We start from the raw sequence: 983,119 nt of genomic DNA, 5'->3' as shown, positions 1-983,119 counted from the left end.
AGTATAGACTCAAAATTCAAAATCAATTGATGTCACTTGAAGGTCGGTGAAAAGCTAGGGCTGACGAAATTTAATTAGTTGTTTAAACTCTAGATTTTAATTGCGAAGCGCATTCAATGAATCATATATGATTTACTTATAGGGCTTTTCATCGATTGTCATTTGTTTCGAGCTTCTGTCATGTGTCACATAATATTAATATATCTACGCCATACGTCTTTGGTTTGTATCAATAAATACAGCAATAACGTATGACGTAGATATATTAAAATTATGTGACACATGACAGAAGCTCGAAACAAATGACTGTGAATGAAAAGCCCTATATGCTAATTATGTCATGTGTGAATGATCATAGGTTTGTTCCAACACGACTGAGAACCGTCATGTAACGATCACGTTACTACATAATTAACGTTCCATGGGAACGAAATAATACGTTCCATGGTACTGCGCACGACGGTGATCGTTAGATGGACGGTTCTCAGCAGAGACATGTAAAGAAAATAGACTTGGCTAGGGATATGCCACTCAATGCATCGGCGTGTCACGGTTATTAGACTTTATTACGGTTGTCTTGTCCGACGGTGGTGGGGAGACTTATATTTTTGACTTTACGTCACAAGAGTTTACAGTCCCATATTTTTAAATGATTTTCGATCATTGAATGTGTGTTATTGTGTATATATGTGTATTATTTGTGTTATTATGAAATAATTAGACAAATAGTACACATTTTATCTTATACCGGGTGGAGAATCGTAAAAAGGGCCATAGGAAACTCAATGTAAATTCTGAATTGTTGAATTCCTGCTTCCCTAATTATTTTACATCAAAAGTCATGAGAGAATACTTGTAGAGAATTAAAATCTGTATTAAAATCAAAAGTACACATTGTTCTACGATATAAATGCATTCCAAAATTTTGAAAAATATGATACATTTGCCACAATAGGTATGCGTGTAAAAGTAAGGCCACACGTTACTATTTAACTGACAGTGCTCATACCATTGACTGAATAAAAAGATCTTTATTATTAATCCTTTCTCCGCAACTGAGGGTATCTTATCAACTGTATTGTTTTTAAACAATAGATGATAAAATAAAAATATTGACAGTTCAAAAATGTGAACATTATTGCATTGTGTGTGGCCTAAGTTTGGGCTGAAAACTAAAATGTATTGTATTTTTACAAAATTTTGGAATATGTTTAATTACGTAGACCAATTTTAAGAGTTATTTCCAATACAGATTTCAATCCTCTACAAATAGTTTCTAATGTCTTTTGATGTACAATAATTATTAGGGAAGCTGGAATTCAACAGTTCAGAATTTTACATTGAGTTAATGCAAAATTTTGACGCATGTCAAAATTCTCAATGTGTTTTAATTGTATTCATTTTTTTCGAATCCTGAGAAAACTAATAAATATTTTTGAAAAATTTAAACTCAGAATGAAAGACTACATTATTACCGAGGGCTGAAAGTACCTGAAAACTTCTATAATGTTTATTTTAATAAGTTACAGGGCTGAAAATAAAAGAGAAGTGTGATATTTAATTTCAAATATTTCATTCAATAGAATCTGCTTCTTTATTCTAAGTGGCTTTCCGCCCTCGGTAATAATGTAATCTTGCATCCTGCGTTTAAATTTTTCTAAAATACTTGGTTTTCTCAGGATTCGAAAAAAATCATATTACGATTCAAATGACAGTAAACTCTCGTGACGTAATCTCACCCTTAATGTTCATTGGTTAGTCGATTTAGGCAACCGTAGTAATGTCTAAGAACCGTGTCGGCGTGTAACGTCGATATCAAGTACGGTGGTTTAGCTATCTTTGTCTGTCGTGCGAGTGTGAGCGTATCTACCAAGAGGTGGGAGTAACGGAACGACAGTGACACACAGGCGGCGGCCATCATATGCTAGAGAGAGAAAGCTAAGCACCGGTAGAGGGAGATAGATAGACCACCGACCCGAACTGCTCCGCGTTACGCTATTTTTCCGAGTTGGTCAAATCCATGTGTACAAGATCTTTGGTTCTCAGTCGTGTTGGAACAAACCTCATATGTGACCGTTAAAATTGTTTTTAGAAAAAACGCTGAAAAGACTATTTAGTGATAATAAAAATCGATATTTACTGCAGTTACATGATACTTAATATTAAAATAGTATTGGATGTGGTAGAATGTAGACTCTTTGTATAATATAATTACCAATTGAACAGTGAAGCTGTTAGATAAATTTTCCGATTCAATCATTTCTACTACTCACAGTTCTGTGTTTGCTTTTTGAGTAGGTGTTTCATTTTCTTGACAACGAAATTGTTCGGTGTGGAAAGAATTAATAAGTGCGTGGATTGCGGAAAAGTGTATGCACGTAAACATGATTTAAGAAGACATGTAAAAAGTTCGCAGTAGGCAACCAAAATTACACGGCGCAAAGTAGTGGGTCTAGAATCGAGTGATCTAGAATCGATAGATCTAGAATCCAGTGGGCTAACCGGCCAGCTGTAATCAATCAACCGGCGGCACATCAATAAACAAGGATATTTTATATCCGCTTTACACCAACAATAAATTGATCAAGAAATTGACGAATTTATTCAAGCCCAAGTTTGACGCGTACAAAATGTATGGTTTGTGGTACAAAACACAATTTGACATTCATTTTTAGTCACAGATCACCTAAAGTGTTCCGTGATTTTGACTAGAATCAAAATAAAATGAAGGAATTTGACGAAATAGAACAAAGGATATGTTTTATTTCGTCAAATTTCTTCATTTTCTTTTTATTCGCGGCAAAATTTGATATAAAATTGTGTTTTGTACATACAAGGTCAAATTTGACCTTGAAGAAGTTGGTCAATTTCTTCATCAATTTATTGTTGGTGTAAAGCGGCTATTAGGCTTGTATTAGGCTATCATGCCAGAGTCACCTGAAAAATTTTCAGATAGCTTCAAATACCTGCTCAAAATTATCTACCAGGGCCTGGATTCCGTGCACTGTAGATATCTACACGTCGCTTTCTATCGATGTCAATTTTCGTGAAAATATTTGAATTTTTAGCTTTAATTGAATTATTTTCTAGTTTTGCTAGGTTATACTCTAATTGATGCTAAAGTGACACTTAAACAAGAAAATACAGTCGAACCCGCTTATTAGAATACCTCTTACAAGAATATCCCGGTTTAAGGAATAGAAATTTGAGGCCCCGAAACGTTTTCACTAGCCACTAACGATCGGTTATTGGAATATCCCGGTTATAGGAATACTTTTGCTTGTCATGAAGGCTATTCTAATAAGCGGGTTCGACTGTATTTGAATTAAAACTAAAAATTCAAATATATTGACATTGATAGAAAGCCATCGGCGCGATGTCAATATATATTTTAATTTTTAGTTTTAATTCAAATATTTCCTTGTTTTACTAAGGGCCGGTTGTTCGAACGCTAATCAACAATGATCGTTATCAAATAATTAATTACTGTCAATGTCAAGTTTGTTTGGGTTGCTAAAACATAATTATTTACAATTCTGAGACTATAATCAATTAATATAACAATAATTATTAACATAATTAATAATAAATCTCATAATTGTAATTAATTATGTTTTCAGCCACGGTTCTTAGACTATACTATTGTTTGTTTTTTAACCAAGAGGAGTGATTCAAATTTACCGCGCCGTAATGCTTGTTTCTAATTGGTCCAACCGCAGGCAAGTTCACTCCACTGTTATTAAATTTTGACACTAATGACATTTATCAAATTTTGACACTTCTGTCATTTTATAGGTTAATTAAGTATATCTACGATTTTTTGTGTTTTCTGCATTATTCCTTTAATTTTTAGAGTGTTAGTCTACTTTTATATAAAAACAGTTGTTTTTAGAACTCTTTAGCGATGTGTTAGTATAATATAATATGTATGGATTATCATCGAAAGCTGATATGATCAACGAAAAAAGAAGATGAATTTGGTGACATTTCTAGTAACTTTCTTGGGTGTGAATATGTCTTTTTAGTTTACTCCTCTTGGTAAAAAAATCAACTATATATAGTATAGTATACTATTGTTTGTTTTTTAACCAAGAGGAGTGATTCAAATTTACCGCGCCATAATACTTGTTTCTAATTGGTCCAACCGCAGGCAAGTTTACTCCACTGTTACTAAATTTTGACACTAATGACATTTATGAAATTTTGGCACTTCTGTCATTTTATAGGTTAATTAAGTATATCGGCGATTTTTTCTGTTTTCTGCATTATTCCTTTAATTTTTATATTTTTTGTCTACATTTATATAAAAACAGTTGTTTTTAGAACTCTTTGGTGATGTGTTAGTATAATATAATATGTATGGATTATCATCGAAAGCTGATATGATCAACAAAAAAAGCAGATGAATTTGGTGACTTTTTTAGTAACTTTATTGGGTGTGAATCTGTCTTTTAGTTTACTCCTCTTGGTTAAAAAATCAACTATAGTATAGACTATACTAGTATAGTCTAAGAACCGTGGTTTTCAGCAACCCAAACAAAGTTGACATTGACAGTTTTGGTGACAGTAATTAAATATTTGATAATGATCCATAGAGTTATATATTAGCATAGAGAGAGTGTCATTCAGAGCGAAGTGACGACACCATCTTTTTTATTTGGATTAGTGTTGTTTCACTCTTACGCATAGTAAAGCTGCTACAGTTGTCCTCCTCTTCCGTGCCTATATTCACACTGAAGGTCATCATAGATTTTCGATACAATGTGTTAGAAAGAGATGCAGCAAACCAGTCTATGAGATCTTGTCGTCAGGAAGCGCGAAAGGTAGGCTCCCTCTATGTTAATAGGGCTTTTCATCGATTGTCATTTGTTTCGAGCTTCTGTCATGTGTCACATAAAATTAATATATCTACGGCATACGTCTTTGGTTTGTATCATTGGTATATGTCAATAACGTATGACGTAGATATATTAATATTATGTGACACATGACAGAAGCTCGAAACAAATGACAGTGAATGAAAAGCCCTATATATACCTCTATGTAATGATCAGCGTTCGAACAAAGTGTCACAGCAGATTATAACCTAGCAAAACTAGAAAATAATTCAATTATAGCTAAAAATTCAAATATTTTTACGAAAATTGACATCGATAGAAAGCGACATATAGATATCTACAGTGCACGGAATCTAGACCCAGCTCTCGAACTATAAAGGTTCGGCTCTTGAACAATCAGTTGAACTACGCAGATCCTGACCGGATGGATAGCCTGGTAGTTAACGCCAAACGCCAATTAAATGGAATGGAAGAAAAAGAAGAATGAAATGGGTTAGGTAAGATAGGTTATGTTCACAACATAGAGGTATATATTAACATAGAGGGAGCCTACCTTCCGCGCTTCCTGACGACAAGATCTCATGGACTGGTTTGCTGCATCTCTTTCTATCACATTGTATCGAAAATCTCGATGACATTCAGTGTGAATATAGGCACGGAAGAGGAGGACAACTGTAGCAGCTTTACTATGCGTAAGAGTGAAACAGCACTAATCCAAAGAAAAAAGATGGTGTCGTCACTTCGCTCTAAATGACACTCTCTCTATGCTAATATTTAACTCTATGGTTCACAATGATATTTTTTAATTTTCATTTTCAGATTCAGCCATAGAGAAATAACAACAAGTGTTTTTATTTCTCTATGGATTCAGCTATGGAAGTAAAAGCTGAAATAATTAAGGATGAGTTCGTCGAGTATGATTCAAAATATATCAAAAATGAGTCATCCACATACTTTGACCAGGGAGAACTGAGGACTGAACCACAAGGTAACTCAGGGAATAATTAGTAAAAGCACCGAACAACCCGAAGGCACAGTCGACTCGGCGGGAAGAGTTCGCGCATCTGGTTTGCGCACGGCCGGCGGCCATTTTTTCGGTCCACAGGTCCGCTGCTGACACGATCAATTTGTGATTGTTGTTGTCAGATCACGCTTGTTTCGGGGTTACTTTGATTTTGTGTTGTTCTGTTCGGTCATTTTGTTTTTGTGCATTGTGCAATAATAATTATGGATATGGACAAAAAGAAAGGCAGTTCGAATTCAATATGTGCAGCGATCAACTGTAAAAACACGGTATCAAATTGAAGTCAAATTTTTGTCCGTTTTCCAAAAGACGAATCAAGGTAAGCATTTTTAAATTCACAATGTTTCTATAAATGTGTATGTAGTCCTGTCGCCAGGGGGGGTACAACGGCCTCCTTAATTCAGATGGACTTACCCAAGTTTTTTTTATATATTTTGACCCGTAGAATACGAATTTTTTGGGTAACAGTTGATCCGGATGTCGATAAGATTGTTATAGACAAAGAACTTGAGGAATTACATAACAGTGATTTCTCGCAAAACAAAACATATTTTTGTATTTTTTGGGTCATTTTAAGCAAAAAATATTCCTACAAGTTTTTTCGTAGAATGCATAGTTTTCGAGATAATCGCGGTTGAACTTTCAAAAAATCGAAAAATTGCAATTTTTGAACCCGAATAACTTTTGATTAAAAAATAAAGTAGCAATTCTGCTTACCGCATTTGAAAGTTTAAGTCAAATTATATCGGTTTTGATTATTTGCATTGCTAAAAATTAATTTTTTTATTGTTAAACTAATCTATAAACACATAGGTTTCCCGTGCCTAATACATGCGTTTTACCGCATGCTACGTAGAAATTGCCTCGCTTGCACTTGTAGCTACTCTACCTACTCGTTCGATTTTAAATGAGAAATCATAGAAAACATCACTCACATACTAGGTGTTTACTACAGTTTACAGCTTTGTTTAACAATAAAATAATAAATTTTTAGCAATGCAAATAATCAAAACCGATATAATTTGACTTAAACTTTCAAATGCGGTAAGCAGAATTGCTACTTTATTTTTTAATCAAAAGTTATTCGGGTTTAAAATTTACAATTTTTCGATTTTTTGAAAGTTTAACCGCGGTTATCTCGAAAACTATGCATTCTACGAAAAAACTTGTAGGAATATTTTTTGCTTAAAATGACCCAAAAAATACAAAAAGATGTTTTGTTTTGCGAGAAATCGCTGTTATGTAATTCCTCAAGTTCTTTGTCTATAACAATCTTATCGACATCCGGATCAACTGTTACCCAAAAAATTCGTATTCTGCGGGTCAAAATATATAAAAAAAACTTGGGTAAGTCCATCTGAATTAAGGAGGCCGTTGTACCCCCCCTGGCGACAGGACTAATGTACTTGAATGTACTTAAATGGTTAGGTACTTGAAAATTGGGTGTTAACTATGAAACTTTACCTAATCAACTATTTTTAATGGGAGATAAGCCACAATTTTATCAAAAAATGATTTTATTAACGTTTCGACGACCAAGTCGGGTGTCGTTGTCAAAATACAAAACTATTCTTGTATTCAATCATTGAAAATAGTTGATTATAAAAATACCACAAGGAAATATAGCTTCAGAACAAAACTTTACCTATATGTATACATAAAATATTGTTGAAAACGTACTACATACTTTGTTATTGTAGAGCTTGGAACTCCTATTTTTTGTACAAAAAATTACAGAAAAAGAGATAAAATACATAGAATACAGAGAAGCTCTTATTAGATCGCTATTAGGTCTCAATAACAATTTTAAGGATGGTTGTTTCTGTGTCCATTTCAAGCCAATTCATCAACGTAGTGACAATTCAGAACCTCATTATGCTACTGGTACAGTATCTCAACACTTCCAAGAACTAATACCAAGACCAGATAACCATCATAGAAAGTTCTATTACCTACGCTGTAAACAGTGTTCCAGAGACAAGAATTAAGAGGACAGAAAGTCATTGGAGATGTGAGGCATGCCAGGACACTCCACCTCTTTGCCCTGGACCATGCTACTAAAGATATCATATAGAAAAAAACTAATTTGTTTTGTTCAAAAATGACTTTCTCTAATGTTCTAAATACCTAATAAAACAATTTGACGTAAAGTTACATTGAACGGTTGCAGCCGTTGTGTCCCATTAGACATAATATATTTGGCGGGTGGGACGGTGACGGCTCCTACCTTCATAGTTTTTTTTTTTTTTAGTAAAGTCAGTTAATTTTAAGCAGTTTAGTCATTTCTAAAAATTTGAGTTCAAAACATTCAATAGATAATCAAGTGCGTTGGTTTGGTCGAAAAAAAGTTAGCTGGTGTCCGTCAATGTGTTAAAAATACACAATAATTATTCGTATGGGCATTTTTGGTATTGCAATTTTTCCATTTAACTGTTTTAAATTTAATGAAATAACATATAAACTAATAAATAATTTATTAACAAATTATCCAGCATAATATCTTAATTATTTAACGCTGCCAAAAAGACCAAAAAGATATACGATGCATTGAAAACTTGTACTGGTATCAGAGAGCACAATTAAAAATAGATTTTTTAATTAAAATTATATGTTAAATAAGTTTAAAATAAATAAATTTTATTTGCTACACTTATTTGAAAAATCAAGACCGGTGCTGCAACATATATTTAAGCAACGCCGGATCTGACCACTTGGACCGATAAAATGGCGCAAGGTCACAGAATCTGTCTGACAGCTAAACAATGAAATTTATTGAAGTGCACCTTCGGGTTGTTCGGTGGTAAAAGTTAGTACCTAATTTTAGTAAGTAAACAATGTGGTGTAAAGTGTGGCAAACTATCTAAGACAGTCATTCATTTTCAACTGAGGGGGGTGCTTTTGTCAGAGTTGAGAAATTCAATAAACAATGGATCTACCTGTTTTATAAAATTAAACCTTTATATAATTTCACAATTGGGACAATGTCAATCTGCTCAGCGGCTCAGCAGAACTATATCTAAAAGAGTCATTCATATTCAGCTCAGCGGGTGCTATTCTTCAAGGTGTGACATTCTATCAACAAAGGATCTACCTGTTTTATCGAATAATCCCTTGTTTATTTAATTACACATTTCCATCAATAGTATCCGCTGAGCTGAGTATTAACCTTTCAGTGCTAATGTGAAGTATTTTGACATAAGTGCTAAGGTCTGTCTCTGGGACCGTATGTTTATACATGCCCTAGTACTGTAAATTTTACAAATTTTTAAAATTTAATTAGTTCAAGGGTCTTATTAAATACTTTTTTATTTAAAATAAATGCAGTTTTATTTAAAAATTATATTTATAAACATTTATTTTGACAAAAATAATTCCTTAACAAAAACAGGCAACTATTCTAAAAAGTGAGAAAAAAACCCTAAAATCTTAATACAAACAAAAAATTTGGTGAGTTATTTTTAAACTAAAGATGAAATTATCCACTTATAATAACCACACTTAAGCAATTCTAATAATATGAAGTAACTTTAAACTTAAAAAAAGTCAATCTTAACAACACTAAAAGTTACAATCCTTACCTTTAGTACAGCCGCAAAAGCTAACATCCGTCTCTGAGTCCGAAATCTTGTGTTACAAACGAACTATGTATCTATGTTCAACAATATTTTAATACTAACAATGGTTAGGTAAAATATGAAGCTATTGAATGACCTAGCCCAAATATCTCAATATATCGTTAATTATCGGTATGAATAGGTTAGCTCCGTCAATGAGACCATGCGTTATCACTGACAGGTTAATGACTCTTAGTTTGCTAGCACAACTATAATTCCATATTTTTTATTAGCTATGGTAGTTAAAGCTGAAATTAAAGCAGAGTTTGTTGAAGATGATTCAAAATATATCAAAAGTCAGCCATCCACATCCCTTGACCAGGGAGACCTGAGGACTGAACCAGGAGGTAACTTAGGTACAGTAGACTCGCTCTATAACGAACGTGGGTATTATAAGGTTTCGCTTATAATGAGGTACACTAGATGTCCCATGAAATTCCTATTGAACTATAACACCTCTATCAAAGAATATGTTTCCTTACCTGTTTATGGCGTGGGGATGGCTATAAATAAATACCCCAACTGCTTGTATACAGGAATGTCCAACATATTATGTGTGCTTGCTGAGGCGTGTGCTGTAATAAATTCCACCGCCTGTAATAAACTTCTTCCTGTCTTATCTATCCACTGATATTGAATTTTACAATTTACGATGGCCAAGTTTCATTTTTGAAGTCAACCATCGACACCTAATAAGCTATGTAAGAGGCATCCAAACATTTTAGTCATAGTGGTATGGACACAGATTAACCCAACACAGATGCGAAACCCTGGCGATGACTCTGGTACTGAGTTTTGGTAAACTCCTCCCACTTTGAGTTACCAAAAGGGTAGTCGCTTACTAGCTCGCTTAGTATGTAGGCTTAAGCTTATTGTCAGTTCCTGAACAACCTCGACAGTACATGCGCTTATTGTGGTGTTAAATTGATGGGCTGATTATATTGGTAATTTTTTCTATTTATCAAGAGTGTTTAAATAGTTTTGTTATATTTTTAAAAATGGTTGGATATACGTGTATTTGTAAAGGGTGTTCATCTAAGACGGGTCAAGAAATATCATTTTTTTAGATTGCCAAAGGATGGAGTAAGGTATGTAGTGTCATTAATAAATTGATTTATTTTCTAAATACTGATTAAGCGGCATGTTACTTATATCATATTAATTATATTAATCTCGAAACTTACATAAAATGGTTGCTCAAGCTATGTGTGTTAGAAATAGTTTCAATAGTATTTTTTCAAGAAATATTTTGATAAGTGTGAAAAAAATCCTGTCTTGAAAACAGTAAATTTTAGTTACTAGTAAGAATGAATAACGCCCTGTTATTGAAGATAGTCAAAGTAATCTTAAAAAATAAAAGAGATATTAAGAAGACATTAAATTTTTATTAAAAAACATCTTATGTTATAGGAGTGAGCTATGGTTAAAAGCTACTAAAAGACAAGATTTGTTAGAGGAGGATTTAACTAGATACAGAATTTGCGAAAAGCATTCTGAATATAAATTTGTATGCTCATCTTCACGACGAAAACTCTTGTATGACAATGCTTTCCCTTCAATTTTTACCGAATCTAAAGATATCTGCGCGAATACGTCTGAGGAGCCGCCGAAAAAAGTTCAAATATTGTCAGGTAAAAAATTAGGTAAATATCAAGGTAAATATCAATAATTTCAATAATAAAAAGATATGATTTTTCAGATAAGAATATAATAATAGAATATCTCTTAATAAAATAACGCCTGCGGCGGAAAATTTACAGGTAACATACTATAAACAAGTTTGTATCAGCCCCAGTAAGGAAAAAGATGGACACATTTCTACAAGAATTACAAAAGATGTTTCCCAGTTATCACCTTCAGTATCATTAAAAACACCAGCATCTTTTATGTATAACTTGCCACGTGAATATAAACTGAAATGTAAAATCAGGCTTTTAAAAAGAAAACTTTTGAATAGAAAAATATGTAAAAAACAAAACGGTACAAAACAAGAGTTAGAGCAGTTTAAAAAATTATGTGACAAATTTCTTAATAAATCATTGGCCGAAATTGTAAAAACTCAGGCACTGTTGCAGAAAAAAGTCCCAAAGGCCAGAAGATTCTCAGGAATACAAACAATTCGCTCTCACATTATACTTTTTTGGACTCAAAACTTATCACTTTTTGAAAAAAATCTTTATTTACCAACTAAATGTTGTTTATATAATTAAATTTGATTATATAATTAAATAACCTGGAACTTGAAAATTATTATATTAACAATACTTTATCTGGTTTTGTTCTAGAAGGCCATACCTGGAATTCCCAAATTACTGTCACTAAACGACTGTCACTTTTCTGATACCTAGGTTACTTTCTCTTGTTTTGTTAAGGACAAAACTTTGTTTTGTTTTATAGCTAGTTTACTTTCTCTTGTTTTGTACCTATCTAGAATTCCCAAATTACCCTATTATATTTATATCCTGTTCACTTCCAAGCAACTTTTTATTATTTTTCAATATACACAGAAATTTAATAAATGACCATTTATATATAAATCTTTAACGATTGTCACTTTTCTAACAGTTAGTTAACTTTCTCTTGTTTTGTTAAGGACATACCTAGAATTCCCAAATTACCTATTGTATTTTGATTTCCTTTTTCGTTTAACACATAAATTTATTAAATGACCAATATGTTTTGTTAAGTTTTGCTTGTCTTAATTTTTAGTGTAAATATAGTAAATATCAAATCAGGTGTAAAAGTAAGTATTATAGACCAAATGAACAATTTTGTAAGTTATCAATTGTATTGGTGCAAACACCGGCACAACAACTGTGCTCCTTAGTTTCAAGGTTACCAAATGTTGTACCGGCATCATAGCATAGCTTTCGCATCTGTGTTGGGTTAATCTGTGGTATGGACAATATTATTGTTGTCTGATATAACGAGATCTGCTTATAATGATGAAATCACTTCGCCATTTCAGTTCTCGTTATAGAGGGAGTCTACTGTAATAATTAGTCGTAAACAATGTGATGTAATTCCTATTTTTCAATAGTTATGGCAGTAAAAGCTGAAATTTTGGAAGATGACCCAATGTGTATAGAGAGTCAGTTATCTACATCACTTGATCTGGGAGTTCTGAAGAATGAAGCAGATGAGTATAACTTAGGTGAGATAAATATGTAATAAACAATGTAGGGTGAACTGTTATCTAGAGGTTAAATTTATTGTATAGTTGATTTTAAATACACTCAATAGATTTATCCTATCAGATTTTTCTCTGCATTGTTTCATCTGTTCTATTCTTCGGGGTCTTCTTTATATCTCAAGATCTCTGTATTTGGTGATATGGTGAGAACAGTAAGTTCGATCCTGTAGGTCCTTATGGTCGAGTAAAAGTGGATCATGCTGGCTCCAAAGATTTCTCTTTTGGTCGCTTGGTGATGTCTCCAGCTGTTTTATGTGACGAAGTTAACTGAGGAGTGATTTAAATCAGTGATTCCCAACCAGGGGGCGATCGCCCCCTTGGGGGCGATTTGAGATTTTCAGGGGGGCGATAGAGCGAAGGGGGCGATACGGGGGGCGATTAGCATCTGGGAAAAGAGAAATGGGTAATAGAGAAGAAAAAACAATACTTTCGATCGGATATCCATAGGACAATAAAAAGTAATCAAATGTACACCAATGCAGGTAATAATAACACAAACATCTCGTCTAGTAACAGAGGGCTATGAATCATGATACAATTTAATTCTGTAGGTAAGTAATACATTATAATTAATTCTGCATTTTTCTTTTATCGAGCTTTCATATTGGGCGAACATCCGCACAAAAGAGAAAGGGATAGAAGTGGGATAAGAATGATGAGAGTAGGTACCGACCCTGCCGATCTGACTCCAACAAAAAGTGTACGGCCAAAATTGTGGTCGTTTTGTCATCTATCTATCTTTTGCCCTTCATTTGTCCAAAGTTGAACGTAGGCCTCCCCCTTATTTTTCCACTCTTCTTCGTTCAGTGCTAATCCTGTCCATCTGGTCCCAGCGTATCTTTTTGGGTCATTCGACCATCTCATCTGTGGTCTGCCCTTTCCTCTTTTACGGTCCCAAGGTCTCCAGTGGATTGTCGCTTCATTCCATCTTCCGTCTTTTTGTCTGTTGTTTTATCATGTTTTTAACTAGAGAGTAGCTGCATGCTTGTTTAGATCTTTCACTTTGGTTTTATTTCTGATCCATGTATTTTTATTTTTGTCACTTATCTTGATACCCAGCGTCTTTCTTTCCATTGCCGTTTGAGTATTGGCCATTCTTTCCATATTTTCCTTCGTGAAGGTCCATGTCTGTACTTCATATGTAAATATTGGTCTTGTCATAGATGAGGTAAATAAAATTAAAGCAAAACCAAAGAATGATGGAATATTTCGTACACTCTGACACTCTGTAAATAAAATGATGAGATATTTAATACATTGCTACTACATTACTACATACGGAAGTCCGCTGGCTTTCGAAAGGGAATTGCTTACGGCGGTTCTGCAGTCTCATGGATACTATTATCGAATTTCTGATAACTACTGACTCCACACTGAGTACAGCACTACAAGAGAAGCGAAATGACATCGCTTAACTATCAGATATTTCTGAAAAATTAAATGGAACGAATCTGGAATTACAAAAGAAGAACATAAATATGGCCAAAGCGAAGGGAGTAGTCGGAGCATTCATTGACAAACTATCTATTTTTGAAGAAAATATACAGAGAGGAGGTCTGACCAAATTCCCCAGAAATCATCATGTGGTTATTCTGAGAATCTTCAAACATACTGCCTTCACCTTAGAGGGGATTTGAGGTACATAGCTATTAACCAACATTGAGCCAGACATAAAGAAATTATGTGAGTATCACCAGGCTCAAGGGAGAAATTAACAATTATTACTAACCATGTTAACCAACACGTGGACAAAATGCAAGAGGCACAAGATCGAAATAGAGGGAAAATTATGAGAGAGATCTATGTCCAGCAGTGGACAAGCGAAGATTGAATGATGACTTACCATGTATCATTTTACGAAATGTAAAAATAAATCAATATTGTACTGAATAATTTTTTGTTTCAATTTAATTGGGGAGGGGGGCGATTATAGTATTCACAACCGGTGAAACCTGTCTAAGGGGGCGATTATGGGAAAAAGGTTGGGAACCACTGATTTAAATAATGCAGGTTGTGTAGAGTGATCATGCAGGAGATAACTGTGATGTTTGACTTGTTTGTCTTCCTCAGCCACTGCAGCTACAGCTCTTCTGGTCTTAAGTGGATCTATTCCTGCGATGTAGTAGATTTTAAGGATTGAGGTAGGTCTATGCCCTATAATGATTAGACATAAAAAATTCCTCATCAGATAGTCTTGACAAATTCATAGATATCATGTAGAATTGAGTTCAATGGACGATCACTTTTACAACATTCAGTTCAGTTCAGAGAAATACATTTCTCTCATTTGTTATAGAATAATATACAGGGTGGGCCAAAGAAAAGAGTCAACCTCGATATTTATTAGTAGTTATTAGATTTTAAGGAAATGCCGAAACAGGCCGATTTTTATTTTTAAATTACAATTTTTTGATATTTATTTCATACTAGTGACGTCATCCATTTGGGCGTGATGACGTAATCAATGATTTTTTTTAATGGGAATAGGGGTCATCTGGCAGCTCATTTGAAACGTAATTTAATTCTCTATTCAATAATGTAAACATTAATATCATTACTTACACAGGGTGCCAAAAAATTATTTTTGAATTAAATTAACTGACACAAAAAGAAAAATGTATGTAATTTATTTAACTCAAAATACATTCTATTGCTGTCAGAAAATATTTTAAAAAATGTTTATTTGACAAATTAACATTGCTTTTCGCTTAAATTAAATGTTCAAACTGCCAAGAGGTAGGTGGGAGGATGTTTGTGATTTAATTTAAGCGAAAAGAAATGTTTATTTGTAAAATAAAATTTTGTTTCTATTTTCTGACAGCAGTACAATGTATTTTGAGTTAAATAAATTACATTCTTCTTTTTGTGTCAATTAATTTGATTCAAAAATTACTTTTTTGGCCACCCTGTATAGATAAAGATATTAATGTTTATATTACTGAATAGAGAATTTAACTTCCTTTCAAATGAGCTGCCACACGACCCCTATTCCTATTTAAAAAAATCATTGATTACATCTTCACGCTCAGATGGATGACGTCGCTGGTATGAAATATATGCCAAAAATTTGCAATATAAAAATAAAAATCGACCTGTTTCGGCATTTCCTTAAGAGGATCGGTACGTATTTTCGGCTGCAATGCTATTCAAATGGGGATTCATTTTTTTCGAATCCTGAGAAAACTAATAAGTATTTTTGAAAAATTTAAACGCAGAATGAAAGATTACGTTATTAGCGAGGGCCGAAAGTCCCTGAGAACTTCTATAACGTTTATTTTAATAAGTTACAGGGGTGAAAAACTAAGAGAAAATTTAGTGTGATTTTTAATTTCAAATATCTCATTCAAAATAAACTTTTTATTTATTCTAAGGAACTTTCGGCCCTCGGTAATAATTTAGTCTTTCATTCTGCGTTTAAATTTTTCAAAAATATTCATTGGTTTTCTCAGGATTCGAAAAAAATGAACACAATGCCGTGGTAATATTTTCCAAATCTATCTTTGTCTTACAACGCACTCAACCGAATATAATATTGTCAGCATATATTGTCAGTCAGACACTGACAATCAGTGACAATTTTAAATATTTGACATTGTATCGGGAATCTTTTGAGTTATTGATTAAATATTATTGATATATTTGATAAATAATTGATTTAAAACGTGAACTTAATAAAAAGTTATTTATTGTGTATTATTTGTGGATGATCCAAGCAGAGAACACATCAGAATAATATTCTGTAATCCAAGTATTTTGTTGTTAAAGATGTTCAAAATTGTAAGCGTTCCATAACAATATATTATTAAAAAATCACTTTAACACTTTTCCTCTTTTCTCGATTGAGTATTAGTTTTTGTTGTACAAATAAGTTATTACAATCACTGAATACATAGTTAGTGAAAAAATTATTACATTTATTAACTGAATTAGTAATTTGCAATTATAAAAATAACAGTTATCCAAGAACATTCAAAACCCATCTCTTTAAATTAATGATGACATTTTCAAGTGAATGACATTCTAGTAATGTTTACATATCCATACCAATGTGAATTTTACTACATGTAATTTGCCGTGTAAAGACAGAAAAAGTAGGGATACACATAAAATATTTGCGAATTATGTACCCATAGCCTTAAAATCTAAAACTACTGCCAAATATCTAGGTGGACTCTTTTCTTTGGACCACCCTGTATAGTGAGGACGTAAAGGTTTGCATAAATTCAATATTTTTGTAACTAAAAATATTTTGAGGAAATCCTCAAACAGGTTGATTTATATTTTTAAATTATGATGGTTATTGACGTCATCCATTTGAGCGTGATGACGTAATCAATGATTTTTTTAAATGAGAATAGGGGTTGTGTACCAGCTCATTATTGAAAGGTTACTCAATTCTCTGTTCAGTAATATAAACATTAACATAATTATTTGTACCGGGTGTCCCAATAAGAGTGGCTCTCGGCCATATCTCAGGAACCGTTTATAGTAGAGCTTTGAAATAAAAAATTTTATAACAAAAGTTGCCTCAGGAAAAGCCTGGAAATTATTTTCATAATTGTGGGTCCACCGCTAGAGGGCGTAATTGAATATCAAAAATAAAAAAATCAAAATTTTACCAAATTTTCCTAATGAAGGGGCACTGGAAATCCGATGATTGTATTCTTCATCAAATTCTGCGCATATTTGATTTGACAAGTTTAGGTCTACCTTTGGAAATCTACCTGGTGGTCGGGTATCATATTTCTGTCTGTTAGTATTTGTAGAAATCTTTTTTCTATTATTTTTTCCATGATCTTAGACATTACTGGCATTAAACTAATTGGTCGATATGAAGTGGGCTCATTTGGAGGTTTTCCTAATTTTTGTATAAGGATAATTTCCGCAATTTTCCATTGGATTGGGAAGTGTTTTAGCCTTAGTACCGCATTACACAATTGAGTTAGCATTTTAATTGCTTTGGTAGGTAGATTTTTAATTACCTCACCTGTGATTAAGTCATAGCCAGGTGCTTTCTTTTTTATTAGATTATTGTTGATTATGTTTTGAACTTCTCTGGGTGAAGCGTGTAGTGTGTTTTCTCCTGTCGGGGTTTGGTTCTGTAGGAAATTGTAGATTTCTTGATCGTTATTTGTTGCAGCAGCTGGTATAGGTTTGAAAACTTCTTCTAGGTATTCGCCGAAAGTTTCTGCCTTTTCATTGTTTGTTCTGGCCCATGTTCCGTTGGATTTTCTAATTGGTGGGATATGACGATGTTGCTGTTTTATTTTTTTTGTAGCCTTCCATAGCGCATAATCGCTGGCATCTGACGGCGTTAAATTTTCTAGGTATTCTTGAACGCTGTTATTTTTTAGTTGTTTTAGTAGTTCCTTCAATTGTCGTGCTGCTCTATTGAGCCTTAACTTCTCATCTGGATGTCTAGTTTGCTTCCAAGTTCTACTCAGATACCTTTTTTCAATTATTTTTTCTCTGACATTTATTGGACAATTAATTTTTTGTTTTGCTTTTGTTGGTGGAGGTGTTGATTTCCATGCAGCTTCCTGAATCGTTGTGTAATTTTGGATTTCTTTTTCTAGTTCTTCTGGTGACTTTAGTGATACGTTTAGTTCAATATTTGCTTCAACCCTTTCTCTGAAAGCTTGCCAGTTGGTTTTGTAATTGTGCAACTTGGGCAGAGGCTCTTTTTTTTTTAATTCCTGAATGTACAGTTGCTACTACAGGAGTATGATCAGACTCTATATCGAAATTTGATTCGATACTTAGATATCCCCTTGAGAACCCTTTTGTAACAAAGAAATCTAAACAGTCGGGAACTTTCTGCGGGTCGGATGGCCAGTATGTAGGCTGATACGTAGACAAATGGTCCAAGTGTTGTTCTGATATGATTTGATGTAGTACCCTGCCTCTTCCAGGAGCGCACAGTCTTGAACCCCAACTAGTATGTTTATCGTTATAGTCTCCACCTGCCAGGAAACGGTTACCAAGTTGGTTAAAGAGGTTACTTAAAGAATTTTTGTTTGCTCTATAATTTGGTGGGCAGTATACAGCAGCTATCGAGATTGGTCCGATCCAATCTTCTATTTCAATGGAGACTGCTTGTAGATCTGGTTGTTCAATCTTTTGTAAAATATGGTGTTTTATACCCTTTCTAATGATTATAGCTGCTCCAGCACTGGCTCTTCTTGCTGCGTCTGGATGGGCAGCATTGTACATTAAACAGTTGGATATTCTAAAACTATTTTCTGATGTTAAGTGAGATTCAGATATTAGAATTATATCTAGGTTGTGAAATTTTAAAAATGCCTCAATTTCATTCTTCCGATTTATGACCCCATTGGCGTTCCATAAAGCTATTTTAAATATTTGAGCCATTAATTATTGGATTGAATGTTTTGCTGTACTAGATCTCTCAAATGTCTTATTTCCTTGGTTAGTTCAAGGATTGCTTGCTGTTGCTTTTCTATTTGTTGTTGAAGTTGAACGTTTTGTTGCAGGAGATAATTATTTTGCTGTTGAAGGAACGTGGTGAATTGATTATTTGTTGACTGCGGTAATAACTCCACCCTGTTTATATTTTGAACTTGATTTTGATTTGAAGCTGCTTGTGCATATGTTTTCACCTCTGCTGGAGCGTGTGAGCTGCTTATAGTGTTTTGTGATTCTTTTTCTTGTACTTTTGGTCTTGTCACTTGATTTTGTACAGCCACACCATTACTGGAGGGATATCTTCTATTTAAAATTTCAAGGTATACCTGACAACCTTTATAATTTGCAGGATGTGCTCCTCCACATAATGCACATTTTGCTGGATTGCCATCCTCTTTTTTCTTTTTGCAGGTACGGTAGTCGTGATACTCAGCACATTTCACGCAGCGAAATTGTTGAGTGCATTGGTTTCTTGTGTGTCCATAACTTTGGCATCGTTTACATTGCACTATAGTTTGCTTTCTGTGGGGTGTTTCGAATCTAACAACTGCATTTAACAGTTTTGAGATTTTAAAGATGTCACCGTTATTTCGATTTCTCTCAATGTCAATAAAGAACAAGTTTTTGGGTGATTTTGTTTGTTTGTCATGGACATTCATTATTTGTTTTACCTTATGACCTTCTTCTGCTAATGCTGCTGTTATGTCTTTTGTGTTTGTGCTGTGGTGTATGTTTCGTAAAACTACTCTGTACGATTTTTCTTCTGGTCGTTTATAGGTATGCCTGACGATTTTATTGTCGTCCAGCAGCTTTTTGATTGTTTTGTAATTGTCGATAGTAGTTGTCTGGATTTTTATTTTGTTTTCTGATAACAATTTGTAAGCAAAATCTGACGTAGATGAGCGAATTAATGTTAGAAGAGCTGGTAAATTTGAGACTCCATATAGTATAAAAGGAGGAACTTTATCTATTTCCTTTTTGTTATTATTTCTTTGCTCTGTATCATCTTCATTTGATAGTGAAGAAAAACGATTTTGTGTGCTAATAGAATTTTCAACTTCACTTACCTTTAAGGATTTCTTTTTCATTTGTGGGCTGTTGCTATTTCTTCTCCGCTTCTTATATTCAATTTTTTGGAACTCATTTGGTTGAAATACTTCATTATCTGAACTTTCTTGCTCCATTTTTTCGTTTTCTGACAGTGAGACATTTTTTATTTGGTTTTGATTACTTGTAGTTGGATTTACTGCATCATGATAATAATTTATCTTCTGCTGAACTTTATTTTGCTGGCTTTGATCGGGAATGGCATGTGTTGACATCGTGAATGGTGTACATTGCATTTGTTGTTGAGTGAGAAACATCCCCTGTGCGTAATTGTTATGAGCCGCATAATTTTGTGGTACCATTGGGATGGTTTGACTTGCATCAAATGCAGTTGGATACTGAACATTTTGCGTGCTGTAAATGTTTAAGATGGGTTGCATTTGTATATATGGTGTAATTTCCCCTATATTCGTATTTTGATACATTTGTGGTTTAATAATTTATTCACCTAATTTATTTAAGTTACGCCACTGATTAAAATAGTCATACCGATTTTTGTGTTTAACTTTTTCACAGTATTAGGTATTAATTATTATTTGTTTTGTTTCTTAATGATGGGTAATTAATAAATAAATAAATACCTTCATACGATCACTGATAACAGCTATCACACACCGATAAGGCACCTGCACCGGTTTTCGCTGTCAGATGCAGGTAACTTCTTTTTATGTAGCGTAAGTTGTTATTAAGTTTTATTTTTAAAACACAGCACAGTTTAAAACAGATTAAAAACAGTTTAAAAACGTTGTTTCGAATGTTTGTATTTACATCGATTGGCCATTCGACCTTATCGGTCGACGTCTGAAACGAAACTATGATCACTATCAAATATTTAATTACTGTCACCAATGCTGTCAATGTCAACTTTTATTGGGTTGCTGAAAACATAATTGATTATAATTATGAGATTAGTTAATCAATTAACATAACAATTATTAACATAATTAATTAAGTAATTTCATAATTGTAATAAATTATGTTTTCAGCAACCCAAACAAAGTTGACATTGACAGTTGGTGACAGTAATTAAATATTTGATAATGATCATTGTTGATTAGCGTTCGAACAACCGGCCCTTAAAGTTATAAGCGATTGAAAATGCGAAAATGTGTTTTTTTGTCATTTTTCGGATTTTAAATCGCTTATAACTTTAAAATTATTAACTTTTGAGAAAAATGCCAAGAAACTTATTTTATTTAGAATGTCCTAAAGAATCTTTTTTTTTGTTTAATGTTTATTTTGCAATCTGTTACATCATATAATAACAATAAGCATACATGTTGATTGGTACAATGTTGTGAGAGAGAGTTTGTCCAATGATCCACTCTCTGTATGCACTTTTATATTCTTACATTTATGTTAAAAACAATAAAAATTTGTAACTTTACATTATTACATCGATATTAAAAAATAAATTAAAACTATCACAATTTAAAATTAATTTCATATGTACAATTATTGCTGTTAGAATGGTAGATCCAAGGGTATTCTTATTTTCAGCCTTCGGGTTTCTTCACTGTTGTCAAGCAGATTAATTGCCAGTGTGTTTTGTGTTTGGATGTTGCTCTAAGCGTCTTAGGTAGTTTCTGCTAAGCTGTTTAGTCACTGCAGTAACCGTTGGCATCTCTAGATCATTATAAATGTCTCGGTTTGTTACGAACCAAGGAGCATCTACTATACTACGCAGGGCTTTTGACTGAAATCTCTATGATAGCAATGTTCGATTTAGCTGTTCCCCATAACTGGATTCCATAGGTCCATACTGGTTTGAGAACAGTATTGTAAGCTAGTAATTTGTTCCGCAATGATAATTGCGATTTTCTGCTAAGGAGCCAGTACAGCTTTTTTCCATTTAGTACCCAGCTGCTTTCTTTTTTTCCATATGTGGGTACGCCAGGTTAGATTGTTTGTCCAGGTGTATCCCCAAATATTTTACGCTGTCTGTTTTAGGTATTCGTTCATTGTTGAATGTGATGCTTGGCGTTTCACCATGGCATTTTGTGAATGTTATGTGTGCAGATTTACTTTCATTTATTCTAATTCGCCATTTCCTTGCCCACGTTGCTATATTGTGCAAAGAATCTAGAAAACATATTTTTCGGAGGAAAATAGATTTTTGAAAATAGTGCGCGCCGCACCGGCAAAAAAACCGGATGGACACGCATAATTAACAATTAAAAAACTACGGTCTAAATTGACGTTAGACCCGATCACTCTTCGGAATCTTGAAAAGGAATGTTTTTAAACTTTAATCCAAGTTATTGGCACCCTTAAAAATACTAATTTAAATATGAGTTTTTAAGCCTCGAAAATGTCGCTTTTAAATCGCCTATAACTCAAAAACTCTCAATTTTTAAGAAAAATCACAAGATACCTTTCTTGTTTAGAATGACCCAAAAACCTAATATATTTTTTGGAGCAATAAAAGGTGATCTTATGTATTTGTTTAAAAAAATTGTTTAACAATTTCTGCCCAAAAATTCCGTCCGGCACCCTTCAGATTTGTTTAAAGGGGACATTTTTGAATATGAATCCGCAGAGAAACAGAATTAGAAATGTTTTTCAGACGGGAGCGGTCTCACCACATGGACTAGAAGGATACATTCTCACGCAACATTTCTGAAGGACGCAAATCTTTAATGGATATCAACAAAAAGACTCGTGTGATATACAGGGTAAAATGAAAGATAATGTTTTTTTGCAAAAGATGAAATTTTAAAAAATTAAATGTTTTTGTATCGTTACACAGCCTCCCCACGATTTTACTTGGTGTAAACCACAGCTTGAAATCGGAATAGGAACCATACAAAAAATGGAACGATACCAAAAAAGAAGAAGACTAACTCTTTGTAGTCTCATCACACAAAGTTAAACTGGATGTTTGAATTGAAGAGTAAACACCAGATACGGTTCGTTGACTCTTAGGCACAACGACCAATGGCACATTTCTATGAAAATGGCTCTAGCCTAACCAAAAGGTGGAACAGACCAGTGCTGAAGTTTCTGGAAACGAGAAAGATAGGTGCTTTCAGCTCAGCATAGGCGGTTGGCCCAACAAGTCAGTATATTCAGTAATCAAAATAAACTTTATCAAACTTCCAACCAGTAATCGGAATACTTCTAACAGTATAGTAACGAACTGCTTCCGGTCGGTTTTCCAGGGATCAAACATCGCTGTATTTAAAGCATACCACAATATATGTTACCGCGATTATACCATACTAGATTAGTTGATATACGCACAATATATTGAATATACCTACTACCTACATATATTAGAATTAAATAGTGTATCTATTAATTTTTTTTAATATAAAACATACACTTTGGTTTTTATTTCAGGCTTTCTTAAAGAAGAGGATACATCAGAAACTATGAAAATAACACTTGTACATTCATGTAATCAAGAACAACGTATGGCCCGACCTGTTGAAGAAAAAACATTAAAATGTGAAATTTGTTCCAAGCAGTTTACTAGAGCAAGTTCTTTGAAAACACATTTCAAAGTGCACACTGGAGAAAAACCTTACAAGTGTGAAATTTGTTTCAAGCAGTTCACTGCAGCAAGTTCTTTGAAAACACATTTAAAAATGCACACTGGGGAAAAACCTTACAAGTGTGAAATGTGTTTTAAGTTGTTTACAGAAACAGGTCACTTGAAAAGGCATTTGAAAATACACTCTGGGGAAAAACCTTACAAGTGCGAAATTTGTTTGAAGAGATTTATTGCAATATGCGATTTGAAGAAACATTTGAGAACACATACAGGAGAAAAACCTTACAAGTGTGAAATTTGTTTTAAGCAATTTAGTCAAGCAGAGCATTTGAAAGCTCATTTAAGAAAGCACACTGGTGAAAAACCTTACAAGTGCGATTTTTGTTTTAAGCAATTTAGTCGAGCAGGTATATTGAAAACACATTTGAAATTGCACAATGGACAAAAGCCTTACAAGTGCGAAATTTGTTTCAAGCAATTTAGTGCAGCAGACTATTTGAAAGCTCATTTAAGAACGCACACTGGTGAAAAACCTTACAAGTGCGAAATTTGTTTTAAGCAGTTTTCTCAGAAAAGTAGTTTGAATAAACATTTGAAATTGCACTCTGGAGAAAATACTTAACTTAAAAGTACGAAATTTGTTTTAAGCAGTTTGCTATAACAGAACATATAAGCGCATGAAAGTCCACACCCGACAAAACATTAATAAGATTTCAATGGTTTTAATACCTTTATTTAACCCATTCAGTGCCAATGACGTTAATTAACGTCATACTTTGCCCTTGTCTAACGCCGGTGACGTTTTCGTACGTCATAAATAAACTACGCCCTGCAGCTCCATAAACGATTGGCGCGCAGTGAAAATCCCAGATTACGGCATTGATTAGGATTTATAATTAGACTTTTTGATGTGTACTTCCGTTTGCAAAATATTACTTGGAGTTATACTTTCGTTCATAGCAATAAAAAATACTATATACGTGGTTGTCTTATTACAACTTTTAATAAACTCTCGTTGGCAACGTCGCTATTGACGCTGTTTCTAAGTTGACTTGAATAACTAAGCTAGGGTCTGAACATACCGCCAGCCTTGAAAGATTATAATAAATCTTTTAATTATACAATACATCGTTAAATTGGTGAAAAAAGAGGAAGGTTAAATGTTAAATTAACTGTCATTTTCGAAACAGATACAAAATCACTTTCACTCTCATGTATGTAAGCACCTCATCTTCTATGGGTGGGTAATCTGCAAAGTCTCGTAATAGCACGAGGAGTTACTCCACCTACAGTTTTTACTTCAGCCACTCTAGGAACACCATCAGGTCCTGGAACTAATTTTTGAACACTTCCAAGTAACCAATTCAAAGGCGAGGCATTGTCATCTCGAATAAGAACTAAGGAATCGGTGTAAGTTAGGACTTGGTAGTTTTCCATTTGCTTCTTTGTTGCATTTCTGAGAGATATTCTCTTGACCAGCGCTTCCAAAAACGTTGTACCAATTGAAAGCGGGATAATCGGTTAACTGGTAAATTTTTTACATCTAGGTCTGGCAATTATGTATGAGATCGGCCGATAAGAAAATAAGAAGGGGTGAGAGCAGTTAGATCATTAGGATCATTTTACTTTGCGGAGTTTGTACTCGAAATGCGCTATCTGCAACAAGTTTGTAGTCTTTTTCATAATATTTTTATATGCTAAATCGATTGCCACTAGTCGTGATAGCTTAAACTACGTTCCGACTTTGTTATTAATAAATTGTTGCAAAAATAACGATTTATAGTACGTTCACTCACGATTTTTGCTCTATATTTTAAAAAACCACTTGGATTGACATGAAATTTTTCATACACCTAGCTAGCATGTCAAACAAAATATTGTGCCGATGTCTGCTTTTACCCTGGGGGTGAGTTTCACCCCTTTTCGGGGTGAAAAAAGAAACTTTTAAAATAAGTCCGGAAGTGGATAAACTGGTTAATTTTAAGCAACTTTTGTTCTATACAGTTTTTTCACTAAGTCAATACTTTTCGAGTTATTTTTGTTTTTTTGTTGAAAAATTAACATATTCACTCGGAAATAACTCGAAAAGTGTTGACTTGGTGAAAAAACTGAATAGATCAAAAGTTGCTTATAACTAATCAGTTTATCCAATTCCGGACTTATTTTAAAGGTTTCCTTTTTCACCCCTGGAACGGGATGAAACTCACCCCAGGGTAAAAGCACACATCGGCACAATATCACTTGTTTTGTTTGACATGTTAGCTACGTGCATGCCAAATTTCATGTCATTCCAGGTAGTTTTTTAAAATTTAGAGCAAAAACCGTGAGTAAACGTACTATAAACCATTATTTTTGCAATAATTTATTAATTACAAAGTCAGAAAGTGGTTTTAGTCCTCCATGTGGTGAGACCGCTTCTGTCTAAAAAAATTTCTGATTCGGTTTCTTTGTGGATTCCTATTCAAAAATGTCAAAAATGTTTAAACATTTTTTTAAACAAATGCAAAAGATCACGTTTTTTTGCTCTGAAATATTTTTAGGTTTTTTGGATCATTCTAAACAAGAAAGGTATCTTGTAATTTTTCTCAAAAATTGATAGTTTTCGAGTTATAAGCGATTTAAAATCTGAAAAATGCGACAATACGCATTTTCGAGGCTTAAAAACTCATATTTAAATTAGTATTTTTGAGGTTGCCAGATTTGAAGGTTAAACATTCAGCTTCAAGATTCTGAAGAGTGATCGCGTCTAACTTTAATGTATAGGTACCGTTGTTTTTTAATTGTTAAATATGCATGTTTATCCGATGTTTTTGCCGGTGCGGCGCGCTCTATTTCAAAAATCTCCTAGTTTCCTCCGAAAAATATTTTTTCTAGATTATTTGGGACATTCTAAATAAAATAAGTTTTTTGACATTTTTCTCAAAAGTTAATAGTTTTAAAGTTATAAGCGATTTAAAATCCGAAAAATGACAAAAAAATGTATTTTCGGTTTTTAAATCGCTTATAACTTTAAAACTATTAACTTTTGAGAAAAATGTCAAGAAACTTTTTTTATTTATAATGTCCCATAGTCCTGTCGCCAGGGGGGGTACAACGGCCTCCTTAATTCAGATGGACTTACCCAAGTTTTTTTTATATATTTTGACCCGCAGAATACGAATTTTTTGGGTAACAGTTGATCCGGATGTCGATAAGATTGTTATAGACAAAGAACTTGAGGAATTACATAACAGCGATTTCTCGCAAAACAAAACATGTTTTTGTATTTTTTGGGTCATTTTAAGCAAAAAATATTCCTACAAGTTTTTTCGTAGAATGCAGAGTTTTCGAGATAACCGCGGTTGAACTTACAAAAAATCGAAAAATTGCAATTTTTGAACCCGAATAACTTTTGATTAAAAAATAAAGTAGCAATTCTGCTTACCGCATTTGAAAGTTTAAGTCAAATTATATCGGTTTTGATTATTTGCATTGCTAAAAATTTATTATTTTATTGTTAAACAAAGCTATAAACACCTAGTATGTGAGTGATGTTTTCTATGATTTCTCATTTAAAATCGAACGAGTAGGTAGAGTAGCTACCAGTGCAAGCGAGGCAATTTCTACGTAGCATGCGTTAAAACGCATGTATTAGGCACGGGAAACACTATGTGTTTATAGATTAATTAATTTTTAGCAATGCAAATAATCAAAACCGATATAATTTGACTTAAACTTTCAAATGCGGTAAGCAGAATTGCTACTTTATTTTTTAATCAAAAGCTATTCGGGTTCAAAAATTGCAATTTTTCGATTTTTTGAAAGTTTAATCGCTGTTATCTCGGAAACTATGCATTCTACGAAAAAACTTGTAGGAATATTTTTTGCTTAAAATGACCCAAAAAATACAAAAAGATGTTTTGTTTTGCGAGAAATCGCTGTTATGCAATTCCTCAAGTTCTTTGTCTATAACAATCTTATCGACATCCGGATCAACTGTTACCTAAAAAATTCGTATTCTACGGGTCAAAATATATAAAAAAACTTGGGTAAGTCCATCTGAATTAAGGAGGCCGTTGTACCCCCCCTGGCGACAGGACTACCAAAGAATCTAAAAAAATATAAGATTTTTGGAATAGAGCGCGCCGCACCGGCAAAAAAATGGGATGGACATGCATATTTAACAATTAAAAAAAATAACGATTTAAATTAAGGTTAGACGCGATCACTCTTCAGAATCTTGAAAACGAATGTTTAAACTTCAATTTAAGTATATGGCAACCTCAAAAATACTACATAATTTAAATATGAGTTTTTAAGCCTCGAAAATGCGTATTTTCGCATTTTTCAGATTTTAAATCGCTTATAACTCGAAAACTATCAATTTTTGAGAAAATTTACAAGATACCTTTCTTGTTCAGAATAGCCCACGAAACTTAAAAATATATGTTATGGAGCAAAAAAACGTGATCTTTTGTATTTGTTTAAAAAAGTTGTTAAACAATTTCTGCCCAAAAATTCCGCCCGGCACCCTTCATATTTGTTTAAAGGGGACATTTTTACAAAGAAACCGAATCAGAAATTTTTCCAGACGGGAGCGGTCTCACCACATGAACTATTTAAATTATCACGACTAGTGACAATCGAGTTAGCGTATAAAAATACTATGAAAAAGACTACAAACTTGCTGTAGATATCGCATTTCGAACTTTTCGGCGAATAAACAATTATTTTGTGAAAAATGTATAAACATTCTCAATTTATTTGCAACACGAAAATGCAGCAGTTGCATAATACTGTGGTCAAATCTGAGAGTGCAGGAAGAATCTATACCGGTTTCGGGGGTTGTTTCCCCCTCATCAGTAGTCCCATATCCTCCTCTCTCAGATTCTTCCACGTACCACACTCTGGGCCTTTCCGAATTGCAAAGAAAGAAATGTCACGGATGAACTAGGGCCATCTACCGAAAAACAAAGTAAGTTATCAATTGAAGTAGCACAGAAAACGACAATAAATATCGTCTCCATACCACCAGATTGACAACAGGTGGAATACTTTCTTTGGTTACACCTTCTGAGATTTTCAAAATATATAAATCATACAGGATGCCGAGGAAATTAAGATGAGAGAATTTTAAATAATTCACAACTCATCTGCTCAGCGTGGTAAAAGTTCCAACAAGAAAGATTCCTTAATATTCAAACAAAAGAGTAAATGAATTAAAACTGTATAAGGTCAGTTGGGGTAAGAGCGTATTTAGGGTAAGTGGTAAGTGCGACCACACAGGATAATAGAGCGATATTAACAGTTAGGGTCGGCAACACTGTGGCAACATGTTCACCATATAGTACTTTTTAAGCCAGGGTATTATGGCAACGGCCCATTAACCGAGCAGTCAGCTGTCAGAATTGTAACCTCACATAGTCGTTTCAACTTTCAGATCAAGTAGGTGAGTAATTTTTTAAAAATCGATATTACTTAGACTTATTGTTATTCTTCTACTTTTATGGTATAAGTATTATAAAAACCTAATAAACTAATGGAAAATTGTTTTATTTGTCGTATAAAAGCTGTTATTTTTTAGTTATCGATGTGGACGTACTTACCCCGAAAAATGTGTGGAAGGTGTAAGTGCGTCCACGTGCGTAACGCACTTACCCCCTTTCTTGGTTTCAATATTATGTTCGGATCTTTCTGATTTTCAGAAACATGCCGCGAAATTATACGAGAAAATCGCAAAGAGGTGCAAATTATACTAAGGACCAATTGCAGGCTGCCATCGAAACTGTTAAATGTAAGCAATTGTCTCTAAGAAAAGCAAGTTCCCTTTATAAAATACCAAAGATGACAGTTCTGGACCATGTCACAGGGCGTAGGGGCACCAAGAGCAAACGTTTGGGGAGAGACTTGGATATTCCTTATGAAGACGAACAAAAAATTACCCAGGCCATTAAGTTAATGGAAAAGGGCGGATTTGGCTTGTCCAGACCAGAGGTGCTTGAAAAAGTTGGACAATATGTGATAAAAAACAAATTGAAAACAAGATTTAAAGACGGCGTCCCTGGCCCTGACTGGTTTATAGATTTCCGAAGAAGACACCGACTCTCAATAAAAAACCCCAAGCTGTAGAAATGGCAAGAAAGAAATGTAGTAGATCCATTTATAATATACGACCATTTTGATCTGCTAAAGCGTACAATTATTGAGCTTGGTCTGGAAAATAAGCCAGATCAGATATGGAACCTAGATGAAACGAGTTTTTGTGTAGACCCCAAAAAAACCAAAATTGTTGGTGCCATTGGAACTGCTGCAACCAGAACAATCAGCACTCCAGGAAGAGAAAACACGACAGTTTTGACGACTTGCAGTGCAGCTGGGTCAAAAGGAACACCCCTTATTATTTTTAAAGGCTTGCATATTTACGACGAGTGGACTGCTCCAGAGGAAGATCCCCAAAAACCTGAAGTTTTTTATGCTGCAACAAAGAAAGGTTGGATGGAATTTCAGGTTTTTCAGAACTATTTCAGCAAAGCTTTAATTTCTGACTTTAAAGATAAGCGCCCTATACTTTTAATCTATGATGGCCATGCAACACACATCAGTATAAGTTTGATTGAAGAGGCTATGAAGGAACGAGTGACAATTTTAAAGCTAACACCTCACTCCAGTCACTTACTTCAACCTCTAGATGTAGCCGTGTTTAAGTCGATTAAGGACAGATGGGATGCAAAGCTAGTCCAATGGCAACGTGGACACCCAGGAAAGAAAATATTAAAAAAAACCTCGGTGCTAACCAAAACAATATGGAAAGAGACGGACCCCGTAATAATTCATCACGGATTTAGGAAAGCCGGTATCTACCCCTTTAATGATCAAGTTATAGCCTCCGACAAGTTTGATCCTTCGGCTTACAAAAGATGGCAAAATAGTCAAACAGAAACAATGCATGTAACAGCTGATGAAGATCCGAATAGAGAACCAGAGATTTTAAAGACTGGTCCATCCGGTATATCAGCTAATAGCAACATCTCCGATACTATTGAAGTCGCGGAAAGTCCAAGCACATCGCATCGCCAACTAACACCCACCAATTGTACCCCTCACAACACGTCCTTAAGGCATGTAACCTTCGACCAAATTTTAGCAACAACTATGAAAATTGGTACAAAAGACAACGATGAAAAAAAGCCCAAGAAAATAGCAGCAGGTGGAGCGGAGGTTATTACAAGAAATTAAGTGCTAGTGCGCCTAAAAGAAAAAGAAACCGTAGAAAAGGGGCCAAAACAAAGGAAAGGCACAAAGAAGAATAACAATGAAGCAGCAGGTAATTCCAGGTTAAAGGAAATTTTGGACAGCGACGAAGACGATGAAGAAACAGTCGAATATGCAGAAGAGGATGAAGATACGTTGGAAGATATACGTGTATAAATGACTGAAGAGAACGGGGAGTTAGATGAAATGACGAGAAGCTTGTCTGAATTATCTGTTAACAATTGGGTATTAGTTCAATTTCCAGGAAAGAAAAATATTAAATATTATGTAGGGAAAATAATAGACATTAAAGATAAAGAGGTAGAGATAAAGTTTTCTAGAAAAAGTGCATTTTTCATGAAAAAATCAATGTTTAAATTTCCTTTGGTTGAGGACGTTTCTATTGTGTTTGAAACGGACATTGTTAAGCTCTTGCCGGATCCCGAAATTGGAAGGCGAGGAGAAATATCATTTCAAATATCGTTTAGCGGCTATAACGTGGAATAGCTTTAAAAAAAAATTTTTGTTTAGAATTTATTACCATGTATACTTTCTACGTAAATAAACATAAGAATACCATTTACTTTACAATTTAACGATAAATCAAAGATATTTTGTTTTTTGCGTTTTAAGTTATTCCTCTGTTTAAAGTTTACGAGCTTGTAACTTTTTTTAAATAAAGATACTTTGAGTTTCAAAAGAGCTTCTTATTAACAAATATTCAAGTAAAACGCTCTTACCCCCAGATTAAGTATATATGCCGTATATAAAAATATATCTCCAAATTCACTCTTACCTAGGGTTACCATAATTTATTAATTCCAAATCCGGACAGGGGTAGTCCAAGGAAAAAAACATATCCTTGCCCTTGCCTTTTGACACCCCTAAAGTTTTTTTTAATGGCATGGACTTTATGTCATTCTTCTATTCTAGATATGTAATATTATACTTAGATGTAAAAATTGTCTGGCTAATTGGTCTTTACCAAAGCCATCAAATTAAATAAAAAAAAGCCAGTCACAACATGAGGTACTTAGTGTCGTGTGTAGTGTGTGTGTTGAGTAAGTGTCTTGTTACTTTGCAAAGTCGACGTCATCGTCTTTGCAAAGAGACGCTAATTGTATCCGAACGTCTGCGGTCCCTCCGGTGAACCCCTAAAGTCAGTATTAGTATTATCAGCACAAAGGCAAACTACTTTTAAATCAATAGAGTACTTTTTAATACATTTTAAATTATAAAAGATCAGATGTTTCACCCGGAAGTTCATCAAAAATAAAAGTTTCACGTTGGCACCTTCATTTTGCTTAAAATAACGAACACATACCGGAGTCAGTTTGATTTCGTTTCTGTTTGAACTATCAATTGTAACCGTAATAAAATTTGCATCTTTGAGATCTTCGAGTAATTTGTTAAATATTTTTTTAAATATTTGTTTAGTAAAGAAAAAAATCCGGACGTATGGTAACCCTACTAACCCCAATTGGGCGGGGTAAGTGCGACCACTTGCCTTAAAAAAAATAATATAATTTTCTCTTAAACCGATATATAAAAAAAAATTAAGAACTCAAGGTGTAGTCAATGCCTGTATCTTTCATGGGAAAAATTGTATTGATCGCAGGGAATTTTTAGGGCATCTTCGAATGCTTTATATTTTAACTATGTTAATTTTCTATCGCACTTACCCCAACTGACCTTAAACGATTGATAACTTACTTTGTTTTTCTTTTTTGTTATTAACAAAATAAGAACACATTTTGAGTAATCGCGACTAGTCGCATTCGATTCAGCGACCAAAAATACACCAGAGAAGACCTTAGCACTATCAATTTATTTACAGAGCTTCTAGTATGGTATAGTTAGACCCAAACCCAGACATCCAAAGTGAAAGTTATCCTCCAACACCAAATTGTTCTATATGATCCACATAATGTTCAGAAAAAAGTCACACCATTTTGAGCGTCGGGTTTGGGGAAGAGAGGGGGGAGAAATCTGTCAAATTCGTAGTTTTTTACGTTTTTCGTCAATATTTCTAAAACTAAGCGGTTTAGCATGAACAACCCTCTACACAAAATTGTTCTACATTAAATTTGAAATAAAAAAGGCCCTATGCATAACCCTTCTAAAATGAACGGTTCCAAAGTTACGGAGGTAGTATAGTATAATTGGTCCAAAAAAGGCCTAACCCAGACATCCAAAGTAAAAGTTTTCCTTCAACACCAAATTGTTCTATATGGTCCACATATTGTTCAGTAAAAAGTTACACCATTTTGAGCGTGCGGTTTGGGGGGAGATGGGAGAGAAGTCGGTAAATTAGTAGTTTTTTTACGTTTTTCGTCAATATTTATAAAACTATGCTTTAGCGTATGGAATGTTCTATAGAAAAATGTTCTACATAAAATGTAAAACAAAAAAGGTTCTATACATAATTGTTACAAAATCAACGGTTCCAGAGTTACGGAGGATGAAAAGTGGAGGTTTTCGATACTTTTTATATTCACCGATTTCTGCCCCCTCTCCCCCCCCCCCCAAACCCGACGCTCAAAATGGTGTGACTTTTTTCTGAACATTATGTGGACCATATAGAACAATTTGGTGTTGGAGGGTAACTTTCACTTTGGATGTCTGGGTTTTTGGTACAGTTATATCATAAATATTGCCCAAAAAATATAAAAAGTATCGAAAACCTCGACTTTTCACCCTCCATAACTCTGGAACCGTTGATTTTATAACAATTATGTATAGAACATTTTTTGTTTTAAATTTTATGTAGAACATTTTTGTATATAACATTGTTTACGCTAAAGCATAGTTTTAGAAATATTGACGAAAAACGTAAAAAAACTACTAATTTACCGGCTTCTCTCCCATCTCCCTCCCAAACCGGACGCTCAAAATGGTGTAACTTTTTACTGAACAATATGTGGACCATATAGAACATTTTGGTGTTGGAGGAAAACTTTTACTTTGGATGTTTGGGTTAGGCCTTTTTTTTGACCAGTTATACTATACTACCTCCGTAACTTTGGAACCATTCATTTTAGAAAGATTATGCATAGGGTCTTTTTTATTTCAAATTTAATGTAGAACAATTTTGTATAGAGGGTTGTTCATGCTAAACCGCATAGTTTTATAAATATTGGCGAAAAACTTAAAAAACGCTGGACGGAAGGGCCGCCCGAGAACTTTATCGTACCGATCTATTATCGTTATGGCACTAGATACTGGCATTCTATAAAAATAACAAAGTTACTCGTTATTTTGATATTTTAGAAACACCTACTGTACTTAAAAGTATTTTATGGTTCTACGCATCATTAATGCCTGCATTTGAGAAAATGTTCGATGCCATATTTCGAGGACACACTATAGATGTGTAGATTATTGCATAAATCAAGAGAATATTATAGTCATACTTTCATTTCAAATTAGTTCATTTTTCTGAGAAATTAATAGTTTACAATATTTGCATTTCATTCTATTTCGATTACGCCAGTCAATGCGCGAGATTAAGAACAAGATATTATCTCCAAATTCTATCCTACTGGATTTTAATGAAATTTTGGGAGTAGCCCAATCTCCTAATTCAAAATCTATCCTATATACTATGGCGCTTTTATCATGGGGGAAGTTCCCACCACTTCTCAGGGGTGAAATATTTTTATTTTCGAATTACATGGAGAAAAAGGAAGATTTTTAAGAAAATTTAAAAATTCATTCTATAATTTGATCACATTTTTTACAAAAACCATTCATTTTAAACCCGTTCAACTTTTTGAAAGTAGAAATAACACTATATATATTAAAAGGTATTTTAGAAGGAAAACAATGCATTTAAATTATAGTGGATGGGGAGTTAAATGTATATAGGTACTTTTCATTTTTCCTTAAAGTACATTAGTCATATATTTTTTTGCACCATATCTCGCTTAGTTTGTAAGTAACCGACATTTAACGGTGCTCGTTTTAAAGGCCTTTTCAAACACTACAAAAGGTGTTGGTAGCATTACACACCTAAAACCTACCGTTCCTCTGTTATTTCAAGTTGAATACACCAATTTGAGCATGCACCAAAAAACAAACTATTTTCACCTACCATATCTCTTTTTGTATTATAAATAAAACATTTACGAAGAAACGAATCTCTTTATTATTTATATTCTAAAAAATGTTCTATATAGTGTTTTTAGTTCGATGCATAGTTTTTAAGGTATTCACAAAAAATCCGTCCGAAAAGGTGTCATTTTTCAATGAAAATGGCCAATTTTCAACTATGCATAACTCAAAAAGTATTGAGTTCTCAAAAAAAAAGTATAGACCAGTTTTTGCTTAGAAATAGGTTCTTTAGCCACTTCCGTGCTTATTTTGACTAACAAATTTTCCACCCCCTTGAAGAAGTGGGAACCGCCCCAAGATAAATGCGCCATAGTATATAGGGTAGATTTTGTTTCTTGAGATATTCCCTACCTACTGTGAAAATATCAAGTGCATCAATGTAGTAGGATGGAAATTGGGAGCCAAATACCCTCATTGACTGCCCTACAATAATGCTCTGCTATGAACGCGTGAGAGAGGACACACATAAGATTATAGCAAAATTTCTATTTACCGTAACTTTTCGAGGTTTTGAGCTACAGCAATGAATTTTATGTCATTGGAAGGGTAATTTTGCATTCTTTCAAAATATGTTAAAATATACAGGGCGTATCTAAAAAAATTATGATTTTTTATTCATTTCCGGTTCAACCGGAAGCCATATTTTTGGTTAAATTTATTGTGATAATAGATAATAAAGTACCATATATGTCTGCAAAATTTCAAATTTTAGTTTCTATTAAGAAGAAAGTTACGAGTACTCGAATATTTTTTTATAGAAAATTCATAACTCCCCTCCTATGGGGAGTTAAGATATACGACTAATGTCATTCAATTTACTGATAGGATATCAAAAATATATCAAAAAATAAAAAAATTCCTTGGAGCCATTTTTGAGAAAATCTAGTTCAAATTTATGTCAAAATTTGACCCCTTAAATATAGGCAACCCGTAACTTTTTCGGAAAAACGATAAATCCTTCTTATAGCCCCATATTTAGGCTATATAACGACTTTCTCAAATTAAACTTATCTTAAACAAGTTTTTAGATAGATAGGGAAATGTGTCGGGTGGGCGGTCGGCCATGTTGGCCGTTATTTTGAATTTGGAAATGTCAAATTCCGTATTTTTATTTACCTATCGATGAGCTTACTTTGAGTTGAATTTCATTCATTTCGGTCAAAATTTGCAAAAATGGGCCCTAAATAACCCCCCTATTTCGGCCCCCTTTGAGAGGTTTTTTTTTTAAAGCTTAGTTTCTCGACAAAATTCTCTTAAACTTACTCATACCGAATTTCATCAAAATCGGTCTAGTAGTTTTTGCTGGGCGGTGGCGACATACGTACGTACATACGTACGTACGTACGTACGTACATACTTCCGACATGTTTTTTTTTATTTGCTTTTTAGACTCAGGGGGAGTCAAAACGTCGAAAAAAAGTGAAATCTGAAAATTTTTTTTTGCACGATCTTATAACTTTATCTATTATACTATACTACGTATATAGTACGATAAAGTAAAACTACGAATTTACCGATTTCTCCCCCCTGTTACTCCCAAACCCGACGCTCAAAATGGTGTGACTTTTTCTGGACATTGTGTGGACCATATAGAACAATTTGGTGTTGAAGGATAACTTTCACTTTGGATGTCTGGGTTATGCCATCTTTTGGATCAACTATACTATACTATTCTAATAATTCCTGAAAAACACTTAATTTTACCATAATTTGTTAATAACAATTAAACGCACCACATTTGGGCTTCCAGACCACTTCCATTGGATTCAGCGACCCAAAAACCTATAATACCACCATCAAATCGCGACGACCTTAAAGTGCCCACGGGACCTCCGACCCCCTATGTTGCGACTAGACTAGTAATGAAGAGACAGCGATATGAAATGCTAAGACTGATAATACAGGGAAAAATAAGAGAGGCAAGGAGTATTGGAAGATGGAAAATGTCATGGTTGAAGAATTTAGGGGACTGCTTTAAATGCAGTTCTATAGAACTCTTCAGGGCAGCAGTAGATACAGTAAAGATAGTGATGATGATATCCAACCTCCGATTTGAAGACGGCACTTAAAGAAGCAAAATCGCAGAATAATGTTAAAACATTTGAAAGTACCTTTTTGACGATAATCGGAGATTACTTTTGGACAAAAATATTATTAGTTACATTAGATTAAATTTTAGAAGATATTGAATGACTTATTCAGATACTCACGGTTGTATTTTATGTTTTATACTAATACATATTTAAAATAAGAAATGGTGTTCTTATGTTCATTATTCCAATTGTAAAAACAAACTTATTTAAGTTCAAAATAACACAATATGTATAATAACCAACTAAACAGATTTGAATCCCAAAATTTCAAGTAATTATTTCCTAAGTGATTCATAGATTCATAGGAGACTATTGCAAGTTCGATATTTTTATGGCATATGGCACCATAAACATCTGCAAAGAAGAAGGTACAGTAGGAAAAATGAAAGAATACCCATGAATGAACATATAAAACACGCTGTATTTTCCTGTCACCGTGTCACACAAAAAATTGGCCAGCGCAGTTACATGTAATAATTATTGTTACATGTACTTGCACTGGACAATTTTATTTGTGACACGGTGACAGGAAAATACAGCGTGTTTTATATGTTCGTTCATGGGTATTCTTTCATTTTTCCGACTGTACCTACCTACCAAATAACTTTTACCATGGGTGTAATACCTACTGTAAAAGTGAATGCAGTCCAATAAATTGCGTTGTTAATAAGCAAATAACTGCACATATCTTATTTCCAATTCACAAAAATTTATTGAACTAGTTACTCTTAAGGCGGGTATACATATTCGGTGTGCGAGCCGCTTGCGTGCAGCATATTTGTTAGATTAGTACGTGTTTTCAAGTGGCACACAAACGGCTCGCACACGGCGCACCACGATCTAACTTCTGTCGGCTTTTCAACAAATGCTTTGATGGTTATACGTATTTGGACAGGTTTGCGAGTGGTTTGTTGGTTTTGGCGCGCATGAGTTGAATATTTGTTAGTAATGGAATGGTCGGAACTGTCGGAAGGAAATATCTAACTTATTGATGTTTACCGTGGAAAATCATTATTGTGGGATCCTCAATAAAGAACCATTTAATTTAAAGAAACAACTTAAATCCGATCTGAACGGAAATAGAAGCTGAAATAAAAAAATTTACATGCGGACCTTTTTAAAAAATGTTAGTTCATTGTTGTACTAAAAATAATATGTATTAAAAATAAGATTTACTATTTTATTTGGGCTTATGCCACAATTCGAGTTTGAAATCAAGTTTACTTGACCTTTCGACTTTCACTGCGGAAATAGTTATCAATATCGAAAAAACATTCATAAGCAGATATTATATTATGTGTCACCGGAAAGCGAAATAGGTAACGCACGACTTGGAGAACCTATAGTTTTCTAACTTCGTGTCTGGACCGGAAAGCGAAAAAGGTAAGGCACAACTTGGAAGACCCAATAGTTTTCTAACTTCGCTTCTGGTGAAGCAACAGAGTTGGAACAAGCAGATATATTCTAATTGGGTCACCGGAAAGCCAAAGAGGTAACGCACAACTTGGAAGACCCAATAGTTTTCTAACTTCGCTTCTGGTGAAGCAACGGTGTTGGAACAAGCAGATATGTTATAATTGTGTCGTCGGAAAGCGAAAAAGGTAACGCACATCTTGGAAGAGCCTATAGTTTCCTAACTTCGCTTCTAGTGGAGCAACGGAGTTGGAACAAGCAGATATATTATAATTGGGTCACCGGAAAGCCAAAAAGGTAACGCACAACTTGGAAGACCCAATAGTTTTCTAACTTCGCTTCTGGTGAAGCAACTGAGTTGGAATAAGCAGATATATTATAATTGGGTCACCGGAAAGCCAAAAAGGTAACGCACAACTTGGAAGACCCAATAGTTTTCTAACTTCGCTTCTCGTGAAGCAACGGAGTTGGAACAAGCAGATATATTATAATTGGGTCACCGGAAAGCCAAAAAGGTAACGCACAACTTGGAAGACCCAATAGTTTTCTAACTTCGCTTCTGGTGAAGCAACTGAGTTGGAACAAGCAGATATATTATAATAGGGTCACCGGAAAACGAAAAAGGTAACGCACAACTTGGAAAAGCCTATAGTTTCCTAACTTCGCTTCTGGTGAAGCAACGGAGTTGGAACAAGTAGATATGTTATAATTGTGTCGTCGGAAAGCGAAAAAGGTAACGCACATCTTGGAAGAGCCTATAGTTTCCTAACTTCGCTTCTAGTGAAGCAACTGAGTTGGAACAAGCAGATACATTACAATTGTGTCACCGGAAAACGAAAAAGGTAACGTATGACTTGGAAGTACCTATAGTTCTCTAATTTTTTTTCTGGTTGTAGGAACAAGCAGATATATTATGGTAGGGGAGCAAATTATGCTAAATATGCAGTCACTCGAGCGCTTTGGGGACCTATTGGGTTATGATTATTAGGTCCTAAAACCAAAAAAGTTAGATAAAATTTTCCATTTTAGTGGGGACTTCCCATTTTTTAATTTAATTTTCCATTTCCAACAATCTTTTTTGCTATTATAGCGCCATCTATCCATAATTCAAAAAAAAGTTTCGAATAAAAGTTGTTTATTTTTATACAAACAATCCAAATCTGGAATAAGAAACGGGGTCTACCATTTAAGATTTTAAAGTAACCCCCCACCTCACCTCCGTGGGGGGTCGTGTTTGGAACCATTCGATAGATTTTTCAAAAATATTGATAAAGTGTATTTTGCAGTTTTTCGATATGATGTTTATTTTGCGAAAGATCGCGGGATTTGTATTTAAAATTTTAAATTTACTCCCCATCCCTCTCCGTGGGGGGTCAAGTTTGGTATTTTTCGATAGAATTTTGAAAAATATTGAACACGCAGTTTTTAGTTTTTCAATCTGACGTTCATTTCGCGAAATATTCGCTTTTTTTGTGAAACTTTTTGACTCAACCATTTCTGTACGCCCCGCTCAAATCGTCATATTTTTGAAATATAGACTCTTTTGCATGTACTTAACTTACCTTATCTTAATCTGACAATTTCGAGTATTTTTAAGGATATATTTTTTTTCGGGCCCCCCTGAACGAACTCCCCTGTGTTAGAGCCAATATATGGTGGAGGTACATCTGCAGGGTACCACGTTTCTCCCCATATGATAATCTGACGCGCTCGAGTAACTGCAAAAATTCCCGCTTGGGCTCCCCTACCATTTTATATTTGTGTTGCCGGGAAGCGAAAAAGGTAGTTCCCGAAATGTTCCCAAACTGTGGCATATTCCACATAAAATAGTAAATTGCATAAGATGACACAAGAAAATAGTTTCAGAGCAATACCAAAATAAGATGTAGTAGAAGTACAGGACAGAGACATGATTATCTACAATTACTAAACGTTCGTAAGTTTCCTCTGGATCGTCAAAATGAAAAATTTTAACGAACAATAACCGCGCCACGAACGCGCGGCGCACACACGGCGCGGAGTTCGCAGCGCGGATATCTGTCTCCGCCTTTAGATTAGTACGTGTTTTCAAGTGGCACACAAACGGCTCGCACACGGCGCACCACGATCCAACTTCTGTCGGCTTTTCAACAAATGCTTTGATGGTTCGCAATACGTATTTGGACAGGTTTGCGAGTGGTTTGTTGGTTTTGGAGCGCCTGAGTTGAATATTTGTTAGTAATGGAGTGTTAGGAAGGAAATATCAAACTTATTGATGTTTACCGTGGAAAGTGAAAATGAGATGATGACATTGAATATATTTAAACATGTTAGCTTGCAACCCCCAACTTGTAACCAACTTGCAACCATCTTGCAACCAACTTGCAACTTAACTTGCAACCAATCGGAATGAAACCAGACACTTCTCGATGAGAATAGGAGAAGCTACTCCCGACGTCGGCCGATATCGGATCTGATCTGATCGGAGAAAAACGGATCCAATGTAGGCACCCACATTTAATATAATTATTTACAATTACTAAATGTTCGTAAGTTTCCTCTGGATCGCGGAAGGTTCGTCAAAATGAAAAATTTTAACGAACATTAACCGCGCCACGAACGCGCGGCGCTCACACGGCGCGGATATGTATTTCCGCCTTTACGTTTAATAATTTTCGAGATGTTTGAATATCCACATGCTCATCATTTGCTAAATTTAAAAATATTGGACTTATTTTTTATTTATTTATGCTCAAATAAATTTTGTTTTATGGGTATATGTATGTATTGTTAAGATATGTAAAATTTGAATTAATATGGTTTCGATCTTAATATTTTAGAAAAGTTAAAACATATAATAAAAATATACCAAAATTCATTTCGAAGAAATGAAAGTCAATTATCTTTGGATGGCCGTAGGTAAACAAAATTTAAATAGGGATTAAGTATTTTCTTTGTACAGTTAGTATGATAAGAAAGTGGTTATGTGTTTGGACAATGAGACCGGGTTTCCCAAATGGACTTTTGCGGCGAGGGAATAATTGTATTTAGAAATTTAAATGAATGTAATCTTTGTTTAGATATTAAGAAAGGAAAAAAAACCGATTGGCATGTAATTAGTTTTAGGAAATTTCTAATGGTAGGGAAAATTGGTGTTTGTTATCTGAAAGGTAGATGGGGATAAAATTGAGGAACTCGGATTGGTGAAGAAGGAAAAAGGAGGGGCTAGGTATGAAGAATGGGAGTTTAGCGAAATGTTAGAGGGTGGAAGAAGAGTCAGTTGTTAAATGATCGTTAAGTCGACTAGTGGTGATCTCTAAGAGTCTCCTGAAGTAGTAAGGCAGATAAGTGAATAGTTGTGAGTTTGTTGAAATAAGTGTCCTGACGGAAGCTCATCACGTAAAGCATTGTAAGTTATATTGTTCTACTTATATTCCAAGAGTCACCGTTGCATGCCGGAACGAGAAATAGATTCAGTTTATCGAGAGGAGAAAAGGCTAGCATTGTTTTTTGAAAGATACGTGCATCTGTAGGGGGTCATTAATGACAATAGGCTTGCAATAATTTGTTGCGAGATTGCTAACTACATAGGGGGCTGCTAAGAGTAAATTGTAGGCGACCAGAGACAAGAATTTGGACAACTCATCATCCGAGAGACAGTTTTATTTTTTTTGTAGAATTATTCATAACGCAAATTTCAATAAGTACTTTAGATAGTGGTAGGGTTATTTCAATAATCAGAATAGGAGATATTATTTTTAGAGGATATTTTGAGGGTGAATTTATTTCAATAGATGCTTTTGTACCATATATGTGTTTTATTCCGTTAATCTTTGACCTTATTTATCATATGTAAAGCAAAGGAGATATTGAAGCACGAGAATATAAAACCCTGAGATTAGAGCATTAAATAGTGTGATTAAATCATAAGTGCATCATTAAAATTAAATTTAATTAATTAGTTAATTATCTAATCAAGTGCTTTGAGCACACCGATCTTTGAATATCACATTAACTGGAGCCCAGAACGTGGTGGCTTAAAAATATCGCAGCTTTGCATTTGATGGTAGGGAAAGAGATAAGGAATAACTACAGGTGATCCAGAGATAATTTGACAATTTTTCCAGGTGTAAAAATAATTTTGATTTATGGATTGATCGTAGGTATTGGATATTTACTGCCATTGAATTATTTGATTTTTTTTTACCAATCGTACATTTGATATTTATTTTGAAATTTACTGATTGCATATTTGATATTTGTGGCGAAAATTTATTAAATTTGGGGAGAAATATTTGTCGTGTTCTGCAACTTATAGAGTGTTGTAAAATTTCACATTTGGCGGGGACAAAGAAAACAGTAACGAAAAGAAACAACATGTCGACCACAAGGAGGCAAAGCAAAATGCAAGAAAACAGAGAAGAGGAAAAAATTGTTGAAGAAGGATTGGATAATGAAGGAGATACAACGATTATGGAGAGAAAAGAACAGGAATTAACAGGAATAGAGAAACTATTGCAACTGATGCAACTCCAGTCACAACAAATGGATAGAAATCAACAGGAAACAAAAAGGACAATGCAAGAAAATCAACAGGAATCAAAACGAGCCATGGAAGAAACACAAAGAGAAATATCACAGAGAATAGAACAGAAATTGGAAGAGAATGATAGCAAATTGAAAAAGCGTTTGGAAAAATATGAAAATGAAATGAAAGCCTGTTTAGAAAAAGTTAGAGAAGAAACAGAAAGGAAACTGGAGATGCAACGAGAAGAAATAGAAACTAAAATGAAGGATATTAAGAATGTGCAGAAGATGGAATTAGAACAGTTAGAAAGCAAATTTGAAAATGCAATACAAGAAGACAGGCGAGAAATAGAAGAAAAATTTAAGCAAAACGAAAAACAAATTGCGGAACTCAAGAATCAACAGAATTGTGGAGAAAGAAGGGAAATGATTATCCATGGTACAAGCGACGCGAAAATACAATTTGGCGGGGATATTAGAAAAACACACCCAGTACCATTTGTTAAAAATTTGAGAACCAAATTGCAACATATTAGATATTTTGACGACTGCAAAGAAACAATTAGAAACCATCTGAAAGAAGGAGCAGCGTTATGGTATGAAAGTAAAGAAGATGAGTTTGAAAATTGGACAGATTTCGAAAATAAATTTCTCAACTATTTCTGGGGGAAAGTTAAACAGAGGGAAATCAACCAAGAGCTACAGAATGGAAGATATCACGAGAAAATGGGAATATCGGAGGAAAGATATGCTTTGCAGATATATAACAATTCCAAATATCTAGACTACAAATACTCTACCGAACAACTGGTAGAAATGATAAGCAGACATTTCGAAGAAACGCTGGAGGACCACGTGATTTTGAGAAACTATCAAGATATTGATAGTTTGTGCCAATTCCTTCAAGTAAGGGAAGCAAAACGAAGAGAAATGCGAAACAGAAGACAACATGAACAATATAATGGACCGGCAAGAAGGTATCAATCAAATTATGACCAGAGAAACCGACATGCCCAATCAACAAACGAAGATAGGCCGAGAGAATACCAAAATTACAATAGACAACAAAATTATGATAACAGGAATCACGCAAAAAATAGAACATATGAAAATCACAACAGAAACAGAGATGCACAAAATCCTCCGACTAGGAATACGAACGAACAAAGGGACGGTAGAAACAATCAGAATTTCCAACGACAAAATAGAAGGGAGATGAATCATGTAACAATAGAAAACGAGGAAGAAGATATATGCAATGAATCCAGACAGGATTTTCAATAAAGCATCCACTGAACAAACATAAACAACTCTCCGGTATATTTTGTCATCCGAGAGAGTTTATACAGTTGGCGGGAAATGAAAGACAAAGTTCTAATTCCAATTTAATATTCTTAGATGCATTTATAAAACATAAAGCGATTAAAATTTTGATTGATTCTGGATCGGAGATATCGTTAATCAATAAGAAACTAGTAAAAGAATTAAATTTGGACAGATTTGTGTACAAAATTCCTAGGGTTGTTTTAGTGGGTGCAAACAACAAAAAATTGACGACAGTAAATGAAGGTTTGGGAGTGCGGATCAGAGTGGGAGACAAATACTATATTATGCAATGTGTGGTGATCGAAGATTTAAACCATGATATGATAGCGGGAATTGATGAATTGAGTGAAAAACACATCACCATAAATTTTTCGGAGAATAAACTGGAAATCAGAGCAGAACCAGACAACATAGAAGAAGAAACGGAAATAGAGAGGAAAATAATTGTTGAAAAGATAAATGAACAGGAAAAACATAAAGAAATCAATATGACTGTAGAGGAAAAACCGAAAGTACAAGAAAAAAATCAACCAGAAAAAAAAAAAGAAGGAAGAAAAAGAAGAAGAGTTCAAAAAGAAAGAAGGAAAACACGGTGGATACAAGAGAAAGACAGGAAATCGAAGATACGGAAGAATTGTCGGCAATCGACGATAAAACAGAAAGGAAGCAGGAAGAAAAGGAAGTTCTCATAAGAGAAATGAAAGCAGTAGAAACATGGTGCTCGGGATACCAAATGGAAATTGAAGATAAAAAAAAACAGAAGAAGAAATAAAGGATGAGGACAGAGAAGAAATGGCAATAATGGACGAGAATCCAGAATTTTATGAAGAAATATTATGGACAGTGAACACATGCGAACAAAATGAGGATGAAAGAAAATTAAAATGTGGAGAAAACATGGAAAAGGAAGTAGAGAAGATTCTAGAAAATTATGGAGATTTGATTAATGAAGAAAGCCGAGTGGCTAAAAATTATGAACATTCTTTTAAAGTTAAAAACTTAGAAAATTTTAAATCCAAGACATATCCAATCCCGTATAAATACAGGCAAAGCGTCGGACAGGAAATTGAAAAAATGATCGAAGACAAGGTGATAGAAAGATGTGACTCTCCATATATCAACCCGATAGTATGCGTTAAAAAATCGAGTGGTGATTTGCGATTATGTTTAGATGCAAGAAACATTAATTCACACACAATCGCGCAATACGAAGCGCCTTTAAACATCGAAGCCATATTTGGACAAATCACAGGGTCACACATTTTTTCCAAAATCGATTTGAAACATAGTTTTTGGTTAATACCTTTGGCAGAGAAATGTCGAAATTATACCGCTTTTTCGATCGACGGAGTGGTATACCGATTTAGGGTGGTACCATTTGGCCTACAGAGTGCATGCGCTGCTTTGGTTCGCGCATTGAACACAATCTTAAATAGGCATGAAGAATTTGTTGTACATTACATAGATGATTTATTAATTTTCTCACCGGATATAACAAGCCATCTACGACATATTCACACTGTGCTAGAAGAACTGGATCAAGCGGGATTGAAATTAAATATTCAAAAGTGTCAGTTTTTCCAAAAGGAAATACTGTATTTAGGATTCAAATTAGACACAAAAGGGATTAGTCTTGCAGAAGATAGAATCGAAATTATAAATAACTACGCTAGGCCAACCAATTTAAAAACATTGCGGGGATTTTTGGGAATGGTAAACTATTTCAAAAAACTAATACCAGACATCAGCACAAAAGAAATACCGTTGATAGCATTACTTAAGAAAAATGTTAGGTGGAAATGGGGAACGGAACAAGAAATGGCTTTCAAAAATTTAAAAGGAGCTTTCTCCACAGCTGTAAGAGTACACCACCCAAGATATGATCAACCTTTCATTCTCCGGACCGATGCTTCCATAACAAAATTCGCAGGGGTGTTATCACAGATCCAAGACGATGTAGAGGTGCCAATCTGTTTTGTCTCCCGTGTAACCAAAACATATGAGAGAAAGTAAAGCGTTACTGATTTAGAGTTCGCCAGTGTGTTATTTTGTGTAAATAAATTACGGTTTTACCTACTAGGGGCAAAATTCACCGTTGAAACAGACCATGCAGCTTTGGTACATATAATGAAAAATAGGCTGGTAAATAATAGAATTCATAGGGGCATTCTTTTACTTCAAGAGTATGATTTTGAATTTAAATATATCAAAGGAACTGACAATATCTTGGCTGATGCGTTGACGAGAGATGAACAATTCCGCAAAGAGGACCACAAAACTCTCCACGTTGGCATGAACATAATGAGAGAAGAAGCAGGCTTATTTTCTTTGGCTCAGATCAGGGAAAATCAGGAACAACTGGATGAAAGAGAAAAGCAAAGGGCCGAACAAGAAGATAACTTATATTTTAAGAGGGTCGATGGTAAAGAACTATATGTAATCACGGAACAGATGGCAAAAGAAGTTTTAGCAAAATTACACTGTGACAACGGACACATTGGAAGCAGGAAGGTGTGGCTTATGTTCAGGGAGAACTACATTTGTCGACAGGACTATACAATAGCCAAAGAGATGACTCGAAATTGCGAGACATGCCAAAAGTGTAAAAGTAAGAATTTCAAAAACGAAAACATCACAAAAAACGTCATAGCTCGGAAGAAACTGGATATTGTCGCCATTGATATGTTGAGCGATTTAATAACAACAACACAGAGGAATAAACACATATTAGTTATGGTGGATGTTTTCTCAAAGTATTTAAAACTGTACCCATGTAGAACCACGAAAGGAGCTGAAATACTTCGGAAGATAGACGATTTTATCGAAACAGTGGGAAGACCAGACAATATTTTGTTGGACAATGCGACATACTTTAGGAATGACCGTTTTAAAGGGGAATTAAGAGAGAGAGGCATAAATACAAAATTTGTAAGCATCCGACATCCACAGAGCAACCCATCAGAGCGTTTTATACAAGAAGTCACAAAATTTCTAAGAATTGCTGCGGAAGAACATCATCGACATTGGGACAGAAAAGTGTTTGAAATAGAGACGTATTTGAACTGTGCACCAAATACGGTTACCAAGGAGACGCCTTTATATGTAATGAAAGGAACAATGCCTACGAGACCGTGGGAAGACACCGCCCCCAGACAATACGAAGAAGTGATCGAGGTGGTTCAACGAAGATTGAGACGAAGTGGAGAGAAATATCTCCAAAGGCAAGAGAGGACCCGAAGAAGAAGGCCGGTTACATTCCAGAAAGGGGATAAAGTTTTAGTGAGGGCACTGAGGGTGTCCAATTTACAAAATGGTATTTGTGCTAAATTGATGCCGGTATTTGAAGGTCCATATAGGGTCAATACGGAAAATGGGGTAAATAGTTATGAATTAGCGCATATAGAGACAGGCAAGATACGGGGTATTTTTAACATTCACGACATTTATAAGTATCATGAGTAGAGTTTGGTAACATAATGGAATAATTTGATCCTAAAAAAAAAACTTGTGTCATTTAAATAAATAACAGAATTTTTTCGGCAAATCAAATGGCGGGGAGTTGTTAAGATATGTAAAATTTGAATTAATATGGTTTCGATCTTAATATTTTAGAAAAGTTAAAACATATAATAAAAATATACCAAAATTCATTTCGAAGAAATGAAAGTCAATTATCTTTGGATGGCCGTAGGTAAACAAAATTTAAATAGGGATTAAGTATTTTCTTTGTACAGTTAGTATGATAAGAAAGTGGTTATGTGTTTGGACAATGAGACCGGGTTTCCCAAATGGACTTTTGCGGCGAGGGAATAATTGTATTTAGAAATTTAAATGAATGTAATCTTTGTTTAGATATTAAGAAAGGAAAAAAAAAAACCGATTGGCATGTAATTAGTTTTAGGAAATTTCTAATGGTAGGGAAAATTGGTGTTTGTTATCTGAAAGGTAGATGGGGATAAAATTGAGGAACTCGGATTGGTGAAGAAGGAAAAAGGAGGGGCTAGGTATGAAGAATGGGAGTTTAGCGAAATGTTAGAGGGTGGAAGAAGAGTCAGTTGTTAAATGATCGTTAAGTCGACTAGTGGTGATCTCTAAGAGTCTCCTGAAGTAGTAAGGCAGATAAGTGAATAGTTGTGAGTTTGTTGAAATAAGTGTCCTGACGGAAGCTCATCACGTAAAGCATTGTAAGTTATATTGTTCTACTTATATTCCAAGAGTCACCGTTGCATGCCGGAACGAGAAATAGATTCAGTTTATCGAGAGGAGAAAAGGCTAGCATTGTTTTTTGAAAGATACGTGCATCTGTAGGGGGTCATTAATGACAATAGGCTTGCAATAATTTGTTGCGAGATTGCTGACTACATAGGGGGCTGCTAAGAGTAAATTGTAGGCGACCAGAGACAAGAATTTGGACAACTCATCATCCGAGAGACAGTTTTATTTTTTTTGTAGAATTATTCATAACGCAAATTTCAATAAGTACTTTAGATAGTGGTAGGGTTATTTCAATAATCAGAATAGGAGATATTATTTTTAGAGGATATTTTGAGGGTGAATTTATTTCAATAGATGCTTTTGTACCATATATGTGTTTTATTCCGTTAATCTTTGACCTTATTTATCATATGTAAAGCAAAGGAGATATTGAAGCACGAGAATATAAAACCCTGAGATTAGAGCATTAAATAGTGTGATTAAATCATAAGTGCATCATTAAAATTAAATTTAATTAATTAGTTAATTATCTAATCAAGTGCTTTGAGCACACCGATCTTTGAATATCACATTAGTATATATTAAATAAATATTATTTAGTTTTATGCGTAATCTAAATAGGGAATTTTAACATTAAATACAGGGGCCAGAGATATGTTACCGCGACTACACTATACTAGATTAGTTGATATAATATGCGCACAGTATATTCAATATTAGAATTAAATAGTGTATTAATTATTTTTTCAATTAAAGACATATATTTGGATTTATTTCAGGTTTTCTCGAAGAAGAGAATACATCAGAAACTATGAAAATAACACTTGGACATTCATGTAATAAAGAACAACGTAAGGGGCGACCTGTTGAAGAAGAAACATTAAAATGTGAAATTTGTTTTAAGCTGTTTACTCATAGAAGTTCCTTGGATGCACACAAAATATGGCACACTGGAGAAAAACCTTACAAGTGTGAAATTTGTTTTAAGAAATTTGGTGAAGCACATCATTTGAAAACTCATTTAAGAACGCACACTGGTGAAAAACCATACAAGTGCGAAATTTGTTTCAAGCAATTTAGTCAAGCAGGTAATTTGAAAGGACATTCGAGGGTTCACACTGGAGAAACACCTTACAAGTGTGAAATTTGTTTTAAGCAGTTTTCTCAAAAACATCATTTGAACGATCATTTAAGAATTCACACTGGAGAAACACCTTACAAGTGTGAAATTTGTTTCAAGCAGTTTACTGCAGCAAGTTCTTTGAAAAGGCATTTGAAAACACACACTGGAGAAAAACCTCACAAGTGTGAAATTTGTTTTAAGCAATTTAATGTAGCACACCATTTAAAATGTCATATGGCAACGCACACTGGTGAAAAACCTTACAAGTGCAAAATTTGTTTTAAGCAGTTTAGTGTAGCGCCCAATTTGAAAACTCATTTAAGAAGGCACGCTGGTGAAAAACCTTACAAGTGCGATATTTGTTTTAGGCAATTTACTGTAGCAGGTACTTTGAAAATACATTCTAGAGTGCATACTCAAGAGAAACCTTACAAGTGCGAAATTTGTTTTAAGCAGTTTTCTACGAAAGGTCATTTGAATGAACATTTGAGATTCCACGCAGGAGAAAAACCTCACAAGTGCGAAATATGTTTTAAGCGGTTTTCTACAAAAAGCCATTTGAAGGAACATGTGAGAACACATACAGGAGAAAAACCTTACAAGTGCAAAATTTGTTTTAAGCAGTTTAGTTTAGCATCCACTTTGAAAGCTCATTTAAGAAGGCACGATGGTGAAAAATCTTACAAGTGCGATATTTGATTGAAGCAGTTTTCTCAGAAAATTCATTTGAATAGACATTTGAGATTGCACACTGGAGAAAATACTTAAAAGTGCGAAATTTGTTTTAAGCAATTTAGTTTAGCACCGAATTTGAAATCTCATTTAAGGGGGGGGACGGATATGGTTTGAAATATTTAATTTTTTTTAGTATTTCAAATAAAAGTGCATACATACATTCAAGAATACTCTGAAAATTTCAGATTGATCGGAATAAAATTACCAGAGATACAAAGTGTTGAATATCCCAACCTTCGACTCGCTTTGCCGCGGCTTCGAGCCAGCACGCTTGAGCGTAGTGAGAAACGTTAAACAACTGTTCGTCTTCTCTTTTGTAGATTACTCCGCGATTCAAAAAACATTCCAATGTTCATCACTTTACGATTTGGCAGACAAAAAATAAGAAGATGAAGATGCAGTTGTCAAAGCTTTAAACGCATTTTTCTTAAAACTGCTTTTTCTAATGAGATGGACATTGTAACTGAAAAACTACTTAACTTTAGTCAAGTACAAAAGACTAACTTTTTTAGGGATTTGAAAACTTCTGTCTCGAATCCAGAGAACCTTATCGTAGCCAATATTCATGGTACTATATTCTATCCATTGTATAACAAATATTTATACTTGTAAATAGCACGGAAGAAACCAAATTAGCATTAGTTCCAATTGGGCAGCTTTCAGAAGCTCAAGAAGCAAGAACCAAAGATTGCGGCAGGTTCCGGGAGCACAACCCCAGAAAGTGTTCACGTATTGACACGACTACAGGTTTACTTTCAATGTTGATAATAACATTATGATCTACTGATCCATAGCCTCAGAGTAATTTTAAAAAAGAAGGCTGGTCAATTGTATACAGATTGTATACAATTGATTATAACTCCTACACTAGAGTCTCGACTTCTGTCAAGTTTACTTCACAATCACACGAATATTTATTTAATATATGTATTTGTATTTATAATGTATTAAATATACAAAAACTTTTGTTTTTAATTTTTTTACTGATTCTCTAGACCAGGGGGTCGCCAATTATATTCCCCGAGGGTCCGTTTCGAAAAGCTATGACATTTCCAGGGTCCGGAGTTAATGCTACCTCCTTCTGATTGTTGTGATTCGGTTTCTTTGAGGATTCTTGTTAAAACATATCCCCTATAAACAAATCGGACGGGTGCCGGGCAAAATTTTTGAGCAGAAATTGTTTAACAATTTTTTTTTAACAAATTCAAAATATGTATCACCTTTTTGTCCCCGAAAATATGATTTTAGCATTTTTGGGTCATCTTAAACAAAAAAGATCTGTCATTTTTCTCAAAGGTTGATATATTTTAAGTTTTAAATTTTAATTTGTTTAAAACATTGTTTCCTATGTAAAAAATGTACAACCTGTCTGAAGTTTGGAATGAGTTTAGTGCAACTGATTCTCATTAAGGTGTTGAGATATTCATCTGTTAGCTGAGATCTGTACCGATTTTTAATAAAGTTCAGTCTTGAAAAAGCGGCTCCGTACAATAAGTTAAGCCAAACATAGTATGTACACAATTTCATGGGCAAGCATTTTCAAAATTGCAAAACACTATATGCTGAAATTAATTGCTGTCCGCACAAAACTAGCCTAGGTCCGGATGCGGACCGCGGTCCGCCAATTGGTGACCCCCTGCTCTAGACTTCTTTGATTCAGTTTTTACTAATAAAAATGGCTTATTTTATTATTGTTTATCATCATCATCATCATGGTGCTACAGCCCTTAGAGGGCCTCGACCTTCTCAAGCGTTCTACGCCATTCTGTTCTGTCCCTTGCCTGCACTTTCCAGTTGCCGACTCCGATCTTCTCGGCATCTTGTGTTACCCCGTCCATCCACCTCAACTTTGGTCTACCCCGTCTTCTCATTCCCACGGGTTGAGCTGTTAGAATCCTTTTTATCATGTTCGATTCAGGGGCTCGGGCTACATGTCCAGCCCACTGCAGGCGATTTCGCTTAATTATAGTGATAATATCTTTTCCACCAAACGTTTGCTTGTAGATATTCTGCAGTTCAAAGTTATATCTACGCCTCCATATTCCGTTCTCACAAACCACTCCGAATATCTTGCGTAGTACCTTTCTTTCAAAAATTAATAGAGCGGATTCATCTGTTTTAGTTAGCGTCCATGCCTCTGAACCATATGTGAGAACGGGGACTATCAATGTTCTATACAGCCTTATACGAGTTTTTTGAGACAGACGTTTGTTAGATAAGTACTTTGATAGACCATGATAACACCTGTTTGCAATTATTATTCGCCTTTTTATTTCCTCAGATGTGTCATTATTGGGGTTAAGCGATGTCCCTAGATATATGAACTCTTTGACCGCTTCGAAGTTTTGGTCATTGATGATTAGATCTGCATCAACATTTCCAGCTCTTGTTTGTGTTGGTCGCCATGAATTTTGTTTTATTTTGATTTATATGTAACCCCATTAGTTCTGCTGCTGCTACTAGATCGGTTAGGATTTCCGCAGTTCTCGCCCTGGTTCTTGTTATAATGTCCTATCCTATTATAATGTGGTTATTATTGATTAACTATTACTATATAATATAAACCGAACATACCTGTTAGACGGACGTCATGTGAACTGTCGACGGAAAAGATTATCTGTTAAATATGTGTTATACTTTTTGGTTGGTTTCAATAAACGAGTACGAAGCTTTATTGCTTTATCTAATTATTAAAGTATATTAGTATATAGATACATTATCCTTTAAACATGGTACAGTCACACATGCATGGACCTGTAAAATTGCCTCCAGATTTCAACTTAACTGGCAGAATGCCGCTACCACATGGAAGTTTTGGAAGATCTCATTTGAAGATTATCTAGTAGCCACAGGGAAAGGTCAGTCTGCCGATAATATAAAGCTGGCAATCCTCAGAAATATAATAGGAGCCGAGTCCTCTAGAATAATGTGCACAATTGCAATCCCCGATGGAACCGCTGAGCCCTACAAATACTGATAGAACAGCTAGAGGTATATGTTAATCCAAGAGCTAATGAAGTGTTTGAAAGATACAAGTTTAAGCAGAAACCAAAAAGAGGGCGAATCTTTTGATCATTACCTCACTGAAGTAAAACACCTGGTGAAATCTTGTAATTTTAATGTAACAGACCCAGACGAAACAACTGAGGAGAAAGCTCTAAGCCAAGCCGCACACCAAAGAAACATGAAACGAAAAACATGAAACATGAAACGAAAAACATATTTCATGAAACTAAAACACTGCTAAACAAATCTCAAAGTCCGCCTACCAATGAAACGAGTGTGATTCATGCTCATGACATATTTTTATTTTCGGAGAGTTTCATAAATGGCCGGAAGTATATTTGTTTAGCAGTGGTTTATTTCCATGAAACGTAATTTACGTTTCATGTTTCTTTGATGTGCGGTCGGGCTAAGAGAGCATCGCAGAAATTCATGCTATCAAGAGGTTTCCCAAGGATAAACATACATCGCATACAAGCAGAAAACAGCAAGACAAATTTAAATGTAGGCGCTGTCAAACAATGCATGGGCCAAGGAAGTGTCTAGCGTTTGGAAAATCATGTTCACGGTGTGGAATCTTGAACCACTTTGCAGTTGCTTGTAGAGTAAGAAACGTAGAAAATGTGGACAACCAAGAGAACTCCGACAGTGATAGTGATAGTAGTTCTAGTTTAGTGATAAATAATGTTAATGTTTCAGATCAGTTACGGGACCTTTGGGATGAGATTGTTGAAGTAGAGAATTCCAAATTTAAAGTAAAGCTAGACACAGGGGCTGACATTTCAGTAATATCAAACAAAAATTTTAAAAGGATTGACAAGCATAGTTTAAGGTATGTAAAAATAAATTTATTGTAAAAAGTTTTGAAGGCACTCAGGCAAAAACTGTTGGTATTGTAAGCCTTCATTGTAAGTATAAGAACAAAAATATATATGAAAACTTTGTAATTGTTGAAGGAGCTAACAAAATTTTGCTAGGTGGGCAGGCTTGTGTTAATCTTGGTCTTTTAAAACGAATAAATAGGGTAAATATTAAAAAATGTAACAACAATGTTGAGAGAGATCAATTCATAGCAGAGCATCATGAAATATTTTCTGACTATGGAAGATTTGAAGGGAAATTTAAGATAACTACTACAAAAAATTTCAAAGCAGTCAGTTATCCACCTACAAAGGTTCCATTCGCCATAAAAGATGCTCTAAAAAAGGAGCTTGAGAGGCTAGTGCAGAGGAAAGCCATGGTAAAAGTGGATGAGATAGACCCTCGTGCCAGCATAAACCGTATAGTAATTGTTGAAAAAAGTAATGGTACATTGAGATTATGTCTAGGCCCACAAAACCTTAATAGTCAAATTGTACGAAAACCACAACCAATCAAGACCATTGAAGAAGTGTGCTCCAATATGATCGGAAAAAAATATTCACTGTATTTGATTTGGCTGAAGGGTAACACCACTTAGAATTAGATGAGAACTCCTCTTGGAAATGTAGTTTTGCTACACCTTTTGGTATCTACAGATATGTGGTTCTGCCTTATGGGCTTTCAAACTCGCAAGACTTATTCCAGGAACAAGTTGATAGCAATTTTGGAGTCTTAGAAAATGTTCAGATCTTATATGATGACATGTTAGTAGTTGGTAGATAAAGAGGAACATGATAAAGCAGTTGCACAAGTGATAAAAAGAGCCAAAGAAACTGATGCCAGATTCAATAAAGAAAAATTTCAATACTGCCAGAGGCAAGTAAAATTTATGGGACAAGTATTCTCAGAGAAAGGTATGGAAATAGATCCAGATAGAGTTGAATCTCTTTGTAAATTGGAAAGACCAAAAGACAAAACTGAACTTCAAAGAATAATTGGAAGCTTTAATTATGTTAGAAAATATATCCCGAACATGGCAGAGCATATTAAACCTCTATGTGAACTTTTAAAATCTGACGTAGAATTTAAATGGCTCCCATTACAACAAAGGTGTTTTGAAAACTTAAAAGAAATAATTATTAAATCTCCTGCATTAACGCCATTTGACCCAAAGAGGAAGATTATACTACAATGTGATGCCTCCAAGAATGGCTTAGGTTGCTGTGTCTTCCAAGAACATGAGAATAAAATTTTAAAACTCTTGTGCTTCTCGAAATATGAATGAGCAGGAAGTGAACTACAGCCAAACAGAGAAAGAACTTTTATCAATTCATTATGGCACCCAAAAATTCCATGATTTCATTTATAAATATATTCCCAGGCAACCAAACGACGTTTTTATAACGTAGATAACACGTCATAAAAATGACCAATTAACGTGTTTCTATGACGTAGTACTGACGTTGAAAATTACGTGTATTTGTCTCATCGATTTGACGTCATAATTGTGACGATTTTAAAACGTAATCGTATCTACGTTTTTTTCACGTCAGTAAAATCACGTCTTTAATACTTTCAAAAAGTGACCTGTTTCAGATGTTTCAAAATAGTATAAAAAATAGGTACATAACGTGAAACCTATAGGCCTACGTCCCATGTGTCGAAGATATACATAAGTACTACCACTTGTTTAAGATCGCTTGTGCGCTAGGCTAGAAGCATCATTGATTCTGCATGATTGTACCAGCCCTCATATTTTATAATTTTCACTAGTTATATATACCTACTTACTGTGTCAAAACTGAAACAACATATATATGAAACTAATAAATAATTTATTAACAAGTTATCCAGCATACTAATATCTTAATTTAACGCTGTCTTAATATCTTCATTTAATGCTTAACTAAAAACAAATAAACATAACCTCAAATAGTTGTCAAGAAGAATTACTGCATTAAACTAACTCACTGAGCAAAACACATAAAAATCGCTTAATTTACACGTTTCTTCAACTAAATATCTAAATGAAAAGTCTTATTTTATCACACAAGGCACAAACCACGTAAACAATAAATGAGAAATTTCTTATGAACATTTAGCGTTATCTATACCTAAACGAAATTGTTTGGAGTCAATACAAACAAGCAAGCTCCTCCCAATTTTGTGACAGACTTAGGCTGTCTGAAATTAAAACGTTTTTTAAACGTAATTTTAACGTCATTAATCTTACGTATTTAAAATCACCTAGAAAAGACGTCTATATGACGTAATGTTCAAATACGTGTTATATTCAACCAAAAACTGACGTTTCCTCAACGTTATGACGTCACTTGGTTGCCTGGGTTGTTGATGTACAGACAGACCATAAACCAATTATATCTATTATGGCAAAACCTATATGTAAAATTGGATCTGTGAGATTACAACGATTAAGGCTGAAACTTCTGAAGTATTCCTTGAATACATTATATGTTTCAGGTAAAAATATTCATTTCGCAGACATGTTGTCACGTGCTAGTTTAAAAGTGCAAGAAAACGACCCTGAAATAATTGAAATGGTACATTCTGTGAGCAAACATCTACCAATGAGTATTGAGAAACGATCTGAATTAAGAGCATTCACGAGCAAGGATGAAACACTTTCAAAAATTTTTGACTTCTACTTCAATGGACGGCCAAAAGAGAATATGCTACCAGCAAATTGCAAACCATACTATAAGCTAAAAGATAGCATCTTTGTTGAAGCTGGTATAGTCTTCCTTGAGGACAAAATTATAGTTCCTACAGCTCTGAGAAAGAGTTACATGACAATGATGCATAAAGGACACTTAGGTAAAAGCAAAACCATAAATAAGACAAGAAAAATATTTTATTGGCCCCACCTTAACGACAACATCACAACATTCATAAAAGAATGTATGACATGTGAAAAATACTTACCCAAGAATTTCAAGTTACCTCATTCTGTACCGAAGTTACGATTTAATAAAGTTGGGTCTAATATAGTGGAGTTCGGCGCTAAATACTATCTTGTAACCATAGACTATCTTTCCCATTGGATAGCTTGCCATTTTAAAAGAAAAGACTTCAAATTCTGTAATCAGTATATTCCAAGATCTGTTCAGTAAATTTGAATACCCACAGTTTTTAATTGCTGACAACTTACCCTCTGTGTCACAGAAATGTTTAAATTATTACATACCGCCAAAAAGATATAACTATTGCAACATGTACTCCAAAGTGACACCAAAGTAATGGTCTTGCAGAAAAGGCTGTCAGCATCTCAAAGCAAATATCAAGAAAAAGTGTAGAAACAAACACTGATTTTCGTGAATCTGTAATGGATTATAACAATTCAGGAATAATTGCACTGCACGCCTCTCCGGCCCAGATTCTTCAAAGCAGGACTTTACGGACTCAACTAATACCCATGACTAGTAAACAATTAGAACCTCAGATACAAAAAACAACATATGGATTGCTGTGCAAACAACAAGGGAAGGTGAAAATACATTATGATAAAACAGCACGTAAAGCAGTAACTGAGTTTAAAAAGGGTGATAAGGTAGTAGTGAAAAGTAGACGGGATGAAATATGGCACAAAGCAGTGGTTATTGAAAAAGCTAAGGAACAAAGATCATACTGGGTCAGAAAAGAGTATAACAATAGAATAGTTAGGCGCAATACAAACCAAATGAAACACTCTATAACAAAATCCCAAGCTAGTGATCTGCTACTGGAACCTGAGTTTTACCCTGACTTAGCTCAAGCCGATAATCTATATGCCTAAAAGCAAAATATTGTGGTAAGACATAAACAAAATAATGTAAACACACCAACGAACTGTCAACACTGATGGAATCGCCATAAAACGAAGTTAATGGCGCCAGGATGAGATAGAAGATAATCAGGTAAAGGAGGGAAGATAATCGGACAGTGCTAGTCAGGTACGTTGTAGTTGTAACAAAATTTTACCTGAAAATTCTCTGTCTCTCTCATGTCTCTCTAGAAGTGCTAGAACCTGTCTCTTGTATGTTGGCGCCTATCTCGCTTCACTGTTGGAATGGGACGGGGCCATTCCATCAGTGTTGACAGTTCATTGAAACACACACCCAAATGACAACAAAAAATAGACAGAATCATGACCACCATCACGACCCTCACAGTACTGCCAACTTAGGAATTGTTAAGCCACCAAAAACATCTATAAATACTTTAAATATTTCAAACAATCTTAGCCCCAAAAGGACCTACATATCAAAATCAGGTCGTCTAATCAAATCCCCCCCATAAAATGGACCTTTGAGGGGAAGGTGTTTTTAACTATTACTATATAAACCGAACATACCTGTTAGACAGACGTCATGTCAACTGTCAAGGGATGTCAACGGAATATGTTAAATATGTGTTATACTTTTTGGTTGGTTTCAATAAACGATTACGAAGCTTTATTGCTTTATCTAATTATTAAAGTAGGTATATTAGTATATGGATACATTATCCTTTAAACAATTATTAAATAATTTAATTGCTCCACACAAATGTAAATAAGATGAAAAATAATTTTGTCCACCAAGCTTGTTCTAATCGACACACTGTGCGCTGCGCTGGTGAAAAATCTTACAAGTGCGAGATTTGTTTTAAACAGTTTACTCAGAACGGTAGTTTGAATCTTCTTCTTCAAGTGCCATCTCCGCGAAGGAGGTCGGCAATCATCATACCTGTTCGGACTTTGGAGACGGCTGCTCTGAAAAGTTCATTTGATGTACATCCGTACCATTCTCTCAGGTTGCGCAGCCGCAGTTTGAAACTGCACACTAGAGAAAATACTTAACAGTGCGAAATTTGTTTTAGGCAATTTGCTATACATAACAATTTGCTAACATAATGTTATAACTGTATAAATTGTTGATTGAATAGTTATTAGGTCGCTGGTTTAATTGTGGATATCGTAGTGGTAAATATTAGCTCGATAGAGTGGAACAAAAAATTGGTAGACGTTCACACTTGTTTATTGATGAAACACATATGGTCGAATGGTAACATACTCGCATTTTTAAAAAAGATCTCCACCCCTATTTGGAGTAAAGCTTACAGCGTTGCCGTATAGGCGAAATAATCTTTAAAGCTAAGAATTGAAATAGTAATATGTGTGTAAACATAATTAACACAATAAAAATAGTTTAAGATGAATTATGAGATAATGAACTAAAAATAGGTAATAATTTTAAACAATAACATTGTTACTCAGGTTTAAAATCGATTTATTAACATCAACAATATTACAATACTTTAACTAACTGACAACTGTAAACTTGTCAATCTCAATTACTACTGTTCTAGAAATTGACAACCTCGTGTGTTTTGTTTAAATACATCGAATATACTCGTACTTGACTACTTCTTTCCCTTCAAGGGGCTTCTATGTATATCAGAATCGAAAATTTTGGTGCAACGTCAGTGAGATTTAAGAATGGTTAAGTTCATGCAAAACAGTGTATATTTCAAAAATCTGACGATTTGAGCGGGGCGTAAGGAAATGGGTGAGTCCCAAAGTTTCACAAGAAAAAACCGAATATTTTGCGAAATGAATGACAGATCGAAAAACTAAAAAATACGTACTCAATGTTTTTCAAAAATCTATCGAATTATACCAAACATGACTTCCCAAGGAGAGGGGTGGGGAGTAAATTTAATATTTTAAATACGAATGTCGCTATATTTCGCGAAATGAACATCAGATCGAAAAACTGAAAAATACACTTATTCAATATTTTTGAAAAATCTATCGAATGGCACCAAACACGACCCCCCACGGAGGTGGTGTGGGGGGTTGCTTTAAAATCTTAAGTGGGAGCCCCCATTTTTTATTGCAGATTTGGATTCCGTACATAAAAATAAGTAACTTTTATTCGTGACATTTTTTTCTAATTATGGATAGATGGCGCTATAATCTAAAAAAACGATTGTTGGAAATGGAAAATTAAATTAAAAATGGACAAGTCCCCACTAAAATGGAAAACTTTACTTAACTTTTTTGGTTTTAGGACCTACTCTTCACAACCCAATAGGTCCCCACCCAAAGCGCTCGAGTGACTGCACATTTAGCATACTTTGCTCCCTGCTCCCCTACCATAAGTTTTAATACAAAAGATTTAATTAAAAGCTTACAAACCTTTTATCAAAAGTGTTCTTATGTGAATGTTGTGTTGCAGAATATTTGGAGTAAATTTAGAACGGACACGTTCTTTAAAAGACACGTTTGTAAGCTTTTAATTAAATCTTTTGTATAGGGCTTTTCATCGATTGTCATTTGTTTCGAGCTTCTGTCATATGTTGTATAATCTGTGTATAATATTAATATGCACGGATTATACGACATATGACAGAAGCTCGAAACAAATGACTGTAAATGAAAAGCCCTATTAAAATTTATTCATAATATTCATTTTCGAAAATACTGACAACTATTTAACAACGATTTGACATTAAAAACCCCCATTATGCAGGCCAATAAAACGAAAAAGACCCTCATTTTAGTTCCGCTAAAATCCACGAGAGGTCGTCATTGTGACTTGACATCGCCAATATTCACTTACACCGTTACAGAAACTTCGATGCACAGAGCGGCCCATACTATACCTTGCCTGGTCTACCATTTATTATGTCTATGGTTAACGCTCCCAGCGGATAATACGAATGATGACGATGTGCAAAGATTCGGCGGATCGACTGTACTTAAGTAAAACCTCCGTTAACCGAAACCTTTTTAACCAAAACATTGTTTAGCCCAGTGGCGGGGGTTGGCTTCAGCTCAAAATTTTTTTTTGTATTGATTGTGAAAGACAAGTCACAGTTTCCTAGTATTCTTTATACAAGAATAAAAAACCGCTAAACGCCGTAAAAATGAGTGGCGCATACAATATTTCAGCTACAAAAGATCTGATATGAATATTACGTGGCGCGAAAATGTATTTTCATTTTGATGCAAAACAAAATTCTGGTTTTATTTTAAAAGATTTTTTCATAATATTTGCCCAATTTAAAGTAAAACGCGCCACAAAAGAGTAACTTTGATACAGTTTGAATTTTGGAAATCTTTTGTAGCGCGTTTACTTCAAATTTAGCAAATATTATGAAAAAATCTTTTAAAATAAAACTAGCATTTTGTTTTGCATCAAAATGAAAATACATTTTTGCGCCACGTAATATTCATATTACATCCTTTGTAGCTGAAATATTGTATGCGCCACTCATTTTTACGGCGGTTAGCGGTTTTTTATTCTTGTATCAGGAGTTTTTCAAAGATATTTATAAATTAAATGTATAAAGTTGAATGCAATGTTTTTCGATTTCACGTTAAGCTTTATAAATGGTCGCCTTTGTCGCATTATCTCCCAAATGATCTAGTGTCCATCGAATGTACACTAGATTTTTTTTCTATTCGAAATAGATTGAAAAAAATATTGGGATGGCCGGTAAATGAACTCGGATTGCCCGTTGCCATATTAGCGTCGTAACCACTACAACTACATACACCATTTAGGGAATAATCGTTAATTGGACTTTTGTAGCTTAATAACTTCTAAACGGCTTAACCGATTTTGTTCACTAAACATGAGTTTGAAACGTATTGAGAAGTAGTATCTTATGCATCTGAGGTCAAGTATGATAACTGAAGCTATTACAGGAATTATTGAGCTTGAAAAACCGTTTTTACCATAAGAAATAGATTTGATCATACTTATGAAGCCTATAACTTAAAAATTCGAATTTTCCCGGATATAAGGTATACACCGTTAGATTCGTCTAAAGTTCCTCTACAAACGCTCAGTTATTGGCGTAATTCGTAGGTTGAAATTTTGAGTAATTGTCGAAAAACCAAAATTTTCAAAGTTTAGTTTTTCAGTTTTTCGGCTATACTGAGCCGTGTATATGTCTGATCCTGAGAGCTTAGACACCATTTGAAAGCTTAACTCAACGCTATTGATTTGGTGTATTTACTTTTCTCCTGTCTCTTCTTGAACCGAAGATATATACCGTCAAAAAATATGCCGTTTTGTACCTACCAAGTCCTATAGCTGGCTTGTGGGTAGTCAAAACTCACAAATTACACCGGTTCTGAATCGGCCCTCACCCCCTCTTCAAACAGAAGAAAAAAATTCAGATCGGTTTAACTTTTCCACACACATATATACATACATATCCACAAACATTTTCCCTTTTTTAAATAAAAATTGACTCATATTTCTGAGCTCGGGAACTTTTGAACGGTATAACCGATTTTCAAAATTAAACATGCGTTGGAAAGGTAATGATCGCTTCTATTAGAAGCCGCAAAGATCGGAGTTAAATTTTCGAAGTTTTTGGGAGTTTTGGATGAGAACGAAAAACAGACCCTAAATAGGAAGGGCCGGAAAATCCACACCCTTGGACCAAAATGGATCGTTGACATATGAATGGGTGAGTCTTTTCATGAACTTCAAGATGGGAGTTGGCCCAATTTTCAATTCAGTCAGATTTAGAAAATCGAAAATTTCCTGTATATACAGGGTGAGTCATGAGGAACTGTACATACTCCTACTTGTATAGAGGCCCCTATGGGGAATAACAAATGACCATTAAAAAGTGTCTGCTCCCATTGTTTAATAATATACAGGGCGAGTTTCGCATTTTGACAGAAATTTGTATTCGTCATAATTTTTGAACGGTAAGATCGATGTGTCTCTTATTTTGGTCAATCGTTACACTATTGCCACCTAATCAACTGATTTATTCAAACTAGAAAAAAATCAGGTCCGGCTTTAAAAAAATTAGTTCGTTTGGGCCTTAGAAAAAATTTCACCCTGTATAAGCTTTTTGAAAACTCTAATATGAATTTTACAAATTAGACAAATAGACAATTAAAATAACATATTTATTTTTTTCCGCACACGATTGCTTAATTTTTTATAAAAAAATCAAATTTGATTATGAATTAAAAGTTTGGTAAAGTGAACCATAGATTTAACAAAATTAACTTTTATTACCAAAATTAATTTTTTTTTAACAAATATTTAATTTATGTTACCACCAATCAACTGATTTATTCAAACAAGAAAAAAATCAGGCTCGGATTTAAAAAATAAGGTCGTTTTGGTCTTAGAAAAAATTTCACCCTGTATACGCTTTTGAAAACTCTAATATGATTTTTACAAATTAGACAAATAGGCAATTAAAATGGTATGTTTATTTTTTCCCCACACGATTACTTAATTTTAATAAAAAAAATCAAATTTGACTATGAATAATTAAAAGTTTGGTAAAGAGAACCATAGATTAAAAAAAAATAACTTATTACAAAAATGAATTTTTTTTTTAACAAATATTTAATTTATGTTATCACCCAATCAACTGATTTATTCAAACTAGAAAAAATCAGGCCCGAATTTAAATAATTAGTTTGTTTGGGTCTTAGAAAAAATTTCACCTTGTATACGTTTTTTGAAAACTCTAATATGAATTTTACAAATAAGACCAATAGGCAATTAAAATGGCATATTTATTTTTTCCCCACACGATTATTTATTTTTTTATTAAAAAATCAAATTTGACTATGCATATAAAAAGTTTGGCAAAGTTTTTGCATAGATTTAAAAAAAATAACTTTTTTTACAAAAATTAATTTACAAAACCAACGTTTTTCTTAAAATTAAAAGTTTTACCATTTTTTTTATAACACGTCTAGATCTAAAACTTCCCATAACACTTCTTTTGGACTCTATAGTTTAACATAGACGTGATCAAATTGATAAATTTTAAATTTTTCCACCTAATTTTTGCGATTTACAAGTTTTCAACTTTTACAAGAAGAAGACTGAAAGTCTACAACAATTTTCATAGTCTTCACAATGGTAAGAGGTATGTGCTGTAAAAATTTCAGAAAAAAAATATTAAAATGGAACAGAGTTGTAGCGAGTTAAACCGTGAGTTCATTTTTTTTTTTCATTTTTAGGTTAAAATTCCGATTTTGACAAATTTGATTTTTTAATAAAAAATTAACTAATTGTGTGGGGAAAAAAATAAATATGCCATTTTAATTGCCTATTTGTCTTATTTGTAAAATTCATATTAGAGTTTTCAAAAAGCGTATACAGGGTGAAATTTTTTCTAAGACCAAAACGAACTAATTTTTAAATCCGGACCTGATTTTTCTCTAGTTTGGATAAATCAGTTGATTGGATAAAGACAAGATCGAGAACGATATCGGCAAATTGTTATGGAAGCTACCCACGCCTAAAAAATTTGGGCACGGTACTTAAAGAAGAAGAAGGATGGTAACATAAATTACTTATTTGTGCAAAAAAAAAATTAATTTTTGTAATAAAAGTTATTTTTTTAAAATCTATGGTTCACTTTACCAAACTTTTAATTCATAGTGAAATTTGATTTTTTTATAAAAAATTAAGTAATCGTGTGCGGAAAAAAATAAATAGGCCATTTTAATTGCCTATTTGTCTAATTTGTAAAATTCATATTAGAGTTTTCAAAAAGCGTATACAGGGTGAAATTTTTTCTAAGACCCAAACGAACTAATTTTTTTAAAGCCGGACCTGATTTTTTTCTAGTTTGAATAAATTAGTTGATTAGGTGGTAATAGTGTAATAACGATTGGCCAAAATAAGAAACACATCGATCTGACCGTTCAAAAATTATGACGAATACAAATTTCTGTCAAAATGCGAAACTCGCCCTGTATATTATTAAACAATGGGAGCAGACACTTTTTAATGGTCATTTGTTATTCCCCATAGGAGCCTCTATACGAGGTAGGAGTATGTACATTTCCTCATGACTCACCCTGTATAGTGTTGCGTGTAGGGGGTGTAGGTGTGCGCCACTGGCGAGAACTGCCGTTCTCTGGTAATATTTTTTATATGCCCTGCAGTGGCGCACCCAGGGAAGTTTTGGGGGTTACAACTCCTCCCAGAGCATATGAAAAAATATATAAAGGATAGTAGGAAAGTGCAGCTTGTCTTTCATCTTTCACAAACAATTCAAAAAAATTTCGGTGGCAAGCCAATCCTCCCCAGAAAAAAATTCTAGATGCGCCACTGATGCCCTGGGAGGAGTTTTAACCCCCAAAACCCCCTGGGTGCGCCACTGGTTTAACCAAAACATCGTTTAAATTAAATTAAATGACATTTGAAGTTTTTGAGCCTCAAACCTACAAAATCGTGAATTTTATTTAGTAATTATGTAACTTTGTTCTACCGTAATCAGTGTTTAAGTTTAAATCTGTTGTTATTTTGTCCCAAAACTTTAAAAATACCCAAAATATTTTTATAAATACAAAACTCATCGCACGTGGTGTGCAGTGGCGATGTCTAGTCTTCCAAAATGCTTCCGAATTACCCAAAAACCAGCGCTTGCGCCTCATCACTGAATCCACGCGACTCGCTTCTTGCTCCTCCAATTTTCCATCGCATTCTCGCCACAATCGCTTTAGGTGTAGGTCGCGTTTGTATGCAAGTTGCATAATCCTCCGGTACGGACGCTGTTACAGTTTTTAAGTGTTTGTTAATTGTAATCAGTGAAATATGTGAATTAGTTCCTAGTGCCATTAAGAGTACAGGTGTCTGGTAAATATGGTGGAGTCGGAGTTCAACGATGACACTTGGGAAGATTTCTTTGGTGAGTGTTTTAATTATGTCTTTTTACCAGTTGTATCTGTCTCAACTGGGTGTACTGGTACGTCCTCTTTTGCGTGTAAATGATAGTAATCATAGGTATTTGAAGTGGGGAAAATTGATATTGCGGAAAAATAATTGATTTTACCTTGACAATGTGTATATTCTACTTAAGATGCAGCAGCTTTTGCCAGCTGACCGAGGTATAACTACTTCATTAATTCATTCATATTATACTAATGATTGCTTTTATACATTAACTGCATTAATATATACCAAGAAACATTTAAACGATATAGTGACATAGTATTTGTTTACATAAGAAAGGAAAAGAAATAGTAAAAAATAATATCCAAGTAAATAACATGAATATTACCAATTGTCAACATAAATTGTCCATATTATCTATTATTAGGAGTGTCTATATTATTTTTTGTGTTTCCCAGAGCAATTCTAAATTATGTATTATACAGGGTGTAACAAAAATACAGGTCATAAATTAAATCACAATATTCTGGGACCAATTGATTGAAATATTAATATGGTTGAACCCAATACATCAATCAACGATTGAACTTAACATTGGTACACAAATGTGCACATAAAAATAGTTAGGTATATGTTATACAGCTCTTTAAAGTTACAAAATGAAAATAGATTTTTTCCAGTAGGAAAATTTCCTATATCGAAAACTATTAGAGATTTTTTATTGAAAATGGTCATTTCTTATGGCAGGAACATCAAAAAAATTATAGTGTTTTGTGCACCCACACCCCATAAAAAATTTATGGGGGTTCACTGTTCACTTGTTCACTAATTAATTACCTTCCATTCTTCTCTCATTAGTTCCATAAAAGTAAAGGAAATGTTTTACGCACTTGTTTACATCAGAATATGACTTTAGAAGGAGAGTGGATCTAGAATTAACTCTACGCTTTTTTTTTTTAAAGTTATAGGTAGTCTTCGACATTTCACCTCTCGGGATAAACAATTTATAACATCTAAAGCCGGACTCAAACGACTCTACTTGGCGAATAATCGTCACTTGCGTATACTAGCAATGCTGTGCGAGTGGGTTACTGGTACAATTATTGTACTATTTGTCAAACACTAATAATAATAATGTTAATACTACTATTAATTGTCAAAGAATTGTTCTAGTAACCCTCCCAAAAGGGTTAGTACACAATCGTGCGTTACAATTTTGTTTTATGCTTAGAATTGAAAGATCTTCATTTTAAAAACACAAAAAGTTATTGTAACAATAAATAATGCAGTTACAAAAAATGGCCATTTTGGACCTTTCGCAGGCTGTTTTACAACAACAAATTAACGAAATTAACTTGCCTTAGCTCAAATTGTAGGTTTTTTTCAATTTACTACAACTTTCTATTTAAAAGTCTTTCTCTAAAATGAATAGATATCCTAAGCTGCAAAATTACAAACCTTTAAAAATTGCAAATTTAGTATAACATTTTAGTATAAGTTATTCCTGGCATCGTCCTTGACAACACCTGATAGGTTTCAAAAATTCCTAAATTAGGTATAGTCTGTTCGTTAAACTCAGACGCAACTGGCTAGATATTTTAGTCGGTAATTTTGCCAATTTTAGTAAAATTGGCAAAAAATAATTACATACTAAATAGTTAATAATTACTAAATAGTCAGTAATTTTGCCAATTTTTGCAAAATTGGCAAAAATCAAAAAAATTACTAACTAAAATATCTAGCCAGTTGCATCTGAGTTTAGCGAACCGACTTTATAACACGTTCTTTCACCCACAGCCTAGGGTAATTAGCATGTCTAGTTCATTGAAGCTGACTAAGATCATCCGATAAAAGGCGAAAAACTTTTTTGGGCAATCAAGTAATTTAGAATACACTGTGTAGAATTTTCCACTAAATAATCTGTTACTGAGAATTCATTATCAGCTTCATCAACAGCTATTCCCTCCATCGCCCGAAGGAAGCCTCCCTTAGGTGTATCCATTCATTTCTGTTTGTTGTTTTTTGCACCCATTCGTGACCAGCCACTCACTTGATTTTGATGTCATCAGTCGGAATCAGTCCATCTTGTTTGAGCTCTGCCTATACTTATTTTGCTTGTCCTTGGTCGCCATTTAAGAATTTGCTTCATCCCAACGGTTGCCTTCCATTCTTCCTATGTGTCCTGCCCAGTTCAATTTTCATATGGCAATCTTGTGGATCAACTCTGTTACTTTTGACCGTCGTCCTATTCTTCCATTGTGAATTGGATGCACTCAATACTCTCGGAATCTCTTCTTGGTTTTCCTCCCCCGTTGTATGAGAGCGATAATAACATTTCTGGACAATTTTTGCATTGTGCAACTCCTCACTTCAACAGTCAAATAAGTACGTTAGTATGTACCAAATCGTACGACAATAGTCGGTCGGCTGTTGCTAGTGTGCGCCCTCTTTACTAACCCGACTGTTTAGTTGACTCGGTATGCGCACTAACAGCCCAACCAGTGGCGGTTCTAGACCAACAAACTGGGGTGGGGGGGCAAGGGAACACAACCGGTGAATCAACAATATAACGTGCCTTTTTAACGAAGATTATAGTACAAAAGTCCTGTAAAAACTGGCGGGCGGCAGCCTCCCCTGCCCTGGACTAGAACCGCCACTGAGCCCAACCCGACTAAACTATCGGCCGATAAAAAGACTGCAGTCTGCGGGGGCCGTCGTATTACACGTCGTTGTCATTACACACACTATGTTTTTTTACATAAGTACAAATACACGCCTTGAGACTAGAGAAAGCGAAATATTTCGGTAACACTGATCCAACTCAAAATGTGTCACTGTTGATGACAAGAACGTGCCCTGATTATATCGATCGTTGGACGCAATTTGAGTAGTACCAGTAATGCAACCAATATTTATGACTAATCGCATACCTAATACAATATCGACACTTCTGCCATCTTACGGCGTAATATTGAATTATGAGTTGTTCCGGTATTGATGCTGAAAAGAAGGTGTATTTTAACATTTACACGTATTTCTAGTCCAAAAGCGTGTTTTTGAGTTGTCCCACTATTGAAGTCCGTGAGCGACATGTACATATAGTGTAGTATAGTTAATCCAAAAGATGGCATAACCCAGACATCCAAAGTGAAAGTTATCCTTCAACGCCAAATTGTTCTATATGGCCCACACAATGTCCAGAAAAAAGTCACACCATTTTGAGCGTCGGGTTTGGGGGGGGGGGGAGAGGGGGGAGGAATCGGTAAATTCGTAGTTTTTTTAGTTTTTCGCCAATATTTCTAAAACTATGCGGTTTAGCATGAACAACCCTCTATACAAAATTGTTCTAAATTAAATTTGAAATAAAAAAGGCCCTATGCATAATCTTTCTAAAGTGAATGGTTCCAAAGTTACGGAGGTAGTATAGTATAACTGGTCCAAAAAAAGGTCTAACCCAAACATCCAAAGTAAAAGTTTTCCTCCAACACCAAAATTTCTATATGGTCCACATATTGTTCAGAAAAAAGTCACACCATTTTGAGCGTTGGGTTTGGGGGGAGAGGGGGGAGAAATCTGCAAATTCGTAGTTTTTTGACGTTTTTCGTCAATATTTGTAAAACTATGCTTTACCGTAAACAATGTTATATCCAGAAATGTTCTACATGAAATTTAAAATAAAAAATGTTCTATACATAATTGTTATAAAATCAACGGTTCCAGAGTTACGGAGAGTGAAAATTCGAGATTTTCGATACTTTTTATATTTTTTGGGCAATATTTATGATATAACTATACCAAAAACCCAGACATCCAAAGTGAAAGTTATCCTCCAACACCAAATTGTTCTATATGGTCCACATAATGTTCAGAAAAAAGTCACACCATTTTGAGCGTCGGGTTTGGGGAGGAGAGGGGGAGAAATCGGTAAACATATAAAAAGTATCGAAAACCTCCACTTTTCACCCTCCGTAACTCTGGAACCGTTGATTTTATAACAATTATGTATAGAACCTTTTTTGTTTTAAATTTTATGTAGAACATTTTTCTATAAAACATTTCTTACGCTAAAGCATAGGTTTAGAAATTTTGACGAAAAACGTAAAAAAACTACTAATTTACCGACTTCTCCCCCATCTCCCCCCAAACCGGACGCTCAAAATGGTGTAACTTTTTACTGAACAATATGTGGACCATATAGAACAATTTGGTGTTGAAGGAAAACTTTTACTTTGGATGTCTGGGTTAGGCCTTTTTTTGGACCAATTATACTATACTACCTCCGTAACTTTGGAACCGTTCATTTTAGAAGGGTTATGCGTAGGGCCTTTTTTATTTCAAATTTAATGTAGAATAATTTTGGGTAGAGGGTTGTTCATGCTAAACCGCTTAGTTTTATAAATATTGACGAACAACTTAAAAAACTACGAATTTGCAGATTTCTCCCCCCTCTCCCGCAAACCCGACGCTCAAAATGGTGTGACTTTTTTCTGAACATTATGTGGACCATATAGAACAATTTGGTGTTGGAGGATAACTTTCACTTTGGATGTCTGGGTTTGGGTCTAACTATGTATACCATACTAATACATACTTATTTTTATTTTTCTTCATCCGGCCAGAAACGTAGTTTTGATTTTTTGCCGTCCAGGTGTAATTGTTCCTTAGTGCCCTTCAGGGCACTAATTATGAGCAAGAATAAGAAGAAATTATTAATATCAACATAAATCAAATCTAAAAACACAAACTTATAAAGAAACGAGCTGTTTAATGCCTTGGCATATATTTGTGATTAGAGTTTTTTTTCATGTGATAGGCAAAATCATATTGCTTAATATTTTATATCGGTTACATTGAAAGTATTTGTTTACTCGACATTTGTTATCAAGATTTTTATGTCTGCTTTATGATAGCGGAAATATGTGTACTTATACAAATATAAGTAATCATTTATGAGATTCCTTTCTTTTAAAAACATTGCAATAAACTAGAATTTGACATTATCAAAATTATTTTGTCACATATCATTAATTATGTATTTCATATCCAAGACATTTGATTTAGAGGACACACAAATGGAAGATGGGATTTTTGCGAAATAATATTCATTGCATATTATTCATCATTTATTTCGTTTTGTGCTGTCATAACAAATCGTTGCTTAATCCTCGAATATAGATAAAATAACAATTAAAATAACACAAGTGCATGTATAATATTTGCATTATCATCATCATTGGCTCTACAACCCATGGTGAGTCTTGGTCTGTTCCGGAATCAACTTCCATTCCTCCTTATTTGTAGGGGTCGCCAACTTCTTGAAAATTTCAAGATCTTGTCTTGATTTCAAGACAAGATCAAGACAAGAAGTAATTTTAGATTTCAAGACAAGAAATTTTATATCAATACAGTAAAACCTCGATATAACGGACTAATTGGAGGGACAAGGTGTCCGTTAAAGCCGAAAGTCCGTTATATAAAAATAGAGACCTTGAAATTTGCATAAATCAAGACTATTTTGAATTCAATAATCAAATATACACAAACAACAGTGCAGGACTTATTATGGGTAATCCTCTAAGCCCATTACTATCAGATATATTTATGAACCAACTTGAAACAACAATTTCTAAACATCCCGTATTTAAACAGTTCTTATATTGATGGAGATACGTGGATGATATACTATGTAGTATGCTTTACAGGAACTAACAGACAACTTGACCAATTTCTATCATACATTAATTCACTTCATAGTAATATTGAGTTTACAATAGAAACAGAACAGAACAATTCCATAAACTTTCTAGATGTAACGATTACCAGGCTACACAACAAACATGAGTTCTCCGTATATCATAAACCTACCCATACTGACACAACTATACACAATTCATCATCCCATCCTACACAACACAAATTAGCAGCCTACCATAGCATGATACATAGACTGACAGAAATTCCCATGACAAAAAATAACTTCGAGATAGAACTAAACATCATTAAACAAATAGCAGTAAACAACGGCTATAACGAACAGACAGTTAACAAAATTTTAAATAAAAAACTCCATAAGAAAGCCCTGAAATTAGTGTATCCACCACCACAGAAAGAACCCAGTACCTTCTGCTCTCTCACATATACTGGCAAGATAACAACAAAAATAGCCAGATACATAAAAAAGAAAGGAATAATACCAGCTTTCAGAACTAACAACAATTTAAGCAAATATATTAAGAACAATAAAAGCCGAAAGAGAAAGCAACTACAAAGTGGTGTGTACAAACTAACTTGTGGTGACTGTTCGAAAACGTTCATCGGTCAAACTGGCAGAACTTTTGACAAACGGATAGCAGAACACAAAAGGGCTTTCAACAATAGAAAAACAGACACTTCTACATACGCACTTCACCTTCTAGATCATAATCATTCTTTCAATGAAGAGTTTCAAATTCTGCATATGCAAAATAAAGGCCTTAAGCTATCTTTTTTAGAATCTATGGAAATTAATAAACTGAAAAATACAGATATAATTCTGAATGACCAACTCGAGACAAACAGCTCACCACTCCTCAACCTCTTCAGTTAGAGACTTAAAAAGGCAAACACATTGTAAATTATATCACTTGAGAAAGGCACTCTGCCGAAACCGCTGTAGTCACATAGTTGTAAATAATAAATTTTGTGGAAGTATAGAAAACAAAAGTTTTCAGTGTTTTATTGTGAGATTATATTCGTTTGGTTACCAAAATTACTCCCTGATCGATGAGTTGAATAAGCGATGTTGTATTTTTTTGAGCAAAAAAAAGTACAGCAAAAAATACAGCTTAAAGTAGCTTTCTTCTGAACGTAGAATATTTTGAGAGGGATGAGCAGCAGAGTTGTCTACAATCAATAAACATTTCATCTCTTCCGGCGGTATTCCCAGTTTTTCTCTTGAAATTATCTCACTGCAGGTCCAAATTCTTAAAAAGAAACCAATTTTTGATCGTGTCCTTGCTGATTTTTCTTGAAGAATTCAATTTTTCATATTTTTACATTCAAACTTTTTTTACATTTGAAGGGATTTTTTGTCCGTTATATCCGAAGTCCGTTAAATAGAGGTCCGTTCTATCGAGGTTTTACTGTACCAAGATTTCTTGTCAAGAAAACAAGAAATCTTGAAATATCTTGACTAATAATGAAAACTCTAAAACGTATTCATTTGTGAAAAATATAACATTATTTTAACATAACATATTTCAATTTATTGAACACTTTTTTTGCTAAAAGATTTACAAAAATTTAAATTAAAAATAATAATGATACTTACCTAATCCTGTTGAAAATAAAATTGCAAACTGGATTTTATTTTAAATAACAAATTGAGCACATTTTTAAATCGTAATTGATAAGCCATGAATTAAGGCAGATTATTTCATTCATAGTAGTCCAGAAAGCCACTGCGCATCCGATAGGGAAAATATTCTAATTCGGTTTTTTTGCACAATCTTACTCAAAAAGGACTCCTTTTAACAAATTTGCATGTTGCCAGGACCAAAAAGTGGTCAAAAATTTTTTAAACGTTTTTTTTTGTTTTTTTCCTAAAATTATTTTTTTTGCATGGAAAAAAGTTTTTTTAGGTTTTTTGGATAATTCCAAACAGAAAAGGTCTTTAGTGACTTTTCTCTAAAAATGATAGTTTTTGACATATAAGCGAATAAAAATTGAAAAATTGCGAAATCGGCCATTTTTAGTCCTCAAAAACTATGTGAAAACCTGAAAATTTGAATGTTGCCAAGGTAGGTAGATATTCTTTAAACGTCGATTGATGAAATTCCTAAGAGTTTTTTGCAATACAATATTCAAAACTTCTTTGTTTTTTAATTGCTAATCAAGCGTGCGCGACACTATTTTCCACCGACAGTATGGTGCAAATGAAAGGAATAAATTCGTTATTTCGTAAACCGGCGACTTTAAGGAAAAATCCCGAAACAGGTCGATTTTTATTTTTAAGTTATGATATTGTGGCATATATGATATACTAGTGACGTCATCCATCTGGACGTGATGACGTAATCGATGATTTTTTTAAATGAGAATAGGGGTCGTGTGGTAGCTCATTTGAAAGGTTCTTCAATTCTCTATTCAGTAATATAAACATATACATAATTATTTATACAGGGTGTCCAAAAAATTTTTATTAAATTAAATTATTTGACAAAAAAAGAAGTAGAAGGACACCCTGTATAAATAATTATGTAAATGTTTACATTACTGAATAGAGAATTGAAGAACCTTTCAAATGAGCTACCACACGATCCCTATTCTCATTTAAAAAAATCATCGATTACGTCATCACGCTCAGACGGATGACGTCACTAGTATACCATATATGCCACAATATCATAACTTAAGTCGCCGGTTTACGAAATAACGAATTTATTCCTTTCATTTGCACCATACTGTCGATGGAAAATAGTGTCGAGCACGCTTGATTAGTAATTAAAAAAAAATAGGAGTTTTGAATATTGTATTGCAAAAAACTCTTCGGGATTTCATCAATCGATGTTTAAAGAATATCTATCTACCTTGGCAACGTTCAAATTTTCAGTTTTTCACATAGTTTTTGAGGGTTAAAAATGGCCGATTTCGCAATTTTTCAATTTTTAATCGCTTATATGTCAAAAACTATCATTTTTAGAGAAAAGTTACCAAAGACCTTTTCTGTTTGGAATGACCCAAAAAACCTAAAAAAACTTTTTTCCATGCAAAAAAAATAATTTTAGGAAAAAAACAAAAAAAAAAAAAAAGGTTAAAAAATTTTTGACCACCTTTTGGTCCTGGCAACATGCAAATTTGTTAAAAGGAGTCCTTTTTGAGTAAGATTGTGCAAAAAATCTGAATTAGAATATTTTTCCTAGCGGATGCGCAGTGGCTTTCTGGACTATAGATAGGAGATTCTGACCAATAGAAAGCTACAGAAATAAAAATTAAAGTGATTATTTTTTGGTGATTTTATCTTCCAATCGTATAGTAAGATATTTGATCACGTGTTTAATTCTGTCCAATCAGATTAAAATTATACTGAGAATTATCTACTGTAGAAAATTACCGATAGATTTTTTTTAAGTAGATTGTTTCTGTTTAATGGCAACCAGTTTCCTAGTTTTGACAACTGTCACATTTAAGAAAATATACGTATTAAAAAATAATCTTACGAATATCACACGACAGTAAGAATAAATAAGAAAATAATGCTTCATTTTTACTCAAATTTGTTGTCATTTGGACAATAGCCACTTGAGCCCTGTGGGCTCTCGTGTCTATTACCAGACAACAAATTTTCGAAAAACTGTCGCATTATTTTCAATTTATTCTCACCCTCTTGTGATATTATACCCGATAATTTTTGATAATATCCCGTCGTCAAGTATATTACGTCAGATGCCCTTCGTTGCTACGACAAAAAAACATTCAGTGACATTAATGACAATTACTGTTTCAAAAGTTATAAAAGTGATGACTTTCAACCGTCAAATATTTATAACAACTGTGTATTTAATTGGACTAATTTGTACTTGCATAAATAAATTACAATAAAATTTTAGTTTTGAACAGTTTTATTCATGAAATAATCGCAGCAAATTGCACTCGATCTCTAAAATTATTATCGAATTTTTTCCCTCGTGCCACTTTAACATAAGAGTTCAATCCCCTTCGGGTCATGAAATTAAAACTGTCAAAGTGTCACTTGGAAAAATTCAATAATTTTAGAGCTCTTGTGCAATTACTATTGATGACACTTCTCATGGAGTCAACGCCTAGTAGATTTCTTATCTTTGTTATAGGACTTTTCATCGATTGTCATTTGTTTCGAGCTTGTGTCATATGTTGTATAATCTGTGTATAATATTAATATACACGGATTATACAACATATGACAGAAGCTCGAAACAAATGACTGTGAATGAAAAGCCTTATTGTTAAAGCTGCTCTTGAAAATAGCATTTCCGCAGGTACAGATGTTGCTGGCGTTCCGAGAAAATCCTTGGCCATTTTCGATAATGACTAGTAGATATTTTTGTGTCTTCTCCACCAATCAAGTATATTCTCAGACCAGTATACTCTGACCTAGACACATTTATGTATTTTTCAATTTCATACCTCCAAGATTGTAAGTTATCATTGTCAGCATTCTTAAATAGGTAAGTAATATCTAAATCTAAATCAAATTCGTTATTTTCGAATCAAATTCGTTATCTTCTTTTTTCAGACCAAGTGAAGGCTCTGGTATTGGATTCTGTAGATCATTCTGGGATTTATTGAAATAGTAAGCTTTAAATATTTCTTCAAATTTTTGTACTGCCTCTGATTGTAAAAGCTTTATCCAAGATGAAGAGGAAAATGTCTCTACTTTATGCCGAGGATCCAAAATAAGAACTACTACAGTATATCCAATTAGTTTTGTTATAGTGTTCCAGTATTTTATCTCTCGCAGCTTGAATGAAGTAAATTAATTACTCGTCGGTAATGTCTCTATCAATTTAATTATAAAGTTATTGAGCCCAATATTTTTATTGCCTTATTTGACACACATTATTAATGCTTGCATTCTAAGAGCCGAGTTCCCGTCAATGTGGAAAGTTGCAAAAATTATACCGGTACCGAAAACAACTAATCCGACAGGATATAACGAAATCCGACCAATTAGTATACTGCCCACTTTCTCAAAGATACTAGAGAAAATTCTAAATCAGCAACTACAGGTTCACTTGAGTCAACATAAAGTTCTACCAGAAAATCAGTCTGGTTTCAGAAGGGATCACAGCTGTACTAGTGCCTTGTTAAAGATAACTGATGACATATTTGATGCCTGCGATAATGGTTTAATCACAGTGCTGATACTTCTGGATTACTCGAAAGCATTTGATACGCTTGATCATTCGCTATTAACTTCAATGTTTAAGTATATTGGTATGTCTCAAAGGGCATCGGATATGATATCTAGTTATCTCAGTAATAGAAGTCAAGCTGTGCATTACAACGGTAGGACATTAAACTATCTTAATACAAATAAAGGGGTACCACAGGGCTCTATTTTGGGTCCCAAATTGTTTAGTATTTACACTTCAAACTTTCCTGCAAACTTTCTCTCTTGTAACCAACACTATTTTGTTGATGATACTCAAATATATTTATCTTTTAAGCCTGATGAGTCTGAACAGGCAGTGGCAGCAATCAACTATGATTTAGAAAGAGTTTATCAGTTTTCGACTAGCCATTGTCTTCGACTCAATAACAACAAGTCGGTAGGCATAGTGTTTGGTTCAGCGGTGCGGAGAGAAATCTTTCTGAGAGACTTTGCTCACATGATCACCATCGATAATTCTTCAATAGAGTTTAAGGAAACTGTGAAAAACTTAGGTTTACATATAGATCAAAACCTAAGATTTGGTGGTCATGTGGCCAAGTGTTTGCAGAAAAGTTATTTGAACCTGAAGTTTTTATTCCAATCTCGTCATATATTTACTAAAAAATTTAAAAAAATGCTCTGTGATACTTTGGTGTTATCACACTTTAATTACTGTGATACCATTTATAATTCCTGTATCACAGAACGTGACAGTTATCGGATACAAAAAATGCAAAATTCTTGTCTGCGTTTGATACATGGTATCCGTAGATATCAAGCAATTAGTTACAAACTTAAAGAAACAGGGTGGTTAAGTATGAAACATAGAAGACATGTACATTCAGCTTGTCAATTCCAAAAAATTATTATTTTCAAAACCCCCCCGTATCTCTATAATAAAATAAAATTCCGTACTGATGTACACAATATTAACATAAGACATAAAAACACCATTTCTATTCCTTATCATCGTACACAGCAATACAAGCGGTCTTTTACATATCAAATAGCCCAAGTTATGAATAAATATACTACTGGTACTAATTTTACTCAAAACAAATTTAGAAGGTTCGTTATTGAAAAATTAGGAAATATTGCATAGGTAGAGTTGGCTGACATGGTATGAGTAGAGCTTACATTCAAAGCGCATATTGGTAAACTAAAGTTAATTAATGTTACATTTTGATTTATTTTTATTTAAATGTTAGTAGGTAACCTATTATACAAAATCCTAGATATTTTTTTTTATTATTTGTTTTGCCCAGGTTAGCTGAACAGACAGGACATGTATTCTGCCCCGCATTATACATCTCCTGAACTGAAACTCGCCTGGAGCTTTTTTTTAAACTAATATTCATTATGTGAATAATATTATAGAATGAATAAAGGCCTTTATTATTATTATTATTATTATTATTATTAATATTTCCAGAGTGTCTAAAAATAAGTTTACTCCAATTACCACCAATGGGAGTGTGCAATATTTTTCCCCTTCGAGCCTTCGAGTATTGAAGAGTGTTTTAAAGCTTCTCAGATACTGACAAAATTTACTGATCAGAACCCATTCTTTAGCACGTGTTAGCCCTGTTAGCACGCAACGCAATAAAAAGGTCGACGGGGAATCGCCGGACCAAGTAATCAAGAAATTTCAAGATCTTGAAATTTCTTGAGTCAAGACAAGATATAAAATGTCAAGAAAACGTCAAGACAAGATTTTTTTAAATTTCTTGATTTTTTTTCAAGACAAGACAAGAAGTTGTTGTCAAGACAAGAATTCTTGTCTTGTCGACCCCTACTTATTTGCGTCACTTGGGGTAAAAATGATACAAAATCCTTTATAATGAACAACCATCCATCCAATGGATCTACTTTACTGTAATTGTCGAGATGATGAGTTCTTATAAAACTTAAAAACTCCGAATTGTTTTTAAATTGTGTATTATTAATAAAAGATATTTAAATTTCCACTCAAATCACAATGTAAACATCGACAAAGGAATCATCAAATTATTATACGATAGATGTCAAAATGAGAAGGCATTTCAATAAGAAAAAAACGTGCCAACAAAGGTTTTAACAAACAACGACTACCCATTGTCATTTTTGTAAACAAGGAATTCCACAAGATAGAAGAAAGGAAACAACAAAACAACACAAGCAGTCCAAATACAACCAAACAAAGGGACTCAAGGATGACAACGATATCATCATATTATGTAAAGGGCAAATCAGAAAAATTAAAAATGATAGGAAATAAATACGGCATCACAACAATATTTAAAGCAACCAGCACACTCGGATCTATCCTGTCCAAAACCAAACCCAACAACATACATGAGATGTCAAAAAACTGCATCTACAAAATACCCTGTGAATGCAACAATTTTTGTGGGAGAAACTCGTCAGGGTTGAAACGGGCATGAAACTTACATCAAAAAAAAGGGATTTCGACAAATCACAGATATGTAAACATGGCTGGGACAATGAACACAGACCACAATAGAAAGATGCATTAGTAATCATGAAGAAAACATACATGAAAAAGAGAAATATCAAAGCAGCAGCCCTCATCTCACAAAATGAAGAAAAATGTGTAGAAAATCCATCAGCAGAAGAAAATGTAGAACACAAATGTGTTTATCATAGACATAGACAATCCGCAACAACACAGTTTACAATTTTTTACCCAAAAACTTATTTATTACGAATACAGAATCACGTAATACATCTAATTATTGCACAATAGGGGAATGCATTTAAAACGAAAACATGCATTGTTTCGGAAAAATTCAAACAAGCTTATATGTTTCTAAAACTTTTTTTATTAGTTTATATACATGTTAAAGTAAAAAGTTCTACTCGCAGATTTGGCCGCTAATTGTTTATTCATTGTTTAAACAATAAGAATTGTTTTGTATAAATAATTTTAAAAATATCGTTGAATTCATCATTTTACTTTGATCAAATATGTTTCTATTTTGTTTTTGATTATGCTGAATCCGAATCCGAATATGACATTACAATTTAAAAATTCTTATACATAAGCTCTTATACAGTGTGTCTGCGTAGCTAGGAACCACATGCAAAACTTTTTTATTATCAATTTTACGAAAAAAAGTTATTCTTCATAAAATGCTCTGAATAGTCAAAAATTTAAAACTCAACCGTCATATATCAAATTTTATCAATTTTATACGAGTTATGTCAAAAATATAAATTTCGTTAAAGAGTAAAATATTCCAGAATATCAAAAAATGCTATTATGAAAAGTTGTTTGAAATTAAAAACTATGTTTTAATATACAATTACATCATTCTAATTGAAAAAAAAATTCAATTTTTTCTCAAATTACGGATACCCATCATCATTTTATTACAATTATGATAACTAGTTTATTATCAATTTTACGAAAAAAAGGTATTCTTCATAAAATGCTCTATCTGGTCTAAAATCTAAGATACAATTAACCGATATCAAACTTTTGCAATTTTATACTAGGTATGTAAAAAATATGAATTTTACTTAGGAGTTAAGTGCCTTTATTATTCACAATATTTTAATTAGAAGGATGTAATTGAACACTGAAACATATTTTTTAATTCCAAACAACTTTTTTTTATAACAATTTTCGATATTGTGAAATATAAAGGTGCTTTACTCTTGAGTGAAATTCATATTTTTTGACATACCTCGTATAAAATTAATAAAATTTGACATTTGATGGTTGCATCTCAGATTATATACGATGCAGAGTATTTTATAAAGAATAACTTTGTTTCGTAAAACTGATAATAAAAAAGTTATCAATAGGTTTCAAGTTACGCAGACATACTGTAAGAGCTAAAAAAAATTTTTTTTGTTGAACATTTATTATTGTTGAAGCTTATTATTAAATGTATTTTAGGTAAGTTTTATAGAAAAAAGTATTGATCACTTTGTATAAACATTTTTTTAACTGGTACTTTTCGGTTTTTGTATTACATTTTTGTTATCTTTCTTAATTTTCTCAAAAAGAAATAGTTTATTTTATTTCTAAAGTAAAATAATTTAGTGAATTTTAAAGACTACATCCTAAGCTTTAAAAAAGCACCTATAAAACTGTAATAAATCTGTTCAAACTTGACTAATACCGTCATAAAGTGGTGGTAATTCTGTAAAACTACGAAGTTTTCAAAAATTTCATTTTTTGAGACGTCGTATCATTTGAATTAAATTTTTGAGATTTTTTTGAGAGAAACATCGTTTAGTAAGATGTCTGAAAGATAAGCTGTGCAAAATTGAGAGTTTTATAAGAAAAATTGTATTAGTTACACATTTTTAAATCATTTTTAAACCAAATTCATGTAAGTCTCACTTTTCGCCCACACCATACTTATGCCCATACATTTTATTTCTTTTTATTACAACCGTAAGATAGCTAAATTACTCTTTTTTTATGATCAATTTATAAAACGTCATTTGATCCATTAGTTAAAGAATTACATTAAAATAGCTCAACCGTGCACTTCGCCGTACGCTAGTTTACAGTGCGCCAATGTTTGTGAGAAGGGTGACTTTAGAGTTATAAATAAAAAATTATAGAAGCTACAGATTTAATTTTAGAAAAATCTTTATACAGGATTTTTTGTGTAAAATTTTCTGAATTTTTCAACGGTGAAGTCATTTTTTTCTACAATTTATATTTTCGGAGTTATTTAAAAAAAAACATCTAATTTCGCAGTTTATTTGTTTAATAAAACTTCTAGAGTAGAACTTTTTGATATGTTGTTTATTAAACATTTCTTAAGAGGATCGGTACGTATTTTCGGCTGCAATGCTATTCAAATGGGGATTCATTTTTTTCGAATCCTGAGAAAACTAATAAGTATTTTTAAAAAATTTAAACGCAGAATGAAAGACTACGTTATTAGCGAGGGCCGAAAGTCCCTGAGAACTTCTATAATGTTTATTTTAATAAGTTACAGGGGTGAAAAACTAAGAGAAAATGTAGTGTTATTTTTAATTTCAAATATCTCATTCGAAAGAAACTTCTTATATATTCTAAGGGACTTTCGGCCCTCGATAATAATTTAGTCTTTCATTTTGTGTTTAAATAAAAGTTTTTTTAAAATATTTATTAGTTTTTTCAGCATTCGAAAAAAATAGACACCATGTCCGTCGAAATCGAACATTCGCTATCTTTGTCATACAACGCACTCATTCGAATATAATGTTATGACAAGACTCAAGACAGTGACAAGTAGAGATGTGTCCGACCCGCTATTTTGATATAGCAGTTCATTCTGCTACTGCTTTTTAACGCTTTTACGATGATAATAAAATCAATCAAAGGGTTGTTTATTAAATAGTATTGATATAGTCCAGAAAGCCACTGTGCATCCGCTAGGAAAAATATTCTAATTCGGATTTTTTGCACAATCATACTCGAAAAGGACTCCTTTTAACAAATTTGCATGTTGCCAGGACCAAAAGGTGGTCAAAAATTTTTTAAACGTTTTTTTTTGTTTTTTTCCCAAAATTATCTTTTTTCCATGGAAAAAGTTTTTTTAGGTTTTTTGGATTATTCCAAACAGAAAAGGTCTTTAGTGACTTTTCTCTAAAAATTATAGTTTTTGACATATATAAGCGATTAAAAATTGAAAAATTGCGAAATCGGCCATTTTTAACCCTCAAAAACTATGTGAAAATCTAAAAATTTGAATGTTGCCAAGGTAGGCAGATATTCTTTATACATCGATTGATGAAATCCTGAAGAGTTTTTTGCAATACAATATTCAAAACTCCTTTGTTTTTTGATTGCTAATCCAGCATGCGCGACACTATTTTCCACCGACAGTATGGTGCAAATGAAAGGAATAAATTCGTTCTTTCGTAAACCGGCGACTTTAAGGAAAAATCCCGAAACAGGTCGATTTTTATTTTTAAGTTATGATATTGTGGCATATATGGTATACTAGTGACGTCATCCGTCTGGGCGTGGTGACGTAATCGATGATTTTTTTAAATAAGAATAGGGGTCGTGTGGTAGCTCATTTGAAAGGTTCTTCAATTCTCTATTTAGTAATGTAAACATTTACATAATTATTTATACAGGGTGTCCTTCTACTTCTTTTTTCTCAAATAATTTAATTTAATAAAAATTTTTTGGACACCCTGTATCATTAATTATGTAAATGGTTATATTACTGAATATAGAATTGAAGAACCTTTCCAATAAGCTAGCACATGGCCCCTATTCTCATTTAAAAAAATTATCGATTACGTCATTACGTCCAGACGGATGACGTCACTAGTATACCATATATGCCACAATATCATAACTTAAAAATAAAAATCGAACTGTTTCGGGATTTTTCCTTAAAGTCGCCCGTTTACGAAATAACGAATTTATTCCTTTCATTTGCACCATACTTTCGGTGTTAAATAGTGTCGCGCACGCTTGATTAGCAATTAAAAAATAAAGGAGTTTTGAATATTGTATTGCAAAAAACTCTTCGGGATTTCATCAATCGATGTTTAAAGAATATCTATCTACCTTGGCAACATTCAAATTTTCAGGTTTTCACATAGTTTTTGAGGGTTAAAAATGGCCGATTTCGCAATTTTTCAATTTTTAATCGCTTATATGTCAAAAACTATTATTTTTAGAGAAAAGTCACTAAAGACCTTTTCTGTTTGGAATGATCCAAAAAACCTAAAAAACTTGTTTCCATGCAAAAAAAATAATTTTAGGAAAAAAAAACGTTTAAAAAATTTTTGACCACCTTTTGGTCCTGGCAACATGCAAATTTGTTAAAAGGAGTCCTTTTTGAGTAAGATTGTGCAAAAAATCCGAATTAGAATATTTTTCCTAGCGGATGCGCAGTGGCTTTCTGGAGTAATAGTGTATTTGAAAAATAATAATTGATTTAAGGCGTACAATTAATAAAAAGTTATTTCTTGTTTATATATTATTTATGGAAAATCCAAGTATTTCAAGTCATTAAAATTCAAATAAAAGTATTATTTTATAAGAGTTTGTTCCGATCACCGTAAATAGGTACGAGTTTAGCTATAATGTAAAGTGCCCATGGTGGCATAAAATGTAGTAAATGCTAATGCTTCAAGTACGTACTAAATTTTTGAAGATTTCACTACACTTAAAAAGCATTTGCTTTTCTCCGTAGTATTTGCTACTATTTACCAGCCTAGATAGAAGAATGTACTACGCTTTTGAAGTATGTGCTTGTTTAGTAGTATTTTGCTTCAGTTAAAGTGAAGTTGGTGGGTGGACGTCTTCGGCGTAGGTATTTTTTTGTTACAATATGGCAGCATTTATGACTGTAAGTCATAGAAAAATTTACAAACTAAGAAGATTTTTAAATTTTTGGGGTCATTCTTTTATCAAATAAAATTTAATAATTGTGAAGAAGATTAGCAAATACTAACAATTGTTCATTTTTATCCTCGCGTAACTCTTGTCGCTTCGGATCTGAGTCACTCATTTTTACTCATGTACAATTCTAATAATTTGGTACGTAAAAATGTGAATTCACAAATCACAGGCACATGGAAAACTAATTCCATCACGATTGGTGTAATGCAGACATGGCTGGCGTAACGCTTTGTAGTAGATACTTCTGGTCAGTAGTAGGTACTTCTGTTGTGTAGTAATAAATAGTTTACTCCATTAAACGAGAATAAAATTTAATGCGAAAATTATTGGTTTACCGATAGATTTTATAGATCATATTTTCACTATAAATTTAAAATTAATTTGAAAAATACAAAAGTAATTAATTTGATTTATGTAAAAAAGTATTTACTTCAATTGAGCTAACCGTCTATTTCTTCGCTTTTCAGTAACACATTTCTTATAACAACGTCCCATATTTTAATTTGCGCAAATAAAGAAATAAATAAAGTCTTTATAAATTAATTGAGTAATACTACATTTCAGTAATACAGTTCGATACGTCAAAATAATTGTCAAAGTTAATTTAAATTTGGAAATCTCTCCGAAAAATATTAATTTTTGGTGGATTATTTGATTTATACCGTTCTAATTTAGTTTGTTTAGTTTTGTTAAACTTTTCCTTATTTAGTTTACATTTTGAAAGTGTTCATAAGTTAAACGTTACTTGAAAACTCCTCTATGGAGTCATCTAGTGGAGGCGAACCGCCTGATATTGAGAATTCGATGGATAGTAGCTGTGATTTACAAGATTTAAATGGATTTCTACCCAACCAGCCTCAAAATAAGATAAGTAGTAGTATTAATCTTAACAATATTAATGAAAAACAAAATACTTTAGTAAACTCAGATCAACCAGAAAAAACCAGGCCTGTTTATTTATACGAAAAAATTGATTTAGGACCTTTTTACATTTTCATTGAAAACTCCAGTTTAAATTTTACAGGAAAATTAAACGCTGTTAAAATAGGCGAGATCCTATTTACGTTACATCCAGAAATTGACAATTATATAAAAAAAATTGACTCAATCGGACGCAACCGAGTTAGGGTATCATTTAAAAATTATAGTAGCGCAAATGCTTTAGTTACTTCCAAATTCCTTATTCAAAAAAATCTGACCGCATACATTCCAAGATTTCAATTGTTTAAACTAGGTGTAGTAAGGGATATAGATTCAGATATATCGGAAGAATATCTTAAAAATAGAATAAAGGAATTTGATCACCATTGCAAATTCTCGGTTGAGTATGTGAAACGAATAACAAGAAAAATAGTAGCAGATGGCAAAGTAATATTTAATCCAACAAAATCAGTTATTGTGTCTTTTAAATGCCAGAATATACCAAAGTATGTAGTAATTAATCATGTCTTACACACTGTTGAAAAATACCAGCAAAAGGTAATTATGTGTTACCACTGCTATAGGTATGGGCACATGAGTAAGCAGTGTAAAAGTAATCCTCGCTGTTTTAAGTGTCATGAATCTCACCTTTCCGATTCTTGTCCTTTATCATCGTTTAACAAAAAATGTCTATCCTGTGAAGGTGAACACTTCACTAATGAATGGGAGATATGCCCAGAATTTGATCGCCAAAAGAAAATAAAACATTATATGTCTGAAAACAGCTTATCTTTTAAGGAAACAATTAAACTCTTTCCTAAGATAACTTATGCATCTATAGCAGCCAATAATTCCTCAATAAATTCTCATCAAACTCCAAATATGAATGCACCATCCTCTTCATATTCCTTTACTCAATTGTCCACGTCTCAAACATCTTCCAATCAGTTGGCTCTACCTTCAGTTTCAAATAGATATACAATAATAAAACCACCAAAATACAAACGACCTATCTCTTCCTCACCAGACCAAGTAACAATGGAACATCAAAAAATAATAAAGTTAAACCCCATGTCCAACAGACCTGGTGGTATTATCACCTCTTCTTCGTATCAATCTACATTTAATCCAGAACAAGGATCTAAAATACATGAACCATCAAAAGAATTAACAGAATTAATATCAAATATAGTTACAAGTATTATCTCTAATATAAATCACAAAAATTTTGAAATTCCAGAAAAATCAGTTCTAGTAAATTCAATTCAATCAGTTTTAAGTTCTCTCTTATATAATAATGAATAGATTGGTAATTTGTTAATGGAATTGTAGATCGGCTAACTCTAATAGAGAAAACCTTATCCACCTATTAGAAGACCAGAAAGTTGATATCGCATTATTATCAGAAACTAGATTTAAACCAGAAAAGTATTATAACTTTCACGGGTACAATATTGTCAGAGACGACCGCTTTTCAGTAACTGTTGGCGGTGGCTCAGCAATTTTAATAAATTCAAACCTATATTACGAGGAAGTCACCATGAAAGTAGATTTAATAAACGTCAATAAAGTAGCAATAAAAATAAAGTTTAAGTCATATACTGTCACATTTATATCTATGTATGTTCCCCCAGGAACCAAGTTATTGTTACAACAATGGAACAATTTCATAACATCTATAGAAAGACCATTTATAATAGGAGGTGACCTTAATGCTCACCACATTGCCTGGGGCCTAGACAACCAAACAGATATGAAAGGTAAAATCTTGATGGACTGTATAGACGATAATAATTTAATATTCAAAAATGATGGCTCTCCTACTTTCTTTAGGAACTTCTCGAAATCGGCAATAGACCTGACCATTTGTACTCCTGACTTAAACCACCTGATCACTTGGAAAACACTTCAAGACCTATTTGGTTCAGACCATACACCTATAAGAGTAGAGTTAGAGGATCAACCAACTCATACATATAATCCATATTTACAAAAGTGGAATTTAAAGAATGCCGACTGGAAATTATATGAACAGTATTCGGAAGATGTATTCTCTCAATTTAAAGATATAAATTCTTATGAACAAATTTTGCACAATATAAATACAACTGCATCCTACTGCATCCCCAAATTTAAAATAAAAAAACCGACTTCCAGAGGAAAATACTGGTGGGATTTAGAATGTGAAGAAGCAGTCAGAAGAAGACAGGAAAGTTTTTGTATATTCAAAGAAAATCCAAACCATGAAAACCTACTTAAGTATAAAAAAGATGATGCACATGTCAAGAAGATCACTAAACAAACTAAAAGAAATAGCTGGAGAGATTATGTCGGATCCCTAAATAGGTCAGTCCCTATTAAAGATGTATGGTCAAAAGTTAACCGAATAAAAAATAGAAAAACAAAGAACAAAGTCCCTGTTATTCTGTCGGAAGCTTCGTGGATAGAAGAGTTCCATCAAAATATCACACCGCCGTCTGCAGAATTAGTAATTCCTGATTTACAACTAAATGCTCTGTACGACTATCCAGAACCAATCCGTTTCCTAGTTAAACCATTTTCTGCCACTGAACTAAACTTTGCGTTGAAGAAAAACTCAAATTCAGCACCAGGTGCCGATAATATCCATTACTCGATGCTATCAAATCTTTCAAGAATTGGTAAGGCTGCACTACTAAATATATATAATGAAATTTGGATGCGCCGCATAAAGATTCCTGACGATTGGCACGTTTACACTATTATCCCGGTTTTAAAACCAGGAAAATCATCAAAGAATTGGGATTCTTACCGTCCAATCGGTCTGGCTTCCTGTATACTAAAAACATATGAGAGACTTATTAAAAACCGTCTGGAATTTTGGCTAGAAAAGAACGACCTATTACCAAGAAGTCAGTTTGGTTTTAGAAAAGGTAAATCCACACAAGATAGCCTCTGCCACTTTTTAATAGACATTTATAGTTCCTTTACTTATAAGAAAGCAGTTAGTGCTTTGTTCTTAGATATAAAAGGGGCTTACGACAACGTTAATCTTCACTTACTATACGCGAAAATGTTGGAAATAGGAATACCCGAGATAGTAACATGGAACATCATTAACTTATACATTAATCGAGCAGTTCACGTTAGATTAAATGGAGATCAATCTAACTCCCGATACACATCTTTGGGACTACCTCAGGGTAGCATCCTAAGTCCTATATTATATATACTGTATACTGCTGACTTAGAAACTAAACTTCCTCAACACATAAAAATCCTACAGTACGCTGATGATGTTGCGATATATGCAGAAAATAAGTCAATAGATAGATGTAATAACTACCTTAAATCGACATTGAATATTATAAAAAAATGGGCTACCGATAATAACTTAACAATATCAGAGAGTAAATCAACCATTGTTACCTTTACTAAAAAACGATATGTTCCTCAAAGCCATCTACAATTTGATAATACTAGTATTCCTTATAAAACTTCAATAAAATTTCTTGGCGTATTTTTAGACTCCAAATTAAATTGGAAAGAACACACAAATTACATATTACGAAGAATGGAAAATGCAATGAATATCATGAAGACTGTAAGTGTCAGTAACTGGGGAGCTGATCCAAACATATCAATATTACTATACAGAAATTTGATAAGATCAATCTTAGACTATGGATCTATTTTTTATGGCTCAGCATCAAACTCTGTACTCCAAAAAATCGAGAGGATCAAAAATAAGGCACTTAGGTTATGCACTGGTTATCTTCGTAGCACACCTATATTGGTCATGGAATGTGAGCTTAATGAACCTCCACTTTCATTACGCAGGGAATACCTAAGTGAGAAATTTATAGTTAAAACAGCGGTTAACGATAAACTGCTATTAAATAAAATTGTTCATTTAACCACCTCATACCTAACTCATTATTACTGGGAAAAAAAGAAACTGCTTTTAGTTGTGGAAAGCTTCCTCAACGTTTCTAATTCCATTGGCGACATACACCAAATTGAACAAAGCTCGTCTCGAAAGCTAAATTATGAAGATTATTTATCTCCAGTTAACTGTCATTTAAGTAATATTCGTGCGACAGACTTCCTTACTAAAATAGACCACCTTCAGTGTGTACAAAAGAACTGGGGGAGTTATCAGAAATTATATACGGATGGTTCAAAAATGGAAGGAAAAGTTGGATATGCTATATATTACCCACAAAAAAGTATAAAAATAAACAACAGATTACCTGATAAAATGACAATTTTCACAGCTGAACTCATTGCAATCAAAGAAGCATACAAAATATGTATTAATCAAAAAGAACTCAATTATGTTATATTTACAGACTGCCAAAGCATTGTAAAGACATTGAAATATAATGTACATAATTTTGCAGAAAATTATATCATCAGTGACATCATAGCAATGAACAGTGAAGCTTTGAAATCGGGCAAAAATATAATATTGTGTTGGATAAAAGCACACATTGGTATAAAAAACAACGAAATAGTAGATGATCTGGCTAAAAAAGCAACAACGAAGGAATCCACTCTGCATACTTATCAACTTCCTATGGGAGACATAATTTCTATTATGAGATCTATCAAACGGACGAAATGGCAGGAACAATACAATAATTCAGACAAAGGAAATTATTACAAAAAAATCCAGCCTACACTTCCCATCAAGACATGGTTTAATCAAGTTTCCAACAAAGGCTTTATCAAAACTATTTGTCGAATAAGAAGTAATCACTGTCTGACTCCAGTCTACAAAAGAGAAATAGGACTTGTAGATAATGATGAATGTTTATGTGGAGAGCTAGCTGATCTACAACATATGCTATTAGAATGTCCTTTACATTTTATTGAAATATCAAACTTTTTTGCCAATCTAGTTCAAGTTAATGTACAATTTCCTTTTAATCTTATATACCTTTTACAATCAAACAATCTAGATGTTTATAAAATTTTGTACAACCATGTTAATTGTTTAAAATTAAAGCTCTGAGAAAAAAAGAAAAAAAAAATAATTAAATAAAATAAAAAGATACTAAGATCTAAACCTCCGCGAGGTTGAATCGGGTTTAGGTCTTAGCGCGATAAAAAAATATACAAAAAAAAATATACAAAAAAAAATATACAAAAAAAAATATACAAAAAAAAAAAAAAAAAACTAAAAAAAAAAATAAAAAATGTAATAAAAAAAAATGTTAAAAAATATAATAAAAAAAAACAGAGTAAAAAAAACAGTAGTACTAATAGTTTTAAATTTAGATACTAAGCATATATTTTGTAAAAGAGAGAATTCAAAACACATTGACTGGCCAGTTGGTTGCTTAAACCAGTGCCAATAAAACATAAACACACACACAGTAATACAGTTCTTCACATGTTCAAACCTTATCTAAGCTTTCCATGGCAACAGGACGTTATTAAAATAACTTTACAACTTATTTTCTTTTTCATAATACATAATTAGTGAAAAAATAATCCTATCATTTATACAAGTAAAGGTTATCCAAGAACATTCAAAAACTGAACGAAACCGAAATAGCCATCTCTACCTTTCTAATGACAATGTCACTTTCAACCTAATGTTTACATCTGCAGTTTACATACCAGTGAGAATTTTACTACACGTAATTTGCCGTGTAAAGACAGAAAAAGTAGGGATAGCCGTGAAATATTTGCGAATTATGTACCCATAGCCTTAATGAAATTACAAAAAGTTCTATCTTGTTTGATTTTTTCCAAAGTGAAAATCTATATGCACTCCCCTACAAATTAGAGTGTTTAGCTGAGAATGCAAAAAGAACAAGAGCTGTTGACCTCAATAAAAACAGCGAAAATCGAATATCTCGGTCACATCAAGAGGAACAGCGAAAATACGGACTGCTGCAAATAATCGTGCAAGGAAAAGAGGACCAGGAAGGCGAAGGATTTCCTGGCTGAAAAGTCTACGTACGTGGTTCAACACAACAAACACAAATCTTTTCAGAGCAGCAGTGTGCAAAGTACAGATTACCATGATGGTCGCCAACATCCGAAACGGATAGGCACTACAAGAAGAAGAATATTGCACAAATTACACAGAATCATCAGAATTTGACGTATTATAGGGCATAAAAACATCCACCTTCACATCTTTCCAGCCAAAGCTGGCTGTCACCTACAACCATCAAGGCAAGTAGGTACATTTAAACCTCGATGTTGCTGACTTATATGAAATTTGGGTAAATTGTCAAAGACATAGCCCAAAAAAAGGAAGAAGTGATATGACATAACGGCAACAATAACAATTGGCGGTCATATCGCCTGGTGAGAACAAAAAGTGACGAAACTTCAAAATGAACATTTAGAGATAATCCTATTTAAAGTTTTGATGAAACTGCTAAACAGTATAACTGACTAATAGGTAATCATTTTGCAGAATTTTTTTAATAATATGCTTTCTACATATGTAAACCAATTAGTAGAAGTAATTTTATTTGAAGAACAGATGGATATTGTATTTATTTTTGATTTTTTTTTCTGCGTTACGCCATTATTGCATTATCGAGGATGTTTAATTTGATGTTTCGCCACTATACTTTACTACTACTATACTACAACAGTTTAGTTTCTGTTTTAAATAATTAAAAAATTTACTTTTAAAAATAAATTAAACGCATCAAATAAAATATTTTATTGTACACACCAGTTATTCGCAAAATGAAACTAAAGTACAATAGAAAAATAACAAAATAAGATCTTAAGTAATAATTATGAAAACGATAAACATGATAAAAGATAAAAAGTAAGCAAAAGAACTATTAATAGTAAAATTAAATTCATCATTTCACTCACGTATGTTTCGTATTTCAAACTACTAAAGAAATGATTGTGGGTAGAAGGAATTGATTTATTTTGTAAGACTTCTTTTTAGAAATGAATATTGGTTCTTGATAGTGTGGAATTAAACAATACTGATCCAAAGTGGATAGACGCTTTCTTGGTTTGCTATTTCTAAGTACCTAAGAACGATTGAAACTGAGTTTCTCTGTAAGAAGTTTTATAAAAAAAAACATAAAAGCAAAAACGACCACACAGACAAAAGTGCTCATTCGCCACTATTGCACATTGTACTACTATCTTTAATAAAATATCTAATATTTCAAATACATGCAGGCACGGCGTAATTACAGATTCGCCAGTGTTGATATAAAGTTTGGTGTGCTTTCGTCGTTAATGCATCAAAATATTTGACAAATTCACAATACCATAAAGACTTGTAGGCGCCGTCTAGTAATAAGGAAATTAAATAATTCTTAGCCGATATTGCACATAAAAGAGGGCATATTTAGATGTCGATTGATGGACTTAACTCAAAAACGTTGATTTTCGTGTTTCGCCACTATTGTTCTCACTAGGCGATATTCAGCTTTTAACAAAATTCTATTTAACCTTTCTTTGACAACGATTTTCGGAGTACAAATAGAAACGTCAGTACATTTTAGGTAATAATGGAAAATTTTCTTTATGGTAGGGGAGCAAAGTATGTTAAATGTGCAGTCACTCGAGCGTTATGGGGACCTATTGGGTTGTGAAGAGTAGGTCCCAAAACCAAAAAAAGTTAAGTAAAGTTTTCCATTTTAGTGGGGACTTTCCATTTTTAATTTAATTTTCCATTTCCAACAATCGTTTTTTAGATTATAGCGCCATCTATCCATAATTCGAAAAAATGTCTCGAATAAAAGTAAAAATGGGGGCTCCCATTTAAGATTTTAAAGTAACCCCCCACCCCACCTTCGTGGAGAGTCGTGTTTGGTCCCATTCGATAGATTTTTCAAAAATATTGAATAAGTGTACTTTTCAGTTTTTCAATCTGATGTCCATTTCGCGAAATATCGCGGGATTCGCATTTAAAATTTTAAATTTACCCCCCTCCCCTCTCCGTAGGAAGTCGTGTTTGATATCATTCGATCTATTTTGGAAAAATATTGAGCACGTATTTTTTAATTTTTCGATATGTCATTCATTTCGCGAAATATTCTCTTTTTTCTTGAGAAATTTTGAGACTCACCCATTTCCTTACGCCCCGCTCAAATCGTCAGATTTTTTAACATTGTTTTGCATGTACTTAACTTACCTTATCTTAATCCGACGATTTCGAGTTTTTCTAATGATAGATTTTTTTCGGCCCCCCTTACGAACTCCCCTGCATTAAGAGCCAATATATGGTAGAGGTACATTTTCAGGGTACAAAGTTTCTCCGCATGTAATAATCTGACGCGCTCGAGTAACTGCAAAAATCCCCGCTTGGGCTCCCCTACCATTACAATGCTTAAACTATAACCATACGCTTAAATATATTGACAACAACTCTGGGAATATTGAGAATTTAAAACAGATTGTGTGTATAGTAGACTTAATAGGAATTTTGTCTTTGCAAAAGTAAGCATAATAATAATTATTTATTTACATTGACAAAATATCTTTGAATTCCCAATAAGAAGACCCACTTTAAGTATTTATAAACAGTATTAATTAAATCCAATAAAAGCAAACGACCACTGGAATTTAAATCGTTTCTCGGTATATCATAAGTTCTTATTTATCAAGGCTTTTAGATTTGCGTCTCAAAATATTTGTTTTGTACTTTTTACGGAAACTTATTTGTTTAAATTAATATATAGTCCTGTCGCCAGGGGGGGTACAACGGCCTCGTTAATTCAGATGGACTTACTCAAGTTTTTTTTATGTATTTTGACCCGTAGAACACGAATTTTTTGGGTAACAGTTGATCCGGATGTCGATAAGATTGTTATAGACCAAGAACTTGAGGAATCAAATAACAGCGATTTTTGGCAAAACAAAACAATATTTTGTATTTTTTGGGCCATTTTAAGTAAAAAATATTTCTACAAGTTTTTTCGTAGGATGCACAGTTTTCGAGATAAACGCGGTTGAACTTTAAAAAAATCGAAAAATTGCAATTTTTGAACCCGAATAACTTTTGATTAAAAAATAAAATAGCAAGTCTGCTTACCGCATTTGAAAGTTTAAGTCAAATTATATCGGTTTTGATTATTTGCATTGGTAAAAATTTATTTTTTTATTGTTTAACAAAGCTATAAACACGTAGGGTTTCCCGTGCTTTTACATGCGTTTTAACGCATGTAACGTAGAAATAGTCTTGATTGCACTAGTACCTATTCTACCTACTCGTTCGATTTTAAATGAGAAATCATAGAAACATCACTCACGCACTAGTTGTTTGTAGCTTTGTTTAGCAATAACACAATAAATTTTTAGCAATGCAAATAATCAAAACCGACATAATTTGACTTGAACTTTCAAAGGCGCTAAGCAGAATTGCTATTTTATTTTTTAATCAAAAGTTATTCGGGTTTAAAAATTGCAGTTTTTCGATTTTTTGAAAGTTCAACCGCGTTTATCTCGAAAACTGTGCATCCTACTAAAAAACTTGTAGAAATATTTTTTGCTTAAAATGACCCAAAAAATACAAAATATTGTTTTGTTTTGCCAAAAATCGCTGTTATTTGATTCCTCAAGTTCTTGGTCTATAACAATCTTATCGACATCCGGATCAACTGTTACCCAAAAAATTCGTGTTCTACGGGTCAAAATACATAAAAAAAATTTGGGTAAGTCCATCTGAATTAACGAGGCCGTTGTACCCCCCCTGGCGACAGGACTAATACTTCCATAAAGCGTTTGATACTAGCGGACTACCCGCACTTCTAAAGGCATTGGAAGAGTGTCCACACAGGCATACCAATATTACCTATGGAAAATATACAGAAATGGTACAACTATAAATCTGTACTGTCCTACCAATGTTGTTCTGAAGCTATTTCCTTGTAGTCCAGAAAGCCACTGCGCATCCGCTAGGAAAAATATTCTAATTCGGATTTTTTGCACAATCTTACTCAAAAAGGACTCCTTTTAACAAATTTGCATGTTGCCAGGACCAAAAGGTGGTCAAAAATTTTTTAAACGTTTTTTTTTGTTTTTTTCCTAAAACTATTTTTTTGCATGGAAAAAAGTTTTTTTAGTTTTTTGGATCATTCCAAACAGAAAAGGCCTTTAGTAACTTTTCTCTAAAAATGATAGTTTTTGACAAATACGCGATTAAAAATTGAAAAATTGCGAAATCGGCCATTTTTAACCCTCAAAAACTATGTGAAAAACTGAAAATTTGAATGTTGCCAAGGTAGGTAGATATTCTTTAAACATCGATTGATGAAATCCCGAAGAGTTTTTTGCAATACAATATTCAAAACTCCTTTGTTTTTTAATTGCTAATCAAGCGTGCGCGACACTATTTTCCACCGACAGTATGGTGCAAATGAAAGGAATAAATTCGTTATTTCGTAAACCGGCGACTTTAAGGAAAAATCCCGAAATATGATATTGTGGCATATATGGCATACTAGTGACGTCATCCATCTGGACGTGATGACGTAATCGATGATTTTTTTAAATAAGAATAGGGGTCGTGCGCTAGCTCATTTGAAAGGTTCTTCAATTATCTATTCAGTAATATAAACATTTACATAATTATTTATACATGGTGTCCAAAAAATTTTTATTATATTAAATTATTTGACAAAAAAGAAGTTGAAGGTCACCCTGTATAAATAATTATGTAAATGTTTACATTGCTGAATAGAGAATTGAAGAACCTTTCAAATGAGCTACCACACGACCCCTATTCTCATTTAAAAAAATCATCGATTACGTCATCACGCCCCTACAGATGACGTCACTAGTATACCATGTATGCCACAATATCATAACTTAAAAATAAAAATCGACCTTTTTCGGGATTTTTCCTTAAAGTCGCCGGTTTACGAAATAAAGATTTGTTCTTTCATTTAAAGAACAAATAGTTACATAGAACATAGCAATTAAAAAACAAAGGAGTGTTGAATATTGTATTGCAAAAAACTCTTCGGGATTTCATCAATCGATGTTTAAAGAATATCTACCTACCTTGGCAACATTCAAATTTTCAGTTTTTCACATAGTTTTTGAGGGTTAAAAATGGCCGATTTCGCAATTTTTCAATTTTTAATCGCTTATTTGTCAAAAACTATCATTTTTAGAGAAAAGTCACTAAAGACCTTTTCTGTTTGGAATGATCCAAAAAAAATCCAAAAAGACTTTTTTCCATGCAAAAAAAATAGTTTTAGGAAAAAAACAAAAAAAACGTTTAAAAAATTTTTGACCACCTTTTGGTCCTGGCAACATGCAAATTTGTTAAAAGGAGTCCTTTTTGAGTAAGATTGTGCAAACAATCCGAATTAGAATATTTTTTCTAGCGGATGCGCAGTGGCTTTCTGGACTATTGTGGCATTTTTATGATTAACTATTTATATGGGAAATAAGCCACAATTAAATTGAAAAAAAATAATTAACGTTTCGACGCCCAAATCGGGTGTCGTTATCAAAATACAAAATACTACTAAATTAAACAAAAATGTTGTTGCTAAGTAAAATATTCTTCTAATAATTTATTTAATCTGACTCATTTATATTGGCAATTCAGACATATATTATACATTTTAAAGTAGAAGACTTTAAAATGATATTGCCAATAGTTGCGTTCCTGGAACGACTTTACTGAAAGATAGTTCATTCGATTACATGAAATCAACCCCAACTCAAGAATATCCTTCACAAAAAATTCATAGCATGTGATCTGTCTTTAAAAAGACAACCAAATGCAACGATGACAGTAAAATTCTCGCGTTAGAGATTCCATAGCAAATCACGAGGGAAAATAATAAATCCATAGTTGGGGTTGATTTCATGTAATCGAATGAACTATCTTTCAGTAATAGTCCATGTGGTGAGACCGCTCCCGTCTGGAAAAATTTCTGATTCGGTTTCTTTGTGGATTCCTATTCAAAAATGTCCCCTTTAAACAAATCTGAAGGGTGCCGGGCGGAATTTTTGGGCAGAAATTGTTTAAACAATTTTTTTAAACAAATACAAAAGATCACGTTTTTTTGCACTGGAACATATATTGTTAGATTTTTTGGGCCAATCTAAACAAGAAAGGTATCTTGTAATTTTTCTCAGAAATTGATAGTTTTGGAGTTATAGGCGATTTAAAATCTGAAAAATGCGAAAATACGCATTTTCGAGGCTTAAAAACTCATATTTAAATTAGTATTTTTGAGGTTGCCAGATACTTAGATGGAAGACTAAATATTCAGCTTCAAGATTCTGAAGAGTGATCGCGTCTAACTTTAATTTATACTGTTATTTTTTAATTGTTAAATATGCGTGTTTATCCGATTTTTTTGCCGGTGCGGCGCGCTCCGTTTCAAAAATCTCCTATTTTCATCCGAAAAATATTTTTTCTAGATTCTCTGGGACATTCTAAATAAAATAAGTTTTTTGACATTTTTCTCAAAAGTTAATAGTTTTAATGTTATAAGCGATTTAAAATCCGAAAATGCGTTTTTTGTCATTTTTCGGATTTTAAATCGCTTATAACTTAAAAACTAGTAACTTTTGAGAAAAATGTCAAGATACTTATTTTATTTAGAATGTCCCAAAGAATCTAGAAAAAATATTTTTGGGAGGAAGATAGGAGATTTTTGAAATTGAGCGCGCCGCACCGGCAAAAAAATCGGATAAACACGCATATTTAACAAATAAAACACAACGGTATAAATTAAAGTTAGACGCGATCACTCTTCAGAATCTTGAAGCTGAATATTTAGTCTTCAATCTAAGTATCTGGCAACCTCAAAAATTCTAATTTAAATATGAGTTTTTAAGCCTCGAAAATGCGTATTTTCGCATTTTTCAGATTTTAAATCGCCTATAACTCCAAAACTATCAATTTCTGAGAAAAATTACAAGATACCTTTCTTGTTTAGATTGACCGAAAAAATCTAAAAATATATGTTCCAGAGCAAAAAAACATGATCTTTTGTATTTGTTTAAAAAAATTGTTTAAACAATTTCTGCCCAAAAATTCCGCCCGGCACCTTTCAGATTTGTTTAAAGGGGACATTTTTGAATAGGAATCCACAAAGAAACCGAATCAGAAACTTTTTTCAGACGGGAGCGGTCTCACCACATGGACTATAAAAGTTTTTCCAGGAACGCAACTCATAAATATTGGCAATATCATTTTAAAGTCTTCTACTTAAAAATGTATAATATATGTCTGAATTGCCAATATAAATGAGTCCGATTAAATAAATTATTATAAGAATATTTTACTTAGCAACAACATTTTTGTTTAATTTAGTAGGAATTTTGTATTTTGATAACGACACCCGATTTGGCGTCGAAAAGTTAATAAAATTATTTTTTTCAATTTAATTGTGGCTTATTATGTCCTACCAATAAGATACATATCATGAGAGGTACAAGACAGGGAGATACTATGTCGCCTAAGTTGTTCACATATAAGATAATAAAAGGTACAAATAAAAGTAAAAACTATTTTTATTTTAACCGAACCGAATCAATTATTTTTTAACCGTTTTTTAATTAATAACAATTTAGTGCAAAAATCGAGATTTTTTCGATTTTTTGCACCCCATTCAAAATCTAAATAGTTGACATAAAATTATATAATTTAATTCTTTAGAACATTAAAAAACCTTCAAAATGCCGATTTTTGAAAGTTAAAAAATTAATTTGTTGCTACCCAAACTGCAAAATAAGTGAAAATCATTATTTGTTAATAACTTTTACTAAATCTACCTTAGAACTTTAGTGTTTCACCCAAAGTTGGGTATTGTGGTACTTAACAAACCCTCAAAATTTGAGACCGATCCATTAATTAGTTTAAGTGTTATTCTAATTGTTTATTCCAGAGACTTTTATTTTGCAATAACATAGGACAGAAAATAATGAAGATAGGGCAATTCTGCGTATGCCAAATGAAAGTAGAAAATTGATGCTATCAAAATTAACTAAAAAAAGATAAAAAAATTATCTAATATAGTCAAAAATCCCAATGCTAAATTTGTGAAATTTTGTAGTTTAAAACATTTAGAATAACTTTAAAAATATTGTCCGTAGAAAAAATCATTTTACATTATATTAGAAAATCTGGCATTTTACCCGAATTTTTAAAAATGTAATTCAATTGGTGACTAGTCGTGGTAAGTGAAGGTGGAGCTGGGAGCCGACAAATGCACGAGCTCAAAAACTAAAAAAGGCAACTTAAAACTACTATCATTTTCTATATCTCGGGATCTACTGAATATATTTTGATCGTTCTTTTTTTAATTTGTAGGTAATTTTTCTGTACATTACAAATATGCAATTTGTTTAGACATTTATTAATTAATAAACAGTCTAATTTGTTTAAACAATTTTTGAAAAAATAATGTTTTTTCCAAAAATCCATGATTTTAATCGTACTATCGTTATTAATCATAGAAATAGTTAAGGTATACTTTAATAAATAAATTATCTTCAATAAATAATTATCTAATAAAAATCATTTTTTATTTAATTAAGGGCCGGTTGTTCGAACGCTAATCAACAATGATCACTATCAAATATTTAATTATTGTCACAACTGTCAATGTCAACTTTGGTTGGGTTGCTGAAAACATAATTGATTATAATTATGAGATTGGTTAATCAATTAACATAACAATTATTAACATAATTGATTAAATAATTTCATAATTGTAATCAATAATTATGTTTTCAATAACCCAATCAAAGTTGACATTGACAGTTGTGACAGTAATTAAATATTTGATAATGATCATTTTTGATTAGCGTTCGAACAATCGGCCCTAAGTGTACTTTAACTTTTCTATGATCATTAATGATGTATGTATACACCGTTATTATCCCGCAAGCCCTTATCCATTGCCGTATCGCTCCTCCATAGGCCGATCAGATGCCAGTAATTCCAGACCAAGCCGTGGATTTTATTGAATTTTATACTACGACGTTGGCCTTTTATTAATTTCATGACCTGGCTGAGGCTCGAACCGTCGCGTCGCGTCGTCGATCGCAAATCCACTAAACTTGTCGATCGACTGACTGCGCCTCAGCGAACTGGACCGTCTAGACCGACATCATTAATGATACATACTATGATTAAAAAAATAGATTTTTGTAAAAAAAAATATTTTTTCAAGAATTGTTTAAACAAATTAGACTGTTTATTAATTACTAAATTTATAAACAAATTGCATATTTGTAATGTACGTATAAATTACATAAAATTAAAAAAAAGAAATATCAAAATTCATGGAGTTGATCCGGAGATACAGAAAATTACATTCGTTTAAAATTGCTTTTTCGGTATTTTAACTCGGTGGATTTGTAGGTTCCCCCTAGTAATCGTTTGAACTACATTTTTGAAAAATCGTAGAGGGTGCTGTGAAGTTACAATGTTTGTGCAAATTTTTTAAGAAAAAATACAAACCCCATTCTTTAAAATGGCATTAATGAGATTCCTTAATTATTAAAAACAAATTAGATGTGAATTAAAAAAAAAGAATATGGCTAACTTTGTACCAAATGAACCCAGGCCAGGCTAAATTTTTTTATTTGAAAATTCGTGGTAAAATACTATCTTTTCGAATATATAAAAATATTGTTTCTACGGACAACATCTTTAATGTTATTCTAAATGTTTATAAACTACAAAATTTCAAAAATTTGGCATTAGGATTTTTGACTATATTAATTGTTTTTTTTTATCTTTTTTTAATACATTTTGATACTATCTCTTTTCTACATTCATTTGGCATACTCAGAATTGCCCTATCTTCATTATTTTCTGTCTTATCTTATTGCAAAATAAAGGTCTCTGGGATAAACAAATAGAATAACTCTTAAACTAATTAATGGATCGGTCTCAAATTTTGAAGGTTTGTTAAGTACGCCAATACCCAACTTTGGGTGAAACACTAAAGTTCTAAGGTAGTTTTAGTAGAAGTTATTAACAAATAACGATTTTCACTTATTTTGCAGTTTGCGTAGCAACAAATTAACTTTTTAACTTTTAAAAATCGGCATTTTGAAGGTTTTTTAATGTTCTAAAAAATTAAATTTTGTAATTTTATGTCAACTATTTAGCTTTTGAATGGGCTGCAAAAAATCGTAAAAATCGCGATTTTTGCACTAAATTGTTAATAATTAAAAAACGGACGCGAACTCTAGGCAGGAAACAGGTAGGTTTTCTTCCAATAGGTCTACAATAACTAAAAAAGTGGTCAGCTACCTGGATCTTTGAGTGCCCCGAGAAAATCCTTATTACTCTGGACTATGAACTACCAGCGATCGCATGTAGCTTGCTCGTAGTGTACACGCAGCTTGAAAACACTCAACACTCAAATATGCATCGAGCCTAAGTAATGACAATACATTTCTTGGATTCATGTCATCTCTATATTAGAGTAGGATAGTTTTTTAGTTTTTTTGAACAATTATCATCGTCCTCCAAGACATCTAATTGCTTTTTAATTTTTTTTGGCTCTATTTTAGGTACCTACATTAGTATATTGCTATAACACAAATAAACCCCTAAAAGTTCGGATATTTTAAGACTTCTTCCGGTAAAATGCACTACGAGCGACGAATGCAAGTGTTGTCGGTTAGATTTTAACATCGCTTTTACACTCATTTCCGTTTCCTACACGTGTATTTTCCATCCTTCCATCAAATGCCAAACAGCATCCCCATTGTTTACTAATACCTCGTTAGCTAATGGCGATCCTTCAAAGAACCGAAATGCGCGTTTGTCACTTGTTCCCAGAACGCGAAGTCGACTTTTCTGATTTTATCACACTTTACGTGTCTTTTTTGAATGTATAAGTAAGTCGTGCCTTAGCATTTTAAGTACATAAATAACCAATGAATGAGATTTTTATGTTTGCAGGCAATGGATAAGAAATGTAATTTTTTGATTTTATATAAAATCAAAGGCTTGTACGGCCAGACTCGTCGCCAAGATTAGCTAATTGTGTTCCTGATTAAATAGGCTCTCCTAGGCCTAAAAATCAATATTTCAAAGACAAAGTGGATGGCAGTTGGAAAGATACATGTAGATCAAGGCGTGCTTTCTCTTGATGGAGAGGAGATAGAACGAATAAACCATTTAATATACCTTGGCAGTTAGTTAAATGTAAATTGCGATTGTGATGAAGAGATAATAACCAGGATTGAAATATCACGTAAGGCTTTTATGACCTGGAAATCAGTTTTATGTAACCGAAACCTGTCGATGGAGATTCGCAAGAAGATCCTAAAATGTTACGTGTGATCTATATTATTGTATGGTTGTGAGACATGGACGTTAAAAACCACAATGCTAAATAAATTAGAAGCATTCGCATTGTGGTGCAATCAACGAATCCTAACGATATCGTGGGTTTCGCACACTTCCAATGAAAATGTTTTCCAAATGATGAATTCAGAACGTCTGCTCATAAACATCATAAATAGGAAAAAAACAGAATAAAAAGAAGAAGAAGAAGTTCCTGATTTGTCTTTCTTTGACGACTCGTCTATGTCTCTGTGATAAACTCTATAAATATATGAGGCACGCTTCTTAGAGCAGGCCGTATCGTGTTTTATGAAAAAAATTTGTGAAAAAATTAGAAAAATTCAATTTTTTTCTTCTTCTGGTTGCTGTATCTTGGCAGCTATGAATTTTAGAAAAAATAAGATAAAATTGATTGGAAATTGAAAAAATGATTGTTATTATTGCAAACTTAGCAAAAATCATTAAACAATATAGCCCAGGAACCGAAGCTTTTCAGCTCGTAAACAATTTTTACAGAATGGATCGATTTGCTTGAAAATTTGAGAATAAGTAGTGGATAGTCCAAGGATCAAAATTAGTCTGGGCTGATTATCGGAGAATAGGCCATTTTTGGGAAAAGTTATTTACCAGCAATTTTATTGCTGGAATCGAATTATAAGATCCTATATATTAATAATATAGGTATGCAAACTCCTCAGATAGTGTGCTACTTTTTTTATAAACAAAATGGCGCCCGAAAATCGTGTTTTTTTTCAATTATTGCTCTAGAACTCCGAAGATTTTAACTTTACAACAAAAACACTCAAATAAAAATTCACGGTGATTAAATTCTGCATAAAGACGTGTTTTTCCCGATCTGCTCCGACGAAAATTTTCCTCGGAAAATGCGGGTTTTCCCAAAAAAATCTTTAATTTTCAAATAAAGTTTTAGATAAGTAATTATTTAAGAATAATTAAATAATTTGGTGACTTAAAAGCCTTCTTGGTTTAGATTATAGTTCCAGAAGCTGGTGAAAATTAAACGAATATTTTAGCAACAATTCAATTGTTAATTAATAATTTACGGTCGCAATAATAACCAAAATAATTATGATGCACTGATCAAACTTTGAAATCTTATAAAGATGAGATGCCTGTTTAACATTTTGTCGACAAAATATAAATTTTTTATTTTTTGCATAATCTTTAAATGTTTTAAAAAAAATAGTTATAAACAAATTAACGTTTCTCAGAAAGTTTTTATTATATTATAATTTTCAAAGATAGCTAAAATGCGCATTTCAAATATCTTGAAAATGAATGCTCTAAAACTTTTTTGCAACCATTTGCAAAAAAGTTGTGAAACAGCAAAGTAAACATACGATTACTACGGTGTTAATAATTTTTTTTAATTCTTTCAAAGCGTAGAAGTGAGTTTAAAGTACAAGCTAATTATTTATAAAACAATATCGATTATCAGCTTAATGGTTATATTTTAATTAAAGATTATAAATATATTTTTTTGTAATTTACACGCGCGAACGTAGAATAATACAGTACCGTAGCTACCCGCCCACATATACACAACTCGCGCGAGTTTAAGCGTGTCAGTCGCTTCGAGTGAACATTTTATCTCCGGCTCTGTATCAAGCCTACTTTCGCGCTAAAAATTACAAAAAAAGTATTTTTAATCTTTGATTAAAATATAACCATTGCACTAATTTTTGACATTCTTTGTGAGTAATTAGATTGTACCGTAGACTCACTTTTAAGCTTTGAAACAATTAAAACAAATTATAAACAATGGAGATATCGTATATTTATTTTGCTGTTTCCTAAGTTTTTAGCAAATGGTTGGAAAATTTGTTTAAATCATTCATTTTCAAGACCTATGAAATACGCATTTTAAGTATTTTTTAAAATTAGAATATAATAAACAATTTCTAAGAAATGTTAATTTGTTTATAACAATTTTTTTAAACATTTAAAGATTATGCAAAAAAATGAAAAATGTATATTTTGTCGACAAAATATTAAATAGGCATCACACCTTTATAATCTTTCTAAGTTTGATCAATGTCTAATGATTATTTTGGTTGTTATTGCGACTGTAAATTGTTAATTAACAATTGAATTGTTGCTAAAATATTCGTTTATTTTAACCGGCTTCTGAATTTATAATCTATACCAAGAAAGCTTTTATTTCACCAAGCTATATAATTATTGATAAATAATTACTGGCCCAAAAAATTTATTTGATAATTCGAGATTTTGTTAGGAAAACCCACGTTTTCCGAGGAAAATTTTTGTATTTCCGAGTATTTTTGGTGTAAAGTTAAAATCTTCGGAGTTATTAAGCAATAATTGAAAAAAATACGATTTGTCGGCGCCATTTTGTTTATAAAAAAAGTAGCACACTATCTGTGGACTTTGCATACCTATATTAATAATATATAGGAGCTTATAATTCGATTAAAGCAATAAAATTGCTGGTAAATAACCTTTCTTTGTACTTTACTAATTAGACCAACGTATTATAACTATTTTTTTTTCAAAGTTTAAAGATTATGCAAAAAAAAGAAAAAATTATATTTTGTCGATAAAATATTAAACAAGCATCTCATCTTTATAATCTTTATAAGTTTGATCAATGTATCATGATTATTTTGGTTATTATTGCGATCGTAAATTGTTAATTAACAATTGAATTGTTGCTAAAATATTCGTTTAATTTTCACCAGCTTCTGGAATTACAATCTATACCAAGAAATCTTTGATGTCACTAAGTTATTTAATTATTGATTAATAATTACTTACCTAAAACTTTATTTGAAAATTATGGTTTTTGTTAGGAAAACCCGCATTTTCCGAGGAAAATTTTCGTCGGAGCAAATCGTGAAAAACATATCTCTATGCAGAATTTAATTGCGGTGAATTTTTATTTGGGTGTTTTTGTTGTAAAGTTAAAATCTTCGGAGTTATAGAGCAATAATTGAAAAAAATACGATTTGTCGGCGCCATTTTGTTTATAAAAAAAGTAGCACACTATCTGTGGACTTTGCATACCTATATTAATAATATATAGGATCTTATAATTCGATTCCAGCAATAAAATTGCTGATAAATAACTGTTCCATGAATTTTGCTAATTAGCCCAGAGTAAATCTATATGATGCCGAAAGGCGCTTTTACCATGGGGGTGGTTGCCTCCCCACCTTGGGGGTGGTAATTTTTTAATATATTTTGACCGCAAAAGTGGATAAAAACATTAATTTTAAGCGAAAAATGTTCTATACATTTTTTTGATAAAATTAATATTTTTCGATTGTTTCGCTGTCGAAAGTGTTAGTTTTACATTTACATCGAAAAATCAATGTTTTTTGATATTATACTCATTTACGATTCACTCAATTTTTGCCGTAGAAAATTTTTTTTAAACCAAGTTCTTGAGATTTAAATAACCTACAATTTCATATTTAAACATTTTTTCGTATCTCTGATGCTAATCTTTCTATTCTGAAGAAAATGGCATTTTTTACGAAACTACAAAAATTCGTTATTCGCTTTTAACTCCAGTTTTTTTTAAACTAATCATTCTAAGCCAGTCTGGAATCTATTACTAATACGTAAATAAAGGAGTATGAATAAGGCCAATGACTAAAAACACCGCTAACTTACATTATTAAGCTTCAAATTGGATTTCTCCTTTTTTTTTTTTCAAAAAAATATATTGATTTTTTAACCGTAACATTTTTATTTTTTTTTCCTAGAAAGTTTGGTAAACAATAATTTTGTAGGTCCCTACAAAATCTATAAGGCTATTAATATTAAATCCTTTTAAAATCATAAGTCGCAAAAAGAGGTGACTGTAAAAGGGTTGGTAAAGGTGGTTTTGCATGTTATTACAAGTTTTAATTGTCAATAGCTCATCAGTTTTTGCCATAAAAAAATTTTTGCTAACACCGTTTTTGGGAATTAAATAAGTTAAAATTTTAGATTTACATATTTTTTCGCATCTCTGATGCTAATCTTTCTATTCTGAAGAAGAGGGCATTTTTTACCAAACTACAACAATTCGTTATTCGCTTTTAACTCCATTTTTTTTATCTATCATTCTAAGCCGCTCAAATCTCTAGAACCTATTAATAATACATAAATAAAGAAGACCAAATAAGGTCAATGACTAATTTTAATTAGGGTAGTAAGTAGGGGGAAGTTTCCGATCACTTGTTCGCTGAAAAAAATAGGGACTGACATTCTTTTCATAATAAGTCACTTAATTTTTGAGCTAGAGACTTTTTTTTATTTCTGTAGATAGATATTTTTAAATACTTTAAATTAGTTTGAACAAGTTATTCTCGAAAAATACACAGGTTTCTCGTCTTTTGAGTTTGAAACTACAATATTTATCATTTGACGAAGAAGAGCTAACATATAATAAAGTGTAGCTCGATTACTATTGGTCTTAAAGAAAATAAAAAAACTGTTTTTTTAAAGGTACATTTTTGTTAAGCAAAGTTGTTTTGATAGAACGAAAAATTTTTGAGTTATTTGCAGAAAACTGATTAAAAACATCGATTTTTTCGATATAAAACTAACACTTTCGATAGCGAATAAATCGAAAAATGTATAGAACATTTTTTGCTTAGAATGAATGTTTTTACCAACTTTTGCAGTCAAAATAAAATAAAAAATTCATCAATCCTTTCGGCATCATATAGATTTTGATCCTTGGACTATCCACTACTTATTCTCAAATTTTCAAGCAAATCGATCCATTCTGTAAAAATTGCGAGGTTTTGTCCTATTTTAAGCTTCATTACTTGGACTAATAATAATGGGATTATAATGTGTTTACACATGTATATGAGATTGAGCCACAATTGGTGTAATGAAAATTACATTTCTTAATTGACTACTGGACGTTTCGGTTTCCACCCCGGAAATCGTTCTCAACATTAAATAGAAATTAGTTTGATTCTTTTTTAATGATTTTAATTTCCAATCGTGTATAAGATTTTTCATTACGTGTTTATGTAAGATTGTTTCTGTTTATTTGCAACAATTAATGTCAAATTGTCACGAGAACAACACAAATCTGCAATTTTACGGGCTCGATTGTACTTCTGTAAGATTATTTCATGAATAAAATTGTGTTTATAAATAATTTTAACTAATATTTTATTGATATCTTTGAATATTTGCTAAACGGTGCTGTTCACTTTGACAAGTTTAAAAATAATGTTTGTCACATTAATTGGGATAAATGTCACTGTATGTTTTTATACAAAGACTTGAATTTTATATGTAAGTATTAAAAAATAATCTGTCGATTACCACACGACAGTAAGAATAAATAAGAAAATAATGCTCCAATTTTTTTCTTAAACTTGTTTCCAATCGGTAATAGTCACTCCAGCCTTCCGGGCTCTCGTTTCTATTGTCAGGCAAGAAGTTTTCGAAAAATTGTCGCATTATTGTCAATTTATTCTCACTCTTTTGTGATATTAATGTTGAAAATTCTGGGAAATTTAGCTCTTTTTAGGTTTTGTGTATTTTACTTGTGCTTTTTAAACAAATGAAATTATCAGTGACGGATCCAGCATCGTCAAGAGGGGGACCTATTGGCTAAATTTCTATGAAAAATAAATTAATAAATGAATGTTTTTATAACCTTTATTAATGACTTGGTTTGAGAGGGGGGCCGATCGCCCCCATCGCCCTCCCCTGGATCCGCCACTGGAAATTATGGTCTCGAGCTTATGGACTCTATATCTTTATAGTCCAATTAAAATCGTTTGCTTTATTTGACTTATGTTTGGTCATAAGTTAACTTTCTTTCATCCTCCTTGGTGTAAAGTTTCCCGTGTATACGCATTTACGTAAGTTTTTACTTTAGAAATATAGTCCAGAAAGCCACTGCGCATCCGCTAGGAAAAATATTCTAATTCGGATTTTTTGCACAATCTTACTCAAAAAGGACCCCTTTTAACAAATTTGCATGTTGCCAGGACCAAAAGTTAGTAAAAAATTTTTTAAACGTTTTTTTTTGTTTTTTTCCTAAAATTATTATTTTTGCATGGAACAAAATTTTTTTAGGTTTTTTTTTATCATTCCAAACAGAAAAGGTTTTTAGTAACTTTTCTCTAAAGTTGACAGTTTTTGACATATAAGCGATTAAAAATTGAAAAATTGCGAAATCGGCCATTTTTAACCCTCAAAAACTATGTGAAAAACTGAAAATTTGAATGTTGCCAAGGTAGGTAGATATTCTTTAAACATCGATTGATGAAAACTCCTTTGTTTTTTAATTGCTAATCAAGCGTGCGCGACACTATTTTCCGCCGTTGCGTGTTGCATGTGTATGCAGTATGGTGCAAATGAAAGGAATAAATTCGTTATTCCGTAAACCGCCGACTTTAAGGAAAAATCCCGAAACAGGTCGATTTTTATTTTTAAGTTATGATATTGTGGCATATATAGTATACTAGTGACGTCATCCATCTGGGTGTGATGACGTAATCGATGATTTTTTTAAATAAGAATACGGGTAGTGTGCTGGCTCATTTGAAAGGTTCTTCAATTCTCTATTCAGTAATATAAACATTTACATAAATATTTATACAGGGTGTCGAAAAAATTTTTATTAAATTAAATCATTTGGCAAATTGACAAAAAAATTAAATTATTGGACACCCTGTATAAGTAATTATGTTTATATTACTGAATATATAATTGAAGAACCTTTCAAATGAGCTAGCACACGACCCCTATTCTCATTTAAAAAAATCATCGATTACGTCATCAAGCCCAGATGGATGACGTCACTAGTATACCATATCTGCCACAATATCATAACTTAAAAATAAAAATCGACCTATTTCGGGATTTTTCCTTAAAGTCGCCGGTTTACGAAATAACGAATTTATTCCCTTCATTTGCACCATACTGCATATAGACAAGGCGGAAACGGCGGGTTCGTTGGGAAAAATATTCCCATGAGATATTTTTGCATAATCACATTCGTGAGACATCCCAGAATAAGGTTCAAGAAGTCGCCCACGAGAAAAGTGGGCCAATTTTTTTTTAACATTTTTTTTTTAATCAAATTGCATAAATCAATATTTTGGCCCGGACTAATTTTTTTTAGGTTTTTTGGACCATTCTGGACAAAAAAGGTCTCTTATAATTTTTCTCTAAAGTTGATCTTTTTCGAGTTATAAGCAAGTTAAAATTTGAAAAACGCGAAAATGGCCATTTTTAGGGCTTAATAACTCGGTCAAAAATTATTATTTTGAAAGGCAGAAAGTGACTAAATCAAAGTTTAAAGTCGCCGTTACATGATCCTGAAGAAATCTGTGTCATTAATTTACTACTAAGCTGTTATTTTTAATTAATAACAATGAGTGGTTGTATCGTATTGACGCTGCAGTAAATGTGAGTGCGAGTAAGATGCACAATTGGACTGCTGGAATAGCTTCTCTCTCGCACTCAGCATTTACAGCCCCGCACACGTGCATGGCGCTTATTATTATTACTTAAAAATAACAGCTTAGTAATAAAATAATGACAAAAATTTCTTCAGGATCTTGTAGGGGGGCTTCAAACTTTGATTTAGTCATATATTGACTTTCATAATAATAACTTTTAACCGAGTTATTAAGCCTTGAAAATCGCCATTTTTCGTTTTTTTCAATTTTAAATTGCTTATAAGTCGAAAACGATCAACTTTAGGGAAAAATTATAAGAGACCTTTTTTGTCCAGAATGGTCCAAAAAATTAAAGAAAAAATTGTTCGGGCCAAAAATATTGATTCTTGCAATTTGATTAAAAAAAATTGTTAAAAAAAATTGGCCCACTTTTCACTTGGGCGACTTCTTGAACCTTATTCTGGGATTTCTCACGAATGTGATTATGCAAAAAATCTCATGGGAATATTTTTCCCTTCGAACCCGCCGTTTTCGCCTTGTCTAATACATATACAACGGTGGAAAATAGTGTCGCGCACGCTTGATTAGCAATTAAAAAACAAAGGAGTTTTGAATATTGCATTGCAAAAACTCTTCGCGATTTCATCAATCGATGTTTAAAGAATATCTACCTACCTTGGCAACATTCAAATTTTCAGTTTTTCACATTAGTCCTGTCGCCAGGGGGGGTACAACGGCCTCGTTAATTCAGATGGACTTACTCAAGTTTTTTTTATGTATTTTGACCCGTAGAACACGAATTTTTTGGGTAACAGTTGATCCGGATGTCGATAAGATTGTTATAGACCAAGAACTTGAGGAATCAAATAACAGCGATTTTTGGCAAAACAAAACAATATTTTGTATTTTTTGGGCCATTTTAAGTAAAAAATATTTCTACAAGTTTTTTCGTAGGATGCACAGTTTTCGAGATAAACGCGGTTGAACTTTAAAAAAATCGAAAAATTGCAATTTCTGAACCCGAATAACTTTTGATTAAAAAATAAAATAGCAAGTCTGCTTACCGCATTTGAAAGTTTAAGTCAAATTATATCGGTTTTGATTATTTGCATTGGTAAAAATTTATTTTTTTATTGTTTAACAAAGCTATAAACACGTAGGGTTTCCCGTGCTTTTACATGCGTTTTACCGCATGTAACGTAGAAATAGTCTTGATTGCACTAGTACCTATTCTACCTACTCGTTCGATTTTAAATGAGAAATCATAGAAACATCACTCACGCACTAGTTGTTTGTAGCTTTGTTTAACAATAACACAATAAATTTTTAGCAATGCAAATAATCAAAACCGACATAATTTGACTTGAACTTTCAAAGGCGCTAAGCAGAATTGCTATTTTATTTTTTAATCAAAAGTTATTCGGGTTTAAAAATTGCAGTTTTTCGATTTTTTGAAAGTTCAACCGCGTTTATCTCGAAAACTGTGCATCCTACTAAAAAACTTGTAGAAATATTTTTTGCTTAAAATGACCCAAAAAATACAAAATATTGTTTTGTTTTGCCAAAAATCGCTGTTATTTGATTCCTCAAGTTCTTGGTCTATAACAATCTTATCGACATCCGGATCAACTGTTACCCAAAAAATTCGTGTTCTACGGGTCAAAATACATAAAAAAAACTTGGGTAAGTCCATCTGAATTAACGAGGCCGTTGTACCCCCCCTGGCGACAGGACTACATAGTTTTTGAGGGTTAAAAAGGGCCGATTTCGAATTTTTCAATTTTTAATCGCTTATATGTCAAAAACTGTCAACTTTAGAGAAAAGTCACTAAAAACCTTTTCTGTTTGGAATGATCCAAAAAAACCTAAAAAATTTTGTTCCATGCAAAAAAAATAATTTTAGAAAAAAACAAAAAAAAACGTTTAAAAAATTTTTGACCGACTTTTGGTCCTGGCAACATGCAAATTTGTTAAAAGGGGTCCTTTTTGAGTAAGATTGTGCAAAAAATCCGAATTAGAATATTTTTCCTATCGGATGCGCAGTGGCTTTCTGGACTAATATTTAATACCTTAACATTAAAAATAGAGTAAAAATGTCAAAATGTACATTATTTGCTTTAAAATTATCAATTTTGATTTATATTGATTTAGCCTAGCGTCTAAGCCAGTCTTGCGAATTTTATGGTTGATTTTATTGTCCGGCTTTCATTTGTTTGGTTATTGAAATACAAAGATCTTACATGAAAATTTTTTAAATAAACTATCTATTCTATTTCAACCGTTCACTTTCTTTATTTTCACACTTGAATCTTTCTCCAGAAGACCACTCTCGCTTTCATAACCCATATTTTAAAATATATACAATAACTTCCTCTGTAGACTAATTTGTTCAATATGTTTGCCGAAATCGTTAAAATACCAAACATCCGATCGACGCAGTTTCATAAACGTTTAAAAAACTTTAAAACGTATCCAACACTGTTTATTTTGTCTTACCTCAACATTAATGATATTCATACATAATAACCCCTTTGTGTGATCACGGTTTGGCTGTGTTTATGTTTATTCCTGGTACAGGATGGTACTTGATAATATTCAGGTGAGTAATATTGGATATCAATATTCAAGAATTCGACGATGAACTGCTAATCTGTGTAATAGTTGTTTATCCAACTATTGGTTATGTTTTTTTCAGCTATTAATGCCCAGTATTAACCTTCCGATATGCGTTCCCCCCAAAAGTAACTATACTCCGTCTACCCAACAGACGGAGTAATCACGTGAATAAATCACAATATTTCTTCAAAATACCTTAACGCACGGCCTTCTACACAATACCGATAACAATGTATTCGGTAATTAGTGTTATCGGCATTGTGTACAAGGCCGTGAGTTAAGGTATTTTGAAGAAATATTATGATTTATTCACTTGATTACTCCGTCTGTTCGGTAGACAGAGTATAGAACGGTTGCATGTATCTCCGACATACACGTCTTTATTTATAATATTTTAAGCAATAGTTGAAAGTAACATTATATAATATTTATTTAAATCTACAGAGAGCTTTTCAAAAAGGTTGGTGCTGACAGGAAATCAGTATATATCTAGAAGTAAAAAATTTCGACAATTCCATTCTAATAAGGTATTCAAGAACTCCATCTGAGTTAAATTTTAAATTTAATAATTTTAATGTCCGACTGGTCTATTATTTGACAAATAATGACATTATTTCGAAGTCTATTAAGTACGATATAACGCCCAAGGGCGTGTTATTGAAAAATAACGCCCTAGGGCCTATTAAGTTTAAATAATGAGTTAAATACTGTCAAGTTGACAAATAAAACTCTAAGTAAAACTATGGTTACCATAATTACGTTACGACTATTTCTAGTAAATGTACTTATTTGAAAACTAATTCAAAATTCATTCAAATTTTTTGCATAAAAAGAATAATTTAGTCGGACATTAAACGTTGAAGGCACCACGGGTATTATAATAATAACGCTTTCGGTCAACGTATATACCTCGGGCCGAAGGCCCTCGGTCTATACACCATTGACCTCAAGCGTTATTATCCTTATAATACCCTTGGTAACTTAATAACTATAACATAAATAAGTTCATTTTCAGTAGCTTAAAAATAAAAATTTCAATTAAATATTGTCATTGTATTGATATAATTGAGTTATAAGCCATTTCCAATAATAATTTGCTTTGACCTGAAATGATTCATAAAGTCAAGATTGTAAAGTATGTTTTCAAAGTCACTTTGGTCTCCAGATTCTATCACATCTTGTTCTGACTCTGACTCAGAATCCCCTTCGCATTTTTACTATCGTCTATAAAATTTTCTTAATCACTCGAATCACTACCGATAATAATATTTTTAAATGCTTTGACATTCTATACTTGTCTTCTATAATAGAGTAGAGGTAAATTTAGACGAATACGGCTGGTTTGCGCTAGACCATTTTGCGCCCTTACCTGAAATCGACCGGTTTACACTTTGCAATTTTCATAATAGAAATATCTAACTACTATAGTTTCCTTAATCGACCGATTTGCGCTCTCTTGCAATATAATTTTAATTTCATTCTACAATAATAGTCTGGTGAACCTAGCTGACTCAAAATCTGTGGGGAAGAAGGAAGACCCAACCCTTCGGTCCTAACTTAACTTTCGGGTATTTCCGTCTTTAGACATTAATTTTCGTAATATGATCAAGAACCACATACTTCAGTGAGATATTAAATTAAATTTAAATGTTAAAATAAAAGCTTATCGCAATTTTTACTATATCTACAGGCTACAAGCAAGCAATTAAAACAAAATTATCCATGTTTCTATACGTGTTTCTATAATGAGAATTATAAAAAAAATAGGCATTGAAATCTAAAAGCCGTGATTTTTTTAGCATTATAAAGTGAGTACAAAGACATACATAAGATTTTTTTGTGTTTCCACCTTCCAATTGCTGTGCACATCATCTAGACTACTCGTATATCCATTTTTTTATATGATTTTTTAAAACTAATTTTACTAGCCTAACCGTTACCTGATCGTTATGGTAGAATAAAATTAAACGTCGATTACAAGAGAGCGCAAAACGGTCGATATAAGAAAATAATTAGCTATACATCTCCATTAAGAAAGTGTTAGAGCGCAAACCGGCCGATTTCAGGTAAGGGCGCAAAACGGTCGAGCGCATACCGGCCGACACCAATTTAGACTACCTATCTTATTTTCTCCATCTTTTTTGTACATAACTGCTGATATTTCTCACTTATTTGATACGCTTTCGAAAAACTTAATCTATGATTCATGTTATATTGACGATATTTTTGTCATTCCTCTTTAGATTTGGTCCTTCGTTGCGGAGAAAACAATCAACTTTCGTTTTTCCTTGTGATGTACGATGTTTGTTAAAAAAGCGTGAATTTATTTTTTCTACGGCCGTGCTAAAACAGCCACTTTCCCGCACGCATTTCCTTCCCAAGCCACTTTCCCGCACTAGTACGGGAAACTAAATTTTCCCGCAAAGTAGAATACTTTGTAATATGGCTTTATAATATATTATAATACATGCAATAAACTAATATTTAGATATTATTTACTAATTTATTTCAAATTTATCTTTTGTGTTCATGTTTTATTGAAATTAACGCGATTATTTCATTCATAGGAGATTGTGACCAATAGAAAGCTACAGAAATGCAAATTAAGGTGATAATTTTTGATAATATCCCGTCGTCAAGTATATTACGTCAGATGCCCTTCGTTGCTACGAAAAAATACATTCAGTGACATTAATGACAATTAATGTTTTAAAAGCTATAAAAGTGATGACTTTCAACCGTAAAATATTTTATATCAACTGTGTGTTAAACAGTATTAATTTGTACTTACATAAATAAATTACAATAAAATTTTGGTTTTGAACATTCATGAAATAATCGCAACAAATTGCACTCGATCTCTAAAATTAATATAGAATTTTAGAGCTCTTGTGCAATTACCACAATTCATTGAAATATAATTATTTTGACATAATATTCAAAAGTCAAATCAGTAGGAGTAGACAATAACAATGGTTTTGAATAGTCGTCATGGAAACCAATTTTATTTTATTGAAAATTTGGTTTTGACAACCTTGCCAGAGAACGTATTGAACAATTCAAGGACCAGCTTGCATCAGTGATACATTTGCAAGATGCCACGAATTGATCGTTTACATTTAATATTACCAAGCAATAAGTAAATACATTCTTGTTTTTCTAAATGATTAAATTTGCATACATTTTTATATTACGTATTGTTGTATGTTGTATTTACTCGTAGATAAAAATTGATATGACTCTATTTGTTGTGGATTTTTTCCAAACGTACGGCCTTAGAAAAAATATTGTTGCTAACTCATGCGGAAAGTGTCTTTCCCGCACTCGACTGCTTGCCCGAACTCCGCTATCGGGTCGTTCGGGTCAACGGCAGTCGCGTGCAGGAAAGTATCACTTTCCGCACTAGTGAGGAAAATAGTTTAGTAAAAAATGTATTTTGTAAAAAATGGCCCATCTTGTTGGCCCAATAAAATGGGCCATTTGTGATGTCTCTAATTGCCTAAACCTGTTGTCCGATTTAAGTGATTTTTTTAATATGTGTATTGTAAATTGTAATTATATACCGGGTGTACCCATCAACTGTGTATTTTTTCTCAAAGTTCACCACACCCTGTGGCATATTCTAGCTTTTATAAAATACTGAAATTAAATCCCAACTGCAGCCTCAGGTTTTCTTAACATTCTTTAAGAAAAAATTTCCCGTAACTGGCTGTATACCATTAATTACAAAAATTGAAGAAAGACTTCTGTGTAAAAGGTATATTTATTAAAACCCCAATAAAGGGCTACATTAAAAGACAGAACGTTTTCGCCCTAAAGAGAGCATCATCAGTGTTCTAAGCAAGCTCTACATGCTAAGCCACCAAAAATACATAGGTTAAAACCCTTAAAACGCCGACCAAAAGTGTTACATTGGCGTGTATTATGTTAAACCCTGGCGATGGGTGAAAATGAAAAAGATATACCTCACAGCATTTTATGACTCTACCACGTGTATGTGGGTGGTTGAGTTGATTTCTCTGTCTTCACAAAGAGAAAGGTGAAAGTCAACTGAGTTGTGAGTACACGTGGTAGAGTCATAAAATGCTGTGAGGTATATCTTTTTCATTTTCACCCATCGCCAGGGTTTAACATAATACACGCCAATGTAACACTTTTGGTCGGCGTTTTAAGGGTTTTAACCTATGTATTTTTGGTGGCTTAGCATGTAGAGCTTGCTTAGAACACTGATGATGCTCTCTTTAGGGCGAAAACGTTCTGTCTTTTTAATGTAGCCCTTTATTGGGGTTTTAATAAATATACCTTTTACGCAGAAGTCTTTCTTCAATTTTTGTAATTAATGGTATACAGCCAGTTACGGGAAATTTTTCCTTATGGATTTTAATATTGACGGTATGGTCAACTTGGCTCCTCAGTACATGCGCTTAGCCACTAAAAGATGCACTCTTAAATTGGATGTATGGTTCATCTCCCAATGTATAAACAACAATGTTTTTCCTAAATTTTATAAAGTGAAGACTCCAGGAAATGTTCCAATCAACCTTAAGAACACTTTTCAACTAAAAATTTTAAAAAAGGAGATTTGTAACCACTACAGTAAGATCAACTACATAAACTGTAAACTCAGTTGACTTTCACCTTTCTCTTTGTGAAGACAGAGAAATCAACTCAACCACCCACATACACGTGGTAGAGTCATATAATGCTGTGAGGTATATCTTTTTCATTTTCACCCATCGCCAGGGTTTAACATAATACACGCCAATGTAAGACTTTGGTCGGCGTTTTAAGGGTTTTAACCTATGTATTTTTGGTGGCTTAGCATGTAGAGCTTGCTTAGAACATTGATGATGCTCTCTTTAGAGTGAAAACGTTCTGTCTTTTAATGTAGCCCTTTATTGGGGTTTTAATAAATATACCTTTTACACAGAAGTCTTTCTTCAATTTTCTTAACATTCTGTTTTTTTATGCATTCGCTTATGTTGGGTAATAAAAAAGTTAGGTACTTTAACAGCTAGCCATATTATTCATCAATACAGGGTATTTCTAAATAAGTGCGACAAACTTTAAGGGGTAATTCTGCATGAAAAAATAATGACCGTTTGCTTCGTTTTGGAGATACAGGATGTTGAATTTTTTCTTACAAACTGACGATTTATTTATTGCTTTTAAACCCGATTGATATATGCCAAATGAAATTTGGTAGGTTTTAAGAGATAGTTATTGCGTATTTCTCGACATGCAATTAAGAATTTTATATTCTCCATTGGCACGCATACGGGTCATATTACATATTACGGCTCTCAATTCAGGTGCTTAATCCTACCCTGGGTTTCAAGCAGTTTGCTAATGTTTTTTTAACTTAAACAAACAGAAATCTCTCCTGGGTTGTATCATCAATTGCTGCAGAACATAAATATTTGGTAAAAGAAGTGGTTTGCGTACATACTGAAATATTAGGCAAACAGTGAACGACAGTACACAGTGACATGGTGTATGTGTATATCCTTGTGACTACAGGGTATTCAGCGGTGGTTCTGAAAGTCATGTTTGCGAAAAACAGAATGTTTATAAAGGTATATTCTGTCGGTCAGTTTTCAAAGAATCTAGCATCATAATTAGTTTCTTCATCGTCTTATTACATCCTTTAATAAGTGCTTAACAGTAGGTAAAAATCTGGCCCTTAATACAGTGCGTCCATAAAGTAACGCATAAATTCGTTATTTCGTAAACCGGCGACTTTAAGGAAAAATCCCGAAAGAGGTCGATTTTTATTTTTAAATTACGATTTTTTGGCATATATATCATACTAGTGACGTCATCCATCTGGGCGTGATGACGTAATCGATGATTTTTTTAAATGGGAATAGGGGTCATGTGATAGCTCATTTGAAAGTTTATTCAATTATCTATCCAAAAATATAAACATTAACATAATTATTTATACAGGGTGTTCAAAAAACATTTAAAAATTAAAATATGTGAGACAAAAGGAAGAATATATTATGTAATTTATTTAATTCAAAATACATTTTACTACTGTCAGTAAACAGAAAAAAATTTTATTTGACAAATAAACATTGATTTTCGCTTAAACAAAATGTTCAAACTGCCAAGAGACAGGTGGGTGGCAGCTTTAACTTTGAATTTAAGCGAAAAACAATATTTATTTGTCAAATAAAAATTTTTTTCCAGTTTTTGACAACAGTAAAACGTATTTTGAATTAAAAAAATTACATACATTCTTCTTTTTGTCTTAATTATTTTAATTAAAAAAATGTTTTTTTGAACACCTTGTATAAATAATTATGTTAATGTTTATATTATTGGATAGAGAATTGAATACCCTTTCAAATGAGCTATCACATAACCCCTATTCTCATTTTAAAAAATCATCAATTACGTCATCACGTCCAGATGGATGACGTCACTAGTATGATATATATGCCAAAAAATCGGAATTTAAAAATAAAAATCGACCTATTTCGGGATTTTTCCTTAATGTCACCGGTTTACGAGATAATGAATTTATGCGTTATTTTATGGACGCACTGTATATTGATTTTGACATGTTTATACACTTTTGTATGCATTTTATGGATTGTACTTACTTACTTACTTAGTCCTAAGCCTTTCTACCTTTAGGTGTAAGGCTGGTGGAGTTGAGTTTGGCATTGTAGTCTCCATGCTTTCCGATCTTGCGTTAGGTTTCTTGCACTTTCCAATGTCAATCCCTTCTTCTCGACTTCTTTCCTGATTTCATCTACCCACATAACTCTTGGTCTTCCTCTTTTGTTTTTCCCCTGCACTCTCGTTTCGAACACTCGTTTTGTTAGCCTCTCGTTCGACATTCTACACACGTGCCCGAACCATCTAAGTTGTCCTTCTACTATTTTTTCATTGATTGGTTCTAGTTTTAGGTTTTGTCTAATTGTTTCGTTTCGTATTTTGTCTGTCCTCTTTCTGTTTGCTATTGTCCTCAGGAACCTCATTTCCATAGCATTGACTCTGGATTTTTGTCTCCCCGTCAATGTCCATGTCTCGCTGCTATACATGATTGTTGGTCTAACTACTGATTTAACGACTGCCGTTTTTACTTTTTCCGGTATCTCTTTTTTCCCAAAAAATGTTGTTTTCATAGTGTTAAATAAGCTTCCTGTTCGTCCCATTCTCTCGTTTATTTCCATGTCTTGTTGACCATTTGATTCGATTATTACTCCTAGGTATTTAAAATATTCCACTTGCTCTAGTTGTTTCCCGTCTAATTCTATTGCGTGTGTCTTCCTCGTATTTGAAATTATCATTGTTTTTGTTTTCTCTGTATTCATTTTCATATTTATGTTTGATAGTTCTTCTTCTAGGATTTCAAGATTGTTCTGTAAGTCTTCTCTGTTTTCTGCTATCAATACCATGTCGTCTGCAAATAGTAGCTCCGATAGTTGAGTCTGTTTCATTTGCCAGTATCCTAATGTTAGTTTTCTTATTCTTCTCTTGGCTTTCTTTATCGCTTCATCCAGTACCACTGAGAATAGCAGTGGACTCAGCACGCATCCCTGTTTGACGCCTTGACTTGTAGAAAATTCTCTGGATTCCCGTTATTGGTTCTTACTGTATTTGTATTATTTTTGTACATATCCTTTATTACTTCTATTATGTATCTGTCGACTCCCCTTTCTGTTAGTGTCTTCCAAACGTCCTTTCTTCGGATTCTGTCAAACGCCTTTTCCAGGTCAATGAAGCACATATGTATCTCTCTATTCTTCTTGATTACCTTCTTACTTACTTGTCTTAATGTGAATATTAGGTCTTGCGTGCTTCTGTCCTTCCTGAATCCACACTGTGTGTCTTCCATAGTTGTTTCTATTTGGGTTTTTATTCTTGTCTCTATTATTCTTGCGAATACCTTCCCAGGGATACTTGATATGGTGATACCTCGGTAATTTATGGATTGTAAATGCAATTAATTAAGCACTTACACCCATTTTTCATTTTTCTATTGTAGACTTTTTTCCTGACGTCATCCCGAACATAATGGAAATCATTGCTGATTGGTCGATAGGAGCTGTATTTAAAAATCAATTTATTTTTCCCTAAATGGCCTGGTCTAAAAAGATACTTTTATACTGTGCTTATATACTAAACAATTCCCAAGATATTAATTAAATTAAACCATGTATGTCATTAGAATACACGAATTAATCATCACCTCGAAAGTATGTATTGCATTATCATTCCAAGTGTATTACAAGTAACTAATGATAGCCCAGTAAATGCACGGGAAATTCGGCGATACCGTGTAATTTTCAGGGGCAACTCCGAATTGCATGAAAATTTGGATTTAGGTTCTACTTACCCTCCACTTCAAAGTTGAAATTGTGCCGTTGGTTGCTTTTACTTGGGGGGTGACAGTCACCCCTTCTCGGGGGTGAAAAAACATACGTTCAAGATAAGACCGGAAATGGATAAACTGACCGATTTTAAGCAACTTTTGTTCTATAGAGTTTTTTACGTAAGTAAATACTCTTCGAGTTATTTGACATTGAAAATGTTGATTTTTCGACAAAAAAACTACGTTTTCAGACGGTTTTTCACAAATAACTCAAAAAGTAAATATTTTATCGAAAAAAATATCCTTAGCAAAAGTGTAGCTTATAAAAAACCCCAAAAAAGTGGTGTATCAGTAAAGTCTATCAATCAAATAAAAACAAAGTTGTAGCTCATGAAAAATACGTTCTTATTCGTCTAATTCCAAATCGAATATTTCAAGGTGAAATCACCGAAAAATTAAGCACTTTTCGGGAAAACCCCATTTAAATTTTTTTTAAAGTGTTTATAAGAAGCTTTGTTTTAATGGTTAACAAAAGTTTTAGCCTTAAAAATAAGCGAGTTACGCTCAAAATAAAGTTTTCCCTCTTTTTTTGTAAAAAATCATGAAAATCTCGCCGTGTTTAGCTCCCCAAATGAAATTATTCGCTACCGCTTTACAAACAATTTACTTATCTATCTATTTTTTATATTATCTATCAGTCTCACCGGTTTAAAAGGTTTATTTTGGAAAGGGTTATAATTGAGAAAGCTTGAATGGGTCACTAACCACGAGTGTATGCAAATTTTGAACAGCCATATCTTAACCAATTTTTGTCTTACGGAGAAACAAAATAAACTAGCATATTTATAATAGCAAAACCTACATTTTTCTACTCTTTAAGATTTTTCTTATGACTAATACTTCTTAAGTTATTTTGAAAAAGTTAAATTTTTCAAAAATTTTTAGGAAATTTTTTTTTACTATAAAACCAAATGTTTTCAAAAATAAGCACTTCAAACCAATTAAACTTACAGATCATATAAACAATACACATGCAGTTAAAATAGATGGTAAAGCCAAACGATTAATTTCATTTAGGGTGCCAAATAGTGGGAGGTTTTCACGATTTTTTTACCAAAAAAAAGGGGCAAACTTTTTTTTTGGTGTAACTCGTTTATTTTTGATGCTGTAAACTTTTGTAAAAAACAAATATGTAATAAGCTTTTTTTCGATACTCTACAAATGTTAATAAGGTTTTCCCGAAAAACGCTTCTTTCTTCGTTGACATCGCGTTGAATTATTCGATTTGGAATTAGACGAATAAGAATGTATTTTTCATGAGCTACAACTTTGCCTCTACTCAATTTGTAGACTTTACTGGTACACCATTATTTTCGTTTTTTTATAGGCTACACTTTTGCTAAAATTTTTTTTTCCGTAAAAAAATTTACTTTTTGGATTATTTGGGAAAAACGGTCTGAAAACGTAGTTTTTTTGTCGAAAAATCAACATTTTAAATCGCGATTAACTCGAAAAGTATTGACTTCGTAAAAAATTTTATAGAACAAAAGGTGCTTAAAATAAGTCAATTTATCTATTACCGGCCTTATTTTTAACACGCGTTTTTCACCCCCCGAGAAGGGGTAAATGTCACCCCCCAAGTAAAAGCAACCAACGGCACAAATTCAACTTTGAAGTGGAGAGTAAGTAGAACCTAAATCCAAATTTTCATGCAATTTGGAGTTGTCCCTGGAAATTACACTCCAAAACGGTCATTTATTGGGCTATGATACTAATGCATAAAATTTTTTAAACAATTCGAGATTATGAAATATTTGTACATAATTCGTAAATTAATGGTAAAATTTTGACATATCTAAATATAGTTCATTTTCGTTGTTTGCCTTAGCAGGTGATTCGTTTGTTATCTTTAATAGCTGTGGATTTAGACTATTCATTTTACAATGTGTATGTAAACATTTAATTAGAAATATTATAATAATATTATGCCTTGCCTACAAGAAACATCTTGTCTAGAGCAGGTCTAGTCTAGACTTGGAAGATTTAATTAGATATTAATGATTAAATTCCTTAAAAATATATACAAATATATTTGTTTTCTCTTCTGTGAAATATCTTTTTGGGTAAAAATTTCGGGTAATACAGTCGAGGCTGTATTTTTGCACACTATTCAATCAATAATTCATGTACGGCAGAAACTCTTTACAGGTTACACCCCGTTAAAGCACCCTACGCCACTGGTAACGTATGAACAATTGCATTTTTAGAAACATTACACCTTTACCAGGCGATTGTTGCAAGATATTATAAACGAAATTGTAATTGTAATCGCATAACCCATTTTATCTGCAGCAGAACGTGATGAAATACATAGCACAAGTGACTAACGTTGCAATAAACCCAATGGATTATCTTGCTATATAATAGTTTAAAAAAATACATCGGATTGTTTCATTGTTCTACACGTTCAGACGAATAAATAATGATAACAACAATTAACGTGTGCAATGAGTATCTGAACGTCAGGTTTAACAAGAAATATAAAAAATGAAATAGCTGACTTCTTACAATAAAATGTTTCGTGTGACCACTTTTCGGATATATGTACAATGTACACCTGGGTACCACGTAAACCCATCACCAATTAGCATAAATACACTCGTAGATATGTTTTAGTAGATATTGGCATCAATTTTTTTACTAAAGTGATTAGTGCCATATACAGAGGAAATTATTGGCGATTACCAGTGCGGCTTTAGGATTGGAAGATCAACAATCGACCAAATATTTACTCTCAGACAAATGCTAGAAAAGTATTGGGAGTGTAATAAAGACGTACAACAGATCTTCATATACTTTAAGCAAGCATATGATTCCATAGGTCGCTTAAAACTGTGGAGTGCATTAGTGGAGCTAGGCGTGCCAAAGAAGCTGATCATGCTGCTCAACTTTTATTAAAGGCGTTCGACGTAAACACCGGACTCATTGGAATATGCAATGAGAAAAATCTATACCAGAGTCAAACCAGACTTAACTGCCAGAGGAGCAAAGATTGTTCTCGCATTGCAGATGACGTAGATGCAGTAGTACAGACAATACTGGAAGTTACGGACATAGTTTCGAACTTTGAAGAAGCAACACTAAACGTCGGCCTGAAAATAAACGAAGAAAAAACTAAATACATGGTCGTGTTAAGAAAGGAACGGCAGCGAATAAGAAAAGACATTATCATAAACGATCATAATTTTTAGGTGGTCAAAGAATTCAGATGCCTAGGAACAACAATTACCAGAGACAACGCAGGAGAACGGAAGGTTAAAATACGAATACTGGCGGGGAATAAATCTTTCTTTGCCGTTCAATATCTAATGTGGTCAAAGTTTCTCTCAAGACGCGTCAAAATTCAAATGTAAAAAACCATAATACGACCATCAGTGACATACGGAAGTGATATATTCTCAGGCGTTCGTATCTCTAGTTTTTGATTTATCTTTTACCGTCAAAGGAATTTTGCTCATAATTCTTCAATAAGTAGAACACGTGTTTATTTTTCGGCTAGTTATCAAAGTATTTAATAGCGATTCGAGATCAGAAGTCTGAGATTTATTTATGTTAGGACTATGGAATGTGGTATTAAGTGCCTCTAAGTGTTTATCTTATAACGATAAGAGCTGTGAGAATGTTCAGCGGAGCCAGATGTATTGGAGCTGACTTAAGCATTTTTGTATGGGAACAGGCTTGAGTTGTGAATGCAGCTGAGTTGACACTTTCCATGGGAAGAATGGGTGGAGTGAAATATTGAGGTCTCTTTGTATATTCTTTTCATTGATTGGATGAGCCGTTTTTGGTATACGCCAGAGGGTTAAACTTGAAGCGTAATTTGCAACTTCTTATTGGCAAAGATTTGATTCATTGAATGTTTTAAATCTGAATTGGTTGTTGGATTGTCGAGGGGAGTGTAAACTTCTGATTTTGAGAAGGCGTTTTGGTTAGAGTCTGAGGAGAGAAGATTCAGTTCCATCTGGGTCGTCTTTAAGTTTAGTTCCATTAAGGCTGTCATCGAGTTTAGTTCAAGAGAGAGAGCTATCAACAAGTAAAGAACTTGCCGGTGCCTCGGACCGGCAAAATTAATAGTGCAGTTCCAGTTATGTTCCAGTTAAGTTTTTTTGCAATTTTATTGCAGAAGTTTTTGTGTTTAGTTAGTGTTTGTCCTAATATGGCCTAAGCAAGCTGCAGGCCATGGCGTTCAGCTGTTTTCAAGCGAACGCGATATTTTTGTACCACTATTGGTAACCATATTTCTTTACATGCAATCAGATCCAGGAATTAAGCAGAAGTTAAGAAGTTTTCTTTTGATGTTACTAGTTCAACCCCCCAGTTAAAGCTTAAAGTTTGCTAGTATTTTTTTGATTCCGTTAATGGACTAGATATCAATTTTTTTTTTAAATATTTTTGTTCGAGTACCTAAATGTTAATTTATTTTGACAATGCTGAATTTTTCTATAAAAGTTTTTTGATGAACTATAAAAGTTTTTTGATGAACTATGGAGTTTTTTTAATGAACTATGGGTAATAGGGTGGAACGAAAAAGGTCAAAAAAAAAATAAAAGAAAAGAAAAATTCTTGTGGCTATCGTTTAAAAGTTGTGTCAGGTGATGAAAACAATTAGTGCGAGAGCATTTTGAAATAAAAAAATATCTTGAGGTTCCATATTGGATTTGAAAAATGAAAAAACAAAAAAATTATTTTTGTCGAAAAAATCAATATGACTCTCATCAAATTTCAATGATCGTGTTTTACCAACTAAGTGTGACATTCTAAAGTGCTTTCTCTTTATTCGTAATGAACTTAAGTTGACAAATAATAATAAAGATCCATCTATCGCCGACGTCTTGAATGCCGTTGCAACGAAAGTAGAACAAATATGAATAAAAGCTTATATTCCAACATTATCGCATAAGTGCATTCAAGATATGATTAAAAATATTTATACAGAGTATCAAAATCTTAAGCCATAGGTACACAAAAACTCAGCAAGCATCTGATTCATAAATAGAAAAGATTTGCCAATTTCCAAAGGAGCGTAAAAAGTTATTGAATATCGCGACTTGCAAGTGCAACATGACTGGAACTGTGTGTGTGTGTGTACTTGTGATAAAATTAAGAAAGTCCCACAAAATGAGCGAATTTTTCTTCAAGATCAACGATCCTGTCGAAAATGGCAATTGGACCAGTGGATATTTCAGCATCTGCAGTAATAAGGAAAAAATGGAAAGAACCATGAAGGCAAAGGCAAGTTCTCAAAAATATAATACTGACGAAATTGTTTTTAAAGCATGTACCGTAGATTCTTCTAATCCTTCCATAAGTAGCAGCTTGTTTGACTCAAATTCTTTTGATGCAGATGATCATCAAGGATAATTCATTGCTCCTTTGTCAACAGTTACAGTCCAACCATCTACGTCACACATACTGCGGCACTTCACTTCAATCGCTAGTATGCTTATTTCATTGCAATGAGCTACGTTTATGGCATTTAATTCAACAGTTAGATGGACGCACCAGTGGACCACTTGGTTTTTCAGGGCCAATAGGGAAACTTCTGGAACGCTGTGAAGTGAAGGATGTTGTCGATTTTGTCGCAATAGAAAACAACCTAGCAATATTATTAGAAACAACAGACCTTAGTACCGATCAGAAGTACTTGTACCAAATCAGTCAAGCAGTTGCTGCGGGAAAATGTCCTAATAATTTTAGCCTTAAAAAATCTGGGAAAATATCACACGCAAGGTGGCTGACAGTTGATAATCGGTTGCTTCGATTGTATGTTGGAACTGAATGTCCCAGCCCCCAATTAATTATGTTAGTAAGTTTCATCCAAAAAGTGTATGCACCAGTTTGGTTTTATATAAAACTGTATCCTAACTGTTCTGATGGTTCCAAATATTTATGGCGAATGATCCATTATTTACGATCTCTACCAGTTGACCAAAGAAAAATTGTCGATGCCGTTATCCAAAGGAATGCTTATTTTGCCCATCCCGAAAATGTATTACTCGGTATGATGAAAGATGAACGAAAATATATACGGAAGCTAGGACTCCGCAGAGTGCCGAAAGCTAGAGAAAGTCAGAAAGAAAAAAGATCCGGAGATTCAAAATACCAACATTAAATTTTAGTGCTGCAGATTATAATGACTTAATTTCTGTTTCTGGATTCAAAGTTACGGCTCCTCCTTTGCTAAAACATATTTCCAATGAAGATGTAAGGGATATGATTGATTCTGGGAATTACAACAACATAGAGGTCTTAAACTGCCCTTGTCATACAAAATCCATGGAAAGGACTGTTAAGTTAGTAACTGAAGCATCAGCTGCTGTTTGTGGACCAGAATCAAGAGATGGCTTTATTCGTTCAAGGTTACAGTCTAGAAATATGCCGTTTTTTAACACAAAATCAGACTACCAATCTTAAAATGTATATTGTATCATAAAACAATTATTTAGATTCAAAGAACTGATAAAAAAATAAACTTTTAAAATTTTATTTTTTTTTTTTGTTATTCCCATAAATTTAAATTTAATATGGAACCTGAAGATAGGTTCCAATACAAAAAAGATTTCTTACAGTTTTATTATACATCAAAACACAACTTTTTCGCACTAGCCCCATAAAAAATAATGACTTCGAATTTTTAGTTCCACCCTAATGGGTAACCTGATGTACTTTTGTTGTATCAATTAGTGACTTTTGTGAAGTGAAATCACGCTTTGGACTTAACAACCACCAAGAAAAATTAGGACTGATAAACAAGGTATATTTTGTAAACTTTCTATTTTATTTATTTTGGTAATCACGATCTCTATTTTGTAGACCGTAAGAGATTACAAATTTAGATTAACTTTTTTTGTTTTAATAAATAATGTTTAATTTGCTAAATACAATCTTATTATTTCTTTTTTCTTCTATCTTGAATCGTAAGAACAGTAAAGAATTAGCTGAGTATTATAGTATAGAGTAGACAAGGTAAGTCACGTCATATTTGCTGTAAATTTAAAGTTTTATATGTTTTTTATGTGACTATGTTTTTGTTTTATTTTGATTTATCTATCTTTCCTTTATTTCTATTTTTTGTATAATTTTTAGTTCCCTTTAGGTAACCAGTGGCGCCCAATATTTTATTTTTTAATTTGACATCCTTATTTTGATTTTTCTAATTTTTTATTTTTCTAAGCTAATAAGAGTATAATATTAACATCCCTTAAAGATCCACCCCACATCTCTTCCGATTCTGAGCTACTGAGGCCATACATCCCCTGATATGGCATAAAAACATCTTGTCAAAATTCTATTCCCTTTTCATGATATACAAATGTCATCCTCTTTTGGGGCATGTTATAGTGAAACATGGATATTGAGAAAGAAAGAAATCAATAAACTATTAGTATCGGAACGCAAAGTCTTGCGAGTTATATCATGGTCAGCACCGACCAGATTTAATCCTCTTCTTCTTTAAGTTCCATCTTCTATCGAAGGTTGGAAATCATCATGGCTATGCGGACCCTGTTGACTGCCGCTCTAAATAGCTCTGCACTACTGCATTCGAACTATTCCCTTAAATTCTTAAGCCAGGATGTTCTTCGTCTTCCCACATTTCGCTTTCCTCGGATTTGGCCTTGCATAATAAGTGGTAATAATGAGTATTTTTGCCCTCTCATCACATGTCCCAAGTACTCAAGTTTTCGTCTTTTGTTTTGATCGTCAATATTATTTCATTTCCTATTTAATCCTCACAACACGATAGCTGTAATCTAATTAAGTATAACATCTCAAAGAATAGTAAAACATGTTTTATACTTTAGGGCCGTAAGGGTAAGTGTGTACTTAAAATAGATTCTTATATTTAATTCCATTTTATAATTATTATATCACCTAACCTATCATTATGGTGTGTCGGTAGTCACATAAGGAGGACATTAAGATCTTACGTCACCACGGGAGGCGTCGCAATCATACCCAGGGATGACCAGGATTAGGGACCATCCGAGTTAGTTTGGCGCAGTCGTGCCTCAGCTGAACGCACCTCAGGTAAAATCGGCGCAATCGTCTTCTTCTTCTTCTTTAGGTGCCGTGTCTGTATTCAGACGTTGGCCGTCATCATGTTTACAATTTCCTGGAATCTCTCTCTATCGGCTGCTGCGCGAAATAATTCTTCTACTGTGCAGCCACACCATTGTCTAATATTACGCAGCCATGAAAATTTCTTTCGACCAATCCATCTCTTTCCCTCCACTTTTCCTTGTATTATAAGGCGAAGCAGATGGTATTTAGGTCCTCTAATTATATGGCCGAAGTATTCTGTTTTTCTCCTCTTTATGATGCTTATGAGCAGACGTTCCGAATTCATCATTTGAAGAACACCTTCATTGGAAGTGTGCGAAACCCTCGATATCTTTAGGATTCGTCGATAGCACCACAATTCGAATGATTCTATTTTGTTTAGCATTGTGGTTTTTAACGTCCATGTCTCACAACCATACAATAGGATAGACCACACATAACATTTCAACACCTTGTTTCGAATATTCATCGACAGGTTTCTATTACATAAAACTGGTTTCCAGGTCATAAAAGCCTTCCGTGATATTTCGATCCTAGTTATTATCTCTTCATCAGAGTCACAATTTACATTTAACCAGCTGCCAAGGTACTTGAAATGATTTACGCGTTCTAACTCCTCTCCATCAAGAGAAAGCTGACCTTGATCTATATTAATCTTTCCAACTGCCATCCACTTTGTTTTTGAAATGTTGATTTTAAGGCCTCTCCGATAGCTTGCTTCACTGACTAGATTTAGTAGTGTCTGAACATCTTGTAAATTTTCAGCAAGAATGGCTGTATCGTCAGCGTATCTAATATTGTTGATTACTTCTCCGCCTAGCCTTAATCCTTCTTGTCTGTCATCCAAAGCCTCCCTAAAGATTTCTTCAGAGTACAGATTAAAAAGGGTGGGTGATAAAACACAACCTTGTCGTACTCCACGTTTTATCGGCAGTTTTTCAGTACGACTGTCTCCAATTTGGATAGAGGCTACTTGATTGTAATATAAGTATTTCAGCAGTCTTATATCGTAGTGGTCAAGTCCTGCTACCTGCAGGCAATCGAAAAGTGTATCATGTTGTACTCGGTCGAATGCCTTCTCGAAGTCGATGAAACAAACATAAACGTTCTTTCGGAATTCACAACTTTTTTGTAATAGAACGCGCATACAAAATAGTGCTTCTCTAGTTCCTAGACCATTTCTAAATCCAAATTGCTTATTACCCATTCTAGTTTCGCACAGAAGGAATACTCGGTTTTGTATAATACGTAAAAGTATCTTAAGTGTGTGACTCATCAAACTGATTAGTCTAAAATCGCTGCATTTGGTGGGCCTGCTTTTCTTTGGTAATGTTATAAACAGTGACTCCAACCAATCATCTGGTATTTTTCCTTCGTTGTAAATTTTGTTAACGAAAGTAGTCAAGTAGGTAATGTTTTCCTCGTCCAAAAGTTTAAGTAGCTCAACAGGGATTTGATCTGGTCCAGGTGCTTTATTGTTTTTGGCAATCGTCACATACCGCTATATATTATTGCTTTCATTTTCATGGTTCATTTTATTCTTCAAGTTTTCAACTTCTTGTGTTGTCCCAATCGCCTATTAGTTTGTGTTTCCATATTCCTTTATGGCTCGAAAAATATACATTTCAATTTTCTATGTTTCCATGTTTCAGTCAAAACAAAGTGTTTACTTACATTGAAGTCAATTCAATTTCAATTGTATGAAAAGGACACTGGACGTATAAAAGTGAACTTTATTCGACTATAAAAAATTACGCAGATGTCGGACAACCGAGCACGCCAACACATTCCTTTATTTATACGTCTACGATATGTTTTGTTTACCTTTTTTCGGTGTCAACAACATTTCGACGGTACAATAATTTCATTTTACTTTCAGCATAAAAGTAATGAGTTTATCAAAGAGAGTAAAACAATGACAATGTCACGGATTGTCGCACAAATGTATAAAATGTTGCAAGGAACTTGTTGGGTGGGTGGATGATTGTGATACAAACGTTGGTTGGTAGAGGATAAAGGTAATGGAGTTTTATAGGCGGCTTTTAAAACTATTTCAGATTTTATTTGAGAATATATATATATATATATATATATATATATGTTTTTGCTACGACAGTTTGACAAGATGACGTTGTTTGTCCACTGTGTCATTCTAGCGTTCATCATCATGGCTCACTTACTTCTGGCGGAGTGTTTGCCGCCCTTTTGGGCGCTCTAATTCATTTGTTGCGGTGAATCAGTCCTCTGTTGTCTTTTTATTATTGTAGCAGCGGGTTGTGACTTGGCCCTGTCTACAATTTTCCTTCATTCTTTCCGGTCCTTACACCGCTCCTTCCAATTGTAGATTCTTAGCTTCTTTATGTCTCCTAAGACTTGAACTGTCCCTCTTGTTTTGGATCTTTCCTTTGGTCTCTTTGTTGTTGGTCTCCAGCCGGTTATTCGCTTTAGCGTAGAATCTGGGTTAGCTCTTTCTTTATATCCCAGCCACCCGAGCCTTTGCGCGTTCGCGAACTTGATTATGTCTTCACCCTGGATGGCTTCTTTAACTTCTTCATTGGTTAATCTCCTAAATTCGCCTACATCTATATAAGATTTGTAACTTTATTTCATCTTTTTGTGTTAAACACATCGTCTCTGCACCATAGGTGATAACTGACCTGATTGCAGTCTTGTAAATTTTTGGTTGTCTTACTAATGTGTTTTTCTTTTAAGAATTTTTGTAGTTCTAGTAGGTTTTATTACCCAGCAGGATGCGTTCATTTATTTCATCCGTTCTATCATTTCTGCCATTTACCATCACTCCCAGGTATTTGAAACGGTGTACTATTTCAAAGGTATATGCACTAAGCTTATTTTTTTTTTCGATGTTTGTATTCTCTATTGAACACTTAAGGCATTTCGTGTTGATCTGGTTTATGATTAGCCCTCTCCACCTTGATTTTATTTTTAGTATTAATATTATCTTCTGCATGGTTGTAAGTATGTAGTAACCACTGCAATATCGTCTGCATACGCTATCAGTTGGGCTGAAAATTCGATAATAGTTCCCATAATTTTGGCTGCTCTTACTGCACCCTCTATGGCGTTGTTAAATAATGTTGTTGACTAGGAATCTCCCTGTCTGACGCGTACCTTCATTTGTACTTCATCTGAGAGGCCTTCCCTTGTTAGGATTCGTGCCTTGGATCCCTTCATTGTCATTTTCTTGAGCCTTACTATAGTTTTCCTTAAATGCCTAGTTGTTTTATATCATTAATTAGCTTCTCCCTTATTGCACTGTCAAATGCTTGCTTGTAGTTAATAAACAGTATAAAAATATATACTATATATTATATAGTTAATAAACATGTAGATCTATTTCGTGCTCGCAACTTTTTTCGACGATTTACGTTATGGTCCAAGAGCTGTGAGACATTTTTGAGTAGGTATTTTAGGCAACCTGAAAATTTTTCAGGTGACTCTTCCATGATAGCCTAATACAAAAATGCCGGTCTGGCTGGAGGGTAGCGGTTATTTTCCCCAAAAATCCCCCCAAAGTTAAAAAAAGGGGTAAAAATTGTTATTACAAAAAATATCATTGACGTGACTTTAAAGTAAATTTACATATTCAAATATAAAGAAAATAAACAGGCCAGGCGATTTGAGGGCGATTTTAACTCTGCAAGATACTTGCATGGGCGCCCCAGGATTATTTTCAGGGGATGCATCTGAACTTCAGAAGATTTCATCTGAATCTGTACATACTATTAACGAGTATAAAATATGCAACTTTACATGCAAATCTATGTACATTCCTTCCGGACAGGGAAGTACAATTATTATTTTGACAGGGTATTTTTTAATATTAAAAATAAATATTCTAAAAAAGACAGGTTTTTTTTTGGTGAAATTTTCCAACTGCCATGTGATCGAACAAATTACGCGTACATATAAATGAAAAGCGCTATAGGTAAGCAGCAGTGTGAGAAAGAGCTTATACCGATAGCTGTTTGCGTCCTCTGTTGTACCTGAGCGAGTCCGTTCGCTCGAGAAAAATCACGTGACCTGGCGATCCCATGTTGTTGTGCCTCGAAACTTTAGAGTAATTATTATATATTATAGTTTTTTAAGTAACTTTTTCTTAATCAAAGGAAAATAATACGTACTATACAATAGATTTTGCAAATATGATAGAAAAAGACAGATTTATTATTATAAATATATAGGTAGAAAAGTATAAAAGTATAAACTAAATTAATTCTGTGTCCGAATCTTGTACTTCATCTTCAAACTCCTCATCTGAGCTTAAATATTCACTGTCTTCTTCTTCGTCAGACTCCCCTCGAGACTCAGATTCCTCTTCTACATGATCTGTAAATAGTTGTAATATGTATTTAGAATTAATTAAAAATTAATTAACGACAATTTAATTAAATTACTACGTATTCTCTGTCCTTTTATACGGAGTCGAAGCCTGGACAATCACGGGCGCATCTGAAGAAAGACTTGCCATTGTTAAGATGTGCTGTTATTGAATAATGTAAAAAATATCATGAACACAACACGTAACAAACACGGAAACATTAAGAAAGATGAAAAAGGCAAAAGAAATACTCAACACTATAAAGGAAAGAAAAATGAGCCAAAATAAATATTCATTCTCTTCTTCTTCGTTCGTCTCCCCTCGAGACTCAGATTCCTCTTCTACCTGATCTGTAAATAGTTGTAAATATGTATTTAGAATTAATTAAAAATTAATTAGAGATTAATTAATTGAGTTGCTACGTATTCTTACTTATATAACTAATACTTAATACTTTTCCTTATATTATAAAGTAGCTCATTTTTCTTTCTTTCATAGTGTTGAGTGTTTGTTTTGCCTTTTTTTATCTTTCTTAATGTTTCCGTGTTTGTTACGTGTTGCGTCCATGATATTTTTTTACATTATTCGATAACACCACATCTCAACAATGGCAAGTCTATCTTCAGATGCGCCCGTGATTGTCCAGGCTTCGACTTCGTATAAAAGGACAGAGAATACGTAGCAACTCAATTAATTAATCAGTAATTAATTTTTAATTAATTATAAATACATATTACAACTATTTACAGATCATGTAGAAGAGGAATCTGAGTTTCGAGGGGAGTTTGACGAAGAAGAAGACAGTGAATATTTAAGCTCAGATGAGGAGTTTGAAGAAGAAGTACAAGATTCGCACACAGAATTAATTTAGTTTATACTTTTATACTTTTCTACCTATATCTTTATAATAATATATCTGTCTTTTTCTATCATATTTGCAAAATCTATTGTATAGTACCTATTATTTTCCTTTAATTAAGAAAAAGTTACTTAAAAAACTATAATATATAATAGTTACTCTGACGTTTCGAGGCACAACAACATGGGATCGCCAGGTCACGTGATTTTTCTCGAGTGAACGGACTCGCTCAGGTACAACAGAGGACGCAAACAGCTATCGGTATACGCTCTTTCTCACACTCCTGCTTACCTATAGCGCTTTTCATTTATATGCACGCGTAATTTGTTCGATCACATGGCAGTTGGAAAATTTCACCAAAAAAAACCTGTCTTTTTAGAATAATTATTTTTAATATTAAAAAATACCCTGTCAAAATAATAATTGTACTTCCCTGTCCGGAAGGAATGTACATAGCTTTTCATGTATAGTTGTATATTTTATACTCGTTAATAGTATGTACAGATTCAGATGAAATCTTCTGAAGTTCAGATGCATCCCCTGAAAATAATCCTGGGGCGCCCATGCAAGTATCTTGCAGAGTTAAAAATCGCCCTCAAATCGCCTGGCCTGTTTATTTTCTTTATATTTGAATATTTAAATTTACTTTAAAGTCACGTCAATGATATTTTTTGTAATAACAATTTTTACCCTTTTTTTAACTTTGGGGGGATTTTTGGGGAAAATAACCGCTACCCTCCAGCCAGACCGGCATTTTTGTATTAGGCTATCATGGAAGAGTCACCTAAAAAATTTTCAGGTTGCCTAAAATACCTACTCAAAAATGTCTCACAGCTCTTATACTATTACAATGTGTATTGCGTCTATTGTTGACTTACCCTTTCTGAATCCATGTTGGTATTCGCCTATTTTTGTATTCTTTGTCTGATCAAAGTTGTTTTGTACATTGTATTTAATAGCGTGATTCCCCTGTAGTTAGTAAATTTTGTCTCGTCGCCTTTTTTAGGGATTGTTGTTATCTGACCGCATTTCCAGTCGTTGGGTATGCGTTCTATCAGCTTGTGGATTCTTTGGGTATGCGTTCCTCTTCCCATATTCGTTCTATCAGCTTGTGGATTCTATGGGTTAGCTTCTCTCCCCCTTTCATGAAGTCGCATATATAATATCGTCTGGTCCTGCTGCTTTTCTTGTCTTTAATCTGTTTTTTCTTCGTTTTTTACATTTTCAGCATCGTCTTTCTTTTTGAACAATTCTCTTTAGTGTTTTCCATTCCTTTTTTCCAATACTTGCCGGTATCTTTTTTCTTATTCTGTGCTTTTATTATTTTATGCTTATATTCTAGCGTTAGCTTGTACTAGTATCAGGTTTGATTCTGAGTCTATATTGGAATCAAACTGCCAAGGTTGACAACCAGAACACCCAAGATACCAAAATACAAGAGAAGTCCGCCCAGGTTGCGTGGTGTCCCCACTAATCTTCAGTGCCTACAGTGAAGCGGTATTTAAGGAAGCCCTCTCAGTCTCAGATTCAATAGAGTGTCTTCATGTACTAATGAAGAAAGGACACCGCACACATCTTATGGAAAATATAATGTCACTCAAATGAAATAAAATTTACATGAATAGATAAGTCCTGAAATTTCAGTAATTTGATACCATTGCGCCAATGCTGTATTTTGTTAACAAGAGCGTAAATTGACTGAATAAACCTAAAATCAAATAGGAATGTACGTGTGTCAAAGAGAGAGAAAAGATATTGTGATTCGCTTACTCCATAAATCTTTCTGAGGGATTAAGGCAATGCTTACTCTTATCTTTTCCTATTATTATTGATTTTATAAAGTAGATATAATTTGGTTAGTTGTACCGCCTCTAATCGGCTTAAGCTAGTGGTGAATAAACTGTTTTCAATAGCCTCTGGACTAATATTATTTATGAATCCCAGTTTTATGGACTTCAAAATGCGATTTCGATAAACTTTAATTACAATTAACGCCCTAATTAAGCAAATAACGCCCTAATTAACTGAATAACTTAACGTTTTGCAGACTATACAATAATAATGACGAATAAAAAACAATGTACCTATACTCTGGGCTAATTAGCAAAATTCATGGAAAAGTTATTTACCAGCAATTTTACTGCTGGAATCGAATTATAAGATCCTATATATTAATAATATACGTATGCAAAGTCCGCAGATAGTGTGCTACTTTTTTTATAAACAAAATGGCGCCCGAAAATCGTGTTTTTTTCAATTTTTGCTCTATAACTCCAAAGATTTTAACTTTACACCAAAAACACCCAAATAAAAATTCACCGCAATTAAATTCTGCATAGAGATATGTTTTTCCCGATTTGCTCCGACGAAAATGTTCCTCAGAAAATGCGGGTTTTCCCAACAAAATCTCTAATTTTCAAATAAAGTTTTAGGTAAGTAATTATTAATCAATAATTAAATAACTTAGTGAGATCAAAGCTTTCTTGGAATAGATTGTAATTCCAGAAGCCGGTGAAAATTAAACGAATATTTTAGCAACAATTCAATTGTTAATTAACAATTTACGATCGCAATAATAACCAAAATAATCATGATACATTGATCAAACTTATAAAGATGAGATGCTTATTTAATATTTTATCGACTAAATATAAATTTTTCGTTTTTTTGCATAATCTTTAAATTTTGAAAAAAAATAGTTATAATACGCTGGTCTAATTAGTAAAGTACAAAGAAAGGTTATTTACCAGCAATTTTATTGCTGGAATCGAATATTATGATCCTATATATTAATAATATAGCTATGCAAAGTCCGCAGATAGTGTGCTACTTTTTTTATTAACAAAATGGCGCACCCAAATCGTGTTGTTTTCAATTATTGGTCTATAACTCCGAAGATTTTAACTTTACACCAAAAACACTCAAATAAAAATTCAAGCCAATTTAATTCTACATAGAGGCATGTTTTTCCTGATTTGCTCCGACGAAAATTTTCCTCGGAAAATGTAGGTTTTCCCAACAAAATCTCGAATTTTCAAACAAATTTTTTGGGCAAGTAATTATTTATCAATAATTAAATAACTTGGTGAAAAAAAAGCTTTCTTGGTATAGATTATAAGTGCAGAAGCCGGTGAAAATTAAACGAATATGTTAGCAACAATTCAATTGTTAATTAACAATTTACAGTCGCAATAACAACTAAAATAATCATGAAACATTGATTAAACTTAGAAAGATTATAAAGATGTGATGCCTATTTAATATTTTGTCGACAAAATATAAATTTTTCATTTTTTTGCATAATCTTTAAATGTTCAACAAAAATAGTTATAAACAAATTAACATTTCTCAGAAATTGTTTATTATATTATAATTTAAAAAAAAATGCTTAAAATGCGTATTTCAAAGGTCTTGAAAACGAATGCTTTAATATTTTTTTCCAACCATTTGCAAAAAAGTTATGAAACAGCAAAGTAAACATACGATTACTCCGTTTTTTATAATTTGTTTTAATTGTTTCAAAGCTTAAAAATGAGTTTATGGTACAAACTAATTACTCTCAAAAAATATCAAACATTAGTTCAATGGTTATATATTAATCAAAGATTAAAAATGTTTTTTTTGTAATTTTTAGCGCGAAAATAGGCTTGATACAAAGCCGAAGCTTAATTTTATTTATTAACTACTGTACGTCGCGGGCGGTTGTCGCTTCGAGTGAAAATGTTATTAGCTACGGTACTGTATTAGTCTGCTTTCGCGCGTGTAAATTACAAAAAAATATATTTATAATCTTCAATTAAGATGTAACCATTAAACTAATAATTGATATTTTTTGTAAGTAATTAGCTTGTACTTTAAACTCATTTTTACGCTTTGAAAGAATTAAAAAAATTATAAACAACATAGTAATCGTATGTTTACTTTGCTATATCATAACTTTTTTGAAAATGGTTGCAAAAAAGTTTTAAAGCATTCATTTTCAAGATCTCTGAAATACGCGTTTTACCTATTTTTTAAAATTCGAATATAATAAAAACTTTCTGAGAAACGTTAATTTGTTTATAACTATTTTTTTTTTTAAACATTTAAAGATTATTCAAAAAAATTAAAAATTTATATTTTGTCGACAAAATATTAAATAGGCATCTTATATTTATAAGATTTCAAAGTTTGATCGGTGTATCATAATTATTTTGGTTATTATTGCGACCGTAAATTATTAATTAACAATTGAATTGTTGCTAAAATATTCGTTTAATTTTCGTTCACAGGCTTCTGAAACTATAATCTAAACCAAGAAAACTTTTATGTCACCGAGTTATTTAACTATTGGTAGATAATTTCTTATCTAAAACTTTATTTGAAATTTAAAGATTTTGTTGGGAAAACCCGCATTTTCCGAGGAAAATTTTCGTCGGAGCAAATCGGGAAAAACATGTCTATATGCAGAATTTAATTTCGGTGAATTTTTATTAGGGTGTTTTTGGTGTAGAGTTAAAATGTTCGGAGTTATGGAGCAAAAATTGGAAAATGCACGATTTGGGGGCGCCAGTTTGTTATTAAAAAATGTAGCACACTATCTGCAGACTTTGCATACCTATATTATTAATATATATAATCATAAGCTTCGATTCCAGCAATGAAATTGCTGGTAAATAACTTTTCCCAAAAATGGCCTATTCTCCGATAATCAGCCCAGACTACTAATATAAAATTGTATGAGATAATAAGGCAGGCTCAGCAATCAGCTTTGAAACATATATTTAAAAAATCCATGTTTTTGGCTTCTTCACTACTTCTTTACAACATGACTGAATAACCTTTACGTGACGTCGTATGCCATTGTGGCGACGAACTAAGATGAAATTGGGGTGTTCGGTTGCCAGACTTTTAAAACGGGCTCTACATTCTCGGCGAAGTTACTTCGCCAAAGTTGACCGAAGTCCGAAGTACCCTCTCTACACACTCGTTCGAAGTGCGATACCGACAAAGATTCCTTTGACCAGACCGACAGAGAATGGAAGTAGAACGAAGTTAGGCGAAGTTACACAAGGTGGCCGTCTACACTCTCGTACTTGTTGAACTTCGATCGACTTCGGCGAGAGTGTAGACGGCGTTTAAGATTTGAGTGGCAACATAGACATTCTTAGTCGTTATTCGAACCTATGTTTATATTACACAACGGGTTTCAACCTAAGAAAGGGGCTACACACTATACGTGTTACGCATTTTTTCAGCTAGTCTAAACACATACAGTGTTAATGATTGAAAAACAGCGTGTCTTGGTACGACTCTAACAAAAGTTTTAAGGACTTTATACAGTTTATAAGAATACAAGGCTACACTATATAGTCCATTCTTTCACGGTTTTTGCTCTAAATTTTAAAGAACCGCTTGGTTTGACATGAAATTTGGCATACGTATAGCTTACATGTCAAAGAAAAAAAGTAATATTGTGCCGATGTGTGCTTTTGCCCTGGGGGTGACTTTCACCCCCTCTTGTGGGTGAAAAAATATATGTCCAAAATAAGTCCGGAAATGGGTAAACTGACTAATTTTAAGTAACTTTTGTTCTATAGACCTTTTTCGCCAAGTCAACACTTTCCGAGTTATTTGCGAGTGAATATGTTCATTTTTCAACAAAATAACCACATTTTTGGACGGTTTTTCGCAAATAACTCAAAAAGTAAGTATTTTGTCGAAAAAAACGTTCGTAGCAAAAATATAGCACAGAAAAAAGTAAAAAAAATGGTGTACACGTTAGGTCTCTGGATCTCGTAGAACCAGAGTTAATAGCCAATGAAAAATAGATTCATATTCACCAAATTTCAAATAGAATATTTCGACGTGAAATATCCAAAAAATTAAGCACTTCTTGGGGAAAACCTATTTTAACTTTTTTAAAGCGTTTAAAAAAAGCTTTATTTCTGTTTTTACAAAAAGTTTCTAGCATTAAATTTAAGCAAGTTACGCTCAAAATAAAGTTGGTCCCTTTTGTTTTTGCAAAAAAAAAATCGGGAAGACCACCCCCTAATTAGCAACTTAAATGAAATTAATCGTTACCGCTCCACAAATTATTTTACTTATGTTGTGTTTATATGATATGTAAGTTTGATCGAGTCAAAGTGCTTATTTTTGAAACAATTTGGTTTCAAAGTAAAATTTTTAAAAATTTAAATTTTGAAAAATATGCTTTTTTTCAAAATAACTTAAAAATTGTTAGAGATACCAAAAATCTCGAAAAACAAAAAAAGTCAGATTTGCTTTTCTGAATATCATATATTTTTTTGTTTTTCTGTTAGACAAAAATTGATTAAGATTTGGTGTTTCTAAATTTGCATACATTCGTGATCAGTGACTCATTCAACCCCTTTTAACTACAGCCCTTTCAATAATAAGGACTTTGAACCGATGAAACTTACAGATCATATAAACAATATATACACGAGTCAAGAAACTTGTGAAGTCGTAACGATTAAGTTCATTTAAGATACTAATTAGGGGGTGATTTTCTCGATTTTTTTACCAAAACCAAAAGGGAGTAACTTTATTTTGAGCGTAACTTGTTTAATTTTGATGTTAGAAATTTTTTTTATAAAACAAAAATGAAGCTTTTTTTAAACACTTTAAATAAGTTGTAATGAATTTTCCCCGAAATGTGCTTAATTTTTGGTTATTTCACGTTAAAGTATTCCATTTGGAATTTGACGAATATGAACCTATTTTTCATTAGCTATAACTCTGCTTCTACTAGGTGAAGAGACGTGATATATACACCATTTTTTAAATTTTTTACAGGCTATATTTTTGCTAAAAATGGGTTTTCGACAAAATACTTACTATTTGAGTTATTTACGAAAAACCGTCTAAAGGTGTGGTTATTTTGTTGAAAAATGAACATATTCACTGTCAAATAACTCGAAAAGTATTGACTTAATGAAAAAACTCTATAGAAGAAAAGTTACTTAGAATTAGCCAGTTTATCCATTTCCTGACTTTCTTTGGACGAATATTTTTCACCCCCAAGAGGGGGTGAAAACCACCCCAGGGCAAAAGCACATATCGGCACAATATCACTTTTTTTCTTTGACTTGTTAGCTATGTGTATGCCAAATTTCATGTCAATCCAAGCGGTTCTTTAAAATCTAGAGGTTTTGCAATATTTTACCGTTAAAGAACGGACTAATCATGGGATTTGTATCTTGAAAAACTGAGTAAGTGCTCACGTAACTTGTCATTTTTTCCTTCAGGAGAAGTTCCAGGATACATACTTAGTGCTTTAGTAGAAGTTTAAGTCTTGATCGTGTTAAGCTGTATTCTGAAGAAAACGCCTTTCTGCAAATTTTGCTCACCTCACTATTGCAACTAATTTGAAGGAACGGTACAAATTTATATTATAATCAGTGTATTACGAAGCTAAAAATGTTAAAGGCATTTTTTTGTTCACTGCAAAAAATTACTTTGTAAGTATATGATGCATTCTTTTTGTTTCCCACTTCGGAACGTGCTTTAGCTCGTACTTTTTTCCATGTTTCTAAATAAGTATGCTCGTTTAGGTTGTTTGATTTCCTAGCCCAAAATTCACGGAATGTTTTGTTCTAGCCTTCTTGATCAATTTTATCATTTAGAATTTTCAACTGTGCAAAGATATCTACCTTACTCATTTTGGACTTAACCGGTTTGTGCACTGGACCCCTCTAATTTGTTGTTGCTCTAATTTGGGTTACTTGCTTAACTAACATATTTTTTTCTAAGATTTAAAAAAATATAATAATAATAATATTATTATATGAGCACTACAGGCCTAGCAAGCCCATGGCTTGGTGTACTATTCTCTTCCATTCTCGCTTATTATATCGTTAGCTTTCCTTTTCCATTTGGTTATGTTAAGTCTTGCCATGTCTTCTTTGACCTCATTGCTCCACCTTGAATTCGGTCTTCCCTTTCTCCTTCTTCCTGCCAACGCACTAGATATTATCATTTTTGGGACTCTCGCTGAACTCATTCTCTGGACGTGACCCAGCCATCTAGTTCTTTGAGCTCTGGTTACTGCTAGTATATTAGGTTCTTGATAAAGCTCTGATAGCTCCTTGTTTGTTCTTCGTATCCATTGACCGTTTACGTTCTTCCCACCAAAGATTTTGCGCAGCACTCTTCGCACCCAAACTAATAGCATTTCTTGCTGTTTTTTATACAGTGAGCACGTAAAGGTTGGAATAAATTCATTTTCTCGAGAATGGACGATTTTGGAAAAAAATCCCGAAACAGGTCAATTTTTATATATAAATTGCGACTTTTTGGCGTATGTATCATACTAGTGACGTCACCCATCTGAGCGTGATGACGTCATGTATAATTTTTTTAAATGAGAATATGGGTTGTGTAGTAGCTCATTTGAAAGGTAATTCAATTCTATATTCAGTAATATAAACATTATTATAATTATTTATACAGGGTGTCAAAAAAAATATTTTTTATTTAAATTTATTGACTTAAAAAGAAGAATGTATGTAATTTATTTAACTCAAAATACATTTTACTGTTATCAGAAAACAGGAAATAATGTTTATTTGACAAATAAATATTGTTTTTGCTTAAATTAAATATTAAAGCCGCCACCCACCTTCCTCTTGACAGTTTGAACAATTAATTTAAGCGAAAAGCAATAATTATTTTTCAAATAAACATTTTTTCTGTTTTCTGAGAGCAGTAAAATGTATTTTGGACTAAATAAATTATATGCATTCTTCTTTTTATGTCAATAAATTTAATTAAAAAACATTTTTTTGGACACTCTGTATAAATAATTATGTAAATGTTTATACTACTAAATAGATAATTAAATTACCTTTCCAATGAGCTATCACATGCCCCCTATTCCCATTTAAAAAAATCATCGATGACGTCACCACACCCAGATGGGTGACGTCACTAGTATGATATATATGTCATAGAGTCGTAATTTAAAAACAAAAATTGACCTGTTTCGGGATTTTTTTCCAAAATCGTCCATCCTCGAGAAAAGGAATTTATTCCAACCTTTACGTGCTCACTGTATAGTCCATGTCTCGGATGCATAAGATACGATTGGCCTTATTACGGTTTTGTAGCTTCTTAACTTTGCTCCTCTGGATATATTTTTGCTTCTCAACAGCCTGTTGAGAGCATAATATACGGCACGGTTATCTGACATATTTCTTCTGCGTATTTCTTCTTGGATATTAGAGTCCCTTGTGAAAATACTTCCTGAAAGGAAGTTTTGTTTGAATACTTTGTGAAAGTATTCAAACCTTTCCATTTCCTCGAATTTATATTGGATTCCTTTTGTTGTTTTCATCGTTATGTATTGACCCTGAGTAAATTGATTGTTTGACCATTCCATATATTTTTTTTCGTCATTTTAAATCATGTAAACGGTTCATTTTTTTTAATGAAAAGGTCATATACCTTCAACAAAAAAGTCGTAAAATCTCGTGTCTTCAGTATCAATCTTCCTCACAATCTTCTTTTACATAATATCACCTTTCTGGTAATATCTTGTTGATATTAGCATAATATTATGCATTTTCACGTTCGGTGTTCATCTTCAAATAAATCGTTCAAAGGAGTAAGGTTATACCTGCATTGCTGACAGAAAATATAGCATTTACTTTACTTTCCAACAGGGCTGTACTAGATTGACATAACTGGCTTATAAGATGTTTTTCCATTTTTACTGATTTAGGATTATTCCTCACAAGAGTTAAAAAATTAACTTTCTAGTAGAAACAAAAGTTTATAGGATGATCCCACAAGATACCTATTACAAAAAAGAATAACATAAAGAAGCAGAAACATATGTGTCGCAGAAAATGGTGGAGGCGAAGAAAGCTAGACAAAAATTAAATCTAATATAAGTAGGACTTACAGTACCGGAATTCCGGGATCCCGAACGATTTTTTTCCGGTATTCGATACCGGTATATTTATAATAAAAATACCGGTATTTCGGTATTAGCTTAATTTATAAAAAGTGAATTGATGCACAATAAACTTTCTTCTAAGATATTTTTTGCTATTACCAGAATTATTTTTGAAGATAAACAACCAATATCATTGTAAAAAAGATTTATTAAACGCGTTTATTACACATACAAGTCCAGTACAACGCTTTCTAAAATCGTGAATGTCGTTAATTTAAGGCGAAGGGTTATATCAGCTTCTACAACCAAATTATTAAATCTCGTCTATACAAATACATAAAATGAGTTACATAAAAATTCTTAAATATTTATAATTAGACTACTTTATTTTATAAATAAGCCGTAAGATTTATCAATCAGAATTGTTTTTACATTTTCAGATCTATTTTTCATTTTTTTTGTGTATTGTGGTGTATAAATTAGGCTCACTTATTTTCTGAATTATTAATAATAATTGAAAATATATAGCGGTCTAAATACAGAGTAATCCATATAAAATATTTGTCACAGTAAGAGTAAGTTAATCTTTGTATTAATATATTTTAAAGTTAAATTAATTTACAAAAATAGCAAATTTCATAAGTAAAAGTACTATCCTATTTCTATCCTATTTATCCTAAAACAAAATTTAATAGGTTTCATATATTATTTAATAACAAGTCGATATAACAACTGAGGATATATATTACAATAAAATGAAATGAATTTCGGCTCAATTCAAGCTTTCTGCTTAACCCAGGTATAACATACCAAAAGGCACCGCCAGGAAAACATTCCACTTTGCGGTTCAGAGAGCCCATATGAAACGAGTCTTTGTACTCTATGCAGAGTATGGCATTAACAAAATAAGAAAATCTACGGTTTCGTTTTGATTAAAATCTGTCTTCCTCCATCCTCCGATAGTACTATTTCTAGGTCTACCTGTTGTCAAGGAGGCTCTAAGGAAGACAGATTTTTACCATTCCGACCGTAGATTGTCGATATAAATTAAAATAATTTATATCGCAGTATGGATAGAAGGCCCTCTAACGGGGAATAAGCGAAATGAATTTCGACTCAATTCAAGCTTTCTGCTTAACCCAGGTATAACATATCAAAAGGCACCGCCAGGAAAACATTCCACTTTGCGGTTCAGAGAGCCCATATGAAACGAGTCTTTGTACTCTATGCAGAGTATGGCATTAACAAAATAAGAAATGTTTTCCTGGCGGTGCCTTTTGGTATGTTATACCTGGGTTAAGCAGAAAGCTTGAATTGAGTCGAAATTCATTTCGCTTATTCCCCGTTAGAGGGCCTTCTATCCATACTGCGATATAAATTATTTTAATTTATATCGACAATCTACGGTCGGAATGGTAAAACTCTGTCTTCCTTAGAGCCTCCTTGACAACAGGTAGACCTAGAAATAGTACTATCGGGGGATGTAGGAAGACAGATTTTAATCAAAACGAAACCGTAGATTTTCTTATTTTGTTAATGCCATACTCTGCATAGAGTACAAAGGGTCGTTTCATATGGGCTCTCTGAACCGCAAAGTGGAATGTTTTCCTAGCGGTGCCTTTTGGTATGTTATACCTGAGTTAAGCAGAAAGCTTGAATTGAGTCGAAATTAATTTCGCTTATTCCCCGTTAGAGGGCCTTCTATCCATACTGCGATATAAATTATTTTAATTTATATCGACAATCTACGGTCGGAATGGTAAAAACCTGTCTTCCTTAGAGCCTCCTTGACAACAGGTAGACCTAGAAATAGTACTATCGGGGGATGGAGGAAGACAGATTTTAATCAAAACGAAACCGTAGATTTTCTTATTTTATATATTACAATACTTTAAATTTTTTACAATTTTAACAAAATGACAACTTTAAACGTCAAATAGCAGCTGATCTATTATTTGTCAATTTGCTATGTTAATATTCAATTTTTTTTAAACATTTTCTGACGTTCTAAACGTCACTAGACATAAAAATAAACATTACAACAAGTGAAGGGTCCAGGACTGTAATAGCTCAATGTTCCTATGTATCTAGTAGGGTGGCGGTTCTGTATAATCTTTAGACCCTTCTACACTCTCGGGTGTAGATATGACATGTGCTCTGTTAACAGTGCACAAATCTCTTTCATTGCTTTCTGTCCTGTGCCGTAGCCTTAGCTTCGTTCCATGATACTCCTTTTTTGTCAAGAATCCTTGACATGACTTCGTTCCATGTCTCTCTTGGTCTTCCTCTACTTCTTTTTCCCTGAACCTTCGTTTCCCATATCGTTTTAACTAGTAGGTATCTCTTTCTGTAGTCGTTGTAAATGCCCCCACCAACTTAATTCTCTTTTTTCAACATATTCCATCATTGTCTCGATTTTCAGTTCTTCTCTTATGTAGTTATTTCTTACCCTATCCATTCTAGTGACTCCTTGAACTCTACGTAGATACCTCATCTCCGCAAAAAGCAAACTAAAAAAATAGAATTATAATATACGATTTACCCAACTAAAAACGGATACTGCCTGGTCTAGCAGGGATTGAAAAAAAAAACCGTTTAAATAGTGCAAAAACCAAAAAAGCAAAAGTAATCTTTAAGACTATCGTTTAATTCTGTAGATTCTGCCCTGTATTTTTAAAATAAGACCATTCCCGACATTGTCGTTAAAACAAAAACAAATCCAAGCATTTGTTGTAGAACTACTTCGTTCCTCATCAAACAAAGAACTATTTATTTGTCAGCATCTTGAAAACTTTTCGACAGTTCTTCAAACAATGTTCTCGGTACAGATATGAACAGTAAGGTAAATATTATGAAAACATTGAAAGTTCAGTCCAGTCCTGGTTTAAAGAATCGTCTTGAGTACTTGAATACTTTTTGTTCCGTGGTTATGATTACAAGTCGGTCCAATTATGGTGATTTTCCCGGTGGACTTGCTCGTGCAGACGTAAGTAATTGGCCACGTCACATTTTTCTGCATACTAAAAAATTTCTTGAAGAAACATAAGATATTGAATATGCGGACGAATTGGTATTTTAAAAATGCCAGTTAAATTTTTTTACATAATATATTTACTATATTTACTAGATTTATAGTAGTCCTGTCGCCAGGGGGGGTACAACGGCCTCCTTAATTCAGATGGACTTACTCAAGTTTTTTTTATATATTTTGACCCGTAGAATACGAATTTTTTGGGTAACAGTTGATCCGGATGTCGATAAGATTGTTATAGACAAAGAACTTGAGGAATTACATAACAGCGATTTCTCGCAAAACAAAACATCTTTTTGTATTTTTTGGGTCATTTTAAGTAAAAAATATTCCTACAAGTTTTTTCGTAGAATGGATAGTTTTCAAGATAACCGCGGTTGAACTTTCAAAAAATCGAAAAATTGCAATTTTTGAACCCGAATAACTTTTGATTAAAAAATAAAGTAGCAATTCTGCTTACTGCATTTGAAAGTTTAAGTCAAATTATATCGGTTTTGATTATTTGCAGTGCTAAAAATTAATTTTTTTATTGGTCAACAAAGCTATAAACACATGGTGTTTCCCGTGCCTAATACATGCGTTTTAACGCATGCTACGTAGAAATTGCCTCGCTTGCACTTGTAGCTACTCTACCTACTCGTTCGATTTTAAATGAGAAATCATTGAAACATCACTCACGCACTAGGTGTTGATAACTTTGTTTAACAATAAAATAATAAATTTGTAGCAATGCAAATAATCAAAACCGATATAATTTGACTTAAACTTTCAAATGCGGTAAGCAGAATTGCTACTTTATTTTTTAATCAAAAGTTATTCGGGTTCAAAAATTGCAATTTTTCGATTTTTTGAAAGTTCAACCGCGGTTATCTCGAAAACCATGCATCCTACGAAAAAACTTGTCAGAACATTTTTTGCCTAGAATGATCCAAAAAATACAAAAAGATGTTTTGTTTTGCGAGAAATCACTGTTATATAATTCCTCAAGTTCTTTGTCTATAACAATCTTATCGACATCCGGATCAACTGTTACCCAAAAAATTGGTATTCTACGGGTTAAAATATATAAAAAAAACTTGGGTAAGTCCATCTGAATTAAGGAGGCCGTTGTACCCCCCCTGGCGACAGGACTATAGTCGATGAAATGAAACTGAGAAAAAGGCAAAACCTCGCAATTTTTTCGTCCAGCATCGATTTGTACAAAAATTTGGGATTAGGCTCATTTCACCCTCTAGTTCATTTTCAATATTGAGCCGATGTACGCTTTTGGTTTTTTAAGGGTGAAAACTACCTCTAATTGTAAAAAATTATAAAATAACATTTTAAACTTTTATATTGTCAACATTTGGTTCTTATTAGTTACATAATGATTGTTTTATGCTTTAAGATATACTACCATAATATTTCAACCCTTAAAACCACCCTTGTTGGAGCTATATCTATATAAGAAATTTACTTCTCCTATAAGAATAATTTCGGCTTGCATCGATTTACATAAAAATTTAGGATTAGGATTATCTTACCCTGTACTTTAAATTCTATATCATGCTCAAGGGCGTTGATTATTTTTAGGGGTGTAAACTACCCATTATTGTCAAAAATTATATAAAACATTGTAAACTTTAATATGGGTAAAATTTGGTGTTGATTGGTTAAATAATGATTGTTTTATGCTTTAGGATATAATATAATATTTAAACCCTTAAAACCAACCCTTAATAACATTACAAGTTTTATAAGTAGATAATTTAATTGATCTATATAGAAAAAAAAGTAGAATTAAAAAATTATAAAAACATTTATTTGCAGAAAAATACCAATTTACAAATGTGCACAAATACAAATACAAATAGTTTTTTAGTCATATTCCAGTATACGAACCGGTTCTGTCGTATTATACATACATTGAAAATGCTCCATAAGCGGACTATTCGAATTTTTCGAAAAAAAAAATCGTTTTATAAACATAGCTCCTTCATTTTTGGCGATAAAAAGTTATTTCAGAAATAATTTTGTAGGATTTTTGAAGAGCTATAAGACGGTGTAAATTAAATTTCGTAAGAACCCTTAGTTTTTAATTGGGGTGGGTTTAAAGGGTTCGAATAAGGGGGTGTTTGCTCGTAAATAGAGGTTTTAAACAGCTATATCTCGCTAACTGTTCACTGTAATGAAAATCTATGTTCAAGTGAATTTTAATTTTTAAAAAAGCTACAATTTAGTAATCTATCATTTTTTTGTAACTCCAGTATTTTCGGAGATATTTTGAAGTAAAAGGTGAAAAATACGAAATTTCAAAAAAATCATTTTTTCTTTAAACTCCAATTTTTCTAAAATTAGGCCTTTTGAATAGGTGAAACTTATTGGATGTATTGGTAATACAAATATACAAGGAATAACAGAAAGGCTAAAATTAATTTTTAATTAGGAGGGTAGTTAGGGGGTTGTTTTCACTGATTTTTTCGTAGAGAGAAGCAGGTACCGACCTTTTTTTAATCATAAGTGGCTAAATTTTCATGCTAAAAACTTTTTATTATTTTTTTTAAATATTTAATTGTATACTTAAAAAAGATTATTTAAATTTTACTCAAAAAATGCTAAATTTTTCCGGTATTTGACTTTGAATATTTCAATTTATACATTTGACCAAAAAAGCTAACCTTTAACGTACCATATCTCGGTTTGTATTGGTCTTAAAGATATTATAGAAAAAGAATTTGATTTGTGTTACTAAAAGATACAATTTCGATATCTACAGTTTTTTTGACTAAATGCATATTTTTCGAGGTATTCTCAAAAAACCCTCTAATTCTAAAGGAGTCGATTTTTTTGTCGAAAAACTGTTACTTTTAAGCGCGAATAACTCGAAAAATATGTTTTACGAAGAAAATGTAAAAAATATTTTTTTCTTAGAATTAATTTTACATCGATTTACATGGTTAAAATTTAATAAAAAATTACCATCCCCGAGATGGGGTGGCAACCACCCCCATGGTTTTAGCGTACAACGGTATGATATAGAAAATGAGCCTTGGACTACTCCCTACCTTCTGTGACAATTTCAAGTAAATCCATGCTGGACGAAAAAATTGCGAGCCAAAATGCTTCATTTCTTCGACTATTAGGGGAATACAATCAATTGTCTTCTTCAGTCACTGCACTCAATTTTTAATGATATCTTCCTATTTTATCGTATCTCCTTCCATTCTTTTCTGATACCCTCCATTTTTTTGTGATACCCTCCATTTTTTTCCGATTCCCTCAATTTTTTCTGGCACACTCCAATTTTATCTGATACCCTCCATTTTTTGCTTACTCTTATTTTTTTATGTGTTTTTTATCGTATAACTCGAGAAGGACTGGATTGATTTGGCTACTTTTGATTTTGAAATATTGTAGAAGTCTAAGGAAGAAGATCTTTACAATATCCCATCAGATATCAAATTTTATTGGTTGTATAGGAACTGTGCAAAAATGTGCTCCTTGCTCAAGAAAATTAATATGTATAGGTACAGAAAATAATGTTTATAGTCAAAAATGATTTTAAAACATTGTTTATTTACAATAATAAAAACTATTTTTCAACATTTTCTCTGCGATAAACGAGAGTTATCAAGTAACTCTATGAGAATACGGTAACGTTATAAATAACATGTAAAGTATACAGTAAAATAGCGTTACCGTATTCTCCTAGGGTTACTTGATAACTCTCTAAAGTTGAAAATTCAAGTTTGTGCAGTAATGCGATACATTTTAATAATCATAAATTTAATGAAACAGTTCTAAATACCATATTTATAACGACGTGTGATTCAAAATCGAAGACTTCAACCTCTCACGGAAAAAATCATCGGGGAATATCAAGCAGGGTTTAGGCAAAATAGATCTACCATTGACCAACTATTTACAGTTAAACAAATACTAGCCAAAGCATGGGAATATGACATGGACGTTTACAATCTCTTTGTAGATTTTAAACAAGCCTATGATTCAATAGATAGAACAATTCTACCTAATATATTGGAAGAATTTGGCATACCATCAAAATTAATACGACTAGTGCAAATGACAATGACAGAAACAGAAGCACAAGTATGTATTCAAGGACAGATCACTGATGCGTTTACGATAACGCAAGGACTGAAACAAGGCGACGGACTGGCTCCAACGCTTTTTAATCTTGTTCTTGAATATGTAATTAGACGGTTGACGGTAAGAATAACATACTTACAAACAAATCTACCCAATTAGCAGCATACGCGGATGATATAAACATAATGAGCAGAACAATGAATGCAGCGGAAGAAACCTACGTTGAGTTGAAACAGAGTGCAGAAGCAGTAGGGCTAGCAATAAACACAAATAAAACAAAACTACTCATACAAACCAGATCAAATAGACCGGCGCAACAACACTTTATTGACGATATAGAACATGTGAATAGATTCACATACCTAGGAATGGATCTGGTTGCAAGCAATGAAGAAGAACCGGAAATAAATAGAAGGCTTGTGCTGGCAAATAAAGCCTATTTTGCGATGGGCCACATATTCAAATCGCGAGACGTACACCGGAAAACAAAACTCCGGGTATATAAAACAATAATCAGGCCCATAGTAAGTTATGGCTGCGAAACATGGGTGGTGACACAAAAATCTGCCAATGCATTAGATGTGTTTGAAAGAAAAGTATTACGTAGGATACTGGGCCCAATAAGTGAAAATAACAACTGGCGAATTAGGTATAATAGAGAAATATACGAGCAATATAGCGAACCAACTCTAGCACAACACACTAAACTGCAGAGATTACGGTGGGCAGGGCACGTGGTCCGCATGCATGAGACTAGAATCCCCAGAAAATTGCTGAATGCAAGAATGCAGGGAAGAAGACCTGTTGGAAGACCTAAAAAGAGATGGGAAGACGAAGTCGATGAGGATGCCAGGAACTTTCTGGGAACGCGTTCATGGAAAAGAACAGCGGTAAATCGAAATGATTGGAGAAGCTTATTGAAGGAGGCCAAGGCTCGATTTGGGCTGTAGTGCCATTGGATGGATGGATGGTGATTCAAAATTATTGTCACCATAGGTGGCTCTGAACGACAGAGATAGCTATACAGTGCATGTCTATTCTTAATTCAGATATATTTTCCAGTTTACGTCAACTTTGCAGTGTACGTCAACTTAACAAGAAAAGTAAGGTTATGTAGAGATCTTGTTTGATTTTATTTATTATTGTTACTTATAATTTTGTTAATTCTTTTAATTTTTGATTAAAGTTCTGGTTTTGACTGATTTTTTATGTTCTATAATGTTAATCAAAATTAATTGATAAACCAATGATATAATATAAATTCAGATTAAAACAAGACATACGTAATTTTTTGCACGGCTAACTTTGATCCCAATAGTTGTGGATCGCTCGTTATATTTATACTATCAAACAAACTGCCAAAATCATGAATTTCGCGGGAAACGTAAAAAAGTAAATAGACCCGAAGTTAGCCGCTGTTTTAGTGACGTAAATGTAAAGAAGTATAATATAAATGTGTGTATATGACAATAACATTGTTGTTTTTAGTATTTTCTTTACAATTTCATCACATTTTCTTACCTTTTAAACCTTCCTTGGACTTCTACAAATGTTTTAAAATTGAAATTAGCTAATTCGATTCAGCCATTCTTGATTCTTGAGCTGTTATAAAATAGAAATAACAAAATAATATGACGTTTATTAAACGTCATTCAATGTTTACATTGATAAGGTATGGCACGAAGGACTTAAGTACAAACTAAGCAGGATTTTGCCAAGACAATACACAGAATTATTGGAATCTTATATATCAGAGAGAGTTTTTAGGGTTAAGCAAGAAGAAGCCTACTCGGAACTAAAGGAAATCAATGCAGGGGTACCACAAGGTAGTGTGACAGGACCGGTCCTATACCTATTATACACTAGTCATATCCCTGAAGTACAACATAATACAATAGCTACCTTTGCTGATGACACTGCCGTCTTAGCCGTAGGTGAAGACCATGAAGAAGCAGCAAGAAAACTACAAATATCTCTTAACAGACTTAACGAGTGGACTAAACGCTGGCGAATTAAATTAAACGAAATGAAGTCAGTGCATATAAATTTTACAAACAAGAAAAATCAATACATTCCTGTTAACGTAAATAATACTCAGATACCATATGCCGACACCGCAAAGTATTTGGGTATTACACTAGACGCTAGGCTACGCTGGAAGGCCCATGTTAAAAAGAAACGAGAACAGCTTAACATGAAGTATAAAAAAAATGTATTGGCTATTGGGAAGACAATCCACTCTCTCGATCTACAATAAAATACTTTTGTATAAACAGATTATAAAACCTATATGGACATATGGCATCCAACTATTGGGCTGCGCTAGTAATACAAATTTAATTATCATTCAACGATTCCAAAACAAAGTGCTAAGGAGCATTGTCAACGCTCCATGGTACTATAGGAACAGTGATCTCCATAGGGACCTAGACATGGATACTGTTAACAAGACCATAGAAAAATTTGCCAAGAGTCACGAACAACGACTTCTTCAACACGTCAATGTTGAGGCCATCCAGCTCCTCGACAACACGGATCTAGCTAGAAGACTCAAGAGGAAGAAACCCTTCGAGTTAGTTAAGTGAAAAATAGTGCACGGTGCAAGTGATGGTACAAGTTAAAATTTGTGCAATATATTAACAGAACCTAGGGGGTACTATCGAGTTTGTCCTTAGTCTTAAGTTTTTTAGTAGTAATTTAGGTTAGAAATAAGTTGCTCATTGATCACATTATTTGATCAGATTGTAATGTCCTTAAGCATCTTATTGGTGTTTAATAAAAAAAAATTTACATATCGAAACCGTACCGGACAGATTACGTGACTTGTCGCATTAGGTTTTTATAAGATTAGATTTAGCGTATGGCATACAATAAAAACACAAAACTAAAAACAATAGAAAACGTTCAACGGAGTATTATTCATCTTTTCTCAAACATCTCAAAACATTTTCGGTCGTCTTCAAGAACTTAAAACTCCAGGGAACCTCCTTCGAGCGCATTTTTCGAAGCTAGGACAAAGAATCCCCGGACAAAAAATCCCCACAAATTATCCCTGGACAAAAAATCCCCTCACAAATAATCCCCGGACAAGAAATCCTCACAAAAAATCCCGGACAAATAATCCCCACAATTTTTTTTGGTCAAAATATCCCCACAAAAATACCGTACAAAAAATCGCCAAGAAATATTTGCTGCCGAATAGTTAGTTCTCTAAAAGTTTTCCTGAAATTTTACCAAATTTCGAATTCCAATTTCATGCTGAAAACTTCAAATTTTACATGACAAAAGAGTGCGAGTTTTTTCAAAAATCGTGGAAGATATGAGGAATGAGCTAAGGCCCTGTTCTGATGACATGCGTTTTGATAATACGCGATTACAACTATACTAAATTTACAATGTAAAATTTGAAGTAATGGATTCAGCATGTCAAATTCAGCATGGAATTGGAATTTGAAATTTGGTAAAATTTCGGGAAAACTTTTAGAGAGCTATTCGGCAGCAAATATTTCTTGGGGATTTTTGTCCGGGATTTTTTGTAAGGATATTTTGTCCAAAACCATTTGTGGGGATTATTTGTCCGGGATTTTTTGTCCGGAAATTGTTGGCCGGGGATTTTTTGTCCAGGGATAATTTGTGGGGATTTTTTGTCCGGACCCCCATTTTTCAACAATGTGACGGATAGTCTGTCGTTGGACACCATAGTCCCACTAGGAGTAAGGACTTTTCCTCATCTATGTAATAGAGCCGAAAAATCATCGTCATAAGTAATATGGAGTTTTTCCTGTGAAATGTGTCCATTGTATATTGACAATTATGACCCCTTTCAGGCTGACACCTCAGTGGATACAAGAAGTAGCAATAAGGGATGAAAGGGGAAAGTTAGTGCAGTCATTAAAGGTTTTCACCTCCTATTTTGTTAAACCTCCATCGATTTGTATGAAAATTGGTGACTAGTTAGAGCATACCTCAAGAAACAAAACTGATTTGGAGCCACTTGCACTTTTACCCTGGTGGTAAATACCACCCCTTCCCGTGGGTGAAAACTATTTTATTAAAAATAACCCCACAAATCGATAGAGGGACAAATTTTAAGTAAAATTTGTTATATCATGTTATTAAAATAAATCAATACTTTTTGAGTTATTAAAGATCAAAGATTTGTCGATTTAAGAGCATATGCGTGAAGTTACGGATGATAAAAAAACATATTAATTAATTTTATGTTAGTAAAATAATATTTTTATATTATTTCGGTATTTAATTGAATTTTTTGTTTCATTATAAACTGAATATGTCCAGAAACTGGGGGTGTCCAATAATGGGTACATTTGACATATTCGAATACACTTTTGCTAAATTTATAATTAGTCCTGTCGCCAGGGGGGGTACAACGGCCTCCTTAATTCAGATGGACTTACCCAAGTTTTTTTATGTATTTTGACCCGTAGAACACGAATTTTTTGGGTAACAGTTGATCCGGATGTCGATAAAATTGGTATAAACAAAGAACTTGAGGAATTACATAACAGCGATTTCTCGGAAAACAAAACATCTTTTTGTATTTTTGGATGATCCTCAACAAAAAATGTTTTTACAAGTTTTTTCGTATGATGCATAGTTTTCGAGATAAACGCGGTTGAACTTTCAAAAAATCGAAAAAGTGCAGTTTTTGAACCCGAATAACTTTTGATTAAAAAATAAAATAGCAATTCTGCTTACTGCATTTGAAAGTTTAAGTCAAATTCTATCGGTTTTGCTTATTTGCATTGCTAAAAATTATAAAGTTTTTATGTGTTAAACAAAGCTATAAACACATAGTGTTTCCCGTGCCCAATACATGCGTTTTAATGTACGTAATCTACATAGAAATTGTCTGTATGCGCGCCTACTCGTTCGATTTCAAATGAGAAATGCATTGAAAACATTCAATCACTATGTGTTTATAGCTTTGTTTAACAATAAAAAAATTAATTTTTAGCAATGAAAGTAATCAAAACCGATAGGAATTTGACTTGAACTTTCAAATGCGGCAAGCAGAATTGCTATTTTATTTTTCAATCAAAAGTTATTCGGGTTCAAAAATTGCCATTTTTCGATTTTTTTAAAGTTCAACCGCGTTTTTGTCGAAAACTATGCATCCTACGAAAAAACTGGTAAAACATTTTTTGTAATTATGTTTTGATTTGCAAAAAATCGCTGTTATGTGATTCCTCAAGTTCTTTGTGTATAACAATCTTATCGACATCCGGATCGACTGTTATCCAAAAAACTCGTGTTCTACGGGTCAAAATACATAAAAAACTTGGGTAAGTCCATCTAAATTAAGGAGGCCGTTGTACCCCCACTGGCGACAGGACTAAATATCGAAATAATAAATAAATAATATTTTAGTAACATACAATTATTAATTAATATTTTCTTTTTATCATCCGTAACTTCACGCATGTGCTCTTAAACAGACATATCTTTGATATTTAATAACTCAAAAAGTATTGCTTTATTTTAATAACATGAAATAACAAATTTTACTTATAATTTGTCCCTCTATCTATTTGTGGGATAATTTTTAATAAAATCGTTTTCACCCCCGAGAAGGGGTGGTATCCACCCGCAGGGTAAAAGTGCAAGTTGGCACCAAATAATTTTTATTTCCTGAGGTATGTTTTAACTAGTCACCAATTTTCATGCAAATCGATGGAGGTTTAACAAAATAGGAGGTAAAAACCTTTAAAAACTATGCTAACTTTCCCCTTTCATCCCTTATTGCTACTTCCTGTATCCACTGAGGTGTCAGCCTGAAAGGGGTTATAATTATCAATATACAATAGACCCATTTCACATGCCAAACTCCATATTACTTATGACGATGATTTTTCGGCTCTAGAATATGCCAGCACATCTACCGCTGTTTGTTCCTACTTTGTTCAGCGTTGTCCATTTATTGCGGGGCAGTTCAATGCCTGGTAGTTTCTGATCGATACAGGCCATTTGGTGTACTTGCTGTAATGAGTCGCTCTCCCATTGTCTTCTCCAGGCGTTGATGAAGTTGAAATATTTCTAATGTAAGGAGATGGCTTTTAACAGTGGAGGATATCTGGAGCGCAGTCTATTCATTTCGATATCAAGCTTGACATTGTGGATGGGTGGTTTATGCGCCTAGATTTTCTATATTCTCTGTGAAGATAATGACTTTTCTTCGCAGTTTCGGCGAGGGATGAGAGTCAGATTAGGAAGCCGAAAGTTTGGTGTTGGTCTAATTGTACCATTCATTATTTGCAACGTCTGGTTTAATTGGGTGTCGACAATCTGTATGTGTTTGCTATTGGCGATACCGTAGCGGGGAAGAATATTCAGGTGCCGAGTATACAAGTGCAAGAGCAAATGAGTCAATAGTCTGTTTTCAAAGTGAACGGAGAGTTTTTTGTTGACATGAACATTATTTAGATAGAAACTTGTGATATAACCTAAAGTGCTTATACACACTTAGGTTATATCACAAAACATTTTGGTTAATTTTTATTTAAATTTATTTCTATCTATGAGAAACTGAAATATCATATTTTTATATTATTTCTATAACTTTTAATACCCTCTTCTATAATATTAATAGTTTATGTTTAGATTTTAAACAAAAATTAATGTTGTTCTGAAGCTATTTTGTTGTGGCATTTTTGTAATTTTAATAAATATTAATAATAATAAATTTTAATAAGTTTTAATAAATAAGCCACAATTTTACTAAAAAATGATTTTATTTACGTTTAGACGTCCAAATCGGATGCCGTTGTCAAAATACAAAAAATATTAATAAATTAAACAAAAATGTTGTTGCTTAGTAAAAAATTCTTCTAATAATTTATTTAATCTGACTCATTTATATCGGCAATTCATACATATTATACATTTTAAAGTAGAAGACTTTAACTTTAAAATGATATTGCCAATATTTATGAGTTGCGTTTTGGACGTCGAAACGTCAATAATAGTTATTTATGAAACAGTTCGTGAAGTATGCTTTCTGCGAACGCACGCGATTTTTAGAGCACGGGCGACAACGAAGCGGATGCTATAAATCGCGTAAGTTCGCAAAAAGTACTTCACGCACAGTTTCATACAATATTTTATCTACGATAAACAAATAGAAAAAGCTGTAACTCTTCGTCACTGGAATTCATTTCTATTCTACAATTTTTAGAACTTTGCCATTTAAAAATTCTAACTACTTTCAAACCACAAAACTGTCAAAACTTTTGTTGTAATTCATTGCTCATATTGTCATCACCATGACAACGCGAAAGTTAAGGATTGTCACTAGGGCTTACAATACCGGGATTCCGGGATCCCGAATACCGGAATCCCGGACGATTTTTGTCCGGTATTCGATACCGGTATTTATAATAAAAATACCGGTATTTCGGTATTAGCTTAATTTATAAAAAGTGAATTGGTGCACAATAAACTTTCTTCTAAAATATTTTTTGCTATTACAAGAAATTATTTTTGAAGATAAACAAGCAATATCATTGTAAAAAATATTTACTAAACACGTTTATTACACATATAAGTCGTTAATTTAAGGCGAAGGGTTAGATCAGTTTCTAGAACCAAATTATTAAATCTCGTCTATACAAATATGTACATAAAATGAGTTATATAAAAATTCTTAGATTTTTAAAAAGCCGTAAGATTTATCAATCAGAATTGTTTTAACATTTTTAGATCTTTTTTTCATTTTTTTGTGTATTGTGGTGTATAAATTAGGCTTACTTATTTTCTGAATTATTTATAATAATTGAAAATATTACTTACATACTTATCTCTCTTCACTCCATGCGGAGCATAGGGGTCAACTGTCTGCCTCCATTCTGTCTTATCCTTTGCACTGATCTTTATTTCTGCCCAGGTTTTCCCAATAGCATTAATTTCTTTTTCGACACTTCTTTTCCACGTTTCTACGGTTAGTTCTTTTCCATAGGTTCCTGGTTAGTTCTTGTCCATAGCTCTTGGTTTGATGTACGGTTTGGCCAGTAAATGTTAAGAATCTTCCTTAGGCATTTATTTATGAATACCTGCATGTGTCCGATACATTTTCTTGACATTTTCCAAGTTTCTGCTCCATACAGTCTTCACGTTGCTGTTGGTTTTAATTGTCATCTGAGGTGAAGACCACATTTTTCTTAGCATATTGAATGTGTTTTGAGCTATTCCTATTCTCCGTTTTACGTCCTCCTCCGTCCCTCCTTTGTTTTAAAGTTAAATTAATTTACAAATAGCAAATTTCATAAGTAAAAGTGCTATCTTATTATATGCAAAATTTATCCTAGAATCAAATACATTAGTTTTTCTATTTCCACATTTTTTGTATCTATATATCCCTACTCTCTATCTAATACTTATTATAAACAACATCTACTCATTTGAAAACAGAATTTAATAGGTTTCATATATTATTTAATGACAAGTCCAATATAACAAATTGAGGATAGTATAAATATAACGTGTACATTTTTTATTCATAATACCGGTTTTAATACCGGGATCCCGGTATTTGAAATTTTAAATACCAAATACCGGTATTGAGATTTTGGCTCGGTATTGTAAGCCCTAATTGTCACCATGACAACTCGAAAGTTACAAACAGTGCGAAAAAGTAAATCCCATTTAAAATACATTGTTACTTCACGCACACTTTAAATCCTTCACGCACTGCTATCTATAATGACAGTTTTCACAAACTAAAAACTTATACATAATATGACATAGAGTAGATAAAATCATTTTTTTTAGTAAAATTGTGGCTTGTTTCCAATTAAAAATAGTTAATTATAAAAAATTAATATTTTTCTATGTAGAATCTGCAGGTAAAATAATCTAAATAAAATTATATCTATAATCATCCTGTATATTGTTTAATTTGTTAATATATGTATTTCTAATTACATTTTTTCCTTATTTTTCAGGTACGTATCTTTAGTAACACAATGTAAATTTAAATTTGCATAGTACAGGTATGTTCACAATACATTTTTTTGTCATTTAGTTTAAAACAGCGGTTCTCAATCTGTGGTACATGTACCACTGATGGCACATATCATTTTTTGAGGTGGTACACAAAACGAAAAAATACCCAAAATCAGCACCACTATTATAATTAATTAGATCACCTAGCTAGATAGGTATTTCAGTAAGGTGGTACCAAAAATAATAAAAAGTATTTGGTGGTATTCTTCTTCTTCATGTACCATGTCCTTTCAGAACGTTGGTTACCATCATAGCTATCTTAATTTTATTCACTGCCACCCTAAATATCGTGCTTGTATCAACACCAGGAAACTTTTAAAATTCTTCTATAGCACCACATTTCGAAAGCCTCAAGGCGATTTAGATCGATTTTATTCACAGTCCAGGACTCGACACCATAAAGTAAGATCGAGAACACGTAGCAGCGAAGCAGGCGGATCCTCTATGCCAATTTTAAGTCTCTGTTACATAACACCTTGGACATCCTTCTAAAAGCGGCTCTAGCCTGCTCTATCCTAGATCTAATTTCGCCGTGACTTTCTGCGTTACAATTCAATTACTGTCCAAGGTAAACGATTTTATCAACTTGCTCAAGTTTGGTATTATTTACATATATAGATGGTTTTATATGCTGTTGTTTACTTATTACGAGTATTTTGGTTTTCCGTATGTTCAGATCCAGACCTGCCTCCCTACAACTCTCAACGACACTATCAAGTAGTGTTTGCAGATCTTCTTGAGTAGAAGCTAGGAGTACTGTATCGTCCTCATATCGCAAAATATTGATGACTTCACCGTTCACAAGTATTCCTTCTTGTTTTTCATAAAGTGCTTTTCTGAAAATTCTTTCGGGGTAAACGTTGAAAAGCAGGGGTGACAAGAGGCATCCCTGCCGTACTCCTCTTTTAATATTAAGAGCCTGTGATTCCACACCATCTACTAAAACTGATGTTTGATTTCAATATAAATTTGCAATTATTCGAACATCTCTGCCTTCCAAGCCAATGTTTTTGGTGGTATATGACTCGAAAATATTGATAAACGCTGGTTTAAAGTATATAATTTTTATTTATTTATTTCCATTAAGTACATCGACATCTATGGGCATTCAGGACAGGAATCAAAATTTGAAATAAAAAATGGGGGTTCCTATTTAAGATTTTAACGATACCCCCCACTTCACTTCCAGGGGGCGGAATGCTTGGTGTCATTCGATAGGTCTTTTGTTTGTAAATATTAAAAATGCGTTTTTGGTTTTTCATTTGGAAGTGTATTTTTCGAGATATTAGACCGTTTCTATAATTTATCTTAGTGTATCATAGTATGGTATAACTAAACCCAAACCCAGACATCCAAAGTGAAAGTTATCCTCCAACACCAAATTGTTGTATATGGTCCACGTCCACATAATGTTCTTCAGAAAAACGTTACACCATTTTGAGCGTCGGGTTTGGGGAGAGGGTTAGAGAAATCGGTAAATTCGTAGTTTTTTACGTTTTTCGTCAATATTTTTAAAACTATGCGGTTTAGCATGAACAACCTTCTATATAAAAATGCTCTACATTAAATTTGAAATAAAAAAGGCCCTATGCATAATCCTTCTAAAATGAACGGTTCCAAAGTTACTGAGGTAGTATAGTGGTGGTGGTATAGTATAATTGGTCCAAAAAAGGCCTAACACAGACATCCAAAGTAAAAGTTTTCCTCCAACACCAAATTGTTCTATATAGTCCACATATTGTTCAGTAAAAAGTTACACCATTTTAAGCATCCGGTTTGGGGGGGGGGGGTGGGAGAGAAGTTGGTGAATTAGTAGTTTTTTTACGTTTTTCGTCAATATTTCTAAAACTATGCTTTAGCGTAAACAATGTTCTATACAAAAATGTTCTACATATAATTATTATAAAATCACCGGTTCCAGAGTTACTTAGTGTGAAAAGTGGAGGTTTTCGATACTTTTTATATTTTTTTCGCAATTTATAATATTATTACTTGTTTTGGCTTTTAATAAACCAAATGGAAAAAATTTAATAATAATAACTTACCGAGATTTTCTTCGTGTTGTTAAATGTTGAAGCACTATTTTCGGTGGCATTAAGGAAAATGAAGGATGGGATAAAAGAAGGGAACTTACCGAAAATATGTTGTCTGGTATCGTCAATATGTCTCACGGAAAACACACACAAAATCAAATTAAAATTGTCAAAGTGTACTATACGTTCCGACCGTATGTCTGTTAACGACTGACTGACTTAACATAAAGGACAGAAGATTATGCTTACTTAGAACTGTGTTGCCAAGACGTTCCCGAATTAAAATAAATGAAATATATATTCATATTGGCGCAAACATAGCCCCCGCCCTGAAAAACCCATTTTTCAGCCAAATCTGTATGCAATTTGTGCCGAAAACACAATAAAAAAAACTAGTTCCAAATAAATACTCAAAGGACCAGGCATAAATTAATATACCAAAATTTTCAGAGTTAATTACCGTAACTCAAAAAAAAATAATCGAAAAAAAATAAATAAATTCTAATGAAAAATACCTATAACTATATACAAAAGATATTACTGTAAATTTATTGATTCGGAAGAGGGCATAACTTCAAAACTGGTCGTGTAAATGTCCCTTTCGAAGTTTTTACAGTAACATTTCTAACAACTCCGTCTTTACCCGGATGAACCTCAGTAACAATGGCCAACGGCCAACAAAGTGTAGGTACATTGTCTACCTTTAAAATAACAACCGTTCCGATTTTAACATTAGGCAAATCTATATTCCATTTTTCTCTAGTTTGTAAGGTAGTCAAATATTCCAAACGCCACCTTTTCCAGAAATCTTGCACCATTCGATCGATTAACTGGAACCTATCTAACCGGTTTATATTTAAATCTGTTAAATCGTCGGCCGGCAAACTTCCTAACGGTGTTAAATTTAAAAAATGTGATGGAGTTAATACCGATATTTGAGATGAATCAGTTGGTCGACGACAAAGAGGTCTCGAATTTAAGATTGCCTCTATTTGAATTAATAGAGTATTTAACTCTTCATATGTTAACAACTGATCCCCTATGACCTTATAGAGATGCGACTTAGCGCTCTTTACATTACTTTCCCAAAGACCCCCGTGACTCGGACTTTGTGGACTTATAAATTTCCATTCCACACCGTTCAAATTTAATTCACATAACAGTGCATTTTGATATTCTTCCGAACTAGCAAACCGATTAATTTCACTTAAAACCGTTTTCGCACAAACAAAAGATGATCCCTGATCAGAATACAAAACCTTGCATGGGCCCCTTCTTGCTAAAAGTCTTTTAAATGCTTGCATAAAATGTGGTGTGCTTAAAGAACTCACCAATTCTAAATGAACCGCTTTTGTGCTTAAACAAACCGCTAATAAACAATACGATTTATGAACCGCCGCATTACGTTTTTTACCTAATGTAATATTTATTGGCCCAAAATAATCAACCCCTACGTGTAAAAAGGGTTTAGTAGCAGTAACCCTCGATACCGGTAAATCTGCCATGAGCGGTGTCAAAATTTTCGGTTTATTTCTAAAACAACGATTGCATTTAAAAACCCGATTTCTTATAAGATTTCTTGCCCCAAGAATCCAATACTTTTGACGCAATAAAGCTTCAAGCAAATATGCCCCCGTATGCATATAAATTATATGATAAAAATCAACAATCCGTTCAACTAACGTTTCTTTTCCCGGTAAAATTAGTGGATGTTTTCCCGAAAAACTAAGGGATGAATTATTAAGTCGTCCCCCCACCATAAGTAAACCGTCTTGTAAAAATGGCCGTAATTTCTTAAGCTGTGTTTTACATTGTTTGTTTTCTTTTATCATTTTTATTTCAGTTTCAAAATGTTTTAACTGAATTAACTGAATTAAATAACATTCTGCTGTTCTTAGCGCAGTAGCCGTAATTAATTTTTGCACAGGAATTAATTTTAACAACATTAAAACCCGAACCGTAATCCGTAAAATTTTATGCCAGCTAGAATGACGTTCAACCAATTCAAGTAAGGGATGAATTTTTTCACCCTGCTTCTCCTCCTCAATAACCAAAACCTTAACCTCCGAAATATCCGATTCTAATATTGAAGAAGGCCAGTCCGATTCCCGTAATTTTATCCAACTAGGACCTTGTAACCAAAGTTCATGATTTATTAATTGTGAGGGTGTCAACCCTCTTGACAAGCAGTCCGCGGGATTATTTTTACCTTCAATATGTTGCCATGAAATATTAGGAAGGTTTTCTTTAATTTGCTGCACTCGATTAGCTACAAAAATATCTTTGGTATTTGCCGAAGTTAACCAACTCACCACCGTGGTCGAATCAGAATACGCAACTAGTTGTGAAATATGAGTAAGTTTGCTATAATTTTCAAATATTAATTTCAGCAAAGATGATAACAACAAAGCCGCGCATAATTCTAGCTTCGGAATGGTCATGGTCTTTTTTAAAGGTGCACATCTCGATTTTGCAGCAACCAGTCTCACACTCACTTCACCGCTAGAATTTACAACCCTTAAATAAACTACCCCACCGTAACCGTCTTGACTTGCATCCGCAAACCCCAAAATCATACTCGGAACATCCCTCATGGCTCCTACATGTCTAGGGACCTCAAATTTTGAAAAATCTTGCCATTCATTGCATACCTTTTCCCATGATTTTTTAATCGTATCCGGGGGTGAGTCATCCCAACCCAATTTTAGTTGCCATAACTCCCTGATCATTAACTTTAAATGCAAAATAAATGGAGCAATCAGACCAATCGGATCATAACATTTTGCAGTAAGAGATAAAATCTTACGTTTTGTACAATTTTTATCGGGGGTGGTTAACCTATAGTTCAAAACATCCCTCTGCGGATCCCATTGCATCCCTAAAACTTTAGTCTCCGATTTAAATGTAACCGAATTTTGTAAACGTTTTTCCAGCGGAATTTCTGATAACAAATTGTCCAAATTAGTCGACCATTTAACTAAGTCAAAACAACCACCTTTGAAGAGCTTTACCGATTGATTATATAATTCTTTAGCTTCAATTTCGTCCGGAACACTCGTTAAAAAATCATCCATATATAGCCCCGAAGAAATATATTTTTTAGCTAAAGGATAATCTTTGCCATCTTCATTTATCAATTGCTGAACCGTCCGTAGCGCTAAAAAAGGTGACGACCTTAAACCGAACGCAACCACCGTAAATTCATACGTTTTTATTTCCTCGTTTGGATCAAATCTCCATAATATTCTTTGAAACCGCCAGTGATCTTGTACTAATTTTATTTGTAAAAACATCTTTTTTAAATCCGAACTCAATGCTACTGGAAAAAGTCGAAAATTTATTAATAAAGTGCATATGTCCGCCTGCAGTTTAGGCCCGCTATGCAATAAATCATTCAAGGAGACATCACTGTCTGAAGGGCAAGATGCATCCAATACGATACGTATAGGTGTACTTAAACTCTCTAATTTTATTACAGGGTGATGACTAATATAATAGGATAAGTCACAATCTTCTTTTTCCAATAATTTTAAGTATCCTTGATCCAAAAAATCCTGCATAATTTTATTGTAATCCGCACGCAAGCTGTCCGATTTTGTTAACCGTTTTTCCAAGGTTTTTAACCGATTTTCCGCCGAAACCCTTGAATTTCCCAAATTTTTTGGTGAACTTTTAAAAGGTAATTCAACAGTAAACCGGCCCGATATATCCCTGGAAACCGTGGTTTTATAAATATTTTCACATTCTATAGCGTCTAAATCCGGAATTTCCCGTTTTGGAACCTGCTCTAATTCCCAAAATTTTGTCAAAATTTGTTCAATCGATGTTTCTTCCCTTAAAGTGAGCAAATTTATGGGAGTGGAATATTCCGTATCCACCTGACCCATAATAACATACCCGAACGTTGTTTCTAAAGCCGCCCCTAAACCTGAAGAACTCAAAATCCGATTACCGCCGAAAAGAATAGGAAAAAACTGCGCACCGATTATGCCATCGATTGATTTAGGTTCAAAAAACTTATCGTCCGCTAATTGTAAATTTTTAAATTCCGATAAAGTTTGCAAATTTAATTTCGTTTTTGGCAATTTATCTGTAATATGATCAATAGCTAAAGCTTGAACATCGTATTTTTTAGTCTGATCAAAACGCGAAGCGATAATAATGTCCGTTACTCCCCTTACCGACTGAGAGTTTTGTCCCAAACCTTGTACCGAAGAATTAATTTTTGTATATCTAAGACCTAGTTTTTTACAACATTCCGTGGTCAAAAGATTACACTGACTACCGTTGTCCAAAATAAACCGCGCCGTTGCATTTTGTAAAGGACTATTTAACACACATACCGTTACCGTTGCTAATAGAACCGTTTTTTCCTGATTTCTACTCAAAAAACTAGAATTTTGAAACGCACAATTAACTGAACCCGAATTGTGGTTATTGGAACCCGTTTCTGGAATACCGACACCAGAATTTGGTTGATTATTTTGATTATTTTCCTTCGCACCCCTTATTTCCGGTTTTCCTGCGCATAAAAGAAAATGATGATTCTTGGCACACTGGGCACACGGTCTTTTTAAGCACTGTCTTACACCATGTGACTGGGAAAAACACAGAAAGCATAAATTATTATTTTTTACCAAATCGTACCTTTGTGTAGGATTCATAGCCTTAAATTTATCACACCTACCCAAAAAATGTGACGATTTTTTACATAAAACACAAAAAGGCATTCTGTTATTGTTTTTATTCTCATGCTGGCTTACAAAAAATGATTTCGAATTTTTATTTTTATGATAGCCACCGGAGCTAGCCTCTTGTGAGTCACTATTATGCAAAATTTTTGTTTGATCCTTAACAAATTTAATTAAATCCGTGTAAGTAGGAATAACCGTTCCGCGCATGTGATTTTCAAAAGATTTTACCGTTTCCCTGTCCAGTTTTGAGAGTGCATGATAAAGTAAAATAAAATCCGTTAAATCCGGGACATCCAACTTTTTTAAGGCATTAACCGAGGCGTCAAAGATTTCTAAAAAACTGTTTAGATTTTTTTCAGATTCCGATTGCAAGGATTTAAAATTAAAAATTTGTTGTAAATAAGTGTTTGCTAACAACCTTTTATTATGATATTTTTCTAAAAGTGCTTTCCATAACGTGTCATAATTATCCCCAGAAGTAGCTATTCCCGCACAAATACTAAGGGCCGATCCCTTTAAATGTGAAACCAAAAGCCGAGCCTTATCTGCATCCGTCAGCTGGAAATTATCGTGTACCAATGGTTTGTAAATCGAATAAAAAGTTTCCCATTCCTTTGGTTCTCCGTGGAAATCTGGAATAGTGATTTTTGGCAAAAGACTGTGTACATTACACTGTTGTTGTGTACTTTGCTGTAAAGTTGGATTTACAATATTGGTGCTTGGTTTTAATTTTGTATAAGCCGCCCTTGCTTCACAACACATTTCGTTAATAACAGACATCACCTGAAAATCTGGTTTATAGTTTTCATCAACGTCAAACCCGACTGCGTTGATTTCATCCAAAATTTTGAGAATTTCTGTCCTTGTCGAATCCATCGACTGATACAAGTTTGTGAATTTTTTAATGGTGTTATCCGTAGTTAAGTTTTTCGATAAGTCATATAAAGTCTGAATGATTGTATAAAGCGTTTCTTTTTTAGCCGTTAATATTTTAAATTGCCTTTCGTAAGTAGTCATTGTTACTGAAATCAATCCGCAAAATCAGAAAAAAACAAAGTCTACTTTAAGAAAACTGTAGCATATAACAAACCAGGTCTGAGTATAAATTTTGAATAAAATTAATTAATTATAGAGATTTGTTAAAAAACAAGCCTTCCGGGCAGTTATTATGCAAACTCTTTATTTTGTTTAGAACCGTGAATCAAATTTAGTATTTGTTTACAAAATAATTTTTATTCATACATCCGAATTTTTCCGTAACCGATTGAGTCGAAAAATATTCACGTTTGACAACACCGCAAATATTTAAAAACCTAACTTCTTTCACGCCCGAAGCCCAAGTTGTTCCGAGAAACAAAAACGATACAAATACAAGAATCAGCAAAAAGTTATCACAGAGTTTTTTTTCCGATACGTGCCGACATTAAATTTTACCGAACAATTTGTTTCTAAATAAGAATATTATTATTTAATAATACAAAACTAAGCAAAGCAAACTGTACACCTACGCTGAATATCCGAGCTCGAAATTGACCAATTATGTTTTGGCTTTTAATAAACCAAATGGAAAAAATTTAATAATAATAACTTACCGAGATTTTCTTCGTGTTGTTAAATGTTGAAGCACTATTTTCGGTGGCATTAAGGAAAATGAAGGATGGGATAAAAGAAGGGAACTTACCGAAAATATGTTGTCTGGTATCGTCAATATGTCTCACGGAAAACACACACAAAATCAAATTAAAATTGTCAAAGTGTACTATACGTTCCGACCGTATGTCTGTTAACGACTGACTGACTTAACATAAAGGACAGAAGATTATGCTTACTTAGAACTGTGTTGCCAAAACGTTCCCGAATTAAAATAAATGAAATATATATTCATATTGGCGCAAACATTACTGATGAAAGAAATTTTCTTTAACAGGATTGTGTTTTGTAAATAAAATTTGCTATTTCAGTGGCCGATGGTATGTTAGTGATAAGCCCTTGAAGAAACGTCAACCTCACCACCCTAAATCATCATCAATTGCCCAAATAATACAAAAAGTATCGAAAACCTCCACTTTTCACCCTCAGTAACTCTGGAACCGTTGATTTTATAACAATTATGTAATGAACCTTTTTTGTTTTAAATTTTATGTAGAACATTTTTGTATAGAACATTGTTTACGCTAAAGCATTTAGAAATATTGACGAAAAACGTAAAAAAAACTACTAATTTACCGACTTCTCCCCCATCTCCCCCCCCCCCACCAAACCGGCAAACCGGACGCTTAAAATGGTGTAACTTTTTACTGACCAATATAGCCCAGTCGGGATAGCATTTGACCTTGCATTACGAGATGCCCCAAATTTTATTTCTCTAATCGTTAGTGGGTGTCGTGTCAATAGTAGTGTAAATTTAAAATCTCGACTGAATTCCACCGTTGCGTTCGCCTCCAACTTGATTTTAAACGAGAACCGTTTTTGCTCAATATCTCCGCCATTTTAAACTTTTCGACAAAAAGTCCGCCATAACAATATGTGGACCATATTGAACAATTTGGTGTTGGAGGAAAACTTTTACTTTGGATGTCTGGGTTAGGCCTTTTTTGCACCAATTCTACTATACTACCTCCGTAGCAACCGCTCATTTTAGAAGGATTATGCATACGGCCTTTTTTATTTCAAATTTAATGTAGAACATTTTTGTATAGAAGGTTGTTCATGCTAAACCGCATAGTTTTAAAAATATTGACGGAAAACGTAAAAAAACTACGAATTTACCGATTTCTCCCCCCTCTCCCGCCCAAACCCTACGCTCAAAATGGTGTAACTTCTTTCTGAACATTATGTGGACCGTATAGAACATTTTGGTGTTGGAGGATAACTTTCACTTTTGATGTCTGGGTTATGCCATTATTTGGATCAATTGTATCATACTATCACGATAAATCATTTTTTCCGATTATAGCGCCACCTATCCATAATTCGGAAAGATATCTCGATGCTTATTTGCTTATTTTTACGCGGGAATTCAAATGTGCAATAAAAAATGGGAATTCCTATTTAAGATTTTGAAGTTACCCCCCACCCCACCTTCGGGGTGGAGGGGTGGGTCGTGTTTGGTGTCATTCGATAGATTTTTGAAAAATATTAAAATCGTATTTTTCACTTTTTCGGTCCGATGTTTATTTCCCTAAATATTCGACCGTCCCGCTACTTTTGGGACACCCTATATAATAAAAGTGCCGGGGTCCTTATGACCCCCGAACAGGGAGAAGTTGGTTTTTTGCGGTTTCCCAACTTCATTGCACAATTATACCTGTTCGCCCCAAGAAAATAGCCGCAACTATTTTCTAACATTCGAACGCTCACTGTCCATGCGCTGTCCAAAAACCACCTCCTGACCGCCGACGAGGGCAGCTGGCTTGCCAGTTGGCGTACAATGGTTTCTAGGGAGACTGGTCGAGGATAAAGCATGGACAGTACACACATATGTCTATAAGAACAACCACCAACGATCAAACCTCTTTCTCTGACTTCTGATAGCTGGCTGAACCAACACCGTCCGGCATCGCAGAGCGCCACCACACCTTGCCCCAGAGTTTTTTCGGACTGTTTGCTTTACGGCTCACAAGAAACATCCAACACGAACCCTGAAGAGGACTTACGTCCTAAACGGGGACCATTGTAATATAAATCCTTACGAAATAAACAATCCTTACCCTATCCCAAATATTACATTGATGTATGTATGTATGTCCTTATGACAGTCAGAGTGAAAATTAGTGCAATAATTTTCTCACTGGGGTTTATCTTTACTTCATCTAATCTAATTTAATTTATATGTCCGCCAGTTAGACTCTCGCTTGACTACTTTATCATTTGCAAAGGACTAAAACAAGATTCCCACATTTGCTGTACCATACTGTATAATGCATGAAATTAATAACGTCGGCCTGAAGTATAAAGAAATCCTTATACAGGAGAAAAACGTAATAACCTTTGAATTATCATATGCATCAAAGAAACATATTTAATGGCACAGAAGAAACAGCAGTCGTCACAACGTGTGGTAATATCCCTTACCTTTATAAGTGAAAAATACCGACTCATAGACGTAGATCTTAAAATAATATAAACGATTCAAATAATATAAAAATAAAATATGCAGCAATAAATTAAGGTAATGTCAATGTTCTTCATATGTATATTGTCCATTACTATATTTTATGTTGATTAAGAATGTCCGTTTTGTTTGTGGTACACAGTTCTATCTATTTGCAACTTTAACAACCTTTTTCGTTTCTGATTCCACTTGGTTGATGTTATTAGAAAGCAAATACCTGTCATAACTCCTAATGTTGCAAAACACTGGAACTGTTTCAGATATTCCAGATCTTCCAGATATTCCAGGATGTGTATCCGTATGTTAAACCGTAGAGGAGCTGAAGATACCAGGGAAAGAAACACTTCTTCTTCTTCTTCTTCTTTAGGTGCCGTATCTGTATTCAGACGTTGGCCGTCATCATGTTTACAATTTCCTGAAATCTCTCTCTATCGGCTGCTGCGCGAAATAATTCTTCTACTGTGCAGCCACACCATTGTGTAATATTACGCAGCCATGAAAGTTTCTTTCGACCAATCCATCTCTTTCCCTCCACTTTTCCTTGTATTATAAGGCGAAGCAGATGGTATTTAGGTCCTCTAATTATATGGCCGAAGTATTCTGTTTTTCTCCTCTTTATGATGCTTATGAGCAGACATTCCGAATTCATTATTTGAAGAACATCTTCATTGGAAGTGTGCGAAACCCACGATATCTTTAGGATTCGTCGATAGCACCACAATTCGAATGCTTCTATTCTGTTTAGCATTGTGGTTTTTAACGTCCATGGCTCACAACCATACAATAGGATAGACCACACATAACATTTCAGCACCTTCTTTCGAATATTCATCGACAGGTTTCTATTACATAAAACTGGTTTCCAGGTCATAAAAGTCTTCCGTGATATTTCGATCCTAGTTATTATCTCTTCATCAGAGTCACAATTTACATTTAACCAGCTGCCAAGGTACTTGAAATGATTTACCCGTTCTAACTCCTCTCCATCAAGAGAAAGCTGACCTTGATCTATATTAATCATTCCAACTGCCATCCACTTTGTTTTTGAAATGTTGATTTTAAGGCCTGGGAATAAAGAAACACTGGGAAAATGGAAATTCAAGATAGACGTTAGACTAGAATTATTATGGAATAGATGCCCAGTTTCTGAAGACCAAGGCCTGGGCCTAAAGAAACACTGGGAAAATGGAAATTTAAGATAGACGTTAGACTAGAATTATTATGGAATAGATGCCCAGTTTCTGAAGACCAAGGACATAAAGGAAACCAAACTAGACCGTCGACCACATGGACTGATTACATAAACATAACAGGAAATTTATTACAAACAACTAAGGATAGAGAATCGGAGGAGGTTCAGGGTGTTCTATATCCAGCAATGTATGGGAGTGGCTGAGTGATGACGATGAAAAGGCAAGCCTACCTCCAGCCAACCGCATACGGCTGCAACAGCTAGAGTCAAAATGCAGTAACTCTCTTGGGTTTTTAGCGTGTCTTATTCGGAGGATCAGTAGGTGAGCCCACCTCAATGTTTTGCTACCCGCAAAGTTAGCTTGTGCAGAGACAAAGCAAGGTTTTGGTGACGGTAATTGAACTACTCAAGCTACCCATAGTCGAAAACCAATAGCTGAGGAAGGAATCGCGCATAGTAAATCAACTGATAGTCAACTAACCAAAGGTGAAACGTGGATTCATAGGAAACAAGTTAACGTCAGTAGCATACAGTAACCACCAGATTCCGTCGTGACTTTCAATTTACGGTTCTTTCCTAGTCAGCTAGATCTCCTGATCTTTCACATATTGAACACGTAATAGTACACAATTGTCAAGCTAATTATGATAATTATGATGAAATTGACCTGAAAGTAAATGTCCAGGGATTTTCCCTTATGGAAGGCGACATTAGCACTTATGACTGGGAGCCTGTACTGTGATATAATCCAGTTCTGGTCCAGAATGCTTAGATGTTCCCGAAGTCTCTAAGTGGATCAACTATTCTAAATGGGAATTTATTTTTTTAGATCGACAACTCTAAGTGGATCTTTAGGTTGCTTGGACGGTCTTATTTACAGTCTTGATCTTGAGGTAACCTGGTATGGTGGTATTTACCACATACCAAGGGGCGGTAGTTAGTCATCATCATGAGGCCTTTAGACTGGAACCTTTCTGGTATATCGATACTAGGCATTGATGCAGAACTCCACAGTTGGATATCATATATCGAGACGGGTTTCAAGATCATTTTGTATATCAATATTTTAATTCCTATTATTAGTCTTGATTCTCGATCTACTAATTAATTCAGGTAACTTAGTAGGAGCTTTTTCTGCGATAATAAGTATTTTATCTCTTCGTGCAGATTGTGAGATTGTCCATTTAAGAAACAGGTTGGCAGGTTTTTCTATGGGTAATAAAAGTACCTCACTCAAGCAGTGCATCATTTATTGCTGTATCATTAGCATATATGGTTTTCACCTAAATGATGAAGTTCATGTGATGAAACTTCATCATCATCTAGCCTTCTGCGTTCAAAGTTGAAGATAGTCCTCCACTAATTTCTTTCAGCTTTGGCGGTCTTGATCTTCCTTTAGCCTATTCCTAGCGATTTTTTTGACGTCGTATGTCCATCATGTAGGTGGTCTATCTCTGCTTCTTCTATCTGCTCGTGGTGTTCACACTGTAATTTTCTGGGTCCATCGCCAGTCATTCTTTTTGGCCTTAGCAATTGTATGCGCTCTATGACATCTGTGACACCTGTCCTTACTTCTTCGTTTCTAACTCTATCACTGAGAGTCAGTCCAAGTAACGACAGTTCCATTTTCTTTTGGACCTTGCTGTGGCCTGGGTTAAGGAAAGTATGTCGACGCCGTAAGTCATGACTGGAAGCAAACATAGGTCGAAAATCTTCTTTTCCAAATAATTTGGCATGTTTGTCTTGAAAATGTCTCATAAAGCTCCATATGTGGCTGGTGGCTCATGCTAAAGTAATTCTTCTTTTGAGTTCAGCAGTTTGATTGTCCCTGGCAATTTGGATTTCATGACAAAAGTATTTATATACTCACGGACAGAAAAATTTTTTGTGCTACTATCTTTAGCTCCCCTGAATCATAGAAATAGGATAGGATTTCTTTTCGGAATACAATGTTTTGAAATATCACATAAATGCTATAATCGGATTTAAATCTGATCTTTGCTATATACTGGATAGTATAATTTTTAAATTGAATCTCAACAAGGTAAGTATTCACTATGCTAGCGACATAAAGACGTGCGTTAGTACCAATATGTCATATGCAATATGGCTTTCAAATGACAAAACATGACCTTCTTAAATGTTTTCAATGTATACATATCAGTTGGCATTCGCCTAATCACCTCAACGTGTTCGGTATGTCCTTTCAAAGCAATACCGCTCCGTAGCACTATGCCGCCACCACCAAAACTAACGCTCTGTACGAGGTTATATCTGACATAATAGGACCAATTTCTCATATCGAGTTCAACTCCAGTTTAACCTGAACTTCTAGTAAACATCAGTTTAAAGTCAAAATCGTCTTTCTCAATTCGCACGTTCAACCGACGGCAGTTTAAACTTGAACGATGCTTGAACGGAGGAATTCGGCCGTTCAAAGATTTCAGAACTCAGTTCAGATGATTTCATGGACTACGCATGCGTTGTATTAACACGAAACGCTGTCATATATACAGTGAGCACGTAAAGGTTGGAAAAAAATCCCAAAAGAGGTCAATTTATATTTTTAAATTACGACTTTTTGGTATATATATCGTACTAGTGACGTCACCCATCTGCGCGTGATGACGTCACCGATGATTTTTTTAAATTAAAATAGGGGTCATGTGATAGTTCATTTGAAAGGTAATTCAATTCTCTATTCAGCAATATAAACATTAACATAGGTAATTATTTATACAGGGTGTCCAAAAAAATTTTTTTGGATTAAATTTATTGACATAAAAAGAAGAATGTATGTAATTTATTTAATTCAAAATACATTTAACTGCTTTCAGAAAACAGAAAAAATGTTTATTTGAAAAATAATCATGGCTTTTCGCTTAAATTAAATGTTTAAACTCTCACGAGGCTGGTGGGTGGCTGCTTTAATATTGAATTTAAGCAAAAAACAATATTTATCTGCAAAACAAACATTTTTTCCCGTTTTCTGATAGCAGTAAAATGAATTTTGAATTAAATAAATTACACACATTCTTCTTTTTATATTAATAAATTTAATTCAAAAAAAAATTTTTTGGACGCCCTGTATAAATAATTATGTTAAAGTTTATATTACTGAATAGATAATTAAATTACCTTTCAAATGAGCTGTCACACGATCCCTATTTTCATTTAAAAAAATCATCGATGACGTCATTACGCCCAGATGGATGATGTCACTAGTATAATATATATGTCAAAAAGTCGTAATCTAAAAATAAAAATTGACCTGTTTTAGGATTTTTTTCCAAAATCGTCCGTTCTCGAGAAAATGAATTTATTCCAACCTTTACGTGCTCACTGTATAAATATATCCTATTTTATTATATTAAGCCTAACGATAAACGATAACATTATTTTTGTTTTTATAATATTTATTTATAATTATTAAAATGACTATTTGACTATAAATACTTAAATTTAACTTTATTCAAAAACAGCATAAAAAAGGTAATTCAAAATGGCGACAGTTTTTTACCTTTTGCCATCTATTGGCATTTCTCGAAAGTTGTAGAACGAGCGCTGACATGAACGAGCAATGAGAAATGCAATCCCAACAAAACCGTAGATCACCGGTGAACCTGGTTCAACTGAACCATAGATTACCGCAGGTATGAGAAATCGACCCTGTGTTCGCCAACTCTTCTGTAGACGAAGTTTTGTAAATCTTGTTTCCATATCGTGAACGGTATGCCAGATTTAACCTCATACAGAGTGTTAATGTTGGTGGTGGCGGAATAGTGCTATGGATAATAGTATTTCTTGGAAAGTAGTTACTGTTGTGGAGGTGATTGGGTAAATGGCAGCTGATATGTACATTAAAAACATTTTAGTAGATCATTGTTTGCCATTTGCCATCCATATTGGATAACAAATTCGTGTTAATGCACCATGACGCAGGTCTTCATGCCGGTAGAACAGTGAATACTTAGCTTGATGAGATTCAATTTAATAATTATATTGGCAACCATATAGCCCATATTAAATTTAAATCCGATATCCGAATATCGCGGTGTGCAAGTACTTGGAAGGGAAACGAGAAACGACCGTGGCGAGTCGCGGAGAAATATTGCAACTATCTTAAATAATTCATATTGTCAATTGAAATTGTCAAATTGACGTATATTTCATACCTTCTGTCATTGAAGCAGAAAAATTATATATTGATCCACAATATCGATATGATATGCAATTATTATATAAAGGTAAATTTAATTAATTGTATTTTGCTTGCAGTACTGCATTTTAATAACTAATTTTATTTACTACATACAATTGTTTACGTTTGCATAACATAACCTGCATTTTATTTTTTCTTCTTATTATTTTTTTGGACTATGGTCTTGACAATTATCCAGCAACCAGGACTAATATAATTGGCCAATATAATTAAAAGTGCGAATAAAAGTACAGAGCGTGGAAATAGGGGTCGCTTTGCCAAACTTGCACGGTCCCAATACCATTTATATGATAATACATTAAAACATCGCATTCGGAAAAGAAATCCTATTCTGCGGCACTGGGGGCAGCACAAAAAATTTTATTTCATGCGTTAAGTTTAAAATATGCAATATTTTTGTCCGTGAGTGTATTTATGAACTAATCCTATTTCACTGCAGACGACTTTTGGATTTTCGCTTTGTACCAGATTTGTTCAGTATTGTGTCTTTCCAACATTTATGTTCAAATCAACTTCCTTGCGGGCACCCAAATCAGTAAGCATAGTTCAAACCTCGTATTAACATAAAACAGTTTTTTCCCATTCTACCTCCGACGCTGTATTATATGTACCAGTATTGGCTACTCTATCATACTGAATATTTTTGTCGGCTAGTTCAGAACTCACCAGTGAGCCGTAATGACTATTGAAAGTAATCTCTTTGGAACATCCAATCGATATAAAGCAATTAAGGATTTCGGTACGATTTTATTCCAAATATGGCACCTCTCTTTATTACGAGTCGAGTTGCCTGCCTGCTTGAGTTTCGACATGATTGCGTCTCATATTTCTGTTGTTGTTTTTTGTTTAATTCTGTTTCGATTCAGCGACAGAAAAAGAAATCGATCAAGGACGATTTACAGGGTACTGAATATGTGTGACAGTACAACATATATTTAAGTAAAATTAGGTCAATTTATGGACTATTGGGCTATTACAGTTCAGGTAATTTCGTGTAATTAAAGTTAGAATGTTCTTTAAAAAAGGTGATACGAAAGACCCTTTTAATTTTCGAAGCGTAATTTTGTGAAGACTTAAACAAGGAATTTGACCGAGTAAGAATTGGTAACTCGGTTAAAACTCAGGTTAACTATATTCTAGCCTCAAGAAGATACAGCCAGACCTCAAGTGCTTCCGTCTTCTGCACATATTCGTTCAGCACCAGTACCACCATTCAACGTCATAAATAAGGACAGAAAAGACGTAGCATAGCAGAATTCGTACTTTTTCCCAAGAGAGAGGTTATGGCTCTTGAAGAAGGCTCCCATCCTGTTGAACGTGGACCTAGCTTTTCCGATGCGCCCTCTTATCTTCTGGATATTGCTGGTGCAAAGGTAGTTGTAGTGCGTCACTCTTTCTACTGGGGTTTGGTAGACATATAGTTGATCTTCTGTTAGCTTTTTCTTGCTAATTATCATGATGTTTGTCTTCTTTACGTTTATATTGAGTCCATATTGTTGACTGTTATGTAATACGTGATTTTTTCATAATAAGAACTTGTAGATCTTCTAGCATCTTAACTTTGTACATATCTTAACATGTCAAGAGCAGACAAAAACGTTAGATAAACAGAATAACAGAGTGGAGCCCGATAGAAAGATGTAAGAGAGGCAGATCCCGACTCCGAAGATCTTTTAGAGATGAAGTGGACGAAGCAATGGAAAGAAGACATCTACAGGACGAGGACTGGCAGAGGCACAACAGAACACAGTGAAAACTGTGGAAAGCCTTAGTATAGATGTATATGTAGGTATAGATCTTCTAGGTTGTCCGCAAATTCTATGGTGTCATCTGCATACCTGATGTTGATTACCAGTAGAATAGCCGGTACCAGTTTAATAGAATGCCATTTCAGTTTTACGTAAAGCTTCCATAACTATTCTCTCAGATGGACACATTTCTCAATAAATATAATGAGTATCAAATTCGCCCCATTGTCCATATTCAAACTTAAAAGAAGAAGTCTGTGATAAATGATAAGCAATTTTTAATTACCTTGCTATCACGATTTTCTTCTTTGTTAATATTCTTTTTCTCTATTACTTTTATTATATGAATTATTATAATATAATACAACATAAACTTTATTCCATTCAGTTATACAACCTCCATTTAACTATTAATTAAACACTTAATGTAAGAGTCCAGATACACCCCAAATTAGGTTACCGCAATATTGTTCGTTAATTGTGGTCCGTGCCTGCAAAAAAATGGAATCAAACCTCTTTATCTTGCGTCGCTGCTCGTTCCCTTTGAATAATCCCCTAAGGCTGCATATTATCAATGAGACTAAGATCTGGTGAAGTTGCTGGCTATGGAATTGTTTACCTTATTCAATCAAGCTTGATTATTGTTTATGCGTCATTCATTATCTTGTTTAAAGTGTCACCATTTAGTATAATTTAACGCATGAGAAGGTAAGCTCTAAGACGAAAATCACTTAGAATGTTACATTACTTCACATATTAAATACTCTAATTATACAGAGAGTGTATCTCCGTGCTAAAATATTTGTTACTAAATCATTATTTTAATGGTAAGTTCCAAAATTTGAACAACATTGGCGGTTGATAGGATTTTTAGATGATATTTACCAAACTAAAAGCCACTTTTATAACATATGAAAGTACATATTATTAAAATAATTCGTATCTTCTTTTGAAAAAGTTGACTAAAAATATACTCTTCGTTGTCTTTAAATAGGTGTCATAGCAGCGAGTTTTTTGTTTCCTTGTTACGTAGTGTTGCATTTTCAGTCACATGCGTATTAGTGATGTTGATTATAGTTACTTTCGAGTATTCGTTACAAATCGTTACTTTTGTATAAAGTAATCATTTACAGTATTGGTTACTTTGATTACTATGATTACTTTTGTTACTTTTGTATTTGTCAACCGGTAATCATATCGAGAATCGCATTTCTCAGTAGGTAGGTATTTTGTTAACCAACAACTAATTGACAGAGTCGACAGCTACACATACCTTGGTACCAACATAAACAGCCAGTGGGACCACTTAAGTCAAATAAAACAACGCATAGGAAACGCGAGATCAGCGTTCATAATGATGAAGTCTCTTTTCAGAAGCCACGATTTACGTCTTGCTACCAAAATCTCTATCATCAGATGCTATGTATTTTCTACGTTATTATACGGAGTAGAGGCCTGGACACTTTCCGAGGCTTCTTTGAGAAAACTCGAGGCATTCGATATGTGGTGTTACAGGCGCATTTTGAGAATTTCGTGGGTGGATCGTGTGACAAATGTTGAGGTTCTACGTAGAATAGGCAAGGAATGCGGGATTATTAACACAATCAAAGAGCGCAAACTAGAATATCTTGGCCATGTTATGAGGAATGAACAGAGATATGGCTTGTTGCAACTCATTCTTCAAGGCAAGGTATTTGGAAAGAGAGGACCAGGGAGAAGAAGAATATCTTGGCTTCAAAACCTGGGAAAGTGGTTTAATACATCGACAACCGGACTATTCAGACTAGCAGCAAGCAAAGTTAGGATAGCCATGCTGATCGTCAACATCCGGAACGGATAGGCACCTTAAGAAGAAGAAGAAGGTATTTTGTATAGGTATTCCGATATAACAACGACCGATCTGTTTTTACTCGCTGGGATACGATTGGTAGAAAGTAATCAAGTGTACTGGTTGTAGATACAATAGCCAATAGTCGTTACTCGCTCTGATATGATTGGTACGAAGTAAAGAAGTAATCATAGTAGATACAATAGTCGTTACTCGCTCTGATACGATTGGTAGAAAGTAACGAAGTAATCAGAGTAATCAAAGTAGATACAACAGTCGTTACTCGCTCTGATACGATTGGTACGAAGTAATCAGAGTAGTCAAAGTAACGATTTGCCTCTCTGTATATTTAGTAATCGTTACTTTCGGTATTCGTAAGTAACGAGTACTTTGTAACGAATAGATAATTTTTCAACATCTCTAATGCGTACCTACAATGTATGGACACACTTTAATTCTTCGTTGTTGTCCAAATCTATTATTCGATTCTATTGTTCAATTGTGGGTTATGCATTGTGTTTTAGAAACGTTCATTTTAAAGCCAACTGGTGCATGCACCAGGCCTCTAAAGGTCTTGAAGGGGTTAGCGTGTCAAGAGCTATGCGGTCTGCAAACCTTAAGTTGTTCAGAAACTCCCCATTTATGTTTACTCCAATATTTTCCCAATTATTTTTTCTCATAGCACTCTTGAAAAAAACGGTGAATAGTTTAAGAGAGATGGTATCTTCTTTCCTAATAGCCCTCCCCAAGGTAAATGTGTGCCTAAATGGTATATTCTGGCTGCTGCTGTTGCGCTATTATATTATATAAATTCCGAATAAGAGTAGTAACCCTAGGATCAGCAATGTACTCTGTAAGCTCTCTTAACATAATATACTGAAGAACCGAACTGACTCAAGTGCTTTTTCAACGTCTACAAAGGTTGATATCAATGCCTTGTATTCTATAACTTTCTCTATAAGGATTTTATTTCTTAGGAGTCTTACTATTAAAGGGCTCAGATAGGAAAAATATAAACATTCGTATACTTTCTAGAGGGATTAAATCTAAAATCTCGTGTACATTCACCAATTACATTATTTGTTATTGACGTTTCAAAAACGATTAACACTAGGTCTTATAATTGTAAGTGGTTAAAATCAATCAAGATTTATATGAAGTTTAATAAATCAACACATACTATATTCATACATCTCTCTATTAGATTGATACTATTTATTTAAGCACTCGAAGTCATGATAGAATTGCAATAGAATGGAACTGTCGGTTCATTGTTCTTTTAACTGTTTCATTTCGCCGGTGTATTTTATACGGCAACGATGAAAGATCGCACGGCGTCGATTGTATGTAGGGCTAGGCCAGACTACAACAAATTTCACGCTATTGAACATTATTGCAAAATCTATTCATCTTTTCTGTCAAGATATGATTGGTTAACAATTGTTTTGTGTACAGGGTGTTGCAAACGGAATGCCAATACAGCGCAGACAAATATTCCTTGATTTAGTAACGATGATGTCAGCAATTAAGGAAACAACTAAAAAAAAAATAAATGTTATACAATAATGCGAAATTATATGATAACCAACACGAAAGATTAACCGATCACAACTCTCTAATCCGTCTATCCGAAGTAACGGACGATACGCTAAAAGTAACAACGAAAAATCCACAGTCTTTGCCAAATACCTGGAGGAAGTATTCCAACCACATGCTCAAAACAACAACCCTGATGCAGAAGATAATATTCAATTGTATTTAAAATATCCATACCAACTAGAAGCCCCATTGGAGAAATTCACAGCCAAACAAGTTTTAAACAAAATCAAAACAGATCTTAATCCGAAAAAGTTTCCAGGGTTGGACTTAATCACTGCAAGAATTCTAAAACAACTTCGCAAGAAAGGAGTGCAATATTTGACACAGATTTTTAACGCAATCTTAAGAACTGGTTACTATCCCCTTTTATGGAAAGTGGCACAAATCATCTTAATACCCAAACCAGGCAAGCCTGTAGAAGAAGTTAAGTCCTATAGACCTATCAGTCTACTTTCAGTGATGCCAAAGGTTTTTGAAAAACTACTACTAGACAGATTACAGCCAATTCTTGTGGAACAGCAGCTTATACCCAACCGCCAGTTTGGATTTAGACAACAACATGCTACCACTGAGCAAATTCACCGAGTCTGCAATTCCATAAACAAAGCCTTAGAAGAGAAAAAATACTGTTCTGCAGCATTTTTAGATGTCTCACAGGCTTTTGATAACGTCTGGCACACTGGCCTGCTATACTAAATAAGACAGGTCCTTCCTCTCAACTACTTTTCCCATCTCTCCGGCCGCCATTTCCTTGTAAAAGTAAAAGATCAGTGTACTAACTTATATCCAATCAAAGCTGGAGTACCTCAGGGTAGTGTCCTTGGACCAGTTCTCTACCTACTTTACACAGCTGATCTTCTTGGACCAGTTCTCTACCTACTTTACACAGCAGATCTTCCTACAAGTCAAAACATCATCACAGCTACATGTTATGCAGATGACACAGCATTGCATCATTGCAGCTCATTCAAACCCGTACATCGCCTCGCAACTGCTCCAGACAAATCTCGATAAAATAAAGATCTGGTTACAAACATGGCGAATTAAAGTAAACGAAAGCAAGTCAGTACATAATAACGTTCACTAATCGAAAAGGTACGTGCCCAACCGTCTCATTAAATAATCAAGTACTACAACAAAGGTATGATCTAAAATACCTAGGTAAGCATTTGGACCGCAGATTAACGTGGAAAAAACACATTTTCACGAAAAGAAAACAGTTGGGTCTGAAACTCAGTAAAATGTACTGGCTGATAGGAAAAAGGTCGCAACTGAGTTTTGTACAATAAAATTTTAGTATTCAAGTCGGTGATTAAAGCGAAGCACCTTATGAGGCTCCAGGCAAACAGAAGGCTAAAGAGCCACACTCTACCAACAAGATTTTAAATTTTAAAAAATTTTTAATTTATGATACACATTTATTAGAGCCACAAATAATTTTGTTACTAAAATTATGATTTCATAGGTTATTGTCACTGGACAGTTTCCTGCAAGTCTTTTATAAGTTAATTAAACAATTTACTTCTTATTGTAATCATTATTACAAATTGTAAATAAATGGGATGTTAAAAAATATGATAACCGCTCTAAGGGGAATTTGGAAGAAGAAGAATTTAGTCTCCTCACGTTATCTGCTTCTAATATTGAGGTAAGATTAGGTTAGGTTCAATATTAGTGCGTAACCACGCTTAAGCTTAAAGCTTCTAGAAAGTTTGGGCAGTTGCACAGAACATTCTCGCCGTCATTCTCAGATTTGCAATTCGCATTCTCTGTCAGTTCGATTTTGTTCATGTGTCTCTTCAGGCGACAGTGTTTTCTTAGGAGACCTGCGATAATTCGCAGATCATTCCTATTCATGTCTAGTAGATCTTTCTACAGTTCGATATTTTTCTTTTGGTTGTGCTTTTTGCTATGTCAACGTCAGGTTCTGGGCCTATGAATGTTTCTTTTGCCCCTACCATGACAAGCAGGTCCGCGTTTTCGTTACCTTCAATCCCAGTGTATCCAGACACCCAGAGTAAACTTACTTCATTGCTTTTCCGATCCTAATCATTTTCTGAAAACCGTTTATTTATGAGATTAACTTATCAGTTACCTGAAACTATAAAAAACTATAAAAATTATAACCTATCAGTTATAATTTTTATATATGTATCTGTCCCAGCAGTTCATCATCATTCAACTAATTTAGTTCCTGTAAGCACATCTTCATTTCATAAATTTCGGCTTGGAAGGTAGTAAAGTGATTACCTAGGCCCTAGGCTGTCACTAAGATCTAGCCTTGGTTTCCTTCCGTATACTCCAGCTCCAACTCCTTTATCAGTTGTAGAGCCGTCAGTATACCAGTATTGATCTGCCATTACGAGATTCATTTATTCGACTCTCATCGCCCATTTCTGGAAAAAAGACAGTAATCGGCTTCTGGAAATTATATTTAGGTTGTTCCGCTTGTTATATGCTTTTGTTCTGCTTACTGGCGTTTTATCGGCCTTCTACAGGGTGTAACAAAAATACAGGTCATAAATTTCATCGCATATTCTGGGACCAAAAATAGTTCGATTGAACCTAACTTACCTTAGTACAAATGTGCACGGAAAAAAAGTTACAGCCCTTTGAAGTTACAAAATGAAAATCGATTTTTTCCAATATATCGAAAACTATTAGATATTTTTTATTGAAAATGGACATGTGGTCTTCTTATGGCAGTAGTATTTTAAGAAAAAGTTATAATGAAATTTGGACACCCCATAAAATTTTATGGGGGTTTGGTTCTTTTAAACCCCCCCCCCCCCCAAACTTTTGTGTACGTTGCAGTTTAATTATTATTGTAGAGCCATTAGTTAAACACAAGTTTTTAAAAAAATTTTTGTCCCTTAGTGCTTTTTTCAAGTCAGTTTTTATCGAGATATTTGAATATTTGTCAAATCCACCACATATTTGTATATGGTAAAGTACGGTTATGGAGACTTGGTAATAATATGAAAATTTATTTATGATTTACATTTTTAAGTATATTTTGAACCATATTAAAAAAGAAGCCACATCTTGATAAAAGATGCTTTATCAAAAAAATACAAAGAGGCAAAAAAGTTTTAAAAACACTGTGTTTAACTAATGGTACCGCAGTAATAGTTTAATTGGAACGTACACAAACATTTGGGGGGTTTAAAGGAACAAAACCCTCATAAAAATTTTATGTAAACATATTAAAAAAGAAGCCGCAACTCGATAAAAACTGCCTTATCGAAAAAATACTAAGAGGCAAAAAAGTTTTGAAAATATTGAATTTAACTAATGGCACCACAATAATAATTTATTTGGAACGGACACAAAAGTTTGGGGGGTTTAAGGGAACAAAACCCCCATAAAATTTTTATGGGGTGCACAAATTTCACTTTAATTTTTCTTTAAGATGTTCTTTCCATAAGAATGCTACAAGTCCATTTTTAACAAAAAACCTCTAATAGTTTTCGATATATTCAAAAAAATCGATTTTCATTTTGTAACTTCACAGGGCTGTAACTTCTTTTGTGTGCATATTTGTAGTAAGGTAAGTTAGGTTCATTCGAACTATTTTTGGTCCCAGAATATGTGGTTTAATTTATGACCTGTATTTTTGTTACACCCGGTATATGCTTCTACCTTCGCCTCCTTCTCCATCCATAATGTAATGGAGGAAGATCAAGCGTTGGGGAAATCGCACCTGATATGATTAAGCATGCTTGTCGTTGAAGCTTATTGAGCTTCTTCTTGGTGGTCTTATTACTCTTAGATATTTGACCCAATTCGTCTCTTTGACAGTTTCGCCATACAGAGTGGGTATCAAGATGTTGTCTACGTTTCGTCCCCTATGTTCTTTGGAGTGTGCTGGTCTCTCCTCTTCTTGTAGGTCTGTTAGAATCAGCCTATTTTCCAGCATTGCTTTGATCCAGTTGCATACGGTAGAGGATATCCCTTTTGATGCAAGCGCATCATAAAAAGAATTTGGTAGTGCATTATTAAATGCGCCTTCTAAAGTTGCTTAGGTATCTGAACTTTCCATTTAATTTTCTTGTTTTAGTAAGAGCTGGTTAACTGAACCAATTTTGCTTCCAGTTTTTGTCGTTATTTATAATTCACTTTATCTGAGCACGAACGAGTAATCGAATTCCACAAAATCATGTAGAAAAGATGAATAATTGTCATTTGATCTTGGCAACAACCCTGTAAACCCGTAAACATCGTTTAATTTCCACATCACACCTACAAAGATATCGGTGTTAGATGTGTTAAACGAGAAAGGATTTATACAACGTATCTATGTCTACGGTTTTTTCTTTATAAGCTCACCTTGTTGTTTGGCATTTTCGATTAATGAGCTCCAATCTGGTTAAATGATTGATTTCCCACAGGCTTTGTAGACGACCGTAAATATTTTGTAATTCATCCTTTTATAGAGATTGGTGCCGTCAGAGCAAGGGACAAAAAACGGGTTAAATTGTGCAAATGATGTTAAAAATGTAGGTGGAATAGTTGAGCATGATAGATTTATAAAATAAAACTGTTTAAACAAATTGTCGAAACCAAAAGACTCCATCTTTAAAAAAATAAATGTTTAAAAATTTAATAAAATCTTTGGATTTCTTAGTTCGGAAACAGATTCTCTCTTATACGTCTGAACGTTAATTATATTTTATAGTTAACATAAAAGGCAAGGATTTTTATTTTCTTTTCAGAGCATCATTACGATAACTTTCCTGATGAGAACTAAAGGGTTCGAAATGGCCATAGAAAGGGGGTAATGGTCTCTGAATTGAAAATAAAAATAATGCCTTCTTCTACCTACGTTCTTACTTACGTTTTGAGTATTAGGAGACAGTTTCGTTGATCTTTGCCTCGATGAATTGACGTGTAGTGGAGTGCAACTATTTAGACCCCCACGTCTCTGCATTCATCACCCTTTATTCCTTGTAAATTGTAGAAGGATGGGGCATAGGTATAAGAGAGAATCTGTTTCCGAACTAAGAAATCCAAAGATTTTATTAAATTTTTAAACATTTATTTGTTTAAAGATGGAGTCTTTTGGTTTCGACAATTTGTTACTAGATGTCGCTCACGCGTCTGAACGTTAATTATATTTTATAGTTAACATAAAAGGCAAGGATTTTTATTTTCTTTTCAGAGCATCATTACGATAACTTTCCTGATGAGAACTAAAGGGTTCGAAATGGCCATAGAAAGGGGGTAATGGTCTCTGAATTGAAAATAAAAATAATGCCTTCTTCTAAAAACTGTTTAACTTATAAAAAGTAAAATTGTTAGCTCAGACCAAACTTATTTCTCGGCTTGAGTTTCTTTGGACTTAAAAATCCCGTCGGTTAATATATAGAGAGGACCAAAAGTTTGGAAAAACCCAATTTATTGTCAAGGTTCTAAATTTGATGCTTGCAACTTTGCCAAGATAACCGAAACGTTTAAGCAATAATAAACAGACCGAAACAGTTTATAACAGACCGAGAAACCCAGGAATTAAAAATGTTGTTCCGAAATCTTCTTCTTACACTAGGTTTTTTGTTATTTAGATTCAGGTCACCTTTATGACATTTTTAATGTTTTAAACATTATCATAACTGGAGAGGTTATAATTATTTAGGTGATTTTATCATTTTTTATTTATTACATATCAGTGGCGGCTCGTCAGGGTCGGCAGTGCCGACCCACACATTTATGGACACATTATAGATTTTTGAAATATTTAATTTAATCGGAGTTGATGATATTCGTTTCTGTGAAATAAAAAATATATCTGTGAGATAATACAGACTAAATTTTATTCATTGTTTTTAAAAGAATTCGATCCCGATACGTTAGTTAAGTGATCCCTGTGCGCTGTGCGTAAGAGACTTTTCAAATTAATGATCCTATAGCCATGCACCCGCACCCGTTTGCGATTGTGTGAATTCTTATTATAAAGCCCGGCACGGCATGCCGTCCCCAGATCGACGATTTGCTTATAATAAGAAGCTATGGAATATTGGCCGATAAGCAACCAATTATACAATATTATACATTCCCCGTATTTATTTGAATGGTAAGTACGGCAGCGGGTACCTCTGCCGAGCGGTGATCTGCAAACGGCAGAAAGGCACGTACGTAGCCACGTATTGCCTTGCTAGCGCACTCGGGATAAAATTATGAAATAGGTAAGTAGTTTTACGTCGTTTAATTATTATTGATATTGTAATTCTTTTAAGTTGTTAGGAATTACCATTTAGGGGACAGGATGTATCGGAGCATTCGTTAAATCAAGTTAATTATAGAGAACAAATAAAATTGTTTAACAAATATGATGTGGAATTTTCTAATTTATTTTCTGACTCGAAGAATATAGCGGCGTACCTAAAACAGCACAGAACGAAAGAATCAATTGGTAGTTACATTTTGATCCTTTTCGGTAGAAGTAGACGAAACTTCTGATAGAGGTAACATGTCATTCACAAGTATCAATAATTTGTTCTTCGATACGCGTTACGTCTAATATTTATGAGAGGTTGTTAGGGTTTCAGACGTGAGTAGAAGCCATAAGACAGAATATATTTTTGGTGTTTTAATTTAAAGGACAGATTAAAATTTTTTGATATCAAAAATAAATTGGTAAGGCAAATTTATGACGGGGCTGTCTTGATGTCCAGTGAATTGTATGGTCTCCGGACAAAAGTTAAAACAATTGCACCAAGCAAAACTATTATTTACTCACTGTTATAAGTCATTGACCTCTTTGATTATTCAAAATTTAAAAGTTACGCCAAAGAATTTTCAAAATATCTATTAGACAAGTTCATTAAAAATTATCCATCATTTTTTAATCAAATAAAATAAGAAAATGGATTAACAGTTTTATATTCTGATCCAAATATTTTCGGAAGGTGGGATAAGTTACAGGCTATGTATAATTTTATATACTGCAATTCATTAGGTACAACAAACTGTTCCCGAAATTAATAAATTATTGTGCTCAAATGTGGGCAAATTCTGTCTCAAATGAACGGGATTTTTTCTTGTCTCAAAAGAGTCAAAACGTATTGTCGAAACACCATGAAACAGGAGAGAATGTCAAACTTGTCTCAAATGTCGACAGAAAAAAACTTTTAAAATCCCTCCAAAACAATAATAAATTTTACAATTCCGTTATAACCCATTTTGCTACTTCGAAACAACATAGACTAGAGTTAATTTATAAACAGGTATAGTTTCTAAATTTATAGGAAAAAAAACAAAAAAAAAATAAAAAAACAACAAAAACCAAAGATCTCCTATGAAATTGAAGCCTTTGGAGACAAAACCTTGCCGACCCTGTCCCTAAAGCCACGAGCCGCCACTGTTACATATTACTTAAGTAAGTAAGGAAGCAACCACTTGCAGCTATATTAGTAAACTTCATAATATCTTCTAGAGTCTAGAGGCTCTTAATGAAAACTGTATCTTTCAACTCTGCTTTCAATCCATATACTGTAACCATAAACTTGTCCTTCAACACGTTGCATCAATTGCATCAATTTTTTACATCTGCCCACATTATAGATCATAAATCAGGCCATCAGACAGTCTAACTTATTATTAACTGTGACATGTGCACAATATTTCAATTAATATGTAAGAATTTCGAATAGGCCATCACGTATTTTACGTTTATTTGAATTTTATTATATGGCGTTATTTGGTTTTTATTGGTTAATGTTCGGATGAGAATTTATGGCTTTATGGGCAGTATTTACCGGTATTTTTATTTTTATCGGCCCTAGCGCCGGCCGTGAGCATGTGAGTCTGTTGGCTGTTGGGCTTCTCGATCGAACACGTGCTGGAACGTAGGAGGATTTTCTTAGATGTTTCGACATCGCCTTTTTTACATTATAATCTAGTCAAACTCGGCCTATAGTCAATTATTTTTCTTTAAATGAACGTTAATGAATAATATTGTTAAATCTAAAGGTGCGCTTACATGGGAAACAAAAATTGCTCATAATTGATGGATTCGACCGTTACTCGATGGAAGTTCATTTTATCTAACAATAAAACACTGAAAACGTTTGTTTTCTATACTTCCACAAAATTTATTATAACTATGTGACTACAGCTGTTTCGGCAGAGTGCCTTTCTCAAGTGATTTAGATTATTATGGGTTTGCCTTTGTAAAGTCTTTAACTGAAGAGGTTGAGGAGTGGGGAGCACCCCTTTGTCAGCCACGCAGCGTTCCGCCCCTAGAGATTTTACTTAGTTACGGCATGACCTACTTATTCCCAAATTTTGGTGCACTATCTCGATCATGAGCGTCCTAAAAAAATAATAAAAACCGCGACTTTGACCCGTTATAACTACCCTCGTCCCCCACTCTGGTTTCCGGCTCTGGGGATTTTACTTAGTTATGTCATGGTCTACTTATTCCCAAATTTTGGTGCACTATCTCAATCACGAACGTCGCAAAAAACCTCTTATATTTTTTTTATATCACCCCTGCCCCACCCCTTTGTCGGCCACGCAGCGTGCCACCCTAGAGATTTTACTTAGTTACGTCAGAGGTTCTGCCAAGCAACGGATATTTCAAAAAATAATAAATTTGGTGTCAGTGCATGTATGTCATAACAGACACAAGTCTGCAAAGGGCCAACCAGGTCAAAACAGATGTTGTCCGGGTGTCATCGCATTCCAAGATATCCTATTTTTATGAAATAAAAATATATAAAGAGTTCTATATACACGACAATTTCTGATCTGATTTAAACGACGCAAAAAAATACTATTCAAACTAAAAATTGTTGGAGACATAATTGGGGCGATAATTTTGAAAATCTTAAAATTATAGAAGAACAAGACTTCAAAATTGCAAAAACACGGTTGTAAATTAACAAACTTACATTAAATTATGAAAAAATTAAATACTTATCTACCTTCTGCAGTGCAGTATACAAAAATATTGCCAACTTTTAATCCGTTAAATATAACAAAGATTAAATATATCGATCGGAGTATACATCTAAATCGTATTGTAGTCATTTGTTTTGTTAACATTTTGTTTTTTGAATGTACCTGATATCTTTAGAAACAAAGAAAATAGACGATTTTGTAGTTTAACATGTCTTTTGTGGATGCAAAGGTACAAAGGTGGATACATCGATATTATATTGTAGTCTTGTATTTTCTTTCACAACGTATTATGTTTTCCGTTTTTTGCGTTATTTTTTCGGGTATTAGCGCACTTATCACTGAATATTATAGTATAGGTCCCCGTGCGTGACAAGCTTTAGGTTCTTGACGTTCGGCAATATTTGTACTGCTTAGAGCTATTTAAAATATTAAAACTATTATTATTACTATTATTTAAAATACAGAGATAGAATTCAACTTCAAGAAAAATTGTCAAATTATGAAACATGGAGAGAATTAAATGTAAAATGTCTTCATACTTTTGCTCCAAAGATATATCAGAGTCCATATATAGTCCATAAAATTTAAAAATATCTTTCTATAAATCTATAAATTCTTTGTTTAACATTTGTAGTGCCCAAGCATGGATAAAAGCTTGTAACAGACAAGATTTGCTATTTAAAATGGATTCACTATATAATAGTTATAGGATTTGTGAACTGCACTTTGAAGACAAGCTTATTTTAAAAGGAAATACAAGAAAAACATTAGTCCCTGACGCAGTACCTACAATATTTCCATGCAATATAAGCAATATAATTGACCACGGTGAAGATATTCAAGAACCACCAAAAAAGATTATCGTTTTAGGTTTGTGTACATTTCAATTAAAAATAGTATATTGTACAACAAGTGAGAAAAAACACATATTTCTCACGAGCGCAGAAGTTTGTTGGCACGAGCCGATGGGGAGTGCCGCAAAAAAGCGAGGGAGAAATAAACTTGCGTGCATAGAAATCAGCCCATTTAAAAATTTGGTCATTTTTGATATCTCGTATTTCCTAAACCTGTTGGCCGATTTAAGTGATTTCTTAATATGTTGTAGCTTGATTTTTAAACAATACCGCTGTAATCATATTATTGCTAAACAGGTAAATTTTCATTGTATACCGGCTGTACGAATCAAACTCTGTTTTTTTTTGGCGGCCCTTTTGGATTTTCTATAATGAACTCTTTATTAATAGTCAAGCCCTTTCATTTGATACCCATATTGAAGTAGTTGTGAAAAAATATGTAATCCGCCATTTTATAGCGGTGGGCATCTTGGATTTACAATGATACTGAATGTATTGTTATATTTCTATTTGATATGAAAATTAAATTTTGATAATTATAAACAAAATTCAATTTAATATAAAATATTTTCAATTTTCTCAACCACGGGCATATAAATTTAGAACAACCTGTATACAACAAATTGTTATATTTAATTTTAAGAAGTGATTAAACGAAACTCGGGACAATGCGCTTAGAATAAACAAAGTGAATGGCGCGTACCATTATCGTTGTTCGCGGAAGGTTCGATCATTAGCCTATGCTAAATAAAACTCAAGTGAAATCGATAATAGGTCATTATCGTTGTTCGTGGAAGGTTCGATCATTAGCCTATGCTAAATAAGACTCATTTGAAGTAGATAATAGGTCATTAAATTTTGTAAATAGTAGAAAGTAATTTTAGAATGGGAATTAACTATTTTTTTTGGAAATCCATTAAGCATATTTAGAAAGATTAAAAATTGGTTTTGAGGAAGACTGCGAATGAGAGTTGGTGGTGGAAGGTTGATTTGTGAATCTGGAAGGGATATTTAGAAAGTAGGGGAATGAATGGAAAAGATAGATCAGAATGTTTTGAGCTGTCGAGAAGTGAAGTCCAGTAGTAGACGGTAGTGTACGGAGAGTGAGAAAGCCGGTGTAGTTCCGTGAGTGTGGAGTATCTATCGTGGAACGAGAGGTAGGCCAGGTTGAGAGTAAAAGAACCTCCTTGAGCCAAGAGTGTCCCGGTAGCAGATTGCAGTTTCGAAAAAGGTAGAATACAGCATCACGACAGAAGCAGGAACGAGAGCTATACGAGCTAGTTTTCAAAGGAGAACATTACTGAAAGCCAGGACGAGGTTTTGATCGCAGCCAAGGATAGCAGGAAACGGGTCTTGTGTGAAGACATTCTCAGTTCACCAGAAAAAGGTCAGTCTCATTTGTTTGGACATGAATGTATGGGTTTTTCGTATTAAATACCACATTATAAATTGAAGAACATAATCAATAATATCAGAAAAGCTTCATCAAACTTAAATAGAATTGTTGCTAATAAATCCTAATAGTTAAATGTTAATAAAAACTTTCAATTGGAAACCAAAAGGAAATAAGATTCCCATTTGTAAATGTTATGTTTAAGAATAATAAGATCTGGCACATATTAAGCAGTGATTGCCTTTTAAATAAAATAAACAATATTTTGATTATAATTGTAACCCATATGTGTGTATTATTTTACTCTTTTCTTTCCTATCCCGATTAGGAACCATTGAGAAATACTTAGAAGCCACGAGAGTAAGTAATTAATTTTATAAAAAGCCCTGAGATTGAAAACATATTGATATGTGATCTGGTAAATTAATTAGATTATTATTAATGCATTGATTAAATTAAATGACATATAAGAATATTATCTCATATCAATAAATCAAGATCACATCAGTATGTATTGTATGTAATGTTACAAATCGGTATAATTGTAACGATTCGTATAAGACTTTTTTGATTATTGTTTAGATTGTTGCATATTTATATTTATAGAAATATACTCTTACAGTACTTCTTGGCTTTTTATTCGTTTGCTCCGATATTCGACTTTAAAGGAAAAATGTACTTTTGATACGTTTCCAAGACAAGAACAATATTGACATTCAATTTCAACATAAAGTTTCTTGTTATCGATCACGAACATTTGTCACCCAAAGAGAATTGGAACTTTCAGAGTTTGTGACATTTCCGTGGCCGTTACAATGGCTGTGTTTTTTTTTTTCGATAACCTATATTAAAAAATATAATTTATTAGGAAATACCTCGACGAACAAATTATATCTTGTATCAGCCCAAGCCAAAAACAAGCAGTGAATGTCACACCTACCGTAATAAATAGATATATTTTATTATTGGTCTTTCAATGCCAAAATCAGGATAAACAAAAAGGTATTTTCATTTATGGTTCCAATCCATATGATTTTCACCATTACTTTGCATTGTGCGATATATTTGCAACCTTTTGTAAATCAAAAATAATTCCATTATTATAAAGAATGCCAACAAAAGCCGGCCCTGTACGCAACTTTTTTCTCGGTGAGATATTTTATATTTATTGAAAGTCAACATAAATGAACGATAAATGTTTAATTTTATTTACGAATTTATATTGTGTGATATGCCCACTGACTATTGCTTCGATGGTCGCTCTGGTTGCTTTAAGTGTTGTTGTCGGCTTAGCCACGAAAGATCAAAGGCGTGTCGTTTCTCTGTGGTTATTGTTCTCTGGTTACGTCATGACCTACTTATTCCCAAATTTTGGTGCACTGTCTCCATCATGAGCGTCACAAAAAAATAATAAAAACACCGCGACTTTGACCCCTTATAACTACCCTCGTCCCTCACTCTGGCTTCCGGCTCTAGGGATTTTACTTAGTTATGTCATGGTCTACTTATTCCCAAATTTTGGTGCACTATCTTAATCACAAACGTCGCAAAAAACCCTTTATATTTTTTATATTCACCCCTACCCCCACCCCTTTTTCGGCCGTGCAGCGTTCCGCCCATAGAGATTTTACTTAGTTACGTCACGACCTACTTATTCCCAAATTTTGGTGCACTATGTCGATCATGAGCGTCATAAAAAAATAATAAAAACCGCGACTTTGACCTCTTATAACTACCCTCGTCCCCCACTCTGGTTTCCGGCCGTTGGGAAAGTCAAGTACACAACTAATTCAACATATCCCCGTATTTTTTCCATATTACTAAAACCTTGATTACACGTAACGAGTATTATAGCAAGACAGTGTTCTCGGCCGAGTGCTCGTTTGATATAAACATACTAACGAGTACTTGGTCAAGCACTCGACCCAGTCATATGGCGAGACAGTCACTCGGATCTTGTTCTATTTACTAGTCCGAGTCTTCGACCTCCCACCCTTCAATCGTATACTCGCCAATCCACTCGGTATGCGTAAACAACACTCGCTGTGTAACTGTGCACATTGCCACTTTATCAGAGGAGACGACTTGTGTTAATCAATGCGATTTGTGATTCTCAAAAATAGCTAAAAACAGATGGAACTCAGATAGGACAATTAAGTTTAGTTCAGTTGTATAAGTCACACCCGTGCTTTTGAAATTTCAAATCTTTGGAGTATAAAAATAAACCAAAACGTGATGCATCATAATATGTATCGATTGTAGAAGAAATAAATATTGTTGGTTTTAAAACTCAAGAAGTCAAATAAAATAAAAAATTTAAATTCGACATACAGAGACATACATTTGGTTTTCTTAAAATCCATTGTCTATAGTCTATAGTCCAAAGAAGCTTATCTCCTCATAATATATCCATCAGTTATTGTATAAGCAGTGGTATTATGTCGTTTGAAAATTTTTTTAATCTTAGCTTTATGATCCATAAGTACACTACTCCTTGTTTTTGTGAATCGAAACTGAACTGACTCGCCTCCAAATTCAAAAATTGCCAAATACGTATAAACCATCTCTCGCCCTCACCACTGTCTCGGCCTAGTAACAGTTTGCTGTCTCGCCACTGTACTAGTTACGTGTAATCAAGCCATTATCACGCACAAAATCCGCTTCTATCTCTCCGACTATTAAGTTAATTTTTAATTAGATAACTTACGTAATTGTATTTTTTACTTTTTTCTAACACCTTATGTAAACCAACCATCGGGAAACGCTAATTTATGAACACAAGGAAGATTTTTGTTTTTTATTCCGACTAAAACTAGACACGATGAAAGCGAGGTCCTATAATTATATTGTCTATTTTTAAAACGGCGTGGAATTGGGCTTTCAAAATTCTGTAAGCAGCTTTAGTCGAAAATAGGTAGTAGTTTTTTTATCGTGTTGTTTTAAAATTAAGTTTATGACAGTGTTGCAGTCACTAAACATTAAGTTTCATTTGCTTTTAGTTTATGATCTCGTAAATACCGTAATTTTGTGACTGAAGATTTTATACACATAAATTAAACGCTGTCAACACGCGTTTAGTTTTTAAAACAAAAGGACAAGACAGGTTCTGAGATCTTTCTGAATTGATTTGAAGTTTAGTTGACAAACTTTGTTATGCAATTAGGCGAACGGCAGACACCCCCAAAATGACCAGGTACTGACCACGGAGGAATGACCAATTTTAGTCGTACTGTATGTTTTTGACGTATGACATAATGTAAGACAAAAATTAGTCATTCACAACCCATGGTCAGTATCTTGAAAAATAAGCGTTATTTTTGGGATTTCTAATGTCGATATTAAAAGTTGCACTATATTTTTTTATAAAAGATTTTGGTCTAAAACTTTCCAGAAAACTTCTATGTACTCTATTTTTAACATAAACGCGATGAGAAAGCTAAATTTCAAATTTCGTCACTCAACTTTTGCGATTAAACTTTGCAATGCACAAATCTGCATCTTTTACTTTAAAAAATTCATAATAAGACTGAAAGCTTGAAACAGGTACCGTTGTCGGCGTTGTCTTCATAAATGTTAGAACTATATACTGTAAAAATTTCAGAAAAAAATATTAAAATGAAACAGAGTTGTAGCGATGTAAACACAAAAAAACGTGATTTCTTTTTTTTTATTTTTAGGACAACATTGCGATTTTGCCAATGTTCCCCCACATAAAATTCAGTATTCGTTTTCAGCACCATCAAAAACATACGGTATGACTAAAATTGGCTATTCACCTCTCCGTGGCCAGTATCTCGAGATATAAGCGTTTTTTTGGGGGTGTGCCGCTCGTCTAAATAGTTTAAATTTTTCCTATGTATAGTCCGTTTCACCCCTTTCGATCGGTCGATTTGATATTGAAAGTCACTGAAGTAAAGTGAAACTGTCCATCAAATTTTGAATGGCGAAGAGAAATATATTTTCTGTTTTCTATACTTCACTGGACCAGGCCTTGTCATCTCAATTGTCTGCTAGATCTATAACTGGCGCTTATCAATTTTTCTGTGTAATAAATGAAAGTAATTTCTATTCGTGTGGGATCGGTACTCATCTGAGTAATCGCAGACGTTCGGATTCAATTAGCGTCACTTAGTAAATATAATGAAGTCAGCTTTACTAAGTAACAAGACATTTACTCAACACACACACTTACACTATCCACTATCTGATTGCGAAATCACTGTACTATGCTAATGTGCTTAGTTGTCGAGACATTTAAGCTTTTTTTTATTTAACCTCCCAATTTATTTACAATCTGTAAAACAAATTACAATGAGTAAATGTTGTGACCACTAGTGTAGGTGACTGACTTAAAGAAAATGATTCTTTAATCATTTTTTTACATATATTTTACATAACTATAAAATTATTTGTCTCTGGAAATTTAAGTCAACATTACAAAAGTTAACCATTTTAAATACCTAGGATGTTGGATAAACGAGACACTAAATCCAGATGAAGAAATTAAAACTCGTATAGAAATTGCAAGAGGAGCTAAATGAAGCTTGATCTATTCTGAGCAACTCTCAGCTGAACTTACAACTAAGAATCAAGTTCCTAAAATGTTATGTGTATCCTGTATTACTATATGGATGTGAAACCTGGATCATGAAGGTTAACATGATAAACAAATTAGAAGCCTTTGAGATGTGGTCGTATCGTAGAATGCTCAGAATATCTTGGGTTCAACGCATTTTAAACAGAGAAGTCTTAAACAGAGTATGTCAAGGCGAAGGTGTTTAACCAAGATGATAAAAAAGAGAAAATTTGAATATCTGGGGCATATAATGAAAGGTAGCAGATACAGGATGCTGCAGTTAATACTCAATGGAAAGATCGACGGAAAAAGAGGAATTGGTTGGAAGAAATATTCATGGCTCCGAAACCTTCGTCAATGGACTGGCTTATCAGCAGATCAATTGTTACATGCCGCACAAGATGGAGAACGATATCGGCAAATTGTTATGGAAGCTACCCACGCCTAAAAATTTGGGCACGGTACTTCAAGAAGAAGAAGGAAATTTAAGCTAAATAAAAAAATCTGTGTGCTTTATACAATTAGCCCAATCTTCAGGTGTTGCTTCACTTAGAGCATCATTCCCTACTAGTTTGATTGCTGTATCTCCACCGCATAGGGCAGGGCATAATTTCACATTTTTTGCCTGATGTTTGATGGTACCGTTTACAAATTCCCATGCCAAAACTATCGGATTGTACTGACAGTGATATGGAGGTAGTCGTAATACCATTGTCTTGAAGATTGAGGCTACTTTTTTACCAGAGAACTGTGGTATGAGACATTATCCATAATAAGATTTAGCCTCCAGCAATTTTTAAAAGACTCCTTCATCATCCAACCTTCTGCATCCAAAGAGTAAATTTAGGCCTCCCCTAATTTCTTCCAGTTCTGTCGGTCTTGGGGTTCCTGCAATCAATTCCCAACAACCCTGTTGACGTCGTTCGTCCATCGCGCATCGTGTAGATGGTCTACCTCTACTTCTTCTGTCTGCTCGTGGTCTCCACACTGTAATTTTTTAAGTCCACCTCCCGTCCTTCATTCTGGCTACATGGCCCGCCCAATTCCACTTCAGCCATGCTATTCACTAGATGACATCTATGACGCCTGTCCTTCCGATTTCCTCGTTTCCAACCCTGTCTTTGAGAGTCAGTCCAAGTAGTGGCCGTTCCATTGTTCTTTGGGCCACTCTAAGTTTGGTTGCTGTGTCCTGGGTTAACGATAGTGTTTCGGCGACGTAAGTCATGACTGGTAGTACGCATTGGTCGAACGTCTTCTTTTTCAGATAATTTGGCATGTTGCTCTTAAAGATGTCTGATAGAACTCCATATGCTCCATAAGACTCCTTATCCATCGAATAATGATAGTCTGCACTCTTCCAAATAGAAAAAGGAAGAACCCTAAGACTGGCCACATGGAACGTGAAGAGTTTGTATAACCAGGTAAGCTCGATAACCTAACAGCTGAAATGGATCGCCTTAAGATAAATATATTCGGTATCAGCGATGTTCAGTGGCCCGATTCAGGAAAACTAACCACAAACAACGGTATGATGTATTATGTTGGTAACAATGATCCAAGACATCGATATGGAGTTGCCATACTTGTAGACAAGGAGACAAATAAATCTGTCGTTGGTTTTACCCCCTACTCAGAAATATTGATTAAAGACATAAATGGAAAAGTTATTATAGAAGTCACGGAGAAATTAAAAAAGTGGAAGACATACATAACAGATCTGTTTGAGGATAATAGACAAGGACCGGAAGAAATCGACAGCGAAACGGGACCAGAGATCATAATAGAGGAAATCGAACGAGCAATACGAAACGCAAAAAACGGAAAAAATGTAGGTCCAGACGAAATTCCTGCGGAATTACTGAAATGTCTAGACGATGAAACCTCTACCTGTACTACTGGATCTGTTTAATGAAGTACCTATATAAAACCGGAAAAATCCCTCAGGAATGGTTGATGTCCACCTTTGTAACAATACCAAAAACAATATATGCCAAAGATTGTTCGGACTATAAGACAATATCATTAATAAGCCACACCCTCAAAATATTTCTAAAGGTGATTCATGGAAGATTATACAGAAAGTTAGAATATGATATGGATGATACCCAATTTGGGTTCCGCAAAGGACTTGGAACAAGAAAGGCATTGTTTGCGTTTAATGTCCTCTCTCAAAGATGCTTAGATATGAACCTGGATATTTATTCCTGTTTCATCGACTTCGAAAAAGCGTTCGACATGGTCCGACATGAAAAACTAATAGAATTATTGAAAAACAGAGATATAGACAAACGAGATTTACGAATTATCATAAATCTATATTGAAATCAAAAGGCCAATATAAAGATAGAACACCAAGAATCCGAGAATATTGATATAAAGAGAGGGGTAAAACAGGGTTGTGTTCTGTCGCCGCTACTGTTTAACCTATGCAGTGAAGCCATATTTCAGGAAGCGATAGCGGAGCTAAGTGATGGAATCTCTATAAACGGAAGAATAGTAAATAACATAAGATTCGCTGATGACACCGTTATAATGGCAGACACCCTGGAATCGCTACAAGAATTGCTAAATAGAATTAACGATTATTGCATTCGATACGGACTAAAAATAAACAAGAAAAAAACTAAATTTATGATCGTCTCAAAAACAGAACATGGAAATGAAAGGTTAATGATAGAGCAAACCCAAATAGAAAAAGTAAAGACATACAAATACCTGGGAACCTGGGTCGATGACAAAAATGACCAAAGCAAAGAAATTAAAGTCCGAATTGAAACTGCAAGGCAAGCATTTATAAAAATGAAGACACTGCTTACAAACAAAGACCTTCAGTTGCCTCTCAGGTTGAGGGCTTTAAGATGCTACATATTTTCTATATTGCTATACGGAATGGAAGCTTGGACATTGAAGAGACAACACATAAGAAGAATAGAAGCGTTCGAAATGTGGTGTTACAGAAGAATATTGAAAATTCAGTGGGTTCAAAGGATTACCAATGTTGAAGTGCTACGACATTTAAATAATGAGTTAGAAATTATGAAGAGTATAAAAATTAGAAAACTGGAATATTTGGGTCACATTACCAGAGGAAAAAAAATACGAGTTGCTGAGAATTATTATGCAAGGAAGGATCCAAGGAAGAAGAAGCATAGGAAGAAGACGCATCTCCTGGCTGAGGAACCTTAGAGAATGGTTTAACTGTAGTTCATTACAACTGTTCAGAGCAGCAGCCAACAAAGTGACCATAGCCATTATGATATCCAACCTCCGATAGGAGAGGGAACTTTAAGAAGAAGAAGCACTCTTCCACTTAGAGGAAATTAATAGCCCAGCATCTTGAACAAATCCATTAATAGTTCCAGCTTGTAAAACAACGAAGCGTTTATCAGTATTTTTGTTGCACTTTTTGATGCTCTTTATATTGTCACCTTTCTCTGTACGTTAATACGACCCTTTTAAAAAATATCGCAAATTTCGTCAAAAAAAAATGAACTGAAATCACCTTGGACTTAAACAGCTTTTCATATAGTCCACCAAAAAATATAAGCGTTTAGAAACAGTCAAACGTATTTTCAAGCTTGTATCAAAATCCAGTGTTTTTTTAAGTCTCCACAAACTTGTATTATAATCGTTGTGTATTTACTGATTTTTTAGTTCTAAATTAAGCAATGTAATTGTAACGTTTTGCCCTTTTAGTAAGCAATCCAAACCATCTGATTTTTTGACATTTTCAATGATGGACCTATGGCACACAATCGATTTTGCTTATATACTAAATTCGCTAATCTCGGACACAACTGTCTAGTGACTTAAGTATTTTTTTGGGAAGTTAGGTTGCTATACGTGACTGGAAATTACTACACAACCAAACATACTTGCTCACAGCCAATATTATTAATAGTAAACAGACATTAATAGCATAAACCTTACGCTAATCAATAATTATATATTTACACCATTATAATGTATTGATAACAAATGAGAAAATTATTTATTGTACAAAATAAAAATATTTTGAAGAAATAATTTCCACAAAATTTTATGAGTTTAGTATTTTTTTAGTACTATTTCCAATAATTCTGTTTCTAAAGAAAGATTAAGTTTAGGTCTGGATCCCGCGTATGAAAAAAAAGTTGATTAATAGAAAGCTGAAAATTTGTTAATAGCTTAAGGGTGTCTAGTCGAATAAACTTTGATATATGGAAACACTGGAACAGGGGCAGTTTTAATTGTGGAACAGGTTAAAAATTTGGAACGGTCAGACCACGAAAACGGCACATTTATTTTGTCCGACAGAATAGACTTAAACTCTCCGAACAGAGATTAAAATCTCATGTAAAAATCAGACTGCTATTTATCACCTGCCATAATTCCTGTCATTTGACATATTCTACATGTTCCACTCATTAAAACGCCCATTTGGTAATAAATAGCAGTCTGATTTTTGCATGAGAGTTTAATTTCTGTTTGGAGAGTTTAAGTCTGTTCTGTCGGACAAAATACATGTGCCGTATTCGTGGTCTGACCGTTCCAAATTTTTAACCTGTTCCACAATTAAAACTTTCCCTGTTCCAGTGTTCCCATATATCAAAGTTTGTCCGACTAGACACCCTTAAGCTATTAACAAATTTTCAGCTTGCTATTAATCAACTTTTTTTTATACGCGGGATCCAGACCTAGTTGATTTGAGCAGTTAATAGTGCAAGGTAGGAATTTTGTGTTGTAGGTGTCCTACTATGAATGTGTCAAAAGGAATCTCGGCTGAGCAAATTTATATGTTACAGTTCAAGTTGATTCTCAGTTAGAGTTGACTATTCCTAGTTCGAGTCAACTCCAACTAAAACGAGGAGTAAGAGTTGATTTGAAAAATTTAATTCAACTTTTACTTGAAGTAGACTCTTCCTAACCCTTGTTAGTAAAAGTAGATCGCGGGAAAAATAGAATCAACTCTTACTAGTTTGAGTTGACTATTCCTGGATCGATTCAGTAAATGTAGATTATACGAGTATAATCTCACGTTCTTTTTTGATGAGTGTGCGTCTCTTTGTTTTGACCGTTTCAACTACTTATGACGATTTGAACATATTCAGTAACATTTAATTTCTAGAATCGGTTGTTTGTGTGAATTAACTCTTACTAAATGACATTGGGAAGAGTATACTTTTTCTAGGTGGAGTCTATATTTCCTAGTAAATGTTGAATAGAAATCTTCATTTTATATTTATAATCAACTTTTACTAAAATCGGCCGTTTGAGTTGAGTCGAACTAGGAATAGTCAACTCCAACTGGATAATCAACTTGAACTGTAGCATATATTATTATACTTTTCATGTGTTTCCCGTAGTAGAGTTGGTTTTTAAGTTTAAAAAAAATATACAATATTTTATTGTTGACGTTGACCTAAAAACAACAAGAGAATTGAAAAACGTCAACATCCTTGACAAATAACCGTAGACAGACGTTTGAATCTTTATTAATGAAATTCAAAACTAGAATTTTATATTTATTTAATGTATTTATCAAAATCAACTTAAACCCAAACAAAATTAGTATATGATTGCATAGGTATTTTTAATACCCGTGTTGAGCTGCCCCCCCCCCCCCCCCCACTTGCAAAAATTAAAAAACAAATAGCCCTGATTTATGAGCTATTTATGAGCTCTCATATTCCGCAAACTAAAAATTTTGAGATCGTTCCACTGAGCAGGAATTTAATACCCTAGTGGGGGGGGGCTGAGTCAGCTGAGTCAGCCCCCCCCACTACTTAAAAATAGGAATATTGAATCGGTTTTTGCGGCAGAATTACGAGCTATTTATGAGCTCTTGAAATTATATAGTTTCGATTTTTGAGCTCATCCCCTTCACCCCCAAACAACCCTTTAATTGATTTAACTTAAGAGAAAGATGCTGAGAAAACTTAAAATATATCGTATTGCGAATATAATTCATATAGCTTATATACTCTAAGAATAAACTATTAAATCAAGAGCATTTCGATTATTGAGCTACAACCCCTTCGCAAGAAAACCACCCTATCTTCCCGGCTTAAGAGAAAGTTGTACTTAAAATGCATTAAACTAATTATTTGGCGACTACATATCATTTAATAATTTATAAGCTTCCAATTTATTTTGTATAGTGCAGTCACTGAAGGTAAAAATCAACGATTACCTTCAATTTCGGTGAACCTTCATCGATTTTCACGAAAATTGGTCAGTGGTTAGAGGATACGTCAAGAAACAAAGGTGACATGGTACCACCTTGCGCCTTTACCCTGAGGGTGGATACCGCCCCTTCTCGGGGGTGAAAATTATTTTATAAAAAATAAATGCACAAATCAATACTTTTTAAGTTATTAAAGATCAAAGATTTTAATTATTTGTGAAAAAAATGCATGTTTTGAAAAGGTTTTTTGTAAATCACTGAAAAACTTAAGTTTTTACAAAAAAGTTAATAGTAGTTTAATTCGTATAGCTTATATTCTAAGAATAAACTCTTAAATCACGCGTCTTTCGATTATAGAGCTACAACCCCTTCGCAAGAAAACGACCCCATATTCCCGGCTTAAGAGAGTTGTTCTTAAAATAATTTAAATTAATTATTTGGCGACTACATATCGTTTAATAATTTATGAGCTTGCAAAATATACGCATCTCAATTATTGAATTGCCATTTTCTTTCTATAGTGCAGTCACTGAAGGTAAAAATCAACTAGTACCTTCGATTTCGGTAAATCTCCATTTATTTTCACGAATTGACAATAACAACTTGGGGTTTTAGCCTCGGGTATATGTCACCCCTTCTCGGGAGTGAAAATTACTTTATTAAAAATAACCCCACAAATCGAGAGAGGGACAAATTGTAAGCAAAATTTGTTATATAATGTGATTAAAATAAATCAATACTTTTTGAGTTATTAAAGATCAAATATTTGAATTTTTGGAAAGAAAATGCATGCATTAAAGCGATTTTTCATAAATGACTCAAAAACTGTAAGTTTTTACAAAAAAGTTTTCATCACTAAAATTGAAGCTAATAAAAAATATAATAAATTGCTTACTTGAAAAACCCTTTAATGTTAATTTCAAGTAAGTTATTGGTAATTAAATGTATATTTTTTTCCGCGACTGTTAAAATCTAAGGGTTCAAGCTTAAATAACGGGAAAGAGATGCATTTTATAACACTTAGGTACTAATTACTTGTCAAAGTACTTAGAAATACCTATGAAAAATAAGATGCAGAAAAAGTTGATAGTATCAAAATCCGCTCACCAATTTTCGTGAAAATGAATGGAGATTTAGCGAAATCGAAGGTACTAGTTGATTTTTACCTTCAGTGACTGCACTATAGAAAGAAAATGGCAATTCAATAATTGAGATGCGTATATTTTGCAAGCTCATAAATTATTAAACGATATGTAGTCGCCAAATAATTAATTTAAATTATTTTAAGAACAACTCTCTCTTAAGCCGGGAATATGGGGTTGTTTTCTTGCGAAGGGGTTGTAGCTCTATAATCGAAAGACGCGTGATTTAAGAGTTTATTCTTAGAATATAAGCTATACGAATTAAACTACTATTAACTTTTTTGTAAAAACTTAAAGTTTTTCAGTGATTTACAAAAAACCTTTTCAAAACATGCATTTTTTTCACAAATAATTAAAATCTTTGATCTTTAATAACTTAAAAAGTATTGATTTGTGCATTTATTTTTTATAAAATAATTTTCACCCCCGAGAAGGGGCGGTATCCACCCTCAGGGTAAAGGCGCAAGGTGGTACCATGTCACCTTTGTTTCTTGACGTATCCTCTAACCACTGACCAATTTTCGTGAAAATCGATGAAGGTTCACCGAAATTGAAGGTAATCGTTGATTTTTACCTTCAGTGACTGCACTATACAAAATAAATTGCAATTTACTGATCTAAATGCGCGTAATTTGGAAGCTTATAAATTATTAAATGATATGTAGTCGCCAAATAATTAGTTTAACGCATTTTAAATACAACTTTCTCTTAAGCCGGGAAGATAGGGTGGTTTTCTGGCGAAGGGGTTGTAGCTCAATAATCGAAATGCTCTTGATTTAATAGTTTATTCTTAGAGTATATAAGCTATAGGAATTATATTCGCAATACGATATATTTTAAGTTTTTTCAGCATCTTTCTCTTAAGTTAAATCAATTAAAGGGTTGTTTGGGGGTGAAGGGGATGAGCTCAAAAATCGAAACTATATAATTTCAAGAGCTCATAAATAGCTCGTAATTCGGCCGCAAAAACCGATTCAATATTCCTATTTTTAAGTAGTGGGGGGGGGCTGACTCAGCCCCCCCCCCACTAGGGTATTAAATTCCTGCTCAGTGGAACGAGCTCAAAATTTTTAGTTTGCGGAATATGAGAGCTCATAAATCAGGGCTATTTGTTTTTTAATTTTTGCAAGTGGGGGGGGGGGCCAGCTCAACACGGGTATTTTTAATACCTTGCAAACGAGCTATCACTTGTCATAAGGTCCCATTTAAAATTATCGGTCAAAGTGCCTCTGTAACGTCATCTGTCACTATTACGTCACCTGTTATGACTATTTGAGTTGAGAAGCCTATATCCGTTTATTTCCTCCCTCCAAATATTCAAAAGATACGAGGGAGGAGAGGACTTTTGACTGGCACTGTATAAATTAATATCGACTACTAAATAAATACGCCTGCCTGTACAAAAAATAAACTCTTTCAATGTCATCAATGAGTGGTTTGTTTTAAAAATGTCATCACCATCTTCTCGGAACTCAAGTGGGGCGCGCTCTTTGGTGCTCTTTCTTTTTATTGACCTGTTTAGAACTTAATTATTTTTCACGGAAGTGAATGGTTGAGGGGCACTTACAAACAGAGACGTTTTGGCTTAACAGTTATCTCATGAGTGGCCTAGGTCTAGACCTAGACTCTAGAGTTTAAGTTTAGAGGATATTAAAAAGTTTGTAGTGGATTTCACTATGGGAACAGAATAGAATTCAAGAATTCATTGTACCTAAGTGGTTCACGAAAATATTGAGAGTGACGACTGACGACACTGACAAATTTTGCGTGGGTACGTTACCTACTTCCACAGAATGATATTTATTACTGGTCATTTTTATTATAAACAAAATAAATGACACTACATTAATAAAAGAAACAAATAATCCAATTAATATCGAAATCAAAATTTAATTAAAACGACAATAAATTTAATCCATTTACGTCAAATAACATAAACCAATCTCCTACGCAATGTAGTAAAAACTTGAGCAACATGTTACTTTGTTATTTTACTGTGTACTGTTATACAGTATGCTGCAAATGAAAGGAATAAATTCGTTATTTCGTAAACCGGCGATGTTATCGAAAAATCCCAAAACAGGTCGATTTTTATTTTTAAATTACGACATTTTGGCATATATACCATCAGTGACGTCATCTATCTAAGCGTCATGACGTCATCGATGATTTTTTTTAATGAGAATAGGAGTCGTGTGATAGCTCATTTGAAAGGCTATTAAATTCTCTATTCAGTATAATAAACGTTGACATAAATATTTATACAAAGTGGCCAAAAAAATTTTTTAATTAAATTATTTGACAAAAAAGAAGAATGTATGTAATTTATTTAACTCAAAATACATTTTAATGTTGTCAAAAAACAGAAATAAATGTTTATTTCACCAATAAACATTCTTTTTCGCTTAAATTCAATGTCCAAGCCAACCACCTGCCTCTTGGAAGTTTAAACATTTAATTTAAGCGAAAAGCAATATTTATTTGTGAAAACATTTTTTTCTGATTTCTGACAGAAGTAGAATGTATTTTGAATTAAATAAATTACATACATTCTTCTTTTTTGTCAGTTATTAATATAATACAAAAAAAATTTGACCACCCTGTATAAAAAATTATGTCAATGTTTATATTGCTGAATAGAGAATTTAATACCCTTTCAAATGAGCTGTCACAGGACCCCTAGTCCTATTTAAAAAAAAATCATCGATTACGTCATCACGTCCAGACGGATGACGTGACTAATATGATATAAATGCTAGAAAATCAGAATTTAAAAATAAAAATCGACTTGTTTCGGGATTTTTCCTCGTCAATCGCCAGATTACGAAATATCGAATTTATTCCATTCATTTACACCATACTTTATATATTCTGTCACTAAATATATTTTTATTATGCTGCCCAGTGGTTCCAAATGCTACAAAAATATGAAATACAAAAAAAACGTGGTCATGAGGTAAAAAAAGTTCCTATCTAGGGATTTTCATGTTTACAGTTGCTTTCTCATAATATCGTAGAGTCATAATACGCAGGGATAAGGATCAGACCGGATGTATTCTTATTCATAGCTCAGGAACATGTGAGCCATGTACGAAGAAATTTTGGCCGGCAGTGAAAGTGAAAAAGACCGCGTATATTGAAAACGCTGTAACATGTTTTGTGGTTTATCAATTTTATCGCTGTAAAGCATATTCTTCTTTTTCAAGTATGTATTAATGTAAGATTTTGTTGACTTAAGATTTTATAGGAATAAATGCATAAATTTTGTTAATGAATAAACAGTAAAAATATACTTAAAATAATCAAAACTTTGTAAAGATACATTCAAAAAGTATATAATTTTGTATAACTCTGCGATTAACGTTTTCTAATCTCAAAGTGTATAAGTATTAAGCTACAGAATCACATTGGTTTAGCTGCCTTTAACTGTCTTTGCATTGATGGCAGTTGTTTGAATACAACAGTGTGAAATGACGCATATTAGATTTTTTCTGGTAATTGTTGAGTGTTGAGTATGTATTGGTGTTTGTACATAAGTAATAGGTTTTGAATAATGTACTTGAAAAATAAGTTGTAATCGAAACCAGCAATTTCAACAATCCCTTATAATACAAAATTTCAAAAAAAAAATGCGTTTAAAATAAATTTTTTTTCCGCCATATTGGATCCGCCATTTTGAATTTAAAAAAAATAATGTCAGATTTGTAATCAGCGACCTTAAGTTATCAAATTTGGCAAAAATATTGCGTAAGATTCGTAATCAGCTATGCCAAAACCCTTAAGTAGGAAAGTAATTCCGAAGTGTATGAACATTATCTGATTTTGAAATCACAGTGTGCTGTGGGGAACGAAAGAACAAAGGAAAGCGCTTCCTATGGGCTTGTTTATATGCAGGTGGTTTGCCAACGTCGACTGCGCGGTTTACCTGATCTCATTTTTACTTGATCTCATCCTAATGCCGCCTTTGAAGTTTCACCCTAATACCAAGAAAAATAGGGGGAAAACAGGTTAATCGCGACGTTTACGTTGGCAAACCGCGCTATATGAACAAGGCCTAACGCACGGCATATGAATTCACACATTCAACCAATTGTTCACATTTTTAAATTTTTTAACAACTTACGGGATTATACTAAATACAAACTAAATTGGTATATTTTCAATTTTTAATAATCCGTTTATATCTTTTTCAGGTAAGGTGGTTTAGAACTAATTTTGGCAGACTGGTATGTATTGATATTGTTCAATTTTTCACATGGGAAAAATAATATTAAATTTTTCGCTGTATCATTCGCTGATTTGTCTACTGAGTCCAAAATAGCATTTGTTCGCTAGGATTATCCTTGGCTTGATTTCCTCCGTCATGACGTTCTCCTTGGTGATCAGGGGAGCCTAATAAGTATGTGAATTTGTCCACCACTTCAAAGGTAGAGTTATCAACAGAGAATTGGTGACCGATGTTTCTGGCTCTATTGTTGGGTGTTGATGCCATCATCTTAGTTTTCTCCTCGTTTACTTTCAGGCCCATATTTTTTGAGGCATTTGAGAAGGTGGTATACATTTCTTCTAGTTTGCGTGTTGTGCGGGCAAATAGGTCCACGTCATCGGCATGTGCCAAAATTTGGGATGATTTATTAAAAATATTTCCTCTGTTGTCTATTCGGGCATCTCTGACCGCCTTTTCCAGAGCTATGTTGAAGAGGAGACACGCCAGCGCATCTCCCTGTCGCAGCCCAACATTCGTTTCAAACGCTTGTGATTGTTCGCCCTGTATTTCTACTTTGCAAACGACTTTACGCATTGTAGCCTTAACCAATCTTATCAGTTTATCAGAGATGTGGAATTCATCCATGGCTTCATACAATTTATTTCTTAGGACACTATCCTGTAAGTTATAAGTTTATAACTTTTACATAAATACCTATGCATATAACTTTTACAGTTGCACGTCATTACAACATTCTTTTGTCTAGTTTCTGTAACTAAAGGCATCTTACTCCAGAAAACCCTATACACATTGAATTGAATATGAATAGAAACATCTCAATTAAAATCTTTATTGCACTCGTAACACCTGAATTTCCATCATTAACACCATTTTAATCGTTTAAAAACCATTCTTAGGCAATATAAACGTTATACATTACAAATTATGAAATGTCTGAATGCGATTATTAAATTATGTTAAATCTTAACTATTTAATAATAAGGAAGTCATTAAGAAAATCGCTATAACATTAACTAGAGACATTAATAAATCAGGTACGAATTCCGAAAGATAAGATCAATTTATGAAGCAATTAGTGTAGGAAATCATATTTAAGCGCAAATATAATTGTACTTAAATTTGCAATAAAATATTTAGCTATAGTATTTGTCGAAATCGATATAATTTTAACGATTCAAGACAAAATGCTATAAATAATTTATGTAAAACCGTATTTTAAAGAGAGACAGATACTGGACAATAATTTCTGTCATGGTTATGGTCTAACAAATAGAATATCATATAATAAGGATAATTACTGAAATTAACAAGAACAACAAGACAAACAAGACCAGAGTTATAATGTCAACAGGAGAAACAGAATGCATAGAACTCAAAGACGGAATCCGCCAAGAAGAGTCGGTCAGCCCATCGTTATTCAATATTGTGATGAATCAAATACTTCACGAATTAGGAAAACGACATGGATACCACATGAGAACGCATACAATCACGATATTATGCTATGCCGATGGTGCAGTACTCATCATTCTCTTTGCCTTATCCCTATGCGGGGTCGGCTTCCCTAATTGCATTTCTCCACACAATTCTGTCTTGGGTCATATCAATGTTAATCCCCTTTACCAACATGTCCTGCCTTATCGCCTCCCCCCAGGTCTTCTTTGGTCTTCCTCTCCTACTCCTTCCAGGAATCTGCACTTCAGCTATTCTTCGTATTGGGTGATTAACGTCTCGACGTTGAACATGACCGAACCATCTTAACCTATGCTCTCTCATTTTGGCATCAATTGGTGCCACACCTAGACTTCCCCTAATATACTCATTTCTAATTTTATCCTTCTTTGTCACTCCACTCATCCATCTAAGCATTCTCATTTCCGCCACATGCATTCGTTGTTCCTCTTTCTTTTTCACTGCCCAACATTCAGTTCCGTACATCATAGCCGGTCTTATGGCTGTTTTATAGAACTTTCCCTTCAGCTTCATTGGAATTTTTCTGTCACACAACACACCACTCGCTTCTTTCCGCTTCATCCATCCAGCCCTAATTCTACTGCATGCATCTCCATCTATTTCTCCATTACTCTGTAATACCGATCCTAGGTACTTAAAACTATTGCTTTTCACAATCATTTCACCATCCAAAGATACCATTTTATTTGTAGTAGCTCCATCTTTAAATGAACATTCCAAATACTCTGTTTTTGTCCTACTAAGTTTTAAACCTTTTTCCTCCAGAGCTTGTCTCCACTGTTCCAGTTTTTGTTCTAAGTCTCTTTCACTATTTCCTACTAACACGACATCATCAGCATACATTAAGCACCATGGAATGTTACCCTGTAGTTTCGCTGTTATCTGGTCCAAAACTAATGAGAATAAATACGGACTAAGCACAGAGCCTTGGTGCAATCCTACTTTCACATGAAATTTATCAGTCTCTCCCACACCTGTCCTAACACTAGTCGTTACTCCCTCATACATATCCCTCACAATCTTTACATATTCACCAGGGACTCCTTTCTTATTGAGTGCCCACCACAGAATCTCTCGAGGAACTCAAGATCAATGAATACCATATGATATCAATGAATACCATATAATATGCTTTCTCAAGATCAATGAATACCATATGAGCGTTTGTTTCTTTACTCCTGTATTTTTTCCATCAACTGCCTTATAATGAAAATTGCATCTGTTGTTGATCTACCCTGCATAAAGCCAAATTGATTCTCGGATATTTCGGTCTCTTCACGTATCCGTCTGTCAATTACTCTTTCCCATATTTTCATGGTGTGGCTAAGCAGTTTTATAGCCCTGTAGTTTGTACATTGTTGTATATCTCCCTTGTTTTTGTAAACAGGTACCAGTATACTGCTTCTCCATTCGTCTGGCATTTGTCCGACTTCCATAATTCTATTAAATAGACCGATGGTGCAGTACTAATTGCTAATAACGAGGATGACCTACAACGGTAGCTCCACACCTTCAATATCACAGCAAATAAACTTAATATGAAAATATTAGTGGGAAAAACTAAATAGTGATCACTAAAGAGCCGTGTAGATGCAAATTAGAAATAGACGGCAAAATTGTAGAACAAGTAATGAAATTCAATTACCTAGGAGTAGAGATCACTAGTGACAGCGATATAAGAACAGAGACCACAAGGCAAGCCGAAAAAGCAGCAAGTGGTTGCCGCAGAGAAACCATATGGAGAAACAAATATCTGACCACGGAAATCAAAATAGAAGTATACAAGACAACAGTAAGAGAAATTCTAACATTTGCAGCGGAAACAAGGACCGATACAGGAAAGACGAAACAACAAATCAACAATATCGAAATGAAAGTATTAAGATCAATAGCGCGCATATCATTAAGAGGCAGACAAAGCAACAGAAGTATACGCGAAGAATACAAAGGTAACAAAAAAAAAACGGGAGCGAACATGTAAACCAAATCGGACCAGATAGATTAGCGAACATCTGTAAAAACAACAAGCCGTATAGCAGAAAACCCGTTGGAAGGCCGCCGAAAAGGTAGACAGAGAATGTACACTCAACAACTACTGAAACAGAATAAGAGGCAGACAAATAGGAGTAATAAACATAAGTATGTTATGGCAATTACAGTATAAATTGGTAACATAAATGAAATACTCCGCTCAAATCAAATAGTAACTCTTGCAATAAATAAATAATTAACAAGACGATTATGATTACAGACGATTATGAAGCACAATATAGAGAAATGGAACTCAAACGCAAAAAAATACAACCTAAATGTAAATAAACGGAAGACCCAGATAATGAAAATAACAAGAAAAAAAGACACAAATGACCTAATCGAAGTGATGATAGACCAAACTAACAAACATATACAAATACCTGGTACCGGGGAACAGTAATAAATAACACAGGAAGCATCGAGGACGATCTCTACAAGAGACTAGACGACTTATAGAGTACAGGAAAACTATTCCAGACACTAAGTAAAGGATTCCTCAACAACAAAAAATATCAAGAAAAAGAAGATAACAAGATATGAAACAATATATAGGCCAACGTTGACATATGGAACAGAAAATTGAATTTTAAACAGACGACACCAGAGTAGGATACAGGCAGCAGTGATGTAATACCTCAGAGGTAGTGATGTTGATTATAGTTACTTTCGAGTATTCGTTACAAATCGTTACTTTTGTATAAAGTAACCATTTACAGTATTCGTTACTTTGATTACTATGATTACTTTTGATACTTTTGTATTTGAGTACCGGTAATCATATCGAGAATCGTATTTCTCAGTAGGTAGGTATTTTGTATAAAGTAATCATTTACAGTATTCGTTACCTTGATTACTATGATTACTTTTGTTACTTTTGTATTTGAGTACCGGTAATCATATCTAGAATCGTATTTCTCAGTAGGTAGCTATTTTGTATAGGTATTCCGATATAACAACGACCTTCACCGATCTGTTTAAGGGATAAAAATGATTTGATTACTATGATTACTTTTGTAACTTTTGTATTTGAGTACGGGTAATCATATCGAGAATCGTATTTCTCAGTAGGTAGGTTTGTATAGGTATTCCGATATAACAACGACCTTCATCAATCTGTTTAAGGGATAAAAATGATTTGATTACTTTTGTTACTTTTACATTTGAGTACCGGTAATCATATTGAGAATCGTATTTCTCAGTAGGTAGGTATTTTGTATAGGTATTCTTCTTCTTCAAATGCAAATCCACTAATGGATGTTGGCGATCACATTTTCCATTAACTCTCTGTTTCTTGCAATGTGTATCAGAGATTGTATGTCGTTAATCCCTGTCCATTGTCTTATGTTTCGGAGCCAGGACATTTTCTTGCGTCCTATTCCTTCAATTTTACCCTGGATTATAAGTTGAAGGAACTGGTATTTTTCGTTTCGCATGATGTGACCCAAATACGCCGTTTTTCTTTTCTTAATGTTTTCGAAAAGCTGACGTTCTTGGTTGATTCTTTTAAGGACATCCACATTTGTGACTTTCGCCGTCCATGGTATCTTTAGGATACGGCGATAAAGCCACATTTTGAAGGCTTCTAATCTGTTTATATCCCTCGTTTTAAGTGTCCAGCCCTCTATGCCATATAGCAGCACCGACCACACGTAGCATTTAGTAAACCTTAGTCTCAGTGTAAGGTCGAACTCTGAGCAGGTCAGTACCTTCCTGAATTTTACGAAAGCTTGTCGAGTTTGCTCAATGCGACATTTTACTTCCCTGTCCGATGCCCAGTTTTCAAAAAGCCACGTTCCTAGGTATTTGAATTTGCTCACTCTCTCAATGGACTTAGTATTCAGTGTTATGGTGGAGTTTTCAAATGCATCCAAGTTTCTGGAGATGATCATGAATTTGGTCTTTTTGGTATTAATCTCTAATCCCATTCGCTTACTGTATTCTCCGATTATAGTGACAAGTTGTTGAAGATCTGCTATGTTGTCGCAAATTAAGACAGCATCATCAGCATATCGTATGTTGTTGATCAATACTCCATTCACTTTGATTCCCATCTCTGCATCTTCCAAAGACTCTTGAAATATGGCTTCCGAATAAATGTTAAATAAAAGAGGGGAAAGCACACATCCTTGCCGAACACCCCTTCTTATATGTATGGATTTGGATATAGAATTGTCTATTTTTAATTGTGCTGCCTGATACCAGTACAAGTTTTCAATGCATCTTATGTCTTTTTGGTCTATATCAAGCTTCTTGAGGATCTGCATTAACTTGTGATGTTGGACACGATCAAACGCTTTCTCGTAGTCTAAAAAGCACAGGAATACGTCCTTCCTCTGATCGTAACAATTTTGGACCAACACCTGTGTTGCTACTATTGCTTCTCTTGTTCCCAAACCTTGCCTAAACCCAAACTGAGAATAACTGATGCCCCATTCACATTTTTTATATAATCTTCGATGTAGTATTTTTAAGAATATTTTTAAAGTGTGACTCATCAGGCTAATGAGTCTATGATCCTCACATCTTTTTGCATTCACTTTTTTGGGTAGGGCAATAAATGTAGAGAGCAACCACTGCTGAGGATAGCAACCAGTTTCATAAATAAAATTAAATATTTTATGTATTGCTGAAATTCCCCTTTCATCTAGTAGTTTGAGTATTTCTGAAGGGATTTCATCAGGTCCAGGTGCCTTATTGTTTTTTGAATATAATATTGCCTTTTCTATTTCCTCTTTAGTGATTGAAGGGCCAGTCAGCTGGTCGTCTGTATAAACTTCACTCATGGGTCTTTCGTCATGAAAGAGCTCCTGGATATAGTTTTCCCATATATGAATTTTCTCTTTTTCACCTAGCACTACCTGGTTATCCTGATTAACTATAATAGTTGGTCTTCGTTTTCTGTATATTCCAGCAGTCTCCTTAAGCTTTTTATGTAAATTCCGATCGTCGTGCTGTCGTTGTAAATGTTCTAGATCGATACATTGTTGCTTAAGCCATTCATTTTTTGCTATTCTTATCTTTGCTTTTATTTGCCTGTTAATGTTTTTATACATATTGCTGCCATCTGGGTCATTCTTGTGTCGTCGTTGTTCATCCATTAGTAATAGTATTTCTTCTGTCATCCATTTTTGCTTCTTGTTCTTTGGTTTGTACCCCAAGTTGCTTTTCATGATGTCTGTTACAGCACTTGTAATCGTATTCCATGTTGGTGTTAGATCTTCGGTAATGTTTGTCGTCAATATTTTAATTTCTGTGTTTATTTCATTACTTATTTCTGCTTGTATCATTGGATCTTTCAGTTTATCCAATGCGATCTGTTGTTGAGTTTCAGGCTTGTTTTTGCATGAAAGAGCGATCTTTATGACGGCCACTAATAGTACATGGTCAGAAGGCACATCTGCTCCAGGATATGTGCAAGCTCTTTTGACAGTTGTGCTAAATCTACCGTTGATGAGAATGAAGGTATTCCGATATGATAATAATAACGACCTTCACGAAGTACGAAGTAATCAGAGTAATCAAAATAATCAAAGTAGATACAATAGTCGTTACTCGCTCTAATACGATTGATATGAAGTAACGAAGTAATCAGAGTAATCAAAGTAGATACAATAATCGTTACTAGCTCTGATACGATTGGTACGAAGTAACGAAGTAATTAGAGTAATCAAAATAATAATTTGCCTCTCTGTATAGTAATCGTTACTTTCGGTATTCGTAAGTAACGAGTACTTTGTAACGAGTAGTTACTTTTTCATCATCACTACTCAGAGGAACGATAGTGGCAAGGACAGGCAGACTTAAAAATGAAGAAAAAACAAACCGACAATAAATGAGAAAAATTAGTATTGTTCGGTCATATAACACGGATCAGTAACAGTCAAGTGAAAAGAGTTAGGGAAGCTAAAACAATAGATAAAAACAGAAGAGGCAGACAAAAAAATAGTGGAACAGCGACATAGCAGAGATATTACAAAATAGGGCAAATATTGGCAAGAATCAACATAAATGGCGAACAAGAGAAAAGGATGGAGAAAATTCACCAAAAGCTAGGCTAGACGCACCTTCTTCGACACCTAACGGTAGAAGAGGAACGATTATGTATGTATGTGGTCAGTTTTAGATCACTCTTCTGCTCGTATTACTATAATTTACTTTGTTCACTATTTGTTTAGATAGAGACCTCATTCTTCCACCAAATTCGAACAAATATACAGCTCCCGGACCGAACCCTGGCCGGTGAGAGAAATCCTGTCTGCGTAAAGTTTAGATGGGTGGACGACCGACGACAGCATTTGTCATCGGCCATGGTTCGTTCCGGAAGCTGTACATTACCCCCATTTTCCGCCACAAAAATTTGTGATGGTCTGCCAATAATTAGAGCCCGAACACCTGAGCGATTAACGCTGCAGTTTACCTGTAATACTCTGTTCTATATCTTTTAACATTAACCTCGTTTTTAGTAAAACCAAATAAAATGTTTAAAATTACAATATCCATACTTGCATAACTGATATGCATGTTTTAAGAAAATTAATTAAAACTTCCACCTACGGAATCCAAATATTTCAAACAAAATTCCATGTCTTGCTTATCATCGACATGATCTCCGTAATATCTGCCAGAGGCTAGCACGCTTGATTTAGAGAAACCATTATTAATTCAAATATTTAATTAATAGCGACGTTTTAAGTATTCCAGCCAATTATACACCACATAAATCCAAGGAATTAAAAAAGGAAATGGAAAACATTATTATGGGTTCTCTAGTGTCGCGTGTAGTTATAGTTGAATTAACATAATTATTTCGTTACGTGATTATTATGTGTAGTAATCAAATGGAAGCTTTTCGAATCTGTCTTTCAAGTTCTAAAATTCATACATGACATAGGTAGTTCATCTATTCTTTATACGCCAGGGAAATAAGGCAAAAATATAACATGTTCGGGACACTTGAGCAGCCAGGTTGCAAATGGGTATTTAGTTACTATATACCTAATGCATTATAAATACAGTCAAACCCGCTTATTGGAATAGCCTTTGTGCCAAGTAAAAGTATTCCTATAACCGGGATATTCTAATAACCGATCATTGGTTGCTAATATAAATGTTTCGGGACCTCAAATTTCCATTCCTTAAACCGGGATATTCCTTTAAGATGTATACTAATAAGCGGGTTCGACTGTACAAAAATGCCCGTCACAGTTCGGGCGAGAAATTTACTATAGGTAAAAATACGGTAATTAAATATCTCATTTATAGTATTCTTCTTTTAGTAGATGAGCCAAGGTTTAAAATGGCAGTTTTTGAATTTTTTTCCGATCATTTGTTGCTTCGAAAATTGCAAAATAACACTAAAATTTCTAAAATAAAAAATGTATTATAACTTTTGCAAAAATGAATTTAAGACTTTCATATTTCATGAAGAGTTGAGACAAACAGTTCATATAATGCCCAAAAAATTTTAAGACGATTCGTCAATTAGTTAAAAATTTTATTCAATTTGTTTATCCCAAAGAGCTTTTTTTCGCAATGTTATTGCTCAGAAAATAATAATGATATAGCAATTCTGTGGAAACCACATGAAAGAAGAATAGTCATATTTTCAACGTATTTATATAAAAAAAAAAATCATTAAAAAGTTATTTTTATCACTCAGAAAACATTTTAATAAAATACAGTCATTTTTGGTTTATAAACAATTTGAATAACTTTGTTAATATTGACTGTAGGCTAAAACTACAATGGGATTTTACACGAATTTTCAAAAAGAAACTTTTCGCCTAGGTTAATTACGGTCAAAGTTAGCCACTTTTTGTATTTAATTGACGGCTACTTTGTTTATAACAATTAAGCAACTGAACTAGAGCCATTTTGAAGTTGAAGGTATACAGGTGTACAGGGTGTTTCATTAATAATTGTCCATATAGTAACTGGAGAAACCTTAGCACAAAATACGAAGATTTAACCTAAAACACTTAAATAAAATGTGGTTCTTTACTGATTTACAGGGTGTTTTATCTAAAAATTTAAAAACTATTTTTGCTCAGCATTTTAAAACTGTTCGACTTATCCTTTTCATACTTGGCAGAAAGTGCGACTACTATACACCCTACTAAATTATGATAAACAAACGTTTCTAGCTACTACCAGAGGCGTGCGACAGGGGATAGTGAATGGTTGACCCTTCTCAAATTCTACGCCACTGGAGGAATTAATAGTTTAGTGCCATTTTCAGATTCTCCAATACTTTCTACGTAAATAATATACTCTTCATTGGTAACGATAAAGTTATTAGTTTTCGAGATATTTGAAGTTAAATATGAAACGGCACGGTTATTTTGACATATGATTAAAATTTAAAAATTATTTGTACCCAGTACTTTAAAGCTATTTCGCGTATCCTTTTCATACTTGGCAGAAAGTGCGACTACTATACACTCTACTAAATTATGATAAACAAACGTTTCTAGCTACTACCAGAGGCGTACGACAGGGGATAGTGGCTGGTTGACCCTTCCCAAATTCTACGCAACTGACGAAATTGCTATTTTAGTGTAATTTTTTTATTTTCCAATACTTTTTATGTAAATAATATACTCCTCATTCGTAACGCTAAAATGATTAGTTTTCGAGATATTTGAAATTAAAAATGATGCGACACAATACATTAATCAAAATAACCGTGTCGTTTCATTTTTAACTTCAAAGATCTCGAAAACTAATGACTTTATCGTTACGAATCAAGAGTATATTATTTTCATAGAAAGTATTGGAGAATCCAAAAAGTGAACTAAAATAGCAATTCCGCCAGTGGCATAGAATTTGGTAAGGGTCAACCATTCACTTTCCCCCGTCGTACGCCTCTGGTAATAGCCAGAAACGTTTGTTTAACGTAATTTAGTAGTTTGTATAGTAACTATACTTTCTGCCAAGTATGAAAAGAATACGTTGAATAGTTTTAAAATGCTGAGCAAAAATATTTTTTAAATTTTTAGATAAAACACCCTGTAACTCAGTAAAGAACCACATTTTATTTAAGTGTTTTAGGTTAAATCTTCGTATTTTGTGCTAAGGTTTCTCCAGTTACTATATGGACAATTATTAATGAAACACCCTGTATAGTTTATGTGTAAAAGTTTGAGTAAACTTGAACCCCAACAGAGTGGTTAATAAAGCTTTAAAAATGACGTCCTAACGAAATCGATTGGTGGTCGGTGGAGGGTAACTATTAAAATCCGTGCACTCAAAAAATGAAACTGATTTTTCAAACATATGCTGCGATTAATATCGCGGGAGTGTGTTGATGGATTTTGATCATATTTTTTTTAATTTGTATCTACTCGTAGTCTTGTAAAGTACGTTATGTACACACATCCCCACCTAACATTACAAAATAATAGGGGGAATCCCCTTGTCACTCAGAGATATGAAAAATAGATTACGACCAATTCTAAGACCTACCGAATATACATATATAATTTCATAAAAATCGGTCAAGCGGTCTCGGAGGAGTATGGCAACTAACACTGTGACATTAGAATTTTATAGATGTAAATATATAGATGACTATTAACCAATAGGGGTTGGTGATAGAAGAGTGAAAATTAAGGATTGTATGTATTTTTTAATTCTACATCATATAAAATTAAAGTAGATAATTTTGTCCAAAACAATTTAAAAAAAAATGTCAGGTGTATACCCCCCTTATAACTTATGGGTATGAGAAATAGATTGAAACCTATTCTCAGTCCTATAGGATATACGTGTAAAATTTCATAGAAATCTGCCAAGCGATTACGGAGTAGTATGGTAACTAACACTATTACAGGAGAATTTTATGTATATAGAAGTAACTGTGAATTAAATAATAAAAGTGGCTAACTTTGACCCTAATTAATTTAGGAATTTTTTTTTTTGAAAATTCGTGTAAAAATACTAGTTTTTGAAATCGTAAAGTAAATTTACTTTACAGTCAATATTAACAAAGTTATTCAAATTGTTTATAAGCCAAAAGTGACTCTATTTTAGTAAACTGTTTTCGGAGTGATAAAAACGACTTTTTAATGATTTTTTTTTCAATACTTTTGAAAATATGACTTCTTCTTTCATGTGGTTCCCACAGAATTGCTATATCATTATCATTTTCTGAACAATAACATTGCGAAAAAAAGCTCTTTGCGATAAACAAATTGAATAAAATTTAAATGAATTGACGAATCGTCTAAAAATTTTTTGTGCATTATAAGGACTGCTTGACTCAACTTTTCATGCAATATGAAAGTCTTAAGGCTATTTTCGCAAAAGTTATAGCAAATTTTTTATTTTCGAAATTTTAGTCTTATTTTGCAATTTCCGAAGCAACAATGATCGGACCAAAATTTAAAAAATGCCATTTTAAACCTTGGCTCATCTACGAAAAGAAAAATATTATAAATAAGATATTTAATTACCCTATTTTTACCTGTAGCGATTTAAACAAAAAAACTGCCATTTATGACCCTTATTTGTTAATAACTAAATTTCTCGTCCGAACTGTGACGGGCGTTTTTGTATTTATAATGTATTAGGTATATAGTACCCAAAAAACCCATTTGCAACCTGGCTGCCTAAGTGTCCCGACAAAAACCTTATTTCTCTGGACTATTATTCTTTTCAATAATTATACGAAAAATTGCTTCTTCGTGTATTATTTAAGTGATCAAAGAAACACTTGACAGTTCTATTTAATATTGAACCGTCATTTTTGCAACGCTAGATTAATGAAGATCACTAATAAAATTCTTAATGTTAATTCTTATGGACCGGATAGCTCAGGCGGTAGGATGTCTGCGCCTGAAGTCGACTCAGCCTGAATAAAGTGAGTATCTCGGGTAAAACCAGGGGTAATAATAGGCGGTTGAAGCGTAGCACTGGACCTGCTACCTTCTTTAGCTCCAGAGATAGCAGACTACCCTGCTATACTTCCAAACTTGGTTAAAAAAATTAATGTAAGATTAAAGTAAATGGTGAAAAGTCTTCACACAAATTACGTTCACAACAAGAAGGATCGACTGTCCACAGGTTCATATTAATAACATTTCTATCCCCTTAATATCAGATGTCAAGTTCCTGGGACTCCATTTGGACCGAAAGCTGACATGGAAGAACCATATCAAAACCAAGAAAACACAACTAAACTTAAAAGTCAGACAAATGTACTGGCTGCTAGGTAAAAGATCCCAGTTATCATTGCAAAACGAAGTATTACTATACAAAATTATACTAAAACCGATATGGAGTTATGGTATAGAGTTATGGGGCTGCAGTAAACCGAGCAACACTAAAATACTGCAAACCTTCCAATCAAAGACCCTGCGCATGATAGCAAATGCACCATGGTACGTTTCCAATATAACTATCCATAATGACCTTGGAGTACCATTCATTGAAGATGTTAATAAACTGCACGCAAACAAAGCCCAAGAAAGAAAGCCCATGAAAATCAAACTATTCAATAAATTTACCAGCCGCCACTTGTGGGAAGAAGACTGAAAAGGACATGACCAGAAGACCTAACTGATTAGGTGTATTGGAGAACCATCGATGGATGGTGGCCAAAGCATGCCACGATTCAAAACTGTTTGGTACTATTTGCTAAATACTGTGTGTTGTAATTGTGAGTAGATTGTAAATTTGCACCTAATAAAATGATAAAAAAAATTCTGTCTGTGTTGTTAGACAATAATTGAAAGTTATTGATGAAATATATTGATTAATTAATTATTATTATTAATTATTATTAACTAATTAATTCAACTATATTTCTTCTCTATATTTAGTGTCACGTGTGGTTGTTAACACACGTGCATACAATAATCACTGGACCGTTGAAGGTATTTTTATCGATAATTAAAGCATTACATAACTCCAATTATTGAAAATTTTTACCTATTCAGGAAGTTTCATATGCATATTTTCTTGTTGAGGTTAGCATGTCAATGAGTGATTTAAATTAAAAGAAAATCGTATGTTTATAAATACACGTATATACCTAGTCCTACTAGGTAAAAAATTTACCTACCGGTTTGATTTGAAAAAGTCTTACACATTTTATTACTGATATAGGTAATTAGCTACAAACTACAGAAACATTATTCAAAATGGGCACCATTTGCCTGAAAAATCCGGAACATGTCCCGAATTACGAAGTTGTGTCCCGGCGTCCCGGACAAGGCTTCCGGGCCATCCGAATTTTAAACGTTTTTTGGTAAAATTCTATTTTGAAATTTTGAATGCGTTATTCTTCTATGAATCAGGCCCGGACTGGGCCACCGGCCCGCGGGCCGGTGCGCCTTTTGCTTTCGTTCATATTCCATTAAAAATTTAAACGCTGAATTTTTTTTAAACTTTACACAAACATTCGTTGAAGCAAAGATCAATTAAGCATAGTGTGGTCGCAAAATACAACTCGTATCAGGTATCAGATAATCTAGCACACATAGCTCGAAAATGGCATCCAGTGTTTTGTGTTAATAGCTTAGATGCGACGCGGGGCGCCCTCGAAGACCTTCGGGCGCCTTTCGCCTTACTACATTATACATACAGGATTGTTGCGCTCCAGAATCATACATAACGAAGCCAGTGGATACAAAAAAATACAACTCATATCAGTTATCAGATAATCAAAGGCCAGCACACATAGCTTGAAAATGACATCCTGGGTATTAAGTTAATAGCTTACTCGTAGATACGACGCGGGGCGTCCTCGAAGACCTTCAGGCGCCTTTTGTGGGTATCAATACCCGCCGTTTTCTGTTATAATAATATAAGAGTGTTACATCCCACAATTACCTTAAAATATACATGTACAGTTTTCAGAAAACGTAGCTCGAAAATGGCATCCATGGTTTTGTGTTAATAGCTTAGATATGACACGCGGCACCCTCGAAGACCTTCGGGCGCCTTTCGCCTGACTACATTATACATACAGGATTGTTGCACCCCAGAATCATACATAACGAAGCCAGTGAGTACAACAAAATACAACTCGTATCAGATAATCAAAGACCAGCATACATAGCCCGAAAATGGCACCCAGAGTTTTATGTTAATAGTTTAGAAACGACGCGCGGCGCCCTCGAAGATCTTCGGGCGCCTTTTGTAGGTATCACTATCCGCTGTTTATATTATAATATGAGGCCATGAGAGCCAGAGTGGCCTAACAACTCTGGAACAAGCACTCAAGCTGTGGAAAAATGGCATGGAAATTCCTCTCAATGACGAGACCATATTATACACTTTATGTTTCGCTGATGACCAAATTCTGATTGCTCAGGATCATGACGACTTGCGTTTCATGACGTGGAAGCTAATAGAAGAATCTAACAAATGGGGCCTCGCAGTCAACATTAAGAAAACTGAAGCCATGTGTATTGAAGGGACAAAGTAGTCCATTACATTAGATGATGGGGTAGAAATTAAACACTGTGTTGAATACAAGTATCTGGGCATGAAGATAAATCAAGATGAGATACTCGATGCTGCTATAAATGACAGAAACATACAGGGTAGAAAAGCCATATCTATGATGAACGGCATTCTGTGGGACCAAACAATATCTAAAGCGAACAAACAGATCATATACAATACCATACTTAAAAGTGAATGAACAAAAGTCTCCACAAGATGGAGACCTTACGAAAAGGTACGACCATATACAGAAAATGCCAGATAACAGGATACATAAACAGATTTTCGCGTGGGCACCACAAGGGAGACGGGAAAGAGGAAGGCCGAGAAGAAGCTGAAGGGAAAGAATTGAAAAAGAACTAGAGGAAAGTCCAGGTCTGTGATTAAATAGAGAAGAATGGCGGTTAGGAGTCGGAAGGCGTCGGAGGGCTCTGTAAACCGATAGTAGTAGTAGTAGTATATTGTTCTGTAGCAGTAGTTGAAAAATTACCCACACTTGTCAAAAATTTGTTTCGAGTCTCCAGAGAGTACCAAAGAGTGTAACGGATTAAAAGGGATAGGTACCTACTGGGAAACTGAAGCTATATTTTTGTGCTTAATAAGTTTATTCCAAAGGAAACTTAATATAACGAGCAAAATGAACTAAAGCACAGGATATCAAAATGTAACCGAAAGGTCGACAGTTTAAAAAAAATATTAAAGTCAAAGTACACTTCGCGTCAAAAAAAACTGGTACACTTTTTTTTCCCAATGTAAACCTGTGTTCAGACTGGACACATTGGCTCGTGAATCACGGCGTTGTTGCCAGCACAGATAATGGAATTGCACTAAATCTAAATACAAATAATAACGTTCAAAAATCATGGTGGTGAATCGTAAAACGGGCCTAAGTAACTCAATGTAAAACTCTAAACTGTTAAATTCCTGCTTCCCTAATTACTGTAGAGGATTAAAATCTGTATTAAAAACAAAAGCTAAAATTGTTCTAGGATTTAAACACATTCCAACATTTTGAAAAATACCTACATTTGCCACAGTAGGTAGATATGTGTGTAAAAGTTAGGCCCACGTTATTATTTACCTGATTGTTCGCACACTATTGACTGAATAAAACATCTTTATTATTATTACTTTCTCCTCAATTGAGGCTATCTTATCAATTTTGTTATTTTTTAAACAAGAAATGATAAAATAAAAATTTTGACAGTTCAAATTGTCAATATTTATAATAACTTCACTGTGACCGAACGCAACCGATAAACATTGTGGTAATGTGTGTGGCCTAACTTTGGCGTATTTCTGTGAAAAATTATTATATTTTTAAAAAATTTTGGAATATGTTTAATTCGTAGAACAATTTTAACAGTTGTTTTCAATACAGATTTCAATCCTTTAGAAATAGTTGTTTATGTGTTTTGATATAAAATAATTAGGAAAGCAAAAATTCTACAGTTTAAAATTTTACAGTGAATATGGCCCGTTTTCCAATTCACCATTCGGTATAAAAATTTTAGACAGGTATTATTTTTACCATTAACAACAAAAAACCGTATCTAATAAATTTAATATCCAGAGAGACGGTTGAGTTAAATGAGTTGAGTTTTGAATGAAATATTTGCAATTAAACATCATTAAATGTTCTCTTTATTTTCCCCCTGTAACTTATTAAAATGAACATAGAAGTTTTCAGGAACTTTCGGCCCTCAGTAATAATGTAATCTTTCATTCTGCGTTTAAATTTTTCAAAAATATAAATTATATTTCTCATGATTCGAAAAAAAATGAATACATTTAATAAAACACATTGCACATTTTGGTAGGCGACATTTTCCACCTGTTTTTAATATTTCAGCAGTTTCGAATTTTATTGTAATACATGATATTTAAGTTCCACACTTGTTCACTGTTAAAGTTATTCATTTTGTATTAATTTCAAATTTTAATTTTTCCAGTGTGTTTTATTTATTAGTATCCCACAACTCTAAAAGAGTTTTGTGCAACACTTTACGAGAAACCCTTCACACTTCTCGATTTTATATTAAACTAGGTCTCTATTAAATCATGTCTAGAGTTATTATCTGTCATTCATGTCATATCTGTCATAAATTATAATAGAACACGAATTAATTTATGGGTACTTAATGAGATGATGGAACATTACAAAATTAATAAGAGAATTTTTTAGGATGCATGTTTAAATAAATGTGACTGACTAATCGAGAATGCTCGATGTTGTTTTAATTTTTAGTAAACTAAAAACTTGCGATCTGCCGCACAGCCCTGCTTTTAGCTGGTTTGATATAATATTTTAGTTGAACTGGCAACGTTGCCTAGAAATAAGAATGACATATGTGACAAGACCAATTTACACAACTAGAAAAACACGATTTTCGGTTATAAGACTTGTACCAGTTTTTTTTTGACGCGAAGTGTACCTATCGAGAAAGACGAAAACCAGAATATACAAAACCGTAATAAGAGCAACAGTCACCTACGGATGTGAGACATGGGGAAACAAAACAAGAAGAAATGATAGAGAGGTGGGAACGGAAGGTACGAAGAGCTATTTTCGGGGGAAAATACAGAAGACGGTTGGCAAAGAAGAACCAATCAAGAATTAAGGATGCTTTACAGCGAACCAAGTATAACAAGATACACAAAGGCACAAAGCATCAGGTGGGCAGGTCATGTCGAGAGAATGGATAGAGCAAGAATGCCACAGAAGGTACTGCTAAGTAGACCGTTGGGACAAGGAGACGAGGTAGCCCAAGTAAAAGATGACAAGAAAAGTTTCAGAACGATATAGGATCGATGGAAATTACAGACTAGAAAGAGAAGGCGAAAAATAGAATACAGTGGAGAACCATAGTGCAGCAATTTTTACATAGAAATTAAATAAAATTAAATATAAGGCATTAGTATACTATCATGTGTATTATGTAAAATTGTAAAGTTGTAATTGTAGAAATGTAAAGCCCTAGGCCTACAAGGAATGTAGTGCATATTAAACAAATAAATGAAACTTAATATAACTTAAAAAATTTACAAGTAATATTCAATGCATTAGGATTTCAAAGTTTAGTAGGGGGGTGTGTGGTCGGGCGCCATAGTTCAGAGATTAGGTTGGCGCTTTTTTTAGAATTTGGGTTGGCGCCTTTTTCATGAGCCAGTCCGGCCCTGCTATGAATTCACATCAAGTTGAATTGGTGACCCGAATAAAAGTCGACAATTTATACAGTATTATAATACCAATACCCTATCCAAAACACATGCATTTTATATCGTGGTATTATAGTTTTACGAAAACTCAAATTGTGAACTTTGACAACATAAAAATGTTAAATAATCAATAAAATGATGATATGTATTAAAGTTCTTAAAAAAATGGCCCGATTTTCATTAAAAAGTACCAGATTTCAGGTATTTTTTCAGCCTTGTCTCGAAAACGACTGAATTGGAGTTGGTCACACTATGTATAGGACCATGTTCTCTAAAACTGACTACAATTTGTAGTCGAGTGGATTGAGATCTGGGCTGGCGAGCGGCCAACGTCACTACTAATAAATTCGGTTACATGAATTTCAAGCCATTGTTGAGTAGTTTTGGCCTTATGCGCAGATTTAGAGTCCGATTGAAATACCCATGATTTTGAAACAAGTATGATACAATTGATCCAAATAATGTCATAACCCATACATCCAAAGTGAAAGTTATCCTCCAACACCAAATTGTTCTATATGGTCCACACACTGTTCAGCAAAAAGTCATAATTTTGAGCTTCGGGTTTGGTGGAGAGGGGGGAGAAATAGGTAAATTCGTAGTTTTTTACGTTTTTCGTCAATATTTCTAAAACTATGCGGTTTAGTATGAACCACCTTCTATACAAAAATGTTCTACATTAAATTTAAAATAAAAAAGTCTCTATGCATAATCCTTCTAAAATGAACGGTTCCAAAGTTATGGAGGTAGTATAGTATAATTGGTCCAAAAAAAGGCCTAACCCAGACATCCAACTTAAAAGTTTTCCTCCAACACCAAATTGTTCTATATGGTCCACATATTGTTCAGAATATTTTATTCACAAAATACATTTTTGCTAAGAATATTTTTTTTAGAGAAGATACAGCAATGCTGGCCTTGCTGTCTCTGCTCGGTGCGGGCTCTTGCGGTGAGTTAGGTACCGTCCAGTGACGGTTCTCTAAAGTAGTATTCTTCAGTCTTCTTTCAGCAAGTGTTTGGGTGAATAAATTATTTATCAATTCGTAGTTGTGGTCAGTGGTGCGATTTTTATATAATATTGAACGATTCTTTGTTATGTCCTTGATTAGTGGGATGTCTAGATCATTGTGAAGTGTCTGGTTGGATATGTACCATGGAGCTTTACTTATAGTGCAGTCACTGAAGGTGGATATGGGCTAATACCTCCGATTTCGTTGAACCTCCATCGATTTGCATGAAAATTGGTGAATGGTTAGAGGGTATTTCAAGGAACAAAGGTGACATGGTGCCAACTGGCGCTTTTACCCTGGGGGTGGATGCCACCCCTCCACGAGGGTAAAAAATATTTTATTAAAAATAACCCCACAATTCGATAGAGGGACAAATTATAAGCAAAATTTGTTATATAAAGTTATTAAAATAAATAAAAACTTTTTGAGTTATTAAAGATCAAAGATTTTAATTTTTCGTGAGAAAAATGCATGTTTTTAACCGATTTTTCATAAATAACTCAACAACTATAAGTTTTTACAAAAAAGTTATTATAATAAAAATTGAGGCTAATAAAAAATCAAATAAACTCCTTACTAGAAAAACCTTTCTATGTTAACTAAAAGTAAGTTATAGGTAATTGAATGTATATTTCTTTCGTCGAGTACCCAAATCTAAGTATTCTAGCTTAAATACCGCCAAAATGATGCATTTTATAACATAAACTTATTAAACATTTGTCAAAGTTCATAGAAATATCTATCAAATAAGCCCTCGAATAAGTTGATAGCATTAAAATTTATGCACCAAAAATGTTTCAAAATGTATCTTTTAAAAATTTTTCCAAAAAATGTTATTGTTTTTTTGTAAATAACTCCGTTAATTTTTAAGATATCAGGTTCACCTAAAAACTAATTAAAAGCTGATTCTAAGAGCTATTAAAAAATGTTGAAATTAGTTTTTTAGATCTCTCACTTTTTTAACAATAAAATGTTAAATGGCCCCGGTTACATGGTTCTCGCAGCAAAATTGAAATTTTAAACGTTTCTATCTCGGTTAATTTTTACTCTACGGAAATAGTAAAATGATTAAAGTATTTGAAACAGAAAAAACAAAAATTTAGTTATAGTTATACATATATCATTTTTTACGTATATTGAGTATTTTTGGAGTTATTATCAAAAGAAAATGAAAAGTACGATAATTTTAAAAAATCTGATTTTTTTAAATTGTATCTTTTTTTCAAAAATATTCATTCTAAACCAGTGAAAATTGTTGAAATCATTAACTTTGTTAACCTAAAGAAACTCTTGTGAGGATTACTACAAATTATAATTTTTGTGGAAATGGCGTATGTTTTATTTTTCACTTTTTCCTAAAAAACTCGAAAAGGTTCTCTTATTTTCATCATAACTTGCTTAATTTTGATGCTATTAACTTCTACTGGAGCTCATTTGATAGGTACTCCGAAGTACTTTGACAAGTGCTTGACAAGTATATTCTATAAAATGCATTGTTTTCCCGTTATGTAAGCTTGAATACTTAGATTTGAGTACTCATCGAAAAAAATATACATTCAATTACCCATAACTGCCTTTTAAATAACATTAGTTTAGTTCTTTAAGTGGGGAATGTATTAAATTTTTTAATATCTTTAATTTTGGTAATAATTGTTTTTTTATGAAAGCTTATAGTTTTTGAGTAATACGTAAAAAACATCTTTAAAACATGCATTTTTTAAGAAAAAATAAAATTTTTGATATTTAATAACTCAAAAAGTATTGATTTATGTTAATAACTTTATATAACAAATTTTGCTTAGAAGTTGCCCCTCTATCGATTTCTGGTATTTTTTTATTAAAAAAAATTTCACCCCCGAGAAGGGGTGGCATCCACCCCCAGGGTAAAAGCGCAAGTTGGCATCATGTCACCTTTGTTCCTTGAAGTATCTTCTAACTACTCACCAATTTCCATGAAAATCGATGAAGGTTCAACGAAATCGGAGGTGTAAACCTTTAGTGACTCCACTATTATCGTACGGAGAATTTTGGATTGGAATGTTTCAAATATCTTCGTATTTGAAGGTTTACTGCAGCCCCCTAGTTCTATTCCGTATGCGCAAACTGGTATGAGTAATGAGTATAGCTTTGTACAGAAGCAGTTTATTTTCAAGAGATAACTGAGACTGAGACCTTTTGTTAAAGAGCCAGTTCATATATTTGTTTAGTTTAATAATATCTAGTTGTTTCCGTTTAGTTTTAATGTGCGTTTTTCATATGAGTTTTTCATTCAGTATTATATGTATGTATCCAGGTGTATGTATAAATAAAAAAAAATTGGCTAGACAATTTGATTTCTATTTTTTCACTTCAGCGATCCAAGTTGATAGTTAACCTTTTATTTTTTCTTGATACGCTTGTTGTGATTTATTTTTTTTATTATTTCTCCTTTATAGCCCAATAAATGACCGTTTTGGAGTGTAATTTCCAGGGACAACTTCGAATTGCATGAAAATTTGGATTTAGGTTCTACTTACCCTCCACTTCAAAGTTGAATTTGTGCCGTTGGTTGCTTTTACTTGGGGGGTGATATTTACCCCTTATCGGGGGGTGAAACACGCGTGTTTAAAAAAAGGTCGGAAATGGATAAACTGACTTATTTTAAGCACCTTTTGCTCTATAAAGTTTTTTCCAGTTATTCGCGATTTAAAATGTTGATTTTTCGACAAAAAAACTACGTTTTCAGAACGTTTTCCCAAATAACTCAAAAAGTAAACATTTTATCGAAAAAAATATTTTTAGCAAAAGTGTAGCCTACAAAAAAAAAACGAAAAAAATGGTGTACCAGTAAAGTCTACAAATTGAGTAGAAGCAAAGTTGTAGCTCATGAAAAATACATTCTTATTCGTCTAATTCCAAATCGAATAATTCAACGCGAAATCACCGAAGATAGTAGCGTTTTTCGGGAAAACCTTATTAACATTTTTAAAGTATCGAAAAAGGCTTATTATTTGTTTTTTACAAAAGTTTACAGCATCAAAAATAAACGAGTTACACTGAAAAAAAAGTTGGCCCCTTTTCTTTGGTAAAAAAATCGTGAAATCCTCCCTCTATTTAGCACCCTAAATGAAATTAATCGTTTGGCTTTACCATTTATTGAAGTTATACTTCTTTAGGCGCGATTGAGATTAAGGGTGAATTTATATTGATCTGCGCGCATGCGCACACCGACAGTTTGGTATTAGTCTTTATACGGGCTCTAATTGGGTGTTGAAATGATCTGTCAATAATTGTTCAATATGGAGGTTATCGGTAAACAAAAATGTTGTATATTACAGTAGAGCGTCGATAATCCGAACCCTGGTAATCCGAACGTTCGCTAATCCGAACGCAAAAAAAAAATTATTAAATTAAAACATGATCGCGGACCGAATTTTTGTATTTAATATGACAATATGGGCAAAATATGACCGCGGATTTTTGTTTTGTTTATGCAGAAATACAAACAATATATTTGTGTGTTATGCAGATGTTTTATTCCTTGTAATTAAAATGTATGTACATCTATACATATGTACTATATTTATGAGCTTTGTATGTATTTTGAAAATATGTTCGATAATCCAAACAATTTGATGATCCGAACTGCCCCTGTACCAATTAGTTCGGATTATCGACGCTCTAATGTAGTTTTTATTGTTGTGAGGAGAGAAATAAAATCAAATTTATAACTATAGTGACTTTTTAAATAGTTTTGAAAAGCCACAGGTACGTAATTCTAAATGTTTCAGTTGTATTCCAATAAAAAATTATCTTCATACCTATTTGGAAAATGTAAAAAAAAATAATGTACTTACCTAGTACTTGCTATGCTATACCCCTAGTAGGCAATGCTTTAATTTACATAATCTGATTACGAACAAACTTTCTACAAATTTTCATCTAATGTATCGTTTTCTTACTCTATATATCAAAATCAAACTAATATAAATTCATATAAACAAAATGTCAAAAAGTTGTTTAGTTTGTGTATATTCCCACATGACATATACGCGAAGGTGGTACAGTTTGAAATGGCTTCGACTCTCGTACGGCTGGATACACAGGAAGTAGGTTCAAGCCCAATGCAAGTTATATCATTTTTTTATTTTTTTTTATAGATTTTATGATTGTAAGTATATTATTATATAATTTTTTTCAGAAAATACGTATTTAATTAAAATTTTTGGCAACAATTATTGTTCAGAAATCATTTGTGGCATTTTTCAATGTGTTTGTGTGTGTTTTATTCTTTTATTTTTTTAATTTTTGGTATTGTTTTAATAAAAATTTTTGGAAAGTAGTAGAGAAACTGTTTAAAAGTATATTGATTTCGTTGAAATCATATAATAGAAGTATAACTTCTTACGTGCGTACAAAGTACACACATTCATTTTTTTAACTGTATGTGTATTGTTTATATGATCTGTAAGTTTGATTGGTTTGAAGGGCTTATTTTTGAAAACATTTGGTTTTATAGTAAAATAAAATTTTCTAAAAATTTTTGAAAAATTTCATTTTTTCAAAATAACTTAAAAAGTATTAGTAATAAGAAAAATCTTAAAGAGTAAAAAAATGTAGAATTTGCTATTATAAATATGCTAGTTTTATTTTGTTTCTCCGTAAGACAAAAATTGGTTAAGATATGGCTGTTCAAAATTCGCATAATTATAACCCTTTCAAAAATAAACACTTTAAACCGGTGAGACTGGCAGATCATATAAAAAATAGATAGGTAAGTAAATTGTTTGTAAAGCGGTAGCGATTAATTTCATTTGGGGAGCTAAACACGGCGAGATTTTCATGATGTTTTACAAAAAAAAAGAGGGCCAACTTTATTTTGAGCGTAACACGCTTATTTTTAATGCTAAAACTTTTGTTTAAAAATTAAAACAAAACTTTTTATAAACACTTTAAAAAAGTTTAAATGGGTTTTTCCCGAAAAGTGCTTAATTTTTCGGTGATTTCACCTTGAAATATTCGATTTGGAATTAGACGAATAAGAACGTATTTTTCATGAGCTACAACTTTGTTTTTATTTGCTTGATAGACTTTACTGATACACCATTTTTTTGGGTTTTTTATAAGCTACACTTTTGCTAAGGATATTTTTTTCGATAAAATATTTACTTTTTGAGTTATTTGCGAAAAACCGTCTGAAAACGTAGTTTTTTTGTCGAAAAATCAACATTTTCAATGGCAAATAACTCGAAAAGTATTGACTTAAGTAAAAAACTCTATAGAAGAAAAGTTGCTTTAAATCAGTCAGTTTATCCATATCCGGTCTTATCTTGAACGTATGTTTTTTCACCCCCGAGAAGGGGTGACTGTCACCCCCCAAGTAAAAGCAACCAACGGCACAATTTCAACTTTGAAGTGGAGGGTAAGTAGAACCTAAATCCAAATTTTCATGCAATTCGGAGTTGCCCCTAAAAATTACACGGTATCGCCGAATTTCCCGTTCATTTACTGGGCTATTATCTCAAATGAACTAAATAATAATTATTGTTAAAGGGTAGCGTCAAATGTTAGGCACTATACTTGGCGGTATTCGATGATTTTACTTTTAAGTATGTGATTAATGGTTTTGATGCGTCAATTTAATAATAATTCAATGATAAATAATAATTAGTTACTAACTGCGTAATGCTAATTTACTAATTAGCAACATATTTTTTGTTGATTTCGCGATAATGAACACCTGATGGCAACAAACTGACGAAAACCAGCTGTAGTAGTTGTTCCTCTCTCACGGCAATCGGAATATTCCTCATGGACAAAATGATTAGCGAATTCGTACTTTTTATGGAATCCGCTCCTGCGTGCGACAGTTTCCAATGACTGGCCACTAATTGTACTGGGGCCATGCCAGGCCACAGGCCACCTTACTATTGAAATTGAGTTTTAGCTTTATTACTGCACGCGGAATAATAACACGATCGCGACAGCGGTATTGTTGACTCATTCTTTGTTACGAAAATACAAATACAAAATAGATTTAGTTTTGGAGACGGTTCGTCTGTGCGTGGTGATCTGTGACCGTTTGTGCATATTGTCTCAGTTTCTGATTGCGCCGAAGCATGGGGTATGTCACGTTTGGTAATCTATTTTAATATAGGTACACATATGCATTGTAATATGGATGATGTATTAGTAATATTCAATCAGGGGCGTGCGGTCCATGGAAGCAAGGGAAGCACTGCTTCCCTTGGTTTCCGTAGGTAATACCGTACCAACTGAGTATTAACTCAGATTATTTGAAAAAAATTGAACAAACATAAGCAGAAGCAGGATTTTAAGTTGCATACGAAAATATTTAATTATGTAATACAAGCAGTAAGTAATAAGAGACAAACGTATTTTACTCTATTTTTGTCATACAGTAAATAACAAAGCGATGAAATACTCTAAAAGCAGCGCTGCGTGCTACATCTCTAGCTATATCTTCGTACGCGGACCCATAGGCCATGCTCGTATTTCTACGTTGGTATTTGGAGTCATATCGGCAGATAAGCTGATTTCAAATTTGCTTCTCCTGTGTAAAAATCACCGGGGTTACTACGCAGAGTGATGAGTTCAAATTTCGGGCATAAATATTTTTTCCACCTACCTCTACCGAAAGTATACTTTTCCGGACCTGATTGTAGGGACCAAAGTTGTACTTTTCCTCCCTAGGGAGGAAAATATTTTTAAAAAGTAAAAGTGACGTCATGGTATTTCATTCATGAAATATAACTTATTGACCCCCTGTATAATATCTATGTTCTATTACGTAAGTATCTATACATTTTAACGTTTATTTAAAAACACTCTGTATTTTGCAGAATGGTAAAAAAAACAGTAAATTGTTATTCTGATTCAACAATGTTTACATTAATAATTTGACTTATATTTGACAGTTATATTGTACCTACTTGTTAGTTTTAGTTCTAATAAATTTTGTTGGTTAGTTACATAAATAAATTAAGTAAAAATGAAAAAATGACTTGTTATTTGAGGAAGGTGGAAAAACCATATGTATAACATGGGAGTAAAGTGCCTTTTCCTCCCTTGAATGATTACTTTCATTCTCGGGAGGAAAAGTAGCATTTTCCTGCCTTGTTATACAAATAGCTATAGCTTATAAGCAATTTTGTCAACTGCATACAAGGAGCTGTTTTCGTGAATTTAAATGGGATTTACCAGTATTTGACAATGACGGGCTTCGTCGACTGATTTTGTGGAATTATGAAGATTGATTTTATTTAATTATTTATATAAATAAATATAATAGAATTATTTATATTATAAATACTAAAATATTTATATAAATATATGTATTAGGGTTTTGGAGAATGGCGAAAATGTGAAAAGTGGGATACAGAAACCATAAATAGCTCGAGAGGATTTTTGGAGTTTTTTAACTTTGCTTTTTTCAGAAATATTTACATTCTCAGATAATTCATTTAATGTATTGCAATGCAAGATAAACGAGATTGGTTTCTGTGTAAAAAAATTAGCGAATTTAAAGATGTCATTAACAAAAAGAAAGAGATGACTTTGAAAAATGTTGGAATAATATGATGGCAAGAAGTTTTGAGCCTAAAAGGAAACGCATACGCACTGATAATAATGTTGGAGATGTCCAATAGTGCTACCGCCGACTATTATAATATAGTCTATAATACTATCAGATATAACCGTCGGTCTTGACGGTCCAGTTAGCTGAGGCGCAGTCTATCGACAAGTTTAGTGGATTTGCCATTTGGGATCGCTGGTTCGAACCTCAGCTAGGTCATGTAATTAATAAAAGGCCAACGCCGTAGTATAAAACTCAATAGAGTCTACGACTTGGTCTGGAATAAACTGGCGTCTGATCGGCCTATGGAGGAGCGGTACGGCAAGGGATAAGGACTTGTGGCTTGGTGATACTCCTCCATAGATCCCTACCGAAGGGCGTTAACGCCTAAGAACGGTGTATATATTATATACTATCAGATTTTAGATCAAATATGCCAACGAATGCAATATAGGTTTAAGAATTTTGATGACCGAGACTTTCGTTGAGGTAGAAGAATTGAATTACATTATAAATAGGTGTTTTTACAATTTTTTTATAAATTGCTTCCCCTGTTTCAAATTTCACCGCACGCCCCTGTATTCAATGGAAACACCTTTGTTCGGGGAGTCAGTTATAGTGACTTGGTCTCCATGGCAACGCAATTCTTAAAGTGATCAGACGATCTTTTAGGGCATAAAATATGCATATTGTTTGCGAGTTATCGGCGGTTCAGGTTTATGTCTTACTAAGTGCATTACGCAATGACATCCCATGAATCTCTATATGAGAAAATGGGAATGAAAGTCATGGCTTAATCCACTGCGACCTTTTCAGATCTATTTTTGTTCTCTAACCCTAGATTACATTCTCTAGCCTGACCCTTATGTAAATGTCTAATAATTTCGACACTAAACCTTTCAAGTGACATCATCTGCCAATGCTATCAGCTTTAAATGTCTATTCAGCTTACAGTGCCCTGTTAGCAACGCTATTACATATGTCTTAGACTGTTTTCATGTCTTTACTTATTAGTCTGCAGTCAATTTTGTCGAATGTTTTATACTGAACTGATTCGCTTGTCATTGTCCTGGTGAATTCCTTCACAATACCAGAGATTTGTAAGCTACCCACTTTCTTCTAGTCGTTCTTGTTTTTTTTTGCAACGCCAGTCCAACGAATGGCACTGTTGAGTCTTGTTGGGCAATTTCATCCATTTTTTTATTGCTGTTATGACACTCGTGCCCCCCTAGTTTATTTAATTAAGGGCACTTACACAATTGCATACTATACAGGGTGTAACAAAAATACAGGTCATAAATTAAATCACATATTCTGGGACCAAAAATAGTTCGATTGAACCTAACTTACTTTAGTACAAATATGCATACAAAAAAAGTTATAGCCCTTTGAAGTTAGAAAATGAAAATCGATTTTTTGCGATATATCGAAAACTATTCCAGATTTTTTAATGAAAATGGACATGTAGTATTCTTATGGCAGGAACATCTTAAAAAGAAATTATAGTGAAATTTGTGAACCCCATAAAAATTTTATGGGGGTTTTGTTCCCTTGAACCCCCCCAAACTTCTGCGTACGTTCCAATTAAATTATTATTGTGGCACCATTAGCTAAACACAATATTTTTAAAACTTTTTTTTTCTTAGTACTTTCTCGAAAAGCTAGTTTTTATCGAGATATTTTGAATATTTGTCAAATCCACCACATATTTGTATACTGACAAGAGACCTGGTAGTAATATGAAAATTTATTGAAAATTTATTTATAAATTACAGTTTGAGATATATTTTGAACTATATTAGAAAAGAAGCCATATCTCGATAAGAGGTGTCATCGAAAAAAGACTAAGAGGCAAAAAAGTTTTAAAAACATTGTGTTTAACTAATGGTACCGCAATAATAGTTTAATTGGAACGTACACAAACATTTGGGGGACTAATGCCCGGTTGCACCAACAGATCTTAAGCTTAAGTCGAGAATATCATAAGAATTAATATAATATAGTTATAATATATTACAATAAGAATACCATAATATAATAAGAGATATAATTGATAATAAGGTAAGAATCTAAAATTATGGTGCAACTCAAGTGATACTCAAGGAGGCCCTATTTATAAGTAGAGCTTAGCTAATCTGCAACTTAAGATCTGTTGGTGCAACCAGGAATAATGCCCGGTTGCACCAACAGATCTTAAGCTTAAGTCGAGAATATCATAAAAATTAATATAATATAATTATAATATATTACAGTAAGAATACTATAATATAATAATAGATATAATTGATAATAAGGTAAGAATCTAAAATTATGGTGCAAAGTAAGTGATACTCAAGGAGGCCCTATCTATAAGTAGAGCTCAGCTAAGCTGGAGCTTAAGATCTGTTGGTGCAACCAGGCATTAAAGGCACAAAACCCCCATAAAATTTTTATGTAAATATATTAAAAAAGAAGCCGCAACTCGATTAAAACTGGTTTATCAAAAAAATACTAAGAGGCAAAAAAGTTTTAAAAACAGTGTGTTTAACTAATGGTACCACAACAATAATTTAATTGGAGCGTACATAAAAGTTTGGGGGGTTTAAGGGAACAAAACCCCCATAAATTTTTATGGGGTGCACAAATTTTACTATAATTTCTTTTTAAGATGTTCCTGCCATAAGAATGCCACTTTCGATAAAAAATCTATAATAGTTTTCGATATATTGGAAAAAATCAATTTTCATTTTGTAACTTCAAAGGGCTATAACTTTTTTTGTAGGCATATTTGTACTAAGGTAAGTTAGGTTCAATCGAACTATTTTTGGTCCCAGAATATGTGGTTTAATTTATGACCTGTATTTTTGTTACACCCTGTATAATTGCATACATAGCTTACTATTTAGTGAGCTCTACTGAGTGCCTTAAGCGCTGTCTCACTATCTGTGAAGATGGCAATTGAATTTGTACGTTCTTGTCTGTCTTTTCTATTTCTTCCAGTTAGGCGAATGCCTATGTCACCTAAACTTTTTAATACGGTCTTAGAACATGCTTTCAAGAGTTTGGATTGGATGACAAAGGGGATAAAAATAGATGGAGAATACCTAAACAACTTACGTTTCGCCGATGATATAGTCATAGTGGCTGAGGATCTAGGTATGACAAGAGAGATGGTACAGGAACTCGTTGTGGTTACAGAAAATGTGGGTTTAAATATAAACATCTCGAAAACAAAAATAATGACAAATTTGGTACCCAACCAGAACGCCAGTATTGGTGGGAAAGAAATAGAACTCGTAGATAGATATGGGATATGAAACCTGGGACATGAAATTACGATTGGCAGGGATAACCAGACTCATTAACTGAACCGAAGGATCGGCCTTGAGTGGGCAGCATTTGGAAAACTGAGAGAAACTTTTAAAAGTGAGTTGCCCACATGTCTAAAGAGAAAGGTATTTGATCAGTGCGTCCTCCCAGTCTTGACGTACGGATCAGAAACACTTACCTTAACAAAAGCCTCGGCTACCAAACTAAGAGTCACGCAGAGAAGAATGGAGCGGTCAATGTTAGGAATAACTCTGCGAGACAAAATCAGAAACGAAGAAATCAGGAGAAGAACAAAGGTGACTGACATCGAAATGAAAGCCAGGTTGAAGTGGAGATGGGCAGGACACATAGCCAGAATGACAGATGGGCGATGGACAAAGAGGTTATTAGAATGGAGGCCAAGAGAAGACAAGAGAAGCGTCGGTCGACCGCCTACAAGATAGACTGACGACTTAAGATAGCTAAATAAAAACTGGATGAGAGCGGCGCAGGATAGATGGGGTTGGAAATGAGGGGAGGAGGCCTATGTTCAGCAGTGGACTTTTGAGGCTGGATGAAGAAGGCGAATGCCTTTATTTCCGTCTGAAAAATTGTGACATGCTTAGATAGACTTACCGGGAAATGTATTCCTTACTTTGTCCCCACTATACTGGCTTCTACACCCTCCGATGTTTTTGATTCATCAGAATCCATCTCCATCAATGGTTTGGTGCGTTCTTGGATAACTCAAGTTAATGCATTAGATGAAAATATCTTTCCGACTGATGAAAACTGCGTTAAAGACAGGTAGTGTATAAATGGGAGAATTTTCTCAGATATTGTGAATAAGCGCGTGAATTATACATTTCATCATTCGTAGCCTTGGTTGTAACGAAGTATAGTCCAGAGTAATAAGGATTTTTTCGGGACACTCAAAGATCCAGGTAGCTGACTACTTTTTTAGTTATTGTAGACCTATAGGAAGAAAACCTACCTGTTTCCTGCCTAGAGTTCGCGTCCGTTTTTTTAATTATTAACAGTTTGGTGCAAAAATAGCGATTTTTTCGATTTTTTGCACCCCATTCAAAAACTGAATAGTTGACATAAAATTACAAAATTCAGTTTTTTAGAACATTGAAAAACCTTCAAAATGCCGATTTTTGAAAGTTAAAAACTTAATTTGTTGCTACAAAAACTGCAAAATAAGTGAAAATCGTTATTTGTTAATAACTTTTACTAAAACTACCTTAGAACTTAGTGTTTCACCCAAAGTTGGGTATTGGTATACTTAACAAATCTTCAAAATTTGAGACCGATCCATTAATTTTTTTAGGGAGTTATTCTATTTGTTTATCCCAGAGACCTTTATTTTGCAATAAGATTAGACAGAAAATAATGAAGCTAGGGCAAATTCTGAGTATGAGAAATGAAAGTAGAAGAGTGATAGTATCAAAATGTATCAGAAAAAGATTAAAAAATAATTATTATAGTCAAAAGTCCTAAAGCCAAATTTTTGAAATTTTGTAATTTATAAACATTTAGAATAACTTTAAAAATGCTGTCCCTAGAAACAATCTTTTTATACAAGGTGTCCCAAAAGTAGTGGAACGGTCGAATATTTCGCGAACTAAACATCGGATCGAAAAACTGAATAATACGTGTTCAATCATTTTCAAAAATCTGTCCAATGACACCAAACACCAACCCCTACTACACCCCCTGGGGGTGGGGAGGGGGTAACTTTAAAATCTTAAGTGGAAACCCCCAGTTTTTCTTGCAGATTTTAATTCGTTACGTAAAAGTAAGCAACTTTTATTCAAGACTTTTTTTCGAACTGTGGATAGATGACGCTATAATTGGGAAAAACGATTTATCCTGATACCATAGGTAAATTATAGAAACGGTCTAGTATCTCACGAAATGCACTTCCAAATGAGAAACTAAAAACAGATTTTTAATCTTTTTCAAAAACGTTTCGAAAAACACCAAACGTGACCCTCCAACCCACCCCCTGGAGGTGGGGTGGGGGTAACTTTAAAATCTTAAATAGCAACCCCCACTTTTTATTACAGGTTCGGATCAGTCATGAAAAACTAAGCAACATTTATTCGAAACATTTTTTAGAATTGTTAATTATAAGTAATAAGTAATAAGCCTACTTTTACGTAACGAATCCAAATTTGCAAGAGAAACTGGGGGTTTCCATTTGAGATTTTAAAGTTACCCCTTCAAATATTCGACCGTTCCGCTACTTTTGGTACACCCTATATATTCGAACAGATAGTATTTTAACACGACTTTTTAATGTTGTTCTGAAGCTATTTTCTTGTGGCATTTTTTTTTTTTGTGGCGGATATTCTTGAGTTGGGATTGATTTCATGTAATCGAATGAACTATCTTTTAGTAAAGTCGTCCCAGGAACGCAACTCATCAATATTGGCAATATCATTTTAAAGTCGTCTACTTTAAAATGTATAATACGTGTCTGAATTGCCGATATAAATGAGTCAGATTAAATAAATTATTAGAAGAATTTTTTACTAAGCAACAACATTTTTATTTATTTAGTATTATTTTGTATTTTGACGACACCCGACTTGGGCGTCGAAACGTTAATAAAATCATTTTTAGGTAAAATTGTGGCTTATTTCCCATTTAACTATACGACTTATTAAATAAAAAAATTTAGCCGGGGTTCATTTGTGTCAAAGCCATATGTTTTTTTTAATTCACAGCTAATTTGTTTATAATAATTAAGGAATCTCATTAATGCAATTTTAAAGAATGGAATTTGTATTTTTTCTTAAAAAATTTGCCAAACATTGTACCTCTACGATTTTTCAAAAATATAGTTCAAACGATTATTAGGGGGAACCTGAATTTTGTACTTAATCAGCACAAGGTTTGTTATAAGCGCATATCGTGATTATTAAGACAAGGTAGAGCCTGAAGTGGTTTCAGCAAAAAAAAAATAGACACCTAATGGCAAATGCCCATTATGGCTTGCTTTTTGATAGATCCCTCCTGGACTACAAAATCGAGAAAAATATCGGCAAATTGTCATGGAGGCTGCTTACGACCTAATCTGGGTACAGTACCTAAAGAAGAAATTAATAATTGTTATTTTATTAGTATTACTTTAGTACTTATTGAACTGCCGTTATAATGTTTTAGAATATTTCATGTATATAAAGTATAAAGTTTCTTTTTTTATATCATAAACAGAATTACAGACGGAACATACCAAATATGTTAATGAGCTGAGCAATTAATGTTAATTGGGTCAAATATATCACAAATGACATCAAACGTGATAAATCTTGATGCTAAATACCAGCTCTCTACTCATCACGTCTCTTTTTTTTTCTATTTAAGTCTGACAAGTAAAAAGTTACCCACATTTTTGTTAAGATTAATAAAAGTGATTAGGATGAATAGTTGAGGTTTACACGCCTTAATAGACACTAAAACACTTCACATCTTCACAATATTATTTGAGGAGAAGTTAAATGACTTGCGTATAGTGAAAGGTAAAGTGTCAATAGTTTTTCAAACAATTTTGTTAATGTTTTCTACTCAAAAAAGCGGGTAACGAGTTCATAATTATTAAAATCCGGATATTATTGCTTCAAGCAAAATTGTGAGTATGTAATTTTTTATAACATTACAAAAAAGATACTTAATATCTTATTCTCTAGAAACCCTTACCTACATTTACCACTTAAACGAAGCACAGATAGTGGTCCCGTGGCTACCTACATAGGTGATCATTTAATTTTTTAGCTATTCGCAAATGAATTATCAAAAATATCGTTCATTAGGAAAATTGCGAGACAGAAACGTTAATTTAAACCAATACACCTTTCTCACTTAAATTTACATATTTTTTTATTCAGGATGGTCCTTAATGATAGGGGAGTCCAAGCGGGGATTTTTGCAGTTACTCGAGTGCGTCAGATTCATATGGAGAGAAACCTTGTACCCTGAAAATGTACATCTACCATATATTTGCTCTTAATGCAGGGGAGTTCGTTAAGGGGAGGGGGGTCGAATAAAAATCTATCCTTAAAAAACTCAAAATCGTCAGATTAAGATAAGGTATGTTAAGTACATGCAAAACAGTGTATATTTCAAAAATCTGACGATTTGAGCGGGGCATAAGGAAATGGGTGAGTCCCAAAGTTTCACAAGAAAAAAGCGAATATTTCGCGAAATGAACGATAGATCTAAAAACTAAAAAAATCGTGCTCAATATTTGTCAAAAATCTATCGAATGATACCAAACACGATTCACCACGGAGAGGGGTGGGGGGTAATTTTGAAATTTTAAATACGAATCCCGCGATATTTCGCGAAATAAACATCAGATCGAAAAACTGAAAAATACACATTCAATATTTTTGAAAAATCTATCGAATGGCACCAAACACGACCCATTACGGAGGTGGGGTGGGGGTTACTTTAAAATCTTAAATGGGAGCCCCCATTTTTTTATTGCAGATTTGGATTTCTTACGTAAAAATAAGTAACTTTTATTCGAGACATTTTTTCGAATTATGGATAGATGGCGCTATAATATAAAAAACGATTGTTAGAAATGAAAAATTAAATTAAAAATGGAAAGTCCCCACTAAATTGGAAAACTTTACTTAACTTTTTTTGGTTTTAGGACCTTTTCTTCACAACCCAATAGATCCCCACAACGCTCGAGTGACTGCACATTTAGCATACTTTGCTCCTCTACCATAAGTAATTGTACACAAAAAAACAGTAGATTCTGCTCTTTAAAATATTACGATTTATGCCAACTTGCTTTTAAAATCCACAAGGAAAAAAATTTTCCTGTAGCCGGCTGTATACCATCAATCACAAAAATTTTTAATTGAAAAATCATTTATAAAAAGTATAAAAAAGATTATAGATTATTTATTAAGATCCCTTTAAGGGCTACATCGATGACATAACGTTTTCGATGTATAAAATACCATCATTAGTGTTTAGAACTGGTTGATCACATGCTGAGTTACAAAAAAATACCAGGGTATAAACCCTTTAAATAAATGGTATAAAAATTTGTTACATTAACATAGTTACTTAGAATTCCAAACGATGGATACAATTTATAAAAGTAAAGCTCTTAGGCACTATATGACTCCCCTATCACTTGGGTTGCTAAACATGTGGATTTGTCTGTACATGAGGAATGTTGGATGGCAACTGAATAGTTGCTTTGAAGCTTTGAAGTAACTATGTTAATGTAATAAAAGTGTATACCATTTATACCCGGGTTTTTTTTGTTGGCTCAATATGTAATCAACCAGTTCTAAACACTGATGATGATATTTTATATATCGAAGCCGTTCTGTGATTGATGTAGTCCTTAAAGGGATTTTAATAAATTTTATACCTTTTATAAAGTAAGTATTTTTCAAATTGAATTTTCTATCTTTACTCGGATTTGAGTACTGAAAGTTCCTCTTCTGTCCTTTTTTCCTAGTAGACGAATGAAAGCGGAATGTGATCGTTTTCTTTTCGTTTTCTATATTCGTCGTCTGCGGTCTTATTAATTGAAACAGTCGCAGATTAAGGATGTACCAGAAAGAACTTTCAAAACGAATAGTCTCAGATTTAAATAACTATTTACCATTTTTGGTGGATTCTGCATCTGAGACTCTTCAATTTGTTAAGAGATGTCGCTGTATCGCGTCCTAATGGGGATTTTGAATTATCTTTCAGATTCCCTTTAAATTGATGGTCCAGCTATTTTTCGATTCAGAGGAGTGCACGGTGCACGCTAACGAACGCTGCTGATGACGCCTGCAATGGTAGAAACAGCCTGTGCAGCAGGTGTGCATCCCTCTGAATCGAAAACAAGCAAAACCATCATTTATTATTTTTTTTAAGTATTTTTCAATTAAATTCTTTTTTAATAAAATATTGAGAAATATGAGTGTTGAAATTTGAAATTTTGTTTTTATAACTTTCATCTTTGTGGACAATATATATTGTGGATATAGAACACATAATGTGGACATTACGGATATAGAACATTTCAGATATTTTCTTTAGGGTCGTTCTTTTAAAGTGATCTCGTCGATTTTTTACAAAGATGCGTTAAACTGCACAGGTATTCAGTACTTTAACGCACAAATATCACAACTAAGAATAATTATAATGCGGCTGATTTATAAAATGCGAGTATCTCGAAAACTATTGAGTTTCGAAGTTATATCATTTTGTTTCTAACAAGTATATCTCTTTTTTGTTGAAATAATGTATCTTTAATATTATTGACACAAATAGCTTGAAGTGTAAAAATACAGCGTAAATGATGCCACATATGTGGCATCCTTTGTCAGCTACCTCAAAGAATGCATCATCAACATGTAATCTCTTCTGTCTACTGCTGGACATAGGTCTCTCCCATTCTTCGCCACTCTTCACGGTTCTGTGCTTCGTGTTGCCTTGGTGGTCGTCCTCTGCTGCGTTTGTCTTCTCTTGGGCGCCAGTCAATTAGTTTTCTGGTCCATCTTGAGTCTTTCAGTCGCGCTATGTGACCTGCCCAATTCCATTTCAGCTTGGCTATACGTTCGACGACATCAGTGATACCTATTCTTTTTCTTAGGTCTTGGTTCCTTATTTTGTCTTTTTTTGTCACGCCGAGAATCAATCTTTCCATGCGCCTTTGTGCCACTCGCATTTTTAGTGCTGTTCGTACGGTTCGGTGCATACGGTTCGTACCGTATGGTTCAAAGAATGCATGAAGTTATAATTCGTCATACTCAAAAGTCTCCAGTTACAAATTTTTTTACAAAAATCTCCACAAACATGAAAGTTATTTAAATTTAAATTTCAGCTAACAGTCTGTATATTTTTAATATCAACATTTTTAACGCATTTTTGCTGAAATCGTAATATTTTCGTTGAAAGTGTAGAATCTGCTGTTTGTTTTGATACAAATTACTTAAGGACCAACCGGTATATAATCATCGGTTTAGTCCTGTTGCCACCTGGTATTGTCCATAACCTATTGTTTTTTATAATCAGTAGGTATGAGATATCAAATGTATATTTTTTATTACCTTCCTAAGCGCCATAACAGACGGGCGACTGTGGCCAGTCACTCTGTGGATCCACAAAACTAGTTTCCGATGATTGATTGTGGGTTCTTATGTGGAGTGGACGTTAAACCCCACATAAGAACCCACGGTAAACTACTTTTGTGGATCCACAGAGTGGCCGGCCACAGTCGCCCGTCTGTTATTGCGCTTAATGTAAATTCATCAAACACATCCACAATCGTCTGAAAATATTTTTACAAAAAATCTTGACCGTGATAAAAACCTTGTACCCTATTATCCATGACTGTTTTATTAGTATCTGCCATCGGTACAAAAATATCGGCTATTGCGAATAGAGTTATGGTTTGCCGGTGGTTTTTTGATTGGTTTCTAACAGTATTTTCTTCTGCTTGCTAACAGTTTCGAATATTAAATTAAAATAAATTGAAAATTGCGAATTTGTAACTGCTATCGAACTTTGTATGGAAATAATGTACGGTGTGGTTTCTAGATTTGCTACGTTTTACATACAATGTGGTAAATATTTGTAAAGAGCGCGGAAAATAGTGTAGAAAATGTTAATACATAAATCAAAATAATTTGTGCAGAGAAATTGAGTATCGAGAAACACTTAGGAAGATAGCTTTAGGGCACTATATAATAAACAGGAGTGGTTAAAATGGCAAGAAGAATAATTTCACCAAGGCATTAAGTTTAAACCTCAGATATTACTAAAGAACTGAAGAAGTTAAATAACAGAAAATCAAGCAAGCGATAGGCATGAACCCAGCCTGTGAGACTTCCACACCCTTAAAAATATCATTCGGGTATACAATTCATTGGGATGAGGGGAATTGATCAGTGTCAATCACAAACCACTCCTCCCTGTTCGAAGGCACTACGGGGAGCAATGGATTGTATCCTCGCTCCGACCCTTGCTCCCTGGTATTTATATTCGTGAATTCTCGCATTTAAAATAATGTATTTATTTATATTAACGAATATAATGTTGTAGAATGGTTTTTTGGAAAAAATTCAGAAAATAAATTTATATCATGGACCACGAGATCGTAGATTTTCTTCACCCTGTATATGACCAAACATTGTATAGAGTATAATTTAGTTAATAAACAGTGCTTTTTCGGAGAAGGTGAAATCGTTAATGTGGTTTTCGTTAATGGGTTTTTTGAAAGGATTTACAGACAATGGTTCGAAAATATTGGAGAGTGCATGTTATTTCGTTTTGTGAACATCAATAGGATTTTTGTAGATAATTCGTAGAAGGTTTAAACGATAAACAAATGTTATTGAGTTTCGAATGTAAGGCCTTTTGTTTAGTTTTTTGAAAAAACGATAGTAATTTGATGTCTCTTAGAATTTTAACAAAATGGAACGTTGGATACAAATTAAGTTGGTTTTCTTAGGAAAGGAAAGTATGAATGTTTTGGGTAGAGCGGTTGTTTTTGATTGGTAGAAAAAGATCGATGGAAGGGATGAGAATGTGGAGTCGTAATTTCAGAGAGAAAAGATAGACACTGTGTGATGAATATCGGGAGAGCGCAGTCCAGTTTTTGGAAAAGTGAGAAGTCAGTGTAAAGTGGTGAAATCGGCCTTTGCGAGCAGAATCAAGTTGAAACGAAATTGTTGACCGGTTGAGAAGTAAAATTTTCCTGTGTCCGAGGAAGATTCCTTTGTTCTGTCTAGAACGAGTAGCTGATTTGTATCTATTTGCACAAGATATCGAGCAAGGAGAAAACTAAGTGGAGAATTCGAGCGAGTCCTGGTTTTGTTTGGTTTTTGAAGCAGTTTGGACGAGAGGGACCTTTTCGCAACATCAAAAGAGTACGTGTGGGAGAATCAAGGACAACGCAATCTGGGAAAAGAAGGAGTGAAAAAACAAAAAGGTTAGTTAAATCATTTGTCGAAACGGAGAGAGCTTGTTTATATCCACACCATATTTATATGCTCATTTTTTTTGTATTGAACAGTTCTATAAGTCAGTTAGTCATTCCAACTTTAAGCAATCAATTCAAAAGGAGAAAAGTAAATTTTATTAAATTTAGTATGAATAACAATAATTTATTTAAATAATTTTTTTTTGTTAAAACAAGGAGACATCAGAATTAAAGCTTGATTTATTAAGTAAGAAATAGTTGCAACAAATTTAGATTGTAGTATTTTTTTTCAAATCTTATTTATACAGCATATTGGATAAATAAATAATAGATTACATTTATATGATATTGAATGTGTTTAATTTCCCTGTTTTATCCTGGAAGGAGTAAGCAACTAGAGATACTAGAAGCCACGAATTAAAGGTATTGATTGCATCGAATACTTACAAAATTATCCCTGAAAATAAAGTTTATTAGAAGATTTAATTTGAATTTGGTTTTGTTTACCTAGGCAGCAATTAAATTAATTGAGTAATTAATTAAATTAAGAATTTGCTAATCAATCTAATAAAAGAGATAAAGTAGAGCATAACAATAAATACCAGGGAGCAAGGGTCGGAGCGAGGATACAATCCATTGCTCTCCGTGCTGAGCACAACTTAATACTCCAGACCGTTCTTTATTCCACTCCATAGCACGTTGATGCGCTATGAAGGCTTCAATCGTCCAAATGCTTGCCACATTGAAATCCTGAGTCTTTTCCCAAGTTACGTAGGACAGCCTGATGCGCTATAGTCCCGCTATCGTCTCTAATAACTTGATATAGACTGTTCCTGTATATTCCTTGTCGTTGTATCCTACTGCTATCTACTCTGTATGTCTGAGTACTTGTAGCTCGCTGAACTGTTAAGCTTTGAAACTGAATTGTGCTTCTGGGATTAATCCTAGCCTGTCTATTTCTGATTGGAGTCTAGATTCAATCTTGTTGACTGCTGGAAGTAAGCTAATCGACCAGTTATTTTGTAGAAATGTATGGTCTTTCCTTGCTTCGTTATCTATCATGATTTCATTGGCTTCTTTCCGTCGGTTTGGGAAGAACCTGTATCTTCGAGTTGCATTTGTTATGTGTGTTAAATATACAAAATTGCTTCTGGTGATTTAGTCTGAACCAGATGCTTTTCTTTCCTCGGTCCACTTATTTGTCTGGATGGTGTGGGGTTTATTTTTTCTTCTTGTTCTCCGGGATTTTCTAGTTTTGTTTCTTCGACTTCAAAGTCGATAAAGTTTATGTCTTCTCATCACTTCGACTTTCTCATCCATAGAGTAGATTATTCCGTTTTCTTCGTGTCGTAGGGGAATGGGTTTTCTACAAATAATTGATGGATTCGACCGTTACTTGATGGAAGTTCATTTTATCTAACAATAAAACACTGAAAACGTTTGTTTTCTATACTTCCACAAAATTTATTATAACTATGTGACTGCAGCTGTTTGGGCAGAGTGCCTTTCTCAAGTTATTTAGTTTACTATGGGTTTGCCTTTTTAAAGTATTTACTATCCGACAAGTGAGTGCTGGCGGGTTGCGCGTAGAACAAATTGAAAAGTGGAAGGGATTGCTCATTTCTATTGCTGTCGGCTAGGAGTTCACATCGTAGTGAATAATATCTACTAACGTAATTTTCAAGTCCCAACTAAATTTTTGATACGGCAACCACGCATTTGTGTCACCCGCGATTAATATCACCCGCCAGCTCTCGCTTGTCGGACTGTAATAATTTCTTAAAATACTTTAGAGTCTCCATATTTCTTGCATGATTTGGGCCGCTTCCCAGTTCTTTTACGCAATTGTCCCACTGTTGGCTTCTGTGTTCTATTAGTATGTCTGTTTGACTTGTCGGTTCAGTCGGGTTTGCATTTTGTCTTCCGAATTTCTTGTTCTTCCTGCTCTGTTCTTTAACATTATCATTTCTTTTATATCCTGATTAATGTCAATGTCCATGTCAATTTCACATTCTTCAGAAGTGCTATTTCTTAGTGATTTTCAACGAAAACTTTTCGTTTATAAATTTGCAAAAGTATGTGTTATTGCGTTGCCGCTCCTGCAATACTCAGATCAGATTTATCGATGGATTCTTATGTAGTTTTTTCTTCTAAATCCAAATCTGAAAACGGCATTTCGATATTTCTAACCGTCTTCGAGATAATCGACCTCAAAGTCTAAAATGTGACGTCACAATCCGGTTATCTCCTACAGACGCACTAAACGTCAGCTCAAATGGTTGATTAGGAAGTATGCTACTTTTTTTTTAAATCTCGATTTGCCAAGCATAGGTTATTTACATTTGAGTTTGATACTTCGTGAATGTCAAACTACATTTTAAATTAAGTATTAATAAAAATCAATGACATTTTATAATGAATTTAATTATTATATAAAATAAATAAGATGTTCGAAAATACAATTTGACTATAAATATTTTAAAAGCAATAATTTATTAACAGTTTTAAAAAGGTTTATACCAGTATAAATACGGCCTCCCCTTTATGATAAATGGACTGTTCCATTTCCTATAAAATTAAAATATTATATATACCTAGTCGTTCTATAAACTCGACACAACTGGCTAGTGATTGTAGAAGGTAATTTTTTTGTTTTTTGAGAATTTTGCCGAAATTGGCAAAATTACTAATTATTTAGTAATAATTATTAACTATTTAGAGATTATTTTTTTGTCGAATTGGCAAAATTATTGACTAAAATCACTAGCCAGTATTGTGTCTGTGTACATCCTTCTAATGGAAAAAAATATTTGAAGATTTTTCTCAAATTATGGATACCAAGAACATTTTCATTTATAACTCTTTTATTTTTAATTTGACAAATAAAAGTTATTCTTCATAAAAAGCTCTTCTTGTTCTAAGATTTATGATGCAACCGTGTCCCAAAAGTAGGGGAACGGTCGAATATTTCGCGAACTAAACATCTGAAAAATACGTGTTCAATCATTTTCAAAAATCTATCCAATGACACCAAAGACCAACTCCCACTACACCCCCTGGAGGTGGGGTGGGGGGTAACTTTAAAACCTTAAATGGAAACCCCTAGTTTTTCTTGCAGATTTGCATTCGTTACGTAAAAGTAAGCAACTTTTATGCAAGACATTTTTTCGAACTGTGGATAGATGGCGCTATAATTGGGAAAAACTATTTATCATGATACCATAGGTAAATAATACTAATATCTCGAGAAGTACACTGCCAAATAAGAAACCAAAAAACAGGTTTTTAATATTTTTCGAAAACCTATCGATAAACACTAAACATGACCCTCCAACCCACCCCCTGGAGGTGTGGTGGGGGTAACTTTAAAATCTTAAATAGCAACCCCCACTTTTTATTGCAGATTCGAATTCGTCATGAAAAATTAAGCAACATTTATTCGAAACATTTTTAAAAAATGCTGATAGATGGCGCTAATAAATCGTATTTTTCCAATTAAAGCGCCATCTATCAACAATTCTAAAAAATGTTTCGAATAAATGTTGCTTAGTTTTTCATGACAAATCCGAATCTGTAATAAAAAGTGGGGGTTGCTATTAATATTTTAAAGTTACCCCCCACCCACCTCCAGGGGGGTGGGTTGGAGGGTCATGTTTAGTGTTATTCGATAGGTTTTCGAAATCCAAATCTGCAAGAAAATCTAGGGGTTTCCATTTGAGATTTTAAAGTTACCCCCCACCCCACCTCCAGGGGGTGTAGTGGAGGTTAGTGTTTGGTGTCATTGGATAGATTTTTGAAAATGATTGAACACGTATTTTTCAGTTTTTCGATCCGATGTTCAGTTCGCGAAATATTCGACCGTTCCACTACTTTTGGGACACCTTGTATAAAATTTTATTAATTTTATACGAATTATATAAAAAATATGAATTTCGATCAAGAGTAAACTACCTTTATAGTTCATAACATTTAAATTAGAATGATATAATTGCACATTAAAACATAATTATTAATTCTAAACTACTTTTCATAATAGAAATTTTCCATATTATGAATTAAAATACGTAAATATACAAAGTTTTCGTTATGACAATGCTCGCATTTTCAGCTTGTTTATTATGATTTTGGGCTTTAGGACTTTTTCATTTATTTCTTGTGGATTGTCGATTGTAGGATCATTTCTAATTCCTATGCTCACTAGTCGTGTAAAATGTGACACGTTTGTTTCCTCTCTTTCCCTTGTTATTATGTTACCTTCTTCTCATATGCCTATTTATAGAAGTATGGGGTTGTGGTCTCCTGATCCGTTTAATGTTCGGATCAATGTACTGTATTCAAATGTGTTGGTAGAACATTTCCTGAAAAGTGGATTAGTGCGATTGGTTCTTTTTCTTATTATAGATGTCGTATCTTGGAAACTTGATGTTGATGATGTCAAATACGTTTGCATTTGTTCTTACGCCGCCTAAGTTCCAAGGGTCGATCTTCAGGTATCCCCTTGCTTTGTACCTTAGTTCAATTTTTACATTTTTGATCGCCTCAATTATCATTTTTGTGACTAATAGCTCTTCTAATATCATGACCAGTCCTTTATGCTGTTCTTTTGAGATTAGTATGGTCGAATATGTTTCAGAATTTTGTGTGGGTTTGGTGATTTGGGCTTCCGAGTCCCCATTGTTTTTTCTGTGTTATTGTGTTCCGTTTTCTCTTCTGTAATTACCCTTAAGCATTCCCTATAAGCCGGGTGTTGCCATTTGCAGTTTGCACATTTCGATTTTTGTTCTGTTGGAATTTGAGAGAATTTGCTTCTCACAAACAATACTATACAAATACAAGACACAACAATACAAATATTCCTATCAGTTGATTAATATAAATAAACCAAGATTTCACAAGTGAACATGCAGTTAATAAAGAAAGTCTAAAAAGATAAACAGTAGATGATAATCAGGTAACCATAAAGCATAGAGTCTATTTTGACCAAACGCAAACCAAAAAAGTGTTCAAAGTCTTACATAGCCAAGCCACATTCTTTCGAACCCCACTTTTAAAATTGCCTATAAATATCGTCGGCTTACTGCCAAAACCAACTAACTCCACTTTTTAAAGTTTTGAGGAATCGACGTTTTAAACTTTAATTTGAAATGAAAAATCGTTTGAATTTAAAAATGATTTAATGACTGAAAAATATTAAAGTAAATAACATTATAAACGAAACATTTTGTTAAAAAACTATTAAAATGAAGTGAAAGTTAAAAAAAAGTACAAAAAACATTTTTTTTTTGGCACTTGTCGGGTTTTGGCTGTACAAAGTTAGTCAACTTCCAGGTAACTTTGAACATAACTATCGTCCATATCAGGCACTTGTCTTGTTTTGGCAGAACTAGAATATTGTAAATGATAAAATACTATTTTATTTAAACGGAGATGTGCAGACAGCTGCACAAAAAGGCTCTATGCATGAGCTTTCTAAAATGAATGGTTCCAAAGTTACGGAGGTAGTATAATATAACTGGTCCAAAAAAAGGCCTAACCCAAACATCCAAAGTAAAAGTTTTCCTTCAACACCAAAATGTTCTATATGGTCCACATATTGTTCAGTAAAAAGTTACACCATTTTGAGCGTCTGGTTTGGGAGGGAGATGGGAGAGAAGCCGGTAAATTAGTAGTTTTTTTTAAGTTTTTTGTCAATATTTCTAAAACTATGCTTTAGCGTAAACAATGTTATATACAAAAATATTCTACATGAAATTTAAACAAAAATGTTCTATACATAATTGTTATAAAATCAACGGTTCCAGAGTTACGGAGGGTGAAAAGTCGAGGTTTTCGATACTTTTGATATTTTTTGGGCAATATTTATGATATAACTATACCAAAAACCCATACATCCAAAGTGAAAGTTATTCTCCAACACCAAATTGTTCTATATGGTCCACATAATGTTCAGAAAAAAGTCACACCATTTTGAGCGTCGGGTTTGGGGCGGAGAGGGGGGAGAAATCGGTAAATATAATAAGTATCGAAAACCTCCACATTTCACCCTCCGTAACTATGGAACCGTTGATTTTATAACAATTATGTATAGAGTCTTTTTTGTTTTAAATTTTATGAAGAACATTTTTCTATAGAACAGTGGTTCCCAACCTTTTATGTCTGGCGACCCACCTTCTGATGTTTTTTCTTATTCGCGACCCATCCCTCACCCATGATGATACGCTATTCTGTACTCTGTACGCTACTCAGCTACTGTAAGAGCCATGCCGTGACCCACCTGAAATCTGTCCGCGACCCACTAGTGGGTCGCGACCCACCGGTTGGGAAACGCTGCTATAGAACATTCTTTACGCTAAAGCATAATTTTAGAAATATTGACAAAAAACTTAAAAAAATTACTAATTTACCGACTCCTCCCCCATCTCCCCCCCAAACCGGAGGCTCAAAATGGTGTAACTTTTTACTGAACAATATGTGGACCATATAGAACAATTTGATGTTGAAGGAAAACTTTTACTTTTGATGTCTGGGTTAGGACTTTTTTTGGACCAATTATACTATACTACATCCGTAACTTTGGAACCGTTCATTTTAAAAGGGTTATGCATAGGGCCTTTTTTATTTCAAATTTAATGTAGAACAATTTTGTGTAGAAGGTTGTTCATGCTAAACCGCTTAGTATTAGAAATATTGACGAAAAACGTAAAAAACTACGAATTTGCAGACTTCTCCCCTCTCCCCCCCCCCCCCAAACCCGACGCTCAAAATGGTGTGACTTTTTTCTGAACATCATGTGGACCATATAGAACAATTTGGTGTTGGAGGATAACTTTCACTTTGGATGTCTGGGTTTGGGTCTAACTATACCCTACTATTAACTCAGAATCGACAAAAAGTGGAGTTAGTTGGTTTTGGCAGTAAGCCGACGATATATTATATCCCTTTAATATTATTGTATCAAATAAAACTTTTCTGCTGACTATTTCTCATGGAAGTGTAATTTAAAACACCGTTAATAATATAAATCATAAGTGACACTACTGACCGGATAAAACGACTGAACGTGATGTTTCAAGCATGCGAATATTTAAGTTTAAATGATTGTGTACATTAAAATGCACCATGATTTTCCACTGTGTTGTACAATAAGCGGTATGAATTTTAATTTGATATATTTAAATTATTAGTTCTATAAAAAAACGAAACATTTTATAATAAAACCGCAACCGGTTGTCCCATCTCTATCTTTGTTCTTCTCTCTCAGTTATATATTTATTTTCTCTCCCTTATCCTATTGTTTTTTCCACACAGCTTCTCCTTTGCTTCTCTCTGTTATATCTTTTTCAATTCACTGTCTGAATTTACCGTCGGCTTTTTAAGCAGCAACGTATGTACACACTTAAAAAATCTTATCATTCTCAGACTTCTCTTTCTTCCCTGTTTCCCACTTTACTTTTCTTTATCATCTTTAACCTCCTATCAGTTATTCAGAAACACTTTTAAACTTTTTCCTTGATTGAAGAAAAAGAAAACTTAGGAGAAAATGGCAAAACACACACGCAGCTATTGACAAAGCAAACCTAAACAGAATTATCGGAAGACCACGAAAACGATGGAATGACAACTTACTGGAGGCACATTGAAAAACAGAAAGTATCTGGTCTACACAAAAAGAAGAAGCTCTGAATTGTATTGATTGAGATCTTACACAAGATGGTGTGTAAGATTCGGAGACGATATTTTTTATATATAAGCACCTACATCATCACAATCAGATCACCATCACGAGTGCAAACTAGAATATCTTGGCCATGTTATGAGGCATGGGCATGAACAGAAATATGGCTTGTTGTAACTCATTCTTCTGGCAAGGTATTTGGGAAGAGAGAATCAGGAAAGAAGAAGAATATGTTGGCTTCAAACCCTGAGAAAGTGGTTTAATACATCGATAACTGGACTATTCAGAATAGCAGCAAGCAAAGTTAGGATAGCCGTGCTGATCGCCAACATCCGGAACGGATAGGCACCGTAAGAAGAAGAAGAAGCACCTACATAAATAAAATTTTGAGTAACTAATAAAAATCCACAAGGAAGAAATTCCTGTATACTATTAATTATTACAAGTAAAATTTAATAAAAAATTTTTGTTCTGGTAATAGATATATTATCAGTAGTAATTGCACAAGAGCTCTAAAATTATATATTAATTTTAGAGATCGAGTGCAATTTGTTGCGATTATTTCATGAATAAAACTGTTCAAAACCAAAATTTTATTGTAATTTATTTATGTAAGTACAAATTAGTATAGTTAAACACACAGTTGCTATAAATATTTGACGGTTGAAAGTCATCACTTTTATAATTTTTAAAACATTAATTGTCATTAATGTCACTGAATGTATTTTTTCGTAGCAACGAAGGTCATCTAACGTAATATACTTGACGACGGGAAATTATCAAAAATTATCAGTAGTAATTGCATAAGAGCTCTAAAATTCTATATTAATTTTAGAGATCGAGTGCAATTTGTTGCGATTATTTCATGAATAAAACTGTTGAAAACCAAAATTTTATTGTAATTTATTTATGTAAGTACAAATTAGTACAATTAAACACACAGTTGTTATAAATACTTTACGGTTGAAAGTTATTAATTTTTGTAATTTTTAAAACATTAATTGTCATTAATGTCACTGAATGTATTTTTTCATAGCAACGAAGGGCATCTGACGTAATATACTTGACGACGGGAAATTATCAAAAATTATCAGTCTAATTTAGATTTCTGTAGCTTTCTATTGGTCAGAATCTCCTATGGATGAAATAATCGGGTATAATATCACAAGAGAGTGAGAATAAATTGAAAATAATGCAACAGTTTTTCGAAAATTTGTTGTCTGGCAATAGACACGAGAGCCCGCAGGGCTCGAGTGGCTATTGCCCAATGACAACAAATTTGAGTAAAAGTGAAGCATTATTTTCTTATTTATTCTTACTGTCGTGTGATATTCGTAAGATTATTGTTTAATGCGTATGTTATGGATATTTTCTTAAATGTGACAGTTGTCAAAACTAGGAAACTGGTTGCCATTAAACAGAAACAATCTACTTAAAAAAATTCTATCGGTAATTTTCTACAGTAGATAATTCTCAGTATAATTTTAATCTGATTGGACAGAATTAAACACGTGATCAAATATCTTACTATACGATTTTAAGTTAAAATCATTAAAAAATAATCAATTTAATTTAGATTTCTGTAGCTTTCTATTGGTCAGAATCTCCTAAGAATGAAATAATCAGTTGCTTGTCACCTCTTATAACACAAGGACCTAATTAATGAACCCACTTACCACCTGTGGGGGTCATATGTTGCCCTAAAGCCACATCCATAGGAATTTTATCCATCCTTTGGATTTTAGGATGTTTATATTTATATAAGACTTTTAGTCTATTTGTAAAAGGTTTCAACCTTTGTATTTTTGGGTGGCTCACCATGTGCTTGTAACACTGATGATGCTCTTGTTACAGAACGAAAACGTTTTGTTTATATGTTTGTAGCCCTATAGGGGCTTTTTAAACTAATATACCTTTTACCAGGACAAAAAAGTTGTTTATTAAATTTTACTTTTAACTAATAATAAATTCAGTGAACTAGTAAACGTAATTGTAAGAATAATATTGATTTAATCTCAAGGCTTCATGGGAATATAAATTCATTTGATATTGATAAATTATTGACGCTTGCAAAACACGGTATTTTATGTATCATTTTTTTTATAAACACATGTACATATCGATTGATTTGATTTATAGCGGTAAGTAAGCAATGAATAAAAATTGTTTCTTTCACCTTGAACCTTGGTTTTTAATACTATGCGAATCAAAAAACGCATTGTCTTGATTTCAATGTCATTAACAATTGTTTAATAAGTAGTTGTGGTTTCTCAACATATTTTTAATCAAATCGCCATTAAGGTTTTCATTGTTTGATGGATTTGTTTATGTGATGTTATTTTCTCACAAGGATGAAAACATTGTAATGGTTCCTTCAAAATTATAGATTCCAATGTCAATATATGTAAGTGTAACAGAATGGGGGAGAAGTTAGAAGCAAACTCGTTATGAGCCAAAGCCTTCTTAAGAACAATGCTCCATTTACCCCTGTCTCTGACAACTCTTCTCCATGGTCTAACCCCAATAGATTTTAAATCGTTCTCTAGGTTGTTTTGATACTTAACTTTCGATCTTCTTCTGGCTCATTGTCTCATCGGTTCTCACGGTCTAAAATTTTTCTGGCGTTTGTTTGCATTTTTCTCTCACCTTTTGACATGCCCTATCTATAAGTTTGCTAACCTCATAGGCGTGCTACCTTAACTTACTACGGTAACTTAAAATTTTTTCTACGGCAAAAATTGAGTGAGCTATTGACAATTAAAACTTGTAATAACATGCAAAAACCATCTTTACCAACCCTTTCAATGTCACCTCTTTTTGTGACTGAGGATTTTAAAAGGATTTAATATTAATAGCCTTATAGATCTTATGAAAACTCACAAAATTCTTTTTTACCAAACTTTCTAGGATAAAAAATAAAAAATTTGCGGTTAAAAATCAATATTTTTTTTGAAAAAAAAAAGGAGAAATCCAATTGGGAGCATAATAATGTAAGTTAGCGATGTTTTTAGTCATTGGCCTTATTCATTCTTCTTTATGTGGCACGAGGGCAAGCCTCAGTATTATTAATAGATTCCAGAAGTTTGACTGGCTTAGAATGATTAGTTTTTAAATAACTGAAGTTAAAAGCGAATAACGAATTTTTGGTAAAAGAAGTTTGGTAAAAATGCCATTTTCTTCAGAATAGAAAGATTGATCTTCAGAGATTTAAATATGAAATTGTAGGTTATTTAATTCCCAAAAACTTTGTTGAGTGAATCATAAATGCGTATAATATCGAACAACATTGATTTTTTCGATATAAAACTAACACTTTCGATAGCGAATAAATCGATCAAAAAATGTATAGAACACTTTTTACTTAAAATGAATGTTTCTATCAACTTTTGTGGTCAAAATATAATACAAATTTCCTTCCCCGAGATGGGGTGGCAACCACCCCCATGGTAAAAGTGCCTTTCGGCATCATATAGATTTTGATCCTTGGACTATCCACTACTTATTCTCAAATTTTAAAGTAAATCGATCGATTCTGTAAAAATTGCGAGGTGAAAAGTTTCGGTTCCTGGACTAAAAAGAAAAATCGTGAGATTTTTAGTACCTAATTTTTTGGTTACACATCAAGCTTTTAAATCTACTGTTTAATTTTGTAACAAACTTTGTTTCCCTAAAAACATACTGCACCACAATTTACTAATTGCTGGTGCATCGCATCTTATTTTCCGACTAATTTTTATTAATTGAGCGGAATTAGAAATAATTTATCTCCCAACAGCCGTCCTTCTATTTCCTCATTCTTTTACACGAACCGTCTGTCATTAATTTTTACGACAAATCTAAAAGAACACGTTACTTTAAGTATGTAATTAATTTTTATTTAGTTTCAAGAGCAACCCACATGGCTGATAGGAATTGAATGGAAGAAGATACCGGTAAAATTGGATTTCTTGTTAAGCATTTACTGAGTGTTGTATACAGGGTGTCCCCAAAAATAGTGCGTTCCTTTAAGGTATGGAGAGAATACACAACTTAGAACAAAAATGTCCTATAACATTTTTTTCTAAAGTTAACCGTTTCCAAGAAAAAAATTACATTGTTCTCCATATAAGTGAATTTTTATTTTCATAAATTTGAATGACATGGCAACGTAGCCTAGAAGAACTTGCTGTGACTGTGGACATTTAACCTAATAACCCCTTGTTTATTTACTTTGAGGTGTGATTTTTGGGGTTGTTGACATCGTAGGTACCTACCTGCAAAATAATGGATATGGGTTTGGTTGATATTTACATTATTTTACCTACCAGATGCAACTGACCTACAAACCTACTTTTTTAATCTTTAAATTTTTGAGTTGCGCGCTGTTGCCAGACTTCAATTTGCATATCAAAATGTATTTTCGTTTTTTGGTCAAACGGATCAATTTAGAAAAAAATGTTATAAAACTTTTTTGCTCTAAATTGTGCCTTTTACCTATACCTCTGAGGAACGCACTATTTTCGAGGACACCCTGTATAATATCACCTATATAGAAGTAATATTTATAGTCTGGGCGTCAAGTAGCGGTCACCGTGACCTTTTCAATTCTGATGGACAAACCCAAGTATTTTTAATGTATTATTGGCTGCTGATTACGAATTTCGAGGGTGGAAATGCTAGAAGAATTTTGAGCTTAGGAAAATGTTTGTAGGTTTATTTTTGGCCAAGATATAGATATATTAATAGCGCGCTCTGAGGCGCAAGATCGGCTCAGAGTGAAAAGTTTTGCGCGCAAACCTCTCAATACAAATTATAATTTATACAGCGTGTCTACTTGAGTTGGAAACATATGGGAAACTTTTTTATTATTAATTTTACGAAAAAAAGTTATTCTTTATAAAAAGTTCTGCATGCCCCAAAACCTAAAATTCAATTATCAGATATCAAATTTTCTCAATATTATACGAGGTATGTCAAAAAATATTAATTTCGGCTAAGGGTAAAGTACCTTTATTTCTCTCAATATCGAAAATTCTTATTATGAAGAGTTGTTTGGAAATAAAAACCAAGCTCAAATATGTAATTACATGCTTCTAATTGGAAAAAAATATTTTCCAAATTTTTCTCAAATTTATTGATACTAACTTCGTTTTTATTCATTACACATACGATAACTCTTTTATTATTACTTTTACGAAAAAAAGGTATTCTTTATAAAAATCTCTGTATGTCCTAAGACCGAAGATTCAACCAACAGATATGACATTTTATTAATTTTATACGAGTTATGTCAAAAAATATGAATTTCACTCAAGAGTAAAGTACCTTTATTTTTCACAATATTGAAAACGGTTATTAAAAAAGTTGTTTAGAATTAAAAACTATGTGTCAATATGCAATTACATCCTTCTAATTGAAATACTGTGAAATATAAAGGTGCTATAATATTGAGCGAATTTCATATTTTTTGACACACCTCGTATAAAATTAATAAAAGTTGATATATCATGGTTGTGTCTTAGATTTTAGACCATGCAAAGTTTTTTATGAAGAATAACTTTTTTTCGTAAAATGAATAATAAACGAGTTATGATATTTGTAATAATTAAAAACGATGTTGGATATCCATAAATTTGAGAAAAATATTTTTTTTTTCAATAAGAAGCAAGTAATTGCATATTTCATCTTAGTTTTTAATTCCAAACAACTTTTTATCATAAGCATTTTCGATATTGAGAGAAATAAAGGTACTTTACCCTTAGCCGAAATTCATATTTTTTGACATACCTCGTATAATATTGAGAAAATTTGATATCTGATAATCGAATCTTAGGTTTTGGGGCATGCAGAACTTTTTATAAAGAATAACTTTTTTTCGTAAAATTAATAATAAAAAAGTTTCCCATATGTTTCCAACTCAAGTAGACACGCTGTATATGTATACGTTATCTTCATTTTTCATTTGTGAAAACCCTAATACAATTTTATCATATAATTCTTATGATTAAATCATTATAAAGTACCTCGTACCTAAAGTAACTGTAAGATACCTTTCATTCTATCTACTTTTTCTTCGATTTTTTGTACTAAATGATAAAATAGAACATGAAAAACCAAGATTTCAGAAATATAACTGAAAAGGAAGTTGTTCTCATTTATTAATACTATTTTTACAAACATTTTCTTTTATGCATCTGCATCGAGAGGAAAGCTCAGCTTATTTACATCTACATAAGTTTTTAACTTATGTTAGACACAAACCATTTTTAGAGTAAAAGTGGATTGAGTTCTTTTGTAGCATCATCATTGCATATTTATAGAATCAGCATGTTATGTGGCGGCGTACAGATGATGCTGCAAAAGAAATATGTAGATCCACTTTTAGGGATCTAAGAAACATCATTATATCATGGATAAAGGGACACGCAGGCATTAGGGGTAACGAAATAGTAGACAGGCTAGCCAAATCCGCCCTAGAAATAGGCGAAGAACTTCCCATGAACTTACTACCCATTTCAGATATTGATATTATTAGTAGACGACACCAAAAAGAAAATTGGCAAAGGTATTATCGAAACACGAGAACTGGTAGTAATTACAAACAAAAGCGACCTGAAATTCCCATTAAAAGATGGTTTCATTCTGTATCAAATCGCCATTTCATAAGAGTTATAAATAGATTGAGATGTAATCATGCTCTTACCCCCCTTCATATGTACAGTTTGGGTCTCACAGAGTCACCTAACTGTGAGTGTGGAAAAGAAGGTGATCTACTACATATTCTCCTCGAATGTTCACATCAATCAGTAAATATAAACAAATTTTATGGTAATCTGAATATATTAAAAATTCCACTTCCCGTCTACCTGAACAATTTGATATTTTCTGAAGATATTAATATATTAAAAACAATTTACAAACATATCAAAAACTGTAAATATAGATTGTAGCAATAAAATTTACACTGTATTTAAGAAATTTTGTTTAAACAAAGCAGGCATGTTTGTTAAAACAAAACAAACATGTTTGTTTTGTTGTTATTTAGTTTTAAACCCTGTAGATTTAAGTAATTATTGTATATTATAATTGAAAAAAGAAAATAACAAAAAAAAAGAGAAAAAGAAAAGAAAAAAAAGAAAAAAAAAACAGAAAAAATAAAAAAGCAAAAAAAATAAAAAAAGCAAAAAAAAAGAAAAAAAAACTAAGAAGATGTAAACCTCCGCGAGGTTGAATCGGGTTTACGTCTTAGCGTAGTAAAAAAAAACAATTTATAAAAAATAACAATAAAAAATAATAAAAAAAAAACAAATTAACAATATAAAAAAAATACAACAAAAAATACCAAAACAATAAAAATTTACAAAAAAAATGAACAACCAAAACAGAGTATTATTTAGATAATAATTGTAGATAATAATGTTAGTTTGTTATGTATTTAGAGTTAGAAATACAGAAAAAATTCCTCTGATTGAAAAATCAAATTTGTTTGTTTTTAAAATAACAAAATGTCTGGCTAATTGGCTCGGCCAAGGCCATCAAATTCACTCAAAAAAAAACTTTTAGGGATATCATATAGATAATGAGACTATGAAGCCCCTACAAGCTTTAATTTTAGTGCCTCCAAGAACAGACAGTATCACCAGGTAACCATAAAAATTGTTCTAACTTATGTAGATGTAAAAAAGCTGAGATTTCATGTACATATATCTTGATCCAGATGCATGAAATAAAATGTTTGTAAAAATGGTATTAATAAATAAGAACAACTTCCTTTTAAGCTATATCTCTGAAATCTTAGTTTTTCATGTTTTTTTTCTCATTTAGTACAAGAAATCGAAGAAAAAGTAAGTAGCATGAAAGGTGATACGAGGTACTTTATGATGATTTAATTATAAGAATTATTATATGATAAAATACACCATTTGCATTTGCATGCACCTTCCATTTCCTATTTTATCAGTTGGTCTGTGCCCATTGAACTGGCAAGTACCTAGTTTTTTCGAGCAAGGAAGCATGTTGCCCTTTAAGCATTTACTTAATTTAATCTTATAACATCGACTGGTAGTCACCATATTTTCATAAAATTTAACATGTAAACCATATATTATGAAGTTACCACTTTGAATAAGGTGCTAGTTACAATTACTTAGCGGAATGTAAGTATTATCCACATGTTTTTCTTATTAACAGTCATAATTTTAACCTTTTTTGCCTTAATTTAACGTGGAAATACTTCATTCTAGGCACTGAAGATGTTCTGAATTAGAACGAAAACGTTTTGCATGACATTTTATGAAGTTTTTTAATAAACGATTTTATACCAGTATACAACTTGAAGTTTTTACTTCTGTATGAGTTTTTTAAACTATGGTATACAGCCAACTATGGGGATTTTCCGATTGATTTTAATTCTAGGACTATTTTTAAACAAGATATCCGTAGGACATCCAAGGGTATCCTAATTTGAGGAAAAATTTAAAATGTTTTTACTTTTTTTAATTAGAGGAATATAATTGCATATTGTTACATAATCTTTAATTCCAAATAACTTCTTAATACCACTTTTCGATATTGTGAAATATAAAGGTACTTTACTCTGAAGCGAAATTCATATTTTTTAACATACCTCGTGCAGCGTTGATAAAATTTGATATCTGATGATTGCAGCTTGGTTTTAGACTATGCAGAGCATTTTATAAAGAATACCTCTTTTCATAAAGTCAATAATAAAAAAGTTTTCCATATGGTCCCAACTTAGTGGGACCTATTGCATGTGTATATGTGACAATTTGAAAAAACATATCTTGTTTAAAAATAGTCCTAGAGTTTTTTGCAATACATCATTTTAAAGCAAAGAAAATGAGCTTTCCTTTTTATTGTGCAATGTATATACCTACATAAATATACGATAAAAAAAGTTATAATGAGAAATTTAAAAATAATCGTAAAATATACCAAAAATCATTAAAAGTATAAAATTTTTAAAAACCATATTTTACTAAAAAATAGTCCTACAGTCTTCTACAGTAGACCATTTTAAAGATAATTGACGTTTCTTCTATTTAATATAACATTGCATATACCTAAAGCTGCGTAGAAAAAAGTTACAGAACAATGTTTGCGAAGTAACAAGGAAAATGGTCCAAAATCGCTGTGAGTGGCGAAATTTGAAAAATCATATTTTGGAAACTGTAAATCTTAGAGATTTCTACCAAACGTCATTTTAAAGAGGAAGGATGGAAGTATTTTTTCAATACAGCAATGCCTATACTTATATGTCCGTGGAAAAAAGTTATGGAGCAAAAAAGAAAATTGCTACTTTTCGTGTTTTTTTCTTGCTTTTCTTTTGAATATATTTTTGTAAAAAAAAATATTTTTGACTTTCAGATGTGATATTTTGATAGTAAATTTAACCTGGAACAATTTTTCTGTAGACGTGTTTGTACCAAAAGTGCAAAGAACTCACCGTAATACGCTCTGTGCCTAGGGACTAATTCACCCCTTTCTCAAAAACGCACCCCTTTAAATGGTAGCACTCCGCGGGTTTTTTTATATTTAGAGGTCCATTGACTATATGAAATAATAAAACCCCGTTAACGCTGTAGTTACTTTCTAAAATACATAATCAAGAGCCTATAATTGATAGATAACTGTGTATTGGACAAATATGTAGAAAAAGTGTCACCAAGAAAAAACAAAAAAAAAAACATTTATATCAAAGCATAAGTTGTATATTAACGAAGTCATCATTTTCAGATTCCTCTTCATCTTGAATTCTTCATTATCGCTAAAATTACTATCTGTCAATGGTACGCGTAATGCATATTTTATCCCAACATACTGTTGACAATTTAAGACAAAGAAATGCATTCTGCGTTTGTATATTGAATACTAATAAACGCAGAACAAGTGGACATCAAAGACCATTTTGAAAATCGTTTAGATACTCAGCAATAATAATTGGTACCAAGTTTCCTTAAAGAGCATGGCGTCAATCTGCATTAAATACGAAAATATGCAACAAACAAAATACTGCGACAGGTCAGTATTGAGGTATTAAAAGTAATAAGAAGTGACTTGGATTAAAAGAATCCTAAATAAGTTATTTGGAATTAAAGACTCTAATTCAAAAGTATAAAGATAGACGAAGCAACGAAGCATTAAACCTAGGAATTTTGTGCAATAAGATGAATCGTCATGCGACTTCTTGCATTCGATTAGAGAGAGTGTCAGACAACTTTGTGAACTAAATTCGTCTAGGGCAAAAAATTTTGTGCATAAGAAAATGCATTTTAAAAGTGCATCTCGAAGAGGTGAAAATGAAAAATTTAGAACTCGGGCAATATTGATGGAAATGAGTTGAATTTTTATAATTGGGGGTTTTGGGGATCGCTGAGCACGAATTTCATATCGGCGATGGTCTCCAAGGTACCTGGTGCCCACGGTAGAACTCATCGCCTAGAGTTTTACGTTATAATCATTAAAAATCAGTCAATATCCATTATTCGGGAGTTTTTGGGGTCACCGGCCACGAATTTAGTGTTGGCGATGGTCTCCAATATACCTGGTGCCCAGGGTGGAACTCGTCGCCTGGAGTTTTATGTTATAATCATTCAAAATCAGTCAATAACCATTACTCTGAGGGTTTTGGGGGTCGCTGAACAAGAGTTTCATGTGGTCGATGGTCTCCAAGATACCTGGTGCCCAGGGTGGAGCTCGTCGTCTGGAGTATTATGTAATAATTATTCCAAATCATTTAAAACCATTACGCGGGGGGTTTTGGGGGTCGCTGAGCACGAATTTAATGACGGAGATGGTCTCCTGTGTACTTGGTGCCCAGGGTGGAACTCGTCGCCTGGAGTTTTATGTTATAATCATTCAAAATCAGTCAATAACATTTACTCTGTGGATTTTGGGGGTCGCCAAACAATAATTTCATGTGTTCGATGGTCTCCAAGGTACCTGGTGCCTAAAGTGGAACTCGTCGTCTGGAGTTTTATATTATAATTATTACAAATCATTTAAAACTATTACTCGGGAGTTTTGGGGGTCGCTTAACATGAATTTCATGATGGTGATGGTCTCCAAGGTACCTGGTGCCCAGTGTGGAACTCGTCGCCTGGAGTTTTATGTTATAATCATACAAAATCAGTCAATAACCATTACTATGAAGGTTTTAGGGGTCGCTGGGCACCAATTTCATGTTGGCGATGGTCTTCAAGGTAGGTATACAATAATCTAAAAAATACGTGTTAAATTAAATATTAGTGCACGCATTCATAATCAATTTATTTGTATAATATAATGAAAAAATTAATAAAAAAGTAAAATAAAATAAAAAAATATATTTACTTACTTAAAGTTACACAAATTTCTCTCTTCCGCAAGTTCGAAACCCAAAATTATAAAACAGCGCAGCTATAGACTGTAGATAATGAAAATTCTTTTAATACCAATCTTAAACGGCTTGATATTATAATATTATTATTTATTCTGTAATTAACAAAACTAATAAGTATAAAATATATTACTTTTTCAAAACACCAACATTAAAAACTTACTTTGCTTTAAATACGATATCACTTTTTAGATGTTTTTTTATAATTAATTAAAAATTTTTAAAAGAACAGAACTACATAAAAGTGTAGCTTGGAGGTATTCACATATATACTATTACTATGCTTTGTTTTTAAACCAGGAGCAGTAAAATAAAAAGACAGATTCACACCCAAGAAAGTCAATAGAGAAATCACCATATACATCATATTTTTGTTTTGGTTGATCATATCGGCCTTCGACGGTAATCCATCAACAATATATTATACTAATACGTCGCTATAGAGTTCTAAAAACCACTGTTTTTTTATATAAAAGCAAACTAGAAATCTAAAAATTAAAATAATACCGCAGAAAACACAAAAAATCGCTGATGTAACTTAATTACCCTTGAAATGCCAATTATGTCAAAATTTCATAAATGTCATTAGTGTCACAATTTAACGACAACTGCTTTAAAAGCGACAAAATTTTAAAATAATTTTTAAATAGCTAATTTTTTAGGACATAATATAAAAGTGTTTTGAGAAAAATGATTAATGAAAAATATATTTAGCGACCCCCAAAACACCGAAGTAATGGATATTGACTGATTTTGAATGAAAATAACATAAAACTGCAGGCGACGAGTTCCACCCTAGGCACCAGGTACTTTGGAGACCATCGCCGACATGAAATTCGTACTCAGAGACCCCAAAAACCCCCTGAGTAATGGTTATTGACTGGTTTTGAATGGTTACAACATAAAACTCCAGGCGACAAGTTTCACCCTGGGCACCAGGTAACTTAGAGACCATCGCCGACATGAAATTCGTACTAAGCTTCGTACCCCAAAAACCCCCAGATTAATGGTTTTTCACTGATTTTGAATAATTATGAGATAAAACTCCAGGTGACGAGTTGCACCCTGGGAACCAGGTACCTTGGAGACCACCGCCTACATTAAATTGTGATTAGCGGCTCCAAAAACCCCCCGAGTAATGGTTATTGACTGATTTTGAATGGTTATAACATAAGGCTAGGCAACGAGTTCCAACCCTTGGCACCAGGTACCTTGGGCACCATCGCCGACATGAAATTCGTACTCAGGTACCCTCAAAACCACCAGGGTAATAGTTTTTTGACTAATTTTGAATAATTATAACTAAAAACTCCTGGCGACGAGTTCCACTTTAGGCACCAGGTATCTTGGAGACCATCGCCGACATTAAATTCGTGGTCAGCGACCCCAAAAACCGCCGTGTAATGGATATTGACTGATTTTTAATTATTATAACATAAAACTCCAGGTGACGAGTTCCACACTGGGCAGCAGGTACCTTAGAGACCATCGCCGACATGAAATTCGTACTCAGCGACCCCCAAAACCCCCGAGTATAAAAATTCAACTCATTTTCCGTCAATATTTCCCAAGTTCTAAATTTTTCATTTTCACCTCTTCGAGATGCACTTTTAAAATGCATTTTCTTATGCACAAAAATTTTTGCCCTAGATGAATTTAGTTCACAAAGTTGCCTGACACTCTCTCTAATCGAATGCAAAAAGTTGCATGACGATTCATCTTACTGCACAAAATTCCTAGGTTTTGGGCTTTTTAGTGCTTCGTTGCTTCGTCTAAGATGTTATTTGGAAGTCATCTTCAATGTCGATTTGATATGCATTGTATTCTGTCTTTGTTGGGTTGTTGCGATCTGTCCTGTTATATGTGTCTGTCACCTCTTCAGGACGTGGTTTGTTTTTTTTTGGGTGTTGACACTGGATTTATTGTATATCACTGGTGGTATCAATGTCTATGTGGTGGATGTTGGATGTTGTCCGGATGTTTTCTGTTGTTAAAGCAAACACTTAAATAAAGTAAGAAATAACACCAACTTTCAGAACTACATAATAATAATATGCAAATACATTAAGAATAATAAGAGCCAAAAGGAAAACAACTAAAAAGTGGTGTTTGCAAACTGACAAATGGTTACTGTCCAAAAACTTACATCGGTCAAACTGGCAGAACCTTTGACGAACGGATAGCAGAACACAAAAGGGCTTTCAAAGGGTGAAGAGCTACGTACGCACTCCACCTTCTAGATCATTTCCTTTAATGAACAGTTTCAAATTTTTTATATTCAAAATACAGTAGAGCGTCGATTATCCGAACGTCGATCAACCGAACGACCGCTTATCCGAACTCCCGACTCCCGCGCCCCGCACTCGAGTACCGATCAAGCGTTAGTAATTAACGCTTAAAATATCTTCAATTTTCTTCAATATTATGTCCAAAAATATGTTGTAGCTGTTGCAAACACTGCACTTTTTTGTTTAATTGCTATTTGTCATTATCAAGATATAAATAAATATGTAGGTATATAGATATAGCTTTTTTTCACTTGTGGATATAAATATGTATGACTATATCAATATAGTTCGATTATCCGAACAAATCGGTTTTCCGAACACCCATGTCTCCCAATTAGTTCGGATAATCGACGCTCTACTGTATAAAGGTCTTAAGCTATCTTTATTAGAATCTATTGAAATTAATAAATTAAAAATACAGATATAATTCTGAATGGCCAACTTGAGACAAACAGCTCCCCTTTCCTCAGTCTATTCAGTTGGAGACTTTAAAATGCAGACACAGTAAAATAAATCACTTGAAAAGGATACTTTGCCGAAACAGCTGTAGTGACATTATTAGAATAAATTTTGCGGAAGTTTTAAAAACAAAAGTTTTCATTGTTTTATCGTTATGTAAATTGATAGATTTATTTAGTTTGATTTTATTTATTGACAACTGTAATTTGTTGCTGTTTCTTCGCTGGTATCACCTACTGCTAGGATAGCAGTATCATATGCAAAGATGGCTGCAGTAGCATTTTAAAGTACAGGTATGTCGTATGTGTAAAACAGGTAGAGGACTGGACCTAATACGATTTCTTAACGAACTCCTGCTTTGATTTCTTTTAGATCTGTGTAGTGCAGAGGTTCTCAAAGTGGGTGACGCGGCACCCTGGGGTGCCTCAAGCATTTGCCAAGGGTGACATGGAACATTTAAGAAAAGTCGAACAACCGGCCGCTGCGCCACTGTCCAATCGAAACATGTTGACTATTTGTAATTTGTTATAACAAATGAAATCAATCCTCAAACGAACTTCTTTGAAATTGTTATTGCTCATTTGCAGGGTTTGGTTGGAAGAAAGTATTGTAAACTACACTCACCGGCACAAAATTCCGCCACCCAAAATTTTTGATTAAATTTGACAATTTATAACTTTATTATTTGTACTCCGATTTTCAAGATTCTTGCACCAGTTTGTAGGTACATATATTGGCATCTTTTGGTATTATTCCGGTAACACAAAAATTTTGCTTGCATGGCATTATACAGGGGTGAATGGAAACGTTGTATTTTATCCTAACTTTAAAACATTCTGTGGAAAAATTGAAGAGCTGATTTTGTTTCATAGTCCTGTCATATTATTTCGGAGGCATCACTAAAATTTTGTTTTTTGAATTATCCGAATATCTCTTTTCGTGTAAGAGCTGTACCATTTTTTGTAATTAAAAACACTGATTTACTCATAAAATATAGGTTGGATTGATAAGATTAGAATGGCCCGCATGCTGCCCAGATCTTAATCATATTGAGTATATATGAGATTAATTTAAAAAATGCTATTCGCCGTCATCCCAGGCCTCCAGAAAATTTGGTGCAGTTATGACCCTGGTAGTGGAATATCGGGCTATTCCCCGGGCAAGGATAACACATCCTTATTCGATGCCAAACAGATTGCGATCAGTCGTTGCTGCAAGAGGTGGACATACCCGCTATTGAATTGTTTTGTTTTGTTGTTAATTTTGTTTTGTTTTGTTAATTTCAGTGCGTTTGATATTTTTAATTAAAAAAACCTTCAAAGCAGTGTTTTTACTTACAACTCTTATAAGAAAAAAGATATTCGGATAATTCAAGAAACAAAACCTTAGTGATACTTCCAGGATAATACAAAAGGAGTATGAAATAAAATCAGCCCTCCAATTTTTCCACAGAATGTTTTAAAGTTAGGAGAAAATACAACGTTTCTATTCACCCCCGTAAATGCCATCTAAGCAAAAAAATTTGGTTACCGGAATAATGCAAAACACCACCAATACACGTACCTACAAACTGATGCAAAAATTTTGAAAATCGGAGTACAAATAATAAAGTTACAGATTTTTAAACTTAATCAAAAATTTTGGTTGGCGGAATTTTGTGCCGGTGAGTGTATTTTCCTGACATTGACACAGATAACTTATATAGCTGGATGATGGACTCGTTTTCGTTCGACTCAAAAAATAAACCTGTCGGAATGGCAAATTAAGTTTTTCAAAATCTACTTTAGATCAGCGAAGATAGCAGTTTAAAACTCAAATACCGTGAAGGAAGCCAAGAAGAGTTCTGGATGCAGGTATATTCAGAAAATAATGTTGTTGGCAAGGTTGCAGTGAAAAACTTGTGTGTTTCACATCGACTGATTTCTGTGAGTCTTCTTTCTCCGCATATGCTTACATTAAAAACAAAAAATACAGAAACAAATTTCAAGTATCAAGGGATTGAGTAAGGGTATTTTAATACCTATCAAATGTACCTACTGTATTTTATTGAGCTGAATTAAAGTTTATATTGAAATCAAATGAGCCTCAGAATTGTATTTTTTTCATTTTTTGTCGTTTCCCAAATCGCTTCAAGGGTTGGCGTGCCTCGAAATATGTTAAGCCATACAAGGGTGCCGCGACTAAAAAAGTTTGAGAACCGCTGGTGTAGAGTATAGGGTTATTTTTTTATACACGTCTTCTTGCTTAATTCTGAAATATGTGTCAAATATGTATGACTGCAAAATTTCTTAGTATTGTTTAGGCATAAGAATTTTGAGTTTGTTGATTAAACCTCCATGTCATACTTTGTCAAAGGCCTTAAATACGTCTAAAAAGATTGTAGAACATAATGTCTTTTCTTCTGATGATTTTTTAATTATGCTGCTAATTTTGTGTACCTGATCAATCGTAGAATATTTATTTCTAAAGTAACTGTTAATTACTAAATAAAACTAATTAAAAATAACTTTTTCCCTTCTATTATTGGATTCATTCTTTTTATCAGGAGTTTCTTAAAAGGCTTAGACATCACTGGTGCACGTGATATATTGGCTTATATGATAAGACTTCATTATGTGATTTCCCCGGTTTTGGTATCATTATAACCTCAGCTATTTTCCATAAATTTGGGGCATATCTCAATCGAAATGCATTCTTACATTTATTTGAGTGATTTTATCATCTATCTTGGTGAGTTTTTCTAATATTGTAGAGAACGGTAGATTCTGTCAACCTGGTTGAATTTAAAAAAGCACCAAATCCCATCCTAAAGTTTAGGAAAAGACTCACAAATATATATGTCAACCATCCACTTTGGTATAAGGGTGTGGGCCCTATCCATTTGGCGTCTATTTATCATCATCGTCCCCAAAACTTCCAAAAGTTTCAAAAATTTAAGTTCGATCTGTGCGGCTTCTGGTAGTATTTCCAACGCATATCTAATTTTGAAAATCGCTTATAGTGTAGGAAACAAAGGTTGAACCTTGCAAAATGGACACAAGTCCGGTTTTATTTTTTTTCTGGTATATCAAGGGGTGCTTATTATAAGACTAATTTTTCTGAAAAAATTTCGCCCCGGAACCTCCCTTTTCACCCCTTTAAAAGGGGTAATTTGTGGTTTTTGCGGAACGTAGCCCTTCCTGTAACTTTTACAAAAAAATTCTTTTATAGAAATATGAAGAGGACTATATTTTCTACGATTTATTTCCAACACCATCTCTCTATCATCCACCGTTTAGCGGGGGTGGTGCCCTAAAGTTGACAAGTTTTTAAAAAAGATGTTTTTTAAAAAATAGTACATTGTTTACCGGGTAGGAAAAGCTTAACATTCCTGGACGACTGTGAAGATTGCTAAGTCGAGGCGCAAGCCGAGACTTAGCAACACAGAGTCCAGGAATGTGGCTTTTCCTACGAGGTAAACATACTATTTTTCCGCAAATCGTTTAAAATTCGACAGATATTGATTGATTTAAAAAAAAACGCGAGAATTTTATTCCCAAATAAATGGTGCTTTGAAATTCCTAATAAAATTACTTGGGTTACTATGGAAACGTATTGAGGTTGAATTGTCAAACTTGACGCTTATAAATTTAATTGCTGGTGTTCTCGAAAGTAAAATGATAAGTGATGATGAAATTCCCATTCCTGGGACTCCTCCAGAGCTGGTTGAGGCAGTGAATACTGCTTCATTAGAATTATTGCCAAAGAAATCAAGAGAAAAGTACGAAAATGCATACAGACGTTTTATGGATTATCGCATGAGTAAAAATACGAGTTCTTTCTCAGAAAATGTTGTAATGGCATACTTCCTAGACCTTTGTTTAAAGATGAAATCTTCAACATTATGGGCCAATTATTCAATGCTGAAGTCAACCCTTGCACTTAAACACAATGTAGATATATCTACATACTCAAAACTTCGTTCTTTATTGAAACGGCAAGCTCAAGGTTATAGGGCAAAGAAATCTAAGATTTTAACGAAGGAAGAAATTGAAAAATTTATCCAGGAAGCTCCAGATAAAGAAAATTTAATGATTAAGGTAATTTACAAGGTTTTAATAGCAATGTGTTTTCTATCATTTATGTAGAACACTAACAACTGTACGGAAATATCATTTCCTTACAGTAAGGAAATGACATTTCCTTACAGTAAGGAAGTCCTGACTTTTTCTTCAAGAAATTTTGACAGGAATGTCAAAATTTCCTGGCGATTTGCGGAAAATATATTTTTCCCTAACTGTAACGGAAATTAAGAAGAAATCCTGCGGCAATTATTCACAAATAATTGACCGATTTTTTGGTATAGGTTTCACTTAAGAGTATAGAAATACTACGAAAATTATTCACAAATAGATGATTGATTTTTTGGTATATGTTTAATTTAAGGATAATTGCCCTTTTTTTAATTACAGGGTGTTACATTTTAAAAAACCCCTTTTTATACCATCTGAACCGTTTATGCTAGAGTAAAAAGACTTTCAGCGATTACCCATGTATTGGTGTTATTTACAAATTTGTATAATGCACCCCCATTTTTTCCCCGGAACCACCCAAAAAAAAAAGAAGAATTAATAAATAAATTGATTTTCTTGGAATCCTTCACACACAATGCTCTTTATTAATATGCTTCATATATCATTCTGTGCACGTTATTATTACCCATGCATGGACACCAAAAGCAATTTCCTAGTGCAACCCCTGTAGCAAAAAAAAAATAAATAAAATGGGGGGTTGAAAATTTTTTTTCGTTTTTTGCTTTTTGATCCATATGGGCATATGCTTCATCAATAGTGCTTTTCAAAAATATATATGGTTATTGCAACATCTCTGCGAAAACCACCCCTATCCTTGAAAATATACTGCAGAAACTACCCCTATCCCTTGGCGAGCATGTTTTTACGATTTTCTCATTACCTATGTATTTTTTTTAAACAAAACTTATACAAGGTTAAAGACCACTATTTACTCTAAAAATTATGTCCTCTTCATTTTTTCGTATAAGCAACCGTTACGGCACAGTGGCGCCGTAAACCTCATATATGCTTTGGCGGGCTCCAGTTTTTGTTTTTTTTTTCGTCATCTGTTCGTTTTATTGATAAAGTACTTATGCAAAATAAAACAACACAGTGTAACCTACAAATTATGACTTATGCACATTTTACATTCTTTGCTCCCCAAAGCCACAGTGGTGGCCCAAAATAAATTTTTGCATATTTTCGCCACCTACATGCATTTTATTGCATTAATGCTACCTTAACAGCACAATATTTACCCTTAGGTGGTCGCTACGCAGTGGCGGATCCAGGGAGGGGTGATGGGGTGATCACCTCCCCCCCTCTCAAACCAAGTGATATTATATTCAAAGATTATAAAAATATTCATTTATTTTTATAGAAATTTAACCAATTGGCACCCCCCTCTTAACGATGCTGGATCCGCCACTGTCGCTAAAGCATAAAAAGTCATTCTTATAAAAATAATATTAATATAATATAAGTATTTCTATAAAAATAAATGAATATTTTTACAATCTTCAAATATAATATCACTTGGTTTGAGAGGGGTGGGGGTGATCGCCCCCATCACCCCTCCCTGGATCCGTCACTGCTTAGCGGCCAATTAGGGGTGAATATTGTGCTATTAAGGTAGCATTAACGCAATAAAATGCGTGTAGGTGGCGAAAATATGAAAAAATTTATTTTGGGCCACCACTGTAGCTTTGGGGAGCAAAAAATGTAAAATGTGCATAGGTCATGATTTGTAGGTTACACTGTGTTGTTTTATTTTGCAGAAGTACTTTATCAATAAAACAAACAGATGACGAAAAAATAAACAAAAACTGGAGCCCGTCAAAGCATATATGAGGTTTACGGCGCCACTGTGCCGTAACGGTTGCTTAAACGAAAAAAATGAATAGGACCTAATTTTTAGAGTAAATAGTGGTCTTTAACCTTGTATAAGTTTTGTTAAAAAAAATGAATAGGTAATGAGAAAATCGTAAAAACATGCTGGATAAGGTATAGGGGTAGTTTCTGCAGTATATTTTCAAGGATAGGGGTGGTTTGCGCAGGGATGTTGTAATAACCATATATATTTTTGTAAAGCACTATTGATGAAGCATATGCCCATATGGATCAAAAAGCAGAAAACAAAAAAAATTTCAACCCCCCCATTTTATTTATTATTTTTGGCAACAAGGGTTGCACTAGGAAATCTGTTTTAGTGTCCATGCATGGGTAATAATAACTTGCACAAAATGATATATGAAGCATATTAATGAAGGGCATTGTGTGTGAAGGATTCCAAGAAAATCACTTTATTTATTAATTCTTCTTTTTTTTTGGGTGGTTCCGGGGAAAAAATGGGGGTGCATTATACAAATTTGTAAATAACACCAATACATGGGTAATCGCTGAAAGTCTTTTTACTCTAGCATAAACGGTTCAGATGGTATAAAAAGGGGTTTTTTAAAATGTAACACCCTGTAATTAAAAAAAGGGCAATTATCCTTAAATTAAACATATACCAAAAAATCAATCATCTATTTGTGAATAATTTTCGTAGTATTTCTTTTTAATATCCGTTACAGTTAGGGAAAAATATATATTTTTTAACAACATCTTTTTTAAAAACTTGTCAACTTTGGGGCGCCACCCTTGCTAAACGGTGGATGATAGAGAGATGCTGTTGGAAATAAATCGTAGAAAATATAGTCCTCTTCATATTTCTATTAAAGAAATTTTTTGTAAAAGGTACAGGAAGGGCTACGTTCTGCAAAAACCATAAATTACCCCCTTTAAGGGGGTGAAAAGGGGGGTTCCGGGGCGAAATTTTTTCAGAAAAAGTTAGTCTTATAATAAGCACCCCTTGATATGCCAGAAAAAAAATAAAACCGGACTTGTGTCCATTTTGCAAGGTTCAACCTCTGTTTCCTACACTATTATGCCATTCAAGTGTTATTAAGCTCAGAAATTGAACTACATCTCTTTATAAAAAGGGGAAAATGTTTGTGAACATGTGGGTGTGTAGTGTATGTATGTGGAAAATACAAGAAAACCGCAAATACACCAAATCGGTAGCGCTTGAGTTCAGCTTTCAAATGGTGCTTAATTGGTCAGGATCGGACATACACACGGCTCAGTATAATTGAAAATTTAAATTTTTGGATTTAGACAATTACTCAAAATGTCCACCTGAGAATTGCGCCAATAACTGAGCGTTTGTAGGAGGACTCCAGACGCGTGCAAAGGTGTATACCGTATATATGTGGGAAAATTCGAATTTTTAAGTTATAAACTTCATAAGTATGATCAAATCCATTTCCTATGGGCCAACGGTTTTTCAAGCTCACTAAATCCTATAATAGCTTCAGATATCATATTTGACCTTAGGTGAATCAGACACTACTTGTCAATACCTTTTAATCGCATAGCTCCAAAAGTATAATTCATTTAACCATTGTCGCCGAAATGATCTAATGCTTTCGACGCTTAACTTGATCAGGCGATTTTCGTTTTCTTTTGGCGGACGGGTGTTTGGCTGTTTTTAAAGTTATACTTTTTTAGGCACGAGGGTAAATTTTTATTTTTACTGGCCGCATGCGCACACTGACAGTAGGTATAGTATGAAACGTTATACGGGATCTGATTGGGTGTTAAAATCATCTGTCAATAATTGTTCAAATGGAGATTCTGGATAAACAAAATGTTGTGTATATTAGTTTTTATTGCTGTGAGGACAGAGACAAAAAGCAAGTTTATAATTATTATTGTAGTGACTTTTTAAATAGTTTTTAAAAGCAACAGGTACGTACCTTATTTTAAATGTTTCAGTATTGTAATAAAAAATAACAAATTAGGTAAATACCTATTTGGAAAATGTACCTACCTATAGCTAGTAGGTAATGCTTTGATTTACATAATTTGATTACCAACAAAAATCTCCATCTAATATATTGTTTTTGTAGTCAATATTTTGTCGTATTTTAATTCCACAAGAATCAAACTTATTTGATTAAACTAACAGAATAAGCAACAAACTGTCAAAAAAATTTAAAACTTTTAGTTGATAGGTATATCTTCCCACGTCATTCACAATGTCTCTGTAGTTACATTCTGCGTGGGGTGAGTTCAAAATAATCTAAACGTGATAGACGCAGGTTCAATTCCCAATGGAAATTTTTATTTTTTTTTATACATTTTATGATTGTAAGTATATTTATTATATTTTTTTTTTCAGAAAATACGTATTTAGTTAAAATTTTCTCAACAATTGTTCAGAAATAATTTCTTTGGTTTCATTTTTCAATGTGTTTGCGTGTGTTTTATTCTTTTATTTTTTAATTTTTCGTATTGTTTTAATAAAAATTTTTGGAAAGTAGTAAGTATTAAAATTAGTTTAATAATAGAAGTATAACTTCTTACGTGCGTACAAAGTACACACACATTCTTTTTTATTCCTGTTCTAATATTTATTGTATTTCCGGTTTCTAATTCTTGTTGCAATTGTTTTGCATTATTTACTACATCAATGTAGGTAGGTAAATATTTCTTTATTTTCAGTGCCTTTTTGCGCTTTGGGTTTTTCTTTCTTTTGGGCGATTTTAACGAAAAAAAAATCCTTGATTAACTTCAGTTTTACTACTATGGTAGAGAAAAATCAAATGGAAACATCTGTTTGACCCGTCTCTGCTAAGTACTGCTATAAATACGTCTAATCAAATAGTACTTGGGTTTATTATTAGAGAGCCATATATAGAGTTTTACTGAAATGCATGTCATAACATAGGATCGGATGATTACTATTGAATTAGGATTATATATAAACAAGTTGCATTCTTACGCATTTTTACCATATCATTGTCAGAAAACTGGTTTAATTCTTGGCATGAGGTCGTTTTGAAAGTATTTTGCACTTGAACCCTAAAAATTCCACCACGGTCTTTCGCGAAGCTGGTACTGGAGTATCTGTAGATAGTAGTGATGTAACGAATGTCATTTTTTGAACATTCGCGAATACGAATGCGAATATCTGCTACCGACATTCGCGAATGCGGATGCGAATGCGAATATTCAGTTTTTTTAAGTTGTTTCTATTTTTGTAATGTTTCCTAAATTTATAATAAAAAGTTAATTGATATTTAGTGTAAATCAATCTAAATCTTAAGCTTTATTACATAATACCAAATAATAAAAAAAAGTTGAGGCTGATAATATGAGTATACAAGGTTAAGTTCTATCTATCTATTGCCCTTCATTTGTCCAAAGTTGAACGTAAGCCTCCCCCTTATTTTTTCAATCTTCTCCTTCTCAGTTCAGTGCTAATGCTGTCGATCTGGTCCCTGCGTATCTTTTTAGGTCATCCGACCATCTCGTATGTGGTGTGCCCCTTAATCCTTTGTAGTCCCAAGCTCTCCAGTGAGTTATCGCTTCATTCCATCTTCCGTCTTTTTCTCTGCTGTTGTGTCCTGCATATTTCCATTTGAGAGTAGCTGCATGTTTGGGGTTAAGTTACCTTTTCTTAATAAAAAAAGATGAGAAGTGAATATATTTTTATTTTATTAACCTAATATCTTAAAAAATTTGTTTCTGGTTTTCATATTCGCAAAACATTCGTACAAATTTCGCGAATGCGGATGCGAATGCAAAAACATGCGAATATTCGCGAATGCGAATGCGAATACGAATATTCGTTACAACACTAGTAGATAGTATATAAAAAAGTGTCACAAGTACCTAAATAACTGCAGTTTTTTTGGTGTTAAAATCTGAAACGAGTTATAAAAGGAGATGTTTCATCGCTACAAAACTGCCAAGACGGCAACACCAATTTACCAAGTCCTGAGAAGATTCCCAAGAACTGCGTGAAACACATTCCACCAAGCGTCACACTCTATCTGTTGAATATAGTCAACGCTGCTCTCAAACTCTGCTACTTTCCAATCCTTTGGAAAGCGTTTGCTGTCAAAAAAGGACAAACCCCGCACCGATCTCAACTCTTACAAGCCAATATCTCTTCTAAACGTCCTTGGTAAGGGCTTCGAGAGTATTCTTAAAGAAGGACTCATTGATATTACCAAGAAAAAAACATTATTCCTCCTTACCAATTCGGCTTTACAGAAGATCACTAAAGAAGACCTTACTAGACCGAAATGGTACATAAATTAAAAAGATTGCAGTAAATTATGCAAAAAGATTTTGTGTATGTTTTTTGTTTATTGTATTTTTTTGTATTATTTTATAGACTGTGTAAACTGTTACTCTGTACAATCTGAAATGAAATAATTTTCATCCGTTAAACAAATTAGTGAAGCTAAAAATAATATAAGGGTAGAGGGACGTTAACACCATTTTAACTGTTTGTAATAACCATCCAAATAACATTTACATAGTTGTATTTGCATTTGTCTTATCTCTTTTACTGCGACAAGTAAAAGGAATTTAAGGGTAAATTTTATTTGTGCTATAATTACTTTGTGCTGCCAGTCCTAAGCCTGGATAAAGGGTGAAGGGAGGTTGATGTTACCCTTGCTCAGAGTAAAATCCTCTTTGAGCACCCTGTATTATGTACCTAATGCTTTTCGGTCTCCTACTGTTCGGTCTAGTGAGGTTTCGGTAAAGTGCTTTTCGGTCTAATGATTTCGGCCTCTTTACAGTAAACCAAAGCCACTGAGACTTAGGAGAGACCGATCCAACTTCGAGATCAGATTGAATACCTAGTCGTGGTGTTTAATAAAATACTAAACTGGAGAAATGATCTGAACGAAACCCGTAACTAGGAGAAGAGTCGGTTTACTCAATGTTTTAAGTGTAAAATTCGAACGGACGCATATAAGTACACTCATATAAACGTACGTGAATGAATAGAAGGCAACATATATTATATTCTTTGATCAGTCGCAACCTATTACTATCACTGCTAGGGTTGGAAATAAGTATAGAGCATCCCAAACGCTTTTTTCAGTGCGTCACAGATTATCGAATTCTCTCTTAAAGCGCTGGTTTCCTCGAAAGCGGTGCCGACAAACTGATTTTGTAAAAGAATAACTGCCACAGAAATCTATGAGGACGTCATATCTTCAGTGCATCTTTCATCTTTCTTTTCCTCAACTTTTTTAATGAATATTTGGCCTTAGTCTTTAATATAATTAATTTAATTTAATTAGTTATAGTAGCTGCATTAAAACCATACATAAATATTTTATAATGAACATAATGTTTACGTTTACCATTCAGAGGACAATCATTTGTTACAAAAGTGTTAACATTTGTCTTCGAATTGTTTTGAAAGCAGCAATATATTTTGGAGTTTTCCATTTGAACGCCTCTGAGTCTGTTTTGACGACAATCTGTAGTTATTTTTAGCCAATGTGGATGTGGATTCACATTTTTATCACATATGCGCAACTTCACTTCACTTCTTGGGGCTCTGGAGATAAGCGGTCAGAAATTTATATACGGTGTTCGTGTTCAGTCATTTCTTGTAGGTACTGAGACTGATTGAAAAGGACTAATAATTATAAAAATAAGTCATAAAAAAAGAACCAAATTAGGACGAATTAAACAGGGAGATTGTTTAATACATATTTATTTAAAGAGCTTATTACCTAATATAGCCAAAATCAGGAAAGTGTACTGTCGACAAATCAACCATATACCACTCACAAGGGCGGATCCAGGGAGGGGGCCATGGACCCCTCTCCGAGAATTTACAAAAATATTTGCAGACTGAGGTAGACAAATAAAAATACTTTAATAAGGATAAGTTTTGAATGTCTTTATGGCACTCAAAAGTATGTGAAAAGTGCCTTAAACACGTCATTTTAACCCCAATTTTTAAAAATTTTGACCCATATCCCCGGTATCCCTCCCAAAAAAATTCATGGTCCCTCCCGAAAATCTGTCCTGGAACCGCCCTTGACCACTCAGGTACCTAACGATTTACCAGACCATCCAAATGGGGCTTTATAATGAGTCCGTGAAATCTGGGTGAAGTTATAAACTTCATAACATACACAAATTAATTACCTTACCTACGATTTAATGCAGATCTAAACAATTTAAATATATAATCCAGTGCTATGCCTTGGTATTATAACTGAGAGACCCGGTATAAAATTCAAGCAATTCTCACCATGCAAAAGATTGCACTGAGTAGTAGTAGAAGATGATTGAAGAATAGGACCCGAGATTATCCAACCAAACTTGGTTTTTTGTAGAATTGGGTGTTGCGGATCTAACTTGACTTGACCTATACATAGAAGTTCCCAGAAATGACTTGCACCGATCAAGATATCTGTATGTGATGGAACATTGAATTCTGAGTCACTCAGTGTAATGTTAGAAGGTATTTGAAACGATGAAGTATCTATTTTGTGACAAGGCATTTTATCACAAATGTTATCTGTAAGTAATCACATTAGAGACGTTTCATATGTAGAAAATAGAGATTTAACTTTAAGGTTGGTAAGAAAATTTATATTTGAAGATATATGACTAATTCCAATCACAGAAATATTGGTATTAATCTGAGGGAGACCTAGTTTACCTAGAAGGTTAGAACTTACAAAATTTGATTGACTTCCGCTATCAAGAATCGCTTTGCAAGTATGAGCTTTATTATGTTGATCAAAAACTTGAACTTTAACTGTTGAAAGTAAAACTCATATGTTTTGTACATTAGTATAACTTGAAAGAGAGGTTTGTGAATTAATATGGCTCGTTGAAGGAATATAAACTTTTGACGTTTCTATGTGTAAAATTGAATGATGTTTCTTTTTGCAATGTTTGCATTTTCAATATTTACATGTACTGCTTATATGTCCGACATGCAAACAATTTAAACACAATGATCGTTTTTTGACTTCCTCTATGCGTGAATGAACATTAAGCTTGATAAATTCCTCACAAGTATATATTTTGTGATCACCTCTACAGTAAGTACATGAGAATGTGGCAGATTGATTGATAACAAAGGAACGAGTTTTGGATGACTTGTTAGAAGAATGAGAAGAACATTGTGATTTATCACTAGAATGCCTCACATGGTTTGTAGATTGTTCTATTTTTTCCAATACATTTGCTTTATTACTAAGAAATGTCATGAAATCTTGGAAAGAAGAATTTTTTGTTTTGTTTTTCTCCCAGTCATGGGCTGTATCTGAATCTAATTTCTCTAAAACTATGTAAGTGAGAAGAGAGTCCCATTTATCTACTGGTTCCTTAAGAGACTGTAACGAGCGCAAGTTGCTTGTAATTGTATCTACTAAATATCGTAAAGAAGAAGAAGAATTTTCTTTTATTTGTTTTATATTGAACATTGATTTAATATGATTGTGGATTAATACCTTGTTTTCAAATCTATCAAGAAGAAGATTCCATGCAACAATAAAATTTGAACTACTTACTAACTGTTAGTGATTGGATGACTTTTTCTGCACTACCAGAGACGCATGACTTTAAATAGTGATTCTTCTGTATGTCACTGATATTTTCGTTCTGAATTATTATTGCCTCAAAGGAATCACAGAAGGAGAGCCACTGGTCATAACTTCCGCTGAAATTTTGAAGATGAAGAGAAGGAAGAGTAATGCCTACAATATTTGTAGATTGCTGTGCTGAAGAAGAATTATGTTCAGAAGTAGAACTTGAATTATTAATTATGGTCCAGAGCGCATCTGTTTTGAGATGGACGTTGAGAGGTGACTCAAATTTTTTTGCAGAAATTGCTTGAAAATAACTCAAATAATAATATTTGAGTTATCCTCTAACTCAAAATGGTCCGGAACATTGTTTAAATAATCAAAATGTCAAAATATGAAGGAAAAATTCGATTTTTTTATTGGTTTTTTGATTATAACTTTAAAACTTTTTATTTATAAGAAAAGTTGTACTGACATAAAAGTTGCGTAATTAAATTTCCTACAATATAGAATTAGTTAAAAATTTGAAAAATAGTCACACTTGTTGCAAAATAGCAATAATTGCGAAAAAAACATACAATAACAAGTATTGGCATTTTACGTTTTTGAACCATTTATGCTACACTTAGGACCTTCATATTTTACCCAGAAAAACTTTATGATATAGTAAAACAACACTGTAAATTTTATTAAGATCGGTTTAATAGATTTTGCAAAATAAATTTTGCAATCCAGCTTTCGCAAAAAAAATTCATTTTTTTAAAATGTTGCAGAACTAAAAATAAAGCAGATAGCAAGTTGAGTTTTTTTTGTGCTTATAGAAGTGTACTGTACCTTTCATTTGCAATTTGCAAAATTAAAATCGATTAATTACCCCAGCGTCAGAAAATTTTTTAAATAAACATTAATTTTTGGTGCTACGCGCAGGACAACGGTGTTCGATTCACACAAGTTGATTTCCACCAAAATTTCTTCCAATCTTTATCTAATATATTACTTTTTTTACTCTATATTTTGTTGTATTTTAATATTTTAATTCCACAAAAATCAAAATTTTATTATTGTTTGTGAAATATTGTTTAAACAATTGCAAATGTTTAAAAATAATAAACTTTTATTCTCTAAGTTAAAATATATGAACAAAGAAAGTTTTTGCTAAAAAAAGTGTTATATCAAAGGTTAGAGTATGTGTTTTTATTTTGCAATAAACAAATTTATTTATTTATATCGAAATGTAATAAAAATTAAAATGTACCAATCATATCAAAGGTCATTGGAATGCCCAATCAGAGCAAACTATCGGCTGTCCTGCGCGTAGCACCAATAATGAATGTTTATTTAAAAAAATTCCTGACGCCGTGGTAGTAAATCGATTTTACTTTTGCAAATTGCAAATGAAAGGTACAGTACACTTCTATACGCTAAAAAAATTTCAACTTGCTATCTGCTTTATTTTCAGTCCTGTAATATTTTGAAAAAATGAATTTTTTTTGCGAAAGCTGGATTGCAAAATTTATTTTGCAAAATATGTTGAACCGATCTTAATGAAATTTACAGTATTATTTTAATGTATCATAAAGTTTTTCTGGGTGAAATATGAAGGTCCCAAGTATAGCATAAATGGTTGAAAAACGTAAAATGCGAATACTTGTTTTTGTATGGTTTTTTCGCAATTATTGCTATTTTGCAACAAGGGTGACTATTTTTTAAATTTTTAACCAATTCTGTATTGTAGGAAATTTAATTACGCAACTTTTATGTCAGTACAACTTTTCTCGGAAATGGTTATAATCCAAAAACGAAGAAAAAAATCGAATTTTCCTTCATTTTTTGACATTTTGATTATTTAAACAATGTTCAATTTCACGTTGAATATCTTTAAATTCGCGTATTAAATGTTTTGCATTATTTAATCTAGCTTGCAACTCAGTAACAGATCCATCTGCTGTATTAAAATTATCTACAAATTTATTAAATATAGTTAAGTTGATTTTGCCAGAATTCCTATTAGTACGTAATTTATCAATAGCTTCTGACATTTTTGACGTTTTTAAATTTTTATTTTTTGACATTTATTTGTAGCAATAAATAGATTATTAATTAAGATTTTAAACACACTGTATAGAAATTATTAAACTTTATAGAAATGATTTAATTAATCTTAATGTAATACATATATAGAAATTATGCTTCTTTTCATGAGCATTTTTCAGTGTGTCACAAATGATAGAAAAAAAGGTAAGTCCGTGATAATACACATTTATGACATTTATTCTAACATGACATTTTAGTTAAATCTGACAGTTGTCACATTTCATTTGTCCTGGATGTTTTTAAAAATTGAAAATATTACACATTTAAAAAATACTTTTCTTTTCCCATTCTTTCAGTTTCATATTTCTTTAAAACGGTCGAACTTCTTATGAAATATTATTGTTGAGCAGCAAATTTCCAAAGGTGCACCTTATAGAAGGATTTATGACCGTGGAGATACAGGCTTGGCTACTACTGCTTTCAACGTTGAATTATTTCTTATTACTCTTCTTCGGGTGATGCAAGTTCAAGTGCAGGAATAAGTCGAACAAGTGTTTTATAAAAACTTTACTACGTAAACATTAACTCCTTGGCGAATTTTGTAACTGTTATATAATGTTTGAATAATAATACATGATGCAAAAAAATATATAAGTACATACAAAATATAATAATAGACATTTACATCTACTCGATTTTATTCTGATGCCTTGTCAGATGTCTGATTTTTCTGGGTCTTACTTTTCTTTATTTTTTTTTCTAGCTTCTAGTAATATTTTTGATTTCTGTTTGAGTGCATTCTGCCACTCTTGAGTGTTTTTGTCCAAGAGTGTCATTTCTTATTTTATCAACAAATTACAGAATAGGAGAAGTCAACAGTCAACGTAGATTAAAAAAAAATCCAATCAAGTAAAAACTTACTGTATGTTCAAATGAATCACAATTGTTTAAATTGTTCAGAACAAACGTTTTCGGTTTTATCAGACCATCACATACATGTCTTGTGTATGTGTGTTGGTTTTTTTATAAAACATAAAACTATTTTATCGCCAACCGTCACTAAAGCCATTCATTATTGTACTCACTTGCCCTCATTTGCGGCAGTACAGTAACACTTTATTGTACTGAAAGAAGAATTTTACTTTACCTGCCGCGATTAATCAAATTTACCGAGATTGAATGTAAGTGGTCGATGGCAGTAATCGAATGACGAGTATTTGAGTGAACTTAAAATTTATTTGCTTTAATTATTAAAAATTCTGTAGTATTTCGTAAATATATTCATATAAAATAAATTAAAACTTTACCGATTTAGTAATTCTTCAATATTGATAATTATCGATTAAAGATCGAAAGCGGCCATCTTGCAAAAGTTATCTGTCATCACTGTCATGAAATTATTATGACGTCTAAAATTTAAAAAGTTCTTAAATTGTAAATTGCAACTAAGTGTTAAAACCAATATCAAATTATTGTAGAAAGTGAAATTGTAGATAAAATATATTTTGGCATTTTATCCAAGCTGTCAAGCTTTCAGTACTTCATTTTCCAGTTTTTCATTCAGGGATTATTAAAATTAAAGATGATTCATTTTACGAAATAATGAAGCTAATCAAATTAAAAAAATTGTGTAGTGTTATATTTTTGTTATTCAATTTATTTTAGATGTAGATTTTTATTCAAGTTATTTTATAAATTTTATATTATTTTTAAATAAATTCAGAGCCCAAACTCTTACGTAGTCAACTTTAAGGTGCGAATCATCGGAATTCAAATTTCAAGTTGATTTCCAATCAAATTATGTTGGCGATAAAATTTTGTTGCACCACGTCAGTAAAGACTCTTTATCGAACTCGTCTGTCACTCGCCTCGCTCGTTACGCTCGCTCTTCTCGTAATATCAAACCTAAACATTTCTAACTACTTCATTTGTCAGGTCCAGTGCAATGCCAACCCATAGATCCCATAGGTCCCTACTATGTGACTATCTTTTCATGTTTCACTCTTCGGGTTGGTACCCTACTACAGTAAATCCTCCGTTAACCGAAACATTTTTAACCGAATCATCGTTTAACCGAAGCGGCTGAGTTTCAATAATTTCAATAATAAAAAGTAAATTTTATCGCAAAACTCGACAACGTCATCAACATTGTTTTTATACAACTAAAGAACGCAACCAAATATACAGTGTGTCAATTTAAAAACTTACAATGGCTATATCTCACGAACAAAAGCTGATATCAAAAAATGCTTGAAACCGTTTCTAGGATAGTAAGGGGGAACTAAAATGACATGAAAGAGAACTCACCCCCATCAACCCCCTAGGCCCCACCCATCACACCCAAAAAAGTTTAAATTGCAAACCCCTACTTGTGATACATCATTGAAGAGGCTATAAAAAATGCTATCCAATGGTATAAATAATAATTATACAGGGTGAAGCAATAATTGTGAAACTTTGGCTTAAATGAAAAATTTACTAAGGTTTTGTTGAATTACAAATTGATTAAAAATGTCAATTAAGTAAATATTTAATGTGAATTCCGTTGTTTGGTAAACAATAATACAGCCTATTTTCAAATTCTGCACGAAATTTGGCAAATGTTCTAGTAATAGGGCGACATGCTTGAGTAATTCTTTCTCGCAATTCCCCAAGTGATGCAAGTTGAGTTTTATAAACAACTGATTTAAGGTAACCCCATAGAAAAAAGTAATATACTATTCTACTATAAAAAGTACCATCCAATGGTATAAAAATTAATTATACAGGGTGTTAATATCAGCTGGCTTACTATGACTTTTGTATTTGTAATGCTATCTCCCGGACTATTATTTTAAATGGTAAATGTCCGCTCGAACTTTTTTTTGTTGAATTAAAACTTAATTTGTTATTTTTACCTTAAATCAGTTGTTTATAAAACTTAACTTGCGTCACTTGGGAAATTGCGAGAAATAATTACTCAAGCATGTCGCCCTATTACTAGAAAAACATTTGCCAAATTTCGTGCAGAATTTGAAAATAGACTGTATTATTGTTTACAAAACAACGGAACCTACTTTGCAAATTTATTTAATTGACATTTGTATCAAATTTGCAATTCAACAAAACCTCATTAAATTTTCATTTAAGCCAAAGTTTCACAATTATTGCTTCACCCTGTATAATTATTGTTTATACCATTGGATAGCATTTTTTATAGCCTCTTCAATGATGTATCACAAGTAGGGGTTTGCAATTTAAACTTTTTGGATTGTGGTGGGTGGGGCCTAGGGGGTTGATGGGGGTGAGTTCTCTTTCATGCCATTTTAGTTCCCCCTTACTATCCTAGAAACGGTTTCAAGCATTTTTCGTTTTCAGCTTTTGTTCGTGAGATATAGCCATTGTAAGTTTTAAAATTGACACACTGTAGGTACATACAACACATTACGAAATCACCTCGCAGTATTTTTTAATACCAACTTTGTCCAAGAATACTATGTAATTTGAAACAAGAAGAATACAAAAACAAAAAACAATGTACTGAAAACGGTTGTTTTCTATACTTCCACAAAATTTATTACAACTATGTGACTACAGTTGTTTCGGCAGAGTACCTTTCTCAAGTGATTTAGATTACTATGGGTTTGTCTTTTTAAATTCTTTAACCGAAGAGGTTGAGTAGTGGGGAGCTGTTTGTCTCGAGTTGGTCATTCAGAATTATATCTGTATTTTTCAATGTATTAATTTCCATAGATTCTAACAAAGATAGCTTAAGGCCTTTATTTTGAATATGCAGAATTTGAAACTGTTCATTATAAGAATGATTATGATCTAGCTAGAAGGTGAAGTGAGTATGTAGAAGTGTCTGTTTTTCTATTCTTGAAAGCCCTTTTGTGTTCTGCTATCCGTTTGTTAAAGGTTCTGCCAGTTTGACCGATGTAAGTGTTCGGAGAGTCACCACAAGTTAGTTTGTAAACACCAATCTGTAGTTGTTTTCTCTTTCGGCTCTTATTGTTCTTAATATATTTCCTTAAGTTGTTATTAGTTCTGAAAGCTGGTGTTATTCCTTTCTTTTTTACGTATCTGGCTATTTTTGTTGTTATCTTGCCAGTATATGTGATAGAGCAGAAGGTACTGGATTCTTTCTGTGGTGGTGGATAGACTAATTTCAGGGCTTTCTTAAGGAGTTTTTGGTTTAAAATTTTGTTAATTATTTGTTCGTTATAGCCATTGTTTACTGATATTTGTTTAATGATGTTCAGTTCTATCTCGAAGTTATTTTTTGACATGGGAATTTCTGTCAGTCTATGTATCATGCTATGGTAGGCTGCTAATTTGTGTTGTGTAGGATGGGATGATGAATTGTGTATAGTTGTGTCAGTATGGGTAGGTTCATGAGTTCTCCGTATATCATCCGAGTTCTCCGAGTGTTTTATTGTTAGATAAAATGAACTTCCATCAAGTAACGGTCGAATCCATCAATTAAAAAACAATGTTATTTTTAACCGATATTCTTATTATCCGAAACGGCCTCCCCAAATTATTTCGGTTAACAGAGGTTTACTGTAGTTGGTGTCTGGGTATACTACTACCCTATTAGTACTTATGTGCCTCGTCGGTCTGTTTTCGTCATAGTTCGTCAAGTTCCTTAGAGTCAACACGTATATGGGAATGTTCACAACATCTCTTATAATGTGGTTATGCGCTACTTGAATAATATTCCTGTTAGTTTTACAGTTTACAGGTTCTGCTTCAAGCTATTGATCCATATGTTATGGCTGATATGATGATGCTGTTTGCCATTCTTAGCTTCGTTTTCAGATTTAGGTTACTGTTTCTTTCAATAAGAGATCTTAGCGTGCTTCTTAGTCTCTTGTAATAGAGCTGTTGACATTTGGTGTGTATGCCATTATTTTGTCTATTAGTACTCTTGGCGGTCCGGACTTCCGAATATTTTTTGGAACATGACTGCGTGTGATTTTTGTGGATTTACTGCGATCTTCTATTGAATGCACCAATGTGCCAACTGATTTAGAGCGTCTTGTAGACGTCTTCTTGCTAGGTTAGTATCCAGATTTCTCGCTGCTATTGCTTTGTCATCGGTGCTAGGTGACAAAAGAATGCATGTCATTGCCTTGCTAGCTCAAGCTGGCTCATTTTGTGCATTTCATGCTACAGTTTGTCAAATGCTTTACTGGCATCTAGGAATGCAGTAGCAATGTATTTCTTCTGGTTGAATCCCTACGTGATGTATTCGGTTAAGGTTGATTTGCACCCCACAAAAAAACTACACGTTCAAAAAATTTGAAAAAAATTGAGAAGGTATATATGATCACTAGAAGTATTTTAACAAACTTTGAGCAAACGTCATGTTTTCGTTTTCAAAAAAACTCAAAAAACTCCCTTTTTGCAAGTATAAAACGGAAAAACCAAACATACAATTTTTGAATATACATGTACCGGGTGTCCCAATAAGAATGGCTCTCGGCCATATCTCATTAACCGTTTATAGTAGAGCCTTGAAATAAAAAATTTTATAACAAAAGTTGCCTCAGGAAAAGCCTGGAAATTATTTTCATAATTGTGGGACCACTGCTAGAGGGCGTAATTGAATACCAAAAATTAAAAAATCTAAATTTTACAAAATTTTCCTAATGAAGGGGCACTGGAAATCCGATCGTCGTATTCTTCATAAAATTCTACGCATATTTGATTTGACAAGTTTAGGTCTACCTTTGGAAATAAGAGGTGGGGGTGAGTGGGAACCTTGTTATGAAAAACTGGCTGTGAGTCCGGTTCTGCTTAATCAAATTTTGCAAACTTGGTCTTGTTGAAGACAGATCTTTTTCGTCAATGTAAAAGTTATGATTTCGAACCAACTTACTGAGTAATATGCCAGCTAGAAGGCGTTATTTAATTTTTTTCAGAAATCTAGTGTTCCTTGGAAAGTATTAAATACAAACATGCATTTTTAATACCATATTACAAAATTAGACAAAATTAGCAACAGAATAGCGAAAACCGCATGTTAATACCTTTTTTCTATCTCGAGATATCTTACAAAACGTGTAAATTTAAAAACATAACTGTTACTGTCACCGGTAAACGAAATTCATTAAAAGTAGTGTGCTGTGGAAACAACAAAGAAAAATTTTCCAGCTGTCAACGTATATTAGGTCTTTTCAACGCTTCTCATTTGTTTCGAGCCTCGTTCATATCTCGTATATTAATACATATTATACACGAATTATACGGCATATGACAGAGGCTCGAAACAAATGAGAAGCGTTGAAAAGCCCTATTACAAAGAAATAAAAACAACTATTTAGTGATGACATAAACGTTCAAATTTTTGCCCATCATTTTCGTTGCAAACATTTACTCTTTAAAGAGTAGATTGAACAGCAGTCTCAATTTCTGCTCTCGATATGCTTTGAATGGCGTTTAGTATTCTCTGGATAATGTATTCTAGAGTAGTGTATGATGGGCAACAATTTGAATATTTAGGTCGTCACTAAGTAGTTCTTTTTGTTCTGTGTTATATTTAATTTTAATAGTATTGTTTCTCTTTATATTGTTGTTTTAATTAATTATATTTTTATACGTTGACATCTGGAAAATGTTATTTTGTTTTTTTCCACGGCACACTACTTCTCATTAACTTAGTTCACCAGTGATAGTAACAGTTATGTATAAAATTTACACGTTTCTCGAGATATCTTGAGATAGAAAAAAGGTATCGACATGCGGTTTTCGCTTTTCTATTGCTAATTTAATCTAATTTTATAAAGTATGATTAAAAATGCATACTTGTATTTAATATTTTCCAAAGAAAACTAGATATCTGAAGAAAATTAAATAGCGCCTACCAGCTGGCTTATTACTTATTAGGATGGTTCAAAATTATCACGCTTACATTGAAGAAAAATATCTGTCTTCAACAAGACCCAGTTTTCAAAATTTGATTTAGCAGAACCGGACTTACAGCCATTTTTTCATAACAAGGTTCCCACTCACCCCCACCTCTTATTTGCAAAGGTAGACTTAAACTTGTTAAATCAAATATGCGCAGAATTTGATGAAGAATACAATAATCGGATTTCCAGTGCCCCTTCATTAGGAAAATTTTGTAAAATTTAGATTTTGTTATTTTTGATATTCAATTACGCCCTCTAGCGGTGGACCCACAATTATGAAAATAATTTCCAAGCTTTTCCTGAGGCAACTTTTGTTACAAAATTTTTTATTTCAAAGCTCTACTATAAACGGCTCCTGAGATATGGCCGAGAGCCATTCTTATTGGGACACCCGGTACTTATTTTGAATTTGAATTTTGAAAATACTTATGAATTTTTTGAAAATTTTTGAATATACAGTTTTGCCACAATAGGAAAAAATAATATATTACGGCCTAGTAAGAAACCGGACAAACTTTTAATAACCACACATTATGAACATATTATTATGTATTAAAATTCATAAGTATTTCTTAGGAGTATATTTTTATGCTATAAGAAAATGAACAAAATTGTATGTTAGGTTTTCCCGCTTTATACTTGGAAAAAAGTAGTTTTTTTGAGTTTTTTTTTCGAAAACGCAAACATGAAGTTTGCTCAAAATTTGTTAAAATACTTCTAGTGATCATATACCTTCTTAATTGTTTTCAAATTGTTTGAATTTGTAGTTTTTTTTTGGGAAGGTGCAGATCAACCTTAACCTGACCACTTTTAGCTCGCTGTATCTAGTTCTGAAACGAAATCGTTTCAGACTCTCCTTTTAACCTAGCTAGTATTATCCTCTCTGCAACCTTGCCGTTGATGATAACAGTGTACCATATTTTCCTGCTTTTCGAAGCATTATTATCTGTGCTTCTTTCCATTTCTTAGGAAATCTTAGTTTGAGCATCGGCTTTATGAGTTGCGTATGTAAACGATTGCTTTCCTTTTGAAGATTTTTTAATACCCTGTTCGTGACCCTCTCTGCTCCTGGTCTTTTTTGCTTTCAGGTATGTAATTAATTATTCTGTTGACTATTTCTGGGGAGGCTGTGAGTTTTTCCCATTCCTCATGGGTTTCTTAATAATTTTCTGTAGCTACTACGTCCTACTTCTTCTATAACATCTTATATCTTCATCCTGGCGATATTTTAGCCTGAATTGTCTTTCAAGGATATTTTTCATCGCTTCCGATTTTTCTTCTGTCGTGTACACTATCCCATTTTCTCCGTGTTGTGGTAGAATAGGTTTTGTCAGATTTACCTTTATCAGATCTTCCATATAGCCGGTTGTTTGGGTTTAAACATTGCACAAACTCATTCCAGCATTTGCTCCAGAAACATGTTTTTGCAGCCGTTTTCTCACCTCCCTGTTTAGTTGTTTTATTAGTTTAGTTTGTTTAATTCTCTTCTTAATTTTGGATTTATAGTTCTGTTTGCTCTTCTTCGCATTCGATTTTTTTTTCGGAAGTTCTTTTAAGTATGTATTTAGCTAGTGAAATCTTCCTTTTACAGTTGGTTTTTCTGCAGTTTCTATCATACCGTATTTATAAGTTGTGCAGACTTGATATGTCCAGATGTGTGAAAAGTAGTTGTTCTCCCGGGAAGTAAGTCTGTTCTTCCGGTCCGACTACTATTGTTTTGCCTTTATCTTCTAAGTTGTCACATAGTATTCTTCCCTTCCTATTTGTTGTTCTCTTGTGTCAATTTGGGAATTTTCCGTTTAGGTTGCCTATTACTATTGTGGGCTCTTCTACGTCCAGGACAGAATTTAAATCTTCGTTTTGAATTGGAACGTATGGTCGTACGTAGGCTGATACTATTTTGATTGTTCTTCCTTCTACTTCTATTTTGACTACTGTAGTGAGAGCACGCAAAATAGAATTCTATTTTGCTGACGTCACAAAATGATTACAATGCGAGAATCGACGGTTGCTAGGCAACGTGACGTCACTAAAATATAATTCTATTTTGCGTGCCCCCACTACTGTTGCTTCCATTGTTTCCAATACGTTTGAAATTAGCATTCTGTTGTGTTGTATTACTTTTCTAACTGAGATTGTTGTTTCTCCTGAGTTTATTCTAAAGTCATTTCTGTAGATTTCATATCCTGGAATTTTCATTCGTATGTTATCTGTCATATTCGTTTCTTGTATTGCTGTAACAACTAGTCTGTTGAAGAATTCGTTTGATGTTTCGTCATCATTAGGATTACATCATAAAACTTAAATAATAGTTGTCGCAGTAATGAGAATAACAGGAGATTAAAAAAATCTAAAAGTTGAAGATATAAATGTCGGTCATTGTACCTACTTAAATACACTCTAAGGAGTACTCCCTTGTAAGCAATTTATAACCAGGGCCGGATTTAAGGGGGGGCAGGCTGGGCAGCTGCCCGGGGCCCCCACATTTCGGGGGCCCCCACAAAGCCCCAAACATAAGAGGTTCATTTAAACAGATATTGGTAGGAGATACAGGAATCGACAATGTATGGCAAGTATAAAATGAAAGAGCGTAGGAGTGATAATATTACATTGTTCATGGTTATGTTTTTCACGTTCCACCGGGTGAGTGTATTGCTTTGTTTGTAAGTTCTTGTCAAGTGTTCGTACACATTTTAGCCACAGAGAATTTTGTGATTGGAAACATGCAGATAGTAGGCTCATGGATCACGAAATGTCTAAAGCACACGAAAGAATTGGGCGTATTTATACTATAGCAAAACAGGTCGAAGAAATAAAGAATTATTGGAAAATGGTAACTCAGACTAATTTTAGTGTTATAAAGTTTATTTGTGAACGAGATTTAGCATTTTGCAGCAAAAATGAGTTGTCGAGTTCATCACAAAATGAAAATTATTTGGGAATACTCCAGTTATTAACTGCATATGATCAATTTTTGAAGCACCATATTTTACCTGGAAGCGGACATATCAACTATATTTCATCAACCATATGTGAGGAAATTGTACATCCGATGGGTCACAACGTATTAAATGAAATAGTTTCAAGGATTAAGAAGTCAAAATATTATTCAGTTCATATAAATCAATTGTGATATTTCGTTACATAGAAGATTTCACTCCTATTGAAAGGTTTACCATATTTTTACCAAATCTCGTTCATAAAGCAGAAGATATAGTTAATTGAAATGAATGTCGACTCGATTCAAGTTCTCTGTTTAACCCAGATAAGACAATATCAAAAGGTACCGCTAGGAAAATATTCCAATATGCGGTTCAGAGAACCTGTATGAAACGAGTCTTTGTACTCTAATACAGAGTATGGCATTAGTAAAATTAGAAAATCTACGGTTTCGTTTTGATTTAAATCTGTCTGTAAGGCTTTCTGCATATGAATCCATCATTTGGAAAATTGGAAAATATAACTCTCAATGAAATTGAAGCTCACTCACCAACGATTACCAACTTATAGCAATGATTTAGATGAAAACTTATGTGTCCATCTGGTACAGTTTGTAAGATTCTTCAATTCATTTAAAGAGGAAATCAGCTCATCAAATTAAGCAAAGAACTTCATTTGTACCAACTACTAAAAAAAAAGAATATGAATGTTTGAACTTTTCCAAATGTTGAGGTGACACTTTGTTTATATTTAGTTCTGATGCTAACTAACTGCAGTGGTTAGAGATCATTCTCAAAATTTAAATTAAGGCTATGGGTACATAATTCGCAAATATTTTACGTGTATCCCTACTTTTTCTGTCTTTACACGGCAAATTACGTGTCATAAAATTCACACTGGTATGGATATGTAAACATTACTAGAATGTCATTCTACTTGAAAATGTCATCATTAATTTAAAGAGATGGGTTTTGAATGTTCTTGGATAACTGTTATTTTTATAATTGGAAATTATTAATTCAGTTAATAAATGTGATAATTTTTTCACTAACTATGTATTCAGTGATTGTAATAATTTATTTGTACAACAAAGACTAATACTCAATCGAGAAAAGAGGAAAAGATCTTTATCAACAAAATATTTGGATCACAGAATATATTATCCTGATGTATTCTCTGCTTGGATCTTCCACAAATAACACACAATAAATAACTTTTTATTAAGTTCACGTCTTAAATCAATTATTTATCAAATACACTATATTTCAATAGTATTTAATCAATAACTCAACATATTCCCGATGCAATGTCAAATATTTAAAATTTTCACTGATTGTCAGTGTCTGACTGACAATATATGTTGACAATATTATATTCGGCTGAGTGCGTTGTAAGACAAAGATAGATTTGGAAAATATTACCACGGCATTGTGTTTATTTTTTTCGAATCCTGAAAAAACCAATAAATATTTTTGAAAAATTTAAACGCAGAATGAAAGACTAAATTATTACCGCGGGCCGAAAGTCCCTGAGAATAAATAAAAGGTTTATTTTGAATGATATATTTGAAATTAAAAATAACACTAAATTTTCTCTTAGTTTTTAACCCCTGTAACTTATTAAAATAAACATTATCGAAGTTAAAAGATTAAAAGACTAAGTTTTCACTCTAATGGCATATAACATATCCCACCAGAATGAAAACAATGGGAACCTTCTCTGGTTACACCTCCGAGGCTTCTACAATTTGCAAGCCATACGGATGCTGAGACTAAGGAAGATGAGGGAATTCTACAATTTACAATTCACGTCACATCTGCTCAGCGCGGTAAAGTTCCAACGAGACTGGTTCCCTTCATACTCCACACAGAGTAAATGTAAATCAAAAATGAATAACCATTTTCAATTTCGTTGCAAAACGAAAATACAGCCGAACCATATTCCAGTCCAATCAGAGAGTGCTGCAAGCACCTCTACCGGTTTCGAAACTTATTAGTCTCTCATCAGGAGGCACATATGCTGCTCTCCCTGATCCAACCAAAACAAACCCCAGCGTGCAGTCCCGAATTGCAACGAACGAAATGGCATAGATGCCCTAGCGGCAACTGCTAGCAAAAGACTAAGTTTTCACTCTAATGGCATATAACATATCCCACCAGAATGAAAACAATGGGAACCTTCTCTGGTTACACCTCCGAGGCTTCTACAATTTGCAAGCCATACGGATGCTGAGACTAAGGAAGATGAGGGAATTCTACAATTTACAATTCACGTCACATCTGCTCAGCGCGGTAAAGTTCCAACTTCATTTTTGATTATAGAAGTTCTCAGGGACTTTCGGCCCTCGCTATTAACGTGATCTTTCATTCTGCGTTTAAATTTTTCAAAAATACTTATTAGTTTTCTCAGGATTCGAAAAAAATGAATCCCCATTTGAATAGCATTGCAGCCGAAAATACGTACCGATCCTCTTAATTAAAAATCGACTTCGGTCTAGGGTGGGCCAAGAGTGTTTGACTTATCTATCTACAATGAGCATTGGCCACGATGGCTAAATGCAACTTATGTCCCACATAATCAAGAAATTTTCAATTAAAATATCTCGAAAAGTTCCCGGACTTTAACCATACATCTTACTATTATTTTTAATATATTACTGTAACAAGTTACAGCTCTTGTATTTCTCTTGTCATTTAAAATTATATTTATAAAAGTAGATCAATATTTTTTTATGCTAGGAGGTAGGGCCCCCACACCAATTCTGCCCAGGGGCCCCCACTGGCTTAAATCCGACTCTGTTTATAACCAGAGATGCTATTAAAAAGTTTTCCTTCAAGAATTATGGTTTCCTACAACACTGATAAACTAAACTACTATGCATCCATAAATCTACATTAAGTCTTCTCATAATTCAACCCCTACTTGATCTTAATGTTTCTCACTAACTACGTCTATTTTAAGAACTCCTCGGTACTTCAACCATACCACCACCAACTTCGCTGACGCGTTTCTTTGACGGCCACGCTAATTATTTAAGAAATGTCGAAAGTTGTGACTTGGGCGGTAAAACATTCCCTGATATACTCGTAGACGTACGGCTTCAAACAAATTACTGGCTTAAGAGGATCGGTACGTATTTTCGGCTGCAATGCAATTCAAATGGGGATTCATTTTTTTCGAATCCTGAGAAAACTAATAAGTATTTTTGAAAAATTTAAACGCAGACTGAAAGATCACGTTATTAGCGAGGGCCGAAAGTCCCTGAGAACTTCTATAATGTTTATTTTAATAAGTTACAGGGGTGAAAATCTAAGAGAAAATTTAGTGTGATTTTTAATTTCAAATATCTCATTCAAAAGAAAATTTGTATTTATTATAAGAGATTTTCCGCCCTCGATAATAATTTAGTCTTTCATTCTGCGTTTAAAATTTTCAAAAATATTTATTGGTTTTTTCAGGATTTGAAAAAAATAAACACAATGCCGTGGTAAAATTTTCCAAATCTATCTTTGTCTTACAACGCACTCAGCCGAATATAATATTGTCAGCATATATTGTCAGTCAGACACTGACAATCAGTGACAATTTTAAATATTTGACATTGCATCGGGAATATTATGTTGAGTTATTGATTAAATATTATTGAAATATAGTGTATTTGATAAATAATTGATTTAAGACGTGAACTTAATAAAAAGTTATTTATTGTGTACTATTTGTGGGAGATCCAAGCAGAGAATACATCAGGATAATATATTCTGTGATACAAGTATTTTGTTGTTAAAGATGTTCAAAATTGTAAGCATTCCATAACAATATATTATTAAAAAATCACTTTAACACTTTTCCTCTTTTCTCGATTGAGTATTAGTCTTTGTTGTACAAATAAATTATTACAATCACTGAATACATAGTTAGTGAAAAAATTATCACATTTATTAACTGAATTAATAATTTCCAATTATAAAAATAACAGTTATCCAAGAACATTCAAAACCCATCTCTTGAAATTAATAATGACATTTTCAAGTAGAATGACATTCTAGTAATGTTTACATATCCATACCAGTGTGAATTTTACTACGCGTAATTTGCCGTGTAAAGACAGAAAAAGTAGGGATACACGTAAAATATTTGCGAATTATGTACCCATAGCCTTAATGTTGTTCAGCTTTAATGGGTACCAATATATCAGGTGTCACAGGTGTAACCTCTTTGTTTTTAAAGAATTTTGGGGCCATCTGAATGGTATCGAGTATCGGTATGCCTACTGGATTTCAGAGATTAATCAAGTTTAATGAATGGGGAAATTTTCTCACACTGTGTAATGGACGTTTAACATTATGTGGGCGCGTTTTGTGATTTACAAGGGATTTTTTTTCACGTTTTGTTATAAATTTATTTTGACAAGTAGCTGAAATCTGCAACGTGGTACGAATAATTGCGATATTCAATAAGAAAGTTGAAAAATCGATGGTAAGACTCTATGGGACAGAGCTAGAAGTACAGATATACGACGGAGATGCAAGGTGGATAACATTAATAACTGGGTAAGAAACAGAAGAATAGAATGGAATGACTACATAAGCCGAATGACAACAAATACGGTAGGTAGTCAGGACAGCGAGAGACGGTTCCCCAATAGGAAGATGATCAGTGGGAAGACCACGAAAGCGATGGAACGACAACTTACTAGAGGCACATTGAAAAACAGACAGAGTCATGTCTATACAAAAAGAAAAAGAATAAGAAAGTCAATAGCGGACTGTGATAAGTCTTCTAATAATTATTTTTTAAATTTATATAGGGTAAAAGCACCAGTTATTGGCCTCTTAAGGAGAGCACGTCAATATATCTATGACATGTTTTGTTACTGTGGCCTATTATAACCATTTTTAACATCATGGAAATTTATTATTATTTTTACATATTGCAAAATTTTATTATGTTAATCTTTCAAGTCTAAAAATGTTTTATATGTGTTCTTTTGTAAATGTGCAAATGAACCAGTTATTGGCCACCCTGTTCCAGTTATTGACACCATATGTGTTAGTGATTGGCCATCATTTTTTAAAGTGATATTTTACCAAATAATTCGTAAGTTAAAATAGGTAGATAGGTAGGTGTTTGGGTAAGCAAGGATTTTGTGATGAGTGTGGACACACAAAAAAAGATAATTCAAAGTCAATTTTTATTTTTTATTCTGACAAGATTCGCAAACATATACTTGATCTGTGTCGCCATAGTTGTTATGCAAGTTACATGATATTACGTTCTAAGACACATTTGGCATCTATAATGCCTTCCTTACACTCTGTAACATATAGATAACACAGACCTTTAGAAACTTTTTGCTTTTTAAAATGTGATCGAATGTTTGATACCAAGTTTGTATGTATTTTTAAAACGAGGAAGAACGTTTGATACCAAGTTTTGATTTTCGAAGTGTGAAGGAATATTTGATAATAAATTATTAGACAAAATTGTAATTTTTGTTGAGGACTGATTTGTATTATCATCAAATAATTTCCGTTTGGGTACAATTTTTTTCTCAGGGCTTGGAGATTTAGTGTGAGCGAAAAATATTTTCGGACATAATCTCAAATCCGCTTCTGGTGTAGGTGAATGCTTAAAAATGTCAATATTATCTTGTTTATTTACAGAGCTTGATGATTTTGTCTGAGAATGAAATTCTGGTGTAGGAACTTTGACAAATTCAGGTAGTGGTGACTCAAAAACCTCAGTACTGTTACTTCTACTTTCCTGGTTTAGAGGAGAACACGCTTTCAATGCTTTTTTTTGTCTTTTCTTAATATTTTTCAATAGGAAAGTAAACTTTTAAACCTTTTTTTAATTTTTGCCAACTATTTCACAACATTGTTTATAAGAAATTGTTGTATTTGGATTAATAAGTGTTGGTAAATCATTGCGCTCATCCAGATTATCTTCAGTTTCAAATTCTTTCCCAAAACATTTTGAATAGTCAAGAGCAGAAGAATTCCAAGGAAATATACCGCATGCCCTAAACCCACTTCTCATAACATCTGGATTTAACCTATCGTTAGCAGATTTTAAAACAGGGGCAAACTGTACTTTCGTTAACACTTTTTGGGGGTTGTCTCTCCTAAACTGAAGCACATATTTGGTCCAAAATGTTTTTAGAGGCTTAAATGCAGTCACATCCGCTGGTTTCATTAATCTCGTGGCATTAGGATATAAAGCCACCTACTAAAATAGTTTTCAAATCTGTACAAAGGTGACTTGTATAGTTAAATGGGTTTTATGCCCATCAACAAAAAGTATCACCAGACGTGTAATATTATTTCGATCTAAATAAGGGTTAAATATATTTCCAATATATTCATAAAAGTTTTTGTTGTCCATCCAACCATTTTCTGTTAAACCAATACCCCACGAATTCGGCACAGCACTTAATATATCATTTGGCAATCTTTTATGGGGATAAATTATCATAGGAGGTAAAATATTGCCTATTGCAGAAAATGTGAACATAACTGTTAAGTTAACCTTTGGGTTATATTCAATTTCATAGACGTTTCTGGAACCCTTCATAGCCAAAACCTATTTATTTTTGGGACATAAATAAAAACATGTCTTGTCACCATTGAAGATTCTTGTTGAATCTTGAAGAACGTCTGAAATTCTTTTTTTATCTAGTTAATATCTATTTGATTAATGTTTGAACTTGCTAATGTCACTCCCTCTGAAGTCCTTAGCGAAATGTTGGGATTGCGCTTTAGAAATGCTGATAGCCATGTTCTACCTGGTCTATTTTCAACAAATGGATTACCTCTAGGGTTACTCTCTAAAAATGTTTTAACGGAGTCCTTAATGTCGTCAACACGAACAGGAAATCCTCTATTTTGACAATGAAAAATCCAGCGTTTCAGTTGTTCCTCTTCATCCTTCGAAAGAAATGGATCTGGTCCATGCGTTATCTTGTTATGAAATTTTTCACTTTTCCGGTAACTTATGGTGTCTCTGGGAATATTAAAAATTCTTAAGGCTTCTCGCTCACTCATACCATTTTTAATTAACTCAAACGCTTTTTTAACATCGTCTTCAGAATATTTTTTTTAAAATTGTTTTCAGTTTTAGATCGTTTTCGCATATTTTCTAAAACAATTTATAATAATTAGTTATTGGCCACACATAAAACACTAGTTATTAACATATGTCAATCACTAGATTCTTACAAAATCTAATGTTTCAGTTATTGGCCATCGAGGCCAATAACTGATACATTGATAATTTCATGCATTAGTAGTTGGCCACCTTAAAATTTACGTTATTTGAATAAATAACGTTATATTCGTTATGCAGTTTGAAGCAGGATATACACTATATTCTCACAAAAACATAAAATATAAAGTAGAAAGTGAATTGCAGTATATAGTACTTACCGACCAACGCAGGTTTCTCGAGGTAAATAACAAAATTTCGGTTGCAAACTTGCGGCACACAACAGTGTCTCGTTCAACATAGAATACTGACCAAAATTTAATGGTTATCTTGAAACTAGATGTGTCATACTCTAAAAGACAAGTTTCCAAACTTAAAAAGAGTAGTTTGAATTAACAAAATACAACATTTTTCCTAATTCTAATCAAAACATATTAGTAGGCCAATAACTAGCACATGGCCAACAACTGGTGCATTTACCCTACGCTAACAGTAAAAACTAGAACGCAATTACTTAATTATATACATTTATTTCTGATTTGACGACACAATATTTATTTCAGACTGAAACTAAAATCTAAATTATTCTCTATGCGTAGTCCGGCACTGGTACTAGATTTAACTAGAACTTTTGTCGTCGCTATTTTAAAACCAGTCGATGAACACCTGCTTTTACTCGTATCTTCTCAATGTAACATGTAGACCCCTCATGATGTCAACGTTGTTTTCTTGAAGTCTCGTCAACCATCGAATTCTCTAGTGGGTCATGGAATAGGCAGCTAGCGTAACAATGGGTTAATAATTTGGATACTGAAATGTGAGACAATTTTCTATACCAGTAGCTAACTCTATAATATGGTGGCTCTAACCTACATTCTAATGTTACCTCTAATCTATAATGATACTAAATGATAGTGAGTGCGTACGAAGCTGTGTTTCCATTTTCTGCTTCAGATTTGATATCTAGTATCCCTTCTTATTTTCTCTCCTTTTCCTTAGCGTTAACCCTTGAATTTACATTTCTGATGATTTCAATAGATAATGTCATTGTGATTTCTTTAATCTATCACCTGTGCTTGTAAGTTAACCTAACTAGTTCACTATTCAGGTTTTTGATAACATCAACAAATATATTTCTATAACTTTTAACGTCCTCTTCTGTTTTATTAATTGTGTATCCCTAGTTATTAAGAATCAATACTGTTCTATGCAGGAACTGCAGATAAAATAATCTAAATAAAATTATACCAGTTTTCTTCATCATCCTGTTTATTGTTTTAATATGTATTTTTAATTATATTTTTCTTTATGTTGCAGGTACGTATCTTTACTAGCACAACATAAATTTGAATCTACATATTACAGGTATGTTCACATTACATTTTATTTGTCATTTGGTTTAAAAAATACCTACAATTTTAAATTGGGATGGATGTTGGTTGATATACTTTGTTTAGTAAAGCCAAAAATCGTTGCAATGCAATGGTATATTTCCAGGCTTATAGGCATTTATTGATTAGTACTAATAATCGTAATAGCTCTTTCTTTTATTATTATTTTCATTTAAACGTCTTCAACTATTTTTGATAGATCCATAAAGCATAGAAATATTGGTTTATTTTATTTCATGAGTATTTGTTTGTGACAGTGTAAATAATACAACAGTTACAAATGACATTCTCTCTCTGGAGCCTTCGTGTACACCTGAGATTAAATAGCATTTATGTTTTCTACAAATTCTTTTATTTTGAGTGCGGTATAAATATTTTTCTACTAATAAAACTTTAACATTCCACTGTGGTTCCAATTGCATAATGTGTGACTCCTGGCAGTTTCCCAAATCATCATTAACAAGATGAAACCGTCTCGAGGACCATCACGACAAATCAAAATAGAAAAATATAATCGCTTATTTTCTATTTCCACAAAAACCAGTTTTATTTCTGTCTCAACGGATTTCTAGTGTTGTGTAGAGATTTTAAACGAAATGAAAATGGACAGGTGACAAAATGAGATTGTGTTTTTTAAAAATTACAGAGGTTATTTCTGTTTAGACACCTTTCACTTAAAAATCGAGGCTATGGTTTGTTTATAGGATAAATGAAATAAGTAAAAGAGACGTACTCACAAGCATTTATTAATTACTCCGAAGACCGGTTTCGCTGTCTATAATATGTATAGCATCATCAGGTCCCGGTAACAGTAAACTAAATGATGCCGATACAAGGAATGATTTCTAAAGGCTGCACTATCATGCCTTTTTGCTCAATTTTTGCTAATAGGGAACTGATGGAAAGGATGGACTATGCTGCATTTCTTTTTTTGTCTGGTGTGCAATATCTGCTAAAGCGCTCCTTCCATTTTTCCATTCTTCCTGCATTTCATAAAATACCTTACATAATGACTATCAAATCTGTTATACTAAATTTTTTTTAAGTCCTGCTCCCTGAGAGGTTTAGCGAAACCCCAATTTGTTGGACAGTCTATTTTGTAATAAGGATAGTTAGTTTACCTGAAAGACGCCTTTTTTTATAACGCAAATATTTATTATAGTGTGGGCTGATTATCGGAGAATAGGCCATTTTTGGGAAAAGTTATTTACCAGCAATTTTATTGCTGGAATCGAATCTTATGATTGTATATATTAATAATATAGGTATGCAAAGTCCGCAGATAGTGTGCTACTTTTTTTATAAACAAAATGGTGCCCGAAAATCGTGTTTTTTTCAATTTTTGCTCTATAACTACAAAGATTTTAACTTTACACCAAAAACACCCAAATAAAAATTCAGCGCAATTAAATTCTGCATAGAGACGTGTTTTTTCCGTTTTACTTAGACGAAAACTTTCCCCGGAAAAAGCGGGTTTTTCCAACAAAATCTTTAATTTTTAACTAAACTTTTAGATAAGTAATTGTTAATCAATAATTAAATAACTTAGTAACGTAAAAGCCCTTTTCATGTAGATTATATTTCCAGAAGCCGATGAAAATTGAATAAACAGTTTAGCAACAATTGAATTGTTAATTAAAAATTTACGGTCGCTATAATAACCACAATAATTATTATGCATAAGAATAACTATGATTTTTTCATAAAAAGAGACTATACCTATCTATAATAATGTACTTTACAGAATTGAAATTGGACTATTTAGGCGGCCTCAGGAATATTTTAAAATTATAAAGAATTTTTTGGCTTATAAACAAATAGAATATCTCGGGAAATATTAAACTAAATTAAATAGTAAAAACAGTATTCGAAAAACAGCGGCAGGACGCTTCATTTAAAAGAAAAAACGTTTAATTATGATAAGTAGTTCCTGAGATACAACCGGTCAAAGTTGACCGGAATTTACGGCAAAAATATAAACAATAGGATCATAATTTTCAAACCATCACCTTTTTATTTTTGTCCTCTTTCTCCACACCAATTTTCATATCCTTAAAATACTCGATAACATATATTATTATAATAAAAACTATCGATAATACGTGTGAAAATTGCCAAAAATAGCAAAATTCCAATCACAAATTAGGTTGGAGAAAATGTAACCCTCAAAGTTCAAAATCGGTATACGTTAAAAAAATGCATTTTCTCGGCTTCCCATTGAGCAATTTCCTTCATTCTTTTTTTGTTCCCAAGTAACTCGAGTAGAGCCATCGAACTAACGCACTATTAAATGTCAAACTTGCTTTTGTTTTGTTATAACAAATTAATTTATTTATTAGAACACAAAATTTTAATTTGTTTAAATAAAAATTGTTTAAATAATTATACAGCTTTCAAATGAGAATATTTATGTTTTTAACTTTAAAAGGTACACTTGTAGTAAGTTTATCTAAAAAAAGCCTACAACTGTAAAAAATATGTAGTTTTCTGTTCTTATAAATAAATTAATCTATTAGAACAAAACAAAAGCTTCACATTTAATAATACGTTAGTTAGATGGCTCTACTCGAGTTATTAGGGAACAAAAAAAGAATGAAGGAAAGTGATCCATGGGAAGCCGAGAAAATGCATTTTTTTAACGTATACCGATTTTGAACTTTGAGGGTTACATTATCTCCAACCTAATTTTTGATTGGAATTTTGCTATTTTTGGCAATTTTCACACGTATTATCGATAGTTTTTATTATAATAATATATGTCATGAGTATTTTAAAGATATTAAAATTGGTGTGGAGAAAGAGGACAAAAATGAAAAGGTGGTGGTTTGAAAATTATGATTCTATTGTTTATATCTTTGCCGTAAATTCCGGTCAACTTTGACCGGTTGTATCTCAGGAACCACTCGTCATAATTAAACCTTTTTTCTTTTGAAAGAAGCGTCCTGCCGCTGTTTTTCGAATACCGTTTTCACAATTTAATTTAGTTTAATATTTTTCGAGATATTCTATTTGTTTATAAGCCAAAAAATTGTTTATAATTTTAAAATATGCCTGAGGCCGCTTAAATAGTCCAATTTCAATTCTGTAAAATACATTAGATAGGTATAGTGTCTTTTTATGAAAAAACCATAGTTATTCTTATGCATCATAATTATTGTCGTTATTATAGCGACCGTAAATTTTTAATTTACGGTTGGAAATTTTAACTGTTCATTCAATTTCCATCGGTTTCGGGAATTATAATCTATACGAAAAGGGCTTTTACATTACCAAGATATTTAATTATTGATTAACAATTACTTATCTAAAATTTTAGTTGAAAATTAAAGATTTTGTTGGAAAAACCTGCTTTTTCCGGGGAAAGTTTTCGTCGAAGTGAATCGGGAAAAACACGTCTCTATGCAGAATTTAATTGCGGTAAATTTTTATTTGGGTGTTTTTGGTGTAAAGTTAAAATCTTTGAAGTTATAGAGCAAAAATTGAAAAAAACACGATTTTCGGGCGCCATTTTGTTTATAAAAAAAGTAGCACACTATCTGCGGACTTTGCATACCTATATTATTAATACATACAATAAATAATAAGATTCGATTCCAGCAATAAAATTGCTGGTAAATAACTTTTCCTTGTATTTTGCTAATTAGCCCAGAGTATTATGCAATATAGTTTTTATTTATAATATTAATATTTATAAACTTCTTTACACATGAACGAACAAACAACAAATTAATATCGACAAATTGTTAGGAACAATGCTGCCATCAATGTCGATTTCTTTTAGTTTCGTATCTCAGATACGGTATCTGCGAGCAAGATGAAGGACATTTTGCAACAGCAATTTTACAATTCCTTTCACACTAGTAGACGCGAGAGTCAATAATGTCAACAGAAGTAATATAAGTGTTAGTTACTGTACAGGGTCAATACACTCATAAAAACCGTGTATGCACCGATTCGAATTACTTAATGATTAGTTTGAGAAGGTAACTTAAGAATGAGTTTTTTCTATTAACATTTAAACATCTATTATGTACCTTTATACTATAATAATGGTAATGTAATAATAAGTAAGTCATTTACAATCAATTACACAGATGATTGACACCATAATATCTGTCAAATTGTTATTGGATTATTTGTTGTTTTTTAGATGTCTTTCATTCTTAAAAACGATGGAACAACTTACTGGGCTCACATAGAAAAACATGTAGACAAAGTCATGTCATGACAGAAAATGAAGAAGTTTGCTGTTATGTTACGTCTATAACGTATCGGACTACAATTTATTATATTGTCCGACTTTCGTAACTAAATGATATTCTGCTAACTTCAAACCTTGTCATGTTCTATTTTTAAATTTTGTATGTCTTCAGGACTTCGGCAGATCTGATACATAAGCTCTACATCAACGTTCAATAGAGCTTTTATTTGTCCCTGGTATACATACATCTGGTATCAAGACCACACCGATTCTTCTAATAGCAATTGGAAGTTCTACCGAAGCTGCCTTAGTTGAATGTTCGCCTGTAGACCCTGATTTGCGTCACTGAGAGCTATTGGAGGCAGAGATAGACTCCGCCGTCGGGGAGGTGGCGGAGTCTGTCTGTTCCCTGTTCCCTTTTGTATCTTTTTTGTCAATGACGAAGATTTCCAATAAGACAAACTGTATGGTAATAATAATAATAATATCGTCCAAAACGACAAATGCCGATATTGATGTCAAACCCAAGAAACCATCCAACATCTTACAGGGGGCTGCCAGGCATTTGCTGCAACTGAATACAAGGAACGGCATGACGCAGTGGGAAAAATCCTTCATCAAGAGATAGCTATCAAGCTGGGACTTCTCCAAACGGACCATCTACCATATTATCAATACGTCCCTGAGAGTATGCTTGAGGATGGCAACAACATAACTACAAGCTGTACTGGGACCGCACTGTGTATACTTACAGACCAAACAGTGGCACATAATAGACCAGATTAGTTAATAAATTAACAAGACAAACAACACTAATTGATGTGGCGATACCTAACAACAATAATCTACGTAGTAAATTTTCTGAAAAGATCGCCAAGTACAGAGATCTGGAAATTCAAATACATACGAAGACAATGGAGAATGCAAACTACCCAGACGATACCTATTATTATGTCTACTACTGGAGTCATTCCGAAGAACCTCCTCGAAAGCATAAAAAAGCTGGGTCTAAATGAACATCTTCACAAGACCATGCAGAAAGCTGTACTACTCGCAACGGCCAAATGTGTACGAAAATTTTTGAGAGATACACCTGCATACCAAGTCACCTAGGGCTCCATAACACAGAAAGAGTCCCATCAGAGCTCAATTGAGTCCCACCAGACATGTGGCATTCTTATGACAGCAACATCTTAAAAAAACATTAAAGTGAAATTTGTGCACCCCATAAAAATTTTATGGGGGTTTTGTTCCTTTAACCCCCCCCCCAAACTTTTGTGTATGTTCCACTTAAATTATTATTGTTGCGCCATTTAATTAAACACAATGTTTTTTAAAACTTTTTGCCTCTTAGTACTTTTTCGATAAGCCAGTGTTTATCGACATATTTTGAATATTTGTCGAATCCACCACATATTTGTATATGGTTAAGTACGATTATAGAGACCTATTAATAATCTGAAAATGTATTTATAATTTACATTTTTAGGTATATTTTGAAAAAGAAGCCACATCTCGATAAAAGGTGACTTGTCAAAAAAAGACTAAGAGGCAAAAAAGTTTTAAAAACACTGTGTTTAACTAATGGTATCACAATAATAGTTTAATTGGAACGTACACAAACATTTGGGGGGTTTATAGGAACAAAACCCCCATAAAATTTGTATGTAAATATATTAAAAAAGAAGCCGCAGCTCGATAAAAACTGGCTTAGCGAAAAAATACTAAGAGGCAAAAAAGTTTTAGAAAAAATTTTAGAAAATCGGAACGTACACAAAAATTTGGGGGGGGGGGGGAATTTTTATGAGCACATTTGTACTAAGGTAAGTTCAATCGAACTATTTTGGACCCGAGAATGTGTGGTATAATTTATGACCAATCTTTTCGGGACACCCTGTATATTTTTTGCGGTTCACTGTAGTAGCTGTTAACTCCAGTTATTTGCTTATTTTTGGAACCCTTCTCTATAAACTCTGTGAGACTCAATACTTGTACAAGTTGTACAGTGCATTTTCCAGGCTGAAATCGTGACTGTTCTGTAATCAGCTCAGAATCCACAGCCTTCTGGATACGATGTATGACCATAGAAATATCATCCGAATGTTACTGCCGTATACTGAAAATTTTTCCTGGATAATTCACGTCAGAATTCATAAACAACTGGAAGTTGAGACAATTAGCAGTCACTTTGGATTGAGACAATTAGCAGTCACTTTGGATTTAGAAATTAATTGACCGGAGGTTCAGATAGAAAAACAATACTTTTACTGATAACTGTTTTGTAAATTTTTCCTTTCATTTCTTTTAAATACAGATTGTAATTGCATATTAGTGTTTTGTTTCTAGGTACATCCTGTAGAAATGGGAAAATAGACGAATATTTAGAATAGTTCTGTCAAAAATTCCTTTATTTTCGCAAATTTGTTACATTTTTGTGTTTGCAAATAATGTCTTACATCATACAATTTACCTGACCTACTCCGTTTACCTTACCTTGATTTATAGTACCTGGTTATTTTCTCAAAATGTTACGTCGTTTTAATCTTCTGATAATTAATACCCGCCTAACGACCTTTTTGGCTAGCTATCATTATGATCTCGCTTTTTTACAACCTGTTATTAAAACGTGCAAAATAATTGAAAGAACGATTAGCAACATCATATTATTTTGACATCGATCAACCTTGGTTGCAAATTATAGGGATGTATGCACGTATTTCGGTCATGTTGTCTTTATGGCATAATTAACATTAACAAACGTTCTAAAACAACTTGTTTAGATTCAAAAATGTTAATTTAATTAAAATTGTTAATATTAAAATCACCAGGTACGCAACACAGCATTTAAAAATGAACTAATTTCCAACATCAAATGTCTCTATATTTTAAGTTTATACAGGGTGATTGATTAGTGGGGTAAAGCTCAATAGATCTGCTATAGTAATAGATAGCAATAAAAGTTAATAACTAAAATTTTAGCCACCTTTCAGCTTCACATTACAAAGTTAGTTAGAACGTTACAGGGTGTTCGATAACATAGTGGCAGACCAAACTTATGTTTTTTAAATGGAACACCCTATATCTTATTTTATATTCGAAATCTTCTTAACTTCTCCATTACAAAAATATAAAGGTTTGTTATGTTATACAAGGTATTTACAAAGTTATCAGCAATTTTCTGTGAAAATCGTTCAGCTCCCTGTATAAATACAAATAAGCACAACAGCAATGGCTTATTGGTGCCATATTTTTTTGTTGATTGTCGAAATTTATAAGAATGGTTGATATTGCTAATTTTCTTTATATCGAATACAGGGTGAGTCAAAACGCAACAGGGTTGGGCTGATTAAAATCAAGTGATTAAAATCACGATTAAAATCATGATTTAAATCGCTTGATTTTTAAAATTAAAATCATGATTTAAATCAATTTTTTTCTTTTTTATTCAGAACCAGATAACAACATAATATAACACTTTTCTCAAAGATCAAAAGAAGTATCTGCTTTTAGCAAAAACCACAAAAAAGAAGTACATAATTCCAAATTCTTAAACTAAACGTAACACCTAAATTTTATTACTGTATATTTTCAGTCTATTCATTTTCGTTATACAATTTAAACAAAAACACGAGTTTTCCTCTTTTTTCTATGCCTAATCTGTTTCTAATATCCGAGTGTACAAGACCAAAAGAGCTAAATACGCGTTCTACTGAAGCTGAAGAAGCAGTTGCACACAGGAACTGTTTTATTATTGGCAACTGTTTCAAGATTTCCGGCTCATCCTTTTGTGATAACCACCATTGTAGTCCGTTTACATTTTTTATTACTTCGTCCGAAAACATAACTTGCTTAAATGGAGCTTTATTTTTATTTATATGTTTTCACTTCACTTAACTAACCTAACTAGCGAAATGCGTGAAATTGTTGGCGGAATGGGACGTTTCGATGCCGCCGGTTCATCGCCGGCCGTTTCGATGCCGCCGGTTCATCGCCAGTCCATTTCATCGCCATCATATCTCGCATTTCCTAGAACTCCTAATTAATACTAAAAATAACTAATAATTGTAACTGTCGAAAATTCGGAAATATATCAGATAGCCACTAATTGATTGGCGATGAATCGGCCGACATCGGCATCGAACTGGCGGCATCGAAACGGCGGCGATGAAACGTCCTAGACCCAATTGTTGGGCAACGTCAATTTATAGGTTGAGAAGGAAAACAAGCCTCGACAGGAATATTCTTGCAAAAAGCAAAACAAACGCGTTCGTGTTCGTGCACTCACTCGGCACTGTATAGCGAGTGTATAGGACAGAAGGAAAACAAATCGCGACAAGAATTTTCTCACAAGAAGCGCGACAAATGCGTTGTCACAAGTTTTTGAGCCGCAAATTGTATTATAATTTTTAGACTTATACATTAAAATAATTAACAATAATTTCAAAGAATCAAAATGTTCAAATTTTATATTCAAATTTAAAAAATCAAAAAAATCAAATAAATCGTGATTTTTTTAAAAAAAATCAATGGTTTTTGATTTTTTTAATAAAAATTAGATTTTGCCCCACCCTGAAACGCAAGTACATTATTTTCTCAGTAATTTTAAATGGAACACCCTGTATTTTATGTTACTATCGAAAAGTACCATTACCGTACTTTAATTTTTGTATAATATTCCCTATGTCTAAATTTGTTAGTTTTCGAGATATTTTCATTTTTCAGAGCAAATTATTAATAAGGTGTCTAAATTTTTCCAAATTATAAGTAAACCATGACTGAATTGTCTAAAACTAATTGTGTGTGTATTGTGTTATTAAATAGTTAAGATGAATGTTACTGTTGATGAAATGGTAGATATGATCTAGAATTGGAGAGTTCAATAAAAAGGCTTCATTATCAGTAATAACTTCTCATGAACAGTTCCCTGAAAGACGACAACCTACAACAGCAAACTTTGAAAAATTACGGATTCACATAGAATCGCCTAGAAGCGTTACAGATGTGTCACATTCAAATTTATCAATACAACAGTGGAAGATCAATTTAAAAGTTCCAGGTTTGGTTAAAAAATAATGTTTAATAGTTTTCGAGATACACACTGTCAAGTGTGAGCATTTTAAACAAATATATACTGCGTTCTCGTTTGTTACTAGTGTTTGGTGTGTTTATTGACGTTCGGTTTTTTTTTAGCGCTTTCTATTGACACAGTGCCGGTTTATGCACTGGGCGCTTGGGGCGGGCGCCCAGGGGCCCGTACAGACCCGTTCCTTTTACTAATAAAAAAGTAAAGTCCGCTAAATAATCTACGTATTTTCCAAAATAGAAAAAAAAACGACGAAATACCTGCGATTTTGAATTGGTCTTTCGAAATGGTCGAAACTTTTAAACCAAAAAGTGATTTCTTAGAACCTTATAAAAACATGTTTGAAGATGGAGAAAAAGCTTATTATAGAAGATTAAATAAAAGCAACTTTGATAGAGGAAAGCCCAATGGAGGCAAAGAAAAGAGAGATTAGCTAATATACGGCGCAAGTGTTAAAGCTGTTTATTGTTACCCGTGCAAATTATTTTCAATTGAAAAAATAGTTTAACTGAGTTTGGATGGACCCACTGGAAACATTTGAATATTTTGCTAAAATCTCACGAAGAAAGTAAATTTCATCTGAACTCTATGGTTACATTAATAACAAGATCATCATTGATTGGAGTTATAGACGCTGTCCTGGAAGAGTAAGTAAAATGCGAAGCTAACTATTGGATAAACGTCCTAAGAAGAGTTGTTGTCACTACTAAATGACTTGCTTCTCAAGGACTAGCTTTCCATTGATACAATGAGGATTAAACGAGTCGTCATAAAGGAAATTACAGTTGTCTTGTATACTTGGCTAAATTTGACTACTTCTTAGCTGAGCATTTATAACGGAATGCGAATAACTGAAAAGGTTCAGTTAGCTATCTGTCTCACCAAATTTGCAATTAATTTTTTAAAGTAATGAAATCAAAGCTTGTAGAAACTTTTGACGCTGTAAATGCTTTAGTTAAAAACTAGGGATCCATCAAACTTATATTTTCCAGTTAAGCAATAACAGAGACGAAAAATTAGCAATTAAAAATGAAGCCAAGACAATGCAGAATAAAATCTTTGAGACAGCTCTATTGACACTGATTTGGACAAAAACTTTGGAACTAGTTAATGCAAAAGCAATACGTGAACGTGAAGAAACTGTGGACTTAAACGTGTCCATTGGAGTAGAAATAATGGCATCTATTTTGAGATTTGTTAGAGACGTAAGAAATATGTCAAGCGAAATTGAACTAGAAGCCAAAAATATTTTTTTTGCGAAGACTAGGATATATGCTACAAAGATGTTACATCAGCTGTTGGATGATTTTCTACGCTAGATAAAGAAGCAGTCAAGACGTCAATTAATACTTTATATGTGAAATATAAAAAAATATGATGATGAAACCAAAGAGAACTTGCATAATGCAATTACCCATTCTATAGCATTATGCCAGAAGTTAAATAAACATTTATAAAATTTGGTATCATCCAGGATGTAAATATTGTACCTAAAGGTAACATTTCCCAATATTTTACCTTTACTGCAAATTAATTTCACGATACCAACTTCTAATGCATCAGACGAGCGGTCTTTTTCGGCTTTAAAAAGAATAAAAATATATTTAACGCCAAATTTGGGTCAAGAAAATCATAGACGCATATCACTATTGTATTATAGAAAATGAAGACCTGGAGCAACTGAATTGTGATAGTATCATCTGACAGATTGCTAAAATGCCTAATTAAGCAAAAAAGTGATCTAATTTTTGTGATATGTATTTTTTAGAATATATTTTTTTCTTTGTCATGTGTTGTTTTGTGCAACTTTCTGTTTTTTCTTATACATTTTTAAATGTATTTTTTGGAATATTTTTACGTTTGCTATTCTTCTTGTTTGCTAAAAATTGTGTATGGATTTTAGGGGTCTAAATACATGAATGTGTTTTCTTGTAAAAAAATCTGACAACGAATAGCAAGTAAGAGGGCCCCTAAATATTCAGCGCCCAGGGCCCGAAGTTAGGTTAAACCGGCACTGTATTGACATTCTAATTATGTACATTTCTATTTGAATTAAGCAGTGATATACAGACACTGTATAATTGAAATACTATTTGCGTCGAAACAAAACTGTATACTCACAGGAAACTTTACATACAACCACCTACAGGACGGTTAACTCCATTACTAAGTATAAAGAGTGTACAACAAAGAAAATCATTTGGATGTTTTCCATCCAAATGCGAAAAAATATTTTTTTTACTTAGCTATAAACATTTTTAACCCTTAACTACTGATATGGATGTTTCTGATATGTTGCTTTTTACATCAAGTACTGAATGATTCTTCACACAGCTGTAGAATAAAATACCGCTCCAAATAAAATCAACTTTATTTTTTTAAGAAAATTATGAACGCACGCATAATATTAAAAAAAATGGTGAAGGTTCTTACAAAATCCTTTATAACCTGAATCACAAAAAAACTTTAGTATGTATTGGTAACTCAAAAATAGTAAAGTTGTGCTTTCCACTTAAAGACAGAACAACTGGATGAACTTGCTACCATAGTGGACTGCTTTTAACTAGAGAGACGTAAACACTGACATGCGGTACATGATGCCGCAAGAAAAGTTTACGTCAACGTAGCTCAAAAACTAAACCATACTAAAACTGTAGTGTTGGGAGCAGGTTCAATTACATACCACTTGAAGATACACAGATGGCGTTCTAGAAATCTTTTATAAAACACGTTTTACAACCAAATATATTTTCGGCAGGGTATGACATACCGCATGCAGTGTCGGTTTATCCACTAGGCACTTCGGGCGGGCGCCCAGGGGCCCGGACCCCGGAGGGGCCCGACGGAACCCATCCTTTTATTAATAATTGAGGTACATATTTTTTAAAATAGAGAATAAGACTATGAAATATCTGCGATTTCGAAAAGGTCTGATTTCAAGACTGATTGATCACTTTATAAGAACTATGATAACTTTTAAACCAAAGAGTGATTCCTTAGAAAGTTATAAAAAAAGTATGAAGCTGGAGACAAAGCTTATTAAATAAGATTAAATGAAAGCAACTTTTATAGAGTAAAACCCATGGAAGCAAAGAGAAGAGATTGGCTAATATGCAACGCCAGTGTTTAAGCGATTTATTGTTATTTAACCTGTGCAAATTATTAAAATTGAACAGCAATCCACTGGAAACAATTGAATAGTTTGCTCAAATCTCCGAAAGAAAGTAAATTTCATCTGAACTCTATCGTTACATTAATTACAAGATCAGTTGTAGATGGAGTGACATGGATCATCAGTTAGATTGGAGTTATAGGTGGTTATAGACGCTGGCTTGAAAGAACAAGTAGAACGGGTAGCTGACTATTGGGTAAAGATCCTAAGAAGGATTGTTGTCCCTATTAAATTACTTCTCAAGGACTAGCTGGTTGATCTAGTTGATCCTATGAGGGTTTAACGAGTCATCATAAAGGAAATTACTTAAGTTGTCATGTATACTTGGCTTTTGATAACTTCTTGGGTGAGTATTTACAGCGGAATACGAATAAAGGAAAAGGTTAAGTGAGCTATCTGTCTGACAAAATTTGCCATGAATTATTGGAAGTGATGAAAACAAAACTTGTAGAAACTTTTGACGCTGTAAATGCTTTACTTAAAAACTACGGATCCATCAAACATATTTTTTCCAATTAAGCAATAATAGAGACAAAAAATCAGCAGTTAGAAGTGAAGTCAAGGCACAGCAGAATAATATGGATACCTTTGAGACAGCTCTATTAACGCTGATTTGGGCACACATATATTTGAAGCTCAAAGGGCAAACATATATATTGAAGCTCAAATTTGGGCCAAGAAAACCTAGACGCATTATCACTATTGTATTATAGAAAATGAAGAACTGAAACAACTGAATTTTGATAGTATTAATAAGCAGTTTGCTGATGCTAAGTCAAGAAAAAAAGTGAGCTAATAGAATATGATTTTGTTTTGTTTGTCATGTGTTGTTTTTTAGAACTTTCTGTTTTTTATACCTATCTTTAAATGTATTTTTTGGAATATCTTTTACGTTTGCTAGTTTTCTTGTTTGTTTTAAAACATTTATTATATGGACTTTACAGTAAACGTTTATAGATAATGATAATGCATTGTGTTTTTTTGTTAAAAAAACTGACAACGAATAGCAATGAATGGGGCCCCTAAATCTCCAGTGCCCAGGGCCCGAAGTTAGCTTAAACCGGCACTGACCGCATGACAGTAGTTGGGTTAAATGAAAATTTGCAAATACCAGGTAACTTTAAGTATTGGTCCACCCGTTTTATTTTCATAAATAATATCATAACACGTAGATACAAATGTACCATACAATTAATATTTTTTAAATCTTTAAACTACGTTTGACATTCAGCAGTTCGAAAACGAAGACCACTATGTAAACTAAACTGGAACAAAAAAAGCACTACAGTAGTACCAAAACCGATCGGGAGTTAAACCCGTACCCGGTACTCACGCTAATATTACTCACTCTTCAGTGCACTGACTTAGAGGACAGAAGACACAATGTTACGTGTCCTGTCCAGTCCTAATATGGCGTAGACAGCAATCCTTTATGGTACTATTGGTACTCGGCATCCGTACGCCGGCTTTTTATTGGCGATATAAATAAACCACCGATGGGAAGAAATCGTTTTTGTCCAAGCAGAGGGCAATGATACCTTAGGGAGGCGAAATAAGGTGAAATTGGCGTCCATATCGAACGGTCAAAAAAGGTTGAGATTCGACCTTGATTTTTAGTCATTCAAGGACGTTTTTAATGTCTATATTTACAGTATGCGAAAAAATAAACAGTACTGAAATGAATAATGAAATGTTTATGATTATTTATATATCTAGTATACATGATATAGCCTTTCAAACATTATTCACGACGACGCACGTTCCCGATAAAACAGATGTTAAAGATGCCCTCTGGCCAGTGGCGGATTTAGGAGGAGGGAAAATGAGGAAATTTCCCCCCTAACAAGGTCCAAAATTCAAGAAAAGAAATTGTTTAAACATAATAGTATATTATGAAACGAGCATTTAATGATGGTCATTATAGCTTCACGAATAGTGAGTACGAGCTTCATAATGATAATTAAATGCAAGTTGTATACACGATTTTTTCTGTTAGTCCAGGAACTGAAGCTTTTCACCTCGCAATTTTTACAAAATGGATCGATTTGCTTGAAAATTTGAGAATAAGTAGTGCATAGTCCAAGGATCAAACTCTATATGATGCCGAAAGGCGCTTTTATAAGTTCTTGGAAATGAAATAATCTACAATTTCATATTGAATCATTTTTTCGTATCTCTGAGACTAATCTTGATATTCTGAAGAAAATGGCATTTTTTACCAAACTACAAAAATTCGTTATTCGCTTTTAACTCCAGTTTTTTTAAAACTAATCATTATAAGCCAGTCAAACGTCAAGAATCTATTATTAATACATAAATAAAGAAGAATGACTAAGACCAATGACTAAAAGCACCGCTAACTTACATTATTGTGCTTCCAATTGGATTTCTCTTTTTTTTTTTTTCAAAAAAACATATTGATTTTTTAACCGTAACTTTTTAATTTTTTGTCTTAGAAAGTTTAGTGATAAAGAATTTTATAGGTTTTTCTGAGATCTATAAGGCTATTAATATTAAACTTTTTTAGAATCCTCAGTCTCAAAAAGAGGTGACTTTGAAAGGGTTGGTAAAGGTGGTTTTTGCATGTTATTACAAGTTTTAATTGTCAATAACTCACTCAATTTCTGCCGTAGGAAAAATTTTTTCAAACCATGTTTCTTGGGAATTAAATAAACTACAATTTGATAATTAAACATTTTTACGTATCTCTGATGCTAATCTTTCTATTCCGAAGAAAAGGCATTTTTTACCAAACTACAAAAATTAATTATTCGCTTATAACTCCATTTTATTATAAACTAATAATTTTAAGCCGGTCAAACTTCTAGAACCTATTAATAATACATAAATAAAGAAGTCCAAATAGGGTCAATGACTAATGTTAATTAGGCTGGTGATAAGGGGGTTGTTTCCGATAAATTTTTTGCTGAAAAAAATAGTGACTGACATTCTTTTCATTATAAGTTACTTAATTTTTGAGCTAGAGACTTTTTTATTTCTAGAGATAGATATTTTTAAATACTATAAATTAGTTTCAACGAGTTATCCTCGAAAAATGCATAGTTTTCCCGTCGTTTGACTTTGAATCTACAATATTTAGCATTTGACGAAGAAGAGCTAACATATAAAAAAGTATAACTCGATTACTATTGGTTTAAAAAAAAATTAAAAAACCAGATTTGTTTATCTTTTCAAAAGGTACATTTTTATTTAGTAATGTTGTTTTGATAAGACGAAAACTTTTTGAGTTATTAGCACAAACCTAAAAACATGATTTTTTCGATATAAAACTAACACTTTCGATAGCGAATAAATGGAAAAGTATTGGTTTTATCAAAAAAATGTATAGAACGTTTTTTGCTTAGAATACATGTTTTTACCAACTTTTGCGGTCAAAATATAATAAAAAATTTTCACCCCCGAGATGGGGTGGCAACCACCCCCCATGGTAAAAGCGCCTTTTGGCATCATATAGATATTGATCCTTGGCCTATCCACTACTTATTCTTAAATTTTCAAGCAAATCGATTCATTCTGTAAAAATTGCGAGGTTTTGTTCTATTGTAAGCTTCATTACTTGGACTATATGATCATTCACAACAAAAAATATATTCAAATTTATTGATTTTGTAACGCAAACAAATTACGTAGTTTGTCAGTTTGACAGTTTGTTTACATATTGAGAACTGTCAAAGCGTATGTATTTGACTCGCTATTGGTCTCTGTGCGTGTGCCACCTTCATCGCGAATGCCATATCGGCAGTTTCCCAAGAGAGAAAAAAGTTTGTGTCTTGTTATATTTCCCATGCCATCTCAAAATTGCCAGTAAACTCAAAAAAGTAGAAGAATAAGATTGTGTAATGGTCGGCAGTTGCTCCTGAGAGCAAAGTTTGTGTCTTTGTTGAATTTGTCCCATGCCAACTCAAAATTGCCAGAAACTAAAAAAGAAGTAGAAGAATAAGATTGTGTAGTAGTCGGCAGTTGCCCTCGAGAGAAAAAAGTTTAATGTCGTTGAAAAAAAAGTTAAGTTTTTGTATTTGTCCCATGCCAACTCAAAATTTCTACTAAATCAAAGAAGAAAAAGAAGATTGTGTATTGATAGACAGTTGCCCCCTTAGACAAGGAAAGAGAGGTTGCCCCTAGCGTGAAATTTTTTTTTATCTTGTCATGTTTGTCCCACACCAACCAAAATTACTAGTTAACTAAAGAAGAAGAAGAAAAAGATGAAGAAGAAGAAGAAACAAATTGTACAATGTACTAACTCCAAATTGTAAGTGAATAAGGGATTTTTCCCTTGTTCCGAGACGATGAGCTGGCCAAATACCCAAGTAGGTGGAGGCCAATAAACTGAAGAAGAAGAAGAAGAAGAAGAGATTCTATTGATTAAAAATCTGTATCGTAATGAAAATCTGTATCATAAGGAAGTTCATATTATGATACAGGTAGTGAAATCATAATTGATATATTATAATATGAGAATAGAAAAAATATATATATTAGCTGACATGCAACCGAAATCACAGAAAGACAAATTCATCCCAATAAACACCCTAGTTAGGAAAATTTAGGGAACTTAATGCCTATAAGTTATTATTTACCTATGTCTTTTATGTAATCTTGTTTATCTTTTTTATGTCTTTTGGTTGTTTTTCATTTCATTGGAAATTCCCCCCAAGGCAAATTTCCCCTCCCAAGACAAATTTCTAGATCCGCCACTGCCTCTGTCACGAAAAAATCTTCTAGTCCGCAATTCCGAAATGGCTGATGGTGGATCTGTCTGACTCCTTCAGCATTTCCCATATCTGATGGCGTTAGTTCTGGTGAGTGCCAACTCCCAAAATGATCGCGCAGTATTCGTAGAGACTCCCTGGCAGTGTGACAGTTTGTCCCGTCCTGTGGAAACCATGGTTGATTTTAAGCTTGGGCCGTTTTCGTGACCTTTTCCGTATGACCGAAAATAGTACTCCACCATAAAATTTTTTTCTTCAAAACTGAGAACCATTCTGATGCACCTAACATTATCACGACATTCAGATAAATTTAGGGCCGGTTGTTCGAACGCTAATCAACAATGATCACTATCAAATATTTAATTACTGTCACCAACTGTCAATGTCAACTTTGGTTGGGTTGCTGAAAACATAATTGATTATTAAATTGAAACAGACTGTATGACTTGTACACACTTCTAAAAAAGGGGTCAAACCGGCAAACAGGTGTATGTTCTCAAAGAAATCACACACTTTACCCATGCATGGACACCAAAAGCGATTTCTTAATGCAATCCCTGTAGCCAAAAAAAAATAAATAGAGTGGGTTGAAAAAAAATTTTTTTTTGCTTTTTGACCCATATGGGCATTTGCTCCATCAATAGGGTTTTTTATAAAAAATATATATGATTATTGCAACATCTCTGCGGAAACTACCCCTATCCTTGAAAATATACTGCGGAAACTACCCCTATCCCTTGGAGAGCATGTTTTGACAATTTTCTCATTATCTATGCATTTTTTTAAAACAAAGCTTATACAAAATTAAAGACCACTATTTTCTCTACAAATAAGGTCCTATGCATTTTTTTCGTATAAGCAACCGTTACAGCACTGTGGCGCCGTAAACCTCAGAAATGCTTTAACGGGCTCCAGTTTTTTTTTTCGTCACCTATTCATTTTATGGATAACGTACTCATGGAAAATAAAAGAACACACTGTCTGCTACACATTATGACCTATGCATATTTTATTTTCTTTGTACCCTAAGCCACAGTGGTGGCCCAAAATCAATTTTTGATTATTTTCTTTATTAATTCTCCTTTTTTGGGGTGGTTCCGGGGAAAAAATGGGGGTGCATTATACAAATTTGTAAATAACATTAGTACATGGATAATCGCTGACAGTTTTTTTACTCTAGCATAGGCGGTTCAGATGGTATAAAAAGGGGTTTTTTAAAATGTAACACTCTGTAATTAAAAAATTTGCAATTGCCCTTAAATGAAACATATACCAAAAAATCAGCCACTTATTTGTGATTAATTGCTGCAGGGTTTCTTCTTAATTTTCATTACAGTTAGGGAAAATTAATTTTTTTTAAAACATCTTTTCTAAAAATTTGTCAACTTTGGGGCGCCACCCCCGCTAAACGGTGGGTGATAGACATATACTGTCGGGAAATAAATAGTAGGAACTATCTCTTCATTTTACTATTAAGTAAATTTTTTTGCAAAACGTACAGGAAGGACTACGCTTCGCAGAAACCACAAATTACCCCCTTTAAAGGGATGAAAAGGTGGGTTCCGGGGCGAAATTTTTTAAGAAAAAGATAGTCTCATAATAAGCACCCCTTGATATACCAGAAAAAAATTAAACCGGACTTGTGTCCATTTTGCGAGGTTCAACCTGTGTTTCCTACACTATTATCGATGTGTTTATTTTGAATAAAAACCTTGATTTTTCGCAACAATAGCAAGTTTTTGCAAAAGAAATAAATGTTGCTTTGAAATACATGGTGATTCCATATAAGTTGGGTTGTGTTTTCCTAGAAACTTGACACAACGAATAATTGTAATAACATCGACACATCTTTATTTATTTATTTAACTACAACAAGTTCTTCTTAAAGAAAAGGTTCAACTTAACTGGTGGTCGTATTAATTTGATCACCTACTGAGAATTCTTCTTACTATCATTTCTGACAGCTATAACATAAATATCAGTAAAGATTTCAAAATAGTTCCTTATACCTCCTACATTTTAATTACCCTTCTACATTCTTGCCGGAATTAATTTCTAAGTAGGAATTAGCTGGTTACTTTCTATTATTTAAAACCACTAATTTAATATCTCTTTTCTTCTTTACCATCTTTCCTATCATTACAGAAGTAAAATACCAACGTTATTGCTTACGTAAACTATTAAGTTTATGGAGTAATTATACGAAATATTGATCTGCGTAGAACCTCGAGATCATTTTTAATAAATTTAAAACGTAGACATACATAAAATAATAATGTCATTTAATAAATTTTAGTATCTTTATAGACAAGGCGAAAACGGCGGGTTCTTTGGAGAAAATATTCCCATGAAATTTTTTTGCATAATCACATTCGTGAGATATTCCAGAATAAGATTCAAGAAGTCGCCCACGCGAAAAGTAGTCCAAACTTTTTTTAACAATTTTTTTTAATCAAATTGCAAAAATCAATATTTTCGTCTTGGACAATTTTTTTACGTTTTTTGGACCATTATGGATAAAAAAGGTCTCTTATAATTTTTCTCTAAAGTTGATTGTTTTCAAGGTAAAAGCATTTTAAAATTGGAAAATAAACGAAAAATGGCGATTTTCAAGGCTTAATAACTTGGTTAAAAGTTATTACTATGAAAGTCAGAAAGTGACTAAATCAAATTTTAAAGCCCCTCCTACAAGATCCTGAAGCAATTTTTGTCATTATTCGATTACTTAGTTGTTATTTTTAAGTAATAATAATGAGCGCCTTGCACATTTTAGGCGACCGTCCATGATGAGTGCGAAAGAGATCCAATGGCGCATCTCACTCGCACTCACATTTGCAGCCGCGTCAATACGATCTTACCGCTCATTATTAATAAATAAAAATAACAGCTTAGTAATAAATTAATGACACAAATTTCTTCAGGATCATGTAGGGGAGGCTTTAAATTTGATTTAATCACTTTCTGATCAAGTATATTCAAATGGGAAATAAGCCACAATTTTACCTAAAAATGATTTTATTAACGTTTCGACGCCCAAGTCGGGTGTCGTTGTCAAAATACAAAATAATACTAAATAAACAAAAATGTTGTTGCTTAGTAAAAAAATCTTCTAATAATTTATTTAATCTGACTCATTTATATCGGCAATTCAGACACGTATTATACATTTTAAAGTAGACGACTTTAAAATGATATTGCCAATATTGATGAGTTGCGTTCCTGGGACGACTTTACTAAAAGATAGCTCATTCGATTACATGAAATCAATCCCAACTCAAGAATATCCGCCACAAAAAATCATAGCATGTGATCTGTCTTTAAAAAGACAACCAAATGCAACGGTGTCATTGAAATTCTCGCGTTAGAGATTCCATAGTAAATCACGAGGGAAAACCAGGAAAAACCTCGTGATACTATCCCGACATCGTAAGTATTTGGGTTTACATTTAGTTTACTCTCAAAAATAATACCAAATTCTGACTTGATATTTTAAATTTTAATTAATACTAAAATACTAAATATGTACTAACTCGATATGTTACTGATTTACTAATTGTGGTATTTTCTTTCTATTGACTTCCTCCTTTAATATGGGTAACCACATCCTACTGCATTCTACCGAGGAATTTGCGACACAATTGGTTTCATTTAGCATAATTAGAGCCGCTTCTTTGATTTTTCTCTTTTTACTATCTGCTTTTTTTAGGACTATACTTGAATCTTTCCACTGAACTCTATGTTCATTATCCCATGCGTGTTGACATATTTGAGATCTATCAAATTCTCTATTTTTTATATAAGACTGATGTTCATTTACTCTAACGTCTAATGGTCTTGACGTTTCACCTATATAAAATTGTTCGCATTCACAAGGTATTTTATAAATACAATTCTTTGTTCTTTCTTGTTCACTGTTAGGTTTAGTTTTAGATAGAATAGATCTCAATGTGTTTGTTGTTTTGAATGTTGTTGATATGTTGAATTTATTTCCTATTGTTTTAAGTTTCTCGGATAGTCCTTTTACATATGGTATTGATATTTTCCTCGTATTATTTCTTGTGAATGTTGTAGGATCCCGTTCTAAGTTGTTCTGTTCCATTCGATCCAATCTTGACAATTCCTTATTTATAAACGATATGGGATAATCATTTTTTAATAAAACAGATGTTAACAATTGTTTTTCTTCTAAAAATGAATTTTCGTTAGAACAAGTAATTTTGGCCCTATCATATAAGGATTTAATGATTCCCTTTTTAACGTTGATGTTATGATTTGATTTGTAATTGAGATATCTGTTGGTGGATATTGTGGCGGATATTCTTGAGTTGGGATTGATTTCATGTAATCGAATGAGCTATCTTTTAGTAAAGTCGTCCCAGGAACGCAACTCATCAATATTGGCAATATCATTTTAAAGTCGTCTACTTTAAAATGTATAATACGTGTCTGAATTGCCGATATAAATGAGTCAGATTAAATAAATTATTAGAAGATTTTTTTACTAAGCAACAACATTTTTGTTTATTTAGTATTATTTTGTATTTTGACAACGACACCCGACTTGGGCGTCGAAACGTTAATAAAATCATTTTTAGGTAAAATTGTGGCTTATTTCCCATTTGAATATACTTGATTATAAAAATGCCACAAGAAAATAGCTTCAGAACAACATCACTTTCTGACTTTCATAATAATAATTTTTAACCGAGTTATTAAGTCTTAAAAATGGCCATTTTCGCGTTTTTCAAATTTTAAATTGCTTATAACTCGAACATTATCAACTTTAGAGAAAAATTACAAGAGACCTTTTTTGTCCGGAATGGTCCGAAGAATCTAAAAAAAAATTGTCCGTGCCGAAAATATTGATTTTTGCAATTTGATTAAAAAAAAATTGTTAAAAAAAATTGGACCACTTTTCGCGTGGGCCACTTTTTGTACCTTATTCTGGGGTGTCTCACGAATGTGATTATGCAAAAAAATTTCATGGGAATATTTTTTCCAACGAACCCGCCGTTTTCGCCTTGTCTATTAAGACACACGGGTGTAGGATGATTTTCATTAGCAGTTAAAGCGAAGAATTTCGTGGCTGAAAAATCTTCGTATGTGGTTCAACACAACAACGACACATCTATTTAGACCAATAGTGTGCAAAGTACAGATTGCCATGATGGTCTCCAACATCCGAAATGTACAGGCACTACAAGAAGAACATACGTGATAAAAAATGTCTGTATATTCGCATATACAGAATTTTAAGAATACATGATACAGATCAGGGGTCACCAATTAGTGATGAGCGAGGCTGGTCTTGGTCTTGCGGTCTTGGTCTTGGTCTTGGTCTTGGTCTTGCAGCAAGACCAATACCAAGACCGCCTTTTGGTTGCAAGACCAAGACCAAGCTTGCAAGAACAAGACCAAGACCAAGACCGAACCTTGCAAGACCACGCAAGACCAAGACCAACCTGCAAGACTCTTGCACTTTTTTGAGAAAAATTGGTTTTTATTATTTAACTTTATTTTTTTAGTTCAATAATACTTATATACTGACATTGTAAGAAGCCTTAAACAATATCGAATTTTTAAAATACATAATATTTTGGTTATATTTTTAAGTCGTTTTGATTAAGTCAAACGGTTTGCATTTTCTCAACCTTCAAAGTGTCCAGAAGGCAAGTTTTCAAACGGCGACAGTTCAAGGACAATTGAAATTACTTGTCGGACAAAAAAATGTAATTATAGATAGGGTAATTCATAAAAAAAAATGCAATTAAAAACGGTTTTTATGTACCAGTAGTTTTCGCTTTTTTGTCTAATAAAAATACTGACACTTATTTCAATTCTTTTCGCATAATCGAGGAAAAATGTAGGTCGCTAAATTTAAAATTAATACAAAAAATATCATAATAGATTTTGAAAAGGGATTCACAATGCTGTGAAAGCATTGTGGCCTGAATAAAAAATAACTGGTTGTCGATTGTAATGTGTCAAGCTTGGTATCGCAAAATCCAAAGCTTAGGTTCAGTTTCTGAATATAATGACAAAAATTCCGATACTGGGAAATTTTTAAAGTTATTTTTTGGATTAATTTTTTACAATCAACGGAAGTTGGTAGTTGAATTATTTGTGAAAATCCCGGATGACAAACGCGTAAAGAATTTTACTGATTTCATAGTTGAAAACTATTTGGAAGAATCTAGGTTTTCCCCAGAAAGGGCCAGTACTACAAATAGTATGTGCCACACTTGAAATGCATGCGCATCATTTCAGTGTGTTTTAAATTCTAGTTTTTACTACCCACATCCGAATATTTTCAACTTTTTAAATGTCATAATGGGTATTCAATCCAAAAATATGTGAAAATAAAAAGTGCGAATAACTCGTGTTACGAGTTGTTACAATAAAATTAAAGAACTGCAAGATAACAAATTACAGAATTAAGCGTTTATAACTCCCCATTAGGTTTAGTTATTATGTTATAGTATTAGGTCTATAAGTAGGTATGGAAAATATGTAAGTATTTACTAAAAAGTATGTTTTAGTTAGTTTATAAAAAAGTTAATTATATTAAATAATGATTAAATAGAGTAAAAAATATTTGATTTTTGTGTTCTCTTAAAAAAATTTAATTTATGTTCTTAAATTTGACCCTCCGTAGGATAAATACTACAGTGTTCGAGTGAAAGGAGCAGATCATTATCTGTTAACAATTATAAACCGTTTATCCCTTTTCGTAAAATCCGTGCATTGAAGGTCCCCGACCATTTGTGGCACCTTTAAGAAGCTCTTTTTCTTTAACATTTTATTAAAATACAGGGGCAATAAACAGTAATCCAGACTCAAGACGTGGTCTGAAGGCAGGCGGCAGGTATCGACAGCATGCAAAACACAACGTGACACAACCGAAGGCCGGCAATTGCAACAAGGGTTGTAAATGCAGGTTTTTCCTACTGATAAACATTACCATTATAAAAATATACTCTAATCTCTTTATATAGAGAGAAATAATTAGGTCATTAGGTGAATGTATAATGTTAAAATTGGTAGCCGTTTGAAACTACATTCTACATTCTGTTAAAATTTTAAAGCAAAAGATATAGTTTCATTCTTCACATCTTTATTTATTTCAATGTACATTTTATTCGAAATTGTTTGGTTCAAATTATTACTACCAAAAAAGCAAGACCAGCAAGACTCTTGCAGCAAGACCAAGACCAAGAACAAGACCGGCTAGTGCAAGATCAAGACCAAGACTGCCTTTTAGCTGCAAGACCAAGACCAAGACCAAGCTTGCAAGAACAAGACCAAGACCAAGACTAGCCTGGTCTTGGTCTTGTTCTTGTTTTGCTCATCAATATCACCAATTGGCGGACCGCATCCGGACCGTGGGCTAGTTTTATGCGGACCGCGATTGAATTCAGAATATAGTGTTTGGCAATTTTGAAAATGTTTGGCTATGAAATTGTATATTTTTTTTACTACGTTTGGCTTAACTTATGTGTGCAAAGCCGCTTTATCAACAATGAACTTTATTAAAAATCGGTACAGATCTCAGTTAACAGATTAATATCTCAACTCCCTAATGAGAACCAGTTGCACTAAACTCACTCAAAACTTCAGACAGGTTGTACATAATAAAAAATGTCATTTTTCTCACTGATAATTTAATTTTGTAAAGAGTTCCCCTTATACATACATACTACTTATTATAATCATTAATTTTGAATTTAAGTAAACTGGTATATAAAATTATCACGTGCGTTTTTTATATTCATTTTCTCTCTACTATAAGTAGATTTAAGTGGGAGTACTTTTCAGCTGTGCATTTAATTGAAATAGTTTTCAGATTTAATAGGTTTGCAACAAACAGCTTGCATTGAAACTAATGTAGAAAAAAGAACATGTTAATTACCATTTTGTCCTATGATTATTTATTTTAAATTTCCCAGTTTCAATAACTGGATTTAAAGAAAGGGTCATTAACATTCACAATATAAATTCTTAACTTTTAAAATACTACTGTGTTGCTGTGTACAAAATAAATTTTTTCTGATTCGTTTTTTTTTGCGGATTCCTGTTCATATATGTCCCCTTTAATTTAAACAAATCAGAAGGGACCGGGCGAAACAATTTTTTTAAACAAATTCAAAATTACCTTTCTGCCTTTTTTGGGTAATTTTAAACAAAAGATTTCTCATGTCATATTTCTGAAAAGTTGATAGTTTTCGAGTTATCAGATACTTATCATTTTCGATACTTGAAAACTCATTTGTAAATTATTAGTTTTTAGGAGGCCAAGTACCTGAATTAAAGTTTATTCATTCAATTTCAAGATTCTAATGAGTAATTGGGGCTTATTTCGCGCGAATTATCACACATATTAGACAATTAAAAATAACGGTCTAAAATTTAGACTCTAAACAATTGAAATAAGCCCCGATTACTCATTAGAATCTTGGAATTCAATGTTTAAACTTCAATTTAGGCACTTGACCACCGCAAAAATAATAATTTAAACATGAGTTTTCAAGCTTCAAAAATGCATTTTTCAAATTTTAAATCGCTTAAAACCTGAAATCTCTCAAGTTTTGGGAAAATCACAGATCTTTTTTGTGTAAGATGACCCAAAAATTATTCTAAAAACAATTTTGGGGGCAAAAAAGGTAATGTTTTGAATTTGTTAAAAAAATTGTTAAACAATTTCTGCCCAAAAATTTTGCCCAGCACCCTTCTGATTTTTTTATAGGGTACATTTTTTTAACAAGAATCCTCAAAAGAAATCGAATCAGAACAATCGGACACAGGTAGCATTAAATCCGGACCCCGGAAGTGTCATAAGTTTTCGAAGCGGACCCTCAGGGAAACTAATTGTGACCCCTGATATAGATCATTTTGAACAGATACTCCTTCGCCATAACTTAGAAGCTCTGAGCCATAGCAATTCAATAATAATTGAAAAAGCTTAGTCAGAATATACTTAAAGTACGTTTGGTAAACCAACACTTCATTCACAATTAAAAAAAATAACCGACAACTCGGTCACGGCCTGTTATCCGGCCAGAAATAATAAATTAAGACATAATAATATTTACCTTCAACTTGAACGCTGTACATGGTTCCAAACTTATTCTTCTGCCAGCCCACACGACACGTTACGCAAGCAATCGACAGCTGGCGCTCTCGAGATACATCTATATACACATAGTTTATGTACTGTTAGATCATTACAGGTAAGTTATCGATTTAAACATATGTTCTCACCGTGTTGTAAATTGAGCTTTTTTAAAAGGCATTCTGGCCTACATTTTACCGCGAAATTGAGATACACAAAAAGATTACACAATTTTTTTATGTAATATACATTTTATGTATTATAGTCTAAGAGCTAGTGAACCCTCCGACTAACGGTCGTCCTGTAAGGCTAGAAATTTTTCTAGTGATAATTCATAGCACACCAAGGCTAAAAACCATGACCTGGTAGGCATCAGCGGTGCACGTGTCTACCAGGTGAATCGAAAAGTGCAAATTTAGGGGGTAAAATAAACTTTCTCCTGTAAGGTTTAAATTTAAGTATGTGTTTGAGTGAGTCATTTAGAAGAAATGTGTACAATGACAGGCGATTCTGAAGAGCATAAGACCTTGCCAGGCGAGGGGAAAAATTAGGGGTGTTTCCTAAAATTATTCTTTTTGCATCGAACAAATTTTTTTTAGGTTTTTTGAATCATTCCAAATAGAAAACGTCTTTAGTGATTTTTCTATGAAGTTAATAGTTTTTGTTATATAAGCGATTGAAAAATTTGAAATGTTGTTCTGAAGCTATTTTCTTGTGGCATTTTTACAATGTTAACTATTTAGAATGGGAAATAAGCCACAATATTATTAAAAAATGATTTTTATTAACGTTTCGACGCCCAAATCGGGTGCCGTTGTCAAAATACAAAATACTATTATATTATATATTATCAATAGTATTTTGTATTTTGACAACGGCATCCGATTTGGGCGTCGAAACGTTAATAAAAATCATTTTTTAATAATATTGTGGCTTATTTCCCATTCTAAATAGTTAAAAAATTTGAAAGTTGCGAAATCGGCCATTTTTAACCCTAAATCGGACATTTATCTAAAAATTTCGATGTTGCCAAGATACGTAGATATTCTTTAAACATTGATTGATGAAATCCCGAAGAGTTATTTGCAATAAAATATCGAAAACCCCTTGTTTTTTTAATTGCTAATCAAGCGGGCTCGTCACTGTAGTATAAGTGAGGACGTTTGAGTTTGCATAAAATCATTATCTCGAGAATGGGCAAATTTCAAGAGAAATCCTCAGACAGGTCGATTTTTATTTTTGAATTAGGACTATTTGGTATATATATAATACTAGTGACGTCGTCCATCTGAGCGTGATGACGTAATCGATGATTTTTTTAAATAAGAGTAGGGGTTGTGTGATAACTCATTTGAAAGGTTATTTAATTCTCTATTCAGTAATATAAACATTAACATAATTATTTATACAGGGTGTACAAAAAATTTTTTCTCCTATTTGTCAAATTTAATCAAAGTTAATTTAATAAAACAAATTTTTTTGTACACCCTGTATAAATAATAATGTTAATGTTTATATTAACCTTTCAAATGAGCTATCACACAACCCCTACTCTCATTTAAAAAATCATCGATTACGTCATCACGCTCAGATGGATGACGTCACTAGTATTATATATATGCCAAAAAGTCCTAATTTAAAAATATAAATCGACCTGTCTGAGGATTTCTCTTGAAATTTGCCCATTCTCGAGATAATGAATTTATGCAAACTCAAACGTCCTCACTTATACTACAGTGTCGCGCTCGCTTGATTAGCAATTAAAAAAACAAAGGGGTTTTCGATATTTTATTGCAAATAACTCTTCGGGATTTCATCAATAAATGTTTAAAGAATATCTACGTACCTTGGCAACATTGAAATTTTTAGATAAATGTCCGATTTAGGGTTAAAAATGGCCGATTTCGCAATTTTCAAAATTTTCAATCGCTTATATAACAAAAACTGTTAACTTAAGAGAAAAATCACTAAAGACGTTTTCTGTTTGGAATGATTCAAAAAACCTAAAAAAAATTTGTTCGATGCAAATAGAATAATTTTAGGAAACACCCCTAATCTTTCCTCTCGCCTGGCAAGGTCTTATGCTCTTCAGAATCGCCTGTCATTGTACACATTTCTTCTAAATGACTCACTCAAACACATACTTAAATTTAAACCTTACAGGAGAAAGTTTATTTTACCACTTAAATTTGCACTTTTCGATTCACCTGGTAGATACACGTGCACCGATGATGCCTGCCAGGTCATGGTTTTTAGCCTTGGTGTGCTATGAATTATCACTAGAAAAATTTCTAGCCTTACAGGACGACCGTTAGTCGGAGGGTTCACTAGCTGCGGCAACCTTGGGTGCCTATAAAGTGGCAACAGCCTGAAGATGCCGACATATATGAAATACTGCACCGTTGCTCTTTGAAGTTTTCGGAGGGGTCGGGGTCGATAAAAAAAAAAACGAAGAAGAAAATTGAAATGAAAACGAAGAAGAAAACGAAAAGTTGGACGCCAACCTACATACGTAGGATTTTACCTTACCTTACCTTACCTTATAGATACACCTTAAACCGGAACTAAATGAGTGTTAAAAATTAACTTTTGTAGTGATTATAAAAAAATTTAAATGTAATAAAAAAATGAAAATCGTAAAGAAACGAAAATTTTAAGCATTTATTCTACGTTAAGTTGCACAATAATACAAAAATGGACAAAACATATTCGCAATGCCAATTCAGTACAAGTCAGTTCTGTTAGTCGCCGGCACTGGAATTGACTATGCATTAACCAAAATTATATTAAACGTAAATATAAACCTACAAGAAAAAAAACACAAAGCCGTAAAAATATAAAATGTAAAAATATAAAATGTAAAAATATAAAATGTAAAAAAAATATAAAACCTAGAGATACTGTATCTATTGGTATGGAAATTACTACTTAATCTTACCTTCGCAAAAGCACATTGTGCACCTGTTATTTTTGTAAAAAAATGAATTTAAAAAAAATAAAAATTAAAACTGGAAAACTAGAAAAATGGCAGCACTGTAGGTTTTATTGAAAGATGCTGAGCTCAACAAATTCCCGATAGTTAATATTAAAATATACCTTAGCTAAATACATATACGATATCTCATTTCTTTATTTGTAGAATTAAGCATAAAAAAGGGAAAGTTAATTTGGTCACTACTGGACAAAAAATTAAAAAAAATTAGGACAGTCCATGTATCCTGACAAAGTCGGCTATTACACGAATCTGTCTTTAAAGAAAACACTCTTATCTGTCGAAGTAGGTACTTGAACATTCGAGAGTCAGATTAATTGGTCACCACTGGACAAAAAAATTAGGACAGTCTATGTATCCTGACAAAGTCGGCTATTACACGAATCTGTCTTTAAAAAAGACATTCTTATCTGTCGAAGTAGGTACTTGAATATTCCAGAGTCAGATTAAAATAATTTGTTACCTTAATGCAGCAACGGTACCTTACTCTGGCACAGGAAAATATCGCCAGCGGCACTATATACTCCTTTCACATCCCACCAGAACATATCCCACGAAAGGAAGGCGATAACGGGAACCAACAGAAGGGCTTTCACTAAACACAAATGGCTCAACAAACAAACAAAACACGAGTTGGCACGGTGAACTCGAAAACCACCCTTAATCACTTAAATATTTGTTTACAAATTATCTATATCATCTACCACTACAACAAACTCGATCTATTTTTGAAAATACGTAAGGATGGCCACAATAAAAACGGAAAAACTTGATTCTACCTCGACGGTACTATTCTGCCATCATCCCCAACGTAAAAAAGTGCTGTCCTTCTTCGCGCGTCAATCAGGGTCCTTTTTAAAATTATCCACCTCGCTCTGCGTGCCGAGCGCCGTCTACCTGTCAATTTCTGGGTGTATGTTGGTTGCATACCCAGTAGTGCATGTCGCATATTTTGAAGGTGTCAAAATTGCTACACAGCCTCTCCCCGAGAGAGAAAACGGGTCACCAGTTTTTCTAAGTAATATACCCAGTGCGACTCGAGAACTAGACGTAAATAAAGCAAAAAGAACGGGATTGCACGTGAAGTTGTACCGTAACGATCGGTACACCTACGAACGAGAAGTCGATAAAGTAACGGAAGCTATATACAATTGACGGTAAACGTAACGAACGGTATACATACTATTTCGAATTCAAATACCACGTTACGGTAAACAGAGGCAATTGACGATAACATCTGAATTGGAATTCGATAACATGACGAAAAATTATATCTAACCTGACCTAACCAAAAAAAATTATATCTAACCTAACCTAACGAAAATTAGAGGCCACTGACGGGCAGTTGAAAGTGTGCCACTACGGCAACATACAGAAGGACTTAAAATACATCGAATAAAATACCGTATTGACGCGGTGGAACCGCAGGACCCTCGGCGAGTGGGATTCTAGTACCACCCTAACCTATCCTCGTGCAGTTTCACTCGTTTACTTCGGTATCTGATGTGTCGTCCACTTCATCGTCAGGGGAATGGAACTCTTTAAGGTCCTTGATATGCCAATTGCCTATGCTGACACCATCTAAATTGCTCAGCTTGTATACTACAGGCGATAGTTTCCTTAGCACCTTACACATGACGAATTTGGGAGCTAGTTTGGACATAAAATTCTTAGCAGCGTTTGACTGCACGATGTTCCTCTTCCACACGGTATCGCCGACTGAAAATTGGATGGGGCGTCTCCGCATATTGTAAGCGTTGGCATTCCTCGTGTATGCCTTGTGTAGTCCTTGTCGGACTATCGGGAAAACTTCGGACAGACCTTTTACGGAAGCTGCATAAGCTTGACGGTCACCCGGGACAATTTCAAAATCATCATGAGCAGGGGTGGGGGACTGATAGTAGTTACCAGAGATCGGGACGTGACGAGCGAAATTCAAAAAGCATGGCGTATACCCCGTAACTTCGTGTTTAGCTGTATTTAGAGCCTGTCGGATCTTCGACAAGTTTTTGTCCCAATCGCGGTGCTCATCTATATACGACCGAATTGCGGTACCAATTGTTTTATTGGTTCGCTCCACAAAATTGCATTGGGGCGAATAAACGGCACTGTACCATATCTTACGGACGTTATACCTCTCACAGAGATTTCTCAAAGGGGGGCCGGTAAAGTTGTGGGCATTGTCACACATTACGTATTCAGGAACGCCAAATATAAGGAAGACGTTATCTTCTAGATACGAAGCGATATTTGTGGCGGTTGCATTCCTTAGTGGGTGTAGGAGAGTGTATTTTGAAAACCAATCCGCAATCACCAAGAGCCATGTGTAACCTTTCCTGGACCTAGTTAACGGACCTATCAAATCTACGGCAATCACTTGCCACGGACGGTCGGCCGTTTTCTCGCGACCCATCATTCCCATAGGAGCCGTATTTGGTGCTTTCTGTGCACCACATATTAAGCAGGACCTAACATATTGGAGAATGTCACGCCTCATTTTCGGCCAATAGTATCGCTCTTGTACTCGGGACAAAGTTTTATAAAAACCTAAGTGAGCACACGTAGGCGGATCGTGACATGACTTAATCACCTCGGGGCGTTGGGGTTTCGGGACTAATACTTTCCACTCAATTGCGTTAGCAACGAAAGGCGAGTTGGTAGGCATAAATTTGTATACAAGGTCGTTATCGACCTTCCACTGGGGAAATTGATCGGGATCACGAAGTATTCTCGATCGAAAATTATCGAAAGAAGGGTCGATTCTATCTGCATCTACCTCAACGTAACATACGACGGGAATGTCGGAAACGGGATCTACGTGAATTGGTAGATCGGGAGCCGCTTCACGTTCGTGAGCCCTGCTAAGGGCGTCCGGAACATTATGACAGGATCCCTTGCGGTGAATGAGATCGAAATCGTGCTGACGAAGTCTCATAGACCACCTAGCCAGACGTCCAGACGGGTTTTTGAGGTTACTCAACCACAACAGAGAGTGGTGGTCAGTGATAACGACAAACTTAACACCTTCAACATAGGGCCTAAACTTTTCAATGGAGAAAAGAACAGCAAGGCATTCTCGCTCAGTGACCGAATAATTGCGTTCTGTCCTAGTGAGCGAGCGACTGGCATAGGCAATCACCTTTTCTCCTCCGTCTAAATTTTGTGTCAATACACCACCTAGTCCAGTGTCGCTTGCATCGCACTGAATAACAAAAGGTTGTGTAAAGTCGGGTTGGGACAGAACGGGTGCAGAAACCAGTGCCTCCTTTATACGTAGGAAAGAGTTTTCAGCTTCGAGATTCCAATCGACAGACTGCTTTTTTCTCTTCCCTTTGAGCAGATCATTAATTGGCGAGACAACAGACGAAAAATCCTTAATGAACCGCCTATACCATGAACACAATCCAATGAACCTTTTAATTTCGGTAGCATTGGAAGGCCGAGGGTAACTAACCATAGCAGATATCTTATCGGGATCGGTACGGAGCGAGTTGTCTCCCACAATATATCCTAAAAATTTCAGCTGAGTTTTGAAAAACTCACACTTTTTCAAATTTATTGTTAGTTTGGCCTCCTTGAGCCTGTCCAAAACTAACATTAAAATTCGAATGTGTTCATCGAAATTTGGGGAGCAGATGATTATATCATCGAGGTAACAAAATACCCAGGGCTCGAGCTCAGGACCAAAGATAGCGTCTACCAATCTTTGCTGAGTTTGGGCGGAATTAGAGAGTCCGAAAGGCATGACGGTAAACTGAAACAGACCTCTACCTACCACACTAAACGCAGTTTTTTCACGAGATTCTTTATCGAGAGGGACTTGCCAAAAAGCCTTACGGAGATCAATAGAACTAATGAACTTTGCTCCTCTAAGAAGTGACAGGATACGATCAATACTAGGCAACGGATAGGAATCGAAACGAGTAACTTCATTTAGCGACCTACCATCAAAACAGAAACGGTACTCACCAGATTTTTTCTTCACAAGCAATACTGGGGAGCTCCAGGGGCTATTAGATCGTTCTACAACTCCTAACTTGAGCATTTCGTCGAGTTCCTTACCCAATATATTGGCCATGTAAGGGGACATTGGATATTGTCTCTTTTTAACGGGCTTTGAATCTCCGGTGTCTATGTACATTTGGATTTTGTCCGTTCGCCCTAAGTGTTCCTCATTAGTAATCGTTTCGAAACACCTAATAGTATCTTCTGCGATGGCACGAAGATCGGGAGACAAATCGTCTATGGTGCAAAGACTACATAGGGACGTATTTTCGTCGGGATTGGGACTATGTACAATACTGACTTTACCTTTGGTTTCCCAGGTATTGTCTGAAAAATTGACTGTTAACGCAAGTTCTCTAATGAAATTGCTTCCGAGGATGAAGCTACACGGAAGACTCGGTACGATAAGGGCGTTCACGACAGGGGTGCAATCACCCGCAGTAATCGGAAGATCAATTGTACCCAGAACATCCTTTGAAGACCCATCTGCCAGAGTAACGTAACTATGTTTTGACGACAGAGTTTTGACTCCTATAGACTCTAAAAACTTTAAGCCGTTAGATCCTACCACGGTAGTACTGCAACCCGTATCTAGAAGAACGGTAAACTCTTGTGAATACACTTCTATTACGATATATGGTCTGTTGTCTGAAACTTTATTAACTAAGACGGGAGCCGCACTTGCATGGTCTTCGCTAGCCATAAACTTATGCACAAAACTGACCCAATTAGACCAGTCTTCTGATTTATTTTTGTCGGCTGTGACTGCGTTTGTGGAGGTATGTTGGCCGACGGAACATACCTGACTTATTCGTTTTTTGGTAGACAACTCGTACAAGTACGAACGGTATGATTTTTATTCCCACATCGGTAACAAAATACGGTCCTAGGGGCGTTACAAGATCGGTGAGTGTGGTCCGTGCCTGAGCAATTCCAACACAGAGTCGATACTCTTTGGGAGTTAGTGTTTGAATTGGACATAACTGCGGGAGTTTGGTCGTTGGCCTGGGGAGTACGAGACCTTGTTTGTTCTGGGGGTCGGTTGTTCCTGGGGACATCTACGGGAGAGACGAAAGTGGGCTTGGGCTGAGGTTTGATGGATAGCTGTACCATACTTTCCTCAAGACGTTTTACTAAAGAGGTAAACGCAGTGACGGTCGGGGTATCTTGCAGGATTATGTGTTGAGCCGATTCGGGAGCTACGTTTCTACGTAGATATTTAATCCTTTTTTCTTCAGAGGGGTAGATAGGGAGTCGTTTAAACAGTACGTCCATATGAGCTACGAAAAGAACAACGGATTCTCCCCTCTTCTGCTTTCTAGACTTGATTTGGTCCCAAATTTCTTCGTCGTAATCTGGCGGGAGAAAAGATTCTTTTACCAGACTCACGATATCTTCCCAAGACGAAACGGAATGCTTAACGCTACGATACCATACGGCCGCGCTACCAGAAAATAATTCCACTGCTGACCGGAAAAGAATATCTGGTCCTATGTTTCTAGATTCCACCAAATCGTTAACCTTTTCTACGAACGAGAACACGGACTTTGGGTCACCTGTAAACTTAATATTCCAGTCCGACAAATGGGTTTTCTGTACGTACGTAATTGTGGACGGTGTATTAAGAGAGGAAGAGTTTGGCAGTTGGGGTGTTTCGGGCAAAGGGTTGCTGGACGGAGCAGAAGCATAAGAAAGGCCTACCTGTGATGTACGAGAGTTTCGACGATAATTGGCTTCTACTACTAAGCATGACATTCGTAATTTAGCCAAACTGTCTGATGCCGAAGAATTATCGAGTGGGATTACGACCAAACCTATCCGGTGATGAATGTGGGATAGACGAGATGTGACAGTACGGGAAGATACGTCGGTACTTCCTTCAGTGATTTGTTTAATCAAATTTTTAGCATCAGAAATAGAATTCTCGATGCTTTGTAGTTCGTCCTCAAATTTCTGCAGTGAGCCTAATTTGTCAGTACCAATTATAGGAGTACTGTTTTCGATAAGTAGGTCTAGGACACTACGCTTATCTTCTAGAGGAGTGTCCAGTGGTGCAGTACCTCTAATACACAACTCATAATCTACTTGCTCTTCAAGTAAATCGTCAACAAAAAGGGATGCCATTGTTCAACTGGAGTATCCGGAACAGAAAACTGAATATTAATGGAGACTTATGAGCACACACCGCAGAACTATGAAGCTATACTAACTATAAGTAACTATACTAACTATAAATAGGCTAAACTATACTAAGATAACGAGAACAAACGACATACAAAACTGATATCTAGAAGTACGAGACGAAATAAATAAAACAACGGAAGGTGACATGAACGTAATAACTAAATACTCACACACTAAACTCGTAGGCAAAAAAAATAAAAATAGATCAAGGTAGACAAAGAGAAGAAAATAAAGCCCCACATATGGGCGTCATTTATGTGCGGCAACCTTGGGTGCCTATAAAGTGGCAACAGCCTGAAGATGCCGACATATATGAAATACTGCACCGTTGCTCTTTGAAGTTTTCGGAGGGGTCGGGGTCGATAAAAAAAAAAACGAAGAAGAAAATTGAAATGAAAACGAAGAAGAAAACGAAAAGTTGGACGCCAACCTACATACGTAGGATTTTACCTTACCTTACCTTACCTTATAGATACACCTTAAACCGGAACTAAATGAGTGTTAAAAATTAACTTTTGTAGTGATTATAAAAAAATTTAAATGTAATAAAAAAATGAAAATCGTAAAGAAACGAAAATTTTAAGCATTTATTCTACGTTAAGTTGCACAATAATACAAAAATGGACAAAACATATTCGCAATGCCAATTCAGTACAAGTCAGTTCTGTTAGTCGCCGGCACTGGAATTGACTATGCATTAACCAAAATTATATTAAACGTAAATATAAACCTACAAGAAAAAAAAACACAAAGCCGTAAAAATATAAAATGTAAAAATATAAAATGTAAAAATATAAAATGTAAAAAAAATATAAAACCTAGAGATACTGTATCTATTGGTATGGAAATTACTACTTAATCTTACCTTCGCAAAAGCACATTGTGCACCTGTTATTTTTGTAAAAAAATGAATTTAAAAAAAATAAAAATTAAAACTGGAAAACTAGAAAAATGGCAGCACTGTAGGTTTTATTGAAAGATGCTGAGCTCAACAAATTCCCGATAGGTAATATTAAAATATACCTTAGCTAAATACATATACGATATCTCATTTCTTTATTTGTAGAATTAAGCATAAAAAAGGGAAAGTTAATTTGGTCACTACTGGACAAAAAATTAAAAAAAATTAGGACAGTCCATGTATCCTGACAAAGTCGGCTATTACACGAATCTGTCTTTAAAGAAAACACTCTTATCTGTCGAAGTAGGTACTTGAACATTCGAGAGTCAGATTAATTGGTCACCACTGGACAAAAAAATTAGGACAGTCTATGTATCCTGACAAAGTCGGCTATTACACGAATCTGTCTTTAAAAAAGACATTCTTATCTGTCGAAGTAGGTACTTGAATATTCCAGAGTCAGATTAAAATAATTTGTTACCTTAATGCAGCAACGGTACCTTACTCTGGCACAGGAAAATATCGCCAGCGGCACTATATACTCCTTTCACATCCCACCAGAACATATCCCACGAAAGGAAGGCGATAACGGGAACCAACAGAAGGGCTTTCACTAAACACAAATGGCTCAACAAACAAACAAAACACGAGTTGGCACGGTGAACTCGAAAACCACCCTTAATCACTTAAATATTTGTTTACAAATTATCTATATCATCTACCACTACAACAAACTCGATCTATTTTTGAAAATACGTAAGGATGGCCACAATAAAAACGGAAAAACTTGATTCTACCTCGACGGTACTATTCTGCCATCATCCCCAACGTAAAAAAGTGCTGTCCTTCTTCGCGCGTCAATCAGGGTCCTTTTTAAAATTATCCACCTCGCTCTGCGTGCCGAGCGCCGTCTACCTGTCAATTTCTGGGTGTATGTTGGTTGCATACCCAGTAGTGCATGTCGCATATTTTGAAGGTGTCAAAATTGCTACATAGCTCTTAGACTATTATACATTTTTGCACTTGGTTAAATAAGCAGTTGTGTGTTTACACAAAAATCAACCTTATGAAATAAAATAGATTGATTCTGAAACTGTTTTCTTGTGGTATATCACGTTAAGCCACAGTTGATGGTAATTAAGAGCTCAAAGCTAAAAGGATGAGGGCCCATTATTTATCATTATGGAGATAATACCTATTTCTGGTACTTTATCTCATGTAAAATATTGCATGGTATCTAACTAAGCAAAAGAGATGAAGGCGTACAAACCATTCAGTTTTTAAAAATACGTCTTCTAGGCTAAAAGAATGAAGGTGCTACATATGCAGGCTAAAAGGATGACAGTCCACCTAGTTCAGATTGCTGACCACGGAGGTCTCTACTATTAGTGCTATTTTTATTTCTTGAGATAGATATTTTTAAATACTTTAAATTAGTTTGAACAAGTTATCCTCGAAAAATGCATAGTTTTCCCGTATTTTGACTTCGAAACTACAATATTTAGCATTTGACGAAGAAGAGCTAACATAATAAATATAATGAAGTATAGTTCGATTAAGTACTGAAAATTAAAAAAAAACGGTTTTGTTTATTTTTTCAAAAGGTACATTTTTGTTAAGTGAAGTTGTTTTGATAAAACGAAAACTTTTCGTTTGCAGTTGCAAAAAACGTGTTGAAGTTATTAATACAAAACTTATTAAAAACATTGATTTTTTCGATATAAACTAACACTTTCGATGGCGAATAAGTCGAAAACTATTAATTTTATCAAAAAAATGTATACAACGTTTTTTGCTTAAAATGAATGGTTTTAATAACTTTTGCGGTCAAAATATAATAAAAAATTTCCACCCCCGAGATGGGGTGGCAACCACCTCGATGGTAAAAGCGCCTTTCGGCATCATATAGATTTTGATCCTTGAACTATCCACTACTTGTTCTCAAATTTTCAAGCAAATCGATCCATTCTGTAAAAATTGCGAGGTTTTGAGCTATTTTAAGCTTCATTACTTGGACTAAATATTTTCTCCGTTATTGTGTCAAGTAACGGCTTGATTTTAAGTTTGATTCTTATTAATTTCTTCTTTGTTGAGTCTGTCTGTCCTTCTTGTCCTTATCGTTCTTCTTGGGTATTTGAGCCTAACGGAGCAACAGTGGCCTGAGCCGAAAAACGAAGTGTTGAGATAAATGCAATCTTTTCATTCGTATTTCCAGTATATTTTCAACAAGAAATTATGTAGCGCCATCTACTACCCACATATTAGAGGTAGGTAGTGTAGGCCTCTGTTAATCCGAAGATATAACATTGCTACTTTGATTGATGTATTAATCTAAAAATGCTCAATTTGTGGTTTAGGCCACTGTTGCTCTGAGGGGGCCTCATTTCAGGTTGAACTGAACTGCCGATAAAATACAACTGAACCAATATTGAACAATATTGCCCACAGACACCGCAACATTTATTATATTGCACAATATGTTTAGTCCAGAAAGCCACTGCGCATCCGCTAGGAAAAATATTCTAATTCGGATTTTTTGCACAGTGTTACTCAAAAAGGACTCCTTTTAACAAATTTGCATGTTGCCAGGACCAAATGGTGGTCAAAAATTTTTTAAACGTTTTTTTTTGTTTTTTCCTAAAATTATTTTTTTTTGCATGGAAAAAGGTTTTTTTAGGTTTTTTGGATCATTCCAAAGAGAAAAGGTCTTTGGTGACTTTTCTCTAAAAATGATAGTTTTTGACATATAAGCGATTAAAAATTGAAAAATTGCGAAATCGGCCATTTTTAACCCTCAAAAACTATGTGAAAAACTGAAAATTTGAATGTTGCCAAGGTAGGTAGATATTCTTTAAACATCGATTGATGAAATCCCTGAGAGTTTTTTGCAATACAATATTCAAAACTCCTTTGTTTTTTAATTGCTACTCAAGCGTTCGCGACACTATTTTCCACCGACAGTATGGTGCAAATGAAAAAAATAAATTCGTTATTTCGTAAACCGGCGACTTTAAGGAAAAATCCCGAAACAGGTCGCTTTTTATTTTTAAGTTATGATATTGTGGCATATATGGTATACTAGTGACGTCATCCGTCTGGGCGTGATGACGTAATCGATGATTTTTTTAAATGAGAATAGGGGTCGTGTGGTAGCTCATTTGAAAGGTTCTTCAATTCTCTATTCAGTAATGTAAACATTTACATAATTATTTATACAGGGTGTCCTTCTACTTCTTTTTTTGTCAAATAATTTAATTTAATAAAATTCTTTTGGACACCCTGTATAAATAATTATGTAAATGTTTATATTAGTGAATGGAGAATTGAAGAACCTTTCAAATGAGCTAGCCCACGACCCCTATTCTCATTTAAAAAAATCATCGATTACGTCATCACGTCCAGATAGATGACGTCACTAGTATACCATATATGCCACAGTATCACAACTTAAAAATAAAAATCGACCTGTTTCGGTATTTTTCCTTAAAGTCGCCGGTTTACGAAATAACGAATTTATTCCTTTCATTTGCACCATACTGTCGGTGGAAAATAGTGTCGCGCACGCGCTTGATTAGCAATTAAAAAACAAAGGAGTTTTGAATATTGTATTGCAAAAAACTCTTCGGGATTTCATCAATCGATGTTTAAAGAATATGCACCTACCTTGGCAACATTCAAATTTTCAGTTTTTCACCTAGTTTTTGAGGGTTAAAAATGACCGATTTCGCAATTTTTCAATTTTTAATCGCTTATATGTCAAAAACTGTCATTTTTAGAGAAAAGTCACCAAAGACCTTTTCTGTTTGGAATGATCCAAAAAACCTAAAAAAACTTTTTTCCATGCAAAAAAATAATTTTAGGAAAAAAACAAAAAAAAAACGTTTAAAAGTTTTTGACCACCTTTTGGTCCTGGCAACATGCAAATTTGTTAAAAGGAGTCCTTTTTGAGTAAGATTGTGCAAAAAATCCGAATTACTCTCCTTTTCATGATCATTTTTCAGTGCGTAACAATTGATAGGAAAATGGGTAAGTCCGTGATAATATACATTTATGACATTTATTCTAACATGACATTTTAGTTAAATCTGACAGTTGTCACATTTTATTTTCAATTTGGAATCAAAACAAATCAAATGTGTTTCTTGCATTTATAAAATGGTATTTTCTTTGATTTGTACAGTCTTATAAATTATACAGATTCTATTTGTAATATTATTATCTAATTAAAAATTTTTTTTTTATTTTGGTGCCATCTATTGACAACTAGAATAACTAGAATAAATGTTATAAAAATGTCACCGACGAAATGTAATCACCGACGTGCCTTTTTTTCTGTCACATACAATTTAATGCGTTAGAAAGAAATCGAAAAACTGTGACGCACTGAAAGATGATCATGAGAAATAGTGTAGAATATTTTTCCTAGCGGATGCGCAGTGGCTTTCTGGACTAGTTATATATCACAAGTCATGTTGATTGACACAAAATAATGTACAGTATCAGTTATTGTACAATATATTGACAATAATGTTGACCGTCTAGGGGCCGCTTATGAGTGAAAGATAAATATGTTTGTGTGCTTTTTTGTTTTTATTTTATGTACAATATTGTACTCATGGTATCTTTAATTATAATTCATTAATGGTTATCGTTCAGGAGTTAAGCGATTCAATTCTTCTTCATAAATTTTTGTTTGGCCATGTTCCACGTTTGAATATGGATCGCTAATAATTAAGCTGACATCATTGAAGACAATTTCAATTTTTCACTCTATTTATAAATTAATGGTTACTATTTTAGCCCAAGGCTAGACGAAAAAATCGGATTATTTTTCTCGGAATTCCACTTGCGACCCGTAAAGTTCTTCCGACAAATCTCTTCGGTTTAACCGGTCACTATTTGCCAGTTGTTCATTCAGTCACGTACCGAAGCATTGTATTTCATCTGACATGTCATAAAATGTCGGAATGTATTATAAAAAAATCAAAAACAACCCAACAATTGCATTGTTGCTAATATTGTTTAACGGCAAGGTTGCCAGATTTTATAAAATGTTGGAGAGTTTGATAAGTATCTGTTTACGCTTATTTATACGCACAACAGGCTGTCAGGCAAATTAAAGTCTAATTGAAGTACTGTACAACAGTTACGATTATAAGCATTTAGTTTGATATTTTCCTAATATCTTAATTTTTGTTCTATCCCATTTTGTTTTCCCGCCATCTTTTCCAAAAGTTTTCCAAAAATAATATGTATATCTCTTTTCAACAACGTATTTAACAACAACATTTAATATACAGGGTGTAACAAAAAGGCGTCAAAAAGTTTTAAAAATATTTTGTTTAACTAATGGTACCACAATAATAATTTAATTAAAACGTACACAAAAAGTTTGAGGGGGGCTTAAGGGAACAAAACCCCCATACTTTTTATGGGGTGTACAAATTACTCTGTTACTTTTTTAAGATGTTTCTGCCATAAGAATGTCACATGTGTGACATCACATGTGATTTCATTATGACCAGCCTTTCTGTTACACCCTGTATATTATACAATTATATATTTCAGTGTAAGAGTTTGAATAGTTAATGTATGGTGTACAACTGTACAACCATACAAATTTCCTTACAAACGTATAAATCGTTCTCTTAACTAAAGGAAAATGTTTCTGATGCTGCAACCCCGACAAAATAAACAACTCCCCAGTTTCCTTTATGCTTCTTGACAATGACGACAGCAACGCTTTGCACTACTATACTCGTTATATCGATTTTCCTGACCTAGAAACGTGTCACCAAGCGATTTTCATTGTGTGATTCATGGAAATTTTCCCTTTCATGAATCATTTGCGATTTCAATTACATATTTATATTACATAAATAAAAATGGAACACTAATAAAATAAATTAATAAAAACATTAAAGTTTAACTCTAAAATGAAACAAAACCAGATCTTTAATAACTACATATTATTATTAGTTTTCCATTTTTATTTACTGAGTGTATAAAAAAAATCAAGTTATTGAATATTTATAAATTTTTAACCCTAGACCATTGACATGCAGTCTGCCATCTTCTTCTTTAAGTGCCATCTCCGCGGCGGAGGTCGGCAATCATCATAGCTATTCGTATTTTAGAGATGGCTGCTCTGAAAAGTTCATTTGATGTACATCCGTACCACTCTCTCAGGTTGCGCAGCCACGATATTCTGCGTCTCCCTATGCTTCTCTTTCCTTGAATCTTTCCCTGCATAATCAATTGGAGCAAGCTGTATCTCTCTCCACGTGTAATATGTCCGAGATATTCCAATTTTCTTGTTTTGATGGTATTTAGGATTTCCACTTCTTTATTCATCCTTCTCAGAACCTCTTTGTTTGTAATGTGTTCTGTCCACGATATTTTCAGAATTCTTCTGTACACCCACAGCTCGAATGATTTTAGTTTTTTCATTGATGCAGCATTCAAGGTCCAAGCTTCCATTCCATAAAACTGAGTCGAGAAAACGTAGCACCTAGCCAACTTAACTCTTAGCTCCAACTTCAAATCTCTTGTGCAGAGCACTTTCCTCATTTTGTTAAAATTTGCTCTAGCCTTTTCTATCCTGATTTTGATTTCCTCTAAGTAATCTCCTGTGGAGTTGATCATTGTTCAGAGGTATGCATATTAATCGACTCGTTCGATATTGGATCCGTTTATGACGAGATTTTCGTTATTTCTTTGAGGTTTCGATATTCTCATAAACTTTGTCTTCTTGACATTCATTGTTAGCCCGTATTCTTCTCCAAACTCTGCCATTCTGGTCACCAGCCTCTGAAGATCCCCAATATTTTCAGCTAAGATGACAGTGTCATCCGCATATCTAATGTTGTTAACGGGAACTCCATTTACCTTTATTCCAGCTGTTTCACCCTCAAGAGCTTTTTTCAAGATCTCTTCCGAGTAGGCATTAAAAAGAACCGGCGACAACACGCATCCCTGTCTCACTCCACGTCTGATTTCAATTTCCTCTGACAGCTGATCGTTAACACGTACTTTTGCTCGTTGCTTATAGTATAAATTCGATATAATCCTGAGGTCATTGTAGTCCAGCTTCTTTGATTCCAGGACATGCATTAATTGTTCATGTCGTACTTTGTCGAATGCTTTATTATAGTCAATAAAACAAGCATATATATCTTGATTGACGTCCAGGCACCTTTGTATAAGTATGTTAAGTGAAAAAAGAGCTTCACGAGTTCCCAGGCCTTTGCGAAACCCAAATTGCGTATCATTAATGTCTATGTCTAGTTTATGATATATGTATTCGGTTATGGATGACTTTCAGTAGCAACTTTAGCACATGGGACATCAAACTAATGGTGCGGTAGTCGCCGCATTCTCTTGCGTTTTTCTTTTTAGGGAGGCAAATAAAGATCGACGTCAACCATTCTTTGGGTAATGTGCCTGAGCTATAAATGTTGTTCAAGAGTACCACTAAAACATCAATATGCTGCTCATCTATAATTTTTAAAAGGTCGATAGGAAGCATGTCAGGTCCTGGTAGTCCTGTCGCCAGGGGGGGGGTACAACGGCCTCCTGTATTCAGATGGCCTTACCAAAGTTTTTTTTATGGATTTTGACCCGTAGAACACGAATTTTTTGGGTAACAGTTGATCCGGATGTCGATAAGATTGTTATAAACAAAGAACTTGAGGAATTACATAACAGCGATTTCTCGGAAAACAAAACATTTTTATGTATTTTTTGGGCCATTCTAACCAAAAAATGTTCCTACAAATTTTTTCGTAGGATGCATAGTTTTCGAGATAAACGCGATTGAACTTTTAAAAAATCGAAAAATTGCAATTTTTGAACCCGAATAACTTTGGATTAAAAAATAAAATAGCAATTCTGCTTACCGCATTTGAAAGTTCATGTCAAATTATATCGGTTTTAATTATTTGCATAGCTAAAAATTTATTATTTTATTGTTAAAAAAAAGCTATAAACACCTGGTGCTTGAGTGAGGTGTTCAATGATTTCTCATTTAAAATCGAACGAGTAGGTAGAGTAGGTACAAGTGCAAGCGAGGCTATTTCTACGTAGCATGCATTAAAACGCATGTATTAGGCACGGGAAACACTGTGTGTTTATAGCTTTTTTTAACAATAAAAAAATAAATTTTTAGCAATGCAAATATTCAAAACCGATATAATTTGACTTGAACTTTCAAATGCGGTAAGCAGAATTGCTATTTTATTTTTTAATCAAAAGTTATTCGGGTTCAAAAATTGCAAATTTTCGATTTTTTTAAAGTTTAACTGCGTTTATCTCGAAAACTATGCATCCTACAAAAAAACTTGTAGAAACATATTTTGGTTAGAATGGCCCAAAAAATACAGAAAAATGTTTTGTTTTGCAAAAAATCGCTGTTATGTAGTTCCTCAACTTCTTTGTTTATAACAACCTTACCGACATCCGGATCAACTGTTACCCAAAAAATTCATGTTCTACGGGCCAAAATACATAAGAAAAACTTGGGAAAGTCCATCTGAATAAAGGAGGCCGTTGTACCCCCCTGGCGACAGGACTATGGGCTTTTTCTGTTCTTCATTGTTTTTAACGCATGTATTATTTCTTCCGTTGTAATATATGGACCTATTTCTCCTGAAGTAAGTTCTATGTGTTCCAGGTACCCTCTTTCATCATCGAACAGTTCAGCGATGTATTCTGCCCAACGTTGTACTTTCTCATCGGTCTCTGTTATAGCGACCCCGTGTCTATCCAGAAGTGCACCAGTTAGATTTTGCTTTCTTAGTCTAGCCATTTCTTTGACTTTCTTATGTAGGTTAAATAGATCGTATCTTTTTTGGAGATCCTCGATCTCTTTGCATTTCTCTTCAAAGTGTTTTTCTTTTGCCTGCTTTATCATCTTCCTCATCTCGTGGTTAATCTCCCTGTATTTATTGTCATTTTTGTTCTTATATTGTCTGCGTTGTTCCATCATATTCAGTATCTCGTCATTCATCCATTCCTCTTTTCTCCTTGTGGAAGTCTTTAGTATATCTTTACAAGGTTCTAGTATGCAATGTTTTAGTTGCTCCCAGTGCTCGTCAATGTCATTGGTGTCTATGTTCAGATCTCTACAGTTCTTATGCAGTTCGTGTTGAAGACATTCTTTTACGTTGGGTTCTTTAAGCTTGCTTATGTCTATTGTAGCTGTTCTCTGATTTCTTTTAATATTTTTAAGTGTGAGTGTAATTTTGGCGATAAGTGGGTTGTGGTCTGAGGCCACGTCTGCTCCGGGATATGCTTTTACGGCTTTAACAGCATTACGGTATCTTTCGTTTATCATAATGTAGTCTATCTGGTTCCTAACTACTTTCTCCGATGAATCTGCGGGCGATCGCCATGTATACAGTCGTCTGTTGGGTAGTTTGAAAACTGTGTTTGTGATAATGAAGTTCTGCTCTTGGCAAAATTGTAGTAGACGATCACCTCTCTCATTGCGATTTCCCAGACCATATTTTCCTACACATTTTCCGCTTTGCCCCTTTCCAATTTTTGCATTGAAATCACCTAGGACTATCGTAATTTCTCTGCTTTTTGTTTTTTTCAGTGCTTCTTCGATATGCTGGTAAAATAATTCTAGTTCTTCTTCATTGGCATTCGTCGTAGGAGCATATACTTGTATCAGGTTCAACGTGGCGTGAGATGTCTCTAATTGTAGTAACATTACTCTTTCTGAGATGGGGACAAACCCTTTCACTGCTCTATTAGATATTTTATTAACAATTATTGCCACGCCGTGTCTATGTAGGTTGTCATCGCTACCTGAATAATATATTGTAGCTTCTGCTGTTGAGAAGCAGCCTGAGTTAGGCCACCTGGTTTCACTGATACCCAGTATATCAATATTCAACCTGTTCATCTCTTGAATTGTATTGTGCATCTTACCAGGCTGAAACATGCTCTGAACATTCCAGGTCTGCATACCGCACCGAAAATATATTTTGTTGTAAAACGTGTTTTATAAAAGATTCCTAATAGAACACCATCTGTGTACTTACCTTCAAGTGGTGTGTATGTATTATACAGTGCTACTCAAAAGTCCGTACCCCCCCTCGTATCTTTTGAACGGTTATACCTATAATAGTGAAATTTGGAGGGAGGAAATAAACGGACGTAAGCTTCTTAACTAGTCATGACAGGTGACGCAATAGTGACAGATGACGTTACAGAGCCACTGTGACCGATAATTTTAAATGGGACCTTATGGCAAGTAATACCTCGTTTGAAAGGTATTCAAAATACCTATTCAGTCATACTAATTTTTTTTGAGTTTAAGCTAATTTTGATGAATAAATGAAATAAATATAAAATTGTAGTTTCGCATTTAATTAATAAAAATTCAAAATTCCGCATATAAATACTTGTCAAAAAGGTTGACGTTGACGTAAAAACTACTAGTGAATTGAAAAACGTCAACCTTTTTGACAAAAAAACCATAGGCGGACATTTGAATTTTTATTAATTAAATGCGAAACTAAAATATTATATTCATTTAATTTATTCACCAAAATCAAAATTAACTAAAACCCAAAAAAATTAGTATTAATGAATAGGTATTTTGAATACCTTTCAAACGAGGTATCACTTGCCATAGTGTCCCATTTAAAATTACCGGTCACAGTGGCTCTGTAACGTCATCTGTCACGATTACGTCACCTGTCATGACTAGTTAAGAAGCTCACGTCAGTTTATTTCCTCGCTCCAAATTTCACTATTATAGGTATAACCGATCAAAATATACGAGGGGGGGTACGGACTTTTGACTAGCACTGTATAATATTCAATGTACCCGCTCTCAACTGTTTCAGTTTTAATAAATATATGTTTTGGTTTTTGAGCTACGTTGACGTAAAGTTCTTTTGCGGTATCACGTACCGCATGTCAGTGTATTCTATAGTTTCTATAGTTAAAAGCAGTCCAGTGTATTTTTTCGCTATTAATAATGGAAGTTCATCCAGTTGTTCTAACTGCTTTTAACATTATTTTACTATTTTTTAGTTACCAATACTCAAGTTTTTTTGTAATTCAGTTTATACAAATACTCAAGTTTTTTTGTAATTCAATTTATAAAGGATTTTGTAATAACACCCACCATTTTTTTAATACTATACATGCGTTCATAATTTTCTTGAAAAAATAAAATGTATTTTATTTGGAGCAGTATTTTATTCTGAGAAGCAGTATGAAGAATTATTCCGTAGTTGACGTAAAAAACAAATACAGTGATATAAGACAAATTCATATTGAAACAAAGAAGAAGGCAACGGTATGACATACCGCACGTCAGAGCCTACGTCCTGAAACATCCATGCCAGTAAAAACAAGTTATTGGTTATGAAATGTTGAGATAAGTTTAAAACATACATTGATAGTATACAGTATTAATTGATAGCGGTTAGGTAGCTCAGAGTAGGGTATATTCGCCTTTGCTGCCGAATGATCTTCTTCTTCTCTTTCTTCTTCAGCCTGTTTGCATCTAGTCCTGGATAAAGGCCTCTTCGTGAGTTCTCCACTCTTCTCTGTTGTGTGATATTTGGTGCCCGTTTCACACCTTTGCAGTCCCGGATTAAGAATCTTGAGGCCCCTAGGCAACCCAAGCTATGAGGCCCCTTAAGAAACCTCCTCCTTCTCCCTTCAAAACCTCGGATAAACCCTCCATCTCCTTAAAATATCTTAAAATTCCAAATTTTCGAGCAAATCATTATCAAATCTCTATAGCCATAATTGAAAGAAATGCTAGTCTATTTTGTGCCATTGTCGAACGGAGACAGTTTTTAATAATTTTCATTTTTAAAAATGACCATTCGCCTATAGACCGGGCAGTATCGTCGCCCCCGCTAGCGCAATTATTCCGATTCGATTTGTTTGCACAAACTTACTCAAAAAGAGGTCCTTATAACATATCCACAGGGTGCCGGGCGGTGCCGTGGTCGAAAAATTTTTTAAACAATTTGTTTTAAACAAATTCACAAAAATATTTTTTTTATTTCCAACAATTTTTTTTAGATAATTTGGGTCATTCTGAGCAAAAAAGGTCTCTTGTCATTTTTCTCTAAAATTGACTGTTGTCGAGTTATACGCGATTAAAAATTTGAAAAATGCGAAAATGGTCATTTTCAAGGCTTTATAACTCGATCAAAAATGATTATTATGAAATTCAAAAAGTGACAAAATCAAGATTCAAATACCTTCTTTAGAGTTCTGAAGAGATTTTTGTCATTAATTTATTACAAAGCTGTTATTTTTAGTTATTATCAATTAGCGCTATAGTCCAACTGTATCGTCGCCCCCCCGTTAACGGAACTATTTCGATTAGATTTTTTTGCACAAACTTACTCAAAAAGAGGTCCTTATAACATATCCACCACTGGCGAAGCGTCCATGTAACCATTGTTACCATTGATAACAGTTAAAATTTTTAAATAAATATTTTATGACTACTATGAAATAATTCCATCTATATTTTTTAAAAATAGAAATATTTGTTAATAGTATCTACCTAATTCAGTAAAATAGCCAACTAGACGCACGAAATTATCAGCGAGTTTATGTAAAATCGGTTGCACGTTATTATAATACGCCCTTACCACAGTATAAAGAGGTTCCATAATATATACTGTGCCCTTACCGTGCGCCGCGCCGTTTACCACTTCTGTGGGTGGCAACGATAGTAGGATCTTTGTATCGGTCAGGACTGGATCGTCTTTGAAAATTTTGCGGGCACGATGGCTCTGAAGCCGCTGTGGATTAGTATTCGTGTTACCAAATTTTAATTTGGTGACGTTAGGTAGGGCCCGGTGTCTATCGGGACAGAAAATACCGACCGTAAAAATATCAGACTTAATAAATGCAATTTTAATTATTATTATAATTATAGGTAATAATTATAATTCCATTTATGAAGTCTGTTATTCTTAGGGACGGTATTTTCTCGATTAAACTCCGGTTAGTTAACCGTACCGGCCCTTTAGATTCGATTATTGCATAATATGCATTATTAATTATTAGTTTATAACTTGTAACTGTACTTGCTTATTATACAGATAACATATCTATACCTTTTTATCCTATATAAATCATATTAATCGATTTTAATTACTTGTCGAAATATATTAATTAACAACAACATTATTATATGACATATAATAATATTGATTATACAGTACATTGTAGTGTATAATCAATAAAATAAAAATTATTTAATATTTTAGGCTAAAAATGACAAATGAATGTACTGATTAGTATACTAATTATATAATTTGGATTTTTTAATAAAGTATAAAGGTGATTGACATATTTTACCTAAAAACAACAAATATGTTTTTAGTTTGTGGATACTTTATACAATTTCTTAAATTTTTAATTTTTTAATTTTATTTCTGTATTTCATCTATTTTTATAATAGACCTGGTTCGCGCGTACCAAAAAAAAGTTGATTAATAGCAAGCTGAAAATTCACGGTGTCTAGTTGAACAAACTTTGATGTATGGGAGCACTGTATATATAAAAATATTTATAAAATATATTTAATCTCTGGTTTTGGTAACACTTTAGAAAAAGTCACGCGTCGCCACTGATATCCACAGGGTGCCAGGCGGTGCCGTGGTCGAAAAATTTTTTAAACAAATTCACAAAAATAATTTTTTCATTTCCAACATTTTTTTAGATAACTTGGGTCATTCTGAGCAAAAAAGGTCTCTTGTAATTTTTCTCTACAATTGATTGTTGTCGAGTTATATGCGATTAAAAATTTGAAAAATGCGAAAATTGCCATTTTATGGCTTCATAACTCGATTAAAAACGATTATTATGAAATTCAAAAAGTGACAAAATCAAGATTGAAATACCTTCTTCAGCGTCCTGAAGAGATTGTTGTCATTATTTTATTACAAAGCTGTTATTTTTAGTTATTAACAATTAGCGGTATAGTCCAACTGTATCGTCGCCCCCGTTAGCGGAACTATTTCAATTAGATTTTTTTGCACAAACTTACTCAAAAATAGGTCCTTATAACATATCCACAGGGTGCCGGGCGGTGCCGTGGCACCGCCCGGCACCGTCGAAAAATTGTTTAAACAATTTTTAGACCACGGCACCGGCCGGCACCCTTTGGATATGCTATAAGGACCTCTTTTTGAGTAAGTTTGTGCAAAAAAAATCTAATCGAAATAGTTCCGCTAACGGGGGTGACGCACGATACAGTTGGACTATAGCGCTAATTGTTAATAACTAAAAGTAACAGCTTTGTAATAAAATAATGATAAAAATCTCTTCAAGACGTTGAAGAAGATATTTGAATCTTGATTTTGTCACTTTTTGAATTTCATAATAATAATTTTTAATCGAGTTATGAAGCCTTGAAAATGGCCATTGTCGCATTTTTCAAATTTTTAATCGCGTATAACTCGACAACAGTCAAGTTTAGAGAAAAATGACTAGAGACTTTTTTACTCACAATGACCCAAATTATCTAAAAAAAATTTGTCGGATTATTTTTGGAAATTGTTTTAAAAAAATTAATTAAAAAATTTTTCGACCACGGCACCGCCCGGCACCCTGTGGATATGTTATAATGACCTGTTTTTAAGTAAGTTTGTGCAAAAAAATCTAATCGAAATAGTTCCGCTAACGGGGCCGACGATACAGTCGCTAATTGGACTATAGCGCTAATTGTTAATAACTAAAAGTAACAGCTTTGTAATAAAATAGTGACAAAAATCTCTTCAGGACGTTGAAGAAGGTATTTTAATCTTGATTTTGTCGCTTTTTGAATTTCATAATAATCATTTTTAATCGAGTTATGAAGCTTTGAAAATGGCTATTTTCGCATTTTTCAAATTTTTAATCGCGTATAACTCGACAACAGTCAATTTTAGAGAAAAATCACAGGAGACCTTTTTTGCTCAGAATGAACCAAATTATCTAAAAAAAATTGTTGGAAATAAAAAAAATATTTTTGTGAATTTGTTTAAAACAAATTGTTTAAAAAATTTTTCGACCACGGCACCGCCCGGCACCCTGTGGATATGTTATAAGGACCTCTTTTTGAGTAAGTTTGTGCAAACAAATCGAATCGGAATAATTGCGCTAGCGGGGGCGACGATACTGCCCGGTCTACTACTTAAATCTTAAAAGCTACTCACACATTTGCAAACGTCGGTTCTCATAAATAACCCAAAATGACTGTAAAGCAGGAATAAATTATTTTCCCTGCAAGTCTTAAAGCCAGGAGCGTCATTTGAAATTTTGTTTGGGGGGGCAAGCACTATATATATTATACGTTATATATGATGTTATGATGAATATTATGAATATTGATGTATTTTTTGTAAATTTCAGTCATTTTTTTTTGGGCAAATGCCCCCCCCCCTGGACGCCCAAATGACGCCCCTGCTTAAAGCTGGACCTGGAGTATAAAATATTTGAAATGCACTAGTTCATCTTCAATTTCAGGTTAAATATCATCAGGATAGTTTTCATAAAATATAGTTTTGAAGCATAACCCTTTATTTGAGCATCACTCAGTTTTGAAAAACACACAAAAACGTCAAATACTGAGTTCACTGACTCATAGGCTGTCAACCGACGACCCAGCTCACTAATTAGCTTATTTAAAATTGGTAGATACGTTTCAACTTTTAATTTTTTCCACCCTCTAGAAAAACTTCATTGAAATTAAAATTAGCATCATCAAAATGTACTGCTAATTTATAAATAAAATAACAGACTTTCTGCGGACTTGTCATACCCCCATATTACTAATATATGCAATCTTAAGATTCGATTTTAGCAATAACATAGCTGGTAAATAACTTTTCCCAAAATTACATTTATTCGATAATTTGCCCAGACTATCAACAAACGTTGCGGTGGTTGCATAGCCAATAAATCCAATAAACAAATTCTGAGCAGTGTCAAAATGATAACGTTAATATCCCCAGTTGGAACTAATATTGAAATGAATAAGAATCGCTATAAATTGCGACTGTCAAGGCGGAGTCGAAATTAAATTGCGACATCGAAATGAATTAAAATCAGGCCCCTGGTCTATGCATGATGTATAGTTTATCTTTTATAAAGTTGTCATTTTTTAAATCTATGCACCATCTTAGTACTACCTACGAAATTACAGCTAGTAATCTAATTACTTACTGCAATTTGGTAGATTAACATTATAATGTTAAATTAAATTTCTCTTCTCTTACATAAAAATCGCTTGATAATATAAACGTGTAGTTCTCGAGTTTCATTTCTGTAATTCAACATCTTTCCTTAATGAAAAAACAAAGAGTGCTCTTCTAAAATTACCATCCATATCCGCTTGTGTTTTTGTTGCTCGGCTATTTTTATCCCTACGAAATGAAATTAAATGTTGTGTGATAACCCTTGGCGGCGAAAAGAAAGAAAATCGTATGAATAACGAATCATAATCAAGATGTAAAAGTTGACGGGTCTCTGTAGCTGCATCAATGAGTTATTTATAAGTTTACAACCGAAAGTGATACACCAATTTTGTTGTTTGGTTGCTTTGTGGTGGACGCTTTCTTCGAATTGATGTACAGGGTTAATGGCAGGTCTGCTTGTGGTCAAGGTATTGGGTGGGTAAGAGTGTAGTGAATGATTTGTTATTTCAAAGTAAGGCAATGGATCGATACGGGGCGAAACAAAATTATTAATGACGAATAGATTGTCATCTGCTAGGTGAGTATAGAAGACTAAAACAAGAATATAAACAAGAAATAAAAATAACAAAAGCTAAAAGTTGGGAAACCTTCTTATCAAGACACTTAGAATTAGATATGTGGGGAATACCATATAAAATAGTTTCTAAAAAAATTAGATGTCCGACAATGCTTTCTACTTTAAAAAAAGAAGATGGAACATTTACAGAAAGTTGGGAAGAATCGGCCGAAACATTACTTAATGTATTACCTCCAGATAAATTAGAAGGAGAAACATTAGAACAAAGAAATATAAGAGAAGAAATGATACAAGAATACCAAATAGAAGAAGAAAGAGAAATAGAGGAATTCACAGAAGAAGAAGTATGTGAAAGTATGAGAGAAATGAAAAGAAAGAAGGCACCTGGACCGGATAATATTCATGTTGAAATACTCCAAGCATTGTCGGAACAAATAATTCCAGTACTAACATCATTATATAATGAATGTTTTAGACAAAGAAGGTTTCCCAATAATTTTAAACAAGTAGAAGTTATAATAATACATAAAGGGGAAGATCAAGATCCTGCCTTACCGAAATCATATAGACTGGTATGTTTATTGAATACAATGGGAAAATTACAAGAAACATTACTATGTAAAAAATTAAATCAAATAAGAACAGAAATTGGATTACATCCTGGTCAGTATGGTTTTAGGAAAGGTAGATCAACAGAAGATGCAATAAATAAAGTATTTGAAATAGTAAACGAAAGCATAAAAAAGTATGTTTTAATGATCTTTATAGACGTGTCTGGGGCTTTTGACAATCTTTGGTGGCCGTCATTCTTTGAAAGACTTCGAAGAATGAGATGTCCAAAGAATATGTACGGAAGTCTCAGAAACTACTGTCAAGACCGATATGCAAGCCTAAGCTGTCCAACAGGAAAAAAGACAAAACATATCACAAAAGGATGTCCACAAGGATCAGTTTGTGGACCTATGTTCTGGGATGTAATGCTAGAGGAACTGTTGAAACAATTGACTATAGATCCTGAAGTGCTTGGAAGCATAGCATATGCAGATGATTTGTTGTTGATCATAGATGCAAACTCAAGAAGAGAATTAGAAAATAAATCAAATGAAGTATTAATAAGAGTAAATGATTGGATGAATAAAGTAAAATTAACAATATCAGATTCAAAAACAACATATAGTTTAATAAAAGGAAATTTAGAAAGAGATCCAATTATAAAAATTAGAGGGAAAACAATAAAAAGAAAAATGGAAACAAGGTATTTAGGTATTATAATAGACGAACAAAAATTATTTACAAAACACATGAATTGTGTCTGTGAAAAGGCAACAAAGATCATGCATAGCATTGCTAGTCTAGCACAGAAGGAATATAGAATTTCGTTCCGACAGATGAGAATATACCTAAGTACAATACTTGCATCAATTGTAGGGTACGGTTCAAGTGTATGGGCACATAGATTAATAAATAAAAAAAATGCAGAAAAATTAAATAGAGCTCAGAGAGGATTTCTTGTAAGAATGACGGGAGCATTTGGAACAAATGCAACACAGGCACTCACAGTTTTAACTGGAGTAATGCAAACAAAAAAGAGCATGTAATTATTGGCTAAAAAAAGAAAAATATGAAAAAATAATACAAATAATAGGATTAGATATAAGAAATAAAAGAGAATTAAAAGAAATAATAAATAGAAAAAGACAAAATGAATGGGAAAATCCAACAAAATCTAGACGTTTATACAATTTTATACCAATATTAGAAAACATTCCAAATTATTTTAATCCAAAACAAGGTTTAATACACTTTTTAACAGGACATGGACCGTACCCAACATATTTGGAAAGATTTAACTTAAAAGATGATGCATATTGTGAATGTGGAGAACTAGGTACACCAGAACATATAGTGTTACATTGTGAAAATACTATAGAAAATGAAGAACATAGAGAAATGAGAAGAAGATTAGAAAGAATTGAAATAAGAGATATATTACAAAATGAAGAATATTTTGAAATATTAAACAATCTCACACAAATAATATCTAAAAAACAACAAGAAATCTATAATAATAGAAGAAGACAACCAATAATCCAACCCTGATGAAGTTGAGTAAGATAAAGTTAAAATAAATAAAATATAAATTCAAAAATAGATATTTACAATTATAATAATAATAATTCAATATAAAATAAATAAATAAAAATAATAATTCAATACATATTCATGAAATTAAAAAAAAAAAACTACCAACTCTCTTCTGAAAATAGAGGGACTGTCTTTATAACTTAGAAGGGAGTTGATAGTACCAAAAATATTTTAAATTGTTTATTTAAATTTGTTTGTTAAACGTAATTAATAGATTATGGCAAATTGTTAATTGTAAAAATAGATTTAATAGTTGAGTAAAAAATGAAAAAATATAAAAAAAAATATCTGTAATCCCATCAGGAAAAAACGACCTGGATTAGTCACTAGAGGCCAGGTCATATGTATAAATAATAAATAAATAAATAAATAAATTGTCATCTGCTATATTTATAAAAAAAATGGACCCGTAGAATTACGGAGGAATTAATTCATTAAACACCACACTAAAATTTAACAACCAAAGTGAACAAATAAACGGAATGAAATTATGATACTACGAAGATACCGGAGTTATCTAACTGCCCCACGAATTCCCTGGGCCCATTAATCCCAAGTACCTGCTGCCCCATCGCCGAGAAAGTTGGGGATTAAGTCTTAATGACCGGAAATTCCAAATTTGATTATAGTTGAAAGTAAGAATATAAATATTTTCAGTTATTCACTTCAGTTGCAAGTATTACGGTATAGTGTCTGGTTTTGTCCGTTAGTGTTTAACTTTTAAATGACGTATCCAACGAGTATGTTTAGTCAAAGGGGAGAACTTTTATTAATAATTAATGAATATAAATATTCAAAGGCCCATGTCTCCAAAGATGGAAAAGTTAGATGGCGATTCATCAAAAAAAGGGTGTCAACAAAAAGTGTACACAAAGGAAGGTGATGAAAATTTATAGAAAAAGCATCGGTGGAGCATAATCATGTTCCAGATATCCACGTTGACCGGCAAATTTTTAGTAATTCTACAAAGAGGAAAGCTGTAGAAGATATATTGAAAGACCTTTAAAGTTTTTCCACAAGGGATTGAGGAAGGAAGATTTCAGCAATTTACCGCTGACGACGAAAGACATTTCTTGCGTTCGAAGAAATATCTATGCTGCAAGATTAAAATCCACACCATCATTGCCCAAGTCACAGGAAGAAGTTCTACAAGTGTTAGCGAACTTAAATTTAAAAACAAATACAGGTAAAAACTTTTTATTATCTACGAAAAATAATTCCGCAATTTTTAGTTGTTTCACAAATCTTTACTTTTTGTGTAATGTAGATTCTTTTTATGTAGATGTAACTTTTCAATACTGTTCTAAATATTTTTGTCAGATGTTTGCTATACATGGCTACAAACATGTTTTTTTTCTACGAACGTGCAAAAATGTCTACTTTCGCGCACGCGTTTTAGTTTAGAAAGTTTTACTTTTCCGCACGCGATTTACTTTTCCGCACGCGTTTTACTTTTCCGCACTGCATTTAGATATTTTAATATGGCTTTAAAATAATTATAATACATGCAATAAACTAATATTTAGATATTATTTACTATGTATTTTATTTCAAATGTATCTTATTTTGTTCCTGTTTTAATGAAATTAACAAGACAATTCGATGAAATAAAAGTATTTTGACATAATATTGAAAGTCAAATCAGTAGACAATAACAGTGGTTTTGAATCGTCGTCATGGAAACCAAGATCGTCGCCATGCTAACCAATTATGCTTAAAGTTTGGTTTTGACAACCTTGTTAAAGAATCAATTTGTGTATGTATTTTCATATTAATTAAATTAAATGATTAAGATTTGGTCATTTTTTAAAGCCTAGTAGAAAAATATTGTTACTAAGTCCTAACTCTTGCAGAAAGTCTCTTTTCTGCACTCGACTGCTTGCCGAACTCCCGCTTCGCGTCGTTCGGCAAACTGCAGTCGTGTGCCGAAAAGTATGACTTTCTGCACTTGTTAGGAAAATATCTATTATGTTCCTCTAGTATTTTGTTTGTTACCAAATAAATCACAGGAATCGTATAAAAGTACTTTTGATACATTAATAACAATATGTACCGATTTGAATTTAAATTTCAAACCGAAGCGAATAATTTCTGATTTTGAAATAGCAATTCAAAATGCAGCCAAGTTAGTGTAGCTTGACATTATTATTTTTTGTTGCAAATTTCATTTAACACAAAATTGGAACCGAAAAATTCAAAATTTAGGTTTGTCCTCCTCGGAATATAAAAATCAAACTGTTACTGGAAAATATTTAAAATTGTTTTTCGGCATTCCTTATTTAGATCCAAATGATGTTGGTGACTTTTTTTCTGATGAACTTTTTAATATTATGCCTAGTGTTACCAACTCCAATTCAGTCGATTTCGGGACAAGGCTGGAAAAGAAACCTGAAATCCGGGACTTTTCAATGAAAATCGGGCCATTTTTTTAAGAACTTTAATATCATCATTTTATTGATTATTTACCATTTTTATGTTGATAATGATACTCAAAGTTCACAGTTTGAGTTTTCGTAAAACTATAATACCACGATATAAAATACATGCGTTTGTCTACATGTCCCGGATTTTTCGGACTAATTGGTCACACTAATTATGCCAGAAGATGACAGAGTTTTGCAATTTTGTGATTACCTAGTTGATAATTATTTAACGGAAGATTCAACATTTCGACCTTACATGTGGGCTTCAAATTCATCATCTCTTATATTTACTACAAACTCATGTGAATCATTTCACTCGAAATTTAACAAATGTTTTTATAAGTCACATCCTGACATATTTAAATTTACAGACATTTTGTTAAATTTTCAAGCAGAAGTATATGTGAAAATTAGATTTGCACATAGATTCGAAAAAAACTTGATAAAACGGCAAAAATAAAAGTTGATTTTATTGAAAATAAGGTAAAAAATGAATATTACGTTAATCAAAACATTACTAAATTAGACTTCATTAAGTCAGTTTCACTCTTAGAGTTCACTCTTACTTATTTTAATCACTAATCAGACATTAGAATTAAGCATTTTTATTGTTTAACTGTAGTTTTTGTTATTGTATATAAGTTAATGTAGATTTATAAATAAACTTTATTCGATTATATTGTTATAGTTTCATTATTTAATCATTTAAAATTTTCGCTCATGCTTTGGGAATGGGGTTCCTTTTGAATGCAATAAAGTAAAATAAAAACTATGTATGTTCACAAAAATATTATCTAAGTACCTAGGTAGCGTGGGGCAGTTCGTAGCCGCTTTTAATCCTACTATAAAACTGAACCCATTAAAATCTAGTAGCGTGGGGGAGTTCGTAGTCGCCCGAAGACGCAGACGAATAACAGGTAATGAGGCAAGTTCAAGAGAAATCATTTGAATATATAACATTTATAAAACCAGCGGAAATATAAATATATTAATTTATATAGTTTTTACAATCCTTTTCTAAGTAAATCCAAATATTTTTGTCAGTTCTTTATAGAAATTCAAGTCAAATAAAAATTTATAACCCGCCTATGAACTGTTTCACAATACCTTGTTATATTCTTAGAAGAAATGCGTGTTAGAGGTAATTTTCCAAGCGTTCTTCTTGTATTGGTATAACTGCGTATTTGTCATAATCATATTCTAGAATTATGACAGAACCAGAAAGCAATCATTGGCCAATTCAAATGTCAAGTAAAAATCGTGAGTCGTGATTGGCTGTGACGAACGAAAAACCGAAGTTTAATTCGACATCGATAGAAAGATTTAGAATGTATTGCAAAGAACGCGGAGTCTGAAAATAGTTTTTGACGGATAAACATGTCAAAAAGTTAGATTCTAACCGGCATATATTAGTTCCACAAAAGAATTTCCAAGTTAAATTTGGGATATATTAAAGTTCTTTTGTTGAGGATAATTAATGGGTTGATCATTTAATAGTGTAGCAGTTCTGTTGTTTAGTGAAATTTTGGTTTATACGCTCTTGTAAACTTATGGTATGGCGTATTTAATCCTTTATGAAGCCGGTGAGCTGTTATTACCTTTATAGCTGGTTATAATAATATTGGTTATGGTTACATGGTAATGGATTAAACCTAAGTTTCCTGGATTAGAAAACTAGAGGTAAATTAGCATTTTCCTGTTTGTTATGGTATAATACCTACATAATATCACCATAGCAGTGGAATTTTCCAGTCATCCGTCGAGTGACGTATGAGTGATCTGTCAAAACTTTCCGATGGTGAAGTAATGTTGTGACAGATGAATATTTTCAAAGTTTAAGGTATAGTGACTATTTTAATTAAAAATTTAGATTCAAGGATTAAAGTAATTTTTTTTTGATAAATATTAATAATTTTTTTAATTTAAAAATAAAAATATAACAAGTAAACTTTTGATTGGATGAGAAAGATATTTGCTTCCATCATTATAAAAAGATTGTTAAATCAAAATTGTGAATTAACCATATAAAAATTAATTGAGATAAATATTTTTGGAATGATATTTGACAAGTGACGTAACTGACAGTTGTTATTTTCAAGTTTCAGTAAAAATAAACATTTTTCCTTTTTAATAATATAAATGCAATATTTCAAATGTGTCAGATATCAAGTCAATAAACAATAAATTTGCTTATTTTTTGGTGCACCATATCTATTTTATAGAAAGTAGATATATTTTAGTCACAGGTAAATATCGCCAATGTAACCTATAAAACCTAATGTTTGTTTTGTTTTTTTTGACAGGAAAAGTTTTCAATAAATATGTAATTTTATTTGTCCTGTTTATTTATAACTACCTATTAGCAAAAATTTTAACCACACATTTAAAAGTATTTTAGAGTATACATATCAAGAAAATATTGGATTGTATAAAAGAAACTCCTGGTAAGGCGCCCTCAAACAAAATATATCCAGGATCATTTCTATATAAACACCCTAGGATATCTGTGTAAGTACTCTTATTTCATTTGGTAATAGTAGTTGATACTCCCTAGTTCCTTAAACGAACCTATGATCCGCCACCGCACAACCATGAGCTGCCGCAGCAAGTAGCTTTTAGAAATATCCCCTAATTTTTCTCCAGATCCCTTTCTATTTAAGAAATAGTATTCATCCTACTAGAACTCTTCTTCCACCCTATTTCTAACAGCTACAAATGGCGCCCAACGTGGGGCTCGACTCATTTTTAGCCTCCTTCCGGCTCCAGTTGTACGCAAACTGTTACAAATGTCGCCCTAGAATGTGGGGCCGATTCATTTTTCTGCCTCTTTCAGTGTCCAGCTACAAAGTGTCGAGCTACAAATAGCACCCAACGTATCAAGCTACAAATCTGTCTCATTTCTTCCCCAGTCCTATCATTAAGTTGTTCCCAAACAGTTTACTTTTTTTAGCTAGTCCCAACTGTTTGTCAACCTAAATTATTTTTTTGCCCCAGATTTGAGATCAATTATACTATCATATCAGTATCCTAACGTAGTTTAGCCCAAAACGCTAAAATTTATGTCGGTAACCTAGAAAGAGCCCCTACATTTTCTTTTAAAGTTACGAAGTGGTATAAATTTTTTAATAGGTATAAATATGTACTCATTGTAGTGTATCAACATTATTTTTATGTATGTATTTATGGTAGATGTTGATACAGTACCCATGGTGAAAGCATTATTTGAATTTTTTCTAAATATTGATGAGTATAATATAGACAGGTAGTCTATATAAGTAGTGTTGAACATTTTGATATTGAAACTATTTAAAAAGTATAACATTATTGTTGTATTTGTGCATTTATTCATAATTGATTGACAATTTTTTACAGAATAACTTGATTTTGTGATATTTTTTGTTCGTCGTTTGAGTATATGTGTATAGTCTGGTAGTTTCCGTTTGAGCTTTTAGTCCCATTATTTTTTTCTCAACTAATCTAGCTTTGTCAGTGTCATAAGGATACCAAAGGTTAGTTGGAGCCTACGTGTAAATTATTTGGAGCCTATCTGTGAATTAGTCCGAGCCTACCCGTGAAGTAAACGAGTTAGTCAGTCCGATTAATATTTTTTTTCCCCTTCTTGTACCAGAATACATCACAAGTGTAATACTCGTGATAGAGGAAGCGTGCTTAGTTGTCTAGGAACACTTCCATTAATTATCGGAACAAGAACCATTGTTGGTGTTTCCTGTGTAAGCTCATTCGAGAAGCAAGTTTCAATATTGTTTGTGTTTGAATATCCCTGTTGTGTCTAAATTTTTTGAGTCTGTTGTTCCCTGTTAGTATGTGAGTGTGAATTTTTGACAAATAGTTCATTGACCCCTCTTTTATTTACTGAATGATTGTAGGCCAAGAGCAGAAGCTGTGACAAGACTGGTGATTTGGGATCCGGTTACGTTGGACAGGTGACGTTTGCTTTCGTTTGATAAATAGAAACGGTCCTTTGTTGAAAATCATATTTTCTACTATTCCCTTCTGTCTTTCCCTTGCGTGTTACTTTCACCCCAGTTTTAAAAATGAAGTCTACCCAGGTAAATGATCTGAAAACAGAAGAGTTATCTTATGAACTGTTCATAAGAGGTTTTAAGGTACAAAATAAAAACGTTGAAGAAAAACGTAAGTTATTGAGAGGTCAGTTAAGTAAAGAGACTACCTCATCTGCAATCGATTTTACTAAAAATGTAGTCGATCCAGATAAAGAGTTACCTGCAATTCAGGCAATACTCAAAGATTTGCAAAATATTGCAAAAACGATGGATGCACAGTCAACAAAGGCTGACTTTGCTCGTTTCAAAACAAGGTCCACTCATCTGGATTTCAGATTAGAAAATTTCCCTGACAATGTAGATGAAAAAGTAAAAGAAGTTATTGAAAACTATAAAATGGATTTATTGATGTTGACAGGAGATGTCTTGGAAAAGGAAGAGACATCCGATAATATGTCCATCCCATCGACTAGTGATACAACTTCAGTCCCTGTTGCCCCTATTAGTTCAGTTTCGGCCCCTATTATACAAGTTTCAACTCCTGTTAGAGTTTCTGATTTAAATATCAAATTTAATGGTGAGAGTAAAGCCCTTCCCACATTTTTAGAAAAAATAAGAGATTCTGCTAGGTCCAGAAATATTTCTCAAGATGTCCTTTTTAGATCAGCTTTTGACTTATTTGACGGAAACGCTGCCATTTGGTATAGAAGTGTTAGAAATACAGTTAACAGTTGGAATGAGTTGATAACCTTACTCAAAACTGCTTTCCTACCCCCAGATTACAATGATAATCTCTACGACGATATTAAAAGTCGAAAACAAAAAAAGTCCGAGTCAATCACTATTTATTCCTCAATCATGGAGAATCTCTTTAGACGTTTGGAAGAGTACCCATCTGAAGCACAACGAGTTAAAATCTTAAGAAAAAATATTTTAGTGGATTATATTCCACTCGTAGCCCTTCAAGATTTTCCCCCGGTAGAAATTTTAGTCTCTACTGTTAAACGTTTGGAGCAAAATGTTTTGCCTCTGCTTCAAACTACAAAAGGTCTTGCTGGTATCTCATTAGAAGATACAGAGAAACCCCAAGAGAATTTTCAGGTACTTGATAAACAAGACAAGCCTGAAAACCCCAAAAGAGACAAACCAGAAAAGCAAGATCATCCTTTTAAGAAATCCAATACCAATTCCAGACAGAGAAATGAGAGACCCAATCCTCCAGAAGATACTGATGAAAGACATCAATCTTCTTCTTATCCTCCAGAAAGACATCAATCTTCTTCTTATCCACCAGAAAGACATCAGTCTTCTTATCCACCAGAAAGACATCAGTCTTCTTATCCACCAGAAAGACATCAGTCTTCTTATCCACCAGAAAGACATCAGTCTTCTTATCCACCAGAAAGACATCAGTCTTCTTCTTCTTATCCACCCCACAGAAATCAGTCTTCTTATCCACCTCCTTTGATGAAATCCCCTCCCTACCAAACACAAAGAAACCCTAAAAAAATTTTTTGTTGTTTTTGTGGTAAGCACAATCATGTTTCTCGCGATTGTAGATACAGAGAAATATTTTGTTCTCATTGTGGTCAGAGAGGTGTGAGCACTTCCTCCTGTAAGTGTCAAAAAAAACTAGGTAGTGTGCAGCCAGTCGGCAGTTGCACTCCAGTTAGAGTTAAGCCCGACAAACCTTCCCGAAGCATACTTAACCCTCTTTTTGAAAAAGATCGTGATAAACGTCCTCACATTAGTATTTCTATCTTTTCTAAAATTTTTATCGCTCTTTTAGATAGTGGTTGCACTACATCCGTAGTAGGTGCCACTGGAATTAAATTTTTGAATTCCCAAGGAATTAGTTATAATTCTACTCCCTGTAAACATGTCTGCTTAGCAGATGGTTCTCATAAATCCGTAGTTGGTAATATTGATCTTCCAATTGAGGCGGATGGTGTTTCCCAAATGGTAAAATTTCTTGTAGTACCCTCCGTTCCCCATAGTTTTATTTTAGGAAGTAACTTTATGCATACATTTTCGGTGTTGTTGAATTTTAGAGATAGAACATGGCATTCTTCCCAAAAGGAAGAGAAAACCGAAACTTTGTATTCTGTAGACTCATTTTCTCCCACCGAAAAGAATTTAGTAAATTCAACAGTCGCTTCTTTTGAGGAAATTTCTAGTTCTAAATATATTGGAAGAACCAATAAGATTGAAATGGTTATTGACACTGGTGATGCAAAACCATTTAAGAAAAGACAATATCCTTTATCCCCATACATGAATAAAATACTACATGAAGAGTTAGACGATATGTTACGATTAGGAGTAATCGAACCAGCCCAATCCCCATGGTCAAGTCCTGTATTATTAGTAAAGAAAAAGTCAGGTGAATATAGGTTTTGTTTTGATGGTCGTTCATTGAATGAAGTCACTGTTCATGATACATATCCTTTGCCCCAAATAGACAGAATTCTTTCGTTACTTAGAGGAGCTAAATGCATTAGTTCCATTGACTTAAGAAAAGCTTTTTGGCAAATCCCGCTGCATCCTGACTCTAGGAAAAAGACAGCCTTTAATGTTTCTGGTAGAGGTTCTTTTCAATTCACTTCTGTTCCCTTTGGTTTGTGTAATAGTGCACAGATTCAACAAAGATTAGTTGATGCTATCTTTGGACCTGAGTTTGAACCCTATATATTCTGTTATTTAGATGACATCATAGTATGTACCCCATCTTTTGAAGAACATATCCAATTGTTGAAAACAATAAGAGATAAACTTAAAGAAGCAAACTTGACCATTAACATCGATAAGTGTGATTTTTTTAAATCTGAATTGAAGTATCTTGGTTATGTAGTTGGTAACAATTCCCTTAAAGCAGATCCTGAAAAAATCTTAGCTATGGTTAATTATCCTAGGCCATCTAATTCTACTGAAATTAAAAGATTTATAGGTATGTGTTCCTGGTATCGTCGTTTCATTAAAGATTTTTCCAGTTTAGCCTCCCCTATTAATGACCTCCTTAAAGGTCATCGAAAGAAAAAACAACCAGTAGTTTGGACTAGTGAAGCTGAAAAAGCTTTTTTGAAAATTAAAGAACTCCTAATTTCTGCCCCTATCTTAGCCCAACCCAATTTCGAACTTCCTTTTGTTGTGCAATGTGATGCATCTGACACCGGTCTTGGTGGTGTCTTGACTCAAACTATTGATGGAGAAGAAAAAGTTATAGCTTATGCTAGTAGGTCCCTTTCCCGAGCTGAAAGAAATTATTCAGTTACAGAGCGAGAATGTCTCGCAGTGATCTTCGCTATCGAGAAATTTCGAGGTTATATTGAAGGAGTTAAGTTTTCGGTCATTACTGACCACCATTCACTTCTCTGGTTGAATAAACTGTCCAATCCTACAGGCAAATTAGCCAGGTGGGCTATGCGCCTTAGACAACATACTTTCGATTTGATTCATAGAAAAGGAACATCCCATTTAGTCCCTGATGCTTTATCCCGAGCCCATACCAATGATACCCAAAATGTTAATTATCTAGAAATAGATATAGATAGAATAGACCCTTGATTCGATGATTTAAGATCGAAGATACTCCGTTCCCCTGATAATTTTCCACAATGGAAAGTGGAAAATGATTTTATCTACAAGTATGCCCCATCCCCAAATTCTTTCAAGACTAATGATGTTGAATGGAAAATTTTAGTACCCAAACCCCAAAGATTAGAAGTTATGCAATCTTGTCATGAGCCACCTACATGTGCTCACTTTGGATTCTATAAAACTTTGTCCCGTATTCAAGAAAGGTACTATTGGCCAAAAATGCGTTGTGATGTGCTTAAGTTTGTCAGATCATGTAGAGTGTGTGGTGCTCAGAAAACACCAAATCATGCTCCATTAGGTAAAATGGGTAAGCAAAGAGAAGCTCAATTCCCCTGGCAGATAGTTGTCGTTGATCTGATTGGTCCTTTTGTTCGTTCAAAAAAAGGTTATACGTGGTTATTAGTGGTTGCTGATTGGTTTAGTAAATATACCTTAGTCCATCCTTTGAGGAAGGCTACAGCTAAGAGTATAGTTGAATTTTTGGAAGATAATGTCTTCCTGATGTTTGGTGTCCCCCAGTATGTGATTTGTGATAATGCCTCAAATCTGAACAACCCTCTTCTAATTAATCTCTGTAGTAGGTATAATGTTCAGAAAGTATGGTTTAGCCCCGTGTATGCACCACAATGTAATTTTGTGGAAAGGAATAACAAAACAATTGGAACAGCAATCCGTATGTATGTAAAAAACCACGTAGATTGGGACAAGAATTTAGCAAAGATCAGACAAGCTATTAACACTGCAAAGCATGAAGTAACTGGATATACCCCAGCTTTCCTTAATTATGGCCGTCATGTTCCCCTAAGTGGAAATTACTATGGTATTGATCAAAAAGATCAATGGAACCAAGATCTAGAAATTATTCCTGGTAACCGTGATATGTACGCTTCAGAAGTAAAAGGATTAAGTCAAGTCTTCGAAAAAGTCAGGGCTAATCTTCGAAAAGGATATGAACGTAACACTAGAAGTTACAACTTACGAAGAAGAGAAGTCCAATTCCAAGTAGGAGATAAAGTATGGAAAAGGAATAAAGTCCTGTCTAATGCAGCTAACAAGTTTATGTCTAAGCTAGCACCGAGGTACATTGAAGCTACTGTCCGAGAAAAGTTGTCACCAGTGGTGTATCGTCTCTCTGATTTAAACGGTTCTGATCTTGGTAAATGGCATGTTAAAGATTTAAAACCTTTTGTATCTGATGAAGATAATATGTCATCCCCTTAGTCCTGATTCCCTATTCTCTGTTCCCCTTAATTTTTTTATTTTCCTTAGTCTTGATAAGAAAAAGACATCTTCTTTGATTTGGGTATGTCGTTTTTAGTCCTTGTTTTATACCCTTTTTTAGTCTTCTTTTATTTTAGTCTAGTTGTTGAACTGAGTATATTCCCTGTGAGACGTTTAACGTAAAGTTACCGATCTCGACTTGAGACAAATGAGTACATTCTGTCTCATTGAGGTATTTAGAATGGAGATTCTAAATCCTCACTTTTGCTGAACCGTTGCCGATAAAAATTCCCTGAAACTCGCTAGGCTTTTAGTGGAGTTAAAGCAGATGCCTATCTGCTGAGCCTAGAGCTCAAATTATTTTTTTTAGTTTTTGAAAACCACTCCCGGTTAGGCAACGAGGTGATGAGGCTGTGTCTGCTCTGGTATATGGTATATATTATATGATATATTATATAATATATATATCACTTGTGTTACTGTTGTGAATGTCAGCGAGGTCCACACAGGGCATAAGATTTATTTCTTCCCCAAGACACAGAAACTCTTGTCACCTACAGTTCATTTTAGAGTCATGAAACATGTTAGTCTACTCGACTTTAAAGAGTCTGGCGATCGATGGTACGCTAGCCCAATCCGTAACGTTTGTTGTTTGTTTAATTTAATCCCCACTTGCCATCATCTAAAAAAAATAATAATAATAATTTTTTTTGATGTGATTGTTTTGCCTCACTCAAGGAATCATGGTTGATTTCTTGTTTAGTTTATCGAAAACTGAATATTCTATCCGAGTTTTCTCTTTTCGGAGGAGGCTGTTATAACATTTATAAAACCAGCGGAAATATAAATATATTAATTTATATAGTTTTTACAATCCTTTTCTAAGTAAATCCAAATATTTTTGTCAGTTCTTTATAGAAATTCAAGTCAAATAAAAATTTATAACCCGCCTATGAACTGTTTCACAATACCTTGTTATATTCTTAGAAGAAATGCGTGTTAGAGGTAATTTTCCAAGCGTTCTTCTTGTATTGGTATAACTGCGTATTTGTCATAATCATATTCTAGAATTATGACAGAACCAGAAAGCAATCATTGGCCAATTCAAATGTCAAGTAAAAATCGTGAGTCGTGATTGGCTGTGACGAACGAAAAACCGAAGTTTAATTCGACATCGATAGAAAGATTTAGAATGTATTGCAAAGAACGCGGAGTCTGAAAATAGTTTTTGACGGATAAACATGTCAAAAAGTTAGATTCTAACCGGCATATATTAGTTCCACAAAAGAATTTCCAAGTTAAATTTGGGATATATTAAAGTTCTTTTGTTGAGGATAATTAATGGGTTGATCATTTAATAGTGTAGCAGTTCTGTTGTTTAGTGAAATTTTGGTTTATACGCTCTTGTAAACTTATGGTATGGCGTATTTAATCCTTTATGAAGCCGGTGAGCTGTTATTACCTTTATAGCTGGTTATAATAATATTGGTTATGGTTACATGGTAATGGATTAAACCTAAGTTTCCTGGATTAGAAAACTAGAGGTAAATTAGCATTTTCCTGTTTGTTATGGTATAATACCTACATAATATCACCATAGCAGTGGAATTTTCCAGTCATCCGTCGAGTGACGTATGAGTGATCTGTCAAAACTTTCCGATGGTGAAGTAATGTTGTGACAGATGAATATTTTCAAAGTTTAAGGTATAGTGACTATTTTAATTAAAAATTTAGATTCAAGGATTAAAGTAATTTTTTTTTGATAAATATTAATAATTTTTTTAATTTAAAAATAAAAATATAACAAGTAAACTTTTGATTGGATGAGAAAGATATTTGCTTCCATCATTATAAAAAGATTGTTAAATCAAAATTGTGAATTAACCATATAAAAATTAATTGAGATAAATATTTTTGGAATGATATTTGACAAGTGACGTAACTGACAGTTGTTATTTTCAAGTTTCAGTAAAAATAAACATTTTTCCTTTTTAATAATATAAATGCAATATTTCAAATGTGTCAGATATCAAGTCAATAAACAATAAATTTGCTTATTTTTTGGTGCACCATATCTATTTTATAGAAAGTAGATATATTTTAGTCACAGGTAAATATCGCCAATGTAACCTATAAAACCTAATGTTTGTTTTGTTTTTTTTGACAGGAAAAGTTTTCAATAAATATGTAATTTTATTTGTCCTGTTTATTTATAACTACCTATTAGCAAAAATTTTAACCACACATTTAAAAGTATTTTAGAGTATACATATCAAGAAAATATTGGATTGTATAAAAGAAACTCCTGGTAAGGCGCCCTCAAACAAAATATATCCAGGATCATTTCTATATAAACACCCTAGGATATCTGTGTAAGTACTCTTATTTCATTTGGTAATAGTAGTTGATACTCCCTAGTTCCTTAAACGAACCTATGATCCGCCACCGCACAACCATGAGCTGCCGCAGCAAGTAGCTTTTAGAAATATCCCCTAATTTTTCTCCAGATCCCTTTCTATTTAAGAAATAGTATTCATCCTACTAGAACTCTTCTTCCACCCTATTTTTAACAGCTACAAATATAACAAACCGGCCTATTTATGTTTCGTGGACCTTAAGAAGGCATTTGACACGGTAAAATTAAAGGAAGTTATCCACTTATTGTACTGAAGAGAGATACCTCTAGGAATAATCAAAATAATAGAAAAACAACTTGAAATATTGACGCAATATTAATCTCTCAAAGTGAAGATGATAAAAACAGGCAAAATGCATATATACTCACACGTAATTTAGAGCTGGAAGGTCAGATAAGGTGATGGTCCGTACAAGTAATGGAGTTTAAATATCTAGACATCTCACTATCTACATAGCTACCGAAAGCTTGAAATATAAGTGCGGAAAATTGCACAAACAGTGTGATTCACAAGTAAATCGAGCAAACAGAGCCGCATGTTGCCAGAATGAAACAATCAGGATAAATAGAAATATCGGAAAAGAAATGAAAGGCGGAATTTACAAAACAGTCATCAGGCTGATAATGATATACGCGGCAGAAACATAACATGACACAGAGAGAACAAAAATATTTAGATTGTAGGTTTTTTCGTGCGCATATTTGTACTAGCTAGTTGGTTCTAGTAGAGTTATTTTTGGTTCCATATTGTGTGGTTTATTTTATTATCTACTTTTTGTTAAACCCTGTTTATTAATTGCAATTAGTAGGTATCTGTTTGAAAGCCGAAACGTTGAATAGATCAGTATTTTTCAGTTTACGATTATTAATTAACTTTTAAGTCTAACCCTAACCGAACATTTCGTCTCGCAACTTAATCACCCTGTTTCATAACAAATATTTGTTTTGCACTTGAACAATGTTTTGTGCTAGTTTTAATTATAATTTTATGGCAACATAACGTGTTATTCCAGTTACCTTATCAAATGATATAAAGTTGTTCCTAGAATTTTATCCATTTCGGAGTTTTATCACCAGCTCAGTTTTCGCAATATTTGTTAACAGTACTTCTCGTAATATGCATCGGTGACATCATAGGGTTGATATAATTTAAAGTAATCCGAAATAAATACATTTGCATAAACACAGAATAAACCTAGCATATTTGCTCACATAATATATGTGCTCATATATGCCAAATATCTATAGTCTGCGCACGAGGTAGGTACAGCGCAGAATAGGTTTGGGCTGCACTGTGTTTGGTAAGCTACGGGAAATACCCCAGGCTGTGGGTGAAAACACGTGATATTATTCAGGAATTTTTGAAACCTATCAAGTGTTGTAAAGGACGATGCCAGGAATAACTTCTACTAAAATGTGACCAAAAATATTGTGAGCTTTTTCTTTAATTGCGATTTTCATTTGTTAAATTTGCAATTTTTAAAGATTTTTAATTTTACAGCTTAGGATATTGATTTTAGAGAAAAACTTTTTGATAGAAAGTTGTAGTAAATTAAAAAACCTACAATTTGAGCTATGGTAAATTTAATTTCGTTTATTGGTTATTGCAAAACAGCATGCGAAAGGTCCAAAATGGCCGTTTTTTACAATTGCGTTATTTATTGTACAAATAATATTTTTTTATTTTTTAAAGCTTTAAAATGAAGATCTTTCAATTCCAAACATAAAAAAAATTGCAAGGCCGGATTAACGAATTTGTTGCTTAGATATTATAAATTGTTTATCCCAAGAGGTCAAATGTCGAAGGCTATAACTTTTTGAAGAAAAATCGTAGAGAGTTGTTGTAACATCCAATCTCCTTCTAAAGAGTTATATTTTCATATTCTGATGTAAATAAATGCGTAAAACATTTTTAAACCTCTAATTTTTGGGTTTGAAAATAAGGGGGCAAATTCCGTTATAAACATTTAGAGCTGAAGCGGCCTAGTACATCCTATGAGTTTTTAACTACAGATTATTGTTGTTGAAGAGGAAACGAAGATTTATAAAAAAATAAAAAATTTCTACGACCAGCTGAAGCCGAGCTAAATGTTGGGTTTGAAAATAAGGGGGCAAATTTCGTTATAAACATTTAGAGCTGAAGCGGCCCTGTACATCCTATGAGTTTCTAACTTACAGATTATTGTTGCTAAAGACGAAACGAAGATTTATAAAAAAAATAATAAAAATTTACAACCAACTGAAGCCGAGATAATTGTTTATTTTTTCTTAAATCGTAGTGCCTTTATTTATAGCAATTAAGAAATTATTTTACACTCATTGACTAAAGAAAGACTTATATTATCTTAAAATAAAAATTATTATAAACTATAATTACATTTAATTATTAAAAATTATTTTTAAAATCGGTGCTTTTGCGAGCGGCCGAATTTTGCAAATCGCCCGGCTCGCTTCAAATCCGCGCGCTCGGAAAATTTTTACGTAACTTGTATCAAATTTTGACCGAAAACAATTTAATAATATTACCATTATAATATACAGTCTATTTACCACTGTATTTGTTTTTCTTGATAAACTTTTATATGTGAAATCTCATTTCTGAAGAAATAATATTACAAAAATGATACCTACATATAACTATATTTTTAATTTTTGCATTGTTATATAAATATAATAATATTGTTACTTCTTATTATACAATATAAAACTTTTTCTTCTTGTAGTGACTATCCGTTTTGGATGTTGGCGACCATCATGGCAATTTGGCAAACCCCATTTGGAAACTGAGAACCAGGAAAGCGAATGATTACCTTGCTAGAAAATTTACGTACGTCGTTCAACAAAACAACTACAAATCTCTTTAGAGCAGCAGTACCGATTTAGTGTGCAAGTACAGATTGCCATGATGGTCGCAAACATCAAAAACGGATAGTCACTACAAGAAGAAAAAGTTTTATATTGTATAATAAGAAGTAACATTATTATTATATGTATTTATATAACAATGAAAAAATTAAAAATATAGTTATATATTTCATATATTATATGTATCATTTTTGTAATATTATTTCTTCAGAAATGAGATCACATATAAAAGTTTATCAAGAAAAACAAATACAGTGGTAAATAGACTGTATATTATAATGGTAATATTATTAAATTGTTTTCGGTCAAAATTTAATACAAGTTACGTAAAAATTTTCCGAGCGCGCGGATTTGAAGCGAGCTGGGCGATTTGCAAAATTGGGACGCTCGCAAAAGCACCGATTTTAAAAATAATTTTTAATAATTAAATGTAACTATATTTTATAATTATTTTTAATTTAAGATAATATAAGTCTTTCTTTAGTCAATGACTGTAAAATAATTTCTTAATTGTTTTAAATAAAGGCACTACGATTTAAGAAAGAAGAAACAATTATCTCGGCTTCAGTTGGTTGTAGAAAATTTTTATTTTTTTATAAATCTTTGTTTCGTCTTCAGCAACAATTATCTGTAAGATAGAAACTCATAGGATGTACAGGGCCGCTTCAGGTCTAAATGTTTATAACGAAAATTGCCCTCTTATTTTCAAGCCCAACATTTAGCTCGGCTTCAGTTGGTCGTAGAAATTTTTTATTTTTTTATAAATCTTCGTTTCGTTTTTAGCAACAATAATCTGTAAATTAAAAACTCGTAGAATTTACAGGGCCGCTTCAGCTCTAAATGTTTATAACGAAATTTGCCCCCTTATTTTCAAACCCAAAAATTAGAAGTTTAAAAATATTTTACGCATTTATTTACATCAGAATATGAAAATATAACTCTTTAGAAGGGGATTGGATGTTTCACCAACTCTCTACGATTTTTTTTCAAAAAGTTATAGCCTTCGACATTAGACCTCTTGGGATAAACAATTTATAATATCTAAGCAACAAATTCGTTAATCCGGCCTTACAATTTTTTTTATGTTTGGAATTGAAAGATCTTCATTTTAAAACTTTAAAAAATAAAAAAAATTATTTGTACAATAAATAACGCAATTGTAAAAAACGGCCATTTTGGACATTTCGCAGGCTGTGTTGCAATAACCAACAAACGAAATTAAACTTACGATAGCTCAAATTATAGGTTTTTTAATTTACTACAACTTTCTATTAAAAAGTTTTTCCCTATAATCAATATCCTAAGCTGCAAAATTAAAAATCTTTAAAAATTGCAAATTTAATAAATGAAAATCGCAATAACAAAAAAAGCTCACAATATTTTTGGTCACATTTTAGTAGAAGTTATTCCTGGCATCGTCCTTTACAACACCTGATAGGTTTCAAAAATTCCTGAATTATATCCTGAAATCGACCTATTTTTCACCCACAGCCTGGAGTAAAATATGTAAAAATGATATGCTCATATGTTTGAAGAGAAAAGTGTATGAACAGTGCGTATTGTCGGTGATAACATACGGAGCAAAGACCCTAACATTATCGAAAAGGTCAGCAGAAAATCTGTGACCCAGTGAGCCCTGGAGAGAGCCACAATGAGAGGCTAGCAAATAGTACCATCAGGCAAAGAAAAAAATCGAAGACATAGTAGAATATGTAGCTAAAAAGAAATGGAGATGGACAGGTCATGTGGCAAGAACACCGAACGACAGATGCACTAAAAGATTATTGGAATGGCGACCGCGGGGGGATAAACGAAGCAGATGTCAACCACCAACGCACTAGAGTGATGGATGATGTAAAGAGAACCGCCGGGAACTGGATCATGGTAGTTTAAGACAGGGAGACATGGAGAAACTTAGAGGAGGCTTGTGGACTTAGAAGATGATATTGATGGTATTGGTCAAAATGTATACCCCCTCAAATAGGCTGTTGGTTGTGTTACATATATTGGTATAAACTTAATGAAAATAAAAACTTGAAAAAAATAACATCGCCACCTCTGTTCTATCACTGCACATCTTACAAGCAGAATTTCGGCTCGTCATTATTTAGTCATGTCACATGGTGCATAGAAGACCATCGGATGCTTGCATTCCTGGGCAGGGTGACGAATGGATTGGAAATCTACAATCTACAGTCGCAGTTTGGTGTTGGGTGAAAGTGGGGGGCCACTTACATGGATTTTCGGCACAGATACCGTACCCTGTGAAAATTTGTTTAAATTTTGGTCATCAAGGTAGGTTTTGGGTTCGCAGTTGTTTAAACTTGGTCTAAGCGGCTTCTATTTGATCTAAAGTCAACTCGACATGAATGACATTTCGATTTTTTGGTTCTCTTCTGGTAAGCAGCGGCCACTCTACCGGTTTAAATCAGTAGCTCAAGAGAGCTATTATACCGTAGCTCTCTGGCTTGTAGCGTGGCTGGCTTGGTTTTAATATAACGATTATCTTTCTAGTTTCAAATCATGTAGGTGCGATTTCTGTTAATAGAATATTTGAATTAAATTTGGTAAACCACTTTGCGTTATTTTGCTCCTTCGTACAAGAAACACCGAATATATTCCATCAAACCATAGTTATTTGCTGATAAAGACTCCGAGGAATTCATTCTGCGGTGAGCGGCGCATCATTGCGTAGTTTGCTATGTAATTTTTTGAAAGAATCACGTATTCTGTTGATCTGGTGGAGCTCTAGACGGAATAAGAATTCTATAAGCTATCTGATTCGGCAAGACCAGTGGGTCTTCGATGAAAGGAGTAAGGAGGCCTGCTTCCGGCAAGTTTATAATAGGCTCCATGCTTGTCTGCTTAAATTTTTGAAATTGAGTCTCATAGTTGTTTTCAACCATCTTTATCTGGACGTATTATCTAGGTTTTAAACTCCTCAGATCAGGATCGCTATTCTAAACATAGGCCCTAGAGCTCGTCGGATTCATTCTTCTCTCCCTAGTGCGTATTCATTGCCGACGCCTTTGTTTTCACCCAATTTTGAAAAATGTGAAAACTTGAATTATGCACGTCCGTCTGTCCGTCCGTCTGTCTGTTCGTCTGTGAACACATCTCCTCCGTCATTATACCAGGTAGAATTGTCAGATTTTGCGTAGATCTACGCTTCTGCTATGTCTAGGTCTCCAATGTTGTTTTTGAATGGAATGTGTCTAAAGATATTCAACCTCTCATCCTTACTGATGAGCCCAGAGAGGTTGAAGAGGGCGAAACACATTTCTAAGAACTAGTGTTTGGATCTTAAATTCTATTCAAAAAATTTTCCCAACCCAAAATGGTGGATGTGTGAATTATTCGTAAGGGGATTTCTCCACATTCTCTATTTCATTTGATTGATTTCGTACGAGTGGTCGTTGAACCAATAACTTCTACATATTTTGTTTTAACCAGGTAGAATGACAAGTGAGGTGTCAAATGAAAGCTTATAATCCAAAGATGGTACTAAAGGTGAGAAATTTGGGACATCTTGGATATTAGTGCACCCTATGTAACGCACAGCTGAATCTTATGTTTGTGCGTCACAGTGTTGTCATGCCATTTCTTTCATAATTTCAATCAATGTTAAATGTACCTACAAGAATAATAGAATAAGAACGTTTACTTCTCCGTCATTATACTAGGTAGAATGACAAATGAGGTGTCAAATGAAAGCTTATAATCCAAGGATAGTGCTAAAGGTGAGAAATTAGACCTAGATTGTCTGTCCCTCAAAAAATAAGCGTTATATTGGGGATTTCTAATGTCGACATTAAAGGTTGCACTATTTTTTTTTTCTATACCTAAAACATTTTGATCTAGAACTTACTAGAAAACTTCTTTGTACTCTCTACTTTCAAATAAACGTGATTAAGAAGCAAAATTTTAAACTTCCTCACACAATTTTTGCGATTAAACTTTAGAATGCACAAATCCGCACCGTTTTCTTTGAAAAATTCATAACCTTTATCATGATAAGAATAAAAACTTGAAGCAGGTACCTTTGTCTTCAGAAATGTTAGAGCTATATACTGTAAAAATTTCAGAAAAAAATATTAAAATGGAACAGAGTTGTAGCGAGGTAAACGCAAAAAACGTGATTTCATTTTTTTTTTATTTTTAGGTTAAAATTGCGATTTTGACAATGTTCCCCCACATAAAATTCAAAATTAACCTGATTTTCGTTTTCAGTACCCTCGAAAATATGAAGTATGAATAAAATTAGCCATTCAACCGTCCGTGAATGTTGATTAATAGCAAGCTGAAAATTGTTAATAGCTTAAGGGTGTCTAGTCGGACAAATTTTGATATATGGGAACACTGGAACAGGGGAAGATTTAATTGTGGAACAGGTTAAAAATTTGGAACGGTCAGACCACGAAAACTGCACATGTATTTTGTCCGACAAAACAGACTTAAACTCTCCGAACAGATATTAAACTCTCATGCAAGAATCAGACTGCTATTTATTACCAAATGGGCGTTTTAATGAGTGGAACATGTAGAATATGTCAAATGACAGGAATTATGACAGGTGATAAATAGTAGTCTGATTTTTGCATGAGAGTTTAATCTCTGTTCGGAGAGTTTAAGTCTATTCTGTCGGACGAAATAAATGTGCCGTTTTCGTGGTCTGACCGTTCCAAATTTTTAACCTGTTCCACAATTAAAACTGCCCCATTTCCAGTGTTTCCATATATCAAAGTTTATCCGACTAGACACCCTTAAGCTATTAACAAATTTTGAGCTTACTATTAATCAACTTTTTTTTCATACGCGGGATCCAGACCTATAAGCACTTTTTTGAGAGTGTCCCGCTCGTGTATAATATCACAAAAAATTGTAACGTGATAGTATGAAAAAATAGAGGATACGGCAACAGTGTTACAAGTGATGGTCGGATCCAATGCCAAAATCTACATAGACATATTAGGGTGCACTATTATCCAAGATGTCCGAAATTTGACCTAGGCTGTTTGTCCGTCCGACCGCGAATATAACTCCTCCGTCATCATACCAGGTAGAATGATAAATGAGGCGTCAAATGAAAGCTTATAATCCAAGGATGGCACTAAAGGTGAGAAATTTGACCTAGGCTGTCTGTCCGTCCGAGTGCGAATATAACTCCTCCGTCACTATACCAGGTAGAATGACAAATGAGATGTCGAATGAAAACTTATAATCCAAGAATGGTACTAAAGGTGAGCAATTTGACCTAGGACTTCCGGTTTGAGAAAAGCAACCAGAAGCACTGTTTTAAAGTCACCGGAATAGTACAAGTGATATATTATTCGACGCGCCCTATTACTTTGGGTGAAAACATAGGACTTACAAAGTCCAATTACTTGTTACAATACATTTTTATATCGCATTGATGAGACCAACAAATCTTTTATAATTTTCCACTGTAGCTTATATCAATGTCATAACTTTATGAAGATATTGTGCAAAGGCACTCCAGTATGCTTTCCGGAAATTCAACTTTGGTCTGGGAATGCACCTACAAATGAGTATTTGTCAAAGATGCTGGACTTCTTCCAGGCCACTTTCAATACAGTTTCTATAATAATCATAACGCATTAAAAATAATGATTCGAAACCGAAATGAATAAATTATTTGTAAAATCAATGTAGAAAATGTTTCCATCTCGAATAATAATACACCCTATACACCCAAGCTGATAAAATGTTCTTTAGATATACATATTCATATCCAGAAATCGTTATCTAACCTAATAATGCACATGAATAAATAATAATCTGAATGATTTTATCGCAAGTACGTGACTCATGTTATCCAAACACAGAATTGCCACAGCTACTATTACAAGAAGACTCATTCTATATTTGGTTTGAAAAAAAAGTACACAATCACAATAGCAGGGTCGTAACACATAGTAGATGAAACAATAGATCGCGATATTTATTATGGGAAAATGAAGTCTTTAAATTGTTTGCCAATGGCGTAGTCCACGAACTTTACGAAATTTATTTAGGATCTTCGTCTTGCAAACATAATAGTTTTTGTCATATTAACTACTGTTTGGAAATTCGAAATTCTCAAAAATAGGATGTTTCATTAAGAATGTCCTATCTCTCAGCTGTAGATTCTAGACCTCAAATATTAAGATTTAAGCCAAATCACTTCCATAAAATGCGGCTTCTTACTCAGAGTGTTTTATTTAAAAATTTAAAAATTATTTTTACTCAGTATTTTAAAACTATTCCACGTATCCTTTTCAACTTGGCATAAAGTTCATACACCCTATGAAATTATGTTAAATAAACGTATCTGGCTCTTACCAGAGGCGTACGACAGGGGACAGTGAATGGCTGACCCTTCCCAAATTCTATACCACTGGCGGAAATGCCATTTTAGCGCAATTTTTCGATGCTTCAATACTCTCTATGTAAATAATCTACTCTTTATTCTTAACGATAAAATCATTGGTTTTCGAGATATTTGAAATTAAAAATTAAGCGACACAATATCTTAATCAAAATAACTTGCCGTTACATGTTTAACTTTAAATATCTCGAAAACTAATGACTTTATCGTTACGAGTGAAGAGTATGTTATTTACATAGAGAGTATTCTATCGAGAGAATCGAAAAATTGCGCTAGGTAATGGCAATTCCGCCAGTGGGGTAGAATTTGGGAAGGGTCAACCACTCACTGTACGCTGTCGTAAGCCTCTGGTAATAGCCAGAAGCAGGGCCGCGTTTAGGTCAATTGAGGCCCTAGGCAATTCTGTAGTAGCTGCCCTTCAAACATGTACCTAGCATTTTTCCGAAAAAAAATTGCAGAAATTTTTATTCAAATAAGAATACACTAAAAATGGATATAAACTACGATGTTTATATACCTATAACAGAAAAAATCGTCCCTCCAGTTCGATCACATCAGAGAATTCTTTTCAAAAAAGACTTTTCAAAAAATAATTTTTTTCTTAACCAAATCGACAAATTGTTAACACGTTTTTGCGTCATATTTGATGGGAAATTATTTTTAATACTTGACATTTTCGAAAATGACCTTTCAGCGGACACGTTGGCAACTGGGATGCACAAATAAATGTGCAAAGCAAAATTAGGGATAATATCTTTCAATCCACTTAGTGCAGTCACTGAAGGTTTTCACCTCAAATTTCGTTGATCCTCCATCGATTTTCATGAAAATTGGTGAGTAGTTACGAGGATAGCTCAAGGAACAAAGGTGACATGATGCCAACTTGCTTTACCGTGGTGGTGGATGCCATCCCTTCTCAGGGGTGAAAATTATTAATTTTTAAATAATACCATAAATCGATAGAGAGACAAATTTTAAGCAAAATTTGTTATATAAAGTTATTAATATAAATCAATACTTTTTGAGTTATTAAGGATCAAAGATTTTATTTTTTCGTAAAAAAATGCATGTTTTAAAGCTGTTTTTCTCGTATAACTCAAAAACTATAACTTACAAAAAAGTTATTACCAAAAATAACGATAATAAAAATCTAAATACACTCCTTACTTGAAAGAACTAAACTCATGTTAACTCAAATTGAGTTACGGGTAATTGAATGTATATTTTTTTCGACGAGTACGCAAATCTAAGTATTCAAGCTGAAATAACGGGAAAACGATGCATTTTATAAAATATACCTGTAAAATATAATGATTTCAACAATTTTGACCGGTTTAGAATTCATATTTTTGAAAAAAAGATATAATTTAAATAAATCAGAAGTTTTAAAATTATCGTAATTTTCATTTTCTTTTGATAATAACTCCAAAAATACTCAATATACGTAAAAAGTGATATATGTATAACCAAATTTTAGTTTTTTCTTTATCAAATATTTTACCTTTTTACTATTTCTGTAGGGTAAAAAATAACCGAGATAGAAACATTTGAAGCTTAAATTTTGCTGCGAGAACCATGTAACTTCAACCATTCAACCTTTTATTTAAAAAAAAGTAAGGGGTTTAAAATATTAAATTCAACGTGGTTTAATAGCCATTAAAATTAACTTTCTAAGTTTTAGGCAAACCTGATATCGTATAAATTAACGGAGTTATTAAAAAAAATAATAACTTTTTTAGAAAAATTTTTAAAAGATAGATTTTGAAAAATATTTGTTGCATAAATTTTAATGCTATCAACTTGTTCGAGGGCTCATTTTATAGATATTTCTAAGTACTTTGACAAATGTTTAATAAGATTATGTTATAAAATGTATCATTTTCCCGTTATTTAAGCTTGAATAGGTACTTAGATTTATGTACTCGCCGAAAAAAATATATATTCAATTACCTATTATAACTCACTTTTAATTAACATTAAAAGGTTTTTCCAGTAAGGAGTTTATTTCATTTTTTATTAGCTTCAATTTTGGTAAGAATAACTGTTCGGTAAAATTAATTTGAAAGAGCTTCATACTCTAATGACAGAACCCAGATCCATAATTTTTATATAAAAATATTTTTTGTACAGTATTCTTGCCGCCCTCTCATAATGTGCCGCCCTAGGCAACTGCCTATATTGCCTAATGGATAAAGCTGCCCTGGCCAGAAGTGTTTATTTAACATAATTTCATAGGGTGTATAGTACCTACACTTACTTAATAAATACTCATTTTAAAAATAATCAATATCTACTTATTTACTACATTGGAACGATCCATTTACTAATCACAAAAAATCCAGCTTCGGATTAACAAAAAATATAAAGTAATTGTGACCTTAACAACACCCTGTATATTGAAATTTTCAATAATTGTTTGCATGTTTGAAAAGGGCACAAAATACTGAGTTTATAGGTTCGCTTCAATTTTTTGCGTAGAAAATATGATGACTATTATTTTGAAATGATGTCGAAATTTTTAAAAACTCGGAGAATTCTAACAAAAATTTCGATATAATTTTGAAATTCCCTAATAAGGGTTACATTAAATCACAGAACGTAGTCCAAGCTGTGGGTAAAAAAGAGGTCGATTTCAGGATATATTTCAGGAATTTTTGAAACCTATCAGGTGTTGTAAAGGACGATGCCAGGAATAACTTATACTAAAATGTAACCAAAAATTTTGTGCGGTTTTTAATTTATGACGATTTTCATTTGTTAAATTTGCAATTTTTAAAGATTTTTAATTTTGCAGCTTAGGATATTCATTTTAGAGAAAAAGTTTTAAATAGAAAATTGTAGTAAATTAAAAAACCTACAATTTGAGCTATTGCAAGTTTAATTTCGTTAATACGTTATTGCAAAACAGCCTTGCGAAAGGTCCAAAATGGCCGTTTATTGCAATTGCGTTATTTATTGTAAAAATATTTTTTATATATTTTTTAAAGCTTTAAAATGAAGATCTTTCAATACTAAACATAAAAAAAATTGTAGTGCCCGATTTGTGAACTTGTTGCTTAGATATTATAATTTGTTTATCCCAAGAGGTCAAATGTCCAAGGCTATAACTTTTTGAAAAAAAATCGTACAGAGTTAATCCAAGATCCACTCTCCTTCTAAAGACTTATATTCTCATATTCTGATGTAAATAAATGCGTATAATATTTTTCAACCTCTTATTTCGGGTCTGAAAATAAGGGGGCAAATTTCGTTATAAACATTTAGAACTGAAGCCGCTCCTGTACATCCTATGACTTTCTAACTTGCAGATTATTGTTTCTGAAGCCAAAATAAAGATTCAAAACCGAATAAAAATATTCTACGACTAACTGAAGCCGAGTTAATTGTTTTTGTTTTCTTAAATCGTAGTGACTTTATTTATAACAATTAAGAAATTATTTCACAGTCATTGACTAAAGAAAGACTGATATTATCTTAAAATAAACATTATTTTGACCGAAAGTTACATTTAATTATTAAAAATGATTTTTAAAATGTAGTGGAGATTTATTTTCCGTTTCGACTGTGATTTATTGTGTCGGTTGCCCTTAGCAACGGCTAGCAACTTATAATACATTGAATCACGGTTTTCGCTTTAAATTTTAAAGCACCGCTTGGATTGACATGAAATTTGGCAAACACATAGATAATATGTTAAAGAATAAAAATAAACATCTGTGTGTTTTTGTCCTAGGGGTGAGTTTCACCCCTTATATGTAAAAATATATGTTGAAAAAATATATGTTCAAAATAAGTTCGGAAATGGATAAAACGTCTAATTCTAAGCACCTTCTGTTCTATAGCATTTTTTCACCAAGTTAATACCTTTCGAGTTATTTTCGAGTAAATACCTTCATTTTTCAACAACAAAAAGACACGTTTTTAGGCGGTTTTTGACACATAACTCAAAAAGTAAGTATTTTATTGAAAAAAAGAGGTTTAACAAAAATATAGCAAATTAAAAATTGAAAAAAACGGTGTACGCGTGAAATCTCTAGACCCAGTAGAAACAAAGTTCTAACTAATGAAAAAAAGGTTAATATCCGTCAAATTTCAAAGTGAATTATTTCAACGTGAAATAACCGAAAAATCATGCACTTTTTGGAGAAGAATCATTACAACTTTTTTAAAGTGTTTAAAAAATATGTATATCTGTTTAAAAAAAAAGTTTATAGCATCAAAAGTAAGCAAGTTACGCTGAAAATAAAGTTGATCTCTTTTTTTTGGTCAAAAAAATCGGGAAAGTCACCCCCTAATTAGCATCAAAAATGAAATTAATCAATTTTACTTCAATGTTGTCTTACTCGTGTATGTGCCGTTTATGTCTGTAAGTTTCATCGGATCAAAGTGCTTATTTTTGAAGGAGCAGTAGTTAAAAGGACTTGAACTAGTCAATAATCACGAGTGTATGCAAATTTAGAACAGCCATATCTTAACAAATTTTTGCCTTCCAAAAAAAGCAAAAAATCCAAAAATATTCGTAACAGCAAAAACTAAATGTTTTTACTCTTTGTGATTTTTGGTCACATTAATAAATTTTAAGTTATTTAGAAAAAAACATTTTTTTTAATTTAAAAATTAAAACGGATTTACTTTAAAACCAATTTTTTTAAATATCCCTTTGAACCGAAGATACTTACAGATCATATAAATAATACATGAGCAAAATATCTTGTGAAGCGGTAATAATTAATTTGATTTAAGATGCTAATTGGGGGTTGACTTTCGAGTTTTTTGACCAAAAAAAAGAGATCAACTTTATTTTCAGAGTAACTTGCTTACTTTTGATGCTATAAGCATTTTTTAAAAACAGATATACATATTTTTTTAATTACTTTAAAAAATGATTTTCTCCAAAAAGTGCATGATTTTTTGATTATTTCACGTTGAAATAATTCACTTTAAAATTTGACGGATATGAACCTATTTGTCATTAGCTAGAACTTTGTTTATACTGGGCCTAGAGATTTCATGCATACATCATTTTCTTCAATTTTTAATTTTCTATATTTTTGTTAAAACCCATTTTTTCAATAAAACACTTATTTTTTGATTTATTTGTCAAAAACCGCCTAAAAACGTGTTTTTTTTGTTGTTGAAAAATTAAGGTATTTACTCGAAAATAACTAGAAAGGTATTAACTTGGTGAAAAAATGCTATAGAACGAAAAGTGCTTAAAATTAGACGTTTTATCCATTTCCGAACTTATTTTGAACATATATTTTTTCACCCCTTAAAAGGGGTGAAACTCACCCCCAGGACAAAGGCACACAGAGGCCCAATATCATTTTTATTTTTTAACATGTTATCTATTTGTTTGCCAAATTTCATGTCAATCCAAGCGGTGCTTTAAAATTTAAAGCAAAAACCGTGATACAATGTATTATAAGTTGCTAGCCGTTGCTAAGGGCAACCGACACAATAAATCATAGTCGTAACGAAAAATAAATCTCCATTACATTTTAAAAATACTTTTTAATAATTAAGTGTAATTTTCGGTTAAAATACTTTTTATTTTAAGATACCTAATATAAGTCTTTCTTTAGTCAATGACTGTGAAATAATTTCTTAATTGTTATAAATAAAGTCACTACGATTTAAAAATACAAAAACAATTATCTCGGCTTCAGTTGGTCGTAGAAAATTTTTATTTAGTTTTGAACCTTTATTTTGTGTTCAGCAACAATAACCTGCAAGTTAAAAACTCATAGGATGTACAGGAGCGGCTTCAGTTCTAAATGTTTATAACGAAATTTGCACCCTTAATTTCAAACCCGAAATAATAGGTTGAAAAATGGTATACGTATTTATTTACATCAGAACATGAAAATATAAGTCTTTGGAAGGAGAGTGGATCTTGGATTAACTCTGTACGATTTTTTTTCAAAAAGTTATAGCCTTGGACATTTGACCTCTTGGGATAAACAAATTATAATATCTAAACAATAAGTTCACCAATCGGGCACTACAATTTTTTTTTATGTTTAGTATTGAAACATCTTCATTTTAAAGCCTTAAAAATACATAAAAGTTATTTTTACAATAAATAAGGCAATTGCAAAAAACGGCCATTTTGGACTTTTCGTAGGTTGTTTTGCAATAACGTATTAACGAAATTAAACTTGCCATACCTCAAATTGTAGGTTTTTTAATTTACTACAATTTTCTATTTAAAAGTTTTTCTCTAAAATGAATATCCTAAGCTGCAAAATTAAAAATCTTTAAAAATTGTAAATTTAACAAATGAAAATCGTCATAAATAAAAACCGCACAAAATTTTTGGTTACATTTTAGTATAAGTTATTCCTGGCATCGTCCTTTACAACACCTGATAGGTTTCAAAAATTCCTGAATTATATCACGTTTTTTCACCCACAGCCTGGGGTAACGTGACAGAAAATAACATCTAATGCTGAATTTAATGCTACTGTTATAAAATAAGCTTTTCATTTTGATAAACCCTTGTCGGGCTACCTCTATTCTCGCTCTTACATACTTCTTGTTTACAATCAAGTTGATCGTTGAACCAACAGCCAAGATATTTTTATTGGTTTACGTATTCAAACTGTTGGTGGTTCTCATATATATTAGAAGGGGTAAATTTTTGTTCCTTGATATTTTCATAACTTTGGTTTTCGCAGTATTAATCTTTATCCCCATTTTTTCACCACTCTCAGTAACCCTATGCAACAGCCCTATTTAACAACCCTCTTTAATTTCATTAATAAACCACGGATATTCAGACAAAATATATTTTAAAATTCACGTTCCTTTTCACACACGCTGGAATTCTAAATTATTAGGCTCCTCACTTGTTATTTTCACCAAACATATATTTTCCGCTACAAAAATTTAAAGCGATTTTTACAAACGAACTATGGCGTTCAAGCGCGAAAAACATTCTTCTTGAATACCTTTAGCTTGTCCACTTGCTTAGATACTAAGCGAAGTGTAATGGAGAACCCTTGTTATACAAGGGATTCATCTTAGATAAATTACCAACTAATTGGCAGAAAAGTGGCCAATACAGAGCAGATTAGATATCTCCGCCAGATAAAGATTCTGGCCGATAAAAAACAAATACACGAGGTATTGTGACTACATATTCAGATCTAAAAAGGGCGCTACTCGGTATAAGAATAATTGTGCGATTTGGATTGTTGCCCCTTCTGAAATAATCATTCGATCTTTAAAAAATCTTTAAAGGTTAAAAATTAATATTCTAAAAAATTGTAAAAATAAATCAACTCAAAAAAATTATATTTTTTACAGATGATTTTTGCCAATTAATTAATAGGTTAACTTCTATAAACTATGTAATTCCATTTGTTTTTTAAACAGAAACTTCATATTATATTTAAAAAAACACGACTAAAATCCTTTATAAAACGTATATTTGTTAAAATCACCAAAAAGGGCTATATCACAGAACTAGTTTTCGATCGGATGACCGATCATCATCAGTGCTTACGTGATTATGCTAACCACCAAAATACAAAAATATATGGGTAAAAACCCTTTAAAATTGATCCGTCATGGAAACATAGATAAAATATGTGAACCTAAACATGGATGTACAGAATATCCCATGTATTATGATGCAGGTACAATTTGAGCCCAAAATTGACTTGTTCACATGTTGACTATATGGTGGCGAGACTTGTTAATGACTTGACGTGACTATGGCTTTTCGTCGGTTTTGGCTTCCTCACAAATCTAGCACGTGCACTGTGCAATCTTGAGCAAACATGAAAACTTACTTTTGAATTGTTAATCTTTTAACATCGACTTGTTGTCGAATAGGATGTGGTTGTCGAATATGGCTTAAAATTTGTAATTTAAAGATCATGTGACCAATTTCTGTGGCTAGTTTCAATTACAACAATTTAGAGCAGTGGTTCTCAAACTGGGGGGCGCACCCCCTGGGGGGCCGTGAAAAAATTTCAGGGGAGGCGTGAGGGTACAAAGAAAAAAAAAATTAAAATTAAAAAAAATATATATTTTTCTAAAAAACAAAATATTGTGTATTTCGTATTTTTATTTTGTTTAGAAATATTTCTTTATTTAAACGTGATTAAAATCGTTTTCCTCAAACACACAACCTGAGTTAAACAAGACAGTCTTGTGTATGGCAACATCGTAGGAGCGCAAAGTATATTTACCAACACTGTATTGCAAGCACTCCTGGCTCCAGTTCAGTGAATCCGTCTCACACGTCAGTCTCAGTCGAAAGCGTCTGTGTGCTGTTTATAGCAATCAGTGTAATCGTTATTTAGTAACAGAGTGATTGTTTGTGAATTATTTAATAGTGTTGTGTAACAGCTTTGAAAAAAGTCACTTCCAAAGAAAAGATTGTATTCATACGATTATATCAAGTATGGTTTTACCTTTATGGAGAAAAACCGCAGTCATTTACCTCAGTGTGTCAACTGCCATGCTGTTCTTAGTAATGATGCAATGCGCCCCAGACGTTTGGAACGGCATCTAATTACAAACCATTTCTTTGAAAGATAAAGACCCAGAATTTTTTATTGCCAAAAAGCAGCCTAAAACGTATGAAACTTGACTCTACTGCAAATTTTCGTGTTGAAAATGAGAAAGCTGTGGAAGCATAATACAAAATAGCACTTCTGAGAGTTAAAGACAAGAAACCACATACTATTGGTGAGTCACTAATTAAACCTTGTTTACTTACTGCTTGTAGTACCGTACTTAGTGAAGACAGTTGTAAGAAAGTAGAAACAATTTCTCTCTCAAACGACACAGTAAAACGTAGAATTGATGACATGGCTCTGGATTTGAAAAATCAACTATTGCAAAAATTAAAAGGTTCACCGTTTTTTTCTTTGCAGTGTGACGAAACAACTGATATTTCAAAGCATGCACAGTTATTGTTTTACTGTCGATTTATTGACAGAAAACGGTTCCTGGAGGAAATATTGTTTTCAACATCGCTTGAAACAACAACTAAAGCCATTTACATATTTTCTGCTCTTGAAGATTTTTTAGTAATCAATGAACTTCCATGGGAGAAAGTAATTGGCATATGTACTGATGGGGCCCGAGCCATGACAGGATGTCGATCTGGATTTATGGAATTGGCAAAAAAGAAGAATTATTTATATGGGAAATAAGCCACAATTAAAATGAAAAAAAATAATTTTATTAACGTTTCGACGCCCAAATCGGGTGCCGTTGTCAAAATACAAAATATTACTAAAATAAACTAAAGTGTTGTTGTTAAGCAAAAAAAATTCTTCTAATAATTTATTTAATCTCACTCATTTATATTGGCAATTCAGACATATATTATACATTTTAAAGTAGAAGACTTTAAAATGATATTGCCAATATTTATGAGTTGCGTTCCTGGGACGACTTACTGAAAGATAGTTCATTCGATTACATGAAATTAACCCCAACTCAAGAATATCCGTCATAAAAAATTATAGCATGTGATATGTCTTTAAAAAGACAACCAAATGCAACGACAGTAAAATTCTCGCGTTAGAGACTTCATAGTAAATCACAAGGGAAAACCAGGAAAAAACCTTGTGATACTATCCCGACATCGTAAGTATTTGGTCTTACATTAATTTACTCTCAAAAAATAATACCAAATTCTGACTTGTAACATGTTTAAATTATAAATATTATTAATAATACTAGATATATAAGTAATACTAAAATATAAAATATGTACTAGCTCGATATTATTGACTTACTAATCTTGGTATTTTCTTTCTATTGACTTCCTCTTTCAGTATGGGTAACCACATCCTACTGCATTCTACCGAGGAATTTGCGACACAATTGGTTTCATTTAGCATAATTAGAGCCGCTTCTTTGATTTTTCTCTTTTTACTATCTGATTCTTTCAGGACTATACTTGAATCTCTCCACTGAACTCTATGTTCATTATCCCATGCGTGTTGACATATTTGAGATCTTTCAAATTCTCTATTTTTAATATAAGATTGATGTTCACTTATTCTAACGTCTAATGGTCTTGATGTCTCACCTAAATAAAATTGTTCGCATTCACAAGGTATTTTATAAATGCAATTTTTTGTTCTTTCTTGATCATTGTTAGGTTTAGTTTTAGATAGAATAGATCTCAATGTGTTTGTTGTTTTGAATGTTGTCGAAATGTTGAATTTATTTCCTATTGTTTTAAGTTTCTCGGATAGTCCTTTTATATATGGTATTGATATTTTCCTCGTATTATTTCTGGTGAATGTTGTAGGATCCCGTTCTAAGTTGTTCTGTTCCATTCGATCCAATCTTGACAATTCCTTATTTATAAACGATAAAGGATAATCATTTTTTAATAAAACAGATGTTAACAATTGTTTTTCTGCTAAAAAGGAATTTTCGTTAGAACAAGTAATTTTGGCTCTATCATATAAGGATTTAATGATTCCCTTTTTAACGTTGATGTTGTGATTTGACTTGTAATTGAGATATCTGTTGGTGTGTGTTGGTTTTCTATACACTTGAGTCTCATATCCAATATCCTTCTTTGAGATCAAAACATCGAGGAAAGGTAGGCTGTTATTGTATTCCTTTTCCATTGTAAATTTTATTGTCTCTTCTTGATCGTTTATAATATTCAGGAATGTATCCAATAATTCTGATCCATGAGGCCATATTGAAAACACATCATCTACATATCTCCACCATACTGTGGGTTTTAAATTTTGTTTAGAAATAATATTAGTTTCGAAATCCTCCATAAATATATTAGCCAATAATGGAGATAAAGAAGAGCCCATTGCTAGACCAAAATTTTGTTTATAGAATTCATTGTTTAGTTGAAAATAGGTATTATGGGTACATAATGTCAATAACTCCATTATAGCTGATACATTTAGTCTTGTCCTAGTTGCCAATGTATTATCATTCTCTAATTTCGTTTTGATTATGTTTAAAGTTTTATCTAATGGTACATTTGTAAATAAACTGTTTATGTCAAAACTTACTAAAATATTATTTGGATTAAATTCAATAGTTGATAATTTGTTTAAAAAATGTTTTGTATTTTTTATAAAAGTGTCATCATTATTAGCAAATGGTTTTAGAATGTTTAATAAGAATTTTGATAGTTCACTACAAGGAGAATTGATGGTACTACAAATGGGTCTAAGTGGTATGTTCGCTTTATGAATTTTCGGCACTCCATAAAAATGTGGTGTCTTACTGTAGTGAGGTGTCATTAATTTTCTTTGATAGTATGTTAGATCATTTTTAAATTTGAATAAAGCTCTATATATTTTGTTTTCTAGTGTCTTCGTTGGATCCTTCGTTAATTTGCTATAAGGTCCATTTGTAATTAGATCTGTAATTTTGTCCTCATATTGTATTTTATTCATTATTACAGTTGCATTGCCTTTATCCGCTGGTAGGATTGTTATGGAGTCATCATTTCTTAAAGTTTTTAAAGCCTTCATTTCCTCTTTGCTGATGTTCTGTTCAATTTGATTAGACTTTTCCAATTCAAGTTTACATAGTACCCTATATTGTTCTTTTTCATGAGTTGGTAGACACTGGGATATTTTCTCCACTGAGCTGATTATGTCTAATTTTGGAATAGATGGATGAGTAACAGCATAGTTTAAACCTTTTGACAATACCAAATTTTCCGTTGCATTTAAATGTCTATTTGATAGATTGACAACTGTCGTTAATATGTCATTATTTCTATTTAGGTTATCAAAAGTATGTAAACTATTTTGTTCTAAAAGATTATTAAATTTATTTAAATGTATATTTCTTTGTTTCTGATATGAATTTTCATAAATTATGTGTAAACTAAAAATAATTCGATCAAAATCAGAATTTGACATCATTCCGAAAAGTAAATCTTCAATACTTACGATGTCTTGTTCGATAAAAAATAAATTTGACCTGTGAAATTGCAACCTTTCTCGGATCATCGACAAACTGGCTCTATGTAGAATATTTTGGAGTCTTCTGCTTGAGTATGCTGGCCGTAACCTCAAGCCCTTTGGTATTATGTTGTTATTTCTACATCTTCTTAAAAATTTTATTGAATTTTGACAATGTGCCAGTTTCTCGTAGAAAAGAAGAACCCTAGGATAATTGGTTCTCACTGCATTATTCACAGACAAGCATTAGCTAGTCAGACTTTACCTGAACCTCTCAACGTCATATTAAACTTAGCAATTAAAATAGTTAATCTCTTTCAGGCACTATGTCAAGAACTGAATAGTGATCAGGAAATCCTCCTGTTTCACACAGAAGTCCGGTGGTTATCCAAAGGAAATATGCTTGCAATATTATTCAATTTAAAGTCAGAAGTTGAAATTTTGTTAATGACTTCAAAACAAGAAGATCTTCACAGAAGATTTACAGATGATTAAAATATCTTTTACTTGGCTTATTTGTCTGACTTTTTTTAGACACTTAATGTACTGAATCTGAAGCTTCAAGGCCGTAAAAACCTCTTAAACACTTATGATGCAATTAAGGGGTTTGAGAAAAAATATCGCTTTGGCAACGCCGCCTTCACAGTACCAAGCCAAACTTTTCCTCTTCCTAAATTGAACGACCTCCTCGATGATATTCAAACCCTTCCACTACATCTAGTTTCGGATTTGAAAGACGTCATATCACGGCATTTGGAAGAATTGAAAAATCAAATTCGAAAGTACTTTCCAGATGTTAGCTCGGAAAACTGGGAATTTAAGTTGACAAGATATCCTTTTCATATCGAAGTTGACATTCTTCCAGTTAACAAGTAATTAGTCCAGTTTTCATCCACATATCTTTGCGAATCTGGTTTTTCTGCGCTGTGCTAAAAGGTTGAGAACTGCTGATTTAGAGTTTAACCTGATGATGGTCTGCTAAGACCGAAAACGTTCGTTAATATGTGATGTACTTTTTGTCCAACTTGGATTTGTTTAAGAAAATTTTTAATAAAAACTTATACATATATACTAGCTAAAAAAGGAAGTCTTTTATACTTTTTCAGTATTTTTTACTTTATTTTATTTCTTCAGTTATTATTTTATACTTTCTCTAAATTATCTGCGCTGTTTTAACCTTAAAAAAAACAAAATGTACCATCTGTAAATTTAAAGGTCATTGTGACCAATTTCTGTGGCTAGTTTCAATTACAATTAATTTAGAGTTTAACCTGATGATGGTCTGCTAAGACCGAACAATTATTAAGCAAATTGTAAAAAAATCGACATTACTCTTTAATAACTTGGGTTATTGCAGGGCTCCCCAAACTTATTCGTACTGTGACGCCCTTGGGACTTTGCTATTTTTTTGCGACGCCCCTCAACCCAACCCCCAATAATACCTACCAATTTTAGTACTAGCCTAGTAACAGGTTATAGTTATACCAAAAAAGACTATTTTAACATAATTTATAATTTTTATGAGAAACTAAGAACGAAATCAAAACATAAGCACAAAAATAAAAAAGGATATTTATTTATGTAACTGGCTGGTTAATGTGAGGGATGTGATTGCTTTTTTGAGCACAGGAAATTGCCACTTTCATTTCTTTTTTTTTAGTTTATGTTTGACCTGCACTTGTTTTTAATTACTGCAACTGCAGAAAAGCCTGTTTCGCACAAGTATGAAGTTGCAAATGGTAATAAAACCTTTAATGCAGCAGTGCTGATGGCTTGATATTCATGAGAAACTGAGCTAAAAAATTTAAACGGTTTGTCCTTGTCGTATTGAAGCTTTGGGTTGCAATCACAGGACAATTCTGTCAGTTGTTCTTCTTCCTCTGTTGAAATTGTCGATGATGTGGATGACTGGAAAAGGTTTCTGACCCAGTCACATTGATCCAGATCTTCGGGAAAATATTTCTTAAAGTGTTTGCTCAACGATAATATGTGTTTTGTAAACATATTTTTTAAAAAGGGATCAAGGATTTCTATTGTTTTTTCTTGTAGAATACCTTGTAAAGAAGGGAAACCTCAATTTCTTGATCTTCGAATTTTCTCTTCCATAAGAGCAACTTCTTCTGAAACCCAGTAGTTTATTAGGATCACTTACAACAGAATATGGAATGCATTCGACTCCAGTGTTGCCACTGTCCGGATAATTATCCGATTTTTGGATAATTTCGTTGACCATCGGATAATTTTCGGATTCAATAATTTTTTGAATAATTTCGGTAATTCAAGGGTCTATCGATTTGATGTTATATTTTTATTTGATTTATTTATTAATATACATCTATTTTATACTCATTTAAAATGAAATAAATATATTTTCTGTATTAAAGGTCCGCGCTGACACGCGACGCCCCTGGGACAACGCCGCGACGCTCCAGGGCGTCGCGACGCACAGTTTGGGAAGCCCTGGGTTATTGTAAGACGAAAGCTATTCTTGTAATTTTTTCGAAAAATGCTTACTTTAAGCGTAATTTTAATTACAAAACGCCAATTTTAATGTTATTTTTAATCGTAATAATTTATCCTAATTTTTGGTGAATGCGTTAATAATATTAATATATTTTTTTATAGGTAAGTCGCCAGTAGTCCTTAATCCATTATAAACTGTAAGTATCATATTCCATTGTAGATCTTATTTTATTTACTGATCAAGTAAATTACCAATTTAATTTAATTAAAGGACAATATTAGATTGCCTCCAAAGCTATCTTTAGAGACAAGCTATCAAAACTACAGCTGCTACGAATCAAAAAAGGATTTTTGAAATCAGCATCAAAAATATTTAAATTCAGTTTTCTGACTTTTCATATTTAAATCACGAATACCGAACACCTCCCTTTTTTATAGGAGAATAATTGTAAATATCTTTAAGATATTCTGTTTTTCAACAACTTACCTTCAGAAACACACAAAACAACTTTTAAAAATAACTCAAAATAAATAGAACAAACTAATTTTAAGAGTGACATCAACAAGTGAGACGAATACGTTTGCCAAAGATATCAAAAGTTATGTAGTCATGTTATTAGCACTATGATAAATATTCAAGTGTCAACAAGTTTTTGTGATTTAAAATTTTTTTTCGACATCCATTTTATTGCGATCTATTTTACACAAAACAATATTATTATTTGATGATAATGTGAGTGTTAGAGAGTGACAGTCAGTATTCACCTATACTACAGTCACAATAAAGATGCAGTAGAAATAAAAAAACCAAGACACGCTTAAGTGTCGTTTAGACGCCGCGATAAGTACGAGCAATTTATTGTGACGATAAACTGCTACGATTTATTGATTTTTTAAAGCTGTTTAGACGCAGCGATATATTGTCGCGATTGATTATAAACTGAAAAAACTCGATCGTTACAATAAACTGATGCAATCCGATACGAACTCCAATCCAACTCCAATTCCGATAAATCTCTACGATGTACCGTTTACACACAACTAGGGCTTCCAATCCCGCAGCCTAAGTTCAATCTCGGTATTTGCGGGACTAACAAATTTTCAATCCCGCGGGATCTCGGTATTTACGAGATCCCGAATATTGAAAATAGTCATATTTATTGAAGACAAATAAAACAATGAATTAATCAACTAACTCCACATTTATTACTATTAAGTAGTATGAAATCAATCTAATTACACCGTTTATTCTTCACAAAAAAACAGTAACAAATACTGAAAAATTAAAAATCTATTTTCTTCAAAAAATACACCAATTATTAAAAATCAACAAAAAACACACATTTTTAACTGAAAATTCACATGGTTTACTTTACTTATTTAGTTAATATATTACTTAGCTTTCGGTTACTATTATTTAGCTAAAGCTTTCAATTGAAAATGCTTGCGAAGTAAACCAGTGTTGCCAATCGGCGGATAATTATCCGGTTTGCATATTTATCTTTTTGAGATACGCAGACATCGAGTAGTAGTTACATCAAAAACGTCAAAAGTAGTAGTTACAAACTCGTTTGTAATTACTTACAAACATCAAAAAAATTATATAAAACATTTTTGTAGCTAATAAAAAATCAAAGAGTTCCTTCTTCAATCTTCTAGTTATAACACAAAAAGAGATATGGTAGGTAAAAAGAGTTTGTTTTTTTGGTGCATGTTCAAATCAGTGTATTCAACTTGAAATAACAGAGAAACGGTCGATTTTAGGTGTATAATGCTACCAATACCTTTTATTGTGATTGAAAAGTCCTTTCAAATATGCAATATTAAATGTCGATTACATTCAATCTAAGCGAGATATGCTGCAAAAAATTGATGACTAACGAATTTTAAGAAAAAAATTGAGAAGTATATTTAACCCCTCATCCACAAGAATTTATATGCATAGTTCTCCTTCTACAATACATTTTACTACAGTGTTATTTTTATGTTCAAAAAGTTGAGCGGGTTTAAAATGAATGGTTTTTGAAAAAAATAAGATCAAATTATAGAGCGCATATTTAAATTTTCTTAAAAATCTTCATTTTTCTCCATGTAACTTGAAAATGATAAGAGATACTGTTATAAAAAATAAAATCAAAATGTTTATCTAGAAGAAACCTACATTTTTGCATGACATCTTTTTTTGGCATCTCATCATTTTCGAGTTACATGGAGAAATAGGAAGATTTTTAAGAAAATTTAAAAATGCGCTCAATAATTTGATCTTATTTTTTTCAAAAACCATTCATTTTAAACCCGCCCAACCTTTTGAACATAAAAAGAACACTATAGTAAAATGTATTGTAGAAGGAAAACAATGCATTTAAAATCTTGTGGATGAGGGGTTAAATATACTTCTCATTTTTTTCTTAAAATACGTTAGTCATCAAATTTTTTACAGTTTATCTCGCACAGTTTGAATGTAATCGACATTTAATATTGCTTAATTTATAGGTCTTCTCAAGCACAACAAAAGTTATTGGTATCATTATACGGGTCTAGGACGTTTCATCGCCGCCGTTTCGATGCCGCCAGTTCGATGCCGATGCCGGCCGATTCATCGCCAGTCTATTAATCGCTATCTGATATATTTCCGAATTTTCGACAGTTACTATTATTAGTTATTTTTAGTATTAATTAGGAATTCTAGGAAATGCGAGATATGACGGCGATGAAATGGACTGGCGATGAACCGGCGGCATCGAAACGGCCGGCGATGAACCGGCGGCATCGAAACGTCCCATTCCGTCATTATACACCTAAAATCAACCGTTTCTGTTATTTCAAGTTAAATACACTGATTTGAGCATGCACCAAGAAAACAAGTTTCTTTTCACTTACCATATCTCTTTTTGTGTTATAACTAGAAGATTCATAAAGGATAGAATCTCTTTGTTATTTTATAAGCTACAAAAATGTTTTATATAGTTTTTTAGTTAGATTCATAGTTTTTAAGGTATGTATTCGCAAAAAACCGTTTGAAAAGGTGTATGTTTCAATGAAAATGGCCAATTTTCAACCAGGAATAACTCAAAAAGTATTGAGTTTTCGAAAAAAAAATTATAGAACAGTTTTTGCTTAGTATTAGGTTCTCTAGCAACTTCCGTAGTTATTTAAGCAAAAAATTTTCCACCCCCGAGAAGGGGTGGGAACCGCCCCCAAGACAAAAGCACACATCGGCAAAGGGTAGACTTTGTTTCTTGGGCTATTCCCTTCTTACTGTGAAAATATCACGTAAATCTATCTAGTAGGACGGAATTCGGAGCCCCATACCCTCATTGACTGCCCTAAATGTGAAACAGCAGTAACTCACTAATACGTTTTTCATGCTCCTATTTCACAACTTAAAAATGTCTATTCAATATTTGACCATTTGAAACCCCATAATCTATCAAACACAAATTTTACGATACTATCAAGATAAAACCCATTACCGTCACAGTTATTCTAACAAATTTCTTGTAAGGCCTAAATGAACCATTCGTACTATATCGTTCCCATTGTTACCAAACCTTAACAATAGCATATCACTATCACGACGTTGAAATTTATGTGTACTGGTCATAGCCCACCCATGAGTGCCCAAATTTAACCAAGCCTTTACCTATTTCGGTCAAATACATACATCCAACCACCTTTGGATTGTGGCTTTTATCTAAATTGCCTGACGTTATCTATTTTTACCGTTTTATTATAAAATCTCACACTTTTTAAAGCGTTAATACATGGGCGTAGGTATTTCCCAAATAATGTTTTATATTTGAAGCCCTTGTCAGTGAACGCCAGGGCCGCCGAGAGGGATGAGCGGGCCCCGGTAAAAAGTGAAGGGCGGGCCCTCGGTAAAAAGTGGAGAGCGGAAAAAATTGTTTAATTTTTATAGAAATAAAATTATTTATAATAAATAATAAGAAACCTTTCAAATATAAATTTTATTAAATTTTGATTATACATATTTATAATAATGAAAATATTTATAATACAGGTGCTTTTCCAGTTTTTTGATTGGCAAAAATGTCTCTAATTTTCGAAAGATCGCGTGATTTTGCCAAATCATTCTCAATTCACAAAGTTGATAGGCAGCTAACCGATCCTGTTTCATAATTAGCTCATAGTATTTTTTATGCGAAAAAGAAAACTAAAGGGTCTTTCTGCTTCTGCGGCTGTCACCGGTAATGTGCTAAATATTCTCAACGCAATAACGATTCAAATTTGAGATGTTTAATTTTAATAAGCAAATATATTAGAGAAAGTTGAGATTCACCAATATTATCCTTGTATATCGCTCTCAAATGAAAAATTTTATCTATCAATTCTTCACTAATGTCTTCTTTATAAAACTCGCGCAATACATACCTATATCAATTTTTTTCTTAATATTGTCGTCATCTTCATCTTGGAATATCCATAAAATGTTAGAATGAATTTTATTTTCCGCATTAAATCTTCTGTTTAAATTGCTTATTATATGACAATATTAAATATTTCCCTGCGAAATATTGCGTCTGGCTCAAAATTATCGGTCGCATCACTACCAGGCCCAGGCAAATCATAAAAAATCTCACAGTTTTTCTTTATTTGATGTAAATTCTGGATTTATTCCATAATTGCTGGTAACTAATTTAGATTCTTCTGATTTTTTGTAAATCTTTTAGAAGCCCTGATATAGTTTTAATCTCCATAGCCATACCATAGTTTTATCTGACTGCACTGTAGTATTTGACTCCTGTGATTTATTGCGGTTAAAATTTTAAACCAAATCGATTAAAGGTCATAATATTAAATATAGCCGAGTATTAATTAAACGCATTACCCCCTCCGTGGCTCAGTGGTAAGAGCGCCTGCCTTTGGATCGAAAAAATCCGAAAGGTTGTGGGTTCGAATCTCACCAGGGTCAGAAATTTTTCATTTATTATAAATAATAGATGAATATAGTTTCTGTCTTTGTGGGATCGGTACTCACCGGAGGGACCGCAGACGTTCGGATACAATTAGCGTCTCTTTGCAAAGACAATGACGTCGGCTTTGCAACGTAACAAGACACTTACTCAACACACACACACACTACACATGACACTATTAGGTACCTAACTGTTCAAAATTACCGTACCTACCATGCCAATGGCCATTAGTTGTCAGCATTAGCAGAGGCATTAGCTAAGTAAAAAAAAATTAAACGCATTATGGACATAAAGTGAAGAGCAAAAAAAAACGGGAAAAATTACGTCTTTGGTCGGGTCGACGCCGGGCCCCTTACATCGCCGGGCCCCGGTAAAATGTATCGGCCGTACCGCCCTCTCGGCGGCCCTGAATGAACCTAACATTAATGATCAATTAAAACAGCTTTTTTGTATATAGAACATCCTGTATATTCCGTTCAACAAATTTTGGGCAGACGCCCATTAAACAAACCATCGGGCCGGGAAAGAAGAACACACGCAAGCAAGCAGACTCGTAGGCCCGACCAACGTCCGCCGATTGTTTTTTCGGTGATTAATCATGACAACTTTAGCGTGGTACTTGGTACTCCTCGCTCTCGACGGTGATAGTGATACAGTACTACCACCTCCAAATCGGGGGTCTCGTTCGGCGTGCGGTAGTACTGTAGGCGTTTGACATAATGCACTTCCTCCTTAGGTTTGTCACCCGTAATCGGCCGTCTGAGTACTAGCGGCACCTAGACCAAAAAATGTATTAATAATTTATTGATCTCAGTAGCGTACTAATGCAATTAAAAGTGAAATTTACAAAAGCAAAAGCCTGTTTGATGTGCAACAAACATCGCTCTTCGATAGTTTTTAATTTGTTTATAGTTTTCTTGTTATTTTGTTAATAAATATTTAAAATGGCTTATATAGTTTAATGGTGTGACGGGTAGTTCTCTCAGGACATTCGACTCAGTAAAACACAAGTTAAAAGTTAAATACTTAGATTCATGATATTTATATACAGTTCAAAATTAAAAATAACAAAATAGAATGTAATTCTATCTTCGCCCGTTACGGAGAAAGCTCCCTTGCTGGATGTCTGTAAAAAAAAAAGAAAATTATATGTATTACTATCAAAACAAAATATTGTTACACTTCACTCCAGTGTAAGGAACAAACAGTCCCACAATCAAAATATTAATAATTATACTAGACCAGGGCGCATCTGTAAAAATATTAGTATGGTATGTTAAACAGTAAATGGTTAAGTTCAATTAGTTACCACCATAAACAGCCCGGATTAACTGATAATAGTATAAAAGGCCCGGTTTCAGGTAAAATTTATTTTAGGCTTTATTATGGGAGTACCGTCTAGTCAGTGTTAATTGCAAAAGACCAACTCTCTCTACCTCGGTGGCTTATCGCTCCGGGTGGGTCTTAACAATGGGCCAGGTCAGATAAATTTAATAATATTTACGACCGCACTAATTGAATTCAAACCATTTACTGTTGAACAAACCATACATTTGGACGTTGAGAGGTGACTCAAATTTTTTTGCAGAAATTGCTTAAAAATAACTCATAATAATATTTGAGTTATCCTCCCTCTCAAAAAGGTCTGGAACATTGGATAAATAATCAAAATGTCAAAAAATGAAGGAAAAATTCGATTTTTTTCTTGGTTTTTTGATTATAACTTTAAAAGTATTCATTTCCGAGAAAAGTTGTACTAACATAAAAGTTGCGTAATTAAATTTCCTACAATATAGAATTGGTTAAAAATTTAAAAAATAGTCACCCTTGTTGCAAAATAGCAATAATTCCGAAAAAACCATACAAAAACAAGTATTCGCATTTTACGTTTTTCAACCATTTAGACTACACTTAGGACCTTCATATTTCACGCAGAAAAACTTTATGATACAGTTAATTAATACTGTAAATTTCATTAAGATCGGTTCAACAGATTTTGCAAAATAAATTTTGCAATTCAGCATTCGCAAAAAAATTCATTTTTTCAAAATGTTACAGGACTAAAAATAAAGCAGATAGCAAGTTGAAATTTTTTTTGCCAATAGAAGTGTACTGTACCTTTCATTTTCAATCTGTAAAGTTAAAATAGATTAACTACCACGGCGTCAGGATTTTTTTAAAATAAACATTAATTATTGGTGCTACGCGCAGGACAACGGATAGTTTGCTGATTGGGCATTCCAATGACCTTTGATAATGATTGATACATTTTAATTTTTATTACATTTCGATATAAATAAACAAATTTGTTTATTGCAAAATAAAAACACATACTCTATCCTTTGTAACACCACTTTTTTAGCAAAAACTTTCTTTGTTCATATATTTTAACTTAGAGAATAAAAGTTTATTATTTTTAAACATATGCAATTGTTTAAACAATATTTTACAAACAATAATCAAATTAGTTTGATTTTTGTGGAATTAAAATATTAAAATACAACAAAATATAGAGTAAGAAAATAATATATTAGATAAAGATTGGAAGAAATTTTGGTGGAAATCAACCTGTGTGAATCGAACACCGCTGTCTTGCGCGTAGCACCAAAAATTAATGTTTATTTAAAAAATTTCCTGACGCCGTGGTAATTAATCGATTTTAATTTTTCAAATTATAAATGAAAGGTACAGTACACTTCTATAAGCAAAAAAAATTCATTTTGCTATCTGCTTTATTTTCAGTCCTGCAACATTTTAAAAAAATGATTTTTTTTGCGAAAGCTGGATTGCAAAATTTATTTTGCAAAATCTATTAAACCGATGTTAATGAAACTTACAGTGATGTTTTACTATATCATAAAGTTTTTCTGGGTAAAATATGAAGGTACTAAGTATAGCATAAATGGTTGAAAAACGTAAAATGCGAATACTTGTTTTTGTATGTTTTTTTAGCAATTATTGCTATTTTGCAACAAGGGTGACTATTTTTTAAATTTTTAACTAATTCTATATTGTAGGAAATTTAATTGTGCAACTTATATGTCAATACAACTTTTCTTAAAAATGAATAGTTTTAAAGTTATAATCAAAAAACCAATAAAAAAATCGAATTTTTCCTTTATATTTTGACATTTTGATTATTTAAACAATGTTCCGGACCATTTTGAGTGGGAGGATAACTCAAATATTATTATTAAATAATATTGAGTTATTTTCAAGCAATTTCTGCAAAAAAATTTGAGTCACCTCTCAACGTCCATCTCAAAACAGATACGCCCTGGACTATACGGACACCCATACAACTTCGATCGGAGCTGCGGTAGCTGTTCACTCCACGGCTACACGGATCCCGTTCAATTACGAGCGACGGCTCTCTTCACTACAGAGTTGCACCACTCAAGTTGGTCTACCTGTTCACTACACTGGTTGGCCAGGGAGTCTTAAGGCTTGTCGCCGTAAGACTGATTATCCTCGTCCGGTAGTCTCCTTAAATACTCTCTCGGCTGCCCTACCTCGAACGCTTCGAAGAAGTGCAGTGGAAATGAGTGGGCTATCGGGTTGCGCGGATGTCGGGACGCGAACGGTTCTCTGCTGTCGATGTGCTAAAGGCATATCATTACAATGGGCAGAAATCAGTTCATGCTAACTTAACTAACAAAAATATCAATTATCCCCCAATTTTCTTAAACAAAAGCATTGTTCCTAATAAGAACAGCGAAATACATGGGTTTAAATCTGGACGTCAATCTCAAATGGAAGGAATATGTTAAACAGAAAACGGAACGGTTGAAGATAGATAAACTACAAAAATATGTATTGGCTGATAGATAGGTACTCTCAACTTACCATCCAGAACAAAGTACTGATTTACAAACATATATTCAAACCGGTTTGGACCTACGGTCTACAATTATGGGGCTGTACCAAAAAAAAGCAATTATAGAAATTTAGAAATGCTCCAGATCCGAAAACTAAGAAATATTGTAGGTGCTCCTTGGTATGTTCGGAATAACGATTTCCGTAGAGCCAAAAAGGCTATAGCGGGATAAGATGGTCAAAAGTGCCCCCGCACCGATCAGCGCCGCTACTTATGTTTTCGATAAAGGATATAAAATTATGCCCTCATGCAAATTTTTATCGTCCCAGAGGTCCTAAAACCTCTTAAATCGAGAAAAGAAGAATTTTTAGGTTTTATTTTTTTGTGAGCGCAATTTTAATTTAAAAAATCTGAAAAAATTCAAGAGAATGTATATTTTGAATACAAAACAGTCTGATTTTTTTCAGATTTTTGTAATAAAAAATGAGCCCAGGACAAATTTTTGAAATATTCAAAACATTTTTAGGTTATGTAAATATGATTTGGCCAACTTTTAAATAGTATTTTTTTGTGCGTTTTTTGTCGTTCTTTTGAATGGCAGAGGCAGAATTTTTAATATAGTCCGTTCTTTAACGGTAAAATATTGCAAAACCTCTAAATTTTAAAGAACCGCTTGGATTGACATGAAATTTGGCAGACACATAGCTAACAAGTCAAAGAAAAAAAGTGATATTGTGCCGATATGTGCTTTTGCCCTGGGGGTGGATTTCACCCCCTTTTGGGGGTGAAAAATATTCGTCCAAAGAAAGTCAGGAAATTGATAAACAGGCTAATTTTAAGTAACTTTTGTTCTATAGAGTTTTTTCACTAAGTCAATACTTTTCGAGTTATTTGGCAGTGAATATGTTCATTTTTTCAACAAAATAACCACGCTTTTAGACGGTTTTTCGCAAATAACTCAAATAGTAAGTGTTTTGTCGAAAAAACATTCTTAGCAAAAATATAGCCTGTAAAAAATTTAAAAAAATGGTGTATATATCACGTCTCTACACCTAGTAGAAACATAGTTATAGATAATGAAAAATAGGTTCATATTCGTCAAATTCCAAATGGAATACTTTAACGTGAAATAACCAAAAATGAAGCACATTTCGGGGAAAACTCATTACAACTTATTTAAAGTGTTGAAAAAAGCTTCATTTTTGTTTTATAAAAAAATTCTAGCATCAAAATTAAACAAGTTACGCTCAAAATAAAGTTAGTCCCTTTTGGTTTTGGTAAAAAAATCGAGAAAATCACCCCCTAATTAGTATCTTAAATGACCTTAATCGTTACGACTTCACAATTTTCTTGACTCGTGTATATATTGTTTATATGATCTGTAAGTTTCATCGGTTCAAAGTCCTTATTATTGAAAGGGCTGTAGTTAAAAGGGGTTGAACGAGTCACTGATCACGTATGTATGCAAATTTTGAAACACCAAATCTGAATCAATTTTTGTCTAACAGAAAAACAAAAAAATACATGATATTCAGAAAAGGAAATTTAACTTTTTTGGTTTTTCGAGATTTTTGGTATCTCCAACAATTTTTAAGTTATTTTGAAAAAAAGCATATTTTTCAAAATTTAAATTTTTAAAAATTTTACTTTGAAACCAAATTTTTTCAAAAATAAGCACTTTAAATCGATGAAAATTTACAGATCATATAAACACAACATAAGTAAAATAATTTGTGGAGCGCTAATGATTAATTTCATTTAAGTTGCTAATTAGGGGGTGGCCTTCCCGATTTTTTTTGCAAAAACAAAAGGGACCAATTTTATTTTGAGCTTTACTTGCTTAAATTTAATGCTAGAAACTTTTTGTAAAAACAGAAATAAAGATTTTTTTAAACACTTTAAAAAAGTTATAATGGGTTTTTCCCAAAAAGTGCTTAATTTTTTGGATATTTCACGTCGAAATATTCTATTTGAAATTTTGTGAATATGAATCTATTTTTCATTGGCTATAACTCGGGTTCTACGAGATTCAGAGACCTAACGTGTACACCATTTTTTTACTTTTTTATAGGCCATGTTTTTGCTAAGAACTTTTTTTTTGACAAAATACTTACTTTTTGAGTTATTTGCGAAAAACCGTCTAAAATATGGTTATTTTGTTGAAAAATGAACATATTCGCTCGCAAATAACTCGAAAAGTGTTGACTTGGCGAAAAAGCTCTATGGAACAAAAGTTACATAAAATTAGTCAGTTTACCCATTTCCGGACTTATTTTGGACATATATTTTTTCACCCTCAAGAGGGGGTTAAAGTCACCCCCAGGGCAAAAGCACACATCGGCACAATATCACTTTTTTTCTTTGACATGTAAGCTATACGTATGCCAAATTTCATGTCAATCCAAGCGGTTCTTTAAAATTTAGAGCAAAAACCGTGAAAGAATGGACTAATATCTGAGCGGAAAGAACGAAAAAATGGAAAAAACCGTTTTTGGCTGTCTCGAGATGCATCTCGGGAGAGCCAATTTTAGGATTTAGGATCGTGACTACAACAGAAAAAACGCTAAAAGTGTGAATTTTGTCATAAAATTTGGTATGTGGTCTTATAATAATATTTGGAACAGCTTTTCCAAATAACTTTTTTCGATATCTCTAACGCGAAACAAATCGAATCGCATATCGAGAATTCACCCTGTTTGTGGATATATTATTATCAATTTGATAATTTATTGCAACTGATATAGTCGTATTTTTTATACCTAGATTCAAAATATACATTTAAAATACTGACTAATTCACTAATTTTATCATAAAAAGTTTAAATTGATTGCATTGAAGTATTGAACCAATTAATGTGTAATAATAATATATACAGAGTGAGGTTTATGTACGGAAACCCTCAATGATCTCGAAAACGGTTTGCACGATTTTTATAAATTTTGGTGGGTAAAGGTTTTTTAATGCGGCCGATATTTTAGTGATAATTACATTGTTGTCAGATCTTCCGTTTTTCTAAAAATATAATTAAATTTTTTACTTCAATTGGAATACCCTCTATATTTTTTGCGTTTTGAAGTCCTTAAAAAATACTAATTATTTTTCATGTTATATTCCCCATACCTAAAGGCCATAATTTCGGAATTATTGCTACATTTATTTAAAAAAATTTAAACAAATTATAAGAATCTTTTTTTTTTTCGGCCCGGGTAGACATTATTTTACGTTCTTTGGACCATTGGAAACAAAAAAGTTCTTTTGTAATTTTTCTCTAAAGTTAATCGTTTTCGAGTTATAAACAATTTAAAACTGAAAAAAAAAATCGAATAATGACGATTTTCAAGGTTCAAAAACACAAATCAAAAATATTATTTTTGTTACTACCCAGTATACAAATTCAAGTTCAAGCCTTATTTTATCAGTTACCAATAAGTAATTTAAGCTTGTTTCATTCTAAAATATTGTTTTTTAGCTGTTAATGCAGCCCGATCGCCCGTCCTCCCATATGCGCTTCACTAACAATTATTAAAAAGCAATGTTTTAGAATAAAACGGGCCAAAAAGGTTTATAGCGAGCGCCTAGAAGAAGAGCTTAGCTTGAATTTGGGTACTCAGCAGTTTCAAAAATAATATTTTTATTTGTGTTTTTGAACCTTGAAAATCATGATCCAAAGAATGTAAAATAATGTCTGCACGGGCCGAAAAAATTTATTTTTATAACTTGTTTAATTTTTTTTTTAAATACATGTAGCAATAAGTCCGAAAGTATGGCATTTAGGTATAGGCTAACATGAAAAATAATCGGTATTTCTTAAGGACTTCAAAATAAAAAAGACACACAGGGTGTTCCATTTAAAATAAGCAAGATCATAAGATTTCCAGAAAAACGGAAGATCTGACAACAATATAATTATCACTATAATATCGGCTGCATTAGAAAACCCCTATCCACCAAAAACCTATAAAAATCGTGCAAGACGTTTCCGAGATAATTGAGGGTTTCTATACATAAAACTCACTCTGTATATATTATAATTACTATAATAATATTATATTAATACGCATTAATTGGTTCAATACTTCAATGCAGTCAATTTGAACTTTTTATGATAAAATTAGTGAATTAGTCAGTATTTCGAATGCATATTTTGAATCTAGGTATAAAAAATACGACTATATTAGTTGCAATAAATTATCAAATTGATAATATACAGTGTGTCGCATTTAAGATGAAGACACCCCTATATTTCGGCTATCAAAATATATACAGATTTGAAATTTGGCACAGTCATACAGGTTGATGGTTCACAATTTTTAAAATAGTCAACTGAAATTTAAATTTTAAACGCGGGCTACTGCGAATCCCCAAGCAGGGTGAATTTTCGATATGCGATTCGATTTGCTTCGCGTTAGAGATATCGAAAAGTTATTCCAAATATTATTATAAGCCAACATACCAAATTTTATGACAAAATTCACACTTTTAGTGTTTTTTCAGTTGTTTTAGTCAGGATCCTAAATCCTAAAATTGGCTGTCCCGAGATGCATCTCGAGACAGCCAAAAACGGTTTTTTCAATTTTTTCGTTCTTTCCGCTCAGATATTAAAAATTCTGCATCTGCCATTCAAAAGAACGACAAAAAATACACAAAAAAATACTATTTAAAAGTTGGCAAAATCATATATACATAACCTAAAAATTTTTTGAAAATTTCAAAACTTTTCCTGGGCTCATTTTTATTACAAAAATCTGAAAAAAATCAAACTGTTTTGTATTCAAAATATACATAATCTTGAATTTTTTGAGATTTTCTAAGTTAAAATTGCGCTCACAAAAAAATAAAACCTAAAAATTCTTCTTTTCTCGATTTAAGAGGTTCTAGGACCTCAGGGACGCTAAAAATTTGCATGAGGGCATAATTTTATATCCTTTATCGAAAACATAAGTAGCTGGGCTGATCGGTGCGGGGGCATTTTTGACTATCTTATCCCGCTATAGCCTTTATTCCAAATGAAATTAAGAAAGTCGTCAGGAGACATGAAGAGAGGCTCCATAAGCATCCAAACTATGAATTACTTCAGCTTCTTGTCAACCAACCCCAGATGCGAAGGCTGAAGAGGACTAAACCGTTCGAGCTTGTAAGGTGAGAAGTTGTGCAAGGCTTAGTTAGTGTTGTGCATTGTAACCACAACAAGCAAGTGAGGACTTAGTTAAAAGCAGAGTTAGTGCTGTGCTGTGTAGCCATAACAAGTGGGAATTTCATGTCAAAAATAACTTGGGTGGACCAGGTGACATCTTAGTCCAGAAAGCCACTGCGCATCCGCTAGGAAAAATATTCTAATTCGTATTTTTTGCACAATCTTACTCAAAAAGGACCCCTTTTAACAAATTTGCATGTTGACAGGACCAAAAGTTGGTCAAAAATATTTTAAACGTTTTTTTTTGTTTTTTTCCTAAAATTATTTTTTTTGCATGCAACAATTTTTTTTTAGGTTTTTTGGATCATTCCAAACAGAAAAGGTATTTAGTGACTTTTCTCTAAAGTTGATAGTTTTTTACATATAAGCGATTAAAAATTGAAAATTGCCATATCGGCCATTTTTAACCATCAAAAACTATGTGAAAAACTGAAAATTTGAATGTTGCCAAGGTTAGTAGATATTCTTTAAACATCAATTGATGAAATGCCGAAGAGTTTTTTGCCACACAATATTCAAAACTCCTTTGTTTTTCAATTGCTAATCAGGCGTGCGCGACACTATTTTCCACCGTTGTATGTGTATACAGTATGGTGCAAATGAAAGAAATAAATTAGTTATTTCGTAAACCGGCGGCTTTAAGGAAAAATCCCGAAACAGGTCGATTTTTATTTTTAAATTATGATATTGTGGCATATATGGTCTACTAGTGACGTCATCCGTCTGGGCGTGATGACGTAATCGATGATTTTTTTAAATGAGAATAGGGGACATGTGATAGCTCATTTGAAAGGTTTTTTAATTCTCTATCCAGTAATATAAACATTTACATAATTACTTATACAGGGTGTCCAAAAAATTTTTATTAAATTAAATTATTTGACAAATTGACAAAAAATTAAATTATTGGACACCCTGTATAAATAATTATGTAAATGTTTATATTGCTGAATAGAGAATTGAAGAACCTTTCAAATGAGCTAGCACACTACCCATATTCTCATTTAAAAAAATCATCGATTACGTCATCACACCCAGATGGATGACGTCACTAGTATATCATGTATGCCACAATATCATAACTTAAAAATAAAAATCGACCTGTTTCGGGATTTTTCCTTAAAGTCGCCTGTTTACGAAATAACTAATTTATTTCTTTCATTGGCACCATACTGTGTATACTGTGTACTGTGTATACACATGCAACGGTGGAAAATAGTGTCGCGCACGCCTGATTAGCAATTAAAAAACAAAGGAGTTTTGAATATTGTATTGCAAAAAACTCTTAGGCATTTCATCAATCGATGTTTATAGAATATCTACTTACCTTGGCAACATTCAAATTTTCAGTTTTTCACATAGTTTTTGAGGGTTAAAAATGGCCGATTTGGCAATTTTTCAATTTTTAATCGCTTATATGTCAAAAACTATCAACTTTAGAGAAAAGTCATTAAAGACCTTTTCTGTTTGGAATGATCCAATAAACCTAAAAAAATTTTGTTCCGTGCAAAAAAAATAACTTTTGGTCCTGGCAACATGCAAATTTGTTAAAAGGGGTCCTTTTTGAGTAAGATTGTGCAAAAAATCCGAATTAGAATATTTTTCCTAGCGGATGCGCAGTGGCTTTCTGGACTATATAGATTACAAACAATTTTAGGAAAATTAAGTTAAAGATAAAATTCTAATTAATCTTGTAGATTAGGTGTATTCCTGACAACATCCTGACTCTTTTGTCAGAATCAGTGGACACTACTTTAAATACATAATAATAATAAAGATCCCAAATTTAATAGGGTTATCGAAGTTAACGGCCAGCCACTTTAAAAAGTTAGAAACTCCACTCCGAGTTGGATATTAATCAACAATTTCCAGAAAGTGAATTATTTGTGAAAATAATATAAATCTGGAACTGAAGATAAGAATACTAAAGAGGACGACTTCTTTCTGTTACTCGATGAAGTAGAAACTTTTATGTATACATAAAAATGCGCTTTAGGGGCACTCTATCAGCAAAGTGCTTGTCATGTGGAAGCCCTGGTTACAAGTACTCCCACAAGAAATCGTACCCCGATCAACGCAGGCCAGCGTGAGGCGCTCTATTCCCGCCATCTCTAGTGACTTATCATCGATCTGTATTGCTTGGTCGGGCCTCCAGACACCGCTCCCGGCTACGTTCAGTTCGGTGACTCGGCGCTCGATGATGCGGGTTCCTCTTGTCCGTTTTTGGGGTTTGTTAGTAGTGGATAGCGCCTTTTGTTTGTGTTTTCGTAATTTTTCTGGTGGCCGATACGGTTTTTTGTGTTTTTTATAGATTTTTCTGAGGACTGTCTCTCTCTCTCTTCAATCCTGACCCTCCGGAGGGAGTGTAGTGGTCGACGTGATGTCGCGTATTGTCCGTCTCCAAAGATCTCTGTCTCTGGTCATTTCTTTTAACTCGTGCATAGGTCTTTTGCATATTCCTGTAATTTGATCGATCCATCTTGTTGGGGATCTTCCTCGTGATCTTCGGCCTTCCACCTTTCCTTGTATAATGAGTATTTCCATGTTTTCTGTGTTGGCTCTCATAACATGTCCAAAGTATTTTAATTGTTGGAGATGGACTTTACTGGAGAGCCGTTGGCTAACTTTTAGCTCTCTTAAAATCGAATTATTTGTTCTATGGTCGGTCCAAGGAATTCGTAGCATTCGTCTCCAACAGAACATTTCAGTGGCGTCTATCTTTCTTCTTTCCGAATTTCTCAGGGTCCAAGATTCACATCCGTAAGTCAGTATTGGGAGTATTAAGCAGTTGATCAACCTCATCTTTAACGCTCTTGAAATTTGACAGTCCTTCCATATTGTGGTCATTTACATAGATCATATCTACGTTTTATTTCCTCCTGTAGTGACCCTGTGTTTGTGATTAATGATCCCAGATATAAGTATGAGTTCACAACCTCAAACCGATCAATTGTGGTTATATGTGAATGATTGTTATGTAGTCTATCCACTATCATGATCTTTGTCTTTGATATGTTTAATTACAGACCAAATATTTGACTTTCGTTTTCAACCAGTCGTATAAGATCAATCAGCTCTGCTTGACTATTTGCAAGAAGGGCTGTGTCATCTGCAAAACGTAGGTTGTTTATTTTATGACCATTTATTGAGATGCCTTTTTTCCATCCTTCAAGTGCTCTTCTCATAATATGCTCTCCATATACAGGGTGGTTCATCTTATTCGCCTCGGTCTCTGTACGGAAAACCACTTGATATTTTAAAAAAATTTCTTGACAGAAATATACATGGCCTTTAATACTACAATCTAAAAATTATGTGAATTATACAGGGTGCTCCAAGAAAGAGTGGTATATCAAAGTTATATTTTTTCTTATGGAATGCCCTATATCTGATGACATTATTGAATTAACCTTAAAAAATAAGCTATACTTTCATAAGGGTTCCCTATACCTAAATACAGGGTGTTTTGATTTATTTCGATTTTAATAAAAATGTAAGGTTATAGAAAAAAATAAATATTTACGAATCTAAGAAGCAGTAACAAATTATTTCTTGGATCTTAATAACAAACTATTTAGCATACTTAAACAGATGCTTATTGCAACAAAATTTCTTACAGGGTGGTCAAAATATGAGATTGTTCTATTAACAAATTCAAGCTGTAATCACTTACTTATTTTAAATGGAACACCCTGTATCTTACTAGTCTATCGCGTAGAAAATTTACTTAGCTTTCAATTTGTATTAGGGTTTCCTATACCTATTTTTTACAGGGTGGTCAAAATATTAGATTGTTCTATTAACAAATTCAAGCTGTAATAACTTACTTATTTTAAATGGAACACCCTGTATCTTACTAGTCTATTGCGTATAAAATTTACTTAGCTTTCAATTCTTATTAGGGTTTCCTATACCTATCTCCCTTCATTTTTTAAATATTTAAAGATTTCCTAATTTGTAAGCTTTAAAAATTAGAATTAAATACCTATGTCGTGGTTATGTACAAAACATCATCAACACCGCCAATATACTTAAATATCTTAGTCAAGATAGCTTCATTAATAAAATTTACATTATTATCATTTAATCGCACAGAGTGTTCTTATTTTAAATGACATACTCGATATTCTATTCTTTATAATGGAAGATATTTAAAATCTCTACAATTCCATGTAAATATTCTCAATACACATGTTATTCTGTAAATATAAATTCCATGTTATTCTGTAAATACCCATTTTTACATATTTTTGTACAATAAGCTCGTTTTCGTCAAAGTAGCCATTGCATTTAATTGTTTGTAATTGCGATTCAAAGATTCAAACAAAAAGTGGTGTTCTTAAATTTACTTAATAACCGTTGGGTTAAGATATGGAAAATATTTATACGGAATGAAATATAATTTAAATATTTTCCAGAATACGGCATCTAATATAGGGCATGCAGTTTAATATAAACATATTATTCAATGTCACATGTAGGCCAAAATCAACTAAAATAATACAACACTCTGTGTGATTACATGATACCAATGAAAATTTTATTAATGACAGTATCTTGTCTAAGTATATTGCCGGTGTTGGTGATGTGTTGTACATAAACACGACATAGGTACTTAATTCTAATTTTTAAAGCTTACAAATTAGGAAATCTTTAAATATTTAAAAAATGAAGGGAGATAGGTATAGGAAACCCTAATAAGAATTGAAAGCTAAGTAAATTTTCTACACGATAGACTAGTAAGATACAGTGTGTTCCATTTAAAATAAGTAAGTTATTACAGCTTAAATTTGTTAATAGAACAATCTAATATTTTGACCACCCTGTAAAAAGATAGGTATAGGAAACTCTAATAAGAATTGAAAGCTAAGTAAATTTTCTGCGCGATAGACTAGTAAGATACAGGGTGTTCCATTTAAAATAAGTAAGTTATTACAGCTTGAATTTGTTAATAGAACAATCTAATATTTTGACCACCCTGTAAAAAGGTAGGTATAGGAAACCCTAATACAAATTGAAAGCTAATTAAATTTTCTACGCGATAGACTAGTAAGATATAGGGTGTTCCATTTAAAATAAGTAAGTTATTACAGCTTGAATTTGTTAATAGAACAATCTCATATTTTGACCACCCTGTAAGAAATTTTGTTGCAATAAGTATCTGTTTAAGTATGCTAAATAGTCTATTATTAAGATCCAAGAAAGAATTTGTTACTGCTTCTTAGATTCGTAGATATTTATTTTTCTCTAAAACCTTACATTTTTATAAAAATCGAAATAAATCAAAACACCCTGTATTTAGGTATAGGGAACCCTTATGAAGGTATAGCTTATTTTTTAAGGTCAATTTAATAATGTCATCAGATATAGGGCATTCCATAAGAAAAAATATAACTTTGATATACCACTCTTTTTTGGAACACCCTGTATAATTCACATTATTTTTAGGTTGTAGTATTAAAGGAATATTTCTGTGAAGAAATTTTTTTAAAATATCAAGTGGTTTTCCGTACAGAGACCGAGGCGGATAAGATGAAGCACCCTGTATATTGAATAATTGTGGCGATAGTATACATCCCTGTCTGACACCCCGTTCTGGATGAAATTCGTTTGAAAGTGTGCACTTTAACTGATCCAGTAGTGTGTTCGTATAGTTCAGTTATAAGCGAAATAAGGTGTTGGGTACGCCCACTTCTTTTAGTATTTGCCATAAGTGTCTCCACTTGACCCTGTCGAACGCCTTACGATAATCTATAAAGCATATGTACAGTGGATTATTGAATTCCCTAGATTTTTCGATTATCTGTCTTATATTTAACAGGTGTTCTCTAGTACCCCTACCTTTGGTAGATCCAGTTTGCTCTTGTGGAATTTCTCTTTGAAGGAATGTTTTTAGTCTCTCGTTGATTATATGTAGCATTATTTTACTGGCATGTGATATAAGAGGAATAATTCTATAATTGTCGCATTTATGGAAGCTGCCTTTTTTTATGAATTGTGGTTATTGTAGATTTTGTCCAGTCTTCAGGCCATTGTTTTGAATGTCATATTTGGTTACAGAGTAGATGAAGTAGTTTTACGCCAGTTTCTTCTGTGGCTTTGAGCATTGCTGCTGTTATCATATCTGGACCTGGTGCTTTATTATATTTGAGCTTACTGATCGCGAGTCTTACTTCATTTTCAAGTATATCAGGTTCTTCTTCCACCTCGTCAGAGATTTGGTTAACAGGTTCTTGGCGTTGAGCATCTTTATATAAGTCCCTGCAATACGATCTCCATGTCTCTGCTATATCTTCTCTGTTTGTTCTCAGAGTTCCAGTGTTGTCTTCAATGGCCCAAGTTCTGGCTTTAAAGTCTCTTGTTAAGTAGCGTATTTTTCTAAATAGATCTCTCGGCTGATTATTCTGATCATGTCTCTCAATTTCTTTGCATATACCCTGGTACTATTGGTTTTTGTCTGTCTTGCATCTTCGTTTTATTTCTCTATTGAGGTTTCTTAAACTAGCTTTTTCCCTTTCACTATGCACGCCACTTTGACAAAGATTTCTTCTATTCTCAATTATTTGAAAGGTTTCATCTGTTCACAGGATTATTTATCTTTGGATGATCAATTGGTGTTGTTACACAATGTTTAAAAGTCTCCCATATTTCTTGTGATGTCCCGTTACGAATAGAGGGCATAATTTTCTGTACTTCCTGGAGAAGGTCGTCCTTCTTTCTGAGTTCTATCCTATTTGTCTCTTTTCGTTTGTTGGGCGCTTTAAGTTTAAGCTTTACTTTAGCTACGAGTAGAGTATGATCGGATCCGCATATCGCCCCTGGATATGATCTGACTGTTTGAATTGACGATCTCCAGCGAATATTGGTAAGGATGTAATCTATTTGATTTCTAGACCTATCTCCAGGACTTTTCCAAGTATAAAGTCGACGTAGATGGTGTTTAAATCGAGTATTCATGATAGAATAATTGTTTGTGATAGCAAACTCGATTAAACGGTCACCTCTTTCGTTTCTCTGACCTATACCGAACTTCCCCAGTACATTCTTTATGTCGTCATTCTGTGTAGTGTTGCCAACTTTCGCACTGAAGTCGCCACACATTAATATATATAATGTTCTTGAACTCCTAAGTGGAGCATAGAGCTTCAGTGAAAACCCGCCATCGGGTTCTATTTTGCACTAGGGCCTTCACCTCATTTCAGTCCAATACTTTCCTTGACTTCTTGCCACATATTAAAGTAAGCTCTTTATTTGGTATGTTGGCGGTTGTCATTTCCAGTTTTTCGTAGAACTCCTCGATCTTTATGTCATCTGATGTGCTGGTTGGCGCATAAACTTGTATGATATTAAGTTTATGTGGTTTGCCTTCCAGTTTAAGGAGAACTATCCTATCGCTCACAAAATCAACATTGGTAAATACACTGCGATGCCAACGGTGAGCGCGTTGTCTTCGTTTGATATACGATTCTTAACGATTATTTTAGTTACTTAATGACTTGCATAGAAGAGAGCTTATAGTTGTAAAAAATTATTAAGTCAAACTTACACCATAAGAACACAAAAAAAACCTTGACTTACACTATAAAATACTTGTGAACAGACGCAGACGTACAGGAAGAAATAGTAAGTCATTGTGGTTTAGAATTTAAGATTTCTACAAAACATGATCATTTTTGAGAGCAGTAGTAGATCATCCATGGGATACGTAAAAAATTGGAGATATAACTGAATCTGTTAGTTTTCATTTTAAGAATTATATAAGTTTCACAAACTGGGCAGGAAAATTATACCTCCTCAAACAAAAGATGTTAAAACGGCAAACACTTTGCGCTGTACTAGAAATTCACCGTTAGCTACATAATTTCTGAATCTAACTGTACATCATAAATTTTATATTGCATTCATAACTCAGAAGGTATATAATATCCAATAAATAATGAGGTGTCAATAATTGATTCCTTTTCAATGACATCCCACTATTAATCGATTTTGTTACGTAACTGTTCGTAAAACAATAAGTAGTTGTACGGTAAAAAGTGAGGCAAGGAACTAACCAGAGGCGGACTGTTACGACCATATTGTTTCAAATAAAAGAAGAATTCATTAAAAAGAATCTTCTGAAGAAGACTTAAAAACAAACTTAGAAGACAGAAAAATTGTACCTAAATGAAATCCTGAATACTGAAGAAATAATATGTGGAGGAGCCTTTAACGCTAGAGAGGAGAAACAGGCTTATAATAAACTGGTCGGAATGTATGGCGAAGAGACTTCTTCTTAAAGTGCCATCTCCGCGACGAATGTCGGCAATCATCATAGCTATTCGGATTTTAGATACGGCTGCTCTGAAAAGTTCATTTGATGTACATCCGTACCATTCTCTCAGGTTGCGCAGCCACGATATTCTGCGTCTCCCTATGCTTCTTTTTCCTTGAATCTTTCCCTTCATAATCAATTGGAGCAAGTTGTATCTCTCTCCACGTGTAATATGTCCGAGATATTCTTATTTTCTTGTTTTGATAGTATTTAAGATTTCCATTTCTTTATTCATCTTTCTCAGAATCTCTTTGCTTGTGACGTGTTCTGTCCATGATATTTTTAGAATTCTTCTGTACACCCACAGCTCGAATGATTCTAGTTTTTTCATTGATGCAGCATTCAAGGTCCAAGCTTCCATTCCATAAAACAAAGTCGAGAAAACCTAGCCAACCTAACTCTTAGCTCCAACTTCAAATCTCTTGTGCGGATCACTTTTCTCATTTTAATTCTCATTAAAATTTGCTCTAGCCTTTTCTATTCTGATTTTGATTTCCTGTAAGTAATCTCCTGTGGAGTTGATCATTGTCCCAAGGTATGCATATCGGTCGACTCGTTCGATATTGGATCCGTTTATGAAGAGATTCTCGTCATTTCTTTGAGTTTTTGATATTCTCATAAACTTTGTCTTCTTGACGTTCATTGTTAGACCGTATTCTTGTTCAAACTCCGCTATTCTGGTCACCAGCCTCTGAAGATTCCCAATATTTTCAGCTAAGATGACAGTGGCATCCGCATATCTACACTGAAAAAAATATTGTACATAGTACCAATGAACGACAATCATTGACTTTTATACATTGATCCAATGAAAATTTCGTTAATACTATAAACAAGTAGTCATTAAGTAAAGACCACATTCATTATTAGAATGTAATTCTATTCATTAAAAAATAATGAATAGAATCATTAATTCAATGAATCGTTTTATCTATCCAATGACTTTTTTCATAATACTAATAATTTGTTCATTGTATATATGAAACTATACATCAGGTTTATTCGGTTAAATTAATGAATATAAAACGTTGCACTAATGTACAGTGATATTTAAATTACGAACTCGTTTATTGAATCAATGTTTTCATAACATTAAATCAATGTTTTCGACTTTGATTAATAACTCGATACATTGTTTTGATGTAACGCAATCATTGTTTTAATGTAATATACCTGAATCAATGATCAATACATTGTAGCAATAATCTTGTACATAAACCGATACATTTCTTATTTTTATTGGTGTAAAAAAATCACGTGACAACAGTTGCAGCCTCCTAGCAGACAACCACCCTGCAGACTCTGAAGAACGGTGTTTGGCACTAGTGATTTGGTTGATTTTTCTAAGGTATGTGTTTACATATATTTTTAACTATGTATAAATTATTTTGTTGGATTTCTATAAAAAAAGTTGTACTTTTTTATCCCATGCCTAGATTTTGTGTCATACTGGACCTAGTAAAATGTTTTATCTCTAATTAGGAATCAAACATATTATAACTAAATAACTGATTAGTCAACATAGAGAAAGTGTCACTGTCATTTTCACAAACCTGTGTCAGATTTCTGTTCTGTTATCTGCATAGGGATTACGAACACTCGATATGAATCGTATCGAGTGCAGATAACGGAACAGAAATCTGACGCAGGTTTGTGAAAATGACAGTGACACTTTCTCTATGTTGACTAATCAGTTATTTAGTTATAATATGTTCGATTTCGAATTAGAGATAAAAATTTTTACTACGTCCCATATGACACAAAATCTTGGCATGGGATAAAAAAGTTTATTTGAAGAAAGTTTATTTTTTTTGTTCTTCTTAATGGCGGTACAAGCTACTTTTTGCAATATTTTATTTAGTTATAGAGTTTCCACATACTGGGCCATTCTTTATTATACAGGGTGTAACAAAAATACAGAACCTAACTTACCTTAGTACAAATGTGCACATAAAAAAAGTTACAGCCCTTTGAAGTTACAAAATAAAAATCGATTTTTTCCAATATATCGAAAACTATTAGAGATCTATTATTAAAAATAGACATGTGGCATTCTTATGGTAGTAGTATCTTAAGAAAAAATTATAGTGAAATTTGGACACCCCATAAAAATTTTATGGGGATTTTGTTCCTTTATACCCCCCCAAACTTTTGTGTACGTTCCAATTTAATTATTATTGTAGTACCGTTAGCTAAACACAATGTTTTAAAAACTTTTTTGCCTCTTAGTACTTTTTCCAAAAGTCAGTTTTTATCGAGATATTTTGAATACTTGTCAAATCCACCACATAGTTGTATATGGCTAAGTACGATTATGGAGACTTAGTAATAATATGAAAATTTATTTATGATTTACATTTTTAGGTATATTTTGAACCATATTAAAAAAGAAGTAATATCTTGATAAAAATTGCCTTCTCCAAAAAATACAAAGAGGCAAAAAAGTTTTAAAAACACTGTGTTTAACTAATGGTACCGCAGTAAAAGTTTAATTGGAACATACACAAACATTTGGGGGGTTTAAAGGAACAAAACCCCCATAAAATTTTTATGTAAACATATTAAAAAAGAAGCCGCAACTCGATAAAAACTGCCTTATCGAAAAAATATTAAGAGGCAAAAAAGTTATAGAAATATTGAATTGAACTAATGGTACCACAATAATAATTTAATTGGAACGTACACAAAAGTTTAGGGGGGTTTAAGGGAACAAAACCCCCATAAAATTTTTATGGGGTGCACAAATTTCACTATAATTCTTTTTTAAGATGTTCCTGCGATAAGAATGCCACATGTCCATTTTCAATAAAAAATCTCTAATAGTTTTCGATAGGTATATTCGAAAAAATCGATCTTTATTTTGTAACTTCAAAGGGCTGTAACTTTTTTTATGTGCATATTTGTACTAAGGTAAATTAGGTTCATTTGAACTATTTTTGGTCTCAGAATATGTGATTTAATTTATGACCTGTATTTTCGTTACACCCTGTATTACGAATATGTGTGCCTAATATCTCGACAAAATATTCAAAATTATAGACCTAGATGCCGCGTACCAAAAAAAAGTTAATTAATAGCAAGCTGAAAATTTGTTAATAGCTTATCGGTGTCTAGTCGGACAAACTTTGATGTATGGAAACACTGGAACAGGGGAAGTTTTAATTGTGGAACAGGTTAAACATTTGGAACGAAAACAGCCATGTGTTTTGTCGGAAAGAAATTCCAATTGATTTGCTACCATTTCATTAAACTCTCATGCAAAAATCAGACTGGTGTTTATCACCAACTGGACATTTTAATGTGTGGAACACGAAGAACATGTCAAATGACAGGAAGCATGTTGGTTAGTAATAGCAATCTCATTTCTGCATGAAAGTTTAATGAAAGGGTAACAAATAAATTGGATGTTCTGTTCGACAAAATACATGGGACGTTTTCGTAATCTGACGTTCCAAATTTTTATACTGTTCCACAATTAAAACTTCCACTGTTCCAGTGTTCCCGTACATCAAAGTTTGTCCGACTTCTTCTTCTTCTTCTTTAGGTGCCGTGTCTGTATTCAGACGTTGGCCGTCATCATGTTTACAATTTCCTGAAATCTCTCTCTATCGGCTGCTGCGCGAAATAATTCTTCTACTGTGCAGCCACACCATTGTCTAATATTACGCAGCCATGAAAGTTTCTTTCGACCAATCCATCTCTTTCCCTCCACTTTTCCTTGTATTATAAGGCGAAGCAGATGGTATTTAGGTCCTCTAATTATATGGCCGAAGTATTCTGTTTTTCTCCTCTTTATGATGCTTATGAGCAGACATTCCGAATTCATCATTTGAAGAACATCTTCATTGGAAGTGTGCGAAACCCACGATATCTTTAGGATTCGTCGATAGCACCACAATTCGAATGCTTCTATTTTGTTTAGCATTGTGGTTTTTAACGTCCATGTCTCACAACCATACAATAGGATAGACCACACATAACATTTCAGCACCTTCTTTCGAATATTCATCGACAGGTTTCTATTACATAAAACTGGTTTCCAGGTCATAAAAGCCTTCCGTGATAGTTCGATCCTAGTTATTATCTCTTCATCAGAGTCACAATTTACATTTAACTAGCTGCCAAGGTACTTGAAATGATTTACCCGTTCTAACTCCTCTCCATCAAGAGAAAGCTGATCTTGATCTATATTAATTTTTCCAACTGCCATCCACTTTGTTTTTGAAATGTTGATTTTAAGGCCTCTCCGATAGCTTGCTTCACTGACTAGATTTAGTAGTGTCTGAAGATCTTGTAAATTTTCAGCAAGAATGGCTGTATCGTCAGCGTATCTAATATTGTTGATTACTTCTCCGCCTAGCCTTACTCCCTCTTGTCTGTCATCCAAAGCCTCCCTAAAGATTTCTTCAGAGTACAGATTAAAAAGGGTGGGTGATAAAACACAACCTTGTCGTACTCCACGTTTTATCGGCAGTTTTTCAGTACGACTGTCTCCAATTTGGATAGAGGCTACTTGATTGTAATATAAGTATTTCAGCAGTCTTATATCGTAGTGGTCAAGTCCTGCTGCCTGCAGGCAATCGAAAAGTGTATCATGTTGTACTCGGTCGAATGCCTTCTCGAAGTCGATGAAACAAACATAAACGTTCTTTCGGAATTCACAACTTTTTTGTAATAGAACGCGCATACAAAATAGTGCTTCTCTAGTTCCTAGACCATTTCTAAATCCAAATTGCTTATTACCCATTCTAGTTTCGGACAGAAGGAATACTCGGTTTTGTATAATACGTAAAAGTATCTTAAGTGTGTGACTCATCAAATAGATTTGTCTAAAATCGCTGCATTTGGTGGGCCTGCTTTTTTTTGGTAATGTTATAAACAGTGACTCCAACCAATCATCTGGTATTTTTCCTTCGTTGTAAATTTTGTTAAAGAAAGTAGTCAAGTAGGTAATGTTTTCCTCATCCAAAAGTTTAAGTAGCTCAACAAGAATTTGATCTGGTCCAGGTGCTTTATTGTTTTTGGCTTGTTGTATTGCTTTTATGACTTCTGACTTCAGTATATTGGGACCTCTGTCTAATTGGTTGTCACAGGTAGTATTTGGAGCATTTTCTCGAGAAGCATCGTCAAAAAGGTCACTGATGTGTCTCTCCCATTCTTTGCACTGTTGTTCGTGATCACAAATTTTTCCGTCTGCGGTTTTAAGTACGTGAGCATTTTTCTGTTTTCTAATTCCGGAGGTATATGTAAGTTTCTTGTGGAGGTTGAAACTGTCATGCATTTTTTGGAGGTCTTCTATTTCTTTACATGAATTCTCGAGCCAGGATTCTTTGGCCTGTTTAATTTTTCTTTTTATGAGTTTGTTAATTTCACGGTATTTGATAATATTTCTATTTTTGTATTTTCGTCGAACTTCCATCAAGTCTAGAATTTCTTGGTTCATCCATTCATTTTTTGCCAACATTGTAGGTGTTTTTAAAGATTCCCTTACATCCTCTAAAATCGAGTTTTGAATATCGTAGTACCAACATTCGTTAATAGTTCTGTTTTCGTTTGGTATATTTGATATTCTGTGCATTTTACTATTTATCTGCTGTGCTATGTGTTCGCGCGTTTGGGTGTTTTTAAGGGGGTCGAGGTATATCTTACTAGGCTTAGTTGGCTTTGTTAGTTTCTTTAATTTAATTTGTATTTTGGAGCAGAGTAAATTATGATTTTAGTTTATGTCGGCGCCGGGGTAAGTTCTTATATCTTTAATAATGTTCCGAAATCGATGGTTTATTAGGATGTAGTCTATTTGATTCCGTACTATTTTACCTTGATGTCCATCTTGATGGGATTTCCACGTGTAGAGACGCCTTTCTGGAAGTTGAAACCAGGTATTTGTAATGACGAAGTCATTTTCTTGGCAGAATTCTATTAGACGCTCACCTCTTTGATTTCTCTCTCCCAAGCCGAACTTTCCGGTGATGTTTTGTGTCATTTTTTGTCCAACTTTAGCGTTAAAGTCTCCCATAATTATTGTTGTTTCGTGTTTCTTTGTTGTTTTTAGCACTTCTTCTATTTGATGGTAGAATTCTTCCATTTTCTGCTCATCTGCATCTGTAGTGGGAGCATAAACTTGGATGATATTTATATTTACAGGTTTAGCATTCAGCTGTATTAAAATTACTCTGTCTGACATTGGGATGAAGTTAGTCACATATTTACTAATATACTTTGTCCGACTAGACATCGTTAAGCTATTAACAAATTTTCAGCTTGCTATTAATCAACTTTTTTTTGGTACGCGGGGTCCAGGCCTATTACAGCCGCAATCTTGGACCGCGTTTGTTGCTACCTGTTGATCGCTACTGTTGCCTCTTAAACACGTCTTTCATTTTTCAGAATGCGGCCAACCTAAAGTTATTCTTCTGAGTAGCTTGGATGTTTGGTTGTCTCGCGTTAACCTTATTTCGTGGCATATTTTTCCACAAGTTCTATGGTCGTTTTCCCGATTTCTATTAGTTCATTGGGGGACGAGATTGGTTATCATTTTTGTTTTCCCATAGTTTCTCTTAAAACCAACTAATCGTTTATCTTTCCCATAGATTATCTTTAAACCGACTATGATAAAAATCAAATTGAATTAATTTATTGGAGGTATATAGCTATAAAACTATATAATATACGAATATTTCGTGAAATTGGAACCTAATTTTTACTCATAAACCAATTATTTAGGAAACGAAACATTGAATACTTTTATTACTTCTGTAACGATAAAATTGTCCATCAGTCAGTTGAGATTGTGTAAATATGGCTCGTTAAAATAAACCTCTTTTTTATTATTGTGGCAAATGTACAGTTTCAGTTTCCTATCCGAAGTTATGAGGTTTATCTAACAATACCAATAAACAGCGATTTCAAGTAACCATCTCAATCGACTACAACAGATTTCATTCAAGATCGTTAACCTCTGTAACGAAGTTTTGAGGATGAATGAGTGATCTTGGTGCATTCACCAACATTTTAAGTTTATGTTCGTTGAAAATGTTTTATATTACATCAAAGTAATGAATTCTGCCGCAGTCGCAGTGACTTTTTTTGGCCACTGCTTTTTGCGGATGATATCGTGTTAGGCCTTTTTCATACTTTACGACTTTGGTCGTCACGTGCTCATCGGACTTTCACACTTTACGACAGTATTCATCTTATTGTCGATTGTCGTAGAGAGCACAGGGCGTAGAATGAATCGGGCAAACATTTATTATTTACACATAATATATTATTTATACGTAGAAAAAGTTCTTTGAACATCTGCAGATGTGATTGGTGCCTATTTAAATTTAGACAAATGTGCCGGTACTATTTTACAACAATATAATAAATTTGGGATTTCTGCAGACAAATATTAGTTTAATACATGGCAGGTATAACGATGGGTTTTCCCGCTTATCTCCCAAGCCTAAGGGATTAAAATTCTTATGATTTATTGAATTTTAGAGTTTTATTATAGCTCTATATACTTCATAAAATTTTGCTTAAGGCAGGAAGTAACATGAAATTTCATTATAGTTTATCATAAGAAGTAAAATAAACAAAGATAAGCAACATAATATCTTTAAAATAAGCATTTTTACTAGAAATCCTAATTATAATCTTTTGTAATTAAATAACATAAAAAATAATAATTGTTCTGAAGCTATTTTTTTGGGGTCTCTTATGCAATTTACTTTTTTAGTTGGGAATAAGCCACAATTTTATTTTATGATTAAGTTTATTTGACGTTTCGATTTCCACTTCGGAAATCGTTATCAAAATACTTCTTCTTCTTCTTCTTGTCTTTATCTTTATGCGTATTACATTACATGCCATAATTATTTCAAAATATTTTATTAGATTTGTACTTTATGTTCTGCTTTAAATAAAATGTAGCAATAAAAATGTTATTCAAGTAGTGATACATTAAAAATAATACAATTAAAATGTTGCGTTTACATAACGTTGGAAATTATTGGGCTAAAAAGTTCAGGTTTGTAATCTACAAGTATACTTTAAATATAAAATAAAGTAAGTACAACTTACCAAACTTAGTTTTCTCCTGGTCCTCTAAGTTTTCTAAATCAGGGTTAACCTCCTCTAAAACTTCACGCCATGCATTCCTTGTCGCATTTCTGTCTTTATACACATCCAAAGTTTTGTCCCGCAACACTGGTCTACTTTGTACCAGCGCAATTAAAAATTCCCCATCTATATTGTCTGCCATTATGTACGTGCCACTGGATTCGCTGGTACTACACGACTAAATGTCGTTAAGTATGGAAGCACTAATTTATGCCCGTGGTTCACTGATAGCACGGCACGACACGACCATCGTCCATTGCAGTGACATTTGACGACAGATGAGGAGCAACGGCACGACAGTTAGTCGTGGTCGTCCTGTGTGAAAGGCTCCGTACATTGCTGTATTGGACTAATGGAATGTACGACTAACTGTCGTTACGACCGTTTATCGTGACGACCGAAGTCGTAAAGTATGAAATAGGCCTTAGGGGAGAACAACGAAATGTTGGAGGACAAGTTGGAAGGTTGAAGGAGAGCTTACTTTTCTTTCGCTTGTATCCCTCATTATTCACTTGTAGTCTATCTTTGACGAACCCCGACCAAGACACCTCTGCCAGATTGAAGCCCGGACCTTAGACTTATTTAACCTTGTTGCTATTTATCGGAGCGTTTACCATCCTCAATTATGCTCGCTCGTCTACTGCCCAACTTGGTAGGTTACACCAAGATCATTAACGCCTGCTTTGATAATGTAATATTATTTCTAATTAACATTGCCCCGTTTCTTGATGTTACCTTAATTGAAAACCAAACTAAAAGAAAATTACTTCTTCTTGGGATGATGCTTTTGTATTTGATATAATGATGCTATTATGCGAAATGAATCCAAATATGACCTTAGATAAGCCATGCTACAAGAGAAGATAATTGGAAAGCTAGGTCTAGGAAGAAGAAAATCCTGGAAAAATCTTAGAACCTGGTTCAGCACCACACCTGTGCAACTTTTCCACGCTGCTGCAGTTAATAAGAAAAAAAAACAAATTTGGATAAAACAACAGCACGGTTTGGATTGTGTAAAATTGACTGAGGAGGGCAGCATATTGATATATGTTGAAGAAAAAACATCATATCAGCTTCAGATATCCTTTAAATTAACTGAACAGCCAAGACATCTTTTTTGAAAGATTGGGTTCAAATCTGAATAATAGGTATATACAAATTTATTTATATTTGTGATAACATAAGCATTTTAAAACATTAAAAGGGTAAACCCTGTAGTTGGCTGTATACCTTTGTTAAGACAACGTAGAATGAAGTAAACACTTCTGTTGTATATAGGTATATTATAAATTTATTAAAAAATTTTAAAATTCATCCACAAGGGAGTGGTTGTACAAAACGTTTTCGGTCAAACTGACCATCCTCAGTGTAAACGTCCAGTGTACAAGTAATTGAAGTTGGTTGTTAACCTCTCACCTGATCACAACCTTGTGCTAATTCCGAGCAAGGATGACATACATCCACATGTGATACATTTTTAATCTTAAGACATCGACTTATTGTCGATTACTATACAGCTCATAATGTAGCAATAATGTTATTTTGAGGTTTTACACCTATTCAAGTGGCTAGTTTCAATTACTTGTACACTGGACGTTTACACTGAGGATGGTCAGTTTGACCGAAAACGTTTTGTACAACCACTCCCTTGTGGATGAATTTTAAAATTTTTTAATAAATTTATAATATACCTATATACAACAGAAGTGTTTACTTCATTCTACGTTGTATAAGCATTTTAAGTAAAACAAGATTGTCTGGAGAAGTAAGTACGGGTTAAAATACGATTCAGGATTATACCCTGTGTAAAGAAAACATTAAGACAACAAGCTTACAATATTTATAGTGTCACCACGCCCTGACAAGGGCCCAGGGAATGAGAAGGAAAATAGTTCTAAATATCTGGTCCGTCATTTCCCTATCTCGATCTATTTTATTGCCACTGTTTATATAGTACTCTTTCCACTGTTTTCCTCAATTTTTTTGGACGTCGTTAGATCTCTTTATTCTCAAACTTCTTGCCTGGGTTTTCTAATGTATTTCAATAACATTATTGAAGACCAAGACCCCAAAACCGACTCGAGGAGCACATTACACACAGAATTTGATAGTTCCTTATTAAATACAAATTTCACTGATATTATTCTATCATTCTTACAACTTCTATTACCTTCTCTTTCATTTCTCAACAATTATAACCAGCACCGTTCCTAGTATTGCCTATATAGCACAATTTGTATCCTTTTTTTTTTTTCTTAAGCATTCTAAATAATTGATGGATTCGACCGTTACTTGATGGGAAGTTCATTTTATCTAACAATAAAACACTGAAAACGTTTGTTTTCTTTTCTATACTTCCACAAAATTTATTACAACTATGTGACTACAGCTGTTTCGGCAGAGTGCCTTTTTCAAGTAAAGGCAGAGTCCCTTGAGAAAGGCACTCTGCTAAAACAGCTGTAGTCACATAGTTGTAATAAATTTTGTGGAAGTATGGAAAACAAACGTTTTCAGTGTTTTATTGTTAGATTAAGCATTTTAACTATAATTAACCGAAACTGCTAGAAAATGCTTAATAAGTGATGATATTCACTATGCATTGTTGCTATTTTAAGAAGACAATAGAGAAAATGCAGACAATTTTTGCTTCTGACTTTTTAAATATTGGCTATATTTTTATTTGTCTTTTTGTAGGATAACATTGTTTAAATTTTAATTTTTAACTCTTGAGACAAAGGTTTTCATTCAATCTTTACGACGAAAAAGGAAGAAAAGAAGGTAGGAAAAAAAGAAACGTCCAGGAATGAATTTTTTCTATTCTCCTACTTACCTTAATGAAAACGTACCGTATTTATTTTCTTTCCGCAACCGATTTTGTCTACGCCAATAAAAGTCGGGCTTGGCCATTTTCATTTTCATGACCCTCTCGTATGGTTCTCCTCGCAGCGTGTTGCCTTGGACCGAAATAAATATAGAAAGTGCATTCACTCTTTTGTTTTGGTAATAAATATATAATAGATATATAGATTCAAAGAGGTGGCCTTTTGGCGTATTCCATTGCGACCTTTTCAGATATGTATATTGTGGTCATCTACTCCTATACTATATTTCGCGTTAAGAATAGAACGTTACGCTTATGGAAATCAGTGTTGACAAACCTCTCGGGCACGGGTGGCTACTCGACTGCCGATATCATTCATGACGATTCATTTTAATCAGTACGGCGTGGCATCGGCGCGCTTCTATCGTTCATAAGAAATGCATGGGGCTATCTTCGCAATGTTATATTCTTAACGTGAAATAAAGTACAAATTACATTCTCTAGCCTGACCCTTCTTAAAAAGTCTAATAACTTTAAGACTGAACCTTTCATGTAGCTCTTTGCCGGCTGAATTTCTTCTCCTAATGCAAAGAACCGCACATTTGGCAGACTGCCACATGGCATAGCTGTCATGTTTGACTGCTGTTTTTTCTTCCAGATGACAGAATCTGCACAAGCCACTTTTTTGTAGCCATTCTTGTTACTGCCTTTGCAACGTCGCAGAAGGGTTCCGGTCCAGTGAATAGCATTGATGAGCCTTGTTTGTCCATTTCATCTGCTTTTTCATTCACCTTTTGACCCTTCTTGTCCCGGTACTTAGGCTACCGCAACTTTGCTACGCTCTCCTAGTTTATTTAGGGAATTCACACAATCCCATACTAGCTTAGAGTTGACCTCTACAGAATTGAGTGCCTTAAGCGCTGCCTGGCTATCTGTAAGATGGCAATTGTACTGAACGCTTTCCCGTCTTTCTATTTCTTTCACGCAGTGATGGATTGTCATTATTTCCGCCTGAAAAACTGTGACAGCCTTAGATAGACTTACCGGGAAATGGATCCCTCGATTTGTCCCTACTATGCCGGCCAACACCTTTCGATGTTTTTGAGCCATCAGTGTACCAGGTAGCAACAGCTTGTATGGGTACACATTCCTTCCAATCTTTCCTGCCTATCTATCTATATGCGAGGTTCCTACAGCCTCTGCCGCTTCTCGCATTTCAACCGCCATCTTTTCTGTCCATCCATTCGTCTTCTTTGATGGCTCTCATGATGTGCCGTACATTTTCTTCCCAGGCAACTGAAGGCCTTCCCCTTCTTCTTTGTTGTGGTATGTAATTTAAAGCTTTCTTTGGCCATCTATCTTCATTCATTCGTTTCACGTGACCATACCACACTATAGTTGTCTCGTTTCAATTCTATCTACACTGGAATATACAGTATTTGTCCTCCTCCTAATATCTTCATTCCTGATGTGATCTTTTTTGGATATACCACACGCTCTCCTTAGATAATCAATTTCTACTACTTCTATTCTTTTTCTATTATCTCTTTCTTCTATTCTTCCCTGGCTGGTATATTAATTTTGAGCTTATTGTCACAGCTATACCTCGTAGCTGTTACATCGATAGGTTGCTCCATCACAATATCTGCTTTTAGCTCCTCAATTAGCTTTCTATTGTTAGCACTATGCACCTGGCTTATATTTCGCTCACTATGAATTAATCTATGCATTACTGATCTGGCTTCGCCTGTATAAAGATATGAAGTGGTGGTAGATTCAGCATGACTTCCAACGCTGCTGTAGGAGTTGTTTTTAAGGCCCCCGTAATACACAGGTACACTAGCCTTTGTGTATTACATAGCAGCCTTATTGCTCCCACTTGCTGCGTCTTTGTCCATCACGTCACCGACCAGGCGCGGATCTAGAAATTCTTAATAGGGGGGTCAGACGTACCGCAAATATTTTATTGCCCAGATTTAGTCATACGACTCACCCTTACTCTAAGGATACAATTCAGTCATCCCAGATACCTACGGTATCAAAACAATTGAGCTCTGGTTGACGGAAAAAAATAATAAATAATAAAAAAAATACTTATAGACTAAATACAATAGGGGGATCCACGGACCCGTTGACCCTCCTGTGTATCCGCGCCTGTCACCGACCCATAGGATATTATTGGTCTAATAACCCTTTTGTATAACCTTAGAGTCATTTTGGTGTTAAGCCCTGTATTCTTACTGCACATTCTTCTAAGTCTGCTCTAGGACATAGTAGCTTTCTGTGGGATTTTCAGGATATGAGTATTCCATATAAGCATATGATCAAAATAAACTCCAAGGCATTTTGTTTCTTTGGCAAATCAAATTTCTGTTCCTCCCAACTTCCAGCACCGGTAGTTTTAGGTCTTGTAGTGCTGTCTTTTTGGAGAAGTAGTTGACGATTTGTGTTTCTGAGCATTGACTATCAGTCTCTCTTGTTTACACCAGTCGTCAACTATATTTAGGGTAGTGGCGGATCTAGACATTTGCCTTGCGAGGGGAAATTTGTCTTAGGGGGGGGGGGGAACTTCCAATGAAACACCAACCAAAACACGTAAAAAGATACACCCAAAAATAATAACTTATATGTTGAATTTGTCTGCCGTGGTTTAAGTTCGATGTCAACTAATATATTGTATATGTTTCAATAATTTTTTTTCTTTAATTTTCGACCTTCTTAGGGGAGAAATTTCCCCTTTTTCCCTCCCCGTAGATCCGCAACTGATTTAGGGCTGCTTGCATTCTCCCAGACCCCACCTGGGCCAACCTGCCCCTGACGACGATTGCAATATCGTCAACGTATCCTAGACAGCAAAGGTCTTCTGTGGACAGATTTGTAGATGAGGAGATCATCAACCAAGGTTGCTCAAGGTAGAGGTGACAGAGCTTCTCCTTGTGGACCTTGTGGTGAAGTTTAATTTTTAACCCTTGTAACATAGGTTTTCATTGAATCTTTGCGATGAAACAATACGAAAAACTAAAAACCACGAATCTTTTCTATTCACCAAGTTCCCTTAATGAAAACGCACAGTATTTATTTTCTTTCCGAAACCGATTTCGTCTATGCCAATAAAAGTGGGGCTTGGCCATTTTCATTTTCATGACCCTCTCGTATGGTTTTCCTCGCAGCGTGTTGCCTTGGACCGAAATAAATATAGAAAGTGCATTCATTCATTTGTTTTGGTAATAAATGTATAGTAGGCGTCCCGGTCGCGTGTCCGTCAGGCGATGGGAGAGTGAATCTGAATCTAGGAACTGGATGGTAGACTTTAGCGTATCGGGAAAGGTAACGCAAATAGGGATGGCAATGATGTATCGATAAATTAAATATATCGATATATTTTAAAATTTTATCGATATTTTTATATCGATATTCAATTTTCGATATATTGGAAAATATATCGATATTTGAGATTCAATGTATCGCCCACACAGGAGTTATATACCATATTGGCAAGATATAAAGTTATAATAAAATCTTATAATATAAATTAAATCCTCACTTTTTTGAGGCGCTTAGTATAGGTCATAGGTACTAAAGAAATACTATTCAATATTGTACTACTCTAAAGAGATATTATCATAATCACGATTTTCGACCAGTATTATTTAATTTGAATCTCGTATACCCGTTTTCCAAGTTTCAGGTAGTACTATATAATATTCTTTAACTTTTCACAATGTTTTTCAAGAGGATACGCTATGTAAACCCTAATAAAATGATTTCAAATTAACATTTGCCATGTTCACGTCGTACGTTCTATAAAGTTTTAAATAATTGTATTGTATTTACTAAAACCCTAAAACTCAAGATGTCAATGTTACGGGTGTTGGAATCCAACATTTCGTTTTACCATCTACCATGGAGAATTCGTCCAAGTAGGTACCTATTGTTGAATTTGTGTGTAGTTAATAATACTAAAACGAGAAACAATAATGGCTCCACCCAAAAGCAATGCTTGGTTGCAGTTTAAGAAAATTAATAAAGAACAATCTCGCTGCAATTTTTGCTGTAAAATTTTAAGAACATCTGGAAATACCTCCAATTTATACGTCCACTTAAAACAAAATTATAATTTACTTTTTTAGTAGTTTATTTTAGTAATTCTTTTATTTTATTTAATTATATAAGAATATATCGATATATCGCATATATCAATATATTTTCTCTGATATACAGTGAGCACATAAAGGTTGGAATAAATTCATTTTCTCGAGAATGGACAATTTTTGGTATATATATATATATATCATACTAGTGACGTCGCCCATTTAGGTGTGATGACGTCATCGATGATTTTTTTAAATGAGAATAGGGGTCGTGTCATAGCTCATTTGAAAGGTAATTCAGTTCTCTATTCAGTAATATAAACATTAACATAATTATTTATACAGGGTGTCCAAAAAATTTTTTTTTTCTGTTAAATTTATTGACATAAAAAGAAGAATATGTGTAATTTATTTAATTCAAAATACATGTTACTGCTACCAGAAAACAGGAAAAAATGTTTATTTGACAAATAAAAAATATTGTTTTTTGCAAATTCAATATTAAAGCAGCCACCCACCTTTCTCTTAACAATTTGAGCATTTAATTTAGCGAAAAGCAATAATTTTATTCAAATAAACATTTTTTTCTGTTCTTGAGAGCAGTAAAATGTATTTTGAATTAAATAAATTACACATATTCTTCTTTTTATGTCAATAAATTTAATTAAAAAAAATTTTTTTCGACACCCTGTGTAAATAATTATGTTAATGTTTATACTACTGAATAGAGAATTGAATTACCTTTCAAATGAGCTATGACACGACCCCTATTCTCATTTAAAAAAATGATCTGTGACGTCATCACGCTTAAATGGGTGACGTCACTAGTATGATATATATGCCAAAAAGTCGTAATTTAAAAATAAAAATTGACCTGTTTCGGGATTTTTTTCCAAACTTGTCCATTCTCGAGAAAATGAATTTATTCCAACCTTTACGTGCTCACTGCATATCGTATATCGATATCTTCATTCGATGTATCATATGATCCGATAGATCGATGTGTAATTTTTTTGCCATCCCTAAACGCAAATAGAAAATTAGCTAAAATTTTTTAGCCATTATGCAATTTGTCTCTTAACCAGTTTTTCATACAGTTGTAGTAACGTTCTTCCATAGTTTGGACTCGAAAGAAAAAAAACGGATAAAAAATATTGTTTAATAACACAGCCTTTATTTATTTCTTGTTTTTATCATTGCATCTGCATGCATTTTTGCATCATATTGATATTATATTCTAGGGAATATACAAATTGGAAACCATTGGAATAAACGATAGCCACTGTATATACTACATATTAAGTTATGTTTTTGATGTGAAATATCTATCGGCATGCTTTAATGTGCTTCCTCCTCATTGAGCCGACTGTAAAGGTACGTCTCCATTACGTTGGTGCTCGTGGTAGCTCGAGATCGCCTGGAGCGGCGCTCACCCTCGGCGATCCAATCGGTTGAATCGGTGGTGGTTTATATGTAGAGGAGCGCATGCCGTATCCATACGGAGCACCAACGTAATGGATACGTACCTTATGGACGGCTTCATGTAAGGGTTTTCCCACTATAGTCTTTATTTAGTCTGTCCATCTTGTTGGAGATCTTCCCCTTGGTATTCGGCCTTCTACCTTTTCTTCTACTACCAATTGTTCCGTACTCCCCGCTCTTCTGGCTATGTGGCGGAAGTACTTGAGGTATACTCGGTTTACTTTTCTTAATATCCTGTCTTTTATATGAAGCTCTTTCAGACTTAACTTTTTACTTTTTTGTGTCCAGAAAACTATAGTTAATCAGATCACATAGTATTGGACTGTGTCCAATGCTTGTTGGTTGCCTGTCCTTAAGTCATCAAGAGTGCATCTTTGCGGGCAGTTTGGGTAGGCTAGTAGGTGTTCCAGTTACATATTCTGTATTGCTTCACAGTTACACTTATCATTCCTGTTCAGCAGACCCCATTTAATAAGGTTTGACTTGGTCGGTGCTACGTGCCGGTTCTTAAGCCGGATTTATGTTAGGACGGGGCGTGTACGACACAGGCTGTGGAACAATAATAGACGGCGCACGTCTCCGTTGTCGCTCCGACCGTTGTACTATAAACTAGCCAAAGGCTTTCATACCACACGATTCTTCAACGTGCTCTGCAAAACAGCCGTGTGGTCCACGTCAGGTCTTATCTATAAATAGATAATAGATCACAGATAGATGGAAACTGATATGAATATTTTCTTCGCAAACAATCAAGTGGTTATGGCAAACTATGAGGAAGACATGGATTATATGATTCAAATGTTAACCGAACAATACGAGAATTGTGGACTCGCAATCAACATAAACAAAACGGAATATCTTGGGATAAATGAAAAAGACAGAGATCCACAACTCTCGATTACTGGCTAATTGATCTTTAGCATAACCATCAAAATAAATAAGAAAAACTCTTGATTAGAGATATAAAAAAATGAATTTAAATACCTATAGGCTATTGATTATGTTCAAAATAAGAAAGCTAAAAGGAACTACAACGTTAACGGGATTTTATTGTCTCATATGGTCAATGGACCTCTAAATTTGAAAAAACCGCGGAGTGCTACCATTTAAATGGGTGCGTTTTTGAGAAAGGGGTGAATTAGTCCCTAGGCACAGGGTGAGTTCTATGCACTTTTGGTACAAACACGTCTACAGGAAAATTGTTTTAGGTTAAATTTACTATCGAAATATCACATTTTAAAGTCAAAGGTATTTTTTTTACAAACATATATTCAAAAGAAAAGCAAGAAAAAAACACGAAAGAAAGCAATCTTGTTTTTTGTCCCATAACTTTTTTCCACAGGGATATAGGTATAGGCATTGCTTCAGCAAAAAATAACTCTCATCCTTCCTCTTTAAAATGAAGTTTGGTAAAAGTCTCTAGGATTTATAGTTTCTGAAATAGGATTTTTCAAAGTTAGCCGCGCATAGCATTTTTGGGCCATTTTCCCTATTATTTTGCAATCATTGTTCTGTAACTTTTTTCTACGCATTTCTACGTATATGCAATGGTACATGTAGTAGAACGAGAAGTCAATTACCTTTAAAATGGTCTATTGTATAAGATTATACGGCTCTTTTTAAGCAGGTTATGCTTTTTCAAGGTTTTATACTTTTAATGATTTTTGATATTTTTAATGATTATTTTTAAAATTTCTCATTATGACTTTTTTTCTTGTACATTTAGGTATATACATTCTGGAATAAAAAAAGCTTATTTTCTTTACTTTAAAATGGCGTACTGCAAAAATTCTAGGACTATTTTTAAACAAGATATCCGTAATATATCCAAGGATATCAGTAATTTGAGAAAAATTTAAAAATTTTTTAATTTTACCAATTAAAAGAATGTAATTGCAAGTATAACACAATTTTTAATTCCAAATAACTTTTCTTACTAACACTTTTCGATATTGTGAAATATCTTTACTCTTGAGCGAAATTCGTATTTTTTAACATACCTCGTACACTATTAATAAAATTTTATATCTGATGATTGCATCGTGGGTTGTAGACTATGCAGAGAATTGTATAAAGAATATTTTTTTCCCAAAGTTAATAATAAAAAAGTTTTCCATATGGTTCCAACTTAGTGGGACGTATTGCATGTGTATATGTCACATTTTGAAAAAGCATATATTGTTTAAAAATGGTCCTACATTTTTTTTCAATACACCATTTTAAAGTAAATAAAATAAGCTTTCTTTTTTATTATACAATGTATATACCTAAATATACAATAAAAAAAGTTATAATGAGAAATTTAAAAATATTCGTAAAATATATCAAAAATCATTAAAAGCATAAAATTTTGAACAACCATATCTTGCTTAAAAATAGTCATACAGCCTTCTATATACCTTGCATATACCTAAAGCCTTGCATATACCTAAAGCTACGTAGAAAAAAGTTACAGAACAATGTTTGAGAAGTAACAAGGAAAATGGACAAAAATCGCTGTGAGTGGCAAACTTTGAAAAATCATATTTTGAAAAGTATAAATCGTAGAGACTTCTCCTAAACGTCATTTTAAAGAAGAAGGATGGAAGTTTCTTTTCTTTGAAGCAATGCCTATACCTATATCCCCGTGCAAAAAAGTTATGGGGCAAAAAACAAAATTGCTATCTTTCGTGTTTTTATCTTGCTTTTTTTGTAATATATATAGTTTTCTAAAAAAAATATTTTTGACATTAAAATGTGATTTTTCGATAGTAAATTTATCCTGAAACAATTTTCCTGTAGACGTGTTTGTACCAAAAGTCCATAGAACTCACCCTAATTCGCCCTGTGCCTAGGGACTAATTCACCCCTTTCTCAAAAACGCACCCCTTTAAATGGTAGCACTCCGCGGGTTTTTCATATTTAGAGGTTCATTGACTATATGAAACAATAAAACCCCGTTAACGTTGTAGTTCCTTTCTAAAATACATAATCAATAGCCTACAAGCGACGGCGATAGCGAAGAAAGGAACTTCGAAACGGGAAATCCAGTAGAACTGTATCATAGGATCCACGACCAGACGCTTGAAATCTCGCTTTGTGGAGATTTGTTAGTATGGGTCGTCTAGCAGTGCGCTAAGGAAACGCTTCCTTTCTTGATTTCAGTCCACCAGGATACGGTTCGGTACCAAAAAGGGGATGGCGGATGTCGAAGGTTTGTTTGGATCTACAGCGATACGCTTTAATTACTATTTTTGCTAATTTTATTTTCTTAATTTTTAATAACTTTTCTCAAAACGAAACAACATTAGTCATTTAAAACTCACATGTAATATACAAACCATATGCCAACAAGGGCCGTTGACTTCGAGAAACCAAAATGTATCCCTAAACAGATTGTATAAAATTAATGTTTTTTTCAAGGAAACACTATGTATTACACTGTATTACGATGTCAGATCGCCACACTCTTCATGTCAACTTCTTAAAATACAAAAAGGTTCTCATCTTTTAAAAGGCAGATGCAGTAATTTATGGCCCTTTCTGGCCATTATCGCAAAACCGCAAACCCGTTGACATAATAGTTGGTGGTCCGGCAAAGCCAGTCTCTACACAGCATGCGAACGATGCAGACACACCCTCGCTCGCGCTAACAAACAACCCTCTTTCGAGATATAAGCAAAACACAGCTTGTTTACCCAAAATAAATAAATATATTACTGTTCGTTGTTACACTTATTTTTTATTAATTCCGTCAACCACACCAGCGGAATAGATCTTTTGGTGAATTCGAGTCAGGATCCGAAAGACCTGAAGCTTGATATAGTTTCTCCAGATGGGTTGATCTCATACATCCGATAATGAGTCTGAAAATTTTGTCCAGACTGACATTTACTTTCTTGGCGTGAAACTTGCATTCTACTATTCCTAAGTTCGCTTAAAAGGTTGTTGTGCTCATTCACCTTTTTTCGGTTTTTTTTTCACAGTGGAACCTGTGTGTTAATAAGCGGTCTAGATGTTATTTCAGGTGATGTGTGTTTCCTTTTGGCCAGTCTGGACTGAAGGTAGAAAGCGCAGACGTGAATTTTAGCTGGATTTTATCTTAGTGAATTTTGTTTATAATTAGACATCAATAATTTCAGCAATTTCCAATTTCTAGTCGACCACTTCAAAGCTCTTGAACCTAGGGTTGTGACTCCAAGTCGTCTGCGTATAAGAAGTCTCTAGTAGCAATTGGCGTTGGTTGATAATTGGGGTTTAAGTTCTAAAGTATAGGTTCTAGTACGCTACCCTGAGCTGAGCCGTTTGTTTGGATTCGCTAGCAACTTTTTACCCCTTAAGACTCACTTAAAATCGTCTGTTTTATAGTAGTGATACCACTATTTTTACAAGTTGGTAGTCCTTAAGAATAGCCTAGACATTTTGCAGCAAGTGGTTGACAGTGTGGTAGGACTGTTATCTTCTGAAACCAGATTGCTGTGGTATGATTCTTCCAGAATTGACAGGTTGGTTCTGTGGTCTGTCCAGGACACGCCTATAATTCTTCTGTTGACCCACATTTCGAAGGGTTTGATTTCTTCTACAGATTTTTTGAGAGTTCATGTTTCAGCTGCGTATGTAGCAATGGCTTAAAGGTAAGACTTACTTTATGTCATAACAGTAAACAGCATTTTTTATCTTATGCCATTGTGCCTCTCTCCGCCTTGTGAGGGAACCTCTCTATTAGAGTCCTGTATATCGATGGCCTAGAAGCAATACCTCGTAAGTACCAAAAATTCAAAAATCACATTTTTGACGCCCTAATACTGATATAAACCTTTTCTACCATTGACCAGAAGTATAGAGGGGCAAAGCAATGAATATCATACTTTTGATCACGTGCCAATAACCGTAACCCGTCAAAATGGCCCGGTCAAAACAGCCCCGTCAAAAAATTCCCGTCAAAATAGCCCGGATACAAAATAGTCTCGACAAAATAGCCCGTAAACAAAATAGCCCCTACAAAATAGATCGCACACAAAATAGCCCCAGTCAAGACAGCCCCGGCTAAAACAGCCCCGGCGAAAACACCTCCAATAAAAATTTTTACCTTTTAACGGAGTACATAGTTCTACATAAAATTAAAAACAAAAAAGGTCCGATGCATAATTGTTATAAAATCAACGGTTCCAGAGTAACGGACGGTGAAAAGTGGAGGTTTTCGATACTTTTTATATTTTTTGAGCAATTGATGATGATTTTGGGTGGTGAGGTTGACGTTTCTTCAAGGGCTTATCACTAACATACCATCGGCCACTGAAATAGCACATTTTATTTACAAAACACATTCCTGTTAAAGAAAATTTCTTTCATCATTAATAATATTATAAATTGCCCAAAAAATATAAAAAGTATCGAAAACCTCCACTTTTCACCCTCCGTAACTCTGGAACCGTTGATTTTATAACAATTATGTATAGGACCTTTTTTGTTTTAAATTTTATGTAGAACATTTTTGTATAGAACATTGTTTACGCTAAAGCGTGGTTTTAGAAGTATTGAAGAAAAACGTAAAAAAAAACTATTAATTTACCGAATTCTCCACCAACTCCCCACCAAACCGGACGCTCAAAATGATGTAACTTTTTGCTGACAAAAAGATGCGCTACCTTCAGTCATCGACGTCATATAATACAGAACCTTTCACCGCGTTTATTACAGAAAACAGGGTAAAACGAGAAATTGTAATCAGTTATGTTTACAAAAAGGGGGTGGATTTATTTAATTACACTAGGGAAACAACCGATCACTTTTTTTGAAAAAAGGGGACCAAACACATGAACATAGATAGACACATTAAATGAGGATGGATGTTCCTGTTCCCATATAAACGGGAAATTTATGGTCCTAAAATAGGGGTGTGTTGAGGTAGTGCATGAAATGCATTAAGGGCGGGTTTGTTTATATAAAGTTAACTCTTGCATCTGTTTAATGTTTTTTTCCTGAATGAGTGGCATTAAGGATGGTTATATTTACCGTTTTTTTTCTGTTGCAGGTATGTAGTGAGTTTATTCAGAAAACATTGACTAACACCAATAATTCGTAAGTATTAAAAAATTATTTAATCGGTGCTACTTTAGTATGCGGTCTACCGTCGCGTTTATAAACGCATAAATATAAGAAGAATAATTACTTTAATTTTACAAGTAATCCTTTGTTATAGCTCTATTTACTATTTTAGTTGAGAATAGGCAAATTTTGTGGCTTTTTCCCAATTAAAATAATAAATTGATATGACAAAGTATTAATCTGTAAAATAAAAATAATAATTTTTCTGATTTATGCGTTTTATTCAAATTGTAAAGATTTTCATTATTGTGTGGAAACCCTTCTGAGAAAAGATTATGGTATTGTATAGCCGCACAGGTGTATATAGTACCAGCAAAAAAATCTTTACAATGTGAATAAAACGCATACATCAGAAGAATTATTATTTTAATTCTACAAATTAATACTTTGTCATATCAATTTAGTACTTTAGTTGGGAATAAGCCACAAAATTGTCTTATTTTACAAACTATAATAAATAGGGACATGTAGACCGCACACCATAGTAGTCTCTACTAAAGAAAGATTCATATTTATCCGTGCGGGCACGTAGCGTTTCGTTTCCGAAAAATATTGATTTTATGGTTTTAAATATGAACAATTCATACTGTCCGGAGCGTATAGTATCAGACAACTCTATGTAAAATCAGGTTTTTATATTTTTCGGAAACGACACGCTACGTGCCCGAACGGATAATATGAATCTTCCTTTAAAGTCTCTCCATAAGTTTGTACGAGTAAAGGAAGATTCATATTATCCGTTCGGGCACGTAGCGTTTCGTTTCCGAAAAATATTGATTTTATGGTTTTAAATATGAACAATTCATACTGTCCGGAGCGTATAGAATCAGACAACTTTATGTAAAATCAGGTTTTTATATTTTTCGGAAACGACACGCTACGTGCCCGAACGGATAATATGAATCTTCCTTTAAAGTCTCTCCATAAGTTTGTACGAGTAAAGGAAGATTCATATTATCCGTTCGCGCACGTAGCGTTTCGTTTCCGAAAAATATAAAAACCTGATTTTACAAAGACTTGTCTGATACTATACGCTTCGGACAGTATGAATTGTTCATATTTAAAACCATAAAATTAATATTTTTCGGAAACGAAACGCTACGTGCCCGGACGGATAATATGAATCTTCCTTAAAACACATTGGTTATAAACTTTTCGCTTGAGACACATGGGAATTGTACTTTTTAGACTATGGCTTAGTTTGCCAAATGCTACCCATATCAGATCAGGCCTATCCGCCTTTGTATTTCCTGTGTTTGATTGTTCGTGCAGATATTTGTAAGTGTTTGTTTGTTGTATGATATTATTGCCAAGAGTTATATTTGCAGTTATTACGAGATTTATGATAGGTTTAGTTTTCTCAAAGTTTACTTTTAATCCTGCTCTCCCAGACAGAGTTTTAAGCGTTTATCAATGAAGCTGTATCGTGTGTATGAACCTCAGATGATTTAAACTTTCTCCTTCTATTTTCTTCTTCTTCTTCTTCTTCTTCTTTAACCTATGTTCGTCTACTGCTGGACATGGGCCTCTTCCATTTGCTTCCATCGATTTCTACTCTTGGCAATTATCATCCACTGCTTACCCGCGACTTATTTGATATCGTCTGTCCACCTCTTCTGCGGCCTGCCTACTCTTCGCTTGTTCTCTCTTGGTCTCCAGTTTGTTAGTCTCTGTGTCCATTTTTCGAGATTATCTCGGGCAACATGTCCGACCCATTGCCACTTGAGCCTTGCTATACGTTCTGCGCCATCAGTAATCTTGTGTCCTTTCACGAATGTCGATATTTCGAATCCTGTCTTTCAAACTAATCCCTAGCATGGCCCTGTCTATCGCTCTTTGGGTTGTACTGAGCTGCTTTAAGGTTTTTATTTGTAAAGGCCATGGTCTCCAGTCCATATGTAGTTACAGGCAAGATATATTTGTCATAAATTCTACGTTTAGACACATTGATGCACTCTCCATGTATATTCAATAATCCGGTCAACTTAAATATCAAAATAGTTGGCAAATAACAAAAATTGCCGGAGAGCCAAATTTTGGTTGAGAACTAGAGTTTACCATAACAAATAAAGTTAAAGTCCCCATCGATCCCATGTGTGCAACAAAAGTTATTCGGGATCAAAGGTCAAAATTTGAGATTTTTTGGATTTTCTCGAAAACGGTAAGTTTTATCAAAAAAAAAAACATTAAACCAAAGTTGTAGATCTTAACATTCTTTACAAAAATAGTCCTTACATTTTTTTCCCTAAGAGTTACCATTCCTGAGATATCGCGATTTTAAAAGTTAAATGGCTACAGTATTGTCCGTAGGTCTTGTTCATATTATCTGTTTCTTTTAGTGCTAAGTTGAAGTTCAGTTCAAGTGAATATAAGTGCTTATTACAAGCGTCTACCATTTAGCGGACATTACAGGCTTACAATGACAGTGGTATTTGACGGCTACAGTGACTCGACAAAGAATATTAAAGCTGCAGAACAACGTCGTCGAACTACAAAAACATCATCGGGTTCCGAGATTATCTTTGATGAAAATATAACAATTCCACCGAATCAACAACAATTTTTCGCTAACAATAATAATAAATCTCGTTTTATTTCCATGTTAACTGATAAATTAACAGCTGCGAATATTGAAGTGAAACAAGCTAAAAATGACGCAGATGTCCTTATAATTGAGACAGCAATTGAAAAATTTAAGGCAACAAACACAACAATTGTAGTTGGTGAAGATGTTGATTTGTTATTACTGCTTACTACAAGGACTCCAATAGATACAGTTATTTATTTTCTGAAACCTGGAAAGGCTCAACAGCGAACAGAGATATATAGGGTGAGGCAGATAACTGGCCTATTAGAAATATCTCGAGAACTAAAGGCAACAGAATCATGAAAATTGGAATAAAGGGGTTTTGAGGGATGATCTTTTAAATGAAAATATTTTCATCTATGTGCAACTTCCGGTTTGCTTATAACTTGTTTTTTTTTTAAATGGGACACCCTGTATATTTTTACATTTTGGGATTCTCCTCAATATCTTCTTTCTTAAAATATGAGATTTTGTAATATTATACAGGGTATTTTAAAAGATATTTACGTTTTTTTATTAATTTCGTAGCAACATTCACACCCTGTAGAATTGTAATAGTTTGACATTAAAAACTCTGCTTACGTTCAAGTGATTTTTAATATAGTCTATTATCGTTAAAAATCATTAGTATAGCTAATTTTGAAATATTAGTATACAGGGTTGGTCGAAACTCGAAATGAATATTTTCTGAGTTTTCTTAAATAGAACACCCTGTATTTTAGTATTGTAATGAAATGATATTTCATAGTACTTTTTTATTTTATAAGTATTCCCTATACCTAACTGCTTTAATTTGTGAGTTATTGGTGATTCAAGCTAAACATTAATTGCAACAAAAAATACGTAAAATTTTATTAGGTTGGCCATGAAAATATTCAATCACAAACAATTTTTCAGAAATAAATACATATTAATCCAGACCGATCCTTAAAATTACCAATAATGGTTTAGCTATCAAAATAGCTACGTAGTTAAGATTGTTGGTGCGACTAACAATTAAGCACAAATTAAAGCAGTTAGGTATAGGGAATGCTTAAGAAATAAAAAAGTACCATAAAATATCATTTCATTACAATACTAAAATACAAGGTATTCCATTTAAGAAAACTCAGAAAATACTCATTCCGAGTTTCGACCAACCCTGTATACTAAAATTAAAAATTTAGCTATACTAATGATTCTTAACAATAGTAGACTATATTAAAAATCATTTGAACGTAAGTAGAGTTTTAGTTGTCAAACTACTACAATTCTACAGGGTGTGAATATTGCTACGAAATTAATAAACAAACGTAATTATTTTTTAAAATACCCTGTATAACATTACAAATCCTCATATTTTAAGAAAGAAGACATCGAAGAGAATCCAAAAATGTAAAAATATACAGGGTGTCCCATTTAAAAAAACGAAGTTATAAGCAACTTCCGGTATAACCGGAAGTTGCAAAGAGATGAAAATATTTTCATTTAATAGATCATCCTTCAAAACCCCTGTATTCCAATTTTCATGATTCTGTTGCTTTTAGTTCTCGAGATATTTCTAATAGGCCAGTTATCTGCCTCACCCTGTATTCTTCGAAAAGTTTATCGGCTTATCCCAAATGCCAAAAGTACATTTTATTTTTACATGCGATAACCGGCTGCGACACTACTTCAGCAATGTACAGAAGGGGCAAAACGTCAGTACTTATTATTCGAAAAAAAAAAGATTTGACTGACTGCTGTAAAGTTTTTACAGATCTTGATTCCACACCGCAAACAATAATTACGGAAGGAATTCGCTTTCTTCTTGCGGTTTATGGAGCTCCAAAAAATTAGTTGTCTTGATAAATACCGATACTTAAAACTTTTGTAAAAAATACGCGAAACAAGAAACAAGTACAACTATCATGTCTTCCTCCAACATCAGCAGCTGCTTTTCAACATTTGTATCGAGTATATTATCAAGTTCAAACATGGCTAGGCGATGAACTGAATCCAGAAGACTGGGGTTGGAAATTAATAGATAGTACTATGGAACCGATTAAAACCTTACTCCCACCTGCTCCAGAAAAACTCCTTAACACTATTTGTTGCAATTGCAAAAAAGATAGTGCCAAATGTGGATGTAAAAAAGTCGGGTTGCTGTGTTCTCTAGCGTGTACCAACTGCCAAGGTCAGTCTTGCTCAAATGTCCAGTTTAGTACAACAGAGGAAGACTGTGATTTTAATGAAGAGACCAATGACAGTCACATTTGAACAATTTTTGAACATCCAGCAAGAGGAAGAGGAAGAAGATGAAATCGAAGAAGACTTGACTGTTGAAGTAGACTTTCAAGAATATGATTCTGATTAAAATATCTAAAGAAATCAAAACAATAGTTAACCTAATAATCAATAGCAATATCAATAATCAATATCAATAATAAGGTAATATCTAGAACTTGACCGGTATTGTTTCCTTAAATTATCCTAAAATTGTCAAAACAGTTAGTTGAGTAGGCCTACAGGGGAAACCAAGGTAAAAAAACGCGCCGAGTACACTACCTCACAGGTGGTGTGGAAACGTGTGCATATCATGTATAATGTGACTCTTAGAATCGAGATATCTCAGGAATGGCAACCCTTAGGAAAAAAATAGTAAGGACTATTTTTGTAGAGAATTTTAAGATCTACAACTTTGGTTTAAAGTTCTTTTTTGATAAAACTTACCGTTTTCAAAAAAAATCCAAAAAATCTCATATTTTGACCTTTGACCCCGAATAACTTTTGTTGCACACATGGGATCGATGGGGACTTTTAATACTTTATTTGCTATGGTATACCCTAGCTCTCCAACAAAATTTGGCTCTCCGGCAATTTTTGTTATTTCAAATGTCTATACAGACATTGGCTAGACCGGGTTACAATTGATGTCCATATCTTGACGTTGAGTTTTCTTAAATATTGACTGTAGACCTACCGTGAACAATTTTGGTGAAATATTGTCTCCTTGTCTTACTCACAGAATCAAAAGCCTTCTCGTAATCCGCAAATGCAAGAACCAGTGGTATGTTATACTCGATGCATCTTCAATTAATATCATTGTAAAATATCATACAGAAGTAAAAACTTCGTTTGTACAATGGTATAAAAAAGTTTATTAAAAACCATTAAAAGTCATCCAAAAGGATTCGCAAAACCTTTTCGATCTAGATCAGATCATCTTCAGTGCCTAGAACGAAGTATGTCCACGTTAGAATGAATGCAAAAGGTTAAAATAGTGACTAGTTGAAGAAAAATATCATTGTGGTATGCAAATGGTCATTTGTGCCATATCCTGCCCTGAAACATCCTGTTCTTTAGGCTGATAGAAATCAAGTTTAGGTGTTAATCTCTTCGTTAGAATTTTCATAAAAAGTTTGTAAATATTTTGTGTCTAGAGGCTGATGGGTCTATAATTTTCTAATTTAGTAATATCGCCTTTTTGTATAACAAGACTATTACTGCATCACATAATATACACCAAAGATATTCTTGTAATTTTCAATTTTCTCTGGTATACAGATTTGCAAATTAAGATGACATCAAGTCTGCGTTTGAATAATCCGGAGTAAGGCGTGGAAGTAAAGTGTTTTTAATAAGCTGTTTTAGATACGAGAAACTCGATTGGATTTTTATAATCGGTTATGGATGTTTTCATTTTTGTTTTTGGTGTTATTCACACCTATTTATCTACAAACCGCGTCTTTTCTCCACACAGGTGGTAATAGCGAGAACAACAACGGTTATGTAAGTGTTAATTTATCACTTATAATTTACGTTAATTGTTTATTCATTCTCAACTTATAAAAAGTGATTTGTGTTGTCGCTAATTATTACTTGTCTCAAATACAGGGTGTCTCGGAAAGTAGTGCGTTCCTTTAAGGTATGGATAGAATACACAATTTAGAAGAAGAAAGTCCAGTAACATTTTTTTCTAAAGTTAACCGTTTCCAAAAAAAAGTTTACATTGTTTTCCATATACCTGTATTTTAATGTTTGGAAATTTTAATAAACTGGCAACATCGTACGCACTACGGAATAATAACAGATAATAAGAACTCGTTTGTGATTTTTTACAGTACATATATTATTTAAAATAATCCAACCTAATAGTACTTATGTATTTACTATTATTTGTTTTTTTTTGTTATTTGTTTACTATAATTATTTTTTTAATGTATTGCAATACTTATTGCATAATTTTAAACGAATTATACATCTTTTAACATAAAAACACATCTTTTAACTGAACTAGTATTATGTATTTAGTAAGCTTTAAATGTGTTGGATGCTGAGGGCTTTAACATATTTTTCAGTGGAAATTAAGTACACCAGATTAAGTTGTATGTACTTACTTGAAAATAATTATTATACCCAATAAATGTTTGAAGTAACTCACTTTCACGAACACATACATTCATACGACGAGAAACACCGGCAAACCATTTTGAAAGGAATTATAGTATGTCTCTAGTGACCTGCCATAAATAATCAGTAGGAATTGCACAAGAGCTCTAAAATTATCGAATTTTTCCCGAGTGACACTTTGACAGTTTTAATTCCACGACCCGAAGGGGAGTGAAAATTATGTCAAAGTGTCACAAGGGCAAAAATTCGATAATAATAATTTTAGAGATCGAGAGCAATTTGTTGCGATTATTTCATGAATAAAACTGTTCAAAACCAAAATTTTATTGTAATTTATTTATGTAAGTACAAATTAGTACAATTAAACACACAGTTGTTATAAATATTTTACGGTTGAAAGTCATCACTTTTATAATTTTTAAAACATTAATTGTCGTTAATGTCACTGAATGTATTTTTTCGTAGCAACGAAGGGCATCTGACGTAATATACTTGACGACGGGATATTATCAAAAATTATCAGTTTAGTTTTTATTTCTGTAGCTTCCTATTGGTCAGAATCTCCTATGAATGAAATAATCAACATAATAACATAATAGGTAATGAACTCACGATTCAAAAACATTTTAGGCATTATCATTTGACACTAAACAGGATTTTTCCAAACTATCTGTTTACTAAACATGAGACTGTCTACGTTTAAATTTTCGAACCTCACAGAGTTGCCAGATTTTCATTTGCATACCAAAATGTATTTTAATTTTTTGGTCAAACGGTACCATTTAGAAAAAAATGTTATAAGAGTTTTTTGTTTTACATGATGCCCTCTACCTATATCTTTAAGGAACGCACTATTTTCCGGGACACTCTGTATAATTACAAACTCAAATCATATGGATTTTTGTGTTACGATAGAAAATTTGAGTAATCTGTGAGAACTGCGCTAGTGACATTCTGCGCTAGAATTTAAGCAATCATAGTGAGACTGCGCAAACTTTGTTCGGAATATAACTCTGACCGGAGCCCTGGCCTCCCTCAGCAAACCTCTCCTCTCTCTTTGGCCATTCTCCTCCAGGATCGAGTGCCAGGGAGATTTCTTGCATCCTCAATCCTCATCCACATTCCACATCATCATTCCATCGCTCTTTTGGTCTTCCAATAGGGGGAGACCTTCGTCTGCATCTTGTATTGGATCTTCGTTTGAATTCTGGCATTCAACAGTTTTTTTGGAAGCCTGTTTTTTTCCGTCTTAAATATGGCCTGCCCATTAGGTGGACATACTAAGATAAAAGTAGTTATTTTATATAAAAATAGTGATTTTATCCCGTCACCATGCGACGGGGGATTCAATCATTTGCCATCTACAGTATCTACAGTCTTGTGTGCCTGGTGTTGATCTTGTGCTAGGAATGGCGAATGCATTCTCTTTTCTTTCGATGGCATTTCCATGTTCTTCTCGTCTAATCTGTATTCTTCAATGGGTCTGTCCGATTTACGATTTGTTGCAGTCTTCACATCAAGGCTTCTTTTATACTCCTTGAATTTATCGATTCTGATTACACAAGGTCTCTTGTGAAGACTGCGACAAATCGTACATGGGACAAAAAATCGAAGAATACAGGTCAGATGAGAACATCGAAATACGATCGAAGGAAAATATCGAAAAATAAATCTTATTACTATGACACTGGTGGACTAAAGATTGCAGCACAAAAAATTTCACTTCACATGACAATTTCAAAATATGCAATATTTTTGTCCATGAGTTCATAATATTTTAATCAAATAAACCAAAGGAGAGATTACACGGTTCAACCGAATTGACTCACTTTGGTTGAATGGAGCAGAAATGAAAGCAATGCTATTTAAGATAAAAATTTTAACATCTTTGTAACAAAATTCTATGGCAAAAAAACTGTCTAATGCCATCTCTCTCCAAATACACGCACATATAACGCTTAATGATATAAAAAACTAACTATTTTCAATATATTCTTAAAGTTTTTCTATTTCTATATAAACAACCAGTATTCCTACACGCTTACGTTGGTAATTTCTCCTTTTTAAAATCATTATTTAACCAACCGCTCCTCTGAAAATGAACAAGTGATCTTGACTTCAGAAATAATCTCGACAATTGAGCAAAAAAGCCGTCGCCATCGATAGTTTCACTCGAGACAGTTTGAACCAATTTCTTGATGATGATGTATGAGTTGCAAAGAAACACCGAATTAACAGTGGCGCACCTTCATATTATATAAAAGCATGTTAAAATAGTAGTATTTATATTAATAAAGTTTAAGTATATGCCAATCAAATTAGTAAAATATAAGCCCTCTTCGTCACAATTGTATAGACGGGTTCGACAGTTGAAATGTGTAGTATGATATATACACTGTGGACCGAAATAAAGGAGTACATTTTTTAGTTGAAAATAACTTTTTTGTTTTGAGGGCGATTTAATTTCTTTTTGCAGGGTTAATAGTCTAACATGTTCTCAACATGACTTCAAATTTGGAAGCAAAAATAACGTACAGGGTCGGACTTACAAAAAAATTTATGTAACGGTGCATTTGATCTCGTTGCAAATGAAAACTGTCTTAGCTAAAACTGAACTAATATGATGTTTTGGTAGGTTAAGTATCCAGAACACTTCAGTAAAAAGGAAATTTTTCAAAAAGTTACCTGATTCGCAAAATATCATTTTTTATTTAAATAATGTTCAGAACACGCCTTCGCCATAAAATTTAAAAAACCCCGAATTTGTAAAATATCATTTTTTACTTAAATTAGGAAATCTTATTAGAGTACTTTTCTAACATGTTTAGCACAACGAAACCCCTTTTAACACTAAATTACATCTTTTCCATCGTTTTTGCCTCATATTAGCAGTAATTTTTGGTAGATATCTTAAGAATTTCGCAAACTCTCAAATATGTCAATTTTACTCAGTAAGCCATGACTGCTTAGGTTGCCATGGAATTCGTTTGACATTTATAGTTAAATAAGTAAATTGGCCAGTTCATAATGCCACTTTTAAGCAAAGAGGACAGAATATTAATTAAATATTACCGTGAAATAATAGAATAGCCACAATAATAGGGTGTACTCTGACGTACAATTAATTTAAGAGATAAATTCCTCTAGGGCATCTTTTAATTGAAAAAAGTCATTTCTCAAAAGGTCTCTGTTGCAGTATCCATGTTGGGAAAATCTTGTCTGATTTTTGTTGATGCCGGGGTGAAACTTAATTCAGAAACATATCAAGAACAAATCTTGCAGCACCTATTACCTGAAATTGAAGAAGTATGTTATGATTACACTTTCCAACAGGATGGTGCTCCTTCGCAAACTTCCCACAATACAAGGATATTCTTGAGTGAAAATTGCTCGGACTACATTGAGCCAAAAATGTGACCACCTAACAACCCAGAATTAAATTCGGTTGAATATTCAATTTGGAGAATTTTCGAACAAAATTTGTATCACGGACAACAATTTAAAACCATCGAACAGCTCAAAGAACGAATGCAGTTTGTTTGGAACAATTTTGAACAGGGTGTAATAAATGGGGCTATCAATTTATGGCGCAGACGGGTTCAAGGAGTGGTAAACAATAATGGTGTCTACATTTATAATATTTTAGTCTAAAGTTTAAAATTATTAAACTGTTTTCATAAATATATTATTTGTTAAAATGTTATATTTTCCTAATTTAATAAAAAAATTATATTTTGCAAATCCGGTAATTTTGAAAAATTTCCTTTTTACTGAAGTGTTTTGGATAGTTAACCTACCAAAAGAGCGTATCAGTTCAATTTTAGCTAAAACAGTTTTCATTTGCAACGAGCTCAAATGCGCCGTTACATAATTTTTTTTATAAGTCCGACCCTGTACATTATTTTTGCTTCCAAATTTGCAATCATGTTGAGGACATGTTAGGCTGTTAGCCCTGCAAAAATAAATTAAATCGCCCAAAAAACAAAAAAGTTATTTTCAACTAAAAAATGTACTCCTTTATTTCGGCCCACAGTGATAACAAAAAGACTCTCATCTATAGACTAATAGCTGGATAGAAAAAATTTGGTAATCATTTAGGGACCGTAAGAGTCTATAACTTAAATAATAGAACCTAAAAGAAAACGTATGAGCACTATGATGTAAATTTTCCGTGGCACATGGGTCAACGGTGGAAAATGAAACTTTCCACTTATGGACGGAATGAATAAATTAAAGGGTACCCCCGTTAAGATAGGAAAATGTTCTTACTTTCAGAATTCAATTTTTTACATTCTATATGATTGAAAAATAAGTGCAATTTTATCCCACCACCCCCTTCCCCCTTCCCTCCACAATCAAAAACGTCATTTTTAGTTTTAATTTTTTTTGTGAGAGGTAATAAATTTTACCATTCCAAAAAAATCACACGCATAGTTGAGGTTTTAACAAAACATGTATTTTTGTAGACCCGTAGGTTGAATGTACATAATCTCAAAAAAAATTTCGAATTGAGGATAAAAATTATTGTTGGTCTCTGCTGATGATCTAGATGCAATTGCTAATTCTACAAGAGACGATAGAGAGATATTTTCAGAAGTCTAGGAAGAAACAGATAGTCTAGGTCTTCGAATAAATGAACTGAAGACGCAATACATGCTCGTAACGAAAAAACCAAGACCAAGAGTTAGGCAGAACATATCTATTAATGACCCCAACTTCGAAGTAGTAAAAGAGTATAAATATCTGGGGGGCAGTAATCATAGTTGACAATCACATAAGTGGTATCAGCAAGGAGCTGCGGGAATAGAGCAATATGCTCCCTATTGTCAGTATTAAAATCTAAGCTGCTAAAAAGAAGATCTAATAAATTAAGACACTATATGTCAATTATTTCCCACTTGTTACAATATAGAAGTGAAACATAGACTCTACATCAGCGGTAAATAAATAAGGTGCTTTTATTTGAAAAGAAGGTTCTCAGAATGATATTTAACCCTCAAAGAGATGAATTGACAGGAGAGTGAAGAAGGCGTCGTAATGCTGAATTGGTGACTATGTATGGTACTGAAAACATCGTCAGATATTGTTATGATCTACTTTTTATTACTTTAATATCACTTAATCTTTATTTGATTACTCCAATTAATTATTTAATCACTTATTCAATTGTCGCAAATCATACAAAAATATTAATAAAAAATCTTAGGGTGCCTTTTTATAATACAAAAAAATATCTAAATTATCTTATGTTATACTTATCTTCTCTCGTGGTTTTAGTATCTCTTAGTTGGTTCTAATCGGGAAAAAATATTAGGAAAAGGAATTAAATAGAAATATAAAATAAGTATACAGAATTTTATTATCAAAATCAATACTCTAAAAATCGATCAAATTTAAAACCTGTGGACACAGCTGTCCGAATGAAATTTGTACCACTTAAATTTATTCTAGTTAAAAAAACAATTTATCGGTTTGTTCCCGATGACTTTGATAAAACAAGCTAAACAAACAAATTTAGGTATTCGCAAATTACCTATACTTCCTATTTACTTTTTGAAATATTGGAATCTTAATTCATATGGTTTTACTCAAAATTTTTGTTTCCGAACATAAAAATATCTTTCACATAAATTGACTGACCTTTTGCTTCACTCACTCTGATGTCTTCTCTTGACCCAAAACAGCTCTCCCTCGTTGACTATGTTAGGCTACCCATCAAAGCCCTCTCCGTTCTTAAGCTTCAAATCTATCAGCATACCAGCACCAATTCTCCAACAAAACACAAACTCCAGAAATTCTCTCCTCTCCTTCTCACATTAATACAGAATCAAAGAGGTATTTCGTCTCAATTTGATCTGTCTCTCGTTCCACTTTTCACCTCTATTCTCCACTATCAAAACACCCACTGGTACTTGCTATCTAACTATCCACGAAAACGTTGACTGCTCTTCAGCGATGCCAATAACATAATGAATTCCTCTTTCCAAAACTAACTCAACATTCAAACAAAACTTTCCCCATTCCAAAGTGCCTAGCCAATCAGAAACATTTATCTCCCCACCTTCCTCTCTTTACATTCGAAAACAAAACAGTCATTCTTTCAAAAATATTCCTACTCAAATTATGACTTTTCGGAAATTATAATTATCTAAATATTCCTATCATCAAACAAACATATTTAAAATTCCAAACTTTCTTTACCTCAATTTCCTAAGAACTAATTACTGTGGCATGCATAACAAAACATCGTTATAATCTCCAAATACCCTGACCAATTATGGTCTATTCATATCACTTTCTTTCCTAATGTTTTATTTTTCAGGGAAAAAACTTACTAACGAAAAATCACTTCTTAAAAACTACTTATAATAAATAGTTATAAATCAATGTACAGGGTGGATCAAATTTATGTGCCTGCGTTATATTAAAAAAAATTAAAATTTTTATTCTATCTTTGATTGATAGATTGATCCACAATAATATATAAAAACTAACCTAATAAGAGGGGCAGGTCATGTAGTAAAATCAGAGGAAGGTCAGTGTTACGGACAGTGTTTTTTGAGAGACCAGAAGTAGATGAGCCGTAGGCCGTCCCAGAAAAAGATGAAAGAATGATGTTGAAGCCGATTTATCTAGAATTGGGCTACAACAATGGGAAATGAAATGTTATAGTTGAAGGAGGCGAAGATAGTCCAGAGAAATAAGATTTTTCTCGTGACACATCCTCCTCCAGGCCGAAACCAAATTTTTTGAGTAGTATGGGCATTTATATTAATAATCTTTATGTTTCCTGCAGCCGATTTTGATGATATACATACAGTAGAACCCCGCAAATCCGAACTAATTGGGGGGACAGCCTGTTCGGATTCCGAAAAGTTCGGATTATCCGAAAGTTAGCCTTAACTAGTAGTTCAAAGCTTTCATTGTGATTTTGAGTAGCCAAACGTTCTCGCAAGAGTGTGGACAATATTTTTGGAGTCAAGTTGACTACGAGAGAACCAAAGTAAGCTTGTGTTTAACCTTTATAAACACTTGATAACCCTATATATTAAAGTATAATATTTATTTTTAAGAAATTTTAAATGTCAAAGTCCTAGTAATCCTACATTGTCCAATTTTCTGGCTTTACTCTGTATAATAAACATGTTTTTAAGTTTTTGTCTTGAATTTTTAAATTTTTTTAACTTTCCGTTGGTTCGGATTTGCCGAAAGTTCGGATTCGCGGGGTTCGGATTTACGGGGTTCTACTGTAGTTATAAACAAATGAAGATAAAAAACGGTAAATTTTCGCTTTTTTCGTCTATAACCAAAAAGTTATAAATTTTAAACAAATTTGAGAGTAAGAAACTCATAAATCGTCTAAAAAATTTCAATATGGCGTTCGCTGAATATGCAGTGCGGTGGAATAAGTGTGACCCCCCCTCTTAACTTGTTTATTTTAAGAATATGTATAAGCAAAACGCTCGGACAGGTCGATTTTCAAACTAACCATAGTATATTATAGCATCAACGTTTCGAACTTACGCAATCCCTCTTCAGGTGACAGCCATAACTTTGATTTTTTAAATGGGAATGTACATCATATGACACCTCATTTAAAAGATCTTAAAATACTGATTTCAAAAATGTATAATACTTTAATCCTGTTTGAGAGCGTAGGCGAAAAATTTCGGTCGAATTCTTTCTAAATGCAATCATTTTTTTCGAATCCTGAAAAAACTAATAAATATTTTTGAAAAATTTAAACGTAGAATGAAATATCACAGTATTCTCGATGGTCCAAAGTCCCTGAGAACTCCTATAATGTTTATTTTAATAAGTCACAGTAGTGAAAAAAAGAGAAAATTTAGTGTGATTTTTAATTTCAAATATATCATTCAAAAGAAACTTTTTGTTTATTCTAAGGGACTGTCAGCCCTCGGTAATAATATAATATTTTATTCTGCGTTTAAATTTTTCAAAAATACTTATTAGTTTTCTCAGGATTCGAAAAAAATAAATGCGTTTAAAAAGAGTTTGACCAAAATTTTGCGCCTACGCTCTCAAAAAGGATTAAAGTATTATACATTTTTGTAATCAGTATTTCAAAAGCTGTTAAATGAGGGGTCACATGATGTACTTTACCATTTAAAAAAATCAAAGTTATGCCTGTCACCTGAAGAGGGATCGCGTAAAGTTCGAAACGTTGATGCTATAATATACTATGATTAGTTTAAAAACCGACCTATCCGAGCGTTTTGCTTATATTCTTAAAATAAACAAGTTAACAGTGGGGGGGGGAGGGGGTAACACTTATTCCACCGCACTGTATCTATCCTTATTGGTTGCTTAGAAAATTGAAAAATAAATCATAAATTTTGAGTTTTTATAAATATTCATAACTTACGTAAAAGTTAACGTAGAACCTTCTTATTACACGAATTGCTGAGACTTCTGGTGCTTAAATTATATTTTAAATTTCAAAGCAATTGGTCAAATAGTTTAAAAGTTATTTAATTTGTTTATCCCAAATTCATTTTTTTTGCAACACTATAATTCAGAAAATTATGAGGTTACAGTAAGACCTCTGACAGTTTATGGAAGAAAAACATTTATACTATTGACTTAATTAAAAAAAAAATGACAAAAAACTAATTTTAAACAGTGTAAAATTATTTTGCAAAAACACGTCGATTTTTTGCTTACTTAACAATTAGAATAACTTTTTAACCGTTACCCGTAGAAAAATTATTTTTTCATATTTGGAAAGACTGAATTTTTATACACTTTTAGAAGAAAAACATTTGTCCTAGGACAATTAGGGACGAAGTTAGCCCCCCCTTTTTTTAATTCACATGTTTTTGCAAAATAATTTTGCAGTATTTAGAATTATTTTTTGTCATTTTTTTAAATTATATTAACAGTATAAATCTTCTTCTTTCATAAACTATCCAAAGTATTAGTGTAACTTCATCATTTTCTGACTTATAGCGTTGCAAAAAAAATTAATTTGGGATAAACAAATTAAATACCTTTTAAACTATTTGACCAAATGCTTTGAAATTTAGGGTATGATTTAAGCACCAAAAGTGTCAGCATTCCGTGTAATAAGAACGTTCTAAGTTGATTTTTACATAAGTTATGAATATTTATAAAAACTCAAAATGTATTATTTATTTTGCAATTTTCTAAGCAACCAATAAGGATAGACATATTCAGCGAACGCCATATTGAAGTTTTTTATACGATTGATGAGTTTCTCACTCTCAAATTTGTTTAAAATACTTAAATTTTTGGTTATAGACGAAAAAAGCGAAAATTTACCGTTTTTTGATCTTCATTTGTTTATAACTATGTATATCATCAAAATCGGCTGCAGGAAACTATAGGTTATTAACATAGAAGTCCATACTACTCAAAAAATTTGGCTTTGGCTTGGAGGGGGTTGTGTCACCAACAGGATATTTTTCTTCCTTATTTCTCTGAACTAAGACTCATCTCGAGTTGTAGAGCCAGCCAAGAAGAAGAAGATTACTAGAATATTGAAAAGTTACAAGATCACTAAAACTTAAAAACGAAATTAACGATATACTGAACTATCGTTACCCAACCAATGTTCATTAAAGTAAAAAGATATAAATTATGTCTGTAAAAAATATAAAGTCTTACTAGTTTACATAATCCAAAGAAATCCTATTGAACTCAATATAATTGTTGCGTGCTTTGGCGAAGTGCCAATTAGCGATAATAATTCAGACAAACTATCGCACCGCGTCGCTAATTCCTTGTTTGAAGTCTCAATAAAGGAGGAAGAAGGAACTCGAAAACCACTGGATAGCAGCCGCCTCCTCGGCGCTATTCAGCCGTTTTTTCCGATCAGTTTGCGTCCGTTTCAAAGAAAGTTAAACGTTCAGTTTCGCGAGCGGTGTGATTTGCGATTCCATTCTAATGATGTGTTTATTATATGGTGGACTGTAGTACAGGATGGTGTCGAGGAATCATGTTGCCTACCGATTAATTGCCAGATAAGACAAACATACGAGGGATGTTCAAATAACTGACAGAATTAACCTATTGGAAATGCCTATATTGAATACTATTTACGTATGCAGTATTTAATAAAGTAAAAATAAGCGAAGAAAACAAAAGATACAGATATAAAGAAATTATAAAGTTATCAAAAATATCTTACCCTTTGACAGGGGTCTCGTAAACACACACTAGTCCAGGGGTTCCCAAACTGTGGGGCGCGCCCCCCCTGGGGGGCGTGAGGACATATCAGGAGGGGCGCGAGACAAGTTGAACATTAAATTAAATTTAGTTATCCGCTTGTTAAATTGTGTCTGGTAACGCAGAGTAAGCAAAAGTTATCTCAAATACCTCTTTTTGACAACACTGTGAAACGCCGCATTGATGATATGACCGAAGACATACAAAACCAGGTAGTTTATGCAGTAAAATAATCGCCATTTTTTGATATTCAGCTAGACGAGAGTACTGACATAGCACAACGTTATCAGTTAATTGTTTATGTTTGGTATATTCAAAACGAAAGAATGAAAGACGAGCTACTATTTTCTTCAGAGTTGGAGACTGGAGACCACGACAAAAGCTATTAATGTTAGATATGAAAGCAGTGTGAGAGTTTTTTGACAAACATGAACTCTCTTGGCAAAAACTGATCAGTTTATGTACAGATGGAGCACCTTCAATGCTTGGTTTTCGTTCAGGCTATTTGCAATTAGTAATAGAGAAAAATGCTGATGTGATTGGGATACATTGTTTTATACATCGACAAGCTTTGGCAGCAAAAACCCTTCCAAATGAACTTATGGCTGTCTTAAAGTTGTGTATTAAAGTAGTGAAGTACATAAAAAACAGTGCGTTGAATACTCGACTGTTTAAAACTCTTTGTGAAGATTTAGAAAGTGATCACAAAACACTGCTACTTCATACAGAAGTACGATGGCTCTCAAAAGTAAACATGTTGGCAAGATTATTTGACCTTTGAGATGAAGTAATTACCTTGGAACATAAAAAGCAATATGAGCTAAACATGGCTTTTAAAAAACATTGTACCCAAGTAATTGGGTAATGGCTTATTTGTCAGATATCTTTGACTCGTTGAACAGCCTCAACCTAAAGCTGCAGGGTGGAGGGTCAAATATAGTAGTTACTCATTGTGATGAAGGCTTAGTTACTCAACTTTGGAGGCGTAAAATATCAGCAAACTCCTGAAATTATTCAAATTTCTCTAAAGTAGAGCCAATCTCAGAAGAAACACGCTTCAAGGACATTTGTGAAGGATCAAGTTTGAAAATCCAAATATCAAACCATTTGGAGAGCTTAATTGAAGAGTTCCAGAAATACTTCCCAAACACTTGTGACAATTTTATTTAAAGAATGTCAACTGATCCATTCCATGTCAACATAGACTCCCTGCCTGAATCACTTCAAGAAGATGCTTTGCAAATAAATCCAAATGATTTTTTGCATGATTCGTCTGCCAAATACTTTGTTATAATTAATAATTATAATGGACAAACCTTCATTTTGGTTAAAATATGTCAAAGTGTATCTTAGTGTATCACGTGAAGCTCTTCATTTATATTTGCCTTTTTCAAGTAACTATTTGTGCGATTTTCAACACTTGTGACAAAAAAAAACAAAGTATCGGAATGAACTTGATGTTGCTAATGACTTATGCTGTGCACTTACGAAAACTCGGCCACGAATAGGCATACTATAGTAAATAAAATGCAAGCACATCCTTCTCACTAACCAACCTAATATATTTTTCTTTTATTAATAATTTTTGTATTTTATGGAAACTGATATTGTTGTATCTTATGGCAGAATAAATAAGTGTTTTGTTTTCAAGCTAATACTTATTTGTTTTTGTTTTGTTCCTATTTAGGCCCATACAATTTATTGTAAGGGGGGGGGCGCGAGAAGCTTTCATTTCAACAAAAGGGGGCGTGGTACAAAAAAGTTTGGGAACCCCTGCACTAGTCGAACTTCAACTACATCTTACACACCGAAAAATTAAATAAGATTGGGAAGATATTCCTTTTTATACATACATATTTACATAGGGAAAATATCATTTATTTGTGTGTGTTCAAAAGTAAACTTCATCTAACGGGACATCTTTTGGCGCTTCTTTTAGGGATTAGTTACTTTATTTGCAAACACAAAGTGTCCGAAATTATTATTATTATTATTATTAACATTCAATAAGAATAGAGGATTAGAATCCTATTATACTCTAAAAGCTAAACAAATTTTGGTACTTAGCTGTTTTACACTTATGCTGACTTACATATAATTAAATTAAAAATACAATCAATTATTATCGAGTCTATTCTTAAAACTATTTGTACTAGGAGCCATAGTGGTAGGGGAGCAAAGTATGCTAAATGTGCAGTCACTCGAGCGCTTTGGGGACCTATTGGGTTGTGAAAAGTAGGTCCTAAAACCAAAAAAAGTTAAGTAAAGTTTTCCATTTTAGTGGGCGCTTGTTATTTTTTAATTTAATTTTCCATTTTCAATAATCGTTTTTTCCGATTATAACGCCATCTATCCATAATTCGAAAAAATGTTTTGAATAAAAGTTACTTATTTTTACGTAAGGAATCCAAATTTGCAATAAAAAATGAGGGCTCCTATTTAAGATTTTAAAGTAACCCCCCACCCCACATCCACGGGGGGACGTGTTTGGTGCCATTCGATAGATTTTTCAAAAATATTGAATAAGTGTATTTTACAGTTTTTCGATCTGATGTTCATTTTGCGAAATATCGCGGGATTAGTATTTAAAATATTAAATTTACCCCCACCCCTCTCCGTGGGAAGTCGTGTTTGGTATCATTCGATAGATTTTTAAAAAATATTGAGCACATATGTTTTAGTTTTTCGATCTGTCATTCATTTCGCGAAATATTCCCTTTTTTCTTGTGAAATTTTGGGACTCACCCATTTCCTTACGCCCGGCTCAAATCGTCAGATTTTTGAAATATACACTCTTTTGCAGGTACTTAACTTACCTTATCTTAATCTGACAATTTCGAGTTTTTTTAAGGATAAACTTTTTTTTTCGGGCCCCCCTTAACGAACTCCCCTGTGTTAAGAGCCAATATATGGTAGAAGTACATCTGCAGGGTATCAGGTTTCTCCCCATATGCTAATCTGACGCGCTCGAGTAACTGCAAAAATCCCCGCTTGGGCTCCCCTACCATAGTGACATAAGCCGGTAATGAATTCCAAGCATAAACAACCCTATTTGATAAAAAGTTTAACCTGATGTTGGTTCTGCAGAGTTCTCTTCTTAGCTTTCTGGGATGGCCTCTTAACCGCTCATCTGTATTTATTGTAAAGAAATTTCTGAGTGAAGATGTTTCGTAATGAAATGAATTGAATGTTGTAATTAAGTCGCCTCTAAGTCTGCGGGCGGATAATGGAACTAAATCCATGATCCTTAAACGATCTTCATATGAGGCACGCACCAATGAATACGGGATCCGTGTTACTCGTCGCTGTACATTTTCCAGCATATTTACGTCACGCTGAAGAACCGGGCACCACACTGAATTAGCAAATTCTAATATAGGTCTCACATAAGTTTTATACAATTTTGCTAAGGTTCGACTGTCACAGGACGAAAAAACTTTACTAATAAGGTATACCATGCGATTGGCTTCATTACACTGTTGCAACGTTTGAGGAGTCCAGGACAATTGTGAGTCTATTAACACGCCGAGATCAGAGTGACAATCGGTCTTTTTTAAAACGGTGCCGTTAATAAAATAATTTAACCGAGGGTTATTCTTGCCGAGATGAAGAACGACACATTTTTCTATATTAAGCGGTAGCAACCAGTCAGTACACCATCGAGAAATGCTGTCCAAGTCTTTTTGCAAACACTGAGAGTTTATTTTAGGATTGTTGTACAGCTTTGTGTCATCCGCATAAACCGAAAACTTTGATGAAATGATGTATTTTAGCTCCGATGTAAATATATTAAACAGTAGTGGCCCTAAAACAGATCCTTGGGGGACTCCACTTATCACGTCATATAGGGGGCTACTTGAAGACTGTATTCTTACTGAAAATTTTCTTTCACTTAAGAAGGCTGAAATCCAGTTTAACAGTTGCCCGCGAATTCCAATCCTGTTTAATTTTTTCAAAAGCCTTTCCCTTGGAACTTTATCGAAAGCCTTGCTAAAATCTAAGTAGATAATATCAATATCCTGTCCCATATCTACTTCGGCAGTCCAGTCATTTAGGCAACACAACAAGTTGGTAACAACCGATCTTCCACTGGTAAAGCCATGTTGTTCGTTCGGGATTATTTGATGCTGGTTCAAAAATATGTGTAAATTATCCACAATAATTGATTCCATAACTTTGGATATAACTGGAGTGAGACTAACAGGCCTATAATTTTTGGGGTCGAGTTTATCTCCTTTCTTAAAGATTGGTTTCACCCGTGCTTCTTTCCAAATAAGTGGCAGAGTAGCAGAGTGGAATGATTGTTCCATAAGCAAATGGAGTGGATATTTCAGAGCATTTGCACATGATTTCAAGAAAGTAGGAGAAAGATTATCTGGTCCTGGAGATTTGTTGGTGTCAAGTTCTTTAAGTTTTTTAAAAATATCATGAGGAGAAAATTCTACTGATGTAATAGAACTATGATTTACGGGTTCATAATGTAAGTCTGGGAGCGGACCATCAGGTTCTAAAGTAAAAGATCCGTAAAAGCTCCTAGCAAAAGTTGTAGCCACTTTCAAATCATCATTTGTAATATCACCTGAGTCTGTTTTTAATTGAGGAACAGAAACTTTTGTGTTTATGGAAGTTCTAATATACTTATAAAACTTCTTTGGATTATTGCTGTCTATAATATTTTTTTCATAGTTTCTCCTAGCATTGCAAATTTTTGTTTTCAATAGATTGGCAACATTCCTATGCGTAACAAAATCATTCTCCAAACGTGATCTTTGATACTTTTGCCAAAGAGCTTTCTTTCTCTTAATCAATCTTTGAATATCCCAATTAATCCAGGTTTTAGAAGGAAATGTAGTTATAAGTCTTGAGCTTGTATTCTTTTTTATGATGTTGCTACATTGTTCATGAGAAATATTCCAGTGTTCCTGTACATTTGGTAACGACAGGACGGAAGCCCAGTCAACCAGTGACACATCATGATTAATACCTCTATAATCAATAAAATATCTTGATGAGTATAGTTTTTTTGGATCAGTAACAAGAATTAACTGCATTTGGAACTGAAGAATTGCATGATCGGATTTAGCAAAAGGGGGATAGTATTCTAGATTGTTTATTAAATCATTATCAGAAGTAATAATTAAATCCAAGATGGAGGATTGCTGCCCAGAACGGAAACGAGTTGGTTCAGTTGGTAAATGAATTGGTAGATCTAGCAGCGTTTAGGTAAACGGCAACAAAAGGGATAATAAAGATTCAAGCGAACCGTTCGGCACATGAAGTATTAAAACTATTTTCTTGTTTGCCAATTCCTTGTTTGAAGTCTCAATAAAGGAGGAAGAAGGAACTCGAAAACCACTGGATAGCAGTCGCTTCCTCGGCGTTATTCAGCCGTTTTTTCCGATTAGTTTGCGTCCGTTTCAAAGAAAGTTAAATCCTGAAAAGAAACCTGATTTTTTATGGGGATATTTTGTCCAAAAAAATTTGTGGGGATTATTTGCCCGGGATTTTTTGTGGGGATTTTTTGGCCGGGGATTATTTGTCCGGGGATTTTTTGTCCAGGGATAATTTGTGGGGATTTTTTGTCCGGGGATTATTTGTCTGGACCCCCCCTGCAAGGGCTCAAGGAGGAGGAGGAGAATAACTAACGACTTACTTAGTAAAATGGTAAATTTCTTTAAATTCCCTTGGAACTCTCCCGTTTTAAACTTTCTTCTCATTGTTTCTTTCTTTAATTAATCTCATTGGTCTATTATACTTGTCAGTTTCGTTGTTTATTTTGGAAGCTTAGGAAGTTTGTATGTCAAAACTTGTCTTACGCACAGAGCAGAAACACTTACCTTAGCCAGACTAAAATGGAGATGAGCAGGACACATAGCCAGAATGACAGATGGGCGATGGAAAAAGAGGTTATTGGAATAGAGACCAATGGAATACAAGAGAAGCGTCGGTCGACTACCTACAAGATGGACTGACAATTTAAGAAGCAGTCAGTTTAAGTCATTCATTATTGTACTCATTTGCGGCAGTAAAGTAAAACTTTATTGTACTGAAAGAAGAATTTTACTTTACCTGCCGCGATTATCAAATTAACCGAAATTGAATGTAAGTGGTCGATGGCAGTAATCGAATGGCGAGTATTTGAGTGAACTTAAAATTTATTTACTTTAGTTAATAAAAATATTGTACACAATTTGCAATATTATCAATTAAATTTATGTCAAAAAGTGAAATTCTGTAGTACATATTTTGTAATTCTATTCATATAAAATAGTTTACCGATTTAGTAATTATTCAGTATTGATAACTGTCGATTAAAAATCGAAAGCGGCCATCTTGCAAAACTTATCTGTCATCACTGTCATGAAATTATTATGACGTCTAAAATTTAAAAAGTTCTTAAATTTTACATTGCAAGTAAATGTAAAACCAATATCAAATTATTGTAGAAAGTCAAATTGTAGATAATAGTTATTTATGTACTAGTCAGTAAAGTGACTCTTTATCGAACGAGTCTGATATTACGAGAAGAGCGAGGCGAGTAACAGACGAGTTCGATAAAGAGTTTTACTGACGTGGTGCATACAAAATTTTATCGCCAACATAATTTGATTGGAAATCAACTTGGAATTCGAATTCCGATGACTCGGACCTTAAAGTTGACTACGTAAGAGTTTGGGCTCTGTAATTATTTAGAAATAATATAAAATTTATAAAAAAAGTTGAATAAAAATTCGTCGTTTATTAAACTTCTTTAAAATCTCATTATAACAGTACACAAGTTTTTAAATTTGATTATCTTGGTTATTTCATAAAATTAATCGTTTTTAATTTTAATAATCCCTGAATGAAAAACTGAAGAATGAAGTACCTTCTGAAAGCTTGACAGCTTGGACAATGCCAAAATATATTTTAACGCCAACCGTCACTAAAGCCATTCATTATTGTACTCATTTGCCCTTATTTGCGGCAGTAAAGTAACACTTTATTGTACTGAAAGAAGAATTTTACTTTACCTGCCGCGATTAATCAAATTAACCGAAATTGAATGTAAGTGGTCGTTGGCAGTAATCGAATAACGAATATTTGAGTGAACTTAAAATTGATTTACTTGAATTATTAAAAATATTGTACACACTTTGCGATATTATCAATTCAATTTATGTCAAAAATGAAATTCTGTAGTAATTTGTAATTATATTCATATGAAATAAATTTTTATTTTGTAAAAAATTTTCATTTATAAATTTTATAAATGAAAGACTTTACCGATTTAGTAATTATTCAATATTGATACCTATCGAATAAAAATCGAAAGCGGCCATCTTGCAAAAGTTATCTGTCATCACTGTCATGAAATTATTATGACGTCTAAAATTTAAAAAGTTCTTAAACTGTAATTTGCAAGTAAGTGTTAAAACCAATATCAAATTATGTTGGCGATAAAATTTTGTATGCACCACGTCCGTAAATACTCTTTATCGAAATCGTCTGTTACTCGCCTCGCTCGCTACGGTCGCTCTTCTCGTAATAGCAAACTCGTTCGATAAGGAGTCACTTTACTGACTTGATACATAAATAACTATATTCTAATAGTAGAATTTTTCGATGCTATTGTCATCCGTGGATTTCGTATTTCACAACAACTTTAAAGACAAGTATGGTCGAAGCGAAGATCGGTGGGATACGTGCATTTTATCAATGAAATTCGATATTTTTAAGATATTCCAGAAGCCGCTATAGATAAAATGTTTTAACAACCTATTAATCATTCATAATTACTCGACGGATATTAGTACAGTTAAAATAATTAAGACCATAACCGGACAATAATTATTTAATGAGTGAAATTTAATTTTTTTTACTTTAATGACAAAAAAAGCAAGCCCATTAGCAGAATCCAAGTAAAAATTATTTTGCACATCATATTTGAAACATTATTTGGTTGAAAAATCTCATTTTTGTTGGCAAAAAAAATATATTAATTTGTTTGGACTAAATTACAGTTGTGTTTATCTGAAAAAGGATATGTTACTATCAACATTCACACAGTGTTGCCAAACTGAATTTTGTTATTTTGGGTGTAAATTTTTTCCACGGATCTCCGAGGGTACAATACATATATCTTGATTTTTAGCGTTAAGTATTATAGGTCTGGATCCCGCGTATGAAAAAAAAGTTGATTAATAGCAAGCTTAAAATTTGTTAATAGCTTAAGGGTGTCTAGTCAGACAAACTTTGATATATAGGAACACTGGAACAGGGGAAGTATTAATTGTGGAACAAGTTAAAAATTTGGAACGGTCAGACCACGAAAACGTCACATGTATTTTGTCCGACAGAACTTCCAATTGATTTGTTACCCTTTCATTAAACTCTCATGCAAAAATCAGGCTGCTATTTATCACGAAATGGGAGTTATAATGAATGGAACACGTAGAATATGTCAAATGACAGGAATTATGACATGTGATAAATAGCAGTCTGATTTTTTGCATGAGAGTTTAATGAAAGGGTAACAAATCAATTGAAAGTTCTGTCGGACAAAATACATGTGACGTTTTCGTGGTCTGACCGTTCCAAATTTGTAACCTATTCCAGTGTTCCCATATATCAAAGTTTGTCCGACTAGACACCCTTAAGCTATTAACAAATTTTCAGCTTGCTATTAGTCAACTTTTTTTCATACACGGGATCGAGACCTATTAACTCTTTTCAAATTCTTCTCAACATAATTCTTACATAAAACAGGCACTAGTAATTCCTACAACTTAACAGTTATATACATATTTACTCAATATTTAGGACCACATAAAGCATTATGTAAATGTTCTCTTAGTCCATTATTAATGGTCCTCTACCGGGAATATGTTTTTATTGGCTTAGACATACCTATGCAATATGCACTTATGTGAATTCATTTCTCAAACATCATAAACTCACTAAGATTATTCATTCATTGTTTAGCTTTTATCGTGATGAACATATTTTTGGAACAGTTAGGTAAATACTAGAAAGCATATAGGAATTGCAAGACTTGATAAAGCATTCTTTGATATGGTATGCCGGTATATTTGATGCGTGTAGCAAACAATTAACGTTTCCTGTTTTCTTAAATTCTTTACGAGGATCGTTTGGTAGATACGTGGCATAACGCAGAGATAAACCCTTTCGGGACTGAATACATTCCGCATATTATATCCAAAACTTTTCAGACAAAAAATATGATCAATAGTCTTATAATGCTGCCCAAAGTGATCTATTTTTTAAGTCCTTAAATCCTTTGGTAGGACATGGGACAACTGTGTCCCTGTAGTGTTTTATATTGGAACCAATTTGTCCCATTATTAATACACAAATCCATTTGGAAGATAATTTTATTGAAAAAAATATTTAATCACATCAAAAAAATTATCTACCGCCTTTGAAAAAAGCAGTTTTGAGAAAGACGCGTTTATTTTTTTGTCAACTTTTATTTTCAATTTCTTTTTTGTCTTTCAAATCGTAAAGTGATGCACACCGGAACATATTTTTAAACGGCGGAGCAATTTACAAAAGAGAATGGGAACAGTTGTTAAACGTTTCTCACTACGCTCAAGCGCTTTTAATTAAAAGGGGAAGGTTTGAAAATTTTGAAATTGTCTATTTCTTGTATTATTTTAAATGAAAGTACATAACTTCAACAATAGTCTCTGAAACTTTCAGATTGATTGGAGCAAAATTACCAAAAATACAGCATGTTGAATATCCCTTCGACGTGCATTGCAGCAGGTTCGCGCCAGCGCGCTTGAGTGTAGTGAGAACCGTTCAAGAGCTGTTTCCCTTCTCTTTTGTAAATTACTCCGCGATTCAAAAACATATTCCGGTGTGCATCACTGTACGATTTTATAGACAAAAAAGGGATTGAAAATAAAAGTTGTCAAAACTTTAAACGCGTTTTTCTCAAAACTGTTTTTTTTTAGGCAGTGGACATTGTAACTCAAATACTACGTAGCCGATCAACCTGAAATTTTGCATAGATTTTCTTTAGACATTTTGTAAGGTAACGCTGCCGAGATATTCTCTGTTTTATAATTATTTTTTGTTTAACTATACTAAATATGTTGATACTCGACAGCTTTACATCGAGAAACTCATAAGCTAATAAAATCTTCAAATGAAGTATTGAACCGAATTAAAAAATTTAAAGACTAATAATATACAGGTAATTGCAAGTGCTTTAAAACGAATAGGGAACTTGCACATTTTTTTATTACATAATGTTCAGTTTTGTTTAAAAATGAGATACTTGAGATAATGAGATAACTTAGAAATACATATTTAAAGTCTTCTGCGGTATAAAATAGTTCAAATGACCCGTGACGTCACATAGTTTTACATTAGTTATTATTATGGTTATATTTCGCTGTGTCTAGGTACAGTACGCAAATGAAAAAGTTAGGTACACGCGAATTAAACTTCATCAAGCCAGTGACGTCATTATTTAGCGTGCGCAGTGACTGTATATAATATTGTGGTACATGCTATTTTGATATGTTTAGTGTTTGTTTGATAGAAAAATATTGGTTAAGGGAAGGGAAGCAGAACTATTCAGATGTTTCAAACTTAATTGTAATAAATCAATGTATGTATATTGTTATATTTCTATTTGATATGAAAATTAAATTTTGATAATTATAAACAAAATTCACTTTAATATAAAATATTTTTAATTTTCTCAACCTCGGGCATATAAATTTAGAACAACCTGTATACAACAAATTGTTATATTTAATTTTAAGAAGTGATTAGAATAAGCGTACGAAACTCGGAACAATGTGCTTAGATAAACAAAGTGAATGACGCGTACCATTATCGTTCTTCTCTGAAGGTCGATCATTAGCCTATGCTAAATAAAACTCAGTGAAATAGATGATAGTTCATTATCGTTTTTCGCGGAAGGTTTCGATCATTAGCCTATGCTAAATAAGACTCATTTGAAAGAGAGAATAGGTCATTAAAATTTGTAAATAGTTAGAAAGTATTTTAGAATGGGAATTAAATATTTTCTTTTGAAATCCATTAAGCATATTTAGAAAGATTAAAAATTGGTTTTGAGGAATATTACGAATGAGAGTTGGTGGTGGAAGATTGATTTGTGAATCTGGAAGGGATATTTAGAAAGTAGGGGAATGGATGAGAAAGTGAGATCAGAATGTTTTGAGCTGTCGAGAAGTGAAGTCGGGTAGTAGACGGTAGTGTACGGAGAGTGAGAAAGCCGATGTAGTTCCGTGAGTGTGGAGTATCTATCGTGGAACGAGAAGTAGGCCAGGTCGAGAGTAAAAGAACCTCCTTGAGCCAAGAGTGTCCCGGTAGCTGATAGCAGTTTCGAGAAAGGTAGAACACAGCATCACGACAGACGCAGGAACGAGAGCTATACGAGCTAGTTTTTCAAAGGAGAACATTACTGGAAGCCAGGACGAGGTTTGATCGCAGCCAAGGATAGCAGGAAACGGGTCTTGTGTGAGGACATTTTCAGTTCACCAGGAAAAGGTCAGTCTCATTTGTTTGGACATGAATGTATGGGTTTTTCGTATTAAATTCCACATAAAAAATTGAATAACATAATCAATAATATCAGAAAAGCTTCATCAAACTTAAATAGAATTGTTGCTAATAAATCATAATAGTTAAATGTTAATAAAAACTTTCAATTGAAAACCAAAAGGAAATAAGATTCCCATTTGTAAATGTTATGTTTAAGAATAATAAGAAATAGCAAATATTAAGCATTGATTGCCTTTTAAATAAAATAAAAAATATTTTGATTATAATTGTAACCCATATGTGTATTTTTTTTACTCTTTTCTTTTCTATCCCGATTAGGAACCATTAAGAAATATTTAGAAGCCACGAAAGTAAGTAATTAATTTATAATTCGCCCTGAGATTGAAAACATATTGATATGTGATCTGGTTAATTAATTAGATTAGTATTAATACATTGATTAAATTAAGTGACATATAAGAATATTATCTCATATCAATAATCAAGATCACATCAATATATAAAAGTATATATTTAGGTTAGCAAAATAAATATATGTATTTAGTTGACATGACACGTACAAAATATTGTTAAAATAATTTTTATACGTAAGTTAATTATTATAATCAACTATTCTAAATGGGGAATATGCCACAATTTAACTAAAAAAATGATTTTATTAACGTTTCGACGTCCAAATCGGATGTCATTGTCAAAATACAAAAATTAGTCAGATTAAATAAATTATTAGAAAAAATTTTTTACTAAGCAACAACATTTTTGTTTAATTTAATAATATTTTGTATTTTGACAACGACGTCCGATTTAGACGTCGAAACGTTAATAAAATCATTTTTTTTTAGTTAAATTGTGGCTTAGTTCCCATTTAGAATAGTTGATTACAAAAATGCCACAAGGAAATAGCTTCAGAACAAGTTAAATATTATTGTGAAAGCTTTATGTCTTCCTTTTATTTTAATTTTGGACGGTTATTTCACTTATAACTAAAAAAATATATATATATTAATTTATATAGTCTCTTAACTTTTTCATACTGTTTTAAAATGTTGTTAAACTAATTAAAACAACTAAATAATTGTCCACACTGCATAGTTAATTTAAAAACAAACATTAAACAAATAAAAAATAAGAAATCTACTAATCAATATTAAAATTAAAGTGTAAACACAACGCGATTAAACAAATTCCAACACTCTGACACTCTAACTTTTTTATTTGCGTACACGTTAGCGTATACCTAGACACAGCGTTATACTTAGGTATATTTCTTCTCCTTCTTTAGTTTATTGGCCTCCACCTACTTGGGTATTTGGCCAGCTCCTCGTCGGGAAATAAAGGAAAAATATGTATATTCTAATGACATTTATCGTATGTCGTTGTAATAATATATTCCAGTTTGTTGAGATTGGAGTTTGATAAAGTTTTTGAAGGAAAGGAAAGAAGGTTTACTATTGAAAATAAAACCATTTTGTAAAAGTACAAATTTTCTATGAATAGTTCAAACAATCAAAATCACTTTTAACGTCACATAACTGTATTTTTTACTGACGTTTATAATGTCTAATTTAAAATTATATATACAATTGTTGTAGAATGTAAACGTACAACGGTGTGACGTCACGACGCGTTTTGGAGTCGCTGGTATAAGTTGAATTTTTAGTCGTCTTTAGGGGCCAAACGAAAGACAAACAAAACTTTTATATCTTTGATACAGGTTCTAAATTATGTTCTGTTGTGATTTATAACATTTTTTTCGAATTTAAAATTTTATGCAAGTTCCCTATTCTTATTTGACCCCCATTGCCATTAAAAATATTGGTCGACTTATTTAATACAATATACAGTACAGGAATCATTCCCAGAGATTGGCTGCTGTCAACGTTCATAACACTGCCAAAAAAACCAAATGCAAAAGAATGCCAAGACCACCGGATAATAAGTTTAATGAGTCATACACTCAAAATATTTTTAAAAATTATACACCGGAGAATACATAACAAACTTGAGCAGGACATAAGCGACACGCAATTTGGATTTAGAAATGCAATGGGAACGAGGGAAGCCCTGTTCGCTGTAAATGTACTTGTGCAAAGGTGCATGGATGTTAATCAGCCAGTATATATGTGTTTCTTGGATTACAACAAAGCCTTCGATAAGGTCAGACATAACCGCCTTATCGAATTACTTGAAAAGAAAAACTTAGATATGAGGGACATCAGGATCATTAGTGCTATCTATTTTAATCAGATCGCTGTGGTAAAAGAAAACAACGCCTTTTCAAATGAAATACGGATTGAGAGGGGCGTCAGACAGGGCTGTGTCCTGTCTCCTACTTTGTTCAATTTGTATTCAGAGGAAATAATCCAGGAAGCACTAGAAGACCTAACCACGGGAATAAAAGTAAATGGTCGACCAATCAATAATATACGGTTTGCCGACGACACTATTTTATTAGCCGAATGTCTTGAGGATTTACAACAAATGGTTGACAGAGTGGTAGAAGTCAGCCAAGAAAACGGACTGTCCCTAAACACAAAAAAGACACAATTTATGGTAATCACAAAAATTCAACAGCGCCGAGAAAGCATAACAATACATGGAGAACAAATTAAAAAGGTTGAAAAATATAAATATTTGGGTACAATAATTAATGAAACTAATGAGTACACAGAAGAGATTAAAGCAAAAATAGGACAGGCAAGAAATGCTTTCAACAAACTAAAAAAAGTACTCTGTAGCAGGGACATTACAATTTCTTTAAAGATAAGACTTCTGAGATGCTACGTGTTCTCCGTATTATTCTATGGGTTGGAGGCTTGGACATTAAAGAAGGATGTGCCTACAGAAGAATATTAAGAATAAGTTGGGTGGATAGAGTCCCGAATATCGAGGTGTTGAGAAGAATGGGAAAAGATAAAGAGGTTTTAAATACAATTAAAGTCAGAAAACTGCAATATCTGGGACATGTTATGAGGGGCGAGCGTTATAACTTGTTACAATTGATAATGCAAGGAAGAATACAGGGTAGAAGGAGTCGCGGAAGAAGACGCATCTCCTGGTTAAACAATTTGAGAGCTTGGTTTAATTGCACTTCTGCTGATCTCCTTAGAGCAGCGGTATCGAAAGTGCGAATTGCCGTGATGGTTGCCAACCTTCTTAGAGGAGATGGCACATGAAGAAGAAGAAGCCATTAAAAAATGAAAAGGGGTGAAAGTAATATAATCAAAAATATCGGAAAATATGTTCTTCTTTAATCAAAAAATGACCTGTCGCTGGTTTTTTCAAAAATGTTCGTCGTAGTTCCTGATAGTACCTCTGTTTCGTTTTCGGCCCCCCTGTATATTATTTACTATCTTTAATGAGAACTAACCACAATTTTGTTTTGACGTTTCGATTTCCATTTCGGAAATCGTTCAAGTAGAAATCGAAACATCAAAATAAACGTATCTTCGACTAAAATTATCGTTAATTCCCATTAAAAATAGTAAATACTATCTATTAAAATCCCACAAGAAAATGCACGTCTGAATCGAATACTCTGTTATCATTTTTTAGTTCTTTCAACTTTCACGTACCTACATGAGACCTTGGAGTACCCTCTTGAGTGTCACTGGAAGCTGATTAAAACGCACTTCTTCTCTCTCGATACCCACGCTACGCATAATTAAAATCTCTTCATTTAAATATTCGTCGATTAAATATCTTCTTCTGTGATTAAATTGTTAATTATTCCGTTATTGACGGCCGTTGACAATTGACGGCTTGTCACCGAAGGAACATTTAACTCGCCTACGCGCGAACGGCTCGAGTCGTATGAGTAGCGATTAGAAGAAGAAAGTAAAAGCTTGTTTTAAGAGTTTGAAAGAATACTAAAACGGGCAGTTATAAAAATAGTATATTTTTTCTACGTTCATGTCATAAAAATTTTTTTCGGCATATACAGGGTGTTTGGTAAAGAATGGGCCATAGCTTAACCTGAGATTCCTGATGTTAAAATAGGTCGATTTAAGCTAACTTACCTTAGTACGATAGTTGAAAATAACCGAAATACAGGGTGTCAAAGTTAAACTTTTATTTTATTTATTTTTGAATATTTTCTGACAGGCATGGGATAATAACACGAAATTTGGTAAGCGGGGGTTTTATGGGACGAGAAATCTAAATTCGGCACCAAAAATTTACCCAGAAGGCGCCAAATACGCCGATACGCCTTTCAGCGCTCATTTAATAGGTTCAGTTTTTTTTTATAACCCACTCTACATACTTTTTGAATCAAAACTTTTATTCTCTTTATATTTCTACTTAAAAAAGGTATACAACATTCATCTCGCTAAACTGAACCGTTTTCGAGATAAACGCATTGTAAATCTGCGAGGCAACATAATTTTTTGCATAATATCAGTAGTTACACCCGAAAAATAACTGAAACCATAAAAATTTACAAAAATGTATCGCAAACCTCTTCAAAATGGAATTTGCGATGCAATGACATAAATATGAGAACCAACGGCGGATCCAGCAACCTTGCAAGGAGGGGGCAATGAAATAAAAATTTTCTCGTCACTCGTGTACGCAGGATTTTTTTTTTCGGAATGGGCCGTTACTTTCTGTTTTTTCATGTACCATGTCCTTTCAGAACGTTGGTTTATATCATAGCTATCTTAATTATTTTATTCACTGCCACCCTAAATCAACCACGAAGTGCTTCTTCGTCCTGGACTGCGTCTGGCTTCTATTTTCACTTTTATACCTTGCATTTTGTGGCAACCTATATTTGAAACTTCTCATTACATATCCAAAATACTCCACTTTTCTCTTCTTGATGCCTTCTATAATCTCAGTAGTCTTGCTGAGACGTTCTAGTATGGTGGAGTTTCAAATCTTCTTCACCCAAGATATTTTTAAAATTCTTCTATAGCACCACATTTCTACCTTCATAACCTCAAGGCGATTTAAGTAGATCAATTTTAACAAAGAGTCTTGGATTTAAAATATTGTTTATTATTTTTATTTCAGTTATTTTAATAGTAAACTTTGTATCTGGGGCTTCTCGTCTTCCTCGTTTTACGAGAGATGTCGCTGTTTTGCGTCTCAAAGGTGGAATCATTGCATCGCGGTGATTTCCCTTAAATCGGCAGCCTGTTGATATTTGGTTTAGAGTTGTGACTGCATAGCTCCACCGAGGACGCATGTGATGCAGAAATAGCTATCTGGAGATGGTGGTCAAACTCTTAATCAAATAAAAACAAAAACTGCCTTTTCCTCCTTCCTAAATCGATTTTATTCACAGTCCAAGACTCGACACCCTACAGTAAGACTGAGAACACGTACTTCGGAGAAGGAATTCTGTTTTATGTTTCAGTTATTCAGTTATCAACAGGACACAAAACTCACTATTTATTTTTAATCGCAATTATCTCTTTCTTAAAAAAATGCAACACCGGGCGAAGTCTCAAGGAGGGGGCAATTGACTCCATTGACCCCCCCTTGGATCCGCGCCTGATGAGAACTGGCACAATTATTATGGTTTAAAGTTTATTTTTCGGGTCTAACTATAATGATATTATGCAAAAAATTATGTTGTATCGCAGATTTAAAATGCGTTTATCTCGAAAACGGTTGAGTTCATCGAGATGAATGTAGGATAACTTTTTAAGTAGAAATGATAAGGGAATAAAACTTTTGATTCAAAAAGTATGTAGAGTGGGTGATAAAAAAAATTTAACGTATTAAATGAGCGCTGAAAGGCGTATGCCACCCTCTGGGTAACACATAATTTTTGGTGGCGATTTCAGATTTGTCGTCCCAAAAAAACCCCGCTTACCAAAGGGTACCCCCCGTTAAGATAGGCAAAATGCCCTCACTCTCAGAATTCAAGTTTTTTAATTTTTTTACGTTCTGTGCAATTAAAAAATGAGATAACGCGGATTTTTAGCTCGCCACCCCCCCTTACCCCTCCCCCCACAGCCAAAAACGTAGATTTTTAGATTTAATTTTTTTTAGTTGGGTTGTAATTAATTTAAAAATTTCAAAAAATTCGCACGTATAGCTGAGGCTTCTATAAAACATGTCCATTTTTTATGGACCCTTAGGTCGAGTGTACATAACCTCAAAATTTTTTTTAACTTTTTTAAAACCTATAACTTTTTTTTGAAGGGGGCTACAGATCCAATTTTTTCTGCATTTTGTGTATTTTATCAAAAGCTATCTCTCTGATTTTTTTTAGATTTTTCCGTCAGGTGCGCCATCTTGAAAAATCCGGAAAACTGTTTTTTATGGGGGTTTTGGTGATTTTCTCCATTTTATAGACTGCAACATAGATCAACTCAAGGTTTTGTTAATAGATTATGTATAATTTGAAATAACTGAGTATATAAGGATATTCAAAAATTGGCCGAAACACTAAAACCCCCAAAAACCATGTTTGTTTAAAGTTTTGTAAGGATTTTTGCGGGTCTAATTATATTTTTTGAGGTCGATACAGCCTGAATATTTTTTTTTTATTTTTTTTTTCTATGTGATTTTAAAAAATTAGGACTCACCGCAATTTTAGCCCACTTCCTCTATTCCCCCTCCCCACAGCCAAAAATGTCAATTTTTCGATTTTATTTTTTTTTTAAGTTGGTTTGCAATTAAATTATAAATGTTGTTATGAAGCTATTTCTTTGTGGCATTTTGGTAATTTACTATTCTAATTGGGAAATAAGCCACGATTTGCCTAAAAAAATGATTTTATTTTCCATCTGTAATGCGATTGAGAGAATTCGATAATCTGTGACGAACTGAAAAATGGTTTGGGACGATCTATATAAATAAGTCAGATTAAATTAAATTATTAGAAAATTTTTTTACCAAGCAACATTTTTGTTTAATTTATTAATATTTTGTATTTTGACAACGACGTCCGTGGTGAACGTCGAAACGTTAATAAAATCATTTTTTAGTTAAATTGTGGTTTATTTCGCATTTAGAATAGTTAGTAATTATTAAATTATAAATTACAAAAAATTCACACGCACAGCTGAGGCTTTTACAGAACATCTATTTTTATGGACCCGAAGGTCGAGTGTACATATTATAACCTCTTTTTTTTTGTTTTTTAATAGGTACGTACCTATAACTTTTTTTGGCGATGGCTGCTAATTTTTCTTGTGTTTTGTGTATTTTACAAACCATCTACGTTTGGCTCATAATGCAAATAGTCCACGCTGTATGCTTGTCCGGTTAGGTAAATTATTCCGATTAATTTTTTTACACAAACTGACTCAAAACAGGTCCTTATAACAAATCCACAAGGTGCCAGGCAGTACCGCGGTCGGAAATGTTTATTTAAGCGAATTCAGAAAATCAATTTTTTCACTTCGGAAAAATTTTTTTTAGATTCTCTGGGTCAAGCTGAGCAAAAAAGGTATCTTGTGATTTTTCTATAAAATTGACTGTTGTTGAGTTACATGCAATTTCAAATTTGAAAAACGCGAAAATGGCCATTTTTAAGGATTAATAACTCGATTAAAAATTACTGTTATTAAAGTCATAAAGTGACCAACTCAAAGTTTAAAGCCCCCCCCCCCCTGCAATAGCCTAAAGAAATTTTTGTCATTATTTTATTACTAACTATTATTTTTAATAATTAAAAATGGGCGCTAAGCATGTATTGAAGCGGCCGTCCGCGAAAGGGAGATGTACAATATTCATTGGACGTTTTAAAAAAATATCGATTGGAAGTCAAAAATACGTTTTAACAAAATAAAAAAGGAATTTTGAGGTTATATGTATTGTACACTCCACCTACACGGGTCTATAAAAAATAGATATGTTTTGTATAAGCCTCATAAAATTTTTAAATTAATTGCAACTTTAAACAAAAAAAAAAACAGAAAAATTGACGTTTTTGTGGGGGAAAGGGGAGGGGGTGGTGGGCTAAAAATGCGATTAATCTTATATTTTAATCACATATAACGTAAAAAAATGAAAAAAAAATATTCAGGCTGTATCGATCTCAAAAAATATCATTAAACCCGCAAAGACCCTTACATAACTTAAAAAAACATGGTTTTTGGGGGGTTTAAAGGTGTTTTGCCCAATTTTTGATGATCCTAAAATACTCATTTATTTCAAATTATACATAATCTATTAACAAAACCTTGAGTTGATCTATGTTGCAGTCTATAAAATGGAGAAAATCCCTAAAAACCCCCTAAAAAAACAGTTTTCCGGATTTTTCAAGATGGCGCACCTGACAGAAAAATCTTAAAAAAATCAGAGAGATAGCTTTTGATAAAATACACAAAATGCAAAAAAAATTGGACCTGCAGCCCCCTCCAAAAAAAAGGTTTAAGGTTTTAAAAAAGTTAAAAAAAAATTTGAGGTTATGTACACTCGACCTAAGGGTCCATAAAAAATGGACATGTTTTGCAAAAACCTCAGCTACATGCGTGAATTTTTTAAAATTTTTAGATCAATTGCAACCCAACTAAAAAAAATTAAATCTAAAAATCTACGTTTTTGGCTGTGGGAGGAGGGGTAAGGGGGGTGGCGAGCTAAAAATCCGCGTTATCTCATTTTTTAATTGCACAGAACGTAAAAAAATTACAAAAATTGAATTCTGAGAGTGAGGGCATTTTGCCTATCTTAACGGGGGGTACCCTTTCGTGTTATTATCCCATGCCTATCAGGAAATATTCAAGAATAAATAAAATAAAAGTTTAACTTTGACACCCTGTATTTCGGTTATTATCAACTTTCGTACTAAGGTAAGTTAGCTTAAATAAACCTATTTTAAGTTCAGTAATCTAAGGTTAAACTATGGCCCATTCTTTACCAAACACCCTGTATACTACAAACCGAATTATAATTTCATTGAAGATGACAATTTCGTAGTTAAGGAAAAACTTAAGCCAATAGAGTAGGTATATGTAGATAACAAAAAAACAGTCAATTTTACTGGAGAAATTCGTAATACATTTTTTAATGAAAAAGGAAATCTTTCTGAAAAGGAAAAGCTGAGGGAGAAGATAAAAATAATGTCGATTCCTATTTTTTTCGTGAGAAGAATCATTAATATGGTCGAAGTCAAACAATAAGGCTCGCAGGCAATTTTTCCCTTGTTGATATTTTAAATTTGAAAAAAATATATAGGGAATAATCAGATCTTTTTGACGTGCCATTCCTATTACAGCGATTATTTCATTCATAGGAGATTCTGACCAATAGAAAGCTACAGAAATAAAAATAAAACTGATTATTTTTTAATGATTTTAACTTCCAATCGTATAGCAAGGTATTTGATCACGTGTTTAATTCTGTCCAATCAGATTAAAATTATACTGAGAATTATCTACTGTAAAAAATTACCGATAGAATTTTTTTAAGTAGATTGTTTCTGTTTAATGGCAACCAGTTTCCTAGTTTTGACAACTGTCACATTTAAGAAAATATCCATAATATACGTATTAAAAAATAATCTTACGAATATCACACGACAGTAAGAATAAATAAGAAAATAATGCTTCATTTTTACTCAAATTTGTTGTCATATGGGCAATAGCCACTCGAGCCCTGCGGGCTCTCGTGTCTATTGCCAGACAACAAATTTTCGAAAAACTGTCGCATTATTTTCAATTTTTTCTCACTCTCTTGTGATATTATACACGATAATTTTTAATAATATCCCGTCGTCAAGTATATTACGTCAGATGCCCTTCGTTGCTACAAAAAAATACATTCAGTGGCATTACTGACAATTTATGTTTTAATAGTTATTTATGATATAAGTGTTAAAAGTACACGTTTAAGGCACGCATGTGAAAGTTTGCAGAATGAGCCATAGCGAGTTCTGCATTTCACATGAGTGCCTTAAAAATGTACTTTTTAACACGCATATCATACAATATTTTTTCTACAAACGTAATTACAGGACAATATCTACAAAAACTTTTACTTGAACTTGACATTCCATTTTTATATTTTTTTGACATTACATCAAAATTGCCTGTACGGTCAATACGAACTGCAGTGCCTTAAAATTTTTAAAACACTAGTGCCTTAAAGTAGCATTTTTAGCGCTCGTATGGAGTGCTAAAAATTGCATTTTTAACACGGTTGTAGAAAAAAATTATAAAAGTGATGACTTTCAACCGTCAAATATTTATAACAACTGTGTATTTAATTGTATTAATTTGTACTTACATAAAAATTACAATAAAATGTTGGTTTTGAACAGTTTTATTCATGAAATAATCGCAGCAAATTGCACTCGATCTCTAAAATTATTATCGAATTTTAGAGCTCTTGTGCAATTACAACTAAGCATTTCATTTACAGCTTACTTGCATATTTACATACACAGATTGTTGCGTTTCTGCTGTTTCTCTTTTTCAATAAAATCGTCTTCGGCATTTAGTCCAGGGCGCATCTGTTTTGAGATGGACGTTGAGAGGTGACTCAAATTTTTTTGCAGAAGTTGCTTGAAAATAAATCAAATAATAATATTTGAGTTATCCTCCCTCTCAAAAAGGTCCGGAACATTGTTTAAATAATCAAAATGTCAAAAATTGAAGGAAAAATTCGATTTTTTTCTTCGTTTTTTGATTATAACTTTAAAAGTATTCATTTCCGAGAAAAGTTTTACTAACATAAAAGTTGCGTAATTAAATTTCCTACAATATAGAATTGGTTAATAATTTAAAAAATAGTCACCCTAGTTGCAAAATAGCAATAATTGCCAAAAAACCATACAAAAACAAGTATTCGCATTTTACGTTTTTCAACCATTTATGCTACACTTAGGACCTTCATATTTCACCCAGAAAAACTTTATGATACAGTAAAACAATACTGTAAATTTCTTTAAGATCGGTTTAATAGATTTTGCAAAATAAATTTTGCAATCCAGCTTTCGCAAAAAAAATTCATTTTTTCAAAATGTTACAGGACTGAAAATAAAGCAGATAGCAAGTTGAATTTTTTTTTGCTTATAGAAGTTTACTGTACCTTTCATTTGCAATTTTCGTAATTAAAATCGATGAATTACCACGGCGTCAGAAAATTTTTGAAATAAACAATAATTTTTGGTGCTACGCGCAGGACAGCGGTGTTCGATTCACACAAGTTGATTTCCACCAAAATTTCTTCCAATCTTTATATAATATATTATTTTCTTACTCTATATTTTGTTGTATTTTAATATTTTAATTCCACAAAAATCAAACTAATTTTATTATTGTTTGTGAAATATTGTTTAAACAATTGCATATGTTTAAAAATAATAAACTTTTATTATTTAAGTTAAAATATATAAACAAAGAAAGTTTTTGCTAATAAAAGTGTTATTTCAAAGGATAGAGTAGGTGTTTTTATTTTGCAATAAACAAATTTATTTATTTATATCGTAATGTAATAAAAATTAAAATGTATCAATCACTATCAAAGGTCATTGGAATGCCCAATCAGAGCAAACTATCCGTTGTCCTGCGTGTAGCACCAATAATTAATGTTTATTTAAAAAAAATTCCTGACGCCGTGGTGTTAATCGATTTTAATTTTTCAAAATTGCAAATGAAAGGTACAGTACACTTCTATATGCAAAAAAATTTCAACTTGCTATCTGCTTTATTTTCGGTCCTGTAACATTTTGAAAAAATGAATTTTTTTTACGAAAGCCGGATTGCAAAATTTATTTTGCAAAATTTATTGAACTGATCTTAATGAAATTTACAGTATTGTTTTACTGTATCATAAAGTTTTTCTGGGTGAAATATGAAGGTCCTAAGTGTAGCATAAATGGTTGAAAAACGTAAAATGCGAATACTTGTTTTTGTATGGTTTTTTTTCGCAATTATTGCTATTTTGCAACTAGGGTGACTATTTTTTAAATTTGTAACCAATTCTATATTGTAGGAAATTTAATTACGCAACTTTTATGCTAGTAGGTACAACTTTTCTCGGAAATGAATACTTTTAAAGTTATAATCAAAAAACGAAGAAAAAAAATCGAATTTTTCCTTAATTTTTTGACATTTTGATTATTTAAACAATGTTCCGGACCTTTTTGAGAGGGAGGATAACTCAAATATTATTATTTGATTTATTTTCAAGCAATTTCTGCAAAAAAATTTGAGTCACTTCTCAACGTCCAAATGTACTAATATTTTTACAGATGGGCCCTGGTCTAATCTCAAAGGCTGTTCTCTTGATGTCTTATCAATATTTTAATTTGTGGAACAATTTGCTTTCTACCGTTAGCATATTCTACATGTGGTTTGTTTCACGTCAAGAGTTTTCAAAAATAACGGGAGACATCTGGTAAACAATATCTACCGTTAATTTAAGGGTATTTTAGAGAGTATAAGTAACTATAATTAAAACTAAGAATCTTCGAGGTATCTCAAAAACTTTAAATAAGTCAAAGTTTTCAACTTAAAACATAAAATGATATTAAATTAAAAACTGTATTGGGACCATTTTCTGGTTACACCTCCGTGGCTTCTAAAAATGCAAGCCAAGCGGATGCTGGAGCTAGGAAAATGAGGGAATTCTATAATTTGCAATTCACATCCCATCTGTCCAGCGCGGAAAAATGTCAACGAAAATGGAACCTACATACTCAGTAGTAATACTAATAGAAATAAAAAATTTCGAGTACTCAAAATCTGAGTAAATAGGCTATTGATTATGTACTATAGAAAAGAACTACAACGTTAACGGGGTTTTATTATTTCATATGGTCAATGAATCTCTATATATGAAAAAACCGCGGAGTGCTACCATTTAAAGGGGTGCGTTTTTGAGAAATGGGTGAATTAGTCTCTGGGCACAGGTTACATTAGGGTGAGTTCTATGCACTTATTGGAACACGTCTACATAAAAATTGTTCCTGGTTAAATTTCCTATCTAAATATAACTTTTTAAAGTCAAAGATACTTTTTTTTACAAAAATATATTCAAAAGAAAAAGCACAAAGAAACCCAAAAGAAAGAAATTTTGTTTCTTGTCCCATAACTTTTGTCCACGGGTATATAGGTATAGACATTGCTTCACAGAAAAAAAACTTACATATTTTCTCTTTAAAATGATGTTTGGTAGAGGTCATTAGGATTTATAGTTTTCGAAATATGATTTTTCAAATTTTGCCACTCACAGCAATTTTGGGCAATTTTCCTTGTTATTTCGCAAATATTGTTCTGTAACTTTTTTATACGTAACTTTAGGCATATTCAATGGTCCACGTAAGAGGAATAGAAATCAATTACCTTTAAAATGTTCTACTGTATAATGTTGTACGACTTCTTTTAAAGAGGTTATCTTTTTCAAGATTTTATACTTTTAATGAGTTTTTATATTTTTTACGATTATTTTTTAAATTTTCCATTATAACTTTTTTTTCCACATTTAGGTATATATTATATAATAAAAAGAAAGCTTATTTTCGTTTCTTTAAAATGGTGTATTATAAAAAATTCTAGGATTATTTTTGAATAAGATATGCTTTTTCAAAATGTAATAAGTACTTGCAACGATTTTTGATTTTAGGATTATTTTTTAAATTTCTCATTGTAATTTTTTTATGTGATTGTGTGTTATGATTGAATCTTATTTTTTATAGGTAATACTTTGGATCCACTTGACTCGGACTTGACTTGACTTGAAGCTCCTGCACCACAAGCTTTTCTTGAAAAAATAGCATGTACCTAAATGTACCAAAGAATGTACAAAAAACTGCGGTTGTAGGAAGATAGGAATTAGTTGTTCAATATTCTGCAAAGGGTGCATGTGCATGGGTACTAATTGTGGGAACTCTAAGATAACTGAGGTGTCAGAGGAAGATATTGAATCTAATGCTAACGAAGAGATGGACTTTGATTCTAAAAGTTTTTTAAATGTCAACGTTTAAATAATTTTAACTAAAGTGATGTTTTCTAAGACTAATGTTTTTGTAATTTTTGTAAATGAAATAATTTTAAATAATACAGGTAAAAAATACCAACGAATCACTCGGTTTCCATTATTTAAATATAGATGATACACCATTTTAAAGAACAGAAAGTAGGCCATCTTTATTGAGCAATATATAGTATATTCATGTACAAGAAAAAAAAAAGGTATAATGAGAAATTTAAAAAATAAACCTAAAATCAAAAATCGTTGCAAGTACTTAATACATTTTGAAAAATATTATCTTATTCAAAAATAATCCTAGAATTTTTTGTAATACACCATTTTAAAGTAAACAAAATAAGCTTTTTTTTGTATAATATAATATATACCTAAATGTAGAAGAAAAAAGTTATGAGAAATTTCAAAAATAATCGTAAAAAATAATAGATATGTTTTTTATATTAGGTATTATAATATAATATATAATATATAATATATAATATATAATATATAATATATAATATATAATATATAATATAATATTATATAATATATAATATATTATATAATAATATTATTTTATTTTTATATTATATTATAAAAATATAATATAATATTATATAATATATAATATATTATATAATAATATTATTTTATTTTTATATTATATTATAAAAAATCGTTAAAAGTATAAAACATTTAAAAACCATAATCTCTTTAAAAAAAAGTCGTAAAACATTATACAGTAGACCATCTTAAAGGTAATTGATTTCTATTCCTATTACGTGTACCATTGCATATACCTAAAGTTACGTAGAAAAAAGTTACAATATTTGCGAAATAACAAGGAAAATTGCCCAAAATTGCTGTGAGTGGCGAAATTTGAAAAATCATATCTCGAAAACTGTAAATCCTAATTACCTCTACTAAACAACATTTTAAAGAAAAAATATGTAGATTTTTTTTCTGTAAAGCAATGTCTATACCTATATCCTCGTGGACAAAAGTTATGGGACAAAAAACAAAATTTCTTTCTTTTGGGTTTTTTTTTTTGTTTTGTTTTTTTATGGCATTGACTTGGGTATCATTTAGCCAGTCACAACTTTTTTTTTGTTTTCTGTTCATACATAAGGAAGGCAATGAGGTCCTTAGAGTTCCATAGCAAACTCTTCTACAGCTCTCTACTCAGTTCAAAAGCTGGCCGCTATGGACTGTCCAAGTTGCTCACCACATTTTCCATTATGTATCTTCTTCTTCTTCTTCTTTTTTCATATGTACATAATATACCAAATTATCAGGATTAACAAGTTTAGAGATTAATTTTAGTTTCACAGATAAATTTCATTAAACAATCATATATATTCTTGCTGTTCAGAGACAATAGATAGGATACATTGAAAGGTGGAAAAACATTACATTTTATTAAATCTTGGATTAAATTATATGTGCATGGAATATATTTTGCGCACTCAAAGAAAGTATGGTTTAAGTCACCAACCTTCTGACATTCTGTACAAAGATTTGAATCAAAAACTTTAATTCTTGCTAGATGTAGAGGGAAACATGCATGTCCAAACTTCATTCTAATTAATGTTGTTATATATCTTCGAGGTACTACGTAATTTTTAAACCAATATATATTTGGAACAGAAGGTTGAATCAGTGAATACTGAGATTTGGATTGTTTACAAAGATCTCGCCATGATTGACTCCACTGATTTTTAACTCGATGCTTAATAGTGTTAACTAAGTCAGATATGCAAAACTTACGATTATGTGAAGTACCATATTCAATGGCTTTTTTAGCCAACCTATCAACATATTCATTATGCGTTAGTCCTATATGAGCCTTAACCCATAAAAAGTTCACTCTTCTTTTATTTTTATGAATTTCAAAAAGGATTTTCTTAATTAGTAGGATATAAATATTTGAATTGTTATTGGGAAAATCTATAGTTTGAATAGCAAGAAGAACAGAGAGTGAATCGGAAATAATTGTTGCAGATATATCTTCTGATTCTTTAAAATATTGCAGGGCCTCATAAATTGCTATGGCTTCAGCACTGAAGATAGAAAAATCATGGCCTAACTTAAATATTTTTTCTGTTTTAGTAGCAGGTATGAAAAAGGCACATCCAGTGCCAACTAACGTCTTAGATGCATCTGTATATATATTTATAGAATCTGGCCAATTATCTAAGAATGTTTTTAAGATGTTAGAGCTAATATTACTGTTTTCATGGTAACTTGGTTTTACTAATTTAACTGTATGTAAAAAAGAATGAAAATCTTCGAGTCCAAAACTATCAATCATGTTATAATCACAGTCAAAATTTAACAGATCTCGAAAAGCCTCGCAAATGGGAGGAGAGTTCTTTAGCTTCCAGTATTTATTAGTTAAATCCGCTACATTCAGCTTGTTAATATTTTGGTAAAGACCGATATTTAGGTAACGAATTTTCATTAAAAATTTCTGGCTGAGATATTTCCTTCTATAATTGAGTGGAATTTCTAAAGCTTCTACATGTAAAGCTTTATTTGGGGTTGATTTCATAGCTCCCAAACAGATACGGAGTCCTAAGTTTTGTACAACGTCTACTTTGTTTAAAATATGTTTAGAAGCTGAGCCATATAGAATACTACCATAATCAATTATAGATCTAATATATGATCGATAGAAAAGCAAGGAAGTTTCAACATCAGCTCCCCACCAGATCCTTGAAACTGATTTAAGAAAATTTAGACCCTTATTACATCGATTTATCATAAAGTCAATATGTAATTTCCAAGTCAATTTACGATCCAAAATCATTCCCAAATACTTAATGGAAGAAGCAAATGCATAGTCGTAGCCATTAAGTTTTAAATTCTCTATTTTTGGGATATTATGTCGAGTGAAAATACAGACAGTAGATTTATTTTGAGCTATTTCGAATCCGTTTTGATTGAACCATAAATTAACACAATATTGAATTCGTCCTAAGGTTTGAACCGAGTTATCATAAGTTTTGGCCTGTGAATACAGGAGAAAATCATCAGCATATTGTATTATTTGAAATTTAAAAATGTCAGTAGGGACTTTATGCAAATCCGCAGTATACATATTAAACAAAAGGGGACTCAATACTGATCCCTGTGGTAGTCCTAAATTATTATATCTAGGGCCTATCAGTTTATTATAATTAGTTCTTAGATATATCTTTCTGCAGGAATAAAAATTATAAAGAGCTTCAGCCAACTGAGGCGGTATATGAAAATGTTTTATCAATTTTTCCCTTAAAATGTCAAGACTGACATTGTCATATGCACTTTCAATGTCTAAGCATATAGTAGGTAAATAGGTGTTGTTGGAAAATGTGTTTTGAATATCTGTTACTAGTGTAGAAAGTGCGTCTAAAGTACCATATCCTTTTTTATAACCAAACTGAAAATCTGGAAGAAGTTTATTTTTTTCTACCCACCATTCCAACCTGTGTTTTATCATTCGTTCTAGAGTTTTCAACATACAGGACATAAGAGAAATCGGTCTATATGACTGAGCCAAATTTGAGTTTTTACCTGGTTTTAATATTGGTAAAACAATTACATCGTGAAATTGATCAATAACTGATTTATTGCTGATTACACAATTAAAAATATCTAACATTAGAAGTTTGGCAATTTTAGGGAGATGTTGAATCATTGGATATTTAATATTATCAAATCCTGGACTCGTGTTATTTCGATTTTTTAGGACATATTCTAGTTCTGTAATATTAAAAGGTTCTAGTAAAAAATGGCTTTGCTTATCTGGAATATAATTATGAGTATTAGGTGGTTTAACAGATGGCGGAGCAATTTTATCAAAGATTTCATCCTCTAAGGTGTTATCCAAATTGTATGCATTTGGAATTGATTTTCTATTTAGTTTTCTGGCTTGCTTCCACAACGTTGTAGTTGGAGTATTTTTGTTTAGAGAAGACACAAAATCTTTCCAACTCTTTTTAGCTATCAATTTTAGATTCTTCTTAGTTTTAGCCATGCTAGCTTGACACTTTATATAATTATTAAAATTAGCATTTTTTTTATATTCTGTCAGTGCTTCTTGCCTTTCTTTAATAATTGTATCACATTCTGTATTCCACCAAGTTGGGGAACAACGAATTTTATTTTTAAAAGTTTTATATTGCGGGATTGAAATGTGCGCAGCATGATTCATACTATCTATTAGAAAGCAATATTTATCAGATGTACTGTCCATTTCGTAAACACTATTAAAAAAATTTTCAACTGAGGTTGTGTATAGAGTCCAATTGGCTTTTCTAATGTTCCACTTACTTCTGGGTATAAACTCTTCAGTTGTAGTACTATCTAATATTTCCATATTGATAATAAAATGATTAGAGCCTAGTGTGTCAGAATGTATGTACCAGTGGATTTTATTAGCTATGTCAGGAGTAACAAAAGTTACATCAATTGCTGAACTATTTTGATCTGGTCGAGTAAGAACAGTAGGCTCGCCATTATTTATTACGATAAGGTTGAGATCATCTGCAGTATTAATAAGCTGTGTTCCAACTGTGTCATTGTAACTAGATCCCCAAATAGTATGGTGAGCATTAAAATCTCCTCCTATAATTGCTGAATTATTAACTTACGAGAAGATGTTTGTCCAATCATTTATTGAACTTTTACTTTTAGGTGGTCTATATATAGATAAAATATTCAGATCCTTTGTTTTATATTTAATTGTTACACCACAAACTTCTATTTCCGTGTTAAAATTAGAGTTTAAATTTAATTCACTAAAAGTAATTGAATTGTGGATGAGAATAGCTACACCACAGAAGCCATCATTTCTGTCTTTTCTAACCAAATTATAATTTTTAAAATGATAACTAATATCTTTTTTGAACCATGTTTCACTAATTAGGAGGATGTCTATACTTTTATTATTTAAATAATGCATTAAACTACCTTTGTTTGATATAGCAGATCTGGAATTCCACTGACTTATTTTTAAATTATGTTGTATTGACATTATGAATTAATTATGAACTGTTCTACTTCTTTAATAATTATTTTGTTGTCTAAGGTTTTTATGTCTTCTACTGTATGAATATTTTTTAAAAAGTTTATTATAAATGTTGCTACAGATTTAGCTAGTTCAGTTTTATTTTCGATATTATTATTCGGTGTATAAGAATTAGTTGGCAAAGGTTGAGACGGTCCAAAAGTGAAGGGGAACATCGGTTTATGAGATGTTGATTCTAAAATAGGTGAATTTGCTTTTCTTTTCTTTCCTGAGTGTTCATTTGAATTATTTATATTAGAGTTTGATTGAGTCAAAAATTGAGATCTATTAATTTCTACAGTTGGCCGAGTCGGACCAAGATTTTTATCATTATTATTAATTGGTAGGGATGGAAATTCTTTTTCATTATTATTTAAACAAGAGAAAGAGTTGGGACTGATGAGTGCTGAAAAGGAGTTTTCACATATTAATCTAGCTTCCACAAAAGTAGTTTTTTGTTCTATCATAATATTCTTAATTTTCTTTTGTTTTTCATAAAATGGACATTTTTTTGATATTGTCACATGTTCGTTATTTTTGCAATGTATACAAAACATACTTTTTTCGCAATGATGGTCTTTATTTTTAATTTCACCGCACTGTATACATAGTTCCTGTGTACTTCGGCATTGCCCTGAAACATGCCCAAATTTTAAACACTTATAACATTGAACAACTCGGCCAAAAAACTGTTCAACAGAAAAATATACTCTATTAAAGGCAACATAATTCGGTAAAATATTGCCTTCAAAAGTTATAATTATAGTTTTTTTGTCCACATATTCAATTTTATCTTCTTTTTGTACCCTACGCTTAGTCCTATATATACTCAAAACATTAGAAGGAGTTTCGATGTTATCCATGAGATATTTCACATCATATCTAGTGTCAACGTCTTTCACCACACCTTTTATTTCTAGTAAATGACTAGGAATATATGCTTTCAAATTTTGTTCTTTAAGTGAGCTGTTATTGACGAGGTTATTTGCCTCTAACCGAGAAGTAAGCAAAACTTTTACACGGTTCCTACCTATACTTTTAATTTCTCGAACATTCGTTAACTTTAATTTTTTAAAAATAAGGTGCCCAATCGTCATTGCATGTAATTTTCCCAAATTAAGATCATCACCAATCCTTTCAATGTAAACCCAAATATTATCAAGATTATACTTATCTGAAAGCAAATTGAATTGTTTAATCTTCGGTCTCGCATTTTGTCCATCATCTTGCATATTATTATTATTATTATCCGCAGTCACTCGCGTCACAAGAGACGTCCCTGACTCACTTTTATCCCCCATTTAGGGGGAAATAAGTTTTAAACCACTATATACTGAAATGTTTTTGTTTATAAACACTAAATTAATTATTAACCACTACTTTATCTTCCAAAAAACACCAAAACTTTTATCTTTTACAGGAGCAGATCAAAATATCAACATCAACTTTGACAGTTGTTTCTTTTGGGTTATTTTGTGCTTTTTCTTTTGAATATATTTTTGTAAAAAAAAGTATCATTGACTTTAAATAGTGATATTTAGATACGAAATTTAAACAGGAACAATTTTTATGTAGATATGTTTGTACCAAAAGTGCATAGAACTCACCCTAATGTAACCTGTGCCCAGAGACTAATTCACCCATTTCTCAAAAACGCACCACTTTAAATGGTAGCACTCCGCGGTTTTTTCATATATAGATGTCCATTGACTATATGAAATAATAAAACCCCGTTAACGTTGTAGTTCCTTTTAGCTATCTTATTTTGAATGTAATCAATAGCCTAAAAGATGAAAAGGGGAAAAGACAGTTTTTGTTTTTATATTTGATTCAGAGTTGGACCACCATCACCAGACTTGAGAAGTCTTAGATTTAAAATATTGTTTATTATTTTTAATTATTGAATTATAATAAACTTTTCTTATTTTTCTTATACGAGAAATGTCGCTGATTTGCGTCCTAAAAGTGGAATTATTACATTCGTGGTAATTTCGTTTAAATAAGACAGGTCGTTAGTGTTTGGTTCAGAGTTGTGACTACATAGCTCCATTGATAAAGTCTTAGGAGGCAGAAACAGCTATCTGGAGATGGTGGTTCACTCTGAATCAAATAAAAACAAAAACTGTCTTTTTCCCCCGTTAATAAAATCAGTTTTTGGCTTATTTCCGAATTAGAATAATAAATTGCAAAAATGCCGTAAACAAATAGCTTCAGAACAATTAATTGATTGGTTGACTTACCTGTTAAGGAAGGACAATCATAATTGTCCTATCTTACATTTCGAACATTTGTACTAATTGTAGTGGCATTTTCTGGCCGCTGATCACAGTTTAAAGAAGAAGAATAAGAAAAAAGAAGATATTAGGCTTCTTGACACGTGACGTGGGCACATCACTGTTTTTTTTTTTTTTTTTTTATTTTGATCGCACAAAAACGGGTGGGTTCGAAAGAATCAAAGGGAGGGAGCGTACAAATGTTCGAAATGTAAGATAGGACAATTATGATTGTCCTTCCTTAACAGGTAAGTCAACCAATCAATTAATTGTCCTTCACATTACATTTCGAACATTTGTACTAATTGTAGGCTGTTGAAAGATTAAGCAATATTGTGCGATAATTAAACAAAACTACATTGCAATCCAAAAATCGATACTTTACATTTTTTTTTATTAGGAACTTTACAAAAAAAAAGAGAGAATATATTAGAACAATTAAGAGTAATGTTTTTAAATAATAAGAAAATTACTGTTCTTATGTAATAATAATAATATAAACATATAATTACAAATGTATAACAAACAATAAACAAACGCAGAAGCATATATGGACTAAACAGACAATATAGTTTTTGCAAAGAGTCCGTAATCTTTTGCTAGAGGTTTATTATAAAAAATATTAAATACTTGAGAATTTTCTGTCCATCCCGCCGTCTCTCTAATAGTTTCTATACTTATTTAATCTAGCCCTAGCTCCTGCTGACGTAGATGCTTGTCTAACACTATACCCTTTAAAAATATTGGTGTCTATGTTACATAATTTTAAAACATCTTTTAGCCATCTACTCAAAGTCTGCGTAGATGCTGCTTTATATGGTTTTTTTATTGTTATAAACAACTTGTCCTCTGATTGAAGATGAATATTTTTAGAAATCTCTAAATAGTGACATAAAGTCGATGCTACACACAACTGTGGTTTTTCTTTAAAATAGGGAAATCTTAAAATAGGTTGATTTTTATTTTTCGAAGAAGTCTTTATCCTATCTGGTATCAAAATCGCAATTTTATCTTTATCCATGAAAATATTTTGAATTTTTATTAGAGATAGTGATTGCAACCTGTGAGCTGTAGTCAGAGCAATCAACATTACAAGTTTGCAAGTAAGTTCTTTCAAAGAAAGACCTGTGGGAGGAAATAATGTTTCTAAATAAAATAATACTGGTTGAGGGTCCCAAGTAAATTGATATTTGGGCAATGAAGGTTTGAGATTATATATACCTTTGTAAAATTTTTTAAACATGTTTTTATGATTTTCTGGTATATCTATTATCAATGCCAATGCAGCTCTATGAATGTTTATAGAGCTATATGTATAATCCTGATCTACGATATATTTAATAAAATTAATAATATTTGATAATTCGTAAGCAAAAGGGTCCATATTTTTTCTATACTATACCTCCACCATCTCTTGAAAACTGTATCATGTAAATTTAGTGTTTTTGTTGTAATAGATGCAATCACATTTGCGATGGAATGCTCAGGAATACCTTTTCTTAAAAAATCTTGCCTGACAAACATGCGATAGTCAGAGTAAGATGTTGGTGTCTCGGATATGAAAGCCTAAAAGGGTTCAAAATTAAATTTTTATCAGGTCCTAAAATTATCTTTTTGCCTGATATCAGTTTATTAAAGGTTGGTTACCAAATCTGATTTGCCCATTCTGCTACTACCACAATTCCTACTGCTTTGTCACATATGATTTTTTCTAAAAACTCTTGGAATAATAGCAAAAGGTGGAGTGGAAAAGCATAAAATTTTAATCCATGCCAATCTATAGTGAAGGCATCAACTTTCTCCGATTCGGGGTCAGGTTTTCAAGATACATACCTTGCACATTTTTTGTTAAGATATGTGGCAAACAAATCGATTTCTGGAATATGAAGCTGCTTCAAAATTATATTAACACAATTATCACTTAAAGAATACTCTGTTCCTATATTCAAAGATCTTGACTCTGAATCAGCAATAATATTTTCTTTTGTACTGATATAAGATGCAAGTATTTTAAATTTCTATTTTCACAGTATTGCCAAATTTCTCTGCAAATGTTGTTAAGATTAGAGTATTACACACTCCCCATCTTGTTAATAAAAGATACAGCTGTTGTGTTATCTATTCTTAGCAAAATATTACAATTCCTATATTCCTTGGAAAAGGGTTTCAAGTCATTATATGCTGTCAATAACTCAAGAACATTTATATGTAGTTCTCGCTGTTCATAACTCCAAAGACCATGAGTTTTATTATTATTACCGCATGCTCCCCATGCTAAAATAGATGCATCACAAAATATTCCAAGTACATCATTAGATTCTTTTATATTTTTTTTTTCACTAATTGGTATGTTATGTACCTAACCGCCAATTGAAATCGTTTTACAAGTATTTAGGTATGGTCATTTTTGTGTTAAAACTATTAGTTTTAGAAAGAGCAAGCCACTTTTCTTTTTCTAAATTTTTTAAGTATAATGTTCCATATTTAACTGAAGGACAAACTGCTACCAACTGACCTATTAAAGCTGCAAATGATCTTATCATACATGTACTTTTATTTTTGATGGTCTGAATACTATTAATTATTTTTTCTTTTTTGTCAGCAGGAGAAAAATATATCATTTTATTAGAATCAAACGTAAAACCAAGAAAAGTTATAATTTGTGTGGGTGAAAGTATACTTTTTCTTTATTTATAGTAAATCCCAGGCGGAAAAACATAGAACAAGTTTCAACAATATTTTCTTTAAATTTCAAATATGATTTTGAAATCAGTAAAGTGTCATCTAAAAAAATGACAGAAGTAAAGCCTCTTGTTTTTAGATTGTTTAAGGCTGGTTTTAAGGTTTTCGTAAATATAAAAGGCGAGATATTCAAACCAAATGGTAAGCAGTTGAAATGATATAGAATATTTTTGTACTCAAATTTTAAATATATTTTTTTTTTAATTTTCATGAAGAGGAATAGAAAAATAGGCATCTTGTAAATCTACTTTTGCCATAAAACAACCCTTGAAAATGAGCTTGAGAACTGACCTATAGTCTTCCAACTTAAAATGTGGGGCTTTTATAAAGCAATTTAACTGTTTTAAATTTAAAACAAATTTATGACTTTCGTCCTTTTTGGGCACTAGAAAATATGAAGAAAAGAATTGCTCTCTTGTATGTGAAGAAGGAGAAATAGCTCCCTTATCAAGTAATTGCTTTATAGCTAAATCATACGACTCATTTTGGTCTATGAAAAACTTTTGGTGCTCTCTCTTGAGACGGTGTTGTTTTAAATAAAATATTAAAACCTTGGACCCAACTTAAAACTTTGATGTCTGAAGTAATCTTTTTCCGGTTTTTAAAATAATTAGCCACATTTCCTGCTGATTTTTTATTTAACTTTAGTATGACCTCCTGGTTGTTCTGGTTGGGTTTTGGTGCTGTTGTCTGCTCGACTGTTTGTATCTCGATGTTGGTTGAGGATGATTTGGGTACTGGCTTTGTCGAAATCTTGGTCTGTTTGAGGCTGGATTGAAGTTTAAACTCTGCTGATTGAAGTTGTTAGATTCTGGAAGAACTCTTGTTGTATGCTGAGTGGTAAAAACAGCTTGGCGTTGTGGCGTGGTCTTTGGATAAAAAGTGGCTTTTTGTGGCTTCATTATAGAGCTGACTTGAAAAGCTGCCGATCTTGTATCTTTGCTTTCTTTCAATATTTCAATCAAATTCTCCCCAAATAAATATTTATCTATAGGTTGCTCGTCTAATAATTTTTTAAATTTTAAATTTAATGAAGAACTGAGCAAAAATCTTCTGTGCAAGGACATCTTATAAAACACTTCTATATTGAAGTTTATGGAATTGGCAATTGTTTCGATATTCCTTTTTTTTTTTTTTTTTTCGTTTAATCCTAATTCGACCTCTTTATAAAGGGACATAATACTTGCAGCTAAAATTGTTTGCATAGTTTGCAAGTTTTATCTTCCCTAATTTTATTTTTATCTTTTATGGTTTGTAGCAGGTAAGAATTTTTCTGTAAGTTTACCCACAATACTTTTGTCTAAGCCTGTGGAAAGAGAATAGTTTAGCCTTTTTGCTACATCTGGCAACATTTCAGAAGCATTAAGGTTAGTTTTTAATGGGTCTTCCCCAAATAAGTTAATCATATTTAGATAAATAGATTCTTTCTGTGTAGGTACCTCTCCAATGAAAAAATCTTCTGTTTGTTGTTGCTGCTTGTTGTAGATCTTCACTTGCCCCAAAATCTTCAATTATGCTCAAATTGCATTGGATCTCATTGTCTGTATTATTTAGTGAAACTGACGGGCTATGCACCTCCACAATGGTTTCTGTAATATTATTTTTAATATTTTGACAAAACCAAACAAAAATTTAGTGTAAGTAAACTTGCTACGCTTGAAAAGTGAAATCAAGGTAAAATGTACAAAAAAAATATTTAAATAAATATTATGTATTGTATTTTAAATTTCTGGGCTACTATAAAATAGAGCCTAAGAAATAGGAGCATCTCAAATAAATCATAAAGATTTTCTGGGCTATTAAAACATACCCGCTCCCCTAGTATTATTGTTTGAAGACAAGCCAAACACAAATTTTGTGTAAGTAACTTGCTATTCTTGTGATGTAAATTCGAAGTAAAATATGTAAAATTAGTTAAATAAAAATATATTCCATTCTATACTTCTGGGCTAATATAAAGTGCCTCTGAGAAATAGAAGCAGGTCACATAATCATAAAGATTTTCTGGGCAACTTAAAAGTACCCTCTGATTTATTGTTATATCCTTAATTATTTAGTCTGTATTACTTTGGACTACCTCAAGGCACCCTTATTGAGACAAAAAATATAATTTTTCTTATGATTAATTATTTATATGGGAAATAAGCCACAATTAAAATGAAAAAAATAATTTTATTAACGTTTCGACGCCCAAATCGGGTGCCGTTGTCAAAATACAAAATATTACTAAAATAAACTAAAGTGTTGTTGCTAAGCAAAAAAAATTCTTCTAATAATTTATTTAATCTCACTCATTTATATTGGCAATTCAGACATATATTATACATTTTAAAGTAGAAGACTTTAAAATGATATTGCCAATATTTATGAGTTGCGTTCCTGGGACGACTTACTGAAAGATAGTTCATTCGATTACATGAAATTAACTCCAACTCAAGAATATCCGTCATAAAAAATTATAGCATGTGATATGTCTTTAAAAAGACAACCAAATGCAACGACAGTAAAATTCTCGCGTTAGAGACTTCATAGTAAATCACAAGGGAAAACCAGGAAAAACCCTGTGATACTATCCCGACATCGTAAGTATTTGGTCTTACATTAATTTACTCTCAAAAAATAATACCAAATTCTGACTTGTAACATGTTTAAATTATAAATAATATTAATAATACTAGATATATAAGTAATACTAAAATATAAAATATGTACTAGCTCGATATTATTGACTTACTAATCTTGGTATTTTCTTTCTATTGACTTCCTCTTTCAGTATGGGTAACCACATCCTACCACATCTTCTACTTTAAAATGTATAATATATGTCTGAATTGCCAATATAAATGAGTGAGATTAAATAAATTATTAGAAGAATTTTTTTTTTGCTTAGCAACAACACTTTAGTTTATTTTAGTAATATTTTGTATTTTGACAACGGCACCCGATTTGGGCGTCGAAACGTTAATAAAATTATTTTTTTCATTTTAATTGTGGCTTATTTCCCATATAAATAATTAATCATAAAAATGCCACAAGGAAATAGCTTCAGAATAATTTTTCTTTGCAAAATGTGACGTTTTTGCATGTCATTTATGTTAACCCATTTTCTACGAAATAAACATTAATAGGAAAACCAATGCAGTCCGGCAATATAGTGCCTGTTTTTTATTCGAACAGGAAGATGGCGAAAAAACAGGTACTATGGCAACAGAAAAATATATTGATAACAACAAAATAAAAGTCTCCATGTTTGAAGTTGATTAAAATTGTCACTTTGTAAATAATTAATAAATATAGCTCTATTTATTCACGCTAAATTTAATTTAACTACCATAAGAAAATCAAAAAAAATATCATATAAATACCTTTTCATCCATTTTCTCTCTCAACTTTACCAATTTCTGTTGCAACTCTTCATATTTCCGCCGCTTTCGGGATAAACAATCACTCTTTGATGACCTTTTTGGCATTTTAAACGCTTTTTAACAATTTTAATAAAATTATTTCGAACACGCGTGTGATCAGCCGCGCACAGAAAAAAAACAGTGATGTGCCCACGTCACGTGTCAAGAAGCCTAATATCTTCTTTTTTCTTATTCTTCTTCTTTAAACTGTGATCAGCGGCCAGAAAATGCCACTACAATTAGTACAAATGTTCGAAATGTAATGTGAAGGACAATACTTAGTTATTGTTAAGTCGGACTACATAATAATTTTGAAATATTATCGAATACCCCTCTGTCCTCGTCACTTGTATAGCTACGGGGTGTTACAGGCGATTATTTAGATAGCTGTATTGGTATTCGTAGCAGCGACAGGAATGACTGTTATTTTCTAAATCTGAAACTCTGTGTGCAACAATACGATATAGACCAGGCTGTATCGTCACCCCCGTTAGCCAGATTATACCGAATCGATTTTTTTTGTCCTTATAATAAATCCACAGGGTGCCAGGAGGTACCGTGGTCGAAAAATTGTTTAAACAATTTTTTGTAAACAAATTCACAAAAACACTTTTTTCACTTCGGACAAATTTTTTTTTAGATCATTTGGGTCATTCGGAGCAAAAAAGGTCTGTTGTGATTTTTCTTTAAAATTGATTGTTGTCGAGTTATACGCGATTTAAAATTTGAAAAATGCGAAAATGGCCATTTTCAAGGCAACTCACTTCAAAATTATAATTATGAAAGTCAGAAAGTCACCAAATCAAAGTTTAAAGCCCTCCTTACAAAATCCTGAAGAAATTTTTGTCATTATTTTATTACTAAGCTGTTATTTATAATTATTAACAATGAGCGCAAAGAGCGTATTGAGGCGGCCGTCAATGCGAGTGCGAGTGAGATGTACCGTTGGCCGGCCAGCAGGAATGGTGCGTTTCTTTCGCACTCACCATTGACGGCCGCCTCAATAAGCTCTTAGCGCTCATTGTTGATAATTAAAAATAACCACTTAGAAATAGAATAATGGCACAAATTTCTTTAGGATCTTGTAGGGGGGACTTTGAACTTTGATTTGGTCACTTCCTGACTTTCATCATAATAATTTTTAACCTAGTTATTAAGCCTTGAAAATAACTGTTTTCGCGTATTTCAAATTTTAAATCGCCTATAACTCGACTACTACCGGAAATCACAATAGACGAAATAAAACTAACCCTACGAAAAGCTAAGAATAACAAATCTCCAGGCGAAGATTGTGTAGTTACTGATGCAATCAAAATCGAAGGTAATTGTCTTCTTTAGAAAATAAAAAACCTTTTTAACATGTGCCTTTTGGATAGTAATATACCCGACAAATGGCACAATGCTGAAGTAATTCTATTGTACAAAAAAGAAGATCCCCATGAATTAGAAAACTACAGACCTATAAGTCTTCTTAGTCACTTATACAAACTCCTTACAAGAATAGTAACGAATCGTCTTGAGAAAAACTTGATTTCTGCCAGTTAATAGAGCAAGCGGGATTTCGTACCGGATTTGGAACAAATGATCACCTACAGAGCATTAAAACGGTAATAGAAAAAACTATCGAACACAATCGACTACTCGTTTTGGCTTATGTAGATTTCCATAAAGCCTTTGACACGGTCGAATTTGACAAAATTCTGGAAGCACTACAAGCATGCCGCATTTACTACCGATACACAAAGTTAATTTATAAAACATACAAGAACGCAACTATGTCGGTGAAACTGCATAAAAACACGGATCATATCCCAATCGGCAGAGGAGTCCGACAGGGCGATACCTTATCGCCTAAACTGTTTACCGCAGTACTAGAATATGCTTGTAAAAAAACTTAACTGGGAAGAGAGAGGCCTGAACATTGACGGTAGAAGATTAACAAATTTGAAATTCTCAGACGACATAGTTTTGTTCTCTGACAACCTCAAGGAGATATGTACAATGCTACATGAACTTCAGTTAGTGTGTGCCAGTCTAGGTCTTAAAATAAACATCTCCAAAACAAAATTCATGAAAAACCTAGTACCTAGCGGAAATATCAATATTGGATACAACGAAGTAGAGCTAGTGGAAAAATACATACAGTGCGTCCATAAAGTAACGCATAAATTCGTTATTTCGTAAACCGGTTACTTTAAGGAAAATTCCCGAAACAGGTCGATTTTTATTTTTAAATTACGGTTTTTTGGCATATATACCATACTAGTGACGTCATACATCTGGGCGTTATGACGTAATCGATGATTTTTTTAAATGAGAATAGGGGTCATAGATAGCTCCTTTGAAAGGGTATTCAATTCTCTATCCAATAATATAAACATTAACATAATTATTTATACAGTGTGTTCAAAAAACATTTTTTTAATTAAAATAAGTGAGACAAAAAGAAGAATATAATGTAATTATTTAATTCAAAATACATTTTGCTACTGTCAGTAAACAGAAAAAAAATTTATTTGACAAATAAACATTGATTTTCGCCTAAATGAAATGTTCAAACTGCCAAGCGACAGGTGGGTGGCAGCTTTAGCATTGAATTTAAGCAAAAAAACAATATTTATTTCTCAAATAAACATTTTTTTCCTGTTTTCTGACAACAGTAAAACGTATTTTGAATTAAATAAATTACGTAAATTCTTCTTTTTGTCTCAATTATTTTAATTAAAAAAATGTTTTTTTGAACACATTGTATAAATAATTAGGTTAATGTTTATATTAGTGAATAGAGAATTGAATACCCTTTCAAATGAGCTATCACATGACCCCTATTCTCATTTTAAAAAATCATTGATTACGTCATCGCTCCCAGATGGATGACGTCACTAGTAAGATATATATGCCAAAAAATTTGAATCTAAAAATAAAAATCGACCCGTTTCAGGATTTTTCATTAATGTCGCTAGTTTACGAAATAATGAATTTATGCGTTATTTTATGGACGCACTGTATACCTTGGACATGAAATAAAGATCACAAGAGACAACCAAACACGCAAACTAGGAAGAAGGATAAACCTAGCATGGGCAGCCTATGGAAATCTCAAAGACATCTTTAAAAGCGATATACCAATTTCTTTAAAACGTAAAACATTTGACCAATGTGTGTTGCCTGTGATGACTTATGGTGCCGAAACTTTGACATTGACAAATACAACTTCTAAAATGCTATAAATAGCTCAGAGGAAAATGAAAAGGTCGATGCTGAGTATATCGCTTAGTGACCGAGTTAGAAATGAAGACTTAAGACGAAGAACAGGAGCTACCAATATAATTTCCCGAATTGCCACCCTGAAATGGAACTGGACCGGACACGTCGTCCGAATCAGTGATGGGAGATGGACGAAGAGATTACTTGAGTGAAGACCGTGATTAGACGAAAGAAGTAGAGGAAGACCCCCGACTCGTTGGACTGACGATCTCAAGAAAATGTCAAGAAATTGGATGCAAAGTGCTCAAAATAGAGCACAACGGACCAAAATGAAGGAGGCCTATGTCCAGCAGTGGACGCAAAGGGCTGGAGGAGAAGGATGATGATGATGATAACTCGACAACAATCGATTTTAGAGAAAAATCACAAGAGACCTTTTTTGCTCAGAATGACCCAAATAATCTAAATTATTTTGTGAAGGAAGTGAAAAAATTACAGTAAAACCTCGATATACCGGACCAATTGGGGGGACAGTATGTCCGTTAAGTCGCGTTTACATGATGGCAATTGGCGAGACAATTGTCAGAAGACAACTGACTGGCATGAAATTATTGTCTTCGTGTAAACACTTCAGGCCAATTGCCTTGCCAACTGCCCTCACAATTGGCCCAAAATTCAGTTGTCTCCGGGAGTAGACTGAGGACAATGAGCTGCGCCCAGTGAGCCCCCCACCACTCGAAATCTCAATTGTCGCGACAATTGGCGCCGTGTGAACGGTGTAGGACAGTAGTGCTGTCTTGTTTTTTGCCAGTTCCCTCTAGATGACGAGCAGTCGGCCATGTTTTAGCTGTCTACTGCCATGGCAATAGTTGGCCCCGTGTAAACATCTTCTCTTCCAACTGGACTGGCCTCCGACAATCCGCAACCACGTGATGACAATTGTCCAATGACAATTGTCTCGCCAATTGCCATCGTGTAAACGCGACTTTAAAGCCGAAAGTCCGTTATATAAAAATAAATTTAAAATCAATCAAAAAATTTTTTTTTAAATATGTACGTACTCTATTTAGATACAATGTACAAATCTGCAAGTTAAAAAAGAATCAAGTTTTGTTTGCTACTTTTTTACTTTTCTATTTCATCTAAAAACTTCTGCAATATGCTCGTTCGGTTTCCAAAATTATTATTCACTGATCCATCCCAATAAGCGATGTAATTTTTGGCAAAAACATACAATTAAAGGTGCCATCTTCTGAATGTCGAATATTTTCAGGGAGATAAGCAGGGGTGTTGTCTAAAATCTATAAACATTTCACCTCTTTCGCAGGTATTTCCAGTTTCTTCTCTTAAAAATTTCTCACTGCAGGTACAAATTCTTTAAAAAAACCAATTTTTGAAAATATCCGTGGTCAACCATGCCTTATTAGAGCTATAATATGAAACAGGCAGATGATGAACTCTAGGTTTACGAGATTTGCCAACATTTATAGCAGTCAATCCATGCGATCCATCGTCTTTAGCACAAAGCAGTGCAGAGATCTCGTCCTTGCTGATTTTTCTTCCAGAATTCGATTCTTTATTTTTTTGCATTCAACATTTTTTTACACTTGATCTTTTTTTTGTGTCCGTTATATCCGAAGTTTGAGTAAGTTTGTGCAAAAAAATCGAATCGGAATAATTTACCTAACGGGGGCGACGATACAACCTGGACTAAATACGATAAAGATAATGCTGCGGCGTCCGTCGAAGCCGTTTACATAACTGTGAACTGCCATTTCACTTAAATTCCGAATAAATAAATAGCTAATAATTATTATGCCCAATAGGTGGTACTAAAGGTGGTACTGATGACCGATAACGACAACTTAATTCGCATTGTACGAATAATTTCACCGTTGGAATTTATTTGTATTTCCTTAAACTCGAATAGCTAAACAATGACTTCTACATATAATGTTTCCAAGCGATTTTGCAACATTAGTAGTTACAGTCGGAAAAATGAAAGAATACCCATGAACGATCACATCAATCACTTATTTTGTATTTGCTGTCTTTTTCTATAACAAGCGTTTGTTATTTATAGAAAAGACAGTAAATACAAAATAAGTGATTGATGTAATCGTTCATAGGTATTCTTTCATTTTTCCGACTGTACACAAACCTTTTTTTAAGCCATTAAGCCAAAACAAGCCTACACAAAGAATTGGTTTAAAAATTGAATAAAACAGTAATTGGAGAAAAAGATGTTTCATATAGTTGAATGTCTCTCTTTAAACTCTCCTCTTAGTAAAGTCCAGATTTCAATATTTTCGTTAGTTAGGTGAATTTCTATACCGTCTGACTACACACAAAGTAACACTATCCTCTTCAAACATTTTTTTCTACAAAAAGACATATCTTTTGAATTTAAATTTTTTTCCGCCGATCAGTATGTAGTCGAAATTCGATTTGTGTCTTCAAGACCCCTGAAAAAGGCTTTTGAATTGAAAAAGATAGTTTTGATACCTTTCGTTTTTCTTTATATTTTTATCTTCTATTATTTCTGTATTGACTTTATTTCTTTCTTCTCATTTAATTAGAGTCTTAAGTTGTGACGATAATATAATTTTATCGTCTAGAGTACGCCAATGAATTAAGTAAAACACGTTTTTGTACTGTTTCGAACGATATAAAAATCGGATTATTATTCTTGGAGATTATTATTCTTGGGGCGTTGATCGAAGAATAATAGACAACAACGAGGTACAAGAGTTGAGTTTATGTGCTGAGCGAATCCGACAGTTTTCTTCTTACCTATCTTTTTACCTATTATTATATGAGCGGTGATCATATATCCTTTATATGTCTTTCCAATCCGGCGAGGTGAGCGGGATCTCCTTTCTCCCATTTCCTTATACATTCAGGTCGTATTAATAAAAGCAATTCCTATTTCGCGCGATCGTCAGAATCATTCATTCATGTACAAAAATATCGTCACATCGGCCCGAACAATAAGCTCGATGCGTAGAAATTATAAATATATTTTATTAACGAACTTAATGAGTAATTAAGGCTAATTATGGTATCTTCTGTTTATTTTGATTCCGAATAAAAATGTTTTAAAAAGCGAACTCTTTTTATTCGACTGGTAGTTACCTGGAGCAACGAAACGCAACGACCTCGTTACAAAGTAAATCTTACATAGGTAGGTATGTCCAACGTTAGTCTCAAATCAATCTCAGTTAGTTCCGGGCTCGCCGTGATTCAGGAAATCCAAATGTATCTCCAGTAGGAAATTAAATTAACTGACCCAATTGAAGCCGGCAATGGGATAAGACAGAGGGATTCCTTGAGTCCTTTATTGTTCAACCTGATCATGAACGAAATAATAAAAAAATTAAGAACTAAAAAAGGTTAAAAAATGGGAGAAAAACAACTTAAAATAATCTGCTATGCGGACGATGCAATACTAATCTCTCAAAGTGAAGATGATTTACAACGTATGCTGCACCAATTTAACATAACCGCCAGAAAATTTAACATGTTAATTTCCTCAAAAAAGACAAAATGCATGGTTATAACAGCAGATCCAATAAGATGTAAATTGGAGCTGGAAGGTCAGATAATAGAACAAGTGATGGAGTTTAAATACCTAGGCATCACACGATCTAGCTACGGAAGGCTCGAAACAGAAGTGGAAGATCAAGTAAATAGAGCAAATAGAGCCGCAGGTTGCCTGAATGACACAATATGGAGAAATAAAAATATCGGAAAATCATCAGACCAATAATGACATACGCGGCAGAAACACGACGCGACACAGTGAGGACAAAAAGATTGCTCGAAACAGCGGAGATGAAAACCCTTCGAAAAATCGATGGTAAGACTCTACGGGACAGAGCTAGAAGTACAGATATACGACGGAGATGCAAGGTGGATAACATTAATAACTGGGTAAGAAACAGAAGAATATGTTGGAATGACCCCAAGTATTTAAGTATTTATTTAATAGTAATTGAATAAAGTCATTTCTTTAATGCTTTTATTTAATTACAATGAAGTAAATACTTAAATACGAGGAAGTAAAAGCAAATACTTCTTTTTATTCAATAGACCCATGGTAAAGTATAAATACATACATTTCAATTTAGAAGTGAAGGTGTCTGATCATAAAAAAAGTTTATTACACAGCGTTACGTACCCTCCGAGGCACGGTGGAGCAGTTAATTTAACAATTGAAAAAAATTCGTTGGTTTTATTTTATGTTTAGGTACTTATTTATTTATTTTTTATTGAATGTTTTTTTACAATTTATGATTTCAATACAAAAATCTCTTTCAGAAAACTTCTGTTACATACTAATTCATATTTTATAATTATGTGTTATTCCTTACCGTTCTAGATTTTTATTTTCGTTTATTAGTTTTTCCCTGCCATTTTGTGGTTTACTATGACTATACTCTGTGAAACTTAATCTCTATTATTTACTTTGGACACCCTATATCAACCAACAGACTTAACTCTTAACATAAACTACGGCTTAATCTAAACATACACTGATAAACAGTCATAGGCGTAACCAGGGGGGGGTTTTGGGGGTTATAACCCCCCCCATTGGGATGTACTTTGAGCTCTATACGCTTAACACCATACCCTTCAGAGACCTTCCAGTAGTTGTAACCCCCCCCTTTCAGGTAGTTGTAACCCCCCCCTTAGGATCATCCTGGTTACGCCTATGTAAACAGTACACTTTATGATATCTATATGACAGCTGATCCTGTCTCGCTGGCTCCCAACTTAATTCTGTCTCTTGTATGTGGCCTATCGACATCAGAAGGCCATTGGGCCGTAGCTTGAACAATATCTTTATGACTCGACTGCATGCACACACACACACACATCATGTTGGTGGTCTCTTCAACGTTAGCGACCAAAGCCGATAACTCGGTTCTGAGAATACCTTTTACTTAGGTTACAAACTTGTATGTACAATTCGGTCGTGGACGATTGCACCTTAGAACAACTTTTAATACAATAAGGCTTTATTTTTATTTAGTTAATAATTTTATAAAATGCATCTAGAATGCATGACGTAGGATCATTTCTGTCTAAAAATTTGTTCTCGGCGGGACTGCGACTAATTTGCTATGTCTGTACGATATTAATATACTTGCAGCTTCAGGCAGTGGTAGACGGAAGAAAACTTTTTGGTTAGAATATAATAGAATAGAAATATTAACTGAAAATAAAAAATATAAAAAAAAATTTTTAGGAAACGCTTTTCTTTAGTTACGAGTGACTAAATTTAAAAATATTATAAAAAAATCAACTAAAAAGCAAAAAATAAAAAAAATTCAAACACATTCATTAAAGAAAAGCGTGGGGCGAAAACCGTTTATTCGATGAAGATGCGCTCCACGCTTTTCTTTAACGAATGTGTTTGAATTTTTTTTATTTTTTGCTTTTTAGTTGATTTTTTTATAATATTTTTAAATTTAGTCACTCGTAACTAAAGAAAAGCGTTTCCTAAAAATTTTTTTTATATTTTTTTATTTTTTACTTTTTCGTCTTACAGTTTTCAAACATTAAAATATATCATCATGTTTATTAAAATATATGTATAAAACATAACATGATTAACAAACATGAAAATTAGTCGGAATCGGCAAAAAAAATTAATCTCTATTGTTTATTTATGAAGCATAATGTAAACAATTAACGTAAAAAGTGAAATTATGTATAGTTCATATAACTAGCTACAATCTCTAAAACTTTCAAGTTTCTTCATTGTAAAAAACAAGGGAATTTAAGCATTTTCTATTAAAATCGTGTTTTTTTATTTAAATAATTAATAAACATAAAAAAATTTTATTGACTATTCGTGTATTGTTCCTGCGAATGCATATGTCTGCAAATTTTCATTCATTTTCATTGAAGAAAAGGCAGTCAAATTAACGTCTAAACATTTGACACAAACGATTGAACTAAAGAAAAGTGTTTAATAATAAATTACATACATTCTTCTTTTTTGTCAAATAATTTAATAAAAAAATTTTTTGGACACCCTGTACAAATAATTATATAAAATTTTATATTACTGAATAAAGAATTGTATGACCTTTCAAATGAGCTATCGCATTTCCCCTATTCTCATTTAAAAAAATCATCGATTACGTCATCGCGCCCAGATGGATGACGTCACTAGTATGACATATATGTCAAAATATCGTAATTTAAAAATAAAAATCGACCTCTTTCGGGATTTTTCCTTAAAGTCGCCTTTTTACGAAATAACGAATTTATTCCTTTCATTTGCATCTAACTGTATAAACAAATATATGAATGTTCAAAATTTAAAACTTTATTGTTTATTTATGACGCATAACGTAAACAATTAACGTAAAAAGTGAAATTATGTATAGGTTATATCATTAGCTACAATCCGTAAAAGTTTCAAGTTTCTACATTGTAAAAAACAAGTGAATTTAGGCCTTTTTCCATTAAAATTGTTTTTTTTATTTAAACAATTAATAAACATAAACAAAAATTTTTTGTTGTCTATTCGTGTATTGTTCCCGCGAATGCATATGTCTGCAAATTTTCATTCATTTGCATGGAAGAAAAGGTAGTTAAATTAACATCCAAAAATTTGACGCAATCTATTCAACTAAATAAAAGCGTTTAATTATACAATTTTATGGACAAAGCTTAACATAGAGTCATAATAAAATTTAACAATAACAAATACAATTTTCTGAAATTAGATAAATCGTCAATAAAAAAAATATAAACAAGTTAAAAATGTGAAGCAAAAAACAAAATCAATATATTGCAAAATTACTATAAATTGCAAAATTGAACATACAACATATAAATATAATAAAACACAAACAAAGAAACTAATAAGTTTAAGCTGTTGTATGTGACACCCAAATATAGATAAATATACTTTAGTTACTTGAACATTTAGTTAAGAAACTCTTCTACCGAATAATATGGTCTTTTAGATAGATGAGCTTTTGACATTTTACGGAACTTAAGGAAAGATGTTGCAGATTTAAGTTGTAACGGGAGATGGTTGTATAGTTTTTTTGCGGAATATAGTATAGATTTCTTTACTAACTCAGAAGACGGGATCGGTAAATAGACATTAAAAGTTGAATTTCTGGTGTAGTAGTCATGATGAGGCCTTGCTGGAAGGACATGCAGGTGTTTACGAATTAAGCAAACAGTTTCTAAAATATACAAAGATGGAAGGGTTAAAATTTCGTGATCTTTAAAGTAACTTCCGCAATGGGTTGTTCTTCGTAGGCCAAACAGATATCTTATTGCTCTTTTTTGTAATTTGAAAATAACGTCAAATTGCGCAGCTGTACTAGACCCCTAAAAAGGAAGACCATCTCGAAGACGAGACTCGAACAAAGAAAAATATGTTATTTTACAAGATGCTAAATTGAGTTCCTTCGAAACAGACCTTATGGCATAGCAGGCTGAGGCGAGTTTCTTACTTAACAAATCGGTATGTAGGGACCATTTGAGGTTGCTGTCTAAAAGAATACCAAGAAATTTTACAGAATCAACGGTAGAGATCTGGCTGTTATTCACAAGCAGGGGTTGAAGAGCACCTTTATATGATAATGCTACCGTTTTATCCACGTTAAAGGAGAGTAAATTAGAGTCAGACCAGGTTTTTATCGTAAGAAGATCAGAAGTTATAGTTGCATGAAGAGTTGCAATAGTTGAGTTGCTCCAAGTGATACTGGTATCATCAGCAAAAAGAAAAATGTTCCATCGATTTTTAAATTAGTGATGTCATTTATAAAGATAAGGAAAAGTAGAGGACCCAATACTGAACCTTGTCCTCCACATACAATGTTTTTGAGACTAGAGTCAGTATCATTTGCTCTAACCAGTTGTTTCCTATTATCTAAGTAAGATTTGAACCAATTCAAAGAAATACCTCGAATTCCATAGAAATTTAGTTTTTTAATCAAAATGTCGTAATTTACACCATCAAAAGCTTTGGCATAGTCACAGAAAACAGTGGCAGTATAAAGATTATTGTTTAGTGCTTGGTAAACCTCGTGAAGTACAGAAAACATGGCATCACTAGTACACTTATTAGTTAAAAAGCCGAACTGATTTTGTGATAAAATATTGTTATCAAAGAGAAAGGACATAAGTCGGGTTTTTATGAGCCTCTCAATAATTTTGGAGAGTACCGGTAGTCGGGCAATAGGTCTATAGTTGCAGGCATTAGATTTTTCGCCACCTTTATGAAGAGGAATAATAATGGCTGTCTTTAGGCACTCTGGTAATTTACCATTTTCAAAGGAATCATTAATTCAGATTTATAGATTGGTCTTATAAATAATGAATTCGAGACAATTCCTGAATTAGGGAGATAGGAATTAGGGTTATGAACGCTACGTATGTCTTTATCTGTACATGCGACTGGTTAATGCGTTGTTCCTACATGCTGAATGAACGGGCTTGGCTGACGTTGTGAGATTTTAATTAATTGATTGCTGTTTTCTTCGCTTGTCATTAAACGGCATAATATTTAGCCAGCATTTTTTCTACCCAAACGAGCAGATATCTACACAGGATAGTGATAATAGGTCTGCTCACCGTGGCTGTTCCAACCCTTTAAAAAGTACAATCCACTCTCAACTCCAAAAATATTAAGGAACAGCTTATTTCAGCGTCTGTTTGGAAAGATTACTTACTCAGTTCGCGTTTGAACATTAAGAGGCTACAGTAGCGATCAACAGGTAGCAACAAACGCGGTCCAAGGTTGCGGCTGTAATTTTGAATATTTTGTCGAGATATTTGGCACACATATTCGTAATATAATAAAGAATGATGGTACAGAGCCCAATTTGAGAAATATATTAGTATGTGAAAATTACTTTGTAATTAAATACAATATTAAAAAAACGAGCCTGTACCGCCATTAATAAGAACAAAAATAAAACTTTCTTCAAATAAACTTTTTTATCCCATTCCTTTGTATCATTTTGCTACTAAAATTTTTTATTTCTAACAAGAAATCGAACATATTATACCCAATAACTAATTAGGCAACATAGAGAAATTGTCACTGTCATTTTGACTACCCTGCGTCCGATTTTCTCTTATCTGTTCTGTTATTTTTATCGATTCTGTTCAGTGCAGTAGTGTATTATTTTAAGAATTTGTTATTGTGGTTTCATAGGTTTAGTTGTATAGTTCATAATATGTAAGTAGGTAAGTATATTTTACATAAAAATATTTCGAATTCTAACGCGAGTATATAAGGTTTTAGGATGATTTTTTATTCTAAAAATATTATCAATAGTTAGAGAGCTTGTGACTATATAAAATAAGGCGGCTCTTGTTTCGCTTCACAAAGAAATGATTATTTATTATTATTATTTCGTGCAAATACCTATGTTAACTTAAAAGGGCCTAGCCGGGTAAGATGATGAAAAGTGCCCCCAACTCGATTCGAATTCCATATAGGTCACCGTTTAGCATATATAGTGAAACTAACTTTCTGAAATTTTTGGCCCCCTAGGTGGTCATGTGACCCACCTAGAGCCTAATTAGGCTTTTTATGTTTTTATTTTTTATCTCAGCCGCATCGAGAACTAGCGAAAAACTTTAAATAAAAAAGTGGTAAGTTTTAAAAGGTTCTGTCCGAAAAAAATTTCTTTTTTAATTTTTGGCGGGAAACTTAAATTTTAGAACGATTTTAAAATTTTAAATGAGTATAAAAAAATAACTAAGACATTCGTTTTCACGAAAAAAATATATAACGTGTATTTTTGCATAATATGTTACCCTGAAATTTTTCAAATTTTTAAAATTGGTGAAACGCACCTTTAAAAATAAATAACCGCATTTTTTCGTTTTTTTTTTCGTTTTTTGATACAATTTTATACATATTTCTCAAAAAAGGTAACACGGTCACTATAATAGGTAAAAAATTGAAAAATAATTGGGGTTTGCTTAATAAAAATTTTTTGTAATGCCATCCATTTTCAAGATACAGGGCGTTAAAGAAAACAAAATTTTACACATTCTTTACGATTTTGCCGAAACTACTGGCAACATTGTAATAAAATTTAGCGAGTTTTAAGAGGTAGTTGTTGTGCATTTTTTGACATACAATTAAGGATTTTATATTTATCATTGGCGCGCATAGGGGAAATGGTCTGAAAGAAAAAAGATTGTACGCCACTGACATATTTCAAATTAATAATCGTTTTTGAATTATTTCTCGTTAAATTTTCGATAAAAAAACTATCTTCTCATTTTTTCATACGACGCGCCGTTTTGCTGCAAAAAATAAAACATCTTCACGCTTCCAAAGTATTCGAATTAGTTTTTATAATGGATGTACGAGTTTATGTACGAGTATTAAATGTAGAAACTACTAGAAGTTCGAATACTTTGTAAGGGTTAAAGATGTTTTATTTTTTGAATAAAAATGACGCGTCGTATGAAAAAATAGGAAGATAGATTTTTTGTCACAAATTTTGACGAGGAATTTAAAACCGATTGTCAATTTGAAATATGTCAGTGGCGTACTATCTTTTTTCTTTAAAAAGTTCAGACCATTACCCCTATGCGCGCCAATGATAAATATAAAATTAAAAAAATACCAAGTTTTTTGTAAAAGGTATATATTAAAATACCCTAAATAAGGGTCACAATACAAAACGTTTTCGGATTAAGGAATCCATCATCAGTGTTTAAAAGCCCTAAAATTAAGTATAACCTAATTAAATGAGATAAAAGTTAAAATTGACAGAGGTTTTTAAGAACAAGAGGCCATACTTACAAAATTTGCATGCCTGAGCCACCAAAATGTATAGGGTAAAAACCCTTTAAATGTAAATCATAGTTATTTTACATATTTATATAAAATTCATCTGATGTTATAGATAAACCTGGATGTTATCCAGGGCAACACAGGACTCTCCCCACGTGGTTGGACCTTTTTTTGGAGAAAACCTAACATATTGGATTTCAATGGCCAACTGACAACTGAATTCAAGAGCAACCCAAAATGACATTAAGAACTGTCAATGTAACCTAGTTGTAATATTACTTCAGCCACAACTTTCAAATATAAAATTCTTAATTGTATGTCAAAAAATGCACAAGATCTACCTCTCAAAACTCGCCAAAATTTTATTACAATGTTGCCAGTAGTTTCGGCAAAATCGTTAAAAATGTGTAAAATTTTGTTTTCTTCAACTTATAACTTGAAAATGGATGGAATTACAAAAATTTTTTATTAAGCAAACCCCAATTATTTTTCAGTTGTTTACCTATTCTAGTGACGGTGTTACCTTTTTTGAAAAATATGTATAAAATTGTATCAAAAAACGAAAAAAAAAAACGAAAAAATGCGGTTTTTTATTTTTAAAGGTGCGTTTCACCAATTTTAAAAATTTGAAAAAATACAGGGTGAAATATTATGCAAAAATACACGTTATATATTTTTTTCGTGAAAACGAATGTCTTAGTTATTTTTTTATACTCATTTAAAATTTTAAAATCGTTCTAAAATTTAAATTTCCCGCCAAAAATTAAAATAAAAATTTTTTTTCGGATAGAACTTTTTAAAGCTTACAACTTCTTTATTTAAAGTTTTTCTCTAGTTCTCGATGCGGCTGAGATAAAAAATAAAAACTTAAAAACCCTAATTAGGCTCTAGGTGGGTCACATGACCACCTAGGGCGCTAAAAATTTCAGAAAGTTAGTTTCACTATATATGCTAAACGGTGACCTATATGGAATTCGAATCGAGTTGGGGGTACTTTTTATCACCTTACCCGGCTAGGCCCTTTTCACCCATTTTTGGTTATTTCTATAAATATTTATTTACTAATAACAAAATTGTTTTCTATTACTTCCATTTAGCGCGTCTATGAGTATAATTGTCGAAATATTAATCTTAGATAATGTCAAAGATTACCACTGTTGCCAAAGTTTCGCAGACCTTATGAAAAAAGGTATGATACTATCTCCCGAAGTTATATTGATTACGCGCTACTGTATGCTCTTAAACATTGAACCGCATTGATTTTAGTTGCATTCTACTGCCAAAGTGCAGCCGGAAAAATTCTTTCAGTATTTTGTATTTACTTGAATCCTTTTGAAGCGAGATAATACTTAGCTGAAGCTCTTTGAAAGAAGGCATGTAATTTCTGCAGTCTAATCTATTTCCTCACAAAACATTCTCCACGATTCTCTTTTTGCCCTTCTCAATTCATTATTGTATTCAGTCAGAGCTTCGCGTTAATCATCCAACATATCTGACCTTTTGACGAAATTAAATTTTCATCTGACTTCTGTCGGTTGATCTGCAAGGTTGTCATTGGGCCTCGATTTTTGACCCTTCGCTTCGTTATCGAACGTATTCGCTTCGTATCTGTTTAATATACAAAGCGAATACGTTCGATAACGAAGCGAAGGGTCAAAAATCGAGGTCCTGGGGGCTTTCCTGTTGTAATTTGTGCAATGTATGTTTTATCTAACATCCATCGTAGAAATTCTTACAAATTTCGGTACCTAGTGGTGAACTGAAACCTTTTGTGTAAATTTCATAAAGAAATGTGAATAATTTACAATATATTACTGTTTTACGTATTTTTTATGGGAAATAAGCCACAATTTTACTAAAAAATGAATTTATTAACGTTTCGAAGCCCAAATCGGGTTTCGTTGTCAAAATACAAAATACTATTAAAATAAAACAAACATGTTGTTGCTAAGTAAAAAAATTCTTCTAATAATTTATTTAATCTGACTCATTTATATTGGCAATTCAGACGTATATTATACATTTTAAAGTAGAAGACTTTAAAATGATATCGCCAATATTTATGAGTTGCGTTCCTGGGACGACTTTACTAAAAGATAGTTCATTCGATTACATGAAATCAATCCCAACTCAAGAATATCCGTCGCAAAAAAATCATAGCATGTGATCTGTCTTTAAAAAGACAACCAAATGCAACGATGACAGTAAAATTCTCGCGTTAGAGATTCCATAGTAAATCACGAGGGAAAACCAGGAAAAAACCTCGTGATACTATCCCGACATCGTAAGTATTTGGTCTTACATTTAATCTACCTTCAAAAAACTAATACCAAATTCTGACTTTAATATGTTTAAATTATAATTAATATTAATATTACATAGATATACAATAAGTAATACTAAAATATAAAATTTGTACTAACTCGATATGTTATTGACTTACTAATCGTGGTATTTTCTTTCTATTGACTTCCTCTTTCAGTATGGGTAACCACATCCTACTGCATTCTACCGAGGAATTTGCTACACAATTGGTTTCATTTAGCATAATTAGAGCCGCTTCTTTGATTTTTCTCTTTTTACTATCTGATTCTTTCAGGACTATACTTGAATCTCTCCACTGAACTCTATGTTCATTATCCCATGCGTGTTGACATTTCTGAGATCTATCAAATTCTCTGTTTTTAATATAAGACTGATGTTCACTTATTCTAACGTTTAATGGTCTTGATGTTTCACCTAAATAAAATTGTTCGCATTCACAAGGTATTCTATAAATGCAATTCTTTGTTCTTTCTTGTTCATTGTTAGGTTTAGTTTTAGATAGAATAGATCTCAATATGTTTGTTGTTTTGAAAGAATGTGAAAGAATCAGATAGTAAAAAGAGAAAAATCAAAGAAGCGGCTCTAATTATGCTAAATGAAACCAATTGTGTAGCAAATTCCTCGGTAGAATGCAGTAGGATGTGGTTACCCATACTGAAAGAGGAAGTCAATAGAAAGAAAATACCACGATTAGTAAGTCAATAACATATTGAGTTAGTACAAATTTTATATTTTAGTATTACTTATTGTATATCTATGTAATATTAATATTAATTATAATTTAAACATATTAAAGTCAGAATTTGGTATTAGTTTTTTGAAGGTAGATTAAATGTAAGACCAAATACTTACGATGTCGGGATAGTATCACGAGGTTTTTTCCTGGTTTTCCCTCGTGATTTACTATGGAATCTCTAACGCGAGAATTTTACTGTCATCATTGCATTTGGTTGTCTTTTTAAAGACAGATCACATGCTATGATTTTTTTGCGACGGATATTCTTGAGTTGGGATTGATTTCATGTAATCGAATGAACTATCTTTTAGTAAAGTCGTCCCAGGAACGCAACTCATAAATATTGGCGATATCATTTTAAAGTCTTCTACTTTAAAATGTATAATATACGTCTGAATTGCCAATATAAATGAGTCAGATTAAATAAATTATTAGAAGAATTTTTTTACTTAGCAACAACATGTTTGTTTTATTTTAATAGTATTTTGTATTTTGACAACGCAACCCGATTTGGGCTTCGAAACGTTAATAAATTCATTTTTTAGTAAAATTGTGGCTTATTTCCCATAAAAAATACGTAAAATTATAGAAATGTCACAAGGAAATAGCTTCAGAACAATATTACTGTTTGACAAATATTTTGACTTTAGTTTATAAATAAAAGTTTACTATTTAATTTCTATTGCGCCGCCTATGTTTTACAAAAGGCACCAACACTTGAAGTGGAATTTTGTTTTGATACTTGTCCAATTGACATCTTAAAAACTCTACCTATAGGTATTTATTACACACATTATTAAAGTTAGTGTACGTGCAGTTTTCCGCACTCCGAGATCAAAACTGTTTCATTATCGCGATCAGACCAGCCATCTGGTCCATTCTGTTCCTGGATTTCATCTTTAATGGTCATAAAGGAAATTGATCGGAGAAATTTGTGCACGTTTCGTTCCTCAACGTTGCATAAGCGATCACTTCCGCTATCCTATAGTTAAATATAGATCTTTAATTTTGAGCGCGGAAAAAATAGAATGGGCGGGATGGACAGACTGGACTAACGGTGGAATATAATTAGATATACACGAAAATAGAAAAATCTGAAAAGTGAAATCGAAATTTGGAAACATTTTATGTTATCGATGAGGATAGCGATATATTGATGAGGATGATATTTAGTATTCGCACCTTTGTAGGTTTCTTCTTCTTGAAGTGCCATCTCCGCGACGAAGGTTGGCATTCATCATGTCTATTTTGACCTTCGAGGCAGCTGCTCTGAACAGTTGCCTTGAGCTGCAACCAAAGCATTCTCTCAGGTTCTCCAACCAGGAAACCCATCTCCTTCCTATGCTTTTCCTACCGTCTAGTTTTCCTTGAATTATGAGTCTCAGGTTGTTATATCTTTCGCCTCTCATTAAATGTCCGAGATATTGCAATTTCCTTTCTTTTGAAAAATATTGTTTCTGTTTCCTTTCGATTCAGAGGCGATGCACTATCTCTAGACAGCTGTTTATGTCTTACAGACTTCTTCAGTAGAGCTGCGGAATATTATCATTACACAAGATGGAACATTGGACAAGAATATTCAAGAAAGGTGCACACAAGGAAGTACAGCTATCGCATTATTGAACAAAATCCTATCGAACCAAAATATTTCCAAAGAAAATAAACATAACATCTATAACAGCATTGTTAAGTAAGAGCATTATAACATATAACAGCGAAGTTTGGCCACTTAAAGAAAAATCCGAAAATATGCACAGAACAACTGAAATGGACTTCTGGAGAAGATCTGCGTATATCAAGAATACATAAAATCAGAAATACAAAAATATTGGAGATAATGGATGTAAAGCATACAATAATTGACGATATAAAAACAAAGCAGCTGAGATGGTTTGGCCACGTACAACGTAAGGAAGACGACAGATTACCCAAACAAGTACTACGATGGGCACCAAAAGGACGGCGGATAAGAGGAAGATCTAGGAAAAGCTGGATAGAAGGAATTCGTAGGGAACTTAGAGAAAGAGGCTTGAACGAAGACATGTGTTACGATAGAGAACAATGGCGATTGGGAATCCGAAGACGTCGTAGAACGTTATGAACCGATTATACAGGGTGTAACAAAAATACAGGTCATAAATTAAATCACATATTCTGGGACAAAAAATAGATCGATTGGACCTAACTTACCTTAATACAAATATGCACATAAAAAAGTTATAGCCCTTTGAAGTTATAAAATGAAATTGATTTTTTCCAATATATCGAAAACTATTCGAGATTTTTTATTGAAAATGGACGCGTGGCATTATAATGGCAAGAACATCGTAAAGAAAAATTATACTAAAATTTGTGCATCCCATAAAAATTTTATGGGGGTTTTGTTCCCTTAAACCCCCCAAACTTTTGTGTGCGTTCCAATTAAATTATTATTGTGGTATCATTAGTTAAACTCACTATTTTTAAAACTTTTTTGTCTCTTAGTATTTTTTCGATAAGGCAGTTTTTATCGAGTTGCGGCTTCTTTTTTAATATGTTCACATAAAAATTTTATGGGGGTTTTGTTCCTTTACACCCCCCAAATGTTTGTGTGTGTTCCAATTAAACTATTACTGCGGTACCATTAGTTAAACACATTGTTTCTTAAACTTTTTTGTCTCTTAGTATTTTTTCAATAAGGCACCTTTTATCAAGGTGGCTTCTTTTTTAATATGGTTCAAAATATGCCTCAAAATGTAAATTATAAATAAATTTTCATACGATTACCAAGTCTCCATAATCGTACTTAACCATTTAAAAATATGTGGTGGATTTGACTAATATTCAAAATATCTCACTAAAAACTGGCTTTTCGAAAAAGTACTAAGAGGTAAAAAAGTTTTAAAAACATCGTGTTTAACTAATGGTACCACAATAATAATTTAATTGGAACGGACACAAAAGTTTGGGGGGTTTAAAGGAACAAAACCCCCATAAAATTTTTATGGGGTGTCAATTTTACTATAAAATTTTTGTAAGATGCTTCTGCCATAGAAGTACCACAAGTCTAGTTTCAATAAAAAATCTCTAGGAGTTTTTGATATATTGGAAAAATCGATTTTCATTTTGTAACTTCAAAGGGCTGTAACTTTTTTTATGTGCATATTTATACTAAGGTAAGTTAGGTTCAATCGAACTATTTTTAGTCCCAGAATATGCGATTAAATTTATGACCTGTATTTTTGTTACACCCTGTATATAAACTGTTTATTAACTAATAAGTTTATAAACAAATTGCATATTTGTAATGTGCGTAGAAATTACATGCAAATTAAAGAAGAAAGATCAAAATCCATTGAGTAGATCGGGAGATATATAAAATTTTATTAGTTTGAAATTCCTTGTTCGGTATTTTAACTCGGTGGATTTGTAGGTTCCCCCTAGTAACCATTTGCACTACATTTTTGAAAATTCGTAGAGGGTCCTGTACAGGTAGAATGTTTGTACAAAATTGTTAACAAAAAATACAAATCCCATTCTTTAAAATGGCATCAATGAGGTTCCTTTGTTATTAAAACAAATTAGCTGTGATTTAAAAAGAAACCATTTTGGCTAACGTAGGCTCAAATTAACCTTGGCCAAATTTTTTTTATTTAACAATAATTCGTGGTAAAATACTACATTTTCGAATGTATAAAAATATTTTTTACGGACAATATTTTTAAAATTATTCTAAATGTTTTTAACTACAAAATTTCAAAAATCTGGGATTAGGATTTTTGTCTATAATAAATCATTTTTTTTATCTTTTTTAATACATATATTGATAGTCTTTTACTTTCATTTGGCACCACGAGAATTATTATCCTATCTTTATTATTTTCTGTCTTACGTTATTGCAAATAAAAGAATATGAAAAAAAAATTTAAGAAACGCTTTTCTTTAGTTGTGTGACGAGTGACTTAAATTAAAAATATTATAAAAAAATCAACTAAAAAGCAAAAAATAAAAAAAAATCATGCTCGAAGGATTTTATTCGAAAATAGTTATTTATGAAACAGTTCGTGAAGTATGCTTTTGCGAACGCACGCGATATTTAGAGCACGAGCGACAACGGAGCGAGTGCTATACATCGCGTAAGTTCGCAAAAAGTACTTCACGCACAGTTTCATACAATATTTTATCTACGATAAACAAATAAAAAAACTGTAACTCTTCGTCATTGGAATTCATTTCTATTCTACAATTTTTAGAACTTTGACATTTAAAAATTCTAACTTCTTTCAAACCACAAAACTGTCAAAACTTGTGTTGTAATTTATTGCTCATTATGTCATCACCATGACAACGCGAACGTTAAGGATATTTGATAATATGAAAGAGTCTCAAAAACAGTGCGAAAAAGTAAATTCCATTTAAAATGCGCTTAATTGTTATTTCACGCACACTTTAAACCCTTCGCGCACTGCTATCTATAATGACAGTTTTCACAAACTAAAAACTTATACATAATATGACATAGAGTAGATAAAAACTGTAAGGCAGACCGCACATCAAAGAAACTTGAAACGTAAATTACATTTCATGGAAATAAACCACTGTTAAACAAATATACGTCCGGCCATTTATGAAACTCTCCGAAAATGAAAATGTGTCATTAGCATGAATCACACTCGTTTCATTGGTAGGCGGACTTTGAGATTTGTTTAGCAGTGTTTTAGTTTCATGAAACATGTTTTTCGTTTCATGTTTCATGTTTTTCGTTTCATGTTTCATGTTTTTCGTTTCATGTTTCTTTGGTGTGCGGCTTGGCTTAGACAGATCTGTTAGATCTGTTAGAAACTGTTAGAAATACACAAAAATCTCACACATTCGTTAAAAAAGTTAAAAAATCCAACACATTCGTTAAAGAAAAGCGTGGGGCGCGAAAAGTAAAAAAGTATCTATTTTCAAAATCCACGAGGAAAATAAACTTCCTGTAGCTGGCTGTATACCATAAATCACAAAAATACAAAGTTTTTTGTAAAAGGTATATATTAAAATACCCTAAATAAGGGTCACAATACAAAACGTTTTCGGATTAAGGAATCCATCATCAGTGTTTAAAAGCTAAAAATTGCATGCCCGAGCCACCAAAATGATGTATTGGGTAAAAACCCTTTAAATGTAAATGATATGGTTGTTTTAAAAATTTATATAAAGATCATCTGATGTTAAAGATATGCCTGGATGTTACCCAGTAATATATACCTTTTACAAAAAACTTGGTATTTTTTTATCTATTCTCAAACCGTTTATTCGATGAAGACGCGCCCCACGCTTTTCTTTAAGGAATGTGTTAGATTTTTTCAATTTTATAACGAATGTGTGAGATTTTTGTATATTTAATCTGTCTAACAGTTTTTTTTTCGAATAATCCTTCTAGTTTGAATTTTTTTATTTTTTGCTTTTTAGTTGATTTTTTTAATATTTTATAATTTTAGTCACTCAATTTTAGTAACTAAAGAAAAGAAAAATACCAAGTTTCTTGTAAAAGGTATATATTAAAATACCCTAAATAAGGGTCACAATACAAAACGTTTTCGGATTAAGGAATCCATCATCAGTGTTTAAAAGCCCTAAAATTAAGTATAACCTAATTAAATGAGATAAAAGTTAAAATTGACAGAGGTTTTCAAGAACAAGAGGTCATACTTACAAAATTTGCATGCCTGAGCCACCAAAATGTATCGGGTAAAAACCCTTTAAATGTAAATAATAAGGATGTTTTACATATTTATATAAAATTCATTGGATGGTATAGATAAACCTGGATGTTACCCAGGGCAACACAGGACTCTCCCCACGTGGTTGGAACTTTTTTTGGAGAAAACCTCACATATTGGATTTCAATGGCCAACTGACAATTGAATTCAAGAGCAACCCAAAATGACATCAAGAACTGTCAATGTAACCTAGTTGTAATATTACTTCAGCCACAACATTAAAGATTAATTTAAATGTTTTAAGATAAAAAACAGTATCAAATTTACAAATAGTAAAAATAAAAGATGTTCACAAAATATGAAAGATTTTATTCTAAAAATAATGCATTAATTAAGTATTCAAAATAGGGAAATGTAATGTTTACGTTACAGGAAGTTATGTAGTCAACAATACCAATAGGTGTTGTATTGGTGGTATAAAATTGTCAATACGATTAGACAAATAATTGTATAGGTCTTATACTAGGAACACAAAATAGTATGTAATGTGTACATATGTGTACGATTTTAAGAGTATTGATGAAATGATAATTGTTTAATGACTGATAACTTTCTTGGTAGTCGAACCCACATAAATTGTATAATGAAAGAAAAAGTGATATGATAATTGTAAAAATACTGTTTTGTTTTTATCTGATTTTTATCTGAAAATGAGACTAAAGTAACTTGATGAAATTAATTAATTTTCCAAAATTTAGCTCCTACATCACATATACAACCACATCCATCAGAATTGAGTCTCATTCCAGCCACCTGTCTTCTTAGCCTCATCTCATAGCTTATAGATTAGATAACTATTATTTCATAACAACACACTACACATCTTCCATGGTCCAATATCACAACATACTCTGTCAGACTTCTCATACCGTCCTACTCCCCCCCATATTTTACAACCATTTCATTTTTAACCAATTTGATGTCAGGTCTCTGGAGGACTCAGTTTCATCAAGTTACTTTAGTCTCATTTTCAGATAAAAATCAGATAAAAACAAAACAGTATTTTTACAATTATCATATCACTTTTTCTATCATTATACAATTTATGTGGGTTCGACTACCAAGAAAGTTATCAGTCATTAAACAATTATCATTTCATCAATACTCTTAAAATCGTACACATATGTACACATTACATACTATTTTGTGTTCCTAGTATAAGACCTATACAATTATTTGTCTAATCGTATTGACAATTTTATACCACCAATACAACACCTATTGGTATTGTTGACTACATAACTTCCTGTAACGTAAACATTACATTTCCCTATTTTGAATACTTAATTAATGCATTATTTTTAGAATAAAATCTTTCATATTTTGTGAACATCTTTTATTTTTACTATTTGTAAATTTGATACTGTTTTTTATCTTAAAACATTTAAATTAATCTTTAATGTTGTGGCTGAAGTAATATTACAACTAGGTTACATTGACAGTTCTTGATATCATTTTGGGTTGCTCTTGAATTCAATTGTCAGTTGGCCATTGAAATCCAATATGTGAGGTTTTCTCCAAAAAAAGTTCCAACCACGTGGGGAGAGTCCTGTGTTGCCCTGGGTAACATCCAGGTTTATCTATACCATCCAATGAATTTTATATAAATATGTAAAACATCCTTATTATTTACATTTAAAGGGTTTTTACCCGATACATTTTGGTGGCTCAGGCATGCAAATTTTGTAAGTATGACCTCTTGTTCTTGAAAACCTCTGTCAATTTTAACTTTTATCTCATTTAATTAGGTTATACTTAATTTTAGGGCTTTTAAACACTGATGATGGATTCCTTAATCCGAAAACGTTTTGTATTGTGACCCTTATTTAGGGTATTTTAATATATACCTTTTACAAGAAACTTGGTATTTTTGTGATTTATGGTATACAGCCAGCTACAGGAAGTTTATTTTCCTCCTGGATTTTTTAAAGAAAAGAGTTTCTTAAAATTTTGTTTTCATATTTTTTTATTTTTTACTTTTTAGTCTTACACAGTCAAACATTAAAATATATCGTCATGTAGACACATTTTTTGTATTTATTTCAACACTACTTGATACATACATTGTACGTTTTCTGTAATTTCTTCATACATTTCTTAAATCAAAATCATTATTTACACCTATTACAGATTTCGCACTCTTTCCATCTCTTCTAATGCTTTACTGTTGCACGTTGTAGACCCTGTTAATTTTCACTCCATCCATTAAGGGTTTGTAACAAACTTTGAATTAATATGCCAAAACGAATTATAATGTTAATTGTAGCACGAAACGTCTTTACCGGTGGTTTTTCTAAGACTACATTAAAAACACGAATTTTTTGAATTCGAGTTTTGGTTGAAGTTTTGTTTCGTATTGTATTGGAATTTGACACGAATAAGCGCCGATGTTGATATACACAAAGATATGAGCGTTCAAAATAGTCGCCGCTTAGGATGTTTATAAACATGATATACAAACATGAAAAGTAGTCGGAATCGGCAAAAAAGGGCCTAGCCGGGTAAGATGATGAAAAGTGCCCCCAAATCGATTCGAATTCCATATAGGTTACCGTTTAGCATATATAGTGAAACTAACTTTCTGAAATTTTTAGCCCCCTAGGTCAGAGGTCGGCAACGTTTTTAATGTAAAGAGTGAAATACTAAATTAAAAATTCATGGCGGGCGCCAACTATTTTTTGACCTAACACGTATATAAATATAAACGTATAAAAAATATACGTTTTGAATTTTTTGTCTAAATTAACAATAGTTTAAAGGCGCACTACAATTTATTGAAAGGCGCAGTGGCGCCCGCGGGCGCCGCGTTGCCGACCTCTGCCCTAGGTGGTCATGTGACCCACCTAGAGCTTAATTAGGCTTTTTATGTTTTTATTTTTTATCTCAGACGCATCGAGAACTAGCGAAAAACTTTAAATAAAAAATTTGTAAGATTTAAAAAGTTCTGTGCGAAAAAAAAATGTGAAGTGACGGTGTTACCTTTTTTGAAAAATATGTATAAAATTGTATCAAAAAAACGGAAAAAAAACCGAAAAAATGCGGTTTTTTATTTTTAAAGGTGCGTTTCACCAATCTTAAAAATTTGAAAAAATTCAGGGTGAAATATTATGCCAAAATACACGTTATATATTTTTTCGTGAAAACGAATGTCTTAGTTATTTTTTTATACTCATTTAAAATTTTAAAATCGTTCTAAAATTTAAATTTCCCGCCAAAAATTAAAAAATCAATTTTTTTCGGACAGCACTTTTTAAAGCTTACAACTTTTTTATTTAAAGTTTTTCGCTAGTTCTCGATGCGGCTGAGATAAAAAATAAAAACTTAAAAAGCCTAATTAGGCTCTAGGTGGGTCACATGACCACCTAGGGGGCTAAAAATTTCAGAAAGTTAGTTTCACTATATATGCTAAACGGTGACCTATATGGAATTCGAATCGAGTTGGGGGCACTTTTCATCATCTTACCCGGCTAGGCCCTTTGAAACTTTCTTGTTTATTTATGAAGCATAACGTAAACAATTAATGTAAAAAGTGAAATTATGTTTAGTTCATATAACTAGCTACAATCTGTAAAAGTTTCAAGCTTGTACATTGTAAAAACAAGAGAATTTAAGCATTTTCCATTAAAATCATTTTTTTATTTAAACAATTAATAAACATAAAAAAAATTTTATTGACTATTCGTGTATTGTTCCCGCGAATGCATATGTCTGCAAATTTTCATTCATTTGCATTGAAGAAAAGGCAGTCAAATTAACGTCTAAAGATTTGACTCAAACGATTGAACTAAAGAAAAGCGTTAAAAAAAGGTTTCTGTGATATACAAATACATAGAATAACTTTTAAACTAAATAATTAATGGATCGGTCTCAAATTTTGAGAATTTGTTAAGTACCCCAGTACCCAACTTTGTGTGAAACACTAAAGTTCTAAGTCAGTTTTAGTAAAAGTTATTAACAAATATCGATTTTCACTTATTTTGAAACTTGAGAAACAACATATTGACTTTTTAACTTTCAAGCATCGGCATTTTTAAGCTTTTTCAATGTTCTAAAAAATCAAATTTTGTAATCTTATGCCAACTATTTAGCTTTTCAATAAGATGCAAAAAATCGAAAAAATCGCGTTTTTTGCACTATATTGTTAATTAAAAACGGCTCCGAACACTAGGCAGGAAACAGGAAGGTTTTCTTCCTATAGGTCTAGAATCTACAATAATTAAAAAAATTGTAGCTACACGGATATTTAAGTATACTGAGAAAATCCTTATTTCCCTGGACTATATCATATACAGAGGACAACTCAGTTGTACAAAGGTGTCTACATTACATATATTTACATTTTTTAATCAGAAAAAGAAGAATCATAACCGGTAGAGCTACCTTAATTAAATTTTTCCAAAATGCCATCGTTGCACTTTCGTTCCAATTAAAAAAGGAGGTCCTTTAATTTATTTTACCATACAAACCAGCAATTTAATTCTCGAAAAATATTCATAATCATACATTACATTGAAATTCCAGATGTCAGTGGGACAAATATTTAATTTATCATATATTTCCATATCTCTACTTTCATCACTCGTTTTGGTTTGTTGTTTGAGTTGACGCCATGTCACAAGCAATATAAACAACAAACCTATTTTATTCCTTAATGTATTCAAACACACGAAATGTTGCCACAGATTCATTTATTACTCCATCTTGTCTTTATCTTATCGGCGCATTTTATCTCGACATCTAAGTAGCAGGAGACAAGCCTCTGTCTGTGTACAGTAGAAATACAGTTTTACTTAATCATGCAATATGCAATGTCTTCATCTCGCTCTTTGGTTGAGAAATAGAATTTTATGCTTCAAAGAATGATATGTAGGCCATAAGACAATGCTGGGTGTTAGGGCCCATATGGTCGTGTTTGTATTTTGTTAGTTTTATTAGAGGCATTAATTTTCTCGCTATATATGTCACACTAGACTTGTTAATTGCTCGCTGTAATGGAAACATGTTTTCTGAAGATAGTCGTTTAAGAAACAAAATAAATACAAAATAAAAACAAAATAAAGAAAATGTCATTGAGGTCTTCATTTTACGAAAATTTAAAAGCAACTTTCCAAATTAATTGAAGAGTATGATATAGGGGGTCTAGAAGTAAATATAAAGAAAACCGAATACTTGTGCATTGGAGGAGAACAAAAAGATCTCATAGTAGACGATAAGACCACGATAAAGTACTGCTGTGACTACAAGTATCTAGGTATCACTATTTCGCACGATGGAACATTAGACAAAACCATAAGAGAGAGAAATACTTCAGGGAGAAAAGCTATCACAATGTGATAAGCATTTTATGGGACTAATCCATCAGCAAAGAAAATAAAAAAAAATGGGTGTGTACTTTGTACGCACGTAAGAAGTTATACTTCTATTATATGATTTAAACGAAATTAATATACTTTTTATTTATATTTTATTTAAATATTAAACTAATTTATACTTACTACTTCTCAAACATTTTTATTACAACCGTGCCAAAACTTAAAATAATAAAGGAATAAAACACACACAAACACCTTAAAAATGCCACAAATGGTTTCTGAACATTCATTGTCGGAAATTTTTTTAACTAAATACGTATTTTCTGAAAATAAAATTATTTAATAAATATACTTACAATCATAAAATGTATAAAAAAAATAAAATAATAAAAGTTTCTATTAGAATTCGAACCAGCTTATCAGCGCGGTTGGTATTGGCGTTGTATTGGGGTTCATTCGCCTTAAACGCTTCGCAACGGAGACAATGTCTCATTATGTGCGAAGATCGACTAACTAAACGGATTAAACTTTTGACATTTTTGAATTAAATCAAATTATTTCGATTTTGAATTGAAATGATTTAGAATTGAAAAAATACAACAAAACATAGAAGTAAGAAAACAATATATTAGGTGAATATTGATAGAAATTTTGATGGTAATCAAATTATATAAATAAAAGTATTACATACTATGTATTTTGGTAGGTTCAAATAGGTAGGTACCTATGATACATTTACAATTATTACGTACCTGTTGCTTTAAAAACTATTTAAAAGTCACTACAATTATAAACTTTTTTGTTTCTGTCCTCACAACAATAAAAGTAATATATTATACATTTGTTTATCTTCATATTGAACAATTATTTATTATTGACAGATCATTTAAACACCCAATCAGAGCCCGTATAACGACTAATACCATCCTGTCGGTGTGCGCATACGCGCAGATTAATATAAATTCACCCTCAATCTCAATCGCGCCTAAAGAAGTATATCTTCAAAAAGTTATATGAGACTATAGTAAAAAGTATGACTTTATACAGCTGTGAGGTATGGCCACTGAAAGAAAGAACACTGGCAACGCTGAGAGCAACGGAAATGGATTTTTGGAGAAGAGCCGCAGGAAGATCTAGAAGAAAAAGGATTACCAATGAACGCATTAGAGAAATAATGGTAATAAAATGAACAATCACAGATGACCTAACAAAACAACTTATCTGGTTCGGACATATACAAAGAATGGATGAACAACGAATACCAAAAAAATATTAAAATGGCAACCAGAAGGAAAGAGAGAACGAGGTAGACCGAGAAAAAGTTGGAGCGAAGTAATAAATAAAGAGCTGAGAGAAAGAAACATAGAAGAGGATCTATGGAACAACATGACGAAGTGGCGATTAGAAGTCGGAAAATGGCGGAGAACGTTATAAACCGACAAGTAGTAGTAGTAGTAGTAAAAGCAACTTTAGTTAGAAGAATATCGATATGTCAAAGATAATTTTATATAGATAACATGGTTCTGATAACTAAGTGGCAAATTAGAAACGAATTTATTTGCGTTAACTGCTATTTTGTAGTTCTTCTTCTTCTTTTTGTGTAGACATGACTGTGTCTGTTTTTCAATGTGTCTCTAGTAAGTTGTCGTCCCATCGTGTTCCTGGTCTTCCCACTGATCGTCTTCTATTGGTCCACCGTCTTTACTACTCTAGTTCGGCTTATACGATCGTTCCATTCTACTCTTCTATTTATTTCGCAGTCTTTGATGTTCTCCACATTGCATCTCTTTTATATAAATGTTCTTCTAGCTCTGTCCCATACTGTATGTTTTACTAATAGCGGGTACTGTACGAGACAATTATTAAAATCAAAAACAAGCAATAGACACTAATTACAACACCTGCTAATGAGCTTTTATTCCTTCTGATAGCCAATATTCAGAGAAAGTGGAATTTCTCCATAAGCGCAATACAATAATATTATACACAAGAAAAATTAAATTGGTTGGTAAATATTTCAAAAAAGAAGCAAAGGAGATATATAGGTAATAACAAATAAAAGGTAAAAACTTACAATCAAAGCATCAACGGCGAAACCAACACTATTTCGCGTGTGTACACATTCGAGTTCTGAAGGCATCTCATTCATTCTATCATAGGGGAAAAATTCTTGGATCTCAAGTGGTAAGCGTCCTGTAACAACTAGCTGATGATTTTCTGTTGGAGTGAATGAAAAGGGAGTGGTAAACTCCAACAGAAGTAGTAAAAAGAAGAAGATCTACTTAATGTAGCCAAAGGACAAAAATGTGTGGCTTCTCCGTTGAAGAAGCTGGAGTAACTAAAATACAACTTTGTAGTAGTATTTGTATGGAAGGATGCCAAGACAAAGAATATCGAATTGATACAGGACTAGAGATGAGAAATCATTAATAGATAGATATAACTTGAATGGCTAGCTAAATATGTATGAGAAGGGCCACTTGACACTCAAGGAAGGATTCGGCCAATTTGCACGGCTATTTTTGGCCAGACAATAGATTAAAGGAAGTGACAATGATGGCTCGAAAAGAAGATATGAAGATAATGTTCAGAAAATAGATAGAGTAAATATAATAATATACTGAAAATAGAATGAATTTTTGGGCGCCAGAAGAAGGATAACTAGGTTAACGCTCTTCCAGGTATTCTACGCTGCTATAGAGTATGTTAAATTTGTAGTACAAGTATGTGAAAAGTTATTAAAGATTATTAAATTATAAAATATACTACTAAAAATAAAGGAGTAATAAGAAAAAAAAAATCACAATAAATGTATATTTATTGAATGTAACTACTAGATCTTTTTAACAATCTCTGAGTTAGGACAAGTAACTAGTGTGTAACTCTAACATGACAGGAAAAAGTGATACTAGTGAAAGTCAATTACAAAATCATCATACAACTATGATCTAAGAATACTCTTTATAAGGTTAGAAAAACTGACTACGGGTACCTCTAATACAGGAAGTACAACTTACAACTAGGTTAGTAGAACCCTCACCAAATAATAATTGTACGTTTATAATACGTACACCTTAATTAAATACTACCTGATACTATATATAACATATAAATACCTCACTGTGAGTGGGACAGGCACAAGCCTTATTGAATAAATAAACCTACGAGTGGATACACAGATCCTTTTCCTAACTCGTGGTTTATAATAGTAATAATAACAAGTGAAACCAAAAACTAATCTGAGGGATTAGAATCCAGAAGTTCATATGAATTTAATAAATTAAAGTTAAAGTTAAATAAAGTTAATAAGTTAAAGTTAAGTAAAGTTAATAAGTTCAAGTTAAATAAAGTTAATAATTACAATTTTGACTAATATGTGAAGTTAATTTTTAAAAATTTAATTAAACATATACTAAAATAATGGAATGAGTTTAAATAATTATACAAAAGTGGAACACAGCCTAAAAATAATCAAGATAAGAGTACCGACTACTATTATCAGGGAAAATATCTGAGCTCAGAAATTTATACCTTTATAGATTGCAGAGTGTTGGGGAACGCTATCAATTAAATATTATGTTGTAAAGAAAAAAAAAACCTATAAAAAATATAAAGCAGGAAAAATGTGTGTGCAATTGAACTATAAAAAAAAATGTACTAAATATCACAAAACCAGTCTGTCTTTAATAAGAGCACAGTAAATGTTCCCAAACAAACCACTCTTTCCTAATCTTGAAGTTGATGTAATGAGCACCCAAGGGTGCTAACTCTCGCTAGCAGCTGTCCTGCTGGAGGTACAGGAGAGGAAGACTGGTAGAAAGCAGCTGAAGGTACTCAAAACTGTTGGAAAGCAGCTGGAGGTACTCAAAAAAAAGAAAATGTGGAAATAATCCAGGCTGGTCGCCTATTGATTGTTTCTCTCTGTGTGGTCTGGCCTTGGTGTTGTTGTAGGGTGGCTTTAAGATTTCATGGTAGGTGCTAAAAAAAACACAGTGTGGTGTTACTACCAATCTACCAATGTCAAAAAAAAGAAGCAAGAGATACGAGGAGGTGTTTTTATTCCTATGGGAATAAGAAGAAATAGGTCATTAAGTCCAAAAACTTGAATGACTAGACAGCTTGACCTTTTATCAGGTTGCTATCAGATGACCTTGGTCAAATAACACAAGTAATTTCCAATTGAAATACAAAATATAATTACTGTGAAAGAATATTTTATTATAATATATACACCGGTATATAGATATATTATACAAGGATGAAATATAGTAAGACTAAGCGATGGATACTTATTTGATCATCGTTCAAAAGATAGGAGTTCTGTAGACTTGAAAGGAATATAAAAAATGGAGTTTAAATTAGCTCTATTTTCCAACTGGAAGCACAAATTAACAACGAATATTGAATTATCTCTAGATGAGTTTGATCCATGAAAATAAAACATAAAAACCATGAAAATAGACTATGTGAAACTTAGTTAGCAAATGTCAAGGACTTCCAAAATGGCTGAATAAAATACTTAATAAAATGTGTATTTACCGGGGTAGAACTCATTGGATATAGTATGCTCTAAAATTCTTCAAATCCACTGCTGCTGGATAACTTCACTATACTTTTATTGTAATATTTAATCAATTTGGAACTGAGAATTAGAGGTGAATAATTGAGTCTAATGACCCCGCACACTACGATTCAGACCGAACACTCGAGAAACAATGGCAATCCAAGGCTCACGTTCACAGCTGAATCCTTCGTACCCCTCTACTAAGCATTGGCTGTCAAAGTGGGGAAACCAATGTTGCCACGTTTTAAATGTGACGTCATCAAGCATTTAAAAATTCTGAGATGGGTTTAAGTTCTATTTGAATAAACATTGAAAGAAAATAATTCTGAAAATAATTAAATAATATTTTGGATAGTTAAATAATATCTTCCCATCAATAATCGATTCTATAAGGGGCGGAACGTCACATTCCCTTTCAACCACCAGAAAAAAAATTTTATTTAAAAAAATTTTTTTTTTTTTTTTTTTTTTCAAAATATTAAACTAGAGTAGTAGTGCTTAGTGTATCATTCCCCGTTGATTCGCAAGATTACAAATAATCACCACTAATAATCAAGGGAAAGTAGGATGGTCACTGCAGCAAATAACGGAAATTGCAAAATATGACCCGAAGTCCTAGTAAAAGTGCTAAAGATGAGACATAATTTATAATGACAAATAAGTGTCGAATTGGCAGTAAATCCAAAGTTGAACTATCCATGGACATCAGATTTATAAGGAGTATATCCAAGGACGAACAACCAGGCAAAGGTGAGAGCCAATTCATACCATAACGCAAGTACATATACTAAAGTCACCAATGAAATCAATAACTATAATAAGTGAAGAATCAAACACTCAATCCTAAATTGGACTAGCAATGGACACCAGATTCGTAATAGCATATCCAGAGAAGAACAACTAGGAATATTTATAGAATAATTTTCACCAATACCAACTAATATAAATAGTGAACATACCAAAGGAAAGCAAACACATTAACCAAAATAAATGTGGAATCAGACACTCAATCCAAAGTCAGACTATCAATGGACAACAGATTCACAAAAGCATATCCAATGAAGAACGACCAGGAAGATTTATGGACCAATTCACATCCATACTAAATCATATAAATAAATTAGGTCTACGTACACCCACATCCGGTAATACGAACCTATACAACCAAATAAACAAAATAAGTGAAGAATCGGACACTTAATCCAAAATCGGACTAGCAATGGACACCAGATTTATAGGAGCATATCCAAAGAAGAACGATCAGGAAGATTTATGGACCAATTCTCACTAATACTAAATAACTAACTAAATTAGCTCTAGATCTACCCTCATCCGGTAATATGAGCCTATCGAAACTAAATAGTAAAAATAAAGGATGAACTTATAAGTTCTATGACTCCATGGTAAATACAAAATATGACGGGAACGAGCTCCCAATCTTTCATAAGACTGTATATTCATGTGAACATACATAGGATTATCCAGGAGATATTCCTGAATCTAAGCAACAATTAATGCCTAAGGAAAGAAGAGGGAATCTACTAAAAAGAAAATCAATAATTTGTCCCAGTGGGTTAATCACTAACATTACGACTCTACGTCTATGGAAAGTCAAGCATCTATATACTATGAACTAAGAGACATAAAATAAGCAAACTAGACTTCCCTATTATCGTGTGAAAATGTGCCTGGAATATTTGGAACAATTGCACAAGAATGGTTAGGAAGTGTTGTACACCATTTCCCAACCAGAAATATTATCATGGATAAACATCTGCCTACTCTGACAAGAAAGACATGGATTACGAAATCGGATAGCAGTGATCAGTTGCTGAACTTCGAACCCACGTATTCACCAACTTTGAGCATTAACAGACTAGTTCATAAGAAGAAATATGAAGGACTCAAGAATTCATTTATAAATCAAAATTCCAAATTCATTCCAGAATCATCCTGTGGAGGAAGTAAGAATCCGAATTAATATAAAGTATTTAAGGTACCTGTGACAAATATCAATAAAGTAACCCAATAACAAATTAACAACCACAACTTCTTTCCAATATGGCAAATCCAATGACATGATATAAAAACAATAAAAAAAAATAATAGGTATGTAATCAAATATCCAAGATATAACACATAATCTAAGATATGGTAGTGTAACATAGCTCCATCTATATTAAGCAAGAATACTTGTATGAGCCCACACATCCAAATATCTTAATATATAATAATCAACAGCCCTTTTATTCTGAGAGGTTGAGTACAAAACTAAGAGTACAAGTGGAGGTTATTAACTTGGTAATACTACTGGCTGGATTAGTATTTGAGAATATTTGTCGATAATGACTCAAATGCAATCTATAATACAAAAAAATAATAATAAACTCATACAAGCGGTATTACACAAGAATTCGGTACCTAATAACTAATACGTGAGAAATCATCAAGCCATGCCGAAGGATAAAAATTGCTATGGTCAGGCATTATCTGGTGATTAACAATTTAAACTAAAATACTATACCATAATAAAACTAATTAAAGGCAAACACAGGAAGATATTAGCTTAAACAACCCTGTTAAGCTAATCTTCTTCCGATGAAGTTGAAGAATCCACATCGTCCATGGTGTTGTCAGGCAGTAAATCCTTTACATGAAATTGACCAATTCGCTTATTAGTCGAATTGTCCTTTAATTCATAAATCAAAGGAGATATTACCCTTGAGACAGTACATGGGACATATTTCTGGCAAAACTTTGCAGAAATGGCATCACCCTTATTGGATTTGACAAAATTGCGCTTTAAGACTCGATCACCAACAAAGAATCGCAGATCTCGTTTCCTCAAATTATAGTGCTGCTGGTTCCTTAGGTAAGAAGTTTTTAACTTCTTCCTAATGTCTGCGAAAATATGAGGTAACGTCTGGAGATCATCTAAGCGATGAAGTTTCTCAGATATTTGAGGAAGATTTTCGGAATTGTCTGAAATTACACCAAAATAATCACCTGATAAAGCCACATTCCTACCAAAATTCAAATATGCTGGAGCGCACTGGGTAACTTCATGGACAGAAGTCCTTATGGCTTGAGCTATGGAATGAATATATTGATCCCAAGCTCTGTGATCAGGGTAAGTATAGGACCTTAGAGCTGTGACAATACTGCGATTTACTCTCTCAGTATGATTTGCTTGTGGATGGTAGGCAGCATTATAAAAGGTCTTTTGAACCTTATATTTAGCTAGAAGATCTTTAAAGGCCTTCGATACAAACTGAGGACCGTTGTCACATGACACAATTTGAGGAACACCATACACCAAAAAGACTTGTTCCTCCAAATATTTTAAAATTGCTGGAGTTGTGGCCTGGCGAAGGGGACAAACTAAAGGGAATTTAGTGAAATAATCCACAACTACCAGGCAATAGGTATTACCCTTGTAACTCCGAGGATAAGGTCCAATGAGATCCATTGAGATCATCTGCCAAGGAAAATTTATGTTCCTGAAGGAACCCATAAGTCCAGCCTGTGGTAGGTTACTTGGTTTACAAGTAGCACAAACCATGCATTTAGAAATGTACCTTTTTATAGACTTCCGCATACCAGGCCAATAATATAATTCGGCAATACGGTGATAAGTCTTATAAAAACCAAAATGACCCGCCGTAACTTCATCATGAAACATATGCAGAATATTTTCCCTATTTGGCGTAGGTACAACTATTTTCCACTCCGACATATTGGATAAGGACTCTATCGGACTTAAGATGTGTTTGTACAGAATATTATTCTCTACCTTAAAATCAGGATATTTTTGTGGGTCTTGAGTGACCCTATCAATCATATTCTGATACCACATATCAGGACTTAAAGAGGACAGATCTAGGACATTAATATCATGGACACGTGAAAGAGCATCTGCGACCACTACCCCGTTTGCCTTTCTATGGACAATCTTATATGAATAGGCAGCCAGTTTGCATATCCATCGAGAAAGCCTCTGTGAAGGGTTTTTCATACTATGAAGCCATACTAAGGAACTATGATCAGTAATTATAGTGAAATTACGACCTTCCAGATAATAACGAAAAGCTTCTAACCCATGGATGATAGCTAAGAGTTCTTTCTCCGTAGTTGAATAGTTTTTCTGGGCCTTGTTCAACTTCTTACTAGTGTACGCTATGGGGTGTTCGGAGCCATCTTTCAACTGAAATAATACGCCTCCAGAAGCTGTATTAGAGCAATCTGTCATTAGATAAAAATGCTCATCAAAATTAGGTGACATCATAACCGGAGCGCTCGTTAAAGCATCTTTAACGCGCCTAAAAGCTTCGTCAGCCTCAGGAGTCCAAGTAATGGTCTGTCCCTTTTTCCTGTTCTTCAAAAGATCAGTAAGAGGTGACAACAAAGTAGAGTAGGACGGTACAAATCGCCGATAATAGCCACACATTCCCAATATCCTACGGACTTGGGTGGTGGTCTTTGGTATAGGAAAATTTTTGATAGCAACTATTTTCTCAGGATCAGTCCTCAGCCCCTGGTTATCCACAACATAACCCAAGAACTTAAGACTAGGGCGACAAAACTGACATTTATCCAGATTGACCGTTAGATTAGCTTCCTTAAGACGTAAAAATAACTTATCTAAAATTTCCATATGAAGGGAAAAATCAGGAGTGACAACCAAAATATCGTCTAAATAATAGAAAACATAGGGCTCTAACGGTGGACCAATGACTAAATCCATCAGACGACACATTGTCTGAGGAGCAGAAACAAGACCGAAAGGCATGGTGACAAACTGGAATAATCCTTTACCACTGACAGCAAAAGCAGTATACTTCTTGCTCTCTTCACTCAGTGGGATCTGTAGGAAGGCCTTAGACAAATCAATAGAAGAGATGTATTTGGCATTCTGAAGTTTGCTCAAAATCACATCTATTCTGGGGATAGGATAAGCATCCCTGTTAGTTGTGATACTGTTTAGTTTTCGACCGTCAAAGCAGATCCTGAAGGATCCATCCTTCTTCTTCGTTAACCAGAGCGGAGAACAGTAGGACGATGTTGAAGGTTCTATGATATTTAAAGCAAGCATCGAATCTACTTCCTTTTCTAAATCTGCCTGCCAGGCTTGAGGTATGGGGTACTGATATAATCTGAAAGGAGTGGGATTTCCCACTTCGATAGTGTGAGAGATTAACGACGTACGACCTAGTTTGTCTTTTGAAGAAAGAGTAGTAAATTTAGAGATCATACTCTCTAATTGCCTTTGTTCAGAGCTTGATAAACTAGCAAAATCGTGAATAGCACTAAGGGTAGATAAATTAAATTCAGATATGGAAAAAGAAAAATCAGAACAACTTAAGGTACTATTGAAAGCATTGAAAAAGTCCATACCTAAAATTATAGAATTCTGCACGGAAGGAATAACATAAAATGTAATTTCCCTACATAAATCTGCCACTGTGATTTTAATTTGGAGTTTGCCCGTAATGGACTGAACTGTACCATCTGCAGTAGATACTTGCAAAGATGAAATGGGCATAATGGGAATACTAGAATTTTTCAATAAATTTAACGAATGTGCCCCTATCAATGAAATATTAGAGCCACTATCTAACAAAGCTAAACACGATTGTCCTAAAATTTGAATAGGAAGATATGGCCTATTATCATTTTGTTTCCTAACTAATAACGAATTAATATCTAGATCTAAAGTATTTGGTTGTCTACAACCGTTATATGGAACTAACCCAGACGTATCATCATCATTAACAAAACTAGAATCTAATATAGATAATGGAACCACATTACTATCACAATTATTATTGTTACGTTGAACACTACCAATCAAAGAAGCGTTTGTAAATGACCATCTGTGATCATTTGAATCAAGCGAATCTAACGTATTATCTATAGAAATAAATTTCTGGTTTAATTTTGTTTTGTGGTGTGTGCTGCTTTCTTGAACGACACCCCTTTCCCTTTTCGTGAAGATGGGTTTGGGTTGCTGGATGTGCTTGGTCCAGCAGTTTCGTTTGACGATGGGGTTTGATTCCCTGATTGGATGTTGGACGGAGAAACGTTCAGGGGACGGACCTCCGACGTGTCGTTTCCCGAACACTTAGAACAGTTTCTTTTAAGGGTGTTCTCTCGGCCACAACCATGGCAGAAAATACGATTTTGAGGAATCCCACAATTGTAAAATGGGTGACCAGGCTGATCACAATTCCAGCAGACAAGAGAACTAACAACCGAAACATTATGTTCATGACCCTTATTTAGCCAAGAACGTTGCCTAAAGGAAGTTGGCTGAGAAGAAGAGTTAGAAGAGGATCGAGATGTGGATGGAGGTTGAGAAGACCAGGATAACGTTTCCTCCAAACGTTTGCATTTTATAGTAAGGTCATCAATGTTCTGAATGTCCATAAGAGCTAATTGTTGATGATAAAAGGGCAATAGACATTTAAGGATGATTTTAATTTTAGCTAAATCTGACAAAGGAGTGTCTAAACGACTACACATACCTAATATAGTATTAATAAACATAGTAACAGATTCCCCAGGTTTCTGCTTATGATTCTTAATTTGATCTAATAAATCATCCTGGAATGAATACGGAAGAAAATCCGACTTCAACTTTTTAATCAGATCAGACCAACAAGAAAAATTACCCCTGTTATTCATAAACCATGTAAAAGCGGTCCCGGTGAACAACTCAGCAGAAGCAGCAAACAAATCCTCTTCCGAAACACCTCTAGATATTCGAAGACATTCAACCCTTTCTAAAAATGACATCACATCAGTGTGCTGTTTTTCACCTGAAAATGAAATACCCCATTTGTGTACTTGAACAGGTTTGGAGTACGTAAAGCTAGGTACATTGACTGAAGCATTAGGAGTAGAGGTAGCAATGGGGTTAACTCTAGAATCAAGTTCACCCTCTAGTGTTAATATTTTAAGAGAAACAGACCTCTTGAACGGTTCCTGTTCTTCAGAAGGACAGTGTAGCAAGTGTACACGGGCAGAAATATGGCCTAGACGAGATGTTAATCGCGCATACTCTGTATCCTTTACAGTTCCCCTAAACTTTTCGATTTTTTTAGACAAGCTGTCCAATGTTTCAGTGATTCCTTTTTGTTGTTCCTCAAAAGGAAGGGATACAGCTGAAATTTGGAGAAAACTTCTATTGCCAGCTTCTTGTTTCAAAGCACCTCTCAAAAGATTGCGTTTTTTATCGACAGTTGTCGACTCCTCTGGCATTATGTCCCGAATCTTTAATTCATAATCCAATTCATCCACCAGAAGATGTTCAGCTTTAAAAGCACACATGATGAGAGCAAAGTTATTGACAAATAGTCCAAAGAACAGAAATATGAAAAATATGAAAATATGAAAGTTTGCACGCAAAATATATATAATATAAACCGAGAAAATATCAGCAACACACCAACAAAATCAAAATAGCCAGCAAAAAAAAAATATATATATAATGCAGTATATAATCTAATAAATAAGATCAAATAAATATATAAGATCAAATAAATGGATAAATAATCCAATAAATATTGTATACTCAAGTAAACCTACTACCTAAATACTGGAAGTAAATTTTTTATTTATATGTAACTTACCACCACTCTAGAAAAAATATATATCTATAATAATAATAATAATAATCAACACTTAGTTGTACCTCCAACTATACCACTATTGACTGAAGAAATAAAATTGTTATATGAATTATATTATTAATAGCAATATTAAATATAAGTTCCCAATAAAAATTCAAAATCTAACCCAGAATGTAAGCTGCACAAACATATACTATAATGAGGTCCCAAAATATAAACAAAAATCAAAACAGCGTTTAAGAATACCTGATATGTATCAGAAATTAAAAATAAAATAAATAAGTAACAATATGTGTATAGGATACCAAACGGAAATAACAAAGAGATTTCAGATAAAAGAGAAGAATTGACCTAAATGAATACTGTCTCAGACCAAAAATAAAGCCACCACGTTGGAAAGCCGATGTAACAACTAGCTGATGATTTTCTGTTGGAGTGAATGAAAAGGGAGTGGTAAACTCCAACAGAAGTAGTAAAAAGAAGAAGATCTACTTAATGTAGCCAAAGGACAAAAATGTGTGGCTTCTCCGTTGAAGAAGCTGGAGTAACTAAAATACAACTTTGTAGTAGTATTTGTATGGAAGGATGCCAAGACAAAGAATATCGAATTGATACAGGACTAGAGATGAGAAATCATTAATAGATAGATATAACTTGAATGGCTAGCTAAATATGTATGAGAAGGGCCACTTGACACTCAAGGAAGGATTCGGCCAATTTGCACGGCTATTTTTGGCCAGACAATAGATTAAAGGAAGTGACAATGATGGCTCGAAAAGAAGATATGAAGATAATGTTCAGAAAATAGATAGAGTAAATATAATAATATACTGAAAATAGAATGAATTTTTGGGCGCCAGAAGAAGGATAACTAGGTTAACGCTCTTCCAGGTATTCTACGCTGCTATAGAGTATGTTAAATTTGTAGTACAAGTATGTGAAAAGTTATTAAAGATTATTAAATTATAAAATATACTACTAAAAATAAAGGAGTAATAAGAAAAAAAAAATCACAATAAATGTATATTTATTGAATGTAACTACTAGATCTTTTTAACAATCTCTGAGTTAGGACAAGTAACTAGTGTGTAACTCTAACATGACAGGAAAAAGTGATACTAGTGAAAGTCAATTACAAAATCATCATACAACTATGATCTAAGAATACTCTTTATAAGGTTAGAAAAACTGACTACGGGTACCTCTAATACAGGAAGTACAACTTACAACTAGGTTAGTAGAACCCTCACCAAATAATAATTGTACGTTTATAATACGTACACCTTAATTAAATACTACCTGATACTATATATAACATATAAATACCTCACTGTGAGTGGGACAGGCACAAGCCTTATTGAATAAATAAACCTACGAGTGGATACACAGATCCTTTTCCTAACTCGTGGTTTATAATAGTAATAATAACAAGTGAAACCAAAAACTAATCTGAGGGATTAGAATCCAGAAGTTCATATGAATTTAATAAATTAAAGTTAAAGTTAAATAAAGTTAATAAGTTAAAGTTAAGTAAAGTTAATAAGTTCAAGTTAAATAAAGTTAATAATTACAATTTTGACTAATATGTGAAGTTAATTTTTAAAAATTTAATTAAGCATATACTAAAATAATGGAATGAGTTTAAATAATTATACAAAAGTGGAACACAGCCTAAAAATAATCAAGATAAGAGTACCGACTACTATTATCAGGGAAAATATCTGAGCTCAGAAATTTATACCTTTATAGATTGCAGAGTGTTGGGGAACGCTATCAATTAAATATTATGTTGTAAAGAAAAAAAAACCTATAAAAAATATAAAGCAGGAAAAATGTGTGTGCAATTGAACTATAAAAAAAAATGTACTAAATATCACAAAACCAGTCTGTCTTTAATAAGAGCACAGTAAATGTTCCCAAACAAACCACTCTTTCCTAATCTTGAAGTTGATGTAATGAGCACCCAAGGGTGCTAACTCTCGCTAGCAGCTGTCCTGCTGGAGGTACAGGAGAGGAAGACTGGTAGAAAGCAGCTGAAGGTACTCAAAACTGTTGGAAAGCAGCTGGAGGTACTCAAAAAAAAGAAAATGTGGAAATAATCCAGGCTGGTCGCCTATTGATTGTTTCTCTCTGTGTGGTCTGGCCTTGGTGTTGTTGTAGGGTGGCTTTAAGATTTCATGGTAGGTGCTAAAAAAAACACAGTGTGGTGTTACTACCAATCTACCAATGTCAAAAAAAAGAAGCAAGAGATACGAGGAGGTGTTTTTATTCCTATGGGAATAAGAAGAAATAGGTCATTAAGTCCAAAAACTTGAATGACTAGACAGCTTGACCTTTTATCAGGTTGCTATCAGATGACCTTGGTCAAATAACACAAGTAATTTCCAATTGAAATACAAAATATAATTACTGTGAAAGAATATTTTATTATAATATATACACCGGTATATAGATATATTATACAAGGATGAAATATAGTAAGACTAAGCGATGGATACTTATTTGATCATCGTTCAAAAGATAGGAGTTCTGTAGACTTGAAAGGAATATAAAAAATGGAGTTTAAATTAGCTCTATTTTCCAACTGGAAGCACAAATTAACAACGAATATTGAATTATCTCTAGATGAGTTTGATCCATGAAAATAAAACATAAAAACCATGAAAATAGACTATGTGAAACTTAGTTAGCAAATGTCAAGGACTTCCAAAATGGCTGAATAAAATACTTAATAAAATGTGTATTTACCGGGGTAGAACTCATTGGATATAGTATGCTCTAAAATTCTTCAAATCCACTGCTGCTGGATAACTTCACTATACTTTTATTGTAATATTTAATCAATTTGGAACTGAGAATTAGAGGTGAATAATTGAGTCTAATGACCCCGCACACTACGATTCAGACCGAACACTCGAGAAACAATGGCAATCCAAGGCTCACGTTCACAGCTGAATCCTTCGTACCCCTCTACTAAGCATTGGCTGTCAAAGTGGGGAAACCAATGTTGCCACGTTTTAAATGTGACGTCATCAAGCATTTAAAAATTCTGAGATGGGTTTAAGTTCTATTTGAATAAACATTGAAAGAAAATAATTCTGAAAATAATTAAATAATATTTTGGATAGTTAAATAATATCTTCCCATCAATAATCGATTCTATAAGGGGCGGAACGTCACAGTCCGATCTTCTTCTTCGCGGCACATGTGAATTTCGATAACATGCTAGCAAGGAACAACACAGGCGTCGACAAGGGTAAAAAAGGGATATGATTTCGACCTATTTAAACAACCAAATCAATTTTATGGGATTTTCAACACATACTGTCTTTCCCTCGATATGTTTCTTCCAACGAAGGGTCTTCATCTCTTTTGTTTCTAGCATTCTTTTTGTCCTCTCTGTTTCAGGTCGGGTTTCTGTGGCGTATGTCATTGCCTATAGGTCTAATGACAGTTTTGTAAATTGTGCCTTTCATTACTTTCCCCATCTTTTTATTTCTCCATATTGTCTCATTCAGACAACCTGAGGCTATGTTCGCTCTATTCACTTGATCTTAGATCTTCCACAGCTAGATAGTGTAATGGCTAGATGATGAATATGACCCGAATGAGCGCCAATGACGAATATAGAATTCTTAATTGCATGTCAAAAATGCGCAATAACTATCTTTTAAAACCTACCAAATTTCATTTGAATATCTCAACTAGTTTTAGAGCAATAAATAAATCGTCAGTTTGTAAGAGAAAATTCAACATCCCGTATCTCGGAAACAAAGCATTTGCGGACATATGTTTATAAAGCAAATGGTCATTATTTTTTCATGCAGAATTGCCCCTTAAAGTTTGTCGCGCTTATTTAGAAACTGTTGGAATATTCAACTATAAATTATTGCCTATTTTTATTAGTGTTAGGATGGACACACGCAGTCTTAGTGGGCGGGCCGATTCTCCGAAACTATTAAGTCGAACACACTCTTACATAAGATTGCAAAAAGTATCATGTTACAAGGGATCTGAATGCCAGAACTGTATGTTAGTTCTGCGTTCGATATTCAGTTTGTGAGAATATGTCGTTGTAGAAACACGTATCTTAATTTCTTTGTGTGTATATTATTATAATACGGTTCGGTTAAAATAAATAGTTTGTTTACGTTTATTTGTACTTTTTATCTTCTATTTCTAATAGAAACACCTCGTACTGATAAAGAACATAGCTAGTTGTTAAAGTTTTTTTTTTGAAACGTTTATTCAGCAATCTGTTAGTTATAAAAATTCTAACAATAAGCGTCTTTGGAGTTTGAAATAAAAAAGAATTGACGTTAGAGAGGTCAGTCCAATGACTGGACCTCTAGTATGGAACAAACATGACATTCCGATAATATGCTACATACAAACATACATTTTACATTTACAAACAATACATTATCTAAAATATAAACACAATTACGGTGAGGTATAAAACTTATTTATAAATAAGGTCCAGTGGATTTTTACGTTTTAGTCTGTGAGTTTGTTGACTATTATCAAGCAAGTTTATTGCCAGGGCATTTGGATGGCTTTCTAGGCATTTTATGTACCGTTGTACCTAACTTTTTATTATCCAACATAAGCGAATGAGTCAAAAACCAGAATGTTAAGAAAACCTGAAGCTGTGGTTGGGTTTTAATTTCAGTATTTTATAAATACTAGAATATTCCACAGGGTGTTGCGAACTTTGATAAAAAAACACAGTTTGATTGGTCCACCCATTACACAATGAACATTTATCTGTTTAGCAACAATATTATTACAGCGATATTGATAAAGAACAAGGCTATAACATATTAAAAAAAATCACTTAAATCGGACAACAGATTAGGTCTGGATCCCGCGTATGAAACAAAAGTTGATTAACAGCAAGCTGAAAATTTTTTAATAGCTTAAGGGTGTCTAGTCGGACAAACTTTGATGTATGGGAGCACTGGAACAGGGGAAGTTTTAATTGTGGAACACTTTAAAAATTTGGTCAGACTACGAAAACGTCCCATGTATTTTGTCGGACAGAACTTTCAATTAATTTGTTGCCCTTTCATTAAATTGTCCTGCAAAAATCAGACTGCCATTTATCACCAATTGGGCATTTTAATGAGTGGAACACGTAGAACTTGTCAAATGACAGGAATTATGATAGGTGACAAATAGCAGTCTGATTTTTGCATGAGGGTTTAATGAAAGAGTAAGAAATCAATTGGAAGTTCTGTTCGACAAAATACATGGGACGTTTTCGTGGCCTGACGTTCCAGATTTTTAACCTGTTCCACAATTAAAACTTCCCCTGTTCCAGTGTTCCCATACATCAAAGTTTGTCCGACTAGACACCCTTAAGCTATTAACAAATTTTCAGCTTGCTATTAATCAACTTTTTTTTCATACGCGGGATCCAGACCTAATTTTCTCTGACACGCCGTGTATATTATTGTTTCAATCCGTATGCCATGCGAGAATTTTGAAATCGATTTTAAACTCATATAAATAAATCAAAGAAAATGTTGAAAATTGTAAAAAATTAATTAAACATGTTTCAAAAGAATAATTCTGATATACCTTAATATAGCTAATATCATATTAACTTAATAAAATATGAATTTTTAGGATAATAACTCAACAAAATATGAAAATGTTAACTAATAAAGGTAAACTAAAAAAAAAATAAAAAATGAGGAACACCCGGGTTTGAACCGGGGACCTCTCGATTTGCAGTCGAATGCTCTAACAGTGAGCTATATTCGCTATGTTTATAATGGATTACAAGATTTCCCGAACATAGTGACAGTTTTAGTAAAACTTTTTGAAAGTAAAGTATAAAACGTTTTTAAAATATTTTTAAATGGTTTTAAATGGATTTTTTCGAACAATGTTATACGTTTATTTGTAATTTACCTGTGACGTGTATTTTTTAATCCTTGATTTGTGTGACCTTTATATGGTATACACTGAGTAGTTAATATCAATGCTGGCGACAAAAAACCCAACATCGTCCTATAAATCCGTAATCAAAAGCTATACTTTACTCCTTTGTATACATTCAAAAAAATACCGTATGAATAAATACTTCTCTTTTATGAATACAACCACGCACATTGCTCAGAGCTGGTACTCGACGCCACGCATATTATTAGAGGTGGAGCTGTTAAAAAACATGTTTTCCGTTAAGTATATTTCATTCATTACTGAACGTATACATTATACATTATACCATTATTATACTCATAGAAGGATTACGCCTGTTTACTTATAAAAATAAAAACTTTTATTGCTCTAATACGTATGTAACAGTATTTACAAGAGATTAGAGCTTTCTTTCTTTTACTGAAAACGCTGCATCCCTTACTTTGTGGGACCTCATCCTTTTCGGGTACTTGATTATCTATATCTATGATGTTAGGCTCCACGACGTCTGTTTCTGAAGGTACTATCTTTTACATCGTACCTACTTATCATACCTGATTGGACCGGTAACCACCTGGCTAGACCCTGCTTAGATGGTCAATCAGTGTGTGGGTTTCATGCATGGTTTCTGCACTCTGTTTCTGGTCTTAAATAGTCTTCTTGTGGCCTGGGTGGAAGAATTTTCTGGTCCTGTTTACGGCCACCAACCTCAGTGGTGTGTACTGGAGCCTTTCTTGGATTGTTGGGTTTGAAACTCTGTCTTGCCATTACGATACAACTATTAACCTGTAGCATGCAGTTTCCCACAAAACATTCTCTGAATCTATGAAGGAAGCTCAGGACAGAAGCCGATGGAAAAAGATAGTTGCTCGTATTATAGGGAATCACGACACTCAGCAATGAGGAAACGACTGAGGAGGAGGATGCAGTTTCTGTTCTTATAAGCTTTTTTGGGTTAGTCTCCGCTGTTGAAACCCACGCTAGAACTGCATATAACATCACCGCTCTAACGTAGGCCTGGTACAATTGAATCTTCTTGGTCTGCGGTAGAGGACTGGTCGTATATTTGTAGGGTTGAATCAGTCTCTTCACCACTAACGCCTTTTTCTTGACTTCCTGGATGTGTTTTGTTTAATCTTCTTTCGAGATAGATTCCTAGTTACTTGATAACCTCTTCTGACTGGATTCTATTTCCTCTCTTCGTTAATTCTTACGTCTGATATCTTCGATGATATTCGACTGCTGTATAAATATGATGAACTTGGTCTTCTCTGTGTTGACTTTGTTGTCTGTTGTCTTTGACTTCAGTGTAGATTTCTGTGTCGTCTGGATATAGAGCGGTGATTGTTCTGGCATCAGTGGGCAATTCTGAAACAAAATTATATTTATAGTTTCGGTGATACAATGCTGCCCTGAAGAATCCCTTCTTGAACTGCTTCCATCCTGGACATCTTTTTGTCAGCTGAAACCTGGAAAGTTCTGTTATTTAAAAATACATCATATGTGATGACGAAGTAATGGAGTCTTTCCATTTTGTAGATTAGGGCTTTTTTTCAGACTGTGTCGTAGTCTTTTTTCCAGACTGTGTCGTAGGTTTTTCTATGTCCAGTATGGCTATTCCTGTTCCTTTCTTTCTATTGAAGTCGATTTGTGCGTCACTAATCAGTCTTTCTAGTTATAGTTCACAATTTCTTCTTTTTCTGAAACTTAATTGATCTTCCTGGATCCCTCTTCTTCTTTCTGCATGTTTAAAGAGTCTTTTGTAGATGATCCTTTTCAATATTTTTAAACTGATTCCATTAGTGATAGTGAAATTGGCCTATAACTTTCTGGTCTTCTTAGGTCCTAATTGTTTTTGTAGAAGAATAAATTTTTGCATGTTTCCAGTTGTTCGAAAAATATATATAGTATGTTAATTATAAGTACTTGAAAAATATACGCATACGCCGAAACAGCTGTCACAAACTTCTAAATAAATTTTGAAGATTTTTCAAAAAAATCATAGTTGGGATGATTCTCTCTATGGTTTATACTTCTTATGTGATGCTCTTTTAACCTTCATGCAAAAACGTTCTTTTTTTTATATCATTTGGCGTAAAATAACTATTAACACACTACTCCATCTCTATCTTTACGACCATGGCCAAAAGCAACATGATGTTTAAAAGGCAAAAAGCGTGTGTGGCCTAACACTGCAGTTGGACTAGGAGTGAATGAATGGTCGACATCCATTCAGAAAACGTAGTAATAAGTGGATTAATAAAATCCATAAGAATTTATTATCAATTTAATAGCTGGCAGTTACGGAGTAGCCCACCAATCAACCGTTAAAAGCATTTAGTCATTTTAAGTTGGAAAAATTACGATAATTGTTATTTCGAGATGATGGCTTTAAAAACAGTTATGGTGTTATTTCATTATTTAGTTTGTCTCTCCCTTATCATCTGTTAATTTTTGTCGCCAACAAATGTATCTTCTTCATCCACCTGCCATCTGTAAATCTCGCCATAATGACCAGCACAATTTTTAAGTAAAAATGTTAAAATAAATAAATTAAATAAAAAAAATACAAAAAATACAAAATGTGGGAGCAGGCGTGAAAACATCAGGAGAAAATATAACATGTATAATGTAGAGCTCCCTTATCATCTGTTAATTTTTTGTCGCCAACAAATGTATCTTCTTCATCCACCTGCCATCTGTAAATCTCGCCATAATGACCAGCACAATTTTTAAGTAAAAATGTTAAAATAAATAAATTAAATAAAAAAAATACAAAAAATACAAAATGTGGGAACAGGCGTGAAAACATCAGGAGAAAATATAACATGTATAATGTAGAGTATAAACGAATGGACATTAAACAGAAATACAAAGAATGGAATGATCACTAAAGGTTATTCTGTACAATTTATTATATTTTGTACTTGTTGTATTTTGATTAACTATTTATAAATATGGGAAATAAGCCACAATTAAATTGAAAATAATAATTTTTTGTGTAAATTAATTTAATAAATTTTTTTTTTTGTACACACTGTATAAATAATTATGTTAATGTATATATATTACTAAATAGAGAATTAAATAACCTTTCAAATGAGCTATCATACAATCCCTACTCTCATTTAAAAAATCATCGATTACGTCATCACGTCCAGATGGATGACGTCACTAGTATTACATATATGCCAAAAAATTATAATTTAAAAATAAAAATCGACCTGTCTGAGAATTTCTCTTCGAAGTCGCCCATTCTCGAATTTATGAATTTATGCAAACTTAAACGTCCTCACTTGTACTACAGTGTCGTGCCCGCTTGATTAGCAATTAAGAAACGAAGGAGTTTTCGATATTGTATTGCAAAAAATTCTTCGGGATTTCATCAATCGATGTTTAAAGAATATCTACAGTCGGAAAAATGAAAGAATACCCATGAACGAACATATAAAACACCCTGTATTTTCCTGTCACCGTGTCACAAAGAAAATTGTCCAGTGTCTGCAATTTACATGAGTACCTTAAAAATGTAATATTAACACGTATACCATACAATATTTTTTCTACTAACGTCTTATATATCAACAATTATAATTTATTTATTCTCAATTACAGGACAATACCCTTCTAAACCTTCTAAAAAACCTTTTTCAAATTGCGCAAGTTGTACTGTTAATATTAATGTTAATAAAAGAAATATAAAAAATATTTTGACGTTTATTTTCAAAATTTGACATTTCAATTTTAACTGCAGTGCCTTAAAAATTTTAAAGCACTAGTAACATTTTAACAGTTTAACTAGTAACAGTTTAAAGTAACATTTTTAACGCTCCTATGGAGTGTTAAAAGTTGCATTTTTAACACGTTTGTAGAAAAATTTAATTAAGCGCAAACAACAACAAAAAACGAAGGAAACAAATAAAATAAACTACCTATATGACTGGAAACGTACGTCTCACTCGAACTTTCTCGTGCGCTACGGATCGCAAGCGACGAGGGTCGTACAAGACGAGGAGATTTGCAATCCTAAATGCTCCGTGTAGGGAGCTCAATGCCTCAACGAAGGAACTTGACTGGCAGGGAGAGACCTACGCGACTGGAATCGAGTCGAGTCAGTCGAGTAGTTCGAGAGTTGACCCATGTGCGGACGGTCTTAGGCCGTCCGCACATGGGGCGACGCTCGAACTACTCGACTCGATTCAAGTTGCGTAGGTCTCTCCCCGCCAGTCAAGTTCCTTCGTTGTGGCATTGAGCTCCGTACACGGAGCGTTTAGGATTGAAAATCTCCTCGTCTTGTACGACTCTCGACCTCGACCCTTGCGATCCGTAGTGCACGAGAAAGTTCGAGTGAGACGCACGTTTCCAGTCATATAAGTAGTTTATTTTATTTGTTTCCTTCGTTTTTTTGTTGTTTTTTGCGCTTAATTAAATTTTAGTTTTATTTAAAGAATGGCTCTGTTCGTTGATTGTAGTACTACGTACTAGCTTTGTAAAAATATATTGTTTGTAATATAAAATTCTGAAAACATTGAATTTTTGTTTCTAGGTGTTTATTATACAATTCGTTGGGGACGTAGAAAAATACCCTCAATTGTATAATGCCTATACTAAAAATGTAACAATACCGTACTTTTTACAGAATGAAATAGTCGTTTTGGTTAATATATGAAAAATGCGTTCTTCTTGGTTGGAATATGTGAGCAAACTGAATCGACCAGTGTGCGGAGAGCAATCGCTTGTGCCGCAGGGTTCGTACAAGACGCGCGAACTTAGAGACGTGTCTTCGATCGAACCATGTGCGGACGGTCTTTTGATTTTTACAGATCAGATCGAATAGCTATGTTGGGATCTGCGTTAACTTACTTGCTTATTTTATGTGTTTAATCAACTTTGGATTTTATTTAATATTCCTCATAGTACGTGTCTAATTCACATCCTTATTCAATGGGATTGTGTCCCTTTGCTATTGATTGATTAATTAAAAATAATATGAAACCGACCCTGTCGTTTAAGAGGATATACAAAATACAAAAGTTTCACATGCCTCTACTCTAATACGAGGCGCCACAATGAGTACATGAGTAGGCGACCCAAATTGTCGACTGTTCCACTCGTAGTTTGTATACATCGTTGATTTGAACTATTTGAGGACAAGTATGGTAGTGGCAGTCTAAAAGGCACCTCCGCTCACAATAGAGCTAATTTTGATTGTATTGAGGGCATTCGCGTGTGTTGTTGATATACCATGTATGGAAGAAATGTTATTGAGATTAATAAAATTGAATTTGCTTATACAAGAATATATCCAATTTAATTTTACAGATTGTAATAATTATGCGAATTACAAAAGTTTATTGGATGAAGAAAAAAACTAACATTTTATGAAGCTAGGAAAAATAATCCCCGGACAAATAATCCCGGACAAAAAATCCCCACAAATTATCCCCGGACAAAAAATCCCCGGACAAAAAATCCCCACAAAAAATCCCCACAAATAATCCCCGGACAAATAATCCCCGGACAAAAAATCCCCACAAAAAATCCCGGACAAAAAATCCCCACAAATTTTTTTGGACAAAATATCCCCACAAATAATCCCGGACAAAAAATCCCCAAGAAAATTTTTTGCTACCGAATAGTTCTCTAAAAGTATAGCAATCGCCATGAAACCAGTTTTCGGCACGAAAATAATGATTAGCGATTAAAATTAAGCATACATTGTAATTTCGATTACCAAATGTCGAATTCCAATTGTGAGTTTTTTAAAAATCGTGGAAGATATGGGGAATAAGCTAAGGCTTTGGGAATCATGTTGTACTTATTGTCTATTCGTGATGATAACTGCTGGTCAAGAAAACGATAATCTTCATCTCATCATCAATGGCGTTATAATTTTTCCACCTTTTTCTAGGCTGCGCATATTTCCACCTTTTTCTAGGCAGCCCTACAGACCTTCTCCCATCTGGCATCTCCCCGAACAGCCATGTCTGGTTTGATTTATGGATAAATTTTTAAAGTTTTTTTATGGATGCACACAGATCCTTAATTACGTTTTCTGAAAACCTGATATCGAATAGTAATGCCCATAAATTTGTTCCCAAAACCAACAAAAAAGTCAAAATAATCGAAAAGCTTTGAATAACTTTCATGGCGATGCGTGGAACGGATTTTTACATTAATATAATCAAGATTATTGTTTTCAGTATAGTTATCAGTTATTATCATGAATAGCCAATGTTTTGAACAGAGTTACTCAAAGCAGAGTGATCAAAAGATTTAAGCCAATTACAACATGATTCCCACAGCCTTAGCTTATTTCCCATATCTTCCACCATTCACGGGAAAACTTTTAGAGAATTATTCAACAGCAAACATTTCTTAGAGATTTTCTGTCCGGGATTATTTGTGGGGATATTTTGTCCAAAAAAATTTGTGGGGATTTCTTGTCCGGCATTTTTTGTGGGGATTATTTGTCCGGGGATTATTTGTCCGGGGATTATTTGTGGGGATAATTTGTGGGGATTTTTTGTCCGGGGAAAATTTGGGGGGATTTTTTGTCCGGGATTATTTGTCCGGACCCCACCTGGAAAAATAACGCATACGGAGAAAAACGAGTTTTGAGCATCTGTCATTTTTAGCCTTTAATATTAAACGATCTATTTTATTGATTATACACTGTGATAATATTGTTTGATTGACATCATTAACTAGGATAAAGAATTTTTTTTCTCTGATTCTGGCCTTGGTTTAGAACTAGAACCTTTAGCCACGTAATTGTATAACTTATCACTAACTCAGGTGTAATGTGTAGTGTGTGTGTGTTGAGTAAGTGTCTTGTTACTTTGCAAAGTTGACGTCATTCGCTTGTTTCACATTATAAGAATTTCGACCGTGCGATGGTTAAAATCTACATAGTGGCTCGAGCAATCATATGGAATCTTTCTCCCTTCACCGAATGTTTCAAGCGGTGAAGCGAGAAATATTCCATATGATTGCCCGAGCCACTATGTAGATTTTAACCATCGCACGGTCGAAATTCTTATAATGTGAACGAGCCGTTAGTCTTTGCAAAGAGACGCTAATTGTATCCGAACGTCTGCGGTCCCTCCGGTGAGTACCGATACCACAGGGACAGAAACTATATTCATTTATTAATTTATAATAAATGAAAAAATTTCTGACCCTGGTGAGATTCGAACTCACTACCATTCGGAACTTTCGATCCAAAGGTTAGGCGCTCTTACCACTGAGCCACAGAGGGGTTAGGATAAAGAATTATATATCAATCGGTTTTAAAACGTCTTGCGACGTTGTCCGATGCCTAATTTCCATGACACTCTATCATCCCATTGGCCCTCTCTAAGATCTCTTGCGCTCATCGCCTTCGTTACTCCCTCTCTCCAAGATTTCTTGGGTCTTCCTCTCTTTCTGCGGTTTGGTGGTACCCATTGCATAATTATTTTAGGGAGTCTTGAGTTATCCATCCTCTGGACGTGTCCGTACCATATCAGCTGTTTTCTTTCTATGTCTGTTGTTAGAGAGCCGTCAACCCCCATTCGCTGTCTTATCTCATCATTACGTATTCTCTCTCTGCGTGACACTCCTACTGATCTTCTAAAAGCGTCCATTTCTACTGCCTCCAGTTTTCTTCTGTTGTTTTCGGTTATCCGCCAAGTTTCTGCTCCGTACAATAGACTGCTTTTAATAAGAGATTCGTAGATATTGTGTTTTCTTCTTTTTCCTATTTCATGATTCCACAGTACGCTGTTTAGACAACCTATTGTTTTTCTGGATTGTGTTATTCTTCTCTTTATTTCTTCATCATCTTTCCCCGTTGTGTCAAAAACGATTCCTAGATATGTGTAATGGTCGCAGGGCATGATGATTTCATTATTTTCTAATGTGATGTTCGATAATTCGGTACCTATTGGCAGGTATTTTGTTTTTTCTGTATTAATTTCTAGTCCCCACTTTCTATATTCTTCTTGTAATTTCCTTGCCATGTACTCTAAATCATCTTTATCGTTTGCTATAACAACCTGGTCATCAGCAAGCTGCAATGTATATAAGCAAATCTCTCCAAGGTCTACGCCCATGCCTCTGCATTTTCGTTTCCACTCTTTCAATGCTTTTGCAACATATATTTTAAATAAGGTCGGTGATACACAACACCCCTGACGTAGACCTTTATTAACCAGGAAGCTTTGCGATAATCTGTTTCCAGTTTTTATTTGTGATGTTGACCCTTCATACAAATTTCTTAAGGCTTTTATTAAGGTGACACTAATATTCGTCTGTCGTAACACGTTTCAGAGTTTGTTTACAGGAACTGTATCGTACGCCTTCTGCAAGTCAATAAACATGAGGTGGGTTTCTTGATTTGTGCTTAATTTTTTTTCTATTAGTTGTTTGAGGCAGAAGATATTATCAGTACAGCTTCTTCCTGTTCGAAAACCGGATTGTTCTTCTTCCTCTTGGTCTTTGTACTCCTTCTCAATGCGGTCTCTAATTATTCGTCCATACAAACGGCTGAATGTACTAGTCACTGATATCCCTCTATAGTTTTCACATTTAAGCTTATCTCCTTTCTTATGGATCGACGAAATATAAGCAATTTTCCACTCGTCGGGTACGGGAGAACCATTTATAAATTGATTTATGCACCAAGTGACGGTTTCAAACAATTTTTGTGATCCACATTTTATTAGTTCGGCTGGGATATCCCCTGGTCCTGGAGACCTACCGTTTTTCAGTTCTTTTATAGCTTTTCTAATTTCTGTCACTTGTATTGTTATATCTTCTCCTTCAATGTTAACCTCTGTTGGTGATTGAGTTAAGTATTCGTCCCTATTTTCTGTCAGTAGTTCCCCATAGTACTTTTCCCATTTTTGTGTGGATATTAATTGAATGTTTGTGCTCTTCCTTTCGTTAGTTCTTATTTTATTGAGGAACTTCCATGTTTCTGTACATTTTCTGCCTCCCAGGTAGGTATTAATTTCCTGGCACTTCTTATCCCACATTTCTCTTTTTGCTTTTACTGTTGTTCTTCTTGTTATTCTTTTGAGTTCCAGGTATTCATCTCTATCTTTTTGTTGTTTACTGCTCAGCCATCTGATATACGCTTGCTTTTTCTCTTCTACGAGGATAAAGAATTATAGATATAATTTGTACAGTAAACAATAAAAAAGAAAAATATCTGTGACAAGAAATGATGCCTAGCTGCTCACTGTACAATAAACATGGCCATAATAAAAAGTCATATTCTAATGTTTTGGCAATGCTCTGACGTGTGAAATCTTGAATGACGTAAGCATGTTTTTGTAGTAAAAAGGATATATATTCCTAAGTTTCTTCTTCTTTTTGTATAGACATGACTGTCTGTTTTTTCAATGTGCCTCTAGTAAGTTGTCGTTCCATCGTTTTCGTGGTCTTCCCACTGATCGTCTTCCTATTTGGGAACCGTCTCTCGCCGTCCTTACTACTCTATTTGTCGTCATTCGGCTTATGTGGTCATTCCATTCTATTCTTCTGTTTCTTACACAGTTATTAATGTTATACACCTTGCATCTCTTGCACACCTTGCATCTTGCATTCCTAAGTTTGGAGTATCAAATTACTTGAAGAGGCAACATTTTAGTGCATCATAAATATTTTTGTTTTTCGAAAGTTCTACGAACTTTCAACATTGCGGCAACAGTGCGTCGGCAGTACGACAGTGACGGTGACATTATACTATCAAAAACAATAATTATACTGAATTCGCTCTGCCGACATTTAGTTTTACACATTCGGAATAGGAAACATTCAACACAAAAATCCCTACCTAACACTATTAACTGCTCAAATCAACTCAATCTTTCATTAAAAAAAGAAGAATTATTAGAAATAGTGAGAGTGTATACTAATCTCATAAAATTTTGTGGAGTTTATTTCTACAAAATTATACTATCAAAAACAATAATTATACTGAATTCGCTCTGCCGAGATTTACTTTTACACATTCGGAATAGGAAACATTCAACACAAAAATCCCTACCTAACACTATTAACTGCTCAAATCAACTTAATCTTTCATTAAAAAAGAAGAATTATTAGAAATAGTGAGTGTATACTAATCTCATAAAATTTTGTGGAGTTTATTTCTACAAAATATTTTTATTTTGTACAATAAATAATTTTCTCATTTGTTATCAATACATTATAATGGTGTAAATAAATAATTATTGATTTTCGTAAGGTTCATGTTATTTATGTTTGTTTACTATTAATAATATTGGCTAAGAGCAGGTATGTTTGGTTGTGTAGTAATTTACAGTCACGTCAGGAGCTGAAGTTCCCAAAAAATAAATTAGCGCTAAAGTTGCCAAGTCAGTCAAGTTCGATTTCTTGTTATAGATAATCGATTTTTAGTGATTCCAATGTGATACAAAATCTAGGCATGGGATAAAAAAGTTTATTTGAAGAAAGTGTATTTTTTTGTTCTTTTTATGACGGTACAGGCTGGTTTTTGCAATATTTTATTTAATTATAGAGTAATTTCCACATATACCCCATTCCACGAATATACGACCCTCTTGGATTATCGCGACAACGAATATTTTTACTGTGCAAAATATGAAGAACGAAAGTAAATTGCAAATTATATTGTTGTTTATTGGAGTAATTATTATAGCAAAATACTTTCGTACTTCTTATGTTGCACACTAAAATATTCGTTGTCGCGATAATCCAAAACAGTCGTATATTCGTGGAATACACCATAGTAACATATTTTTCAAATTTGGCTCTGTACCGCCATTCTTTACTATATTACGAATATGTGTGCCAAATATCTCAACAAAATATTCAAAATTAAAGCCGCAATCTTGGAACGCATTTTCCGCGCGCTAATGTTGCCTCTTAAGGCTATGGGTACATAATTCGCAAATTTTTTACGGCTATCCCTACTTTTACTGTCTTTACACGGCAAATTACGTGTAGTAAAATTGTCATAACTAACTTAAAGAGATGGCTTTTGAATGTTCTTGGATAACTGTTATTTTTTGTATAATTGCAAATTATTAATTCAGTTAATAAATGTGATTATTTCATTTATAGGAGATTCTGACCAATAGAAAGCTACATAAATCTAAATTAAATCGATAATTTTTGATAATTTCCCGTCGTCAAGTATATTACGTCAGATGCCCTTCGTTGCTACGAAAAAATACATTCAGTGACATTAATGACAATTAATGTTTTAAAAATTATAAAAGTGAGACTTTCAACCGTCAAATTAATATTTATAACAACTGTGTGTTTAATTGTAAATGTGTACTCACATAAATAAATTACAATAGAATTTTGGTTTTGAACAGTTTTATTCATGAAATAATCGCAACAAATTGCACTCGATCTCTAAAATTAATATAGAATTTTAGAGCTCTTGTGCAATTACTACTGATAATTTTTTCACTAACTATGTATTCAGTGATTGTAATAATTTATATGTACCTACAAAAAAACTAATACTCAATCGAGAAAAGAGGAAAAGTGTTAAAGTGATTTTTTAATAATATATTGTTACTATGGAACGCTTACAATTTTGAACTTCTTTAACAACAAAATACTTGGATCACAGAATATATCTTGATGTATTCTCTGCTTCTACCTTCCATAAATAATACACAATAAATAACTTTTTATAAAGTTCACGTCTTAAATCAATTTTTTTATCAAATACACTATATATCAATATTGTTTAATCAACAACTCAAAATATTCCCGATTCATGTCAAATATTTAAAATTGTCACTGATTTTCAGTGTCTGAATGACAATATGCTGACAATATTCTATTCGACTGAGTGCGTTGTATGACAAAGATATATTTGGAAAATATTACCACGGACATTGTGTTCATTTTTTTCGAATCCTGAAAAAACCAATAAATATTTTTGAAAAATCTAAACGCAGAATGAAAGACTAAATTATTACCGAGGGCCGAAAATCCCTTAGAATAAATAGAAAGTTTATTTTGAATGAGATATTTGAAATTAAAAATAACACTAAATTTTCTCTTAGTTTTTCACCCCTGTAACTTATTAAAATAAACATTATAGAAGTTCTCAGGGACTTTCGGCCCTCGCTAATAACGTAATCTTTCATTCTGCGTTTAAATTTTTCAAAAATACTTATTAGTTTTCTCAGGATTCGAAAAAATGAATCCCCATTTGAATAGCATTGCAGCCGAAAATACGTACCGATCCTCTTAATATAATATTATTCTATTGCAAATTATTGTTTTTGAGACTGGTACATAAGATCAAACTGAACACTAACTTCTTTTCTGAAAGCGTAGATCACTTTTTAAACCACAAAGGGAAAATTATTAGCCACAATGACTAACCGTTTTCCAAAAATGCATTTTCATTCGGCTACCAAAATGAGCTTTATCGCTTTCCATATCCGTCCAATCGTCTAACGATTCCTGCTAACAATGTGGTGTCATTTCCTGCTAGCGACATCCAAAGCGAGATACGTCCTTCTACTTCTGCACTGGAAACTAGACACTACCGGTATAGTAGAGCGTCAATTTGATAAAAGAGTGGCGAACTAACGATGGTTGTCACTCACATGATCACAGCCAGCGGTGCCTGCATGTGGCCAATCAACTTTGACATGGCAGGAAGTTGTTGATGGTCCCATAGGAGTTTATCATTACGGTGCAGTGTTTGTTGTTATAGTCCAGTTGTCGTTTTTTCGAAATCAATCGAATTATTTCGTATACCTACGAGTTAACTCGAATGAAAAATTTCGTATACAAACCTAAATGTGTATTTTTGAATGCCCTTCGAAATGTTATACGTAAACAAGAAGAATTTGCATCGCAACACTGCAAATTTTAACAATCAAAACTCAAATAAGAAAAAAAATTGACAGTTTTACTTAACCTATTTTATGGTGATTTTGATCTAAATCGTTATCGTTCTTGTAAATTAGCTGAAAGAAGCTAAAAAGGGAATGAAATGTGGTTGTTTAGAATCGGCCGAACAAAAAAAGAGTTGATTAAATTTATTGAGACGCTTCTAATGTTAATAGTAGGGGAGTAGTATGCTAAATGTGCAGTCACTCGAGCGTTATGGGGACCTATTAGGTTGTGAAGAGTAGGTCCTAAAACCAAAAAAAAGTTAAGTAAAGCGTTCCATTTTAGTGGGCGCTTGCCATTTCTTAATTTAATTTTCCATTTCCAACAATCGTTTTTTCCGATTATAACGCCATCTATCCATAATTCGAAAACATGTTTCGAATAAAAGTTACTTATTTTTACGTTAGAAATCCAAATCTGCAATAAAAAATGGGGGCTCCTATTTAAGATTTTAAAGTAACCCCCCACCCCACCTTCGTGGGGGTCGTGTTTGGTGCCATTCGATATATTTTTTTAAAATATTGAATATGTGTATTTTACAGTTTTTCGATTTTGATGTTCATTTCGCGAAATATCGCGGGATTCGTATCTAAAATATTAAATTACCCCCCACCCCCCCGAGCACAGTATTAGTGTGTCTTCCGAACAGTAAGGTTGGTTTTTGTTACACGCGCTTAATTACTTTTTGCTCGAATTTAGGCAGGTAGATATTTTATTTTGGTTTGTTATTTCATAAACCCATAGTTAAGGTAAGTACAAGTTTTTTAATATTATAATGAGTAACTCTTCCGACGGGGGTACTCCCCCGTCTGGAAAAGACCCACCAGATGAGAAAGATATACAAGGCTAAATGGAAATTGATAATAAAATATATAATTTAGACAACAAATATATTTCGACAGACATCGGACCGTACTATGTTATCGTTGAACCGGTTGATCAAAAAAGTCATTTATCGGCTGTTAAAGTTGGGCACTATTTATTTAAAAATACTACTTTTAACACACATGTTATTGACATAAAATTAGTCGGGAGAAATAAAGTAAAAATTATTTTTAAATCTTATAATATTGCTAATGCCATTATAGGACATAAATTAATAAAAGATAACAATTTGATCGCGTATATACCTATTTTTTTCAACCATAAAAAGGCAATTATCAGACAAATTGACACATTTTTGTCCGAAAAGTATATAATGGAGAATATCGAAAGTGAACATAAAGTTGTAGATGTAAAAAGAATGAAACGTAGGATAGTTGATTCTGATAATGAGACACAGTTTGTCCCTAGACAAATGATCGTCTTGACGTTTTTAGGAAATAGTTTGCCAAAATTTGTTAAAATTGATTTGGTGAGATTTGCTGTAGAGCCCTACATATATCCTGTAGTTCAGTGTTTCAGGTGTCTTCGATATGGCCACACAGCCAAATACTGTAAAAGCACTACAACTAAATGTAAAAAATTTGGTCAAACCCACGATGAAAATGATGATACCGATTGCACTTCTGACACTTACTGCATATACTGTGAAAAGCATGACCATCAGTCCGTATCAAAAATTTGCCCGAAATACCAGGAACAATTAAAAATTAAAAAGATCATGTCTGAAAAAAATGTATCATTTAAAGAAGCTGAAGTTATTGTAAGAAATCCGTCTTACGCTAAAATAGTAACACATAATAATTTCGATATTTTAAATAATTTAAACAATTTCCCTGAGCTGAATGGTAATATTGACACGAACAATTCCCCCTCCACGAGTAATAAAAATTGGGTACCACGTCCACATTACCAACAGCCGAAAAAGCGCAAAGTAAGTTCGCCCCTTTCAGTTAATAAACCCCCTTCATTTAAACTTAAAAATACCGCTTCAAATCCTATCATTCCTAATCCACATAGAGAAGCTTTCCATTCATACAAAGAAAAATTAGAATCACAGATACTGCAGAAACTTCCTTCTATTTTTGAAAATATGCTTAAAAAATTTAATTTGGTAAACCCAGATCCACTAGTTATCCAGGAAACACAAACAGAACTCAGAACAATCTTAGATACGATACAATACAATGATAGTGATAGTGACGAAAGTTGTTATTAAGTAGATGATAAATATATTGCAATGGAACTGTAACTCCATTACTAAAAACAAAGCTAATCTTATTAATTTTCTAAACGATCACGCTGTTAAATTTGATTTAATTATGCTTAACGAAACTTGGTTATCTAAAAAGAAAATATTTCATTTACCAACTTACAATATATTACATGTAGATCGAACTGATGGATTCGGAGGCACTGCCATACTTATTAAAGATTCCCTATGCTATCATGAAATTTCAATTCGTAAAAACTTTAATTCCAAAATAGAAGTATGTGCAGCATATATCGATGACCTTAAGATATCCTTAGTCTCCATTTATAAAGCTCCCAACATAAAAGCAACTAAGACTGACTGGAATAATCTTTTTTCACAACTACAGGGTGATGTCATTATATGCGGTGATTTTAACTGTCATCACAGTCTCTGGGGCTCTACAATAGATAACTCACAAGGAAATCGACTTGTAGAAGCTATAGAAGAAACTAACCTAATTATTTTAAACGACGGACGACCTACTAAGATAGTCAGACCTAACGAAAGACCTTCTGCCATAGATCTTACCTTTGTCTCACCTAGCCTTTTAAGTTTATCTGAATGGAATCCTCTGAATGATACACTTGGCTCAGATCATCTCCCTATCCATATTACTATATCTCGGGAATATATCCCCACTAACAAAACACCCTCTAGAAAATGGATTGAGTCTTCAGCTGACTGGACGCTTTTTCAAAACCTAATTGAAACACAAATCTATAACAATAATAGTAATAATAACTCCTTTGATTTTTTTATGAAAGTAATAAATGATGCAGCTTCTAAGTCAATGAAATCTCGTTCAGGTAACAGTAAAAAACCTCCAAATCCTATTTGGTGGGATAATGAATGCACTTTAATTGTTAATGATAGAAAAGACGCATACCATGAATATAAAATGGCCACGAATTATGAAAATTACCTCAAGTTTAAGCATATTCAGGCCAAAGCTAAATTACTTTTTAAACAAAAGCAACAACTATGCTGGAAAAATTTTATTAACAAATTAAATAAAAATACCCCAATATCAAAAATTTGGAGTTTTATAAAAAAAATATCGAACAAAAACTCAACTTTTAAAAAACATCCTCTATCTGAAGAACTAATAAACCAAATTTTTGATATTGTAGCACCTAGTTTTGTGCCAAATATGCTTGAAGGTCCGAACGAGAAAATTGGCAGCCACTACATGGATGCACCTTTTGATATAACAGAACTTGAAGCTTCAATTAAGACCTCTAGATGTACTGCTCCGGGTAATGATTATGTTACATATGACATTATTAAAAATCTTCCCCAAGTTGCTAAAAATTTTATACTAAATATATACAATGATTGGTGGGTGAATTCAAACTATGTTGAGCATCTCAAACAAATTACCATTTGTTTAATTTTAAAACCTACTAAAGATAGAAATATGCCTTCCTCTTATCGCCCTATATCTTTAATGTCATGTATAACTAAAACGTTCGAAAGAATGATAAAAACAAGACTGGAGTGGTACATGGAGTATAACAATATCTTACCTAATACTCAATACGGTTTTAGAAGGGGATATGGTACTTTGGATGCAGTAACTCATTTAGTAAATGACATCCAGATTGCCTTTTCTGGCAACAAGTATCTAGCTTGTTTATTCCTAGATATAAAAGGGGCTTACGACTCTGTAAATATAAATATACTTAAACAGAAAATGGTTAAGATTGGTCTTAGCGAAACGACTGCTCTAAATATATTGCAACTATATTTTTCTAGACATGTCTATATTAGAGACCATAGAAATGTGTTACATGGTCCAAGGGTTGTTTATCATGGGTTGCCACAGGGATCCGTACTTAGTCCTATACTCTTTAATATATATTCTGCCAATATTCATTTACTATTTCATAATTCCGTAAATTGCATACAATATGCAGATGATATCTGTATATACACCATCCAAAATAGTTATGAAGCATGCACTGAGGCTCTTGATAATATTATGCATAAGGTAAGTACATGGACAGAAGAAACTGGTATGACCCTTTCAACAGAAAAATGCTCTATTATGTTTTTTACCAGGCATAGACTACGTGCACCAGAGAGATTAACTCTGTGTGGGCGTACCTTGTCGGTAGTTAAAGAGTTTAAGTATTTAGGTATCATTGTTGACACCAAGTTACTATGGTCGAGTCACATACGTCACTTAATAAACAAATGTGAGAAAGGCTATAATTTGCTTAGGTGTGTAACAAATCGAAGTTGGGGCGCAGCTACTGGTATAGCTTTATTGTTTTATAGAGCCTATGTGCGGTCTATCATTGACTATGGATGTTGTTTATACGGATCTGCTTGTAACACCAATCTAAACAAAATAAACAGAGTTCAATATAAATGTCTTAGAACTTGCATAGGTGGAATGATATCATCACCGGTGAAAGCAATACTGACAGAATGTAATGAATTGCCTTTGGATTTGCGTCGGCAGCTATTATCACAAAAATATCTTTTAAAACTAAAATCCTTAGAGTCAAACATGATCAACAAATTAAGTGATATTGCAAAAGAAGATTTAACAAACCGCTTTTGGAAAATAAAGAATTCTCCTCCACTGGCAGAAGCTTTCGTTGAGACCAATGCTGATCACATTTCCTTTGGTAAAAATAAAACATTGTTTATGTATACCATACCCTATAGATCACTAATAAAACCACACAGAGTCATAATACCCAATTATACAGAATACCATCATATAAATCACACCCTTCTAAAATCCATATTAGGTGGATTAGTCAATAAGCCATTTATATATACAGATGGATCAAAAACAAAACACGGAGTTGGTTGTGGAGTTTTTATCCAAAATACAAAACAATCATTTATGTTTAAATTACCATCAATATGTAGCATATATACTGCTGAACTTATAGCAATTTGGAAGGGCATTACTTGGTTAACATCAAATAATTTACGAGATGGAGTAATACTAACTGATTCTAAGTCTGCATTGGAGTCAATAAAAAGCATAAAATTTGAAAGAATGAAATGTCCTATATTATGCAATTTAAAAAATTTGATAGCAGATTTAAATATAACATTTGTATGGGTCAAAGGTCATACAGGTATACTAGGTAATGAAAAAGCTGATAGTTTGGCTAAGGAAGCAGTACTTAACGGAGTTCTTTGTAATATTTATACATTACCAGACGTCTTTCATTTGATAAAAAATAAAATAAGATTAAAATGGGAACGACAGTGGGAAAATACTGTAGAAAACTCACAAAATACCTACTTTAAAATACATCCTACCCTACCATCCCCACCTCTATATATTTTCAACTACCCTACTTCAAAATTCTTTTCGGCAAGTGTTTTTCGACTTAAAACAAATCATGGGCGATTTCCATCGCACCTTGCTAAGCTGGGCATTATACAGTCCTCGGCCTGTAGTTGTGATCAGAACTCTTACGGAGATCTAAATCATATATTTTTCGGTTGCAAAAAACATTTAAAAAAATCCAATGATTTAATTCGTACACTTATTGAAATGAAATATTTTCTTCCATTAAATCTCACACACATTTTGTTAGCTGCCAATAAAAACACCTTCGAACTTTTAGTAAATTTTATTAAAGAAAATAAAATACAAATTTAAAACGGCATAACCCACATCTCTGTAGTTATACTATAAGAAAATTCCTTTTACAACTTTCTGTGGCAAATGGACTTGATTCCATGCCATTATCTTTCCACACACACACACCCCCCACCCCTCTCCGTGGGAAGTCGTGTTTGGTATCATTCGATACATTTTAAAAAAATATTGAGCACATATTTTTTAGTTTTTCGATCTGTCATTCATTTCGCGAAATATTCGCTTTTTTCTTGTGAAACTTTGGGACGCACCCGTTTCCTTACGCCCGGCCCAAATCGTCAGATTTTTGAAATATACACTCTCTTGCATGTACTTAACTTACCCTATCTTAATCTGACAATTTCGAGTTTTTTTAAGGATAGATTTTTTTTTTCGGGCCCCCTTAAGAACTCCCCTGTGTTAAGAGCCAATATACGGTAGAGGTACATCTGCAGGGCACCAGGTTTCTCCCCATATGATAATCTGACGCGCTCGAGTAACTGCAAAAATCCCCGCTCGGGCTCCCCTACCATAAAATGTAAGTTCGATGTAAAAATATTGTATAATATAACAACGATTAAAAACTATCAGCTGAATTTTTATCTGACGTACGCGGGCACAGTCACAACTGAAATGACAATTATTAGTACTTTAATCAACTTTAATTCGTATACGAGCAGGGGTAAAATTTTCGTTGGAACACACTGTATAAATAATCACGGACATTTCAATACTGTTCCCGAATTTTGATCACATATTTAAACTCAACACAGAATTCATAGTCAGAAATACTCTCAACTATCACATTCCGGTTCATGACCCGATCATGGACCCTCTCACAGACAGGGAAACGGAGAGCTTTTGTCACCAGGGCAAAAACAGCGCTCCCGGACCTGATTGCCTGAGAGTATTATCCCTCTTATTTTCAATGCATGTCTCAAAAACACCTACTTTCCTACTCCTTGGAAAGTAGCCAACACAATCATGTTACCAAAAAAAGGTAAGCCCCCCACCGACGCGGAATCCTATAGACCTATATCTCTCATAAACACTCTTGGAAAAGTCCTTGAGCTAATCCTAAAAGAAAGGCTCAATGACTTTCTCGAAACCCGCAACATCATCTCTAAATTTCAATCCGGATTCCAAAACGGTAAATCTACACAACATGCATTGATTGACTTCACACTTCACCACTAAAATCACTCAAACCATCAACGATGGTTCATTCGCCATAGCCACATTCCTTGATGTACAAAAAGCTTTTGATCAGGTCTGGCACGACGGACTTGTTCGGAAGTTAATTGACATCAGGCTTCCTCTACAATTTACAAAAATTGTACACTCTTACCTCCACGACCGAACTGTTAGACTGAAGGTATGCGATCAAAATTCAACCCCATTTACTCCACAAGCTGAAGTTCCCCAAGGATCAGTTCTAGCTCCACTGTTGTACATATTCTACAACAGTGATCTTACAAACCAAAATATCCCAGGCACTCATCTGTTTCTCTATGCTGACGACACGGCTCTACTCACAACAACTACACGATACAATCCACAACTCATTCACAGAAGAGCTCAGGCTCTGTTAGACGCGGTCGAGGAATGGTGTTGTAAGTGGAAAGTTCCGCTGAACAAAACAACAACAATTGTGTTTCGCGCCCTCTATGTGTCACTCAGAATCATTAGAAATGAAGACGACCAATACCCACTGAGATGGGAGAAAGGCTCGTGCTCAGCCCGACTGCAACCTATTTGGGAGTTCTTTTTACCAGGACTCTCAACTGGGATGCAGATCTAAAGGTAACTTTAGATAGGGTAAGAAATAGAGTCAGACTTCTCAACCCTCTCTCAGGGAGAATTGGCAAGACACACACGAAAACTCTCATCCACACTTACAAGACCTACATTCGGCCCATCATTGAGTATAAAGCAGGTCTCTACAGCCTTCTCAGTAAAGCACAGAAAGTGAGGTTGTTGCGAGTGGAACGGAGAATCCTGTGTAGAGCAAACTACGATCACTGGAGATTCCCGTCTAATGAAATCCATAACCTTTCTAATATCCACACAATTATCGAGAGAATAATCTCTCTGAACAGGAACTTCACATCTAAAGTAATCAACGGTCCCCTCTCTGACACACAACAATCTCTAAAATGTTCCTGTTCTTCTCTTGGCCACGTATTCTGCCACTGCCACCGAAAGCCCAAACGGAAAAAGATTCACCCACCGCCCGCTCTAATGCAAACATGCATTGACGAACTCCCGGCAGAATACGAAGAAATTTTTGAGGCTACCCCGCTAGCCTACCGTACCCTCCTCTTCTAACTCCTCTTCCCTACCCCGAACAGGGAGAAGTTGGTTTTTTGCGGTTTCCCAACTTTATTGCACAATTATACCTGTTCGCCCTAAGAAAATAGCCGCAACTATTTTCTACCACTTGAACGTACACTGTCCACGCAATGCCCAAAACCACCTCCTGACCGCCGACGAAGAATGCAGGCTTGCCTGTCCATTGTACAATGGTTTCTAGGGAGCTTGGTCGAGGGCAAAGCACTGACAGTACACACATTTGTCAATGGAACCAACACCAATTCCATCAAACTTTCTTCTCTGATCTCTGACAGTCAGCTGAACCACCACCGTCTGGCAACACTCACACGCAGGCCACAGTATATAGAGGTTCCACAGTAAAACCACTCCTCTGTCGGCGCTTTGATCTCAAGAAGTAATACCGGCACTACGCAATTGGTAATTCACCAGTGGTGGATGCGGGTTTTCCCTGTTAAAATCCGTACGTTTCTATGTGACTAGCCATGCGAGAGTGGGGCAAAAGCGACTAAGAACATTGCGCGGTCGCCATGCGCGACTACAGATTTTACTTCCAATTTTTCGGAGAGTGGTTCTACTGTGTGCTCTTTATACTGTGCCCAGGCCAACCACACCTTGCCCCAGTGTTTTTTCGGACTGTTTGCTTTTTCTGCCACACAAACAAAATTCAACACATACCCTGAAGAGGACAAAATCCTAAACAGGGACAACTCAATGAATCCTTTCCAAATAAAGCAATCCTTTATCCTCACACGAAACCCACATTGAGTACGTCAATACTGTTTATTTTGCCGTATACTTAAAGCTATATCGCTTTAAGTTTATAAACAAATTGTTTGGGATTTCCTCATTGACCGTATATTGATTACCACCCTCACACAAACAATTAATATACTCGATTTTGCCAGCAACGCCCCTGTGTCACTCAATCGTCGATATATCAAAGCCAAGTGTAAAAAAAATGAGACGTATAAATACCTCTTCTGACAATATAAATAATTTAGTATATCACACAAGCATTATCTCGCATTTATATGACATCATCCTGTCTAGCGTTGCGAATGCTTACTGTTTCTGAGTTTGTGCCATTCTTTCGATGAAGAAGAAGAAGAATGAAGATGCAAATTTCGTTGTCGTAGGAAGGACGTTGTCGTCGAGGACGATTATTTAAGGGGCGGGGTTGCCAATACCACATATTTCAGACGCCGAATAATGATATGGTTTATAATTTTTATTGTTAAACGTATTTTTAAAATTAATGAAGGTATTGTTGACGCATGAGTCAAAGATCTTGGTGAATAATAAATATATAAATCTTATAAATTGATCTCCTATTGAATATAAATTATGCATAAGGAATTTTCAAATGGTACCTACCCCCGGTTAGATAGGCACAATTCCCTCACTCCCAGAATTAAATTTTTTCTTTTTTTTTACGTTCTATATGATTAAAAAATAAGACTCAGCGGAGTTTTAAACCTCCTCCCCTTCCCTTTCGCCACCACTAAAGTCGTTATTTTATTGTTTTTAATTTTATTTTAACAACATCACATATTACTCCCATACATAAGAAAGGACCTAAAAATAACCCCAAAAACTATAGGGGAATCGCAGTCATCAGCACCATTGGAAGATTATACTCCAGGCTATTAAGAAATGAAATAGAACAAGAAATTCAAGGAAAGCAAGCTGAAGAACAAGCTGGTTTTCGTGCGGGACGTTCAACGGTAGAGAATCTCTTCACTTTAAAAATAGCACTAGAAAAAAGAATACAAAGAAATCAGGAAACCCACATCGCTCTTATCGACCTAGAAAAAGTCTATGATAGTGTCCCCATAATAGAACTATGGAATTCAATGAAAGACATCGGTATCGTTGAAAAACTCATACAAGCAACTGGAATGTTGTATGAGACCACTAACACCAGAATCAAAAACGGCAAAAATTTCACTGAGGCATTTAATACTTTAAAAGGCCTCCGACAAGGATGTTGTCTATCTCCCACTCTCTTAAAAATATACCTTGACCAATCCTTACAGAGGTGGACAAAAGCGGTAAAACCGATGGGACTGAAAGTGGGAGACGACTCCCTATTTACATTATACTTTGCGGACGACCAAGTTGTTATAGCCCAAGATCAAGATGACTTAAGCTATATGATACGGAAGCTAAATGAGCATTACCAATAGGCAGGATTAGTAATAAATATGGATAAGTCAGAATACTTCATAGTGGGAAACGAAGACATTGAAAACCTACCATTGGAACAAGGACATATTGTTGGTGTGAAACAATGCAAATATTTGGGAGCTATATTTAACAAACGAGGAAATAGTGAAGATGAAATACAACACAGGATCAATAAAGGTAGAATCATCACTAGATCCCTCAATTCAACTTTATGGGACAAAGATATCAGGAAGGAAACAAAGAGAAGAATATATGAAATTATAATGAAGAGCGCTACAATCTACGGTGCAGAAGTTTGGGACTTAAGTGCAAGAAATAAAAAGAAGCTACTTAGTACAGAAATGGACTTTTTGAGGAGAAGTTGTCAGGTTTCGAGATTACAACATGTAAGAAATGAAAGAATTAGAGAACGTATGAAGGTGGAAAAAACTATAATAGACGATATTGAAAAGAGACAGCTAACATGGTTCGGTCACGTTAAAAGAATGAATGAGACTCGCTGGCCGAGAAAAATATTAGAGTGGGTCCCACCAGAGAGAAGAAGGAGAGGACGACCACGGAGAAGCTGGAGGGACAATATTCAGGAGGCAATGGATTCGAGGCAATTAGATGAAGATATGTGTTAGAATAGATAGAAAAAATTGGAAGCTGGGTATGGAGAGGCGGCGACTGCCGTAGAAATCCATTATATATATAATTTTATTTTAGGTGGGATGCAATAAATTTAAAAATTTCAAAAATTTCACACGCATAGTTTAGGTTTTTGCAAAACATGTGTATTTTTTATAGACCCGTAAGTTGATTGTATATAACTGCAAAATGCATTTTTTTTAAAGCGTATACCTTTTTTTTGTAAATAGCTGCAGGTATATTTTTTTATTTTGTGTATTTTATCAAAATTTATCTCGCTATTTTTTTCAAATTTTTTCCTAAGGTGCGCTTCCTTCAAGAATCCAAAGAACTGATTTTTTAGGGTGTTTTAAGGGATTTCTTCATTTTATAAACTTCAAAATTCAAACTAAGGATTGTGTTATATATTATTACATATTATATGAAAGGTACAGGGGAAAAACAAGGAATATCACTTTTTCATTAATTTTGGTTTTTCTCGCCATGTGGTAGCAAAAACTGAGTACTATCGACTACTAAACGTAGACGTACCTAGACGTACTAAAATAAGTAACTTTTATTGGAAACATTTTTTCGAATTATGGATAGATGGCGCTATAATCGGAAAAAACGATTGTTGGAAATGGAAAATTAAATTAAAAATGGAAAGTCCCCACTAAAATGGAAAACTTTACTTAACTTTTTTTGGTTTTAGAACCTACTTTTCACAACCCAATAGGTCCCCAAAGCGCTCGAGTGACTGTACGTTTAGCATACTTTCCTCCCCTACTATAAAACAATAGTTCCTGAAAATAGTTAATAGCAGCAATTTTGGGCAATGCATAACTTTTGAAACTACATATTATGTGTAGTTTAAAATATATATTTTTATTTTGACGTTTCAGTTTTTACTTTGGGAAATTGTTTTTCGTATTATATTACTATGAGTGAGTGGCATATCTTTACAGCAGACAATAGTTGAACCGGTCATTGGTTACGTTCAACGTTCATGTACACGGTATTATAATTACTTGAGTAATACAAGAGCGCCAACTGCAGCAGCCGAGCGTTCCGTGCCATACCTTACCGGAGCAGGGTCAAGTCGTGTCAGATTATTTGGCACACCGACAAAGAAAATACCAATATGAGTATGTGATCCTTAACACACGTACCTACGTTCAATAATGAACGTCATTCTCGCATAGAAAGTATAGAACGATTAATTGCCCTTGTTTCGGATCTTCGATATCAAAATAATAACAATTTACAAACACTGGTATAAGGTTTAAAATAAAGACAATTTGCTTCTGCGTTCGTTCTACAAATTCGACTATTATAATATTTTTTATTATAATTCTGTGTGTTATGTGATTCTGTTTGGGAGTGTCCGTAATAATGAGTTTTTGGGTTAAAAAAAGTTGTAAGTTAAGTTTTATGTATTGTGTGTTGCATATGTGTAGTGTATGAACGAGATATCGACGACGGAAAGGCAGGACCTCGTAACTAAAAAATTTGTATAAAATGAGTTACTTCGGTTTTCGCTTTAGAATAAGTGTATCGGCACCTACTAAACAGCGGTTACAGCTGGGAAAATTTCCGAAGGGCTTCTAGAAGGCTTCCCCAGCTGTAACCGCTGTTTAATAGGTGCACATATACTTATTCTAAAGCGAAAACCGAAGTAACTCATTTTATACAAATTTTTCAGTTACGAGGTCCTGCCTTTACGCCGTCGATATGTACTTTAAATTTTGTCCTCTATTATTGGTATATTTTTGTTATTCACTTTATAGCGGTACGCTTTAATTACTATTTTTGCTAATTTTATTTTCTTAATTTTTAATAATTTTTCTCAAAACGAAATAATATGGGTCATATAAATTCACATGTAAAATACAAACCAGATGCTAAGAGGGACACAGTTTTACGAAACGGAATGTATCCTTAACCATATGTTTTTGGTGTGTTCAGTTTAACAAACTGAATTCCCCATAAATTAATTACCTTATCAGACCTTATGTCAATAACTCACAGTTGGACATGCATTCGAAAACGTAAACTTCAGAAATGTTTCAACCTTTAAACGCCAGATCTAAATAATTTATTGCCCATCTGGTCAGATGGTAAAACACAAACAGATTAGTGTCTGTGGTTTCTTTTCAGCCACTCAGTCAGTCAGTTACAACACCTAAGAGACATTGGCCGCTCGCTGGGCAGAAACAATAACAAACAATCTTACGCGATGTATAAGCAAAACACTTTTTGTTACCAAAATAAATAAATATTTTACTGTTCGTCGTTAATTTATTTTTATTATTTTTAATTAATTCAGTCAACTTACACCTACCGGAATAACTTCTTCTTTAACAACCAAAATCTGTTCCAACCAAATTCTGCTCATGGATGTGCCCTGAGTCATAGCTGACTGTTACCTACAACCATCATAGGCAAAGTACAATGTTTTGTTAACAGGGATAAGACATAGGCTCAATAATAACAATTTGGCGGTTGTACACATCTTGTTAACAAATTATTGTTCTTAATTTCTTTCTTTTGACAAATATCTCTGGAGTGGAGATCGAAACGTTAAGTATCTTTTAGGTTAAATATGTAATTGTCATTACAACCTAACTGTGGCTAATTCCATATAAACATAAAATATAACTTTTTTAGTTGACATCGATCGGTTCTTTGAACTGCTGAGCAAAATCCGTGAATGAATGCACTATTAGATGCTATTAGCAATTAAATAATGGAGTGTTATTAAATGAATCTGCATTAAATTGGCAGTTAATAGATGTATTTATTAAAGGGAAATAAAGTCTGTTGTGTAATTAAAACTGTATAAGACATATATTTTTCTTCAATCTGAATGGGAACCTTTGATTATATATAACGGTGTGGTCGGAAACGTAAACATTGTTTGAGGTAACACTGACTGCCTTTGGCATTTTATTGCATCATTCTGATCTTATTTTTTCTATTTCAGGTAAGTCCACCAATATTACGATATTTCTCAAATAAAGGTAAGCTTTTACAATAATTAACAAACATTTGACTAATATGTTCCTACATATACCTTACTTTGATGTGTGAAAGGTATGTTAAAATGTATTTACCTAAATTAAACTGGGAAAAATCTAAATGAACCTATTGAGTCAGATGAAAATATACCTACGGTAAACAGTATTTTTATGGAAGTTCCACCTGTTACACATGATGAAGTGGCAAAAGCTACTCAAAACGATCCTATTCTTAGTAAGGTTTTTCATTACATTCAGCAGGGTTGGGACAAGAAAGTAGAACTAGATTTACAGTCCTATAAAGGTAAAGAACATGAATTATATATTGTTAGAGGCGTTATTGTTTGGAGAGGTAGGACTGTTATTCCTTTTAAATTGAGAGAAAAACTTTTGTCTGAATTACATGTAGGACATCTTGGTTCTTTTAAAATGAAGGCTTTAGCTAAGAGTTACTTCTGGTGGCCAAATATTTACTTAGATATTGAGTCTATTACTCAAAACTGTAGGGGGTGTTTACAAATAAGAAATAAACCTGAAATAAAACCATTACATAGTTGGGAATGGCCAGGAAAGCCTTGGCAAAGGCTTCATCTTGATTTTGCTGGCCCATTTTTAGGCTTCATGTGGTTAATTGTAGTTGATGCACATTCAAAATGGCCAGAAGTAGCTCGAATGTCTAAAACTACTAGCGACGGTCAACCAGGAGAGGAGTGTCTACTGTCCGCCCTAGACGTGTACACTACACCACACTCCTCCCCACTAAGAAGATTTATTTTATTTGTTTCCTAGAAGATTTATTGCTAAAATTAGCAGAATATCAGTTCGCTGGTTCTTTGCATATTTGCTGGTTCTTTGTATAATTATCATGATCATTTAATGTATACGAATTAAATCAAACGTATGCTATCAGAAGAAGAAAATGGCTAATATTCCGGTAAACATTTTTACCCAATGTTAACTATGATTATTACAATTAACGGCCATGATCTAATTAGCGTTTATTTACACTTGGTTGATTTTCTGGCGTTGATTTATCATCGAGGCCTTTCATTCTTGCTGGAATATTTGCCGCTCTTATTTAGAGATCTTTTATTCGCATATTACGATAACTTCGCATTCTTCTTGTGTATTGGCTAAGTTTGTTGTATAACTTGGCATTTGTTACAATTTTCTTCCACTCGTTTCGATCTGTGCATAGGTCCTTCCAGTTTCTTACTTTCAGGATTTCGGTATCTCTCATGACCTGGTCCTTCCATCTCTCTCTGTCTTCCCCTTGTTCTTTCAGCTTCTGGCTTCCACCTGGTGAACTTCTTAATCAGTAGGTCGTTTTTCCTTTTCTATATGTGTCGTTTTTCCTTCTCTATATGTTTCCCAGCATTCTCAGTATCGTATCTGCGCTTTTTAGTAAATGTTACTTTATCTTCTTCCTTTATTATGTCTCTTATTTCACGGTTCATTCTTCTTCTTATTTGTTTTTCATTCTTACATGATAATTCTTCTGATAATTTTCCTTTCAAATATTCTTAGTCTTTCTTCATCATTGTTGAGATAATACTATCACAACATGACAATAGGACGTTCATATAGGACGTCCTAAACAAAGAGAGAGAGAGACTGTACTACTTATAGGTGCTGGTTCTAAATATAATATATGAGATTATCTACCTGTACCTGTAATAAAGGGGTGGGAGAGGGATATTTAAACACTAAGGTTTAAAGGAGCTTTTACCATGAGTACTAACATTTTATTCAGGGGAGATATATACAAAATAGAGTAAGAACAAACCTAGGAGAGAAAGAGAACAAACATACATAAAACAATCATTGATGCAACAGTAATGTTGATCGAGAGAAAAGAGAAAACAAAGAAAACTACTAACTACAAAGTACTTACAAGAGTCTGTCACAATAAATGTTTCTGAGTGCGCACTATTGTCTGTCCAAAAGTCACTTGTTCCACGATCCAGTCTGGAGACGATGTGGCAAGGGTGGATGAAGGCAACGGGGTGTTGCGTCTTCTTCTTAGTTGAGAACCAGGTGAGTCCCTATCGGACCTATTGAAACACTTTTACGTGGATTGAGGGAGCAAACGAGCGTGTTGCAACCACCTTGAACTGGAGCACACTTTACACTTTTGAGAGTCGAGTCTGGCAAGGGTGTGTTGCCCAGATCTAGTACTGAGACACTTGAGTGGGCAACGGGGTTGTTGCTCGAATCTTGGTTGAGACCACACATGGACCACACTGCCCTTTGCTTGAACGGGCGAGTTACCCTCTTAGTACTTGGAGGGTGAGGGAGGTACCGGGGTAGAAAGTATTTTCAAACCACATGTCTTTTAGGTACAACACATTCAAAACTAAACAATTGACACTGTTTACACTGTTGACAGTGTTGCGTTTTAAAGATAGACTTACCTTTTTAAAAATATTTTCATTCATTTTACATGGTCGAATAATTATTCGAACAATCATCTTGTTCTGAAGTTATTTTCTTGTGGCATATTTGTAATTTATTTGACGTTACAATTTCCATTTCCGAAATCGTATTTTGACAAAGATTTCCCAAGTGGAAATTGAAACGTCAAATAAATTTTATTTCAAACTGAAAATATGGCTTATTCCCAATTAAAATAGTAAATTTCATTGTGTCTGAAACTTAGATCTCGAGCTTATATTGGGATGGAACGAACTGTAGTAATATAATAAATAATATCCCACGTCAGTAAAACAAAACAATTTGATTTTCCTTGCGCCCTTTTTTGTGTAAATTACTCTGCGATTCAAAAACATATTCCGGTGTATCATTTTACGATTTGACAAACAAAAAGGAAATTGGAAATAAAATTTGTCAAAACTTTAAACGCGTTTTTCACAAAACTGCTTTCCAGGCCACCTGAACTTTTACATAGATTTTCTTTAGACATTTCGTGGGGTAACGCTGTAGAGATATTTTTTGTTTTATAGGTACTTATTTTTGGTTTAGTAATAATAAATACATTGATTTTCACCCTTTTTTAATAAGTATAAACTTTGGTTATTTTGACTTCTGAGTGATACCAAAAACTCAAAAAACCTCGAGAAAATCATTATTTCACATAATCCAATGAAGAGTTCTGATGTCCACCGCAAAATCGATTTTTTTGGTGTGTCTGTAAAAATTTGCCATCGTTGGCCTTGAATAGTTTTTCAATATTTTGCCTTGAATTTTTTTTAATATATTTTTAATTGTACTGAATATATTTATTTAATTTAAAAATAAACTAATTCTACCATAGTTTCAAAAAAATTTAACAAAAATGTACTTGAAATTGTTGATTCATTGTTTATTTCATTGACCACTCTGTACGAGTCATAAGCGGACGAATCTCAGTGTTAATGGCCCTTCATTTGTATAATTATAATTAGATAAAGTTAATCCAATCAATCAAACACTATTTGGGTCATCAGTTCCGATCGGTTAATAGGTATTAGCAACGCCATAAAAGGAGGTGGTACACAACTATTCGTTTATGGTATAAATATTATATATTAAGCAGTTTGTGTGTGGGTATATGTTACGCGTTTACAATTAAATACAACAGTGTGAGCAAAAAGTACGAAACAGAAAATAATAGAATCATACACATACCGAACATTTTTAACTTTTGTATTTTCCATATTAAGATAAGAATATGAATAAAGTTGTAGACAATTTAATTTGCTACGAATAATGTCTTATAAAATTTTCTGTAATATTGCCAGTTTACGAGATACAGCACGAAAAGTATCTTTTGCACCTCTTTTCCAAGATGGCGACCTGGAAACAAGGATGGTGACCTCACAAACTTGAACTTAAGCCAAACCCCATATATTATACATATTATATAAAAAAATAAATAAAAAAGCAAACGCGAAAAGATGTAGTGACTACCGAACCATTAGCTTGATGAGTCATGTTTTAAAGATATTTCTACGAATTTTGCACTCTAGGATGTACCAAAAAATAGAAGAACAGCTTGGTGATACACAGTTTGGATTCCGCAATAACCTTGGGACCAGAGAAGCACTGTTTAGTATTCAGGTTATGGTACAGAGATGCAGAGATGTCGGACATCCGGTTTATATGTGTTTCATTGACTTTGAGAAGGCCTTTGATCGGGTAAAACATACGGAAATGATTGCTATTCTTCAGAAAGTGGGTATTGATGATAAAGACTTACGCATTATCAAAAATCTTTACTGGCATCAATGTGCAAACATCAGGATTGGCTGGGACACGTCTGAAGAACTTCAAATACGAAGAGGAGTAAGGCAGGGCTGCATTTTGTCCCCACTAATATTTAACATCTATTCTGAGTTTGTTTTCAATAAAGCAGTGGATAATGCTCAATGTGGTATCAAAATGAATGGCGTCAATATTAATAATTTGAGATATGCGGATGACACGGTGTTAATTGCGAGCAATTATGAAGAACTTCAACATCTGATTAATAGGATTACCACAACGTGTGATGAATATGGACTCAACCTAAACACCGCAAAGACCAAGGTGATGGTTGTCAGTAAGACGCCAATACAACCGGAAGTAGTAACAGCTTATGGTGAACAATTAGAGAGAACTAACAGTATCACCTACCTTGGTTGTAATCTAAATGAGAACTGGGACATGAACAAAGAAATTAGAATACGTATAGAGAAGGCCAGAGCTGCATTCTTTAAAATAAAGAAACTTTTATGTGGAAACAACATTACTTGAATCTTAAAATTAGATTAGTGAGATGTTATGTGTTCTCTACTCTTTTGTACGGTGTCGAAGGTTGGACTTTAACAGATACTCTTCTCAAGAAATTGGAAGCCTTTGAAATTTGGGTATACCGAAGAATCCTACGAATAAGTTGGGTGGATAGAGTTCGTAACGAAGTTGTTTTGCACCGGATGGGAAAAGTCACAGAAGTCGTCAGAACAGTTAAAAATCGAAAACTTGAATATTTTGGCCATGTTATGCGACATCCAGAGAGATATAATATACTCCATTTAATAATACAAGGCAAGGTAGACGGAAGAAGAGGGCCAGGTCGAAGAAGAACGTCATGGCTTAAAAACCTGAGAGAATGGTATAACAGATCCTCTGCATCCCTTTTCCGAGCTGCCGTTAACAAAATTGCTATAGCCAATTTGATAGCCAACGTTCGATAATCGAGCACGGCACATGAAGAAGAAGAAGATATAAAAAAATAAAATTTTGTCCCCTGACAAATGAAACCCTAATTGTAACTTTTCAATAGACCATGAAAATAAGGGAAAAATTACAATTTAATAATCTTTATAAATAACATTTATTTAATATAATTATGTTTTAAATAAATAAATAAAAAATTTAAATAAAAAGGCGACTACTTTAGAGATTTGATTTTTGAAGTTATACTTCTTTAGGCACGAGGGTGAATTTTTACATTCCCTTGCGCATGCTCACACCAACAGTATGGTATTAGTCGCTCCATATTTAAGTTATGTAGCGCAAATAAGGTGTGCGTGAAAACAATATATTATTAATGTTTTTAGTAAATATATAAAGGCTAATTAAGGAAATTAACAAGAACAACAAGACCAGAGATATAATGTCAACAGGAGAAACAGAACGCATAGAACTAAAAGGAGGAATCCGCCAAGGAGACTCGCTCAGCCCATTGTTATTCAATATGATGATGAATCAAATAATTCACGAAGTCAGAAAACGACATGGATAGCACATGGGGGCGCATAAAATCACGATACTATGCTATGCCGATGATGCAGTACTGGTTGCTGATAACGAGGATGACCTACAAAGGTAGCTCCACACTTTCAATCTCACAGCAAATAAATTTAATATGAGAATATCGGTAGAAAAAACTAAATATATAGTGATAAGTAAAGAGCCGCGTAGATGCAAGTTAGAAATAGACGGCAAAATTGTAGAACAAGTAATGAAATTCAATTACCTAGGAGTAGAGATCACTAGTGACAGGAATATAAGAACAGAGACCACAACACAAGCAACAAAAGCGGCAAGAGTAAGTGGTTGCCTCCGAGAAACCATATGGAGAAACAAATATCTGACCACGGAAAGCAAAATAAAAGTATACAAGACAACAGTAAGACCTATCCTAACATATGCAGGGGAGACAAGGACCGATACAAGAAAGACGAAACAACAAATCAACAATATCGAAATGAAAGTATTAAGATCAATAGCGGGCATATCATTAAGAGACAGACAAAGCAACAGAAGTATACGAGAACGTTGCAAAATTCTAAATATTAACAGGTGGATAAAAACAAGAAAGAAAAACTGGAACGAACATGTAAACCGAATGGAACCAGATAGATTAGCGAACATCTGTAAAAACAACAAGCCGTATAGCAGAAGACCCGTTGGAAGGCCGCCGAAAAGGTGGAAAGACAATGTACAGTCAACAACAACTGAAACGGAATAAGAGGCAGACAAACAGGAATAATCCTGGTCGCACGAAGAAGAAGAAGAAGAAGAAGTAAATATATTTATTATAATTTTTGTGTCTTTGGATTTGTCTTCCTCGGGAATAAGATATTTTATAATATGTAATAGTAAGTATATTTAAAGTATTTTTGTATACTTCACTTGGTCTATTAAATTTGTCAATATGTATGAGAAATCTTGTAACCTGTCACCTGTCAAAGCAAAGGGAGTATAGCTCAGTGGTAGAGCGCGTGGCCGGAGATCGAGAGGTCCCCGGTTCGAATCCCCGTGTGTTTTCTAATTTTTTTATTTTTCTTATTGTTTTAATAAAAATTTTTGAAAAGTAGTAAGTAAAAATTAGTTTAATCTTTAAATAAAATACAAATAACCTGTTGAAAGTATATTTATTTCGTTGAAATCATATAATAGAAGTATAACTTCTTACGTGCGTAAAAAGTACACACACATTCTTTTTTTAAATAGAAACTTTTTAATTCCTGGGTTTTCGGTCTGATAAAAATAAAACACTTTGTTATGGCTTAAACGTTTCGGCTAATTGCCATTTTCAATAAGCACTTTAATGAATAATTATAAACATTACATAAAACAAAACAAAAGACTAAAATTTACATTGCACTTGTTGGCTTGGCGTTTTGTTGTGGAATGCGAGCTTGACTCTTGAAACCATATGGCAGAATTCAAAATTGACGTCCGTTAAGGACCGTATTTAAAATATTTGCCAAATTGTACATTTATAAAAATTAAATCAATTTATTAAATTATGATATACATTGGAGAGATCCTTGATGTCAGTTTTATTATTTATGCAATTTTGGTCTTTCTTTACATGAATCATCTCCAATATACATCTTTTGTTGTAGTTTTGTTCTTTTTCTAAAATTTGTACATTTTCAAAATCAAAAGCATGGTTATTTTCTATGGAATGCTTGGCTAATGCTGTAGTGTTTACTTTGTTGGTTTGTACACTATGTTTGTGTGCAAACATCCTTCTATGTATATATTGATGTGTTTGCCCAATGTGTGTCGAATTGCAGTCTTTACAATTTACTTTATAAACAACATCTGACTGCTGGTCCTTAGTAACAATGGGTTTAAATTTTGAAAAACATTGCCCCGATGTTTTAGGCGCTTTATGTCCAACATTGATATCATATTTTGCAAACATTCTCGACATTTGTTCGGAAAATCCATTTATATATGGTAGGGATATATAGCGTTTATTTGGGTTGGTGATATTACTATTGACATTGTTAGGTGAAATTTGGATTTGATTTGGAGTTGTATTGGAATTTGATTGGTTGTTGATGATATATTTTCTTTTTTTAATTAGACGGTTGTAAAATTCTGGCGGATAATTATTTTTTTCTAAAATATCTTTAACTCTTTTCAGATTTTCGGAATGGAATTGTGGGCTAGATAGCTTAATTGCTCTATCCGTTAGACTGAATATAACACTTCTTTTGTGACTTACCGGTGCATTCTTTTTTTATATAATTTTTTGGCTATCCGCTATTTTACCATCTCTTTACCACATTTTACCACATTTCATGATCCAAAATTATTATTATCGAATCCATAAATTATCCAAAATTATTTTAATTGCATCCCTTGATGTTCTTCGCGTTTTGACTTCGGCATGTCCACCTCTAAATTTAAACTCCTCTACAATATTAATTTATAGTCCTGTCGCCAGGGGGGTACAACGGCCTCCTGTATTCAGATGGACTTACCCAAGTTTTTTTTATGTATTTTGACCTGTAGAACACGAATTTTTTGGGTAACAGTTGATCCGGATGTCGATAAGATTGTTATAAACCAAGAAGTTGAGGAATCACATAACAGCGATTTCTCGCAAAACAAAACATTTTTTTGTATTTTTTGGGCCATTCTAACCAAAAAATGTTCCTACAAATTTTTTCGTAAGATGCATAGTTTTCGAGAGAAACGCGGTTGAACTTTCAAAAAATCGAAAAATTGGAATTTTTCAACCCGAAAAACTTTTGATTAAAAAATAAAATAGCAATTCTGCTTACCGCATTTGAAAGTTCAAGTCAAATTATATCGGTTTTAATTATTTGTATTGCTAAAAATGTATTATTTTATTGTTAAAACAAAGCTACAAACACCTAGTGCTTGAGTGATGTTTCAATGATTTTTCATTTAAAATCGAACGAGTACGTAGAGGAGGTAAAAGTGCAAGCGGGGCTATTTCTAAGTAGCATGCATTAAAACGCATGTATTAGGCACGGGAAACACTATGTGTTTATAGCTTTTTTTAACAATCAAAAAATAAATTTTTAGCAATGCAAATATTCAAAACAGATATAATTTGTAATTGATGGATTCGACCGTTACTTGATGGAAGTTCATTTTATCTAACAATAAAAAACTGAAAACGTTTGTTTTCTATACTTCCACAAAATTTATTATATCTAAGTGACTACAGCTGTTTCGGCGGAGTGCCTTTCTCAAGTAATATAGTTTACAATGTGTTTGCCTTTTTAATCTTCAACTGAAGAGGTTGAGGAGTGGGGAGCTGTTTGTCTCGAGTTGGTCATTCAGAATTATATCTGTATTTTTCAGTTTATTAATTTCCATAGATTCTAAAAAAGATAGCTTAAGGCCTTTATTTTGAATATGTAGAATTTTAAACTCTTCATTGAAAGAATGATTATGATCTAGTAGGTGAAGTGCGTATGTAGAAGTGTCTGTTTTTCTATTGTTGAATGCCCTTTTGTGTTCTGCTATCCGTTTGTCAAAAGTTCTGCCAGTTTGACCGATGTACGTTTTCGGACAGTCACCACAAGTTAGTTTGTACACACCACTCTGTAGTTGCTTTCTCTTTCGGCTTTTATTGTTCTTAATATATTTGCTTAAGTTGTTGTTAGTTCTGAAAGCTGGTGTTATTCCTTTCTTTTTTATGTATCTGGCTATTGTTGTTGTTATCTTGCCAGTATATGTGAGAGAGCAGAAGGTACTGGGTTCTTTCTGTGGTGGTGGATACACTAATTTCAGGGCTTTCTTATGGAGTTTTTGGTTTAAAATTTTGTTAACTGTTTGTTCGTTATAGCCGTTGTTTACTGCTATTTGTTTAATGATGTTTAGTTCTATTTCGAAGTTATTTTTTGTCATGGGAATTTCTGTCAGTCTATGTATCATGCTATGGTAGGCTGCTAATTTGTGTTGTGTAGGATGGGATGATGAATTGTGTATAGTTGTGTCAGTATGGGTAGGTTTATGATATATGGAGAACTCATGTTTGTTGTGTAGTCTGTTACATCTAGAAAGTTTATAGAGTTATTCTGTTCTGTTTCTACTGTAAACTCAATATTATTATGAAGTGAATTAATATATGATAGAAATTGGTCAAGTTGTCTGTTAGTTCCTGTATTGGTGGAGATACGTGGATGATATACTAGTATGCTTTACAGGAACTAACAGACAACTTGACCAATTTCTATCATATATTAATTCACTTCATAATAATATTGAGTTTACAGTAGAAACAGAACAGAATAACTCTATAAACTTTCTAGATGTAACGATTTCCAGACTACACAACAAACATGAGTTCTCCATACATCATAAACCTACCCATACTGACACAACTATACACAATTCATCATCCCATCCTACACAACACAAATTAGCAGCCTACCATAGCATGATACATAGACTGACAGAAATTCCCATGACAAAAAATAACTTCGAAATAGAACTAAACATCATTAAACAAATAGCAGTAAACAACGGCTATAACGAACAAACAGTTAACAAAATTTTAAACCAAAAACTCCATAAGAAAGCCCTGAAATTAGTGTATCCACCACCACAGAAAGAACCCAGTACCTTCTGCTCTCTCACATATACTGGCAAGATAACAACAACAATAGCCAGATACATAAAAAAGAAAGGAATAACACCAGCTTTCAGAACTAACAACAACTTAAGCAAATATATTAAGAACAATAAAAGCCGAAAGAGAAAGCAACTACAGAGTGGTGTGTACAAACTAACTTGTGGTGACTGTCCGAAAACGTACATCGGTCAAACTGGCAGAACTTTTGACAAACGGATAGCAGAACACAAAAGGGCATTCAACAATAGAAAAACAGACACTTCTACATACGCACTTCACCTACTAGATCATAATCATTCTTTCAATGAAGAGTTTAAAATTCTACATATTCAAAATAAAGGCCTTAAGCTATCTTTTTTAGAATCTATGGAAATTAATAAACTGAAAAATACAGATATAATTCTGAATGACCAACTCGAGACAAACAGCTCCCCACTCCTCAACCTCTTCAGTTGAAGATTAAAAAGGCAAACACATTGTAAACTATATTACTTGAGAAAGGCACTCCGCCGAAACAGCTGTAGTCACTTAGATATAATAAATTTTGTGGAAGTATAGAAAACAAACGTTTTCAGTTTTTTATTGTTAGATATAATTTGACTTAAACTTTTAAAGGCGGTAAGCAGAATTGCTATTTTATTTTTTATTCAAACGTTATTCGGGTTCAAAAATTGCAATTTTTCGATTTTTTGAAAGTTCAACCGCGTTTATCTCGAACACTATGCATCCTACGAAAAAACTTGTAGGAACATTTTTTGGTTAGAATGGCCCAAAAAATACAAAAAAATGTTTTGTTTTGCGAGAAATCGCTGTTATGTAATTCCTCAACTTCTTTGGTTATAACAATCTTATCGACATCCGGACCAACTGTTACCCAAAAAATTCGTGTTCTACGGGTCAAAATACATAAAAAAAACTTAAGTAAGTCCATCTGAATTAAGAAGGCCGTTGTACCCCCCCTGGCGACAGGACTATTAATGTTATTTCATTGTTTAAAAATGGTTATAGGTATACATTAAGTCATTAGTATGGAAACCCTTCTATTTGATATTTGATAAAACGTAATGTTTTGATTCTGCTTTAGTGAAGTGGAAATGTTAGAAAGCCTGAACAATTTCCGGTAATTTGTGTTGCATATTTTCCGGCGCACTAAGCCAAGCATGCGATATGTTTAATTCCATACTTCTCGCCCCGCATCACATGTCCGAGATACTGCAGTTTTCTTTCTTTAATTGTAAGTTCAACTTCCTTCTCTTTACCTATTCTTCTCAGTACTTCGTTGTTCGTAACTCTATCTACCCAGGAAATCCTCATAATTCTTCTATAGGTCCACATTTCAAAGGCGTTAAGTCGTCTCATTGTCTCTACATGTAACGTCCAAGATTCCACTCCATAGTATAGTACACTGTATACGTAACATTTTGTTAGGCGTACTTTAAGAGCTAATGTTAAATCTTTGCTACATAGGACCTTTTTCATTTTCATAAAATTAGAACGTGCTTTTTCGTTTCTGACTTTTATTTCTGCAGTTTAGTCATTATTTTCTGTTATAAGTGTTCCTAGGTAAGTGTACTTTAATACTCTTTCGATCTGCTGGCCCTCTACTATCAAGATTTCGTTAGTATTATGGTTATTTTTACTAATTTTCATAAACTTTTTTGTCTTTTTGATATTGAGAGAGAGAGAGAGAGTCCGTACTCCGTACTACACCTTACTATTTTACTCATGAGTCTTTGCAGGTCTTGTAAACTATCGGCTATTATTACTGTATCATCTGCATATCTGATGTTTTTAACTAAGACTCCATTTACTCTTATGCCGACTGTTTCATCTTCCAGAGTTTCTCGCATTACCTCTTCAGAATAAGCGTTAAATAATAGAGGTGATAGTATGCAGCCTTGCCGTACTCCTCTCTTTATTTCCATTTCTTCGGATGTTTCTTTTTCAATTCTTACTATTGCTCGCAGATTGTAATAGAGGTGTGTTATTAGTCTTAAATCTCTTTCATCTAGGTTTTTAGTTTTCAGAATTTCCATGAGTCGATCATGTTTTATTTTATCAAACGCTTTGATAGGACGGTTAACATCCAAACATCTCTGTGTCAGCACGTTGAAGGAGAATAATGCCTCTCTGGTACCCATACCATTGCGGAACCCATATTGAGTGTCACTAATATCCATCTCCAGTTTAGAGTGTATTTTGGCGTGGATAATTTTCAGCAGAATTTTCAAGGTATGTGACATTAAGCTTATGGTTCGGTAGTCACTGCATTCTTTGGCATTCACTTTCTTTGGCAAACACACAAATGCTAATGTTAACATTTCTCTAGGGATGATTCCCGTAGTATAGATAGCGTTGAACAGTTCTACTATTATGTCCAGGTTTTTCTCGTTGACCAACTTTATCAGCTCTCTAGGTAATTCATCTGGACCAGAAGATTTATTGGTTTTCATAGAGTCTATTGCCTGACTAACCCCTGATTTGGTTATCTCTGGGCCCACATCTCCGGTTTGGCTATCTACGGATATACTAGCTTCTCTCTGGTCATGAAATAGTTCCTCGATGTACTCTTTCTATCGTCATAGTTTTCGTTCTGTCTCCATTATAATATTTCCGTTTTTGTCGAGCAATATATTTGAAGTTCTTCTATTTCGTATTCCGGCTAGTTCTTTGACTTTTTATGTAGGTTGAAGTTGTCATATCTGTTTTGCAGTTCTTCTATTTCTTTACATTTTTCAGAGAAGTAGGTTTCTTTAGCCTCCCTAATTGTTCTTCTTATTTGGGTTTGAAGATGTTTATAGCGGGTTTTATTGCTGGTTTTGTTTTTTCTTCTTTCATTCATCAACTCTAGAATTTCCTGCGTCATCCATTCGTCTTTCTTACATTTGGTTGTTGTAAGTACTTTCTTACTTGGCTTTAATATAGAGGTTTTGAAAAATTGCCACTGCTGTTCTACGTTGCAATTATTTCCTGGGTTTCTGTCTAGCTAGATTTGTGTTGATTTCGTGTTTCAGATTTTCTTTTGTTTCTTCTGACTTTAGTTTCTGTATGTTAAGTTTATTGTTGTTGCGGCTTTTTTGCGTCTTTTTTAGTTGAAGTTGAAACCTAGCAATAAGAAGACTATGATCAGAAGATACGTCCGCTCCTGGATATGCCTTTACTGCCTGAATTGAGTTTCGATATCTGTGCTTTATTAGGATGTAGTCAATTTGATTTCTGACGATTTTGTTATCTTTGTCAGCTGGCGATTTCCATGTATAAAGGCGTCGCTTAGGTAATTTAAATAATGTATTTGCAGCTATAACATTATGCTTCTGGCAAAATTCTATTAGGCGATCCCCTCTGTCGTTTTGTTCGCCAAGCCCATATGGTCCTACATGAGGGTAGCATTTTCCTTCGCCAATTTTTGCATTGAAATCACCCATGATCACTGTTATGTCTCTGGTTGCTGTGACATGTAAGGTTTTTTTAAGAACACTCACTATGGATGGCAACACGAAAGATTCACCGACCACAACTCTCTAATCCGCCCACAGTATTTGCCAAATACCTGGAGGAAGTGTCCCAACCACATGCTCAAACAATAATCTCGATGCAGGATCCATAGAATTAGAATATCCATACCAACCTGAAGCACCATTGGAGAAATTCACTGCCAAGTAAGTTTTCAAAAAAATTCAAACAGATCTGAATGCGAAAAAGACCGTAGGGTTCGATTTGTTACTGCAAGAATTCTAAAAGAACTTCTCAAAAAAATAGTGCAATATTTAACACAGATTTTTAACGGAATCTTGAGAACTGGTTAATATCCTCTTTTGTGGAAAAATCGCACAAATCCTCTTAATAGACCTGTCAGTCTACTTTCAGTGATGTCAAGAGTTTTTGAAAATCTACCACTAGACAGATTATAGCCGGTTCTCGTGGAACAGCAGCTAATTCCCAACCACCACTTTGGATATAGACAGCAACACGTTACCACTGAACAATTTCACCGAATCTGTAATTCCATAAACAGAGCCTTAGAAAAGAAGAAATACTGTTCTTCAACCTTTTCGGATATTTAGCAGGCTTTTGATAAAGTCTGGCACACAGGACCCCGATTTTTTACCCTTAGCTTCGTTATCGAACGTATTCGCTTCGTATCTGTTTCAGTGTACAGATAGCGAATGATCGATAACGGAGCGAAGGGTCAAAAATCGGGGTCCTGGGCCTCGATTTTTGACCCTTCGCCTCGTTATCGAACGTATTCGCTTCGTATACTAAACAGATACGAAGCGTATACGTTCGATAACGAAGCGAAGGGTCAAAAATCGAGGCCCTGGTCTGCTATACAAAATAAGATGAGTCCTTCCTCTCGACTACTTTCTAATCAGGTCATATCTTGACGACCGCCATTTCCTTGTAAAAGTAAAGGATCAGTGTAGTCAGTGGCGTACCGAGAGATAGGCGGGCCCTCCCGCCCAATAAAAACACCCATCGTATATCAAAGTTTTTAATAAACATTAAATATAAATCATTATAATATATCATAAAATATATATCATATATTTATAAAAACTCAAGCTAATTTCATTTACTCATGGTTTTGTTGTAAATTTTGAAGATCCGCTCGGATTGAGATGTTTGGCATACACATAGCTAGCACGTCAAACAAAAAAAAAGTGATATTGTGCCAATGTGTACTTTTGCCCTGGGGTGAGTTTCACCCCCTTCTCGGGGTTGAAAAACGTACGTTCAAGGTAAGTCCGGAATTGGATAAAATGACTAATTCTAAGCAACAAAGCAACTTTAGTTCTATAGAGTTTTTTTCACTAAATCAACACTTTTCGAGTTATTTGTGAGTGAATATGTTTATTTTTCAACAAAAAAAAACACGTTTTGAGACGTTTTTTCGCAAATAATTCAAAAAGTAAGTATTTTGTCGAAAAAATATTCCTAATAAAAATATAGCTTATAAAAAGTGAAAAAAAATGATGTATAAAAGTCTGTAGACACAAAAGGAGCAGATTTGTAGGTAGGTAATACAAGTAGGTTCTTATTCGTCAAATTTCAAACCGAATATATCAACGTGAAATAATCAAAACTGAAGCACTTTTCGAGAAAACTCATGACAACTTTTTTATAGTTTTTAATAAAGCTTTATTTTTGCTTTTTTGTTTTGTTTTTAATCAATATTAAGTAGTATGTAACGCTCAAAATAAACTTGGCCCTTTTTTTGGTAAAAAAAATCGTAAAAATCACACCCTAATTAGCATCCCAAATGAAAATAATCGTTACCGCTTCACAAGTTACTTGACTTATGTCTTGTTAATTTATGATAAGTTTTATAGGTTCAAAGTGCTTATTTTTGAAAAAAAAATTGGTTTTAAATTAAAGAAATTTTATTTTAATTTTGAAATTTTTTTAAATAACTTAAAAATTATTGGTGATACCAAAAATATCAACTAGAAAAATATCATGGGTTATGCTATTGTGAATATTTTGGACTTTTTGTTTTCCGGAAGACAAAATTTGGTTAAATAAGATATATCTGTTCAAACTTTGTATACACTCGTGATAAGTGACTCGTTTAAGCCGTGTTAGTTAGGTAGTGCCTATATTTATCCTTATTATCCGTACCACTATTGTCGATATTTAGAATTTAAAATCAGTTATTAAGAATTACCTAAAAGTACAGGCTGAAGAATGAGGGTACTATAAACACGAGTATTGAGCCTATTGTATTGGGATTATTTTTATGACCCACCCTATAAAACTTGCATTAAATATCTCAGTTTCCGAACTTCTGCAACTTTGTATAGTTTACCTACAATTTATTCATGGATCGTGCTGATATAAAAAAATACAAGTGTTTGAGTTAGCACGTGTAAGAAAGAAAGTTGGGTCTGAAACACAATAAAGTGTACTGGTTAATAGGAAAAAGGTCACAACTTGTCACTATCAAAGAACTAATTAAGATTAAATCATTAATAGACTCAGGTTTTATTTCTAATGTAGTTGTATTCTATTTTAGTTGAAAAATTGTGAAAATTGCTTTGGATCTGAAAGGCCAGAATTATTTTGACAATCTGTGGTTTACTCTCAAACACTGTGTAAAAAACACACTAATATGAGATTGTAATCATTGTTTTAACTGTACTCAAATATCTATAATTATGATATCTACAGCATAGGATAACCCAAACAGGTACATCCTCTAAATAATATGAGTTTATTTCTTCAATGGATCCGATGATTTACGACACAAATGCGTCTTAATTCGCTGCAAGGCCTGTGGGGTTCTGGCTCGCATTTCCGAAAAGATTTATGTGGATAAAATCATCGGCGATCACTGTAATTAGACGATTTATTATGTAAGCTAAGGTAACGTCGTAAATTATTTTAGGAGTTAATTTACAAGGTGGAATCTATGGGGTGTCGTCGTTTAGAAGTCGACAAGAGGTTAGAAGTGATTCATCACGAAATAGACGCAAAAAATAAAATTGATAACATAGATGATTGTAACATATAGGGTGTTTCATTAATAATTGGAAATATTTTAACTCTCGATTACTGGGCTCAAAATATTAAGCTTTAACCCAAATCACTTAAATACATTGTGAATTATTAGGGTGGAACGAAAAAAATGTTTTTATAATTTCAATATGTAATAGTGATAGAAAGTTGCATATATCCATTGTTAAGCCACAAATAAAATATTTTTCCAAACAAAATATTTTTAGAGGTGCCGCAAAAGGGTTAAAAATTAAAAATTTTTAGTTAAATTTTGCGAATTTTGATGATTTTGGTTTGGTAAAAAATAGCTATTTTAATGCCTTAATTCCTATTTTAAATGATAAATACACACTCTAAAACTACTCTTTAAAGATAATTTTAGTTTAAACTTACAACAATCCAATATTTATTTTTACTAAAACTGGCAAAGTTTGAAGTACATAGAATTCCAAATTTAAAGAAATGTTTAATAATAAATATTTATTTTATTCCTTAATATAATTTAACATTCTAACTATAGTAGAAGAGCACATTTCAATAGGAGAGGAACCTGGATCAACCTTCCTAGGACATAATAACTCCTGACCTGCTTCCGGAACAGGTGAAGCTATAGAAGATAATATAATGGAGCATTTTCAAGGTGACAATCCTTTGAACATTTCCAATATAACAGCTGTCGGATACGATGGAACTGCAACTAACACCGGTGTTAACAATAGTGTAATTGCTTTAATAGAAAAAAACCTAAATAATCCACTGCAGTGGCTGATTTTTTTGTTTCATACCAATAAATTGCCTTTGCGTCATTTGTTTTGCATATTGGATGGAAAAACTAAAGGCCCTAATGAATTTGGAGGGGTTTTAGGCAAAGAACTTAAAATCTATAACCAGTTTCCTGTGGTTAATTTCGCTCCCATGCAAAACAACCTCCCTATTCTAGAGATTAAGGAGATCAAAAATATTTACTTGAAATGTGCAAAGCAATCTCCAGTGGTGTATGTCCTTCTAATCTTTCTTTAAAAACCCTTCTGATCTTTTTTAGAATCCCCTGGGAAATTAGCTCATTCACAATGGCTTACGTTGGCCAATCGCCAGATTGTGACCCAGAAAATGTGCTTCTTTCCATGTTATGCGACAAGAGAAAACACATAAGAGAACTAGGTCTGCGGCGACTTTTGAAGGCAAGATCGGAACTCATAAATGGTGTAAGGAAGTTTGTTGTCCCGAAGCTTAAGTTTAATGCCAATGACTATCATCATCATCATCATAAGTGGGTCGACAATCCGTCGTGGATCTTGGCCTGCTCACAAAGAAGTCGCCACTCCTGTCGATTCCTGGCAACATCCCTCCATCTTCTGACCCCTAGAATCTTTAGGTCTTCTTCCACATCATCAATCCATCTTCTTCGTGGTCGTCCTCTACTTCTTGTGCCCTCTGGTTTTGAAAATGTTAATCTCTTAGTGTATTCGTGGCCAATGACTATCATGGATATAATTAAATGGACGGAAGAAGAAATTACTGAGCCTCCTATGACAAAACATATAACTGACGAGGACTTAAAAAAGTATATAAGTGATGCAAGAGACCCTAGTTGTCAGGTGCAGCGTGTGGATTTTCCGTATTTTCTCTTAGTACTTTCCGTATATTCTCTTAGTGTCTGTGGTTTTGAAGCAAGAAATGGCTTTATTAGAACAAATATTGTCTCCCAAAAGATTATGCCCAAGGAGACAAAAAAAAAACAATTTATTTAAGTATCAAGAGGAATATTGTAACTAAAGAAATCTTACAGCAATGTGTTCATATTTATAGCAATGATAGCAATGTTAACTGTTATTAGAAACAATATTTGGCTGAGATATGTTAGCTGTGGCACCAGGTTAAATATATAAAATATTTGAAATTGGCTCTATTTTTTTTTAAACCTATATTTTCAAAGCTCTGGCGGCACCTCAAGATGTAAACCTAGAACAAAAATATTTTGCAGTTTTATTATAGACATGAAAAGGCACCTTTCGAGTGCTATTAGAAAGTTCTTTGAAAAACAATTTTTTTTCCAATCCTTTCGTTCCACCCTATTGTGAATCCTTACTGAGTTACTTACTGGGTGATTTATTTAAAAATTAAAAAAATATTTTGTACCTAGTATTTTAAAACTATTTGACATATCCTTTTCATACTTGACAGGACGTGTAAGTACCGTACAACTGTTCTTAGACATTTACTACGGTTGCCTGTTTCGACTAACCATTAAGACCGCGATTACGTCACGAGAGTACAGTAATTTGAATCGTAATATGATTAATCGGTATTTTTATGCCTTTGATGTATGGAAAATAGTAAAGATAGTTGTGAAATGAAGATGTTTAGTGGATTATAATATGTACTTAATTATGGAAAACTGTTGATATTTGGGTGATTTGGTACTTAAAATTAATCAGGATCGGTTGTTCATGTTTATCCAACGGTTAATTCAAGATTTACGGAAATCTAGTACTTCAGTCTCCATTCTACACTGAAAATTTGTGGCTAAATAATACTGAACTCCCATCAATACTAGATTAAACTATTGAATACATACCGTCCTTAGAGGTCAGCTAGGATTGTGTGAATTAGAATTACTTGTATAATTTATTGCAAGAATTTAAACATTAGGTAATAAATTTGGCTACACTAGAGCCTGTACCTGGCATTCTAAAATTTCATCAACTTTATTATTACGTTAATACATAATGAAATTTTAACGTTTTAACGTTTCTTTTTTTAATTTAAAAATAGGCTTGTGTACCTACTCTCGTGACGTAAGTCAAGTTTCCCCATCACAGTTGGAGTAGGCAACCGTAGTAAATGTTTAAGAACCTTGGTACCGTACACTCTATTAAATTAAATACTTAAACGTTTCTGGCTACTAGCAGCGGCGTACGACAGGGAAAGAGGAAATTATACGCCACTGGCAGAATTGCTATGTGAGTGCAATTTTTCGATTGTCCAATATGGTTTAATGCCCGCATATATTTCAAATGAACTATACAGTTACTCGGCAAAATATTTCTACGATTACTCGCCTCGTGTAATAAAACCGAAAGATTTACATACACCTGACAGTTTTCACACATTTATTATTTGATAGCAGTGAAAAAATGCGAATGACTAATATCCGTTACAAGGTACTGCACCTGCAATGTTACATTGACCAAAAATTCTGCATACAATAAAAAAAGCAGCACGCCTGAAGATTTTGTCATTTGATCAACGCTATTTTTCGCATTATTAAGTCTGTAGCATTTTTGACTCACGTATTGTTGGTTGCATCATAAAAATGTTTTATTAACTTTGCTATAAATCACACTTTATTCAATCAGAAGTCAAAAATATTGTGCTGTTTATAGTTCCGAGAAAAAAATGTCGACAAAACGACCAACTGTTTTCAGATTTTGCCAAGAAACAAAATGAAAAGGAATTGGTGATGCAAACTTCTACCAATAGGTCATTACTTTTTTAAAACACTTTATTGTCCGATAGTTTACCAGTGGCGACTCGTGACTTTTTCTGAAGTGTTACCAAAACCAGATGTAAAAAATCTTATTTAAAAAAAATGAAGATATGGCTAAATGTATATAGGGTGAGGCAGATAACTGGCCTATTAGAAATATCTCGAGAACTAAAGGCAACAGAATCATGAAAATTAGAAGAAAGGGGTTTTGAAGGATGATCTATTAAATGAAAATATTTTCATCTCTTTGCAACTTCCGGTTATACCGGAACCAACTTCCGGTTATACCGGTTATAACTTCGTTTTTTTTTAATGGGACACCCTGTATATTTTTACATTTTTGGATTCTCTTCGATGTCTTCTTTCTGGAAATATAAGGTTTTGTAATATTATACAGGGTAGTTTAAAAGATAATTACGTTTTTTTATTAATTTCGTAGCAACATTCACACCCTGTAGAATTGTAGTAGTTTGACATCTAAAACTCTACTTACGTTCAAATGATTTTTAATATACTCTACTATTGTTAAGAATCATTAGCATAGCTAAAATTTTAATTTTAGTATACAGGGTTTGTCGAAACTCGGAATGAGTATTTTCTGAGTTTTCTTAAATGGAACACCCTATATTTTTGTATTGTAGTGAAATGATATTTTGTAGTACTTTTTTATTTCTTAAGCATTCCCTATACCTAACTGCTTTAATTTGTAAGTTATTGGTGATTCAAGCACATTCATTTTAACAAAAAATACGTAAAATTTTATTAGGTTGGCCGTGAAAATACTCAATCCCAAATAATTTTTCAGAAATAAATACATATTAATCCAGACTGGTCCTTAATTACCAATAATGGTTGAGCTATCGAAATACCTACTGAGTTAAGATTGTTGGTGCGATTAACAATTAAGCACAAATTAAAGCAGTTAGGTATAGGGAATGCTTAAGAAATAAAAAAGTACCATAAAATATCATTTCATTACAATACTAAAATACAGGGTGTTCCATTTAAGAAAACTCAGAAAATACTCATTCCGAGTTTCGACCAACCCTGTATACTAAAATTAAAAATTTAGCTATACTAATGATTCTTAACAATAGTAGAGTATATTAAAAATCATTTGAACGTAAGTAGAGTTTTAGATGTCAAACTACTACAATTCTACAGGGTGTTAATTTTGCTACGAAATTAATAAAAAAACGTAATTATCTTTTAAAATACCCTGTATAATACTACAAAACCTCATATTTTAAGAAAGAAGACATCGAAGAGAATTCAAAAATGTAAAAATATACAGTGTGTCCCATTTAAAAAACGAAGTTATAAGCAACTTCCGGTATAACCGGAAGTTGCAAAGAGATGAAAATATTTTCATTTAATAGATCATCCTTCAAAACCCCTTTATTCCAATTTTCATGATTCTGTTGCCTTTAGTTCTCGAGATATTTCTAATAGGCCCTTATTTGCCTCACCCTGTATATACACTCACCGGCACAAAATTCCGCCACCCAAAATTTTTGATTAAGTTTGACAATCTATAACTTTATTATTTGTACTTCGATTTTCAAGATTCTTGCACGAGTTTGTAGGTACATGTATTGATGTCAATTGCTATTATTCTGGTAACAAAAATTTTTTGCTTAAATGGCATTATACGGGGATGAATGTAAGCGTTGTTTTTTCTCCTAACTTTAAAAAATTCTGTGAAAAAATTGGAGGGCTGATTTTGTTTCATACTCCTTTTGTATTATCCTGGAGGTATCACTAAGGTCTTGTTTTTTTAATTATCTGAATATCTCTTTTCTTGTAAGAGCTGTATGTAATTAAAAACACTGCTATGAAGGTTTATTTAATTAAAAATAACAAACGCACTAAAATTAACAAAACAAAACAATTCAATAGCGGTTATGTCCACCTCTTGTAGCAACGACTGCTCGCAATCTGTTTAGCATCTAATAATGATGTGTTTTCCTTGCCTGGGGAATAGCCCGATATTCCTCTACCAGGGCCATAACTGTACCAAATTTTCTGAAGGCCTAGGATGACGGCAAATAGCTCTTTTTATTCATCACATAAATGTTCAATATGATTGAGATCTGGGCTGCATGCAGGCCATTCTAATCTTATCAATCCAATATCAATTGTATGAGTCAATCAGTTTTTTTATTTACAAAAAATGGTACAGCTTTTACAAGAAAAAAGATATTCGGATAATTCAAAAAACAAAATGTTGGTGATGCCTCCGGGACTATGAAACAAAATCAGCTATTCCATTTTCCACAGAATTTTTTAAAATTAGAAGAAAATACAACGCTTCCTTTCACCCCTGTACAATGATATGCAAGCAAAATTTTTTATTACCGGAATAATACCAAACAATATGAATACATGTACCTACAAACTGGTGCAAGAATCTTGAAAATCGGAGCACAAATAATAAAGTTATAAATTGTCAAACCTAATCAAAAATTTTGGGTGGCGGAATTTTGTGCCGGTGAGTGTAGCTTAAATAATATCATTTTGTATATCACTTGAAAATCTCGAAAAAACAGATGTTTCTAGATGTTGACAAAATTGTTGATCTTTTTTGGCAATTAATGTTAACAATTCCCTGTAATTGCCTCGATTGTAAAAGTCGTCGCACTCAAAATGACCACGAAACGCTAGTTCTTGTTTGGCCTAAAAACATACAGTATCTATTATAAGTGTGTTAAGGATATACCTATCTATTTTTTTAACAAACTCATTATGTTTAGCAATATTTGCTTTAAAAGCTTGGTTAAGAGAACTTTTGATTTTTGTTTTGCCAAACTGAATCAAATTGGGTATACATCTTACATGTAGGTAACGGAGAAATTTCATGTCTCCTTTTTAAAAATCTAACACTATTTAGATCGTGAACCTGGTCCACCCATTTTTCTGTAGAAACCAGAAGACATGGCCAACAATACAGTATATTTTTCTTGCAACCATAATATAACCAAGGATTTTCACTGTACCAACTAAATTTAAAATATCGAACTACGTTTGTTGATTCCTTTTTTAAATTGTTTAAAATAAGTCTTTCATTTTTAATCTCATTTTTTTCTTCAAAATTATACAAGGAGAATTACTTTTCAAGTAGTTGATCGATTAAGAAGCGACACATCCATGGTTAACTGCACGCACACTTTTTATAGGTAGTCACCAATTTTAAATCTGGTAACAGCGCTGCTGATACACAGCACGCTTATGCCGTCGCTTCTTCAAAATTTTCAGTCACTAGCCGGTTCCGAGCGCCAGCGTGGGTACATAACCATTGTAACCAGAAATGAGTCTGACATCTTGCCTTCTGACCCGCTCTCGTGTAATGAAGACACTCGTAGTTGAATGTTAATCTTGACTACAGAAAATTCCACTCAGTGGCGGATCTACGGGGAGCGAAAATGGGGAAATTCGCCCCTTAAAAACATCCAAAGTTGACGAAAAAAATTGTTGAAACATAATATATTAGCTGACGTGAAACTTAAACCACCGACAGACACATTCAACCTAATAAACACGCTAGTTACAAAAATAAAGGGAACTGAATGCGTATAAGTTATTATTTATGTCTTTTATTTATTTCGGTTTATCTTTTTTATGCCTTTTGGTTGGTGTTTCATTGGTTTCATTGAAATCCCCCCCTTAAGGCAAATGTCCTCTCCCAAGGCAAATGTCTAGATCCGCCACTGATTCCACTTAATATATGTATTTCATTTATAACAACACATATTGAACTATAAAAAACCAAACCTTACATTCCAATAAAATCGCAAGTAATACGCAAGGAATATGAATATGACCAATAAAAATGAGTAATATGATCAAGTCAAACAACTCAGCACCAACATAACGAGATTGTTAAGGATTAAGTACAGTACACGAATATCAATAAACAGTTATTTCCTCATAACTTATCCTTAAAATCACTTTATTTGTGACATTTACAATACTTACCAAATGCAGCGTACTAAATTATCTGTTAATTATCTTTATTATCTCGTAAAATATAGTGATAAATGCTTCTCGACCCCAAAAAGCCGACCTACTTGATAATTGTAATCGCGATTTCGTTTTGTTTATTTATTTTTACACGATAACAAAGTAATGTAAGAGTTTAGTCAGGTGGAATACAGTAACCGGTAACCAAATAGAAAACCCCCCAAAAAATATTTTTGGTAAAATTCGCTAAAAGACCGATGAGAAAATAATTGAGTTAATGAGAAGTGAAACTGTGAAACTCATGTTCTCCGCCACTAAGAGATACAAACCCGGATTCCTTAAAGCTTGTTGATTTTCCTTTTAAACACTTAAGTTCTTAGGGTGGTCATATTCTTCATCTTCTTCAGATGCAAATCCGCTAATGGATGTTAGCGATCACATTTTTCATTAACTCTCTGTTTCTTGCAATGTTCTTCTTCTTCTAAATTGTACAATTTACTACCGGATAATTTAAAACAATTTAAAAATTATAAAAAACATAGGTATAAATATGAAATTAAACAATGGATTGGGAGCAAATCAACAAAATTTTGCGAAAAACTTATTAATGGACAATTCTAATAAATAAACTTAAGTATGAAATAAATATCGAAAATAAAGTTTACATCTATAGAGATTTTTATTATCAACTGCAACATTCCTTGAATTGATGGACACATTTATATCACAAATTACATATAGTAAAATTAGTATATTTTTATTTTTTTCTGTTAATGTTAGAGTTTTTAGTATTTTTATAAATTCCCATATAACTGTATACATTTATACAATTGTTAAATATTTTTTGTTTTTGTTTATATTGTAAGTTAATATATTATATTTTTAAGTCTCACGCACAAGGGGTGCTACTTTTGTATGTATATTAATAATATATTATACAAGGTAGCTCAACTTCAGTGAGTTATTTATGTTTATTTAGGTAGTACTCATTATGCTTTTTATTTTTTGTAAATCTTTATTGTTATTCCTAAATAAAAAAATATAAAAAAAATATATTCTTCAGCCTTCAGTAATCCAACTTTGGATATAGGCCTCCCCCAATTAAATCCAGTGTTGTCTATTTTGCGCCACCTGTTTCCAGTTGTGTCCTCCAAACTTCTTTGTCATCGGCCCATCTCATTTGTGGCCTTCCTATACTTCTTCTTCCTAACCACGGTCTCCATTGTTGTATTTCGTGATTCCATCTTTTATTCTTCAGTCGGACATTGTGTCCTGCGAAGCTCCATTTTAATTTGGCAGCATGTTCTCCTGCGTCTTTTACTTTGGTTTTGCTTCTTATCCATGTATTTGTTTTTTTGTCTATGAGCCTCACCCCGAGCATTGATCTTTCCATCGCTCTCTGTGCCTTTACTATTTTATCCATATTGGCCTTGGTGAGTGTCCACGTCTGTGAACCAAACGTAAGTATAGGGAGGATACACTGATCGTAAACTCTGGTTCTAAAATATTGTTTTATTTTAGTGTTTTTCAAGATCCAACTCAGTTTTCCAAATCCTGCCCACGCTAACCTTATTCTTCTAGTAATTTCGGCAGTTTGATTTTCTTTGATAACTTTCATTATCTGTCCCAGATTAATCATCATAAATCTATGTCATTCAACGTTATTTTTGTAATGTTCGGTGTATTCGTCATTACTTTTGTTTTTTTTAAGTTCATCTTAAGACCTACTTTTTCCGAAGCTTGAACTAGTTACGTCATCATGGTCTGTAATTCTTCGAAACTTGTAGCGAATATTACAATGTCGTCAGCATATCTCAAATGACTCAGTTTTCTTCCATTAACATTTATTCCTTTATCTACCTAGTTAATGTCTTTGAACACGTCTTCAAGTCCCAGTGTGAAAGCTTTGGTGAAATAACGTCTCCCTGGCGAACTGTTGATTGGTATAGCTTTGGTTTTCTCATCTATTTGTATTTTCATTGTAGCTTTCTTGTAAATATTATGTATGAGCATTCTGTATTCAGAATCTATCCTGCAGTTGTTCATAGCTCTCTCTATTGCCCAAAGTTCTATGGAGGCGAATGCCTTTTCATAATCAACGAAGCCAATATATAAGTTCAAGTGATATTCATTGGCTTTCTCTATTAGAGTTCTGACTGTAAGAAGATGATCCGCTGTACTGTAATCCTTCTTGCAATATGTATCAGATATTGTATGTCGTTAATCCCTGTCCATTGCCTTAGGTTTCGGAGCCCGGACATTTTCTTGCGTCCCATTCCTCTCTTGCCTTAGTTGTCTTCAATTTTACCCACGATTATAATAAGTTGGAGGAACTGGTATTTTTAATTTCGCGTGATGTGACCTAGATACGCGGTTCTCCTTTTCTTGCTGGTTTTAAAAAGTTGGCGTACTTGGTTGATTCTTTTAAAGACATCTACATTTGTGACTTTCGCCGTCCATGGTATCTTTAGGACACGGCGATAAAGCCACATTTCGAAATCTTCTAATCTGTTCATATCCCTCGTTTTGAGTGTCCAACCCTCTACGCCATATAGCAGCACCGATCATACGTAGCACTCAATAAACCTTAGTCTCAGTTGAAGATCGAACTCTGAACAGGTCAGTACTTTCCTGAATTTTGCGAAAGCTTATCGAGCTTGCTCATTGCAACATTTTACTTCCCTGTCCGATACCCAGTCTTCAAAAGTTTTTAAGTGCATCCAAGTTTCTGGAAATGATCATGAATTTGGTCTTTTTCGTATTAATCTCGAATCCCATTCGATTAATGTATTCTCCGATTATAGTGACAAGTTGTTGAAGATCATCATCATCATCAGCGTATCGTATGTTGTTGATCAATACTTAATTCACTATAATTCCCATCTCTGCATCTTCCAAAGACTCTTGAAACACGGCTTCCGAATAAAAGAGGGGAAAGCACAGATCCCTGTCGAATACCGCTTCTTATATGGATGGGTTTGGATTGGATATAGAATTGTCTATTTTTAATTGTGCCGTTTGATACCAGTACAAGTTTTCAATGCATCTTATGTCTTTTTGGTATATATCAAGTTTCTTGAGGATCTGCATTAACCGGTGTTGGCCACGGCATTTTCGTAATCTAAAAAGCATAGGAACACGTCATTCTTCTGATCATAACAATTTTGGACCAGCACCTGTGTTGCTACTATTTCTTCCCTTGTTCCTAAACCTTATTTAAACCCGAACTGAGAATCACTGGTGTCCCATTCACATTTTTTGTATAATCTTTGATGTAGTATTTTTAAGAATATCTTTAAAGTGTGACTCATCAGGCTAATGAGTCTGTGATCCTCACATCTTTTTGCATTGTCGGGAATAAAGGCAGGGCGTTACTAGTGTTTAGGATAGCAACCAGTTTCATAAATAAAATTAAATACTTTATGTAGTGCTGAAATTCTCTTTTCATCCAGTGGTTTGAGTATTTCTGAAGGGATTTCATCTGGCCCAGGTGCCTTATTATTTTTTGAAATTATTATTGCATTTTCTATCTCCTCTTTAGTGATTAAAGGGACAGTCATCTGGTCGTCTGTATAAACTTCACTCATGGGTCTTTCGTCATGGAAGAGCTCCTGATATAGTTTTTCCATATATAAATTTTCTCCTTTTCATCCAGCACTATCTGGTTATCCTGATTAACTATGGTAGTTAGTCTTCGTTTTCTTTATATTCCAGCAGTCTTCTTTTTTTATGCAAATTATGGTCGGTCGTGCTGTTGTTGTAAATGTTCTACATTCTAGATCAGGGGTGGGCAAAAGCCGGCCCGCGGGCCGAATCCGGCCCTTTTGCTTACTTTATCCGGCCCGTTGAGAAATCCCGCAAGCAATTTTTTTACGAGCCTAGGCGCAATGCTTTTTAAATGCAATTTAAAAACTAATAAGTATTTTTGAAAATTTTAAACGCTGAATGAAATATTACATTATTGCCGAGGGCCGAAAGTCCCTGAAAATTTCTATGTTTCTTTTAATAAGTCACAGGGGTGAAAAAAAAGAGAAAATTTAATGTGTTTTTTAATTTCAAATATCTCATTCAAAAGAAACTGTTTGTTTATTCTAAGGGATTTTCGGCCCTCGGTAATAATGTAATCTTTCATTCGGCGATTAAATTTTTCCAAACAATTTATTAGTTTTCTCATGATTCGAAAAAAAGGAATGCATTTAAAAAGCGTTCAGTTCAAAATCAACAGTATTGGTGTTCGTAGTATTCAATGAAATGAATCTCTTCTGCTTTTCTTAAAAGCATCTGTGTTTAACCCGGTCCAAGCTTCTCACATCTCAAAAGCTTCTAGCTTTCTTATTAAGTCAGCATTAACAATTCAATAAACGAGAATAGAGTGGACATACCATTTTTATTATTATCCCGGTTTTTTATAGGGTTCTCCGCCTTCCGGTTCCCAGTTTCCAGCTTCGTCCGTCCGTCGGCATCGTTGCGTTCGCCAGGGTGAAGGTTTATTTTTGAGTACCTTCTGAATGCCACAGAGCTAGGATTGTTTCGGCTCTGCTCTCGTCTTTCCCTTGGCGTCAATTTTAAAATGTTTTGGCAGCCTGTCGTCGTCCATTCTTTCTACACGACCATACCAGATCAGTTGGCTCCTTTGAATTTCGTCGATGATGGTTAACTTCACATAACGGTTTACCATTCGATATCAGATTTGCAGATAGAATCTTTGGTTACTCAGAAATTTCCTTATCTTCATGAAGGCTGCTCTTGAATTTCTGAATTTAATTTTTTATCCGGATCCTTGTTATGGCTTAATTTAATAGACCATATTCAAAATTTCGTAATGTTTGCTGGGAACAAATTGTTCGCATGTACATCCACACCCAACTGTGGCAATTTATTATTAGTATTATCTATTATTAACAGTCAAATGTCTTTGTCCAAATCCTTTAAAATGATACTTACAGTATTTTTGTCAAGAAAATTTCTTGGGCAGAGAAAAACCTCCACCAAAAACATTAGCGTGTGCGCAGCGAACATACTGGGTATGGTATATGTAGGGTCCGGCCCGGGAGACATTTTGAAAATTTCATTTTGTTCTAGATACATACATTGTTGCTTAAGCCATTCATTTTTGCTATTGTTATCTTTGCTTTTATTTGCCTGTTAATGTTTTTATACATATTGCTGCCATCTTGGCCATTATTGTGTCTTCGTCGTTCATCCATTAGTAATGGTATTTATTATGTCATCCATTTTTGCTTCTTATTCTTTGGTTTGTACCCTAAATTGATTTTTCATGATGTCCGTTACAGCACTTGTAATCGTATTCCATATTGGTGTTATATCTTCGGCAATGTTTTTCGTCAATATTTGGATTTGTGTGTTTATTTCATTGCTTATTGCTGCTTGTATACCATTGGGTCTTTCAGTTCATCCAATCCTATCTGTTGTTGAGTTTCAGGATTGTTCTTGCATGAAAGATCGATCTTTATGACGGCCAACGGCCACTAATAGTAGGTGGTCAGAAGGCACATCCGCTCCAGGATATGTGCAAGCTCTTTTGACAGTTGTGATGAATCTACCATTGATAAGAATAAGGTCTATTTGATTTCTTATTATGTTCTGAGCTCTGTCGGCTGGAGATTTCCAAGTACATATAAAGGTGGAGTTGGAACCATGTGTTGGTAACTCTCATGTTTTCTTCCTGACAAAATTGTATAAGTCGGTCGACCCTGTCCTTCCTTGTTCCAAGACCATTTTTGTAATCATCATCATCAGCCTCTCTCAATCCACTGCTGGACATAGGCCTCCCCTGTTTGTCTCCAAAGTGTTCTAGAACACTGTAGAACACTTTAAATTTTTGTGATACCTGTGTTAAAATATTATCATTTATTGTCACAGCTCAGTTCAATCTCCCGTACTACTACATATGTATAAATAAAAAAACCATCAATTTGTAGTACCATACCGACAACCATATGGTATTGTAATGTGGTCCAATGTCAACCACTCCCTTAGAGATCTCTGTCGGCGCGGTACCCATGGCGGTACCCGGTGCACCGCGGTGTTGTAAGAAATCAATATAATGAGCAGAAAAGATTCAAATTGCGCGCCTTTCCTGCCTGCGGGCTCAGACTTTATGTCTCTCCGGCGAGATGTTCATTTGTTAACGCCGTTTTTGGTAGAAGAATTTAATTTGAAAAGTAAATAATCGCTGGTGAGGTGAATGGTCAGAGAAGGACTTTGTGTGGGTCTATTTTTTAGAACCTACATGAATTTATAACCCCAGATAAAACTAATAGAAACGATGGTGCCTGCTTTTATTGTTTTTTAAAGCACCAATTGTGGTACCAACACTGATTTATAGCTTTGCTGCAGCAAAGTGGACTGTGGGTGAAATTGTATCTAAATAATTTATTACTGCATTAAATTGTAAGGTACACAATATATAGAATGTATGATGGGCTTAATAATAAAAATAAAATATTTAACTGATTTTAAAAAGTAGAGTTATGGTATCAAACACCAACGTAAAGAGCAATAAAGCTGCGTGTAGTAGAGTTAGAGCAGTACGGATGAAATCGAAAAGAACTTGAAAAAGTCAGTGCAGTGGTGTGACATGAGACAAGAATTTCATTGAAACTACGAGTTACATTCTATAAGACCACTGTAAGATTAGCTGTGATGGATGAATGTGATTTTCTTCTTTTTGATGTGGCTATCCGTGACCAATGTTCGCGATTATCATGGAAATCTTTATCTGATCGGAGCATCGGAAAAGCTGCACATATGTTGTGTTAAACCAGCTTCTGGGGTTCTTTAATCAGGATGTTCGTCATCTTCCTGGGCACATCACACAGGATGGCTTGTAAGAGGGCATATCTGGATTCATTTCGCATAACGTGTCCGTAATACTCTAACTTTTGAGATTTGATTGTCGTCAGTACCTCTCGGTTTTTCTTCATTCTTCTGAGGACCTCAAATAGCCACATCTCAAATTCTCTCAATTTTCGGTACATATCCACGATTCCACATGTCCACAGGTCCACGATTCAATACCATAAAAAAGGACAGCGAAGAAGTAACATCGCAGCATTATTAGGGTAAGAACAGAACAAGTAGGTCGCGGTGGAGGTGGAGGTCGCGGTCGATGTCGATATCCATGTAAAACAAACACATTGCAGTGAATGGAAGAGAACAGAGCAGGTAAGTCGCGGTGGAGGTTTAGCGCGATGCCATCCAGGAGGTTTACATCGATGCTTTTGAAAATAAAATGAGTTTGTTTTACATGAATGTCTACTGCGCGGCCTACAAGGATGCTTCCCTGTAATTGTTCCGTTCGAAGCCAAGTTGTCATTACCTGCGCTATCTGAGTTGATACTTTTTATATAATCCCTTTTTTGTATTCAGTTTATTTTTGAATTTCTTCAAATTTCATTAAACTACTTCACTTGATAGTGGTTCTAGCTCGACTAACAGCGCAGGTGACCTACTTGCTATGTGCTGTCGACATCGACCGCGACTTACTAGTAGCATCCACCGCGACCTACACCTCCACCTCGACCCACTTGTTCTGTTCTTACCCTTAGGGATGCTTCCCTGTGATTGGTACGTTCGAAGCCAAGTTGCCATTATCTGCGCTATCTGAGTTGATACTTTTTATATAATCCCTTTTTGTATTCCGTTTTTTTTTAATTTCTAAAGTAATTAAATTCAGTAAATTTTTGAAATATGAAGGAGGATCTGATTATTTACAGCTGACATTTCATCACTATCATCACTTGACTGACACAACATCGCAAAAGCACAGTCTTTTTGTCATTCAAATTTCATTAAACTACTTCACTTGATAGTGATTCTAGCTCGACTGACAGCGCAGGTGACCTCCTTGCTATGTGCTGTCGACATCGACCGCGACTTACTAGTAGCATCCACCGCGACCTACACCTCCACCTCGACCCACTTGTTCTGTTCCAGAGGCGTGCGGTCCATGGAAGCGGGGGAAGCGCCGCTTCCCTATTTATTCGTCGATATAAGAAAATATATTATTAATTAATATTTAATAATAAAATTTTTTCCCTAATCCAAATAATCTACATATTACCTAGCCAATAGGCATTGAAAAATATTAAAAATTAATCGCGTACGAACGAACTCAATATGCACACAATTCAACTATTTGGTCCACTCCTGGCAGAAGCGCATCTCAAAATCGCCGCTTGTCATGCAGTTGTCCCTTTTAAAATTGGTCAGGGTTCAATGACCGCAGCCACTAGTCGCGCGAATTTTGGTATGCCATGGAAGCGCTCGTCGTATCGCCTTCCAGAAAGTAAGATGCTCCGACTGTACTGCTGCTAAGGGGTGCTTAGGTATTACATACATTCGCTTAAAGAATATTTTGATTTAAATTTTTTGCAGAGATATTTCCTTTTACTGATCTTTTATTTGACATTTTACAGAAATCAAATGGTATTGCATTTTGTATAAGACAAATTGATGACTTTATTAATACGATAATTAAAAAAACGAGAGCAGTTTAAAAATATTTGGGATAAAACTGAACATGGGGTTTGAACATGAAAGAAAAATAATGAAGATTGATAATTTCGGAGACAGAGAGACAGAGAAAACAGAGGAAACAAAGAGACCTTTTGATAATATTCTACAACAAATGAATTCTAGCTTTCAAAATTTTAACGATTTAAAATTTGTAGAATTATATATAATCTTAATATTTCTAATTATAATTCATCAAAATTTCCCACAGAGGAATTTATGTCATTACGATTAAATAATGAAAATTTTTGAAGTTATACTTCTTTACGGGCGTAATGACGGTGAAATTTTATATGGGAAAACCTAGCGACCGGGCGCATGCGCATTATAACTTTGTTCTGATTGGATGTTCAAATGACATGACAAAAATTATCCAATATGGCAGCTGTGGCACAGCTGTGGGACTGTGCATGGTTTGGTTATAATGTATGCTTGTTGCGTTTTAAAATTTGTAGGAAGAGAAACAACAAACAAAAAGTTAGTTAATGCCTTTTTAAATAGTTTTCATATTATATTTTTGGACTTATTTACATAGAAGAGATGCTTGTTGCATGCCAATGTGAAAGCTCATCAAACTGTGCCTAGTATGAGTGCCGCAGATCTCGCTTATTCAAAGCTAAAGAATCTTTCACTGGTAAGTGTTTTATAAATAGTTGATCAAATTTTGTTATGATATTTGAACATAGCCACTTTGCACGACGCAAGTGATTGCGAAATTTATTAGTCGTTATACGGGCTCCGATACCTACCTTGAACCTACCAAAATACATAAGTAGTATGTAATACTTTTATTTTACACCTTAATATTCACCTAATATATTGTCTTCTTACTCTATGTTTTGTTGTATTTTTTCAATTCTAAATCATTTCAATTCAAAATCAAAATAATTTGATTTACATAAGTTAAAAATGTCAAAAAGGTTAATCTGTTTAGTTAGACGATCTTCGCACATAATGACAAGCTGTCTCTGTGGCGAAGTTTTAATGCGGGTGACAACGCAAATACCAGCCGCGTGGTAAGTTGGTTCGAATCCCAATAGAAACTTTTATTTTTTTATTTTTTTTTATACATTTTATGATTGTAAGTATATTTATTATATAATTTTATTTTCAGAAAATACGTATTTAGTTAAAAAATTTTCCGACAATTAATGTTCAGAAATCATTTGTGGCATTTTTAATGTGTTTTTTGGCACTGTTTTAATAAAAATTTTTGAGAAGTAGTAAGTATAAATTAATTTAATATTTAAATAAAATATAAATAAAAAGTATATTAATTTCGTTTATAATCATATAATCATATAATAGAAGTATAACTTCTTACGTGCGTACAAAGTACACACACATTCTTTTTTTTGATATCCCAGCTTTGCATTCTCAGTTATATCATTTATGAAACAACTGACATGAATGATAAAGAAATACCCAGAAATCTGGGATTTCTTTATAACTACTGGTTTAAACAAGTCACTGTGTGAAGTGGTCAATTTGTGTGAATTAGTACTACTAACTATCCCAGCCACAAGTGCATCAGTTGAACGAAGTTTTGCAGTATTAAGATGCATTAAAAGTTTCAAATTAAGAGTTTAAAAGAAATTCAACAAGCGAAGACAGACTTTGAAAGTTAGCCCTATTATCCATTAAGAAAGACTGCATTCAACAATTATCAGAAGTTGATAGGAGAATAGACCTCGAGTATAAATAAGTGTCATTTTAGTGAAAGTTGTGTGTTGCGGAAAATGCCTCGGAGTATATTTTTTTTTAAATATGATTCTTCTTTAGAAAACCAAGCCCGGCGCGAGGACTCAAGGCCCGAGCTAGCAATACAGATCAATGATAGGTCACTAGTCACTAGAAATAGCGGGAAGAGAGTGCCTCACGCATTCACGCGTGACGGATTTAGTGTGTGAGTCCTTGTACGCAGGACGTCTCACATAATTCAGTACTTTGCTGATAGAGAGCCCCTGCGCATCAGAGTGTTATCAGGTGGAAAGTTGCTCGACCCTCGACCCTTAAGAAAATATTTTTATATCCTTATTGAATCGCTTCCCCTTTCGAAAGTCACCGCACGCCACTGGTTCTTACCCTTACTTGTATGCCAAGAGAGAGGTTGTGGCTCTTCAAGAAGCCCCCCCCCCCCCTTTGAAAATTTATCTAGCTTTTCCTAGCTTTTCTTATCTCTTGGTTGTTGGTCCACTACGAGTTTGAAGATCAATAATGAAATATGTGGTAGAAACGGAAAACAACAACGTATGCAATGCTTTTTCAATGGTCACTGAGGCCAAATGGAAAACACGTCGTCTACATACTGTGGATTGTTTGGTCTTATTGGTGTACAATGTTTTGTTCGAGATCCTCCATGAATATACAGGGTGTTTCATTGGGAAACGGAAATACATACCTGAATGGTGAATATAAGTCACTAATGCGTTTCTAGATATACTACATTTATTGCCCCACCAATTTTTATAACCAATTTACAGGGTGTTTTATCGATTTTGCCCATTTCTTTCTGGACCCATAACTCTAGAACCACCTTATACAGTATGTCCCTGTAAGTTGTATCCATATGGAAAACTTTTTATTATTAATTTTACGAAAAAAAGTTATCCTTTATAAAAAGGTCTGCATGGTCCAAAACCTAAGATTCAACCATCAGATATCAAATTTTATGAATATTATACGGGGTATGTCAAAAAGTTTGAATTTCACTCAAGAGTAAAGTAGCTTTATTTTTCACAATATTGAAAGTTACTATTATGAAAAGTTGTTTGGAATTAAAAACTATATTCTAATATGCAATTACATCCTTCTAATTGAAAAAAAAATTTTTTTGAAAAATTATGGATAACTAACATTATTTTCAGTAATTTTAATTCTAAAAACTCTTTTATTATAAATTTTACGAAAAAAGTGATTCATAATAAAAAGTTATGCATGCTCTAAAATACTCTAAAACCCAAAATACAACCATCTTATATCAATTTTATACGAGGTGTGTCAGAAAAGATAAATTTAGATCAAAGGTAAAGTACCTTTATAGTTCAAAATATTTCAATAAGAAGGATGTAATTACATACTGAAACATGGTTTTTAATTCTTAATAACTTTTCATAATAACAATTTTCGATATTGTGAAAAATAAAGGTATTTTACTCATGAGCCAAATTCATATTTTTTGACATACCTTGTATAAAATTGATAAAATTTGACATAAGATGGTTGTATTTTAGGTTTCAGACCATGCAGAACTTTTTATTAAGAATCACTTTTTTTCGTAAAATTAATAATAAAAGAGTTATCAGAACTGAAATAACTGAAAATAAGATTAGTTATCCATAATTTTTCAAAAAAAAAATTTTTCAATTAGAAGGATGTAATTGCATATTAAAATATAGTTTTTAATTCCAAACAACTTTTCATAATAGCAATTTTCAATATTTTGAAAAATAAAGCTACTTTACTCTTGAGTGAAATTCAAACTTTTTGACATACCTCGTATAATATTCATAAAATTTTATATCTGATGGTTGAATCTTAGGTTTTGGACCATGCAGAGCTTTTTATGAAGAATGACTTTTTTCGTAAAATTAATAATAAAAAAGTTTTCCATATGGATACAACTTACAGGGACATACTGTATATATTTTTTGATATTTGGTACATATATGTCTCATTTAGAAATCAAACGACCAAACTAGTAATCACAAGAAAAATCCAGGTCCGGACTAAAAAAATTATAAATTCATTGTGACAAAATCCATTTGCATATTTAAAAAGAGCACAAAAAATTAAGTTTAATGGTTCGCTTAAATTTTTTGGCCAGACAATTTCATGACTTTAATTTTGAAATTATATTGATACTTTTAAGAACTCAGAGATTAAAAAGCAGGTATTATTAACTTTTAAAAATAAATTATTAAAGTTAATGAACAAATACTTTAACAGTACTTATTTAGTACATTGGAACGGCCCATTTAGTAATCATAAGAAAAATCCAGGTCCGGATTAACAAACAAAAAAAACAAAGTAGGATTTGGATATTCGAAAAAATCACAAAAACTGAGTGTATATGTTCGCTTTAATTGTTTTCGCAGAAAATTTAATGACTTTAATTTTGAAATTTAATATATTGAAACTTTTAAGCACTCTAAAAAGCAGGTTTTTAAGGCACTTTTGATAATACATTATTATTCTTCTTCTTCTTCCTACCTTTTAAATAGGCTCAATGCCTGTTTTACTTCGGTTTTTAGCCTCAATTGACATTGTCTGACCATATTTCCCTAGGTCGTAATAATAAATTATTAAAGTTAATAAATAAATACTCATTTTAAAAATAATCGATACTTATTTCCGAATAAGTTATTAAATAAATACTCGTTTTAAAAATAATCAATACTTGTTTCCGACATTCGAACGACCCACTTACAAATCACAGCAAAAATCCAGGTCCGCAATTAACAAAACAGTATAAAGTAATTGTGACCTTGAAAGAACACCCTGTATATTGAAATTTTCAAAATCCGTTTGCGCATTTGAAAAGAGCACAAAAATTATGTTTAATGGTTTGCTTCAATTTTTTGGACAGACAATTTAATGACTTTAATTTTGAAATTACATCAAAAAAGAATGAGGATTCATAACAAAAATTTCGATATACATAATTTCAAAAGTAATATGTATTGATTATTTTTAAAATGAGTATTTCTTCAATACCTTTAATAATTTATTATTAAAAGTGCTTTAAAAACCTAACCTACATTTTAATTCCAGAGTTCTTAAAAGCTTCAATATATTTAATTTAGTGCGGCAGATTCGTGCAAATATTATGAAGAATTGCACATTTAATGATACAAGCATATAATTTGGTCCACATATACTACACATATAAAGGTACAAATTTAGATATGAGGCCATCTCAGATTTTGCCTTTTACAAAAATGGCGGTCATTCAAAATGGGCGACTATACATATGTGACTAATAGCACGATATCTTTTGAATGGAAAGTCCGATTTTAACCAAATTTGGTATATAGGTTCTTTTTGTGATTTACAAGATCGTTGTCGTGAACTGAAAGAATCGGTTTACTAGAAGTTGTGTTTTCCTGGTTTTTTATGTAAAACTATTTTATATTATGTAAATAATTTATTTCCAATTTTTTCACCCTGTATATAGTATTTTTTCAAAATTGTAATACCACCATTGAAAAGAGCGTAAGAATATGTTTTAGGAAATATTTTGAACTTTTTAGTTATGTGAATTACCATTTAATAAATGCATAACGTATCTGCACATGTACCTAAGTGTGGCAGATGCGTGCAAATATTATAAGAATTATTGTGAATTTAATAGTAGAAGCATATAATTTGGACCACATATACTACACATACAAAAGTTTAAATTTAGATATGAGACCATCTCAGATTTTGCCTTTTACAAAAATGGCGAGCATTCAAAATGGTGGCTATACATATGTGACTAATAGCACGATAACTTTTGAACGAAAAGTCCGATTTCAGCCAAACTTGGCATCCAGGTTCTTTTTTTTTATGGATAAGATTGAAGTCCTGAACCGGAAGAATCGGTTTACCAGAAGTTGTGTTTTTACTATTTCTTATGTAAAAATATGTTGGTTTTTTTTTCAATTTTTTCACCCTGTATATATTAATTTTTCAAAAAGGTAATACCGCCATTGAAAAGAGTGTAAAAATATTTTTTAGGAAAGATTTTGAAGTTTTTAATTATGTTAATTACCATTTAATAAATGCATAACGTATCTTCACATGTACCTATTACCTATGTGCGGCAGATTCATTTTGAATGCCCGCCATTTTTGTAAAAAAAAAAACAAAATCTGAGATGGCCTCATATCTAAATAGGTATATGTGAATAGGTACATGTGAAAATACGTTATGCATTTATTAATTGGTAATTAACATAACTAAAGAGTTCAAAATATTTCCTAAAAAATATTTTTACGCCCTTTTTAACGTCGGTATTAACTTTTTGGAAAAATTAATATATACAGGGTGAAAGAATTGGTAAAAAAACAACATGCTTTTACATAAAAATCGGTAAAAAACAACTTCTGGTAAATCGATTCTTCCGGTTCAAGACCTTGGTCTTACACATCAAAAGAAGAACATATATATACCAAATTTTGGTAAAATCGTAAATTTCGTTCAAAAGTTATCGTGCTGTTAGTCACATATATATAGTCGCCATTTTGAATGCCCGCCATTTTTGTAAAAGGTAGAATCTGAAATGGCCTTATATCTTAATTTGAACCTTGATGTGCTAGTACATGTGGTCCAAATTATATGCTTCTACCATTAAATGCACAATATTTCTTATAATATTTGCACGAATCTGCCACACATAGGTACATGTGAAGATACGTTATGCATTTATTAAATGGTAATTAACATAACTAAAAAGATCATAATATTTTCTACAAAATATTTTTACGCTTTTTTCAATTGCGGTATTACCTTTTTGAAAAATTAATATATACAGAGGGAAAAACTTGAAAAAAGAAACATATTTTTACATAAACAACCAGTAAAAACACAACTTCTGGTAAACCGATTCTTCTGGTTCACCACATCCATCTTATAAATCAGAAAGAGAACCTATATACCAAATTTGGTTGAAATCGGGCTTTTCGTTCAAAAGTTATGATACTATTAAACACATATGTATAGCCGCCATTTTGAATGCCCGCCATTTTTGTAAAAGGCAAAATCTGAAATGGCCTCATATCTAAATTTAAACCTTTATATGTGTAGTATATGTGGTCCAAATTATATGCTTGTATCATTAAATGTGCAATTGTTTCACATATCGGCCGCACTAATTTCCAATTTAAAGCAATTAAATTTTCTGCGCAAAAAAAAATAAAGCGAACCTATAAACTCAGATTTTTGTCCTCTTTTTAAATATGCAAACAAACTTTGAAAATTTCAGTACACTGTGTGTTGTTTCAAGGTCACAATTACAAGGTAGAATAGTACCTACTGGTCTGAAATTTTACATCTATTAAGTCCCTCTATTACTTTCGAGAAGATCGATCAAAAAAACTACACAACAACAAATGCACATTTTATACACTACATCTTTTAAGAGGAAACAGTAGCGATCAACAGGTAGCAAAAACGCGTTCCAAGATTGCGGCTGTAATTTTGAATATTTTTCGAGATATTTGGCACACGTATTCGTAATATCCAGTGTAAATCCAGTAGTGACCAAAATTAGGCTCAAAATGAAAATAATAAAACGCAGAACAACAGATGTAAAAATCGATACAAGTAAACTAAGAAACCCACTCATAAAACAACGCCTGACAGATGAAATTAATAACCGTTTAATGAATGTTACAGAACAAATCCAACAAAATACTGAAACAGAGACAAAATGGTTATTAATAAAGACAGAAATAGATAAATGTCAAAAAGAAATTCTTACACCAACCAGATACAAAAAGAAACAATGGATGACGGAGGAAATCTTAGATTTAATGGAAGAAAGACGTCAGCATAAAAACAAAGATAATCAGATGTACAAAAATGTGGATAAACAAATAAAATCCAAAATTAAACAGGCTAAAGAACAGTGGTTAAAAGAACAATGCGCAGAAATAGAAGAACACCAGAAAAGACATGATAATTTTAACACACATAAAAAAATTAAGGAATTAACGCAGATCAACAGAAAAAGAAAACCGGGAATACTAAAAGATACAGATGGGAAACTTGTGTTGAGTACTAACGAAAAATTAAAGAGATGGACAGAATACAGAAATGAATTGTTCAAAGACAATAGAACAGAGCAGATGGAAGTCGAAGTAGAAGATGATACGGTTTTGAAGATATTAAAAGAAGAAATTAAATCGGCATTAAAAAACAGCAAAAATGGTAAAGCAGTAGGTCCAGACCAAATCCCAGTAGAAAGCTTAAAATGTATAAATGATGAAACCTTAGACATTATCGTAGACTTGTTTAACACAGTGTACAAAACAGGAAACATACCAAAACAATGGTTACTCCCAACCTTTTGTGCTATCCCTAAAAATACAAACGCTAAAGATTGCAGTGAATACAGAACAATATCATTAATAAGTCACATTCTCAAATTATTCTTGAAAATAATACATGGTCGTATAAACAAAAAACTAGAAGAAGGAATAGATGATAGTTAGTTTGGGTTCAGAAACGGACTAGGAACCAGAGAGACGTTATTTGCTTTTAATGTGTTAGCTCAAAGATGCATGGACATGAATGTGGATGTGCATGTTTGTTACGTTGATTTTGAGAAGGCTTTTGACAAAGTAAGACATGAAAAATTAGTCCAAATTCTAAAGCAAAAAACATAGACAAACGGGACTTACGAATAATAACAAACCTTTACTGGAATCAAAGAGCACAAATTGTAATAGATAACGAACCCAGTCCAGAAATTGAAATCAGGAGAGGAGTTCGGCAGGGATGTATTATGTCTCCATTACTCTTTAATGCATATAGTGAAGCCATTTTTGAAGAAGCATTGCTATCTCAAAGTGAAGGAATAATAATTAACGGAAGATCTATTAACAACATAAGATATGCAGATGACACCGTGATTATAGCAAGCTCTGCTGAACAACTCCAACTACTACTGAACAAAACAAACAATTTCTGTAAAGAATATGGACTAAAAATGAATATAAAAAAGACCAAATACATGATAATAACTAAGAAAACAAACATACAAACAAGCATATATTTGGGAAATGTACCGATAGAAAGGGTTGATAAATACAAATACCTAGGAACCTGGATTTCAGAGAAAAATGATCAAACAACAGAAATAAGGACCAGGATAGAAATAGCAAGAAATGCGTTTGTAAAAATGAAAACAGTTCTCTGCAACAAAGACCTTAGCTTAGAACTGAGAGCAAGAGCTTTGAGATGCTACGTGTTCTCGATACTACAATATGGACTTGAAAGCTGGACATTAAAGCAAGAACACATAAATAAGCTACAGTCATTGAAATGTGGTGTAACAGAAGAATGCTTAGAATAGCATGGACACAGAGGAAAACGAACACGGAAGTACTGCGAAATGGGTAAAGAATGCGAAATAATAAACACAATAAAAATAAGAAAGTTACAATATCTGGGACACGTAATGAGGGGACCGCGATATGAAATGCTAAGACTGATAATACAGGGAAAGATAAGAGGCGGAAGGAGTATAGGAAGAAGGAGAGTGTCATGGTTAAAGAATTTAAGGGACTGGTTTAGATGCAGTTCTATAGAACTCTTTAGAGCAGCGGTGGATAGAGTAAAGATAGTGATGATGATATCCAACCTCTGATTAGAAGACGGCACTTGAAGAAGAAGAAGATTCGTAATATAATAAAGAATGGCGGTACAGAGCCCAATTTGAGAAATATATTAATATGTGGAAATTACTCTGTAATTAAATACAATTTATGAGCTTTCATATTCCGCAAACTAAAAATTTTAAGCACGTTCCACTGAGCAGGAATTTAATACTTTAGTGGGGAGGGGGGGGCTGAGTCAGCCCCCCCCCCACTACTTAAAAATAGGAATATTGAATCGGTTTTTGCGCCAGAATTACGAGCTATTTATGAGCTCTTGAAATTCTATAGTTTCGATTTTTGAGCTCATCCCCTTCACCCCCAAACAACCCATTAATTGATTTAACTTAAGAGAAAAATGCTGAGAAAACTTAAAATATATCGTATTGCGGATATAATTCCTATAGCTTATATACTCTAAGAATAAACTATTAAATCACGTGCATTTCGATTATTGAGCTACAACCCCTTCGCAACAAAATCACCCTATCTTCCCGGCTTAAGAGAAAGTTGAACTTAAAATGCATTAAATTAATTATTTGGCGACTACATATCATTTAATAATTTATAACCTTCAATTTCGGTGAACTTTCATCGATTTTCACGAAAATTGGTCAGTGGTTAGAGGATACCTCAAGAAACAAAGGTGACATGGTACCACCTTGCGCCTTTACCCTGAGAGTGGATACCGCCCCTTCTCGGGGGTGAAAATTATTTTATAAAAAATAACTGCACAAATCTATAAAAGAACAAATTATAAGCAAAATTTATTATATAAAGTTATTAAAATAAGTCAATACTTTTTAAGTTATTAAAGATCAAAGATTTTAATTATTCGTGAAAAAAATGCATGTTTTGAAGCGGTTTTTCGTAAATCACTGAAAAACCATTTATCTATCATTTTTTACGTCAATCGAGTATTGTTGGAATTATTATTTTCTAAAAAAATTAAGTATTTGAAAGATTAAATGTAGTATAGTTTTATAGCTGTATACTTTATAAGTATAAATTTTGATGCTATCAACTTTTTCTGGAGCTCATTTTTGATAGGTATTTCTAAGTACTTTGACAAGTATTATTACCTAAGTGTTATAAAATGCATCTCTTTCCCATTATTTAAGCTTGAATCTTTAGATTTGAACAGTCGCAGAAAAAAATATACATTTAATTACCAATAACTTACTTTAAATTAACATTAAAGGGTTTTTCAAGTAAGCAATTTATTATATTTTTTATTAGCTTCAATTTTAGTGATGAAAACTTTTTTGTAAAAACTTACAGTTTTTGAGTTATTTATGAAAAATCGCTTTAAAGCATGCATTTTCTTTCACAAAAATTAAAATATTTGATCTTTAATAACTCAAAAAGTATTGATTTATTTTAATAACATTATATAACAAATTTCACTTAAAATTTGTCCCTCCCTCGATTTGTGGGGTTATTTTTAATAAAGTAGTTTCACCCCCGAGAAGGGGTGACATATGCCCCAGGCTAAAACCGCAAGTTGTTATTGTCAATTCGTGAAAATGAATGGAGATTTTTACCATAGTTGATTTTTACCTTCAGTGACTGCACTATAGAAAGAAAATGGCAATTCAATAATTGAGATGCGTATATTTTCCGAGCTCATAAATTATTAAACGGTATGTAGTCGCCAAATAATTAATTTAATAGTTATTTATGATATAAGTGTTAAAAGTACACGTTTAAGGCACGCATGTGAAAGTTTGCAGAATGAGCGATAGCGAGTTCTGCAATTCACATGAGTGCCTCAAAAATGTACTTTTTAACACGCATATCATACAATATTTTTTCTACAGACGTAATTACAGGACAATATCTACAAAAACTTTTACTTGAACTTGACTGACATTCCAATTTTATATTTTTTTAACATTACATCAAAATTGCATATACGGTCAATACGAACTGCAGTGCCTTAAAATTTTTTTAAAGCACTCGTGCCTTAAAGTAGTATTTTTAACGCTCGCATGGAGTGCTAAAAATTGCATTTTTAACTCGGTTATAGAAAAATTATTTTAAGTACAACTCTCTCTTAAGCCGGGAATATGGGATGGTTTTCTTGCGAAGCGGTTGTAGCTCTATAATCGAAAGGCGCGTGATTTAAGAGTTTATTCTTAGAATATAAGCTATACGAATTAAACTACTATTAACTTTTTTGTAAAAACTTACAGTTTTTCAGTGATTTACGAAAAACCGCTTCAAAACATGCATCTTTTTCACGAATAATTAAAATCTTTGATCTTTAATATTTTAAAAAGTATTGACTTATTTTAATAACTTTATATAATAAATTTTGCTTTTAATTTGTTCTTTTATTGATTTGTGCAGTTATTTTTTATAAAATAATTTTCACCCCCGAGAAGGGGCGGTATCCATCCTCAGGGTAAAGGCGCACGGTGGTACCATGTCACCTTTGTTTCTTGAGGTATCCTCTAACCACTGACCAATTTTCATGAAAATCAATGAAGGTTCACCGAAATTGAAGGTAATCGTTGATTTTTACCTTCAGTTCAGTGACTGCACTATACAAAATAAATTGCAATTTACTGATCTAAATGCGCGTAATTTGGGAGCTTATAAATTATTAAATGATATGTAGTCGCCAAATAATTAATTTAATGCATTTTAAGTACAACTTTCTCTTAAGCCGGGAAGATAGGGTGGTTTTCTTGCGAACGGGTTGTAGCTCAATAATCGAAATGCACGTGATTTAATAGTTTATTCTTAGAGTATATAAGCTATAGGAATTATATCCGCAATACGATATATTTTAAGTTTACTCAGCCCCCCCCCCCGCCACTAAAGTATTAAATTCCTGCTCAGTGGAACGAGCTCAAAATTTTTAGTTTGCGGAATATGAAAGCTCATAAATAGCTCATAAATCAGGGCTATTTGTTTTTTAATTTTTGCAAGTGGGGGGGGGGGCAGCTCAACACGGGTACAAAAAAGTTTATTTGAAGAAAGTGTATTTTTTTGTTCTTCTTAATGGTGGTACAGGCTCGTTTTTTTAATTTTGTATTTAATTACAGAGTAATTTTCACATATTAATATATTTTTCAAATTGGGCTCTGTACCGCCATTCTTTATTATATTACGAATACGTGTGCCAAATATCTCGAAAAAATATTCAAAATTACAGCCGTAATCTTGGAACGCGTTTTCGCTACCTGTTGATCGCTACTGTTTCCTCTTAATACAGCGAATAAGAAATATTTTCTCGTTGATTATTGTCAGAAAGAATCGCATCCATAAGTAGTTTGAAGGACGTGACATCGGTGAAGCATGTAAGGACGTCTTTAGTTCCCACGCCATTTTCTAATTTAAGATCTAACGTAATTGATTGATTTAATTACAACAATCAAGAGAAATGTTTCTGCTTATGTGGATGTATTTTTTTTTTAGTTAGAATTCAATGTTTGCCTCCAAGTAATATAATAGAAGAAAAAAGATATGTATGTACTCGTTTTGTACGTAATACACGTACATTAATACATGAGGACATGAGTATTGAAATCAGTGTTGCCAATCGGCGGATAATTATCCGATTTGCGTACCTTTTTGAGAGTTGTATCTTCTTCGTACCTTTAAATAAATCGGATATTTGCGTATATTTTTCAGTGTATATCTACCATCTACTAAATCTTTCTCATCCATATATTCCCGACACCAACAACACATTGATTTTCTTTGCTTCCACCCAAATTTTTATACTGGATGAATGTTAGTGACATCCGATACTTTTCATCTTTTGACAAAAGGGACATGTGCCAATTCTTTTGTTTAGAATTGAAATGCACAAGTGCCTCCACTTAAGGCATACTAATCCAATTCAAATTTCAGAAACCGTCTGCCCTCCGATGTTATTTATGAGTTTTTAGTTTTTAGTCTTTAAGCTTATGAAAGCTAATTCACGGACGATTTAGTTTTATTTTCATTTAATGTAGTGCAGTGCTTAAGTAAACGTCTGTTTGAAATAATCTTTAAACGTTTTCATTTTTTTCGAATCCTGAGAAAACTAATAAATATTTTTGAAAAATTTGAACGCAGAAAGAAAGATTACGTTATTACCGAGGGCTGAAAGTCCCTTGAAATAAACAAAATATTTCTTTTGAATGAGATATTTGTAATTAAAAATCACACACAATATTCTCTTTTTCTTTCACCCCTGTAACTTATTATAATAAAAATTATCTTCAGGGACTTTCGGCCCTCGGTAATAATGTAATATTTCATTCTGCGTTTAAATTTTTAAATAATACTTATTAGCTTTCTCAGGACTCGAAAAAAATAATGCATTTTAAAAGCATTGACCAGAAATTTTGCGCCTATGCTATTAATGTAGCTGTAGTTTTTTTGTATTGATTTATTTATTATTTATTTTTCTAGTACCTAGTTTTAGGTAGTTATTACGTTTTAATAAAATAATATTTAAAAGTGTTTTTTTTTTACTTAAATAATTATAATAAATATAACGATCCAAATAATGAAATATTTAGATTTATTTATTTATTTCGAATTTAACACTTACGATAATACAAAATACGAATAATATAATAATAGTAAGTAAATAGTATTTACATACATGAATTAGGTAATCAGCTAGGATACGAGATTTTCATCTATAAACGAATTTTTTTAAACTGTGAAACAGAGAATCCAGCAGATTAAAGGGCCGGTTGTTCGAACGCTAATCAGAAATGGAATCAACTGATCATTATCAAATATTTAATTGTTGTCAATGTCAACTTTGATCGGGTTGCTGAAAACATAATTGATTACAGTTATGAGATTAATTGATTAATTAATCAATTAAGTTAATAATTGTTACGTTAATTGATAATTAATAATTAATTAATCAATTAATTATGTTAATTATCATAATGATAATTGATTACAATTAACTGATTGGCCGACGAACAACGGATTTTGTTATTTGATGGTTGTTAAGGGGACTAAAGGAATAACATTGGCAACATTGATTTTAATAACAGAATAATTTTTGGACCTAGCGTACCTTTTCGTGACAAATCGGATATTTTTCGAGCGATCATCGGATAATCTAGAGAAATGCGATTGGCAACACTGATTGAAATATACACACAACCAAACTTAATATACAGTGAGGTCATTTAGGTTGAAACAAATTCGTTTTCTTGAGAATGATTTTGGAGAGATATCCCGAAACAGGTCGATTTTTATTTTTAAATTATGATTTTTTGTCCTATATATCATGCTAGTTACGTTATCCATCTGGGCGTGATGACGTAATGTATGATTTTTTAAATGAGAGTAGGGGTATTGTGATAGCTCATTTGAAAAGTAATTTAATTATCCATTCAGTAATATAAACAAAACAATTATCTATACAGGGTGTCCAAAATTTTTTTTAAATTAAATTAATTGAGAAAAAAAAAGAATGAAGACCAAAAAGCAACGTTTATTTGTCAAATAAACATTTTTTTCTGTTTTCTGACGTCAATCAAACTAATAAATAAATTTTATAATAAATACATTACATTCATATCTACTTCTTTTTGAGTAAATTAATTTAATTTAAAAGTTATTTTTGGGCCACCCTGTATAAATAATTATGTTAATGTTTATATTATTGAATAGGGAATTCAATTACCCTTCAAATGACTTAGCACACGACCCCTATTCTCATTAAAAAATCATTGATTACGTTATCATGCGCAGGGAGATCACGTCACTAGTATGATATAGATGCCAAAAATTATCTCAAAAATAAAAATCGACCTGTTTCGGGATTTATCTCCAAAATCGCTCAAATGAATGTATTCCGACCTAAACTTCCTCCACTTCCTATAGTAAGTGGAGAAACCTTAGCACAAAATACGAAGATTTAACCTAAAACACTTAAATAAAATGTGGTTCCCTACTGAGTTACTGGGTGTTTTATCTAAAAATTTAAAAATTATTTTTGCTCAGCAATTTCAAACTATTCTACGTATCCTTTTCATACTTGGCAGAAAGTATGACTACTATACACCCTACTAAATTGTGATAAACGTTTCTAGCTACTACCAGAGGCGTACGACGGGGGATAGTGAATGGTTGACCCTTCTCAAATTCTACGCAACTGGAGGAATTACTATTTTAGTGCCATTTTTAGATTCTCCAATACTTTCTACGTAAATAATATACTCTTTATTGGTAACGATAAAGTCATTAGTTTTCGAGATATTTGAAGTTAAATATGAAACGGCACAGTTATTTTGATTATTTATGATATGATTCATATGATTAAAATTTAAAAATTATTTGTACCCAGTACTTTAAAACTATTTGGCATATCCTTATCATACTTGGCAGAAAGTGTAGGTACTGTAATTACACCCTACTAAATTAAGATAAATAAACCTTTCTAGCTACTACCAGAGGCGTACGACAGGGGATAGTGGCTGGTTGACCCTTCCCAAATACTACGCCACTGACGAAATTGTTATTTTAGTGTAATTTTTTGATTTTCCAATACTTTTTATATAAATAATATACTCTTCATTCGTAACGATAAAATGATTAGTTTTCGAGATATTTCAAATTAAAAATGAAGCGATACAATCCATTAATCAAAATAACCGTGTCGTTTCATTTTTAACTTAAAAGATCTCGAAAACTAATGACTTTATTGTTACGAATGAAGAGTATATTATTTTCATAAAAAGTATTGGAGAATCCAAAAATTGAACTAAAATAGCAATTCCGCCAGTGCCGTAGAATTTGGAAAGGGTCAACCCTTCACTTTCCCCCGTCGTACGCCTCTGGTAATAGCCAGAAACGTTTGTTTAACATAATTTAGTAGTTTGTACAGTACCTATACTTCCTGCCAAGTATGAAAAGGATACATCGAATAGTTTTAAAATACTAAGCAAAAATAGTTTTTAAAATTTTAGATAAAACACCCTGTAACTCAGTAAGGAACCACATTTTATTTAAGTGTTTTAGGTTTAGGTTTTTAAGATTTAAGGTTTCTCCAGTTACTATATGGACAATTATTAATGAAACACCCTGTATATGGACTCATCCGATATTTCTTTTTATTTCGAGCAAATTTTAATTTTAAACATAATGTGAAGTCAAATAATATTTATTTTAAAGCAATTTAATAGATTAAAAATATTTTAAATAAAACATTAATATATTAAATAAAATAATAAAGTTTTGAAACAACAAATTGAAACTAGTTGTTTGAAACGAAACTCAATAGCATAAAAATTTCAAAAACGAATAATTTTTAAAGGTTGGCTCCCATATGAATCACCGGTGATACATTAGCTTAAGTCGCTGTTATACCGGCTTACATTTGCATACACTTCTGTCTGGTAAATACCAAGCACACTGCGGTTATAAATTTATTCTCCGATTCATAGGTGTCGCTCTGGACAACTTAAATATGATACCGGAATAACTTTTAGGCGAGATTTGCTTGTAATCACCGGTGATTCACATGGTATATAAATGAACCAGAAGAGTATAGTTTTCGTGTTTTAATTAATTTTAAGTACTCCCCTAGACTTAAATGTACTATTAAGTGTGGATAACATTAAAATTTTTAAACTAATTATGACATTTCTTCAAAAAATTAAATTAAAAGTGTGAATGTAAAACTAATCGTTTGAATGAATAGGTATTTCTTTTGTATTATGTAATGTATGAATGAGATATTTACTGTAATTAATTATATTATTTTGTAACCTATGTATGTTTTTAGTTCTTACCGTAGTGAAAAAGAAAAAAAAATTAATATAGTTGTATTTATTAACATATTACGTAGGCATTGTTATTTGTAAGCTTTATTTTTTTTTATTTTGTATTTTTAGATTCTTATCTGTTAAAATATGTCTTTTTTTCTGTATTTTTTTATAAGATATCCAGCTAATCCAGCAAACAATGCGTGATTGTTTTAATAATAGTCGTCAAATCTTGCTATTTTCTTATTATGTACTTTTGTAACTTGACTAAGATCACCCCTGATGCCCACTTGTTGACGTGCTAGGTTCACTTACATCAAATCGGCATACTCTGTTTGCCCGATTTCATATACCAACGATATTGATGGTCATTTAAACTATACGCTGCATAGTATCACCGGTGATACACATGGTCCAGAAATAAACCAAGAAGGTTGATCACCGGTGATACATAATATATGGTACTACAACGCAGAAATCGTCACAGTATCATTGGAAGCCAACCTGTTAAAAATTGTTTTTATTTCTTTTTGTTTTTTTTTTAGTAGTCAGTGTTACCACCCCTAGCCCTTATGCAAGCTTCAATTTACGTGGGCACGCTCACGCTCCTAATCATATTGTCAATATTTTGCTGTGGTAGGTTGTTGCATTGTTCAATGGCAGCTTGCACTAACCGTGCAGTGTTTCGTGGATTATCCCGGCAAGCTATAATATTTCTTTAAAGCATCTCTCTCTCCTGTCGTTTCCCCATTACTGAGGATCGTGATTTCTTCCAATATTCCTGACAATGTTTCTCCATTGGTCTCTATCTTCAGCTGCTCTAAGAGTTTCGCAGAATGAGTTTCCAGCTGAATGCTTTATTTGGTCACACCATCTAGTTGGTCTTGATCTTCTCCCCGGAACGTTTCAAGAAACAATTAATCTCTCCAAACTGTCGTCACCTCTGCGAACCACGTGACCAAAGAATTGCAGAATTCGTTGCAGACATATTGTGGACAGCCTTTTGTTAATATTGAGTTGGTTTAGAATGGAAACGTTTGTCCTATGAGCTGTCCAAGGTATGCGCAGCATTCTTCTCCAGCACCACATCTCAAAGGCATCAATTTTTTGGCGCTCGCATGCGCGAAGAGTCCAAGTCTCTGCTCCGTATAGAAATATTGAGAATACAAGGGCATTCACCAGTCTCATCTTGATATTTTGAGAGATCTTTGATTTTCATCTTTCCAAACTTTAGTTACCATCGTTAGTTATACTAGATCCGAGATAGACAAAGGTGTTTACTATCTGGTATTCCTGTAATATGTTAGTCAGTTGAATAGTGAATAGTGTCAAATCTGTCGACCACCATTATTTTTGTCTTAGCTTTATTGATTTTCAGACCTACTTTATTGCTTTCGTACTCAACTCTTCGCAGAGGATCAAACATTTCTTGCTCATTTGCTGCTATAAGTGTAGTGTCATCAGCAAATCTTAAATTGGAGATTTTCCTACCAGCTACTGTTACTCCACCGGCCCATCCTTCTAAAACCATCCTCATGACATGTTCACCATAAATGTTAAATAAGTTAGGTGACAACACGCATCCTTGTCTAACACCTCTCTCGGTCTTGAATTGGTTTGAGAACTTCTGATCTAGTCGTACTGTCGCTATATTAGACTGGTACGGACTGGTACACATTTTTAATAAGTGTCACCAGGTGCATTGGTGCGCCCATTTCTATTAAAATTGACCACAGATTTATCCAGCTTACACAATCAAATGCCTTTTGGTAGTCAACGAAGCATATAATCATAGGTACTTGAAATTCTCTAAACTTTTCAATGAGTTGTCTCAGGTTCAGGATTTGTTCCCCTGTACCTTTACCCTTTACAAACCCCGCTTGTTCCTGAGGTATTTAGTAATGTAGATAGGTTTTTAATCTGTTTTTGATGATATGCAACAAGATTTTACTAGCATGTGTTATTAGTCACAGTGTACGGTAGTTTTCACATCTGGTAGTAGTTCCTTTTTTGTGTAGTGGGATATAAATTGAGGTACACCAATCAGATGGCCATTTTCCTGAATTCCAAACAGCGACACAGATAGAATGGGTGATATGTAATCCTTTGTCACCTAGTAACTGTAGTATTTAAGCATATCCCATAAACAATATTCTATGCAGTTAAAATCGGGTGAGCAAGCAGCCCACTCCATAACAGTGATATCGTCTGCTTCAAGGAAGTCTGTGGTCAGGGCCCCCGCAAGGCTGATTGGCGCCCGCGTGCGGGACATATTTTAGCGCCGTTTAAATCTATTATAAAAACTAATAAATATTTTTGAAAATTTTAAACTCAGAATAAAAGACTACATTATTACTGAGGCCTAAAATCCTTGAAAACTTCTAAAATGTTTATTTTAATAAGTTACAGGGGTGAAAATAAAAGAGAAAATTTAGTGTGATTTTTAATAATTGCAAATATTTAATTCAAAAGAAACTTTTTATTTATTTTAAGGGACTGTCAGCCCTCGGCAATAACGTTATTTTTCATTCTGCCTGCCCCCTGCATATTAAATTAAAAATATACATTTAAGTAAATAAACAATAATATTTTGTCATTTCAAAGTTTTCAAACAAATTTTATACAGGGTGTCTACATAACTAGGAACCATATGGGAAACTGTTTTATTATTAATTTTACGATAAAAAGTTATTCTTCATAAAAAGTTCTGCATTGTCTAGAACTCAGAATGCAACCATCAAATCTGTGGTGTCATGGTAAAAGTTCTTAAGTCAGAAATCATCGTATTGAGATTCGTTTCAAAAATCGCAAGATTTGACTTATATTATTATTTCCGCCGTATATTCTGTATGCTTTAATCGTTGTATATGACATTTTTTTATACCCACAAATTTTTTTAGGATTTTTGACCCACAAATATAGAACGTTATCTATCCGTTTGTCCACTTAACTCAAAATGACCAAAACTTGACTTAAAAACTTTTACCCTGACACCACAGAAATATCAAATTGTATGAATCTTATACGAGGTATGTCAAAGAATATGAATTTCGGTCAAGAGCAAAGTACGATTAGTTTTCACAATATTGAAAAGTTATTATGAAAAGTTGTTCAGCATTAAAAACTATGTTTTTATATGCAATTACATCCTTCTAATTGAAATATATTGTGATCTAAAAACGCACTTTACGTTTGATCGAAACTCATATTTTTTACATATATCTCGTTTAAAATTGAAAAAATTTGATAGGATTTGATGGTTGCATCTTAGATTTTAGACCATGCAAAGCTTTTTAGAAAGAACTTTTTATCGTACATTAATTGTACGTTTCAACAACGCCCTTTTCATTTATTAGAAATAATGTGATAAGTCTTTTATTATTTATAATTAGTCCTTTTCAGTTATAACAAATAATGTGATAACTCTTTTATTATTATTAATTAATTAATCAATAACAATAAAGTTATCGAATTTTTCATTTATTCGTAATAGATGAAAAAGGCATTGGGTATCTGTAATTTGAGAAAAAAAAATTTCAATTAAAAGGATGTAATTGCATATTAAAACATAGTTTTTAATTAATTTCAAACAACTTTTCATAATAATAATTTTCGATATTGTGAAATATAAGGTTCTCTTGATCGAAATTCATATTTTTGATACTCATATGGCGCCCCTTGAGGGTTACGCCCGCGTGCGCCGCACGCGTTGCACGCCCGGTTACGGGGGCCCTGTCTGTGGTCACTCTGCTGGTATGTGGATGCACTCTGCTAGCATGACAATTAAGTTTTCTCCCAATGCACCTCTCCACAGCCTAACTACAGGTTCGAGAACCGAATCAACATACCTGAGAGCTGTTAAAGTTGGTTAAAGGAAAATTAAATGAGTTTACTTTGTCAATCATAATACCTTCTAAGAACATGACACTTCCTCATTTATATCTGTGCACATATTTGGAAGTTTCCAATCTTGTTTGTCTTCCTCTCCCTTAAAGTACACGAATTCGTCCGTCATCTGATTTTACACAAATCTTGGAAGTTAGGGCCAAAAAAATACTAATGTATAAATGTGTGATTAATGTATCTTATTATTAAAACGTACAAACTATATTTTTCGACAACGGTTACAAAATATTAATTTCAAAAATGCGTGTGGCAAGACGTGACAAAAAATTAAATTACTAGCAAGCACGTAACACATCTCGATTATTGATTAGATGTCATATATTAAAAATGATTAGTGATTAATCTAAAATGACAACCGAACCAGGAAGAGAAAAGAACCAAAAATTAGTGAAACCATCGTCTTTCAGTTTCCGTTATTATAATTACGCTTTCTACGACACTTAATCAGAAAATGAAAAATACCCTAATAGGTTGCAGTACTGGCACTATTCCTATTAGCGCCAGAATAAGACATTATTATACATTTTCACGGTAAATGCGGTGAAAGTTGGTACAATGCTCAAAATAATTGTTGGAATGCAGAATATTATGTAGAAGGTGGAGACGATAACACTTTTAGCCTCTGACAAAGGTTTTAAAAGAACAGAAGAATAGTCAACAAGATCATAAAAAGCAATAAACAATGTAATAAAAAGTAAGTATCAAGATTAAAAAATTTGAAAGAACTATTAGTTCGGAATTCGGAAGCCGTTCGTTGAAGCCTCGGAGGTGTTACCAGAGAAGGTTCCCATTGGTTTCAGTCTGGTAGGATGTGGAACAGCATTTTTTGGTGTTGTTTTATGTGCTATTAAATTGAAAACATAGTCTTTTGATAGCAGTTGCCGCTAGGGCATTTCTGCCATTTCGTTCGTTGAAATCCGTGACTGCACGCCGGGGTTTGTCCTAGTTGGATCAGAGAGAGCAGCATATATGTGCCTCCTGATGAGAGACTAATAAGTTTCGAAACCGGTAGAGGTGCTTGCTGCACTCTCTGATTGGACTAGAATATGGTGCGGCTGTATTTTCGTGTTACAACGAAATTGAAAATGGTTATTCATTTTTGAACTATTAGTTCAGTCGTCAAGAGATTTGACCAGTAAAAACTAGATGAACAAGCTGAATTTTCCTGAGAATGTTAACTTTTCTACCCAAAACAAGATTTTATCTCCGGGCTTCCTCGTAAATCCCCCTCGTAGGGAGCAGAAAACATCGACTTGCCAAGAATATGTACGCTGTAGAAAAAACTTTTCAAATGTAGCAGAGATAATTTTAAACAAAAATGTTAATTAGAATTTGTTTTGTAGAATGCACCGTTCTCTCAGAAACAACGCTTGACGCGACCGGCGATTTTGAATAACAGTTAACGCGCAAAATCAATTGTTTAAATAAAATTTGTATTAACTCGATGGTAAAATTCGACATCTTTTGATCACAGTGTTTTTTTATCGACAAAAATCAAAATGCGTTTTCAAGATAAAGAGGGCAGCTATACATTTTAAATTTTGCCCAAATGCAGTCAGTTTCAATAAAGCTGTTAAATAAATAAACGTTACGCGATTTTTTGCCATTTTTTATAATTCTCATGATAGACCAAGGCGGATCTGTTTTGAGGTGGATGTGAGAGGTGGCAATCGGATTTTTGCAGATAAAGTTAGGTGACAACTTCAATAATTATAACTGACTTATGCTCCTTCTCAAATATGCCCGGAAGATTAATAAAAATTAAATAGTTAAAAAATTCGAAAAATATCTTTTTTTTCTACTTTCATTGCTTATAACTTTAAAACGATTCACTTTGGAACAAAGTCACACAGAAAGAAAATACAGATAATTGAATTTTGTATAATATACGACTAGTTTAAAATGTCTTAAATTATTGCCCTTTCTGCAAAATAGCAATAAATAGAAAATAAAGTGGGAAAAAGACTGTTTTTATTCAATGTTTTTCAACCACTTTGGTTGCATTTAAAACCTTCATAATTCGCTTAAAAAAATTCTTGCAACATACTTAAACCGTCCACCAAATTTCATTAAAATCGACTTAATAGATTTTACATAATAATTTTGCAATCTAAATTTTTTTAAAAAAGTTCAAATTTTTTAAAAACTTTCTAAACGAAAAGTCATTTAGAAGTTTGCTAATTTTTTTACATATAAAGAGGTTCTCTATTTATCTTATACACTTTACAGAATTAAAATCGGATTATTTAAGCGGCCTCAGCACTGTTTTAAAGTTATAAACAATGTTTTGGCTTATAAACAAATACAGTGAGGACGTTTGAGTTGGAATAAATTCATTTTCTTGAGAATGGGCGACTCTGAAGATAAATCCCGACACAGATCGATTTTTATTTTTAAATTATAATTTTTTGGCATCAATATCATTAGTGACGTCATCCATCTGGGTGTGAAGGCGTAATCTAAATATTGGAATTAATTTAATTAAAAAAAAATGCATCGTTTCCTTCTACCATACCTTTTACTATAGTGTTATTTCTATGTTCAAAAAGTTGACGGGTTTAAAGTGGGTTTTTGAAAAAATAAGATCAAATTATAGAGCGCATTTTTAAATTTTCTTTAAAATCTTCCTTTTTCTCCATGTAACTCGAAAATGATAAGAGATACGAAAAAAGATATCATACAAAAATGTAGGAGTTTTTTAAATAAAAATTTTGTTTTTATTTTTCATTGCTGTATCTCTTATCACTTTCAAGTTACATGGAGAAAAAGAAGATTTTAAAGAAAATTTTAAAATGTGCTCTATAATTTGATCTCATTTTTTTCAAAAACTATTCATTTTAAACCCGTCCAACTTTTTGAACATACAAATAATACTATAATAAAAGGTAGTGTAGAAGATAAACGATGAATTTAAATGCTGGTCGATGAGGGGTTAAATCTACTTCTCATTTTTTCTTAAAATACATTAGTCATAATATTTTTTGCAGCATATCTTGGTTAGTGTGAATGTAATCGACATTTAATATTGCTCATGTTAAAGGTTTTGTCAAGCACTACGAAAGGTACTGATATTATTATACACCTAAAATCGACCGTTTCTCTGTTATTTCAAGTTGAATACGCCGATTCGAGCATGCAAAAAAAAACAAACTCTTTTCACCTACCATATCACTATTTGTATTATAACTAGAAGATTTATGAAGGAACGAATCTCTTTGTTTTGTTATAAGTTATAAAAATGGTTTATATAGTTTTTTTAGTTAGATGCATAGTTTTTAAGATATTCGCAAAAAACCGTCCGAAAAGGCGTCATTTTTCAATGAAAATAGCCAATTTTCAACTACGAATAACTCAAAAAGTATTAAATCTTAAAAAAAATATAGAACAGTTTTTGCTTATAATTAGTTAGTTATTTTAGTAGTTATTTTAACCAAAAAAAATTCCATCCCCGAGAAGGGGTGGGAACCGCCCCCAAGATAAAAGCGCACATCGGCATAGGGAGACTCTGAATAAGGAGATAAGCAGAGGCTATTCCCAAAATTTCATTAAAATCCATGCAGTAGGATAGAATTCGGAGTTAATATCCTGTTCTTGTTCTCATTGACTGGCGTATAATCTGTTCACGAACAAATCAACCATTGAAATGAGCATAATTTTAGCAATATCATGTTCAGCAGTGTATATCGGTTTACATTATTATCAATTTTGGGCAGCCTTGTACGGAAAGTGGAAATAAGTAGGCAGCCATTACAATCTTATGTTGATGCCACAATTATACGGGTAATTTTTCAATCTTCATTAAGCAATTTTGTGAAAGCGATATTCGCGGTTGTTTTCAAAATTTGCATTAATTTTTAGGTAGGAAAAGGTCATGTCATATATTCCACAAGTCGTACAATATTATATACCTATACACTATACAGTATAAAGAAATAAATGATTAAAATATTGCCAATACCCAATACTAGGGCAGTCCGATAAGTACTTAGCTTACAAAAGACAAACAAAAATGTTGTGAAAAGTAGTGATTTATTTCTTTGCATAGTCTCCTTTTAGCTCGATACACTTGACCCAGTGATGCTCCATCTCCTTTAACCCGTCAGAAAAATACATTATTTTCCTGGACTGCACTACAGGTTTAGAGTCGGCGATGAACTCCTCATTCGACTCACTACCCGGCGAGTGACTTTACAAGTTTTGAAACAAATAGATATATAAGTCACACAGGGCCAAATCTGGCGAATACGGTGGATGCGACAGCAGATCATAGCCCAATTCGACCGATTCGGCCATGGCAACGGTGGAGGTGTAAGCCGCTGCGTCATGATGAATGCGCACCTTTTTCTTCGTCAAAAAGGGCCGTTTTTGAAGATATTCTTCTTTAGCGGCGAATCGATTGAGGATAAAATTTGATTGATCCGCGCGCATGCGCACACCGACAGTATGGTATTAGTTGTTATACGGGCTCTGATTGGGTGTTAAAATTTTGAAATGATCTGTCAATAATTGTTCAATATGGAGGTTATCGGTAAACAAAAATATTGTATAATATTAGTTTTTATTGATGTGTGGACAGAAATAAAATCAAATTTATAATTATAGTGACTTTTTAAATAGTTTTGAAAAGCCGCAGGTACGTAATTCTAAATGTTTCAGTTGGAAATACCTAATAGTTTCAATACCTATCTATTTGGAAAATGTAAACAAAATAATGTAGTTACCTATTAGTAGGCAATGCTTTAATTTACATAATCTGATTACGAACAAACTTTCTACAAATCTTCATCTCATATATCGTTTTCTTACTCTATATTTTGTTGTATTTTATTTCGACAAAAATCAAACTAATAATTTTATTAAATTCATATAAATTTATGGCGTAAACGTTTAGTGTGTGTATATTCCCACATGACGTATACGAGAGTTTGGTGCAGTTTGAAATGGCGTCAACTTTCGTACGGCGAGGTAGACGTGAAGTGGGTTCAAGCCCCAAGCAAGTTATTATTTTTTTATTTTTTTTTCTATAGATTTTATGATTGTAAGTATATTATTATATAATTTTTGAAGATATTCTTCTTTTTTGAAAGTGGTAGATAAGAAACTTGATTTTTAAATAAAATAAGTACAAATAACCTTTAAGGATATTTACTTCGTTTAAATTACCTATTATATAATAGAAGAATATCTTCTTACGTGCGTACAAAGTACACACACATTCTTTTTTCTGCAATTCGACATCGAATCGGCCCAATAATTCGGTATAGTAGGGCTCTGTAACCGTTTACACCTTTTCCAGGAAGTCGATGTAGATCACACATTTTGAATCCCTGAAAAGGGGGCCATCACCTTTCCGGCCGATAGGGCAGTCTTCGTCTTCTTGGAAGCATGTTCGCGAGTTGGCGTCCACGGTTTTGACATATACTTAGACTCTGGATCATGAATCTGTTGCTGTTTAGTCAATGGTTATAAAACAACGTATAAACTCCCTCGGATGACGCTTAAATAGCCTCATACACTGCTCTAAATTTGCTCAAGGTTTCGCTTGTTGTCCGTAATGAGAATACGCGGCACCCATCATACCGACAGCTTTCTCAAGCTGTCTTGTTTGCTCTTGTATAAGTGTTAAGTGTAAGGTACTTGTAGTACTCAACATTCCCAATTTCACCGTGGTCTAGCACTAAATTATTTCGATCTGCTTTTCCAACAACTACATAGATATTCGGTATATATTTAGTAATAATAATAGTAATGTCACCAACTCAACCAAATTATACATATCCCTATCATACATTAATGGATTTTCTAAACAACGTGTTGGCAAAATATGACATCAATGTTAGACATGATTCGTCAAACACGGAAAATATTTTTCAAAATTTACACCCAATGTTATTAAAGAATAGCAGTCGGTTTCCCTCCAGAGTAGTTTGTAAAGACTGCAATTCACCATATTGGACAAACACACCAATATCTACCGAGAAGGGTTGTTGTATACAACCATATTGTACAAACCAACAAATTAAACACTACAGCCTTAGCTCCGCATTCTATACAAAATAACCATGCTTTTGACATTGAAAGTGTACAGATTTTAGAAAAAGAACAAAACTACAACAAAAGATGTATATTGGAGATGATTCGCGCAAAGAAAGATCAAAATTGGATCAATAACAAGACAGATATCAATAATCTCTAGGTATTTTAAATACGACCTGAACCAGTCGTAGATTTAAAGTATCCACCATGTGGGTTTAGGCAGGGTAAAATATCTCTTGCATTCCATCGCGAACTAGCAAATAGTGCAGACATAAATATAAATCGTATTTAAGTAATGTTTACATAGTTAAGGATGCTAAGGTAACACTATAGCAGTGTTGCCAATCGGCGGATAATTATCCGATTTGCGTACCTTTTTGAGAGTTATCGTATCTTCTTCGTATCTTTAATTAAATCGGATATTTGCGTATATTTTTCAGTGTATCTACCATCTACTAAAACTTTCTCATCCATATATTCCCAACACCAACAACACATTAATTTTCTTTGCTTCCACCCAAATTTTTATACTGGATGAATGTTAGTGACATCCGATACTTTTCATCTTTTGCCAAAGGAGACATGTGCCAATTCTTTTGTTTAGAATTTAAATGCACAAGTGCGTCCAGTTAAGGCATACTAATCCAATTCAAATTTTAAAAACCGTCTGCCGTCCGATGTTATTTATGAGTTTTTAGTTTTTAGTCTTTAAACTTATGAAAGCTAATAATAATTTATAAATTGATAAATGGTTAATAAAAAATGTTAAGGTGGGTAAACATTTTTACTAATGTGTGGATATTAAAATATAATATTGAATTTGTTTTAGACCAAATCAAATAATGAAAAATACATTGTAACATTGGAACAATTTTGAACAAAAATTCTAGGAGAGTTGGTCACGGATTTCCGCCATACTTCATTCGACGTATCTTGTTGAGATTGCTAAATCCTTATTGGTTAATTGATAATTATAAAATGTTTATTAAGATTAAAATTATAAAATAAAACAGTTAATAATTTAATAAATAATAAATAATTTAATTTATATTCGATAATTAAGACTAATATGACCTGTCTTACAGGTTATATATTTTTCTACACTTTAAAAACAGATTTACACAGAATATATAACGTTACTCAGAATAAGGTAGTCATTTGTAGAATACCAAATGTAAAGTTCAAAAATAATGTGTTAAAATAGTGAATTTTCCAGATTTCTCGGACATGAGATGTAGTTAAATCGGTTCTTTTTTGTAAAGTTCTGTCAAATCTAATGTCTTAAACAAAACCATTTCATCAAAACATGTTATACCTAATTATATTTATAATTTTTTTGAGAAATGTAATGGTAGTATGCAGAAAAGAACTTTCCGGTACAGAAACGTCACTTTTCTGCACACTACTGCCAGTTATTTTGTGAGAAAATATTAGGTTTGTTAACATAAAATTGTGCAGAAAAATGCATTTGGAATAGTGGTTGTAGAAGAATCTACTTATTTGAAACTAGTATTATCTAGATATCTACTAATTAACTCAAAAATTCTTCAAATTTTTTGCCTATAAAAATTATTTAGTCGGGCATTAAACGTTGAACGCACCACGGGTATTATGGATAATAACCTTGATATCTTAATAACTACAGGACTGTCAAATACATTTCTATTGTTTTAGTTGTAATAAATCTTTAGTTGTTAAAAGAGCGTAGGCGCAAAATTTCGGACCAATAATCTTTAAACGTATTCATTTTTTTCGAATCCTGAGAAAACTAATAAATATTTTTGAAAAATTTGAACGCAGAATGAAAGATTACATTATAACCGAGGGCCGAAAGTCCCTTAGAATAAACAAAATGTTTCTTTTGAATGAGATATTTGAAATTAAAAATCACACTCAATATTCTCTTTTCCTTTCACCCCTGTAACTTATTAGAATAAAAATTGTAGAAGTCTTCAGGGACTTTCGGCCCTCGGTAATAATGTAATATTTCATTCTGCGTTTAAATTTTTAAATAATACTGATTAGCTTTCTCAGGACTCGAAAAAAATAATGCATTTTAAAAGCATTGACCAGAAATTTTGCGCCTATGCTATTAATGTAGCTGTAGTTTTTTTTGTATTGATTTATTTATTATTTATTTTTCTAGTACCTAGTTTTAGGTAGTTATTACGTTTTAATAAAATAATATTTAAAAGTGTTTTTACTTAAATAATTATAATAAATATAATATAATAAAATATATAATAATAGTAAGTAAATAGTATTTACTTACTATTAATAGTAAGTAATAGTACTTAGTAAATATATAATAATAGTATTAGTAATAGTAGTAAATAGTAAGTAAATAGTATTTAAATAAGTACATGAATTAGGTAATCAACTACGATAAGAGATTTTCATCTATAAACGAAAATTTTTAAACTGTGAAACAGAGAATCCAGTAGATTAAAGGGCCGGTTGTTCGAACGCTAATCAGAAATGGAATCAACTGATTATTATCAAATATTTAATTACTGTCAATGTCAACTTTGATTGGGTTGCTGAAAACATAATTGATTACAATTATGTTAATAATTGTTACGTTAATTGATAATTAATGAATCAATTAATTATGTTAATTATTATAATGATAATTGATTACAATCAACTGACTGGCGTACGAACAACAGATTTTGTTATTTGATGGTTGTTAAGGGGACTAAAAGAATAACATTGGCAACATTGATTTTAATAACAGAATAATTTTTGACCTAGCGTACCTTTTCGTGACAAATCGGATATTTTTCGAGCGATCATCGGATAATCTAGAGAAATGCGATTGGCAACACTGCACTATAGTGACAATGATTTAATGCAGGAATTAAGCGCTGCATTGGCCGTTTACACTATTCCCGTGGCGCTAGAATGAAAAAGAGACCGTCGTTCCAGTCCACTGGACTGGCTTGATCACTGGAATGGTTCATTCCGGTGCAGGTTCCAGTGGCAGATTACAGTGGTGTTCCACCGCTCTACTGGAATAATGTGAACTGGACATTATGCCCGTTTCACATCTGGACTGAGTTATATCGTCTACATTATCCCATTCATTCAAATAGTGACAATGCTTTAATTTTCGACGCTGTACTGGAGGTGAGTGTTTCACAAGGATAATGGCGTCTACACGCTAAAATCGTTTTTAAAACGTATAGACGCGCCTTTAGAGACTTCTTAGCACCTCAACTAACCACTGTTACTAGCTACTATGAGCGTGTAAAGGGTCTATACTAAGTATTGGTGGGGGAACCAACGCGTTCCAGTAAATAGGATTCCTTTCTATTTACTCGACTAGCATGAACACTCGCAGATAGTACTCTACTGGAATATAAAAGACCAACTTACACAAGGAGAATACTAAAAGTCAGTACTCGGTTTTAGTGACCCATACGAGTTACTAGCCTCATGTAACTGAGCCTTTAATGCAAGAAACAAGCGCTAAATTGGCTCTTTGCACTATTCCAGTAATGCTGGAACGAAAAAGAGACCGTCAATCCAGTCCAGGAATGATTCATTCCAGTGCAGATTCACGATTCACTTTATTACAGTGGCATTCTACCGCTCTACTGGAATACTGTACTGGAATAATGTGAACCGGATATAATTCTTATTGATTAATTATGAATATTAGACTAACACCTTTATGTATAACGTTATTTATCAGCATTTTATATCTAAATCTCCAACTACAATACTAATCAAAACAAACTTTGTTTCAAACAGTTGGTGCAATTAAGCAAATGGTAAATATTCATAAAAAAGGATTAGTGTGAATTTATCGCTAGGAAGGAACACCTAAGCTACACCGCATACACTGTTATGATGTCATTCAACAGATAATGTTCTATCTTTACTCTTTACTGAGATTCTACCTTATTACCGTGGACACTTTTATCAAAACAAACAGTTAATTAGTGAGTGTTGAAACAAAAAGGTGTTGATTGTTTAGTTTTTTTAATGGTGTTTTATGATTTAATGTTTGGATGAGTAACACAAAAATGTAAGTTTGAAACCAATAATACAATTTCATAATAGAATGTAGTCTTTTTTTAAAGTATAAATTTTTTAAAGTATATACCCATACCCAAATGGTGCCTCTTTCAATTAATTATAGAGATCCCATCGTCACCTTAGTTACATTTCTTTTTAGAGTTTGGATCCGACTACAGTTTTTCTGCTTGCATCGGGCTACGTCTACATACATCAGCGAAGGTGCACTGTGATGGGCAAAATCTGCATACTCTCATGTGCTTCACATTCTGCATTTCCCAAAATTCACGAAGTGCGTGTTATCTATCTTTATACTCCATTTAATGAGGTTCTGTTTTATAGGGGCAACGCCGGGGAGTGTCCGGTTGAGTGTCCGCCTGGTTCTCCATTCCAGGTTCATAACATTAGGTGTAGAAATGACTGGTTCCTGGCGGTTCGTCACATTTGTATAATCGGTGCCTTTCATCGAAAATTTGCCTGAACTTCTTCACATATTGCGAAGTACATCTACGGCCTTCTGATGCTGCGAATCCAGCTGCCCAGTACAGTAGCGATAGAGGGGTAGATATCATACAGTAGGTAGTTATTCTACATGTTTCATTTAATGCAGTGGTGACGTGTTGGGTATGTCTAGATCTACCCCACACATGACAGCCATATTCTCCTGATGAGAAACACAACGCCTCAGCTATTGACTTTAAGACCTGTAGATTTGCAACCCATTTGCTATCTACAAATTTCCGGAGAAATTTGTTTCTTGTAATAACCTTTTGTCTTGTACTCGGACAGTGGAATTATTTATATGTTAGTGACCGGTCTAGTATGACTCCAAGATATTTGGACCTGTCCGTATGTTCCTCCCAAGATCCATTGTGTTGTCTCCCAAGTGTTGTCTTTCCCAAGATCCATTCAGTTTTACATGCGCCAAATATTTGTTGAGTGCAATGCACATATTCGGGTTTTAGTAGGGTTTGCTTTTAATGGGTTTTGTTTGTAGTAAGTTGACAGCATGTTCTTCCATTGCCTCTTCCATTGTCAACTCAATTTGTGTGAGAGTTTTCCCTTTTTACTGCGATACCACGGTCTTCACCGTAAACAAATCTCTTAAGGCTGAATTATGTTAGAACGGGGACGTGGACGATACGGCTGTCTTACGGGGAACGCTGAAGAATAGTCTGATATGAAAAGCATTGGTTAGTTTATCATACAACGGATCGGGGTGACACCGGGAAACGCACGGCATGTATCGTGCACGCCCCGTCCTAACATAAATCAGCCTTTAGTTTGGGGATGCATTGGCTGGTCACATGTTTGCTTAGTTGACTAGGCCACAACGTAGAAGCGTCTATTACATAACAGTGATCTAATGATCTTTAGTCAGCAAACACAGTATTACACATCTTAGCAAGGCTCCTTCGTTTTTTTTTCTATCGTATGCCGCCGTGAGGTCTATCAAGGTTACCCCCACTATCTCTTTCTGCTAAAATCTCTCCCCTATGGGGCTACTCGGTGGTTCAGGTTTTTTCCCGGGTTTCAGAAGAGCTACCACTTTTGATTTGCGGCACAATCCTGGAATCTGGTAGGTAGACCGACAGATGTTAAATCGTCACCATCAGAGGTGCTACAGCCCCAAAGTAGAGTCTCGGTCTTTTCAAGTGTTCTTCGCCTTTCAGTCCTATTCATTACCAAATTTTCCATCTATGTTTTGACCTACTCATACCCACACGCCTACTTCTTCTGGGGATATAGGAACTTCTTCTAATATAGGAATTTATTCTGTTGTAATTGTGCTAAATAGTCTGCGTTGGCCTTAGTTTTTATATTTTTGTAGGCGATATTATGTCTTTTCCACCTGATATTTATTTTTACTTGCTATATATTTCATACTGCTTGTATATTCATAGTTCTATTAATACTCGTGGATATCATATTTTATGTTTCAACAATTTTTTTTCTTTAATTTTGAACCTCGTTGAGGAGGGGAATTTCCCCATATCTAGATCCACCACTGGCACTGATAAAGTTAGGATTTAATATATTGTTAATTTTGGTGTCTGGTTTAATAATCTTTAGTTTTATTTCGTATGTGATACAATTCTTCTCATTTGTCACAAGAGGGTATAAGTACGTGAATTTGTCTACTACGTAAAGCTAAATCATACTGCTAACGGTGAGTATGACATTTTGAGCATTATGAGCTCTGTTGTTCGAGTTGACCCCTTCAGTTTGGTCTTTTCCTCATTTATTTGTACGCCCATGTTTTCTTGGGTGGTTGAAAAATTAGTTATTATACGTATAATATGTTTTAACTTGCACGAAGTGCAGATTTTCTGCATAGGCCATAATTTGCAAAGATTCGATAAAAATAGTCTTCCGGTTTTCTAATTTATCTTGTTTAACCCTTTTTCCGGAACTATGATACTATGTTATGTACTGCGAACGCTTACTACACCTGTTTTGTTCCGTATATCATCGCCATTAAGGAAGAAGATTCGGCAAATCTCTGCCTCTTATTATTCCAATCCAAACCAGCCTTATTATCATAATAGAATACTAAGAGCATTAGGCGGTAATCTTTAACCAGTAAAAGAATAATTTTATTATCCTTTTGTGTACTGATAAGATTTATAACGTTTATAGCCGGAACTTGTCTCCTCAGGTGCAATAGTTGTTGTACCGTTTCCGGTTGTTATGAAGAAAGCAATTCCGCTTTAAAGGAACCCTTATTAAAATTTATTGCTAGTACAAAAAATAATAAAAATCATAAAGCGATAAAAATAAATATCATTAGGAAATGGAAAAAAAAACTAAGCATACTTATATGTAAAAAGAGTACTTGGTAAGAGTTATGATGACGATGAATAAGAAACAGAAAAAAGTTAACATTATACCATCTGAAGTTGAAATAGCCACTAAGCCACTAAACAATAATGAGACCAGGACCTGAGAAATTAATCTGTAAGATTTATAACTTATTGACGATACTTTTTGATACGAAATTTGGATATTAATTCATTCCACAGATCGTCATCTAGTTCTCTTTCTCCCATTTCTCTATTTATTCTCTCTATCTAGCTTCCCCCTGGTCTTCCTGGTCTACGCCTCCCTTTTGGTTGCTATTCGAGAACTTGCCTGGGTATTCTGTTCTTTGGCATTCTCCTTGCGTGGCCGTAGCATCTTAATTATTTTGAGCAAATGAAAATCATCAAGGCAACTGTGTGTTTGAAGAAAATACAATATCTCTATAATCCCGCTTGAGTAGTAAAAAAATCCCTACGAGTCAGAAAAATCCCATTACAATAATTCTTCTACGCAACTAGGGTGACATAGTGGAACTAGAAAATTACAAGCCAATTCTGTACTCAACCAAAATACAAATTCTTCTTCATCTTCTTCTTCTTCTTCTTTTTGTATTGGCATGACTCTGGTCTGTTTTTTCAATGTGCCTCTAGTAAGTTGTCGTTACATCGTTTTCGTGGTCTTCCTACTGATCGTCTTCCTTACTACTCTATTCGTTGTCATTCGACTTATGTGGTCATTCCATCAGGCCCGGCCCCAGGGGCGGGCGAACTGGGCGGCTGCCCAGGGCGGAAAATTTAGGGGCGGCAAATTTTAGAGAACAGCCGATTTTTGAAATTGAAGAAATAATAAATTATGTTTGCAATATTATAAAAAATCAATATCATGAACAAGAGCGGCAAAAATTCAACTGTAAAAACGAGAATTAAATAAGTGAAACAATAACAATTGCAAGGTTCATTCGACGGGAAATCGACAACACCGCCTTCTTCTTCATCGCATAAGAATAGTGGGATCAGAACTACCCCTCACCTCACCACACCTCCCTACCAGGATTGTTTTTATGATTCAAACAGAGGTTCAGGTGCAGTAGCACCGACTGATAACTGATATGTATTTGTTGACTCGCGCTTTTTGTAGCCTGTTACCAAATTTCCATAGATCATAGATGTGCCGTTCACAATTTTATTGTGTGTTTGTATTTCGCTTAATTGTACACGCTTGTAGGTATTTTACTGTGTTTAGTATTTAAAACAATTTAGATCAATTGAAACGTTTATTTAAAAAACAACACATGTCCATTTTGGTCCAACATGTCCAAAAACACATAGAATAGTAGTTTCTTTATCAATCTGACACATTCAATTATTGTGCAAAAATCTCAGATGTCCGAAGTAAACTACATAGAACATTTGGATAGTTGTATAAAAACAACTGATGTCTGGTAAGTTTTTTTTATTTCCAAAATTTTAATTTTTGGACAAGTATTGTTTTTCAAATAAACGCTTAATTATTGTGGTACAGCGTAGTTTCCGTACCGGTGTGTGCTAGGATACCATTCAGTGTTTAGTGTTATTAAAAATAATTGGGTAAGTGCAATAATGAATGGTAGGAAACGTCTTTCTGGCAGTCAATACAGAAAAACGAAAGCAGATTAAAACAAAAAGGCTTAAAATTTCCATAGGTAACTTTCTAAAACCGTTACACACTGATGCTTACAATATTGCTCAACCTAGCCAACATAGAGCTACTACCGCAGTCACAGCGACAGTTGGTATAACTAGCAATTAGACAAAAATCGGTTAAAACCATAGACGAAGAAACACGAAACGTTCTAAATTCAGAAACTTGTCATTGGATATTCAGACTTATATTAATAATACAGTTCTTAGCACAACAGCGTCTTCCATTGAGGGACGATTCTGATAAACTGTTTCATCACAACAATGGTAATGTTGAGCATGTTGAGCTCTTTGGAAAATTTGATTATAAGAACACACAGGAGAACAACTAATGGTAGTAACAAGCAGCATCACTACTTGGGAAAACGTATTGAAAACGAAATTATTTAACTCCTACACGACCAAATCAAAAACAAAATTTTAAACTTTTTGAAGGCAGCAAAGTACTATAGCATAATTTTAGATTGCACATCTGATATTTCTGAGGTGGAACAGATGACTATTATTGTTGTAGGTACGTTTTGTCGATTTAGGTTCCGGTTCACAAAGTGTTAAAATTACAGAATATTTTCTTGGATTTGTGCCTGTACTAGAAACCACTGGCTTGGGACTTACAGAAGTTATTTTGCAAAAACTGAGTGAGCTGGGAATACCTTTGGAAAATATGAGAGGACAAGGATATGATAATGGGGTAAACATGAAAGTGAAGAATTTGGGAGTTAAACAGAATTTTGAAAATGAATCCTAGATGCTGCTAAAGGCTCACAGTTTGCAGTTTCTTTCTTTTCCTTAGTGACAAAAATTTACAACTTTTTCCCAGCATTTATTCATCGTTGGGCTATACTGAAAAATCATATTTCTAGCCTAACATTAAAACCTTTGTCCGAAACTAGAAGGGAAAGTAGAATTGATGCAATTACTCCCATCAGATACCAAATTGAAAAAATCTACGATGCTCTTGTAGAGATCACTATCAATAAAAACAACGATAAAATTGTTGCTCATGCGGCAAGCTGTTTGGAAAATCAAATCCGTGATTTTACTTTTCTTTACTCTGTGGTAATATGGCAGGGCATTTTACTTCACATCAACGTAGTCAACAAATCACTGCAGAGTACTGACATGGGAGTGTATCAAGCTGTCAGTTTATAAGAAAGAAAACGGAAATCCATTTTAAGTCTCTCAGAAGCTACGATCAAAGTTAGAAATTGAGAACCCAAAAATCGGAGGCACAGTAATATCAAAAAAGAGGAAAGTGAAAAAATTATTTGGCCATGAGGTGAAGATGAAAGTATGGACCTATAATAGATCCAGAGACACGATATAAAGTTTACTTCTATTTAAAAATTATAGACACAACCGTTAATGCATTAAGTGATAGATTTCAGCAAATTAAGAGCCATGGTGAAATTTTTGAGATTTTGGGTATACCAAGGACGGGGGGCGGCGGTCGCCGATCTTGCCCAGGGCGGCAAAATCCCTAGGGCCGGGCCTGATTCCATTCTACTATTCTGTCTCTTATTCAGTTATTAATGTTCTCCTCCTTGCATCTCCGTCGTATATCTGCACTTTTAGCTCTGTCCCATAGTGTCTTACCATCGATTTTTCGAAGGGTTTTCATCTCCGCTGTTTCGAGCAATATTTTGGACCTCTCTGTGTCAGGTTGTGTTTCTGCCGCGTATGTCATTATTGGTTTGATGACTGTTTTGTAAATTCTGAGAGATACAAGAAAATAATAGACACAATTCAAGGCCTAATGAACAATAAAAGCCCTGTAGTAAATGAAATGTGTACAGAAAGAGCTATTAGAAAAGCAACTTGCTAAACTAACTGAAAATATACACTCCTGGCCAAAAAAATTGGGACACCTTAAAATGGGTCATTTTGGATGTTTCGAATCTCCTAAACCTGTTGTCCGATTTTAGTGATTTTTTTAGTATGTTATAGACTTATTCTTTAAGAATCTCGATTTAGTAATATTGTTGCTGAACATGTAAAAGTTATAATATACCAGGTGTAACAATACTACTATGTTTTTTCCTCAAAGTTCGGAACACCCTGTGGAATATTCTAGCATTTAAAAATATTGAAATTAAAACTCCTAGTATTCCTAGGATTTCTTAACATTATGTTTTTTGACTCATTAACTTATGTTTGATAATAAAAAAGTTAGGTACTTTAACAATTAGCCATGTTCCTCATCAATACAGGGTGTTTCTAAATAAGTGCGACAAACTTTAAGGGTTAATTCTTCATGAAAAAATAATGACAGTTTGCTTTATATGTAAAAATACGTCCGCAAATGCTTCGTCTTCGAAATACGGGATGTTGAATTTTTTCTTACAAACTGACGATTTATTTATTGCTCTAAAACCGGTTGAGGTATGCAAATGAAATTTGGTAGGTTTTAAGAGGTAGTCATTTTACATTTTTTGACATACAACTAAAAATTTTATATTCACCATTGGCGTGCATACAGGGTATATGACCGGGTTATATGACCCGTATGCACGCTAATGGTGAATACAAAATACATAATTGTACGTCAAAAAATGAGCAATAACTACCTCTTAAAGTCCATCAAATTTCATTTGCATATCTCAACTGGTTGCAGAGCAATAAATAAATCGTCAGTGTGTAAGAAAAAATTCAACATCTTGTATCTCGGAAACGAAGCATTTGCAGACATGTTCATAACTCAAACGGTCATTATTTTTTCATGCAGAATTACCCCTTAAAATTTGTCGCGCTTATTTAGAAACACCCTGTATTGCTGAAGCACATGGCTAGTTGTCAAAGCACCTAACTTTCATTATCCAACAGAAGTGAATGAGTCACAAAGCAGAATGTTAAGAAAGGCTAAGGCTACAATTGAGTTTTAATTTCAATATTTTTTAAATGCTAGAATATTCCACAGGGTGTTCCGAACTTTGAGGAAAAAACACAGTATTATTGTTAAAATCCAGAAAAATTAAATCGAGCTCAGAGAGGATTTCTTGTAAGAATGACGGGAGCATTTGGAACAACTGCAACACAGGCACTCACAGTTTTAACTGGAGTAATGCCAATGCATTTAGAAACACAAAAAAGAGCATGTAATTATTGGCTAAAAAAAGAAAAAATATGAAAAAAATAATACAAATAATAGGATTAGATATAAGAAATAACAGAGAATTAAAAGAAATAATAAATAGAAAAAGACAAAATGAATGGGAAAATTCAACAAAATCTAGACGTATATACAATTTTATACCAATATTAGAAAACATTCCAAATTATTTTAATCCAAAACAAGGTTTAGTACACTTTTTAACAGGACATGGACCGTACCCAACATATTTGGAAAGATTTAACTTAAAAGATGATGCATTGTGAATGTGGAGAACTAGGTACACCAGAACATATAGTGTTACATTGTGAAAATACTATAGAAAATGAAGAACATAGAGAAATGAGAAGAAGATTAGAAAGAATTGAAATAAGAGATATATTACAAAATGAAGAATATTTTGGAATATTAAACAATCTAACAGAAATAATATCTAAAAAACAACAAGAAATTTATAATAATAGAAGAAGACAACAAATAATCCAACCCTGATGAAGTTGAGTAAGATAAAGTTAAAATAAATAAAATATAATATAAATTCAAAAATAGATATTCACAATTATAATAATAATAATTCAATATAAAATAAATAAATAAAAATAATAATTCAATAAATAAAAAAAAACTACCAACTCTCTTCTGAAAATAGAGGGACTGTCTTTATAACTTAGAAGGGAGTTGATAGTACCAAAAATATTTTAACAAAAATATATTGTTTCTTTAAAGTTGTTAAATGTAATTAATAGATTATGGCAAATTATTAATTGTAAAAATAGATTTAGTAGTTCAGTAAAAAATGTAAAAATATAAAAAAAAATATCTGTAATTCCATCAGGAAAAAACGACCTGGCTTAGTCACTAGAGGCCAGGTCATATGTATGAACAATAAATAAAAAAAAAATAAAAAAAATAAAGTATTATTGTTACACCCGGTATATAATAAAATTTACATGTTCAGCAACAATATTAATACATCGAAATTCTTAAAGAATAAGGCTATAACATACTAAAAAAATCACTAAAATCGGACAACAGGTTTAGGAGATTCGAGACATCAAAAATCACCCATTTTTAAGGTGTCCCATTTTTTTGGCCAGGAGTGTATTTGGGAAAATGGGAAGATGCCAATAGAATTTATGATTTACAACAGACCATTCTACTGGGTCCCGAAATCTGACTAACATTGCCATTCTGTATTCCACTGAAGTGGAATGCATATTGCTTGAATAATAATGACATCCATATTCGTAGATTATTGTAACTATTTTCTGGTGGCAGTGACACTTGTGATTTTATTTACTTTGAAAATTTAGAAAAACTATAATACTTTTCATATTCTTGCCTACTACATAACAAACAAGTAATTGGACTTCGTAAGTCCTAGGTTTTCACCCAAAGTAATCGAAAGTAGAACTGGAAGACGATATTTGAATTTTACGTGTAACTTTGCGTGGATTGATATACGAATTTACTAATGTTGAGTCATTCTTACTAAACTTTGACATTTGTCACCTCATTTGTGATTCTACCCGGTATAATGGCAGAGGAGTTACATTGGCGGTCCTACGGACCGACGGAAAGATTGCCCAGGTCAAATATCTCACCTTAGTACCATCCTTGGATTATCAGCTTTTATTTGACACCTCATTTGTCATTCTACCTGGTATAATGACGGAGAAGTTATATTCGCGGTCGTACGGACCGACGGAAAGACAGCCTAGGTCAAATATCTCACCTTTAGTACCATCCTTGGATTATAAGCTTTCATTTGACACCTCATTTATCATTCAGGCTGGTATAACGATGGAGGAGTTATATTCGCGGTCGGAGGGACCGACGTACAGACCGCCTAAGTTAAATATCTCACCTTTAGTACCATCCTTGGATTATCAGCTTTCATTTGACACCTCATTTGTCATTCTACCTGGTATAATGACGGTGGAGTTATATTCGCGGTCGGAGGGACCGACGCACAGACCGCCTAGGTCAAATATCTCACCTTTAGTACAATCCTAGGATTATCAGCTTTCATTTGACACCTCATTTGTCATTCTACCTGGTATAATGACGGAGAAGTTATATTCGCGGTCGTACGGACCGACGCACAGACCGCCTAGGTCAAATATCTCACCTTTAGTACCATCCTTGGATTATAAGCTTTCATTTGACACCTCATTTGTCATTCTACCTGGTATAATGATGGAGGAGTTATATTCGCGGTCGTACAGACCGACGGACAGACCGCCAAGGTCAAATATCTCACCTTTAGTACCATCCTTGGATTATCAGCTTTCATTTGACACCTCATTTGTCATTCTAGCTGCTATATTGCCGGAGGAGTTGTGGTTACGGACAGACGGACGTGGATAATACAAAGATTTCACATTTTTTCAAAATGGGTGAAAACAATTTATGGGGAGTGCATATAGATTTTCACTTCGGAAAAAATCAAACAAGATAGAACTTTTTGTAATTTCATTAAGAAATGTTTAATAAACAACATATCAAAAACTTCTATTCGAGAAGTGGGTGCTTCATTTTTTATTAAACAAATGAACTACGAAATTAGATGTTTTTTTTAAATATAACTCCGAAAATATAAATTTTAGAAAAAAACTGACTTGACCATTGAAAAATTCAGAAAATTTTACAAAAAAACCTTATATAAAGAATTTTTTAAAATTAAATCTGTATCTTCTATAATTTTTTATTTATAACGCTAAAGTCACCCTTCCCACAAACATTGGCGCACTGTAAACTAGCGTACGGCGAAGTGCATGGTTGAGTTATTTTAATGCAATTCTTTAACTAATGGATCAAATGAAATTTTACAAATTGAACATGAAAGAAGAATAATTAAGCTATCTTTCGGTTATAATAAAAAGAAATAAAATATATGGTCATAAGTACGGTGTGGGCGGAAAGTGAGCCTTACATGAATTTTGTTTAAAATTGATTTAAAAATGTGTAACTAATACAATTTTTCTTATAAAACTCTCAATTTTGCACAACTTACCTTTTAAGCATCTTACTAAATGATGTTACATTAAAAAAAATCTTAAAAATTTAATTCAAATGATATGACGTCTCAAAAAATGTAGTTTTTGAAATCTTCGTAGTTTTATAGAATTACCACCACTTAAGACGGTATTACTCAAGATTCAGCAGATCTATTACAGTTTTATAAGTACTTTTTTAAAGCTTAGGACGTAATCTTTAAAATGCACTAAATTATTTTACTTTAGAAATGAAATAAACTATTTCTTTTTGAGAAAATTAAGAAAGATAACAAAAATGTAATACAAAAACCGAAAAATTGCCCGCTAAAAAAATGTTTATACAAAGTGATCAAAATTTTTTTCTGTATATCTTACCTAAAATACATTTAATAATAAGCTTCAACAATAATAAATGTTCAGTAAAAAAATTTTTTTTAGCTCTTACAGTATGTCTGCTTAAGTTGGAACATATTGATATCTTCTTTATTATCAGTTTTACGTTATTCTTTATAAAAAAGTTATTTTTTTATAACTTTACGAAAAAAGTTATTCTTTATAAAATACTCTGCATCGTATATAATCTAAGATGCAATCATCAAATATTAAATTTAATTAATTTTATACGAGGTATGTCAAAAAATATGAATTTCACTCAAGAGTAAAGTACCTTTACATTTCACAATATCGAAAAGTGTTATTAAGAAAAGTTGTTTGGAATTAAAAAAAATGTTTTAGTGTTCAATTACATCCTTCTAATTAAAATATTGTGAATAATAAAGGCACTTAACTCTTAAGAAAAATTCGTATTTATACATACCTCGTATAAAATTTAAAAAGTTTGATATCTGATGGTCGTATCTTAGATTTTAGACCAGGGAGAGCATTTTATGAAGAATAACTTTTTTTCGTAAAAGTGATAATAAATAGTTATCATAATTGTTATGAAATGATGATGAGTATCCGTAATTTGAGAAAAAATTGATTTTTTTTTTCAATTAGAATGATGTAATTGTATATTTAAACATAGTTTTTAATTTCAAACAACTTTTCATATTTTCATTTTTTGATATTCTGGAATATAAAGGTACTTTACTCTTTAACGTAATTCATATTTTTGACATAACTCGTATAAAATTGATAAAATTTGATATCTGTTGGTTAAGTTTTAGATTTTTGACTATCCAGAGCATTTTATGAAGAATAACTTTTTTTCGTAAAAGGACATCGCACACATCTTATGGAAAATATAATGTCACTCAAAATCAATAAAATTTATACGAATAGATTCGTTTTAAATTAACGGTCAAATCTTATCAATGCGCCAACTCCATATTTCCAATAATAAGAGCAGAAATTGATATAAATAAATCTGAAATCAAATGGATACGTACATAAGTTAGAGAGAGAAAAAATATTTTATAACACCCAAATTGTCGGTACTCCATAAATCAGCGGATTAGTTTCACTAATCCGCTTAGGCCCAGCGGGGTTTAAGCTCTTTTGAATAGCACCCAGAGCAATAGTGATTGTAACTGACACTTTTACTGACTAAAAAAATTGATTTCGATAAACTTTAATTGCAATTTGCGCCGTAATTAATCATAATTAAGAGTTGGCGCAATGATAAGATTTGAACGTTAATTTAAAACGAATCTATTCGTATAAATTTTATTGAATTTGAGTGACATTATATTTTCCGTAAGATGTGTGCGATGTCCTTTGTAATAAAAAAGTTTCAAATATGGTTCCTAGCTACGCATACATACTTTATATAAGCTTCTGTATAAGAATTTTAAAATTGCAATGTCATATTCGGATTCAGCATAATCAAAAACAAAATAAAAACGATCAAATTAAAATGATGAATTTAACGATATTTTTAAAATTATTTATACAAAACAATTGTTATTGTTTAAACAATTAATAAACAATTAGCGGCCAAATCTGCGAGTAGAACTTTTTACTTTAACAAGTATATAAATTAACAAAAAAGTCTTAGAAAAATATAAGCTTGTTTCAATTTTTCCGAAACAATGTATGTTTTCGTTCTAATTGCACTCCCCTATCAAGATATTTTTAGAAAACTTTAATCTTACGCTTATTTCAAAGTATTTGAATGGTGTAGTCAGGGCCTATTTTACCACTAGGCCCGTGAGACACCTGCCTCGGGTCCGCATTTTAATGGGGCCCGGAAAGACCACCAAAAAACATTTTTATTGAAATAGTAACAACATAAATTTTCAAAATTCTTTCATTTTGCGAACGGGAAAGGATAAATGATAACAATAAGAGTAGATTGCCTTGTCGGAGTCAATAACAATAAACAAAATTGTTAGACACCACTCCAAAGGATTAACAAGAGGTAGAATTAACAAGAGTTATTATCTTCACTATTAGCTTTTAAGTATAAAATATACCATGCATAATATTTATTCAGAATGCACTACATTTAATATTTAGTTTGATGCCGATTTCTGGATTATTCAAGATTAGGACTTGCTTGATTGTATTAGTTTTCAGTCCTGTGCTTCTTAAGTACAACTATTCTATTCATTAATCATTAGTCCTTTTATTAAATTTCTTTAAACATTTATTTTTCTTTACTAATTGTTTCGTTATTATCATGAGTTACAAACATTTGTGGCAGTGAAAAACGATAAAAGCAAAAATTAAGAGAACAGGAACGGCAGACACAAAATGATGCAATATTTCATTGATATGTCGAGAGAGTGTTGAGATGCACGTTAGTCAACTTTTATTGTTATCTATAATGTACCAATAATGAACTCTATACCTATACAATTTTTACTCATGTTTAAATATAAATTTTATTTATTGTTAATAAACAATTAAATTACTGGTGCAAGTAAATTTCTATTAAATAATTAATACATTTAAAAAAGTTATTATTCTTCTTTTTCTTCTTCTGCGTGCGACTAGAATTACTCCTGTTTGTCTGCATCTTATTCTGTTTCAGTTGTTGTTGACTGCACATTGCCTTTCCACCTTTTCAACGGCCTTCCAACGGGTCTTCTGCTATATTGCTTGTTATTTTTATAGATGTTCGCTAATCTATCTGGCTCCATTCGGTTTACATGTTCGTTCCAGTTTTCTTTCTGGTTTTTATCCACCTGTTAATATTTTGAACTTTGCATCGTTCTCGTATGCTTCTATTGCTTTGTCTCTTGATGATATGCCCGCTATTGATCTTAATACTTTGATTTCGATATTGTTGATTTGTTGTTTCTTCTTGCTTGTATCGGTCCTTGTCTCTGCTGCATATGTAAGGATTGGTCTTACTTTTGTCTTGTATACTTTTATTTTGCTTTCCGTGGTCAGATGTTTGTTTCTCCATATGATTTCTCGTAGGCAACCACTTACTCTTGCCGCTTTTGTTGCTTGTGTTGTGGTCTCTGTTCTTATATTCTTGTCACTAGTGATCTCTACTCCTAGGTAATTGAATTGCATTACTTATTCTACAATTTAGTTATTATTATTATTAAATTATAGTTAGGGGGGCCTGAAAATTATGTAGTGCCTCGGGCCCTATTTGAAGTAAAATAGGCTCTGGGTGTAGTTTTCGGCCCAGGTAGAAATTATTAAATTTTAATCCAGTGTACTTTTGATTATTATACCTGCTATTCAGTATGTTCACCTCTCGAAATTTAACGATACTAAGTACCCAAATACAAATGACTTTGTAATAGGAAAGATACGGTTTCTAAAATATCTTGATAGGTACTATGCATACAATTTCTTTGTCTTTAAACTATATAATGCTGTCCTCTTGTTGCAATATAATATATAAAACACTCATCATCCCGTTTAAATAAGAAAGTTTTATTCAATTATACTAAAATGAAGGCCGAAAACAATTTGTAGTGATCATTGTCATCTCCCGCAATATAACGGGCCGACCCTGTATACTTCTTAGTTAGAATTGACGGCAATTACAGTCCTAAAAAGGTGATTCATCTCTGAGTAACGCGCTTGTCTGAAAGTCCGAGATCGCTACCACCACGTTCTGTGGACTTGCAATGTTGCCGTAATGTGCAGAAATAATATAAAACTAGATATTATTCTTTATCTTCATATCTCTGCAAATGCATGAAATTATTCACGAATTACTTTTTATTTAGGTCTCGTTTTTCTCACAGAAACTATGGTTTGTTTTTTAACCAAGAGGAGTGATTCAAATTTACCGCGCTGTATTGCTTGTTTGTAATTGGTCCAACCGCAGGAAAGTTTATTCCACTGTTATAAAATTTTGATACTAATGACATTTATCAAATTTTGACACTAGTGACATTTCATAGGTTAATTCAGTTATATATCGGCGATTTTTATGTATTCTATGTTATTCCTTTAATTTTTAGATTGTTTAGTCTGTTAAAATCCCCATATAAAAAGCAGTTGTTTTTGGAACTCTTTAGCGACATATTAATTTAATATAATATTTATGGATTACCGTTGAGGGCCGACTAGATCAACCAAAAAAGAAGATGTATTTGGTTATTATTCTAGTGACTTTCTTGGGTGTGAATCTGTCTTTTTAGTTTACTCCTCCTGGTTAAAAAATAAACTATAGTACCGCAAAATTAAACTGCTTGTCCATAAAAACCACAATAAGTTAACAAGGTTGAACAATAAAGCATGTCGTTGATACCTTGTTTACTATAAATTTTGACGTTTATCATTTTCAGTGACATTAGCGCATTTGTCGCGTTTATTGGAATTTATAACTTATATTGTATTTATTTTATAAAGTTAAATTGTGTTAAATATATTATAACATAAAATATAAATGTACAATATAACTTTATAAAATACGTCCACCGATAATAGCCGTTTCCTAATTATTGCATTGACGGCAGTGGCGGCTCGTCAGAGGAGGCAAGGGAGGCTTAGCCTCCCCATAAATTTTTTACACACGCAATACTGTTTTGTTTATCTTGAACCGCGAAAAACAACAAGCACTCTCACTATTATACAACGTGTAAATTCCATATTATCACTAAATATCCATACGCACGAAGCATTAGCATTAGAACGCATGATTGCGTCTCAGTTTTTTTATTATTATAGTAGGCCAGACCCTGGGTTATCCCGAGATGCATGAACGGAGCCGAGAAGCCGGCCAACCTCCGTTGCTAATGCTCCGCGCAGCGCAGCAGGCGTTTAAGGAGACCCGATCTCCTAACAGTGGCATCTACGGTGCCATCACACGCTGCCCGGAGATTTACCAACGGAGGCTAACTAACGTCTCGGCTCCGTTGCCGTTGCGTGCATCTCGAGACAACGAATTTTAGGGTCCTGACTAAAAATAATAAAAAAAACTAAAAGTGCGAATTTTGTTATGAAATTTGGTATTTGGGGTTAGAATAATATTTGGAACAACTTTTTCAAATAACTTTTTCCGATATTTGTAACGCAAAGCAAAATATCGGCAGTTTATCATGTTTTTGGATTCGCACTCGCAATAGACCGCTTTTAGAATTAAAAAAATTCAGTTGAGTATCTTAAAAAATGTGAACCTTCAACCTGTATGGACTGCAAAACTTCAAATCTGTATTTATTTTGATATGGATATCTACTTACAAAAATGGAATTGTTAACAAATAAACGACACGAACTTTGGTATTAAACTCTTACAATTAGAGTAATTATTATTTTTAAAATGATATATTATGAAATTATGAATTATGATGATATTATGAAATGTAAATAAAAAATGGTCAAAAAATGGGGCCTTAAATTACATTTTTTGGCGCATTTTTTTGCTAGTGCAAATTTGTCTAGATATTTTACAGTTAGGTATAGCCTCCCCTATTGTAAAAATCACGAACCGCCACTGATTGACGGTACATATTAATGATATTACATATCGACGTACGTTTCACTTAATATTTTGATTTAACTTGCTTGCAAATTTAATCATGACGTTTGTGCAAAGCTATAATGGAACAACTATACTAAGCTACGTAACATTTTTTATGTTACTTGGATTTTTAATAGTTGATTTAAATTACGTACGAATGGGAACTAAACGAGATCATTATATTATTAAAAATCCACGAGGAAAAAATTTTTCCTGTAGTTGGCTGTATACCATTTATTACAAAAAACCATAAAATCCTTTATAAAAGATATATTTGTTAAAATCTCTATACAGGGCTACATCACAGAACAGAACTAGTTTTCGATCGGATGACCAATCATCATCAGTGTTTACGTGAATCTAACATGCTAACCACCAAAGTAAAAAATATTTGGGTAAAACCCCTTTACAATTAATCCGTCACAGGAACATATAAATAAAATGTGAAATTAAACATGGATGTTTAAAATATGTTTTATGCTCTAGGTACCATTGACCTCGAATCTGACTGGTTCACATCATGACTGTATGGTAGCAAGTGGCTCTGATAGCGGAAATTCTGAAGGATGACGGATTTCATCCTTCTCATCCTGGATGGATTTCATCCTTCTCATCCTGGATAGATTTAATCCTCACGGGTCTCATCCTTCAGAATTTCCGCTATCAGAGCCACTTGCTACCATATAGTCATGATGTGAACAAGTCAGATTCCAACTCAATGGTTCTATACCTTTGGAACTCAATAGAAAACTAGTTCTGATTTTTTACTATATTTTTACTTTTTTACCCGAGTTGTACAAAAACAGAGATACGCCTATTCTGCAATATGGAGATTTCAAATTTGATGCTTGCAATGTTGCCAGATTTACCGTTTTTCTGATATCATTAGACACGTTGGTTTTTTAAATACAACACTCTGTATATTGTATTATTATTGGAATCCTCACTTCAATACTAGTGCAACCACGGGTGTTTTATATAGTCACGAAGGTCTTAAATACATAAAAATTCTCAGTGCCAAATAGTTTTGAAGTACATAATTAAATAGAATGCTGTGATTTTGACATTCATTCAGAAAACTAACAATAGCTTGACGTTTATTGAAACGTTTTGTAAAGTATGTATACATATTGTATTAAGGGGATGGGTACGTATTTTCGGCTGCAATGGTATTTAAATGGGGATTCATTTCTTTCGAATCCTGAGAAAACTAATGAGTATTTTTGAAAAATTTAAATGCAGAATGAAAGATTACGTTCTTACCGAGGGCCGAAAGTCCCTGAAAACTTCTATAATGTTTATTTTAATAAGTTACAGGGGTGAAAAACTAAGAGAAAATGTGGTGTGATTTTTAATTTCAAATATCTCATTCAAGAGAAACTTTTTATATATTCTAAGGGACTTTCGGCTCTCGATAATAATTTGGTCTTTTATTCTGTGTTTAAATTTTTTAAAAATATTTATTAGTTTTTTCAGGATTCGAAAACAATGGGCACCATGTCCGTGGTGATATTTTTCAAATCGAACATTCGCTATCTTTGTCATACAACGCACTGAGTCAAATAGAATATAGACAGTGATAGTTTTAAATATTTGACATGACATCAGGAATATTTTGAGTTATTGATTAAATAATATTGATAATGTATTTGATAAATAATTGATTTAAGACGTGAACTTAATAAAAAGTTATTTATTGTTTATTATTTGTGGAAGATCCAAGCAGAGAATACATCAGGATATATTATGTGATCCAAGTATATTGTTGTTAAAGATGTTCAAAATTGTAAGCGTTCCATAGTAACAATATATTATTAAAAAATCACTTTAACACTTTTCCTCTTTTCTCGATTGAGTATTAGTTTTTGTTGTACATATAAATTATTACAATCACTGAATACATAGTTTGTGAAAAAATTATCACATTTATTAACTGAATTAATAATTTGCAATTATACAAATAACAGTTATCCAAGAACATTCAAAAGCCATCTCTTTAAAGGCAATAATGACATTGTCAAGTAGAATGACATTCTAGTAATGTTTACATATCCATACCAGTGTGAATTTTACTACACGTAATTTGCCGTGTAACGACAGAAAAAGTAGGGATAGCCGTAAAATATTTGCGAATTATGTACTGATGGCCTTAATATCTAAAAAGCTGACATTAAATGTCAGCTATTTAGAATGCTATAAATTTAGGCTAAAAATGTCAGAATAATAAGAATTTGACGTATCATAAAAAATATGTCATAAAACATTCACCCAAGGGCGGATCCAGGGAGGGGGCCATGGGGGCCATGGCCCCCTCCGACAATTTAAAAAAATATAAATTTAAATATTTACAGTTCAAATGTTTTTAATTTCAAACACATATATGTACAAAACAGGGATATGTTTTCTGGACTAGAATTGAACAAAGAAAGTAACAGAAGCTTCAAGAATGACATAGGATGTTTTTTAAATCAAAATGTTGATAATTTTACAAAGTGCCAATTGTTAGAACGACCTTGACAGCCATCAAAATCGTATCAACCAGTTACAAAAAAAACTCGAAGAGGTACCACAAGGTTATTTATTATTGTTAAAAAACATAAAAGGACGCGTTTCGGCTTTTACAAGCCATCATCAGCTTAAATACAGGACATAGAAAACAACGAACTGACCTACAATGTAAAAATATCCAACATTACACATGAGAATAAAGCAAGTGGTGACAACGCCCACCTCAGTTAAGGAACTTACCAGAAAACAGGAAGGAGGAAGAATCAGCTAGTTTACATTATGTAATGTAAAAAAAAGTTCATGGCCCCTCCCGAAAATCGGTCCTGGATCTGCCCTTGCATTCACCCTCATATCTTTTCAGCCAAAGCATGGTTGTTACCTAAAACAACATAGGCAAGTACTTTAATATTAACTTTTTGATTTTGGCATAACAACTGGCATGATGGTTATACACACCTTTTTTAACATATTTTCTTTTCTGATTAATTTTTTGAAAACGATTTCCAGAGTGGAAATCGTCCAGAGTGGAAATCGTCAAATACTTTAGGTAAAAATGTAATTGCCATTACAACCAAACTGTGAGTAATCCTATATAAACATAATATTTACCTTAGATATTCCACAAGAAAACACCTTCAGAACCTTATAGTTAAAAGGTTGGCTACTTCACTATAAGACCTTTTTTTTATCACCGTATAGTTCGGTCTTTTTCATTAAAATAGGTTTTTAATAAGAGAAAGGCAAAAGGTCAGTTGGTCGTCCAAGAAAGAGATGGAAAGACGCAGTAGCCAGTCATCTACGCAAAATGGGAGTACAGCAATGGGAAATAGCTGCTCAGGACCGACAACAATCGAGAGAAATAGTAAACGCGGCCAAGACTCACATAGAGTTGTAGAGCCAAATGATAATGATGATGAAGTCACTTGGTACTTGGTTAATATTGTTTTTTATATGATATTGTATACGTTAAAAGATACTATGTATAACCTTACCAAAGTTAACACCTGATATCCAGACTTACACACTGTAAGGGGAAAATTCACTCATCCCAGATACCTACGGTATCAAAAGGATTGAACTCTGAACTCTTTCCGTGTTATCGAGCCCTTGGTGACTTGGTATGCAGGAGTATCTCCCAAAAACTTTCTTACACATCTGGCCGTCAAGAGTAGTACAGCTTTCTGCATGGTCTTATAGAGATGTTCATTCAGACCCCGCTATTTTATTTTTTCTATGAGGTTCTTCGGAATGACTCCAGTAGTAGAGACTATAATAGGTGTTGTCTGAGTACTTTGCATTCTCCATTGTCTCCGTATTTGAATTTCCAGATCTCTGTACTTGGCGATCTTTTCAGTAAATTTAGTACGTAGATTATTGTTGTTAGGAATCGCCACATCAATGAGGGTTGTTTGTCTCGTTTATTTATTAACTAATACGAGATCTGGTGTATTATGTGCCGCTGTTTGGTCTGTGAGCACCGTGCGGTCCCAGTATAGTTAATAGTTGTCATTCTCAAGCATACTCTTGGAAAAGTATTAATAGTATGGGAGATGGTTTGTTTGGAGAAGTCCCAGTTTGAAGTTTGATGGCTATCTCTTGATGAATGATCTTTCCTACCAAGTCACCTACCCGTTCCTTATACTCAGTTGCAGAAATGCCTGGCAGCCTCCGGTAAGATGTTGAATGGTTTTTTGGGCTTGACATCCATATCGGCGTTTGTCGTTTTGAGCACCGGATATTGTATATGATATTATTAGTTTAATAAAATTACTGAAAATTTCAAATAATTTTAAGATTCTTCGTTATTGGTTTACGACATTACCCTTACCTTAGGGATTATCAGCTATGTCATGAAAACTGTGCTCTCAATAATTTCCAAACACAGTATTCATGACTGTTTGCAGGCGCGGATCTAGAAATTCATAATAGGGGGGCCAGACTTACCTCAAATACAGTGATGCCACAGCTACCGATTTTTCGGTAGATTTACCGAATACCTGTTAAATCTACCGATCTACCTAATTCTCCTTTTTTTCTACCAAGAAATCAAAATTCTTAATTTTCAAATTAAGGTGATACAGTAGCGATCAACAGGTAGCAAAAACGCGTTCCAAGATTGCGGCTGTAATTTTGAATATTTTTTCGAGACATTTGGCACACGTATTCGTAATATAATAAAGAATGGCGGTACAGAGCCCAATTTGAAAAATATATTAATAAGTGGAAATTACTCTGTAATTAAATACAATATTAAAAAAACGAGCCTGTACCGCCATTAAGAAGATTACAAAAATACACTTTCTTCAAATAAACTTTTTTATCCGATGCCTAGATTTTGTGTCATTTTGGAACTATGTACTAAAATTTTTTATTTCATTAGTATGAAATGTCCCCCCTGTATATATTGATATGGCTAACATGCCCCCCTGTATATATTGATAATTGTCTAATTCCTCAATCCGAGGACGCTAAATATCTTGGCATGTACTTGGACCGCCGCCTTACTTGAAAAAAACATATTTTTACCAAACGAAAACAGCTTGGACTTAAATTGAGAAATATGTATTGGCTCATTGGACGCAATTCCAGACTATTTCTGGATAACAAAATTTTACTCTACAAGTCCATCCTCAAGCCCATATGGACTTATGGGATTCAGCTATGGGGCACTGCTAGCGTCTCCAATACAAACATCTTACAGAGATTTCAAAACAAGGTGCTGCGTTCCATGGTCAATGCGCCATACTATGTATCCAACGAGGTGATTCAACACGACATCCCCCTAGAATTCGTGAAAGAAGCCATACAACGTTTTAGTGTTAAATACTGTGAACGAGTGTTAGTGCATCCTAATGCGTTTGCCAGACAATTAAATGTGCGGGACGTCTTTGAAGTGCGTAGACTAAAACGGCAACTGCCGTCCGACTTAACCAACTGAATGTAATCAAAAGTGTATTCAGACTGGTAAAATTTTAGTTTTAGAATTGTAAAGAGGTTACTCACTGGAGTAACTCTCTACATGTCTGTATTTTTTACCATAACAAATGCTTAATGCCCAATGGGCAGATTGTTGTACTCAATGGAGTTAATAAAAAAAAATATCTCGAAAAAATATTCAAAATTACAGCCGCAATCTTGAAACGCGTTTTCGCTACCTGTTGATCGCTACTGTTTCCTCTTAATCTGCCGATTTTTTTTCTACCGAAAAATCAAAATTATTAGAAAATTTGTTTTTAGCGGATAGATTTGGCAACAGAGTTTAGTCAATTTTCAAGAATTCTTGAATTGGTTTTACTAGCTTGTGACACAATGTGCTAACCAGCAGATGCGGATTTACCGATATCAATTTTATGACCAGTCCTTTGTCCTTTTATATTATGATTATAATTTTGGGAGTAAAGTGTATATACCTGAATCTGAATAGTGAATACTGAAGGATTGTGGCTTATTTTGATTTAGAAGATAATTCAGAACTAAAAATAGTATTTATATTAAAATCTTAAAATAGGAGAAATTTATTTTGCACCTTTTTAACTTACAGTATTTCGACATAACTAAAGAACATTAAAAATTTTTCTAAAAAAATATAAATCTTATTTTGTAAAAGGTATATGTATTTAAAATCCCAAAAAAGGGGTTTATTATAAAACGTTTTCGGAATCAATATTCCATCATCAGTGTTATCACAGGTTTACATGCTTTAAGCCACCAAAATATACGGGTAAAAACCCTTAAATTGATTTTAAACAGTTGGGGTTACATTATATTATTTGATTTTGAAGTTCCGTTCCGAAAATCCTTTTAGGTGACAACAGTTGTCACCTAAACTCTGCCATGTAAGGTCTACCTTCAATTTTCCAACCAATATGGTTGATGTCATGTGATGCCAGGGGTTAATCTGGAAATATTTTAAACATCTTTCTATCAACTTTTAAACTATCAACTTTCACTATATAATCCCAGATATGCTTTTTCTCATGAGGATCTTCCAGTGCGTCACAGTTTTTCGATTTCTTTCTAACGCATTAAATTGTATGTGACAAAAAAAACGCACGTCGGTGACATTTATAACATTTATTCTAGATGTCAATAGATGGCGCCATAATCGAAAATAAAATAATTTGCGAATTATATTATAATATATCTACGAATATAATCTGAACAATTTAAAAGACTATACAAATCAAAGAAAATACCATTTTATAAATGCAATAAAGAAAATTGATTTGTTTTCATGCCAAATTGCAAATAAAATTTGACAACTGTCAGATTTAACTAAAATGTCATGTCCACAAACCATACATACTCATAGACGTTTCACGTAAATTGTCAAGGTCAAGACAGCAAATTAGTTACCATTTCAATCCAGAGATGTCGCTGTCAGTCAATTCTCTTGTCATATTTAACAACTGACAGTTGACAATTAAATTAATTTGTTATTTACTTTTTATTTTACAGTTTGTGGCTTAATTATTTTATTATAGTGGTGTTACGTTTTTAATTAGATTTAATCACAATTTTAATAAGTGTATTAACCTCCTCTCCATTTTTATGAGTAGAATTTTTAGTTTACATTCATCATCCCGTGTTGTGTTTCTCCACATTAAAAAAAAACTATAATAGATCCTGAAACAGTTTATTCCAATAGACAAGTGTGTGTGTCATCAACATTTCGGACCTATATATTTTTGGAAGTTTGTAAAAGATTATAAGGTAATATTTATCTAAACAATCATCCTATGTACAAGATTCTTTCAAAAATTTTCATTCAACTCGATACACATCAGTGCTTTCACGTGACACATAATAGTGTTTAGCATTTTGAAAACAAATTGGAATATTTGAAGTTTTCAGTAAAATATGGAATAAAACATTGAATTGTCTTTCTGTTGTTTTAATTTCCTGCGAAATTTCATCAAAAATCCCGCAAAATTTATAATTTTAAATTCTCACGTAACTAAAATTTGTCAACTTAGTTCCCATTCCAATCAAGAGATGGCGTTAATTCGATCCGAAAGATTAACATGGTCGTGAAACGTCTATAAGTATGTATGGTTTGTGGTCATGTCACTAAAATGTATATTATCACGGACTTACCTTTTTTTCTATCATTTGTGACGCACTGAAAAATGCTCATGAAAAGAAGTCTACCTACGGTATCAAAAGGATTGATAGGCAATTCACGACTATTAATCTCACTGGTCGTTCTTTCCATAAAGATTAACCTTTTTTCCATCAATGGGTAGGTGCGCATGGATTATCTAGTAAAATACAAATTTTTATATCTTTATTGTATCGCAAATTTTAAACGTGACTTTTCATGAGATAAGGTTTATAACGAGTGTAATGTATTTGCATTTTAAAGTATCATTTTTGTTATTCTTTGAATAGAGAAAAATATTTCCGTTGTTTATGGTTCCACCGGTACCCAAACAAATGCGCCTGCAGATTATTTTTCAGAGAAGGCTATTGTATTAGATTTTATGGCTTCGTTCAATTTTTGGAAGCGGTTGTGTAATTTAGTGTTGTACTGATGGCTTAAAGTTTAGAGTTAACAGAAAAAATAATAAATAATAAAAAAATACTTATAGACTAAATACAATAGGGGGTCCATGGATTCGTTGACCCCCACTGTATCCGCGCCTGACTGTTTTGTATGTACTTTAAAACAACGAGATGATGAATTCATAGAAATCATTTATAACATTTAAAATGCGACAGTAAGAAACCAAATAGTCACTGCATATTGTGCATATTACTAAATGGTGTCGTCGTCTCGTCCAAAATAAAGAACCAAAAAAAAATATGTGGCATCCGGCGCTTCGTAAACATATGCGATCCAGCGATCCCAAACAACAAACACACAATCGGCAACAGCGCCTCGCGTTCCTTCGCGGTAAGAGGCATTCGCCGTTTGAATTAGCCCAGTCGCCAGTCCGCATTGGTCGGCATCCCACACAGTGCGAGGTTGCTAATCCTTCGGCAGTGATTTGACAGATCGAATACGAAGATCATGTATGCAATCTAGCGCTTGTGACACGGTCGCGCGTTCTGCTTTTGCAATTTGTTTCGCGACTTGTGTTGCGTAAATGTGACAAAATGTGCACTAAGAACGGATATGCGGATTCTAAAGGTAGGCATTACTTGGAAATTACTTAACATTAGTCGGTTGTTATGCGTGTATTGAGAGGCTTTGGCAACAAGTGTCACTGCTATGTGACGATAATACAATTATTATTGTTGATCATTGTCGTAAACTTCTCGAAACAATGCGTTGTCAATAAATGAATCATTGATTCATACATAATTCAATGATCTAGAATCTAGATTTTAACGACACATAATATGAGCTGCTTACAAGCTAAACGCGGTAAGTCCAAAAGTGTAACATTTCAGAAAAGGGCAAAAAATGCTAGTCACTTCATATAGAGAAATTTTATTTGCAATACACATGTAAAATAGGTTTAGATGTTTGAGTAAATTATTGTGAGGAAATTTCGAGTTCTCAACAAATTTCTAAGGAACTCCGTTGTTATTATTTTGATTATTTCATTCATAGGAGATTCTGACCAATAGAAAGCTACAGAAATCTGAATTAAATCGATAATTTTTGATAATTGCCCGTCGTTAAGTATATTACGTCAGATGCCCTTCGTTGCTACGAAAAAATACATTCAGTGGCATTAATGACAATTAATGTTTTAAAAATTATAAAAGTGATGATTTTCAATCGTCAAATATTTATAAAAACTTTGTGTTTAATTGTACTAATTTGTACTTACATAAATAAATTACAATAAAATTTTGGTTTTGAACAGTTTTATTCATGAAATAATCGCAACAAATTGCACTCGAACTTTAAAATTAATATAGAATTTTTGCCCTCGTGACACTTTGACATAATTTCACTCGCCGTCGGCTCGTGAAATTAAAACTGTCAAAGTGTCACTCGGGAAAAATTCAATAATTTTAGAGCTCTTGTGCAATTACTACTGAAAATTATCTGTTTTGCTTCCAAAAGTTGGATTTTTGCATTTTGCTTCTCAGTTTATGAAATTTATTGGTTTTGCTTTCATTTGAAAAATAACAAAATGTCAAGAAGTCAGTAAAAGTACATACAGTAGGAAAAATGAAAGAATACCCATGAACGAACATATAAAACACGCTGTATTTTCCGGTCACCGTGTCAGACAAAAAATTGGCCAGCGCAAGTACATGTAATAATTATTGTTACATGTACTTGCACTGGACAATTTTCTATGTGACACGGTGACAGGAAAATACAGCGTGTTTTATATGTTCGTTCATGGGTATTCTTTCATTTTTCCGACTGTATTGTATGATGATTTCATTATAATTCTTAAGAACAAAACAACGTTTTCGACACATATTCTGGCGCTTCTTCAATTATGGCACATAAATCTTCTTACTCTTCTGCACCACCTTCATACTTCATTTACAAGAAGCAAAAATATTGACTTAAAACATTAAGCATGGATTTGATTGCCAAACAGACCGAAATGCAACTCTGACTTTTGACATCAGACAATGTTTCCTTATTTACTAAGGTATTGTGTTTAGCCATTTTTTAAGGATTAATGCTTACAACAATTTAAATTAACAAAACAATCTAAATCTTCTAATACTGGATCCATGTCTATTACCCACACTAAACACTAAAAAACAATATTTAACAATTTATGTTATATTTTTACTTTCGCGATAACCTACAACCAAAGAATATATAATCTAACCGTAATTCGTTGAGCTACAAAGTATTATAACAAATTGCAATCAACACAATGTATCTTCCAGATAACTTCTTATTCCGTATTCGGTACTTTATTTGGTTTGGCAAATAAATATTTGACATTTTATCTGTCAGATAAGTTTAGTCGCCATTGAAAAGGCGCTACTTTTCTTATCTGTCAGATAAACATCCGGAATAATAGTTAACCGGATGTGAATAGACTTCCGGTCAAAGAACACAAAACTTGACGAAAACCTCCAAAAAAATAAAGGAAGGATGAAAATTTGAAAATATGTAGTTGAAATTGTTTATTATTAAATTATTATACAAGAAAAAGTTTACAATTCTACATCCCATACCCCCTTCTAGGGGGTGAAAATATACTGTCAAAATAAGTCCGTAATTGGATAAAATGACTAATTCTAAGCAACTTTTGTTCTAGAGTTCTTTCACTGTTATTTGCGAGTGAATATGTTCATTTTTAACAAAGAAAAACATGTTTTTGGACGGTTTTTTGGACAACCAGAGTTGTAACTAATAAACAGTAGATTCTTTTTCGTCAAATTCCTAATCTAATATTTCAACGTGAAATAACCAAAATACGAAGCACTTTTCGGGGAAAACTCATTACAACTTTTTTAAAGTGTTTAAAAAAAGGTTTATTTTTGTTAAAAAAAATTCTAACATTAAAAGTAAGCGAGTTACGCTCAAAATATTGTTGGTCCTTTTTATTTTTTGGTAAAAATAATCGCGAAAATAGCCCCCTAATTAGCATCCCAAATAAATTAATCGTTACCGCTTCACAAGTTACTTTGCTTATGTGTATTCTTTATAAGATCTGTAAGTTTTATCGGTTCAAAGTGCTTCTTTTTGAAAAGGCGGTAGTTAAAATCGCTTGAAGGAGTCACTAATGACAAGTGTATGCAAATTTTGAACAGCCATAGGATAACCAATTTTTGTCTAACAGGAAAGCAAGAAATCCAAAATATTCAGAAAAGCAAAACAATAATTTTATTACTGTTTGAGATTTTTGGTATTAGGTACTAATAATTTTTAAGATAGATATTTTCAAAAAAAATTGGAATTTTTTTCAAAATAAAAAAAATATTTTAAAACCAATTTTTTTCTAAAAGGGGTACATACTTTGAATCGATGAAACTTATAGATCATATTACAATACATAAGTAAAGTAACATGTGAAGCGTTAATGATTAATTTTATTTGGATGCTAATTAACAATATTTTGAGCGTAACTCACTTACTTTAACATTAAGCTTTTTCAAAAAAGCTTAAAAAAAATAAATATTTTTTTAAACACTTTAAGTTATAATGAGTTTTCACCGAAAAGTGCTCCGTTTTTTGGTTATTTCACGTTGAAATATTCGATTTGAAATTTGACGAAGAAGAACTTACATTTCATTAGCTGCAACTCTGCTTCTACTGGGTCTACAAACTTCATGCATACATCATTTTTTCCCCTTTTTATAAGCTATATCTTGGCTAAGAAAATTTTTTTCGATAAACTACATACTTTTTGAGTTATTTGCGAAAAACCGTCCAAAGAATGTTTTTCTTTGTTAAAAATGAACATATTCACTCGCAAATAACTCGAAAAGTATTGACTTAGTGAAAAAAGTCTATAGAAGAAAAGTTGCTTAGAATTAGTCATTTTATCCAGTTCCGGACTTATTTCGAATGTATATTTTTCACCCCCGAGAAGGAGGTATCCCTTCCATTTTTGTAAAATGGAGGGGATGTAGAATTGTAATCTTTCTCTTATATTTATAATAATAGACAATTTCAACTACCAATTCCCAAATTTTCAGCCTTCTTTTATTTTTTTTTGGGTCAGATTGTCCTTTGATCGGGCTATTTATTACCCTAAAAGGTGCACACTATTTTACTGAAACTATTCAAATAAACTACATAGTAAACTAATATCAATATCATTTCTTATTGCAGAAGTTATTTTCTTATTAAGGGGGGGGGGGGTATGGTTTGAAATATTTAATTTTTTTTATTATTTCAAATAAAAGTGCATACTTCCAAGAATACTCTCTGAAAATTTCAAAATAATCGGAGTAAAATTACCAGAGATACAGGGTGTTGAATATCCCTACCCTTGACTCGCGTTGCCGCGACTTCGCGCTAGCACGCTTGAGCATAGTGAGAAACGTTAAACAACTGTTCGCCTTATCTTTTGTAGATTACTCCTCGATTTAAAAAACATATTCCAATGTGCATCACTTTACGATTTGGCAGACAAATAAGAAGATGAAGATGCAGTTGTCAAAACTTTAAACGCATTTTTCTCAAAACTGCTTTTTCAAATGCGGTGGACATTGTAACTGAAAAACTACTGGGCCGATCTACCTGATATTTTGCACATATTTTCTTTAGACATTTCATGAGGTAACAACGTCGCGATATTTTACTTTTTTTGCTTATTTGTTGTTCAACAATAATAAGTCTGTTGATTTTCGCAAAATTTTTACCAAAAATTTCATTTTTTTGATTTCTGAGTGATACCAAAAATTCAAAAATCATTAAAAATAAAAAAACTCGACGTTGTGACCTCGTGAAACTCATAAGCTTATTAAATCTTTTTGAATTTTTTGTTTCGTATGATCGAGTGACGAGTTCTGATGTCCACCGCAAAATCCATTCTTTTGTGAGCTGTCTGTCAAAATTTGTCACCAATTTTCCAATATTTTGGATTGGATTTTTTTCTAAGCATTCTTTGAATTGTACTTAATGTGCTTATTTAATTTAAAAATAAAATATTTGTACCATAGCTTCGAAAAAAATTCACAAAAATGTACTTGATACGTTGATTTCAAACCATACCCCCTCCTTAATACGTATACAAATAAACGGTAAAAACGAGGGTCGGCAATACAGGCCTGCAAGGGATGCACTGCAGGCGGGCGCCCAAAATGACCATTTTTTCTGCTGGTGTTCTACAAAATATGTAATAATTTAAAAAAATTGATGGGCGCCATGTTAGTTGTGCAGGCAGGCACCATATTCCCTAGCGCCGGGACTGGACTAATTAACAATTTGTTCTGAATTAGATATTTGAAAAGTACTTTCTAAAGGTGGAACTTGTTTTTCTTTGAGATCTTACAAACGGATCCCATGATTTTCCGAATGAATTATCAAGGATTTTCTACAAATATTATGTATAACATCCAAGGATTTTTCCTTATTAGTTCCAGTCTTTGGTCAGCAACTTTTAAAACTACTTTTAGTTGAAACCACTTCAATTTGATCCTACGGACCCAACTCTAATGTTTTCACCTATTTACCCATTCCTATAGATAGATATAATATCTAAAACTTAATATTTTTTACAATCATTTTACCGTCGGGATTATCTATCGCCAATCGAATATATATTATTATAAATTTTTTGCTTTTGTTGAACTTTTTAATCATTTTCTTAGAGAGCTTCTGTTCACTTTTCCGATTTTTGTTCTAATTTCCCAATACCACATAATCAGCATACTAGTACATTAATCTGCAAGTAATGTCACCTTGAAATTATTAAATCCAATACAAATGAGAATCGAGAACAAATAAGTAAGCATTATATTATAAATTGTTGAACATATCCTTTGTTTTTGTACACAGCTAATAAATAGTGCATCTTCATCCAGCTTGCCTTTGTCATATTACATAATTCATAATTCTGTGGTTTCGTGCTAAAAGGGCCAATGTCAGTTTTTTGCTGTTTTGTTTTGTCAATGTTAAATTCAGGCAAAAAGCCGTATATAGTTGTTCCATTATAATCATGGCACAAATATCACGATTGATTTGCAAGCAAGTGTATAATATTATAAATATCATTGATATGTAGTGTCAGTATAATAATTAGGAAATGTCTATTATCGGTGGACGTATTTAATAAAGTTATATTGTATAGTTATTTTTAACTATGTTATAATATTGAACACAATACATATAACTTCAATGAATAAACACAATATAAGTTATAAATTCCAATAAACACAACAAATGCGCTAATGTCACTGTCACTGAACATGATAAACGTCAAAAATAATAGTATAAACAAGGTATCAAAGACATGTATTGTTTATCCTTGTTTAACATATTATGGTTTCTATGGACAAGTGGTTAATTTTTGCTGTACTACACTGGGGTGCAAAATTAACCGGACACCTTAAAAATGGGTCATTTTTGATGTCTCGAATTTTCTAAACCTGTTGTCCGATTTAAGTGATTTTTTAATATGTTATAACCTTATTCTTAAATTCTGTAAATAATAGTTGTGCAACAGGTCAAAAAATAGATTTTTTTGAAAAAAAAATATTCAAAAAGTTTATAAGGAAAGATTGACGATACTTTTACATTATTATTTTTTACTAATAAACTCATCTTTTATTTATTTTTTTTTAAACCAATTTGAAAGTTTAGCTCATGCTCTTTCATCTGACACCATGTAGAATGGTTCTAACATCATTCTTTTCTTACTTATGTTATTGTAAAAAAAACTCTCTTGGATAAACAATTTGAATCAAATTTAAACAATTGAAATTGTCGCTTTGAAATTTTTGTCACATATTAAGCACCAAAGCACCCTCATTTGCCAAAAATTTCAAAGCTATACACTAAATTTTACAATAGTTATTGCAAAATTATTTTTTTTGCATTTTCGACTTTCTTTCGCAATTATCTTAACAACAAATGAGTATATCAACCTTTATGATGCGCTATTTTAAAGCTTTTTCCCAGGGGCGTCATTTGATGGGGGCAAATGCCCCCTGGCCCTGAAAATGACTTGAATTTACAAAAAATACATCAATTTTCATTATTACATCATATATATATACTGTATTTTATATATAATGCTTGCCCCCCCCCCCCAATGAAAATATCAAATGACGTCCCTGCTTTTTCATGCTTTCGAAGATGTTTGTACTAAAAAAAACCATAAGTTTTTCATTTATTTGAAAAAAAAAGGAGTCCGTTTTTTGGCCTCCAGATCCTACGCAGGAAATAGTTGCAATTTGTTCTTATAGGTATTACAATGTTCTTATAGGTAGTATTTACCTGTCGAAATAACGCGTCAGTAGCCTGGCTGTTAAAGGGTCACGAACAGCGTATATTTTTGTCTTATTACCCTGGCCTATTAGTAGAGAAATCAGAAAAATATAAAATGATATATGTACCGGGTGTCCCAATAAGAATGGCTCTCGGCCATATCTCAGGAACCGTTTATAGTAGAGCTTTGAAATAAAAAATTTTATAACAAAAGTTGCCTCAGGAAAAGCCTGGAAATTATTTTTATAATTGTGGGACCACCGCTAGAGGGCGTAATTGAATATCAAAAATTAAAAAATCTAAATTTTACAAAATTTTCCTAATGAAGGGGCACTGGAAATCCGATCGTCGTATTCTTCATAAAATTCTACGCATATTTGATTTGACAAGTTTAGGTCTACCTTTGGAAATAAGAGGTGGGGGTGAGTGGGAACCTTGTTATGAAAAACTGGCTGTGAGTCCGGTTCTGCTTAATCAAATTTTGCAAACTTGGTCTTGTTGAAGACAGATCTTTTTCGTCAATGTAAAAGTTATGATTTCGAACCAACTTACTGAGTAATATGCCAGCTAGAAGGCGTTATTTAATTTTTTTCAGAAATCTAGTGTTCCTTGGAAAATATTAAATACAAACATGCATTTTTAATACCATATTACAAAATTATACAAAATTAGCAACAGAATAGCGAAAACCGCATGTTAATACCTTTTTTCTATCTCGAGATATCTTACAAAACGTGTAAATTTAAAAACATAACTGTTACTGTCACCGGTAAACGAAATAATTCATTAAAAGTAGTGTGCTATGGAAACAACAAAGAAACATTTTCCAGCTGTCAACGTATATTAGGTCTTTTCAACGCTTCTCATTTGTTTCGAGCCTCGTTCATATCTCGTATATTAATATTATACACGGATTATACGGCATATGACAGAGGCTCGAAACAAATGAAAAGCGTTGAAAAGCCCTATTACAAAGAAATAAAAACAACTATTTAGTGATGACATAAACGTTCAAATTTTTGCCCATCATTTTCGTTGCAAACATTTACTCTTTCAAGAGTAGATTGAACAGCAGTCTCAATTTGTGCTCTCGATATGCTTTGAATGGCGTTTAGTATTCTCTGGATAATGTATTCTAGAGTAGTGTATGATGGGTAACAATTTGAATATTTAGGTCGTCACTAAGTAGTTCTTTTTGTTCTGTGTTTTATTTAATTTTAATAGTATTGTTTCTCTTTATATTGTTGTTTTAATTAATTATATTTTTATACGTTGACATCTGGAAAATGTTATTTTGTTTTTTTCCACAGCACACTAGTTTTCATTAACTTAGTTTACCGGTGATAGTAACAGTTATGTATAAAATTTGCACGTTTCTCGAGATATCTTGAGATAGAAAAAAGGTATCGACATGCGGTTTTCGCTATTCTATTGCTAATTTAATCTAATTTTATAAAGTATGATTAAAAATGCATACTTGTATTTAATATTTTCCAAAGAAAACTAGATTTTTGAAAAAAATTAAATAAAGCCTCCCAGCTGGCTTATTACTTATTAGGATGGTTCAAAATTATCACGCTTACATTGAAGAACAAGATCTGTCTTCAACAAGACCCAGTTTTCAAAATTTGATTTAGCAGAACCGGACTTACAGCCATTTTTTCATAACAAGGTTCCCACTCACCCCCACCTCTTCTTTGCAAAGGTAGAGTTAAACTTGTTAAATCAAATATGCGCAGAATTTGATGAAGAATACAATAATCGGATTTCTAGTGCCCCTTCATTAGGAAAATTTTGTAAAATTTAGATTTTTTTATTTTTGATATTCAATTACGCCCTCTAGCGGTGGACCCACAATTATGAAAATAATTTCCAGGCTTTTCCTGAGGCAACCTTTGTTATAAAATTTTTTATTTCAAAGCTCTACTATAAACGGTTCCTGAGATATGGCCGAGAGCCATTCTTATTGGGACACCCGTACATACATATTGTTAAAAACTTACATTAAGTGAAATTTATGGGTTTTGAATTTTAATTTAAAATTATATCAAATAATAATCATAATATATTTTTAAGTACATAATATTACATTGACTGTAGACCTCGCGCAATATTTTATTACATTAATACTTGTTTTAAACTATCAATGTATAATGTATAGATAACGTATCTATCGTCCTTGCGATTCTAATAATGAAACACCAGACCGTATTGTTTTGTTTATACGATGGATATTTAATAGCCTATTGTTTCAAATCTATATTTTATTGTAGAAACGTGGGTTTTACCTGTAAGTGAAAATCAAATAGTCGATTCGTTTCGTTTATGTTACTCCTTATTATTTTGTTGGTTAGTTTTCTAAAAATTCTTTTTATGGTCAGTCGTAAAAACAAAAAAGAACAGTGTTTTGAAGACAAAAGGGAGTGTTTTGGGATGTGTAGTTAAGTGAAAATAGTAATAAAATGTTCTGTAGAGTATGTGGAAGTGTGATATCCGAAGAGGCCATGGCATCAAAAAAAAAATAAGTTTAAGGTACGTAAATTAGGACATCTAAAATAGTTTTCAATTTAAATCCAATAGTTTTTGATACAGATGAACGAACCAATTTATAAATATTTACCTAACATTGTCTTTTCTGTTGTGGCTAGTTTAATCATATTTGCCTTGGTTAAGGTCCAGTTTTGACATCCATATGTCATGATTGAGGTTTCCAAATTCTACCCATGCCAATCTTGCTCTTCTATTGATTTCCGCTCTTAAAGATACATACATATAGAGATAGAGCATACTGCATAATACATATTACAGATTTCGTTCATACGTTTAAAATCATAACTACTCTATACTCTAATATAGAATTTGTTGTCAGGTGTTTTCTAATTTCTAATTATTCCTGAAAACTTGTTTTTCCTACTAATAGCTAAACCATCTGTATATTCAGGAAAAGTTAACTCTCCTTCCACCCAGACTACGGCTTTTGATCTTTGTACAATACAGCCTTTTTATCAGACATATTTATTTACTACGGATGTATCAGACTCGTATATTTGCAAGGACATGGATATCCTCTAACTTTCTATTTCCGTAAACTCTATCAAAAGCTTATTTGAAGAAGGCTATTTACAAAAAGTTATGTAGTTCTATGTCAGATTATATCAGTATTTTTGGAACATTACGAGAATAATAAGATTGTCCGTATTGATCCCAACCAACATAGACCACCATCCCAGGGTCAGCATAGACCCATCTCGGGTTGTAGTGCTACGAAAAGCAGAATAACAAAGAAAAAAAGACGAATCTTTCTTACTCTCGTTTTGCAAACAACTATCAAATTAATAATGCATTTAGTAGACTAATGTTAATACCAGGTATTTTTTATTGTAACATTAGTAGAAAAAAAAACTGTAAACTTATATGAATGAAAATTAGCTTTTATGCTGTTCGTCGCCAACTGACTGTTTTTTCTCTTTAACATTTTGATGACTATTGAGCATCGTTCCTTAGTTCTGATACGGGTTTTGCAATACTAAAAAGTAATAGGTACTTATAAAGTAAAAAAAATAACAGGCACTTATACTAAAAGACATTGCAAAGTTTGTAAATTTTTTTGTGAAAATAATACTCTTATTGTTATTACTTAGTTTGAAGAACTTATTTACTATCGTTAATTAACTTTATTGGGGAAATAATCGGTTTTTAATGAAAAAGCAAATAAAATTTGTATAGGTACTAGCCGAAAGATAGGTTTTTTCCGTAGAACCACACAATATAGTATACGACAAATTTTGTCGGACGTCGTTTTTATGAGTTGCGTTTCTTAGAATGATTAAATAATAATGAATGCCGGTTCAAACCGAACAATAGATGAATGAAACGAGTATCTGTCTAATCGACTGACTCACAGGAAGTCAAGATATTTAAAAAAAATTGTCATGAACGGCCAACTGATGTTTTTGAACCCAATTAAGCGAAGAACGAAGTTGAAGATGTTAGCTGTAAGAAGAATAATCGGTCTGTTGGTACAACATGACCAGCCAGCAATATAGTATGTTAAAAAATAGTTTATTTATACATAATATGGGTGTAACAAAAATACAGGTCATAAATTTAATCACATATTCTGGGACCAAAAATAGTTCGATTGAACCAAAATTACCTTAGTGCAAATGTGCACATAAAAAAGTTACAGCCCTTTGAAGTTACAAAATTAACGTTACAGCCCTTTTAACGTTGATGTTGTGATTTAATTTGTAATTCAGATATCTGTTGGTGTGGGTTGGTTTTCTATACGCTTGAGTCTCATATCCCATAAAACCCGATTTGGGCTTCGAAACGTTAATAAAATTATTTTTTCAATTTAATTGTGGCTTATTTCCCATCTAAATAGTTAATCATAAAAATGCCACAAGGAAATAGCTTCAGAACAACATCAAGAAAACATATTGCACATATGTATATTGGTTCCTTACTGAATTTCTTTTTATCGGTATACTTTATACACCTGTAGGTATTATTTATAAAATACTGTGTTTACGATAATCTTGTATTCATGTAGACAAGGAATCCATGAATATTTATCACCAAAAATATTCGCTTCGAACACGACCTTAACAAATTGCAAAATACCCGGAAAAGTTTTCGAAACCAGAACACAAAGTGTGATTAAAAACAAACATTGAGATAACATTGACCCAAAATGTGGGCAAAAGGTCATTTCACTTCACCTTCTTTATGAGCTTTAATATGGAATACACATTATAGGATACAACGTCGTCTTAATATTTAACACGATTTAACTGTGATGTTTGATATCCGGCAGAAGTGAGTAATTTGAGTTGGTGATTTTTAAAGGTCTGCAAAATATTTATTGCGTAGACCTAGAAAATATAGATGACCATGAAAAGTTTTATGCAACTGTCATTTAAAACGTCTATTATTGTCCAACTCCGTTTGTATGTGATAAAGTATTAAATAAAAATGAGAAAAAAAGCAAACAACAGAAATAAGGGTCAGGATAGAAATAGCAAGAAATGCGTTTGTAAAAATGAAAACAGTTCTCTGCAACAAAGACCTTAGATCAGTGGCGGCTCGTATCACTTTAAGTAGGTAGTGCCAGAATTCGGGCAGCTGCCTAAATTTTTAGTGACGGGTTCACGATATTGTCGTTTGAATATTAGGTTTGTTCGTAGTACGATCCAATCGATCAGCAGCCGTTGCCAACCATCAGACGCATGCGCAGTTTACAGTTAGCGCTGCGCAGTTTACAGTTAGCGCTGCGCAGTTAACAGTTCGAGTTCGTATACTACGAACGCGCTTGCGTCTGACGGTTGGCAACGGTTGCTGATCGTTCTACGAACAAACCTATTATGAACCTAAGTCGTCTAATTCGGCTAAAATTGAACAGTTCCTTAAAGATGCCTCTATTTTCTGAATATTTCTTTTCGTTGTGATTTCTCAAAACTAACTCGAAAGCTCCACAAAACCATATAGATATAATTTTTAATTTAATTCAAAACATATCGATTCTTATCGACTTCTTGTTCATTGTGTGTAATTAGAATTAGACTATCACGATAAGCTGAATTTAACTGGGGTTTTATTAAAAATTAAAAAATTTTAAAATATTTAAAAATATAATAATTTATGATTAACTATTTAGTGAAACGTTAATAAAATTATTTTTTCAATTTAATTGTGGCTTATTTCCCACTAAATAGTTAATCATAAAAAAATGCCACAAGGAAATAGCTTCAGAACAACAATAATAATTTAAATTTATAATAATATGTAATCATTAATTTGGTTTAATAATTAAAAATGGATTAATTATAAATACAGAAACCAGTGAGCGAGTGCGTAAAGAAACTCGAAAATATAATGTACTACCCTGTACGAGAATCTTTTTGGACCTAATATCCACTATTCACTATGATCATAGTAAAAAATATTAGACTTCCTTGTCGAGTCAGGCACGAATAGTCTTATTTAAACGTGTATTAAAAGTGCAATATACCTCTATCTCTGTCACTTACATAGAATGCCCGTAAAATCTTTTTCTTTTCAGGCGAGCCATCTAAGATTTTGGCACGATCATCCCGTCATCTGTGAGTGGCGAGGGTTGTATTACACTACACAGTTGCCAGATTTTATATAATTTATAAAAAGAAAAGAAATACGCACAAAAAAATGAACGGGCATTAAAACGGTTTAAAGATAAAAAAATATGTTTCTGCATAAAAATAAGGTAGTGCCATGGCTCCAAGGCAGTACCTAACCGGCCGCAACTGCCTTAGATTAGAACTGAGAGTCAGAGCTTTGAGATGTTACGTGTTCTCGATACTCCAATTTGGACTTGAAAGCTGGACTATTGAAGCAAAAACACAAATATATAAGCTACACTCATTAGAAATGTGGTGTTACAGAAGGACGCTTAGAATAGCATGGACACAGAAGAAAACGAACACGGAAGTATTGCGAGAAATGGGCAAAGAACACGAAATAATAAACACAATAAAAATAAGAAAGTTACAATATAAGGGACAGCGATATGAACTGCTAAGACTGACAATTCAGGGAAATATGAGAGGAGGAAGGAGTATTTAGTAGAGGAAGAAGGAGAGTGTCCTGATTGAAGAATTTGAGGGACTGGTTTAAATGCAGTTATATACAACTCTTTAAAGCAGCGGTTGATAACTATACTAAAGATAGTGATAATGATATCCAACCTCCGATTGAGAATGGAACTTAACGAAGAAGAAGAAGAGGAAAAAGTACAATTCATTTCACGGATTTACTCCGATGAATGAAATCATACTCAAGGCACATTTAGAGTTACATCTCTGTCAGATAGAGGTAAACTAGATCTTTAGACGCGAACGTATGTTTTTAATTGAGCACCTAGGAAACTACATTTAGTTTCACCGGTAAATAGAAAATAATCAATACGAAAGTTTTTACTTAATTCACATTCGTAGTAACCGTCATGTAGAGCTCGTTTTTAAATTAAATACGGGTGTATTGTATGTTGTGCTTATAGGGACTAGGCATAGTGGGCATCTAATGGATGTTCGCATCTGGTGAGGCGACAACATTGATTCAGACCACTTTTTAGTGAACACAAAGATTTGAGCTAGAATCGTAAATGCTAAAAGGGAGAGAAGCACCAAAAGACCCCTCCCCCCACAATATTACACTCCTCAAAAATTATATAATTAGTAGTAATGTCTACCTTAGTTACTAATGTTTTTATGTTTCTAGATTAATATAATGTTGTCACTGTCATTAAATATAAATGAATAAATACTGTTAACATGTCCATTTCTTGTATATAATATTGGCGACGAGATTAGTAGAATGGACATTAAAAAGCTAAAAAAAGTACGAGCCTGTTTACGAGGCACTCTGACAAAAACTGAAAACTGTTTACATGAACGAGAAATTGAATCCATATTACATACGTTAGACGAAACCATAAAGAAATTTCAAAATATACAATATGATATCGAACAAGAAACTGAAGACGCAGATATAGAACAAGAAACACAAGAAAGATTTGAATTTGAAGAAAAATATACAATGATAAAGACCAAACTCCTAATTTTGCGAAAGAAAAACGGATCAAACGATCAAGATGTTTTATGTAGTACGAAAATTCAAAACATAGACCATAAGATACAATTACCAAAAGTTAATTTTCAACCATTACAAGAAACAGAAACAATTAATAACTTTACAAGGAGATTGACAGTATTTTTCCTATTAAATAACATCACAGATGAGCAAAGTAAAATTTACTTTCTATTATCTACGATCTCTCCACAACTTTATGATACTTTACATAATCTTTGTTCTCCAGAGGATCCATTAAATAAAAGCTTTGAAGAATTAATTAAACTACTTGATGACTTTATTGATCCTAAACCTAGTTTGTGGGCTCAACAACATAAATTTGTTACACATTTACAACGACAAAATGAAACTGTTGCAACATACGTTGCAGAACTCAAGACACTTGCTTCTAACTGTGAATTCAAATGCCAGAATTGTTGTAAGTCCACAATAGATGGATTTTTATCGTTACAGTTTATCAGAGGATTGCATGACAGCGAAATTCGAATAAAAATTCTGCAAGACAGAGAAACACACACATTCTCAAAATTAGTTCAGATCAATTGAAATAGGAAAAATAGAATACAATAAAATATCTGCAGACATACGTAATGAAATTGAAAAGGTGAACAAATTATCGACATCTGTAAAAAACCCTCAAAGATCATGTACTTTCAAGAAAGAAACATGAAAATATAACATTAAAAGACTTAAGGGGAAGATGTTTCAGATGTGGACAATCAGATCATAGATCCAACGAATGTTGGGCCATTAAAAGAACTTGCCACAAATGTCAAATAGAGGGACATCTAGCAAACGTTTGTTAAAAAAAACAATGCACTCCAGATTAATGATTGTACCAGTAATACAACTGAAGAATCTATCGGCGACAAAGGTAACAACTAGCTCGTGGTGTATACAAACGCTAAGACAAATATTTGCCACGTTCGGAAATCCATATGTGCTGGTATCTGACAACGGCCGACAATTTGTTTCAGCAGAATTTAACAAATTTCTATCCAATTGCGGTATCACCCATAGAACTATTGCTCCATATCACCCAGCAACGAACGGTCAAGCAGAACGATTTGTACAAACTATAAAAAGGACCCTGCGCAGCTTAGCGGGGGAGAGCAATAGCTTAACTGATAAACTACTTAAAGTACGAACACGTTTACGTCGTACACCAGGTGTTAACGGTTTCACCCCGTATGAGCTTATGTTCGGACGAGAAATTAGAACGGATCTTCATGCAATGTTAAGAAAACCTTGCAAACACACAACTTCCTTTCCATCAGACAGGCCTACACCTGGTAGGGAATTTGCCTTGGGAGACAGAGTTCAGGCTAGAAAGTACTGCAGTGATCAACAATGGGTATTTGGAAAGGTAATCAGACGCATAGGTTATTTACATTATGAAATACGAACAGATGATGGTCTACTTTGGAAACGTCACTTAGATCAGCTGCTGCCAGCACCTCTAGTCTTGTAGTTGGGAATTGGGGCGGAGGACTGTTATATATTTAGTAGTTAAGATCTAAGGCTAGTAATGTCTACCTTAGTTACTAATGTTTTTATGTTTCTAGATTAATATAATGTTGTCACTGTCATAAATATAAATGAATAAATACTGTTAACATGTTCATTTCTTGTATATAATAGTAGAAATACAGGTTAATTTTTTTCAAATGCATGTCGCGAAATGCGCTGGCGTGCCTCCCATTTCACCATAGTCTTGGAACAGACAGTAGAGACGCCAGAATAGACAACAGAGGAAATATTTTTAACAAATCTTCACAAATTATGGCCTGACTAAATTGTGTAAGCTAGAAGACATTTACACCAATTTCTCAATTGTCTCAAAAAATATGGGCGTAAAAATACCCAACATCAACATCCAACAACAGAGCCAGAAACATCGGTTCTCAATTCGCTGTTAATAACTTACCTTTTAAATGGTGGACAAATTCAGATACTTAGGTTCCCTGATGACCAATGACAAAACCATAACGGAAAAAAATAAACAGAGCATGATTCTGGTAAACAAGTGGGTTGCGTAAACATATGAAAAGCAGAAAGTTAAGCTAGGAAACAACAATAACAATACATCTACAAACCCTTATACTACCAGTGCTGACACATGGATCGGAAACATGGACCATCTCCAAGACGGATAAAACCTTCTTGCTCATATTTGAATCAAGAATTCTGAGGGGAATAGTCGGTGAACGATATTTGTAGGAGGAGGTACATCTATGCGATACACCACAAACTTGGGATAAAGATGTCATATTTCTCATAAAAATAGGAAGACTAAGAGCAGGCCATCTAGCAAGATCGCAGCAGAACAATTGTTCTAAATGAATCCTCATGTTATATCCGGTAGGAAATAGATGAAGAGGTAGGCCAAGACTTACATGACAGGATGATGTAGATGAAGTTGTTGAAAAAATAGGTGCATCAAACTAGCAACGGTTGGCGATAGACTCTAGCTAGACTCTACTATAGGGCTGTAGAACTAAGGACGATGATTGTACGTGGTGTAATATTATATGTTATAATGTTGTATGTATATTATCGTATTATTACATAAACAAATGATTTCAAAATTCACTATGATTTTTATACCTACGGTTTACTGCATATTTAATATTATTTATGATAACGTTGATAACTTTGTTTGTCTTTAAATACAGCCTTCTCGAGAAACTGAGGTTCATATTTTTTTTATTTTTTTTTCAGGTAAGTTCAGCATCAGTATGGTCTTCTTTACACGACGCCGGTAAGATTTTGTAGTTATTATCAAGAAGTTTCATTTAACATGTATACAGATATCTATGCTATACATAATAATATAATGTTTGAAACAACTTTTTAACTGTTGAATTAACTTTCATTGGTTTATTATTTTTGCTAAAAAAATGTTCATCACTTTAAGTACTTCCTACTGACATGTATTGTATCGTAAGTTTATTTTACATACGCTATACTTATTAACATCGATCACTGTCAGCACAAAACACTCCATTCCACGATTCTAAAAAAACACAAGTTCATTAACCTACCTAACACATACATACATTCTAAAATACAGATTAGCCATTACCTTTAAATATTTATTACAGCGTTTCCTCTAATTCGACTCTTTCTTCATCTTTCTACCGGCATTTAAGTACAAACATTGCTCAGAGAAAACAAACCGATTCCAATGGTTATCTGTCTACGATCTTGATTGACGGGTGAGGTAGATTAGAAGTATATTAAAAGTGAGTTTGGTAGTTAATTACATTGCTGTAACTCTGTCTTTTTCCTTTAATTTATGGTATGCGATTTGTTTTTTATTTTAAACAATAAGAATAGGTACACCTAATCTACAAAATTCAGCATTTCTTCTTTGACCTAATTTTCCTAAGTTGTTTGTAATAGAGATGTCACCTGGTCCACCCTAGCTTTTTCTGACATGAAATGCCCACTTCTTTGTTGTGGCACACAGCGTAGCACTGACTCTGCTTTTCACTAACTACTCACGTCCTTGTGGCTATAATACACAGTACTAACCAAGTCTTGTACAACTTATCACATTACACAAGCTCGAACGGTTTAGTCTTCTTGAGCCTTTGCATCTGGGGTTGGTTAACAAGAAGCTGAAGTACTTCATGGTTGGGATGCTTATGGAGCCAGGCATGTCTCCAGCCTCTCTTCATGTCTCCAGGCACTTTCTTAATTTCATTTGAAATAGATTTGACTTTAAGATGTTTACGTAAATCGTCTTTCCCAACAGACCAAGGAGCACCTACAATATTTCTATATACTAATATTCGGTTCTGAAGGCTTTCGAAGTTTCTATAATTGCTTTTTTTGGTACAGCCCCATAATTGTAGGCCATAGGTCCACACCTGTTTCAATATCTGTTTGTAAATCAGTACTTTGTTCTGGATGGGAAATTGAGAGTACCTACTTATTAGCCAATACATATTTTATTTTTGTACTTAATCTTTAACTGTTCAGTTTCCTTTTTGTTTCTTCCCTTTGAGTTTGACGTCCAAATTTAAAACCCAGATATTTGGCTGTTTTCGTTTTAAGAACAATGCTGTTGTTTAAGATAATTGGGAGATAATTGATTTTCTTGTTAGTAAAGATAATATGAACTGATTTTTGCTCATTAAACTTTATACGCCATTTTTTTTGACCAGCGTTATATGCCATTAATTGCATTTTGTAGGTTTATCGTAGATTCTTTTATTATTGCTGCTATTGTCAGGACTGCGGTATCATCAGCAAAGGTGGCATGTTGAATGTTTTCTCTCTCCAGAATGTCAGCTGTATCCTGTATCCAAAGGAACAGTCCACGAGCTCTACCTTGAAGTATCTTGTAGAACCCTTGCGTTTATTGGCTTAACTCAGAGTACAGTTGAGTCCGCGAGTCTTTACCCGTGCGTCATTAATACCTGGCGAGATAAAACACATACTTTTTATCTAGCATCATTCTCTTCCATGCATGAAACTCATGACAAACCAGCTGCCGTTTGTTATTAAGTAACAACACATGTTATTTTTATGAACCATCTAGACTCAGTGCATTGAAAAGAGATAGGTACAAAAAAAGACGATTCGGTATGTTTTCATATTTTAAGCACAATTTGTTTGACGTTTCTGATTTGTTTAATTTTGTGGCTGTCAGTCAGTTGAACTTTTTGCGGTTTTTGTCGAATTTTTGCGTTTTGAAGTTTATTTATATTACACAAACAGTTGTTTTCACAACTAATTTTATATTGGGCTTTGAAATTTTAAGGTAAATAATTATATTTAGGCAATTAATATTTAAAACATACAAAGCTAACGTCATTCACACAGTAAAGAAATGACTGTGTTTAGATTTCCGTCAAAGTGAATAAAATAACAAAAATAAAATATGTTATTGGATTTTTTTATAAATTGTTTATTTATTTATTAATCAATAATAATAAAAGAATTTATTAAGCTACTTCAAATGTAGCTGTAATTCTGCGCAAAAATTTTGAAGCAAAACTTACATTTGACATTCTATATATTTGATAACGTCAAATTTTATAATAAAACCCGTAATCGGAACAGTAGCCACTTTCTGTCAGTTGTTGTTGCGTGAAATAGATTTCCGACTTATTTCGTATGCTTTAAGTGATGACGCACGGGTAAAGACTCGCGGACTCAACTGTACTCGTTTTCCATTTTAACTCTAAATATTCGCTGGTGTAGATATGACTGCAGGCAGTACACCCGGTGCCTGTACACCCTTCAGTTTGCAGACGATTAGATAATATGTGCAAACGATAAAGAAGATATATGACTCGCAAATTGAAGGAAGAATACGAGAAATGGGGACTGCAGATGAATGTAGAAAAACACAATATTTATGCCTAGGTGAGAATTCAACTGATATGATATTGGACAATAATCAGAAAATAACTAGCTGTGATAAATATAAGTGTTTGGGAATTAATTTCAACAAGGAAGGTACTGATGATGCAGAAATTAAGAGCAGAATAAATAAAGCAAGAACCATAATTAAATCATTGAATGGAGTTTTGTGGAGTACCGAGATAGGGAAACAAAGAAAAATGAGAATATACAACACCATGATTAAGAGCACATTGGTATACGGATCCGAAACATGGAGAATAAAGGAACACCAAAAAAGAAAAATAGAAGCTACTGAGATGGACGCACTAAGAAGAGCAAGTAGAACAGCGAGATTGGACCGGGTTGGAAATGAGGAAGTAAAGCGAAGAATAAATTTACAGGGAACGGTTGTAGAATGCATTGAGAAGAAACAATTAACGTGGTACGGACGTGTTTAGAGAATGGGGGAGGAAAGACTGCCAAAGAAAATTATGAAATTGATACCTACAGAAAACAGGAAAAGAGGAAGGCCAAGAATGACATGGATACAAGGAGTAAGACGATCAATGAGTGTACGAGGATTAGAAGATGAAAACTGCAATGATAGAAGATATTGGCAACAAGGCATCGGACAACGTCGGGGGACGTTTTGAACCCGAATATATGTATAGATATGACTGCAATATTTCAACGAGTTGCATGGGAAATATTTTCTTTAGTTACATTAACAGGCTGTCGTGCCATACTTTATCAAATGCTTTTGCGATATCCTGGAATACTCCTGAACAAATTTGATGACGTAAAATGGTAAGTCAACTTTAAACCGAGAACAAGATTACATCACGTAGTACACTACTCTGAAAAAGACACGCTACAATTTTTGGTAGCTCAAATCATGTATACCTGTAAACAGCACTGATGATGGAATTGTTATTCAGAAACCGGTCTGTGATGTAGCCCGAAAGGGTGTTTTTTCATATAAAAATACCTTTTAATAAGGGTTTTTCATTAATATTTTATAATGATTAACATTAGTGATAGGTGATTAATTTAAACCGGACGTAGAAAAAATAGTTCTAACAGAGACACAAGAAGTACTCTGAGGAGGATAAATCATAAAATATTTCTCTTTTATGATTTTCAATAACTCTGTCCCTTTTCTCATCTTCAATCAGGATACGCATATGCAAGAATGTCGACAAACCCTACACTAGACTAGACGCATCTTAATTTTTTACCGCTTTTGACTTTATTAAGGGCGGAGGCAGTTGTCTTTTAACGCGAAGAATACTACTTTTGTACACTTTCAGAAGATGCTTATCTCTTGAAGAGTGTTTTAAATTTTTAAGGTCGTAAACCTCATATATTGAAGTTATGTACATTTTAAAAATAGATTATCTCCGTGATGGTGTTTTTTTCTATTATGGATTGAATTCTAAAGTAGTAAGCCCACGTTAAAAGTTCTGGAAAACAATTTAGCTGTGTAACAAAAAGAATTATATACAGTGCGTCCATAAAGTAACGCATGAATTCTTTATTAGCTAAATAAATAATATTATTAGAAATTCCCGAAACAGGTCGATTTTTATGTTTAAATTACGATTTTTTGGTATATATCAAACTAGTGACGTCATCCATCTGGGCGTGATGACGATAAATGAGAATAGGCGCCATGTGATAGCTTATTTAAAAGAGTATTCAATTCTCTATTCAGTAATATAAACATTAACATAATTAGTTATACAGGGTATCTCAAAAATTTTTTAAATTAAATTAATCGACACAAAAAGAAGAATGCATGAAATTTATTTAAATGTAAATACATTTTACTGCTATCAGAAAACAAAACAAAAATTATTTGAAAAATAAACATTGATCTTCGCTTAAATGAAATGTTCAAACTGCCAAGAAGCAGGTGGGTGGCAACTTTTACATTGAGTTTAAGCGGAAAACATCATTTATTTGTCAAATAAACATTTTTTTTCTGTTTTTTGACCACAGTAAAACGTATTTTGAATTAAATCAATTACATACCTACATTCTTCTTTTTGTATCAATTAATTTAATTTAAAAAAATTTTTTTGGGTACCCTGTATAAATAATTATGTTAATGTTTATAATCATCAATTACGTCATCACGCCCAGATGGATGACATCACTAGTAGATATGATATATAGATATGTCAAAAAATCGTAATTTAAAAATAAAAGTACATATTATTATGTGTCGGTAATTTCTAATAATGTTGTTTATTTAGCTAATAATGAATTTATGCGTTACTTTATGGACGCACTGTAGTTAAATAATAAGTACATAGTGGTATTTGAAAATACCATTATATTATATGAAATATTATGCTGTTGTGACAAAGACAAAATATATATATTGGAAACTTCTAGAACATTGCATAGTAGGATCATATCATATACAGGGTGTTTGGTAGGTCGATGGAAATTTTTTAAGGGATAATAGGGGACGCCATTTGCCAAATTTTTTGCTAATGATGTATCACTCAAACTGTTAAGGTTTCCGAAATAAAATTAAATTTGTCAATATTCCACAACCGTCTATTTCACGTTTAAAAATTATCTTTAAAAATTATCTATTACGAATGGAATAAAAATGTAAACCTACAACATTGACTTTTCGCATACAATTTCCATCAGCTATCGTCATTCTCCGAACGCATAACAAACAAAAAACAATCTACCTGCTATGCTAACAAACAATCTACCTGCTATGAAGTGGTCTATTTTGGTTTATAAACATGGTTATTGTATGCGTATGAAAGGTGCGTTTTACTGCTTTGACATCCGAATTGTCTTTGGGAGTTGCAATAACAACGAAGGGTTTTGGCAATTGAGCAAGTAATACGTAAGGCATTTTGTATGTCAGGGAAGTATCTCGCTTAGATAATTATTTTTAAAAATAAAATAGGCGAGCAGCCTTATTTTCGAATATTGACAAATTTAACTTTATTTCGGAAACTTTAACAGTTTGAGCGATACATTATTAGCAAAAAATTTTGCAAATGGCGTCCCCTATTATCCCTTAAAAAATTTCCATCGACCTACCAAACACCCTGTATAGAGGTTACATAAACACAAAAAAACAAAATGTTATAATATAACCTTGTTATTTATTAACTTAATATATTATATTAACAGATCATGCACTCAATCTCAAGCTTGACTTTAATTTCTCTGAAGCAATCGTTTTACAGAAGAAAAGAAATCAACAAAACCGTTTATTTTTGGAAATGACACACATTCAAAAAAGAAAAAATGAATTAGCAGGAAATCTGACACAGAAAAATTAAGTAACTTTTATTGGTACATTATTATCCTTCCAAAAATAACAAACACAAGCAATCAGCAATCATAAAAAGTAATGTGTCATCTGTCAGTTTACTGTAACGACATAACCCAAATATCTAGTTCAGCAAACATATTTTATGTAGATCCAAATAATGCTAACCTAATAAGTTTTAATAAAATATGAGTTCTTTGTGGCCCCACTGCAACCAAAGGGATGCACAAATTGTACAATAAAAATATCAGAAAATATAATATTATGTAGAATTAAAAGCTTTCAACACAATCTCACCACGAGTACGTTCAAAGTTAATAAATTTAATAAAGTAAATTTTCTTACTAAATATATAATCGTTTTCATGATGCCCTGAAGAAGAATTAAATAAATTCGAAAGCTAGACAAACGTCCAAGAGTTTTACTAAATTCCTAGCCACGAATATTTATAATAATATGTTATTTTGAAAATGCAAAAACGTAACAGTTATATTTAAAATTCTATTTTATTTTTCGTTGTGCAGACGTAATCAACGTATCAAGGTGTAAGGAACGTGCTACGTGTGTTTTAGTGACCCCTGTCAAGGGCAAAATATTTTTTGTACCTTTTGTATTCTTTATATTTTTTATTTTTTGTTTATTCGCCTATTAGTCTATGCGGTGAGACCGCTCCCGTCTGAAAAAAATTTCTGATTCGGTTTCTTTGTGGATTCCTATTCAAAAATGCCCCCTTTAAACAAATCTTAAGGGTGCCGGGCGGAATTTTTGGGCAGAAATTGTTTAAACAATTTTTTTAAACAAATACAAAAGATCACGTTTTTTTGCTCCGGAACATATATTTTTGAGTTTTGTGGGTCATTCTGAACAAGAAAGGTATCTTGTAAATTTTCTCAGAAATTGATAGTTTTCGAGTTGTAGGCGATTTAAAATCTGAAAAATGCGAAAATACGCATTTTCAAGGCTTAAAAACTCATATTTCAATTAGTATTTTTGAGGTTGCCAGATACTTAGATTGAAGACTGAACTTTGTGATATTCTAAATAAAATAAGTTTCTTGCTATTTTCTCAAAAGTTAATAGTTTTTAAGTTATAAGCGATTTAAAATCCGAAAAATGACAAAAAAACGCATATTCGGATTTTAAATCGCTTATAACTTTAAAACTATTAATTTTTGAAAAAAATGTCAAGAAACTTATTTTATTTAGAATGTCCCAAAGAATCTAGAAAAAATATTTTTCGGAGAAAAATAGAAGATTTTTGAAACGGAGCGCGCCGCACCGGCAAAAAAATCGGATAAACACGCATATTTAACAATTAAAAAACAACGGTATAAATTAAAGTTAGACGCGATCACTCTTCAGAATCTTGAAGCTGAATATTTAGTCTTCAATTTAAGTATCTGGCAACCTCAAAAATACTAATTTGAATATGAGTTTTTAAGCCTCGAAAATGCGTATTTTCGCATTTTTCAGATTTTAGATCGCCTATAACTCGAAAACTATCAATTTCTGTTTGTGATATTTATATTTTATTGTATTATTATAACTATTTTATTATACAATTATTGACACACATAAGTATATTGAAATATTATTGTGATATATAAATCTGAATTATGTAATTAAGTTTGTGATATTTATATTTTATTGTATTATTGTTTTACTATTACTATTTTATTGTATTTTAATTATTGACACACGTATTATGTATATTGGAATATATTATAAACTTGTAATATTGGGCTGCAGCCCGTTGAAAATAAAAATAAAATAAAATTTCTGAGAAAATTTACAATATACAATTCTTGTTCAGAATGACCCACGAAACTGAAAAATGTATGTTCCGGAGCAAAAAACGTGATCTTTTGTATTTGTTAAAAAAAATTGTTTAAACAATTTCTGCCCAAAAATTCCGCCCGGCACCCTTCCAATTTGTTTAAAGGGGACATTTTTGAATAGGAATCCACAAAGAAACCGAATCAGAAATTTTTCCAGACGGGAGCGGTCTCACCACATGGACTATATTTGACTTTTGTATTTTCTTATGTAATTATGGTCCAAAATCACCTTGGGAATTTAAGTGTATATCGTTGGGAACTTATGTGTATCTCATTGGGAATCCAAGTTTCTCCCATTTTTAGAAGCGATTTTTATCTGATTGGGAATATAAATGCCTTGTCACTACATCAGTAACCTCAGAAAATTCATAGTCCAACCCATATTCAAATCTACTCAGGAATTTGACTGACCCGAATGCCATATCCAGTTCATCTGATTAACAGATTATAATATAAAATATTGTGAGTACCTTCTTATATTCTAAGATAATTCGAGTAATATTACTTTCCAAACAGACTTTTCCAATGTTGTTCTGAAGCTATTTTCTTGTGACATTTTTGTAATTAACTAGTTTTGATGGGAAATAAGCCACAATTTTACTAAAAAAATGATTTTATTAACGTTTCGACGTCCAAATCGGATGCCGTTGTCAAAATACAAAAAATATTAAATGATAGACTTGACTTTTCCAACTGAAGGATGAGTTGTTTTTTTAGAAAAATACTTTTCCAGGGGTATTATCGAGTAGAAAATAGCAACTAAGCTACAGTGTTTCATTTATTGAAGGTTTTGGTGGTTAAATAATTGACAGAAGACAGCATCTTTACTTATGGTTTTAATAAAAAAGTCACACAGTCACGAACTGGATGATATGGTGGCCATTATAAACAATATTTTTATTAAATTTTCGGATTAATGTATTTGGTAGTCACACATTATTGTCCAGTTCACACTTAAAAACCTCAAAAATTATCTTCTAAATTCATACTTTCTTACGGAAATATTATCTTGCTCAAACTACAAACTACTAATAAACAGTATGATTTAGCAGTGACATATTAAAAGGTACGTCACAGTGAGTCACGATTATTTTTAAGTATTTTAAATTTGTTGCTTTTCAAGGAAAGTTTAAAGTCGACAGTAATATCATCTGACCTTGCTATTTTATTAGCAGTTCCTCTGATTTTGTGAATTTTAACCAATGAAAATATATTTTTACGTATTTTTCTACTATACTATTTATTCGTTATGCTTTTAGTAATGATTGTTTATGACAACTTAATAACAAAGCTTGATAATCACCTTTTAGGTATCCAACAAAAAAAAAAAAATAGAATCTTTTATTAACCCGCCAGTGGTCGCTATATGAGATTTTCTCTCACGGTTTCAGAAAATTGCGCACAACTTTTTTTCTGGGAAATTATACGCGCTGTAGTTCCTTCTAGTCTCCTAACTATCCTCCCTCGACAATCAAATAAACTCGTCCGCTCAGATAGTGACTCAGTTACTCAGTTTACTTAGTATCACTATATTGTTGAGTCAGTGCGCTTCATGATGTGATAGATTCTCTCATCAAGCGACCACCGGCGTCACCATCTGTGTATAGAAATTAATTTTATTTTTCCCTTCCAAACCTAAAATAATATCCTTTTATGATGTAATAAAAGGCGCCGTGGATGTGGTCGATGATATGAAAATCCTATATTCCAGGACTTCCCAAAATGTGCGTCGCGACGCCCTGGGGCGTCGCCGAGTTATCCCAGGGGCGTCGCATATAAGAGCGGGCTTTTAATACAGAAAATATATTTATTACAATACTCATATCCTGCAATTGGCAGATAAAGATACTGGGTTTCAGAAGAAGTTGCTCTTATGGAAGGGAAAATTAGAAGATCAAGAAATTTACTGTTTTCCTGCTTTACAAGGTATTCTAGAAGAAAATCGATAGAAATCCTCGATCCCTCTTTAAAAAAGATCGATCCCTCTTTAAAAAATATGTTTACACAACACGTGTTATTATTGAGCGAACACTTTTAGAAATATTTTCCCGAAGACCTAGAGTAATATGACTGGGTCAGAAACCCTTTCCAGTTATACACATCATCGACACTTTCAACAGAAGAAGAAGAACAACTGACAGAATTATCCTTTGATTCCAACCTAAAGCTTAAGTACGACAAGGACAAACTGTTTGAATGTTGGAGCTCAGTTTCTCATGAACAGTGCAACATTAAAATTTTTATTACGATTTGCGGCTTCGTACTTGTGCGAAACGGACTTTTCTGCAGTGACAATAATAATTAAAAACAAGTACAGGTCAAACATAAACTCAGAAAAATAAATGAGAGCGGCAATTTCTAAATTGGAGCCCCCGGTTTCATAAGCGGTGCTCAAAAAAGCAAGCACATCCCTCACGTTAATTAGCCAGTTACATAAAAAATATCCCTTTTTTTGTGCTTATGTTCAAATAGTTGTTTTGTTATAACTATAACCTGTTACTAGGCTAGTACCTAGGTACTTACTAAAATTGTTAAGTTTTATTGAAGGTTGGGTTGAGGGGCGTCGCAAAAAAATAGCAAAGTCTCAAGGGCGTCACAGTACGAATAAGTTTGGGAAGCCCTGCTATATTCTGTTTCACGGGTTAGTTGTAGATGGTCAGTTACCATATATTTTTCAATGTTAAATATTGGCGGCATCAATAGTCACATTTTATATAAAGATAATAATAATAAAACATAAAAACGTCGTGTCTTTTTAAAGAAAATGGCTTTATCGTTGATGAAACCTAATCTTTTTTGTAAAATTTTGTAAAGGCAAAAGTTGGATATGTGAGAGAAAATCTCGAGCGCGCCCACTCGCATAACAACCTACCTAGCGACCAATGCCGGGTTAAATTAGTATGTAATTGCAATTGATTATCTTTAAAAATTAATGATGTTTTTACAGCTTCCTTTTTAAGATATTTAACGATCATAATATAAAATTTCCGACCATATTTATTATTACTTACTACCTGAGTTACCTACACGTTAACAGCGAAATATTATAAGGTACTACAAGGTCGTCAACAGTGTTATTAATACCAATAACATCATAAACGTTAAAAAACTATTACAGACAAGTCGATGTTTATGTTTTTGTTATTGTATCCAGCTGTGATTCGAAATATTGTGCATAAATTTATCTATATTCCGCTCCAAGCTATCTATATTGGGCATATATTTAAGGAGGAACATTTGTAAATAAGAAGGAAGCACTTAAAAGTAGCTTGGTGGCTACTTGCAACTTTTGGTGGCAACTTTTAAACTATTTGACCAATTGCTTTAAAATTTAGGGTATGATTTAAGCAGCAGAAGTCTTAGCATTCCGTGTAATAAGAACGTTCTAAGTTAATTTTTACATTAGTTATGAACATTTATAAAAACTCTAAAATTTATGATTTATTTTGCAATTTCCTAAGCAACCAAAAGGATAGACATATGCAGCGAACGCCAAATTTGTTGAAAATGCTTAACTTTTTGGTAATAGACGAAAAAAGCGAAAATTTACCGTTTTTTGATCTTAATTGTTTATAACTATGTATATCATCAAAAACGGCTGCAGGAAACGTATAGATAGGTTATTATTATAGATGTCAATGCTACTCAAAAAATTTGGTTTCGGCCTGGAGGGGGTTGTGTCACCAACAGGATATTTTTTTTCCTTATTTCTCTGAACACATTTTCTGGTCTGTCTTAAAAATTTTGTTACAACATTCATTAACAATTTCAAATCTCTAGAAAAATTTCTTAAATCAAACCTTTACAGAAAACTGACGTGTGTACTGTAAAATATATCTGTAGTATTTTCTAATGAGACCGATCAATGTTTTCATTTTCTTTTAATAGCTAATTTAATATTTTTTCAGCAACTTTCTTTTCTTGTAAATAGCTTGTACTTTGTTGTTTATGTAAAAGATGTGTAAATCAGTACGTGATTGAGGTAAACAATATAAGAGATTTTCTATACTAATTATCGTATTAATTAAGAAAAAAATAGTTACAATATTCTTAACCATCTAAACATTATACGATTTTTAGTTTCATCTGATCAAAAGTTTATAAATTAGAGTAATTAGACTAAAAAGGGCATAAGATGCGGAAAGGGACGTTTCATCGCCGCCGGTTCATCGTCGCCGTTTCGATGCCGCCGGTTCATCGCCAGTCCATTTCATCGCCGTCCGTTTCATCGCCGGCCGTTTCATCGCCAGTTCGTCAGTTGATTTTGTATTATGGGAGATGACACGACACGACGTTAAATTCAGTTTAAAACTTATGACAAATAAAAAGATAGAAGATATAATTATATTAATAGTATTCTATTTCTACTTGCCTAAATTTGATACTAAATAATATTAAATTTGTAGTGTTCAATTATATTTTATATTATAAAAGTTTAAAAGTCTATTAAAAGATTAAGTATGGCAACGGGAATGGTCATATCTTGCATTTCCTAGAACAGCGATACTCAAAGTGTGTTCCGCGGAACCCTAGGGTTCCGCGACACCCCTGTAGGGGTTCCGCGAGAATTTAGAAAAAAATTCAAAACACCTCTCTCTGTTCGACTTTTCTGACGCAGTATAGCGCGATTCACGAGGTATGGTCGAACCACAGGTCGAACTTAGTTGCCACCTGTTGCCTCATATAATTTTACTAGCCTGTCACCGCCGATACGTGACTTAGTGTGACCAAAGAATACCGCAACCAACTTGATTGGTTGTATTCTTTGGTGACTTAGTCCTTAGTCAGTACTGTCAGTAGTCATTCGACAATTAGGGTTCGGAGCGATGAGTACCTATCTGCTAGAAAAAAGTGTTTATTTTTCCACTGCTGTATTCTGATTGTACCAGTTTTGTACTTTTGTTGTTTGTGATCGTACGTTATTTTGTGGTTATTAATAAAGAAGAATGGAACGTTTCCCTAAAGGCGTTAAACGCGGTGTATACAGCAATTACCGGTCAAGACGATTATGCAACGACGTCAAGTTCCACGGTTTCAAAGGCGAAAAATAGGAAGTATGATGACACTGTTTCGGATTTGTTGACTCCAACGGCTCACCTATCTGCATTTTATGTAGTAAACTGTTTCCTAATAGTTTCAATGTTTTTTGATGAAAATAATCTCAGTTGGAACGATTGCATTGACATTTGTACATATGGGGCCAAGGCGATGACAGGTAAAACAGCAGGATTAGTGTCACAAAAAAATTAAGCTCCTAATTATAGCTCCAGCCATTATATCCTGCATAGACAAGCACTTGCGATGAAGTCAAGACAAGTCTAAATGCCGTCAAATCTAAAATTAGTTATGGATGAAGCAGTAAAAAGAATTAATTTTATATAAAGAAAACATAAAACACTGCTGCTCCATACAGAAGTGCGATGGCTGTCTCGGGGTAAAACCTTAACAAGGCTATTTGAACTTAGAGCCGAGTTACAAATGTTTCTTTCAGATACTTATTTCAATTTGAAAGACCGTTTGTATGATAAAACTTGGTTGTTCTGACTGTTTTTTATGGCGGATATCTTTCAAAAACTGAACGATTTAAATTTATCATTGCAAGGTAAACAGACAACTGTGTTCCAAGCCTGTAACAAAAAAACTGCGTTCAAAAGAAAATTAGATTTTTTAATTATTTACGTCAGAAAGAGGGTTACATCACTCAGTTTGTTAGCGATACGGACTCAGAAATGTTCCAAGATGATGTATTTGAAGAATTGCTCAAATATCTCACTTCCATGCGTGCATCTTTTGATGTATTTTCCCGAAGAACAGAACACAAAAATGAAACTGAATTCATGGATTCACGACGCCTCTCAAAGATTTTTGGTACAGAATCCATGATGAATATGCAATTATTGCCAAAATGGCTCTGAATATTCTTCTCCCGTTCCCAACAACATATTTATGCGACAGGATTCTCAACATATGGAGCCACGAAGACAAAATACCGCAATAGACTGGACGCGAACCTGATATGGGATTCAAATTAATATCATCTATCAACCAATTGATGAAAAATAAAAAACAGTTTCATACCTCCCATTAGTTAGATTTTTTTTATTTTAATATTATATTCTATTATTATACTTGTTACATATGTAAGTAAGTAATAAGTAACTGTTACATTGGAATTTGATTATGCTTATTAATAAAAAATACACTTTTAAAAACTATTGTTTTATTGTAGGGTCCCGTTAAGTATTTTGCTTTACAAAAGGGTTCCGTCACCAAAAAAGATTGAGAACCGCTGTCCTAGAACTCCTAATTAATACTAAAAATAAATAATAAATGTAACTGTCGAAAATTGGTAGAAAATTCGGAAATATATCAGTTAACGATTAACTGACTGGCGATGAACCGGCCGGCGATGAATCGGCCGGCGATAAATCGGCCGGCGATGAATCGGCCGGCGATGAATCGGCCGGCGATGAACTGGCGGCATCGAAACGGCGGCGATGAACCGGCGGTGATGAAACGTCCTAGACCCCATAAGATGACACGCTATGTATCGAATGGAATCGGTGAAAAATTATCATATTTTTTGCCAAGAAATGATTCGGCATAGAAAATACAAATTTGCATTAGATTGACTGTTTTTAGACCAGGGCATTTAGAACAAAAAACACTGGAATAAATCGATTTTTAAATACATCTTACATACTAAAAAATCGATTTACAAAACATGTCAAAATCAGTATATTAAAGGCCAGATTTGATACTCGGGGGGTTTTTGAGGTCGTTTAACATGAATACGCCATCAGAACCTACCCCCGGAGCACCTGGTGCCTAGGGCTACTACTAAAGCGCATGTCATCTGGAGTTTCTGAGGGTTTTTGGCACTAAATGCAAACAGATTACTCGAGTGTTCTAGAGGCTAGGGGCCACTGACATGAATACGTTAAAAGAATGAACCCTCGGAGCACCTGGTGCTCAGGGTCATTGCTAAGAGTGCCAATGCACGCCATCTTCTAGACATTCGAGGATTTTCGGCACTAAATTGGTGCAAACAGATTACTCGTGAAGTTTGTGGTATCTCTGAAAACGGATAAGCCATCAGAACCGACCTCCGGAGCAACTGGTGCTCAGAGTTACAGCTGAGGCATGTTATCTTCTAAAGTTTCGAGAGTTTTCGAGAGTTTTCGACAATTTAGTGTACGAACGCCTGGAAATTCAAGAAGGTGACGTGCATAGCAGTCGCTCTGGGCACTAGGTGCTTCGAGGGTTCGGTCTGATGTCATATTCGTGTTCAGCAACCCCAAAACCCCCTGTTTGCATCAATTTAGTGCTGAAAACCCTCGAAGCTCCGGATAACGTGCCTTCTTAGCAGTAACTCTGGGCACCAGGTGCTCCGGAGTTGGTTTTTGATTGCGTATTTCAGTGATCCCAGAAACCTGGGAGTAGCAAAATCTGTCATTAATATACTGATTTTGACATGTTTATGCACTTTTGGATACATTTTATGCACTTTAAATGCAAAGTTGCAAGTCAACAGGTGTTGTATTTAAAAATCAATTTATTTTTTCCTAAATGTCCTGGTCTATTTTATAGATTTTTGTTCTTGGACGTATTTCATAAAAAGTACGTTACCTGTAGTGAGAGTTATTAACATCATTCTCTTCTTTTTTTAACAAATTAACAAGACTAATTAGTGATGTAATGACCGGCTACAACTGTTTTATTTTAAAAATTAATTACAGATGTTAAGATCGTCCTACTTAGCGTCCAATAAGGCGAAACTTGTTTAAAGAATTCCATCTTATTTCGAATTTATGGGAAGTTTGTGAAAATATCCATTGAATCTTCTTAATTTGGTTTTCGGGTACCGATAAATCGAGCTGGTTTCGTTATTTATTGGTTTTGTGCTGATTTGTGGCAATTTGTCCTTATAGTCTAAGAGCTAGTGAACCTTTTGACTAACGGTCGTCCTGTAAGGCTAAAAATTTGTAGAGTGATAATTCATAGCACACCAAAGCTAAAAACCATGACCTGGCAGGCCTCAGCGGTGCACGTGTATCTACCAGGTGAATCGAAAAGTGCAAATTTAGGGGGTAAAATAAACTTTCTCCTGTAAGGTTTAAATTTAAGTATGTGTTTGAGTAAGTCATTTAGAAGAAATGTGTACAATGACAGGCGATTCTGAAGAGCATAAGACCTTGCCAGGCGAGGGGAAAGATTAGGGGTTTTTCCTAAAATTATTCTTTTTGCATCGAACAAATTTTTTTTAGGCTTTTTGAATCATTCCAAACAGAAAAGGTCCTTAGTTATTTTTCTCTTAAGTTAATAGTTTTTGTTATATAAGCGATTGAAAATTTTGAAAATTGCGAAATCGGCCATTTTTAACCCAAATCGGACATTTATCTAAAAATTTCAATATTGGCAAGGTACGCAGATATTCCTTAAACATTGATTGATGAAATCCCGAAGAGTTTTTTGCAATAAAATATCGAAAACCGCTTTGTTTTTTTAATTGCTAATCAAGCGGGCGCTACACTGTAGTATAATTGAGGACGTTTGAGCTTGCATAAATTCATTATCTCGAGAATGGGCAAATTTGAAGAGAAATCCTCAGACAGGTCGATTTTTATTTTTGAATTAGGACTTTTTGGTATATATATATATATAATACTAGTGACGTCATCCATCTGGGCGTGATGACGTAATCGATTATTTTTTTAAATAAGAGTAGGTGTTGTGTGATAGCTCATTTGAAAGGTTATTTAATTCTCTATTCAGTAATATAAACATTAACATAATTATTTATACAGGGTGTACAAAAAAAATGTTTTCTTCTATTTGTCAAATTTAATCAAAGTTAATTTAATAAAAAAAAATTTTTTGTACACCCTGTATAAATAATTATGTTATTGTTTATATTAGTGAATAGAGAATTAAATAACCTTTCAAATGAGCTATCACACAACCCCTACTCTCATTTAAAAAAATCATCGATTACGTCATCACGCTCAGATGGATGACGTCACTAGTATTATATATATGCCAAAAAGTCCTAATTTAAAAATAAAAATCGACCTGTCTGAAGATTGCTCTTGAAATTTGCCAATTCTCGAGATAATGAATTTATGCCAACTCAAACGTCCTCACTTATACTACAGTGAAGCGTCCGCTTGAATAGCAATTAAAAAACAAAGGGGTTTCCGATATTGTATTGCAAAAAACCCTTTGGGATTTCATCAAACAATATTTAAAGAATATCTACCTACCTTGGCAACTTTGAGATTTTTAGATAAATATCCGATTTGGGGTTAAAAATGGTCGATTTCGCAATTTTCAAAATTTTCAATCGCTTATATAACAAAAACTATTAACTTAAGAGAAAAATCACCAAAGACCTTTTCTGTTTGGAATGATTCAAAAAACTTAAAAAAAATTTGTTCGATGCAAAAAAAAATAAATTTAGGAAAAACCCCTAATCTTTCCCCTCGCCTGGCAAGGTCTTATGCTCTTCAGAATCGCCTGTCATTTTACACATTTCTTTTAAATGACTTACTCAAACACATACTTAAATTTAAACCTTACAGGAGAAAGTTTATTTTACCCCCTAAATTTGCACTTTTCGATTCACCTGGTAGATACACGTGCACTGCTGAGGCCTGCCAGGTCATGGTTTTTAGCTTTGGTGTGCTATGAATTATCACTCTACAAATTTCTAGCCTTACAGGACGACCGTTAGTCAAAAGGTTCACTAGCTCTTAGACTATTAACAATAATTTAGCTTTCACATTTGCTTCGTGAAGTACGTGAGCTCAAATGAATGATATTTTTTAAAATGTTTATGGTAATAAAGCAAACTATAAAATTAATTCAAGTTAAAGTTTTCAACTTAATAAAATATAAAATAATATTAAATTAAAAACTTTATTGGGACCATTTTCTGATTACACCTCCGTGGCTTCTAAACATGCAAGGCAAGCGGATGCTGGGGCAAAGGAAGATGAGGGAATTCTATAATTTGCAATTCACAGCACATCTGTCCAGCGCGGAAAATTTCCAGCGAAAATGGAACCCTACATACCCAGATAGGAGTAATACTAACAGAATTAAAAATGAATAACCATTTTCATCACGTTGAAACACGAAGCCAAAGCCGTCTTATATTTCAGTTTGTTTAGAGAGCGCAACAAGCACTCTGACCAAACGGTTTTAAAACTCGTTAGTTTTTCATCACAGAATGCATATGTTGCTATCTCTAAACCAGTGTTTCCCAACCTTTTTTGTGCCATGCGCCACGTTAGCCTTTCTAAAATTCCTATGCCCCCCATGTAATATTTATTCTTTTTAATACTAAAAGAATTGAATTGTTCACTTAGAAATTTAAATACATAGTAGATTTTTTGGACGAAATAACTAGAAAATTTTTAACGAAACACAGTAAGTAAATTTTCCAAACATCAAACAAAAAGCTGTGCTTGATGCTTGCTGCACAGATATTTTATATTATGTTCCAACTTGGTTAACTATAGTCTCAAGTCTCCACGTTGTGTTATATCCAGCCGATTTCTTTTTTTACTAGTATGTATATCGTTTACAGCACTAAATACACATTCAGCTAAATATGAAGATGGAAATGGTAGCAACAGTTTTCTTTGTATATTTGGTTGAATTTGGGAATTAGATTTGTGTTTTCTCCCAAAGACATGGCATCACTCCTTTTATATTAAATAAAGTTTTAACTAAGTTATTATTTTAATTCTGCAAGTTCTTTTTAATACTGCATATTTATTTGATATAGCAGACAAATCCACTAACATTATCTGCATCATCCATGCTTAAAAATCAATTTGTTTTTTCAGAAAATCTTTCCTTTAAATAAGGCAGAAGAATATTCAGATGATTGACGATAATAAGTAAACCAGTATCAATACCTCACATTTTTGGAGCCAATGAAACTGTTCAAAGTTTTGGGTAATGAATCCAGACATCTTTGCTTTTGTATCGACAAGAGTTTTCTTTGTTCCTTGAAGTTGCTTAGTTATTATTTTTAGTTTTTCAAAGATATTGGCTAAATAGCACACAAGTGTTTTATCATCGGTTGTTGATAGATATTTGTTTCAGGTTTGTCGCTTAAAAAATCACTAAAAATATCAAACAATTCCATAAATCTTTTCAACCAGTTCCCATTAGATAACCCATCTTACTTCAGTATTACATAAAATTCTCGTATTATGGCCTTCATTATATTCTTCACAAAATAGATTGAAGAGAAGCTCACATTTGACATTAGCTTTAATAGCATTAACACAGTTTTTTACTGAATATAGTACTCCATTTAGAACAGGCGAGATGTTTTTAGCTACCAAGTGTTTCCTGTGAATAACACAAGGCAGAAGACTCATTTCTGGATTCCCATCTTTCACAAATTTTAAGCACCCATTTTTCTTGCCCATCGTATGAGGAGCACCATTCGCGGCACAAGATGATTTTTTCCTTGGTATATCATTGACAACTAGATAAGTTTTTAGCTTATTATATAATATGTATATCTTTGGAGGTAGTGGTGCTTTCTAATCTTTCAAAGAACATTTCTTCGAAAAAATGCCCTTTATCAGTATATCTACGTAAGTTATCAATACCGCCTCATCCTCTCAAATTTGACTTACTAATAAATGCACTAAAAAATTTCTTGTTTTCAGCTTTTCAACAAGTGGTTTTTCAATATCTTCACTCCTTTCATCTTATCTTCTAGTAACAATATTGTTACTGAGTGGCATAACTTTTACATCTTTTTTTTTCTGAAAAATGGCTTTTTACATCTTTTGTCATCTTTTTAAGAACCGTTTATGCTGATATTGACGGCTTTATTAAATGCTCTCGTATAGTATTATTTTTTCCAGTTTTAGCGATGGATAAAGAAATTTGATAAATAGCCTCAAAAACAAGATTAGTAGTTGAATTATGAGCACCAAATAAAGTCGATGTTGTTCTCAACATGTTTCTTTAAAGTTCTAGGAGAAATCTTAAAAAAAACGGAGCTAAAGGGTTAAACTCGTATCGGAGTCCATGTTCGAATTGCCCCCCTTAACAATCAAATTGCCCCCCAGTGGGGCGTGAGCCCCACGTTGGGAAACACTACTCTAAACCAAATTGAAATAATCTAATCTAGACGACTAGCATCCATTCCTTTGCTCCAGCATCCGCTTGGCTTGCATTTTTAGAAGCCACGGAGGTGTAAACCGAAATTGGTCACAATAAAGTTTTTAATTTAATATTATTTTATATTTTATTAAGCTGAAAACTTTGACTTGTATCTAGCAGATGTCGCTATGACACCTAGACCATTTCGTTTGTTGCAATTCGAAGCTAGTCATCTGGATTATTTCAGTTTGGTTTAGAGATAGCAACATAATATGCATCCTCTGATGAAAAACTAACGAGTTTTGAAATCGTTCGGTCAGAGTGCTTGTTGCGCTTTCTAAACGAACTGAAATATAAGACGGTTAGGCTTCGTGTTGCAACGAGACGAAAATGGTTATTCATTTTTATTTTTATAAACTGTAGTTCCCTATTACTAACATTTTGACTTTTGATTAAACATTTTATTAGGAACAGACCATAATTACAAATAAACAAAATAAGTTATTCTTCTTCATTTGAAATACTCTTTATATATCAGCATATACCTACTATGACAGCACAATTGCAAATGACAAATCGACAAATCATCAAATATTGTTGCTCCAATTTCTAAGGTAAACTAAGGATAAAATAATATGACATAAACCTAGTAATTTAGATCTACATAATTCAGTGATTGTTTCTTCAAACTTTGTATCAAAAAATGGCATTTTTTACATTAATTGTTAATAATTAAAAAATAAGAATGTGTGCACGGGCGCCCATGTAAAATTTTTTAGGAGGGGCCAGACGTGAAGATGTTGCACATTACCTTATGTATACTTTGGATAACCAATAACCATATATACAGTTGAGTCCCTGAATCTTTACCCGTGCATCATTTAAAGCATACGAAATAAGTCGATGATAAGTCGCAAATTGAAATTTACTAAACGCTACAGCAAGTCACTTATTGTCACTTGCTGTTGCGTTTAAGTAAGTATAGATATAATTAGGTGCATTTCTTACCTGATACTGGTACAAGTAAGCCTCAAATCTTAATCCCTTTAGCAACTTCAAATCTATAAATGCACTTAACAACAGTGTATTGAAACCACTTTTATCACATATTCTAAAAAAATATATTTACTAACAATTTATCAGTAAAAATTTATCACCGTACTATATATAAAATAATTAACAATAACACCAATATATTTTTTTCACACTTTATTTGCATTAATACCTGACTTAAAAGATTTAGATTTAGGAACTAACTTCATGTTGTCAGTCTGTCCGTACTTCATACTGTGATTATTATAAAAAATCACTCCCATCAATTTTTCCCAATCGGGCATAAAGAAGTATAACTTCAAAAAAAGGTGAATCCAAACCATGGCCGCGGTCGACACTGCTTGACTACGGTTATCGAGCGACAACCGGTGTAAGTCAGTGGGCTAAGGCCGTAGGTAGGCAACAATGGAATAAAATTGATACCAAAATGATTTATTTTCACAGATTTTACAAATACAGTCCAACCTGCTTATTAGAATACCACTTAAAGAAATATCCCGGTTTAAGGAATAGAAATTTGAGGCCCCGAAACGTTTCTATTAGCGACCAATGATCGGTTATTAGAATAGCCCGGATATAGGAATACTTTTGATTGTCACGAAGGCTATTCGAATAAGTGGGTTCGACTGTAATATTAACATTGCTTTTTAATCTTATTTTCGTCATATTTTAATACTCATTATCCTATTCCCAAGAAAGACAAATCGAGTCACAAAAATTATAATAATTATATTTACTAAAAACACCAATTTATTTTTTTCGCACTTTATTTGACTGATTGATAAATATGTAATTTGAAAGATTTAAGTAGCAACTAATACTCTCGTTTTTATAAAAATTCACTCTCAACATTTTTCTCAATCGCGCCTAAAGGAGCATAACTTCAAAAATCTGATACCTGGATTTTTAGTCCCAAACAGGGTCTCTTTTTTGCTTATTTCCCTGATGTAAATATGCATTCCTGTATCCCCCACATAACCCTCGGGCAATAATGTGAAGATAACGTAAAAAAATTCTACACGCACGGATTTTGTACTCTTTAGAGATTGATCTATGACAAATCGCGAAGAACAACAAAGATTATGCGGGAAGATAAGCTTCATTCCGTCTATCATATAACAATTGACTGCTATCGGCGATTTAGAGCGAGCTCTAATGCACACAGGTTGTCGAAATAATAGCCATAGAAAATTGATGCGTGAAAATTTGTTACAATGTATACATTTTATGCAGATAAGCATATTGTCGGTCGGTAATATAAAAAATATCGTTAAAAAACTTAAAATAACATTCTTCCCGGTATTTAAAATAATTATTGTTTAGGGTTTTCACCAAGTTATTAAAAAAAAGCAAAAACGTGATGTCTTGATTATTTAATCAAAATTGGCTTATCCATTAGCTCAGGAATACTTAATTACAGGAATACAGATTCCAATTACAAGGAAATAATTTGACAAAAAATGTACTAAATGTTAACTCAAAAAAGAAAAATTGGCTTTATGTATGCTTCATTTTAATAATGCAAACAATTATAAACTCTTAATTTTGTTTAACAGTGTTTTTTAAACAATTACAAAATTACATCTTACTCAAGAACGAATATAGATGCATATACATAGAAGCGCATTTCAAATGGGAGAAATGGTCTTGGTTAGTATACTTCAAAATACTCATGTAAATGGCGACTGTATGAACTTTATTCTATTATTCTATATTCTATAATGAATATAGAATATTTTGTATAGAATATGTTTTGATGTTGCTTCCTTCTGTTTTTGTATTGACTATTGTTGCTTCCATCGTTTTCAATCCATTTGGAGTGGACGTTCTATTGTGTTTTATTTCTTTTCTGACTAAGATTGCTGTGCCTCCAGAGTTTATTTTAAAATCGTTTCTGTAGATGTCATAATTATCCTGCAGAGTAGCGCTGCAGAATTGTTCGACTGTTTTTGCTCTTAGTTATCAAATGGAACTGAATTATTAGTCCAGGGCGCATCTGTTTTGAGATGGACGTTGAGAGGTGACTCATATTTTTTTTGCAGAAATTGCTTGGAATTAACTCATATAATAATAATTGAGTTATCCTCCCACTCAAAAAGGTCCGGAACATTGTTTAAATAATCAAAATCTCAAAAAAATGAAGGAAAAATTCAATTTTTTTCTTCGTTTTTTGATTATAACTTTAAAAGTATTCACTTCTGAGAAAAGTTGCGCTAACATAAAAGTTGCGGAATTAAATTTCCTACAATATAGGATTGGTTAAATATTTTAAAAATTGTCACCCTTGTTGCAAAATAGCAATAATTGCGGAAAAAACCATAAAAAACAAGTATTCGCATTTTATGCTTTTCAACTATTTATGCTACACTTAGGACCTTCATATTTTACCTAGACAAATTTTATGATATAATAAAACAATACTGACATTAAGATCGGTTTAATAGATTTTGCAAAATAAATTTTGCCATCCAGCTTTCGCAAAAAGAATTCATTTTTTCAAAATGTTGCAAGACAGAAAATAAAGCAGCAAGTTGAAATTTTTCTTCTATATAGAAGAATACTGTACCTTTCATCTGCAATTAGCAAAATTAAAATCTGTTGACTACCACGGCGTCAGGAATTTCTTTAAATAAGCATTCATTTTTGGTGCTACGCGCAGAACAGCGGTGTTCGATTCACATAAGTTGATTTCCACCAAAATTTCTTCCAATCTTTATCTAATATATTATTTTCTTACTCTATATTTCGTTGTTTTTTAATATTTTAATTCCACAAAAATCAAATTAATTTGATTATTGTTAGTGAAATATTGTTTAAACAATTGCAAATGTTTAAAAATAATAAACTTTTATTCTCTAAGTTAAATTATATGAACAAAGAAAGTTTTTGCTAAAAAAGTGTAATTTCAAACGACAGAGTACGTGTTTTTATTTTGCAATAAACAAATTTATTTATTTATATCGAAATGTACTAAAAATTAAAATTTATCAATCATTATAAAAGGTCATTAGAATGCCCAATCAGAGCAAACGTATCCGCTGTCCTGCGCGTAGCACCAAAAATTAATGTTTATTTAAAAAAACCTATTATTTATTCCTTGACGCCGTTGTAGTCAACCGTTTTTAATTTTGCAAATTGCAAATCAAAGGTACAGTATTCTTCTATATGTAAAAAAAATAACTTGCTGTCTGCTTTATCTTCAGTCCTGCAATATTTTGAAAAAATTAATTTTTTTTGCGAAAGCTGGATTGCAAAATTTATTTTGCAAAATCTGTTAAACCGATCTTAATGAAATTTATAGTATTGTTTTATTATATCATAAAGTTTTTCTGGGTGGAATATGAATGTCCTAAGTGTAGCATAAATGGTTAAAAAACGTAAAATTCAAATACTTGATTTTTTATGGTTTTTCTCAATTATTGCTATTTTACAACAAGGGTGACAATTTTTAAAAAAAAATTCTAATCCTATATTGTAGGAAATATAATTACGCAACTTTTATGTCAGTTCAACTTTTCTCGGAAATGAATACTTTAAAAGTTATAATAAAAAACGAAGAAATATATCGAATTTTCGGGAGGATAACTCAAATATTATTATATGAGTTATTTTCAAGCAATTTCTTCAAAAAAATATGAGTCAGCTCTCAACATCCAAATGTACTAATATTTTTACAGATGCGCCCAGGTCTATGTGCGGTTGCAAGGTATAAGGCCACAAGGTACATACCTACTATTCACAAAATATATGTGTCTTGCTTAGTAAATTTTGAAGTTGTCATAACTAATAAAATATCTACTTAAAATAGTTATTTATGATATAATTGTTAAAAGTACACGTTTAAGGCACGCATGTGAAAGTTTGCAGAATGAGCGATAGCGAGTTCTGCAATTCACATGAGTGCCTTAAAAATGTACTTTTTAACACGCATATCATACAATATTTTTTCTACAAACGTAATTACAGGACAATAACTACAAAAACTTTTACTTGAACTTGACTGACATTCCATTTTTATATTTTTTTCGACATTACATCAAAATTGCCTATACGGTCAATACGAACTGCAGTGCCTTAAAAATATTTTAAAGCACTAGTGCCTTAAAGTAGCATTTTTAACGCTCGTATGGAGTGCTAAAAATTGCATTTTTAACACGGTTGTAGAAAAAATTAATTATTAAATTATTTGCGCCCACATTATTATGTAATCTGCTTTTTTATACCTTCCTCACATGGTTAAGTTATAAATAATATAAACAACAAGTAATATATAGGCGATTTATATGCACAGCATCTTTCAGTTATGCATCTACGTGCAGGCTCAATTATAAGACAGAAATTATTTCTAAATATGTCCTCAGCCAAGTTTATGTCTATGTAATTATCTAAGAATGTTAATAGTATAAAATAAGAGAACATTAACATTATCATTACAGACTAGTTACGTATGTAGAAGTAGAATATAATTTCATACGGGAGTCGCCATAGAGACGACGTTATTGGCAAAAAATTAAACCGTTTAACGTCGGAATACTCTACTGTCGATTACATGTTTCAAAAATTTGGTGCAAAATAAGGTAAAAATAGAATTTAAGCTATCGATACGTAATGCTCTTACTGACAGAATAATGAATAGAAATACTGAGGTCCCCTTAATCGGTATTACAGAGTAATGGCGAAAGATGCATGCAGTAGAGTTAGGGCTGGATGGATGTAGTGGAAGGAAGCAAGTGGTGTGTTGTATGACAGAACAACCAGAAATTCCAATGAAGCTGAAGGGAGAATTCTATAAAACAGCCATAAGACCGGCTATGATGTACGGAACTGAATGTTGGGCAGTGAAAAAGAAAGAGGAACAACGAATGCATGTGGCGGAAATGAGAATGCTTAGATGGATGAGTGGAGTGACAACGAAGGATAAAATTAGAAATGAGTATATTAGGGGAAGTCTAGCTGTGGCACCAATTGATGCCAAAATGAGAGAGCATAGGTTAAGATGATTTGGTCATGTTCAACGTCGAGACGTTAATCACCCAATTCGAAGAATTGCTAAAGAATTGCTAATGCTAATGTTGGTAAAGAGGTTTAATATTGATATGACCCAATATAGAATTGTGTGCAGAAGCCGACCCCGCATAGGGATAAGGCAAAGAGAATGATGACTGTGGTCCCTTTAATCCAGGGAAATTAGTTTTCCATATAATGGACATTTTTCATAGGTTAGGTTAGGCAAGGAGTCTACTTTCTTTGCTGGAATTACTTCAGAATGTACCCTGTATCAATAATCAGGATATGCGCTAGTCGCAAACCTTGTGCTTCATTTTTTTCATTTAACAAAAAAAAAAATCTAAAATTTTTAGAAAAAAAAAATTATCGAAGAAAAGTTCCTTTTTTCAATTTTAAAGACTAGCTAGAAATAAAAAAATTGCATGTTTATTGTTTTAAAAAATAGCAATAATTGGGAAAAAACTGCAAAACAAAGATTTTCCTTTCAATTTTTTAGCAGTAATTGGGAAAAAAACTGCAAAACAAAGATTTTCCTTTCAATTTTTTCGACCCCTGATACTTAACATACAGCCTTTATGTTCCGCTTAAGAAAACCTTATAATATGACCGAAACGCTAAATTTCGTTAGTATCGGAATAGTTTTTGCATAGTAATTTTGCAATCCACGGTCCGCAAAAAAAATTGCAAATTTGCAAAATTATGTTGAGACCAAAATAGCATTTTAAAGAGTCGAAAATTCATTTTTCATATAAAGAAAGGCTCAACCCAAACGTAAAAAAAATGAAATCGGTCAAAGAAGTTGTGGTGGTGGGTTTGATATACATCAAAAACGAAAAATTTTCAATGTGTTTCTCATCAGTCCCATTAACCTGTATTTGTCGCATCTTTTTGCCCGTTGCCTCTTCGGAATTGCTATAAAAAACAGAGTTAACCCATTCCTCAGTTATTGCAGTAGTAAAGTACACATCATTAAAAAATTTCACTAGAGGACTGATGTGGTCTTCTTGTATCATTTTTACGGGTTCAGCTGAAATGTTGTCTGGTTAACTGCTCCAAGAAAGCAACTGTTCTTGGTTTTGGCTGATTGTATTGCATGAAGAAATTCAGAGATTTAAATTCAACTTCCTTCTTGACTTACCCTGTTCTGTATAATATTATTTGACCAGTTATTTTGGAACAACTCAGTTTTACAATTACTTCATGTTTTAAGTATGTCTCGTTCATCGTGTCTAGAGTACATATTAGTATTTTTCTTATTATATGTACTAGTCACTTCACGAACTTGCTTCTGCATATTGAACATGTTATGTTTTTTTTCCAAGTCGTCCATTTCTGAACAACATCATTGTTGTTTCTTGAATCTATCAGTTATATTATTGTACTCTTAGCATCTTGGTCATATGTTCACGATGTTCGTCTTTTCCCAACATTTTCGCATGTTCTCATTTGCTTTATGTTACTGTTTACCTCATTTTCGTTTTGACTTTAATTAACATCTGAAATAGCAAAATTCTTTTGCAGATGTTTTTTCTCTATTCGTTTTAGCCTGACCTTTGTATTGCCTTGCATCTACAATATTGCTGGTCTGTTTAATTACTGCAATGTTAAATTGATACTTAGTCCAGAAAGCCACTGCGCATCCGCTGGGGAAAATATTCTAATTTGGATTTTTTGCACAATCTTACTCAAAAAGGACTCCTTTTAACAAATTTGCATTTGCCAGTACCAAAAGGTGGTCAAAAATTTTTTAAACGTTTTTATTTTGTTTTTTTCCTAAAATTATTTTTTTTTGCATGGAAAAAAGTTTTTTTAGGTTTTTTGGATCATTCCAAACAGAAAAGGCCTTTAGTGACTTTTCTCTAAAAATGATAGTTTTGACATTATAAGCGATTAAAAATTGAAAAATTGTGAAATCGGCCATTTTTAACCCTCAAGAACTATGTGAAAAACTGAAAATTTGAATGTTGCCAAGATAGGTAGATATTCTTTAAACATCGATTGATGAAATCCCGAAGAGTTTTTTTCAATACAATATTCAAAACTCCTTTGTTTTTAATTGGTAATCAAGCGTGCGCGACACTATTTTCCACCAACAGTATGGTGCAAATGAAAGGAATAAATTCGCTATTTCGTAAACCGGCGACTTTAAGGAAAAATCCCGAAACAGGTCGATTTTTATTTTTAAGTTATGATATTGTGGCGTATATCGTATACTAGTGACGTCATCCGTCTGGGCGTGATGACGTAATCGATGATTTTTTTAAATGAGAATAGGGGTCGTGTGGTAGCTCATTTGAAAGGTTCTTCAATTTTCTATTCAGTAATGTAAACATTTACATAATTATTTATACACGGTGTCCTTCTACTTCTTTTTTTGTCAAATAATTTAATTTAATAAAAATTTTTTGGACACCGTGTATAAATAATTATGTAAATGTTTATATTACTGAATAGAGAATTGAAGAACCTTTCAAATGAGCTAGCACACGACCCCTATTCTCATTAAAAAAATCATCGATTACGTCATCACGTCCAGATGGATGACGTCGCTAGTATACCATATACGCCACAATATCATAACATCATAACTTAAAAATAAAAATCAACCTGTTTCGGGATTTTTCCTTAAAGTCGCCGGTTTACGAAGTAACGAATTTATTCCTTTCATTTGCACCATACTGTCGGTGGAAAATAGTGTCGCGCACGCTTGATTAGCAATTAAAAAACAAAGGAGTTTTGAATAGAAGAATATCTACCTACCTTGGCAACATTCAAAAAAATTCAGAAAATAGTGTCGCGCACGCTTGATTAGCAATTAAAAAACAAAGGAGTTTTGAATAGAAATAATGTCTACCTACCTTGGCAACATTCAAATTTTCAGTTTTTCACATAGTTTTTGAGGGTTAAAAATGGCCGATTTCGCAATTTTTCAATTTTTAATCGCTTATATTATGTCAAAACTATAATTTTTAGAGTAAAGTCACTAAAGACCTTTTCTGTTTGGATTGATCCAAAAAAACTAAAAAAACTTTTTTCCATGCAAAAAAAAAATAATTTTAGGAAAAAAACAAAAAAAAAAACGTTTAAAAAATTTTTGACCACCTTTTGGTCCTGGCAACATGCAAATTTGTTAAAAGGAGTCTTTTTTGAGTGAGATTGTGCAAAAAATCCGAATTAGAATATTTTACCTAGCGGATGCGCAGTGGCTTTCTGGACTAACTAATTAAATATACGTATAATTATTGAAAAAACGTTCTTTCAGTTGAATACACATGAAACGTGTATGTTCATTTTCTTCCAACAATCCAATCAACTCTATATTGGTAGCAACAATGATACCATAATGACATAATGATAATGACATGACGATAATCTTCTTCAACGACAGAAATCAATACGGAAACTGAAATAACCCTTGATTTTTATCTGTGATCTGTGGTCATAATTAACAGCGTCTTTGAACAATTTCATCTCATTAAACGGTTTCAGAAATTTGTAGGAGTAGGAGTTTGGCCTCAATCTGAGGAGAATCAAATTATTAGACGTGTGAAGATACTTAGCACCATAGGCGGCACCAACAGGTTTCAGCTGAAGAGTTCAAATAATAATATTTCATCGCATACGGATTAATAACAGAATATAAAAAGTAAAAACGATAGAGGATCCAGCAAGATAATTTATGGAAAATAATTACTAGAATGACGTAAGTAGATGTAGGTACATTTTCATGTTCCTAAATTTTACTATGTATGTATGTTATGGGTCTCAGAGGGGCGGGGGGGGGGGGCGATCGGACCCTTCTCCCAAATTAAGTGATGATTTTTTAAATTATATATAAAGATGAAAAGGACAAAGAGCGTAGGCGCAATATCGGGCCAATGATTTTTAAATGCATTTATTTTTTTCGAATTCTGAAAAAACTGATACATATTTTTGAAAAAATAAAAACGCAGAATGAAAGATTGACTATTGAATTCAGACTATTCCGAACTTGCCCCATAAATGGGGCAAGTTCGTAAGCAGCTATTTAAAACTCAATCAAATTTATCTTCATATGTTATGGAACAAAATCGGAATTACTAATCCGTCATTTATGAAATGCTTTTTGCTAGATTAAAATAAGTTGGTTAGTTTAAAAGTTATACATTTAAATAAAAAGAATGGTTTTTTGCATGGCATTTATGTGCCTGTCCGAATTTCTATCAATGCTCCTTTAATTGTTTCTGCTGATTACGCTCTTCGGTTCGTTTTTCTAATATAATATCTAACCATTTTGGATCTAAAAAAGGTTATAAATAAAGATATTTGAGCAAGAAACCATAATAAGTACAAAAAAAACTTTAAAATTGACTGGACAAAGCACAAGTCCGATCTTACCCCGCTACATGCTCCGAACTTGCCCCGTGCACTAATATTTGCGCTGCAAGACCAGAGTAGTGATTTTTCCAGTAAATTTCAAATAATCAAAAGGATTTATTTCTTTAACGTAAACTTTAAGCAATGTTCTTAATACTTAACAAAAATAAATGCACAAGACACAAAATTTGCTGTAAAATACCGGCACTCTCTTCAACAACTCTAGGTTAGATATCTATGTACTACTCATGTACTCAGATTTTATAAATGGCAAAATAGTGGCAGAATTACTTCTGAGTGAGAGACATTTATGTCAATCAGTTCATACTAATCTAGTACAGATTTCTACTTATTAATTTGTACAATTAAATGTATCTTATGATAGATTTAGAGGTAATACGAACTTGCCCCGTTTACGATCTTACCCCACTCCACCTTAATTTGAAATTAAAAATCACACTCAATTTTCTCTTTTTTTTTTTCACTCCTGTAACTTATTAAAATAAACATTATAGAAGTTTTCGGGAACTTTCGGGCCTCGGTAATAATCTAATATTTCATTCTGCGTTTCAATTTTTCAAAAATCGATAGGCGAAATCCAAGAGACTGCATTCCTAAATAAACTAATATTTGAAAATAAATTCTAAACGATTTTTTAGGTCGGGAAACAAATTCCTCATTTATACCTATACCCTATTCTTCCATCATTTGCAAAGAAGAAGGGCGATGAATGCATAGACATGGGGGATCTACAATATGCATCCCAAAACACGTCAATTCATCTAGGCAAAGATCAACAAATTTGGTTCCTAGTACTCAACATTACTTTAATTTATTTATAAATTTTAATTTATTTAGAAATGGAGTCTCTTGGGTTTTCGCCTATCTTTTACTAGATGTCGCAACTGCGTCTATTTGTTAATTATTTTATTATAATTGGCATACACGGCAGAAGAATTTTATTCCGATTTAGAGCACACTACAACAGGCTGCATTGACGAAATCAAGAGGTTGAAATGTTGAATGTTGAAATGTTGAAATACCTAAGCAGGTGGTAGTGGTCTCTGAATCGTAATTAAATCTTAACTACCTTTACCTACAATAAAACACTGAAAAACGTTTGTTTTTCTATACTTCCACAAAATTTATTACAACTATGTTATTACTACACCTGTTTCGGCAAAGTGCCTTTCTCAAGTGATCACTTGAGAAAGGCACTTTGCCGAAACAGCTGTAGTAATAACATAGTTGTAATAAATTTTGTGGAAGTATAGAAAAACAAACGTTTTTCAGTGTTTTATTGTGAGATAAAATGAACTTCCATCAAGTAACGGTCGAATCCATCAACCTTTACCTACGTTTTCAAAAATACTTTATTAGTTTTCTCAGGCGTCGAAAAAATTAATATATAGTAGCAAAATATTGCAATATTAAATATATAATAATTTAATTCAGTTAATACCTATATTTTATTACTACGGGTCTGTTTCTGGTTGGCCGGTAGGTTAAAATGGGCCGTTAAGTTCATTCTTTATCTTCTCACTTTAATTCAACATAAATTTATCCTTCAAATCCCGGAATCATGTCAACTGATTCCAATTGCGTCCAAGTTACTAACAATTGAACAAAGTCTTCACCGCCTGATTTTTTTATATCCATTTGACATACTCCATTCATCTGAATCTATCTTTTTTAACACGTGGGTCAGCGCTACATTTGAACTCTCCTTGTCTTAAGATTTTTTTACTCAAATTGCTTCCTGTAAGTCCGCCTAGTCAGTGGAGCGGCAGAGTCAGCATTGTTAAAAGGGAGAGCCGTTTTAGAACTTCTTTCGGGCATCAAATTGTTAGAGAGGCGTTAAGGTAAGCTCGAAAATCCATTACTATTTTCTTTACTCATCTCCTGTGAATGTTCAACTTCGTGTTTCAATTCATATTTTTTGTACTTGTCAAAATATTAAAAACAAAAAATCCCGTTAAAAGCTTTAATTTATTCTGCCTCCGCCTATGGCCATTACACACCTTTATTATTAGGTTTCTTAATATCATTTGAAGTAAAAAAATAAGGTGGTGGTCGGGACTTGAAAAGATGAAAAATAATTGGTTTTTAAAGTGTCTGTCGGGAAATTATATCAGCCGCCGAAAAGGGCATGGGCGTTAAAAATTGATGAAACTAATTGGACTTTTTCACGAGATGAATCTCTAAGTTGGTTAATTGAGAACAGATTGATTTATTGGACGGGTATACAATTTGTTTATTAGAGTCAATCAACATCGGATGCACGGATTAACTGAATTATTATTACGAGATCTAATCCATATGTTAGAAGCTGTAATCTGGGTTACACAGTGGCTAGAGTCAAATCAAGAAAATTTTACTAGTAACAGAAGAAGATACAGCAATATTGCATCAAAACTAGCCCTAACAAGATAATGTAAAGAAACCAGTAAATTAAACCGGAATAAAAAAATATGAAAAAAATATTAAGAAACGCTTTTCATTAATTACGAGTGAATAAAATTAAAAATATTATAAAAAAATCAACTAAAAAGCTAAAAATAAAAAGAATTCGAACTCGAAGGAATATTCGAAAAAAACTGTTAGATAGATTAAATATACACAAATCTTCACATTCGTTAATAAATTGAAAAAATCTAACATATTCGTTAAAAAAAAGCGTTTCTTAAAAATTTTTTTCATTTTTTTTTATTTTCTACTTTTTAGTCTTACACTTTTCAAACATTAAAATATATCGTCATGTTCGAAGATAAATTTTTGGTGGCGAATAGAATTTTAAACCGGAGGAAGCGCTCATCTGCACATGATCATCTGGTTAGAGAATTGTCGTTCATTCGACACTCCTGAAGGTTTACAACATATTGACCAAACTTGTTCCTGTCAACTCCCTTCTGAAGATGATCCAGGTTGGTTGGTTAAATTGTCTTAAAATTATCTGAGGAATCTCCTGTCTTCGTTTGTCGGTAGAGTTTCTGGACACCCTGTATATTGTGGCGGCATTTTTGTGGCACTGGAATTCCAGCCTAACGTCATCTAGGACGTGACAATGGTCATGAACGTCTATCGCCATCTACAACTGCAGCTCAAAAACAGATATTTAATGTTAACCGCTAGAAGACAACCAACAATTTACAGGTAACCATAGGCTGTGATACTGTAGACTGTAGGACATTGTCTCCATGAAGCCAATCTCCACAATCGAAAGCCATTGAGATGTCCACCTATCTCAAGATGCAATCGCGCTGCAAGATTTGAGCGGTGTTAAGAATATCAAAACTGGGATGCAAATGATTGGGCTACAGTTTGATTCTCCGACGAATCTAGATTTGGATTTCATCCAGATTCTTCTCGAGTAAGAATGTGGAAACGATCTGGAAATGTAGAACGCTTAAAACATGTTCAGAACGTTTACACATTCAGAGGTGATGCAGTAATGGTATGGAGTGGAATAATAGTCGGTAGCAGAAAAGACCTCGTTTTTCCAAACCGCTTACGTACAGCTCAGCAGTACCTTGACACCATTCTATAACCTATCGTTCATCCGTTTACTGATATGGTTGGTCAAATTTTCCACCTCATGCGTATTATAATGCTCGTTCACATGCCCAGTGACATACTGGCATACCAACGAAGGTATTGATCCCTTCGAGCATTGTATAGACACCATTTCGTTTCTGAGAACGTCTAATAGAAGAATGGGCAAACGTACTTCAACAGGGTATCAACAATCTCATTTTGTCTATGAACGAGACATGTAGACCCTTAATAAACCAAAATGGACCCGATACTTCTGTATTCATTTTGTTTGTTTCTTATTACGACCATATTTTATGATGACCTATTTTTCTTTTAATTGTACTTCTCTCGATATTTTTGACACTTCTGAAAGGCATTCTCGTTATTTCTGACATTTCATAAAATTTTTGTCGGTATATTACATACTACTAAACACTACAAATCAAATTATTATTTATTCAAAACAATTAAAGAAGAAATTGCGTTTCTTTTTAAAAATATCCCTAGACTTTTCCAATGTGTGTACGTGTACATCTTCTTCATCTTTCAGTACCCTGTCCGATTATCGAACGTTGGCGATCATGTTCCATACATAACCATGATTTAAATGGGCCGCCTTATAAATATGGCTATGCCTCACTAGACTCTTTATGTATAAACCACCCTGTATGTTATTACACTTCGAAATCAAAATAACCATTGTTTTTTAGTTTCTGAATAAGGAACTCAAAAGTAAAAAAGCCGATAAATCCTTATTGGGTGGTTAATAAACATTTCAAAAATTTGTTGACAAAGATTCCGTCGTACAAAAAAGAATTTTAAAATACCTGAGTTTAACAAAATATAAAATAAACCTGTTAAATTTAGTCCAGAATTGGCTCTTTACAAAGGTGAAAGTAGCACGAATCTGCCAACTTTACCACCTTACTAATAAATCGAAAAATTTCCTACAAAAACAAGTCGGCAAGGTTACATTGGCCCCACTGCGCAACCTTGAGTCATACCATATCGGTCAATTTTATTGTTGGTTACTACATACCTGTCACACGATTTTATTCAGTTCGCAATTAACAATCGAATAATAATCCTCTTAACTACACTGCAAAAATGTTGATTGAAGTTTGATCCATAAAATGGTAAGTAATCAGAATATAAAATATTTCTTTTGTAAAAAGTAATAACAAAGAATGGGAAAAACAAGAAGATAAAGAAAGTAACTGATTTGCAGCTCCTTTTTTGTTTTGACGGACATCTTTTGATATTAAAATGTGAAATAATTTTTTATATACAGTGTACTCCCTCTATAACGAGAACTGAAATGGCGGACTAATTCGTTATAAGTCATAAGCGGATCTTGTTATATCAGACAACAATAATATTGAAATGTTTTAATGCCTCTTATGTAGTTTATTAGGTGTCGATGGTCGACCTGAATTAAGGGACTTCCCCATCGTCAAAATTGTAAATTTCCTACAATATTCAATATCGGTCGATATAGGAAGAAGTTTATTACAGGCGGTGGAGTTTATTATAGCACTGGTCTCGATACTTACTTACTTTCCGTCTCCAGAACACCAACAACTTTAAATTCTGTATTTCCAATGGTTGGCCACATAGATGGCCCTGTCATTTGCTATAATTAAGTCTTCTTCTGTGCAGGTCTCTCTCATCTCTGTGCATGATAGTAGATGCCGGCTGGTCTGAACCGCGCCACAGTCGCAGGTATCGTCCTCCTGGTATCCCCATTTTTTCAGGTTACTAGCACAACGTGAAACGCCGGTTCTTAGTCTGTTTAGCGCTTTCCAAGTCGGATACGGTAAATTGTGTCCAGCAGCCATTTCCTCTGAGGGAGGAAAATGTGTCGCAGTAGCTGACGCTTGCCATAGGTGTATTCGGCGCGTCTCTGGCGCTTCGGGGACGGATCTTGATGTTTTCAGGAAGCTTTTCCGAGATCTTAGTCTGCTTGGCTGAGTTTGGTGGTCATATAAGGGGTGTCTTCGGTCCGTCTCCTGCTTTTTCCGTTCTACCTCTGACGTGACCTTCCTCCTGATAGGTGGTGGAGCAATTCCAGCTATGGGGTATACCTCTTCGATAGGTGTCGGTTTCAGGCAACCCGATATTATACGGACCGTTTCATTTAGAGCCACGTCGACGTTCTTTGCGTGAGCAGAGTTTGCCCATACTGGTGCTCTAAACTCCGCGGCCGAAAAACATAATGCCAAGGCAGAAGTGCGGAGAGTGTGTGGTTGTGCTCCCCATTTTGTATTAGTTAGCTTGCGGATGATATTATTTCTGGCACTTACTTTCTTCTTGACATCTTGACAGTGGTATCGGTAAGACAGAGTTCTATCCAGACGGACGCCAAGGTAGTTTGGCGTCTTGTTGTGTTCCAGCATCTGACCACGCCATTCCACCTCCAGCGGCCTTCGGGCATTCTTGTTTCTCAGGTGTAAAGCACATACCTGGGTTTTTGTGGGATTGGGTCTCAAGATGGTTTTTATCATAGTATAGAGCTAAGTCTCCCAGAGCATCTGTCAGTTTCACTTCGACTTCATTGAAGGTTCTTCCCTGAGCTGCCACAGCTGTATCATCAGCGTAAATAAATTGCCTTGTTTGTTGGTGTATGGGTTGGTCGTTGGTGTATATGTTGTATAGAATCGGCGCGAGGACACTTCCCTGTGGTAGCCCATTTTTTTTTGGTCCCTCCACCGACTGTTCTTGGACTGGAGCTTACGTAGAAGCGTCTATTCTGGAGGAGACATTTCACTAACCTTGTTAGTCGGAAATCCTTTGTAGTTTCGTAGAGTTTTGCGAGTAGCCGTTGATGGTTAACTGTATCATAGGCGGCAGTTAGGTCTATGAACGCTACTCCTGTTATTTCCTTCCGTTCAAAACCATCTTCAATATGTTGGGTGATATTAAGAATTTGACTGCAGCAGCACTTTCCGGGCCTGAATCCTGCTTGTTCTGGAATAATTTTAGTCTCCACATATTTTGCGATCCGGTTCAGTATCATTCTTTCAAAGGCCTTGAAAAGGTGGCACAAGAGATACACGTCTAAAGCTCTTTGTATCCGCCGGATCCTTCCCTGGTTTTAAGAGGACTACCACTCTAGCATTCCTCCAGATTTTGGGGATTTGTAATGTACGGATGCAGCAATTCATCATTTTTACGAGCCACTCTACGGTTTTTAGTCCAAATTTCTTTATTTGCTCTGTTCGTATGTCGTCCAGGCCAGCCGCTTTATTATCTTTCATTTGGTGGAGCGCGCCTCTCATCTCCTCTAGACAAAAAGAGGTACCTCGAACATCTCTTTCTTCGTCGATATTCCGTTGAGCTCTCACCTTGTTCTTTTTTGATGTCGTCTTACCGTTCATTAGAAGATGATGGGCTATCTGATCGGGTGTGACTTTTGTCATGTTGACTGCCGGAGCAGCGGGATCGTTGCCAAGATTCCGAATCAGCTTCCAGGCACGTCTGCTGGTTTGTTTCATGTCCAGGCTCGTGACCAGCTTGCACCACCTTTCCGTTCTGTTGGCGGATATCGCATGTAACATTTCCTCCCCAGCCTGTATTGTCGCTTCCGAGAAAGGGTATTCTTCATATAGCTGTTCGCATCTTTTAAGTAGGGGTTTAGATTCTTCATTGAGCCCCGCTATGTACTCAGTTCGACAACCTCTAGGGATAAATTTCCGTGATACTTGCTTTACGATTTCTATAAATTTATCGTGGAGACAATTAAACTGGCGTGAGTGATAATGATAAAAAGTATTTAGTAATTAGCAATTTCGTAAGCCAAATTAAAAATCAATTATTACTCTTTGGGTTTTTAATGTCAATTCATACTAAGTACCTAGATAAATAATATTTAAAATATTTTTTGCTACACTCATAAGAACAAGCTACTTATATTACGAAATAAGTGGATAATTATTGTAAGCATTGTAAAATTTCATTAATTTATTTTTAGATTAAACGTACCCATTAATTATATATTCCACCTTGTATTTTTTGCAGTGTACCGACGTGCTTGCAATGTTTTATTAATTATTTGTCGCAATAAAACAACGGAATACCGTCAGTAACAGTCGAACTTTTGTTCTAGGCTCATCACCGGAGTTGATGCCGACTATTATGGGCGCATTCGACGCCATAATAGGAAGCAGCAATAGAGAAAACGAAGCAGACTTGGACCTCAAGACGAGCACACCCAGACGCAGCCACCAGCTCAGCAATTTCGCCAATCTATCACCTTACGTACAAAAAGTATTATCCAACGTTCCCGAGCAAGAGATCAGCAAGAAGTTTTCTTCGGAAGAGACTTTAGGATCAAGAAGGTTCCACTCGAGTCGTAATTATAGATCGTTTAGGTCTCCGGATAAATACATGAACAAGTCCAACGAGAACTTGGAGATCATATCCACCAACGTCCAGAAGATGTTGTCCAATCTTCCGGATACGGAGCTGGTCATCAGCGCCAGCAATTTAAACCTTACGAGGAACAGTTCTTACCTGTTCAATTCTTCCAGTCGGAGCGAGTTTCTTAAGCAGGTGCTCGATAGTGGCGAAAGCCCCAGTGATGAACATAAACCTAACGGCGTGAAACAGTTTTTGTACCATTCGGACGGTGTGAGTGGTACCAAAGATTCGGACAACGGTGTAGTGGACAGTGAAAAATGTTGTGAAAGTGAAGAAAACTGTGATAGTTATAATCAAAAACCTTTGGGTAGTTACTTACATAGTTCGCACGGGATTGCTTCGAGGACGCCTGTGGGAAGGAAGAACATGGGAAAATATTTACAGGTGAGTAATTTCGGCTATTTCTGTTTATTATCTAGTTTAACTGTTTTTCTTCTTTTAACAACCCTAGATGGGTATTTGCTTGCCTGGCTGTGTTCTTCCATTGAAACCTCTCTTGTGTCCTTCTCCTCCATTGTCCTAGTTTATCTGTTATTTCTACAAATTAGAGACATATTACTAAAATTAACTTTCTGATTGATCTTCATTACACCTGAGCTTGGTTTTTCTACATCCTTTCCTTTCCACTAATCAAACATACGTAACAAATTCTTCAATAGTTTACTGCATATCAATGATAGAAACGGAAAAAACGATGAATAATTTCTGGGAACATTCTAGCAATATTTTGACAATATGTTTCTGCTGATTCATTCCGTTTCATTGTCTGTAACAGTTGTTCTATAATAAATATAATATATCACTAGCTCCTTATTAACTAACCTTATTGTAGACCTGTTCTTTGTATGCCTCTTGCAATTTCTTTGTCATCATTATGTTTGTCTAAACTTAAAATTGTTATTACACCATTTTCGTGCAATTGTATTTTATTGTTTTTGTCTTGGATACGCACGGCTGATTTGTTTTGGAGTCTTAAACATAATAATAATTGTCTTATCCGATTAATTAATAATCAGATGAAGTGTGTAATTTACTATTTTAATTTGGGGGAAATTGGGGTAAAGCCACAATTTTACTTTCAAATAAGTTTATTTTGATGTTTCGATTTCTGTGGATGGTTGTCACTCCATTTTATGCGCGCTCTTCCGATACGTCTTCAGCCGATTGGTGATATCTCTTGTTATTTTGACCACATGGGCCTGCCCTGCCCAATTCTGCTTATGTGGTTATACCTACTATTCTTTTTTTTTATTTACAGTCAATTCGTTTATACACTGTACAAAACATTTTCTTCGAATGTCTTGACTCCTCTTTCGATCACTCAGCGTATTTCCTGTAATTATTATTCTCAGTACTCTCAGTCGTTTCTAATAGTATTTGTGTTGTGGCTGTACCGGGTCTTGTTTCGGATGCATATGTCATTATTGGTCTTACACTGGCTTTAGAAATTGTTGACTTCATCTTAGTGTTAATATATCGGTTTCGCCATATAGTGTTATTAAGGCATCATGATGGTCTACTTGCTTTTTGTACTTGATTTCTCACTTCTTTGTCCAGGTCTCCGTAACTTAACAATGTAACTCCAAGGTGTTTTACTTCCATTACCTGTTCAATAGTGATACCATCAATTTCTATTTTACATCTGATTGGTTCTTTACTGATTTCTATTGTTTTAGTTTTCTGAGATGAAATTGCCATATTGAATTCTTTGGCTCTTATATTAAATATGTGGACTAATCTTTGCAGACTATTAGTATTGCGTCCTTTGCGTAGCAGAGTATTTTTACTTCTTTGTTATTTCACATTCTATATCCCCTTCCTTTGTTGGCGTTTTTGATTATTTCATCCATGATTAAATTGAAGAACATAGGACTCAATAAGTATCCCTGTCATATTCCGCTGCCAATATCTATAGGTTCTGTAAGTTGTCCATGTATTCTGACTTCCATTTTGTTGTTTTGGTAGATGTTTTCAATAGTTTTTATGATCTCTAGGGGACTTATCTATTATACAGAAGATGAATTACATCTTTGGGTCTTACTCTGTCAAATGCTTTCTTCAAGTCAATCAGACATAGAAATGCTGGTCGATTATACTCTAGTGATTTCTCGGTAATTTGCTTTATGACGAATATTGCATCTGTACACCGTTCTTGGACCATTATTGTTTATTTTATATATAAATGATCTACATCTCTATCTTAAAGATTCATTTGTAAATCTGTTTGCAGATGATACATTAATTTCTGTCTCTGGACAAGATTTTAATAATTTAGTTCAAACAATAAATGATGAATTAGATATTCTTAATAATTGGTTGATGGCAAATAAATTGAAACTAAATGCTCAAAAAACTAAGTGTATGATTTTGGGTACTAAGATAAATTGTTCTAAATTTAATCAAGGAAATTTTAGTATTAAAATAGGTGAAGATATAATAAGTTATGTAGATGAAATTAAATATCTTGGAATTTTATTTGATCCACAGTTAAATTTTACCAAACATATAAATTTTCTGTGTAAAAAAATTGGTAAAAAAATCGGTTATTTCTCTAGAATATCTAAAGGGCTTTCCCGATGGTCTAGGAAGGTTGTGTATAATACAATAATATTTCCGCATTTTAATTATTGTATGTCACTGTTTATTTCATGTTCAAATGAACAGGTATATCGTTTGCAGTTGCTTCAAAATAAGGCTATGAGAATTATTGTCCTTGGATGTAGCAAGTATACCTCTATAAACTTTATGCTGGAAACATTAATTTTTTTAGATGTTAATCAGCTTATTACTGAGTCATGTTTGGTGTTAATATTTAAAATTATTAACAATCAAGCTCCTCAATACTTCAATAATTATGTCATTAAAAGATCACTTTTGTTAGGTCAGTATAATTTAAGATTTGATAATTATCATATTGAAAGGTTCAATACAAGTGCCATGGAAAAACTCTTTTTGTTGAAAGACTAAGAATATTTAACAGTCTACCATCTAGCATAAAAGATTCACCAAATGTTAAAGTCTTCAAAAGTAGGTTAAAAAAATTGTATTTTAAGAATTAGTTGATTTTTCGTTTTTAAGTTATATTTATTTATTTAAATATATGTAAATGTTTATTTGTAATGTAATAGCTAAAAAGCTAAATAAATCCTATTATCCAGATCTAGCCATACGGCTCACACTCCCTCTAAGGGGAAAATTGACTCATCCCAGATACCTACGGTATCAAAAGGATTGAGCTCTGGTGGGACTCTTTCCGTGTTATCGAGCCCTAGGTGACTTGGAATGCAGGTGTATCTCCCAAAAATTTTCGTACACTTCTGGCCGTCGCAAGTAGTACAGCTTTCTGCATGGTCTTATAAAGATGTTCATTGAGACCCAGCTTTTTTATGCTTTCGAGGAGGGTCTTCGGAATGACTCCAGTAGTAGATATAACAATAGGTATCGTCTGGGTACTTTGCATTCTCCATTGTCTCCGTATTTGAATTTCCAGATCATTCCAGGCCATTCAGGATCAGGTTATACCAACCAGAAATTACCTGAAATATATCGTCAAAGACCCTCAGGTTCAAAACGACAGATGCCGATATGGATGTCAAGCCCAAGAAACCATCCAACATATTACAGGGGGCTGCCAGGCATTTGCTGCAACTGAATATAAGGAACGGCATGACGCAGTGGGAAAAATCATTCATCAAGAGATAGCTAACAAGTTGGGACTTCTCCAAACGGACCATCTCCCATATTATCAATACGTTCCTGAGAGTATGCTTGAGGATGGCAACTACAAGCTATACTGGGACCGCAGTGTGCTCACAGACCAAACAGTGGCACATAATAGACCAGATCTCGTACTAGTTAATAAATTAACAAGACAAACAACACTAATTGATGTGGCGATACCTAACAACAATAATCTACGTAGTAAATTTACTGAAAAGATCGCCAAGTATAGAGATCTGGAAATTCAAATAAATCCTATTATTATTATTATTATTATTATTACACCATCTTCCAGTACGAAAACCCTGTTGTTCATCTGCTAAACTTATCCTCTGATTCAATAGGTCTTCTAAAATTTTAGTTGTAAGTTTTAGGGTAGTATTTAACAAGTTGATACCTCTGTAATTTTTTGGCTGCTTTTTATCTCTTTTTTTTGAATAGTAGAATTAGTTCTCTCGTTCTCCACTCTTCCGATATTTTATTGTGTTTTATGATTTTGTTAATTAATGTTGTTAATTGTTCTGTCATTGCTGCTCCACAATATTTCAGTAATTCGTTTGGTATTTCATCCTTACCTGCCGCTTTTCAGTTCTTCAGATTTTCAAGTGTTTTTCAAACTTCCTGTAAATAGTAAAATGATAAAATTAAATTAATACAAGTTCAAAACATTTTTTGGAAGATACCTGTTCGGCCTAGATGCATATACGTAAGAATACAATACATACAACAAAATACATTAGACGATATACATACAACTCTTGACATTTCCCATTAATTTTGAGGAAGCAAACAAAATATCGCTATCTAGTGGTATGGGTTGTAACCACAAACTATGCATTTAAAAGAAAGGTATTTTTATAGGATTAAATCAAAATACAAATTAAGTTGTGAGCTATTTTCTTTAATTTTATATTGTTTTTAATTTACATAATTTTTGCTTTTTACTATCGTTAATTATATTACATACGATTTTATTAAAAGATCAAAATATTTATCTATAAAAGTTTTGTGACAATTTGTAGGTACATACATTTTGGAGAGTTTTTTGTAAGTAACATTTTAATTTTAAATTTTATTTAACATTTTCAACACTCTTGTATATATTGTAAGTATATCATTTTGAAAATACCTTTTAAATATATCATTAATTTTATCTGAAGCTCCCTTTATAAAATACGCCTAAATTTCACACTATCAGGTGTATTCTTAGTCCTAATAATAGAAAATAAATTTCCTGTACAGTCTGAGGTTAGCCTTCTTGTAAAAAGAAATTGCAGCTAAACGCCCTCTCGTCGGGGGAATGGAGGCAAAGTAATTACGCTTTTTACTTAATTTTGTTGCCATCCTAGGTATTTGCTGAGAATCCACTTTACCGACCTATTTTATAAGATATTTTGTGTACAAATACAAACACAATTTACCAAGATTAGCTAATTAATTATCCAAAAATTAACAAAATTAAATTTGTATGTTTACATTGAGAAAACGTAGTACAACTCAAGAGGACAGAGGCGCTAGTGGCAACGTGCTTCCAGTTTTCTGTGGGAGTTGGATGTACAGTAGAACCCCGATTATCCGTGCTCCTCGGGACCGGATGTTGGCACGGATAATTGAAAAGCACGGATAATCTGAACATTTATTTCCTATTATAATACATTATGTACGTATATGCATACATATATACCTACCATAAAAAGACAACAGAACATATAAATCTTTCATTATGAGTCCCCCTCTCCGCGTATAGAATTTCCGTCGAGTGATTAACAGTGACGCTATTTTGATAAAACCTTAAAAATGCAATTTAAGTAATACAAAATCATAGCATGGATAATCCGCAGCCCGGATAATCCACACACGGATAATCGGGGTTCTGCTGTATTATAGTCTAATGTATTTGATACAACCCTGTATCAAACGGCAATCTGAAGTTCGCGCGTGGGGTAATGAAGACAATAATTTGTCAAATGTCAAAACGGAAAATGTAACGGCACGAAAACATATCATGAATATTATGATTGCATATGTCGTAATAGAGCCATTATCGATGAAGATTATCTTAAAAGACGAGACACGATATGTCCAAATGTCAACTTTCTATTTGCTATTAATCACAAACCTATTTCTTTGGTTTGTTTACGATGACATTTTTTAATAAGAGCTTACAGTTTCGAAATGATCGATTTTGTGGTCGTCCTTTTTTGTATTATTGTGTCTGATATACCAGAGATAAATATTTTAATATTTTAAATTGTTTACAAATGTGCTTTTTCTATTATCTATTCATTTCAGTGTCTTTATTCCTACACTTTTGTAATGTTTTAAATGTTTTTTATATTATATTCTATACTAGCTGACCCGGCAAACTTCGTACTGCCTCAATAGATAAAAACAAACTTTTGTATACAATAAACTTAAAATAAACAAAAGGAATTCGTAATTAATAAACCAAAAATGCTTGGTGTGAATGAGGTTTTATTATTATTTTTAATTAATTACACATGATGTTTGAAATAGTAATGAAATAGTATGTTTAGTTAGAAGTAACAAAATAAAGTTTATAGTACAGCAGTTACAATCTTAAATTTGTTTATCTTATAATGAATATAACAGCTTTATTATATCTACATTCAAAACAACCCTCTATTTATGATTGGGTTCGGGGAGATTCCAAGTCTATAGGTGTTGATTAAATAAAATTGAATAAACGTAAATAAAAATAACTAAAACTGAATAAAATTAAATAAAAGAAAATATAGTCTAATAAAAATAAATAAAATTTAATAAAATGAAAAAAATAAAATAAACGAAAATAAATAAAATACCTAAATTAAATAAAATTAAATAAAATTAAACAAAATGAATTAAAATTAAATAAAATTTTATAATTTGCTGCTTGTTCTTTTCGTGTGCTCCGAATTTTTCTCCTGCTTACGGTTCCGTTTAGAGATATTTTTTGAAAATTTCGCAAAATTAAAAAAATCATATTTTGCCCAATTTGAGTCCCAACGTTAAACTGTTCCACTTCTCTTCTATGAAATTTGTCGCTAGTTCTTCTTCTGTCCTCAGCTTGAGATACGGCTTGAGATATTGTATTTGGGACACCGATTGTGCTAAAGAAAAAATTTTAGTACGGTTCTGCTCGGAATTAGCAAGGAGTCTACCTACCTAATTTCATATCTTTCACGTCATTATTGTGAGAGTTACTGCGTCATGGGCAACCCCCTAATGACGTACGGGTATGAAATATAGACAGCAACCTACTCCCAGTCCAGTCGAATATACTTGCAAAATTTCATAAAAATCGATTAAGTCGTTTCGGAGGAGTATGGTAACAAACACTGCGACCGGAGAATTTTTGTATAGATGTAAAATATTTAAATGGCTATTAAAAAATAACGGTCTGAGATAGAAAATTGAAAAGTTAGGATTGTATGTATCTTTTGCTTCTACATCTCATAAAAATAGTAAAAAACGGTTTTTCCACAAATTAAAAAAATATATCAGGGGGGCAACCCCCCTTATGACGTACGGGTATGAAACTCCATATTATCCTATTCCCAGTCCGCTAGAATATACATGTAAAATTTCATAAAAATCTGTTCAGTCGTTCTCGAGTTATAAATGGTGTAACTAACACAACCTCGACTTTCTTTTATATATATAGATGTAAAATATTTAAATGGCTATTAAAAAATAACGGTCTGAGATAGAAAATTGAAAATTTAGGATTGTATGTATCTTTTGCTTCTACATCTCATAAAAATAGTAAAAAACGGTTTTTCCAAAAATTAAAAAAATATATCAGGAGGGGCAACCCCCCTTATGACGTACGGGTATGAAACTCCATATTATCCTATTCCCAGTCCGCTAGAATATACATGTAAAATTTCATAAAAATCTGTTCAGTCGTTCTCGAGTTATAAATGGTGTAACTAACACAACCTCGACTTTCTTTTATATAGTGTTGTGATCTTGATTATTGATATGAGATAATATTCTTATATGTCATTTAATTTAATCAATGCATTTATAATAATCTAATTAATTTACCAGATCACATATCAATATGTTTTCAATCTCAGGGCTTTTTATAAAATTAATTACTTACTTACGTGGCTTCTAAGTATTTCTCAATGGTTCCTAATCGGGATAGGAAAGAAAAGAGTAAAATAATACACACATATGGGTTACAATTATAATCAAAATATGGTTTATTTTATTTAAATGGCAATCACTGCTTAATATTTGCTATATCTTATTATTCTTAAACATAACATTTACACATGGGAATCTTATTTCCTTTTGGTTTCCAATTGAAAGTTTTTATTAACATTTAACTATTAGGATTTATTAGCAACAATTCTATTTAAGTTTGATGAAGCTTTTCTGATATTATTGATTATGTTCTTCAATTTTAAATGTGGTATTTAATACGAAAAACCCATACATTTATGTCCAAACAAATGAGACTGACCTTTTTCTGGTGAACTGAGAATGTCTTCACACAAGACCCGTTTCCTGCTATCCTTGGCTGCGATCAAAACCTCGTCCTGGCTTCCAGTAATGTTCTCCTTTGAAAACTAGCTCGTATAGCTCCCGTTCCTGCTTCTGTCGTGATGCCGTGTTTCTACCTTTTTCGAAACTTCAATCAGCTACCGGGACACTCTTGGCTCAAGGAGGTTCTTTACTCTCGACCTGGCCTACCTCTCGTTCCACGATAGATACTCCACACTCACGGAACTATACCGGCTTTCTCACTCTCCGTACACTACCGTCTACTACTGGACTTCACTTCTCGACAGCTCAAAACATTCTGATCTCTATTTGTCATTCATTCCCCTACTTTCTAAATATCCCTTCCAGATTCACAAATCAACCTTCCACCACCAACTCTCATTCGCAGTATTCCTCAAAACCAATTTTTAATCTTTCTAAATATGCTTAATGGATTTCCAAAAATAAATAGTTAATTCCCATTCTAAAATTACTTTCTACTATTTACAAAATTTAATGACCTATTATCTACTTCAACTGAGTCTTATTTAGCATAGGCTAATGATCGAACCTTCCGCGAACAACGATAATGAACTATTATCTATTTGTTTATTCTAAGCGCATTGTCCCGAGTTTCGTATGCTTCTGCTAATCACTTCTTAAAATTAAATATAACAATTTGTTGTATACAGGTTGTTCTAAATTTATATGCCCGTGGTTGAGAAAATTGAAAATATTTTATATTAAATTGAATTCTGTTTATAATTATCAAAATTTAATTTTCATATCAAATAGAAATATAACAAATCCCCGCCTTGTATTCGATAAAATTTATCTGCATTTTTAAATAAATTTTCTCGAGGCAAAACCAACTCCCTGTATATTTCCTTACTTTAATCTACGTCTTATACCCCTTCTTCTTGTATTACTCTAATTAGTCCCACCTGTAGAGTAATTGTTTCCTTATTTTCAGTGTCCTCATCCTGTGTTAGAGTGTCGGCTATTATGTTGTCTTTCCCTTTTTCCCATATCAATCTTCTGTCTTTTTCCTCAGATTTTTCACATACTTTTACCGTGTATTCTGCATCCTCGTTTTCATATGCCTCCTCTTCAAATGCCACTGTTTCGATCATATCTTTTTCGCTTTCATTTGTTAGCTTTATTTCTTCTTCTCCTGAGCTCATCTCTTCTTTTGAGGAATCCCAGTTTTCTTTTGCTTTTGATACTCTCAATTTTTCTTCTTCTGGGCTCAACTCTTCTTTTGAGGAGCCACAGGTTTCATTTTCTTTTGTCTTTTTCTGACTTTTTCTCCCTTTTCTTCTTTGTCCTTGCTTCGTTGCCAAATTCATTTCCACTGTTTGTTCTTTACCTGATTCTCCGTATTTTGTTTCTCCTGTTCCTTGTCCTGTTCTTCTTCTTTTTCTTCTGTTAGATTCATCGTATTATTTTTAAAATCTATCACTACATGTTTTTCTGCCAATTCGTCAACTCCTACTATCATGTCATGTGACATGTTTGGCATTATTACACATTGTAGTGCATACATCTTCTTACCCAGTCGTACCATTACTCGTATGCCTTCATTTATAGTTGCCAATGTCCGTTTGTTTGCGCCCACTAAATTTACCCTAGGATTTTGTAAATTAAATTTGTTAAGTTAACTTCTTCTATTAGTTTTCTGTTGACCAATGTTATTTCAGATCCAGTGTCTATCATAATTTTAATTGGTTTCTCGTTGATAAAACCATCCACAAATTTTAAATTAACTCCATTTTTCTTTTCGTTGTTTCTTGCCAATTTAATAAACTCCTTGGGGTTACAAAAGATTCCTGTTTGATTTTTGGTTTTTAGTGAGCGCCGTCGTGAAAAGACGCCGGTTGCTCATCGTTGTTTATATTTTCGTCATAATGTCTCTCTCCGTCATATTCATCTGTCTGGGTATTATTTACTTCTCTTCTATTTTCTCTTGGTCTGTCGGATCTGTTTCGGTTTTCTCGATATCCCTGTTCATTTTGTCTACCATTATTTCTGTTTTCTTGATTTGCGAGTGTGGTGTTTCTATTCTGGTATTCTCGATTTCTATCCTTATTCCATTGCCTATTTCTTTGTTCATAATTTCCTCTTCCGTTGTCTCTATTTTCGTTTTCCCTTCTGGGATTAAAATCTCGTCTTGTATAGTCCCTCCTATTTTGATTTCTATCTCTGTAATCCTGTGTTTCTCGGGGCCTGTAATCTTCTCGCGACCTTCTTGATTTTCTTTCTCTTAAACGTGATTCTCTTATTTGTAGGAATTGGCATAAACTATCTATGTCTTTGTAGTTTTGCAATGTGATATGGTCTTCCAGCGTTTCTTCGAAATGTCTTGCAATCAGTTCGACTAATTGTTCCGATGAGTAATTATATTGTAAATGTTTTGCGTTATAGTAAATTTGTAATGCATATGTCCTTTCTGATATACCCATCCTATCATTGTATTTCCCATTTTGCAATTCCTTGTTAATTTCCAATTGTTGGACCTTTCCCCAGAAATAATTCAAAAATTTTTGTTCAAATTGTTGCCAACTGTCAAATTCTTCTTCTTTGCAATCGAACCATAGGCTTGCTTTATTAGATGGTTTCTGATAGTTTCTTTTGCTGTTTCGAAATTTCCGATGTGTTGTATTTTCTTTTTCAGGCTATTTATGAACGGCACTGGGTGTAATCTTCTTACATCCCCGCCAAACCTTATCTTCACGTCATCTGTGCTATGTATAACCATTTCTCTTCTTTCTCCTACATTCTGTTGCGTCCTGTTTTCGGTGACTTGTTTTTCTATTTCTGTGATTCTTTTTTCCACTTCTTCTCTGTCTACTTGAATAGCATTTTCCAACTTGTTTTCCAAATTTTCTATTTCTTTTTTCTGGCAATTCGTTAACTCCTTCATTTTTATTTCTTGTTCTTGCATGTGATCTTTAATTTTCATTTCATACTTTTCTATGCGTTCCTCCATTTTCTTGTTGTTCTCTTCTATTGCTTGTTTCATTTTTTGTTGTGTTTCATCCATTTTTTGGTCCATTTTTTGTTGTGTTTCATCCATTTTTTGATCCACTTTATCCATTTTCTTTGATGTTTCTTCCTGATTTTTATCCATTGTCCTTTTTGCTTCATCCATTGCTTGTTTTGTTTCTCTTTGATTGTCATCCAGTTTTTGTTGTGTTTCATCCATTTTCTGTTCTATTCTTTGTGACTGGAGTTGCATCATTTGTAATAATTTATCTATTCCTGATAATTCTTGCTGTTCTGATGCCATGATTGTCGTGTCTAAAATATCTTCTTGGTCTGTATTATCCTCTTGATTTGAATGTTCTTTTTGTTTTTTATTGTCTTTGCTTTGGCTTCTTGTCACAGACATTTGTTTTCAAGAAGTACTGTCCCCGCCAAATATGAAATTTTACTAGTATGTTACCAAGACGACTTTTTCTTACCCAAATATTATAAATTGTCAATAAATATATCAAATGTAAATATCGTAAAAATAAAATATTAAATCAGTTATGTAAATTTGTACCTAAAGAGATCTAAAATTTTATGTTATCAAATGTAAGTATCTCACTTTTTACCACAGGCATATAAATTTTCAAATACCGGCTTTACTCTTTCTATCCTTCAAATTTGCCACTAGAAATACTTTTCAATGCTTTCCACGTTGGACGACAGTTGATGTGATTTTTATTATTGATATGAGATAATATTCTTATATGTCATTTAATTTAATCAATGCATTAATCATAATCTAATTAATTTACCAGATCACATATCAATATGTTTTCAATCTCAGGGCGAATTATAAAATTAATTACTTACTCTCGTGGCTTCTAAGTATTTCTCAATGGTTCCTAATCGGGATAGGAAAGAAAAGAGTAAAATAATACACACATATGGGTTACAATTATAATCAAAATATGGTTTATTTTATTTAAATAGCAATCACTGCTTAATATTTGCTATATCTTATTATTCTTAAACATAACATTTACACATGGGAATCTTATTTCCTTTTGGTTTCCAATTGAAAGTTTTTATTAACATTTAACTATTAGGATTTATTAGCAACAATTCTATTTAAGTTTGATGAAGCTTTTCTGATATTATTGATTATGTTCTTCAATTTTAAATGTGGTATTTAATACGAAAAACCCATACATTTATGTCCAAACAAATGAGACTGACCTTTTTCTGGTGAACTGAGAATGTCTTCACACAAGACCCGTTTCCTGCTATCCTTGGCTGCGATCAAAACCTCGTCCTGGCTTCCAGTAATGTTCTGCTTTGAAAACTAGCTCGTATAGCTCCCGTTCCTGCTTCTGTCGTGATGCCGTGTTTCTACCTTTTTCGAAACTTCAATCAGCTACCGGGACACTCTTGGCTCAAGGAGGTTCTTTACTCTCGACCTGGCCTACCTCTCGTTCCACGATAGATACTCCACACTCACGGAACTATACCGGCTTTCTCACTCTCCGTACACTACCGTCTACTACTGGACTTCACTTCTCGACAGCTCAAAACATTCTGATCTCTATTTGTCATTCATTCCCCTACTTTCTAAATATCCCTTCCAGATTCACAAATCAACCTTCCACCACCATCTCTCATTCGCAGTATTCCTCAAAACCAATTTTTAATCTTTCTAAATATGCTTAATGGATTTCCAAAAATAAATAGTTAATTCCCATTCTAAAATTACTTTCTACTATTTTCAAAATTTAATGACCTATTATCTACTTCAACTGAGTCTTATTTAGCATAGGCTAATGATCGAACCTTCCGCGAACAACGATAATGAACTATTATCTATTTGTTTATTCTAAGCGCATTGTCCCGAGTTTCGTATGCTTCTGCTAATCACTTCTTAAAATTAAATATAACAATTTGTTGTATACAGGTTGTTCTAAATTTATATGCCCGTGGTTGAGAAAATTGAAAATATTTTATATTAAATTGAATTCTGTTTATAATTATCAAAATTTAATTTCCATATCAAATAGAAATATAACAATAGATATAGTTAATATATTATATAAACTTCGCATCACTTCTCATAAAAGTGACTTCAACTGTTTGTTCAACTTGAATCGCCGAGCCCTCAACATTTCCAAAAAAAATGTAATATCCAAAATTAAGTTTGTGAAAACAACCGAAATAATGAGAAATTTGACACTGATGTATTTTCAGTGTGGATGAGAGCTTTATAGTATTAAATACTAAGAATCCTCTTTTTTTGTGGTTAAAAACCTAAAGTTTATAAAAGGACTTACTTACTTAGGGACTGTAAGTTCCATTTCTTTAAGTGCCATTTCCACGACGGAGGTCGACAGTCATCTGGTTGCTCTGAAAATGGTTTCATCATGGTTGCGCTCATGTTGCGCAACCATGATATTTTACGTCTCCTTATGTCTTTCTTCGGATCTTTTCCTTTATAATCAGTTGGAACAACATCTGTCTGTCATCGGGATGCTTTAAAATATACACGAAAATAATAGAGAAGAGACTAAGACAAAAAGTAGAAATGGAATTGGGAGAAGAACAAGCGGCATTTAGACCAGGAAGACAGATAAATGACAACATATATAGCATTAGAAACCTAATGGAAAGAAGCCTGGACATGACGGAAAAACCATTATTAGCATTCTTAGAACTAAGAGTAGCATTTGATACGATAGAAAGACAAATTATAGGGAAATGCTTGAGGAAAATAAATGTACCAAATATATTAATAAAAATACTTATAGTAAGTACTTACAAAGAGGTAAAAGGAAGAGTACAATCAACAGGGGAAAGATCGAAAGAATTTTAATTGGAAGAGAGATATTACCCAAGGAGATAGTCTCAGCCCTTTACCATTCGTAACAGTAATTAACGAAGTGATAAGAAATATTAGAGTAAGAACCAACCAACTACAAACAACAATATGATACAATGTACCATAGAAGAAACCACAAAACCCATACCAATTAACAGAGGAGTGCGACAGGGAGATGTTATTTCTCCTAAACTATTTACATTAGCACTGGAAGATGTTTTCAAAACAATGGAATGGACAAACATGGGAATAAACATAAATGGAAAGAAACTAAACCACCTAAGATATGCAGACGATGTAGTAGTCATAGCATCAAGTTTTGAAGAACTACAAACCATGCTAACCGAACTAGCAAATGAATCCGAACAAATAGGTCTAAAAATGAATTTTGCCAAAACAAAAACAATGACAAACACACAAGACAATAGAAACGTAATACTAAACGACACCACAATAGAAGCGGTTAATGATTATATATATTTGGGACAGTTGATAAAAATAAATAAGGAAAACCAAACAGCGGAGGTAAAAAGAAGGGTCAGTTTAGCCTGGGCAGGATTTGGAAAATTAAAATGGGTCCTAAAGAATAAAAAAATACAACAATACTTAAAAACAAGAGTGTTTGACCAGTGCATACTCCCAATTCTCACATACGCATGCCAAACATGGACCTTGACAAAGGCAAACATGGATAAAATAATGAAGACACAAAGAGCCATGGAGAGAGCAATGTTAGGAGTAAAATTGACAGACAAAAAGCAAAACAACTGGGTCAGGAATAGAACAAAAGTCAAAGACGCAGGCCAACATATAGCCAGGCTAAAATGGAGCTTCGCAGGTCATAACGCTAGACAAACGGACAATAGGTGGAATAGCACGATACAACAATGGAGACCATGGACAGGAAAGAGAGCAAGAGGACGACCCCAGATGAGATGGGGAGACGACATTAAAAAGATAGGAGGAACGCACTGGAAACAGAAAGCACTAAACAGAAGTGAATGGAGGAAACTGGAGGAAGCCTATGTTCATAATTGGACGAATTAAAGGGCAAAAGAAGAAGAAGAAGTACCATAGATTATAACCGGTAACAATAGGGTCCTTAATGAATGCGGACGACATAGTACTAATAGCACATTGTGAGAACAAAATGCAGGAACTAATGGATGTATGGGTAGAACAAATAGAAGAAATAAAAATGGAAATAAACGAGGAAAAAGTAAGATAATAATACTCAGCGGGAAAAAATAAAAGAAAGATAATGAAATAAAGATAAAATGTAAAAACTCAGAACTGGAAATAGTTACAACTTACGAATACTTGGGAAGCATAATTACTAACGACGGAAACATAGACTGGGAAATATCAAATAGATTAATAGATCAAAGATATCAAACAAGTTATGCTATGCGTTAGCGCCAATACTGAGAAAAATTCTTACACGAGAGACAAGGATAAACATATACAGGGTGTCCCGAAAAGATTGGTCATAAATTATACCAGACATTCTGGGGTCAAAAATAGTTCGATTGAACCTTTTTTTTTTTTTTTTTTATTAACTCCATTGAGTACAACAATCTGCCCATTGGGCATTAAGCATTTGTTATGGTAAAAAATATAGACATGTAGAGAGTTACTCCAGTGAGTAACCTCTTTACAATTCTAAAACTAAAATTTTATCAGTCTGAATACACTTTTGATTACGTTCAGTTGGTTAAGTCGGACGGCAGTTGCCGTTTTAATCTACGCACTTCAAAGACGTCCCGCACATTTAATTGTCTGGCAAACGCATTAGGATGCACTAACACTCGTTCGAAGTATTTAACACTAAAACGTTGTATGGCTTCTTTCACGGATTCTAGGGGGATGTCGTGTTGAATCACCTCGTTGGATACATAGTATGGCGCATTGACTATGGAACGCAGCACCTTGTTTTGAAATCTCTGTAAGATGTTTGTATTGGAGACGCTAGCAGTGCCCCATAGCTGAATCCCATAAGTCCATATGGGCTTGAGGATGGACTTGTAGAGTAAAATTTTGTTATCCAGAGATAGCTTGGAATTGCGTCCAATGAGCCAATACATATTTCTCAATTTAAGTCCAAGCTGTTTTCGTTTTGTAAAAATATGTTTTTTCCAAGTAAGGCGGCGGTCCAAGTGCATGCCAAGATATTTGGCGTCCTCGGATTGAGGAATTAGACAATTATCAATATATACAGGGGGGCATGTTTCTCTGCGTAGCGTGAATGTTACATGTAATGATTTAGTTCCATTAGATTTGATGCGCCATACTTTCATCCATTGCTGAATTCTATTTAGGTTTGATTGAAGATTCCTTGATGCTGTTGTTGGATCTGTGTGGGATGCCAGGATAGCAGTGTCGTCTGCATACGTTGCAACTGTAGTTGTACTAGATGTTGGAATGTCCGCTGTGTATAAAAGATACAGAATTGGGCCGAGAACGCTGCCTTGTGGGATGCCTGAGTGAATGGGATATATCTTGGTGTGCTCGGTACCGTGCTTCACAAGGAAGTGTCTATTTTCTATGTAGGATTTTAAGAGCTGGAAGTGAGGATAGGGTAGGAGCTTCTTTAATTTTATTTGTAGCCCTATGTGCCATACCTTGTCAAAAGCCTGAGATATGTCAAGGAAAGCAGCAGAACAGTATCTTTTGGAGTTAAAATCCTCGTTTATTTGGTTGACTAGCCTATGCACTTGTTCTATGGTTCCGTGCTTGTCTCGGAAACCGAATTGGTGTTCTGGAATTATTTTATTTTCGTCTATTATCGTTTTCAACCTTTTTACGTACATTTTTTCAAAGACTTTGCTAATCATAGGCAAAAGGCTTATAGGCCGGTATGAAGATGCATTTTCCGGTCTTTTTCCTGGTTTAAGGATCATTAGGATTTGTGCCACTTTCCATGAACTAGGGAAGTACTTTAGACGCAGAATTGCATTAAATATAAAGGTGATTAGTTTTATGCACTTATCCGAGACTTCTTTTAGAATCTTGCCAGAGATTAGGTAACGAAAATACAGGTCATAAAACTAATCGCATATTCTGGGACCAAAAATAGTTTGATTGAACCTAACTTACCTTAGTACAAATGTGCTCATAAAAAAAGTTACAGCCCTTTGAAGTTACAAAATAAAAATCGATTTTTTTTCATATATCGAAAACTCTTAGAGATTTTTTATTGAAAATGGACATGTGTAATTCTTATGGTAGCAATATCTTAAAATAAAATTAACGTGAAATTTGTGCACCCCATAAAAATTTTATGGGGGTTTTGTTCCTTTAAACCATCCCAAACTTTTGTGTAGGTTACAATTAAATTATTTTTGTGGCACCATTAGTTAAACACAATGTTTTTAAAACTTTTTTGCCTCTTAGTACTTTTTCGATAAGCCAGTGTTTATCGACATATTTTGAATATTTGTCGAATCCACCACATATTTTTATATGGCTTAGTACGATTATAGAGCCCTGTTAATAATCTGAAAATTTATTTATAATTTACATTTTTAGGTATATTTTGAAAAAGAAGCCACATCTCGATAAAAGGTCACTTGTCAAAAAAAGACCAAGAGGCAAAAAAGTATTAAAAACACTGTGTTTAACTAATGGTACCACAATAATAGTTTAATTGGAACGTACACAAACATTTGGGGGGTTTAAAGGAACAAAACCCCCATAAAATTTTTATGTAAATATATTAAAAAAGAAGCCGCATCTCGATAAAAACTGGCTTATCGAAAAAATACTAAGAGGCAAAAAAGTTTTAAAAATGTTGTGGTTAACTAATGGTACCACAATAATGAATTAATTGGAACGTACACAAAAGTTTGGGGGGGTTTAAGGGAACAAAACCCCCATAAAATTTTTATGGGGTGGACAAACTTCACTATAATTTTGTTTTAAGATGTTCCTACCATATGAATGATACATATCCATTTTCAATAAAAAATCTCTAATAGTTTTCGATATATTGAAAAAAATCGAATTTCATTTTGTAACTTCAAAGGGCTGTAACTTTTTTTATGAGCACATTTGTACTAAGGTAAGTTAGGTTCAATCGAACTATTTTTGACCCCAGAATGTGTGGTATAATTTATGACCAATCTTTTCGGAACACCCTGTATAACACAACAGTGATACCGAAAACTCTATGCAAGTGAAAACTGGACAATTCTGGAAACGGGTAAGAGCAGGATAAATGCAATGGAGATGAGACATTTAAGAAGGATAGTTGGAAAGAAAAAATGAGATAGATTAAGCAACGAGACTATTAGGAGAATGGCCAACCAAGAACCAATAATGAATAAAATAACAAGTGAACTGGTATGGGCAATTGATGAGGATGCAACCCAACAGAATTACAAGAAAACTCCACGAAACAAACCTTTTTATATCGTAAAAAGGAAAAGAGGCAGACCAAGAAAGAAATGGATACAGCAAGTAGTAGAGACGGGAAAAGGTAAACAAAAATCACTCGAGGAATTGAAAATAATGACAGGATATAGGAAAGAGTGGAAGAGATGGGTAAATGGAAATTAAAATAGCTAGCTCATATCCGACACCCTGATAGAATAAAAGAAAGGGGGAAAAGACAGAAAGAAATATTTTTTTATTGCGTAAATTATTTACAGACTAATAGTCCGATCAAAGAACAATTTGACCCCAAAAAAAATAAAGGAAGGATGAAAATTTAAGAATAGGTATACCCTATTCAATATAAGTCCGGAATTGGGTAGAATGACTAATTTTGAGCAACTTTTGTTCTATAGAGTTTTTTCCCTACGTTAATACTTTTCGAGTTATTTGCAAGTGAATATGTTCATTTTTAACAGACAAAATAGCTATTTGTATAACAAGGGAGGAAAGTGCTACTTTTCCTCCCGAGAATGAAGTTTACTGCCCTACGCGTAGCGGAGGGCAGTAATCATCCAAGGGAGGAAAAGGCACTTTACTCCCATGTTATACATATGGTTTTTCCACCTTCCTCAAATTAATAACAAGTCATTTTTCATTTTTACTTAATTTATTTATGTAACTAACCAACAAAATTTATTAAAACTAAAACTAACAAGTAGGTACAATATAACTGTCAACTGTCAAATATAAGTCAAATTATTAATGTAAACATTGTTAAATCAAAATAACAATTTACTGTTTTTTACCATTCTGCAAAATACAGGGTGTTTTATAAATAAACGTTAAAATGTATAGATACTTACGTAATACAAAATAGATATTGTACAGGGCGTCAATAAGTTATATTTCATAAATGAAATACCATGACGTCACTTTTACTTTTCCTCCCTAGGGAGGAAAAATATTTTCCTCCCTAGGGAGGAAAAGTACAACTTTCCTCCCTACAATCAGGTCCGGAAAAGTATACTTTCTGTAGAGGTAGGTGGAAAACATGTTTTTGGACGGTTTTTCGGAGATAACTCAAAAAGTAAGTATTTTAGCGAAAAAAATATTCTATTTGAGCAAAAATATAGCCCATAAAAAATTGAAAAAAATGGTGTAAACACGAGGCCTGTAGACTCAGTAGAAGCAGAGTTGCAGCTAATGAAAAGTAGGTTCTTCTTCGTCAAATTCCAATTCGAATATGTCAATGTGAAATAACCCAAAAACGGAGCACTTTTAGGGGAAAATTCATTTTAACTTTTTTAAAGTGTTTAAAAAAAGGTTTATTTTTGTTTCTTAAAAAAACTTATGATATTAAAAGTAAGTGAATTACGCTCAATATATTGTTGGTCCCTTTTATTTTTTGGTAAGAAAATCGCGAAAATCACCCCCTAATTAGCATCTCATATACATTTTAACATTACCACTTCACAAGTTACTTTGTCTATGTATTATTTATATGATCTGTAAGTTTCATCGGTTCAAAGTGCTTCGTTTTGAAAAAGCTGTAGTTAAAATGTCTTGAACGAGTAACTAATCACGAGTTTAGGCAAATTTTGAACAGCCGTAGCATAACCAATTTTTGTCTAACAAGAAAACAAAAAATCTAAATTATTCAGAAAAGCAAAACGTACATTTAATTACTCTTTGAGATTTTTGGTATTCCTAATTGTTTTTAAGTTAATTCCATAAACAATTACGATTTTTTTCAAAATAAAAACAAAATGTTTTATTTTAAACCCAATTTTTTTCAAAACTGAGCACTTTGAACCCATGAAACTTATAGATAATATAAACAATACATAAGTAAAGTAACTTGTAAAGCGGTAACGATTAATTTTATTTGAGAAGCTAATTAAGGGATGATTTTCGCCATTTTTTTACCAAAAAATAAAATGGACCAACAATATTTTGAGCGTAACTTTTAATGTTGGAAGTTTTTTTAAAAAACCAAAATAAACCTTTTTTAAACACTTTAAAAAAGTTGTAATGAATTTTCCCCGACAAGTGCTCCGTTTTTTGCTTATTTCACATTGAAATATTCGATTTGGAATTTTACGAAGAAGAACCTACCTTTCATTAGCTGCAACTCTGCTTCTACTGGGTCTGCATACTGCACGCATACACCATTTTTTTCAATTTTTTATAAGCTATATTTTTACTAAGAATATTTTTTTCGCTAAAATACTTACTTTTTGAGTTATCTCCGAAAAACCGTCCAAAAACATTTTTTTTGTTAAAAATGAGAACACGTTCACTCGCAAATAACTCGAAAAGTATTGACTTAGTAAAAAAAGTTAGAACAAAAGTTACTTAGAATTAGTCATTTTATCCAATTCCGGACTTATTTTTAACGTATTTTTTTTCACCCCCGAGAAAAAATTTTTCACCGCGTATTTTCCAATTTGTGTAAAATGGAGGGGATGTAGAATTGTAAACTTAATTTTCTTATATAATAATAAACAATTTCAACTACCTTTTCCCAAATTTTCATCCTTCATTTATTTTTTTGGAGGTTTTCGTAAAATTTTGCGTTCCCTGATCGGGCTATAACTGTAATTTTACAGACTTAATTATTGTCAATGTTAAATAGCATGCTTTAAACATAAAAGTCACATTAATTTTTTTTGTCGAAACAATTTGTACTCGAAGTAAAAGTCGATTGCAGTCACGAACAAAATACCGATACAACCATAAACTTCGATTACATAATAATTGTATTACATGCATCCATAAGTATCAATTGAAGTAATAAACATTATTGATTACAATGTTACTATAAAAAATGGTTTATTAAGAAATATGAAGATTCGTCTTGCGGTTGAGAGAAAGTGTGCTTAAACGTGGAACCTGGAACTCGACTTTCAAAAATACACACAATTGGCCAACCAGTGGCGCACCCAGGTTGGGTGGTTTTGGGTTAAACCCTTCACAGACCAAAAAATATATGAAGCATAGTAGGAAAATGTAACTTGTCTTTCACAAACAATACAAAAAAAATTCGGTGCCCAAGTCAACCCCCCCCCTCCAGACGATAATTCTGGGTGCGCCACTATGGCCAACCTTCCGAAACGAATATTGCACCTTTATGTTAAACACAAAGAATAAAAGTAAATTACCTTAAATTAGAACAGGTTCGAGAACACTACAAAAAAGAAATAAATAGAAGATCAAGACAACTAGAAAACCAAAAAGAGGTATGGACACTGGAGGAAAGATGGAAAGCCTTTTAGGTAGTTCTACAGTAGGTCTACAATTACAGCACTAGAAATATGTAGAATCAGGAAACATAACAAACACCATAAAAAAGGATGAGGTGCTGGAACAATCAAGTTAAGACAGCAGTGAAGAAGAAGAATATAACGTGGAAAAATACATTCAAACCGAGCTGAAAGAAGATAAAGAGGAATATAAAAGGTCGAGACGATTAGCGAAAAATACCATAAAACAATCAAAAGCAAAGACGAATGTAACAATTAATAGAAACTTTTGGACAACAATTAGACATAATACCGGGTGGACCAAAAGTCAGTTAACCGTTTTGTATATTAATAAAAGCAAAAATAACTGAAGTAAAAAAACGTTTATTGTTTATTGTAAATAAGTAAATACAAAGAAGTGCATGCTTCACATTTTAAGTTCAAAATGTAAACCATCTTCATCAATACATTTTTGGCAACGCTTATACACAGTGAAACAAGTCTTTCTACAAACTTCCAAGTTGACACGGAGAACTTCAAATTGGCAAAAACTTTATCTTTAAGGCAAAATCACAGGGCGTCAAATCTGGCGAACGCGCGGGATATTTAATTGTGTCTCTTCTTCCTATCCAATCACTAAACTGGTGCTTTAGAAACTCACGAACTTGCAGTCCGTAATGAGGCGGTGCACTGTCTTGCTGAAAATATCGAATACCTTGTATCTGTGTATTATTTGCAAGGCCCTTCATAGGCCCTCTATCATCCCATTGGCCATCTCTAAGATCTCTTGTACTCATTGCTTTGGTTACCCCTCCTTTCCATGTTTTTTGGGTCTTCCTCGTTTCTTGCGGTTTGGTGGTACCCACTGCATAATCTTTTTGGGCAATCTTGTGTCTTCCATTCTTTGAACATGACCATACCAAATCAACTGTTTCCTCTCAATGTCTGTTGTTAGTAACCATCTATTCCAATTCGTCGTCTTACTTCCTCATTTCGAACTCTTTCCCTACGGGATATACCTAACGATCTTCTAAACACATCCATTTCTACAGCTTCTAATTTTTTTCTGTTGTTCTCTGTTATTCTCCAAGTTTCTGCTCCGTAAAGTAGGCTGCTTTTAATAAGTGTTTCATAGTTAATGTATTTTCGCTGTATTCGTATTTCGGAGCTCCAAAGTATTCCATTTAGGCAGCCAATTGTTCTTCTAGCTTGTGTTACCCTTTTCTTTATGTCTTCATCGTCTTTTCCCGTTCTATCGAAGATTACTCCCAGGTACATGTATTCACTACAGGATGTGATTTCTTCATTATCCTCTAGTTCGATATTGGATAAGTCAGCTCCTATGGGTAGGTATTTAGTTTTTTCCACATTAATTTCTAAGCCCCACTGTTCATATTCCTCCTTTAGTTTTCTTGACATATACTGTAGATCGTCGTTATCACTATCTATGATGACTTGGTCATCAGCAAATTGTAAGGTATATAAACAAACCTCTCCGAGGTCTATACCCACACCGTGGCATTTACGTTTCCACTGGTTTAGTGCTTTTGCAACATATATCTTGAAAAAAGATGGTGAAATACAGCAGCCCTGGCGCAGACCCTTGTCAACGATTAACTTTTTAGATAGTGTGTTGCCAATTTTTACTTGTGATGTAGAATTTTCATATAGATTTTTTAAGGCTTTGATTAGAGTGTAGCTGATGTTAGTTTATTGTAGTGATTTCCACAATTTAGTCACAGGAACGCTGTCGTATGCTTTACAGAGGTCAACAAACATGAGATGGGTCTCTTGATTGCTGAGTTTTTTTCAATTATTTGTTTTAGGCAGAAGACATTATCTGTGCAAGTCCTTCCAGTGCGGAAACCAGCTTGTTCTTCTTCTTCTTGTTCCCTATACTCTATCTCAATGAGATTTCTAAGAATGCGCCCGTACACCCGGCTTAGTGTACTAGTTACCGATATTCCTCTGTAATTTGAGCAAGTCAACTTATAACAATAAAATATTTATACAGTGCTAGTCAAAAGTCCGTACCCCCCCTCGTATCTTTTGAACGGTTATACCTATAATAGTGAAATTTGGAGGGAGGAAATAAACGGACGTAAGCTTCTTAACTAGTTATGACAGGTGACGTAATAGTGACAGATGACGTTACAAAGCCACTGTGACCGATAATTTTAAATAGGACCTTACGGCAAGTGATACCTCGTTTGAAAGGTATTTAAAATATCTATTCAGTTATACTAATTTTTTTGGGTTTAGGTTAATTTTGATTTTGGTGAATAAATTAAATAAATATAATATTGTAGCTTCGAATTTAATTAATAAAAATTCAAATGTCCGCCTATGGATTTTTTGTCAAAAAAGTTGACGTTTTTTAATTCTCTAGTAGTTTTTACGTCAACGTCAACCTGTTTGACAAGTAATCATAGGCGGAATTTTGAATTTTTATTAATTAAATGCGAAACTACAATTTTATATTTATTTCATTTTTTCATCAAAATTAGCTTAAACTCAAACAAAATTAGTATGACTGAATAGGTATTTTCAATACCTTTCAAACGAGGTATCACTTGCCATAAGGTCCCATTTAAAATTTTCGGTCACAGTGGCTCTGTAACGTCATCTGTCACTATTATGTCACCTGTCATAACTAGTTAAGAAGCTTACGTCCGTTTATTTTCTCCCTCCAAATTTCACTATTATAGGTATAACCGTTCAAAAGATACGAGGGGGGGTACGGACTTTTGACTAGCACTGTATACTCCGTCTAATATACTTACCGTTGCACGTCATCTGCGTCATAGCCCGTGACGTCACATGATACCAACACGACATATTTAGGCGGTAAGTGTGTTCGTTTTTAGAATCATTTTGTCGAGTATACACTGGAATTACAGCCACTAGACATATTTTATTATATACGCGTAGAAATAATATTTGAAGATTTCTATTTGTTAAATTAAAGAAATACACAATAATATATTATTTAATTTAATTTGTATAAATGGATTATGAAGCGTTTTTATGAAGCACATTTATTCGGAACACACTGTAACGTAATAGAACGAAGGTGATATTTTGGCATTAATTGGTAACATTTATTTGACAGTTACGGTGATGACACTTCATATTTGTTTTTATTCTTTACTATACCTAAGTATTTGTTTTATTATATTTATTGATTTTATTATTTACTTTAACGTAAGATTATAACTTAATTCTTCTTTTCTATTTCTAAAGTTTCTATTTATTTACATTGAATATTAATTTATTTTGTTGTATAATCCACTTCCGCAAAAATTATGTGATATATTTGATATATAATGAATACAAGATTTTTTTGTAATTGGGCAACCATGTCAACTTAGATCTCTGACGTAGATAATGACGTGAAACGGTAAGTATATTAGACGAACTGTATTAATATAAAAAATCGTTTATTAACAAATATGAAGATTCGTCTGCCAGTAGAGAGAAAGCGTGCTTAAACGAAGAACCTGGAACTCTACTTTCAAAAATACACACGCCAATTGGCCAACCTTCCGAAACGAATATTGCACTTTTATGTTAAAGACCGGGGTCCGTTTAATCCACATATGCACCAGCACCGTGACCAACTAATAATTGTTATTTTTATAGAGGAAATTATACTTCTGTTTGGTGGTCTGTAAAAGACTTTTACTTTTACCGGCCATCGAGATGAAGAAGGTGAAGGGACTAATGTAAGGGTGATGAGAATGAGGATATGTAATTTCAGAAGAATTTCACTTTCAGTGAAAGGACCGCTTTTGTGTTGTATCAGAGGAGCGGAAAAACAACCAACGTTTACTAACTATTGTAGGCCTAGTAATTTTATATTTATTCATGGTCTATTGACAGTGACTGTTACGTGGTAACTTATCCGCATTGAAATTCTTTAAACAGTTAGCAAATAATTGCATGTTTAGATTGCAATTTTCTAAAAGATGTACACATCTTACTCACTCTTCTACTCTCATACTTTAATGTATCAATTACAATTTCAATACCTGTATCGCAATAGACTTCATTATGTTTTGGGAGGGGATGGAGAGGGATGAGCTCCCGCAGGTGTATTTCCCATCTCCTCTTTGGTCTTCCTTCTTCTTTTTACCTCGACGCCACAAACTATGTGGCCCTTTGGCCGATTTCCCTAAGGTGATCCTTGTCCAGCCTCCACTTGGTCCGAAGTTTGAGGTGACCATTGCTGTCCATCCTCAACTTTGGCTTCTAGTTGAGGTCAACGTTTTGGTCCAGCCTCAGGATTTGGTTTTAACTTTTTGGTTTTTGTTTTTGTTTCTTGTGAGTTCATGATGTTCCCAACAGTAGTTAGAGAAAGGTTGGTCACCCCTGAAAGAGCCCCGCATTACCAGAGGAAGGCTATATGCAATAGAGTTTTGCTTGGTACTAGGGGTCGCCAACTTCTTGAAAATTTCAAGATCTTCTCTTGATCTTGTCTTGATTTCAATACAAGGTCAAGACAAGAAGTAATTTTAGATTTCAAGACAAGACATTTTATGTCAATACCAAGATTTCTTGTCAAGAAAACAAGAAATCTTGAAATATCTTGAATACCTAATAATAAAAACTATATTTTATTTTAAATGACAAATTTAGCCCATTTTTAAATCGGAATTGATAAGACATAAATTAAGGCAGATAACAGTTTCTTATGGAGTCAACGCCTAGCTGATTTCTTGGCTTTGTTATTGTTAAAGTTGGTCTTGAAAATAGCCTTTCAGCAGGTACAAAAATGTTGCTGGCGTTCCGAGAAAATCCATGGCGTTCTCCACCAATCAAGTATGTATATTCTCAGAATCTTCTGATTTAGGCTCATTTAAGTATTTTTCAATTTCATACTTTCAAGATTGTAAGTTATCATTATCAGCTTTCTTAAATAGGTAAGTTGGTAAGTATTATCTAAATCAAATTCGTTATCTTCTTTTTTCAGACTAAGTAGCTCTGGCATTGGATTCTATAGATCATTCTGGGATTTATTAAAGTAGTTAGCTTTAAATATTTGTTCAAATTTTTGTACTGCCTCTGATTATAAAAGATTTTCTTAAGATGAAGAGGAAAATGACTCTACTTTATGGCGAGGATTCAAAATAACAACAATACAGTATATCCAATTTGTTTTGTTATAGTGTTTCAGTATTTTATCTCTCGCAGCTTGAATGCAGTAAATTAATTGCTCATCGGCAGCGTCTCTATCAATTTTATTATTAAGTTCATGAGCCCATATTTCCAGTTTGTCCAAAAGTAAATTTACTCCAATTACCACCAATGGGAGTGTGCAATATTTTTCCGCTTCGAGAATTAAAGAAAGTGTTTTAAACCTTCTCATATACTGACAAAATTTATTTATCAGAACTATTCTTTATCTAACATTTTCCAATTATTTAGATTTTGGTTGTCGTCACAAAATACAGTTTTAAACATTTTTTACACATAAGCCCCATGTTAGTATCTCGAAAGTTGAATGCCATCTTGTGAGCACATCTAGTTCTGGCAAAGTAATCTTACAATTTATGGCCTCGCAAGCACTGTTAAGTTTAAATTGCAATTGCCCTGAGTTTTTGATTTTTCTTACAAAGTATTTAATTTTACTTACAGGAGAGTTAAAATCTGAAGTAGTAGCATTTATAGCATTTTCTACTTAAGTCTCATCCTCCAAATAATCAAAAATGCTTTTCGATGTTTAAACTGTTTCGATTTGGTTCAGCAATTTTTATGAAATCCTGGACAGCTAAGCTTAGAAATGTGCGAAACATACAAAATGCTTATTGAAAGCGTGCAACTACACATCAATTTTGGGTGAGTCAGGAAACAAATGCAGATCAGGGACTCCCCCCAGTGGCAGTGGAGGCCGTGTTAGCACGCAACGCAATAAAAAGGTCGCCGTGGAATCACCCGACCGGGTAATTAAAAAATTTCAAGATCTTGAAATTTCTTGAGCCAAGACAAGATATAAGATGTCAAGACAAAATTTTTTTTTAATTTCTTGATTTTTTCTCAAGACAATACAAGAAGTTGTTGTCAAGACAAGAATTCTTGTCTTGTCTTACTTGGACAAGACCTACTTTTCATTAGCTACAACTCTGCTTCTGCTGGGTCAATAGACCTCATGCATCACCATTTTCTTTCAGTTTTTTATAAGCTATATTTTTGCTAAGAATATTTTCCATTTTGCATAAGAATTCCATATGGCGCATTATGTGCCCTAGTTATGACGTTTTTCTAATTTTGATTGTATTGCCCAGATGAGGACGTGTGTTCATTATTTCCAGTACTTCTTCATTTTGTAGTTCTGCTGGTCCAGCTTATTCTTAGCAATCGGCGGTACATCCACATTTCGAGTGAATTCAGTTTGTTAACGTCATACTCTTTTAATGTCCAGGTCTCACAGCCATATAGTAATAGAGACCACACATAACACTTTAGTGTTCTCAATCATATTGTGACTGATAGCTTGAGGTTACAGAGCATTTTACGCATGTTCATGAAGTCAGACCTTACTATTTCAATGCGTCTTCTAATTTCTTTTGAGTGGTCTAGCTGACTGTTTAGCTCTCTGCCAAAGTATATATTGGGAACTCTGAAGGGTGATACCATTGATTTGTATGTTGGTTGTAATTTGTTCATGAGGGTTCTTGTGGAATATGTACCATGATTTTAATTTTGGAAAGGTTAATATCCAAGCCCAGTCTGTGACTTTCTTCTGATAGTATGTTTAGCAATATTTTTAGTTGGTCTTCTGTTTCTACGGTGTCATAATGTTAGTGAAAACTGACACAATAAAATGGCCCATTAATGATAGTACATTTTGGCTTTTCATTTGATTTGTGGCCTAAACCGACTCTGCGTACACAAAAATCCCTTCAATTCCAAAAACTCGTTCTCTAATTGAATCTCAATAGGGTACCTGTCCATATCGGTACCCGACTTTAGAGAACATGACAGATGACAGCTCAGCTTTGCTTTACGTTTACCGAAAGCCAATTTATTCCAGTCCCCGAAAACAAAACAGGGCTTATTTCGGGCATGACAATGCCTTTTGTTCGGTTCATCGGCTTATAAGTCAAAACGGACCATTGTTTCAGGAGAATAAGCGTCTTTTTCTATGTAGCTAATTATTGGGATTGTTGTTTTGAAAGGATAATGGATTTTGGGGTAGGACACTGTAGTCATATACCATAAATTTTAAAATCAGCCAACAAGCAGAAGTCTGAGAAAGGAATTTTCCTAACTACTAGAATCAATAAAATTCAAAACCTCAATTTAATTTTGTTTTTGCGTTGTGTTATAGTTTTAGATTCCTAGTCTTATTAGCCTAGATTATAAGATCTGAGCAAAGTATATTGAATCCAGCATTCATTCATAATATATTTCCAGACTCTTGATAAAACAAAGTTGTTTTATCAAACTTTCTGTTTATCGCAATATATTTGTATAATGCAAACGAGATTTATCGTTCTTGAAACTATTATCACAAAGTAACCATCTTTGTTTGTGCGGACATCCGTAATAGACCAGGGCGCATCTGTAAAAATATTAGTACATTTGGACGTTGAGAGGTGACTCAAATTTTTTTGAAGAAATTCCTTGAAAATAAATCAAATAATAATATTTGAGTTATCCTCCCTCTCAAAAGGGTCAGGAACATTGTTTAAATAATCAAAATGTCAAAAAATTAAGGAAAAATTCGATTTTTTTCTTCGTTTTTTGATTATAACTTTAAAAGTATTCATTTCCGAGAAAAGTTGAACTGACATAAAAGTTGCGTATATAAATTTCCTACAATATAGAATTGGTTAAACATTTAAAAAATAGTCACCCTTGTTACAAAATAGCAATGATTGCGAAAAAACCATACAAAAACAAGTATTCGCATTTTACGTTTTTAAACCATTTATGCTACACTTGGACTTTCATATTTCACTCAGAAAAACTTTATGATACAGTAAAATATCACGGTAAATTTCATTAAGATCGGTTCAATAGATTTTGCAAAATAAATTTCGCAATCCAGCTTTCGCAAAAAAAATTCATTTTTTCAAAATGTTACAGGACTGAAAATAAAGCAGATAGCAAGTTGAATTTTTTTTTTGCTTATAGAAATGTACTGTACCTTTCATTTGCAATTTTGCAGAATTAAAGTCGATTAATACCACGGCGTCAGGAATTTTTTTAAATATAAAATAATTATTGGTGCTACGCGCAGGACAGCGGATAGTTTGCTCTGATTGGTCGTTCCAATGACCTTTGATAATGATTGATATATTTTAATTTTTATTACATTTCGATGTAAATAAATAAATTTGTTTATTGCAAAATAAAAACACATACTCTATCCTTTGAAATAACACTTTTATTAGCAAAAACTTTCTTTGTTCATATATTTTAACTTAGAGAATAAAAGTTTATTATTTTTAAATATATGCAATTGTTTAAACAATATTTCACAAACAATAATAAAATTAGTTTGATTTTTGTGGAATTAAAATATTAAAATTCAACAAAATATAGAGTAAGAAAATAATATATTAGATAAAGATTGGAAGAAATTTTGGTGGAAATCAACTTGTGTGAATCCAACACCGCTGTCCTGCGCGTAGCACCAAAAATTAATGTTTATTTAAAAAATTTCCTTACGCCGTGGTAATTAATCAATTTTAATTTTGCAAATTGTAAATGAAACGTAGAGTACACTTTTATAAGCAAAAAAAATTGCAACTTGCTATCTGCTTTATTTTCGGTCCTATAACATTTTGAAAAAATGAATTTTTTTTGCGAAAGCTGGATTGCGAAATTTATTTTGCAAAATCTATTAAATCGATCTTAATGAAATTTACACTATTATTTTACTGTATCATAAACTTTTTTTGGGTGAAATATAAAGGTCCTAAGTGTAGCATAAATGGTTGAAAAACGTAAAATGCCAATACTTGATTTTGTATGTTTTTTTCGCAATTATTGCTATTTTGCAACTAGGGTGACTATTTTTTAAATTTTTAACCAATTCTATATTGTAGGAAATTTAATTACGCAACTTTTATGTTAGTACAACTTTTCTCGGAAATGAATACTTTTAAAGTTATAATCAAAAATCGAAGAATAAAATCGAATTTTTCCTTCATTTTTTGCCATTTTGATTATTTAAACAATGTTCCGGATCTTTTTGAGAGGGAGGATAACTCAAATATTATTATTTGATTCATTTTCAAGCAATTTCTGCAAAAAAATTTGAGTCACCTCTCAACGTCCATCTCAAAACAGATGCGCCCTGGACTATAATCCTTTTATCTAATGAAAACAGATGCTTTGAAGTGAAAATTTAAAGCATGAAATAGTGTTTCTTATTTTAGATTATTATTTTCCTTTATTTGGAATCTTTAGATACTGTTGCTCTAAACTTAACTCAAAGGTGCGTGGATGGATATAAACGTGGATATGCATGTTTGTTACGTTGATTTTGAAAAAGTATTTGACAAATTAGTCCAAAGTCTTCTTTTTCATGTGCCTTGTCCGTTGCGGACGTTGGCTATCATCATGGACCAGGGCGCATCTGTAAAAATATTAGTACATTTGAACGTTGAGCGGTGACTCATATTTTTTGCAGAAATTGCTGGAAAATAACTCATATAATAATATTTGAGTTATCCTCCCACTCAAAAAGGTCCGGAACATTGTTTAAATAATCAAAATGTCAAACAATGAAGGAAAAATTCGATTTTTTTCTTCGTTTTTTGATTATAACTTTGAAAGTATTCACTTCTGAGAAAAGTTGTACTGACATAAAAGTTGCGCAATTAAATTTCCTACAATATGGAATTCGTTAAAAATTTTAAAAATTGTCACCCTTGTTGCAAAATAGCAATTATTGCGAAAAAATGATAAAAAAAAACAAGTATTCGCATTTTACGTTTTTCAACCATGTATGCTATACTTAGGACCTTCATATTTTACCAAGAAAAACTTTATGACATAAGAAAACAATATTGTGAATTTCATTAAGATCGGTTGAATAGATTTTGCAAAATAAATTTTGCAATCCAGCTTTCGCAAAAAAAATTAATTTTTTCAAAATCTTGCAGGAATAAATATAAAGCAGACAACAAGTTTATTTTTGTTTACATATAGAAGAATACCGTACCTTTCATTTGCAATTTGCAAAATTAAAATCGCTTAACCACTACGGCGTCAGGAATTTTTTTAAACACATTTTTTTTGGTGCTACACTTTACACGCAGGACAGCGGATAGTTTGCTCTGATTGGGCATTCCAATGACCTTTGATAATGATTGACAAATTTTAATTTTTAGTACATTTCGACAGAAATAAATAAATTTGTGTATTGCAAAATAAAAACACATGCTCTGTCCTTTGAAATAACACTTTTTTTGGCAAAAACTTTCTTTGTTCATATATTTTAAGTTAGAGAATAAAAGTTTATTATTTTTAAACATATGCAACTGTTTAAACAATATTTCACAAACAGTAATCAAATTAGTTTGATTTTTGTGGAATTAAAATATTCAAATACAACAAAATATAGTGTAGGAAAATAATATTTTAGATAAAGATTGGAAGAAATTGTGGTGGAAAAGTGGAAATCAACTTGTGTGAAACGAACACACCAAAAATTTAAGGTTTATTTAAAAAAAATTCCTGACGCCGCGCCGTGGTTGTTAATGAACTTTAATTTTCAAAATTGCAAATGAAAGGTACAGTATTCTTCTATAGGTACGTAAAAAAAATTCAATTTGCTATCTGCTTTATTTTCCGTCCTGCAACATTTTGAAAAAATTAATTTTTTTTTGCGAAAGTTGGATTGCAAAATTTATTTTGCAAAATCTATTGCACCGATGTTAATGAAATTTACAGTATTGTTTTACTATATTATATAGTTTTTCTGGGTAAAATATGAAGATTCTAAGTGTAACATAAATGGTTGAAAAACGTAAAATGCAAATACTTGTTTTTTTTATGGTTTTTTTCGCAATTATTGCTATTTTACAACAAGGGTGACAATTTTTAAAATTTGTGACCAATCCTATATTGTAGGAAATTTAATTACGCAACTTTTATATCAGTACAACTTTTCTCGAAAGTGAATACTTTGAAAGTTATAATCAAAAAACGAAGAAAAGAATGGAGTTTTTCCTTCATTTTTTGACATTTTGATTATTTAAACAATGTTCCGGACATTTTTGAGTGGGAGGATAACCCAATTATTATTATAGGAGTTAATTCCAAGAAATTTCTGCAAAAAAATATGAGTCACCTCTCAACGTCCATCTCAAAACAGATGCGCCTTGGACTATCATAGCAACTTTAATTTTGTTTGCAGCGTTTCTGAATAACTCGATCGATGTTAGTCCAAACCAAAGATCATTAGCGTAAGTTTTGAAGCAATGGGTGTATTCTTCTTCCGGGTCCGCGTTTGCTCTCTATTTTACCCTGTATTATCAATTGGAGTACATGATATTTATCATGTCTCATACTATGACCGAGGTATTCAATTTTCCGTTTCTTAATTATTATGAAAGAGATTTCTTTTTGTTTTCCCATTCGGCGCAGTACCTTTACGTTGGGGGTGTGAGTCGTCCAGGATATTTTGAGGATACGTCGGTACACCCACATTTCGAACGCCTCCCGCTTCCTCATTAGTGTTTCCGTTATTGTTCAGGCCTCTGCGCCATACAGCAAGACTGGAAATACATAGCATTTTAGCAGCCGTATTTTTACTGGGAGAGATATGTCGCAATGGGTGAATATATTTCTCATGTTGTTAAATGTTGCTCTGTTCTAGATCGTATTTCGGTTGTTTGATCCCATTTCGAGTTGACGACTGTTCCAAGGTATATATGAGTCCAAAGTCTAAAGACCAAAAATATAAACAAAATGGACTTTCGAATAATAGCAAACCTTTACTGGAATCAAAGAGAACAAATTGTAATATAGATAACGAACCCAGTCCAGAAATTGAAATTAGGAGAGAAGTTAGGCAGGGATGTATTATGTCTCCATTACTATTTAATGTTTATAGTTTATAGGGAAGCCATTTTTGGAAAGCATTACTATCTCAAAGTGAAGGAATAATAATTAACGGAAGATGTATTAACAACATAAGATATTCAGATGACACCGTGATCAAGGCAAGCTCTACTGAACAACTACAATTACTGATAAACAAAAAAAAAACAGTTTCTGTGACAAATATGGACTAAAAATGAATATAAAAAAGACCAAATTCATAATAATAGCAAAGAAAACAAATATACAAACAAACATACATTTGGGAAATGTAACGATAGAAAGGGTTGATAAATACAAATATCTAGTAATCTGGATTTCAAACAATAATGATCAAACAACAGAAATAAGGGCTAGGAAAGAAATAGCAAGAAATGTGTTTGTAAAAATGAAATCAATTTTCTGCAACAAAGACCTTAGCTTAAAACTGAGAGTAAGAGCTTTGAGATGCTACTTGTTTTCAATACCTACTGCAATATGGACTTAAAAGCTAGACATTGAAGCAAGAACACATAAATAAGCTTCAGTCCTTTAAAATGTGGTATTATAACAGGAGGATGCTTAGAATAGCATGGACGCAGAAGAAAACTAACTCGAAGTATTGCGAGAAATGGGCAAAGAATACGAAATAATGAATACAATAAAAATAAGAAAGTTACAATATCTAGGAAGCGTAATGAGGGGACAGCCAATATGTACTCCTAATACTGATAATACAGGGAAATATGAGGAGGAAAGAGTATAGGAAGAGGGAGAGTGTCCTGGTTGAAGAATAAGTAACTGAGAAACAAAAGCTCGAGCTTTGATTCATTGACCTACATTAAGGCATTGTTAATTTGCAATTAGCAATGCCGTGAGAATGTGTTTAACCTATGTTCAAAATGTTTTTTGTTGCAAAAAAAACTTTTCTTTGTTAAACCTTTTAGTATAAAAATGGCATTTAAATAAAAAAGAACATCGACTGTTTCTGTGCAGAACTCGTTGTAGCTAATAGGTAGGCAGATAATCAAAGCTACCTTGTAATAATAATTCATTCAGCGTTGCGTAACGTGTACACTGTGTCGTACTCGACAGGTGATCATAGACTACACAAATACAAGAAAAACACTTCCTGCATCCAACCTGTATGTGCAATGTTTAGATATAAATACGGTGAATACGATTGGCGAGTCACTTGATATTGACAAAGTATACACAACACACCGTTTAATTTTTTATAGTACCCGCATTGGTACTGTGTGAATATATTATATCGTGAAATCTTAACTACTTTGTGTGAGCGTTACAATGACAAGATATTATGTACAGACAGAGTTACAGTTTAAGAAATTTGACGGAAGGAATCCCAATAAAATTTAATTCTCGTTTTGAATATGTTGCTTTCGGGATTTCTGGGGCATGGTCTGATATGGTTTGTTCCTGACGTTTTGTCTGCCAATGCCTGTAACATTACCAAAGGCTATGCGGTAACGGTCGTAACTGTGTTAGGCCCGGCGCAAATTGAACCTAAGCCAGACACAACCTGCGCCGACGGGATGGGTGACCCGTGCATTTATTTTTCTAGCGTGCCGCATATTGAACACAAGCCAACCCAACCGTTGGCTATCGACGTGGCGAATAGAGACGGGCAAAATCGGTGCGGACATGTAACTGTTACTTTTGATACCGGTTCTCAGTGGTACTGAGTACAAATACTGATTACAAAATACTGATGTATCTGATCCTTGTACTGAATTGAGTAGGCAACTTAAAATCGGTATTTCCGTACTTATAACTAGTAACGTTTTTAAAAATATCTTACACGTCCCTAGTAGTCGTAGCGGTATGACTTTCGAAAACATCGAATTTGATCATAACCGGGTGCATAAAAAGATATCTTACACTGAGTATTTTATTTCTGCACATAATACCTACATATTTAAAATAATCTCTCCCGTACTGCTCGGTCATAACTCATATTCCTCAATTTACTGCTCGGATCACAATCATTTACAATTACTGCAGGTCATAATTCATAATCCCAACGCTACTGATCGGTCATAAAAAATAACACTATCTGTATAAAATATTTCGTTTTTAATTTTTAAGCATAAAAAATGTAATATGTAATAAGCCGACAAGTTGAATTTGAGGGTAATACGATATTTTTATCGATCACGGTTTTAAGTAACATGAATCATTTTTCACCTTATTTTTCTAATAAAGTGTTTTTGTAAAAGCTTAACTTTGATTATTAATTTCGTATCGCCGCTTATTTAGTCTGTCAAAAGTTATCAGAATTTAATGACAAAGACAGCGCCGTTTTCACTCGGGGTGTTGACTATGCTAATATTTTTATTTATCATAATAAATTGTACTGTATACAGTGATGAGCGCACTAATAACCGGCAAAATAACGTGAAAGATGGAAAACATAAAACATTGCGAAACAAAAAGAGATGAAACTAGTGGAGGTGGAAATTATCGTTATAAACGCATACATTAACATTACATTACATAGTTTCCCAGCATTAGACGTCTGTGACAGGAGAATTTTATAAAAATCTACTATCACAGTGACAGTTGTTATACTCATCTGATACGTCTAAAGGTGGGAAACTATGTAGTGTAATGTTAATTTATACGTTTATAACGATAATTTCCACCTCCACTAGTTTCATTTCTTTTGTTTCGCAATGTAATATGTTTTCCATCTTTTGCGTTATAGACCTAGGCGCATCTGTAAAAATATTAGTACATTTGGACGTTGAGAGGTGACTCAAATTTTGTTGCAGAAATTGCTTGAAAATAACTCAAATAATATTATTTGAGTTATCCTCCCACTCAAAAATGTCCGGAACATTGTTTAAATAATCAAAATGTCAAAAAATGAAGGAAAAATTCGATTTTTTTCTTCGTTTTTTGATTATAACTTTAAAAGTATTCATTTCCGAGAAAAGTTGTACTGACATAAAAGTTGCGTAAAAAATTTCCTACAATATAGAATTGGTTAAAAATTTAAAAATTAGTCACCCTTGTTGCAAAACAGCAATAATTGCGAAAAAACGATACAAAAACAAGTATTTGCATTTTACGTTTTTCAACCATTTATGCTACACTTAGGACCTTCATATTTCACCCAGAAAAACTTTATGATACAGTAAAACAGTTCTGTAAATTTCATTAAGATCGGTTCAATAGATTTTGCAAAATAAATTTTGCAATCCAGCTTTCGCAAAAAATTTCATTTTTTCAAAATATTACAGGACTGAAAATAAAGCAGATAGCAAGATGAAATTTTTTTACGTATATAAGTGTACTGTACCTTTCATTTGCAATTTGCAAAATTAAAATCGATTAACTACCACGGCGTCAGGAATTTTTTCAAATAAACATTAATTATTGGTGCTACGCGCAGGACAGCGGATACTTCGCTCTGATTGGGCATTTAATTTTTATTACATTTCGATATAAATAAATAAATTTGTTTATTGCAAAATAAAAACACATACTCTATCTTTTGAAATAACACTTTTTTAGCAAAAAGTTTCTTTGTTCATATATTTTAACTTAGAGAATAAAAGTTTATTATTTTTAAACATATGCAATTGTTTAAACAATATTTCACCAACAATAATAAAATTAGTTTGATTTTTGTGGAATTAAAATATTAAAATACAACAAAATATAGAGTAAGAAAATAATATATTAGATAAAGATTGGAAGAAGTTTTGGTGGAAATCAACTTGTGTGAATTGAACACCGCTGTCCTGCGCGTAGCACCAAAAATTAATGTTTATTTAAAAAATTTCCTGACGCCGTGGTAATTAATCGATTTTAATTTTGCAAATTGCAAATGAAAGGACCAGTACACTTCTATAAGCAAAAAAAAAAAATTCAACTTGCTATCTGCTTTATTTTCAGTCCTGCAACATTAAAAAAAAATTAATTTTTTTTGCGAAAGCTGGATTGCAAAATTTATTTTGCACAATCTATTAAACCGATCTTAATGAAATTTACAGTATTGTTTTACTATATCATAAAGTTTTTCTGGGTAAAATATGAAGATCCTAAGTGTAGCGTAAATGGTTGAAAAACGTAAAATGCGAATACTTGTTTTTGTATGGTTTTTTCGCAATCATTGCTATTTTGCAACAAGGGTGACTATTTTTTAAATTTTTTACCAATTCTGTATTGTAGGAAATTTAATTACGCAACTTTTATGTCAGTACAACTTTTCTCAGAAATGAATAGTTTTAAAGTTATAATCAAAAAACCAATAAAAAAATCGAATTTTTCTTTCATATTTTGACATTTTGATTATTTAAACAATGTTCCGGACCATTTTGAGAGGGACGATAACTCAAATATTATTATTTGAGTTATTTTCAAGCAATTTCTGCAAAAAAATTTGAGTCACCTTTCAACGTCCATCTCAAAACAGATGCGCCCTGGACTATTATTTTGCCGGTTATTAGCTCGCTCATCACTGTATATTAAGGAAGCTAATAGGCGCAAAATCCAATATTTTATGACCTACTTGACCTCACACGCACCAATAGCAAATTTAAAAATAAAATACAAACAAACCAAATGCTTTACGGATCAAGGATCAAGGACATTGCGTAATTTTAAATTGTATTAAAAATATTTTGGACCATTTATAAACACATTAAAGTGAAACTAATGAGTCCTTGATAATAGTCATAAAAATACAAGAAAAGAATTGTTAAAAAAATCTTAACAGTATTCTGAAGTAATTTTCTTATGGTATATGTATTATGTATTAGTTTTTTGTAATTACTATATAATTGGAATAAAAGACAGTTGAAAATAAAATTATTTCATTGGACGTTTAAATTGTCTTCAGCCCCTCCAGAGGGCGAGCGAAATAGAATTACACGAACACACGGGTGAGGCTGTGAGGACCAAAATAAAAAATTTCGAAAAAAATAAAAATGAATGTATTAAACTATTTATCCAGTTTGTATTTCTGCAATAGTAGCATTAACATTTTTCGTATTTTGCTTTTATTTTTAATTTACAACCAAATAAGAAGTAGGTAAATACCTATTCCATTTTAAAGGAAAAATTAACACCGTAATTAAGTAACAGTACACCGTTATTTTTTGAAAATGATTAAAAAAGTCTAAAGAATGGCTGTAGTTGCTTCGTTTGAGCGAATAAACTGCTCGTCAAAAGTTAGGGATATAGAAAATTCTGCTAATTTTCATAGTTGATTTTTTCGCGAACAGACGGATTCCGCTATTTTTTTTTATCTTAGCCTTTTCTTTAGTATTTACACAGTTGTGCAAAGGTTTACTCAAACTTATTTTTTGTACTTATACCGGGTGGAAGAAAAAAATATGTTTTTCTTGTGTTAAGTTTGAGACACCCTGTAGGAAGAACGAGGTACAACTGTGAGTATACATCAGAATAATATTGTAGTCTTATGTTTTGTGAACATGCTGTTGTTTGAACGTCCCTGATATCTTTAGATACAAAAAAAATAGACGGTTTTGTAATTTAACATGTGTTTTAACCGAAACAAAAGTTTGAGACACCTTGTAGGGAGAGAAATGCACAAAGGTGAGTATACCCCGATATTATGTTGTAGTCTCATATTTTTTGAATATTTAATTTTTTTAATTTCTCTGATAGCTTTAATAACAAAGAAACTAGACGGTATTACTCTTTAATATGTTTTTCTATGTTTCACATGTGTGATGTGACGCATGTCGTCAGTTAAAACACATATTAAAGAGTAATATCGTCTAGTTTCTTTGTTATTAAAGATATCAGAAATTAAAAAAATAAAATATTCACAAAATATGAGACTACAACAAAAGATCGAGGTATACTCACCTTTGTGCCTTTTTCTCCCTACAAGGTGTCTCAAACTTTTGTTTCGGTTAAAACGCATGTTAAGTTACAAAACCGTCTATTTTTTATTTCTAAAGATATCAGGGACATTTAAAAAACAAAATGTTCACAAAACATAAGACTACAATACGATTTCGTTATATACTCCCATCTGTACCTCGTCCTTCCTACAGGGCGTCTCAAACTTAACATAAGAAAAACATTTCTTTTCTTCCACCCGGTATAAGTACAAAAAAAAAGTTTGAGTAAACCTTTGCATAACTGTGTAAATACTAAAGAAAAGTCTAAAATAATAAAAAAAAATTAGCGGAATCCGTTAATCTGTTCACGAAAAAATCTACTATAAAAATTCAGCAGAATTTTCTATATCCCTAACTTTTGACGAGCAGTTTATTCACTTTATGAAAATTTCCAGAATGCAGGTTGGACGCGCTTCCACATTCCGCACGCACAACACCTAAATTTGTAGCTATAGCGCGGTTATTGCAAAACTATACTTTTTAACTAAAAGAAAAGAGAAGATGGTTCAGATTTGATTACAGTACAGAGCCTCTACTATGTGCTTATACGTATTTCGGAGTAACCGTTTCCTCATCGGAGCTCTGAACTGAAATCAAATCCTTTCATCCGTTCCGGCTGATTATCAAAATAATTACCAAATATGCTACTAGCACCATCTATGAATGAAAAGTCTAATAAGTCAAAAACATTCGAAATTATTTATCCTCTGAGCTTTTTAAGTTGGAAAAATAAAGCATAACAGAGTGGCGAAATAGTCGACAAGGGAAATCTAAAATTGCATTTCACGTCCTGTCATTCACCGTGATAATAATTTTAGCGAACTATTTCCTTTAATATCCACCAAAGGTGAATAAAGTATAAACGAAAAGAAAAGAAAAGATGGTTCAGATTTGATTACAGTACAGAGCCTGTATGTGCTTATACGTATTTCGGAATAACCGTTTCCTCATCGGAGGACCTGGGTAGAGGCACTGAACTGAAATCAAATCCTTTAATCCTTTCAGGGTAATTATCAGTAGTAATTGTACAAGAGCTCTGAAATTATTGAATTTTTCCTGAGTGACACTTTGACAGTTTTGTCAAAGTGTCACGAAAGTAAAAATTCTATATTAATTTCAGAGGTCGAGTGCAATTTGTTGCGATTATTTCATGAATAAAACTGTTCAAAACCAAAATTTTATTGTAATTTATTTATGTAAGTACCATTAAACACACAGTTTTTATAAATATTTGACAATTGAAAGTCATCACTTTTATACTTTTTAAAACATTAATTGTCATTAATGTCACTGAATGTATTTTTTCGTAGCAACGAAGGGCATCTGACGTAATATACTTAACGACGGGAGATTATCAAACATTATCGATTTAATTCAGATTTCTGTAGCTTTCTATTGGTCAGAATCTCCTATGAATGAAATAATCAGTAGTAATTGCACAAGAGCTCTGAAATTCTATATTAATTTCAGAGGTCGAGTGCAATTTGTTGCGATTATTTCATGAATAAAACTGTTCAAAACCAAAATTTTATTGTAATTTATTTATGTAAGTACCATTAAACACACAATTTTTATAAATATTTGACGATTGAAAGTCATCACTTTTATAATTTTTAAAACATTAATTGTCATTAATGTCACTGAATGTATTTTTTCGTGGCAACGAAGGGCATCTGACGTAATATACTTAACGACGGGAGATTATCAAAAATTGAAGACCCTGATGCCAGAAGGGGATAAGTAACAATATGTAAATTTTACAGGATAAGCAAAAAAAGTTTTATTTTTTAATTTAAAATTTATGTTGTTCATGAAGTATGTTGGAGAAATAAATTCCCAACATTAATATTTAGTAAAACTATATTTTGTTTCAATATTTTATTTAGTGGTTTGCGCCTTGTGTACACTTCACAAAGATGTTTCTATGTTTTTATGTTCTATAATTCAAAGTGTACACAAAGGCGCAATATTCAAAAAAAAAGTTCGTTGCCAAGGTGTTGTTATATAGAATAATAAGATAATAAAAAACGGGAAAGTAGGGCGTGTGTCCGATCCCACACAAAAATTACTTTAATACCAAAAGTTTGTGTTATTGTAATAAAATATTAGTTGTGAAAAGTGTCTTTAGTTATTCCTAGCTTCAGAAGTGTAAAACCAGTGTAAAATTATTTCCTTGGTGTTGCAAAAATCCAACATCAAGTTTGATCCAGTCGAGCCGGATATAAAAAGAAGCTAGGAATTACTCAATTTCCAGAAGGTAAGAAACACACCTAATAAAAAAAAAAAGAAGAAATTATTGAACAAAAAAGAAATTATTAGAAAAGAAATTACAAAAAAGAAAAATCATTAAAAAATTAATTTTGTAAAACGTCAAGCTCATACAATAGCGCCATCTATGTAAAAGAGGGCGAACGACCGACGTCGAATGGTTATCAAGCGATCGAGAGAAATAATCGATGTTTTATGAAATCGATCATATATGAAGTGACAGAAAACTGACATTGACAGTGAATACAAAATTAAATAAATTGACTGTTTGTGTTTTGGTTTGTAAATAATCGTCAACATTTTTGTTATTTTGATATTTAAAATAGTTTTTTTTTACCTTTTAAGTTTTAGGTAGATTCATATAAAAAAAAAATGCCCGCTAAAAAGGATATTGAAATGCTAAAAACTAAAAAATCTCAAGAAATTCAGTCTATTAAAACTATTACAAGGTTTGTTGAAAAACATTTGGACAAAGAAATTTCTGAATTAATAATTAATCAATTACAAACTAGGAAAGACTTACTAATAGAAAATTTTAATAAACTTCAAGATCTTCATTGTGAAATTTTATGTTGTGAACAGGGGTATGCAGATTCCATTGATAATATTAGAGAGGAATACTTTGACACATTAGCTAAAATTAATAGTCAACTCTCAAAAACAGTAATACAGAGCGTAAGTACTAATCCACAAGATGTAAATAATTCTTTTTATTCTTCAAATATTCCACGAATAGAAATTCCTTGTTATGACGGCAAAGATTTAACAAGTTATAGACCTTTTATAGATTTATTTCTAGCTGTTTTTGATAGAAATAAGTCACTGCAAAATGTTGAAAAACTTTTTCATTTAAAGAATCATTTGGAAGGAGAGGCAAGAAGCCTAATAAATAATCTACCTCTAACAAATGACTCTTATAATGATGCATTGAGAATGTTAGATAACCGTTATAACAATGAAACAATATTAATAAATTCTCACATTTATTCACTACTTGACATTCCCTCCATTCAAAAAGGAACTTCCACCGCCTTACGTGAGTTCATTAGTAAAGTGAGACAGCAGTTAGGTGCACTAAAAAACTTAAAGCAACCCGTAGAAAGTTGGGATATGATCCTTATTTGCATTTTAACTAAAAAACTAGATCACTATACTAATAGATCATTTCAAATTGATAGGGACAACTCAAAATTGCCAAATTTAAAAGATTTCTTATCTTATATTGAAAATAGGGCTACAGCTTTAGAAACTGTAACCACTCCAGATAAAAAATGTAGCACTAACAAAGAAAGGTATCAAAAAACTCACTTGGCTACAAGTAAAGTCAAATTAGAAACCAGGTGTAGCTTTTGTTCATCCTCAGGCCATAAAATTTATAATTGTTCCAGTTTCAAATCTGTTTCAGTAAATGATAGAGTGTCTTTTATAGACAGTCATAAGGCTTGTCGAATTTGTTTGAATAATCATCCTGGTAGGTGTAAAATGAGTTTCAGGTGTTCAGTTTGTCGAAAAGAACATAATTCTCTTCTGCATGTGGACAGACAAACTCCATTAGACAGCACTGGACAGGGTAACAGTGGTAATGCAGACGATAGGGTGACTACATTTAGTTCAATAAATGAAAACATTAATAATGTTCTGTTACCAACAGTGAAGGTAAAAATTAGAACAAAAAGGGGTGATTATATCACTGCCAGAGGTCTCCTGGATACAGGATCTCAAATATCATTGATAACAAGTAGATTGGTAAGTAAATTAAACTTAAAAACATTTAATAATAATGTCAATATCTTAGGTATTTCTGAGAATATTACCAATGTGCAAAAGGCTGTAAATTTAAAAATTGAGTCATGTGTGTTTGATTATAGCACAAATATAAAATGTTCTGTGGTTGATAAAATTACTAGTGATATACCACAAACAAATTTCAATGTTTCAAATTTAAATATTCCTAAAAATATTAAATTGTCTGATGATGACTTCAATAAATCTGGCACAATTGATATATTGTTTGGGGCAAATATTTCATTTCATATTTTGCTCTCCGATAAAATACAAGTAGACCAGATTATATTACAAAATACTCTATTTGGGTTCATAGTTAGTGGTTCTGCTCCATCACTACAAATTTGTAATTTTTCTGCTTTTCATTTAAGCATGAAAAATAATTTAGAAAATATTGTTTCTCAATTTTGGGAAACCGAGAAGGTTCCAGAAATTTTTCCGGAATATTCGACAGAGCAGGAAGCTTGTGAGATTAATTTTGAAAATTCTTTGCAAGTAATAAATAATAAATACCAAGTTAAATTACCATTAAAACAAAATCTACCTGATTTGGATTTAGGAGATTCATTTTCTGTAGCATTAAAACGCTTTGAAAATCTAGAAAAAAGATTTAAAGTCAATCCTGAGCTGTACTCTCAATACAAAAGTTTTATTGATGAATATTTAGCTCTAAAGCATGCAAAAATAGTAAGTCTTAGTATATATGACTTAAATAGTGGTTCTTTATACTTCATGGCTCACCATCCAGTGATACGTGAAGACAAAAAAACAACAAAATTAAGAGTAGTCTTTGATGGCAGCATGAAATCAAAAAAGAAAAAATGCATCAATGATTATCTCTATAATGGTGCTGTAGTTCAAAATGAGCTCTTCGATATTCTTGTTCTTTTTAGAAAATATAATTACGTCCTTTTGACAGATATTAAACAAATGTATAGAATGGTTTTGGTACATCCAGACCATTGCCAGTTACAAAATATTTTGTGGCGAGAGAAAAATGGCAGTTTACAATGTATTCAACTTCAAACTGTAACATATGGTTTAAGAAGTTCTTCCTTTTTAGCTACCAGATGTTTGGTAGAATTAGCCCGAACTGAAGGTAAACGCTATCCTTTGGCTTCTAAAGCTCTTCTTAATAACACCTACGTTGATGATATTTTGTGTGGGTGTGACACAATCGAAGAAACTATAAAACTAAAAAATGAACTTATCTCGCTGCTCAAATTAAGGTCCTTCGAGTTGCACAAATGGTGCTCAAATAATTTACAAATTTTAAATGATATTCCTAAAAATAAACAAAATTTTGATGAAATTAACATCAGCAAAAACGATTTAACGGTAAAGACTCTGGGATTGACTTATGATGCAAAAATAGATAATTTTAAATTTAGTTGTCCAAAAGTTGATATAAATGAATGTGTAACTAAAAGACATATTCTCAGTTTTGTTTCCAAATTTTATGATCCTTTGGGATTAGTGGGCCCAGTTTTAGTAGCTGCTAAGGTAATTATGCAAAAACTTTGGTTAAGTAAGGTCAAATGGGATGCTATAATTTCCAGTGAGTTACTTGACACTTGGAAAAATTTTGTTGAAAGCTTAATGAGCATGCCCACAGTGACTGTCCAAAGAAATTTAAACTTTACTGGTGCTCTTCATATTGAAATAGTTGGCTTTTGTGACTCCTCCTTGATTGCATATGGAGCTGTTATTTATGCGAGGACTATTTTTGAAAATAAAGTACATGTAAATTTGATTTGTTCCAAATCTAGGATTGTTCCTAAAAAGAAAAAACTAACTATGCCAAGACTTGAACTGAACAGTGCTTTGTTGCTTTCAAAACTATCTCACAAGGTTTTTGAACTGTTAAAAGATAAAGTCAGTAAGGTATTTTTATATTCAGATTCAAACATTGTCTTAGCTTGGATAAAATCCGAACCTTTGAAATTGAATCCCTATGTTGCCAATAGAATTATTAAAATTCAAGAAATGACATCCGAATTTAAATGGTTGTATATAAACACTAAGGAAAATCCAGCAGATTGTCTTTCTCGTGGACTTGAACCTCATGAAATTAATTCAAACAATCTTTGGTTTAATGGTCCTGAAATTCTTTCAAATATTGAATTCTTGCACTTTGAAATTCCATTTTCTACTCCAGACCATTTGCCTGAATATAAAGTTGTCACTTTAGCTAAGGTCAAACCAGAATCTTTCTTCATAAAATTCTCTAGCTTAACAAAACTTCAAAAAATAGTGGCTTATTGCCTACGATTTGTAAATAATATAAAAAATAAAAATAAAAAGATTACTGGAAGTTTAACAGTTGTAGAACTAGAAAATAGCCTTAAAACCATTATTAAGTATGAACAAAGTTTTCATTTTTCTGAGGAAATAAAATGTCTAACCAACAACACAGCAATTAAGTCTAATTTAAATTCTTTATATCCTTTCTTGGACTCTCAGGGACTGTTAAGAGTTGGTGGTAGACTGGAGAACTCAGATATTTCTTTTAATAAAAAACATCCTTTGATCGTTCCCAAAAACAATCATATCACTGATCTTTTGATTCACAGAGAGCACTTAAGACTTTTACATGCAGGTCCGAAACAAGTTTTAAGTTCATTAAATCAAAATTTTTGGATTATTAGTGCCACTAAAGAAATTAAAAGGATTTTGCACAAATGCGTAACCTGTTTTAAATGTAAGGCCAAGTGCAGTGAACAGTTAATGGGATCTCTTCCTGAACAAAGGGTACGTTCATCGAGGGTCTTTCAGAATGTTGGTATAGACTTCTGTGGTCCCTTCCAAATTAAACAGTCACGGATTAGAAAGTCTATAACGACAAAGGCATATATAGCATTGTTTGTTTGCTTTTCTGTGAAGGCAATTCATATGGAGTTACTCTCTGATCTAACAACAGATACTTTTTTAGCTTCATTAAAAAGATTCATTTCTAGAAGGGGTAAACCATCCAAGATCTTTTGTGACAATGGTGCCACATTCAAGGGAGCAAATAATCAACTTCAAAAACTTCTAAACGACAACATTAAGTTAAACAACTTTTGCCTTGATGATAAAATTGAATTTTGCTTCATCCCAAGTTATTCTCCAGTATTTGGGGGTCTATGGGAGGCCGGGGTGAAGAGTGCTAAATATCATATAAAAAGGGTGATGGGAAATAATATTTTAACATATGAGGAGTTTAATACTTTGATTACTCAAGTTGAAGGAATATTAAATTCAAGGCCTCTTATGGCAATTAATAATGATTCCTCTGACTTAGAATATTTGACCCCAGGTCATTTTCTAATAGGTGCTCCTTTGACAACTTTCCCTGAAACTAATTTAACTGAGATTCCTGAAAATAGATTAAAATTTTGGAGGTTGTGTGTTCAAATGCAGCAGCATTTTTGGCAAAGGTGGTACCAAGATTATCTAACACAACTTCAAAACAGACCTAAATGGAGAAAATCGTTGCCAAATTTACAAGAAGGCATGCTTGTGCTTGTAAAGGAGGACAATGTTTCTTCTTTTGGGTGGCCTATAGCAAGGATTAATAAAGTTATTCCTGGTAAAGACGGAAAGGTAAGAGTGGTGGAAGTAAAAACTAAAAAGGGAACATACTTACGTTCTGTCACAAAAATTGCTGTTCTTCCAATTAACGATGAACAAATTTAAATTATTTTTTTTTTTTTCAATTTATAATAATAAATAAAATTTAACTTTATAACTATTTCTATTTAAATTTAAAACTTTGTAAAAGTTTTATACTTATATAAGCAATAAATTCTTTAAAAAATGTGTAAAAAAAGGGGTGGAATATATTGTTTTGGTATCAAAACCAAGGCCCCCCAGCATGTTGGAGAAATAAATTCCCAACATTAATATTTAGTAAAACTATATTTTGTTTCAATATTTTATTTAGTGGTTTGCGCCTTGTGTACACTTCACAAAGATGTTTCTATGTTTTTATGTTCTATAATTCAAAGTGTACACAAAGGCGCAATATTCAAAAAAAAAGTTCGTTGCCAAGGTGTTGTTATATAGAATAATAAGATAATAAAAAACGGGAAAGTAGGGCGTGTGTCCGATCCCACACAAAAATTACTTTAATACCAAAAGTTTGTGTTATTGTAATAAAATATTAGTTGTGAAAAGTGTCTTTAGTTATTCCTAGCTTCAGAAGTGTAAAACCAGTGTAAAATTATTTCCTTGGTGTTGCAAAAATCCAACAAAGTAGGGCCGAACTAATACAACAGGTATATATGATTTTGCCGCCATTTTACAGCCAAACAACAATGCTATTAAGGAAAAAATTTTGGTGCAATAATAGGATAAATTTAAGCCTTTTTTGTACTGTAGTTTACAGCAGGTGCAAAAAGGGGATAAGTTACATTAAAACCCATTTTTAGACGAAATACTTTATTATTAAAACCTCCATATTTTACTAAACTGTACCTCTCGTACTAGCACTATGTTAACTCTCCAACAGTTTCTCGGTGACTACGTGACTTAGATCGCGTTCGTGGCTCGTGCAGATACCGGTACCTTACCCAATCGCGGCAAGCCACCGGTGCAATAGTGGGACAGAATAACACACATATAAAAATTAATTCAAAATTTGGTGCAAGAATGGGATAAGTTACACATTTCTTATACTGTTCTTGCACCAGTCCATACCAGGGGATAAGTAGTTTCTCTTATAATTTCAGTATCTATTATCTATACATATCCTATACTTGCGCCAGGCAAGAACAGTTACTTTTTCAACCTAAATAAGCACCTATCTCGCTTTTGCAGAATTTGGTACTTATCCTCTTCTTGCACCAGGGTCTTCAATTATCGATTTAATTCAGATTTCTGTAGCTTTCTATTGGTCAGAATCTCCTATGAATGATATAATCAAAATAATTACCAAAGATGCTACTAGCACCATCTACGAATCAAGAGTCTAAAATAAGTCAGGAAATAAAAAAAATCGAAATTATTTATCCTCTGAGCTTTTTAAATTGGAAAAAATAAAGCATAACAGAGTGGCGAAATACTCGACAAGGGAAATCTAAATTGCATTTCACGTCCTGTCATTCACCGTGATAATAATTTTAGCGCACTATTTTCTTTAATATCCACCAAAGGTGAATAAAGTATAAACGAAAAGAAAAGAAAATATGGTTCAGATTTGATTACAGTACAGAGCCTCTACTATGTGCTTATACGTATTTCGGAATAACCGTTTCCTCATCGGAGCACCTGGATAGAGGCACTGAACTGAAATCAAATCCTTTCATCCTTTCCGGGTAATTATCAAGATAATTAACCCCGAATAATTACCCGGAAAGGATAAAAGGATTTGATTTCAATTCAGTGCCTCTACCCAGATGCTCCGATGAGGAAACGGTTATTCCGAAATACGTATAAGCACATAGTAGAAGCTCTGTACTGTAATCAAATCTGAACCATCTTTTCTTTTCTTTTAGTTTATACTTTATTCACCTTTGGTGGATATTAAAGGAAATAGTTCGCTAAAATTATTATCACGGTCAATGACAGGACGTGAAATGCAATTTAGATTTTCCGTTGTCGAGTATTTCGCCACTCTGTTATGCTTTGTTTTTCCAACTTTAAAAGCTCAGAGGATAAATAATTTATAATTTTATTTCCTGACTTATTAGACTTACTTTTTAATTTTAATCAAAATGTTATACACTAAAATAAAATAAATATATTTGTCGCATGGAATCAAACAAAATGGAAACAAACGTTTCCATTCTAAACAAACTAAATATTAAAGAAAAGGCTGTCCACAATATGTCTGCAACGAATTCTGCAATTATTCTTTGGTCACGTGTCACGTGGTTCGCAGAGGTGACGACAGTTTGGAGAGATTAATTGTTTCTGGAAACGTTTCGGGGAGAAGATCAAGAGAACGATCACCAACTAGATGGTCCGACCAAATAAAGAATTCAGCTGGAAACTCATTCTGCGAAGCTCTTAGAGCAGCTGAAGATATATAAGAATATTGGAAGAAATCACGATCCTCAGTAATGGGGAAACGACAAGACAGAGATATTTGTCGGACAAAAAAGAGGGAGCGATCGTCGACTCCTAGACCCGCAAGATGTCACTCTAGCGCGGTACAATTTTGTTATTACAAAACTATCAGAAGGAAAAATTCCTGTAACTGGCTGTATACCATAAATCACAAAAAATAAAATCCTTATCTTGTAAAAGGTATATTTAAAATCCCTAAAAGGGGCTATATCACAACAAAACGTTTTCGGAATCAATATTCCATCATTAGTGATATCACAGGTTTACATGCTTTAAGCCACCAAAATATACGGATAAAAACCCTGGAGTTGTTTTAAACAAGTCGAATCGAGTCGAAATTAATTTCGCTTATTCCCCGTTAGAGGGCGTTCTATCTATACTGCGATATAAATTGTTTTAATTTATATCGAGAATCTACGGCCGTGATGGTAAAAATCTGTCTTCCTCAGAGCCTCTTTGAAAACAGGTAGACCTAGAAATAGTACTATCGGGGGATGGAGGAAGACAGATTTTAATCAAAACGAAACCGTAGATTTTCTTATTTTATTATTTTACTAATGCCATACTCTGTATAGAGTACACAGACTCGTTTCATATGGGTCTCAGAACCGCAAAGTGGAATGTTTTCCTAGCGGTGCCTGTTGGTATGGTTATACCTGGGTTAAGCAGAGAACTCGAATCGAGTCGAAATTCATTTTGTTTTTAAACAGTTGAGGTTACATTATATTATCCGATTTTAAAGGATGTAAAAATATTTCCAGATTAACCCCTGGCATCACATGACATCAACCATATTGGTTGGAAAATTTGTAGGTAGGACCTTACATGGCAGAGTTTAGGTGACATTTGTCACCAGCGTATTCCACCAGAATTCCAGCGTATTTTGTAGCTGTTTACGTGCTTTAATCCTAACTCACTCCGGGAAATCCGGGAATCACATAGCTCCTGGAGCTGGGAATTTGTTGTGTCTATGTGTGTTTGCAACTACATAAATGCTAAATTTACGGTGTAAACATACTGTACTAAATTTAGGGCAACTACAAAAGTAACTTTTCTATCAAGCGTATACAGATGGAGCATAAAGTTTTACAGTGGGTGAGACCTACGAGAACCATTAGCGATATATTTCAAGTTCCGTGTATCTTTTTCTTTCAAAATTTGCAGAGAAATTATATTTTTACTAGTAAAAAAGGTGTATAGGATTTAAATTTTATTAATAAAAAATTATCAAGTTTATGTTATACTTTCATACATCAGAGTGGATCGACAGGCCTCGCTGGATGGTTTTAATAATTCGGGTGCATACTAAGATTTTCAGACGCCTACAATAAAATTATAGACCCTATATTTTTCTAGCACCCACTTTTTTCATATCTCTATTCAAAGCTAAAATTTGCAACGTAACCCTTCTTGATGAGCTTTAACATCTAATGATCATTCTACTTTAGCTCTAAAATTAAAGGGTCGGGATCTGATTACAGCAATTGACGATGATACTTATATGGCTTCGCCACCGCAAAAAAATGAAAAGCGTCTCAGATTTCAACACTTTATTCGATTCATTCATTAAGTGTCATTTTCATTATCGTCGAACCACCCATTTCCGGAACCGGTATCCCCAGATGCTTTGTCATTATCAAGTCTCTTCTTTCTACAGGGTGACCCAACCACGTTGAGCTGAATATAAACGATTTATTCATTACATCCAATTAGTTTTCCAACTTTTAGATCCAACTTCTTCCTTTTTTTCTTTGACCTTTCGTAAATATTTAAATCTCATCATCATTCTCTTTGCTATTATCCCCATATGGATACGGCTTCCCTAATTGCATTTCTCCATACGTTTCTATTTTGGGTCATATCAACATTAATCCCCTTTACCGACATGTCCTGCGTCTCTCCCAGGTCTTCTTTGGTCTTCCTCTCCTGCTTCTTTCAGGAACTCAAAGTTCAGCAATTCTTCGTATTGGGTAATTAACATCTCATATTCTTCCTTTTTTTATTACCAACCTAAACCATTGGCATGACTTTTCCTATTTATTCTATCTCAATTTCTTGTGATAGTTACAGGTTCTTTTTATCTGGTGAATTATTCTATTATATAATTACGTTAATACGATTACAATTATATCAATACGAGCCGAAACAGAAGACGATCTCCAAAGATTAACACACATCTTCAATACAACAGCCAAGAAATACAATATGATAATATCAGCAGAAAAAATCGAAATTGATGGGAAAGTAATAAAGCAGGAAACAAGGTTATCTGGGAATAGATATAACCAGTTACGGAGATGTTGAAGAGGAAGTACGACAACAAAGCTCAAAAGCAAGTAAAGCGGCGGGATATCTTAATGACACAATCTGGAAGAACAAACACTTAAGACAAGACACAAAAGCCAGAATCTATAAAGCAGCAATATATAGGTCTACTATATTGACATACACGGTGGAGACAAGACCTGACACATCTAAAACGAGACGACTACTAGAAACAACAGAGATGAAAATACTCCGACGGATATCAGGGAAAAGTCTGTTGGATAGGGAGAGAAGCGAAAACATAAGAAGATCATGCAATGTAGAAGACATAAATGGATGGGTGACAAAACGGAAACAGGAGTGGAACGAACACATTAGTAGAATGGCAGAGGATAGGATAGTACGAATAGCACGAGATAAGTCACCAAATGGACGAAGAAGTATTAGCAGACCAAAAAAAATATGGTGCGATAACAACAATTTAGGAGGCTAATATTGAAGAAGAAACAGGCTTTAAAGACTACATACAAGAAGGAAGAAGAAGAAGACGATTAGAATATTTTTAACACAATTACAAAACATCTTTGAATTATTTTCTGTTTTGGAATCGAAAGTTTGGGACATTAAATGATCCCTTCTTCTTCTTGGAGTTCCCTCTACTATAGGGGTTGGTCATAGCTATGTGTACTTTATTTGCAGCTGCTTTGAAGAGCAATACTAAGCTGTAATTATCCATTTGTCAAAGGTTTTTCAGCCAGCAAATTCTCATTGGGCCAACGTTTTCAACGTTTCTCTTACCTTTGATGTTTGCTTGAATGCTGCAAGTCTTAGCATTTTATACTTCTAGCTCCTATAGTCCAGCCAATGATCATTTTCTTGCATAATCTTCTGAGCCTGCATCGGTTTACACCAAAATTAGGCTATACCACTTCGGTTATCGCGCAAAAATCGCGCGTTATCAAAACGACAGTTATCAAACAGTTGTAACTCATTGAAGATGACACTTTCGTATTTGATAAAAATTTTTAAAAACTTAACGTAAAATACCAGGAAAACGGTAAAAAATTTGTGAAATATTTTTTAAAGTAATTAAAAAAACATTAAAACGGGACTTGCAAAGCTAGCTTGTCTAAGTCTAGCACAGCATATGAACTAGGGGAGTTCTGATTGAGATAAGGTCGATTTCTATTGTTTTATGAGAAAAAATAACAACGCTACCCTTGCTATTTCTACCCTAATTACAATTAAACGTTAACTATGTCAAATGCAATGTATTTAGGCATCAGTAAGGTGTAAAATGAATAATTTTGAAAAAAATATGGTTAGAGGGAAAAAAATATTTTTGACATTTTTAACAATCCATTTTTTTTTTCAGAACAGGTATTTTTCTTAATGTTTCATTTTCTATCAAAGGTTGGATATCAACATGGCCATTCTTATTTTACTTACAGCAGCTCTAAATAGTCGGTTAGAGCGTAGACTAAACCATTCCTTTATATTTAATAACCAGGAGGTTTGTCTTCTTCCAACATTTCTTTTACCTATTATTTTGCCCTGTATAATTAAATGCAGCAGATTATAACGAGTACCTTTTACTATATGACCTAAATATTCAAACTTCCGCCTCTTAATTTTCTGTATAAATCCTTCCCTGTCATTAACCCTAAGGACTTCAATATTTCTAATTTTGTCTACCCATGATCTTCGTAGCATTCTCCGATAACACCAACGATCAACGCTCAAAATAAGTACAAAACTATCGAATATGCGTAAAATTTGCCTACTGTAACAAAAAGTTGGGCTATTTACAGGAAAATAATATATTTTTGAAAACGTCAAAGATATTTTTTCACCGCATCCATGATTTTTTTCAAAATTACTCGTTTTCAATTTGTCATTTATTATCCAATTGGATCCATGTTTGATCCCCATTAGAGTAGGAATATCAAGAACAGTATGGTTATTTTTTCTCACGAAAAAATAGGAAAACCTTATTTTCATTGTAACTGCCTTAGTTCATATGCTAGAGAACTCTACAAAGTCTTATTTTAAAGCTTTTTTCAAGTACTTTAATAGTTATTTATGATATAAGTGTTAAATGTACAATTTTAAGGCACGCATGTGAAAGTTTGCAGAATGAGCGAAGCGAATTCTGCAATTCACATGAGTGCCTTAAAAATGTACTTTTTAACACGTATATCATACAATATTTTTTCTACAAACGTCTTATATATCAACAATTATAATTTATTCATTCTCAATTACATGACAATATCTACAAAAACTTTTACTTGAACTTGACTGACATTAAATTTTTATATTTTTCTTGACATTATATCAAAACTGCCTATACTGTCAATACGTAAATCATAACAACTATAAAATAATAACATCTACTTTTATTGTTGTATATTCTAACAAATTTTAATATTTTTTTTCTACAAACGTTGACGTTTCACAATTTGACAATTCACTTTTAACTGCAGTGCTTTAAAAATTTTAAAGCACTAGTGCTTTAAAGTAGCATTTTAACGCTCCTATGGAGTGCTATAATTTGCATTTTTAACACGGTTGTAGAAAAAATATATATAACACATCTTTCCAGTAAAATTTTTAAATTTTTAAAACTTTTCATACAACTCGAAATTGTCACCTTCAATGAGTTACTCGGTTTGTATTAGGCTTACGGTAAAAATAAAAAAGCAATCTCTTTTATTTTTTACAAGTTTCATTTTATTCATTTACAGTTTTTTTTTTGATAAAATGTAAAGTTTCTCAGTTATTTGTGAAAACTCGGTTGAAAACACAAGAAAAATTGAAATTTTCAATTACGGCCAAGTCTAAAAGTATTGATTTGTTGAAGAAATTCTTTAGAACATTTTTTGTTTAGAATATATATGTATTTTTCTATAGATTCTTAAGGATATTTTCAATATAAATACTACCCTCAAAGTAAAAGCGCGCTTCGGCACAGGGTATACTTTCGTTGTTAAGAACTGTTAAAATTTCAAGAAAATCATTCAGGTTGACAATATTCGGATTTAAAACTTTATTATTCCTACAGTGTACTATACAGTTTTACTTATAATAAAGGAATAAACATGTTTGGAACACCCTGTACTTTCTTTTTCTCCTGGTTATCTTGCAAGCAAGAGGCGACGCACGTTTCGCTATTATCTCACGAATATCTTAATGACACAACTTGGCTATGCAACTACTTTTGTTTTCGTTTTTCCTTCTTTTTCTTTATTTATTTTTGTGCTGTTAGTAATTTTAAATGAACCGGAGCCATTGCTCCTCGGATATACGGCTGGGAAAGTGCCACTGAACTTTTGCCCAAAATGGACAAAGACGATTACCAGCAATTAAAAGTTTCGGAAATCGAAAGTAGTGATCGCCAGAAGTTATATGTCGTGATTTGACGGTCGGTGGATTTCGATGCTATATTTAGAAGAGATAATTGATTTTTTTTCAACTGCATTAATTGAGTAAAACAGTTTCACCAATAACATGGTGAAGGTTGGCCCCTTTAATTTTACTGTCATTTATTCTTATGTCTAATCGCTAAGAAGAACTTCAATACGAACCACTTTTAGATTGACAGAATGAAAACAATTACGGCGACTTAAGTCCTCTTCTATCTTTCCTCGATGTAGTGGCGTCATATAATTTGTTTGACTATTTCTCTCCAATTATCTCTATCCTGTAATCCTGTGCGTGTTGTTTTGCTCCGAAGAATGAGTAACCAGTTCATGTCCTTCATTTGGTCCGACCATCGTACTGGATATCTTCCCTTCTTCTAGTTATATGTCCAAAATATCTCAGTATATTTTGGTTGATAATTGTGGTTAGTAGCGCAACATTCTACGAAAGCCCCACATTAGCCACAGCGTAGGTGGTGATAAGAAATATTAATGTTCGAACAATGCATAATTTTGTGTTTTATGTAATGTAGATGTTCTTCTATATACTCTGGGCTAATTAGCAAAATACAAGGAAAAGTTATTTATTTACCAGCAATTTTATTGCTGGAATCGAATCTTATGATCGTATATATTAATAATATCTATAGGTATGCAAAGTCCGCAGATAGTGTGCTACTTTTTTTATAAACAAAATGGCGCCCAAAAATCGTGTTTTTATCAATTTTTGCTCTATAACTATAAAGATTTTAACTTTACACCAAAAACACCCAAATAAAAATACACCATAAATTAAACTCTGCATAAAGACGTGTTTTTTCCGATTCACTTCGACGAAAATTTTCCCCGGAAAATGCGGGTTTTTCGAACAAAATTTTTATTTTCAACTAAAATTTTAGATAAGTAATTGTTTATCAATAATTAAATAACTTAGTAATATAAAAGCTCTTTTCGTATAGATTATAATTCCAGAAGCCGGTGGAAATTGAATATACAGTTTAGCAACAATTGAATTGTTAATTAAAGATTTACGGTCTTTATAATATCCACAATAATTATGATACATAAGAATAACTATGATTTTTGTATAAAAAGACACTGTACCTATCTAATGTACTTTACAGAATTAAAATTGGACTATTTAAACGGTCTTAAGAATATTTTAAAATTATAAACAATTTTTTGGCTTATAAACAAATAGAATATCTCGGGAAATATTAAATTAAATTAAATCATGAAAACGGTATTGGAAAAAAAAGCGGCAGGACGCTTCTTTTAAAAGAAAATACGTTTAAATGTGATGGGTGGTTTCTGAGATATAACCGGTCAAAGTTGACCGGCATTTACGGCAAAGATATAAACAATAGGATCATAATTTTCGAACCATCACCTTTCTATTTCGGTCCTCTTTCTCCACACCAATTTTCATATCTTTAAAATACTCATAACATATATTATTATAATAAAAACTATCGATATTACGAGTGAAAATTGCCAAAAATAGCAAAATTCCAATCAAAAATTAGATTGGAGAAAATGTAATCTCAAAGTTCAAAATCGGTATACGTTAAAAAAATGCATTTTCTCGGCTTCCCATGGAGCAATTTTGTTCATTCTATTTTTGTTCGCAAGTAACTAGAGTAGAGCCATCTAACTAACGCATTGTTAAATGTCAAACTTGCTTTTGTTTTGTTATAATAGATTAATTTATTTATAAGAAAAGAAAACTACCTATTTTTTCCAGTTGTAGACTTTTTTAGATAAACTTACTACAAGTGTACCTTTTAACGTTAAAAACACAAATGTTCTCTTTTGAAAGCTGTATAATTATTTAAACAATCTTTATTTAAACAAATTAAACACTTTTGTTATAAATAAATAAATTAATTTATTATAACAAAACAAAAGCAACTTTGACATTTAATAATGCGTTAGTTAGATGGCTCTACTCGAGTTACTTGGGAACAAAAAACAATGAATAAAATTACTAAAAGGGAAGCCGAGAAAATGCATTTTTTTAACGAATACCAATTTTGAACTTTGAGATTACATTTTATCCAACCTGATTTTTTATTGGAATTTTGCTATTTTTGGCAATTTTCACTCGTAATATCTATAGTTTTTATTATAATAATATATGCTATGAGTATTTTAAAGATATGAAAATTGGTGTGGAGATAGAGGACCGAAATAAAAAGGTGAGTGTTCGAAAATTATGATCCTATTGTTATATCTTTGCCGTAAATGCCGGCCAACTTTGATCGGTTGTATCTCAGGAACCACTCATCACAATTAAACGTTTTTTCTTTTAAAAGAAGCGTCCTGCCGTTTTTTTTCCAATACCGTTTTCATGATTTAATTTAATTTAATATTTCCCGAGATATTCTATTTGTTTATAAGCCAAAAAATTGTTTATAATTTTAATATATTCTTAAGACCGTTTAAATAGTCCAATTTTAATTCTGTAAAGTACATTAGATAGGTACAGTGTCTTTTTATACAAAAATCATAGTTATTCTTATGTATTATAATTATTGTGGTTATTATAGCGACCGTAAATTTTTAATTAACAATTGAATTGTTGCTAAACTGTTCATTCAATTTCCATCGGCTTCTGGAATTATAATCTATACTAAAAGAGCTTTTATATTACCAAGTTATTTAATTATTGATAAACAATTACTTATCTAAAATTTTAGTTGAAAATTAAAAATTTTGTTGGAAAAACCCGCATTTTCCGGGGAAAATTTTCGTCGAAGTAAATCGGGAAAAACAAGCCTCTATCTAATTACGGTGAATTTTTATTTGCGTGTTTTTGGTGTAAAGTTAATATCTTTCGAGTTATACAGCAACAAATAAAAAAAAACACGATTTTCGGGCGCCATTTTGTTTATAAAAAAGTAGCACACTATCTGCGGACTTTGCATACCTATATTATTAATATATACAATCATAAGATTCGATTCCAGCAATAAAATTGCTGGTAAATAACTTTTCCCAAAAATGGACTATTCTTTGATAATCTGCCCAGACTAATATTTTTGTTTTTGGTTGTTGCCGATCTGGCCGTTGTGATGCGTCTACGGATCTCGTCTTCGGATCCTCCACTGTTAGTAATAATGGAGCCTAGGTAATTAAATTGTCAGACCACTTCATAACCTGCCATGTTTCTTATCTCTGTTTGTTTGTTTGTTTGTGTCTCCTTTTTTGTGAAAGAGTATTACTATTAGACTTGGCGAGTACATTACATGGGGTCAGAAATTCTGAAGGATATGTAGATATGACACAATAGTTTAAAAATGTATCCATAATTTAAAATATTAACCATAATAGGCATAATATGATAAATACTAACTTGATATTTTCGACTTCGAGTTTTCGACTTAAAACAAATCATGGGCGATTTCCATCGCACCTTGCTAAGCTGGGCATTATACAGTCCTCGGCCTGTAGTTGTGATCAGAACTCTTACGGAGATCTAAATCATATATTTTTCGGTTGCAAAAAACATTTAAAAAAATCCAATGATTTAATTCGTACACTTATTGAAATGAAATATTTTCTTCCATTAAATCTCACACACATTTTGTTAGCTGCCAATAAAAACACCTTGGAACTTTTAGTAAATTTTATTAAAGAAAATAAAATACAAATTTAAAACGGCATAACCCACATCTCTGTAGTTATACTATAAGAAAATTCCTTTTACAACTTTCTGTGGCAAATGGACTTGATTCCATGCCATTATATTTCTGTTGGAATTCAACTTTATTATTTTTGTTAAGTGTTAGAATACACATGTGGGGTCTCTCTTCATGGCTGGGCCAGTTCTCCGAATGCATTAGGGCGATAAACTTTTACCTAAAATTGCACATGTTACAAGGGATGTGAATGCCAGAACTGTATGTTAGTGTTAGTTCTGCGTTCGATAAGTAGTCTAGAAGAATATCTCGTTGTAGAAACACGTATCTTAATTTCTTTGTATATTGTAATATTACGGTTTTTCGGTTAAAATAAATAGTTTGTTTACTATTATTTGTACCTTTTATTATCTACTATTTCTAATAGGTTCTGGGCTCAGTTACGTTGTTAGCTCACCTGTATTAAGATAATAATTAAAAGTGTACAGTCGCGAAATTTTCGTGTTAACCGAATACATAACGTCGAAAAGTTGAACGGCAAGAACTATCAACCTTGGAGTTATTTAGTGAAAATGTTACTCATCAATGCTGATCTATGGGAAATAGTTTCGAGTGAGTTACCATTAGAAGCAGATCGAAGCAGTTCTTGGAAAAAACAAAATGATAAGGCTTTGTCAACTATAGCCTTACTTGTTGACGTTAATCAATTAGTGCATATCCGGAACAGGGAATTCGCGCGCGATGCGTGGATAGCGCTAAGGGAGTATCATCAGAAATCAAGTTTGTCTAGTATGGTGTTTTTGTTAAAGCAAATCTGTAGGCTATCGCTAGAGGAGAATGGTGATATGGAAGCACATATTAGTTTATTCCTAGAATCGTTGAATAAACTGGCCGCCTTAGGGGAAGAAATTAAGGACAGGTTCTCAGCAGGAATTTTGCTGGGAAGTCTTCCAGACTCATACAGTTTTTTGATTACAGCGCTGGAAAGTAGGCCATCGAGTGAATTTACTCTAGAATTTGTTACGAGTAAATTAATAGATGAGTACAGGAGACGTCAGGGAGCTTTGGGAAGAAATCAGGAGGAGTCGGTGATGAAGTCAGTATACGAGGGTAACAAAAATAATGGTACTGCAAGGGCAGAAGCAAGGCAGTGTTATTTTTGTAACCGGAAGGGCCATTTTAAACGAGATTGCTTTAAGTACAAAGCATTTAAGAAGGAAAAGGCCAATAAAGTCACTGAAGGTACTGATGATGCATGTTTTATGGTCAATTATAGTTCAAGGGACGGAAAAAGGGATTCTGCTTCGTGGTATGTGGACTCAGGAGCTTCGAGCCACATGGTTAATTACAAAGGATTCTATACCCAATTTGACGGTAGCAGAAAAGGCGTTGTAAGTTTGGCGGAGAAAGGGCAATACTCCGAGGTTCAGGGTATAGGAACAGGACTTATTGAGTGCGTGACTGGATCGGGAGTGGAAAATTTAAAAATCGACGAAGTGTTGTATGTGCCGGGATTAGACTCAAATCTGCTTTCGGTGAAAAAGCTAACAAGTGCGGGACATAATGTGCAATTCGATAAAAACGAGTGTAAAATCGCTTTACACGGAAAAGTCGTCGCGAGTGCGGTGCCTTCACCGGACTTATACAAACTTTCAACTGTGGACCATGGATTGAGTGCTGTGGAGCACTCCAGCAACTGTCAACATGCATGGCATAGACGGTTTGGACACAGGGACATGGATGCAGTCAAACACTTAATGGAAAAGAAAATGGCAGTCGGGATTGATATGACTGACTGTAGGATTAGGGAAACTTGTGAATGCTGTATGAAAGGTAAAATTTTACGTAAGAGTTTTCCAAAATTTTCTCATAGCAATACATTTAATATTCTTGACTTATTACATTCGGATATTTGCGGGCCCATGAAGACTGTTACTCCAGGGGGTAAACGTTATATTTTGACTTTAATTGATGATTTTTCTAGATATACAACTATATATTTATTAAATCATAAAAATGAAGCGGTAAAATGTATAAAACAGTTTATAGAATTTGCGAGTAATCAGTTAGGTAGGGTTCCAAAAGTAATTAGGTCGGATAGGGGTGGCGAGTACGTAAATAATAATTTAAGGGAATTTTTAAAGGGTAAAGGTATAAAAATTCAATATACAGCGGGGTACTCTCCAGAACAAAACGGGGTTGCAGAAAGAAAGAATCGATCTCTAGTTGAAATGGCTAGGTGTATGTTAATCGATGCGGGTTTAGCAAAGAAATTTTGGGGGGAAGCGATAGTGACAGCCAATTATTTGCAAAATCGATTACCTACTAAGTCGAAAGAAAAAACGCCCTATGAATTGTGGCATAAAGTAACACCGAATGTGTCGAATTTGCAAATATTTGGGTCTACGGTTTATAGCCACATTCCCAAAGAAAAAATGAAGGATAAATTTGATCCAAAAGGTGAGTCACTGATATTTGTAGGTTACTCTGATGAATCAAAAGCGTATAGATTGTTAAATGTAGATACAGAACGTATTACAATTAGCCGTAGTGTGGTGTTTTCCAAGAGAAATATATGCGTCGAGAAAAAGGAGGCAAAAAGTGAGGAAATATCCATTGGGTCCATGATGGAACGGGAAAAAATAGAGCCAAACGACGTAGAAGACAAAGAGGTTGCAAATTTTGAAAACACGGAGGAAATAGAAAATTCTACGGATACATCTAACACGTATGAGAGCTTAAGTTGGGAACAATCCCATGACGATGACGGTGATTCTAACTATCAATTAGATACAGATCTCGATATAGAGAATTCAGGTGATCGTAGATCTAGCAGAATAAATAAAGGTATCCCACCTGAGCGCTACATAGCAAAGTTGACAAAATTCCAAGAAGAAGAACCTAGAAACTTTAAAGAAGCGCTTAAAAGAAGTGATAGTGAAAAATGGACGCAAGCTATGGAAGAGGAAATCACGTCATTAAGGAAAAATAAAACTTGGGATTTAATACAAGCACCAAAGGGAAAGAATATAGTCTCATGTAAATGGGTATTCAAGTTAAAAACAGGCGAAGATCAAAGCTCGAAGAAGTACAAAGCACGGCTGGTAGCAAGGGGTTTTAGCCAAAAATTCGGCGTAGACTACGATGAAGTGTTCGCTCCGGTTGCGCGGCAAGCTACTCTTCGAATTTTATTAACAGAGGCATGGAGAAAAAATCTCATAGTAAAGCATATAGATGCAAAAACAGCCTTTCTAAATGGAGAACTGTCAGAAGAAATTTTTATGAAACAGCCTGAGGGATTTGAAGAAAAGGATACAAGTTGTGTTTGCAAATTAAATAAAAGTTTATATGGTTTGAAACAATCGGCCAGAACTTGGAACAAAAAGATTGATGAAGTTTTATCTAAAGAGAATTTTTGTAAAAGCAATATTGATACATGTTTATATATTAAGGTAATAAATAATGAAAGGGTTTACGTACTTATATACGTGGATGGCATTTTAATAGCAGCAAAGGATACACAGGTAATTGATACATTTGAAGAGAATCTAAAATGTAATTTTGGAATAACGAGTTTGGGATTATTACAAAATTATCTAGGTATGAAGATTGAAAGGTGCGATCAAGGGATATATAGTTTAAATCAAGCCAGTTATATTGACAAATTGCTGAACAAGTTTAAGATGAAAGATGCAAAAGAGTCCAATATACCGCTGGATGTTGGATACTATAAGCCTAGCAGAGAAAAGCCGGTGAAAAACAGTGGAATATATCAACAATTGATCGGTGGTTTATTATATATTGTGGTAAATACAAAGAGGGTGTTAAGATATTTAAAGAAAACTAAATATAAAAAGCTTATTTCAGGACAAGAAGGAACAGATAATGCATTATACGGCTATGCAGACGCTGACTGGGCAGAAGACAAGGGGAACAGAAAATCCAATAGCGGGTATATATTTTTATTACGGGGTTCGCCTATAAATTGGGGATGTAGAAAACAGAATTGCGTGTCTCTATCATCAACTGAAGCAGAGTACATAGGATTGGCTGAAGGATGTCAGGAAGCAATTTGCTTAAAACAGGTTATAAACGAATTTGTGGGTTTAGAGCCGGAATTAGTTATATAGAAAAAGGGGTTGTTAAGTTTAGGTATTGTCCTACCGAGGATATGATAGCCGATATGTTGACTAAACCGCTGAATAGGGTTAAGTTAGAGTACTTAAGTAGTAAAGGGGGTCTGTTTGACTAATTCAAAAATAATTTTAGTTGCGAGGGGATGTTGGAATTCAACTTTATTATTTTTGTTAAGTGTTAGAATACACATGTGGGGTCTCTCTTCATGGCTGGGCCAGTTCTCCGAATGCATTAGGGCGATAAACTTTTACCTAAAATTGCACATGTTACAAGGGATGTGAATGCCAGAACTGTATGTTAGTGTTAGTTCTGCGTTCGATAAGTAGTCTAGAAGAATATCTCGTTGTAGAAACACGTATCTTAATTTCTTTGTATATTGTAATATTACGGTTTTTCGGTTAAAATAAATAGTTTGTTTACTATTATTTGTACCTTTTATTATCTACTATTTCTAATAATTTCCACACACACACACACTAACTTGATATCTTTTTCATTGCTTTTAGGTTCCAAGTGAAAGTAGTGTGGGCACAAGCAGCACGGCTTCCTCAGAAGTTTCCCGACCAGTATCATTGACCAGTTTAGGTTCTTGCTCTTCCAGTGGAAGTAGTGGGCATCATCAAGCTGGATCTGCGTATTTAGCGTCAGCAGAGAGTTTGGACAGCGATCCAGAGCCTACAGGAAGTCAGGGTGAGTTTAAATATTTCATCTCAGTTTAAATATTTCGTTAAAAATCATCTCAGACAAGCCAAGAAGTCATTTTGAATTAAGTTGATAAATGAATAGAAATCACTGTATCTGTGCTATCGTGCTTTTACTTTGGATTAACTGGAAGAAATCACTGAATTACAGACTAATGTCAAATATATTTTATTTTAAAAATAAAATATGGTTTTGCTTGTTTTTGATTCAGGGGGATGCACAATCGCTGGACAGCTGTTTCCACCATTTCAGGCTTCCTCAACAGTCCTCTGAATCAAAAAACAGCTCGACCATCTATTTACGGGGAATTTCAAAGATCATTGAAGTTCCCATTGAGACGCGATCCAGCGACATCTCTTAAACAAATTGAAAAGTCTCAGATGCAGAATTCACCACTATAATAAAATTAAAATGGTAAATAGTTATTTAAATCTGAAACTTTTCGTGTTGAGAGATATTTTATTTTATTTATTTAGCTAAAGCACCTCGACAACTAAGTCCCTTTGTACATATGATTACAAATGAGATGATTTAGATGAAGTTTATGTTTAGTGGTGACTGCACAGCCAACACCAGTGGTAGTTTTCGAAGCATAGGTAAATGGAATTAAACCCTATGATTTTTTTTGTATAGTATCTAAAAATACTTTGCTTAGAAGACTGTAGAGAGACTTATGTTTGTTAAAGATGATGAGTGAGATGTCTATTGAAGGAAGATGTTTGGTCTAGGGGAGGTCAAGGTAGAGGAAATTAACTAGTCAGCCGAAGGTCTATATTTTTAAACGGCGGCGTAATTAAATAGGTATTATGATAGGATGATGGACATTGTTATTGGAAGAATATGGTGTTGTGATCATTAGGGAATGAACGGGATTGGAGGAATTTACAGATGTTGATGCAGCGTATGAGATTGTCGTGTTCAGGTGAGAGGAGGTTCATTGGATTCACGACATAATATGCTCTCGATAGGATTGGTGCGAAAGGCACCAAGACATGACGGAATGCCCTATTACGAACATAGTTTAATAAATTTATGTCAAATCTAAAAGCAGAGGAAAATATAAAGCTACCATAGGTCAAATATTTAAAAATTTTCAAATTTTAAAACTCTGGCATAAACATTAAAAAGGCGAATGGACACCATTTGGTAAAAATTGAAACTTGGTGAAGTCAAATTGGTAAAATATACAGATTTATTTTGCGTTCGGTGTGTCTGTCTCTTCTATGAAACATACGTCGTGCACTTTTTGCATACATATTTCTTAACGTCATTAACACCATTAACACCATTAACACGTTGACGGACAGAACGTATATAGACGTCTAATTTCCATTGATGTAGCTTATACATTTGACGCACTGTCCGTCAACGTGTTAAATAACTATTTTCCATTTCTATATTGCCGTAACAATTGACAAGATTAAAAATTTTTTTCGTGGTGATTAATACTATGTCGATCGACGCCGACGTTCACCAATTTCACAAGTATTTCCACATCAAATGACGCCGTTATTCGCCCGACCGAGATGCAATTCACATGGATAGTACCACGGTACAGTGATAGTACAGTGTATGAAGGTGAAAATCAATTATTACCTCCGATTTTGAACCTCCATCGATTTTTATGAACATTTGTGAGTGGTTCAACCCCTTCTCGGGGGTGACAATTATTTTATTAAACATTACCCCATAAATCGATAAAGGAACAAACTCTATAGTACGTTGGTACGCTCTTTAACGGTAAAATATTGCAAAACCTCTACATTCTAATAGCCACTTTACACGATGCAAGTAATTGCGAAATTTATTGCACAATTTTTTGCAGCAATAGAAATTGCATCGTGTCATACGCGAATTGCACAGAAAAGCTGCAACTTCTTGCAGCAATTTCTTGCTGTAAGTAGTTGCAGCTAAATAGAACATGTCCTATTTTTCATGCAATTTTTTCTGCAATTTGGTTATATTTTTAGTAACTTTTAAGGCTATACTGTTTGTATTGACATTCTGTCATTGTAAATTTCAAACTAAACAATTTTTGACAAAAAGAGGAACTTTTACCAATTTCACGCTTCACAGATAACATTATTCTGGTGGATAACTTTAATTATGCAACATAGGGATTAAAGAAACTATTTTCTATTCTTTTGCATTTAACAACTTGTTTCCTTTTGTAAATGAATAATGTCGTATTATAGGTATACTTGCATTAGGTATTAATTGATTTTGTTATACATAATACATATTATAATTTTCTCAAATTATAATCTAACATTTTTAATTAAATATATCTGATAACTCTACTCAAAAAATTACATTTTAAATTTATAAAAACAACATAACCTAAAATTTATGGTATGTCAAAGTTTCTGTCCATTTCATGTCAGTTTATGCAATTACTTGCACCGTGTAATCACTTTATTGCAGAAAGCTAGTTGCAACTTATTGCAGAAGTTCTTGTTGCAAGAACTTGTGCAATAAATTTCGCAATTACTTGCATCGTGTAAAGTGGCTATTAAGAACCGTTTCTATTGACATGAAATTTGGCATAGGCATAGCTAACATGTCAAAAAAGTGATATTGTGCCGATGTGTGCTTTTGCCCTGGGGGTGAGTTTCACCCCATCTCGGGGTGAAAAAATATATGTCCAAAATAAATCCGGAAAGGGATAAACTGACTAATTCTAAGCAACTTTTGTTCTATAGAGTTTTTCACCAAGTCAATACTTTTAACAAAATAATCACGTTTTTATACGGTTTTTCCCAAATAACTCAAAAATTAAGTATTTTGTTGAAAAAACATTCTTAGCAAAAATATAGGCCGTAAAAAAGTGCAAAAAATGGTGTATATATTAGGTCTCTATAACTAGTAGAAGCAGAGTTATAGCTAACCAAAAATAGCTTCATATTCGTCAAATTTCAAATCGAATATTTTAACGTGAAATAACCAAAAAAGGTTAGCCACTTTTTGGGGAAAACTTATTACAATTTTTTGACAAGTGTTCAAAAAAGCTTTATTTTTGATTTACAAAAAAATTCTAGGTTCAAAAGTAAAAATCTCTACCGGTTTCGAAACCGCTGCTTGCTGCACTCTCTGATTAAACTAGAATATGATACGGCTGTAGTTTCGTGTTGCAACGAAATTGAAAATGGTTATTCATTTTTGATTTACATGTTTACTCTGATTGGAGTACGAAGGGAACCATTCTCGTTGGAACTTTACCGCGCTAAGCAGATGGGACGTGAATTATAAATTGTAAAATTCCCTCATCTTCCTTAGTATTAGCATCCGCTATGGCTTGCAAATTTTAGAAGCCTCGGAGGTGTAACCAGAGAATGTTCCCATTGTTTTCAGTCTGGTAAGATGTAGAATATTATTTTTGGTATTGTTTTATGTGCTATTAGATTGAAAACTTAGTACGGAAGATCCCAGGCAGAGAATACACCAGGATATAGCCTGCGCTCCAAGTATTTTGTTGTTAAAGATGTTCAACATTTAATCTAAGCGTTCCATAATAACAATATATTATTAAAAAATCACTTTACCACTTTTCTTCTTTTCTCGATTAAGTATTAGTTTTGATTGCATAGTATATAAATTAATATGATGATTGAATACATAGCTAGTGAAAAAAATATCATATTAATTAACTGAATTCATAATTTAGCAATTATACAAGTAACAGTTATCCAAGAACATTCAAAAGTCATCACGAAGTTAATCGTGACAATGTCATTGTCAAGTAATGTTTATAATATACATATCGATACCAGTGAGAATTTTACTATACGTAATTTGCCGTGTAAAGAAAGAAAAAGCAGGGATAGACGTAAAATATTTGCGCCTGCGCTCTTAATATTTTATCCTCTAATAATTTTAACTGTGCTAATATGCAAGTTGACTACTATTAATGACTAATTTGTATGATTAATGTGAGAATAAAATATCGGCAAGCTTTTATCTTCAAAGCGGCCCTTTTGAATTACTTTATACCGAATTACTTTTATACCGGCGTTTATACCGAACATTGATAGGACCAGGGGCCTGATTCTAATTCATTTCGAGGTCGCAATTTAATTTCGACTCCGCCATGATGGTCGCAATTTATAGCGATTCTTATTCATTTCGATATATTAGTTACAACTGGGGATATTAACGTTATCATTTTGACACTGCTCAAAATTTGGGTTGGCTCTCCGGTTTATTGGATTTATTGGCTACGCAACCACTGCAACATTTGTTGATAGTCTGGGAAAATTGAGATTGCATATATTAGTAATATGGGGTATGACAAGTCCGCAGAAAGTGTGTTATTTTATTTATAAACAAATTAGCACTCCTAAATCTTCTTTTTTTAATTAGTGCTCTGTAATTCCTAAGATATTTCCTTTAAACCAAAAACACTCAAATAAAATTCACCGTAATTTAGTTCTTCACAAAGTTATTTTTTTCGATTTCCTTCAACAAAAATTTTACTCGGAAAATCCGAGTTTTCTCAAAAAAATTAAAGATTTTGTTTGGAAAACCCGAATTTTTCGAGGAAAATTTCCGCCGAAAGAAATCGGAAGAAAATATCTATGTGCAGAATTAAATTACAGTGAATTTTTATGTGAGTGTTTTTGGTTTAACGTTAAAATCTTCTGAGTTACAAAGCAATAATTGAAAAAAATATTTCGGAGCGCTAATTTGTTTATGCATGGTTTAAAACAAAAACCATGACCAATCAACAAGAAGCACTAGTAATTACAGTGGCACAAACAAGAATAGAACAAGTAAAAGAGTATATATATTTCTATGACAAATCACTAGATTAAATAAAGAAAATCAGACCGAAGAAATAAAGAGAAGAATAAGGTTGGCCTGGGCATCATTCGGAAAACTGTCTTATATCCTAAAGAACAGAAAATACCCGCAATACCTAAAAACAAAAGTTTTCAATCAATGTATACTCCTTGTTTTAATATATGGCTCTCAGACATGGACGTTTACAAAAGAGAATATGGAAAAAATAGCAAAGACAGAAAGAGCCATGGAAAGACAAATGCTGAACATTAAATTATTATCAGACAGGAAAAGAAACGAATGGATCCGTAACAAAACAAAAGTGAAAGACGTCTCTACCCAAGTAGCAAAGCTTAAATGGAAGTTCGCCGGACACACCCTACGGCAGAAGGATGAAAGATGGACTAAGATGATTATACATTGGAGACCATGGAACCACAAATGAAAAAGGGGAATGCCACAGATGCGATGGTCAGATGACCTGAAGAAAGACACTGGGTCAAAATGGATGCAAATTGCCCAAGATAGAGAGGCATGGAAGAAGGAAGAGGAGGCCTATATCCAAGGATGGATGTTTAGGGCTGATTAGATAGATAGAATTTGTTTATAAACCAAATAGCACACTTGCTGAGGACTTTGCATAGCTATATTACTAATATATGAAATCTTACGATTTGATTCCAGAATGTCCAGCAATAAAATAGCTGGTACATAATTTTGCTTGTTTTATACTAATTTTCCCAGATTAGTACCTTACATCTTTCATTGTGTTGATAATTCACGTTGTGGAAACTCTCAATTATTATATTGCTAATTTAATACTATTCTATCTAATTCCTCCAAAACCAGCAAATTTCCATAAAACCCAGCCATATTAATACCTTTTGCTTTAGTTTTCCTTTCAAGAAACAAACAAGACACATCTCCTAAACCACTATAGTGGGGCACGCAAAATATAATTCTATTTTAGTGACGTCACGTTGCCTAGCAGCCGTTGATTCTTGCATTGGGAAATTCGATTTTGTGACGTCAACAAAATAGAATTCTATATGGCGTGCTCAGGGCCCTAAACCTAACCTGGCTATCGGCCATTCATTCATGTCCGTGTTACAATAATTTCGACTTGAAATTATAATATCAACCACTTTTTTGGAGTCGCAAGTAATTTCGATAAGTCGCTATTTAATGACGTTTATTTAATTTGATGACGTTAATTTGTTTTGAGTCGAAATTTGAATTAGAATCAGGGCCCAGTTTTGCGCATTCTGACAAAGTTCCGTGTCTACTATAATATAATTGATATTTACCTTCATACACTGACTATCGCTCGACCGAGATGCAGTTCACATGGAGATTTTATCCAATTTGCTTTGTGTGAGTGTATAAGTCAACGTGGATTTTTATTTTGTTGGCAAATCATTCTCAGCTGGCGAGGAACCTATTTTCGTCCACTTTTCTTGCGGTCCCTTCGGGGTATGCACATGCACTTCATGCAGAGATTATTCGTGCATCCATGGAGGGATACTTTTGTTTTTTTCTAGGGTTTTAATTTTTTAGATAACTGTTTTATAACATTTGTAATGGTATCTATGACGAAATTCTGTATTTTAATGTAAGGTTTGTAAAGTGCCATAAAATCAGGGAGCTCGTAAAAATATTTTTAACAAAGCCAGGACTTTTCTTGTGATTTATTTCGTTTCTAATCACTTTCCTTGGGGGACGAAGTTTGCATAAGGAATCAAATAAAAATGGGAAAAAGTTAATCGAATTTCCTACAGTGAACACAATGAAAATAGCTATACCCTATTCCACGAACATGCGCCTGTTTTGGATTACTTCGACAACGAATATTTTACTGTGCAAAATAAGAAGAACGAAAGTAAATTGCAAATTGCATTGTTGTTTATTGGAATAATTATTAGCGCCATTTACTTTCGTACTTCTTATGTTGCACAGTAAAATATTCGTTGTCAAAGTAATCCAAAACAGGCGTATGTTCGTGGAATGGCCCATAGCACAATTTTTGATCATACGATCATACCTAATAAAATGTAGAGAATCCAGTCAAGTCGAAAAGAAAAGAAAAATGGTAGACCATATAGGCAGCCATGTAAAAGCAGCGGAAAAGTGTATAGGAACAGTGCGTCTAAAGAGATGTCAATACTGGTTCGACGAAGAATGTAGGAATGCTTTGGCAAGAACAAGCAGGGGAAAACTATTAAGAGATAGAGAAAATACCCAAGATACGATCGAAAACTATGTATAGTGATGAGCAAAACAAGAACAAGGCTAAGACCAGGCTAGTCTTGGTCTTGGTCTTGTTCTTGCAAGCTTGGTCTTGGTCTTGGTCTTGCAGCTAAAAGGCAGTCTTGGTCTTGGTCTTGGTCTTGCACTAGCCGGTCTTGTTCTTGGTCTTGGTCTTGCTGCAAGAGTCTTGCTGGTCTTGCTTTTTTGGTAGTAATAATTTGAACCAAACAATTTTGAATAAAATGTACATTGAAATAAATAAAGGTGTGAAGAATGAAACTATATTTTTTGCTTTAAAATTTTAACGTAGAATGTAGTTTTAATGTAGAATGTAGTTTCAAACGGATACCCATTTTAACATTATACATTCACCTAATGACCTAATTATTTCTCTCTATATAAAGAGATTAGAGTATATTTTTATAATGGTAATGTTTATCAGTAGGAAAAACCTGCATTTACAATCCTTGTTGCAATTGCCGGCCTTCGGTTGTGTCACGTTGTGTTTTGCATGCTGTCGATACCTGCCGCCTGCCTTCAGACCACGTCTTGAGTCTGGATTACTGTTTATTGCCCCTGTATTTTAATAAAATGTTAAAGAAAAAGACCTTCTTAAAGGTGCCACAAATGGTCGGGGACCTTCAATTCACGGATTTTACGAAAAGGGATAAACGGTTTATAGTTGTTAACAGATAATGATCTGCTCCTTTCACTCGAACACTGTAGTATTTATCCTACGAGGGTCAAATTTAAGAACATAAATTACATTTTTTTAAGAGAACACAAAAATCAAATATTTTTTACTCTATTTAATCATTATTTAATATATTTAACTTTTTTATAAACTAACTAAAACATACTTTTTAGTAAATACTTACATATTTACCATACCTATTTATAGACCTAATACTATAACATAATAACTAAACCTAATCGGGAGTTATAAACGCTTAATTCTGTAATTTGTTATCTTGCAGTTCTTTAATTTTATTTAAACTACATTGCTCTCGTAACACGAGTTATTCGCACTTTTTATTTTCACATATTTTTGGATTGAATACCCATTATGACATTTAAAAAGTTGAAAATATTCGGATGTCGGTAGTAAAAACTAGAATTTAAAACACACTGAAATGATGCGCATGCATTTCAAATGCGGCACATACTATTTGTAGTACTGGCCCTTTCTGGGGAAAACCTAGATTCTTCCAAATAGTTTTCAACTATGAAATCAGTAAAATTCTTTACGCGTTTGTCGTCCGGGATTTTCACAAATAATTCAACTTCCAACTTTCGTTGATTGTAAAAAATTAATCCAAAAAATAATTTTAAAAATTTCCCAGTATCGGAATTTTTGTCATATTCAGAAACTGAACCTAAGCTTTGGATTTTGCGATACCAAGCTTGACACATTACAATCGACAACCAGTTATTTTTTATTCAGGCCACAATGCTTTCACAGCATTGTGAATCCCTTTTCAGAATCTATTATGATATTTTTTGTATTCATTTTAAATTTAACGACCTACATTTTTCCTCGATTATGCGAAAAGAATTGAAATAGTGTCAGTATTTTTATTAGACAAAAAAGCGAAAACTACTGGTACATAAAAACCGTTTTTAATTGCATTTTTTTTTAATGGATTACCCTATCTATAATTACATTTTTTTGTCTTACAAGTAATTTCAATTGTCCTTGAACTGTCGCCGTTTGAAAACTTGCCTTCTGGACACTTTGAAGGTTGAGAAAATGCAAACCGTTTGACTTAATCAAAACGATTTAAAAATATAACCAAAATATTATGTATTTTAAAAATTCGATATTGTTTAAGGTTTCTTACAATGTCAGTATATATTATTGAACTAAAAAAATAAAGTTAAATAATAAAAACCAATTTTTCTCAAAAAAGTGCAAGTCTTGCAAGTTGGTCTTGGTCTTGCGTGGTCATGCAAGGTTCGGTCTTGGTCTTGGTCTTGTTCTTGCAAGCTTGGTCTTGCAACCAAAAGGCGGTCTTGGTCTTGTTCTTGCAAGCTTGGTCTTGCAACCAAAAGGCGGTCTTGGTCTTGGTCTTGGTCTTGCTGCAAGACCAAGACCAAGACCGCAAGACCAAGACCAGTCTCGCTCATCACTAACTATGTAGCTAGAAGAAAAGAGAACAGCTAGAAAAACAACTGAAACATAGAAGAAGACTACATCGACAAAGAGGTAAAACATTTCTACCAAGAAGTTAAGAAATTTAGAGAAATTAAAAGAATAATAAAAAGTATTGCAGAAACGAAGGTTTACTTCTAGAAGAAACAATAGAAAAATTAAAACGATAATCGGAATAGCTCAAAAATCTGCGAAATACAGACCAACAAGAGGAACTAGAGGGAAATGAGAATTGGCAACAAGAGGAAGAAAGGACGTGCGGGGAACCCACTTTGATTGAAGTTAAAGAAATAATAAGAGATCTAGAAAATAATAAAAGGTCGGAGGAGGGAAAGTGTCGAAACACTGATATAGTGTATAGTCCGCTTATCATTAGCAGTTTGTAAAAAGAAAGAAATGCCGAGGTAATGGAAAAGCTCTCTTATTTGTCCTATCTATAAAAAAAAAGAGACAAAATGGACTACGAAGTAGTTTATAAATATGATACAAAGTGAGCGGAGAATACAAGGGATAGGTTAGAGCAGGAATAACAACTACTGATTTAATTCAAAGTAATAGCTGCGAATAAAACTTAAGTAACATAAGGATATTTATCGATTTTAAACAGGCATACCACTTCACAAACCGGAGGATGAGGATGAAACCTTGAGAACAGCAGAAATGCCAGAAAAGATTAAAAGGCTAGTAGTACATTCTTTCACGGTTTTTGCTGTAAATTTTAAAGAACCGCTTGGATTGACATGAAATTTGGCATAGGCATAGCTAACGTGTCAAAGAAAAAAAGTGATATGGTGCCGATGTGTGCTTTTGCCCTGGGGGTGAGTTTCACCCCATCTCGGGGATGAAAAAATATATGTCACAAGATAAGTCCTGAAATGGATAAACTGACTAATTTTAAGCAACTTTTGTTCTATAGAGTTTTTTCACCAAATCAATACTTTTCGAGTTATTTGCAAGTGAATATGTTCATTTTTCAACAAAATAACCACGTTTTTAGACGGTTTTTCGCAAATAACTCAAAAAGTAAACATTTTGTCGAAAAAAATATTCTTAGCAAAACTATAGTCTATAAAAAAGTGAAAAAAATGGTGTGTATATTAGGTCTCTATACCTAGCAAAAGTAGAGTTAAAGCTAATGAAAAATAGTTACATATTCTAAAAATTCCGAATAGAATAATTCATTGTAAAATATCCAAATAATGAAGCATTCTTTGGGAAAACACATTACAACTTTCTTAACGTGTTTAAAAAAGCTTTATTTCTGTTTTTATAAAAAAAATTCTACCATCAAATGTAAGCAAGTTATGCTAAAAATAAAGTTGGTCCCTTTTGTTTTGGCAAAAAAAAAAAATCAGGAAGATCACCCACCAATTAGGAATTTAAATGAAATTAATCGTTACCGCTTCACAAGTTACTTTACTTATGTTGTGTTTATATGATCTGTAAGTTTCATCGATTCAAAGTGCTTATTTTTGAAAAAATTTGGTTTTAAAGTAAAATTTTTAAAAATTTTAATTTTGAAAAAAAAAATGTTTTTATATAATATGTATATAATATATACATCATGTTTTTCACTTTTTACGTGCTATATTTTTGATAAGAATTTTTTTTTTCGACCAAATACTTACTTTTTGAGTTATTTGCGAAAAACCGTCTGAAAACTTGCTTATTTTGTAGAAAAATTAACATATTCACTCGCAAATAACTCGAAAAGTATTAACTGGGTGAAAAACTTTATAGAACAAAAGTTGATTAGAATTAGTCATTTTATCCATTTCCGGACTTATTTCGAACATATATTTTTTACCCCCAAAAGGGGGTGAAACTCATTCCTAGGGCAAAAGCACACATCGGCACAATATCACTTTTTTTCTTTGACTTATTAGCTATGTGTACGCCACATTTCATGTCAATCCAAGCGGTTCTTTAAAATTTAGAGGTTTTGCAATATTTTACCTTTAAAGAAAGAATGACGTTTACCAACACGAGAAATAGGGTAACCATGGAAGAAAGCTTTTCAAGACAGTTCACACTGAATAGAGGTTGAAAGCAAGGGGATTCGCTTTCAACGAATTTAATTAACCTAATATTAGAACAAATCATAGAAGATTAGACTATGAGTAGAAATAGAAATATGCTGCTGTTTGAACGAAGGATCCTGAGAGCAATATTCTGTGGTATCTGTGAAAATGGTATTTGGAGGAGGAGGTACAACTACGAAGTATACCACAGATATAAACAAAAACTTGGTGGTAAAGACGTAGTATCTCTTATAAGAATAGGAAGACTAAGGGTAAGCACAGAACAAGTAAGTCGCGGTGGATGTGTAGGTCGCGGTAGATGCCACCAGTTAAGTCGCGGTCGATGACGACAGCACATAGCAAGGAGGTCACCTGCGCTGTCAGTCGAGCTAGAGCCACTATCAAGTGAAGTAGTTTAATGAAATTTGAATGGCAAAAAGACTGTGCTTTTGCAATGTTGTGTCAGTCAAGTTATGATAGTGATGAAATGCCAGCTGTAAATAATCAGATTCTCCTTCATATTTCAAAAATTTACTGAATTTAATTACTTTAGAAATTCAAAAATAAACTAAATACAAAAAAGGGATTATATAAAAAGTATCAACTCAGATAGCGCAGGTAATAACAACTTGGCTTCTAACAACGAATCAATCACAGGAGAGCATCCTTGTAGGCCGCGCAGTAGACATCCATGTAAAACAAACTCATTTTATTTTCAAAAGCATCAATGTAAACCTCATGGATAGCATCGCGCTAAACCTCCATCGCGACTCACCTGCTCTGTTCACTTACATTCATTACAATGTGTTTGTTTTACATGGATGTCGACATCGACCGCGACCGACACATACAGCTCCACCGCGACTTACTTGTTCTGTGCTTACCCTAAGATGGGCAAGATATCTAGCAAGATCACAGCAGAACAACCCTCCTAGAAGAATCCTTATGCCACAACCTGTGAGAAGTAGAAATAGGGGTAAGCCAAAACTTAGATGGAAGGATGATGTAGATGAGGATGGAAGAAAAATAGGCGCGGCAAACTGGCAACGGTTGGCAATGGATAGGACTGACTGGCGTAATAGACTTGGGAAGGTCGAAGTTCTTTCACAGGGCTGTAGTAGCACCATTGATGATGATGATGAGAAATAGAAATATTTTCAGTAGCCAGGAACAGTGCATAGCGTACGCAGATGATGGGGCGATGCTAGCGAGAACTAAAAAACATCTAGAAACAGTTTTCCAGAAACTCGAAGAAGCGGAAAGTTACGGACTAACAATAATCTCAGCAAAAATACCATATATGGAAATGACAGAAGACATAACAAACGATAGCAAATATATCAAATGAAAGGAGCAGAGGCTGGATGTCTATAGTTTTGATAGTGTCAGAATTTGAATACTTAGTAGTAACCATAACCATCACGGGAAAAGGGACAAAAGTGAAGGGGAGCATTGCGATAAGGTTACTAAATTAAATACACACCTGCACACTGCGAGACAGTAATCAGACCCACAGTAATACATACCAGCGAAACATAGATTATGAATAAGCAAGAAGAATAGAAAGTGGAGCTCTGGGAAAGAAAGGTGCTCAGAAAAACCTTCTGAGAAATACAGTCGGTAGAGAAGGAGTGTCTTTTGAGAAAACGAAGACGAGCAGTCTTTGAAGAAGACAAACAAATAAAAAAATAATAAGAATGCATGGAAAACCAATAATTACGGCAAAACACGAACCCAAACATCTAGATGCCTTGGTTACGTTATACAACGAGAAGTTTGAGTAAAACACTACCCAACAGTGTTTCATCATCATCATCAATGGTGCTACAGCCCTATGAAAGAGCCTCGACCTTCCCAAGTCTATTACGCCAGTCAGTCCTATCCATTGCCAACCGTTGCCAGTTTGCTGCGCCTATTTTTCTTCCATCCTCATCTACACCATCTTTCCATCTAAGTTTTGGCCTACCCCTATTTCTACTTCCCACAGGTTGTGACATAAGGATTCTTCTAGGAGGGTTGTTATGCTGTGATCTTGCTAGATGTCCTGCATATCTTAGTCGTCCTATTCTTATAAGAGATACTACGTCTTTTCCACCAAATATATGTTTATATCTGTGGTATACCTCGTAGTTGTACCTCCTCCTCCAAATACCATTTTCACAGACGCCACCGAATATGCCTCTCAGGATCCTTCGTTCAAATATAAGCATAAGGTTTTCATCTGCCTTGGAGATGGTCCATGTCTCCGATCCATATGTCAACACTGGTTGTATAAGGGTTTTGTATATGGTTATTTTTGTTTTTGGCTTAAGTTTCTGCTTCTCATATGTCTACTCAGTCCAAAATAGCATTTGTTCGCTAGGATTATCCTTCGCTTGATTTCTTCTGTCATGACGTTTTCCTTGGTGATCAGGGAGCCTAAGTATGTGAATTTGTCCACCACTTCAAAGGTAGAGTTATCAACAGAGAATTGGTGACTGATGTTTATGGCTCTATTGTTGGGTGTTGATGCCACCACCCAACAGTGTTTACTAAAGAAAAAAAGAATGTGTGTGTGTGTACTTTGTACGCACGTAAGAAGATATTCTTCTATTATATAATAGGTAATTTAAACGAAGTAAATATACTTAAAAGGTTATTTGTATTTTATTTAAAAATCAAACTAACTTTCTTATCTACCACTTTCAAAAATTTTTTATTAAAACAACCAAAAATAAAAAAAAATATGAATCGCCCAGGAATTGAACCCGCAACCTTCCAATCTCAGTGCTAACGCATTTCCCACTACTCCAGCGAGGCCCTAGAAATAAACATGTAGGTAAGTTTCGGATATAATTACACAACACGGCGACATATAGTGTAAAAATGTTATGCTTACATAATGTTTTATTATTTTACTACAGGGAAACACAAATCCAAAAACACAAGAATTATAATAAATAATACATTTCCTAAAACCACTAATATATTCTTTTAATGACTTATTTGCACGGTTACAGATACATAATGAACTACATACTGTCAGAACTACATACTGTCAGTGTGCGCAGGCGCGCGGATCATGTACAATTTTACCCTCAATCGATTCGCCGCTAAAGAAGAATATCTTCAAAAATCTAAATTAATAAGAAAAAGTTTTTTGTTTAGATTTATCTTGAAATTAATCATACACTGTCGATGGCACGCCAGTGTCCAGTGCTCGAACCATACAGTCTTCTTGGCTATTTTCAGCCGTATGTAAATCTAGCAACCTCTGGCGTCTCACGTTAGCTCGTACAGGTAATTCAATAGGAAACAATTTTGACACGACAAAGTCACCTTTTGCTTGTTTTAGACTAAAACACGCTATGGGTGTACTTTCTCTATAATTATTATTGACTGGGTAAATAATGAAAAGAAAGTGAAAAAATAAGAAAAAAACGATCCATATTGGTCGGCGACATGACATCCTTATGAGAAAGCGGAAGAATTTTTAAAATTGTTTTTCCGTATTCTGCTATGCACAAAAATAAAAACGTACTGTTTTAATTACTTGTATATAAAAACATGAATAAAAAACTGATAAAACGCGATAAAAATAAGTGGTGCACATAAAATTCCAGCTACAACAGAGCTGATATTAATATTACGTGGCGAAAAATGTATCTTTATTTTGATGGAAAATAAAATTCTATTTTTATTTTGAAATATTTTTCCAGCACTGCCGTAAAGAGTTTGGGAGATAACGTGTCTCCCTGTCTAATTCCTCATTTGATTTTTATAGATTTGGTATCCTTGTGTAATCGGACGGTCCTGGTTGCATTATTGTATATGTTCACTATCAGTTTGGTATCAGATTGTTCCGTGGTGTGGTGATTGCGTGTGTGATCTTATTGTCCACGGAAACGATTAAATGAAATTAAAATAAATACATAAAAGAAACAACAAACTGTCTGAATATAATATAATTATTTTAATCGGTAAAAAGAACGTGAAAATGTCTCGAAAGAGGGTTTGTTATTCTAGCGAGGGTGTGACCGCACAGGGTGCCTGCTGTGACTCTACTGAACTACAAACATCAGTTTGTCATTATGTGGTTTTAAGAACCGTCTTCGAATGTATTTAAAAAGTGATTTATTGACATAAGGTCTGATAACGTAATTTATTAAATGTGGAATTTTTGTTTCCCATACATAAACTGAACAGGCGATTAACAGCTGGTTTCGTATAGATATTATGAGCCGAAAGAATGTGAATTTTAATGGGACGTATTATTTCATTTTGAAAAAATTATTAAAAATTAAAAATTAAAATTAGCAAAATAATAATTGAAGCGTGTCGCCAAAAGAAGTTTCCATAATAATTGCTAAATTTGAAGTAAAATGCGCCACAAAAGAGCGTCAAATTACAAACTTTATCAAAGGTACTCTTTTATGACCCACAATGGATGTGGTACATTTTCACATCCGCTATTGTTAGTATATTCTGGTTGTTCACTTCTTCTTTAAGTATTAGCAACCAAAGATTGCTGCTTTCTGCAGTTGCGTTTGCTACACATTTTTTATTCATTTAGTAGGATGAGAGTTCTTCTTTTTGTTTCATTTTCATGTCTGTTTCCTTTGTGATTATTAATGTGCCTTTCCATTGAATTTAGTGTTCACGCATGTCCCAGGAATGTGTGCATATCTGTGATTTCTCGAAATCCCTGTTTTTGATGTACGTTTCATACTCGTTTATTCTGCCGCTAAGTGGTATTGCAGTTGCTCTCACAAAGGAATTGTTGCATTCACAGAGTATTTTGAAGATCCATTTCTTTGACATCTCTTGTGTGTTGTTGGGTTTGCTTTTGGACATAATAGATCTGAGTATATGGTTGTTCTAAATGTTGTTGTGATGGTGTACTTGTTTCTTATCCTTTTTTGATAAGGTTTTTGGATATGGTATTGTTGTCAACCATAAGTCCCTCCTTGTGATTATTGTTGGACTGCTTGTGGTGTTATGTTGTTTTCTTTCTTCTATCTTGTAGAATTCCTTGTTTATAGGTTTTTTCTGCCTGAAATGTCTTTTCCTTGGAGCAGGTGTTTTTGACTCTATCGTATAATGATCTGATATTTCCTTTTTGCTATTTACGTTGTGATTTAGTGGTTTAAGTATCTGTTGGTGTGGGTCGGCTTTCTGTAAACTTTAATCTTCTTTGGTGATTAGTGCATCCAGAAAAGGAAGTGAATTGTTGTTTTCCTTTTGCATGGCGAACTTGATTGATTCTTCTTTATTGTTGATGTGTGTCAGGAATTTATTCAAGACTTCTGGTCCGTGACGCCAAATGGAGACCACATCATCTACATATCTGGCTGTGGATGTTATACACTCAATTGTGGCTAATCCAATATTAACAGAATATTTCATGTCACAAGAACTTTTCAGTTTCAGAATTTTTTGTCATTTATTTTTGAATTATTTTTAATTATCTTTTTGTAACCAATTAAAAGTATTCTATAAAATACTGGAAGAATTCCAATGAAAAAGTCTTGGACCTGCTCATTAGAAAATAAATAGATTTATTTTAGTAATTACCTCCTTGTAATTGTTAATAAACACTTCCTCTTCTTTCATGCAATTTCAGTAAAGTTCTAATATCACAGGCGTTACCGTTACACAGTTGCAAGTGAATTGGTTATAGTAGGGTAGCCTTGGATGCTAAATTTTCAGTTACTAAAGTGTATTGGGGACCTATTAGGTTGTGAAGATTAGGTCCCAAAACCAAAACAGTTAAGTTTTCCATTTTAGTGGGGATGTCCCATTTTTTAATTTAATTTTCCATTTCCAAAAATAGTTTTTTTCCGATTATCTTCTTTATAGACGGAGGTCGGCAATCATCATAGTTATTCGGATTTTAGAGACGGCTGCTCTGAAAAGTTCATTTGATGTACATCCGTACCGTTCTCTCAGGTTGAACAGCCACGATATTCTGCGTCTCCCTATGCTTCTTTTTCCTTGAATCTTTCCCTGCATAATCAATTGGAGAAAGTTGTATCTCTCTCCACATGTAATTGTTCATCTTTCTCAGAAGCTCTTTGTTTGTGATCTGTTCTGTCCACGGTATTTTCAGAATTGTTCTGTTCACCCACAACTCGAATGATTCTAGTTTTTTCATCGATGCAGCATTCAAGGTCCAAGCTTCAATTCCATAAAACAAAGTCCAGAAAACGCAGCACCTACTCCGTAGTACTTTTCCGATTATATCGCCATCTATCCATAGTTCGAAAAATGTCTCGAATAAAAATTACTTATTTTTACGTAAGGAATCCAAATCTGCAATCAAAACTTGGGGCTCCCATTTAAGATTTTAAAGTAACCCCCCACCCCAAGTCCGTGGGGGGTCGTGTTTGGTGTCATTCGATAGATATTTGAAAAATATTAAATACGTATTTTTCAGTTTTTCAATCTGATGTTCATTTCGCGAAATATCGCGGGATAGATTTTAAAGTTACCCCCACCCCCTCCGTGGGAATCGTGTTTAGTATCATTAGATAGATTTTTGAACAATATTGAACACGTATTTTTTAGTTTTTCGATCTGATGTTCATTTCGCGAAATATTTGCTCTTTTTTTGTGAAACTTTGTGACTCGCCCATTTCCTTACGGCCCGCTCAAATCATCAGATTTTTGAAATATACACTGTTCCTCATGTACTTAACGTGCCCTGTCTTAATCTGACGTTTTTCAGTTTTCTTCTTCTTATTCTTCTTCTTTTTGTGCAGACATGATTCTGTCTGTTTTTCAATGTGTCTCCAGTAAGTTGTCGTTCCATCGTTTTCGTGGTCTTCCCACTGATCGTCATTCGGCTTATATTATGATCGTTCCATTCTACTCTTCTGTTTTTCACCCAGTTTTTTATGTCGTCCACCTTGCATCTCCGTCGTATATCTGCACTTCTAGCTCTAGCTCTATCCCATAGGGTCTTACCATCGATTTTTCAAAGTGTTTTCATCTCTGCTGTTTCTAGCAATATTTTTGCCCTTTCTGAACCAAGTCGTGTTTCTGCCGCTTATGTTATTATTGGTCTGATGACTGTTTTTGTAAATTTTTCCTTTCACTTCTTTTCCGATATTTTTATAGTTATAGTTTGTTTTTCCGATAGATTTCCGAGTTTTTCCAAGCATATATTTTTTACGAGCTGCCCCCTACGCATGTCCTTGTTTTACAGAATACAAGGTTTCTCCCCACGTGATTTTCTGACGCGCTCAAGTAACGCACAAAATCCGCGCTTGGGCTCCCCTACCATTAAACTTGTGACTGCTAAATAAAAAGATGTAATTTGTTTTACTGCTTTCCTCTGTCCTTCTTACAACGATAAACACGAGCACATTGAGGCTATTCATTAAATTTCATTACCGTCTATGAATAATTTATGATTGAACTAAACACTGTGAAAAATAGTGAGTTTTGTTAATTCTACGCTCTCTCTCGGTTGGTTTTTTCCTTTCATGGTAATAACTGAAATACCAGCATTTTTTATAACATAATATGTTTATCCTTTTTCTCTAAAAGCCAAGTCTTCAATCTCACTGCATGACATGTTTCATCGTTATTAAGAACCTTATACAGTGTGTCAAAGCCAAATTGAATAAATTCATTATTTCGCGAATGAACAAATTTGGAAATAATTCCCGAAACAGGTCGATTTTTATTTTTAAATTATAATTTTTTGCCATACCTATATATCATACTCGTGACGTCATCCGTCTGGCCATGATGACATAATGATAATTTGTAATGCGAATAGGAGTCGTGTGCTAGCTCATTTGAGAAGTTATTCATTTTTCTATTCAGTAATATAAACAATGTAAATTATTTATGTCTACCTCTCTTACAGGATCAGCGGATAGTGGCATCGCTGAACAAGAACAGCCAACTATAAGCCCAGAGTCCAGGGTTCTACAAGAAGTTTTAGAGACTGAAACTGTGTACGTCGAGGACTTACATGAAGTCATTACGGTGAGTTACAAACATTTTTGATGCATTTTTTCATCATCATCAAAACCCTCTTTGGGTCCTGGCTTGTTCTAGGATTTTCCGCCATTCTGTTCTGTTCCTTGCTTTGTTCTTCCAGTGGGTAATCTCAAGTGTTTTCAGATTTTGTTCCACTTGTTCCATGTATCTAAGTTTGGGTCTTCTCCTTGACCTTCTCCTTACTGGTGTTTGCCTCATTATATGTTTTGGTGTTTCGGTCTCCAACATCCGTTCAACATGGCTCATCCAGCGCAGACGTCCGATCTTTATGGATGTTATGACGTCGGGTTCGTTATATGCTGCGTATAGTTCAAAATTATATCTTCTGCGCCATACGTCATTTTCTCTCACCCCTTTATATATGTGTCTGAGGATTTTTCGTTCAAACGTACCTAATAAGTTCTCATCGCTTTTCGACAGTGTCCATGTATCTGATCCATATATAAGGACCGGTTTTATCAGGGTTTTGTATATTTTGCATTTGGTTTTTCTCGTGATGTTGTTAGATCTTAGATGTTTAATTAATCCATTATGTTTCATTAGCAATATGTATTCTTCCCTTAACTTCTTCGCTGACATTGTTATCTGCGTTGACTAGTGAACCTAGATATGTAAAAAATTTTACGCTTTCGATGTTATAGTTTCCTATTTTCAGATTCTGTAGGTTTCTTTTGCCTATTTGCTGGCCTTCATGTATTTGGTTTTTATTTCATTAATATTTATTCCACTGTTTTGTGCCGCTCTTTCTATCGCATTAAATGCTTCTATCATTTCTCTTTTGCTTCTAGCTATGATATCAACATCATCTGCAAATGCCAATATTTGTACACTTTTTGTTATTATTGTTCCTCTGGTGTTGAATTTTGACTCTCTAATTATTTTTTCTACATTGATACATTTTTTACCCAACCTTTTATAGCTATGAATATACACTGCGCGTCAGAGAAAAGATGGGGCCTACAAAATGGGTCATTTTTGATGTCTCGAATTTCCTAAACCTGCTGTCCGATTTAAGTGATTTTTTAATATGTTATAGCCTTATTCTTTAACAATATCGCTGTAGTAATATTGTTGCTAAACAAGTAAATTTTCATTGTATACCGGATGGACCAATTAAACTATGTTTTTTTCTTAGTTCTCAACACCTTATGGAATATTCTAGCATTTATTAAATACTTAAATTAAAACCCAACTATAGCCTCAGGTTTCCTTAACATTCTGTTTTTTATTTATTCGCTTACGTTGGATAATAAAAAAGTTAGGTACTTTAACAACTAGCCATGTTTTTCATCAGTACAGGGTGTTTCTAAATAAGTGCGACAAACATTAAGGGGTAGTTTTTCATGAAAAAATAATGACAGTTTGCTTTATGAACATATGTCCGCAAATGCTCGTTTCCGAGATACGGGATGTTGAATTTTTTCTTACAAACTGACGAATTATTTATTCTTCTAAAACCAGTTGAGATATGCAAATGAAATTTGGTAGTTATTGCGCATTTTTTGACATACAATTAAGAATTTTATATTCACCATTGGCGTGCATAATAATATGACCCGTATGCGCGCCAATGGAGAAACTAAACTAGAATATGTTAAAAATCACGAAGGCCTATAAACCCCGAAAACAATGCTCTATTACAAAACGTTTGACTCTTTGAAAAGTACTCATATATGTTTTTGTTGATATTTTTTTATCTATTTAAAAACCGACAATAAACATATCTATACATATTATTGTAATACTAATCCATATAGGAGAGGTAACGGTAAATGTTATTTTTAGTGTTTTTTAATACTCCACCGTACAATTAGCTAATGCCTCCTTAATAACTCGAATGAATATTTAAGTGAGATTAGAACGGCTTTTTAAATTAAAACTCAAACCTCACCATGAATGAACTCGCTTCTTTGTCGTTCCATTTACTCTAGAAATAAATAGCAGATACTTGAGTGGGTGTAGCACTCTAAAGCAAACTATTTTAAATGTGCTCCAGTCAAGTCTTTTATGCAAATCGAAAGCATGTGGATTTAAACTACGCGACTCGCTATGTAGGTAGAGGCCCCAAGATACAATATCCGTTCTTTGGTTTCGTTTAGGAATGATTTTCTACGGGGTCATTTTAACTTGCCTCCCACTGTCACTCAAACTGGATGCACCGTTGTTTTCAAGCTATACCAAAATATATTATATATTATAAATTGTATAACACTACGTAATAGTTTTAAAATTGGAAAAAATCCTGTGTAAAAGGTATAAACTTTTTATTTAAATCCCTTTAAAGCAGTGGCGGCCCGTGAGGTAGTGCCATAGAGGCATGGCACTACCTTGCTAACTATGCAGAAACATATTTTTTATCTTCAAAACTTTTTAATTCCTGTAAATTTGTTGTGTGTACAGTAAAATCTCCGATGACCGAAACCTTTTAACCGAAACATCGTTTAACCGAAACGGCTGACACTTTCAATAATTTCGTCAATAAAAAGTAAATTTTTATCGAAAAGCGGAAATAATTCGATGTTAATTTGTCAACATTGTCAACATACAACTAAAGAACGCAATTAAATATATAACACATTACGAAATCGCCTCATAGTATTGTTTAATACTATCTTTGACCAAGAATACTATGCAATTTGATACAAGAAGAATACAAAAACCCATGTTATTTTTAACCGAAATTCTTGTTATCCGAAACGGCTTCCCCCCAATTATTTCGGTTAAAGGAGGTTTTACTGTATTTCTTTTGATCTTCATAAATTATATAAAATATGGCAACTATGGGCGTAATACAATCCCTGCCGACAGCGGAGATTATTCGACAGGAGAATCTCCTTCCTGCCAAAGTCAGTACTGGCACGACTAAAGAGAAAAAGATTTTACGAGCATTCTATGTAAGTGACAGAGAAAGAGCTATATCGGACTATTAGTATACCTTCAAATGAGAATCTCTGTGCCGGGCACGAGGTTGAGTTTCTTTACGTGCTGGTTTGTCACTTTTATTATGTATATTTTCTGTTAAAAATTTTTTGTATTTATAATTAAACTTTTAGTGCATCATGATCGTGGGTGTAGTATAAATAATATTTTGATTATTTCTTAAGTTTAATTTATTAATTGACTATGAAGATTAATATCTTAAAAAAAATTTAAGAAATTTAAATTTTTAAGAATATTTTTTTTAATATTTAAAAAAAAACTACATATGTTATAAGGTTTTGTGGAGCTTTCGAGTTAGCTTTAAGAGGTCACGACGAAAATGAAAATTCAGAAAATAGAGGCATATTTTAAGGAGCTGGTCGATTTTAGCGCCGACTTAGACAACGACTTAAAGGTTCATATTATTCAAAGTACCAGATCTTTCAAAGGTCTACCTTCTCCGGACATTTAGTTGCTTCTAATTTATTAATGTCGGAGAAGTTTTCTGCTTATAAGCATCAGTTCTCCGAATCATTTCTTAATGAAACATGGAGACAATTTTAATTTTTAAGCAAAACTCGATTTAAAACTGAATTAGAAGTAGGTACTGTATTAGCGAGACGAAATAAGTACTACCTCTGGGGCTGTTTCGCTATCGGTTTTATTGTAGAGGGAAGGCTTAAAAAGCAATTTGAAGAAACTATTAAACTTTTAAGTATTTTAGTTACCATTCCTATATCAACATCTGAAGCAGAACGCTGTTTTCGATGTTAAAACATATAGTGCTTTAGGTATGCTATCTGCAGAAAAGCATTTTGTAAATTGTATTGATAATTTTCATAATAATGTCATTGAAAACTTTGCAACCAAAAAATATAAGAATGAACTTCATATATCGTAAACTTTAAAAGTGGCATTACAAAAATGTGTGCATGTGTGTGAATAATGAAATAGTATTATTTTTATAAATTGGTAAATAGAGACTAAATCGTAATAACAAACTTCAAGCACTATCAGCAGTAAATGCTGGTGGTAGGTTAAGAGGTTTTTATTATTAATTAATTTACGGAACTGTTTTGATCAATGTTGGACAATAGCTTGACACCTCAGATCAATAAACATAAGATACATAAGATAAAAGTATCCGCGCATATATTTTTTTAGTTTTTGTTGTAAGTAGGTATACCTTTTTTGACAATATCGTGAATCCGTCACTTAAAATTTTGGCGGCTGTCCGAGTTCTGGCACTACCTTCTTAAAGTAGTACCAGTCGCCACTGCTTTAAGGGCTACCTAACAGAACGTTTTCGATTTTATTCAAAAAATCATCATCAGTGTTTTTTTTCACCAAACAGGTGAATGCCAGCTGAGCCACCAAAGAAATACTACGGTGAAAACCCTTTAAATGTTATGTAGTTGCATTAAAGGTGCATACTTGATTAAAACTCTATAGGATCGATATAAATAAAAAAGAATAATGCCCTTAGGTAAGGTATGGACCTTCCACAACGATTTAATGGCAACAGTTTTAAGATGTCGGGAAAGGGGTCTGCGGCTTAAATTGAAACTACATTTATTTCGGCAGTTCGATGTTTCGTTGATTGTTTATTTTTTTAACTTCATCAAGAACATACTACAAAATTAGCCAACAATTACATATAAACATAACATTCACCATATCTTTTCACTTACAAAATGTTGTATTTTATCTTTTTAAGCTAAATCTATCAGACAAACGATGTTGTCCTACGAACTTCCAAAGCGACACTGATTTCGGTCGTTTTTTCACATGTAATACTAGGTCCAACTAGTTTTATTATCGAACCAGATGACATGGTTTTGATTTTTATGAATTTTAAAATATCTTGCAAGTATCTATCTTAGAATTAATTAACTTTTTGTTTTTGTTGATGTGGTACATTTCGAGAAAAAGTCTTTTTTGTAGTTGCTTTCTATATTTATAAACGTTGAGAATAAGCTGTAATTTGATATGCTGTTGTATTTAGCTATTTTGATTTTAGAACTTCCACTCAGCAGCTTTATTATATTGTTAGTTAGGTCATTTACGTAGGGTAACTTTTTGTGAATAACGAGAATAAAATCAAAATAGCTAAATATCTCGAATTATTCTCGAAGCTTTAAGATCAGACATCGCTTTTAAATCAGAGTCATCTTATTTACCAACTTTCTTCTCTCGAATATATGATGGATAGTAGATATATAGGACAAACATCGCAGTGGTTAGGCAAAGAATAACGCAGCACAAAGATGACTGCAAAACAGAGAAAAATTATTATGCAGTAGCTCACCATTGCAACACAACAGACCACACATTTATTTTATCAGATGTTAAGATTTTTAACGTGAGGAGAACACTTTTTAGCGCTAATGTTATAAACTTCAGATGTACCCCCTCTCTAGTGGTAATACCCCGTATTTTTTTTCAAAGGGCGTTATGTATCATGGCATACCTCATTTAAAAGGTCTAATAAATCGGGTATTCCTCCACTGTGTGTCTTGCAGCACCGCAATCGCAATTTGGAGAGGGTATTTTTTTTCGCATCTGAACAACGAGTCGGAGCTCCTGCCAAAGTTTGTTCTTCTTCTGGTGAGTGTGTCCTAGATTCGTCTTGGTTGGTCGAAACCCTCTGGCTTATCTTGGAATATGCCATCGTCGGTTATCTTGAAATTCCTCTCAATTAGAGTTCTTGCAGAGTCCAGAGGGTTGTTTCTTGAGAGAAACTTACGTATGTCTCTGCCGGGGATACCAACATGGGACTGGAGCACAAGATTGGGTTTCAAATACCAAATTTCAAGCAATTCCCTTAATTAAAAATTAAAAACATCTCGACACAAATAACACATACGGAGAACAATCATTGGAAGACATTATAAAATTGAGTCAACAACGACCAACATACCGAAACGCCGAATACAATGTTTCAATTTACTAATTATTATGCTTAGATTTTTTGTTAAATCTAGCTATACTCATACATACAATCTATAATTTTTTGCTACCTAATATAGTACTCCCTCGTATATTTATTTCCTGGAGGAAGAAGCCCATTCGGCTAATTGACATTATCATTAGCCGTCGACTGCAGAGCAGGAAAATTATTTGATAATGTTTGATGTAGAGAATAATGTTCTTCCATTTCATTTTTCGAGTATGGAGCAGATAGCGGCATTATTTTAAAACGGACCACACACATCAAAAACGCGTGTGATTATGAACCAAAATAGAATTTGAAGAAATTGTAATTATATAGTAATTTATTATATAATCATTTTGTGATTTAATAGTTTGATGAATGTCATGAATGAACTCATTATCAAAGGCGATCTAATTTTTTTACAGACGCGTGTTGCTAGACGTGGCTTACAACTATCATTTAAATACAACTTATTTTTATATTTTTACTGTGTCCATATATTTGGGACACCAACAACACAAAAAGAATAGAAATGGTACATTGTATTTGGGGTTTATAGGCCATGGTTTAAAATTATCGATTTTTGACGTTTCTTATATCACTCACTGTCATCAGAAAAGCATAATCGTCAAGAATAAACCTGAACAATTCAAGAACGTGGGCTATATACCCCAATTCCAATTTATAATTATTATAAAACAGGGTCAACAAAAACCTACATTCCTTGAGAGGCGCTCAGACAGCAAAGCTCAGAGATATGGAAATAACATGATATTTAATTATGCATATTACACGGATTTAAAATGTTTTGGAGAAAAAGCCAACATATCAACTGATTGAAATAAGAGGAACATCATATCGATATTTAAGAAAGTGTCTAAACAAATTATCAAAGGTACAGAGTAATAAGCTCTCTCGATAGCTTCTGTATGTAAGAATCGTAATAGACAGAGTAGCCAGGCGTTATCTGTTCTAAAAAAAACCCTCATTTGGGTAATCGTATATAATCCTATTTTTTCATCTTCCTTATCTAACATGCCAGCAAAATAATGTTACGCATAATCAATGAGGGACTGAAAACATTCCTACAAAAGAAATACTCGTAGAGAGTACTGGATTTACCTATGGTAGAGGTACTCCAGAACATCTTCTTTCTGAACATAAGACAAATAACAGAAAAATCTAGGGAATTCAATATCCCACTATGCCAGTATACATATTGTTATGCTCTACCTTTTCTATTTATTTAGATTAATTAGCAAATTCTTAATTTGATTGATTATCCAATTATTTTATTTATTGCCCATGTAAAGACATAACTAAATTCCAATTAAATTTTCCAATCAATTTTATTATCAGGGCTAATTTTGTATTTGATACAATACCTGTAATCTGTGGCTTCTAGTATTTCTAGTTGCTTACTTCTTCCAGGGTAGAAACAGGGAAATTGACAACACTCAAATTCATATAAATGTAATCTATTGTTTTTATTAAATGCCATGTACATATGATTCAAAAATATTAAAATTTAACTTTGTTGCAACAATCTCTAACTTAATAAATTAAAACTCTAACTCTGATATCTCCTTGTTTTGACAAAATTATTTATTTAATTAATTTCTTATTTACTCATACTAAATTGAATGAATTTTACTTTTCTTCTTTTGAATTGATTTCTCAAATTTGAAATGACTAACTGTGTTACAAAAATATTGTTCAATAAATAAGTAAACAAATATGGTCTTGATATAAATAACTTTTCTCCATTCAGACAAATGATTTGACTAACCTTTTATTCTTCACTCCCTCGTTTTCTGGATTGCGCTGTCCTTGATTATCTCAACACGTACTCTCTGGTTGTTGCGAAAAAATCCCCCTCGTCAAAACTGCTTCCAAGAAAAATACACAGGACTTGCTCGAATATCTAGTTCACAAACGGATAATAATCAGCTACTCGTTCTAGACAAAACAAAGGAATCTCCCTCGGACCAGGAAATTAGCTCTTCAACCGGTCGACGATTTGGTTTCAACTTGATTCTGCTCGCAAAGGCTGATCACACCAACTATACACTGATTCTACACTTTAAAAAAACTCGGCTGCCTTCTCTCGATGTTCATTACACACTGATTTTATTTTTCTCTCCAACCCATACATCCATTATCCCTTCTCCCGATATTTTTCGTCCACTCAACAACAACCTCTCTCCAAAAATTTATTTCTTAAGAAACCCAATATTCTTCCACATAACTTTTCCAATTTGTCAAATTCAAGGAAAATCATAATTAGTTATTTTCTACTTTCTACTCTTACAACTAAAATAATACCGTTTGTATACCACATTAAAATACCTTCCCGGAAGGATCTTAAAAACGTTATTGTCCCGTCAACGCTCTCTCCACTTTCTAATCGCCGAAATGTTTTGTTAATGTCCCGACCATTTCGTCGAAGAATTATCACTAATCGTTTTAATTTTTCCGAAACACTTGTTTAAAAGCAAAATTAAATTCTAAACAAATTTGGCCATATACAGGGTGATGAAAAACTATCATTTCATGGTCGTTGATATAAATTTAATTTTTTTTGAATTTCCTTAAAAAAACAATTCCACAACAATATATTTTATAGATCATCACAAAGCGTTCGAACAGGATCAAATGACAACACTTACGACAGACACTAATAGGCCTACCTACCATAACACTTAAGAGGATAGGCGCAAAATGTCGAACCAATGCATTTTAAATCTATTCATTTTTTTTGAATTCTGAGAAAGCTAGTAAGTATTTTTTGAAAAATTTAAACGTAGATTGAAAGATTACATTATTACTGAGGGCGAAAGTCCCTGAGAACTTCTATAATGTTTATTTTAATAAGTTATAGGGGTAAAAAAAGAGAAAGTTTAGTGTGATTTTTAATTTCAAATATCTCATTCAAGGGAAAGGAACAAAATGCAAAATTTTGACGCCTGTCAAAATTTTCAATGTATTTTAAATGTATTTTTGAAAAATTTAAACGCAGACTGAAAGATTACTATATTACCGAGGGCCGAAAGTCCCTTAGAATGAATAAAAAGTTTCTTTTGAATGAGATATTTGAAATTAAAAATCACACTCAATTTTCTTTTTCACCCCTGTAACTTATTAGAATAAACATTATAGAAGTTTTCAGGGACTTTCGTCCCTCGATAATAACGTAATCCCATATATTATTTTTTCATCCGGATCATAGTCAGATTAAGATTTCAAGCGCTGAGAAATTATGGCAATGTAATTCTACGCTATTTTCTTCTAGACGTCGCTAAGTTATTGTGATCACTTGAACAAGAAAAACTGAAACTATTCAAGAGTTAAGAGAAAAAAATAAACATTAAGGCGACTAACGGCATCTTAAGAATTCATTTCACTGTCTATTATGCACTTAAATCAACGTACAGCTTTTTCTTGTAGTGAATGTTGGCGCCTCCTTATCGCTAGAGAGTCAAGTGAATCAGAAAGTTATTAATTCAATAAAATCCAGCGAGTCTGAAAAAATACGTAAAAGGATATGATACATAAAAACAAAACAACCGCACAAGTCGATAGTTTCGATTTTATCGGCCGCCATAGAAATGAATCATTCTCTATTTATTTAAAACAATGTTTAACACTATCTATAGCCCAGTAAATGACCAATTTGAAGTGTAATTTTAAGGGTCAACTCCGAATTGCATGCAAATTTGCTACGATAAATTGCTACGATTTACTGATTTTTTTAAAGCTTGTTGAGACGCTGCGATATATTGTCGCGATTGTTTATAAACTGAAACAACTCTATCGTTACAATAAATTGATGCAATCCATGCAATCCAACTCGAATTCCGATAAATCGCTGCGATGTACCGTTTTTATCACAACGATAAATTGAAACAACTCGATCGATATCGATAAATTGCTCGGATTTATCGCTGCGTCTAAACACTGCCTTACCTTCCACTTCAAAGTTGAACTTGTGCCGTTGCGTTGGAATCACCCCTTCTAGGGGGTGAAAAAACGCGCGTTTAAAATAAGACCAGAAATGGGTAAACTGACTAATTTTAAGCAACTTTCATTCTGTAGAGTTTTTTAAGTAAGTCAATACTTTTCGAGTTATTTACGATTGAAAATGTTTATTTTTCGGCAAAAAAACACGTTTTCAGACAGTTTTTCGCAAATAACTCAAAAAGTAACTATCTTATCGAAAAAAATATTCTTAGCAAAAATGTAGCTTGTAAAAAACAAAAAATCGTAGTATATTTGTGAAGTCTAAAAACCCAGTAAAAGCAAAGTTGTAATTCATGAAAAATACGTTTTATTCGTCAAATTTTGAAATCAAATATTTCAACGTGAAATAACCAAAAAATGAAGCACTTTTCGGGGAAAATCCATTAAAACTTGTTTAAGTGTTTAAAAAAGCTTTATTTCTTTTCATTATAAAAGTTTCTAGCATCGAAATTAAGCCAGTTTCCCTCAAAATAAAGTGGCCCCTTTTTTTTGGTAAAAAAAAATTGTGAAAATCTCCTTCAATTTAGCACCGCTTCTCCATTTAGCTAAATGAAATTTACCTCTCTATCATTTGCTTCAGAAGTATATGTATTGTTTATTATAATCTGTGAGTTTGACCGGTTCGAAGTGCTTATTTTTAAAAAAGTTTGGATTTATAGTTTAAAAATTTGGAAAATTAATAAAATTTCTAAAATTTTGGAAAAATGCCCTTTTTTCAAAATAACTTTGAAAGTATTAGTGATACGAAAAATCTCAAAGAGTAAAAATGTAGATTTTGCTTTTATAAATATTTTAGTTATAAAATTTTTTTGTACGAGAAAAATTGGTTAAGATATAGCTGTTCAAATTTTGCATACACTCGTATTTAGTCACTTGTTCAAGCCGTTTCAACTGCAACCCTTTCAAAAATAAGCACTTTGAACCGGTGAAATTTACAGATCGTATATAAAAAATACATAAGTAAATTGTTTGTAAAGCCGAAACTAATAATTTAATTTGAGTTGCTAAATAAGGCGTTGACTTTCACGATTTTTTTTAACAAAAAAAGGGGGCCAACTTTAATTTGAGCAAGTCGCTTAGTTTCGATGCTAAAAACTTTTATTAAACATAAAAATAAAGATTTTTTTAAGGACTTTAAAAAAGTTATTATCATTTTTCCCAGAAAAGTGCTTTATTTTTTGGATATTTCACGTTCAAATATTCGATCTGGAATTTGATGAATAAGAACGTATTTTTCATGAGCTATAACTTTTGAGCTTTCGCTAGTTCTATAGACTCTATGGATACACACCATTTTTTTCGTTTTCTTATATGCTACAATTCTGTTAAGAATATTTTTTTCGACAAAATACTTACATTTTGAGTTATTTGCGAAAAACAACCTGAAAACGGGATTTTTTTGTTCAAAAATGAACATTTTCATTCGAAAATAACTCGAAAAGTATTGAGTTAATTAAAAAACACTGTTGAACAAAAGTTGCTTAGAATTATTTAGTTCATCAATTTCCGGACTTATTTTAAACGTATGTTTTGACCCCCAAGAAGGAATGAGTTTCACCCCCCAACTAAAAGCAACCACAACGGCACAAGTTCAACTTTGAAGTGGGCGGTAAATAGAACCCAAATCCAAACTTTCATGCCATTCGGAGTTGACCCTGAAAATTACACGGTATCGCCGTATTTCACGTTCATTTACCGGGCTATATCCATAGAAATGAATCATTCTCTATTTATTTAAAACAATGTTGAACACTATCTAATGGCTTGGAGAATGCGGTTATCTCCGTGGTTAGTGTTAAGATCGTACTTTGTACCTTTGTAATATTTAAAAAGAAGTAAAATACATTATTGGAGTAATTCTCTTCAGATAGTACCGCGTTGATGAGGTCAATAGACATTTTAAAAATAGAAATACTATTATCGCTTTCAAAATATCAACAAATTTGTATGATTTACTATGTAAATAAAAATTTATCAGTAGTAATTGCACAAGAGCTCTAATATTATCGAATTTTTCCCGAGTGACACTTTGACAGTTTCAATTTCACGATCCGAAGCGAAGTGAAATTATGTCAAAAGTGTCACGAGGGCAAAAATTCGATAATAATTTTAGAGATCGAGTGCAATTTGCTGCGATTATTTCATGAATAAAACTGTTCAAAACCAAAATTTTATTGTAATTTATTTATGTAAGTACAAATAGTACAATTAAACACACAGTTGTTATAAATATTTGACGGTTGAAAGTCATCACTTTTATAATTTTTAAAGCATTAATTGACATTAATGTCACTGAATGTATTTTTTCGTAGCAACGAAGGGCATCTGACGTAATATACTTGACGACGGGATATTATCAAAAATTATCACTTTAATTTTTATTTCTGTAGCTTTCTATTGGTCAGAATCTCCTATGAATGAAATAATCAAAGTTAGCTCATATTTTTTGGACCCATTTAATTTTTACTAATGGAAATGATGAATCTTCGACAAATTTTTTACACAAGTCGGTGTACCACAAGCGAACAAGTTGTGGTCCTCATCTTATGCCCGGTATACACTACAACGATGTTTTATCGTAGCGATGTGCATGATATAATCTTGTATATTGCCCTCTCGTAATAAACAAACGCTTTTTCTCCGTGTGGACTAGTTTAAAACGCAAAAAGTGACGTGTACATATGTATCCGCGAAACACAGACAGACAAGACATCCTGGTGTTATCCACCTCGTATGAAACTTGCGTATTAGTCCAGGGCGCATCTGTTTTGAGACGGACGTTGAGAGGTGACTCAAATTTTTTTGCAGAAATTGCTTGAAAATAAATCAAATAATAATATTTGAGTTATCCTCCCTCTCAAAAAGATCCGGAACATTGTTTAAATAATCAAAATGTCAAAAATTGAAGGAAAAAATCGATTTTTTTCTTCGTTTTTTGATTATAACTTTAAAAGTATTCATTTCCGAGAAAAGTTGTACTGACATAAAAGTTGCGTAATTAAATTTCCTATAATATAGAATTAGTTAAAAATTTAAAAAAATAGTCACCCTAGTTGCAAAATAGCAATAATTGCGAAAAAACCATACAAAAACAAGTATTCGCACTTTACGTTTTTCAACCATTTATGCTACACTTAGGACCTTCATATTTCACCCAGAAAAACTTTATGATACAGTAAAACAATACTGTAAATTTCATTAAGATCGGTTCTATAGATTTTGCAAAATAAATTTTGCAATCCAGCTTTCTCAAAAAAAAATTCATTTTTTCAAAATGTTACAGGACTGAAAATAAAGCAGATAGCAAGTTTAATTTTTTTTTTGCTTATAGAAGTGTACTGTACCTTTCATTTGCAATTTTCAAAATTAAAATCGATTAATTACCACGGCGTCAGAAAATTTTTGAAATAAACAATAATTTTTGGTGCTACGCACAGGACAGCGGTGTTCGATTCACACAAGTTGATTCCCACCAAAATTTCTTCCAATCTTTATCTAATATATTATGTTCTTACTCTATATTTTGTTGTATCTTAATATTTTAATTCCACAAAAATCAAACTAATTTTATTATTGTTTGTGAAATATTGTTTAAACAATTGCATATGTTTAAAAATAATAAACTTTTATTATAAGTTAAAATATATTAACAAAGAAAGTTTTTGCTAATAAAAGTGTTATTTCAAAGGATAGAGTATGTGTTTTTATTTTGCAATAAACAATTTATTTATTTATATCGAAATGTAATAAAAATTAAAATGTATCAATCATTATCAAAGGTCATTGGAATGCCCAATCAAAACAAACTATCCGCTGTCCTCCGCGTAGCACCAATAATTAATGTTTATTTTAAAAAAATTCCTGACGCCGTGGTGTTAATCGATTTTAATTTTGCAAAATTGCAAATGAAAGGTACAGTACACTTCTATACGCAAAACAATTTTCAACTTGCTATCTGCTTTATTTTCAGTCCTGTAACATTTTGAAAAAATGATTTTTTTACGAAAGCTGGATTGCAAAATTTATTTTGCAAAATCTATTGAACCGATCTTAATGAAATATACCGTATTGTTTTACTGTATCATATAGTTTTTCAGGGTGAAATATGAAGATCCTAAGTGTAGCATAAATGGTTGAAAAACGTATAATGCGAATACTTGTTTTTGTATGTTTTTTCACAATTATTGTTATTTTGCAACAAGGGTGACTATTTTTTAAATTTTTAACCAATTCTATATTGTAGGAAATTTAATTACGCTACTTTTATGTCAGTACAACTTTTCTTGAAAATGAATACTTTTAAAGTTATAATCAAAAATCCAAGAAGAAAATCGAATTTTTCCTTCATTTTTTGACATTTTGATTATTTAAAGAATGTTCCGGGCCTTTTTGAGAGGGAGGATAACTCAAATATTATTATTTGATTTATTTTCAAGCAATTTCTGCAAAAAAATTTGAGTCACCTCTCAACGTCCAAATGTACTAATATTTTTACAGATGCGCCCTGGTCTATATGTGACGATTATCGATGCGCGAGTGAAATATATTTGAACCACACGAGGGGGCCAGACGTAAAAGGGTTTAAGTGCAGTTTTGATAGTTCTTAGCACATAGCACATAGTTCTGAAGTAAGAGCACATATGACTTATCATTTTTGTCCCAGCTGTTATCCACAGTTTAACTGCAACTGGCACGTTGCATAATACTTAATTAGTCTTCAAAATTGGTCACAAATCTAATATTTATTTACTTGAAATTATTCCTGTATTAACATGTGTTTACACATTACAGAATACTAAAAATAGTTTTGTGGTAAAATGGTTCAAGCGTACTTAAACCCGTTTATTACTATTTGGTTTTACAGAATACTAAAAATAGTTTTGTGGTAAAACAGTAAAAATGGTTCAAGCGCACGGTTAAACCTATTTACTACCAAAGCAAACTGCAATTGTTTTCAGTGAACTAAATGTAATGACGGTAGATGGCGACTGTTGGGCGAAAAATGCTTAAATCGTTTTACCACCAAGTTCTAATGTATTAGGTCTGGATCCCGCGTATGAAAAAAAAGTTGATTAATAGCAAGCTGAAAATTTGTTAATAGCTTAAGGGTGTCTAGTCGGATAAACTTTGATATATGGGAACACTGGAACAGGGGAAGTTTTAATTGTGGAAGAGGTTAAAAATTTGGAACGGTCAGGCCACGAAAACGGTATATTTATTTTGTCCGACATAACAGACTTAAACTCTCCGAACAGAGATTAAACTCTCATGCAAAAATCAGACTGCTATTTATCACCTGTCATAATTCCTGTCATTACATATTCTACCTGTTCCACTCATTAAAACGCCCATTTGGTGATAAATAGCAGTCTGATTTTTGCATGAGAGTTTAATCTCTGTTCGGAGAGTTTAAGTCTGTTCTGTCGGACAAAATACATGTGCCGTTTTCGTGGCCTGACCGTTCCAAATTTTTAACCTGTTCCACAATTAAAACTTCCCCTGTTCCAGTGTTCCCATATATCAAAGTTTGTCTAACTAAACACCCTTAAGCTATTAACAAATTTTCAGCTTGCTATTAATCAACTTTTTTTTCATACGCGGGATCCAGACCTATATGCGAATCTGTACTTAGAGTAAAATTTAAAAAAAGTGCACTTAAACCCTTTTACTTCTAACCCCCTCACTATAATACAGTCCTAAAACTCTGATATTATTTGAATAAGTTCAGTACATTCCATGTCAAATCACTCAGACAAAAACTTTTGGATCTCCGATTTGTCTGAAACCTGGTTTATAGCTTCTGCGAAACGTAAAAATAAGCTCAAACTGAATCATTTAAGCCTGTACAGTCTTCGTCTTTTTTCTCAAAATATCATTTTTAGCGATTTTACAGTGATTTTGTATTTATTTACACAAATTTATGTGTTATAAATATCATAAAGTATCAATGAAAAAAATAATTTTCTAATAGAAGGGACTTAAAAATGTCATTATAGTGCATTATAACAAGTTATTTTGATTCAAAAACAAGTTTTTGATCAAATTTTAGTGTAGAAAACGTTGAAATACCGTCTTTTAGATATTCCTCCATTACCAAAATACATCATCTTCGATTTGGCTGAACATTTGCCCACATATAACCAAAACATAGGACTTTAAGTGGTTAAAAGGATTTTTGTAGTTTGACAATACAAAAAAAGTATATAGTCCAGTCAGGATAGCATTTGACCTTGCATGTCGAGCTGCCCAAAATTTATTTTTCTAATCTTTAGGGGGATCAATAGTAATCTAAATTTAACATTACGAATGAATTCGGCCGTTACGTTAACCGCCATCTTGATTTTAAAGGAGAACCGGTTTTGCTCAATATCTCCGCCATTTTTAACTTTTCGACAAAAAATGTAAGAACTGAAATTGTTACAAATACGATTTACTCGAATTGATCCATTCCCAAACTATTATGTATTTTGGGAATGGAGGAAAATGTAAAAAACGGTATGTTAACGTTTTCTACACTAAAATTTGATCAAAAACTTGTTTTTAAATCAAAATAACTTGTTATAATGCCCTGTAATGACATTTCTGAGTCCTTTCTATTAAAACATTGTGTATTCCATTGATACTTTATGATAAAATATAAAAATTTGTTTAAATAAATACCAAATCACTGTAAAGTCGCTAAAAATGATATTAAAAAAAAAAGAAGTCTGTTCGGGCTTAAATGTTTCAGCTCGAGCTTATTTTTACGTTCCGCAGAAGCTATACACCAAGTTTCAGACAAATCGGAGATATAAAAGTTTTTTTGGATCCAGAACTGGGTGGTTTGAAGTGGAATCACCCTTTCGCATTTCTACATGTTTTAATTGTACACTAGGAGGTCAATAACCAAGATGGTTGCTTTGACATACTTCCATATTTCCCAATAATCATATCAATCATAAAAATTTGATCATAATATAGCAAGTCGAGTTTCTAAGACACCAAGATTCAGATAAGCAATAAATGGAAGCTAAAACTTTACTATTACCCGCCCAACGTAAATTTTTATTGTTCCTTAACATCCAGAGTATTGTCCATTGTATACAAAAACCATTATGTAAACAATCTCAGTTTCCTGTGTCTATAAACTTATCGTGTAACCTGCTACAGATAATCAAGAAGCCATAATTCACGCCAAGAATTATCAAGACAACGAGGAAAAATAACCATGCAGTGCACGTGGCAATCATAACTTTATTCACAGAATTTTACTATCTTCCTTTCTTCCAATGGCGCTTTCTATTCCACCAATATTAAATCGTTAAATGTTTATTATATCTATGAATGGACTAAATAAAGTAATTCCAAGAAATTGTGATTGATTAATAATACTCGTATGAATGAAGAAAATAAATAATAATGAATGAATAAAATAAATTACAAACTGGTAAGTAGTTTAAATGGTTTCCTGGTTTATTACCAAATGAAATCGGATGCATCATAATTATCAACTCCTTCAGATAAACTCTCATGAATTTACATAGGTTTCGGGTTATGTGAATAAGCCACCAACTAACAATAAAACACTAAAAACTTTTAGTTCAGGGCGGATCTGTTTTGAGATGGACGTTGAGAGGTGACTCATATATTTTTGCAGAAATTCCTTGGAATTAACTCATATAATAATAATTGAGTTCTCCTCCCACTCAAAAAGATCCGGAACATTGTTTAAATAATCAAAATGTCAAAAAATGAAGGAAAATTTCGATTTTTTTCTTCGTTTTTTGATTATAACTTTAAATGGGAAATAAGCCACCATTAAATTGAAAAAAATAATTTTATTAACGTTTCGATGCCCAAATCGGATGTCGTTGCCAAAATACAAAATACTACTAAATTAAACAGCAATGTTGTTGCTAAGTAAAATATTCTTCTAATAATTTATTTCTGATTTATTTCGGAGGTAATTTCTGATTAGAGAGATTCTAGAGCCATCTGACTAACGCATTATTAAATAATGTCAAAGTTGCTTTTGTTTTGTTATAATAAATTAATTGATTTATTATAACAAAAATTTTTAATTTGTTTAAATAAAGATTGTTTAAATAATTATACAGCTTTCAAATGAGAATATTTGTGTTGTTAACGTTAAAAGGTACACTTGTAGTAAGTTTATCTAAAAAAGGTCTACAACTGGAAAAAATATGTAGTTTTCTTTTCTTATAAAGAAATTAATCTATTATAACAAAACAAAAGGAAGTTTGACATTTAATAATGACTTAGTTAGATGGCTCTACTCGAGTTACTTTGAAACAAAAAAATAATAAAGAAAATTGCTCCAAGCTCCTACCGATTTTGAACTTTGAGATTACATTTTCTCCAACCTAATTTTTGATTGGAATTTTGCTATTTTTGGCAATTTTCACTCGTAATATCGATAGTTTTTATTAAAATAATATATGTTATGAGTACTTTAAAGATATGAAAATTGGTGTGGAGAAAGAGGACAAAAATAAAAAGGTGATTGTTCGAAAATTATGATCCTATTGTTTATATCTTTGCCGTAAATACCGGTCAACTTTGATCGGTTGTATCTAAGGAACCACTCATCACAATTAAACGTTTTTTATTTTAAAAGAAGCGTCCTGCCGCTTTTTTTCCAATACCGTTTTTATGATTTAATTGAATTTAATATTTCCCGAGATATTCTATTTGTTTATAAGCCAATAAATTGTTTATAATTTTAAAATATTACTGAGGCCGCTTAAATAGTCCAATTTCAATTCTGTAAAGTACATTAGATAGGTACAGTATCTTTTTATACAAAAATCATAGTTATTCTTATGTATCATAATTATTGTGGTTATTATAGCGACCGTAAATTTTTAATTAACAAGTCAATTGTTGCTAAACTGTTCATTCAATTTCCATAGGCTTCTGGAATTATAATCTATACGAAAAGAGCTTTTGTACTACCAAGTTATTTAATTATTGATAAACAATTACTTATCTAAAATTTTAGTTGGAAATTAAAGATTTTGTTGGAAAATCTCGCATTTTCCGGGGAAAATTTTCGTCGAAGTAAATCGGGAAAAACACTTCTCTATGCAGAATTTAATTATGGTGAATTTTTATCTGGGTGTTTTTGGTCTAAAGTTAAAATCTTTGGAGTTATAGTGCAAAAATTGAAAAAACACGATTTTCGGGCGCCATTTTGTTTATAAAAAAGTAGCACACTATCTGCGGACTTTGCATACTGTATATGTATACAATTATAAGATTTGATTCCAGCAATAAAATTGCTGTTAAATAACTTTTCCTTGTATTTTGCTAATTAGCCCAGAGTATATATTATAGAATATAAATATAGCCCTTTTCTATTCTGATTTTGATTTCCTGGAAGTAAGTGATCATTTATGGAGTTGATAATCATACTTTTGAGGTCGACAATCATTATAGCTATTTGGACTTATTTAAGATAATTCGGATGGAATTCTCCAGATGATTAGTATTTACAATAATTGATATCGGCCCAGTCTCTTAATCTGGGGAATTTCATCCGAATTATCTTGTAACGGATAGTAAAAATTGTACACCCGTACCAATCTCTCAGGTTGCGCAGTCACGATATTCTGCGTCTCCCTATGCTCCTTTTTCCTTGAATCTTTCCCTGCATAATGAGTTGGAACAAGTTATATCTCTCTCCACGTGTACTATGTCCGAGATATTGCAATTTTCTGGTTTTGATTGTATTTAAGACTTCCATTTCCTTATTCATTTTTCTCAGAACATCTTTGTTTGTGACTTGTTCTGTCCATGATATTTTCAGAGACAACTCGAATGATTTCAGTTTTTTCATTGATGCCGCATTCAAGGTCTAAGCTTCCATTCCGTAAAACAAAGTCGAGAACGTAGTACCTAGCCAACCTACTCTTAGCTCTAACTTCAGATCTCTTGTGAAGAATTTATTTATTTTGCTCAACAGGCCGTGTAGGCCCTGGGCGTGAAAAACACAATTACATTTTTTTACTATACATATCTACAATATACCTACAATATTAATTTGTCTATTAAAAAATACATCATATAAATACATACATAATATATTATATAGCTCTCATTTTACAATTCATGGCACATTCTTCTGTTACAATTTCTCTTGCGCTCTTCTTACCACTCCTCTCCATTCTCTTCTGTCTAATACATTGTTTCTCGAGTTATCTATTTTTAATTCACGTAAATCTGCTTGGACGCTGTCAAACCATCTTTTACGGGGTCTTCCTTTCCTTGTTTTTCCCTACTGGTTTCCTGTTTAATATCATCCTGGTCATTCTATGGTTTTCCAATCTTTCCACATGTCCCAGCCATCGTATTCTATGCGCCTATATTATTGCGGTGATTTTTGGTTCCGTATACTCTTTCCAAGTTTGGTTCCAACTCTTTATTTGTCAAAAATGAATAACCATTTTCAATTTCGTTGCAACACGAAACTACAGCCGCATCATTATTCCAGTTCAATCAGAGAGTGCAGCAAGCACCTCTACCGGTTTCGAAACTTATTAGTCTCTCATCAGGAGGCACATATGCTGCTCTCTCTGCCACAACTAGGACAAACCCCGGCGTGCAGTCACGGATCGCAACGAACGAAATAGCAGGGATGCCCTAGCGGCAACTGCTATCAAAAAACTAAGTTTTCAATGTAATAGCACATAAAACAACATCCAAACATGCTATTCTACATCCTACCAGACTGAAAACAATAGGAACCTTCTCTGGTAACACCTCCGAGGCTTCTACAATTTGCAAGCCATAACGGATACTGAGACTAAGGAAGATGAGGGAATTTTACAATTTATAATTCACGTCCCATCTGCTCAGCGCGGTAAAGTTCCAACGAGAATGGTTCCCTTCGTACTCCAATGGGAGTAAACATGTAAATCAAAAATGAATAACCATTTTCAATTTCGTTGCAACACGAAACTACAGCCGCATCATTATTCCAGTTCAATCAGAGAGTGCAGCAAGCACCTCTACCGGTTTCGAAACTTATTAGTCTCTCATCAGGAGGCACATATGCTGCTCTCTCTGACCCAACGAGGACAAACCCCGGCGTGCAGTCACGGATCGCAACGAACGAAATGGCAGGGAATCAGGGATGCCCTAGCGGCAACTGCTATCAAAAACTAAGTTTTCAATGTAATAGCACATAAAACAACATCCAAACATGCTATTCTACATCCTACCAGACTGAAAACAATAGTTTTTTTAGTTTTTTTCTTTATTTGTCCTTCTTCTCGATCCCATTTGTGTGTTTATGCCTCCGTAAATTGATCGGAGAATTTTCCTCTCCCATCTTTCTAATCTTTCTTCATCTGCCTTTCTTAAAACCCATAATTCAGCTCCATATACAACCGTAGCTCTAATCACTGTCTTGTAAATTCTTTCCTTTGTTTTTATTGAAACAAACTTAGACTTCATTAGGGATCTCAGCATTCCGTATTTCTGGTTGCCTTTTGTAATTCTGGATTCTATTTCTTTATCTTTTTTACCTTTTACACCAAGGTAAGTAAACTCTCCCACTCTGTCAAAACTATATTTGTAATCATTCTCCCCTTGTATTTTTATAAACTCTTCATTGTCTTGCTGTGTATCCCCCATTATCATGTATTTAGTTTTCTTTTCATTTATCTTTAGACCAAACCTATTTGCTTCCTTTTCTATCTTTTCCACAATTCTTTTCAATTCTTTCTTTGATTTTGCTAATATTGTTAGATCTTGTGAAGGATACTTTTCTTATTTTGATTATTTCAATGAACACATTTTAATTTTTGGTGGAATTATCTAATCAGGACATGAATGAAAAGAAAAATACGAACCATGGGCGTTTGTAATACAGGTCTATGGGCTCTAAATGTGAAGGTGTTTACATTCACTTCGGTGTTGTAGTCAGTTACCACATGTGGAGTGTAAAGCGACTTAATGGTGTAGCAATTTAACATTTTAAAAGATCCTAACTGGCGTTTTAATATCATTACGTACCGATTCGTTCCAAATGTCTTCCTATAAAATGATTAGCAAGAGAGGCGACGCCCTGGATTGTGAACGGATTAAGTATATAGGTCGAGGCAAGTGAAATTGATTGATGTTGATTGTTATGAAATATTGGTTTTGTGTTTTGCGACTTCTCTGTCTGTTAGATGGGACATTAATCTTGTAAAGGTTTGTGTAAAATTTGTCCAAAAGTATGACAAAGAATTAAATGATAAATAACAAATACTTGTATTGCGTGTATTGCTCTCAAATCTTTCTTCACGACTTGCCACCATCGCTTCCTTGGTCTACCTCCCCCTTTGCTGCCTCCATTCTTTCACAAAATGGTCCTCTGGGTTATCTGCGGGTGTATTCTTTACAGGTGTCAAAATTACTAGTAATTCCAAGAGATATTTTTCCCCAAAGGTCCGTAGATCCGCCGAAGTATGTTGCTTTCAAAAATTCTAAGGGCTCATCTGCCTTTGACATGGAGAGGTTTCAGCAGCAAATGTAACAACTGACCTTTTCAAAGTTGTATAAAACTTTAGATTTTCTGGATAGCAAAGTGGACTTTGGTATCTTTTTATTTCTTTGGAGGTCTCCTCCTTTAATCTTTCAAAGTGAAGATGATTTACAACGTATGACTACACCAATTTAATATAACTGCCAAAAAATTTAACATGTTAATTTCCCCAAAAAAGACAAAACGCATGGTTATAACAGCAAATCTACGAAGATGTAAATTTGAGCTGAAGCGTTAGATAAGGCGTTTAAATATCTATGTACCACACTATCTACAATGTAATCCCGAAAGAGAAGTGGAAGATCAAGTGAATAGAGCAAACAAAGCCGCAGGATGCTTGAATAAAACAATATGGAGAAATACAAATATCAGGAAAGAGGTGAAAGGCAGAATTTACAAAGCAGTCATCAGAAATGCGGCAGAAACATAACCTGACACAAGGAATGACCTGGCAGACACAGAGGACGTAAATAATGCTAGAAAGATGACACTCTTTAAAAAATCGATGATCAGACACTATGGGGCAGGGGTAGAAGTAGAGATATAAGACGGAGATGCAAGATTGGGTAAAAAACAGAAGAGTAGAATGTAACGATCACATCAGTACAGTGACAACAAAAGAGTAGTAAAAACGGCTAGAGACGGTTCCCCGATAGAAAGACAATCAGTGAGAAGGCTACGAAAACGATGAAGCGACGACTTATTGGAGGCAAATTAAACCGGTATTGTGAAAAACAGTTGGTATCAATTATTTCGTCTGCCTTCAATGTTATTTTTCAAAACTTAAAATTATTTGTAAAAAAATTTAACTCTTTTAGACAACGATATTACAGTTTCTTTTTAGTTCTATGTATATAAATCTAGACTGAGGCACCTACTTCAACTTTTCAATTAAGGATAAGTGTACTAGGACCATTATCGAGCATGCTTACCAGCAGCAAATGTATAATCAACGACTCATTATGTAAACGATTGCAATTAATGCAGAATAGAATCGATGCTCGAGCCGCAGATGGGAATATAGAATCAGTCACTCATTCGGGCATACTTAGATAGAAATAAGAGCTTGGTTTTATTGAATTGAAGACTGTTTATGAGCTCCGGCTTCTTTTAACGTTTAAAAAGAACATTCGTTGGGATTTATTATATTAAACATACAAGTACTCGCTTCAGTGGCGTGGTTATTGATATAGTCCAGTCAAAAGCAAAGGTAGAGATAGTTGATATTATCCTTCATTGGGCGGTTATCACCTTGAAACGAAAACGACAATACGACTACCCCAGCTAATTGAAATACCATTCGAAAATAATATTTTAACCAACCAAGATAGCTACCGTTCACCCCAGCCTAGCTCAGTCTCTTGGGGTGTGTGATCGTCTTGTCGTAATCTTAGATTTAAACTCTGAAAATTTAGAATGAAGCAAACAAAACAGTATTTTTAACTAATCATGTTTATTGTTCGTGTTGCTTATATTTCGTGCACCAAATGCTAACAAGGCTTCTACCTCAAAATCCCGACAGCCAAAATCCCGACAGCCACAATCCCGACGGCCAAAATCCCGACACGCCAGAATCCCGACAGGCCAAAATCTCGACAGGCCAGAATCCCGACAGGTTTGATAAGTTTCTTTTTAACATTATAATAATTACATTTATTCTTGTTTTTTGTTTATAGCCATCGGTTTTTTTATTTTTTGTTACTAAACAAAAGTATTTACCATTTAATATGAACTAATTTTCTAAATAAAATTTCCAACATGGGTATATTAATTAAATTATTTTTTTTTCTAATATACAGGGTGTTTCAAAAAGGTATGTCATAAATTATACCACACATTCTAGGGTCAAAAATAGTTCGATTGAACATAACTTACCTTAGTACAAATGTGCACACAAAAAAAGTTACAGCCCTTTAGTTACAAAATGAAAATCGTTTTTTTCTCATATATCGAAAACTCTTAGAGATTTTTTGTTGAAAATGGACATGTGGAATTCTTATGGCAGCTACATCTTAAAGAAAAAATTAAAGTGAAATTTGTGCACCCCATAAAAATTTTATGGGGGTTGTGTTCCCTTAAACCCCCTTAAACTTTTATGTACGTTCCAATTATTATTGTGGCACCATTAGTTCAACACAATGTTTTTAAAACTTTTTTGCCTCTTAGTATTTTTTCCATAAGCCAGTTTTTATCGAGATGCGGCTTCTTTTTTAAGATATTTACATACAAATTTTATGGGGGTTTTGTTCCTTTAATGTTTTGTGTACGTTCCAATAAAACTATTATTGTATTGCCATTAGTTAAACACAGTGTTTTTAAAACTTTTTTGCCTCTTAGTCTTTTTTTGATAAGTCACCTTTTAACGAGATGTGGCTTCTTTTTCAAAATATACCTAAAAATGCAAATTGCATATAAATTTTCAGAGTATTAACAGGTCTCTATTTTTTTTGTATAATCGTACTTAACCATATACAAATATGTGGTGGATTCGACAAATATTCAAAATATCTCGATAAACAGTGGCTTATCGAAAAAGTACTAACAGGCAAAAAGTTTTAAAAACATTGTGTTTAACTAATGGTGCCACAATAATAATTTAATTGGAACGTACACAAAAGTTTGGGGGGTTTAGGGGAACACAACCCCCATATAAACGGAGAACGATTGAACAACATAAGATACGCTGATGATACTGTCATTTTTGCAGACAGTCTTGAAGGTCTGCAGACACTTGTCTCCAGGGTGGCAGAAGTTAGTAGCAGGTTTGGGCTTGATTTTAACATCAAAAAAACCAAATACATGGTTATAAGCGAAAATAGGATACCACCTGGTCAATTACTAGTTAACCAACAACCTATAACACAAATCACCAACTTTTGTTATTTGGATGCAAACTTAAATGAACACTGGGACCAATCGACGGAAATTAAGATAAGGATCGAGAAGGCAAGATCAGCTTTCGTCAAAATGAAAAAAATCTTTAACAGCCACGATATAAAATTGGAAATAAAAGTTCGTTTACTAAAATGCTACGTATTCTCCGTTCTTTTATATGGCGTGGAGTCATGGACCTTAACTGAAGCATCACTGAAGAGACTCGAAGCATTTGAGATGTGGTGCTATAGACGCATGTTGAGGATTTCCTGGATAGACAGAGTTACCAACGAAGAAGTTCTACATAGAATGGGTAAAGAGCGCGAACTAGTCGTAACCATAAAACGTCGCAAACTGGAATACCTGGGCCATATAATGCGCAATGAACAACGATATGACCTACTTCGGACCATACTTCAAGGTAAAGTGCATGGGAAAAGAGGTCCAGGACGAAGAAGAATATCTTGGCTGCATAACCTGCGAAAATGGTTTAACTTAACCACTACTGGACTTTTCAGGGCAGCAGTCAACAAAGTCAGAATAGCCATGTTAGTGTCCAACATTCGTAAAGGATAGGCACCATAAGAAGAAGAACCCCCATAAAATTTTTATGGGGTGCACAAATTTCACTTTAATAAGATGTAGCTGCCATCAGAATTCCACATGTCCATTTTCAATAAAAAATCTCTAAGAGTTTTCGATATATGAAAAAAAAATCGATTTTCATTTTCTAACTTCAAAGGGCTGTAACTTTTTTTGTGTGCACATTTGTACTAAGGTAAGTTATGTTCAATCGAACTATTTTTGACCCTAGAATGTGTGGTATAATTTATGACATACCTTTTTGAAACACCCTTTATAGTCCAATAATATATGTATAATCGAATCCTGAAATCAAGTTTACTTTCATATAATAGATATTATCATGTCGCTTACAACCTTTCATTGCATTAAGTCTTTTATATTATAAAATGAAGTGTTTAAATAATTTTTTCTTTTAAAATACATAATAATTAGTACCCCTACTTATTAGTAAGTAATAATTTTTCAATTTCAATACTGTATAATATGATTTGGTATTGCATTTGAAAAGGAAACAATAAATATTCAAAGTGTAGTGGTTGGAATTTTTACTTATGCTAGGATTGTTGCATGTCGGGATTCTGGCGTGTCGGGATTCTGACGTGTCGGTGTTTTGGCCGTCGGGATTTTGGCTGTCGTGATTTTGGGCGCCACCGGTTAACAAGCCTACGTTAAAACGTTATAGTACGAGCTTTTAAGTTTCATTAAACTGTACGTTTCATTAGGGATATTTTCTCAAAACATATTGCTTAATACATCAATGGGGGGCCCATGACACAATTAAACTTACACAAAAGGTAATTTTTATTGAAATTTGCCCTCATCGCTTGTAATTTCCCGTGTTTGATTACGTCTATCGGACCGCTACGTGCAATATGTACAGTTTTCCCGACGGTAGTGTTTCACAATTAGTCTCGAAGGCAGGGGTCATTAACAATAGCCGGCTAATTAAAAAACAAACACAATCGTGAGGAAATGCAAGTAAACAGAGACTATGGGCCTCCGGACGGCACTCTTGATCATTATGGCCGCCGGTCTGTGTTTGTGTCAACCAACGAACTAACGAGATGATAAAAAGATTAAAGAGGAAGTAGCGTTTGTACGTTATGAATATTGGTCTGCTAATTTTCGATTGGTTGATGATACAGTCATTGTCTGTTAGTAAAATTATAAATTTTGCTGGTCATTCTTGACGTGTACATTATTCTTGACATAAAAACAGAGATTATTACACTTTATTTAAATCAATTTATTTAAACACCAATTTGTTTACAATATGTTACCTAACACAACGACAACTAGGAACTTCTTTTTCGTCAAGGAACTTTTTCTATTTTGGATAAATCTCATGGAACTGTAGTAACACTGTCCCCTCCTTTCTAGTTATTCGCCTCGAATAACTGGTGTATCAGCGACCAGGTGCAGACAAATCGGTGGATCAATCCCACGGTATGGAGCTAATCTCTCGATATAAACTAGCTTGCCTTGTGTTTACTTCTAGCTGAAAACTAGGTGCTGTAGATTAGATGGTTTATTTTCTGCAGGACGGTCACAAGTCTTCCCAGTTTCGTAGAAGTTTCGGACAAAGTTCGTTCGTAAGTGTGGGATTGTATAACCATGCTGGTTCACCTCTTTGGAAAGTTGTCCCAGTAGCATATATCGAGCCTGGACTTGGCTTTATCACTTTAAAGTTTCAAACTTATACGAACAAATTCGTAGACTTTTTCCAATTTTTCTTTCAAATTTTTAATATACATCAGGGATTAACGTTCTTCTTCGCAGGGAGGTAATATGTAGTCCGAAAATAAGATGTTGAGAAAGTTTTTCTCTTCCGCTGATCATCGAGGGTACATAACCAGTTGCTTCATGTTCGGAACTTCTATAGGCTAACAGGAATTCAGGAATTAAAGTATGTATCCCAATCTTTTTGGTTATCAGCAACAAACATTGAAATATATTGACAAACAGTTCTATTATGTCTTTCGACCATTCCGTCTGATTGCAGATGGTGAGGCGTATAGCGTGTTTCCTTAATACCCAAGATTTTCATTAAGACTTGCCATAATTATGATTAAAAAAATTTCATCCTTGATCAGAATGTAACTCTAAACAAACTATATGTATTGATACGACGTGTATTACGAATGCTTCTGCTACTGTGGTCGCTTCTTCATAAGGAAGGGATGCAATTTCAGGCCATTTTGAAAAATAAACCATTAGCTCGAATTTAAATTGTGGATTTGTGATAAATTATTTATGATGTATAATACACCTCTACTTTTTTAAGCCTCCCCTTTTTTTTCTTCCTCTTCGTCTGCGCTTTTTTATCACCACTTTCTCCCTTTGTCTACGCTTCTCCTTTTTCTCTTCCTCTTCTTGTCTACATTTCTCATTTTCTTCTTCCATTTTTAAAAACCATGCGGGGTCCGGACGTATCCATTGCTTTTTCAAATTTAGAAAATCTTGTATATACCATAAACAATTACTTAATTGTCTTTTTAATCCCACTTGTTTAAAATACCTTAACCTTCGGATGACCAAGGGGGTAAATTTGGACCCCAATGCATGTTTTTATTTAATAAATTCAGAAATATTTTCAATTTTAAACTCATTATTTTTTTATTTCACTTTAATATCATTCTAGATACCCTCATATTTTGTAATAAAAAAAATTCTCTATATTTTACGAAAAAAAAATATTTTCTGAATTTGGTGTCAAAGACGAACTTCCTTGGCCTTCCATATTCCAATTTTATATTAATATAAGTAAATACCGTCTATTATGTGGAATTGTATGTAAGAAACATTTCAATATTGATAAAAAATGTTTGCTAAACCTGTGGCGGTGGCGACGTAATTAGTGCATATTTGAAAATTTCTTTAGTTCTAAGTTCAGAATGATGATTCCTGTTTTTGTTCAGTTGTAATTAAAAATATATTTTACTAATATTTATTTATAATTTATTGATACAATAGTAACATTAAAATTACTAATATATTATTACATTTCTTAAAACAACTTAATTTTTTTGTCAATTGTCATCTTTGACTTGGCTCATTTTTTACCCCCGCTGGTCATCCGTGTAACAAAAAAAGGTTGGTCATCGGAAGGTTAACACAATGACAAATATAAATTTCAAAAACTGAATTTCTACTGTTATTCAATCAAACTGTTAACTTGCTCCCTTTATACATTTTCTGACGTTCCATTCATTACTCGATATTTTTCAGTGATATCTCGAATATTCTAGATTTCTTTAATATATCTTCTTTTTCGTATAGAGACTTTTTCTATGTTGGATAAATCTCATGGAACTGTTGTTTGTAACAATAGTGTGACAGTTTTGAATTTGTACCTTTTGTCACGCAGTTTCAAGTTAGCAAAACCAAATGGAATCTAAGTTAAAGTAGAGCAGAATATCAATGTTAATAACAATATAATAAACATTATGGCACATTCGTTACAGTTCAAGTCGGCTTGGAACCGAATTACTTTTTTAAGAATTACGTCCGATTTGTGGCACTAGCCACTAACACAAATAATTATTTATAATAACAGACCGCAAAGCAATTCTGAAAGGCAGGAAGTTTACGTATTAGGCAACCCAAGAACACGTGCTGAATACGTATGGCACTTTTTGTCTTTTGATTTTGATTCGTTTGAGGCCGTGCAGACTTAATCTGGCGAAGGCTTGTTTCCTGCAGTTCCACTTTGTGAGTACCGACTATCTTGGTCTTCGCCCATTATTTAGAGTGCGATTAATATTGAAGACAATGCTTGTTTCATTAAGAAATTACTGTTTCATTAAGAAAAAATTGAGTTAGTTTTAGTAACTTGAGGATAAAAATACTAAACAAATAATGTGAAGGAATTTAATATTTAAAAAATCCACGATATACGAGGGTTGTTCAAATGAACAGATATGAAATGACACCGTGGGTATAAATGAAATCTTAATTAAAAGTATTCACTATTGGTCTGACCACATCGATCCATTGATTAACCGAATGATTCCTTCTTCCCAGAATTCTTGTGGCCGTGACGAGACCCAGTCCCTCACATCGCAATGTGGTTCCAAATGCCGAAAACGTGGTCATGAACCTTAAAAGCGTATTTTGTTTATACACTTCGGAATTATTTTCGTTCTTAAGGGTTTTTGGCATCGCTGATTACGAATCTGACATTATTTTTTCTAAAAAACAAAATGGCGGATCGAACATGGCGGAAAGAAATTGAAAATATCAGTCAAAACGCAATTTTTTTTTTGTCAAATTTGGTAGTTTAAGGTTGCTTATTACAAATCTAACATTACTTTTTTTTAAAACAAAATGACGGATCCAATATGGATGAGAGAAATTTGAAAATTTTATTTTAAACGCATACTTGTTTAAATTTTAATATTATAAAGGATTTTTTTTTGAAATTACTGATTACCAATACATTTTCTTTATGAAGTATAATATTCAGAACCTATTACTTATATACAGCCGCCCATACATACTCAACAATCGTCAGAATCGTGTAATATGCGTCATTTCCCACTTTTGTATTGAAACAACTGCCAGCAATAATGCATAGGCAGTTATAGACAGCTAATCCAAAGTGGTTCTGTATCTTCGTACTATATATCGATGGTGAAAGTTCCCAACCTCCTATGTCAATTTTTAGATATTTTATTCTGTTACCCTTAAATTAAAGAGAAATATGTAATTTTACTGTTTACAAACTCCTAACGTGTTATTTCATATATGACCATCTATCAGCCAATTAATGAAATAACCACATAGGAGCTTGTAAACAGTAAAACTACAAATTTTCTTTAATTTAGGGTAACAAAACAAAATAGCCAAAAATTGACATAGGAGGTTGGGAACTTTCACCATCGATATTTTAAAATTAATAAACATTAGTCGCACAATTATGCAGAATTTTGTATTTTTTGATTGTATATTTACAAAATTTTGATTATTTCAAGTATATTTTCACTATTTATGCATTAGTAAATTTAAGGCATTTATTGTTACTAAGTTTTAAGTTAACTTTCATCTTACATTACTATATATTTAAAAAATAAGAATCTGCCTTACAGCGATAAAATTGATAAACTACAAAACGTTTTACAGCGTTTTCAATATACGCGTTCTTTTTCACTTTCTCTGCTGACCAAAATAACCTCGGACATGGCTCACTTGTTCCTGAGCTATGAACCAGAATACATCCAGTCTGATCGTTATACATGCGTATTTCGACTCTACGATAGTATGAGAAAACAACTGTAAACATGGAAATCCCTACATAGTGTCTTTTTTGGCTCATCACCACGTTTTCAGAATTTGGAACCACTGTGCATATTCCTTCAGTTCGTTGTCTGAGTCGAAGCGCTCTCCTTTGAGACGTTTTCTCAGGGGACCACATACATGGAAATTGCAGGGCGAGATGTCCGGGCTGAAGGGCGCAAGTTGGCTATTTTCTCTTGTGTGACCCTGGAGACGTGTGGAGGTGCGTTATCATGAAGCAGAACCACACGCTTCGTGGACAGCCCGGTCTTTTGCTCTTGATGTGCCTGCGTAGGCTTCGGATTGTCTCACAGTACAAATCGGTGTTAATGGTTCTTTTGTGCTCGAGGAATGGCCAGGTTCAAGGTCCCTATACCATAGGTTGTATGGTAACTTTGACATTGACAAATGAAATATTGTCATCGTGACGTCACCCAGACGATCAATTTTACGAATTGTTTGTAAACATAATAGGATACGTGGTTTGGAGGCTATATTTTGTTATTAAATATGGTTAGTGTTTTAATTTGTGTTTATATCTTGAGATATAATGTATCTATAGATATCATTAAGTGTTTTTAGTATAATAACTTAAACCCAAAACTCTTTTACAAGTGTTAAGATACATTTTAATGTGGTTGTATTAAGTACCTACTTACTTACTGGATTTTCTTTCTGCTGTATTGTATAGTAAAGGGACATTCTTGTATAACTGTAATAACTGTATGTCTCTTGCGGTTCTTCACATCAAGTTTACATCATCTGCGTAGGTTACAATCTGCTTAGACTTATTGAACAATATATCTAATTAAGTCTATAGATAATAGATCTATTATATGTAATTGTTTCATATAAAATTATAACCAATATTGCAGCCATCTGAAGATCGTTTGAATAAACAATTATAAACTAAATGAATATATAAAATGGGGAAGATTCCCTTTATTGCACTGAAATTGTATTTTTTTATAATTTACTGTTAATGTAAAACTTCACAGGTACCTATTGAATGGAATCATAATGTTTTAATAGTTTTAGATATTATAATCAAGTACCTAACGTAATCAGATGCTCTTATGTTAAACTTAAGGGAAAAACTACTAATTTTGATACATAAATCTTTAGTTGAATCTCTTTTTCACCATGGTTTACATGTTAGGAGGAATTTATAATAATGTACTACATGCATTATCCCCAATTCAAAATTATTATATACCTACTCAAAATCATATAAAAAAGTAAATTGTATTCAACCCATAATTAATATACCTAGGATATTTGAATGATTTAGTCCCATATATACACAAGAAAGAATCTCCTTCTGCTTTAATTAAGTAGTAATGCTATTCTACTGCATATATTTAATTGCAATTATATTCTATGATTTTTGTAACTCTACAGGTATCTACCACATTTTTTAAAGAATATATGAATAAATAGTCATTAAAAATCCAAACGTATTTTTTTTAAATATACACATTTTCAATACATTCCTACTTTCCGAGTTCATTTCAATGAGTGAAGTGAATGAATTTGAATGCAGCATTCTGGGTGACGTCACTCCCGCCATTAGATTCTCGACGCTGATTGGTGGAAAGTTACCATGCAACCTGTCTATTTATGAACCTTGGGCCAGGTTCGACGTGTTTGCCTGGCCAGGTCTCGGTTCATCAACCAAGCTGTCACGGCCTGCACGAAAACGGGCACTCCTTTTTCTCACTGACTTGTCGGATACACAGTCTTCCATGTATACGGTCACGATACGGTGATACAATAAAATCAACCCCAGTGAGATGGCTGCCTACTTTGAGCAATATTGCCCCACCAGATCTACGCCGTACAGCAGCATTAGTGAGAGAGTATCAGAAAATTGTAGCCAACATACAATTACCAATCCATCAAGACATACCAGACATCTCAAAAGAGCACCAGCGACTGAGGTCTAGAAATCCTCCAATCAGAACTGCCCGAACAATTGGTGATTCCTATGATATACAAAGGCAATGGTCCACAAGATGGATGCCAACAATAGCAGCAGACTATATTCAGATATCCACCCCAACCCAGGGTTTCATCGGATCGGGTCTGCCCCGGCCCACCTGGACGAGGCTTAATCGCATACGTACCGGACATGGTAAATGTGCTGATTCTCTGTTCAAATGGGGTCGTGCAGAAAGTCCACAGTGTGAGTGTGGATCGCTTAGACAGACCATAAGTCATTGTGTTTCAGATTGCCTAAATCGGGCCTACCGTGGAAACCTCCAGGACTTTGTGGAATGCTCCCCAGATGCAATTGAATGGCTATGTAAATTGGACATTAATATTTAGATTCATTCATTATGTTTTGGTGTTTGAATAATATGTATGTATATGTGTATATATGTGTGTATATATGTATATATGTATATATATTATATTTGTGTATTTATCGTACTGAGAAAGTCCATACGCTAAATAAAATAAACGGTGATACATAGCGGCCGGTTTAATTATCTTCCGCGGTCAGAAACCTGATAATGCGTCGCCTATCCTCAATCATCGAATTTTTGCAATTCGAATGCCATTATGTCCTCACATTTACATTTCCATTTCTGAATGTCTCACTATGTTATCCCATAGCGGCATAGGCAAATATGTTTGCAGTTGTACGTTGTTACGACGCTCGACTTTTCGTACCTTTTTGATTTGAATAACCCTCGTACGTGGATTGTAATAATATACAAATTTTAAATAATAGTGTCCCGTTTTATAACGCTTACGCGGGTTTGGGATTATAGCAGGGTAGTTTGCTATATCTAGGGCGTACTAGTCCAGAGTAATAAGGATTTTCTCGGGACACTCAAAGGTCCAGGTACCTGACTACTTTATTAGTTATTGTAGACATATAGGAAGAAAATATACCTGTTTCCTGCCTAGAGTTCGCGTCCGTTTTTAATTATTAACAATTTAGTGCAAAAATCGCGATTTTTTCATTTTTTTTTGCACTCCATTCCAAAGCTAAATAGTTGACATAAAATTACAAAATTCAGTTTTTTAAAACATTGAAAAACCTTCAAAATGCCGATTTTTGTAAGTTAAAAAGTTAATTTGTTGCTACGCAAACTGCAAAATAAGTGAAAATCGTTATTTGTTAGTAACTTTTACTAAAACTACCTTAGAACTTTAATGTTTCACCCAAAGTTGGGCATTGGCGTACTTAACAAACCTTCAAAATTTGAGACCGATCCAATAATTAGTTTAAGAGTTATTATATTTGTTTATCCCAGAGATATTTATTTTGCAATAACATAAGACAGAAAATAATGAAGATAGGGCAATTCTGAGTATGCCACATGAAAGTAGAAGACTGATAGTATCAAAATGTGTTAAAAAAAGATAAAAAAGTAATTAGTATAGTCAAAAATCCTAATGCCAAATTTTTGAAATTTTGTAGTTTATAAACATTTAGAATAACTTTAAAAATGTTGTTCGTAGAAAGAATCTTTTTATATATTCAAAAAGATAGTATTTTAACACGAATTTTGAAATAAAAAAATTAGCCTGGGTTCATTTGGGACAAAGTTAGTCATATGTTTTTTTTTAATTCACAGCTAATTTGTTTATAATAATTAAGGAATCTCATTAATGCCGTCTTAAATAAGGGGATTTGTATTTTTTCGTAAAAAAATTGCACAAACATTGTACCTTCACAGCACCCTCTACGATTTTTCAAAAATGTAGTTCAAACGATTACTAGGGGGAACCTACAAATCCACCGAGTTAAAATACCGAAAAAGCAATTTCAAACAAATATAATTTGCTGTATCTCCGGATCAACCCAATGGATTTTGATCTTTCTTTTTTTAATTTGTATTTTCTACGTACATTACAAATATACAATTTGTTTATAAATTTGAGTTTCTCGTTTTCATTGCCAAACTTCCCAATTTTTTGAAGTGTTTTATTTTACTCACTCCAAAGATACTTCCTACTGTCTTATTTATTTTGATGTTTATTAAATTACTGAGCTGTTATATTGGCACGGAACGCCATTTACCTTTTCCAGAATGGAATAGACTATGGTAATACATTTTCAAAGCCTACAAATTAATGGCTACAAGAAAAGCATTAACATTAACGGACACCAGGTTGGTTCTGATGGCGTATTCTTGAACAACCTCAAAAACCCCTTAATAATCTGTTGGCGAAATTATTGCCGAAGTTATTGCCGAAAGTCCTCGAAACTTAAGGTGGCCGGTTCTGATGGCGTATTCGTCTTCAGCGACCCAAAAAACCACCGTGTTACAAAATCTGGCCCTTAAGGGGATGGGTACGTATTTTCGGCTGCAATGCTATTCAAATGGGGATTCATTTTTTTCGAATCCCGAGAAAACTAATAAGTATCTTTGAAAAATTTAAACGCAGAATGAAAGATTACGTTATTAGCGAGGGCCGAAAGTCCCTGAGAACTTCTATAATGTTTATTTTAATAAGTTACAGGGGTGAAAAACTAAGAGAAAATTTAGTGTGATTTTTAATTTCAAATATCTCATTCAAAATAAACATTTTATTTATTCTAAGGGACTTTCGGCCCTTGGTAATAATTTAGTCTTTCATTCTGCGTTTAAATTTTTCAAAAATATTTATTGGTTTTTTCAGGATTCGAAAAAAATGAACACAATGTCCGTTGTAATATTTTCCAAATCTATCTTTGTCTTACAACGCACTCAGTCGAATAGAATATTGTCAGCATATTGTCAGTCAGACAGTGACAATCAGTGACAATTTTAAATATTTGACATGGCATCGGGAATATTTTGAGTTGTTGATTAAATAATATTGATATATAGTGTATTTAATAAATAATTGATTGAAGACGTGAACTTAATAAAAAGTTATTTATTGTGTATTATTTTTGGAAGATCCAAGGAGAGAATACATCAGGATAATATATTCTGTGATCCCAGTATTTTGTTGTTAAAGATGTTCAAAATTGTAAGCTTCCATAGTAACAATATATGATTAAAAAAACACTTTAATACTTTTCTTCTTTTCTCGATTGAGTATTAGTTTTTGTTGTACATATAAATTATTACAATCACTGAATACGTAGTTAGTGAAAAAATTTTCACATTTATTAACTGAATTAATAATTTGCAATTATACAAATAACAGTTACCCAAGAACATTCAAAAGCCATCTCTTTAAGTTAATTTTCAAGTAGAATGACATTCTAGTAATGTTTACATATCCATACGAGTGTGAATTTTACTACACGTAATTTGCCGTGTAAAGACAGAAAAAGTAGGGATAGCCGTAAAATATTTGCGAATTATGTACCGATGGCCTTAAGAGGAAACAGTAGCGATCAACAGGTAGCAAAAACGCGTTCCAAGATTGTGGCTGTAATTTTGAATATTTTTTCGAGATATTTGGCACACGTATTCGTAATATAATAATGAATGGCGGTACAGAGCCCAATTTGAAAAATATATTAATATGTGGAAATTACTCTGTAATTAAATACAATATTAAAAAAACGAGCCTGTACCGCCATTACGAAGAACAAAAAAATACACTTTCTTCAAATAAACTTTTTTATCCGATGCCTAGATTTTGTGTCATTTTGGAACTACTAAAATTTTTTATTTCATTAGTAGTTCCAAAATGACACAAAATCTAGGTATCGGATAAAAAAGTTTATTTGAAGAAAGTGTATTTTTTTGTTCTTTTTAATGGAGGTACAGGCTCGTTTTTTAATATTGTATTTAATTAAAGAGTAATTTCCACATATTAATATATTTTTCAAATTGGGCTCTGTACCGCCATTCTTTATTATATTACGAATACGTGTGCCAAATATCTCGAAAAAATATTCAAAATTACAGCCACAATCTTGGAACGCGTTTTCGCTACCTGTTGATCGCTACTGTTTCCTCTTAATAAACTTATTTTGATATGTTTATGCACTTTTGGATGCATCACCCATTTTTCTAGATATCATCCTAAAAGTTACCAAAGTGCTGTGTTTTAAAATCGATATATTTTTTGCTAAATATCATGGTCTAGTTTTAAACGTTAAAAGCAAATAAAAACAAATACTCTGGTTAAAAGGATAAAAATAGATTTTAAATCAAGCAACATCGCAATAATCAGATGCCCTGGGATATCTAGAGCATCGTCCACAAACTATGTAAAGCATTCAACTCAGCAAACGGCACTTCATCTGACCTACACCATGAATCATCGCTTCATACGGAATTTCGATATTATAACATCATCGTGTCGTCACCCATTTCAGCATTTCCAACAGGTAGAAGAAGACAATTGTAAAGAGCAACGTTGCCATTATTTTTGGCAATTAGACCCGCGTGCTTGTTGGCCAGTGCGAGGACTTCGACCTTGACTGATCAAGAAACCGCGAAGATGACTCATGCCGCGAAGAATGCAAGAGTTCGATCTCCCCGGTTCTTCTTCACCGGCCATTCTGTTACGATTCTATGTCAAGACTGTTAGGTGAAGTCACTAGGCAGTAATTTCTTCGATTATATGTTTAGAGAGCTTAAATTATTAATGTTTTGTCCAGAGACGGGCTTCACTTATCTAATTCTTATTAGAAATTAGAGTTATTTATAGATTTGCATTATTAACGTTAAGTTAACGCTCTGGAGATAGCAAATGTGAAAAGCTCCAGTGACCGAAGCTTTTCACCTCGCAATTTTTACAAAATGGATTGATTTGCTTGAAAATTTGAGAATAACTAGTGGATAGTTCAGGGATCAAAATCTATATGATGCCAAAATGCGCTTTTACCATGGGGGTGGAATTTTTTTATTATATTTTGACCACAAAAGTTGATAAAAACATTCATTCTAAGCAAAAAATGTTCTATACATTTTTTTGCAGTAGAAAAATTTTTTTTAAACCAAGTTCTTGGGAATTAAATAACCTACAATTTCAGATTTAAACATTTTTTCGTATCTCTGATGCTAATCTTTTTATTCTAAAGAAAATGGCATTTTTTACCAAACTACAAAAATTCGTTATTCGATTTTAACTCCAGTTTTTTAAAAACTAATCATTCTAAGTCAGTCAAACTTCTAGAATCTATTAATAATATATTAATAAAGAAGAATGAATAAGGCCAATGACTAAAAACACCGCTAACTTACATTATTATGCTTCCAATTGGATTTCTCCTTTTTTTTTCAAACAAATTTATTGATTTTTTAACCGAAAGTTTTTTATTTTTTATCTTAGAAAGTTTGGTAAAAATCATTTTGTAGGTTTTTACAAGATCTATAAGCCTATTAATATTAAATCTTTTTAAAATCCTTAGTCACAAAAAGAGGTGACTTTGAAAGGGTTGGTAAAGGTGGTTTTTGCATGTTATTACAAGTTTTAATTGTCAATAATAGCTCACTCAATTTTTGCCGTAGGAAAAATTTGTTAAACAAGCTACAATTTCATATTTAAACATTTTTTCGTATCTCTGATGCTAATCTTTCTATTCTGAAGAAAAGGCCATTTTTTTCCAAACTACAAAAATTCGTTATTCGCTTTTTTAACTCAATTTTTTTTAAAACTAATCATTCTAAGCGGGCCAAACTTCTAAAATCTATTAATAATACATAAATAAAGAAAACCAAATAAGGTCAATGATTAATTTTAATTAGGGTGGTGATTAGGAAGTTGCTTTCGATCACTTTTTCGCTGAAAAAAATAGGGACTGACATTCTTTTCATTATAAGTCACTTAATTTTTGAGCTAGAGACTGGAGATAGATATTTTTAAAAACTTTAAATTAGTTTTAACAAGTTATCCTCGAAAAATGTATAGTTTTTCCGTCTTTTGACTTTGAAACTATAATATTTAGCATTTGACGAGGAAGAGCTAATAGCTCGATTACTATTGGTCTTAAAGAAAACAAAAAAAACTGTTTATTTTTTTATTAAAAAATTGTTTATTTTTTTTAAAGGTACAGTTTTGTTGAGTAGAGTTGTTTTGATGAAACGAAAACGTTTGGACTTATTAGCAGAAAACTTATTAAAAACATTGATTTTTCGATATAAAATTAACACTTTCGATAGCAAATAAATCGAAAACTGTTAATTTTATCAAAAAAATGTATGGAACGTTTTTTGCTTAGATTGAATGTTTTTACCAACTTTTGCGGTCAAAATATAATAAAAAATTTCCACCTACAAGATGGGGTGACAACCATCCCCTTAGTAAAAGCGCCATTCGGCATCATATAGATTTTGATCCTTGGACTATCCACTACTTATTCTCAAATTTTCAAGCAAATCGATTCATTCTGTAAAATATGCCAGGTTTTGTCCTATTTGAAGCTTCATTACTTGGACTGAAACTGTGATCTTCATCGAGACCTCCAGATGGATCGGCTCTCCAACCATGTGAATGTCGAGGCCATCAATCTCCTAGACAACGCCAAACAGATAAGAAGACTTAAGAGAACGAAGCCGTTCGAGTTAGTGCAATAAGTTCAAGTGCGTGAAAGTGAAAAAGCAGAGCAAAGTGCGGCTAAAGTGTACACGTTAGCTAGTAGTACTGTAATGTATTAGAGCCTAAGGAATATTGTTGAATATGACCTTAGATAAGTTTTTTATAATATTTTGATCATAGTAATGATCAGATAGCAATAATCATAAGATTCCTGTTGGAGTTTTATTAAATAAAAAAAAATTACTTGCACTAAAATATAGAGAAAAATTCTCGAGCAGGTCGATTTTTAGTTCTAAAATCATTTTATCATTAAATTTTTCCTTGCCACGTCAGCTTAAGGCAAATATTTTCCTTAATGACCCTGCAATCATCATCAGTGGTATCAAAGCTAATGCCAAAGCCTTCTTCAGAAGAATCCCCATTCACCCCTGTCTATGACAAATCTTCTCCATGCTCTAAACTCCAATAGATTTTAAATCGTCCTTATTTAAATAATTACTACTTCATCTGCTAACTACATACTTTATTTATAAGTCTTCGAAATTTATTATAAACAATAATATTAAATCAGCCGAGGCATGTCGCAATTCTACGTACAATAATATAATTGATTCCCCATATGTCTTGTTTTGTCGTCTATTTTATATTTAATTGTTAATCACAACAACAGTCTCTAAGTTCACCTGCGGTCAATGTCACTCCAATAGTACACATCTCATAAGGTTAAAAAAGAAAAAAATATACGGTTGGTGACACAACCTCCTCCAGGCCGAAACCAAATTTTTTGAGAAGTATGGACATCTATAATAATAACCTATATGTGTCCTGCAGCCGATTTTGATGATATACATAGTTATAAACAAATGAAGATCAAACAAGCTGAAAATGCGAGCATTATCATAACGAAAACTTTGTTTATATACGTATTTAAATTCATAATATAGAAAATTGCTATTACGAAAAGCTGTTTAGAATTAAAAATTATGTTTTAATGTGCAAGTATATCATTCTAATTTAAATGTTGTGAACTGTAAAGATACTTTACTCGAGATTCATATTTTTTTACATACCTTGTATAAAATTAATAAAATTTGATTCATGAGGGTTGTATCATACATATTTTTACCAAGAAGAGATTTTTATGAAGAATAACTTTTCTTCGTCAAATTAAAAATACAAGAGTTATGAATGAAAATGATGTTGGTATCCATAATTTGAGAAAATTCGTCAAATATTTTTTTCCATTAGAAGGATGTAATTTCATATATCAGAACATACTTTTTTATTCCAAACCACATTTTAAATAACAATTTTCCCATATTGTAGAATAAATAATACATACATGATAAAGATACGTTTTACTGATGAACTTTACTTGGATCTACAGACCGAGCGAGTCTCGTAAATTCCATGGCTTTGCGCCACGCTTCACGCAACCGTATTTGCGTACTTGTGTTTCGAGTTGTGTGGTCGTGCGCTGGTCGAGTGGAGTTATAGTTTACCAAATTTAAATATAATCGTTTCTACTGATTCATTATTAATATAGTATAATATGTATGCTTTCAAAATATACTCAGATTGTATTTTTATACATTTATTACACATATTATTTTATATAATAATTAAATTCACTATAAAATGTCATATATATTTTATTAATAGCTAAATAATTTAAAATTTAGTTTGACATTCACGAAGTGTCAAACTCATATGTAAATAATAACATTTGCTTTGTTTAACAAATTCAGATTAAAAAAGTAGCCTACTTCCTAATCAAAGATTTCAGCTGACGTTTAGTGCGTGGTAGGAAATAACCGGATTGTGACGTCACATTTTAGATTTTGAGGTCGATTATCTCAAAGACGGTTAGATACATCTGCTCTAAGTATTGCAAGAGCGGCAACGCAATAACATACAGACTTTGCAAATTTATAAACGAAAAGTTTTCGTTCAAAACGGAAAATTTTCGCTTTTTTCGTCTATTACCAAAAAGTTAAGCATTTTAAACTTTGAGAGTAAGAAACTCATAAATCGTATAAAAAACTTCAATATGGCGTTCGCTGAATATGTCTAATCTTATTGGTTGCTTGGAAAATTGTAAAATAAATCATAAATTTTGAGTTTTTATAAATATTCATAACTTATGTAAATATTAACTTAGAACCTTCTTATTACCCGGAATGCTGAGACTTCAGGTGCTTAAATCATACCCTAAATTTCAAAGTAATGGGTCAAATAGTTTAAAAGTTATTTAAATTGTTTATCCCAAATTCATTTTTTTTTGTAACACTACAAGTCAGAAAATGATGAAGTTACAGTAATACTTTCGATAGTTTATGAAAGAGGAAGATTTACACTATTAATTTAATTTAAAAAAAATGACAAAAAATAATTCTAAATATTGCAAAATTATTTTGCAAGAACATGTGAACTAAAAAAACGGGGGCCAACTTCGTCCCTAATTGTCCTAGGACAATTGTTTTTCTTTCTGAATGTGTCTAAAAATTCAGTCTTTATAAATATGAAAAAATAATTTTTCTACGGGTAACGGTTAAAATGTTATTTTAATTGTTTATAAGTAAGCCAAAAATCGACATGTTTTTGCAAAATAATTTTACACTGTTTAAAATTACTTTTTGTCATTTTTTTTTAAATTAAGTTAATAGTATGAATGTTTATTTTTTTTTCATAAACTGTCCGAAGTGTTACTGTAACCTTATAATTTTCTGACTTATAGTGTTGCAAAAAATTAATTTGGGATAAACAAATTAAATAAATTTTAAACTATTTGACCAATTGCTTTAAAATTTAAAATATATTTTAAGCACAAGAAGTCTCAGCATTCCGTGTAATAAGAAGGTTCTAACTTAATTTTTACGTAAGTTATGAACATTTATGAAATCTCAAAATTTATGACTTATTTTGCAATTTTCTAAGCAACAAATAAGGATAGCCATATTTAGCGAACGCCATATTGAAGTTGTTTATATGATTTATGAGTTTATTATTCTCAAATTTGTTTCTAATGCTTCACTTTTTAGTAATAGAGGAAAAAGCGAAAATTTACCGTTTTTTGATCTTCATTTGTTTATAACTATGTATATCATCAAAATCGGCTGCAGGAAACATATAGGTTATTGATATAGATGTCCATACTACTAAAAAAAATTGGGTTTCGGCCTGGAGGGGGATGTGTCACGAGAAAAATCTTATTTCTCTGGACTAGTAAGTGACTACATATTTAAAACTAAATTATATACCACCTACAAGGGAAGATTTTTACTTCTTTAGTAAATAACAATCTACCTAAGAATTATTCCCACTATAATAATGTAAGTAGAAAATTCCCACTACATATAATAATAATCTGATTGGACAGAATTAAGCACGTGATAAAAAATCGTACTACACGATTGGAAGTTAAAATCACTAAAAAATTACCGCTGTAATTTTTATTCTTGTAGGTTTCTATTGGTCAGAATCTCTATGAAAGAAATAATCTTACGTAAAACCGCTCTCAAAAAATTTCTTATAGTAATCACGAGAAACAAGTAAAATGTTAAACATTGTTTACATTTTTTGACCCTTTATTTGTGTCCACCTAGCGGACAACACGCGCACTAAATTTTCAAAAATCGGCTTCAATAATAATTATTTTCCTTCGGTTCTACATCTAGTTTATTATTTCTACATCTGTGGGTTATTCTATTTAATAGAGGTTTTAGAACAAAAAATATTTTGCTCTAATACTATAAACTTAACATTATGATCGTACATTCATCACTTTTATTGCATTTTGCGTCTCAGATATTGCACAAGCATGTGTTCGACTTTTCCGTGAATCGAGCATTTAATTGAATGTGACAAAGTGAACAGTCATTTTCCTTGAAGCGATTATCGATCGAAATAATGCAATTTTTATTGAAAAATGAGCGATTACGAAAACGGTAAAGACCTTAGATCCAAATAAAGACGAGGAAACCATAGACTTGTGACATAAAAGGGATGTTGTGCAATGCTTTTACGGTATTTTCGTCAGTGTCGTAACATCACTTTTTTCTTTGTTATTGCAAGTCAATAAATATACAGTATGGTGCAAATGTCTGGAATAAATTTGATATTTCGTAAACCGGCGACTTTAAGGCAAAATCCCGAAACATGTCGATTTTTATTTTAAGTTACGATATTTACGGCGTGGTAAAAAGTACATATAGAAACGTACTTGCTAAAGTACGGAACGTAAGTACGGAACGAAAGTACAAATAAACGGAAACAGATCGCCAATAATAAACCTAAGGAGAGGAATAAAACAAGGAGACAGTCTCAGTTCAGTTTTGTTTATATTAGTAATGGATAGAGTTTTGAAAAGCGCTAAAAGACGGTCAAGGCAATTACAGTCAACAATAGGGTACAGGAATTTGGTACCAGTGAGAATGGAGGGATTACTATATGCAGATGACCTAGTAATAATAGCAGACAGTAAAGAGAAAATGCAAAAATTAATCGATATCTGGGTAGAGGAAATAGAAAATTTGAAAATGGAGGTAAATGTAAAGAAAACGAAGACCATGATAGTAACCCAAAAGAAAAGGAAAGAAATAAACCAAACGATATTTAGGTACAAAAACGAAATAATAGAAACAGTCTTGACGTTTGAATACCTTGGAGTAATAATATCAGAGGATGGAAAGATAGATCAAGAAATCTCATACAGAGCGAAAAAAGCAAATAAGATCTACTATGCACTAAATAAAACAATATTTGGAAAGGAAGAAATAGATAAAGAAATAAAACTGAAGGTATACAACACAATCCCTGTACCAACTTTAAGATATGCAAGTGAGACATGGGTAAACAATGCAAAAATAGACAGTACAATAAACGCAGCGGAGATGAAGCAGCTAAGAAAAATAGCAGGAAAAACGAAATTGGACAGAATAAGAAACGAAGATATTAGACAAAGACTGAAACAGGAATCGATAATAACCAAGATAGAAAAAAGAAAATTAAAATGGTATGGACACATTAACAGAATGGACCAGGGAAGACTACCAAAGCAGGTGATGGAATCAAAAAGATATGATAAAAGAAGGAAAAGGAGGCCAAGGAAGAGATGGATCGATCAGATTATAGAAATTGGACAGGAAAAAGGGAAAACATATCAGCAAATGAAAGAGTTAGCAAAGGACCGCAAGAAATGGAAGATATGGATAGAGCATGAATAAAACCTCCGACGCCCCTGAGGGGCATAAGAAGTTTCGAGAAGGAAGAAGAAGTTATGATATTTTGGCATATATTTTATATGAGTGACGTCATCCATATAGACGTGATGACGTAATCCATGATTTTTTTTAAATGAGATTAGGGGTCGTGTGATAGCTCATTTCTAAGGGTATTCAATTCTGTATTCAGTAATATAAATATTAACATAATTATTTATACACAGTATCCAAAGAAAAATTTTTTAATTATATTAATTGTAATTCAAAATATATATAATGTATATAAAAGGATGTATATAATTAATTTAATTCAAAATACATTTTACTGTTGTCAGAAAACAGAAAAAACTGTTTATTTTACAGATAAGCATTGCTTTTCGCTTAACTTAAATGTTCAAACTTCCAAGAGGTAGGTGGTTGGCGGGAGCTGGTTTGAACATTGAATTTAAGCGAAAAACAATGAAAAAAAATTGAAGAAAAATCTTCTGTGTAAAAGGTATATTTATTTTAAAACCCCATAGGGCTACAATTACAAAACAGAACGTTTTCGCTCTAAAGAGAGCATCATCAGTGTTCTTTGCAAGCTCTACATGTTAAGCCACCAAAAATACATGGGTAAAACCCTTTAAATGTCGACTAAAAGTCTTACATTGAAGTGTTGTATACTAAATCCTGGCGATGGATGAAAATTATAAAGATACCCTACTAAGGCATTATATGACTATTCCACAAAGCACGTGGGTGATTGAGTCGATTTCTCTGTCTTCACAAAGACATTGCCGTAAAAGCGGGAAACTGACTACAAGCGGCCAAGTCTAGAGAGCACAGGAAAGAATTGAGGGAGGTCTATGTCCATTGTGGATGCGATTGGCTAATTGATGATTAACCAGGTGAATAGTTTTTCACTAGGTATCATTTTGATTCAACAATAAGAACAGAATTTACGAAGCCTTTCAACTGTTCCGAGTGTATATAGCTATGTATATACAAGATCTACGGTTCTGCGTATATATTTTCACTTCAATTAAGATGGAATTCTTCAAAATAAAAATCAATTATACTCCCACGGGACCAGCATCCCAAAAGTCGCTCACTGAAATTAACCAGTCGGTTTCAACAGCTGTAATAAATTAGAAGCATGAGATTGCTACAAGGATTTTGCGTGTTATGTTTAAAGAAGTTCTGGTTAGTTTAATTGAATAAATTAGAAAATAAATTATAAATGTAGAGCTTTCTCACCGCTAATTCTGTGATGTTCGAAAAATTAGACGACTGCCCACACTTGAAGAGGTACTGTTATAATTTGTTACTTAATCATTCTAATTGAATTTGGCTTGAAACTGATGGTAGGCTGAGGAACTGGAGCGGACAATCATAGCATCTAATATCATTTAATTCTGATACTAATAAATTTTAAAGGATTGTTATACTAATCGCATATCAAATCTTTTGTCATGTACTTCAAATCTTGCAGTAAGCCATAATTTATCAAGTTTTACCATTAAGATACTCCCGTTACCTTGGACATTCTATTAAATTGTAATATCTAGTAACCACGTAATGGATTCAGTTGACCCTGTTGAAAAGTGTTAATTACCGTCTGTCATAATTTGTCATTTTATCTCTTCGAGATAAAAAGTGTTTATATTATATTTTACCATCCGTTTATCCATTAAAAAAAGAGATATTTTAAAATATAACAGCTATGGTTTTGGTAACAATTTACTCTATTTTACAGCGTTTTCCAAAAAATTGTTTTTGAATAGTTATTTATGATATAAGTGTTAAAAGTACACGTTTAAGGCACGCATGTGAAAGTTTGCAGAATGAGCGATAGCGCGTTCTGCAATTCACATGAGTGCCTTAAAAATGTACTTTTTAACACGCATAGCATACAATATTTTTTCTACAAACGTAATTACAGGACAATATCTACAAAAACTTTTACTTGAACTTGACTGACATTCCATTTTTATATTTTTTTGACATTACATCAAAATTGCCTATACGGTCAATACGAATTGCAGTGCCATAAAAGTTTTAAAGCACTAGTGGCTTAAAGTAACATTTTTAACGCACGTATGGAGTGCTAAAAATTGCATTTTTAACACGGTTGTAGAAAAAATGTTTTATGAAAGAAAAACATCACAGACAAGTAACCGTATTTATTTAATCTAAAACTCTCATCTTAGTGAAACAGGAGTTAAACGTTAGCACAGAAGAAATTAAGAAGCAACCAAGTAGTGATGATTATAGTTATTTTCGAGTATTCGTAACAAATCGTTACTTTCGTATAAAGTAATCATTTACAGTATTCGTTACTTTGATTACTTTTGTTACTTTTGTATTTGAGTACCAGTAATCATATCGAGAATCGTATTTCTCAGTAGGTAGGTATTTTGTATAAAGTAATCATTTACAGTATTCGTTACTTTGATTGCTATGATTACTTTTGTTACTTTTGTATTTGAGTACCGGTAATCATATCTAGAACCGTATTTCTCAGTAGGTAGCTATTTTTTATTGACTTCGAAAAAGTCTTCAGTACGCAGGCGCGTATCTAGAAATTCATAATAGGGGGGCCAGACTTACCTCAAACTTCAAATATTATATTTTCCAGATTTAGCCATACGACTCACACTTACTCTAAGGATAAAATACACTATATGATCGCAGATACCTACGGTATCAAAAGGATTGATAGACAATTCACGACTATTAATCTCACTGGTCGTTCTTTACCATAAAGATTAACCTTTCTACCATAAATATGTAGGTACGCATGGATTATCTAGTAAAATACAAATTTTTATATCTTTATTGTAACGCAAATTTGAAACGTGACTTTTCCTGAGATAAAGTTTATACCCAGTGTAATGTATTAGCATTTTAAAATATCATTTTTGTTATTCTTTGAATTGAGAAAAATATTTCCGTTGTTTATGGTTCCACCGGTACCCAAACAAATGCGCCTGCAGATTATTTTTCAGAGAAGGGTGTTTTATTAGATTTTATGGCTTCTTTCAATTTTTGGAAGTGGTTGTCGAATTTAGTGTTGTACTGATGGCTTAAAGTTTAGAGTTAACAGAAAAAAATAATAAATAATAAAAACTACTTATAGACTAAATACAATAGGGGGGTCCATGCACCCGTTGACCCCCCTGTATCCCCGCCTGTTCAGTAGTATAAACAGAGAGCAAATTTTGAAGATTCTGAAACTATATGGACTACTGTTGAAATACATCGAACCTGATCAGATTATTTCACAAGGGATACAGAGCCAGACTGGAACATGCAAGAGAAATGCTAGAAGATTTACCTATACAAAGCAAAGTTAAACAAGGATGCATACTGTCCCCGCCACTATTCCTAATCATAACGGATTGTATCATGGAGAAAGTAGCGATAAAAACATGTTTTAGGTGGGACTTACACAACCAGTTGGACACGCGCCAACTCGCAACTTTTAATGACAAAACATTTTCAAATTAAAATGTACACCGGCCAATTCGTAACTTTTCTACTACCTGAACCTGCCACGAAACCTTCTACAGGTGAATTCGAAACCATGGATTAAATGTAATACCTCACGTAATTAGGTTAAAACATAAGAAATAAATTTGAACAGTAACGGATTAAGCCAACACGGGGCATATCGCAAATGTATACCTTTCATTAATGTTTATTGATAAACAAAGCTCCAATTCTATTTTACTTACCAACTCATTCTAAAGCTATTTTAGTAAACTAATCGGTTCTTTTTTCAGTTTTTTGGTAAAATGTTGTACCTAATAACTTATAGACGAAAATTCTTAAAATCGGCTATTTTTCATTTAAATTGCCAATAAATAAATAAATTGGGAAAAAATTAGTCAGATTTACATAAATGTTGTTATTTTATCCATATAGAAATTAAAACAATTGCTACATATAGTAGTTACAGTGAGTGTCATAAAAACCGTGTATTTTTACCCATTTCTTTGGGCTATTTTCAGGTAATATCGAGATAGAAGTTTTATTTTTACATAAGTTATTAACGTTTAACTGACTTAATTTATAGTTTTATAAGCAACAATTAAGTATAGTAAGATTTATAAAACCTTGTTTAAATTGTTTTACATGCACTATAATGCGGTTATTTTAAATTTTGTTTTAAATGATTTTCTTCTTACTGGTAGACAAAAAATAGCAAAAATGTGCATTTTTGACATCACATTGTTGATAATCAACATAATTGTTTGTTACTACTCAAAATATTAAAAAAAACTTACCGTCGGTATAACAGGTTGCCTTACAACCAGATGCAGACAGTACCATAAATCTTTTCCACTTTTTAGCACTTTCCTTAAGTGGAATTTAAAATTATTTACCACCAATAACTTACACCCACGTTTACTCATTACGAAATCTTTTACAATAATTTCAGCCATTTTCAGAAAATTTATTTGGATTTTCCCTAGTAACTCTTCCAAGGGACAATACATAAATAATGAATACCTTTTACATCACCTTCAAAGAGGGTAATTTATACAAGTACATACCTGGAATACCGGTATTAGATTATCAACATTACTTAAAAAATGAAAGTTACACATTCATCGGTAGTTAGTGTGTTATCAAAAGATTACCTGCGCGCCAGAGTTGCCAGTTGGCCTGTAATTAGGATGGGGGGATTAAAATAGTTACGAATTCACCGGCACCCAACCATTTAGACGACTTGGAGTTAGACGACATTTTTCTCCTAACCGAACACAACAATCATATGCAGAAGTAGATCGACAAGCTTGCAAAAAACGGATTGGGAACACGAGTAGCTCTTTTTGCCTTAAATTGTTAACACAACAATGCAGAAACATGAGTGGTATGCATGGTTTATTGATTATCGCAACAAAATGGCAACAATTGAAATAGAGCACACAACATCCGAAGATATACGAATCCGACGAGGAGTGCGACAGGGTTGTTTCTGGTCACCGATATTATTTAATCTGTATTCGAAAGCTATATTCAGAAAAGCATTAGACGAGGTCAAGGGTGGAATCGAAATTAACGGGGCCAGCATAGAAAACATCGAGTCGGGATTAATAATAATAGAATAGGTAGATTTAAATAAAATATTGGCGAACAAATCTCAACAGCCTGTGTAACCCAAAAAAGAAATTCTCTCAAAAGGAAAACAATAAAAGCGAGGAAAACACTCACGACTATAAAAACATTTTTTACAAAATCAGACCTTAGCCTGGAGCTCAGAATCTGAATGATCAGGTGTTACGCTTTCTCAGTCTTACTGTAGTGCTGTGAAAGATGGACAATGTACTCTGAAAATACAATACTTAGGTTATGTGTTCAGAGGTGAAAAAAATGAATTACTCCGAATCATATTTGAAGGTAAAGTAGAGGGCAAAAGATCAATAGGAAGACGCCAGAAATTGTAGCTAAAAGACCTGAGGAGATGGTTTGACCGCCGATTGGCAGAAATCTTTCATGCAACAGTTTCCAATGCAAAGGAGACGGCGCAATAAGAAGAAGAAATAAAAGTGAAGAAGGTAACATATCTAAAAATATCTCAAAGAAGTAAACTCATCATCATGATCCTCATTCTTTTTGTCTCATACAAATGTCTCATGACACTGTCCTAATGGCTTGCCACGAAAATCCGACCCTAGCTTCACAGATACTACAAAGTCACTTAAATAAACTTGAAATATGGTTTAAACTGTGGAGAGTCAAAGTTAATAGCTCCAAGTCAACACACATTACGTTTACACTAAGGAAGGGGATCAATCCAGCTGTAACCTTTAACAACACACCACTGCCAATAAAAAGTGACGTCAAATACTTGGGGATTTACCTAGACAGCCGCCTAACATGGCAAAAGCACATTTGGAACAAACGACTGCAACTGGGACTCGTTTATAGAAAGATGTACTGGTTCATGAATCAAAAATCACGCCTAAGTCTAGACAATAAACTTCTGATCTACAAAAGTGTACTGAAGCCCATCTGGACGTATGGCATCCAAATCTGGGGAACTGCCAGTGAAACAAATTTACTCAAGATACAGCGCTTTCAATCAAAAGTTCTAAGGCAACTGCATCCACATTCACTGCAACTGCATCCACATTCACTGCAACTGCGTCTACATTTCCAACAATCATATACATAGGGATCTCCAAGTCCAAACCGTCAAAGAAGAAATTGTTTCTCTGTGCTCCAAGTACCACAGTAGACTACAGGTTCACCCAAACATATTGGTCACCAATCTCCTGACACCCCTACAGAACAAAAGACTAAAAAGAACAGACACTCTTGACCTCAACACTAACTAATCATTCCCACTTATTACTAGTGTTCTATTTAAATTAATTCAATTAATTTATTAATAACTGTACTAATTCAATCATTATTGTACTCTTTTAGGTATTCACCACTGGGTGAATACTGACTGTGTCACACTCCTAACACTCATATGTATTGTTTATTATTTTTTATAAAATATATTGCAATAAAATGGATGTCAAAAAAAATTCTTTTTGTCTCTCTATGCGAGGTCGGCTTCCCTAATTGTTTTTCTCCAACAGTTTTTATCTTGTGTCATATCAACATCAATACCTTTACCGACATGTCCTGCCCAAGCGTCTCTCCCCAGGTCTTCTTTGGTCGTCCTCTCCTGTTTCTTCCAACAACCTGCAGTTCAGCAGAAGAAGTTCAAAGAAATAAACTATTAAATGTAAAAAGAATTATTAGATGAGAATATTATTTCATTTCAGTATTATGTGGTCATTAGATATACGTTGCATGTGAAAATGGTTTGAGAGCTGTTTTTATAGTCTAAGAGCTAGTGAACCCTCCGACTAACGGTCGTCCTGTAAGGCTAGAAATTTTTCTAGTGATAATTCATAGCACACCAAGGCTAAAAACCATGACCTTGCAGGCATCAGCGGTGCACGTGTATCTACCAGGTGAATCGAAAAGTGCAAATTTAGGGGGTAAAATAAACTTTCTCCTGTAAGGTTTAAATTTAAGTATGTGTTTAAGTAAGTCATTTAGAAGAAATGTGTACAATGACAGGCGATTCTGAAGAGCATAAGACCTTGCCAGGCGAGGGGAAAGATTAGGGGTTTTTCCTAAAATTATTCTTTTTGCATCGAACAAACTTTTTTTAAAGTTTTTTGAATCATTTCAAACAGAAAACGTCTTTAGTGATTTTTCTCTTAAGTTAATAGTTTTTGTTATATGAGCGATTGAAAATTTTGAAAATTGAGAAATCGGCCATTTTTAACCCTAAATCGGACATTTATCTAAAAATTTCAATGTTGCCAAGGTACGAAAATATTCTTTAAACATTGATTGATGAAATCCCGAAGAGTTTTTTGCAATAAAATATCGAAAACCCCTTTGTTTTTTTAATTGCTAATCAAGCGTGTGTGACACTGTGGTATAAGTGAGGACGTTTGAGTTTGCATAAATTCATTATCTCGAGAATGGGCAAATTTCAAGAGAAATCCTCAGACAGGTCGATTTTTATTTTTAAATTAGGACTTTTTGGCATATATATATATATATATATATATATATATATATATATATATATATATATAATACTAGTGACGTCATCCATCTGAGCGTGATGACGTAATCGATGATTTTTTTAAATGAGAGTATAGGTTGTGTGATAGCTCATTTGAAAGGTTATTGAACTTTCTATTCACTAATATAAACATTAACATAATTATTTATACAGGGTGTACAAAAAAATTTTTTTTATTAAATTAACTTTGATTAAATTTGACAAATAGAAGAAAATTTTTTTTTGTACACCCTGTATAAACAATTATGTTAATGTTTATATTACTGAATAGAGAATTAAATAACCTTTCAAATGAGCTATCACACAACCCCTACTCTTATTTAAAAAATCATCGATTACGTCATCACGCCCAGATGGATGACGTCACTAGTATTATATATATACCAAAAAGTCCTAATTCAAAAATAAAAATCGACCTGTCTGAGGATTTCTCTTGAAATTTGCCCATTCTCGAGATAATGAATTTATGCAAACTCAAACGTCCTCACTTATACTACAGTGTCGCACACGCTTGATTAGCAATTAAAAAAACAAAGGGGTTTTCGATATTTTATTGCAAAAAACTCTTCGGGATTTCATCAATCAATGTTTAAAGAATATTTTCGTACCTTGGCAACATTGAAATTTTTAGATAAATGTCCGATTTAGGGTTAAAATGGCCGATTTCTCAATTTTCAAAATTTTTAATCGCTCATATAACAAAAACTATTAACTTAAGAGAAAAATCACTAAAGACGTTTTCTGTTTGAAATGATTCAAAAAACCTAAAAAAAAGTTTGTTCGATGCCAAAAGAATAATTTTAGGAAAAACCCCTAATCTTTTCCCTCGCCTGGCAAGGTCTTATGCTCTTCAGAATCGCCTGTCATTGTACACATTTCTTCTAAATGACTTACTCAAACACATACTTAAATTTAAACCTTACAGGAGAAAGTTTATTTTACCCCCTAAATTTGCACTTTTCGATGCAACTGGTAGATACATGTGCACCGCTGAGGCCTGCCAGGTCATGGTTTTTAGCCTTGGTGTGCTATGAATTATCACTAGAAAAATTTTTAGCCTTACAGGACGACCGTTAGTCGGAGGGTTCACTAGCTCTTAGACTATTATGTGACAGGTCTGTATGTAGTACGTTAGAAAAAAACTGAAATTTATATATGGGTACAAGTTGACTTGGATTTACATAATTCCTTGTCCTTCGTAAATATTGCCATAATCCAACTTGTTAATTTAAATACTGCAGCATAACTACAAGCCCCTGCATTTTTTTGTTCTATAACTTGGTCTTATGACAACAAAAATATCCTACCCGACAGACGAACAAAAAAGGACTAAATACAAAATTGCAACACATTTTATGTAAGATGCAGGCACTTATTATATTTGCAAATGTGATCATGGGACGCATATACATTGAAATTATGTGTTTGTGTGTGCGTGTGGTGTCTGCTAACTTTTTGCATGGGTGTACGTCATAAACGTATCATTATGATATCAAATGGAAAAAATCCGCCGTGGCGACTGTGCGCGGAAAAATGCAAATTTATAGCAAGCGCGGTCTGGCTCATTGACATTAATATTCGCTAATAAGTAAAACCTACTCCTCGAATGTAATTTAATCAAGAAACAGAGAATTAAATATATATTATAAAATCCCTGAGCGAGATTGTGGGAATATAATCACATCAGATTTTACTAAAACAACGTTCGTGAAGCAGAAAAAATATAAGTGTCTATAATGTATTTGTAATGTAATGAGTATTTAGTATTTTGAGTATTCTAAAGATTTATAAAACGATCAGAGATTTGGAAATGGCACTACTATAATCTTTTTGCAATCGACATAGAGCAATGAATCAAAATTTTAATGAAATTTACAGGGAACTTAGGCAGGCGCGGATCTAGAAATTCATAATAGGGGGGGGGGGGCAGACTTACCTCAAATTCAAATATTATATTTCCAGATTTAGCCATACGACTCACACTTACTCTAAGGATAAAATACGCTATATAATCCCAGATACCTACGGTATCAAAAGGATTGATAGACAATTCACGACTATTAATCTCACTGGTCGTTCTTTACCATAAAGATTAATCTTTCTACCATCAATGGGTAGGTACGCATGGATTTTCTAGTAAAATACAAATTTTTATATCTTTATTGTATCGCAAATTTGAAACGTGACTTTTCATGAGACAAGGTTTATACCCAGTGTAAAGTATTTGCATTTTAAAATATCATTTTTGTTATTCTTTGAATTGAGAAAAATATTTCCGTTGTTTATGATTCCACCGGTACCCAAACAAATGCGCCTGCAGATTATTTTTCAGAGAAGATTATTTTTTTTATTAGATTTTATGACTTCTTTCAATTCTTTGGAAGCGGTTGTCGTGTAATTTAGTGTGTACTGATGGCTTAAAGTTTAGAGTTTACAGAAAAAAATTATAAATCATAAAACAAATACTTATAGACTAAATACAATAGGGGGTCCATGGACCCGTTGACCCCCCTTGTATCCGCGCCTGAACGTAGGGAAAAATAGACAGGGAACGAGAAGGACGGTGGTTTCTGATCAGTAATCAGAGATCCGAGGTAGGAGCTCTTCTAGATCAATAGTATCAAAGATGGAATACCGCCTTTGCCGATTTTTATCTCCAGCTCGCATCGATGGTAGTGAATGTTGGCGCTGAGAGTGCGAGCATACCAAGAGATGGCAAGTCGGAAGCAAGCGCTGATCATGCCATAATTACAAGACCGAATATTCTATTTTAACCTTCAAATGTAGCCTTCTCACGACTATTTCCACTTTAAGAGTGGGTACAAGAGAAATAGCACATTTTTTCAGGTATACATGTATGGTAGGAGAGCGGAATGTGGACATATATGTATACCTATCGATATTATGGCATTACAAAAAACAATTCTTTTATCGTTTACTTACAAACATTTATAGTTATTCGATTTCTCACAGATATCTTTCAGTGCGTCACAGTTTTTCGATTTCTTTCTAACGCATTAAATTCTATGTGACAGAAAAAAAGGCACGTCCGTGATTACAGACATTTATAACATTTATTCTAGTTGTCGATAGATGGCGCTATAATCGAATAAAAAATTAGTTACGAATTATATAATATATCTACGAATATATTCTGTACAATTTATAAGACTATATAAATTAAAGAAAATACCATTTTATAAATGCAATAAACACAATTGATTTGTTTTATGCCAAATTGCAAATAAAATGTGACAACTATCAGATTTAACTAAAATGTCATGTTAGAATAAATGTTATAAATGTGTATTATCACGGACTTAACTTTTTTTCTATCATTTGTGATTTGTGACGCACTGAAAAATGCTCATGAAAAGAAGCATACTTGGAAGTTATTTAAACAATGTTATTTTTCTATTAATTAAGAATTACCCATGATATGTATTAAGTTCACTGATTTAATGGCATTCTTTGTTACAGGGATATTTGGAACCCTGGAAATCGGACCCGGAATGTCCCCTTGCTCAGCATTTGTCGCATCTCTTCAGCAACTTGGAAACGATATACAAATTCAACAGGTAAGAGGCACAACTTTAAAATTTGTTTACACAATTTTGCATGGCAACATAAGAATCCTCAATGGACGTCTCGCGTGAAAGCCAACTTTATGTAGTCTATTCCTCAAAGTTTCCATTTCCTCAAGGTTTCCATGAAAGTTATTCATTTCGATGACACGTGTTCACTCAATGTCGAGGATGCACCACCAGTTTTGACAGTAAACATTTTAAGTTGGTTAAATCTGTAACGTGGTCGTTGCGTTTGTTGCTCCAGGTAACAAAAATTCAGCCGAAGACAGAAGGTTCGCTTTTGTAAGACATTTATTTAGAATCAAAACGTTACAAATGATAAGATAATTACTCCTAATTACTAATCGTTAATTTCGTTAATAAAATATATTTTAACCTATGTATCGAACATTAGGTTCGGGTTGATGTGACGATATCTGGTACATGAATGAATACAACCGACGATCGCGTCGATTAGGAGTAATTACATTTATTAATATGAAACGGACATATAAGGAGAGGAAAGCTCGCTCAGCTCGCCAGCGGAAAATACATGTTGGGAAATACGATCACCGCTCGCATAAGGATAGGTAAAAGGAAATCCGCCGGATTCGTTCAACACACCAAAACGACGCGCGACGGCGGGAAATGGTCGGGATAACTCATCTATTATACTTCGTTGTTGTTTATTATTCTTCGATCAACGCTACAAGAATAATCATCAACTAGGCTTTTCGTTCCGACCTTTATATCGTCCGAGACGGTACAAAACCACGTTTTACTTAATTCATTGGCGTACTCTAGATGATAAAATTATATTATCGTCCCAAATCATACAATGATAAAAATTCCAAAACAACGTCGTTAGTTCAGTCTATGATAAATTTACCACGTACTGACCGTACCACTTTCTAGCCGAGTTGGCTGGGTCTGTTCAGCTTATGACTTCGTTTGAACCGTGGAAAAATTTTAATTTTAATCAAAAGACTATACGTTAAAATAAAATAAATTATTTTTGTCGGACAAAAAGAGGGCGCGATCGTAGAGTCCGACACCCGCAAGATGCCACTCTAGCGCGGTGGTGTTTTTATTACAAAACTCTTAATTATTTTCAATTGAAACTACTAGGCCTGAATCCCGCGTACCAAAAAAAAGTTTATTAATAGCAAGCTGAAAATTTGTTAATAGTATAACGGTGTCTAGTCGGACAAACTTTTAATACGGGAACACTGGAACAGGGGAAGTTTTAATTGTGGAACAGGTTACTGGAAGATATCGCGCCGCTCAGCACCGGTCATAAGTAGAATGTTCGGTCCTAGCTCAAGTATCGTAAATCACAAATTCTGAGTGAAATAACTCTATTTCACGTTGCGTTTCCGGTCTTTAGTTTTTATCTTTTTCTCTTTCTCAAGGCGTGCCACGCCACGTGCCGTTGGATCCCAGCTTTAGACATTTTTGTTGTTTATATGCAATTAGAAATGCAAAAACCGGAAAAGCAGTAGGCCCAGATCAGATACCCACTGAGCCAATTAAATGCATTGACGAAGAAACACTGCATATACTTTTAGATCTGTTCAACAAGGTATATACAACAGGAGTAATACCCCAGGATTGGTTGCTGTCCACATTTGTAACACTACCAAAGTCAATACATGCGACAGAATGCTCCCAGTACAGAACAATTTCTTTAATAAGCCACACACTTAAGATATTCCTCAAAATAATACATGGAAGACTATACAAAAAAATAGAGGAAGATATAGATGGCACCCAGTTTGGTTTCAGAAAAGGACTAGGAACGAGAGAGGCTCTGTTCGCTTTTAACGTTCTCGCGCAAAGACGACTAGATATGAACCAAGATCTCTATGTCTGCTTTATAGATTATCAAAAGGCTTTTGATAGAGTACGGCATTAGAAACTCATAAAACTTTTAAATGAGAAGAATGTGGACAGTAGAGATATACGGGTTATTGTCAGTCTGTACTGGAATCAAAAAGCAACGGTTAAGATCGAAAATGTCGAAACAGAGGACATAAAAATCAAGAGAGGTGTTAGACAGGGTTGCGTGTTGTCTCCATTGTTATTCAATCTGTACAGCGAAGCTATTTTTAAGGAAGCAATATCAGAGGAAGAACAGGGTATATCAATAAACGGAAAAATCTTGAACAACATAAGATTCGCAGACGACACCGCTATTTTTGCAGACAGTCTAGATGCACTGCAACTATTAGTAAATAGATTACATCAAGTCAGTATGGACTATGGACTACAAATGAACGTTAAGAAAACCAAGTTCATGATTATTTCTAAGCAACATACAGTAGGAAGGTTGGATATCGAGGGAAAGCAAGTAGAAAGAGTGAATAACTAGAAATATCTGGGAACCTGGGTAAATGAAAACAATGACCAGGGTAGAGAAATCAGGACACTCATTGAAATTTCAAGAAAAGCATTTATAAAAATGAAAAAGATGTTTGTTAATCGAGACCTTCCTCTGGAGCTGAGGATAAGAGCCTTAAGATGCTACGTGTTCTCGACTTTGTTATATGGAGTGGAAAGCTGGACACTAAAAGTAGAACATATAAAGAAGTTGGAAGGCTTTGAGATGTGGTGCTATAGAAGGATTTTGAAAATACCATGGATCCAACGAGTTACAAATGCAGAAGTGTTAAGAAGACTGCAAAAGGATTGCGAGGTGATAAAGAACATCAAAACAAGAAAGCTAGAACATTTAGGCCACATTACCAGAGGTGCGAAATATGAGATATTAAGACTCATAATGCAAGGTAAAATAAAGGGTAAAAGATCTATAGGTAGAAGAAGAATTTCCTGGCTGAGAAACTTAAGAGAGTGGTATAGTTGCAGCTCAGTAAATCTTTTCAGAGCAGCCGCCAATAAGGTACGGATAGCTGTGATGATAGCCAACCTCCGATAGGAGAAGGAACTACAAGAAGAAGTTGTTTATATTTATTTAGATACTTAATTCAATGATATCTCTATTTATATTAATTTCCTAAACAGCTTTAGTTACATATGTTGTCTCCTAAACTTGCACACTGTGTCTTAATGACATTTTTAAACCAAACAGTTTTGCATACTTGATTACATTCATAAAAGCCCCTTTGCATAAACCACTGAATGAATTGTGACCGATCGCCCATGTATTTACCTTCTGACATAATGAAAACGAAGTACATGTAGGTATGTTAAGAATCCTTAAAAAGAGATTTAGTCGAAAAAAAGGTATTTTACCTACATCGCCTGTTCTTATTTCGCAAATATTGCGTGAGCTTATATTCGCCCACTGCGAGATTTGCACGATATATTGCAGGATATGTCGTATAAATAGAGAAGTGAATGAGAAAAGTACCGCATGTTGACGTTAAAGGTGAGATATGGGCATTTAAAGACTTTTTAAAATTAATACCCGCTTGAGTTCGTAAATGTTTCGGTTGAAATATGGCTCTGCCAAAAGCTAAAAAGTGAATATTAATAAACTGGGATGGGAATTCTATGGAGGAAAAATTTAAAAGTCATGGCTTTTTTGCTGTATACATTAAATACCTTACATTAGGACATTCAAAAGGATCATGGAACGTGACGAAGAATATAGGACGGTTTGAATATTTTATTCCACATAAACAAGTGTATGGAATGCAACGTGTGAGATAAGTGGACAAGTTGTGCTAAATATATTGCCTAGTATTCTTCCCTAATTTTGTTTGTAGTAACCCGATCAGTCTGTAGCCGTCCCGAGTGTCTGACGAGGCATGGACGCTGAAATAACGTCATAATACTCTGTTGATTATCGATTCAAATCAGGGAAGTTGACGAATTGTAGGACAAATTGCCATATATTGATTTTTTAATTCATCAAAACGATGGCAAGCTTTTGATAAAAGATGTAAACTTCTACATCCTTGTTGCTTGCACAGTTTACTGAGTCCTGTCCTCGATGCTGTGTGTCGCCATTTCTGTACCCATTATTTTCTCGAGTATACTCTCGTCTTTCTTTATTCGAATCTCTTCCATTGCCCGAATAACCATTTCCTCCCCTGTTCCTGATCAGAATGATATCCATTTCTCCTGTTGTTCGTGTCTCTTCCATTGCCCGAACTTCCGAAATCTCTGTTTCTTTCAGGAACATTTTCTTTCCTTCTATCATTTGGGTTTCTTCTATTGCCCAAATATCCAGGTTCAGAATGTATCAGTGTGTGGTGTTCTCCACTACATTGTCTACATCTCTGTTGGGAGAAACATTGTGATTCTTTCCTATGCGATAAGCAATCTGCGCGCCATTGTTTTTTGTTTCTGTTTTTTGTACTGAGCTCCAGAAACTTCCTACATTGTGTTAAACTGTGGTCTCCGTTGCACATTATATATTGTATTTTTGATTTCCTTAATTTTCGTCCTTGACCTTCCTGCATACGCAGCTGAGACAAGGGCCGAGACAACAAAGACCAAACAAATAATGAGAACAACAGAGATGAAAACCCTAAGATCCATAAGAGGTATCACACTCAGAGATAGAATAGGAAACGAAGAAACATTGAAAGAGCTAGGCGTTCAAGACGTAGTCACAGTATAAAGAGGGACAGTAGAACCACTCTCCGAAAAATTGGAACTAAAATCTTTGGTCGCGCATGGCGACCGCGCAATGTTCCCAGTCGCTTTTGCCCCACTCTCGCATTGCTAGTCGCATAGAAACATACGGGTTTTAACAGGGAAAACCCGCATCCACCACTGGTGAATTACCAATTGCGTACTGCTGGTATTACTTCTTGAGATCAAAGTGCCGACATTGAAGAGGTTTTACTGTCCCTCTTATACTGTGACGTAGTGAGATGGACAAGAGCACGACGACGCATGTGGAGAGACCACGTAGATTGGATGGACCCTGAACGTATGCGTTCAGGACCCTGAACGTATGGAGCGCAATATATTTGGCTTTTCAATTCATCAAAGCTATAACCAAAGTATTAGCTGAAATCTGTAAATTTTTGCAAATTACGTATAGCTCAAAAGGCAGAAAACGGTGTTATCAAATTGTTTTCCTTTCTGGACATCAAAGTAGATGGTACATTTGTAGCTAACCACCTGAAGTAGGAAATAACCAGGATACAATCGTTGGCCGGCCGTTCCGTGTGTGAATTTGTATCCTCCCGAGTGTCAAAGCAGCGATGTAGTAATAACGATTTTATAATAATTTTATTAACGTCGAAACGTTAATCAAATTATTTTTTTTTCAAGTTAATTGTGGCTTATTTCCCATCTAAATAGTTACTTGTAGTAATAACATTATAACACCGTATTGATATTGATTGATTTCCTATTTATGTAGGGCCGCACCTATCTACAATAATTTACAATAACTAATCATGAAAAAAATTTTACTTAACTTTAATATTTCCTTTTAAAGACATAAAATCTCATATCACAAGAATTATTCAAATTTGGGAATTTTCATTCCCAATAATTAGCAAATGCTGTTATTTCATTTGATAATCGGATACTAAGAATTATCAGAGAAGCGGAAACCGCTATATTCTTCCTAATATAATTCATTTAGTAAGGTTTACTGGAACTTTTCGTGTATGTAATAATAATACTTCCTTGTAAATAGATCATGCAATTGTGGGAGTAAATAGATTATATTTTAAGAAAAATGACTTATTTATTTACATTTTTTAATAACGTAATTATTTATCAATAACAAGCTTAAGTTGATCCAGGTGGTATTTTCTTCTTTTTGATTTTTAATACGTTTAAGATTTTTAAGATATTTTCTAAGACTTTTGCCGTATTATTATTGTTAACTAGTTTTCTATCCATCCATTCAATAGCACCACAGCCCAAACCATACCCATAACTTACTGTGGGCCTGATTATTGTCTTATAGACGCGGAGTTTTGTTTTCAGGTATACGTCTCGCGATTTAAATATGTAGCCCATCGCAAAATAGGCTTTATTTTCGAGCACAAGCCTTCTATTTATTTCCGATAAAATTCCGATTTCACAACGCAACGGTGAAATTAAAAAAATTAATTTAAATTGACAAGGAATCCAGTGATTAGTAAAGATACGATATGATATTAGTAAAGATATGAATATATTTATGATTATTATAAGCCTCAATCGTCTTGTAAATATACTTTTGCTGGGAAGAAAAAGGCGTTTTTGATTAAATTAACAATATTTCATTCATCAAATTATGCGTACCATGGCGTGTACATAAATCATATTTATTTTGTCATCAGGCTGGTATTTCTACAAATTCGTGTATATGTTTAATATTAAAACATGTTCAATTAGTCTTGCAATAACACGTGGGAATAGTATGATCGTTTAGTAATTAAAACAATCCAACCTTGAAATTTTTACCGTTTTATTATGAGTCTATGAGTATTGCTAGGTAATCAAGTATTCACTGAAGTTTTTTTCGATACTGGTGTAAGAAATTATTAAGGATAACTAAACTGCGAAAGAACAAATATCCCAAACAAATAAAATGACTAGAGAGTTACGTTGCTAAAGCGACACTTTAATCTAGTATACATGATCATTGATCATTAATAATGACATTACTTGCGAAATTCACATCATTCCTGTTGTCATTACGGACTCGTTGGTTTGACGTTGGCTAAGAAGATATATGCTGTCAAATGGGAAAGAATGGATGGATCTTGTCTGAAATCCTGGTAAGAAGTCCAGCTCGTGGTCTCGATTCTGGCCCATCTGGCTCCTTTTTCTGTGTTCCGCTCTCACGTTGGTATTAACAACAGATACATAAATAGGCTTTTTTCAAGAAAAAACCCTCTGGAGTCTGCAAAACTACTAATTGAAAGGAATTTCAAGATAACCGACCGTTGGCGAGAAGATTGGGAGAAGAATGCTCCGCCTGACATCCGGAATATGCCATCTATTACAAGCAAGCCAGAGGGTTTCAATCAACCAAGACGAATCTAGGCGACACTAAACAGAATAAGCATAAACTGTGGTAGGTGCTCTGACTCACTTTTTAGGTGGGGAAAAAGGCCGCATATGAAATGCCTCCCGAAAAAGGGTTTCTTACCTGTCGCTAAAAAGGTCACATACGAATTGCCTCCCAAGCTTTAAATAAATTACATGCTTCTAATCTTTATGTGAAGGTGAGACGTTGCCACATCTTCGTCCCTTTGTGAATTTTTGGCAAAATTGGTATTTTGTTATTTAATTTATTTTATTTTCAACCTTTATTGTATGTATTAAACATTATTGACACTAGGCGGTATTTATAAATTTCAACTAACTTCATATGTAATTAGTTTTATAACCATTATAGTATATTTTATAATAACCATTATTTTTTGTTATTAATAATTTAACAAAAAATGCAAAAACATAATAAGTATTTTATAGATTTATTAAAAATAACATCACAAAAAACTTATTTGTAAAATATTACAAAATGTGTATAGAAATATAAAATTACAAAATATTTTTCCTAAATTTATATGATACTACTTTGACAAATTCTAATCTATTTATTTTACATTCTCTTAATTCTAAATTTTTTTCATTTAGATTATTTTTTAATGATTTTAACTTCCAATCGTATAGTAAGATACTTGATCACGTGTTTAATTCTGTCCAATCAGATTAAAATTATACTGAGAATTATCTACTGTAGAAAATTACCGATAGAATTTTTTTAAGTAGATTGTTTCTGTTTAATATCAACCAGTTTCCTAGTTTTGACAACTGTCACATTTAAGAAAATATCCATAATATACGTATTAAAAAATAATCTTACGAATATCACACGACAGTAAGAATAAATAAGACAATAATGCTTCATTTTTACTGAAATTTCTTGTCATTGGGCAATAATTGCCAGACAACAAATTTTCGAAAAACTGTCGCATTATTTTCAATTTATTCTCACTCTCTTGTGATATTATACCCGAAAATTTATTTTTGCTGGCTTTCCACAACAATTTTTTTTGGTGTCGAAACAGAATTCATTTTAATGTAGGTATTTATTTGAAATTGTAAAATTACATCAATACAATTATTAATGTTAGGATGAGGGCAGTACAAAGAAGAATTTTATACTTGGAATGAAAACTTTCGCATGGGTTTGTGGTTCTTTGTAAGGATGAAGAGTGTTCAGCCCAAAGATGTGGAAGAAATGTCGAATTTTCAGATATGTAATTATCAACAAGATAATCACAAAACTGGGTGACTCTTTCATCGACTGGTTTAATTTCTGCCAAATCTATAGCAAAAAAATCGCTAACATCTTCAGGATGTAAGAATGAAAGACCAAAAATATAAATAAAAAAATCCGTAATTTCGGTTGAGTCAACACCTTTTTTCTGGTATTTTGGAGCCAATCCCAGTGCTTAAACCTTTCTATACCATGCCTGACCCAAATGAAAACGACATCGATGAAGATCTGCTTCAGGAAATGCCATACGAATACCATTATGAATAGAAATTTCAAAGTCTGAAGTTATTACTTTAGGGGATACAGGACAATTAATTTTAAAACATTCTTCTATGATATGTATATTTAAATGCGAGATAATATGAAGATGACTTTTTATCTTGAATTAAACAAAAGACAAGAGGAATATAATGTCCATTTTTCAAGCCATGTATACTAAAAACAATTGAGTGAAAAAACGAGGACAGTATATTGGAAACAGTCGAAGGAAAACGAAGATTTGAAAAACATGTCAATATAACAATATGATTATCTTTGTCATTTTTAATTATAAAATTTTCATTTCTATTTGTAATAATAAAAGATGAATCAAGAGCTTTATGAAATTCAGATATATTTTTGGGAAGTTTAATTAAAGAATTTGTGGTTCTATTTGCCAATAAAGAATTTGATCAACATTTTTTGAAAACCGAATGTAAAACCATCAATTGATAGTAAAGGTTTGACCTTTTGACTGGCATTTATCGTTGATTCCATTATTTCGGATGTTATGACTTAAACACAATTTGATCTTGAAATCTACGAACTGACAAGCTTGAAATAGACAAACTGACTGACGCAGGAACTAATAAAATTTCAAGTATTTATACAACATTTAGCCCATTAGCACAATTTACAAAAAAGAATATAAACAAACAAATAGATTAAGGTAAAAGTACCTATTCATGGAATTATAAAATGGAATTATAAATATGGGAGAGATTAGAATCGGAATTGGAATTACCCAGAAAAGCTGGATATTAGATTGTCGGGTAACAACTTTCTTTTCTAAAAAGAAATATGTCGTACTGTGAAATATTTATGTGAAACAAATTTTATGTACACTGCATTAAGAAAAATCAAAATAGATACCTACCTATTTAAATTATGATTTGGCAACATTGTGTCATTTTACAGAGATTAAATAGACAAAATATCAGCCTAAATGATTAACGAAACGGAGGCATTTCGATTGTTCCTGGGAGGCATTTCATGTATGAAAATATTTACCTGAAAAAGTGGGAGGCACTTCGATAACTCCGGGGAAAAATACCTTCTCTAAATTGCGATTACAGTGCTGAACAAAAACAGTCAAGCATTTAGTACATGAATAAATACCCCATCAGATCGTACAATGGTAATCCGTCCGATTTTTTAGTGGCGACCAAGGAGTCGATGGAATATATTTACCAACTAAATTTTTGTTTATAAAAATTAATTATTATTATTTATAATGTATTGTTATCTTTATTTGTTTATATAAAAACTGTGACATAGCTATACGCTAAATAAATAAATTTATTATTTTAAGGAAATTCTTAGAGGATTTGAAAGAAGCTGAAGGGGAAGCGACGAAAACAGCAAACTGCTTCCTTCACCACGACTCAGGTTTTTCCGTTTACAACGAATACTGCCAAAACTACCCCACGACGATGGAAGTTTTAGGACAGTTAACCAGGGACGAAAAAATGGCTGCTCTTTTCAGGGAAAAACAAATAGCTTTAGGACACGCCTTACCTCTAGGATCGTATTTATTGAAACCAGTGCAAAGAATACTTAAATATCACCTCCTGTTACAGGTAAGTGATGTTTTATTTATGTTGTTTTTATAGAAAAATGCTTTATTTTACCTTAATTGTCCCCATTGGGTTTCATTATTGAGCTATCATTCGTGTAGCAACAGGTCTATTGCACATATTCACGTAGTTTTCACTTTATCACATTCCAATTTTTATATTCCTTCCGGGGATTCTTAGCACCCCATAGGCGTAACCAGGGGGGTTTTGGGGGTTGTAACCCCCCCATTGGGATGTACTTTGAGCTCTATACGCTTAACACCATAGCCCTCAGAGACCTTCCAGTAGTTGTAACCCCCCCCCCCTTACGATCATCCTGGTTACGCCTATGTAGCACCCTCCGACTATCAAAAGTCTGCCGGGGACTGAAAGTTTTATCTTGTATTTTAATTGTTTGATGATTATTATGTTTCACAAAAACTAATAATGTGAATCAGAATTGGGTGTATATTTTTATTTTATGCAGTGCCTCTTCTAATATTCTTTGACGTCATTTCTAAACTTACTAGTGAAGATTAGTACTAAATACATTCTAATAAAAAGTCAAATAAGTCAGGATATAAAATTCAAAGTTATTTATCCTCTGAGCTTTTTAAGTTGGAAAAATGAAGCATAACAGATTGGCGAAATATTCGACAAGGGAAATCTAAAATTGCATTTTACGTCCTGTCATTCACCGTGATAATAATTTTAGCGAATTACGTATAAGCACATAGTAGAGGCTCTGTACTGTAATCAAATCTGAACAATCTTATCTTTTCTTTTACATTCTAATAATATCAAATTTTTAGCGACTGTCCAAGCAATGCGACCCCCTACACAAACCAGCAGTGGACTTAGCTTTAACGACCATGACTGGCATAGCTTCTGATATCAACAACATGAAACGGAAGCACGAACATGCTGTTCGAGTGCAAGAAATCCAAGCTCAATTATACGGTTGGAACGGACCAGATCTCACTGCCTTGGGGGAACTCATAGCTGAAGGGACGTTCAGAGTCGTTGGAGCGAGAGGTCGAAGACACGTTTTTCTGTTTGAAAAGGTTTTGCTGTTGGCGAAAAACAAGCAAGGTGGAGCTCTGGCGTACAAAAGCCATATTATGGTGAGTATACGTTTGGCATACAGACTGTTTAGTGTTGGATTAGATCTTAGAGTAGGGAGAATTTTACACTTCCTACAGGAAAGTATAAAATTCTCCCTACTCTAAGGATTATACTGATATACCCCACTGAAGGAAGCACTAACATCGGCAACATTGCTTGTGAAGATGAGTGGCAAAATTGCCACTGTAGAATGAAGATTGACTGAATGAATCTTGCCACGAATCAGATGTGGGAAGCGGGGAAGCAGTGTTGCCGTGTATAGGATGTATCTGTTTATCTTATTATAAACTAAAGAGTCTGTACAATAACAGTTTCAATTGTTATATTTTTAATTTTCCTAATATCATAGTTGAAAAAGTTGTTATTTTTAAAGATCACTTTTATTTTTTATAATTTACTGTATATTCATTCTACGAAGTTCTGCAGAAAAATATTAAAGTAATCTTTTAAAAGTGATCTTTTATTCTAAAGTGACCTTTTTCTGATTATAAAATGATCTTCTTTTTAGACCAACAACTTGATGTTGGTGGAACAAGTACGAGGAGAACCTTTATCTTTCCAAGTAATTCCATTCGATAACCCTCGATTACAGTCCACGTTAAAAGCTAGATCGCCTCAACATAAACGAGAATGGACCTTGCAAATAAAGAGGGTCATTTTAGAAAACTACTCAGCCGTCATTCCAAACCACGCCAGGCAGTTGGTCTTGCAGCTTGGCCAGGATCTCCATGAAACTGGTAAATACTTATATATTTATACTAGTTTAGACTATAGTATATTTCATGAATTTGCGACTATTTTGACTCTTTCCCCTCGCCACCTAATGGTGGAAAAGGAACGATTATGTAAGTATGTATACTCTCGTCCTGCTAAATCCTTTATATTTAATCTTTAACCATTCTTTAACCATTTTTTTATTTTGTGTACTGTCCATAAATTTGTTGGTTTCTTATTTCAAATATCAGAATGGTATGGTGCATTATTCAAAACCATAACAGATGGTTCATATAAACTTGGAAGCAGTTTTTCTTTCAACCATTTCACAAATGTATTCAGTATTCATGTCATCGTGATAATCAGCTGATTTTGGTTTTGACGAAACCGCAAGAGTATGCAATATAATACGTTTCTTTCCCTCAGTATCGGTATGTTTTATGAATTTTATACTCTCGTCCTGCCAAATCCGTTTTATTCCACCTTTAGCAAAAATCCACGGTTCGTCAAAATAAACAAATGAAGCATGTTCTTTTTTAAATTTATTTATTATTTCTTAACAACTCGATTTTTTTGTGAACGACACTAGCTTTTTCACACAAGGTTTTTCTATTGACTTCCATTTTAAACCAATCTGTTTGGAAAATTATCCAGAGACTTGTGCTGGAAATTTCGAATGTATTTCTGTCTTTTATTTTTTTTTTTCACCCTGTTCTACAGAAACTTGTTCTTTCTTTTCACGCATTTCGCATTTTCACGCATATCGAATTTCAAACTCACAACCCTCAGGATGATCTTTAAAGGTCTTGGGCCCACCATTTAAAAAAGATTATTAAAATGATTACCTCCCTCATGAGACTTTCGTAAAGGGGGCCGGGCGGTTCGTAAATATAGAGGTTTCTAAACTTTAGTGTGTCCGACAACTCGAGTGAGTACCCTTAAAAATTTGTCGGACAATATAACCAGTTAATAGTGAATATTTTTACAATTCTGCACAAAACAATCCTGCAAATATCAGGTGTAAGGATATATTATATTATGACTTTTGTTTTATGCTGCGTACCCCATATAGGGGAGCGCACTATGGAGTCATAAATGATGATTTTTTTTGCAGGATTGTTTGATAAAAATACTTTGATAAACTTATTAGGGTACCATTAATTTGCAACCTGTTTGGGTGTACCTGTCGCTAAAGTAAGGAATCTGTTTCTCCGAATGGTCAAAACCCCCCCAAGTACAGGCTAAGGGATTGAATAAATATCTTTGCTTATGTTCATCTTTCAGAGATCACTGATTAGAATTACATTAAATTCTAGGTAATAACTAATTTGGTTTAAACAGTAGATCTCATCTGTAGAGCAGAGTGAATCATGGGCTGTCGAGCTAGCTCTTCTTCTTTAGCCTTAAGTAATCCAACTTTGGACATATAACTTCCCCAATTCAATCCAGTGTTTTATATTTTGCGTCACTTGCTTCCAGTTGTGTACTCCAATCTTCTTAATGTCATCAGCCCATCTCATTTGTGACCTTCCTCTGCTTCTCCTTCCTAACCATGATCTCCATTGTTGTATTTCGTGGTTCCATTTTGTATACTTCAATCGGGCATTGTGTCCTGCAAAGTTCCATTTTAATTTGGTACCATGTTCTGTGTCTTTGACTTTGGTTTTGCTTCTAATCCATTTGTTTGTTTTTTGTCTATAAGTCTCACTCCGAGCATTGATCTTTCCATTGTTCTTTGTGCCTTTACTATTTTATCTATATTGGCCTTGGTAAGTGCCCACATCTGTGAAGCATTGAGTCTAGGGAAGCTACACTGGTCGTAAACTCTGGTTTTCAAATATTGTTCTATTTTAGTGTTTTTCAAGATCCAACTCATTTTTCCAAATCCTGCCCACGCTAACCTTATTCTTCTGGTAATTTCGGCAGTTTGATTTTCCTTGTTAACTTTCATTATCTATCCCAGGTAGAGGTAGATGTATTCGCTTACTGTTTCTAAATTTATGTCGTTCAACGTTGTTATTTTTCTAATGTTTGGTGTATTCGTCATTATTTTTTTTTTCAAGTTCATCTTAGGACCTTCTTTTTCCGAAGCTTGAAATAGTTGCGTCATCGTGGTCTGTAATTCTTCGAAATTTTTAGCGAATATTAGCTAGCGATAGTCGAACTAGCGATAATCCAAAACAGTCGCAAATTTGTGAAATATGCTTTAGTTTATAGTGTATGTATCTATTGCATAAAATATCATTTGTCTTAATATTTATTAAATACAGTTTTAAGTTTATTTTTGTATTTTTATTAGTTTATTCTGATTTAGTAAATTTTAATGTCTAATCTTGTCTAGAAATTAATTTTTTGTTATGTTTTCGTATCAAAGAATCATTTTCATAGAAACGAAACAATCAGTCACTTATGTATACATTCACGCAATAAATAGCACTAAGTATATCAAAATGAATTACAAAACACATATCCCACGATTATTTTCTTTGCACCCTGAAAACTTAAAACTGAATTAGAAAATAAATTTTAAAAAAAGCAAAAAATTCTAAAATAATTTCAGAGAATACTTTTGTATTTTTTCAGATAAAGTTAATGGACTAATAAGTTTCTTTAACGGAATTCAAGTGTCCGAAAGTCTGGAAAGCTTTTTTTCGAAGAAGAAACATTCAGACTAATTCTACGATAGGTTTATAGGACGAGAGATGAGGACTGGTTTGTTGATTTTCATCTCAACTCTCATGCTTTCCATTTTACTCTTTTCAGACTTTCAGTTTTTTTTTTCAAAAATATGTTTTGTGCTTTTATATTGAAGAGTAGATTTTGCTTACTAACTTGTGTTCATAAATCATTCATTAATGGTACAATTACGAGTTGGCTCTTTTTTCATTAAAAAAAACAGCCTAAGACTGTATGATTCGTTCATTTATTCGTTTGTCTGTAACCCTGGAGCAGTTAGGTAGCAGGAACCCTTACAGTAAAGGATTTTAATAAATTTGATGATTTATGAAAGATACTTCAATTGAATCCGTTTAGCTAATTGCTTTTTTTTTCGATTTTTTTTTCACCTTTTAAGTCCGGTCACGTCCAGCTATATTTTATTCCTATTTCCTAGCTTTAATAAAATTTATATATCCTGATTTTTTATGTTCGTGTTCTTAGTCTATTTAGCTCGTGTTCTTTTTTAGTCTGCTTTTATATAAAAAACAGTTGTTTTTAGAACTCTTTAGCGACGAATTAGTATAATATAATAATTATGAATTACCGTCGAAGGCCGATATGATCAACCAAAAAAGAAGATGTATTTGGTGATTTTTCTAGTGACTTTCTTGGGTGTGAGTCTGTCTTTTTAGTTTACTCCTCCTGGTTTAAAAGCAAACCATAGTGTAATATAACACAGTCTCTCACTGATAAGCGTAAAACTTATAGCACTGTTCAAGAATTCTTTTCGGACCACGAAACCTGTGCTGCATTCGTGTTTTTCTGTTGGTTTCCACTGTAGAAAATGGCCGCCTTATCTATTCTTATGTTTCCAGTGTCCAGCCACATTAGTTCTTGTATGGCCGTAATGTCCATTCCTACTTTTTCTCACTGCTTTACTGCAACTATGGTACAACTTTATTTTTCTGTAAAATATCATTCAAACAAAATTCAATTTCCATGTGCTATCGAGCTATCGACGCACGGCTTTGGTTTGGAGTTTGTTGTCCTGGCTAACATGAATTATAAGTTTGAAGGAATAAAATACACAGTTGGATCTAAAGAGTCTAATATAGTGTCGTTTTTTTTTGTTGCAGAAGATGTGAACAACGACAAATGGTCACCTCTAAAACAAAACTCAACCCCCCATTATTTAGAACGCAGAAGCAGGGTGAGAAAAACCCGAGATTTCAGCAACAGAAGAGCCGCCTCTCAAGACCGCACATTCCCTACATTAGCAAATTGGAGAAGAAAGTCTGAACCGAGCATGGTACCCCAATATAACCCCAAAAAAGCTGTGAAAGTCAAGAAACACAAGGAATCTCAAAGTGCCACCTTTTACACGGATTTGTCTGACTCAGAAAACTGCGCTGATGAATCTTTGGAGAATATACAGCAGAATTTGAGTGAGAATACCGCTGAAGAACTGAAAGAGGAGGAAAGGACTGACTGTGTTAACAATAATTTGGAACAAATCGTGTCTGATATTCTTATGCAAAATCAAAATTTTCACAAAGCATTCAATAGGTGAGTAATAAGATATACTTATAAGTTGTAACGATTCAAAAAACTTTTATTTTTTATTCTAATTCCATTTAATTCAGAAAGCAGTAACTTTTATGCGACCCTGTATATCATACATTTTTTTATAGTTGCCCGAACCACTTAACGTTTTGCGTCTTAAATTTATTATACAGTAAGGGTATAAACCCTTATATTAAAGCATATGTTTATCTGAAAGTAGGTCGCACTAACGAGGTGTCGCATTGTTATGTATAAACAACGGTGAAGTTTAGTAGATTGTATACACGACCTTATAGTAAAAAGTATAACACATTTTGAATCCAAAGGTCTAGATCGAGCAAAGATATAAAAAGCGAGAAGGATTGTTCAATACAAGAGAACTTGAAATGTGTACCTTGAAAGCATAACGTAACGCGACACTTCGGTAGACCCTACGATACTTGAACCGTGTATGTGTACGTTGAAATAAACCAAAAGAAAGAATCTGTGTGTTCCTGAGTTCGAGAGAGTTCGAGAGTTCGCCCTTTCCGTCCCTTTACGACATTATGTATCCCAACGAAAGTTTTTTTTATAAACATCTTAACCTTCGGCGGAAAACACGTAGCTACTCTTCAATTAGATTAAGCAAAAAAACAATCTTTTGTTTATATTGGGAGCCGTCGCTAGTGGAATTGACGTATTTGTTTATTGAGTACTAGCTGAGAGCGAAATTGCCGGCTTGAAGATATTATTAAGATCAGTGGGAATCTGGTCTGGTCTCTGTTCTGGTCAGTGGAGAGGCTGGATCTGAGTTTCGACCACTCAAATATGAATTATCGGTTCATCTACTGAAAAGGTCGGTACTGGCTATTTCCCCCATGTACTGGGGGGTTTATCCCCCCAGCATCATCAACTTCCATTAAAAGTCAAGTAAAATTTCTTCTAAAAAGTCTTCAGCGAAAGTATAAGCTTTTTTTGTGTTCTTTATTGTCGAGAAACCTATGGTTTATGGGAGTGAAGGTGAAGCAGCCCATAATTTGCCAATTTGTTCTTTGAGAAACAGTGCTTCTTCTAGTAAAAGTCTACACTCGAAGCAAGTGTAGTGAAACAAATAAATTCGCAGTCAGTATTTTTAATGTTCGTATTCTGCTTTAGCAAATATCCACTAATCCACTTTAATTATAAATTAAAAAAGAGGACCTGATAGTACTTTTATTCTCTTCCATTTGTACCTAGTGCAGTGCTGTGCTATAGTTTTTTTTTGGTATATCCGTGTAATTTTTGTGTATCACCATTGTTTTTGTATGAACAATACTAAATAAAAAAAATTGTAGTGGACACTTTTCTTTCTAAGATTTGAATTATTGTGTCCAACTAAATCTGTTTAAGAGTGTAGGCGCAAATATTTTACGGCTATCCCTACTTTTTCTGTCTTTGCACGGCAAATTATGTGTAGTAAAATTCTTACAGGTATGAATATATAAACATTACTTATTACTTGACATTGTCATCATTAATTTTAAAAGATGGCTTTTGAAGGTTCTTGGATAACTGTTATTGTATAATTGCTTAAATTATTAATTCAGTTAATTAATATGATAATTTTTTCACTAACTATGTATTCAGTGATTGTAATAAATTATATACTGTACAACAAAAACCAATACTCTATCGAGAAAAGACGAAAAGTGATAAAATTATTTTTTAATAATATACCTATTGTTACTATGGAACGCTTACAAGTTTGAACATCCTTAACAACAAAATACTTGGATCACAGAATTATATCCTGATGTATTCTCTGCTTGGATCTTCCACAAATAATAAACAATAAATAACTTTTTACTAAGTTCACGTCTTACTTATTATCAAATACACTATCAATATTATTTAATCAACAACTCAAAATATTCCCGATGTCATGTCAAATATTTAAAATTGTCTCTGTCTTGTCACCATATTCTATTCGACTCAGTGCATTGTATGACAAAGATAGCGAATGTTCGATTTGGAAAATATCACCACGGATATAGTGTCCATTTTTTTCGAATCCTAAAAACACTAATACACATTTTTAAAAAATTTAAACGCAGATTGAAAGACTAAATTATTATCGAGGGCCGAAAGTCTCTTAGAATAAAGAAAAAGTTTCTTTTGAATGAGATATTTGAAATTAAAAATCACACTACATTTTCTCTTAGTTTTTCACCCCTGTAACTTATTGAAATAAACATTATAGAAGTTTTCAGGAACTTTCGGCCCTCGGTAAGAACGTAATCTTTCATTCTACGTTTAAATTTTTCAAAAATACTTTGAAAAATAATACTTTAAAATAAAATGTACCGATCCCCTTAAGCCAATAGTAATAAATATTACCAGTATGTAACAATTTTTTTATTGTTTGATTTCTCTGATAATCTTCTTTTCTCTTGGACATCAAAAACACAATTTTAATGACTTTTGATTAAGAGTAGATAAGGTATCTAAATGTGATTGTTCTTTTTTTTTTAGTATGTTAGAAAAGTACCTGACCTATTTGTTCAATTGTTACATTTTATTTATTTATGTGTATTTTGGTTTTAAGAGTTTTCTTTGTCTCTCTAAGAAAGGCAAAGTGACGCTCTTTCTGGCAAATTGTTTTTAACTTGTTTTCCTCGTTTTATTTATTAAACATTTCTGGTTTAGCTCTAGTAGCTACCATCTTATAACTTTTTTATTTTTCATCAATTTTATTTTTTGTTTATGAGCTAGTAAGAATGATCCAAAGAGCCACCCCGCATCTCTTCTTATTCTGAGCAATGCGGCCTTCGTTCATTTTGTGTACACATTTTGGGGCTACAATTTAATAGCGACCCTAGTGTGGGTCACGTTAATGGCGCCCAACGTGGACCATCCCACATAACAATTTCATGTTCTTAGTAGATTCATTGAACATACTTTTCAGAAAAAGTATATACTGAGAATGTGCGTAATTACCATTGCGAATGTGCAGAGCAGATACTGAGTATATACTACATTACAGTACTTAAACGTTCTATGTATATACTTAGAATGTACTACCGCACTTCTTTTCAGTATATACCACGAATGTTCTTTTTATAACATTCCAAGGACGTGCTATAAACCTTCTATTCTATGTGTATACTTAGAACATACTACCGCACATCTTTTTAGTTTATACCAAGAAGGTACTTTTTAGAATATTCCAAGGAAGTGCTATTATATTTATATACTTAGAACGTACTACCGCACATCTTTGTATGGGAAGAATATTATATTTATAAGAATATTCTAAGAAAGTGCTATCAAGTGCTATATTGCTTTGAAGTATGTTTTCAGCATCACCTAATCTCATCTTAGGTTCTACTGGTTCTACCAAATATCTATTATATTTACGTATTTTAATTGCAAATGAGAATGTAGTTAGTACCTACATTCTACAATATTACTTAAAAAGTAAGTACATATTTATAAATTTTAGTTATTTATATAAATCATTATATAATATTTAGCTAAACTAAACTATGCATAATAAGTAACTAAAATTTATATAATACTTATATGTACTTACCTATTTAAGTAATATTGAGTTACCAAAATAGATTATATGTATTTTGAAGCACCGCAAACAAAATAAACAGATTATGTATGTTCTTTAGTCCTAGTACTACATCATTCGCCTTCATCCTTAACACTGCATAGATCCATAGATGATACAAATAATGAAATAATGCCTGTTTTCTTTTTCATATTTTACGGTTTTTTCCTATTCCTGATCCATTCAGGTAAGAAAAGAAATGGTCAGAATATGATGGGGAGGGGGGGGGATATGAATTTGTGGAATAACAAAATCGGTGGTCAGTGTTGCCAAACGGAGAGAAATTTCCCTTTTTGCGGGAATTTTCAACATAAAAGGTGATAAAGGGAAAAAGTTAACTCAAAAGGGAATTATTGTTCCAGTCCAAATTGTAAAATATTAAGAAAAAATCAAAATATTTGAAAATAATTCAACATATCTTCTCAGATTTTGTAAACAGGAGGGAAGTTTTTTTTTTTATAAAAGTGGGAATTTTAAGGTAAGTTGACGGAAAAAGCTTACTCGACGGTTGGCAACGCCAAAGCCTTTGGTTGCTTTGGTTGTGCAGTTTGGCACGTTTTGGTTCTGCGAAATGGCCTATTGAATTGAATGTACCTAAATTCAAATTCCAAGGATGTAAAAATACTAACGATTCATGATAAACTCGAAATGGTAAAGTCATTTCAATTATGAAAACGAATTTTTAATAGAATCTATGTAAACGTTAATACAATTAATGTTTAACTTTTTTACCATACAACAATTTTGAAATGAAATTCGTCCAATACTACCTACATACATAAATTTTATTAATTATGTATTCTAAAAAATAACGAAGTTGATAATCTATAAGGCTAATATTATACTTCCTATACATACAAATTATTTTTAAGATATTTTAAAAGTATCTACTTATAAGTATGTGTTAAGAATATTCGATAAAGGTATATTCTAAGAATAAACTTTTACGAATATTCCGAGATCCTACGTACACGAATATACTTAGTATATTCGGTACGAGAATATACTTTGAAGTATATGCAAAGAACATGAAATTTAGAATGTTTTTTAAGGTAGATGCTATGCTTGTACTACACATATACTAAAAAGAATATACTCCGACGAATGTTGGTAGTATATGCTTAGAACATGATGCGAACATCATTGTTATGTGGGATTATCGTCTTCTTATTAGACCTGATCTTCCCTTATCCATATTTTTGGCACCGACCAATGTTTTTCCGATTGACCTAGATTCTACAACGATTTTCTACCTACCTCTCACTATACACAGCATAAGTAACTGGAATTAAAAAATAAAAGATTTTTGAATCGTTACAGGGTAATTTTCAACTTTCTTGCTACATTTTTTAAATTGATAATAGAATAGTACACCAATCACCAATTCTTCCTTAGACAGTGTTTTTCACCTTAAGAAAATATTATATCTGTTCCATTTTTTGTAGACAAACAGGAAGAAAGGCCGTCACGAACGACCCATCTTCTGTTTGGTGCGAAGAAAAAGTAAAATTGCCCACGAAAGCGGATTCATTACCAAGATCCTTCCAGTTGTATGATCAACCCGATTCGACCAATGGAGTAGAGTGCAAAAATGAAAGACTAGTGCTGGACATGTCATTGAAAGAGAACCCCGATTTTGATGTTGAAGAGCAGCAAGAAAAGTAAGGCTTTAGATAATGAATAATGGCACAGTTTTATTTGGGATGGATTGAATTTATTGACATTTGATTTGTGCTTAATTTGATTAATAAAAGTTTGAGTTATGATTGTTGAATTGGTTTAAATTCTTTTGTGATCTAATTTTTACCTGCCCGATTGGATCATCGGTTTGTCATTAATTGAGCTGATACAAATTTGATTTGTGGTTAGTTTTATTTGAATTGTGATTGTTGAATTGATTTGTGATTGATTGTATTGATCAAAATTTGATTTGTGGTACCCATTTTATTTGGGATCGGCTGAATTTAGTGAGATTTGATTTGTGATTTAATTAATTAAATTTTGAATTGTGATTATTGAATTAATTTAAATTAATTTGTGATTGATTCTATTCACGGTGTGCAAGTACTTGGAAGGGAAACGAGAAACGACCGTGCGCGAGTCGCGGAGAAATATTGCAACTATCTTAAATAATTCATATTGTCAATTGAAATTGTCAAATTGACGTATATTTCATACCTTCTGTCATTGAAGCAGAAAAATTATATATTGCTCCACAATATTGATATGATATGCAATTAGTATATAAAGGTAAATTTAATTAATTGTATTTTGCTTGCAGTACTGCATTTTAATAACTAATTTTATTTACTACATACAATTGTTTACGTTTGCATAACATAACCTGCATCTTATTTTTTCTTCTTATTATTTTTTTGGACTATGGCCTTGACAATTATCCAGCAACCAGGACTAATATAATTGGCCAATATAATTAAAAGTGCGAATAAAAGTACAGAGCGTAGAAATAGAGGTCGCTTTGCCGAACTTGCACGGTCCCAATTGATGAAAATTTGATTTGTCATTAATTGTGTTTATGGAAATTTGATTTGTGGTTAGATTTATTTATTTTGTGATTGTTGCATTGATTTAACTTATTTGTGATTTATTGTGTTGATCGTAATTTGATTTGTAGTACCCATTTTATTTGGGATTGGCTGAATTTAGTAAGATTTGATTTGTGATTTAATTAATTGAAATTTGAATTGTGATTATTGAATTAATTTAAATTAATTTGTGATTGATTCTATTGATGAAAATTTGATTTGTCATTTATTGTGTCTATGGAAAAATTATTTGTGGTTAGATTTATTTGAATTGTGATTGTTGCTTTGATATAAATTGATTTGTGATTGATTGTGTTGATAGAAATTTGATTGGTGGTTCCCATTTTATTTGGGATCGACTGAACTTAGTGAGATTTGATTTGTGACTGAAAGATTTGAATTATAACTGACAGATTTATTTGCTCAAATTTTGATTTGTCATTGATTGCGTCTATGGAAATTTGATTTATGATTAGAGTTATTTGAATTATGATTATTGCATTGATTTAAATTAATTTGTGATTTATTGTGTTGATATAAATTTGATTTGTGGTTCCCAGTTTCTTTGGCATCGACTACATTTACAAGTTTTTATTTGTGATTAATTTAATTAATTGAAGTTTGAATTGTGATTACTTAATTAATTTAAATTATTTTGTGATTTATTCTATTTATGAAAATTGGATTTTTAACTGAATGATTTGAATTGTAACTGGCTGATTTGATCCAATTTTTATTTTCATTGATTGAGTTTATAGCAATTTGAGTTATGCTTCCAGTTTTATTTGGAATCCACCAAATTTAGTGAGTGACTGAATTAATTTGTGATTGATTCTATTAAATAGATTAATTACATAAATTTTATGGAAATTTCGAGTTTTTACTGATTAGATTATTGACTTGTAACTGACTGGATTTTGGATTTGAAATTGACTGAAATTTAATTTGATGTTATTCGAAATGATTTTTAATAGACTGAATTGATTATAATAATTTGATTTGTTATTAGTTGAATTGGTTGAAGTGTGTTTTGTTTGGCTTTGATTCACATTTGATTCGTATCATTCCTGTAGCATGTCAAATTTAAAAAGTTGACAAGTAGAGAAATAATTATATTTATTTTTAGTGATCTCTCTTCTCAATTAGATGACACCGAGCATCCTGATCATAAAATTTACAGAAAAAGTACGATACGCTTCAGTATTTTGCAACGAATCCGGCATATCATGTCAGAAGAGCAGAAAAGAATCCAAAAATACCCGATCCGCAAGCAAGGGTCTAAAAGCATGGGCGAGAAAATTGCACATCCTGACTATGTAGATCCTCAAAAACTTTTTTTAGGTATGTCTTCCAGAAAATTTCTGTAGTAATTTTGGTACACTGACTTTGGTGATATACTTGTTTCATTTTATCTTTGCCCATGCGTCATGATTAATTTTCCAACAAGCTAAATCAAAACATAAAGTGAAACGTACGTCGATGTGTCATTGTATGTAGTTACTGTCAGTGGTAATAATTAGGAAATGGCTATTATCCCGTGGACGTATTTTATAAAGTTATTTTATTAAAGTGTTTAATCTTTTTTCACTATTGAGGAGATTGATTGACTCAACATTAACATTAAACAGCTTGAACATCATACCGACTATTACTAGTATAAAGATAAATATAGAACGGTAATAAATAAATTAAAAATAAACAAAAAGTTTAACAGTAATCTCGAAAATAAACAAATAAGTTTCCATTCGACAGAACTATAGCCACACTCATAAATATTACTTGTCACGATTTCGTAAAAAAATAAATAGGTACTTACCGGAAGTAATCAAATTAAGATAGGACAATAGTTAGTCATTCTAACAATAATTATTATGTTTGAAAATAAAAATTAAAATAACATATTATATAAAGACTAAAAGTTAAATAATTTGAAAAACCAAATAAACAATAAATTCAAATAATAACCAACAAATGCGCTTATGTCACTGTCACTTAAAATAATAAACGTCAAAATTTATAGTAGACAAGGTATCAACGACATGCCATATTGTTTATCCTTGTTTAACGTATTGTGGTTTCTATGGACAACCGGCTTAATTTTGCGATACTAGTTTCTGTGAGTAAAAAAGAGACCTAGCAAAAAAAAGTAATTCGTGAATAATTTCATGCATGGGAAACGTTAGAGTGGAAGAGCTATATATGTTATTATTAATTGATTTCATATATTCTCATTTTTAGGTTCAGCCAGTTGCAGTCAGATAGATCTCTCGCAAGACAAAAACGAAGAAAGTGATATCCTTGGAGAACCGGAACAGCTTGATCTGTCAATAAACGAGAAAGACGTACTTAACGAGTGGGAAAAGAGGTTGAACGGTGGCACCACAGTTTCTGATACAGGCCAGGATCATAACTCTAGTCACAGCTTCATTTCTAGTCAAAGTTCGGATAGCTATTACGAGAAGATCCTGGACGATTCCTTGAAAGAGGAGTACATCAAGGATTCCACTGGGAAATTGGTAAGTTACTGATATAAAGGCCAATATTATAATCATGTACATGAAATCTTCTTTTATTTTCTTTTGTTATTTTATTATTCCACAATAGTCCGTGTAGCTCTCTGGTGGCTGATCTTGCTTGGCCAATCCTGGAATGTATTTCGTCGTTACTCCCTGCCTTTGAAGTTATTTGGACTCCTAAGTATTTGTAGATTTCTGTTGGTAGGCTTTCTAGTGTTTCTCCTATAACTAAGTACTCGGTTATTAAATATACAAATTTTGTATATTAATTGTAAGTCCCCACTTAGTGTACTCCTCTTCCAGTTTTCTGAGCATATAGTCTGTATCACTCTCGACTTCAGCTAGAATGGCTTGGTCGTCAGCAAAGTGTATTTTGTATAATCTATCGTCATCGATTGGGATACCCATATTGCAGCACTTTATTCTCCACAGTGAGAGTGCCTCATTTAAATATATTTTAAAGAGTATAGGTGCTATGCATCAGCCTTGCTTTAGATTTAGACCCTTACTGACAGGAATTTCTCTCGTTAATTTGTTTCCAGTTTTAATGTTTACAGTCATATTTTTGTAAAGCTGTTGTACTGCTTGTATATGTTTATTGCTTATTCCTTGCTTTTCCATTGCTACTCAGAGCATTGAAAGTGGTACACTATCGTATGTCTTTGTCAGATCTATAAAGACTATATGGGTGGAAGGGTTGTGGGCTAATCTTTTCTCAATAATCTGCGTTAGAGAAAATATGCTGTCCATGCAGTATCTGCCTGCACGAAAGCCATTTTGTTCTTCTACATCTGTCATCTCTTTTTCAATTTTTATATAAAACAATAATAGAAAGTATTGGGTTGTACGGCGCCGAACTCTGGGAAATAAACCAAAGAAACAAATAAAAAATTAAGGCCATGGAAATGAACTATTGGAGACGATGTTGCCGGCTCACTAGACTAGATACTCTAGATAGGGTGAAAAAAGAATATATTAGGAGATAAAGGGAAATTGATCTAGATATAATAGACATAATCGAAGCCAAAAGACTCGACTGGTATGGACACCTTCAGATTAATGCCTGAAAATAGATGGCCAAAAAAATAGAAAAATGGACTCCACCCATTAGAATAAAACGAGTAGACCAAGACGATCCTGGAGAGAAGATCTCGAAGATGCAATGACCGCCAGAGATCTAAAAACTGAAAATTACTTCGACAGAAAACGCTGGAAGTTAGGATGCGAGAAGCGGCGTCAGCTGTAGAAGACTCGCTTATTCATCATCATCAACCTGTACGCGTCTACTGCTGGACATAGGTCTCCCTCAGCTCTTTCCATCTTTCTCTGTTTTGTACTGCTTGCATCCAGTTGACAATACGCTTCAGATCGTCAACCCATCTGGTTGATGGTCGTCCTCTGCTCCGTAGTGCTTCTTCTCGTGGCCTCTACTCGAAACTACGTTTTGTCCATCGGTTCTCTGACAATCTGGCGACGTGTCCTGCCCAATTCCACTTGAGCGACGCGATTCTTTCGACGGCGTCCGCTGTTTTTGTTCTACGACGTATTTCTTCGTTTGGGATTCGGTCTCTCAGGGAGACACCCAACATCTGGCGCTCCATAGCCCTCTGAGTTATGCGAATCTTGTTCACTACCTTTTTTGTGAGTGTTAATGTTTTCACTCCATAAGTGAGTACAGACAATATACACTGGTCAAAGATTTTCCTTTTCAGGCATATGGGTAAGTCCGATTTAAATACATAGCTCAGTTTACCAAACGCTGCCCAGGCTAATCCTATGCGACGTGGGAGCTCGCAAGTCTGGCTATCTCTTACCAACCGAATTTCATGTCCCAAGTACTTATAAGATGCAGTCTGCTCAATATCCATTCCATCAACAACAATATTACGATTTAGCACCAGATTAGTCATTATTTGCGTCTTGTTGATGTTAATCTTTAGTCCGACCTCTAAGGACGCGTGATATAACTTGTTCAACATTATTATTGCATCATCCATACGATCGGCTATAAGGACGATGTCATCTGCGAATCTCAAATGACTGAGCTTCTCTCCATTTATGTTAATACCATATTCGTTCAGATCTGCCGTCTTAAAACTGTGTTCTAAAAGGGTTGTGAACAGCTTTGGTGAGATGGTGTCTCCTTGCCGTACTCCTCGCTGTATACAGAATTTATTTGTTTGTTGATCAGATAGTCTTACGCTAGCCGTTGCGTTGTGGTAGATATATTTTATCATGTTAGTGTAGCGATGGTCTATTCGGCATTCTGTCAATGCTTTTAACATTTTCTGCTGCTTTATGGTATCGAACGCTTTCTCGTAGTCCACGAATATCAGTGCCAATGGTTTGTTGTATTCCGCAGACTTCTCGATCAAGTTTTTTATTACCATTAAGTTTTCGTTAGTGCTATATCCGGATCGCTAATATATATCATGAAATCAAGATATGGGAAACTCTAAAACATCTACAATTCCCATTCCTTTTCTGGTACTTTTCTGTAGTTTGTTAATCTAGAAATCTTGTGTTTGTATTTTAGATTAATTTTGTATTGTATCATGGCATAGCAAACTCTGTTTATCCAGATATTATGAATATGGAATTACAGCTAAGTTTCTCTTATTTTTTATCCATCCAAACCTGTGAAGGTTTTGTCACTGATATCTTCCTTAAGTGCCATTTCCTCGACGGAGGTCAGCAATCATCATAGCTATTCGGACTTCAGATACTGAAAAGTTCGGTTGATGAACATCCGTACCATTTTCTCAGGTTGCGCATTTTACGTCTCCCTATGCTTGAATCTCCCTATGCTCCCTATTCCTTGAATCTTTCCCTGCATAATCAGTTGGAGCAAGTTGTATCTCTCTCCACGTGTTATATGTCCGAGATGTCCCAATTTTTTGGTTTTGATTGTATTTGTATTGAATACTTCCATTTCTTTATTCATCTTTCTCAGAACGTCTTTGTTTGTGACGTTTTCTGTCCATGACATTTTCAGAATTCTTCTATACACCCACAACTCGAATGATTCCAGTTTTTTCATTGATGCCGCATTCAAGGTCCAAGCTTCCATTCCATAAAACAAAGTCGGGAAAACGTAGCATCTAGCCAATGTAACTCTTATCACTAACTTCAAATCTCTGGTGCAGAGCACTCTTCTCATTTTGTTAAAATTTGCTTTTTCTATTCTAATTTTAATATCCTGAGTATCTTTAAGTCACTGATATGAGAGTCAGTAATACTAAGTCACAGAACCTAAAGCGACTTAAACTAATTCTAGCTTAAGACTTGTTTGCTGTATCAGTTTATAAGGTTGGCTACCAATGATACTGTGATGATTCTGCGTTGTGATACGATATGTGTCACCGGTGATCAATTTTCGTGGTTTATTAAGAATATGCAAATTTATGCCTGTATAACAGCAACTGAAGCTGTTATACCACCGGTGATTCATATGGGAACCAAATTGTTAAGTGAGCAGACCAAATATTAGTACTTCTGAATGAGTTCCATGTGTTTTTCTCATAATACAGAACCTTAACATGTTCCTTTGCTTGTTTACTACTAGAAACTTGGTCTTTTTGATGTTTAACTGTAACCTCATCTCTCTCTACTTTTGTCTGTCCCACAGTTCTTCTAAGATTTTGACTGCGTTCGGCATAAGTATTTAAGAATATTTATAACTCTACCTTTATTTACCTGTATTTTATTTATAAACTGCATTTACCTTTATTCTAGCTGTTTCACCTTCAAGATTTTTTTTCAGGATCTCCTCCGAGTAGGCATTAAAAAGAATTGGTGACAATACGCATCCCTATCTCACCCCTCGTTTAATTTCAATTTCTTCTGACATTTCTTCGTTAACAGGTTCTTTTGCTATCTGCTTATAGTATAAGTTCCATTTGATCCTGATGTCATTGTAGTCTATATTTTTCACCCTATATATTTAAAAAAATCCATTTTGCTGATAGTGTAGGCTTTCAATGCTCCAAAATATAAAACCTTGATATTGCTTCTACGATTGTATAACTGTAATAATAATGTCATTGTTTATTTTAGGTAGCAAAGCAGGACTCTTTTAGCAGCAACGAGGACAGATCCAGCTTAAACCAAAAATTCTTATTGGACAGAAGACCAATGGTCAAAAGGCCGACCAAAGCGCCTCCACCTATACCTCAAAAACCTTCAGGACTAAGCCTCAACGCAGGTCCAGTCAAAATCCTTACGGAGAAGATCAGTACCAAGACTGTAATTAAGGAGACCACCGCTAATGGTAGCACCGTTACGGAAAACGTTAGTACTACCACCACTTCAAGTACGAATTCCAGTTGGGTAAAAGCGATGGTGGGGAGGTTCGAATGATTAAAGGAGTAGATTTAATTGGTTGGTGGTTAAATTTCGGAACCAATAAGGGATGTAATATCATAAAATTAGATGGTAGTACAAATTTTATTGAACGTACATAGTGATAGTTCAGATTTAGTAGAAAAATGAATGGTCGATATATTAGCAATTTGACAATATGATGATAAATGAGAAAGATATGGTCCAATTCAAATAATAGGGCTTTTTATTCACAGTCATTTGTTTCGAGCTTCTGTCAAATTTCGTATAATCCGTGTATATTAATATTATACACAGATTATACAACATATGACACAAGCTCGAAACAATCGTTGAAAAGCCCTATTAGGCGTGCACGTCATTGATTTAATGACATCATAACCCAATGGTATAAACTTAACGGCAAACAAGTTCATCACATTTTCCCTCATATAATAGTTTTTTCGCTACTTTCAAGTTTAGCAGTAAAGCGCTGTTGCCAAATAAAAAAAACATTTATTTACCACAGCAGCTACTGGCTGTACTGTTTTTCTTTGGCTTTAAGAGTATGAAATAAAGATAACTATCTATACTATAAATGTCAAACTCATGTTGTCCTGTAGAAGGTTATGTAAGATTTTTTGTTTATAAATAGATGTGAAGTTAGTTAAAATATAAAATGTCCTATGAAACTGTCTACACACTAAATTCTGTTAGGTACTTTAGTTTCTCTATTTGATTTTGATTCAAATTGTTGGATATTTTAATTGAATTGTATTAAAACAATAATATATCTGCATTTAGCAATAATATGTTGACATTATATTTAACCTCCAATATTATGACAGATGTCAGTTACCATTTATAATCTCAGAAAATGTAATAATGACGTCATATAAACTCGTCACTAACTCTAGCCAATGAAATGCTAGCTGTAATAGACGGCATGTCTAAAACGCCCTATATATTTTTTAAAATTTAGAATATGGCAACAAGGGGAAAATTACGTGCAACCCTTATTGTTTGACTTTTTCTTTACTTGTACTGTGTCAAAAAAATATTTTTTACAAATAGAAATACGCATATAGCGCGAAATTTAAAATTACAAGTATATTAGGTAAAATACAAATAGTATCAGCAAATTTTTACTCGTTTTTTTTTATCAAACATTCTCTCATGCTTTCTTTCGTCTCATCGTCCTTTTTTCTAAATGACAATATGATGATTCCATTATATAGTCCATTCGCTCAGCTTGGGAATATTTTAACAGATTCATTGTCGGAAACCTACAGCACAAAAATTCCTAAAGTTGCAGACTTTTTATTGAAAAAAAAAAATGATGAACGTGCATACTAGAAGTGTATACCTACTTATGAATTTTCACTAAAACTTTCCTTTATACTACTGTATAATCGATTATAAAATATTAAAAAGTAAAAGATGGTTTTGCTTGCTTCCGATTCAGAGGGATGCACAATCGCTGGACAGCTGTTTCTGCCATTGCAGGCTTCCTCAGCAGCGCTAGCGTGCACACCTCTGAATGGAAAACCAGCTAGCCCATCTATTTAAGGGAAATTTCAAAGATCATTGAAATCTCCATTGGGACGCAATCCAGCGACATCTCTTAAACAAACTGAAAATTCTCAGATGCAGTATTCACCCTTATAATAAAAATAACGTAAATATAGAAACGTAAAAGATGGTTTTGCTTGCTTTCGATTCAGAGGGATGCACAATCGCTGGACAGCTTTTTCTGCCATTGCAGGGTCCCTCAACATGTGCACGTTAACGCGTTAGAAATATGCCGTTTTGAACATATTTCTCTCAGTTCCTACCGTTTAAAATGTATACCTAAGTTAAATTCTTTCCTATACTGTATATGATAATACATAGATAATAGCTGAAACAGTGAAAAGGTGAAGTTAAATCTAGTTAATAATACTTTTTAAAGTGGAATTAAGACAATAACGTTTTCACAGTACAATGCCATGACATTTAAATTGTAGGTATTGATAATTATTTTGGGTTTAGTGTAAAATTATGAATGCTAGCCTTAAAATAGAGTTAGAAGACTTTGAATTTATGTCAACAGTATCCTAAGTGTTAAGACAATAAAATATACACTGCGACAATAATAATATTACGCATTGTAAGTATTGTGGTAAACAATAGAAAACACAATAATTCATCTGTGTATAAGTCATTAAATATCATGTTAAAATAAGTGTTTTGGCTAATTATTATTAATTGCTTGTATAAAACTAATGACCAAAGAACTCAACATATATATTTAGATAAAAACTACAGAGTCGAAATATATATCACAAAATAAGCCATATCAAAATAGTCATCCCTTAAAACACAAAATAGAAGTCATAACCACCAACCAGTTAAATTAATATTTACGTTCTTTTGTGCTATATTGTGGCTGTTGTTAAATGACGATATGAATTTATCGTTACAAATATTTTTCAATATTGAAATGTGTTCTTATAGTTCAACGTGTTCCAGAGAAAATGTATGTTAGAGATTAATTTTCAAAGATTGTTAGACAAAAACGTCAATATACTAATATTTCTCTTTAATGTTAAATAAAAAAATCCTGATATAGATGTTCAATTATCACTAATAACGAGTGTAAGAAGCGGTATAATTCAGCAGTGATCATTTTTGTTCCATCGATCTTTCGACGCCTCCCATGGAGTCATCTTAAGAAAATGGTTTTGCACTAGGGAATTAAGTTGCTGATGCCTCAATCCATATCATTACCACTCGTCAGATAATCGTATTCATGAAATGATGTCATCAAGTGGTTGTTCATTTCCATTGTATTTTTATAGGAGACATTGATACAGTTGGTTGTTACTAAATAAATATATAAAGCTGTTAATTTTCTCGTTTTCTGTAGATCGCATCCAGTTTATTCTTCCCCTGTAGATTTTTCATAATTGTTCTACAAACATCTAATGCTACAAAGACTTCTCTTTAATTTAATAATAAATTAAATTAAATAAGAGAGATATGAAATAAAACAACTTTTGTGCATTTCTTATTTTTCTTCTGCAGAGTTTATGTTTCACAGTTATGAGTCAAGATCGGTTTAATTACAGCCTTGTCAGTTGTATTTTGCAATACTATTAATTATCATATTTTGCAATACTATTAATAAGTGTAGTGTCATCAGCAAATCTTAAATTTGAGATTTTTCTACCAGCCACCGTTACTGCACCGATCCATCTTTCTAAAACCATCCTCATGGCATGTTCACCATACGTCTTGAATAAGTCAGTTCATAAAACACATACTTCTTGTCCAAACCCTCCAAACTGTCCATTGGTAGAATTGGAAGTATTTCATCATCTTGATGTGCATATCCGTGACGAATGGTGGCGATCATAATGGCAATCTTTATCTTATCTGCAGCAGCGCGGAAAAGCTGCACAGATGTGTTGAACCAGGTTCTAAGCTTGTTTAACCTTCATCGGAGGGGACTCAAAATATTACACAAAAGACGGGCTGGGGTCTGAACGGACCCCAGCGAATAGCCGAACTACACCTATACGAAAAAAAAATGTAACAATAAGACTATATTTTTATACTATTGAACATTTATTAGACTAAAGCATACATATTAGTACAAAAATACATTAAGTCCAGTCGGGTTAGACGAATAACAGGCCTAACCTTGAATTAGGAGCTGCCCAAATTTTATTTTTCTAATCTTTAGAGGGGGTCAATAGTAGTGTAAATTTAAAATCTCGACTGAATTCCGCGGTTGCATTAGCCGCCATATTGATTTTAAAGGAGAACCGTTGTTGCTTAATATCTTCGCCATTTTCAACTTTTCGACCAAAACGGTAGGAACTAAAATTGTTGGAAAAGTAATTTCCTACAATTTCTTTTCGACAATTTTTTTATGTGATCAATATTCTCCGAGTTAAGGGGGAACATAGTGGAAGCGGAAGGGAAACATAATTATTGAATTGTCTCATTTGTTATTAACTTTACGACATAATTGTACATAAACAAAAATAAAGTGAATTATATTTTATACAATTTTTAAAACTTCCAATGAAACACCAACCAAACTAAGCACATAAAAGACAAAAAATAACTTATATGCATTAAGTTCACTTAATTTTATTAACTAGCTGGTTTTATTGGTTGAATTTGTCTGTCGATAATTAAGTTTCATGTCAGCTATGTATTTCAACCATTTTTTTTAATTTTGGACCCTTTTGGGGGGAATTTTTCCATTCCCCCCTCCTCGTAGACCCGCCACTGGTTGTTTCGAAAAATTGTAGTAAATCGTAATTGCAATAATTTCAGTCCTTACACTTTTTGTCGAAAAATTGAAAATGGCGGAGATATTGAACAAAAACAATTGCTAGAAAATCAATCAGGTCTTAAGCTCGCGCCTTAACCGCATACGTACTACCTTAAATATTGATTTTATCAAAAAAATGAAAGAGATCAAAATTGTACAAAATTAAATTCTCTTCATTATTGTATAGATTCAAATTTGTTATAAAACTAATAGTAAACGAGATAATTCGATAAATCAATAATTATGATCTAACTGTCACTATTTTTTCCCCATAACTCGGAAAATATCCACCGCACGAAAGAAATTATAATAAACGAAATTATAGAAAATTTCATTTTCAACAATTTCAGTTTCTACACTTTTTGTCGAAAAGTTGAAAATGGCGGAGATATTGAACAAAAACGGTTCTCGTTTAAAATCAAGATAGCGGCTAACGCAACGGTCAATTCAGTCGAGATTTTAAATTTATGCTACTATTGACCCCCTAAACATTAGAAAAATAAAATTTGGGGCAGCTCGTAATGCAAGGTCAAATGGTATCCCGACTGGGCTAATTCTACTGAGTGATACTAACAGACTAAGTAACAACTACATACTATTTGTACAATGTACAGAAACTGTCTCTGATTTCGCGTATTCTAGGCCTAAAAAATTATTACACTTTACTCACAGAAGTAAAAAGCTTCAATTTGTATACTGGTATAAAATAGTTTATTAAAAAACTTCTTAAAATGTCATCCAAATGGATTGCAAAACGTTTTCAATCTAAATTAGATCATCTTCAGTGCCTAGAATGAAGTATTTCCACGTTAGATTAAAGCAAAAGGTTTAAATTGCGACTGTTGATTATAGAAAAAACATGTGGAGAGTACTTACATTCTGCTGAGTAGATGAAACTATTCACACTATTAAAAGTGGTAACCTCAAAATGTATGGTTTTATATAATTTCTTCCTTCTTATTAATCTTATCAGTTGAATTAGTTGAGTTGAATTGAGTCAAGCTGAATTTCATTTTTTCAGATTATAAGGTCTCTTACTATATGACCGAAATATCTCGTAATTCTCTGTATAATTTCTTCCTTCTTATTAATCTTATCAGTTGAATTAGTTGAGTCGAGTTGAATTTGAATTTGACCATTGTTTTGTAGTTAAAAAATTATTACAAAAACTGAAAATTGTATTATATATCTCAAGAATATTCTGTGGAACACCTTGGACGCATATATTTATATATTATACGTTATAATAACGGGCTTAAAATGGACATTTTCTCTGAGTATTAATATTATAATATCTGAAGTTTCGCACAATTTTAAAATATTAAATAAATAAAGATTATTGTACATAATAGTTAAAAATATTATAATGACGTTGAAAGTTTTTGAATGTTTACTTAAAAAGTGTAACTGTGTACAGTTAAAATGTGCCAAATGAGACTATGTTTTAACTTTTGAATGACTATTTAACTTATTGTTGATTATATAAGTACTAATATTTTGTAAAAATGTTTGAGAATCAATAAATATACTTTATTATTCGACTTTGTGTTGTTATTCTATAAACAAAAATTAAAAACCAAGAAAATTGTTTTAGGCAGATGTCGCTATGGCATCCATATCTTGTTATTTTGTCGTAATAATAATGAAAGTAGTAAGGATGTTCATGGCGCTCTCTGAACAAACTGAAATATAATACGTCTCTTGTTTTCGTTTACGGCGAAATTCTTTTGGATTAGTTTTACCCCTAACTCAGTATAGAGACCATGTTTTCGTTGGAATTTTGCCACGTTGAATAGACGGGAAGTAAAGTTCAAATTATAGACCTCACCTAGTCTCCTTTAATTCAACATTGGTATGGTTTGCAAGTAATAGAAACCACGAAGGCGTAGTCAGAAACCTGGTCTCATTAAAAGTTTTATTTTCTTTGGAAATAAAATTGTTTTAGGCAGATGTCGCTACGGCATCCATATTTTGTTATTTTGTCGTGATTCGATACTATGGGCTGTTTTTAAACCAAGAGGAGAAATTCAGTAATGTAGAACGTATAATGTAGAAAGCCTACGACATGATAGTACAAAATATCTTTATCAACAAAGACTAGATAAATATCTTCAAGAAACAGAGGGTCTTACCGGAAAGGAGGCATACGAAAAAGCACTGCTCAGTATAAGAAAATCTGCTAAAGAAGCCTTGGGAATTAGACAAATAACCAGAAGCAATAAATATTGGTGGAACTCTGAAATTGAAGAACTGGTTAGAGAAAAAAAGCTATATCTAAAATGGCTAAACACAAAAAAAGATGAAGATCTCAGAAAATACAAAGAAAAGAAAAAAGACACAAGGCAAAAGATCATGCAAGGAAAAAGAGAAACATGGGATAAAAAGTGCAAAGAAATAGATACTGATATCGGAGGTAGACAATGCAGTGAAGCATGGAAATTCATTAAAAATATAAAAGTCGATAAAAAATCCTACAACCCAATACAGCTAATACCAACAAAAAAATGGATAGATCATTATAAGAATCTACTTACCGAAGAAAGAACAGAATACAAAGATCAAGCACACAATGAAATAAATATAGAAGGCGAACAAGTAGGGGAGATTTGGACAAAACCGGGTAGGTTGATAAAACCGGGTACCCCTTAATTCTTCTAACTGTCTGCTGCTATCTATGTATGCCTCCTCTACAGATCGGCAGACGCGTCTGCGGATGCATCTGCCGATGTATCGTCACGAGGTGACCACACATCTGTAGGTACACATCTGTAAATCGTTCAGTCTGTGTTAATTTTCGGGTGACGCAGTATCTACTTTGAATTCACTGCGAAAACTAATGAGTCGTAGAGGTCCGAGGTAAACAACAGACGATCAAATTACCCCATCTACACATCTGCGGATGCATAAGCAGATGCCGTCCGCGGACACGTCTGCTGATGTGTAGAGGAGGCATTAGACAATGTTAAAATTATTAGTGTCCCTTTACCACCAACAGTCGTGTGTATTCATTTCTACCTCATTTGAGTAATCTGTGCCGGAAAGACCTCACCTGTTTTTTGATACAGCAAACTTGATTTTTAAGGTTAGTTTATGGCTGTTTTCTCCTCGAATGAATAAATGGCCATTGCAAAATTTAATACATGTGACCTAGTATATTACCTTTAATTCGGCCAAAAATTTTGAGTATTATTTCATAATTTAAAAATTTAAATAACATTTAATGTCTTGTTTACGAGTTTTACAAAACCGGGTAGTCCGAAAATCGACAAAACCGGGTACCTGATTTTATCAGACTTGTTGTTACTTCCAGTTTCTGCAGTGGTTTTTTGTTTTCAGTTAACTACAACATGTGGCTTCTTCTGTTGAAGAAGCTAGTAAGAAAGCTAGTAGGAAAAATTAAAAAAAATCTCCAGTCGTAAAAAAATTAAATCTAAATGAACTGGACAAAAAAAAAAGAAAAAACGTGGTAAAAAGGGCTGCACCAAAAACAAAATTTTGGAGAGTTTGGAAGAAGAAGATAATAATGACGATGCGTGTCTATATTACAATTAACTATTTTCAAATTATAATGCGAAGAAAGGCTGGATAAAATGTGTGTCTTGCACCAAATGAGCTTATGCCGCCTGTAGTGCGTATGATGATGTACACCTAGTTCCAAAAAAAACTGATACGACTCTTGAAGCGTATTTTGTAGAAAATTGAGCAGTGTATTTTGAAGGATAAATACTTAATATTTACATACTGTCAATGTCACTGCCAAATCTTAAAATTTGTCAGATAGCTTATTCTGTTCCACGGTTATTAGACTTTATTATTAATCTTTATTATTAATATTATAATACTTTCTCCGCAACTGAGAGTATCTTATCAACTGGGTTTTTTTTAAACAATAGATGATAAAATAAAAATATTGACAGTTCAAAAATGTGAACATTATTGCATTGTGTGTGGCCTAAGTTTGGGCTGAAAACTGAAATGTATTACATTTTTACAAAATTTTGGAATATGTTTAATTACGTAGACCAATTTTAACAGTTGTTTTCAATACAGATTTCAATCCTCTACAAATAGTTTCTAATGTCTTTTGATGTCAAATAATTAGGGAAGCTGGAATTTAACAGTTTAGAATTTTACATTGAGTTAATGCAAAATTGTGACGCATGTCAAAATTCTCAATGTATTTTAATTGTATTCGTTTTCTTCGAATCCTGAGAAAACTAATAAATATTTTTGAAAAATTTAAACTCAGAATGAAAGACTACATTATTACCGAGTGCTGAAAGTCCCTGAAAACTTCTATAATATTTATTTTAATAAGTTACAGGGCTGAATTGAATATTAATTTGTTTTGTTGTATAGGTAATCCACGTTTACAATAATTATGTGATCTATTTGATGTAAAAACTATCATTTAGATAGTTAATATAAAAGTTTAGATAGATTTAAAATAATATAAACATTTAGACCTTAATAATTAGTACAATTTATGAATTAACATAATATGTAATCAGTTGTTTGTTGTTTGTTTATTTTATTATTTGTATGTCATAATAAATATAATGTCAGATCAATCAAATACACTGCTCAACATGATCAAATCTTACTAAGAGTCGTATCAGTTTTTTTAGGAACCGGCTGTAGATGAAGTTTTTATTTGTGACTTCTGTTCATAGATTTTCGATTTTTGGTCACTTACTTTTAATAAATATTTTATTTTCTGCCCATTAGTCTTTTTACATGGTAATTAAGTTACTACCCGGTTTTATCATACCGTTTGGACAAAACCGGGTATATTGCAATATTCTCATAAAAATAAAAAAAATTAAAAATCTAAGAATATTTTTAAAAATTGACATTGGCATATCAAACTTAAGTCATTTGAGAATATTTCAATCTGCAGCAAACATTTGCTACTCTCACATAGCAAAAGATACAGACGGTTTTTGGAGTGGTACCCGGTTTTGTCCAACTCTCCCCTACTAATTGATGTAGCAGTAGTGACTAAAGCAGTAAAACAGCTTAAAAATGGAAAATCCCCCGTCCCCGGCGGAATATCAGCAGAATTGATAAAAAACGGAACGTAGAAATTGTTTAGATCTCTTGCATACATATTCACAAAGTACGTCAATGGAGAAAGCATCCCAGACGACTGGAAATAAACGGCTTTCATAACCTCAATATATAAAAGAAAGGTAACAGAGTACGGTAAGTAGGATCTATAGAAGAATAATCAGAGACATGATCGAAGACGAATACAAAAACCAAGAGGAAGAGGAGCAGAGCGGGTTTCGAACTGGTAGATCTTGCACAGACAACTTGTTGTGCATGCTTGAAACAAATTATAGAGAAGAAACTAGCACGGAATAGATCAACACACCTTACATTCATAGATTTAGAAAAACCATATGATAACATACCTATCTCGAAATTATGGCAGGTACTCCAGGAAACTTCAATCAATCATACACTCATAAAGGCCGTTCAGAATTTACAGTGATTAACGCGCTAATAACCGGCAAAATAGCTCAAAAGGTGGAAAACATAATACATTGCGAAACAAAAAGAGATGAAACTAGTGGAAGTGGAAATTATCAGTGCACAAGAGCTCTAAAATTATTGAATTTTTCCCGAGTGACACTTTGACAGTTTTAATTTCACGAGCCGAAGGCGAGTGAAATTATGTCAAAGTGTCACGACGGCAAAAATTCTATATTAATTTTAGAGATCGAGTGCAATTTGTTGCGATTATTTCATGAATAAAACTGTTCAAAATCAAAATTTTATTGTAATTTATTTATGTAAGTACAAATTAGTACAATTAAAAAAACAGTTGTTATAAATATTAATATCACGGTTGAAAGTCATCACTTTTATAATTTTTAAAACATTAATTATCATTAATGTCACTGAATGTATTTTTTCGTAGCAACGAAGGGCATCTGACGTAATATACTTGACGACGGGAAATTATCAAAAATTATCGATTTAATTTAGATTTCTGTAGCTTTCTATTGGTCAGAATCTCCTATGAATGAAATAATCGTTATAAACGTCTAATAACATTACATATTTTCCCACCTTTAGACGTATCAGAGGAGTATGAAAACTGTCACTGTGACAGTAGAATTTTATAAAAACTCCTGTCACAGACGTCTAAAGGTGGGAAACTAAGTAATGTAATGTTAATTAATACGTTTATAACGATAATTTCCACCTCCACTAGTTTCATCTCTTTTTTTTGTTTTTTGTTTCGCAATGCAATATGTGTTCCATCTTTTGAGCTATTTTGCCGGTTATTAGCGTGCTCATCACTGTATACAACAACATGGAAGCCCAGATAAAATTAGGCAACAGAATATCTGAACCATTCAGAGTCAATAAAGGCCTACAACAGGTGTGCTGCATATCACCGACACTTTTTAAAATCTATATTGGTAAAGTGGAAATCGAAATGCAAAGGAATGGGCATACAGGTGGACGATGACACTTGTTTGTATACCCTCCAATTTGTCGATGATCAAGTAATATGTGCAAATGACAAAGAGGATCTCGAGTACATAACACGAAAATTGAATGAGGAATTTGAAAAATGGGGTCTGATAATGAATATGGAAAAGACGGTGTACCTCTGCATAGGAGAGGAAACTACTGATCTGCAACTGGAAAACAATAAAACGATGTGAACACTGTGGGTGGATACCTGTATAATGGAATATAATGGAGTACTGAAATAGGAAACCAAAGAAAATTGAGAATATATGACACAATGATAAAAAGCACACTGCTGTACGGATCTGAAACGTGACGTCTGAAAGAACGTCAAATACGGAAAATAGAAGCCACAGAAATGGATGCATTAAGAAAAGCAGCTAGAAAAACGAAACCTGATAGGGTTCAAAACAACACAATTAAGGAAGAAATGGGTCTAAAAGAAACTGTGACCGACTGCATAGATAGAAAACAGCTTATATAGTATGGGCATGTTCAAAGAATGCCAGAAGAAAGACTACCAAAGAAAGTAGCAAAATGGATACCACCGGAACACAGGAAACAAGGATAACCAAAGAAATCGTGGATGGAAGGAGTTCGAAGATCAATGAGAGAACGAGGACTAACAGAAGAAGATTGTAATGATAGGACGCGATGGCAATTGGGCATCGTACAACGTCGGAGGACGTTCTAACCCGAATCTATATACGTGTTTCATTAATAGTTGTCCATATAGTAACTGGAGAAACCTTAGCACAAAGGTAAAGCATACAAAGATTTAACCTAAACCTAAAACACTTAAATAAAAAGTGGTTGCTTACTGAGTTACAGGGTGTTTTATCTAATAATTTAAAAACTAGTTTTGCTAAGCATTTGAAAACTATTCGTCGTATACGTTTTATACTTGGCAGGAAGTATATATGTACTGTACAAACTACTAAATTATGTTAAACAAACGTTTCTGTCTATTACCAGAGGCGTACGACGGGGGAAAATGAATGGTTGACGCTTTCCAAATCCCAAGACACAGCTGTGTCTGTGTCGTTCCATTACTCCCACCTCTTGGTAGATACGCATATTATGCTAGAGAGAGAAAGCTAAGCGCCGGTAGAGACAGATCGAGAGCGACCCAAACTGCTCCGCGTTACGCTATTTTTCGGACCTTGCCTGATCTATGTGTTATTATATCTATGCGCTCAATGCATCAAGGTGTGACGCCAAGCCAATATCAAGTACAGTGGTCTAGCTATCTTTGTCTGTCGTACGAGTGTGAGCGTATCTATCAAGAGGTGGGAGTAATGGAACGACACAGACACAGCGGCAGCGGCCATCATATGCTGCTAGAGAGAGAAAGCTAAGCGCCGGTGGAAAGAGAAAGATAGACCACCGACCCGAACTGCTCCGCGTTACGCTATTTTCCTTCCCTTCCCTAATCTACGTATTATTATATCTATGCTAAAACCACGGTGACTGAAACAGAGACATGTTAACCGTAGACAAGGCATACTGAGCAAAAAAGCGTAACGCGCGGCAGTCGATCGGTGGTCTATCTATCTTTCTCTTTTTACTAAGCGATACCGCTCATATGACGGACAAAGATAGTAGACCACTCAAAATGAATATTGACCAATGGCGTCCTTGATATCGGCGTTACACCCATACATTGAGTGGCATATATTATGACTAGCTTCGTCTATGGTTAACATGTCTCTGGACAGAAAAGCAGTTTTGTGCTGAAACGCCACTGTTCAGTTGAACGGATTATTTCTGGCGAACCTCGCCCATTGTCAGGCAACATACCTTACAGGCTTAAGTGATTTTTTTTACTTTGTTGGCTATACTGCAAGTAAACGTCACGTCACGTGCACTATTTGACAGTGACAATAATCATATGACACTTGGGTGAGGTGTTTTTATCCCGTGAGATATTTTTGCAGTCCTTTTAATAAAATTCTTCATAATTCACCATGAAGGGCTGCGTTTTCAACATCGACAACGGTTATTTGGAAGGCCTGTGTCGTGGCTTTAAATGTGGGATCCTGAAACAATCCGATTATTTGAATTTGGTCCAGTGTGAAACTCTTGAAGGTAGGTTTAAGAAGGTAATAATTGCAAGGCAATCAAGAAATTTCATGTGATTTACTTATTTTATTAAGAAGTTTCACTTTTTTATTATATATAACTATTATATTTCGCAAAATAAGTGATGCATTAAAGTTATCTAACCTCTTTTTTTACTTCTGCAAAGACAAAAGGGGTACTGTTTTATTTTCATAGTAATAGTTTTGTCAAGGATTCTTGCAATTCTTTACCCTTAAGATAATATTGATAATTAAACAGGAGTCAATATTATTAATTATCTGGAAATTCATAGATGATTAATCCCTTGCCTTTGTCTATTGTTGTTTTAAGGCCCCTATTACAATATAAAAAATCCTGTTTATTTTATATTTATACAAGAATGTTTGATGGGATTCAATTTTAGATTCAAGGTCGCAATTACAGTGTATAGTTGAATTAATATGAGGTTGGTATCAAGCAATTATAGTAATCGGAAATGGAAATTCACTGATTTGATCATATTTCTTGAAATTTACAAGCGAGCATTCATATATGACATCTGTTTTCTAGGATGTTTATATATCTCTGTCTTTCTACTACATTTACTATGTTTACTTGCCAAGGATGCTACAGGCTATGGTTGGCCAACACCTGATCAACTGTCTGCCTCTGAACAGACCAATGCTCAGTTACAGCTTACTATCTTGACTCCCAGATTGCTTAGATCTACTTAAACCTTTTTCTTCTCTTTTTCCACTAGCTTGCTAAATCCGTGCTATCTGAATCCAAGTTTCTATGTTTTAAAAAAGCTTCACATGTTTTAAAAAAGCTTCTAGAATGTACAAAATGAAACAAAAGGTTTTCAGTAGACAACTAGCGACTGGCAGAATCGAACTCTTTCAAGAAGCGAGGACTCTGTACTTGAAAACCGAGAGTATTCATTTAAAGGTGCTACTATAGTATATGGTCTACCCCTAGGATGCGCTCTACCTGTGCATATCTATCTATTATATTGTGCATATAGACAAGGTGAAAATGGCGGTTTCGCCGGAAAAAATATTCGCATGAGATTTTTTTGTATAATCACATTCGTGAGACACCCCAGAATAAGGTTCAAGAAGTCGCCCACGTGAAAAGTGGTACAAGAGTAAGCTAATGCGACAAACTATTGATTTGTAGAATTTGTAAAGATTTTTTTCGGGACTGCCACTGTATAACTGTGCCCCTAAACAACACAATAATATTTTCTAAGAAGGGTTGGCACACAGTAATGAAAATCTTTACCAAGTGAATAAAACGCATATATCAGAAGAATTGTCATTTTAATTTTACAAATTACTACGTTGTCATATCAATTTACTATTTTTTGAGAATAAGTCACAAACTTGGCTTATGCTGCACTGAAATGTGTTTACAGAAATGTGATAGGTTGAATTGGCCATTTTGTGGATCTTGAGAATAAAAACTTGTCTTCTTTATTGTTATTATCATTAAAAATAAATATTTGTGTCAGCTGTGCAGTTGTAGTTGTTGTTTGTTTGGGTTTATTGACTAAATCCATTCGCCAATTTTACAGTTGTACTTGTACTTAATTATATTGTGTAGATACTATACTCAAATATACATAAACTTATTTTTTATCATTCAATATAAATCTGGAAAGAAAAAACATTCCTATGGAGCCACTTTAAAAACATGAAAAAATATAGTGTATTAAAAGATACAGTTGAATGCTTGAATGCATTAATTTTATTAATAAAAGGCAGATATCAAGCACACTTATTTATTAAATACAACAATGTAACAATGTAGCCATTTATTTTAATCTGTCTGTTCTTTGTCCAGTATGTTATTTGTATTATCATTATTTTTAAGTAAATGTCTACGACATTTACTGAAACCCAGGATGGTTTTGGATAGGTTCCTTTTTTTACAAAATGCGGCTGAGTGCGAAAATTCTTAGGCATGATTTAATAAGTCACTGTGCTTAATATCTGCCTGTTATTTGTAACATTCATATAGTGTACTGATTTCTTATTTTAATATTTGCAACTAGCCTGCTACATTCTGCTGAGTTTGCGAGACACTTTTCTTCGGTAACTTATATGAGAGGGGCTTCTTTGATTTTTTTGTTTTTCATGTCTGCTTCTTTCAAGATTATTGATGTATCTTTTCATTGTACTCTGTGCTCATAGTCCCAGGCATGTTTGCATTTTGGTGATGTTTAATCTCTCTTGTGTATTGTTAGATTGGGTTCTGGACAGAATAGATCCCAGTGTGTTGGTTGTTTTGAATGTATAAATACAACAGTATTGGTGGTATTTAGATAGTATTTAGAGAACTATCATATTTAGAGAGAACAGAAAACTCTTTACAAGTTTGGAAGACACATAATTTGACATTAGTGATGTAACAAATATTCGTACACTTGAGTCCAGGGTTCTTCACCCATGCGTCATTAATACCTGGCGTCCCTGGCGAGATAAAACGCCTACTTTTTATCTAGCATCATTCTCGTCCATGCATGAAACTAAAGACAAACCAGCTACCTCCTGTTATTAAGTAAAAACATGTTTTCATTTTATGAACGCTCTAGACTCAGTACATTGAAAAGAGATATGTACAAAAAAAGACGTTTGGGCATGTTTTCAGATTTTAAGTACAATTTGTACGTTTCTGGTTTGTTTACTTTTATGGCTGTCAGTCTGTTGAATTTTTTGCTGTTTTTGTCGAATTTTTGCATTTTGAATTTTTTTATATCACATACACAGTTGTTTTCACATCTAATTTTATATTGGAGTTTGAAATTTTACGGTAGGTCTATTTTATTTAATTTTTACAACATACAAAATTCACACAGTTAAGGAATGGCTGTGTTTAGGTTTACGCCAAAGTGAATAAAATTACAAAAAGAAAATATGTTATTGAATTTTTTTATAAATTATTTATTCATTTATTAATAACTAATATTAAAAGAATTTGTTAACTTACTTCAAATGTAGCTGTAATTCTACACCAAAATTTAAAAGCAAAACGTACATTTTTTGACATTCTATTTATTTGATAACGTCAAATTTTATAATATGTATAACCCGTGAAGGGAACAGTAGCCACTTTCTGTCACTTGCTGTTGCGTTTAGTAAATTGGCGACTTATTTCACATGCTTTAAATGATGACGCACAGGTAAAGAACTCTGGACTTAACTGTACATATTCACATTCGTGAATACATATTCACATATTTTTGCATATTCGCACTCAAATGAATGAGAATATGGAGACCAATGAAATGAAGATCTTAAGAAGGATTGCTGGAAAAGGACTACAGGATAGGGTAAGAAGTGAGGAAATCAGAAGCATATGTGGGGTAGACAATATAAATACCTGGGTAAAGAACAGAAAAGAAGAGTGGAATGAACACATAAGCAGGATGTCTGAATCAAGGATAGTAAGAATAGCCAGGGTCAAGTCACTGTTAGGCAGAAGAAGTATATGACGCCCAAGGAAAAGATGAAATGACAACTTAGGGGCAGAATGAAAGGCACCGCTGAAGAAAAACAGGCAGTATTGCCTATATAAAAGAAGAAGAAGAAGCATTCGAATTTGCGAAATTTGTGCGAATGTTTTGCGAATATGAATATCAGGAAAAAAATAATTTCAAGGTAGTATTAGGGTAAGAACAGAACTAGTAGGTCACGGTGGAGGTGGAGGTGAAGGTCGCGGTGGATGTCGACATCCATCTAAAACAAACATATTGTAGTGAATGGAAGAGAACAGAGCAGGTAAGTCGCGGTGGAGGTTTAGCGCGATGCCATTCGGGAGGTTTACATAGACGTTTTTTAAAATAAAAATAGTTTGTTTTACATGGATGTCTACTGTGTGGCCTACAAGGATACTTCCCTGTGATTCGTTCGTTCGAAGCCAAGTTGTCATTACCTGCGCTATCTGAGTTGATCCTTTTTATAGAATCCCTTTTTTTGTATTCAGTTTATTTTTGAATTTCTAAAGTAATTAAATTCAGTAAATTTTTGAAATTTGAAGGAGGATCTGATTATTTACAGCTGACATTTCATCACTATCATCACTTGACTGACACAACATCGCAAAAGCACAGTCTTTTTGTCATTCAAATTTGATTAAACTACTTCACTTAATAGTGATTCTAGCTCGACTGACAGCGCAGGTGACCTTCTTGCTATGTGCTGTCGACATCGACCGCGACTTAACTAGTAGCATCCACCTCGACCTACACCTCCACCTCGACCTACTTGTTCTGTTTTTACCCTTAGGTTAATAAAATCAAAATCTATTCACTTCCCATCATTTTTTATTAAGAAAATTTAACTTAACCTCTTATAATCACATTATCAGTCTTCACGTTATTTTATTGTTTGGTATTATGTAATAAAGATTAAGATTGAATTATACTAAATATCAATTAACTTCTCATTATAAATCTAAAAAACATTCATCATTCTCTTTGCCTTATCCCTATGCGCGGTCGGCTTCCCTAATTACATGTCTCCACACAATTCTATCTTGGGTCATATCAATGTTAATCCCCTTTACCAACATGTCCTGCCTTATCGTCTCCCCCCAGGTCTTCTTTGGTCTTCCTCTCCTACTCCTTCCAGGAATCTGCACTTCAGCTATTCTTCGTATTGGGTGATTAACGTCTCGACGTTGAACATGACCAAATCTAAAAAACATTACAAAAATAAAAAAAAATGAATATTAGCATTCGCCTCCGCATTCGCAAATGTCTGTAGCAGATATTCGCACTCGCATTCGTATTCGCGAATGTTCAAAAAATGACATTAGTTACATCACTAGTTGACATTCCCTAAATTATATAATCTGATGATGAAATATACTGGATTACAAGAACATCCGGTTTTTCTTAGAGGGTGTTTTCAAGAGCAGAACAATAATTATTGACAACTTCAAGAAACAATCCATAAAACCTATCTTAAAAATTAGTTATCATCAATATTAATTAGGTTTGTTTATTTAGTTCATATTATTATTTTTTATTTTAGTATTTACAATTTCGGATATTTCTTCTGGAGTAAACTCCTCAGAGTATTCAGATGTAGGTGGGCATGCAGACCCCAGTAGTTTTAGTCTTTGTTTTACTTTTGTGGTGTGATCACAGTCTCTAGGTGCTAGGTGCTCTTATAGTGCAACAATGTGGAAGGCCACTCTGTTGGAAAGTATTGGTACTTTGTCTCTAGTTGGATGTCTGCTACTACTAAGTTTTCTAAATACCTAAGGGCCTCGATTTACAAAATTCTAGTTTCTCTAGTCTTTATCCATTTTTGTCATTTGGCTGCATTCAAACTGCATTAGTTCGTCCGCAATTTCTCGATCTTGGCTTCATGTATTCTTGATACAATTTCTTACATTTTCATCCTATTCCAGGACATACTATTTACATCGTCTAGGAGTCTAGGTACAGTTTTCTTCGCTGTAGTGTCAACCGCGTTAACAAATCTCATGTGGTTTTCTCTTGTTGTGGTTGTTGTTGGGTTACCCATCCTAGAAATTTGTCCAGTTTCTTAGTAAAAGTAGCACAGTCTCCTTTTTTAAAACAAACTGAAAATACTCGTATATTCTCTAATAGATATTTACAACAATTTAACAAGAAACTATTCCAAAAAAGACAGAAGTCAGTAGGGAACCTTATAATTTTATAATAAAACATAATACTTATTTTTTACTTCAATTTATCACTACCTAATTTTTAAAAACTGAAAAAATCGAGCGACAACTCACGATTGTAATAAAACGTTCACTGGTATCGATTTGTATTGTACCACTTTATGATGTCATTTTAACCATTTCATCAAAATATGGCGTTACTTGTACTGAGAACTACAATATCACGCCAGGGCCATAAATATGATGTTAAGGGCCCAGGGGCGAACGTGATCTAGCGGCCCCCTACTGAGGAGGCTCGAGAGTTTACCCCTAGCGGAAGGGGGGGGGGGTAACTGGAATCATCTGGAAAACGTTTTACAACGGTTTTACGAAATTGATTGCTTCGTTTTGAAGGTTTTGTTCGTTTGCATTCAAAATAAAATCGGGTTGAACAATTTGGTACGTATCTAACACTGCGTTAAGTGTTTGAAAGCGAGTGTCTAGCTGATGGCATAATGTGTCGCTAATTGAGTAAAACACGGTTACTCTAAAGAATGACTTGGTATCTTGAAGTCTTTTATCTTCGCATAGTTCATCGAAATGTTTTTTCGTCTTCTGCATTATTTTTGGAGCGAACCCTACTGGCATTCCCCAACGTTGACACATATTTGAAGCCTCTTGAAAGAAGGTTTCAAATTGTCCTCTCATTTCAGTTAGTTTTAAGAGGCTCTCTTCAAGTAAACTGTAAGCTGTTAAAATGAGGTGACTTCATGGAGAGATTTTGAGACAAAATTTTTTATAATGGAGCAGGTGAAAAAGGTTAAAATCGGTCATTGAAGTTGTTAGAATTAATATGCCATGTACTTATTACAATCGGACAACTCGAAGTAGAACTTGACTGAAAGTACTTTAAAAAGTATATTTGACCTTGTTACATTTTATGCACGGCCAACCAAACAGGTGCCCTTTTGGTCTGGGGGCACCGGAGCACTGCTCCGGTTGTCCCAATGATAGTTACGGCCCTGTATCGCGCATATTTGCCGCTCATGTCATTCCGGAATTTTGCTTATTTTAACAATCTCCTAGTATTAAGTTACGGTACAAGTTACAAGTGGTACAAATACGTACCATTAACCTATAAAGGATCTAATTGTACAACAATATTAATATGATTTAATTGTTTTAGATTTAAAACTGCACTTGCAAGGCACTGACTATGGAACTTTTTTGGCCAATGAACCTTCACCTTTGTCAGTATCCGTCATCGATTCAAGACTTCGAGAAAAACTCGTGATTGAGTTCCAGCACATGCGTAACCAAGCAGTAGAGCCTCTCTCGACATTTATGGACTTCATTACCTACAGTTACATGATCGACAACATAATTTTGCTTATTACAGGAACTCTTCACCAGAGACCAATCAGTGAATTAATCCCTAAATGTCACCCTCTAGGTAGCTTCGAGCAAATGGAAGCCATCCACGTAGCTGCTACTCCAGCTGAGTTATACAACGCTGTATTGGTGGACACACCACTTGCTCCATTCTTCGTTGATTGCATCAGTGAACAAGATTTGGATGAAATGAACATTGAAATCATCAGAAACACCTTATACAAAGCTTACTTGGAAGCATTTTATACCTTCTGCAAGGAAATTGGAGGTACTACTGCCGATAGCATGTGTGAAATTTTGGCTTTTGAGGCAGATAGACGTGCTATTATTATTACCATCAACTCGTTTGGCACTGAATTAAGCAAAGATGACCGTGCTAAGTTGTACCCTCGCTGTGGAAGACTCAACCCCGATGGTTTGGCTGCTCTAGTGAGAGCCGAGGACTACGACCAAGTTAAAGCAGTTGCTGAATACTACGCTGAATATTCCAAACTGTTTGAAGGAGCTGGCAACAACCCGGGAGACAAAACATTGGAAGACAAATTCTTTGAATACGAAGTACGTCTTAACATCAATGCTTTCATGCAACAGTTTCACTTTGGGGTGTTCTACTCTTACTTGAAATTGAAGGAACAGGAATGCAGAAATATTGTATGGATTGCTGAATGCGTAGCTCAAAAACACAGGGCTAAAATCGATAACTACATCCCAATATTCTAAAGGAATTTCTTGTTTGCACTATTGTTTGCATTCCATTTGGCTCATTTAGTTCTTAGTGTCAGTAAGTGGAATTATCAAAAGTATCAGTTTCTATGATTCAGATGTACTATTCAGACCTTCAGACAAATCCAGTTAGTACAATGTTTTCGTTTCACATTTATTATCAACTAATCTTTCAGTCGTCCAAGATTGTTATAAAATTAAATATACATTAAATGTGTTGATGTTTTAACAATACATAGCAAATCCGCAAAAAGAACAATAAAAAGACTATAGCAGTTTATTTTGAAGGAAAATCCATTGAGTATTAAGGTATCCTAAAATATATAATAATAAAATTACATGGTCATATCAGTTTTATCGCCTTTCAGAAATTTGCTGTTACCTATCCTTATTGGTTATTATATTTTTTAAAGATCGGTATGTTTTTGATATTATTTTAGTTTTCTGGAAATAATAATGCACAACTTCTTGATTCAACATGTATCAATGTAATTTTAGACTTTGTTGAGTCATATCATAAATATTATTATGTTTTCTGTGTATAAAGCGTAGTTAGGCCAAAATGTTATTTCTGTTGTATATCTAAGAATAAATAAAATTATATGTATCTAGATCTGGATGTTTCATTTATTCTAGAATGTAACATGTTAGATCTATTTCTTCACACTGTTCCTCCTCTTAGAGTTTAGAGCAGGGGTGGGCACATACTTTAAAGCGCGGGCCAAAATGAAATTTTCAAAATGTCTACCGGGCCGGGTAACTATATCCCGTATGTACGTTGCGCACATGCGAATGTTTTTGGTAGAGTTTTTTCTCTGCCCAAGAATTTTTTTTACAAAAATACTATAAGTATCATTTTAAAGCATTTGGACAAAGAAATTTGACTGTTAATAATAAATAATAGTAATAAAAAATTGTTTTACTCGGGTGTACATGCGAACAATTTGTGCCCAGTAAAATATGTTACGAATTTAAACAAATATGACCCATTCAAATATTAAGGATATATGTATGCGCAAAGTATCGCTTTAACGTTTTAAATGTATTCATTTTTTTAGAATCCTGAGAAAACTAATAAGTATTTTTGAAAAATTTAAACGCAGAATGAAAGATTGCATTACTACCGAGGGTCGAAAGTCCATGAAAACTTCTATGTTTATTTTAAGAAGTTACAGGGGTGAAAAACAAAAATAAAAAAATTAGTGTGATTTTTAATTTCAAATATCTCATTCAAAAGAAACTTGTTGGTTATTCTAAGGGACTTTCGGCCCTTGCTAATAATATAATCTTTCATTCTGTCTTTAAATTTTTCAAAAATACTTATTAGTTTTCTCAGGATTCGAAAGAAAAATGAATGCATTTAAAACACATTGGAGCGACATTTTTCAAGGATCCAGATTAAAAGTTTCTGAGTAGGTAACCAAAAATTCAATCTGCAAATCCGATATCGGATGGTAAAATGTTAAGTCCATTATATTCTTCTTCATTGGATTGTTAATGCTGACTTAATAAGTAAGCTGGAAGCTTTTGAGATGTGACTTATGTCAATGTGAAGAATTCTGAAAATATCATGGACCGGTCATATTACGAACTAAATGGTGTTGCACAGAATGGTAAGGGACAGAGAACTTTTGACCATTATTAAAAGGAGAAAGACAGCATATATTTGGGGATTATGAAGGGTAAAATCGAAGGAAAAGGGTTCCTGGTAGACGATAAATACCCTGGTCGAAAAATATTCGCGCCTGGACCGGGTTAAACACAGTCGCTTTTAAGGAAATCAGAAAATCAGATTCGTTAGTTATGTGAACACTACGAACACTAAAATGCTGTTGATTTCAATAAAATCGCATAAACGGCATTAAGAGCGTAGGGGCAAAATTTCGGACCATAGCTTTTTAAATGCATTCATTTTTTCGAATCCTGAGAAAACTAATTGATATTTTTGAAAAATCTGAACGCAGTATGAAATATTCCATTATTACCGAGGGCCGAAAGTCCCTTAGAATAAACAAAAAGTGTGTTTTGAATGAGATATTGTTTAAACCCAATTTTGAAAAAATGTGAAAACGTTGAATTATCCACGTCCGCCCGTCTGTCTGTCCGTAAACTCAGCTCCTCCGTCATTATACCAGAGTAGAGGTATGAGAAATGAGGTGTCGAATGAAAGCTTATAATCCAAGGATGGCACTAAAGGTGAGAAATTTGACCTAAGACTTCTGGTTTTAGAAATGTGACCGGAAGTACTCTTTTAAAGTCACCGGAAGTACAATTGATATATTATTTGACGCGCCTTCGCAAGACGAGAACAAATATATACTTCCGGTTTCATGAATGTCTGTCCGTGTGTCCTTCCGTCTGCGAATATAACTCCTCCGTTATTAATACAAATATAATGACAAATGATGTGTCGAATGAAAGCTTATAACCCAGGAATGGTATTAAAGATGAGATATTTGACATCGGACTTCCGGTTTTAGAGTTGCAACCGGAAGTATTGTTTTAAAGTCACCGAAATAATATAAGCGATATATTTTTCGACGTGCCCTAACAAGATCAAGAGAACAAATGTATACTTTTGGTTTTTATATCATTTCCGGTTAAAAATGTTATAACTGGAAGTGCCGTATTATAGTTGCAGAAATAGTACCTACATGTGACCCATCAATCGAAGTGTATTGAAAAGTGGAGTTTGAATCGTTAGTTCCGGTTTTGAAGTAATTTCTGTTTAAACAATTATGACCCAAAGTTTAGTAAAAATGACTCAAAATTAGTGAAATCGTATATCAATCGACGCACGACGTTACACGAAGAGTTCAAATATTGACTTCCAGTTCTACTTTCGATTTCTTTGGGTGAAAGCCTAGGATTTGTCCCATTACATACTTGTTTTGAAATTAAAAATCACACTAAATTTTCTGTTCTTTTTCACCCTGTAACTTATTAAAATAAACATAGAAGTTTTCAGGGACTTTCGGCCCTCGGTAACAATATAATATTTCATTCAGAGTTTAAATTTTTTTAAAATACTTGGCATTCCCGAAATTTTGCGCCTACACTCTTAAAAAAAATTGCTTGCGCGATTTTTTAACGGGCCGGATAAAGTAAGCAAAAGGGCCGGATACGGCCCGCGGGCCGGCTTTTGCCCATCCCTGGTTTAGAGGATAGGACATTTTTGCAATTCCGTATATTCAATCGACACTAAAAGGTATTGTCCAATATGGATGTTTTCTAGTAGAGTCTTTACCTAGTACGCTCAGTTTTTTCTGTTTTTGTTAGCCACTGTAATTATTTCCATGTTTTATCTTCTCTTTCTTTATTTTTATTATTTTGTGGTATTTTACTCCCCATACTTTATGGTCTTTCCAATATCTTTTTCCTTACCTATTGAAATTTATGCTAAGGAGGGAAGGGAAGAAAATACATCGCAGAAAAAAAAGAGAACATATAGAAAAATAACTCCAAGAAATTGAAGAATTAAATAAACCAACAGAAACCTGAAAATTCCACCAAAAACTTAACAAAAGCAGAAAAGAATTTAAACCAAGAACAATGATGTGCAGAGACAAAGAAGGAGATATAGTAAACTCAACAGAGTAAAATACTACAAAAATGGACTGAATTCTTCAAAGAAAAGTTTGAACAAAACGGAGATCCACTATATGATGGAATTATACTGAATCAATAACGGATACCAGAGAAACAACCCCCCTTCAGTAGCTGAAATGCAAGAAACAGTTACCAGACTGAAAAACAACAAGTCACCTGGATTAGACAATATTAGCGCAGAATTAATAAAAGAAGGCGGAGACTCCCTATTGAATGCGATACACGAACTAATAGTGAACATATGTAATAATAAACAACTGCCACAAGACTGGAATACCAGAGTAATTATTACACTACATAAAAAGGGAGATCAGCTTGAATGTAAAAACTACCGGGCAATAACGCTACTGACTGTGGCATATAAAATACTGTCAAATATTGTATGTTGAGACCATATGCGGAACAAATAGTTGGGGGATATCAATGTGGTTTCTGCAGGCAGAAGTCCACAATAGATCAGATCTTCGTCTTGAGGCAAATCTTGGAAAAGACTAGTGAATTTAATATAGACACACATCATCTATTCATTGATTTTAAGAGTGCCTATGATAGTATCCATCGAGAATTTCTGATCCACGCCCTGAAAGAATTTAATATTCCAACTCAAACTCATTGATATAGTAAAAGAAACATTTAAAGTACAAAGCAAAATTCGAATTCAAAACGCACTAACAGATACAATCCATGTTAGAACGGGCCTACGACAGGGAGATGCCCTATCCTGTATTCTATTCAACATCACATTAGAAAAAATAATTAGAGAGTCAAAAGTCAACACCAGAGGAACAATAATAACAAAAAGTGTACAAATATTGGAATTTGCAGATGATGTTGCAGATGAAATTGAAAGAGCGGCACAAAACAGTGGCCTAAATATACAGTGGCATAAATTTTTTTACATATCTAGGTTCACTAGTTACCGCAGATAACAATGTCAGCGAAGAAGTTAAGAGAAGAATACATCTAATAAAACATACAATGGACTAATTAAACATCTAAGATTTAACAACATCACGAGAAAAACCAAATGCAAAATATACAAAACTCTGATAAAACCGGTCCTTATATATGGATCAGAGACATGGACACTGTCGAAAAGCGATGAGAACTTATTAGGTACGTTTGAACGAAAAATCCTCAGACACATATATAAGGGGGTGAAAGAAAATGACGTATGGCGCAGAAGATATAATTTTGAACTATACGCAGCATACAACGATCCCGACGTCATAACACCCATAAAGATCGCACGTCTGCGCTGGATGAGCCATGTTGAACGGATGTTGGAGACCGAAACACCAAAACATATAATGAGGCAAACACCATAGTAGGGAGAAGGTCAAAGGGAAGACCCAAACTTAGATACATGGAACAAGATCTGAAAACACTTGAGATTACCCACTGGAAGAACAAAGCAAGGAACAGAACAGAATGGCGGAAAATCCTAGAACAAGCCAGGAACCAAAAAGGGTTGTCGAGCTACTGATGATGATGTTTGAAATTTAGAACGAATCATGGGAAAGAAAAGCGAAAACGTCAAACTACTTTGAATATGAAAATACAAAGCAACCTAAATATGGATCAATCGGCAGTGCAGCAAAACTAAACGGAAATTAACAACTAAAAACAATATAAAGACGGTAATGGATAGCAAATGGGATGTATGACCTGATACACTAAGAACAACGGTACAAGAACTATATTTCTGATCATCGACCGAATAAGCGCGCCTTGTTTGCAATAGATCTATTCACACTAAACGGGTCGCCCATGTTTCCCCAACTGTCATCAATACGACTAACTTCACGCGTAACTTTGATACGAGAATTAAAAAAGTAAAGTAATTTTTACAGGTCCCGCAATTTTTTGAGCGTTATAACGTGAGTACAAAGACATACATATTTCTTTCTTTGTAATTACAGCTTCAATTTACACGTACACTTCTCGTAAACTCTGTCGATAAGGTAGAGTCGTGTTGTGGAAACGTGGCGTGCCCCACTAAACAAGTAGACGTGGCGCTCAATGAGACCTGCAGGATAGTGACAAGATGCCTTAAAGTAAAACTAGCTACTAATCTATAAAATGCAGTAGGTTTTACAGATCCCACGACATGACCAAAGCTTAGTAGTTTGAAACAGTGTTGCAGTGACTTGTATGTCCAGGATAAAGTTTTTGTCATTGCTCAGTTTTGAGTTTCAGGTCTCCAATCATATTTGTGAAAAATGAAATAATAGATGGAGCTATTGCTTGTATTTTAATAGTTGATTTTATTGTGAAAAAAGGAGTTTGCAAATCAATGGCATTGACATTTCGCACTCCTTTCCCACTTTCTCCCAAGCCTTTATGCTGTCTCCCTCTATTCGCGGTGTGCACGTACTTGGAAGGGAAACGAGAAACGACCGTGCGCGAGTCGCGGAGAAATATTGCAACTATCTTAAATAATTCATATTGTCAATTGAAATTGTCAAATTGACGTATATTTCATACCTTCTGTCATTGAAGCAGAAAATTATATATTGCTCCACAATATCGATATGATATGCAATTATTATATAAAGGTAAATTTAATTAATTGTATTTTGCTTGCAGTACTGCATTTTAATAACTAATTTTATTTACTACATACAATTGTTTACGTTTGCATAATATAACCTGCATCTTATTTTTTCTTCTTATTATTTTTTTGGACTATGGCCTTGACAATTATCCAGTAACCAGGACTAATATAATTGGCCAATATAATTAAAAGTGCGAATAAAAGTACAGAGCGCAGAAATAGGGGTCGCTTTGCCGAACTTGCACGGTCCCATGTTTTGTAGTAACAAATATCCATGAAAATTTCTCATATTTAAACTGTCCTACAGGGCCGCCGCTACCATATGTGCAAAGTGTGCATCGCACACGGGCGGCCGATTACAGGGGCGGCCAAAAGCAGGCCAATGATGATAATATTTTTTTAAACGAAAATAAATTCAAAAAGTTAAATACATAGTAATGATTCAGATATTTCTATAAACTCATAATATGTATTTCAAACAATTTAAAGAAAAATACCAGAAAATGTTATCCCTTATATGAACTGCCCTTTTGCAGTTGTAGTCATAAAGTAGTTCCAGAAATGTCTTTTAATTCAAAGTGACTGGCGGCAAATACTATGGACTATATATCAATAGTATTTCCTGGCGGCTCTCGAACTGACTGTGGCTAAGGTTAAGGCCACACGGGCGATAATTTACGGAGCCGTAAGAGCAGTAAACCTGACGAGGCATTGGTTGACTAACTTCTATTTCATTTACAATTGGTGGAGGAGTTAGTCAACCAATGGGTTTACGGCTTTTATGGCGCCGTAAATTATCGCCTGTGTGGCTTACGGGTCCATATGCGAATTTTTCAAATTCTGAACATTTGTGATTTTTTAAGAAAGTACGATACGACAATAGGATACTTTCCGAGAATTTAGATAAGTGCTTGTTAAGTTGCTCTCATTGAGTAATAAAAAAGTCTTTTTTATTACTTGATGGTTTAAAAAAATCTTTTTTATTACTCGATGGTTGCTCTGTCATAATATTGTTCCTTATTCTTATGTATGGTTATAGATGGGTTATAGTTCAGTAAAGTTGAGAATTTGATGATTTTAGACACGCTTTTGATAAACGATTTTGTTTGTAATATAAATAGTAGTGTGCCCGTTTCTTTTGCACACTACTTTATTTCAAATAGGCCTGGATCCCGCGTACCAAAAAAAGTTGATTAATACCAAGCTGAAAATTTGTTAATAGCTTAACGGTGTCTAGTCGGACAAACTTTGATGTACGGGGACACTGGAAGAGGGGAAGTTTTAATTGTGGAACAGTTTAAAAATTTGGAACGTTAGATTAGGAAAACGTCCCATGTATTTTGTCGGGCAGAACATCCAGAACAGATTTTTGATTTTTGCATGAGAGTTTAATGAAATGGTAACGAATCAATTGGAAGTTATGTCCGACAAAATACATGGAACGTTTTCGTAGTCTGACGTTCCAAATTTTTAACCTGTTGCACAATTAAAACTTCCCCTGTTTCAGTGTTTCCATACATCAAAGTCTGCCAGACTAGACACTTGCTATTAATCTACTTTTTTTTGGTACGCGGGATCCAGGTCTAAAAGTAACGTCGAGATCAGAGCAAATTTTATTCATATACGCGTTACGGTTACAAAATGTATCTCCTGCACATTTCTTTAAATACTAGTACCTATGCTGAAACAACTAAAGAGTTAAAAGGGGGACGGCAAATATTAAGATGCACACGGGCGGCCAACACTTTAGCGGCGGCACTGCTGTCCTATTTGGGTTCATGCACGTAAGTATATACGTAGTAATTAATTAAATAAAGACTTTCACTCGTGGGAGAAAATAGAGAAGAAAAATTCCTAAACGGCATTTAACCCATCTAGACCTAGGTGTAATAAATCAGCGAGATAGATATCTTTTTTGTAATTGAATCTATTACCTATTGTTGAAAGGGCGTAAGCACCATTTTCTACTTTTCGAGTACCAGTAAAGAACCCTTCCCTCTGTCTTTATCCCTGTCATTTGGTGTTAAAAGAAAGCAAGCACTGATGCACTGCATGGATATAGTTTATACTGCAAAACTTCATTTAACACCAAATGACGTGCAAATAGAAAGAGAGAAGGATTTTTTACTACAACTTGAACAGTTGAAAATGGTGCTTACCCACTTTCAACAATAAAAGATTCAATTGCTTTGGCATAAAAGCAATCGTCTAGCTTGGTTAAAAGTTCAGTTTGATAAAGCAAGTGCCTAACTTAATTATTTCATGATAAAAATCATAAATAAAGCTAAGATAATCGAGGTATTTCAAAATTTTCTTTCATTAATTATGTTTAATTTCCAAATTCTTGCAATCTTATTTTTTTCCGCCGAAAAATATCGTCCTCTAATACGATCATACGACCTCTAGGATATTTAATATAACTCTCTGCTATTACCTATACATACAGAAACGGAATACTGTAATGAATCCTGGCTAAGATACTAGAATGTTCTGATAGATGGCAGCATGCAGACTATTTTGTACCTAACTTTTCTTTGGATATTATTTTTAAAATATTTTTGTAGCCACATATTTTTTAAAAAATTTCTGTACCTTTTATTATTATTATCTGTACTGGATACTGGATAATAATATGTACAATTTGGACGAATCAGTGTGAATGGTCAACAAATAGAAGAGTAAAAAACATACACCTAGCTTGCTACGAACGTCAATGAAAATTGGGACCGTTCCATAGAAATCAAATGTAGGATAGAGAAAGCAAGATATGCATTTCAAAAAATGGCTGTTATATCTTAAATGTCATGATTTATCAATACCCATAAAAATCAGGTTACTACGATGTTATATCTTTTATATACTGTTGTACGGAGTTGAGTCGTGGACTCTCACAGACGTCACCTACAAGAAAATTGACGTTTTTGAAATGTGGCTTTATTGTCAAATCCTGAAGATATCTTATACCGACCCCGTTACTAATCAGGGTGTTTTGCCGAGAATAGGTACAACAAGAAAGAGAGCTGTTAACCTCAATAAAAACAGCCAAAATCGAATACCTCTGTCACATCAGGAGGAACAGCAAAAGATATGGACTACTGCAACTAATCTTGCAGGGAAAAGTAGAAGGAAAATGAAAACCAGGAAGGCGTACACGGTTTAACACAACAACCACAAATCTTTTCAGAGCTGCAGTGTGCAAAGTACAGATTGCCATGATGGTCGCCAACATCCGAAATATATAGGCATTACAAGAAGGAGAAGATGGATATGCAATTTCATCATCAGGAGTTGCAGCATACCCGACAAAAATAAAAGCAGTACAAGAATTGCCCCACATCAAGAAACAAACAGTATCTGAAGCTTCCTTTCCTTGGCCTTTGCAGTTCCTACTGTTGTTTGTGAAATATTTAGAAAACATTGCCAAACCTCTCCATAACTTTGCTGAAAGGAAGCTGTCATTTGACTACACCAGACTACCAGTTTATTTTCACCACACTCAAGTATAAATTGACAACGGCACAATCCTGGCATATCCTAAAAAACATATAAAACATAAAAATCATATAAAAGTTTCTGGTAGTTCTAGAATCTAGAACCAACGAAATTATGATTTCAAGTAAAACTCTCAAATATAGTGTTACACGCTTCCTGTATCCAAATATTGGCCTAATCATCCGACGATGTTTTCTTTCTTCTTAAAGTGCCTATCCATTCCGAATGTTGGCAATCATCATGGCTATCTAGACTTTGTTTACCGCAGCGCGGAACAGTTCACTGGTGATTGCGTTATACCACTTTCGTAAATTTTGAAGCTAGGAAATGCGTCTTCTTCCCGGTCCTCTTTTACCACTTACCTGCCCTTTTAGAATAAGTTGGAGAAGGCCGTAAAACAATGTTTACAGACTAAAAAAAAAAAATTGAAGGCACTCATGGGAGTGCCAACAGAAGTGAAAACATCTTATAGTATATAAATTACGAGCTCAATGCTTTTTCCCCATCCAAAAAGAAGTGCTATACCTATATCATATACGGGATGCGTATGCCCTATGCTATTTATGTATACATACACATAATTTATATACGTACAAAATTTATTTCAACGAAGTGATGATGGTCGCAAATTCAATCCTTTTTCCCAATCCAATAAGTGCACAACGTCCCTAAAGAAATTTTCAATTCAAAAATTTATTTCGTCGAAGCGATGACGGTCGCTAATTTAATACTTTTTCCCCATCCAAAAGTGCTCAACGTCCCTCAAGAAGTTTTCACTTCAAATATTTATTTCGTCGAAGCAATGATGGTCGCGCTGACGGTCGCTAATTTAATTCTTTTTCCCATCTAAAAAGTACACAACGTCCCTAAAGAAGTTTTCACTTCACAAATTTATTTCGTCGAAGCGATAAGGGTCGCGATGACGGTCCCTAATTCAATGCTTTTCCCCCATCCAAAAACTGCACAACGTCCCTAAAGAATTTTCACTTCAAAAATGTATTTCGTCGAAGCGATGACAGTCGATAGAAATAATTTTTCCGCATCCAACAAGTGCACAACGTCCCTAAAGAAGTTTTCATTTCAAAAATTTATTTCGCCGAAGCGATAACGGTCGCTAATTCAATACTTCTTCACCATCTAAATAGTGCACAACGTCCCCAAAAGAAGTTTTCACTTTAAAAATTTATTTTGCAGAAGCGGTGACTGTTGCGATGACGGTCGCTAATTTAATACTTTTTCCCCATCCAAAAAGTGCACAATGACCCGTAAGAAGTTATCACTTCAAAAAAATTTATTTCTTTGAAGCGATGACGGTCGCAATGACGGTCGTCAATTTAATACTATTTCCCATCCAAAAAGTGCACAACGTCCCTAAAGAAGTTTTCACTTCAATGCATATACGTACAAAATTTGTTTCGGCGAAGAGATGACGGTCGCGATGACGGTCGCGAAATAAATACTTTTTCCCCATCCAAAAATAGGTTTTACATTTATTTTAAATTTAAATACTTCTATACAATTTATGTATGGATACACATAACGTAGATACGTACAAAATTTATTTCGCCGATGAGATGACGGTCGCGATAACGGTCGCGAAATAAATCTTTTTTCCCCATCCTAAAATAGGTTTTACATTTATTTTAAATTTAAATACCTCTATACAATTTATATATACATACAAATAATATATAACATAAGCGATGACGGTCGCAATGACGGTCGCAATGACGGTCGCGATGACGGTTGCGATGACGGTCGCGAATTCAATGCTTTTTTCCCCTATCCAAAAATCGCAAAACGTCCCTAAAGTTTTCACTTCAAAAAAATCTGTTAACCCTAGCCGTTGTCGCCACCGAGCACATTTCAAAGGTTATCTATGTCCTGTCTGATAGGGGAACCCAAAACCGGCGAAAAGGAACCTTTTTCGAGATTAATCCATATGTTCTTTTACCCGTATGTTCTTTACCCGTTATAAAATTTTTTTATCGAAAGATTTCTATAACATTGTAGTATAGTAGGTATATAAGGAAACAATTGTGAATGTTTAAGGGAGTCTTATAAAGCTGTGTTTTTGAACGTATGTTTTGCCGGTATTGTTCAATAGATATTTTTGTAATGTAAATCAGATACTTATTTTCGTAATAATTAAAAACAAATTAAGTGTTAAGCGGTTAGTGTTTTTGTAAAATTAGTGCTGTGAATAAAATAAAGTAAGTCTTTTTATTTAAATTATTATAAGTGTTCTTATTTAAAAATAAATAAAGTCAATTCAAAATAAATATTACTGCCTAAAAATCAAATAAGTATATTCACTCACGCGTAACAATAGATTTTTTAATTTTTTCTTTTATAAATTTTCATTGGTTTTTTTGAGCTTTGAGTTTAAATAGTCATATCTCGACTTCCTACCGACCCCTTTGTAGGGCTCAAATGAAATTTTATGTAGATACTCCGCAACACTTCCTATGGAAAAGTGGCCCCAGTCAAGTTTAACGAAAGTTCGGTCAATGATAATTCCCAGTGTGTAGATTAAAAAAGTCCATGGGACCTAGGTCTGAAAAAGTATTATTCTGAATACTGCCTTCTGAAGTTATTGGGTTCAGGTTCTCGGTTTACATTAAGTGCACTAATTCACGGTCAAGTGAACGAAAATATTTATTATTGTTTTCCCACAATTTTGAAAAAATGTAAAAACTTAGAATTATGCATGTCCGTCTGTCCTCCGTCTGTCTGTGAACTCCTTCGTCATTATACCACGTAGAATGACAAATGAGGTGTCAAATGAAAGCTTATAATCCAATGATGGTACTAAAAGTGAGAAATTTGACCTAGCCTGTCTGTCCGTCCGACCGCGAATATAACTCCTCCGTCATTATACCAGGTAGAATGACTAATGAGGTATCAAATGAAAGCTTATAATCCAAGGATGGTACTAAAGGTGAGACATTTGACCTAGGGCTTCTGGTTTTAGAAAAGCAACCAGAAGTACTGTTTCAAAGTCACAGAAATAGTATAAGTGATATATCATTCGACGTGCCTTAGCAAGATGAGAAAAAATGTAAAATTTTGGTTTTAATATCATTTCCGGTTAAAAAGTTCCAACCAGAAGTGGCATTATAGTCGCAGAAATAGTAAATGTAACACATCAATCAAAGCGTATTGAAAAGTTGAGTTTGAGTCTTTAGTTCTGGTTTTGAAATCATTTCTGTTTAAACAATGATGACCCAAAGTTTAGTAAAAATGACTCAAAATTAGTAATATCGTATATCAATCGACGTAAAGTTACACGAAGAGTTCAGTTCAAATATCGACTTCCAGTTCTACTTTCGATTACTTTGGGTGAAAACCTAGGACTTACGAAGTCCAATTACTTGTTTAAATAGGAGAGACTCACTTTTTTAATGCATATTGGCGTGTCACATAATAATTGGTCACATTGGTTACATAATGAATTCGTGGTCAAAAATAGATGTATCGTATTTTAGTCTTCAGAAAACCTCCAAAAATCCTCATAAAAATGCGATAGTAAATGTGCTGCTAGGGCGACATAAGCATTATCATGTTTTCAGCTCTAGTAGCACTTGTTGTGGTTGTTCCTCAGTTTTCTGAAGGTGCTTCAGTATCATAGTGGTGAAACATTTGCCTTGGGGGACTTCCAATAAAACACCAACCAAAAGACAGAAAATTGCTAAACCCAAACTACATAAAAGAGATAGATAATAACTTTATGCAATAAGTTTCCTTATTTTTTCTAACTATCTAGTACTAATTTATTAGGTTGAATTTGACTGTGTAAGTTTTATGCCAGCTAATGAATTTTTATTTTCTAATAATTTTTTCTTTAATTCTGGACCGTGTTCCCCCCGCAGATCGGCCACTCTTCAGTGGTTTTTTAAAGATAAAAGTGTGAAGCATTCATGAAAACATGATAACTATTATGTCGCTCTAGCACCACATTTACTATCGCACTTCTTCATTTTTATGAGGACTTTTGCAGGTTTTCTGAAGACGGAAATAAGCTGTATCTATTTTTGACCACGAATTCATATGAAACACGCAAATGTGCATTTAGTGCAGTTACTGAAGGTCGATATGAGCTATTACCTCCGATTTCGTTGAACCTCCATCGATTTGCATGAAAATTGGTGAGTGGTTAGAGGATACCTCAAAGAACAAAGGTGACATGGTGCCAACTTGCGCTTTTACTCTGGGGATGGACGCCACCCCACTGGCGAAGCGTCCATGTAACCACTGTTACCATTGGTAACAGTTAAAAATCTTGCAAATTATATCACGCTAGTCTAAGAAACTAAAAATTTTAGCTTCACAGGCTAAATCGTTCGACAATTGTCTATAGAGCTGGCATTTTTAGCTTTATAGAAAAGAGGGGCGGGAATATTGAATTTCATTAGTCTAAGTAGCGCTACTTATCTAAGTAGCAGGTTTCTTAGCTAAAAAGCCAATTCTCTAAGAAACTACGATAAATAAGTTGATATATTGTATTAAAAGTAGGGTTAATAAAAATAAATTTACAGTGCACAAATTCTAAAGGTGCCGGTGGGGGATGGCGTCTATGCGCAGTATTATAGTCGGCGTATGAGAGAGCAAGTATTCGAAATAATGAAATAACAAATAATATAAAATTTGTTATTTCATTATTTCGAATATTTTCTCTCTCATACACCGACTATAATACTGCGCATAGACGCCATCCCCCACCGGCACCTTTAGAATTTGTGCACTGTATATTATTATGCTCTGTATTTTCTCTGTGTTATGAGATTGATCAGCATATTCTTATTTTGATTAATTAATTAATTGTTTTAATTACTACTTATGGAAAACAAACCCAAAATTAAATAAAACTTTCTAATAAAATTTATTCTCAGGGTTAATTTATTTTAATCTATTACCTTTAGTTTGTGGCTTCTAGCATCTCTAGTTGCTTACTTCATCCAGGACAAAACAGGGAAAATAAATATACTTAATGTCATATAAATTCTATAAATATTATTTATTTATTCAATATACCATAAATATGACCCAAGTAGCAATTTTACGACCTGCAACCAATTTTGTCCTAATGGGACGTTAAATTTAAGGACAAAATTGGTTCACAATAAGCCTTAATCAAGGGCAACGTCTGTTTTTCCTATGGACCAACGTTGCTGCTAATAAGTAATATAATCTGATGACCAACCGACATCGGGAATAACGACGTCAGTTATTAGGATAAGGTTTGACGTTAAGCTGACGTCGGTCTTAACCTATCTGTAGTATAAGTGCAATTAAGTGGCATACATCAACGACTACTCAACGTCGGGAATTACAACGTATTTTTTAGGATAGATGCCAACGTTCAGAGAACGTTGGTGTTTTATCGAGTATGGTAGACGTATTTTTCGGGAAGACGACAACGACAATCCAACGTTGAGAATACCAACGTTAATTATTAGGTTAAGGTTTAACGTTAAGCTGACGTCGGGTATAACCTCTATACTACAATGTAATTTACTGGAATACTTTTAACGACTGATCAACGTCGGGGATTACAGAGTATTTATTAGTATCGAACCCAACGTTCACGAGACGTTGGGTGTTTTCTCAGTAGGTATATGGTAGATTGCTGCGTGTACTTGCGGGAAGGTGAGAACGACAATACAACGTAGGTAATAACAACGTAGTACTTAAGTAAAGTTGTATACGTTAACCTCACGTCAAAGTTTTTTTATAAGGTACCTGTAATTTACTAAAAAACGTCGATGACTATCCAACGTCGTAAAGTAAATTTTCGACAATTGGTTGTTTAGATTCCAACTACAAAACGACGTAAAAATTTGCTGATTAGGGCCTATCTAACCCTATTTGATTAGGTCCACCAGATTAAGGCGTGTTCACGACGACGACCGGTCGTCGGGAGTCTGTCGTCAAGACCAGGTTGTTTGCGCTTACTTTAGGACGTATTAGGTACACCAATAGGTAAATTCGAGGTGTGCAAGGTAAAAATAGGTTATACTAAAGGTCGGCAGGGGGTGTCCTTGTCCAAATCAGTTAAAATGTAGTGCAATTTAGGTCGCGAGTCAAATCCGCCATTAATGAAAGATCGCCATGGTTCAGCCATTTTTTGAAATATAATGTTTGGCAATTTTTTTGCTAGATTTTAATGAATATTTGACTTTAATTAACGAATTTTGTTTATATATAAATCAAGGATAATTTTGTATGGATCTAGACATAATAATATGTTTTTTAAATTACGATGGTTATTTCTAATTTTACCGTTTTGTTCGATTTAACCTGTAAATTTCTGAGGCGCTTTCAGTTTTTAGCAATTTTTATACCTAGTTTAACAGTACACTTCCTTGCGTTTGTAAATTTTCGACCGCATTATACAATCAGGCAGATGATTAATAAAATAATTATACAAGTCACTTAGGTTATATTCTGAATAGAGTAGGAACCCACTTAAATAAGTATCAACAGGCCGGCATGCATCTTAGTTTCTGATGATTTAATATCCTCCAAGATTATTAACCTATTTGGTAAAAATGAAGTGTGTCGGCCGTACTTCTGTGGTAGAGAATTTTATACTATTAACTTTACAAGACTAAAGTCCTAAAAACTAAAGTAATTTGACGATAAAATATCTCGAGCTGAGAAGTCGAGAGGGGGACGTCGAGGCAACCCGTATTTGTATTCCCCACTTAGGTGCAAATAGCGGTTTTCTGACCGTCGTCGCAACGTCGCGTATTAGCGTTGGGTCATTTAATCCAAGGTTAAGACGTCGTAATATTACGTCCAATTGCTTCTTGGGAAGATTTAAATGTATGCTAAAAATCAAATTTTGTTGCAACTATTTCTTATCTAATAAATTAATCTTTAATTCTGCCATCTCATTTTTTTAACAAAATTTTCATTTAAATAATTTGTTAGACTGTTCTTACTATTATATAAAAAAATTTACTTTTCACCTTTTGAATTGATTAATTATTTCTTCTTTGAATTTATGAATGACTAAATGATGCTGTAGAACTGTTCAATAAAAAATTAACGAATATGGTATGTGATATAAACAATTCTCTCCGTTTCACAAATAATCTGACTAACCTTTTTTTTCTCTTTTTTTACTTCTTCTCATGGATTGTGTAGTCCTTGATTCTCCCACACGTGCTCCTAAGATCCTTCTCGTCCAAACTGCTTCACAAACAACAACACTCCGAGGAGAGCATCTCTCCTCCGTTTTCACTCTGCTCGATATCTTGTGCAAATTGATACCAACCAGCTACTCGTTCCAGACAGAAACAGGAATCTCTTCGGACACAAGGAGATTTAACTTCTCAACTCTACCAACGATTTCGTTTCAACACGATTCTGCTTACACGGCCGCCAACTCACCATTTTACACCGACTTCTTACTTTTCCAAAACTCTCCAGATGTTCATTCTACAGTGACACTTTTTTTCCTCCAAGTCAGACTCAAACACTCTATTCTCCTTCCATCCGTCTCTCTCGCCAATCACAAAACATCCACTCTACACATTACATCCCGCCTTTCATTTCTTAAGAACAAATTAATTTTGTATACAACTTTTCCATTTTGTCAAATTCCAGGAGACACCAAATTACTTTTGTGTTTCTACATGCTATAAAAAACCCGATATATGTATTCTAAAACTCAACAATAATGGCTATTTAACGTCTTTCCTTCCAAGAAGCATTTATAAATATCTTATTGTTCACTGCAAAGCGAATACATGTATGGTTTGTTCAAAAGTAAATGGTTTGAGTTCAATTAGTGCGGTCGTAAATATTATTAAATTTATCTGACCTGGCCCATTGTTAAGACCCACCCGGAGCGATAAGCGACCGAGTTAGACAGAGTTGGTCTTTTGCAATTAACACTGACTAGACGGTACTCCCATAATAAAGCCTAAAATAAATTTTACCTGAAACCGGGCCTTTTATACTATTATCGGTTAATCCGGGCTGTTTATAGTGGTAACTAATTAAACTTAACCATTTACTGTTTAACATACCATACTTTCTAATCCGACTGTTTGTATAAGTCCGTTCATAGAAACACTAATACTGAACGATTTTCACTTTCAACGAAACGCTGCTTATGACTAACTAATATTATTTAAAATTTTTCGGCCATACACAGGGCGATGAAAATCTATGATCTCGTGGTCTTTGACATAAATTAATTTTCTAAATTTTCCCCATAAAAATTATATAACAATACACTTCTTCGACTAAATTCCAAACACCTCGTAATTTTATTATAAATTTCATCAAAACACTTGTGTACTACTCTCCAATTAAATTATATTCTACATTTCTGTACATATTTAGATGGTTTTCTTAGAAAAGATCTCGAATCAGCAATATCGATATCTGCAGTAATTTATTTCGATTTCTATAGCATATTTGAGAAATTTCCCATACGTTAAGCCGCGTTTACATGACGACAATTGGCGAAACAATTGTCATCTCGTGGTTGCGGATTGTCGGAGGCCAGTCCAGTTGAACGAAAAGATGTTAATACGGGGCCAACTATTGCCATGGCAGTAGACAGCTAAAACATGGCCGACTGCTCGTCATCTGTTGTGTCCGGTGAGGACTTAAAACTAATGTTAAATCAGCTTTACCGGGAATTTATCAATGAGTCTTGCAATGTGCTAGAAGAGGAGTTCTATCCTTGTACAAGTCGTCTTGCTGGTCCCACAAACACCTGTGTTCTTTGTAAAGTTCAACGAATTTTAAATTCATTTCGTCACTCCACTTTGGTCCCATTTTGCTAAAGAATAACCAGACGTAAACAAATAACACAAACCACGTGTATGTTTTGACTGACACAAGAGAACTAGAGGGAACTGGAAAAAAACAAGACAGCACACAAGACCTACACCGTTCACACGGCGCCAATTGTCGCGACAATTGAGATTTCGAGTGGTGGGGGGCTAACTGGGCGCAGCTCATTGTCATCAGTCTACTCCCGGAGACAACTGAATTTTGGGCAAATTGTGAGGGCAGTTGGCAAGGCAATTGGCCTGAAGTGTTTAGACGAAGACAATAATTTCATGCCAGTCAGTTGTCTTCTGACAATTGTCTCGCCAATTGTCATCGTGTAAACGCGGCTTTAGACAGTGGTTCCCAACCTTTTACGTCTGACGACCCACCTTTTGATGTTTTTTCATATTCGCGACCCATTCCTCACCCATGACGATAGAAAAAAAAAGGAACACGGTCACTGTACGCTACACAGCTACTGTAAAATAAGAGCCACGCCCCGACCCACCCGAATTACGTCATTTGTTATCTTCTTAATTTCATATACAGGGTGTTTCATTAATAATTGTCCATATAGTAACTGGAGAAACCTTAGCACAAAATACGAAGATTTAACCTAAATCACTTAAATAAAATGTGGTTCCTTACCGAGTTACAGGGTGTTTTATCTAAAAATTTAAAAACTATTTTTGCTCAGCATTTTGAAACTATTCGACGTATCACTACCATAACTTGGCAGAAGGTGCGACTACTAGACACCCTACTAATTATGATAAACAAACTTTTCTAGCTACTACCAGAGGCGTACGACAGGGGATGATGAATGGTTGACCCTTCTCAAATTGTACGCCACTGGAGGAATTACTATTTTAGTGTCATTTTTAGATTCTCCAATACTTTCTACGTAAATAATATACTCTTCAGTGGTAACGATAAAAATGGCTTAATCGTTACGAATAAAGAGTATATTATTTGCATAGAAAGTATTGGAGAATACAAAAATTGAACTAAAATAGCAATTTTGTCAGTGGCGTAGAATTTGGAAAGGGTCAACCATTCACTTTCCCCCGTCGTACGCCTCTGGTAACAGCCAGCAACGTTTGTTTAGCATAATTTAGTAGTTTGTACAGTATCTATACTATCTGCCAAGTATGAAAAGGATACGTCGAATAGTTTTAAAATGCTGAACAAAAATAGTTTTTAAATTTTTAGATAAAACACCCTGTAACTCAGTAAGGAACCACATTTTATTTAAGTGTTTTAGGTTAAATCTTCGTATTTTGTGCTAAAGTTTCTCCAGTTATTATATGGACAATTATTAATGAAACACCCTGTATAATTATCAAATGAAAGAAGGTAACATAATACTTATTTTTTATGAATATCACTTTATGTGTGGGATATCTTTTAGGTCATGTATACGACTTCGACTAAATTCCAAACACCTCGTAAATTATCATAAATTTCATTAAGCTTCGGATGACCAAGAGGGGTAAATTTTGACCCCAATAAATGTTTTTATTTAATAAATTCAGAAATATTTTCAATTGTAAACTCATTATTTTTTTATTTGACTTTAATATCATTCTTGATATCTTCATATTTAGTAATAAAAAAATTCCCTAATGATTGACGAAAAAAAAATATTTTCTGAATTTGGGGTCAAAGACGAACTCCCAGGGCCTTACATATTCCAATTTTATATTAAGTAAATATCGTCTATTATGTAAAATTGTATGTAAGATACATTCCAATATCGAAAAAAAAAATGTTTGTTAAACCTGTGGCGACGTAAATTAGTGTATATTTTAAAATGTCTTTAGTTCTAAGTTCGGAAAGATGATTCCTGTTTTTTGTTCAGTTGTAATTAAAAATATGTTTTACTAATGTTTATTTATCATTTATTGATACAATAGTAACATTAAAATTACGAATACATTATTTTATTTTTTAAAACAACTTAATTTTTTTGTCAATTGTCATTTTTGAATTGCGGTCATTCTTGACTCCCGTTGGTCATCCGTGTAACAAAAAAAGGTTGGTCATCGGAAGGTTAAAATACTCCTGTCCTTAATATCCTCAACTTAAATTATTTCTCACATTTTCGTATATACACATAGTTTCAAAAGTTATGCATCACCCCTCGTATTCACGATGTTTACGCTTTTATAAATCCGTATCTTTATCACATATTTAATGGGCCTTTTTAATTACTTTAATTTCTGAGTTGGACCGTATAAGAATTATCGATTAAGTTGAAGAAGGCCATTCACAGCGGTTCGTGGTGGAAAAAGTGGGTGTTTCTCAGAGTGATGTCTCACGGATATGCAATAGGTTCCTGGAGACAAACTCGATACGGAATAGAGCTCGGTCTGGTAGACCCCTAGTTACCAATGATCGACAGAATGAATATATCGGAATTTCCATCCGTAGAAATTGTTCTGTCTGTACCAGCCCTCCAAAGAGAATTCAGGCATGCTACAGGAGTCAGAGTATCGTTGGCTACAATAAGAAGAAGACTTTTAGACTCAGGTTTGAGGAGTCGTCGACCAATAAGAGTTCCTCAGCTGAAACCTAGAAATTTTTTGGACCGCCTCCAGTGGGCTTAAGAACACATACAGCACCCCCAATAGTTTTGGAATTTTGTGCTTTTTTCAGACGAGACCAGAATCTGTTTAAATAGTGATAACCGGCGAATTCGTGTGTGGCGAGAGTCAACAAGAGCTGCACAACCAGCCACACACTGTACTATGAAGAGTTAAATTTCTAACTGCAGGCTCAACAAGATTAGCCGTACAAAAAAACCCTTTAAAAGAGAAATACTTCTAACAGCATGTTTAAATGAATTAGAAAAATAATTAAACTTACCACATATCGCTGGTCTTTTCACTACTCAAAAATCTTATAAATTGACATCAGCAGCCATTTCGACAACAAATTGAGAAATGAATTCATATCGGGAGTGTTTGTTTATTTATAACTTTAGGCAGACTAATATTCAAAGAGTAATATGAACATTCCAAAGAGGTAACTAAAAAATAACTGTAGCTGCAATGCTTTCATGTGTCTAGACATTTTTAATTATAGGGGAGATTTGAAAATAGTGAGAAATTTAGACAATAAAACTGTCTATATACTAGAAAGAAAAAGTGGTTATCGGGTATAAGTATTATACATTTTTCCATCTAGCCTAAACATATGCAAGTTGACGATATAAAACTCAAGCAATAATGCGGCTGTGTACGGATCTAACCAAAATTTTCGTGTATAGGGACAAGTTTGACTAAATTTCAAACAACTCGTAATTATATCATAGATTACGTTAAAATTCTTTCTCGCCTCGCTCTATACCCTCCAATTCTCCAATTAAATTATATTTTACATTTCCACGTATATTTCATATGATTTTCTTAGAAAACATCTCGAAACAGCAATATCGATATCTGCAGTAATTTATTTCAATTTCTACAGCATATTTGAGAAATTTCCCATACGTTAGAACATACCGATTTGATTCCATTTATTCGGCTTCAATGCCGAATATGAACCTAAATTCCTGACAATTCGTGCTTTCATCGTATACGATTTGTTGGGCATCAATGATTTGTAGCTACCTTTACCTATGACAATGCCGATTCCAACTAATCATATTACTGGAATTGCAACTACATAGTATTTGTTGGTGGATTCATTATTCGTCGGTGCGATGATGTCTACGTATCGCATATTCCATTGATTTTGGGAGAAATATAGTTTTGAGGAATTTGGAACCATTCATGTGTGAGAGATGCGTTATCAATCACTAAAAGAGTATGGAATGAAATAAATTCTTCGACAAAAAGCGCATGACTATCCTTTTTTTGTAAGTTTGAAATTAAGTGCAGGATAACGTGATTTTACTAACTTTATTTAACTCTAAAACTCAAATATTAAAATTCAGAATTACATTAATAATTATCACTTAGAAAATAATTCGCAATGATTCCATGAACCGTCAATAAGACTGCCTCAAAGGGCTTATATAATGCGAACAGGAATATTTGATCTTGCTCCTGTATTTCTGTCTATTCACCCCAAACTGTTCATAAATGAACCAGGTTGGTTGATTACCTCGGATAAGGTCGAATAAGGACACAGCGTTTCCAAGTGGACAACTTTTGGCTTACTCCGTGACACGTTTTACACAGTATGGAAGGTCATTTATCTTTTTAAAGACCAGATACTGTCCCTCCCAGGGGAATCTGAAACATCTGATCTCGTTGGTCGGTGAAACCAGTCTGCAGCACTTTCTTTGAAGCTAACTGAAGTGGATTTCTAATCTAACCTAACCTTTATCCGGTCACTGGTGTTGCAGATGATCACTGGTGAAATCGTGGACCTCAACCAAACGATTATCTAGGCCACTTAAATACTCCGGAAGTGTCTCTTGGTTCTCCTATCCGTCTGCTAGGTTTCTATGTAGGCGGTCGATGGAGAGCTTCATCTATCGACCGATCAATAACATTTCTGGAGTAAAATCACTTGATTCATGTTGAGCGCTTCGGTACGTTAGCAGAAACACAGGCACCAATTTGTCCCAGTCTCCTTGATTTTTATGTATAAATATTAACATGTACTTGCTGATGGTTAAGTTCTGTCTTTCTAAGGTTGCCGTGTGATTGGATGAAGCTGTGTTGTTCTGGTCTTCTTAATTCCCAGCAAAGCCATCATAGTCCTCCAAACTTTTGATTTAAGGTTACGTCCCTGGTCGGAATGGAGTAGAAGTCAAACCCCATGTCGGGAAACGACATTATCAAGCAGGGTTTCACTAACTGTGATTGCTTCTTGGTTGTGTATTGTAACTACTTCTGGCTTTTTGAAAACATACTCCATAGCAACCATCAAACTCTTGTTTCCTGATGTTACTAAAAAGAATGTCGACAATAACTCGTTACCATGGAGTCCTGGCAATGTATTGTTTGAGTTTTCCCCTAGATATCATTTTGGATCTCATCTCGGATGGATAAATTACATCGTTTGCACCATTCTTCCATATTTTGTCGACTATTAACCCAGTAATGCTCCGACTCTCTTGATTCTTGCCAGATACTTATTGATTTATTGATCCCAAAACACCCCGGAGCAGCTATCAAGAAGTTCTGCAAGCATGTCCTTTACACATGTCCCTGGAAGAATAACTTGGTATACTGTTTTGTTCTATCTGAACTCTCCCATTTACGAGTGATGACTCCATGTTTGCTTGTCATGGATATTTTCTTTGGTTAGAGCTTCTCTGTCACTTCCGCTCTCTATGGTTTTTAATTGTGGAATCTGACTTTATCGTTTTTCTTGGTGCTTGTAGAATCGGTAGTTCATCTCAGAGGCCGTCGGAATTCTCGTGACTTAACGAATGTCAAAATCATAGGTCTGTAGTTTCTCTAGCAATCTGGCCTTCAAGTGTCTTGAAATTGGGGAGCTATTGCAAGGAACGAACAGTAGCGTTCTATTTGAGGACCGCCAATAATTTCTTCCTGGTGACACAGTAGTTTATTTCTGCATGTTTCTTGGTGTGAGCCATACTGCATTTACAAATACCAGGTCTACTGCAACTTCTGATGATGATGTCGAAGTAAACTAACTTTTTCTTATATAAATTTCTTATATATAATAAAATAAAAATTCCATTTTTATTCAGTTGCAATGCGAAGACAAAACAATCTTATTTTTCACTTAGAATACGGAGCGCAGTCCAGCACTCTGAATCGACGATTTTCGACTCTTGTTGGAGTCTCATCGGAGAGAACGTAGGCCTGCTACTCCATACTCTAAGTGACCAACACCGAGAGTTTATCCCCACACCGCAACTGACGTGAATGGACTAGGTGACTAGCGTCATCTGGCAACTGAAAGATGAAGTAATTTTCAATCCTAATAGCAATATTAATAATATTTAAAAATATTAAAATATTACTAAAAGATTTTTAAATTGAAAACTTATTGGTCCATTTCCTTGATAACACCTCCATGGCTTCTAAAATCTGCAAGCCAGATGGATGCTGAAGCGAAGAAGACAAGAGGAAATTCAAAAAACTTACAATTCACGACCCCGTCTGTTCAGCTGGTAAATTCCAACAGAAATTTTTTGAAGTTATACTTCTTTAGGTGCGATTTCAGCAGGGGTTGAAGAGCACTTTTATAGGATAATGCTACTGTCTTATCCACGTTAAAAGAGAGTAAATTAGAGTCAGATCAGGTTTTTATCGTAAGCAAATCAGAAGTTATAGTTGCATGAACAGATGCAATAGTTGAGTTGCTCCAAGTGATACTGGTATCATCAGCAAAAAGAAAAATTTTTCCATCGATTTTTAAGTAAGTAATGTCATTTATAAAGATAAGGAACAGTAGTGGACCCAATACTGAATCTTGTGGTACTCCACATACAATGTTTTTGAGACTAGAGTCATTATCATTTGCTCTAACTAGTTGTTTCCTATTATTCAAGTAAGATTGGAACCAATTCAAAGAAATACCTCGAATCCCACAGAAATTTAGTTTTTTAATCAAAATGTCGTGATTTACACAATCAATAGCTTTGGCATAGTCACAGAAAACAGTGGCAGTATAAAGATTATTGTTTAGTGCTTGGTAAACCTCATGAAGCACAGAAAACATGGCATCAGTGGTACATTTATTAGTTAAAAAGCCGAACTGATTTTGGGATAAAATGTTGTTATCAATGAGAAAGGACATAAGACGGGTTTTTATGAGTCTCTCAATAATTTTTGAAAGTACCGGTAGTAAGGCAATAGGTCTATAGTTGCAAGCATTAGATTTTTCACCACCCTTATGAAGGGGAATAATAATAGCTATCTTTAGGCACTCTGGGAATTTGCCTCTTTCAAAGGAATCATTAATTAGTGAGACGAGGATTTCCAACACATTTTCTGTGAGATTTGAGAAGATTTTTATGGATAGTCCATCAGTACTACAGGATATACTTATCTATTTGGGTGTCACATGCAGCAGCTTAAACTTATTAGTTCCTATGTCTATAGTTTACTTTGTTGTATGTTCACTTTTCAATTTCTATAAATTGTTGCAATATATCGATTTTGTTTTTTTTTCTTTACTTTATTAACTTATATTTTGTATTTTTGTATTTTGTTATATTGACGATTTATCAAATTTCAGAAAATTGTATATGTTATTAATATTGTTAGATATTATTTATTTATTTTTTATGACTTTATATTAAGCTTTGTCCATAAAATTTGTATAATTCTCAGTGACAATAAAGCATATTTCTATTCTATTCTATTCTTAGTGAAGAATTTGTGTGTACTGCTGTCTGTTGGCATATTTTCTTCCACTCTGGAATTCATTAACTATTGGATTTGCTTGAGCATCTGCGAAGGGTCAAGTTTCCCGGTATTTTTCGATTTATAGAAGCCTGCTACATCTTTGTTCTTTTTGTGGAAGTTGAACGGCTTCTCTTATCTCTTTTTCTAGATGCTAATGTGCAGCGTAGTTTCTACCCTTGGATTCCCTTCTTCTGTTTATCATAATATGTTATAAATATTATGTAATATACTGTCGTCCATTCATGGTTTGTATTTTCTGTCATTTTCGGTTGCAGGTATGTGTCTAAAGCCTGAATTTACATGCACATAATCACAAAATTGGTTACCAAAAGCAAGGTACATATATTAAAACATGTCCACAAAAATGAGGTTTTTCAAGAAACATGAGAAAATATCTCAAAGAGACATATTTTGACGTTCCTCTCGTCTTTATTTTCAGTTTTTTACAAAGAACCTTAAAGTATAGTCAGTATGCATTTAGTTTAAAAAGAGAATGATGCTACAATCTAAAATAACCTATATGGATGTATTTTACTCGCTTATAGAGTCTGAAAGCGTACAGTTAAGACATCGATTAATTATAATCAGAGAATGAAAGATGGAAGCTCATCTTTACTTCTTCCTTCGGTAATGTGATGTATAAACACAATGAGAACCAGATTTCAGACAGTATCTCCTTATAATGCTCTGCTCTGAATATTTCATCCGCGCGATTTAAAATATTAAAGGATGGATTAGATAGCGAGAATTAATTAACAATTTCCCAAAGGAACTCGGCTCGTATCAATCAAGCTTAAGCTTAGCGTAATAGCTATTGTGAATTCATCGTCTAATTGTACCGCTGCATAACACCCAACGAAAGTACAAAGATGCCGGAGATGTTCAAAGATGATTTACAGAATTTTTAATAAAGACGGTTAAGAAGATCGCACAAAAGAGTAGCTGGAGAAGGGAGTTTGCAAGTATGACTACCTGGCAACTACTCGCCACGCGTTCTATATGTTTTAGACAGTTTACTGGTTTACTGTAATTAATAATAGTTGAAAGACTGATAAGTTTGTACACACTTGGGAGTGAATAAGGGAAAATGAAAATGTAGTATGTCAAAGTGTGTAAATAATTTTATTTCCTTAGCTGAGCGCTTTCGACATAAACGTCATCATCGGAGCTAATGGTCAAATACTAAAAAAGTACCGCTACATAGAGGTGTAAACAAGTGCATCTTAGGAATGTAAATTTGATTTTTAAATTTTGAATGCTAACTTAGTCCTCCGTACAACAGCAAACAGCAAAAAAAAAACAGAAAGAAACGGCCACATACACGTTGCACAAAAACATATAAACTTTTTTCATGGTCCGGGTGTCGATATCACCCGTCCATCCTTGGCCTAGTAACAAGCCTAGTAACAAGCCTAGGTCAGTCAGCTGTTGTTACTAGGCCAAGGATGGACGGGTGATATCGACACCCGGACCATGAAAAAAGTTTATATGTTTTTGTGCAACGTGTATGTGGCCGTTTCTTTCTGTTTTTTTTGCTGTTTGCTGTTGTACGGAGGACTAAGTTAGCATTCAAAATTTAAAAATCAAATTTACATTCCTAAGATGCACTTGTTTACACCTCTATGTAGCGGTACTTTTTTAGTATTTGACCATTAGCTCCGATGATGACGTTTATGTCGAAAGCGCTCAGCTAAGGAAATAAAATTATTTACACACTTTGACATACTACATTTTCATTTTCCCTTATTTACTGTAATTGTTTGATTTATATATTATAACATGATTATAACGATCCAAAAATGACTCCGTGCGTGACCATGGTGGGGATACACGAAACTATGACAACTTTGGCGAATAATGGATTGAATAATAACTTTTATCGCCAAGCGTCACTAAAGTCATTCATTATTGTACTCATTTGCCCTCATTTACGGCAGTAAAGTAACACTTTATTGTACTGAAAGAAGAATTTTACTTTACCTGCCGCGATTAATCAAATTAACTGAGATTGAATATAAGCGGTCGATGGCAGTAATCGATTATTTATTTGAGTGAACTAAAAATTTATTTAGGTACTTTAATTATTAAAAATATTGTACAAAATATACGTTATTATTAATTAAATTTATGTCAGAAAGTGAAATGCTGTAGTATTTTGCAATTATATTCATAAAACATAAATCGAAACTTTACAGATTTATACAGGGTGTTTCATTAATAATTGTCCATATACTAACTGGAGAAACCTTAGCACAAAATACGAAGATTTAACCTAAAACTTTATTTTTGATTACACGGTTATTTTGATTAATGTATTGTGTCGCTTCATTTTTAATTTCAAATATCTCGAAAACTAATCATTTTATTGTTACGAATGAAGAGTATATTATTTACATAAAAAGTATTGCAAAATCAAAAAATTACACTAAAATAGCAATTTCGTCAGTGGCGTAGAATTTGGGAAGGGTCAATCAGTCACTATCCCCTGTCGTACGCCTCTGGTAGTAGCTAGAAACGTTTAGTTATCTTAATTTAGTATAGTGTAGAGTACCTACACTTTCTGCCAAGTATGATGAGGATACGCTAAATGGTTTTAAAGTACTGGGTACAAATAATTTTTAAATTTGAGTGATATGAATCATATCATAAATTAATCAAAATAACTGTGCCGTTTCATATTTAACTTCAAATATCTCGAAAACTAATGACTTTATCGCTACCAATGAAGAGTATATTATTTACGTAGAAAGTATTGGAGAATCTAAAAATGGCACAAAAATAGTAATTCCTCCAGTGGCGTAGAATTTGAGAAGGGTCAACCATTCACCATCCCCTGTCGTACGCCTCTGGTAGTAGCTAGAAACGTTTTTTTATCATAATTTAGTAGGGTGTCTAGTAGTCGCACTTTCTGCCAAGTATGAAAAGGATATGTCAAATAGTTTTAAAATGCTGAGCAAAATTTTTTTAAATTTTTAGATAAAACAAATTTTATTTAATAAAATAAAAGTAACTCAGTAAGGAACCACATTTTATTTAAGTGTTTTAGGTTAAATCTTATATTTTGTGCTAAGGTTTCTCCTGTTACTATATGGACAATTATTAATGAAACACCCTGTATAGTAATTAGGTACTTATTCAATATTGACTACTTGAACAACTATCGATTAAACATCGAAATCGGCCATCATGCAAAAGCATTCTGTCATCGTCATTACTGTCATACGAAATTTTTATTTCGTCTAAAATTAATAAAATTCTTAAATCTTTTAAGTTTTGTATTAATGCAAATATATTATGAAAATATGGTGTTTTTGTTAATTCGGTTATACAGTGTGTCTGCGTAACTTGGAACCATATGGGAAACTTTTTTAATATCAATTTTACGACAAAAAGTTATTCTTTATAAAGTGTTCTGCATAGTCTAAAACCTAAGACGCAATCATCAGATATCAAATTTTATCAACAGTATACGAGGTATGTCAAAAAATATGAATTTCGCTCAGGAGTAAAGTGCCTTTATATTTCACAATATCCAAAATTGTCATTGAGAAAAGTTGTTTGTAATTAAAAATTATGTTATAATCTGCATTTACACTCTTTTAATTGAATTTTTTTTTTATTTTCCTCAAATCACGGATACCCAACATCATTTTTATTTATGATAGCTTCGTTATTATTAATTTTATGAAAAAAGGTATTCTTTATAAAAAGTTCTGAATAGTCTAACAACCAAGATACAATTATAAGATATTGAATTTTGTCAATTTTATACGAGGTATGTAAAAAAATATGGATTTCGCTGAAGAGTAAAGTATCTTTAGTTTTCACAATATTGAAATTTGTTATTATAAAAAAATGTTCATAATTAAAAACTATGTTTCAATATGCAGTTGCATCCTTCTAGTTGAAATATTGTGAACTATAAAGGTATTTTACTCTTGAGCGAAATTAATATGTTTTGACATACCTCGTATAAAATTGAAAAAAATTGATATCTTATGATTGCATCTTCTTCTTTTGACTATTCAGACATTTTTATAAAGAATACCTTTTTTTCGCAAAATTAATAATAACGGAGTAATCTTAAATAAAAATGATGTTGGGTATCCGTAATTTGAGAAAAATTTTCAATTTTTTTTTCAATTAGAAGAGTGTAAATTCATATTATAACATAGTTTTTAATTACAAACAACTTTTCTTAATAACAATTTTTGATATTGTGAAATATAAAGGCACTTACTCTTGAGCGAAATTCATATTTTTGGACATACCTCGTATATTATTGATAAAATTTGATATCTGATGATTGCATCTTAGGTTTTAGGTTATGTAGAGCACTTTATGAAGAATAACTTTTTTCGTAAAATTGATTTTAAAAAAGTTTCCCATATGGTTCCAAGTTACGCAGACACACTGTATATAGGACGGTGACAGATATTAATGGTAATTTGTTGGCAAATATATTTATTTCGATTTTCTACTATTCATCAAGGGAAAAGCAACTGCGCTGTGGAAGGCTACACTTCATAAACAGTAACGTAACTATTAACGGTATTTTTAATTTTTGATATTTTAAGTGCTAAAATTGGTTTAATATTTAAATAAAAATACGATTAAACTGTTTAAAATATATTTATTTCCATTATTTCGTTGAAATTATAATAATAGAAGTATAACGTCTTACGTGCGTACCAAGTACACACACTCTTTTTTCATTAGGATGTAATTAAGTAAGTGTTAATGCTTTTTATGATTGGCGATACAATTTTGTATGCACCACGTCAGTAAAGACTCTTTATCAAACTCGTCTGTTATTCGCCTCGATCGCTAACGCTCGCTCTGCTCATAATATCAGACTCGTTCGATAAAGAGTAACTTTACTGACTTGGTACATAAATAACTATTTTCAATAGATAAGTATTTCGCTTACCTTATTATTGCCGTTTTGATTTTTATTATTTATTTTTATATGTTCATACTGACTTTCTTTCCTTCCCCGAACTGGTGGTATATGCATTCCTATGTCATCCATTTCCATTTTGTGTTACATACACACCACAAAAGTAATAGTTCAATAGATCTAGCTAATGTTAAAATCTGGTAATAATAATTCACATTGCCTAATTGCTTTCGATGTACACTTATTACTTAATTAATGTTAACACCGACAACTAACCTATAACGAAAAAGTGAAGAAAAACTCTTAAATTTGATATTTTCTTCAGATAACTTCCAAATATCCGTTTTTTAATTTGACACTCGTTGAAACTTATTGGTTGTATAATAAATTTTATCAAAAATGCTAAATAAAGCTATTACATTAACGTCAAATATGCCATATTTGTATCATATGTTTAACGTCAAGTTGTGTTCGCTAAAAATTTCAGGAAACTACGCTAGGTGTCGTGTCAGTCATGCACGGAGCGAATAAGTTTTACTTCAGAAAGCAGTAACTTTTATGCAACCCTGTATAAGGTTATATATAAGTTTAAAAAATCTCCCAATAGGCGAGGAAATAAAGCATTCCACCTCTACCTTTTTTAAAGTAAGACGGATCGTTATGAAACCTTTTGCATTCGATTCGGTAGAGCCTTAGGAAAATTGTTGACCGCTTGGCATGAGGGACAAATGATAATTACATTGTTATAGCCGAAACATGCATTTTCCAAAGTGCATCTCAAAGTGTTCAAAAAATAAAAATTGACAACTCGGAAAATAATCATGGAAATGAGTTCAATTTTCATAGACGGGGGTTTTTGAGGTCGCTGAATAGGAATATTGGGTCGGCGAAGCTGTAAGAGATCCTGTTGTCCGGTATCCCGGTATGTACATCGTCTCCTGGAATTTTATGGAAATTCGTTATAAATTCAACAGTGTTGTTCTGAAGCTATTTCCTTGTGGCATTTTTACAATCAACTATTTTTAATGGGAAATAAGCCACAATTTTACCAAAAAAATGATTTTATTAACGTTTCGAAGCCCAAATCGGGTTTCGTTGTCAAAATACAAAATACTACTAAAATAAACAAAAATGTTGTTGCTAGGTAAAAAAATTCTTCTAATTTATTTAATCTGACTCATTTATATTAACAATTCAGACATATATTATACATTTTAAAGTAGAAGACTTTAAAATGAAATCGCCAATATTTATGAGTTGCGTTCCTGGGACGACTTTATCAAAAGATAGTTCATTCGATTACATGAAATCAATCCCAACTCAAGAATATCCGTCACAAAAAAAATCATAGCATGTGATCTGTCTTTAAAAAGACAACCAAATGCAACGTTGACAGTAAAATTCTCGCGTTAGAGATTTCATAGTAAATCACGAGGGAAAACCAGGAAAAAACCTCTATATAGTATATATAATATAATATTATATTAAATTATATAATACCTAATATAAAAAAATATCTATTATTTTTTACATTTTTTACGATTACTTTTGAAATTTCCCATTATAACTTTTTTTTCTTGTACATGAATATACTATATATTGCTCAATAAAGAGGGCTTACTTTCTGTTCTTTAAAATGGTGTATCATCTATATTTAAATAATGGAAACCGAGTGATTCTTTGATATTTTTTTACCTGTATTATTTAAAATTATTTCTTTTACAAAAATTACATAAACATTAGTCTTAGAAAACATTACTTTAGTTAAAATTACTTAAACGTTGACATTTAAAAAATTTTCAAAATCAAAGTCCATCTCTTCGTTAGCATTAGCTTCAATATCTTCCTCTGACACCTCAGTTATCTTAGAGTTCCCACAATTAGTACCCATGCACATGCACCATTTGCAGAATATTGAACAACTAATTCCTATCTTCCTACAACCGCAGTTTTTTGTACATCCTTTGGTACATTTACATGCTATTTTTTTTGTGGTGCTTGTGGTGCAGGAGCTTTGACAGTAAATATTGCAATTAATCCATATTTGAAGTTTGCCCGGCCGAGTCAAGTGGATCCAAAGTATTACCTATAAAAAATAAGATTCAATCGTAACACACAATCACATAAAAAAATTATAATGAGAAATTTAAAAAATAATCCTAAAATCAAAAATCGTTGCAAGTACTTATTACATTTTGAAAAAGCATATCTTATTCAAAAATAATCCTAGAATTTTTTGTAATACAGACACCATTTTAAAGTAAAGAGAATAAGCTTTCTTTTTTATTATACAGTGAGCAAGTAAAGGTTGGAATAAATTCATTTTCTCGAGAATGGACAAATTTGAAAAAAAATCCCGAAACAGGTCAATTTTTATTTTTAAATTACGACTTTTTGGCATACATGTCATCCATCTGGGCGTGATGACGTTATCGATGATTTTTTTAAATGTGAATAGGGGTCGTGTGATAGCTCATTTGAGAGGAAATTGAATTCTCTATTCAGTAATATAAACATTTACATAATTAGAAAAAGACTAAGTTTTCACTCTAATGGCATATAAAACAACATAATGCTATTCTACATCCCACCAGAATGAAAACAATGGGAACCTTCTCTGGTTACACCTCCGAGGCTTCTACAATTTGCAAGCCATACGGATGCTGAGACTTAGGAAGATGAGGGAATTCTACAATTTACAATTCACGTCCCATCTGCTCAGGGCGGTAAAGTCCAACGAGTTTTTTGATTTACATAATTATTTATACAGGGTGTCCAAGAAAACATTTTTTTAATTTAATTTATTGACATAAAAAGAAGAATGCATGTAATTTATTTAATCCAAAATACATTTTACTGCTCTCAGAAAACAGAAAAAAATGTTTATTTGAAAAATATTCATTGCTTTTCGCTTAAACTTAATGTTCAAACTGTACAGAGGAAGGTGGGTGGCGGCTTTGATATTGAATTTAAGCAAAAAAAAAACAATATTTATTTGTCAAATAAACATTATTTCCTGTTTTCTGATAGCAGTAAAATGAATTGTGAGTTAAATAAATTACACACATTCTTCTTTTTGTCAATAAATTTAATTCAAAAAAAAATTTTTATACACTCTGTATAACTGAATATGTTAATGTTTATACCACTGAATAGAGAATTAAATTACCTTTCAAATGAGCTATCACACGACCCCTATTCTCATTTAAAATTTTTTAAGATGACGTCATCACGCCCAGATGGGTGACGTCACTAGTATGATACATATGCCAAAAAGTCGCAATTTAAAAATAAAAATTGACCTGTTTTGGGTTTTTTTCCAAAATCGTCCATTCTCGAGAAAATGAATTTATTCCAACCTTTACGTGCTCACTGTATAATAATATATACCTAAATGTAGAAAAAAAAGTTATAATGGGAAATTTAAAAAATAATGTAAAACATATAAAAACTCGTTAAAAGTATAAAATCTTGAAAAAGATAACCTTTTTAAAAAGAAGTCGTACAACATTATACAGTAGAATATTTTAAAGGTAATTAATTTCTATTCCTCTTACATGTACCATTGAATATGCCTAAAGTTACGTAGAAAAAAGTTACAGAACAATATTTGCGAAATAACAAGGAAAATTGCCCAAAATTGCTGTGAGTGGCGAACTTTAAAAAATCATATTTCGAAAACTGTAAATCCTAACGACCTCTACTAAACATCATTTTAAAGAGAAAATATGTAAGTTTTTTTTCTGTGAAGCAATGTCTATACCTATATCCCCATGGACAAAAGTTATGGGACAAAAAACAAAATTTCTTTCTTTTGGGTTTCTTTGTGCTTTTTCTTTTGAATATATTTTTGTAAAAAAAAGTATCTTTGACTTTAAAAATTTATAATTTATATTTAGATAGGAAATTTAACCAGGAACAATTTCTATGTAGATGTGTTTGTACCAAAAGTGCATAGAACTCACCCTAATGTAACCTGTACCCAGGGACTAATTCACCCATTTCTCAAAAACGCACACCTTTAAATGGTAGCACTCCGCGGTTTTTTCATATATAGAGATTCATTGACCATATGAAATAATAAAACCCCGTTAACGTTGTAGTTCCTTTCTATAGTACATAATCAATAGCCTATATGGCAAATTTAATCAGAAATGGTATTCTCAGTCGAAAGAATATTTTAATTAAATAATTACAAATTTTGACTGACTCTGGCGTTGTTTCCAATCCATTAGTCAAATTATCAATAGTGTTATTGCACGAAAATCAAACAAATTAATAATATTTCCACATATTTGCGGACTAATATTGCTGCATGTGCAATGTTATTACACTTATCAATTTAAGGATCAGGAATAAATGCAGCCTCCAGGTACGCCATATTAAATATTCATTTTCTGGAATTTGCAGGAGTAAACATGACCACATATATGTTTAATAATGAATTAATGATAATACCTGTAACCCGCTCTTCTCGTGATGTTGTAATTCTACTTCAAGTTAATGCTCCTGCGTATGTCGCTCTCTAATTAGAGCTTGCTGCATAGGATTCCTAATAAAGCTCTCTGCAAGCAAAATAATTGGTTGCATTCATAATTTATAGTGCTATTTTTAGTAATTCAACAATTAATCAGCAATGATGAAGCAGAAAATACTAAAACAGGACAGTTACACGTATGTGCCGGGTGCATCTAAACATTCCGTATGTATTTAGAACCTAGGAGTTTTCTATTGGTTCGTTGCAGCACGCGGTCATATTTTAACCAATAGGCGGCGAGGTCTTAAACGCATATACGGAATGTTATTCGGTTCCAAATTCATATACGGAATGTTAAAAATATTCGTACACCGAAAAAGGTAAGTTTTTATTAGAGTCTGTTAAAAGGAGATTAATTTTAAAATACTTGTTACTGTATTATTAAATAAAAATAAAACAATTATAGTATTTGGAATGTTATTTGGTGCGAAATTCATATAATGTTAAATAATCGTAGAACAAAAAGACGATTTTTATTAAAGCCAGTTTAAATGAGACTGGTTTTTAATAGTATATTATACATTTTATATACATTTTATTATACATTTTATTATACATTTTATTATACATTTTTAATAGTATATTTAATGATGGTCATTATGAAGCGAGTATAAGGGATACGAAACGAGCCGCCTAGCGGCGAGTTTCGTATAGAGTACGAGCTTGATAATGATAATTAAATGCAAGTTTTATACACGATTTTTTCTATGATCGTTCACAAAAAAATATATTCAACTTTATTAATTTTGTAACGCAAACAAATTAAGTAGTTTGTCAGTCTCACAGTTTGTTTACATATTGAGAACTGTCAAAGCGTATATATTTGACTCGCCATTGGTTACTGCGCGTGTGCCACCTTTATCGCGAATGTCATATCGCGATTATTTTGGTTAAAAATCTGTATCATATTGAAAATCTGTATACCCTATTCCACGAACATACGCCTGTTTTGGATTACTTCAACAACGAATATTTTACTGTGCAAAATAAGAAGAACGAAAGTAAATTTCAAATTACATTGTTGTTTATTGGAATAATTATTAGCGCCATTTACTTTCGTACTTCTTATGTTGCACAGTAAAATATTCGTTGTCGAAGTAATCCAAAACAGGCGTATGTTCGTGGAATGGCCCATATCATAATGAAGTTCATTATGATACAGGTAGTGACATTATAATTGATATATTATAGTATGAGAATAGAAAAATTATTGTTAATGTATTATTAAAGATCCATAAGGAAAAAGGTTTCCCTGTAGTTGGCTGTATACCATATAATACAAAAAAACGAATAAAGTCCTTTATAAAAGGTCTATATTTAAAATCCCTAAAAAGGGCTACATCACAGAACTAGTTTTCGATTGGTTGACCAATCATCATCAGTGCTTTCCTAAAATGAATATAACCTTATAAAATGGTGCAAAGGTTTTAAAATTTTGACTACGGTTAAAAAAAGTTGCACGTTATACTCACGTGATCTTACATGCTAACCACCAAAATATTTGTAATTATGTAATATATGTAAATAAAATTTGTAATATTATATTTTGGTGGTTAGCATGGTAAAGACACGTGAGTAGGTATAACCTACGACTTTTTTAAACGTAGTCAAAATTTTAAAACCTTTGCATAATTTTATCAGGTTATATTCATTTTAGGAAAGCACTGATGATGATTGGTCAATCAATCTAAAACTAGTTCTGTGATGTAGCCCTTTTTAGGGATTTTAAATATAGACTTTTTATAAAGGACTTTATCCGTTTTTTTGTATTATATGGCATACAGCCAACTACAGGAAAACCTTTTTCCTTGTGGATCTTTAATAATACATTAACAATAATTTTTCTATTCTCATACTATAATATATCAATTATGATGTCACTACCTGTATCATAATGAACTTCATTATGATACATATTTTCATTAGGACTTTTAACCATAGATAATATTATATTATATAATCGAAAGATATATTATGATTTTGGGCCCGGAATGCCAAATATGCTATCCATAACTCGATAAAATGCACAGTTGGCTAACTTCGTTTCTAGTGAAGATACGACGTCGAAAGGAAAGATATAATATGATTTTGGGCCCGGAATTCCAAATATGCTATCCATAACTCGATAAAATCCATAGCTCGCTAACTTCGTTTCTAGTGAAGATACGGCGTCGACACGAAAGATACAGTATGATTTTGGGCCCGGAATTGCAAATATGCTATTCATAACTCGATAAAATGCATAGATCGCTAAGTTCGTTTCTAGTGAAGATACGACGTCGAAACGAAAGATATATTATGATTTTGGGCCCGGAATTCCAAATATGCTATCCATAACTCGATAAAATGCATAGTTCGCTAACTTCGTTTCTAGTGAAGATACGACGTCGAAACTAAAGATATAATATGATTTTGGGCCCGGAATTCCAAATATGCTATCCATAACTGGATAAAATGCATAGTTCGCTAACTTCGTTTCTAGTAAAGATACGACGTCGAAACGAAAGATATAATATGATTTTGGGCCCGGAATTCCAAATATGTTATCCATATCTCGATAAATTGCATAGTTCGCTAACTTCGTTTCTAGTGAAGATACGACGTCGAAACGAAAGATATAATATGATTTTGGGCCCGGAATTCCAAATATGCTATCCATAACTCGATAAAATGCATAGTTCTCTAACTTCCTTTCTAGTGAAGATACGACGTCGAAACGACAGACATATTATGATTTTGGGCCCGGAATTCCAAATATGCTATCCATATCTCGATAAATTGCATAGTTCGCTAACTTCGCTTTTAGTGAAGATACGACGTCTAAACGAAAGATATAATATGATTTTGGGCCCGGAATTCCAAATATGCTATTTATATCTCGATAAAATGCATAGTTCACTAACTTCGTTTCTGGTGAAGATACGACGTCGAAACGAAAGATATAATATGATTTTGGTCCCATAATGACAAATATGTTATCCATATCTCGATAAAATGCATAGTTCGCTAACTTCGTTTCTGGTGAAGATACGACGTCGAAACGAAAGATATAATATGATTTTGGGCCCGGAATTCCAAATATGCTATCCATAACTCGATAAAATACATAGTTCGCTAACTTCGTTTCTAGTGAAGCTACGACGTCGAAACGAAAGATATAATATGATTTTGGGCCCGGAATCCCAAATATGTTATCCATATCTCGACAAAATGCATTATATAATATTATTTAATCATAGATTTTTAACCAATAGAATCGCGATATGACATTTGCGATAAAGGTGGCACACGCGCAGTAACCAATGGCGAATCAAATACATACTCTTTGACAGTTCTCAATATGTAAACAGTCAGACTGACAAACTACTTAATTTGTTTGCGTTACAAAATTAATAAATTTGAATATATTTTTTTGTGAATGATCATAGAAAAAATCGTGTAAACAACTTGCATTTAATTATCATTATGAAGCTCGTACTATATACGAAACTCGCCGCTAGGCGGCTCGTTTCGTATCCGTTATACTCGCTTCATAATGACCATCATTAAATGCTCGTTGCATAATATACTATTAAAAACCATTTTCATTTTAATTGGCTTTAATGAAAATCGTCTTTTTGTTCTACGAATATTTATACCGTATATGAATTTCGCACCAAATAACATTCCAAATACTATAATTGTTTTATTTTTATTTAATAGTACAGTAACAAGTATTTTAAAATTAATCTCCTTTTAACAGACTCTAATAAAAACTTATCTTTTTCGGTGTACGAATATTTTTAACATTCCGTATATGAATTTGGAACCGAATAACATTCCGTATATGCGTTTGGGACCTTGCCGCCTATTGGTTAAAATATGACCGCGTACTGCAACGAACCAATAGAAAACTCCTAGGTTCCAAATACATATACGGAATGTTTAGATGCGTACCGGGTGTCCCAATAAGAATGACTCTCGGCCATATCTCAGGAACCGTTTATAGTACAGCTTTGAGAAAAAATATTTATAACAAAAGTTGCCTCGGGAAAAGCCTGGAAATTATTTTCATAATTGTAGGTCCACTGCTAGAGGGCGTAATTAAATATCAAAAATTAAAAATTTTTACAAAATTTACCCAATGAAAGAGTAATGGAAATCCAATCATTATATTCTTCATAAAATTCTGCGCATATTTGATTTAACAAGTTTAAGCCTACCTTTGCAAATAAGAGAAGTGGGGGTTAGTGGGAACCTTCTTATGAAAAAATGGCTGTAAGTCAGGTTCTGCTAAATCGAATTTTGCATACTTGGTCTTGTTGAAAACAGCTCTTTTTCGTCAATGTAAGAGTCTTATTTTCGAAATAGCCTAATAAGTAATATGCCAGCTAGGACGCGTTATTTAATTATTTTTGGAAATCTAGTTTTCTTTGGAGAATATTAAATACAAGTAAGAATTTGTAATCCTGTATTACAAAATTAGACCAAATTAGCAACATAATACCGAAAACCGTATGTCGATACCTTTTTCCTATCTCGAGATATCTTAAGAAACGTGTAAATTTTAAACAATTGTTAATGTCACCGTTAAACGAAGTTAAGGAAAAGCAGTGTGCTATTGAAAAAACAAAGAAACATTTTTCAGATGTAAACGTATATACATAATTAATTAAAACAACAACGTAAAATATAAAAAAGAAATAATAGCAAGTACTTACTTTGTGACGACCTAAAAGTTGAAATTGTTGCCCATCATTTACTTTTTCAAGAGTAGATTGAACAGCAGTCCCAATTTATGCGCTCGCAATAGGGCTTTTCATCGACTGTCATTTGTTTCGAGCTTCTGTCATGTGTCACATAATATTAATATATCTACGCCATACGTCTTTGGTTTGTATCATTGGTATATATCAATAACGTATGACGTAGATATATGAATATTATGTGACACATGACAGAAGCTCGAAACAAATGACTGTGAATGAAAAGCCCTATGCTTTGAATGGCGTTTCGTATTCTTTAGATTATGTTTTCTCGAGTAGTGGGCCTAGCGGCAAAAACAAGGTCTTTAATCGGTCCCCATAAATAAAAGTAACTAAAAAACAGTTAAATATGTTGCTCTTCAATCTACGCTGGAAAGAGTAAATGCTTGCATCGAAAAAAATGATCAATAATTTGAACATTTAGGCCGTCACTAAGTAAGTAGTTGCTTTTATTCCTTTGTTATAAGTATTTTATAGAGTTGTTTGTATTATTATAGTTTTACTTAATAATACATACGTTTACATCTGGAAAATGTTTATTTTGTTTTTTCCATAGCACACTGCTTTTCCTTAACTGCGTTTACCGGTGATAGTAACAGTTTTGTTTAAAATTTACACATCTCTTAAGATATCTAGAGAGAGAAAAAAGGTATCGACATGCGGTTTTTAGTATTCTGTTGCTAATTTAGTGTAATTTTGTAATACAGGATTAAACATGCATACTTGTATTTAATATTTTTCAAAGAAAACCAGATTTCCGAAAATAATTAAATAACGCATTTAGCTGGCATACTACTTACAAGGCTATTTCAAAAATAACACAATTACATTGACAAAAAAGAGCTGTTCTCAACAAGACCAAGTATGAAAAATTAGATTTAGTAGAACCGGACCTACAGCCATTTTTTCATAAGAAGGTTCCCACTCATCCCCACCTCTTATTTGCAAAGGTAGACCTAAACTTGTAAATCAAATATGCGCAGAATTTTATGAAAAATACGATGATGGGATTTCCAGTGCCCTTTCATTAGGTAAATTTTGTAAAATTTTGATTTTATAATTTTTGATATTCAATTACGCCCTCTAGAGGTGGACCTACAATTATAAAAATAATTTCCAGGCTTTTGTAGGGGCAACTTTCGTTATAATTTTTTTTTCTCAAAGCTGTACTATAAATGGTTCCTGAGATATGGCCGAGGGCCATTCTTATTGGGACACCCGGTACAGTGGGCGCCTAAAGTTCGTCTCCTGCTCCAACTATGTACGTACGTATTTTCTGAACCATAAAACTTAAGTCAATAAATCTTGTTACTAAATTTAGGCACCTTTGCATTATTTTGATGTTTGATTGATGTTTTAATATAAAACTAAGACTGATAAATAGCATTATACTGCCAATAATTACATACGCATCTCTTGCATGGGGTCACACAAGTCAAAATAACAAAAAGAAGATAAAGCGGCACACAACAACTGCCTCAGAGAAGCTGCAAACGTGCCCAGATATGTCGCCGAACGGTTCTTATTTAGAGACCTAAAACAAATAAGAGTACTGGATATTATGGAGGAAAAAGCCAGAACAAAATTTGCTGAGCTAGAAGACCACCCAAACCGGATCCTGCAAGAGATATTAAGGTATGATGTGTACCATAGATGGAAACACAGGAGACCCAAACAGCAAATATTAGTAAATATATAATAAAGGCTAGATAATCGTAGCTCTATCAAAAGAAGACAACTTGCTCACCTTTGGCATCTCATTATATTTATTAATGTTGATTTTTATACGTTTCAGACATCCCTCAAAAAAATATACAAAAAATTTAAAAACGGCTTCAGCCACTAAACAAATCAATAAAATATTAACAATAGGCGAAAGCCACAAAAAAATATTAGTAACAAAACCCAAAAAACGGGCATGAGGGGCCCACATCCTCGAGCGCCGACTCACCGAACTGGACATAGCCCAGAGCGGGGACTCGACGCCCGAGCAAGCAAAACAGATCGAAGATGTCACTAGAGATAGCGGGAATAGAGCGCCTCACGCTGGCCTACATTGATCGGGGTAGGATTTCATATGAGAGTCCGTGTACCCAAGACTCCCATATGATAAGCACTTTGCTGATTGAGAGCCCCTATAGCACATCAGAGTGCTATCGGGGGGTAAGTGGATGGTCTGAAGCATTGGGGCGGGGTGGAGTGATTTCTGCTTACGGGAGTTAATCCTCCTCGCCCCAATGAATTGTATCACCCGAATGTCATTCTCTAGGGTTGGAATAATTTAATTTTTTCATCATTCAAATAATCGACAAATAATCATTTGGTGTTATTTTATTCTTAAGGTGCCGTCTCCTTTTGAAGGTTGATGATCATCATGACTATTTGTATTATGTCTACGTTAATCGGTAGAGGTCTTCTGGATTAAGATAGGGCGTTGTGTCAAAAAGCTATGCTAGGTATCAGTAATTAGAAAAGCTTAGAAATTGATCAAAACAAAGCCGCCAAAACGTAAAAACGGCTCGCCACAATCGCTTCATTGTCTAAGTAATTAAAAGAGATCTATTTCTCACCTGCAGCTCCAAAGCCTTTAGCAGCTACAGCTAAAGAATTTTATTTGAAACAATAAGAAAAGGAGTTGGTGCCCAAGAGCTATTAGCAGAAGACAGTTACTGGTTCCCAAGTTATGCAGACAGCGTAAGATTGATCGCCTAAATTTGTGTCTTCTTCACCAAAACCGAAACAATAAAACACTGAAAACATTTGTTTTCTATACTTCCACACAATTTATTACAACTATGTGACTACAGCTGTTTTGGCAGAGTGCCTTTCTCAAGTGATTTAGATTACTATGGGTTTGCCTTTTTAAAGTCTTTTAACTGAAGAGGTTAAGGAGTGGGGAGCTGTTTGTCTCGAGTTGGTCATTCAGAATTATATCTGCATTTTTCAATTTATTAATTTCCATAGATTCTAATAAAGATAGCTTAAGGCCTTTATTTTGAATATGCAGATTTGAAACTGTTCATTAAAAGAATGATTATGATCTAGAAGGTGAAGTGCGTATGTAGAAGTGTCTGTTTTTCTATTGTTGAAAGCCCGTTTGCGTTCTGCTATCCGTTTGTGAAAGGTTCTGCCAGTTTGACCGATGTAAGTTTTCGGACAGTCCCCACAAGTGAGTTTGTAAACACCACTCTGTAGTTGTTTTCTCTTTCTGCTCTTATTGTTCTTAATATATTTGCTTAAGTTGTTGTTAGTTCTGAAAGCTGGTGTTATTACTTTCTTTTTTATATATTTGGCTATTTTAGTTGTTATCTTGCCAGTATATGTGATAGAGCAGAAGGTACTGGGTTCTTTTTGTGGTGTTGGATAGACTAATTTCAGGGATTTCTTATGGAGTTTTTGATTTAAAATTTTGTTAACTGTTTGTTCGTTATAGCCATTATTTACTGCTATTTGTTTAATGATGTTCAGTTCTCGAACTTATTTTTTGACATGGGAATTTCTATTAGTCTATCCCGACATTAGGTAGTCTATCTAGTAGATCTTCATGTTAGTCTATCTAGTAGATCCCGATATTTTTGTCATTTGTCATTTGTTGTTGTTTGTTTCTGCTATTAATATACAGGTTGTAAGCTTTCAATGATTGTTTTATTGTGAATATTATTCATAGATATGGTATGGCTGAATCGGTAGATATGGAAACAGGAAGATATAACCTAAGAAATTGTGATCAAACTAAAAAGCCTTCACACAAATTTCCACTGCAGAACAAGTTACAGATGTGATGACCAAACCTCTAACGAAAATAAGATTCCACATCCTCTCAAAGACGGGACTGATGAAGATGCGAAAAACCTTTTTAATAACGGAAAATGTTGAAATTTAGTAGGTATTAATAAGGTTTTTCTCAATGTATTCAGTGAATGTCATAATTACGTTAGTGTGATAATAATTTTAATGAAAACCTCACTATTTTAATTGCACATTTGCCTATTATATCTTCAATAAATCCATAATTTACAAAAGTTTATATCAATTATTTTATCACTACGTTTCGTAAAAAGAAATTTAACATAAATAATCCGTAATTTTGTTACCAGAATGGTTCCACTCTTCATGAAATCCATAGGTTATTTCAAATTGGTGCCGCTAACTAGTCACGTATTGACGTCATGCGTAGAACCGAACGAATTTGAAACACTTTGGTGTCATATCTCTTAAATTTATTGTTTCATGTGCGACCCTCGGCTTAGAGAGAAAGATGCGCACGCAGCATATATATTACTTGAAATTTCCGGTCGCCACGTCGCCACGGGTTTCAGTAGTAATTTCAGATATGAATATCAAGTAAAAAATCCCAGATCCATGTCAGCTGATATATCCTGATTAAAGGAAAAGCATTTTCCCTCATTTGGTACAGTAACCGAAAGGACAAAAACTGCCCCCAGAAGATGTATTGTGTGTTCGCATACAAAAGAAACGGACAAAAAACGCAAGGTATCGAGATACATGTGTAAAGGATGTGATGTAGGTTTGTATGTAGTTCCATGCTTCGAGACATACCATACTAAAGAAAATAAAAAAAATGCACTTTTCTACCAAAAAATAAAAAAAATGTTTTTTTAACGTTGTTCCATAAAAGCTATATACAATGATGAGTGCGCTAATAAGCGGCAAAATAGCGCAAAAGATGGAAAACATAATACATTGCGAAACAAAAAGAGATGAAACTAGTGGAGATGGAAATGATCGTTATAAACGTATAAATTAACATTATGTTATAAATTAACATTACATAGTTTCCCACCTTTAGACCTATCAGAGGAGTATGACAACTGTGACTGTGACAGTAGAAGTTTATAAAATACTTCTGTCACAGACGTCTAAAGGCGGGGAACTATGGTATGTAATGTTAATTTATACGTATTTAACGATCATTTCCACCTCCACTAGTTTAATCTCTTTTTGTTTCGCAATGTATTATGTTTTTCATTTTTTGCGCTATTTTGCTGGTTACTAGCACGCTCATCACTGTATATAAAACATTGTTTACATTAAAAAATGTATGTTTTTAATTAATAAACAGTTATTAAGCATAACGTGTTAATTTTTTTATTCTGACCTATACATATAATAATATGTGCAAACTGTCGTCTGTGTGGCATTGCAAGGGCAAATAGGCGCCGTCCTGAAATAGGGCAGTCAATGAGAGCAAGAACAGGTGAAGAGTACAGGAGAGAAATAAGGAATGTCACATTTTATACATATTGAGATAAATACCAATAAAGGTTTAATTCTTATGATACCTATGAGATTCTTAGTAGAATTCTAGCAATTATTAGTCTATAATCTTAATATAATATAAATCTATATTAACTTATTAATTTAATAATGCACCAAAAAACTGCTAACAGTCCTTATTTTTGTCCAGTGGCGTGCGGACAATCCTGGTCCTCCACCTGGATATAAATTCTTAAAAAATGTATATAGACTGATCTTTCTGGTTATTATTCTAAATCGATAGTCTAGTCCAGTGGTTCCCAACCTTTTTCCCATGATCGCCCCCTTAGACAGGTTTCACCGGTTGTAAATACTATAATCGCCCCCCTCCCCAATTAAATTGAAACAAAAAATTATTCAGTACAATATTGATTTATTTTTACATTTCGTAAAATGATACTTTGTAAGTCATCATTCAATCTTCGCTTGTCCACTGCTGGACATAGATCTCTCTCATAATTTTCCCTCTATTTCGATCTTGTGCCTCTTGCATTTTGTCCACGTGTTGGTGAACATGGTTAGTAATAATTGTTAATTTCTCCCTTGGGCCTGGTGATCCTCACATAATTTCTTTATGTCTGGCTAAATGTTGGTTAATAGCTATGTACCTTAAATCCCCTCCAAGGTGGAGGCAATATGTTTGAAGATTCTCAGAATAACCACATGATGATTTCTGGGGAATTTGGTCAGACCTCCTCTCTGTATATTTTCTTCAAAAATAGATAGTTTGTCAATGAATGCTCCGACTACTCCCTTCGCTTTGGCCATATTTATGTTCTTTTTGTAATTCCAGATTCGTTCCATTTAATTTTTCAGAAATATCTGATAGTTAAGCGATGTCATTTCGCTTCTCTTGTAGTGCTGTACTCAGTGTGGGGTCAGTAGTTATCAGAAATTCGATAATAGTATCCATGAGACTGCAGAACCGCCGTAAGCAATTCCCTTTCAAAAGCCAGCGGACTTCCGTATGTAGTACTGTAGTAGCAATGTATAAAATATCTCATCCTTTTCTTTACAGAGTGTCAGAGTGTACGAAATATTCCATCATTTTTTGGTTTTGCTTTAATTTTATTTACCTCATCTATGACACGACCAATATTTACATATGAAGCATAGACATGGACCTTCACGAAGGAAAATATGGAAAGAATGGCCAATACTCAAAGGGCAATGGAAAGAAAGATGCTGGGTATCAAGATAAGTGACAAAAATAAAAATACATGGATCAGAAATAAAACCAAAGTGAAAGATCTAAACAAGCATGCAGCTACTCTCTAGTTAAAAACATGATAAAACAACAGACAAAAATACGGAAGATGGAATGAAGCGACAATCCACTGGAGACCTTGAGACCGTAAAAGAGGAAAGAGCAGACCACAGATGAGATGGTCAAATGACCCAAAAAGATACGCTGGGACCAGATGGACACGATTAGCACTGAACGAAGAAGAGTGGAAAAATAAGGGGGACGCCTACGTTCAACTTTAGACAAATGAAGGGCAAAAGATAGATAGATGACAAAACGACCACAATTTTGGCCGTACACTTTTTGTTGGAGTCAGATCGGCAGGGTCGGTACCTACTCTCATCATTCTTATCCCACTTCTATCCCTTTCTCTTTTGTGCGGATGGTCGCCCAATACGAAAGCTCGGTAAAAGGAAAATGCAGAATTAATTATAATGTATTACTTACCTATAGAATTAAATTATATCATGATTCATAGCCCTCTGTTACTAGACGAGATGTTTGTGTTAATATTACCTGCATTGGTGTACATTTAATTACTTTTTATTATCCTATGGATATCCGATCGAAAGTATTGTTTTTTCTTCTCTATTACCCATTTCTCTTTTCCCAGATGCTAATCGCCCACCTTATCGCCCCCTTTTCTCTATTGCCCCCCATATCGCCCCCTTCGCTCTATCGCCCCCCTGAAAATCTCAAATCGCCCCCAAGGGGGCAATGGCCCCCCGGTTGGGAATCACTGGTCTAGTCGACAGTACTCAGTTTTTGCTACCACATGTCGAGAAAAGCCAAAATTCATGAAAAAGTGACATTCCTTGTTTTTCCCCTGTACTCTTCAGGTTATTACCACCGAATTCTATCCTACTGCATGGATTTTAATGAAATTTTAGGAATAAAATGAAAATTTTAATGAAAATATCTCCTTATTCAAAGTCTACCCTATGCCGATGTGTGTTTTTGTCTTGGGGCCGGTTCGCACCCCTTCTCTTCTTCTTCTTCTTCTTCTTCTTTTTCTTTTTATATAGACATTACTCTGTCTGTTTTTCAATGTGCCTCCAGTAAGTTGTCATTCCATCGTTTTCGTGGTCTTCCCACTGATCGTCTTCCTATTGGGGAACCGTCTCTCGCCTTCTTACTACTCTATTTGTTGTCATTCGGCTTATGTGGTCGTTTCATTCTACTCTTCTGCTTTTCACCCAGTTATTAATGTTGTCCACCTTGCATCTCCTTCGTATATCTGCACTTCTAGCTCTATCCCACAGCGTCTTACCATCGATTTTTCGCAATGTTTTCATCTCTGCTGTTTCTAGCATTGCCTGGGTATTGCGGGGTGGATCGAGTAGCTCTGCGGTTACCACAGCCGGTCCCAAGCCCGGATAAAATGTGGAGAGTGATTGGCAAGGTTAGCAACCTACCAATCGTGAAAACGAATACTGCTCAAAGAAACAATGTGAAGCACCCCATCTCGGGGTGGAAATTTTTTTGGTTAAACAACTACGGAAGTTGCTAGAGAACCTAATTCTACGCAAAAACTGTTCTATAATTTTTTTTTGAAAACTCAATACTTTTTGAGTTATTCGTGGTTGAAAATTGGTCATTTTCATTGAAATATAACACCTTTTCAAACGGTTTTTTGCGAAAACCTTAAAAACAATGCATCTAACTAAAAAAAATATATAAACCATTTTTGTAGCTCATAAAAAATCAAAGAGATTCGTTCCTTCTTCAATCTTCTAGTTATAACACAAATAGAGATATGGTAGGTAAATAGAGTTTGTTTTTTTGGTGCATGCTCAAATCAGTCTATTCAACTTAAAATAACAGAGGAACGGTCGATTTTAGGTGTATAATGCTACCAGTTCCTTTTATTGTACTTGAAAAGTCCTTTAAAATAGGCAATATTAAATGTCGATTACATTCAAACTAATATGCTGCAAAAAATTGATGACTAACGAATTTTAAGAAAAAAATTGAGAAGTATATTTAACCCCTCATCCGCAAGAATTTAAATGCATCGTTCTCCTTCTACAATACATTTTACTATAGTGTTATTTTATGTTCAAAAAGTTGAGTGGGTTTAAAATGAATTTTTGAAAAAAAAAATAAAATCAAATTATAGAGCGCCTATTTAAATTTTCTTAAAAATCTTCCTTTTTCTCCATATTACTTGAAAATTATAAGAGATACTGTTATAAGAAATAAAATCAAAATGTTTATCTAGAAGAAATCTACATTTTTGTATGGCATCTTCTTTTTGACTTTCTTATCATTTTCGAGTTACATAGAGAAATAGGAAGATTTTTAAGAAAATTTAAAAATGCGCTCAATAATTTGATCTTATTTTTTTCAAAAACCATTCGTTTTAAACCCGCCCAACTTTTTGAACATAAAAATAACACTATAGTAACATGTATTGTAGAAGGAAAACGATGCATTCTTAAATGCATGATAAATAAACGATGCTGATAAATTCTTGTGGATGAGGGGTTAAATATACTTCTCATTTTTTTCTTAAAATACGTTAGTCATCAAATTTCTTACAGTTTATCTCGCATAGTTTGAATGTAATCGACATTTAGTATTGCTTAATTTATAGATCTTTTCAAGCACAACAAAAGTTATTGGTAGCATTATACACCTAAAATCGACCGTTTCTCTGTTGTTTCAAGTTAAATACACTGATTTGAGCATGCACCAAGAAAACAAGTTTTTTCACTTACCATATCTCTTTTTATGTTATAACTAGAAGATTCATAAAGGAAAGAATCTCTTTGTTATTTTATAAGCTACAAAAATATTTTATATAGTTTTTTTAGTTAAATGTATAGTTTTTAAGGTATTCGCAAAAAACCGTTTGAAAAGGTGTTATGTTTTAATGAAAATGGCCAATTTTCAACCAGGAATAACTCAAAAAGTATTGAGTTTTCGAAAAAAAGAATATAGAACAGTTTTTGCTTAGTATTAGGTTCTCTAGCAACTTCCGTAGTTATTTAAGCAAAAAATTTTCCACCCCGAGAAGGGGTGGGAACCTCCCTCAAGACAAAAGCACACATCGGCATATGGTAGACTTTGTTCCTTGGGCTATTCCCTATTTACTGTGAAAACATCACGTAAATCGATATAGTAGGATGGAATTCGGAGCCACATACGCTCATTGACTGCCCTAAAAGGGTTAAAAGAAAAATTAGAGCTCGCCGGATTAACCTGCTCTTGAATAATGGAACAACCTACCACAACAAAATTTTAACACATCGATTAGGAGCATGCCCATGTAAATTGAAGCTTGCATAAGAACTAGGGGTGGTAACACTAACTACTAAAAGAATATAAATAAATAAAAACTATTTGAACATTTTATGCTGAAATTGTTTTCTGTCTTTGCAACTTTGGTATAACAAAATGTAACCCTTTACAATAATACGAATCCCCTCCGGGTATGCATAGTATGTATCTAAATATTCAAAATTTATCTAACGATTACAATTTGTAGATTGTCAGTCGTTTCTGGCAGAAGGGAACATTATCGGAATGCAGCGTCAGCGTGTTCCATTCCTGTTCTTACCTGTTCACAGACGAGTAAAATGTTCTTTATGAGAAATGTGACAGCATCCATTTTATAAACATGCACACGTCTGTCGTCCGATAATGCAAAAACATCATTTGTTTAGTTACGAAAATCTTTATCATGCATAGGCGGGTTAGGATTACCTGAAAATAACAGGATAAGGAAATAGGGTGATTCATTTAGAGGTGCTTTTTTAAAAAGAAAAAACAATGAAAAAAATGAATTTTATTTGAAAATGTTTCTTGTCATACAAAAGAAACATTCTTTACAATTACTTCTTCAAGATAATTTCTTTCAAATGTTGACTGCAACTGCGGTTAAGATGGTCCATTCTGAAGTTCCAATTCTGGATGACGCCTTCGAGCATTTCGACTGGTACTTGACCAATGACTCGAGTTATGCCTCGACAATGCCTCAATCGTAGCCGGTTTTTTACTTTATCGTACTACATACGTAGTATAGTATAATATTACTTTATCGTACTACATACGTAGTATAGTATAATGTATAATAAAGTTATAGGATCATGCAAAAAATTTTTTTTTAGATTTCACTTTTTTTCGACGTTTTGAGACCCCCTGAGTCTAAAAAGCAAATAAAAAAACATGTCGGAAGTATGTACGTATGTATGTATGTACGTACGTACGTATGTATGTACGTACGTACGTATGTACGTATGTCGCCACCACCCAGCTAAAACTACCGGATCGATTTCAATGAAATTCGGTATGAGTAAGTTTAAGAGAATTTTGTCGAGAAACTAAGCTTTTAAAAAAAACCTCTCAAAGGGGGGCCGCAATAGGGGGGTTATTTAGGGCCCATTTTTGCAAATTTTGACCGAAACGAATGAAATTTAACTCAAAGTTAGCTAGTCGATAGGTGAATAGAAATACGGAATTTGACATTTCCAAATTCAAAATGGCAGCCAACATGGTCGACCGCCCACCCGACACATTTCCCTACCTATCTAAAAACTTGTTTAAGATAAGTTTAACTTGAAAAAGTTGTTATATACCCTAAAGATGGGGCGATAAGAAGAATATTATCATTTTTCAGAAAAAGTTATGGGTTGCCTATATTTAAGGGGTCAAAATTTGACATAACTTTGAACTAGATTTTCTCAAAAATGGCTCAAAGGAATTTGTTTATTTTTTGATATATTTTTGATACCTTGTCGGTTAATTAAATGACATTAGTCAGATTTCTTAACTCCCCATAGGAGGGGAGTTATGAATTTTTTATAAAAAAATATTCGAGTGCCCGTAACTTCCTTTGTAATAGAAACTAAAATGTGAAATTCTGCAGACATATATAGTACTTTATTATCTATTATCACAATAAATTTTACCCAAAATATGGCTTCCGGTTGAACCGGAAATGAAAAAAAAATCTTAATTTTTTTTGGATACGCCCTGTAGATTTTTACATATTTTGAAAGAATGCAAAATTACCTTTCCCATGACATAAAACTCGTTGCTGTAGCTCAAAAACTCGAAAACTCGAAAAGTTACAGTAAATAGAAATTTTGCTATTTATAATCTTGTGTGTGTCCTCTCTCACGCGATAGTAGCAGAGCATTATTACAAGGCAGTCAATGAGGGTATTTGGCTCCGAATTCCATCCTACTACATCGATGTACTTGATATTTTCACAGTAAGTAGGAAATAGCTCAAGAAACAAAATCTACTCTATGGCGCTTTTATCTTGGGGCGGTTCCCACTCCTTCAAGGGGGTGGAAAGTTTGTTGGTCAAAATAAGCACGGAAGTGGCTAGAGAACCTATTTCTAAGCAAAAACTGGTCTATACTTTATTTTGAGAACTTTGAAAAATGACACCTTTTCGGACGGTTTTTTGTGAATACAGTAGAGCGTCGATAATCCGAACCCTGGTAATCCGAACGTTCGCAAATCCGAACGCAAAAAAATTATAAAATTAAAAAATATGATCGCGGACCGAATTTTTGGATTTAATATGACAATATGGGCAAAATATGACCTCGGATTTTTGTTTCGTTAATGCAGAAATAATATTCTTTTTCTCATGATCATCTTTCAGTGCGTCACAGTTTCTCGATTTCTTTCTAACGCATTAAATTGTATGTGACAGAAAAAAGGCACGTCCGGGATTACAGACATTTACTTATAATCTGTATAATTTATAAGACTATACAAATCAAAGAAAATACCATTTTATAAATGCAAGAAACACATTTGATTTGTTTTTATTCCAAATTGAAAATAAAATGTGACAAGTCAGATTTAACTAAAATGTCATGTTAGAATTAATGTCATAAATGTGTATTATCACGGACTTACCCTTTTTCCTATCATTTGTTACGCACTGAAAAATGCTCATGAAAAGGACAATACAATATATTTGTTTATTATGCAAGTGTTTTATTCCTTGTAACTAAAACGTATGTTCATATTTTATTATGTACTATGTTTATGAGCTTTGTATGTATTTTGAACATATGTTCGATAATCCGAACAATTTGATAATCCGAACTCCCCTTGTACCAATTAGTTCGGATTACCGACGCTCTACTGTACCTTAGAAACTATGCATCTAACTAAAAAAACTATATAAAACATTTTTTTAGATTATAAATAACAAAGAGATTCGTTCCTTCGTAAATGTTCTATTTATAATACAAATTAGGTAGGTGAAAAGAGTTTGTTTTTTGGTGCATGCTCAAATTGGTCTATTCAACTTGAAATAACAGAGGAAAGATAGGTTTTAGGTGTATAATGCTACCAACGCCTTTTGTAGTGTTTGAAAAGGCCTTTAAAACGGGCACCGTTAAATGTCGGTTACATTCAAACTAAGCGAGATATGATGCAAAAAATATATGACTAATCTACTTAAAGGAAAAATGAGAAGTACTTAAATTTAACCCCTCATCCACCAGAATTTAAATGCATTGTTTTTCTTCTGCAATACCTTTTAATACAGTGTTATTTCTACTTTCAAAAAGTTGAACGGGTTTAAAATGAATGGTTTTTGTAAAAAATGTGATCAAATTATAGAACGCATTTTTAAATTTTCTTAAAAATCTTCCATTTTCTCCATGTAATTCGAAAATAAAAATGTTCTACCCCGGAGAAGTGGTGGGAAGCGCTACTATGATAAAAGCGCCATAGTATATAGGATAGACTTTGAATTAGGAGATTGGGCTACTCCCAAAATTTCATTAAAATCCATGCAGTAGGATAGAATTCGGAGGTAATATCTTGTTCTTAATCTCGCGCAAATATTGTAAATTATTAATTTCTCAGAAAAATAAACTAATTTGAAATGAAAGTATGACTATAATGGTAGGGGAGCAAAGTATGGTAAGTAAAGTTTTCCATTTTAGTGGGGACTTGTCCATTTTTAATTTAATTTTTCATTTCCAACAATCGTTTTTTTAGATTATAGCGCCATCTATCCATAATTCGAAAAAATGTTTCGAATAAAAATTACTTATTTTTATGTAAGCAATCCAAATTTGCAATAAAAAATTGGGGCTCCATTTAAGATTTTAAAGTAACCCCCCCACCCCACCTCCGTGGGGGTTTGTGTTTGGTGCCATTCGATAGATTGTTCAAAAATATTGAATACGTGTATTTTTTAGTTTTTCTATCTGAAATGTCAAACAATACTGAATAAAAAAGCAACGTCAGGTGATACTATTGCACCATCTCCTATCAAATCCCCACCACAAAAAGTACCTCTAAATGACTCACCCTGTAAGCGAAAAATAGGTACATCAATTTATTCAATTGAAAAAGACTGATGGTTTTTGTCTACACTTATGACAAATGAATGAATGGGAAAAGAAAAGTATTTTTGAAGCGTGTAAAAATATTTAATTTCCTATTCGCGGCGTGCAAGTACTTGGAGGGGATGCGAGAAACGATCGTGCGTGAATAGCGGAGAAATCTTACAACTTTCTTAAATAATTTCATTTCCTAAAATAAAGCTGAGCGCTTTCGCCTTAAAAAGCTATCTTCAAAGCTATGGACAAACGTTTATAGTACCACTATAAAGAGGGATATCACTTTTAGTTGAAAAAAATTCGTATGATGTTAAAAAAATGTGGTTGGAGGTTGAAAACGTTTTTAAATTTCTTTTTCTACAACCGTGTTAAAAATGCAATTCTTAGCACTCCTTAGGAGCGTTAAAAATGCTACTTTAAAGCACTAGTGCTTTAAAATTTTTAAGGCACTGCAGTTAAAAGTGAATTGTCAAATTGTGAAACGTCAAAATATTTATATTTCATTTAATAATATTAATATTAATAGTACAACTTGCCAGTGGCGTAGCGTGAGTGTCGGCCGCCCGGGGCGGGATACAATTTTGCCGCCCTCTTATTTAGGTATTTTAATTTATTGTATAACATTACATACATTAATTATAGAAAACTTTTCGGCAAGAACAATCATCGTTATTTTGCATTATACAGGTTGGATTTTAAATAAAAAAAGTTTATCTAAGTTTTACAATCACGTTTATTGATACAAAAATTCTTTTACTTTAACCAATTAGATATATTGATATAACTTAGGTACCTATCACTTAAGATTAGGTACACCTTGACGATCGACAAAATTAAATAAAATCAATTTTTAATTAGAACTAGAACAATACTGTGTTATATTTTTATTGAAAAGTAAAATGAGTATTTTTGTTGAAATTAAAAACAAAACTTCCGTCTTCAATTAAAAAATTTATACGTCTACTTTTTTTAAGAGCAAAGTCTTTTATTGCACCATCAATGTCTAGCCCATCACACACCTCTTGCTCAATAGACAAAATAGCCAAATTAGTTAGTCTTAGAGTACTCATTGTCGATCTTAAATAATTTCTAATCATTTTCAATTTTGAAAAACTCCTTTCACAGCTGGCATTGCTTATAGCAACTATGAAAAATATTCGGAACATTATTAAAATATTGGGCAGAGTATCTTCCAGCTTAAATTTAACAATAAATTTAAATAATTCAAGTGAGTCTGCATTAATCAATTTCGTTGCCTGTAGCAGCAGCGAAAGTCCTCAGTCGAAGTTTTTCCAGCTTGAAACCCTGCTCGTCAGTTTCGTCAGATGCGTAGTCTAGATTACATTCAGTGTTGTTGCTGTTAAAAATTCTCACAAACTTCTACAACAACTTTCTAACAAGGAAAACAGCTTTCGTCTCAACTCATTTTTCCGTCATCGAAAATATGCTTTCTTTTTATGCGCCTCCGAGGTTTTATGGAAATTCCAAGTTCTTCACACATATTTTTGCATAACCTACAGCGCTATTTGCCTATTCCTCTATTTTCTCTGTCAATATCATCTGCAAAGCATTTACTTTCTGAGCGCACAATCTTATGTTAAGTCCCCTTGTTTGTAAATATTTTTGTTCATCATTCACTTCATGTAGTACCGGTTGCCACAGGCTCAAAAAACAAAGAAAGGAAAATGACTGCATCGAAACTAGTAAAGCACCTGGATCTGTTCTAGTGTTTAAGCTTTCACCTGCCTCTTTCAGTTTTTCCAAAGTGACGAGAATGTCTTTGTAATGATGCCATGTCACATTTACGGCATCGCCTCTTACACTCCACCGCGTGTCTTAAATCCTTCTTTTGCCTGTAGCTGCTATCAGAACTTCCCAACGATGTGTGGATGAGAAAAAAAAAAAAAAGAATAGCAACGTTCTAATGTGCCGAAAACAGTTGTGCTGATTGTTAGTCATAAACAGGGAATAAATATAATTCAAAGAAAAGGAATTCCCGAATTCGTCACAAAATAAGTAAGGAAACATTCCGTGCTCCTTTCAATCGGTCCGAATTTACAGTTGCGGTAAAAATATAAAATGGTTCAAATATTTACAAAATATTTTTATTATAAAATAAAAATGTATACCATTTTTATTCAGTTGCAATGCGAAGCCAAAACCGTCTTAATTTTTACCTAGATCAGAGAGTGCAGCCAGCACTCTTATCGACGATTTCACCTCATGTTAGAGGCTCTTCAGAGAATGCATAGGCTGCTTTCTCTACTCCAGGTAAAAACTTTTCGACATATTAGTCCCCCATTGCAACTGACGTGAAGGTAGTAGGTGCGTAGCTGCATCTGCTAAATGAAAGTCTAAGTTTTTCAACCTAATAAAAATATTTGCAAAATAATTTATTTTTAAAAGATTTTTAATTGAAAAACTTATTGGCCCATTTTCCTGTTGACACCTCCAAGGCTTCTACAATATGCAAGCCAGATGGATGCTGCAGTGAAGACAAAAGGGAAGGAATTCTAAAGAAAAAAAATTTTTACCTGGAGTAGAGAAAGCAGCCTATGCATTCTCTGAAGAGCCTCTAACAAGAGGTGAAATCGTCGATAAGAGAGCTGGCTGCACTCTCTGATCTAGGTAAAAATTAAGACGGTTTTGGCTTCGGATTGCAACTGAATAAAAATGGTATACATTTTTATTTTATATTAGTATTACTCCTATAGAATAACTAGGTCCATTTTCCGTTGGAACTTTACCAAGCTGCAGACGGGGGTTGTGAATTGCATAGTGTAGAATTCCTTCCCTTTTGTCTTCACTGCAGCATCCATCTGGCTTGCATATTGTAGAAGCCTTTTCACCAGGAAAATGGGCCAATAAATTTTTCAATTAAAAATCTTTTAAAAATATTTTATTTTACAAATATTTCTATTCGGTTGAAAAACTTAGTCTTTTAATATTTTTATTATTTATTGTTAAATTTTGCCGCCCCCTAAAAAGTGCCGCCCGGGGCGGACCGCCCCTGCCGCCCCCACTACGCTACGCCACTGCAACTTGCGCAATTTGAAAAAGGTGGTTTAAAAGGTTTTTTAAAATTTCATTTAAACTGTATTATTGCATTATTAACACGTTTGTAGAAAAAACTATTAAAATTTGTTAGAATATACAACAATAAAAGTAAGATGTTATTCTATAGTTGTTATGATTTACGTATTGACAGTATACGCTGTGAGCTCATATGTAGAGGGGATATTTACAAATTCGCGAACGCCAGTAGTGACAAGTTTGTAAACGTTTACTGGAAATTTGACATAAATGTCGAAAGTGATTAATTTAAAATTAAAATTAAAAACATTAATTATAAACAATATTAGTTGGTCAAAGCTGTGGTATATATTTTTACCTTAAATATACTTACGTTTTAAATACTGAATTTAAGTTTTTTTAATGTTCCGTAATATCTAATTATAAATAATCTATTATAATCTTAGCGCCATCTACACGATTATTGTCAAAGTATCCGAAGTAAGAAATTGATATTTTATCAATAGAACGTCAAAATGATTAGAAAAATCTTAAAAAAATCGATTACAATTTAATTACTTTTTTGCGTTGTAAATATTAAGCGATAACAATTAAATAATAAATTTAAAAATTACCGGTAAAAGTTGAATTAGTAACCGCTAGGAGCGACACCAGCGAAGCTCAGAGCGTATAGGCAGTTTTGATGTAATGTCAAGAAAAATATAAAAATGAAATGTCAGTCAAATTCAAGTAAAAGTTTTTGTAGATATTGTCCTGTAATTGAGAATGAATAAATTAGAATTGTTGATATATCAGACGTTTGTAGAAAAAATATTGTATGATATACGTGATAAAAAGTACATTTTTAAGGCATTCATGTGAATTGCAGAATTCGCTTCGCTCATTCTGCACATGCAGAAACTTTCGCATTCTCAAACTTTCACATGCGTGCCTTAAACGTGTACTTTTAACACATATCATAAATAACTATTATGTAAAATTAAAAAAAAACTTCTAGAACAGCACATTGGGACTTCACATAAAATACCAGCATTATTTCAGCATTTGGAAAAGTTGCTAAAAGAAGTATGAGAACAAGAACACATACCAAAAGAATTTACTCAAGTCACACTGTGCCCAATTCACAAAAAAGGCGACAAAAGTTTATGCCATAATTAGAGGGGAATAGCGCTACTAAATGTTGCATATAAAATATTGTAACAGAATTGATGTGAGCTTTGAAGGGGTAGTTTAATTAGTTATTAAAGTTTTATGAAGCTAGGCTAGCTGGATATTTAAGAGACTTTATCAATGGGACTCAGGAGAGGATCAGGTCGAATTTGCACGCCCGAAATAAGACGGTACCTAATGAAGTACTTGAATATTAAAGAAAATAAATTAAAATAAGAAGGAATGAAAAAAAAGCGAACTATTGACAGACAAGATATTAAGAAGAACGGTTTAGGGCGCCAGGGAAATATTAAATAGATATTTCGCCGAGTGACTTACACTGCTGCACTTAATTAATAATTTTACAAAGCTATTAGAAAGGTCAGAGCTGTTAATCAAAATAAAAACAGCCAAAATCGAATACCTCGGTCACATCATGAGGAACAGTGAGAGATATGGACTGCTGCAACTGGTCTTGCAGGGAAAAGTAGAGGGAAAGCGAGGACCAGGAAGGCGAAGGATTTCCTGGCTGAAAAATCTACGAACGTGGTTCAACACAACCACTACAAATCTTTTCAGAGCAGCAGTGTGCAAAGTGCAGATTGCCATGATGGTCGCCAACATCCGAAACGGATAGGCACTACAAGAAGAAGAAGAATTAGAAAGGTAGGATAATAAAACATATAAGTGTGTACAACCCAATTTAATTAAAAAACCTATAACCCCTATATACAAATTTGTACAATCTAACTAGTACCTGTCGTATGACAATGAAGAGTACGCTCCTGTCGACAATGATATTTTACAGTGAAAAATAAAAATATTAATTTAATTGATTTGACTAAGACAGAAAGTATTGGAAACAAAAACTCTTCTTTTCGAAACACTTCACCACAAAACCCAAAACAAAATAACTCCTTCCAACGTAAACTAATCTTTTAATAAAATATTTCAACCAAAATTTATATTATTCACAATGGCCACCGGGGGAGATTGACTTGTTAATTCAACAAAAGTCGAGAATAGACCATTCCAAATCACGTGATATAATATGGTCGGAGGAGGGCAAAAATTTCATAATATAGTGTTTACATCAGTTTTTGTAAAGAATATCCTGTTTGGTTTTGTTTTTTATTGTTAATTGTGCAACGAAATTGTGATAGCAAATAAATATAAAGTAGTTTATCGCCTACAGAACTGCATTATCCCATAGTAATTATTGACACAAACTGGTAACTACTATGGGATAATTCAGTTCTGTAGGCGATAAACCACTTCATATTTAATTTGTTATCACAATTTCGCAGACTTTCCTACACAATTAACAAAAAAAAAACAACCAAACAGGATTTTCTTTACAAATTAATGTAAATGTAAACATTAGATTTTGCCCTCCTCCGGCCATGTTTAACAGTTCATTGAAATTCCTAATTAAGTGACGAACAGCTCTCCCTGCAATGACAACCACGTCAGCCGGAAGCCATATCGACACACGAACCAACTTCTAGATTCCGAATTCCCCAAATATTACCAACTTTGTCGTCTATCAACTGCAACTTCAAGTACAAGTGTCTGTAAAGTTGGTTGCATACTTATTAGGTTGATTATCTGAATAAATATTATAGTAACGATGGTAATAACTAATCGTTACAAGTACATGTTAAAGACAAGATAACACAATTGATGTATAATGGCATAGGCGAATATCAATGTGGTTACAGAAGAGGAAGAAGCAGAGTGGATCAAATGTTCCTGCTGCGTAAATAGAAGCAGAAAATTTAAGAATACTTAAAATCTACAGTGGACTTATTCATCGACTTTAAACAAGCTTTTGATGAAATAAAACGAAAAGAAATATAAAAGGCACTATGTGAAATTGGAATTATTGAAAAATTAATAAAAATGATAATATTGACACTCAGAGAAACATAATAGGGTTAAAATAAATTGAAAAGAAACAGATCAGTTTAAGGCCAGTGAAGAGGTGCAAAAAGAAGACCCACTGTTATCATTGCTGTTCAGTATACCTCTTGAAATTGTATATCAACGAAAGCACCAATGCTTGGAATTCGCTGATGACATAGTAATGATGGCCAGAAGTAAAAAGGAATTAAAAGAAATACTAAAAAGACTAGAAACTCTAGAGAAAGAAAGGAATATGCATAAACAAAGAAAAGACTAAATATATAGAATGGACAGAACAACAATACATACAGGGATAATACCTGAAAATAATCACAGAAGGAAAAATATACAAAATTCGAAGAAGTAGAAAGATTCCAATACTTCTTCTTCTTTATGTGCCGTCTTCTACCGAAGGTTGGCGACCATCAAACGATAGGTTTCTCTGTTTTGTGCCGAATGTATTATGTTCGCAGCTTCTGGTATTTGAAACCATTCTCTCAAGTTTCTCAGCCAGAATTTCTTCTTTCTGCCCAAACCTTTTCTACCTTCAATCTTGCCTTCCACGATAAGCTGTAGCAGACTGTACTTATCATTACGGAACACATAACCCAGGTATGACGCTTTCCTCCTTTTAACAGTTGTTAACAATTCCACGTCTTTACCCATTCGTCTCAATACCTCTTTGTTGGTCACTCTGTCTGTCCAAGGTATTCTCAGTATGCGTCAATACAGCCACATTTCTAGAGCCGCTAACTTCTTTATAGTTGCTGCTGTTAACGTCCACCCTTCTACTCCGTAAAGTGGCGTAGAGAGTACGTAGCATTTTATGGCGCGCCATCGGAGGTTAATGCTTAGGTTGCGGTTGCTTAAGAGCTTTCTCATTTTTATGAATTTGGATCTTGCTATTTCAATTCGGATCCTAATCTCTACGTCTGGGTCCCACTTATCATTTACTGTATATCCCAGATATTTAAATCGGTGTACTCTTTCAATACGTTCGGCTTCAATATTCAGGTCGATATGTTGAATGTTCTTTTTACTGATCACCATAAATTTAGTTTTCTTTCTATTGATCTTCAGTCCAAATCGGTTGCCAGTTGTATTTACTCTATTTAGCATCATCTGTAAATCTTCGATGTTATCGGCCAGTATAACAGTATCATCTGCATTTCGAAAATTACTTATTGGTACGCCATTAATCTTGGTGCCCTCATTGTACTCTTCCAGTGCCTCTAGAAATATTTGTTCCGTGTACAGGTTGAAAAGCTGTGGCGAAAGAATACATCCATGTCTAACCCCTCTAGAAATGGTTATGTTTTCACTCACCATATGTCCATTCTTTATGTGGGCTGTTTGATTCCAATATAGATTTTTTATAATCTGGATGTCCTTAGTGTCAAGTCCTGAAAGATGTAATAGTTCTATGAGTTTGTCATATTTGATAGTATCGAATGCTTTCTCATAGTCGATAAAACAGGCGTAAACATCTTTCTGTTGATCCAGGCATTTTTGAATCAAGACTTGTGTTGCAAATAGGGGCTCTCGAGTTCCAAAACCGCATCTAAAACCGAACTGTGTTTTACTTATGCTGTGTTCTAATTTTACTCGTATTCTGGAATGGATAATACGCAAGAATACTTTAAGGGTGTGACGCATTAAACTTATAAGGCGATATTCGCTACACGTCTTAGAATTGGATTTCTTGGGAAGGGGCACAAATGTAGATTTCAACCAGTCCGATGGAACTTGACCAGTATCGTATATCTTATTAAACAATTCCAATACTACATTCATGTTGTTCTCGTTAAAAACTTTTAAAAATTCGACTGGTATTTCATCTCATCCTGTTGCTTTCCCATCTTTCGTTTGATCTATAGCTTTTATCACCTCACTTTTCAATATTTTTGGGCCATTCAGATCAAGAGTGTTCGTAGAAATATGACGATAATCCGTAAACAAATCTTTTATGTAAATTGCCCAAGCCTGTAACTGTTCTTCTTTATCTACAATGAGTTTGTTGTTCTCGTCTATTAACTTACCAAACTGTTTTTTCTTGTAAGTATAAAAGTAAACTCCTTGATTTTTTTATGCATTCCAATACCTAGGAGCGATATTCACTAGGACAGTGGTCGGCAAACTTTTTAGCCAAAGAGCAAAATATGAGCATTACAACAATTTAAAAAAAAATCGGAGCCAAATCTGCTAGTTCAGCAAACTTTTATTACACTAAATAAAACTAAAGGGCCTAGTCGGTTAAGATAGTGAAACATGCTCCCAGCGATATTCTAAAAAAAACCACATGCTCTACATCAAGAAGTATTCGACTAAAAAAATTTTAAACCCATAACCATAATCCACAACCTTCCAAAAAATTAAAACGTATTTTTTCGTTTTTGGCAATATCTTCGTTTCTAATCATCGTAAAAACTTCTGTTTTTTTTTTCGTTTTGTAAGCAACTATTCTAAATGGGAAATAAGCCACAATTTAACTAACAAAATGATTTTATTAACGTTTAAAAGTCCACATCGGATGTCGTTGCTTAGTAAAAAAAATTTCTAATAACTTAATTTTATCTGACTCATTTATATTGTAAGGTTTTATTTACTACAACACTGTATTTTTTACAACATTTTTGGCACAAAATCCATTTTTTTATGTTAATATGTAGAACCGACAAGGGAAAGAACAGCAAACGTGAGCTTTTTTAGCTCATAAGAATAAGGAATACCTACTATTCCAAGCGTTGAAAATGATCGTGTCTTCCTTCTCCAGGTGATTCAAAGCAGACCACTTGTGTTGTGAACGTTTTTTTCTTTTCCAATATTACCAATTCAACACAAAGACGTTCGAATTTAGAGCGCCATAGATACCTCCTTGTTCTTAAATCCAGAAATTGTATTTCAAAGCTATTAATGCCAATTTTAAAAGGAGAAAATTTCAACTCGGTTATCGTAGCATTAAGAGGATTTTTGACTAATGCTAAAGTGTGTAAATTTGTTAAAAGCTAATTTATCAGAATAAGATCTAGGTAATGTTTTAATGTAGTTTTTTTTTCAATGTAAATATTATTGCGCTTTCCGTGGATATTTGTGCCAGAGCCGCACCTAAGGAGCCAAAGAGCCACATGTGGCTCCGGAGTCGCACTTTGCCGACCACTGCACTAGGAGACCAAATATGAAAGAAGAAATCCACTCGAGAATTATGGCTGGTAATCGTTGTATCTTTGCTCTAAACAACTTATTAACAACTTTGCTTTAAACAACTTATTAAGTAAAAATGTATCTAGAAGGGCTAAGATAAGAATGTATAAGGTAGTGATAAGACCGATGACCTTATATGCTAGTGAAGCATGGACAATGAACAAATACGAACAAGTCATGTTGAATGTATGGAAAAAACAAGTCCTTAGGAAAATATTTGGAGGAAAGCTATGAAATAGAATGTGTATAAAAAGACCAAATGTAGAACTAGAGAGGATGTATGGAGAACCAAATGCACTGTAAAATTACAAACACTGAGCTAAATTTAAATCACAAATTGGAAAAATTAAGTAATAACTATGAAATAATAGAAAATAATACTAAACAAAGCCATGGGACTTCGAGACCTGGAAAGCTGAATTATATATTTTTTGTATTTTTCAAATGGCAGAGAACAGTAGAGAAAATTCTAAAATTTTATCACGGTTTGTAAAGCTTTACAAAAAATAAATATTGTATGAGTAAACGTCGTATTTTGAGCCATTAGATGAATTTTCATTATAAAATACTACTCATAAAATTGTACAAATTATTTAATGCCAAATGTATTGTTATGCTGTACCTTTACTCTCTGTTGTGAGATTGATCAGCATATTCTAATTTCAATTAATTAACCAATTATATTAATCACTACTTATGGAAACAAAACCAAAGTTAAATAAAACTCTCCAGATAAGATTTATTCTCAGGGCTAATTTATTTTAATCTATTACCTTTGGTTTGTGGCTTCTAGCATCTCTGGTTGTTTACTTCTTCCAGGACAAAACAGGGAAAATAAATACACTCAATGTCATATAAAAACTAGAAATATTATTTATTTATCCAAAATACCATAAATATAAGATTTAAATGAATGCTAAAATCGATTTTGTTGTTACTACTTCTTATCTAATAAATTTATTTCTAATTCTGCTATCTCCTTTTTTTTACAAAAATTTTATTTAAATGATTCAGTAGACTGTACTTAGTATTATACAAAAAAAAAACAAAATTTAATTTTCTCCTTTTGAATAGGTTACTTATTTATTAGAGGAGACTAAGTTTTCAATCCGATGGCATACAAAACAACATAATGTTATTCCTCATCCCACCAGACTGAAAACAATGGTTATTCATTTTTTTTACTTATTTATTCTTTGAATTTATTAAAGACTATATTATGCTGTAGAACTGTTCAATAAAAAAATATGGTATGTGGTATACAACACTCTCTCCTTTTTACAAATAATCTGACTAACCTTTTTTTCTCTTCTTTCCTTCCTCTTATGGATTGTGTAGTCCTGGATTCTCCCACATGTGCTCCTTGGATGCTATGACGGTCCTTCTCATACAAACTGTTTCACAAATAAACAACATCACTCGCTTGTAATCTCTCCTCAATTTTCTCTCTGCTCTATATCTTGTGCAAACTGATATAACCCGGCTACTCGTTCCAGACACAAAACTGGAATCTCTTCGGTCACGAGGAGATTGAACTTGTCAACTCGATCAATGATTTGTTTCAACACGATTCTGCTTATCACGGCCACCAACTTCACCACTTTACACAAACTTAGTACTTTTAAAAAACTGGACTGGTCTCTTCAGATCCTCTTTACACAGTGAAACTTTTTTTCTCCTCAAACTCAGACTCAACACTCTCTTCCCCTTCCATCCGTCTTTCTCGCCAATCACAAAACATCCTCTCTACACATTACATCCATACTTCCATTTCTCAAGAACAGATTATTTTTGTATACAACTGTTCCGTTTTATCAAATTCCAGGAGACACCAAAATTACTCTTGTTTCTCTACATGCTAAACAAAAAACCTTATATTCTAAAACTCAACCATCGTATTTATCTTCTCTCCTTCTAAGAATCATTTGTAAATGTCCTATTGTTAACTTCTAAGCGAAATAAATCTACTTTCTAATCCTACCGCATAAATGTGTAAGTCCGTTCAGAGAACCATTAACAAATCACTAACGATTTTCACGTTCACTTTACTAACTAAATTATACTATTTACAATTTTTGTTCATATACAGGGCGATGAAAATCTATGATCTCGTGGTCTCTGACATAAATTAATTTTCTAAATTTTTCCCATAAAATTATATAACAATATCTAGTAATGAGCTTTTATCGATACAAACATTTTCTTTCAGGCACTCGGTCCATTATCCGCTTCTCTTATTTTATTGGATTTAGGCGAAAAGTTTAAAGTTCGGCTCCCTCCCGTGTATATATTTAACGTTAAACTATTCTCCTAACTCAATCAAAGTTAAATTGTTATGCCCATTCGACGCTAAATTGGAGAAAAACGGCCTCACTTAGCAAAGAAAATAATGCCTTCCACCTTGACAATGCATAGACTCACACCTCCGCCGTCGTCACCGTCAACTTTGGCGAATTGACCTACAAACTGCTGTCTCATCCACCGTATTCTCCAGATTTGGGCCCGTGCGACTTCTTTTTGTTTTTACACTTAAAAAATCATTCATCAGGTAGAAATTTAGGTCAAATGAGGTCATCGCTGCCACGGAAGCCTATTTTGCAGACCTCGAGGAGAACACGTATTTTTTCTAAAAAAAAAAACGTCCATTACCTTGTAATGGACTTGTAATGGACATAAAAAATGTAAATAAATATCACTATACCTTCATGGCTTGTGAAGCTTTACAAATAATGAATATTTTATTAGTAAACATCATGTTTTAAGCCATTAAGGCCGGCCGTTGTATGAAAGAGAGGTCCCCAAATGCCGGCGCAACAGAGAGAAAAGATTCTTTCCCGAGAGATGCTGCCTCTATCGGAGAAATAACGCAATAGATATCTAAGCGAGGCCGCAAACGGCAGAATTTTTAGTGAGTCGATAGTTTAGTTAAGTACAGAGAGTATGCAGGTGCGGCCTCGCTAAGATGACTCGAAATCGTTTTATATATCAGGTGCGAACTTTTAATTTTTTAGTAGGCGGTTTAAGGACGGGGTCTCGCTGAAAATTTTACTTGGATAAATACTGTGCTCGTATCTCGTGGTAAAATCTAAACCAAAAGTATTGGAGAAATCTATTTTAGTCCATGTGGTGAGACCGCTCCCGTCTGGGAAAATTTCTGATTCGGTTTCTTTGTGGATTCCTATTCAAACATGTCCCCTCTAAACAAATCTGAAGGGTGCCGGGCGGAATTTTTGGGCAGAAACTGTTTAAACAATTTTTATAAACAAATAGAAAAGATCACGTTTTTTTGCCCCGGAACATATATTTTTAAGTTTAGTGGGTCATTCTAAACAAGAAAGGTATCTTGTAATTTTTTTCAAAAATTGATAGTTTTCGAGTTATAGGCGATTTAAAATCTGAAAAGTGCGAAAATGCTCATTTACGAGGCCTAAAAACTCATATTTAAATTAGAACTTTTGAGGTTGCCAGATTCTTAAATTGAAGTTTAAACATTCAGCTTGAAGATTCTAAAGAGTGATTGTGTCTAACCCTAATTTAAACCGTCGTGTTTTAATTGTTAAATATACATGTCCATCCGATTTTTTTGTCGGTGCGGCGCGCTCTATTTCAAAAATCTCCAGTTTTCCTCCAAAAAATATTTTTTCTAGATTTTTTGGGACATTTTAAATAAAATAAGTTTCTTGACATTTTTCTCAAAAGTTAACAGTTTTAAAGTTATAAGCGATTTAAAATCCAAAAATGCGTTTTGGCATTTTTCGGATTTAAATCGCTTATAACTTTAAAACCATTAACTTTGGAGAAAAATGTCAAGAAACTTATTTCATTTAGAATATCACAAAAAATCTAGAAAAAATATTATTTGGAGGAAACTAGAAGATTTTTGAAATAGAGCTCGCCGTACCGGCAAAAAAATCGGATAAACATGCATATAACAACTAAAAAAAAACGGTATAAATTAAGGTTAGACGCGATCACTCATATGTGGACCATATAGAACAATTTGGTGTTGCAGGAAAACTTTTACTTCGGATGTCTGGGTTAGGCCTTTTTTGGACCAATTATAACATACTACCTCCGTAACTTTGGAACCGTTCATTTTAGAAGGGTTATGCATAGGACCTTTTTTGTTTCAAATTTAATGTAGAACAATTTTGTATAGAAGGTTGTTCATGCTAAATCGCATAGTTTTAGAAATATTGACGAAAAACGTAAAAAACTACGAATTTACCGATTTCTCCCCCCTCTCCCCCCAAACCCGACGCTCAAAATGGTGTGACTTTTTTCTGAACATTATGTGGACCATATAGAACAATTTGGTGTTGGAGGATAACTTTCACTTTGGATGTCTGGGTATGGGTCTAACTATACCATACTATATTCCCTAAAATAAAATGTTTCATCATAACGGCTGACCTGAGTAAAAATCACTTATTTATAAGTTAAATTTGAATTATAGGCTTGGATCTCGCGTACAAAAAAGAAGTTGATTAATAACAAGCTGAAAATTTTTAACTTAACTGTGTCTAGTCGGACAAACTTTGATGTACGGGAACACTGAAACAGGCGAAGCTTTAATTGTGGAACAGGTTAAAAATTTGGAACATCAGACTACGAAAACGTTCCATGTATTTTGTCTGACAGAACTTCCAACTGATTTGTTACGATTTCATTAAACTCTTATGCAAAAATCAGACTGGTATTATCACCAACTGGGCATTTTAATAAGTTTAACACGAAGAACATGTCAAATGGCAGGAATTATATTTTTGATAAATAGCAATATGATTTTTGCATGAGAGTTTAATGAAACAGTAACAAATCAATTGGAAGTTCTGTTCGAAAAAATACATGGAGCGTTTTCGTAATCTGACGTTCCAAATTTTTAAACTGTTCTACAATTAAAACTTCTCCTATTCTTCTCCTGAAAAAACTTCTCCTGAAAACTTAGTGAAAACAGAGAAAATTTAGTGAATTGCAAATATTTAATTCAAAAGAAACTTTTTATTTATTCTAAGGGACTGTCGGCCCTCGGCAATAACGTTTTCTTTCATTCTGCGTTTAATTTTTTTAAAAATACTTATTAGTTTTCTCAGTATTCGAAAAAAATTAACACATTTAAAACACAGGAAAATTTTGAGAGGCGACATTTTGCGTCTTTCCCCTTAAATTTTTTTGCAACATGAATGAAGCACCCTGTGTATTAAATTAAAAATATACATTCAAGTAAATAAACAATAATATTTTGTTATATCAAAGTTTTCAAACAAATTTTATATAGGGTGTCTGCATAACTAGCAACCATATGGTTTCATATTAATTTTATTAATTATTAATTTTAATTATTATTAATACATTATTAATTTTACGGGAAAAGGTAATACCCAAGTTAAATACATAATCATAATTCATAGAGTATGTGTTTACTTAAGGGTAATTATCATTAGAGTAAAAGATTCACTTTATAGGAGTAAAACTGCTAAGTTGCGTTATGGGTACTAATTTATGTTTCTAGTCGTCAAGGAGTGTGATTTGATGTTTGATTTTCATATGGCAAGCGTAATTCAATCTATCTACATACTTCAAAGAAAAAAATTAGGAAGGGACAATAAAATGTAATATATTTTAGACGGAGTACGTTCAACATTTCAGGACGGGAATAATAATCATTTTTTCAGTAATAACACAATATTTGATTTTTGAGATTTCTCTAGCTGTTCATGAAATAAATAAAATTGTATATAAAAAATGATTATCTCATTTAAAATAAATATTTCTTATTTACCAATCCTTCGGTTTGGCGCCCCATTGGGGTTACGCACGCGTGCACCGCACGCGTTGCACGCCCGGTTACGGGGCCCTGATATTATTCCAAGTACGCAATAATGAACCACCCGCATCCCTCAAAACGGTATTACTCTCTATACAGTACCGAAATTTCCAAAGGAAAGTTTCAAACGGGCCATACCGCTCCTGAATTTTGCACATGTATATAATATTTTTCGTAGCGCCATCTTATACATAATGGCTACAATAACAGAGCTTAGATTCTTACAGATTCCTATACTGTATTCGTATTATATGTCGAATATTTACGGTTCACATGCCAATTTCTATTAATTTCAGAAATTTATTTTAAAAGTACACCACGCAAAAAGTACTTTATTAATTCACATTTTTTTAACGTTATATCCTTCCATTACTTCTACTGTAGTGCTAAACGGAATTTTATCATGAAATTCATTTAAATACTTAAGTAATTTAGATATAAACGCTCTTATATTTATTGAGAAAAAAGCAAAACTTTCACATTTTTTTATAAACAATACACAACAGGTAGGATAACAAAAATATGGCTGGAACTAGCGACATATATTGTTAGTAGGTTAAGCATTTTTCGGTATACATATATGCTCTAGATTATGAGTGGTGTACTTTATAAAGGTGATGGGATCGGCTATACTTATAACATTACCAATGGCCGGCCTTAAATGAATTTTCATTATAAAGTACTACCCATAAAACTTTAAAAATGATTTAATGCCAAATGTAGTAATGAGCTTTTATCGACACAAACATTTTCTTTCAGGCACTCAGTTTATTATCCTCTTCTCTTATTTTATTGGATTTAGGCGAAAAGTTTAAAGTTCGGCTCCCTCCCGTGTATATATTGAACGTTAAACTACTCTCCTAACTCCATTAAATCATTTAACCCTAAAAGCGAAAATACGAGTGTATTATCGCAACCAAATATCTGTAAATAGCTATGGAAAATTTATGTTTATCGAAATTTTGGTTGCCGAGGTTTTGTGACTGACTAAAATATTCAGTGGATAAATATGGAATCGGCTATATTATGTTTGACAGGTTATAAGAGTTACACCGTCGAACCGAAAGGATAAATGAACCCCTGGAAAAATAAATAACTAAAATGTGTAGTATTCCATAATATAGAATAAATGTTTAGTGTGTTTCGTGTGTGATTTCGTCAAAGCAAAGAAACAAACGTGAAACAAAAGAAATAAAAATTATACGAGATATTTTTTTAACAAAAACACATTTAACAAAGAGACGTTTTCTTTTTCAAAAACAAAGTCAAAATGTATAGATGTTTTATTTCATTGTCAAGCCGAATATCAGAGTATTCGTTTCAATGCATTGTTCAGTAGGTATTTCTTTGCACTTTCCGCTTTCTTTTTTCTGAAAAAATTTAGAATATTGGCTTTGCTTGTCCAAATCGAGGCATCCTACGTCTTATTATAGTTTGATTTCGAGATCACCACTTTAAAAGAAGAATAAATATCAGGAATAATGGTCTTCTTCAGATATTTGCAGTTTTACATTGAATATTTGTAGACCAACTGTTTGACCCACTCCTTCTACATTAGAATTTCCAGGAAAATTTACCTTGTTTGACTGACTAAAATATTAGTGAATGTTCAACTTTTATCCATACCACTTGATGGCAGTATAAAGTATCCCGCACAAACCTTATGGAAATTAGGTCCCAGTGGATTTAGTTCATACTTTGGGAAAATACTCCTGGAAGCATCATGATAAAAAGTTCTCATGGGCACATCTCGATCGTATAGAGGATTTTCAAGATGTAGAGGCACAATATCGGAAAACTATAAGATTTACTGGGTGTTCCAATTCCCTGAGTTACTGGTTATCTGGCAACATGTAGAAGTTTGGATGAAATAAAAGTACTAGTAGCCTAGGATTTTTTCCTGGCTATCAAATGACGACCTTTACTTTGATATTGATCTTCAACGGACGTCATCTTCTAGAGTTTCGAGGGTTTTCAGCATTAAATTGATACAAACAGATACTCATGGGTTTTTGGGATCGCTAAATACGAATATGCCATTAGAATTGACCTCTGTAGGATGTGGTGGCCAGGGCCACTGCAAGGGACGTCATCTTCTAGGGTTTCGATGGTTATGGGTATTTAATTGATGCAAATGAATTACTGGATGGTTTTTTGAGATCACTAAACTCCCGGAGCACCTAGTTTCCAAGGTCAATGAAAGGGGCTCCTGGAGTTTCAATGGTCTTCGGTACTACATTGATCCAAACGGATTACTCATAGGTTTTTGGAGTTGCTGAACACGAATACCCAATTAGAACAGACATCGGAGTACGTGGTACCTTAACGTTATGCTTTGGAGATTCGAGAGCTTTCTGTACCTACTAAATTAATGTAAACTGATTACTCACAGGTCTTTTGGCTGCTGAACGTCAATACGTCATCAGATCCGACCCACGGAGCACCCGGAGCCTAAGGCAGGTTTTCCTCTGGAGTTTTGACAGGTTTCGGCATTAAATTGATGCAGATGGGTATTACTCATGGGTTTTTGGGGCTGCTGAACACAAATACGCCATCAGAACAGACACCGGGGTACCTGGTGCCTAAGGCACGTCATCTTCTGGGGTTTCGAGAGTTTTCGGTACTAAATTGATGCAAGCGGATTACTCTTGCCTTTTTGGGGTTGCTGAATACGAACATGACTTAGATAAAAGACTCTGCAACTCAGAAAACCTCCGAGTACTCGGTGTGTACCAATCTGTTTGCTTCAATTTAGTACCGAAAACTCTCGAAACTCCAGAAGATGAAGTTCCTTAGGCGATAGGTGCTTCGGTGTCTGTTCTGATGGCGTATTCGTGTTCAGCAACTCCAAAAAGGCACGAGTAATCCATTCGTATCAATTTATTGCCGAAAACTATCGAAACTAGAAAAGATTAATAACTTTGGGCACCAGGTGCTCCATGGGTTGGATCTGATGGCGTATTAGCGTTCAGCGACACCAAAATGCCATGAGTAATCCGTTTTTATCAATTTAATGACGAAAACCCTCGAAACTCCAGAAGTTTATGATTCGTGGATCGGATCTGATAGTGTATGCATGTTGAGCAGCCCCAAAAACCTAAGAGTAATCCATTTTATTCCTCCATTTGATTCGTCCGAAACTCCAGAAGATAATCTGTCTTAGGTACCAGGTGCTCCTGTGTCTGCGCTGATCACGTATTCGTGTTATCTCGTATATCACGCATTCATGTTCAGCAACCCCAAAAACCTATAACTAATCTGTTTGCATTAATGTAGTATCGAAGACCCTCGAAACTCCAGGAGCCCCATTAATTGACCTTGGAAACCAGGTGCTCCGGAAGTCGGTTCTTGTGGCATATTTGTGTTTAGCGACCTCAAAAAACCCTCCAGTAATTCATTTGCACCAATTAAATGCCGAAAACCATCGAAACTTTAGAAGATGACGTCCCTTGCAGTAGGGATGGCGGTTTTTGAAAAAAAAAACACCGGTTTTCGGTTATACCAGATTTTTTTGCTTACGGTTTAACCTGGCGGTTATAACCGGCCAAAAAAACCGGTTTTTGGAAAAACCGGTTTTCGGTTTTTTTAATCCAATAGGTTGAAAAGTTACTCGATATCAATATGATCAAAATTAGTACTATCGAAAGAACATGTATTACTTTTAACACGTTTGTATATTTGTAGAATAGGTACATTTTTACTCATTTAATACTTCCTGTATGAATGTATCGTTTTGAAAAAGTAGCGAAATTCTTGAAGATTCGTATTCGTATTCAGTAATTCGACATTCATAATCAGAGCATTATTTTTGGTAATCAGAAAAAGTCATTCACCCACTTTCAATGTCAAGAGTTAAGTGTGAAAAATAGACGATGTTTGCGTCTAATCCAACCAGATCACTTCTTATGTAAATATTATGATTACAAATACCTTTTCAAAGAAATATTATAATAAAACTTAATAATTGTTTCTGGCTGATGTGAGATTGCACTTTCACTTTGCTTCTGTATTTTATAAATTAAAATAAAATTTGACTTATGGTTTTGTTTGGAATAATTACTTGAGAATAATAATTATGATTGGTATCCGAAATAATACCTAACCTAATTCTAATCACCGTAAAAATCTAATAACCGGTTTTTACTTTAAAAAGAAAAAACCGGTTATAACCGAGACAAAAAAACAACCGGTAAAACCGGTTATTGCGATGTATAAAAACCGGTTTTAGGTTTAAACCGGTAGGTTTTTCCCATCCCTACCTTGCAGTGACCCTGGCCACCACGTGCTCCGGAGGTCAATTCTGATGGCATATTCGTGTTTAGCAATCCCAAAAACTGAGTAATCTGTTTATATCAATTTAATGCTGAAAACCCTCGAAACTCTAGAAGATGACGTCCGTTGAAGGTCAAGGTCAAAGTAAAGATCGCCATTGGATAGCCAGGAAAAATCCTAGTCTACTAGTACTTTTGTTTGATCCAAACTTCTACATATTGGCAGATAACCAGTAACTCGGGGAATTGGAATACCCAGTAAATCTTATAATTTTCCGAGTTTGTACCTCTATATCTTGAAAATCCTCCATACGATGGAGTTGTGCCCGTGAGAATTTTTCATCACAATGCTTCAAAGAGTATTTTCCCAAAGTATGAACTAAATTCACTGGGACCTAATTTCCATAAGAATACCTGGGCATGAAGATAACTCAAGATGGAACACTCGATGCTGCTATAAAAGACAGAAACATACAGGGTAGAAAAGCCATATCCATCATGAACGGCATTCTGTGGGACCAGACAATATCTAAAGCGAACAAACAGCTTATATACAATAGCATACTTAAAAGTATAATCACATATGGCAGTGAAGTTTGGCCACTGAAACAAAGAGCGCAGAAAATGTTACTAGTAACAGAAATGGACTTCTGGAGAAGAGCAGTAGGCAAATCAAGAAGAGATCGGATACCGAACGAGAGAATACGAGAAATGATGGGAGTAACACATACAATAATTGATGACATAAAAACAAAACAACTGGTATGGTACGGCCATGTACAGAGAATGCCAGATGACAGGATCCCTAAACAGATTTTGGCATGGACACTACAAGGGAGAAGAAAAAGAGGAAGGCCGAGAAGAAGCTGGACGTAGGGAATTGAAAAAGAACTAGAGAAAAGAGAAATTCCTCCAGGCCTATGGTTAAACAGAGAAGAATGGCGGTTATAAGTCGGAAGGCGTCGGAGAACGCTGTAAACCGATAGTAGTAGTAGTTGTGCGGGGTACTTTGTAATTATTCGTAAATATTTATCGTTAAATCCAGCCATTTGCGTCGGACCTTGTCAAAAGCCTTTTCAAAATGGATTGCATTTATGTAAACATTTGGATTTACATCTCTGCATCCCTGCAGTAGTACTTGGATACTAAACAAGGCTTCTATTGTCTATTGTACCCAAGCCACTCCTAAACCCCAAATGAGTGTTGCTAACTTAGTCCTCTAACAGCGTGTAAATTTGATGCATACCTACCTTTCTGCCAATGGCGTAACAAAATCCGTCGGCCCCCCCGCAGAATTGGAAATGGGGCCCCCTTTAAAAAAATTACTAAATGCCACATGTGTAACAAAAACGTATATATTATAGCCTAGTAAATGAACGTGAAATACAGCGATACCGTGTAATCTCCAATGTCACAATTTATACAAAAATGAAGCCTATCGACCCAGTAAATGCAAATTTGTAGCTCATGAAAAATTGTCCTTATTCGTCAAAAAGTATAACCTGTAAAGAAATAAGTAAAAAAGTGGTGTATATATTAGGTCTCTATACCTAGTAGAAGCTAATGAAAATAGGTTCATATTCGACAAATTTCATATCGAATATTTAAACGTGAAATAACCAAAAATTAAGCACATTTCGGGGACAACTCATTAAAACTTTTTTAAAGTGTTTAGAAAAGTTTTAGCTATTTTTACTTTTTATAAAAATTTATATCATCAAAAGTCAGTGAGTTACGCTCAAAATACAGTTAAAGCATTTTTTGGTAAAAAAATTGTGAAAATCTCCCTCTATATAGCACCCCAAATGAAACTAATCATTAACGCTTTACAAATTACTTAACTTTTTTTATATGACATGTAAGTTTCACCGTCAAAGTGCTTATTTTTGAATGGATTTTATTTGAAAGGGCTCTAACGAGTCACTAATCACGAGTGTTATGTATGCAAATTTTGAACAGCCATATCTTAACCAATTTTTGCCTTACAGAAAACCAAAATAAAACCAAAATATTTAGAAAAGCACAACCTACAAGTCTTTGCTCTTTGAGATTTTTCGTATCACTAATACTCAAGTGCGGATCCAAGACCGATTTTCAAGACATGAACTTTTTTTATGATACATGCATAGCTTAGGTTACCTCACACTTTCCTTGTTCAGCACAACCTTTACTTCCGTTCAGTACAAAGCTAAAAACATTTTTATCGTAGCAAGCGGGATATGTGTTTGAAACTAAAACCATTTTCAAACTGCAAATATTTAAATTTATATTATTTTAAATACTCCAGGGGGCTCTCTGGATCCGGCCCTGCTAATACTTTTAGTTCTTTTTAAAAAAGGGCATTTTTCTAAAATAAAAAACTTTTTTTACTATAAAACCTTGTCAAAAATAAGAACTACGAACCGATCCAACGGATGCGGGGAGATTTTCACGTTTTTTTAGCAAAAAAAGGGGGCAACTTTATTTTGAGCGTAACTCGCGTAGTTTTAATGCTTAAATGCTTGCTATAAAATGCTATAAAAAAATAAAAATAAAGCCAAACATTAAAAAAAAGTTTCAATGAATTTTCCCCGAAAATACAACTTTGCTTTTACTGTGTCGATAGACTTCATGAATAGGTACACCATTTTTTGTTTGTTTTTTATAAGCTACATTTTTACTAAAAAAAGTTTCGATAATTTTTTGATATTATCTAATTCAATAATATACTTATTTTTTGTTGATTTGAGTTATTTGCGAAAAACTCTCCTGAATACGTGGTTTTATTTTGTTGAAAAATAAAAATTTTTACTCGCAAGTAACTTGAAAAGTATTGACTTAGATAAAGAAGCTCTATAAAACAAAAGTTGCTTATAATTAGTCTATGTTTATATGCTTTTCATCGCCGAGAAGGGGTGACTTTCACCCCCCAAGTAAAAGCAACCAACGGCACAAGTCAAACTTTGAAGTCAATGATAAGTAGAGTCTAAATCCAAATTGCTAAGCAAATACGTCGTGATGCTGATAATTACACTCCAAAACGATCATTTACTGGTCTATTAGTGTATTCAGGCATTGTTTATGACAACTTTTTTCATGTTTATTGATATAGAATAAAATAGAAAGGAAATTAATAAACGACTACATTGTAACATAGTATTATTCTATGAAATGGAGAACTATCTTCGTGCACTACTATCAGGGAATATATCTACAATATTATTAATACATATAATACATACATACGATACATTGTATCTATCTGATAAGTAACTTCATTTTCAACACTGCATTGCTTAAAAAACGTTGCGTATGTATGCGTAAAATAATATAACAATAACACATTTTTACATAATATTAGATGATAAGATGGAGCCCTTGACATACTGGGGCTCCCCCGCAAGCATCATGCTGCGGGGGCCTCTGTTACGCCCCTGCTTTCTGCATTCGTACCATCCTATATCCTATATTCGCCTTTAAGGCGCATTTAAATCAAAGCGAACACGAACGAACGAACGAATTCGTTCGTCAACTTTATTGTATTTGTACAGCGAATCGAGCACGACCGAAAGAATTCGTTCACATTCGCACATGTGCCAACCGATGTCGGTAAGTGAGCGAATCATCAAAGGAAATCGTTGTTCAATGTGGACAGTGGATAGACGGTAGCGAACGAATTCTTTAGAAGTACTGATTTAATTTATTTACAAACATTAGTTTGAGAGGGTTGTTTATTGTGTAGTTGTGAAAACATAATTTTGCAATATGGAATATGCCTATGAATCCCAAAATCGAAGCTATATAAAATAATAAACAGAAAAACTGATGCTTGTTTTAACATTTCTATAGGAATGAGTTGTGATGTCTCTGAACTAAAAAAATGAATTAGCTTCTGGCATCATTTAGACGAGAAAGACAAAAATAGGGTTCGAAGTGGTTTGCTTTTAAAAGCCTAATGTTTTTATTGGATAAATTTCAACCCAGAAACACTAATGAGGTAACCAAATCAAATTAATTGCTAAAATTAATTAAAAGCAAATTTATTTTGATACACCAATTTTACAATTTATTATTTAAACATAATATAGTCATAATATCAAGAGCAAGTAACTTTTTCGAGGAAGAATTTTAAGAAAGCTGGTTCTTTATTATGTTATTTTCTAAGCTCCCTTAAACAGCGTATAATACCTGCTACTTGCTATTTTTGTAAGCTATTATTGTATTAAAATTTACCCAGCAAGAAACACGAAAATAAACTTAAACACAATGTGTGATTGGCACTGGAACATCTTAAAAACATCTGCGGGCAATATGCACTCCCGATCATCAACGAATGCGAACGTTCGCTTCAATGTAAATGGCCCTACTTTGTAGCGAACGAATGACCAAGCGAACACCTACGAATTCGTTCCTTCGTTCGTTCGTTCGTGTTCGCTTTGATTTAAATGCGCCTTTAAGGCTTTAAATGCGCCTTTAAGGATTTAAATGCGCCTTTAAGGTTGCGCATCCACGATATTCTACGTCTTCCTATGATTTTTTTCCTAAATACATATTTCCCTGCACAAATAGTTTTTTTATACTCTTAACTTTATAATTTTGAGGAGTATTTTACGTGTGTGGCTCATTAGTTTGCTTATCTATCTACTTAATTAAGGGTTATTGTATATCTAATTAATTAAATTCTTCACCTACAAATTAATATTTTCACGAATAAGTCTTTGTGCAACACTTTTTTTACTCCATAAATAAATAATGCAAAGCTAAAACAAAGTTTCACCGTACCGAAATTCCTTTGTTTGTTAAAATGTATCTCTTCCTGTTCCTGTTCCATTAAGGATTTCCATCAGCCTATTTTCACATTAGGCAAATTCTAACGCTGTCGGTTTTACTATCCAAGTTGAATATTAAACATGCAAAAACTCATTATTATTAAAAGAGCCTCTATGTTATAACTTACTATGCTATTTGCGATATGGAGTTAACTTGACGCAAATGGTTTAAAAGGAAAGCGAAGAAATGTTCAAGAATATTCTCATAGTTGTAGTGCACTATAAAATTAAAATATTGAACAATTTTATAGAATATTTTATAGTTCTTTTCCACAAAGTACATATTTGTTAAAGTGTATTTGTTTGCAACTGACAGCTCATTACAATAATTGGAAATATTAAAATAAAGTAATAAAACACTGGAAACTTTTGTTTTCGATACTTCCATAAAATTTATTATAAAAAACTACGTGATTACACCTGTTTCGGCAGAGTGCCTTTCTCAAGTGATTTATTTTAAATGTTGAATGGTTTACATGTGAGAGTTTATTTTAAATGAAGTAAAAGACAGACGTACTCTCAATCATTTATTGTAACTTCCGACGACCGGTTTCGCTGTTTAAAGTATTTAGGGCATCTTCAGGTCAACGGTTACCAGTCACTAAATGCTACAAATAAAAAACCAGAGTTATAACAATGTCTGGTTGTAAAAGATGCTAAAGATCCATAAGATCAAGCCATTGTTGCACAACATACATAAAAGTAGTGAAAATAGCAGACAAATACATATGCATGTAAAATCGGGGGCGGTAACAAACGTCCCCAAGCTTACAAACACATGCAGATGTATACCGTCTATAATCATGCAACTATAACGTGTCGTACTTACATTCGGATACAAGGAACTACTACCTCAGTATTCATTAACATGCTGTTCTTGCTTAATTTATGCTAACGGGATATGGTGGAATAGACGAAGAATGTTGCAAAGGTAAACAAGTTTATGGGAATTGGGAATTCTTGACGGTGAAGAGATAGTTGTTGGAAGACAACCACCAAATCTGTGCCTGTTATTATGTTTGTGAAGTAAACTATAGTGAGTATCATATATACAATTTTTTAAAATGTGATGTTTTTATTGGTTTTAAAGATTTTTATTTCTATTTATTAAAAGATTTTGTTTTTATTTATATTTATTAAAAGACTTCTATTTATTAGTGTATGTGTTAGTGTAAGATTGACAACGTTTGGATTAAGACGGGTCGAATGTGTAATATGTATGTTAGATGTGGATGTGCAGCTGTAACCAAAATTGTTAAGGTCTATTTTCTGGTTCTATTTTTTGGTTGTAAAGTTTTCAATTACTTTATTAGTAAAATTATCAATACAATTTACAAAATGCTTTTCTGTAGATAGCATACCTAAAGGGTACCCCGTCAAAATAGCCCCGACATAATATCCCACACACAAAATAGCTCCGACAAAATAGCCTGCAGACAAAATAGCCGCGGAATAATAGCCCGCCGACAAAATAGCCCCGACAAAATAGCCCCGAAAAAAAGCTCCCTTCAGAATTCATCATGAAATAATTCCTTAAAAATACATTTTTTCGGAAATGGTAATTATCCTCTATTCAGATGTTTATCTTAACCACATTAAATAAAAATTGTCTTTCTCAGAGAACTCGAGTCCTGTTTTTCCTGCCCCTTGGAAGTTTGAACATTTAATTTTATCGAAAATCAATGTTAATTTATGATATAAACATTTTTTTCTGTTTTCGGGCAACAGTAAAATGCATTTTAAATTAAATAAATTAAATACATTCTTCCTTTTTGTCAAATAATTTAAATTAAAAAAAAGTTTTTGGACACCTTGTATAAATAATTATGTAATTGTTTATAAGAGACTGTTTTAGTCGGGGCTATTTTAGCTGGGGCTGTTTTGACCGGGGCTATTTTGTGTGCGATCTATTTTGTCGGGGCTGTTTTGTTTGCGGGCTATTTTGTCGAGGCTATTTTG

At 33.2% G+C, this 983,119-nt stretch overlaps 3 protein-coding genes and 1 long non-coding RNA gene across 10 annotated transcripts; 3 read left to right on the top strand and 1 right to left on the bottom strand.

The window, feature by feature from the left end:
- Positions 1-5,629: 5,629 nt before the first annotated feature.
- On the top strand, positions 5,630-52,166 carry LOC126892105 (zinc finger protein 235-like). 4 transcript variants are annotated; one of them, XM_050661546.1, is made up of 4 exons: positions 5,630-5,826; positions 9,710-9,823; positions 12,517-12,630; positions 49,374-52,166. In XM_050661546.1, the coding sequence occupies exons 1-4, from the start codon at positions 5,700-5,702 to the stop codon at positions 50,414-50,416; spliced, it is 1,398 nt and encodes a 465-aa protein (XP_050517503.1). In that variant the 5' UTR covers positions 5,630-5,699; the 3' UTR covers positions 50,417-52,166. The 4 variants fall into 4 exon arrangements, with proteins under 4 accessions (XP_050517503.1, XP_050517502.1, XP_050517505.1 ...); XM_050661545.1 differs by having other exon boundaries at positions 9,710-9,832; XM_050661548.1 differs by lacking the exon at positions 49,374-52,166 and adding an exon at positions 23,545-24,677.
- A 181,809-nt stretch (positions 52,167-233,975) lies between these two features.
- Positions 233,976-888,378, top strand: LOC126892103 (uncharacterized). 4 transcript variants are annotated; one of them, XM_050661541.1, is made up of 13 exons: positions 233,976-234,124; positions 714,116-714,813; positions 778,119-778,302; positions 797,369-797,490; positions 853,383-853,480; positions 863,248-863,515; positions 864,304-864,615; positions 865,125-865,353; positions 869,125-869,554; positions 874,574-874,789; positions 876,801-877,015; positions 877,913-878,190; positions 882,247-888,378. In XM_050661541.1, exons 2-13 carry the CDS (start codon positions 714,133-714,135, stop codon positions 882,547-882,549), a joined length of 3,336 nt encoding a protein of 1,111 aa, XP_050517498.1. In that variant the 5' UTR covers positions 233,976-234,124; positions 714,116-714,132; the 3' UTR covers positions 882,550-888,378. The 4 variants fall into 4 exon arrangements, with proteins under 4 accessions (XP_050517498.1, XP_050517499.1, XP_050517497.1 ...); XM_050661542.1 differs by lacking the exon at positions 233,976-234,124 and adding an exon at positions 633,909-634,012; XM_050661540.1 differs by lacking the exon at positions 233,976-234,124 and adding an exon at positions 658,912-659,110.
- On the bottom strand, positions 601,793-602,301 carry LOC126892104 (uncharacterized). Its single transcript, XR_007700677.1, has 2 exons — positions 602,268-602,301; positions 601,793-601,872 (listed from the first exon to the last, which is right to left on the bottom strand). It is a non-coding gene; the product is annotated as an uncharacterized LOC126892104 (long non-coding RNA).
- Positions 888,379-895,186: 6,808 nt separating the features above from the next.
- On the top strand, positions 895,187-903,755 carry LOC114337042 (V-type proton ATPase subunit d). The gene is made up of 2 exons (XM_050661544.1): positions 895,187-895,414; positions 902,214-903,755. Exons 1-2 carry the CDS (start codon positions 895,294-895,296, stop codon positions 903,137-903,139), a joined length of 1,047 nt encoding a protein of 348 aa, XP_050517501.1. The 5' UTR covers positions 895,187-895,293; the 3' UTR covers positions 903,140-903,755.
- Positions 903,756-983,119: the final 79,364 nt, after the last annotated feature.

This window comes from Diabrotica virgifera, chromosome 9 (genome assembly GCF_917563875.1).
Source record: "Diabrotica virgifera virgifera chromosome 9, PGI_DIABVI_V3a".
NCBI lineage: Eukaryota > Metazoa > Arthropoda > Insecta > Coleoptera > Chrysomelidae > Diabrotica > Diabrotica virgifera.
This window is presented reverse-complemented; position numbering and strand designations above follow the sequence as displayed.

What these genes read in the sequence shown, in the direction of transcription:
- LOC126892105 (XM_050661545.1), top strand. Translation starts at nt 5,700, where the DNA reads ATGGATTCAGCTATGGAAGTAAAAGCTGAAATAATTAAGGATGAGTTC. An exon ending in TGAACCAGGAGGTAACTTAG is followed by an intron (nt 9,833 to 12,516) that starts GTACAGTAGACT and finishes ATTTTTCAATAG; the next exon opens with TTATGGCAGTAAAAGCTGAA. An exon ending in AGCAGATGAGTATAACTTAG is followed by an intron (nt 12,631 to 49,373) that starts GTGAGATAAATA and finishes GATTTATTTCAG; the next exon opens with GTTTTCTCGAAGAAGAGAAT.
- LOC114337042 (XM_050661544.1), top strand. Translation starts at nt 895,294, where the DNA reads ATGAAGGGCTGCGTTTTCAACATCGACAACGGTTATTTGGAAGGCCTG. An exon ending in CCAGTGTGAAACTCTTGAAG is followed by an intron (nt 895,415 to 902,213) that starts GTAGGTTTAAGA and finishes TAATTGTTTTAG; the next exon opens with ATTTAAAACTGCACTTGCAA.
- LOC126892103 (XM_050661540.1), top strand. Translation starts at nt 659,077, where the DNA reads ATGTGCACTAAGAACGGATATGCGGATTCTAAAG. An exon ending in CGGATATGCGGATTCTAAAG is followed by an intron (nt 659,111 to 714,115) that starts GTAGGCATTACT and finishes CTTTTGTTCTAG; the next exon opens with GCTCATCACCGGAGTTGATG. An exon ending in ACGATATACAAATTCAACAG is followed by an intron (nt 853,481 to 863,247) that starts GTAAGAGGCACA and finishes TATTATTTTAAG; the next exon opens with GAAATTCTTAGAGGATTTGA.